Source organism: Thermobia domestica, chromosome 16, assembly GCF_964235325.1.
Source record: "Thermobia domestica chromosome 16, izTheDome1.hap1.1, whole genome shotgun sequence".
Taxonomy (NCBI): Eukaryota; Metazoa; Arthropoda; class Insecta; order Zygentoma; family Lepismatidae; genus Thermobia; species Thermobia domestica.
In genome coordinates this window covers 39268168-40421600 of record NC_137469.1, presented here as the reverse complement: position 1 = coordinate 40421600, position 1153433 = coordinate 39268168, and the positions used below count along the sequence as shown (strand labels likewise).

At 36.3% G+C, this 1153433-nt stretch overlaps 1 protein-coding gene and 1 non-coding gene across 8 annotated transcripts; both read left to right on the top strand.

Annotated features, from left to right (window-relative positions):
• Positions 1–462948: 462948 nt before the first annotated feature.
• TRNAW-CCA (transfer RNA tryptophan (anticodon CCA)) lies at positions 462949–463020 on the top strand. Its single transcript has one exon. It is a non-coding gene; the product is annotated as a tRNA-Trp (tRNA).
• Positions 463021–661434: 198414 nt separating this feature from the next.
• On the top strand, positions 661435–1145642 carry LpR1 (Lipophorin receptor 1). 7 transcript variants are annotated; one of them, XR_014128710.1, is made up of 16 exons: positions 661435–661803; positions 744555–744674; positions 1046764–1046886; positions 1063791–1063913; positions 1098480–1098706; positions 1100290–1100554; positions 1103028–1103279; positions 1104924–1105224; positions 1109935–1110153; positions 1111156–1111510; positions 1113485–1113683; positions 1117134–1117250; positions 1121916–1121996; positions 1130611–1130735; positions 1134868–1135983; positions 1142434–1145642. XR_014128710.1 is itself a non-coding variant. In XM_081742361.1 (16 exons), exons 1-16 carry the CDS (start codon positions 661725–661727, stop codon positions 1142476–1142478), a joined length of 2787 nt encoding a protein of 928 aa, XP_081598487.1. In that variant the 5' UTR covers positions 661441–661724; the 3' UTR covers positions 1142479–1145642. The 7 variants fall into 7 exon arrangements, 6 of the variants coding, with proteins under 6 accessions (XP_081598487.1, XP_081598488.1, XP_081598491.1 ...); XM_081742361.1 differs by having other exon boundaries at positions 661441–661803; positions 1134868–1135023; XM_081742362.1 differs by lacking the exon at positions 1063791–1063913 and adding an exon at positions 1063544–1063660 and having other exon boundaries at positions 661441–661803; positions 1134868–1135023.
• The last annotated feature ends 7791 nt before the right edge of the window (positions 1145643–1153433 follow it).

Sequence of the window (1153433 nt, the reverse complement as noted above, 5' to 3'; positions counted from 1 at the left end):
CAAAGACATCTATTAGGATGGGAAATCATATCGCAGGCAACGGCATCTATTAGGCTGGAAAACCATACTACAGGCAACGACATCTTTTAGACTGGGAAAACATACTGCAGGCAACGACATCTATTATGCGGCAGACCATAAATCAGATAGTGACATCTATCAGTCTAGGAAACCATACTGCAGACAACGACATATATTAGGCTGGGAAACCATACCTCAGGCAATAACATCTATAAAGGTGGGAAACCATACCGCAGGCAAAGACACCTATTAGGCTGGGAAACCATAATGGAGGCAACGACATGTATTAGGCTGGAAAACCATACTGTAGGCAGCGACATCTATTAGGCTACAAACCATACCGCAGGCAGCGACAGCTATTAGGCTGGCAAACCGTACCGCAGGTAGTGACATCTAATAACGTGATCATTAATCAGAGGGAGTCTTTAACCTGAAGCGCAAATCGTTTTAAATTGCTGTTATGCGCGTGACGTCACGATAGGAGGAGGTAAGTATTCTATAACAAAAATAAAAAGGATGTTGTGTATCGCTTTTTTTAGAAGAAAATAATTAAATTGGCTGAAATGAAGTTTTGAACATACGATCATTCGGCTTGACGCGAGTTTATATTATATCATTTTTATTGAAATCTGTATCCTAAAGCAGGAAAAGAGACTTCAAATTCTATTCCAAAAATATCAGGATATCGTTACCACTGCAAGTTAGAGCTTAAACTGGCTTTTAAAAAATCCTAATAAGTGAACATGTGTCTCAGAATTTGCGAAAATATCACTTCATAAGGAGGAGAATCATAATATTTATACAATTTTCCTTTGTAGATTGTAATTGTAAAATGTGAGGGAACACAGATTTGTGTTTGTAATAAAATTTTGAAAATATTGTGGTTAGCCCTTAGATTGACTTTAGGACTTTATTTATCATTTCTCTTTGATTAAAATACATTTCCAAGGCGGTAGAAAGTGGTTTCAAATACTTTCCTTAAACATTGTACTTACTGAGAAAGAACTAAAGCCTTGATAAGACCTTTTTTAAATACGAGCGGAAAAGCTCTTGCTTTACGCAATTTGGACCATTTAAGATTTTCTTATTTTTTAAAGAAATGAGCATAGGCTTATTTCGGAGATTAAGTGCTAGTGCATGGCTGCGTCTTACTCTGAGGGAAGAACGTAGACTGAAACTATTTGAGAACAAGATCCTGAGACGAATATTCGGACCCAAGACGAACGGGAATGGGAAATAGCGGAAATTTCATAACGAGGAACTACATAATTTATACGGTTTACCAAACATTGTTAGGGTCGTGAAGTCTAGGAGGCTTAGGTGGGCGGGTCATGTAGCTAGAATGGAAGAAAGTAGAAACCCTTTCAAAGTCTTGACTGGAAGACTAGTCGGGAAACGACCATTAGGAAGACCTAGGCGCAGATGAAAGGACAATATTAAGATGGATCTCGCAGAGATAGGAATACAAAGTAGAAACTGGATCTAATTAGCTAAGGATAGAAGTCAGTGGAGAGCTTTTGTGAACGTGCCATTGAACCTCCGGATTCCATAGGCCATAGAGTTAGTAAGGTTAGTTAGTTAGTTAGTGCTGGTGTCTTAGTTTTTTTTTTAAGTTTTCTAATTGATGTTCTATTGTATATACGGGGGTATACACATGCGAGTTTTACATACAGTGATGAGGTCGAATTTAAGAAGAAGCTTTGTGTGTGTGAAGCATCGAATTTTTGTAATGTGTGCACTCACAAAATGTCAATATAAAAAGAATGTCTCGCTGCCAGGTTTACTAAGTAAAGCAGAAGAAATCGAAGAGCAAACATAGTTGTCAAAAGAGAGTTTAGTGTCCCTTCCAAAAGCAAAGCCATATGAGAGATGGTTATACTGCTTAACGTGGAATCCGAACCATACACTGAGAAAAATCCGTTCTCCGGACAGCGCGGTATATTGTACAAATATATGGAATCCTCTTGCTCACTACAGAAATCAGTATGGAGCATACGTTATCCATGTTACATATGCACTGCCCTTAGATGTTGCATCATGCCGTTGCAGGATGTCTGACAACTAACAGTCTTCCGTATATTACATACATTACGTATGTTACATTCGTCAGCTATGTGCTATATACGTCCATTTGTATGTGAGATTCTGACCGTCTATATTGTTTCATACGGAATGTACTTATAGATGAAACTTTATACAGAAAGTATTATAAAACATGTGTTTTCAGTTATACTTTTGCTGTACGTTAAGTTCAAAAAATACAGTATTTACAAATATAACATACGCTTTTATGTACATCATATATTATTTTTTCTCAGTATATGAGCTCTCAATGGGAATCAGACCTTGGTCTCCCGCATCTATAGTGTGTACGCTAAACATATATTGACGTGTGAGCACTGGTGCAAACATATACCGTAGTATGACATGGTTTTACGAAAGCGTCATTTTTACAATGAAAAACATTCGAAAATTCGTTGCACCTTGTCAGTTTTTCATTTACTGCACGCAGTACAAAATACACTTGCACAGAAATAAATACACTCACAAAGTTTATGATATAATCTTAGTATGATATAATCTTAGTTGATATGTAATACTGAGTTTACACTTCACAGAAAATATGTTTTCAGATCTAGGAATCTCATTACTTCTCTTTAGTGTTGTACACTCATATCCCAAATGATTGTCGCATATCTATAACTGTCTTCTTGTAAAAAAATATAATTTGATAATGATTTTGTAGAGTACTTTTAATACTGATACTATGTGTATAATCGGAAAATGTATAATTGTGGTAAATTTCATAGGGAAAGAATTATAAATACGAAAATTAGAATGAGTAAAACAAAATATTGCTAAATGGACAAGAAAGGTTTATTTTCGTTTTATTGTTCTTATTTACTGCTCTTTTGACATTAAATTTGCCATATACATGTCTTTGTCGATTATACACATACTAACATTATAAGAAGTACTGGGCGAATTCGTTATCAAATTATATTCCTACAACAACATATTTATAGACATGCGACAATAATTTTGGACATGAGTATACATTTCGAAGCACTTTCCCACGCAAAGTCCAATTTCACATACCAGACAATAAACGCTAATATTTTATTTTAAAAAGCCTTTCACCGTGCGGATGCTACGCAGTTTGCATCACCTTTGTCCTACTCTATTAGGATTTGCGAATATTGGGGGAGCTTTGGATGGGTAATGGCCCATTGCTACCAGCTTTGCTAAACTGGCTGAAGACTGGGAGAGTCCCTGTACTTCAAGGACTCCTGAGTGCAGAAGGTTTTCTGCTACTTTCGCATAAAAAGTTCGAAGTGCGATATGTTTTCCTGCTTTCTTTCTCTACAGTGTGTGAGCATTGACATGTGATAAGTCAAACAGCAGAAAAAACAGCTTCTTCCACCATTTGAAAGACATACTGTTAGTTCTTGCGTAGTTGATTTGTAAAAATCGCGTAAAGCTGGCTTCCGTACAAATCACATGTAAATAATTGGTGTAAAAATTTTCTTGTTTTCAATTGAAGTAACACGTTTTTACTTAGGAAACAAAGATTTTTGTTTTAGTAATTTTTATTTTTTCTCAATCTGCTGTTTTGCATATTGATTCATTTCTTTTTCTACTAGTCCCGGTGGGAGCTTATGTGGTTTGGATTATACGTTAATCAGTAGATCCACGCAGGAGCCGATCCAGGACGGACTTCTAGGAGGTTTGTGGGTCTGATGAAAGCTACTTTTATGAGCTCCAAACTCTGAGATGAGTTTTATTTATATATAAAATAAGAAAGTTTCCTCTTCTGTATCCGTTCCTGGGTCCATGTCTCATGTAGCCTTGCTGCTGAAAGGACATTAAAATCAACTCAACATTTTTTTTACTATAAAACTTCATCGGTAAAAACAGCTGAAACACTTTATGTGGGGAATAATCTGTAGATAGACCAGCATTTTCACTAATTCCCGGGACACTACTAAACAAGGGTTTTTCACTTTTGGAGGGAATTTTATCGCTCCAAGCTACATCAGAATTTGTCTTCAAATAGAACGACACGTTTCTTTCTTTCCCGGCGTAACCTCAGGTTCACTTGAAACAGTTACTATCTCGTTCACTCCCGGACACGCCACTGAGCACATAATAATCAGTCATTACTATTCATTAGTTTCTAGCTCATAACCGTCTGAGTCGGAGACATTAATCAGTTCGGCAATTTCTTATCGCTCAAAATTTTGCCACTTCCTTCTGTGATACCGCCGCTCGTAGGAATATCCATAGTTTTTTTTTTTTTTCAATAAAGAAACATGAAAAATACTTAGGAAAATATAAATGCACTTTCGCCCGTCTCACTCCAATGAACACGTGAGTGCGTGTATAAGTTTTTGACGCCTACGAACCTAAGGGAAATGTTGAAAACGTATTCAGTTCGACGCGATTAGACGCAAAAACAGCCCTCGTCACCTGTACGTTGCATAGTTTTCTTTCGTTGGAAGAAACCAAAGGACCCATATTTTTATATTACATTCGACAGGGGAATTCATCGCAGAACAACTTGGGTGAGTACGTGATTACCAAGGCTACATTTCTTTTTTCCATTTAGCATGTTCGTAAGCTGGAAAGTGTGTATAGTGATAGATCTTGGGGTAGAAATGGAGCCATTGTTAATAAGTGTCCATGAAGATAGCAGGAGCTGTGATGAGCCAACAAGTGACCAAAGTAGATTAAGAGATGAGTTTTTGGATGTATTACTTCAACGTTTTATTTCGATTACATTAAGATAAGTACATGCATTATTATTATTTTTAAGATTTGAAAGGTTATGACATCGCCTTTCACATCCTATTACATTCTTATGAAGTAGGCTTCGCGCTGCAAGCTTCCTGAACGCGACAACACAGGACAACAGCGTTGTCACACTTCTAGTTGCAGTATGCTGTTTCTTCATATAAGGGCAAGGAATTTAAAGGTTGGGCTGCAACACGGCTATCCACTTAAGGCACAGAATATATTGGAATAAACATTTTTTTAAAAAAAAATAAATAAATATTTTATCAACTAAACTCTTTTTGTTAAAAGCTTCAAATATTTGGAATACTAGAGTTCCAAATTTTCGAATTGTGTTTTCTACGTTTCTCTATCTACTGCAGTAAAAAAGACCAGAGCGTCATACATTTATTTTAATTACACAAAAAGCATCAAGTGATGAAAAGTGAACTTTTCACAACTTAAAGTTAATGGTTGCATCCATCGACGCAAATCTGTCTTCAACATTGAGGGGACGGGTAAGACCGTTCCCATATTATATATATAAACGATGTTCAAAATATTTATGAAGTTGAAAAAGAATGCTGTGGAGGATCAGGAGAGCGGATTGTCTTCAGTGGCGTATTTAGAGAGTTATCGGACTGGGCTCAAGCTCCCCCCAACACGCTCACGCACAACAATAATCCTTCTTACCATTTCTAAGAATGTCATTGACTTTCCATTTTCTTATGTTCTTTGTTCAGAAATAATACTGTATTTGTCAAATTTCATTCCATGTAAGAACTTCGTCTTTTTGTTCTTTCTTTCGTACTTTTTACTTTTCTGTTTCTTTTTCTTGATGTTACTTTCTTTCATTTCGCTTATCATACTTTATCGACCGTTGTCAGTTGTGATTGAAGTCGGCCGTCATGAGTAACACCAAAACTAAGAGGAGTTGATAAGCGAAACTGGTGTTCCACAGCAACTTTCGCGGATATCAACATGACAAAATTTTGGTTCTTATAACAAAGGAAAAATTATATCGGTTAGTTATTTTTAAAAGAAGGAAATGTTTGAATTAAAGAAAATCAAAACGGCGGAATAATTAGCCCGGGAAATTAGGAAGGCCAAGAGGATGTCTCCTTTTTCTTGTGTACATAGAATAAAGGGTAAGATTCACTCCTAAATTTTTGTATCATATCATATAGGATTTATCGGTCTATAATTCTTGCCATTATAACTTCAATTTATGCATAAATTAAAATATATTTAATTCTCAAACTCAGGTGGGCAATTGCCCACTTCCTTCCTTGTGTTGGACATGGCCTCTCGAAACAAAATCCTAAATACGCCATTCGTTGTCTTCAACATTGGGCAGGTTTGAGGCTCATTCTTGAGAAGGGAGATGAAACTCATATTACGGTAGATGAATCTGATTTCTGAGGTGAACCTGTTGTAAAGTATATTATATATTAGGCGATGTAGATGAAGTAATAGTACATATCAGCATTACACATCACTACCGTGAACACATTCTGATATCTGAATACATGCATACTTATAATTGGTATGTTTCTAATTAGTCATCCACAAAGATCAACGTTAAAATTGTTTTATAATATTATAATAATATAAGTAATGACTTCTCGAAAACTATGAAGAAAGAATATCAATTATGTATGACGCAACAATACTCGTATTTGATCAAAATGATGATAATCTCAATAACATTACAGGAATCGTTACAGAAAACTGACGCATGTCATATACTCTTTAGTTAACAGATGTAACCTTAAGACTATGGAGAAAAATATTCCAGCAACTGAATTATTTTCTTTGCTTACGAAGAAAAATTGGGACACGTGGAAATTCGTAGGAACAAACCATGGTTCGAACTAGCAGAGAAGACAAAACAGGCAAAATTACGTTGGCTACAAAATTCGAATGAAATAACTACACAAAATTTAGTAGACAGGAGGGAAACTTCCAAAACTTTTAGAACAATGAAACGCGATTTTTTGAAAGCTAAAATTTAGGAACTTGAAGATAATAGTAAAAATAAAAACATCCGGGACATGTATAAAGGGATCAACGAATTTAAGAAAGGCTATCAATCTCGTGCTTATATTAAAGAAAGCTCATTTAACAGTTATCACTGATACAGATAACATTTTAAATAGATGGAAAGATTTCTTTGACGATTTGTTTAACACGCAGCCAAAAACTAATGTGCAGGGAGAAAGGGAGATATGTACCTGAGAACCGAATAGAAGTAGAAATCGCTGTAAAGAAATTAAACAAACACAAATCTTCGGGTGTAAACTAAATTCCGGCTGAGTTAATTTTACCTGGAGGCGAAAGATTGTGGAACAAGATACACAAACTCACCCTCCTTATCTGAAACAAGGAAGAATTGCCACAAGAGTGGAAAGAATCAATCATTGTTCCAATCCACAAGAAAGGCGACACAACTGATTGTAATAATTATTGAGGCATCTCTCTTCTGTCAATATCCTATAAAATTCTTTCAAACATTCTATTAGCAAGATTGACCCCATACGCAGATGAAATTATTGGAGATTATCAATGCTGATTGAGACGAAATCGATCAACTATCGACCAAATATTTACCATTCGACAAATACTCGAAAAGAAGTGGGAATACAGTAGCCCGGTACATCAACTATTTATTGATTTCAGAAAGGCTTACGACTCGGTTAGGAGAGAAATATTGTACAACGTTCTTACAGAATTTGGAATACCGAAAAAGTTAATTAGATTAATTAAGATATGTTTAAATGAATTCCAAAGTAAAATCCGGTTAGGAAAAAGTTTGGCCACGAGCTTTCACATCGAGAATGGCCTGAAACAAGGAGATGCATTGTCGCCATTATTATTCAACTTTGCTCTGGAATAAGCTATAAGGAAAATCAAAGATAGCAACCAGGGCCTAGAGTTGAACGGAGTTCACCAGGTTATGCGTACGCTGATGATGTAAATTTAATAGGGGATGATATGAGAACAATAGAAAGAAATGCAGAGGTCTTAAACGCTTGCAGGAACAAGGGTTTAGAAGAAAATGCAGAGAAAACTAAATACATGTAAGTGCGTCGGGACCGTAACACGGTAAATTATGAATGCGTTAAAATATTAAATAATACTTTTGATAAAGTGGATACTTTTAAAAATCTAGGATCAATATTAACAGACGAAAATCATATTCACGAAGAAATTAAATATCGACTAAAAACAGGGAATTCATATTCTTATTCAGTTCAAAATCTCTTGTCGTCGCTAATTCTGTTGAGGAATTTGAAGCTTAAATTATATAAAACGATAATCATGCCTGTTGTTCTGTATGGTTTCGAAACATGGTAGCTTATTCTAAGGGAAGAACATAGACTGAAAGTATTTGAGAACAAAATCCTCAGACGAATATTCGGATCCAAGAGGAACGGGAATGGGGAATGGCGAAAACTTCATACCGAGGAATTACATAAATTATACGGCTTACCAAACATTGTTAGGGTCGTCAAGTCTAGGAGGCTTAGGTGGGCAGGACATATAGCCAGTATGGAAGAAAGTATGAACGCTTTCAAAGTGTTAGCGGTAAGACCAATCGGAAAACGACCATTAGGAAGACGTAGGCGCAGATGGGAAGACAATATTAAGATGGATCTTGCAAAGATAGGAATGCAAAGTAGAAACTGGATCCAGTTGACTAAGGATAGAAGTCAATGGAGAGCTTTTATGAATGCGGCATTGAACCTTCAGGTTCCATAGACCATAGAGTTGGCTTACGAAGCATGAATACATGCCTAGGCTGATACTACAAATAGAAGAAATGCGCATTTACTGAAAAGATGGGTTCTACTGACACTGGGTTAGTCTATGTACTCTTCGTGTTCTAGGGCCTAGGGGAAAGGAGATAAGATTACACATCAGGTTGCGTCACACACAGTCGCACACCTTCATTTTCATTAAAAATGAAAAAAAACAAGAGAAATCAATTTCATCTTACTTTCCTTTGTGGCAGTCTGACACAAATCATCACACTTATCTGCAAAAAGCACTTTTCAAATCGGATTATTGGAGAGCCTCCAGTTTCTAATGTTGGAGGGGGGACATATCTCCCCATTTTCCCGGAATTTGTGCCCGTACCTACAGCTGAGACAACTTTCCAGCATGAGGAGAGGGGCATATCCTCCTCTGGCATTTATTGTAATTGGTGCCCAAGTAGCGGAAGTGGAATTAATATATATTGATGAGACTACTAAACGCACTACAGCACGAAGTTCAGTTTGAAATACTACAGAATACGATTCTTTTTAAAAGAAATGGAAAAGGCAAGACAATTTCATCTCACATTCCTTTGGGCAGTCGGACACAAATCATCACAAGTTCATGTGAACATAGCAGGAACACTGATAAATTTCTACAAATGTGATGATTTTTCTGTACCAATCGTTTGTACTGCTTTTGTGCCGGTTTGTACCGTAAAAAGTTTCGTTTGTACCGGTCTCAAACTCGAAAAAATCGAAAAATAAAGTGGACCTTCTAACTTTACGTGAACTTAGCAGGACCACTTTATTTTTCGACTTTTTCGAATTTGAGACCGGTACAAACGAAACTTTTTACGGTACAAACCGGTACAAACGCAGTACAAACGTATGGTATGTAAATATTTATAATTTTTAAAAATGGTCCTGTTAAGTTCACACTCGCCAAATTCGAGGTATGGGACTTTGATCAGTCCCGGGACTCATTAACAAACTACTACACCCATTATTGTCACCTTGACTTTCACCTTGAAGATGCGAAAGTTATCTTGCTATATTTTCACCTTGACTTGCTATACTTTCAATTGTGTGCTATTTGACTTCAGACTTGTCATCGCGGGTTTTGTTTTCTTGAAGTATCGGGCTATTGTGCCCCTGCCTTCCATATGTTGTGTATATTTTCTTGGCTTTGTATGCAGACGTTCGTTGTTTTGGTGGAGTCGCCACTGTCGCGCCCTCCTTTGTTTTTCCCAGTGGCTGGTTGCTTTACGTCCTTCTCACGGGGGGCGTGGTATTCTGTAGAGTCTTATTCGTGGGTTTGTCGTTCCTATGGCTCTTACTGTTGGGTTGGTGAAAATTTCTTTCTTCCTCCAGAACTTTGTGGCTTGGTTTCGTCATACTTCCTCTAGTAGCGGGAGGTCCAGATCTTCGTGCAGCTGAGCTATTCGCGTGTCCCTGGAGTGGCTGGTGATTGTCCTGATCGCCTTGTTTTGTAAGACCTGCAGAGGACGTAGGCGTGTTCTGTACGTGTGTTGCCAGGCATTATGTCCGTATAACAGTATTGTCCTTATAGATATCGTATAGATGTGCCTCTTGATGTTCTGAGACAGTGAGGCTGCGAGTAGCATTGGGAGCAGTGCCGTGAAGCGCTGTAGTGCCTTTTTAGTGGTGGTCTGCAGGTGGGTTGCAAATGTGAGTCGTCTATCCAGGTGTATTCCCAGGTACTTCGCCGTGTCTTTGGTTGTGAGTGCCGTTCCTCCCATTGTGAGGTTTATTTCTCTCCGCTTCCTGTTCCTGGTGAAGTCCACCACAGCTGTTTTCCTTGCATTGGTCTTAATGCGCCAGTTCTTGGTCCATGTCTCCAGGTGATCGGTGTGTCTCTGGAGGTACAACGTTGCGTACCTGAGAGTTGAGTGACTGGCGAATACTGCAGTGTCGTCGGCAAACGTGGCGATCGTTGTGTTCGGTGTTGGGGAGATGTCGGCTGTGTATACTGCGTACAGGAGAGGGGAAATGCAGGAGCCTTGAGGTACTCCTGCCCTTGCAGTCCTTGGCTCTGTTGTGCTTCCTTTGAATGATACTCTGAGTGTTCGATCTTCCAGGTAGGATCTGATGGTTCGTATTTGGTATTGCGGAAATTTCTGTTGGATCAGCTTGTGAATGAGGCCTGCGTGCCACACCTAATCGAATGCCTTTTCGATGTCGAGGAATAGTCCCAAGGTATGGCCGCCCTCGTTGAACCGTGCTGTGATTATCTCTGCTATTCTGACCAGCTGATGCTCGGCACTGTGTCCCGGTTGGAATACAAACTGGTGGTCCTGGATTAGTTGATGATCTGAGATGTGCTGTTGCAGCCTTCGCTGGAGTATTCTTTCGAATACTTTGCTAACGCGATAGGAGGCTGATTTTGCAGTAGTTGTTAGGATTGGTCCTTATTGTGCCCGGCTTTGGGACCATCACTATGTTCGCTTCCTTCCAGGTCGTTGGGAAGCGTCCTGTACGCAGTATACTGTTGTAGATGCGACACAGCAATACGATTGCTTTTTTTGGAGCTTCTCTCAGCGCTGACGGAGGTATGCGGTCAATTCCAGGGGCCTTGCCAGGATGGATAGTCCTGAGAACTGCCCTGATCTCCCGTGGCGTTGTGAGCGCATCCGGTGGTAGCGGGTGTTTTAGTTTTGTGTGCTCCATGATGTGGTGGACGGCTCGGAGTATGCGGGCGTCTGGCTGAGTGCCGTTCTGCTGCAATGTTTCTTCTAGTGTGTGTGCGAATAGCTCCGCCTGTTCTTCTAGGTCGTGCAGGAATCCTTGCGGTCCCTGCAGGGGGTATGATCTGGAGCCGCTGGACGATCTTGAGTTTTCACTAGGCGCCAGAACTCCTGGTTGGGTGACTCCATGGCTTGGAGTTTGTTCTCCCATTATTGAATTTTTAGCCTTTGCAGACGTTTCCGCACCCTGGTGGTAAGGCTGTTCCCCAACGTTTTGAATCTCTGATCTCTGGTGCGTTGCCACTGCTTTCTTGCCCATCGTTTGAGTTGAATGAGCGCAGTGGTAGGCAGTTCCTCGGAGTTGTTGTTGGTCTCGGGCTGTGTGGTTTTTGTAGATGCCAGCCTGTATGCTGATCTTATGGAAGCAGTGAAGTTGGCAACTGCGTCTTCGATTTCCTCCGGCGTAGTGACTGGTGTCCTTGTGTCCACAAGTTCTGTCAGGAGCTGGCGGTAGTTGTCCCAGTCCGTGGTGGTGATGGTTGGAAGCCTTCGGGCGGAGAGTTGATGGTTGATTGAGATGGTCTGCAGTACTGGTACGTGGTCCGAAGCCAAGGCGATTATGGAGTGTCCATCCAAGAGTGCCAGGTTTGACGTCAGGATCATGTCAAGGACATCAGGTTCGCCGTCGTTTTGGGGATAGTGCGTAGGGTCAACAGGTGCTGCTGGTGTTAGATCTATCCGATTAAGTGCCTGGAAAACTATGTTTCCGTTGGCGTTGAAAACTTTAGAGTTCCACAGCGGGTGCTTGCAATTAAGGTCGCCCCTATGAGTACCCGATGGCCAAGCCTCCGCAGGTTCCGCACGTCTTGTGGTTTCAGTCTTACTAACGGTGGTCTGCAAGCAGCGATGACGTGGACTGGTCCGTCTGGAGAGTGCAGGATGATTCCCGTTCCCTCGAGGGAGTGAAGTTTGGGAGAGGAATGAGTTAGTGGGGAATCGAGGTCTTAATGAGGATGCCTGTACCGCCTTTTGGTCCTGGACGGTCAGTTCGGTGGAAGGTATAGTTGCGTATTTTGAAGGGTATGTTGGGTTTGAGGTAGGTTTCTGTAAGCAACGAGATATCCACACTCTCGCGCAGTAGGAAGTCCTCGAGGTTGGGCTTTTAGTGGCGAATCCCGTCCGCATTCCAAAGTATGACTCAGGGCGAGTGCTACATTCTTTCTCTTATTGGCTGCCATCGTCGAGGAGTGACGCGACTATCTCAAACATGATAGTGAACTTGGGCGCTGAATCACGGGCATCTTCCGTAGACCTGTCTTGATTGTGTCCAGGAACTTCTTAATATTGAACCCTTGGAGGAGGTCAATGATGTCCTTGACGGTGGCAACTAGGGATGTTGGGCTGTCAGCGGCGGTGTCTTCTGTATCTGCTTCGGGGCGTGTAGAGTGGCTGGTGGACTTCTAGTTGGTGGTGTCCTATTGTCTGTCTTGCTGTGTTTGCTTAGATGGCGGCTCTGCTGGGCTGTTGTTAGTTTTCTTGTAAGGTGGCTTCTTGTCTGCGTTGTCTGAGGAATTGTTAGGCTTGACGTTCTGTGTTTTATGTTCTGTCCTTTTGTTTTTTTGCTGCTTTCAGGATCGGGGATCCTTTATAGTTGGCTGAGTGGTTTCCTCTGCAATTGACGCACTTCGCCGGTTCGTCTCTGTTTTTCTTTGGGCATTCCGATGTGAGGTGAGAATTCTCACACTTCACACAGCGTGGTGGCGCTCTGCATGTTCTCTGCGAATGCCCTACTCACTGGCAGCGGAAGCACTGTAGTATTTCCTGCCCTCTGTAGTTTCCTACTTCTACTCTGCAGTTAAGCTGGTACTTCATCTCCAATATGTCTTTGTTGTCTGGATGTTTGTCCATTGCAACAAGAAATAGCGGAACAATGGGCGAGTTCCATCGGGTCCAGCTCTGCCTCTCATTTGCGTGAAGTGACTGGATATTGCAGAGCTTTTAGGCCATTCATGATGTCCTGGGGGTCAGTATCCATTGGCAACTTTCGTATGACCACCTTCATGGGTCTGGTCGGCTTTGGGAGTTCGGTGACGAGTTCGTACTGCTGTTTGCGCGCTTCGATTTTCCTGAAGTCTGCCATGCTCCGGCAATGAATTTTGACGCACTGGCTGAAGTTGAGGACTTTTGTCGTGATGGAGCAGGTTGTTGAGATGGTCTTGATGACGATTCCGTAAATATACAGAGGTGGAACGTACTTCGCTGGGTATCGCTGGTCTGCATCTTCTTGGGGGGAGGAGGGGTTTGGCTCCATGGGTGAGGGTCCATCTCCATCGCTGGTATCAATGCTTTCTAGCGATGCGAATTTGTCTCGAATCTCGATGAGGGAGTTCCCTCCTTTGGTCTCTCTTGCACGGCGCGCCCTCTTCTTGGTTTCTGGAACTCCCCCTCGGAGCTACGATCCTCTGGTGTGTCTAGGTCGGTGTCGGACGGTAGATCGAACATATCGACTGTGTTGTCTTCGGTTGATGGTGGCTCGTGCACTGCTGCCTCGTCACGGGGGCTTTGTTGGCCTGGTTGGGTACTAGAAGCTTGCTGTGAGTCTTGTGTGCTGGTTGTGGTTCTTTGCTTGCGGGATTGGTGGTTCTGCGCCGCTGTACTGCACCTAAGTTGCTGAAGTGTAGCGCTTTAGCTGGTCCCGTTAAGCTCATCGTGGGTGTGGGGGGTTTCCTTACGGGCACACTGGTTGGGAAGGAGGTACCACTTGAGTTTGATATGCCGGAGGGGTTGGTCTGAACGTGAGTGGTCATCTAGCGTTGTGCAGTTAGTTTGTATATCAAGAAACTCGAGTGGAAGGTCCTTGGTTTAAGAAAGCCAAATCGCCTTTCCTTCATTTTCAGGTTATGTGCTATATAAAGTATTTTTGTTTTCTTAAATCCATTCATGATGACAAGGTCACAATGTGGTATTAATTCAACTTTTGCCTCTCGCGCCAAGATTACATTTCCGTGTCATTTCATTATCCTTATTTCACTAATTATTTTACCATAGTAATACTGTTACTTTACTTTTATTATTTCTGTACTTTAGCCTAAGAGTAATATGTTAAATGATTTAATTTTACTTTACTGCCCTCTCGTTGCCACAAATAGTTTAATATAAAGAATGACCGCTAAACTTGATTCGTCCTTGTAATTTCTATAATTATTGAGAAAAGAAAGACACTAACTTTTGCGAAAACTTTTGCAGATATCAAGAGAGAGGCCATTTGAGATACTCCGCAATCAATATCACCAGATTAATAGTGTTGCTAACCTAACATAAAGTTTTTTTTTAATTTGCGCTTTGCCAAATCTTTACATATCACAAATATACATCTTAAATAAAAAATATATTTATTATTTAAGGATTTCTTCTTAGGTTGGTCGTCCACTTGGTTTCTTGGTTTTCGTTTAAAAAAAAGCGTAATAACAGGTACGGAAATTTTAAAACCTTTAATTTTTGGGACCGCTTTAAAAGGGTATAATAGAATAGGTTAGGGTAGAGTAGAGTAAGGTTGGGTCGCGCTAGCTTAGGGTTTTGGAAGTTTTGACCTATTTTGTTAAAATTATTAGAGTGTAATTTCTCGTCTCTGTGTAAGGATATCAATTGGAATGTCTCTGTGTACCTACAGCCATGTTTAGAATACAAATGCTCATCACTTTCCCACAATTCAACCATGCGGTAACCTTCTGCGAAGCAGTTCGCTCCACTTACCTAATAGTTCCATGATTATATACTCTTATTAAAAAAAATAATAAACAAAAATTCCGCTCTCTTTACAAATTATCAAACACACAAACGAGCAAATTATTCATTCATTGAAGGTAAATTTTCAAAATTTCGGTAGAAACGGACGACCAACTTTGGAACTTAACCTTATTTAATATGGCAAAGTAAGGATAATATTATATGAGGAATATTCAGGTTTTGGAGGCCTCTACAACAGTAATAGTGTAATTGAGACGGATGAGGTACATCCAAAGTAACTTATTTCACGGATGCCAAGACACAATTCAAATAAAAAGGAACAAAGAATCACATCTCACGACTTATATGGAAAGATACAGGGTGTTCCAGAACAACACCGACAACATTTAGGAAGTGATTACTGATACCAAGATAAGATAAAAAAGTACAGACCAACGTGGGTTCACAAATGATTCCTTTCGGAGGTATAGGCTGTCGAAAACATGAAAAAATGAACTTTGAAGATACATAGCTCCAATACTATGGAACCTACCGTAGTCGGGTCAAGCCTTTATTTAGGAACTACTATGTGCCCTATCCAAATATCCATATTTCAGAATCCTGCGGTACTTCCGCAACAACTTTTATAGAGGTAGTTTGTGAGTACTTCAAATTACACGCCTGTAGTCAAACTGCCTCTATAGAAATTGTTGAGTGAGTACCTTAGGATTCTGAAACATGTATTTTCGGATAGCGCACATATTAGTTCCTAAGTAAAATCTAGGCCAGACTACGGTAGGTCTCTAGTTTATTTTTTTTTTTCATGTTTTCGGCAGCTTATAACTCCGAAAGGAAGCATTTGTGCATCCAGGTTGCGCTATATTCTTTGTCTTATCTTAATGTCGTGAATCAGTCCCAAATGTTCTAGGTGTTGTTTTGAAACACCCTGTATAAGAAGTCAAAGATTGCTATGCTATGAATTGACATATTTGTTGAAAATGTTTTGAAATAACTGTTTCCTTTCACTCTTAACATTATATTAACATTTTTGTTGTTGTATTTAAATTCTTGCAATTATACAAGGTTTAAACAGTATTGCAAACTTTCACCAATGTTTATTATATCTCCGAAACTGTTTGAAATATCAAATTGCTGTAACTTGCTTTATAATAATTTCGTCTATTAGAAACCATATAAATCTTTTCATATTATACTTATCTCAGCACCTTTTTGAAACTGACTTACAAAGACGTCCAATTTTTAATCTATTATAATTTATTCGAAATGCATTAGGTCATCGTCATGGTGACTGAAATCACGTTACTTTTGATGCGCATTGCTTTGTTTGATTCAATTACGTTGTTATTGTTTTAAATGCCTTAAAAAAATTGATGTTCTTAATACTGTAATCTCCTTAGTTTACAACATTAGAGAATAAATGTATTATTAACGAACAAAATATCAAATTGCTGTAACTTGCTTTGTAATAATTCTCTACTGAATTTTCTATGCCTGCGTGTGTGTGACTATTACTTGCGAAATTTTAACTTTTGAGCCCTCCATTCGATAGAGCATCAAGAACGATCGCAAAGAAGTGATGACATTTTTCGCATTACTCTTACCTTTTCCGTGATATTGGCCGTAATCAGCCATATCTCGGGAATCGTAAGTCATAGGGAGATGATGTTGTTGATCAATACCCAAAAGGATGGTGAACATTTTGGTAACCAAATAGTAACCGGTGGCCATTAGTCAACTGGCCACCGTTCTCCAGATATTAGCCACAAAAGGTTGGCTTCGGGTGATTTAAGGAGCCATAGGGTCTGTCTCGGAGACCGTAAGTCATAGAGAGAGATGATATTTTGCAAATGTTTCAATTTTGAGCCCTCCATTTCGACCATGTGTCTTTGTAATATATATATATATATATATATATATATATATATATATATATATATATATATATATATATATATAGTAGAACGTTTTGACAGAACTCTTAAACAAAACATGTGGAAAAATTTAGTACTCTAGGAAATTATATAAATGGATAGATATATTACAAGAATTGTTTAATGAGTATAATAATAAAGTAAAAGAACAATCGTATAGACCCTGTAGAAGTTAATAAGAAAAATTAATCCTTTTTAAGTTTGTTCTAGCAATACTCTTGGAGCATTGTCAACTTGTTTTTATTTAATATCGTATTTGTAATATGAAATAATCTAACGTTGTGAAATTAAAAAAAAAATACAACTTTATGTTGGATTGGCAACACTTTTAATCTGGTGGTATTGCAGAGTATATCAAGTAGCTGTTTTCTGTCGATATTTGTTTGACACAGAATGTCAGTATTTTTAAAATCAATCAGTTTAGAAGCTACCAGGCTGACAAGTAAGTGAAGTTAAGCGGTTCACTCTGTATAAATTAAATTTAGTTTTGTAATGGCCAAGTATTGATAAAGTGTTTTCTCACTAGATGGGCATGTATTCAAATTTATGAAAGTTCTTTGCAATTTACTCCCAAGGAAATAAAGTGTAAAGCAGCGTAAAGGGAATTAAGACTTTTAACCTTCATGTAAAATTCTCTGTTTGAATTTCTTAAATTTATGTGTGAATGTCCATAGTTAAAATTAAAGTAATTCTTCTTAAAGGGAGCGTATAAAAATAACTCTTTACAAATCTGTCCTAACAAAGTCAGGAATAAACGAATGAATGCTTCTATGTTATCTATGGCATTTATTCCGAAGTTGGGCGTCCAATACTTTTCGAGCAAAATCTTCATAAAAACTATTAAAATTCATAATTTTTCAATTCCTACGTTGTTAACTGACTTTAGGGTTCCTTTCGTTACATCGTGAAGTAAGGGAGAGGTTAGGTTAGGTTAGGTGAGGTTACATTTGGTTTGCATATACAACAGAGGTTCCCTTGAACGTCCGAACAAAGTTTGCTATTTAATTCACACATTATTGCCGATCGAGCGTTAGCGAGTTAGAGCCCCTCAGGGCACGTTGTTTTCAGTCCTCATTGAACTCTAATTAATATAGTTTTCTTTCACTTACCTTAGTACTTCGGTTTGTACTGAGAACAATCACTTTCTCCACGTTTCTTCGCTGTCACCTCCTTTGCATACTTCCCAAAATTTGTTCTTAGATTCATTAATTTATGCTCTTCACATAGTTTTAGAAGATTTTGCTCGTTATCAACGTATTGCTTCACGAAATTTAACACAGTCACTTCACATCCTGTGCATCGTTTTCGTATATTGGCCGCCATGTTGATAATATAAATGCTCGTTACTTTCCCACAATGCAACTATTCTGTTACCGTGCGCCAAGTAGTTCCCTCCGCTCGCCGAATAGTCCCATGTTTGTAATCGTTTATATATAACAAATAAAGATATTTTTCGAGATCCTGATATATTATCAAGCACACAAACGATCAAATTATTCATATCTTTCCTGTAAATTTTAAAAATTTTGCTGGAAACGGACGCCCAACTTTGGAATTTAACCCTTATCTATCTTCATTGTTTTCACTATCATGTGAATTCGTATAAAATGCTGTTGCAGCAAGAACACATTGGAATTAAATATTTTTTGTAGTGTAACCAGTGTTGCCACCCCATAGGGAAAATCCGATATTGTGGGATAGTTTGACAATGATTTCTTGAAATGGGATAACGAGAATTTTCGTTTAAATTTGCAAATTTATGGGATTTTTCATACATCTATCCTATTGACGTCAACAAAATTGTTCATGGGCGAGTAGACAATTGGGTCTTCAATAAACATGAAAATAATGCTAATATTCAAAATTTTGTTACTATAAAATGCATGCTAGTAACATTAATTGTACTTTCATATCTAAAAAAAAAAAGGAATGAAAGAAAAGAATTAACGGAAGAAGATAAAACGATAAACGTCCAATTTTCAAAATGTTCCATATGAAATGACTAAAGAATGAAGTTTATCTATTTTTATTACGTTCAGTACAAGAAATCCATGATGGAAATACTAAACTCATAAAAGAATGTACTTATTTTCATTAGCATTATCAATTGTATCTTACAACAATATTGTATATCTATTTTGTAATTTCTTCTATTTTTATATCTTGATTTTGGTCAACGGTGCATAAAAGTACACAGTCTGTCGTGTAAAAGAAGAAGAAGAAAAGAATATAGAATATGTGTCGTTGATTCTAAATAGAAAGAAATAAGATTTAATCTCAATAGTTAAAATATATGTTGGTTTTATAGGTGTAATCTGCATTTATAGTTATCATAACAGCAGATAGTTGTTTTATTTAAAACGTTGCTATGAAAACCGAAAAAAGAAAAGTATAACTATTGAGATTAAAGTTTTACAGAATAAATTTAATAGTTATATAAGTTGTCGTGCCTGATTTAATGTATTTTGACCATGTTAACGTAACTAAAATTACACAAACTGTGGGCTGGAATGTAACGTGAAAAATAACAAGTTAATCATCGTTACCTTTTTTTTAATGGCGGTTCCAATATACGTTACAATCTTTCAATTAAGGGAAATATGTGTTTATAAGCTGTTTGATAAACGTTGAGATCGGAATGTTTGGATAATTGACTACTATATTGAAGAAAACGACTGATATACTCTAATTTCATTATTCACTTATTCAAAGTTGTAAAAATGTTTATATTAGTATATCGTGGGAAATTCAAGAGCAAAATGGGAATTTTTACCTCTCGAGGTGGGATTTTATAAAATTTCAGGTTGGCATCACTGAGTGTAGCACTGTTACACATTATGTATTTATCTAAAAGATAATTATTACCTAGAATTTTTATATTTATTTATCGTAATATGCCCGATATTCGCACGGAGAGAATAGGTTTATAAAAAAAAATCACTCCATCCGCTTAAGATACGCATGGGGATGAACATCAACGAGTAGTTACGGTTACTATTCATCTGAACGAGACATTGAAAACTATGGATTCGACACTAATATCGATTGTTATCGATTATATTCACATTTCAACCACTACCCTTTCTCCTTATCCCTTGTCGATTGGGACGAATTCGAAAGTAAACATATTGGGAGTGTCACTATTCCTCTCAACAATCCCGAAAACCATGGATTGAACACAAATATCGATCATTCTCGATTATAGTCACAGTAAAACACTACCTTTTCCCCTCATCCCATACTGACAGGAGACAAACTTGAAATTAACGCATCTAGATTGTCACAATTCATCTCAGCAATCCCGAACACTAATATCGATCGTTTTCGATTATATTCACATGTCAAACACTGCCTCTTCCCCTCATCCCATGCCAACAGGGGACAAACTTTGAATTAAACGCAGCGGCAATGTCACTTTTCATCTCAGCAATCCCGAAAACTATCGATTAGAAACAAATATCGATCATTTTCGATTATATTTACGAGTTAAACCGTCCTAATCTCTTTATCCTCTTACCAATAATGTACTGTAAACCTAAATTAAAAGGTGGTACCGTGGTTCAGTGGTAAAGTGCTTACCTCTAATACGAAAATTTCCTTGATTCGATATTCGGCCAAGTGAGTTTGTGGTGGACAACAGCGTGTTAGTGGGTTTTCTCTGGGTACTCCTCTTTCCTCCCACTTTTTGATTCCACCAATTAGTCCATTATCATTCACTTGCCTTAATCATCGTCTTCCTTAGCCTGAAAGGCATAATCGTGGAACGTTAAACTGAGAGATGTCATTTCATTTCAAACTTAACATTGCAAGTTAAGCCAAGGTCATTAAAATTGGTTCAGCAGTCTAAGAGGAGGAGTTAGCTGGCACATATAATTACATTCAGTTTTACTTATATCGTTTAAATATTTAAACTATGCTATATATACTTATGGGAATACTTATTAACTGAATAGAATGGTTATGCCCGACCGTCTGTCCGTCTGCAGGCATCAGAATAAAAACAGAAAGAACGAGCAAGTAAGAGCTTTCTGAAACGGACTAAGAACGTAAGTTTAATTTTCATCATTACCCTTCTATTCTACCGTTCTAGTTTTAACGCTAGTCACAATAGAGCAAAAGCCGTAAATATGATTTTTCTTTGTATTTTATATTATTCTTTGCTATTTCTAACGCTTCCTCAATGGTTACTCGTTATATCCATTAATATTCTCTATTCTTATTTATACTCCTTTAGTTTTTTTGTACTTCTATCTACGTTTCTGTTTTATCTAACTTTCTCTATGAAATGATTATTGTTTTTGTACAATTTATATTGATATATTTTTTGTAACTTTCAGAATTTTATAATTAGAGAATTGATTTTAGCATATATTTTTAGATCATCCGCATATAGTGATTTTTCATGGTCAGGAATGCAGTCTGGCAAGTCATTAGTAAACAAGAGAAATAACAATGGTCCTAAGTTTGAACCTTGAGGAACTCCTGACGATGCAATATATTCTTTAGATTCGTATGCATTAAAAAGAACGGATTGTCTACGATTAGACAGGAATGACGAGAAGAATTTAATGTAATGTTCATTTCCATTTATCTTCTTCCCAGTTTTTCCTAGTCTGTCCTGTTTATTTTCAATTCAGACTGTGCAATAAGAGCTATTAAGGCATTTCTAAATTTTTTTAAAAAAGGTTTTTAGATCTCCCAATTATGCTATGCAATAATACGAGTGGCCAGAGTGCTGTTCGGCCGCGTTGATCAGTGGTAGAGTGTTCACCTGTGTGGAGTATGGGGTCTTTGTTTCGATTCTAGCACGCGCCAAGTGAACTTTGTGGTGGACAAACATCCTATTGGGTGGTCTCATGGGGTTAACATTCCACCATTCCCTTCATTTCTCGTGCTCACCGTCTCTTTCAGCATAGTCGGCATAACCGTTGGACGTAAACCTTAAAGATTTAGTCTGTCTGTTGGCAAATATCTAAACAGAAACGATAGCAAGAAACGGTATTTCGAAATCGATCAAGTATTTCAAGAATACTTTCCGATTTCTCCATTACCTCTCTATTCAAACGGGAATTGGAAGAAATCAACCACTTTCAGTTTGAATGTTGAAAACTATGTAACAGAAATGGTAACATGTATCGAGAAGCAGTTTTTGTAATCAATTCAGCCATTCCAACAATATATTCCATTTCCTAAACAGTATCTCTTCACTACAACCGGAAGTGGTACAAAACTACTCACATTTTTTTTTATTTCAAAATTGATCTACATAGAACAAAAACGTCAACAAATAGCAAGAAGTATGTTTTTTATATGGATTCAACGCCCCATTAAAAAGTTTATCTCATCATTTTTCACTCTATTCAAACAGGAAATTGTTAAAATCTAGGATTTCCGGTTTCAGCATTGATTGCTGTAGTGTAAAAAAAACAAAAAAAAAAAAGGCCAAATACAGTACAGCAAGAAAAGGTTTACTTCTCGCTTTATTTTTTTTTATTGTAACCGTAAGTAATAGAAATCTACAACTACTTCCGGTTTCAATATTGGTGAGTATTAGTGTTCATAGTTTGAGGGAAATTTCGTAAGTAAATATAACAAAAAGGGGAAAAAAGGGATTTTTTCCATAAAACGTGAAAATCCAAGGAAATTCCCGCAGAGACTGATTGACTAATCGAAATGTTTTAAAAAATTTCTTTCTTCTCCAGCAATGAACCAATACAATAGAAGTAGTTTGTGTGTGTATTCAAAGTAGCATAATTAGTACCTACTTTGGCTGCGTGAATTTGTGTATATTTTATTTTGTAAAAATAAAAAATAAAAACTAAAAAAGGTGAAGGAAAACTAAAAGATTAAAAGCAAAAAATTAATGAACAAAACAAAACAAATCTTATCACATAACTTCTGTCATAGGAATTGGATACTCAACAAATTAGGGAGAGTTTGATAAGAAGAGGGAAAGTTTTGTGTCAATCGAGGGAAATTTTCTTAAGGAAACCTATATAGGAAACACTGGTCTGTATAGTGCAAAAACAGTTGTAGGAGGCTACAAAAAGATTTTCTCCATGTGGATTTAGGACTGCAAGAATAGATTTAATCTATTCTTTTAGCGTTCCTCGGAAAGTGGAAATATTAAAAACTACTACAACTTCCGGTTTCAATTTTGATTCCCATATAGTAAGAGTTACAAGCAGTGTTCGAAGTGGTAAAAAGCAGAGGCAGTGTGTTTTATTGTGATCCTGACTCAAAATACCGGCTATTTAAATAATGTCTTGATCACTGAAAAACCAAAGACGGTATGTCCGCATTACAAAAAAAAAAAAAAAAAAAAACCAGAGGCGGTATGGCATACCACCGCATACCATCTCACTTCGACCACTGGTTATAAGAGATAGTGAGAAAATGTTCTGATACAGATTCAGCGTCCGATAAATAGAATCCATTTCTGATCTTACCCCCACTATTGCAGCCGGAAGTTATAGATTTACCACTTCCGGTTTCGGAACTCAATTTGCATAATTTGGAAGTCTACCGTACTTTTACAATCTGAAACGAAACTTACTTGTTTCTGTTTGTTACTACGAGGGATGATCAAAAAGTAAGGTTACAAACCCTGCAGTGAAACGTGTATACATTACTTCACACAACCAATACAGCATATACATAGTGTAATATTATTTTACGATATAGTTGCCTATCTGTTGAGGCACTTGTCGCATCGCCGCACGAGTTTGAAAATTTCCTCCTGGCAAAAATCCTATCCTTGCGTGTTCAGGCACCTTGTCACTGTTTCGCCTCCTCGTCTGAAGTAAGGCGACGGCCACCTAGGTGCTCCTACAAGTGTGGGATCAGGTGAAAGTATCTTGGAGCGAGGTTCGGACTGTAGGGAGGGTGGTCGACGATGTCCCACCAATAAACTGCTTCAACAAAGTGGTGAGTCGGTCATTGCTTCCTCTCTCGTCACTAACGCTTTCTCTTTCGCACCACCTGCAAACTTTTGACTCCATTCTGCAACTTTGTGACGAGACATTACAGTCTCTCCGTAAACCTCTACCAGCTACTAGTTAATTTCAGCCGCAATTACATGTTTCACCCCACAGAAATGGAGTAATTGAGCGGACTTGTTCGCGAAACCAGTTTTCCAAAACGAATCGTCATTTGTGTTTACCTACAACTAGCGCCACAGGTGGCGAGTGGCTGAAACTTTGCACAGTTACCAATTCCATGTATTAAAATTACCACACTCTCTTCTCATTCTTCTACAACAGACGAAGAAATATTGGCCTTGTAACCTTAGTTTCCGATCCTCCCTCGTACAAAAGAAATAAAAATGTAACGTCACGTTTAGTTCTTTTGTCCTATATATTTTGATCTCTAACCCTTTAGAGAATGCTGATCATGAGTTGAATCTTTCTCTTACAGACACACAAAGCTAATCTTCTCAGGACAGCTTCCTGCAGGGTAGTTATCCACCCCTTCCTGTGTTTAATCACACCCCTGCTGTTCGCTTCTTATGGTTCTTAGACAACGTTGAAAGTGGTTCTCCGTTCTGTTTTGTCGTCCGTCAAAGGATAGTTAGCTATACCAAGACCGTATTATACGGTAAAACCTAATAGGAAATAACGGATATCTTCATGCAATACTCTGAAGTGGGAAGAGAAAACAAACCAATATGAAATTCATTATATACGATAATTGTTATTTATCTTTACGTAATTCTAAACATCAAGAGCTCCATAGTGTCTATGTGATTAGTTGGTTACAGTTAAGCGTCTCTGTTCAGTACCAAGGCTATATAAAACGTGGATATACGTAGATTTAAGGTGCAATCTGAACCACAGTAACGTGTCCAAATTTTAATACCCTCCCTTTTGAATCGAACCAGCATGTTCATGCATCAACAACGTTCATCCTAATCAGCAGACCAGCATAGAGAGCTGTTATGTAGGGTTCGTATACGTCCCATACTTTACAGGATTATCCCTTGTTATGATACTCTATCCTGGGGTCCTAGCGAAATCCTTCGGGGGTATACAATTGTCCCGTAATTTGTGGATTTCGCTTTTGACATTATCATTCTTAGTTTTAAAACAAATGAAAAAACCGATATCGAGAAAACAATACCATTATTATAGCTATCGTCATAAACGTGCTGTACCGGACACGACAATAACGAGTTTTGGGCAAATTTCAATTCAAATCAACAATTAATCTGTAAGCTTAATTATTAGTTGCAATTAATAACGTCACCTTCCTTGCAATTGAAGTAAGGAATGGTCAATCGTTAATTGCAGTTGGTCATTAATCAATGAAAATCAATAGCAATTAAGTTATCGATTGAAAGTAATTTCAATGAAATTCAGTAATTCAATTGCAATTAATTTCCGCATGAATTTCTTTCAATTGATTGATTAATTGCAATTTATTTTAATTGATGTATGTCCAACACTGACAATAACTAAGAGCAACTTAGTGATATGACACTGAGACTGATCGAAGTTACGTTTATTATTGCATGTGCCTACAAATTGCCGAAAATAGTGGGTGTTCTCACAGAAAATATAAAGACTAAATTTTTCCTTTATTATATCATGTAAATTTGATGAAACAGTATCCTGCTATTATTCAATACGACAATGACCCACCCACCCTACTGTTATCGTGGTTAGTGTTCGTGCCTTCAGTGAAGGAGATCCATGTTCGATCTTTAGATCGAGTTCATGTGGTTCGAATCTCATATTAAACTGTAGGTCCACTTCTCATTTATGGCTTCAGTGCAGAGAAGGGATGCTAAAGTTCTGTCTTTAAAGCTTGCTTAGTTCCTTTCTTGCCTATTTTACTAAAGAATAATGGTATTGTATTAAAAATGTTATGTTAATAAGACAATTGTAGGATTATAATTCTGTACGCCTTTTACAAATAAATAAATAAATAAAGTCTACACGACAAAAATAAATCAATCTAATCACCAAATTCGTAGTTAAAACTTATTTTTACGATTATGTTAGTAGAATCCCGTTTCTTTTCACGGGGACAATGAAAATATTTGTGAAAAATATTTGAAAGACCTTTATGAACATTTTCTGATTTTTCAAGATACTTGTTGATGTAAGTTTGATTACACTGTAGTTGCGAAATTATCACACTATCTTCCACATCCCTTGTTACAATCGGAATTTTGTTAATAGAACCCATGCAAAATCTACAGTTAAAATGTATTAATTTCACAAAGAAAGAGATTACGCCGTCTCTTTGGTAGTGAATTTCTTTCTGTATGTTGCTATTTTTATGAATGTTTTATTTTATAACTGGTTATGTCTGAAATTGTACATGCTTCATTGTCAGATTGCTTTCTTTTTAACTGAAAATGTAATCTTAGAATTGAATTTTAGACCTAAGTTACTAATAGACTGAAAGTATTAAGAATTTCAAGGTTTTCTCTGTCTTACAAGGCATTAAAGTTTCTGTATGCTATCTCAGGTTGGATTCAGAGAAGTTTGGTCACCCTTTTATAGAGAAAACGGGGAAGAAAACCATAGTAGTACAGTATTACAAGGAAAGTCAAATGAAAAATTAGGAGATGCAGTGGTTACAAATTCCAGTTAAAGCGTAGTCTTTGAAGACAAACAGACAAGAACTTATGTGAATGTTGGATACGCTTTTGTTGACGTGTTCCGGAGCCATCACGACGACGCCCAAGAAAAATTGTGAAGACTCCTAAAACGTTTGAACAGCGGCCAAAACATGAAAAGAAAAAAATGACGAAAAAATTTCTTCCTCTTGCAGTCAGATTTTTCTTCTGAAGAGCGTGGAAGCGTATAATGCCAAAAGCTTTAGGAAGAAATTCTTAGAATAAAATTTACTAGATTTGCGCTTGTAATATTATTCCTTAGAGACCCTACTTCTGACGTTCTTACTCTTCTTTTAGAATTTGCAAATTTATTTAAATGATGGCCCGATTTTACAATATACAGGGTGCTTCAAAACAACGCCGACAACGTTTGGGAGGAGATTCCTGACACCAAGATAAAACCAGCTTTGGTGCATAAATGCTTTCTTTCGGAGTTATGGGCTGCCGAAAACATGAAAAATTAACATTAAGGCTTAGGCTATTCGAGAATGCGTTTCTGATGCGTTACCTCCTGCAGCGAACGCGACCAATGTGGCTACTCGGTAATTTTACTTTCGCCAGAGTTATAAATCACACTGTGAGTCAGTCAGGGTTCCCACGTCTTTTTTACCAGGTTCAGATCCATAATAGTAGAGTTCCAATACTCTGCACAAAGCATCTTCCAAGCAGCTGTTTCTTGCTAAAATTCCCTTACCTGGCAACATGTCTTTTCTTTTTTTTTTTCCTTCCTTTAAACTAGTGCTGTCGAATTTTTGTGACATTTGCAGTTTTCGATTTTGAGAAAACCGGTTCTCTGAAAACAAAAATCGCAAAAGCGGTTTTCAAAACCTAAACGACAAAAGAGGTTTTCAAAACCGAAACCGCAAAAGCGGTTTTCAATACCTAAACGGCAAAAGAGGTTTTCAAAACCGAAACCGCAAAAGCGGTTTTCAAAACTGAAACCGCAAATGCGGTTTTCGAATTCGAAACCGCAATAGCGGATTTCCAAATGGAAACCGCAAAACCTCTTTTCGATCTCAGAAATCACCTCCCGAAGTTTGTAAGGACCTTTCGGAAACACCCTGTATATATTGGCACTTGGAAAACTGAAGTTAGTTTTGCACTAGTTTGGATTTATCTTTTGTTTCAGTGTTTTGTACTTTTGGTGTCATATTGTTCCGGAGTACTGCATTTCTACTATATCCAAAATTACAGAAATGTAACATATTGTATATGTACTGCCTTGTCTTTGGGTTCGTTTCCTTTAATTAACCATACCCAGTAAAGAGATCATAATTAGAGTTAGTATGTCGATTTTCATTGAATTTGATAACAGTTACGAGAAGTGTCACCTGATAATTTGTTTGCTATTACGCTGGTCTGTCAGTCATTTGAACAGTGGTTCTGAAACTATTTTTTTTATTATTCTTTCGCCGTATACCTAATTAAGTTACCAACATACTGTATAACCCAGGTTCCATTCAACTCCCTTTCCTATAGCCACCAAATTCCATGCCACACCAATTCTATCCAGGCCTAACTCATCTACCAGACAATATATTTCAATAGTACATATATCTTTGTCATCAATTGTCCTCACAGATAATGTATCTTAACTTGTAAACTCCTTACTTTAATCAAGGGGTTCCATGTTCAATTCACGAGTGATAACCTATCATCCTCAGGGGAAGTGGGGAGCTACTTAAACTGAAGAAGCAGAAGAAATTGCTTCTGCTAATATTTGAAACTTAACACACATAAGATCGAAACACTTATACAAATGTCAATACTATTGAAGTGCTGTATAAAGGTGATTGCAAACCGCAATAAGTTTTTGAAAAACCGCATTGCGGTTTTCAAAACAACAAAATTTGGTTTAATTGTTTCCGGTTTTTCTTTCAAAAACCGATTTTGACGGCATTACAACCCACCAGCTGCCAGTCATAATTTGCGGCCGTATTGTCTGCACCATGACCTCCTCCTGAGTAATTGCAAGAATGGAGCTTAGAAATTTTCATGTGTGGACCGAACATGTATAATTATAATTTAGGATGGGCGACCTTAAATGTAATTTCTTCTCATCTTGCTATGTTAATAGCAAAAATATAATATATATATATATATATATATATATATATATATATATATATAGAGAGAGAGAGAGAGAGAGAGAGAGAGAGAGAGAGAGAGAGAGACAGACAGACAGACAGACAGACAGGCAGGCAGAGTGCCTCTGTGCCTCTGAGATATCTTAGATGAGATACGAAACAAAATATATCATGTCATGTCTCGTCAGCATGTCTCAGAATGGTGTCGAAAGTCACAGCGCATACAGTTCAGAAGACCGCACGCTGTTTAAATAGTTTTGCTGGAACATCATCGACCTGTTTCGTACTTGAAGGAGCGCCTAGAAGGTCATCGCTTCGCTTCAGGCCAGTAGGTGGAACACTTCGTGACCACGTGGCTGAACACGCAAGGAGAGGATTTTTACCAGGAAGAAATCTTAAAAATCACCGCACGATGTGACAAGTATCTCAACTACTGTGGAGACTGTCGAAAAATAATCTAATGTATGTAGCCTACTATCTGTTGGCTGTATGAAATAATATGTACGTGTATGCGTTTCCCTGCAGGCTTTGTAACCTTACTTTTTGATTACCCTCGTATATTTATTAGACTAAACAAAATTATATGGATGACTGTAAATCCTTATGCGTAGTTTTCCAGAAAAAATAGGAGAAATCTTTTGTAAACAAAAAGTTAAGCTTTACTATAGCTATGGGTGCTATTAAGATCAATCTCATAGTGAATTATATCATGGGCGCCGATCCTGGGGGGCCGAGGGGGGCCGGGACTCCCAAAGCTCATGTGGGCCCCCCTTATTGTATTTAAGAATATACAATATTTTGCATAATTTGAATGCAATTTGTCATGAAATCCTCATATATGCCTTCTGCATCTGAATGTCCCCCCCACAAAATTTACAGAGAAGTCGCCGCCCTTGAATTATATCCTCACCGAGATCTTTATTATGATAGTAAAAAGAGGACAGTATATGGTATGGTTAGAGGCGAAACTTTTTCGCTAGGGATGCGCACGAGACAAGATTTGGGGCTGTCTCGTCTCGAAAATGTGCTGTAAAAGTGATGTCTCGACTCGGAAAATGTATATTTCTCTATTGGAAAACCCGTCTCGACTCGAATTTTGTCAGGAAAATCCTGTCTCGACTCGTCTCGTGCGCATCCCTATTTTTTGCAACAATTTTGATATTTCGTAGCATTAATTATGACAATTTTCGCATTTATTTTTGTTAATGTAGCATAAGTTTTTCTTATTATGAACTTGTAAACAGTATATTTTTGATAGTAAGATGTTACATCTAATACAAAAATGAGGATATACCTTGATTAAGTGATCATTCTAGCTAATGTATTCACTGAAATATAGAAATTAATGCAAACATTTAAAGACTTCCTCTAACCTCATCCTTGGTTAAAGGGTAACATGCAGCAAGACATTACCATTAATTTACCCAATTAATTTAAAAGGTGTACACTGTAGTAAGTACTATGATAGCCCACATAATTAAAAATAAACAAAGTGAAAATGTGGTAAAGTTATAAAACGTGCAAAGTAAAAATCAAAATGAAGATAGAGAAAACGTTAGAATCAGGAAAGATGGAGTTGTATACTAGTATACTATATTAAGTATAAGTATACTATTAGTATAAGTTGTATACTAATGAAAAACAGGAAAGTCTTATGTCAGTGGTCATTCTTGCATTACTCCCTCCCCCTCTGGCAGAACGTCAAATTTCGCTTCTAATAAATCAAAAGGGAGAACATTTGATTTGTATGGAAAACTGCTTTAAAGTAAATGAAAGATAAAACACTTGATTTGTATGGAATATCACTTTAAAATAAATCAAGGGCAGAACACTCGTTTTGTATGGAAAACAAATCAAAGAGGGAACATTTGATTTGTATAGAAAACCGCTTTAAAATAAATCAAAGATAGAATACTTGATTTAAATGGGAAACCGTTTCAAAATAAATTAAACAAGAAGCACTTGAGTTATGTGGAAAACAAATCAAAGAGAAAACACTTGATTTGTATGTAAAACTGCTTTAAAGCGAATGAAAGATAAAACACTTGATTTGTATGGGATATCGGTTTAAAGTAAATCAAAGAAAGAACACAAACCACTTTAAAATAAATCAAACAAGGAGCACTGGAGTTGTGTGGGGAAACAAATCAAAGAAAGAACACTTGATTTGTATGGCAAAATGCTTTTTAAAATAAATCAAAACACTTGATTTGTGTGGAATATCGCTTTAAAATAAATCAAGGGGAGAACACTTGATTTGAATGGGAAACAAATCAGAGAGAGAACATTTGATTTGCATAGGAAATCGCTTTAAAATAAGTCAAAGAGAGAACACGTTATTTTTATGGGAAATCGCATGAAAAATAAATCAAAAGTCAAATATAATAGAAGTTAATGCAAAAAGTAATACACAAATGTATTGTTTCACAACTTTTGCTTGGTTTAGTTGCTGGTAAACTTTGCAGTAGTTGTTGGGAACATTGACCACTACTACTGCACATACGGGTAGACATTTAAGAAAAACTTTTTCCGAATGCGGAGACGATGTAAATCCGTTGAAAGCTCGAGTTCGATTTTTTTTTTCGTCGCCATCACATGACTTTGTTCACTCCTATGGTCGTTTGAAAGTTAAAAGAAAGAATAATAACGAAGCGTCTTTTAATGTCGCTACTTCTGCCATAACAACTTACTTTTTGAAAAACAAAAAAGTTCGTGGATTATAAAAGTAAGGAGAAAGTTTGCACAGCAGAGGCGTCGCGGAAAAGTTCGTTCGCCAGAGCAGGTGTGGCATAAAGAGGCTTATTTTCCGCACGTGAGCTGCGTTTTCATCATCATTGACTTTGATAGAATTAAATTCTTGTTTTCTTATGCCTTTAACAGTACCTAACGAGGTCTGCACGTGTTGTAATAATAACGAGAAAATCATGGGTTTTCCAATATTTACCCGGGATTTCCATTTGTTTAAGCTTTTAAAAAAAAAAATCTTACCGACCAGAATTCAATTCACACAATAATCCCTTCTAATACCACTTAATTTTATCCAAATTCACTTGTTTCCTACTTTCTACATTTGTACAGGGTGTCCCAGAAATTACTGACAGGTTCAATGAAATCATTAATTTCTTTAACAATGTAATTACGAGGCACGTTCACAAAATAAGCGTACTGGGGCCGCCCTCGCGGGCAGAGAGAATTTGTTATTGTTATGTTGGTCACACTGCCGTGTAACTTAGTTCCTACCCTTTCCAGTGAGCTCAGTCACGCTTCAGTACGTCTAAAAATGTAGCCACAGTAACGTCTCCCGTGAAAGATGTCGATAAAATCTGCTGCCAATGCGAGATTCGCAGCGTTCTTCATTATTTCGTTGTGAAGGGAATATCTTCGTCTGAAGTTTTTAAAGAGGTCAAATCAGTTTATGGCGAAGGAATTATCAATCGTATAAGTGGTGTCGTGAATTTAAATGGTAGTAGTGATATGCGCAATGAGCAAAGAAGTGGAATGAAGAAAGTGGGAGGAAACGGGAGAACCCTGAGAAAACACACGAGCACGGTGTTTGTCCACCAAAAAGTCCACACGGCGCGAGGGTGATGTGATTGTCATTTATGTGCGTCTGTACTAAACACAAAAACTAATACCACTAAAGTACACGTGTTGGGATAAATTTTACATTGTACTTTTTATACTAACTTGAGAACATGGAATCCAAAGAACATATCGGTTAACACATCCGTCCATGAGTTCATGAAAGAATGAATGTGGTCACTACAATAATGTTAAAATTCCATTTAAAGATCTGATACTACGCGGAAAGGTCATATCTACTGCACATGTAACTTTTATGCAAAACAAATATATATGTATACTGTTTATTTTCTTTTGGATCATACAACAGCGGTAAATTTCGTTTTTTCTTACTCTACTATTGGAGACTTCTTCTTCCATTGTTCTTTCCCCTTATGACGAACGGGGAATGTATATAACTCCCTGGCAACCTGGCCTGCCAATATGTCCCTCTTAAATGCCTTAGATCAATAGTTGATACCTCGTCGGGACGGGTTAGAACTGTACTTCAATATTATATATCATATTTGTGTCGGATAAACGAGAAGTGAATAGGAGTAGCGGTAACTTGAATTTTTTTCTTAAACTCAGCTGTCCACCCTGAGGGTAGCCCTAAAAGTCAGAGATCATTGTAGTTAGGCAACACCAATATGACCTCATGCTACCTGTTAATAAACATCAGACGACAACCACGAAAAAGACATCGTCAATTATCGTCAACGATTGTGAAATGACGACGATTACTCAGGTCAGCTATATTTCTGGATAAAAGGAGCCGAAACATCGCAGAAGGCATCAATCTTCACAGAGTGATCATCACCTTTACTCTCTACGTCACCTGGTTTCTCAAAGATTCTTTATCCTTACCACTCTCTAAGGTTCCTGGTCTCTGAGAGTTCTTTTATTCTTACTACTCTCTAGGGTGCCTGGTCTCTGAGAGCTCTTTTATCCTTACGATTCTCTAGGACGCCTGGTCTCTGAGAGCTCTTATATCCTTACGATTCTCTAGGACGCTTGATCTCTGAGAGTTCTTTTATCCTTACCACTCTCTAGGACGCCTGGTTTCTGAGAGCTCTTTTATCCTTACCATTCTCTAGGACGCCTGGTCTCTGAGAGCTCTTTTATCCTTACCATTCTCCAGGACGCCTGGTCTCTGAGAGTTCTTTTATCCTTACTACTCTCTGGGACGCCTGGTCTCTGAGAGCTCTTTTATCCTTACGATTATCTAGGACGCCTGGTCTCTGAGAGTTCTTTTATTCTTACTACTCTCTTAGGCGCCTGGTCTCTGAGAGCTCTTTTATCCTTACCATTCTCCAGGACGCCTGGTCTCTGAGAGTTCTTTTATCCTTACTACTCTCTAGGATGCCTGGTCTCTGAGATCTCTTTTATCCTTACCCTTCTCCAGGACGCCTGGTCTCTAAAAGTTCTTTTAGCCTTACCACTCTCTAGGGCGCCTGGTCTCTGAGAGCTCTTTTATCTTTACCATTCTCCAGGATGCCTGATCTCTGAGAGTTCTTTTATCCTTACCACTCTCTAGGTCGCCTGGTCTCTGAGAGCTCTTTTATCCTTACTATTCTCCAGGACGCCTGGTCTCTGAGAGCTCCTTTATCCTTACAAGTATCTAAGATGTGTGGTCACTGAGAGATCCTTTATCTTTACCAGTCTCTAGAACGTCTGGTCTCTGAGAGGTATCTCACTTGGGCGCAAAAGCATTGGTTTCTGACTCTTGGTCATTGGGTTCCTACGAATTCACCAGCAACCACAAAGATATTTAATTGTAAGAGGAACTTTTTTATCTGTAATATTTACTATTAATGTATATAAGAATAAATTATACAATAAAATGTGATTGGGAAAAGTCCAAATTCTCATCTACCATCCCTTTAGTTCTACCCTAAAGGAAGAATCTTACAATATGCACAACAATCAAGAAAACAATCACATATCTGAAAATTAACAGAATCCGTGAAAGCAAACTATAATGTCATATTAGACAATGGGTGTGTTTTTCATTTACGAAATTCAAAAACGAGATCCGATTTTCCTTTCATTCAACCAGCGTTCATTTCAAAGGTAATAATTGTTACCTTCTTTAACATGTTAGCTGCCATGTGGATCCGATCGGACCTACTGGAGTTGTCTAAAAAAGTGTCTCGTAGGCCCGATCGGACCAACAATTTCTAATTCTTCGGCTTATCGTTAGAGTACTTGTATTTTGAAGTGCTGCCTCTAGTGTTAATGAACTGTAGTGTTTCTATTACACACAATATAGGAGAGATTTATCCTGTAGGTTTTGTTGTTAGATGTTGCTTATTAACCGGCTAAGCCGATCGGATCTACGTGTTGCTTTCTGAATTACTTACTCTAATTGATATTCACAAGATGCCAGACCCCGTCAATTTACTGAATTTTCAGAAAGGTCTAGATCACTATACTCTTATTACAAATAAGATCAAGTTCTGCAAATATTTCTTCGTTTTTCATTGCACAAGGAAACTACTTAGCATTAAAAACAACAGGAACTTATCGACACTTCTCACACAAAGCTAGCTCCTTTATATGATAGTGAACAAATGACTGTCAAATAGAGTTCCCAGTTCAACTGTAATTTATCTCGTTGCCCATAAACGAAAAATATACGAGTAGGTCCGATAGGACCCCGAACTTTCATGCGCGCGGATTCATTTCATCTCCTTCAGCAGATTATGTTACAGCATTAACATTATGTTTAAAAAATACATGAACAAAACAAAAATAATGTAAGTAAGTACGTTTGACACTCTACCAATGAACAACAAAATTCACCTTTGGGAGCTAACGTATTAAAACATCTGAAAGAAAGAAGTCACCACTTTGTTATCTTTCATCACTAGGGTCTAGTCCGCCCAAAAGAAAGAAACACAAATATGAAGAAAAACACTTTGGCGGTCTCAAAACTTTACCATCTGCAACATCGACATAAAGAGTATGACTTTTAAAGTATGGTCCAAAAGTCATATGACAGCCCTGACATAGCAAAAGCTGTTAGGTCATGATCCATATTTGATATTTGTGGGATCTAGCAACCTCAGAAACACACGTGCCTACTACGGCTACCGTATTGAAGAAGACGTATGTTTTACATGAAATATTTTCACAGGAGTGCAGCGCCACTTGGTCGTTTTGTCTCATCATTAATCGTTCACTGTGTTACTTATGTTAATCCCCCATAACATACGCTTCAAATAACCGCCCTCTGCAACAATGGTATATGCCACATGCCCCTCCCATTCCCCATGCACAGTTGTTATTAATGTATTTAAATACATGGTAGTACATGCATCCTCCATTCTCAGCACCAAACGCCGTAAATTTCGGATCCTAATTATGTACATAATAACTTTAAGGTAAGTGGACACACATGTAAAAGTCCAGTTGTATGATATGAGAGAGTGTAGTGGTCAGTTCACTGCTCTCTGACGATCAATGCATCTCCTAGGAAAATGCTGATGCAGGTAGTTCCACATACCACGTTCGCTATGGAGAAGGTATCCATCCTGCTGGAAAAACGTTGGGTATAAGCCATCCTCCGACAAAACTGACGGTAAGATCAGCAGATGTTGATTGGAGTTCAGCATGCCTTAGATGAAGAATGATCTTCGTGCCACCAGTCCAAACTATAACCTTTTCGCCTCAAATTATTCCTGATGTATCCCCCTTGTGAGTTGTTGTCACTCCAGTAGCAGTAATTTTATCTGTTTAATTCTTCGTTCATGTAAAAAACGCATCTTCGTATAACAACATGTTTAAGGGGAGATCCATATTGGTTTCCCTTTGCCCCATTCGGTAAAGTACATTCGATGATCTGGATTTGTCCTTTGTCAGATGCTGGTGCATCTGAATTTTATGTAGGTACCACATGCTAACGGAAAGTGTCCTTCGTATGGACATCAAATTACTCCAAATTCTTCATATAAATGATGAATGATACGTTCGGAGCTTTTGCTGAAGAATGCGAGAATAGCATTTGTAGTTGCATCGAATAGAGTTTGTAGTGAAATCGTCTACAGACGATTTCAAACTACCGCTGCGATGTTTATTGGACACAAATTCTGTCTCTCGGAATCTACTGATGAGTTAGTTAACACCATTGTGGAAAAGGTGTTCCTATCGTGATGAAGCACATTGAAATCTGCACCAATCACGCGCGCGTTAGGGTTTTTACACATAGCGAATATCTCCACACGTTCCTCAGTAGTCACTCCCAGTGTTGTCAGTGACACTAAGTTGTAATTAGTAAACGATTAGTGATGGAACTAAGTGATCAGGGTCATTATTCAGTCAATGACAACTGCATATACAAGACAGATCATAATTTGTGAAGGTTAGTGCTCGGACAAAACTGTCAGCGATAATGTATTCCCGTGAAAAACTCCATATAAAGTATGAGTCATGTGACGAACTTCGTATTTAAAATATGAAAGTAGTATTCAAGGTGGTGGTCTCTAACAACCCAGTCATAGTTCAAGATCCAAGAGCTGAATCCTACCAAATCTTTTGAGGTTCTAAGCTAAAAACATTTTTGAGCTTTAAAATTGTTTCTGAGGCTAACAGCTTGTTTGATTTAGCGCGGTTAAAATCTTGCATTCTTAAGGTATGTGACGGTAGATAATATTAACTGGTCTTGCTCTCAGAACAGATTCATTCATATTTGCGTGAACTTCTATACTATTGTTATCAAAGTACATCTTCCACCTTTAAATAACTGGTAATCACTTTTAGTATGAAAAATTAAACTTAATGAGCTAACAACAAACATATTTAAATATTTCTGATATCAAACTATGTCCACAGGAATCCTGTTGAATGTCCTGTAGGTCCCATATCAATTTCGAGATATTTAATCTCTCAGTAAAAGCTTAAAGCATAAGCAAAATATTCGAGAGATCTTTTTTTAAAAAAAATTTAATGGAATGTAAATAGTAGAAATTAAAGGAAACACAATAAATAGGAAGCATTAAAGGAGTTGTGGATAATAAATCCCACGATGCACATCACAACTACGCGACATCCTTTGGGCTTCTAATGAAAACACCGGAACATTAAGGCTTTCAGTAGTAACTTTTTAGATAATGGAAATATACACGGGATTTCCCTTGAATTTCAATGGAATATACCTGTTAAGGGCGCCGATTTCTCTGTAAATTTGGGGGCGGGTCCATTCAGATGCAGAAGGTATATATGTATGAAGATTTTAAGACAAATTTCACTCAAATTATGCCAAATATTGCATATTCATAAATACAATAAAGGGCGCACATGAGCTTTCGGGGGGGGGGGGGGCACTCTTGGTACCTATTATGGGGCATTCAGGCTCTCAGTAGAAACTTAAAGAATAATGACAATATCCAAAAGATTTCCTTTAGATTTCAATGGAATGTAGTTGTCACGGCCAGTGCCGGATTTAGGTTTTATGGGGCAGTAAGTTATTGACAGGGGTCCTTTATACATCAAGCTTTTTCTTTCCTCGACAAAATGTCGCTGCTATTAGGTTTTAATCCTATATGCTAATTTATGGACCTAATAGATATCTAAACAGGGGCGGATCCAGGACCGACTTCTAGGTGTCCGGGCCTTTTTGTTGTACAGAAGCGCTAAATGGATGCCTTATTTCGAAAACAGAGTGGAAACATTAAAAGAATGAACATGAATGGAAATATTATCAGTAATAACAATCGTATGTCGGAGAGCTTTGTGGGCCACAGAAAATGGTTTGGCGGGCCGCATGCGGCCCGCGGGCCGCCATTTGGACAGCCCTGATCTAAACCCTCGAAATAAATTAATGCGTACGTGCCCGACTTAAACCACTCTAAATAATAAAAAAATTAATCCATATTGTTAGTGCAAACATAGTGCCATCTAAGAGTTTTCGAAACAAATTGCGTTGTCTTTCTTCCATTCTCCCCGCATGAAAACTGGACGAAACTGGTGACATTTCAAAACACCCCCCCCCCCCTTCCTTCCTAAGGACCACGTGTGTCACAAGATTCATGAGAATATATTCATAAATAAGACGGTTATGAGTCCTGATCATGTCGTTAGAAGGTATTGAAAGAAACTTTAGAAAAAGGGCATATCTGCTAACGATAAAAGCAATATATTTATGCCCTTTTTTAAACGATATGTTAATTTTTCTTATGTAATATTGTTAATAGTACTAACAAATTCCAATAATTAATTTCATTGGTGAATCTGTAAGCACTTCTAAGCTATTAAGTTTTCTGCGCCTTCTGAGAAATTTTATTTTTGGTGCTTTTTTTTTTTTTTTTTTTTTCAAAGTGTGGTTCAACTGTAATCTTCATAATAATTTCAAGATATGAAATTCAATGGAATTACTGTTTAAGATTTCAGTTCATGAAATCATGATAATAACTTATCTGAAAATCACAATTTAAATATTTGCCTATATCTCAGATAGTGTTGATCATAAACAACAAATTCCTTGAATATATCTTACTACAAACATTGCTTAGTAATATACAAACACTTTTTCTTAATAAACGTCCGGTTTCTTACTAAGATAATTAATTAAAGAATTAATAAACGTATATGAATACATGTTTAAATCTTAATTACCTATCTGAGATAGCTCTATGATTGCACTGTGTCGTGAACTTTTCCGGGTTATTGCTTTTTAAATCATTTTTCACTAATTATTTCTTAGCTATTGCGTCTGTGTTTAAAACACTAAACTATACAAGAATTGTGATTAATTATTACACAATATTTTGAAAAAAATAATTATCGTTAATGCTATTAATCTGAGAAAAAAAACATTAAATCCCGAATTTCAGATAATTTTACTCATGACCCCTGGACAGATATGTTTAACAACAGTTCCATTTGGTTCTGGGTCTTTAAATTGGTATAAAAAGCGCAATTAGAATTTTAAATATAAGCGCGGCCTCTTTAACCACTGCCATAAGCGATTGTTATTTATGCGTTCCTCATTCAAAAAGATTTACCATTTATCCACTACTATATTTTTAAATAAGTTGTCGAGGAAAATGGAAACGTAGTATTTGGGAAACGATTCACACAAAATTCTCAAATTTCACGTCTCTCCCACTAATGAAGGAAAACAGAAACTACTTTTGCATAGCTAGAGCCTGTTTATCTCATCTGTACCCTCGGAAAATATGCGAAATATATTTCGACCCCACCCCGCGCCCTCTGACGGAAGAAATCCTCCTTTGGTTACGGAAAAGAAGTGAATGACCTCCGCTGTGTTGCCAATTTGTCGTTCAAACGTTTGGTCTTGACAAGTATCTTCATGATTTTTTTTAGATAGCCAGTTGAGCTTTGATCAGAGTGGAGGCCCCTGTCCATCTAGAGCCCCGGGGCTATAGCCTCACTAAGCCCCCACTTAATCCGGCCCTGGGAATCTACAACAAATTTTAGTAATACTGTACATACCTTAGAGGCTATCAAAAAGCATTGTCATTAAAGTTCAAGGTTCAAATACCACTGCGCCATTTTATTGTGTAATCAGCGATGCAGTGCACACTGTTGAAGCGAATGATCCTGCCTCTAATTTCAACCCCAAACTATAGAAGTATGTATCTCCGAGACAATACATACAATGTTCTGTACAAATCTTAGTTTTTTTAATAAATATTCATGAAAATATATTCTATAAAATTGGAAAGAAAAAAAAATCCTCATTATTGGCCCATTTCAACCGCAAGCAATGGAAACGATTGGAAATTCTCGAAAAGAAAGATCATATTTAACGGAAATGTGGCACAATGCATACATTTACAATATTAGATTATTAAATCTTTACTTTTCTCAATTTAGTTTGCATACATGTACACGTCAAACCTTTGCATGTATATAACTTAAAGATGACGCTTATTTACATATAATATATTTACACTTAAACATTTCTCTTTCGGTTTATAGAACACGCTTTTATTGATTACTGTAACGGACGAGGTTCCCTTTTGAAAGCCACGCCTTTTGTTTTTAAAGTTTCATTTTGTTAATTCAAAAATCGGTTTTATTTACATATGCGTGTAAAGTATCCATGGCTGTAGAACTTTATTTCTTTCAATTCATATTGCACAATCTATTGACAACTGTAGTGAACAAGACTTCATTTTGAAGCCGCACCTAATTATTTGCTTGATGTGACTTTCGCAGCATCCCACAATGATTTGAGAAAGGTTCCTTTGGTGAAACTTGGTAAAGAGCAGACCAGTGAAAAGGATAACGTCATAGAATCAGCTTTAGGAAGAACGGGTCTAAAGCCTCATTATATTGCCTGATAGAGTATTTTGAACCGTCCACAGCCTGTCTCGACATAGGGTCTACTGCTTAAGGGAGTAGACTACTAAATATTTTTCAAAAGCGAACAATTTAATCTTTTGCCAGTTTTTCGTAAGTGAAAAGAGATAATGAAATGTAACTTATCTCAGTAATATATAATGTTATTCTACATCCGAAAATACGAATCGGAAAAAATTTCAGTGTTGCCATCCATAGAAATTACAGTATGACCAGAATTTGAATTACCCAAAAATCTAGGTTATAGCAGCGACTAGAAAAATGAACTCAACGGCATTTGATGACTTATCATACTGTCTGTGTTCCTTGTTAACTACTTTTTAAATAATATTTGTATTTATTTTGTAATAAAGAGTACAAAATAAATAATTTTTAATTATCAGTAGAATTAAAATACAAATATTATTTGAAAAGTAATCAACAAAAAACACAGATAGCATGATAAGTCATGAATTGCCGTTGAGTTCATTTTTCTAGTCGCTGCCATAACATAGGTTTTTGGGTAATTCAAATTCTGGTCACACTGTAATTTCTATGGGTGGCAACACTGAAAATTCTTCCGATTCCTATTTATGGGTGTATTACTGAGGTAAGTTACATTTCATTATCTCTTTTCACTTACAAAACATTGGGAAAAGGAAAATTGTTAGCATTTGAAAAATATTTACTAGTCTGCCCCCTTGGCGCCGACTTTCCAAAATTTATGTGGGTGCATATCAATGGCGGGACGTGTTAACCTGTATGTTTTCAGGAAAGTCTCGACATTTTCTTGATTTATTTTTAATTGAAATACTTTTATGAACACTGTCATAAAGGGCTGTGGTGTGATAAAGTAAAATATACCGGTACTATAAGTATAAGTTGAGGCTGCCCTAGCTCAGTCGGTAACACGGTTGACTTAAACATATGAGGAATAGATTCAAACCCGGATCCAAACTAAAAATCTTGTAGGTGCGGCGCCCCACAAAATTATCTATGTGGGTGCCGGAGCACCCACTTAGTCGACGTGCATTCCATGGACATAGGCTTCTTAGCTGTTAATTTAATTTGACACTTTCTATTAATCTGTTTCATATTGTAAAGTTTGGGGAGTTACGTATAGTCTAGCTTTGTAATCACATACAATCTATTTTTGTTTCACAATTTTTGGGCGACGTGGAGCTTGACCGTTGTGTTTTTTGCAAGAAGTTTTTTTTTTTTTTTTTTTTAATTCGTGGTCATTCCCCGAAAATTATGAGTCCGAGTCTAAAGTTGAACTCCTTGGATCTATCTAAATCGCAAACAAAACCAAGAAAAATTAAAGAACTCGAAAAAGTTTTTGAAATTTGCTTTCCTTAATATTCAACTGAATGGGATAACAATTTTAAACGGTATATATATTTGAAATGAGGAAAAACAAGTTACACGTAGTTTATTTCCTGTTCGTAGTTTCGTTTCAAGTGAGTGTTTTTCAAAAGTAATTCTTAATTTGCAATTTGCTCCTAAATATCAGATATTGTCAAGCAATAAACTAGTGGTTCTCAAAGTGGGGTCCGCGACGCTTAAAAATTGAAATGTGTTGTAATAAAATGGAACTCACAGCTGTTATGCAAGTAGTATTTTTAAGATTAAGAAACTGCAACTGTGAGCAGTACGAGTACAAAACAATAACTATTCATTATTTCCAGTTCTCAAGGAGTTCATTAATTCTTCAGGTGAAAAACTCTCTGGTGAAATGCATAAAATACTTGTAGGACACTTGAAAGCATTAGTTGCAAGTTTGGTACATGTATTGGTAACTTCATTTTGTACATGTATTGGTCTTCTGGCATGTGGTGGGTCTTCGAGTGTTCCGTCACAGTCCTTAAACTTGTTAAACCATTGTTGAACTGGTCGCGTATCCACAACACCCTCACCAAAGGAATGGCATATCTTCTGGCCCGCTGCAACGGCGTTTGACCCCAGTTTGAACTCGTACAGCATACACGCCCTTATGACGCTCTGTGGAGGTCCCATGTTCACTCTATCCTTACGCAAGTTCACGGTGTAATTGAACTGCCAGAAATAAGTAGTATGTTGGATATTCTCACACCAACAACTTACATTCACCTTATCTCCATTCGCATTCAACTCACGGTATGAAGGCCAATTTAACACAGGCCTTCATAAAAAGCGACAGAACTTTCTTGGTTACCTTTATACATCGCTGCAAGAGCAATTGCTTCAGTGTGTAATAAACAGTATGTTTGTGAAAAAACGAATTGAAATTTTTGAGTTTTACGTCCCACAATATATGCCGGCTAGACTAAAGGAGACGGTGATAATGAGAAATCAATGAAATGGTGGAATGAAAAAAGTGGGAAGAAACGGGAGAACCCCGAGGAAACCCACGCACTCCACCACAAAGTTATCTTGGCAGGAGCATGGTTTGAACCCGTGACCCCATGCACCAGAGACGCAGATAGTCCGTCGAAACAGTAGTAGTGGTATTATACAGTATATTTATTCTTATGTTTATTTCTGTGTATTTGTTCAGCTAACATGTTATTAAAAGTTTTTGCTAAACTATTGGCCAACATAGTTATAACATAACCATACCTCTCACTCGCTTTGAATCAAGGTTTAATTAAACTTTTTTTAAACAGTGACGCAAATAATACATTACTCTGAATCCTTACTTTGATTATACGATATTTTATTCGTTCAAACGTGAATATTATTAACCTTACAAGTGTTTTGCATAATGACTCTAAATTTCCCTGTCATAATCTGAAAATTCCCTTCTCTAGTGTAAGGCAAAACGGGAAAAGGCCAAACGGGAATTCCTGCTTCGCCTTACAATCAAATTAACTTATACTATCTTAGCATCATAGCCTGCAGTCATGAATAACAGGCATAAGGTGAAACGGGAAAAGGCCAAACGGGAAGACACCGACAAAACATTTCAGATTTCAATGGAAGTATGGAAAAGCAAAGGATTTCATTCCTCACAGTAGTGAACCCCAGTGGCGTATTTAGGGGGGGCTTCCGGGCTTAAGCCCTCCCCGAAATCTTACTTACTATAATAAAGTATATGAAATATATTGCAGAATTTTTACATTTTCAGGCAAAGCCCCCCCCCCGAAAGTTAGCAAAGCCCTCCCCGAAACAAAATCGTAAATACGCTACTGGTGACCCCACATCGGAGAACATTGTTTATCAAGCGGATTTCCTTTTTTTTAAATTGATTTTCAGTCTTGAAATTTACTGTATTTTGAATTGATATTTCGTTCACTAGGAAACAATCATGTACCTTTAGAGTAGATTATTAATCGCATTATTTTTCTTGTTAGTGGTAATTCTAATTAGTATATTTTTTTTAATACCATGTTAAAATTTCAGATAGCATTGCAAGGGGGTTCGCAGATCAATTTCAGTATGAAGAGGGTTCCGCGTTATCGGAAAGTTTGAGAACCACTGCTCTAGTCGGTATGTTAAAGGAAAAATAGTTTGCATGGAGTATAAATGGACATATAATTTTTCTTTTACATTCCCATTAGTGTTTTGTTCTTCCGTGAATGTAGAAGTTATTTTATTGTAGATTTTGCAAAGCTTCCAGAGAATTTAATTCGAGTTTCAATGTTTTATTTATTTATTGACTTTTCTATTACTGTTATGCATTATAAGGGATTTTATTGTTATATATAATTTTAATTCATGTGAATTTTGTGAACATTCCAATCCAGATCTGACAAAAACAAAACTAATTTTCTAATAACAATAAAAAGAACTGTTATTCCACTTGAAGTTGCTCTTTGGATAATTCCAAAATCCTTAACCAAGGGCGCCGATCCTGGGGAGACCAAGAGGGCCCGGGCCCCCCAAAGCTCATGTGGGACCCCTTACCAATATTTCGCATAATTTGAATGCAATTTGATTGAAAATCCTCATATATAGTTTCTGCATCTGAATGCCCCTCCCCCCAAATTTACAGAGAAATCGGCACCCTTGTCCTTAACTACAAATATTTCAATGTGTTACTAGAGAAGAAAAAATAATATTATATTTGAACTCTTAACTAGTAAGTAACCACTGGCAAATATTTATTGGAAAACACTTAAGGAAACAAATTTAAATAAAAGAAAATAAGAATATTCCTAGACGTTCCCTTTAAATATCGTCGACTGGCGTTTGACCAATCAGAGATAAGGATTTGTTTACATTTTTTTCAATTTTGGCCAATCACAAATAAGCGTTTGTTTACATCTGTCAAATGTATCTACTCACATGCACCTATGCATCCCTCTTTACTTTTCTATAAATGATTCTTATATTTTAATTTACATATTAGTTACTATTCTTAGGTGCTGGGCGAAAGATTTCTTATATATTTTATTGTATTGAATTCTTATTAAAATAATATTAAGTTAAAAATTATCAATAATAATCACATTTCTCTGACTACATCACTACAGTGAAGATTAGTATTATGTATTACAAAAACTATCCATTTCAGTCTCCTGTGATTAATGTTATGCCCTTGAGCAAAACCAATTCTTTTAAACAAAAAATACAATATTCTTCTTTCGGGAAAAGTCCAATCACCACTTTGGAGAATAACTTTTTTATTTTTCTTAGCTTAGTTTTCAAATATGTTTTTTTTAAGCTTTAAATCTGGCATATAGGATATCTAGGTAGTGTTTCCTAGATGTCGAACTTTTTTTTTTTTTTTTAGTTTAGAAGACAGTCGACAGTCTTATAACGTATTTTTTATACTTGGAGTTTGATTTTGATTAGTAATTTAAATATCACAAGTTACATTAATTAAGTTCATAAAATAGATTGTTTTCGATTCAAATATCAGTCTTTCGACTATTGTAATGGCAAAGGCTTTCTCTCATAACCCGCAACTGATTTTATTTGCCTAATGTAAATGTTTAAGATCATCCACATTTTTCAAATTATTCTGTGTGAATAATTATCAGATTGAAACGTCAAATTATTTTTATGCATGTTGGCAACGTGTGGAATGATGTAGCGGATTATGCAAAATCTTGAAAGCTCAATTCTCGTGCCCGGCCACACAATCATTCTATCTTATGAAGCAAGTAACAAAATTATATCGAATAAAAAAAGCCATCATTGGTTCCTTCTCTTCTCTTTGGCCGCCTTAAATACAGTTAATGAGCGATAAAAATTAATCAAAAGTTATTACCTTTAATTTAGAAATCTTATCAAAAAGAAAAAAAATATTTTCTGCGCTTAACACTAAGTGGAGTGTTTTGTTCCATAATCAACCTAACCCACCACGAAAATTGGCAACACAGCCCAAATCAAGCTACAGAGAAATTTAAACTTTGCTGGGGAGAATACTTTCTGAGTATAAATTCCCCTTAACTAGTTTTCGGACAAACAGGAACTCCTGATTCACCGAACATGGCCACCTTGAAAGGTATGTGGTAATTTAGTAGCCAAAGGCATTCGGCGGAACAGGAATCGGTGAATCAGGAAGACACGCAGCTGCGAAACCCAAAATCATCGATAAAGTCCATGATTTAATTTTTAGCCGACAGACGAGTGAAAGTGCATGATATAGCAGAAGCCACAAGCATCTGAACTCAACAGCTTCACATCATTTTGCATAATGAATTACATGAAAAAGCTTTGCGCAAGATACGTGCCACATTTACTTACTCCAAAGCAGAGAAATAAACCGTATTGCTGAGCAAAAATGGACCGAACTGTGATTTTAACTGCCTGCGCATTCTACCTGTTCACCAAGTCTGGCTTGTTCTGACAATACGTTCCTGGCAGGATGCATATTTCAGTTAAATGAGGAACTCGTGCAAGAAGTAAACGATATTTTCAAAGCATCGAAGAAAACTCATTTTCGCGAAGGAATGTCGATGCTGCAGAAACGTTAGAAAAAATACGTTGAATATTGAGTGAACTATCAGAAAAATAAAATATGTTAAAAGACTCAAATTGTTGTCATTAATATCGAACCAAGTTAACTATCAAATCACCCTCGTATATATAATGTGATACTTTGTAGCTATTGGAATAATATATATTATATATCTATAGCAATGGATTCTTTTAAATGACATAACAGCCTCCTTCTTCAGCCAACTGTTTCGGTAAGTGGCAAGAAAAGAACATTACACAACATCTTACAACGATAACGTTGTATATAGTACTTGCAATCTGTGCCAGCTTATAAAAAGGGGATCAAAGGCGAATTATTTGAGCAGTATGTATAAAGAAAAGAAAGACACATAGAGATATCGAGAGATTATTTTGTAATCGTTAACTAGAAAAAGGGTTGTTGCTATGGAAACGTAGTAAATAAGTGTGTATGTATGTAGACATCTTTTTAAATATGCATAAAGTTGATTATGTACGCTTCTCATGGTTAAATATTAAAAATCAGCTAAGAAAGTGATAAAACGTTTGAATTATTTCGAAGATTACTAAAACTGAATTTTACGAACCACCTTCTAAATTGGTGCCTCAACACCGGGAAATATAAAAGTGTCGTTTTGAAGAATAGTAAAAACGGCTAATTTTCAACGTGACATTAGTGTTACCATTTTGAGAAGCGGTAAGGTGATACACCGAAATATGGCAATGAGTGCAGCAGATAGTGACATAACTGGTGATCAGAGTGTGTATCCAGAAATGAATCCCAATGAAAATTTGACTGACATTTTAAGAGACTTAGCTCAGCAAATTAGGAACCAATCTGAACAAATTAGGAACCAGTCTGAGCAAATTAATGATCAGGTTCGAAAAAGTGATGAAATAGCACAACAAATTAGGGAACAAGGTCAACACTTTGATGAAAAATTGGATCAGAAGATAAACCAGCTAGCTAAGGATTTTGATGAAAAGATAGCGAGGTTAGAACAATGTAATGAAAGCAGATGGAATCTTATTCAACGTCAACTGAGTCAGACGAATCAACACATAGTAGAAAAATTTGAACAGTACGACGAAAATATGGAAAAAGTAACACAAAGATTGACGGAAGTTCAAGATTCGACGGTAAATGCTCACGCCAATCACATTAAAATATTGCAAGATGAGGTGAACTTTATCAAGGAGAAATGTATTTCCGAAAGTCTATTTCAGGACAATGAATACATGAATGTGGTGCATCCTACATCTACAGGTTGTGAGTGGTAGAGCGTTCACCTCTGGTGCTTGGGGTCCCGGGTTCGATCCCAGCCCCCGCCAAGTGAACTTTGTGGTGGACCAACACCACGTGCGTGGGTTTTCTCAGGGTTCTCCCGTTTCCTCCCACTTTCTTCATTCCACCATTTCATTCATTACTCATCATCACCATCTCCTTTAGCCTAACCGGCGTGACCGTGGGACGTAAAACTTAAAGATTTCTACAGGTTGTGAACCTACTCGTCATCCCAGACCAATTTTGGAACTTAATGAATCTTCGAGCTGTGAAGAGAGTACTGATAGAGAAAGAAGAGTGAGGCAAACATCCCGGCGGAAACACAACTCCAACAGATGTATGAAGACGAATACAGGTAAACCGTTACGATTCAGCGAAGTTAAATCGCTTACTAAATTTAGTGGTGTGCCGGAAGATATCCCCGCTAGAGCATTTCTTGAAAAATTTCAGGATGAATGCGAACTCATGGGTGTAGATGAGTCACAGTTTTTAAAATTATTGTCGCATATATTATTACCACCCTGTTTAACATGGTTCAAAGCTATTAGCGACAGTCTTCGTACGTACTCAGATTTCAAGAATGCTCTCCTATCAAATTATGAAAATGATTTTATGATAGCGAATAGAGATGCCGTCTTGCGAACGAAACATTTTAATCCAAAATTACACAGGAGTATTACATAATTTGTAGTATCTACATATAATGAGTTAAGATCACTAAATCCAAATCATCCGGAATCCCGAATTATAGCTTCCATTAGAATTTTATTGCCATTTCGACTACAACAGTTGTTAATGTCGGCGCAGTACATTAACTTTAATCATCTAATTATGCTTATTCAGAATTATGAAAGTCAGTCGGCAATACAGAATAACAATAAAATGCAGGATAGAGGTCAGGGTAATTATGGACGCAATCAGACACAATATGCCTCTGTTCGTAATGTAAATGTACAACCTGAAAATAATTCTAATGTCCATAGTTTTAATAATAGAATGAATAGTTATAATCGTACCGATAATCAAACGCAACCTAATCATAGAAATGGAGCTACTAATTTTAGAAATAGCAACAGGAATTCCAGTAGGAGTAATAATTATCGCCGATTCTCACAAAATGAATTTGCAGATGGCAGGAATTCTGTAAATAGGAATCAAAATATGGTATCATCCTAAGAAAGACAAGAATGTACACAAGATTGTGCTATACAATGTTGCTTAAATGAACCCTTCGAACGTATAACTTGAACTATCAAAAAGGCGTCCGATGGATTTGTATTAAATTGACCTTTGCTTACGTCTATGGTTAATATGTTCTTCATTCGATTTATTATTAAAATGTATGTTAAAAATATATGCAATTGTGAAATAGTTCGAAAAAGTGATGAAATTAAGTTATGGTAGTCAACTGAAAATATTATTGAATTTGTTCCTTATAGTTTTGTTGCAATTTCCTTGTACAGTATTAACTGAGGAAATGTTAATTTGTGTTTCATGCTAAGAAATTATCTAAAAGCTTTACTGTAAGACGCTACTCTTGTTTTCGTGTTTTTATTCTATTCGAATTTCATGCGAATATTATAAATATTTAAAAATAAAAGACCATAATTTTAATGTAAACGTATGAAGGTAATGACAGATATATATAAAATAGGTGCAACTTATTATATGGAAAGAATATGAATAATGAATATCGAATCTCTTAATTTTTTAAAGTTTATTAATGTATTAAATGATAATTCTCAATGTGTTTATATGTTCTAATTTTGTTGCCTTCTGATCCTACTAATATATAATACTAAGATCTTTATTTGTAATTAATGTTGTTTGAACATGAAGGAAACTATCAGTTAGATCTAATTTTTGAATAGCCTCATCGACGATAATTGTAAATCGACGTTCTTAGTATTGATATATATTGATAAACATAAAAATGTGTAATGTTATAATATGTTATATATAATGGAAGAGTAAAATATTTGTATTAAAGTGACATTGAGTATATATGAGGGCTATTTAAAAGGTAGGTGTTTTATAATCTTCAACCCAGGGTTCTTTCTTTCATAGCAAAACTATTACGGAAGTCCCGTCCGGACGACATTCTACAACGATGACGTTGTATATAGTATTTGCAATCCGTGCCAGCTTATAAAAAGGGGATCAGAAGCGAATTATTTGAGCAGTATTATGTATAATGAAAAGAAAGACACATAGAGATATCGAGAGATTATTTTGTAATCGTTAACTAGAAAAAGAGTTGTTGCTATGGAAACGTCGTAAATAAGTGTGTATGTATGTAGACATCTTGTTAAATATGCATAAAGTTGATTATGTACGCTTCTCATGATTAAATATTAAAAATCAGCTAAGAAAGTGATAAAACGTTTGAATTATTTCGAAGATTACTAAAATTGAATTTTACGAACCACCTTCTAATCTTACTTTCGGAAAACGAAAAACCAAAACAGCTTGCGCAAAATCGTTGCTTATTCAAAAACATTTGTACGGGACATTTCTAGCGTACGATAAGATCTTATATTTCAGAAATACCAAAAAGAAATTAGATTGAATGTTTTTAGTTACGCAAAAATTTCTATCAGAATATATTCCTTTGTTTTTCGAAAATTCTACTTTTTCCATACACCAATTTAATTAATAAGGTGCTCTCCTAATATCAGTACCCCTGGTGTACTCTCTATACGTGTACAACTGCACTTTTTGTGGTGTACTCCCAATATCAGTACCACCGTCTTTTCATGGTGTACTCGCAATATCTGTACCATTGCACTTTTCATGGTGTACTCCCAATATCAGTAAAACCGTCTTTTCATGATGTACTCCCAATATCTGTATCAATGCACTTTTCATGGTGTACTCCGAATATCAATACCACCGTCTTTTCATAGTGTACTCCCAATATCTGTACCACAGCACTTTTCATTGTGTACTCCCAATATCAGTATAACAGCCTTTTCATGATGTACTCCCAATATCAGTATAACAGCCTTTTCATGATGTACTCCCAATATCAGTATAACCGCCTTTTCATGGTGTACTCTCAATATCTGTACCAGTGCACTTTTCATAGTGTACCCCAATATCTGTACCACTGCACTTTTCATGGTGTACTCCCAATATCAATACCATCGTCTTTTCATAGTGTACACTCAATATTTGTACCACTGCACTTTTCATGTTGTACTCCCAATATCAGTACAACCGTCTTTTCATGGTGTACTCCCAATATCTGTATCACTGCACTTTTCATAGTGTACTCCCCATATCTGTACCACTGCATTTTTCATGGTGTACTCCCAATATTAATATCACCCTCTACAACGACTCACCAAAGGTAGTCGTCAACCTGGTTCGGCTAATGATATAAGTAAATCTTGAGTGGTAATAATTGTTTACACATAAAAATATCTTCAATAATTATATACACTATTATTCTCACCTTTTCTATCGAAATTACAAGTCGATGATCGGTATTAAATGGTTTATTAGTTGATACTCTTTTAACGTATTTTCACTCAAACTGTCTTGCAAACATACATGTTGATTCAATATCTATAAACAACTACATAGCAACGAATTATACAATGATGTATATTTCTTTACATATATTAAAAACATTCTTCTTTTGTTATTTTTAAATTAACATTATATCAAGTATAGTGCTTGAGTATGAGCACTTTCTGCCCAAGGTACAGGTAATTATTAAACGATACAAAGTATCTCGTTGTATAAAAATGTCGCCCGACGATGGGACTGAATATAAAAGTTACAAGCGAGCTTAGCTTTTATATTTAAGAACCACTGGTCCGTTTACAATAATGATGTTACATTACTTATGTCCTTTACATTTTGATCGCCCCTCGTATATATATATCTTCATTAAGCTTCATATATATAAATACATTTATAATAATTTTTTTTCCATTATCATTTATCTTTTATTACAAAAACGTCGTCGCTTAATAATATAATTAATGAAGGGTGCGAAGTCAAAATCGTAAGAGGCAAATTACCTTTTAAAAACATAAATCACAATGATTAGCATTTTCAATCATTATTAAAACGGTGATGTTAAGAAAAATAATATTTGATCTTTCCAGGGCGCATTATATGATAACTACGTTAGATGATGTTTTAAAATATACATTGTATCCATAAGGCATCAGAATATAGAAGAATCTTGTTCGGGTAATATATAAAGTAGCGCATAAAGACAGTCGTCGGATAAATGGCTTAATAGAATGAACCTTATTCTTAACATAATCTTTGACAACAAATTCTCAACACAAATACCTATAATATAAATAACCTTTGCCTTTAATCAATTATAAATCGAATTATAATTCTTCACATTAACAAGAGAGAATTAAAATCATTTGAAAATTATCATTGGTTAATGAGAATTAAAGAAAACTAAATTAAGTAAAAATCAAAAATTAAACGTAACCTATGTTCGGACGAACAAAAGGAAGAAAATAAATCTATTTTTACACAAACATATTCATAAGAATCAATAGCTGATATGGGTTTAACTCTTACTTCATCAACTGCAGTCAGTTTACATTCGTACTTGCATATGATTCTAATAAAGTACATTGTACTGCACAATCGTGATTAGTTTCCGCATTATTTTGTACATGAATTGCGTCATGATTTTGATTTTGATACGAAGTGCCATCTCTTGAACCACGATTATGTCTATACATAGGATTTATAACATTTCTAGAATTTCGCCATGTATTTCGACTGTTTTTGTGTCTATTTTGGTTATATGGTCTAACATAAGGATTGCCACGGTTGATTAGGTTAGGTGGATTCCCAACATATCTTTGCCTATTTTGCTCGTTCGGATTGCTTAAATTCACTCGATTTAGATTGTGTTCCGTATCGTTCGCATTACGGATATTTAGATTACGAACAGGTACAAAGTGATCTGAATTGTTTTTAATTTTGCCTACTCCTGCTTGATGATTCTGAGCGTGGTATTGAGTTTCATAACATTGTACAATCATTAATAAGTGATTAAAACTCATACACTGGGTGGAAAACAGGATCTGTTGTAGTTTAAACTGTAGCAAATTTCGAATTGATGCAATTACTCTAGATTTCGATTGCAACGGATTTACGACTTTTAATTCGTTATATGTATTTACAACAAAATCAACAACAGATTTGTGCAAACGATGATTGAAAGGTTGATTTCTAATCGTGGCATCTCTGTTTGCAAGCAAAAAGTCATTTTCGTAATTTGCAATCAGCGCAGCTTTAAATTCATCATATGTATTGACGTGATCTCGTACTGCTTTAAACCATAAAGAACATGGTGGGAGTAATAAATGAGGGATTAGTTTCATATATTGCGATTTATCTATACACATTATATTGCACTCATCCTGAAATTTTTCTAGGAAAGAGGTAACATTTTCGTTACATTTACCACTGAACTTACTCATAGCACGTATTTCACTCATCTTTACACTTAACTTTACCTTTCTTTCACCTTTCCGTGTTCGTGTTGAGTGACAATTCCTACCTACTGCATGATGTGTAGTTCCACCATCTCTTTTACGCCCATCTGTATTCCTTGGATGAATTTCCTCCAAAATAATGTCCTCATCGGATGGGTTACTTGAAGATGAGATAATGTGAGATCCACGTTGATCTGCTACGGGTGAACGCGAGGTCATCTCCTGTGAACAAGGGAACTCCAAATGATCATTAACCATGTTGTTGTGGTATGCGTTGTCCTTAATCTGTAGCATCCTGATTTCCTCTTGTAATGCAGATATCAACTGAGTATTCGCACGTATTTTGGTAGAATTATCCGTGACCTGAATCTTTTGTTGCCGTATAGAAGATTCTATTACTTCCAAATCCTTTTTTACACAGTTGACTTCTTGAATTGTATGGTTGTAATTATCCTGGCAATCTTCAGATACTCTTCTTAGCTTTTCATCGAACTGTGATGTAATGTCACTCACCGCCTGGATAATAGATTGTTTCGTTTCTTCGGATGTCTGCTCCAATCGTTTACTTAATTCCTCGTACTGTTTACTGGAATCTTCGGATTTCCGCTCCATCGTCTGTTTTAATTCCTCATATTGTTTACTGGAAGTCTGCTTTAAATTTTCCGACATCTGGGCTAAACTTTGTTCCAATCGTTGTTCTTGTCTCTGTAAAGCCATTAAGATTTTGTCTTCTAACGATAACATTTCGGGTACAACAGGAGCTGTATTTTGTTCTTCGTTACCACTGTCACCAGTTTCTTTCTCCATTGCCTCACCGATCATCATTTTTCTTGTGATTATTTTACCACTTCGAAGTATAATAACGTTCGTAGTCATGAACCTTATTACAGAAGTAAATTCACCCTTACTTTATACTTCAGGATAAGAATTTACAAAGTTCCCGGGTGAGGTAAACCAAAAATTTTACAACGACTCACCAAAGGTAGTCGTCAACCTGGTTCGGCTAATGATATAAGTAAATCTTGAGTGGTAATAATTGTTTACACATAAAAATATCTTCAATAATTATATACACTATTATTCTCACCTTTTCTATCTAGGGATGTAAAATACCTGGGTATTTATTTCAGCGGGTAAATACCCTGGGTAAATACCCGGGTATTTACCCAAAATGGGTATTTTAGTGGGTATTTTATGTTCCAATTAGCAATAAATGGATTTTATGGTTGTCAATGAAAAATATAATGGTCATTTGTATCACCTGCAACAGGAGCACTAAATAACCACCTAATTAATAACTGTTTCTAGTAATTAAAGAATGAATTTGATATTTATTAAGTAATACAGTCGGATTTCCTACCTACTCACCATAATTTTCTTTCTACTTACACTAAATTTCCTTCTATTACCCTTGGCGGAAAATAATTATCCATTCTACCCTGTGAATTCTTAGCCTGGTGTACCGCTGAGGCGTCCAATCAACTACGCGGTAGAATTTGGTAGTGGATCAAACCAACACGAAAATTTAAAATTTATAACAGAACATAACAATGACTAAAGAAAGTGAAGTCAGTTATCACCAAACCAGTCATACACTATTATTAAGTATTCTGCCTGCCAGCAGCTTCTGATATTAATTACGGAATTTAAGTTCTTCCTTAGGTTCGCCTCTCATGAAACTTTCTCCATTTTTCTCAATCTGGCTCATCTTCTTTTACCTTACATTACATTCTCCAGTTTTTCAAATAAGTTTAAGTTTTACACCTGGTTTACGGAATTAATAAATTAATCTGTTTAAGAAATTACACTGTAACAACGAAGTTGTTGATATAGTTATATCATAGTAAAGAAATTCGACTTTAGTAACTAATAACCTTGAAAATACTTAGAAACTAAAAAAATTACACATTTACCGATTACGAAAGTTGCAGAATAATCAAGGTAATTAAATTTAATAAATTGGTCGATTAAATTATTTACTAAATATACCGTTGAAAGAAAATTATCCATAAAATAAGGAATAACATTTCGTAAGACACTTAAGTAACTAATTTCTGATTTTTAGAAGTGTTCACTAAATGGATTTTAACACTAACAATAATGCTTTGTGAAAGAAGTTGTTGAATAGCATATTTAAAATGTTAATGTGACAAACAACATTAAGCTGTATAGTAACTCAGTAATATTTATACTTTAAATTATTCAATATTGAACAGCAATTAACCTCTACCATATTTGGAGTACTATAAAACGACCACAAATATTACCGTCCTTCTCAGAATCAACCGTAAGATCAGAGTCGGAATCATCACATAATTCTTCAATATCTACATCACTATTACTCGCTTCTTCATTTCCTTCTATGTCACCCATTTCTCTGTATTCTCTTCCAATGTCTCTGGTGTTTTGTTCTGTTCCATGCCAACAGCTGGCGACTTGTTCCTTGATGATCCTGGTCCTGAGTGTTACATCTGTGAAACTTCAGGCAATCTTATTTAAAAGCACCCAGTTATAAGAAGGATATGTTAGTTTTCCTGTCGCCTCCAATGATAAACGATTTATTGTTTTACTAAATGTAGAGAGAATTCTTTCTGTGGCAGCATATGTAACCGGAGCACAAAGGATGGCGACATCAGCTAATTCAGTGATGTCTCGAAACCCTCTCCATCAAAGTAGTGAGCTCATTTGTTCCACTCCGTCCCACAAAAACTTCCTTTCCCAATTTCCTTCCCTCTGCATATAGTCAGTCAAATGTGATCTCAGTAAAAAAGAATTCAATCCCATTTGTTTTCCAACTTCACAAACGAAGTTTTCTCCATCCAGCAATTCTTCAGCGATCAATTTGCAGCCGTGAAATGTGGGATTGAGGAGATCTGCAGTGGCGGCAATTGGACGTTAAAAGTGGGGGGGAAGGCAAGACATGGGGTGATATCAATAAAACGGAGAACTTACTCATTACGCCCAATTTTGAAGTAGTTACTCGCATTGGTATCAATAAAAAGAGAACTGAGCACTAGTCGTCTCGGCTGACCTCGGAGAAGCCCCGCCCTTTTGAAGTAACCACACCTCTATTCTCGAGCCGAGTAACTACTTCGCGTTTGATATCAATAAAAATCAAAGACTCCTCTGTGATGCTAGTAACTTCTCCAAATTTGTGGAGCAAGCTAAATAGGTGACTCCGTGCGAAATATGACAGAGTATATTATTGTTTTGCTATGTAGCAAAACTTATAAATTGCATAGAAATGTTGCAAATGGAGATTACAAAAAACGTAGATTCATGAAAGAAAATGTAGAGTAGTTAGCACAACATTTTTTAGGAGAATCAACGAAAATTTGGGGTGGTGCACTACGTAATGACGTAAAGATGCGGGTTTTCTTTTTTTACGTGAGTGATCCGGGATTCCAGTTCTGAATGTCAGGGGATTCTGTTGTGGCTCAAAGTACTGTGTCTATGACTACTACAAGTGTAATGGATGCGATTATTGCGAAATCTGAAAATTGATTGTTTCCGGAGGTGTGTGTAATATTCAAACAGCAAAGGCAGAGTGGCAAGAACAATATACATTTCCGGGTGCTATCGGAGTACTTGACTATACACACGGGGCAATAAAGAAACCTAGTATTTTGGAGACGAATACGCTAATAGGAAGAGCTCCTTCGTGGCTAAGCGGATAGCGTACATGCCTTTGGCATGAGAGACCCGCGTTCGATTCCCGGCGGGAGCTCATATGGTTCGGATTCCAAGTTAATCAGTGGGTCCCGTCTCATATAGCCTCGCTACTGAAAAGGACAACTCAAATTCAAAATACTCAAAATTCAACTCAACTTAACGCTGATAGGAAGGGTGTATACATGAGAATGTATATTTTTTTATGCCAAGGTGAAAGGGGACACGTATGGTGTGGAAAACGCAATCAGATGGACCCACAATAATCTCTTCAGACAAGTAATATGCGTGGTGTTTATTTTCTTTCGACAACGCGAAATCAACAAAAACAAATTCAGGCTTTAAAATGACGAAATAACTGATAGATTCATTTCTTAAGTTACTCCAACCGTCACACTGTAAATATAGGTTACTCGATTCCTCTAACTTCATTTTAATTTCCCCTTGCATTTTACTGTGTTGGGCATCCCAGTAGCTCGTAGCCAGGCGATACCTTGATGGGAGAGAATACGAAGGACGAATTTTCTTTTTAAAAAATTCAATTCCACAAAGGGTGATCAACAAGTGACAGGGGACATCCACTAACGAAGATCGCTTTGGCAATGCTTTCCTTCAACGCTTCCTGTAAGAGTTCATTAAGGTTCCATACGTCGGCATTTGTTTTAAGAAACATCAATATTAAGATTCTATCAAAAATCCGAAATAGTAACGTTGAACCTAAGAAGCCATAAAAAGTCAAGAAAAGCCAGTATATTTGATGGAAATTTATGTTTTTTTTTTTTTTTTCGTATAATAAATGCGACTATGCCTACTATATCAAACTCACTTTCTCCTTTCATTAAAATTACTCCAAAATGTTCTTTTAAGTTGGAAACTTGTAGACATAAGATACCATCTTTTCATGATTAACTTGAACCTCCATAATGTTCGACTCGGAAAGATTTTGATAATTTTGGTCGTCTTTATTGAATTAGTTGTAGCCTCTGATATGTAATGCTTTAGATACATGATCCAGCTTTCGTTTATCTTTTATTCGTATGACGGTTGTCTGAGTTGTCTGTGAAACATTTCTGAGAATTTTAAAATTTCAAAATTGCACATTTCGGGAAAAATTGTTGGATTGAAGGAGTCTCAAGACATCTGTTCTCAAATGAAAATACACAATAACTTGATAGGGTTCTTGAGAATCGGCGTCGTATCGCAGACTTTACATTTAAAACTGGGGCTGTCTCCCAAAGATTTAACAAAGAGGGTTTATATACGATTTCTATGTTTGGACAACCTAAGGCTTGAAATTATACTACGGTTTCTTAATTGTTTAAGTCTTGGCGAAACTAATCCAAGTTTAAAAGCCGTTCACACTTTGGTGAAGAAAGGGCATAGGTGGATAAGTATAGTAAAATAGCCCGAGATCAATCTTGAGACGACAAGAGGGTGGTAATGTAGGTACCCCCAGGAGACAATAATTTCTCATGTTTCAACTCTGACTCTGATTTGTTCGTGAGCAATGACGTAAACTCAGAAAAGTTAATTATTTCTCAAGATCGGCTTGATCGATGTTGTTCAAACTTAGATGCATGTATAGGTGTACACGAGGGCTTCGTCTGAAAATTGTAACAGCTCATCCCCAGCATTTCCCCTTTTCAAAACACTTGATTCAATATTTTGATCTCCTCTTTACCTATGAAGTTCTTTGAGAAAAATATTAAAAAATAGGTTTTAGATGTCGTTGTAACCTAAAATAATATATAATATCCAAACTTGTATCGTGGGTGGGCCATGGTCAAAATTGCCTGCAAACCCGCACCGCACGTGAACGCGGTCAATTGGTTATTATTTTGCATATTTATAGTGAATGAATGAGAAAACACACTCGACAGACCCCAAAATATTAAAAAAGGTCACCGGTATGGTTAACAATTCTTAAAACTTCAAAATAATTGAACTTTCGGAAAATACCCATTTTTGGGTAGGTAAATAGAAAAGGGGTAAATACCCGGGTAAATACCCATTTTTTATTTACCTACCCACTGGGTATTTACCCGACCCACATCTCTATTTCTATCGAAATTACAAGTCGATGATCGGTATTAAATGGTTTATTAGTTGATACTCTTTTAACGTATTTTCACTCAAACTGTCTTGCAAACATACATGTTGATTCAGTATCTATAAACAACTACATAGCAACGAATTATACAATAATGTATATTTTTTTACATATATTAAAAACATTCTTCTTTTGTTATTTTAAATTAACATTATATCAAGTATAGTACTTGAGTATGAGCACTTTCTGCCCAAGGTACAGGTAATTATTAAACGATACAAAGTATCTCGTTGTACCTCTTTTCATAGTGTACACCCAATATCTCTAATACAGCACTTCTCATGGTGTATTCCCAATATCAGTACTACCGTCTTGTCATGGTGTATTCCCAGTATCGGTACCACTCTCTTTTCAAGGTGTACTCCCAATATCAGTACCACCGCCTTTTCATAGGGTACTCCCAATATCTCTACCACTACACTTTTCATGGTGTACTCCCAATATCAGTACCACTGCACTTTTCATGGTGTACTCCCAATATCTGTACCACTGCTCTTTTCATAGTGTACTTCCGTTATCTGTACCACTGCACTTTTCATGGTGTACTCTCAATACCACTATAGCAGCACAGGATGTGCTAGGCATGTGCCGTTTAGGTATCCCAGCTACTTTTTAGGTACTCGGCACTTTGCACATATGATATTCATGTGCTAAGCATGTACTTCAGCTAAGTATGTGCTTCAGTTTAAGGTACTTGTTACACTTAATTGATATTTGCAACTATATAGCACAAATATAGCATTTATATACCTAGCTCAGTTTCGCAATCTAACAGTCATTTGTTTTTATGTCGTCACTTGGGACATATATCTGTCATGTTCTAGGTACGTTCTTTAGGAACATATTGTTTCAGATCCTCTAACAGCACAAAATATGCTAGGCAAGTTACATTTAGGTAGTCTAAATTCATCTCCCACGTTTGATGCATTTGTTGCTTCTTTTTCTAACTGATTGTGTACTAGAAGCAACAATCACATTTACTTTATTAGATGGCAATTCTCGTCGATCATTTGAAAGTGAATATGGAAGAACCATGAAATAAAGTAAATAGACACTTGTCATTTTGTTATAAAATTTCTTGGCTAGTAGATTTTATCTGATCCCAAACGGTTATCGTTGAATATACGCGGTTAATGGAGTACTCTGATTACCCAAATTCAAAAGACCTCAACAATTTATCCCTCTACAAGCAACATTGTCTTCATCGCCTCCGTGGTCAAGTTTATATACGTCTGTGAGACTTCGTGCTAGTAACATCATCTCTCGCTGGCTGACAGTTTGTGCTGTAACAAACAACAAATCACGAAATTAGTTTGTGTATTGTTAATATCCTAGTGATATTTAAGTTTTTGTTAGTGTATTGGATATGCATATTCTTTTTTCGAAGTAGTTTTTGTGGTCGTTGTACGACGAAAATTCAACATGAGTTGTTTGCGTGAGAATACCTTACGTATCAGTTTTGGTCAAGTAAGTCACAAGACTACTTCACTTTTTATACATAAATGTATACGAAACACATTCAAATTAACAATTGATCAAATCCATAGCATAGAACTGGATTACATAAGGAAACAACTGTATATTAAGATAGTCAGCAAGGTACTGTGTACGAATTCTCGCTTCAACTAATGGTGAAGTCAAATACCCGATAGTGACAAGGAACATTTACTTCCTATTGATCTCCCTGACAACGGTCTTACAGTCGTTAAAGTCTTTGTGCCCCATTGTAACTTAATCTACAGTCAACACGAGTTGTTTTTTTTTTTTTATCAATGTGGTAAAATACAGTGAATCCTAGACGAACAGTATTCTGCGGACCATGTGTATGTCGCCCGTACTGGACGTAAATTAATTAAAATGAAGGATAAATAAAATATTCCTTCATTTATTACAGTGTGTGATTTACTGCTATTTTGTAGTTACTCAGGACAAATCTAAACTTGCGCGTTGTGCAATTCACAGGACCGTTTTGTTCCAAAGTGCTCCCGCAAAAAAAGGCCCGCAGTTCAAAGTTAATCCGCAAGTTCGAAGTTTCCAACCTCCACCGCTTCGTATACCTCATAATCTTCCGCGTGATAAAGATTCTTTGCACACTGATAACTACACGGAATTTCCTCTGCTTACATCTTCTCCCCCTGGTGCTTCAAGTCATGATGTTCCAACAGTTGAAACATCCCACAATCCTGACATTTGCTTCAACCCACCTATGGAAGGAGTTCGTTCTACTGACCTGGAAGTTCTTGCCCCTGTGGAAGCTATTACAGTGCCCCCATCTAATCCTGATCCCAAGGCCCAGGAAATTATCCAAGAAGGACAACTTGCTCAGGTAGGTGACCAACCGTCAGTTCAGGATTTAAAAGTTGATCCGAGTGCTCGCATGGACCATGATAATCAATCTGACGTGCACTTGGTAGCAGACTCAAACATCACCCTTGACAGGAAGGTACTCCCACTTAACAGTGACTCTGCCAGTGAATCCGATCTTAGTGCCCCTGTATACGAAAAACGTAAACTTTCCAAACTAAAGACAAATGTTAGTGGAATTTCAAAAAATTCTAAAGGAGACCGTACTTCAGATGTTACCCAAGTTTCAGGTGCACGAACCCGGGTCACTTTGAAAAAGTTGAAAGCTGGTACCCCCGTTGGGGACGACTTATAATTATAATTATCTTCCTTGTTATATGGTGGTCTCTACTTCAGCCATTTATGCAGTGTTTACCATGTCGCTTCACTTTATTTTTTGTTTCTGTTTATGTATAGTTTTAGTTTTGCTACCATTAACTTAAATGGATTTACATCTATTCTTAAACAAGAAGCATTAAGAGACTTTATTTACAAAGCGGATATTGTTGTGTTGTTCGCTCAAAAAGTGGCCCTTCAAGAGTATGGTTATCTTTCAAATCATACATGCTATTCTTGTTTTACGGAGAATAGGCTAGGTACAGCTATCAGCTATCGTAGTGATCTAGAGTTTAAAGCCGTTAATGATCACCCAAATGAACGAATCTCCGTCGGGATGCTTCAACATATCAAATTATGTAATAATTACGTCCCGTCTGGTTCTCACAAAAAGCGAGAGAGACAGGATTTCTTCAACACTGACCTTGTACAGGCTTTATTTAATGGTACCAACCCTTGTATATTAGGTGGAGATTATAATTCAGTTTTACAGCCTATTGACCAGACTCCAAACTTTAACTTCTCTCCTGAATTCCAGCGAATAACAGACACATATAATCTAGTTGATATGTTTCGTCACTTTGGACCCATTGACCCAGGTCACTCATTTCATACGTCAAAATCATTCAGCCGCTTGGACCGTTTTTACATAAGTCGATCACTAGTCGCACAAGTACGAGATGTTACCCTCGAGCCTGTCTTTTTTAGCGATCACTATGTTCTTATGAGAATAACCCTACCAGTGTCAACATTTTTGAGAAGTAGTCCCTTTAAAATCTTCTAAGTTTACGTCCCACGATTATGCCGGTTAGGCTAAAGGAGGAGAAGTAGTCCCCTTTGGTATTTTAACACTTCTATACTTATGGACCCTGAATATCAGCTTTTAATTAGAGAGGTGGATGATCTTGTTTCCGTTAATATCACGCTATCAGGGCAAATTTATGTATTTTTGGGACAAGCGAGTTAAACCTAGATTATGATCCATCAGTAAACAATATTGTATCCAAAAGAACCTAGCATATAATACTCAATACAACTATTACTCGCGAGTACTCAAAGAATACATGCAAGAAGAGATGCGAGGCCGTCTGGTCAGGTCTCAAATACAAGAAATCAAAGTCCATCTATTGTCATTACATAAACAAACGAATTATAAAATTCCTGTGCAGTGTAAACAAAAGCATTTTGCCATAAACGTGGGAAGTAAAACTCAAAGATTTTCAAAAACATTTTGCAAATTATTTGATTGTCTTACCTTCATAAACTAGTATGCACTTTTCTTAATTGTCAACTGTTATCTATATTTTAACCAACTTGTTTTGTATCGACTGAATAACAGCCCAATGTAATGACTATAAACTCTTTGCAATAATTTGATTGTCTTATCTTCATAACACTTGTGTTTACTATTCATCATTGTCAATTGTTTCTTCCTTATTTCTTTTTTTAAATTTTTCTTTCATTTTTTTTCAGTTTACTTTTATATATATATTTTCAACTACATTGCTTCTGTATTAGTTTTGTAACTGCCCAATGTCACTGTAATTAAATTGTCAATAAAGTCTTTTTAAAAAAAGCCGGTAGAGCACGGTTCTAGTAATCCAAAGGTTGGTGGTTCGCGCCCACCCTGGAGTACATTTTTTTACTTGTTAAAAGTGTTTTTAGACTCACCTTAATATAAACACATTACACATTACGAACATATTTTGGGGGAGTAACTTTGTGGTTCATTGAAGCTTACGGCAGGGCTAACATAACTAGAAAATACTAGGCACGTTCCCCAGGTACAGTTCGCAGCAAAAAACCTGCAACATGAGTATGTAAGTTTATCGTGAAACGACGAAGTATTTTGCTCCAAAATACGAGTGCAGGGGAGGACGCCGAAGTTACTCCTTGCGTGATTCGTGCCACTTAGATGTTATGTTGATTCAATGCGCTGTTAGGCGTCGTTTCACAATAAGCTTAAATGCTCAGCTCATGTTGCAGGTTTTTTGCTGCGGACTGTACATGTCAGGAATGTGCCTAGGGGCGGACATAGACTGTGACCATCACTTGCAATTCAAGTGATTTCTCTCTCAGAGGTACATAAGGCACATACTGGACACATTCCTATGTACCTGAAGGAACATGATAGGCATATGTCTGCTATGTGATTGTGTTGTTAGGAGAGTACCACCATATTTTTTTATAGTGTACTCCCAATAACTGTACCACTGCACTTTTCATAGTGTACTCCCAATATTTGTACCACTGTACTTTTCATGGTGTACTCCCAATATCAGTACCAAAGTCTTTTCATGGTGTACTCCCAATATCTCTACCACTGCACTTTTCATGGTGCACTCCCAATATCAGTACCACCGTCTTTTCATGGTGTACTCCCAATATCAATACCAAAGTCTTTTCATGGTGTACTCCCAATATCAGTACTACCGTCTTTTCATGGTGTATTCCCCATATCTGTATCACTACACTTTTCATGGTGTACTCCAAATATCAGTACCACCGTCTTTTCATAGTGTACTCCCAATATCTCTACCACTGCACTTTTCATGGTGTACTCCCAATATCAGTACTACAGTCTTTTCATAGTGTACTCCCAATATGTCTAACATTGCACTTTTCATGGTGTACTCCCAATATCAGTACCACCGTCTTTTCATAGTGTACTCCCAATATCTGTACCACTGCACTTTTCATGGTATACTTCCAATATGAGTACCACCGTCTTTTCATAGTGTACTCTCAATATCTGTACCACTGCACTTTTCATGGTGTGCTCCCAATATCAGTGCAACCGTCTTTTCATGGTGTACTTCCAATATCTGTACCAGTGCACTTTTCATAGCGTACTCCCAATATCTGCACCACTGCACTTTTCATGACACGTTTCCTAAATATCTGTACCACCATTTTTTCAATAGAAAACCAGCGCACAATTGGATACAAGTAATCTTGGCTTTCAGAGGATTAAAATGCTTTCTTTTGTTTCTACTGAACGCACTACTACCAAATGATCAGTATGCACAGAGAAAAAAAACGTATGTGGCATAAGTGAAAACGTAGATTATATGCGTAAATTCTGTAGTTCTTGGACTTAACGTACGACCCTATGTAAATTCCTGCAGCAAACGCATGTTTTATAATACTTTCCGTATAAGTGTTCCATCTACAAGTATTTTCCGTATGAAACAAAGAAATGTGTATAGGCGGCCAAGATCTCACATACAGGTGGACGTATATAACAGATAACTGGCGTATGTAACATACGTAAACGTATGTAATATACGGAAGACTGTTAGATGTCAGACATTGTGAAGCGTCATAATGTAACATCTAAGAGGTAAAAAGGCAGTAGTATGTAGTATTTGGATAGCACACGCTCCGTAAAGATTTCCGTAGTAAACTATTGATTCCGTATATTTGTACAATATTCCGCTCTCCGGATAACGGATTTTCCTCAGTGTGGTGAATACTTTTTATTACATAACTTCTTCGCTCATTTTTACTTGTGTAATGACATTCACAATATTGTTCTTAATATTAAAACACTTTTTTTTAACGAAAGAAATGTTTTAAGAAGATAACTTTTGAGTTTTTAACTTCTTCGTTTCAGCTAAGAATTTTCTCTTTTTTCCTTTTTTTGTAGTAAAGGGGAAAAAAGTAGAGAAAATTGTTAGTGAGAAAAGAGGTTTTATATCTCTTGTTGGTGCTGTGACAGAAGTGACGTATCGTGCTAATGTCCCATTCTTTTTCCTGATATCATGAGTTGAGAAAGGAAAAGGATAGATGAGAGAAGAAAAAGGAAAAAAGAAAACATTACAACAAGGAACAAAAAAAGAGAAAAAAGAAAGAAGGAAAATTGTTAGTGAGGCGAGCGTCGTCATTGCACTTTTCCCAAAGACGTTGTTTTCTCAGGGGCGGCCAGGCAGTCAGTTGAAGGCGGGGATACACGACATTGATATAAGGATGGGAATTAAAAATGGCAAAAAATACTTTTTTCTCTACATTTAGGAAAAATAGAGAAGTTGTTCCTTATTTCGTTGTTTTCTTTTATTTTTATTTTCTTATTTAAGTCGTTGCTCTCGTGTAAAGATCTGCAAATGCTCTTTTGGTTTTAGAATGACAGCAGAGCAAGTTTTTTTTCCTTCTCCTTGTCTTCCCCAGAGACTCTCCTTCTATATTCTCCGTATATTACTTTATTTTTATTTTCTAAAACATTTTTTCTATCCTTATTTCTTTAATGTAACAACACACACAATACATATGTACATATATATGTTAATTCATATATCTAAAAATGCATCGTATATTCCAAAGAATGATACTTTATAAAAAAAAATATCACGGAAGGTATTTTTAATTTATTTAGTAAAAGTCTAAAGATCTCTTTTCTGAAATGTCTGGTTTGCTTGCTTGCTTAGTTCGTATGCATACCATTTTAGTACACTTTCAATTAATACAAGAAATACTTCCGGACTGTAAAATGAGTTTAGTAAATCTAAAAAGTGCATCTATTACCTTGGTAGATCCTTCAAAACAGTATTTCTCAACCTATTCAAAGCTGAGAGCTACCTAGAAAAATAAAAACAAACATTTTGCTTATACTAACGGAACGCACTACTTAATTTTCTATCTTTTTCTTCTTCTTGATTTTTTTTTATAGTAAGTGTAAAAGAATATGACTCAGTAAGATTAATTTAATTTATATATCTAAAATTGGAACGTAAACTTCTTTTCTGTACTTGATTCTCACTTGAAATTAAGAACACTTTCTTGTTCCACTCAAACATGGAGGTATAGTGAACAGTGACGTAGGTCATTTGCAGAGCCGTAGCTAGTATGGAGGGGAGCTAGCGGGGTGGTTGATCGGGGCTCTGGCAGCAAGAGGGCGTCAAACAAACAAGAAGAAAAAAGTGTTGGAAATGAGTAAACGACACGAGAAAAAAAATATTGGCTCCATATTAAATCAATATTATTGTCGGTTTGCAAAGAAATAGATTTGTTAAAAATTTTCCTGCTTGCTCCGCTCGGAACGCAAATGTTTCAATAAGAGTCACAACAGGTTTTTACTTATTACCTTAAAAAGTTATTATATATGTTTTGTTAATAAGATGTGATATATAAGGTGCAGGGTAATGACTTAAAGTTGACAGAAGCTTTTTCAAAATCAGAAACGGTCACAGTCTGAAATACGTGTTCGGCGATGAGTTTTCTGTTTTCTGATAATCATGTTTTTCTAGCCAATACGATTAATCCTGACGGTGAGAATGAAGGCTTTGAGAAATTCGCAAAGAAGACTCTTTCTGAATTTCCGTTAAATATTTTTACCGTAAAAGAATTGAAATTAAAATGCTATTTGTGGGGTCTCATACAGAATAGAATTACAGAAATTTACAGTTATTACTGGAAATTAAAGTAGTCACCGATTTTGAACATTTTAAAGGTACATAGTTTCTAATGTATTAAGATTTCAGTTCTTATCGATAGTGTAAAACGTTCTAAATTGTTGTAAATTTCCATAACTGCTCGTCAAATTGATTTACATACAACCAAAGGAAGTTTTTTCAAGTTTAACAAAAAGTCCAAAATACGATTCTTGAAAACAGCTCTTATTTGTAAAAGAATACGGGTTAATCCATGCTAAGTGATCGAGAAAATCGAAAAATTGCCGCTCGACCATCTCCAAAATAATCCAATTTCTTCATGAATGTTTATCCAAAACCACAATTAATTATTTTTTTCAACATCGCATTGTGACGCAGCAGCTGCCGCCATTTTGCGTTTTCTCGATTTTAAGCGTTTACATTGTTTTGAATATATCAACATGTATTTGTCCTACCAAATTGAAAATTCCTGGACGTCTCCAAATTGTGCAGAGCTAAAATTTTGATCTCTTAACACTTTTGCCTAAAACCACTTAAAAGGGGTGAAATAAGGGCCTATAGTAACAACATTTTTGGACATTGAAGACATGTTTGGGAAGAGGAAGCAACTGACGTAGAGGTCTAAATTTATGTGTGCATGTAGTCCGGACTCATAAGTTTATACTCAAAAAATTTGCAAACCAGTACCTGCTCCCAAAGGCCTAAAAAAATCTTAAAGTTGGGGAATTATGCCAATTCAACCGCTTCGGAAGTGCATGGAAACCACGATGGAAGAAATCTTTTGGTGGAGATTGTGGCCACTCATGCACCGCACTTTTCACCTCTTCATGGCTATTGAAATGCTTCCTCCCATCGAGAGCTCCTCCGTGGCTAAGCGGTTAGTGTAGGCGCTTTTGGCATAGGAGTCCCGGGTTCGATTCTCGGCGGGAGCTCATGTGGTTCGGATTCCACGTTAATCAGTAGGTCAACGTTTCATATAGCCTCACTGCAGAACGGGACGTTAAACTTAAAATCAACTCAACTCAATTCATCTTACCTTCCATCGCTTCTTTGAGTGTTCCAAACACATGAAAGTCGCTGGAGGCATGGTCTGCTGAATAGGGTGGATGAATGAGACGCTCAAATTTGATGTCATCGATAGTTTCAACGGTAAAACAGGCAGTATGCGGACGGGTGTTGTCATGCAGTAGGAGGACACCAGAGGACAGAAGTCCTAGTCGTTTACGCCTGATTGCAGGGCGAATTTGATTTTTCAGCAAGTTTGAATACGAGGCACAGGTTACTATCACTCGATCCTATTTCCATGTGCTGTTTCAAAATTACTTTCTTTACATCCCAGAAGAGAATGAGAATGACTTTTCCTGTTGTTGGTTGAATGCGGAATTTCTTTTTTGTTTCGGCGAAGAGCTATGCCACCATTCCTTGTTCGCTGTTTTTGGTTTCCGGTTGATGATAGCGAACCTAAATCTTATCGTCTATCACAATTCTGTCTAGAAATGCATCATCGCTGGCGTTGAAACGCGGTAAAAGTTCTTCACAGGCGTCGATGCGACGATCTTTCAATTCAGTAGTCAACTGAAGTGAGACTCATTTTGCAGACACCTTAGTGAAATGCAGAACGTTATGCAAAATGTTTTCAGCTGAATCAAAGCTAATATTCATGATTGGGGAAATTACTTTCAGCATAATATGCCTATATTCCTTTACAAGCTGTTCCGTTAACGCAATGTTTTTGTTGGTCATTACGCGATGAGCTTGTCCCGGTCGAGGAGCATCCTCCACAGCTGTTATGCCACTTTTAAATTTCCTACACCACTCATATACTTGCTGCAGGGACAAACACGAATCACCATACTTTGCTACCATCCTGCGATGAATTTCAATTTGGTTTCACACTTTTACTGTTCAAAAACCGATTCACCGAACGCTGTTCTAACACGGTGCGTGTGGAAAGTGGGGCGGCCATCTTGATACTTAACGCTGCCGCGTTCGTCCTTCCTCCAGCAACACTTTGCCACCTGTCGGTCATTAAGTGTAATTCGAGTCATATTACTGCCACGTATCGAAAAATCGTCCAACTTGACGGCATTTGATTGCATTTTTAAGTTTTTCATTTGGTCCCCTCGTAGATAAAGATTTCTTAGATATACGAGTATTATTATTAAAAGAGAGAAAAATAACAATTTTTACCACTCCTGTTGGTAGTACGTAGCTTATTCCTTGTGGTTTATACGGCATTTTTAGACAAGCACAATTTGCCATTTGTTTCGAAATATCTGCATATTGTCACATAATACCGCTGGTCAATATATTAAAGGAAATATAATTTGTCTATAAAAAATGAAATCTTTCAGTATAACGTCCCTTTTAGACCGTCCCGATTATGCCCTTTTAGACTAGGGTAGACGATGAATAGTGCAAGTAAATGATGATGAAAGAATTCGTGGAATGGGAATGTGGGATTAAACGGCAGTACTCCGAGAAAACACACGGGCACGATGTTATCCGTCACAAACTTACTCGGCCTGGGATCGAACCAGGGAAGTAAGTGTAAGTACTCTACCAATGAGTCAATTTCTAATGAGTCCTGATCCCAAGCATACACCCCGTGCGCATATTCCTAAACACATGAATGAAAACAGATGGTTACACTGGGTAAATATATAAACATTGCTTGGTAAATCGAAGTCCTGTAAAAAAATACATAGATAGATATATAGTTCAAGGAGATTATAATTGTTAGTTCTTATAATCTTTGGAATCATTAATTATTATATTGGAGACATTATGGGTGGGAGACGGAATATGGGACTTTTAATATTTTGATATCAAAATTCATGTTATTCGATTCTACACTTGTTACTTAGTCTACATACCAAGTTCCAACTTGCACAAAAGAAAGGATTCAAAGTTATGTGGGGTCAAAATTTTTCCAAAAATTTTCGAGATTTTAGGACTTATGATTCTTTTTCACTTCAAAATTGATGTTATTCGATTCTACAAGTTTTACTTAGCCTACACATAAAATTTCAACTTGCGCAATTGAAGGAATCCAAAGTTATGGGGGGTCAATTTTTTTTCCAAAACTATAGAGGGTTAAAGAAATTTTTATTTTTCACTTCAAAATAAATGTTATTCGATTCTATACTACTTACTTAGTCTACAAACTAAATTTCAACTTGCGCAAACAAAAGGATCCAAAGTTATGTGGGGTCAAAATTTTTCCAAAAAATAGAGGGTTTTAGGACTTTTGATTTCTTCGCTTGAAATTTTGAATTGTGCAAATTAAATCCGGTCATAAGTTAATATCAAAAGTTCTATAACCCGTCTTCGACCGACATTAAGTAGTATATATAAATAATTCATTTTGTTCAACTCATACAATTGCACGTTTTGAATTCACAAATAACGAAGAACTGCTAACAAATTCTACTTAAATATCATGTTAAGCTCAAAATTAAAATTACTGATAAAGAAAAGGAAAAAAATAAGACTATAATCTGTCATTGTGTGTTTTGTAGCTAAATTCAATCACTGATATGTATGATACTCTGTAACCCGAAACCTTTCTAATATAATTTTACATTTTGAAGTGTCCTTGCAGATTCCACCATTAAATAAAAATACTTCAACGTACTTATTTCTTTTCACGATTTCCATTTAAAATTCAATTAGTCCTCTCTAGTTCCCAATTGCACATTTTTTTATCTATTTCAGTTTTTTAATTAATTCATTTAAAACGTAATCCTTTGTTGGGTACACTTGTATAATATGTACGCCAACGTTTGAAAGTAATTAGATTTAAAAAATATAACTGGTAAACAAATACGAGTATACTGTACGTATATATATATATATATATATATATATATATATATATATATATATATATATATATATATATATATATATATATATATATATATATATCCATAATAAAGCTGCCACATGATTTAGAAAAACATACAACGCTTCATAGCACTATTGTTAAGATAAATAATAACAAATAAAACGTTATTTGTGTGGAGTGGATAATCTTTTATATGGTACGTAATAGGATCTTTATTATTTTATTGTGATGATGACTGAATTGTTTGAAATATATTCAGTTCATTTTGTCGATAAACTCTACATATAAATGAAAGGTAAATTCTATCTTGTCTGTTGCTGACGCTATATGCACAAATGAAAGAAATGTTTTCCAGTGCCTTACTGAGACTCTATACTAGAGGTGTGCACGGGTTCGAGCCGAATCCACGTTCTTAAGCCCGACCAGGCCCACGGAAAGCACATATCACTTCGGGCCCGTGCCAAGCTCTGGCCTTAAATGTTTAAATATACAACCATATTTCTAGGGCCTTTTCGGTCCTAACTTTGTAAATAAATTGTACGTACAACGATATTTACTGGACCGTTCTTTCGGGAGAACTTTTAAAGCACAACTGCAAAATTCAGCCTGCAATTGCTGTAAATAAGAATACAATTTTACGTTAATTATTAAGTTTCCGTAATTCGGCCTTACTTCGGTCTCATTTGATTATCACACAAGCTCAGGCCAAGCTCGGGCCTAAATGCTAAAATGTATTTCGGACTCAAGTCGGGCCTGACATTATAAATTTATGGGCCGGGCCGGGCCGACCCCAACTAAAAATTCCGGTCCGTGCAGACCTCTACTCTATACATAAATGAAAGATAAATTCTATCCGGTGCCTCACTGAGACAAAACCAGTGCCGTGCTGTGTGGGAGTAGGAGAGCGGGTCGACGGCTCCAGGCGCCGAATTAAGAAGGCGAAAAATTCGGGAGGAAAAAGAACAGAAAAAAGGATTAAAAAGAGAGAGGAAATTATTTGGAATATTTAAATCAACAGTAGAATTTTTCAATCTAATATTTAATTTGACCAGGGTCAGATTTATACTTTTTGTGTCTCTAGACACTTGCTAAAAGCGCCCCACCCAAATTACTGGGAGGGGAAAGTTACGTCATTGCTATTCTTGAAGGAGAATTTGATGTACATAATTTAATCAACGAAAGCCAGAAGGATCAGCACATAGCTTTAATTCTCTTTAACTTTTTGGCAAATGCATTAGCAATGGACTTACTTGTGATCTCACATAAAGGTATTAATTCAACAAATTTTGTCAACATATCAGTACAAACTAGTATGTACTTAAATCCTCATACTCCGTCAGGAAGTGGTCCTATAATGTTACTCATGTTAGGAAAATGCATGTGCACATATAAAAAATGGAAGGAAAAAAGTAATAAAAGGTGCTAAAAATAAAGGAAAAGCAGGGTTTATTTTTGAAACTTTTCTTACGCTTCACGCCAATCATGGTGGCTGTAACGTCCACCTCCGCCTAGCCAACTCAGATCGAATCTAAATAGAGAGTCTTATTAAAAGTAATAATAATAATAATAATAATAATAATAATAATAATAATAATAATAACAACTAACTAACTAACTAACTCTATGGCCTATGGAACCCGGAGGTTCAATGCCGCGTTCACGAAAGCTCTCCACTGGCTTCTATCCTTAGCTAACTGCATCCAGTTTCTACTTTGTATTCCAATCTCTGCGAGATCCATCTTAATATTGTCCTCCCATCTGCGCCTAGGTCTTCCTAATGGTCGTTTTCCGATTGGTCTTCCAGTCAAGACTTTGAAAGGGTTTCTACTTTCTTCCATTCTAGCTACATGACCTGCCCACCTAAGCCTCCTAGACTTGACGACCCTAACAATGTTGGGTAAACCATATAAATTATGTAGTTCCTCGTTATGAAGTTTCCGCCATTCCCCATTCCCGTTCCTCTTGGGTCCGAATATTCGTCTCAGGATCCTGTTCTCAAAAACTTTCAGTCTATGTTCTTCCCTCAGAGTAAGTGACCATGTTTCGCAGCCATACAAAACAACAGGCATGATTACCATTTTGTATATTTTAAGCTTCAAATTTCTCGACAGAATTCGCGACGACAAGAGATTTTGAACCGGATAGTAACACGAATTCCCTGCTTTTACTCGACATTTAATTTCTCCGTGGATATGATTTTCCTCTGTTAATATTGATCCTAGGTATTTGAAACTATCCACTTTTTCAAAAGTATTATTTAATATTTTAACGCATCCATAGTTTGCTGTATTCCGGTCCCGACGCACTTCCATGTATTTAGTTTTATCTGCATTTACTTCTAAGCCCATGTCCCTGCAAGCGTTTAATAAGATCTCTGCATTTCTTTCTATTGTTCTCCTATCATCACCTATTAAATTTACGTCATCAGCATATGCCATAACCTGGTGAATACCGTTCAATTCTAGGCCCTGGTTGCTATCTTTGATTTTCCTTATAAAGTATTCCAGAACGAAGTTAAATAATAATGGCGACAACGCATCTCCTTGTTTCAGGCCATTTTCGACGTGAAAGCTCGTGGACAAAAATTTTCCTACCCGGACTTTACTTTGGGATTCATTTAAACATATCTTAATTAATCTAATTAGCTTTCTCGGTATTCCAAGTTCTGTAAGGACGTTGTATAATGTTTCTCTCGTAACCGAGTCGTACGCCTTTCTAAAATCAATAAATAGTTGATGTACCGGGGTATTGTATTCCCACTTTTTTTCGAGTATTTGGCGAATGGTAAATATTTGGTCGATAGTTGATCGATTCCGTCTAAATCCGCATTGATAATCTCCAATAATTTCATCTGCGTATGGGGTCAGTCTTGCTAATAGAATATTTGAAAGAATTTTATAGGATGTTGACAGAAGAGAGATGCCTCGATAATTATTACAGTCAGTTTTGTCGCCTTTCTTGTGAATTGGAACAATGATTGATTCTTTCCACTCTTGTGGCAATTCTTCCTTGTTCCAGATAAGGAGAATGAGTTTGTGTATCTTGTTCCACAATTTTTCGCCTCCAGCTAAAATTAACTCAGCCGGAATTTCATCTACACCCGGAGATTTGTGTTTCTTTAATTTCTTTATAGCAGTTTCTACTTCTATTCGGTTGGGTTCTGGAATATACGGTTCTGCGGTGTGTATCTCCTTTTCTCCACGCACACTAGTTTTCGGTTGCGTGTTAAGCAAATCGTCAAAGAAATCTTTCCATCTATTTAAGATGATATCCGTGTCAGTGAAAACTGTACCGTCAGATTTCTTTAATATATAAGCAGGAGTTGATAGCCTTTCTTAAATTCGTTGATTCCCTTATACATGTCCCGGATGTTTTTATTTTTACTTTATCTTCAAGTTCCTTAATTTTAGCTTTCAGAAAATCGCGTTTCTTTGTTCTAAACGTTTTGGAAGTTTCCCGCCTGATATCTGCGAAATTTTGTGTAGTTATTTCATTCGGATTTTGTAGCCAGCGTAATTTTGCCTGTTTTCTCTTCTCTGCTAGTTTTATGCATTCCTGGTCGAACCATAGTTTGTTTCTACGTATTTCCGCGTGTCCCAATTTTTCTTTTGCTGAAATTTTAATGGTACCTCTAATTTCAATCCAGGTATCCTCAACACTAGTGCACTCCGAATCTTCTAAAGCCGAGAATCTATTCGAAACTTCAATCTGGTATTTTGCTCTTACCTGGCTCTCTTCTAATTTCTTTAAATTGAATCTCTCCGTTTTCGGACAATAAATATTACCTTTATTCAACGATAACCTCTCTCGTATTATCGCTGCTACCAGGTAGTGGTCGGTGTCGCAATCAGCCCCTCTAAACGACCGGACATCAATTATGCTAGATTGCCTTCTTCTATCTACTAAAACGTAATCAATTTGATTATGTGTTTTCCCGTCTGGCGATGTCCAAGTGTATTTATGAATGTCGCGATGTGGGAATTTGGTACTCTTCACGATTAGGTTTTTGGATGTTGCAAAATTTACGAGTCTAACACCGTTGTCATTACTTTCCTTATGCAGACTTTCGTTCCCTATAATCGGTTTGAAAATATCCTCTCGTCCTACCTTCGCATTGAAATCCCCTAATAGAATTTTCATATGGTATCGCGGGAGTTGGTCAAATATCCGTTCCACTTCTTCGTAAAAACTGTCTTTTATATCGTCAATTAATAATAATAATAATAATAATAATAATAATAATAATAATAATAATAATAATAATAATAATAATAATAATAATAATAATAATAATAATAAAACTGTCAATTCAAACTCAGCAAGAATCGGCCTGGTAGATGGGACTTACGGAGCAGATCAATCTCGTCTCGATTCGTGATCAACCGAAAAATTTGATCCAATAAGACAAATATAGATATATATGGAGAAATACCATACATATGCTGAATAAACACCAAAAATATTCAATTATTGTAACAAAATTTATTCAACAATATTACAAGGGTGTATATGTGCTTTTGCGTTAGAGGAACATATATACACCGACTAAATAACATACAGATACTAAATTTATGCGAAATAGCAACAGTCTTTAAGGTGGATCACCACCCGGAAGTCAGTACATATTTTAGCTCATTTCCTTAACTACTACGCAATGAAACGTTACATATTATAAACATTGTGCTATAAGATAGAGTATTGTTTCAGCTACAGTACAAGACACTGATTCATTTGGTTGCGTCTCCTGATATGGAAAAATGTAACAAATAAAAGAAAATATTTGATCCGCTTTACAATGAGCACACAAGATGGCGCTTGCTGTTAGAAGTGCTCCGTATTATGAAATGTTTATTTGTGTGTGCAAAGTATTTTATATTAACAATCTTATCACGAAATAGATATATTGTTTGACCTTTTGTCGTGTTGTTTCATATTTTATTTAAATATTAATTTACATTTAAGGAAATAGATTTTGAGATGAAACTTGCGCAGAACGCCATAATGCTTTGTTGCGAAATTTGTACGTTTACTGTAGTAGTCACAATAAGAAAATCCCTAAATTCTAGCGTTGCAGTTCGAGAACTGGAATCGCGGTAAGGATCGAAAACTAAGTTCTCAAGTAAGTATCTAAGCAGAATTCCATAATTATTCCCTCTATTATCTGGCATCAGTAAACACTCGACACTATCTGGCAATGCCGCATTAAAAACAATTATTTGAGTTCAAATCCGAAAGCAAACAGATGGTAACTCCGAATGAATGATTTTTCAATAAGTCCTCAATTATAATTGTATGGAACCTCAGGTTTCATATGAAATTCATGTATTAACTTTCTCCTAAAAATAGCCTTTAAAGATCCTGCTAATTTGCAGTCAAAATCAGTTATAGCTTGACAATCATGACATAGATGTAGTCGGCCTATCCAGCCGTCTGTCGACCTCATTCATATTCATATGTATGCATACAAAATCAGAGAGAGTATAAAATAACAGTATAATAATACGAAAATATTAATTTGCAAAGTACAAATAAAGGAAGGGAAGAGAAACTGTAATTACTCAATGGAAATTGGCTAAGTGAGAAAAGAGAAATTGAAATTATTTAATTGAAATTGGTTAAGTCTAAAATTTCCTTTATTTACAGTGAGTATTTCATTCTTGTCTAAAAGAAGCCGAATTTTCCATAGTAATGTTTAGAGACCGGATATTAGGCAAAATGTCTATTCTTTAATATTGAAGATATGATCAAAAATAACATTTTAAAGTTTATAAGGGGAGTTATAGTTTCAATTTAAGCTAATTTTATTTTGTCTATTTTGCCTATTTCGCCCATTCCTGCCTAAATAATTGCTTTAGTGCCCAATGTTGCCTATTCTATGCATTTTCTTCAAAATAACACTTTATTGGAGGAAAAATATATAATTTAGTGTTTCAAAAAAGGATTCTGCCTCTTTCGAAAAATATAAGTGTTGTTTGTATTGATAACTTTGAACTGCTATATGTATTAATAACGTGCTGTAAAACTTTGGACTGGTGTATGTACTGATAAAGTTTATAAAATTTGGATTGTTATGTGTAGTGATAAAGTGCTCTAGAGAATATATTTACCAAATATACATGGCATACATGTTAAGCTTTGTTTTTATATATACAATAAAAGAAGATATTAACAAACAGGTATGTTTCCATATTTTTTGAACCTATGGCTTTAATTTATTTCTTTAATTATATTGAGTATTTATCTTCATTGTTTCGAGTTACGTTTTAGTGCCTGTTTTACTGCCTATTTTTTAAAATTTTAAGTATCTATTTCCCTGCCTATTTTCCAGGTTTTTAATGCCTAAATATCCAGTTTCTAGTAGTGTTGTTTAATGTACTCGGTATTCCAAGAATGATAGATATGGCTTAGAATTCCAGAAGTATGATATTTCGTCCTCGGTAGTATAACTCGTCATACATTAATTCCAATAACCGGAAGTCATACTAGTTTTTACTACTTCCGGTTTCAGTAAAAGTATAAGGACTGAAATTAAATCTATTTTTTACGGTACGTCAAAAACTCCTTTTCTCGATACATCTTATTATTTTCCCTCTATGGAGGTGAATATTGGAACCTGCAGTCATAATTGGTTTTCAACACTTACAACTACAACTGAGGAATAAATTCCGAGGTAGATCCTATTCTTCTGGTATGGAATCGATTTCGAACAACACTTCTCGCTATCTATTACAGTTTTTCTTCATTGTGGTGATCAGCGTTGAAACCAGAAGTCTTACAAGAAGAAGGCACACTTTGGTAAGTGAACTTCAGGGCCATTTTTTGCGAGGTGGTAGTGCACATGTAAAAAGTTAATACTACAAACTGGGAGAGCGCAATGGGCAAAAATGACGGAGAAAAACCGTCTTAAAGTTTTCTACTCGACGCATATATCGTACGACGCTCAAACTTATCAAGTGACGGCGTAGCAGAGTGAGAAGAATCAGCGACTCAGTTGCAAAGGGTTACAGGTTCGATTCTCATTCGGGTCGAACTTTTTTTGCTTCAACCAATAAAGTAGGCATTTGTAACTATAAGTAAAATATTAATTCACCATATGTTTATAATAAATAAAACAATATAAATTTTCAATCACTTGTAAATTCTTTTGATGTTCCATTGAAACTAGGATAAATATTATTGTTACTGCAGTCGTTCTGTAACAAATGTTCTTGAAGCTTCGTGTCCACATCTGTTGACAGTGTGAGAGTTACAAGGGGAATGAGGGGGAAATCTGCTTTGGTTATAGCAATATCCAGTAAGGTAGGGGGCCCAAATTTCGTCCACGTGCCTAATTTCGTCCCCTTCAGTTTCACGTTGTTGATGGTAGGAGCGCTGTCGGTGCAGCAACATTTGTACAGGGGAAGGCAAGCGGGGGCAGTTGTGAGAGTGTAGCGGTCAAGGACGCGTGTGCTGTTGTTTGACGAGGAAACGTGTAATTTTTGCGAAGGTGAGTTCTTGCAGTGTTGTTCATATTATTCTATTGTATTTGTTGGAAGTATTGGTTTGGTACTGTCCACATGTCAGTAGTGTAAGTAGATGACAATAGCAATATTTGTATGTGTTTAAGTGTCACAAGGTATTTTTGTTAGGAAGGTAGGAGGAGCCATGTGAGCGTGAAAGTTGTTCCTAATTTCGTCCCCCTGTATGTTCCGAATTTCGTCCCCTTATTTCCAGGGGACGAAATTAGGAACTAACACATGCATTCCATTTGTTTCAGATGGGTCCCCGGAAACAATGGAATAAAGATGCTATGACGATTGCGATTGCTGCAGTGCGGAAGAAAGAGTTGGGATACAAAGCAGCCAGTAAAATGTATAATGTTCCTAGGACGACATTGAAAGACTATGTGAAGAAAGGTGGACATTTAAGTGGAGAAGAGTTGGTAGCGAAGACAATTGGCAGGAAACCAGTGCTGATCCCCGACTTGGAGAGACAACTTGTTGAATACTGCATGGTCATGGAGAAGCACTTTTATGGTGTAACACTGAAAGATTTACGACGCATGGCCTATCAACTTGCTATTCGGAACAATATTCCACACCCGTTTTCAGTAGAAAATAAAACAGCTGGACGTAAGTGGATGCGTCTATTCTTCAAAAGACATCCCGAAATCTCAATTCGAAAACCTCAATCTCTGTCACTTGCTCGGATTCAAGGATTCATCCCTTAAACTGTTGTACAGTTTTTTGCTCTGTTAAAGCCAGAACTGGAAAAAAAGTGCAATTTAACCCGGTCAAAGTGTTCAACGTTGATGAGACGGGCATTTCGATCGTGCAACACAAAGCTGCGCGAATTGTGGCCATGAAAGGAAAACGCGAGGTGCATAAAGTGTCCTCTGCTGAGCGCGGTTCGTTAATCACTGTGGTGATGTGCATGTCTGCTGCTGGGCAATTTGTGCCCCCCATGATGATTTTCCCAAGACAACTAATGAAAAGTGAACTGATGGATGGGGCACCACCAGCAAGTATCGGAGCAGTTCACACGACTGGATGGATAACGGCCGATCTGTTTGAGAAGTGGTTTCAACATTTCTTGTTGATCACAAAACCTTCAAAAGAAGACCCCATTGTGTTAATTGTAGACGGACACTATTCGCACACGCGTAACATCAATGTAATAGATGCTGCTCGCGAACATGGAGTGTCAATAGTTTGCTTGCCTCCTCATTCTACATCGAAACTGCAACCGCTTGATGTTGCTTTCATGTTTCCCTTTAAGACGTATTATGGTCAAGCCATTGAAAGTTGGTTGAGTAACCATCCTGGTCGCACAGTTGGCAATCTTCAGGTAGCTGGTTTGTTCCGTGAAGCATATGAGCGTGCTGCAGTCGTACAAACAGCTGTCAACGGATTTCGCAAAACGGGCATTATTCCATACAATCCAAATATTTTTAGTGAAGCGGATTTTATTGGCCATCCACAGTCTGACACCAAACATCAGGATGGAACTAATAATCCCAATGATATGATCCGTCCTTCTGACCAAGCATCCACCAGCAAGCAGTTTCAAAACCAGCAGCGAGCAGTTACTCCTCAAAACATTAGGAACGTTCCAGTGATCCAACCATCAACATCTACGAGACGAGGTACAGTAACTGTTATCACCAGCTCGCCCCATAAGAGAAAGATTGAAGAAGCTATGGCAAAAAATCGCTCGAGACATTCGAAGACACGTGTTCAACCTACTAGTGCCAAACAAAAGTGCGGAAAACCATCCTTCCGCAAAGCCAAAGAAGACACGACAAGCGACAGTGACTCCAGCTTTGACATTCCATATGCCGACTCGTCTGACAGCTTTAGTGAGGATGATGCTGATGCTCAATGTACAATTTGTGGGGGGAAATATTCTACAGATAGACATGGTGAAACGTGGATCCGCTGCTCGCAATGCCTTACATGGCTTCATGAAGCTTGTTGTGGTGCTGAACGCCGTGCTACATTCATTTGCCGGGATTGTTTAAATGGTTAAATCCTCATTTTATCCTGATAACCAGTTTTTCTATAATTCTATTTGCACTTGTTTTACTTGTATTTTCCTTAGTTCATTTGTTTGTAGTTTGCTTCGTTACACGTAAAAGTTAAAAGTACATCATCATAGTCAGCTACACATGTTCACTTTCCTGCCTATTTTTTGTAACTAGTTAAATAAAACTGCTTATTACGAAAGAAACCTTAACGTTGTACTTTCTTTTGAAATTTTAATGGGGGACGGAATTAGGACCACGTTTTTGTTTTTGGACAGATTGCAATACTTTTGAAATCATATTGTAAAAATAAAACTAAATGCTGATACACGCAACTCATCTTGGCTACCCAATAAAGGAATAGTCACTATAGATAATGTGCAAGTTTGGCTCTCCTAACCTATATCCTGCAGCCTCAAGGTACGAAAACATGACTAGGGGACGAAATTTGGGCCCCCTCCCTTATTAGCAAAGGGAATTTCCCCCTTCAACTCCTTTGTAAATCGCACACTGTCAACAGATGTAGACACGAAGCATCAAGAACATTTATTACACAATGACTGTCGTCAAGGGCGCCGATCATGGGGGGCTCGTCTGCCACAAGCTCATGTGAGCCCCATGTATTTTTATGAATATGTATTTTCATATGTATTTTTATTGTTACATGTATTGTTGTACGTATTTTTATGAATACCCCCCCTCAAATTTACAGAAAAATTGGCGCCGTTGACTGTCGTAACCATAATACAACTCGTAGTATCAGTATATTTACGGAATAGATTAAATTTTCTAGCTAGTTAACATGGAACATTGAAAGATTTTACAAGTGATTTTAAAATTTCTATTGTTTTATTCATTATAAACATATGGTGAATTAATATTTTATTTATAGTTACAAATGGTTACTTTATTAGTTGAAGCAAAAATCAAAACAAGGATTGACTCGAACGGGAATCGAACCTGGGACTCTTTGCATATGAGTTGTACACTTTACTCACTGTGCCCAACCGTCACTTGATAAATTTGTGCGTCGAACAGTATATGTGGCGAATAGAAAACATTTGAAGACGTTTTTTCTCCCTTATTTTTGCCCATTGCGCTCACCCAGTTTGTAATATTAACTCTTTAAATGTGCACTACCTCCTCGCAAAAAAATGGCTCCGAAGTTCACTTACCAAAGTCTGCCTTCTCCTTGTTAGATTTTTCAACACTTTTTATTTGAATTGAGTGATAAAGATCGAGCTTTACCTTGAAATGCATAATCCACATCAAAAAGCCTTTTCTCGCTATTTCTGACCATTTTTGAGTTAAAATACTGAAGCTGAAATTTGTTGTGAATTTCTACCAGTTCCTGTTTGAATAGATTATTATGGGAGAAGATGGAACCCATTAACAGAACGCTAAGAACATACGAACAAACCACTCTTCACTATTTCTTATGGTTCTTGCTCTGATATCTATCGAGTAGTTGATCTATAAAACTCCTCATATTTCTATGTTTGCGCCTAAAAGGTGTTAAGTCCAAAGATCATAAATCGTAGTCATTTGACAAAGATTGGGATTAAAAATTTTCTGTTTGTGTAAAGTCTTAAGAAAACAAACTTTATTAAGCGCTATACACTGCTGGCGAAGTATTGACTGTTTCAAATCTCTGCATAAATTGTTCCCAACAAAGTATTATTTTTTAAAAAAAAGTTTTCAAGTTCAAACATTTAGAACATTTTGGACTTAACACCTTTTACGCAGCAAACACATATATATGCATAGAATAGTTTAAGTTCAGAAACAACTGAGATTATATATATATATATATATATATATATATATATATATATATATATATATATATATATATATGTTCCGTGAATATTAGCTTGAAGATCCAAACACATTAGCAGCAAATACTTCTAGAAATGGCCTGTCATTATTAGAATGAAGGATGAGAAAAAAATACTGGGATATATATACAACTTGATCTCCTCCCAACTGGACTCCTTACTTCAAAACCCCGTAAAGAAAACATGTTTGCTCTGCCTGTGATGATGAAGAAAGATAGAAACGGCAATGGAAGGGAAGTGTGTAAGCGCGTGGATATTGGCTCAACCACTAAACCCACACACATTCACACGTTAAAGACCAAGAAAAAAAATAATAGAGAAAATTGCTGGGTTCGACCACAAACCTGCCAGAAGATGGTGAGCCTCTATGGGTTGAAGTTGGTGCGTAAGAAGATGGATGAGGCGTCAAAACGACCGGAAAGCAAAGAACGAAAAACCGCTAAAAGTGGATGAGAAAGATGTCGAAAAAGAAAAACGATGTGAAAGTAACGTTTAAAAAAGGATGATGAAGAACTGAAACTGATATCGAAATGTTGGTGTTTTTCTTTCGTATAACGTAACATTAATACTCTTTTTGTCGAAACGATAAGATTCATTTCCTTGTAACAAAGAAATAGAACAAAGTGTGATATGATTCAACCTTTCTCTCAAGTTAAGCAAAACGAAAACATTTACAAATGAAGTATAGTCAAAGCTGATTGACTATACTTCAGATTATTAGCTTATTTTTAGAGTTTCAAACTATGGTACGTATAAGTACGAGAAGTCTTAGACAACGATTAAGTCCGTATAAGTACGAGAAGTCTTAGACAACGGTTAAGTCCGTATAAGTATGATAACTTTTAGACAACGATTAAGTCGGTATAAGTACGAGAAGTCTTAGACAACGGTTAAGACCGTATAAGTACGAGAAGTAGTAGACAACGGTTAAGTCATTATAAGTGCGAGAAGTCTTAGACAACGGTTAAGACCGTATAAGTACGAGAAGTCTTAGAGAACAGTTAAGTCCGTATAAGTACGAGAAATAGTAGACAACGGTTAAGTCCTTATAACTACGAGAAGTCTTAGACAACGATTAAGTCCGTATAAGTACGAGAAGTCTTAGACAACGGTTAAGAACGTATAAGTACAAGAAGTCTTACACAACGATTAAGCCCATCTTCTGTTTAGACTTAGACAACGACTAAGTCCGAGAAGCGGATTATTTTTAATCCGTTCAGCGCACAAATTAAATGTTTCATTTCCTCTTTTAACTTTTCATTCAAACTAAAAATGCGATAAAACATCTGTCATTTCTAGTATCAAAGCTGACCGACCATAGAGTAAAAAATGGTAATGGACAACAGGAAATGGTTTTCTCCAATAGATTGAGCATCTTAAGAATATATTATATCCCCACCATTACCTCTTTACTAAAACCGGAAATGGTACAAACCCATTCCAACTTCAATATTTATCTAAATAGAGCACAAACGGTAAGAGGTGACGAGAAATGGCTTTTTCAGCTGAATTCAACATCTCAGGAGTAAGTTTCATCTCAATTTTTAACCCTGTAATCAAACTGGAAGTAGTTGAAATCTTCCGATTTCAACACTAATCGCCGTTGTGAAAGACTATAATAGATAGCGAGGAGAAGTTTCATATATATACTAGCCTTTCGCTAGATGGGGGCTCCGCCCCCAGACCCCCGCGTTTGCTCGGCCTACGGCCTCGCATCTCTTAGGTATCAGCCTTTGCTTCAAGAGTGAATTTTGTGCAATTGCTCTTTAATTACATTTCCAGAATTTGGCATAGCTGGAGGCTTCTCCCTCGAACCCTCACGTTTATTCGGTCTACGGCCTTTCACCTCTTAAATCCACAATTCTATCAAATTTCACGTTTTTTTTTTTTTTTTTTTAATATTTCAACTATCTAAAAGATAAGATTTTGTATCCCATGAAATCGCCCATTTAAATAACATGGGGATTTCTTCTCCTCCCTTCTTTAGCACCCTTAAAAACTAAAAATATTCACTTCTGGCAATTTTCCTGTAGGTTAGTTCAGGAAGGCTACAATCATGCGAAATTTTAACATTCTAATCCTGACGGAAGTGCCTAAACATTTTGGGGTGTAGAAGATGCCCCACATAAATAACATGGGAAAGATTTTCATAAAGAGGTTCTCCATAAAACCACTCTACAGTTGGGAAATTTTATTTTTTAGCGATTTACTTAGATAACGTTAACGAAATCATATAAGTATACCGAATTTCAAGTTTTTATTCCAATTCCAAGTACCTAAACCATGAGATTATAGGTAAAAAAAACACCCATTTAAATAACATGGGAAAATTCTTCATCCCTCCCTATGATTTCGTGTTCGTATCGTATATGGAATAAGAAAATTTTGTCCTAAAATGGTCCCCCCTCAAACTGCAGGAAGCTTCCCTGGGGGCAATTGCCCCCCTACCCCCAAAAGTTACGGCTCTGGCCAAAAGGCAAAATACTTAATAACAACAATAATAATTATATTGTGTGAGTTAACGAAAAATAGTTTGTGTTTATTGCAAGTTCGAAGAACAGGTTTCATCTCTGACCTTATCTTTTTATTCTAAGCTAGTATTAAACATCAAAATTGAATGTAACAAAATTTAAATTTTACTAAGAATGGGATATTTCAAATGATTTGGGGAAGAGACCAAGTCATCAAAATTCCGATTTATTTCAAGGGAGAAGTACTGTACCTCACCCATGTAAATCAATGACCAATAAAATAAATATATTGCAGCTAGGTAACGCTTTCGTCTACAGCAGAGTTGCTAACCTCAGAAAACAAAATTATCGATTTTCGTCTTTAAAATTATCGTATATTACAAAAAATTATCATGTATTCGTTATTCATGTAGGCTAATAATTGTGAAACAAGTATAATACTATTAATAATAGTGTAAGGATCCCCATATCACAACACAAGCACATGCCCATAGACGACACATGCTAATATTTACAAATAAACAGACGATACACTAGAGGAAGACACAAAGGAAACCGAAAGGAGGATGACCACAGGAAGGAAACCGAAAGAAGACGAGCCACCCGAAGAGGACACATAAAAAAGGGACCATGAAGGAACCAAGCATCAGTTGATCGCTGACCGTAAACCTATCCCAATAACCCTGAAGACTGCTTTGAAGTGAAGGGGTTTTCCTAACCACAGCTAAACCCTGGAGACTGCTATGAAGTAAAGGGTTTTTTTTCTTTAATAATACCGTACCTCAAGAAGGCTGCTTTGAGCTAAGGTTTCCTAGAACCATATCCTTGAACGACCCTGCTGGCTGCTATGAAGCGAAAGGGTTCCCAGCACAAGACGATGTAACCTTCAACCTTGGTCATAATAGATAGGTACTCTGTTATAAGAACTTTTGTAGACACAAAAAGTATCATTTTATAATAAAAAAAAGGTGTAGGGCTAAATATCGGTCCATTATTTGACTTTACCTACAAAACATTTCATGGTGATGTTTTAATGTTTAAACGGACGTAAAACTTAAAGATTTCACTTTCGAACTCCAAATCGGTGTCAGTGTCCTCAGCATTTTTTTTAAAGTCTTATTAACACTGCTCTGAACAACAACGACAATTTTTCCACCGTCTCGTAAATGTTATTGAATTTAAAGGATGGATGTAGGGTTGTCATTTGCCAGGAAAGAAACCCACTTTGTGTGTTTTTTACAATTATTAAATTCGCATCTACAATTTATTTGCACATTCAAAAAGTGCAAAACAACCTGCGTTCTAAACTTATCCCATATTCACCTATTATCGATTATCGCAAAAGCATTATCCAGGGGCACACGAAGAACCTTGTCCATGGTTGTTATATTACGTCTTTTATTTCTGGCACGTTGTTTGCTATATTACATATACATTTTTGTGAGGGGACCTGGCCACCCTGCTCCCTTTCGGGCGCCCATGGCATTATCATCAGTGTTGCCAGACCAGCCAGTTGGAAAAGCAGGAGATTCGAAGATAAAAAAACAGGGGAAAGCAGTAGACACATACAGTGGTGGCGTTTGAATGTAAATCCGGGGGGGGGGTGCAATAAAATTTGCCATTATTAAGAGAGCAGTAGTCAAAACAAGCAATCAAGAATTCATTTCCGATTAACTACGTTGAGCAAACGAAAGTGGAAAGTCCCGATTTATATTATTTGATACATACATGTGTGAAGTAAAACGTAGTGAAAGAGCAAAGTGGAGTGGGAAAATGTCTTTTCATGCACGTAGCGATAACGTAGCTATATTGTGCAGTCACACGTGACCGTGGCGTAAGACGATTTCTTGCTGACGATCGCGGAGAAACGATCTAAGCCACTCTTCCAGCCCAAGTCCCAATTTAAACAACACTTACTTGTAAATCTTACAGAAAGTCATAAAAACGCTAACCATAATGCATATAGAAGATGACGTACAGTTGTATTCTTTGGATTCATATTATATACAGTAAAGCTCTATAACTATATGCTCTACAGAGCTTTGTGTATTATAACAGAGAAATTTCGTCTTTTTATGTGAGGAAACATTGAAAATTCAATATTATTAATAATAATATTTCTTCAACTTCTCGAAGTAAGGTAAAAGCAGGACATTGTTCACTTTTCATTTTCTTTCACAGTAGATCAGTAGAACGTAGAAAAACAGGAGATCTACAAAATCAGTAGATCTGGCAGCACTGATTATCATATATAACAATAAATTATCGTTAGGTTGGCAAGGACTTTACACAAACTGGAATTGTATCTTTGTATAATGACATACTTATCATAGATTTCATGAATATCTACCAAAAGCTTATCGCTATTATTTTCCTACTACTAATTTAATAAGAACTAGGTGAGAATCTAAATATTACACAACATTTTGTTCATTTGAAGTGTTTATTGTGAATTCTACAGAAAGAGTTTTAGTAACATCAACCATATATCTTATCCTTAAATGTACTAAGCATATTATTCAAAACTATTTTGTGTTGTTATAATATTTGTTAATATCTCTTCTGTCGCTCCCATCTGTCGTTCATTTTCTTCCTAACAATTAATAACGATCTTAGGAAGCGATTAAGATGTTCTAAAAATACTTGTCTCTTTCTTCTTCCTTGCCTCGCTCTCTTCATTCTCACATCCGCTTTTAATTGATCTTCTTTTCCGGCTTCTCATGATAAATTGAAACTCTCGTAGTTCCATTAATCCCAGCCTCTCCAGATAGGGGTCACGAACATCTTGCAATATGGCTACGTTGATAGATTTTCCTTTTTTTTCTTTTTCTTTCTTTCATATCAACCTCTCCAGAGTTTCAGTCTTAAAGTTGCACCATCTATCCAGCACTAGAATATCATAACGCAATTATACAGTTAAAACTAAAACCAGTAAGTGATCGGCTCTTGGGTCTAGCCTAGAAGTAGTTGCGCGATTAGAACGAAACTTGCAGAATTCATAGCTCTTACGCCTACAATAAAAACGCGAAAAAATAAAATTTTCCATTTGCACATACAAATGGGGGACGGGGTCATGACACTTTAAAAATTGTCCAAATGTGACAAAACTTACAAATTTTAATCCGAGTAAAAATAGAGTTCTGAGAGTAAAAATAATTTTTAAAATTTTTCTACTCCTATTCGGAGTTAGCAGAGGAGGCATATTCCTTGGGTCTAGCCTAGAAGAAGAAAATTCTCAGGGCGTTACTCGGTTTAAAATTTGTAAGTTTTGTTCTGGTGTATTCCCGTTTTGCCTAACGGCCTTCCAACACTTTGTAGAAAATATTTCAAATGATCCTATCTTTAGGCAGAACGGGAATCCCGTTCTGCCTAATCTTTGGAAACCTGAAATTCTGTGCAGAAGGGTTTTCTTCTAGGGAATTTTTTCTTTAGTAATTGTAAGAGATTTTGCAAGAAGAATAACTATTATATACTTCAAGTTTCATCATAAATTTTAGTTCTTGGAAAAATGACTGGATACAATTCTGTTATTAGCAGTGTTATTCCCATCCACTTTAATAAATATGATTTTTTTAATGCGTGCAGAGAAATGTAAAATCGGTTGAATCAGTTACAAGAAAGACGTCTTTTTGGCATTGTAACAGAAACAAACTTAATTCGATCTGATATCAAGTCATTTCATAAAATTTTATTCAGCTTTTCATTAGTTCATCTCCAACATGCTAATGCTCATAGTATATGAAAGACGCAACAGTTCACATTCTCAAGACATGTTTGGCCATACATTATGCATATAATGCAAGAGAATGCATAAGACGGTTCTTATCCCCGATCATTTGACCTTTTGATTTGATTGGAACTCTACAAAAAGCATACAAGTAATCAATATGTAATATTAATATTTTCTATTACTGCTATTTACATTGATAATATAAATATGAAAATAGAAGTATATATGATACTATTGCATATAGTATAGAATTATGTATAGAAGACAAATCAGCTGATAAGGTAATGCCAAAAAAGGAGTTGTGATATAGAAGACAAACATGTAACACTTCGCAAGTGTAACACTCCGATTTTGATAAAATTTGGCAAGTAGATACACACATGAAATAAACGAATACGTATTTTTTTTTTTTTTACTTTCTGCGGAAAAACGGTTTTAGGGGGCAAAAGTCCCCACACAAAATTTTGAGATTTAACGCCAGAAAGGCACGAAGAAGTGGGCCGAAGTGAATGAAATTGTGCATAGATATTGTAAACGTAAGATGAGGAAATGTGTGTTTCGTACTTTCCTGGAAAAAAGGGGGGAAAAGCGGTTGGGTGAAGCGAAGCGTTAGGTGGTCTAAAATGTTATCTGTAAATCTTCAGTTTATTGAAATAACATTATTTTCATACTGAAAAACAAATAAAACTCATAAGACTGTTATTGTAAGTACATATATATTTCACATTTTGATCTTGCCTTAAAAAATCTTGATCAGCAATAAATAAATATTTTTATAAAACTCAACATAAAAGACTGCTATATGCTAGCTCATAAGGATGCACATAAAAAAATCAAATAACATCACAGTTACATTTTCGTAATTAAAAAGAATGATCTTACAGCAATGTGCTGAACATATTTCAAATGTATTAAATGTAGAGCACCCAGAACTTTTCATATGAGTATGTGAAAGTAATTAAAGCCAATCTGCCAATTTATTATAATATTTTAACGTTTTATAGGGTTTTCACAGTTTTAAAAGAAATAAAAGTTATTTCACTACTTCAAAAAAATGTAGATAACATTTTAGAATATATGACAATTTTAAATGAAAAAAATAATCATATAGTGTGCAGTGGTACATCAAATATACTCCTATGCTTCTGTCCCTTGGATTTTGTACTTCTCGTTAGAATTTTCCTTGGATTTGACCGCTTGGGTTTTGTCCCATCCTCGTTATTACAGCTATTATATACCTACATGAGTTCGATCTACGTAAAAACATGCTTGGAGCCAAGCATTTCGGTGCTGCATTTCCCTTTAAAAAAATTTAAAAGAACTCCTCCCCACATAAAATTCTCTGTCTTCAAATATTAGTTTTGTTCCAATCGCTCAACTCGTTCTAGGCTAGATCCAAGAGCCGAACAATATTATTTTATGGAGGTGTACGCCCCCTCTGCTCCGTCCAAATATGAGTAGAAAATTTTAAAAAAAACTATCTCTAGTAGCAAGAAAGCTTTCGACCCGTTGGCGGGTGCTTGGCTTTTGGCTATCTACGCTTGCACTTGAAACGCATGCTTTCATACAATCTGCCTTTTGTTGTGCTTGCAAGTCATGCTTTAGACCCTTTGTAGAGCGTCATAGTATCACTGGCCATTCATTGGCTATTGACTTGACTTGACTTGTAAAACACTTGCGTCAACCTAGAATGGAACACTGAATGCAAGGTTGCGTCCATGTAACTTCGTTACTAGAATCCGACTTGCAGCTTGCAGCATGCGTGCACGTTTTCCAGTCAAGCTGGATGCAAGCTTGACCGACTTGCAATTCAAGTTTACAGTAAACGGTTTGCATGTTGTCTCTGCTATTAGGGATTTCTGTTCTCAGGACTTGGACTAAACTTTTTTTAAGTTTTGTTCCATTTGGACAATTTTTAAGGATTATGCCCCCGTCCCTCCTTTGTATGTGCAAATGGAAAATTTTATTTTTTCGCGTTTTTATTGTAGGTTAGCTATTAATCCTGCAATTTCGTACTAATCGCTCAACTCCTTCTAGGCTATACTCAAGAGCCGAACCCGTACTACGCAACAATATTCAAAAGTCAATTCTAAATGTATACTCATTGAACCCGGGTACATTTTGATACGCTTAGATACTTTTTATCGTGTTAAACAATTATCAAAAGTCCTTTCTGAAAAGTGTCCAAAGTTGCTATTTATCTCTTCGTAACGGCAAGACACAACCTGATGCACACACCATACGTAAATTATTTCTAAAAGATTTAAATACCTTGTGTTATAAAACATTAGAAATAAATGGAAAGATAAGGACAAATACAGTGAAAATGTTGCACAGAAAATCCAATAATTTATCTGTTAATACTAAATTCATGTACGCGTACGCGTATCCCTTTATTTACGTTACTGTTTTGCCTGTGTGGAATTATTTATTTATAGTTTGTTTATTTTGTTGATGTATTTCCCTGTAGCGAGAGAATAAAAACCGATGTACATAGAAAAACAATCGAGGAATTAAATACGTACATTTTAGATGAAAATTACACGTGTTAAACTTATTATAGTTAAGTAAAAATCAATCAATATAGAGATTATCAAGAAAAGGGACTTGGCCAGAGGATTTATCTTGAGGGTCCGGACTCTCCCCAAAGTTAGGGATGATTCTAAAATTTTTAAAATAATTTATCGAATTTAGACTTCCTCAAAAGCTTTGGACCTGTCCCGAAATAATTTCCTGCCCACGTGTCTGATCAAGGGAAACGAAAAGTCATTTGGAATAAATACGACATCAATATTTCCTCATTGTGTGTTTTATACATTCCATTTGTAGACTGCAGAAAGTAAATGTGTTTCAAGACGATTGGGAAGAATCTTTCTTATTTTTTTAAATAGAAAGTTTAATTGTTATTATGTTCTAAAATGTTCTGACGTGTTCTGAATAAAAAAATATCTAGAATGCCCTCTGTGAATGCCGAAGAGTGTTCAAAATGTACCTGAATTTTTTATGTGTCCAATGAGTATACGAGTACAGAAGCGACTTTTAAACAGCGACTTTAACACTATTTTCACATTTACAAGTCGTTTCTGTTCTATACTCAATGGGCACATAAAAGTTCAAGTACATTTTGAACACCTTTAAGCCAGTATTTTTGCATTAATCACTATTAGGAGGCATTCAAGACATTTTTTGTTCACTTATGAAATACTTCAAGACTTTTTTTTGTTCACTGATAGAAATACTCCAAGAACTTTTTGTTCACTCATAAAATACTTCAAGACTTTTAGTTCACTAATAGAATACTTTAAAAATCTTTTGTTCACTGATAGAATACTTCAAAACTTGTTTGTTCACTGATAGAATACTTCAGGATATTTTTCGTTCACTGATATAATATTTCAAGAATTTTTGTTCATTGGTAGGATACTTCAAGACCTTTTTGTTCACTTATACAATACTTCAAGACTTTTTGTTCACTGATAGAATACTTTAAGACTTTTCGTTCACTGATATAATATTTCAAGAGTTTTCAGTCACTGATAGAATACTTCAAGAACTTTTTGTTCACTTATACAATTCTTGAAGACTTTTTGTTCACCGATAAAATACTCTTAAGATATTTTGTTTACTGAGAATAATTCAAGACTTTCTGTTCAATGATACAATACTTCAAGACTTTTTGTTTACTGATAGAATACTTCAAGACATTTTTGATCACTTATAGAATACTTTAAGACATTTTTTGTTCAGTGCTAAAATACTACAAGATCTTTTTGTTCAGTGATAAAATAAGTCAAGATGCTAGACAATGAATAGTATAATCATTTCTATATATATATATATATATATATATATATATATATATATATATATATATATATATATTTATTTTCTGTAGTGTTAGTATTTTACTTTCCTAATTCAGAGAAAAAATTAAGATAATAACAAAATAAATAAATTAGGTTTATGGCTTAAATTAGGTTTTAAGTATCAGGCTAAAAAAATAGATTTCCACATCTCAACCTACTGAGGATCCGAAAGCTGATATCTATATAAATAAAAATGAAAGTAACTGTGTTTGTGACTTAATAACTCTGGAACCACAAAACCGATCTCGATCAAATTTTCAACATAGATTAGGTTAGGACTTAGAATATTTTTTTGTTATTTCACTTAAACGGCGCATCTTAGGCGATGGAGGAGGGAAAGATATAGACTAAAAATGATCGAAAATGACCGATATTAGTGTCGAATCCATAGTTCTCAGGATCGCTGAGATGAACAGTGACACTTCCGATGCCGTTTAAATCCAAATTTGGCCCCGCAACGTGGAAGGAATTTATTACTATTTTTTCTTATTTTCACCCAGTGAAGTGGGTAATTGACTGTATATTCAAACAGAAAACCTAAAAGAGGAAACTTCTGTGAAGCAACTGCCATAAATTGTTAAGCAGAAAGTCAAGACAGTACTGAGTACAGAGCTTTGAAGACAATAATAATAATAATAATAATAATAATAATAATAATAATAATAATAATAATAATAATAATAATAATAATAATGTGCATCGTTTTATATTTTGAAACTACAGTAGATTTCGAAACTGTGCGAATTCAAGAATGAAACCGGAAGTAATAGAGCTCGAAACTTATGGTTGCAATAGAGGGATAATATGAGAAATGAATTTCTTAATCGGACAGTGAATCCATATAAAAAAAAATGGCGCTTTGTCTTACATGTATTACTATGTAAGAATCTCGGGTGAAACCAGAAGTTGTACAGTCACGAACATAAATACGTAAGTAGAAGTAAGAGTCTTTATTTCTTATCGATAAACCCTTTACTTATTTATATGTGTTTGGCGTGGGAGACTCGGGTTCTATTCTCGGCGGAAGCTCATATGGTTCGGATTCCACGTTAATCTGTAGGTCCCGTCTCATATAGCCTCGCTGCTGAACGGAACGTTAAACTCAAAATCAACTCAACTCATTATTTATGTTCGTGGCACTAGTACTTGCAACTTCCAGCTCCACTAGAAAAATGAAGCTGAATTAAATAAATTCTTGGGAATAGGATTCCATATCAAAACACAATTTATCGCCTCTATTACGGTTGTGGACTTTGTGGTGGACAAACACCGTGCTCGTGGGTTTTCTCGGGTTTCTCCCGTTTCCTCCCACTTTCTTCATTCCACCATTTCATTCATTTCTCATCTTCACCGTCTCCTTTAGCCTAACCGGCATAACCGTGGGACGCAAAACTTAAAGATTTCATTTTCCCTATTACGGTTTTCGTTCTACATGAAACAATATTATAACCGAAAGTTTTGGTTTTTAACACTTTTAGTTGCAATTTACGAATTAAGTCAAAAATGGAGCCTATTGTAGCGGTACTAAAGTCGTTTCAAAACCTACTTTTTTTTCTATCTATTAACATTTTTCACAGTGGCAATCAATATTGAAACTGAAACCGTAGATTTCTACCATTTCCGATTTGCATAAAGTGAGAGAAAAGTCGAGATCGAAGTACAGGTTACTTTTCATACTTCCAATCGAGATCAAATATCCATTTCTCGCTGTTTCTGACTGCTTTTGCTCTTAAAACTTGAAGTAATAGCAAATTAGTACCACTTCCGGTTTAGTTAGATAGATACTGCTTGAGATGGTATATTTCCGCGAGACGATACATTGATTCCAAAAGACTACTTCTCGTTATCTGTTACCGTTTATAGTTCTAAAATGTTCTACCGTAAATTGTTAATTTTTACTATTACATTGTGTATGGTAGTGATCGATCATGCGTTATATCCTACATTACGGAAAAAAAAAGGTAGTCTAAGTTTACTATTTAGTATTTATTATATAAAAATACATCTTTTCTCTGCCAAAGTCTTGGCTTAAGTTTAGAGTTGCCCCTCCAGTCTGAAGTTGCCCTTGGACTTTGCAACATACAAAAAACAATGCTTAAAGTATTAAACATTGTTCATTTCACTTAATTTCAGTACTCCGTGTATTTCACAAAAATTTAAAAGGTTTTTTCATTATTGTTGCGCATCCGTTACACCTGTTCGCCATATTTTACAACTGCCATGCTGCTGAAACCTTCCGCGAATGCTTCCGCATCCGGCAAATAGTACTAACTTCCACATATCTTTTCTCGTATTAAACATAACTCTCCTGCCGAACTTACATTTCTAAACATCAAATAAAAACTTCAAATTATCATTTCTTACCTCATTTCTCCTGTAAATTTTTCTGATTTTTATAAAAAGCGGAGGGGTAACTCTAAACTTAACCCAAAGTCTTAGATCCACTGTATAATGTAGGTTAAAATCTTGTATTGTTAAGAAGTCTAATTATGTATATTTAACAAACTTATTTATTCACTTTTGAGTTTAACCATCAGCTTCTCCCAAACTCCATACTTTTTTTCTATGGAATTGTACACAACAATCCCGCACGTAATGACATCTATTAGTGTGATTGTTTACTATTAGAAATTAGCGTGGTGCTCTAAATCGTTTACCGTTTATTATAAGGAATCCTCATTGTGCTCCATGTCTTAGTAGAATCAACGTTATATACCTCTTAAGCAAGGTTGTATAACATTCCATGATATTAGTACGAGGGAGGATCAGAAACTAACGTTACAATGGCAATATTTCTGTGATAATTTTAATAAATGGAGTTGGCAACTGTGCACAGTTTCAGGTGACCGCCATCTACGGCGATAGTTGTAGGTAAACACAAATGGCGACTCGTATGGAAAAGTGGTCTCACGAAGAAGTCCGTTCAGTTATTCGATTTCTGTGGGCGAAACATGTAACCGCGGCTGAAATTCAACTGCAACTTGACACGATCTACCCGAAGCATTCGGAAGAAAACGGCCAGGACTTCTCCCCGAGGTTGTCATCTTCCTTCACGACAACGCGCGCCCGTTTACATCCCAGAAGACCACCACGCTGTTGAAGCAGTTTTGCTGGGGCAACATCGACCACCCTACCTACAACCCAGACCTCGCTTCAAGCAATTTTCACCTGTTCCTGCACTTGAAGGAACACCTAGGAGGCCATCGTTTCGCTTGAGACGAAGAGGTGAAACACTTCGTGACAACGTAGCTGAATACGCAAGGACATGATTTATTTTTTATTTTATTTATTTATTTTTTTTAACCAGAAGTGAATCTTATAATTCATCCCACGATGCAATAAGTACCTCAACCGAGACTATATCGAAAAATAACCTATGTATGTGTTCTCTGTTGGCTGTGTTGGTTGTATTAATATATACCCGTTTCACTGCATGCAGTACCGTGCCGTGGGGGGAGTAGTGCATGGCCCCAGGCACCGAAGTAAGGGAGCGCAAAATTCGGGAGGAAAAAGAAAAGATGTTTATAAAGATAAGATATATATGTATATAAAATGGAAGGAAAAAGTAATAAAAAGTGCTCAAAATCAAGAAAAAGGAGGGTTTAATTTTGAAATTTTTCTTACGCGCCGCGCCAAACATGGTGGCGCTTTGCGTCTAGTCTGTCGACCTCACTCATATGTACGGGAGGGGCGCCGTCGTATACTCTCGCCCCGGGCGCTGATTTAGCACGGCACGGCACTGACTGTAGGCTTTCTAACCTTACTGTATAATTACCCCTCGTATTACTCACAAACTGACAATGTTTTTAGCATTAAAAATAGGATAGAGACATAACGAGACAGACACTTAGATAAGAAGACAGGAATATTTTCTCCGTAAGCTTTCTTCTTATGTAAGTCTTCTTGCGATGATTTAGACGCGGAAAATGCAATTGTGATAGTTATTTTCGCATAATAAAGTTCAACATAAGATACAGTATATCTCAATTCAAATCGAAGTTTTCCTTTCCAAAATGAGAAAAACATTACGAGAATTCCTGACAATGATAGATAGACCCAGATACAAAGAATGACAATATTTTATGATATACTTACATATCTGATAGGAAAGTGGAACTTGGTACTTTTCTTTCATTTCTCAGATGCTGACTTTACAATAGTTTTTAATATATAAAAATGTAAAAGATAAAGGTGGGGACAACAAACATACTGCGAGAAAAGTTTCGGGTCGCCGTCATAAGTAGAAAAAGACAGTGAGAGATGATCTTTACGTGAGAGTATAAAGAAGCTGATGTGACTACGACAATGTTAGTTAGATCAATGGCCGTGTACAACGACGAGTTTGGGAATCTCCCATACAAGGCCACACGCTACCTAGTGGCGGCAGCGTCGTCAAGCAACTTTGGGTGGAAAAATTGCAAAACTTTCTCCCAGAAACTTTTTTTTTTTTAGGAAAACACTATGGAACATCAACATTTTTTGATTGTATCGTCGTTACGAAAGAACTTCCGGAGTTAAAATAAAATACCTTACAAGTTCTTAAAAGAGATTCTCACTTCCTCATTAAAAAAAAAAAAAAAAAAAATCTTATTCAAAATACCTGTGAACTTGAACTATATGACCTTAGCTACTTCTCATGAGAGATTACATCGTAGTTCCTTAACCTTTTGTTTCATTGGACTCTGTAGTCTCCTTGCAATCTCCAGTTCTTTGCCTGAATGTCAATGCCCAAACTATCTAATTTGTTAAAGAATCTTCTTTCTTCACTTTATTTCATGTTTAAGTGCATGGTAATGAGTTCCAGGCGCGCGCTCAGAAATTATTATTGGTAGGGTTCCAAGCTGTGGGGAAGTTCAATACAACAAGCCATTACGTTTATATAGTATTGAACAGGTATTATTCTGCACCCAAAAAGACGATAAGGAATTCTAAAATACTTCCACCTATATATATTTAGAATAAATGACAAGAAGTGGATTGTTTTTATAAGAGAAAGAGTACAGATGAACTGTTTAAGATCAAATTTTCATGTTACGTCAATGATTTCGTTGTTAAACAAGTGAGTTTTGTTGAGAAAATGTACAGTCAGGGACAAAAGTTCTTTCTGTTTCGTAAAATTTCTTGTGAGAATTACAGGAAGTATGGCTGGAATGTACAAAAAAAAAAAATACATTTTTTTTAATTTATTGAAAACTGTACTTAAGTTGTCCTTCCATTCTGAAGTTATTTACGAAACTAATTTCAACAAACGGATAGAATTTTTGTCGCGGACTGTCAGGGCTAGATTAACCCTCTGGTGGTGCGGGACTAGAAAACAATATGTGGCCCCTGCTGACTTCGACTAGTACATTTATGTGAAAGTACTGTAAAAAAATTAAGGGAATATATTTCATATTTTTCATCATATTTTATCTTATGATGATGATTGTATCTTGTATATTTCTTTTTAGATAATGAGGGCTCTCGGTCGAAAAAGTATAAACACCTTTTCCAGGCCATCCATGCTGAATGAGGTTTTGCTGGGTTTCCCTCATTCACAGCAGGCAAATGCCCGAGGTGGTACCTAACATATAGGTCCCAAGCCGCTTCTTTCCTTCCCTTTCCCTGGATAGTGTGCTCGCAGAGGGACGTTATCCCTCAAACCTGAAGGGCTAAATGGTCATAGATTCGAAAGCAGCCCAGAAATCTAAATCCTACTTCTTTTTAGACAGCCAGTTAAGAGTTTGATCAAAGCGGAGGATCCCGTCCATCTAAAGGCCCGGGCGCCTATAGCCCCCACTAAGCCCCCCTTTATTCGACCTTACTGACTGTACAAATGTATGTTGAGTTAGATTTTTTTTAAAATTAAAGTTCAGACACTATGGGCCCCCTTGTGAATGCGCCCCGGACGAGTTCTAACCTATTTATCAATATTAGATTATTATTAGCATTTAACAGAAAAAATGTCCTTGAAATGAAACATATACAAATCGGTATATCTCATTGGTCTGAATGAAATTATAAGGATGAGCGTAAATCTTCATGCGTAGTTTTTGAGAAAAACGATTTTTTCTTGTAAGTTTACAACTTGTACGACAACCACGCCATCTACATATTAAGATTAAACTGAAGCTGAAGAAAATCTTCATCAAGCCTTTTCATTATGACACTAAAAGGGCCACAGTATGGTTAATAAACTGGATTGAAAAGAGATTTACTGCCATCTACCATTCAATATTTGGAATATCTTGATTTCATCTATATAGTTTTGCTAAAATTAATCATTTTGCATGAGATAGAACGTAAAAAGCTACTTTCGAGAGCGTGATATTCCTTTTGGTTATTGAATGCCTGTTCTTAATAAATATAGCACCAACATATGCGCAATATTTCACTTTATATTTGACGTTTTAAAAGAATAGTAACAGCATATAGTTTGTTTTAGTTTCTTTTAACGTCCCACGAATATGCACCGAAGCTAAGGAAAATGGTGGTAATCAGGCCCGAAACCAGCCACAGAAGCTTGGGGGGGGGGGCATGAATGTGTTAGGGGGCCAAGCATTAAAAATTTTCTTACAAATATCTAAATTGTGCATTTTGTATTGAGGTCTGGAGAGGCCACGAAAAATTTAGAGGGAGTTAGTCCCCTCTGGTTGCGGGCCTGGTGCTAATAAGATGGATGATAATGCTGAAATCACAAAACAGCGAGACGAAACGGAAAAAAAATCCGAGAAAATCTACACCCATGGTGTTTGCCCAATACAGAGCTCACGCGGCGGGAGTTGGAATCGAATCAGGAATCCCACGTACAGATATGACCGCAGGTTAGAGCACATGTTATCATGTAATTGTTTAATACACTTTGACAATATTCTGAGCAGAATATTCAGACCACAAGCGATTCAAGTCTATTTACCAAGATTTTGAGAAGAAAAAAGACATAAAGTGTGTACTCTCCGTTTAAATAGATGGAAAAATGAACACTTGTTTTGCATTATCATGAATCTTAAGAGCCTGACTTACTTAAAGTAATACAAAATTTACCATTTTCCTCTGCTTGTTTTTTCATAAGTGAAAGGAGATAATGATATGGAACTTGCTGCTATCATAGATAATGTTATTCTACAATAGAAAATATGAACCTAAAAAATTTCCAGTGTTGCCATAAGTAGAAATTAGAGTATTGCCAGAATAACAATTCCCCCAAAATCTAAGTTAAGGAAGCGACTAGAGGAACGAACTCAACTGCATTTGATTACGTATCATGTTGTTTTGGTATCCTGTGAGCTACTTTCTAAATAATAGTTGTATTTAGTTTGTAATAAACAAATACTTTTAATATACAGTTATTAATATACAGTTTTAATAGTATACGTAATCAGATGCAGTTGAGTTTGTTCCTCTAGTCGCTACTTTAACTGAGATTTTGAGGGAAATTATGTTCTGGGAACACTGTAATTTCTATGGATGGCGACACTCAAAATTCTTCAGGTTCATATTTTCTGTTGTAGATAATATTATCTATGATTGTGATAAGTTACATTTCATTATCTCCTTTCACTTATGAAAAACAAGCAAAAGGGAAATGGTAAATTTCGTATAATTTTTAACTATGACAGGCTCTTAAATACGAAATATGTCCAAAATAGGGATGCGCACGGGACAAGATTTGTGGCTGTCTCGTCTCGAAAATGTGCTGTAAATGTAATGTCTCGACTCGAAAAATGTATATTTTTCTATTGGAAGAGCCATGTCTCGACTCGAATTTTGTCAGGAAAATCCTGTCTCGACTCGTCTCGTGCGCATCCCTAGTCCAAAATGACCAAAAATTGGATTTGAACCCCTTACGCACTAAACTGACCTAAAGTAACTTTCTCCCTCCCCCCGCAAAAATGCCTATTTTTCAATTTGTTTGTACCATTTTGAACGAAAAATTATGTCCCTCTAATATTGTTATGAGTGGAATATGAGTTAGCCTTAAAACTCCTCTGAGAATAGCCATGTAGCTTAAACAATGATATAAAATAAGAACAAAAATTATGAGTTACGCTTCGGATCGTCCTATTGCTAGCTTCAGTAACTTAAGAATTCCTCTTTAATAATAATAATAATAATAATAATAATAATAATATTCTTTTGAGGTATATATATATATATATATATATATATATATATTCTATATTCTATATTCTATATTGTATTCTATTCTATATTCTATTCTATATATATACTATATTCTTGTAAATATGTGATGTCGACACACAAGACACGAAGTGCCACCATTGTTGAAGCGAAGCGTAGAAAATTTTTCGAAAATAAACCCTCCTTTTCCTTGATTTTGAGTACTTTTTATTAATTTTTTCCTTCCATTTTAATATGTGCACATGCATTTTCCTAACATGAGTAACATTATATATGAGCACTTCCTAAGACAAGAAGAGGATTTAGGTACACGACCCTTTTTTTCTTTTCTTTTTTTCTACTGAATTTTGCGCCCCCTTAGTTCGATTCCCGGAACCTTCATCCGGCTGTCACTCGCATAGAAAAGCTACCCAGAGCCAATATCAGATCTGATCAAGTACGAAGTCCTGTTTTCCATTTTTTGGATCGGAAAGAAGAATTGTCGAAGTTTATAGACATTTCTACGGATGTTTCTTACAATATAACCCCCTTGCCAGTATGCAACCAAAAAAAATATATTGAAAATGAAATTCTTCGATTTAACGCCCCAAGATTATGCCTGTTAGGTTAAGGGAGACGGGTGATTAATGGCAAGTGAGTGTTGTTAGAAGAATTTGTGGAATTAGAGTGTTAGAGGAAATAGGAATATCCCGAAAAAAGCCACGAACACGATGTCGACCACTACAAACACATACTTGTCCTGGAATCGAATCAAGGACTCCACGCAGCAGGGATAAGTTCTCTATCACTGAATAACTGTTCTCTTTAGTATGCAACCATCATTACACATTTGTTATACCGTGTTACATAACGACTGAGGATAAATATCGGGGCAATAGAATAGTTGTTCATCTACATTTGTGAAAATGTTAACGAATTGACCGAGATAATAGCTCTGGATATCTACTGGAAAGAAAAAAAGAAAAAAATCTAATACAGTGAAACGTCTACTAACGGACACCTCTATAAAGCGGACACCTCCCTTAACGGACATATTTTGTATTCCCCAAACACTGTAATAGGAAAAAAAAACATCTTAGCAAATCTCTCTAATGCGGACACTCTCAAGTACGGACACGGACAGTCTTTCCTGTCTTTTATAGGTATTATTTACCTCCGTATTACGGACACTTACTCTGGAAAGAAGTTGAAAAGTACAGTAAAAACACATTTTTAGTAATTCATACATGTGTCACCACGGAAGCATTGTGACAACATTTTGACTCCTCAACTGTCTCTTCAGCAGCAACTCAGACAGAGCGTCTGTGTGTAATAATGCTCTCATGTCCTTTGCTTGCATTCCATTCCCACCCAACCTGTTTTAGAGGCAAAAGTGATTGACAGTTGCCCGCCGTTTGGGATGACACGTTATTCTACTGTCCCGCTGGAATTTCTAACCAAGCAGAAGATAAGTTTGGTATTTTTCGCCCGTGAGTACGCATATTGTCTCAAAAAAGACATTACTGAACTGCAATCAATTCAATTAACTAAAGCGGGGGCCGCGGGGGCTCCGTGGTAGAGCGTTCACCTCTGGTGCTAGGGGTCCCGGGTTCGATCCCAGCCCCCGCCAAGTGAACTTTGTGGTGGACAAACACCGTGTGCGTGAGTTTTCTCGGGGTTCTCCCGTTTCCTCCCACTTTCTTCATTCCACCATTTCATTCATTACTCATCATCACCGTCTCCTTTAGCCTAACCGGCATAACCGTGGGACGTAAAACTCAAAGATTTAATTTCATTTTTTTCAATTAACTAAAGCAACATATCGAAAACGTAGTAAGTAGTGATAAGTGTAAAGTGCAGAGAACTTAACATCTTATTTCCTTGTTGTACCTCGAACATAGAATATTTGATGGTGGAGCATAATGCAGGCACTGGAACATTTTCGTAATATTCGTGAATACACGATTCATGCATTTTTTTTTTAAATTGCATATTACATTGTTTACTAGTTTACGTAAGAAAATATTGAAACCTCTCTAAGGCGGACACCTCTCTATAGCGGACAATTTTGAATTCCCCACGGCTGTCCGCTTTAGAGACGTTTCATTGTAATTCGCTTCTATTCGACAGTTTCGTGTGGAGTAACGGACTGATAGATGTACCGTACTTACAATCTTAACATGATCCTAATAAACAACAACAAAAAAAAAATATTTCTCTCCCTTTTTCTCTCTTTCTCTTCTGGTTTTCTATGTTCTATAGCAAGCAGTATGGACCATTTTCTTGTGTTTATTTAACAAATACAAATATACAAATTGAGTAACTAGCTTCACTAGCCAATGCCGTAATGCAAACTCAGAGTCCCTGTGCTTTCAATAGGAATTCTAATTTGAATTCTATAGTTAAGTCAGCGACTGCATGCCGTCCTAACTCAATAAGCCTTCTGTGATGTGAAGATTTAATTTCTATGCCTTTATACATACATACATACATACATACATACATATATACATATATATATATATATATATATATATATATATATATATATATATATATATATAATAGAGGTGTGGGTGTGTAGCACTGAGACCAGTCCTCAGCACTTCCTGCTTCGTGAGAATGGGAGAAAATAAGACGCGGTATGGGAGGTAGGGACTGCTGTTACACAGAACCCACGATAGTTATGCACGAGTGACGTGGAAACAGTTCGTGTATATGAAGGCACGGTAAAGTGAGGGAGATGGTTGCTTAATATGATTACTTCTGTCTCAAACAAGGGACAACAATAGTTGGCTTTCTGTCCTGGCCCCTCTTCTTCCCCCATTTCTCTGCTTCTCTCTGTTGGGCCCTTTGTTCCAAAAGCAGAGTGTCTACAATTGTGCAATGTAAAATGCTGCTAGAGCACTGGTGCTGAGATCCTAGACCCATGTGACAATATTTCTGCCAATGAGGAAGAACCTGCACTGGATCTTAATAGTAAATGTATTTATTCATCGTTTTGTCAATATACTGTTGGCTGCATAGCAAAGCAAAAGCATTTTCCATGTTACAATGACCTTTCAATTATATACTGTATACGAGGCATTATGGAAATATTTGGTAAGGCATAAATTTTAATTGATCATTCTTGTTAGAAATGTAATATAGAGTTTAGAATTACAGTTTAACAAATTTTAGTGCTGCAAAGACGTAAAATCAGTTAGGATCTGTTTTTGTATTATTTTCCGAACATTTAGATGATTTTTCTCGTCTCTGGTGCTAGCGGTCCTAGTTTCGATTTCCGGTGGGGGCACTCGGTTGAAAAAGGGTAAACACTTTATCGGGCGAGCCATCCTGAGGTTTTCTTTGGTTTTCCTCACTCACGCCAGGCAAATGCCGAGATGGTTCCTAACATATAGGTCCCAGGCCGTTTCTTCCTTCCCCAATCCTTTCTTCCCTTCCTTTCCCCGGATAGTATGCTCACCGAGGGACGTCATCCCTCATATGTGCTAACATGCTCATAGATGCCGAAAGCCCAGAAATCTAAATCCTAAATCCTAATTCTTACATTTCGATGATTGTCGCAAAATCAAGATAACCGGTACAAACGGATAATTGCGAAGTCATCTTACATTCACATATAAGATGAAGGCTTAATCACAAACTGTATTCATAAAATTGAACACTTTCCGGAAATAATAAAAAAAAAAGCAGAAAAAAAGTGGGAAAAGATAGAGAAAGAAAGAAAAGGGTAAAAATTATACAATGATATCCTGTTGTTTGTAAAAAAAATACAGAACGAAGAAAGTAGAGTCCCTTCATGGCTATATGGTTAACGTACACATCTTCGACACTGGAGACCCAATTCGATTCTCTGTCGAGAGCTCTTGTGGTTCGGATACCACATTAAGCTGTAGGTTCACGTCTCATATAACCGCGGTTTTGAAAGGAATGCTAAATCCCAATCCAACCAACAGAGAAGAAATTATAAGAATACGTCTTAACTAACATGATTTGTACTGCAAATTATGATATACGAAATATTAGAAGGTGGTTCGTAGAATTCAATTTTAGTAATCTTCGAAATAATTCAAACGTTTTATCACTTTCTTAGTTGATTTTTAATACTCAACCATGAGAAGCGTACATAATCAACTTTCTGCATATTCAACAAGATGTCTACATACATACACACACCTATTTACTACGTTGCCATAGCAACCACTCTCTTTTTTAGTTAACGATTACAAAATAATCTCTCGATATCTCTGTGTGTCTTTCTTTTCTTTATATATAATACTGCTCAAATAACTCGCCTCTGATCCCTTTTTATAAGCTGGCACAGATTGCTAATATTATATACAGTTATTGTTGTAGATGTCTTCCGGACGGGACTTCCATAATAGTTCTACTATGAAGGAAAGAACCCTGGGTTGAAGATTATAAAGCAGCACCTACCTTTTGAATAGCCCTCGTATATACTTAATATCACCTTTAATACAAATATTTTACTCTTCCATTTATATATATATATAATATATTATAACATTACACATTTTTATATTTATCAATATATATCAATACTAAGAACGTCGATTTATAATTATCGTCGATGAGGGTATTCAAAAATTAAAGCTAACTGATAGTTTCCTTCATGTTCAAACAATATCAATTACAAACAAAGATCTTTATAATATTAAATATTGTTAGGATCAGAAGGCAACAAAATTAGAACATATAAACACATTGAGGATTATCATTTAATACATTAATAAACTTTGAAAATTAAGAAATTGATATTCATTACTCTTATTCTTTCTATATAATAAGTTGCATCTATTTTATGTATTTGTCATTATCTTCATACGTTTACATTAAAATTATGATCTTTTATTCTTGAATATTTTTAATTTTCGCATGAAATTCGCATAGAATAAAAACACGAAAACAAGGATAGCTTAAATATATGTTTCTTGGAGAAAACATAAATTATCAAACTCAGTATATTCTTGTGTTACAATAAAGCTTTTAGATAATTTCTTAGCATGAAACACAAATTAACATTTCCTCAATTAATGTTATAAAAGGAAATTGCAACAAAACTATAAGGAACAAATTCAATAATATTTTCAGTTGACTGCCATAAATTAACTTCGTCAATATTCCGTAAATGATTTGCTTTTTACATATTTAACAAGATATGTCATAATTACATATGCTTTCAACGTACATTTTAATAATAAATCGACTGAAGAACATATTAACCATAGACGTAAGCAAAGGTCAATTTAATACAAATCCATCGGACGCCTTTTTGACAGTTCAAGTTATACGTTCGAAGGGTTCATCTAAGCAACATTGTATAGCACAATCTTGTGTACATTTTTGTCTTTCATAGGATGATACCATATTTTGATTCCTATTTACAAAATTCCTGCCATCTGCAAATTGATTTTGTGAAAATCAGCGATAATTTTTACTTCTACTGAAATTCCTGTTGCTATTTCTAAAATTCCTAACTCCATTTCTGTGATTAGGTTGCGTTTGATTAACGGTACCATTATAATTATTCATTCTATTATTAAAACTACGGACATTAGAATTATTTTCAGGTTGTATATTTACATTACGAACAGAGGCATATTGTGTCTGATTGCGTCCAAAATTACCCTGACCTCTATCCTGCATTTTATTGTTATTCTGTATTGCCGACTGACTTTCATAACTCTGAATAAGCATAATTAGATGATTAAATCTAATGCACTGCGCCGACATTAACAACTGTTGTAGTCGAAATGGTAATAAGATTCTAATGGAAGCTATAATTCGGGATTCCGGATGATTTGGATTTAGTGATCTTAACTCATTATATGTAGATACTACAAATTCTGTAATACTCCTGTGTAATTTTGGATTGAAATGTTTCGTTCGCAAGACGGCATCACTATTCGCTATCATAAAATCATTTTCATAATTTGATAGGAGAGCATTCTTGAAGTCAGAATATGTACGAAGATTACCCCTGATAGCTTTGAACCATGTTAAACAGGGTGGTAATAATATATACGGCAATAATTTTAAAAACTGAGACTCATCTACACCCATGAGTTCGCATTCATCCTGAAATTTTTCGAGAAATGCCCTAGCGGGGATATCTTCCGGCACACAACTAAATTTAGTAAGCGACTTAACTTCGCTGAATCGTAACGGTTTACCTGTATTTGTCTTCATACATCTGTTGGAGTTGTGTTTCCACCGGGATGTTTGCCTCACTCTTCTTTCTCTATCAGCACTCTCTTCACAGCCCGAAGATTCATTAAGTTGTAAAATTGGTCTGGGATGACGAGTAGGTTCACAACCTGTAGATGTAGGATGCACCACATTCATGTATCCATTGTTCTGAAATACACTTTCGGGAAATACATTTCTTCTTGATAAAGTTCACCTCATCTTGCAATATTTTAATGTGATTGGCATGAGCATTTACCGTTGACTCTAGGCCATCTACTGAATCTTGAACTTCCGTGAATCTGTGTGTTACTTTTTCCATTTTTTCGTCATATTGTTCAAATTTTTCCACTATGTGTTGGTTCGTCTGACTCAGTTGACGTTGAATAAAATCCCATCTGCTTTTATTACATTGCTCTAATCTCGCTATCTTTTCATGAAAATCCTTAGTTAGCTGGTTTATCTTCTGATCCAATTTTTCATCAAAGTGTTGACCTTGTTCCCTAATTTGTCGTGCTATTTCATCACTTTTTCGAACCTGATCATTAATTTGCTCAGATTGGTTCCTAATTTGCTCAGATTGGTTCCTAATTTGTTGAGCTAAGTCTCTTAAAATGTCAGTCAAATTTTCATTAGGATTCATTTCTGGATACACACTCAGCTGATTCATTTCTGATCACCAGTTATATCACTATCTGTTGCACTCATGGCCATATTTCGGTGTATCACCTTACCGCTTCTCAATATGGTAACACTAATATCACGTTGAAAGCTTGCCGTTTTTACTATTCTTCAAAACGACACTTTTATATTTCCCGGTGTTGAGGCACCAATTTTTAGAAGGTGGTTCGTAGAATTCAATTTTAGTAATCTTCGAAATAATTCAAACGTTTTATCACTTTCTTAGCTGATTTTTAATACTCAACCATGAGAAGATTACATAATCAACTTTCTGCATATTCAACAAGACGTCTACATACATACACACACCTATTTACTACGTTGCCATAGCAACCACTCTCTTTTTTTAGTTACCGATTACAAAATAATCTCTCGATATCTCTGTGTGTCTTTCTTTTCTTTATATATAATACTGCTCAAATAATTCGCCTCTGATCTCTTTTTATAAGCTGGCACAGATTGCTAATATTATATACAAAGTTATCGTTGTAATATTACAATTTTGACAGGATGGCGCATGAAAGCCCTAGGTTCGATGTTTGGAATAGTATTGAAAGGGGGCCGTTGACGATTAGATATTTAACATAGTAAACACTCAGATAGTAAGAACTATTTAATCAAGCAGGGAGTGTGTGATCATGCACCATGCCTCGTTGACGTCAAAGAGGGCAAATGAACAGACTACCGTGTTTCAACGGAGTGAGATGGTCGGTCTATGAAAAGGCGGCTTATTGTACAGGCAGAACATGCCACCACGACAATAAAGCTTACATCTAATTAGTAGACAGAAGAGTACTGTACATAACCGCAAGCATGTAGTGGACTCCCCAACGTGACTACACCACGGAAAGGCAATATATTTTGTCAGGGGGATCGTTTTGTTTTAATGGTTTTAATTTTAGTTTAGCGTTCTTTCAGCAAAGAGGTTATATGTGATGTGGACCTAGAGCTTCATGTTGGGTCCGAATTACATGAGCTCCCGCCGGTCAGCGTGTTCGTGACCTTACAGCTTCGTTCATAGTATTAGCTTTATCCTCTAATATTTGTTCTTCCCGACAGTTCGACACCATCTGTTAAATACTGGACATGCCTTTATGTCACTTCCTATTGACCTAAAACTACAAACGTATGAAGCTACCAAGAACATCGCTAGCACGTTTAATGGCAGACGGTCATCTTTACAGTCAAGTTCCTATTCAACGTGACATATGCAGTGATGGTTGCACACAAATAGACGTTATCATGATGAACGTTATTTGCCAGTGTACATTATGAAATGGCATAGAGGCCGAATGGTAAGTGTGATGGTGTGGCGTATTATTAAACACAACAGGCAATCCTGGCTGCTACACATTGAGAGTAACTTAAGGTTGGTGTAAAGGGACAAGTTTTGCCAATAGATGCCACTACAGTCTTCTTATTTCTCTCATGTATTTTTTTACCTTTCACGAAAATTTACAATTTCTCTTACAGATTTCAACCTAGAGACTTCAAATTTTTAGAGTAGGAACTTCATAACCTATCCAAGACAACAATCTGTGCCAATTTTTTATTTAGAATTTTCTTCATTGTTGAAACAGTTATATTGTTAAAGGTTTAGATATCCATTTCAACAATGAAGAAAATTCTAAATAGAAAATTGGCACAAATTGTTGCCTTTGATACGTTATGAAGTTCCTTCTCTAAAAATTTGAAGTCTCTAGGTTGAAATTTATAAGAGAAATCGTGAATTTTCGTGAGAGGTAAAAAATACATGAGAGAGACACGAAGACTGTAAGGACATCTATTGGCAAAAATTGTCTCCTTAAACAAACCCTAATCAGTTACCGGTACATGAAGGAAATTCTAGAGGTCCAGGTCTCATCTTTTTTCAATCCATACGCAAATACTCAGCTCATATATCCCGCAATGAGCAAACTTTCTTCGAGAAGTGACACCAAACCCTCATATCATGGACTCCTCAAATTTCGCCTATGTGAAGTATGTTTGGCTGGCCTTATTGTCACGATCCTTCAGTGTCAATGTCTTTGGGCTCGCATACAAGAGGCATGGCAGACAATTCCTCAGGAATACACCAACGCCTCTTTGGTTAGATGCTATGACGTTTAGAAACTCTGATTCCACCAAGTAGAGATTTCCTGCCACGCTGATTTATCAAAGTTACATCTATTGCTCACTTCTGAAATTGTAATTATTATGTATAGTAATGTAATGAATCCGTCGTATAAAGTTTATTCCATTCTTCACAAGTGACCTTGTCTTTTAGTGTTACAATTTTCACGAAGAATAGTGTGTGTGAGTGAGTCTATCTGTCCATTTATACTCTAGCAACTTGGAGAACATAATGGTGTACCACATTTTCTAACTTTTGAATAAACTAGGAAAGAAGGTTCAACATTCCCATCAATTCAAGGAAGTGACACACACACCAAATAAGCTCCCCCTGCCATCTAAGAGACATTTTCGAAATTAAACTACCTGCATACTGTTCTGTGGTTCGATATCACCCCATTCTACTAATAACTCAACTTGTACAATATACACTGAGAAAAAAATGTAGGTGGCGTACTTAAAAAGATAGGTTACATGCGTAATTCCTGTAGTTTTTGGACTTAACGTACAGCAGACGTATAACTGAAAACGCATGTTTTATAATATTTTCTGTATAAGTGTTCCATCTATACGTACTTTCCGTATGAAACAATGTAGGCGGTCAGGATCTCACATACAAATGGACGTATATAACACATAGCTGACGAAGGTAACATAAGTATATGCATGTGATATACAGAAAACTGTTAGATGTCAGACATCCTGCATCTAAGGGCAGTGCCTATGTACCATACGGATAACGTATGCTCCGTACTGATTTCAATAGTAAGAAAGAGGATACCGTATATTTGTACAATATACCGCTGTCCGGAGAACGGATTTTTCTCTGTGTAATATAACTATAGTACGTATTAGCCATTTTCTATTCCTGCTATATAAATGAGCATCCATAACTAGTGCATAATATAATTTTGAAAATGTTGCATCAGAATGTGTTGATTACCATATCTAAAATGAAATGAAAATTTAGTACCGGTATTATCGTTTTCATTCTATGACTGGTCCCCGAAATACGGTCCGCGAGCACCACGTGTATACCTCGATTGATGTCTTCGATTAGCCAAGCATAATTTGACGTTTTGTGTAATTTCGCCGCTCCCCACAAGATGGCGCTAGTCGTACAGTATGTTGGTATTATGACTATAAGCTAGCAAGGACTTGGCCCTTAGTATTTATTGCAGAAGTCAGTGTAGCTAATAGGTTTGTGGACGTCTGCTCTATGGGAATAAATAATGAACTGGAAGTGTAGTAAATTTCTATGATTTCTAGTTTTGGTGAAGAGATAAGAACGGAGATAGAACATATTGAACCGGAAGTGTAGTAAATTTCTATGATTTCTATTTTTAGTGAAGAGATAAGAATGGAGATAAAACATATTGAACCGGAAGTGTAGTAAATTTCTATCACTTCTAGTTTTAGAGGAGAGATAAGAGCGGAGATAAAACATATTGAATCGAAATGTAGTAAATTTCTATCACTTCCAGTTTTAGTGAAGAGATGAGAGGGTAGATAAAACATTGGACCAGAAGTGTAGAAAATTTCTATCACTTCTAGTTTTAGTGAAGAGATAAGAACGGAGATAGAACATATTGAACCGGAAGTGTAGTAAATTTCTATCACTTCCAGTTTTAATGGAGCGACAAGAGCGGAGATCTAACATATCCTTTACAAACTTCATCCATACAGTATATACATATATACAGGGTGTTTCAAAGCAAGACCGACAACGTTGGAAAGGTGACTTCTGACACCAAGATAAGACAAAAAGCATAGACCAACTTGGATGCACAAGTCCGTCATTTCGGAGTTATGAGGCTGAAGAAAACATGAAAAAAATGAACTTTAAAGTCCATAACTGCAATGCTATGGGATCTACCGTAGTCAGGTCAAGAATTTATTGAGGAACTAGTATGTGCCCTATATAAATATCCATGCTTCAGAATCCTGCGATACTTCCGCAACAATGTTTATAGATTGAGTTTGGCTATGGGCATATAATTTGAAGTACTTACCAACTACCTCTATAAGAATTGTTCTTATGTATAAAATACCTTCGAAACTTTTCTTTCATGGCATGGTTTGAAACTGTAAACAAAAAAAAAAAAAAAAACTATGTAATGAAAAGTTTTAGGATGAAAGAAATAAGAAAGTAAGCATTTTACAAATTCTTAAGATAGAGATGTATAAAATGTGTCGTATATTTTTTTTTTTTTTTTGTACTCCTTACCTGGGGGTTAATTAAGTAGACAGTGTGAATCGTAGAGTGAGCTTTTTACTTGTATATAGAGCATTTCCTTTTGTTTTCCTAATGTGAAGCACATATAGCAAAGCATAAATCCAATACTCTCTCTTTGATATGCAATTTTCATGATTAAAGCACTACTCCTTGTCTCTCCTCTCCTTCTCTTTCTCATTCTTTCCTTAACGCTCTTTTCTTAAAGTTGTTTACTTTAATCAAGGTTTTTTCCTTTTTCTTTTTCTTATATATATATAGGCGTAGAAGAAGAAGAGGATATTTTACATCAGATAATTACATTGCTGCTTCCTTTTTGAAAGCTGCATTCTGTGTGGTTCTTGGAAGTCTAGACGTACCGTATGCACTAAAGAATTCATTAGCGATTTTCACATTTGAACATCTTGATCATACAAAGGAGGATCACAGTTGCTATTTTCGTACTTTTTTTTGTTTTTTTTTTAAATCTGCCAGTGGTATAAGGGAATTTCTCAGGCATCTCTATTTTACCTTATCTTTTCCCCTTTTAACAAAGTTAAGATCTAAGATGAGCAATATACAGATCGTTATCAAAATAATGTAATTATGTAGTAGACCGAGTGGAAGATAAGGCACAAGCCTTAACTCAGTCTTTAATAAATTGAAATTGAAAATAATGGGTAAAATGAAAAAAATAAAATAAATTAAATTTTCTTCAGTTTTACGTCCCATGGCTATGACGGCCAGGCTAAAGGAAATGGTGATGATGAAAAATGAATGAAATGACAGAATGAAGAAAGTGGGAGGAAACAGGAGAACCCCGAGAAAATCCACGCACACAGTGTTTGTTCACCACAAAGTTCATATGGCGCCAGCTGGGATCGAACCAAGGGTGAACATCCTACCACTGAGCCACCGCGGCCCCTCATAATAATGGGGGGGGAAATGTGTTTTGCAGCATTTAAGATGTATGAGATGGTAATAGGATTAGTGTGAAGTTCCTGCCTGTTACTCCTGGTGTGATAGATGCGTAGTACGTCATATTGGGTAGAACGAAGGCATGCGTTGTAGCGCACACCAGTGGTGATGCAAAATGGGGGATCAATCGAAGTTTCAAATAGGCAAAATTGGTACACTGAGAAAAATCCATTATCCGGACAGCGGTATATTGTACAAATACAAGGATTCGTTACGTTTACTAAGGAAATCTGTACGGAGCGTACTTTATCCATATACTACATAGGTACTGCCTTTTACTCGCTTAGATATTACATCATGTCGCTGCAGGATGTCTGACATCTCACAATCTTCCGTATTTTACATACGAATACGTATGTTAAATACTTCAGCTATATGTTATATACGTCCATCTGTGTGTGAGATCCAGACCGCCTATAGACACTCTTTCTTTCGAAATGGCTGACGTCATTGAACTACCGTCTTTTGCTTGCGAAACGAGGTTGTTTACAAACGGAAAAGAAGAGAGGAAGGAAACAAGTGCTTGGGTAAGTACACTAGTTAACTATTACTTTAGTTAAATATTCCATTAATTATATATTCTTTTAGTGTAACTTGCTTTAATATAGTACTAAGTAAGTAATGTAGTTTATGAATACAATTCTTACTATTGTAAAACTCGTTAATGATTGAGGACAATGGAATGGGTGAATCTGAATTTTGAGAAATCTTTGAATATTAATGTTTTGAAACATTTTACATTTCAAGGTAGCAAAATGAATGTTATGTGTTTATTCATTCCGTTTTATATGTGACGATTTATTACTTGGAGCAGTTTTACTACAGGGCTGCTTAACATAATTGCATAACTAAAGGAAGAAAACGGCCTGGGACCTATATGTTAGGTACCACTCCGGCATTTGCCTGCTGTGAATGAGGAAAAGCCAAGGAAACCTCATTCAGGATGGCTGGACTTAAAATCTTTTGATACTTTTTCGACCGAGTTCCCCCACCGGGATCGAACCCGGGACCGTTCGCACCGAAGGCGAGAGCGTTAGCGAATACGCTACGCGGGGCCACTAGTGTAGTTTAGAAAACTCATTTTTACTAGGATATTTGCAAGATTTTTTTTCTTTTAGTTTAACGCCCCATGATTGTACATCAATGTAAGAGAGAAGGTGACGATGAGATACATGATAATGGTGGAATCAAGAAAATGTAAGGAAACTGGAAAGTCTTAAGAATAACCACAACTACAGTGTTCACCAAAAGCCTATTTGTCGGGAGCAGGAATCGAACCAGGGACCTACCGCGTCAGAGGTAAGCGCTCTCAGAGCTTTCTTTTGTTTAAAGAACTTGTTTACAATGAAATATATATATATATATATATAACGAAGATATTGACATATTTTACAGCCTCACTGAAATTTAAAAAAAAAAAAGTAGTCAGGGAGAGCTTACTTGTCAGGTTTTTATTTTTTAATTTAATTTATTTTTATTTATTTATTTTTGCTTTGTTATGTTCCCTAGTTAATTAATGTTTGGGTTACTGAAAATTAAAACCTTTTTAGTATTATTGTTATGTCATCACTTTGGAACCAAAACGTTAGATTTTTTTCTTGTGTTTTCATATAGGAAGTTGGTGAGTTTGTGCCTTAGCACTGGTTTGGTTTCTAGAACGTAATTGAAGGTCATGCTGAGTTGAGTCTTGATGGGTTTGAGTTCGTGAAGTGTCAGGCACTGCTTGTGCCCCTGTCTTCTGTTTGTGATGTTTCCTGGCTTTGGGCTGTGACGTATTTATGTTGAGGAGTACCAACGCAGGCCGCGTGATATACAGGTAGCTACAACACAGCTTCAACAGTTAACGAGTGCCAGGTCTTTGAATTTCAGCTTTCGTTACGGCGTGACTATTGCAGTATAGTGCTAGATTGAAATTCTATGGGTGGTAAAAACGGTATGGTAAGAAATACAACGTAATTGTTATTAGTTTAATTAGTGTTTCTTCATAGTATTGTTTCACTATTTCTAGAAGGAATTAAGTATTAACGAAGTAATGAATAAGCAAAAGCACACATTGATTGACGTTTACTATTTCTCATACTCCATTGAGAATGTTTTGATCCTCAATTGCGCAAACATCCAGTGTGCGTTTATTTTCTTTCTTTTTTGGGGGGTTTACACTGCCTCACAGATGAGCTCCCTCGTGGCTAAGTGGTTAATGAACACGCCTTTGGCGTGGGACACCCGGGTTCGATTCCCGGCCGGGGGCCGCGGTGGCTCAGTGGTAGAGCGTTCACCTCTGGTGCTTGGGGTCCCGGATTCGATCCTAGCCCCGCCAAGTGAACCTTGTGGTGGACAAACACCGTGTGCGTGGGTTTTCTCGGGGTTCTCCCATTTCCTCCCACTTACTTCATTCCACCATTTAATTCATTGCTCATCATCAGCGTCTCCCTTAGCCTAACCGGCATAACTGTGGGACGTAAAACTCAAAGGTTTCATTTCATTTTTTCTTAATCTCTTGCACCGACCGACCGATCTCGATCAAATTTCCAACGTAGATGCGGTTCTGGCCTGGGAGTGTTTTTAGCTATTTACTTTGACAGAACTTAGGGGAGGGGGAGGAGGGGGACAGAAAAAATAAATGACTTAATTTACTTTGAAGTGTAAAAGTGCGAGCGTTTTCTTCTCTCTCTCTCTCTCTCTCTCTCTCTCTCTGTCTCTCTCTCTCTCTCTTCACTCCTCCAGTCTCCTCTCACTTTTAGGGCCGCGGTGGCTCAGTGGTAGAGCGTTCACCTCTGGTGCTTGGGATCACGGATTCGATCCTAGCCCCGCCAAGTGAACCTTGTGGTGGACAAACACCGTGTGCGTGGATTTTCTCGGGGTTCTCCCATTTCCTCCCACTTACTTCATTCCACCATTTCATTCATTTCTCATAATCACCGTCTCCTTTAGCCTAACCGGCATAACCGTGGGACGTAAAACTCAAAGATTTCATTTCATTTTTTCCTCTCACTTTGATTTCATGATTTCGCACTCTGATGAAAAGTATTAAATACCGCCAGGAAAAGTACTAATATATAACCTCTCTTTTAGGCGCCCCTCCAACCACGCGCCCGGGACACGTGCTTTGCTTGCTCGCCCATAGCTGCGGCTCTGTGAGCTACATAAGTAACATACAATGCTTACGTAATACTTTGGGTCATAAGTACTATTAAGAAAGGAAGAATTGCATTTTTTTAACTTTGGGAAAGGAGCTACTATGGGATTAAAGATAAGGTAGGAAAGGCAACACATTCCAGTCTATGCTTTCACCCAGCAGACATATTGTTTGGAACCAAAAAAATGTGACTTTTGGAATCTTGTACTTAGGTTCACAGCGGAAGCGACGAAATAACTTGAATCATCCATTGTAGCTCTCCCCGCAACCAGTTTCTAAAATGTTGGCAATAAGTTTGCGAAACGAGAGGTGACGACTCCAATTTTGGGTGAAAAGTCGCTATAAGAAATAATCGAGAAATTCATTGTCTATAAGCATTGTAAAAGTTGTAGATGTAAACTAAACAATATGTTCTACTCACTGGCGCAAATCCAGGGGGGGGGATGACGGATACATGTCCCCTCCAATCTTGGAACTGAGGGGGACTTCTCCCAAATAATCCGATTTGAAATGTGTTTTTTGGGAGAAATTTGATGATTTTTGTCCGATTGCTACAAAGGAACGTGAGATGTCCCCCAGAATAAGCCTCAAATCTGCAGCCTCCTAACGCTAAAGACAACTCTGATCCTCCACAACATTGTTTTTCAACTTCATAAGTATTTTGGACATCGCCAAAAAAAGTATGGTAACGGTCTTACCCCCCCCTCCCCCCCCCCCCAATGTTGAAGACAGATTTGCGCCGCTGGTTCTATTCACATCTTTGTAAACAGGGCGCAACCAATCCTTTAATTCAGGGATCATTTCAGGTTGTTTCGGGTACTTTTGTTCATGTTGTGGTCAAAATAGTTCCGAAATAATTAACACTACAGTACTTACGTTAAGCAATTTTTTGTAAAAGAAAAAGTGCAGAATAATTAAAAGACCCGAGAGGACAAATATAACAAACACCTTCTTCGCCTTTTTTCACGCATCTATAGCTAATCTTGTTGCTATCGGTAATGATGTATTACGTGTGTCTCTCAACGGAAACTCTGCGAACTAAAGGACATCAAGTTTGTAGTTATTCTTCGTTAGAGGGCAAGGGTAACATAACAATGCAGGATTGTGGAGTAGTGAGTACGCTGTATTTCCAAACTCTTCATCACTTGCGCTGATTAAAACAAACAAACAAAAAAAAGAACGTAAAAACTGTTTTGAACTAATAATGCTTCTCTACAGATGAACATTTTGTTTGCAGCAAAAAGTCGCTAAATGTGTAAGTAGGTAAATCGTTATTTAAAAATCACCCAAAAAAGTCTCCAATCGGATTTTTTTTTTTTTGTCGTTATCGTAGGGCGACCATACGTCCCGTTTTGACCGGGACAGTCCCGTTTTAGGGGCGTGTCGCGGCCGTCCCGTCAGTAGATGGAAAAAAGTAGTATTCGTCCCGTTTTATGTAAATGAAAGAAGTAAATAACAAACCCAGTACCTTTACTCCTTTTAAAAGTATTAATAATAACAAAGCGGCAAAAATTGAACTGAAAATCCCTATATTAAACATACTCTATAGTTCGCAGTACTGCTCGAAAGGCAGCAGAGGTTTTAGCAGTTGGTTGTGTGTTAAACAAACTTCAACGTGTCTTTCCTTTTTCATAAGTACCCGCTCTGTAACGAAGAGAGAGAGGGGGAACTCTGATATCAAGGCACTGATAAGAACAAAGGTAGATCTAAAAGTCTAGTGTTGCAAGAACCTGTCCCGTTTTTAACTGAAAATTTTATGGTCACCCTGCGCTATCGTTGAGGTCGAATTCCCCTTATTTAGCGACTTTACCCAAAATTGGCAACATTGACCCCCACCGAACAACACCCCGTCATCTTGAGCCTAGCCAGCATAATAGTGGGACGTAAAACTTAAAGATTTCATTTCGAACAACACTCCCAGAAACCTACTGTTATACTATTCTCAAACCACCCTTTCGTACAGTTCTCCCTATTCGAAAAAAAAAAAAATGTAAATAGCAGTGTTCATACATAAATATGGAACTCAATTTCCCTGAATTTTGCAGGTTTTCCAGGTATTAATTTTGCAATTTCCAGGTCTAGTGGAAGAAACTAATAGTACGAGAACACATAAATTTTAAGAATACTATATTTATATATTTGAGAATGGCCACCCTTCTCCCCAATGAACGATTGCAATTAAATATTGAGTCACAAGAAAATAAATAATTAAAATAAATAAAATTTAAGTTGAAAAATATTAAGTTGAGAAGCCTACTAAGGGAATTATATAATACTTTTGTTCCATACTTGAATACATTCAAAATATACAAAAAAATATTGGCTTGGGGAAGAAAAAAGGGCCCGCGAGATTTTAACTGATTCTTGTAGTACTCGACGACAGAAATAGATTACTGAAAGAATTTTCAAAATCGGCACAGGCAAACATGAAGAAAATCGCATTTTCAGGTACCGGTTCAAAATGAGAAGAAAAAAGGACCGCGAGATTTTAACTGATTCTTGTAGTACTCGACGAGAGAAATCGATTAGTGAAGGAATGTTCAAAATCGGCGCAGGCAAGCATGAAAAAAAAATCCCACTTTCATATACCGGTTCAAAATGGGGAAGAAAAAAGGGCCCGCGAGATTTTAACTGATTCTTGTAGTACTCGACGACAGAAATAGATTACTGAAAGAATTTTCAAAATCGGCACAGGCAAACATAAAGAAAATCGCATTTTCAGGTACCGGTTCAAAATGGGAAGAAAAAAGGGCCCGCGAGATTTTAACTGATTCTTGTAGTACTCGTCGAGAGAAATCGACTAGTGAAGGAATTTTCAAAATCGGCGCAGGCAAGCATGAAGAAAATTGCATTTTCATGTACCGGTTCAAAATGGGGAAGAAAAAAGGACCGCGAGATTTTAACTGATTCTTGTAGTACTCGACGAGAGAAATCGATTAGTGAAGGAATGTTCAAAATCGGCGCAGGCAAGCATGAAGAAAATCGCATTTTCATGTACCGGTTCAAAATGGGGAAGAAAAAAGGGCCCGCGAGATTTTAACTGATTCTTGTAGTACTCGAAGACAGAAATAGATTACTGAAAGAATTTTCAAAATCGGCACAGGCAAACATGAAGAAAATCGCATTTTCAGGTACCGGTTCAAAATGGGAAGAAAAAAGGACCGCGAGATTTTAACTGATTCTTGTAGTACTCGTCGAGAGAAATCGACTAGTGAAGGAATTTTCAAAATCGGCGCAGGCAAGCATGAAAAAAAATCGCACTTTCATGTACCGGTTCGAAATGGGGAAGAATAAAGGGCCCGCGAGATTTTAACTGGTTCTTGTAGTACTCAACGGGAGAAATCGATTAGTGAAGGAATTTTCAAAATCGGCGCAGGCAAACATGGAGTAAATGGCATTTTCATGTACCGGTTCAAAATGGGGAAGGAACAAGGTCCCGCGAGTTTGAACCGCTACGATGTATGTTCACGAATGTGCCCGTCTTCTCAAATTTAGTTAATTACTGTGACACTGAAACATGTGACACAGAGTCACATTGTGGATGACTCTGCAATCGGCAACCACTGCACATATACTCCTCCCGCCCCACAGTTTGATTATTTCGATCCATTCCTCACGTGCTAACGGCATGGTTCAACATCTGCAAGAAAGAGGTAAATGTAACGTTCAATTGGCAATAGCTTTTCACCAAATTAAGCCGCATGAAATCTGATTGCATATTTGACATACTGAGAAAATTCTAGCCCGTGGCCATATGTATCACATATCCCACCAGTTCATAAAAATTTTGAACACAAAATTACGGTCGTCCGTGTGACGTACTCCCAAAAGGCCTAATGTGTATCACCCACCTCACATTCAATGAAACCACATCCGTGTAGAATTAAGAAAGGAACCTCTTATGATGTATACAGGATGTCTCAAACGTTCCCTGACATAGGGTAACTCTGTTATTATCAGAGTTACGACAAAATGTAAGAGGAAAAACATCTCGAAATATGACGTTTTCAATCTAAAGTGAACACTTTTTTAAAAAATCGGACAAGATGAATGTGCTGTATACTCTTTATGCACCCAATTTTAAATGAAAATGCAACGTTGTCATTTACCTGGACCCACGACATAAGTGAATGAAGTTACTGTTTGAAACGGGGGCTGGCCATCGACATGTTAGCGTAAAAGACAGTAACTTCACTCACTTCTGTTGTGGGTCCAGGTAAATGGCAACGTTGCATTTTCATTTCACATTGGGCGCATAGAGAGTGTACAGCGCAAACGGGTCATCCGATTTTAAAAATTCCTTCACTTTAGATTGAAAACACCATAATTGGATATGCTTTTCCCTCCTACATTCTGTTGTAACTCTGATAATAACAGAGTTACCCTATGTCAGGGGACTTTTGAGACACCCTGTATACCTTATTTAATGTATGTTGGATGTCACTGTAACTGTAGTATAATTTAGTTTGTTTAAATTTACAATTTAATACAAGTAGATTCGGATTTACATGCGTAGGATTTTGTATGCATCTAACTAATGAATTCTTTTATTTTTATGCTTAACTTAGTGACTTGGCTTTGGACTGCAACTGATTATTGTAACCCATTATTGCTTGAGAAGAAACAAGATATCCGAATCTTCATTTGGAGAAATCAAAGGTCTATTGGAAAGCTGGGGATTACAATCATTAATTTCTACATTTCAAGGTGCGTAGTAAATTATATATTGTGTTTATTGTTAAATTACTATTATTGGGTTTAGAATCAATGAAGCACTTCATGATATTTTATGGGGATCAAGATGGGTGCCGGATAGATAAGTATTTGAGCGTCAGGCTCTTATTTCTTTTCAATTTAATATTTAATCAATGATTATTTTTCTCCCTCATTATTCCACCAAATCGTATTCCAAGATCATATATTCATTTTTGTTCGATATATCCATATTTTTGATCTCTTTCATATTTCTATATTTTCGATTTTTGATATTGTTTATATTTCGATATTGCTGTATTTTTCGATATTTCGAACAAGTTTCGATAGTTTGTCGACATCGATTATCTATATCTAAATTCGGATATCCCAAAGCCCTATCGAGCACCCTCCGAAATGAAGTTTTTGGCTATGGACCTGATTAGGGATGCGCACGAGACAAGACGAGACAATTTTTGTTACGAAATTCGAGACAAGATAGAGCTTTTCCAATAGAAACGGATCCAGTTTTCGAGACGAGACAACTTTCGCGGCACCTTTTCGAGAGGAGACAACCTCAAATCTTTTCTCTTGCGCATCCCTAGACTTGATCATGAGTTATCAAAAAAAAAAAAAATGTTAATGAGAAATAACATGTAAATACAATATAGGTAGCTAAAACATTTTTGTTTTCATTCTTCAGTAATGCATTGTTATTAATCTCAGGGGGGGGCGGTGGCTCAGTGGTAGAGCGTTCACCTCCGGTGCTTGGGGTCCCTGGTTCGATCCCAACTCGCGCCGTGTGGACTTTGTGGTGGACAAACACCTTGCTCGTGGGTTTTCTCGGGGTTCTCCCGTTTCCTCCCACTTTGTTCATTCCACCATTTCACTCATTTCTCATTATCACCGTCTCCTTATCCTAACCGGCATAACCGTGGGACGTTAAACTTAAAGATTTCATTTTTTATTAATCTCAGCATTTTATAGTGTATTCTTAAGCTTAAGGTGATGTATAATTAAATTTTGAATTCAGTTAACTTATTTTGTTTCTCAGATTGTTTTTAAAATGTATGTACAATTGTTTATGTTCATTCTCGAGAGTTTAAAGTGACGTATAGTTATTAAACATAGTATTTAATATTGTACTCTTAACGTGGAAGTGATATACAGTTAACTTTTGTATTCAGTTAACATTTTTCTTTCTGAAATTGCTTTAAAAAGTATGTAAAAACGTTTTTATTTTCTTTCTTGAGTGCTAAAAGTGATGCAAAGTTATTAAGCTTACTACTTTATATTGTATTCTCAACCCTAAACTGATACACAGTGCGTTTTTGAATAAATTGTCAAGTTATTTGAGTGATGAACACTGGTAGAAAATCCTGACTACTACTGGAACATTTTGATTTTAAGGTGACGACTACTGGTGCAAGGATTTTAAAATATTGTTTTTCCTTCAAGGGCTACTCCTTTTTGAATTCTGACTACATGGTCACTATAGGAAGGATCAGTGAGTCTTTCCAACTATGGTACAGCTCCGACAGATTCACGATGCTCAGAGAAGAGACAAAATAGTATGTTTTCAAACTTAAAGTGAGAACCACTGGCGTTTTTACCTTGCTATGCAAAAGTAAGTGAGTACTCCAATGGGGTTCCAATGCGGTACCTAATTTCTGCATTTTAGATATATGGAAATACATGTCTCTAAAATGTAAAGAACTGATTTTTTTTAGGGGGGGTTGGGAATAAAGTATAGGTATGTGGGGCTTGCATACTTGGCGCTACAATTCGGAAATTGAATTAAAATATGACTAACGGCTATCAAGATGATGTCAAATAAAGGGAGGACCAACACAGTTAAGGGGTTTTCGTGTTAGATGCTAAAATTTCCGAAATCGGTCATGGAAAGTTAATAAACACCAGTAGCAATTTCATCTTAAAGTAATTAGATATCTTCATGGGGTGTTAGAACATCATGGAGTCTACCAAAATTAAATTTTAAAAGCTTTTGAAAATATAATCTGACATTTGTAAACAGTATTTGAAATATGTATTTACCCAAAACTTCCAGCTAGTACATCTAACATCTGGAGAAACACTGTGAAATAAAAGCTTGAAATTTCGGAAACAATTATTGGTCGCAACAAAATTAAATAAGATGGTACTTCTATGGGTTAAATCAGTACCTCAGTACAATTTCGATCGAAAGATTAGTTCAGTCCTAGGTTTTCTTCAGGCAATTCCAAGGGTTCATCGAGCTGTGCAAAAGAATGAAAATTCGCTGTCAATATCTAAGATAGTAAATAAGATATAAGGAATTATATATTTTATGACGTGAAAATAGAGATCTTTATGGATTTGTACTTTTGGGTCTTTTCTAAAAGAAAAAAATTCAGAAAACTACTGTATATACCTTAATAGACAATTCAGTGGGCGGGGACACAGTAGCTTAGTGGTAGGGTATTTAACTAATCTTTTTTTTTTTTTTTTTTTGCAGAAACTATTGGAGTATTCACTTAACCCATAGAAATACGATCATACTTAACTCCCTATTTAATTTTAAAATTAAATAAAAGGAAATATTTCAGTGTAGCGACCCACGATTATGCATTTTAGTCTCAGGGAGATTATGATTAAAGCAAGTGAATGTTGTTGACAGAATTGATGGAATGCAAAGGTGGGAGGAGAGTACCCCGAGAAAACCCACGAATACGATGTCCACTACAAACTGACTTGGCCGTGGATCGAACCAAGAACCCAATACACCAGAGGTAAGCACTCTACCACTAAGCCACTGTGCCCCCGCCCATTTAATTGTCTATTAAGGTATATACGGTTGTTTTCTGAAATTTCTTCTTCTTACAGCAAATACTCAAAAGTACAAATCCATGTGGGTCTCTATTTTTACGACGTCATAAAATACATAATTCCTTATATCTCGCTTGCTTATTAGATATTGACAAAAAATGTTCACTTTATTTCAGAGCCCGATGAACGCTTGGAATTGTCCAAAGAAAATTTAGAGCTGAATTAATCTTTCGATCGAAATTGTACTGACGAGTCTGAGGTTCTCACTTAACCCATATAAGTACCATCTTATTTAACTTTTGTTAGGATCAATAATTGTTTTCTGAAATTTCAAGATCTAATACGCTTTTATTGTATGGTGTCTCTCTAGCTGCTAGATGTACTAGCTGGAACTTTTAGGTAAATACATATTTCTAATACTCTTTACAAATGTCAAAATATATTTTACAAAACTTTTAAAATTTAATCTTGGTAGACCCCATGATGTTCTTAAACTCCATGGAAATACCTAATTATTTTAAGATGAAATTGCTACTGATGCTTATTAACTTTACATGACCGGTTTCGGAAATTTTACCACCTAACACGAAAACCCCATAACTATATGGATCCTCCCTTTATTTGACAATATCTTGATAGTCATATTTTAATTAATTTTCTAAATTGTACTGTCTAATATGCAAGCTCCACGTACCTATGGTGTCGCTTTTTATTTCACGATATTTCGGTAACTGTTAGGCGTACCGACTTGCGGTTTCGGTAAACACACACCTCTAACGTTCTTTAAAACGTTATTAAGACATATTTTAGAATATTTAGAAATGAGAGTTCTGGGAATATCATGGTACCCGAAAACCCCCATCAGGGCGTGTGTGTAGTGTATTTAATTGAAAATACTTTTGAGGTTGTTGTAAGCCCTCGTAATTACGTTTCCGAAACTGCACCATCTAGTACGCAAACTCCACAGTTCTGTAGTGTCGCTCTTTATTTTCCCATATCTCGATATCCATAAGGCTTACCGAGTTGAGGTTTTCGGTAAACAGATGTCAGTTCCTTACATTTTAGAGACATATATTTTCATATATCTAAAAAATACAGACATTAGGTACCCCATGGTAGCCCGAACACCATTGAGGTACCCACTTACTTTTGAATGGTAATACATTTTGAGTTGTTGTTCAGCATCAATAAACACTTCATAGTTTTTCTACGTGCAACCCAAAAGTCCATACCTGACCGAACAGATTTTGTCCATTTAATCTCAAAAATGTTAAGATACTTTGTATTGTTAAGTACAACCAAATTAAGCACACTGAATATAACATTTTAAATATTTTCTGATTTTTGTTGCAGGTATTTCGTGCATCAAACCAGGATTCTGCTTGAAAGACAGTCAAAAGAAGCAGTGTAGGTTGTGGCTAAAAGTACGCCCTTTCTGAAGACAGACTCAGTTGTACTTACATTATTTTGTACGAATATATAACCCTAATAAAGATACTGTACTACAAATTATTTCTTTCTTCCATAAATTATAATAAAATATTATCTCTGTTTAAAGAAAATGATTGTTAATGTTAAGTCATTTTAATTCTTTTTCTCTGTAATAAGAACATTATCCCTAGCAATATTTTTTATCTTTGTGCTATTGCGATTGGATGAAGTAAAATTCTATACGAAGCACTATTATTTCAGACATGCATTAATAACTAATGTATTGTTCTGTATGTAAGACAATGTGTATACTGAACATGTCTAGCGAAGGTGTTGTTTTAATACAGAATCTATAACTCAGCTTTTCAGTAGTCAACTTTATTGGGAATCCGAAGAAAGAAGTTAAAAAAAAAAAAAATGTTGGACTTACCAGCGTGTGTGTGTTCGAATTCTGGACTAATCCAAATTATCCAGAGAAATCATTATATATTTCTTTGTTGCTATTTCAGATGTATCCTTTATCCAAGTCGTATGAAACGGAGACTTCATACATCGCTATACTTTGTATGAACTATGTTCCGTATTTACTTAATCACTTTGTAACTTTCTCTAGTGTTGACAAGGCCGCAGGTGTCAATCGAATAGTTTAGTGTTTCACTCATGTCACCTTGTGACTATGGTACGTCCTGTCGGTATATATATGGTACTGGGTTCAATTAGCGATAAAATACATTTTTAGCGTTAAACAAATGCAAAAATCTACACGAAATGAGATACCGTGATCTCTGACTTACGGATAACACCAAGCAACTAATGGTACTGAGTGTGATTGAGTTTACTAATTACTATTTGGCTAAAATCAGTGTTCCTTTATCTATAGTTCTTTTCGTGCTTTGAATTGCAAAGTTTGAAATAACCGTTTTAAATTATTGTGTATATATATCTTCCGAGTAATTCTGAGAATCATTGCTCTTTCTTTAAGCAATGTATGAGACTGTTAAATTGCTCTTTCCTTAAAATGTTGCACTAAGAAGGATGCATCCAGGAAAGTCCAAATTTGCAGAATGTCTATAGCAGGGAAGAATAAATATGTTTAGTCGATGGCTGCACAACGCCTCCGCTGTCACCACGTTGTCACACAGCGAATACAGCGAACGTTTAAGAGTATTCTGCACTTACTATTAGGTATCGGCCTGGGAACTTTGACGCATCTACCCAGTCTCCTTCTTGGTGTTTCATTTTTAATGGCGAGTACTGAGTAGGAATAATATTGTAAGCGAATGCGTTTCCGGCTGACACCACACTTTTAATTATTGCGACATTAAAAAAAAAAAAAAAACTGTTAATTAAAATGTACAGAGAAGTTATTTCTGGAAAATTCTATTCAGGCCTCTTGTGGTAACAACTGCACTTTAGTAGAAGATACTATTAAGGAAAAGAATGAGGTAAAATAATCCTTATATCGTACAAGCAATGGATGATAACAGCTTAATAAATGATTGTACGTAAATCTTGTTTGAGTTTGAATATAGGATTGTATAAGGCTGTGCATTTTGCATTATTATTGAGGTGCTGCAACTAACTAACTGCAAACCATATGATAAATTCTTACAGTAATATATCACATATTGATTTACTCTGTATGGAAACGAAAATAGTTTAATATATGGTTAACCTCCTTTGTGCCAGGGGCGGATCCAGAGGGGGGCGATCGGGGCGATCGCCCCCCCCCACAAGAGGAAACTTTCTTATTTTATATATAAATAAACCCATCCATAACAAGTTTGGAGCTCTTAAAAGTAGCAGTATTACCGCCGACCGCCCCCCCCCCCCCAGAAGTCCGTCCTGGATCCGCCCCTGCTTTGTGCCCATAATTTTAAAATTAACGCTTGTGTCACTTTTCAACACTTGACTTTGCAGTAGCTTTCCAACGAATTAGCAGGAAGCCCAAACTTATAGGACACCCTGCAGGTAAATACATTTCTTTGGACAGTTTCACTGCTCCAAACTAAGATTTGAAAAGTGTAGTATTGTTAATTTTATTATTATTGGCACAAAGGAGATCAACCATATTTTAAGCTATTTTTGTTTTCATACAGAGTAAAACAATATTTGACAACATTACAGTAAGAATGTATCATGCACTTTGCAGTATGTTGCAGCACTTTAATAATGGTGCACTATACGTACACTCTAGATCCTGCATATGTCCGATCCATACATTACAAGAAGGCAATACGTATTCGATACAGGTAAAATCTGTATATTTCATATGGACAACCTATTAGCTATATACATCCAATCTATACATTACATATGGCCAACCTGTACGCGACATACGTATAATCTATATGCTGCATGCAGACAGTCTGTAAGCTACATATATGCACTCTGTATGGTGCATACGGATATTCTGTATGCTGTATCTGGACAAGCTGTGTGCGACATAAGGAAAATCTGTATAATACATACGTACAATACGTATACTGTATCTAGTCGTACGTATGGGGCACAAGTACAATATAGATGCTGTCTCGGGGTTGAACGCAAGAAACATACGTACAGAACGTATATTGCATACTTCTTGAAATCATGCTCCGTCCTGATAGTCAGTGTATGTCGTCATTATTAACCCACATGCTACATACGACCCTGACGTCACAAAGCTAGATATTACCTCCGTATATACTTGTTACTGCAGATAACGTCACACGAATGACGTCATTGCACTTGTGCAGACAGTACGTATAATACATACTTTTTCAGCTATACGTTTGCTGCAGGATGTTATATACGGTTGTACGTTAAGTCCAGAAACTACAGGAATTACAAATGTAACCTACGTTTTTAAGTATGCCACCTACATTTTTTTTTCTCAGTGTATTTGGTACAAAGTATGTCCAAAGTGGCCAACGTTAAAGGTGGTGATGACCTGTGGAATGCATGGCAAAACATCAGTGAAGGCTATTAGTAAACGGAGAAGAAGACGCAGAGGCAGAATAGCCGAGCCGAGCATCGCCAATCGTCACAACAAACAGCGACAATTACAGTCCGAGCAAATTGTATTACCTGAACGCATTCGCAGTCGGGTTGTAATTTCCGAAACGCTAATCCCCGCCAACAATACCTTAGCGCAAAGAAAATAAAGTCGATTATTCTAAAAGCGTAATATTGTCCAATTATGAATTTTAAGATTATTCCACCTGGAATCGAATTAGACCCAAATTCAAAGGTGAGTGCGCCATTCACAAGACCAACAAAGAAGTTGAATATGCAGTGTCTCGAAAAGTATTCGCACAATCCCAAACGAAAAAGTTTCGTAAAATTTCATTGATACTAATCATATGAAGGGTGTAAAGTAAGTGATAATATCACGTCTAATAGTATATACATCCATGAATATATCAACGAAATGACTTTCAAATAAAAGGTACTTTCTGTCTGTAACAAAAAATAGAAACAAAATAATTCTAAACTTTATGTGGAAAAAGTATTCGTACAACTGACGTATTCAAGAAAATAATAGTAATAGTAACATCAGTTTTCAATTGATTAGTACTTCGTAGGTTCCTTTCAGCAGTTATAATTGCCTGAAGTCTTTTGTAAATGGGAACGATTAGTTCGCTGTATTTTTAGGTGAAATATTGTTACATTCTTTCAATAAATCATTTTTGAGAACTGCTTTGTTAGAAATAACCCTATATCTTATTTCTTATTTAAAAAGAAAAAACTTCCCATAAATACGCTATGGGGTTGATGTCTGCTCACTATGTGTGTGTATCAACTTGATCGGGTACATTTTTAGTACCCACATACTAGTATATGTTTTGGATCCTTATCGTGCAAAAATACGAAGATATTATTGGGACCCACTTTTGCAGTTCTTTGCCGAAGATTCTTCTTTAAAATATTGGTATGGTAATATTCCACGTGGTATTGTATACAAACAATACTTTACGCTTGTGTTTACAAACACCACCACATTGTTTTACGTAGGGATATTAAGCACCACTTGCATTTACTACAACGAGCAGACGATGGACCTCTGGCCCCTCCTACGAAGCAAATCATGACATCGCAACAGCAGCGCCACCGCTGCCAGGACACCTATATAATGGGACGCAGCCGGCAGTTCTGCACTAGTTTTCTGGTGTCCCTCCTACTGTTTGCCTTGGAACATTAGGAGTAACCTAGCCACAAGCCTCTAGTCTGCCATGGGACCCTTGGCTATTCTTTCCTTCTGGCAGTTTCCTTCGCCACTCTGCTTAGCTTGCCACGGGGCTCTGTAGAGATACTGTCCATGGCCTCATGGTCAACGACTATCTAATTTTCTAACCTAATAATTTAGAGGAGAATAAATTTGTTGTATTTCTGTAATAATGTTATTTAGTGAGTTTTATAATAAAAGCCGGTAGTGAGAGTCGATTCCGGACGCTTATTTACTTACCTTGCTCTATCTACAACCTATATGGGACAGAGTTTTACAAATAGTTCCTTTGGTTTATCGTTCCTTATATAAAACACAAATTCCTAACACCAGTCGCAATCACTGACCGCCAAACAAGCATAGATCTTCCAGCATGTTTCACTATAGGATTACGATTTTTGGGATCGATCTCTGTTCTCTTCATTCTTCACATACTTTTTCTTTCATTTGACGCAAACAAGTTGTATTTAACTCTCGTCGATGAAAATAACTTTGTTTCAAGAGTCGAAGGGCTTATTTATGCCCTTCAGGGCGAATCCTAGGCGCTTCTTGCGATTACTGTCAATTCCCCACGTTTTGTTATTTGACATACGGCAATTGTAGCATCCAATGATATCTTTACTCGTCATCTCTTCAACTCATTTGCAAACTGAGGGGTACTTATCTTTGGATTCATTTTGATAGTATGTACTATTATGTTCTTACATCTATTTGATAGTTCTTCTGTGCCACCAGTTCATCGCTCGTTTTTAATTGATTTCGTAACGCAGAATCCATCTAATATCAACTGCACACTGAGAAAAATCCGTTCTCCGGGCAGCGCACAGCGGTATATTGTACAAATATACGGAATCCTCTTACTTACTACAGAAATCAGTATGGAACATACGTTATCCATATGCTTCATAGGCACTGCCCTTAGATGTTACATCATGCCGTTGCAGGATGTCTGATATCTAACAGTCTTCCTTATATGGCATACATATATGTATGTTACCTTTGTCAGCTGTATGTTACCTTTGTCAGCTGTATGTTATATACGTCCATTTGTATGTGAGAACCTAACCGCTTATATTGTTTCATACGGAAAGTACGTACAGATGGAACACTTATACAGAAAGTATTATAAAATATGCGTTTTCAGCTACACGTTTGCTGTACATTAAGACCAAAAACTACATGATTTACACATGTAACATACAATTATAAGTACGCCACATACAATTTTTTCTCATTTCACCCTTGAGGGAAGTCGTTCCATGATTTTACATATTTCAGACACCGATTTAGTCTGATTGTAAACTCTGATAATAATTTTTCTTTCGTCCTTCGTTGTTTCTTTTCCTTTGTGATCCATCTTAACATTTTTCGAAGTGTCTGTGCTGAACAGAGAGGAGTAATCACACGAACAGTGCTTGGCAGTTATCTTTACTACGAGCAAAACAACGATATACGAATACTTTTTCTGTGGGATTAAGACGTTAAACTAGCAAACTACACTGAATAGGTGGCACAACTGCTAGGCCAACCTCGGTGCACAAATGCTTCCTTTCGGAGTTATAGGCTGCCGAAAACATGAAAAAATGAAATTTATAGGTTCATAGTCCCACAACTATGTGACCTACAGTAGTCGGATCAAGGCTTCACTTAGGAAGTAATATGTGGGCTATCCAAAAATACATGTTTCAGAATCCTGCGATACTCACGCAGCAATAGAGGGAGTTTTGCTACGGGCATATAATTTGAAGTACTCCCCAACTGCCTCCATAAAAATGGTTGTGGAAGTACCTCAGGATTCTGAAACATGGATATTTGGATAGGGCACATACTAGTTCCTAAGTAAAGTCTTGACCCGACTTCGGTAGATCCCATAGTTTTGGAGCTATTGACCTTTAAAGTTCATTTTTTCATTATTTCGGCAGCCTATAACTCCGAAAGGAGGCATTTGTGCACCCAGGTTGGTCTATACTTTTTGTCTTATCTTGGTGTCAGGAATCACCTCCCAAACGTTGTCGGTGTTGTTTTGAAACACCCTGTGTATGATATATACTGTATCATCTAAACTTAATTTACTCGTTAAGCAATCGTAAACAGGCGTTCATTCTTTTAAAAAATAGCAACAGTACGAATACTTTTTCAAGTCATTGTAAATAATGTGAAAAAAGTTATAAGCAGGTACTGGAAGTAAGTTCTATGACGAACTATGAGATTAATGTTGGCTGAAAACAACGTCGACGAACTGAAAGAGCTTATATTTAGTTAGTACAGTATTAAAACCAACCCTACTACGGAGATTCACATTAATGAAAATATCAATTTTGTATGCAATGTGCTGTTTGCTATGACTTCCATAATTACATACTAATTACATACTTCAAATGCTCATGAATTGTAGCCTTTGATTTGTATGATGGGATAAGAGCGTAACCTGACATCAAAACATCCCAACAAACTTCAGCAGCTATCATTGTGCCCCTTGTGCTATGAAGAAACAATTACCTCAATTCATTTTGCCTCTTGTTCCAATCTACTATAGCGGCTCAGTGGTAGAACACTTACCTCTGGTTCATGGGGTCCTCAGTTCAATCCCCGACCAAGTAAGTTTGTGGTAGACAACATCGTATCCCTGAGTTTTCTCGAGGTAATCCCGTTTCCTTCCACATTCTCATTCCAACGATTTTCCCATCATCATTTACTTGCCTTAATCATCCGCCTCCCGTAGCCTAAAGGACCCTATCGTGGGACTTTGAACTAAACCATTCAATTTGATTCCATACTCTACGAGGTACGTTCAGAAAATAAATGTACTAGATTTTTGCAAGTTTCAAAAAAAATATTTAAAACAACTTCTACATGTTTACATTAGTACATATGTGGACAATTTTTCCATGTAGTCGCCATCCCTCTCGATGTATTTAGTGAGACGAGGAGTTAATTTTTTTATGTCTTGTTCAAAGAAGTCTGCCGCCACCTCTTTTGCACAATTCTTCATCTCCAGCTTCATTTCCTCGTCAGTTGAAATATTTTCCCACCCATGTGCATCTTCAGGGAGGTGAACAGATGATAGTCTGAAGGCACCAGGTCAGGAGAACGCACGTATCAGTCAAAATCGACGGTCCTTCACTCCTTTGCTCATCGTACACATCAGTACGACCGCTTTTAAATTCATGACACCACTTAAACACACACTCGTGCCATTCATAATCCCTTCTCCATAAACTCATTTGATCTTGGTAAAAACTTTAGACTAAAAATTTCCCTTCGCAACGTCATAACGGATAATACTACGAATCTCGCACTTGACGATAAATTTTATCGACATCTTTCATAGGAGACGTTACTGTGGCCACACTTTGAGAAGTACTGACGCATGATTGGGCTCACTAGTAAGGGTAGGAACTAAGCTATACGGCAGTGTGACGAACTTAGCAATAACAAATTTCTCTTTGCCCTCGAGGACCGTGGTGCACATATTTGGTGGATGTGCCTCGTGTTTTAGATAGATATAATTTTTGACAATCAAAAACATTTTTATATTTTTAAAAAATAAGTGAGTTTTGTTTCACAATGTGAAACTACGGCAAACTTCCAACTATGGAAATTCCATACTCAAAGTTGTACACCCATAGCGACTGATTACAATAGAAGAATAAGATCGAAGTACGACCTATTTCTCAGATACTGAATACATATCAAAAAGCCACTACTCACTGTCTCTTACTGTTTTTGATCTATGGAGATTAATATTGGAACCGGAAGTCCTAATTGATGTTTATTACTTCCGGTTGCAGTAGAAGAATACACAAAAATCAGAGATGTATCATTCTTGCGGACCGAATCCAATTTTTTAAAAAGTCTGCTTATCGATATATATTTCTGTTTTATCCATTATGCGATTACTGTTGTAACCAAAAAATCATAGATTTTCACCACTTCCGGTTTGAACAGATAGATAGAAGTTGAGCAAAGCACATTCTGAAACAGTGTCAAAAAAAATTGCTTTTTGATATCTCCTATCGTTTTACTCTATGGAAATAAATGTTGAAACCGGAAGTACTAGTAAGTTTCAACCACTTCAACACTACTCTTTATTACAAAATAAATACAAATATTATTTAAAAAGTAGTTAACAAAAAACACAGACAGCATGATAAGTCATCAATTGCCGTTGAGTTAATTTTCTTTTAGTCGCTGCCATAACCTAGATTTTTGGGTAATTCAAATTTTGGTCACACTGTAATTTATATGGATGGCAACACTGAATATTCTTCCGATTCATATTTTCGGGTGTAGAATAACATTATCTATTACTGAGGTAAGTTACATTTCATTATCTCTTTTCACTTACGAAAAACTGGCAAAAGTAAAATTGTTAGCTTTTGAAAAATATTCAGCAGTCTGCCCCCTTAAGACCGGACAACAATTCTATCTTTCTGGTTCGTGATATATTCGGGATTATATCAATTCTTCACCAAACTTCAAAGTAAATTTTCTCGACAACGCACTAATAAAAAGTTTAGTTGTTTGGCTATGATAATCAGTATGATTAGGGCTATCTAACGAGCTAATTGGCTCTTCGGTACCTTGTTGAAATATCTTGAGGTTCCAGTGTCATTCGATTTTGTTCATGTGTTAGCTAACAAATAACTAACTAACCCTATGACCTATGGAATCTAAAGGTTCAATGCCGCGTTCACAAAAGATCTCCACTGACTTCTATCCTTAGCCAACTGGATCCAGTTTCTACTTTGTATTCCTATTTCTACGAAATCCATCTTAATATTGTACTCCCGTCTGTGTCTAGGTCTTCCTAATGATCGTTTTCCTATTTGGTCTTCCAGTTAAGCAGGTCTTCCAGTTAAGACTTGAAAGCGTCTCTATCTTCTTCCATCCCGGCTACAAGATCTGCTCACCTGAGTCTACTAGACTTGATGACCCTAACAATGTTTGGTAAACTGTGTTAACCTAAGAAATGAGAGCGAGTAATTTTATTGTGGTGGTTCGTATCTTTTATTTATTTATTTATTTATTTATTGACCTCCCTCTCCCTGAGATGCATTTCCCATGTGTACTGTAATTTATTTAAGTTTTATGGGTGTTTTGAGTAAATATCTGACATGGAAGTAAATTCTGTTCCTGGTATCTCTTCTCTTTTCTTTACAGGTGTATCATAATGAGTCCGCATCCGTCAGCATCCATCAGTGATCAGTAAGCTCCTATAGAAATCTGGTGATAGCTATATTCGTCAATGGTTGTTAATTGAGTTCTTGCACATATTTGGCATTATTTCTGACACCGTTGTGCGTAGGAGTCTTCTGCCAATGTCAGGTGGTGTCACAGTGGACCGTACTAATGTGCACAGATGAATTGTCATCATGCAATACGAAACAAGAAACTGAAATTACGCTATACTGATCTTAAGCAGCATCACCACAACAATGCCAGACCACACACAACACACATTGATAACACAGAAAATATCAACACTCCGATGGGCGATAGTTTTCCCCTAATCTCCTTATATCGGTAAACAACCTGTGTGAGTAACTAGAATGTCATTACGTATGTCATGAAGTGGTATGTAGAAAATCTAGCTGACTTTTTTAATAACGTGCTTTCATGATTCTGAAAGAACGCTGAGTAAGGTACATTCAAGCTGATCTTGTCATGGTCCTTCTGAATGCCCCACAGCAATTTGAGGTAGAGGAAGCCTTCTGCACTGGGTGACAAAATTGATATGAAATCAGCACCACTGGGTGTCCCAAAAAAAGTATGTAAATGTCAAAATGAAGAAAGGCATTAATTACACTGTTCAACAAATTTTGATCGAAAGTATGTAAATTCTTTGAAATTGCGATTTTTACATTCATTTAAGCATAATATGAAAGGAAATGATAATAGAAGAATTTTCTTAGCTCAGGTTGTGAAAAAAAAACGCCCTTGTACAACAGTAGCTGTAGACCCCTATATATACAAATGTATTAATATTTATAGAACATTTAATCAAAATCCTTGTAAAAACCTACATTTCACTTTTTTTTCTATTTCACTGTGATGTGATAAGCTGGGGAGTTAAGAAGTACCCTAACCTATAGCTTTCTATACCCTTGTACTTCCTTTTTCAAAATTGCGCAAATACCAGTTTCACAGCGATACAGAAAACAAAGTAACCGTGGTCAAGTTAAACATTAACAATTCCGTAACAAAAATCAGTATTAACATCAAAACATGAAAAATATGTACAAATACCTTTTTGCGCAAGAACTATACTGCAATGTAGACAAAAGTTTCAAGTGATCCCTTGTACAGGATTATGTTTATTTTATTTTGAGCGTCTTCGCTTGGCTTGCCTTTTGTAGATTACATCTGGAGCATCCCTTGCAATAGTCCAACAGTAGTCGGCCAATATGTTAGAACTCCACTTTCCCTCATATCTCTTCTCCATGGCTGCAATATCTTGATGGAAACGCTCACCATGTTCGTCACTTACTGCTCCACAATCTTCGGGAAAGAAGTCTAGATATGAATGAAGAAAGTGGAGTTTCAGAGACATATTGCAACCAAGATTTTCGTAGCACAATAACAACTTTGCTACCAGTTGTTTGTAATTTGTTGCTCGGTGTCTTCCCAAGAACTGTGAACAAACACTCTTCAAGCTTTCCCACGCAGCTTTCTCCTCACCTTGGAGAATTTCGTCGAACTTGTGATCTTTGAATAGTTGCCTAATCTGTGGCCTTATGAAAACACCCTCTTTAACTTTGGCATCACTTAATCGAGGGAATTGTCCTCTTAGGTACTTATAGGCCTCATCCTCTTGGTTCATGCTCTTAACAAAACTTTTCATAAGACCTAATTTAATATGTAGAGGGGGAAGCAAAATTCGGTTACGATCTACCAGTGGTTCATGCTGCACATTTTTCACTCCCGGCTGAAGAGTTTCTCTGGTACTCCAATCACTTTTGCGGTAATGAGATCCACGATCTCTACTGTCCCATTCACATATAAAGCAACAATACTTTGTATACCCTAACTGCATACCTAGCAACAGTGCTATTACTTTAAGGTCACCACAAATGAGCCACTGAAAATCGTAATATTTAATGGCTTGAAGTAAACGTTTCAAGTTTTCATAAGATTCCTTCATATGAACTGCGTAACCTACAGGAATTGAAGGAAGTTCATTTCCAATATGTAAAAGCACTGCCTTTAAACTCACCTTAGACGAATCTATAAAGAGCCTCCACTCCGTAGGTTCGTAATTAATTTTAAGTGTCTTCATAAGACCATTTACATCTGTACATGCCACAAGTGTGTTTTCCATAGTAAAGAATGAAGTGAACATCTTCTCCCTATTCCGATACACTGAAATATTTTTTTTTTCCGCAATAAATTCCATTGCTTTAAGCGTGACGCTAAAATTTCGGCTTTGCTTTTCAAGAGGTCCAAGTCTCTGATTAGATCACTTAGTTCCTCTTGAGTAAGTCTATGTGGTTCACATGGAGGTTCTTCTACAACAAACGTAGGGTTCTTCGAAGTACTTGATTCAGGAGCTTCAACTTCTTGATCATCATCAGAAAAAAGATCGTATTCTTTAGGTGGGTCAGGAACAGGTAGTCCTTCTCCATGTGGAACAGGGCGCATTGCAGAAGGAATGTTAGGATAGATCAAGGCCCGCTTCTTCTTCGTGGTAATTCCCTTCGTGACGGAAGGAACCATACAAAAATAACAGTCTCTGATGTGGTCGCTTGGCTCCCTCCAAATCATGAACACTGCAAAAGGCATTGAGCGCCCCTTCCCATTAATCCAATTTCTTAGATTGCTGGCACAAGTGTTACACACAATGTGGGGTGCCCAAGATTTATCTTGGTCTCCAATTTTATAACCAAAGTAATATTGATAGGCTTTTCTTATTAGTGGTGTTATAGTCTGCTTTTGTGAGGAAAATGTCACTTCCCCACACACGTAGCAGAAGCTATCCGCACTGTTTACACAATTTCGCGGCATTTTTGTTTATTGAAATCCTCAAAATGTCACTTGAAACAGTTCCGACAATTATTTAAAAATATACATTCGAAATACCAGTATTTTTGCGTACTTGTAGTTGTATTTTTATGTCTTGCACTACACAAACGTCACACCCAAAACGCTGATAACTGCACTAAACCTGTCTTTTCTAACAATAGCAGAACACTATTGAGATAAGGAACAAAATGAAACCAAGCATTCATATAGTTTCTCCAGTGTTGCCAGATCAGTGTAACATTTTACCCCAAACGAAGCGAATATATTTATTTTTAAAGCATTATTATTAGACATGCCTGTAAAACGAAAAGTAGAGCTAATATTCGAAAATAACTTTCAAATTCGTGATCAGCACCACAAAATCAATAAGAATTAGCTGATTTTGTTCAATTTACATTTTCGTTGTTGAACAGTGTTATTAATAAGCAAGATTTCTGGAAAAGATATTAATATGTTAAGGGAGTGCAGGAGAAATTATAAAAATTTACAATTTAAAAAATGCCTTCTGAAAGGCTGAATCCGGAGTTGCAGTTAGAAAGCTTCTTTTTATCTACCTTCCTTAATTTGTCTATTGCATAACATAATTACTGAATCGTAAGTCTAGAATTTTTTTTTTTTTTATTCCCTTACCCATAGGAGATGTGTCACAAAACGACGTATTTATGGCAGGTACACATCAAGCACAAAATCATTCGTTGTTCTTGTAAGAAAAGCATACATGTTGTCACTGTGGAACTAATTTCACTGGACAAAGACAGGAACACTGAATATCATGTATTTATTCCTTCCAATGACGAAAGTATAAGATATGAAACACACATTAACAAATAACACGTCTCACAATCGAATAATTTAGTATTTTGCTTTTATCAAGCGTCCACTTGAAAGAGCTTTAATAAATATTTATATACGTATGTCAATAAAATAATTTCAATTTCTGCATTAAGATATTCGATATATTGTTTCAGATCTGGTAATCCCATGATCCGGTATTACTGTTCATTTCTATGTCAGTCTTCGTCATACCCTCTTCCAGTTTTGGGAAGTAACGTAACGCAAGTAACGCGTTACTTTTTAAGTAACGATTCCTAGTAACGCGTTACATTTTTTCCGAAGTAACTGTAACGGTAACGCGTTACAATTTTTTTTTTTTAGAAACGTACCAAGTTTGCGTTACCTTTTTCGCGTTACATTTCGGATGAGTAACTATATTATAATGTATGTATATGTGTTTCGGAGGGAGTTAGGATTTATATTTTTGGGTGTTTGGCATCTATGGCCATTTAGCCCTTCACGTTTTTGAGAGATGACGTTCCTCGGCGAGCACAGAATCCGGGGAAAGAGAAGGAAGAAAGGATTGAGGAAGGAAAGAAGCGGCCTGGGACCTATAAGTTAGGTACCACCCCGGCATTTGCCTGGTGTGAATGAGGAAAACACAGGAAAATCTTACTCAGAATGACTGACCTGTAAAAGCTCCTACACTTTTTCCCGGGAATCGAACCCGAGACCCCTCGTACCAAGGCAAGAGCATTAGTGACTACGCTACGCGGAGCCACTAAAATTAAAGTTTCCCAGTCTATCTCAATAACTATACTATGATATTGCTAGTGTCAAAAAGAATAGCTTATTGAGAGCGTTTTCAAATATCAATTTCACTTTAATATGTGCCGTGGTTATTACACATGATCATTTTTTTTAGAATTAACAAAAAAAGACTTTCTCGAAAACTACGCATGAGGATTCACATTCACGTATATCATTTTGTTCAGCTGAATAAAAGCTATTGATTGGCATCTGTCTCATGTTTGGATTTTCTTTTTTTCTTTTTCTTTCTTTTCTTTTCTTTCTTTTTTCTTTTTTTCTTTTCTTTTTTTTTTTTTTTTTTTACGTTAAACGTTAATAAATATTCTGGAACTGTGGTTTTACATTTTCTTTAGATACTGGTTTCAGCACACGTAACACAGAAAGCTTGATCTACGTCTTTCGTGAGTTTTGTGCTGCCAATAAATTGATTAAGGCTGGGTAATCGTATATTGAAGTGCCTTGGGGGAATGTTTACTTTCCTGCCTTATTAAGAATGTATTACTTGCTTTGGAACTTTGCATGAGATCAGCGTTTGCAAGACATATGTATATATAGAAAGGCTATCCTCAATCTGGGTCAAACACCACCAGTCTAGCTAGGAGTCGAGCTTTAAGTTAATTGGACAAAGTTAGCTGTAAGTTTGGTCATTAAGTCTACCGGGAACGTGTAACAAATACTGCAAAGATTAGTCCCTCAAGTTTCTTATTATGTGCGACTTGCTCGATAGTCATGCACTGCTACAGATTTTAATTATTAATGTTTAATTATTTTTCAAAAAAAAGAAAAAGATAATGTAATATAGCAAGTGGTAAAATATGAATTTATTACGAGGGTCATTCAAAAAATTAATCACATATGCTTATGGAAAGCCAATGAAACTGTATTGAGTAAATGACTATAATGCAAAGTCACACAGGTATGACTCACTTCGTCATAGTTACCAAGTCTCTGTTCGTTACACCAATCGTTAATACCATGTCCACATACAGTGACTCACATTAATATTCGGACACCATAGATATTACACATAATTTGCTTGCTATACATGTAAAAAATAATAAATGGGAAACCAACGGAAAACAAGCAAAAAGGCAATGGTTTAGTCGAACAAATATGTTATCAGTTAATTAAATTATGCAAATTAAGTCCACTTCATGAGCGCGCAATTGTAATAAACTGTATTTTGGACGCCACTTTAATATTCGGACAGTTGTTTTAACGTTTGTTTATCGATAGCGAGCGAGACAGTGGAAGAGTTCCAGTTGCAGTTTAAGCTGTCCCGAGACAGGACATGTGTATCTACTTAGTTTACGAGTGATTAGTGCGACCGAGAGAAAGCATAAAAGGAAAATGGGGCACAAGGGACCAAGTACAACGTTTAAGCAAAGACAGTTAGTAATTTTTCACCGTGCGAAAGGTCTATCGTACAAGGAAATTGCAGATCTACTCAATATTTGTAAAAGCACCATTTTGACATTGTACAAAGATTTAATAGAGATTTTGAATCGAGTCAGTGCCTCAAAAGGGCCGACCTGTGAAACTGAATAATGGAGAGAAAAGCAAATTGATTCAGAAAGTGAAGCAAATTCCGGAATAGGTGCGCTGAAATGAACAGTAGAGCTGTATGAAGACACAGGGAAGACGGTGCATCCTGAAACTGTGCGGCAAGTGTTGTGAAGTGAAGGGTTTAATGGGAAAATAGCTAGAAAAAAGCCTTTTATTAGTAAAATTAACAAAGATAAAAGAGTTAAGTCCGTTAAAGTTCATATTGAGAAGCCCCCAACTTGGTGGAATGGCGTGTTATTCACGGACGAATCACAATTCAATCTCCATGAGTCCGATGCCAAGATAATTGTGTGGCAGAAGCCAAATACAAAGTTAGATCCTGCAAATCTTCAACCTAAGGTAAAGCATGGAGGAGGAAGTGTGATGGTATGGGGGTGTATTTTTGCATCGAGAGTGCGAGAATTGGTGTTTGTTGAAGGAATTATGAGAAAGAAGGTTTATTTGAATATTCTCCGGCAAAATCTCCACCAAAGTGCTGAAAAATTAGGAATTATGGGTATGTTTAAATTTTACCAGGATAATGACCCGAAGTGTAAAGCACATGTGGTGCGCAAATGGTTGCTGTATAATTGTCCGAAAGTGCTTGAAACACCACCGCAGAGTCTCGACCTTATCCCTAGAGTGCATATCTGGGATGAGCTACAGCATAAGGTCAAACGGGTACAAGTAACGTCACGAGACGATTGGAAAAGGGCTCTCCGTGCAGCATGGGATGACATATCGCCCCATTCTACCAACAAACTTGTTGGAAACATGTCCAACCCTTTACAGGAAGTCAGGAAACGTCGTGGGTTTTTCACTAAGTACTAGCGAAGCGTTTGTGAGCAAGCAACAACACACACAAAACATCTATGTATTAGGTGTCCGAATATTAAAGTGGCGTTGCAAATACACAGTGTCATCAGTATCTGTAAGTTCTTTCTGCTTCTTTCGTTCAAGACACCATATTTGTACTTCTTTTCTTTCTATAAGTATATGAATATCTAAATACCTAATTTTTTCACTCACACGGCTCTCATTTATTTCATAATCCTTCCTACTTTTAACAAAATGCAAGTGTCCGAATATTAATGTGAGTCACTGTAAATCCTTTCTTCCTTGGTTGCCAGGCCATTGGGAACCGCTATTTGAACTTGTTCATAGTTGGCTAATCTTTGTCCACCTAGATGTTTTGTAAGCTTACCGAAAACATAAAATTCACATAGTGCCAGATCTGAGTTGTAAGATGGGTGCTGCCATACACTCTATCCAATCCGTTAAGGCAAAGTTTTTGTATGCAGGATTAAACTGTTGTGAAGGAGAGAAATATCTTCATTCTACTTGTCAAGCCTCTTGTTCTTGATGGCAGCGCGCAACGATCGCAATGTTTGACAATTCGAGCCGGTGTTACTAGTTGTATCCTTCGTGTAAACCCTGTATAAACTACCATTTTATAATCGAAGAAAGCGGTGGGCATGGCCTTTCTTGCTGAGAGGGAATGACTTCCATTTCTTCCACATACGTGAAGATGTGTATCTGTATTCATAAGGATCCGTTTTGTTTCCGTTCTGAAATAATGCTCTCATGTGCCATTCCCCGTATTGATAGGGCACAGAGGGGGCGCAGTGGCTCAGTGGTAGAGCGTTCACCTCCAGTGCTTGGGGTCCTTGGTTCGATCCCAGATCGCGCTGTGTGGACTTTGTGGTTGACAAACACCGTGCTCGTGGGTTTTCTCGGGGTTCTCCCGATTCCTCCCACTTTTTTCATTCCACCATTTCACTCATTTCTCATAATCACCGTCTCCTTTAGCCTAACCGGCATAAGGTGGGACGTAAAACTCGAAGATTTCATTTCATTTTTTATAGGGCACAGAAACTCATTGTCTTCCACTGAGTAAAGCTGCAAGAACTCCGGAGAACCCATAAACGTTGTGCTTTTATGTTCGAATGCCAACACTCGGGGAACCCAACTTGCATACAATTTCCGGTACTGCAGATACTCTCGCACAACGGACCTCATTCCTCTGTAACAGAAGAAACTCCAGAAATATCGGCCTTGAAACCTTGGTTTCTGATTCTTCCTCGTATCTAAATCGTTGAGCAAAGCAAACTAATTTTATTGTAAAACTAATAACGATTTTGTTATAAAACTACTAATAGGGGAGTTTGAGAGGAAAACTACCTCTCGCCAAGATTATTTAATATCTATGTACCTAGGTAGAAGATTTCGATATTAGGTAGAAGAATTAGATCTATACAGTTTGCAGTTGTTATGGCGCTTAGTGGCGGAATTTCGAAAGAAAATCAATAAGATGTTACGGAGCTTGATGAAGGGCCGTGAAAAATATGAGATGAAAATAAATGTTAGAAAGACAAGAGCCATGGTGATTGGAACGAAGTGGGAGGTGTCCAATATAGAAGTAGGAGGGGGAGAAAATAGAACAGGTTTCTAGTTTTCGACACCTGGGTAATATTAGTAGTAAATGATATGAAGTACAAATGTGAACTATCTAAAACCAAGGATAGAGAAAATGGCGAAAGAACTCATTAGCAGGAAGAAAAGCCTATTTTGTGAGACTTCCAATAAAGAATTGAGGGAAAAAACTCAGAAAATGCTTCCATAAGAAGTATTGTATTGTATAGGGTAGAAATATGGACATCAAGCGAAAATGATTAAAAACAATTGAAAGCTTTCGAAATGTGGGTTTGGAGAAGAATAGAGAGAATTAGCTGGATCGAAGAGAAAACGAATGAGAGAGTGTTAGAAATGGTGAAGGGAAAATAGAACAATTTTAGGTTTTATTGAGAAGAGAAAGAGAAACTGATTGGGACATTGGCTAAGAAAGAACTATATCATGAAGGACGTGCTAGAGGTTATGGTGAAGGAAAGAGAGGGAGGGGGTGAAGGAAACTACAATTGGTGGACGATCTTCATCCCGGCGAAATTAAAATACCGCTAATTTTACATTAAGTGTGTGATATCTTCAAATAGATAAAAGATAATCGAAATGTGGAACAAGAACGCCCTAGACAATATAATTTTACATGAGAAACCGTTATCACGACTCACTTATCTGCTTTCGATTTCGAGCCATTTTGAAAATCGGCATTTATTTTCGCGTTTCTAAACAGCTGAAAACATAAAGCTACTAGCTGACTTGTGATAACGGTACCTCACGCAAAATAATATTGTCTAGGGCGCTCTTGTTCCACATTTCGATTATCTTTTATACACGACTCACTTATCTGCTTTCGATTTCGAGCCATTTTGAAAATCGGAATTTATTTATTTTCGCGTTTCTAAACAGCTGAAAACATAAAGCCACTAGGTGACTTGTGATAACGATACCTCACGCAAAATAATATTGTCTAGGGCGCTCTTGTTTCATATTTCAATTATCTTTTATCTATTTGAAGATATCACATAATTACTGTAAAATTAGCGGTATTTTAATTTCGCCGGGATGAAGACTTTTAAAACAGAAAAATCGTTCGTGAAGACGAAGAGAATAGCTGAAGATTGGAACATGGAAGCTTCTCTCTTATGGCAAGTGACCTGCCAATAATGACAGGAAACCCATGACGATGACTATGAGTTTTATAATAAAATTGTTTCGCCTTGCTCGGTGATTAGCTTATTACTTAAATGAATTTTAATTATCTTTCAGTTAATGTTATCATAACAATACGTCTTTGCACATTCTAACAGTGACTTTTAAATATTTAACATTGTTGCTTACATTCTGGGAAAGAGTCTCATTTGTTACAAGAAATATACGGGTCAAAAATCACTTTATTTTTGTGTTTCTTGGAATACAAATTATACTGGAGTTTCGAGGTAAATTTATCCCTCCACTTCAGGATCTTTATTACGAGTTTCTAATATACGTGAGAAAAAAAAAAAACGATCACCCTGCATCTGTTCTACTGGCTTAGTGGATTGACGCACATTAGGCCTATTTACCGAAACTTTTACGCTTGAGACTCAATTTACCAACGCTGGACGCGCACATAAGTTATGGTTACAGATGTAATGCAAAGCAGAGGTACTAAAGAAAAATGAAGAAAAGTTGTCGAAAAGAAAGGAACATGACGTAAAATTCCCGAGTAAAGGTATCTGCTTACTCCATACATGACAAATTTTCTGCATGGTATACGCCTGGATTCCAGAAGATCCACCCTACCTTTCTTCCGTGAAACGAGGAAATAGCAAACTTTCAGAAGGGGAAGACAAAACGAAGGATGGGCGGTTATCTGAAGACGACAGATCCTCTACACCGCGTCAGCTGCAAAGCACAGAAGATCTGGACCAGGGTTCCACTGCTTTTCACTAGAAACAATTAAGAAAAAGAAATATACGTACTCTTGACTAAAAGTTTAAGAAAAGTCGAAGGCTTCACAATAATATTATCAAATGACAAAGAAGCATACGTAGATTCATTTTCTACTACATATACTTAGAACATTTTTCATCCACATATGGATAAATAAATAAAACTGTCCGTACTACCAGAAGCGGATCCAAGGGGGGCCTATAGCCCCCCTTGACGCTCAGGTATGCACTGGATAAAATGGGCTTCAATCCTGCTTTATACTGGATAAAGCGGCAAACTATGGTTTAGCCCCTCCCTTGATCATATCCTGGATCCGCCACTGTGTACTACTATTGCTTTGGAAACCACGCAGTTATCAAATCTAATCTGGTTCATTTAAAAAGGTTATAAGGTGAGGGGGTATAATGAATTAATGCACCGAGTAACTCTTCTTTTACTCCAGTAATTATTAATTTAGCGCTTATTCTTGAGAAGGTGAGGTAAATTTTAAAGTTTTGGGAGGAGTCAATACTCGATCGGTGATCTCTGAAAGAAACACCGAAAATATATTGAATATTCTAATACGGTAACAAATATATTGATAGGGGAAACCGGGGTATTCGCGAACACTGAGGTAATGTCGAACACCCAAGTTTACGCCCAGGGAAGCTTGTCAGAAAACATACGAGTTTGCTGCACGATAGCGGTGAGACCTGGTAAAGTAGCATAAATTTGGCGACAGTCAATTGAGGGGATTGGCAGGAAGAAGACGTTTTGTTGTTTTTGTCGATTCATTTATAACGTTCAACAATGTGGGCAAAGTAAGTTGGCTCTTACCTTATCTATATTGTTACAGATGAGGCTATATATATTCCGCTATATTTGAGCATTAGTTCTTTGTAATTTTACTAGCTTGTATGCAGTCAACAATTAGTTTCAACTTTAACAATAAAATGGTGTCTCATGGGGAAATGCCAGACAGAATATTCGCCATTACCCCGGAGTGTTCGGAATTGCATCATGGTCTGAAATAAATTGCCAAATAAATAAATAACAGATTATTTAGAAAAAAATGAGAAGTAAGTAAGAAGTTAACGGAATTGGTTTGGGAAATAGATAATATCTTCGTAATAAGCGTTATTAGAATAGTTCGCTATATTTATTATTTGCTAAATTTATTAGTTATGTCTGTAATTATAATTCTAATTAAAAATTTAAATATTAAATTACGGTATATTTTTAATGTATTTTAATACATTTCGCTTGTTTCGTAAAGAAAAGTTTAAAGTAAACAGTATGTTCGGGATTTCCCCTACCACTGGGGCAATCCCGAACATAGGTACATTTTTAAAACATCTCACTGATTTGTTGAAAAGTGTAATTTTAATTTTCCTCTGCACTTTAGTAAACAGGAAAAACTCCAAGCTTTCTATACACAAAAAATCTTCAAAAACGAAAGAGTTATTTATAATCAAATCTTAAGTGTACGTAAATACCCCGGTCTCCCCTATACCCAAACCAGTCTGTACATAGCCGTTCTCACTGGTGTAGTGGCTAGAGCACGTGCCTTTGGTGCATGAACTCTCGGGTTGGATTCGATCCGGAAGCATTACATTGTTTAAACCAAGGATATTTTGATATAAAGGATCTGCCTATACAGCAAAGCCATACGTCATACTTTCGCTATTCCCACTCTGCCCGTTCTCCCAATAAGATCGCAATGTTTCGAGCCAACATTTATGGCGGAAAAAAGAGTAGCCAATCAGACGTGCCGATGCTCGGTTGTTTTTATGGCTTCATTGAGTTAAAAGGATGAAGATACATATGGGTAGATCCTCTTACTTTTTAACATTCTTGGTTTGAACTATATACCCTACGTCTCGTCCTATAACGCCTCGCTCCTGAATAAGGACGTAATTCAAACCAATAAAGCATCGGCTTATCTGCAGCCAAACCGTTTTAAAAAGTTCTCGATTTATACTATTAGTAGTAGCAGTAGAACGCTCCACGATTGAAGTGACACCAGCACAACATGACATGACAAACTCCCTTCATAGCTTCCGCCGGAGGAAGTGAGGGAATTACTAGAAATCAATGCTAATTAAATGCAGTGGTATTGATGTGGGACGACAAAATGGTTGGATACTAGAGCTACACATTCCACGTGCATCCACTTCCTCCCCTTATGCTACCCTCCACAGCTATACGCACTGATAATTGCCTCATGGGTAAATTAGACAGCGGTTCGTACGCAACGTTTACATCACATCCAGGTGATTATACGTTCTCGCCTCTCTTCCCCTCATCATTCATTACAGTCCTTCTATTTTCAAATTACCTGTTCCCATTGGATTCTTACAGTCCACGTTAATTACAGAATGCAGAATGATGTTCCTCTTTTAAAAATTATTTTTTTAGTATAGGAACTGACGTTGTCGTACTGAGACCTATATTTGTTTTGTCTTTTTTAATTTTATTTTGTTTCATTTACTTATCACATATTTCTGTCACAACGGTCTCAGTCTGTCATTAACAGGAATCATTGGAGTAGATACAGAGTGTGCCAAGTATGATTTTTTTTTTTAATCAAAAGATCCAATATATTTCAGGCAAGAATTTTCCTGTAGGCTTTATATTTGAAGAACTACATATAGTGTAGCCAAACCCAAACTATCACTTAACTCAGTATGATGTCCTTATTCCGTTAAAAAAAAAAAAAAAAAAAAAAAAAAACCGAAAACTTGATTTAGAGGCCGATCAACAACTAATCTAAAGGAACCTCTGATCCAAAAACTAGTTATTGGCCAAGATCACAATCTTTTGATGCATTTTTTTGATCATTCCTAAAATTCTTGACCAACTTCGCAATCTTTTGATTCATTTTTTTCTTTTTGATCAATCCTAAATTTCTTTTGCCTTTCTTGTATTGGCATGCATTTTAAAATTTTAATATCTCTAGTTCTTCAATTAATTGAAATAATATATTATCTCATTTTCAGTACTCTTAAAACCCAATAGACTCTGCTAAATTTCAGTAAGGAGGATTACACGAAATACACGTATTTATTTCATACACATATTTATTTCTATTTCTAGAAGTTTCAATTTTTTCCGGTAGATGTCAACAGGTGTAGGATGTTTCCTGCCATCTAGCGGTGAAATGTGTAACTTCTAGCATTCCACAACTATATACTTTTGTTTCAATAGTAGAAAATGGGATAAGGATCGCCACCGTGAAGATAGAAATAAGAAAAGAGTATTGAAAACTATCATAAATTAAAACTAGCAACACTAATGTGTATGAAAAGTAATCAGAAAGTAAGATTACAAAGCCTGCTGTGAAACGTCACTATATTATTTCATACAGCCAATACAACCAACAACTCTAGTATATACATTACGTTATTTTTCGACATAGTTTCCACATCGATTCAGACACTTGTGGCATCTTGGGATGAGTTTGAATATTCCCTCCTGGTAAAAATTCTTTCCTTGCGTGTTCAGCTATGTTGTCATTAAGTGTTTCGCCTCCTCGGTCTGGGACAGTGCGGGAACAGGTGAAAGTCGCTTGGAGCAAGGTCTGGAGTGTAGGGACAGTGGTCAATGATGTACCAGCGAAACTGTTTCAACAGCGTGATGGTCTTCTGGGTTGTATGCGGGCGGCGTTGTCGTAAACAGTCCCGCAACAAGCCACAGAGGCTTGGGGGCCTAGTCATTAAAAATTCTCTTACAAATAACTAAATTGTATTTTTTGTATTAATAATAACATTTTGTGTTAAGATCTGGAGGGGCCACGAAAAGTTTAGGGGGGACAGTCCCCTTAGCCCCCTCTGGTTGCGGGCTGGTCATGAACCGTGTCTCTCCGTTAACCTCTACTAAATGCCGGTGAATTTAAGCCACATTTACACGTTTCACCCACAGAAATCGAATAACTGAGCGGACGTCTTCGCGAGGCCAGTTTTCCAAACGAGTCTCCATTTATGCTTACATACCATTAGCGCCGTAGGTAGCGGGTTGGGCGCCCATCGTTGCTGGGACAGTAAGACTGTTAAAGAAAGACATGTAACATGATTATTGATGTAGCCGAGCAACGATTAATAGAATTCAAATGGGTTAGTTAAATGTATTGACTAGTTCTCGGGAAGGAAATCCCAGAAGATTGAGGAAATAATATAAAATGGATTTATAGTATAATCCCCCCATACTTCTGGTATTATGTTATCTTTACGATAAAATTCATTGACATCTTATTAGAATAATTGTATTTCCCACCCCCTTTTCCCTTCTCACCTGTTTTTTTTTTTCTTCTATGTCAAATATTGAATCAAAAGCTGAAAGAGATGTCTAAAGTCCATAATATATTATACCAAATTTCATGTCACTAAATTCAGAGATCCAGAGATACGGATTTTTTATTATAATATTTCCCATCTCTCTTTCCCCAACTTCCACGTTGAAATTCAAAAAATCCTTCCTTAGTGGGATCTAAGAGCACAACTCTTATGCCCTGTCTACATTCAAATTTCTAGGTTAACCTTTAAATGCCTATTGACGCAACTGCTGCGTTAACGTTTTAAAACTCAATAGCTAAAACCCTAATTAAGCTAGGAAAGCAATTTTGGTATCAATGTGTTCCTGGAGAGTAAAGTTTTCCACCAGTATGCATTTTATGTATATGGGGTGGGGGGGCGTACCGCGGTAGAGTGTAAAGTTACTTTTTTTTTTTTTTTGCAACAAGTTTCTTTTGGGAGCCATTTACCCCTTGGGAATACACTCATTATGTATGTGAAACAATGAAGTAGTCCTCTATATGTCAATACCCTGCATGTGTACTTGTTGCTTATATAGAAGGAGGGATCAAAGTTGTCCAGAAATATAATTATTGTTGGAATCTCGATTCCATAAGCTTTCCAATGATGACTCTGATCAATCATGATTCAGATAATTAGGGGGTCCCTAGGACCACCCACGCGAAGGTCTGCAACACCTTCTAAAGTGATATACAGGCGTTTTTATAGAAATTTTTTTCTGAATTTTTATCTCGTTTGGTATTGCAGCAGTGGCTCCCATTTATATATATATATATATATATATATATATATATATATATATATATATATATATAGAGAGAGAGAGAGAGAGAGAGTGAAACCTCTCTAAAGCGGACAGCCGTGGGGAAAAAAAAATTGTCCGTCTTAGAGAGGTTTCCATATTTTCTTACGTAAATTAGTAAATAAGGTGATATATAATTACAAACTATTGAAGGTAATTTATCAAACCGTTCTATGACAGTGGGCATGCCGACATCTGCGGATTCTCCACAAATCGCTTTGAAAGAAATTTTGTGTCCAATCCGAAACTTCTCTAACCACTCGTTCGAGACCTTGAAATCCGAAACATTCATTTATGTTGCTACCTCCAAATTCTTAGCTTTTAGCATCGACCCTAACACAGGAATTTTTTCATTCCGCACTCTACAAAAACATTCACTGGCACACCAACTTTGTTCAAAGCAATGAGACACTATTTTCATTGTCATTTTCACACCACAACTTTATTAACTTGTCTTGGTTTTATATTATCTCAGGTGCTTGTGTGTTACCGATACAAAAATTTTCAGCTATCCTTCGCACACCTTAGTATTCTTCGAAAATTCAATCAATTCGATTTTAACATTAGCGCTTCTCGTGGGATTTCGAAAGCTCACAACAACTTACACAATATTGCTTATTAGATGCAGAATGACTTAAAAAGATTTCCGTCTACAAATAGAGGCACTAAGACAATATGCATATATGCAGACAAAAATGCCAAACATGTCTTCTGCTTGATTCCAGCGGAACAGTAGAATGACGTGTCATCCCAAATGGCAGGCAACTGTCAATCATTTTTGATTCTAAAACAGGTTGGGTGGGAGTGGAATGCAAGCAAAGGATATGAGGGTGTTGTTAAACAAAGACGCTTGATCTGAGTTTCTGAACAGCCAGTTGACGAGGAAAAATGTTATTACAATGCTTCCTTGGTGATACATATATGCATTTCTGCAAATGTATTTTGTCTGTACTTTTCAACTTATTTCTAGAGAAAGTCTCCGTAATATGGAAATAAATAATACCTATAAGAGACAGAAAAGACTGTCCGTGTCTGTACTAGAGAGTGTCCGCCTTAGAGAGGTTTGCCAACATGGTTTTTTCCTATTACAGTGTTTGGGGATTACAAAATATGTCCGTTATGAGAGGTGTCCGCTTTACAGAGGTGTCCGTTAGTAGAGTTTTCACTGTATATATATATATATATATATATATATATTACTGTCGCAAGTGTATTGCCTATACATTAGCTTCATTTTGTTAGCCTATGATGAATGCAACAGTTGCAAGGGCCCTGCAAAATTATACTTTTTCATATTTCTAGGACTTTGTGGTCGTTTTCTTTTACAAATAGGGCGGCAATTGCACAAATGTTACCTCATTAGACTCTGTGTTCAACAAGCTTTCCAAAGATGTATAGATCATTACTTTGTCATAATTAGAGGGGTCATCAGAGCCCCAAACGGGAGAGTCTACTATTTCGTTTAAGTCCTTGGCGGGCGTAAAAAGGTTAAGTGATTTGGCTTGGGTATTGATTAATCAGTTCGGACTTTCTTTTATAGATATATATATATAGAGAGAGATTAAAGCCAATATAAGCGACATTCTACCATTAAAATCACCTTGCATTTGTCTGTTTTTCTGTTCCACGATAATTTGCGTAAAATCTATTTGATTTAAATATAACTTGGGGTCTGGTTTCCTCCAGACTTGGAAAATAAGCCCGATTGTCACGTTGAAATTCGCCTAGAATTCCAGGGGTGTGCAACTTGGAACAGTGGGCGGGCCAATCACAGAGCACTAAATGGCGTCGCGGCCCTCACTGTAAGTATATGATTTTTACGACAATTGAATAGTATAGTATTAAATGATGGAACATGTTCATCGTAATTTACATCACAATAACACAAAACAACTGTTATACTGATAATTAAAATTCTGTATTTACTCACTAAAGAGGAGCAGAATAATGTATTTAGAACTTTGTCGGTACATCTAGCAATCTTTATACCGAGGAAAATTTCCCCCAAGTACCTGCGCTTGCCAAGTGATTGTCTTCAGGGCGTTACCACGTTTCGCACTGTGTGATAGATAGAAAATTTCCAGGTCACTCTTAACAGGTTTTGTAAAAAAGAAAAATTATAATAATTATTGTTTTCAATGACTGACCAGTGGGACGGAAGACAGGGTTAGGCGAGCCGCATATGGTCCGCGGGCCGGCTGTTGCACACGGCTTGCCTATAAGGGAGTAACCATCAAACCCATGTTGGAAGCTTGAACATAAGAGTACAAAAGCGTCTTTGGCGTGTGAGACCCAGGTTAAATTTCCGGTGGGAGCAAATGTGGTTCGGATTTCACGCTAAGCTGTAAGTCCACGTCCCATATAGACTCGCTGCTGAAAGGGATGCAAATCTAAAAATCAAATCAAATCAAATAAGGATACAAAATTTGATGTCCAAATATTTTTCTTTTTCCCTAAACCTTATTGGAGTTTGATGCGATATTGTGCATATTTTCTTTGAAATTTGCCGATCACTTAATCGGTTAAAATCGTGGTAGTAATGCACTCACATCTGATGCGAAGGGTCCCAGGTTCGATCACAGAGTGTGAGAGTTCATAGTGGATAATATCCGTAAGTGTCCGTAGGTTTTCCTATTTCCTTCCACGTGCTCATTCCACAAATTGTTTAACAATCTCTCTGCTCTAGCTTACAGAGTAGGGATGGCCAATTCTGAAATTTTCACTTTCCGGAACCCGGAAAGTAAAACCGGAAAAATTCCGGAATTCGGAAAATTCTGGATTTCAAAAAAATCCGGAATTCAGAAAAATCCGGGATTCAGAAAAATCCGGAATTTAGAAAATCCGAATTTTTCCGAAATCCAGATTTTTTCCGAAATCCGGAAAGTGAAATTTCCGATTCTGGAAAATATTGGCCATCCCTACTTCAGAAAAAAATTGTGGGACGTAACACTAGAAATTTCACTTCGTCCTGCCTACCATTCAACTATGGGAAACTCAACATGTATATTTTTAAAGTTATATAAAAGCGGATTTTACTATATGGCAACATTCGTTTTTTTTCTTTTCTTTCTTTTTCTTTCTTTTTTCTTCTTTTTTTTTTTTAAATCACGTCGTTTATACAAGAATCCACTATTGACAACACTAAATTTTCGATTGCTTCTCCGCAACAGTTACTGAATATACCGTGTATGGAAGGAGACAAAGAGAAAAAAAATATGTCTGCTATATATTAAAGTTAAGTAGAGCATAAAACATACAAAAGGAAAGCATGTATATGCATTAAACAACTGTATTCACATGCATAGTGTGGATGATATATATAAAAAAGGGGAAAAGCTGCAATATCAAAACGACCAAATGCTATATGGTTCTTTTTTTTTTTTTTAAGATACCAATATCTATATTTATTTGTATGAAATGCATGGAGTATGTGAATCGTCGCTTAAAGCTGATTTGTTGTTTCTATAAAGGCAGTAATGAATTTCTATCTTTTTAAAGAAAAATAAATTAAGAAAAAAAGAAACATCAATAGCCCTATAGTGTAATTGAGTTTTAGATTTTTTTCTGGATTTTTACAAAATTAACTGTTTCAAAAATAGGTTGAAATCAGTGTTGCCAAGAATAAATAATATCTGTTATTTGTATCAGAAACAAAGAAAGCTAGGTTATTTTGAAAAACACGTAATCCATAATACTTTATAAGTGTAGGATCAATTAAATTTGCAGAACGCATTGAATACAAAGCAAATTTGATTGATACTACCACTATAAGATATTTCGTGCTTGAAAGCATTTTTTTTCTTTTTTTTTTTTTTTTTTTTTTGCATCTCGTGTTTTGATATCTATGCATATTGAATTCTTACCAAACATTGTTAGGGTCGTCAAGTCTAGGAGGCTTAGGTGGGTAGGTCATGTAGCTAGAATGGAAGAAAGTAGAAACGCTTTCAAAGTCTTGACTGGAAGACCAATCGGAAAACGACCATTAGGAAGACCTAGGCGCAGGTGGGAGGTCAATATTAAGATGGATCTCTCAGAAATAGGAATACAAAGTAGAAACTGGACCCAGTTGGCTAAGGATAGAAGTCAGTGGAGAGCTTTTGTGAACGCGGCATTGAACCTCCGGGTTCCATAGGCCATAGAGTTAGTTTGTTAGTTTTGTATATTACCGTTATAAGCGATCTCTTTGTTATCTATTGAAGTTTAGCATCCGTATTCAGCGCCGAGGCTGTGTGAGACGAAGACCTACAGTTTTAAGGTGAAAACCAATTCTTCGTTACGTATTTAATGCTCTCCCACTGGCAACAGAACCTGGAGCTCCGTACATTAAAGACCCACGTACAAGACTGTAGACCCGATGGTTTCGGCGTCTCCAAAGTATGACCATGTTAGCGTGTCATAGATATAAGGGAAGGAGGAAATCACTCATACAACCCGGGAAACTGAAAAGGAAGAAAGGAGTGGGTTAAGAAAGGAAACGGCCAGGGACTATTAAGTATCATCCCGACATTTGCCTGGTATAAATGAGGAAAACCCAGGAAAAACTTCACTCAGAATATGATCTTGAAGCTTTGCTGGCGTCTACTATTAATCCAGTGTTCTCGGGATTGCTGCCAGAGTGAGTGTTGCTGTGCTGAGCTTTCGTTACCATACAGCGGCAACATCTTCGGAGCTATGCGTTGGAGTGTGCGGTAGTGGTGTGCTGGTGTGCTTTCGTGCTGTACAGCACACTCCAACACATAGCTCTGAAGATGTTGCCGCTGTATAGTAACGAAAGCTCAGCACAGCAACACTCACTCTGGCAGCAATCCCGAGAACATTGGATTCACTCAGGATGGCTGGCATGAAAAAATTGTTACACTTTTTCGACTGGGTGGACCCACCGGGAATCAAAGGTTCATCTACGATTTTTAGTATACAAACTGCGGAAAAATACCACCACCAAACTCCGGAAGGTGAGGCCTTACAACAAATAAAAAGAAAAATGTTCTAATAAACATTGGTCGATAAACGCCTTCTTTCAGACTTATTAACCAAACGTAGAATACTTGTAAATGTCTCTTCATGTGACGGTATTCTAGATTGTGTATCATTCTTGATTTGACTGAAATTCACATACTTTCCTCGGTATTCTTGATGATCATTTTTCCAGGTTTGGCTGTCAGTGCAGCTGCGTATAATTCACTCGCTTTCTGAATTCCTTGGCATTCCCCCTGAGATAGATAAAAATAAAATCATCAGTTACGATACAGTATCCAACCATTTGAAAACAATAACCACAAACAGAGTTACATTTACACTTACAAAAAGCATAAAGAGCCTACTATGTGTAGATAATGAATAAAGTACAGGGTGTCTCAAAAGTCCCCTAACATAACACTGTTATCAGAGTTACAACAAAATGTAAGAGAGAAAATCGTCTCGAAATATGTTTTGAATCTAAAGTGAAGGATTTTTTTTTTAATTGGACAAACCGTTTGGGCTATACATTCTTTATACGCCCAATGTTAAATGAAAATGCAACGTTGACATTTACCGGGACCCACAACATAAGTGAATGAAGTTACTGTCTTTTACGCTAACGTGTGGATGGCCAGCCCCCATTTCAAACATGTCCCCATTTATCATATTCTTACAAAATTTATCCACCTCCAGGTAAATGGCAACGTTGCATTTTCATTTAACATTGGGAGCATAAAGAGTGTACAGCACGAATGGCTAATCCGATTTTTTTTTAAAAAAAATCCTTCACTTCAGATTGAAAACATCATACTTGTAGACGGTTTACCCTCTTGCATTTTGTGGTAACTCTGATAATAACAGTTACCTTATATCAGGGGACTTTTGGAACACCCTGTATATTAGAGATATGTTCAAAGCCTCATTCGAAAGGACACATAATGGTGAACGACTTTTATCAGGGATGTTAAGTCTGTAATTTTATTACAAAGTCACATAATTACTCCGTTTGTTATTATGTCTGTCGTAAATGACCACCAACGGCGGCCATATTGGATTTAACGACCTTCCAGACTGAATTTTCTTGAGGACTTTTTCAGGTTTGCTTAGAATGTGCTCAGCATCATTTTCGCGCATGTTTCATTTCTATCGCAATTTGTTCAAGGGCAATCCTTATCTTGACTGGACTATTAAGCAAAATCATGTAATTCAGGTCTGCTGGGAAAACTTCGCGATGCCCTAAAGTAAAAGCGCCGTGGCATCTTCAACAAAGGTGTTCGCCTGTTACTAGACAATACTTTCGTTCACAACGCCCAGGAAAGTATGAATCTTGTCCAGTGTCCAGGAATGGATCCAGGACGGACTTCTGGTGAGGCGTTGGTTTGTAATACTGCTACTTACAAGGAAAGCTATCCAACTCCTCGGCGAGTATCGCATTGAAACTTGCACAAGTGGAACAACACATTGAAAGACGAAAATATGCTTACTCTTACGATTTGCAACGTCGTCGTTACGGAAGTAGAATGATCGTTCCACCATAGCCCCTGAAAGTTATGTACTCTGGTCATACGCGCCAGAATGTGTTACATTGGAACCTGTTTTCTCACGGTGACAAATATTGTAAACTCAAGATGATAACTGTCGTTGACGATTGGCATCTCTACTATGTCATGTCAAATGGAACACGATACACGATCGTAAGTTCCAAACGACGTTTACCCGGTGGAGAAAAGGACACGCTGAAACCACAATTCAAAAATGGTTTTCTATTATTATTATTATTGTTATTAGTTGATTATTATTATTATTATTATTATTATTAGTAGTAGTAGTAGTAGTAGTAGTAGTAGTAGTAGTAGTAATAGTAGTAGTATGATTAGTATTATTAATATGAGCAGTATGAAGAGTAAAAATAATAATGAGAAGAAGACAAGAATAGGGTATATTATTGGGCTCGTTAAGTAACGAAGGACTTCGTCCCGTCTTGAGTGTCCTCTAGCACTGCTATAAAGGTTTTAAAATCCACAAACAACCATACCCCTGCCGGGATTCGAAGTCGGGACCCTTAAGTCGCTGGCTTCACGCCTCAACCAACACGAACATAAGGTTGGCAATAAGACGAAGAAGATGACAAAGAAGAAATAATAATAATAATAATAATAATAATAATAATAATAATAATAATAATAATAATAATAATAATAATCTTACACCAGTGGTTCTCAACCTAATTCCGATCACGAACCCCATATTATCACATCCTCTTGCCAGCGATTCCCTTATAATTTGTGGCTTGTAATAAGCTTCTGTCTGATTTTTAATATACCTATTGCGGAGATCTCACTATTATTTCTATAATAGTATAATCCATTTCTTGTATATAGCGAATACAGTAATTTCCCTAAAAGCAAATGGAATAAAACAAAATTTGATCCGTTCATTCCTATTACAAATATCGAATCCGATCCGTCATACTGTTTCAAAATGGAGGCCGTTTGAAAATTTTAAAACTTTGTAACTCCCTTAATTTTGGGTCATATAATAAAAAAAAAAAGTGCATTTGCATTCTTCTGGTATTTCAATATGCAGTTCTCATTAGTTTCATATCGTACCTCTTTAATTTAAATTGATTTTTAACCAACTGTGCACCTGTTGAAAATGTTTAGTAGACCATTTTTTTCTTGACAGTATGTATTCAAATATGTAAAAAAAATGTCTATCAGAACAAAATTCAAAATAATAATTATTTTTAAATATTTCCGGTATTAGATTCTAATTATATTTCTCTCTTTCACTTATCTTCGCGACCCCCAGGTTGATAAACCCTGTCCTATACTATTTCTCCGTCTTGCAGGCCTCGTGTTTCTGTGAGTTGAAGCGTTAAGCCTGCGACTAAAAGGGTCCGAATTCGAATCCCGACTGGGGTATGGTTGTTTGTGGATTCTAAAACCTTCATAGCAGTGCTATAGGATACTCAAGACGGGCCGAACACCTTGGTTACTTAACGGGCCCAACAATGCATTTGTTGTCTTCTTCTTCTCGTTATTACTATTGTTACTAATCATACTGCTCATATTAATAATACTAATCATACTACTACTACTTAATAATAATAATAATAATAATAATAATAATAATAATAATAATAATAATAATAATAATAATAATAATAATAATAATAATAATAATAATAGTCATACTAATAACAATAATAATAATAATCACAGAAAGCCATTTTTGAGTTGTGGTTTCAGAGTGTCCCTTTTCTCCACTGGGTAAACATCTTCGTTTGGAACTTACTATCGTGTATCGTGTTCCATTTGACATCGATTCGCAACAATGACGTACTATACTAATGCCACATTGACTTGATCCCTAGTCTTCCGTAGCAAGCGCTGCTATCGACTGAAGGAATCCCACTCGCTTTCTCTCGCTTAGCAACAGCTGAACCCTTATTGGCTCAACGCGTGGGTGTGTGAGGGTGTGAGCTTTAGTTCGCATTTTTGCCACGACTCAAGACATTTTGGCAGCACAATAGAGATCCCAATCACCACCGACTGTTATCATTTTGAGTTTGCAATATTAGTCTTCATGAGAAAATAGGTTCCAGTCTATCACATTCTGGTGTGTATGACCAGAGCACATAACTTTCAGGGGCTATGGTGGAACGATCATTCTACTTCCGGTTCGACGACGTTGCGAATCGTAACAATAAGCATATATCCATCTTTCAATATGTTGTTCAAGTTGTGAAAGTTTCAATGCGATACTCGGCGAGGAGTTGGATAACTTTCCTTGTTATAACTACTTCTAAGAGCTCCAAACTCTGGGATGGTTTTTATTTATATATAAAAGAAGAAAGTTTCCTTTTCTGTGGGGTGATCGCCTTGATCGCCCCCTCTGGATCCGCAGCGTACCAATTACTTTTCCTTCCTCCATATTCACCTGACCTCGCACCGTCAGATTTCTTCTTGTTTCGAAGACTGAAACAGTCTCTAAAAGGACGACATTTTTCTTCAGATACGGAGATCATTGCTGTAGTGGAGCACTGGTTTTACAGCCAATGTGACACTTTCTACAAACAAAAGTCCTTGTTAAAGCTGAAAGAGCAGTTGTAGATATGTGTTTGTTACTTTGCTTGGTGACTAGGCCTATGTAAAGAAAGACTAATCATATGTCTGCATTTGGCACTTCTCCCTCAATCCCTTCATGGTGAGGACAAAAACTAATTGACAGCCCCTCGTATTGTCATATTATTGATAAAATATTTATTTTTGAAATATGAACATAATCTCCTGAATTGTGTTTGAGAAAATTATCCGGAAGAAAATTCAACCCCAAAAAGAGACTACCCCATCTCAATTTTCCTAGAGAAATGATTTACCGGTACACCACGTGATGGATTTGTTTCGGAAAATTGATTTATGACATATAAACAAAATAGTTAGAGCCGTTTGTGAGGAAATCGCATTTTTTAACATTTACCTTTACCTAAACCACCTTTTCTTTTAGGGATAGAAATAAATTACGAACCCCCTCCTGGAGGATTACATAAAACCCTTAAGTTTAAAATTTGCTTAAGATTTGTTGAACGGTATGGTCTCTAGGTGAGTGTACATCAGGATGAACGGATGAACGGATGTCAAAAAATCACTTTTTTTGGTATCTGTGAGTCATGAAGACGGCATGGCGCGTCCTCAGGTTGCGGATCGAGGAGAAGGCCTCTAGATATAGAGGTTAGCTGCGAATATACTGAATAAGCAGTCGCGGACAGACGACTAGGAGTGGTCCTCCAGCTTGGGGGTTTGGGTAAGGCTAACACCCTTATCCTGTAAAAAAAAAGGTACTTGTTCAGAAACATTCACAAAAGCCTCGGACAAGGACTGATAACTTGGCACGACATCAGCAAAAGAAAATGGACATGAGATTTGGAACATAGAATATTAGAAGTCTTTATAGGGCAGGCGCGTTAAAATCTGTAACGAGTGAGTTAGAGAAATACAGGATGGACTTAGTAGGAGTTTAGGAAGTTAGGTGGGAAGGAAATGGATCTGAGAATTCCGGAAATTTTACGTTCTTTTACGGGGAAGGAAATAAAAATCACCAGTTAGGAACAGGGTTTTTCGTTCACAAACGAATATTACCAGCAATTAAACGGGTTGAATTTGTTACTGACAGACTTTCTTTTATTACTCTTAAGGGACGGTGGTGTGATATTATTGTTTTAAATGTACATGCTCCAACTGAAGATAAGGGTGACGATATAAAAGATAGTTTTTACGAAGAAGTGGAACGGATATTTGACCAACTCCCGCGATACCATATGAAGATTCTATTAGGGGATTTCAATGCGAAGGTAGGACGAGAGGATATTTTCAAACCGATTATAGGGAACGAAAGTTTGCATAAGGAAAGTAATGACAACGGTGTTAGACTCGTGAACTTTGCAACATCCAAAAACCTAATCGTGAAGAGTACAAAATTCCCACATTGCGACGTTCATAAATACACTTGGACATCACCAGACGGAAAAACACATAATCAAATTGATCACGTTTTAGTAGATAGAAGAAGACAATCTAGCATAATTGACGTCCGGTCGTTTAGAGGGGCTGATTGTGACACCGACCACTACCTGGTAGCAGCCATAATACGGGAGAGATTATCGTTGAATAAATGTAATACTCAATGTCCGAAAACGAAGAGATTTAATTTAAAGAAATTAGAAGAGAGCCAGGTAAGAGAGGAATACCAGATTGAAGTTTCGAATAGATTCTCGGTTTTAGAAGACTCGGAGTGCACTAGTGTTGAGGATACTTGGATTGAAATTAGAGATAGCATTAAAAGTTCAGCAATAGAAAAATTGGGACACGCGGAAATACGTAGGAACAAACCATGGTTCGACCAAGAATGCATTAAACTAGTAGAGAAGAGAAAACAGGCAAAATTACGGGGGCTACAAAATCCGAATGAAGTAACTACACAAAATTTCGCAGATATCAGGCGGGAAACTTCCAAAACTTTTAGAACAAACAAACGGGATTTTTTGAAAGCTAAAATTAAGGAACTTGAAGATAATAGTAAAAATAAAAATATTCGGGACATGTATAAGGGGATCAGCGAATTTAAGAAAGGCTATCAACCTCGTGCTTATATATTAAAGAAATCTGACGGAACAGTTCTCACTGATACGGATAGCCTCTTAAATAGATGGAAAGATTTCTTTGACGATTTGCTGAACACGCAGCCAAAAACTAATGTGCGTGGAGAAAAGGAGATACACACCGCAGAACCGTATATTCCAGAACCCAATCGAATAGAAGTGGAAGCCGCTATAAAGAAATTAAAGAAACACAAATCTCCGGGTGTAGATGAAATTCCGGCTGAGTTAATTTTAGCTGGAGGCGAAAAATTGTGGAACAAGATACATAAACTCATTCTCCTTATCTGGAACAAGGAAGAATTGCCACAAGAGTGGAAAGAGTCAATCATTGTTCCAATTCACAAGAAAGGCGACAAAACTGACTGTAATAATTATCGAGGCATTGCTCTTCTGTCAACGTCCTATAAAATCCTTTCAAATATTCTGTTAGCAAGATTGACCCCATACGCAGATGAAATTATTGGAGATTATCAGTGCGGATTTAGACGAAATCGATCAACTATCGACCAAATATTTACCATTCGCCAAATACTCGAAAAGAAGTGGGAATACAATACCCCGGTACATCAACTATTTATTGATTTTAGAAAGGCTTACGACTCGGTTAGGAGAGAAACATTATACAACGTTGTTACAGAGCTTGGAATACCGAGAAAGCTAATTAGATTAATTAAGATATGTTTAAGTGAATCCCAAAGTAAAGTCCGGGTAGGAAAATTTTTGTCCGCGAGCTTCCACGTCGAAAATGGCCTGAAACAAGGAGATGCGTTGTCGCCATTATTATTTAACTTTGTGCTGGAATACGCCATAAGGAAAATCAAAGATAGCAACCAGGGCCTAGAGTTGAACGGCATTCACCAGGTTATGGCATATGCTGATAATGTAAATTTAATAGGGGATGATAGGAGAACAGTAGAAATAAATGCAGAGATATTATTAAACGCTTGCAGGGACATGGGTTTAGAAGTAAATGCAGAGAAAACTAAATACATGGAAGTGCGTCGGGACCGTAATACGGCAAATTGTGGAGGCGTTAAAATATTAAATAATACTTTTGATAAAGTGGATACTTTCAAATATTTAGGATCAATATTAACAGACGAAAATCATATTCACGGAGAAATTAAATGTCGACTAAAAGCAGGGAATTCGTGTTACTATTCGGTTCAAAATCTCTTGTCGTCGCGAGTTCTGTCGAGGAATTTGAAGCTTAAAATATATAAAACGATAATCATCCCTGTTGTTCTGTATGGTTGCGAAACATGGTCGCTTACTCTGAGGGAAGAACATAGCCTGAAAGTATTTGAGAACAGGATCCTGAGAAGAATATTCGGACCCAAGATGAACGAGAATGGGGAATGGCGGAAGCTTCATAACGAGGAACTACATAGTTTATACGGTTTACCCAACATTGTTAGGGTCGTCAAGTCTAGGAGGCTTAGGTGGGCAGGTCATGTAGCTAGAATGGAAGAAAGTAGAAACGCCTTCAAAGTCTTGACTGGTAGACCCATAGGAAAACGACCATTAGGAAGACCTAGGCGCAGATGGGAGGATAATATTAAGATGGATCTCGCAGAGATAAGAATACAAAGTAGAAACTGGATCCAATTAGCTAAGGATTGAAGTCAGTGGAGAGCTTTTGTGAACGCGGCACTGAACCTCCGGGTTCCATAGACCATAGAGTTAGTTAGTTAGTTAGTGAGTCATGAAGCGTGTACTTTCTCGGATGCTTAGTCTGTAGCGTTGTTATGTTAAATCAGAAGTTATTAAAACGGGAACATTATAGAGTACTGTAAGGGTACTCAAAATTGTAAGATTTTGGAATCTTAAAATTGAAATATTGTATTCAGGTTGCCATTTGTCCCGAAAAATTCGGGACCGTCACGGAGTCGAGATCTGCGTCCCGAAAATATTTCTCGAAACGCTTATATGCCCCGAAGAAGAAAGAAGGGAATATTATAGTTCGCCTTTTTTCACAGGATTAGGTATGTAATTATTAGAGCAACCCACATTTTTGCTTTATTTTTTTCAAATTATGCTTTATTATGCTTTATTTTTAGTTTCAATCATTGTTTTACATTAATCGTGTATAATGTATAATATTTACTATACATAAAATATTCTAAATATCTTGATCCATGATACTTGTACCGATTATGGCCCGGGTCCGTAATATGGCCCACCCACCATATCTCTAAAGATTTACGTTGGTGCTACTAGATGACAATATAAACTATGTCCTCTGAGCCGCGCAAATATGTGTACGCTTTTCATGAGGACATAGTTTATATTATCATCTAGTAGCACCAACATAAATCTGCAGAGATATGGTGGGTGGGCCATATTAGGGACCCGGGCCATAATCTGTATAAGTACTATATTTATTAATATTTTATGCAACCTGTTTCTTTCATGTTTAAAGAACTTTCTGCTTAATGCACTGTAAAGAGATATACTTTACTTGAGTCAGTCTTTTTTATCACTTGTGTGTGCCTTAGAGGTGCATAAGGGAAATTAAATGATGCCACCAAAAAATACAGAAAGTCTTAAGTTCAAGACGTACACATAACAATGTAGTGTGGAGTTCTTGTGCACGTTTTGTACATTTCGAATCATCATATAACTGCTCAGTTTCACTTAGAAAATAAACTATTGTTTATTCATTGTTGGCGGAAAGTTTACTCCTTTTTTTTTCTTTTCTGGACTTCAAAGGGTTACACCTAAAAGTTTACAGAAATAAAAATAAGCTTTTCATTGTTGCATAGTTGTTCTCAATGCTTTTGTATTGTAAATATTGATTTTAAAAAGTATTAATACAGTATGTTAAACTTGTAGTTAAAGAGTTTTTTTTAAAAAAAAGAAATGTGCTATATATTTTAAATTATGCTTTATGCTTTATTTTCTAAAATTATGCTTTATTATGCTTTTAAAATTAGTTTCTTTTGGACCCTTAAACAACCACAACCATATTCAAGGTACCAACCATATGTGTAAATTGCTATTATGCTTTTTATGCTTTTGGGTTGCTCTAGTAATTATTCTCTTAAGATAAATAAAGTAAAAAATCAACGAATGAAGTTCTTTGAAGATAACAACAACAACAACACCAAAACATATTATCAATGAATTAACCTCTCTAAAAAAAAAAAAAAAAAAAAAAATTACAACACGAACAGACAAAACGTGTGAAAAGAAACACCATATCTTGAGTGAGCTAAAAACAGACTCTGAAAGCCACAAAATATAACAGATCCTGAGAAATTAATTTAAAAAATGCTTACCAGGGGGAGGGGGTAAACCATTTGCTTACGTTTGCTTAACTAGAGAGAAGAAGGTTTACTAGAATGACTAAAACTCTGATTACGTAATACTTGAACAATTTTATCTAATGAAAGAGAGTAAATTAGTATATAACACTTCTTTTCATTTTGAACATTTCAAAAATTCATAATTTAGTAGCGTCCCGGATTTTCATTTTTGAAATATGGCGACCCTATATTGTAAACATTTTAACAAGGCTAGATCAAAATTTTAATATATCTTTATTAGGAAGTCGCGACACTAAAAGAAATGTTAGAAATTCTGTCAATCGTTTGCATCTTCAAATAGATTATTGCAGAATGATTCTGTTTATTTGTGTGGACGGTTGTTTCCACTGTTTCATCCGGCTAAAAAAAGAAAAAAATATATTAACGCTTTCAAAAAGGGGTACAAACATTTTAGAGAATTCAAGCTGCAAACTCTGAATGTAACTGAGCATATATATCAGGATCTGAAAACAAGAGCTACCATATAGTCTCAACCCAAATGAGTTTGTTTTGCCCTGTCCGTTTTTATTGCATACTAGGGAGTTCCAGATATGTTTAAGCGGAGAGTTTGAGTTATGTAGCATTTTATCACTAGTCAGTCCTTACCAACGAATACTGCGGAGAACAGGAACAATATATATATGTATGTATGTAGAGAGAGATAGAGAGATAGGAGAGGGTAGGATTTACAGATTGACAAAGGACAATTGAGCCCTTGGGATGAAGAGTAACAAATGCAGACACATCAGGAACAACACCAAGTCATTTGTTTCCTTGGCCCATAAGAGACGCATCACGGGTGCATAATACAGTGCAAGCTTGAGAGTGGACTGAAAAATGAACAACTCACTGCATACAGCTACAAATATATGTTTTGTTTACGTTTTTAGATTTATATAAAGTCTGGTAAGATGAAGGGCAATATAACAAAATAATATGTATACATTCTGAGAATATAGAAAAGGGACAAATCTTTCAAGTATTTAGTTTTAGAAATGAAATCTTCATTTTATACCCGACCTGGGTTCGATCGTCTCACACTTTTTATGGGAGCCAACAAGGGAGATAAAGGCGACCAGAGTATAGTTGATTGATATATTACTATATATAGCACAGTTAACTTGATGCTATTTCAATGCAAATTGGATAAGATAAGTGCGACGTCAAACTTCTAAACCTCCGTTAACTTTAAACGGAGTTCAAAAGTTGACAGTCGTCAAACTCTGTAAATTTGACCTGTCAAAGTTGATTCAAATTTCACATGTCAAGTTTGATTGAAATTTGAGTCGATCTGTAAGGTCAAATTTTCAAGTTTTGAAATTTGGGAGGTATTTTAAGCAAGAAGTAAAGCGGAGGTAATTTATACATAGTAAGTAGTAGGTTTGTGAATATATAGTTTTGTATACCTATATAATAGTGTATCTTTTTTTTTTAGCACGCAAAGACTCACAGCTCATATCACAGACCAAAGAAACTACCAGCTCAAACGCAAATGTGATCAATCTTATTGCGAGACCAAGCTCACATGTGTTAACTCACATATAATTGAAATAAAATTCCGGTCATTAAAATTTTTTATTACAAATTAATTTTAAAAAAAATGTTATTTTGTATCTTAATTCTATTCCAATTTAAATCAAAGGCACCAAATTTCATGTGTCAAAGACGGATGCATCATAAGTCAAACGTCAAACAAAAGTCAATAGGACGCCAATAGGTCGTTAACGTGTATCTGGTTTTCAGCATCTAAGCTACCTAGATCGAAACCTACAGTTTAACGTAGGATCGTAATAACTGCAGTACATTCGACGTTCTTGTATACGAGGTTGCTCTGCCGAGCGCTATTATAAGTTTGCAGAATGTCTTTAATGCAAGACATTCTTGAAAAATGCTATCGGCTACAGTAATACAACTGTGTCGTCGTTGTCTGCTGGGGGGTATAATTACACGTCGGCATTCGCGGAAACGGGTATGTTGACACAATAGTCAAAAACGTCTCATTGGAAGATGTTACCCTGAAGCACTCTTTCCGTGTTTGGATCTCCCAGCTATTACGTCCAAAGGATACGCTCTCACTGGCAAGCAGAATTTAACCAGGCAATAAAAATGAACTCCATTCAGTTAAACCTCTTTGGACAATTGGCAGATAGCGTCGCTTACGTGTTCCTGAGATGAAGTGATCCTGACGCACTTGTATATTGGATATGAGACGTGCACTTACAGCTTTTTGAACATAGTTAGCATTGTCTTCAAGTTTAAGCTTTTGTTATGTCACTTTCATTAATATGAATATCCTAGAAGAGTTAGGAGTGATTTAGAATGCATGCAAAAAGAAAATTGAATACCGGTATCTGATTCTCATGTCGGGATCATGAAACTTGGTATATAGACTCGTTACTGAAAATTAGTAATCACGTGCCGCAGTATTTTCGGAAAATCATCTTTGAGGTTGGGAAAGCTGCAATTTTTACACTACGTTTATTTCCCATCTTATATTCATAAGAATGTCAAAGTGAGTAAACGTTTAAATTGAATTTTTAAACTCAGTATTTCACTTCCATCTACTGAGTTGTTTTTTTTTTTAATTTTTTCAGGTTGATTGTAATAAATATCCAAAGGAAAGAAAGGGCTTTTTTTTTTTTTTTTTTTTTTTTTTGCAAAGAATAACGGCTACACTGTCTGAAATGCACTTTTCAAAATATTATAGCTTGGATTTGAGCTGAACTTAGTTTTCTTTATTTCACTTTCATTGAATTGAAGTGATTTAAGGGGGAAAACGTAACTTAAATATCCCGTTCATTTATATGTTAATAATCCTATTCTTTCCGTGTGAAGAACGTTCGGTTCAGTTAATTTTAGAAAATTTCTTCCTAGATAAAGCTTCTGAATATTTTCTTTTTCTCTAACAAACTATTTCAATTTTCTCCTATATTAACAACGTTTCCTTAGTAAATTTTCGTTCTGCTAAGCATTTTTACTGTGTTTTTCTTTATACTCATGTTTCCATTTCTTCCAATAACTTTTCATTTTTCGCTCCTGCCATACAATACTAAAAACGAAATATTCCATAACTCTTTCTGTAAGGATTCACGAATGTCCTTTTAATTTCTTATCAAAGGCTTCTATTGATATTCCTATCTTTCGTTTCAATTTTCGTCCGCCTTTCACTTTTTCATTAATAATACTTTTTTTCTTTATAAAGGCAACTTTCACTATATCTATCCTTGTTTTATTACCCGTTAATATTTCTCACCTCCACAAATAATTGTGTTTCTCTCCCTACAGGCTTCTTTCGTTGTCCTGTCTTGTTTTCAATTTTGTTCACATTTCATATCTTCATTAATAATGCTTTTGTTTCTTCTAAATGCTTCTTTCGTTATTTCTAACTTTCTTTTACCTCAAGTTCACATTTCACATCTTCACTAATAACGTTTTTCTCTTCCTAAAGGTTTCTTTCATTATTCCTTTCTTCGTGTGCCTGAGTTTTCTAGGGGTATTCCCATTTTCTCACACATTTTCAATTCACCAACTCTTCCATCATCATTCACATGCCTTAAATCATCCATCTCTCTTAGTCTAAAGGGCATAATCGTGAGACGTTACACTGAATGATTTTCTTCTTCCTAAAGAATTCTTTCCTTGTTCCTCTCTTGTTTTAATTACTGTTCACATTTCAAATTTTAACTAATAATGCTTTTAATTTATTCTTTCTAAAATATTATTTCCTTATTACTTACTTGTTTTTAACCCCCTTTTACATTTTATATCGTCACTAATAGTGTTTTCTTCTTTCCAAAGGCTTCTTTCGCTATTTCTGTTCATTTCTCATTCACATTTCACATCTTCACTAATGTTGTTTTTTCTTCTTAAAAGCTTCTTTCGCTGTTCTTGTTCTTTTTATTTCCCATTCACATTTTACATCTTCACTAATAATATTTCTGTTCTTCTTAAAGGCTTTTTTGGAAATTCCTGTTCTTTTCACTTCCTATTTACATCTCACATCTTTACTAATAATGTTTCTCTTCTTAAAGGCTTCTTTCGCTATTCCTATTCTTTTCATTTCCCATTCACATTTCACATCTTCACTAATAATGTTTTTCTTTCTAAAAACTTCTTCCACTATTCCTGTTTACATCTCAGAGCATCACAAATAATACTACCTATTAGTAATCTAGTACTCTGTTCTACTTTCTTCCTTCTTCTATCTTGTAATTAGCAAAGTTCCTCTAGAATAGTTGTGAAATCTGCAAAGCGAATGTCCATTCTACTATTTAATTATTCTTAATTACTTTTACTTTCTAGTGACGATGAGAGAGAAGAAAACGTAGCTCATCAACTATAATTTGGTCGTCCGGTTGAAATTGAAACTAAAGTTTATTATTACATTAAAACTGGAAAAAGGGGGGGCCGTTGCCACAGCAACCACTGTTGCCATAACAACGAATCCTGTCACTGCTTGTCAATCTAAAACTGTTTGAAGAAAAGAATAAGTCGTAAGTGGGAATCCTTCACCCCTGGTGGGGATGTTCATGAAGCTATCAGCTTATGTCTAATTACGTTGGAATATATTAGCCGTTTCTTAATTTTGAACATACTAGATTCGATCGAAACGAAAAAACTTTTTATCGGACTTCTAAAGAAAATAAAATCAAATAAATACATGACCGTGTTTATTACATATAGAATTCCCAGTCACGACCCCCCTTTCAGTTTTATTAAAAATAGAAGAAGAAGATGAAGAAAGGAAGAGGAAGATAGAAGAGGAAAAAGGTAAAGTAAGAAGGTGATAAAGAGGAAACTGTTACTGGATATTTTGAGGAATATGGTAAAGGAAAGTGAATAATTATCTAATTGTGATCATTTCCAATAGCTATTGGGTAAATGTCTGGTATCAGGGTGATCAAAGGTAGACACATGTTAACCCATACATCCCCGATCTAGATCCATTTGACCCCAACTACCGAATTATCCCAATCTAGCTCGGAGATAGATGAGAAAGTTTAGTTTTACCGTTTATTTAATATTTCCAGAAGTTTTAGACTAATATTCAATATTTGAAAAATGAACGACGCAGTTGATGGCATGTTAGAAACGACCACAGAAAGAAAAAAAAAAATCAGAGTATCACATATTCGTAGAAGATTTTGACTTTCACAGTTCTCCCATGCTGATCATTCGTTCAGGCTACTTCAGTCCTTTTTACTTCCTTCATAGAGCCAACTTAAGTTAGTATTAACATTCAATGAGTTCAATTGATAACTACCAATAATTATAATAAATTACACATGTATGACAAGATAATTGGTGCACTTAATACTAAACCTACATTTCACTCACACACACATTCATACAGGACAATGTATACTTCGGGTTGTATTTAGTTGAATTAAACTAACCTAACTACATTGCTATAGACATTTATTACATTTCAATAGAAGAAGATTTAGTTTAACATAACAAAAAATTTAATACATGAAAAGAATGTTTCATAAACATGCACAGAAATTCGCTACTTGCAACAAGATCAAATAACACATTTCCCTTTTTATATATATATTAAAAGTTGAATTACATGAAAAAGAATTAAACCAAAGACGAAACAAGAAAAAAGAAGAAAAAAAGAAACTTCAAGGGTCAAGATATATTTAAAATTCAGTGCAATGAATACATATCGTTGCAGGCAGAAGAGAAAAAATAATTGGTTAATCATTCAAAAAAAAAAACTTTAGTAATATTTTATTGAGTCTTTGTCTCAATAGGAGACATATCGACAGTTTTATGAGTCTTTGTTTTTACGTCGATAATAGCTCCTTTTTTTTTTTTTCTTAACTCTCTTTACGCACTGTGGTTTGTGTCCATGAGAGTATTCAATTGGTTTTGTTTTAACTATAGACAACTAATTGCTTCATATCACATATATGTTTATATTTTTCATTTTGTCACTCGACACACTTGATCTAAAATTTCAAAGTTTGTTAATATTAGAGAAAAAATTATCAAATCCAGTCACAGATATTGGGAACATATTTCCATATTCCGGTATTCATATTAACTTATTAAACAGATTTCAGTTCGTTGAATTTAAGATCACTAATTTTTTTCCTAATATAGATCTTATAGTCAAAAGATTCTAAATATTGAATAGTTTGGTTTCCGATCGTAGGGGAAGGATTTGTTTCATGGTTCACTAATGGAAAGATTCGTTGGAGGGGCGCACTGTTTCGTAGGTTGCTAATTTCACTCGCAAAGTAAATTTGGGTAAGGATTAGGGTTATTCTTATTTATCTTACGACCCGCTACTTGTTTTATTCACATGCAGTAGTTAACATTATATTCCACTTTAATAGTTACAAAAATTAATAACAACTCAACAAAAAGTAATTTATGACAATTTACGCGGGAATACTATATATCACAAATAGTTAGTTAATACCGGGTGTCTAAAATCTATGGCAACCTAACAAGACCAGGGTAAATATCGAGCCCATTACATACATACTCGTATATATATATATGTATTCATATTAATCAATACAATAAATTTCACTTTAATATCTATCTTAATATTTCATCGACGTTTAAATTCTACATCACCGTTCATATTCGACAAGTATTCATATTTTATAAATATTTATATTTATTTGGCTCAAAGACAAAACAAAAACCCTGACTATCAACATTCACCTTTTTCCTTCATAAGGTTGCAACATTGTATTTCATATGAATAAACCCGATAATCAATAATCATTTTCAGTTTACTAAAGATCCGCGTATATATACAAAAAACAAAATAGCTGGTGTTATTTAATGAGTTGACATAAGAGGTGGAAAATGCAACAAATAGAGCAGGCACGTAACTTTTAACACTATGTAAATACATATATAGATGTATATACAGGAAAAAAAATCAATGTTATTCGAAACTAGTGGGCCCAAACTATTAATACATACACACTATATGACCAATCAATAGAAATAAAAACCAGAAATCAGTAATCAATTGATATAAGTTGTATGATCAATGAATAACGAAGGTTTCTAGGAATCCGAAAGCATAGTGTACCTTCTCGTCAATTTCTCCCGTGGTGGATTAAATATCGCGAAAATGGTCCTGAGTTGTGCTGCAATACCTCCACGAATTGCATCCCTCGATGTCTCAGTTAGTACATACGATCGAAATAAGTGAAATGAATATTGTATGTTTTATGAGTTTCAGAAACCGGGGGGGGGGAAGGTTGAAATTTAAAAAAAAAAAATCTCGAAGTAATGAAGACAGAGAGAGATAGAGAAGAAGGAAGACGAAGAATAGTGGCGCCAAAGACTTAAGTGGGAAATAACTAACGCTACAAAGACAAAAGTCGAATTTCTATCTCAACAAATCCATAGCCAAAATATTCTTAACATGCCAAAAGGGTGGTCTACTCAAATACGTAGACTCAAGGAACGCCCTGCTGCCAAGGATGCAAGTTCTGTGTCCATCAGATCCCAATCCCACAAGAATTTGGTTGTAAGATTGAAATCCGATCCCCGTATCCGGCCCAAACCAGCAGGTTCCCGGAAATCGTCCGGAAGGTTAGAGAAGGCGCTAATTTAGAATTTCAAGAAAAGAAAAAAAAAATCATCCGACCTCTTGGAAACTAGAAGATTCCAGAATAGGGATGAAATTAGAGTAATAGCTAAGGTATCCCTAATTAGTAATTCGCCAAAAATAAAAAAAATTAAATAAATAAACTGAATTTTGGATCGGTGATTTCAATTACCGAAACATCACCGATGGCTACCCAGCGCAGACATGCCACCGTCTGGGACGTCGTTAATTTCCCTCATCTAATTAAACTAAGAAAAGACATGAAAAATACTTAAGGGGACTAGGGGTCGACGTCCGGGTACGCTATAACATAAATATTAATTTAGTAGCAGTTAATTTAATCGGATAGTCCGAACTGAGTTATATGAACACTGCACAATAAATAAATAAGGTAAGCAACAAAACAAAAAAAAAAAATCTCGGAGAGGCAATGAATGCTAAAGGTACAAATGACCGAAACCTGTACTTTTCGATGATCACAGGATATAGCAGTTGGTTTTCTTAATTATCATTTCTGTCATCCTTTAGAAGTAATTCCCACATGATGCTACTCTATCTATTGAAAGGCTTAAGATCTGGGGCTGTTGTTAGGAGGTACATAAATGCAAAGTAACACACAATTCCCAACTATAATTTACTATCCAAGTAGCAAACTCGGTTGGATGAATGCACTGGTGTGGAAGTCAAAACGCGAGAGATTTTTTTTTTCTTTCTTTCTTCGTAAACATATTCATATTTTCACTATATAAAATTCACTAGGCCTATCCATTTAAATATAGGGGTCATCATTTCATTCATATTATATATCATATTATTATTAACATATCATTACATTCATTCATTATCTACTAATTTTCGCACGAAGTAATATTTTATAAACACCCTATTTCGTACATTTTACACGCAGGCCATACACATATTTACGTTACGCAGTAATAAATATATATATATATATAACTATCACAATCTATCACGCTCAAACCACCACACGATCACATTCATCGAACCACGTACTCTTTATTTCGAAGCACCCAAATTGTATTTACCTTGCAGGTTTAAAAAAAAATCATACATGTATTTACGGAAAGTTAAATTGTCAACGATTAATCTATTTCTGATTTGTTGATAAAACTGAAGCAACAATGGAATTTTCTACAGCCACGGGAAAAGAGAATTTAATCCTACATTTTTAAACGAACAGTAACAGCATATGGACTTTACTTCTATTAAGAAAATAGGTGTTCTTTATTTCAGCGGATTATTCATTAACTACTGGACCTAGGAAGCTGAAATTTTCAGTACAGTAAGATCTCATGCTATTTTATGCGAAGGTATACTCATCCGAACCGAAAACCATGTCCACGGGAAGTAATTTGAGAATAACTGTCCAAAATCAAACAATCTAAATCACTAAGTCATGCGATGTCGTACTGTCAACAAACAATTGACTACCGAAAACTGACGCTATAGCGCTGTAGTGGAGGCATAATTTACCGTGTACTGAAATGTATACTTGTACTCATTAATCAGAAATTTAATATTTACTCTGGTTTATTTATGTTAGCAAAATGGTACTAAATTAAAGCATATTTATACACTGTCCAAATCGAAAATTCACACACTCACACAAAACTACTAACTACATACACCACTGTTAGTACTATACATAAAGACAACTAACTAAACTAAACATGCACCATTTAGTTACATGCATGTTGACGAAAATAACCTAACACATTAAATTTAAAATACATTACTCCCTCGTCGATATATACAGTCGGCTCTATTTAATTTAAAGGGGGTCAAAAATGAGAAAAGTAACACTAGGTCTAATTGACCTGACCAATTGTTTACATAATGACTACCAAAAATTGATGCCCTGGGGGCACCTTAACGAGGTTTATGGAGGGACCCTTCCCCTGAAAGGGGAAAAGGCCCTAAAACGAACAATAACTAACCCATTCCCCCGCTAGAACTGGTTCAATTTGGAAAAGGGGATAGGAGCCCTTTTAAGCTAACTTAAGCTGCCATTATGATTATTCACTTTACAACCATCAAACCTACGTACATGCGATTACTGAATAAATAATAAAAAGTCACATTTACTTAATACACGAACAACATGCACCAAACAGGTCGTAATTTCCCTAATCCCTACTTGAGTTTGAAATAACAAAAAAAAAAATAAAGTCACTCTTTCACTTCTGCTATTATAGCTGGGCAGCAAACATGGCTTCCTAGAAAAACAGAACTGGATGCTTCACTAACTTATTGTTTCTTTACGGAAAATGTAGCTTTTTTCACTGTTTTGGGGGCTCCTACACAGCCTTCAGTGTTCAATTATGAAATTAAATCATATTTTTACCTGAATTCTATTAAAATCCTAGTTCTTTTAACGCAGATAGGTAGGCGAAAATATAAGCTGCGTCTCATAAGGTGTCTTCTATTATTCTAATAACATTGCGCCGAAAAAGCCAGAGGTAGGAGAATTCCTCCAATCAGAAAGAAAACTTTAGCCGCGGAAATTACAAAGCAAATAGAAATTTGGCAAATCCAGATATAACCGGATCTGAAAGCGACTATGGACTAGTGAGAGGGGGTGAGGGAAAGATTAGGTACCTGGCCAAAATCTACATTGGTCTGAAATTAAGGAAATTTATATCCAATAACGGAACTATGTTTCGGTATGACGTCAGAATGGTAAACCTTGTAACTATTCAAGTTATATATCCGGAAATGGGATTTACACTTAATCAAAATATAAATAAATATATTATACAGTGGGAATATGGTTACTAACGAAACCTTTGGGTTCATTATATTTAATTCGAAGTAGAGAGAGTAAATAAATTGTGTAACTAAACCGAAATTGAATTAAAAAAAAAATTACTAGGTACAGGGTGCGTAAAAAAAAAATTGCCATTACTTTCAACTGTAATGGTATATTACAGTTTTCCCCGGCCCATTAACAAAATTTTGTTAGAATAACAAAATTTTGCTAATTGGGAATACTAACTAATGATGCTTGTTAAATTAACACACTCATTCATCCCATTCAAACGTTACCAGTCACTCTAGGACAGTGTATTATATCTACTTGGGGTATTGCGCAAGTAATTCACTACGTTTATCTTCTGTACAATTGAAAATCTTTAAATTTCGAAAATTGTGAGTTCCGATACTTTCACCTTTGAGATTATACAAAACAGCGCAGTTTTTTAATAATTTTTTCACGATAAACGGGCCAGTGAAAATTTTTATCCATTTGGCGGATTCCTGCTTTATTATTGACGATAAGTTGTGTAATTTCAGCATTACTAGTTGACCTTCCTCCAGAGTAACAGAATGTGTTGACCGTTTACTAGAATTTCGTGAATTTATATCTATCTCCGTAAATTTAAACCTATTTTCAACGGAATCTAATTGTTTTGGCCATGGGAACACCTTCCGGTAGTTGTCAACAGCAGAGTAACTCAGAAAGCGTTCCGCCGGCGTGCAACCAATACTTAAGCAATAAGAATTATTAAGAAGGTCCTGTATTTTTACAAGATATCTATACCAGGTGGTTTGATCTTCATTACACCATAACCGAACTAACCTATTGAGCTCTTTATGGCTGCGCTCTGTTATGCTGTTACCCTGAGGAGAATAGCTAGCTGTTTTCTTGTGTTTAATTTTATACTTAGCACAGAAATCCTGCCACAGTTTGGACTGGAACTGTGGGCCCCTGTCGCTTAAGAATTCTTGAGGATATGGTAAAAGGTGAAAATATCTTCTCTCTAGTACCGTTATTATTTCTTTGGTATGAGCTTTTCTGAGCGGAAGAAAAGTAACAAAACGAGAGTAAATATCTATTAATGATAAAATATAATAGTATCCCTGGCTAGGTGGTAATTTCCCAATAAGGTCCACCCCCAGAGTCTCATGGGGTACATTTGCTCTTATGTGATATTCTTGCTGAGCTATGGTTCGGTTTGCGAACTTTGTTTCCGCACATTGGATACAGTTTCGGATGAAATTTTTTATGGTAGCTTTTTGATTTTTCCAATAAAAGATTGCGCGACAAAAGCGATAACATTTTTGAACTCCAAAATGACCTGTGGAGTGAACAATACTGATAATTTGGTGAATACAAGCCTGAGGTATTACTAAAAGCCATTTTTGAACTCGCAACGGTTTTATGTACATTAACCCACAATGCATTGCGATTCTACTCTGATTACCACTATTTTCATATCGCTTTAAGAACGTTTGACATAATTCATCAGTTTCCTGATTTTTCTTGATATGATGTAAATCAATGTCAGCATATTGTGTTTTCGTTAGGAAATGCACATAATGGGTTTCGGGTTCAAGCAATACCTCGGGCGGATACCTACTAAGTGTATCGGCGATAAAGTTCTCGCGGCCTGGACAGTGCTGAAATGTTAAGTCAAATTTTTGTAATTTAAGTAAGATCCTGGTGGTTCTTGGTTCAAGGTTCTTCTGAGTGAAAGCATGAGTAACTGCTGCATTGTCGGTATGAACATACGTGATACGACCCATAATATATTGTTCAAAGTGCTCACATAGGAACAGAACGGACAGTAGTTCTAACTGAGAGATCGACAGAGACAACTCGTAAGGCTTTACCCGTCGACTAGCATATCCGATGACATTAGGATCTTCTTGACCTGCTGGATATTGTGCAAGATAGCCAGCCAGATTTTCCATACACGCATCACTGTGTATGTGAAATGGCAGGGAGAAATCTGGCTGACTTAGAGCAGGCGGATTGCTAATAAGCTCTTTTAACTTATGGAAAGTTTCCAATGTTTCATCGTTCCATGTGAATTTTTGATCCTTTTTTAGTAGTTGATATAATTTAGCGGTAAGTCCAGAAAAGTTTGGTACGAACTTTCTCCTCCACCCTATGAGGCCTAGGAACTTTTGTAATGCCTTCTTTGATTTCGGAACCGGAAAACAACGAATGGGTTCGTTTAATTTAGGGTCGACTCTTATCGTTTTGCCACTAATGATATGACCTAAAAATTTTATCTCCCGTGCGAAGAACTTACATTTTTGAAAATTTAAGGAAAAATTTGCCCTCTTGAAAATTTCAAAGGTTCTTTCTAAATGAGATAAGTGTTCTTCTTCCGTGACCGATTTTACCATAACATCATCAAGGTATAAAACTACAAAAGAACGAGTTGAGTCGTTGAAAAAATTAGTCATAACGGATTGAAAAACAGCAGGACTGCTCTTCAATCCCTGTGGCAAAACGGTAAGACAATATTGCCTTCCTTTATACACAAAGCTAGTACATTGATATGATTCTTTGTGTAAACTGATCCCATAATAGGCACTAGATGCATCAAAAGATGAGAACCAAGTGGCTTGTGAAACACGATGTAATAAATCGTCTATTGGTTCAACCTGTGCTTGTGGAGAAATAATTTTTGAGTTGGTAGCCCTGAGGTCCAAAACGGGACGTACGCCCCCAGAGGCCTTTCTGACAACATGAATAGGATTTCTGTATGGGGACATCTGTTCTATAGCAATTCCTAACCGTAACCACTTATTTAATTCGGCCTCAAACTCGGGTTGCATTGCTTGTGGGACAGAATAGCAAGGTCCCACAACTGGTTCGTTATCTTTTAGTTGAATTTTGTATGGAGGCGCATTAACACGACGTGGGTACTCGGAGAAGAGAGATCTGTACTGTAATAATAGTTTACGGAGACCTGATCTAATTGGTGGTGGTAAATCATCCCGAGTAGTAATGTAAGTGTCGATGTCTTGTGGAGAGACATTGCATTCGGCATTCAGGAATGGATCCAGCTGATCGTCCCTGTTAACCTCTCCCCCATTGAGAGGCGTCACTGCACAAGCAGCTTGACAGATAAACCTGGGGTCAAGCATGGGCTGATCCATCACTGGCCGCCCTGACTCACCGATTGCAATCTCTCTTTCCGGTATTCCCACTAACATTACATTTGGTTTATCAGTTGAAACAGTAACTGCATTCCCGAGACTATCTTTCATACGAATTTCTTTCTTTTCACGGTCGATGATACAATGGAACTTATCTAAGAATGGGCAACCCAAGATTAAATCCGTTCGCAAGTACTTAATAACAAAAATAGCTATTTCAAAAATATGGTTTTGAATATTAAGATTGAAATTTTGAACCCCTTGAACTGAAAAACTTTCCTTCCCAGCAAATGCACCCAGTGTAAGACCCGTGTACGGCCTTAATTTTGCAGAAGGGAAGCGCTGTTTCAATCTTCTCCACACCTCCCAGTCCATTAGGCAGAGCTCCGAACCACTATCAATGGTAGCAACAAGTTCAACGCCACCGATACTTCCTTTTAGGCTGGGAGATGCCGAGAAATAACGTTCTTCCCCCACCGCAAATGGCTCTTCATCGATTACGAATTTTATTATAAATTCTAAGGAATTTGGTGAGGGGTATTCTTGTATCTGAAACTCGGATTTACTATTATTAGAATATTGCATTTTGTAGTTAATGGGGTGTATGTACCCGCAGTTATCCTCCCCCATTCCATCAGGTAACTGCGGCGTTAGTTTGTCGACTTTACCGCCGTTTCGCGACTATCACTCCCATTTAATATTGTTCTAGGCTCACCGTTACCACGCACCTGCGAAGGGACTGAATTCTGGGGTCGATTTACATTATTGTTACTATTATTGCTATTATTATTGCCCTGACTATTACCGTTCTCCCTTCTTCCGTACGTCCTGTTAAAATTCCTCCTGGTGTTATCGCCCCTATCCGGGTTCGATGCCATGTTGGTACGGTCATAGGGACGATAACTCCGGCGATTGTTGAACATGGGCCGATTCCTAAACAGTCGCCGGCCATTATTGTTGTTTTCTGAGCCATACCCACTAGGATAACGAGATCCAGCTTGGGTATAACTCAGGAAATCTGTCTGGCAACTTGCCGTTACCTTCGTCTTCGTCGGTTTTAGAATCTTTGCCTGTCGGGCGAAGTATCGTTTTGGTGGACCACCAACTTCCTTACCGCACAAGGCAGCTAAACGTGAGGTGACTTCTCGCACCGTTTGGCACAAGTGGGACGCTATGGCCCGGGACTCATCGGGTGGAAGAGCGTTAACTATAATATCTACCAGTTCGGCCTGAGAGGGATGTTCAGCTATCTGATAATATAGTTCGATAATTTTCCAAGCATAGTCCAAGAGGGATCCATACTTGGAGCGATCATACCGGAGTGATTGTAAGTTTCTCTTTTGGAGCCGTTCGATGTGCTCATTACAATATTCTTCTTTAAAAAGAATCAAAAAATCACTAAACGTCCGGATTTGGTATTTAACTGAAGCAAACCATGCGCCCGAAGCGGCGATCAAACATTTTTCAACTATCTGTAGGCGTTCCCCATCTGTAAGTTTGTACATGTCTAAATATTGCTGCAGTCTCCGCAGGAAAACTCGAGGTAACCCGTTAGTAATGTTCCCATCGAAAGTGGGAAAACGTTCAATATCCCGGAGGGAAACTTTAGAGCTCATACTATGCGGGGCAGGAAAAGAATCCAGTGGAATCAACGCGTTATCCTGAGCAGTTGGGGTTGTCACCGGATTTGCCACCGACGGAGTGGTCACTGAACTGAACGCTCCCATATGACCAAGAGAGGTTTTATAATTAGTATTGACCATGTAAGGTTCGAATTTAGGACCCACCACTGCAGCAACTGACGGTCCGGCACATCTCCCTTCCCCTCCTGGCAGCACGCTGTAAGATTGTACCATTCCAAAGGTAGAGTGAGCATTTACGCTAGTGACTGTTGTAGTCACAACACTCGACTGCATCGGTACATCAAAATTACTCAACCATGATTTCGAGGTTGGCTGATGCGGGGAGCAATACATTGCTGTGTCCCGTGCATCAGGCAACACTTGACTCTTACCCGGGAGGATGTTACTTGTTTCTGGGAGAATTTTCCCTGGAGAATCGCCATCAGGAAAAGGATAGGAGATATCAGACTTGGCGATTTGCAATTTAGTAATATTCCCCTTAATACTGTCTACTTCGGTTTGAATTCGACTAATTCTTTGATCAACCGACTCTAGTTTAGTTTCTATTGATAGGTCGGATATTACAACATTCAATTTACTTATTTCAGCCTGCTGCTGTTCAACCTTTCGTTCGATGTCACCAAATCTTTTGTTTGTACCCTCAAACCTTACATCTATTTCGTTTAGTTTCTCATTTGTTTCGTCTCTGAGCTGCTCGGTAGACTGTTGGGCCCGGTATCTAACCTGCTCCAATTCAGTAGACGTTTGCTCTTTCAGATTACTAATCGAAGAGGCAAAGTCTAAACAAATCTGGTCGAATTTATTGTTTAATACCTCGAATCGAGCGTCGGTCTCTCGTTTCGAGGTATCAAACTTCTCATTTATCTCACGCCTTAAGTTTTCACTATTCTGATCTATTTTCTGATTTATCTCATTTATCTCACGCCTCATATCTGCACTATTTTGTTCCATGTTAGAAAATTTTTCATGCATCATTTCCATCATCTGGCGAATTAATGCAGACGTGTCAGACCCTCCAGATGACATTCCTTCCTTCGGGTTTGCCGTCTGATCCCGAGAATCACTGTGATTTTCATTTTTTTCTTCATCGTCGAGGTCAGATATCTCCGCTGGAGATATTTGGCCTCGGTCCTTTTCACAGTCCTCACAATATTTCATTATTTCGCCGGTTTGAACTTTTTCTGCATTTTCAGCAGTATCGTCCAAATTGGAGCAAGCAAAGTGGATCCATTTTAGTCCACAACCGGTACATCTTATAAGTCTCCGCGGGGCACGAGATCTTTTCTCTTTTTCGTCTAACGTGCATTGAGTGCACGTGACTTCACACTCGTCCTGTGACACAACAACCTTTTTTGTTGCCATAGTTTCGAGACACTTTACACTTTACAAAAGACAAGATATATATATAGCAAAAATACACATATACTATAAAATACTTATTTGCTATCCAGACAAGTATTATTCATGACTTAAAGGACTCCCATTCTCTTTCCTTCCTTGAAACCCTTCTAGCGTTTAATTCTAATTTTAGAAAAATTTGGACACTCCTTCTCTTTTTCCCCCTTAGAAAAGGAAACAAAAATGACAAAGTAGCCAACGACTTTACTTATTTCATTTGACTATAAAATTTCTCTTATTAATTTCAATGTTGTAATCAATTCAACATGCCTTCAACCTCACTCTTTGACATTCTTAAAAAAATTTTCAAATCTATCGGTCGCCATTTAAACGGAGATCCGTTGCCATGGGAACAAACGTTGCCATGACAAACATTCTTGTCGCGGTTCACCAATTCAAACTAATTGGCATGATAACTGGTATTATTCAATAAGCATTTTCAGATCCGTTACCACAGTAAACATGGTTACCATGGCAACAATCTTGTCACGTGTCGCCATTCTAAAACTGGAAAAAGGGGGGGCCGTTGCCACAGCAACCACTGTTGCCATAACAACGAATCCTGTCACTGCTTGTCAATCTAAAACTGTTTGAAGAAAAGAATAAGTCGTAAGTGGGAATCCTTCACCCCTGGTGGGGATGTTCATGAAGCTATCAGCTTATGTCTAATTACGTTGGAATATATTAGCCGTTTCTTAATTTTGAACATACTAGATTCGATCGAAACGAAAAAACTTTTTATCGGACTTCTAAAGAAAATAAAATCAAATAAATACATGACCGTGTTTATTACATATAGAATTCCCAGTCACGACCCCCCTTTCAGTTTTATTAAAAATAGAAGAAGAAGATGAAGAAAGGAAGAGGAAGATAGAAGAGGAAAAAGGTAAAGTAAGAAGGTGATAAAGAGGAAACTGTTACTGGATATTTTGAGGAATATGGTAAAGGAAAGTGAATAATTATCTAATTGTGATCATTTCCAATAGCTATTGGGTAAATGTCTGGTATCAGGGTGATCAAAGGTAGACACATGTTAACCCATACATCCCCGATCTAGATCCATTTGACCCCAACTACCGAATTATCCCAATCTAGCTCGGAGATAGATGAGAAAGTTTAGTTTTACCGTTTATTTAATATTTCCAGAAGTTTTAGACTAATATTCAATATTTGAAAAATGAACGACGCAGTTGATGGCATGTTAGAAACGACCACAGAAAGAAAAAAAAAAATCAGAGTATCACATATTCGTAGAAGATTTTGACTTTCACAGTTCTCCCATGCTGATCATTCGTTCAGGCTACTTCAGTCCTTTTTACTTCCTTCATAGAGCCAACTTAAGTTAGTATTAACATTCAATGAGTTCAATTGATAACTACCAATAATTATAATAAATTACACATGTATGACAAGATAATTGGTGCACTTAATACTAAACCTACATTTCACTCACACACACATTCATACAGGACAATGTATACTTCGGGTTGTATTTAGTTGAATTAAACTAACCTAACTACATTGCTATAGACATTTATTACATTTCAATAGAAGAAGATTTAGTTTAACATAACAAAAAATTTAATACATGAAAAGAATGTTTCATAAACATGCACAGAAATTCGCTACTTGCAACAAGATCAAATAACACATTTCCCTTTTTATATATATATTAAAAGTTGAATTACATGAAAAAGAATTAAACCAAAGACGAAACAAGAAAAAAGAAGAAAAAAAGAAACTTCAAGGGTCAAGATATATTTAAAATTCAGTGCAATGAATACATATCGTTGCAGGCAGAAGAGAAAAAATAATTGGTTAATCATTCAAAAAAAAAAACTTTAGTAATATTTTATTGAGTCTTTGTCTCAATAGGAGACATATCGACAGTTTTATGAGTCTTTGTTTTTACGTCGATAATAGCTCCTTTTTTTTTTTTTCTTAACTCTCTTTACGCACTGTGGTTTGTGTCCATGAGAGTATTCAATTGGTTTTGTTTTAACTATAGACAACTAATTGCTTCATATCACATATATGTTTATATTTTTCATTTTGTCACTCGACACACTTGATCTAAAATTTCAAAGTTTGTTAATATTAGAGAAAAAATTATCAAATCCAGTCACAGATATTGGGAACATATTTCCATATTCCGGTATTCATATTAACTTATTAAACAGATTTCAGTTCGTTGAATTTAAGATCACTAATTTTTTTCCTAATATAGATCTTATAGTCAAAAGATTCTAAATATTGAATAGTTTGGTTTCCGATCGTAGGGGAAGGATTTGTTTCATGGTTCACTAATGGAAAGATTCGTTGGAGGGGCGCACTGTTTCGTAGGTTGCTAATTTCACTCGCAAAGTAAATTTGGGTAAGGATTAGGGTTATTCTTATTTATCTTACGACCCGCTACTTGTTTTATTCACATGCAGTAGTTAACATTATATTCCACTTTAATAGTTACAAAAATTAATAACAACTCAACAAAAAGTAATTTATGACAATTTACGCGGGAATACTATATATCACAAATAGTTAGTTAATACCGGGTGTCTAAAATCTATGGCAACCTAACAAGACCAGGGTAAATATCGAGCCCATTACATACATACTCGTATATATATATATGTATTCATATTAATCAATACAATAAATTTCACTTTAATATCTATCTTAATATTTCATCGACGTTTAAATTCTACATCACCGTTCATATTCGACAAGTATTCATATTTTATAAATATTTATATTTATTTGGCTCAAAGACAAAACAAAAACCCTGACTATCAACATTCACCTTTTTCCTTCATAAGGTTGCAACATTGTATTTCATATGAATAAACCCGATAATCAATAATCATTTTCAGTTTACTAAAGATCCGCGTATATATACAAAAAACAAAATAGCTGGTGTTATTTAATGAGTTGACATAAGAGGTGGAAAATGCAACAAATAGAGCAGGCACGTAACTTTTAACACTATGTAAATACATATATAGATGTATATACAGGAAAAAAAATCAATGTTATTCGAAACTAGTGGGCCCAAACTATTAATACATACACACTATATGACCAATCAATAGAAATAAAAACCAGAAATCAGTAATCAATTGATATAAGTTGTATGATCAATGAATAACGAAGGTTTCTAGGAATCCGAAAGCATAGTGTACCTTCTCGTCAATTTCTCCCGTGGTGGATTAAATATCGCGAAAATGGTCCTGAGTTGTGCTGCAATACCTCCACGAATTGCATCCCTCGATGTCTCAGTTAGTACATACGATCGAAATAAGTGAAATGAATATTGTATGTTTTATGAGTTTCAGAAACCGGGGGGGGGGAAGGTTGAAATTTAAAAAAAAAAATCTCGAAGTAATGAAGACAGAGAGAGATAGAGAAGAAGGAAGACGAAGAATAGTGGCGCCAAAGACTTAAGTGGGAAATAACTAACGCTACAAAGACAAAAGTCGAATTTCTATCTCAACAAATCCATAGCCAAAATATTCTTAACATGCCAAAAGGGTGGTCTACTCAAATACGTAGACTCAAGGAACGCCCTGCTGCCAAGGATGCAAGTTCTGTGTCCATCAGATCCCAATCCCACAAGAATTTGGTTGTAAGATTGAAATCCGATCCCCGTATCCGGCCCAAACCAGCAGGTTCCCGGAAATCGTCCGGAAGGTTAGAGAAGGCGCTAATTTAGAATTTCAAGAAAAGAAAAAAAAAATCATCCGACCTCTTGGAAACTAGAAGATTCCAGAATAGGGATGAAATTAGAGTAATAGCTAAGGTATCCCTAATTAGTAATTCGCCAAAAATAAAAAAAATTAAATAAATAAACTGAATTTTGGATCGGTGATTTCAATTACCGAAACATCACCGATGGCTACCCAGCGCAGACATGCCACCGTCTGGGACGTCGTTAATTTCCCTCATCTAATTAAACTAAGAAAAGACATGAAAAATACTTAAGGGGACTAGGGGTCGACGTCCGGGTACGCTATAACATAAATATTAATTTAGTAGCAGTTAATTTAATCGGATAGTCCGAACTGAGTTATATGAACACTGCACAATAAATAAATAAGGTAAGCAACAAAACAAAAAAAAAAAATCTCGGAGAGGCAATGAATGCTAAAGGTACAAATGACCGAAACCTGTACTTTTCGATGATCACAGGATATAGCAGTTGGTTTTCTTAATTATCATTTCTGTCATCCTTTAGAAGTAATTCCCACATGATGCTACTCTATCTATTGAAAGGCTTAAGATCTGGGGCTGTTGTTAGGAGGTACATAAATGCAAAGTAACACACAATTCCCAACTATAATTTACTATCCAAGTAGCAAACTCGGTTGGATGAATGCACTGGTGTGGAAGTCAAAACGCGAGAGATTTTTTTTTTCTTTCTTTCTTCGTAAACATATTCATATTTTCACTATATAAAATTCACTAGGCCTATCCATTTAAATATAGGGGTCATCATTTCATTCATATTATATATCATATTATTATTAACATATCATTACATTCATTCATTATCTACTAATTTTCGCACGAAGTAATATTTTATAAACACCCTATTTCGTACATTTTACACGCAGGCCATACACATATTTACGTTACGCAGTAATAAATATATATATATATATAACTATCACAATCTATCACGCTCAAACCACCACACGATCACATTCATCGAACCACGTACTCTTTATTTCGAAGCACCCAAATTGTATTTACCTTGCAGGTTTAAAAAAAAATCATACATGTATTTACGGAAAGTTAAATTGTCAACGATTAATCTATTTCTGATTTGTTGATAAAACTGAAGCAACAATGGAATTTTCTACAGCCACGGGAAAAGAGAATTTAATCCTACATTTTTAAACGAACAGTAACAGCATATGGACTTTACTTCTATTAAGAAAATAGGTGTTCTTTATTTCAGCGGATTATTCATTAACTACTGGACCTAGGAAGCTGAAATTTTCAGTACAGTAAGATCTCATGCTATTTTATGCGAAGGTATACTCATCCGAACCGAAAACCATGTCCACGGGAAGTAATTTGAGAATAACTGTCCAAAATCAAACAATCTAAATCACTAAGTCATGCGATGTCGTACTGTCAACAAACAATTGACTACCGAAAACTGACGCTATAGCGCTGTAGTGGAGGCATAATTTACCGTGTACTGAAATGTATACTTGTACTCATTAATCAGAAATTTAATATTTACTCTGGTTTATTTATGTTAGCAAAATGGTACTAAATTAAAGCATATTTATACACTGTCCAAATCGAAAATTCACACACTCACACAAAACTACTAACTACATACACCACTGTTAGTACTATACATAAAGACAACTAACTAAACTAAACATGCACCATTTAGTTACATGCATGTTGACGAAAATAACCTAACACATTAAATTTAAAATACATTACTCCCTCGTCGATATATACAGTCGGCTCTATTTAATTTAAAGGGGGTCAAAAATGAGAAAAGTAACACTAGGTCTAATTGACCTGACCAATTGTTTACATAATGACTACCAAAAATTGATGCCCTGGGGGCACCTTAACGAGGTTTATGGAGGGACCCTTCCCCTGAAAGGGGAAAAGGCCCTAAAACGAACAATAACTAACCCATTCCCCCGCTAGAACTGGTTCAATTTGGAAAAGGGGATAGGAGCCCTTTTAAGCTAACTTAAGCTGCCATTATGATTATTCACTTTACAACCATCAAACCTACGTACATGCGATTACTGAATAAATAATAAAAAGTCACATTTACTTAATACACGAACAACATGCACCAAACAGGTCGTAATTTCCCTAATCCCTACTTGAGTTTGAAATAACAAAAAAAAAATAAAGTCACTCTTTCACTTCTGCTATTATAGCTGGGCAGCAAACATGGCTTCCTAGAAAAACAGAACTGGATGCTTCACTAACTTATTGTTTCTTTACGGAAAATGTAGCTTTTTTCACTGTTTTGGGGGCTCCTACACAGCCTTCAGTGTTCAATTATGAAATTAAATCATATTTTTACCTGAATTCTATTAAAATCCTAGTTCTTTTAACGCAGATAGGTAGGCGAAAATATAAGCTGCGTCTCATAAGGTGTCTTCTATTATTCTAATAACATTGCGCCGAAAAAGCCAGAGGTAGGAGAATTCCTCCAATCAGAAAGAAAACTTTAGCCGCGGAAATTACAAAGCAAATAGAAATTTGGCAAATCCAGATATAACCGGATCTGAAAGCGACTATGGACTAGTGAGAGGGGGTGAGGGAAAGATTAGGTACCTGGCCAAAATCTACATTGGTCTGAAATTAAGGAAATTTATATCCAATAACGGAACTATGTTTCGGTATGACGTCAGAATGGTAAACCTTGTAACTATTCAAGTTATATATCCGGAAATGGGATTTACACTTAATCAAAATATAAATAAATATATTATACAGTGGGAATATGGTTACTAACGAAACCTTTGGGTTCATTATATTTAATTCGAAGTAGAGAGAGTAAATAAATTGTGTAACTAAACCGAAATTGAATTAAAAAAAAAATTACTAGGTACAGGGTGCGTAAAAAAAAAATTGCCATTACTTTCAACTGTAATGGTATATTACAACATAGTCATATTTCTAGAAGAAATCAAGAACGGATACCTTATTCCTGGAATCAATTTCTTTTATACATTCTTTTTTAAATCTAGTGAGGAGATTTTGTTCATATTTCTGTTGCCAAGAAGGGTCTAAATGTTGATGCCAGCATTGATATGGTTGGTTATGGATATTGTTCTGTGCAATTACATATTGAATTGTAATATGGATAAATGGCATCTGGTTACGTCGTAGTCATTATGTAGTTATAATTATTTGTGCGTTGGTGTGTGTGTGTGTATTGTGATTAAGCATCACATCCTGTAATACTATTAAGTGCGTAGTTATTAAATTAAATAAATAAAATTGATCGGGGAGAAAATTCTTACATTACAATTTTATTTCATACCGGAAAATCTGTATTATCAGATAAACGTTTACCTTGTATGATGTATAATTTTTCATTGAAAATGATACAGTGAAACATCTGAATAATGAACATCAATGGAAAATAATAAACTTAAGAATATTGAAAATTCATTGCCACAGAAACAAATGGTTGTCATAGACATAATTATGGACAGAAGATACATTACACTAATTCTTTTGTATGAAATGTAAAATCTAGAAACTAGGCTATTCGTAATTGATACTTAGATCGGAACTATATGAAAATTTAACTTGGTCAAGATATTTACTTCATACATTCTGGTTTGTGAATAGAAACAACTAAGCTGAATGTTCTGGGCTGCTGTTCAGTATTCACTGGAATTGGAAGAATAATTAAGACCTTAGAAATAAATATCATTTTCATAAGTAAATAGTAGGGATGGTCAAAGTTTTCCGAAATCGGATTTTTTTAAAATTCCGGATTTTTCCGAATTCGGGATTTTTATCGATTTTTTTCCGAATTCCGAATGTTTTCGATTTTACTTTTCGGATTACGGAAAGAAAAAAATCCTGGACTTAGCCATCCCTAGTAAATAGTTCATTAATTACCCTACAATATGACATGATAAGTTACGAGGGTCACTACGAAAGTTTTGAGATACGCATTGTTGTGGCACAGTATTTGAATTCCAACAATTGCGTTTGGTAGTGGTATCTAGAGCGAAGAAGTGAAGCAAATTTCAACTCGCCTCGCTTATCGGCGTGGCCGTACCGCCTTCGCTTGTTTGTTGATGTGAGCAGTATTCGGCTGTCTAGAATGGAGCTCGAAAGGGAACATTTTCGGCCAATGATCCTTTCCGATTTCAAAAGTGGTTTGAACGAGACACAAAGCCTTGATCGTTTGCAGGGGACATTTGGAGACCTTGCTCCTTGACGTGCTACAATTTTTCGGTGGTTTGGTGAATTCAGAAGAGGCCGGACATCGCTTAAAGATGGAGAGAGAGTTGGACGTCCGGCAACAGCTGTGTCAGATGAAAACTTTGCCGCTGTGGAACAAATGATTCGAGACAATCCTCGAACAACTTTCAAGGACATTGAATCTGCAGTGAACATTGGATCGCCAGCAGTAACAAAAATGTTTCATGATCATCTTCGGCTCAGGAAGGTTTCAACTCGTTGGGTGCCTCACACTTTGACTGAACAACAGAAGCGCATGTGTGGAATGGTGTGAAGAAATGCTTGCAAGATTTGATGGAGGCAATTCTCGACATTCTTACTGGTGATGAGACTTGGATCTATCAATTTGACCGTGAAAATAAAAGCCAGTCTACAGTTTGGATCTTTCCAGACGAAAATCCACCCACGAAAGTGAAGTGACCGCGAAGTGTGGGGAAGAAGATGGTCGCAATTTTCTTCTCCAAATCTGGCCATGTTGCAACTGTTCCACTTGAAGAACTAAGGACTGTTACTGCTCAGTGGTACACCACTGTTTGCCTAACAAAAGTCTTCCAGAATCTTCGGGAACGGCAAGAACTGGATTGCGTGGGATCCTGCTTCATCATGACAACGCACACTTGGCCAACATCACAATTCAGTTTTTAGAATCTACTGAGGTCAAAATTATGACTCATCTGCCGTACAGCCCTGACCTGGACCCGTGTGGTTTTTTTTTCTGTTCTCCAGGGTCAAAGATCGCATGCGCGGGAAGAGATTTTGCAGCCTTGAAGAAGCTGTAGTGCCTTACGAGAATGAACTTTCAACACTTGAAGAAATTGACTGGCAACACTGCTTCCAAAAGTGGTTTTCGAGGATGCAAAAGTGTGTACAATGTAATGGTGAATACTTTGAGAAAATGTAAGTGTTAAATTGATTTAAGTATGTAAGTTATTTCACATCTCAAAACTTTCGTAGTGACCCTCGTATTTCTCATAATAGATGTACAAGGCATAGTATACTCTTCACGATGAGTTGTTTTCAAATTATTTTCTTTTAAAAAATGTTCATGTTTCGTAAATAAAAAATATTTCATAATAATCTCTACTATTGCATAATTAATTTCTCATTTTAAAAAAAAAATCCACAACGAATAATTGCTTATTCTTTAGGTTGAGCTTTCTTTGGACTAATTTTTCATAAAGTAACTTTGTTCTTTCATAAATAAACGTTTTGTTGGCGTAATTAATGACATCATTCAAGTTAAGAAACGAAGACGAGAAAGTTTAATGTAATGCCTCGTATCTTTTTATTTCTTACCAGATATCGAATCATGTTTGGTAAAAAGGTACCTTCCATATTACTCTTTGGTTTGTTAATAGATTTCGCCAATTCTTCCATTTTATCTAAGAATTCCTTAGTACATCAATCAAAACAAGATAAAGAAGTAATATTCTTCCATCTTCTTTGCTAACATCTCTGCACTTAAGTATAATATCATATAAGATTGATGCTTTAGCTGATTAATTGCCGAATTCAAGGAACGTGATGGGGCCTAGGGACTCTAAAAATGTTAGGATTGGGCAGATTGATGGTCCAATTATACATTTACGTTTGTTTATATCTAGGGACTCGACACACGTTTGCCTTTTATCCTTCTCTTTCATACCGTTCTTGCAGGAGCTCTTTCCTACTAGTACTAGTACTACTACTACTACTATTACCATTGTATCCGTCACCTCATCCCACTGTACTCTTGTATTAGAGTGAAATTCCAGCTTGGGTCACGGAACTAGAAACCACGCCAGAGCATTGCGGAAGGAAAATAGATGAATAGCGAGTGAAAGGACAAGAGGCGGTACGCTGGAAACGCAACCAGAAATTTAAGTAGGACCCTCAACTTTATTCTCATTCCTTCCTGCAATTCCACCCACCCACCACCACCACTAGTCTGAGCCCTGTTCCTAACAAGCAAGCAACAGAACTCTGTCCGCTGCCCACTCTGTCTCTTTTCTGTGGCCTCTGTTAGAGTGGGATCAATTCCGCTGGTCCATCAATCAGAAAACAAGTTCTCAAGAACACTGATTCTATTCTCTCTCTATGATGACTACCAGAAAAGCTTTATTTCTTTTATTTTCTCTGAAAAAAAAAAGACAAAAAAAACCTTAGAAAAGACTGCCTGGATCGGTTGAAACGTCCTGCTTTATTGGATGTCCTGATGTTCCAAGTATTTGTACTGCATTCCAAATGGGTTCAAGCTTGATGTCTCTCTCTATATAGTATAGTACATAAATCTCCCAGTGGTAAAAGATCCAGCAATAGTCGTACTTTAGATTCATTCTTATAGCTTTAAAAAGATTACTTCAAATCGATTAGTATCTCTTTTTTGGATCAAAAAATCCAATATATTTCAGGCAAAAATTTTCTTGTAGGCCTTACATCTGGAGAATTACATATAGTGTAGACAAACCCAAATTATCACTTAACTCCGTATGATGTGCTTATTCTGTAAAAAATACAAAAACTAAGGGCCGTTCATAAATTTTGTGGCCCCTGATTCAAAAAACAATTATTGGCCAAGATCGCAATTTTTTAATGCATTTTTGGGAGGATCATTCCTAAAATTTGGCCAAGATCGCAATCTTTTGATCCATTTCTTTTTTAGATCATTCCAAAAATTCTTGTTTTACATATGTTTGGATGCTTACAAGTTGTATTTAATAAAAAAAAAAACTTTCAATACTCATCTCTCAAAACTCTATATATTTATTTCCAAACAGATAGGTAGCAAACAACGGTGTCATGTCGAACTGTATATTACCATGTATGAAGTTTGTCAAAATCTTCATTGAATATCCTCATAAAATTCGATAAGAGTTCTAAAGAAATATGTCGTCATTGATTGCAATTGTAGTTTGAATAAATGCGATATTTACAAGGATTTTCAATAAGTTTCTACCTCTCATATGATAGGTATTGTGCTATATGGGACTGTTCAAAACACAAGGGAGTCACATCCAATTACCGAACTACCAAACCTGGAAAAATGAACAGTGTTTTCTTTTTTGTAACATTATAAGAGTTATTTGTATCTGCTCGTAAGCACTGAAAGGAGCTTCAGGTAGATAGTTTAAATATGAAATATGATCGAAATGGTCAAAATTGGACTGGAAAACCAAGTGTATTCAACCTGCTATATGTATAAAGCTTACGTAGTAAATGGGCCAATGTCTTAAGACGGTAGTGTGTAATTTTTTTTATGTTTCTAGGCACATACAAGTGGTTTGAAGATGTGACGTCTGGGATGAATGCAAGAGTCGAAGTGTGAAAACTGGAAAATCGAACCGTGATAAAATTGCTCCGTGATGTGAATTGAATAAAAGTCATGGAAAATTGTGATGAAATGGCAACTGTGTATGGTGAAAAGTGTCCATATTTAAGCTTCTTTAAGACATGGAAGATTTTTGTGGTTTGATTTGAGTTTAGCCTCCCTTTCGGCTGCAAGATTGTATGAGACGTGGATTTACAGCTTAACGTGAGAAACAAAACTATATGAGCTCCCATCGGGAATCAAACCTGGTCTTCTGTGCCAAATGCAATACACAAACTTATAGAAGGAGTTTGAAGACAAACTTATAGAAGGCAGTTTCAGTTTAGCGAATGATAAGGAAATGATTAGGAAAAGTGAAATGTCTGGTGACGTAAGACAGGTAAATAATCATACATATCCAAACTCTCAACACGGTTTCTTCTCAGGTCGCTTACCTCTTTCCCGGAAGAAGAACGAGTTGCTTTTGGATTCGAAATGTTGCTGCTCAATGTGCCCAATGAGAGTGATTTTTTTCCCGATCGTCTTATGTCCATGGACGAATGTTAGGTATATCACAATTTGACCCAAAAACACTAATTATGAATAAACGGTACAAATATTCTCGCTTCCCACTCCCAAAGAAAGCTCGTGTACAGACTTTTTAAAATAGAGTCATGGCTTCAGTTCTCTGGAATTGCAAGGATGTAATAATTAATTATTACCTAACCTATGGCCATAGCGTGTGGTGGTTTGAAGAAAAAACGCCATGCCGTACTCAGCCTGTTAGTCGACAGTGCTCACGCCTACAAATGTGTATTAAATATTGAATACTGTATTGTGCAAATCCTCGGAAGTCACTACTTCCCCATCTGTTATAATCCCCTAACTTCACATCGTCAGACTTCTTATTGACCCCAGAAATGTTGTAATAGTCGATAGCATAGGCAGAACTAGCGGGAGACCAGGGGCCTAACTTCATAAGGCGTCTTGCTGGTCTCCTCAAGATCTTTCTCAGTGGACGAAAATAATTACGATAAGTGTACTTCAATTTACACAATACCTTTTAGCGGCATTTATCTTCGACTCATTTAATGGGTAGTACGGTGGGCATTTCATATTGCACTACCTACGTTTTTCATTTGAATAACTTTACTAATACGCATTATTTTAATTGTTTAAAGTAATTAACATCCTTGATAAAATACATTTTACCTATTATTTTGCTTATGTATATAAGTAATATTATTTAAAATGGTAGTATATTTATAAATTTCGACTTACCTAAAGTTCTCTGGAACGATCTGTTTACGTCCAGAAAACTTTGTATTACATAAATAGTGATTCTGTTGTGACATCGTGCTCATTAGTTAATGAGGGTAAATAATAAATTACTCGCAAGTAAAATTCACATAGTTTGTTTACTATACACATAAAAATAACGGACAAGATGTTTTGTGTATTGACATAAATTCCAACTTACAAGCAAGGTTTCCAAGTGCCACACTCCGATTTGCTTGAAACTCCTATAGTGAATAAATGAATCAAAAGTATTACATACTTGTTTTTATATGGGCCAACGTGGGGGATGAAGGGGTAAACACTCCCCTAAAGTGTGAACATAGGGCAATATGATACCTTTTAGCAAGGCCATAACTAGCATCGCACAATGCGGATATGCTTGAAATTCCTTTAGTGAATAATGAAATCAAAAGTAGGAGAGACGTGTTTTTATATCGGCCAACGTGGGGAAAGAAGGGGTTAAACACCCGACTGAACTGCGAACATACACAATACTACACCTATTAAGAAGACCATAACTAACTACGCGGTTATAGATATACATTGCTAATGTTGGAAAACAATTATAAGTTTTGTCACTTTACGTGAAACAATATTGTGTGCCCGCTTAAGTGCCCATAGTAACATTTCTGTGGCCGTAAATGAAGCAAGGTATATGCTTCTGACTTGCCTAGAGAGCCCACTGCTGAAGATCTACGTCATGCAGCGGTAAATGTGCATCGACGGAGGTTTGAAAGTTCTAAAGCACGTCGAGCGACACCTCACGTAATTTGTCTTTGCGTGTTGCACCTGAAGAGACTAGCTTTTCCCAATGGAACAACTGTTCTCAGGACGTTACTCTCTTGTAGTGTCGCATAACGGACGGTAATGACAGCCTTATTCGTTTTCCACTCTTCCATAATTCAATTGCTTTCCTCTTGTGTTTCAAGTCCACAGACTCACCACTCATTTCACCGCAGGTCCCCGATATTCTCCTTCATACATATTCCTCGTAAGTTTCATCCACTTCTCCAGAGTCGGTGATGGTATTGGGTTTCATGACATCCTCATCCAAATCGAAGTGTACAATAACATCTTCGTTGTGTATTGGCATCGCTCTATATGTAGCGTCATTGATTAATTCCGGAAAGTAGTTTGTAAGGTGTATTTCTGACCTGTTTGGAGGTGGTTCTGGAATATTTACAACAACAAAATAGGCTGCAAGTAGACACATGACATTTAATGGGTTTACACTCATTTTGGATAGGGCCCTATAGATTTGACTTATTACTCCCAATAAACATGTCTTATTGTGCACACACACACACACACACACACACACACACATATATATATATATATAGATAAAACGAAATATATTATAAAAACACTTCGCTTTAGCCCTGATTCGTTTATATACCTCTAATTTACTACATCAAATTTATATTTATCATCATAGTTATCCTTAAATAAATTACCGTCGTTTTCAAATAAACCATTAAATGAACATTGAGACGAATAATCATGAGAACCTTCAGCTGATATGGGATTAACCCCAACCATATCAGCGGGTTTTAGTTTAAATTATGATTAACAAATGGGTCAATTAAAGTACATTGAACACCACAATCTTGGTTATTTTTTCTTGACCCATTTCCTATTTCATTCATTACTTCGGTCCTATTCCGACAGTTCCTGCCATCTCGAGATCTCCAATTGAATCTGTTTTGGGTCACACTGGTATGCATGACATTGTTACTGTAATTACGTCTTCCACGAAAGTTTCTCCCGTTCGTCCAACTGTTCCTCGGATTATTATAATTCGTTCCATTTCTACCGCTAGAATTGAATCTTCCATTGGCTCCAGTTCCAGTACGTATAACAGATCTCTCACTAATTCCAATGCCAGTATTGTCACGTGATCTCTCATCGCTGCGAAGATTTTCGGTATTTTCATTAGTTATATTCAAGTTTCTGACGGCAATCGGATTCGATGGATTACGATTACTCCCATTAGGATTCGGGAATTGATTCTCAAAGTTTTGAACTAAAATTATGAGATGATTGAAGTTTACGCATTGAGCTGACAACAGAATTTGTTGTAATTTATACGGCAATAAAATGCGTACGGAAGCGATTATTCTGGATTCGGGCTGAAACGGATTGACGAGTTTAAGTTCATTATATGCATTGATTGTAAAATCCGTAAGAGATTTATCGACCCGAGGTGAATAGTGTCGAGTTCGCACCATCGCATCACGGTTAGCTAACAAGAAATCATTTTCGTAATTAGCCAACAAGGCCCGTTTAAATTCTTCGTAGGATTTTATATGGTCGCGAATAGCCTTAAACCACAAGGAACAAGGAGGAAGTAACAGATGTGGTAACAACTTCATAAATTTAGATTGATCTACACCCATAATTTCACACTCTGCTTCAAATTTTTCTAAAAATGAGCTTGCGGTTTCGTCACACTTACCGCTGAATTTAGTCATGGCCTTAATTTCACTGACCTTAACATTTATTTTGCTATAGTTATGTTTTTGTTGGCGTTGATAATGGTCTGGAACCCTTTCGCACTTATTTAACTCCTTTCTCCTTTTGCGATCTGGACTTTGGAATCGCCTTCTGTGGTTTTCCACAACTAAACCATCATCAGTAGAACTCTTAGAAGAAGATATCCCGTCAGTTTCTATTAATGGAGTTCTCGGGCAGTGATGCAATGCTTCCTGTTGAAGATGCAATGTTTCCTGTTGATGATGCAATGTTTCCTGTTGATTGGGAGTACCCAAAGCCTCCTTATACATAGGATTATTGTAGTCACATTCCCTCTCTTGTAACGATCTGATTTCCTCTTGTATGTTGGATATCAGTATGCTATGTGAATTGACCTGGGCAGTAATATTCGCTATCTGACTTTTTTCTTGGGCTGTCGTCGATTCCATGTTTTCAACGACTTTCTTTATCGACTCGGTTTCTAGAGTTAGTTGATCCTGTCTATCTTGCCATTTGTTACTAAATTGTTGAAACCTGGTATCAACTTCTCGTGTCATATCATTTGTAATTTTGATGGTAACTTCATCAGCTAATACTTGCAAATTTTCTTTCAAATTGTGTTGCAAGCGGTCAAAATTCTCTTGCACACCTTGTACTTTATCTGCAAGAGATTTATGCTGCACTAGTATCTGTTCTAGCTTTTCATCGTTCAGTTTTTGTTGTTGATCAAATTTCTGTTCTAACTTTTCATCTAGCTTTTCATCGTACAATTTTTGTTGTTGATCAAATTTCTGTTCTAGCTTTTCATCTAGTAGTTGACTAAACATATCGATAAGATTAGAATAGGAATGTTCAGACACAGTTACGGCATTTCCAGATATGGTTTCATTTGAAATACTGGGTACTTCTTCAATCTCGGAATCCTGCATATTGCTAATTCTTTGGATTCTCTTCCCACTTCTCAAAGTAGTGAAACTCATAAAATACGTATACACATAAACTCAGTTCTTACTATTCTTCGGAACTAAATAGTATAGTATAGTCTCGTGTCTTCGGCACCAGATAAAACGAAATATATTATAAAAACACTTCGCTTTAGCCCTGATTCGTTTATGTACCTCTAATTTACTACATTATTATAATAAATATATCAACTAACCATGACAACATGTCCTGTCAATAACAGCGTTCTTTCTTTTAATTACATCTAAGCTATATGCTTAATTATTGCGCCTCTGATCAGTGTTGGTAAAATGGGTACAGATTAATTATAATAGGAATGCATCGCTGTAAGTGCACGTCATCAATGATATGTAGGACACAAGGCATGCGATTAACACATTGACCATCGTTCACTGTTAACTTATAGACACACTTGTACTTGAACAAATTGCTCTGATAGACGCTTTACTCTGGCGTGATTGTATTTTTATTAATACGAGATAACATTCCACTTGTAACACGCTTATCAAGGATAAAACGAATTAAATTCAGTGACTAATTGTGTTATGAATTGTTCGTAATTATCATTTAATTTCTAATATAGTGTGATGTCACCATTATCTAAAGGCTCATGATATTGCTTTCTAAAACAGGTGCAAACAACAATTCAAATTATAGTAATGAATTCCTATTTTATCTCTCACTTTGGCAAATATTTACAGGAGATCTATCTATTGTTTTTCTTGAATTTCTCCATAACAACAGGAATTCGTAGCACTTCTCACATTGCATGCAAATGATGTCACAATATTCGTAATTGATTCGTTATTTGCCAGACGCATCGACTACTAGTACAATGTTCTTCCGTTATTGTTACTCTTCTACGAATTTCAAAAGCGTCAAGCGACTCGACAGAGTGCATTGCTCTTTATGACCTTTCTACATCGTGTCATACTGCTTAATGTCTGCAGTTTAGGTGAGTGTTTATCCTCTTCATACCCCACTTTGGCCGATATAAAAAAAGCACATATATCCTACTTTTGATTCCTTTATTCACGCCTGGAGTTTTAAGCAAATTGGAGTATGTCATTTGGAAAACGTTGCTTGTTAGTAGTGTGAATGTATTTCAACTTTCGGTAAGTATAATGAAGAAATATGTCAGTAAATATCATTAACTTTCCATTAGTGTGACAGTACACACGTTGTTGTGAGTATCTTGCTAATTTTCATGAATATGATAAAGAAATATGTCGATGACTTTTGCCATTAATTCCATCTGAACGCTGTGTTTGATTGAGTAAGTGATTCAGTAAGTGAAATCTAGCATGCTCTCTCGGTGCCACGAAGACCATATAAGACGGATCTACTGTTAAAATGACAATTCGAGAAACTACTTTTGTTTGTATTTGAGAAAATTGTTCTCTACCACGTATCGAACTCGGACTCAGGCGCGTATAAAAGTACTTAAGAGATGAGTTCAAAAAGTGTCGAACCTTTAGTTGGGAAAAATACATTTATTAAGAGTCTTCATCCCGGCGAAATTAAAATACCGCTAATTTTACAGTAATTATGTGATACCTTCAAATAGATAAAAGATAATCGAAATGTGGAACAAGACCGCCCTAGACAATATCATTTTACATGAGAAACCGTTATCACGACTCACTTATCTGCTTTCGATTTCGAGCCATTTTGAAAATCGGCATTTATTTTCGCGCTTCTAAACAGCTGAAAACGAAAAGCCACTAGGTGACTTGTGATAACGGTACCTCACACAAAATAATATTGTCTAGGGCGCTCTTGTTCCATATTTCAATTATCTTTTATCTATTTGAAGATATCACATAATTACTGTAAAATTAGCGGTATTTTAATTTCGCCGGGATGAAGACTCTTAATTTTAAAAATCCGATACACTAATCTGCTTCAAAGTAGTTTCCTTCGTAATACACACACTCACTTCTCCCAGCGCTCCCGCCATTATTTGAAACACTTCTGGAACGCCGTTGTTTACACTGTAAAAAAATAAAACATCATTGAAACAGTTTTGGTACAGAAGTTGAGGGGAAAATTGAGAAATTGGTTTATATAGTGTTTATAAAGTGTGCTTCGCGTGCCCCGAAGCGTTAGTTCTCTAAAAACAGTATCTAGTGTGACAAATTTAAAACACTTCTTCTCGGCAAATAGTTCGAAAGCAAAGTGATGACATACATTTTTGCACATTTTTTATATATATCTGCGACATACTTGGACAACACAGTATTTAAAAGGAGTGAATATGTGTCATCTGGAGTTGTTCAAAGAGTGTCGGTAATGCGTAATGTCCTACTGTGTCTAAAAGCAGTGTGAAATATTGGACAACCGTGCCGTCTTATTCCACATGATGTCTTTTCTTGACTCAAATCAGGTTCCTTTTAGTGGCATTTTCAGCTTGGAAAAATAAACAAAAGTCACATGGAGCCATATCAGGTGAGTAGTAGAGAGTCTGACGACACACAGGAATGTGTTTTGCAATGAAAACCTGAATCAGATTTCGCAAACACTCTCTTCATGACCAAATTATCTTTCAAAATTGATTGTACCATTAAAATTGAATGGTTTCCGCTTGGGTATCTTCAAGCTTTGTCAAAATGTGATGTAATAGCCTATCGTTGTCCAAGTTTTTCTGCCATTTTTACAAAAAGAACTGAAATCTGACGACCACTCACTACATGTCCTCACTCGATGCCCGACTACCAGCGACTGCCGTTTTCTGTGGGCGGGGAAAAAATCACCACAACTACGCTTGAGTATCCCCTCTACATATACACTATAAAAAGTCTCTCGCACTTCATTGATTTAGCGGGCAAAATTAATGTTTGATATTTTTTGAACTTACCTCGTACGAGTGATCTCGACAACTTCTGTATGAATGATTTCAACATTTGAACAGTAACCCAATTTGTAGAATTCTAGTTATATGATTAACTTGACATATTATTTCGTTCAATTTCAGTAATAAAATCCAGATCTAATTAACATAAATATTTGGAAGTTTTAAATTTATGACAATTTCATTTAAAAAAACAAAAACCAAATATCAAACTGTCATTAATATCCATATATTCATCAATGATATCTCCCTTCTACGTAAACGAATAAATTATATAATTTTTGCAGAGTGGGAGGATTACTGTTAACATGTCTTTATAACATAACTAAACGTATACATATATGTGCAATTTAATTAGAAACACCTGTGGACCAATTATAAATAAATAATGGAATGTTATTATACTTTTTCAAAATAAATTTAACATTCATCTTTACTAATGAGTTATTGATATATTGGTTTCTATAGGTCAGCTATTGGGCAGTAACAATCATTTTAATTATTATTTGCATATTATATCGTGTTTCAACCATAAATCAACATTGTTATCCTCTGATAGATGCGTTTACACAAATGTAAAGTTATGTCACGATAAACAGTTGAATAATTTTATGGGAGACTACACAAATGTTGTTCTATTTTTTTTTAAGTTGATTTCTGACGTATAGAAAACACGTTAAAATTGATATTTTTCTTTCTCTCTCTCTCTCTCTCTCTCTCTCTTTTTTTTTTTTTTTTAATTTAAATAATACTCACCTGTTCACTCTGAATGGTATACTATGAGATGATAGAATATGGAACATATATTGTGTTTACTGTTATAAATTATAGTTTGATCTCGGGTTGCGGAGGCTCAGTGGTAGAGCGTTCACCTCTGGTGCATGGGGTCCTTGGTTCGATCCTAGCTCGCGCCAAGGGAACAGTAGACAGACACCATGAGCGTGGGTTTCCTCGGGATTCTCCCACTTTATTCATTCCTTTATTTATCATCATCATAATCTCCTTTAACCTGTGACGTAAAACTTAAAGATTTCATTTCATTATAGTTTCATCTCGGTGAGAAAACCAGCCAAAAACTTCGAATACTCAATGCAAACTTTCCATTTCCGTTCTGTAAATAGGTGCTGTTCTGAGTTTAGTTTTCCCTGCATTCTCGTTGTTTCTAAGTAAGAGGCCTGATCACTGCAAAATTAAAATAACGCTAATTTTACAGTAATTATGTGATAATTTCAAATAGATAAAAGATAATCAAAATATGGAATAAGAACGCTCTAGACAATATTATTTTGAATGACGTACCGTTATCAAGAGTCACCTTATAGTATTCAGTTTGCAGCCATTTATAATTGCGAAAATAAATGTCGATTTTCTAAATGGCTTGAAATCGAAAGCAGATAAATGAGTCGTGATAACGGTATCTCATGTAAAATAATATTGTCTAGCGAGCTGTTGTTCCACTTTTCAATTATCTTTTATCTATTTGAAGATATTACATAATTATTGTAAAATTAGCGGTATTTTAATTTCACCGAGATGAGGCCTCTTAATAATATAACATTTCTGGTGATTTTATCTACCGTTTTTCTTGCAAAATAAAATGAAATAAAATCTTTGTTTTACGTCTAACGAATATGCTCTGTATGCGAAATATTAATTAAAGTGAATCATTATGGAATGAGTATATCAAAGGAAACGGAAGAAAAAAGCCATGGAAGTAGAAGTGGGTGCGTATAGATGGCCGAGTCAGCAAAAAATTATCTTGTTTTCCTAGAAATCGATGTCATTTCCTGGAATTGGGAGGCAAGTTTCGACAAGCCTTTAGTTGCTATGTTCATAGCCTTTTACGGCTACCAGAGAAGTGCGTGGGAAAATTTTGGTTTATCTGAACCTGTATGAGAACAGTTTGTTGTTATGGTGATAGTCTTGGATGGTCATACTCTTGGAGGGATCATAGTCCTATCAGTTATCATGATCGAAGCTTCATGATTGATTGATTGATTTTTGCTTTTCGTTAGCTAGATGCTCTTGGCCTTCATAGTCTTGGATGTTCATACTGATGGACGGATCAGAGTCCTATTAGTTATCATGATCGAAGCTTCCCAATGGATTGATTGATTGATTTTTGTCTTTTCGTTATGAATTTGAACCCCCAAACCCCTCCACTCCCTCCTGCGAAGAACGTAAGGGAACGTTGTTACTATGCTCATACTCTTGGACGGCGAAGCTTCCCAATTGATTGATTGATTGATTTTTGCTTTTCGTTATGTATTGAATAGCTAAATGCTCTTGGACGGATGAGAGTTCTATTAGTTATCATGATCGAAGCTTCCCAATGGATTGATTGATTGATTTTTGTCTTTTCGTTATGGATTTGAACCCCTCAAACCCCTCCACTCCATTCCCTCCTGCGAAGAACGTAAGCGAACGTTGTTACTATGCTCATACTCTTGGGGCGGCTACCGGATCTTGATGAGAGTCCTTTTAGTTATCACGTTCGAAGCTTCCCAATTGATTGAATATCAAGTTCGAAGCTTCCCAATTGATTGATTGATTTTCGTCTTTTCGTTATGTATTGAATAGCGAAGAGCATACTTAATATCTTAAAATATTCAATGCTTTCTCATCGAGAATCGAACCTGTACACTAAACGCAAGACCAGTGCTTTACGATTTAGAGTTGAATTAATTCTTGCATGAAAAAAAAAAAAAAGAATTTCATGTATTGGTTTTAGCGTAGCATATGATATGTACATTGTTCGAAGCTCTTCATTTCGAAGCACTTAGCTTCGTTAACTTATGAAATAAAGATTGTACATCGGAATCGAACGCGAGACCAGTACTTCACGATTTAGAGTTGAATTAATCCTCGCACGGAGTAATCCAACTTGAGGTGAGCACTCTATCACTGAACGTCAGTGCCTCGCATATAGATTAGATTTTATTAAAAAAAAACTTTTCGTCCTTTTTTTCTAGTCGTCTTGTATTGGGTAGCTAGATTCCCCCACCTCAGCCCCCCAGACCTATCTTGTAATGCTAAGAATAGAAGTTCCCAGATTTTCTGCGAAGAAAAAAAGAATGCTTTATCATCGAGAATCGAACCCGGATCCCAAACGATCGTGGTCTTTCGTAAGTGTATGGTACATGAATAAACAAAAGATAAAACTATTTAATGCTCTTTCACTAAGAATCGAACTAGAGTAAAATAATATATTTGTCTTTATTTTTTAGTCTTTGTCTTTAAAAAAAAAGAATAAAGTTATAAAGTGTATTTATTCATAGTTGTTTCGTGTGTGATAAAGAAACCAGATTCTACAGACACATGGGGTCTTATGAATAAAGTGGAGCAAGTTGAGCATGCTCCAGTATTTGTGGAGTTTACTCCTTTAGGTATGAATAAAGAGGAGCAAAGAGAGCATGCTCAGGGAGAGGTTACTCAGTGCTGGAGCATGGTCTGAAAACTATCGAGCATGCTCACATTTCATATGAATAAAAAACGAGTTCGTGCTCGCACTTCGGAGTACTGTCTCCAAAAATCTGGAGTCACCTCATTAGCTGACTCAAGCCGTGCAGTGAAGGTGTGTTGTGAAAATGGCTGCATTCAATTTACAACGACGTAAAATATACAAGGAGCGCAGAAACACGTGGGAAGTGGACTATAAAAATCTGTATCGCTTTGATCAAGAAAACGTGAAGTGGTTTTCCTAGGTGCAACAAATGAAACTAGAGGCGGGGCACTTACTAACGAACTGAGAATGCGATTTTTTTTTTTTTTTTTAGATATTTGAGTGATCCAGGGTTTCAAAGTGGGGTAGGGGAGGATATAGGTGTGGATCAGAGTACGGTGTCCGTGACATTTGCAAATGTTCTAGACAAAATAATCGAAAAGGCTCCCCTGTGGATAAAGTTCCCAACAACTGTTGCTGAACAGCAGGCAGAAATGAATAAATGGCGCCAAAAATACAATTTTCCCTTTGCCATCGGCGTCATCGATTGCACACATGTGGAAATTAAACGACCTCATGTACACGCGGAGGAGTACATAAATCGTAAAGGACGTTTCACCTTGAATGTTCAAGCCACTTGTAATTGTAACGAGGAATTCACGAGCGTTGATGCTTCCTGGCCAGGTTCGGTGCACGACTCCCGAATATGGATGAATTCAGCTGTTCGTGTGGTCATAACAGAAAACAGGTCAGGAGCCTTGCTTCTGGGCGATTCTGGATACGCCATTGCTCCTTGGCTTATGACTCCTTTCCGAAATCCAGCTACAGAAGGATAAAGAGAATTCAACAACTGCTTCAAAGGAGAACGAGTTATAATAGAAGGATGCTTCGTCAAGTCAAGCAGCGATTCCCTATACTGGAAAATAAAATACGATTGGCGACCAACAAAAGTGCCTTCATTGATTCTAGCCTGTTTTGTCCTTCATAATGTGGCTAAATATCTGAAAGACGGCGAGTTTTACATTGTTGACAGAGCGTTTGAAGACTATTACGACATGGAAGAGGATAACGAGGGCATCCGCGCGTGAGACAATGTGGGCAACAAAGGAGAAATGAAATTGCCAGGATAATAGTTGGTCATTAAAATGTAAGAACTTTCATGAAAAGTACAGTTTATTTACAGTAGTAGTTTGTCAAATACTTGATATAAAATATTCATGTTATACTACAGACCTAGTAATCCTTATAAATCTTATAGCATCTATGAGGTTTTATAGAAAAGTTCAACACAAATTTCTTGAAATAAATGTGTCTCTTTTTTCTTTTTTTCTTGTTTGATTTATGTCTGTTGACACTTCTTAAAATAAATGACAATACATGCTATTCTTTTAAAAATAATATAGCAGAAATGCAGACTGCTTGCTTTGTCGTCCCAGCGCGGAGTGGAGCAACCTCTATGAGCATGCTCGGCTTCTGCAAGAGTAAGCTCTCAAAACTATTGATAGTTTTTATTCATACGAAATTTTTAGAGTTTGCTCACGAATAGAGCATGCTCACCTCAAGTGAGCAGAGTCTAGGCTCCATTTTATTCATACCACCCAGACAGTCATACATATATACAGCGTCAAAGAAATGTGTTTTCCCAGTATCTTTTTTTTTTTCTTTGTCTGTTGCTTCGTATTCAAGAGAAGAGAAGATTAGCTTATCGGAAAGCAAAACACTGACCTACCTACCGCTTTATCAACCAAGCGATGATAAGAAAACGTTGCATTGAAGTGACAAAATGTCAGCGAACACCGGCTGACGTTTGTCTGTCTGTCTGTCTGTAGCATATGCTAGGAAGATGAATAGACCAATGAGTCATTGTGTCCCCCTAAATTTAGGAAAGGGAGCCGTCATAAGACTGGTAATTAGGATATATGTATATCACTAGTAACGGAACTTTTTGGTTTATTTTTAGTAATAATAATAATAATAATAATAATAATAATAATAATAATAATAATAATAATAATAATAATAATAATAATAATAATAATAATAATAATAATAACTTCCAATTTTAAGTTTCATGAATATATTGACTAGACTGAAGAAGACGGTGATGATGAGAAATGAATGAAATGATAGAATAAAGAAAGTGGGAGGAAACGAAAGTACACCGAAAAAAACCTACGCACGTGTTGTTTGTCCAACACAGAAAGTTCACTTGACGGAGGGAGCAGGGGTTTGAAACCAGGGCCCCCCCTCAAACACCGGAGGTGAACGCTGTACCATTCAATCAACGTACACTCAAAAAGTGGGAGGAAACGAAAGTACTCCAAAGAAAATCCACGCATACGGTGTTTGTCTACCTTAAAATTCATTTGTTGAAAGCAAAAGTTGAACACGGGGGAAGGAGGGCTTCATGCTCAACTCAAGGACCTATGCACAAAAGATGAACGCTCTTGTTCACCAGAAATTTCACTTGTTGTTAGCTAGGATCGAATTAGGGATCCCAATGCATCAGAAATATTCGTTCGAGTCAAATCATAGTTTTACGTCCAATTTTTATGTCTGTTAAACTAGTAATTTTGTCTACCAGAAAATTCACTTGTCTAGGCTGGATTACAATCTGGATACACCATACATCAAAGATTATCGCTGTACCATTGATTCACTAGGGTCCCCCACCTGTGATGAGAGAGAGAGAGAGAGAGAGAGAGGTCAAATCATAGTTTGACAAGAGAGCCAAAGAGAAAACTCATAGATACAATGTTGTCTAACACACAAAGTGAGTTTTACGTTCCACGATTATGACTGTTAAACTAATGATTTTGAAAGACGGAACTTTATGATGTGAATGATGTAATAATAATCATAGCTTGTGTGTCTTAAATTTTTGATAATATGTCTACTTGTTTCGCCGTTTGTCTATGTATCTGTAGTACGTGGAGTCCAGACGAATAGGGTACGAACTGGGATCGAACGAGGGACCCCAAGCACTTAAGGTGAACGCTTTATCATTGAGCCACCGTTCCCCATGGAACGAAAAAAAAATGAAATGAAATCTTTGAGTATAACGTCCCACGATTATGCCGGTTAGGCTATGTGTACTATGCTAATGGAAAACGAACGAGGGACCCCCAAGCACTTAAGGTGAACGCTCTACCACTGATCCACCCTGCCCTCTGGAACGAAAAAAATGAAATGAAATCTTTGAGTATAACGTCCCACGATTATGCCGGTTAGGCTGAGTGACGGCGATGGGACAAGTGAAAAGTGAGTTTTACGTCCTACGTTTACGTCTACTAGGCTAATGAAGGAGAGGTGATAATGAAAAAAATGAATGAAATGATGTAATGAAGAAAGTGGAAGGAAACTGGTGAACTCCGAAGGGAAATCCACGCATACGATGTTTGTCCACCACAAAGTTCATAGGGCACGAACTGGGATCGAATCATGGACCCAAGCACTTGAGGTGAACGCTCTACCACTGAGCCCACCATGCCCTCTGGAACGTAAAAATGAAATGATAAGGACGGTTTTCCGGGGACAGTCAATAGCATCTTTTCGTTAAGTTGTAAAGGAAGCAGGGGATTTGTGGTCACTAAAATTAATGACAAGTATATAGAAAAAAAAGACGTGATTTGAACACGGGACCTCATGCACCAGAGGTAAACACTCTACCACTGAGTCACTCAAGTTAATTTCATAATTTTCTAATGTTAATAAGAGTGAAATCTAACGTTAAATACACATACATAAGTCAACGAACTGAGAGAGAGTTTCTGTATCTGCAATGTCTACTTGCAAAGAGCAGAAAAATAAGATAACAGAACATGTTTTGTATTTCAATGTTATTCTCCAGCTGTCGCGTCAACATTATCTTAGGTCATGGTTTCAGACAACACGAAGCGAAGATATGTATGTGTGTGTGTTTTAGGTAATATTAAAACAGTGTTTGAGATCTAATACTTGACAAAACTAGTGTTGCTTATACATCTCGGATGTCGTTACCTATGTACACATGATGTTGATTGATTTTTGAGTTTAACGTTCCGTTCAGCAGCGAGGCTATATGCACCACAAAGTTCACACGACGAGAGTTAGGATCGAACCAGGGACCCCAATCACAGAAGGTGAACGCTTTACCACTGATCCACAGCACCCCACGATTTCAACATGGGGCACAAATCTTCAAGTTAAAACAATTGTCTATTCTCAAATAAGAGAACATTTCTCTATTTCTTTAAGTTGATCTAGGAAGTTGAACTTTGTATAGTTTTCTCTATATTATAGTCTAAGCTGTATGTGATATTACTTTAAAAGGACGAAAGTAGTTAAAATATTCCCTATTATTATCATCAATTTCTTTTAAAATGCTCAGAATTCCGTCATAGAATTCGTATACTAGCTATGTACACAGGCGTACATCAAGAAATTTTTTGTTGGGAGAGGTCCAAGCTTTGGGCGACGGGGCTCAAACACTACAAGCCTCTGTGTAGTATTGAACGCGTATTATTTTGCACTCGAAAAGACAATAAGTACTATCTAAGTGTATATCTTTCTGTCTGTCTATCTGTATGATGAGTATAATCGTGGTACGTTAAACTGAAATATTTTCTTACGTTTCGAACGTAAGAAATATGTGAAAGTTTGTGTGTGGTTCAGTGATAAAGCAATGACTTATTCTTTCAGATGAATACTTAGTATAGTAGAGTATTGTTCCGCAACCCAATGCATGCGGTCCCTAGTTCGATCTCCGATCAAATAAGCTTATAATTTTTTATTACTAATTGTCGTGCACTGTGACAAAGTGCATGCATCCCCTAGTTTCATCTCCAAACATCGTGTCCATGAGTTTTCATGATCTACTCATACATTCTCATTCTACTAAGTATTCATTCATTCATTTGTCTTAATCATCCAACTCCCTCAGCATAATGGACATAGTCGTGGTACGTTAAACTGATTTGAACGTACCTCTAAATTGAGTTTTCCTATTTGCTACGGAATAAGAACATCATATTGTGTTAAGTAATAGTTTTCGCAATCATTGAGACATCATGCCCTTCGTAAGAAAGAGAGAGAGAAAGAGAGAGAGAGAGAGATGAAATATTTTTAGTTTAACGTTCCGCCTAACAGAATTTCTTCGTATTTCCACTCTTCAGTGAAAATCAACGTTGCCATGCCATTTTCTTTTAACATAACATGTTTTTTTTGAAGGTACATTAGTGACAATACTACACGTCTGTTTCTGTTTCATTTCGAATTTGAAAAAATGTACTTGTCGATTTGCGACTTATGTCTTTTCGTACCGAAAAGTTTCTTCATTCTTGGCAAATAAATCTAAAAGTAATAATTTTTTCTTCACGAACTATGAGAATTGTCTGAAACAAAGAGAGAGATGTGTTTATGCCCTTATTATTATTATACTGAACACCTAACATTACCATCATCATCATCATCATCAGCCTTGAAGAAACATGAATCTAATAAATTCCGAATTCGTTATCTTTCTTTTTTTTTAGAGTAATTAACTGAAAGTGTGATGATTGCCAAATCTGAGGCACGGATCGCCATTAAGTTCCAGCACTTGCTTTGTACAGGATGCATACCAAGAAGCTTCAGCATTTGAAAAACGAAGTAGTGATTGTAAATCCTTTACCACTGAGCCACCATACTCCTCAAACCTAAAATGTAATAGGTTTGTACATCATGTAAAGATCCCCGGAGAAATAAAGATACGTCCCACATATATACCCTTTTTCGGTAAAAGGACATATGATTAAGACAAATGAATGACGAAAAAATATTAGTTGATAGAATGACAATATGAATAAACGTTATATCACTGAGTCATCATGCATCCTGAAATCCATTGAATTTATGAGTAGAAGAACAATACACGTACTAGAAAGAAAAGATACATGTTCTTCTAACCTGACATAATTGCTTTAGAAAAATAACAAACATAAAAATAAAAAATACAGGAATGAACAAAGTAGAAGTAAACAGGAGAGCTAATGCTCACAGTTTTTTGTTTACCACAATTCCCTATTAACATGAACTTGCATCAAAAGTAATCACTCTAGCCATGCCCTTATCCACAGGGATGACGAGCGCCCCTAAAATTATCACGGTAGACTTGCAAATGAACTAAAATATGATTGAATTGGGTCTTTCCTAACTTCTACTGCCCATCTCCCTACATTTGGGACTGACTGTTGCCAATCTACCAATGGGACTCAACCATTGATCCATCATGGCCGTTAAAAAATTAAATTGTGATTACTCATCACTCTTTTACAAAAAGTTACGAATACCGTCAGCGAACTTTCCATTGTGATAATACCAAGGAGACAGGAGGCTAATGAGGTAATGCTTAAAATTACTAATATTTGGCGAACATGTGAGCCATGATTAGCAACCAAAAATTGGTATGTCCATGCTCCCTTTTAGAAAATTTTGTTCCAACTGGACCTGATTCAAAACGATAGTGGTTACAATAGATAGTATTTGCAAAGATGTGATGTACACAAGAGTAACATGTAATCGTTTCTTAGAAAATTAATTACTTTTCAAAACGAATGTCTAACAATAAAAATGAATCGAATGACTTCATTAAAAGATTGAAATCTATTGTACATGTTCACCATCATCATCTTTAAACATCGCAAGTTTACTTTAAAAAAATGAACTACATACGTGTGAAGATAAATATTAAACCAAGACATTCATCAACAAAACTGAGAAGTGTTAACGTGATGTTCTGACGTAATGCTGAACAGCAAAAGATAGCATATATCTAAAGAAAGAAACACTGACCTATCCTATATACAGAAGGAGTAGCAATGTAATATTCTGCGACATAATACATGATGCATTTTTATGTAACTCTGCACATGCCGTCATCAGGTCCACAATTTGAATTACTAGCGAAAAAGGTTGCATCACGTAATGACCAATAAGTTTTGATCTATATTTGTTGGAGATACAGTAGCATCATTATTACGTATAGCCATATAATCTTCCTGTATACACGAAAAAGAAAGTATTCTTCAGTTGACAAATTTTCTTTTTCGCACTAATTCGTGAACAAATGAATTAATCTGTTTTCACGTTATCTTTGGAATAGTTATAATTTGATAACTTGTCAAGTCGGTACTGAAGTAGGAAAAGAAATTTTCTCAACTGCCTGTATGGGCACTAAATGTTTATCCGCGAAGATGTATTGCTTTTTAAGACAAATAAGAAAAGGTAATTCAGATGACGAATTACAATAGTCTTGTGTTACGTTTTTTGAACAAATCTGAGAAAGTGATTAGATCTAGCAATGTAGTATTCTGTGATATAATACATGATGCATTTTTCATAACTCTGCACATGTTGACATCAGGTCCACAATTTGAATTACGCTATTAAAGATGTACCTAGACTTATATTCGGTTAATCAATTCTGTAACTGTAACTGATCACTTACACTTCGAAAAATTGCACAAATCTGAAATTTTCAGATGAATCTTTAATGCGAAAAAAAAGTTGCATCACGTAATGGTCAACAAGTTTTGATAAGTGATGACACTACGGATAAAAAAATATCTATATCCTCCTAACTCTAGCAATTCCCGAAAGTCACTGCTAACAGGTGTAATATAAATCAAAAATCATCGCTGATAATGGGCTTGCGTGTACAAATTTCTAATTTCGATATCGTTTTTTCTAAAATATATTGGATCTTGGATCAAGTTATCGCAAACTTTTTTGAACGTACCTATGTTTTTGTATCATCTCGAATTTGAAAATGTACTTATTGAATTGAGACTTGCCTCTTTTTTGTATCGAGAAGTTTCTCTCGTTTTGTTGGCAATACTAGTTACCATAGTAATAGTATTTTGAGGTTTCAGCGTTAGATCTTCATAATAAATCTTTCAATCCCCCTTCATTTGTACATTTTGTTTCTACTTTTATATCTCTGTAGTTATTAGATAAAACATAAAATGTGAACGTGATTTAAAAACAAAGATAGAGTAGGAATATTGAAAGAAGCATTTAAATAAGAAATAACCTATCTTGTGAATCTTTGAATAAGAAGTTAGAAACATAAACTCTACTTACGCACACACGATGTTTGTACACTACAAAGTTCACTTCATGGGAACTGTGATTAAAATCGAACCCGTACACATCATTTGAGGTACAATTCATGTTCATTCCTGTTCTTTGTTTACTGTAATGAAAAGGTATGTTCTAGGTCAGATCACCAACATTCCTTAATATTCCGAATTTTCTGTAAATTTTGTCTAATGTGGGCATCTTCCTCATCAAAAACTTGGGCGAACTAGTATTGCTCATAAGTCTCGGATGTGTGTGAATTAGTAATGCTCATAAATCTCGGATGTTTCTGTATTGTCTTGAGTTTGAAAATACATCGTGTTCGTGCAATTACTATATCAATTTAAAGCTTTTATATATACCACATGTGACATTAAAACAGTGTCTGAGGACTAAAACTTCAGTGAACTAGTATTGTCTATGAGTCTCGGATGTTTCTGTTTCATTTCGAATTTGAAAAAAAATGTACTTGTCGATTTGCGACTTATCTCTTTTTCGTACCGAAAAGTTTCTCGAATCGTGTCATATTTTGTCAGACAGTGAAGATAGGAACAAAGGAACCACTGAATGGATTATTTTACAAAGAGGAATTATAATCTGTGACGTTATCAAAGATCTAGATATTCTATGCTTGGTCGTCCTTCTGCCTTTCTCTCTATCAACATGGATTTAATAAAAAAAAGTCGTGAGAAACACTAAAAGTATTTCACATTATTGCTTATATTTCTCATGGTTTTCCTTTTCCAGTCTAATAAGACCATGATTCCAAAACGACTTAAAATGAACTGAAGGAGCGAGCCATTTATGAAACTCGACTCGACTCGAAACTCGGCCTGAAAACAGTAACTCGACTCGAAACTCAACTCGAGAAAATTACATTTGACTCGACTTACGCCTATCCCTAAGATTTACGCATGTAACCTACGATTTTACGTACGCTACATAGATTTTTTCTTTGTGGCATCAAGTCTGTATATAATTGGTTCATATTGAGCCTCAAAGTCTTTCAAAATCCTCAACTTCCGTCCATATAATGGAAATTTAACCCAATTTGAGAAATGTTGGATAATGTTGAGTGTTGTGTGTCATCTTTTTTTACCCATTGACTTATAGAGGATTTATTTTTCTTTCTTCTTTGAAATGAACTGGAATGTTAATAATTTATTCTACTAATATCTTCTTAAAATATTCCTTACTTAATAAAACTAAATTTTGGTAGATCTATATCAGTTGTCTGAAAAGCATTGTCCTTTGAAGTTCAAAATTGAGAATACACTTGTGATTTGAAAATAACGCAATGAAACTTCAAATACAAATGATCTGCCATTTTTCCGGTAACAGAATTAACCTGTAACTGTAGAACAAGTATTTCAAACTTGTGAGTTGCATGTGGCCCTTGAATCATTTCTTTGTGACCATTGGTTCACCTTCAGAAAACAAGAAAGAAGTAGTCGTATATATATATATAATGGCCCAAAAGTATATATACATCCCCGTACTGATCAGCTCATGGAATTTTCATTTACTTATTGCATTGCAGTATATTGACTTAGCTTCTCCATTATTTGCTCTTAATTCCTTTTCACTTATGCCTAAACTCGGAATAGACCGAATCATATAATGTCATACTTGATCAATGCAGGTATGTATACCTACTTTGGGTCACTTTGTGATACGTTCAAAGATAGTTCACATAGACATTGTTCTTAAATCAACTTCATATGGCTTAAACCAGCGTCAATTTGCTGTTTTCTTGGGACTAAAACTTGAGTGAACTAGTATTGTCTATGAGACTCGGATGTTTCTGTTTCATTTCGAATTTGAAAAAAAAATGTACTTGTCGATTTATATCAAACGAATCTACTCCCCAAATTAATAATAATAATAATAATAATAATAATAATAATAATAATAATAATAATATTCAAACGGTGAATTTAGTACATAACTTTTCACAAAATTAAGATTTCCTGCTCGAAGTGATTCTACCTAAGGAAAGTCTGAGATGATTTTTCGTTTCTTTTACTTTTATTAAAATGTAAAACTTCCAAACAAATGTACAAGATTAAATCTAAACCTATTAGCTCTCTCTCTCTCTCTCTCTCTCTCTCTCTCTCTCTCTTTCTATCTTCAATTAGTTTTTTATTGGTGAATGAATTCAAATACGATTTTTAATACAACGTAAAATATTAGTGAACTAATGAATGACACATAATCGGATATGTATAAAATATATCACTTTCACTAAAATCACTACACTGAAAAAAATATTTTTTTCTTTTCATAATAATGAATTCAAATACGATTTTTACATACAACGTAAAATATTACTCACTAATGAATGATACATTTTTCAGAAATGTATAAAATATATCACTTTAATAAAATCACTAGACTGAAACATATGTTTTCTTTCTTTGCGTGTTTCATTTCACTATTGGTATAGTAAACTTGATAATGTATATAATTTTCAGACAGTTAGATATCCTCTTGTCACTCAATTTACGTCATAAAAATATATATCACTGTGAGTTGCATGTGGCCCTTGAATCATTTCTTTGTGACCATTGGTTCACCTTCAGAAAACAAGAAAGAAGTAGTCGTATATATATATAATGGCCCAAAAGTATATATACATCCCCGTACTGATCAGCTCATGGAATTTTCATTTACTTATTGCATTGCAGTATATTGACTTAGCTTCTCCATTATTTGCTCTTAATTCCTTTTCACTTATGCCTAAACTCGGAATAGACCGAATCATATAATGTCATACTTGATCAATGCAGGTATGTATACCTACTTTGGGTCACTTTGTGATACGTTCAAAGATAGTTCACATAGACAATGTTCTTAAATCAACTTCATATGGCTTAAACCAGCGTCAATTTGCTGTTTTCTTGGGACTAAAACTTGAGTGAACTAGTATTGTCTATGAGACTCGGATGTTTCTGTTTCATTTCGAATTTGAAAAAAAAATGTACTTGTCGATTTATATCAAACGAATCTACTCCCCAAATTAATAATAATAATAATAATAATAATAATAATAATAATAATAATAATAATAATAATAATAATAATAATAATAATAATAATATTCAAACGGTGAATTTAGTACATAACTTTTCACAAAATTAAGATTTCCTGCTCGAAGTGATTCTACCTAAGGAAAGTCTGAGATGATTTTTCGTTTCTTTTACTTTTATTAAAATGTAAAACTTCCAAACAAATGTACAAGATTAAATCTAAACCTATTAGCTCTCTCTCTCTCTCTCTCTCTCTCTCTCTCTCTCTCTTTCTATCTTCAATTAGTTTTTTATTGGTGAATGAATTCAAATACGATTTTTAATACAACGTAAAATATTAGTGAACTAATGAATGACACATAATCGGATATGTATAAAATATATCACTTTCACTAAAATCACTACACTGAAAAAAATATTTTTTTCTTTTCATAATAATGAATTCAAATACGATTTTTACATACAACGTAAAATATTACTCACTAATGAATGATACATTTTTCAGAAATGTATAAAATATATCACTTTAATAAAATCACTAGACTGAAACATATGTTTTCTTTCTTTGCGTGTTTCATTTCACTATTGGTATAGTAAACTTGATAATGTATATAATTTTCAGACAGTTAGATATCCTCTTGTCACTCAATTTACGTCATAAAAATATATATCACTTTTCACTAAAACCACTACGCTGAAAAATATTTTTTTCTTCTTTTTTTATCAACACATATCCATCTCATCGATGTCATCCACAGGTTGAGTATCAGTTTCCCCCCACCATGATTGTGTTTGAATTGTGTCAAATAATTCATCCCTGATTGCTTCTATAATTTTTTGTTTACATAATACTTTCATTTCCAATTTTAATCTTTCATCATCAATGTTTATATCACCGTCCTTCTTCAAAGCCGAAGATACATTCGGAAAACTATTGTTCATTTCACTAGTAATATTTTGTTCATTTACACACGTATGAATTGCCTCAAGTCCAGTACATGCAAGACATTGCGATTCTACATGATTGCGAATAGTCACTGTACACAATTGAAAATATTCACGTACCACCTCAATGCAAAGTTTACTTTTTTTTACAGCATGCTCAATACATGGTAATATTTCCAAAAAATGAAACCACTCGCTTGAATTTAAGTATACACTGTTTCGAGGAGCATGAAGTGTACCTTTTTTCTCTATTATAACTATTTTCTCACCCATCAAGTTTCGCAACAGCAGTTCATTATTTCGTCCAAGAGAATTTATAGATGTACTTTCAACTTGCGAATTTAAATAATCCGAAACAAATGGGATCAAATGTACAAGTTTTCCCCACTCCGACAAATTTAACTCGACTCCAAAAATAATTCCTTTACCAATACGGATCACTGGCTCAAATGTATCACTATCCAATCCAATACAAATTAATTTTGTTTTCATTGAACTAAGTCCATATTGGACACTTAACAGCAAACACTCTCTCTTAGTCACCATTGTCGTTGATGCCACCTTTAACTAATGAATAATATGTTCACTCTCGAAGACGTATTCTATATGTATGACCATTAAATCACCTTGTCCTCATTATCTTAAGAAATCACAGGATACCTTTCTTATCTCTCGATGGAAATAATAATAATAAAGGACTCTCCTGCGTGAGACACAAAACTTAATACATTCACACAGGATTGAAAATTTTCAAGCTCATCGATTTTCCTTAACATTGTGTGAGAACATGATGTCTTAAGAAATCCCACGAACAAAGATCATTTCTTTGATCACATAGGAAGTAAATCGTAAGCGAAATAAGCTGAATTGTATAAATAATGAAATTTGCAACTAAGTAAGTTAACGAATAGTGTAATAAGAGAATTTACTTATCATGGGTACAAAAGATTTATTACACTAATTTTACAACTAAACAAGGGCTAATGCTATATCCGTACATATCAATTATTTATTAACTTGAGAAAGGCCTACGACTCGAATATGAGGGAAACAAAATTTGAAATACCGAAAAAAGTTATTTAAACTAATTAACATATATTTAAATGAATCTAAAAGTAATAAATTTTTCTTCACGAACTTTGAGATTGGTCTGAAACAGAGAGAGAGAAGCGTTGACGCCCTTATTATTATACTGAGCATCTAGTCTAGTAACACATGAAGGCAAAATTTGTATGTGATGTCTTGTACTTCCAAGTCGAGTTGCCATATTACACGATTTAACGGATATCTTCCAATTAAAGCCTTAATTTACAACAGTGAAAACAGAATGAATCCTTTTTCTATGACTTTTATAAGGAGTTCTGTCCGACATTGGATCTCATCATAAATTTTTGTAAAAGTATCGTCGATCTTGTTTCTCGATGTATTCTATCTCGTCTCGAGAATGAACTATATCATGAGGGACGTACCCTTCGCCACAGAATTAAGATTTCTTGTTCAAAGTAATTCTACTTAAGGAACGTCTAAGACGATTTTTCGTTTCTTTTATTTTTTATTAAAATGTAAATCTCCAAACCTAGCCATAAGAACAGAAACACGACTAAATGTAGAATGTTACACATGATGATCGGGAAAACAATTGTGTGCAACGATAAAGATGAAATCTTTCAGTTTAACGCCCCACGAATATCTATTTTAGGCTAAGATGAAAGGATGATTAAGGTATTTTAAATGAAATGATATTATGAGATGAAGCGGAAATACCACATGAGAATCAACGAACACGATGTTGTCCAACACAAATTTATTTATTTAATGTCCTACGATTATGCCCATTATGCTAAGGCATCATGAGCTAATATATTCGGTAGTCGAGCTAGGGACCATCATATACCAAATGTAAGCGCTTTGCCGCTGTGCCTTCTGCTCATCTTTTCAGCACCTCCAGCTGTTCTAATAGCTAACACGGACATGTGGTGAACGTGATCCTGAGTTCGATTTACGGATGGGAGAGCATTGGAAGTCAAAAATAAAGCAAGTTTATTATGATAACTGTTTTCAAGAAACATATGAGCTTTTCCAAACGACTAAAATCTCCTCACCTCTCCCCCTGCTACATTTAATATCCTTATTCAATTTCATTTCCTTATTCACACACATTATTTGATAGATGTATCAAAATATCATCTTTAGTAAATCTTATCTATTAACAGACTTATTTTTCATTACACAAACTCAGCGTTTTCGCATTCAGATTACACTATCTTCAGTCGCACGTGAGTATGTTCGTATGTGAAGACGACAACAAACATACATGTAATCTCAAATGCTGTATACGTTTGAAAATACGATATTCACGATTCATGCAATGCGATATTCCCCCTGAGCAACTAAGGTCTATTCGATCAAAGAACAGTCTGCAAACAAATTCTATTCCCATGAACACTTACAAGTGAATTCGTGAGAATCCCAAGACCAAATTAGATAACGTAAATAGTTCATAACCTACAGACATTTCGTGGGGCGTAATCTTTTGTGCTATGGGAATGTTATAGCGCAATATTTCATCACGGCTTCAACTTAAGTGATTTTAATTACTTGTCATAGCAGACAACATCATGTGAATATTCATATAATACTTTTCACATGCAATACAATCAACCCTGCTGATTTGAGCATACACATTTTTTCATCCTACGTTTTAAAACATTATGATATGCTATGAGAAGTGCTTCCGCTACCAATACCTTTAAAAAACATCCAGGAACTACAACAATCATCTTATCAACTCAATTTCCTGAGAAGGTTCCAGACGAAAATTTTCCAGACGTTTCGTAAGAAACTTCTCAAACTCTTCGCAGAAAATCTGGGAGCTTCTATTCTTAGTATTACAAGATGGGTCTGGTGGGGGCTAAGGTGGAGGGGGAATCTAGCTACCCAATACAAGACGACTAGAAAAAAAGGACGAAAAGTTTTTTTTTAATAAAATCTAATCTATATGCGAGGCACTGACGTTCAGTGATAGAGTGCTCACCTCAAGTTGGATTACTCCGTGCGAGGATTAATTCAACTCTAAATCGTGAAGTACTGGTCTCGCGTTCGATTCCGATGTACAATCTTTATTTCATAAGTTAACGAAGCTAAGTGCTTCGAAATGAAGAGCTTCGAACAATGTACATATCATATGCTACGCTAAAACCAATACATGAAATTCTTTTTTTTTTTTTTTTTCATGCAAGAATTAATTCAACTCTAAATCGTAAAGCACTGGTCTTGCGTTTAGTGTACAGGTTCGATTCTCGATGAGAAAGCATTGAATATTTTAAGATATTAAGTATGCTCTTCGCTATTCAATACATAACGAAAAGACGAAAATCAATCAATCAATTGGGAAGCTTCGAACTTGATATTCAATCAATTGGGAAGCTTCGAACGTGATAACTAAAAGGACTCTCATCAAGATCCGGTAGCCGCCCCAAGAGTATGAGCATAGTAACAACGTTCGCTTACGTTCTTCGCAGGAGGGAATGGAGTGGAGGGGTTTGAGGGGTTCAAATCCATAACGAAAAGACAAAAATCAATCAATCAATCCATTGGGAAGCTTCGATCATGATAACTAATAGAACTCTCATCCGTCCAAGAGCATTTAGCTATTCAATACATAACGAAAAGCAAAAATCAATCAATCAATCAATTGGGAAGCTTCGCCGTCCAAGAGTATGAGCATAGTAACAACGTTCCCTTACGTTCTTCGCAGGAGGGAGTGGAGGGGTTTGGGGGTTCAAATTCATAACGAAAAGACAAAAATCAATCAATCAATCCATTGGGAAGCTTCGATCATGATAACTAATAGGACTCTGATCCGTCCATCAGTATGAACATCCAAGACTATGAAGGCCAAGAGCATCTAGCTAACGAAAAGCAAAAATCAATCAATCAATCATGAAGCTTCGATCATGATAACTGATAGGACTATGATCCCTCCAAGAGTATGACCATCCAAGACTATCACCATAACAACAAACTGTTCTCATACAGGTTCAGATAAACCAAAATTTTCCCACGCACTTCTCTGGTAGCCGTAAAAGGCTATGAACATAGCAACTAAAGGCTTGTCGAAACTTGCCTCCCAATTCCAGGAAATGACATCGATTTCTAGGAAAACAAGATAATTTTTTGCTGACTCGGCCATCTATACGCACCCACTTCTACTATGGACCCGATGTTGTCCACCATAAAATCGCATGGCACGGGCTCGAACTAGGTAGCTCTCGCACCAGAGATTAGCACTCTATGACCGAGGCGCCTTGTGTTCCAGTAGTTCTTGTACAGTCACCCACATAAGTATCTGGACCCCAAGTAATGGAATTATAACAATCAGGGGTTCAGGTACTTATGTGGGTGACGTACACTCAGCTACCACTATAGTTATCGCAGTTTATACAGATCACGCTCTTTTAGCTACCACTGCGAGTCTTCTGGTTCTTGCCTACAGATAAAATACTTGTTAAAAATTGGTACGCCATCCTATAATTAATAATAATAATAATAATAATAATAATAATAATAATAATAATAATAATAATAATAATAATAATAATAATAATAATAATAATAATAAACATCGAAAAGTCGAAAGTCATGAGAATATCCCATGGAAACGCGCCCTTATGTGTCAGAGTAGAACAAAGAGAACTTCGATGACTTCAAGTATCTGGGAAGTATTTTGACGAGAGACGTTTACTGCACCAATGACATCAGGTCAAGAATTACCACAGCCAAAGAAACATTCAACAAAACAAGATCACTCTTAACTAGCAGGCTCAATATTGGACTCAAGAAGTAGTTGGTCAAGTCCATATGGAGCATTGGACTGTAGGTTCAAAGACTTAGACATTACGGAAATTAGAGAAGAAATATTTACAGAGCTTCAAAATGTATTATTGGAGGAAAATGAAGAAGATAAAATGGACAGAGACAGCAACAAACGAAGATGTTTTAAAATAGATAGGAGAGAAGAGGACACTTCTAGCCAGCATCCTTCGTAGGAAGGCCTATTGGATTAGGCACATCTTGTGAAGAAATTGTCTTCTTCATACTGCTATAGGAGGAAAGATGGAAGGAAAGCGAGGAATAGGAAGAAGAAGAACACAACTGATCGATGATTTGAAAAATAGAAAAAATATTGGGAATCAAGACAGGAAGCTGAAGATCGAGAAATGTGAAAGAAACATTACCATGGCCAAACCTAAAATTAAAAAATAAAAACTCGTTACACACCAGTACTGTGTTACTTCTTTTGTCATTGTTCTTAATAGACTGTGGATTCCTCTTGCATAAAATAGTTTGACCAAACCCAGCTACATATGAAGATATATTCCATTCCAAGATGTGACATACGTTGTAACTCACTTCAAATCTAAGGCCACTGTAATTTTTGACGGACATCAGCGTTTTACCACGAAGTCAGAACGGAGAAAGCGAAGAAGCAATCTGAAGCGATCTCCAGACATTCAGTTCACACTCGTGATACATACTACTATCTCCCAGGAAGCTTTTCTTAACAACGAGGCCAACAAATGTCGCATAATAGGTTTTCTTTCTGATTACAGAACACAGGAGTGAAGGCAATTGAAGCTTATGATGATGCAGATGAAATTTATTGTGTCTGCAACATTAAATGCGTATGAAAATGACGTGAACACAACAGTGACAGTTGTAGCAAATGACACAGATGTACTGATCATGCTTATTGCTAGATCATGTCCAGGTACATCCATAACTATGCTAATGCCTAGATATGCATCTAACCAAGATCGTATTATTGTTATAGCAAAATTACGACTGGTTTTGGGAGAGAGGGTTTATGTCTTGCTTTCCTGTCACGCAATCTCCGACTGTGACACCACCCCAGCTATATATATAAAAGGGGAAAAAACAATTTAGTTTGCTAAAAAAAAAAAAATGCTTCGAGACCCAATGAGTGTTTTCAGGCATGCTAGTGCAACGGCGGATGAGATTGCTGCTGCTGCAGAGTCATTTTTCTTGGCACTCTATGCTGGAGGAGAATCACAAACGTTGAATGAATTAAGGCATTCTATTTGTAGGCTACTAAAATTGTAGCACGTCAGACTCTTAGTGACAAGTTTGAAATCGCTTCTCTTCCGCCAACCAGAGACGCAGAATGTATTCCGAACTTATCACAAGGTACAACAATGGCTTGGTAAAAAGTTAAATCCTAGAGACTGGAAATGGTTCAATGTTGGGAATACTTTATTATTGCCAAATGCTAAGACAGCACCTCCTACTCTAGAGGATTAGCTTATCCTGATAAGTTGTGGTTGCAAAAGTGGTTACAGGAGAAGATGTGGATGTGTAAGCAGACAGGTCTCACACGTTTACCAATGTGTCTTCATTGGAAGGGTACAGCATGAAAGAATGTCCTATTAATTCCTAATGATGATGAAGACTAAACTATAAAATAAATAAGTAAATACAGTGTTTATGTTCATAAACCTCATTACCATGATAGTATTGGTATCATCTTTCGTGATCAAAAAGATTGCAATCTAGTCCAATAATTAGTTTTTGGATCAGGGGCCACAAAACATTTGAACGACCCCTAAATCGAGTTTTTGTATTTTTTACCGAGTAAGCACATCATACTGACTTAAGTGATAGTTTGGGTTTGGCTGCGCTATATGTAGTTCTCGAGATATAAGGCCCACAAGAAAATTTTGATTGAAATACATATAGCAGATCTTTTGATCCAAAAAAAAAATCTGCCAAAGATAATGTGGAAAAGGTCATTCTTTTTTATTTTTGCTTCATTTAAGCAAAACTACCAGAGATTACAAAGTTTTTGATTACTTCTGACCAGCTACTAATAGCTGAATACCAGTAGCGTAGCCAGGATGTGTGTTTGGGGGGGGCCCAAGTGCTGTTATAGGTACATATAGAAAAATTACAAACAAAAAAATACATAAACATAAAAATATATAAAAAATTACAAACATTAAAGTACCAAATTACATTGTCGGACCTCTTTGGGGGGGGCCGGCCCCTCCGGCTCCCCCCCCCTTCCCTACGCCACTGCTGAATACTAACGATGAGTTATCCAGTATGTACGAATGAAATTAAGAGAGTAAAAAAAAAAGGAGTACCAAAACAAGCACGCTCACATGTGCGCTATGCAAAAAGTCAGTGTACTTTATATTAAACCTAATCGTTTATGGCGTGGAAGAAGGGGCTATTTAAAAAAAAAAAAAAAAGTTTACTTGTGAAAGAAACAAATGAAAAAGAAATATTATCGTTTATTATGCCCCAACAACGAGCAAAGTTTGTGTTTAATGTTGCGAAATCTTCTGTTGTATAAGAAACGGAAAGAAAATTCTCAGAGAATGTTGAAGAAAGAAAAAAAAAAACGAGCTGCTTACTGGAGCATCCATAATCATAAAAGTAAATACAATGATGCGAAAACTTTTTCTTGGTGTTTTGTTGTCTCTAAAGTGAGGTTGAGATTTAGGAACATGCAAGTGAGAACAGCATATGCTTTGTTTTCTTTCTTTCTTTGGTTCTTATGCTGTTCGTCTTTCCCTACAATTAACTAACCCAGCGTTTCCCAACCGGTGTGCCGCGGCACACTGGTGTGCCGCGAATGGGCCGCTGGTGTGCCGCGAGGAAGATCGAAACAAAATTATTAATTCTATAGCAATCAAATTGGAAGACATTGGAAATAATGTATATTTGTATTTTACATTACTATGAACCTGTACTATAAATCTACAATTTTAAGTTTCATGCTGTGTTACTTTTCTGTACATTTTTAATGTTGGAAAAAGTATTTGTTATTATTGTTATGACCATTATCGCTTTTTTATTGTTGTAGACTATTTCGTAACTTGAAATTTTAAAATATCATTCAATCCTTTCGACAAATTACCTACATTTGTGTTTTAAAAGTAAAAGAGATTTATTTGTTCGTTCCTTATTTAGTGATCTTCGTTCTTAGTGAAAGGTTGGATACAGTTTTCGAAAAAGAAATGTATTTTTAAAATCATGAGTTCTTTTTATTTCATTGCAATTGTTTTCTATTTTTAAATTAGAATAAAAAAAATAAGCATAATTATTCACCACGGGGTCATGAAACCCGTGATCAAGCTTTCTTCTCTGTGAAAAGGATATCAGTAATCACAGAAAAATTTACCACTGTATTTTACATTTACAAATAATAATAATATCTATATGAGTGTGCCGCGAGCATTCAAGTTACACCTGCAGTGTGCCGCAAGTTGAGAAAGGTTGGGAAACGCTGAACTAACCCATCATCTCCTGGCCTTTGATATATGTACCTTCGTCTTGGCTATATTTGATAATTTATTTTAATACTGATTTTTCAACGAACTGAAAAAGGTCGTTACTGAGTTCTCTATGCCTCTCTCTCTGTGTGTGTCTGTTATTTGCGAATTCTAACATTTTGAGCCCTCGATTCGATAGAGTATCAAAAACTATCTGAAAGAAGTGATGAAAATTTTCGCGTCACTCTTACCGTTCTCGAGATATTGGCCAAAAAGTTCGGATTTCGGGAGATTTAAGGAGCCATATCTTGGGTACCGTAAGTAATAGAAAGATCATATTGTTGTTGATCAATACCTAAGAGAATGGTGAACATTTTGGTACCAAATAGTAACCGATGGCCACTGGCCGACTGGCTACTGTTCTGCAGATATTGGCCAAAAAATTCGGATTTCGGGAAATCTCGGGAACCGTATGTCATAAAAAGACGATATTTTGCGAATTTTTCAATTTTGAGCCCTCCATTTTTAGCATGTGTCTTCCTAAAACAACATATCGTAGAACGTTTTAACAGAACTCTTAAACAATATGTGGGGAAAATTTAGTACTCAAGCAAATTATAAATGGGTAGATATACAGGATGGGGCAATTAAAAGTGGGCCGGACGAGTGGGTACGGTTGGACGTGAATGTATGCATGAAACCACACCACGTCACGCGTACACTAGCGGTTCAGATCTTAGTGTGGGTTGTGTCAGTGTGAGTTGAGCAGTGCACAGGTGAAGATGGTTCTCACAGTGCAGCAGAGGGTGTTCGTTGTGGAAAGTTAGGTGAAAACAAATTCGTGGAAAGAGTGTGGTCACTTAGAAACTTCGTCAATTTAACTTCTCCGCAGAGTTAATTGGGCTGTTCGAGTCGTATTTGAGAGACCGAAGGCAGTTCGTTGTATATAAGGGATACAAGTCAACCGAATACTTGCAACTATCTGGTGTTCCACAAGGGTCAAATTTGGGTCCACTACTATTTGTAATATTTATAAATGATCTTCCTAGATGTATAACGTATTCCCACAAATTGTTGTATGCCGATAATCTCAAACATTTTAGATGTATAAATTCCATAAATGACTGTAATCAACTTCAACAAGACATAAATTCAGTGGTGCAATGGTGTCAAAGTAATATATTGAATGTAAATATTAGTAAATATAAAATCATGAGTATTACAAAACGTAAAAAAACAGTGCAATTTAAATATTCAATTAATGAGACTCAACTACCCGATGTAAGTACTGTCAATGATTTAGGAGTAATATATGATACGAAATTTACATTTGAACCTCATATTGATAACATAATAAATGAAGCGAACAGAAATCTTGGGTTTATTCTAAGAATTAGTAGGGAGTTTCGTAAACCTCCACACTTCATAAATTGTATCAAACTTACGTTCGATCCAAACTTGAATACGCGACGCTTGTATGGAACCCAGATACAAAAATTAACTCTCTAAAAATAGAAAAAATCCCGTCCAAATTTCTTAGATATCTTGTATATAAGGAAACAAACATTTTCCCAAGAACTGAAAACACTAATTCATTAAATAGGAATTTTGAAACTCTAACCCTCAAACAAAGAAGAACGTTATCTGACGTGATATTTTTGTACAAGGTACTTAATAATAAGCTATTCTGCAACGAATTGCTTTCGAGCTTTCAAATAAACGTTCCAGGTAGAAAAACACGTCCAGAAAACTATAACTTCTTTTATTGTGCAAAAGCAAGGACTAATATCCTAAATAAGTCGCCAACATGGAGGATTAGTGCAACCTACAACAGACTCTTAAAAATGACAAATATAGATATTTACGCTGATTGCCTCACAAGGTTTAAAAGGGAAATTGTAAGTATATTATTTCATGAAAGATGAACACTGTAATTGGGTATAATACCTGTTGTGTTCTGTTTCAATAAATAAATAAATAAATAAATAAATTTCATGGTGTCAAAATGCCAGCAAAGAGTGGATGGAATGCAACGATTAGTCAGAAAATGGTGTCAGACAGGATCTGCTTTGAACAAGGCAAAAAAACATTCCGAAACGTGTCCGAATACCTGAAATTCATGTAGTCAATCAAGAGATGAGTGCTGGTCATTTTCAACATCTACTATAAGTAGGATAGCGAACTATTTCCTTCCCTTTGTTGTGTTTCTTTGTACCCTGGAACTCTGTTCGCTGGACCACTTTTATTTACCCCACCCTGTATTACAAGAATTGTTTAATGAGTATAATAGTAAAGTATAAAGAACAATTGGTACAAATCCTGTTGAAGTTAATAGGAAAAAAATAGTTCTTTTTAAATTCGTTTTGGCAATGATCTTGGAGCATTCTCAACTGGTTTTATTCATTTTCATTTCGCGAATAAAAGTTTCTCACCGTAACAAACAATTTAAAATAAAGGTAAATCTTCGTGTTTACGGTTGTTAAAAGGTCCACAGAAATAAAGTACGGTGTTAATACTCCTCAATTTTAACACAGACCAGTGATGCCAGCATGACTACCATTTTAACGTGTTATTTCAGTGTCAAAGGTCCGGTGCTACCGGATTAACACAGAACCGGTGTTGTTCAGCAGTGTTAATAAACTAGATGGTGGTGTTAATTTTGAAGTGTGGCAAATTACACTGCAGAAGCGTTAAAGATATTTGTAAGTGAACGAAGAAACTCGGAAATAGGAATACTATCAAGTGTTGTTTCCACGTACACACCAGTAGGCGTGATGAATGAAGCGGGTGCTCTACCACTGAACCATCGCAGCTCCTCATCTTAAGACTGATTTCCAGCAACTGTAAAATTATATCAGGGGGCCCGCGGTAGCTCAGTGGTAGAGCGTTCACCTCTGGTGCATGGGCTTCCCGGTTCAAACCCTGCTCCCCCAAATGAACCTTGCGGTGGGCAAAAACCGTGTGCGTGGGCTTCCTCGGGGTTCTCCCGTTTCCTCCCACTTTCTTCATTCCACCATTTCATTCATTTCTCATCATCACCGTCTCCTTTAGCCTAGCCGGCATAACCGTGGGACGTAAAACTCAAAAAAAATCATTTTCATTTCAAAATTACATCAGCATAAAATAATATTTTCTTGCATAACCGTGCTATACAGAAGTTTTCTACTTAATAACAAAAATTAAAATTATAACTACAGTTATATGAAAAATAGGACAACGATAAAAAGCACATTGCAGTATGTAAAGGATTTCATGGTCCGTACCCAATCAGAGCAACTCAGTATCTTTCCCAGATAGGAGAAACTTTTCTACACTAAATTAGATTTTGAATTATAGATAATAGATTGATTGATATGTATACAGGGGGAAACCAAAGTAGGTGAACAGTAAATGAGAACATTTATTTTGAGATGACATACACAGTTATATTTACATACAAGTTCAAATTACAAGTTGAGTTTACATACAAGTTGAGATTACATACAAATTCAATTCAATTTTAGTAAAAATATGATTTCATTTACAATTTAATTTTATTGCATGCACTATTGCAACACAAAAGCATTGAAAATTATCAACATGGGCGCCCAAACTGCTTTTCGTCAATTTGCATAGCTTTGAGGTACGCCTTTTAAGCTTCGACGAAGATTTTTCTTTCTTTCTTTCTTTTTTTTTTTTTTTTGGCATAAGTTTCATTGTTTACTATTGTTTAGTGCATTTCTGATGTTATTTTTCAAACCCCTGGTCCACTTCATGGTCTCCAAGGATGTTATAAAACAGAGAATCTGCCTATACAACAAAATCGTGAAGCCATACGTCACAATTCCTCCACTCTCACTCTACCCAACAAGATCGCAACGTTTTGAGCCAACATTCATGGCGGAAACGAGAGTAGCCAATCAACGAGAGTAGACGTACCGATGCTCGATTCTATTCTGGCTTCATTGAGTTAACAGGATGAAGATACATATGGACAGATCCTCTATTTTATAACATCTTTGATGGTTTTTGACTATAAAATTTGTCTTTGAATAATCTACAAAACAATAATCCTGGAGGATAGTCAGGTGAACGTGGTGGCCAATTTCGGCCAATCCATTTCTCAAAATGATTTCCTAAAGATATTCATGGACTGCTATTACGAGTAATAACGTTAGGAGGTATCATCTTGTTAGAAATAAAAAAGTATTTGAGTGAGTCTATTGTTTTAGGCCACCCACTTTTCTTATGGTAGCTCAATTTAGTCAGTCTACTGGCACAACAAATACCAGTAATCTGGGTTTAAAAAATTGGCTTATAAGGGAAATATCACATAACTCTTTTTTTTTGGGTCACAAGAGTGATATATATTGATTTATACAACATAAGATACACAAGTACTGCATTGGCCATGACCTGGCAGGATCCAATTTTTTCTTATGGCGTCACTCAAAGTATTAAATAAAGTAAATAAATTAAATACTGTAATAGGTGAGTAAGCTAATCTGTTTTGACCTATATTTCGAAGAACCGACGCCTTTCGAAAATCCAAGGAAGAGTAATTGTACTCCCACCTTGCTACTCGCTCCGGGTGCCCATGTATTTGTCTCATTTTTGGACCTTTTTTCTTCGTTAAACATTGATAATATTGTATAATTATTGTTGCTAAATCTAAAGAAAGAATAACGCTAACATGAAATTAGAACAAAAAATACAATGCATACGGGAAAAAATATAATAACACTTGTGCAAGAAACCGAAGACATTTGATAATTGCGCATACATGTATGTATATACAATGTTATCAATATTCAATGGTATTATAGAACGTTTCAAATTACTGAATACATATAAAAATAATTTTAAATGGCTTATAGAATGGATTTTTATTCTATTTTATTTTATTTTTACTGTATTAGCCATTTTTATAATCATTCTGTTGAGTATTAATTTTCACTTTTGTTATTTTATTTATTTAGTTAGTTAGTTCGGGAATTTATCTCCTTTGTTCCTGTCTAGGAGCCAGGAAATTAATTTTCAAAGCAATGAGAAGAAAAAACAGACAGATAATGAATTATATATATATATATATATATATATATATATATATATATATATATATATATATATATATATATATATAAATCTCTCTGTGTGTGTGTGTGTGTGTGTAAATGTATGTAAAATCTTTTTTCTTTGTTTCGGAAATGGGCTTTAGTTAGGACCCAGTTAGCTATCATCGCCGTCCGTCCGATCAAACCAGTGAATGAATGGATTCGTGCAAGGCTGAACAAAATTAATTGGACTTCAATGGCTTGCCAAATGTTTTGGGCTTGATTAATTACTCTATTGTTCATTAGCGTATGCAACTGGGTCGTTACCTGCGCGTTGATGTGAAACTCGAATAAAATGGTCGCAGCCGCTCGGTTTGACAAACATGTTTTTGTTTTATTTTCATGTTTTTTTTTTTTTAAACCGTCTCGGAAACTAATGACTATCTTTTTTTTTCATTCATTTAATAGGGAGTCACTTGTAGAACAGTCGCTTTTTCTTTCTTGTCTAAAATTGAATTTTTCAAATGTGAAAGCATCTCGTAAAAATAAAAAAGAAAGAAGAAAGGAAAAGATAATTAAATTCTCCTCCAGTTACTTTAATTTAGTTATTTCATATATTGACAAGAATTTTAGAAATGATTCGAAACATGGATCAAAAGATCATGATCTTGTCCAAACATTTTAGGAATAATAAAAAATGCATCAAAAGAATGTGATTTTGGACAATAATTAGTTTTTAAATCAGGGCCCACAAAATTTTTGAAGGGCCCCTAAATCCAATTTTAGTACGGAATGAGCACACCATACTGAGTTAAGTGATAGTTTGGGGTTTGACTACACTATATGTAGTTCTCCAAATGTAAGGCGTGCGAGAAAATTTTTGATTGAAATATTTTGTTAGTTTTTGGATCAGGGACCACAGAATGTTTGAATGACCCCTAAATCGAGTTTTCGTATTTTCGCCTTAGACGTCGTCTTAGACATGAAGGTTACAAAACTGAAGAGTCCATAAAAATTTTAGGGGAAGACTGTTTTAGAAGGGGAAGGCGAAAATAACGAAGTTCCGCTGTTGCCTGAAATAGGCATGTAAGATGTTTATGAATAGGCTTCTTGGTACTCTGACTCGAATAAAAGCATCGTCAGGTCAAATAGGATGAAAAATATAAAAAAATAGTGGCTGTCCGAACTTTCGAAACATTTATAACTTCTACAATTATTAACCGATCGCAACGAAAAGTGGCCCGAAAGTGCATTTTACTATGTAATATTCCAGAGTCAAAATCGGAACGATCCATGAGAAAAAAAAAAAGTTTACAACAATATTTGTTTATGTTCCATATTATTTGATTTCTTTTTCTATAGGGCTTTTGCACAAAATATTTTGTATTTTTGTTCACTTAATAATGTCCCTTTTCCTTTGGCAATTTATAATTAATACATTTTCATATCACTTTTTCTCATTTTCTACGAACTAAAGACATCATATATTTGCAAGTAATATAATACAGTTTTGTTCTTTGTGTCAATGACGTTTGTTATTCCCCATAGCTCCTACTTTTTCCGGCGCCGCGTAAAGGCTACCCCACTCACCTCAATATTCAACACAACTTTTATTCGCTCTGGTGCATCTTTCGTAACGTTTAAATGCAATTTTTGAAACATTTTCACTTACAACATAGCCGAAAATCCACAAAATAGCAGAGCACCAACTTTCCCCTTTACCTCTCTATATCTCCGGAACGGATGAGGTCGAGGGTTTTTCTCTCTAATGGAATTCATTGTTCACAAAAACACTTCGATTGCGCATAAACTCTTCCACAATTTCGTGTCACACTTAAATCAGTTTCCTTGTGAGTTGAGTGATAGTTTGGGTTTGGCTACACTGTATGTAGTTCTCCAGATGTAAGGCGTACAAAGACAAAGACGGACAAAGACTTCCGACACTTATTCATGACTTAGTTTGGGAGTCAAAAAAAAAAGAGAGAAAAATGAAAGAAAAGGAAGAAAAATAATGAAACATAAGTGGTTACTTTAATTCTGTTATTTTGTATATATAGGATATTCTCAGATATTTGTATTAAAGCCGGGTGTTACATATCAGTGCAGATTTCTCAATATATTCAAGGGTAGGGAAATAAACATCTTGAATTTGCATTTAAAAAAAGAAAAAAGAGAGAAAAGGTAAAAATAAAAACAAAATTGATTTAATTTTTTTTATCGGGTGTAAACGAGAGAAAGTCGGGAGATTACGACCTTCCATGGCGCTTCCTAGGCACAACATTGGAATAGGTAATCTTTTAGATCTCCTGAGTTATTGTCCCTTACATTTTATATACACGTATATACAGTGGCGTATTTAGGGGGTGGCTTCCGGGCTTACTCCCCCCCCCCCGAAATCTTACTTAGTATAGTAAAGTAAATGAAATATCTTGCAGAATTTTCAAATTTCCAGGCAAAGTCCCCCTCCGAAAGTTAGCAAAGCCCCTCCCGAAACAAAATCGTAAATACGCCACTGCGTATATACATTATATATGAATAATATATACCGTCTCCTTTAGCCTAACCGGCATAACCGTGGGACGTAAAACTTAAAGAATTCATTTCATTTCATTTTCATGAATAATATATGTATACTGTATATATGTATATTCATATAGGGTACAGCGGGGTAATTTGAATAATTTCAGACATTTTCTCATATATCTCGGAAACTGTAATTGGTATTCAAATATAAAATTGTGAACAAAAACTTTGAACCTTACTATTACTTAACAATTTTTCTTAAGGTAGTATATGAGATACATCATTGTGAAATTTGGGTATTCAATTTCCCCGCCGAAATTTCGAAAAACGTAAATGTGAGGGGCAATTTGAATAACGAGTGGGGTAATATGAATAACCAACTAAATAAACAAGTCTTATTGAAATAATGTATAAACTATTTAATAGTTAAATTGCAATTCCTAAGGTAGTTGAAATATGCTAGTTTTAAATGAAAAGAAGTAGGCCTACATAAATTGTAAATATGCGTCACCTATTGAATGTAGGCCTACACTAAAAAAAATGTTCAGAACACTGTCTAAGACAAAGAGCCGTAATTGGTTAATTCATCTTCCATCGTTCGTATTTAACGACAACAACAACAGATAAACTGTTTTCGACATTCTGCGCCGACACAGACTTCGTAGAACTATGTCTTACAACGCTGGCAACGAATCCAGTCTCCCTTTCTAGCAGAACGTTCTGAATAGTAATTAAGAAGGCAAAAACAGCAATTCCTTGTTTGACTTTCATTGCCTGCAGCCATCTTTAGATTTAGGCCTACATTTTCAGCACTGGAAATTGTAGAGGATATCAGTTTCTTTCGAGCATTCATTTGTTTTTTTTTCTTGGCAGGTTCTGTATTAGCACTCTTCTTTCTTGTAGTGTCTTTGGATTTTGTTGCACCCGATATTTGCGTCTTTCCTCGGAGGTGTTTTATTCTCATTGCCAGAATATTTTCAGAAGTTGAGTGGCATGATTTTCCTGCGACACGACGTCTCTTCTGCACACAAACTTTTTCTGGGCTGGGAAGCACTTCTTGTATGGGTTCATCTATAGGCTTCGTTGGGACAAAGTTTTGAGAGCCATGACCGGAAGAAGAAGGCGCGTTGTTAAGATCTTCTTCCTGAGAAGACTACTCCTCAAAATGTATAATAAGGCAATACGTTTCCGAAGGGGCGAATCGAAATTCTTCAATAGCTTGTGGACTAAACGGGTAGATACCAGTACATGAAAACCCATTAACTGCCAGTCCAACAGAAGCTGTCCACTTCTAGGCTTCAGTGAACAAAATGCAGAACTGAGATTTACTAATCACTGACCTCGGGTTTTAGTGAATCCAGATAGTTGCCTCATGGTGGTAATTGGCTTTAAGGATCTTAAAAACAGAGCGATCGAGTGGTTATAATACGTGTTGTGTGTGGAGGTAGGTAAAGCATTTCGATGTCATGACTTTGGTAGAACTCTAAGGACAAAAGTTGTGAGTGAGATTTTGGGTTCTAAAGTTCGGATTTAGGCGTACGCCTTTGAATATTACTACAGGAGGTATAAAAAGCCTTCTGGCATTGCAGCATGCTATCACCGTTGGAGATCATACTCGTTCATTAATTTTCCCAGTAAGTCAAAATAAGAATTCGCAGTTTCCTTGTTAAAACTAGAAGCTTTCGCTTTTGACAAAGAAATATAAAATAGTAGGCCTATAGTTCTAATTTCATTGCTATTCAAATTGCCCCGTTTTGAATTATCCAAATTGCCCTGCAGTCGACGAATATTCCATTCAGAATGTGGTATGAAAACTGCTGATTAGTTGACGCCAGTGTACAGTATATCAATGCCCCACATGCTACTGATACGATTATAATCCAGAGCGGTTTCATTTTATCCAGTTAATAATAAGGAAAGCTTAAGGAAACAACGTTGAAAATTATAACGACCTAAAAATACATACATTCGTACTTACCTTGCAGCAAACAAAAAATCGTATAAGCCTTCAGAACCGAAGGAATAGTTTGTATTTCTGAGAGCGACTTCTGCAAACCACCACCTACAAATCCACCACAGGTTCACTAACATGGCGAGCCGCGTTTCCACTCCAGCTGGCAAAATGCTTAACATTATTCAAATTCCCCGCCTATTCGAATTACCCCGCTGTACCCTAATATGTATACGAAATATATCTTGTTCTAACAAATAAATTACACTGCTAGTTTTCTTCATAATTTTAGTGTGTTCTTTAAGAAAGCTACTCCTAATATACGTATCGCAATCGTATAGCAAATAAATAGTGAATCAAGAAAACAAAAACATGAAATCATTGAAATTTTAAAATTTAGTCGGTTCATTCTGTTGCTAATCGATACCTCTAACCAGTGGCGTATTTAGGGGGGGGGGGCTTCCGGGCTTAAGCCCCCCCCGAAATCTTACTTACTATAGTAAAGTATGTGAAATATCTTGCAGATTTTCACATTTTCAGGCAAAGCCCCCCCCGAAAGAGGAAAAGCCCCTCCCGAAACAAAATCGTAAATACGCCACTGCCTCCAACCCAAATCACTGTGAAGCGATTTTGTTTTATTTTTACACAATTCATCGATTTTAAAAGTAGTATGGATGATGACAATATGAACAATAGCAAATTAGTTGTTGAATTCACCACGATTTTGAGACGTAGGTCTATATACGCAGAAATTCATCAGGAGGTTCCATTTTGCCCCTATGGTGTGATCAAAGTTACCCCTTCAATTTTAATCTTTTCTACAACATACATGCACATACACTTTGCATTCATGTTTTTTCCTATAGTCCCAGAGCTATCAAACACACGTCAGTTACACACACACGTTATACTCACTGTCAGTTTAATTGGTATATATTTTACACATACCTTTGTAGATGGGAAGCTTTGCAGACGTTATTTACGCTTGCAAATTCATAGCCGAGAAAGCGCTTCCTCGTAGGGACACGTGTGAATTGGTCGACAGCTGTGTCGTCAGTATGTGACGTTATTCTCAGAGCTTCAACATTCGCAGAAATAACTACAATATATGTTGTATTGGTAGCGCTATCCCCAGGATTTAAAGTATTCCCATGTTAAGGTATCAAAAAAAATGATAGTTGTTGAAGTACTTAATACTTAATAAGTAACAATAGTAATTAACCCCCGCACTACCTAGGTATTTTTTGTAGTGCGGATCACCAAATGGGCCATTTTATACTCACCTGTTAAAATTAAATATATCTCGCAAAACAAACAAATTAAAAACTCTTACAAAAATCTACAGTGACTGAAATGAACAGTATACGGGGTAACACTAACATTTATTTATTACATTGCCATCTTGGAGTGACACTTTTAAATATTAGTCACATCTCCTATCAACGGGGGATACCCACAAAATGAAAATATGAAATGTATGAGACGCAGTAACGTGAAACTCTCAAAATTAAGAGTACACTGGAGAAGACTAACCGCCTAATTCAGAAAAGGCAGGATACTGCTACTTATTATATTGCCATCTAGTAGTAACACTACTAAAATATCATTCACCTCTCCTACCCAACAGGGGGGTACTTTTAGGGATGCGCACGAGACGAGTCGAGACACGGCTCTTCCAATAGAAAAATGTACATTTTTCGAGTCGAGACATCACTTTTATAGCACATTTTCGAGACGAGACAGCCACAAATCTTGTCTCGTGCGCATCCCTAGGTACTTTGTGTCCACCAACTTAAAATAGCAAATTTATGAGAGACACTAACGTTCAATTTGCATCATCGTATGCTATACACTTTAGCTAAATGTGTTGAGCATATATATATATATATATATATATATATATATATATATATATATATATATATATATATATATATACGAGGGTCACTACTAAAGTTTTGGAATACGCATTGTTGTGGCACAGTATTTGAATTCCAACAATTGCTTTCGATAGTGGTATCCAGAGCAAAGAAGCGAAGCAAGTTTCGTGTCCGTATCGCCCTCACTTGGTTGTTGATATGAGCAGTATTCGGCTTTCTAGAATGAAGCTCGAAAGGGAACATTTTCGGGCAATGATCCTTTACGATTTCAGAAGTGGTTTGAACGAGACACAAAGCCTTGACCGTTTGCAGGGGGCAATTGGGGACCTTGCTCCTTCCCGTGCTACAATTTTTCGGTGGTTTGGTGAATTCAAAAGAGGCCGGACATCGCTTAAAGATGAAGAGAGAGCTGGACGTCCGGCAACAGTTGTGTCAGATGAAAAAAATGCCGCTGTGGAACAAATGATTCGAGAAAATCCTCGAACAACTTTCGAGGACAGTGAATCTATAGTGAACATTCGATCGCCAGCAGTAACAACAATTCTTCATGATCATCTTCGGCTCAGGAAGGTTTCATCTCGTTGGGTGTCTCACACTTTGACTAAACAGCAGAAGCGCATACGTGTGGAGTGATGTGAAGAAATGCTTGCAAGATTTGATGGAGGCAATTCTTGAAGAGTCTCTGATATTGTTACTGGTGATCAGACTTGGATCTATCAATTTGACCCTGAAAATAAACGAGAGTCAACAGTTTTCATCTTTCCAGACGAACGCAAAGTGTGGGGAAGAAAATGGTCGCAACTTTCTTCTCCAAATCTGGCCATATTGCAACTGTTCCACTTGAAGAACAAAGGACTGTTACTGCTCAGTGATACACCACTGTTTGCCTAACGAAAGTGTTCCAGAAGCTTCGGGAACGGTGTCCAAGAACTGGATTGCGTGGGATCCTGCTTCATCATGACAACGCGTCCGCACACACTGCCAACATCACAATTCAGTTTTTAGAATCTACGGAAGTGAAACTTATGACTCATCCGCCGTATAGCCCTAACCTTGCCCCGTGTGATTTTTTCTGTTCCCCAGGATCAAAGATCGCGTGGCAAGAGATTTTGCAACCCTGAAGAAGCTGTAGTGGCTTACGAGAATGAACATTCAACACTTGAAGAAAAAGACTGGCAACACTGCTTCCAAAAGTGGTTTTCGAGGATGCAAGAGTGTGCACAGTGTAATGGTGAATACTTTGAGAAAATGTAAGTGTTAAATTGATTTTAAGTATGTAAGTTATTTCACATCTCAAAACTTTCGTAGTGATCCTCGTATACATACATACATACATGCATATATATATATATATATATATATATATATATATATATATATATATATATATATATATATATATATATATATATATATATATATATATATATGAAGATTTTAAGACAAATTGCACTCAAATTATGTGAAATATTGTATATTCAAATATGCAATAGGGTGGCTTACATGAGCTTTGTGGGGGCCCGGGACCCCTTGGGCCCCCAGGATCGGCGCCCTTGCATCTAACAGATCATTCGTGTACATTGTTGACAAAGGACATCAGCAATTGACAATCGATAATCCTGAAAATAGAAAGAAGAAAAGTTAATAAATATAAGATTAAATCTCGCATGACAACCATAGGAACATAATTCCATTTTCGTAGGTTTACAGGCGAGAGGACAAAAATATTATTTTCTTAGAAAGATGTTTCTAATAAGATGGTAATTAAGCTATACATTAAACCAGGGTTGCCAACTTTTCTTAAGAAAAAATCGGGACGGGACAATCTGTTTTGGAGCTCCGTTTTCCCGGGATTTCGATGTGGATGGTTCATTATTGATGTTGTCTTCATTATCATCCATCATTGTATCTAAAAAAAAATACTTTATAAGTTAACATCGATGAACAGAATGATATTGCACAGCACAGGTTAATGTAAACAATGCGATTGTACGCCAAACTAATACTGAAGCAGAAGACGCCGACACTGGTAACAGATCTGGCAGACGGCCGGTTACCTAGCGTGGCGGCCACCCGCTGAAGTGAGCGCTAGTGTTACTGCCACTGCGGTAACAGTCGCTTTTATGTAGAGGTTTCAAAAAACAATATTTTTAGCAATGCATGGAATATACTATCATCATAATCGGCTGGTTTATCAACTCAATACAATTAGGGAGTAACTATAAATTGAAAACGAGCTACTAACTATTTTTCATGAGTCAAATTAAAACAAATTTGTTAAATTGATTGTATACGTAAAACTGTGCATGTAAAAGAATAGGTTATTCCTTTGTAAAAAATGTACCAGTAAAATATTAATTAACTTTGAAAATCGATAAATCGGGACAATATGCGTCCCAACGAGTGTCCGGTTCGGACAGGGACAAATAAGTCAAAAATCGGTACAATCTCGATAAAATCGGGACGGTTGGCAACTCTGATTGCAACAGATGATCGACAATAAAAACAGATGGCGTTACGTTCCATTTAAGTTCAAAATTATGTTCAAGTTTTTGAATTTTACGCTTATTTGGTTAGGCTAAAGGAGACGGTGATGATGAGAAATGAATGAAATGGTAGAATGAAGAAAGTGGGAGGAAACGGGAGAACCCCGAGGAAACCCATGCACACGGTGTTTGTCCACTACAAAGTTCACTGGGGATCGAGCTCGGATCGAACCCGGGACCCCAAGCACCAGAGGTGAACTCTCTACTACTGACTCTCTATAAAATTATGTTCAAATATGAAGAGAACGGAAACCCCATTTTTGGAGTTACTAGTGTTGCCACGAGACGAGACAGAATCCTTTTATACGAGACACGAGATGAGACAGACTACTTGTCCCGTCTGGAAAACGAGACGAGACACGAGACGGGACGTATCGTGCAATATCTCGTCTCGTCTCGTGTCTCGAAAATGAAAACGCTGGCGGGAATGGCCAAGATTGAAATTGCCAGTGGTCATATAGATTGCAAAAGGAAAATCCCATTTGTGAGAAAACATGTTGAAAAGCCTTCATAGAAAAGTGTCCTCTGTCTATTGAATGAAACAATCGTGATACATGAGCTTCCAGGAATATCATCCTTAATGTCTTGTCCCCAATTCCCCTTGCTGTAAACTGAGGAATTCTCATTTTTTTTATTTCTGGCTGGAATGATGACAAACAAAACCAAAGACAGGGAAGATTTTTACAAGGTCAAGAAACCGAACTACCACCACCTATTCAATTTGAAAACTGGGTAAGGTCTACACTCATTACAGGCTGTAGTTGAAAGTTCTGGCTGAGATGGCGGAAGAGAACAGAACAGACTACACTTGTCTTTATTCTCTGGTGGCGGTATCCTTTTTGCTATATGAACCGAAAACGGCAATTGAAGTATGTCATCTTGCAACTAAAATTTTCTCTTCTCTCTCTCTCTCTCTCTCTCTCTCTCTCTCACACACACACACACACATACCCATAAAACACACTTTTACCATTTTACCAATCGCTCGCTTATTATACATCAGTCATGTTGTAAAATTTACCTCTTCGTTTGGAAGGCGGGCGAATGACAAAGAAAGCAAAGATATTATCGACGAACCCTTCAAACTGTTTGCTTTCAGCAAATTTATGATACTAATAATAACACTTTGGGTAAAGAGGTTTTACAGGGGACCTTCGTTTTGTTACGCGGAAATGTTTGATCTGACCAGAGTGCGAAATTGCTCTCTGCTTCCATGTTGAGAGGAGGGGAATACTTCCTTTTCCTAGTGAATAATATTCATTAGGACCTGAATTATCTTCAGAAATGGCTTCTTGCAGAGTGTAAAGAACATTTGGTATAATATTCATGAAACTCCGTTGAAAGCAGAAAACACCATGAGAATGATCGAAATTTGAACATTGAAGAACATAATTAACAGAAAAGAAATAGGATACCCAAACCATATTTTTAAACCTGCTATAAAATGTATATCCTATATTTTTACTAATTCCTTACTCCCATGATGAAAGTATCCTGGGGAGGATATTCTCTCCAATTTTTTCATACGAAATCCTTTTATCCCTACGATTACCCCCCTGACACAATACGAAAAAACAAATGCTGTTAAAATCCATACACATGACCCTTTCGGGACTCAACCCGGGGCCTTCAAGCCGATGGTCTATCGCCGCAGACCGCTCGTCTTGATATGAAGATGTATGTTGTATGACTGCGAATAGATCACGACAATATAAGAAACTTTAATCCAAAATGGCCACCCAAAAATTAACTTTTTTTTTTAGACCACTAGCTAATCTGGGTGTACTGTCAAGAGTTTGTTACACAAACGGGGCAACCACCACATGGTAGCACACACCCCGTGGTTATGGGAACAGATTTGAACCTGGAGGTGAAGACTGGTCCCAAGCATTCTTTCATCCGATATGTCGTTCAGCACCCATTACTATGGCACTTTAAGAAGAGCTTACTGTGCAGTAACATATAAAATTTCAATCAAATACTTTAAATTACTCAATAAAATTATTTGGTTATGAGCTTTTTTTTTAAAAAAAAAAATAATAATTGCAACAAATCTAAACATGCTAAAATGGAAAGTAGTTTTTGGATTGTTATGAGTTAACACTGTGAAACCTAAAGGCTGGAATATATGAAATCAAAGTGTACATACATATCTATCTCTCTATCTATATATCTTTCCATATATATATAGACACTATAAAGCAAGTGGGCTAATAGTATACAATAGTGTCGGGGATGGTGACACCTTTAAATCGAACTTTGCTTGTCGTGTAAACATTATTTGACATTAGTGTCTTAATCTTCGACGTACCTATGAGCAATTTACTGTATATTCGTGTATTGAAACTGTGAAACAAATTTCAATGTTTCAGAATGTAAAAAAAAAAAAAAGCCAGGGTCGAGAGCCTCAGACAACTAACATCAGAGATATATTATCTTGTAAACTATTTGTCCTTGCCTTGTGAGCTTATTTGAATTTATTTTTAAAACCTTTAGGCAACTTTGGCCGAATGGATGATGATGGGAAAATTAGTGGAATGAAGAAAGTGGTAGGATACTAGACAACTTCGAGAAAACACACACATTCGAAAAATGAAATGAAATCTTTGAGTTTTACGTCTCATAGTTCTGCCCGTTAGGCTAAAGGAGACAGTGATGATGAGTAATGAATGAAATGGTGGAATGAAAAAAGTGGGACGAAACGGAAGAACCCCAAGAAAACCCACGCACAAGGTGTTTGTCCACCACAAAGTTCACTTGGCGGGGCTGGGATCGAACCCGAGACCCCAAGCACCAGAGGTGAACGCTCTACCACTGAGCCACCGCGGTCCCCACACACATTCAATGTTTGTCCACCACAAAGCTCACATGGCACTAACCGAGATCGAACCGACTACCTCATACACCAGAGGTGAAGGCTTCACGGTGTAGCTACCGTGACATTTCTTGTCTTGTGTGTTCTGGGTAATACTTGTAACTTAGTTGTATCTTGATTAGCATGGTGCAGCCTGCTACATTTTACTTTCGTTCCCATGGTATGCTGCTATATTTTTTTACGAGACAAGACGAGACAAAACGGGACAGATCCTCTCGAGACGAGAAACGAGACGGGACGAGCACATTTTTTGAGACGGGACATGCTTTGCACGAGACGAGACGAGACAGCCTGAAGGACGAGACACTAGGAGTTACGTCCTTTGGTTCTCATGCGACGAAATAAAGTATGATAGAATGAAAATAAATAAATATAAAATAAAGAATGTGTAAGTATAATAGAAAAATGTTATTTAGAAAATATAAAATATAGGGCTAAGGAAAAGTCAAATACTTACCCAGCCTCTGACATCGAAGAACAATGACATCGACTGCAGGATGAACCTAAAATTAAGTGGACGAGAAAAAATAGTGAAACAAAAATAATAATACAAAGATTAAGTAAATGTTTTTATATCAACAATGTTATAAAATAGAGGATCTGCCTATACAACAAAATCGTGAAACCATACGACACAGTTCCCCCCCCCCCACTCAACCCTCTTCGCCCACTAAGATCGCAGTGTTTTGAGACATTATTCATGGCGGAAAAGAGAGTAGCCAATCAGAAGTACCGATGCTCGGTTGTTTTCTTGTCTTTATTGAGTTAATGTAATGAAGATACATATGGGCAGATCCTGTACTTGATTTTATAAAATAATCTAAAATTACAGCATATAATCAGGGTTGAAAAAAACGTTTTTTTAAAAAAAATAAAAACAAAAAGAACGTTTTTTATGTTTAAAACATGTTTTTTGTTTAAAACGTTTTAAACGTTTAAAACAAAGTACTTTGTTTTAAACAAAAAAACGTTTAAAATGTTTATTTTGTTTAAAACAATAATCTAAATACGCATATATATTACATTTTTACACTCTTAGGTATTGCTTGCCATCTAAATTCAACCGCTAGATCAAATTTCGCGAACTTCCCTAATCTCGATCCGCCCAAATATTCAATTCCGGAGAAAGAAATCGGGATTTTCCCGATCTCCGTTCACGGATTATGTAGTTTAGTTTCTTTGTGTTACGTTCTACTGGTCGTCTGTATCCTTAATCTTTAAACGCCCATTGACGCAACTACTGTGTCAGGGCTTTAAACCTCAATGGCTCACAGTCAGTAAACCTCAAATTAAGGCTGGAAGATGGTTTTGGTACCAATTTATTCCTGAAAGATGCAGCTTTGCTGGTGTGCATTTTATGTATATGGAAGGTGGGTAAATATCGTGTTTTTTTTTTTCAACTGTTTTTGGGGGGCCATTCCCCCTCTTTGGGGATAGATTCATAAAAATTGTTACGTGAAGCAATGAAGTAGGCCACTACATGGTAATATCGTGTATCTGCACTTCTTGCTTATATGGGGGTGAAGGGAGGGGGCAAAGTTAGCCATTTTTTGGAGTTTAAGTTTTTTGACGTAAATTACATTTATTTCTACAACAAACATCAATAGCTCAGCTTCCAGTTAAGCTAGAAAGATGATTTGGTAACAAAATATTTTTGAGGGATGAAGCTTTCCGTCAGTTGCATTTTATGTATGTACGGCCGAGAAAGGGAGGATGAAGTTCGTTTTTTTTAATTTTTCATCATTTTTTGGTTGGTATTCCTTCCCCCTTTCTGGTATATTCTTAAAAATTGGTATGTGAAGCAATGAGATAGTCCCCTACATGATAGTAACCTGTATGTGTACTTGTTTATAGAGGAAGAGGGGGTCAAATTTGGTTAATTTACATTTATTTTCGGGACGGTCCCATATAACACAAGATATATTTCACTGAAGTGGTTTAGAAGCATAATTCTTGTTCGTATACATGATGTGTGCAGCAAAAATGATTTGCATATGGACGTGGTACTAGTGGGGGAGGGGAGAGAATGTCTAATTCAATGAATGTTTTCTGCGCAATTTTTTTTAAATATTTCCTACATAAAACGAATTCATTACGCAACGGCAGCAATGGCTACCATTTCTTACATTATTGTCACAAGTATGTGGCCTACACATTCATCATTTTGTCAGCTTAGGGTGGATGCAAGGGTTGCCAGGGTCCCGCAAAGTCAATATTTTCATATTTTTAATGATTTTTTATGTCTGTTCTTTTTCTACGAATATGGCGGGAATTTCACGAATGTTACCTTATTGGAATTTGTGGTCTATAAGCTTTCCAATGGTGTATAACTCATGACTCTGTGATAATTAGGGAGGTCACCAGAGCCCCGAACGTGAGAGTCTACCATTTTGTTAAATCCCTGGCGGGCGTCTAGAGTTAATTGTGTTGTTATGCCCTACCCATGTTGCAGGGAGAGATGTATCTTGAAAACTGCTTAGTTAAAATATATCATTTGCTCCTTGTAGGCTAGTCACTGCTCTTTTCTATGAATTGTATTGTATTTGTCAGAGCATTTCTTCTAGCTTATGATGTAAGAACTCTTCATTATCATGGAAATGATAGTGATCAAAAAATACCCAAGTTTTGAATTTATGAATTTGGATCTTAGAATAGTGTATAATGTGTTTAACCTCCGTTATTCTTGAAAATTAAGAAATGTTGAAATACTTCATTTGAATTTCTTTTGGTTTAGTTATACGCACATTGATGTGCAGAATTTCGTTCAGTGATTGCTGTTATAATCAGGGTTGAAAAAAAACATGTTTTTTTTTAAAAAAATCATAAAAAACGTTTTTTATGTTTAAAACATGTTTTTTTTGTTTATAACGTTTTTAACGTTTAAAACAAAGTACTTTGTTTTAAACAAGAAAAAAACATGTTTAAAACGTTTATTTTGTTTAAAACAATAATCTACATAAGCATATATATTACATTTTTACACTCTTAGGTACTGCTTGCCATCTATATTCAACCGCTATATCAAATTTCGGGAACTTCCCTAATCTTGATCCGCCCAAATGTTCAATTCCGGAGAAAAAATCGGGATTTTCCCGATCTCCGTTCACAGAATATGTAGTTTAGTTTCTTTGTGTTACGTTCTACTGGTAGTCTGCATTCTTAATCTTTAAACGCCCATTGACGCAACTGCTGTGTCAGGGCTTTAAACCTCAATGGCTCAGTCTTAAACTTCAAATTAAGGCTGGAAGATGGTTTTGATACTAATTTATTCCTCAAAGATGCAACTTTCCTGGTGTGCATTTTATGTATGTGGGAGGAGGGTAAATATCGTGTTTTTTTTTGTTTTGTTTTCAACAGTTTTTTGGGGGCCGTTCCCCCTCTTGGGGGATAGATTCATAAAAATTGTTACATGAAGCAATGAAGTAGGTTACTACATGGTAATATCGTGTTTTTGTACCAGGGTTGGCTGGTTTAAACCAAAAAACGAAAAATGTTCCTAAAAGTGTAAGTGTTTGTAAAATCTTGATGAACACACGTTTGTGGGTTATCACGTTTTAGTTGTTATTATTGTTTTTATTTAATTGCAATCAAAGAAAAATTCTAAATATTGTTTCGTTTTAATGTTTACTATTGATAAAATACATCGAAATGCCGTACTTTTTGTGTGTGGGGGAGGGGGGTCAGACCCCACGAGAGACATTTAGTGAAATGAGAAGTCTCTTTGGTATTTATTTATGTATAAATGAGTCTGAGCCAAAGTGGACTCAAATAATTCGTATCTTTATTCACTTTTCTTACTAATATGCAAATTAAGTCGTATTTCTTTAATTTGGACCAATAAAAGTTGCTGTTAACTAACTCGAACTAAATTAGTTCTTCTGTACTCCGTAGTACTTTGAAATTGTCCATATGTAATTCTGTATAATGCTTTCACTTGTGCAACTGTTTATCTTTTTGTCCTTCTGAAATGACTGTTGCCAGTTATATTAAGAAGCATGTAAAGATCAGTACAACGTATTTTTATCAGGATTCCTTCGTGAGTGAGTCGGCAGACGTATCGCATTTGTGGCCAATTAGTCCTGGTTCCGAGTTCAAATGGAGGACAATTTCTCTCGGATGTAACTCGAGAAACGATTTTTATTCCGCTTTAAGCTTATGTGATCCCTTCCAGCATAACCCGGTAGTTGCATAATAACATCAAGGCGAAACAAACTTATTTCTGTCCATATATGATCTGAATATATAGAGCAAATTATTTAAACCAAAAGAACCTGGTTTAAACCAAAAAAACGTTTTTTTTTTTGTTTTTTCAATAAAAACCATGGTTTTTGCCAACCCTGATTTGTACTTCTTGCTTATTATGGGGAGCAGGGAGGGGACAAAGTTAGCCAATTTTTGGAGTTTCAGTTTTTTGACGTAAATTACATTTATTTTTACAACAAACATCAATAGCTCAGTCCTTAATTAAGCTAGAAAGGTGATTTGGTACCAAAGTATTTTTGAGAGATAAAGCTTTCCGTCACTTGCATTTTATGTATATACGGGGTACGTATGTAAGGCCGAGAGAGGGAGGATGAATTTTTTTTTCATCAATTTTTTTTCATCAGGTTTTGGCGGGTATTCTTCCCCTCTGTGTGGTACATCCATAAAAATTGGTATGTGAAGCAATGAAGTAGTCCCCTATATGATAGTAACCTGTATGTGTACTTGTTGTTTATAGAGGAAGAGGTGGTCAAATTTGGTTAATTTATATTTATTTTCGGGACGGTCCCGTATAACACAAGATATATTTCACTGAAGTGGTCTAGAAGCATAATTCTTGTTCGTATACATGATGTGTGCAGCAAAAATGATTTGCATATGGACGTGGTACTATAGTGGGGGAGGGGAGAGAATGTCTAATTTAATGAATGTTTTTCTGCGCATATTTTTTTAAAAAATATTTCCTACATAAAACGAATTCATTACGCAATGGCAGCAATGGCTACCATTTCTTATATTATTGTCACAAGTATGTGGCCTACACATTAGCATCATTTTGTCAGCGCAGGTAACTGCAAGGGTTGCCAGGGCCCCGCAAAGTCAATATTTTCATATTTTTAATGATTTTTTATGTCTGTTCTTTTTCTACGAATACGGCGGGAATTTGACGCATATTATCTCGTTGGAAGTTGTGGTCTATAAGCTTTTCAATGGTGTATATCTCATGAAATGTTCAAATACTTCACTTGAACTTCTGTTGGTTTAGTTATAAGCACACTGATGTGCAGAACTTCGTTCAGTAATTGCTGTTATAATAAGAATATAACTCTGCTTGTAATTTACTCCATGCACAAACCCTGCGGAGGATGGGTTGTTTGTTAGAAAGTTAAATTAGCTTCTTCAATCTGATATTTTAGTTGTTTTAAACATGTCCAACCAGCATCGAAAAAAAACACGTTTAAAACAATTTGTTTAAAACGTTTAAAACAAACTGAATAAAACAACAGCCCTCGTTTTAAACATGTTTTAAACACTTGTTTTAAACATTTTGTTTTAAACATATCAACCCTGGTTATAATAAGAATATAACTCTGCTTATAATTTACTCCATGCACAAATCCTGCGGAGGATGGGTTGTTTGTTAGAAAATTAAATTAACTTACTCAATCTGATATTTTAGTTGTTTTAAACATGTTCAACCACCATCGAAAAAAAACACGTTTAAAACATTTTGTTTAAAACGTTTAAAACAAACAATAAAACAACAGCCCTTGTTTTAAACATGTTTTAAACACTTGTTTTAAACATTTTGTTTTAAACATATCAACCCTGCATATAATGCAATCGTATTTTAAAAATCTATTATAATTGCTATATAATAACATCTAAGAATATATATACGTAATAAAACAAGTATTTAGTATAGAGTTATGAGCAATATACTATTTAAATAAAATAAACAATGTGTCTGCATGTTAAGTAACAAATCTTACGGTAAAATTTTACATCTTGAAAGCGGAATTTCTTGTGGCCATTCATGACATGACAAATGAATGTTTTTAATTTGGAAGAAACTTATAAACGAGGCTTGGTCCGTAAGTAAATAACTAACCTTTCTTCGATCCTTCATGATTTTGTTATTATGTTCTTGTTGTATATAAATGATCCGAGCCCGATAACAATACAGTGTTTTCAAATAAAATGTTCTAAAGTCTCATTTAGAATCAGTAGCGTGGTTTTGAATTGTCTTGAGTTACGTTAAGATTTTATTACGTGACCTATACCTTAGGTTGTATATATTTCCTCATATGCTACCTCCTTTTCATAGTCGAACTTTTGGTTTTCTCGCCATTACACGCATGGGAAATGACGATCCGTTGTGATCGAGTCAATCAATTTAGTGCTCCGCGGATATCTTTATCTTCTAACTCCAATAATTATCCATCTCTTTACAACTACAGGGTGGCCCAAAAGTAGGTATACATCCCTGCAGGGTGTAGTGTGAAGAAGGAAGGACTCGTGCAGTTGACCAAAGGAAACATCAACCAACAACAGATTATGGTAAGAAAGCTTTCCTTTGATTTCGGAATTGTTGGTGTAATATAACCAATATATTATAATAGTACGTTCTGAAAAATAATTCATTTGAGAGAAGATAACTTCAACATATTGTTCACATGGAGTGGTTTTATTAAAAGTTTTGATGAAAAAATGGTTTCATTGTGTCATGTCTATTCTTTATATATAATTAATGCATATCTTATCGGGGACAGGAGTAAATTTAATGGAATTTCCCCATGTGTACACCGCTGCTACAGATTGCTCCTTTTGACACTAGACCCCAAAAAGTTGTATGCAAAAAAATGAAGTGAAATCTTTCAGTTTTACGTCCCACGATTATGCTGGTTTGGCTAAAGGAGACAGTGATGCTGAGAGACGAATAAAATGGTGGAATTAAGAAAGTAGGAGGGAACGGGAGAACCTCGAGAAAACCCACAAGCACGGTGTTTGTTCACCACAAAGTCCACACGGCGGGAGCTGGGATCGAACCAGGAACTCCAAGCATCGGAGGTGAACGCTCTTCCACTGAGCCATCGCGCCCCTCAAGTTGTATGCAAGTAATTCAGCAGGCTAAAAACATACATTACACAATATGTGTCAACGAAATGAGAGATATTGAGGAAAGAAAAAGAAGGGGGAATCCTATTATCGTCAGAGGAATGACTGGTGTTCAACACATGCCACGTACTACACTAGAGAAGGGTGTACACAACTAATGAGCGTGTATTTTTAACGTTCGTACGATTACCGTATCGAGTGACAAGTATCTTTATTTAGGAGTATTATACTTTTCCAGCATATAAAAATTTGGTACGTAAACTTACGCCAGATCCCATACACTAACGTATTGATAGCTGCTAACAAGACTAGCGTATGAAATTTTATGGCTACGTCGGAAAAATACGTCAATGTATGATCCACTTAAACAGTGTCAGGCGGTATTTCTGAGGAAATATGGAGGTAGGAAGTTACCAGCAATTTGTGAGGACGTTTTGCAGGCCATTTTTGCAAACACACGTCGCGTTCATCTCTGGCTAGACGTTGGTGGCGAACATTTCCAGCATTTCTTTTAGTTTTGACATGGACCAAGGTATGTAGTTATACAGTATATGTATGTTCAAAATCTAATGAATAGTGTTCGAGGTATTCAAATTATCTTGTGTCCAATATTGAAAGAATCACCTTGTTAAATTTAATGTCTAAACTAACTATCTCCAAAAGATGGGTCCAGTGATTTCGCTTCAAAAGGCGAGAGCAAAAATCAACTAGTGATGGGAGTGATTACTTCAGATCTTACCCCTAAAGGACTTAGGATACATGGGGTGGAAAATAGTACTGGATTATATTCGTAACCCAAATTCAGTATGTGCCGTGGTGGCTCAATGGTTGAGCGTTCACCTCTGGTGCTTGGGGTCCCGGGTTCGATCTCAGCCCCTGCCAAGTGAACTTTGTGGTGGACAAACACCGTGTGCGTGGGTTTTCTCGGGGTTCTCCCGTTTCCTCCCACTTTCTTCATTCCACCATTTCATTCATTTCTCATCATCACCGTCTCCTCTAGCCTAGCCGGGATAAACGTGGGACGTAAAACTCAAAGATTTCATTTCATTTTTTGCATTGTTCTCAACCGCATTAAACAAGGGTTTCCTTGTATACGTTTCTTGGTACTGGTACGTTTCCCTTTCTGTGAAGTAATGTAGCTTCAGAAAGCCACCTGGTTTGTAATGAACTAAACGCTTTAGCACGTACGCACGATCTTCAGGGCTGTCTTTGTTTAAAATGGGTTCATTTCACCTTCTCAGCAGTTCAGGTGTAAGCTCACGATTAGCCTGCAGAAGCAAAATTTGTCTCAAGAGTCCCATATGGTGGCTAGAAACAGGAAGGAGAAAGTTGGATTTTTTTTTTCGTTCCGTGTTAGTCCTTACATGAGAAGCGCTATCTCTGCTATGAATACCATAGTATTCTTACGTTAGTAGCAATGTGAGAGACGGGGCCTTGCTGGAAGTGGTAGAGGTGGTTCTTAAAGGCGAGGCATGAGGTGAGGAACTGCCAACATTAGGATAATTGATTTTTACATGATTATCTGAGCACTTGCCAAGTGCAACGAGTTTCTTCGTGACACTATGGTTAGTGCACAGCCCTGCGACGCGGGAGATCTTGGTTCGATTCCTTATGGGACCTCATATGGTTCCACGGATTCCAAGTTAAGCTGTAGGTCCACATGGGGTGCTGACTCTGGAACCTACCAAACAAGTCAAATGCCCCAGACTCAATCCCAGCTCATGAAATGAACAGAGGGAACGTCCCAGTGGCGTATTTAGGGTAGGGCTTCCGGGCTTAAGCCCCCCTTCCGAAATCTTACTTACTATAGTAAAGTATATGAAATATCTTGCAGAATTTTCACATTTTCAGGCAAAGACCCTCCCCGAAAGTTAGCAAAGCCCCTCCCGAAACAAAATCGTAAATACGCCACTGGAACGTCCTTGCGATCATCTTCAGCTCCTCCTGAAACTTTTAGTTCTTCTAATCTATGTACATAAAAGTGAAAGTCAGTATGTGACTTCACTCTGCTTGAACCGCTCGAACCACCGACCGATCTTGATCAAATTTTCAACATAAATGAAGTTCGGGCTTGGGATGGATTTTATCATTTCGTTTTGACGGTGTAACTTAGGGGAGGGGGAGATATTTAAAAATGATCGAAAATGACCAATATTAGTGTCGAACGGTCGAATCCATAAATTTTCGGGGTAGCTGAGATGAACAGTGACCCTTCTGATGCCGTTTAAATCCAAATTCAGCCCAGCAACTTGGAAGAGGGAGGAGATACATAAAAATGATTGAAAATGACCGATATTAGTGTCGAATCCATAGTTTTGGGGTTCGCTGAGATGAACAGTGATATTCTGTTGTCGTTCAAATCCAAATTCACTCCTTTATGTCCAAAATGAAACGTCTTTCCCCGTGCGAAGAATGGATATTCTGCTAGTTATATATAGATCTAAATGTAAGATGAACTAAACTTAGCGCCCCCCCCCAATGGTCTCAACCCCCATTACTAGCTACGGACTTGAAGCCCACGTTAGTAGGAGGTTCTATCCTTCATAACCTCGATATTGGATAAGAAAGTAAACCTCAAATACTGAAACTAACTGAACAGTGGAGCTAACAAAAAAAAAAAAAAAATCAGATAAGGTTTTGAAAAATTGTGGACAAGATTATATTGACTCCTGTTGATCTTATTTATCACGTGTTTATGACTATAAAGATTTACGTAATCTAATAATAATAATAATAATAATAATAATAATAATAATAATAATAATAATAATAATAATAATAATAATAATAATAATAATAATAATAATAATAATATTGTAACATAAATTCTGTTTTTCTTAATAGGGATAATATAATCACATAAGGAAAAAAAAAAACATTCCGTTAATTTGAGACAAGAAAATCTCAGTGGATGTTATCCATATACACGATTGTTCATAGATGGTGAAAAGAATTTTCTAGTTCCAAATGCTAATTTATTTTAATTTACTATGGCGCAAATATTTATGATTCAAGATATTTGAACCAAAAAATTATCCCATCTGAAATGCCTAAAATGTAAATTCAAAATGATTATTCAGATTGGAACATATATGTATTTGTTTTACCTTCTAAAGGGAAAGTTGTATGTAAGCTTGAAGTATCGGTACCTTACCGGCGAGCTGTAATAATATCATCAATAATAAATCTGAAGCTGAGAGGCGAACTATGCCAAGTCACTTTTTGGCCGAAATAGAGTTATCATATTTTTCTTTACTTACATTGGTACTGGAGACACTAGGAACGTTTTGAGATGTGGACAACTGGAAACGATGAAGTGAACAATTTTTCCGTCTATAAACAATGGACGCAACTCAACAAAATATTGTTTTGAAAACACTTTTTCGCTTCTCCTGTGAAATTAATATTTTATGACTTATACTACTTTACTTCTCAGCCCCAGATAGGCTATGTAGAGCAAGTTTTTGGTATCGTAATGACTAGAGCAACCCACATTATGCTTTATTTTTTGTTGAATTATGCTTTATTTTTTTTTTCAAATTATGCTTTATTGTTAATTTCAATCATTGTTTTATATTAATCCTGTATAACGTATAATATTTACTATACATTAAATATTCTAAATATGTTGATCTGTTTATTAATATTTTATGCAACCAGTTTCTTTGCACTTATTTAATGAACTTTGCACTTAATGCACTATAAAGAGATATGCTTTACTCAAGGCGGTTTTTGTTTCACTTGTGTGCAGCTTAGAGGTGCATATAGACAGAAAGGGAAAGTAAAAGATACTACCATAAAAATACAGAAAGTGCTCAAATTCAAGAGTACTGTACACACAACAATATAGTGTGGAGTTCTTGTGTACTATTCATTGTTGGCGGAAAGTTTTCTTCTTCTTTCTTTTCTCCACATCAAAGGATTACACCGAAAAGTTTACACAAATAAAAACTAGCTTTTTATTGTTGTATTCTTATGTTCTCAATGATTTTGCTTTGTAGATATTGCTTTTTAAAAAATGTTAATACAGTATCTTAAACTTGCAGTTAAACAGAATTTTCCAAGAATTGTGCTATATATTTTAAATTATGCTTTATGTTTTATTTTCTAACATTATGATTTATCATGCTTTTAAAATTAGCTTCTTCTGGACCCTTAGACAACCACAACCATGTTTCAAGGTACCAATCATATGTCTAAATTGCTATTATGCTTTTTATGCTTTTGGGTTGCTCTAGTAATGACACTTAGAATACACGAGGTATTTCCAAATTTTCCAGGCTGACACTGAAATATCAAGCTTCTGGTAGTGCCATCTTTGGGAGACAATATATTAATTTTAATTATCTACCTGCGACAGTTCGTTAAAGAGAGTCATTTGAATCAGTCCCTGTTTCTTGAATTTGCGTGACAATTCTCCAGTCCACACAACTGTTATTACCAAGGCTGCAGTGCTAAGTCTGGGCTGTAGAGTGGATACTGAATTTTCTCCACACAGTCGTCGATTAGTCAAGTGAAAATCTCATTTTTGCAAAAAATGATGCCCTGTGAAACTCCAGACATCCATTTGTGTTCCGGAAACGGTACTTCCTGGCGGGATTCCTGTGTAGTGTAGCACTCAAGATGAGAATCGGGGTGAATTTCAAGAGTCTCGTGAGAAACAATAGTTCATCCAAATCAAATATCTCAATCATTGATCCAGTATTACATGATTCATAGTATAAAAACTATACAATATTAAAGAGATTGTACGAACATAATGAAGAATATTTATCAACGTTGAAAGATACGTAAGTCATTACAATTGTTTGTATGTTCTTATATTACATTGTTCTTGCATCCCTCATGGCGCTGAAGCATTCTGAAAACTTCCAGACGAAATTAAGACAAAACTCAGGGAATAAATTTTGCATACGAATTTGCAAAATTAGACTCGAAAAACTGCAGAAATGGCGAAAGCTTTTCAACAATCGAGACGAGACGAGAAAATTTTATTTTTCGTCTCGTCTCGTGAGTAACACTAGGGACTGATAAGAGGCCGCGATGGCTTGTGTTCATCTCTGATGTGTGAGGTCCCTGGTTCGATTCCAGCTTTGCGCCAAGTGGAATTTGTGGTGGACAAACACTGTGCGCGTGCGTTTCCTCGGGGTTATCCCGTTTCCTCCCACTTTATTCATTCCACCATTTCATTCATTTCTCATCATCACCGTCTCCTTTAGCCTAGCCTTCATAAGCGTGGAACGTAAAACTGAAAAGTTTTGTTTCATTTCACTAGGGACTAACAAACCTCTCTTCTTAAGTAAGTTAATCTCTTTAATGACTGATAATAATTATTGTGTTGAAGCCACTATATATATATAGCACTTGTACCGATTATGGCCCGGGTCCCTAATATGGCCTACCCATCATATCTCTGCAGATTTACGTTGGTGCTACTAGATGACAATATAAGCTATGTCCTCTGAGCCGCGCAAATATGTGTACGCTTGTCATGAGGATATAGTTAATATTGTCATCTAGTAGCACCAACGTAAATCTGCAGAGATATTGTCTGTGAGCCATATTAGGAACCCGGGCCGTAATCGGTACAAGTACCATATATATATAAGAAAGAGAGTAGATGGAATGTCTGTTAGGGAAAAAAAAACATAGAAGGTAGAGAAAAACAATTTTTTACTGGATACCACCACAAGTGACAAGTAGAGATCTACACAGCATCCAAATACAAAGTGGTGTGACGAAATTAGGTAGCAATGCTAATATCTTAGGAACGAATTATCCAAGATAGATGGTTGTCAAAACGTATTGGAAAGACTTTAATCCAGCAATGGGTCAACAATTGTTGATAATGGTATGTATGAGTTTCAAATATAAATAACCCTCACCACTACAGTCATGTGATCTGAGCATTTGAGATCGAGAAATAAACACTTATACCTTGTTCAGAGAGATCAATCAATGTTTAACCTTATAGCTGTAAGGATTTCTACAAACAAATATACTTAAACTAAAATTTACTGATCTTGGATATAACAGAGTAAAATTTGCTGTCATGTCTGGGTATAACAAACTGTTCTATGAACTGGAAATAATTTAACAACCGATTCTAGCGAACCGGTGCGAACAGGCTGAATAGCACCACTGGTTGCAGCAAGTTTGAAAAGAAAAAAAGTTCAATACTATGTTGAAAATATGTAGACAGACATATGGAGCTCCTTTGACACTAAAATAATGTGCTGTTTATCATCCCCCATTAATGCCAGACAGTGAATCACAAAAATGTTGCCATTAAGTCGCAGTTTAATATTACAATGATCTTTAACAAATTATAATTTATCGATTATTTCAATAAAAATCAATATTATTTTAGTGACATTATTCTTCAAATTAAGTTTCATTGTAATTTTATAAGGGCTGAATGGCAATACATCTGTCAGTGTTTGGAAGTAATTTTACTGGAATCTTCCATTTTAGTTTTGTACTGTGTTCTTAAAGAATGTGTACCCTTAAAAGAAAGGAAAAAAAAAAAAACACTAATGAGCAGAACTTGAAAACGAAAATTCTTCTGTTACATGGATGAAACTGAAACAATGGAGTCGTTTTGAATATATTCTCATTGTTTAAACTTTTACGGAAGTAAAATGAATTCCGTTATATATATGTATATATATATCTTCCTCTATCTGACGATGCCATCCAACCAACTAATCTCGACTTCCGTTTCTTCTGTACGAACGTCGAACTTTGATCCCTCCAGGAACTCTGGGAATTCTCCACTTAAGATATCACGTGGGACCCACCTTAGGGAAACGTGTTCATCATTTATAATAAAATAAGACTGCCTGACTAAGGTCGCTTGCCTGGCTGCGAATGACACACACGTGCTATTGTAGTGCTAATGAACTTTTACAGGGAAAAAAAATGAGATTCATTTTGGTGCATGTAAGTCACACAATCTTAGTAGAAGTACGGATGTTGCAATGAGAAAACTGCAGGAATTTTCAGAAGAATCTTTTCGTGACTTATTAATACCTACCCACGGATGCATCGCTACAAGTTATATCTTCTACATGCATGTTTCAAAGTAATGTTTTTGTTTTCCTATGAGATATATTCCTTTTGTCTGAGAGGAAACATAACGATCAAATTAATTCTCGGAAGCATCAACTTCCGCTTTCTTGAATAGCACGCATGTAAAAAATATATATATTAGCATTTAAACCTAACTTACTAATTAGTTGGTTCATTGATATGCAGTTTAGAGTTCATTTCAGTACCAAGACTGTATGAGACTTGGATTTACAGCTTAACGTAGAATTCGAAAATGAAATGAAATCTTTGAGTTTTACGTCCCACGCTTATGCCGGCTATTTAATGGTGGAATGAAGAAAGTGGGAGAAAACGGGAGAATCCTGAAGGAAACCCACGTCCACGGTGTTTGTCCACCGCAAAGTTCACTTGGCGAGAGCTGGGAACGAACCAGGGACTTCGTGCACCAGAGGTGAACGCTCTACCACTGAACGTGGAATCCGAACCATATGAGCTACTATCGGTAATCGAATCCCGGTCTCTCATTTCAAAGGCAAGTACGCTAACCGTATAGTCACGGAGGAGCTCTTATAACTCACTAATGCATATATATTTAGAATCCTCTAGTACCCACGCTGCAAGAACTGAATTAATATTTACAAGTATGCTATGTCCCCGTATCCAACTTATTTTATACAGGGTTTAGGATTTAGATTTCTGGGTTTTCGGCATCTATGGCCATTTTAGCCTGTCACGTTTTGGAAGGAAGAAAGGATTGCGGAAGGAAGGAATCGGCCTGGGACCTATATGTAAGGTACCACCCCGGCACTTGCCTAGTGTGAATGAGGAAAACTCAGGGAAACCTCATTCAGGATGGCTACCTGAAAAAGTTTTTTACACTTTTTCGATCGAGAGCCGCCACCGGGAATCGAACCCTGGGCTGCTCGCACCGAAGGCGAGAGCGTTAGCAACTACGCTACGCGGGGCTACTGGTTTTGATTTAATTTCATTCTCTTACACTGAGCACGTAAGTGTGAAATTGATCCACTCTACCATGCAATTTACACCAACTCGAAATGAGTCTGTACAAGTTATGACATAATGAAGAAATATGCATAAACTATGACATAAGTATTGGTAGTATAGAACGCGCCCTTTGAGCGCAAAGGTTCTATGTCCAGTTTTAGAAATTTTGCAGTAGACCAAAAATAATGGACATAGGATATAGGAGGATATATGGCATTGGACAATATTTCGTTCATTATTTCTTGTAAGTGATAACGATTTTATATGCTTTCTTATCGCCATGTGAAAGAGCACATCATGCGCCATCTATAAGTATAAAAAACTCAATTTCGAAAAAAAAAATTGGACTTAGAACCTTTGCGCTTTAAGGACGCGAAATTTTAAAAACTATGATAGATAGCAGGCACGTAGCCAAGGGGTGGGTCCGGGGGGTCCGGACCCCCCCTTCGTGACCATATATGAAAAAAAAATTAAGAAAGGATGAAACAAAAAGAAACGAGAAAAAGAAGAATCAGCGTTAAAAGCATAAAACTACAGCAAACGTTTGGTTACTCTTTCTTATGTGGAACTTTGTGTGTAGGAAACGGAATGGGTTCAATCTAAAAATTGATATTATTTGAACGGACAGTTCAGAATTCCATTTAGCTCCATGCTAATTCTATGGACTACAAATGACAATCAATAAACCTGTTCTATCAGGTAGATTCTCAGGTAGAACTCAAGAAATGCCAACAATCACCAGAGCCTGGCAACATAAATTCCAGTTACACTTTAAAGTAATTTTCAATTTCGTGGTAACACTAATCCATTCTATAGGATGTGTTTACCGCCGAAAGAGATCTCGTTGCTATCTTTGACGGCATTAATCGAAGATAAGAAAAAGAAGAAGGAAGAAGACAACAAGAACCCAGTTCGAATTACCTAGGAAGACTGTATATTTTTCAATATTTTTTAAATATTATTTTACTTCAGATTTCTTTATAGTTTGTTATTAAAAGATCAATATATCCTCATTTTATTGTCCTAACAAACTAATATGGGTGTGTTGCCAGTAAAATACTTTAGATTGATTGAGCCCCTGGTGTGTATCCACAGTATTTCAAGTCACGACCTCATTACGAAATCATGGCTAAACGAACTAATATATGTTGCCAGTAAAATAGTTTAGATTATCGAACACCTGGTGTGATAACCACAGTATTTCGGTGTCCCGACAAAACGTACCAGCGACAAAACGTACCACTTGAATTTTCGCGACAAAACGTACCACTTTTGACGACCTGTCATAAATGACAACCTGTCATGGATTAATTAAAGCATTTCGGATATTTATTCCACGACAAAACGTACCACTTATATAAATTACAACCTGTCTTGGACTAATTAAAACATTTCGGATATTTAATTCGCGACAAAACGTACCACTTCCAGAATTTTTTTTTCCAGCGTGTTCACAGATTATTCTCCAGATCGAACAAACTTCTCTTAAAGGTTCTGTACGTGACAAACGTAACATTAAACACGTTTATCAGCGAGTAAGAGAACACGAGTCTTCCAAGATACATTAGACCAATGTGGGTGCTTACATATTTAACAAAAGAGAACATAATGTTAAGAAACTACTTCCTCATGAACAGGTAAAACAACGGCAGTATAAAGTTAAGAACAGACAGGTAATGTATCGAGTTGTCAAAGTGCAGAAACTCATTGGTAAAAGAGGGCTCATTTATAGAGGAAATGTAGCAGCCTATAAACTGAAAGACACAGCTATAGATCATGGAAACTTTTTGGTTATTATTCCTTTCTTAAGCAAATTTGATCTTCCGCTTAAAAGTAATTTAGATAAGGTCACCGAGAAGAGTCATATACGAGGAAGTAAGCAGGATAGTGGTCGCATAACTTTTACTAAACACGGTGAATTTTGTTTTGAATGCTATCAACACACTTATCAGAGAAGATATTTCGAAAGAAGTCTCTCAAGCTTCAATATTTTCTGTTCTATTACACACTACTCAAGATATAGTAGTTTCAGGCCAGTGTTCTGTTGTTTTACGGTATGTTGTTAAAATGGTTGTTAAACAAAGTATTGTTGTCATTGTAAAATGCATATCTACCACAGGCCAGTGTCCTTGCGGTTTACTGCTGGAAATTCTGCAGAAGTTGAACCTTGATATTAAGAAGTGTATTGGAAATTCAACCGATGGCTCAAGTAACATGCAAGGACAATATTCGGATTTTTTCAATTCACCTATGATCAGTTACACTGTGATTCAGTTGATTTTAAGTTTTCCGGCCCTTTTAGCAGCGAGGCTATATGAGACGGGACATACTGATTTACGGGAAATCCAAAGCACATGAGCTCCCGCCAGGAATCGAACTCAGGTCTCCCACGACAAAGGTGCATACGCTAACCGCTTAACCACTAAGAAACTCAATCATGTCATATGTGATCTGATAAAAAATTGCATTGATTCTGTGTCATTGTTCTGCTGAATGACTGTGCGATATTTATGCGTGAGTCTTATCAGCGAATGGACATTTGGAAGATCAAATGTTAACAAAGGCGTCTTACAGTTATTGCGGAAACAAGATGGTAGAAAACACACTGTTTTTCAGAAAAAGTTTGGTCATTTTTCGAACCCAGAAAGTGCTTTGTATATAGAGTTGACCATAATAATTAAGAAAATTGCTTCTACAGAAAATATCAAACCAGAAGCTAGGTGTAAAGCGAAAGGATATATAAGAGATCTTCTCAAGTTCAAAACAACTCGGACAGCACAAATGTTCCTTAAGATATTTCAAGTGACGACCTCTATGTCAAACTATATCTAAATAGAGGGCGCTGCTAGTGTAGTCCTATCGGATGGTGCAGACTACTCTGTTCCAAGTGAAAGAGTAGAGAGATGATTTTGAATCCGTTAAGAATGCAGCATTAAGCTTTGCAGAATGGGCCAATAACAAATTTGAAGACTTAGAACGTGATTTCTTTCTGTCTTTTTTTTTTTTTTTTTTCTATTGACCTGTTGACAATTCGCCTTCAGAGGTGGACAAAGATTTTCCTGTGAATAAGAATATGAAGCTGCTTCTATCCAATAACCAGGTACTGCATCGAAGCATTCAACACAATATTGGACATGGTAGTTTCGAGTATTTCTTCAAGATTCAAGAAGCAATGTACTTTATGGATTATTTGGACCCTAGCCACTTCAACCAAGTAACAGAACTTCCAGACGTGCCTTTCGATAAACTTACATATTTTCTGAAAAACTTCAGTAAAGAAGTTTTCAAGGATACTATAAATGTACTCTCTTGGACTTTTGAAGGACGTGGATATCCTTGAAAATCAGTCTTGATGGCGAGCACAACCGAGAAAAAATGACTGTCCTGATGGTGCAAGAGATTCAGAATTAGGAGAAAATACATTTGTTTACAAGGAAAGCGAATGCAAAACGTGTTGCAAAATTGTCCAATGTGCTGCTTTTTAATTTGGCAGAATTGTAAATTTTGCAATAATACTTATCCAGGTTTCCAGCATACAAATTTTTATTGACTTTGCCCGTAACTCAGGTAACATGTAAAAGAAATTTTTCAAAACTTCAATAAACTGAAATACATTAAAAATAGGCTAACGAGTACCATGTCTCAGGAACATTTGAAAACATTTATGTTGATGTCTATTGAAAAAGATTTATTAAAAACTATTTCGAATGCAAAAGTGATAGATACAGTAGCATCAAAAACTAGTACACTAAAACATCTGCTAATTTTGTAATATAGTATACGTTCTCCTTGAATTTCATATAATATTTTGAACAATTCAGAATAATATACTGATTAAAGAATATCATGTTTTAATTGTCAATTGTTAATACTATTGACTTACTGTAGAAAGAAAACTGTGCAACTTGATTTGTGACATTGAGATACTGGTGGTGGTGGGAGAAAGCGCTCGCGCCCCTCTAATAATACCTATCCGTCCCTGTCCAAAGCCTGGATAAAGTGTGATGGAAATCAGCAAATATTAAAATATTGCATATGCAAGATTCTTGCTGGTATTGGTCTGGCGAGAATCTTGCAGGTATGGTCTTGGTGTTGCGAGAATCTTGAAGGCATGGTCTTAGTCTTAGCCTTAGTCTTAGTCTTGGTCTTGCATCGGTACTTTTCTCACCACCAATCTGTTCAACTTTTAACCTTATTTTGGCCGACATATATATACTTATATGCTGTCCTATCAAGTGGTACGTTTTGTCGCCTGTCATTATTTGATGGCTGATTGGAAGACTCTTTGCAAGTAGCCCTCCAGGCAAGTGGTACGTTTTGTCGCTTGTCATTATTTAAAGTGTCTTTAGAAAACCCTTCACAAGCATCCCTCAGGATAAGTGGTACGTTTTGTCGGTGGTACGTTTTGTCGCTAGTACGTTTTGTCGCGTATTCCAGTATTTCATGTCACGGACCCCCCCCCCCCTATTACGAAATCCTGGCTACGTGCCTGTAGATAGTTCCATGTGCAAGAAATATTTAGTAAATATGTGAATATCTCTTACAGAATATGAGTGTTTAAAATATTTGTAGATGATTTTTTAAAATTTTTATTTATTTATTTATTATTTTTTCGCAAAACAATACTATATATAGAAATTATTTTTATCCTTATCTAAATTGTATTAACACAGAGTTACATTGATAAATAGGCCTATAATATATTAAAGCGTTAGGAAATATTTTTCTTTTTCAAAAAATAAATACAATCTTTTAAGGTACTATTTTCATTCTGATCTAAGCTAAACCTGTATGCTGGGGGACACCATGGCTCAGTGATAAAGTAATTACCTTTGGTTCATGAAGTCCCTGGTTCGATCCCTGCTCAAGTTAATTTTATGGTGGACAACATCGTGTCTTTGGGCCTTCTAGAGGGGGTGTCGTCCTACTTGCGACAGTCCTGTGTGCGACAGGAACTGTTAACTGTCTTATAAGCGACTGATTCGATCTGATAACTGGCCTATGAGTCACCGATTCGTTCATACTAAGATAATGGAAGAAGATAATGTTCCCTCTTCTTTAATTTGTTTCATGATAGTGTGATATAGAACCTAACAAAATATACTATGGAACGTTTACGTTCCTGGAGGTCTAATTTCTTCCAGCCGTTTCACAGTTACAAGTAACATACACCATTAACAATTAACAATTTAAAAAATTAAACCTTAATGAGATACTTATAGGGAAAGCTTCAGTCCCCCTTCCTTACTTTACATACCTTTACAAATAAACAACTGGACATAAACAATTGGTTAATAAACACCCTTAACGAAGAGTTTAGAGTGCATTGCATTGAAATTGGTGGGATTGGTTGGGAATAGCTAATCAGATGTAATGTATCTCAAAAGCTGTCTTTTCTTATTGAAATGCTTTTCTCATTTTATTCATAAAGTCTTAGGAAGTCTAAAAAGTAGATACTTGGCAAATCTCTTACACGTTCAAGTTTTCCAAAATAAAATATATTGCTTTGCTTACTAAGGAATTAGATTTGAATTAAATTAAGTACAGAAAGCAGAGCTCTTGAAGAAAGTGGATACTACAATTGGATTTTCAATAATTAATTACATAGGAATATATATGGCACTTATCATGGAAATTTCCCTGGTGTCTCGTTAAGTTATTTGATATATTTTATGTCAAATCTAACTCAAAATTAACATAAGCTTTATTTGCACTCACAGTAAAGGGAAAATATATTTGACGTACGCCGTTTCTCATAACAAGGTTGTTCGGACGCTAATAACACCAGAGGCACACATATTTTACGAGGGGGAATCATATAATCTTTCATCATCTCAATGTAAATGAATCGGTCGCTCATAGGACAGAAAACAGTTCCTGTCGCAAATATGACGGTCGCTTCTAGAACTAATTCTCTAAAGGATACTCCCATTTTCTTCCACATTCTCATTCTACCGACTTTTCCATCATCATTCACTTGCCTTAATCACCCGCCTCCCTTCACCTGAAGATCATAATCGTGGGATGTTAAATTCATTTTATAAACCTGCATGATCAACCTTCCCTTCAAGCCAAGGCCGCCGATCCTGGGGGGGCCAAGGGGGCCCGGGACCCCCAAAGCTCATATGAGCCCCGCATTGTATTTATGAATATACAATATTCGGCATAATTTGAATACAATTTGTCTTTAAAATCCTCATATATATATATATATATATATATATGCCTTCTGCATCTGAATGCCCCCCCCCTCCCCAAATTTACAGAGAAATCGGCGCCCTTGCTTCAAGCACTACGAAATGTACACTAACAATTTGGACTGTAGTCACGATTGGAGAACAAAACGGGCCGGAAAAATACAAACAGTATTATAGCTTCTTAACCAACACCAATAGCAAGATTTTATGATTATGTACTGTTTAGTTAAGTTGGCTCGTACCGCATTCGAGACATTCTTTTCAAGTTACAAAAGTTTGAAGGGGGGTTAATTGTAATTGTGGTAATAAACTTCAGAAATAAGAAAAATCTTTTAAATATCAATCGACGGGAATTGCAGAACTCAAGAACGTATTCTTCCACTTCTTATCTTCCATGTTCAAAAAAATTACCAATGTCAATATCAAGTACTCATATAACTGTGTACGTGAGTGACGTGTGTTTGTCGATGCAGCAGCCGGTCCACCCAAATTGTCTCACCGTGTCAACAATAACAAACCAAGTTGTCGGAACGGTATTTTGCTGTTCGTGTGTCGTCCCGTCAAGTCTTTTCATACTTTTGCATAACATAATTTGCAAGTCTTAATACTTGACTTTTGGCCTTACAAGACCACTCTTGATTTGTTCAAGAAGTTAGGATTTAATTATCTTAGTGTTTGATATTATGTAAAAATTCACTTTCCGCACAATGTTCTTTCATGAAGTTTATTTTTCCTTTGAAACTGTCGAAATGTGGATGTGGAGAAGAATGAGAGAACTAGCTAGATCGAGCGGAAAAACGAATGAGAGGGTATTAGAAATGGTCGGGGGTGAAAAGAACGGTTTTAGATATTATTAAGTAGAGAAACAGAAACTAGTTGGGACATTAGCTAAGAAGGAACTGTATCATGAGGAACGTGCTAGATGGTATGGTGGCAGGAAAAAGAGGGAGAAGGCGAATAAGACTACAATTAATGGACTATATGAAAACTGAAAAATCGGTAGGATGACAGTGAAAAAAGTCACTGCTGTTCAGTTCCAGATGAACCTGTCAAATGCATGGCTATGGCAACTAAACATATTTACTTAAATGTTTGTTGTGAAATGTGCAGTAAGCAGTGTACCAGATGTTATATTACCTGTGTTACTAAACGCATATGGCCCAACAGTATGCCAGAAAGGTGCTTACCAATCAATCTGGCTCATACCCTGATTAAGTTTCGTTAAATACATTTAACGAAATATGTTCAGTTGCCATCTCCATACGTTTGGCAGGTTTATCTGCAACTGAACAGCAGTTCCATTTTTCTCTGGGTATAATAAGACCATGGAGCATGGAGGCTTCTCAGTTGCGTCAAATGACCTGTAAAAATGGCAGAATACCTATGATGATGACACCACACACACACACACACACACACACACACACATATATATATATATATATATATATATATATATATATATATATATATTAAAGCCAATAATAGTATTGTTTATGTTTCCCCTAGAGGATAAGGGGGGAACCACTATAATATCTAAAAATCAAACAAAAGCGATTTGGATTACATGTTTTCATCCATCAATGTAACTTAATAAATACGAGAATATAACAAATAAAACAATCTGCTAATACGCTGTATCTACCTATCTATATACGTATATATATAAATAAATGAAGAATTCTCCTAAACCATTTTCTATGTGTGTTTTTTTTTCTTCTTCTGTGGGAGGAAAAATCCATTTTCATTTATCTCATCCCACGACATCCAATCGATGAGCTGTAAGCTTCTTGTATTAATTCTCATTTCGGCAGCCTATTTTTCTGTCTGTCTCTCTCTCTCTCTCTCTCTCTTTGTCTCTTTTTTTTTCCTCCCCCGGCCAATCTATACAGTATATTAGTCGGCTGGCGAAGCAAAACGACAAATAGAGACAAATGGATAGATGGGTATGGATATGGATTTTCTACTGTGATTGGCGGACAGACTTCTCAAACACACAAAAGAGAAGAAATAATGGCGGGAAGACTGGCGGGGGGGGGGGGAGAAAATAAAAGAAGAGGAACTTTCCGTTTTATGTGACAGTACAGTTGCGTTCGCATCTCCATTCTGACGAATGTAGTGATCAGGCTTCATCCAAAATCTACGTATTTCTTCTTTATTCCTCTTCACTTCATTGAAGTCACGTTGACGTCTTCTTCTTCTTCTTTGGTCAACGACTCTAATGGTTCGGAAGAAAATCTGTTGGATTGCTTCCATTAAGGATATTGTTGGAAGCTACGTTACAGAGCTACAAATACGAAAAAAATAGACCCTCGTCTTTGCACCAATCCAGTTCGAAGAACCTGTAGAAAGCGGCACAGATATACTTTTCACTACCACTACTACGATTACTGTAGAGGGTGTGTGAGTGCTCCAACTACCATCCACTGTAAAAGTTGTTCTTACATACTGTAGAGACACGATTTGGAACCCAACAGTTCTCTGAGTGTTACTTACCATTACCGTCCACTTTTCGAAGGTGATAAACATGTCTCCCGACACATTCTACGAATAGCATAGTCCAATCTTGAACAAATCCTACTTAAAAAAAAAAAAAAAAAAAAAAAAAAAAATAGGCACTTTTGTTTCAGAGAACACAGAGTATATAGTATAATAGAGACAGTAAAGTAAAACTTTGGTGCTCGGTAAGCAGTTTTCTTGCTCAAACTTTTTTTTTTAAGAAGTAGCATTGGAAAAACAATGCAATTGTCAACTTTCTGTAAGTGTCATACAAAACGTGGGAAGATTTGAACGTAACAATAGTAATTCTTGAATTTTATGGAAAAGCTCAAGTTGAAGCCTTTTATATGGTCGTTTTAGATTGTTTTAAAATTCTATTGCTTTTCTGTTAGGAGAAAAAAGATACTTTACTAAAACGTACCTCCTAAGAGTGGATAAATGGAAAGTGTCCAAGGAAGATCATTTGCCCGAGGTTTGAACTCCAAATCTTTCTATAGAGATTAAAGAATACTTACAGCAGAACTAATTTGCGTTACAACTTACACTACTTAATTCACAACAATAATGAATTAGCAATTTAACCTCCTATGATTCAGGCTAAGAAAAACGGTTGGTTAATGAGAGTGAGCAATCATGAAATAATTCGTGCAAAGAAAATGTAGGAGGAAACAGGAGAATCTCGAGAAAACCCACATGCACGATGTTGTCCACCAGAAACTCACATCGTCTGACAAGGGACCATCGTATATTGATACTAGCATTGCCTAACCAAACAATGCGCAATCGATAGAGAAGTGAAGAAAAGTGAGAAATCCAAAGTTTTACGGGCCGACACCCAGAAACACAGGAGATACAAAGAAAAGAAGGATTTAGAATCGTGTGAAGATAGCAATGCAAAAGATACACTGACACAGAAAGAACTTCAAAATGACATTTACATAACAGTATACCCTAACAGCACAAGATGTGCTAGGCATGTGCCATTTAGGTGTCCCAGCTACTTTTTAGGTACCCGACACTTGGTACATATGATATTCATGTGCTAAATATGTACTTCAGCTACCTATAGTTTTAGGTACTTGTTACACCTAATTGATATTTGCAACTATGTACCACAAATATAGCTTTTATATACTTGGCTCAGTTCCGCACTCTAACAGTCATTTGATTTTATGTCGTCACTTGGGAAATTTATCTGTCATGTTCTAGGTATGTCCTTTAGGAAAATACTGTTCCAGATACCCTAACAGCACCATTTAGGTGTTATAAATTCATCTTCCACATTTGATGCATTTGTTGCTTCTTTTTCTAAGCGATTATGTACCAAATTTCTCAAAAATAAATCCCCACGTTAAGTGGGTTTGCATATCCAGGCTCCTAACTATGAAAACATTTACGATCACTCTAACCCCAATCATCTCACAGATTCAACCTGTTGTATACAAGTTATTAGGACGTAAAATTGAACATAATTTATATGAAAAAGACTTTTATGCATTGCAAGACCTGCAACTGCCAAATATTCACCACAAACTTATAGTCGTATCTACATAAACAAAAAGAAGTGTGAAGCAGGAAACTACTTTACTCAAAAGTCAAAAGAAATGCACTGAAGACATAGGAACTGGTCCAGCGGTTTGGGTCATTAGTCTATCAATTAGAAGTTTGTGTGTTCAAACCCTGAAGGAAGTATTAGTGTTTTTTTTTTAAGTGTGTTCCTATTTTCATCAGAGGACTGAGAACATTTCTATAAATAAATCTTTGGCAACTACTTTTCTCTCAAATTTCATTAGAAGAGAACATTATATGAATTGCAAATCTAAAATCCACAGCTGAGAACAAAATATTATGTTCAATATTTCATTATTATCCTTTGATTTGTAATGAGAAACTAATTATAAGCATTGACGATTTCAGAAGATTCTCCCCCGGTAATGGTCAATGTATGAATGAGAGAAAACTGATAAAACATTATTAGTCCACTTTGAGCATGATCGAAGATAACTTATGGCCACGAAGGGGGAAATTTATGTCGACAGAGTCTCAAATTTTCCCACAGGTCATGCTCTGAAATCATCACTGTTTGAAAGGTTTCCTTAGCAAATAGAATATTACATTTATTTCTCGTTCTACGTTTTGAAATGGAAAAATCATAATTTTAAAGTGAATTATAATACGATAAGCATAAAGATTTATAGAACTAATGAAGAAAATATTCTTGTGTAAGTTATCGATTTCTAATCTGATTAAAACTCGAATATTCGTTTCCATCGCACTTTAAAATAAATCCTCTCTCTATATAATTCTTACTGGTAAGTATGTTTAACTCCAATTACTTAATCAATATTTTTAATAATATATTTTTATTGTAATACTTTTACTATTCAATGTTGTATACACTTCATTTCCCAAAGCAAAACCTCGCAAATGTATAGTGGACTAGTGAATATTATCAAATAAATTATCATTTTGTTTACGTAAATACTGCATCGCCTAATTGGAAACTTCGTACTTTAAATAATAATAATAATAATAATAATAATAATAATAATAATAATAATAATAATAATAATAATTATTATTATTATTATTATTATTATTATTATTATTATTATTATTATTATTATTATTATTATTATAAAATCATAGCCATACCTTTATCAGAATTTCAGGACAATAAATGAATTCAACGTGGTCTCTATTCGAAGTTCTATTTAATCGAATCCGATAGAAATACAAAGAGAAACTTCGAGAACAGATAAAAGAAAAATGTTACTTTGGTGGGATTGGAAGTAACTTTTAGCAGTTCTTTACAATTTACAAACAAATGCCTTAGACAGTTTTTTTTCTTTTCTTTAAGTTAACTGATTCACCGAACGTATCTGAGTAACTTGTCTCTATTTTCTACTCAGTTATATACGTTTTACAATCATTTCCGTTAATCTTGAACGACAGGACACGAATACAAAAACATCTAAGAGAATTAAAATTCCAAACTCCCCACCGGGAATCGAATCCGGGACCCTATACACCTTAGGCACACGTGCTAGCCAGTAGACCAGCGGGAAAAGGAACTGAAATGCATTTTATAGTATCTGAAGTTTACACCTATTTCATCCTGCTGTAATAATGTTTACCATATTCGTTACTTTGAGGAATGATATATGTTATTCATATAGGTTCTATTACATATTCGTTCATAAAAATTATATAAATTATCAGAATTATTCATGATTTTCCATGGAAATTCACTGGTGCATGCGCAGTAGAAACAGAAGAATGCAGTTTACTGATATTAGTCAGAATGCAAATTTCTAACTGGCTATCAGAATTCCTTATTTGAAAGTTGTGGTTCCCAACCTGGGGACGCGCAGCTTCCTCCTGAGTAAGCATGAAATGGGAGTAAGGGCGCGAAAGCTACTGGCAGAAATGAATTGTGAAATATATTATTATTATTATTATTATTATTATTATTATTATTATTATTATTATTATTATTATTATTATTATTATTATTATTATTTGTCATACCGCTAAATCAATTTCTTCACTGCTTTCTCGTCGCAGCCCAAAACCCAAGCGATCTTAATGAGAGTTTGTTCCACTTTTACTCGACTATAATTTCTCCTCGCAGACTAGAGTATACTAGAGTATACTCGACTATAATTTCTCCTTTAGAGCTAGGCATTTTGACAACTTGTAGAAATTTGCATTGTGATTCGTATTAGCAATGACAGTAAAGTGGATCTTTCTGTTTCTACTGTGCATCATCAGCATCATTATATCAGAAGTATTCCGCCATTACCAGCGGGTCACTTACCGCAGCTGAGAAGCTGCCATGCTCCACAATCTTCTGTTAACCTCTCCATCTTCACATACGATTTTTCTGTTTTGATATCGCCAATAGCCTAATTATGTTTCTATATAGTCTAATTCGTCCCCTCCCTCTCTTTCCTTCCACCATACCATCTAGCACATCCCTCATGATACAGTTCCTTCTTAACCAATATTCTAACCAGTTTCTCTTCCTCTTCTTAATAATATTTTTCTCCTTCCATTCCCAACCCTCTCATTCGTTTTCCTCTCGACCCAGCTATTTCTCTCCATTCTTCTCCACGCACATATTTCGAAAGCCTCCAATTGTTTCTCATCATTTCTGCGTAATCTCCATGTTTCTGTCCTATAAATACAGTAAAATGCAGTACACGAAGCATTTTATAAGTCTTTTTTTTTTCAACTCTAAGGCCCCACAAAATAGTATTTTCTTCATCCTAAAGGCTTCTTTCGCCATTTCTATCCTTGCTTTTATTTCACGTTCGCATGTCATATCACTAATAATACTACTCAGACATCAAAAACTAGTCACCTGTTTTTTTTTTTTTTTTTTTCGTTCCTACTTCTATATTTGACACCGATCGCTTCGTTTCAATCACCATGGATTTTGTCTTTCTAACATTTATTTTCATCCCATATTCTTCAGAAGTCTTTCTCAAGTTTTCTACATCTTATTATTTTTCTTTTTAGATTCTGCAACAACTATCATATCAACCCCAAAGCGTATACACATTCATCATTCTATCTCCTACCGAAATTCCATCTTCATTATGAAAACTCATTTTTGCCATCTCTTCTACATAGCTATTAAATAATGTCGGCGAAATATATAATATCTGTTGAACTCACCTTTCAATTACACTGTCTGTCTACTGTGCATGCGCTAGTGAATTTCCATGAAAGATCATGAATAATTCTGATAATTTATATAATTTTTACGGACGAATACGTAATAGAATCTATATGAATAACATATATCATTCCTTAAACTAACGAATATGGTAAACATTACTACAGCAGGATGAAATAGGTGTAAACTTCAGGTACTACAAAATGCATTTCACTTGCTTTACTCGCTGGTCTAGTGGCTAGCATGTGTGCCTAAGGTGTATGGGGTTCCGGATTCGATTCCCGGTTGGGAGTTTGGAATTTTAATTCTCTTAGATGTTTTTGTATTCGAGTTCCTGTCGTTCAAGATTAACGGAAATGATTATAAAGCATATATCCCGAGTAAAAAATAGAGACAAGTTACTCAGATACGTTCGGTGAATCAGTTAACTTAAAGAAAAGAAAGAAAGTGCCTAAGGCATTTGTATGTAAATTGAAAGGAACTCTTAAAGGTTAGTTCCAATCCCACCAAGGTAACATTTTTCTTTTATCTGTTCTCGAAGTTTCTCTTTGTATTTCTATCGGAATCGATTAAATAGAACTTCGAATAGAGACCACCTTGAGTTCATTTATTAACTAAGCCTGAAATTCTGATAAAGGTATGGCTATGATTTTATTATTATTATTATTATTATTATTATTATTATTATTATTATTATTATTATTATTATTGTTATTATTATTATTATTTAAAGTAGGAAGTTTCAAATGAGGCGATGCAGTATTTACGTAAACAAAATGATAATTTATTTGATAATAGTCACTAGTCCACTATACTTTTGCGAGGTTTTGCTTTGGGAAATGAAGTGTATACAACATTGAATAGTAAAAGTATTACAATAAAAATATATTATTAAAAATATTGATTAAGTAATTGGAGTTAAACATACTTACCAGTAAGAATTATATAGAGAGAGGATTTACTTTAAAGTGAGATGGAAACGAATATTCGAGTTTTAATCAGATTAGAAATCGATAACTTACACAAGAATATTTACTTCATTAGTTCTATAAATCTTTATGCTTATCGTATTATAATTCACTTTAAAATTATGATTTTTCCATTTCAAAACGTAGAACGAGAAATAAATGTAATATTCTACTTGTTAAGGAAACCTTTCAAACAGTGATGATTTCAGGGCATGACCTGTGGGAAAATTTGAGACTCTGTCGACATAAATTTCCCCCTTCGTGGCCATAAATTACCTCGGTATCGCGGTGGCTCAGTGGTAGAGCGTTCACCTCTGGTGCTTGGGGTCCCAGGTTCGATCCCAGCCCCCGCCAAGTGAACCTTGTGGTGGACAAACACCGTGTGCGTGGGTTTCCTCGGGTTCTCCCGTTTCCTCCCACTTTCTTCATTCCACCATTTCATTCATTACTCATCATCACCGTCTCCTTTAGCCTAACCGGCATATGCGTGGGACGTAAAACTCAGAGATTTCATTTCATTTTTTTCTTTCCTAAGAGTCGCCTTATGCATCTTCTTGCATTGTTTACTTAATATACGGACAAATATGTCTGAGGATGTGAACTGTGGCACCTTTTACGTATTGCGACTCTTAGCATGTTAGATTTGAACTACTGAAGAAGTGAATAAAATCTTGATGTGAAATAATTTGATATTATATCGAATTAAGTTTATTTTATGTTCGTTTCTGCTACAATGTCAAACGGCTTTCTTGCAACTGGGTCAATCAATTTTACATTTGCCCGCAGGTATTTAAAAAAAAATCACATTCGTCTTTACCAAAGTAGATGTGAATAACACTGCTGATAAAGAAGTGTGTTCTCGACATTTTTCCGAGAACAAGAAGAATAGCATCTAAAATTTATGATGAAACTTGAAGAAATAGTTATTCTTCTTACAGCCTGTGTTAGAATTACCCAACAGATTATTACGAATGCAGGACAAAATTCAAGAGGACAAACCCCAAGGAAAATTCAGACAAAATGGACTAAATTCAAACGACAGAATCAAAGGCACAGAATAATAAAGGAATGATTATTTTTTTCTTCATCTGTTATGCATCTAAAACAGTGTTACCACATTCGTAGCTCTGAAGTGGGCTGAAAAATAGTACCAAATTGGAACAAAAAGGCTGAATTTTATACCAGTGTAATACACGGCTTTATAAAACGAAACTGAAAGAGGTAATGTTTATAGAACAACCTCCCTCTTCCAAGAGTCCAAATCAACGTGTCAATATAGATCTACAAAATGCGAAAATGTTCGGATATCTTTACATTCGTCAATATAGCGTCACTAGAAAACAACTTAGCCCGCTACGCCAGCAATTATGTCAATGTATTTTTCGTGCTATCATCTTTTGGTGTAGAATCTTTACAAAGACATAAATTATATACTTACTTGAGCACACGCTGGTCTTCAGAATATTCAACACTTGTTTGGGTGGTTCTATTTTTTTCTTTTTTTTTTTAAGATTTGAAGATAATATTTCCACCACACTGCTTCCTTCTCGTCTCCTTCATGCGCGGTGCGGAAGCGCCCATCTAGCGTCATTTGTATCCCAGTATAGTTCGAATTACGAATTTTAGACACAAAGTTCCTAGTGTTAAGCGGTGCAACGTCACAGAATGAAAGTTCAACAGCATTTTTCAAGAGTCCAACACACAGTATACAGTAAGTAACGTGAGATGTAGGAAAAATCTAACTGACACTTTAGAAAATGTGACAAGTATTTGTTAAATGGTGCTGAATTGGGTAGAATTGTACTAACTTTTTCACAAAAGGGGCTGAAAATGCCAGCGTGGTACCAACGGGCCAACGAAAGACAAAAAGGGCTGAATTTGGTACGATTGTACCAAGTGTGGCAACACTGAAAAATGTTGCATCTAAATATGAAATTCTTACGGAAATAATATATTTTTGTTAAATGTTGGAAACCCAATAAAAGACGTAAGACAGTTGCACGTCCTTGGAGCACAAAGGTGCTATGTCCAATTTTAGAAATTTTACAGGAGAGCAAAAATAATGGACATAGGACGTAGGACATATTGTATAGGACAAAATTTGTTCATTATTTCTTGTATATAATAACGATTTCGTACGTTTTTTTTTTTTTTTTTTTTTTTTTGTCTATGTGAAAGAGTACACCACACGCCATCTAAAAGTATAGAAACTCAATTTCGAGAAAAAAAAATTGGACAGAATCTTTGCGCTCTAAATATTTCACATTTTGATCTTTGCTAAAAAGAATCCTGATCAGTATTTAAGAATTAAGACAAATATTCAAAGAGTATTTAATATACTCAAAATAAAAAACTACTATGTGCTACCACAAAAAAACGACCTTTTTAAAATAAAAATAGCATTACAGTTACTTTTCATAATTAAAACGAATGGTCTTACTGTACGAAAGGTATAATAAATAGGAATACCCAGAACTTGTCATATGGATATATGTCAGGGGCGCCCAAAGAAAATTTTCTAGAGGGGGCCATCTCCATAGTTGCTATATTACGTCTGGTATTTATAGTGTTTAATATACTTGGTTTACTATATTACGTATACATTTTCGAGAGCCAGAGGGGCGCCCATGGTATGTATGCAAGTAATTCAAGTTAATCTGTCCTTTTATTATAACATTTTTACGAATTTTACAAGTTTTCAGCACTTTAAAAGAAAGAAAAAGTTATTTCAGTTGAAAAAATACGGACAACATTTTAGAATATATGACAATTGAAGGGAAAAATAATCGTATAAGGTGTGCACTTTTACATCCAGTATATACTCCTGTGATTTTGTCCTTGTCAGAATTTTCCTTGCTTGGATTTAGTTCCCGCGCTCGTTACTACAGCCATTTTATACTTGAGTTCGGATTTGCATACAAACACTCTAGGAGAAAGTTGTTTAGAGAAAAATTAAGTTCAAAAATTGATTCAGATATTTTGAACGGAATGATCTTCAGGTGTGCGTACACTGAGCAAAATCCATTATAGGGACAGCAGTATATTGTACAAATATAAGGTTTCCATATGTTTACTACGAAAATCTGCATATATCGTTACCATATTCTACATACTGTATATACTGCCTTTTTCCCACTTAGATGTGACATCATGCCACTGCAGGATGTCTGATATCTAACAGTCTTCCGTATTTTGCATACGTCAGCTATATGTTATATACGTCAATCTGTATGTTTGACCTTTAGCGCCTATATACAATTCTTTCTTTCATACGGAAAGTACTATAGATGGAACACTTATATGGAAAGTTTATAAAAACACGTTCTCAGTTATACGTTTGCTACATGATGTTACATATAGTCGTACGTTAAGAGTATTCATCCCGGCGAAATTAAAATACCGCTAATTTTACAGTAATTAAGTGATATCTTCAAATAGATAAAAGATAATCGAAATGTGGAACAAGAGCGCCCTAGACAATATCATTTTACATGAGATACCGTTATCATGACTCACTTATCTGCTTTCGATTTCGAGCCATTTTGAAAATCGGCATTTATTTTCGCGTTTCTAAACGGCTGAAAACGGAAAGCCACTAGGTGACTTGTGGTAACGGTACCTCATGCAAAATAATATTGTCTAGGGCGCTCTTGTTCCATATTTCAATTATCTTTTATTTATTTGAAGATATCACATAATTACTGTAAAATTAGCGGTATTTTAATTTCGCCGGGATGAAGACTCTTAAGTCCAAAAACTGTAGAATTTACCGAATGTAATCTCTCGTTTTTACGTATGGCACATACGTTTTTTCTCTCTATCTCTCTCTGTTTATATATACCAGAAAAGCAGACATCCAAATATCCCTTTTCGATTTGCAAACCACGTAAATACATTGAAATTTTTATTTATTTATTTATTTATTTATTATTTTAGTTATTTATTTTATTTTCATTTATTTATTTATTTATTATTTTGTTATTTATTTTATTTATTTATTTATTTATTTATTTATTTATTTATTTATTTATTTATTTATTTATTTATTTATTTATTTTCACGTTCAGTATGCTTTCTTCTCTTCTGCTATCGCTTGGAGATATTATCGATCTTCAAACAGGAAATTGTATTCTAAGGTTTTGGCAACACTGTGCTAACTTTTTGAATCGAAGGCATGAAAGAAAAAAAGAGTTGCGCAAAATGAAATGCAGAAATGACAAATGACAATCTAATATTAAGAGTAAACAACGCTAATCCACTAATGTTGAGCAAAACACCTGGAAAACATCAATTTTCCCATGTTGCAATGTGTAAACAGCAAAAGGACAATGATTATACAAACTCTTGTGATGCTCAAAACTGATTATTATCCGAAACAATCACAAACAACTGTAAATGTAAGTATAACAAGCACGCTATCAAAATACTACAGGCAATTAATTAGTATGATTGTACGTACAAAGTCATATTAAATTTACGGTTGTGTTGAATATTCAATTCCTGTGTAGAGTATACAGACCGAGCTCTAAAATCAAATGTTTCTTGCTCCGTATGTTTTTCTATTATACGTTTATTGATCCCAACGTAAGCAAAGTGAAATGAATATATAGCTTGCATGTAAATTTATAGCTTGCATGTAAACTAGAAAAATACAAAAAAAAAAAAAAATTGTGTCTAAAATTTAACAAGAGTTCCATCAAATATCAGAATGAAAAAAGTATAGAAATTTAGAATTTGAAAATTCATTAGTGAGGTCAGAGTGCTCATTGAGAAAGTCCCATTTAAACACATAGCCTTGTTTCAAAAGAAACATAATAGGCTTGTGTATAGCCCGCTCTCCCCAGTTCTTTGTCACCGGAACTGGAGGAGTCACTACTGCTACTAGTACTACTACTACTACTACTACTTTACTACTACTACTACTACTACTACTACTACTACTGCTACTACTACTTATATCGAGAACAGAACCCAACCAACCCCTGTGGGGCTTCTAACCCGTTCCTACTACTAGTGCTACTACTACTACTATTGCTACTAACTACTACTACTACTACTACTACTACTACTTATACTAAAGCTTCCTTACCACAAGATTTACATCTTAAATCTTTATAACATGCGATTCCGATTCATTATGAACTAATATGAATCGTTAGAATCACTATGATTCGTTAAAAATCACTGGGGGGAGCGGGCTATACTCAATCCACGTAATATTTTAATCTATTAATGAATTAAACTGTCACAGTTTCTTTGCTCTCGGAATTGGACTAGTGGAACAGTGGTGGATCTAGCCCTGAGCCGGGAGGCCTAGGCCCCCAGTTTTTTGAGTAAAAAAAATAATTGAAGCTATTATTTCTATATGTTTTAAAAATTTATAGTAAACTCATGATATATCTATTATAGTCTGGGTTCTGGCTGCGATCCAATTTCTACCTTCTAGTTCCAACCACTGTAGCGAAAGTGCTTAAATAGTTGGTTTGGAATTTAACGTTCCTTCTCAGCACCAAGACTATAAAAGACGTGAACCTCAGATTAACATGGAACCCGAACAACATGAGCTTCCGCCAGGAATCAAATCCGGGTTCCCTATTCCGAAGCCATATATACTAATCATATAGGGGTTAAGTTCCAAAGTTGGTCCTCCGTTTCGAACAAATTTTGAAAATTTACCGGGAAGAAATGGATAATTTTCTCGTTTGGGTGGTTGATAATACGTAAGGAGAGCGGAAGTTGTGTTTATTTTTTTTCTATATACTAGAGGTTATATAAGCATGGGACTTTTTGCCAAACGGAAAGAACTACTTCGCTCAAGATTACAACATACAATGATCATGGGAAAGTAACGAGCATTTGTATTCTGCACATAGTTGCAGGTGTGCAGAGATGCTCTATTTAGCGTCCTTACGCAGAGATGAGAAATTACACTCTATTAATTTTAACAAAATGGGTCCAAACTCCTCTAACCTTAAGCTAACTCGATCCTACCCTACCTTACTCTATTATACCCTTTTAAAGCTATCCAAAAAATTGATGATTTTCGTAGCTGTTAATACGCTCTTTGTTGAAAAGCAGACGGTCGACCAACTTCGGAATAAATGCGTCATATAGTCACGAGGGAGCTGTAACCATAGAGAACCCTTTGTTCTGTACTCCAATTGTTTATGTAGGAGTTGAAATGCTTTAAGTATTCCATGTACGAATTAGATGTTCAATACCTTCTACGATGTCATGCAAGGGATGGTGTAGTTGGTTTCAAAATTGACAAGATTGTTCTTCGATTATCTCATGTGCATAAGAGATGCTAAGGTCTTCGTTTAGCTCTATGCCCCTGCTATAGCCAGTGAAGCAACAGCATTATCTCGAGCATAATCTGCACAAATAAATTGTGATCTCATTATTGTTTGTAGACATGAACCATAGCACTAAAAGGGGACTGACGGTGTCTAAGCAGTTCGTTGAGGCTCTTGAAAGTTGAAATTTCTGTTCTGATAAACACCAAATTATGTTTACTCCAGATTAAAGCAAAAGTTGTACGTTATGATACCTGAAATTTGATGTACCATCTTGAAAAATGAATTAATTGCTTCTTAAAGTCACCTTAGATCCTTGATTTAGTTGCCATTGGACCATTTGGACAAATGGAATGTTCGTATACCATTTCAAAGGGAGCAGAGTTATATGCAAAATTTATTGATAATATATTTTCTGTTGTTGCAATATCAACCATACACATGGAGTAAATGGTGGTCACAAATGCACAAATGGGATTGAGAATAAAAAGGTAATTTTTACGATGAAGTTCCGTGCTCAGAGAAATGAAGTAATCAATTTGATACAAGGTACTGGAAAACGTTGAAGTGTATTTTGTAAATTATATACTTTATCAAATGCCTTCTATATATCAACGAAGATTCCCAGAGTGTGAACCCTGCTATTATAGTTAAATTCAATGTACTTGTTAGTTAAGCAACAGCATTGAAGTGAGGACGGAAAGCGAATTGATGACTTCGGAGTACGTTATTATCTATTAAATGCCAAAGGAGTCTTTAACTGTAGGAATCATTTGAAAACTTTGCTTAAATTACTCAGTATTTTTGTTTTTAATTTTGAGCGTTTTTTTGAAAACATTACTAGCAATAAAAATATTATATATGTATGATGAGGTTTATAATTATTTGGAAATTGATCTTCAAACTAGTTATGTAAAGTAAGATTATTGCGAATGGGAAACGACACAATCATCAAGTAGCTTGAAAGGACTCGTTGAAACGGTACAGTATTGCGTAAGCCGAATTCTGGTTGAATGCAACTGCACTATGTTGCCACTATGTCGCCCACGTAATACATACTTTGTATTACAATATACAGTGTGCTTTGGGGAAGCTCTTACAAGTGACTGTATAAGTGATTCCAAGCACAGAAAAAAGAGTGTGAACAGTTTCGGCCGTTTACCGAGATATGGTTGAAAGAGCATTTGGTCCTGTCCAGAAGCGCAACAGCAAATGCTTAACACAACATTGCCTCATACAGAAGAACACATGCTTCATGATAGAGGGATAAATCAGAATATAATGTTGGTTTGCAGTTTTGGGGTTAGATATACGTAGTTTACAACTGCAGCACCTTACAGCAGCACCACGCTGGTGCCACGTAGGGGAAGGGCAAAACTGCTAGGTTATGGTCAGAGTATGACACTAATAGTCGTTCAGTAAAGCGCATAGGATTATTTTTGTTGTGTGAATAACAATTAAATTTACGCGGACAAAGTTTTAAACCTGGGGTAGAAAACAGAAGATTTCCGTTGCAAGAAACATAAAATGTGTGTTTGTTACACTACGGGAGGGTGGGAAACTTTCTAATGTATGTTCTTCTTTGTGATGCAATGTGATGTTATCTATTGTGTAATTGATGTTCTTGGTCCTGGGCAGCTCCGTATGTTCTTTCCACCCTAGCGAAGAAATCATGTAAAATCGGATCCAGATTCATATATCTTTTGTTTAGGGCCATCCATATAGTACCGGGTGTTCAGAAATTAACTATGAAGTGCCATCTTGTGGTGTGCTAAGTGATGACTGATATGATTGTCAATTAGTAATACATTTTCCATTATTTAACATATTTGAACCATATTTGACCAGGTATTTGTATTTGTTCACAGGTCCGATTTGATTGAAGACCAACGTTTTGCGTGACATCATTGTGATCCAGGTCATCATGTTGACGATTGAACAAAGAGTGTTTCTTGTGGAGCATGTGTTCCGCAGTGGAGACAAGTTTACCTCAGCAGTAGAAGCTACATTTGCACTTCTTACCTCCACCGGATTACTTTCTATGGGGTAGGTTGAAGAGAAAGGCCTATGAAGGCAATCCGCACACCGCAAGCTACACTGACACGTCACATTCGGAACATCACTCCCGATGTTCTGCACAACGTCTTCAAGAACATACAGAATCGTGTGCAACTGTGTCTTCAAGTGCAAGGGGATCACTTCCAGCATCTCTTATAACTTCCATGACATTAAAGTTTTGCTTCGAGTTAATTTCAGTTGTTTAAAGTGGTTTATGGAAAATAAAATACGGCAAGTTATGAACTGCATAGTTACTTTCTGAACACCCGGTATAATAGTCCAGAGTGTTGGAGGTTTCAAACACCCTGTAGTTTCAAAAAATTATGCTGAAACAACAACGTAATACATCGTTTAAAAAATCCTGTTTAACCGCATCTTTTTAGATGTCCTGTTCTCTTACCCATAAGCAAAACCAAAGAAATGTGCATTCTGTTGACCTTTTAAGGTCCTTATTTTAAGCCAAAGTGTATGGTTCTCTTTGCGGCAAGGTTGAGTGGTTTTGAATGGCCTATAGCCTACTGTGAATTTTAGCGTTGCATAGTGGTCCGTACACATGCCGATTGTAGCGGATTCAAGTCACGGTTGTAATTCAGAGTCAACGCTAATAATGAAATGAAACGAAATTTCTACTATAAAATTTTTAGTTTACCGTCTCATGTTTATCACCTTTAGTAATACTACCCACGAAACGATAAGTAACAATATTTCAAACATATTTATAATCATTGGAGTATATTTTGTAATGATTTGTATATCTTACGGGACAACGTAGTCTAGTGGTTGGACTCACGTGCGCATGGTCCTGGGTTCGATTCCAGGGTAGTACTTGGAAATTGGGGAGTCACGTGAATAAAAGACGTGACAGCCATTATGTCTAGAAAGCTCCCGATACGTCTGTTAAGCAGGGCGTGCTCACCCCGTGTTAGTCGCTAGACTGGACTTAGTTCATCTGGTCGCTAGCAGATGTCGTTAGAGTAGTTTAAGCCCAGGAAGGGCTGTCACGCCAAGTGGTAGTTTGGTTTGGAATTGCGTACGTATCTTAAAATGCTGATAAATGCTTTTGATTATGTTCTTACAATCAATTTAAATTTTTATACCAGGAATCAATGGCGCCCATCAGGGGGGGCAAGGTGGGGCGCTTGCCCCCCCCCCTTTAGAGGAAATTGTGCTGCGGAAGATCGAAAACCCAATAGATTTTTTTTAGAATAGTTACCGCAAAATTTGAGACTACATTTGAAATGTCGCTTATACTTGCCCCCCTCTTGGAAACCACAACATGGGCGCCCTTGCCAGGAATCATGTAACATAAATAGAATCTGAGACCTAAGACTTGGGTAAACTATCGTGTTGCTCACAAGATTAGTAAAATTTCGTACTGTGGAGATACGCCGTTTTAAAGGGAGATGGGTAGTCAGAATTCTTAAAGGAAGAAGATACTTTAAGAGGCCTCATCACTGCGAAATTAAAATACCGCTAATTTTACAGTAATTATGTAATATCTTCAAATAGATAAAAGATAATCGAAAAGTGAATCAAGACCTCCCTAGACAATATTATTTTGCGTGAGATACCGTTATCATGACTCATTTATCTGCTTTCGATTTCCAGCCATTTAGAAAATCGGCATTTATTTTCGCGTTTCTAAATAACTACAAACGAAAAGCTACTAGATGACTCGTGATAACGGTACTTCATGCAAAATAACATCGTCTAGGGAGGTCTTGATCCACTTTCCGATTATATTTTATCTATTTGAAGATATCATATAATTACTGTAAAATTAGCGGTATTTTAATTTCACAGTGCTAGGGACTCTTAACTCTTTACTTGTTCAATATTATTATGATAAAATCTTCAAAGGTTGGACGCACACGAAATATGTTAACGACATCGTACATATATGATTATTTGAATTGATGATGGAATCATGTATATTGCGCGAGCAACTACAGCATCCACCAAATTCCGTAATACGATACTTACGTCAATTAGTAATAGGTAGATATGAAATATCAGGTTAATATAATTACATAATTATTCTATACGTACTTTTATAGCTTATAAATCCGATTAAATACAGTACTTCTGCATAACTATAACATTTATAAAATATGAATATCATAAATATTGCAGTTTGATACGAAGTTATATTTAAGCAATTTACAATTCAACTTAAGTAAAATTGAATATGAATGATTTTCAGTTTAGTGTTCTTTTTTTTTTTTTTTTTTTTTGCAGCGAGGCAATATGAGACGTGGACCTATATCTTAACGGAAGATCATAATCACATAAGCTCTCGCTGGGTAAGGAACCCGGGGCTCTATTGTCAAATTCCTGAACGGTAACCATATAGCCACGAGCGATTTCTTGTGTAAAATTCAACTTTACGTAAAGATTTACAGAATGCATTACCTGCGTAAGTGAGAAGTTACTGTGTACGAAAGTTAATGAAGATACTGGGACGTTCCTCATAACAAGAGAAAACTTGCTTGTGTAATTCTGGTAACAGACAAGATAATAATAATAATAATATATATATATATATATATATATATATATATATATATATATATATATATATAGGGTGAACCTGAAAGATGTGCATAAACTCCGGCAGGTGATTCGTAATAACAAAAGAAGACAAACAGTTCTCTTGCATGCTGTGGAATTCCGCATCGTGTACGAATGACAGGGGTGCCAACTTGGAATCGAAACGTGAATCCTGACAATTGGAACGGAATAAAAAGATGTGCGCAGCGTACACGACGCCGTATTCGACAACATGCAAGAGAACTTTTTTGTCTTCTTTTGATGTTAAGAATCACCTTCCGAAGTATGCGCACATCTTTCTGTTCCATTTCAATTGTCATGATTGGAGTTCCGATTCCAAGTTGGCACCCTTGTCACTCGTACACGACGCGGAATTCGACAATATGCAAGAGGACTTTTGTCTACTTTTGATGTCATGAATCACCTCCCAAAGTTTGTGCATATCTTTCAGATTCACCCTGTATATATATCGCCAATATATATCGCTAATGGTTCTAACATTCAAACAAGATCTTAGAGAACCTATTTATTGTGACAATTTTACCCGTTTCCAGAATATGGTCAAGTTAGTCACATAGTACAAAAATAATATTTCCTTCTTTTATATGGGAGACCTGGTTCTATCCCTTGGGTGCAGGGATGTCTGCAGGGATATTTCCCAGGAGGGAAAGACCAACACAAAACGCAGTCGTGGAAACACTCCTTGATGCAAGCATGCATATTATAAATGTATTTTATGAATAGCAACAATTGTTTACGCACATCGCATAGCTTTACTAATTATAGTAACTATAGCATAAATACAGTGAATATTATCGTATAATAGTATTTAACTGTTTTTAGTACCTATGCTTTCTTTGTTTATAGTTGATTTATATCAGGAATTACTTTCTACTTTCTTTGAAATGATTCGGAATTTTAGTTAATTCTTGTTTAAATCAAGTAAATATCATTTATAAAATAAATTTGCATTAGATATATAGGCCTTGGATGTTTCCGTGTTCGTAGCGTAATATTACAAAAACACCATATTCATAAGTAACGGCTTTTTTATTTATTGCTCTTATGTTAAATAGTACTTATAAGTACGACATTTGTTAATTTGTAAATCAATGTTTGATTGGGTTAATTAACATTTGAATATTAATGTCACAATACGTTCAGCTAAACGGCGTTGTAAGCTATTTATAACTCTTTGTAATCAATGCCGTGCCGTGCGGGGGCGAAAGGGCCCGGGAGCCAATGTCAGGAGTGCAAAATTCATTAGCAAAAAAATGAAAAGAAGGAAATAAAAAAGGGAGAGGAAAAATTATCTGGAATATTACTAGTATGTACTTAAATCCTGTTCCTGCTTTAGGAAGTGGTCCTATAATGTTACTCATCTTAGGAAAATGCATGTGCATATATATAAAATGGAAGGAAAAAGTAATAAAAGGTGCTAAAAATCGAGGAAAAGCATGGATTATTTTTGAAAATATTTTTAAGCTTCGCGGCTGTTCTATCGGCCTCACTCATATGTATGGGGGCGCCGTCATATACTCTCGTCCCGGGCACTGATATTCCACGGCACGGCTCGGCCTGAAATATTGCCGATGACAGTGCTGGTGCGATCCTTCAACTCAGGAATATTAAAACAGCATGTTCGGAATTGGGAGTACTGGGGTACCACCAAAGGAAGAAATCAGTACATGTGAGGTCAGGTGACCGTGGCGGCCACGAGATCTCACCATAACGAGAAATTACGCTACCCGGAATGCACTGAGAAAAAAATCGTATTTGGCGTACTTAAAATTGTATGTTACATGTGTAAATCCTGTAGTTTTTGGACTTACACATGTAGTTAGTAGTAGTTATATGTACAGCAAATGTATAACTGAAAATGCATGTTTTATAATACCTTCCGTATAAGTGTTCCATCTATACGTACTTTCCGTATGAAACAATATAGTGGGTCAGGATCTCACATACAAATGGGCGTATATAACATATAGCTGACGAATATAACATATGTATATGTATGTAATATACGGAAGACTGTTAGATGTCGGACATCCTGCAACGACATGGTGTAACATCTAAGGGCAGTGCGTATGTAGCAAATAGACGTACGCTCCGTACTGATTGTTGTAGTAAAGAAGAGGATTCCGTATATGTGTACAATATACCGCTGTTCGAATAACGGATTTTTCTCAGTGTGGTCTATCGTAAGAAAGCCGTGCAAAATCCGGCTGTATGCAAGATCACTGAATCTTGTTGAAACCACAATTGGTACATATCCACATTCAACATCCGTGATTGAGGAACGACGAAGCTTTGCATCCGTGATTGAAGAACGGAGCAGAAGAACATCATCCATTTCCGAAGAGACAATCATGAAGGTTGAGCAAACCAATGCCTACCAGATGTTTTGTAAGTTGAAAGAACGTTTGGTTGGAACGCACTTCAACAGCAATGATGAGGTGAAAGATAAGGTTCAACATTTCCTAAAGCACATGGCTGTGAGTTATTCCTTGTTCACCGTAAGCTCTAAACTCCGATAAACAAAATATTTGTATCCTTCCGCTAGTCACAAATACGATTGGCTAGTGATGTATCACTCCCACTCCCCACGGGAAGGAGTAAATTATACATTGCACTTTGACAATACTGTCTCGTATTGTCCAAATACTTAGAAATACAGCAGCAGCAGAAAAGAAAGAAAGAAACTCGAATATATATATATATATATATATATATATATATATATATATATATTAATTTCACTGGTAAACAATTATTGCTTAGTGAGTAAAGGTTTAACTTGTTGATGTTTCACCACAACACTCGCTGAACCGGGATTCATGTCAGCCATCTTTCAGACTTAAAAGCAGAACACGCCTTCACAGTTGAATTGGCGCACGCTTAGAATTTATTTCTATTGTTTGACTAACTACACTCTATTGCAGTTTTATTAGATAATCCATATTATATTTCTGTTATTTATAATAATGTAGCAGTTTTATATGGAGCTTCATAGCAAAAATAATAATCAAATCATATGCACTATTTTGCGGAGGAGTAGAAGCGTCGGTAGGCCAATAGCAAATCAGCGAGATTTAGTTTCAAGTGGCTTTGTTTAGAGCAGTTTATTGCTTACGCCAAACAAGTTTTAGTATGATGTTGGCATAGAAAAACCTGCCATAGCGCCTACAAAAATCCAACGACCGAAATGGCAATTATGAAATAAAATATAATACACGGACAAGCTTTAAAATGATGCAAACATTATTGAAAATACACATTTTTAGTATTTCTGGATGAAGTATATTTTTGGAATTACCCTCGTATATATAATTAGGCTAACAAAGATGGCACAAGTGTTCAACTTCGTATAATATATCATTATTTAGTATATTTGCATTTAATATACAGTATTATATTTGTATATAAATATATTTAATATTATAAATGTACTAGGCCTAAATACTATATTTGTGTACACTGAGAAAAATTATTGCTTGTTGAGTGGGGGTTAAATGAAAACTCGATTGTTAGTAGCTGATTTTCTCTTTAAACTACCCTCTTAAAAAAATCCTCTGAGTTACTACAGAAGTAAGCCATTCTTTGCATTTTCAATCTATTTCTGGGCTACTGCTCATCGAGAAAACTGACAAAAGTATTTTTAATCAGTTTACTTGGTTAATTAAACCTCTTAAAAACGATTGGTTTTGAATAAAATGTGTAAAACAAATAAACAAACAAAAAAAGTCAACACGAAAGGACCTTACATACCAAATGTCAACCAAATTGTTACCATTTGAGAAAGCTCTAGCTGTGTTGGAATAATCGAAGTGTTCCCATTATTACTTTCTTACTAAAGCGAGAAATTACACGATTTTCCGAAAAGTATAACTAAAACTGCCTCTATATTTCAGTATACATAAAGTTATTTTTACAAAAGATAGCCGAGCGTTATCCTACTGTCTCGTAAGTCGCTGGTTCGAATGTTATACGGTTCTTTATTCCCTTATTTTTATTAATGGTCTGTAAGTACTCGGTTAACTCATCTCCTCGGTTAAATTAGCCAACTATTCGGTAAAATGAGTGAATATTAACTAACAGAATAGTACTCGGTTGCAGTAACCAATAGCTTGATGTGGTATATATTGACAAATATTGAGAGAGTAACTCGGTTACTAGCAATCGAATTTCGGCTAATTTAACGTCTGAAATTTCCTCAGTGCAACCATCGAAGTTCAGGGAGGGGGCACTGTAGCTCAGTGATAGAGTGCTTATTTCTGGTGCGTGGGGTCCCTGATTCGATCCCCGTCGAAGTAAGTTTGTGGTGGACAACATCATGCTCGGGGGTTTTCTCGTGGTGCTCCCGTTTCCTCCCACTTTTCCATTTCATCAATTCTTCCAAAATCATTCACTTGCTTGGATCATCGTCTTACTTAGCCTAACAAGCATAATCATGGGACGTTAAACGCAAAGATTTCACTTCATTTCATTTGTTTTCGAAATCCAGTAAGGGGGCATTGCTTCCTTGTCTCACCGTACGGCCAAATACACCTGTAGGAATACATCGTGCAGTCACGTCTCGTACAGTCGTGGTACGAAACGGTACTTCTCAAAATCCCAAAATACATATTCTCTTAAAGAAAGTGTAGACTTTTGAAACAAATGTTATTAGGTGGCGCTGTGGTAAGTGCGTGTGATTCCCTTTAAATGATTCTCGTTTGCAATGGTTGCTATCTTGCTTTCTTTCTTTCTCTTTTTCCTTCTCTACAACAGTAAAGCTTTTCTTTTCTTCTACTCAATTTCCTTCCCCCCCCTTCTCCTACATCTCTTCCATATTGGCTTCGGTGGGAGATTCAGGACACAATTAATGCTCTGAATATTTCATGTGTCTTTGCTACCCCTTTTTGCTTCCATGCGCGTAATAATGCTTAGGAATCTCTGATATAAAGGCGGGAGGATTATAGAAAAAAGCTTTCTGGCAACAGCAGGAGGATATTTGCCTCCCCATCCTCCCCCAGTTTTCTATAACTTTCGACTCAACTCTCTTCTTTTCCGCTTAAGGGAAGGGAGAAAAGATTATATACTATATATATATATATATATTGGAGAATGCTTTTATATATATTGTACATTATCTTTGCAAATTCTCTAGAGGAAGAGTATACTGATCAAAGGCTAGTATTTTTATTTTTACTTCCTTTCTGTTTTTTTTTATTTTTTTAAATTTAAATCCCTAGAGGATTTGGAGCACAAAATTCTCATAATTGCTTTTTGGTGTCAAATGCTTGAACGTTACAAAGCCTATATATATATATATATATATATATATATATATATATATATATATACGGAAGTTATCAGAACGTACTTTGTAGGCTACTCTTTGCGTGTTTTTTTATCAGGAGAAATTCTAATTGTTTTCTATGTTGTTTTTTTGTGTACTGAAGACATTTTTTTTTACTATTAAAAATATGGTATGAGTGTGTTCGACTTCAAACTACCAGGAAAATACCTATTTATGAAGTGCAAAATACACTACTGCACCATAATAAGAATAACTTTACATTTATTTATTTATTTATTTTAGAAATTTCACTGGTTTTTGTTGTTGAACTGTTATTTGTTGTTGTATTGCAGAGGATTGATGGGTACCTGATAACATCTTCATGCGTCGACGCACAACAAACCTGCTACGACAATACAATGCTATTTATAGAGTTCTAATCAATTAAATACTAGCATTTTCGATTTGCAATTTATTTTCCTTTTACGGTAAGACGGTTAACCACAGCCACGATATAAATTGAGCACTACAAGTGTAAAAATGGCGACCCAGCCAGGATTTGATGGTGATTATCACATGAAAAGGAAAAGGAAATGTGAGGGTAACATGAAGAAAACTCTGTGAATATTGTGGAAATATATACATATAAGATATGGCAGATTTGAAAAGGGAAGAAGATGAGGCTCTTCCGAACTATTGTTGGAAGAAGATGTCAATTGTTAGCTCTAGTAGTGATAGTATAGTGTGCGTCTGCTGTAATGAAAGGGACAATAAGGAAGTCGCAGACAAAAACAAAATAATTCAATGTGACCACTGTGAAGAGTGGTATCATTTTATATGTGTTGGAATCAATGAACAAAAGTATGAAGAAATGAGTAATCCATCAGTTGTGTGGATTTGCGATGCATGCAGTCAAAAGGAGAAAGAAGTCGACAAAGTGAATTCATTAAGTGTAACTGAGAGAGAAGAAGTGTCAAAAGAAGATTCAGGTCCGTCTAGTAAGAATGCCGAAACTGGGAAGGAAGAGATGAGTACAAAACCCAGAAATAAGAATAAACATAACCATGATGAAGGAAAAAGAAAGTCTAATAAATCCAATAAGAGTGATAGTGAAAAGGAGAGAAAGAACGTGGAAGAGAATGGAGCTATTCCTAGGGAAGAAGCTACAAGAACAAGAAAGAAAAGACATAGAAGTCACATGAGAGAAGAAGTACATAAAAGAAGAAATAGTTCACGACATAGTCGTCATTCAGATAAAGATAGAAAACAAGCTACTAAAAGTGATGAAGAAATGAACTCAGTTAGAAAGAAGAAGAAAGGAGAAAGCCATGAAAGAAATAGATTAGAGAGAGAGGAACGAGAAATACGTGACGGAAGTTCTAAGAAGAAGACAGACGAAACTGCAAGTCTACCTTCAAAAGAATCAATGGGAAACGTGTGCAACCACTGTTCGAGTTTGCGAGAAGAATTTAGAGCTACGGTGGAAGCTAGTATTGACATCACTTTTACTAAATTTTCTTACTATTTAGATGCGAAGTTGCAGGAAGTTAGAAAAGACATGATTGATCTTAGAAAAGATCTACAGGAAAGTTTAGATAATAAATTCACACAAATGGAGAACGAAATGCAAGATATGAAGAAAAGAGAACAGGAAAGAGAATCAAAATTTTAAGAGGTTGAAACTAAAGTAGAAATGACAGTCCAAAACCAGAAAGACTTCGATCACAGACTTTCCATAATGGAATCCGAACAAAAACAACAACGTGACCAATTGGATCGTACCAGTTTAAAACTATTGAAATGGGAAGGAGAAGTTGATCGACGAGTGAAGACCCTAGAGAAAGGCTTTCAAGAATTGAATTTGTGTGGAAATGGAGAAGGAAAACGAGATAGAGAATCTGTGGTGAACGCCACATTTGGGATGTCGACTGGAAATAACACGAACATTCAACCTGCATTGCAGCCAGCTCTTACGTCTTCTACGACAGAAACACGGATACCTTGGCCTAGCGAGTCAATGTTAAAAGAGAATGTCAACAATGAAGGAATTTTAAAGAACTGTGATGTATCGGGAGAAGTAATAACTAATAGTAGAGAAGGAGAATCTGCAAAAGGAAATTTAGATGTCACAAAAGTAACGAATGTAGTGACGGAGTCTGGAAATCTACTTAGATATACTGATTTACGGGATTTTCCAAAGTTTGATGGACAATATAATGGAGCTGCCAAAGCCTTCCTACATGAGTTTACGCAAACGTTGACCTTATTCAAACTTAGTGATGCCGAAAAACTGGTGTTAGTCTCAAGGTGTTTAATTAAAACAGCTGGAGCCTGGTTCCGAAGCATCCAGCATAAGGTGAAAACTTTTGAAGATTTCGTTAGATATTTTCAGAAGCAATATCTGTCAGAACGTTTAGAAAGAGCTCAAAAGCGACAATTGCAATTAATGCGGTACGATCGAAGTAAATATTCAACATTATCGGATTTTGCATGGAATCTTGTCGAAACTTATCAAAGAATTTGTAGCAACCCAGATGAAAAAGAATTGATAGACTTGTTGCTGAATAGCCTCCCCAGTCACGAAGCAAAAATATTAAGAAGCACTCCGAATAAAAATTTGGATGATCTGATGTTGAGAATAATGGAAATTCAAGAATATAATGATACAAATATTACTAATACTATGGATTCTAGGAACTTTTCCCGTAGGCATTTCCAGAGACCACAGGTAAACTTTGCTAGAAGGGTGAAAATTGACTCTGGGGTCCAAACCGAAACAACGAGTGTGCAGTCGTTACCAAATTTGGGAAATAATACTGCGTCACCAATAACAAATGCAAATAGTAGAACAGGATGGAATTTTAAAAATGCATTCAGGAGACGACCATGGAATTTTCCCAGGTATGGTCCACCACCGCCATGGTACCAAAATCCCTATTACTGGAGTAATTATAATTTCCAGCCACCTGGAGGATCTGAACAGTCAGAGAATGTAAATTCAAATAATGTTGCAACTACCACAAGTGGCGTAATGGCAGAGACTTCAGTGATGTCAACCCCGGGAAACTAACGTCGCGGTCTATTGATATGGGGGTCAAAGACTGCGGGAGAGAAAATTCCCCAACTAATCAAAAAGACTTTAATAGTAGTTTATCAAAAGACATTTTTCAAGTATATGGATACTTCATTTTCAAGGAAGATCCCAAGTTGTTTGATTATAAGGAATTGAAGAAGGGTCAAGATAATGATTTGTACTGTCAAAATTTAAAAAGAAAATTAGAACAGAATCCAGATTATCCATATCTAAAATTTCATAATTCAGTCATATTTGTTAAAAATGTTAAAAGAGGTAGTTGGCTGTTAGTTATACCGAAAGAAATGGCAAAAACATTGGTACACCGAATACATGAAAAAGGACATTTCGGTCAGAAGAAATGTTTAGCATTCTGCAGATCATTATTCTATTGGCAGACTCTAAAAACTGACATGATTTCCTGCATTAGAAACTGTTTACAATGTGCGGCGACTAAATATTCAAACCGGAAAACAGCTTTAGAGAATTATCATATAACTGCTAATAATATACACGATAAATTGTGTCTGGATCTAGAAGGAAAATTACCAAATAGTTACGGATATTATTTTATTCTCTCTGTAATTGATGTATATTCTAAATTCGTATGTTTTTATCCTCTGCGAAATGCAAGTACTTCCGAAATAATACGAACTCTTGAAAAACAATACTTTCATGTGGTTCCATATCCGAATGTCATTGTTACGGATCAAGGAGCACAATTCCTTTCCTTTAAATGGAAGAAATTTTGCACGGAACATAGGATAAAGCACACTAAAACGTCGCCATACAATCCAAGAGGAAATGGACTTATTGAAAGAAAACATAGAGATTTAAATAGATTGGTTCGATTGTATTGTGCGGGACATCAATGTAAATGGAGTAAGAAGTTGAAAGAAATCCAAGATCTATTAAATTATTCAATAGACACAACCACTAAGCAAATACCTGCAGAATTATTCCAATCCTACTCAGCAATAGATTCATTTAAATCTTCGTATAATTGGCCAACAGAATTATATCCATTAGATTTGGTTGATAGAATATTAGAAGTCCATAACCCAGTATTACCAAAAACTGAAGTAACATTAAAGTCTAAGAATCATAGAGCTATTGTTCTTAAAGAAGGAGACTTGGTTATGAAAAGGACCCATCCTTTATCATCAGCGGTTAAAAATGAAGCTGCTAAGTATTTAAAATGTTATGTAGGACCTTACCAAGTTATAAAATTATTACGGAACTGTGCGGTATTAAAGACTTTAGATCATCGTAATGCAGGAACGCAAAACTTAAGAAATTTAAAACTGTTCGATTGCACAGAGGAAGAAAAACAAAAACTGTTAACGAAGTATAACCCTGAAACAGAAGATTAATTGTTCCTGAAAATAATATTTAAGGAAAATTTTGTATATATTAAATTTTGAAGAAAAATTTTATCAAGTGATAAAATTTTTTTCTAGAGAGGGGGGAGTCTGTAATGCGCCGCCTTTATTGATCTGTACCTAGCGCATTACATTTTAAGAAAAATAGTGACATGTATTCTGTTCTGCACCATAAATATACATATAAAAAAAGAATATTTTCGAATCGAAAATACATAAACAAAGTGTGAAAGTAGAGATTTAAAGTTTTGAAGATTACTGAGTGAATATATATAATAAAGGAAATCCCTCATCGTTAAATGTGATTTTGAACAAAAAAAAACGATATCAGGTAATAATATATTTAGAAGTGAATTTTGTTAAATAAAGGAAATAAAACAAACATGAAGTGCTAAAAAGGAAATTGTTTGGGGGAGACTTTTCTCTTCCCACATCTGTCTGCCAAATTCAAAATCATGGAATAATAAAATGTAACATACAGCTCTCAAAATCTTTCGTTTTAATCAAATTTATTCAACATGTTATATTTTGGTATTCTAAACAACCTCAACAAAATTCAGACATATAATACCGTACTGCTAAATGACCTAAATTTATAAACTTCAATTTGGATTTTAATGATGCTGTTTTATTTATGGTGCTTAGAATGTATTAAAATTTTATTGAGAATAATCCACAAATACATTATAGTACATACGCCGTCCTTGTCAGGAATATAAAGCAATGTGGCAGAAGTTTATTTAAACTAAGGAAGAAAGAATTAGTAACATAAAAAATGAGAAGAATAAGTATTTAAAGTTGATGTTATATATATATGATTAAAGAAGAGAGTTAATTATAAAGAATTATTTTAAAATAATGGAGAATATGTTAAATATATGTATTAGTGATGGTATTCGCCACTTAACTGCATATGATATTTACTTCGGCAGGACGCGATGTAAATGTATTTAAGTCAAAACTAGATACAATGCTAGATGTGGATTTGTAATATGATATGCTGCTACTATATTATTATGGTTAAAACTTAAAACCTTCAGTACATAATTTATACATATAATTATAACGAAATAAAGTCTCTAAATGAAATTATTTAAATTTTGAGGTTATTAAGATAATTCTTACAAACTAATGTCCAGATATACGGTATAATGTTATGTCAATGTTCTATTTGGTTACGTAGAAATTCTGATCACATAAAACTTGTTCTGATGTTGCCCCTCACATTACCTCTTGAACCTTGGTTTTCATTCTGGTTGATTTTCCCGAACCATTACATGTTTGGGTGGCGATTCCGATGTGCCGGGCCAAAGTCTTGGCTTAGTTCCTGGAAATACGTGGTAAGTGCGTTTTCATGGTATAGCTGAGCCTACGACAAAATTTTACTTAGTTATAATTACTTTGAACTGTTATTTGTTGTTGTATTGCAGAGGATTGATGGGTACCTGATAACATCTTCATGCGTCGACGCACAACAAACCTGCTACGACAATACAATGCTATTTATAGAGTTCTAATCAATTAAATACTAGCATTTTCGATTTGCAATTTATTTTCCTTTTACGGTAAGACGGTTAACCACAGCCACGATATAAATTGAGCACTACATTTCTACCCCTTTCACCCCTAAAAAGAGAGAAAAGAACTTTTTTTTTTAATTTCGCAAAGCATTCATAATATGATATATAGTGTGTGAGATAGGTTAATTTGATAAATTTTTCTTAAATTGTGAAATAATTTATATAAAGGGTGTTCCATAAACAACGCAACTGTTGAGTGAATAATAACATAAATTTATTGACGAAATTAAGTAATCTACATATTACATATTTATATACTTTTGCAATGTATACTACCTGTGATTACGTATTAAATATGATATTACTCAAATGTCTCCCAATGACTCTGCAGGTACACTCTCGTTCTTTCGATGAAAATTTCCATAACTTTTCGATATACTTGCACCTCTAGTTCTGAAATTACGCTCTTAATTTCAGCCTTTGAGCTCTGGAAATGATCATGGTTTGTAGGCGTCCACATCAGATTTTACATTACCTTACCAAAAGTAACCATATGGTATCAATTCACAAGATCTTGGTGGCCAATTCAAGTCACCGTTGCAACAAATCGCCCGACCAGGAATCCTCCTCTCTTGTAACAAGCCCATTGTTGTAGTCGAGGTGTGAGAGGTTGCGTCGTCTTGTTGAAACCATATTTTCTCAGCATTTCATACATACAGTTTAGACCACAAAAACTCTCTTAAAAACATTGCGGTAGCGTTCGTCGTTCACTGTTAATGCATTTTCAACACCATCTTTAAAGAAGTACGTCCCCGTTTACGCCCTCAGCGAAACTGCGATGCTATACAGTCATTCGTTGTGGATGTAATGACTTCTATATAATTACTCGACAGTTTTCTGAGTTCCAAATCCTGCGATTCTATTTGTTCATGACGCCGCTGAAAAGAAAGTGCACCTCATTACTGAACATTACTTTCTTGATGAAATTGTTGTCCACTCTTTGTTTCCTAAGCACTCAATCGGCAAACGCTCGGCGCTACTCGTGATCTTTTGGGCTTCAGTTCTTGTGTCAGTTGGATTTTATAGATCCAAACGTGCTGATCTTTCAGAATTCATTGCATGCTGGTTCTGGAAATATTCATTTGTAGTCAACATCGGCGAATAGCAACATATCATTCATGATGGCGAGAACGACTAACGTGAGGATGACCGGATGGTTTAATGTCCACAAGCAAACCGTATTTTTTTTTTTTTTAAATTTAGCAATTAGTCTTATCACAGTCGAGTTAGTCGGTGCATTACGTTGTGCAAACGTTCCAAGGAGTTTGCGAACAGTTCCTGCGCTACATTCACCACATCTCTAATAAGTTTTCACTATGACAACACGCTGTTTCGTCGTGAAATACTCCATTTCTACCCGTACAGAAAACAGACGACGATCGCGCTCCGTGACTAACCGACCACAGACAACAGATGAAAATCTGGTAACGTTCAGTGCTGCCAACTCAATAGAACACAATTGGCGGACATTTCAAAAGTTGCATTCTTCATGAAATACCCTTTTTACAAAGTGCAACATTTTATACACGGTGTTTCAAAACGTTTGGGAGGTGATTCCTGACACCAAAATAAGACAAAAAGTATAGACCGACTTGGGTGCACAAATGCTTCCTTTCGGAGTTATAGGCTGCCGAAAACATGAAAAAATGAACTTTAAAAGTCCGTAGCTCCAATACTATGAGACCTAGCGGAGTCGGGTCAAGACTTTATTTAGGAATTAGTATGTGCCCTATCTAAATATCCATGTGTCAGAATAATGCGGTACCGGTACTTCCCTCAACAATTTATATACAGGTAGTTAGTGAGTACTTCATATTATATGTCCGTAGGCAAACTTCCTGCATAAAAATTGTTTCGTGAGTATGGATTCTGAAACATGTATTTTTCGATAGAGCAGATATTAGTTCCTAAGTGAAGTCTTGCTCCGATTGTGTTGGGTCCCATAGTTTTGGAGTTATGGACCTTTGCACTTCATTTCTTTAATGTTTTCGGCAGCCTATAACTCCGAATGAAAGCATTTGTGCACCCAGGTTGGTCTATACTTTTCGTCTTATCTTGGTGTCAGAAATCACCTCCCAAACGTTGTCGGTGTTGTTTTGAAACACCCTGTATAAGCTTTGCAAGTATGATCATATCTAAATTATTTGAATACCACTTATTTTAGCTTTGGAACTTCTTGTATGCAGGAAAATACTAATTCAGATCAAAGCATATATTAACTAATAAATAATAGCGTTACAGTTTCGGCAAATTATTTTTGCCTTCATCAGACGCATTATGAAAGTTTTTAAGTCTTACTAAACTAGCTGAGTTTATAAGGTGTAAATAAGGTGTAGTCTTAGAAGTTGCATTTCATAATGTGTCTGATGATGGCAAAGATAATTTGGTGACACTATAATGCTATTATTTATTAGTTAATATATGCTTTGGTCAAATTTTGTGTTTTATTGTATACTAAATTATTTCTCCAGAAATCCTCTGGTTACATGAAAAACAAAAAAACACAGTCGTGCTGTAGTTGATATAAGTCAGATAACTGTGTGGTAGTAACCGTAATCCAATTAATTCATAATTCTTTGTAAATTTACAGTATTTTAGTGTTGCTGCAGTGTGAAACATCTGAATAGAATCACATATTTCTGTTGAAAGAGTTAAATTTGTATTCTTGTTCAAAAGAAAGGAAAACTCATGAGAATTAACAAAATGAGAAAAAAATAAACATTACTACGTAACAAATCATATAATTTCTAAAAAAAATTCCATTTCATAAGCAAATAATCAATTAGAACAATATACACAATCTCCAAAATCATCGACATTTCTTCTGCTTTTGTGTTACAGGAAAACGATGGTGTGATCTTACCTGTTAAGCCGATCTGGTCTTCACATATAGGCTATTTACGAAATATAAAACTTTATTTGAGTTGATATTAATGCAACACTACGAGCTTAGACGGAAAAACGTAAAAATCAAATACTACAGCATCTTTCGTGTCTTGTTCAAGATTATAATAATAATAATAATAATAATAATAATAATAATAATAATAATAATAATAATAATAATAATAATAATAATAATAATAATAATAATAATAATAATAATAATAAAGTACTCTGCTTATCGGGAGGTCCTGTAAATAATAGAAGAGCACATTTTTCAAATTTTTCAACCCTTAGGGTCTGGAAACATTTCTCCTACTTTTCTTAATCTTTTCCAAACATCGATCAGTTGTATTATTCTTTTCCTTACTCGTTGCTTTTCCTTCATCTTTCCCTTTATGGTGTTATAAAGAAGATAATTTCTTTGCAAGATGTGTTCAATTCAATTGGCCTTATTGAAAATTGGCTTTTCAATGGCTTTTCCTGATCCTTTCTGTGTTACCTCTTTTAAAAACCTCTTCGTTTGTTACTCTCTCCGCCAGGGCCAGATTTAGAGGGGTGCACCGGAGCACGTGCATGCCCGTTCTGAATATACACTATCTAAAGTGAAAAAGTGGCAATGGAAATAGCAATACTTTCCTAAAATTTCATGTCATATTTCCGTTTCGGGTTTAAAAGAAAGCGGTTTTGCTAAACACAATAGTTTAAGTCAGTTCCTCATACACATTACAGATGCCAAAAGGCATTTTTTTTTAAATTTAAATTTGATTTAAATGTACTGATAGTTATTGGTGCACCCTCACTCAGAAAATCCTGGATCCGGTCCTGCTCTCCGCCCATTTTATCTTCTCCATCTTCCTCCAACATCACATGTCTCTTTTATTCCTTCTCGATTTTGAGCTTTAGCTTATCGCATAGTTTCGTGAATTTAGATCATACACTTTTTTTTTAAAGTATAGAATGCATCATATAGCCCTACTGTGAAGCTCGAATACACGATCTTTATTCTTGCCTATATTAGGGGTATACTCCATTGATATGGCCCATCACAATTTTTTTTTCACTGTATATTATCGTGTCTGCAAGTTGAAGAAAAGAAAAACACTTCATTTTGTTCATATTACCCGACTGTCCACATTCCCCCAGTTCACTCTACTGAATACAAAACCGTGAAAAAGAAGAAAGAAATCAGATATTTCTTCCTGCACCTCGCTCTATTCATGACTTCATACTGGTTTGGCTGTTATTTTCATTTGAGACTTAATGTTATAGTGAGTAAATACAAGATAAATAAACAGATCGGCGAAACCAAAAGTATCCTTTGATATCAACATTCATTTTATATTGTTAGGTTGAACAGCTGTACAAGATTGAGTAAGATAGTGTTTGATAAGGTACAGAAACTACTGCAGCTGAGTGTTTGATGAGGTACGAAAACTACTGCAGCTGATTCAAGGGAAAGAAAGCAATTTCACGGTGTTGGATTGGCCGTGCAACAGCCACGCCCTCCCTCCATGCAAGCCTCAAAGAATCCCCCAATTTCAATTCTCGACTTCTTTTTATGAGAATTTGTGAAAGAGAAGGTTTCTTCCCTTTTACTTACTGATGATTTAGAACATGCTTCCCCAGAATTCTGCTCGTACGATATAAACTTGTAAGCCGATTTATTTAGACAACGTGTCAGAGATTTCTATGAGTGAAATCAGCAAAGTAACGTCAGTGTTTCCACTTCGATATTTGTGACACTATATTTAGTAGATTGAGTAAACCAGACTGCTTAAACATGTAAACACTACTTATTTTGTCCTTGGTGTCTAATGCGGAGTGAAGCATATTAAACAAGCAGTAACATGCAAGTCACTAATCCCAAGTTTATTCAATCTCTTTTTGGAGAATTTGTATTTTTTTTTTTTTTCGTAAGAGACAGAAATAGTATTAGGTGTTTGATATGTCGAAAAACATTCAAGGGGTTGCCCAACGAAGTTTAACGTCAGGCCAATATGGGTGCAAAGGTTTGAAAGAGAGAAGAGGTTGCTGCAAATATGAGAAGAAAGATGTTAACAAATGTAAGTTACTTATGTTCATATATGGTAGATAATAACAGTAATAGATGAGTATCTGTTAGAAAAAAAAAAGAGTTCACAAAGTGAAGATGAACACTGATTTCAAACCCGATCAATCATTTGAGCATTAGGTTGGGTTTGCAACTATTTTTCCAGCCTCGAGTTTGGAAAAAGCGCGAAAGAAATCGATTAATGGCAACAATGGTATATCTTGAGAAGTAGAGTATTGACAAAGTTCGAAGTTTTACAGGCCTTCGACGTAATCACCAGCATTGTGAATCACGCGTTCCCAGGAATGTGGAAGCCACTGGATGCCGTTGGCAGTGCCTAATCTCTGGATAGTGTGGATGGAGCGAACGATCGCCCGGAGGAGATCATCAACTGTATGGAATCGTGTCCCACAGTGGTTCCTTCATCCTCTGGAAGTGGTCGTAGTTGCAGGAACTTAAATCTGGAGAATACGGGAGGTGATACAGCACTTTCCAGCCCCAACGATGAAACAAATCAGTGACCGCACCTGCTGAATGTGCCCTTGCATTGTCATGCAGAATGATGGCTGGGTTCGTCACTAAGTGGCTCCGTTTTCGTCTTACAGCTGCTCGCAGATTATTTTGCAAAAAATTGCAGTAGCACTCTGCACTAACGGCGTGTCCTTGGGGGACGGTATGGTTTATAATTACACCATCCCAGTCGTATGCAATGATGAGTATAGCTTTCATATTGGTTTGGGTATTCCGGACTGTTGTTTTTCTCGGTGACCTAGGATGACGCCACTCGTTTGATTGCCGTTTCAGCTGTGGTTCATACGCTCTGGCCCAGGTCTCATCAATTGTAATGATCCTCACCTTCATGTTGATGCCCCTCCAAGTGTGTTCGAGCGGCATCATATCACAGTCACTTGTGTTGTTCAGTCAGATCATGTGGAACCCACCTTGAGGCAATTTTACGCAATCCCAGGTTCTTCTTCCAAATTTTCAGCACAGTCGAATGCGCTAGTTCTGTATCGTTGACGAATCGTGGCGTTCCGATTTGCTAGTACTAACACGTTAACGTTCGGCACATCTTCTTCACTTACAGGAGGCATGTCTGTGACAATTTGTCGTCCGCCATTAAAAGCTTTGACCCACCTTGCTATTGTGCGGTATGGTAATGCATTTGCACCGCAAACATCTTGCAATACTTCCTAGCACTGTTTTGCATTCCTAACTCTAACGCATTCAATTTTCAACAAGCTCCGCTGATCTTCCTTCGTAAACGTGACAGTATCCCGTGAGCACTCACACAGCGTGACTGTAGTCCACGAGCACTGGCGCTGCGCGCGCATGGACGGTAGGGCAGGCGAGTTCATGTGCTCTTAGGGAGGATCGGCATCTAACCTACTGCTGGTATCAATTATAATGGATTGTTTTGTTTCCGAGTATATGTATAGCAGTGTTGCCAATACTAAAAATCTTGCCCATATATATAATAATCATTTTTAATTGTATCATCTCAATATTTTGGCAATTTCAGTCGATCGTAATTGCCATTCGAGTCTTCAAACTTAGTTAGAATACTTCATTCTTAACGGGAGATATGTATAATGGATGTAGGACAGGAGTGAAGAGCGCAGGTGGAACAACAGAAGAGTTCGAAGTTAAAGTGGGACTAGTCTTAGTCCATATCTTTTAGCAATTATGATGGACGAATTGACAAAGATATCCAAGAGTTGACCTTGGAATATGCTATTTGCTGATGATATGCTGGTGAATGAAACAAAGGCAGCACTGCAAGGGAACTTATAGTAAATGCCTGGAGAGAAAAGGGATTAGAATTAATAAAACTAAGACAGAATATTTATATTGGCCTGTCAGGAAAAATATAAAAATACAATAATACAAATAGACGAATAAGATATGGTAATGACGAGGAAAATTCAAGGGATCAATACCACAGGAAAATGTAAGAAAAGAAGATGTAAACACCAGAATTAGCAGCGGTTGGAAACAGGCCCCTGTCCAGGGGGGTCTAGGCCCCCCTAAATTTTTGCTGGCTAGGGATGCGCACGAGTCGAGTCGAGTCGAGATTTAAGCCTGTCTCGACTCGACTCGAGAAAATGTCTCGACTCGTGTCCCGACTCGAAAATATGTTTCTGACTCGTGTCTCGACTCGACAGTCTCTGTCTCGACTCGACTCGAATTCGAGTCGAGACGTCTCGAAATTCGAGTCGAGACAAAATGTACGTGTTAAAATATACGCACATATCAGCCAGACCATTATGACTACCTACCTAATTGTCAGTATGTCGACTTTTGGCATGGATAAAAACGGCGACACGTGTTGGCATACACGCAATGATCCCTGATAAGTCGCTGGAGAGAGCTGACACCACATGTGCACACTCAGGTCACCTAATTCCCGTAAATTCCGGGAAGGGGGGCGATGCGTTCTGACGTCACGTTCAATCATATCCCACAACGGACATCACTCAAATGTCCGGCTCCAATTTCAATGAAACTTTTTTTGCTGATAGAAGGCATGTATGCATTACTTGTGATGACAAATTTTTGCCATGGTGCATTTTTTCTTTTTTTATATATATATATAACTTTTAAGAGTTGTGATGTGGTTATTAGAAATTACTACAGAAGTCCCTTACTACCGTTTGTAAACGGAGCGTTAATGAAGAAAAGTGAAGAACAACCATGTGGATACATATAAGTCCTGGGGGGAAGTCGTATGGTAGGTATGACCTTAACGGCAGCCATCTTGAAATCTGCCATTTTGAATTAAGGTCAAGTTTTCAAAATGGGAATAGGGTAATATGATACATAATTTCGGGCTAGAATTTAATTAGGAAAACAATGGTGAGGTTAGTTTTAAGATACACCCATTTGGGGGAAAGTTACAGGCATATTAATTGTTTTTACTTACTATGTGCGTAAGTCCCTTCTTACTTTCGTCTCAAGACCTGCAAATCGATCGCAACGGCAGAGCCCGGTTTCGCACTAATGTTTAGAAATCTTTAAACTCACTTGAGGCAATATTTGTGGATTATTGTATTGTATTTTGCCTTTAATTAAATTGGAATCCACTTTGTGATCTTGTGTAAAGTATCACTAAAAGAGAATTTCTGTTTTTATGGAGAACTTAAGCATAGCAATTATAAAAGGTGAGTAAGGTGCGTATGTATTTATAAGAAAGTTTATTTTACGAGTCTTTTGTGGTCCCGCCAACCTATTCTTTACTTTTTTTTCAAAATACCCATATCTCATAACTAGAAGAGCTATTATAAAATCTCTTACCACTATTCTTTAATACTTATAAAATGTTATTTATTGTAAAAGCACTGGCGAGATATTTCTTATTGCTCACTAAAATTATGGTGGAGCTCCTTCGTGGCTAACGGTTAACATACTTGCCTTTGGCGTGAGAAACCTGGGGTTGATTCCCGGTGGGAGTTCATGTGGTTCGGATTCCACGTTAATCAGTAGGTCCACGTCTCACATAGCCTCGCTGCTGAACGGGACGTTAAACTCAGAATCAATTCAACTCAAAATTATGGTTTTGACTTTATTATGATGTCATTAGTTTAAACACCCAACTGCCCAGTAATTATAAACAATTGACTACATTATAAAATTGTAATTTGTGACGACTAAAATATCAGAAATTAAAGATTATTCTTTGGGTTTTGGAAAATTTTGAAAAACGTCAAAAACTGGTACTGCCCGATACAACACACCTTTTTTATTTGTCATTGTGTAAAGTGATACAAACTAAAGAAGAATTACAACTTTATGAAATTGTATTAGGACTTATTATTTAGAAATAAACACCAAATAAGTGTAATTGAATTGTTTACAAAACTAATCATGATGAGAAAACTCTTGAATACTATTATACAAACAATTATTCTCTTTGTTTAACACTGTTGTGTAAAGATCCAATAGTCAGAGAAATAAATATAACAATAATTGTGTTTGAACATAATTCACGGTCGTTTTCTACAATCCTAAAACACGATTGTCTAGTTTGTTCAGCATTGTTTATTAAAAGAATACTTAAGAGCCTGACCCTAAATGATGTCTGTCCGACCAAATCTTCAAGCCTAATTACGGCCATGGGTAATATGTTTCCCATACTAAAAGAATAAGCCTTCAATTTAATTATGATTTAATTGGTTTTTAAAAAAATCAAATGAAATCTTTGAGTTTAACGTCCCAGGATTATGTCTGTTAGGCTAAGGGAGATAATGATTAAAGTAAGTGAATGATGATGGAAGAATTGTTGGAATGAAATTGTGGGAGGTAACGGGAGTACCCCGAGAAAACCCACGAGCACGATGTTGTCCACTACAAAACTACTTTGCCGGGAATCGAACCACAGCCCCACGCACCAGAGGTAAGCGCTCTACCACTGAGCCATAGTGCTCCATCTAATTTGTTTACATAATAATATAAGTAGTAACAAAGACTATTTCAAAACCACTGGTTATTTACTAAGTAGTATTTTTTGTTCGCAAATATGATGTACGCAAATGTTACCACCAGATCTCAAAGGGTTAAACATGCATTTCGCGGTCTACAACCCGATTTCCAATAGTGATTCTGGACATACATTCATCTACCAAGAGATAGAAACACGCAATGAACCCAGGAACATTGTCGAACATGATCGTTTTGGTGTACAGGTGTTCTTGTGTGTGGATTAAAAAAAGAAAGAAAGAAAAGAAAAGAGAATGAGTTCGTGGCTTCTATTGCTACTAGTGTCGCATTTAAAATAACATATAGTAAATAACTATTAGTCTTGTAATCTTTTCTTTAACTGTAAAAATTTGAACTGCCCGGTAAGTTTGTCTAGTGTAATCAACAAGCACAGAGTAGTACATACCACATGTTTAGGGAAACTTTGATAAATAAAGCATTTCCACAGTCCATACAGATTGAGAAGAATTTCCTTTAAGTTAACTGTCATGATATAAAAGACCAACTTTTCAGTCCGGAGAAGAAGTCGCCTACTTAAGCCTTCATAAAACTATAACTTCAAATCGATTTTCTTTAAAGCAGCTAAGCTGTGCTTTAATCATGAGAGAGCAGAACATGTGTTTTCTTACATCATACTCCCTCACATCTAAAAGACAATTTCAATAATCAGAAAGCTGTCTGGCCTAAAGTCCTAAACATGGAATGGTCTATAAACAGACTCTCCATCAAAAAGGCTAAATCTGTTACTTATAGGATTGAGTTGGTTGAATATAAGAAAATTCCTCTCACCAGAGAAGTGAAGCGCCTTCAGCAGAATCTTCGTTTGAGGTTAGGTTCGCATCGAGAACTAGTCCAGTATCCTTTAAGTTCACACTCAGTTGAATACAGTCAGACTGTGGTTTAAAAACAGTCTTTGAACCTCGTAAACAAGCATCCTTCTTGCTCACAATTCAAATAAGGCTTTCACTCTAAAATCCCTACGACTTCCTCCGTTACTATGGATACCAGGTATTGCTAGCAATCTTAAATATACGTGGAAATGTCAATACCCATAAAAAGACACTGTCTCCCGTGAAAATGTTAGATGTTCCCTACTAAGAAATAACATAAGAGTAATCTATTTCTCTATCCGGGGATTGATTTACCTTGCCTTAACTAGAAACAAGTCGAACTGACTCAAAATAGTTCTGAATTCCACTCATATACTCAGAAATAACTTATTTCAACAGATATGCTGCCTGCTTCAAAGCTTGTTATAGAGAATACTGCTCCAACTCGAGTTGTATATTTGATATATCCCAGAGAATCCATTATTCTCGAAGCGAAACCTTTAAGTCAGGTTTGCCACTCTTGAGACAATCGATGATGCCAAACACGGGCCTGAATTACCATATATTTTTCTAAATTATGCCAGATTCTTTACTAATCTTTCCACACTAGTTTTAAAGACCAACCACCACTTATTTTCATTAAGGGGAGCTAACTGTATTCATGTACTTGTATTAAAGAAATAACATGACTCTTTCACGAACGATATATATATATGTATTCATATTCAATTTTTGTTTAAAGGTATTTGAATGACTTAAATTTATATTTGTACGTTTTTAGTTCATATCCGTATGAAATACCAAGTTTATGATGAATCAACTACACAAAGTAGGATCCAAAAACGCTCATTGCAATTTGTTCCATCCTTCAGTTGAACCAGGAACTGAAACTTGAAGAGTGACATTTTCTTTTTAAAGATACATTGTCTAGCTGAGTATTTTGAAGGTTTATGTCAGTAGAAGGAATTGCATTCCATTATACAAGCGCAATTTCACAACCTTATGTATACATTACTAAATATTGAACACCCTTGTCCATATGATTAGCGTACGCGTCTTTGGTGCGGGAGACCTAGGTTCAATTTCCGATGGGAACTCGTGTGCTTCTGAACCCACGTTAATTTGTAAGTTCACGTCTCATATAGCCTTGATGCTGAAATGGACACTGAACTCTAATCTAATACTAAATACAAATATTTAAAGAAAAATGATGATGCACCAAGATGACGTGAATTTGGCTATCAAATCAATTTTGTGTTTTCAGTTATTTTCTAGTAGTATTTTTTCTAGGCATCCTTTCAAAAGACAGTGATGTAAATTTCGTAACTGCGAATTCCTGTTAGAAGCCATGAAATTATCCGATTAGATGCAAAATTTCCCGTCCACTAAAATAGATACCGTAAATTTGCAATATCTAACAATAAATAATTTTGAAAAATATCGCTTTCGAGGGAAAAACGAAGTGAAATCTTTGAGTTTTACGTCCCACGATTATGCCGGTTAGGCTAAAGGAGAGGAGTGATGATGAGAAATTAGTGAAATCGTGGAATGAAGAAAGTGGGAGGAACGGAACAACTCCGAGGAAACCCACGCACACGGTGTTTGTCCACCACAAAGTTCACTTGGTGCGAGCTGGGATCGAACCAGGGTCCCGAAGCACCAGAGGTGAACGATCTACCACTGAGCCACCGCGGCCCCGCTTTAGAGGGGCCATGTCGTATAGTTGAACTCATTCTCGTAGTATGAAAGACATTATTTATAATTATGCATGATAGGATCACAAACAAAATTTAAAAATATTATGTGCACTTTCTTTTAACAAACATTATATTGTCTTTTATGGTGTGGGAGGGAATGTTATGTTCGAAAAAAAGTCCTTAACACGATTCTTGTTGCTGCGCACTGCATGTTCCTTGCCACAGAAAAGATGCAGCGTTAGGTAGGCTATTTTACAATTGCTTTACATTAGCTTGATGTTTCAAGTCTTTTGTGTGTTTCTGAAGTTCACTTTTACCACAAAAGAGCTCAATATTGACATGTCTTACATAGCTTTTGTTCGATTCTCAACACGGACTGCAACTACCCGTTAAATTGTGCAACCGAAAGGCACTCTTTGTTAAACCTCGCTTATCACCGCTCATCTTAATAATATATATAACTTCACCGCGAAGCAAATGTTGCATTTCTCTCTTTCATCCTAACACAAAACAAAACTAAGCACAGCTGTGACACGAAGGAGCTATTTCGAAAAGAAACAAGCTATGCTTCATAGAGATGTGTACCAAATGATAGAAGTATAAAGTATTGTTTTCTTTCCTGTTTGTTGATATCAGTTGCTGTTCTTAATGTACCATGATGGAATAGGTTTAAGCGCATCTACGTGACTTTATCAAATATTTATTCTCCATAATGGTACCACGCGGAAAACTTGGTATACTATAATCTTTGCCTCCCTCTGTTAGCTGTTTCGTATCATATATATCGGATGGTTTTGATATTTCTTCTGATCATTAAAACATAGCAATAGTACCTGTGTGCGTGCAGAAATGCAAAAGCACAAGATAACTTCCTATTTGTTTTGGAAACAACAACACCCATTTCACGTGTGCGAGAGAAATTGAGCACAGCGAGATCGGGTGTTTACTCACTGTCAGTTCGCAGCAGGAGTCCATGGTAAAAGATTTGGCTAACTATCTCTTCATATTGATGTGAAAACACTCGCAAAACCCTACAAATACAAAAGAATGCGCTTCAAAGAAAGTTTAGACACAGATGTTTCAATTTTCTCTTAGCATCTTTCTTCAGCAAAAGAGTCGGTTCATTGTATTCGAAAAAGGGAAGGGAGAAAGGGTGAATTTATATTTTAGGGGGGGTAACATTGTAAGTAGTATAAACAATACATACCGCTTCCGACTCTGTACTGAAGCACTTCCTTTAGCGGTATATCACTAGATCTATCCTGACCCTCATCCTACCTCAAGTTGTAAAGTAGAAAGGGACAGAAGTATTGAACATGACTGCGCACTTGAGTTTCAGTTCACAATACTAAAACCAGTGAGCAAGTAAACAGTCTTTTGTAGGATCGTGTTTTACTTCTTGAATTTATTTTTGAACATTTCTGTGAATTCAACAACAGAACGCAGTAGAAATACGGACTAGTTTTTACTCCAACCATTACTTTCGCTCCAACCCAGGGTTGCCACATTCATGATTTCGTATAATACTAGATTCAGTGATTTTACTATTGAACTAGTGATCTAGTACGTACTTTGGGTAAATAGGCACATTCTAGTGATTTTTTTGCATTTTTTTCTGATGCAGACAAATGACAAGGAAATGGTTCTTAAAACAAAATGAAGAAGTATATTGCAGTTCAAAACAAATGTAGAAACTTTAAATTATTTTTTCTTTTCTCTCTGACTGAATGAAACCCCTGCTGTGTAACGACCTTAGGTAAACAACGGCTATCTTTGGTCCGCTACCTCCTTTTGTTAGCCGACATGAGATGGGTTACTTTTTTTTAAAGAAAGTGAAGAAATGATTATCCAGTACATTTACGTTTTGTCAGGCACACAGGCGCAGTCTGTACTTGTTTCCTAACGAATTTTAGCAACATAACATAAATGAAACATGTGTACCAGAAAATAGAGGCAGTACAAACGGACATTTTCATCTGTGACACATTTGATGAGAAATATAGTTAGATGTCACGTGCAAGCACTCTAAACATCTTCTATCCTTTAATTGTATTCGTATGTTTATGTAGGTGAGACTGAGAAGAAACAATAATAACTGGTTTCCTTCCAGGGCAAAAATCTAAATGTGAAGGGGTGTTACACTGGGACTTTAATTGCGTCCTTTGTACAAGATTAACAAGTAATCGCAATTTTACAAGATTAACAAGTAATCGCAATTTTTTAATTTATCATAGTTCTTGGGGAGAGGAAGATGGAAGCGAACCCTTATAAGGGCCTCTGCAAGAAAACATGAATACTATCCGCCACTGTTTGTTATATATAATATTGAGTTTTAGTCAGGGTTTTCATTTTGCAGGAGAGGGGGGGGGATAGTAATACCTGGCGAACATGTTCTATTCTCAGAGTGTTGAAATTATAGCATTTCCTCCATTATAACTTGTCCAAGCTAGTTGCATTATATATAAGGATTAAGTTAGCCTAAAAAGCTTAAATTTTTATGGCAGTTTTACTCTGTAGCCATGTTTCTCATTTTCGGTCTACGGGACTCTGTGTCCGGAAATTTTCGATGGCTTCCAAGTCGGAAAATAAGTGTATCAAAGGCATATATATTATATGTATGGTTATATGAGGCACGGATCTACAGTTTAAAGTGGGATACCGGTAACAACTTCATGAGCTTCCACCGTAAATCGAACCAGAGTCTCCCGCAATCAAGGTGTATGTGTTAACCATACAGCCACGAGGAAATTCATATAAGCACACACACATATATATTGTGTGTTGATTTTGACTTTACCGTCTCTTTCAGCAGCGAGGATATATGAAATGTAGACCTACTGATTAACGTGGAATCCGAACTACATGAACTCGCGCCGGGAATTGAACCCGAGTCTTCCATGCAAAGACGCGTACACTAGTCACGGAGTTCACACACACACACACAGAATCAGAGTCCTCACACTCCAAGGGTGAAAGCTGTGCCACTGAGTCACAGCAGCCACGAGGTTAGGACGAGTCCACTTTACGTTCATAGTTTCTTAGCACATAAATGTTACGATTATGAAATAGATTTTCCTTAATGAGCTGCATAAAAACAAAAGCTTTCGAAATGCATTAAACAATTAGCTCGATTTGAGTGTGAACTTAAAGTTATATCAGAGTGTAAATACGGATACGCACCAAAGCTCGAAAACTTAATACACTATTTCTCCTATATAGTCAGCATGTATCAAGCAATCGTTCAGCTTTCATTTGAGAGGATGGAAATCGAAGGCTCCTGAATAACTATGTTACTAATTTGCGGAATGTATTTATCTTACAGTGAACTGCTTTGATGCCAAGTAAAATTGAAATTTTCTAGGAGTGAAAGTTAAAGTTCAATATCTCATGAACAATCCATATTTCTTTTATGTTGGGAACCAAAACCATAACTACTGTATGTAGTTCATTGTTTTATAATTTAGTGTTTTCAAAAATCCGCCTGACACCCGGCCCGCATACTGTGGTAGCTGAATTTGCAAGTCTCGCTGATGGAAATGTCACCATTGATCTTAGCGACCGTGAAAACTATGGATTTGACACTAATGTCGATCAATTTGGATTACTTTTACTACATGTCTCGGTAAACGCCCCCCTGAGACCCCTCTGGTTCCAATTTGGACAAAAACGCTTCACCTTAGACTGGGACCTAGACCAAGGTATCCGTGACCAAAATTTGGTAACTCTCGGTCAACTTGTCTGGTCCCCAGGTCGGTCCCAGTAAACGTCCCCCCCGAGACCCCCCTGGTTCGAAATTAAAAAAAAAAGCTTCGTCTTGATCTGGGGCCTGGACCAGGGTACCCGTGACCAAATTTCGGGAACTCTCGGTCCACTCATCTGGTCCCCAGATCGCACACCAACAGACAGACAAACACACAAACAAAATCTTTATTTTATTTATATTAGATAAGATATACTATGTAAAATAGTTTCGTGTGATGTACAACAAATGTTACATTATATATTATCCGTAGCTCTTGATATGCTGCAACATATTAAAGCCTCAAAATAGTTGGGCAAGCGAATAATCCAGAAGTTACGTAACCCTATTGCGTTCATGGGAACAAGAACAATAATTATAACTATGCTAAATTACTATAGACTACCAACTGCTCATTCACAGAATTTATGAAGTTCACTTTATCGTAATAGTTTTATACAAACTAGATTTAGACTACGGATAATAGTTTTATACAAACTAGATAATCAATTATTATTATTATCATTATATTTGCAGTACAACCAAATACAACGACATTAACTATTAGTTCTAATCAGTGGCGGCGGTTGGACGTTAAAAGTGGGGGGGCAAGACATGATCTGAATATTTGATATCAATGTTAGTTTTCCTGGTTGCTTATAACACTTTGTTTGACGAAAGGTTGTATAACTATTAGGATACTGTATTTTTCAGTTAAAATACCGTATATCTTGTTTCATAGTTTATTAAGTAAATTGACAAGAGCAACGCAAGTAGGTACTAGCCCTTTGTACTCTTAAACAACGAAGGTGTAAGAAGAGATCTGATTCCTTGCTCATGAATATCTTAAAATTCTGTCTGGAAAATTTTGTGATCAGGTTAAGGGCCTATCTAATAACAAATTTGCAAAACAAATAAACAGTAAGGATAATATTAATCAAATAATCACAGTAATGAATAATGAGGCTTGTTTTGCAAAAGTTATATTGAAACTGGAAATTAATGAACAACTTATATTTTTAATTCCACGCATGCTATTATATGTGTTATTACTCTTAGAATGACAGTGAATACTACAAGTATATGCTACGACATTTAAAGAAATACTTTTGCAACTTCCCGAAACATGCTCGCTGCCATTAAGTACAGTTTTCAGTTTCTTGGAATATATCAAAACTCAGCAATACTTAGTCACTCCACATTTCAGTTATACAAAATAATCATAAAACCTAGAATTATGCTGAATTTACTAAATTTAACTGTATATAAAAAACTGTATATGTACACCCCTAAACTTTTATATTACACTGCAAAATTAATATTCCTTACTGAGCTCCTTCGTGGCTAAGCGGTTAGCGTACATGCCTTTGATGTGGGAGACCCGGGCTCGATTCCCGGGGAGGAGCTCACGTGGTTCGGACTTTACGTTGATAATGAAGTCCACGTCTCATATAACTTCGCTGCTGAACAGGATATTAAACTGAAAAAATTAAATCAAAGTATTCCTTATTATTAGAAAGGAAAAAAATACATTTTAGGAACTGTCGATTTTGTGCAATTAAAGAATAACTTGTGAAGGACTTCTTTTCTAGTGAAATGATATCTCAATTAGTTCCAAAGCGGCTGACTAACATATCGAGCCCTTGTAAGAAGAAATGAAAGTACGCTCGAATTGTGGCGCTCTAATAGGTTAATTTTGGGGCATTTTTAGTGGCAGTTCAAACGCAATTCCTCTAGCTTTCTTAATTCAACGGGGGACAACCAATACGTACTCATGGAACAACAAATATTTTATGGTACCATTTTTATTCTATGAACCAATAATACATAAAACTTTATATTTCCAAATGAAACAATATACATTAATGGGTAATTTCAAAAAAGTGGGGGGCAGCTGCCCCCCTTTGCCCCCCCTAATCGCCGCCCATGGTTCTAATTAACTGAATTGAGCTGAAAATTAAATCTTGATCTTTAAAGATTAACTATTAATTTTATGCGTTCTGTACCTTTCTGAAGGAATAAAAGCTGGAATTGGTTTCAAGGCTGTTTCTGAGTGAATACTTTCTTCAAAATAATATTAAAATTATAGAAAAATTTTCGAGACATTCGAGTCGAGTCGAGATTTTTAAGAGCCGTCTCGACTCGACTCGTGTCTCGACTCGAAAATTCGAGTCGAGAAATACGTTTGTCTCGACTCGTCTCGAATTTTACAAAGTGTGTCTCGACTCGAATTCGAGTCGAGTCGAGTCGAGATTCGAGACATGTCTCGACTCGAGCGCATCCCTATTGCTGGCCCCCTAAAATTTTCACGGTAGACTTGCAAATTAACTATAATATGGTGATAAACTATCATATGGTTGGATCGGGCCCCCCTACATTTTGGGGCTGGCTTCGAGCCTGGTTGGAAATATGAAGAAAAGCGACAGAAGTATTATGAGATTATGGGGTACCAATACGCCCTAAAGAAAAAGTTTACAAAAAAGAAATGAGACCTGCCACATTATTCGGAGCGGATGTTTGACGTCGCAGAGGAGAGATAAACAGAAGTTGGATGTTGCGAAGGTGCATATGCTCCCCTGGATGTGTGGAGTGACGTGGAAGGACAAAATAATTAAGAACGAAGTGATCCGGGAAACGGTAAAGGTGAGACCAGTAGAAAATCTGCAAGAAGTTAGACTGAGTCGGTTTGGGCATAAAATAAGATCTTTGGAATACGTACCTCACCGAGTAGATGCTATAGAGTTGAATGAGAAACAAGCCCGAGATCAGCCAAAGAAGAAGTGGAGTGATTGTATTCAGAACGATATGGTGCTGTGTGGTGTCACAGCGGAAGATAGAAGCGATCCGAAAAACTCACCCTAAGTAACAAAAAAAAAAAAAAAAAAAAAAAGGCTGAGAAGAAGAAGAAGATTTCATTGTTGGCGGCAATTGTTTCGAGTCGCAATTGTCACGACACGAGATGGCAACTCCGTTTCAGATGTCTGGAGGGCATGCTCTCAATCAATTTTCAGTTCGCTACGAGTCGACTATGTGTGTGCCGTGTGACAAATGGATACATTTTTAAGGTCTCAAAACTAAATTTGAAGATTTGCTTTATAAAAGAGTATAGTGTTTCCTGATGTCTTTGAATTTGTGATATAAAATTTTCAATGTGTTTATTTCTTTTGTCGCAACACTGTTTTCAAATTTCATTTTTCTCATTGAAGGAAATTCTTTTTTTTAAAAAAAAAAAAAGAACTAAAATTATGTTTCTATTAAATTATGTATATGTAAATTCAAATCACGGCCTTAAGCACATAGATAAAAAAAAAAAAGAAAAGAGAAAAAGCAAGAGAAAGATTAAATATTTCCATAAATTTTCTTTGCCCAAAGAACCAACGAAACACAGCCGTAGGCAGCTAATTAAAAGAGAATTAAACGTTGCCATTGGTTTTCTTTTGTTATGAGGCTATACAAAAAACATATATAAATATATAATGTTATATTTAATAAGGTATCTTACTTTTTTTAATTGCTATCAATTATCTTTGATTTATTTTGTTTAATTTTCTTAGAAAAAGGACAGTTTTATTATAATTGGATACATTTGAAGTTTTGATTGTGTGTGTAAAGGAGCGAAGTAGGTCAGTGGTAACGCTCTTTTCTGGTGCAAACGATCCAATCATTTATCCACACAGCCTTAGTATGCCTAAATTCATGTCTTGACTAGCTCCAGGGGCGTACTCACTGGGAAGGTCCACCCAGTCCGGATCTCCCCAGAACATCCTAATTCAACATATATCTATACGCTTTCTTAATAAAATTATACTCGTTTAACATTAAAATAATTGATGTAGCATCAAAATTCAATCTTGCACTTTATCTGTACTCTTCCTCTTATACAGGGCCGCGGTGGCTCAGTGGTAGAGCGTTCATCTCTAGTGCATGGGGTTAGGGATGCGCACGATTCGAGACACACTTTGTTAAATTCGAGACGAGTCGAGACAGCTTGTAAAAACCTCGACTCGACTCGAATGTCTCGAAATTTTTTTCTTTAATTTTTAATATTATTTTGAAGAAAGTATTCACTCAGAAACACTCGGCACGAGAATTTAGGAAATTGCAGGACTTGTCGGATGTTCGAGGAGTGCTGTGGTGAGTGTCTTTCACAAGTGGCGAAACCAAGGGAAAATTACTTCCAAACCTCGAGGGGTTGGGCGCCCCCACCTCATTACAGATGTCGGACGTCGTAGGCTGGGCAGACTGGTAAAACAGGACAGGCAGCGAACTGTGTCGGAACTAACATCAGACTTTAATGCTGAGCAAAGTACAAGTGTGTCTGAACTAGTGTTGTACGATTTCTGGAAATTTTGAACCTGTTGGTAAAAAGCCGTTTTTTTTTATTTCTTTCTGGAAAAATTGAAAAAAGTTTGTATTAGAGTAATTTTACTAGTAATGAAATCTTTTTTATCAAACGTGTGAAAAATATAAGTTCAGAAATTTCAATATTGCGAATATTAAAAAAAAAAAAGCACTCAAAAATAAAACTACTCCAATTATTATCTATGTATTAAAATGCTAGATTTATATGTTTGTCCTCACAGAAAAGTTTATATGTTTGTCTCCAGTCCTTTCGACAATGAGATCTAGAAACTCGCAAGTGCTAGAAACATGCCGTTTTCACTGGTTGATTCCAAATTTTGTGTAAATTGTACAGTTCTAATTGAATATTTAAAAAAAACATGGCCACTAGTTCATTACTACATTTTTTAGGGGTACACTGGAAGTACTGAATTTTTTTTAAAAAAAGTATGCATCATACCCTACGAGTTATATATTCCAACATCACATGGTTGTATATAGAGGTTGTATATCTCTTAGATGTTTGTTTCATGGCCAAATGATAATGAAAAACTAAGGAAAACCATTTCTCCAGTCTAAGATGAATCTTCATTGTTTGGAGTGTTTTGGCTAATGGACACCGTATATCACTGACATAACTAATTGTGTGTGTAATTTATTTACTTATTACATACTGCATGCAAAAAGAAAGAAAACTGGTCATATATGAATTAGAAATTAAAAACCAGAAGTGGGCTCAAATTTTGGGAACGGTGCGATATATTGAAAAAAATAATCGAAAAAAATCCCCATTATGATAACCCTTGCCGATTTTTATGAAAACGTCCTTCACTTGTGTCTGTAAAGGGATATGTACAGATATGAGGAATGGCACGGAGATTCATGTGCTGTGTAGAGAGCGCAGGTTCAGCTAGATGAAAATTAATAGTCTGCACTCATTTCTGTTATGTCGGTTAAACATTAATTACAGAATTTTGACAGTTAAGTAGAAGCCTATCATCATGAAGTGTTTCTGTTGCAACAGATAGGTCTCTCGAACGATGCTGAGTTCTTAATATGCTCTTTGATCTGGTGAGGTTTTGTTGATTTGAACAAAATTACTTCTTAAGAGAAAGAGCAGTAGGCAAATTTCACTAACTCATGCACTAAAACATATAATTGCTATTATTTAATATTCTAATATAGACACTTACATAAACTTTATGTACAAAATCCTGTATGTAAATAAATACATGTTTTCTAGTGCGACTTATCTATTACATATTAAAATGAAAGTAACTATGTTTGTAGCTTAATAACTCTTGAATCATCAGACCGACCTTGATAAAATTTTCAACATAAGTGAGGTTCGGGATGGTTTTTATCATTTCACTTTGAAAGTGCAACTTGAGGGAAGGGGACAGGGGAAAATGACAGATATTAGTGTCGAATCCATAATTTTCGGGGTCGCTGAAATCAACAATGACACTTCCAAAGCCATTTAAATCAAAATTCAGCTCCCAACTTGGAGGAAGGGGAGAATATCTGGCGATACGCAGCGTACCGGCATCTTTTTGATGAGACGAGATCTTTTGTCTTAAAAATGGGTTGACAAGAAACTTTAAAAATACCAAATAGTAAATGTATAGGTTTATAGAAAGTCAGAGTTTTCTTGTTTTCGTTTTCCTTTTTTTTTTTTTTTTTCTTTCTAGAGAAAGAGTTCTGAATCTCTGTTCCTTCTTGAAGCGAATTAATAGTATTTAGGGACTAGAAATATATGAGCACTTCTGTCTTTCACTAGCTGGTATGTCCTCGCGCTTCCCTTTGTTCATTCCTTTTTTGCACAGTAATATAAGCCATAAAGGCTCTGAACCGACCATAATTTTTTTCTGAAAAGACTGACGTCTCACAATAACATAATTCCAACCAATTTGTCTGTTGCTAAAGTTCAATGGCCATTGGGGATGGAAAGTTACAACGATAGTGTCTATTTTTGTATATATTTTCTAAGTATTGTTTATATTTACGGGCAAAAGTGCTATTTTAAAGGCACATACAATTAAGAAGAAGAAGAAGAAGAAGAAAATAGAAAGAAATAATTCAAATATTTGTATCATATCGAAATATTTCTTAATTTCGTTGCTCTGACAACTTGTTTATCTGTTTGATGTCGTTGTTATTGTAATGTAGAGAGAAAAAGAACAAAGAGACATCTTGTATAGACTAAATGTATAATATTGTAATGTGACAAACACCACTTATGTTGAAAGGTAATATATATCTTCAAAAGTGCATAATTGTGTTGTGTGATGTTGATAATCTCGTGAACTGTATAAATATTCAATATATACATTTGGAAAAAATGAAAATGAAATGAAATCTTTAAGTTTTACGTCCCACGGTTATGCCGGTTAGGCTAAAGGAGACGATGATGATGAGAGATGAGTGAAATGGTGGAATGAAGAAAGTGGGAGGAAACGGGAGAACCCCGAGAAAACCCACGAGCACGGTGTTTGTCCACCACAAAGTTCACTTGGCCGAGGCTGGGATCGAACCCGGGACCCCAAGCACCAGAGGTGAACGCTCTACCACTGAGCCACCGCGCCCCCAATATATACATTTGGAATCAGAGAATGTAACGTAACAGAAGAAATAACGTTACAAAGTTGAGGATTGAATTCCTGAGATAAAGAAAGCAATAAGCAAAAGTGGACGATGAGCAAAAGTCTCTCTCTCTCTCTCTCTCTCTCTCTCTCTCTCTCTCTCTCTCTCCCTCTTTCACACACACACACATATATATATGCATACATGTCATGGGTAACAATAAATGGAAATATGTATTCAAGATGCAGAAATACTTGAAAATTTCCATTGAATTATCTATACTAGCCGGCTACCAGTCTTTTGTTTTGGCCATGGGTGCAGTCCAGACTATCCTTTCCTCCTACCAATTCTACAATTTAGAATTGAACTTCTTACGGAGAGTATAACCTACCGAAGGAGCATACAGATGTTATCAAAACTATTGTTTCTTTGTATGCTTTGACAGAAACTTCTTTAGATATCGACGCCCGCTTACTTTTGTTACTTGCGGACACTTTGAGAAAAGCAATTTAGTAAACTAAGCTTTCTGTCTAAATCTTAGTTCTTTTTCGCACTGAAAAGCAACTTAACCCGGCGCGCTCTCGAGCTTGTGCTGAATTACAGGTGGAAAAGATTGAATTTCCGACCACTGCGGCTCAAGAGATCCTGTGAATCTGAACATTTTGCAAGCAGCTTCGGTTTCGGGGACACTGAAATGTCTTGGGATGGATTTTCAGCAATTAAGTATTCTTTCATTTCGTTGGTCGTGTGATTTGTTATCTGGTATGGCAGACAAGAAATCTGTAAATATTTCAAAATTATGAACATTTTAATTGAATCTTAAACGTACGAATTGTATAGTACGTAGAGGAACATCGAGTAGTTATCTCCAGATATGCCAAAAAATATAGTCGCTTTTTTAAAATTACCAAGGACCATGTGAGTAAGTGAATTTGTTATCCTATGAACCATGTTTTAAAATATTATACTGTCTTTCCGTAATTTACGTTGCTGGCTATAAAACGTAGATATTTCAACAGGGTCGTACGCAGGGGGTGAGATTTGGTAGCCCGGAACCCTCGAAATCCCGATTTTTGTGCAAATTAAGTCTAATTCTAGGGGCAAATTTACAAAATTTAATATAATTTATCCTCACATTGAAAATAAACCCCCCACAATACCTTCCGAAATAAATTCCTGCGTACGTGCTTATATTTCAATTATCTTTTATGAAAATGCTGTGCTACTCAAAAGTGTAGGGTTTCAAGTCTGAACAAGGGGAGATAATTATGCTTATTATTATTATTATTATTATCGTGAAAGATATGCAACCAACTTTCCATTTTTTTAACCATTGTGAACTCGAGGTCCAGCGTACCGGCATTTTTATTAATAGAAAAAACACTATATATATATATATATATATATATATATATATATATATATATATGTGTGTGTGTGTGTGTGTGTGTGTGTGTGTGTGTAGATAGATAGATAGATATAGATATATAAATGATCGAAAATGGCCGTCAAATCCATACTTTTCGGGGTTGCTGAGATGAACAGAAGACGCCGTTTAAATCCACAAATGAGACCCATTTGTACTCCTAAGGGGGGACGGGAACATAATTGAAAATTACCAATATTATTGTCGAATTCATAGTTTGGGGCTCCATAAGTTCATTGGTGACAGTTTTGGTGTCCCTTATGTCCAAAATTAAACGTATTCTCCGAATGCAAGGTATTCGGCTACTCTGTAATAATAACGAACGGAAGTTTCACATATTCAACCCTTTAATATATTTCTCGCTGCTCAAGTTTTATCACTTGTGCGGTATATGTATGATTGTGTAAATAAGATCATATCTCTTTTTGAGTTATTCAAAAATATACAAAGAATAAAGAGGGATTTTACCAGAAATCAGAAAACTGAAAAGTAGAATTAAAACCTGTTGCTTTAAGTATTTTTTTTTTCGTTAGCGACATGTACATATATATGCTGCAGACATGTTACAGCAAGTAAAATTACTAGCATCACACAAGGATGCCGATTTCTCTTTAAATTTGGGAGGGGGGCATTCAAATACAGAAGGTATATATATGAAGATTTTAAGACAAATTGCGCTCAAATTACGCCAAATATTGTATATTCATAAATACAATAGGGGATCACACATCAGCTTTGGAGGGGCCGGACCTCCTGGGCCCCCTAAGGTCGGCGCCCTTGATATCAGGCCAAGAAATAGTTTTAAATTATATTTTCAGGTTTTTGCCAATATTTCCGAACAAACTATTTTTTTCTAATGGATTCAAAATTTCCGGAAATTTTACATGGCACAATGAAGATACTTCTATAAAAATATGTTTTAACATATTAGCTAAAATGATTCTGACCCCGTTATTTTAACACTTCCCTGTCATCAATGCGGAACTTTATAAGATTGCTCAAGATAATTTTAATGCGTCTATACTAATTAAGCTAGCTAGGATTATATTTTAGTTTCTTTTGTAGCCATAACTCCATTCTACCACGGTGCTAACTTTAAAGTGTTTGGATGAGTTGTGCACAAAATATCCTTGTTCTAATACAAGAAACATAAGTACTCAATTATCTTAACTCTAAACTAGTAAATATAAAATAGTTTACATTTTGAAAGCATAATATAACGAAATATTCGAAAATTTCAATTTTCCCCATATTTTCCCTTTTTTTTCAAGCTCGGGGAAAAACTGTAAAAAACTTTTTTTTACCCAAAATTTCCGGTATTTTTCCACGCCTTCACAACACTAGTCTGAACATTGTGCATCGAACACTCCTAAAGATGGGCCTCCGCAGCCGACGACCCATCCATGTGCGAATGTTAACACCACGACATCGGCACCATGTGACAATCGCCACTGGACCTTGGCGCATTGACAAAGCGTTGCATTAGTTGATGAATCCCGATACTTTCTTCATCATAACGATGGGAAGGTGCCAATCCGTCGTGTTCCAAGGGAATAGTTTCTTGACACCTGTACTGCGGGACGGAGACAAGCTGGCAGCGGCTTAATTATTATCTGGGGAACATTCACGTGAGCATGCATGTGTCGAGTGGAGTTCGAGCAAGGCACCATAACGGCCGAGGTGCATCAGCACACTGCTTGCAGACTAAATACACCTCTTCATGACGACCATGTTTCCCAACGGTAGTGGCATTTTTCGACAAGATAATGCACCATGTCACAATGCCAGGAGTGTGACGGAGTGGTTCGAGGAACACATGGACGAGTTCCAAGTGATGTGCTGGCCATCAAAGTCGCCGGATTTGAACCCAATCGAACACATCTGGGATGTGATTGACAGTGACGTCAGGGCGCATTGCCCTCCTCCCCGGAATTTACGAGAATTAGGAGACCTGTGTGTGCACATGTGGTGCCAACTCTCTTCAGCGACCTACCAAGGATCATTGGGTCCATGCCAAGACGTGTCACCGTTGTTATCTGTGCCAAAGGTGGACATACTGATAATTAGGTAGGTAGTCATAATGGTCTGGCTGATGTGTGAGTATATTTTAACTCGTATATTTTGTCTCAACTCAAATTTCGAGACGTCTCGTCTCGAATTCGAGTCGAGTCGAGAGACGAGTCGAAACAAAAATATTTTCGATTCGAGACATTAGTCGAATCAACAGTTTCTCGAGACAAGTCGAGACATTCTTAAATCTCGACTCGACTCGACTCGTGCGCATCCCTACATGGGGTCCTTGATTCGATTCCAGCTCGCATCAAGTGAACCTTGTGGTGGACAAACACTGCGTGCGTGGGTTTTCTCGGGGTTCGTCCGTTTCCTTCCATTTTCTTTATTCCACTATTTCGATCATTTCTTGTCATCACCGTCTCGTTTAACCTAGCTGGAATAATCGTTGGAAGTAAAACTTAGGCCTAATTTTTTATTTTAGTTTTTCTTTCTCATAAAAACAACCGATTTACTTTTATGAAAATATAAGTGGTGGTATTTTATAATTACTTATTGTGTTTTCGGGTTTCGGTTGCAGAATAATACCCGTTCAATATTACATAGACGAAGTGACTTGTAGTATTGGACCCCCCTAAAAGCTTAGGCCCCTCAAAACAAAAATTTGTGAATGAGCGCCCGACTAGCTCCTCAAGATAAACTAATGGTTCTGTGCACTGTAGAAGTACGCCAACTTTTCATTTATTATGTTTGTCAACTTTAAAGAAAAATCACCTTACCTGTCAGAGATGTTAATCTTACCGAAAAGTATTGATTTTTTGTCCTCCAAGAAAACACTATCTTGTAATATTTTTACAATGTCTTTTTCTTTATATACACAGGATGTATCAAAAGTCCAGGACCATGTACCAACCCCGTTATAACCAAAGATACGAAAAATTGAAAGAGAATAAAGTTGTTCAACCTAAAATGGTGGAATACTTTTTTTTCAATCCCATCAGCTGTTTTGATTCCACACTGGTAAGGCATCCTAAATTTATTGAAAATGCAACTTTACCAATTCAGCAGATTGTTGCCGTGGGCCCTCATCATACCAATACAGCATTGTTGGGAAACAGATTCCAGATGTTCTAGGTTCTCTCACATAGAAATGTGTCTGAGGCCGCGGTGGCTCAGTGGTAAAGCGTTCACCTCTGGTGCATGGTGTCCCTGGTTCGATCCCAGCTCGCGCTAAGTGAACTTTGTGGTGGACAAACACGATGTGCGTGGGTCTTCTCGGCGTTCTCCCGTTTTCTACCACTTTTTCATATCACCATTCCATTAATTTCTCATCATCACCGTCTCTTTTAGCATATTTAATAATAATAGAGTAGGTCTATGTCCCCAGACTTTAATGCCCAGTGTAATGTATGTAAATAGGATACTAATAGTGTGTGATAGGTAACTTTAGTCCCTCGTTATTTTCCGATTTAAAAAAGAAGCCTGAGAAAAATTTACGCCAATTTGCACAAAAATCGTTGAGTCTGTATAAAGGAGGATAATGTAAAGGAGACTGATGACCATATGTATTGCACCCCATTCTTCTTTATAAGCTTTCCAAAAGCCCTATGCGGTGCTGACTCGGAGATGGTGCAGACGCCGCTTGAGAAGTCGTAAAGTAAACTCTGTACTCTCGACAGGAATGTCAGAGAAAGAGATTGAAGAAATTTCAGTCCATTATTCCATACGACGATATAATTCTTCGCCGTGTGGCTGAATGCTCTGTCTTGGTTTAGTTCAACTTGGTTAACGTCTTGTCCTTACAATGCTGGGATTTCATGCTCGTGAATTTAGGTTAGGACATGATTTGATAGTATGCAGCATCGATTTTGACATTTCGCTCCTTTCGAAGATGCAGTTTGTCCCTGTATAGAAGCTGACCACAATTATGAACCCTTTAGGGAAACTCTGCGCACTGGCGGAAGAACATGCTCCGGCCCTTCAAATCTGTATGTAACGGCATGAACTTTAGCACAGTCTGTGAGTTAAATCCACGCCACGTCAAAGGTAACAACAAAGTTCCACCGATAATCCTCGAGATGACATTCATGCAGCCTCCTGAAGTCAATTTTTTGCTGAGGCATATGATACGGTTTAAACACGTATACACTGCTCTTGCAAACAACCGTGAGGTATAAATCCCTGTGAATCGCGCGGTTGATTTTCGCCTGCGATATGTAGCGTTTGCTGGCCACCGCACGATGTATGGAGGATTTTCGGAGGTCATCATACGCGGAACCATTCACGATAACAGCGGGGTTCTCTTCACGGGAAACCGGCTTCTAGTTGCTCGTGTCGGTGTGCAGAGTCCAGGATACTGGGCCGCATATTTGTATATAACTCACAGTGGAACGACTTACACCAAAAGTACGCATTTGACATATTTCTACAATGCGCGACAGTGCGTACTTAGCGTCAGAAAGGGCCACAATGAATCCCTCGCAAAATCTGTTCAGTTTCGATGCAATCAGACTACGCTCGAGCACACTGTTCTACTACGTGACTAATGGGATATTGATGCTTGGGTCGTGTTACGCTCATGGCGATGGGTTGCGGATGCGCGGTAATATTTCACATTGACTACGGCTCAATATAAATGAATCAACCTCTGCATTCGAGTTTCATATCTCCATCTTATTCATCATCTGCTTCTTTTGCTTTTCTTTATCATCTGTTTTCTAAGGGAGTAAGGTGGAATGTTACACTGGATATTTCATATAGCAGGCACAATAAACACAGAGAGCTGGTCATAGGCTCATATTACATATACGCCACATTACAAAATCAACTCTAGAAGCAACATGCAACATTTATCTCTTGTCATATAGCTGCTGGTCATAGACGCCAAAGACTACTGCAAACATATCTTTCAAAGTAATGGTCATACAAGCTCCATTTACGTTTGGTCCTAGCAGCCATATCACGCAGAAAATTCAGTTTGTCAGAGAAATCACTGGTCTCTGACGCCTCTAGTGAAAGACGGCAACGGTTGCTGGAGTCCCCATATATGTAGTTATGCTGCTTTTTATGCATACCATAGTTAGCAGTTTCTCAGTCTTCTCAATCATTTTGAAGTATTCTGAGATCGAAGTTCTATTATTAGTCTAGTAAAGAAAGGCAGGGGATGATTAAATTACATTAGCATTGCAAGTTGGTGTAATTCCGCCACAGGGAGCAACCAACTTGTGTTAGATGGTCAGTATTAACTGTAGATTTGAATCTATTCCAGTTCAAGGCAGGTGGAAGCTGGAGGGTCCACGCAATAGCACAAAGGTAAGAGAGTCCATAATAGAATAAGCCTCTTAAGATGTTGGTAGATTGTTTCAGCAAAAAAACAGTAAATTTACACTCTGGCAATATTGCACTGATGTAGCTCCTGTATCGGCGTTTGTGACTGGTAACGTAAGTGACCAGTGTCTTTTATATCTAACTTTGAACTTTCTGTGTGTAATATAACTGATATTAGATATGACACTATAGACGAACGTGAATGTGACTTGTATTATCTATTATATATATATATATATATATATATATATATATATATATATATATATATATATATATATATATATATATATGGCTGTAATGACAATTGGAATCCGTGACCAGTGTTCTTGAATGACTAGTGCAGCCTCTTTCAAAGCTTACCAAAGTACGTTTCAAATGGATATTCCTGCATGTGACTGAAAGAAATTTATGATTCTTAAGCAGAAACATGAGAAAGAAATATTACAGTACCATCAGAAATATAAGTCGATTGGAAATAAATTTTTATTTTCTTTAAAGATTTTTTTAGGAAGATCTTAGAAGACGTTAAAAATCTGTGTCGCGATACAGTGGTTGAGAAACGCTGGACTAGTGGTGCGTGTGTGTGTTTGTGTGTGTTCAGTGGCTTCTTTGACCGATTTTGTGATGCAAAGTGTAAGTTCTGAAGTTCTGTGGTACTAAATCCTAAAGAGGAAGTAAAAAGTTTTTTCATTGTAACCTTCCATTGTACGGCAATCTCTATTGTGTTCGAAACTTCTCACGATAGAATTATGAAATTAATTTGTAAATCTTGATTTGGGACTTCGATCTCTGCAGAACTTTGATACACATTCCTTCTTCCAGGAGGATATTGAAACATATCATGGTAAAAATATGTTTCGATTTTGTCTCTGTTTCTATCGTTCGTTATTTGAGAAAAATGTTCCGGAAGGTCACTCAATATTCTGGGGGGCACTGCTGGTACTATTCTATTTATTATTATATAATAGACATATTATTTTGGTGTCCTCCGGGGAACACTCTCAGAGCACCGGGATTGGAGCAGTGTTCCCCAAAAACATGTCTGGAAGAAACACTGGTTTCTATCCCTCTACTGAATCCCAAAGTAGTAGATTTAGTTTCCTGTTTTAGCATTACTTCCCATAGATAAAAAAAATCAATAACAAGAATTTTGGGAATGGTCCAAAAAAATGCATCAAAAGATTGCGGACTTGGCCAATAATTAGTTTCTGGATCAGGGACCACAAAATTTTTGAATGGCCCCTAAATCGAGTTTTCACACTTTTTTTAAGGAATAAGCACGTCATACTAAGTTAAGCAATAGTTTGGGTTTGACTACACTATAACTGTAGTTCTCGAGATATGAGGCGTACAAGAAAATTTTTGATTAAATGAAATATATTGAATTTTTTGGATCAAGGTCCAAAAATTTTTTGAAACCCCCCTAAATCGAGTTTTCATTTTTTTTAACGGAATAAGCACATCATACTGAGTAAAAAATTGCTAGTTTTGGCTTGACTACACTATATGCAGTTCTCAAAATATGGAGCGCACAAGAAAATGTTTGATTGAATGAAATATATTGCATTTTTTGAATCAGGGGCCACAAAATTTTTGAACGGCGCCTAAATCGAGTTTTTATATTTTTTTTACGGAATAAGCACATCATACTGAGTAAATTGTTTGTTTTGGTTTGATTACAGTATATGTAGATTTTAAAATATGGAGCGCACAAGAAAATGATTGATTGAATGAAATATATTGCATTTTTTGAATCAGGGCCCACAAAATTTTTTAACAGCCCATAAATCGAGTTTTTATATTTTTTTACGGAATAAGCACATCATACTGAGTAAATTGTTTGTTTTGGCTTGACTACACTATATGTAGTTCTCAAAATATGGAGCTTACAAGAAAATATTTGATTGAATGAAATATATTGCTTTTTTTGAATCAGTGGCTGCAAAATTTTTGAACTGGCCTTAAATCGAGTTTTTATATTTTTTTACGAAATAAGCACATCATACTGAGTAAACTGTTAGTTTTGGTTTGACTACAGTATATATAGTTCTCAAAATATAGAGGTACAAGACAATATTTGATTAAATGAAATATATTTAATTTTTTGAATCAGGGGCCACAAAATTTTTGAACGGACCCTAAATCGAGTTTTTTTTTTTTAACGGAATAAGCTCATTATACTGACTAAATTGGTAGTTTTGGTTTTGTACACTATATGTAGTTCTCGAGATATAAGGCCTAGAAGAAAATTTTTGCCTGAAATATATTGGATCTTTCGATCCAAAAATAGATACAACTTTCAAGAATAAGATTCAACTTCTCTCATTTTTTATTAAAGCCTGAAGTGATAGGCTTATTTACTTGCATTTTCAATATTTGAATTGTCATGGTTTGGAAACTGATCGTAGTTTCGAGACTTGAAGGGATTCTTATTTCTATAAGTTATAAATACTTCCTTACTTAATTTCAGCCATGCAAGATACTGAAGCATCAATTTTTGTTTGGATCATTATTGACAAAAACCGGAAGCAAATTGGTATAAATAGGGATTATTTTAGAAAAAATACCAATACGGAACACTTCGGAATTCATGGTGTGTTGTATTCCTATGACCAAAGGGTGTTTTGTACTATAGAACCTGTAAGAAATGACACGAAGAGGTGAAGAAGAGTATACTATGATCTCTTTCCTTGTTATTTTCCTTGTGTATGGTATCTATGGCAACGAAAGATGGTGAAAGAAATGACGAGAAAAATAAAATTGAAGTTTTTTTTCCCTTAATGTTTTCATTCAAGGCGGGGAGCATGTCTGAAGCTGGGATAAAGATGGATCTCATTATAGAAACATGGGAAGTGGAAGGCGAAAGAAGCGGGAAATATTTTCCGTAGAATTCTATCTCATCCTTTCCTCTCTGTCTTTCTCTGTGAGTTTTTTTTTCTTTCTTTTCGTCATGTGCACTTACACAGCCAAACAAAATAATGTGAAGGAAAATCTGAGAAGAAGAAGAAAGTAATACTCGTACTTACCTTTTCTTCATCTGCCTTTCGGATTGGTTGGATTTTAGCGTTCGCTTCAGCACCAAAGCTATGCGAGACATGTACCTACAGTTTAACTATGGACCCTGAACACTGTAGTCTGTACAAATTTCAAATTACTCTGACCGGGAATGAAATATGGGATCCCGTGCACCAAAATAAGGTACACTAGCCTCTAGATAGAAGGTAAGGGGCCATACCTATATACTTTCAGCTTTATATATATATATTTTTAAAAAATGTGATACAAGGTTTAGTTTGATGGATTGAATATTAGCACCCTTCTCAGCAATAAAGCTATTAGTGTCTGTGACGTGAGCCTACACTTAAGTTGGAACCTGAATCACGGTAAAGCGTTCAAATTTCGAGGCACTCCCAGCAGAAATCAAACCTGAAGCCAGTGGCCGATCTAGAAGGTAAAAACTGGGGGCAGCTAGAACCGAAATTATGATAGATATATAATGAGTTTACGATTGTTCATGGGTCCTGCAGATAGGGATGCGCACGAGACAAGATTTGAGGCTGTCTCGTCTCGAAAATGTGCTGTAAAAGTGATGTCTCGACTCGAAAATTGTATTCTTTTCTATTGGAAGAGCTGTGTCTCGACTCGAAATTTGTCAGGAAAATTCTGTCTCGACTCGTCTCGTGCGCATTCCTACCTGCAGAAGTTTCGAATTTAACTCTTTCCCAACGGATATTATGGCTAGTATAGACCGTTGACATTCTGGACCTCAAATATTGTTGTACATATCGCTTAATAGAAAACGTGCATTTGAAAGTATATCTAATGTTTCAAAAATTTTCCAATAAAGAATAAAAGACAACGCTTACTGTTTACTATAAACTTTCAAAAATATTAGTTTCAATTATTTTTTTCTCTCAAAAAAACTAGGGAGTCTAAGACTCCCCGACCCACTGCCTTGAAACCCGAGCACGCTAGCCAGTACACCTTAGGGAAGGGCTATGTGGAAGAAGAGTAGCTCATAACGAGAAATTTCCCAATGTTATTCACCTGAAACTTATTTCGAATGGAACATGAAGGCATGCAAAATATAATGCAGAGAATGTGGGCATTGTTCTATAAGGCTAAATGCTGCATTATTGGTGTGATAACAACCTGCTAAAGTGTCAAAGTTGATTTTCCATTTTACATAGGGTGCCTTACTAGTGTGGAGCCCAAACCGCTGGTACGATTGGAAAAATTCCACCATTTTAAGTTAAAAGTCACTTATTGAAACCAACTTTCCTCTCATTTGTTTTCCCCATATCTTTATCCATAACGAGATCGCCTATCTCCCCAAATTTTAGGTACACCCGGTATATTGACACCACAAATTTTGTTAATCGTATACTTTTATTATTAAAATAAGGGTGTAAAAAAAACACCGGATATTTTTCAAGACACGTTAATGAATACGTGACATAAATGAAAGTGATATAAACATATCTAGTTTATTTTTAAGAAATCTGATTTACCAAAAGTCCTTTCCATATACCATATTTACTCTGACTTTGTGTCCGTCCGTCTGTTCTGAAGACAAAAGAATCTCGAAAATTACTTGATGGGTCTCCCCCAAATTTTGTCAGGACGTAGAGAGACAAAAGTTGAAAATCGAGTTTGTTTGTTTTTGGATTCGATATTCAAAACGGAAGTGGTAGAAATCAAGTATTTCCGGTATTTATGTTGATCAAAAGCATAACCGGTAATAGATAGCGAAAATCAGTTTCCTGCAACGAATTAAGCATTTCAAGACTATATTCCATCTCTGCTCTAATCTCTCTACTAAAACAGGAAGTTAAGCTATTACCTCTTCCGGTTTTAATTCGGTGGTGTAGGGCCTACCCGTGATAAGCTACTTGTTTATAACGAATATAATTATAATTTCATATTTAGGATTTCTGATTTGTCTCTTCATACTTTGCCTTTATCCAGTCATGATCATGTTACGACGTCTTAAAGTTACAATACTATATTCCTGAACTGAATATGTCTGAGAGCTGAGGTGTGGTTTAAAATGTCAGTATTGGATTGGTGTGAAACTTATGGGAATATTTGCTCCTTGACAACATCACTGCGCACGCGTCAAATATGCTTTGTGCTGAACAAACACCATGGTGTATAGGGTTTATCGAAGTTAACACGTTTCGTTCGACTTTCTTCATTGCATGATTTCCTTCATCACCGTCTCTTTTAGCCTTGGACATAAATTCAAAATAATATTAATAATAATAAGTGGAATAAAATCGTTAGGCGAAATGGGAAAAGGACAAAGACAGCAGTTAAAGCGTTATGGGCGAAATTGGGATTAGGCAAGATGAGAGACCTCCAGGAAGGAGAAAGAAGGAGGTGAAGAGAAAAGGAAAGAGCAAGACCATAGAAAAGAAAGAGAGAAAGATTTCTCGCTTTTCTTTCTATCTCTTATTCTCAAAAAAGTAAGGAAATAGAAAACCTGAAAATTGGGCTGTCCAGGATAGGCCAAGGAAGAAGAGTAAGAAAGAAAATGAAACCGAAAATAAGAACAAGAAAGGAAACATTACCTTTCTTCTTTTTCTTTCCCTTTTCTTTCCCATTTTGTCATTTTTTCCTAGGGAACAGAATGAGGGGAAAGGAGAACAAAAGAGAGGCCGGTAAGAACAAGAAGCCTACCTCCATTTTCTTCTAAAACAAAAAGAAATAAAGGAATGGAAGGAAAAAGAAAGGCGAAAGAAAAATACTTTCCTTCTCTTCTATTCCCTTTAGTTTTGTTCTTCATCTTCTTTTCCTACCTCTGCAGTCTGGCAACCGGACAGGTCATCAGAGGGGATTCTAATTTCCTATCTTTCTAGTTTAGACCGAAAAAGGACACAATAATCTGTTTTTCTTCTTGGTATCAGTTGCATATTTAAAATTTTGCTTCGAGTGGCGTTGAGGAACAAGACTCTTTACTGATGTAAGGCCTAAGCAAAGCTCCATGTTTTTAATTACCATGTAGCTAAGTTGTTGATTAAAATTTATACATAAATCAAACTCAGGAGACAATTGTCCCCTTCTATTCCTCTAAATGACACCTCCGCAAGTATTTGAGAACAAAGTCATGTCGGTAGGGAACAAGGTAATCGTATCCACAATGGACGACATCATTCAATGAAACTGTTATCAGCCGTAGTATAATAATTGCCTCAACATGCTTCAAAACCATCTTCAGACAGTAACAAGATGAATCTTGAGAATGTTTTCTATTGTATTACCCTAGATCTGCAAAAATAGTGTGTGGATACTTAACTGGAGTTCGTCTCAACCATGCTCCATATGTAATAGTTCATTGGGTTAAGATCTGGAAAGCTGGAGGGTCACGAAAGTGACATGGTTATGAAAATTGTCAGACAACCATTCTTGAGTGGTGTGTACTGTATGGAATGGAGTGGAGTCCTCCTGAAAACATATGGATTCCTACGCGCTACAGCAATAATCCAGGTTTTCATATTCGTGTTCAACACTTCAGTGTAAGAAACGGCGATGATTCTGGAAACTTGTTTCGAAAGAAATGTGCAAGAATCACATAGCCTTCACTGCTCACAATCCCCAGTCCAACCATCAATGATGTGCATGGTGGTTGGAACATACTCGTGGCTTTTATATAGCTACGATCCTTTTTGCGATTCACCTTCTGGTCCTGGATAAAGGTTTTTTTTTTTTTGTTTTTTTGTTTGTTCTTTTTACCGGAGGAAAACCAGAACATTCCGGATTACACCGGAAGTTCAGCTTGTACAGATGGCGTTTGGGTCTGGTCAGTCAGTTCATCCTGGTTCTCTTGGTCAAGAACTCTTCTTTCTATATCACATACGACTTGTATCGAAAATTCTCATGAAAAATATGTAAGATGCAACCGTGTGGCGTGTGTCTGTATGGGTTTTCCAGGATCTTTATTGATGGTAGCATTAACAGAACGGACGAATTCCTATGCCCTGATAATGTCCGAGAGTCGACAGTGTATTTTTCTTCAGGAGATTATGGACACATCATTCCTGCACTGAGAAAAATCTGTTATCTGGACAGCGGTATGTTGTACAAATATACGAAATCCATATGTTTTCTACGAAAATATGTACGGAGCATATGTTATCCATATGCTACGACCCACGTATTGCCTTTTTCCCGCTTAGATGTTACATCATGCAGCTGCAGCATTTCTGACATCTAACAGTCTTCTGTATATTGCATACGTATACGTATGTTACATTCGTCAATTATATGTTATACGTGCATCTGTATAGAAGACCCTTACGGCCTATATATATAGTTCTTTCTTCCATAAGGAAAGTACGTATAGATAGAACACTTATACGAAAGTATTATAAAACATACGTTTTCAATCATACGTTTGCTATAGGATGAGATTATATCATGTTGTGCAAAAATGAGCTAAGCGCCAAACTTTGAAAATCCACGTAATGCGACGATTGGTTCCTGATACGCATTAGAACGTTTTGCACAATCGAAAAGAGAGGTAAACCTACACCTTTCAAAAAAAAAAAAAAAAAAAGAAAAAAGAAAAAAGAAAAAAAGAAAAGAAAGAAAGAAAGAAACATAATTTCACTTTTGATTACGGCTACATTGATACTGGACTCAACCTTTATACGTAATTTTTTTAAAAGTATGAAAGTGGCGCTTAGTTCGTTTTCGCAGGACACGGTACGTAATCGTACGTTAAGTTCAAAAACTTCAGAATTTACGCATGTAACCTCCGTTTTTACAAACGTGACATATGGCTTTTTTCTTTGTGTGGGAGCCCCAAATTCTCTAAAACTTTGGGAAGCTGAAAGACCGGGCGACTTTCATGAAAACCGAGATCTCTGAATCAGAGTGACTTGTAGGCAAGAAGACGATGATAGTGTATCTATTCATTTCCTGAATTAGGCTAGATTCTTCCATATTTACCTCAAAAGAAAGAGTTTATAACTATGACGTACAGGATACTGTACCACCTATAACGTGTGTTCTCACATACCTTTCGCGCATTTTATATACAGGGTGACCCATAATTACGTATATGATGTCTGGCTAACTGTAATCTGGGCAAAAAGTTTCGATATGGCAACACTGTGTAGCCTGACAGTGGGATAACGGTCACTGTGCTTAAACATATACTATACTATACCAGTGCGAGAGTGGCCAGCTCGATCTCCTGATTTAACACCACCTAACTTTTCCTTATGGGGTGTTTTAAAAGACAAAGTGTATCAACATCACATACGTGATTTGGGCAAACTAGGGGAAGCTATCACAGAAGAGTTCTACAGAATACTAGTACAGGTCTGTTAAGTTGCATTTGACAACGTACCTCTTTGTCTCCAAGCATGTATCTATTTCGATGGTGTATTGGTGGACCATGACATGGAGAAGAGAGAATAAAATTCTTTTGAGGAAAGGTATTGAGGAGAAGAGAGAATAAAATTCTTTTGAGGAAAGGTATTGAGGAGAAGAGAGAATAAAATGCTTTTGAGGAAAGGTATTGAGGAGAAGAGAGAATAAAATTCTTTTGAGGAAAGGTATTGAGGAGAAGAGAGAATAAAATTCTTTTGAGGAAAGGTATTGAGGAGAAGAGAGAATAAAATTCTTTTGAGGAAAGGTATTGAGGAGAAGAGAGAATAAAATGCTTTTGAGGAAAGGTATTGAGGAGAAGAGAGAATAAAATTCTTTTGAGGAAAGGTATTGAGGAGAAGAGAGAATAAAATTCTTTTGAGGAAAGGTATTGAGGAGAAGAGAGAATAAAATTCTTTTGAGGAAAGGTATTGAGGAGAAGAGAGAATAAAATTCTTTTGAGGAAAGGTATTGAGAAGAAGAGAGAATAAAATTCTTTTGAGAAAAGGTATTGAGGAGAAGAGAGAATAAAATTCTTTTGAGGAAAGGTATTGAGGAGAAGAGAGATTAAAATTCTTTTGAGGAAAGTGTTTATGTTCAATTATGGACTACACTGTATACACAGAATTATTGAAACTCTCTCTCTCTCATATATATATATTGTAAGGATCCCCACATCATCACAAAAGCACATGTTAATACAACACGTGTTATTAATGTGTTATTAATTACAAACAATGAAGCAGACGAGAAGTCAACACGGAAAACACCGGAGGAAGCCGAAAGGACCCGAAGAGGACACCTAAAAGCGCAACCACGGTAGGTCCTGGCATCAGTCAACATACTGATCAACTAGCCAACACCTGCTCCGAGGTCCCATTGGACTAGAGGTACACCTTTCCTTAACCCAAGGTCGCATTAAACTAAAAATCCTCACTACAACCAAGCCTCACAAAGCTGCTTTCGGGTGAAGAGCTTTCCTTCAAAACTCACCAAAACCTTGTAGGTGCCTTAAAAACTGCTTTAAAAAAGGGGGCACCGCGCAAAATAAGAGTCTTCCTTCATCTAATCAATAAAAAAAATAAACACTAGTTACTCTTTATAATCAAAAACATGTATAATTAAAACTTTATAATAAAATTGGTAAAAAAAAAATCGCCCGGACCGTCATTTAGTCTCTACCTATAAAATCCTTGCGATATATATATACTGTATACGGAATTGAAACGATTTATTTATTAGGCAGTAATGATACGGCAAAAGTAACAACGTATTTCATTCACTCTTATGTCGTCACTCATTACCTTTATTCTCACAATATTCTGAGGTTAAGATACGGTTTTATAACTTTAAGATATCCCCTGGCCTGTAAGTACTTATCCTTAAAGAGACTACTGAAACAAGCAACTTTCCGCCCTCCTAAAGCAAAATATCTTCCAAACTGCGAACTAAAGCATATCACATTTTAAAATGTTGGAGAGACCAGGAGAAAGATACGTGGAATCGAAAAGGTTCTTCAGCGTATTTTATCAAGAAGAATCGAAGCACACAGCCTGATGGTGCTGAGGCAGCAGAAATTCAAAGGAAGAAGGGATCTTTTCCTTAGGAGAGAGTTCTTCGTTTCAATTCGCTGCGTGAGGGGTCAGCGACAAAGAGAACCAATTCATGAACTAGTAGTGTAAGTCCTACTTCATATCGTATCAGAGCTCTTATGAAAGAAGATTTACTGAAATGCAAGTTATTATCCTGCAAGGAAAAACATGTTTTAAGCGTCTTTTTCACCCGAATTATCGTATCACGGTCGTTGAAGTATTTTGCTTTTTTTGGGGGTGGGGGGGACAGGGTGTGCTGTATAGATTATTTCATAACTTAAAGGTCCTTGTTTCACACAGTGATGCTAGTATAGTTCAATTAAACAAAAAAAATCAATGAATGTCAGATATCCCTACAATCAGTGAAAAAATAGTCACATCTCATCATGATACCAACACTATACAGTATATACAGAGTGTTTCAAAACAACACTGACAGCATTTGGGAGGAGTGATTCCTGACACCAAGATATGACAAAAGGTATAGACTAACTTAGGTGCACAAATGCTTTCTTCCGGACTTATAGCATGCCGAAAACATGAAAAATTAAATTTGAAGGTTCATAGCTCCAAAACTATGGGACCCACAATAGTCGAGTCAAGACTACACTTAGGAACTAATATGTGCCCTATCCAAATCTCCAAGTTTCACAACAGTACGGTACTTCCGCAACAATTTTTATAGAGGTAGTTGGTGAGATTGAAAGTATTGTATAGCCAAACTCCTTCTATAAAAATTGAATTTGAATTTCAGTTTAGCGTCCCTTTCAGCAGCGAGGCTATGTGAGACGTGGACCTACTGATTAACGTGGAATCCGAACCACATGAGCTCCCGCCGGGAATCGAACCCGGGTCTCCCGCGCCAAATTCTATAAAAATTGTTGCATAACTATTCTATCAGGCCTTGTTTCCATTTTGTACTAATACACAATAACACACACTGAGAATAATTGAATTAGTAAGAAGAACCAAGAGAAAAGCAGTAGCGGACAAAGATCAAAGGGGAGTAATATATAAAGTAGGATGCGCGGAGTGTAACAAAATTTACATAGGAGAAACAAAAAAGAAAATGCATGAAAGGATTAAACAACACCAGGATGATGTAAGATTGAAAAGGGACAACAATGCGATATACAAGCATCACAAAGAGACAAACCACAGATAAGGTGGGAAGGAGCAGAGGTCATAGAAGTAGAGAACGGAACTCTGGTGAGAAAATGGAAGGAAGCCAGGGAGATTATGAAGGCAGTAGACAAGGTGATGAACTGGAATGCAGGATTCTCGATAAATAAGAAGTGGGAGAAGATTCTGCATAAAGAAGAAGAAATGAAAAGGAAGAAGAAAGGAAAAGGAAAAAATTAACAAGGAAAATAACGATAATTAGAGGACAGAATGCATCCAGAGAAAAAAGTAAACTTTTAATTGGACACGTGTGCAGCTAAAAATTGAAATTGAAAGCCACACAAGTGTTACTTTTTAATGAAGGGGCGGAGCCTAATTAAAAGTTGATCTCCGGAGACTATATAAGTGATGACCAACTCCCAAGCAGCCAGAAGGAGCGGAAGTCTGATGAAGACACAGTTATTGTGTTGAAACCGTTACGTGATACTGTTTTTTACATATTATCACATACACTGAGAAAAAAAAGACTAGGATTTCCGTGTGGATGAATCGTATTTACGCGGGTGCACTCCTTAAGTAATGTAATTTCATGTATAAAAGTACAGCAGGTGGGAACACCATGCTAAGTCTAGAGTTCGGCGTCGAACTAGACTCGCTGTAATTGGATAATTTTATTCACATGATTATTTCGTGTTAAAAACTATTACTCTCGTAAGGTAGGGAGTCACAGATTTAGAAAGAACCAAGAGGGGACACTCGTAGGAAGGTAGTAACTACATTATATACCTAAGTTACCACCGTCGGAATGGGTATGGCGTTAATTCTAGATTTGAAATGGTGGTCCCACAATACAAAATTTTCGCTGGACGGTGGTGTAGATCGTACTACTGATGAAACAACATTACTTAATGTGGTGACCCGCATAACCTGGTAAAAACACCATTTACATGCCGACTGGATTGTGCATTTTTCTCCGCGTAGCCTTGCTCAGTGTGTTATTGTGTATTAGTACAAAAATTGTTGCGTGAGAACCTTAGGGTGCTGAAACATGTATTTATGGATAGCGCACATATTAGTTCTTAAGTAAAATCTTGACCCGTCTACGATAAATCCCATAGTTTTGGAGCCCTTTAAACTTCATTTTTTCCATGTTTCGGCAGCCTATAACTCCAAAAGAAAGTATTGGTGCACCCAGGTTGGTCTATACTTTTTGTCTTATCTTGGTGTCAGGAATCACCTCCCAAATGTTGTTGGTCTTGTTTTGAAATAATATGTATATAAAGAGGGGGAAATCAATTGTTCCTTTTTGAGAACGTTTAAGTTGAGCAAAACTCCTTTATACATTTTCCTTTTGTGTTCATGTGCCTTTCCGTCCATATGGGAAACAAAAAGAAACTTAACCCTTGCACTACCGACGGGAGAGGTACTTTGTGCCCACAAGTAAGTTTTTTTTGTAATTACTCTTCCATCGTTTCTTTAAAATTGTAGAAAAGATATTATTGCTCAACATCTTTAGCTGAAGTGTATACCTTACGGTGGTGCAAATTGAATGTTAAGGTGTCTCATAAATTTGCTGTTTTAAGTTGGAGGGCACGAAGTACCCCTCCTCTTGGTAGGAGACGTGACTGACCATTAGAAGTGTCACTTAGGGATGCGCACGAGACGAGTCGAGACAGGATTTTCCTGACAATATTCGAGTCGAGACACGACTCTTGTAATAGAGAAATGTACATTTTTCGAGTCGAGACATCACTTTTACAGCACATTTTCGAGACGAGACAGCCACAAATCTTGTCTCGTGCGCATGGCAGTATAATAAATACTTGTTAGTCTTATCCCATGTACTGTTCACTCCAGACACTGTAAATTTTTTTGTGAGAGTTTCTAAGTTGTTCCTGTGGCGAGATATATTTAATCTTAACAGGTGGGTACAATATGATCCCCCTTGGTAATCCGCTTTACAAAAAATACCTAGGTAGTACGAGGGTTGAGAAACAATTGATGGATCACCTTTCGGTCAAATGTATCCTAGACGGTCGAAAGTTAGAGTTCGTTAATGGAGGTAATTTATATACCGGAAGTATAAGAAGCGAACCATTTCCGGTTTTAACGTTGGTCACTACAGAACAAAAACGGTAATATATATATATAGCGAGGGACTGTTTCTTGCAATCGATTAAGCGTCCTAAGTATATATATATTATCTCCATTTGTAACTCTCATCTAAAACCGGAAGTATAGGAATCCACTACAATTTTCGGTTTCAATATTGATCTAACTAACTACTCTATGGCTGATGGAACTCGAAGATCGAATGCCGCGCTCACAAAAGCTCTCCAATGTCTTCTGTCCTTAACCAACTGGATCCAGTTTCTACTTTATATTCGTATTTCTGCGAGATTCATCTTAATATTGCCTTCCCATCTGTGCCTAGACCTTCCTAATGGTCGTTTTCCGTTTGGATTTTCAGTTAAAGCTTTGAAAGTGTTCCTACTTCCTTCCATTCTGGCTATATGTCATGCCCACCTGAGCCTCCTAGACTTAATAACACCTAACAATGTTAAGTAAACGGTATAAATTATGTAATTCCTCGCTTTGAAGTTTCCGCCATTCCCCATTCCCATTCCTCTTGAGTCTGAATATTCGTCTCAGGATCTTGGTTTCAAATACTTTCAGTGTACGTTCTTCCCTCAGAGTAAGGACCATCCCAGACAACACGTACGTGTACGACACATGTGTCCTATCCATGTATAAGCCGTACATGTGCTCATGTGCATTTGTGTGCAAGATGAACACATACATAATCCGTGCATAAGCCGTACACGTGAATTTACGTGTATGAAGCACACATACATAACTCGTGTATGTGCACATGTGCATTTGCGTGGGTTATACACACGTATATAACCAGTGACTAAGTTGTGCATGTGCACATGTGCATTTGCACGGATAAAGCACACATTTATATAACCCGTGCCTAAGCCGTTACGTGCACATGTGCATTAGTGTGGATGAAGCACACGTACAGAACTCGTGCTTAAGCCGTTATGTGCACATGTGCATTTACATGGATGAAGCACACATTTATATAACCCGTGCTTAAGCCGTTATGTACACATGTGTATTTGCATGGATGCAGCGCACGTACGTAACACGCGCTTAAGCCTTTATGTGCACATGTGCATTTGCATGAATGAAGCACACATTTATATAACCCGTGCTTAAGTCGTTATGTACACATGTGCATTTGTATGGATGCAGCGCACGTACATAACTCATGCTTGAACCGTGCATGTGCACATGTGCATTTGCGAAGATGAAGCACATTTAAATTAACGGTGCTTAAGCTGTTATGTGCACATGTGCATTTGCACGGCTACTGCACGTGTGTATGAGACGCCCATAATACCGTGAAAGTGTATACTTTTACTTTCATTCTTTTACTCTCATTCTCATCAACAATATAAAGTAACCTCCAATTTTGATAGGAGTTGTTTTTCCTCCAGGCGGTGTTATACAAACGTTTCGACGAATGACAGCTGAATAATTGTAGAAACTCCATAACGTCCGCTGAGCTAGGATACAAGATCAACAGGTGACAGCACTGTACTGTTGTAACTACTGTCAGACAGTTCATAGGTTTACAAAATTATTTCCCTGACCGATTACAGCGGAATATGTTGCGTTATTTGTTACTGGGGAAACATGTCGAAGATACTATTTAAAACTTTGCTCGTTGCAAATAATAAACTCCAAAAGTAAAATTTTCACTGACAATTATGAGTTACTTGTGATAGACTTTGAAGGTGATGTCTTCGGTGTTATAGATGGTGTTACTGTGTAAGCCACCAAATATATATACTCTTTTTTCTTTGCATTTCGAATATGCTTTTACATCACCTCTGCACTACGAGGAAATCACCTGTGTCCTACATGTAAGCCATCTAGGTACTACGTGTAAATCATCTCTGTTCTACACATAAATCACCTGGGTACGGTGTGTAAATCATCTCTGTCCTACATGTAAACCACTTGGGTACTGCGTGTCAATCACCTGTGTGCTACGTGTAAATCACCTCTGTCGTACATGTAAGTCATCTAGGTACTGCGTGTAAATCATCTCTGTCCTACATGTAAATCACCTGGTTACTGCGTGTAAATCACCTGTGTGCTACATGTAAATCACCTATGTGCTACGTGTAAATCACCCCTGTCCTAAATGTAAATCACCTGTGCACTACATGTAAATCGAATGCGTGCTACTTGTAAATCACCTGCGCAGTAGGTGTAAATCACTTGTGCAGGACGTGTAAGTGTGCATTGCACATGTCCTGTACACGTAAAGATGTTGAATAGGACTTGTGACGTATATGTGCATCACATGTACAGGCGTGCATTTATACAGATGATGCACATGTTGCATCCGTGCAATTGTACATGTACTATACGGGTACTGTACGTGCATTGTGCTGTCTAGGATGTTTCGGAAAATTGATCTTCATACACCAAAAGCGATCAGAAAGGTGAGAGATACGTTTTTTTCTTACTTATCTTCTTATTTTTTTCTGAAATTGGTTTAGCTTTCTATGAATAGGTACTATTTATCTTTCTTAACCTTATAATTTAAACCGGAAATGGTAAAAAAATCAATCACTTCTGGTCTTAAGGTGATCTTGCATCGTTTGGCCTAATCCTCGTTTCGCCTAACCAATTACCTGACACTTTTATGAAAGATAAAAGATAAGCTTTATGTTCGCCATTTTAGGCGAAATAAGGATACTCGTTTGGCCTAATCCTCGTTTTGCCTAAAATGGTGGACTATAAAAAAAATCGTGAAGATAAAACTGGAGGGAAATTTTTCGAAAAAAAAATTCTCTACTATGTGAAGAACTGAGAAATATAGAGACAAAAGCAGTTAAATCCTCTTCCATATTCAGTTTCATAAACTGTTAAATCCCAAATCTGCAAATAACCTAATGAGAAAAGCAGAATCAAACACGGTTAATTCCATATTTCAAACAATTTGAGGTTTCGTACTGTATAGGATTAGTTTAGTAATCTGAATATTTATTGCAACTCTTCGTAAATCATTCGAAATTTTATTTGGCAGAATTTGAAGTGTATGCTTTCATTATTTTTTTTTTAATTTTTGGACTGTAAATTGAAAAAAAAAAGAAAATGAAATCGTTAGTTTTACGTCCCACGGTTATGCCGGTTAGGCTAAAGGAGACGGTGATGATGAGAAATGAATGAACTGGTGGAATGAAGAAAGTGGGGGGAAACGGGAGAACCCCGAGAAAACCCACGTGCACGGTGTTTGTCCACCACAAGTCCACACGGCGCGAGCTGGGATCGAACCAGGGACCTCAAGCACCGGAGGTGAACGCTCTACTACTGAGCCACCGCGCACCCTGGACTGAAAATGGAGACACTATACGTTTTAACCTAACTGTTCGTGAAACTTTTCTGTGCTTATTTGCTTTTCTTCAATAATTACTAGACAAATGCACGCAAAATCGAAAGTAAACGATACTCTAAGCAGCAATGATCATAATTTTGTTATCAGACAACACCAAAATTGTCTAGAAAACGTACAAGACACGTGAAAAACTGGAAACGAAATGTAGCCAAAAAGACAAGGTGAGTGGACTATCTATGGTTAAAAGTCTTTTTTTATTATTATTATTTATTTCTGGGTAACTCTTTACTTTGAACAGAACATTGTCGGATTAGGTTCTTCTCTAAACGGTCTCTTCAGCTTCAGCAGAACCTCTTTCTTAAAATGTCTCGTGTCAATTATTATTCAAAATTATAACATGCTTCTGATACAACATGTTAAAAAATTTTGCCACTTATTTACCATTTCTGATTCCCTTTCTGCCACTGTTTTGCTCAAACTCAACATTTGCACATTTTGTTTTGTTATATTTCAAATTCATATATTGGGATAGTTGGCAAATTAATATTCACCCTATGTTAGTCCATAAAAGGTTACAAACTCTTCCAAAATATAGTCATTCGGTTTAGAAATGTATACGGATAGGTATAATTAACTCGGCTTGTAGTTACGAAGGGTTTGACGATTGAAAGAAGCTCAGAGCTCACGTTTTACAAAGAGGTTTTTGAGGAATAAAAAACCGAGAAAATGGTGATGCACCAGAGGACGACGACGATATCGATTTCCATTTAGTAGATGATGATGGAGAGGAGGTTACATAATTCAATTTTTTGCACATTTGGATCCATTGTTTTCAATTTAGAACAAAATTAATATAGCATTTATGTATCCATATTCATTTGTGCCAATCTTGTGCAATGTATAGTTGATAATACATTCCGCCCCCAATATTTTAGTAAGTATAATACTGATTTCTGACTCTGACTCCCTTTCTTTTTGATAGGTTTTGTATCTTGAGCCTCAACAAAAATGGCCGCTCGTCCAGATGCAAAAGTTGTTATTTCCATTTACATACGCAAAACCTGTTAAATCCAAACTATTTTCTTCAGTAACGCAATTCACAGACTAGTGTGATTATACAGCTTTCGACAGACCAACACTCATATTATTCTTAATTTTTTAATGTTCTCTAGTTTCTAATGTTATTTTACCATTATGACGTGTTTAAACAGTTTTTCCCGATTTGTCACAAATTTTAAAATGTGAATTTAACGGGTTTTCTATTCACCTACTCATATATATTCGTATATATCCATGGTCCTAGTAAATACATAAAGGAGTTTTGGTAATCCTAACTCCTCGAAAATAGTTAATATAATATCAACCTATATATTTTGCATTTCTTAATTCTCTATATACTAGGGAATTTTCTCTTATATAATTTCCCTCTAGTTGAATTTCCACGATTTTTTCTTATTGTCTGCCATTTTAGGCGTAACGAGGATTAGGCCAAACGAGGATCCTTTTTTCGCCTAAAATGGTGGACACAAATCTTATCATTTATCTGTCATAAAAGTGTCAGATAATTGGTTAGGCAAAACGAGGATTAGGCCAAACGTGGCGACACGTCTTAAGGTTGATTGTAATAGAGCAGAAATATTAATAGATTACGAGAACCTGTTTTCTGCAATCAATTAAGCGTCTCAAAAATATTGCATATTCCATATACATCCTAATCCCTCTACTAAGTCCGGAAGTGGTAGAAATCTAATCAACATTAGTTTGATAACATATTACGTCACATAAACCAAACTACTTCACGTGGCGTTCACGTGACACTGCTACTTTAAAAAAATTGTGTTGTTAACGGGACAAAAAATTTTATATTTCGGTCTCTAAATCTAAACGGATCTTTTAATTCGGTGTACTTTGTAAAGAAAACTATAATACCCTTCAATATGATGTCGATTCTGTTTACGGAACTAAAGATTGTAATTCGATGTCTTTGGAGGAGAGAACCGAAATACATCATCCTTTGCAAATATCGTGAGCTATTATAAATTGCAAACGGTGTTAAGTAACTGTGAAATGATAACTCGAGTGAACCACCTGCAGCGGTTTCTTTATAAAATCTAATATCCATTTTCTCCGTAATTTCGCTTCCACTTGAATGTCAGTTTTGGTTCCAACATTATTTTTTTATTACTAGAAAGTTTCTTTAGGTTCCGCACTCCGAAAATAAAAACGATTCTGGTACCGTAACCGTAACCTGAACTGAAATCAAGTAGAACCTATTTACGCGTCTTTAGGTTTCGTTACCGATTAACAACCCTGGTTTAAATTCTGTCTGCAGGGTGACGATAACTATAAAAATGCATTATTATGAAATGAATTGCGAAATAATTTTCTAAACACAATTAAATCCCATAACTAGCTGAACGTTGCTCAATAAGGTAATGAGTCATATTGTTGGACAAATAGACAAAATAGAATGAAAACTAAATTATTTCAATATTCGATTTATTTATATACTTTTAGCTTCAACTTCCTTATTTCACATTCCGATCATCCTAACAATCATGAATTATGGTGTAAAGGGCAAACCCATCCTAACTCAACGGTCTTCGGGAATAATGGTTCATTTTTACATGCCTCATAGACGACCAATCAAATCTCTCTACTCGATAATCAGAAGTTACAATAAAGGAATTTTCCTATCTCCAACGTTTCTAATTTAATTCCATACTTCATGTGTAGGACAGCCAAAAAGTTATTTCGTGTCACATGTTTCCTTAATCCTTTTCTACGTTAAAAAAATCATACTTAGGTACGCTGTGGGATTCATCCCTTAATCTAGCAGCCCTGGTCTCACAGTACTGCCAGAAAAGTAGCCAAATCATTGGTAGTGGCTAGGGTGGTTATTGGATGTTGGCACATGCCCAGTTACATTAGATGTACATGAAGAAAAATAGTACAAACAGGGTGGATTTAGGGGAGCTGCACTGTGCACGTGCATCCTCCTTCGTTGTAAATATACACTATCTAAAATGAGAAGTTAGCAGTGAAAATAGTAACACTTTCCGAAACTTTGTGCCGTCATGTTTCCGTTTGGGGCTTAAAAGAAAGAGGAGTTTTGGAAAAGCAATAGTTTAAGGTTGAAGAAAAAGGATTCACCAAACAAAGCAATATAATATATGTCAAGTAGGGAAGAAAACAGAAGCCAGGAAGAGAAAAGAACAATTTTTCCTTCATAACACTTGCGACTCTCTTTAAAATATACTCCCTCCCCGTTCTATGTATCAGCTTCGTTAGGTGTAAAGAACATTGTCACATGTCACTTTGGAAAGTTTCAATGAGACTGGTTATTTTGGTAGATATGGTACACCCCCTCTAAGAAAATCCTGGATACGACCTTGAGTACAAATGAGAATATCAATGATTTCTGCAGAGTAGAGGACATTGGACAATTTTCTTCTGTTTCCACTGATCGTTTTCTTAAATTTACATGATATTTGAAAGGATACAGAACAGTATGGATGTTTCTAACGTTTCCTGTATTATGATACCAGAGTGTAGTATATCTAGCACAAGAGACGAAGGAGAGTTGATAGACCTGATATTACCTCATGAGGAAAAAAATATTGAAGTACGCCAAGCAAGAGACTGGATAATCTATTACTACATATTACTGAAATCTAGGCTTACAACCAGAATGATTATAGGAGATTTGTATTTGTACACAGTATAAAAATAAAACATCATTTAAACACATTTAGAACAGTTTTTGAAGAGAAGTGTGCTTCTCTCAGTGTTTAAATAGTGTTTAAAAGGTGTGCTTCTCGTGTCCAAAAAGCGTTAATTCTAGTGTTACTGAAACAGTGTCTAGTGTGACACATTTGAAACACTTCTTCTTGACGAACACTTTGAAAACGAAGTTATGTCACATTCTGCATCGCACTTGGGACATACTAAAAAAAAAAAAAAAATCTAAAAGGGGTGAATATGTGTCATCCCGCGGTGTTCAAAGAGAGTCGGCAATGTGTAAAGTGTCCTAACTGTGTCTAAAAATCGTTTCCAAATATTTTGTAGTGTAGGGAAAGCAACGGAGAAAGTTGCAGAAGTCTCAAGTGAACTTTGTAAAGAGCTTTAAGATTGATTCTTCCTTCCAGACGGAAAATAACGAGTCATCCAACTCATCATCGGTAGCTAAACCAAACAATACAAGTCTATCAGCGAATAAAAAATGAGAAGTATGGACGAAACAATATGGCTATGCGAAGAAAAAGAAAGGGTTTCTTTAACTGTGAACCCCCATATGGACCACTACCTCCGTAGTTTTTAAAATTTGTCGTATTTTTGGAGAAATACAAGCTGCAAGCTGTCGTCAATGCAGTATATTTGTTCGTACATTTCTCAATGATACATTTTAGGCAATGTTTCCGGAAAAGATAGAGCAATGAATTGACCGCCACAATTCCCAGATATAACACCCCTTTACGTTAAGGACAAAATTTGTACAACGCCCATGTCGGATACTCGTACACTAAGAGAAAGAATAAACAGTCAAATAGCTACAGTGACAGGGAACATGTTGAAAAAGTTATAGAAATTGAATACGGACTTGATGTTCTGCAGACAAGGAATGGAACAGGTCTGAAAGTCCTCTTAAAAAGGTAAAGAAAGAAAGAATGAAAGTAGTAAGTTCTTCTACACCTGGTAGTAAACAGTATGTTTCCATCTTTCCTAGCTTGTACATATTACATTAACTTAAATATGTCAGTTTAACGTTCCATAATTATGCTCTTTAGATTAAGGTAGACGATGATTAAGGTAAGTAAATGATGATGGAAGAATTTGTGGAATGATAATGTAGGAGGAAACAGGAGTACCATGAGAAACCACACGGACCTGATGTTATCCACCACAAACTTAAATGGTTGGGGATTGAACCAGGAAACCCACGCACCAGAGGTAAGCGCGCTACCCACTGAGCTACCGTGGCCCTTTTCAAATACTATCACTCCTGTACAGCAACCCCACGAAACCTCACCATTCTTCTCGTATAGCCATTGTTCCCCTCTGCCCTTGCCAAATGACGCCAAAGTTTCTCGAAGGCCCTGTATTACATTAACTAATATACAATATCTATCGTTGCTTTGAACTTGCCTAGTTGAATTAGTCAATATTGTGTGGAAAGTTACGTGATATATCTTAGTCTGTATTTCGTCCCTTACAAAAGTATTATTTGGTGACTGCTTGACACGTTGACGAGAATACATGGTCTCGGTGTTACCGCTGTGTGCAGAAGTGGGATAAAGTCTTCAAATCTCTTGACAAGGCTGTCCAGAATTTCTCTGAAACGAACCTTACCCCACCCACCCCTTCCGCATGGTCCTTAACAGACGTCTGCGGGACAAATCCATCGTCTAAATCTCTTTCAAGTATTAACTTTCACACCGTTCTGGGCCGTTCTGGGTGACAAGATAGAGGGCAGAATATGTAACCGTGACGGAAAACAAATGAAAAACGAAACTGCGAGAGAATTTTCTTTCTCTTTCTTTTCGGAATGAATAAAACTTGAAATCAGTTCGAAAAGGAACGGGGAAATCCTACATTATACATTGCACACACATTTATCAAACTTTTTTATATGCATAAAACGATGATAAGAGAAATGGATATTTTTTAACACAAAAATTGTACTAAAAAACTGAACATATAATTTAGCGAAAAAGAAAAAAATATTTTATTTTATTTTATTTTATGAGGAAGGACTGCTGAAAGCACGAACGGATTTTTTTCCGCCAATCTTTTAGCTTATTCTTCGAATTCCTGTGGGGGTGTTGATACTGGAACTAGGCTGAGAAAAGAGAAAAAAGATCTTCTTCTAGGAAAACAGAGCAAAAAGAAATCAAAGAAATGTCTTGCGAGATTTGTGGTGAAGTGAGAAATAAAATGGATATAAATTTACGGGAAGAGACAGTGAAACCAAAATTAATTACTTTTCTTGGAAAAATAACCTTCTGTTCGCTGCAATATATCATGTTGAAGTCTTATTTTAATTTAGCTACTGTTTGTGTTTCTTTTATATTCTAATTAAGTTCATTATCTTCATTTGCTACGTACTAAATGAGTTTTAAGGAATTCTCTTTCCTGTTAAATTTCCGATTATATAGCGGATAGTAAAATCAATGTTTAGCGAATGTTTTTTTTTTTTTTTTTTTTTTAACTCTCAGCGAATTCACTGTCTTTAGGGAATAAATTTAGCCGGTTTCTTTTCCGCTTCAATATACAGACATCTTATAATTTAATGAAAAACATTTACAAAAAAAAAAAAAAAAACAGTGCAACTAACTAGATTAATATGGTGTTGGATCACTTTCGCCCTCAGAACAACTCTGATGCAGGGGTGAAAGTGGATCTGAAAAGGTTAGGAGACGCGTGACGTCACGCCGTCCCCGGGTAGAGGATAATAGATATTTTTGGGTGGTGGATAATGTACCCCCGCGTTTCCCCTCGCTTGTACCCCCTGCTCTGGTGCAACGCGGAATGGACTTATAGATATTGCAAATTATATGTAGTACGTATATTACATCATTGCGTCTGCTATGCATAACTCAGTACCGTAAGAGAAGGTGGAGGCGAAAATCTGCACCGGATTCGTGTCTCCAAAACGGACCACCACAGAGTCCAAAAATGTTCAGATCTGGAGCTTGGGTAGGCCAGGAGAAATGTTCAAATATATTCGGCTGTTCCTTCAAATCACACCGCAACAGCTCCAGTTGTATGAATGAGCGCATTATCACCTTGGAATAAGCGTCATTGCCCGGAAACAACACTTGAACCATAGGATGCACATGATGTCCTAGAATTGTTCCATGGGCAGTGATGCGACCAGTAAGCGTCAGCACAGAAACCTCTTTAAACCAGGATTTGCAGCCCACAGCATCACAGAGCCGCCGCCAAGATTCACGATTGCAGATCATACACTTCTTTGGACGTCCGGCACGCTCAAACACGGATAGTAGTTGCAAATAAGATGATTAATAACTAATTTGATCATATGACACCTTTCCAATTGCATGTTCGCGGCATCATTGACGCAACGTGATGATCCCTTATCAGCAGTTTCCCCGTACAACTCGACCACGTATGTTCACATCGTGTAACTCGCGGCACAAGCTATAGGAGGTGTTGATTGAGTTTCTTTGTCAATTGCACCACAGTCTCACGACGATTCTGACTTTGGAGTGATAATTGCTTTCATCATTGACGGGAAAATGTCATTGAGGTTTCTCTTCCGGACACTGTTCCTCTTCAACGATGTGGTTTTGCCATGAGATTTGTAGGACATTATCACTTTGAACACGGTTTCTCGTGTCTCACCGAACATACTTGCTACTTTCGTCGTGCTGGCACCACATAACCGAGTGATATCAATTTGCCTTCTTTGAAAATCAGATAGATCAATCATTTTATCACTATCACCATCTTCTTAGTTTACTGTAGATTGCTCGTCACCTAATACGTTGTTTGCTCTAACATACGATCTTTAGCAACCCAGCACTGCGGTTACCACCTTAACCGTTGTCAACCTAGACATCTGATATGTTTCCAGGTCCATATGTACTAACATGAACACAGTCCATTAAATACTACAGTATTATTATTAGCTTAAAATAAAAAAAAAACTCAAAATACGACACATATATCACCAATCTTACTGAAATTCACTATTTGATATTGATTATGTAAATCTTGTATATAGTTTATATTATAAACGGATTTTTTTTTAAATCGAAATATTGATGCTATGGGATATCCGCTCCACCCGCCATCTATTACAATAAATCTGATGCTGAAATATTCATTGTTCATCAAGACTAAAATGCTGTATATCTTCATCAAGTTTTTCATTACGACAATAACAAGATGACGGTATACATATTAGTTGATGAGATAAACTTCAAAATTATGATTAAGCTCTCAATTATTAATATTTGTTTAACTATAATATCGTGCAAAAGTGAAACATATACAAGAGATATTCATAAACTTTTAATTATCATTTCGAAAAATACAACTACTTAACTAATTTTTCCGTTTCTTTGTAGATAAATGTCTGTAGTCCTGGTACACACTGAAATCTCCACTCCACAATATCGTCGGACGACGCTAGAGCAACCAAAACAAAAATAGCGCAGACCGTTGATAAAGTGGAGTATTGTATAGTAATTCATTTTCTGCACTTGAAGTGATAGAACGTTGTAACAATACACGCTGAATTAGCAAAACTGTGGCAAGAATGCACCATCGTATGACACAGTGGTTAAGTGGCGTAGAGGCTTCCACTGTGGTCAGATCAGTGTTCATAAGTTTCCTGAAAGGAGTAGTTCGACTTAGAAATGCATTTTTTACAAATTATTTCCATTTGTAAAGTTGAGAATTATAAAAGGAATGGTGTTTGTTTTATCGCGATACGTTCAGTCGTTAGCGAGTAACAGGAAAATTTATTGTGATAATGTCATGCCTGGTCAAGCAGCGATAGCAGGCTTCCATACATAGTGCCATGCATTTCGTTTGTGAGAAGTGCAGTGGCCCGTTCTAGAGTGCGATTTCCTTTCCCAGAACTGATTGCAAAGACTTAGAAACGTCATCTGCATGTAGAAAATGATACTGTGTGATGGTGGGCTGCACAGAAGTTTTTATAATATTATAAAACGTAGTTTTTCTTACAAAGCATAAGTTCAGCGTTTCACAAAAGAAAATAAAATTTCGAAATCAATACAATGTAAATGGATGGCGGACGAGATTGCTACAACATCTAACGACCTTTCCTTTAATCATGCTTCCGATTCGCAAACATAAGTATATTCATTCTCACGTTTTGTTGCAATTTTTTAACGCTGACCCTATAATTTTGTGCTTCAAGGTATGTAGAGGAGCGCGATATATGTGGCAAAAATGAAATAACATCCGTAAAGTATGTCAGAATACGAAAAATACTTTACCGGTTAAATTTGTTTCATTCGCATCACTCTCCGCGGAACAACTCTCGTCACCTGTTTCATCATTGTCACTTGATACAGAAAAAATAAACAAAATTACTGTTCTGAGGAACATTGTCACCGTCACTGATTCCTTCTACAAGCCGGTATATTTCACTATCCAATTCACATTGTATAGCAGTTGTATTTACATTTATTTCTAAAGCAGTACTGTCAGAATCATGGGTGACACCGTTGCTATTATCCTCTAATACCTCGTCTCGACTACAACCGTCAATTGCGTCTTGTACGATACTTTTACGTTGGTAACTGGACATAGATCGATGCTTATTCAATGGCTCGGATTCTAAATCTTTTAATAATATACTTGGAACAGTATTCTTTCTCAGTTTGCGTGTAAATAATTCTCCTGGCATTAGCTTCTCTTTCAGTAAACATGACTGTTCGAAGTCGGACTCTTCAAGATGTTTGGAACAAACACAAGTGTTTTCATTTGGCACAAAATTTTTCCTATCGCTTTTCTTGAGCCATACTTTATATCGATCTGGTGATTTCTCACGACTTCGAAAGATAAAAAAGATACTTTATGTTCTCAACTTTAATTGCACGAGAATTACAACTGAAAACAACACAAGTTAGGCATTTCCACCTCAATTCACAGATTAGCGCGCGCTGTTCTAACACGTGTTTTCTACTTCGCACCAGTGTTTCTTTCAGAGAAAATGTTTCAGGGGGCACACTTAATATCCGGAGGGGCACATTATTTTCACATAGTACTATTATATTTATTATATTATAGACGTATTATTTTAGTCTCCTCCGGGACGCACTCTCAGAGCTCCGGGAGACAGTGCCATCACCAAAAACATGTCTGGAAGAAACACTGCTTCGCGCCACACTACGTAATTACTGCTCTCTCTCTCTCTCTCTCTGTCTCTCTCCCTCTCTCTACTCTTTTTATACCCTCAAGAATTCATCACAAAGCAAGACTGCTAACGAACCCAAAACACAATCTATTAACTGCACTATTAAAGATTTATCAGCTGCGTACAAGGGAATGGTTGTTGACACACTTTAAGTTCCTCGCGTAGCCCACGAGTAACGTCAGCATTTGCGATTCATCAGAAACAAATGCTTTGAACGAGACGGTCTATCAAGATTTAAAAAAATACGGGTCTCTTATTTTTTGTTACTCTTTCTATTGCACCAAACTTGTTTTTAACTCGAACTGATCCTTTAAGAAAATTTCCTGAGATTGACTCAAAATTTTCCCTTTCCTTATCAAATTTTCCCTGTTTTGTCCAATTCTTATGATAGAAGTTATGTGTTAAGATTTTATTTAGCTATATTAAAGGAAGTGCCAACTGCATTTGTTTTATTGCTTTCATTTTGCTTCTATTTTTTTACTTTTCCTTCACTTTTTTCCAAAAAATACAAAAAAATACATCCTACCAACAATAGGTGCAATATGGTACTTTAAAAGACGCACACACACAAACTTATTGCTATTATATTGGCTTATTGAAGGCCAAAGAAAATTGTAAGCATTTATATCAATCAATCAGTCAGCGGAAGAATTTCCCTGGATTTTCACGTTTTATCGAAAAATTATCTTCTTACCTTTTTGCTAAGTTACCTACGAAATTTCCCTAGATAAGGGAAATTTCCCTCAAACTGGATCAGACAAGTCTGAATGTTAAAGAAAAGTTGAAGGAAATGAAAATGATTCGGAGTATATTCCACCCAAGAGTAAATTTGGGTTACAATATGCTCAACATATCCTTCTTCCATTACAATAAAGTGTCACAGGAGAACAACGAAATTACGAAGAAATCTGCATAGCTTATCTTCCGGGATGGAAAATATTTTAGTCTTGATGTCCTGGCTAAGATCAGGAACAGTTTGTTCATTGTTCACAAGCACGTTGCCGTTTAGATAACCTCAAAAGAATAAAGTCGCAGAATTTATGTTAGGCAATAGTGGTGGCCACGCTATAACGTAACTATCAGACAATGCAGGAACGTCAAACAGTTGTTGCAGGTATCACAGGATTATTTCTACCGTATAAGGATTGGTGTCATGCTGCTCGAACCAATACAGAATTATATCGTTGTCAACATGAAACAAGAAAGCAGAAACTGATTCTTCATAACACCTCAATACTCGTCACTTGTTATGTCCCAATAGAAAAGAAACTGTTCGAAAAACAACCTACATGGAGAAATCGCATACTTTTTTCTGGATGTATGTAAAGGACTACCAATAGCCTTGAAGCTTACAAGTAATCTTGACGCAAGCGTCACGAATAAAGTTAAATGCTCTCATCGTTCTTTTATGTTTAAAGCGAGGTTAATCATTAAGCACAAATCAAACGTTACTATCAAATCTTTTTTATGCAAACGACATGAAGTGTAGCAAAAATTCTTAATGAGAAAATTATATTCATTCACATGAAAATTTTATCTTTATATAAAAACCTGGTTGTTATTCTTAATAAATCAAATTATACACTTGTGACATTAGTTATTACTGATAAACTTGACATAAAACGCACGAATAAAATTAAATGTTTATATTGCCCTTTTTGTATGACGAAATTAAACATTAAACAAAATCAAACGTTACCAGTCACTCCTTTTTCATGCAAATGACATGAAGTGTTGCAAAGATTCTTAATGAGGAAATTATCTTCATTGTAAGGAAATTTATATGCTTATATAAAGATTTATGTAATTGTTATTCTTAATAAATTACATTATACACCGGTTATATTCTTATTATTGATAATCTTGACGTGAACCTTACGAATAAAATAAAATGTTTTATGGTGTTCTTTATGTTTATAACGAAATTAAACATTAAACAAAATCAAACATTACCAGCTAATCCTTTTTATAAAAACGACATGAAGTGTAGCAAAGATTCTTAATGAGAAAATTATCTTTATTGTTAGGAAATTTAGATGTTTATGTAAAGATTTATGTATTGTTATTCTTAATAAATCAAATTATACACCGGTTACAATACTTATTATTGATAACCTTGACATGAACCTTACGAATAAAATAAAATGTTTTATGGTGTTCTTTATGTTTATACGAAATTAAACATTAATCAAAATCAAACGTTACTATCAAATCTTTTTTATGCAAACGACATTAAGTGTAGCAAAGATTCTTAATGAGAAAATTATATTCATTCACATGAAAATTTAATCTTTATATAAAACCTGATTGTTATTCTTAATAAATCAAATTATACACAGGTGACATTAGGAATACGCGACAAAACGTACTAGCGACAAAACGTACCACCGACAAAACGTACCACTTACCCTGAGGGCTGCTTGTGAAGGGTTTTCTAAAAACAATTTAAATAATGACAAGCGACAAAACGTACCACTTGCCTGGAGGACTACTTGCGAAGAGTCTTCCAATCAGCCATCAAATAATGTCAGGCAACAAAACGTACCACTTGATAGGACGGTATATAAGTATATATATATATATATCGGCCAAAATAAGGTTAAAAGTTGAACAGATTTGGTGCTGAGAAAAGTACCGATGTAAGACCAAGACTAAGACTAAGACCATGCCTGCAAGATTCTCGCAACACCAAAACCATACCTGTAAGATTCTCGCCAGACCAAAACCAGCAAGAATCTTACATATGCAATATTTTAATATTTACTGATTTCCATCACACCTTATCCAGGCTTTGGACCAGAGACGGATAGGCATTATTAGAGGGGCGCGGGCGCTTTCTCCCACAAGGGCCACCAGACCTCAATGTCACAAATCAATTGCACAGTTTTCTTTCTACAGTAAGTCAATAGTATTAACAATTGACAATTATAACCTGATATTCTTTCATCAGTATATTATTCTGAATTGTTCAAAATATTATATGAAGTTCAAGGAGAACGTATACTATATTACAAAAATAGCAGATGTTTTAGTGTACTAGTTTTTGATGCTACTGTATCTATCACTTTTGCATTCGAAATATTTTTAAATAATTTTCAATAGACATCAACAAAATGTTTTCAAATGTTCCTGAGACATGGTACTCATTAGCCTATTTTTAATGTATTTCAGTTTATTTCAATTTTGAAAAATTTATTTCACGTGTTACCTGAGTTACGGGCAAAGTCAATAAAAATTTGTATGCTGGAAACCTGGATAAGTATTACTGCACAAATTACAATTCTGCAAAATTAAAAAGCAGCACATTGGACAATTTTGCAACACGTTTTGCATTCGCTTTCCTTGTAAACAAATGTATTTTCTCCTCATTCTGAATCACTTGCATCATCAGCACAGTCATTTTTCCTCGGTTGTGATCGTCATCAAGACTGACTTTCAAGGATATCCACGTCCTTCAAAAGTCCAAGAGAATACATTTATAGTATCCTTGGAAACTTCTTAACTGAAGTTTTTCAGAAAATATGTAAATTTATCGAAAGACACGTCTGGAAGTTCTGTTACTTGGTTGAAGTGGCTAGGGTCCAAATAATCCATAAAGTACATTGCTTCTTGAATCTTGAAGAAATACTCAAAACTGCCATGTCCAATATTGTGTTGAATGCTTCGATGCAGTACCTGGTCATTGGATAGAAGCAGCTTCATCTTCATATTCACAGGAAAAATCTTTGTCCATCTCTGAAGGCGAATTGTCGACAGGTCAATAGAAAAAAAGAAATCACGTTCTAAGTCTTCAAATTTGTTATTGTCCCATTCTGCAAAGCTTAATGCTGCATTCTTAACGGATTCAAAATCATCTCTCTACTCTTTCAGTTGGAACATAGTAGTCTGCACCATCCGATAGGACTACACTAGCAGCACCCTCTATTTGGAGATAGTTTGACAGAGAGGTCGTCACTTGAAATATCTTAAGGAACATTTCTGCTGTCAGAATTGTTTTGAACTTGAGAAGATCTTTCATATATCCTTTCGCTTTACACCTAGCTTTTGGTTTGATATTTTCTGTAGAAGTAATTTTCTTAATTGTTATGGTCAACTCTATATACAAAGCACATTTTTTGGTTCGAAAAATGACCAAACTTTTTTTGAAAAGCAGTGTGTTTTCTACCATCTTGTTTCCGCAATAACTGTAAGACGCCTTTGTTAATATTTGATCTTCCAAATGTACATTCGCTGATAAGACTCACGCATAAATATCGCACAGTCATTCAGCAGAACAATGACATAGAATCAATGCAATTTTTTGTCAGATCACATATGACATGATTGAGTATATGAGCGTAACACCACACGTGTAACTGAGTTTCTTAGTAGTTAAGCGGTTAGCGTATGCGCCTTTGTCGTGGGAGACCTGGGTTCGATTCCCGGCGGAAGCTCATGTGCTTCGGATCTCCCGTAAATCAGTATGTCGCGTCTCATATAGCCTTGCTGATAAAAGGGCCGTTAAACTCAAAATCAACTGAATCACACGTGTAACTGATCATGGGTGAATTGAAAAAATCCGAATATTGTCCTTGCATGTTGCTTGAGCCATCGGTTGAGCCATGATCGATAGCTGTGTCTTTCAGTTTATAGGCTGCTACATTTCCTCTGTAAATGAGCCCTCTTTTACCAATGAGTTTCTGCACTTTGACAACTCTGTTCTTCTCAACCTTATACTGCCGTTGTTTCACCTGTTCATGAGGAAGTAGTTTCTTAACATGAAGTAGTACGTTTTGTCGGGGATTAAATATCCGAAATGTTTTAATTAGTCCATGACAGGTTGTAATTTATATAAGTGGTACGTTTTGTCATGGAATAAATATCAGAAATGCTTTAATTAATCCATGATAGGTTGTCATTTATGACAGGTCGTCAAAAGTGGTACGTTTTGTCGCGAAAATTCAAGTGGTACGTTTTGTCGCTGGTACGTTTTGTCGGGATACGGGTTATTACTGATAACCTTGAAATAAAACGCACGAATAAAATTAAATGTTTATATTGCCCTTTTTGTATGACGAAATTAAACATTAAACAAAATCAAACGTTACCAGTCACTCCTTTTTCATGCAAATGACATGAAGTGTAGCAAAGATTCTTAATGAGGAAGTTATCTTCATTGACAGGAAAATTTCATGTTTATATAATAACCTAATTGTTATTCTTAATAAATCAAATTATACACTGGTGACATTAGTTATTACTAGTAATCTTGACACAAACCCTTACAAATAAAATTAAATGCTTCCATTGTGCTTTTATGTTTATAAACGAAATTAAAGCATTAAGCAAAATCGAGCGTAACCAGCCAATCTCCTTTTTATGCAAACGACATGAAGCTAACTCAAATAGCAGAAAACGTAATGAAGAGAAGCTCTGTTTCCTTAATCTCAATTACTGGCTTAGTCTATAGGACAAATCCCCGTCCCCACGCCCCTCCCCCAACCCCCATTCCAACTCCTTTGCCTTCCACAAATCGGAATTTTGAACGTGGCTCTCTGTATTAGAATTTGTGTGGTTTGTATGTATTCAATTTCACTCGTCTCATTCTGTGTATGTGAGTATATTGGACGTTCTTTGTGTGTATGTGTGTGTGTGCTGAGAGGACAAGGGACAGAGAAAATGAACCGCTCCAATTAGCACTTGAAGTAATTAGGACCGTTTTGTTAATTGGTTGCAAATATCTAACGGAAGAAATTAGCTTTTGCTTGTAAGTTACAAACAAAGCTCATTGAGAGCCCATGCTTCCACTTGACCGCCATAGACAACTCTTTCTCCAGTTTCTTGTGTGATCTGCATCTATTATGGATTAAAAGTAATAGTAGTAGTAGTACTACCTTTTTTTGTAAGTACTGTTCCGTGTGTGTTTTATATAGGCAAACAGTTAAATTGGTCCATTTCGAATTGGTGCTGTCTTTGTTAGCCCTTTCATTATGTGCTGAACACAAGGCTCGCAATAAGACGAGAGAGAGAGAGAGTTTGTGATATTGTAGACGTCTCTAAGTCTTTGGAATTTCTCTTGGAGTACCAGCGAGCTCTCAGCTCATTTTCATTTTCCGACTAAAAGACGGGAAACCTATGGCTGACGTAGCAATTAAGACACTTCTCTGTTTTGTGTCTTGTTTTCAAACAAATCCTACACTAATTTGTTCTGTAGCTGCTAATGGTTTCAGTGCTGAGAAATCGATTGGTCTTTTATTATTTATTCATTTGGTAATTAAAGAGAAATAATCTAAAACATTCCCTGTATTCTACATTAGCTGATTGATGCCAAAAAAGTTCAACTGCAAACGGGATAGACATCTAAATTTTTAATATTTACATCACGTTAACCTCTAGGCTATGTTCATTGAATCCGATACATTTCTGGTTACGTCCTTTCTCTGTATTGAATACCAGCTAAAAGACACGTTCCATTAAACATAATGGATTCCAGCTATATATTCCTTGAAAAGAGAAGTCATTTTGATCATCCTGCATTAGGTTTCTTTCAGGAATGAGCATTGAAATGACTACTATAAGACCCTTCGGGATGAAAAGGGTATATTTCTAATCCTCTAGCTCTTAGCTATTAGGTATCTCAACGATCTGGCCCAGAATGTTGTTACATTTGGATTCCTAGCTGTTGATTGTGAGTCAAATCTTGATCTGTCGTGGATCCTAATAGGTGAAGTCCTTTGATAAAATGATGTGTGAGTGTGATTTGTTTTAACTGAAAGAAGTGATTACATACCATAGTACCAAAAAAGCCAACTTTACAGGACAAATGGATTTGGTTTGATTTTGAGTCTCGTGTCCTTTTCAGCAGTGAGACTATATGATACGTGGACCTACAGTTTAACGTGAGATCCAAACCACGTGAAATCCCACCGGGAATCGAACTCGGGTCTTCCGAGCCAAAGACGCGTTTGCTAACTGCTTAGCCACGAGGAAGCTCTACAGAATAAATTAAATTGAACACTTCCATGAATAAATACTAAAAATTAAACTTGGAAATGTTTGATATAAGGTGGGTGTGCGCAATTTCGCCATGTTTGCAATTCTGCCAGGTGCCTGTATTTCCGAACATGTTGGCATAAGTCGGTAGATGGGGCAAGTGTATAGATAGATAGCGCATGATGAACATGTTTTGTCCGATTTCGATGGATAGGAGCTAGGCGCGAAAGACAGGCAGTCAGTGAATGTGATAGAAGTAGTGCTGTTATAAAATCGAGAACAACAAAATGCGGTCCATTGTTCCAGAAAGAAGGTTTGAAGCTGTGTGGTAAGTATTGCATTGTGAAGACGAATACTTTATGCCTACAATGATATGAGTAACGTTGTATATTATACATTGAAAGTCATATTGTCACCCAATTTGTGTAGTCTTTGGAAGTGCTTGCAATTTCGCCATGCAGAACAAAGGATGGTGAAATTGGAACCTGGGCCAAGCAGTATACAAATATACACCAGCAGCCTACAAGTACGGCCACACAGCATGTTGTTACCAATAAGACGTCCGATTCTGATAGCAATTCAGGTATACAGAGCAATCGTAACTAGAGGACAGACGCGTTTGCCAACATTATGTCTATCCCAAGGAGAAAAGGCCCTGCAAAGAACAGGCGCAAAGCCATCAACAGTCGGGCGACCGTTATTAACAGATCATTATTTCCAGAAACAGATTCCAGGTCAAAAACATCAACGGGAACATACAGAAGGACAAGGTCAACACAGCGTGATATTGGGATTACAAGAAACATTCTAATAGTTGTACAAGTTGGTTTTGTTTTCTTTGTGCACAGAATTTTGTAAAAGACATCAGATTTTGTGAGTTTTGCACGTTATGTTCATGAAGAGTGTGTTGGGTTGGCGAAAGCAGATAAGGAATTTTCTTTTGTCTTGAATGCTCTCTGTAACATTAACGAAAGTTCACTGTTGTGTAACATGTTTTACTTACTTCACTGTTACAATACTAGTCATAATAATAATAAATATTCACTAATGATTATGTATTATGTTTATCATGATATTCATGGGGTGAAAATATGTACTTCAGTATTTGTTTTCTCGAGCGGTTTGACTTGTTACCTTTGTTTACAGTAGGGATGGCAAAATTGTGGACAGGGTGTATGCAATTTCGCCAGTTGCACACTTTTTTCTTTTGTAAACTGGAAGTACCATACAATTAGCGTACAGATCTTATTTTTGTCCCACAGATAACTTAAACCGTATACTATCCATTTCCAGTACGGACGTACTCGCCATACCTATCAGAAATTTGCAACAGTCGTTCAGAGCTTAACTTGGCGAAATTGCTCACACCTGCCTTATATATATATATAATTTCACCACAAATACCAAAAGGAGTCGAGCTTCTTCGTGGCTATGTGAATAACGTACGCGCCTTTGACGTGGGAGAGCTGGATTCGATTTTTGGCTCTATCTGTAGCTTATGTGGATTTGGATCCCATTGCTAAGTCCATGTCTCATATAGTTTTGCTGCTGAACGGGACGTGAAAATAGAAGGCATTTTACTTTATATCTTATGTTATAGTTGAAATCATATGTGGTTATAAACATAATATGAGAGGTCTATATATAACAACAGACATCCACGTGTAAATTACATAATACCTTTCCTTTCCGACCAATGATCAGGGCTCTCCATAGGCATTTTGCCGTCCCGTGCAATGGTATCATTGCCACCTCCCCTTTCTGTCATTTTCTTTCTTTAAATAATAATCTATTATGTTAGTGAAAGATAAAACAAGCACACCTGCAAATGGAAAGACGGTAATCTTTTTTATAGAATTCAGTTCATTATCGAACTTCAATCTCAATATATCAGTTTGCAATTCCAGACCAACTAGCTCTTTTATTTCTTGATTTTCCTTCTACACCTGTTAATTTTTTTTTTAACTTGTTTCTACCTTGAATGATAAGAAACTTGTTATGATAAAGACAAAACTAGTTTTCATATCAAAACTGTGATAACTAACTAAATGGAGCAGGTGTTCGTTACTGTTCGAGAATTTAGTTCTTGTATTTGATAACAATCAAGCAATTCATGCTGGAATTTGTTAGACCATTTGCTTTAGCACTGTCCATGTGACCGTAAACTAATATGACCTAACCATGATTCATGAATGTATTATTCAAATAGAAGGTCAGCTTTGAAAATTTAACAACCATCATCATGAAGTATGTTTCCAACAAGAAATATGTATTTTAAACAATATAGTTATGACACATTTTGCGGTCCCTCAAAACTTGCCGCAACGTACAAATGCACGTGTTGCACATATGGTAGAGCCGGCCTTAGATATGGCACCCTTCCAATATCTGTACCAATATTTGCTTCTCGTGGAGACTGTCTACCTCTGATAGTATGTACAGGGTGTTTCAAAACAACGCTACCCCAACGTTTGGGAGGTGATTCTTGACACCAAGATAAGACAAAAAGGTATAGAACAACCTGGGTGCAGAAATCCAGGGCACCTCGGAGTTACAGGCTACCAAATACGAAAACAAACTGAATTTAAAGGTCCATAGCTCCAAAACAATAGGACCTACCGTAGTCGGGTCAAGACCTCACTTAGGAACCAACACGTGTGCTGTCCAAAAATACGTGTTTCAGAATTCTAAGGCACTCACGCAACAAATTTTATAGTGGAAGTTTGGCTACGGGCATATAATTTGAAGTACTCACCAACTACCTCTATAAAAATTGTTATGGAAGTATCGCAGGATTCTCAAACGTGGATATTTGGAAAGGGCACATACTGGTTCCTAAATGAGGTCTTGACTCGACGACGGTAGGTTCCATAGTATTGGAACTATGGATCTTTAAAGTTCATTTTTTCATGTTTTCGGCAACCTATAACTCCGAAAGTAAGCATTTGTGCACCCAGGCTGATCTATAGTTTTTGTCTTATCTTGGTGTCAGAAATCACCTCCCAAACGTTGTCGGTATTGTTTTAAAACACCCTGTATATATAGCCTAAATAAATTATGAACTATCGCTCTTTTCATTAAATGGTTGTGTTGGGTGTTTTGAAGTTCACTAGATACAAGATACGTATACATTTCACTGAGGATCAAACTTAAAACCACTCATAGAGTGAACACGCGAGCTACCTGGACGATCTTAAGAGCCCTCATCCCGGCGAAATTAAAATACCGCTAATTTTACAGTAATTATGTGATATCTTCAAATAGATAAAAGATAATCGAAATGTGGAACAAGAGCGCCCTAGACAATATCATTTTACATGAGATACCGTTATCACGACTCACTTATCTGCTTTCGATTTCGAGCCATTTTAAAAATCGGTATTTATTTTCGCGTTTCTAAACAGCTGAAACGGAAAGCCACTAGGTGACTTGTGATAACGGTATCTCACGCAAAATAATATTGTCTAGGGCGCTCTTGTTCCACATTTCAATTATCTCTTACCTATTTGAAGATATCACATAATTACTGTAAAATTAGCGGTATTTTAATTTCGCCGGGGTGAAGCCTCTTAAAGAAATGGGAAGAAAGAGTAAAAGATAAACAAACTTAAGATTTTTCTGAAGTAAAAATACTAAAAAAATATAGAGACAGAACTTTCGTTTCCTTCTTGCTGATCAATCTCAACATCGCCTTTTGACATTTCATTTATTTTTCCTGTTGCGTCTACGCTTCTTAACTTTTCTTATTTCCCTTTGGTAATAGTATCTGTCTATCTTGAGAAATAGGACAGGTAACTTTTCCTTCAAAGTCCTGAAAAAAAAATGGCAGGTGTGGGTGGGTAAGATACTTTAATCGTTTACAGAGAACTCCATTACAGGGTAGGCTCCTTAGAGTCCTCTTCTTTGAAATCGGTTTTTACACAGATCAAGTTCCAATCTTTTAAGATAAATAGAGTTACTGTTGGGAGTTAGGGAGAAGGTTGCGGGGATAGAAGGTTTATATTTCCCCTTGCTTTACTAATCTAAGTTAAAAATAGAGATGCACTTAGGATCAGTGTGACCAAAGTTGCTTTGCCTCAGTTAATATTTCAGTTACGTCATAAGTCTATGTTCTGTTGACAGTATTTAATTGCAAATGTGTGGGTAGAGTAGTGAAGATTAAGACCTCCAAATGACAGAAGATACAGTATCAGAAACCTACTCACAAGAATCAAAGCGACCTCACAAGACTTTCCTTTAGTTTTACTTGTTCTCAACTTCAATCCATTACATTGAGATTCACTAAGTTTAAGTTAAAGAGCGCGAACCCTTGAAACTATATATTAAAAAAAAAAAAAAAGTTGTTCCCTAATACTTTATGTAGTACTATTGCGATAAACACAATCCGCATGTGATTTTGTTCTCAAGAATATGCACTATTTGTACTATTCAAGAAAGCCAAAATATTGCAGTTTCCCAAATGTCTATATTATTATTTTTCCTTTTCCTTATTACCACGGAACTGTTACTTTCATTGCTTTAATTGTCCGGGAGCTGTCAGCATTAAAAAAAAAAAAAAAAAAAAGTTTCTTCCTCAATATAGGATTTATCACTCTGATACGCTTCATTGCTTTGATTGTCACAATAATGTCAGTACGAGAAATGTTTCTTCCTTAATATAGGATTTATCACTCTGATACGCTTCATTGCTTTGATTGTCACAGAAATGTCAGGACGAAAAAAGTTTCCTCCCCAATATAGGATTTATTACTCTGATACGCTTCATTGCTTTGATTTTCATAGAAATGTCAGTAGGAAGAAAGTTTCTTCCCCAATATGGATTTATCACTCTGATACGCTTCATTGATTTGATTGTCACAAAAATGTCAGTACGAGAAAAGTTTCATCCTCAATATAGGATTTATCACTCTGATACCCTTCATTGCTTTGATTTTCATAGGAATGTCAGTACGAAAAAAGTGTCTTTTGCAATATAGGATTTATCACTCTGATACGCTTCATTGCTTTGTCACCAAAATGTCTCTACAAAAAGGATTTTTCCTCAATATAGGATTAATCACTCTGATACACTTCATTGCTTTGATTATCACAAAAATGTCAGAACGAGAAAAGTGTCCTCCTCAATATATTAATAGGATTTATCACTATGATACGCTTCATTGTTTTGATTTTCATAGAAATGTCAGTAGGAAGAAAGTTTCTTCCCCAATATGGATTTATCACTCTGATACGCTTCATTGATTTGATTGTCACAAAAATGTCAGTACGAGAAAAGTTTCATCCTCAATATAGGATTTATCACTCTGATACCCTTCACTGCTTTGATTTTCATAGGAATGTCAGTACGAAAAAAGTGTCTTTCGCAATATAGGATTTATCATTCTGATACGCTTCATTGCTTTGTCACACAAATGTCAGTACGAAAAAAAAAAGTTTCTTCCCCAATATAGGATTTATCACTCTAATACGCTTCATTGCTTTGATTGTCACAAAAATGTCAGTACGAAAAGAGTTTCTTTCCCAATATACGATTTATCACTCTGATACGCTTCATTGCTTTGATTGTCACAAAAATGTCAGAACGAGAAAAGTGTCCTCCTCAATATAGGATTTATCACTCTGATACGCTTCATTGCTTTGATTGTTACAAAAATGTCAGTACGAAAAAAGTTTCTTCCCCAGTATAGGATTTATCACTCTGATACGCTTCATTGCTTTGATTGTCACAGAAATGTCAGTACGTTAACCTTTCTTCTGCTAATAGGATGTGTCATATTGATACACTTCAATGCTCTCATTACCACGGAATAGTTAAACGCAAAGAAATTTCTCCCGTAGCATATGATTTTCTCACTTTGATACGCCTCATAGTTTTGATTATCATGGAACTGTCAGTACGAAAGACATTTCTTCTATAATATAGGACCTCTCATTCTGATACGTTTCATTGTTGTGATTATCACGGATCTGTCAGTACAAAAATGCATTTCTTCCACAATAGTGATGAGTACAAGAGTCTTGCATGCAAAACTAAGATAAGACCAGGAATCCCGATGCAAGAGCAAGACCAGGACCAAGGAGTACAAGACAAAGACCAAGACCAAGACCATACCTGCAAGACCAAGACCAGAACCAAAACTCTTACGCAAGAGTCTTGCACAAGTACCGATACTACTTGATTTCTTCTATCGAATTTTAAAAGGCACGGGAAAAATCATTACATCTTTCACTTAAATTTCGTTTCAGTTAAAATGACACTGGATCTAATTTGTTCCCAGTATTTCATGTAAACCATGTGAGTCGATCTGCCTCTGTAGCATACAGTTCCAGTATGTCGTTTTCTAAATCGGTTGTTTGAGATACGACCGAGAACATAATTCTCTGAATTGTTACAATGTGTAAGAACTTCAGTGTCTGATTTACTTTGATCATCGTTTGATTCATTTACGACAGCCCATGACTAAATTTTGGGAAATCATACGAAGAATACTTGTGTCCATACAAGCAGATAAGCGAAAAGCAAACTAAAACATGTTATGGCCATGGTGGCTCAGGGGTCAAACGTTCATCTCTGGTGCATGGTTCGATCTCAGCTTGCGCCATGTGATAAATCATTTTCGGTGGATAAACATCTAACCTAACCTAACCGTGTGCGTGGGTTTTCTCGGAGTTTTCTCCTTTCCCCCCTACTTTCTTCATTCCACGATTCCATTCATTTCTCATCATCACCGTCTTCCTTTACCTTGGTGCATAATCGTGAGACTTAAAACTAGATATTTTGTTTCATTCCAAAACGTTTTAGTGGTTTTGTTCTTATATTAGTGGTGCTCATAAAAAATATCGAAATAACAATTTCATGACATTGATAGAAGCTTGGTGCATGTGAAGGCAAGTTTGATGTCATGGGCGGATGCTTATACACCGTGTACGTTGAATAATTGTTTAATGTAACTTTTAGCCTCCTTAGGTATACGACACATCGAGGATTGACCAATATAACATTATACAAAAATAAATAATCGATATTCACAAGTGAGAGTGGTATTGTACAATTATTTCAAATAACTTGGGAGTTTGATACGTTATTTTGTACTTCTATTATAGGTCAATAGTATTTATATAAATTCAGTTTACACAAAAGACATAGACAGTTGAGAGTTATTTTCAGTTTTCACTCAAATTATTCTAAAACATTAAGAGGTTTGATTATAATCATTATTATTGTATTTTTTTTATCTGTTTTGGTCAATATTGCTAAACTTATCATCATCATCATATCTATTCTGCCATTTTTGGCAGGTCACTTTCTGCAACTGAGAAGCTTCAATGTACGATGGTCCTCAGATAGTCTCTTCGTCTTGACGTATTAATTTTCTGTTTTATTACCTTCCCTCAACTACAGTCTCCTTTGCCCTCTCCCTCTCTTTCTTTTCACCATATCCTCTAGCACGTCCCATATAATACAGTTCCTCCTCAGCCAATGTCCCAACCAGTTCTTCTTCCTCCTCTTAATTACATCTAAAATTCTTCTTTTTCTCCCCTACAGCTACTATTTCTAACACCTTCTCATTCGTTTTCCGTTCAATCCAGCTAATTCTCTACGTTTTTTCATCACTTTTGCGTAATATCCATGTTTCTGCCCCATAAAGTATATATTGGAATCAGTAAAATAAAATCTAAATATTTAAGTGGAAACTTGTTCAATAGAAAGATTTGCTAATCATGGTTGGAAAGGAAAAAATCTGATGCCTTTAGAGTGTAAAATAATTTCGTAATTCATGATATTTCAGCAATCTGTGCCGTCTTGATTTTTTTTTTTTTTTTTTTTTCATGCGTCTCAGGATTAGCCTCCCAGTTTGGGACTCGGTGGAGTATAGGATCGGTTAAAAAATATAAAAAAGATTACGAAACGTTATGATTTATCTTATAAGTAGTGAAGCATGGGCACCCATTGAAAAAAATAAAGGTCATCGCTTATGTTGTACACTATCATCATACTTACACGAAGGCAAGCTATCTTATGATAGCCTACATTTAGAAACATATATTGTATTTCTGTTACTATTGGCGCATTGTAGAATTTATTATCCCTTATATCCAGAATAAAATTTATCTATGAAAAGAATACGATTTCTTAAAAGCAAGACTTGCAAGACTCTTGCAAGCAAGACCTTGACCAAGACCAAGACAAAGACCAAAGATTCCAGTGCAATACCAAGACCACCCAGGTCTTGGTCTTGGTCTTGCATTTGCTCGTCACTATTTCACAATATAGAACTCATTCTGATACACTTCACTGTTTGTTAGAACATGTCATTCTGATACAGTTCTTTCTTGTGATTATCACGAAACTGTCAGTACGAAAGAAATTTCTTCTACAACATAGGATTTGACATTCTTATACGCTTCATTTCTTGTGATTATCACGGAACTGTCATTATGACAGATATTTCTCCCGCAATAAATGACTTGGTATTCTGTCACACTAATACGTTTCATTGCTTTGAGTGTTATGGAACTGTCAGTACCAAAGACAGGCGAGAACCAAGAAATATTTGTTGCATTTAGTCCAAAGTATGAGAATTCCAATACTACAAAACACTACGTCTTTGTAGCATTGAACTGATGTTATTCTACAACCGAGAAAACAATAAATAATTTTCAATAACTTCCACCAGCGGCACTCCTCCCTTGAAAAAAAAAATCAAACTTTGTTGTATGATAATCAAGATAACTTGCCTTTTAGACTATGTATATTCATAGTGAAGTGTTATTCAGTGTTATGTGCTGAAGTTCAGTGTGTTAAAATAAAAGTGTTGTATCCAATATCAAAGGAAGTATCATTCTCGCTAGGCAGTCTTCCTTCAGTGATGAGAAGCAGGGCCGCCCACAGGGGGGATGTATGGCGCAAGCTGCGCCATTGAGAAAAATTTTGGGGGGGATTTTACTCTACGTTCGAACTAGCAATTTTACTGTCCGAATAGCATTAAAACACGATTTTGAGAAGCTAATTTTCAAAAATTTTCCGGGGTAAACCCCCGTACCCCCTGCTTCGATACTCGATGAATGAAGTACCGCGCAAGTAGCCGTATGAAAGGAAAGGTTGGTTCGTTTTAAGAGAGAAGGGCCGCCCACAGGAGGGATGAATGGCGCAAGTTGTGCCATCGAGAAAAAAATTGGGGGGAATAAAAAAATTGGGGAAGAATTTTACTCTAATGTCGAATAAGTAATTTTGCTGTCGTCAGAATAACATTGGAACACGATGCGATTTTCTTTTTAAATCTCGAGAATGAATCCCCTACCCTCTGCTTAGAAACTCTATGAATGAAGTACCGCGCAAGTTGCTATATGAAAGGATGGCGCCAAGTTCTGGTGAACAACAGTTACAAACACTCAAGGAATCACTTTCAAATTTAGATTTGAAACTTGCCTATGTTGTCTGTTGAAAATTATAAAGTAGTTTGACATAATTGTGAGCTAGTGGTAACCATACAGACAACAGCCAAGTTTCAAATCTAAATTTGAAGTGAGCCAGTGAGTGTTTGTAACTGTTGTCCACCAGAATTTGGCGCCTATTTTTGTGATTTCAATCCTTTTTAAGGCCACTCGTACTTGGCTCTTTTACAGGAATGTTTTTTGTTGGATATCACTTCTTTTTGTAGGCTAATTTCGAGGATAACATTTTCTTTTGGTATCAAACTCAATAACTTGTAACTTGCGTCTTACTTTTCATGTACAAGGGAATTATATCAACATTTTGTAAAGAAAAAAAATAATACTACTAAATTGTAAAAAAAGAATACCTGTGCCATACACAGTGTGTAGAAGTTTTTATACCCTTCAATATCCTTATAGAACATATTTAGTATTGTACACTACCAAGACTACTAATAAAAGTAATGCCATTTTTATAATTACTACTGCCCCTACTACTACTACAAGCATTCTATAATACTTCTACAGGAAATAAAAACAACAAAAGTAACAATTACTAGTACTATAAAAACTACTGCTACACTGGGCAATTGTTTTTAGAGGACTTGAGTTTTGAGGAGGGAAGAGATTATTAGTTTTGGGGGAGAGTGCGCCATCAGCTTTGGGGGGGATGGGCACCCCTGATGAGAAGTACCAGCATGATTTATCTATTTTCTCTCAGGTTTGCTGTTATCTTTACACATTAATTAGTGAAATCTGATGCCTAATCGTAATCACACAAGCCCTTTGATATTGAGGAGCCAAATCTCTATATCCATAAGTCCACGTATCAAAGAAAGTCAGAGAGGGATAAGCAAACTAAAAAAAAATGAGCTCACACATACAGGAATATAAAGAAAGTGATTGTTTTAAATATTTTGGCTCTACTGACTTAAAATTGCCAATTCTTCAACTTTATATTTGACAATAGAAAATGTTATTATTCTAATTTATGGAATCAGTCATTCCTGTAAGCAAAGGTTGTAGAAGTTTACGTATGTTCTGCATAATAAAATCTCTCCTTCACCCCTGTCAAGGACGCACGGTGGAATCAGTAGTAGAGCGTTTTTCTCTGGTGTGTTTGGTCCCTGGGTCGATCCTAGCTCACACCAAGTGGACTTTGTGTCGGAAAAATACCATGTTTGTGGATTTTCTTGGGGGTTTTCCGTTTCCTCCCACTTTATTCATTCTATCATTGCATTCATTTCTGATTATCATCGTCCCCTTTAGCCTAGCCGGCATAACCATGCGATGTGAAACTGAAAGATTTCGCTTCCTCCACCCCTGTTATTCATAAATTGTGTTGGTCACCCTAGTAGGGCCCTTCACAAAAATGTTGGTCCCTTAGCGTGGGAACTTCACAACTCGCCACTGTAGAAAATATCTATTTTCTTCGAACGTCATAATAAAAAAGCATACACCTGTTCATATTCCCAAACCCATTATAATGATTTTTTTTTTGTTTTATCTATAATTATACAAGAACAGGGATATTTTTTTTCCTTCCTGTATGTTGAAATGAAAAATTCGTAAAATGTCTCTTATCAATGAAAACACTTAATTTTATTGTTCAGTATTTTGGACACGAATACAATATCCTAAATAAGCCGACTTTCTGTTAAAGATGATAAGCTAAATATTGCATTAATTTGGGAAGCTTAATCCTATTAATAGACATTTGGGTTTGTTCAAAAGCCAGAAATGTTTTAAATATTTCATCCATATGGTTTCAAATTTGAGAGTACATTTGTTACGAATTTGGTTTCAGAATAGCCAGTTTTGTCACACACACAAAAAAGATATACTCCAACATGAGGGATTTTACTGTTTATGGAAGCAAATAAACATTTCATGGTACGAGTTTTAACATTTTTTTTTTTCAAAATTTTACATATGATCTAGCTTTATTATGCATAAATTGCTTTCCTGTCTCTCTCTCAGTATCCGCATAGGGAAAAAGAAATGTTTACATGGATCAAAACATTCATATACAATAAAGAAAAAAAACATATACTGTAGGAAGAGAAATATACCGAGGGAAATAGGAGAGGAATAATACATTCATGCATGCATATGTATTGACACACGTAAAGATGTTAGCGGATGGTGAATTCAAGTAAAGCAAACAGACCATACGACCCAATATGCTTGTCAACACATACACAATACCAGAATAGCAGGATAGGCGCATTTGAAACGCTTGGGTGATTTAAGCGTACTCAGTGTTAGGACAGGAGATTCACGACTCTGGAGTTCAATATATTTATACATTCATACATATATATGCATACACACATACGTATATACACATAGATATAGTGGGTTTGTGTGTGTAGTTCTTCTTGTACCTGTTTCACTCAGATTCACATTCATGCGTACTTATGAATATCATCGAGTACTATCTCACCTAATCATCATACAGTGAGGCAAAAATAAAAATAAACACTCTAGTTAATATTGATTTCTCCCATGTTTATTTTTGTCACAATGCATTTGTGGTTATCTTCTTTAACTTTGTTGTCAACAAGATGGCGCCCCATTAAAGTATGTGTTTTGTAATTTGAAAGTACCTCGCTTGATCAGAGATGACGTGAGTCAATGAAAATTTGGCCCATAACCCATCGTGACCCACTACCCACTGACTCACCGCCCACTGTGACCCACTTTGACCCACGACTCTTCATGACCCACCAACCACCGTGACCCACTCGTGAGATAATTTTTTCACAAAAATTCTAACCGCCACTCTCCCCCTTAGGATATGTGTTATAATGAAAGCAATATGATAACATTCGTTGGAATTGGGGCCTAACTATATACCAAAAGTCGTTTAATTCGGCTTTGACATTTAATCGTGATGATCATGCACACATAGCTACATTCATATTTTTAAAACTAGGTATAATAATTTATATATAAGTGTTCAACATATAAGCGGTTCAAGAATATTTTTTTCCAGTAGTCAGCTACTCAAAAAACGCACAACCTGTGTCTCGAAAGTCAAGTAGTAAGGTATATTGCTATTATTACTAGTGGTGGGCACAAAACCGGTTTTTCGGTTTTTAGATAAACACAAACCGGTTTTTGAAAATTTTAAAAAAAACCGGTTCGGCTTTCTCCGAAACCGGTTATCGGTTTTCTCCAAAACCGGTTCGGTTTTTCACCGGATCCAGTTTTGGTTTTCTTCAATACAGATTCCGGTGTTTTTCAAAATTTGTTCTATTTCTGACCAGAATGGTTTTTCGTTGTTCTCCGGAAACCGAATCCATTTCCTCAGAAATAGTTTTATGTGTTTTCGAAAAGTTTTCACCGAAACCATTTTCGGTGAGAAACCGAACCGGTTTTGGAGAAAACCGAAATGTCGGTTTTTCGGGTTTCGGTTTTTATAAAAACCGGTTTTGCCCATCCCTAATTATTACATACAATTACAAATATCAATATCCAAAAGTGTTTGAAATTTTTTATTCACTTATATGTATTCATCTCAGGTAAGTAAATAGAAACAAATGGAAAAAGAAAAAAATCGGGGTCTAGAAAGCAGAACACTGACAAATTCACCAGTGTTCAGAAGATGCATCTTCAATGGAGTGAGCAGAGTGGGTCGGTAGGTCTTAGTGGTTCAGAGTGGGACACGTCACGGTGCAATGACTGTGCAATTTTTTCTAAGAATTAGATCGTTGATAATCTTTGTAATCTATGACTTATTAACGAGGAGAAGAAAGTGCTGAAATTGTGCAAATTTCTACCGCGACGTTACCAACAACAGGATTCAGGTAATTGTGTGAAATTTTGAACCGTAATAAAATGTATAAAGGTCATTCCTTTGTGAGATATGCTTGTATTGCATACTAATATTTACAAAGCATTCTAATGTTTCGATCCTGATTGGCTCGTTGTGATTCTTGTTTCTCATTGGTTTGTTATATTATTGTCTTATTATATCCGCAAGCAGAACACTAAGCACTCATTCTTGCAACAATTTATATATATGATAAAAAAATATATAACAAATCTTTTTCACAGCACCTAAAACAGTAACTAAGATGCGAAAGTAAATATAAGAATCATTTGTACAAAGGTGAAAGGACAGTTACTAATATACGTGATAGACACACCTGAATCATAGGGGCCGCAGTGGCTCAGTGGTAGAGCGTTTACCTCTGGTGCATGGGGTTCTTGGTTCCATCCAGCTCGCGCCAAGTGAGCTTTGTGGTGTACAAACACCGTGTGCGTGGTTTTTCTCGGGGTTCTCCCATTTCCTCTCAATTTCTTCTTTCCTCAATTTTCATACATTTCTCCAGCCGGCATAATCGTGGGACGTAAAACCTAAAGATTTCATTTACACCTGACATATGTAAATAAATGCTTGTTTGTGATTGGCCAAAACTAGAAAATGTAAACAAATCATTATCTCTGATTGGTCGAAAGCCTGGCCACGTTATTTAAAGGGAACTTCTAGAAATATTTATTTTTTGTTTATTTTATATGAGTTTGTCTTCATTACAGTTTTCCAATGACTTTTTGCTTCTAATAACTATTTTCTTATTGTTCCAATCTTACAGATAGACATGATACAGAAATGCTTACGGTAATGATGACAACGCTGCACATCATTTCTTGCGCAATTTCCAATTTTGTTGCCTGCTCATTAAGGCTTTATCTTGGGTCAACAGATAAGGGAGTGAAAGTTTGCGCAATTTCAGTGCACCCTCTCTCCTGTTGACCCACGACCCACTGATCCACTCACAAATCTTGACTCAGTTGACCCTCTCCATCATGCATTTATAACGATAAATGACATTTCTATTTTATATTTCGTTATATATACCCATAGTCCGAATTGCAATATAAGTCAACACGGCTAAACACCTTAATTTTATTTACCTGTACTTGTAAAAACTACTGATTGCATGCATTGAGAATTAGACACATCAAATGCAGAACACTATTAACTTTTTATTCGCAAAACCTTCGTGAAAATTATTATTATGTTGTCATAGCAACCAAGCACAATAGCTATGTTCTTTTTAACAACTCACATTACCTTCTTATCAATATAAAATCAACATATTTTCTACATTTCTTATACTTCTTCTTATCAAAACATTGGCTCCTGACGAGGACTTCTTAAATTGATTACAATTTAAGAAAGAATCCTGGACTGTTACATATCCTTACATACATGGTTACCTTACTTTCCGAATAGCCCTCCTATATATAAATTATAATAGGATATTAATTTCATTTTATCTTCACAGTAATCTTATATTTATTTAATAATCAGTTATATTTTAATTTTATAAATTATCGTCGAAGAGGACTTATTCAAAAATACGACCAACTTGTTAATTATTCTGGTCGTAAAATAGATTTTTTAATTCAATATTTTCGGAGCTCATTAAAATCATTAAACAAAAGTACATTGACATATTACACAACTTATTCCTTCCATTTGAACATGATCAAGATGATTATCAAAGACTTGAAAAGCACAATATTGATAAGTGAAGCGAATTATAAAGGAATCAGAGTAGTACTCAAAGTAAAACAAAACAAGACTTGATCAATATAACGGAATAATACAAAGAAAGAAATTATCATATTAAGAATCAGCAAAGTTTATGTAGGTTAGAATACAATATAACATGTTTTATTTATTAAGGCATAGTTAGCATAACTTTGATAGGCAATATTCGTATTTATTTACATTAAGAACATTATTTATATTATCTGTATAGAATTCAAACAAAGTACGAATGACAAATGAAATCATAATTGTATTCAAAGTGAAAATAAACAAGAATTAATTAAATATGCCTTGACGGACGCAACAACTTTAGCTTAAGTTATTGTTCGTTGCCAAAGGGTTTGATTAAGTTGCATTGAATAGCACAATCTTGATTACCTTCTGTATATTAGGTATTCCTCCAGATCTTTGATTTTTATTTTGATAACTTCTGCCACCTATAAAATTGTTACGAAACCTATTTCGAGAAAAATTAAGTGTACGGTTTGCCTGATTTCTAAACGCTGTATAGTTACTATTCCTGTTTCCTCTGTAATTAGGTTCATCTCTACTACCGGTATAATTGGATCTACCATTACTTCTTACATTAGGACTACATTCTTCACGCACATTGATATTCCGGACAGGAATATAATTTCCTTGACTTCGTAGTTTAATTTCGATTATTATTACTTTGCACCATGGATTGATTTTCAAAATTCTGCACTATCATAATCAAATGATTGAAATTAATGCATTGTGCAGAAATCAGTATTTGCTGCAGCCTAAAAGGTAGTAGTATCCGGATCGATGCTATAATTCGTGATTCTTGTTGGTACGGATTAATTAATTTGAACTCATTATATACGGAAATCACGAAGTCAGTAAGACTTTTATCCAATTTTGGGTTAAAATGCCTGTTTCGAACTAAGGAGTCTTGGTTCGCTAACATAAAACCATTCTCCAAATTTGAAAGTAGTGCGTTCTTAAAATCTAAATAATTGCGTAAAGTTCCCCTAATCGCTTTGAACCAAACAGAGCAGGGCGGTAATAAAACATGCGGTAATATTTTAAGGAATTTAATTTTTTCTATGCCGATTAGATCACATTCCTCTTTGAATTTCTCCAAAAATACACTGGCAGCTATGTCTTCTGACCTTCCGCTAAATTTCGTTAATGATGGTATTTCACTAAATCTGAGAGGATGATGATTATTATGAGGTCGTTTCGAAGGATTAGATCTTGCGTGTCTGAGTTTTCGGTGATGCACTGAACGTGATCTTCTTTCCTCTTTTCCCATACTTCTCTTCTTTCCCCATAGGCACTTTCATCCTTCTCCGAAGAGCTTTCTGTTACATCTCTTTCTTCTAGTGGTAATCTGGGTCTATTGGATATATGGTCCCTGTTGAAGTTTGAATCAGGATTAACATTTATGGTGACGATCTTTTCCTTTATAGCGTCTATTTCCTCATGTAATGCTTGAATTTGATTACTATGCTCACTAACCTTCGTTTCAACCACATCCACTGAACTTTCTACAATAGAAAGACTGTGCACCATTTGTTCCATCATACAATCTGTTCGTTCTAGTTTAGTGTTGATTTGCTGTGTTATTTGCTCTAATTTATTATCCATTTGCTGAGTCATAGCATGTGTAATTTGTTCAAATTTATTATGTATTTGCTGAAAACTAGTATCCATTTGCTGAAACTTTTGTTCAAATTCATTATCTATTTGTTGAAAACTAGTATCCATTTGCTGAAACTTTTGTTCAAATTTATTATCTATTTGTTGAAAACTAGTATCCATTTGCTGAAACTTTTGTTCAAATTTATTATCTACTTAGGTCTACTAAAAACTAGTATCCATTTGCTGAAACTTTTGTTCAAATTTAGTATCTATTTACTGAAATTTGTATTCAAATTTAGTGTCCACTTGCTTGATTTGCTGAGACAAAGATTGACCTAACTGCTTTATAATGTCAGCTACATTTGTTGATGAGTTCGTACCTGGTAGCTCTACATCACCACCTTCCTCATTTATATTTTCACTCCCAGAAACATTGATCTTAATGTTTCTATAAATTCTTTTCTTACTCCTGAGTAAAGTATACTCCGTGTTGAACGTTATGATGAGACTGCTTTACTTAACTTCAAACCAGTCTCAAGGTATTCCTGGTCGGTAAACCATCATCTATATATATATATATATATATATATATATATATATATATATATATATATATATATATATATATATATATATATAACGATAAAAGACGTTAATATTTTATATTTCGTTATATATGCCCACAGTCCGAATTGCAATATAAGTCAACACGGATAAACGCCTTAATTTTATTTACCTGTACTTGTAAAAACCACTGATTCCATGCATTGAGAATTAGACACATCAAATGCAGAACACCATTAACTTTTTATTCTCAAATTCTTCATGAAAATTATTACTATGTTGTCATAGCAACCAAGCAAAATAGCTATCTTCCTTTTAACAACTCACATTACCTGATTATCAATATAAAATCAACATATATTCTACATTTCTTCTTCTTCTTTTTATCAAAACAATTGTGCACTTTTAAGCACCGTTGTCCAAAATAACTACAAGAAAATGGAAGTAAGTTATCGCACTGATATACAATATCGTTTTAAATTTGATATCGCGAAGATAAATTTTCCTTAATTTTGAATAATCTCAATAATACTAAATACAAAATCGTTTTTTTCGGCTCACTGAATTTTTGTTTGTTTAGTAGCAAAGTATGAGATACTGTTGCGTTAGGAGTCCTATTATTACTGAAATCAGACACAAAGAAACCCATCTCATGGAACCCGCTCTGGTCGCCCAATGGTCAGCAAAACCTAACTTTCGGAACGATCCAAAATTGTTTATAAAAACTGTCAAAAGATGTCGAACTGCGAAAACGATCAGGTTCAAGGTTCAAGGTATTTTCCTTCCTTCTCTTCGGAAATTTGGTTCGGAAGTTTTCAGAATGTCCACAAAAATGATCAGAGCGTCCAAAAGGTAAGAAAGACAGATCGCCCACAAAACGGACAGAACACACAATAATAGATTAAGTCAAGTAGTGGGCATTCTTGCGGGCATTCTGACCTTTTTCTCTTTTTTCTTTTTTTCTTTTTTCTTTTCTTTTTTTTTTACAAGCGATCTATCCGTTTCAGCGTTTGGGTGTTTTGGCCATTTTTGGCAATTTGGCACTTTGACCATTTTTGTGAGCTACCATTCTACCGGTTGGACGTTCTGACCGTTAGGTTATATGCTGTAAACCACTAATTGTTGATCTAGTGGCTTAGCTTGTATGCATTTCGCACATGAGGTCCTGGGTCTGATATCCGTTAAGACTGATCGAACGTAATTGAAATGTGTTACACTGGCCTAGACCTACTTTCGACTGTAGAGTTAGTTCTAGTGTTGTTGCTGACAGACGGTGTAAATGTAAATCAATCAGAAAACAAGAACACCACTTCAATAGATCTTGTCAATCAACACAGACTGAGACAGTGCATTTCGTACATGAGATCCTGGGTCTGATATCCGGTAAGAGTGATCGAACGTAATTGAAATGTGTCACAGTGGTCTAGACCTACTTTCGACTGTAGATTTTGTTCTAGTGTTGTTGCTAAATTTTAATTAATTTTGCTATACTGCCAGAAGTGATCGGAAAGAAGGTTCAAAACCGGTTTATTATACAGGATCAATTTTTAGATTTACAAAAATAAAACATTCTTGCTCCATTTTCTCAAAAAACTACTCATGAGGATTCAGACTCAGCCACATAATTTTGTTCATGTGAGTGAGATTTATGAATTGTTTCATTCTTGGAATATTTTTTTTCGTTACACGGTAATATTATTGTAGAATTAGGTACTTTCCAAGTAAGATTGATAACTTTTCATGGAACTTTTCAAATAGGATTAGTAAAATTTAGCTTAAGTGTAATCTACATATATATATAAACGAAAGTAACTATGTTTGTGACTTAATAACTCTTGAACCACACGACCGATCTCGATCAAATTTTTAACATATATGAGGTTCCGAACCACCACCCATTTCACTTTAACGGTAGAACTTAGGGAAGGAGTGGGGCAAATATTTAAAAATGATCCGAAATGTCCGATATTAGTGTCGAATTCGTGGTTTTCTGGGATCCCTAAGACGAACAGTGACATTTCCGATGCCGTTTAAACCCAAATATAGCCCCCACTAGTACTCCTAATAGGGGATAGTGATATGTGAAAAAAATTAAAGATGACTGATATTATTGTCGCATTCATAGCTTATTTGGTTCTAAGTTGATTGGTGACAGTTTTGGCGTCATTTATGTCCAAAATGTAACGTATTCCTCCCGTGCGAAGAACGTAGATTCTGCTAGTATTCGTATTAAAGTATTAGGCTGTCAAAATCGGATGAATTTCTTTAGTGTCTAATCTTATGTACAATTAGTCTTTAGAATTATTTGTCTATCCATAGGATTTGTTTGTACTTTACAGTCTTATATTTAAAGTAGAAAAACTCAATTAGAAACTGAATATATATATATATATATATATATATATATATATATATATATATATATATATGTCGTCAAGAAGAAGAGGCTTAAACAAACCAATTTGTAATGAACAGATCAACTTCCCTTTACCAACACTGTTTTTTCATGTGACAAGCCAATGAGGAAAAAAAAGCGATGACTTGATTGGCTAAATTTACGTAATGCTGACTAGGCAAATTTAGCGAATAGAAACGAACGAAAGAGTTAGAGAGAATGTGGTGAAAGGGTAGAGCGGGAGGACTAAACCCCCCCATAAAATTCCCTTAACTAGTTCTTCCTTCACCTGGTTGCGGATTAATGGCTGAAATGGGATTATCATAAGACCTAGCCCCGCTCAACGCAGTACTAACTGGAGGGAGACAGTGAGAGAAAGAGAAGAAGAAGTAGTATTTCTCCCATCCAACATATATCCCATACCTAGAACCAACTCTGAAATGGAGGATTAGGGATAGAATTGAATATTTTCTTTTTTTACCTCGTTCCACTTGCTCTTGCAGGTACTGATTCTCAGCAGTGAAGAAAAAGAATTATTTTTATGCATTCCAATCAAATGTTCCTGCAGGAGTAATGGGAACACGAGTTTTAGTGCGAAATGGAAACTCGCTGAGTTGTCTCTCGTAATTGATTTCAAGCTTAAATTCCCTTTTTCAAAAAAAAAAATCCTTTTACTTTATTTATACTCAACCACCTTTAATCCTCCTTTAAATATACATGTTTACAATACTCTTATATACCGTATCTTGAGTTCTGTTTTAAAAATGTAAATATAATCTTAATAAATATAAGGATAATCTTTATATATACAAACCCAAAACATCTGCATGTAACAAATTTTATTTCAAAGAGACGAAAAAAGATTCTTCTTTTTTTTTAACCATAGAGGATTACCAAGATTACTGCAACTTCTATCGATGAAAGTTGTAATTCAAGAGAAATATGTTATGTTACTCTCATTTTTTTCAATCTTTGCAAAATAATTTATTTACTTAACTAGACTAAGTACCCGTTTATGGGAAATCTTTGAAAGTACAGAAATGCGGGAAGTGTACGGTATAGTGACGTACAATGTTTTCGCTTTCGTGCCTGAAAGGTATGTAACCTGAATATCACTAAAACAGTTGGGTTGTCTAATTTACAGGTGCAGAGGAGTTTTTCTGTGCTTGATTTTTGCATAAGTCTTTTTCCATGTCGGTCTCGGCGTCCGCCACAGGGAACATAAAATATGACGATATTATTATCTTTTTACAAGTTTAAAATCAGACTGGCAACATTGAAAACTGTTTACAGGGATGATCATAAATGGATCAAGCCCTGTAAAAAGTTTTCAATGTTGCCACTCTGATTTAAAGTTGTAAGGAAAGAATAATATCGCGATATTTTATGTCCCCTATTGGGGACGCCGGGACCGACATGGTTATAGCACCCCCAATCCCCTCTCAAGTCTATGAAACACAAACTCAATCTGTTTGTGTGTACTATCTGGAAAGCGTTCGTTCAACTTAAATTAGAGTATACTTGAACAAGATATGTAACCTAAATACCATTAAGAACAATCAAGCTATCTAATTTACTGGCGCTATGGGTTTCCTCTGTAAGTACTTCATTTTTACATGAATTTTTATACCATCCATAGTCCCCTTTCGAAACACAAATCTAGACCGTCTGTGTGTACTGTCGAGAAAGCGTCAGTTCGCATTCGGTAATTCCTTGAAAGTTATGCAACCTGAATGTCATTAAGAACAGTTGGGTTATCTAATTTACAGGCGCTATTAGTTTCTTTGAATTTCATTTTTGTATGAATTTTTATACCACCACCCCAATCCCCTCTCGAGTCTATGAAACACAAACCTAGATTGATTATATGTGTGTACGGTCAGGAAAGCGTCAATTCAACTTAAACAAAAATATTGTTGAACTCATCGATTTTTGAAAATTCAAATGACAGCTGCATGTACACTGTATTGTAGTATTTCTTTCTATACTTTTGTACTAATACTACTTATGTAAATATTATGTAAATGTTAAGGGTGTGAGTGGGGCTTTAATCCTTTACCCATATGAGTACACGCCCACACATGTTGCAGGCTTTCCCAATATTCAAATGAGAGACACAGAGAAAAATGTAGATAATCATTTATCTTGTTTTAAACAATGTAAAAACAATTATTTGACAGATGTTCAAAGGCTGGAAATTACTGAGAGAAAAAAAACTGTCTCACAGCACAATAATGAAAAGAGGTCCTCATCGATTACCTGTCATTTGAATAGATTATTATTAACACAGTCCATACACACAGACACACCTATTTGCGCTCACATTTTCCAAGCTTTCAAAATATTCCAGGGAGCAGAGAGAGGTCCATTAGCTAGTAATTATGTCGCTATTATTGGACCGGGAGTTTTAACCTCCCATTATTCGACATCTTATTAGGAAACTGAAGGCTGAACAATGAAAATTTAATTTACGTCAGATCCCTCTCTCTCAATGAGGATATGAACGCCACAGTAATTGCTAAGAGTTTATAATGTACTTCATATCTTAAAAAAAAAAAAACGAAATAATGATAGGAAAACAAAATCATCATCTTATGAGATTATTGATTCCATATCGGAAAAAGGGTAGGTGCTTCATATGTTGTTTTATAAAAATGATTAAATAAATATATAATAGAATTGTTTTAAAACATGGCATTCTTTAAATATTTGCTTCACTAATTAAAATCAACTTAATTGATTTGATTTTCTTAAGTTCTTATTTTTAGAGGCTATATGAGACGTGAACCTACAGCTTAACGTGGGATCCAAGCCACAAGGAGTCCCGCTGGGAACCGAACCCAGGTCTCCCACGTCAAAGGCGCGTACGCTAACGACTTAATCAAGAGGGAGCTCTAACTGAAAGATCTAATGTTGACTTGCATACAATAATAAAGGTTTGCCATAAGCTTCTGTCATGAGTGAAAACGAATTCAGTTAAATACAGTAGAACTTAACTAATGCGACAGAAATTAAATCAGATTGTGAGGGATTATATGAAAGTGGTTCTAGAAAAAACGAAAAATTAACTATTGTGTGTGTATGAGCCGGACAGTATGTATTTTTAATACAAAACAAAATTTTCACCATCAAACTTCAAAAGTCCTACTAGAAAACGCAGGATTACTGGAAAACAGAATTGTAGAAGATTTACTGTACTTCTTACGAACAGGCTCGTGGGCCTTAAATTGCAACATCCACTCATATAGTACACAAATAATACCACGTGCTTCTGCACAAGAACCGCCAAGCAGTTGACGGATGCTGTGTCCGAAGAAATACAAGAAGGACACAAAGAGTCACGAAGACAAACCCATCCAGTCTGACATTCATTAACAGTTATAATCCAGAGACTGACAAGGAACCGTAGGTATCTATCAGAGCCCGATTTTCACGAAACTTTGTATATAGAGAGAGTACCTCGGGAAACTAGCACAGCCAAAATTGTAGCTGCAGAGTCCAAGACGTTTGGACACTAGGGCCCGAGAAAGATCAAAAGTGGAACGTCAGTACATTAAGGACATGGTGAGAAAATTCACGTTTTTCTTTAAAACTAATCATTGTAGCGACACGAAATGAGCATACATGAACACGAGAGGTTGATATGGTCAGTTGAAAGTTACGAAAAGAATATCCGCCATCTTGAAAGAGGCCATGTTGAAACTGGTGCGATTGGTGTAAATGAGAAGAGGTTCATGCGATGCATTAATTTAAACTAAATAGCCACAAAAAGCTGTTGGTGAAGTCTGTTGTGGGATTACATTATACCTGTGCTTCTGGTAGTGTGTTTTATTTATTTATTTATTTATTTAACGGCAGAGTTAAGGCTATGTTTGCCTTTTCTTACACTCAACCAACTCAAATGTATACAAGATATACCTACTACCATTGACGTCAAATCCATAAAAATTACAATTGCTACATTAATGCATTTGTACATACACATATAAATATCACTACACACGAATATGCTCCCTTACATACCCCCCTCCCCTGACTTACCCTCACACTATTTGTCATAAAAACACACACATAAAAACAAGAAAACTATACAAGATGAGCAAAGTGTATCTCATGACACTCAAGCAGATGCAGATTATGGAGCGCTATGAGTGGGATCAGTGGAACTAGAAAACCGAGCGAAATATAATTTTAGCCCTACAACATTTGTGTCACAGTCAACATGTAATTGTTGTGGGTATGCTGATATAATGGGTTCAATCTTCATAATAATGTCATGGTTGACATTAACTTTTAACTTTTTATTAGACTTAAATTAATTCGAACAGAAATCAGAACGTCATATTGGTCCACCTATAGCGATCCATACTCTGCATCTGCTCGAGTGTCATGAGATACACTTTACTCATCTTGTACCTAAACCATCTAACACAAGCACATGAATAATGTAATCCCACAACAGGCTTCACCAACAGTTTTTGTTGCTATTTACGTTCAAGTTAGTGCATCGAATGACCCTCTTCTCATTTACACCAATCGCACCAGTTTCAACATGGCCTCTTTCAAGATGGCGGATATTCTTTTCATAACTTTTAACTGACCATATCGACCATCTCGTATCCATGTATGCTCATTTCGTGTCGCTACAATGATTAGTTTTAAAGAAAAACGTGCATTTTCTCACCATGTCCTTAATGTACTGACGTTCCACTTTTGATCTTTCTCGGGCCCTAGTGTCCAAACGTCTTGGACTCTGCAGCTACAATTTTGGCTGTGCTAGTTTCCCGAGGTACTCTCTCTATATACAAAGTTTCATGAAAATCGGGCTCTGATAGATACCTAGGGTTCCTTGTGAGATTCCCACTCTCAGGCTACACAGTGTTGTCATATCGAAACTTTTTGTATAGGAATTAGAAATACTACACTCACTCAAACATCATGTACATAATTATTGGCTACCCTGTATATTCCATCTCCACTCTAATCTCTCTGTAAACCGGAAGTGGTAGAAATCAACTACAACTTCTAGTTTTAATATTAATAGAGAAAATATCACGTTACCCAACTCCATGCCGCTTCATAGGTGTACAGTAGGCCACATAAATTCTTAAAGTACAAAATCCGTGAGTTAAGCAACCCAACTAACGCCTGCTCCAAGATTAATTACGAATGGTAGAGCAGCGAATGGTAGTAGAACAGCAGCATGAAGTTGCCCCCACCTGTTAAAAGACGAAATCATAAAGAGTGTTTTAGTTCAGGAGTGAAGCCAAACGCTGGCTGACGAAATGACAAAAAAGGAGTCTTTCCATACTTGTTCTCACAGTACATAGCACAGTACCAAAAAAAAAAAAAATATATACGGACACCAGAAGCGCAGATGAGACTTATATAATCTTATAATTAACTCAAATGAGGGATTATATAAACAACTTAACTTACTTCAAATAACTATACATATATGCGTATCAAATAATATACGGATAGATTATGCGGTATATGAATTAGGTTATTTTTTAAGTAAACATAAAGCCTTGCGCTAAGTTTTGAAACTATTAACAGTAGTCTTACCTGCAAATTAATTAAATATGGATGGATCATTCAGCTGAAGAACCAGACCCTAATGAAAATATTGGGGGTCTAACAGGGCCTCCTAGATTCCGGCGCCACTGATTGATACGTAACGTTACTTCGAAAGAAGAACTTGCCTGATTTCATTATTTGTTAAATGACTTTTGAAAATGTTAAATATTGGTATGCAGTAATTTATTTTTAAATATTAAAAATGCCAAATTCGATAACACTCAAACTACCGTACTAATCGTATTTTCCCTTAGGTTGCAAATATAACTGAGGGTTCCAGATTTGTTTCATATTTATGCAAATGTACACATTGAGACACAAGTAGAAAAGGGGAGATTATAGTTTCAATAAACAATTGAAAAATGCACGAAATTAACGGTTAATATCAAATATAGAACCATTAACAGAATTAACTCTGTAACTCGTTTTCTCCATTCATTTTTCTTCCTTTATTTTCAGGATTACATCATCACTGAATTTCTACACTGGAAATTATCTTTAATCTAGCAGCATCCCAATGGAGCTCAGCCTTGTAAACGAAATATTTTAAAAAGTGTAAATGGCGAAGGGGAGAATCGAACACGGATTGCAAGATTACGAAACCACAACGCTAACCACTCTTCTAAAGCGTTACTTTTCCGGATCGCCTAAATAAAGAGCCTTTTCTGTTCGCACAAAACAGTAGCTTGTTATTAGCTAAATCGCTTGGCAACACACAAGAATATGTAATTGAGGACTCAGAGGGCATTCTATCACTGTAATCACTAAATTATCAAGATTACAGAGTTTTTAAAAACAAAATACAAAGCTCCTTTATTTTGAACCAAATATGGCGCGTATATTATCTCCTGAACAAACTAAATACGAATAAATTACTGCGTAATAATCGTGGTTCAGTGGTCAAGGCGCTCGACCAGTAATATAAAGGTAATCGCATCGAATCAGATCCACAAACGACCAGTACTTTCTTTTTTTATTTCAGAATTTTTGGTGGCTGTTGATCGGTAATGACACACGTTTTATTATCTTCAGATATTTAAATACTCGGATGTTTCAATACTTGAACTATCAAATCTTAAAGTATAATAAGTAATAATAATAATAATAATAATAATAATAATAATAATAATAATAATAATAATAATAATAATAATAATGACCTAATAATAATGACCTAATAATAATAATTATTATCATCTCATAGAAGATTAAAAGTTAGGAGTTTATTATCACTCAGAGCATAATATTACAACCAGAAATGTAATATTTGGCAAGAATATTTCGGTTTTGTTTAGTGTTGTTCACGAGAAGAGGAATTTCTCGTCTCGTTCCCGAAACAAAATATACAAAATTAAGAGGAGAATTAACATTTTACATTCAAGACGGGACAAGGCTAACTAGAGTTATCGTCTCGCTTTGGAGATGGGAATCGAGACGAGACGAAAAGTATCGTAAGCATTTCTAGTTTTATCTCGATTCTCGAAATAATGCATATCCATTATTTAAGTAACAATTGCTTTGTAGATTGAATCTTATAAGCTATTTTGTTACTTTGTATTTCGGAACTCGTTGAATTGATTATGGTCTGTGTAGGTATTTTTGTAGCAAAGCTTTTCTAATTACTTCTCCATATCCTAAAACTTAGATTAGTATATGCATTACTGTACAGTAGAATCTCTCTACATGAAACTTTAGTGGAACGCTTTCTCTTAAAATTTTGGTAGTTGCAGGGGTGTGTCCTGGGGGTCCACACACCCTTCCGAAATCTCGACTTATCTGTAAGTTTTGCGTAATTTTAGGGAAACTTTAAAAATTTTAATACCATTATTATTATTATTATTATTATTATTATTATTATTATTATTATTTATTATTATTATTATTATTATTATTGAGTATTTTTCTTTTCATTACACATCAGAAGTATGAATATTGTACTAAATACAAAAATTACCGCTGCGGGAATCGAACCCGGAAATCCTGAATTACGAAACGAATGCTCACGCCACTACGCTAAGACTGCTTTGTTAAGTAAGAGTCAAAAACACTCATGTATGTAGCAAATTGCACACGTTTACAATAACGACGAAACATACTGACTTCGATCATGATAAAATACTATAGTCGAGTGACTTAAAATCTAAATTAGAAAATAAAAATAGACATAGACACAAGAAATTGAAGGAGTAACTGGTTTTAAGAGCAATTCGAACCCTTAACTGGAACCTGATGTCTCAGACCATTTTCTTTTCTGATTCACCGAAAGTATCTCCGTAACTTGTCTCTATTATACTTAATAATATACGCTTTACAGTTGTTTCTAGTAACCTTGAACGACAAAGACACGAACACAAACACATCGAGGACATGAACAATTTCAAAGGATCTCCCACCGGGAATTGAACACGGGACCGTGAGCACTGAACTATTTGAGGCAGTAATGGCGTGAGTTAATGAAAACTTGACCAACCACCCATCGTGACTCACGACCCACCATGACCTACCATCACCCACCATGACTCACCACCAACCATGACCCACTCTGACATACCACCCATCATGACCCACTGGGACCCACCACCACCATGACCCACTTGAACCCACCACCCACCATGGCCCACTCTGACCCATCACTCGCCGACCCGCTCCGACCCCCTACCTACCAAAACACATCGTTATCAACTCTGACACATGATCCATAGCTCTTGTCTACTGACTAAAGAGTTTATACTTGTAATAAAACCAGGTTGTGAAATTCTAACTAATCGGATTTTGAATTTTTCGGTCACTCGCTCAAGCACCGATTTGTTACAATGACGGTGGATCTGACCTTTATGATATAAAATGGTAAAGTGTTTGTCATGGGACAAATTTCGATGAATTTCAATTAAATTATCATGGTATAATTATTTTCTTGTTGAATTATCGATATTTTTCAGTAGAAAAACGCATGAAATTTGAAAGTCCCAAATCAAGGTAAGTGAACAATCGTACAGTCCAAACTTAAAATTTCCGTGTAATTAAGCGTACATTACAAATTTTATGTCTATTTTTCTCACAATTTTATTCCTTGATTGCCCTTGTGCCCTAAGCGCTCAATATAATAAACATAAGCTTCAGCAACTATTATAGAAGAAAGCGCATGGTTTCTGTTTCTCAATTTGTTTGCGAATTTGTTTTTCAACTAATATCGATCGTTTTCGATTACTTTCACGAACCAAGCCACTACCAATTTTGCATATATAGAACGTGTCGCCCCTCCCTCATAAAGAAGAATTTTTTAAAAAAATGCTATGAGGCGTTGTGTTCATTTTCAATAAAGAGGTAATATATTGAATTTCAACTCCGTAAGTTTAACGGCTTGTGAGATATTCAGGTTTTTTCGCAAAAATTCGGATCTCCACTACCCGCTTAAGATATTTTTATTATGAAAGTGATATGATAACATCTCAGTTTGGATTAAGGCCTAACTATATACCAAAGTAATTTCGTTTGACTTTGCAATTTGGCCATGATGATCAGGCACACATAGTTACATCTATTTTTATGTAATAATTTATATATTACAGTGATTCAAAAATGTATTTTTTTTTCAAGTAGTTAGCTCCTCTAAAAACTCACAGGCTGTCTTTGTTGAAAGCCAAGTAGTAGTATAAGTCCTATTGCTATTATTGCAATTACAAATATCAATATCCAAAAATGCCTGAAGTTCTTTTCTCACTCAGGTAAGTAAACAGAAACAAATGAAAAAGGAAGGGCAATGCAGGCCTTGAAAGTAAAACGTAGACAAATTCACCAGTGTTCAGAAGCATATTTTTAATGACGCTCGACCCTAGAACGCGTTACGTTTTAAGGGAAAGTAAAGTGACTTGTAACGCGTTACACGTTTACAAGCAACTTACCCAAGATATCTGAAAACTGTACTCAAATTGTTCTTCCATTCTAAAGTTATTTACAAAACTAATTTCATCAAACAGAAGGAACTTTTGTTCCTGACTGTATAAGCAAAACGAAAAAAAAAATCAGATGCCAAAATACCTAGATAGTCATTATAAAACAATCATAGATAGGTATTACATATACAGGGACGGCGATTAGGGAAGCAAGAGGAGACAGTTTTTTCCCACTTTCTGAAAATGACCCGTTCATGTATATACGAGGGCTAGTCAAGAAAGACTTGGACTGATTTTTTTTTCTATGCAATTTATTATTACTCAGCAACAGGCACATGATCCTTTTCAAAGTAGTCCCCGCCCATTTGAATGCACTTTTTCATTCGAGTCTTCCAGTCCTCAAACACGTGTCGCAGGCCATTCTTTGAGAGGTCCTTCAAAACCGCCTCTGATGCCTTCAGAACCTCGGAATTATCGGAGAAGCGGCGTCCACGCAGTGTTTATTTTAGGGCAGGGAATAGAAAAAAGTCGCACGGTGCGGTAGGCGTCTCCACCATCCTCAAACCTTTGCAACAGCTCCCTGCAAGTCTCCACTCGAACGACCTTCTGCTCTGGTGTCAGGAGTCGCGGAATCCATCGCGCACACACTCGGCTCATGTGGAGGTGGTCATGCAAAATTTTGAAGGCACTGCCATGAGATATGCGTAGTGCGGCTGCCAGATCGTCGATACTGATGCGGCGATCTTCTCTAACAATGACTGCTGCCGTGTTAATGTTCACCTCAGTAACAGCTGACGCTGATACACCTGGTCCACCAGATTTCGTGATTGTCATTCGGCCCTCTTTAAACTCTTTGAACCACCAGAACACGGTACTTCGTGGCAGAGCGTCATCTTTGTAGGCTGCTCTCAACATTCCTAGAGTTTATGTTGCACTTTTCCCCAGGCGATAGCAGAACCGTATAGCTGCAAATTGTTCATCTCGTAATGACTCCATTTCTTCTACAGGCGACTTCTAGAGGCGGCGCAGAACATCACCTGCAATAAAAAGTCGTGGTTACCAAACATGCAATGATTCCTTAACAACATTTTATATATATGCACAGCAAGACCCACCCTACTTGTATGCCAAACTATGAAGCTCCAGCGTTAACAGAACTGCCGGGGAAAAAATCAGTCCAAGTCTTTCTTGACTTGCCCTCGTAGTTTCATTCGGAAATGTAAAGTTTTTGTATGTATTACTGGTTCATAGAAAAAAAATTGTGCCATATAATATTTGTCGTTGCGTGAGTATGTATTGGTTATTTGTCTTCCCGTGGAGGTAAGAAAGCTACAAGAATTGCGTTTTAATTGCAATTCAAAGCAATTAATATTGCAATTGCGTATTTCTTTAAATGTCGTAGCATAAATGGTTGTAGTATTTACTGTCTTTCATTTTCTAAGAGTAATAACATACATTTAGTGGCACGTGAGGAATTAAAAATATAAGTTGTTCATTCAACCCCAGTTTCAATATAACTACCACAAAACATTATTATTATTGTTATTATTATTATTATTATTATTATTATTATTATTATTATTATTATTATATTATTATATTATTATATTATTATTATCCTTTCTATTTGTTGTTTTGCAGATTTGTTAGTAAATAATCTGATCATACATTTACAACGAGATACTTTGTATCGGTCGATAATTACCTGTATCTTGGGCAGAAAGTGCTTCTACACAAGCACTATACCTGATATAATGTTACTTAAAAATAACAAAAGAAGAATGTTTTTAAGATATATGTAAGAAATATACATTATTGTATAGTTGGTTGCTATGTAGTTGTTTATAGATATAATTAACATGTATGATTGCAAGACAGTTTGTGTGAATATACGTTAAAAGAGAATCAACGAATAAATTATCTAACACTTATCATGGACTTGTAATTTCAGTATAAAAGGTGATAATACTAGTGAATATAAGTACGGAAGATATTTTAAGGTGTAAACGATTACTGCCACTAAAGATATACTTATATTATTAGCCGAACCAGGGTTGACGACTACCTTTGGTGAGCCGTTGTAAAATTTTTGGTTTACCTCGCCCGGGATTCTTGTAAATTCACATCCCGAAGTCTAAAGTAAGGGTGAATTTACCTCTGTAAGAAGGTTCATGAATACGAACTCAACTATTCTCAGAAGTGGCAGAGTGATCACAAGAAAAATTATGATCGGTGAGATAGTAGAAAATGAAACTGTTGACAGTGTTAACAACGAGCAAAATATAGCTCCCATTACACCCGAAATATTGACATTAGAAGACAAAATTTTAATGGCATTACAGCGACAGGAACAAAGCCGAAAAGACGATTTAGAAGCCATGAAGCAAAATTTGGCTCAGATGTCCAACGAATTGAGTAGAGGATTGGAACAAATAGATCAAAAATCAGAAGAGACGAAACAATCTGTTATCCAGGCGGTGAGAGACATCACGTTACAGTTTGATGAAAAGCTAAAAAGATTATCTGAAGATTGCCAGGATAATTACAACCATGTAATCCAAGAAGTCAATTGTGTAAAAAAGGATTTGGAAGTAATAGAATCTTCTGTTCGTCAGCAAAAGATTCAGGTCACAGATAATTCTAACCAAATACGTGCAAATACTCAATTGATATCTACCTTACAAGAGGAAATTAGGACGTTACAGATTAAGGACAACGCATACCACAACAACATGGTTAATGATCGTTTGGAGTTCCCTTGTTCACAAGAGATGACCTCGCATTCACCCGCAGCAGATCAACGTGGACCTTACGTTATCTCTTATTTAAGTAATCCATCCGAAGAGGACATTATTTTGGAAAGAATTCATCCAAGGAATACAGATGGGCGGAAAAGAGATGGTGGAACCACGCATAACGCAGTAGGTAGAAATTGTCACTCAACGCGAACACGAAATGGTGAAAGGAATGTAAAGTTAAGTGTAAAGATGAGCGAAATACGTGCTATGAGTAAGTTTAGTGGTAAATGTAATGAAAATGCTACTTCTTTCCTAGAAAAATTTCAGGATGAGTGTAGTATTGTGCAGTCGCCCCTTGTCGGTCTGAAAGCTCAGATAATGCACTCATAAACAACGTAATTGGGAATGCCAGAACCGACAAGTTGCGCCCAGGATTTTGTAAATATAGAACTTAACAAAACATGAGGTACGGGATCTAACCTGGGTTGCATTTAAATGAAATCCAACACGTACAAAAGAAACAGACTGTGATGTTAAAGGGGGTGAAAAGGGGTAAGAAGGGAGTAACTTATGGGATAGGTTAATCTACTCGCACTTACTTGCAGGTTTGATTGTTGTCCTCTCGAGAATCCCTCCAACAGGCCGACGTCCGTCCATCCTTCTGTTCGGCTGGCTGGTCGTTCAAGTAACCAAAGTTAAGAGTCGGGGAAACCCGGACTGAGTAACCAACTTCGCGAAGACCGCAACTTTAGACAAACTTATAACTTCTTCTTAAAAAGCAATACATCGTCGTTAAATCAAAGGTGCTCTCTAAGATAGAGCAAGGCTATCAATCGTCAATTTCAAATGTAGCTAGCGGTCTACCTTCTATCTCGTCCCTCGCTCCATGTCGACTGTCCCTTCCGATAGTGTCTCAATCCATTTTGTCTGGCGTTCCTTCCGGGTTCATATCCTCGGTTATTCACTCTGCTTTGCGTTTCGATGGAAAAAGTGCATGCTCGTAGATTAACCAAGGTAAGGTGATGATAGGAATGCGGACGGGGAAGCAATCTGTTATTTTATTAACTGAAAAATTTACAACGTAAGAAATGAATGACAGACAGCAAAGGCAAATGAACTTAGAAAAACAAGTCGATAGGTGATTTAATTTGAAACGAATGATGATGCTTTTGACTGAGATGTTCTTTTAAAATAAAATGTCCCATTGTTCAAAATAAGAAACTTTTCCATATGTCCAAATACACATATCTTCACATCCCCCCCCTGAAATCAAAGTCCCGAATGAAAACATTTCGGAGACAAACAAAAAAAATCACTTTTTAGAATTTCTGTTTAAAAAAAAGCTTAAGCATCTTTGTAGTTTCATTCAGTCTTCATGATAAAAACACAGCAGCAAATATAGTCTGAAAAGAATCATATGATAAGAATGATGAGTACAGCAGAAATGTTCACACACTAACACAGTTGACAGCAGAACAGTCAATGCCAAATGACGTAAGCACAGCAACGTCGATGTTGTAAACACAGCATCACTAAGCATAAAATGTAGAACTGGAAATCACAGGTACAATGTCCTTACACATCACTTAACTGGAAAGTTCATTCAGTACAAGTAGATTATAGGAGTAGGGTAGACAGGTATGTAATAGTAACATCACAAGATTTAGGGGATACAGTCAATGACTGTCCAAAACACGTAATATATGAGAATAGGGACAATAATTGGATAAAATAATGGAATGAATAAAATTGACGAAAAATCAGGGGGAAAAAAGCAAAATTAATAACTAAACCATAATTCATACGTATATATCTATATATAGTAAATAAAAACTCCAATTCCAATAAAATTGTAACTCTATAATCAAAATAATCATTACGCGGTAGAAGAAAAATTAATCTAGCTACCCATAGAAAGAACAGATAAAACAACACAAAAGAATGTTGATTTCAGGTTTTAGAAAAACGAATTGTGGAGAATTTAGTTCCACAATGTCCGACGTATTGGCAGAGTTATAGCCCTCTGCACTGGCTATTAAAACCTTAAAAGAAATCAACATGACAGACTATCACCAAACATATTCCTAAATCCCTAACTAATTATGCGCTAAAAGAAAAGAAACTTCTTTCTTCTTATATGAAAGTAAAAGTACGTATACCCACAGGAAAATGTGGAATTAAGTCAAATCTACAAATATACAAAAATATACATCAAATAAGCACAAATCTTCATCATACATAAATCCCAAGTCATCTTCATGATGAAATACACAAATTTATTATATACACTGCAGGCGATGAATAATTGATCATTCCAAAAGATCACTAAAATCACACAAGAGGTTATAACAGTGTATATTCCTTTGAAAAGAATACATTGTCTGAGTATATTCCCAATAACTAATAACAAATCGTAGGATCAAATCAAAAATCCAGGGAAAGAAAAACTTCATTCTTCTTTACATCCACATTAATATCATAAAATGCATCTTGAAAAATGCAAAAAACGTAAGAATTCCTTCTTCATCACTATCATAACATAGATAGCAAACAAATATAAATTCATAGTTGCGTCTATCTCCCTAGTTTTCTTCTGCTAAACATAATGTATCAATAAGATGTTGATTTGGCGCCTAGATACTAATTTATTCAGTTCATAAGTTGTTGATAAGATGACCAAGAAAAAGAACGTGTTCTACAAAGTTAACCAACAGTTCTAAGTAACTGAAAAAAAATGATGTCTATATGAGTACTCCTTTTTCTCCTTATCTTCGTTGTAATTGTTATTGCCGGCAAGACTTAGAAATACAAACAAACCAAAACAAATTCCATAATGACATGGCCAGTGTCAAAACAAAATTCGTCACCAACTGCACAGATGTTCCTAATCCATCAAATCTTCCTTTGAGAACCGTCTTCTTTTTTCCTCTTTTTTTTTTAAAAAAAAAAACTTCATTGCAGAGAAACAGCTTCCATTTCTTTTCCTTCTTCCAAGGGAAAATACACAGGTAAAAGACGCTGATAGAGATCCCAATTCTCCTTGTCGAAAATACACAATACAATACGGTCTACGTTGTCCACATGATCCTCTAAAAATTTTCGTGTACTCAACAATGCAATTCTCGCAGCAGGTTCCTTAGGGAAATGAAATGCACCAGCAGCGATGCAAGGAAAAGCCACAGTTGAAAACTGATTTTTCAACACAAAATCAAAACAATTGTTATAACAATTTTCCAAAGTCTTCTTGTTCGCATCTCTGGGACCACACGTCAATAATACATGATCAGCGGGGAGATTATAGCCTGGAGCAATCTTCACTTGTCCTGGTTTTAAAGAACGTATTTTCTCACAATCTTTACGAAATTCTTCTCCTGCAGCTTCTTGGATACTTCTATCTGCTCCTCCTAATGGAATAAGTAATTCATTCGTGGGATTGACAACGGCGTCAGCTTTAATCATAGCGATATCTCCTCGAAAAACACTGATTTTCTTGTTGATTGCAGAATTGGCACCAAACTTCGGTTTCAAACCAGAACAATTCTTCCCTGTTTCAGCCCAAGTGGGTAAATGGTTGGCAATCACAACCTCACGAAGATTCACAGATGGAATATCTTCTTCTTTTTCTATCATGTTCACCGCAGGATTAAAAATAATCTCATAGTGTTCTTCTTTTTCTTTCTCTCTCTTCTGTATCTCTTCCTGTTCTTCGGCACAGCAGGCATTCGCAGTAGCATCCTCAACATCTTGTATATCCAAATCAACGTTATCTTCTTCCTCTCCCTCGTTTTCCTTCTCCTGTCTCTCGTAGTACTTCTTCAATCTTTGTACTGCAATCGAATCAACCTTAAATCTTCCTCGTGCAGTCTTGAACTTAACAAAATAGGAATTTGGGTGGTCAATATCTTGAATTATTCCTGGACCAAAATAACGTCCACTGAAAGCTCTGGTGGATCCTTTCTTCATGGTGCTGTCCAAAATCCATACCTTGTCTCCGACTTTGAAATTGGGTTTCGAATGACGTTTGTCATAAAATTTCGTTGCCGTCTTATGTCTCTGGAACCATTTATCATGGGCTTTGTCTCGTATTTCTCCAAGTTGCTGTAAACGTTCAGCATTGTCCTGAAATTGACAAGGGGTGTCCAAAATTGCTTCGTGTAGCATTCTACATCTAAATCCATGCAAAAGTTCAAAAGGGCTGTATCCAGAGGATAAATTAACAGTTAAATTGTGGGCTAACACAATAGATGGCAGCAGTTCGACCCATTTTCCTTGATCTTTATTACACAACGCAGATTTCAGTCTCTGTTCAATGTTTCGGATAGCTATCTCAGCAGTCCCGTTAGCGTAATGAGCTTGAACATTTACAAATCGAATCTTAGCTCCAATCATTGCACACAACTCCTTGAATAGGTTACTTGTAAAACATGGACCTTTGTCTGTGACTAATTCTTTGAAAATACCGTATTTCAAAATTACATTTTCATAAAGAAAACTACTTACAGAGGACGCTGTTATATCTGCTAATGAACCACAGATAGTATACCGAGTAGCTGCATCGACTACGACAATCAAATACTTGTGTCTCAAAATATTACTCGAGGAGTACACCCCTCCAATGTCTACGAAAATGCGATAGAAGGGCGGCACTTGAGGATACGTTTGCAATGTACCATAAGCAGAACCAGGTTTGTTTTTGCTGGACTGGCAAATTAAACATTCTTGGCATTTCTGATAAATATATTGTTTCATATTAGGGAAATACACAGATTTCACTAAAAGATCATATGTCTTGGAAAAACCTCCGTGACTTGAACCAATGGCAGAAGTATGAGCCGCATCAAAAACTTTATAGCGTAATGAAACAGGTACAGCAACTAAAAATTTCATACCACTAGATGTTTTTTGTTTTCTATACAAGATTCCTTCTTTAACCGTGAAATAAAATGCCTGTCTTTCAATTTTGGGATTTTTCTTTTCCTTGTTTTCTAACCAATCAAAAATATCCTTATAAAACGGGTCCTTCATTTGTTCATCTCTGAGAGAAGGCTCGTCACTTAGCATATTGTTACACTCTGTAACAGTGGAAGAAAATACTCGAGGGTCTTCCTCATTTTGTTGCTCATCAGAAATGTCCCTGGGGGCACGAGAAAAACGTGAAAGTGCATCGGCTTCTATGTTAGATACCCCAGATATGTGTGTCACAGTAAAGTTATACTGTTCAATAAAACTAAGCCACCTAGCAAATTTGCCTACATTTTTCGTCTGCTTTAAGAACAAAAGACTCTTACAATCGGTTTTCAAAAAAAAGTGACGTCCTAGTAAAAAATAACGAAAGGATCTAAAGGCATATATGATACTCAAAAGTTCAAGTTCATATGGGTGTCTAGACTTCTCACTTTTACTTAAGCTACGGCTACAATAAGCAATGGGTGCTAACTCTGGGTCATCTGGAGAGGATATAGGTTGTTTGAGCACGGCAGCCAGACCGCGAGTTGATGCATCACAGAACAAGTATACAGGGTGTTTCGGATTATAATGCATCAAATATGGCGATTTTATGATAAGATCTTTAATTTTCTCAAAAGCATCTTGTTGTTTTTGTGTCCACTTAAACGGTACATCCTTTCTGAGAAGTGAATTCAAAGGTTCCGCAATTTCAGAAAAATTAGGTAAGAATCGTCTTACAAAGCTAGCTAATCCTAGAAAACTTTTCACATGTTTTTTCGTCTTCGGACGTTCATAATTACTAATGGAGTCAGTTATTTTCTTGGAAATTCGCAAGCCATCGTACGAAATATCGTGTCCCAAAACTGTTAATGAAAAATAAGCCAATTTCGTTTTTTCTGGTGCAAGTTTAAGACCACGTTCTCTAATTCGTTGAAATAACTTCTTGGTGAGGTTGATAACATCCTCAAAAGTATTCCCACCCCAGAAAAAATCATCAAGGTACCCGAAAATTTGTTCAGATTCTAATCCTTCCAATGTCATTTTCACTAATCTGTTTAAACCAGCGGAACTAGTGATAAGGCCCTGAGGAAGTGCTGTAAAACAAAAAGAACCCGCTCCTGGGATTGAAAAGGCAGTGACGTGTTGGTATTCTTCCGCGATTTTCACTTGAAAAAAACCACTGAGCAAGTCCGAGCAGCACAGGTAGCGACACTTACTAAGACGCGAAAGAATGTCTTCTATCGACGGTACAGGAAAACTGTCTGGTGCAATGTGTAAATTGATCGCTCTACAATCCAAACAAAATCTATAAGATCCAGACTTCTTTTTCACGAGAAGAATAGGCGAGTTATAACTCGAGATGCACCTCCTAATAACCTTTTGTTTAAGCAAAGTATCAATCTGTTTTTTAACTTCTTCTCTTAAATGGAAGGGGATAGGAAACTGATTGGTGTGAACTGGGACGTTATCTAGCATTTTAATTTCATGTACGTAGCCCTTGGCCACTCCAAAATCATCCTCTGACCAAGAAAAACAATCCTTATACTCCTCTATAACAGAATAAAACATTTGCTTCTGATCGTCCGAAAGTTGAGGGTTAATGTCCACACGCTTGACATCAAAACCAGCAGGAAAGTTATCGTTGTCTTGTTTACTGGCTAAACCATGATTTTGAACACTATCTGTATCATTTGGGTAATGAGCACCCGGCCTAATGTCAATGGCTTCACCTAAATGAAGATTTTTCTCTAAACACAACTTTTTGTTGGTTGGGTTGACTACTCTAATGACAGGATTAACAGGATCCACTCTAGATTCATTAACAAAAATTTCGGCTTTAGAACAGATTTTTTCATTGGGTTGCAAAACATTTTTAACTCCCACTAAATCATTAATTTTACGAACAGGTACTGAAACACTGGAATTTGGTGGCAAAGTAACAGATTTCGCCGTTATGAAATACGCTTGCATAAGGTTCGCTGTTTGTTCAGAAACTGTGCCTATAGCATGACTTTCAGGTAAAGCGTGATCAGTAGGCTTCCCAAACCTAACTATGTGAACTACGTGAATATCCTGGTTAATAGTGACATGTTGAGGAAGTAACCAATCATTTCCCAACAAAACAGAAGATGCAAATTTGTCAACAACTCTAAAAGTATGTGTAAATGAATAGCCGTCAATTTTGAACTTCAGTACAGCTAACGTGTTAGTTTCAAGTCCTTTACCCGAGATGCCACGGATAATAGTACGTCTTTTAACGAGTCTAGTGTTCGGAGGAAGGAGCTCTCTAGTACAAATTGAAATTTGACTCCCAGAGTCCAACAACGCTTTATACTCTTTGTTGCCAATACTAATTTTGATACAAGGCAGAATCCTATCCCTAACAATAGGCGTAGTAATCGTGTGGGTCTTAAAAACAGGTCTTTCACTATTCCCTGAACTATTTCCACTATGTAAAACATTACAATTATTACTTCTCCTGACTTGCGCCATGTTGCACTCTAATGCTTTGGCCGGACAGTGTATTTTGTTATTCACGTGAGACGTACTATGATTCTGTTTGCGCTTGTTCTGTTCGTTCTTAACCATAACAGAAGTATTCGTCACAGAGCCCATTCTATCATGCATATTATTATTATTCTCGGCACTTTTACATTCAGAGGAACAAAAAGAAAAAAAAGAGTTACATTTCTGTTGATGAGGCGGAATAGAATCTACTGACTGTTGATCACCGCATTCTTTCCCAGCGGATGAGATATGATAATGCAAACGTGCAAGCATTTCTTTTTTTTCCCGTTGTTCTTCGAGAGGAAATGAAACATGAGAATTATCGCGCAATGAAACATCAGCTATCTTAGCGATAAATTCCGGTGTACTAAACTGCAAGACTTGTTCTTTCGAATTAGATTTAATGAGCGTCTTGTAATTTACTATTAACTCAGCTGACTGTTCTTGTAATAAAAACTCACATAACGCATCAACAGATGGAAACAATTTGTTGCATGTAAGCTTAAAATACTGAGGCAATAACCCTTCAATAAGGAAATTAATTTGTTGTTGAATAGGCATGGCTTTATCAAAACTAAGTATGAGATCTAGCTTCTCATAAATATATGTCATAATAGGTTCCCCTTCTTTTTGATCTCTGGAACGAATAGTATGTTCCGTCACCTTCTTAACTACAAAACCACCAAATAATGTGATCATTCGTCTCTTTATGTCTACATACGACAAGTTCACAAATTCGTCTGTCCTAGTTAAAGCTAGAAACCACGCTAAGGCTCCGTCCCTTAACAGATATGGAAGCAAATGACGCTTCTTTACTGCATTGAACTCATAAATGACGCAGTAAGATTCGAAATACTCAAAAAAACGAATGACGTCTTCCCCATACTTGCCGTGAAAAAATGTGGGGCGCACAATAGAATCTAGAGACGTAAGTCGAGCTTGTGCCATAATGCTAGTATTCACCATTTTCTCTAAATATCTCTAAATAATATAACTAAAAGCACACAAAACAAAATAACACAACAAATTGAGAGGGTGGAGGGAGGGTGGCAAAACAAATAGAATTTCATCAAATTCTAACGGTGGGCGGCAAACAAACTAATGCAAAATAAATCGAGGGTCGCAGATATGTGTGCATCCACACAAGTTAAAACCACATCTCCGCCATGTGCAGTCGCCCCTTGTCGGTCTGAAAGCTCAGATAATGCACTCATAAACAACGTAATTGGGAATGCCAGAACCGACAAGTTGCGCCCAGGATTTTGTAAATATAGAACTTAACAAAACATGAGGTACGGGATCTAACCTGGGTTGCATTTAAATGAAATCCAACACGTACAAAAGAAACAGACTGTGATGTTAAAGGGGGTGAAAAGGGGTAAGAAGGGAGTAACTTATGGGATAGGTTAATCTACTCGCACTTACTTGCAGGTTTGATTGTTGTCCTCTCGAGAATCCCTCCAACAGGCCGACGTCCGTCCATCCTTCTGTTCGGCTGGCTGGTCGTTCAAGTAACCAAAGTTAAGAGTCGGGGAAACCCGGACTGAGTAACCAACTTCGCGAAGACCGCAACTTTAGACAAACTTATAACTTCTTCTTAAAAAGCAATACATCGTCGTTAAATCAAAGGTGCTCTCTAAGATAGAGCAAGGCTATCAATCGTCAATTTCAAATGTAGCTAGCGGTCTACCTTCTATCTCGTCCCTCGCTCCATGTCGACTGTCCCTTCCGATAGTGTCTCAATCCATTTTGTCTGGCGTTCCTTCCGGGTTCATATCCTCGGTTATTCACTCTGCTTTGCGTTTCGATGGAAAAAGTGCATGCTCGTAGATTAACCAAGGTAAGGTGATGATAGGAATGCGGACGGGGAAGCAATCTGTTATTTTATTAACTGAAAAATTTACAACGTAAGAAATGAATGACAGACAGCAAAGGCAAATGAACTTAGAAAAACAAGTCGATAGGTGATTTAATTTGAAACGAATGATGATGCTTTTGACTGAGATGTTCTTTTAAAATAAAATGTCCCATTGTTCAAAATAAGAAACTTTTCCATATGTCCAAATACACATATCTTCACAGTATAATGTGTATAGATAAATCGCAATATATGAAACTAATCCCTCATTTATTACTCCCACCATGTTCTTTATGGTTTAAAGCAGTACGGGATCACGTCAATACATATGAGGAATTCAAAGCCGCGCTGATTGCAAACTACGAAAACGACTTTTTACTTGCAAACAGAGATGCCACGATTAGAAACCAACCTTTTAATCCTCGCTTGCACAAATCTGTTGTTGATTTTGTTGTAAATACGTATAACGAATTAAAAGTCGTAAATCCACTGCAATCGGAATCTAGAGTGATTGCATCTATTCGAAATCTACTACCGTTTAAATTACAACAGATCCTGTTTTCTACCCAATGCATGAGTTTTAATCACTTATTAATGCTTGTCCAATCTTATGAAACTCAATACCAGACACTGAATCATCAAGCGGGAGTAGGTAAAATTAAAAACAATTCAGATCACCTTGTACCTGTTCGGAATCTAAATATCCGTAATGTGAACAATACGGAACATAACCTAAATCGAGCAAATTTAAACAATCAGAACGATCAAAATAGCCAAAGATATGTTGGGAATCCACCTAACCTAACCAATCGTGACAATAATTATGTCAGATCACTTAATCGAAGTAGACTCAAAAACAGTCGAAATACATGGCGAAATTCCAGAAATACAGTAAACTACATGGATAGACGTAATCGTAATTCAAGAGATGGCACTTCATATCAAAATCAAAACAATAACGCAATTCATGTACAAAATAATGCGGAACATAATCACGATTGTGCAGTACAATGTACTTTATTAGAATCATATGCAAGTACGAATTTAAACTGACTGCAGTTGATGTAGTAAGGATTAAGCCCATATCAGTTATAGATTCTTATGAACATTTATCTTCAAATTTATGTGTTAATGTCAATAATGAAAACAACCCTTATGACTTTGAAGTACAACACATTAAAGGAGTAGGTAATGGACCCGTAGATACTTTATTACGTCTGTTTCAATAAATGATAATTTTCAAATGATTTTAATTCTTTCTTGTTAATGGGAAGAATTATAGTTCGATTCATAATTGATTAAAAGCAAAGGTTATTTATATTATATTGATTTGTGTTGAAACTTAATTGTCAAAGATTATGTTAAGTATAAGGTTCATTCTATTAAGCTAATTATCCGACGACTGTCTACATGCGCCACCTTATATGTTACTCGAATAAGATTCTTCTGTATTATGACGCCTTATTGATACGATGTATACATTAAAAATATCATCTAACGTAGTTGTTATATAATGCGCCCTGGAAAGATCAAACAATTTTTTTTAACATCACCGTTTTTAATAATGATCGAAACTGTTGATCATTGTAATGTGTTTTAAAACGTAATTATCTCTTACATTTTTTGATTTCGCACCCTTCGTTGATTATATTAGTAAGCGACGACGTTTTTATAATAAAAGATAAATATTAAGGAAATAAAAGACTTATTATAAATGTATTTATATGAAGGAAACTTAATGAATGTTTTAATATAAATGTATCTATATAAAATAATTGAACAAAATGATATATGAGGTGTGATCAAAATGTAAAGAATAGCACTATTCTTATGCCATCATTATAAACGGACCAGTAGTTCTTAAATATAAAAGCCAAGCTCGCTTGTAACTTTTATATTCAGTCCCATCATCGGGCGACATTTTATACAACGAGATACTTTGTATCGGTCGATAATTACCTGTATCTTGGGCAGAAAGTGCTTCTACACAAGCACTATACCTGATATAATGTTACTTAAAAATAACAAAAGAAGAATGTTTTTAAGATATATGTAAGAAATATACATTATTGTATAGTTGGTTGCTATGTAGTTGTTTATAGATATAATTAACATGTATGATTGCAAGACAGTTTGTGTGAATATACGTTAAAAGAGAATCAACGAATAAATTATCTAACACTTATCATGGACTTGTAATTTCAGTATAAAAGGTGATAATACTAGTGAATATAATTACGGAAGATATTTTAAGGTGTAAACGATTACTGCCACTAAAGATATACTTATATTATTAGCCGAACCAGGGTTGACGACTACCTTTGGTGAGTCGTTGTACATTTTTTAGACAGAATTTTAAGATGTTCATGAGCAAGGAATCAAATCTTTTCTTACACTTTCGTTGTTTAAGAGTACAAACTTTTAGTACTACTTGGGTTATTCGTGTCAATTTGCTTAATAAAATATGAAATACGATATACGGTATTTTAACTGAAAAAGTTAGTATCCTATTAGTTATATAACCTTTCGTCTAACAAAACGTTAGAAACAACGTTAGTTACAAATATTCAGATCGTGTCTTGTCCTCCCACTTCTAACGTGTAACGCCGCCACTGTATCATTGGTTATGTGTGTGCTAACTATACTTTACAAGAAATTAATCCAAAATTTATTTTAGTCTTATTTCGCCACAGAAAGCTAATTCATCATTCCTTTCTTGGCTCTCTCTGTATATATATATGTGTGTGTGGGAGGGTGAGTGTGTGGTGAAACAGAGAGAGAGAGAAAGAGAAATTCACTTAGTATTCTACGAATCATATTAGGAGACAAATCATCCTGACTTGCAAAAGCATAAGAGGGTAGGGACGAGTGGGTGAAACACTACGAATCGAAAACGGGAAAGGAATTCATTCATGAAGTGCTTTTGTTCAAATCTCTGACGCTACTATACCAGAGCGAACTCCGTTCGTTCCTGTAGAGGAGGTTAGGAAAGGATGAAACTATTTTTTTCTTTTTTTTCTTTTTTTTTTTTGGTAAAGGAGGAGGTAACAAAATCAAAATTCTTCTCTTTTCTTTCATAAAACTTTTCTTCATTCCTTCCATCTCTTATTCTTTTTCTTGAAAAGAAATATGAAAAGTACAAAAGTGGAAAAAAAAGGTCGAACGAAACGAAGGGAATGGGAGACATTAGAAATGCGTACTTTCGTCTGTATAAGATATATATACCTAATTTTGATTCGGAATATACTATGAATACGAAATACAATTTTACTGAATTAATTTTTAGTATATTTTCCCTCTTCTACATAAAGGCAAAAGAAGATGTATGGTATATCAGTTACTTTTCCTCCATTCCTATATATTTACGAAATCTATATCCGTACAAGTTACCTCGTTTCTAAGAATTACTCTCTAATAATCATAACATAGATGGAATAAATGAAATATCACATTTCATTTTCCTAAGAATTAAAAGTGTGGGATACAATCAATGATATGTAAGCTAGACGAATGAAACGAAGGTTCTTGACGCGACGTTGCCAAATAGGAAAGGGTATGGCTAAGCACCTTGGTGAATCGCTTCTTTCGTGCATAATCTGACGTGAGTGTGTGCACTGGCGCAAATCACGGGAGGTTGAGGGGGACATGTACCCTCCAATCATGGAACTGGGGGACAGTCCTCCCCAATAATCCGATTTGCAATGTGTTTTTTTTGGGGAGAAATGTGATTATTTGTATTGGATTGCTACAAACGAAAGTGAGATGAAATTGATGTCGCCTACAATAAGCCTCAAATCTGCCCGCCTCCTAATGTTGAAGACAGATTTGCGCCACTGAATGTGTATGAACACATGCAACACAGAAGTCCTCACGTTTGCTAACAGCTTTTAAAGGTAACTCGGAGCACCACTTTCAAACGCTGTAAACGTTATTTCTTAGTATAATTTCCTTTTTATATACTGGTAGTATTTTCTTATATGATAATATGTATACTGCGTTGAAACAAGTTGGCACGGCAGTTTAGTGCTAGCATGTCTATATTGACCTGACAATAGTACCGTTTTGAACAGGATAGTGTCGTTCTCAACTTATTTCACCACCGTTCCGTCGTTTTAACGCAAATTTCAGCTTTGTCCCTTTCTAAAAGTGCTTGGTTTACTAAAACTCATAGACTGTATATACCCTGTCTCCCCGTGTATGTGTATGTCCATGTGTCCGTGTGTCTGTGTCCGTCCGTCCGGAAGAAACAAAAAATCTCAAAAACTACTTAATAAATCGCCAAAAAGTTTGGGTGGGATATACAGGGTGGCCCAAAAGTAGGTATACACCCCGTATTGATTAAGTATAACCTTCCAGTTTATGAGTTTATTTGCTTCGGCTGTTCCGAGCTTAAGATATAAGTAAAAAGACATTAAGAACAAATAATAAAGAAATTAAGTCTACCTGATGGATAACAATATGAAATTATATGAAAAGTAATGGGCTGATCAGTACGGTACTGTATACCTACTGTACCTGGGTCACCCTGTACAGTAGAGAGTCAAAAGTTGAAAATCGAGTTCGTTGGTGAAGGTGGTATTCAAGCCGGAAATGGTGAAAATTAACCATTTCCGGTCTTAACGCTGATCACTACAAAGCAAAAACGGTAATAGATAGTAAAAGACAGTTTTTTTCTGCAGTTGACTAAGCGCCTCAAAAATACAGTATATTTCATATCCATTCTTAATTCTCTACTAAAATCGGAAGTGATAGAAATTCTCTACAACTTCCGGTTTCAATATTGATCTACATAGACCAAAAATTATAAGAGCGAGAAACTTTTTCTGGAATCGTTTTTAACATTCTAAGAATAAAATAACCTTCTGCAGAAATCAACCTCCCAGTTTTGAAGTAGATCGTTATTGAGTGTAAATAAACAATAGATACCGATAATAAATTTTGTGTAATCAATTAATCGACCCAAGAGGATATTCCATCTCCATTCTAATCTCTCTCTCTCTACTAAAACCGGAAGTGATAAAAAAATCTACTACCACTTCCGGTTTCAATATTTATTGAGAAAATATCATGCCATACAAACCAAACTCCTTCACGAGATGTACACGTGACACTACTATTTTATTATTCTACTAGAAAAAATATTTATTTATTTATTTATTTGTATAAAAATTATGACCTGTTACCTAGCACATTGGGTCTATTGTTGTTTGATTTTTTCCGATAGTTCTTAACAGTGACACACACACATACACACACACACACACACTCACACATATATATATATATATATATATATATATATATATATATATATATATATATATATATATATAGGGTGGTCCAAAAGTAGGTATGCAGTCCCGTACTAATCACCTCATTGTATTTCATATCATTTCTTATTGTTATCCATCAGGTAGACTTTAGTTTCTTAATTATTTGTTCTTAATGTCTTTTTACTTATACTTTAACACGTTCGCTGCTGAGAACGCCCATCGGCGTCCAGTACTGAATTTGGCATATGCGCCGGACGCCGCTCGGCGCTTGTCCCTGCAGCTGATTCACTTTCCCGCCAGCGCTAGTGCATGTATTCGCGGGAAAATGAATCAGCTGCAGGGACAAGCGCCGAGCGGCGTCCGGCGCATATGCCAAATTCAGTACTGGACGCCAATGGGCGTCCTCAGCAGCGAACGTGTTAAGCTTGGAACAACAGAAGCAAATAAACGCATAAACTAGAACGTTATACTTGATCAATGCAGGGGTGTATACCTACTTTCGGGCCACCCTGTATATATATACAAGTTGTTACAAAAATATGTCGTAATATTTTAAGAATAAATTTCTCACATCAAAATATGAAAAAGTTCATAGTGTCGGAGTTATAAGCTGCCAAAAACGTAAAATAAGTGAACTTTAAAAGTTCATAGCTTCACTACTATGAGACCAACCGTAGTCGAGTCAAGACATCACTAAGGAACTGCTATGTGAACTATCCAAATATCCATTTTTTTAAGAATGTCCAGTACTTGCACACCAATTTCTAGACAGGTAGGTAGAGAGAGATCAAGTACTCCCAAATAACCCCTCTAAAAATGATGGTGCAAGTACTGGAGGTTCTGAAAGATGGATATATTTGGATAGTTCACATATTAGTTCCTCTGTGATGTCCTCTTGACCCGGCTATGATAGGTCTCATAGTAGTGAAGCTATAAACTTTTAAAGTTCACTCACTTCATATTTTCGGCACCCTATAACTCCGAAACTATGCACTTTTGAGCAGAGGTCCATATGAACTTTTTTCTTATTTTTATGTGGGGAAACTATTCCCAAATTTTTGTAACACCCTGTATATGTGATCCTGGCAGTGACGAACAGTGTTACCCAGTACTAGTGTTCTCAACGGGTCGGGTCGGGTCGGGTTGAAGACCGACCCGACCCGAGCTGACCCGACTGACCCGACCCGACAACCTGACCCGAGTAGCCTGACCCGACAACCCGACCCGAGCTGACCCGACCCGACAACCCGACCCGAGTTGACCTGACCCGTAACCCGACCCGTTTGAGAGCACTACCCAGTACTTGTAATCCCAGTGTAAATTACCTTAGGCTAGGCTGTATCAGACAGCTTATTAAATGAACAAATAAATAAAAGTCTATTTTTTTATTTTTTTTAGTGAATGAATTTGGAAATAAAACCACATGCAAATAACAAAGAAATTAAGCCAACACATAAAATGATCTTTTATCGTTACTAAGCAACCTTCCTTAATTCTTTCACTGCTGATATTTAAAATTTTTTTTAAAAAAAAGCAAATGTATTGTTAATAGTAGGATTATTTCCAGCCTGCATCATTCCATAGAGACAGGTTAATGGAGGAAAATACAGAAAACGAACTAAAATTACCCGAAAGAATCTCATTAGTTTTGGGAGAGTCTCTCTCTCTCTCTCTCTCTCTCATACCACGTGCAGCTGATGTTGGAATTTTTTTTTTTTTTTTATCCCTTGCTAACGAATGAGCACACAGAATGCTGTGTTCAGAGGTGGTGCTGGTGTAGGAGTGTTGCAAAAGTGGGAGTTTTTGATGATGGTGGGTTGAGTTGAGGGGGGTTTCAGTTGTTGTGGAGTTCATATATACATGAATCCGTTGAACCGGAGGAATGCAGGAAACTGAACTTTTACTGCTTTTTTTCTTTCTTTAACGTACGAATAATGTGTAAAATAAAACCAGAATAAAAGCAGTGGAGGGAGGGGATGAGGAAAAAATTCCGCTGTCATCAACATGAATGCAATTTTGGTGCCGTCGTGCCTAAAGTATATAATGCTGTATGTTTGTAAAAGTATGTGTATGTATATGTAAAACCACCCTCTCTCTATATATATGTATGTATGCTTGTTCGGTTTCATGGAACCGAATTAAACAGAAACATATTTTAAAACATCACATGTAAATATTGGTCTTTATTTCGTAACAGTACTGGATTATATCCATATAAGAGTCCAATAGAATTGTTCCATTAGGTGAATATTTGGGACTTTGATCATCAGTGTTCATTACTTGGATTCGTTGAACAGACTGTCATCCGAATTGTGACCATTTGCAATATAAAACTACGAACATTTTATAACTGTTCGTTGCTAACATAATACAAATTGAAAATTAACTAAACATATATTTGATTATTGATTATGGATGTCTTAGTAGACTTTGTATGACATCCTATATTTCTCTAGTGAAAAATATCATGTACAGCCCATAAAATACACTATACTCTCGCTAATCCGGCCCTCATTAGTCTGGTCTCTCAGTAATCCGGCGCACATCCACCCAAAAAACACGTGCAAAATAAATTATCGTGCGCATGCTCAACAATGCTTTATATAGTGTACGTATTCGAAATTGTAGCATTCTTTACAGTTCGGTTGCGTGATAAAGCATGCCACTGTACCGTATCATCATTGCGACAGTTAAAAATTAGGAACATGTTTCATAGTGAGTGATACTACTCAAGGACTAAGTTTCCTTTAAAAATTAATGTATATTTAGATTTAATAAAGTATATCCTCTATGTTTTAAAATTATATCCTATTTAATAAAGTACAGTACACTATATTCCCTATGTTTTCAAAATAAATAAAAAAAAGATAAATAAATAAATCAAATAAATGTCAGACACTCAATAATCCGGCACACATATGTGCCAGGAATGGCCGGATTAGCGAGAGTCTAGGGTATTCCGTCCTGACTAAATGACTAAAGTGTTTGCATTCGGTACACGTAATACATGGTTCGATTCTCAACGAGGATAATTGCTTCTAAAGACGCGCTTAAGACAAATTAGAGTAGTGGTGCTCATAAGAGAGGAAAAAAATCTCGCCCCGTCTCGATTCTCGTCTTGAAAACGAAACGAGAAGCATCATTTCAAATTCGTGTCCAGACATGCCAATTTTCGTGCAGTGTTGCCAACCTGGAACCTTATAAAATCCCATCTTGAAAGGCAAGAAGATGTTCTTAAACTTCCCACGCGCTTTACTAATTACAAAAGAGTGCTGCCAAGTTTAGCCCCAATTTCGTTTCCCCATGAATTTGCCCAAACGTGATTGCAATCGATAGCTTCCGATGCGTAGAACATGTCTATGAAGAACCAGAGTGGTCAGATACACTGTTCCCGAGATATCGCTTTCCCAAAGTGTGGGATGCCACGAGATGGCGCCAGGATCAACGCTAACTAAAATCGGCGTGGCACTTTAGTTTATGAATCTCAATCAGAAACATTTTCGTCACCGGAAGCATTTTCAATCCGAATAGAAACGTTGGACGATCGACAACCGAATACAATAAACTCATGGTTGTGGCCGTAAGAGAAGTACAAAATAATGGTGGCCATCTGTGAACAACGTCCTATTATACGTGCTCCAGACTCGCAAAACGAGCTTGACCAACGAGTTTAATACGATATGGAGTTATATCTGTGACCACTATAATGTGTTAGCTTCACACTTTATGCAAATAACATCAGGACGTGAAGAGGCGATCTCGCAGCTGAGCCTCGATACAGGCGCCATCTTGTGCCATCCTACACCTTTGGAACCAGGGGTGCCCATCCCCCCCAAAGCTGATGGCGCACTCCCCCCAAAATTAATAATCTCTTCCCTCCTCAAAACTCAAGTCCTCTAAAAACAATTGCCCAGTGTAGCAGTAGTTTTTATAGTACTAGTAATTGTTATTTTTGTTATTGTTTTTATTTCCTGCAGTAGTATTATAGAATGCTTAGGGGCAGTAGTAATTATAAAAATGGCATTACTTTTATTAGTAATCTTGGTAGTGTACAATACTAAATATGTTCTATAAGGATATTGAAGGGTATAAAAACTTCCACACACTGTGTATGGCACAGGTATTCTTTTTTTACAATTAGTAGTATTATTTTTTTCTTTACAAAATATTGATATAATTCCCTTGTACATGAAAAGTAAGATGCAAGTTACAAGTTATTGAGTTTGATACCAAAAGAAAATGTTATCCTCGAAATTAGCTTACAAAAAGAAGTGATATCCAACAAAAAACATTCCTGTAAAAGAACCAAGTACGAGTGGCCTTAAAAAGAATTGAAATCACAAAAATAGGCGCCAAGTTCTGGTGGATAACAGTTACAAACACTCACTGGCTCACTTCAAATTTAGATTTGGAACTTGGCTGTTGTCTGTATGGTTACCACTAGCTCACAATTATGTCAAACTACTTTATAATTTTCAACAGACAACATAGGCAAGTTTCAAATCTAAATTTAAAAGTTATTCCTTGAGTGTTTGTAACTGTTGTTCATCAGAACTTGCGCCATCCTTTCATATAGCAACTTGCGCCGTACTTCATTCATAGAGTTTCTAAGCAGGGGGTAGGGGGATTCATTTTCGAGATTTAAAAAAAATCGCATCGTGTTCCAATGTTATTCTGACGACAGAAAAATTACTTATTCGACATTAGAGTAAAATTCTTCCCTAATTTTTTTATTCCCCCTAATTTTTTTCTCGATGGCACAACTTGCGCCATTCATCCCTCCTGTGGGCGGCCCTTCTCTCTTAAAACGAACCAACTTCTCCTTTCATACGGCTACTTGCGCGGTACTTCATTCATCGAGTATCGAAGCAGGGGGTACGTGGGTTCACCCCGGAAAATTTTTGAAAATTAGCTTCTCAAAATAGTGTTTTAATGCTGTTCCGACAATAAAATTGCTAGTTCGAAAGTAGAGTAAAATCCCCCCCAAAATTTTTCTCAATGGCGCAGCTTGCGCCATTCATCCCCCCTGTGGGCGGCCCTGTTTGGAACGCGATATCACAGGAACGGTGCATTCGACCACTCTGGTTCCTTCACAGGCGTCTTCTACGCATCGGAAGCTATCGCTTGCACTCAAGTTCGGGCAAATTTATGGGGAGATGAAATTGGGGCTCCAGGGTAATGCTTTGTTGGCCACACTCTTACCAAAATTTATAAAATATGAAAATTAAAACCACTATACATTACTTACTTTTTCCGAATTTGAGTCAATTATTCGTAAATTCTGATCTTCTAAATTCCTAATAAATATTTTCCTTAATTGAAAGGGATTATTGAAATCGTTGATGGAAGCAAGCACATTTTGTTCTCAGAATTTAGTATCTTCATTACACTTTTGTGCAATAATGTTTTACTTTACGTACTGAGATTAGACAAACTTCATTTATTCAGATATATTACTTTGGAAACGTTTTAGAATTTGGCTGTTTCTCGCATGGTAATTTATTTTCTTCCGTTCATGATTTTTTTTTTTAACTCCGAAGTACACTTTACATTTCTTGTTGCTTGATTGCTGAGATTCATAAGTGTTCCTGCATAAATCACTTTCAAATAACAAAAGTTGACAATTAACACTGATTCCAAGTTTATTGAAGCTTTATTAAGCCTACTTTCTGCTCATGTAGAAATTTGTTGGCGTTGATGAAGTAAACATATGATAAATCCCATATATGCCCTTATATCCCATACCGTATACCTCAAATTTTGACGAATATTCCCTTTATCTCTATTCGAAAAATTAATGTCAAAAAAATTACCCAAAATGGGATTTTCCCCACGGGTTGATATCACTGTTTTCGTGTCACTTTTGAGGTGAGATATGAAATTTCACGAGTCCCCTGGACAACACTAGTTCTCACAGTGATTCGTCTCAATCACCAAAAACATGATCGAAACCCAGTGATGAAAATTTTCCGGAAAATTTTCCAGAAAATTTTCCGGAAAATTTTCCGATTTATATAAACATACTTCACTTATTCCTACATCCTTGTATAGCCGTGATGTGAGGTGGAAAATTTTCTTCTATACTTTTCCGGAAAATTTTCCGTTCTTAACAAATATAAGTGATCAAGTAACAGTTCCTCAGTATTCATAAAATTGATTGAAACTATGTATAGAAATGTTAAAAATTGAAAGATCGTTTAAAGAATCTGAAAATTTTTATGGCTCACACAATTTTCAGTACTATGTAGGAACAAGTGAAACAATGTTTCACAAATCAAAATATTTTGTGTCTTGTATGCAAAAATTGAAGAACTTTTTATGAATTGGAAAATTTTCATCATTTTGAAGCAAAAAGTAAAACAACTTTTTGTGAATCGGAAAGTTTTATTGCTCTGTAGAAACAAATGTAAGGAATTTTCATGAATCGGAAAATTTTCATCACGATGTAGAAACAAGTGAAAACACTTTTCATAATCCGGACAGTTTTGGATATTATGTATAGTGATGTTAGGTGGAAAATTTTCCACTATATTTAACTGCACATTGAGATATACAATTCCTGTAGAGGAAAATTAGACAGCAACAAATTATAAATTTCTAATTAGATTTCGGGAACCAGAAAATTTTCTAATATTTCAAGTTGGAAAGTAAAAATTTACATAGTGTTGCTCTCTCTCTCTCTCTCTCTTTTTTTTTCTCTATTATATCTACTTATTTATAAATGTTGCAGTATGTAAATCTATAAAAGTAGTAAAGCTAAGAGAAAACCGCCTTATGCGTATTAAACTGACGAAATATAATATTGTAAGATCAAAGGTGGATTCTGAGGGAAGAACGCATTGAAGTTTTTGAAACATTCTTGAAATGAGGAATCATTATATTTTCACTTCATGAAACTTTCTAAGACAATATGTGTTACCAATAAATTTTACGGCTAAACAACGATAAAGGAATAAGTGGAGTTTGTTTTTATGAATCGGAAAACATTCATGACTTTTAATAAATTGAAACTTTAAATAATAGAATGGGATATTTGTACTCTACGAACTCATGACCTCTGCACTTTGCACACACACACACACACAGAGAGAGAGAGAGAGAGACAGAGAGAGAGACAGAGAGGAGTTGAATTGAGTTGATTTTGAGTTTAACGTCCCTTTCAGCAGCGAGACGATATAATACGGGACCAACTGATTAACGTGAAATCCGATGAAAAGAGAGAAAAACTGTGTAAAAGTTTACTTCCCAACTTGAAATATTAGAAAATTTTCCGGTTCCCGAAAGCTAATTGGAAAATTATAATTTGTTGTTGACTAACTTTCCTCTACAGAAATTCAATTTTGTAGCTGAATGTGCAGTTAAATATAATGGAAAATTTTCCACCTAACATCACTATACATAATATCCAAAATTGTCCGGCTTATGAAAAGTTTTTTCCACTTGCTTCTACATCGTGATCAAAATTTTCCGATCTATGAAAATTCCTTTCACTTGTTTCTACAGAGCAATAAAACTTTCCGATGCACAAAAAGTTGTTTTAGTTTTTGCTTCAAAATGATAAAAATTTTCCGACTCATAAAAAGTTCTTCAATTTTTCCATATAAGGACAGACAATTCTTCGATTCATGAAAAACTGTTTCACTTGTTCCTACATAGTACCGGAAATCTAAACCATGAAAAATTTCAGATTCTTTAAACGATCTTTCACTTTTTTACATTTCTGTACATGAATTCAACCAATTTTATGATTGCTGAGGAATTGTTATTTGATTACTGATATTTTTTTAGAACGGAAAATTTTCCGGAAAAATATAGTGGAAAATTTTCCACCTCACATCACTATCGAAACCCCTTAAATCGAAATTTCAATTTGAAATCGGGCTGCTATCCTCCCAAATCAAAATGTAGGGTCACTTCATGGGGCTTAGGCTAAAGGAGGGGGGTAGAAGAAACGTACTAGAGGGTTTCGTTTTCCGCAATAATGTAATATAAGTATTTCTAGTATTGAGCAAATAATATTTACCTAATTCATAGTGAGACTCAACCGCATTTGCTCTCTGCGTGCGTCCCAGCTTCCATTTTCGGTAGGACTGCATTCAATAGGACCAGGACCAAGTGAGTAGGCTCAGGTTGTTATTATTGATCTCTTGCTCACATGAGCTTACGCCAATTTATTGCATACGTCTGGACATCTCTGATCAAGATTAAGGTGTTCTACTCTTTCTGACATGGGCACCTGAGTGGGGCCCGGGTCTCTCCCTGGCTCACAAAAATATATACGTAATATAGCAAACCATGTATATTAAATACCAGAAATACAATACGTAATATTCCCCAGAAATTCAATTCCCGTGGGAAGTCATGCGGTTTGGATCCCACATAGGCACACGTCCAGCAATGTTTGTTCAGGAGGATGCTCCAAACTCTACTCGACGCCCTGTGAGTATGTTCCTGATGCAGACACAACATAAATATATTATTTTAAAATAATTATAAGGTTTTCCAGAGAACAGGACAACTCCCCTCCCCCCGACGTGTGTATGCTTCTTCAATGGTGCACCCAGAAGTTCATCAAGGCAGGTTAAACACTCAAACTCATATCCTTAAAGGATGAGAGTATTTTTTGAATATATGTTTTAATATTCTTATTGTCTACTTTTATCTAATGTTTTGCTCAAAGGAGGGCTTAAAATTCGAGCTTCCCTCTCGCGTACGCTGGAGCTGAAAGGAACATTAACTTGAAAACCAAACAACTGGGCAGTTATTGTTTCATTGCACAGACATATATTTCCATTCCTATCCCCTCTGCTGTCAATTCATATTCCCTCCGCCCTCCGATATTAGCGTAGGTACGCAGACTCCTTAATAATATCGAAACTGGATCATTCACAGAAGTACAGGGTGCATTCAAGTTATAATACCTCCTATTTTTTTTCTCATTAACTAATCTCACGAAACCTATGAAACTTGTGTCATTTCTCGACGTAATCACTCTGCAGCCATACACATTATTCACAACGTCAATGCCACGATTCCATGGCCGCAGCGAACGCTTTTTCAAGACTCTGTCTTGACCACTGAAAAATCGCTCATGCAATAGCGGCACGACTAGTGAATGTGTGACTATGGAGAGTATCTTTCATCGTTAGAAACTGCCAAAAAGTCGTGTCAACATTGTCTGACAACATGCCACGCGCAGCCTTGTGGTCGTCCGTCAGATTTGTGGCACGAACCTGGAAGACACTTGCATTTTCAGGTCTTTATGTAGGATTGTATGCACAGATCCCACGGAAATATCATCTTTGAAGGCAATGTGTTCCACACTCATTCAGCGATCCTTCAAATCAACTTTCTCCACTCGTTCGATCATTTCCATAGACTGGCATCTGGAGGGCCGAAATTGTCGTAGTTTGTTATCACACGACGTTCGCCTTGTTTGAATTGTCGCACCCTCGAACGCACATCAGACACTCTGGGCCTTATGCAGAGTCGTTTTGACAAGTGATTAGTGCAATACTAAAGAGCTCGACTAACATATGTTTCCTGCACTAGTCAAGCCTTTAGTATGACGCTAATCATAAGTCAAAATGACTCTGCATAAGGCGGTCTATGACAGGCGATAAATTTCAAGCGGTGGCACACTATGCAAATAGAAAAAAGACAAATGATTACATGCTGTTCTTGTTTATTATATTATAAAAATAACTTCATATTATATCACTTCGTAATATACTTTGTATTATATTATATTATAAAGAAATTTGTGCCAACCATTCGGATACAAGATATCTGAATTAAATTAAATTAAAGGAGAACCTTCCACAAATCATAATAAACTCTCAGGAAGAAGCTTTTTTTCGTCAATGGATTGTCGTGTCTGAAAGAAAAGAGCATTAACCTCGCTTCCACACTCACAGACAGAAAAAGAAGAAAGCAAAAAGGCAACATTATTGTAGAACTAACCACATTATCCAAAGTTTAAATCCTCTTATAACTTTTGTGTTTAACTTCAATGTTGTTTTATGGTTTTTCACTTCACAGTTACTCTCACTTCAATCAACACTTTTACAGCGCTGCACTGAGGAAACTGAGCTATGCAACTATATATTTCCTTCTCTCCTTTTTGCTTTTTTTTTTTTCGTTTTTTCAAAAACATTACTTTAGTACTGTAGATCGATTATATGTCTAGTTGGCAAATAGGCAGATAATAATAGAGTGTTCAGTTTCAACCATTGACTTTATCGTAGTTAAGCAAATTCGATTCTTCTTTCCTCTGGACGTTGAATACTGTCTGACCTTTTTGATATAATTTACGATTATTTCTATATGATAGATTCTCCATATATATATATATATATATATATATATAAACTGTTCGCCATTAAAATTGCAATACCAGAAGGAGATGTGGTAGAAAAGCGAAACTTTGCAAACAGAGATACTAATAACAGAAGAAAATGATTACACTTACAGGTCGGTACTATGACATGTGACGTGCGTAGCAAGGTAGCAGAATCTTCTGGAGCTAGTAGGTAGTAGAGCCACCACGGACGGCCAGAACTGCTTGCAATACGTCGAAGCATGGAGAGAATAAACCCATCGATGTCTGCTTGAGGTATGGCGTCCCAAGCGGCTTCCATTCGGCGCCAATGCTCCTCAACATTAGGTGGAGGAAACCTGTGTTGAGCCAACCGATGACCACCACGAATCAGACATGTTCAATCGGCGAGAGATTTGGCGAACGTGCGGGGTACGTGCTTTGCTTGCAGGACAAAGAGGACATTCCTTCCAACATGGGGTCACGCGTTATTCTGTTGGAAAATGACGTTATGCAGTCCATGGATTAATGGATGGGACAGCAATAGCGGTGAGCACTTCTGTGATATACCGTTGGCTGTTCAATGTTCCTGGAATGCGTACAAGAATCTTGAAATCGGTGTATATCTGCAAACTCTATTGACAACATATCTGAGAATTATATCCTGTAAGGAATACCCTGGACACCTATTGACTATATATATATATATATATATATATATATATATATATACGAGGAGCAGCCAAAAAAATTCCCGGAGTGTAGTTTTGGCATTTGTGATGCAAACACAATGAATCTTGTACAGTGTTTGTAGGTTTTCTTAAGAAAATTTCCCTCGACTGACACAAAATTTTCCCTTTTCTTATCAAAATTTGCCTAGTTTGTTGAGAGTCCAATTCCTATGACAGAAGTTATGTAATAAGATTAATTTCCTCTTCTTTCTTAGCTCAACCGCAGGATAGTTGGTCACATGGACATTTTAGAACTTTACTTTCCCTTGGGAGAAGCTTTTTGTATTTTGATAAGGTCTCTTTTTCGTAACTGCATTTAAATATTCTATCCTTGGTCTTCCTTTTCCCGGTTTTCCTTCTGCCTCTCCCTCTATCAACAAGGTGATCCAAACAAAGTGCCGAATAAGATAGCTAAGCATGCTGTCTTATTTTTCCTATTATCTTCATGATCTATTGATTTAGCTATATTAAAAGAAATGCTAGCAGCATTTGTTTTATTTATTTGCTTTTTGCTTCTACATTTTTATTTTTTCCTACCTTTTTAAACACAAAATTACACACAAATACACCAGACAACAATTGGTTTTAATCATGATATCATACTTTGAAGAGATGTACACATTCATATTCTATACCCACACGGAATATACACAAACTATTGCTATTATTTTGGTTTATTTCTGAAGAACAACGGGAAATATAGACATTTATATTGGTCAATCAGCCAGCGCGAGAATTTCCCTGGAGTTTTTACTTTTTATCGAAAAATTCCCTTTTTTCCCCTTTTTGCTTAATTTACCTATGAAATTTCCCTAGATTAGGGAAATTTCCCTCAAACTACGAACACTGATTTTGTACTGTACAGCACAGTCCTTAGGTTGCTTAGAGTCTAACAAGTGTCAACACGTCTTAATAGGCAGTGTACGAATACGGTGTAACTGAACGGAGGACTGTGTAGTTATAAATTAGGTGTGTTATATCAGTTGACGCAATTGTACAGATCGAGCAACGCTCAAGCATCCAGTTCATGTGCAATGGGATAAAATCGGTTTCAGAGACTCTGATAGCCTTAAAAAATAATTTAGTACAAAGGGATATTTGGCTCTTCTCAAAGTTAAACATGGGCCTCAAAGGTACCCGTCAAAGAAGAGATTAGAACGAACGCAACGATTGAACTTCGAAAGATACCAGAAAAGAACTTTCGCCCGTATTTTCAGCAATCGCAGGGTCGCTGAAACAAGTGTGTGTGTGTGTGTGTGTGTTGCGAAGGTACCTGCTTTGAAGCTAATTAAGTAAATGTGTACTTATATTGTGATAATAAAGAGCTACAACAAATATGTAGAGTTGCCGCTCCCCTTCTGAAATCTGCAAACTAACCACATCTTAAGAGTCGCGCTGGCTTAGTGGTAGAGCGCTCACCTCTAGTGATTGAGTCCTTGATTCGATCCCAGCTAGCGCCAACCATGTTGTGCGTGAATTTTTCTCGGGGCTCCCACTTCCCATTCCATTATTTCATTCATTATTATTAGTGCTGCTCATATGTTTTTGAGACGAGAGATGTACATTTTTATATTCGAGTCGAGATGAGGAACTTGTTGAGTCCCGTGTAGAACACTAGTTCACGCAAGTCTTAATCTGTTCTAGTGCTACGTGATTTTATAGTAGGATCTATTGATAAAGTGATTTATGTACACGATGAAGAACATTTATCAACTATTAAAGATACGCAAGTCGTTACACAATATACGTATGCATATTGCAATAATAAATATGGTTTAAATGTTATTTGATCACATTCTTCGTCAACCTTCTATGACGTGAAAGGATTCTGTTTATTTTCAGATAAAATTAAGGGGAAAAATCAGGATCTAGATTTTGTAGATAAATTTACAAAACGACCGAATATTAGTATTCTGGAGTTATAACCATAAGGAAAGACTCATAAGATTTAATATAAGTACAAGTAGTCATATTAAACCTGGCGACAGACGAGAGAGTGAAAAGTTTTTTAATGTATAATAGTCATCATTAATGTCTTTTAAATATATCTAAATTGTTTAATCTTTTGTAAAGTTGCGCATCATGGCCATGAACAAACATTCATTACTGGTATTGGTATGACCGCCATTGAGTCAAGCTATTCAGCCGTTATCAACACACTTCTGGATAAAGGTATTATCCATTTTCTTAGTGTGCTTAATATATATATGTTTTTTGTTAGCAGCAAGGCTCAATGGGAGCTCCTCCGTGGCTAAGCGGTTAGCGTACTCGCCTTTGGCGTGGGATACCCGGTTTCGATTCCTGGCGGGAGATCATGTGGTTCGGATTCCACGTTAATCAGTAGGTCCCGTATCATATAGCCTCGCTGTTGAAAAGGACGTTAAACTCAAAATCAATTCAATTCTAGGCTCAATGGGACGTAACCTATAGTTTAAAATGGAACCTGACTCACTGTAGTGGATTCAACGGTTTCCTACTGGAAATCGAATCCCAGACTTTGTGCAACAAACACATGCGTTACAGCCACTCTGTCAGCTGCCTTTTTTGTTTTAATTTAGTTCCTGCAAAAAGCCTGATTTTGTCTAACAATTCTGCATTTGTTTGTATTCTCAGTCGTGTCTTTATTTCTGGGAATAGAAATAACTCTGAGACCAGTCCTGTATTCTAAGTCGTCTGTTTATCTATGAGTACTGAAGTAGCTCTGTGAACCGCCCTGAAAATCGTCTCATTATCTATGGGAATTGAACTAGCTTCATGACTTTCCCTGTATTTTAAGGCATCTCTTTATCTCTAAGAATTGAACTAGCTCTATGACTCTCCCTGTATTTTAAGACAGTTCTTTATCTCCGGAAATAAATGAGCTCCGTCACCAACACTGTATTCTAAGTAATTTGTTTATATGTGGGAATTGAACTAGCTCTATGACTCTCCTTGTATTCTAAGTCATCTTTTTGTCTATGGGAATGGAACTAGCTCTCTGACCAGCCTTACATGTGCTATCCTTTGACTTTTTTTTTTCACTTCCTATCTTCACTTGCAGATCCTAGCATACATCTCTCTACGTTATTCGTAAGTTAGGTACAGTTACAAATAAAAGATTAAAACATTGTGTTACTTGTAGAGCGTAGAGATCTAATATATATCCAGAACTGTTCTAATAGATGTAAATTAATATAACTTATACATTACTTTAACAAAATGATATTTGTTGCGTTGTGGGGAATAAGAACGTATAAAATTCCAAAAATCACCACAACCAAGATCAGTTTCGGCTGGTCACTACCAGTGTTTCTTTCAGAAACAATGTTCCGGGGGGGCACACTTAGTATTCCGGGGGGCTCTGCTGATACTATTCTATTTATTATTATATTATAGACGTATAATTTTGGTCTGCTCCGGGGGGGCACTCTCAGATCTCGGGGAACAATGCCCCCCCCCAAAAAAAAACAGGTCTGGAAGAAACACTGGTCACTACTACTGTCTTAACTTGCAGTGGAGTTCTACCAAAAAGAAAAAAACTAACCTCACCCAAGCCTCTTAGCTCGCAGTTTATCTCTAAAGTGCAGTGGAGTTCTCTTGCTCACTTAGGTTGTAGAAAAGCTCTGTTAAAAGTTAACCCATTTCTTAACTTGACGTAAAGCTCTGATAAGTTCCTCACCTCAAACCTCCCAGGTTACAAAGAAGCTTAGTGATTTTCTTTTCTTTTCTTTTCTTTTTTTTTTTTCGCTTAGCTTTCCTTGCAACTTCGCGTGACCTCAACCTCTCTTTGCTTGCCGTGGAGCACTAAAAATCCTTGCCCACCTCACTCAACTTTCAGTGGAGTTTTGTGAGGATTCTTCCTTTAGCTGCCTGAGCCTTAAAACACCTATTTTAATCTAATTATTTAATAGACTTTATATATGTTATACTATTTTATATCAAAAAGTTTTATAATAAAACTGGTTATTAAAAATATTCAATTCCCATATTATTTTGTCACTACTAACCTGCTTTTAGCAAAATTTTGCAATATAGTTACTTTGTTGTCCTTTGCTAATAGAAAACATATAGCATACACGATGATAATTGTTATTCAAGTGCAGTAACATTTTTCTAAAATTACACTGGTATATACCTGTACTTTCTATTAGCCATGAAAGACAATTCTACATATTCCTTACCAAAAAAAAAAAAAAAAAATGAAAAGTTTGAAAACTCATCGTTTGGATGAAATAATGAAATAAAGTTGTACGAACTTAATTGTATCACATGAATATGAAACAGGAAATGCATAGTAGTTGGAAGAGAAATATGTAGGTCCTGTTAGCCTTAAGAAGGCAACCCTAGATTCCTCACCAAAAAAGAAAGAAAATAAGGGCTATCATCAGCAGTGGCGTAACTAAAGGCTTGGGGACCTCCTGGCAGACAACGTGGAGTGAGACTCCTTCTCTAAGTCCCACTTCACGATTTGGGACCCTTTTATGGCTTGAGGCTCCCCCGCAATGCGGGGTCTTCGGGGCCCTTATTACGCCCCTGATCATTAGGACAAGGTAATGAAATAAAATTATTCCAGCTTAATTTTATCACGTGAATATACACATGGAAAATGTATAGTATTTGTGAAATAAATGGGTTCGTTGTCCATAATTCATACGAGATAGAAACTCAACAGTGATTCAGCATTATTTGAATGTCCTGTTTTCTTGATATTTCAAACTTTTTTGTGGAGAATGTTTATCTACTTTTTTGTTTACTTTACTGTAACTGCTGCTCTTGAGAGCTTAAAAATACTTGAATGGAGTTATAACAAAATATTCAGATGCTACGGATATCCCATATCCTACATACATAAGCACAGTTGTACGTCTCGCATAAATGTGGCTTTTATACAATAACACATATTCTAATATAGACATCCCTTAACGTGATGTGTTAGCTGGTGTTGACTGGTAAAGCTTTATTCCATTGTATACAGTATATATATATGATTTTTTTTCTCTCTTCTTTATGTTTTCGGGTATTTTATCCGGGTTTTGCGCTTTTCATTTTTGTTTCCTCCCGTAGCTGGCGCCTATAAAATGTCTATGTCGAACGACCATATTTCATAACCGGGACAGGTTTATAACCGTTGTAAAATGTGGTCGGACACAGTAACACAAAAGACATGAACTAACTTTTCCCCCTGTATATGAAGAATATAATTAATGCTCGTTGACTTGTCATTCGTTTTTCCAACTTTAAAACACCTCCCCACCCCCTCCGCATTTTGCTGGTATCTGCCGCGTTTCCCGAGTGGCCATTCTGTTCAACTGTCTCTCTCCCTTTTTTAATCATTCCCTCTTCCCGCCCTTAAAAAAAAAAATCGGAAGAAATCCACTTGATTGATGCTTACATATTGTCTATTGTATTCTTTTTCTGTATATATATATATTTGTGTGTGTTTGTGAATAACGGAAGATTCTTTTGTTTCGAATACAATTTAGATATAAATAAATGATTTCTGGTAGTAGCAACATCTGAATTTTGTTCTTTGGTGGAAAGGAAAAATAAAACATGTTTTGTTTAGTTAATCTTTTGGCTTCTTATCAAAACCTTTTCAGCTACAAAATCTAGTTCTTTTTGGTGGGAAAAAAACAGATTTAGAAGTTTTTTTTTTACTTCAAATCTCAGTGTGTATGTTTATAAAATCCGTGTGAATTTACCAGTCCTTCTGAATTCCATTTTTTTTTTTTTTTTTTCAATTCTCAAACTCTTCATTTCTTTCTGGTCATTCTTCACATTGCTGGTAAATTTGCGTATGAATAATAATACTTTACGAAATACGAAAAAAAAAAATTGGTAATTCCAATTTCAGTTGTGTACCATGGGATTTTGCCCCGGGTGTTCTACTATAGCAGTGGTTCTCAATAGGTATGTCGCTACACACTGGTGTGTTACACAGCCTCATAAGGTATGTTGCCGGATTTTAAAATTTTAAAATGATTACACATTAATTAAGTAATTAAAATCAGTTTTGGGATAGACCAGTGATGTATTTAGGGGGGTGGCTTCCGGTCTTAAGCCCTCCCCCGAAATCTTACTTAGTATAGTAAAGTAAATGAAATATCTTGCAGAATTTTCACATTTCCAGGCAAAGCCCCCTCCCCCGAAAGTTAGCAAAGCCCCTCCCGAAACAAAATCGTAAATACGCCACTGGGATAGACTGTACCAGTCAGCGCCTCCAGCAACAGCAATAATTCTTTAGTAATACATAGAGTCACTACTTCATAGAAATTTATATAGTCTTGCACTTCTATAATTTATGTTACCGGTATTATTAATAAGAAATCAAGTAAGTGTGTCGTGGTCTTATGGGTGCTCAGTGAAGTGTGTCACCAGTCAAAAAAATGTTGTGAACTACTGTACTATGAAATAAATGGAAATTACTTCCTCAAACGTAGGATATTGTGGCTCAATGGTAGAGAGCTCACCTCTGGTGCGTCGGGTCCGTGGTTTGATCCCCGGCCATCTAAGTTTGTGGTGGACAACATTGTGTTCGTGGGTTTTCTTGGCGTAATCCCGTTTCCTTCCACATTATCATTACACCAATTTTCCCATCATCATTCATTTGCCTTAATCTCTTACCGTAAAAGGTATAATCGTGGGGCGTTGAGCTACTTTTGAGATAGAAAATGAATTTTTAGTTTAAAGGTTTTGCAAAAGCGGATACAGTTTGTGCTATTCATGTACAGTATTCTGTTTAGATCGTGGAAAGTAAGCAAAATATAGCGATGATATTCAAAGAAGCCGGTAGCCAGTCCAAAAATGTAGCGGGGCCGGTAGAAGTTAGGGGGCCAGGGGACCGATCCAACCACATTATAGTTCATCACCATATTATAGTTCATCACCATATTATAGTTCATTTGCAAGCCTACCTTGAAAATTTTAGGGGGGCCCGGCGCCCCTAGACCCCCGTGGATACGGGCCTGTTATTTATTTAAAAGTTGAATTTATTGCAGAATCGGGTATTTCAGATCAATCCCTACAAAACACGAAAAGTCCACATCGACCCCACGACGCGACGATCCGACATCCCTCCACTTTCAAAATGGCGTATCAAGATGGCGACGCGGGAATTTCATATGCTCACACTTTTGCCCACATAACTTTGATAAATCTTAATGGATTTTCATCCTATAAACGTCAAATTACACAGAAGGAAATGGATTTTTCATTAATAATGATATATTGTATTTACAAAATGACTTTTTGATCCTTAAAATCCCTCTTGATTTCCTATACTTTTGCGAATCTCATTTTGGATTTTACTTTGAAATATCTAGAAAACTAAGAAGGTTTCCAGTAATATTTCTCCTATGAAAGTTCTAGATAATACCTGCTTTCAAACTATTTTTCAAAGATGAAAATCAAGCAATTAGTTCGTGATATACGGATGCATTTCGCATGCAGTTTTTATCAATAGATTTCATGTGCAAAAATGAGACGTATGTGAATCAAGAGTGAGCTGAACGAAGTGATGCGTGTAGATAAATTTTCATGCGTAATTTCCAAGAAAATCCACCAAATCGAATTTTTATGGAATGTTCATGACTAACAATATTAGACTTAACAATGCATCACAGTGAAACTGATACCTAATAAATACCCCATCAAATACGGATGTCTAAAGGATTTTTTCGAAGGGAGGCTAATAATAATAATAATAATAAAAATAATAATAATAATAATAATAATAATAATAATAATAATAATAATAATAATAATAATAATAATAATAATAATAATAATAATAATAATAATTCCAAGAGGAAGGGAACAAAAGACCGAGACACAAGCACAGTATCGAAAACAAATAGATTTTGATACATACGTGCGCATACATCATAGTACATCATAAAAAAAATATTTACGTATATATCCTTATTCACTACATCTAAACTATACTATTAATATAAATATATTCCCCATGTCGTAAACGTCGCCAACACCTAGTGGCCCAGTTGCTGGTAAATGTCGATCGTCGATATAAAGCGACGCGGCGAAGGTTTGCCGCTAGTGTGCCAGGGACGGCAGGGTTTCGTCGAGTCGAAACAGATATCTAGAATCGGGGCGTTGAAGTTATCACCGCGTAGCAGCGAGAACTTCATTTTGGTCCGCGCTCCTTCGATTCGTCGCTGAGAATCGCGAAGGGACCAACACGAACTATCGCCACTCATGTGCATGAGGTTATAATTATATATTGTGTTTTCCTGACGAATTGTTCCTAAAGAAAGCTAGGGGGTCAAGAGTAACCCCTGCCTCAACATCATCTTGAGATGAGTGTGTATAATTGTATGAATTTAGATGGGAACTATCGCCAATCATTAGAAAGTGAATATGGGAAAACTATGAAATAAAGTAAATAGACGTGCGTCATTTTGTTATAAAATTACATGTAAAACGCATTTTATCTGACCCCAAACGGTTATCGTCGAATATATACAGATAAAGGAACACTCTGATTGGCTAAATTAAAAAGACGTCAACGACTTACCTGTCTACAAGCGACGTTTTTTTTTTATCCCCTCCGTGGTGAAGTCAGAAGAACACGGGTCTTGTAATCATAAGGTTGGTGGTTCGCACCCACCCTGGGTACTTTTTCTTAGTGTTTTAGGCTCACCTTAATGTGAAGAAATCACGAATATAAGCAATTTAACATACGTATCTTGGAAGAGTAATTTTGTGGTTCAGTGGCGTTTCGTCGCGTCTCTGCCACTGGTGGTATAATTTTCAAAACGAAAGTGGTGCACCGCGGGTCGTCGCTGGTAATTCTTTGCGAGATGTCGCTAGTTGACCATTGGTGGTCGACCAACGCTTACGGCTTAGGGTTGAGTACTACAGTATGGGACAAATTAGTTTTAATGTCATCAGGTGCTTACCTTAATGTCACTATTAGCCTTTCTTCAGATAGTATTGTACAGCTAATCTGAAGTTTTGTGTTTACCTTTGTTATTAATAGTGCTACTAGAGACAACAGTTCATCAAAGGAACTCACATTCATTCTACAGTAGCTAAAGAATTTCAAGCAAATATTGTGTAAATCACTATATAGCGTGTAAAATTTTCCCTTCAGCAATGTCTCACTCTATATAGGATGCATCCAGTATTTCTTTTTTCTTCTTTTTTATTCCTTCTTAAATTTAGTATTAGCACATTCTTCGAAGTTCAACGTACTGTGTCCAATCCTGCCAAATTGTGATATCAAATATCCAGCAAATTTCATGTTGCTGTCGCCAGTGAGCGAGGGTATGACAACAAAACTGTTTTATCTCCGTCAAGTTGCTGACTGTAGGTAACAGCGACGAGATACTTACGCAACTGTTTTGTTGCCAGTGAGCGTAGGCCTTAGGAATCAGTATCATTCACAGATCAATATTTTTTTGTAATGTAAATAGGATTATTTTCTGCAATATCTGAACAAAATGTAAAAAAGTGTGGACGAAATTAACCTTAATTTTTCACTTTGTTTTTCTTATAGAACGAAAGAAAATTTATGTCTACGAGCCTTTCTGGGAGTTATTTTATTGTCTTGTTTGGGAAAACATTTGTATATTTCTATGCATGTTTGAGGAAGTAGGAGGAGTCGAGACGTTCCTCTTACAACTAAGAAATATTTCGTTTTTGATTAATTTATTTTGAACTTAATCGTTACACGTTTCTTCAGGCAAATTTCTACTTTCATAAAATGTGTAATTTATGCATAACACACTACATAGAGATGTAAACCCTTCCACGTTAAATATATGTGGAAATATGGATAGGTTTATTTGTGGATAGAGTAATAATTATAGGTATTTCTGTGACTAAATAACAAAGGCGATTAGGAATCGAAAGTAGTAGTTTTGAGCCTGTTAAAACCTTCATGTTTTAATTACAAATCTTTTTAGCTTTTCATTAGAAGGATGCTTGAAACTAAAATTTTATAAAGTACCCCTATTGTGTTTGTCTTTGCTTCTTAATAAACATAAAAATAGCTTCAGAAAGAAGGAAAGAATTTGTGTGTGATTAAGTTTTTTTTTTTCTTTTTTTTAACTTAATGAAAATTAAGGGCAAAGGGCAACAGAAAAGGTTTGTTTTCCTTCTGTCTCTCTCTCTACCCGTATGAATATGTTTTTGTTTTTCTTAACGGTAGAAGCAGGAACTCCCCTCCCTTGTAACCCTTCAGTTCTTCTTGAGGAAATGGTAAAGTGTAATTAGCCATTGCAGTGATGAATTACACGCTCAAGCATAAATTAAATCAAAACATGATTTCTCAGTTAGAGCCAGCCTCTTGAGCTTGTGGTGTTCTCGTAGGAAAAAGGAAGCATCGACCAATGGTACCAGTGTTACCAACTGTGCAAGACTCTTCCATGGTTGTAATACGTAACTTAAAGGTTTCTGCAACCGCAGAGAATTACCGTATTTACTCGAATATAAGCGCCCCTCTTATTTAAAAAATCTAAGATTAAAATTCTTGTTGAGAAGAGTTTATAATCACATTTGCATTGTGCAGAACAAAGTTTATTGGGTACATCATTTATACCTAAGTGATTCCTTGATATATATATATATAATAATAATAATAATTTCAGAACACACTCCTTTTTCTTCCCTTCAAGTTCAAATATAAACCAATTGAGAATGCTCTAAGATCATTGCCAGAACAAACTTAAAAAGAATTAATTTTCCTTATTAGCTTCTACAGGTTTTATACCAATTGTTCTATATCAGCGTTTCCCAACCGGTGTACCGTGAATGGGCCGTTGGTGTGCCGCGGGGAAATCGAAACAAAATTATTAATTCTATAAACATCAAATTGCAAGACATAAGGGAAAATATATATTTCACATTACTATGAACCTCTACTATGAATCTACAATTTTAAGTTTCATACCGTGTTACTCTTGTGTATAATTTTAATGTTGAAAAAAGTATTTGTTATCATTGTTGTGACTATTGTTGCTCCTTTATTGTTGCAGACTATTTCGTAACTTGAAATTTTAAAATATCATTCAACCCTTTCGACAAAGTAAACATGCATACAGATTACCTACATGTGTGTCTTAAAGCTCAAGAGATTTGTTTGTCCGTTCGTTATTTTGTTATCTATCTTCTTAGTGAAAGGTTGGATACAGTTTTCGAAAAAGAAAGCATAGTTTTGCAAAGCTGAGTCCAACATTTCATTGAATTGTTTTCTATTTTTAAATTAGAGTGAAGAGTAAGCATAATGATTAACCCCGTAGGAAAACCAGTGATCGAGCTTTCTTCCCTGTGAGAAGGAGATCAGTAATCACACGCACACACACACACACACACACACACACACACACACACACAATACCATGGTATTTTATATTTACAAATAATATCTATGAGTGTGCCGCGAGAATTCAAGTTACATCCGTAGTGTGCCGCAAGTTGAAAAAGGTTGGGAAACGCTGTTCTATATATATATTTTATTATTATACTCATTAAACAATTCTTGTAATATATCTATCCATTTATAATTTCCTTGAGTACTTAAATTTTTTTCCTCATGTTTTGTTTAAGAGTTCTGTTAAAACGTTCTACGATATGTTGTTTTACAAAGACACATGCTCAAATTGGAGGGCTCAAAATTGAAAAATACCGAAAATATAATCTCTCTATGACTTACGGTTCCTGAGATATGGCTCCTCAAATCTCCCGAAAACGGAACCTTTTGGGGGCAATATCTCGGTAATGGTAAGAGTGACGTGAAAAAAAACCCATTACTTCTTTCACATAGTTTTTGATGCTCTATCTAATGTAGGGCTCAAAATTGAAAAATTCACAAATAACAGACACACAGACAGAGAATTCAGTAATGAACATTTTCAGTTCGTTGAAAACGTTGAAATACATATTTAATTATTCTAAATGACAAGTTTGTTAATACCAAAGTTAGTGTCCCTAAGCTTAAGAGATTACGAAATATTATATTTTATTATAATAATTGAAACACTTCACCCCCTTTATCTTCTCACAGCTTTTTCTCCATTTAGATAAAATATAGAACAACGCTGTTAACATAGCCTATTTATTTTAAAGGAACAGTCCAAATACTGACTATAAGTTTCATGTCTCTAAACTTAAGGGATTCCGAGATATGGACTTCTTATTATAATAGCTCGCGCCAAGTGAGCTTTGTGGTGGACAAACACCGCGTGCGTGAGTTTTCTCGTGGTTCTCCCGTTTCCTCCCACTTTCTTCATTCTACTATTTCATTCATTCCTAGTTTCCTTTAACCTAGACGGCATAACTATGGGATGTAAAAGTTAAAGATTTCAATTTTTTCTTATTATAATAATTGCAACTCCCTATCTCTTGTGATCCCCTATCTCTTTTCTTCCCTTCTAGGTCAAATAAAAATACTTTGAAATACATATTTAATTATTTTAAATATAAAGTCCAAATATGAAATTTCATATCTCTACCCTTATAGGGTTCCGTGATATGAACATCTTATTTAGAATCCCAATTCCCTCTTCTTCCACGTTGAATTTCTAAAAATCCTTCTTTAGTGTTACTTTACGTCACAAGTCTGGGGTTGCAAACAACAGTGCTTTTGTCACAGGCACACTGATACCTGTTTCTTATAGAATTTGATGTGCTGAATCCAAATCCCTCATCAGATTTTTCCCGTCAGTTTCTAATTCTTTGTAATTTACACTTTTCGTTTGTCTCTTTTTCAAAAAAAAAAAAAAAAAAAAAACTGTAATATTAGACAACGCTACAAGCTCCCAGCAGATGACAGGCCAAACAAGGGATATATGAAAATTGTTTCACCCATATTTCATCACAGTAACATACCTTTACTACACCTTGATAAACACAGTATTTGATGTGCTAAAACCACGGTATAAAATATCGTTTATAATAAGTGAATCTAATTCATTTTTACACCGCTTTTGAGAATTTCTCCTATTGTTTGTGTGTTATTTCTTTTTAAAGTGAATGAGTCAATTTTCATTATTGTAATGTGCGTGGTTCTATATAAATGTATGTTTCTTGCATTCAAAACTGTTTTCTTTAATACTTGTTCACTTGAGTTGATTTTAATTTCAATACTTGTGTTTTTCTTTGAACTCTTGCAGTTATGCCTCGAAAGTGTGTGAATGATTCATGTAACTTTTAATATATTGCAATGAGCACTGGCGCAAATCCCGAGGGGGACATGTCCCCTCCAATGTTGGACCTGGGGGGGGGACTGTCCCTCCCAATAATCTGACTTAAAAAGTTCTTTTTGGGATAGGTGTGATGATTTGTGTCCGACTTCGACAAAGGAATGTGAGATGATATTGATTTCTCTTGGCTTTTCCATTTCTTTTAAAAAGAATCGTATTCTGTAGTATTTCAACTTCCTGCTGTAGTGCGTTAAGTAGTCTCATCAATATATATTAATTCCACTTCCGCTACTTGGGCACAAATTGCAATAAATGCCAGAGGAGGATAGTTGTCTCAGCTGTAGATACGGGCACAAATTCCGGGGAAATGAGGAGACATGTCCCCCCCAACATTGGAACTGGAGGCTCTCCCAATAATCCGATTTGAAAAGTGCTTTTTGCAGATAAGTGTGATGATTTGTGTCCGACTGCCACAAAGAAAGTGAGATGAAATTGGTTTCTCTTGGTTTTTCTATTTTTAATAAAAATGAAGCTGTGCGACTGTGTGTGACATAACCTGATGTGAAATTTTATCTCCTCCTTCTCTCCCCTAGGCTCGAGAACACGAAGAGTATATAGACTACCCAATGTCAGTAGAACCCATCTTTTCAGTAAATGCGCATTTCATCTATTTGTAGTATCAGCCTAGGCAGCTACTTGTGCTTCGCAAGCCAACTCCGTGGCCTATGGAACCCGGAGGTTCAATGCCGCGTTCACAAAAGTTCTCCATTGACTTCTATCCTTAGCCAACTAGATCCAGTTTCTACTTTGCATTCCTATTTTTGGGAGATCCATCTTAATATTGTCTTCCCATCTGCGCCTACGTCTTCCTAATGGTCGTTTTCCGATTGCTCTTACCGCTAATACTTTAAAAGCATTCCTACTTTCTTCCATTCTGACTATATGTCCTGCCCACCTAAGCCTCCTAGACTTGATGACCCTAACAATGTTTGGTAAGCCGTATAATTTATGTAGTTCCTCGTTATGAATTTTTCGCCATTCCTCATTCCCGTTTCTCTTGGATCCGAATATTCGTCTGAGGATTTTGTTCTCAAATACTTTCAGTCTATGTTCTTCCCTCAGAGTAAGTGACCATGTTTCGAAACCATACAGAACAACAGGCGTGATTATCGTTTTATATATTTTAAGCTTCAAATTCCTCGACAGAATTCACGACGACAAGAGATTTTGAACTGAATAATAACACGAATTCCCTGTTTTTAGTCAATATTTAATTTCTTCGTGAATATGATTTTCGTCTGTTAATATTGATCCTAGATTTTTGAAAGTATCCACTTTATCAAAAGTATTATTTAATATTTTAACGCATTCATAATTTGCCGTGTTACGGTCCCGACGCACTTCTATGTATTTAGTTTTCCCTTCATTTCTTTCTATTGTTCTCATATCATCCCCTATTAAATTTACATCACCAGCGTACGCATAACCTGGTGAACACCATTCAACTCTAGGCCCAGGTTGATATCTTTGATTTTCCTTATAGCGTATTCCAGAACAAAGTTGAATAATAATGGCGCCATCGCATCTCCTTAGGCCATTCTCGACGTGAAAGCTCGTGGCCAAAAATTTTCCTACCCGGACTTTATTTTGGAATTCATTTAAACATGCCTTAATTAATCTAATTAGCTCTTTCGGTATTCCAAACTCTGTAAGAACGTTGTACAATATTTCTCTCCTAACCTAGTCGTAAGCCTTTCTAAAATCAATAAATAGTTGATGTACCCGGCTACTGTATTCCCACTTCTTTTCGAGTATTTGGCGAATGGTAAATATTTGGTCGATAGTTGATCAATTTTGTCTAAATCCGCACTGATAATCTCCAACAATTTCATCTTCGTATGGGGTCAATCTTGCTAATAGAATGTTTGAAAGGATTTTATAGGATGTTGACAGAAGAGAAATGCCTCCATAATTATTACAGTCAGTTTTGTCGCCTTTCTTGTGGATTGGAACAATGATTGATTCTTTCCACTCTTGTGGCAATTCTTGCTTGTTGTAGATAAGGAGGATGAGTTTGCTTACCCTGTTCCACAATTTTTGGCGTCCAGGTAAAATTTACTCAGCCGGAATTTCGTTTACACCCGGAGATTTGTGTTTCTTTAATTTCTTTATAGCGATTTCTATTTCTATTTGGTTGGGTTCTGGAATATAGGGTTCTGCGGTGTGTATCCCCCTTTCTCCACGCACATTAGTTTTTGGCTGCGTGTTAAGCAAATCGTCAAAGAAATCTTTCCATCTATTTAAAATGCTATCTATATCAGTGAGAACTGTTCCATCAGCTTTCCTTAGTACAAACACGAGGTTGATAACCTTTCTTAAATTCGTTGATCCCTTTATACATGTCCTGAATGTTTTTATTTTTACTATTATCTTCAAGTTCCTTAATTTTAGCTTTCAAAAAATCGCGTTTCTTTGTTCTAAAAGTTTTGGAAGTTTCCCTCTTGATGTCTATGAAATTTTGTGTAGTTATTTCATTCGGAGTTTGTAGCCAACGTAATTTTGCCTGTTTTCTCTTCTCTGCTAGTTCGAACCATGGTTTGTTCCTGCGTATTTCCGCGTGTCCCAATTTTTCTTTTGAGAGAGGATGCTTCGTAAGCAAAGAAAATAATTCAATTGCTGAAATATTTTTCTCCATAATCTTAAGGTTACATCTGTTAACTAAAGAGTATATGACATGCATCAGTTTTCTGTAACGATTCCTGTAATGTTAATGAGATTATCATTTTGCTCAAATACGAGTATTGTTGCGTCATACATAATTGATATTATTTCTTCATAAATTTGGGGAAATCATTATTTATATTATTATATTATTATAAAACAATTTTAACGTTGATCTTTGTGGATGCCTAATTAGAAACATATCAATTATAAATATGCATGTATTCAGATTTCAGAATGTGTTCACGGCGGTGATTTGTAATACTGATATGTACTACTATATCTACATCGCCTAATATATCATATATTCCACAACAGGTTCACCTCAGAAATCAAATTCATCTACCGTAATATGAGTTTCATCTCCCTTTTCTAGAATAAGTCTCAAATCTGCCAACTACCCAATGTTGAAGACAACCAATGGCGTATTTAGGATTTTGTTTCGAGGAGCTATGTCCAACACAAGGAGGGAAGTGGGCAATTGCCCACCTCAGTTTGAGAATTAAATATATTTTAATTTATGCATAAATTGAAATTATAATGGCAAGAGTTGCAGACTGATAAATCCTATATGTGATATGATACAAAAATTTAGGAGTGAATCTAAACTTTTATTCTATTCATACAAGAAAAAGGAAGCATTCTCTTGGCCTTCCTAATTTCCCGAGCTAATTATTCCCCCGTTTTGATTTTCTTTAATTCAAACATTTCCTTCTTTTAAAAATAAGTGAACGACATAATTTTTCCTTTGTTATAATAACCAAAGTCCTGTCATGTTGATATCCGCGCAAGTTGGCATGGAACACTAGTTTCGCTTATCAACTCCTCTTAGTTTTGGTGTTACTGCTGACGGCCGACTTGAATCACAACTGACAACGGTCGATAAAGTATGATAAGGGAAATGAAAGAAAGTAACATCAAGAAAAAGAAACAGAAAAGTAGAAAGGACGAAAGAAAGAACAAAAGAACGTAGTTCTTACATGGAATAAAATTTGACAAATACAGTATTATTTCTGAACAAAGAGCATAAGAAAATGGAGAGTCAATGACATTCTTAGAAATGGTAAAAAGGATTATTGTTGTGCGTGGAATGCGAAAAACTAACAAATTTATTTCGGGGGGAGCTTGAGACCAGCCCGATAGCCCGCTAAATACGCCACTGAAGACAATTTTGCTCCCCTCATCATTCACAGCATTATTTTTCAAGTTCATAAATATTTTGAACATCGCTTAAATATATATATATGGGAACGGTCTTACCCGTCCCCCCCAATGTTGAAGACAAATTTGCGCCGATGGCAATGAGGTAACATTTTCGTCTTAAAGACGCAAAATAATTCAGCTTATAAAGAAAGTTTATAAGGTATATTTTGGTTGCAAGATAGGCGACCAGGACAAATCGTGGTCGCCACATGCCTGCTGTACTTCATGTAGACCCTATGTCCTTGTTGACTGGCTGGTGGAAAGATAAGCATCATATAAATTAACTTGCAGTGCCCATGGTATGGAAAGAACCACGTGAACATTTCATGGACTGTCACTTTTGTAAAATTTCAAGAATAACTGTTAAGACTAGAGATACTGTGGTGTGTCCCAACATTCCATCGGCAATACGTCCAATGCTCCAGAATGAAATTCTTCCCATTCCAGTAGTACCTGAGAGATGGAACTTAGAGGAAGAAAATGATGTAGGTGTATGTAACATGTCAGTTGATGAAGAAAGAAAAGTTTTTAACCGAATTTTAGATTCTTTGGAGCTGGCACCACTGTTGCCACATGGGTCCAAATCACCTCAAAAAAATCTTTGTTGTGTCGACAACGCACAGTGAAAATGTGAAGTCGCTGGCTGCCATACAAAGACAGAAAAAGAAAAATTTTCTCGCATCGTACATACGAAATTTTGACATTTTTTTCCGCCTCAGAAGCAAAAATCAACACCTAAAATCGGGAATTAAAATTTTCTGTGGCTGGAAACACTGCTTCCAGACAGACGCAAACTATCTTAAAGTAAAATAAAGTTTGGTACCGCACTAATATATCCTAGCAGTATCGTAACGATGTCCAATAAACTAAGCATGTCATTAGAAAAAAATATCTCATTCTACCTAAAAAGTTAAAATTATCTTTCCACTTAGAGAACAAGGTTTACTGTAAACCTCAACTGTACTTCCCATAATTATTCAAATGAAGCTTTCTATAGTGTGTTGTATAGATCAAAGACGAGGCTTTCAGGTGCTAGTAGGTTTGTTCCAATGTAGCCAACAAGAAGGGAATTATAGAGTAGAGAAAAAATGGGATATTTTCGGAATTTTTCTCCCTAAAATAGGGAATTTAAAATTTCTATGGCTGGAAACATTGCCAGACAGACACTATCTTAAAATAAACTTTAGTACACCACTAATATATCCTACAAGTATCATGTTGATATTCATGAAACGAAGCTTGTAATTAAAAAAATAGATTACGATAAACCGAAAAGTAATAATAATAATAATAATAATAATAATAATAATAATAATAATAATAATAATAATAATAATAATAATAATAATAATAATAATAATAATAATAATAATAATAATAATGTTTAAAACCTAAATTCTAATTTCTCGTGCGATTACGAGAACGCATCTAACGATCTACGCGTATACTTGCTTTTGCTCAGTAGAACTGATGTTCGACTGGCGTAAGTTGACTTGCGTTCGTACGATTTATAAACATAAATTTGTCCACCAAAGGCATGCACGCTAGCCACTAGATCAGCGAGGAAGGTTATTTTTGGAATTATATTAAATAAATATATAAAATATATTATCTTTTATTAATAATCTTTATAGTGGAAACAACTGCCTCTTTCAAGAAAAATTATGTATTTATTTATTTATTTATTTATTTATTTATTTATTTATTTATTTATTTATTTATTTACCTTCAACAGAGAAAATATCTCCATTTACAGAAGGCTCTTACAATCTATTGTATACATTAAAGGAACGATTACTAGATCAGTAAGTGATAAAAATTAAAAGGAAAAAACGATAGTATTAAAAAGAAAAAAATGAAAATAAAAAATACAAAAAAACACACACAAAAAAAACACAAAAAATGGCAACAAACATTCTTCTCAGATACACAAAGTTAGATCATAGATATCGCTATAAACAACACTTATGGTTTATGCTTCGGAATATTTCCAGATACACATATTGAAGTACATACCCTGTAGGTATATAGGTTTTATACGAATACATACACATATAAGTACACGCACATATACTTGCAAGCAAGAATACATCAAGTATTTATTATGTATTTATTATTATGTATTTATTATTATGTATTTATTATTATTATTTTAAACTATAGCAAACCACAGGTCGCAAAGCACCCCCTTCACTGCAAAGCATAAAAAAAAAGCTACATAGAACTTTTGCTAAACTTTTGCTAGTGACTGTACATACCCTCCACCTGCACGTGCCCTGCGTTTCGGTTTTGGTTTAAAATGAAAATAGTTTTTTTTATAATAAGGATTTCTAATAGATTTATAAAATTGGACTTGTCAGTTGAGAGATAGCGATTGTGAAAAATATTCAGAAAATTGACACTGGTATTTCTTCACAGTCCCTTATACCTCGCTTACTCACGGTAAAAAAAAAAAAAAAAAAAAAAAAAAAAAAAAATAGAAATAACGAAAACTGACAGATGACATTTGGATTGTTAAATTCATCTTCTCAAGAGAGAAAACATTATTAAATGGTTTCATCGTCATATACTGGGATGCGGTATTCATTTCAGGTGGATATTGAATTACTGCATCCGATAATTGAAATTTGCAGCAGATGAAGAGAGGTAAATTAAATTTTGATTGTCGTAAACACATTTGTAAAAAAAATAATAATAAAAATAATAACTATTTGTTTGAAAAGGGCCCGCTATACGGTATCCTCTTCAAAAAAAAAATTAGATAATTAGTTACACACACCAAATTGAATTGATGCAGTCGCCCTAAGGAAATAGCCACCTGCGTATCTGCACCTGTCAGTACCAACCCTGCTAATTCAAGGGTATTAAAGTATGGTTTAATATATATATGCTTCAGCATATATATGCTTCAGCAATTGCGAGAACTTGAGTGGCTGGAACGGATGTTCAGGATACGTCAATTGTCAAGTGCTTATTTCTGATACAAAGTATTGTTGCTTCGATCCAAGTTCATTTATGTTTATGATAAATAAGTCTGTGTACTTTGTTTACTTAGTGTAGGTTCTCAAGGTTTCGGCTTAATTTCATCCCCAAAATTCATAGTATTAAAATGTGACTGAGTGGGGAGATGAAATCTGAGCTTTCTGCTTACCGTCTGCACTCCACACGTATTACTCATGGGGGTGAATTGTCCCGCCCACCACTATAGGCGTTTAAATCTCATTACCTGTATAATATTTAGTGGTCTCTCTAATAATTAGATGGAGTTAGGTGTTATGTGTGTAAGTTTCTAAATTCTTCTCTATTAGTCTCTACTTCCACTGCAAAAATATTGATGATTACCAGTGGCGTATTTAGAGGGGTGGCTTCCGGGCTTAAGACCCCTCCGAAATCTTACTTAGTGTAGTAAAGTAAATGAAATATCTTGCAGAACTTTCACGTTTCCAGGCAAAGCCCCCCCGAAAGTTAGCAAAGCCCCTCCCGAAATAAAATCGTAAATACGAAACTGATGATTACTATTACAAATTGTGCTATTTCCACTTCCTTCGTGATGTTAATTCCTTAAATAATGGACAATTTTTTCAAATAATTAATCGGAAAAGAAATGAAATGAAATATTTCGGTTTTATGCCGGCTAGGCTAAAAGGAGACGGTGATGATGAGAAATGAATGAAATGGTGGATGAAGAAAGTAGGAGGAAACTGGAGAACCCCATAGAAACCTACACACACGGTGTTTGTCCACCACAAAGTTCACTTGGCGCGAGCTGGGATAGAACCAGGGACCCTACGCACCGAAAGTGTATGATCTACCACTGAGTCACCGCGGCCCGTACAACTCCTTTGTTTCAGGAACTAACTTATATATTTTACTCTTTCATGTCGTAATATTTGCTTGGAATTACATTAATACTCTATTATTGCAGTATAGTAGCTTACAAAATTATCGTATAAAACGTTTGCCATACAGATCATTATACTGTATTACATCATAAGATCGTAGCTAGTGAGGTGAGCCCCCTCTGCGACCACCTTCAGCTTCCCCTGAAATTTTCAGTTATTTGTTGGTATGAATGTAAAGTGAACTCAAGTTATCCGCCCCCTTCAAAAAAAAGAAAAAGAAAGAAAGAAAAAAGTATCTCGGCCACCCTACCTTAGAGTTCATGCTACGGACTTGCTACATCATACAAAATTATCAATTTTTCTCTTGTATTTTTCCACTTTACACACCACACCACTCGAAGGATTTGCATCAGTAATGTATTAAACTATTTTAATTTTCTGATGATAATGTTTGTGTTATATTAATATTATCGCAATACAAGTATTCACATTATGTTTGTCGTTTTACATAACTACAACCCTAAATATAGATTTGTGTAAGGGATGTGTTGAAATATTTGTACACAATTATACTACGTAATATGTTAACAGTATAGTTGTTTAAACGTATAGTTTTCCATTTTACATGGATAACACGTCATAAAGACTTGTACAGGGGTGTGATTGAACATTCTAGCAGTATATATCATAACATCATATTAGTAATAATTACAATTATTCAACTATTTTTTTTTTTTTGCTTAAATATTTTTGTCAAATACGTTACTTTTAATTTTTTTATAACAACAGAATTGGATTATATTTATACGTTAACAATACTGTTATATATTAAGTTATATTTCCGTTTGACATAGTCCAACATATGGAGCGTTCAGTACACAAGGGAATCAAGTTCACTTTCGGTCATTCTGGATATATTTCATCTGCAAAAACCCTATCTAAAGATCTTTTCAGAGCTTATCTCTATCTGAAAATCCTTTAAGAGGTTATCAATATCTGAAATTTCTTTCAGAGCTTATCTCTATCTGAAAATCCTTTAAGAGGTTATCAATATCTGAAACTTCTTTCAGAGCTTATCTCTATCTAAAAATCCTTTAAGAGGTTATCAATATCTGAAACTTCTTTCAGAGCTTATCTCTATCTGAAAATCCTTTAAGAGGTTATCAATATCTGAAAATCCTTTAAGAGGTTATCTCTATCTAAAAATCCTTTAAGAGGTTATCAATATCTGAAAATCCTTTAAGAGGTTATCAAGATCTGAAACTTCTTTCAGAGCTTATCTCTATCTGAAAATCCGTTAAGAGGTTATCAATATCTCAAAATTCTTTCAGAGCTTATCTCTATCTGAAAATCCTTTAAGAGGTTATCAATATCTGAAACTTCTTTCAGAGCTTATCTCTATCTGAAAATCCTTTAAGAGGTTATCAATATCTGAAACTTCTTTCAGAGCTTATCTCTATCTGAAAATCCGTTAAGAGGTTATCAATATCTGAAACTTCTTTCAGAGCTTATCTCTATCTGAAAGTATTTTCAGAGCTTAAAATATTCATGTCTCGGTATTGTAAATAACTCATAATATTATTTTTTTTTAAAAAAAACGTTATCTTTTCCATGTACTTAAATATTCCGAACAAACTTTATTTCTCTTTTTCCCACAACTTAGGTAACTAGACATAACTTCTTTATGCTCTGTACACCCCATGTAAAGATTTGTGTCAAGTATGAGTTGAGCTTTTCCTTAAATATTATATTGGTAGGATTATACATATAATGTTAGCAATAGAGTTATTCACAAAATTATTTTTCCACCTTTCAGAGTTCAACATAAAAATGTGTCAAGTATTTCTTAAAATAATAATAATAATAATGTTGCTATGGGATTATATTTATGTGCTAGCAATACAGTTTTTTTTATATAAAATTACTCATTTATTTTTGTTCTATATAGTCCAACTTCATAAAGATTTATGTTTATTCTGATTCGAATTTTTAAAAATATATATTGGTATAATATTATATTCATATGCTTTCAATACAGTTATTGACAAAAAATATTATTGGATCAAAAAATTCAATATATTTCAATCAAAAAGTTTCTTGTAGGCCTTATATCTGGAGAACTACATATAATGTAGCTAAACCCAAACTATCACTTAACTCAGTATAATGTGCTTATCCCGTAAAAAAAAGAAAGAAAAGAAAAAAAGAAAAGGAAAGAAAAGAAAACTCGATTTAGGGGCCGTTCAAAAATTTTGTGGCTCCTGATCCAAAAATACGCCAAAACATCCAATATCTTGCAACAAAATTTTTCTTGTATGTCCTATATCTAGTAAACTATGTATAGTGTAGCCAAACCCAAACTGTCGATTAACTCAGTATGATGTACTTATTCCGTAAAAAAAAAAAAAAAAAAAAAAAAAAAAAAAAAAAAACACTCGATTTAGGGTCCGTTTAAAAATTTTGTGGTCACTGATCCAAAAACTAATCATTGGTCAAGATCGCAATCTTTTGATCCATTTTTAGTTTTCTTAAAATTCTTGTTGCGCTTTACATAGTTCCAATTTATAAAAATATGTGTAGTGTGCCCTGTTTTTAAATTATTGGTTTAGGATTATATTCATATGTTAGAAATATTCACAACATTACTTTTCCGTTTCATATAGCCTAACACATAAAATTTATGTCAAATATACATTGATTTTTTTAAAAAAAAATAAAATCATTATATTGGTTTTGGGTTATACACATATGCTAGCAATACAGTTACTCAGAGAGAACACCGTTCTTCCATTTTACTAGAATAAATCACATATTAAGATTTGTCTGTTAAAATCTGCTTGAATATCTTTTTTAAGTCATAAGGTAGGTGCATTATATTAGTATGTTCTAGGAAAAGAATTATTCACCAAAAAAAAAAAAAAAAAAAAAAAAGGATTTCAGGATCAAAACATAAATCACTTCTTTTAATGAATCCATACAATATAATAATGTAGACTTAACACATCTTAATCTAGCAGTGTTATGTGCGTATTTAAACCCTTTCTCCCTTTTGTATTTCAACGCACATTTTCGCGCATAATAGTCACAAAGAAGAGGGAAGGAAACTGTAAAAGGGGGGGGGGGATGGCGACCACAGGAAATGGTTACCTCCGGAATAATATCCGGTTTATGTTTCAATACTTAATGCGAAACTCATGATAGGTTTATTTTTTTGTCTCTTGTGTAGGCGAACGGAGAATGTAAAATGTTTAACCAACGATAATATCCTCGTTAACTAGGTCGTTAATTTACCCTTATACTTCAATAGTTTTTTTTTTTTTTTAACAATCTTTAGTTGCGAATATTTTCCGATTAATATAAATATTGAACAGGAACATTGAACCACAAACACACACACACACAAATAGCTGCTAACAACTAGTTCCGAGTTACAAAATGATTACCATTAAGTGTACTTTCCATGAGGTCTGGCGAGTTTTGATTTTCAGATTGTGGTTTGGATGTTACATTAAATCGAGGTTTATATCTCCTACAGCCTCATTGCAGGAAAGTTCTCTATTCATCATTCTCCACTCTATTTTTAGAAAAAAAATAGTGTGAAGTACAACTATACTTAGCACTTTAGAGATGACACACTTATAGACAGACAACAGATAGATCCTTTGAAAATGTGATATATAAACAAAATCGGGTGTGCTTTATAAACATTGTTTGTATATACTTTATCAAATAAGTAATTCCATGCCCAATAATAGGTTTAGATTACTTTTAGGGTGTTAATTTTTGTGTCTCTAAAGAAAGACTGATAGCCATGGCTAGACCATTTATAGACTAGTGTGGCATACAAACTCATATCTGCTCGTTCAGTTGGAAATAGGTCGTATATATACATAAATCTGAACGAAAAGAACGAATGTAGTTTGTAAGCCTCATTTCCACTTAATTTGCCAAATAAATCATTGTATGTATTGGAATATGGTTGGGAAACATGGTCGATTACTCTGAGTGAAGAACGTAGACTGAAAGTATTTGAGAACAAGACCCTGAGACGAATATTTAGACCCAAGAGGAACGGGAATGGGGAATGGTGGAAACTTCTTAACGAGCAACTACATAATTTATACGGTTTATCAAACACTGTTAGGGTCATCAAGTCTTGGAGGCTTAGAAGGGGAGGCCATGTTTCAGAATTAATCACAAAATTATTTTTTTTCTTTACATAGTTCAACATATAAAGATTTGTATCAAATATAGATTGACTTTTTAACCAGAATGGAAGAAAGTAGGAAAGCTTTCAAAGTTTTAACTGAAAATCCAATCGGGAAACGACCATTAGGAAGACCTAGGCACAGATGGGAGGACAACATTAAGATGGATCTCTCAGAAATAGGAGTACAAAATAGAAACTAGATCCAGTTTGCTAAGGATAGAAGTCAGTGGAGAGCTTTTGTGAACGCGGCATTGAACCTTCTGGTTCCATAGGCCATAGAGTTAGTTAGTTATGTATGTATTATAATACATTTAAAAAAATAAGTTTGAAAATTGTTAATTTTATTTATTTTTCATTTCGTCTCTGAAGAAACGTTGATTTAAAGTAGCCATCCGTAAAGGGATAATATAAAACAAAAGGAACCTAAATAATCATCAAAGTAGAAAGGAGCAAAGAAATAAATACTCCGTTCTCCAGACAGCGGTATATTGTACAAATATACGGAATCCTCTTGCTTCCTACAAAAATCAGTATGGAGCATACGTAATACATATGCTACATACGCACTGCCCGTAGATGTTAAGTTATGTCATGCCGTTGCAGGATGTCTGACATTTAACAGTTTTCCGTATATCACATGCATATACTTACGTTACCTTCGTCAGTTGTATGTTATATACGTCCATTTGTATGTGAGATCCTGACCGCCTATATTGTTTCAAACTGAAAGGACGTATAGACGGAACACTTGTACGGAAAGTCCAAAAACTACAGGAATTACGCATGTAACCTATCTTTTTAAGTACGCCACCTACATTTTTTTTTTCAGTGTACATTAGTCACTTCCTACTAGCCGACGTATGACATAGAATCAGTCTTTGACAATCCGAAACACAACGAGGAAATGAAATAGAGGAGAAAAAGGAAGAACAATATGTAATAAGCAAGCGAAATCATGGACTCAGAAGTACTATGCCTACAAAAGTACCGATTACGCTATCGAAACACCGAAAACTTGTTACAGATTTAAATATAGTTTGTATTGTCTGAACTTTAAGCCTATTTTATCTTATGTAAATGCCAAAAACACTGTCTCTTAGTATATTTGTAATTGAAACAAATTTTCGTAGTTACATTATTTTTTAGCTATGTTGCAATTTTTACCCATCTTTATCATAAAACAGTAACGGTTTGAATTATCAAGTTGATGTAAATGGTACCATTATCTTTACGTATGTTGACAATTATTTACCTGATGTATGTGATACTAATCTAATCACTTTTTTGAAGTAAAACTTTTTTTAAAAAAAAAATCAAATTTTCAATGTCTTGTAACTTTGTTTATATTTACTCTATCTATATCAATTAGCAAATTTCCATCATTCTCACTTAGATTCTAGATACATTGAATTTAGAATTCATCTAGCCTTAAATGAGGGGTAGGGTGCCTATTTTAAATATCAAGACTGCTTTCTTCATATAATTATGAGGTGTGGGCACAATTACAACCAAAATGGAATTATTTCAATACATGAAAAATTTCGAATGTATGGGTTACCAGGGCAAGAGTGAACGCTGGGGCAAGAGTGAAAATTTTATTGACGAAGAAGTGGCAACGTCGGTAAACAAACGAATGTTGAAAATTAGTTCGGCGTGACACATGTAGGAACGGAAGAGGGAAACCGTGTGCGTGCAGTGTGAAAAGCAGCAGAGTAGCAAGTTTGTTGCAAAAGGAAAGAAGTAAAAGATTCGTAGGTAAGTATCACAATTTATAACGTAGTTTCAGCTGAGGATGAAGGATTGGAAATATTTCCTGGAAAAGCTGTATAAGTTCGTATTTCTTATCAGTGGTATGCAAAAGAAAAAAAATGCTTTGGCGAGAGATGGCAGGCAATTATTGAAAGATACCTGAAGCGGGGCAAGAGTGTACGGGGCAAGAGTGTACGGGGCAAGTGTGAACGTTCACACTTGCCGCTTGTTTTAAAGTTGGGTAAAGAAAATGTAGGAGCCAACGCGTAACATTGAGTAAAAAAACATTTGCAGAGGTAAGACAGAAGTTGGCGGCTATAGAATACTAACAAAACGTTTGCATTATCGTTTAGAATTTCGCAGCCCGAGTTGTTGAGCATATGTCATGTCGCACGGGAACACAAAAGAAGGCAGAAATTCGCATGAAAGTCATCCACACTCATGGGTGGGAAATTGTGTGGGAAATTGTTTCCAGATACACCAAACGGTGAAATGAGGATTTCCTGTATCATATGCGAGTGGTTTCACGAATAATGTTCCAATCTCAATTAAAGGAAATCTGTGTACGTGTGTGACCACTGTGTGCACCGCAAGTAACATTTTTGTGCTTCGTGTTGAATGTTGAACAGATTTCTCCTATTTTCATATTTTGTAATTATAGCATGTATGATATACAGTACTGTAACATTTGTTGGCAGTTCCATTTGACACTAATCTGTTTGATTTTTTATAACTTCCTTAGTTCCATGTAATCAGTACATACTGTATATATATCTGTGATTCAATGTAGTTTTTGGTGTTTATGCCTACGTTTCTATGTTTTGATTCGACTGTACATTGTTGCCCCAACCATTGTTTACTGTTACCCCATTTGGGGCAAGAGTACAAAATTTTTCCTTCGTCAAAACTATGTTATTCCTCTGTAACCTCTGCTTGATTTGCCGCAATTAAACTGTATATGTTATTAGAGATAACAGGCTTTCACATAGAGAATATATTGCGTTTTTCTTTGTCACCATTCCACCGCAATTCTTTGATTTACGAAAAGTGTTCACTCTTACCCTGGTTACCCATAATTTTGTAACACTTCTGGAATATGAAAATATCAACAAATATTCCTGTATTTGCCTATGCGAAACCTTACTAACATATGTAACACCCCGTATAACAATGTCTGGAAGATATCTCGCAATAGCAGTACCTGAATACCATTTCTGAATTCTTTCAGTATATTAGCATACCTATGTCTTTATGGTGATTTACCGTTGTAGATCACCAAATTGGTGTGTAAATCTATTAATCAGACAGAGGGCAGCAGTGAGCTTGTAATGACGTTTAGGATTTGTCACTGTAGATTCTCCCATTAATCGTACCCTTAACGTTTAGCGAATGTCCTTCACTTCGATTCCCAATTTGTCCACCTGTCAAAAGCAAAAAAGGCAATTCATTAATTTCATTTCTCTCATTGATCAATGTGTGTAGAACTTTGGTTCGCTCATATAAAGGGAGATAAAAAAAAAAAGGTCAAACCACCAGAACGTTTGTTAGAAGAAGTGGACTGATTTCCGAACAGTGTGATATAATATTTTAGGAAAGAAAAGGATTGTGTTCTCTTTAGCACGCTTAAATAAGGACCCGAACGAGCAAGGACTAGTAGTTCGTGTCCTTATTTTGCAATCAGGTTTCTGGTTCGTCGTCGCATATCATGGCTATTTTCCTCAGTTCGACCAGCCGAATACCTGAACTGTGTCTTTAAACGCCCGCACTACATTGTAAAAAAAATGTTATTTCAATTTAACACAATGGCTCTTATATTTTCACACAAGCTTGGTGCTACTTCAACTCCAAAGCAATTTGGAATAAAAATGTTAAAGTGGTAGTCGATAAATCAACCCCCTGACATGATGAGTCCTTTTAGTAACACATCATTGATGTTGTTTTATGTACAATTGATAAACAACAACTTTTTACAAGAAAAAAATTATTTGATATTAAACGGACATGACTCTTAATGGGGGATAATACAGTATGACATAAATTACTCATAAATAGTCACAAGGAACGAAATATAGTCGGCGACAAAAAAAAAATAACATAATGAACATAAGAACAACATATAATAGAGCTTCTATTTATGTAAATGTTGTCAGAAAATGTATATGCTCGCGAAACTATTTTCGTGAAAGATTACAGGAAACGTAATATGTTGTTCATTACTTGGAATAACTGTCAAATATACAGTGTAATGCTTTGCTTATAGCAAAAAAAAAAAAATAAATAAATAAATAAAATAAATAAATAAATAAAACGTAGTACAAATTCTGAATCTTACTTATTTAGATATTTCTTATGTCCTTCAGATTACTGACATCACATTTGCATCTATCTGATAGGTATACAGAATGTTGTAATATATTTTGCTGAGCCATGCTGTTGGGAAATGAATGGTTTCACTGACTACTAAGGAGTAATAAAGCTAATACTTAATGTGTTACTAATAACACATGGTGTGTGTGTATATATATATAGGAAAATCAAAGTGGTGTCGTTCCTATTTCCGTTTTTAGCGTTGATCATTATAGAGCAAAAGCAGGAATAGGAAGCGGGAAGTGGTTTTCTACAATCGATTAAGCGTAAATTAAAACCCGTAAATGATAAATATTTTCTACAACTTTCGGTTTCAATACATAAAACCAAATAATGAGCAAGCGAGAAGTGGTATTTTTTTTAAAAACAAATTAGCGTTCTAAGAATAGGTACCATACAATTTTCTCTTTGTAGTGTAGTCGCTAACACTCTCGTCTTTGGTGCAAGCGGTCCCGGGTTCGATTTCCGGTGGGGGCACTAGGTCGAAAAAGTGTAACTGTTTTCTCAGGCCAACCATTTTGAGTGGGGTTTCTCCTGAATTTCCCTCATTTACACTAGGCAAATGCCTGGATAGTACCTAACATACAGGTCCCAGGCCGCTTCCTTCCTTCCCTTTCCTCGGATAGTGTGATCGCCGAGGGATGTTACTCTCATACGTGACGGGTTTAATGGCCATATGCGGAAAGCCCAGAAATCTAATTCCTAATACCTAAATATCTTCTCCCTTAACACTATTTAAACTGAAAGTGGCAGAAGTGAACCACTTCCCCTTTTAACATTGATTGCCAAAGAGTAAAAGGGATTATACATGGCGAAAAGCAATATTCTGCAATCAATTTAACGTCCCATTCCATCTCCACTTTAATCTCTCTGCTAAAATCGAAAGTGGTAAAAATATAGGCTCTAGCCCTTTGGGGATCCAATGGTACAATTTGTACCATACGGGTGTTTCATGGTACATTGCGTTATAACTCTCCTATTTGAGCTTTTTCGTCCGTTTTTTTTTTTTTTTTTTTTTTTCAATTCCAGAGGCATTGTAGAAGACCTTACGTATGGTTTCACACCTTCCTGCGTCGAGACATAGGAGGTGATGACGTCATAATTCTAAAAAAAATATATTTTCTTTTATATGTTTTCTTTTTCGCGTATGTTCATTATTTTCTGGCGGGCTTATTTTTGCACGTAGAAGATTGAAATTTTGCACAAACATTCAATCCACCGAGTAGTATTTACCAGATTTTTTTTTCAGATTTCTGCGTTAAAAAGGGGGGATCCGGAGGGGCAAAAAGTTGAAAAAGGGATATTTTCACCAAAAAATCCTTTTCTTCGGGATTTTCCCGCCTTAGATACATGATGGAAACATGTGAATGGTATCGCCTGAAAGGGTGTTCTATTCTGAAGAGAATGATGGGCGAAACATGACCCTAGAGCAACTAGGGAACTGTCAGGGAATTTTTTATCAAAATATACTTCCGTATAGGGGAATTTTGGACATTTTCGGGATTTTCTTTGCGGGCTTATTTTTGCACCTAGAAGATTGAAATTGTGCACAAACATTCAGTCCACCGAGTAGTATTTAAACAGATTTTTTTCATATTTCTGTGTTAAAACAGGGGGTACAGAGGGGCTAAAAGTTGAGAAAAGGGATATTTTTCTAAAAAATCCCTTTCACGGGATTTTCCCGCCTTAGATACATGATGGAGACATGTGAATGGTACCACCTGAAAGGCAGTTCTATTCTGAAGAGAATGATGTGCAAACCATGATCCTAGGGTAATAGGGATATCTCAGGGAATGTTTACAAAATATCCCTCTGTATACGGGAATATGGGACATTGTCGGTTTATATTTTTTTGGCGGGCTTACTTTTGCACCTGGAAAATTGGAATTGTGCATAAACATTCAGCCCATCTAGCAGTATTTATCAGATTTTTTCAGATCTCTGCATGAAAACGGGGGTCCAGAGGGGCTAAAAGTTGAAAAAAGGGATTTTTAGAGCCAAAAAATCATTTTTTTCGGGATTTTCCCGCCTTAAATACACGATGGAGATACCTGAATGGTACCGCCTGAAAGCAGTTCTATTCTGAAGAGAATGATTGGCAGATTATAGTCCTAGGGTAAATAGAGATGTCTCAGGAAATTTTTTACCTGAGATCATAGTAATTTGGGTAATTGTGAGGATTCTTGATAAAATTTCTCCCGCCCTTAGTATTCAAGATAGAAACTTGAAATTTGGCGCACACATTCAGTATACCAAGTACTATTTATCGGATTTTTTTTAGATCTCTACGTTCACACAGGGCCGTTCCAGAGTGGCCCAAAGTGTGAAAAAAAATCCCTAGCTATTTTCCCTTTGACGTCACTTTTCCCTCTTCTGGTATATGGTATGAGCATGCAAGTTGTACCATTTGAATGAGGTATGAACCATGATCCTAGGATAAATAGTGACGATGCAGTAGCTGCTTGACTGAAAGTCTAAAAAATACCCCCAAAACCCCGGATCCCTTAAGGGCTAGTACTACTTCCGGTTTCTGTATTAGTAACAAAAAAACATTCTAAACAGTATTAATTTCAGAAGATTTTCCCCGGGAGATTTTCAATGTGTGGAGGAGGGAGTATTGCAAAAACACTGATACTCCACATTGAGCACAATCAAAGATATTGCCTCGAAGTGGGAAATTTCTTAGCTCGACGGGAGGTGTCAGACTCCCCCAGGTCATCCTTAAAATCACCACTGTTTATAAGGTTTTCTTAACAAACAGAATACTAACATTTGCTTCTTGTTCTACATTTTGAAACTGCAAAGTCATATCTGTGTTTGCTACTTAAAGGCAGTGTGGTAATTGAAGGGAGCGAAAGGGGGGAAATCCCCAGGTATCTCTAAACACTCCCTCGGAACGTCGTTCTCTTTGTGCTTTCTAGGGGAGTGGACTTGGTAATGACATCAAACCTTCATGTGTAATTACAAAAAAAAAAAAAAATAAATACAGTATAACCTCGTTAACACGAACTCGCTTAAGCCGAACACTCGGTTAGGACGAACAAAATTTCGGTCCCGGCATCGCTGTACGTTATCTTATAGGAAGTTTTATCGGTTAACACGAATTTCGGTTAGCACGAATTACGAACTAATTTTTAGTCCCTTGAGTCAGTAAAGGTTTTGATTTAACACGAACTTTCAATCCTTTTTTTTTTTTTTTTTTTAGATCATTTTTCTTATTTCAGATTTCACTCCAGATCAGTTTTGCCATACAGTATTTATACAGACGAAAATTCCCTTGTAAATAAGAGAAAAACCAGAAACAGGTATCTTTCCTCTCTTATGAGGTGTTGATTCTGTCCTCCGTCAAGCGCTGAACATGCAGGTGCTTGGCAAACGAGCTGGCAACAGCTCGAGACAAAACATCTCTCCCCTGTAACTCTAAATTGGTGACAGCAGTCATAAATACCTTTCCGTTACTAGCGGTACTCACCCTGCTAGCGGAGTTATCAATTTTATAACTTGACCTGGATTTTCTGCGTGGAAACTTTTTTCTTAATCTTCGAAGATAGGATTATAAACTTACTGTAGTGTTTTCACTTTTCAGAGGATGGTATCGAGACTGAAACTAGTCTCGATCTCGATATTAACTCGAATTTGAGACCGAGGAGTGCTTTTCGAAATCGAGACTAGACCGAAACTCTCAGTCTCGTCTCGATACAATTCTGTGGATGGTATCAAGAAAGAGAATAGTCTTGGTCTCGTCTCGAATTTGGAACCGAGACGAGACCGAGACTACTCAGTCTCGTCTCGATACCATCTCTAGTGTTTTCTATGACATACATAATATACTGTAGTGGTATGTATAGTCTGTATACTGTAGTGCGTATGTATGGAGAAAATGTATACGAATAATAAAATTTGGGTCTCCGGTTAACACGAATTCTTTTAACACGAACTCCTGATTTTTCAGTCCCTTGGAATTCGTGTTAACGAGGGTTTACTGTAAATAAAAAAAAATAAATTTATAAACAAATAAGAAATCATCAGTTTTCCAACTTACTATTAAGGAATCTGTATCGAAATGGAATCTATTCCGAGAAGACAAAGTACGAAGTTTTAGTACAGTGAGTTACCCGAAACGCTGAAAACTAACATCTCCATCTCCTGAACAGTTAACAGGTTGAGGTGTGTTGCAGGCTCTCAGGTTTAGTTCCGTGTTTCGTTGAAAACTATTTTACTGCAAACAATGGATATAACACAATTTTTCAAGCGCAAAATAGATTATGATTAAAAACCAAAAAAAAACTAGCAAACATAAAGAAAATCATGACTCGAAATTCTCTAAAAATACGCCAGAAGTTCCATGTAATTTGAGGGTACCTTAGCACTTTTATACGCTACGTACATTAGAGAAACTTTTTTTTTTTTTTTTGAAGTCCTTTGTGAGAAAAATACTGTGAACTGAGAAGTACAGGGGTATTTTCCTGCGAATAAAGTTTCTTTTGGAATGGGTTGAGAAGTTAACACTTAGTCTGTAAGAGTACTTTTCTTGTACATTTTTGGCACACACTAACCCCTCCCCACACCAACCACCTCGAAGTGCTTCAATTTCCATACTGGTAAAAGGTGTTGTTCTTCGTTCTAAATGTTTGAACTTTAAAAAAAAAAAAAAAAAAAAAAAAAACAACTTTTTATAATACTTTGTGGGGAACAATTTATGCGGAGATTTAAAACATGCAACACTTCGCCAGCAGTGTATAGCGCTTAATAAACTTAGTTTTTTTTTTAAGACTTTACACAAACACAAAATTTTCAACTCCAATCTTTGTCAAATTACTACAATTTATGATTTTTTGGACTTAACACCTTTCACGCAGCAAAGACGGATATATTTATAATTTTACTAAAACCATAAAGAATTATAATACTAATTGCGCAAATATTATCATGTGAGTTATCGATTTTTGGTCCCATTAAAACTCGAATTTTTGTTTCTCGGATTGCATTTTTAAGTAAGCCCCCTCTATAAACCTGGCTGTAAAGGCATGTTTAACTCTAATTAATTGATCAATATTTTCACTAATATATTTTATAGTAATATTTTTTTACTATTTAACATTGTGTACACCTTATTCCAAAATCAAAATCTCGTAAATGTATATTGGACAAGTGTGTATTTGCAAATAAATTATCATTTAATTTAAGTAAATAATGGCTTGGATCGCCATTGGCCTCATACTTTACCAATAACATTAATAATAATAATAATAATAATAATAATAATAATAATAATAATAATAATAATAATAATAATAATAATAATAATAATAATAATAATAATAATAATAGTCATATCTTTGTCACAAATTGCCGGGCGTAGTCAATAACTAAGTTAAACAAAATCAAATGCTACTTATGCTTCCTATATATATTCCTTTTCTATCTGGAAACCCGGGTTCGATTCCGGGAGTTCATTGGTTCAGATTCTGCGTTGTTGTAGGTCCACGTCTCATATAGCCTCACTGCTGAAAGGGACGCTAAACTAAAAATCAAATCAAATCAATCCTTTTTTGTCTCTATTCCAAATTCTACTTACGTATATATAAACACTGTACTCTAGTGGAACTCATATAGCCTTTAATAGCGCCTCCTGACCTACAGCCGAACACATTAGACCACTCAGCTACGGCGACACTTTGCAATTGCATCAAGTATCTCGAGTAGCACCACTTTTTACAGGATGAAATGTATTGTGTATTATCTGAAGTTTAAAGCTATTTCGACCTAATTGAATATGTCCATTGATTTTTTTGTTTATGGCATGTTACTTTGACGAACTATATTATGTTATTAATATAGGCTCCATTACATATTCGTTCATAAATATTTTATAAAGTATCAAAATTATTTATGATCTTTCATGGAAATTCACTGGTGCATGAGTAGTAGAAACATAAAGTTCCACTTTACTAACGTTTCCTATACGAGTTACAATGCAAATATTTAGCAGGCTGTCAAAATACTTTGCTCTAAAGTTTGTGGAGAACTGTCTGTTGCTCTCCGAGGAGAAATTCTAGGCCGAGCAACAATGTGACAAACTGTAACTTGGGTCACTAGGGATCTGGGTTGCGATAAGAAAACAGTCAAGAAATGGATTCTGCGAAATGAAGAAGGTTGGAATTATTCACGTCTCGGCCAAGAAGAGATAACTGCCGCTCAAGATAAAACGTTAATTACAGAAGTAAGAGACATATCTACTCCACACGTCTATCATCTTGGACAAAGCCAGGGAATATAGTTATTCTCACGATACAATAAGGAAAAGATTATTGGATGCTGGTCTACACTATACAAGATTCACTACGAAGACTCACCTCACTGAAACTCACAAGGCCAAGCGAATGGAATGGGCATAGAAGAGCATAACCCAATCTTAATCATAGTGGGACTTAATCATCTGGACCGACGAGGAGGTTTTCAAGTCTAACCAGCAAGGCAGAGTTATATTGTATAACCCACGTGGAACCAAATATGCCGAACAAAATATTATCAGAACTTCTTGTTCAGGATGAATACTACCACATTTCTAGGGGCATATGGCGGCTTCTGATTCTGGAGATTTGGTTGTAGTGCCTGGAAGAATGAATAGCAGTGTTTACATTAAAATTCTGGAAAATAGATTATTGTCTTCCTTAGAAAGAAACTTCCTCAGACAGGAAGAGTATGTATTATTTATGTATAACAACAGTGCTGACTAAGTGGATATTCGGAACTAATTTGTATAGAGTGGCCCTCTCTATCTCCAGATTTGAACCCAGTTTAACATCTGTGGGCCTATATGGTGCAAGAATGGAAAGGGAGACGTTAAGAAAGAGACCAAATGTTTCTTCAAAACCATCTAATGAAACTGTGAAACACTTTCGTGGCACACCGTCTTATTGCTCGGAGGTGACTGCACCAAGTACTTGTGTATTACTTCTGTGTAAACATTTGTTTGAGTCCCATTCATTTATTACATTTTCTCAGAAGTAAGACATTTGTTCTTTCTTTGTTTGCTTACTTATTAGTTATGTTAAAACGTAAGGGAAGAGTAATATATGTTGTTAAAGTAATCGTAAATTTACTTTGAACTTCTTCGAGAATATATTTCTTTATTTTTCATTCTCTTATATCACTTCCAATGTTACTTTCATCTTAGTTAATTAATGATTTTATTTCACATCTCGGATATAAGTATTCCTATCTTATTTAACGATTTTTCCCTTTAGTTGCTTAATTTCTGGTTTCAAGTATTATCTCATTTCGAATGAATAAAAATTACATTCTTGTTTATCGTCACTTCTTTAGCTGAGTTCGAATTCGAGAAAAATGCGGTATAACTTAATTTCTTCATGCTTCATATAGTGTAGTAATAACATAATTTTTATTAAGCTTTACTTGTCATGAGTCTAGTCGATTAGTGAGAACTTAGATTCTACCGAGCATTATCATTCTCCTTTATTGATCATCTGTCTCCTTTAGCCTAATGGATATAACCGTTGGACGTTAAGAGCCTGACACACTAAAATAATACAAAATTTACTATTTTTCATTTGCTTGTTTTTCGTAAGTGAAAGGAGATAATGAAATGCAACTTACCAAAATCATAGATAATGTTATTCTACAACAGAAAATATGAACCTGAAAAAATTCACTGTTGCCATCCATAGAAATTACAGTGTTGCCAGAATAACATTTCCTCCAAAATCTAAGTTAAGACAGCAGGAACGAACTCAACTGCATTTGTTTATGTATTATGTTGTCTTGGATTCTTGTGAACTACTTTTTAAATAATAGTTTTATTTAGTGTGTAATAAGCAAAATAGTTTTAACATACGGTTATTAAAAGTTAAATAATAATGTTATTTAAAAAGTAGTTCATAGGATACCAAAAGGACATGATACATAATCAAATGCAGTTGCGTTCGTTCCTCTAGTCGCTGCCTTAACTTTGATTTTGGGGGAAATGCTATTCTCGCAACACTTAATAATTTCTATGTATAGCAACACTGAAACTTCTTCAGGTTCATATTTTCTATTGTAGAATAACATTATCGATGATTGCAGTAAGTTGCATCAGGGCCGAATATACGAAATATTGCACCCGGGGCAAAGACGTATTGCGGCCCCCTTTCCTCTCACTTTTGCATCGAAATGGCGCCCCCTACATACTCTCAACTAGCTGCGCCTTGGGCAAATGCCCCTAATTGAACCCCCTTGATCCGGCCCTGAGTTGCATTTCATTATCTCCTTTCACTTATGAATAAAAAAGCAAAAGCAAAATGGTAAATTTTGTATTATGTTCGGTAAGTCAGGCTCTTAAAACTAGAAATTTAATTTAATTTCATTTCAACATTACTATACCGGACGAGAAATATATTTTGTATTAAACACTGTATCTCCCCATTACAGTCTGACTTTGATGGAAAATAATATAAAAGTAAAAATAAATCCTTTGTGTTGTATAATAGGCTATTATCTCTTCTTTTCGCAGCATCCTAGCTGTCATTTATTCTTTCCATAACTCTACTTCCGTGTCCAAGGCCAATTTCACTTTCCTAATTATGTATTGTAAAAAAAAAAAAAAAAATCATTAGTGCATACTGTTAAGTTTTCCAGTAGAGAGAATTTTTGGATGATGATTCTTCCCTATTTTTTTCAACTAAGGCAAAAACTTTTAATTTTTTTCCTTCTAAAATTTCCCTCTCATTTGGACAATTATTACTTTCTTTGTCCTTGTTCATGCTTAAGGGGGAAAATCAGTTGAGGGATATTTTTTTATTCCAAAGGGGAGAAAAAAATTATATAGGAATCTTTCAGTTAGTTTTTCAGTCTCTTCTTCTCTGTTAATTTTGTTTAGTCTAGTCAGCAAGGGAAGAAGATGTAGTTTTAAAAAGTTTTCTTTCCTTTAGAAAATAAATTGGAGAAAATGTTCTGCAAAAGTTCCTGTTTTCTTTCACTTAGAAGAAATAAGCCTGAAGATTAAACTATTTAATGGTGTGGTATTTTTTTTTTTAAATCTTATTATTAAGACAGTAGTATTATTCCAAATACGCATTTTTGTATCAAAATACACAATTGTTTAAAATTATTTATCCTGTTTATACTGTACAAAACAAACATGTCAAAGCGTTACGCTTGTTTGTAATAGGTCAATTCCGCGGTAAGAGACCCTACGAAGGGAAAATTTGAAGTTTCACGTTGGCCTACATAAGTATTAAAATTCATTTTTAAGAATGCTGAATTTTTCATACATGAACAAGATGATACCAACGCTGATTCGTAGATGGCTCTGCAGGAGGTAAAATATGGCCACTTTCATGTCGCAGAATATCGTACTTACATTTGGATATTAACACAAAGTTTTTCTCTGCTAATTTCTGTAGGTAATTTAAGATCGCGTATGGTATTTATTAAGATAATGTTTGTGTTTACATCAGTGACATTTTTTTGCATATAATTTAATAATAGCAAGAAAATTACAATAATTGATTTATTCAAGTAGGCTGTCGTGTAAGTCACAAGAAAACATAAATAAGTTTATGTATTTATATACATAATAAAACAAAAAATCTGTTATTCTAAATTTTCTTCATTTGGACAGACGGTAATCAAACGCCGTGCAGAAAGTCCCGAAATAATACGTGTAACTCTTTTAAATACAAAATATAATATGTCGTGTAAGTCACATTTTTTTCCCTGTCGTGTAAGTCACATTATGCGTGTCGTGTAAGTCACATTTTGTTGCAATGTTACTACATTGAAAATAGTTGCTAACTGCAGTAAAACGTATAAATAGTGAATTGATAACTCAATTAATGTATTGGGTGCCATGTTTAGTGTAAGAGAATGAAAGATAAGGATGATAAAAGCAATATTATGAAGTATGGATGTAAAATGTACTTGACTGAACTATAAATGTAACAAATGAATGGAAGTTAAACAATATGAATCGATGTGATCTAGAAAGAAGTTTTAAAAAACGTGACAGGAAGTATCTACTGTCTTTGGAACAATGTTGGCACATGTGGTTCCGAAGTTTCTAGCTTCAGCTACTTAGTACGTTTATTGGTTTTCTCGTACTCTTTCGTTGTTTTGGAAATATGCTTGTAAATTGGTATTTATTGCATTTAGGCATCTAAAGCTCAGGCCGGTATAGGATGGAGGTGGGTATGTGGGAAAGGATTCGTTGAATGGGTATCATCTCGGTATTTGCCTGGCGTGAATGAAGAACACCTCAGTCAGGATTGCCAGCTATATGTTTTAAACCCGCAACCTGTCGAGCCAAATCTAGCACGCTACTACTCTATCACGCTTTCTTGGTAGAAAACATGCTTATTCAAACGGAACTATGTAAGTCACAACAACGTTTACTTTAAGATTATGAAATTAGGACATATCAGATATGTAACATTAGTCTTTTCTGTTGCATTTTCAGATATGCCTAGTTCAGAAGCTGAATGGAAGCGGAAATAGATAGAGAAGTTGAAAAGAATGATATTGCATCAAATGGATTTTAGTGGAAATTACTGTTTTGCGTACCAAGAAAAGATACAAACCGCTTACTGGGTATCACACAGTTGTACTATGTAAACTGCCATAATATATTTTCCTGAAGAAAATGAAACCACAGAACATGATTCGTGCGTAATTATATCTGATTGTATGCATCGAGATATGTTTGCAGTTGCTTGTTTCTATTCTACATTTATGGAAGATTTTGAAGGGCGTCATCCGGGTTTTCCGATCAACAATGCGAATTATCAGTCGGATGATGGTGCACATTATTCACTTTGTTCAATAACACTGCAGAAAGTTGAAATGTCTTGGCATTTTTCGGCTACAAACTATGGCAAAGGCTATCAAACGCAAATTGATCCTCAATCTGCTTCAGAATTTATTGAGAGCGCACGCAAGCTATGTCCGAACCTAATGTAATATACTGTAGTAAAGAGTATTACTTCAAAAATTTTTGAGTTGCGCCAATGGAAACATCATAAGAAACAAATATGTAATATTCCAAAAACACGAAACTAGCACTACTTTCATTGTGTTTCAGCGTATACTATTGAATGTTCTCTCATCTAAAATATTTCTTCACCACGAAGGAAGTTTGATTTCATTCCAGAACAGTTCACTGGCGCATGTGAAGGGAATAAACGCAGTGAAGAAGTGATGAAAATACTCTACTGGAGGCAGGGTATTGGTACCCTTCGCCGGAAAATGAACTATTAAATATTTGTTAGATATGGAGAAAAGAATCAGAAGAACTGTATGTAACATTTCTTCGCCATTACCATCAAGATAAATAATTTTATTGGCCGCAACAGAAAGATTAGGCATATGTTGCATTAACAGACGTCGATCACAGACATAAATTAGAATTTGACAAATTTTGTTCGAATAAAAGAACTATTTAACTTTTTGTTTTGTCTGTTAACTTCCTTTTATCTCTCTAAATCATTAGTGCCACTCTATCCTCCAATAGATTTTGAAAGTGTAATTAAACGAAGACATGATGTTAGACTTGTCGTGTAAGTCACAAATTTATGTCGTGTACGTCACGTTATATTTGTGGCATATATTTTAAAATAAATACAGAAAATATAATAATTTTTTTTTCGGTCTTGTAGCTTGGTATCTACTTAATATATGTAAAAAGTTATAGTTTCCTTGTAGCAATAGAAGAACAGAATTTTCATATAGTTAACCGTTATTGAAAACATGATGTCTCCTGCTGTCGTGTAAGTCACGTATATATTTAGAGTCTTGTTTCAGCCATTTTGTTCACATATTTAAATGCTGCAAATAAAGATGAATGAAGGACTTATTGCCCCTTATTTATAACCTAAAACTTGCCCATGAAAATATCTTATAACTTTTCTAATACATAATATTTACTACCGTCTGGCGTCTGATGTCGTGTAAGTCACACATGGAATTAGCCAATAGTAAACCTTCAACCTAATAGATGTCACTAGCTGCGTTACTTGCTTGCCTGATACCGATAGATGTCGCTAGTATCCAGGCAATTTGCAGATTTTCAAGTAAACTTACTATTAACACAGGCTCCGGATAACGGTCGGGATTTGAATCTGGAAAGTGCCCAGTTGGAAAGTGCCCAGTTGGAAAGTGCCCAGACCATTATGGAAGATATACCATCACAATATAAGCCGTTTCTTACTACAGTGCCTCGCCTCCAAAATAAATGGATTTCAGAACTACATCATCGGCCTTATTATTATTATTATTATTATTATTATTATTATTATTATTATTATTATTATTATTATTATTTAAAATTACTTTAAATTAGTTTCAGTATGTTTCTTAAGGGCAAATTAATTGTAACCAATTCACTCCATTTTATACACTTTACCGACTACGCACTGAAGAATAAATTGAGAGTCGACGTATTATACATACAGAGTGGCTCATAATTGTGTATATGAAGTTCGACTGATTGTAGTATTTGTAATTCTGAACAACAAGTTTCGATATAGCAACACCGTGTACCCTGAGAGTGGGGAAAACGACCACTGGATTTAGAAGATGGAGCACCGCCACACAGTGCGAGAGTGGCTGGACGAAACATTCCCGAACCACTGGATCGGTCGACATGGATTTACGGAGTGGTCAGCTTGATCTCCCGATTTGAACCACATGAGTTTTTTTCTTATGGAGTGTTTTAAAGGACAAAGTGTATCAACATCACATACACAATTTAGCCGAACTACGAGAAGCTACCACAGAAGAGTTCCACAAGATACCAGTACGGATTTGTCAAGGTACTTGTAACAACGTTGTTCTTCGTCTCCAGCCATGCATTGATTTAGATGGTGCATTGGTGTACCACGCAATTGAGAACAGAGTTTAAAATTCTTGTAAGGAAAGGTATGAGAATAGTGTTTTTATGTTCAAGTTATGTTACTAGTTTCTTTACAACAATATACATGATTATGGGCCATCTGTAGCTATTCAAAAGCTTCTGGCTCTATTAGCCACAAATATCTTAGTAGGAAGGTATTGAATATTGCTTTGTCTCCCTCGTGCATTCGCTGGTTTGAAAGCTACATGTGAAATAAAACCTACAATGTTAAAATTGTACCTATACATTCTCGTGATGGCAATATAAGAAACGGGATACCACAAGGGTCGCCCTTGGAACCTTTTTCTCATTTTCTTAATTCTTAAATATCTCAACTACTATTTCTTTCACGATAGATAGCGGGCTAGAGTCAGAGTTCGAGTTCGAGCACGAGTGAGTGCAAGCCCTACTTATAATAATATGTCCGAACCGTTAGCGAGCGTGAGCCTCAATGAGGATACCGAATCTATGATAGCACAGCTTCATTGAATAGAACGAGCCTCATTGCAAACTAGCCACCTCCACCCTAAGAACACCATGCGAGAATGTGCAAATAAAAAAATGAATATCAATACGCATTTCTTATCAGCTCAACGTAAATATTTAATTTTAAATATATGAATGCATTAACGTCATATTTCTTGTTAATAACCTAACTCAGAGGGCTTAAGTACAATGTTATCTTCATGTTTACTCTGATGATTTGTTAATATTTACAAACAAGATGCGTTTTCTTTATTCCAGCTTTGGATTAAATGAATATTTTATGAGAGTCATTTTTTTCTACCTTTCTTTCTTTCCTTTCTTTTACATGGGGTTGTCTAGGAGACCTACATTTAAAGTACTAACTAAGGCTTATCTTCCAGACAACACCCGTTGACCAAGTTTGCACACGGATCCGTAATGGCATGTCGTTATGGCTTCAGCGTTAAATTAACTTCCACCTCATACATCGGAGTTAACTCCATCCAGGGATAACAGCCTCCCAGAAGACAAACAAACCATCTCTCAAAGCGGATTCTTTTTCCTTTTTTTCAAGAGAAAGAGAGAGAGAGAGAGAGAGAGAATCGATTACGTAAACTATATACACAAAACATGTTATTGATTCTCTTCTTTTGAAAAGGATACATTTTTATTAACTTGTTTCATATTACAATACACGCTTCGGTTTTTAGTGTATACTTCTCCTTTAAGGCATTTTTCAGAGATATAAGATAAGTTTTCTAATTTATTCGCCAAGAGACCAAGGTTTCAATTCTGTAGAACATTGGATTCGGTTTCCAAGAGGATTCTATACTACGATATCCGGCTCTTGGACTTTATGAACTTTCGGAGTTCAATGAGTAAGTGGAATGCAGTATGAATACGAGCCCAACAAGTGGATAGCGAGCAGGAGCGCCGAAAGAAAATTTTCTAGGGGAGCCATCTCCATGGTTGCTATGTTACATCTGGTATTTAATATACGTGGTTTGCTATATTACGTATACATTTTCGTGCCCTCCCTTCAGGCGCCCTTGTTAGCGCACCAAAGAACGAGTTTGAGCAACTGCGAGCTCCAATATGAGGTTAATGAGTGCGAATAAGAGAGAGTTCGAGCTCTGTTGAGAAGAGTTTGAAGGTTGAACTTCATAGAGAGCAGAGATGGAATGGGTCGTGGGTAAAAGATTTGTGAATGGGTCAGTGCGTCGTGGGTCAACAGGACGTAACCAACTCTGAACCACCATTATCGTGACCCACTCTGACCCACCGGCCCCACTGTGCTCAGTGCATGGTACACAGTATCTTCTGAACACTAGTAACTTTGTCTATGTGTTACTTTCAATGCCTACATTTTTCTACCTTTTTTATTTGTTTCTATTTACTTACCTGGTATGAGTATATTGATATTTGTAATTGCAATAATAGCAATAAAATTTTATTACTTAGCTTTCGAGACAGTTGAATTTTTCATTGTATTTTTCCTTTACGTTGGCCTATTTTACCTTGATTTGAGTCTTTCGAATTTCATCCTATTTTCCACTGAAAAGTATCTGTAATTATATACATAATCATATAATTATATATAAGGAAATAATTATATATGATAATTAAATTGAAATTCATCGTAATGTGGTCCATGACAAACACTTTGCCACTTTATATCGTAAAAGTCAAATCAACTGGAACTGTAATAGAGCAGTGTAATATATATATATATATATATATATATATATATATATATATATATATATATATATATATATATATATATATATATAGGAACCACCATTTAAAATGTAATGATTAATTTATATTATACATATATTTTACGTTACATTCCAGCCCACAGTCCGTGTAATTCTTAAAATATATAAAAACGATCAAATCACATTAAATGAGGCACGACAAATTATATCACTATTACCTTTATTCTCCAAAACCTCATTAATTAGACTTTTCTTTTTCGGATGTCATAGCAACGTTTTAAACAAGCGACTATCTGCTGTTATGATAACTATAAATGCAGATTACACCTATAAAACCAATATATACCTTAACTATTGAGATTAAATATCTGCTTATATTTAGAATCAACAACAAATATATTCTTTTTTCTTCTTCTTCTACACGACAGATTGTGTACTTTTATGCACCGTTGCCCAAAATCAAGATACAAAAATAATAGAAATTACAAAATAGGTATACAATATCGTTGTATAAATGGCTCCTGAAGAGGACTTCTTAAATTGGTTACAATTTAAAAAAGAATCCTGGACCGTTGCATAATTTTACATATAAGGTTACATTACTTTTCGAATAGCCCTCGTATATACTGTATATATAAATTACAATGCATATATATTAATTTTATTTTATCTCATTCTTATATTCATTTAACAATATATTCCATTTTAATTGTATAAAATTATCGACGAAGAGGACTAATTCAAAAAAGTATGATCAATTTAATAATTATTTAGGTCCTAAAATAGATTCTTCAAATCAATATTATGGGAGCTCATTAACGAATCAACTCAGTATATGTTGACATATTATATAACTTATTTCTTCCATTTGGGCATGATTAACAAAGCTTTGCTAAACAATATTTGTATCGGTGCATAGATGTAAATAGCATAGAATTCAGAAGAATTAGGAATTACAAAGAAATTATAACAATACACCAAATGAAATAAATAACCAATATCATAACAAGAAATAATACAAATAAAGAAAATATTATATTAAAAATCAATCTGAAAATTCAATGTTATCTATGTTAATCTTACAAAAAACTTCTGAAGGAACTAATGTCTTAACTAACTGTATCCATCATTTTTATTATTTGTATAAAATTCAAACAAAGTATGAATGACAAATGAAATTACAATTGTATTCAAAGTGAAAATAAACGAAAACCAATTGAATACGTTTTGTCGGACGCCACAACATTAGCTTGTTATATTACCAAAGGGTTCGATTAAGTTACATTGTACGCCAAAATCTTGTATACAATTATGTCTATTATTTGCTTCAACAGTATTCCGATTTCTATTTTGATAATTTCTGTCAAGTATGAATCTATTGTGAAATCCATATCGTGGAAAATTACATTTTATTGTTCGCTTTATTCCTGAATATATTACGATTATTGTTCCTGTTTCTCCTAAAATTAGATTCAGTTCTATTACCGGCACAATTAGGTTCAGTTCTATTCTCATTACAATAGAATGTATTATTATTTATCTCATTAGAATCACCTTCCCTGACACTGATATTGCGAACAGGTACATAACTAGCACATGCTTGATTTCGATTATTATTAGCTTGCAACCTAGATTGGCTTTCAAAATTTTGCACTATCATAATCAGGTGATTGAAATTAACGCATTGTGCAGAAATCAACATTTGTTGCAACTTAAAAGGTAACAAGATTCGGATTGATGCTATTATTCTTGATTCCTGTTAGTATGGATTAATTAAAATCAATTCATTATATACGGATATCACAAAATCAGTTAGATTCTTATCAATTTTGGGATAAACCGTCTGTTTCGAACCAAGGCGTCTCGATTTGCCGACATGAAATCGTTCTCGAAATTAGAAAGTAAAGCATTTTTAAAATCTAGATAACTACGTAAATTGCTTCGGATTGCTTTGAACCATACGGAAGAAGGTGGTAATAAAATATGAGGCAGATATAGATCAACAATATAGATCTGTCTATTCCCATTAAATTACACTCTTCCTCGACTTTTTCTAGGAAAGTGCTGGCCGGGATGTCATCTGATCTTCCACTAAATTTTGTTAAAGATCTGATTTCACTAAATCGAAAATGATTATTTTTACTAATGTGCTTCAAATGTCTAGAATTTGTGTGAATGTTTTTCATGCGGTGAGATAAATTATTTCTTCTCTTATCTCATTCGATACTAACTTCACTATTGTTCATTTCTGAGGATCCTTTGGATGAATCATTATCATCCACTGCTACTCTGGATTCATGTGGTGCAAGACCAATGTTGAGAGCCGGAACTCGATTATCATTTGCCGTACTAAATTTCTCCTTAATTGCATTTACTTTTTTCTGCAATTCCGTGATCTGACTAGTATGCTCATTCACCTGTGTTTCAACCATATTTACTGCACTTTGTACAATTGTAAATTTGGTGTTGATTTACTGTGTTGTCTGATCTAATTTATTATCCATTCGCTGAGTCATAATCTGTGTAATTTGTTCAAATCTAGTATCTATTTGTTGAAATCGAGTATCCATTTGCTGAAATTTTTGTTCTAACTGAGTATCCATTCTTTGCTATTGCTGTGATATTTGGTGGGACATTTGCTCTAGCTGAGTATCCATTCTTTGCTGTTGCTGCGATATTTGGTGGAACATTTGCTCTAGTTGAGTATCCATTCTTTGTTGTTGCTGCGATATTTGGTGGAACATTTGCTCTAGTTGAGTATCCATTCTTTGCTGTTGCTGCGATATTTGGTGGGACATTTGCTCTAGCTGAGTACCCATTCATTGCTGTTGCTGCTATATTTGGTGGAACATTTCCTCTAGTTGAGTATCCATTCTTTGCTGTTGCTGCGATATTTGCTGACCAAGTTGTTGCGATATTTGCTGACCAAGCTGTCTTATAAGATCAGCCACGTTCGTTAATGAATTCGTACCTGGTAGCTCTACATCACCACCTTCTTCATGCATATTTTCATTTCCAGAAACACTCATTTTTATGTTTCTATAAATTCTTTTTCCACTTCTGAGTAAAGTGTACTCCGTGTTGATCACTATGCTGAGACTGCTTTACTATACTTCAAACTAATCTCAATGTCCTGGTCGGTAAACCACAATCTAAAATGTAACGTCCTGGGAGAGATAACACCATCTAAAATGTAACGTAGCCCTATATATAGGAACCACTATTTAAAATGTAATGATTAATTTATATTATACATATATTTTACGTTACATTCCAGCCCACAGTCCGTGTAATTCTTAAAATATATAAAAACGATCAAATCACACTAAATGAGGCACGAGAAATTATATCACTATTACCTTTATTCTCCAAAACCTCATTAATTAGATTTTTCTTTTTCGGATGTCATAGCAACGTTTTAAACAAGCAACTATTTGCTGTTATGATAACTATAAATGCAGATTACACCTATAAAACCAACATATACTTTAACTATTGAGATTAAATCATTTCTTTCTATTTAGAATCAACAACAAATATATTCTTTTTGTTCTTCTTCTACACGACAGATTGTGTACTTTTATGCACCGTTGACCAAAATCAAGATATAAAAATAGAAGAAATTACAAAATAGATATACAATATCGTTGTAGCAGTGCTTCAGCGATTCATTGAAGAAATTCAAACTTAGATTAGTGATAATTTCACGGCCTTGTTTTATTAAAGTGTAAACTCTTTAGTCAGTTTAGAGGAGGGTATGGATCAAGGGGTCAGAGTTCATGACGATGGCTTTTGGTAGGTCAGAGTGGATCGTAGTGCGTGGTGGGTCATGGTGGGTCGTACATCACGGTGGGCATTGGGCCAGTAGTTCATGGGTTATGTTTTCATTGACCAATGCCATCTCTAATAGAGAGCACATCGAACGAAGTACAGTTGTTCAGATCCCACGATCCCACTTTAAACTTAAGCTCTCGGCTATATAGCTTAGAGTCTTACAAATACTAGGGTTGACACAAAAGTACTAAGCCAAACTATGAAAGAACAGATGAGAATTCAAGTATTGAGTTACTTTTTGACCATCGACATTTAATTGCCTTTTGCCGCCGGTAAAAAAAAAATAAAATAAAATAAAATAAAAATAAAAATAATCTTCCGAGAAGACATGCAGAATCTATCTACAGCGCACATCACGTTATCATCATCGTAAAAATGGTCATCTTCAGACTTCTTCTTCGAGGTTTGGGAACAGAAGAAAGAAAGTGTCGAACTGGCGATTAAGGTTGATAAGGGACTATAGTGCTGCCAAAATGTCTTGAGCCGTGGCAAAAATGTGAACTAAAACTCACACCTTCGACACACCCACGCGTTGAGCCAATAAGAGAGCCTTAGCGAAAGGGAGTAGAATTCCTCCAGCCGACAGCAGTGCCTGGAACGGAAGACTAAACATTGTTCAGCGTAAGCTCTAAACTCCGATAAACAAAATATTTGTATCCTTCCGCTTGTCACAAATACGATTGGCTAGTGATGTATCACTCCCACTTCCCACGGGGAGGAGCAAATTGTGCACGTGCATTTTGACAATACTGTCTCGTGTTGTCCAGATACAGCAGCAGCAGAAAAGAAACTCGAAAGATTAAAAAAAAAAAAAGTATTTGAATTTCGCTCGTAAACAATTGTTGCTTACAGTAGTGAGTAAAGGTTTGCCTTGTTGGTGTTTCACCACAACACTCGTGTTTCATGCCAGTCATCTTTCAGACTTTAAAAGCAGAATACCCGTCCACAGTTGAGTTGGCGCCATAATTAGTGCGCATGCTTAGTGTTTATTTCTGTTGTTTCATTAGCCACACTCAATTGCATTATTATTAGATAATCCGTATTATATTTTTTTGTAATTTATAATAATATAGCAGTTTTATATGAAGCTTCATAGTAAAAGTAATAATGCAATCACATGAACTATTTTGCGGAGGAGTACAAGCGTCAGTAGGACAACAGCAAATCAGCGAGATTTAGTTTCACGTGGCTTTGTTTATCGCAGTTTAGAGCTTACGCCGAATAATGTTATAGCTGTCGAGTCAATGTGGTATATCTATAATTCGAAACTGCAATCATGAATTGTTGTCATGGTGACTATTGATTTATTGGGAATGATATTATCCTGATATAAAAGAACGCCTTTTGTCAGTTCGCTACGAAGCCTCTTTCGTATATGATCATGAAGCTTTCGTAGAAAACCTACATAATCTCCAATTAGGATTTACTGCTTTGAGAGATAATCTACCATAACCACTCCGTTTCAAATAATAATAATAATAATAATAATAATAATAATAATAATAATAATAATAATAATAATAATAATAATAATAATAATAATAATAATAATAAAGAGTAGTCATCGTCTTGGTCTTCTATGAAGACGAGGATGAAAAGTGTTTCCATAGTTTTGAACTTAGTTTTGTCTTGGATTGGTAATGATGGGCCTAATTTTAACTTTGTTTTCTTAACTTAGAATGGTAAATTTGAGCAAATATATATTCAGATTCTGAGAGATAGAGGCGGATCTAGAAAGTAAAAGCTGGGAGGAGCATCCAGAACCGAGACTATGATAAGTATATCATGATTTTACTATAAACTTTCAAAAATATATAACCAGGGCCCGGATCTTGTTGACAAGTCAACTTTTTTCTGTTACGCATAGCACAAGGCAAGTTCAAATAAAAACGTTATCCATCAACTCTAGGTTCTAGAAATATAGTTTTTTAGGGTCAACTTTTGGTCACTTTTTGCCATTTTGAAATTTCAGGTCATTTTTTTAATATTTTAAGGTAACTTTTACGTCACTTAATCTTTAAATGAACACGGTTTACGAATGTGGAAAAGACGAAGTTGAATAATCTCTTTTCTTACTTCCTGACTATTGGGGTGGAAAAACTGCATTCTTAACAAGCTAATGAAAACTAAGCTGTAGCCGGTTAACGAAAGGTGGGTGATGGTAGGTGGCCAAACACATAGTTTTGGGTTGTTGACCACAAAGGATGTGATCACATGAATAACTAAAAATGGATTAGAAGGCGTACAAGGATTTTAAACAGGTTTCTATCTATTATTTTCATGTAGTCTACACTTGCGAACTTTTATTGTTTAAGAGTGCTTCCTAGCTTTAACTCGGGAGTGAATTGACGCTTTCAATACTTACAATGCCGTACAATGGACTGGTCAATAGAAATCAATGATCAATGGACTGCAACTAAGTGAAACAATACTTTTTGAATATGAGTGAGTAATGTTAACTAAAAATCCAATGGATATTTAAAAAATGTCAATGTTTAACGAAATAAACGTTTAAGAAAACGCAAGTTTTAAGGTCAATTTTTGTGATTTTTAGGGTCATTTTACAGGAATTTTAGTGTCATTTTATAGGTCACTTTTTAGAAAATTTTAGGTCAACAACATCCGGGCTCTGTATATAACTATTAGCTTAAATTGTTTTTTTGTCATTCAAAAAAGAACTGGAGGCCTAGACCTCCAGCTCCGAGCTACATCCGCCATTGCGTGAGAGACCAAGAAAATTTTTGTTGGCTCTGGTTCCCTGGCTTCCTCAGGATCGATGTTTATGCTAGTGTAAGGCTCTATATACAGTACATAAATATAGAGGTTTGTGTGGATATGGTTGTTCTATCTCAGTTGCGTGAAAGATCTATCATCATCTGATTTCTACTATTTCTTTTTTTTTATTTTTTTAAGTATCTTGTATACACTTAAATAGATACATTGGGAGACTATTATCAGAAAACAATAGCATTGATAACGCTTCACATGAAAATACAGAAATGTAAGCAAGGTGACGATACTTAGAAAATAATTGTGAAGGCCTGAAGGCAGGTGACCTCGTGGCGCAACGGTAGCGCGTCTGACTCCAGATCAGAAGGTTGCGTGTTCAAATCACGTCGGGGTCAATGGTTACTTTTTTTTATTTAAGTCTGTGGCAAATTATTAGCCTATTTGTTAAAATAAAATTAAAAATGAAATGAAATGAAAATAACTTTCAGGCACGATTATGCTCTTTAGGCTAAGGGAGACGAATGTTTACGGTAAGTGAATGGTGATGGAAGGATCGATGGAATGAGAATCTGGGAGGAAACGAGTAACCCGAGAAAACTGGGGTGGTGGATATGGTTTTTTCTACTAGAAACTTATTTAGCCGGGAATCGAACCAGGGATTCCACACGCCAGAGGTAAGAGCTCTACCACTGAGCCACCTTACTTATTAAAAATAAAATTAAGCAAAAAAAAAAAAAAAGGTAAATTCTTATTCATTATTTTGGTACACATGTAAAATCCTATTGAGTTCTCATAAATACATTGCATTATCTTTCTACTTCGTTTCATTTCATGTCACCAGTCTGATTTCAGTGATTCTCAAATTACATAGCAAAAGCAATGCTCAAAATATTTGTGAACTTGAAAAACAATCCTATGGAGGATCAGGGAGCAGAGTTGTCCTCAACATTGGAAGGCGGGCCGATTTGAGGCTTATTCTGAGGAATATCAATTTCATTTCACTTTTCTTTGTGGCAATCGGACACAAATCATCACATTTTTTTTCCCAAAAAAACACATTTCAAATCGGATTATTGGTGGGACAGTCCCCCCAGTTCCTCTTTTGAAACTCTCAATTAGGTGTTTTCTATGGGTGTCTCTTTTGAAACTCTCATAACAGGTGCGCAAAAAGAAAAAAGTGACTACAGTAATTAAAAATAATTATTTTTTGAGCCAATTAAAACTTTACGTTTACAGTAATTAAAAATTTACATTTTAGAGCCAATTAAAATTTTAAGTTTTGTAAAGAGAAAATGGGCGTGTCTTGCATCCAGATTGTATATAAGCTGTTAAAATTGGATATTTCTTTCTTAATGTGTCTGAGGAAGGCTATGTCACATAGCCGAAACTGAAACACAAATATATAATTTTAAAATATATATACTGCTTTGGAGTTTTATTAGTAATCTTGAATTTTCCAAAGCTACAATGAATAATTTACAAGGGATATTTCAAGGAGAGATCTAGTTCTACGGTAGGAAATCTTCCCCTCATCCTCCCTAATAATTCGTACACTGAGGCCAATGTTTTTTTTTTTTTTTTAATCAAAAACTAAAAGTAGTTTTAGAACTAACCTGTTAATGAAATGACTGAGCCCGTTTCCAGGACGCCAACTCTTCGATTCGTGGCCGAATCTTTGAGAGTGCGAGAATTAGAGCTGATTCTGGATTCAAGCAATTTCTGTGCTTCGTTTTTATTGATGTTAATGCAGAGAAACCCTGTTCACACAAATATGTTGATGGAAATGGAAGAAATTGTTAAATAGCACTGTCCCCTAATATCATTGTACTCTTTTTCAAGGATAAATACAAGAGTCATAATGTGACAAGTTATCGAATTTCATTTGAAGTGAACTGTTAACAGACATTTAACCCCCAGACCCCCAGAAGGAGTATTACGTACCCCTAGAAACATCTTCGCGTACCCCCAGGGGCACTAATCCATATGATTCATAGTATAAAAACTACAAATTGATGAAGGGACACCATAGCTCAGTGTTAGAGCGTTCACCTCTGATTCATGGTGTCCTTGGTTCGATCCCAGCTAGCGCCAAGTGAGCTTTGTCGTGAACAAGCACCGTGCACGTGGGTTTTCTCGGGGTTCTCTCGTTTCCTCCCAATTTCTTTATTCCATCCTTGGGATATGACCCACGACTTTTGGTACACCCTGTATAATTTTAATATTAAATAATCAAAATTAATTGAAGGAATGTTGAATTTATTTGTACATAACGCCAGCTGAACCTGCGTTGTCTTCTCAATGCATCGTTCTGTTATGACCATGGAGCTCCTTTCCACTGTGCATGTCTCCTTACTCACACAAGCAAAAGATAGGAAACTCACAAAGGAAATGAATTGCAATGTATAGGTGTTGGAGTGAGTTTGTAGCAAATTTGTAGAAGCAACACGATGTCAATTTGAAATATTTTTTTCAGATATATCCATATCCGTCCGAGTACGCCTCATTGCGTCTCTTGAAGCCTTTGAAGTTGCCAGCATGCAATAGGTTTTGCGCCTGCAATGTCCGTCAATCTGCCATACACAACTTCTCTACTGAGTGCGTAACACCGTAGTTTCGGCCTGCAACAATGTTGATCTCATTGTTAAACAATGTTACTCAGTGTTAATCTTATGGGCTCAAAACGGCCCCTAAAATGTTGAACAGGACAATAACGACACGGATTTTGAAAATTTGAATGAGAACTGGACAATCTACCCAAAATTTGGAATCGATCAGCGAAAATAGCACGTTTCTAGGACTTATGGTTTTCGAGATCTCATTGTCGAAAGGATTCCTGACAAAAACACTTTAATATATACAGGGTGTCCCAGGAGGAAGGAGCAATATTTTGAGAAATGGTAGTATGGGTGATTCTAAGTAAAAAAAAAAAAAACTTCATATAAACATTGGTCCTAATATCAACGGTTTGAGAGCTATGGGTCTTGACCCATTTTTTACTTTATGTTACGTATTGCTCAACCTGTTGTTATTCTGTAGAGATGGAATATAGTGGATTTGAAAGACGATAGAATGGCCTTTCCAACGGTATGCAACTTGTGACAGTGGTATCTTTGAAAGGGAAGCTATTGAGAGAAATTTGGGAAAGTTAAAGTTATTGACAGAAATTGGATGGCAACACTGATTCCCAAATATCCATCAATAACTTCTCTTCCAAAGACATCACTGCCGCATGTTGCATACCGTTGGAAAGGCCATTCCATCACCTTTCAAATCCAGTATGTCCTATCTCTGTAGAATAACTACAGTGCGAACAATATGCAATATAAAGTTTAAAATGGTTCACAACCTGTAGGTCTCAAACCGTTGAGATTAGGACCTATGTTCATATGAACTTTTTTGCTTAGAATCACACATACTACCATTTTCCGAAGTATTGCCCCTTCCTCCTGGGACACCCTGTAGATATTTAACTAGACTTGAAGTTAGAAATCAAATATCATTATTCATTAAAATTGCAATTAATTTGAAAAGAAATCAGAAAAATATATTTCCCATATAAACCAATGGATTGAAAAAGAAAGAAAAGGAAAGATGTTGTAGATGCACAAAACTATTAAACTCAGGGAATAGTCTTAGCTTACATTCAAAATTGACTCCATTATAAGAAGATAAAGCAATTACTCACGTAAACAGCAATTTCGTAATTAGTACAGGGATGTCTTTGACGTACAGCGTTCTATCAGATGAGTAAATAAATCAGTGAAATAAATATATTAATGTTTGCTGAACAATAGCAAAAACACAATAATAATAATAATAATAATATATATATATAGGTCTGTATGGATGATGCATACAATAATATACATCTTCCGTTACGCAAGAGTTTATTCTACACAGTTTTTCCTGTATTGAAATTTTTTTATTCTTGTGGAAAGATTAATCTAATATTATTTTTTAATCAGTTAAATGGCATTTGGTTCATTTTCCTTTTGTTATTGAATGCAAAGCTCTCTTATCTGCTTAATTAGCGAATATTATTTTACGTTTCGAACATGAAATTTTTTCCGTATTTTCCTTTCCAATTTCCTATTTATAAAATATTTTTTTCTGTATTTACGAATATTTCTTTTGTTCTTCTTTATGAGCAAATGATTAATACACATGGTTCTAAACTTTAATTTCCAATGTTGGTAATTTTACCTTCAATACAACCCCAAAAGTACTGTTTCGTACTCCAGTTTAAACGGTACGTCCTATCTTATATGGACACCGAGTTGGAAAAAGATGTTAAACTTTCAAATTGTCGCATTCTGTTTGTTAGAATCACGCAAGTGAGCTGAATAAGATTTAATATGTATTGTCGTGTTCTAGTTATTAGAAACGCACTAGTGAACTGAATAAGATTGTAGTATGTATTGTTGTATTCAAGTTATTAGAATCACGCTAGTGAGCTGAATAAAATTGTTACATGTACTGTCGTATTCTTGTTATTAGAATTACGCTAACGAACTGAATAGGATTGTAATATGTATTGTCGATTCTAGATATTAGAAACACGCCAGTGAGCTGAATAAGATTGTAACATGTATTGTTGTATTCTAGTTATTAGAATCACGCTAATGAACTGAATAAGATTGAAATATGTATATTGTCGATTCTAATTGTTAGATGTATATTGTCGATTCTAGTTGTTAGAATCACACTAGTGCGCTAAATAAGTTTGTAATATATATTGTCGTATTCTAGTTATTAGAATCATGCTAGTGAGCTTAATAAAATTTTAATACGTATTGTTATATTCAAGTTATTTGAATCACGCTAGTAAACAGAATAAAATTGTAATATGTATTGTTGTATTCTAGTTATTAGAATCATACTAGTGAGCTGAATAAGATTGTATAATATGTATTGTCGTACTCTAGTTATTAGAATTACACTAGTGAGTTAAATAAGATTGTATAATATGCATTGTCGTATTCTAGTTATTAGAAAGGCACTAGTGAATTGAATAATATTGTAATATTTATTGTTGTATTCAAGTTATTAGAATCACGCTATTGAGCTTAATAAAATTTTAATACGTATTGTTATATTCAAGTTATTTGAATCACGCTAGTAAACAGAATAAAATTGTAATATGTATTGTCGTATTCTAGTTATTAGAATCACGCTAGTAAGCTGAATAAAATTGTAACATGTACTGTCGTATTCTTGTTTTTAGAATTACGCTAGCAAACTGAATAGGATTGTAATATGTATTGTCGATTCTAGATATTAGAAACACGCCAGTGAGTTGAATAAGATTGTAACATGTATTGTCGTATTCTATTTATTAGAATCACGCTAATGAACTAAATAAGACTGTAATATGAATTGTCGTATTCTAGTTATTAGAATCATGCTAGTGAGCTGAATAAGATTGTAATATGAATTGTCGTATTCTAGTTATTAGAATCATGCTAGTGAGCTGAATAAGATTTATAATATGTATTGCCGTATTCTAGTTATTAGAAATACGCTAGTGAGTTGAATAAAACTGTAATATGTACTGTCGTAGTACTGTAGTGTTCTAGTTATTAGAATCCGGCTAGTGATCTGAATAAGATTGTGATATGTACTGTCGTAGTCGAATAAAATTATATTGTCGTATTCTAGTTATTAGAATCATGCTAGTGAGCTGAATAAGACTGTAATATATATTGTCGTATTCTAGTTATTAGGATCACGTTAGTGAGCTGAATAGATTGTAATATACAGTGTTTTTCAAAACAACACCGACAACGTTTGGGAGGTGATTCCTAACACCACGATAAGACAAAAGGTATAGACCAAACTGGGTGCAAAATCTGTCATTTCGGAATTATGGGCTGTCGAAAACAAAAAATGAACTTTAAGGGTCCATAGTTGCGATACTGTGAGACCCATCGTAGTCGGGTCAAGACTTCACTTAGGAACTAATATGTGTGCTATCCAAAAATACATGTTTCGGACTCCTGCGGTACTCAAGCAACAATTTTTATAGAGGGGGTTTCGCTATGGGCATATAATTTGAAGTACTCACCAATTATCTAATTATCTCTATAAAAATTGTTGCGGAAGTATCACAGGATTCTTAACCAAACTCACGCTAAACAGAAATGTGCCTTCCCGAGGTTAAATGATATTTTTTGTTAAACCTCATAACATATTGATCAGGTTAAAACTTCATATATTTGATGTAATAGAGGGTATATACTCAGGCCCGTAGCCAGCCCAAAAATTTAGGAGGGGCCCGGTAGAAGTTAGAGGGGCCCGACCCAATCATATTATACTTCATCTTATCACCATATTATAGTTCATTTGCAAGCCTACCGTGAAGTTTTATGGGGGCCAGCCAAATTTTAGGGGGGAGCGGCCCCCCTTGCCCCCCGTGGATGTGGGCCTGTATATACTTCAAATACTTTGGCTATGAGACAGTATATGAAGTCTACAGAATTGTTGTCATGTGAATCTATGCTGGTAGTTGAAGGGATAGAGCATAAAATAACCGCTTCAACTACCAGCATAGATTCAGTAATAAATGTAAGTTTTGTGAATTTCTCTTTATTGACTTTACCAAAGTGTATTTGTTTTATACACAACACCTATCATCATATTTGTAAACAAACAGATGAAACCGTTTATTTTTCCCTATAGAACGATATAATAAAAGGATCAGTTAGTTCGATGAACAACAACAATACATACCATTTACCAGTGGCGTAGACTGAATTTTTCAATAGGAGAACTCGAACCAAATAGAGTGGGTGGGGGGGAAGATACCATAGTTTTTAATTATAAGACAATAGCAAACAGAAAAATAAGAGTTGAAGAATGAAACTTACAGGATAAGTAGTTTAGTCCTTCCGCTAGACTCTGTGTGACGGTCGTGAAAGAACTAGATACGGTAAGTGATAGAGGGGCGGATAGTAAACACATCCAATTAGGCATCTTTCCCGCACTATCAGTGTAAGATGCCTATTTCTTGTGGGTAAGATGCCACACCTTTTTGTCATGGTTATTAGCGAAAGATTGGGAAATAGAATGATTTTTGTTTATTGTGATGTCTAATAAATTATGTACCATACAATACTGACTGCAGCTTTGTATCATGTACACAAATAAACTATACGGAATGCGTGTAAATAACACAACAGGCAACACACTGTAGGAAAATCCGTCAAACATAAAGATAATCGTACCTTTACGACGAAAACAAAGTAATTTTGATACAATTATAATAGGTTAAGTAAACATTAAGGCAATACTAGAAAGTATAATAAACATTTGGACAATGAATATAATATCAGGAGTGTTAAACTGTTAGGCACTAGAAATATTTACAAAACTATAATATAAAAACAGGCACTTGTAAATGTAATGTGGTGTATTATTTTGGAACAGTGTGACATGAGCACGACCTTATCTGCTCGTTAACCTGTAAGCAAAAACAAATAGAGTCTAAGATTTCCTTAGCCTGTATGATTACAAACAACTAAAGCACTTAGCAGGATCTTCAGAACATGTAGCATGAAACCTTTCTGACAGGAATTCACCTTATCCAATCCTCTTTAGGACTGTCTGGATCAAAATAATACAACCCACAAACACTGCAATAGTTATCCGATTGTGCAGCACAAGTACTTTTCTTTCTTCCCCTGGTGTTGGTGGTTTTGCTGGAAAATTGTACCGCAGACGTGTTTGGAACATCCAAATTTAATATAGACGCCTGTCATTTACTTCGAACGTTTCTTGGTAAGAGAACTGGTACAGGACAAATATCATTGAAAGATACTTACGGAGACGTTAGAATTGCAGCGGTCAACTATACATTGGTCGAAGACCGGTCAGAAGAAGCAGAGCTTGTTGACGTATCTTGACGTGAAAGCTGGTCAGGCTATGTCTTCATAGACCTAAGTGTGTTTGTAGTTCTTTTTCCGTGCTGAGGAAGGCGAGAAGGTCCCAACTGCGGCTCCAATTCAGCATCAGTAGAGGAGAGTTTCTTTCAGCATATCTGGGTGTGTACAGTGGGAAGCGTGGCCGTCAAGAATGAGTAATACCTGTGCAGGTCTGCGTGGAATGAAGTGCTGTTGTAACCAGGTCATGAAAATGTCAGAATTGCGTGCGCAGACTTCTGATTCGTTATTATAGTTGTACCATTGGGCATAGACTCCACCCACTCTTGCTCCTTGTTCTTACCTTTAAAATGCATGTAGGAAGCAAAAGATACCTCTGCACTGCAACATGTGATGACAGAAATGGTTTCACCTTTTTTGCCACACGTAGCTTGGTTTGTTGGAGACCCTTTAACATCAATAACGTGTTCTACACATGCGTTCATCTGGAGACGGTTTCATCGATATCGACGGAATTTAGTAGAATTGTAATGTCTGGAATGCATTCATCCCTTCTGTTCGTATTTGTTTTACTGTGAATTGCAAGCTTTCTTCCGACCACTCCTCTCGTTGAGACATTCGTTGATATATCCGTGAAATTATCTGCAAAGACAAAAAGGGGTATATTTAGTCATTATGACAACAAAGCAATCGTGTATATTGAATGAGAAAAGCAACGGTCATCTTAGCTTTTACATTTGTATCAATCTGCAAGTATTCACATATTTCTCTTGAATTTTCTGCTGTCCTGGGCATCTTGTACTACAGCATGCAACTCAAACATTATAGGCATCTTGCATCACATTTTTCTAGTCATCTATCCCATTCAGCGGTTCAAGATGCCTAATCCTCTATCTACGCGCCATGTGCCTCCAACCGCATTCGACTCACGTCAGTTCATGGCATAACCTATCTTCATGTTTCCTGCCCGGTTTCAAAATAATAACTTTAATAGCTATTTATTAACCACGACTTATGTGCACTTCATTAACTATTTTTAGCTATAGCAAAGGGTACTTACCGCACTTTTTTTTCTCTTCGTTAGCACACTACTTCAATTACCTTATGGTTTTGGCAAAGTAACAGACATACTATCCTCTCTCTACTGCGCGCATTCCCCTGCCATCTCGTTGCGTAAATTCCAAGCAGTGCATTTGTAGGCATCTTCGATGCATAGGCATCTCACCCTCACCCACTCTAATGCTTTACTTTAATTATGAAAGAATAGCAGCTATACAGCAGTAAAATTAGTCTGTACTTTAAGAAGCTTCATAATGAAATGTACAAGAATTGAAGCATAGTCATTGGGAATAAATAATGAATTTTTTAAAAAAGTGTTCGAGTACTGTATTTGTACTTTCTAGTGATTTACTACACTTTCTGGTGAATTACTGCAGTTTCTAGTGGCTTATTGAGCTTTCTACTGAATTACTGCACTTTCTAGTGCATAATTGAACTTACTGCTGAATTACTGCATGTTTTAGAGGATTACTGGACTTTTTAGTTGATTACTGCACTTTCTAGTACATTAATCGATTTTCTACTAGATTGCTGAACTTGCTAGTGAGTTAGTGCACTTTTATAGTAAATTGCACTTTCTAGTTGATTACTGCACTTTCCAATAGATTACTACACTATTTAGTAGATTACTTCACTTTCTAGTGGATTACTAAACTTTCTAGTGGATTACAGCACTTTCTAAGGAATTACTGTGCTTGTAGCTTAATGCACTTTCAGTGGATTGCTGGACAGTTCAGTGAATTGCTGCACATCCTAGTGGATTACTACTTTATTTAGTAGATTACTTTACTTTCTAGTGGATTACTGCACTTTGTAGTGTATTACTGCATTTTTAGTGGTTTACTGCACTTTCTAGAGGATTACTGGACCCTTTAGTGGATTACTGGACCTTCTAGTACATTAAGGGGCTTTCTAGTAGATTGCCGCACTTTTCAATGTACTACTAGTGGATTAATGTACTTTTAGTGGATTATTGTACTACTAGTGGATTACTACACTTGTTAGTGTATTACTGTACTTCTTAGTGAATTATTTCATTTTCTATTGGATTATTGCACTTTCTACTGAATTACTGGACTTTTGAGTGGATTACTGCACTTTCTGATGGATTCCTGCACTTTCTAATGGTTTACTGGACTTTCTAGTGGATTAATGCACTTTCTAGTGGATTACTGCACTTGCTAATGGGTTACTGGGCTTTCTAGCGGATTAATGCACTTTCTAGTGGATTACTGCACTTGCTAATGGGTTACTGGACTTTCTAGCTGATTAATACACTTTCTAGTGAATTAATGCACTTGCTAATGGGTTACTGGACTTTCTAGTGGATTAATGCACTTTCTAGCGGATTAATGCACTTTCCAGTGGACTAATGCGCTTTCTAGCAGATTAATATATAACTCATACCTCTTCCTTTGGACTTCTTTCTCTTTTGATAAACGCTTATAATGTTTCTTTTTTATTAGAAATAAAGAGGAAATTAAATTTTATGTGTTTCTACTAATTTCTTCTTGAAGTATAATTAAGTGTTCCTTTACTTTGTCAAAGGGAATTTGTGTTATATATTAAATTAAATGTATTTATTTTTGATTTAATTATTGAATATTATAAAAATTATATAAAATAAAATTTAATTTGCACGAAGTAAGAAACATTTAAATAGATTTAAAGAACAAATAAGCAAAATCAAGCCATTAAAAATTACAGTTTAATTCAAAGAAGAAAAAAAAGTAATTCGACATAGAAATCAATGGGGTGTAAAAGAAAGATGGCGCAAGGATTCTCGCTATTAAGAGATATTAATTAATACATTGGATTCCCCTAAGAAATGATTTTCCCCTACGCCACTCTTGTTCAACGTATACAGGCTGTTACAAAAAAAAAATTTACAATATTTTGAGAATCGATTCCTCACATCAAAATAGGAAAAAAAAAAGTTCATATGGATCTGTGGTCAGAAGTGCATAGTTTCTTAGTTACAGAGTGTCGAAAACGTGAAAAAATTAACTGTAAAGATCCATAGTTTCACCACTCTAGAACCGATCGTAGTCGGGTAAAGACACCATTAAAGGAACTAGTCTGTTAGTTTTCCAAAATATCCATCTTTCAGAACCTTCACTGCTTACACAATCATTTTGTGAGAGGCTGTTTGGGAGTTCTTGATCACTCTCCACCCACCTCTCTAAAAAATTCGTATGCACGTATTAGAACATTCTTGAACATGGATATATTTGGATAGTTCACATATCAGTTCCTCAGTGATGTCTTGACTCGGCTACGATTGGTCCCATAGTAATGAAGCTATGAACTTTTAAAGTTCACTTGTTTCACCTTTTTAACACCCTATAACTCCGAAACTGTTCACTTTTGAGCAAAGGTCCATATGGACTTTCTTTCTTATTCTGATGTAAAGAGTCTGTTCCCAAAAAGTTGTGACACATATTTGTAACATCCAATATAAACCAGTAAGCAAACGCAATGTTTTTTAAAAAAAATAAAAATTACAAAAGAAATGAATAAATTATGTGATTACTTAGTCCTGTGTTTCTAATTAAATAATTTACCTTATATTATTTTCATGTAATCGCACTATCTTTTTGAATACATTAATAAATTGTAATAATTTCATCTAATTTCCATTTTTTTTTTCTAAATGAAATCTAAACATATTTTAATATGTTTGTATTTATGAGGAAATGAAACCAAAAAATATATTTTTCATCTCTTAAAAGCTGCTATTATATTAGAAGAAAAATGTATATATTATTTTGCTTCTCTTCTTTGTTGAAAGAAATTAATTAAATTATTTACAATTCATTCAAACAAGAGGGAAGAAGATACATTTATAAAATATAATGTTAAAATGTTTCTATGTGCTAGATATTATTGTAAAACAAAGACAGAAAAAACAAAGAAGTAATGGAAATCTTGAATATTAAAAGAATTAATAACTTTTATGCAATGTTTTTTTTCTCTCTCTTGCGAGCGAACTTTTCTTCCGTTGTTGTCATTTCGTAGAAGTCAAAAAAAATATTTTTTTGTTTCTTTCTTTCTTTCCTTTTCTCTTTTTTCTTTTTTTTAAACATTCTTTATATAAAATGCTATAAAAGAAGGAATAAAGAACAGAACAATACTATGCAAGGAAAAGAGATGAAACTGTCATCAAGAGGAAGATACAATTTCCTAGAAATGAATAACTATCAAATATATAGTAATAAACGAATATACGAAGAAATGCATACACAGTACGACAATTAGGAAACGAGATTGATTTGTTTGCTGTGACGTTCACAGTTTTGAGATGGAAGTTTTTCGTAGTACTGAATCTTGTGTGTTAACTTGGGACTTCGTACATAGATTTCCCGTTTCGCCGTTCGCCAGTGAGGAGCGTACACTTCTAACTATATACTGATATTGTGATGCTTTATCGCCGTTTGAACAATGGAGGAAAAGAGTGAATATGAAGTTCTATACGCATTTAGAAAAAAACTCCAACGAAAAACACTTGAGTTGTTGCACTGTGGGCAATTACCTTTCTTGTTAACGTGTTTTTTTCGAATGGTATAAGAGGTTCAGTGCTGGCAGAGAGTCTACGGAAGACGATCCAAGCAAATCTGTCAAAACAGCTGAAATTATCGATTCAAAGTTCGAAATATCATTTTGACTTTCCGAAATGTAAGTCTTGTTAGGGTAATATCAAAACTCGTAGGGTTGAATAAGGAAAGTGTTAGCCAAATAATTGCGGAGAATTGAAAAAACACTATGTCCACGTTTCATGATCCATTCTTTATTGGAAGAGCACAAACTGGAAAGATTCCATCATTGCTCCAATACACAACGTTATGATCGCCCCAGCACAAAGCCCCAAAAAAGTATTTGGTTTACAGTACTCCGCATGCTCGCCAGACTTGATCTGTGATTTCTTTCTTTTTCCTAACTTAAAAACACCACTGAAGGGTTGCATTTTTTCAACGATTTTACATCATCCAGAAGGCAATGACGAGAAACAATTAGACAACATGACAGTTCAAGACTTAGAAATCATTCATGGATCATGGAAAGTTCTGTGTGGACAAAGGAGGATCCTACTGTGAATAAATTAAAATAAATTGAATTTATTTGTCATTCATTTATTTTTTTAGACCTAGTTTCGTTTTCTAGTTGCCGCATTGTGTGTTATACGAACGAATAATTCTCAATTTATCATATCTAAGTCATGAATAGTGGTTTCACCATAAATAAGAAAATATTCATGGTTATATCACATTGAAAATAATGTGTTTCGTTCTTAACCATTAAAACAAGTAAAGTTGTTTAGATCAGTGATTTTCAACCTTCCCGTACTAGCTTACTGGTAAAATACAGCGAAAAATATTGTGGATAACTTGTCACACTCTGTTTAGATATTTAATTCTAGAGTGTATTCAGTGGCGTATTTAAGGGGGGACTTCCGGGCTTAAGCGTCCCTGAAATTTTATTTACTAAGTTAAAGCAAATTAAATATCTTGCAGAATTTTCACATTTTCAGGAATAAAGTTAGCAAAGCCCCCCTCGAAACAAAATCATAAATACGCCACTGGCAGTCGTGCATTTACGGGGTTTCCGGGCTTAAGCTCGCCTGAAATTTTATCTACGATTTTAAAGCAAAGCTTCCAGAATGTTCACATTTTCAGGAATAAAATTAGCAAATCCCCCCCCCCCCGAAACAAAATGGTAAATACGCCGCTGAATGTATTATTAGCTTTATTACTTATTGTTGCAATAATGAACTTGAAAATTACATAAATTTTGTGGCTACTACTGCATTTTACTTTTGAAATTGAAATTTTCCACTCACATAACTCATATTTAATTTATTTTTCCCAAAACGTTATTTTTATAGATTCAACAGGATATATTCAGCTGTTTATTTGTTAACGTTTCTGTTGAATATCGGATTTAATGCTAAAAATTGTAAAACGTAATACGGTATCTATGTAAGTCGGTTTTTCGTTCATTGTCTTAATAGCATAGACAGTACACATAAATACATTTGTAATAATAAGTTGTTTGACATAATTGCCTATGAGTTGAAAAAAAAAAAAAAAGATAACTAACAATTTCAGAGCTTCTCAGTTCGTATCGAGATTTTTTTTATTTAAATATAACCAAAACAAATTTAGTGAATAGTTTTGCAAATCTTAAGTTGAGAGTTACATCGGAAGACATTCTTGTGCAAATACCGAACGAATTTAAACGGCTGATGAGGGTAGCATTAGTGATTTTATGAGAACGCTGTACAACAAGTGTCCTCGCGGACCGTGGACATGATTGTACTGTACAGAGATGATCGAATTTATCTAAGGTTACATGATTGGACATTGATTTGTGGTAAAAATCAACGCACTATCAGTCCTATGCTACGTATATGGTAATAGCTATGTGCAGGGCCGGATTTAGAGGCGGATGCAAAGGTGCACGTGCACCACCACCATATACGTAGCACGGGACTGATAGTGCGTTGATTTTTACCGTATTTGTCCATATATGTCGTATAATTTTGTCCATATTTGTCCACCCAAGAAAGAAATTTGTACCATTCAAATAAACAAAGGAGGGCCAAAATTCTGAGCTATTTAAAATTCGAATTTGAAGATGTTGTGCTACAGGTGATTGAAATGGCCGAAATTTTGACATGGTCCCCCCTTTATTAATTTGAATGGTACAAATTTTTTTCTTGGGTGGACAAAAATGGGCAAAAATAGGAAAAGATTCTGAGCTAGTTAAGATTCGAATTTGAAGATGTCACACTACAAGTGATCGAAGTGGCAAAATTTTGAAATGACCTCTCTCGTTTATTCGAATGGTAAAAAAAAATTTCTTGGGTGGACAAAAATGGACAAAAATTGGACAAAATTCTAAGTTAGTTAAAATTCGAATTTGAAGATGTCGCACTGCACCTAAATGGACCCCGTTTACTGGCTTTAATTACCATTCTAGAAAGAATCGATGTAACTATTTGGTAGATTCGAAGATCAATGATATGGGCCAACATTAATGTATTTCCAACGTTGCCATGCCGTCTTTTTTCTTTGGTTTGTCTGTAAATGAGGTACCGAAGGGTATAACATTATATAGCATTTTCGCTTTATTTTGACCTATAGAATAACTTTCTGTGCACTGAGAAAAAAAAAACGCATCAGGCGATAGGTTACATTAGTAAATACTGTAGTTTTTGGACTTAACTCAGAGCAAACGTATAACTGAAGAGATATATTTTATACATACTTTTCGTGTAAGTGTTCCGAATAAACGTACCTTCCATACGAAGGAAACGAACTGTATATAGGCGGTCAGAATCTCACATACAGATGGACGTATGTAACATACGTATACGTATGCAATATGCGGAAGACTGTTAGATGTCATACATCCTGTAACGGCATGATGTAACATCTAAGTGGTAAGAGTATGTAGAATATGGATAACGTATGCTCCGTACTGATTTCCGTAGTAGAAATAAGGATTCCGTATATTTGCACAATATACCGCTGTCAGGATAACGGATTTTTCTCAGTGTGTCCATGGATTCTATTTTTAGAACAATCGATCAAGTAGGGTGGTACACTCATGTCCAAAATTATTGTCGCATGTCCATAAATATGTTGTTGTAGGAATATAATTTGGTAATGAATTCGCCCGGTATTTCTTACAATGTTAGAATGTGTATAATTGGCAAAGACATGTATGCGGTAATTTCATGTCAAAAGAGCAGTAAATAAGAACAATAAAACGAATACAACTTTCTTATCCGTTTAGGAACATTTTGTTTTACTCATTCTAATTTTCGTATTTATAATTCTTTTCCTATGAAATTTACCACAAATATACATTTCCTAATTATACACATAGTATTCGTATTAAAAGTACCCTGCAAAACAATTATCAAATTACGAAACAATTACAAAAAGACAGCTATAGATATGCGACAATCATTTTGGACATGAGTGTACATCGAAACAAAAAGAAAGAAAAAAAGAAAGAACAAGACAGGGAGAGGAGCGAGATTTAGAGTATTGGGGGAAGACAATAGAAGAAGAAACAGATAAGAGGTGATTAAAGAAAAATAATGTTGAGAGAAAAGAAGAAAATGGAGATTATCCAAACAAAAGAAAGTGTTAAAGGAGGATATATAAAAAAGAGAAACAAGAAGGAAATTTTAAACAAAAGAATAAAAAACAAAGAACAAGATAGATAGGGAAAGAAGGTGTTTTTTTTTTCAATCTTCTCTCCCTCTCACCACAATTTCCTGAGTTTGAACAGCTAACAAGAAGAATGAGATTTGGTTAGAAAATGGGGAAAAACGAGCAATAACAATTAGATGTGTGCGTAATTACCCTTGACCAAATGTAATTAATCTCTTTAATTATTTCCACATTTTCTATTTCCTCTTTCTCATTCTCTTCCTCTTTAATCTTCTTCTTTCTCTGTGCATTGCTGGATAGTTTTTTTTTTTTTTAAAAAAAAGCTTTTAAAAATGGAGAAAATTTGATGAAGGCAGTTCGCAAGATTAGCTAACAAAGATATTATGATAGCAGAAAAGTACACTCTTGTTCAAAAATATCTGACCATCCACAAGTCAGACACAAAACAAAACCGACTTTGCGGCATTCACTCCCTTCAAGCTTTCGCACCTCCAGTGATTTTTCACTTTCAAAGAATTCTTTAAATTGTAGTTGGTCTCAAATTTTATATGCGAGGGGTGATCAATAAAGAATGATTAAAATGAATAAAATATAATTACCTGTACTAATCCTCTAAATGTTGATGGTCTTTTTTTAAAATAGTCCCCATTACATGCAATGCACTTGTCCCAACGTTTTTATCAATCATCAAAGACATGCTGGAAGCAATTTTCGAACAGATCCTTCAAAATCGCCTCCGCAGCTTTCACCACTGCCCCTGAAGACGCTAAACGCCGCCCCTGGTAGTGTTTCTTCAAAGTTGGGGAAAAGAAAGAAATCATAAGGGGCTAAATCAGGGCTATATCGAGGATAGGGTACACATGGAACGTTGATTTTTTGCAAGATAGTCAACAGAATTTCTGTACTGTTCTTCGTGTGTCACTTCCATGTTGCCTTATACGAAGCTGAAACTATGTGTGCTTGAACGGTTGACAAGATCACATTCCTGACGTCATGGCCTTCAAACTTGCTCGATCTATTCATCACTTCTCCCAGTACACAGACGTGTTTCGTTTTCTGTGCCTTGCTGTTGTATTCATCTCATAAACACTGATGATCAATCTATATTTACCAGCCTACGTATATTCCATTTTCCAGATTCAAGGTGGTGTAAATTCCTTCAATTTGTTCCTTTTCTTTCTTCAATAGCACACATATAGCAAAATTTCACTTTTTAAAATACACACTTGTAAAATACTTTCATTTCCCGTAGAAAGAGCAAAATAGATTTGCAAATGATGATGATGTAGTCAATAAAATTCATAAACAATGTCTTGAAGTCACTCCTTGTTACTAGAACAATGTATAAATTGTTAAGAGGCCTCATCCCGGCGAAATTAAAATACCGCTAATTTTACAGTAATTATGTAATATCTTCAAATAGATAAAAGATAATTGAAATGGGGAACAAGAGCTCCCTAGACAATATTATTTTGCGTGAGGTACCTTTATCACAAGTCGCCCATGGCTTTCCGTTTCCAGCCGTTTAGAAACGCGAAAATAAATGCCGATTTTCAAAGTGGCTCGAAATCGAAAGCAGATTAATGAGTCGTGATAACGGTATCTCATGTAAAATGATATTGTCTAGGGCGCTCTTGTTCCACATTTCGATTAGCTTTTATGTATTTGAAGATACCATAATTACTGTAAAATTAGCGGTATTTTAATTTCGCCGGGATGAAGCCTCTTAACATTTTTTTCTATTTTACTTTAACCCTAGAAGTACCAAGAGAGAGTCAATTTGACCTGAAGTTCAAATTTTCAATTATTATTATTATTATTATTATTATTATTATTATTATTATTATTATTATTATTATTATTATTATTATTATTATTATTATTATTATTATTATTATTATTGCTGAGTAAAGTGTTTCCTAACAGCTCTTGATTTTCTATATTGTATTTTTTATTTAAAAAGTAATTAGTTTGTTGCAGGCAGATTTGACCTCCGTTTTTACTAGGTGTAACACATTTTTATTCGTCAAAACTTCGTTTTAGTCCGAAACCTACATTTTTTAAAACAGTTTCATCAGTCTCTTATTTAAACACTAAAGTACACAAGAGCACACCAAGGTATAACAGAAGTTCAGATTGTAGTATAATATATGCGTGTGTTATAATAGTCTAAAGAGTGTTATATATATTTGAAATGTAAACGATATCTTTCAGTTTAACGTCCCACGTTTATACCTTTTAGGCTAATGGAGACGACGACTAAGCATGCAAATGATGATGGAAAAAATGGTAGAATGAGAAAGTGGGAGGAAACGTATATACCCCGAGAAAATCCACGGACACGATGTTATCGATCACAAATTATTTCGTCTGGAATCGAACCAGGGTCCCCATCATACACCACTGAGCCACCGTGTCCCCCCCCCCCCCCGCTATGTAACAATTGTCGAGATATGCATAGTAGAAGTATTTCAAAGGTTTCTGTTATTAGTTTAATTTAAAATGTTAATATAAATTTAACAGATATAATGCAACAATCAATTGAAAAAGACACGAGCTAATTTGACCCCCCCCCTTGGTACTACATGTAGCAGTAGCAGAATCGGACTTTTATTTCTTAATTCATATATATATATATATATATATATATATATATATATATATATATATATATAATTGAGGTTTTTGTGTGGTTAGAATTTTTTAGTTGTGCTATGATGAAACTTGATTTGTTTAATACTTACATTTTATCGCATTCGGAGCTGGAGAGCGGCGGATAAAATGTAAGTACCGTAAAAACGTAAAATGATTGAATATTTAAATATATATGTGTGTGCTTAAATTAAACGTGTGTGCTTAAATTACTAGTACTAGTACGTGGAACATAGCCGTGAAATGCATGTTAGTCACATGAATGTGTGATGTGCGTTATATGAAAATGCTTTGTATGTACCCATACTAACTGCAAAGGGTAAAAGGATTGACAGAAGATGATTTCCAACCACGTGAAGCATTCTGTTAGTGGTTCATTCAACAGACCACCCATCAGGCGTTCAGGCAATCATTCTGTTTCAATACTGTTATCTGACCGGACTACATTTATAAGGAACGGTATCGTCAACATACATAACATACACGTGGACAGATGCACATTTCCATGGTACGGTTATCACTCATCATCAACACCAATTTGATCTGATTGTATGGTGTGGTATTGTCCATCATCAACTGATCGGCCCATACATGCTACTCCAAAGACTGAATGGAGGACAGTATTTGACCTTCCTGCAAGATACACTGCCCGACTTGCTGGCAAATGTTTCTCTAATGATTCGCTTTAACATGTAGTATATTTATGATATGGTTCCCGCGCACTTGTGTGAATTTTAGATGGTGATTGAACAATAACTCCCCAAGATGTTGGATAGTGTGTGGCAGACCAGTGCGTTGACCTACTCGGTCTCCGAACCTGAATCCACTGCATTTTTATCTGTGTGGGGATACCTTAAAAATGTGGTCTATGCTCTACCAACGATGTCAACGACTTGAAACAGCGTATCCATAACGCCTGTGCAACTGTTCGCCGTTGACCCAGGTATCTTCGAACGGGTTCACCAATCCATGATTCGGTGTTATCATGCATGCATTGCTGTCCACGATAGACATCTTCAAAATCTACTGTGATTTACCCAACGAACACACGTGTGTGTCTTTCTGCACGTCGATGTCTACTTACTGTTCCTATGCTTTCGGCCCTCGCTAACTTTGCCAATATGTTCAATATACTATATATTCATAGCGTCTTTTTTGCTTATCTTGGTGTCAGGAATCACTTCCCGACGTTTCTTACATTAATTAAGTTACGCTCTGAATATATATTCTTTTTAGTAAAAAGAATCTAATCTATTTTAGCATATGATATCTATTTTAGTAAGAATATAATCTACTTTAATAAAAAGAATCATTCAAGCATTTGACATCTGCTGTCTAGCTTCCCATTTCTTTCAAACAAATACTTTTTGTTTGTCGTCAAAAGTGGCCTTGTGAGCGGTTAAGTACGTTGTTATCTTATCCCAGACAGTCTGTCTTTTGCTGTGAAATAGGGGTCAATTTATATGGCCAGTTCAACAACCGTGCTGGTAAATCTCTTATGCAGACAGCCTTGGAGAAATCAGAGATGAGAATTCAGTTTTATTAGGACAATAAAGTGGTCTGTAGCGGACACTCAATTAACAGAGATTTTTTATTTCTTAATCCTCTAAGAAGTTACAAATTCCCAGTAGAATACTACGAAGACAATTCTTCATACTTTCAAAAAAGAAGAAAATATATTTTGTCCCTGATGCTCATATAGAGTTAAACATGGGTGTCTATGTGGAGAGCAAGAGATGGCAATTTCTTCCCCGTCCTTCACACGTCAACACTTAGAAAATTCCCTTGTGGCTATATGGTTAGCTTTCCCGTCTTTGGTGGGGAGACACTAGTTCGATTCCCAATGGGATCTTATGAATTTCGGATCCCACGTTAAGATGTAGGTTAACATCTCATATTGCCTTGGTGCTGAGCAGAACGCTAAAATTGAAATCATTTAACCAATTTTTCATTTAGTGTATATATATATATATATATATATATATATATATATATATATATATATATATATATATATATATATGTGTGTGTGTGTGTGTGTGTGTGTGTGTGTGTGTGTGTGTGGTGTTAATGAACTATACAGACAAACTTTAACAGGTGATTCCTCACATCAAAATAAGAGTAAAAGTTCATTTGGACCTATGGTGAAAAGTGCAGTTTCAGAGCTAGGGAAATGAAATGAAATGAAATCTTTGAGTTACGGTTGAGAGTTGACGGTTATGCCGGTTAGGCTAAAGGAGACGGTGATGATGAGAGATGAGTGAAATGGTGGAATGAAGATAGTGGGAGGAAACGGGAGAACCCCGAGAAAACCCACAAGCACGGTGTTTGTCCACCACAAAGTCCACACGGCGCGAGCTGGGATCGAACCAGGGACCCCAAGCACCGGAGGTGAACGCTCTACCACTGAGCCACCGCGCCCCCTTCAGAGCTAGGGCTGTCCAAAATCGCGAAAAAGCCAATTTTCAAGAGACCCTATTTCCAATTCGAGAGACTGTAGATGGTGGTGCTTCTCAGCGTAAAGGAAGTCACGCATACGCAATCCAAAAAATCATATTTCATTAATGTTCAATGGGTACCTGCAGGGTGAAATTGCCAGACATGCCATAAACCTAATTGTGAGATTTGCTCTGATCTTATGATTGGTCCAAAGTAGGCAAACGATAAGCCTTGATAGCAATGAAGACGGAATCTTTCAGCGCGATGCCGGAAAGTGTTAAGGATTGTCAGCAGCATGGTCTCTCGTACTCGGGAAAACGCATGGAGCGATGTTTTCGTGCATGCTTATAAGTGAAGAGAACGTGAAATATACCGTGACGAAATACACATCATCACACGTTATTGCGAACACAAAGAAGCATGGATCTGCCGGTTCCTAACACTTCCGTCTTCCCTCCGAAGCATTGGATGTTCATTGTTGTCAGGGTTTACGTCCTGTCTCCTTTGAACCCTTCTACTTTGAACCCTTCTTGAAATCAGGGTATATCTGAAAACTCTATTGAAAACATATCTGAGAATTACACCCTGTAGGGAATAACTTTTACACCTATTGAAAATTGACGAAATATGCACTTTTGGATTGTGTATGCCTGGCTTCCCTTACGCTGATAAGGACCACCATCCACAGACTCTCGAATTCGAAATAGGGCCTCTTAAAATTTGGCTTTTTCGCGATTTTGGACAGCCCTAGCTCTGAAAATATGCACTTTTCGCCATAGGTCCATATGAAATGTTCTCTTATTTTGATGTGAGGAATCACCTGTTAAAGTTTGTCTTTATATTTCATTAACACCCTGTATATATATATATATATATATATATATATATATATATATATATATATATATATATATATATATATATATATATAGAGAGAGAGAGAGAGAGAGAGAGAGAGAGAGAGAGAGAGATACAACATAACTAAATATTTATCTTATTAATTCAAACTTGTATCATGTAACAAAGAATTTGATTTCCATGAAAGATAACAATTTCTTGATGTTATAACTTCAAGTATTTACGAGAGCAATTCGGACAAAAAATCCTTTTGGTTATCAATGACATACACTTGCAGATACAGAAGTTTTATTATCTATACACATTAGAAAGGTACAACATTACATTACTTTCCAACATATTCACTATTCAAACTGAGGCACTTCTCATAACGTTTCACAAGGTTTGAAATTAATTGTACAAACCAATCTCCTGCCTGGGAATGAAGCCATCCGCTAACAACATTATGAAGCGTATTATCATTATCGAAGCGGTACGAAGCCACTGTTTCATGTGCCTGAGGAGATGGTAGTCACTCGGTGTCAAATCTGGGCTATCAGTAGGATGATCAAAAACACCCCACTAGAACTGCTTCAAATGTTTTTGAGTACATCCAGCAGTGTGCGGGGAAGCATTATCGTGAATCAACATCCACCCCGGAAGTCACTATGCCCCAGCTGATGAAATTTCTTTCGCACTCAGAAATCCTATGACCGCACACACATCACATTTGGCGGGTTTTTCTGTCGGAGCGTTCATTTTTTATTTTTATAGAGGACGAGTAAATTGCAACACAACCTTCTCCTTCCACTCACTGTTTACGGAACTTCTGCACACACTGCCACACGACTGACGTCGCTCTTTGTAGCCGTTCCTCGCGCATGCGCAAACGGAGTATTTTTTTTTTCGAATTGCCCTCGTATCTATGTATTGAGTTGCAGTTTGTAAAATAGGTTCTTCTGCACCGAAGTGTAACAAGTGTTGGCGAAACTTGTTTGTATAAATAGCGTTATGAATTCGCATATTGATGTGTAATTAATAAACATATTGAGTTGACGAATATATTTAAAACAAATGTCTAGCAAGACCTTATGTTAACTTTTTAACGTTCAAATATATAGGAAAATAGCCATATTATGATTATTCCTCGAAAAGTCCCATTAAATGATTATTCCGTGAATAGAACTGATCCCAGGAAATCTGTTTTCCAGCAGGATTCAATCAACATTCATTGAACGTTGAATATTTTTCAAAATGTGAGTAATATTTTACGCTCGGCATTATTTTTTTTTCATTAAATTCAATTTTGATACTTAGGGCCTTATGCAGAATCGTTTTGAAATATGATTACTAAAGGAGTAACACATGTTAGTTGAAGGTTTTAAAGGGCCGCGGTGGCTCAGTGGTAGAGCGTTCACCTCTGGTGCTTGGGGTCCCGGGTTCGATCCCAGCCCCCGCCACGTGAACTTTGTGGTGGACAAACACCGTGTGCGTGGGTTTTCTCGGGGTTCTCCCGTTTCCTCCCACTTTCTTCATTCCACCATTTCATTCATTACTCATCATCACCGTCTCCTTTAGCCTAACCGGCATAAAACTCAAAGATTTCATTTCATTTGAAGTTTTTAATGTTACGCTAATCACGCGTCAGAAGGACTCTGCATAAGACCCTTGAAATCTTATTATATGATATTTGAACTAATGTGGTACGTTCATTTTAACCAGTATTCTAAACGAAACTTCTTATCCGAGAGGGGAAAAAAAAACTTTTTTTTTTTTTGTTAAATGTTTCTCTGGCACTTTCTTCAGTAACTTCTTGAACTGCTATGCTAGACTCAAGATGATTTCACGAAGTGGCCCTAGCGACAAAATTCCCTCCGCGGGACTATATATCCGATCGTTCTTAATGTAGATTCACAGTATTTTGTAAAAAGTACTCATCACCAGTGTATTGAAATCTCAAATCATCACTAGATAAACTTATTGTGTATCTAGCGCAGCGTTTCCAAACCTTTTTCAACTTGCGGCACAGTACAGGCGTAACTTGAATTCTCGCGGCACACTCATATATATATATATATATATATATATATATATATATATATATATATATATATATATAAAATTATTATTATTATTATTTGCAAATATAAATTACCATGGTATCTTTTTCTATGATTACTGATCTCCTTCTCACAGAGATGAAAGCTCGATCACTGGTTTTCCCCCTATGCTAATTCATTATGCTTATTTTTTTTATTCTAATTTTAAAATAGAAAACAATTGCAATGAAATATAGGACTTAGATTTTTAAAAATACACTTCTTTTTCGTAAACTGTATGCAATCTTTCACTAAGAACGAAGATCCCTAAATTACGAACGAACAAACAAATGTCTTGTACTTTTAACTTTGCTGTTTTAACCAAACCCGGTGCGTATTATTGCAATCACACAGCTTGCGATGCATCGAAGTCAAAACATAGCTGTTGAATAAAGTGTTGTTCTGTCATTCACGTGCGAATGAGTGTTCTACCAACGTTCACTTGACGCGTACCGTACAAGTGCTTCCATTTCTCGGTGTTAGTATGACTCTCAATTGAAACGCAACATAGCAGCTAACCGTGGAAATATGTACGAGCCGAAATACTGTCTCCTACACAGTAATAGATGTAGAATAATATGTATATTACAATTACAGTAACTTTTTCCATGGTAGAAATTCATAGTAATGTGAAGTACAAAAATATACATATTTTTCCTATGTCTTGCAATTTGGTTGCTATAGAATTAATAATTTTGTTTCGATTTCCTCGCGGCACACCAGCGGTCCATTCGCGGCACACCGATTGGGAAACGCTGATCTAGCGTAACAATTCAGGAAGTTACTGAAGAAAGTAGTAGAGACCTCCGAAATCATCTAACAAAGAAGTTTTTCTTTCTTTTTTTCTTATGGGTACAAAGTTAGTAATTTCAATATACAAATACGTATTCCATAGCGTCCATTAGTAAACGTAATAAACATATTTTTTTTTCTAATCTGCAATGATGTTGTTCTCTTTACTACTATTTGTAAACTTTCTGATTGATTTAAAGATCTATCCAGTTACTTCTGTCCATTCTTCACCATATCCACATTTCGAAAGCTTTTAGTCGTTAAATAACGCAATTTAATTATTAATTAATTTAGATAATTTAACTATATGAGACGAAGCTACATGCTAATCTGGAAAAATGCACGCTAGGTGACACTAGGAGAGAGCACTTTTGAAATACGAGAATTTGTTAATTATGTGGGAAAATTCCTCGACCAAAGAATATTTCTGTTAACACAATACCCCGTACACTTTCACGGATCCTTGTGTATCTCAATAACCACGTTTTAATGACCTACAACCTCTATATGTGAAGCTTCTTAGGGTATAAACTGTGTATTTTTGTTAGAATAATTACCGTCAAGATAAAAAAAAGTATAATTTTGTATTTTCCTTGATTTTGTTCCGCTTAATTTTAGTGATGCCTTTCTATATTTACTAAAAAGTGGGGAGTTTATAGAAGGAAGGAGGTAAGAAACGATAATTTGGGGTTCTTATGTGATCTTTAGGTGTGTGGGAATGGGAGCACATTTATGTTCAAGCGTAGCCAGGATGTGTGTTTGGGGGGGCCCAAGTGCTGTTATAGGTACATATAGAAACATTACAAACAAAGAAATATATAAACATAAAAATATATAAAAAATTACAAATGTCAAAGTACCAAAGTACATTGTCGGACCTCTTTGGGGGGGGCGGCCCCTCTGGGGCCCCTTTCCCTATGTCTTGCACGAAGCGGAAGCTTTCGCCCGGGGGGGTCACCTCTAAATAAAATTAAGTAAAGGGCAACGTAACCTAACCAAACAATTTTTAAAGTTTTTTTTGTCTGTTTGAAACTGGAAGGGGACCTCTAAAGTTAAACCTTAAATTTTGTTGTTTGACAGTTTCTAATAGTAGAATATTTTAATTTTCAATTAGACTATCTAAAATTGTAACTATCAGACCAAGAAGCCCGAAAACTTACGGCAATATATTTACATCTTTCTGCTACCTAAAGCTGTAAAATATGTTTGTAAACTCAGCTTAGTGGTGAAAACATTGGTGATAAAAGTGACCCTTCCAAAACGGGCATATTGCCCAATATCGGGGTAAAAAGCACATATAGGGAAAATTTCCGCACATCTGCATTGAAATAAATATTTGAAACTATCAATTTCATGTACATATGAGTAGAAATAAATGTTAACAATACTAATGTACTATTGCTATACAATATCTACGCCTTGAGCACGTACTAGCCTAGGCAGTATTATGGAACATTGTTCTTAATACCTACTTCAAATCATTAACACATCGTAGGACCTACACATTAAAAAAGTAGCATGCATTGAAAATATTGCGAGTACTGCAATAATTATGTACACACATGTACTACATGCATTGTGTGTAGAATAAACCTACCTTATATAGTCTAAATATATGCTTACCTAGCCTAATAAAGTTTTTAACATACTGCACTTCAGAAACAAATCACATTAGTTTTCCCCTTTGGACATCAAAAATGATTTATGGAAGTGGTTTTAACAGTTGTCACAAATTAACAATATATTGTTTCTTACGTTTTTTTTTTCTTCTGACGGACTTTTCATGATACCACTTGAAACAACTCATACACTTAACTCAATCACCCATGTTGGTTGCTTCACTTGCATAGTAATACCCATTACAGGAAGCACAATAATTGTTGGGATCTGCTATCATCTGACGTATGTGAGGTTCGAGTAACTCATTTCGGCTGCAAACAATTCTTACAGTTTCTTTTGCTCGGATATTGCGGTTAAGTTTCTTTTTGGGCGCATGATGGACCTGTAATCTTCCGTTTCTTCTTGTTGAGAATTTCAATATGTTGCGGGGTTGTAAGACATGTTGCACTTCTGGTAGAGGGAGTACGTGTAGCCTCTTGAAGGGTAGGAACAGGCATGATATCTTGAAATGACGTCGTTTGACCCCTATTTTTACCGCCACCATGCACTTCTGCTGCAGCAATTCGTTCACTTCGTGGAGCAGTTCCTTCAGATTGTCTGCAAGTACTGGTTGAAGGTTCTGGCGAAGTGTCGCCTGGGATTGTATCCACCTGGAACGCACTAGGTTCCGTGCATGTAGCGCCCGTAGACTTAGCGCCCAGTGTTTCTGGCTCACAGAAGGAATTTTATATTGATTTTATCTCACAATCAGGGATGTCCAGTTCATTTTACCATTCTTTCCACAGGTCGTTAATTCCTGTTATTTTCTTACATCCATGTTCCGTGTACTTAGCGTCCACTAAGTAAAACTGTTATAAAGAGGGAGAGCGAGAGAGCGAGAGAGAGACAGAGAGACCAGCCAATAGCACTGATTATGACGCTTCAATGAATCATAACCTCCGGGGGAAAGGGTGAAACGCAGAAACGTAGTTATATATATATATATATATATATATATATATATATATATATATATATATATATATATGTGTGTGTGTGTGTGTGTGTGTGTATGTATGCATGTATGCATGTATGTAACTGTACTCCGTGGTATGCAATGCTCTACAATATTTAAATGTACTATAAACTAAGGTTACATATTTAGCTTTTAATGTGAAAACTATGTAAAACAGACGTAATCTAGAATACCGCAATGAGGATAAGGCATACAAAAAACGGTGAACATATTCTCACGACTGAGAACCGGGACAAAATGTAAACTGTCGAAACACCGGGATAAGAGTCTTCATGGAGGTCACGGTGGTTCAGTGGTAGAAACACTCACATTTGGTTCATAGGATCCCTGGTTTTATCCCATCTTGCGTCAAATGGGCTTTGTGGTAGTCAGACGCTGCGTGCATCGATAAACTCGGAGTTCTCTCGTTTTCTCTCACTTTCTTCATTACACCATTTCATTCATTCTCACAATCACCGTCTCCTCTATCCTACTCCTATCTCCTTAATCGTGGGATGTAAAATCCAAAGATTTCATTTCATTTCAAGAGCTTCCAAACCGGGACTGTCCCGGTAAAAATCTGTCAAATGGTAACTCTGACTATATAACAACATCGGGTTTGATACTAAAAAAGAAAAAAAGTCATATTATCATATGGTATTACACAGTTTCAGAAAAAAAAATCTAACAAGCTATCCGCATTAAGTTTGATACATATTTCACAGCTTTATGCGTAATATAAATCTATATAGTTAAGCAATTGATATCATACACTACAAGCACTGAAAAACAACGTAACGTTCTATAATAAAAAGAACGTTGCTTTACGAACCAATAAGTTAATCGCTCTACGAACCTTATTGTACACATTATACCCTAAAGTTACAGCCTTATGCAGTAATCAATTCCAATCAGATATTGAACGAGTATGGTGTTTCTTTGAGAATAATCCATCACTAAGTTGAACAAGCGCCTTTGAAGGCTAGTCGTCTTCCATTTTACTCTCTTCTTCGGTAATTCATATCGCTGCTCTTGTTCGATGCAGTTGAAACCATGGCCTCATCCTTTTGTGATGTCCATCCACAAGGAAGGATGGACAGGTTCAACCTTTTGGAATTTCAAATTCGAAGCTTCTATCAATTTACTCGTTCGTGTCTCTTTCTGTAATTTTGCTATATGAACGGGTATGTTGCAAGGAAACAAAAGAGGCTAGCAAAGAAATTGAATCGTAAGATCACCGTAAGATGAAAGTCGCATACTCCAGATACTACCTGATGCGTAATGTTTATCAAAATAAATTAGGAATTCTTCAGTTTCTTCTGGTACGATTTGCTGTAAGTAATCCATCACTTCTGACCCTTGTCAGAGAGAAGGAAAACAAATCCGTCCACCATTCCATAGAAATCGAACTTTCTCATTCTCCCTGTAAAAATTCGCTAATCCCAAGTGCTGCAGTATGTACTTCGTGTTCGTGTGACTTGTCTGGAACGCTTTGGCTTACGACTTCCCTCACTAGCCACGTCTGGTTGTGAGTTTAATTTACATATTCCTATATATGTTTGTTTTATCCCTCCTCGCTGGCCTATTGGCAAGAACGCAAGCCTTTGGTGTATGAGGTTCAAGATTCGATTCCTGGTGAGAGAGCATTGAATGACCAAAGTGGTTCGGATTCCACTATAATCAGTAAATTCAAGTCTTCTTTAGCCTACCTGGCAAAACCATGGGACATAAAACTAAATACAAACCTGTTTATTTATTTATTATTTTTATTTATTATTATTATTATTATTATTATTATTATTATTATTATTATTATTATTATTATTTATTTTTTTATTTTTTTTAATTTTTGCAAAAGGGAGTTTTTATTATGAAGTAAAACACTATTCAGAAGTATAATATTGAAATTTGCAAGAAGAAAACTTATTTCTGCGTAACAAAATTTAAAAATTAATTAGTCACAGGTAATTGTTTTAGAATTCTCCATGTCTTTTTAGGTACTTTTCACTACACTAATTAGCACTTTGATAAGTCGTGATGAAATGTACACATAGTTTCGTTGCAATTCTCCATGTCCAGTAGGCATTTTTGACGTACTGTTATTAGCGCTTTTGATATTTCGAGATCAAAGGTTTGAAGGGGTCTGTGTCCCACTCAACCATTTTTCCCAGGAAAATACGAAACACATATTCCATCTTTTAACGTTTATAATATCTGTGCACAATTTCATTCACTCCGGCTAACTTCTTCTTGTCTTTCGGACCTCAAATTTCTCCAAATTTTGGGTGGAGGCTTTTACCCTTAAAACAGTTTTCCCCAGAAAAGAAAAAAACACGTATTCGTTTATTTCATGTGTAATATCTACCTGCCAAATTTTATCAAAGTCGGAGTGTTACACTTCGAAAATGTTACATGTCAGTACATTCATGTAGCTTGCATTTGCGGCAGAAAGTTCTTGTTTTGTGCCCTCTTTGCTGGAGAGAATTTCTTAGACTGTTCCTCTTCAGTATGCAGGGAAGCTTCCATTCTCCGTGTTTTTTTCTCAACGTTGGCGAACTGCTAACCAGACGAAATGAAGAATTTACGGCATTTCAAACTTTTTTAATGTCTGTTTCTCGTTTGAAATTACGCTTTGATGACACAGTACCATAAGTGTTGAGTACACTTGCATCAGTTATGTAAAATACTGTCATAGGCCATTTTGTTCATTGTTTTGTAATCTAACAGCGAGCCATATGATTGTTAGTGGGATCGTGTGATTTTGTTGTGTTGTAATATATGATAACTTTGAGTTTTTCCTCCGCTCTAGAAGTGACCACTTCAGGATAGTTGTGCATTGTGTTTTGCAATGGGTGATCTTACTGGGTATATATTGTCAAAAGAGACAGCGCACCCAAAAAATGAGAAATTGTTCGTCTACAGTCATATTATATGTAAAAATAAAATTATATTGCAGAGTGTGTGAAGAATCTGCAACTTCACAAATTAGGAACAGTTCATCATCAGGTATTCTAATAGCGCCGATGTTGTCATCAAAACATAAGGCAGCCCATGTAGGATCGCTTTTCTCCGGAGTTTTGCTTTTTGCATTAGCACGTGCTTTTGCAATAGCTATAGATGCTACGCTTCAAACTTCTAACCAATCCTCTGGATAAGAAAACTACTCAACGTCTCATTTCAATATCGGTACCTGAACAAGAAACTTCAGTTGCATTTGTATATAAGTCTGCTAATATCTTATCGTCTGTCGGGAATCAATTTCTTCATTGTTTATTGATTTACCAAAAATATTCCTCCTCTACCATCAATAGTGACGTGTATTGTTAGTGATCTGTTTGTCTACCACGTGCAATGATCAAAACACACTAATTATAAACAAAACTTTACATACAATCAGTGGCAAAGCCAGGATTTCTATTCGGGGGGGGGGGGTCAGTGTCCTACTCCGGAAAACTTTTTTGTTAATGTGGAGACTGAAAGCACAAATTTAGATTTTATTCTAGCAACTTTTTAAAATTTTGGTTCTTGAGAGTTCATATCCCGGGAAACTCCCCCTGGATACGCAACTGCATACAATGGAAAAATTAATACAGTTTGATAGACAAAAGCAACTATTATGCTTCTGACAATGGGCTTATATAAGTGAATAAATAAAGAAAAGCTGCTACTAAAATAAGCAAAATTGCAAATAATTAAATCAATCAAACTAAATAATAACACATAAAGTTGCAATATGTTATATCTGACTTCATTGGGACAGTTAGAAGATTATCAGAACGTTCACTCCGCTACGAGCCACAATCTCAATCTATTCTGAATCTATCCTCATATTTCTTCATTAAGGCTCGAGTTTAATGGACCCACTCGGCACCCAATGCTATAAATTTTAAAAACTATCACTTAACTCACGGAAATGAAAAAAAAAAAAATACTTAAATAACATAATACAAGAACACAATCAGGGAAATGTCATAGAATTTCAATACTTACTAAGCCTTAGTAATTATTACAGAAAGTATGCGTACGAGTGCAATGGACCCACCTGGTAGTCCTAGGCAGTGGCGGCGGTTGGACGTTAAAAGTGGGTAGGCAAGACATGATCTGAATACAGTATTTGTATGTCAATGTTACTTTTCCTGGTTGCTTGTAACACTTTGTTAGACTAAAGGCTGTATAACTATTAGGAGGCTGTTATATAGACTAAAGGCTGTATAACTGTATAACTATCTTTTTCAGTTAAAATACCGTATATCTTGTTTCATATTTTGTTACGTAAATTGACAAGAGCAACACAAGATACTAACTCTTTGTACTCTTATACAACGAAGGTGTAAGAAGAGATCTGATTCCTTGCTCATGAAATCAAAAAATCATAAAATTCTGTCTGGAAAATTGTGTGATCAGATTAGGAACCTATTTAATAACAAATTTGCAAAACAAATAAATAGAAAGGATAATATTAATCAAATAATCATAGTAATGGATAATAAGGCTTGTTCTGCAAAAGTTATATTGAAACTGGAAATTAATGAACAACTTATATTTTTAATTCCACGCATGTTATTATATGTGTTATTACTCTTAGAAAGACAGTGAATACTACAAGCATATGCTACGACATTCAAAGAAATACTTTTGCAGCTTCCCGAAACATGTTCGTTGCCATTAGATACAGTTTTCATTTTCTTGGAATACATGAAAACTCAACAATACTTAGTCACTCCACATTCCAGTTATACAAAATAATCCTAAAACCTAGAATTATGTTGAATTTACTAAATTTAATTGTATAACAAAACTGTATATGTACACCCCTAAACTCGTATATTACACTGCAAAATTATATATTCCTTACTGAGCTCCTTCGTGGCTAAGCGGTTAACGTACGCACCTTTGACGTGGGAGACCTGGGTTCAATTCCCGGAGGGAGCTCACGTGGTTCGAACTCTACGTTAATCATTAAGTTCACTTCTCATATAGCTTCGCTGCTGAACAGGATGTTAAACTGAAAAAAATCAAATCAAAATATTCCTTACTATAAGAAAGAAGAAAAGAACTGTCAATTTTTCAAGAAAAGAGCTGTTTTAGGAACTGTCAATTTTTGTGCAATTAAAGAATAACTTGTGAAGGACTTCTTTTCTTGCGAAATGATATCTCAATTAGATCCATAGCGGCTTACTAACATATCGAGCCCTTGTAAGATGAAATGAAAGTACGCTCGAATTGTCTCGCTCCAAGAGCTTAATTTTTGGGCCATTTTTAGTGGCAGTTTTAAAACGCAATTTCTGTAGCTTTCTTAACTTCACGGAAAGATAACCAATACGTACTCATGGAACGACAAATATTTTATGGCACCATTTGTATTCTATGAACTAATAATACATACAAAACTTTATATTTCCAAATGAAACTATATACATTAATGGGTCATTTCAAAAAGTGGAGGGGCAACCTTTGCCCCCCCCCCTAATCGCCGCCCGTGGTTCTAGGGTTAAAAGTGTATCCTTGTATGGATATTTAGATAGAGGAAATACTAGTTCTTGCCGAATTTCTTTAACTACTTACGATATGTTCCATAATTTTTAAACTAGGGTTTAAAATGTGATTGATTGCGTTTAGGGCGGCTTATAACACTTGACACATGTTCATTAGAACGTTTTATTTTCATTTGATATAAAGAATTACCCAGCAAATTTTGACATTTGAATTTTTTGACACCCTGTATTTACGATAGGAAATGAAGTTATGCAATGTGCATAAATAATTGCTGTTTTCCATGCAGTAGTATTTGCATTAAGGTGTGTGTAATTATTATTATTTAAAACTATATAAATTTTAAAATAACGCTGGCACATGAATTCACATCCATATATGAAAATCTCATAGGTGATATGGTAATGCTCTTAAGTCGTAATTAAATTTTACGTAATTACAGATGTACATGAAAAGTCAGAGTGTTAGACCTGACGGTAATAAACAGAAGAGGAAGAAAAGAACACATTTCTTTCAATTTGCCTAAGGGGTTTTAAAAGTGACATGACAATTGTGCAGGAAGTTTTTGTCCTTTTGTCGTCAAAAGAGAGGGGATGGGATAGATGATTTGAGTACGAAACTACATTTATACATATAAACTAGTTCTCTCTTTGGTCAACCCTAGCACACTGATAAGCATCAAATATTTTCTGGGCGCTAAGTATACGATATTATATGTGGGCGCTAAATCTACGGGCGCTAAGTGCACTCCACGACGCACTAATTGGTATGGCATCAGGGTTTAACGGATAAATTCCACATGGGCGGAAACCGTTCACTGCTGAACCCACAGTAGCAGCTTTGCCCCAGCAGCAAAAAGAGATCCAAAAACAAATTTACTTATCTTCCTTCCTCTATTCTAGCGAATGAAAGCTGAACACTGTTCATTCCAATAGTGCTTTAATGGCCGATATATTACTATGTCAAGGGGTTATAGCCAGTGTGTAGTATGGCTTGGAAGGCACAATAGAGCTATTTGATTTTCTTCACAGAATTGAATTGCCTTAATGTTATTGTAGTGTGTTGTGTGGTCATCTAATAACAGCAGAAGTCTTACTTGAGGCTTGTGGTGCTGAAAATGTTGTAACCTAAGCATAAATGTTTCCTCTGTCATGTATCCTGAATCAGTCACAGCAACTGCGGAACCTGTTCTGAAATTCTTCTCTCATGCGAACATCTTTTAAAATGATAAAGGGCGGAACGTAAACTCCTGAAGCACCCATACATCCCATTACAGTAACTGTTTCCCCTTTCTACCTCATAGTTAATGCATGCACCGATTTTTTGCCTTTAGCCGCCAACACTTTTTCCGGTTTAAATATCATTTGCAAACCTGTCTCCTCAGAGTTGAAAATATGTGATGGAGGCAAACGATTACCTCCTGGTTCTTCCATTTGTTCATGGAGAAGTTTCAAAAAATTGTCACATTCAGCTTTATATATTCAAGGAATCTGAACGTGCGTAAGAGAGGGCTTGAGCCTTTCGAACAGTAACAACATTGTTCCGTTGCAGCAACCCATACAACCAATCATATCGTACAATTTCAGTGCACGAAGTAAATGGGTGTTTCAGTCCATTCTTCTCTGCATATTGATATGCGATTTTTCGAGTCTCAGCCATAGTTAATGGAAAACCCTTTGATTCCAACTGCAATAAATGTCTTACTAAGTCCTTCTTTGCTGAACCAAGTACTACGGATCGTCCTAATTTTGGTCTATACATAACGTCTTTTTTAAGACGGTGCTGCAAAGTTCTTCGCGCATTCCATATCTTTTACTGGCTCCATAAATGATCATGCATTCTCTAATAGCTGTCAGTGTTTCTTGCATTGCTTCCTCTCCGTAGGAACATCTCTGACTTTGTCGTTTGTATTCACGAACCATGGTTGCTTATCTGAAAGTAGAACAAAACAAATCCTCAGAAACCAAATGCGAAAACTATTACTGTAACATATTTGTTAACTATAAGTTCTTTCAGTGGAGGAAATATTGTGTGTAATATGATGAGCATTGTAGTGGAAAGAAAAAGGATGATTGTTTTACTATAAAACATTATGCTAAAAGTGGTCTAAAACACTGTAATTTCATGGATTATTACTAACTGACGTAAAATTAAAAGTTGTTGTCATGATTGCTTGTTGATTGTGTTATTAAGATGCACGGAAAATAGTAGACGAATCTATTATGTTATAGATATGAAGAAGTTAACGGAGTAATTGTTGCTCATATGGATGTTAAGAAAGCAACTCTTACAGGAAACATTATCTACGATGGATGTGTATGAATTCCTTGTAAGTTGTACAATTAGTTTACAACTATTATTATTGAAGTTATATTGGACAATATGCTTGTTAGGGATATAAAATATAAAGAGGTTTAGAGTATGGAATGAGGCCAGGCTTTAGTAATACTTTAGGGCGGAAAGTATTTTTGGGTTTGAGCTGTACCGAAAAGAGAGAGTGGTAGAAAAAAGGAAAGGAGAATGGTTGCTCTGTAGTTAAGCAGATATTATGTTGTTGTATATGGGGTTTCAGTGATAACAAGTTAGTTGTTGTTAATTCAGAGTTTGTGCCAGAAACATGTGTGAGTTTTTAAACAGAGTAAAGTTAGAGAAGTGGATGTAATTAAGTCATGAGATATGGAGATGTTTAAATAATAAGATATGTTTATTGTGAGGAGTGAAATAAAGGGCATCAAGAAAAGTGCAATGTTTTTGTCAGAAGTTGTAAAGGAGTTCATAGAGCATTAAATAAAGGCATTGATATTGTTAGATTGATTAAGGCAAGAGTTTACCTTAACTGATTTTAAAGACCAACAATGCTTGAAGACGAATTACTTGGCCAGCGCTATCAATTTGTACATCCATTCGGAATAAGGGGGATGTACACATTATCAATCTAGAATTCAGGATCTGTTTTGTGAAGTTGAGGAAGCACTGATTACATGATGGAATGAAAGTGTTGTTGTAATGTAATCTTTTGTGTGTTCCTACTTACGTAGTTTTGGTCAATTATTCTACTTACAACTAACGGCTTTGACCAGTAATGATTTCAGAAAGTTTTCTCTGGATGGAATTTCAACATAGGCCTACAGGAAGTGAAAAAAAAAAACGTTGAAACAATTAATATTCTTCAACAATTTCTGCGGATATCTCAAGCATCCCAGAGGAAATTGCGTATCTCATGGGAAACATCCTTTCGGAAAACCCTCTGAAATCATCACTGGTCACGACGTGCACTTAGATACAATCGTGCAGCTATACTAGTGAAGCTTTCTCCCACGCAAAATAGTTACGCTTTTATTACATTATTCAAAATGAAACATTTAACGTTTGGGGTAATTTGCACATATGTGCATTTTATATATATATATATATATATATATATATATATATATATATATATATATATATATATATATATATATATATATATATATATATATATATGCGCATTTACCCCCAAATTGTAAATTTTACTACCACTAGCAACCCTTAACTATACATAAACTTGGCAGCCATTATGCTGAATACGGACAAGCGAGAATACCAGTTCTACTACTTCTACTGCATACTTTTTTGTGTTGTTTGAGCAGAGATATAAATCTCTTGCACCTTCGTGTAGACCACTGATTTTCACAAGGATGTTATAAAATAGAGGATCTACCCATAAAACAAAATCGTGAAGCCATACGTCACAGCTTCGCCACACCTACTCTGCCCGCTCCGCGCCACTAAGATCGCAATGTTTCAAGCCAACAAACATGGCGGAAACGAGAGTAGCCAATCAGACGTGCCGGCTCAAACAAAGCTCAGTTGTTTTCTGGCTTCACTGAGTTCATAGGATGAAGATACGTATGGGCAGATCCTCTATTTTATAACATCCTTGGAGTTTCATTTGTTTCAAAACGGAACAATGGTTCATGGGGAACAATGAACCAAATCGCTCTGGGGAAGAGTGAGCCAGTAGTTCACTGTTCCCCAGTGCCTATTTTATCAATGATACTATTGAATATATTAAACTAATTTGAAATAAATTAAAATGAATTTGAGAAAAGAATACAGAAAGCAACATATAAATTAATATTAATATCTTTTTACATATTTTATTATACGTATTCTAGGAAACTAATGGTTGAAATTAATTCAAATATTGACTATTAATGCCTTTAATTTTTACTTTCTTATTACATCTTTTGGATTCGTTTATACTAGGGCACATGGTATAATATTTGTTTCCTTTTTTTCTTTCCGACGGATACACCGATTAAAAAAAGAACTTGAAGACAGAAAAAAGCCAAACAGTTAGAAAAGAAAAGAAAACATAAGAAAAAATTCTTTCCAAGAAAAGAAAAAGAACGTATTTTCAGTAAGGATTCAGATGACAGTGATGTAGATGCTTTGCCGCTTATGAAAATGACTCGTCAATGAATGAAATAAGCCCCTTACCAGAGGAAGAGGATGTAAACATCGACAAAATTCTCATGGAAGCAGATTTAGCATCAATAAAAATAAATGAGTACGTCTTAGTAGAGCTAACAAATGAGAAGTATCCCAAGAAACATGTCTATTATTACGTTATAGAAATAACCAAGAATCAGGACTTGGAAGGAGATTTTGAAGTACAGTTCTTAAGGAAGAATGCTAAAATAAGTGGGCATTTCTTTTCATACCTGAAGTTGATGAACTGACATTTATTAGTCAATCAAATACTATAGTTCCTTTCAATAATCAGAAGTTCTATGGAACAATAAAACGCTAGCAATCATTGTGAGTTTTGGTGTTAAATTTGATAATTTGGACGTTCGTTGAGGCTCTCATTGTTTTGATCTAGTTTGCTTGTGACCTTGGTACACTACAAAGATAATTTTGATTATATTTTAGTATTGTAACAATTTGTACAACTTTTTAGTACTTCTCGGGCATGTGTCCAGAGCTTCTTTGTCAATAAAATGCGTGGTTCACTGTACCCAAGTCTAATGATTCATTCTTCCCTTATATTGGGGAATTGTGAACCAAACAAGATGAAAATAAAAACATCATCACATATCTAAATCTGAATAGATTTGTGGCATTTTGTTAAGCCATTTTCAAGTTAATATAGTAAAGTATTTGATCATTTTATATTGAAGTAAATTTGCCCAAATAGGGTCACGTGGGAGACGAAAATAAGAAAAGGGGTTCACTGTTCCCCATCTTCCCCTACAAGAACTAAAGAAAACTAATTACGACAATAATGTATGAGAAAAATATTGGGAAAGAAAAAAGAGAAGGAGTTACACAAAGGTAATGTTGAGTTTAACGTCCCTTTCAGCAGCTATGCTATATGAGATGGGACCTACTGATCAACGTGGAATCCGAAATACATGAGCTCTCGCCGATAATCGAACACGGGTATCCCACGTCAAAGGCGCGTGCGCTAACCGCTTAGCCACGAATGAGCTCCTGGGAGGAGTCACATGATTGTGTTTAATGTAAGGTATGAAATAGATGGATCCTACACAAGACGAAGTGGATAAATGAGCCTCTTATTGGTTCCTTCAGAATTCCATTATATATACTTTTAAGAACCACAAATAATATATCTAGTAAACATTTTCAACACGGACAGAGTTGTTTAAAAATCAGTTTAAATGAAGGAGGCACGATATGAAACTACTGAGAACTGCGTTTTGAAATACCAGAAAAATACAAATGCAACCAAACCTGCATATTGAAATATAATTAAAATTGAAAGCTAATGAGATACCTACCTGAGCATGGTCTAATTTCACTAGTGCGATAATATCTGGTTCAATCTTCGTATATAAGTAATATATATACGTAGAATATATATAAGAAATGGATTCTACTACTTTCAGGGGCGTCATTTAGGGGGCAGGAGGGGCAATTGCCCCCCCCCCAAGAGTTTGAAGAATACATATACTTTAATCGATTGCCTACTAATATACTAGTACAAAACGTAAAGATCTTATGTCGGTGGTGCTCTTACCCCCCTCAAGCGAAGTCTAAACTGACGCCCCTGACTATTACACAGGCCGACGTTTTTAAACTTTTGAAAAATTACAGAAATAAAACTCACTGATTCTGACTAATTTTAGGTCCCTGAATACCAGCCTGAACGCCAAAATACGAGCTAATGTAGTGAAACGGTTATCGATTTCGAATTCAGCAACTTGAAATTAGTCAGAATCAGAGGTTTTCCTTTCTGTAACTAAACTGACGTCGGCCAGTGTTATAGAAATAGATGGATATTGTGAGATCTCCACAATAGGTATATATAAAAACCGACACATGCTTATTTCAGATCAGAAATTATAAGGGGTCGCTGGCAAGAGGAAGTAATAAAATGTGGGTCGTGATAGAAATTAGGTTGAGAACCACTGCTCTATGCATGACGATAGTAAATACAAATAACTCCCAATGATATGGTTCTTGTTATTTGTGTTTTCATTTGTAGAGTAATAAGTTATAGGACTGATGCGATTCGGTAGCATACTGTTACGCTAGTGAAAACCAAGCTTGAAGACGTATGGTTGATAGTGAAACAATTATTTTTTTGATGTTAGGCAGAAAGAATAAATGGATTTGTGATCTATGTTAAAAGGTAACAAACATGCATGCTGGTCCGAAACCAGAGAGGGGTTAGGGAGGTCTGCCCCCCCCCCTAACTTTTTGTGTCCCCTCCAGATCTCAGTACAAAAAAACAATTAAGATATTTGTAAGCATTTTTTTAATGACTTGCCCACCTTACATATTCGTGCCCCCCCCTCCCAAACTTTTGTGGGTGGTTTCGGTCCTGCATGCACGCTTTGTATTTTTTCATATGCTTCCTGACGCTCTCTGTCAGACTTTTACAAGATGGAAGTAGTGTGGTAGAAAACGTTGTGCATTTTGATGCGAGATGACGTCAGTTTGCACCATTCACTAATGTATAACATTTTATGAATATTGATATTGTTCTTACTGTTATTAATTCACTATGATACTAGTTGGCATCAAAATGCAATTTGGTATTAACTAACTGAAACGCATGTTCTTCGCATGGGATGATTAGGTTAATAGAAAATATTAGAATCTCTTTCCCGCTTATGATATACATTTCAATTAAAATATGTTGAAAATCCAGGACATGCTCTTCGTTCGACATAAATTCTGAAATATTTAACTCTTAGAATGTCTTTAATCAAAATGAGATTATAAAAATCCAGCTTGAGCTATACAGTATGTTCCAAAAGTCATTTTTTTAAAAAATTAGACGCAGAGTTGCCAACCTCAGAAAATAAAATTATCGATTTTCGTATAAAATTATCGTATATTTCAAAATATAATCGTATGTTCGTTACACGCGTGATAATTTTAGAAACAAATATAATACTACTAACAATAGCAATAATATATAATAATTTTCAGTTTCGAATGGCGTCACTGTCTTCATTAAAAAAAAAAAAATATATTATTAACCCTACTATGAACAACAACAATGTTTCCATCTCTTCGTAAACGTAATTGAATTTTTTACAAGAAATGGATACAGAATTTCCATTTGCCAATTCTCAAATTGTTATTGATTTGTTTTAGCAGCAATGACTGTTAAAAACCTTAGGGTGTGTGTTTTACAATTACTTAATGTACATCTAAATTTATTTGCACATTGAAAAACTTTAAAAAAAAAGAAGTGTGCGTTCTAAAAATCATCGTATTCTTACCTATTATCGCAAGGGCACTATCGTATATGGTATTAAGGCTTAAAATATCGTATATCACGATAAATTATAGTATGGTTGGCAATCCTGGTTAGTCGTTTCTCCATGACCCTGAAAACCATTAATTCGATACTAATCTCAGTTCTTTAATTCATTTTAGCATATTTTCCAACCCCTTTTTACTCCGGATACCGAGGAGAGCCAAACTTGGATTTGAACGTAATCGGCGGTGTCACTATTCTCAGAGAGACTGAAAACCAGTGGCGTTTTTACGATTTTGTTTCGGGGGGGGGGGCTTTGCTGACTTCAGTCCTGAAAATGTGAAAATTCTGCAAAAATATTTCATTTACTTTATTATAGAAAATAAAATTTCGTGGGGAGCTTAAGCCCGGAAGCACCCTCTTTAAATACGCCACTGCTGAAAATTATGAATTCGACTTTAGTATCAGTAGTTTTCGATTATTATTACATGTCACCCCTTCTCATCCTCACGCCTAGCAGTGCTAGGAGAATCTTACCAGGAGCTGTACTTGGACTTTCGAAGTCATTCAGAATGACATTATTCATCTCAGCAACCTTGGTTACGACACTAACATTCGTCATTTTCGATTATTTTTACATGTGATCGTTTCCCATCCCTACCACCAGGGGGCTACTAAGGGTTAATCTTGGACTTAAATGGCATTGAAGTGTCACTATTCATCTCAGCGACAATCGAAACTATAATTCGATGCTAATATCGGTCGTTTTCTATTATTGTTATATCAAATCTCCTTCCCACCCCAGTGGCGGGTCTACAAAGTAAAAACTAGGAGAGCCAGCCAGAACCAACACTATAATAGGTATGAATTTATAAAAATCATTTTAGTTTAAAATCCATTTACGCAGTTCGTTTACAGGAACTAGTAATATCTGTTTTAAAAATCTTCCAATAAAGAATAAAAAGCAACGCTTACTATAAACTTTTAAAGATGTATGAATAATACTTCAGTTACATTTGTCACTCAAAAAAACTGGAGGGGCTAGGCACCCCTGGCCCCGGGACTAGATTCGCCACTGTACCAGCCCCTAAGTGTGCTAGGAGTGTCTTACCCTTACGTCATTTTTTCATATTGTGGATAATATGTGTACCAAGTTTCGTTAAAATTCCTCCAAATGTTCCAGAGCTATACATGCAACATACAATCATACGTTTATAAATGTGTGTATGGATGTTGCATATATAATATATAGAGAGATTATATAAAATCACTCTCCCACTTAAAACAAAAAATTCAAACGAGCTGGAACATGTATGCCTATAGTTTAAATGAGGAGTTTATATATACTGAATTGTATCTTTCTAGCTAGACGGGCTTGTGCGATACTTAAGGTGGGTCACCATCCGGAAGTCAATACATGTTTTACCTCATTCCCTTAATTACTGAGCAATGAAACATTACATATTATATAAAAATTGTACTATAAGATAAAGTTATGTTTCAGCTACAACACAAGACACTGATTCATTTGATTGTCTTCTGATATCGAAAAAAGTTAAAAATAAAAGAAAATATTTCATTCGTTTTACAATGAGCACACAAGATGGCACTTGCAGTTACATCTTACTAGAAGTGCTCAGTTTTATGAATGTTTCTTTGTACAGTATGTGTAAAGTATTTTAAAATAATATTCTCATTATGAAATAGATATATTGTTTAACCATTTTTCGTGTTATGTTTCACATTTTATTTGAATATTAATCTATATTTAAGGAAATAGATTTTGAAAAAAAAAAACTTGCGCAGAACGCCATAATGCGTTGTTGCCACATTTGTACGTTTACTGTGATAGTCACAATAAGAAAATTCCTGGATTCTAGCGTTGCAGTTCGAGAAGCGGAACTTAGCTGTGAATTGCGGTAAGAGTCGAAAATTAATTTCTCCAGTAGGTATCCAAGCAGAATTCCATGATTACTTCCTACATTATCTGGCATCAGTAAACAACCGACACTATCTGGCAACGCCGGACTATTCAAGCAGCGTTCAGCATAGCACCGAGAACACCTAGACCTGCTTCCACATTAAAGTATACGCCCATAATTGGTGTAACACGATAAAACCTAAGTTAGGTCATGCTCCACTAATATACTACCAAAAATAATCAAAATCAGTCCAGCGGTCGAGGAGATGTTAGCCATCAAACATTTTTACATTTCGTATACATAGAAAGATAGCATAGTAGTAGTAGTAGTAGTAAAAATAATCACGACCTTCTAGTAGAGTTGTTGTGTTTTAATGTTATCTAATTCCTTTATTATCTTATCAAAAAGACTCTTAAAATGCAAGTTTTGAACTCTGCTCATAGACCAATTATCACTTATGCATAAAAAGAAACGATGAGGAAACAAATTTATCAATATCAGAATAGTATATAGTTTGTTAATTATGTTGATTTCACACTTAATTTTAGTAAACTAAAGCAAAAACATTATCAACAAAATGTCTTCACTACATTTGCGTAATTGTAAGACTATTTTGTTTTTGATCATTAAATATTATCTAATGCTGAATGCTGTTAATTAGAGAAGGGTTTCTAGTGCTACGTCAAATGTTCAAAGGTACACTCATGTCCAAAATTATTGTCGCATGTCTATAAACATGTTGTAGGAATATAATTTGATGAAGAATTCGTCCGGTATTTCTTATAACGTTTGTCTAATCGGCAAAGACATGTATGTGGCAAATTTCATGTCAAAAGAGCAGTAAATAAGAAAACTAAAACGAAAATAAAACTTTATTGTCCATTTATCAACATTTTGTTTTACTCATTCTAATTTTCGTATTTATAATTCTCTTCCTACGAAATTTACAACAAAGATACATTTTCCGATTATACACATAGTATCAGTATTAAAAGTACTTTGCAAAATCATTATCAAATTATATTCTTACAAAAAGACAGTTGTAGATACGCGACAATCATTTTGGACATGAGTGTACATTATTAAGCCACGTACGGTCTAAAGATGAAAGTGTAATCTAATTTTAGTTTAGTATAGCTAATTTGGTGTTTGGATTAGCAATAGCAAATGTTATATTAATTCCTTTGTAATAAATAAATGATTTCAACAGGAATAAAATCAAGATATGAAAAATTTACCACGAAAGAATCTAGTGTAGATCTGTATTATTTTGTAACGCAGTGGTAACACTGATTTGGGATCTATATCAAGCCCTGGAATTTACGAAGTTAGTTTCATTGAAATAAGCAACTAAGTATCTAATTTCACAACGGACTTGTTCGTAGGTAAATAATTATATTTATGCGTGCTCCAAATGCGAGTATATTAGATTCCACGTTAAACTGTTTAGGTTAATGTCTCGTACAATTTTGGCCCTGAAAAGGGGCACCAAACTCCACAGCAAATAAACACATAATGTTTATGTATTACCTGGTTGATGTGTGAATGCATTTGCTGTCGCTTGTGTTTACGTGGAGCTAAGGAAAAAGCGAGAGCGACATTTAGAAGTGAGACATTTGTGTAATAACTAAACGTGACTCACTTAATATGACACTGTTCTGCTATGAATCGAAATTAATTTTGCTATTTCATATACTGTTAATATAATATTTCTAAACAGTGTTTCTTCCATATAGACTTCCGTTTTGCCTCCAGCCCAGAGTTGCACAGTCCTGGTCATAAAAACCTAGTATAACCGTTAAAAAAAAAAAACTAAGTCCAAAAGATGACCCTAGATCCTTGCAAATTCCCTTTATGACTGATCCATTTTTCCCTGAATTTCTGTCGCAGACAGGGGTGGAAATTGAACGATAATATTACTAAACAAATAATTTAATTTTGTTTCCTGTACGTGTAGATCAAAAATATCTACCATACAGGAAAATATTGTAATTTTAGGTCTCAAATTTAATATATGATTTAATCTTTAAACTAGAACTATTATAAAGATTGGGTAGAGGCAACATCAGAACTACAAATAGGATCCAATGATTAACCATCTGTTTCACCTGATTTGAATCTTGTTCCATTGCCACTGTTTATTTTTTTTTTTCACCGTCTACATTTCTATGATCAGAAGTGTACAACTGACCCCCTTTCCCTTGAACTAAGATAAATTAAATTGCTATTTACACGCCATTCTCTTGAAAGTTACGTCCTTTAGCAAATAATTTCCCCAGTGCAGCCCCTCACATTTTAATTTTGTCTTCATCGAGGGCAAAAGTATCTGGAAGAATGTCTGCTTCGAATATAGTGGGTGTATCAAAAGTCCGCGGCCTTATATCAACTCGGAAATAGGTAGTATCCAATCAAAAACGGTGGAATTCTCCCAATCGCACCAGCTGTTCGGGCTACACACTGATAAGATATTTCATGTTAAACGAAAAAGCAACGCTGCCAGCTCATTCAGCAGGTTGGTCCCTTGGGTTCTTGCCATATCAACAATACAGCATTGTTCAGAGAAACAAGATTCGAAGTTTTCTATGTTCCCCGTGCAATGTGCAAATTCTGCATGTCATTTTTGCATGCCTTTAAGTTCCGTTTGAATAGCCTACTGAACCGCGAACGTCAGTTTTTTTTTTTTTTTAATTAGATCTTAACATAGGAAGTTTTACCGCTGTGCAACCCAAATGTCTGGTGAGAATGGAAATAATTTTAACTTTTTAGATTATAAAAAACACCTATTTCCAAAAGCTTTCATTTCTTTCCATTTTATCGATCTTACTCACAGTGGAATTGGCTTATGTCCCCGGACTTTTAACACACCCTGTATGATACCTTGACCACACAAAACAGAAGTTTTTTTTCGTACTAAGAGGACACTTGTACACCGTAAATGCTAACAATGTTTGTAGAAAGTAGACAAAATTATATCAAATCTATTCATATCTCGTTGTGATAGCTTTTAAAATAATGAAGACACATACACCATCTTCAGGTATGTGTTATTTACTGGGAAATGTATACAGAAAATTAGTTCTAGGAAAAAGAAATGAAATATTTTTAATTTAGAGCATCTGAAAAAGAGAAAAAATGTCACCATTTTGTACTACAAGGCTCTGATATTTTTCATTCTTTAATCAAAGCGGGTGCGTTAAATTGGATTGTACTGTATGTCGTGGATTCTTTTTTTGTATTAGAGAGATAAAACAGAATAGCGTATTGTATACTAAATTAAAAACAGGACAATTGGATCTCACCTGCATTTGACAGCAAATTGATAGTCCTGTGTCTGTGCTCATTGCTTTGTGAGGAGTCAACGTAACACTCAATCACATCCGAGAGAGGCAAAAATTAAACCCACAGAATACGTCAGTCAACATTGTTTTTGTGTTTCTGTAAATCAAACAAAAACAAACAAACAAACAAAGCTCTTGGTTTTGTCATCCGTCTCAAACAGAATTAAAAATCTGTTCGTAAACAATATGGAGCAGAGTTGCGATAATTTCCTTTCTACACAGGGCTGGATTAACACATCTGGAGGCCCGGGGCTAGAAAAAAATATGTGGCCCCTGCTGACTTCACCTAATACGTTTCTGTGAAAGTACAATAGGAAGGTTAAGGGAATATGCTTCATATTTTTGGTCATATTTTATTTTATGGTGATGATTTTATCTTCATGATTCTTTTTAGAAATCCAGTTGAGATTTTGATCAGAGTGGAGGCCACCCGTCCACCTGGAGGCCCGGAGTTATAGCAACCCTAAATCCCTTCAATCCGGCCATGCTTCTGTAACGTATATAGGAACCAGCATTTAAAATATAACGATTAATTTCTATTATACATATATTTTTACGTTACCTTCCAGCCCACAGTCCGTGTAATTCTTAAAATATATAAAAACGACCAAATCACATTAAACCAGGCACGACAACTTATATCACTATTACCTTTATTCTACAAAACTTCGTTAATTATACTTTTCTTTTTTGGTTGTCATAGCAACGATTTAAACAAGTAACTATCTGCCGTTAAGATAACTATAAATGCAACGATTATACACCTAAAATCAAGGATGTTATAAATAGAGGATCTGCCCATATGTATTTTCATCCTATTAAATCGGTGAAGTCAAAACGCAACCGAACATCGGCACGCCTCATTGGTTACTCACGTTTCTACCATCGTCTGATTGGCTACTTTCGTTTCCGCTATGATTGTTGGCTCAAAACATTACGATCCTTTTGGGCGGAGTGGGCAGAGTAGAGATGGCGAAACTGTGACGTATGGCTTCAAGATTTTGTTGCAAGGGCAGATCCTCTATTTTATAAGATCCTTGCCTAAAATCAACATACATCTTCAGCTACTAAGATTAAATCTTATTTCTTTCTGTTTAGAATCAACAACATATATATTTTCTTCTTCTTCTTCTACATGACAGATTGTGTATTTTTATGCACCGTTGCCTAAAACCAAGATATAAAAATAGAAGAAATTACAAAATAGATATACAATATCGTTGTACTTCTACGTACATAAACCACGTTTTCTTAACCTGTCTAGTAGCTACTGTGTGGTGGTGGTCCTTAATGGAACAGGTCCTGTGCTCGATTCCCAGTGTAATCATGAAACACATTACATTGGTTCAGAAATGAAATGAAATCTTTAATTTATTGCCTAGGGTCCAAGGAAACGAATTATTAACGACAGTGAATGGTTACGAAAGAAATTGAACCAGGGATTGAATCATGGACTCTTCACACCAGAGTTGAATGGTTTGCTTCATTAAAAAGAAAAAGAAAAAAACTTCCTGAAACTTACTTTCTCTTTTTCCATTCTTCAAAGCTACCAGACGCGACAGTGTTGCAGAGTTTACAATGTTCATTATATCTTCGGGACGGTTTGAGATATCACATTGATCTTTATGGCAGTACGAGGGGCAGTCAATAAGTTCCCAGAATTCTGTTGTAGCGCTTTATTATTACAATATAAGTATACATTTATTTAATCGCCTTCAAAGTTTGTAACACTGAATAATAAGTTTGTAACACTGAATAATACCAGGGGCAATCAAAAAGTTCCCAGAATTCATTTCTAGCGCTTTATTATTACAATATAAGTACATTTATTTAATCGCCTTCGAAGTTTGTAACACTGAATAATACGAGGAGCAGCCAAAAACTTCCCGGAATTCTGCTACCAAAATATAAGTACACATTTATTTAATCACCTTCAAAGTTTGTAACACTGAATAATAAGTTTGTAACACTGAATAATACGAGAAGAAGTCAAAAAGTACCCGGAATTCTGTTGTAGCTCTTTGCTACCAAAATATAAGTACACATTTACTTAATTGCCTTCAAAGTAGGCACCTTCGAAACACACACACACACACACACTGGTTCCACCTCTCCTGCGATTGGTGGAAACACCGACGAAAGGCCTCTTTTCGTATCTTCCAAAGTTCAGCTGTCGCAGTGCTTTTAATCTCTCCTACGTTGGCGAAACGGAAAAGGCCCATTTTTAACTTTGGAAAAAGCCAAACACCGGATGGCGCTAAATTGTTTTTAAGGCTATCAAACTCTGTGAATCTGATATTCCCCAATTTGCACCCAAGGGCGTCGATTTCTGTGTAAATTTGGGGGGTCCATTCAGATCCAGAAGGTATATATATATATATATATATAAGGATTTTAAGACAAATTGCATTCAATTCATGCCAAATATTGTATATTCATAAATACAATAGGGGGTCCCACATGAACTTTGGGGGGGGGGCAGCATCGGCGCCCTTGTTTGATCCTGAACTTGACGTTTGCACGTTGCTCGATCTGTGAATTTGCGCCGTGTAATCACTTTACACTCCTCCGTTCAGCTACGCTACTCATACACTGTCTGTTAGGACGTGTTAATACTGGTCAAATTCATATTTAGGCAACCTAAGGACTGAACTGTACAAGATTCATTGTAATTGCATCAGAAATACCAAAACTACAACAGCATTCCATGAACTTTTTTTGATTGGTCCTCATATATAATATTTACGTTTCTTGAAAACTATCTACGTAATTCTATGTGATACTTATCTTAGCCGTTTTTTCTTTTTCGAAATAAAACATTAATTCAATCCTTTGTAATTTTATTTATTCGAAATGTGTCATACCATAACATAGTATTCTACATTAAGATATTTTCGTTGTGTTTTGCCACGTCCGTTTCACTCCATTACTGTTTGTATAGGTCTTCAAAATTGGCCGTTTGTGAATGATCATGATACTCAGGCGATCTTAATTTGTAACATTAAGAGGCCCAATCACCGCGAAATTAAAATACCCGCTAATTTAGTAATAATTGTGTGTGATATTTTCAAATTGATAAAAAAAATAATCGAGAAGTGGAACAAGAGCTCGCTAGACAATATTCTTTTACATGAGATACCGTTATCATGACTCACTTTATCTGCTTTCGATTTTCAGAAATTTAGAAAATCGGCATTTATTTTCGCGTTTATAAATGGTTGCTAACGGAAAGCTACTAGCTGACTCTTGATAACGGTACCTCATAATAAATGTGGTATTATAAGTTTTCGTTTAACATTTACAGTTGGAATGTGTTATAATCTTACGTAGTGCCATTTGAAAACTTACAACTTCATGTTGAGTTGCTAACAGTGTTTATTTAGTGGTATTGCAGAGTATATCTAGAGATGTTCCCTTGTCAATTAACCCATCCGGAAGTACAGACATCATTAGCTTGACCCAGACTGAGCGTTAAGTCCTTAGAATAAGTTCTAGGACTTATCAGAATCATTTTATATCGAATAAATTGGGCTGGAGTGCGGAAGACGAGACTCCGATACTAGTACCGAGGCCCTGAGGGGAAAAAAGTTTGTTTCATTGCAATAGATTTATTAGCTAGTCCAGTAGCGTACGCAGGAATTTATTTCGGAGGGGGTCCAAACTCAATATGAGGGTATTTTTTTATTAAAATTCCTAAAATTGCCCCTAAAATTAGGCTAAATTTACACAAAAGTAGAAATTTCGGGAGGGGTCCGGACCCCCAGGACCTACCCCCTGCGTACGTCCCTGAGCTAGTCGACGGAATATCAACGATGCATAGCGACGTTGAGAAGCCAGCAAATAAATCCAATGTAACTTCCTGTAGAACCTGAATTTCTATATTTCTTTAACCTTAAAGCTGTCTCTCATTCTCAAGAAATATCGTCTACCATTTTCATTTCATGTCTCTAAATAAATGAGTTCGCAGCTCGAAAATCCCAAGAGAATATGCCGTCGTATTACACGCTCTTCTAAGGCAAATCTACATACTTCAAATTGACTGCATTTGGTTTGAGCTGGAGTTACTGAATTCAGTTGTCCGACACAGCTCTGTATTCTCTCCAACTCTTTAATAGAAAGACTAGTGAATGTAACTTAACAAATACGAAAATAGACAAGAAGATACTTCCATGTCGGTATTTTCTTAATATGGAAGTAAAACTCGAGAGTAAGAAAGGTGTCCTAGTCAACGCATGTGCCTATCATATTGCAATCGCTACTTTTACGTGACACCATTTGCTGCTGATAAACACAGGAAACAGGATAAGGTGTGTGGAAGTATCACATTTAAATACCTATTCGAATACAATTTGTGATTATGTTTCTAGTACAAATAGTGAGAATGAGATGCTTGAGGAAGAGCAAAACGGAAATGCATTTCTATAACAAGCAACGATAACATAGAGTGTCCCACATGAAAAGTTTCATTTGTCATAGCATACTAAACGCGAAAACTGATCGTTTACCCGTCAACAACTCTTCGATTTTCTTTTTCCCTCCCTACCACTCCACAAAAATCTATCTATATATTAAAATGCTAGGTTTATATGTTTGTCTCCAAAGAAAAGTTTATATGTTTGTCTCCAATCCTTCCGACAATGAGATCTTGAAAACAACAAGTGCTAGAAACGTGTCGTTTTCGTTGGTCGATTCCAAATTTTGTGTACATTGTTCAGTTCTAATTGAATATTTAAAAAAAAAACATGGTCATTATTTCTTTATTACATTTTTAGGCGTACACTGGAAGTGTTGAAATTTAAAAAAAGCATCATATCCTATAAGTTATACATTCCAACACAACAAACATATATAGGGGTTGCATATCTCTCAGGCGTTTGTTTCATAGCCAAATGATAATAAAAAACGAAGGATAACCATTTATCCAGTCTAAGATGAATCTTTATTGTTTTGTGTGTTTTGCCCAATGAACACCATATATCACTGACATTGTAATTAATTGTATATGTAATGTATTTGCTTATTACATACTGCATGCAAGAAGAAAGAAAACACTGATCATACATGAAATAGAAACTCCAACCGGAAGTAGGCTCAATCGTGCAAACGGTGCGAGGTATTGAAAAAATAATCGAAAAAATCTCCCCTTTATGGTACCCCTTGCCAATTTTTATCAAGATGTCTTTCACTTATGCCTGTAAAGGGACATGCAGGCCTACAGATGTTGTGAGGAATGACAAGGAGATTCATGCTCATATGTGAATGATACGAGGTGTAGAGAGCGCAGGTTCAGCTAGTAAATAAATAAAAAAAAAGTTTAAAAAATAAATATAAAAAAATAAATAAATAAATTTAAAATATCCACACATCCGTATAACAAAAAAGTTCTTCATATAACCCTAGTCCAACACAACTTATACACGAGTTTCTTCTCCACCACCAAACTTTACCTAACTCGTCAGATCCCTCCAATTCCATACACTAGCCACACACTTCACCACAATAACTCACGTGCACCCAACTTCGGACTTCTTCTACTGACATAAAGGTAGGCGTAAAAATTACGCACACTGACATGTGACATTGAATTCAATCAACACCATCTCGAATGAGAACTAGTGTCAGACACCACTATGGGACGGTTACTGGAATAATTCAAAAGCAACAAGGACATGTACGACACTATGACCAAGATATATGTTCCCTGTTTGCTCAACAATTTGCAATTCCACCCAAAACATGTGTGGAACTCAACGGAGAGCACATGTAAAAATAAATAAATAAATAAATAAATAAATAAATAAATAAATAAATAAATAAAAAATTTAAAAAATCCTAGGGTGCGGGACTTAACGTACATTCTGCATACTTTTAAGTATCAGATTGTATACATAGCTGTTTGTCTTTCCTAGCGATCATGCTCCTACCAGTGACGTAAATACTCACAACAGTAACAGAAGTGCTCGAAACCGTGACGCTCATAGAAAATACGGCTATTCAGGTACTGAAGGACCTGTGTGTAAGCTGTTTAGCATGTTAAATTTTCAGTTTCTACCAATGAATTAAAATCTAGTAGAGCAGGCACGTAGCCAGGATTTCGTGAAGGGGGGCGGGGTCCGTGACATGAAATACTGTGGTCATCACACCAGGGGCTCGATCACTCTAAACTATTTTACTGAAACATATATTGGTTCGTTTAGCCAGGATTTCGTAACGGCGGGGGGTGAAAAATTGTGAAGGCCCAGGAGCTTGATCAATCTAAACTACTTTACTATCAACATATATTGGTTTGTTAGGACAATAAAATGAGGATATGTTGGCAAGTATTTTAACCAAAAAAAACTATGAAGAAATCTCGAGTAAAATAATAATAATAATAATAAACGTATTGAAGATTTTACAATATTTACGTTCTTCCTCAGTTTATTCAAATATAACAATTTTCCATTCATTATGACCCTAAATATTATAAAAAGTACACATTCACTATTATAAAAACTACATACTCAATAATGTCTTGTAAACTATTTTACAATATCTGTGTTCCTTTCTCTGTTGAATCAAATGCTAGCAGAACATTCCACACAAAAAATTTTGTTTTTATTATTCCGCCAACTACTGTCGGTTCCAAATGACAGGTTAAAGGAGCAGTAGAAAATTTTTCTTGAAATAACATGTTTGATACTGCAATGATAGGATGACGAAATTGTAATAACAAATGTCCACGCTGTTACACAACAGCACTATGCTTTTGGAAGCTTGAAATCTCCCTGACTAGTAGCAGAAATTCTGAGAATTCCGTAACTTTTCTAGAAATTTCAAATTCCCTGACTCTTCCAGGATATCTCGCTTAGCTCGCCAGCATGTATTGCAAATAATACAAATCTCCTCATAAGAAAGAGTAGCCAAAGGCTTCCTTTAGTTTTTTTTTTTTTATTATTATTTTTAACGTTGATCATTCTTTTTCTCATTTTATTTTGTTTAATCCTTCCTTAATTTTTTTTTATTTCTGGTCTCGAAGGGGGGGTCCGGACCCCTGGACCCCCCCTTGGCTACGTGCCTGAGTAGAGGCATGTTAGGGTAGCGTAGGATAGTTTAGGTTATTTTCTTCCTGGGTCCCTTACATACCACTTAACCCGAAAATACTACTTCTAATCTGTTAGAGGACTAAGAAATGTGAATAGAATTACAGAAGTACCTGTAATAATCCTTTGATGGAAGGATAAAACAAGCATTGGCGTAATCCCATATAATGATGGAAAGTTTTAGATTTTGAAAAATGTGAGACCAATCAGTTGAGTTGAGTTGATTTTGAGTTTAACGTCCCATTCAGCAGCGAGAGACCAATCAGGAACAAATTAACTACGTATGTCCATCTTCGAAGTCGTACTACAAATAGATCTAACGCATAAATAATCACAGAAACTATAGGATAAATGGACTATGAAGAATGGACTGTAATTGAGTTCAGGAGATGTCGCGTGGGTTCTAAATATATTCAAACAAGATAAGCGATCATAATTGAATCATGTTACCTGTAAATATACAGTTTAATACATACTATTTCAATTTAGGCAAATATGGATATAATTTAATAATTCTGAACATGATTTAGTACCAATAGTACTAATTCACAACATCACTCGGTATAGTTATTTTACAAATCGATTATTTATTTATTATGTTCACTTACTTTCTAAAGGTGGTATTGTGGCACATAAAACGATCTGATCATGAAGAGATGATCTGGAGTTTGAACTGAAGCTTGATACATTTGACTCAATAATAATTTCACTTTTGCTGGAAGTTTTCTCATGGCTATACAGATAGTGTACGCATTCTTAACGAGGGAGATCGATTCCTGAAGGTAGCACATGTGGCTTGAATCTCACGTCAAGCTGTATGTCCAATTCTCATATAACCTTTCTGCTGAAAGGGGCACTAAACTCCCATCCAACCAACTTATCAATTTTACTGTGTTCTTTATTATCTCAATGAATTACCTTAATCTTTGTTATATAAATGTTATCTTCTTAGCTCACTGTGCGCGTTGACTTTCTCAGATTTCTTCCGTTTCTTCAATCCACCATTTCGTTTATTTATCATCATCGCCTTTTCCCTTAACCTTAAACATAATCGTGAGAAGTCGAAACGAAAAAAAAAAAATCATCTTATTTAGTATTACTGCTCAGATAAGTATTTTCGTTTCTTTAAAAAAAATGTCTATGGCCTTTATAACTAATTATTAATTTTCAGATTAGATATACTAGCTGAAATACCCATTCTTCGCATGGGTCAGATAAAATATCTATGTAAACTGAACGACGAGCCCCAGTTCTCCCCAATCATTCATTCATTCAAAGGAAAAAAAATATCGGTCATTTTCTACTACTTTTACATGTCGCGGTAAACGCCCCCTGAGACCCCTTGGTTCGAATTTTTAAAAAAAAACGCCTCTTGCTCCCAGCCGATGGGGGCTGTATTTAGAAGTCAGCGCCTGTGGGTGTATCACCATTCATCTGAGTGACTGCGAAAACTATGGATTTGACACTAATATCGATCGTTTTGGATTATTTTAACATGTCTCGGTATCCTCCCCCCATGACCCCCGGCCCTCAGCCGAATGGGATGAATTTGGAAGTTAATGCGATCGGTGTTTCACCATTGATCTAAGTGACCGCGAAATCTATGAATTTGAAACTAATATCGGTCATTTTCTACTACTTTTACATGTCCCGGTAAACGGCCTCTGAGACACCCCTGGTTCGAATTTTGAAGAAAAAACGCTTTGCCTTGGTCTGGGAGTTGAACCAAGGTATCCGTGACCAAAATTCGGTAATTCTCGGTCAACTTGTCTGGTCCCCAGGCTGGTCCCGGTAAACGCCCCCCTCAGACCACCTCTGGTTCGAAATTTGAAAAAAAAAACGCTTCGTTTTGATCTGGGGCCTGGACCAATGTACCCGTGACCGAATTTTGGTAACTCTCGGTCCACTTGTCTGGTCCCCAGGCCGCACACGGACAGACAGACAAACAAATTTTTTATTTTATTTATATTAGATTAGAAAACACGAAACCAAAGATAACGATAAAGTAAAAGTTAATTAAAGTCAAAATAAAAAAAAAAGAACATTTTAAGTAACAACGTTAATAATCACAATATTTAATCGATAGCAACCAGTCATTAAAAACCTCGTATTCATAAAAATTCAAATAAACTGTTAATAAATACACCAAATATTGCTGCTCAATAAAACTTTTTAAATTTAATTATCATAATCATCTGCGTTCCAGTTCACCTTTCCTCTTTTTCTTTCATTAAAAATTGTCATGCACTTTAACTTACATATCTAACATTTTACTACACAAACATGCACTCATATACATTAAATATAATACAAAATACATGTTAACTACTACTTTAACAGTGTCTCTCATTGACACACACGGTTTTGCTTTGCCAACTCGAAACAGTGATAAAAAAAAAAATCCCTAAAAGTACCTCAAAGCACATCATAAGTGAGTTTATCAAACATTAGCAATATAAATAATTTAAAATATGCCTTAAGCTAATTAAAAACAATCTATGTTTACTCAAAGTCCTCTATTTGTAATAATGCTACATTCCAAACTCAATTTAAACCAGGGGGCGCGGTGGCTCAGTAGCAGAGCGTTCACCTCTGGTGCTTGGGGTTCCTGGTTCGATCCCAGCTCGGGTCGTGTGGACTTTGTGGTGGACAAACACCGTGCTCGTGGGTTTTCTCGGGATCTCCCGTTTCCTCCCACTTTCTTCACTCCACTATTTCATTCATTTCTCATAATCACCGTCTCCTTTAACGTAACCGGTATAACCGTGGAACGTAAAACTGAAACATTTCATTTTTTTTACAATTTAAACCAGTTGAGAATGCTCCAAGAGCATTGCCAGTAGGGATGGCCAGAACCGGTTCCTAGTGGAACCGGTTTTCGGGTCTAAACGGATCCGGTTCTAGAAGATCCGGTTCCAGAACCGGTTTTTTCGGATCCAAGTCTGGAACCGGTTCTTCGGATCCAGATCTAGAACCGGTTCTTCGGATCCAGGTCTGGAACCGGTTCTTCGGATCCAGGTCTGGAACCGGTTCTGAAAACAGACCGAACTTTGTGGCCATCCCTACGCTAAACCCGAGCTGCTGGCAAGCTGTGAACAGTATGCTAGATGAAATGGTGGAAGCGACAGGCAGGCGCCCAGGCGGCGGCAGCTTGTCTCATTTGGCTAAATAAACTGGGTAACTGGCAAACTCATTGATTAAACAGGCAAACTGGCCAACTCATTTGGCTAAACACCCACTGGTGGACCAAAATTTTTTTTTCTGGGGGCACAAACGGGTCTGGGCGGGGAAGGCACAAGCGCATGGTCCTCTTTGCATTATTTTTGAAGGTGAACTTTATGCCTCCTTTACGGGTCTTTGGGGGCTTTCGGATCCAGGTCTGGAACCGGTTCCTAAGATCCGGTTCTGGAACCGGGTTTTCAGAACCAGATGTGGAACCGGTTCCTAAGATCCGGTTCTGGAACCGGGTTTTCAGATCCAGATCTGGAACCGGTTCTTAAGATCCGGTTCTGGAACCGGGTTTTCGGATCCAGGTCTGGAACCGGTTCCTAAGATCCGGTTCTGGAACCGGGTTTTCGGATCCAGGTCCGGAACCGGTTCCAGAACCGGTTCTGAAAACCGGATCTCCGAGAACCGGTTCCTCGCGGAACCGGTTCCGCCGGAACCGGAACTTTGTGGCCATCCCTAATTGCCAGAACGTACTTAAAAAGTATGCAGAGATGGAACGGGAAGGATAACGGTGATTGGTCCTACATGTAAAAGCAAATTATTTTTATTCGCACCTTCTTCTGTTTCTCGCCAAAAAAAAAAAAATCGCAAAATATCATCTCTGTATACTTACGGTTCCCGAGACATACCGTACCTCCTTAAATCTCACGAAATTTGAACTTTTTTTGGCTAATATCTGGGGAACGGTGGCCAGTTGTCCAGTGGCTACCGGTTACTATTTGGTACCAAAATTTTCACCATCCTCTTAGGTATTAATCAACACCAATATAATCTCTCTATGACTTTGGTTCCAGAGATATGTTCCGGAAATCAGCCATTTTTTTGGCCAATATCTCGGGAACGGTAAGAGTGACGCGAAAAGATCTATCATTTTTTAGATAATTTTTGATGCTCTATCGAATGGAGGGCTCAAGATTGAAAAAATCGCAAATAACAGACAGACGGTTAGACAACAAGACACACAGACATAGATAATTCAGTAATGAACTTTTTAAGTTCGTTAAAAAAAAACAGGTTAACAATATACGTATATATATATATATATATATATATATATATATATATATATATATATATATATATATATATATCCAGGGTGTTAATGTGCACGGTTGTCAACATTTGGGAGGCGAATTTAATTATAGAAACAAGAACAAAACATCGCTTTTCTAACCATTTTCTCGGAATCGCTTAGCTTATGAGCTACAGGCTGCCAAAAGCATGGGAAAATAAATATTTGAGGTGATTATCTCCAATATTCATATGAGATAGGATGTTATCGTCTTAGATTTGTAATCTGGTCTGTCGAAAAATGCATGATTAACATTCTTTTAATGGCGGAGCAAGGGTTTCCCGGACTGTTACGATAGAGGAGTCGTATTCATGACATATGGAACGACGTCCTACCAAGTAACAAAAATCCGTTGACAGAACATCGACATCTTGAACTGAATCATGTTGTGCGTGGTTGTATAATTACAGAAGGGAATGATTGTAGTTGATAAAAAGAAATTAAATAAAATCTTTAGTTTAATGATTCACGATCCCATGGGCTGCTAAAGAAGAGATATTTATTATATTTACTGATTTTGAATATTAGCACAGCGACGATGTGTGAAAAAATGAGAATATTCTCCGAAAAAAATCACGAACACGATATTCTCCCGTCATAAAATCCTACAATCGAAATTGGAATCTCTTACAGTTGAGATGTATGCTCTACCACTGATTGATTGTAAGGGCCTGGTTCGTATCTTAAGTTAATCTTCAAAATAATTCAACGCGTTTAACACTTTCTTAACTGGTTTTTAATATTTGACCATGAGAAGTGTACATAATTAACTTTTCTGCATATACAATAAAATATCTAGACCTTCATACACACACTTATTTACTCGTCAAGATGTCTACGTACGTGTACATTTATTTACGACGTTGCTATAGTAACAACTCTCTTATTTTAGTTACCGATTACACAAATAATATCTCGAAATCTCTATATGTCTTTTTCTTTATACATTATACTGCTCACATAATTCGCCTCTGATCCCTTTCTGTAAATAGGCGCAGATTGCTAATGATACATACAACGTTATCGTTGTAGATGTCGCCTCGAACGGGACTTCCATAATAGTTTTACTATGAAGGAAAGAACCCTGGGTTAGATATCATGAAACATTTACCTTTTGAATAGCCCTCATATATATAATATCCTTTTTAACACAAATATTCTACTTTTCCATTTATATATAATATATTATAACATTACACATTCTTATATTTGTCAATATATCTCAGTATTAATAACGACGAATTACAATTATCGTAAGTAAGGCCATTCAAGAATTAAACCTAACTAATAGTATCCTTCTAGGGTACAAATTAATTATTCCTTCATATACAAACAACACTATTTACAAATAAAGATCTTCATAATATTAAATATTGATAGGATCAGAAGTCAACAAAGTTGGAAAATATTGATGGTCATCATTTAATACATTAATAAACATTGAAAAATTAAAAGATTCGATATTCATTATTCTTTTTCTTTCCATATAATAAGATGCATCTATTTTATATATCTGTCATTACTTTCATAAGTTTACATTAAAATTATAATCTTTTATTTTTAAATATTCATAATATTCAAATAAGTAATTATGAGATAACTTTGCAAAAGACATGAATCACAAACATAATTACATTACTTAATATACATTATAATAATAAATCGAACAAAGAACATAATAACCATGGACGTAAGCAAAAGTCAAATCAATACAAATCCATCGGACGCCTTTTTGTCAGTTCAAGTTATACGTTCGAAGGGTTCATTTAAGGAACATTGTATAGCACAACCTTGTGTACGTGCTTGTCTTTCATAGGATGATACCATATTTTGATTCCTATTTACGAAGTTCCTGCCATCTGCAAATTGATTTTGTGAGAATCGGCGATAATTATTATTCCTGCTGAAATTCCTAGCTCCAATTCTAAAATTAGGTTGCATTTGATTTCCGGTACCATTATAACTATTCATTCTATTATTGAAACTACGAACATTAGAATCATTTTCAGGTTGCATATCTACATTACGAACAGATGCATATTGTGTCTGATTACGTGCATAATTACCCTGACCTCTATCCTGCATCTTATTGTTATTCTGTATTGCAGACTGGCTCTCATAACTCTGAATGAGCATAATTAAATGGTTGAAGTTTATGCACTGCGCCGACATTAACAACTGTTGTAGTCTAAATGGCAATAAGATATTAATTGAAGCTATAATTCGGGATTCCGGATGATTCGGATTTAATGATCTTAACTCATGATAAGTCGATACTACAAATTCAGTAATACTACGGTGTAACTTTGGATTGTAGTGGTTCGTTCGCAAAACAGCATCTCTATTTGCTACCATAAAATCGTTTTCATAATTCGACAAAAGAGCATTCTTAAAATCTGAATACGAATGAAGACTACCTATAATAGCCTTAAACCATGTTAAGCAAGGTGGCAACAGGATATGCGGTAATAATTTTATGAATTGAGACTCATTTACACCCATGAGCTCACATTCATCCTGGAATTTTTCGAGAAATGTCCTAGCGGGTATATCTCCTGGCACGCCACTAAACTTTGTGAGCGACTTAACTTCGCTAAACCGCAACTGTTTACCTGTGGATGTCTTCATACCTCTACTGGAGTTGTGTTTACGCTTCCTCACTCGTTCTTCTCAGTCACTACTCTCTGCACCACTCGAAGATCCATCGAATTCCAAAGTTGTTCTGTGAGGATGATCAGGTACCCAACCTGTGGCTATGGGATGATTCGTGCCTTCGGCATCCTGGAATGGAGTTCCGGGAATACATCTTTCTTTGATGAAATTAACTTCATCTCGCAGTACTTTAATATGGTTTTCATGGGCGTTAATTGTTGATTTTAAAACATCCATGGATTCCTGCATTTCTGTGCTCCTTTGTACAACCTTTTCTATTTTCTCTTCGTACTTCTCGAATTTTTCCACCACATGTAGGTTTATCTGATTTAACTGGTGTTGCACATGCTCCCATCTGTCTTCATTATATTGGTTCAATTTCACTATTTTTTCGTCAAAGTCATTGGCTAACTGAGTTAATTTCTGGTCCAATTTTTCTTGAATTTGCTCGGACTGGTTCTTCATTTGTTGCGCCAACTCATCACCTTTTCGTACTTGGTCCTTGATTTGTTCGGACTGGTTTCTGATCTGTTGGGACAATTCTTTTAGAATGTCAGCCAAATTGTTACTTGGATTCAATTCAGGATATACACTCTGTTCACTAATCATATTATTACTTTCCGTACTCATGGCCATATTTCGCCTAATTACTTTTCCACTTCGCAATATAGTAATATTAAGGTCGCATTGAAAGTTTGCCGTTTTTACTAACCTTCGAAACGACACTTATATAACTCCCGGGTTTCGGCACCAATTTTTGTAAGGGCCTGGTTCGTATCTTAAGTTAATCTTCAAAATAATTCAACGCGTTTAACACTTTCTTAACTGGTTTTTAATATTTGACCATGAGAAGTGTACATAATTAACTTTTCTGCATATACAATAAAATATCTAGACCTTCATACGCACACTTATTTACTCGTCAAGATGTCTACGTACGTGTACATTTATTTACGACGTTGCTATAGTAACAACTCTCTTATTTTAGTTACCGATTACACAAATAATAATTCGAAATCTCTATATGTCTTTCTTTTTCTTTATACATTATACTGCTCACATAATTCGCCTCTGATCCCTTTCTGTAAATAGGCGCTGATTGCTAATGATACATACAACGTTATCGTTGTATGATCATGCAACCCTTCTTCCTCTTCTTCGTAACGGGCAGGGGGCGCGGTGGCTCAGTGGTAGAGAGTTCACCTCCAGTGCTTGGGGTCCCTGGTCCGATCCCAACTCGCGCCGTGTGGACTTTGTGGTGGACAAACACTGTGCTCATGGGTTTTCTCGGGGTTATCCCGTTTCCTCCCACTTTCTTCACTCCACCATTTCACTCATCTCTCATCATCACCGTCTCCTTTAGCCTAACCGGCGTAATCGTGGGACGTAAAACTTAAAGATTTTCAGTTCATTTTTTCCGTAACCGGCAACAGATTGTTGATAACGTATGGGAAGTTGATGATAAACATGAAAGTAACAAAATCCCAAAATGAAGAAGGTAGGAGCGCTTTGAAAGTTTTTACTGGAAATCCAATCGGAAAACGGCCATTAGGAAGACCTAGGCGCAGATGGGAGGAAAATATCAAGATGGATCTCGCAGAGATAGGAGTACAAAATAGAAACTGGATCCAGTTGGCTAAGGACAGAAGTCAGTGGAGAGCTTTTGTGAACGCTGTATTGAGCTTCTGGGTTCTATAGGCCATAGAGTAAGTTAGTTATTTGGATCTGAAAAACTATTATATATATTATTATGGCGAATAGGGATGCGCACGAGTCGAGTCGAGACAGAATTTTCCTTAGAAAATTCGAGTCGAGACACAGCTCTTCCAATAGAAAAATATACGTTTTTCGAGTCGAGACATCACTTTTACAGCACATTTTCGAGACGAGACAGCCTCAAATCTTGTCTCGTTCGCATCCCTAATGGCGAAATTTTGGCCTGCAAAGTTTCGGGGGACAAGGTTTCCACCACGCGAACTTTTGAACTTTTGGATTTCGAATGGCCACGTTTTGCCTGCGAGATTTTGTCCGTATATACAGTCGAACCTCGGACTCTGTGCACCAAACACTCGCGCTCTAGCCATTTAACCAGCGGGGAGGGCTATTAAAATAGCAAACCATGGCTATCAGGTATAATGACTTTAGTTCATCTGTGTTAATAAATAAAATGTTTTGTAATCCATGGGATACTGATACTATTGTTTCATGTCAAGATAAGTACCTAATTACCTTATGGCAGTAGCCTAACTAGTTTTACTGCGTCCTGGATCGATCGATCATCAATTTACTCATACTCGTCCGTGTACCATGCATTCCAGCTGCTACGTTATATACCAACAGTGTTATTATTGTTAACAAACCTAAAATTTTTACTTATCAGGGGGCGCGGCGCGCTGATTGCAATGACTCATTATGCAAAACTTTCACTAGGCAGCTAGCTAGACAAATATTGCAGTGACGATTGTCCTGGTATCGCCCAGTAGGAATCCAGAAAGGGGGCGCGGGGAGGAGTAAAATATATAAATTAGTCCCTAATGAAGCGCTTGTTCAAAGGCTATGGGAGAAAAAAAAAGTGTTAAAATTTCTCTCAAAAGGAAGATTCTGAGTGCGTTCTCTACTCATTGCAGATAATGTATGTGCTTCCAGTTCATGATAATCCTGGATTGTCTCGTGTTGCCGCCTCCAGAAGGGCGGAGATTAATAAGTATTATGAAGCACTGCAGTCCACATTTTTAGTTAGGGAACCAAATATCGAAAAATGTCTCAAGTTTATTTTTCAGACCTGCGCCCCCCTCAAAAATTCCTGGATCCGCCCTCAGTATCGACTGTTGCCAATTAACTGCTAATAGTCGTAGCGTGCCTTTTGAAATATTCTCAAACTTTCTTTGCATAAAGAACAGTTTTCCGTATTCTTTTTGTTTTCTTTCGCCCTTGAGCCCTTTTACTGTAAGGCCTGGAGCAACTGCTCCATTCGCTCCATTGTAGTTACGCCACTGCCTTCTGGTAAGTAGGCTATGTAAGAACAAGTGGTTAACAAGAATTCAGAAAAAAAAGTACGAAATATCTGGAACATTTTGGAAAATGATAAGGGCTAGTTTAGTAGGGTGGAGAAGGAAGAGCCATAGAGAAAGTGACGGAAACCTCTAGAGGGTGTACTTCGATATCAAGAAGTCAAGACATTCATGCGAAGGTTATCAACGAAGAAAACTTCCGGAACTCGTCTCGTTCAGGGTGAACGAAGTTAACTCAATAAAAGAAAACTTGAGCCGTCAGTGAGTTAGAGAACTAAGATCGGAAGACGGCTTTACGAGTTGGTGGTGGGAGGTGAGGAGATAAGGAATGGGTTACCTCACACGGACGAGCTGGACGGGCATGGAGTAGAAAGAGAGAGATAGAGAGGGTGCCAACGAGCCTCGAGGTCGCTGGTAGAGGTTCATCGCCCCCATGAGGTAACAAGAGGCTCAAGTGGATTCTTTGCTACTAACGATTGAATGGTTCAACAGAGTCAAAAGGAACAATTGAAAATCGAATTCTTTCCTCTTTCTCTTTTAACTGTTTCTTTTTCCTTATTTCTTTCCTTTCTTAACTCTGTTCTTCGGCCTCTGGGAGGTCACTTGAGAGTTCGAAGTTCGAATCTTGTTTTAGATCTTCTTCGATTGGAAGTTTTTGGCAGAGAATGACTTACGCCGTTGACCCCTTTAAACCCTTTGACATCTACAAGTTCTTATCTATACAAGGCAAACAATTAACGAAGTTCTTATTGTTTTAGACATAATCTGTAGTTAGTTTAACGAAAACATATAATTAATAACACAGTCATTAATTAAATTGGCTTAATGTCCAGAATATAACGTGACATGAGGATTTTTGCTATAGTATAGTATAGTAGCAGTAGTTCTAATTAGCTACAATACTTTCTTTCTTTAAGGGGGCCACCATGGCTCAGTGGTAGATGGCTTACTTCTGGTGCGTGATCAGTCGTTTTTTCTGAAAAAAATGTTCCGAGGGGGCACATTTAGTATTCCGGAGGTGGCACTGCTGTTACTATTCTATTTATTATTATATCATAGACGTATTATTTTGGTCGCCTCCGTGGGGGCACTCTCAGAGCTCCAGGAAAGCAGTGCCCCCCAGAAAAAACATGTCTGGAAGAAACACTGTGCGTGATATGTCTGTTTCGATCCCCGGCCAAGTAAGTTTGTGGTCACAACAGTGGGTTTTCTCGGGGTACTCCAATTTCCTCCCACTTTCTCATTCCAAAAATTCTTCCATCATCATTCACTTGCTTTAATCACAGTCTCCCTCAGCCTAAAGGGTATAATCGTGGGACGTTAAACTCAAAGATTTCATTTCATTTTTTCTTTAATGTTTCAAATTATTTGGTTGATTTGGAGCTTTAGCGTCCCGTTCACCACCAAGGTTACATAAGTTATGGACCAACAGTGTACAACTTAACGTGGGATCCGAACCACATAAACCCCACCAGGAATATTTTAAATTCAAAAATATGATTATCATTTAAAGGGAGGAGGGAAATCATTCAAAGAAGCAGTACCAATCGTTAGCTTTTATTAAGTTCAACAAAATGACAACATGATATGAATGAGTGCGTAGTGTCTCACGTTAAGCGAAACCCACGTTAAGCTGTAAGTCCATATCTCATATAGCCTCGCTGCTGAAAGAAAACCTAACTGAAATCAAAGTACAAAGTGCTGGAGGGTCATTAGGTAGGGCAGGAAGATACCACGTTTAAAGGAAACTTACCAAAATATGGAATTGCTTTTGAAAAAAATTTAAATGCGAGGATCGCCAGTGGTTATTGTGTGGCGATCTAAAGTGATATGCAAGCTTCTTGGATAATAGCAAAGATACATCAAATATCCGTACTATATTTCCAAATGATATAAGTAGAGAACGCGATAAATACGGTAGTAGACTCAAACAGATTGGCATATCAAGAGAAGCTGTAATGTAGCAAGTAAAAGTATGAAATACATGAGTCTCGTAGGTCCATAAAAAAAAAAAAAAAAAATCATATTACTTCCTCTGGTCCTGATGAAACAATTTGTGAAATCTTTGGATAAAGATGGATAGTGTTTCCAGTATCTAATGGCAATATTCCCATAACTTTCGAGCGCTAAATTAAAAGAAGGAATATTCATTGGTCCTCAGATCAGAAAGTTGTTTAAGGACTCAGATTTGAAGCATTGTATGGCAAGTGTTCAAAGGAAAGCATATGGAGTTCATTCAGAGAGGTGTTTCATAATTTTCTCGGGAAAATCTAAACATGAAAATTACAATTATATTGTGCCTTACATACTGCAGAAGGTTAAAACAGGGTATCAAACGAGTCTCGAAACTCATTTCCTGTATTTACATTTACACAATTTTCCTCCTAATTTAGGTGATTTAAACACAGAACATTATGAAATATTTCACCAGGATATAAAAGAGATTGGATGCCGATATCAGAGGTGTTGGAATACAACAATGATGGCAGAGTTTTGCTGGACGCTGGTACACGAAGATGCACACAATCTACTCACAAAGGAAAGTCCAGTTTCAGGTGTTTGCAAATGAAAAGGCATAAACAGAAATGAGGTGATGTGTTTATCAATAACGTTAATAATTTAGAATTTCGTTGTTAAGATTACTTATGAAGCAAAATAATGTTATTTTGTAAGCAAAATATAGTCACAATCTTACTATATGTTAGCAGTGTTGCCAAATAAATAGCAAAACTTACACTGTTATGTTTCTCAGTTTATCAAAAATCTGACATGATGGGGAAAAAATATTACTTTCATTTTCGTACTAGATAATATCCTAACTACGAGGGTTGGAACTTAAATAGTGGCAACACTGCTGTGGAGACATTATGCAATGAAATGTACTAATGGCGCTGATAGCGCACGTTGTTGACATACCTACCTAACGTCCGAGCAAATAGACTCGCTTGTCCCACGTCAACGGCAGGCGCACAAGCGAGGGAAGCACGGTCACTTGTGAGCGAGCGGTCTAACGTAAAGGTGTCACTATGTTTTCAAAACAGGAACAACGGAGTTGGATCAAGATTGAATGTGCCAGAGGTACAGAATGGCCGAAAAGTAGGTATACTGTCCCGTACCGATTGAATCATGGCATTTTATATCATTTAATTATTGTTATCCATCAGGGCCGTACTGCAACCTAGGGGACCACCGGAAGGTATTTTCTAGTGGGCCCGTGCACATGTATGAACTGCCCCCTTCCTCAACATGTAGTACCGCGTACTGGCAGTACGCACAACTCAAAGCAAATATATAGTATATTGTACTTATTTTCCACCAGACCAGGCCATGGATCCACAAACAACTTACTTCACACAGAACCACACAGTACTTAGGAAAACCCTACGTAGGTAAATCCTTTTAAAGTAAGGTACGAATGAATGGATTTTGTTTATTTCCTTTAAGCATTTTTGGCGGAACAGGAAGAAAACTGACTTAAATTTGCATTTGCACAAGACTCCTTATGATGCCTTTAACACGCGTTTTAAAATACATCATTTAAAAAGCTACTTACGTGCAACATAGTGGTTGCTTCTGTGATTTTCCTCCAAGATAAAAATATTTTGCTTTTTTTTTTTAAAAAAAAAGGAAAAATTGAGTTGGGCTTTTATTTTTTGCTCCAGGACTCCGCGACCAAGAGGGGCCCCAAAAATTTTAAAAATTAGTGAAAACATTTTCACCATAAAAGTTTAGAAAACATGATATAAGTCTCCTATATAATTCATGGGCCCTTTAGAATATATTGAGAGGGGGCCCATCATAACATTTTTTGATGAGCCCCCTTGTATTTTTCCGTTTCAGGACCCAAAATGGACTTAATCCTGCCCCCTATATTTTCTTTACTCAAGACAACGGTACTATAAAATGTAAATTATTATTTAGTTTCAAGGATTTAGAATTTAGATTTCTGGGATTTCGGCATCTATGGTCATAGCCCGTCACGTTTGAGGGATGACGTCCCTCGGCGATCACACTATCCGGGCAAAGGGAAGGAAGAATGGATTGGAAAGGAAGGAAGCGGCCTGGGACCTATTAGTTAGGTACCACCCCGGCATTTGGCTGGTGTGAATGAGGAGAACACAGGAAAACCTCATTCAGAGTGGCTGGCCTGAAAAAGCGTTTTACATTTTTTTCGACCGAGTGCCCCCACCGGGAATGGAACCCGGAACCGATCGCACCGAAGGCAAGTGCGCACAAAGAGTGTACAGCCTAAATGGCTTGTCCGACTCAAAAACTTCCTTCACTTTAGATTGAAAACATCATATTTGGAGACGGTTTTTCCCCTTACATTTTGTTGTAGGTCTACCTCTGAATACCTGTTGTAGGCCTAACTTTAATAACAGAAGTACCCTATGTCAGGGGACTTTCGAGACACCCTGTATATATATAGGGCATATATAAATGAATGAAAATAGCCGACATTAGCGTCGAATCCATAGTTTTCGGGTTCGTTGAGACGAACGGTGATAGGCCCTACTTCCGATGTCTTTTAATTCCATGCCGCTAAAAACAAAAACAGCATATTTACCCGCTCCTGTGAAAAAAATCTGCGGCCACCCAGCATCATAATAATATACTTCCGGTTTAAATGCTAAAAACATGCTGTGGGCCGCGGTGGCTCAGTGGTAGAGCGTTACATCCCGTCTGGTGCATGGGGTCCCGGATTTGATCCCGCCAAGTGAACTTTGTGGTGGACAAACACCGTGTGTGTGGCTTTCCTCGGGGCTCTCCCGTTTCCTCCCACTTACTTCATTCCACCAACTCATTAATTTCTCATAATAACCTCTCCTTTAGCCTAGCCGTATGACGTAAAACTCAGATTTCATTTTATTTTTAAATGCTAAAAACATACTTTACTTCCACATTTACTTCCTAAATATAAAAAAAGTATGTTTAACGTGTCTTGTTACGTCATGTTTCGGCTCATCATTTTCGTGAATTTACTGTGAAGTGTAGTGTTCCTGGTACTGTGTGACGCATTCCTTTATGGATCGTACAACAGCCACAAGATGACATCACGACTTGTTAACACCGTCTTAAGTACAAGACAAGCAAAATCTGAGGTACAGCAAAAGTGTCAGAAGTAGATGCTGTAACTTAATCTTTCACGTCCAACAGCATCTGCTGCTTGATATGACTCAGTAATGTCTTATTACAAGGGAGAGCTTTACAGAACTTCTTACGTGCGATTTTGCTAATTATTTGCTAAAATAGTAGCTAAGAAACAGACTGTTCAATAAAATTAAATGACAATGAGTTCATAACTCTTTTAATAGATGTTCAACTTCGACAGTTAATAAAGAATATCTTTTAGCCCAACACCTACCTTTCCTGCGCCTATTTTGTGTATAAGAATCGCATGCCAAAGAGAGGGCGTAACCCTCTGAGAGGCAGGAGGATGAAAATCCTTTTATCAGAAAATCCTTTTATCATAGAGTTCAACAGATTGTTCAATTAAAAAAAGATAGAAGAAGTTGTAAATGTTGTGAAATATTAATTGTGTTCAATAGGTTAACAGTCAATGTTATCAGTTCGTGGTTGAATTAAGGAATTCGTATGCAGTGTTGAGCCAGTAAAAATGTACTTGAGCCATTAGGTGTAATTTTGACCAATTCTGCATTCGAGCTTCCAATTTCTAGCCATTGTATTTTGCTTAAATGAAAACCCTCTCCAGTAAAAAGTTCTGAATTATGAATAAAAACAAAATAAAAGTAATAAGCAGGGCCGGATTTAGGGGGGTGCAGCGGAGCACGTGCACCCCCCTCCCCTCCGTTCTGAATATACACTATCTAAAGTGAGAAAGTGGCAGTGGAAATAGCAATACTTTCCAAAAATTTCATGTCATGTTTCCGCTTCGGGCTTAAAAGAAAGCGGTTTTGCTAAACACAATAGTTTAAGTCAGTTCCTCATACACATCACAGATGTCTAAAGGCATTTAAAAATTTTTAATTTGATTCAGATGTACTGACAGTTATTGGTGCAACCCCCCCTTCGAAAATTCTGGATCCGCTCCTGGTAATAAGTATTTGCTATTTTGGTACTCTTTTTCCCCAATGCATTACTTACATTGCCACTTCACAATTTACCACATGGGGTGAAAACAAAGTCTGCGGCCTCACATACAGTGGGCGTGACGATCTCAAAATCGTTGTTTATTCAGTAGTACCAGACTTTGGTCTTCAATCAAACTTTTATAACACTTCATTCATTAGTTTATGAGCTACAGATATTAGTGTGACGCTACTCGTGCTGAGTGAAAAAGAAAATGGATTCCAAAGAATTTCTTGTTATGATTAAATATTGCTTTTTAATGGGAAAATATATTGCTTAGACTAAGCCAAGGAACGGATTGATAAATGAAATGTAATATTTTAGTTTTACGTCCCACGATTATGCCAGCTAGGCTAAAGCAGGCTCGTAGCCAGCCCAAAAATGTGGAGGGGGGCGGCTGAAGTTAGAGGGGGCCAGATCCAATTATATTATAGTTCATTTGCAAGTCTACCGTGAAAATTTAAGGGGGCTGCCCCCCGTAGACCCCCTGGATACGGACCTGGGCTAAAGGAGATGGTAATAATGAAAAATGAATGAAATGGTGGAATGAAGAAACTGGCTGGAAACGGGAGAACCCTGAGAAAACCCACGCACACGGTGTTTGTCCACCTCAAAGCTCACTTGGCGCGAGCTGGGATTGAACCAAGGACCCCATGCACCAGAGGTGAACGCTCCATCACTGAGCCACCCCGGCGCCCAATCTACCACATAGGGTGGAAAGTACACGGCCTCACTTACAGATGGCGTGACGACCTCAAAATCGTTGTTTGTTCAGTAACACCAAATTTTAATCTTCAATCACATTTTCGTAACACTTATTGACTAACTTACGAGTTTCAGACATTAATGTGACTCTACTTGTGCTGTGCAGGCGCGCACCCAGAAATTTTTGTTGGGGAGGGTGCAAGCTTTGGAGAGGGGTCCAATACTACAGTTCATTACGTCTATGAAGTATAGAACATATATTATTCTGCATCCGTAAAGACTATAAGTAATTGTGAAATCCTTCCACGTATATTTTTTAGGAAAAGAATGATAGAACTAGATTATTTTTATTAGTGCTGTCGAAATCAGTTTTTGAAAAAACCGAAAACCGGTTTTTAAAAAAAGTGAAATTTCATAAAACCGAAATGTCGGTTTTGAAAACCGCATTTGCGGTTTCGGTTTTGAAAACCGCTTTTGCGGTCTCGGTTTTAAAAACCGCATTTGCGGTTTCGGTTTTGAAAACCGCTTTTGCGGTTTCGGTTTTGAAAACCGCAGCTGCGGTTTCGGTATTGAAAACCGGTTTTCTCAAAAACCGAAAACTGCAGAAGTCTCAAAAAATCGACAGCACTAATATCAAGTACCGACGAGAAAACAGCAAGGAATCTTTCCCATCTTCGGCTCACAGTTGCCAGATGGAGGGAAATTTCCCCCGGCGCAGGGAAAAAATGCTCAAAATTTGCAGAGGTGAAAGAAGATATTTTTTCTTAAAATGTCTTAATGTGTAGGGAAATTCGTGTTTAGTATTCTTTTACAATTGGCAGAATAAAAAAAATAAGTTGCAGTTTCTCACAAAGAGGCACGGCTATCGTTATTGCGAAGTAAAAGGATATAGAATAAAATATGATCGGTGTTCCCTTCACGTATGAACTATTGCAGGTGTCTGGGACTTGCGATAAGAAACCAGTCAACACATGCAAAACCACAACATTCACATTTATCGGAGTGGCAACAAATCAACAAAATTGTGTATTGCGATCTAATTTTTTTCTTTTCTTTTTTTTAAGAAAGGGAGGTTGTGTTTTTTGTTAAAAAAAGAAAGAGTGTCAGTACTATTTAGAAACAAGGTGAAAGAGTAATGATAATATAAAAGATATCAGTCTAAGTGGATGAGATTTCAAATTGGATTTCATGAGTTGCAGCTGTAGTGATCTTAAATAGGGATATATCTTATTTTCTATTTAGCTTAGTGTTGTCATATTACCTGATTTTTGCGGGTACCACCCGATTGTCAGGTTCTATATTCGTCCCTCGCTATCTTAATCACGAAAAACCACCCCCTTTTTAGGATTGGAGAAAAATCTAAGACGACTTAGGGGATAAAGTGTTGGTATATTCAACGCAAACCGCTACACCTCTGACAATCTTAATCGCAATTGATTTAAATTTGGACTCGCGCTCAGGCTCAGCCTGTGAGCTATCTGAGCAGTGCGCGGGTGTAGGGCCATTTGCTAATAAGAGATCTGCTCTAATGCACAATAGTTTTCTTTGTGTAGTTCATGTGTTTTTAATGTAATGTATTGGATGTTCTATACGAATGAATATTCGTTTGTAGATGTTGTGACAAACATACTTGAATTATTCATGCCTTCATAAGCTACAAGAATGCCGAACGACAATTTCAAGTGTAGCTTTAACGACTCTTATAGAAGCGAATTTACGTATGTTAGCCAGGGCAGAACTCAGTTTGAAGCAAAATGTACACTCTGGAAAACTCAGTTTCGTTTGAAAAGTAGGCTGCAGGAAAGCAAAGTGGACCTCACCTGACTTTTATATATTTTGTAAACTAGATCACGAGGAACACGAATCTGAAGGAGTTTTGACATTCCGACTTCCGGAACTCGATATATTAAAACTAAGTTTAATATAGATATATTCTCTATACGAAACATATTATGTCCTGTGAGATATATAAAGGTAACCAAGAAAGTTCTGTCGCTTTTTGTGGAGGTCTGTGTTCAATTGATCCTCACACCGTGAGTTGAATGCAAATGGAGAAAAGGCGAAGGTCAGATGTTGGTGTGGGTATATCCAACATTCTACCTGCTTGTGGGAGTTCAGTTACGACGTGAACTTGTAAGGACATAGTGAATATGGAACCTCCACAAAGCGTCATAAGGGCGTGTATGCTGTACGAGTTCAAACTTGGATCAAACGCCACTGCAGTGGGGCGGAAGATATCTCAGGCCTTTCGTGAGGGTGTTGTGATTACGCAGACAGTGCAAGGGTGGTTTAGAAAGTTTAAGGACGGTGAAAAAACATTCACGAAAGACGCACCACGTGCCGGAAGACCAACACATGTACAAAATGAAGATCTTCAGGTAGCGATTGAGGCGAACAGTGGAGAGACCTGTGAGGAACTAGGGCTAACATTCAATGTGAGTGGAGAAACCATCCGGCAGCACCTCCATCAACTTGGGAAGCACTACAATTTGAGTCTATTGGTCCCACATGAATTAACTCCGGGCCAGAAAGCTACGCGAGCAGACACCTGTGTTTCTTTGCTGTCTCGTCTGAGGAAGGAGCCATTTCTGGACAGGATGTTGACATGTGATGAGAAGCTCTATGGCGTCGTCATCATTGGTTAAAATCCCATGAACTGGTTCCAAAACAGCTGAAACAGTAATGCCGCAGAAAGTCCTGCTTTGTGTTTGGTGGACTGCTCGCGACATCGTGCATCGGGAACTGCTACCGGCTGGTCAGAGCATAACATCAATGCAACTGTCTACTGTCAGCATTTGAGCCGTGTTCAAGAAAAACTCAAAACCCTGGAGCCAGCACTTCTCAATCGCTAAGGGGTTCTTGCGTTACGGGACAACGCTAAGTCCCACATGACTAGAGTGACCCGGGACACCATCCTAAGCCTTGGAAGGGAAACACTATTGCAACCGCCATACTCCCTGGACATTGCACCGTCCGATTATCACCTGAACCATTCCTTGGACACTCACCTTAGAGAACTCCAGTTCAACTCCGTAGTAAAGGTGCAAAATGCACTTGATACCTTCTTCGCTTCACGGCAAACCAAGTTCTACCGCGAAGGAATCCATGCCCATCCCGAACGTTTTCAGAAGGTCGTTGATACTGATGGGTACTATTTTTGATGTTCCAGGTACGTCTTAGGCAGGGGTGTTGCCACGGGGGGTCCCATTGGGGCCTGGCCCCCCAAATGATTTCCTGCCCCCCCTAATGACCAGATGTTAAAACATCATCGTGAGATTACTTCGCTTTAGTCATTTAAAAATAACAAAGTTTACATATAATTAATAATTTACGGTAAAATAGTATGGAAAAATAGTATTTTACCATACCGATCACAAGATAGTATGGTATTTCTTCCTTATAGCAATCCGAAAATAGTATGGTATACTTTTTGTGACAGCAGATTACACAATTTACGGCGATTTGTATTTGACAGTTTGAAGACAAACATTTTGACAAAATACTATAAATTCTATCATAAAACAATGGTACTAAACTAAATTGTAAGTACATTATATTATTTATATGCTGTAATTAGTGTTTCAAGAAAACTTTTTATCAGATGGAAAATTTGGTGAAAAGCAACGTTTTTATTCAGTTTTTCAGTTTGGATTTCATTCGCTTTTTAAAATGCTATTTCGTGTAAAACAGGAAGTGAGATATAGCTGTTAATAAAATAATTATGTCTTTTTAGTCACGAATAATAAATACACATTTTTGTCAGAAAATCTTAAATAAATTAAGTGCAATTTCAAAGAAAATCAGTCTTATGTATAAAAGTAACCAAGAAAGTTCTGTCGCTTTTTGCGAAGGTCCGCGATAATTGGCTCTCACTGGCGGCCGGGTTTCGTCGAGTCGAAACATATATCTCGCGTCGGGGTGTTAAAGTTACCACCGCGTAGCAGCGACCAGCGAGAACATCGTTTTGGTCCGCACTTCTTAGATTCTTCGCGGAGAATCAAGAAGGGACCAACACGAACTATCGCCAGTCATGTGCATGTGGTTATTATTATATATTATTTTTTCCTGACGAATCGTTCCTAAAGTGAGCTCCGAGGGTCAAGAATAACCTCTCCTCAACATCATGAAGTGAAAAATCTTGAGATAAGTGCGATAATTGTATGAATTTAGATAACAACTATAGTCGATCATTAGAAAGTGAGTATGCGAGAACTATGAAATAAAGTAAATAGACACGCGTCATTTTGTTACAAAATTACATGGTGAACACATTTTATCTAATTCCAAACAGTTATCGTCAAATATACACGGTTGAAGGAGCACTCTGATTGACCAAATTAAAAAGATCTTAACGATTTATCCCTTTACAAGCGACGTTTCCTTCATTGCCTTCGTAGCGAAGTAGGAAGAACACTTGCCTAGTAATCATAAGGTTGGTGGTTTGAGTCCCCTTCGGGGTAAATTTTTGGTATTTTTTTAAAGCGTTTTTTAGACTCACCTTAATGTAACTAAATCACACATATAGCCGATTTAACATTTTGTAGGAGTAATTTTGTGGTTCATTGGCGTTTTGTCGCATCTCTGCCGCTGGTGGCATAATTTTCCAAATGGTAGAGGGGCCACCGGGGATCGTCGCTGCGGCGCCGCCAATGTTTGGCGACATGTCGCTAATTGCCCATTTGTGGTCCACCGACGCTTACGGCATGGGGACAATTCAGTGTGAGTGGCGAAACTATTCAGCAGCACCTTCATCAACTGAGGAAACACTAGAAGTTGGGTCGATGGGTCCTACATAACTTGACTCCGGGTCAAAAGGCAACGCAAGCAGACACCTGTGTTTCTTTGCTGTCTCGTCTGAGGAAGAAACCATTTCTGGACAAGGTGTTGCCATGTGATGAGAAATGGGTCCTGTACGAAGTTCCACGGCACCGTCATAATTGATTAGCATCCTATGAACGGTTCCAAGACAGCCGAAACCAGCTCTACACCAGAAGAAAGTCCCCCTGTGTGTTGATGAACTGCTCGCGGTATCGTGCATCGGGAACTGCTACCAGCTGGTCATCGCATCAATCCAACTGTGTACTGTCAGCAGTTGAGCCGTGTTCAAGAGAAACTCAAAACACTGGAGCCAGCACTTGTGAATCCCAAAGGGGTCCTTATGTTACATGACAACGCTAAGCCCCTCGTGGCTAGGATGACCCGGGACACCATTTTACGCCTTGGATAGGAAACACTATTGCATCCGCCATACTCCCTGGACATTGCACCAGCCGATTATCATCTGTTCCCTTCCTTGGATAATCACCTTAAAGGATGCCAGCTCAAATTCCAAGTAGAGGTGCAAAATGCACTTGATACCTTCTTCGCTTCACGGAACACCAACCTCTACCGCGATGGAATAAATGGCCTTCCAGAACGTTTGCAGAAGATTGTCTATCTATTCTTGATCTTCCAGGTACGTGTTAGGTGACATATGAATGTCCGGAGGTGGTGGGTGAGAAAGCGATAGAACTTTCTTGTTTACCTTTATAGATCGGTTCTGTGTATTGAAATAGTTATGCACAAAGGTATAATGTTTGGTCGGGGGCAGTAGATCTTGGTTAAACATAATGCAAACTATCTGTAATATAATTTATGAAATTATTATTATTATTATTATTATTATTATTATTATTATTATTATTAAGAAGCTAAAAACTGTGTTTTTAGTTTTCCGAAAGGAAACCAAAATTTTCCAGTTTTTTTCAGGCTTCAAAAACACTAGCTGCAACACATTTTTTTAAATATTGTAGCTGGCCCCCCTTTCAAAAACGACGGGCCCCTCCTACAGAAACCTGCTGGCTACACCCCTGGTTTTAGGTGACATATCGATGCTTTAAGGTGATAGGTCAAAAAGCGACAGAACTTTCTTCGTTAATTTTATACATACTAAGTAAAACTACTGTATAAGTTCTAGTATCTCGAGTTCGGGAAGTCGGAATGTCAAAATTCCTTCAGATTAGTGTTCCTCGTGCTCTACTTTACGAAATATATAAAAAATCAGGTGGGGTCCAGTTTTCTTCCCTGCCGCCGAAAAGTACATTGGAAGTGTCATCAAAGAAGTAACTAAAAAAAAAAAAAGTGCGAAGGATCCCAGGTTAGTATTTGTAACACACAAGTTCACATCAGTGCTTACGGTTTAGAACTCACCACTTTTCTGATTTTAAAATATTGCAACCCTAATTTAGCTGTGACTTGTACAACCATCGAACTATCCCTTTCGCACAGTGCTGCATATATTACCATAATAGTCTTGGAGCAAATAAAAAAAAGTTGAAACCCAGACATAAATCAATACAATTGTCTCGATCGATAGATGCTTTCACAATTGTTAAAAGGTATAATTAAAAACATCAAACATTGTTTCTGCTTTGAAAAGGACAAAAAGGGTTTCGTTTTAAAACCGCAAACACGGTTTCGGGCGGCTTTCGCTTCCGAAAAGAGCTTTTGCGGTTTCGGTTTTGAAAACCGCTATTGCGGTTTCGATTTTAAAAACCGCATTTGCGGTTTCGGTTTCCAGAAAACCGGTTTTCTCAAAAACCGAAAACCGCAAATGTCACAAAAATTCAACAGCACTAATTTTTATAAGAGAAAGAGTACAGATCAGAGATGGTCATTTTTCCTAACCATCCCTCACCCTCACCCTCAATTGACGCCCCTCATCCTCACCCTCCATTGACGCCCTCCCCTCACCCTCCCTCACACTCACCCTCCATTGATGCCCTCACACTCACCCTCCGTCACACTTACCCTCCATTGACGCCCTCACACTCACCCTTCATTGACGCCCTCCCCTCACCCTCCCTCACACTAACCCTACATTGACGCCCTCACACTCACCCTCCATTGACGCCCTCCATTGACGCCCTTACACTCACCCTCCCTCACACTCACCCTCTATTACTTTATCGCCCTCACCCTCAACTACTAAATTGAGGGTGAGGTGAGGGTGAGGGCGGCCCTCATGAGGGCAAAATGAGGGAGGATGACCATCTCTGGTACAGATGAAGCAGGGCCGTGCCGGGGAAAATCAGCGCCCAGGGCGAGAGTATACGACGGCGCCCCCATACATATATTCCAAGTAATTTTTCCTTTCTTTTGCCCCTTTTTCTCCCGATTTTTCGCCCCCTTACTTTGGCGCCCAGGGCCGTCGCCCCGTTCGCCACCCTTTATGACACGGCCCTGCAGATGAAATGTAAAATCAAATTTTCATGCTACATCAACCATTTCCCTGTTAAACAAGTATAATTTTATTGAGAAAGTATACCAATGTATGTTGAGTTAGGAAGTTTTTTTGTGGTGGTGCAGACCCGGTGGACCTCCGTGGGTGCGACCCTGGTGCTGTGCAAGAAAAATGGATTTCAGAGAATTTCATGTTTTGATTAAACATTGATGAATGTTATGGCACGTCTTCTTCATCATATACAACAGTAAAGAAATGGTATGCCCAATTTAAATGTGGTCGTACATGCCACGGTGATCCTCAACTCTCAGGCCGTCCAAATGAGGCAATTACTGTAGAAAATCTATCTATTAAAATGCTACAATAGCAATTAAAAGTTTTTTTTTAAGATTACAGGGTTAGGGATTGGTAATGTAAGCTTTATTCATCTATTTTCATTTCAAAATTGTATGCTTGTAGAGTGTCTCCTAGCCCTAGCCATTAGAGGGTTACGTCCTCTCTTTGGCACAGAATTGACGACACTGGTGGGTTTATAGCATATAAGATGGTCTAAGTGCAGTTTTATAAACGAATAGTGCTGAAAGTAACAATAAACAAAACATTAAGTGAGTGAGTAAATTTAAATGTGCATATAAGTAAACAAAAAACATATATAAATGATGCAGGTAGAAACAGAATGAAACTATGGCATGGAAGCAGTGCGTTGTGTTTTTATGAAATAAACATGATAGTATAGAATGAAATGCACTGCGTACACGCCACAGTCACAAACATAGTGTTAGATACACGAATGCATGTTAGTTCTTCTGTCTCGGGGCGACTCGAGACTGATGGAAACACGGGGAAAGCCCAAGGTTAGTATTGAATTTGGACATAGTGCTAAAATGAAAACAAATGATGAAGATGATCTGGTATATGATATATATGAAAGATGTCGTGTTCTTCAGCTGTAGGATATGCAGATTTTAGGTATAGCGTGAGGAGAACGTTTAACGGTGTATGCAGATATTTATGCGGTGCATCAGTATCAGCATCAGCTTGTAAAGTATCTAGGAGTAATGGGTGAGAAACTGGTAGGCGAGAGAGTATGTATTTCAAACGGAGATCTGCAAGATGTTGAATCAGGTGAGGAAAATTGATGTGTTCGTATGTCATGAAGTTCGGGTATGGTAATTTTATGCGATATGCAAGTCTAATGGCATGGCGTTCTAGTATCGATAATCGGTCGTAAAATTTTGTTGGAGCATTGCACCAAGCAATGTGGCCGAATGTTAAAATGGGTCTGAGAAACATTTTGTATGTGTTGATTAAGAGAGGTGCGTGTAAACCCCAAGTACTTCCTGTTAGACGCCGTAGAAGATTGAGCCGCAAAGTGGCCTTTTGTGTTATTTTCTCTAAATGAGCTTTCCAACTTAATTTAGAGTCAAAAACAACCCCGAGATATGTAGCTGTAGGTGTTGGTCGAAGTAGATGGCCTTCTAGAGATTATTAAGGTTGCGAGGGTTACGTTGAACCTTGGAGCGGAGTTTAGGAGGTAGAAATACCAATGCTTGTGTTTTGGAGGCATTTAAAGTTAGTCGCCAAATGTTGCACCATTGCATAAAATTACTTAGAGTTGATTGTAAGGTTGTGTTGATCTGCTGCATGGTCTTGCCCAGAGCTAGAAACGCCGTATCATCCGCGAATTGAAATAAGTACACATTCTGTGTAGGTTCTGGTATATCGGAGGCGTACAGTATCTAGAGAAGTGGGCTGAGTGCAGAACCCTGAGGAACTCCGGAGTATGGAAAAATAGGACGGGAGATGGCAGATCCTATATAAACATATCCGATTCTATTAGTTAAGAAGGTATATATAAAACGTAAATAACTGATCGGAAGGTTAAGTTTCTCAGATGAGCCCATATTCCCAAACTTTGGCGAATGCTTTTTCCAGATTCATTAAGACGAGACATGATGGGAGACCTTTGTTATATTGATTGGTGATAATCGTCGAAAGACGAAGTAACTGGTCATTAATCGAAAATGTGGGTCGAAAGCCTGCTTGATGTGTAGGTAATAAATTATGTTCATGGATATATGGATGAAGCCTTTGTACCAGGACTTTTTCGAACAGTTTACTAAAGACTGATGTGAGCTGGATAGGACGATAAGACATTACATCATGTGCCGGTTTATGAGGTTTGAGAAACATGCAGATTTTGGATACTTTCCAATCCAGAGGATAAAAGCCGGTACGGAGAATAAAATTGTATACTGCAACAAGTAACGTAAGCAAAGAAAGCGGAGCCTCTTTTAGTAACCGGTAGGAAATACGATCAATGCCTGGTGCAGTATTGCGTTTCTTATGGAGTGCACGTTGAAGTTCCTGAGTAGTGATTGGTGATGTAAGAGGGGCTTCCTCATCGAGTATGTGTAAAAGTGGCGGCTGTAGAGCAGGAATAGTAGCCAAGTCTGTACAGTTACGTGAATGAGGAGATACTGCAGGTGTGAAAACTGTTTGCAATTGCGTCGCAAAAGCGTTGGCCTTATCTAGGTCAGTCAAGAGAGGAGTACCATTGTCCAAAAGTGGATACGAAATTTGAGTAGTTCTGCCTGTGAGTCTGTGGAAAGATTTCCAATACCGGCTTGCAGATGCTTCGTCATTTAATTTATTACAGGCACTGATCCAGCTTCGACGTTTATATGCTATGATATAATTAGTTACTGTGCGATGCCATTGCCGATGTTGACGAAGACATTCCTCGTTTCCGGTTTGTTTGTATTCACGGAAATGTTGACGTGATTTTTGTATTAAAGACAGATATTGAGGAGGCAATTTAGGTTTAGAAGGATAAAGTTTCTCCTCAGGGATGGATTGGTGAGCGCTGGTACGTAAGATATCTGTGATCTGGTTGACTGTGTAATACATTTCGTTTTCAGAAGTTGGTGGTTGAAGGGTTGAGACCTGGTTGTGTATGAACTGCCGAAATTGAGGCCAGTCGGCTTTATCATAACGGGGAATAATATGAGGTTTTAACTGCTTCACAGAGGAACGACCCTTGTTAATGGATAGTTTGATCGGACAATGATCACTCCCTATCGTGTCGAGAACCTGCAATTCACAGTCATTTACAAGCGATAAAGAAGTGATTACTACATCTGGAGTTGTTTGACTGGCTGGTCGAGTGGGACCAAGAAGATTATGAATATAAAGTTGTAGGGTGGTTGAAATAAATTCCGTAAAACGTTCTCTTTCCCTTGCACTTCTGCTATGAATGTTTACGTCGGCCATGATAATTATGTTTTTAAATTTACGGCCTATATAATCGAAAAAAGAAAATGGTATTGGATTCCCAGGCGGATATATATAGTGGCTACATTTACTGTGAGAGAAGGATAGTATATAGAGAAGAAGAGATGTTCAGGTAGCTGTGCAAATGCAGGAGGATTGTATTGCCGATAAGGAAGTTTTGGAGAAAAGCCAATCAGTACTCCTCCTTGAGCGCGTGCATGTGCATCATGGTAATCGTATCGTTGAATTTGATACCCTGAAAACCGTTCAGAAATTGTTGGTTTTAAAGCTGTTTCATTGAGAGCTACAATATCAACTCTCTCTTCTAGCAGGAGTGGCTCTAGAAGTACTTTGTGTTGATGAAAAGATCGAATGTTTACAAAGAGTAAAGTCAAAGCCATTATGTATACTGCCAAGTTGGTTTCAGACTGCTGTTTCTAGAGGTGCGATGTGGAAGTGGACAAAATTGCCTGAATATGTAGCTGTAAAGTTTAAGTTGAACAAAGATTTAACTGTTGAAATGGCAACCTGAAGAATGTGCTCGCGTTGGAATGGAAAAACATTTTGGAGTACTATGGTGATGTAACGAAGGAGATCTTCGACAGTGAGAGGCTGAGCGAGAGACTGAGTAGGTGGCGTGGATTTGTCGAAGCTTTGTACTGGTACTGTGAGTTCTGGACGTTCTGGTTGTGCTTGTGGTTTACCCTTACAGCGATAACTGTAGGTTGGATGATGTTCGTTACACGCAGAGCAAGTTGGTGGTTGCTGCTGATTTTTACAAGATTTTGTTTCATGAGGTCCACTACAATACCCACATTTAGATGTGTTTGGACATTGGTGTGTAAAGTGAGAATTATAGATTTGACACTTTCTCATATCGGATTGGTAGAGGCCCTGTTGTCTTGGAAGGTTCAACACGATGGAGTTTCTTATGGATAGGAGCTCCATGAGTTAGGAGATAGTCTAAGGAGGTTTGATTTTGCGATAGAACGCGAACCATGTAAGTGGGGCCATTGCTATTTTTAATACGAATGCACCTGTTAACGTCGATTCCCTCTTGTTTGAGTTCTTCGAGAATCTCTTCGTCGCTTATTTCAGGTATCACTCCTCTGATAACTACAGAAAACATGGGTGGTTTTCGAGGAGGTGGTGGTGGTTTGATTTTCCTATCGGTTTATTTTACTAGTTTTGCAGTTTTGCCAAAGATCTCATAAGATGCTTTGTTTCGGAGTGTAGTACCGAAATTCGGGTCCTTAGAACGAATAATAAATCCATTCCGAGTTTTAACAATATTTTCCATGCTAGCTCGTGGTAGGTACTTGATGATTTGTAGAAACACCATCTTAGGATGGGTGTATTTTGTATCGAAATCTCTCAGTAGAAACGTGTAGATGGGTTCTTTGGTGTTGTAGATATTTGAAGATGAAGCGCTAGCAGTGTCCATTGCAGAGTCTAGGTTGGTCGTTAGAACAGGAGACCGAGATCTATCACGAGGCCGTTTACTGGAGTGAGCAGAGTCACCAGAATCAGTACGATCTCTGGGTCTAGTTACTCGAGAGCTGGTTTGACTACCCCATGAAAGGTGCCTGGTACGATCGGAGCGAGATATATTCTCACGGTCTCCTACAAAAGAACCAGGAGCCGCTGGCCCCACGTAGGGGGGTAGGTTTTTGTGCATTGGTCCCAAGACCAACACAACCTATCCGTGTGATTTTACTAGTATGAGAAATGAAGTGAAAGAAGATAATGAGGAAGACGATGATATTTCAAAAATATAAGCGACCCTCCGAAAGTGTTAACTTTCGTCAATCCTCTAAACAACGTATGTCTGTGATGCTCACAAGTGCGTATGCTACACCTGATCCTCGCTAACAGATTAACGGTTGTAAGAGAGGCTGGGTTCAGCTCAAAGGTAAAGATAATTGAATTAAAAGCTCTTGAGATCCAACCTATAACTTTAGCTTTCAAATCTTTCATTTACGGTTATGTGTGATTTCACGTGTAACAGAGGCAAACATTTTAAGTATTTGTACTTTAAATAGTATAAATTAGTAAACTATATCTTTTTCATAAAGTTTATAATATAAAATTATTGTTCAAAGCCTTTGTATTTTAATAAGCCTTCTCTAAAATCAATGCATGTGAATTGTGCTTCAATCTTCCGAGTTCTTTTAAACTATATGTTAAGGACGTTTATATGTTTGTGGTCAATCCTTTCAACAACAAGATCTCGGAAACTACAGGCCCTAGAAAGATGACGTTTTCACTGATCAATTGGAAATTTTGCGTAGATTGTCCAGTTCTAATTGAATATTTAAAAACATGGCCATTATTTCTTTATTACATGTTTCTAGGGTACACTGGAAGCGTTGAAATTTAAAAAAAAATCTAAAGCATCACCCTATGCGTTATATATTCCAGCAGCACATTGTTGTATATTGGGGTTGTATATGTCTCAGGCGTTTGTTTCATGGCCAAATAATAATGAAAAAGGAAGGATAACCATTTCTCGAGTCTAATATAAATCTTTATTTTTTGTGTTTTGCCCAATGAACACCATATATAACCAGTGATGCATTGCTAGAATTTTTGGTAAGTATACGCTGGATCGGTTTCAAAAGTATAGCGTATACGCTCATTCTTTTGTAAATTTAAGGTTAGTATACACTGGACTACAAAACTTTTAGGTGGGTATACGCCGTATACTCCCGTATACGCCCCATACCATCCCTGTATATAACTGACATTATAATTAATTGTATATGTAATGTATTTTCTTATTACATACTGCATGCAAGTAGAAAGAAAACACTGGTCATACATCAATTAGAAATTCCAACCGGAAGTAGGCTCAAATCTTGCAAACGGTGCGAGATATTGAGAAAAAATAATCGAAAAAATTTCCCCATTAAGATACCCCTTCCTATGTTTTATCAAGGCGTCTTTCACTTGTGTCTGTAAAGGGACATGTACATATGTGGTGAGGAATGAGAAGGAGATTTATGCTCATATGCGAATGATGCGCTGTGTAGAGAGCGCAGGTTCAGCTAGTATGTTAAAAAAAAATGCATCGTACTGTTTTGAATGATCTATATATTAAAATCCTAGGTTAATATGTTTGTCTCCAATCCTTTCGACAATGAGACCTCGAATACCACAAGTGCTAGAAACGTGCCGTTTTCAATGGCCCATTCCAAACTCGTATCTCTCAGGCGTTTGTTTCATGGTCAAATTATAAGTAAAAACAAATGATAACCATTTCTCCAGTCTAACATCTTTACTGTTTGGAGTGTTTTGCCCAATGAACACCGTATATCGCTGACATTATAATTAATTGTGTATGTAATGTATTTGTTTATTACATACTGCATGCAAGAACATTGGTCATACATGAATTAGAAACTCCAACCGGAATCAGGCTCAAATCTTGCCAACGGTGCGAGATATTGATGAAAAATAATCTTAAAAATCTCCCCTACCCTTTGCCGATTTTTTTTATGAAGACGTCTTTCACTTGTGTCTGTAAAGAGACATATACAGATGTTGTGAGGAATGACAATGAGTCTCATAGTCACATGTGCATGATGCGCTGTCTAGAGAGCGCAGGTTCAGCTATTTTATATGTACCACATTGACTTGACACCTAGTCTTCCGTTCGAAGCGCTGCTATCGGGTGAAGAAATTCCACTCCCTTTCGCTAAGGCTCTCTCGCTTAGCAACAGCTGAACCCTTATTGGCTCAGCGCGTGGGTGTGTCGAGGGTGTGAGCTTTAGTTCGCATTTTTGCCACGGCTCAAGACATTTTGGCAGCTCTATAGTAGAAAAATTAAAATAAGTGAGATAGTTTACGTCGTAAAGATATCAACAGAACGCATGCGTTTTATTTTTCGTAAATATTTAGGTATGAAAAAGCAGTGTGCGCAATGGGTGTCGTGTTCTCTAACAATCGACCAGAAGCAGCAACTTTCTTGATGATCCGGAGCGTACAATTACAACTGAAAATCATTAATTTGAACCACTTCCGGATTGAATAGGTGCTTAAAGGAGGAGATAGAACCTATACTTTGCAAGCTGAATCGATTGCAAGAAACCGAATCTCAATATCTCTTACCGTTTTCGCTCTATAAAAATCAGTATTCAACTTGAACATAGTGGTAAATTTCAACCACTTTCGGTTATGGTAGAGTATTTCGGGTTGTGATGATATGTTCTCTTAAGGCCCTGAGTCGTTTGCAGAAAACTGTTAGTATCATCTAGTACCAATTGCTTCTATGGCGATAAACTGGAAATAGTTAATTTGAACCACTTTCTGGCTTAATAGAGGGTTAAGAGATGATATAGAACCTACTCAGGAAACTGAATCAACTGCGAAAAACCGCATCTCCTTCGTTCCATAACATATATTGTTTATTAGCCCTAACAATATGCTTAAGTCATTTCATAGGATCTCGCCTTTGTTGCAAGAGATTCCCGGTGGGGACACTCAATAGAAAAGGTGTAACAGCTTTTTCAGGGCAGCCATCTTGAGTAAGGTATTTCCTAGGTTTCCCTCATTCATACCAGAAAAATGCCGGGATGGTACCTCCGTGGCAAGCAATGAGGAGGTTAGTAGTCACAGAGAACTATAGCAGGCTATGCAACTGAGGTATAGGATCTCTACAGAGCCTCGTGACACTCTAAGCAGAATGGCGAAGGAATCCCAAATGCTCCGTGGCAAGCAATGAGGAGGTTAGTAGTCACAGAGAACTATAGCATGCTATGCAACTGAGGTATAGGATCTCTACAGAGCCTTGTAGCACGCTAAGCAGAGTGGCGAAGGAATCCCAAATGCTCCGTGGCAAGCAATGAGGAGGTTAGTAGTCACAGAGAACTATAGCAGGCTATGCAACTGAGGTATAGGATCTCTACAGAGCCTTGTGGCACGCTAAGCAGAGTGGCGAAGGAATCCCCAATGCTCCGTGGCAAGCAGTGAGGAGGTTAGTAGTCACAGAGAACTATAGCAGGCTATGCAACTGAGGTATAGGATCTCTACAGAGCCTCGTGACACTCTAAGCAGAGCAGCGAAGGAATCCCAAATGCTCCGTGGCAAGCAATGAGGAGGTTAGTAGTCACAGAGAACTATAGCAGGCTATGCAACTGTGGTATAGGATCTCTACAGAGCCTCGTGACACTCTAAGCAGAGCAGCGAAGGAATCCCAAATGCTCCGTGGCAAGCAATGAGGAGGTTAGTAGTCACAGAGAACTATAGCAGGCTATGCAACTGTGGTATAGGATCTCTACAGAGCCTTGTGGCACGCTAAGCAGAGTGGCGAAGGAATCCCCAATGCTCCGTGGCAAGCAATGAGGAGGTTAGTAGTCACAGAGAACTATAGCAGGCTATGCAACTGAGGTATAGGATCTCTACAGAGCCTTGTGGCACGCTAAGCAGAGTGGCGAAGGAATCCCAAATGCTCCGTGGCAAGCAATGAGGAGGTTAGTAGTCACAGAGAACTATAGCAGGCTATGCAACTGTGGTATAGGATCTCTACAGAGCCTTGTGGCACGCTAAGCAGAGTGGCGAAGGAATCCCCAATGCTCCGTGGCAAGCAATGAGGAGGTTAGTAGTCACAGAGAACTATAGCAGGCTATGCAACTGAGGTATAGGATCTCTACAGAGCCTTGTGGCACGCTAAGCAGAGTGGCGAAGGAATCCCCAATGCTCCGTGGCAAGCAGTGAGGAGGTTAGTAGTCACAGAGAACTATAGCAGGCTATGCAACTGAGGTATAGGATCTCTACAGAGCCTCGTGACACTCTAAGCAGAGCAGCGAAGGAATCCCAAATGCTCCGTGGCAAGCAATGAGGAGATTAGTAGTCACAGAGAACTATAGCAGGCTATGCAACTGTGGTATAGGATCTCTACAGAGCCTTGTGGCACGCTAAGCAGAGTGGCGAAGGAATCCCAAATGCTCCGTGGCAAGCAATGAGGAGATTAGTAGTCACAGAGAACTATAGCAGGCTATGCAACTGAGGTATAGGATCTCTACAGAGCCTCGTGACACTCTAAGCAGAGCAGCGAAGGAATCCCAAATGCTCCGTGGCAAGCAATGAGGAGGTTAGTAGTCACAGAGAACTATAGCAGGCTATGCAACTGTGGTATAGGATCTCTACAGAGCCTTGTGGCACGCTAAGCAGAGTGGCGAAGGAATCCCCAATGCTCCGTGGCAAGCAATGAGGAGGTTAGTAGTCACAGAGAACTATAGCAGGCTATGCAACTGAGGTATAGGATCTCTACAGAGCCTCGTGACACGCTAAGCAGAGTGGCGAAGGAATCCCAAATGCTCCGTGGCAAGCAATGAGGAGGTTAGTAGTCACAGAGAACTATAGCAGGCTATGCAACTGTGGTATAGGATCTCTACAGAGCCTTGTGGCACGCTAAGCAGAGTGGCGAAGGAATCCCCAATGCTCCGTGGCAAGCAATGAGGAGGTTAGTAGTCACAGAGAACTATAGCAGGCTATGCAACTGAGGTATAGGATCTCTACAGAGCCTCGTGACACTCTAAGCAGAGCAGCGAAGGAATCCCAAATGCTCCGTGGCAAGCAATGAGGAGGTTAGTAGTCACAGAGCCCTTTAGCAGGCTAAGCAACTGAGGTAGGATTATCAAAACAGCCCCGTAGCAGGCTAAGTAAAGAGGAAAGGAATAGCCAAGAGTCCCGTGGCAGACTAGAGGCTTGGGGTTACGATTTTCCTAATGTCCCAAGTAGTGATGTGAGGTAGAAAATTTTCCGCTATATTTTTCCGGAAAATTTTCCGTTCTAAAAAAAATCAGTAATCAAGTAATCATTCCTCAGTAATCATAAAATTGATTGGATTAATATATAGAAATGTTAAAAAGTGAAAAATCGTTTAGAGAATCTGAAAATTTTCATGGCAAAAAACAATTTCCAGTACTATGTAAGAATAAGTTCAACAATTTTTCATGAATCGAAATATTTTCTGTCTTCTATGGAAAAATTGAAGAACTTTTTATGAGTCGGAAACATCATTTTAAGGACCAACTACCACTGTGAGGGCGAGGGTGAGTGAGATCGTAGTAGATTAGGGTTGTGTGTATCATCGTTGGAAAAACATACAGCAATAGTTCAATATTCTACTTAACAGCGTATTTCTGTCATATAAGGCCTATATAGTACACAAATTATGTTCATTTTACTCCGATCTCACTCACCGTCACCCTCACAGTGGCAGTTGGCCATCGCTCTCGTTCACCCTCGCCCTCGCGAAGGGGATTTCGCCCTCACTCGCCCTCGCCCTCATGCTGGAATCTTTTCCTCACCCTCGCGCACCCTCGCCCTCGTATCATTGTGGGCGAGGGAATTTGAGGGTTAAGATGCCCTCGAGAGGACCACACTCGCGAGGGTGAACATCTATGTCCCTAACCGTGACACAGATATTCCTAACAGTTACACACTTATTATTTGTAATCATCAAAGAATCAGGCAGGAAGAGATTTAATTTTTAGTTTAGCGTTCCTTTCATCAGCGAGGCTATATGACACGTGGATCTACAGCTTAACGTGGGATCCGAGTCATATGAGCTCCTGCCAGGAATCGAACCCGGGACTCCTACCCCAAATATGCATACATTAACAGACAGGAAGAGAGAGTGATGTGAAAATATTAAAACGAACTTTTTTTTTTTTACCAGATCATGGCGTGGTCTGGTGGTTAGCGTATCGAATTCTTACGAGGCAGACTAGAGTTCGAATCTACCCACACCAACTATCGTCTTTTTTTTAAATTGATTTTGTTATTCGGGGAAAATGTTGGAAAACAGTAAAAAAGAAAGAAAAAAAACAGCGAGATGTGAAATCCTAATACCAAACACATAATGGTAAATTAAAGTAATAACCTTGCTATGTTATGTTAAAAAGGAGGCATGGTGACTCAATGGTAGAGCGCTTACCTCTGGTGGAAGGGGATTTCTGTTTCGATTCCCGCCCAAGTAAGTTTATGGTGGACAACATCAGTCCATGTTTTTTCTCGGAGTACTCCCTTTTCTCCTACATTCTCATTCTACCAATTCATCCACCATCGTTCACTTGCCTTAATCATCGTCTCCCTTAGTCTAAAGGACATAACGTGAGACGTTAAACTTAAAGATTTGTTATGTAATATGGAATATAATGTATACGTTTTGAACGAGATACACAACAAAATATATTCTCAAGGTAAGAGCTTGTTCTGCTGCACACAGAATACTCATTAGCTCTTACTTATTTCATATTATGTACCTGTTGACGTCATTCAGATGTTATCGATCATCCTAATAACGCAACATAATACAAATAAGTTTCTGATATAGCAGAGCGAAGATGAATAAAACGGGGATGAATTAGGCATAATACCCCAGAAATTGGAATTTCCTTCTACGGAGACTAGGATTGGCTTGGCTCAGGGGCGGATCCAGGACGGAGTTCCGGGGGGGATACTAGCTACTTGGAGAAACTTTTAAGAGCTCCAAACTCTGGGATGGGTTTTATTTATATATAAAATAAGAAAGTTTACTCTTCTGGGGGGGCAATCGCCCCCCTCCTGAATCCACCTCTAGCTTAGCTCCTGACAATGTAAAGCTGTCAACGTTTTAAAAGATTCTTTCGATCCTAACAGAAAGGGTTTCTTGAATTGCGTTTGTAAATTACATTACCATGTTCAAACTTCAATTACGACGGAACTCCTAGATGGAGAACGTTCACGCTATAAACGCAGTAATGACTAATTCAGATTTTAAATAAGTACTCCTGAACAAATTTAAGTAAGAGAAAATAAAAGCATTTCTATTTTTTAAAAACTGAAATACATTCACAAATATATAACAGATTAGAATTTCATTCTTCAAATTTGTATTCAGAGTCGAATATTATAAAGTTAAAGTTCAACTAATTCTGGTCACAATGTGTGAAATTAATATACAGAAGCTCAGTGATAAGCACAAAACTCAGAAGTAAACAAGTTCCTGTAATAATGTTCGACGAGATGACAAAGAAGAGGTTGAGGAAGAAGGTAAGTATAAAGCAAGGTAAGACTGAAAAATTTGTTTGTTGATATACAGGGTTTTTCAAAACAACACTGACAACAGGTTTGGGAGGTGATTCCTGATATTAAGATAAGACAAAAAGTATACACCAAACTGGGTGACCAAACTGGCTTCCTTTCCCAGGTATAGGCTGCCAAAAACAAGAAAAAATAAAATGTAAAAGTCCAAAACCATGGAACCTACCGTAGTCGGGTCAAGACTAAACTTAGGAACTAATATGTGTCCTATCCAAATATCCATGTTTCAAAGTCCTGTGGTACTTCCGCAACACTTTTTATAGATATAGTTGGTGAGTGCTTCAAATTATATGCCGGTAGCAAAACTCCCTCTATAAAAATTGTTGTGTGAGTACCTTAGGATTCTCAAACATGGATATTTGGATAGGGCACATACTAGTTCCTAAGTGAAGTTTGACTCAACTACGGTAGGTCCCATAGTATTGAAGCTATAGACCTTTAAAGTTCATTTTTTCGTGTTTTCGGCAGCCTATAATTCCAAAAGGAAGCATTTGTGCACCCAGGTTGGTCTATACTTTTCGTCTTATCTTGATGTCAGAAAAATGTTGTCGGTGTTGTTCTGAAACACCCTATTTACGCGAATGCAGTTGAATGACCTCAACGAGGCAACGTAGGTAAGTATTAGTAGTCTTCGATATTCCCTGCTCATTATTTTTATTATTTTATTTTACTACTTACTTTAATTAATGGTTCTTTTTATGTAAACTATAGACGTACATATATCCATTACTTAATTCATTATTACGATACGTAGATTTAAGTTATTTACTTAATCCTTTGAATTTTTAATCCTTATTATTTCTCTTTTGCAGGTACAAACAGAGCACTGAATACTACGCCTATATTACGTTACATCCTTTGCCAACCATTTCGTAATAAACCATTATGATGCACTTACTACCTTCCATTACGCTTAATGCATATATTTATAAATCCATAAGTAACTATTTTCTCGTTTGCTACGGTATGTATTATAAAGTTATTGTAACAAATGTATTGAAAGCTGAAAATATTGCAAACCATTAGTGTGTTAAATCTCTCCTTCCTTGTTAGCTGATCTATACATATTTCCGACTTAAAATTTATGTTTTACTTTCCAAACGTTGTTGTAGATAAACAAGATATGTATTATTCCATGTTGAAATTTAGATTATTTGTGGTTTCATGGCTTAAAATATATTAATAAACGATAATCATACCTGTTGTGCTGCATGGATGTGAAATATGGTCACTTACTCTGAGGGAAGAACGCAGACTAAATCCTGAGACGAATATTCGAAGCCAAGAGGAACGGGAATGGGGAATGGCGGAAACTTGATAACGAGAAACTGCATAATTTATACCGTTTACCAAACATTGTTAGGGTCAGCTGGGCAGGTCATGTAGCTAGAATTAAAGAAAGTGGGAACGCTTTCAAAGTTTTGACTGGAAATCCAATAGGAAAACGTCCATTAGGAAGACCTAGGCGCAGATGGGAGGACAATATTAAGATGAATCTCGCAGAAATAGGAATACAAAGTAGAAACTGGATCCAGTTGGCTAAGGATAGAAGTCAATGGAGAGCTTTTGTGAACGCAGCATTGAACATACGGATTCCATAGGCCATAGAGTTAGTTAGTTCATGGTGTAGAGAAAACACCTTAGCCCAAGCTTGTTATGGATTATGCATTTTGTTATTAGTAACCATGATTAAACTCTAGATCACAATGTAAAATAGGCAAAACAGAGCTAAATCAGTAGCCCAAATCAGTCAGCTCTTATTTCCGTTATTTACGATTGTTACCATGTGAAACTAACCTTTAAATTTCATAGAAAATGTTACGTGATAACAACAATTTATGGATTAATTTGCAATTTTCGTTGACTTTTACTAACTGTTTACTTATCTTCTATCGATAAAATTGGTTATAGAACATTTTAGGATGATTTTTAATATCCTTTCCTATTATTTTAGGCATTTGCAGCTTTTGTAACTCTTTCATAAGATTTGGAATTTTAGTTTGTCTCGTGGGGACTCAATAAGCTAACCACCAGCCTATGGCAAGAACCGAAAGAAGTTCATTATAATAATTTTCCCCAGACTTTCTCTTCCTGCCTGATTCTTTGACGATTAAAAGTAGTATGCTTGTAACTGTTAGGAGCATCGATATAGTCTTCTACTTAATAGCGTATTTCTTTCATATTCGGCCTATACAGTACACAAATGAATTATATCTATTTCACCAGAATGAAAATTCCGATCATTATTATCAACGAGTGATATACTTTTTGACGCCATAAAAATTAGTTTTTAACGATTTTCTCGAAAACTATGCATTGGAATTTACCTTCAAGAATGTATTGTTGTTCAGATTGATCTCCTCTATCGATTAATATAAGTCTCAACTTTTCAGATATTCATAAAATACCTATAACAGACAGCGCCGTAATTTAGATTTTTTCTGGGGGGACAAGCATTAATATTTAGGCCCCTAGAAAAATTTCTTTGGGCCCTCCCACCAAATTCGAAAGTAAGTTCCTTCTTTTCATCTTTGTCTTACTCTTTGTTGGCCCCCCGGTGCTTGTGGGCCCCTCCCGCATGCCCCTGGGCCCGTTCCATACATGACAAATTAATAAGGGGACAATATTGACAAATCTCAAAGCCATACCAATAAATATTATTTCTAGACCCCTCAATAATAGACATTTTTTACTGAAATGGGCCCACGACTCTTTTTTTGGTTTTATATACCTTTTGTGTGCCGTTTTGTTTATGTAATATAGTGAACCTGTTTGATGCTTCATTTATAATTTAATCTTCGTATCGTACATGGAGTAAGAAAACTTTGTCTTAAAGTGCCCCCTCTCTTGAGAGGCAGGAAGCTTCCATGGAGGGGCAGTTGCCCCCTGCCCCCACAAGTTACGGCCCTGATAACAGATTAGATTCCAAATGATTAACAGGAAAAGCAACCCTGTTCTTTGAAGAAATCGAGGACAAACTCCTGAAGCTTCATCTTCATATCCCTGTAACATGGGTGTATTGACCATTGAACTGCTTTAAATTCCGAAGGTTTATATTGATACATTTGTTCCACAGTAAAGTATTGCTTCACAATCTCGAAAGTAATTTTACTTTCCATCTCTCGCTTCTGCTTACAAGAACTCTCGAGAGTCATGTTTTAGACTCGTTAACGGTAGTTGTCTGGGTTTGTGGACATGAGTCCTCCTTATTAAAACCAAGCAACAAGAGAAAATAGTAGTCGAAAACAATCTCCATGTATCTTTGGACTTCTTTTGGAACTTACCAGGAGCACGAAGAATGACAATAACTTGGAAAGGTATGTGGAAGACACTAGAGATCACAATTCGATGATTTGTCACAAGGTAAGAACTTCAGTGTCTTGTTTACTTTGTCCATTTGTTGATTCATTTACAATATCCCATGGTTTGGATTCTGTGAATTCCTACGAAAAATACCTAAGACAGTAGGTTAACTAAAGTTAAAACTAACGAAACATGTTAACCAATTCTTCTAAAACTAAAGCGAGCGCAATGTACTATTAAACTTCAGCAATTCTGTACATTACCATATCATACTCATATGAAGTTGAACAATATTACATTTAAAATACCTATACCCGTTACTATTGACATATTAAGACAGGCAATGATGAGGGTAGCTTTTTTATCTCTTATTTTCAGTGTAAAATTTACCTATGAAAGGCATAAGATTTATTGAAAGCAAGACTCCTGCAAGCAAGACCAAGGTCAGTGGGTCCAGTGCAAAATCAAGGCCTCCAGTGCAAAACCAAGAGCTCCGAAAGACCACAACTAATGGTCCCATTGCAAAATCAAGGGCTTCAGTGCAAGACCAGGGTAAAAATTTGATATGCAAGACCAAGACCAAAAGTACCGAGGGCTTGGTTTGGTCTTACATTTGCATTTGGTTTTGCATTTGGTCATCACTAGTTTCGACTTTTCGTCTAAAATAACTAATCACGTGTTTCTGCGCTTTTAGATGTGCAATATAGAATGGACGAAAAAGGGAGTGAGGTGGTATCCATATAAGACATTCGAATTTTGTGCAAAATTTCGATTTCGGACGAATTTCGACATGAAAGGTGCAGAAGAAAGAACGCAAAACATAACCTACAGTAAGTATTTCTAGTAATTAATAACTTGTATTTGCTACAACTATTGTTTATGTATCGATATGCACTATATATGTAAAAGATAACACACTGTTAAGTAATAGATTGTATTTATGGCTGTATAATTTCCCGTAACAATGATATACATATTTTTTAACAATGACGCATATGAGGCTAACAATCGCGAATAAATTACTTGTAAACGATGCTATATTTTAAATAACATGGTAGTTCATTGAATCATTTGCACTCCAATAGAAACCGCCACTGGTACGCTAACCATTAGATATGAAGATGATAAGGAAAGTAATACCTCCAAGCTGATACATTTATTTGTGTTTGACAGATAGCAACGATACAGGTATCAGTGGAAAGCTTGCAATGTCAGCTAAAAATGGTGGCATCATTTTGCAACATGGTCCCCATTACGGGCAACATACTTGAGCCAACGCGAAACAAGGTTTCTCATGCCGTCGACCTCATTGCCGCACTGCTACTTCCACCTCCGCACCACAACTGTAGCGTTGGCCCTTAATGTGATTCTTAAGTTTGGGGAAAAGCTAAAAGTTGCAGGGCGCAAGATCCGGACTATAGGCAGGATGAGGCAGAATGTCAACAATATTTTGTCAGCAGATGGGACAACCTTGAAATTTTGGGGCGGAGGAGGGAACATGTCATGAACATCGACTGACACTTCATTTCCGAGTCTAATATGAATGTTCCTGGGCACACAATCTTCCGCAGTCAGAATGACAGTTCAATGACAGTCCGCTGTTTCAACAAGAGGTCACCATTAGATGCCATGGATTCCTCCATTACTCTGGAACGAGAAGAGATAGGAAGGTGAAACAAGTGGCATTCTATAGCTTAAACATCAGTGCATTAATGATAAACAGTTCAGAATGTTTGCAGTACTATTGGCCAAGTAGTGGGTTTGGAGACATTACTTTCTGAATCACCCTCGCAGTATCGTACACTATATTGAGTTAAAGAAATGACGTAGCTGATGAGTGTTGTATGTTTTTTCTACAAAATGCATGCAAATTGAATCAAATAAAGGAATTTACGTTTATTTAAAAAAAAATGTAACGCTGGAATATGCAGAATAATATGCAAGTTGTTTTTATGACTTGTTTTGCGTCTTTATTCTCTCTTTCTCTGCCTCATTTTCTGTATCCTCCTCTTCTTCTTCTTCATTGCTGCTTGTGTCTGTGAATAAATCTTTTGCTTCTCCTTTATTTATTATTCCTCCACGGAAGCATCTGTCAGCATTGCAAAATGTAAACATTTCCTTATATTTTCGCAACATTAAATTTGCAGATTATTCACACTCTTTCATACAACACAACGCAGAGGTTAATAATCATGCCTGTCACTTGTTGTTTAACAAATTACTATATATATATATATATATATATATATATATATATATATACGGCTTTTTGTTTTGCAATATGAAAATTCAAAATAGGAGCAACAGCCATTCTCATTGGAGGTTAAAGAAAAGAGGAATGTGTAATTGATTTTCTTGCTTCAATTTTCTAGCTCTTTGTTCTCATGTTTCTTTAACCTAACTCACTTATCCTTTTTCTTATGCAATTTTCAGCTCATGCACGTGAGGAATAAATGTCTACATGAAAGGGGTATTTATTTAAGTTCAGGCTATAGCATTATGAGGCAAATTTGTACTGAAACTTGATGCTGTCGAGAACTTTCTTCTTTTATTAATGACATTATTTATTAGCAAGATTATTCAAACAGTTTGTTCTATTTGCAGTGGCAGATCTAGCATGCGGCCAGGTGGATCAACCCTAGATCAGGGTTGCCAACCGTCCCGATTCTGTCGGGACTGTACCGATTTTTGACTTATTTGTCCCGCGTCCCGACCGAACACTCGTCGGGACGCATATTGTCCCGATTTATCGATTTTCAAAGTTAATTAATATTTTTACTGGGAAATTTTTACAAACGAATAACTTATTATTTTAGACGCACAGTTTTATGAATGGAATCAATTCTATGTAATTTTCTCACCAAACTTTGTTTATATTAAATAATTGCACCTATTTTGGTTTGAATTTGTTGCATACATTGCTTATATCTGATGATGAGTAGTGGGTGGGAAAATAAAAGAAAAATACGGTGCAGCTCAGCTGATTATTTACATTGTTTTCAACGACTCGCCGTACGTGTAGTTGTCACCGGAATTGGGAGGGGATCAGAAGGGATCCAACACTGATTGTCCCGTCCCGATTTTTTCTTTAAAAAAGTTGCCAACCCTGCCCTAAACCTCCCAAGTTATTTCAGTGACAAAAGTAATTTAAGCTAATTTTAAATATATTTTTTGAAAGTTTATAATAAACTCATGGTGTACCTATCATAGTCTCGGTCTTGGCTGCCCCCCAATTTTTACCTTCTAAATCCGCCATTGTCGGTTTGGCAATAATGCGAAATATGTTTGAAGATAAAAGCTTCTTCACGATTTCAGAAATGCGGGGCTGAGGATTCACTGTGATAGCTATATATTTTTCTGTTATTTTCTTGATTATGGGTTGAATATAATGACAGCGTTACAGTCAGCAAGTTTTTCAAAGGGGGGGAAGGCATGACTTTTATGTAGGGATGCACGCGAGACGAGACGAAACGAGAAATTTAAAAGTCTCGTCTCGTCTCGCAGCCTCATTGGTTGGTCTCGTCTCGCAGCCCCATTGAATGGTCTCGTCTGGCGTCTCGTCTCGGCTCGCAAATGTGAAGTCTCGTCTTGCGTCTCGCATAAAATTTTGAGTCTCATCTGGCGTCTCGCGCGAGACTTTCTCGCATGGTCTCGCAGTCTCGCATATATTCTTGGTCAAATTTTTGCAATGTGTTACTCTATGGCTGTTAATGAATGATGATTTGATATTCTGTGATATTTGACTTAAAAGTCCCTTGGCAAGGTGAATCCATGGTGGTTTCCCATTGCTTTCCATGGGATGAATGTTCATAACATATTAAGGAGACGGAACCTAGAGTTCAACATGTATCCGAACTTGTGTCCCCTCCGCTCCAAATTAAAAGAAAAGTTGTGCTGGAAATTGATTGCTGGACCGTTTGATTTCGTCAAATCTATAGCATAATTTACAGCAAAACCAGCATAAATTGTTGCTGGATCCAACATTGTTTTCCAGCTTAGAGGTCTCCAGCAATATTTTCCAGTATGTTATGCGCGCATATATTTGCCCCGAAAAAAAGTCGCCAATGTAATTAGGATATAAAGAATATAACGTTTCCGTATATGTTTTTCTGAACTCATTGAACCAAACCCGTATCCTTTAACTATATCTATATTTCTTCGTCTTTATTTAACCGGATTTCAACCTTGTCTTTGCCTGCTTCTAGTCCGAGTAATGCTCTAACGTCACAAAATCCAAAATTGACACGGATTGTTCCCTTAGAATAGGTTTGAACTTTCTTTTCAGAATGTTTAAACTCTCTAGTATTAAATTTGTGGAAGCAGCAGAGAAAATATAAAAATACGTTACTTGTGTCCAGTGGCGTAGGGAAGGGGGCCGGGCCGGGCCCTCCCCAAAGAGGTCCGACAATGTACTTTGGTACTTTGATGTTTGTATTTATATATATATATATATATATATATATATATATATATATATATATATATATATATATATATATATATATATATATATATATATTATGTTTATATATATATATTTGTGTGTGTGTGTTTTGTTTGTAATTTCTCTATATGTACCTATATAGCACTTGGGCCCCCACAAACACATCCTGGCTACGCTACTGAGGAGAACAGTGCTGCCATCTGTTGTTGCCTATTTCCCTTTACATCAACCACCAAGGAATAACATTATTTGTGTCAACGGACTTGTGGATAACGCAATATGTTAACAATTGCGAGAATCAAAATATCCAGCAAACTATACTTGATACGAAAAAAGCTTTCTGGATCAATTTCCAGATCATACAGTTGACCTAACTGCATTGTTGTCAGAATATCAAAACCTAAAAAGTTTTGGTTAACCCGACAGCACTGGTGTCAAGCCACACAGATACAGACCACATGTCTTTGATCCTGAGCTAAGTGAAATGCTGACCTTACAAGAACGCGGTTTCGTGTAACTTCCTACTTCAACACCTCAGTTGTAGACCGCATTTTATCGCTTGCTGAGAGGCATTCTATCCGGAGGCATCTAACTAAAAATACCATGTCGGGGATAAACTTTGACGAGAGGGGGTTTCCCCGCCATCCCCCAACATTAATCGCTAGTAGTAATGTGAAAAAGACAGAAACTACAGAAATATCGCATTTCGCAGCAATAGGGAGTCTTGTTCGCTTTTCAGACCAAAAACTGAAGTTCATGTATTCGTGCGCGCCCGCGTGTATGTGTTTGTGTCACAAAATAAAGTCCTAAATCGATGCTGTAATAAATTTCCAATTTACAAAGCTTTTCTTTTTTAGAAACTAAAGAAGGCTTTAATTCTGAAAATCAACCTTGAAAAATAATAAATCTCATAAAATGTATATTGCCCCAAGCACTTTTTTTTCCTGGAGGCATTAACGCTCAACTTAGAAAACTCAATAAATGTAAAATCACATTTTCTTTAGTTGCAGATTTTATTTTTTTTTTAAGAACTTCAGTTTTTTGGGCGTATATTTCCAAGCTGCTGAATATACGCAAGGAGGCATCTACTATTATTGAGTTTGTGATATTTAGATTACATATATAGTGTACTATCCAAAATGGCGATTTTTCTAATATGGAATACTTACAGAATATGGAATATTCCTAAATAGGTTCATACGTATGTGAACTAGAAGTGAAGAAGAATAACAGAATTGTAAGTTATATTAGACCCAACATATTATTTTAGGCCGAGTGTTTGCGAACGTCTCCTATCGAGACGTTTGGCATTTGTGTTGTTTTTCTGTGTGGGTATCTGTCTGTGTGTCTCGTGATAACTTCTGAACGCGTGAACCGATTCGAAAGAAACTTTTACAGATTATTTGTTGGTTCAAATGTCCCAAGTTCCGTATCTTCTACAGTGCAAAGTGAAGAAAACAGCGCGACAGTGACGATTGAAGTAGTGAGTCCGCTACCACAATTACAGCCACAGCATCGCAACACATGTAGTCGAAAGTCAGGTGAGGCGAAAGTAGTTACGAGCACTCCACACAAAAACGATTTAGAACCTACCTCTACTTCATTACAACAGGCCTTTGCCTCATCATTGCAAGTAGTTGAAAAACGTTTAGCCTTCCAAGCCACGTCCAAGAAAATCCATTCGAAACAGCCAAAGAAAAGGACATCACGAGATACAAATTAGAAAGTTAATCCAATGTCAGTGAATGACTTGAACGAAGATAGTGACACTTCAAGTGACCCTACTGATGATTATGATGAGGAATGTGGGCATTGTGTAAAATTATGGTCGCTCAGTGCAGAGGAAGGGAATTGTTTAAAATGCCTAGTTTGTAAAAGATGGTACCACGAAATGTGTATCATAAAAGGTGCAGAAAAATACTTTTGTGGACATTGTTTCGCAAAGTAAAACTGGAATCAAAATTTCCACGTCTTAAGACACGCTAATCCAGTATGTTTGAACTTTCTTCTTTTATATAGAGTATTTTTTTTTTCACTTTATTTGTCACACATAGTTTGCTTTCCCGAATATTACGTTTAACTATCTTTATTATTGGTTGTATCTAGTAAACATGCTTATTCCAAGTTAAAAGATATTATAGCTATTCCAAAAGTTAAAATAAGTAGATATTACAGTCTATTACAAGTAGAGATGCAAAAAAGCCGGCTTTTTTGAATCAATGTTTTTTTTTTTTTTACATAAAAAGCCGGCTTTTTGGGATAAAAACGAGAATTTAGGAAATTTTGGCTTTTTTCATTTTCATGATTTTTCTATCTAAATAGCTTTCTTATAGTATATTCTATAGTTAGATAAGAATTCCATGACCTAAATGCAATATTTCGCTCTGAAATTCACCATCGAGATGGATGGAGCACATGTTTTACGAATTAAAGCTAACATGAAGAATGTAGTATTTGAGAGCAATTTTAGAGGCTATTTAACTTTGTTTTAACTTTTGAGTTATCGACATCTTTTTTCTTCTCTAGATCATTTTAGTTTCATCCGTGTTTCATTTCTAAGAGCTTAGTACTCTAGCTTCTAGCGCAAAAGTTAAACTTGCCCGTTTTTCTATATATCCGTCAAACCGTACTTCCACATTTCTGTTATACTGTAGCTGTGCAGTGATTTAGCAATAATTTTCCGGACACAACCTTGAACACCAATTTATACAAATAATCAGTAGTGGATTTAGAAAAGTACTTTAGGAGGAGTTTCTCTGATTGTTTCGTTTTCTAAAAAGTCCTAATTTTTGGGGGGGAGGTGCTTGAAGTTTATGAGTACAGGCATAACTAATACTGTATTTCGTTTCGTTTATATGTTTAGCAATAATCTTCCGGATACAACCTTAAAGATCATTTTATACTGAGAATCAGTGGCGGATTTAGAAAAGTATTTTGGGAAGGGTTTTTCTTACTAATGTTTAGTTTTTCTAAACATTCGCAATTTTTATTTGACGGGAGCTTAAAGCTTATGAGTAAAGGCATAACTAATAGATATTTCGTTTGTTGCAGACATTCCGTAACTTTGGGGAACAGGCTTCAGTCCGAAAGACCGCCTCCCTAACCTTCGCAAAACCGTCACTGCTGGTAATTAGTAATAATAACGATTTAAAAACAATAAGAAAGGAAGTCGGCCAACTCACAGTACACGCACTATTTCTACATTTACAGATGGAATGAAGAAAAGCTTTGTTAGAATGGTCGAATGCTGGGTTGAATCCCGGACTTTCCGATAAAAGCACAAAAGCTAATCACTCAGTCATGTTTGTTGTGCAGTTGTATTTAAGTTAACTTAAATATATTCCGTAGTCCTTTTTTTTGGAGGGGGGGGAGTTCCGTAATGATATGTTGAATCCCTCTTGTTAAAAATTCAGAAAACTTGAGGATTGGGTAAACCATGATCGTGGTTATATAAAACTTAACTGAAGAATTTCAAGAATATACAGAACCAAAAGCTCTAGATGTGCAGCCTTTAAGTGTATCATATAAATCTAAGTATTTCTCTTATGTTTTATTTTAATTTTATTTTGTTTCAAAAAGAGAGTATGGAATATTTTGAAGTAAAAATACTACATACAATTTTGCTAGTTATTTGTGTATTTTTTTTTAAAAAAGAAGTGTTTACTTTTAGGGTTGGCTGGTTTACACCAACTTCTTTTTAATAACTGGTTTAAACCAAAAAATAAATAAATAAATAAAATAAATAAAAAGAACGAAAAATGCGAATCGTGTGAACTTCATGGTGACGTTTCCACATATCAAATCACCTGCAATAGTTTTATTTCCCTTTCACCTTTTAATCAAGGTGTCCCATGTTCAATTTTCGGTCGAACCACAACCCTTCTTTCATGCGTAAACCAAGTAGCATTTCGGATGTCAGTTTAAGCTAAAGTCTTCTCCTTGATAACGTCGGTATTTCGTAAGGATGTTAAGCCTAAACATACGAAACGAAACCAAATTGTATATTTCTGCATGCTTAAATGCCTGTTGTTTTATAAAGAAGCCAAGATTGCTTAAATATATTGACAGAAATTGGCAAAATTTATCGATTGCCTACGTAGCTTCCAACATTAGCTTGGATTGGACTTTCAATGATATCTACGTACTAAATTTGTAATTTAATACTTCAGTTTTAGCGAACTGATTATAATACGTTGACCTTTAAATTTTAAATGCAAAGCAATAACAGGATTTTCCCATTATTGTCTTACATTTCAAGTAATGACGGGATTTTCCCGATGGCTAGGGCGGGAGTTTCTCAATTTAAGAAATTTACTGATCGGACTTCTTTAAGCTTAAGGAAGTTTTTCCAACATAACCCCGCTGTTGCATAATAACACCAAGGCGAAACAAACTTATTTCTGTGAATATGTAATATAAATACATAAAGCAAAAAATCTAAATCAAAAAACCTGGTTTAAACCAAAAAAGCCTGGTTTAAACATCCCCCCAAAAAGCTGGTTTTTGGCATTTTCAAAAACAACCATCGTTCTTGCCAACTCTGCTTACTTTTGTATATAGGAGGTTAAAAAATTCTTATCATACACATTGGTTAGTCCTTTGGAATTCATAATGTAAATATGTTGAAGAAAAATTGTTTGAAATATCTTTTCGAAAGTCATAGTTTATTTTAGAGTTTTTATATTATTATCAGCATCAACCACTAATTAAATGACTTTTTGTGTTATAGAGAAACGAAACAAAGTCTGTTTTATCAATTTAAAGCAGAATTTTGAAAAAAGCCCAAAATTTCCCAAGCAAAAAAGAGAAGCAGAAAAAACCGTTTTTTTTTTTCAAAAAAAAGCCGGTTTTTTTCGAGCCCTTGCATCTCTAATTACAAGAATTTACAAACATAAGCCGAATAATGAATATGTCCAATCAAGTCCGATCTTTGTGCTACGTAAAATTCTGGTATTTTTGCTGTTTTATCGTAAGAATGTTATGTAATTTTTGTTTACTTGTCTTATAGACTTACCAAATATGATATACAGGCCACAATGCCTACAACGCGACATTTGGATAATTCGAGGACGGGCATGATCCATGCTCTGAGTGAAGTTTTCCTAGTTTTCCTCTGTCCCATCAGGCGTATGTCGGGATGATACTTTTCCTGGGGCCAGGGCCGAGTCCTTTCCTATTCGTAGACTTATCTTAAGAGCTGATGTGATCTCGGAGTTGGACGCTCGAACACTTCTTTTGCTCCTTTCCTTGAACTAATAAATAAATTTATTTCTTGAATAAGCAAATAAATTGCTCTAATGGATTATCTTTGTCCATGCTCGAATTATCCAAATGTCACATTGTAGGCAGATGCATATATTTTGTTCTAGTATTACATTTTAAGAATATGTAATGTTTCATATTAGGACCTGGCTGTGGCTAATATGGGAAATTGCGTTTCTTTCAATTTTGTAGTATAGTAAAAAAAATCAATAGGATCTAATGTGGAACAAACTTTCTTACTTGTATTTGGTTTTGCAAAGATACGCAAGTATTACGATGCATAATATTTTTATTCTGGAATTTCCATTTCTGAGAAATAAATAAGAAAAAAAAAAGTATTCCATGTTCGGTGCCTTAACCCTATATGTATTACGTATATTGGTTTTATTATTCATATACGAATACGATGGAATTTAAAACTATGGAACACTAATAAGTGATTCCACTCGGGTTCTCATCCGCAATATTCCGATGTTTATTTACACTAATTTCATTCGAATTTCATCAAAATTCTACGTCAGTTACATAATCTGTTACGTGCTCACGCATTAACAAATGACTTTCCATGTGCTATCAGACGGCTTTCCACTGAAAAACGTAAAAGAATATCCGAACTCCTAAGATCAATGAAAGCAATAGAGGTTTGTTAACATTTTACCAGTATATGCTGCACGTTTAATTTTGCCTAAACTTCACATCTTATTAATGGGAAAATTTCCGTAGGATGACGCTGAAATTGTTGATAGATAATTGCTTGACGTAATGGTCTTAAAGTATGTTTGATTGTACATACATAAATCAAAGAAGCAACTGCAACAAGAATCAAGGAAGTAAAATATACTTTAGGTGTGTTATCAGTGGTTATACTACAAAGTTAAAATAAATATAGTGCTTGCCACTAATAAATAATAATTATATGAATATAAATGCAATTAATGATGATGAAACTACCAGATCTGAAAGTACCGTAGGATTCTGAAATATGGATTTCTGGATAGGGCACTTATTAGTTCCCCGAAGTTATACTTTCTATCGTCCCCAATACAGATTTCCAGTATTTTGCTAGTACTGCTTTTCACCCAAAGTGTATTAAAATCTCTCCCGCGAGAAATTTTCTGAAACCTTGATATTGTAAATACCGGTATATGCTTTTCCATATCTTGCTCAAGAGGGTTTAGGATTAAACTTGAAATTTCCCTCTGCGTACGCTACTGCTTGCTATGACATTAAGAGAGTTGTCGAGTTATTGGAGTAATGTAAATCTTTAGTTAAAACTAATAATGTCCTTTGTTTTCAAGTCTGTCATATGGTAACCCTATACGTAACTTATATTCTTCCAAGAGTGTTTGTTAATCTTAAAAGTTTTGATCTTTAATAAATGAAACTTGAAATTGCTTTTTTTTTAAAAAAAAAAATGAAATTTACTTCGTAGTTTTTGGCCACGGCAATACGTCCTCAGCCGCCTGTTGTTCTGTATAGCCAACATCCCACGTGACCTAGAAAATGAGCAGAAAGTGCTTAAAAGATTAGGAAACAAACCCACTTCTTCACATATGTTTTCGTGTGGGGTGTTCTTAGTATAACAGTTTGTATCCCGATCACGACTTTGTGTAACATTTCGTCCCTTCCCCCCTTCTTTCTTTCTTTCTTTCTTTCTTTGGTTCGTTCGTTCTTTGCCGCCTGCTGTTACGTCATAGTTTGCCATTAACTGCAAATTGAAAGCGCGTGACTTGCCATAAGAGATTCGCGTCATATTTCGTCTAATTTAAACCTGTAAATCCAATCTGCTTCTTTTTTCTTTCACCCCCGCCTTCTCAACTGGTCTCAAAACATAAGAATCACAATGCACAGTTATGGCCCTCTTTTGTTGATTCCTTCTATCGGGTTTTCTTGTTAAAAAAGTAGATAAACATTATTATGGCCTATTACTTTAGTCAAATCAAATTGAGTTTAATATAAGCCCTCGTAACTTTAACCAACAATACTAAACATAAGCGTGTTTTCATGGTTCTAAAACATCATTGTAGTGCATTTTAATAGCACTATTGTTCAAGAAACTTATGATCGCAGAAGCAAATTATTGCTAATCGAATTACATCATATCCTACTTCAAACTAGCCTACTCAATGATTGTTATTATCATTAATTTCCTTAAGATACATCTTTATATGATCTCCCTCATTCTTCTTCGTCTTCCTAAAGGTCTCTTTCCTTCCTACAGGCTCTCCAACTAAAACACTATACCAATGTTGTTAAAATTATTTATATATAGTATATTCGTAATTATTTCGTAAAAATTATTTGAAGAATTGTCCATTATTGGAATAATTATTTGAAGAATTGTTCATTATTCGAATAATTATTTGAAGAATTGTCCATTATTCGAATAATTATTTGAAGCATGGTCCATTATTCGAATAATCACTTGAAGAGCTGTCTATTACTCGAATAATTATTTGAGGAATTTAAAGAATTGTACATTATTCGAATAATTATTTTAAGAGTTGTTCATTATCCGGATTACTTATTTGAAGAATTTTTCATTATTCGAATTAATTATTTGAAGAATTTTCTATTCGAATTACTTATTTGAAGAATCATCTACTATTCGAATAATCACTTCAAGAATCACTATTACTCGAATAATATTTTTTTAAAAAATGAAGAATTATCCATTATTCGGATAATCACTTAAGGGATTGTCCATTATTTGAATAATCATTTGAAGAATATTCCAAAATTATTTGAATAATTATTTGGAGAGGTGTTCATTAATCGAATAATTATTCAAATAATTGTCCATTATTCGATTAATTGTTTGAAGAATTGCCCATTATTTGAATAATTACTTGAAGAATTGTCCATTATTCAATAATTATTTGAATAATTGTCCATTATTCGATAATTATTTGAATAATTGTCTGTTATTTGTATAATTATTTGAAAAATTAGGATCTTTTCATTATTCGAATAATTATTTGAAAACATTTCCATTATTCAGTAATTATTTGAAACATTGTCCATTATTCGAATAATCGTTCGAAGAATTGTCCGTTATGTGAATGACTACTCGAATGTTTTTGATTATTCTAGTAATTAGTTGAGCAATTACCGTACTCGTTTTTTTTCAATAATTAGTCTATTTCAAAAATTATCTGGTATTGAAATAATTACTTGACAAATTTCGTTCTTGAAATAATGATTTGAACATTTAATAATTCTAAATAATTGTCTATTATTCAAATATTTACCTGAGCAATAGTCTGTCATTTAGTGATGAGCGCAAGAGTCTTGGTCTTGCAGTTTTTGCAAGAGTTTTGCATGCAAGACCAAGACCAGGAATCCCGATGCAAGACCAAGACCAAGGGTTGCAAGACCAAGACCAAGACCAAGACCTTACCTGCAAGGCCAAAACCAAGACTCTTACACAAGTACCGGTACTACTTGAATTTTTTTATAGAATGTAATAAAGAAGCGGATGGATTTCTTTTTTTCAGTAAAAATGCTGTTGGAGTGAATGTGTTCCCAGTAGTTTATGCAATCCGTGTGAGTCGACCTGCCCCTCTGAATCGGTTCGCGTTTTCTGTAGTTATTACTAGTTTTCAAGCCATACAGGTGTCATCTTGCGCCATGTGAACTTTTTTTTCGGACAAACACAATGTGTGGGGGAGGGTTTCTCGGAGTTTTCTAGTTTCCTCCCACTTTCTTCATACCACCATTTCATTCACTTCTCATCATCACCGTCTCCCTTAGCCTTGGTGCCTAATCGTGGGACGTTAATCTAGATATTTCATTTCATTCTCAAACCTATTGGTGGTGTTCTTCTTCCAAAACTAAAGAGAAATGTAGTATTAAACATTGGTAATTCCGTACACCATAGGTGTCAACTACATGGGTATGGCCGAGACTCAAGCATCTGTTGGAAATTTTTAATGTGTGCTCATAAAATTAATACCTAAATTACATTTTCACGACATTGACGAAAACTTAGTGCATGTGACCGCAAGTTTGATTTCATAGGCAGATGCTTATACGTTGAATAATTATTTATCAATATAACTTTTAGCCTTCTTAGGTATACGGCACATCGAGGATTGAGCGATATAACATTATACCACGACAATAAATCTATATTATAAAATTGAAAGTAACTATGTTTGTGACTTCTAATCTCTTGAACTCGATCCAATTTTCAACATAGATGAGGTTCAAGCCTGGAATGTTATTTGTCAGTTCACTTTGACTGAGCAACGTAGGGGTAGAGGAGGAAAGGAGGAGATGTACAAATTCAATATAAATAAAAATAAAAGCGACTAAGTTTGTGACTTACAAACTCTTGAACCACCCAACCGATCTCAATCAAATTTTTAACATGTATGAGGTTCGGGACTCTAGAGTTTCACTTTGATGGTAGAACCTGGGGGAAGAGGAGGGGAGGGGAGGTTTGGACCTGAGATGGTTTCTGTCATATCACTTTGACGGTGCAGTTTGGGGAAGGGGGAGGGGAGAGATATTTAAAGATTATCGAAAATGACCGATATTAAAGTAGAATCTATATAGAATCTATAGTTTTGGGGGTCGCTGAGATAAACAGTGACACTTCAGATACTGTTTAAATCCAAATTCATCCCTGTAGCTTAGCGCAGGGGAGGGAAGACATATAAAAATGATCAAAAATGACGAATATTAATGTCGAAACCATAGTTTTCGAGGTTGCTGAGCTGAATATAATACTTTCGGTACTATTTACGACCAAATTCAGCACCGTAAGTTGGGGAGGGGGAAATACATAATAATGATAAAATATAACCAAATATTAGTGTGGAATCCATAGTTTTCGGCGTCGCTAAGGTGAACAGTGATACTTCCGATCCCGATTAAATACAAATTCAGCAGCGCAACTTGAGGAAGGGGGAGGAAGGATATAGGCCTATATATATAACAATTCTCGAAAATGACCATTACTAATGTCGAACTCATGTTTTTCGAGGTCATTGAGATGAATAATGGCACTTCTGATGCCGTGCCTCGCAACTTCAGGCAGGAAGGAATATGTAAGTTTATTGAAAATGACCGATATTAGTACCGAGTCCATAGTTTTCGGTGATCTCTGAGACGAACAGTGACACTTCTGATGCCATTTAAATCCAAATTCAGCCCCGCAACTTAGGGAGGAGGAGGGGAGAGAAATGTAAAAATCATCAAAAATTACCGACACCAGAGAGCGCTTTAGTAATAGTAAAAAGTGACTGACTAACGAAATATATTATTATTATTATTTAGTTTAACCCAACGAAGTGGGTAATTGATACTAGTAATCCATATTCACAAGTGAGACTTCAAATAACTTAGAATTTGATGCCGTTATAAATACAGGTCAAAAGCATTTATTTAAATTGAGTTTACACAAAAGACATAGAGACAGTTGAGTCGTTTTCAGTTTTCACTCAAATTATTCTAAAATTAAGAGGTTTGATTATAATAATAATAATAATAATAATAATAATAATAATAATAATAATAATAATAATAATAATAATAATTATTATTATTATTATTATTATTATTATTATTATTATTATTATTATTATTATTATTATTTTGTCAATATTGCTGAACATAGACCTATCATCATCATAGCTATTCTGCCATTATTGGCAGATCACTTACTGCAACTAAGAAGCTTCGATGTACGGTGGTCCTCAGCTAGTCTATTCGTCTTGACGTAGCAATTTTCTGTTTTAATACTTGTTTCAACCACAGTCTCATTTGCTCCCTCTCTCTCTTTCATTCCATCATACCCTCTATCACGTCTCTCATAATACAGTTCCTCCTCAGCCAATATCCCAACCAGTTCCTCTTCCTCCTATTAACAATATCTAAAATTCTTATTTTTTCCCCTACTCTTAATATTTCTAACACCTTCTCATTCGTTTTCTGTTCAACACAGCTAATTCTCTCCTTTTTTCCTCCATGCCCATGCTTCGAAAGCCTGCAACTTTTTCATCGCTTTTGCGAAATGTCAATGTTTCTGCCCAATAGAGTACATATTGGAATCAATAAAACCAAATCTCAATATTTAATTGGAAATTTGCTTAATACAAGGATTAGCTAATCGTGGTTGAAAAGAAAAATCTGACCTCCTTTAGAGTGTAAAAATAATTTTGCAATTCATGGTATAATCTGTGCCGTCTTGATTTTCTTTCATGTGTCTCAGGGATAGCCTTCCCAGTTTGGGAACCAGTGGAGTGTTTACAACGACTCACCAAAGGTAGTCGTCAACCTGGTTCGGCTAATAATATATGTAAATCTTGAGTGGTAGTAATTGTTTACCCATTAAAAGATCTTCAATAATTATATTTTACTAGTATTCTCACCTTTTCTATCGAAATTACAAGTCGATGATGAGTATAAAATGATTTATTAGTTGATACTCTTTTAACGTATTTTCACTCCACACTGTCTTGTAAGCATACATGTTGATTAGGTATCCATAAACAACTACATAGCAACGAATTATACAATAATGTATATTTCTTACATATATTAAAAACATTCTTCTTTTGTTATTTTAAATTAACATTATATCAAGTATAGTACTTGAGTATGAGCACTTTCTGCCCAAGGTACAGGTAATTATTAAACGATACAAAGTATCTCGTTGTATAAAAATGTCGCCCGACGATGGGACTGAATATAAAAGTTACAAGCGAGCTTGGCTTTTATATTTAAGAACCACTGGTCCGTTTACAATAATGATGTTACATTACTTATGTCCTTTACATTTTGATCGCCCCTCGTATATATATCTTCATTAAGTTTCATATATATAAATACATTTATAATAAATCTTTCATTCCATTATCATTTATCTTTTATTACAAAAACGTCATCGCTTAATAATCTAATTAATGAAGGGTGCGAAGTTAAAATCGTAAGAGACAAATTACTTTTTAAAAACATAAGTCACAATGATTAGCAGTTTCAATCATTATTAAAAACGGTGATGTTAAGAAAATAATATTTGATCTTTCCAGGGCGCATTATATGATAACTACGTTAGATGATGTTTCAAAATATACATTGTATCCATAAGGCATCAGAATATAGAAGAATCTTATTCGGGTAATATATAAAGTAGCGCATAAAGACAGTCGTCGGATAAATAGCTTAATAGAATGAACCTTATTCTTAACATAATCTTTGACAACAAATTCTCAACACAAATCCCTATAATATAAATAACCTTTGCCTTTAATCAATTATAAATCGAATTATAATTCTTCACATTAACAAGAGAGAATTAAAATCATTTGAAAATTATCATTGGTTAATGAGAATTAAAGAAAATTAAATTAAGTAAAAATCAAAATTAAACGTAACCTACTTTCGGACGAACAAAAGGAAGAAAATAAATCTATTTTTACACAAACAGAAAACACCCTTTTATTTTTTTTTTTCTTAGTCTCCTTCATTCTTATTAATTTGAGCAAGAATGTCAGGTGCAACTAGTCTTTTCACTAAACGCATCCATTTTTCTCTTGTATACTGGGTAGGCCTCCAAACCTTCAACTCGTCTATATTACGAAGTCCAATTGACGTACCCGTTTTAGCGTTCAACAATTCAAAAACTTTAGGGTTTATTTCCTTAAGACATAAATAAGGACCTGAGAAAATGTCACAAAATTTATAAATCTTCTTTAACAACGCATTACTTTCTGGATGTTGTTTAACAAAAACTAAGTCATTGATCTTGATTCGATATTTTCCTTCTTGCAAAGACTCTAATTGAGAATTACGTTTCACAAATTTGTTATGTCTTCGGATTTTTACCATATTCACTAAATTGGAAGAATCTACGATTGTTGAATCTTCTAACTTGACATTAAAATGTCGTTCCACAGGGAAAATCAAATCAGAACCGTATGTACATTAGCAGGAGACACGCCTAAAGTGTCTGATATCGAATGATTCAAAAGATACGTGATTTGATTGACATGCTTAATCCATTCGGCATGTTTATCTTTACAAAAGTGTCGAAACAACATACCAAAATTACGATGCACATTTTCTACAACAGAGCTGCTAGGGTGGTACGGAGTTACGAAATGAATTTTAGTGTTAGCCTTGTTCATAGCTTTGATAAACACATCACTTTTGAACTGTGAACCATTGTCACATAATATGTGTTCGATAGAACCACAATGTGGAATGTATACGTTCAAGATTTTATTTACGATAGCAGCGGAAGTTGCTCTACGCAGAGGATAAGCTACCACATAACGCGAAAAGATATTCATGGTAGTAAGTAGATAAGTTTCTCCGGTAGCTGCTCTTGGTAACGGTCCATATAGGTCGATAGATAGAAACGAATGTGGTCTCTCTGGCGTTATTGAGAGCATAGGTTTATGTACAGCCTGGTAGTTATGTTTGATTCGCATACATTCAACACAGTCCTTGATGTGATTTTTGATTTGAGCTCTCATTCCTCTCCAATAAAAGGATTTATTAATCAATGCACATACCTTTACATAACCAAAATGACCAAAATCGTCATGATAGGCTTTTAATATACGGGTTGTCAGCGTAGGTGGAATGCAAATTTTGTTTCTAGACTTGAATTTGAAATCTTTAATAAGTAGAATTCCGTTAGATAATTTAAATCTAGAATTCCATTGTTTGGGGCAATTACATCCCTCACTGCATGAAGACAAATGTTCCATGATTTGGTTGTATTCCGGATAATTCATTTGATGTTCTCTTAGATCTTCCATTGAAATGGTAGCTATTTCATCCTGCAAGACCTTAAATTCGTTGATGGACAAAATATGTTGTTCTTCTCCAGGAAACAGACGTGATAAGGTATCTACGGGTCCATTATCTACCCCTTTAATGTGCTGTACTTCAAAATCATAAGATTGAAGTTCTAACGACCAACGAAGTAGTCTGTTATTATATCCCTGTATGCTGTTAAGGTATCGTAATGAATTATGGTCGGTAAGTACTATGAAATGACATCAGCTGAGATATGGAGCAAATTTTTGTATCGCAAAACGTACGGCCAAAAGTTCGATTTCTGTTGTGGTGTATCCTTTCTCAGCTTTCTTCAAAGTACGGCTAGCGCAATGGATAACGGCCGGTTCCTTAATGGTTGGATTTGGTTGCCAGAGTACTGCAGAGATTCCAAGTTGAGAACCGTCGCACTGGACATAGAAAGGAACGTCATATCGAGGGTGATTCAAATGGATGTTTCGCTTCACGCTCGCCTTCAACTTATTAAAACTGTGTTCTTGAATCGGACCCCATTGCCATGTACTCCTTTCTTTATAATCATAAATAAAGGTTGGGCTATCTCAGCAAATCGCGGGATGGCTTTGCGAAACCAATTGAAGAGCCCTAATACTTGCCGTGTCTGTTTCACATTTAACGGCGCAGGCAGATCCTCTATGGCTTGTACTTTAGATTGACTGAAATGTAAACCCGAGGCATCAATTTGGTATCCAAGAAATTCTATAGAATTTTGTAGAAATTTTGATTTCTGTAGGTTGATAGTAAGACCCGAACTTTCCAATCTATCCAAAACTATATCTAAGTACTTCAAGTATTCCTGCGGATTCTTTCCCATTATCAAGATGTCATCAGCGTAGGTTATCACGTTGCTGCGTAAGTCTTGTCCTAAGACTTTATTTAAGCAGGAAGCTAACGCCGCACTACCATTGATAAGCCCAAAGACTACACGGTTGTACTCATATAAGTGACCTTCAAAACTAAATGCCGTGTACGGTTTCGAATCTAGGGATGCGTTCGAGTCGAGTCGAGTCGAGATTTAAGCCTGTCTCGACTCGTCTCGAGAAAATGTTGTCTCGACTCGTGTCTCGACTCGAAAATATGTTTCTGTCTCGACTCGTGTCTCGACTCGACAGTCTCTGTCTCGACTCGACTCGAATTCGAGTCGAGACGTCTCGAAATTCGAGTCGAGACAAAATATACGAGTTAAAATATACGCACACATCAGCCAGAATATTATGACTACCTACCTTATTGTCAGTGTGTCCAACTTTGGCACGGATAACAATGGCGACACGTCTTGGCATGGACGCAATGATCCTTGAAAGGTCACTGGAGAGAGTTGATTGGTACACATAGGCAAGGGGGCCGATTTTTCTGTAAATGTGGGGGGGCATTCAGATGCAGAAGGCATATATATGAGTATTTTAAGACAAATTGTATTCAAATTATGCCAAATATTGTATATTCATAAATACAATGCGGGGGCTCACATGAGCTTTGGGGGTGCCCGGGCCCCCTCGGCCCCCCAGGATCGGCGCCCTTGCACACAGGTCATCTAATTCCCGTAAATTCCGGGAAGAGGGGCGATGCGCTCTGAAGTCATGTTCAATCACATCCCATTTGTGTTCGATTAGGTTCAGATCAGGCGAGTTGGGCGGCCAGCACATCACTTGGAACTTGTCCCTGTGTTCCTCGAACCACTCCATCACAATCCTGGCCTTGTGATATGGTGCATTATCTTTTCGAAAAATGCCACTACCGTTGGGAAACATGGTCGTCGTCTGCAAGCAGTGTGTAATACGCCTTGGCCGTCATGGTGCCTTGCTCGAGCTTCACTAGACACATAGATGCTCACGTGAATGTTTTCCGAAGCATAATTAAGCCACCGCCAGCTTGTCTCCGTCCCGCAGTACAGGTGTCAAAGAACTGTTTTCTTGAAACACCACGAATTCGCACCCTCCCATCGTCATGATGAAGAAGGTATCGGGATTCATCAGACAATGCAACGCTCTGCCACTGTGCCAAGGTTTAATGACGATGGTCATGTGTTCATTTCAGTCGTAGTTGCAGATGTCGTGGTGTTAACATTCGCACATAGATGGGACATGGGCTTCGGAGGCCCATCGTTAGGGGTGTTCGGTGCACTGTGTGTTCAAACGCACTTGTACTTTGCCCAGTAATAAAGTATGATGTTAGTTCTGCCACAGTTCGCTGCCTGTCTTGTTTTACCAGTCTGCCCAGCCTATGACGACCGACATCTGTAATGAGGTGGGGGCGCCCAACCCCTCGATGTTTGGACGTCGTTTTCCCTTGGTTTCGCGACTTGTTGAAGACACTCACCACAGCACTCCTCGAACATCCGACAAGTCCTGCAGTTTCCGAAATTCTCCTGCCGAGTATGCGGGTCATTACAACCTGCCCTCGGTCAAACTCAGATCGCGCGCCTTCCCCATTCTACACACGGCCAGCACTCTCACTGATACTACATGCACCTTACGTGTGACTGACTAGCAGGCATTCGTCGGCAGGTGACACAGATATCGCCTGGACGGAAATTATATCGATAGTAGGTTGGTAGTCATAATGTTCTGACTGATCAGTACATATTAAATAAATTTAAAATGTAGGAAATTTTCAACATTCTGATTAACTTGCAGGAAATTTCACAATGAAAAGAAGCAACTGACTTGGACAAGACAACGGTTAGTTGATGGGGCAATCTTTTTTTCTGGTCTTTGAGGTGTGAGCTTTGACCATGCCTTGTGAAATTTTGATGTTTGGTGCTCATCAGTCGCGCTTCCATTTTTTTTTCTAATTGTTCCAGTTCATGATAATTAACAATACATTGCGCAGTTCGAATACATGTTCACGTTTTCATTCAATCCAACTCAAGTCGCTTCAGATACTATAGAGTTGTATTTGTTTACGAATAATTAATTGCGTATTAGAAATACACCCCAACAAAACATTCTGCGTGCTCATCTGCTCAGTATTCAAGGTTTTAATTACAACCTGAATTGTTAAAATGCGAACGTAAGTTGCATTAGATATCTAAGCAGTTCCTAGTCTATGGATAATTCAAGCAATGCTAATTAAGGTCTTTCTAGCAAGCACTTCTGCTGTTCATAAACCTTACGCATTGGAGTAGGAAAAGAAAAGAAAGAAAGAAGTAAAATTGGTAATTTTGCAACCGTGACTCACTCGGGCTCATGCTCTCTATCCTCAATGGAGCTCGCATTCGCTAATCTCAATGAGGATCACACTAGTCAAGTTTCTCACTAATTCGAGCTTGAGCTTGATATTTACTGTGAAATTCTCTTCAGCTCGATCTCGTAATGCCACACGTCCTTTCTTGTTTTTACATTTGTCTCACCATTTTCGATTTATACGGGTGGTCGTGGACTTTTCAATTAAGTTTTTGTTTTCATTTTGACCCGCCGCCATTTTGCATAGGGTTGTCGTAGAGAGTCGAGACTTGCTCCATTTTCCTTCATTTTACAACAGATTTCAAACGATGTGCTACTTAACCCCTCTTGCCATTTGAAACTTTTTAGTTGGATCCCGTCTGGGGCCCTGCGGGGAACCCTGAGGCAAACTTTTTACCCCAAAAAAAGTGTGGCCTTGAAAATGATGGGATACATGTTCACCGAGTTTTCCATTTACCCAATCGTTTCCGAACAAATGACTCGGTTCAAACTATTCTAGCAGGTAATTTCCTAGCTATGGCTTTTTAAATATCTAGAAATTGGCCATGTTTTTGGCCAATATCACGGGAACGGTAAGCCATAGAGATATGGTATTGGTGGTAATCAATCCCTAATAGAATGCTAAACATTTTTGTCCTGATATTAATTGGTGGCCACTGGTCAACTGGTCATTGGCCAAACCACTGGCCAGTTGGACAGTGACTACCGGTTACTATTTGGTACCAAAATGTTTACCATCCTTTTAGATATTGATCAACACCAATATGATCTCTCTATGATTTACGGTTCCCGAGATATGGCTGCTTAAATTTCTGTAAATCGGTCATTTTTTGGCCACTATCTTGCGAACGGTTAGATTGACGCGAAAAATTTAATCATTTTGTCTAATAGTTTTTGATGCTCTATCTAATGCAGTGTACAAAATTGAAAAAAATGCAAATAACAGACAGACGGACAGATAGACACACAGAGATAGAGAATTCAGTAACTAACTTTTTAAGTTCGTTGAATATGTTGTAACTCACGATATCCCGCCCGGTGACACGTATAACTTCGGGATTCGTCTAGTTATAACATATCCAATGCGAACACAATTGTCTCGTTGGGATCTCACAAGGGAACCTTCCGAAAATGATAGCTGCAGTGAAAGGTGTGGCCTATGCCAATTGAAAGAGCTGTAACAGAGATTAGCATTCCCAAAAAATTAGCTGCCCATAGCAATAGGCTCAGGAAATATAAGGGGTGGAAGTTCGGGAAACAGCAAGGCTGGACAAGGGGGAAAAGTGCAAATTCCACAAAAAAAGGGGGGCCACGGCAAAATACAATGCTGACAAGTGATGTATAGAAAGAGACTTGCCACAATAGGGAAAAAATGAAGGCCACCAGTGGGGTTAACAGTGTTGCCAACTGCAATGAAAAGTACATGTTTTGCAAAGAGCACTATATGAAGTGAGTGCAATATTCAGTGTCAACCTGTCATGTAGAACATAAGATATGGCGTGTCTAATCAGTGGTACAATCTAACAAAAGAAAATAGAAAAAAACAGAAGTACGAAACATACGGAAAAAACGAAGTTGGCCATAATGCGTCACATTTGATCAGGGGCTGTACATATTAGAATGAACAAAACAAGAAGCACCGAATATGCAGGAAACCGACGTACCTAGAGTCGAAAAGAAAAACGAGTTCCAAAGTTAGCAAGACTGGCCATGGACATCCAGACAAGTCTAATATAGTTAGGCCACTCGCTTCAGAAAAAGAAAATTCCGGCAACAGGCATCATTCGGAATGCATCAATGTTAGAGTGATTGAGGCAATGTCAAGTCGGGGAACATGAAATGGTTGGGTTGAGCCAACAACCGATAATAGAAGTAAACATTGTGTCATGGTTGGGTCGTATGTGGGAATATGCAGGGTGTCCCATCAAACTTTGTGACCTGAAAGATTTGCGAAACGAACAAAAATGTGACGGATCCAGTTGTCCAGGAATGTACCAATGTCAGGGGGTGATAAAAGTCTGTGAGAAGCAAGTGCCCCCAGGATCCCCAACATAGGGCCCCAGGAGCCAACTTCAAATTTTCAAATGGAAACAGGGACCGAGTGTTACCTCTCTCGATTGATCATGGAATGTGCAACAACATATATAGGAAACATTTGCTATATGAAGCATGTTTTTCAAAATGGCCGTCACAAATATGTGCTGTCTTAACATGGCATCGAACAATGTGATCTCAAATTGCTGCGAAGCGAAAAGAGATGTTGCAAATCCAATTGCAGAGGAATGTACTCATGTCGAGGGCCAAGAGAACTTTGTAAGAAGCAAGTCCCCCAGAGCCCCCATCATAAGGCTCAAGGGGGTCAACCGCAACATTTAAAATGGGAACAGGGGCGGATGATATTTCTCTGGATAGATACAACACCGTCTATAAAAAAAATCATTTGCTATATGAATATGAAACAGATGTCAGGCAAGGACAACTAGCGGTGTTTCCCATATGATCAGACGATGACTTATTTATGGCACGAGCCATAGTAGAAGGCGGCTTAGTTGAAGAAACTACACCCTCTCAGTAACCTAAATTGCACGATAATTTCCAAAGCAGGTTCATTGACCTGACTACCGCATGTTGCCCACTTTGTCCAAGAGCGGGATGGTTTGTTTCTAACTTTTCTACCGAAAAGCATTTGTCTGGAATGGTGTTTCGGAGACAATAAAATAAAGAAAATATACTAGGCAGAGAGAGAGCAGGGAGGAGGGAGTGTACCAATTATTCTTTCCTCTAAACCAGCGTTTCCCAACCTTTTTCAACTTGCAGCACACTATGGGTGTAACATGGTTTCTCGCGGCACACTTATAGATATTATTATTTGTAAATATAAAACACACTGGTATTTTTTTCTTTGATTATTGATCTCCTTCGCACAGAGAAGAAAGCTCGATCACTGGGTTTTCGTCGTGGTAAATCACTATGCTTATTTTTCATTCTAATTTAAAAGGAGAAATCAACTGCAATGAAATGTTGGACTCAGGTTATTAAAAATACGCTTACTCTTTCCAAAACTGTATCCAACCTTTTACTAAGAATGAAGATCATTAAATAACGAACGAACAAATAAATCTATTTTACTTTTAAAACACAAATGTAAATAATTTGTCGAAAGGATTGAATGATATTTTAAATTTTCAAGTTACGAAATAGTCTGTAACGATAAAGAAGCAATAATGGTCATAACAATAACAAATACTTTTTTCAACATTAGAAATGTACAGAAAAGTAACACGGCATGAAACTTAAAATTGTAGATTCATAGTAGAGGTTCATAGTAATGTGCAATACAAATATACATTTTCCCCTACGTTTTGCAATTTGATTGCTATAGAATTAATAATTTTGTTTTGATATCCTCGCGGTACATCAGTGGCCCATTCACGACACACCAATGTCGCGGTATTTTCACTGCTAGCTTCTCATTTTAGACAGGTATATTTACAACAAAGGAGGGTAGCGTGCAGCTTTGCACCCCCTTAAATCTGGCCCTGTCCAGAAGTTATGTAGCCCTATATCGTTCATGGAAATAAAAACACAATAGTTATAACTATGCTAAATTACTACAGACTGCCAATTGCTCATTCAGAGAATTTATGATGTTCACTTTATTGCAGTGTTCTTATACAGACTAGATATAGGCTACGAATAATAGTTTTATACAAACTAGATAATCAATTATTATTATTATTATTATTATTATTATTATTATTATTATTATTATTATTATTATTATTATTATATTTGAAGTACAATCAAATATCACGACATTAATTACTAGTTTTAATTAACTGAATTGAGCTGAAAATTAGATCATGATCTCGGAAGATTAATTATTAAATTTATACGTTCTGTACCTTTCTAAAGTAATAAATGCTGGAATTGGTTTCAAGGCTGTTCCTGAGTGAATAATTTCTTCATAATAATATTAAAAGTTTTAGAAAAATTTTCGAGACATTCGAGTCGAGTCGAGATTTTTATGAGCTGTCTCGACTCGACTCGTGTCTCGACTCGAAAATTCGAGTCGAGAAACACGTTTGTCTCGACTCGTCTCGAATTTTACAAAGTGTGTCTCGACTCGAATCTCGAGGCATGTCTCGACTCGTGCGCATCCCTATTCGAATCCTCATGCAATTCGACCTGATTATAAGCCATTACGAGATCTAAATTTCCGAAGACTGCATTCCCTTGTAAAGAGGCTAGTATTTCTTCCACTGGAGGATACCTCACTTGTTCCAGATCAATATGGCAATTCGTGCGTCTCAAATCCAAAACCACACGTAGAGAACCATTTTTCTTAGGAACTACATGTAATGGATTAAGGTGAATGCTTCGTGAAGGCCTAATGATCCCATCTCTTAACATATCGGTAATTTGCTGACGTACATTTTCCCTGTATCGGTAGGGAATTATATAGGGCTTAGTCACAATGGGTTTATCTGTCTTAACCTTAAAAGAATAAACAAAATCCTTACAACACCCAGGACGTTCTGAGAAAACATTTTTATGTTTATATAGAATATCTTTAAAGTGGGTTTTTACTGTATTATCTATAAAATCAAGACTACTTTCAAGTGACTTAACACACTCAGAAAACAATACATCATCCTTAGAATCCATCAAATTTTGTGTGACTTGCGTTAGTTGATCATTTAATTTATCGCTTTCTGAACTTACAGAAACATTATTCAATACATTAGGAACATTATTATACTGACAAGCAATATCATCTAATTTTGGGAGCAGTTTCTGAACGATTTCCTGAGGTATGCCGGGTATAGTTAATGTTTGATTTCTAAAATCAAGCATGACACGCAATTGAGATAATAAATCTAAACCAATAATTAATTTTTCATTCAATTCCTTTATCACTAGAATAGGGATTGATATTTCAAAATCTTGAATAGATATTGTCACACGAGTAATTCCAGCTACTCTCTTTTTATGTTTGCCAGTAAAATCGACTATAATAAGGTTCTCAGCCTTTTGTAATTTAGAATTCGAGTAATTACTAGTAATTGCTTTCCATGACGAATATGATAATAGAGAGGCGTTTGCGCCTGTGTCAAGTAGAGCTTCGGTGCTTAACCCATTGATTTTGACAGGTATTTTAGCTGTACTGTATGATTTTAAAAATACAAAATTTTCTTCAACATCAAAACCATCATTGACATTATCATCTTCGGACCAACAACGATTTACTACAGGCATAAATTGATACTGACATCTATTGATTGCTATTTCTGAATAATTATTTACAGATATGTCATGTAAAAGGTCGTTTTCATCATTAACATGAACACAAAAATTTGAAGATAAATGTTCATAAGAATCGATAGCTGATATGGGTTTGACATTATCACATAAATTTGAAGGTAAATGTTCATGAGAATCTATAGCTGATATGGGTTTAACCCCTACCACATCAGCTGCAGTTAGTTTAAATTCATACTCGTGTATGGTTCCAATAAAGTACATTGTACTGCACAATCGTGATTATGTCCCGTATTGTTATTCTGTACAAGAATTGTGTCATTCTCTTGATTTTGATGCGAAGTGCCATCTCTTGAATTACGACTACGTCTATCCATGTAGTTTACTGTATTCCTTGAATTTCGCCATGTATTTCGTCTATTTTTGAATCTATTTTGGTTATATGGTCTAACATAAGGATTGCCACGATTAATTAGGTTAGGTGGATTCCCAACATATCTTTGCCTATTTTGCTCGTTCGGATTGCTTAAATTCACTCGATTTAGGTTGTGTTCCGTATCGTTCGCATTACGGATATTTAGATTACGAACAGGTACAAAGTGATCTGAATTGTTTTTAATTTTGCCTAATCCTGCTTGATGATTCTGAGCGTGGTATTGAGTTTCATAACATTGTACAAGCATTAATAAATGATTAAAACTCATACACTGGGTAGAAAACAGGATCTGTTGTAGTTTAAACGGTAGCAAATTTCGAATTGATGCAATTACTCTAGATTCCGATTGCAACGGATTTACGACTTTTAACTCGTTATATGTATTTACAACAAAATCAACAACAGATTTGTGCAAACGAGGATTGAAAGGTTGATTTCTAATCGTGGCATCTCTGTTTGCAAGCAAAAAGTCATTTTCGTAATTTGCAATCAGCGCTGCTTTGAATTCCTCATATGTATTGACGTGATCTCGTACTGCTTTAAACCATAAAGAACATGGTGGGAGTAATAAATGAGGGATTAGTTTCATATATTGCGATTTATCTATACACATTATATTGCACTCATCCTGAAATTTTTCTAGGAAAGAGGTAGCATTTTCGTTACATTTACCACTGAACTTACTCATAGCACGTATTTCACTCATCTTTACACTTAACTTTACCTTTCTTTCACCTTTCCGTGTTCGTGTTGAGTGACAATTCCTACCTACTGCGTGATGTGTAGTTCCACCGTCTCTTTTCCGCCCATCTGTATTCCTTGGATGAATTCCTTCCAAAATAATGTCCTCATCGGATGGATTACTTGAAGATGATATAATGTGAGGTCCACGTTGATCTGCTACGGGTGAATGCGAGGTCATCTCCTGTGAACAAGGGAACTCCAAATGATCATTAACCATGTTGTTGTGGTATGCGTTGTCCTTAATCTGTAGCATCTTGATTTCCTCTTGTAATGCAGATATCAACTGGGTATTCGCACGTATTTTGTTAGAATTATCCGTGACCTGAATCTTTTGTTGCCGTACAGAAGATTCTATTACTTCCAAATCCTTTTTTACACAGCTGACTTCTTGAGTTATATGGTTGTAATTATCCTGGCAATCTTCAGATATTCTTCTTAGCTTTTCATCGAATTGTGATGTGATGTCACTCACCGCCTGGATAATAGATTGTTTCGTCTCTTCGGATGTCTGCTCCAATCGTTTACTTAATTCATTGGACATCTGAGCCAGATTTTGTTCTAATCGCTGTTCTTGTCGCTGTAAAGCCATTAAGATTTTGTCTTCTAACGTCAACATTTCGGGTACAACAGGAGCTGTATTTTGTTCTTCGTTACCACTGTCACCAGTTTCTTTCTCCATTGCCTCACCGATCATCATTTTTCTTGTGATTATTCTACCACTTCTAAGTATCGTAAAGTTCGTAGTCATGAACCTTATTACTGAAGTAAATTCACCCTTACTTTATACTTCAGGATATGAATTTACAAAGTTCCCGGGTGAGGTAAACCAAAAATTTTACAACGACTCACCAAAGGTAGTCGTCAACCTGGTTCGGCTAATAATATATGTAAATCTTGAGTGGTAGTAATTGTTTACCCATTAAAATATCTTCAATAATTATATTTTACTAGTATTCTCACCTTTTCTATCGAAATTACAAGTCGATGATGAGTATAAAATGATTTATTAGTTGATACTCTTTTAACGTATTTTCACTCCACACTGTCTTGTAAGCATACATGTTGATTAGGTATCCATAAACAACTACATAGCAACGAATTATACAATAATGTATATTTCTTACATATATTAAAAACATTCTTCTTTTGTTATTTTAAATTAACATTATATCAAGTATAGTACTTGAGTATGGGCACTTTCTGCCCAAGGTACAGGTAATTATTAAACGATACAAAGTATCTCGTTGTATGTTGGCTCTGTTAAAAAATATAAACAGATTACGAAACGTTGTGATTTAAGCATATCTTATAAGTAGTAGAGCGTGGGCATCCGTTAAAAAAATAAAGGTCAACACGTATGTTGTACACTATCATCATACCTACACAAAGGTAAAACTATATTACATTTAAAAACTTACATTGTATGTCCGTTACTATTGGCGCATTGTAGAGTTTATTATCCCAGATATCCAGAGTAAAATTTACATATGAAAAGCATAAAATTTCTTAAATGCAAGACTTGCAAGACTCTTGCAAGCAAGACCAAGGCCAAGACCAAGACTGGGTGTGCAAGACCAAGACCAAGACCAAGACCAAGGGTTCCAGTGCAAGACCAAGACCAAGATTGAATGTGCAAGACCAAGACCAAGACCACTCCGGTCTTGGTCTTGGTCTTGCATTTGCTCATCACTACTGTCATTGGAATAATTATTTGAACAGTTGTCCGTTACTCAAAATAATCATTTGAACAATTATCCGTATTGATCCCATCGCTTTGTGCTGTGTATTGTAGTGTATCTAAGTGTTACTTAAAAAGCTCATAAGGGGCGAATTTTAGAGCCAACAAAAGCGGATGCTTTCCTGTGTCTAGCCAAAGCAGTCTGAATTATTGTTATTAATTTTTATAAGATCTTTCTTCATATATACTGTCTCACTCATTTTTTTTTTTTTTTTTTTTGGATTTCTTAAAAATCTCTTTCCTTCAAGTGTCGAACTCGAACTCATCTTAGTGTTTTTAAAATTATTTTAATATTTGTAATTCGAATACTTATTTTGAATAATTGTCCAGTATTCGAATAATCTCTTGAAGAATTGTCACGGTGATCAAATGGAATTCGAGCAAACTGGTTTCCAGTTACTAGAAAGTAGAATAACTGGTTCATAAGGAAGCGACACCAATAAGTAAGCGGCTAATTCAACTTCTCTGGCGTATTTTACGTGGATTTCTTCACTTATTGTTGAAACACAATAACTTACTTCCGTTGACTAAACATCTACAGATAACTCAGGAAACTGAGTGTCCAATGTACTGAATGCTATTCTCTACTTAAAACCATTGTACAGCTCACAGATGACGAGAAGAACCCTAGCAGAAGTAGTGGGACGTAGGTATGGGCTCGTCCACTTTTCACAAAGGGGTTTCAAATGACACCACGGAATAGCACCCGGAGTAGCAGACGACATCTAAGTATAGACTATAACCGGCAAAGACCACACCTCAAAAACCGAAAATGGACTTGACCGTGTCGTTGACCTTTCTCCGCTTCCCCTGTTTTAGGGTTCTTCTCGTCATCTGTAAGCTGTACCTATATAGTTACTGCACTGTCCGCTATAATACGTGCGAAGTACGAAGACATATTACCCTTGCTGGTCCTCTGCAAAAATTTATCATATGACAGTTACAAGTAGGATTGCCAGTTCGTACGTTTTCCCTGTAAAATATACTTTTTTTGGCTTGTTATACACTTTTAGTTTTGCTGTAAAACGATTTCTTCTCGTTCTTTAATAAATAAAATCAAGTTCTGAGCTGAATGTTTTTATAAACTGGTGCGAGAAAAGTAATTAGTTAAAATGATTTTTCACCAGGTGCACAGCGATAGGGGGTTCACCATGTCCAGTACCACAAAACTTCCTAATTCAACATATATTTGTACACTTTCTCAATAGAATTCTATTTATTTAACAGGGAAATGATTGATGTAGCATGAAAAGTTGATCTTACACTTCATCTGTATTATTTCTCATCTAAAAAAAAAATCTAGTTCTATAATTTTTTCCTGAAAATATACGTGGAAGTATTTTACAATTACTTATCTTTCCGGGTGCAGAATAACACCCGCTCAATACTACATAGACGTACTGGCTTGTAGTATCGAACACCCTGCCGTTAAGCTTGTACCCCCCCGCCAACAAAAATTTCTGGGTGTGCGTCAGCTTCTCACACAATGTTAACGCAACTCAGCGATATACGTTAGGGTAGTTGTTTAGAAATGGGAGGCCAAAAATAAGTGAAAAACAAGATGATTTACATGAGAAATGAGTTTGATAGTGTTGAGAAAATATCGTACTTGTACACAATTTTTTTAAAGGCAGTAGTTAAAGAAAGGTAAGTGGAAGTGGTTGCCCATTTTATGTCGAGAACAGAACCTAACGAATCCCTGTGGGGCTTCTAACACGTTTTTACTACTACGACTACTACTATTGTTACTACTACTACTACTACTACTACTACTACTACTACTTATATAGGGTGCGGCAGAAATAGTTAGACGATGTTTTTTCTTTTTTGCAAATTAAATATTTTAATGACCTTTTATGAACAAAAGTTTTACATGTCCAGAATGTACATACAAAAGCATTACATATGGTAACTACGTCTTGAAAATTATGTCAGTGAGGTGTGCACCATGGTTATTCAAACAGATCTCTGCACGTCGCCTCACAGCACTCACAGCTCGTTGAACCATGTCCAGCGGGGCTTGGTGGATTGCATGTTGAATGGATTCAGGCAAATTCTGTAATGTTGCAGGTTTTGTTGCATACACTTGTTGCTACAAGTAGCCCCATAGGAAGAAGTCACATGTCGATAGGTCGGGTGAGCGTGCAGGCCAAGAAACATTGCCGCGACGAGAGACAACCCGTCCTGGAAACATCCTTCCAAGAATGTTGATCGATGCATTGTTGTGTGTGACGTGGCCCCGTCTTGTTGGAACCACATCTGTCTAAGGCAACGCCGTCGCAGTTCTGGGAGTAAAACGTTTTCGAGCATGTCCATATATCGAGCACACGTGACAGTTACAGTGTTACCATCCTCGTCGTTAAAAAAGTATGGTCCAATAATCCCACCAAAATAAACACACCATACTGTTACTTTAGGGCTATGAAGGGGCACTTCATGCAACAACCTTGGATTTCTGGGTGCTCTGGGTTCTCATTAATCATTTGCAACAGCGTATTGCAGAATTGTACGCAAGCATTAAAATCCTCAGGGAGCAACTTGTAAATCATCTGAATTTTGAATGGGTGGAAGTGTAGGTCCTGGTATAATATTCACCGCACACTCCTATCTGGCATGCCAAATGACACAGCATGCCGACGAGCTGAACGCCTTGGACTTCTAATTAATGCTTCTCGAACCCTCTCTATGTTGCCTGGTGTTCTCACTGAACGTCGACGACCTGGGGATTTCTTTGATCTTGCAAAAGCCGAAGTTCGTAACTTTTTCACCCAATAAAGAATAGTTTGTCGTGAGGGTACTTGTCCATTTCTGCCAATGTTAAAATGACTCCGAAACTTACGCTGCGTAATTGATGCAGAGTCTTTGTTCTTGAAGAAACACTCCACTGCGAAAACGCGATGTTCGTCCGACCAACGCTCCATGGCTACTGACGGAAGGCTTACGAAATTCTTCCAATACTGCGTATGCGCAAAGAACAGACGAACAAACCTACATGCATATACAATGCTTTGAACCACTTTACAAAACAAAACAACAATGAGCGCGTTATCTATCGGATTACGTTTTCTATATTCATTTTAAATCGTCTAACTATTTCTGCCACACCCTTTACTATGGATCCTAATTTAACGTATGAAACCATAAAACGACCGAATCGGAATAGAATATCGCAGAAAAATATGTGAAAAAACTGGCCCCCAAAGCTAAACAATAGCCTAAGTTAGTAAACTATTCAAACAGAAAATCCAACAGATTGAGCTATCTAATCCATTGTCTATCTAATCTTTTATCTAATCTTCACTACTACTTTATGTTTAAATCTTTATATAATAATTTGGGTTTGGCATCATAGCTTTCGTCTAGCAACACTGTATCGATCATATCACAATATAAATCTATCGTGATATACTGACGTCAGAAGGAGAAGCCATTATGAACTAATGAAAGCAGAACATCAAGTGGATATGAATTTCGATATGTGAATGTATAAAAAAAGAATGTAAGATTGTTACGAGATGCAGACTTCATTAAAATACAAATAAAAGACAACAAAGATTAATGCAGGGGCGGATTCAGGAGGGGCAATCGGGGCGATCCCCCCCCCAAAAAAGAGGAAACTTTCTTATTTTATATATAAATAAAATCCATCCCGGAGTTTGGAGCTCTTAAAAGTAAGCTCTAAGTAGATGTATTACAACCCACCTACCTCCCAGAAGTCCGTCCTGGATTCGTCCGTGAATTAGTGTAATATATTTGCTTGGTTGAATTAGAGTTCAACAGTTCTTTTCATCACTGTGACTATATGAGACAAAGACCCACAGCTTAAAATGCAACCCAAACCACTTGAACTCCCACCTAGATTTGTAATGTACTTTTTTTTTTTTTTTGCTTTATGTATTGCAATTATTTATAATGAAACAGTCTCAGTGTCCAATTAAAATTATTGGTACTATGTGAAACAATGTACGCATTTGATCTGGAAATTCAAAATATCACACATCTTCCTTTTCTTCTCTCTAAAAATCATAAAATCTTTCTTTTTTTCTCTAAAATTCGTAAAAGTTTTGTTTTTTACCTTTCAAAAATCGTAAAATCTTCCTTTTATTCTCTCTAAAAATCGTAAAACTCCTTTTTTTCCCTCTCTAAAAATCGTTAAAATCTTCCTTTTTTCCTCTAAAATTAGTATTTTTTATTAACTCCTTTAAAAACCGTGAAATCTTCCTTTTATCTCCTCTAAAAATCCTTTTCCCTCTAAAAATCTTCCTTTTTTCTTCTCTAAATATCGTAAAATCTTTCTTTGCATTTCTAGTTATCTGGCACTAATCAGATTAATTGCAACAAAAATATCATATGAAAAGATACAGTTATATTGGATTGAGTCTTTGCCATTACACAAGTATTCATACACTCGTATGAGGAGTTTTCGATAACTCTGTGACTGAAATCAAAGAGTTGTGTTTCTACAGTCTCCTTTTAGCTCCACAAAGTTAGTCCAACGTATTTCTAATATCTTATATGCCTTTCAAATAATAATAATAATAATAATAATAATAATAATAATAATAATAATAATAATAATAATAATAATAATAAGAAGAAGAAGAAGAAGAAGAAGAAGAAGAAGAACAAGAAGAAGAAGAAGAAGAAGAAGAAGAAGAAGAAGAAATGTTAAATGCTGTAAAGTATGAGTTTCTGTTAAGTATAATATCCTTATCAGATGCAAGTTTATTTCTACCGAGTCAGGTCTTCAAGTCTCTGAAGACGAAAAAGATGGAGGAGAATCAATCCGGACAATATGATGGATGAGGATGCAGTTCTCAATATGTATAATTCGACAGTTTTGACCATGGTAACTGCAGATATGTCTAATTGGACATTGACCTGATGAATGGGGCTTTTTTCTTTGCTAAATCATTAAATCTTTGTAAAAAAAAAATGTATTAAGGAAGCATAATACTGACTTCCAAATAGTTTTACACTTTTCAGCTAGTAGATGTAAACGATGCCATGGGAATTCAAAAAAAAAAAAAAAAAAAAAAACATTGGCTATGACTTTGCCAGTCGATGTAATAATTCTTGTCTTTTTTTGGAGCACGTGATCTTGCTTAAATCCACTGTTTTCACTGTTCTTTTGTCTTCTGGTTACTATAATGTATTCAAATTTCATAGCACATAACATCTCAAAAATTCACTGGGGTTGCGTTTCCAAATGCCCAAACACTGTCTCGAAATGTTCATGCGATTTCACTTTTGCTCTACAGGAAGCGGCATCAACCTTGCCCACAGATTCCTCATATCTGAATATTTATCAAGAATACTAATAAACAAACAAACAAACAAACAAAACAGTTCGACTGAGATGGTTACGATCTTTAGCTATGTATCTTCTGTCGACAATCTTTCAGAACAATGTCATGAATTTTATTCACCATTCCTTCATATGAGCGGCTCGGGCGAACACAATGGTAAGCGCCACTTCCGTTACAATTGAGTTATTAGGTCGAATGCGTTGTGATAGAACCACAGTAGAGCAGGTCATATCCACGGAGTGTCTAGGGGGGCCTGCCCCCTAAAATTTTCACGGTAGATTTGCAAATGAACTATAATATGGTGATGAACTAGTCAGGCCCGTATCCACGGGGGGCAAGAGGGGGCCGGTCCCCCCTTAAATTTTGGCTGGCCCCCATAAAATTTCACGGTAGGCTTACAAATGAACTATAATATGGTGATAAAGTATAATATGTTTGGGTCGGCCCCCCCTAACTTTTACCGCCCCCCCCTTAAATTTTTGGGCTGGCTACGGGCCTGGAACTAATCTATAGTATGATTGGATCGGCCCCCCTAACTTCTACCACCACCCCCTACATTTTTGGGCTGGCTATCTTTCTGCAGCCGGCTGACTACGCCCAAAAATGTAGGGGGCACGATCCAACCATTTCATTACCATATTATAGTTCATTTGCAAGCCTACCGTGAAAAATTTTTAGGGGAGGTCAGTAAAAATTTAGGAGTATTCCGACCTCCTAGATCCCCCTTGGATACGGGCCTGGGTAGTTTCATTTCGAAAATATATTTGTAGATGGCAGGGAAAGCTTGTTTGATATGTATCATTACATTGAATTGCATGGGAATGATTCACCTTCTTTTTCGGTTTACTAGAAAGTTATAAAATGTAATATACCATTATGTTCACCCGAGCCGCTCATATCTTACCTGCTTTGAATGCCATGAGCACTCAGGATCCATTCGTGCTCGTACACCGACCACAATAAAATTCTTCGGCAATGAAATTCTTTTGCATCAGTGTTTAAGGTGGAACACAATTGCCATTATTACTTTCAAGGATTTGTTTTATTTTATATTGTTAATAGATTTTTTTCTCGCAAAAAGTAGTGCTTTAATCAGTACATGAAATGCATTTCTTTTCATTTCAAAATATGTCAGTTAAATGTCCCACGATTATCTCTTTTAGGCTAAGGGAGATGATACCCCATGCCGTAAGCCTCGGTAACAACTGATAGGCAACTAGCGACCTCTTGCCAAAAATTGTCGGTCCTGCAACGACGATCAGCGATGGTCCCATGTCCGTAGGTCTACCACCAGCGGCAGAGACGCGACGAAACGCCAATGAACCACAAAATTACTTCTCCAATATATGTTAAATCGCCATGACTAGATTAACAGATCTGGAGGCCCGGGGCTAGAGAAAATATGTGGCCCCTGCTGACTTCACCTAATATATTTCTGTGACAGTACAGTAGGAAGGTTAAGGGAATATATATTTCATATTTTTGGTTATACAGGATGTTTCAAAATAGCACCGACAACGTTTGAGAGGTTATTCCTGACACCAAGACAAGACAAAAAGTATAGACCAACCTGAGTGCACGAGTGCTTCCTTTCGGAGTTATAGGCTGCAGAAAACATGAAAAAATGAACTTTAAGGGTCAATATCGCCAATAGTATGGGACCTACTGCAGTCGGGTCAGGACTTCACTTAGCAATTAATATATAGACTATACAAAAATACATATCTCAGAATCCTAATATAACTCACGAAGCAATTTTTATAGAAAGAGTTTGGATACGGGCATATAATTTCAAGTTCTCACCAACTACCTATAAAAATTGTTGCCGAAGTACTAGAGGATTCTGAAACTTGGATATTTGGATAGTGCACATACTAGTTCCTAAGTGAAGTTTGACCCGACTACGGTAGGTCCCATAGTTTTGGAGCTATGGACCTTTAAAATTATTTTTTTTTTGTGTGTGTGTGTGTGTTTTCGGCAGCCTATAACTCCGAAAGGAAGCATTTGTGCACCTAAGTTGGTCTATACTTTTTGCCTTATCTTGGTTTCAGGAATCACCTCCCAAACGTTGTCGATGTTGTTTTGAAACACTCTGTATTTTATTTTATGATGATTACTGTATCTTCATGATTCTTTTTAGATAATCAGTTTAAGATTTTGATCAGAGTGGAGTACCTTGCCCACTTGGAGACCCGGGGCTATAGCCTCCGTAAGCCCCCTTTAATTCGGTCCTGTAAAAAGACTATATCCGTAATTTGTTTACGTAAAAGTGAATCTAAAATACACTGTAAAAGAAAGAAAGTACCCCGGGATGGGCGCGAACCACTAACCTTGACACTACTACGCGCTGCTCTTCCGACTCTGGCACGGGGGATTTAAGGAAACATCTCTCGTAAGGAGGATAAATCGCTGAAGACTTTCTAATTTGGCTAATCAGAATGCTCCTTTGAGCGTGTATATTCGACCATAACCGTTTGAGATCGGATAAAATGCGTTCGCCATGTAATTTTATAACAAAATGACGCGCGTCTATTTACTTTATTTCATAATTCTCTCATATTTACTTTCTAATGATCGGCGACAATTGTCATCAAAATTCAATCAATTATGCGCACGCATCTCAAGATTTTTCACTTCACGATGTAGAAGCAGAGATTACTCTTGACCCTCGGGGCTAACTTTAGGAACAATTCGTCAGAAAAAATATATTATAATAACCACATGCACACGACTGGCGGAGATCGTGTTGGTTCCTTCGCGATTCTCCGCGACGAATCGAAGGAGCGCGGACCAAAATGAAGTTCTTGCTGCTACGCGGTGCTAACTTCAACGTCCCGGCTCTAGATATCTGTTTCAACTCGACGAAACCTTGATGCCAGCGGCACACTAGCAGTAATCCTTCGACGTGTCGTTATATCGACTATCGACATCTACCGGCAAATTGGCCAGTAGGTGTTGGTGACGTTTACGGCATCGGGTAATTAAGGCAAGTGAATGATGCTGGAAGAATTGGTGGAATGAGAAGTGGGAGGAAACGGGAGTACCCCGACAAAACTCATGGACACGATGTTGTCCACCTCAAACTTACTTGGCCGGATATCGAACCAGGGACCCCACGCACCAGAGGTAAGCGCTCTACCACTGAGCCATCGTGTCCCTTTTTCAATTTCAAGTACTAAACCCGAACTCACCAGGTTTAGAACGTTGTGAACAACAGTATAATAAACGAAAACAATCGGAATTATCTGCAATTTTTTTTTATTAAAGATGGTCAACTTTACGAAATAAAACTTGTGATATTGTGAAATGTCACAGTCTTTTCGAATGATCCTCATATATATTTGATAAATTAAAAGATATTAGAAACCTACTAGAAACGTTGGATAATAAACTTGTATTCTTTGTGAAGCATATGATACTAGACACGACCAATATTACCTGATGCAGGAATATCTGAAACACAAGGATCTTGGTGTGTCCACCTCGCTCTTCGGGCCACAATCCTACTGAACATGTATGGGAGGTACTACGCGTGGGCCGTAAAATTACACAGTAACCAAAGAGTCATTACTGACTTCCGAAAAGTGCTTGTCTAGCGATGGAGTACGTTACTGCATGAACGCTAGAGGGTCAGGGGGAACTGTTATGTAGTCTATATAGCCAGTAGGAGTAGGCATACTCCGTATCCAACGGTTGTGGCACCACCAATTACAGTATTTGTGACTAGTGGACAGAGCCAACTCAAATTAAGTGTATCCCAATGTTTGTCTTTATTATTACTGTAATGCCGCAACTTCATCACAGTAGTTAGCTGGTGAACATTGTTTATGTGCCAATCCCAATTCCAGCGATAGAAATAGCTCGATTACACAAAAAAGGCACATAAGGTGACTAGCGTAATATCAATTCATATAGCATTTGTTTAAAAAATTGCCCTTGCCGATGTAATGTCGGACCATGAAATCGCAAAAACTCGTTAATGAAAGTTACCGTTACATCTTTGTAAAACTTGAGGGTGTACAGGACCAGTTCTAGACAAAAAAGTACAATCACAAAATTTTACTGTTTATCATATTCTTGTTTCTTGAACATAATTCTTGATTTCTTAAACCTTTCAATGAAAGCCATATACCCAGCTCATAATCATCATTACATAAACAAGTAACAACGTCACGTGTACACCACGTGAAGAAGATTGGTGTGTATCGGTTATTTTCTCAATGTTTAAACCGGAAGTGATAGTAGATTTCTAGCACTTCCGGTGTTAGCTGAAAGTTAAAGATGGAGGTGGAATGTATTTTTTGGCTTAAGAGTCTTCATCCCGGCGAAATTAACATACCGCTGATTTTACAGTAATTATGTGATATCTTCAAATAGATAAAAGATAATCGAAATGTGGAACAAGAGCGCCCTAGACAATATCATTTTACATGAGATACCGTTATCACGACTCACTTATCTGCCTTTGATTTCGAGCCATTTTGAAAATCGGCATTTATTTTCGCGTTTCTAAACAGCTGAAAACGGAAAGCCGCTAGGTGACTTGTGATAACGGTACCTCACGCAAAATAATATTGTCTAGGGCGATCTTGTTCCATATTTCAATTATCTTTTATCTATTTGAAGATATCACATATTTACTGTAAAATTAGCGGTATTTTAATTTCGCCGGGATGAAGACTCTTAATTGATTACAGAAATCGTTTCTCATTGTCCATTACTATTTTTACTATGTAGTTATCAATGATAAAACCGGAAGTGGTTGACTTCTGTCACTTCCGGCTTTAATAGAGTGTTAAGAGAGAAGATGGTACCTATTCGTAGAACGCTAAATCGTCTGAAAAATATCTTCTCTCTATCTCTTAGGGTACTGTTTTTGCTTTATGGAGATCAATGTTGAAACCGGAAGTTGTAGTGGATTTTTATCACTTCCGGTTTTAGTTCAAGGTTAAGGATTGAGATGAAATGTATTCTTGGGACTATTAATAGATTTCAGAAAACTGATTCTCGCTATACCATTTTTCTTTACAGTGATCAACGTTAACACCGGAAATTGTTATATTTCCACAACTTCCGGTTTGAATATCACCTCCACCAATGAACTCGGTTGCTAAGTTATGACCCTATATATCCTGGTCAAAATCAGTGGCAGATCTAGCCTAAGTTCCACATTTCTTGAGTGACAAAAATAAATGAAACTATTATTTATAGCTATATTTTTTAAAGTTTATAGTAAACTCAAAATATACCTATCACAGTCTGGGGTATGGCTCACCCCCCCAGTTTTTACCTTCTAGATCCGACCCTGGCCAAAAGTGATGATGATTCATCAAGTACTCTAATCTAACTTAGTTGTTGAGATTTTTTTGTCTCCGGTCGGACGGACAGATACAGGGTAAATATATAAAGTAATCTGATAACTTAAACTCCTTAATAAGTAGAACGAACTCTAGTATTTGGAGGTTTAAAACTATGTTTACGTTTGCACTTCACTGTCCATACCGCTGCTATGGCGGAATCCTTTGAGAAACGATGAAAAGTAATGCTTTTTCATTGGAATTTCTACTATTGTTTTCACAAGTTACAACCACACATAGGGATGCGCACGAGACAAGATTTGAGGCTGTGTCATCTCGAAAATGTGCTGTAAATGTGACGTCTCGACTAGAAAAATGTATTTTTTTTCTATTGGAATAACTGTGTCTCGACTCGAATTTTGTCAGAAAAATTCTGTCTCGACTCGTCTCGTGCGCATCCCTAACCACACACCCAAAGGACATTACATTTAATAGACGACCACTCAAACACTCAATATTAGTAAATAAATAAATAGTAAAAAAAAATATACATATAGCGAGGGGTGTGGTGGCTCAGTGATAGAGTATCTTATTTCTGGATCGATTCCCGGCAAAGTAAGTTTGCGGTGGACACATCGTGTCCGGGGCTTTCTTCGGGGTATTCCCGTTTCCTCCCACTTTCTCATTCCACCAATTCTTCTGTTATCATTTAACTTCATTTTCAATTACACATAGAAAAACACAGCTCACAAGACACAAAACAAAATAACTAATACTGTTCTTTTCAACCAACATACACATGTTTCTCGTTTTCTTGTGTTTGTATACTAATGTGTCCCTGAAGTTGTCGCCATGTGATGTAGTTCAACCACTGTTTCTGAGAAGAAAGAGACGTGTCTGACCCTAGCCTTGTATAGAGTACAGACAAGCAAAACCGGTTTTATAACCGTTTCCTAGAAAACCGAAAACCGAAAAACCGACATTTCGGTTTTCTCTAAAACCGGTTCGGTTTTTCACCGGTAAACCGGTTCGATTTGAAGAAAACGTTTTTTTCTGCAAAACTTCTTTGCTTTTTTCCGAAACCAGTTTCGGTTTTCTTCAAATCCGGTTCTGTCGGGGCCGGTGGCAGGAGGCGATCAGAACTTTTGCGGCCACTGGTGAGGGAGTCCCACCACAGGTCACGAACATAAAAAGAGATTATTAGCGACAATATCTCTACCAAAGGTAGCCGAAATCAAACTAACAGAATAATTAATAAAGGACCACGAAAGGTCTCAAGAATATCACTGACTTAGAGAGTAGCCTGACATTAAAAATGTAATGGAGCTGAGCAGTCTATGGGGCTCGGCAATTTATTAGTACGGTAAGGAGGAGGTCCGTCCTGTTCAAACAATGTCCGACTAACCAGGCTGTCGGCAAGGTGAGTTGATAGAGAGAGAGAGAGAACAGGATGAGTGCCTATGTATGACAATAATTAATTACAAAGTTCAAGCACGAGTTTACGAGATTATAAGGGAGCCTTGATCCATGAATGTCCCGCAGGTAATTGCCAGCACTTTAGGGCAGTGGCGGCTCCAAAGGGGGGTCACTAGTTAACGTGAAGCCCACACAACCACGAGATTAATTAGCACACCAAAATAATAGACAACTAGGACTCGTGCAAAGAAATAAATATTTGTAGCGGGACGACAACTTAATAATTAGGCACGTATTATACAACAATGAATTGAAAAATAAAGCTAATGCAATGGAGACAGGATTATTAACACACTTAATGGACCTCAAATACATAAAACTTCACAAGACAAGGTCAGGCTTGGCTATACTTAAATAATTCAGCCTAATAACAATTTAATCGATAAAACAATAAAATGGAAGAGATAGTTATCGCTAACAACCTTAGTTGTAGAATCACTTTACACAAACACTGAAATCGGATATTGGGTGCAAAGAAGTAGACGTGATTCTGAGTCGATGCGAGGAATCAAGATGCACAATTAAAATCACTAAAACAATTTAAATCACTCACCTCGCAATTCAACACCTACACAGATGAAAGAGTTCCAAGTGGCCTCTGGAGATATCGTCGAGTCCTGTATAAGTCCAGTTGAGCTTAGCGTGGTAACAAGATGTTCGTTGCAACCAAGAATTCCCAGAAGATGTCTGTATTGGTTCGAGCGGTAAAACCAACAAGATGCTTCCACTTCCTACGGAGAGTGAAGTTCTTTCTCCAATCGGAATTCTCACGGCGAATGCAGGAATAGTACTGGAGTCGCAGAACACACACAGAAGGGTGATGGTTCACTCAACTACAGAAGATAAAGAGTTCGGTCCTCAACAGGCGTGACTGGTGTAGTGGTTCACGTAGGAACCAGAGAACGAAAGAGATGTGATAATAATGACTTCGACGAACGGCTTCTTCGGAGGTACTTTCTGAGAGAATATGAGTAGGTGAGGTCGTACTTTGAAAACTTTAGATAGGCGTTTTAAATAACTGGAACGCCGAGTTAGAATAGTATGAGTTTTATTGTAAGTTGCTTTTGTACAGCGCAGAAGAGTTGTTAAGCAATAAGTTGTTATACATCAGAGATAATTTTAGATGACGCACAAGTCTAGTGGCGTATGCGTGAAACTTGAGAGGGGTCAGAATATGACCAATGATAAAAGAGAAACAAGGGCAGTTCAATGAAGAGATTGAATTACGACTGCCTGCAAGTAGTAGTAGTAAACTTACTAGAAACAACGTTCAGCACAGTAACAAAGTTCTTGCTGTATTGCACACACGAAATGAAAACAGAGATGGTCCTTGGTAGGAGAACGGAGATGACGGAGTTCTCCACTAACACAGTGTAATAACACACTCTGGTAATGCACTAAGTTCTTCTCTCTATGACTCTAACAAAGTCAGAGAAGAAACGCAAGTCCGGCGGGCGAAGGACAGAAGCCTGAGCCCGAAGAGTGGGCCGGAGCCCCCGGCGGCGAGCACGAAGCTCGTGCCTCGTAGACACACAATGATTTCCCCCTGAGAACAGCTTGTACAGCTATTTGTATTCAGGGAGTTTATTCACACGTTACGTACGTGGGAGTATAGTAGGGTGGTATCTTCCCAAAAAGGGCGGATACTCGTGTGCAATGAAATTAGTCTTTACGTTTAGATTGGGTATTGATAATCTAAACGACTATTTAGGGTGTTAACTAGAATAGTCACGCATGCGCGTTATTACAAACAGTATAAGGCTTTAGCGTCATCTGGTACATAATATCCAAATTAAAAGTCAAAGGTTAATTTGATATTACAAAGAAAATCAAGCTTTATCCAGATTTTACAGGTTTCTTAATCGTTTCACAATGATACCAAAAATACAAGTGTTCCCAAGACACTTATTTTATACGGTGTCAAAATAGACATATTTAGTATTTTCGAAGTGTCAACTTCGGCGCCAAAATGTTAATTATACGTCTACCATGTTTTTGAGAACATCTGGGCTTAAACAGAGGACAATGAGAGTATTCAGAAAATAACATCAGACTCTCAGATAAGACACAAGGGTTAGATATTCCCTTGCACGTGCAGCGAATCGAAGGTTATAGGTTACCAATTCAGATCTGTTTCTCAAGATGCAAAGAGGGGAGAAAAAGATATGAGTTTCCTCTTACGAGACAATAGCTAACTTTAAGTATTCGTCTGGCTTAGTTATTCCACAGAAAGAACAAAATATAAAGAGAGAAATTTAACATTGACTAATACCTGCAATAATTACATGGCAATAAAGCAATTAAAAGGTTTTTAAATAGTAATTATGAATTTAATAACAGTAAGAAAAGCAAAAAATTAGGTCGGCCCGAAGGCGCCTCAGGTCGGCCGCTACAGTCCTCCCGCGTAAAATAAAAAAAAATAGACGAGGGAACTGAGGAATATTTTTTTTGACTACTTGGGCTTAATTTTTTTTTAAAAAAAATTAAGTGGCAATATTGTTTTTTTAAACTTTAGAGTTGGCAACACTTTTTTAATCTTTAGGATTGGCAACACTGCTTAATACTCATACATAGATATATTCAATTAAAATTTCTTAGTCCTAGTTGGCAACACTTACTAATTCTTTAAGTAAAGTTCATAAAGGTAAAACTTTTTTTTTTTGCTTATACCAGCGAATATTATTTTATACACAATTATAGCTAAATAATCGAAGTACTTAAATCCATAAAGTAAAAACCCATTGAAATAATTATATAGTATTAGGTAACACCATAATTAAATAATGACACAAAAGTAGTTATATCAGTAGTACAGAAGTACTCGTTAAAATCCCAAAATAGCTTAAATATATATTTTTGTGTATATAAGAAGATATACGATTATCTAAAGGTCTAATACCTAGGTCATACCCAAACAATTAAAAAGTTAAAGAAATGTTTATATATATACACCTATAACTAGAATTAAATATGAAAACCCAAAATTATTATTAAACTACGTTAATAAACAAAGTTATCATTAGACTACCAATTATTTAGGTATAAAATCTCGATTGTGAGTGAATCACAAATTTAAGAAATTACTACATGGCTCTACCAATGGTTATATACGTATAATACAGAGTTCCTAGTTGATACGATTTGTTCCTACATATTTACAAAACTAAGCTTTGTCTATAAAAATATACAAAGACTAACAAGGCCAATACAACCTGATTTCGTATAAATACACTATACCTATTAAAACACTATAGCGAGGGATAACACAAATGACTTCAATTATGTACAGTACACATTTAAAATAATTTTTTTTTTACTCAGTTTTTATAGTTATTATTATTATAATACGAGTTCCTATATATACAAAGGATATACCTATATGTAAAGGAGATGGATGACCCATACTAAAATAATATAGTTAGATATTAAACTCAAGTAACATGCAATTATGCTTTACAAATCAATTATAACTACAAAGGAAGTATATATAGATAGCAAATATTTACACGCATTTTTTTTTTTTACTAATTTGCAATCATTTACGGTAGTTGGAGTCTTAATCTCTCTACACATTCAAGGACTGCACATGTCCTAAACGAAAGTTCCACTAGGTATATATACAGAATTACTAAATTTAACCAAAGATTTGAATGACTTCTATATTATTAAAAGTACAAGAATCAACTACCTAAAAATTCTAGAGATTATAAACATTACATAGAATCGCAAGACTACCGTATACAGAGTATAACTACATTAGTTAATGAAGTATTTAATTCATTTTTATTATTATTATTATTATTATTATTATTATTACTATATGCAAATTTTCTTTTTTTCTACGTTTTGTTTTCTGATACATTAATTAAAAATTTACACTTTATCACTTACTCCAAAATTGTCAAAACAAACCATTAGTTACACGATAAGAAAGGGAGCCAGTTTGTTTTTATGCTCTTCTAGTCTTTACCAAAATTGGGTTACTGGGACTCCCTGAGGTCGAAGGTTATCCACTACCGGAGGGTAGTTGGGAATTGACGCTCAGATGTTTTCTATTCTTTTTTTTTTTGCTACTACACTCCACGCTGAGGTCAGGGTGGTGTGAAGAAAAAGAAATTATACTACAGCCCTGTCTGGTAAGGGTCTGGTTTTTCTTTTAAACAGAGAACGGCCAAAAGAAGAATTTCTATGTTTTCATACAAGCTTTCGAATGAAATGAAGGCTGACTTCTTTTAGCGCGAAAGGGATAACTAGAACATATATATATATATATATATTTTTAAACACTTTATAACATTCATCCCTTAAACAATTAGAATTCAGTACGGGACAGCGTATGAATGTTTCAAAATGAACCCTTTTTAAATAGCATTTATATGGAACACGACTCAATACCGGGTGTTCATCAACTAAATGGCAATTTTATAGTTACGTCTAAAAAATACCTAAATTACAATATGGCGCAAACGACCAATATACAAGATCAATTATTGTCTAGACTTTCAACATTTTCATTTAACAATATGCCAATTAACGCGTGGTTCAATATTATTGTTTAGTGACTATTGTCACGCAGTTGAACAGACGCTTAACAAAAATCAATCAAATAAATCATCTCAATTTATAGAATGAACTACCACAAATAATTAATCAACGCAGTTGAACAGACGCTTAATAAACTTAATCAAATAAATCGTCTCAATTTATAAAATGAACTGCTACAAATAGTTAATCGATAAGAGAGGTAGAGTTACAATATAGAATTTTAAATCAACATATATTTAATTGTACTCTTTGCACAGAGGTACTTCGCTTTTACGTCATTTTATTAACAAAGGAACCAATATAACTGAAGTACTGACGTTTAGAAATTAACAATGAATTTAAATTATAACCTCAGGCAATTATCTTGTTGCCTTACTATGATAACAACTACCTTTTACAGTAAAATATTAATATCATTCAATTGGTAGATCTTAATTTTTGAACCTGGATATTCACCAAAATTCATATTAATTGTAACATATAGAAGATATCAGAATACAATTATCATATGCATTATAACGCATAATATATCAAATACCATTATCATATTTATTATAATGTATATTCACGTTAGAATATTATTAGAATTACAGCTTAAAATGTCTATTCCTGGTAAATACAATAATCAATATATCCAAATGATAAAAATAGAATGTGCCGCAACCTTATAGAAATACAATCAAACGGGAATAGACTATAATTACTTAAATACATTTAAGAACAATTAATACAATTCAACGAGAATTCCTTACAGGAGACATGATGTCGACTCTTAGGTACAAATTAAGTTGGCACTCGGACGGCAGGAGGCAAGAGAGGTATAATAAGGATTACTTTTAGCCTATCATCTAATATTAACTCATATGACCCTGGGACTTACATTTACTGCGCATTTATTCATAATTTTAACTTTGAGGAATTTAACCGCGTATTTACATTTTAGAGACCTTTTGGAATATCTATACGCACAAAAGAACGATTTATCATTTCAAATAGGAGACAAGAAAGAGTTTATATGCAATTACAAAGTGATCAATAATGCACTTATTTACTAAACAGGGCGGCTGTATTTGACATTTAGGCCCGATAAGAATTTTATTCTAGAAAATAACTCGATTCCTGGACTTGCAAAAGCATTTCTTTTACTCATGATATTATAACATCACTAATTTACGCGGAAGCTAGAAAACATAACAATACTTGATACATTGGACAAGCGAATTTAATTATCTCTTCGGACAACCTTAGATTTTCTTAAGGACTCGTGCTTGGACTCATTAGGGAGCAAGAGTGCTCAAAAGGATTAGGTCTACACAAACGCACCTTTGATTAGATTAGGCACTCGCGAGCAAGAATATTTATGACCATTTAAATACAACATTAGCTTCCATACATATCATTACCATCTCGAAAAGCACATAGTTAAAACTTTAACACCATAGGGTGTCTTTCGAACGAAACACTGGGCTTCCTTCCGAAAGAACCAAACATTCTCTGGTCGTTCGTTAGTAAACAGAACGATAATAAACAGCTGCGGGACCTAGGGGTCCATAGCGACCTGGGATGTAATAGGAGGGTCCCGTACATTTAAGGGGGTAAGCCTTCTCAAAGAGTCGGCTTAACATCCTTACAATTACGCGGACGCACCATTATACAATAAGGTCGATATAACAGAGGATCAACATTAGAGATTGCGCGATTCTCAGCTAATACAAGCGATAGAAACAAGCGGCAATTCTCTGAAACGACCAATTTACGCTTTGGGGCTGATAATTATAGTTAATTATCACGTTTGATGGAATTGGTACAATAAGATCGATTCAACGGAGTATAAACATCAGAGATTGCACGATTCTCAGCTAATACAAGCGATAGAAACGGGTGGCAATTCTCTGAACGACCAATGTACGCTTTGGGGCTGATAATTATAGTTAATTATCACGTTTGATGGAATTGGTACTCTTTTTAGGAAAGGGAATTGACACATCCTAACCTAATCTAGACTCCATGAATTACTGCTGGAACAAGGGAGAGGTATGTTCACTGTCTCAATATTTTCCGACAGGGTGTCTCCCAACGATACGTTCCAAAATTAGATAGCTCGCTAAAATTTACAAGATAATTACACAACTCGAGGCATTAGCGCTCGGCAAGGAATAGCAAAATTAATAACAATACTACAGAGCACGGTTTTACGTCCTGAACAAATGAAATTATTTACACAATGACTACGGTCGAATTTATCGTGACCGGAAAGTGATAAATTTATCGATAATTCAACTTCTAACATAATGAATAAGAAAAGATTCATTGATTAATAATGTCTACTAATAAATTATTTAAACGTCTCCTTAATTAATAACAATAGCTAAACACAAACGGAATTGTTAGGATTAATCTTTCTACTACATTAAGTTCACGTATTTCTTCCTTAATAAAACAGCCTTACACTGGCAATTAAAATTTACAAGAGCTTTATTCAAATTACAAAACTTTGATGCCATGGACTTCAAAAAGCAATAACGCATATCCTAATACTTTACGCTCTTATCATTCAATCAAAATACAAGGGACTTCGCGGTCTTAAAATACAGGGTACTATACTTCAGGGGTGTCCCACATTAGTGTTGTCTTTATTCAAACACGACTTAAAATAATAAAATAACGAGTTAGGCTTAATATTACAACAGCTTATTAAGAATGGTCTCTACTTAAAACAAATTACTAACTGAATTTATTGCCCTTTTAAACTTTCAATCTTGGTGTACTTAATTCTCTCATAATTAACAAAAAGCACGTCCATTCATAAATAATAAAATTAAATTGGCCTCCAAGAAGATTTTTAAAATAATTTGAAACTTCAAAATCACAATAATGAATCTCATTATGAACTTTTACTGAGAAACGAAACATATTAAGGCTTTAGTTCGCATAGTTCGTGTAAGGAATCTCTTTAGCACCTAACATAATATTTAATTTACCACTAACGCTGAGAAGCCAGTCGGGGAAAGATCAAGAATTTACCCACAATCAAAGAACTAACAACGCGTGAGTATAAGGACTCACAGAATGAAAATTTCAAAATAAATTTCAAAATTTCAATGATGTTTGTTTTGACTGACTTGTTCATTAATTACACAAGCAGAATTTGAATACTTGGAGTTCCTACACCAGCCTTGCGACTGATGATTCTTGAAATGAATCTCGCGAAAATCCATTGCAAGAATCGAACTCAGAATACGTTGAGAAGCTTTGAATACAGAACGGAATAGCTTTCATCTCGATAGGTGAAGAAGAAAGTATCCGTCCCGCATTTGGCGCCATAAACCTTCTCAAGGTATTGTGTTGATATTTTTCCCTACAGTTTTTTTTTTTTTTTTTTTTAATACTAACGCATTACACAACCGAGGAACGCTAACCAACACACTTCCTTTTTCTCGCTCTTTCTTTTTCTTTTTCTTTTTGTTTTGTTTTGCCCAGCTGGGGAAACTAACAGAGAACAGATGTTTTCTCTCTGTGTTGAAGAAAAAGGAACGAACTATTCTTTTGATATATGGACTGTTTCTTTTTCCTTCCCTCATTGACTTCTCTAGAACAAGCAAAATGATAGTTAAGCTTTCAGGGTAGAAGGGGGCATTTGCCCAACGCAACATATCAACACAAAATGTTTACTTTCAAGCAAATTAATAGGAAACCTGTCCTTTCAATTAACACAATTTAAACATTAAATTATACGAAACTCATTTAGAATATAAATGTGACCCTAAGAAAACTACTTAACACAAATGAAAGTAATAATATAAATAACTCCTGCTTTGTCATTTACAAAAGCAACATAGGATTCTATAATCAATATCAATTAACACATTATTAGATGACGAGCTAATGATCGAATTCCACTGCTGAACACCAAATTTATGTCGGGGCCGGTGGCAGGAGGCGATCAGAACTTTTGCGGCCACTGGTGAGGGAGTCCCACCACAGGTCACGAACATAAAAAGAGATTATTAGCGACAATATCTCTACCAAAGGTAGCCGAAATCAAACTAACAGAATAATTAATAAAGGACCACGAAAGGTCTCAAGAATATCACTGACTTAGAGAGTAGCCTGACATTAAAAATGTAATGGAGCTGAGCAGTCTATGGGGCTCGGCAATTTATTAGTACGGTAAGGAGGAGGTCCGTCCTGTTCAAACAATGTCCGACTAACCAGGCTGTCGGCAAGGTGAGTTGATAGAGAGAGAGAGAGAACAGGATGAGTGCCTATGTATGACAATAATTAATTACAAAGTTCAAGCACGAGTTTACGAGATTATAAGGGAGCCTTGATCCATGAATGTCCCGCAGGTAATTGCCAGCACTTTAGGGCAGTGGCGGCTCCAAAGGGGGGTCACTAGTTAACGTGAAGCCCACACAACCACGAGATTAATTAGCACACCAAAATAATAGACAACTAGGACTCGTGCAAAGAAATAAATATTTGTAGCGGGACGACAACTTAATAATTAGGCACGTATTATACAACAATGAATTGAAAAATAAAGCTAATGCAATGGAGACAGGATTATTAACACACTTAATGGACCTCAAATACATAAAACTTCACAAGACAAGGTCAGGCTTGGCTATACTTAAATAATTCAGCCTAATAACAATTTAATCGATAAAACAATAAAATGGAAGAGATAGTTATCGCTAACAACCTTAGTTGTAGAATCACTTTACACAAACACTGAAATCGGATATTGGGTGCAAAGAAGTAGACGTGATTCTGAGTCGATGCGAGGAATCAAGATGCACAATTAAAATCACTAAAACAATTTAAATCACTCACCTCGCAATTCAACACCTACACAGATGAAGAGTTCCAAGTGGCCTCTGGAGATATCGTCGAGTCCTGTATAAGTCCAGTTGAGCTTAGCGTGGTAACAAGATGTTCGTTGCAACCAAGAATTCCCAGAAGATGTCTGTATTGGTTCGAGCGGTAAAACCAACAAGATGCTTCCACTTCCTACGGAGAGTGAAGTTCTTTCTCCAATCGGAATTCTCACGGCGAATGCAGGAATAGTACTGGAGTCGCAGAACACACACAGAAGGGTGATGGTTCACTCAACTACAGAAGATAAAGAGTTCGGTCCTCAACAGGCGTGACTGGTGTAGTGGTTCACGTAGGAACCAGAGAACGAAAGAGATGTGATAATAATGACTTCGACGAACGGCTTCTTCGGAGGTACTTTCTGAGAGAATATGAGTAGGTGAGGTCGTACTTTGAAAACTTTAGATAGGCGTTTTAAATAACTGGAACGCCGAGTTAGAATAGTATGAGTTTTATTGTAAGTTGCTTTTGTACAGCGCAGAAGAGTTGTTAAGCAATAAGTTGTTATACATCAGAGATAATTTTAGATGACGCACAAGTCTAGTGGCGTATGCGTGAAACTTGAGAGGGGTCAGAATATGACCAATGATAAAAGAGAAACAAGGGCAGTTCAATGAAGAGATTGAATTACGACTGCCTGCAAGTAGTAGTAGTAAACTTACTAGAAACAACGTTCAGCACAGTAACAAAGTTCTTGCTGTATTGCACACACGAAATGAAAACAGAGATGGTCCTTGGTAGGAGAACGGAGATGACGGAGTTCTCCACTAACACAGTGTAATAACACACTCTGGTAATGCACTAAGTTCTTCTCTCTATGACTCTAACAAAGTCAGAGAAGAAACGCAAGTCCGGCGGGCGAAGGACAGAAGCCTGAGCCCGAAGAGTGGGCCGGAGCCCCCGGCGGCGAGCACGAAGCTCGTGCCTCGTAGACACACAATGATTTCCCCCTGAGAACAGCTTGTACAGCTATTTGTATTCAGGGAGTTTATTCACACGTTACGTACGTGGGAGTATAGTAGGGTGGTATCTTCCCAAAAAGGGCGGATACTCGTGTGCAATGAAATTAGTCTTTACGTTTAGATTGGGTATTGATAATCTAAACGACTATTTAGGGTGTTAACTAGAATAGTCACGCATGCGCGTTATTACAAACAGTATAAGGCTTTAGCGTCATCTGGTACATAATATCCAAATTAAAAGTCAAAGGTTAATTTGATATTACAAAGAAAATCAAGCTTTATCCAGATTTTACAGGTTTCTTAATCGTTTCACAATGATACCAAAAATACAAGTGTTCCCAAGACACTTATTTTATACGGTGTCAAAATAGACATATTTAGTATTTTCGAAGTGTCAACTTCGGCGCCAAAATGTTAATTATACGTCTACCATGTTTTTGAGAACATCTGGGCTTAAACAGAGGACAATGAGAGTATTCAGAAAATAACATCAGACTCTCAGATAAGACACAAGGGTTAGATATTCCCTTGCACGTGCAGCGAATCGAAGGTTATAGGTTACCAATTCAGATCTGTTTCTCAAGATGCAAAGAGGGGAGAAAAAGATATGAGTTTCCTCTTACGAGACAATAGCTAACTTTAAGTATTCGTCTGGCTTAGTTATTCCACAGAAAGAACAAAATATAAAGAGAGAAATTTAACATTGACTAATACCTGCAATAATTACATGGCAATAAAGCAATTAAAAGGTTTTTAAATAGTAATTATGAATTTAATAACAGTAAGAAAAGCAAAAAATTAGGTCGGCCCGAAGGCGCCTCAGGTCGGCCGCTACAGTTCGGTTTTCACCGAAACTGGTTTCGGTGAAAATCTTTGGAGGAAAACACATAAAACTATTTCTGTGGAAACGGATTCGGTTTCCGGAGAACAACGAAACACTTTTCTGGTCAGAAATAGAACAAATTTTGGAAAAAACGGAATCGGTTTTGAAGAAAACTGAAAATTGATCCGGTGAAAATCCGAACCGGTTTTGGAGAAAACCGATAACCGGTTTCGGTAAAAACCGAACCGGTGTGGAAGAAAATCGAAACCGGTCTCGGTGAAAAACCGAACCGGTTTTTGGAGAAAACCGAAAAACCAGTTTTTGTGCCCACCACTAGTATAGAGTAAAATCTTGATGTTTACCAGTGTTCTTAATGGATCGAAATATCAAATTGCTGTAAAAGAAATTATGATTGTTTCGAATACTGAAAACCATCTATGTGTTTGGACGTGAATTATATAAAAGCACGTTTTAGAAATAAAATCTTTTAAACAATATCTAATTGCCAAGTCCTTCCTATCCATTCGATATTTTCCATGTCAACACCATAGTATTCGACATAAAAATTAAATTTTTGAATGAATTTTTTCCCAGTCGTTTCAGTTCTATTATTGCTGTTGTAGAGGCCTCCAAATGTTGATGTTTGTGATACTTTAGCGTTCTTTGTTTGCAACTCTGAATAATACATATGTATTGCAAGTTTTCATTTAACTTTCAAGTGTGAAAAATACAATAACCATATGTAGTGCCTTTTAAACAAAATGGGCCTTATGCAGAGTCATTCTTAAGCGTGATTAGTGCTGTACTAAAGAGTTTGACTAACATATGTTTCCTGCAGTAGTCAGGCCTTTAGTATGACGTTAGTCATACATCAAAACGACTCTGCGTAAGGCCCAATTAGTCAAAATGATATTCCCGACTTTGTTGATTTATTATTCGAACAGTAACACGAGCTCTTCCTGGCAATATAACTTTTCTTCTGGAATATGATCTCAAAAAGTGTTTTTCCTCTTTCTATTGGAGAGTCGTAGTTACGTAGGCGTATCCCAGGAGGCCGTTCAGTCGAGGTCAGCAATATTAATTCTACAGGCCACAGAGCGTTCTTGTGCTTGATTTTCATGCGACTAAGTCCGTTGTGCAAGTTCTGTGAAAAATTTAGGGTATTTGTGCCGCCACTTGCCACAACAGTGACTGAGTTGTATGAGCGCATCACTGCAGCTATGGCCGATATCGACCCTGTCATGCTGGGAAGAGTTCGGCAGAAACGAGGGCCGGATTAAGGGGGGGCTATAGCCCCGGGTCTACGGATGCGCACGAGACGAGTTGAGACAAGATTTTCCTGACAAAATTCGAAGTGGAGACACGGCTCTTCCAATAGAGAAATATACAGTTTTCGAGTCGAGACATCACTTTTACAGCACATTTTCGAGACGAGACAGCCACAAATCTTGTCTCGTGCGCATCCCTACCCGGGTCTCTAGGTGAACAGGGACTTATCGCGTAGTCGGCCATTTTCGGCAAAACAGGAATTCCTGTTTCGGTGAATCATGTTTGACCGAAAACTAGTTAAAAGGGAATTTGCATACAGAAAGGGATTTTTCCCATCCATGTCTTAATTTTGTTATGGTTAATTTGTGCAATGTTGCCAATTTTTATGGAAAGCCGTTCGTATCGTCTTTAAACGTTACATTCCACTTAGATGTTGTTAGGTACATGTTTTCTCTTTTTTTCACCTTTCCAAGAAACTTCTAAATTAAATGTGCAAATAATAACTTGGAAGGATGGCATTCGAAGATGAGGAGAAAGTAAATTACTGATTATCCAAATATATCCAGGTTTATTACCTTGATGCAAAGGAAACAAGCAGAAAACAAAACACTAATGTCCAAGTTGGAAGTTGGATATTATTCTAAGCCACAAAAGATGAAACAATCGTATAAACGAGTGCTTTAAAGTACTGAAGACTAGAATTCGTAGAGGTCACTCTGACTGAAACCACTATGTTGTTGCTGTGGTACACTGCCTACATTTAGAGGATTAGATTATTAGTAACTGTGATTACAAATAATTTTACTTTTCTCAATTTACTCTGCATGTATATACATTTATTTTAATGTCTTGACTTTGATTGCATTTGTTAATTTAAAAATCACTTATTTACATACAACTTGTTCATAGTGGTAGAACTTTCTTTCTTTTGGTTTATATGATACGATTGTAACTACTGTAACTAGTACGATTGTAACTTGACTACTGTAACGGACATGGTTCCTTTTTGGAAGCTACACCTTTTATTTTAAAGTTTCACTTTGCTAAATTAAAAATCAGTTTTATTTACATATACGTGTAGTGTGCTCATGGCTGTAGAACTTTTCTTCTTTCAATTTATATGGCATGCCTATTGACTAATGTAGCGAACAAGGCTTCATTTCGAAACCACTGATTATTTGCTTGAAGTGACTGTTTACACATCCGCAGCACATTTTTTAACTGGTTTGATGTGTTATTATGACAACTGTTCGATAATAAGTTCCCTTTATGGAACTTGGCAAAGAACAGACCAGTGAAACGGTTAACGTGACATCATCATCTTTCGGGAGAACAGGTCTAAAGTTGCATGATCAGCAGTCTTGACAGAGTATTTTGTACCATCTGCAGCCAGTCTCGACATACCGCTCAACGGTTTGCATGGCATTCCACGAAAATCGGCTTTTTAGCTGTGAACTTAATTTGACACTTTCTGTTAACGTTTCATATTTTTGGAGAGTTACATAAAGTCTAGTTTTGTAGTCACATCGAGTCTATTTCCGTTGCATGGTTTCCGCGCGACGTGGAGCTTCCCCGTCGTGCCTTTCTGCCCGAAATGATGTTTTACTCGTGGTCATTCCCAGAAAATCATGAGGCAAGTCTATTATATAAATATTGTAGACAAGAGGTCGACCAATCAGAGATAAGGATTTCTTTACATTTGCCAGTTTTGGCTAATCACAAACAATCATTGGTTTATACCTCGCATGTGTGTCCAGCATTCATCCTCGTAACTGCCCTTCCCCGTTTATATACACTGCTCCACAAAACTTAAGCAACTCGAGAGAACGCGGTATAAGTGACGTGTGGGGCCCATTCAACACTGGTTAGTGACATTCACATACACAGAGACATACAAGCAAGGCGAGCACCCACTCTATATCATAATCAACACCGTTGCAAGCGCGGTGAACAAATTATGCCATGAGGCGTACATCACAGCCCAGTAGTGTCCGAGGCTCCAAGCATTGAGTTAGTGGTACTTGTGTGGGGTACACACCTTGCAATGGCTGGTAGACGACATTTGAGTGTCTTTGACCGCGGGCGAATAATTGGTCGGTTGGAATTGGGCCGATCGCAAGTGGAAATGTCGCAGGAATTCAACGTGAACAAAAAAATTGTGTCGAGGCTGTGGAGTCGCTTCCAAAATGGAGGTGAAGTCAATAGACGTCATGGAAGAGGCCGTCCGAAGAAGACGTCGGCCGTCGATGACCGATTTCTCACAATTGCTGCCAAACGTAACCGTCAAGCTTCGTGCTCTCCACTGGCCAATGAGTTGTTTCAGGCTACAGGACAACGCGTGAGTCGCGAAAGTGTTCGTTGGCGGCTCAATAGAGCAGGACTGTATGCAAGAAGGCCTGTGCTGTGTGTGCCATTGAAATTGGAGCATAAACGTGCGCGTTACACATGGTGTCAGGAACATGTTGCGTGGGGGAAACACCAGTGGGGGCGTATCATGTTCTCCGATGAGTCGAGGTTCAGCCTGTCGTCTTATTCTGGTCGGACTTTAGTGTGGAGAGAGCCAGGAACACGCTATCATCCAAACTTCATTGCTGAACGACCGTCCTATGGCGGTGGTTCCATTATGGTGTGGAGTGGAATTATGCTGGATGGGAAAACGGACCTCCATATTGTGTAACATGGCACTTTGACAGCACAACGGTACCGGGATGAAATTCTCAATACACATGTGCGCAATTTCCGCGGAGCATTTGGCCCAGACTTCCTATTCATGGATGACAATGCCCGCCCACACCGTGCACATCTTGTGTCCGAGTATCTGGAGTGCGAAAACATTACGCGTATTGCATGGCCTACATATTCGCCGGACTTGAAACCCATCGAGCATGTGTGGGATGCTCTTAGGCGGCGAATAGCGCAGCGCAGTCCACCAGCACGCACTCTCCCTGATCTGCAAAACAGCTCTCCTCGAGGAGTGGCGCCATCTGCCGCAACACTTGATCAACACTCTGATTTGCAGCATGGAGGCCAGATGTCGTGCCTGTACAGCTGTTCGTGGTGATCACACGCCATATTGACTGCCTATGCCCTCGCACAATCCAACTTGAGGTATCGTTGTGCTGAACTTTTTGGTCACTCTGTACATCCTAACTGTATTGTTCATCTTCACTTGTGTTGCATTGTGCATGTGGACCCTCTGGTTGTTCATTATACTTGGTTCAGTGTTCGTGTCGTTTTATTTTCTGCCACTTTCTTCGAGTTGCTTAAGTTTTGTGGAGCAGTGTATATGATACTTACATTTGAGTTTACATCTTAGTTACTGGGGAGAAAGATTTGTTATATATTTTTATTGTATTAAATTGTTATTGACAGCAATATTAAGTTTAAAATCAATAATAATTATATTATTGACAGCAAGATTAAGTATCAATAATAATTGAATTTTTCTGGCTTCGCCACTACAATGAGGATTAGTAGACCCTATTATGGATTAGAAAAAGTATCCATTTTATTGTCCTATGATTAATTTTGTGCCCCTGAGCAAAAACCAGTCTTTTAAGGGAAAAGCCACGACAATATTCTTCTTTCGGAAAAAGTTCACGAAATTTACGTTCGCGCAATCACCACTTTGGAGAATAACCACTCAGTAAGCCTATATTTTATTTTTCTTAGCTTAGTGTGCAATATGATTTTTTAAAATTTGATTTTATTTAATATTTTTTTATTTACATATTGGCTAATTAGAACATTTTTTGTTTTTGGTTTAGAAGACAGTCGACAATCTTATGATATATTCTTATACTTGGAGTTTGATTTTGTTTAGGAAATTAAATATCACAAGTTACATACAATAAACTCAATTATATACAATAATTACAGATGTTTTTCGATTCGGATATCAGTCTTTCGACTGTTGTAATGATGAAGGCCTTTTCTTATAACACACACCTAATTTTATTTCTCTGATGTAATTATTTAAGATTATCCACAGACCGTTTTTCAAATTATTTTGTGTGAATAATTTATTATTAGATTGAATTGTCAAATTATTTTTATGCATATTCGCAACGTATGGAATGATGTAGTGGATTATGCAGAACTTTGAAAGATCAATTCTCATGTTCAGCAATCACAAGATTTTTTTTAAAACCACACGATCCTTTTATATTATCAAAGAAGTACTGAAATTATATCGAATAATAAAGCTATTATTGATTTCTCTCTTCTCTCGCAGTCTTAAATACAGTTAATGTGGGATAATAATGAATCAAAAGTTATTAAGCCTTAAGCAGAGTCTTTTTGACGTATGATTAGCGTCATACTAAAGGCCTGACTACTGCAGGAAGCTTATGTTAGTGAAACTCTCTTTAGTATGACACTAATCACGAATCAGAACGACTCTGCATAAGGCCTTATATCTTTAATTTACAAATGTTCTAGAAAAGAAAAAAAAAATATTTTCTGTACTTAATACTAAGTGAAGTGTTTTGTTCCATAATCAGCCTAACCCTCAATGAGAATTGGCAACACCGCACAAATCAAGCTACAAAAAAAAGTTTAAACTTTTCTTTTAAAAATCCTTTTCAGAATATAAATTCCCATTAACTATAGTTTTCGGAATTCCTGATTTGCCGAATATGGCCGACTGCCTAGGTGTGCGATAATTTAGTAGCCAAAGGCATTCGGTGAAACAAAAATTCACGAAACAGGAAGAGACGCTCTAACAGAAATGTATTAGGTGAAATCAGCAGGGGTCAACTATTTTTTCTAGCCCTGGGCCTTCAGATGGGTTAATCCAGCCCTGGCAAGAATTTGATTATAGACTACATGTGTGTCGTGTAACTCGTGGATCGAATATTGAACATTTATGATATGTTAGAAAAAACTTTTTGAGTTGATCAATCAGTGTGTGTAATCTCTGTTTACATACGGGTTATTAAAAGCATATATATATATATATATATATATATATATATATATATATATATATATATATATATCATTGAAATCGGGAACATAATTTTGACTCATCCTGTATATCATTAAATTGGATTGGTTACAATGATAATCAGATGGTCCATTTATAATAAATGCGTATTATATGCAATGTTCTGTTCTAGTAAATGAAACAATACAAGGGAAATTAACCTACACTAACGGAAATTTAACAAAGGGTTAAACTCTTTAAAAACTTTATTCTGTTAAACTTCTTAAAAACTTAATACACGCAACAATTTTTATAGAGGAAGTTTGGCTACGGGCATGTAATTTGAAGTACTCTCAATTACTACCTCTATTAAAACTGTTGCGGAAGTATCGCACGATTCTGAAACATGGGTATTTGGGTAGGACACATACCAGTTCCTAAGTGAAATTTGACTCGACTACGGTAGGTTCCATAGTGTTGAAGCTATGAACCTTTAAAGTTCATTTTTTCATATTTTCGGCAGTCTATAACTCCGAAGTGACGGATTTCTGCAACCAGATTGGTCTTTTTTTTTTTTTTTTTTGTCTTATCTTGGTGTCAGGAATCACCTCCCAAACGTTGTAGGTGTTGTTTTGTAACACCCTGTATGTTTGTATGTATGTTTTGTGTATTGTTATAATTCCTTTGAGTTTTGTAACCTTGTTATTTACTAAATGTCATTATAATTTTATATACTATCTTTTTACATTATTATGCGTACTTTTACATGCTTTGAATTAAGTTTTTTTTTTTGTTTGTTTTCACAGATTCAAATAAATAATGTTCTTCTATGTTCAAATAATATTTGAAAGTTCTTTCATATTTAATGTAGCCGCAGGAATTATTTAGCTGTTTGCTTTCACTTTTGTTTGCCATTTAATTAGTGTTTCATTTACCTTTGTAATTTTGTTTATGCACTTAAGGCCCTTCTGTATAGCACTACAGAAGACAAACACAGTAATTAATTAATAATTAAATGTGCTTTCAAAATATGGAAAAGTAAAATAACCAAGTTAACATATTAGAAAATTGTTGAAACCAAACTCACAATCATAAGCATTTACTTTAAGGAGAGCACTTACTAATTCTCAGACTGTAACGTTCATCGCCGCAGAAAACAACAGCAGACTCTGATCTTATTCTAATCCGATCTAATCAGGATTGTTTTAAACAATCACTTTATGATCTTTTTTAGCTTCCGGTGTAAGCGTTATGGGAACTTACGCTTTCATTCCAACTGTATGTGTATGTACAGTTCGCGGCATGGAAAATGTCACAAAAAGTTTAAATACAAATTACTAACAAACTTTTGTGCCTTGTGCTTATACATTCAGAAACAGACGTCTCAATCGACTAGACGCTCTTGGTATTCAATCCAACTCACCCCTCCTCCACGTCTCCTTGTCTAAAAGCAGTGTGTGACACAATATACTCTTTTCATTCAGACGAAATAATAAAACAGGAACCGTGTTTACAAGTTTTATACCTCTAAAACCGTCTCTTTCATTTGTTTGTTGATTGACAATTTCCATAAGTTTCACAAGGAGCATCTTCCTAGCTTGATGTGATATGTAGTCTTTGAAGAAGGAAAACAATGCAAATAAAGGTGTTTATGAAGCTATGGGAACATTTTGTGACCTTTTTTTAATTCATGCTCTACAAAGGCATTTCAGAACAAACGAATATACCCCCACCGTCTGTTACTAATTCCACGTATCCTTTCCTTGTTTGAGTATATTTCTTCAAATTTTTCATCTAAAAGATATTATACTTCCTTCTTTTTCAACTTTTCAGTATTCAACATCTTGTTGCCTACTTTTCTTCTGCCTATGTTTTTCAGTTGAATATCACACTTCTGCCAGCACAAGGTCACGATCGGAGAAAACGTCGGCCCTCGGAAGGGTCTTCGCATTCTACAAGATTCCTGCCCTCAATCATAACATAGCCTACCTGATATCTTTGGCCGCCTGTTGAGAATTTCCATGTACATCATCTTCTTTTGTGCTGATTGAACCAAATGTTCCCAGTAACTAGTGAATTCTGTCTACAGAAGTTGACCACTCCCCTTCCATTTCTTTCGCCTAAACCGTATTTGTCTACGACACTACCTTCCTGCTTTTCTCCTACAACTGCATTAAAATCTCCCATTACAATTATACATGAACCCTTCTTCTCCAGGGCCGTAACTTGTGGAAAAGCAGGGGCAACTTGCCCCCAGAGAAGCTTCCCGTCGTTCGAGAGCGGCCCACCTTAAGACAAAATTTTCTTCCTCCATATACGATATGAACATAAAACTATAAATAAAGCATCAAACAGGTTCACTACATGACAAACAACACAGCACACAAAAGGTAAATAAAACAAAAATGAGTCATGAGCCCATTTCAGTAAAAAAAAAAAAAAATGTACTATTAGGGGCCCTAGAAATAATATTTATTCATATGGCTTTGAGAGTTGTCAATATTGTCCCCTTAATTAATTTGTCATGTATTGAACGGGCCTAGGGGCGTGCGAGAAGGCTCATAGGCTCCGGGGACCCACAGAGTAAGATGGAAAGAGGGGACCTATTTTCGAATATTGCGGGAGGGCCCAAAACAACTTTTTCTACGGGTCGAAATATTAATACCTGTCCTTCCTCCAGAAAAAAAACTAAGTTACGGCGCTGCTCTTCTCCCTGTCTATAATTTCTCCTATTTCCTCAAAATTTTCCTTTACTTCTTCAGCTGTATGTGAAGCTGTTCATTTTACTCCAACCTCACTCACCCTCGCCCTCGTAGTGACAGTTAGTCCTCGCTCTCATTCACCCTCATCCTCGCACTGGAAACTTGTCCTCGCCCTCACGCACCCTTGCCCTTGCGAAGTGAGTTGTCCATCGCCCTCGCAGTGAAAGTTGGCCCATCGCCCTTGTTCACCCTCGCCCTCGCGATAGGAGTTGTCTATCGCCCTAGCCTTCGTGCTGGAAACTTATCCTCGCCCTTGCACACCCTCGCCCTCGCAAAGGGAGTTGTCCATCACCCTCGTGCACCCTCGCCTTCACAGTGAAAGTTGGCTCTCGTCCTCGCGAGGAAGGTTGTCCATCGCTCTCGCTCCCGTACTGGAAACTTCTCCTCACCCTCGCGCACCCTCGCCCTGACAGTGGCAGTTGGTCCTCACCCTCGTTTAGCCTCGCCCTCGCGAAGAGAGTTGTCCATTACCCTCGCCCTCATATCATTGAGAGCGAGGTTATTTGAGGGTGAGGAAGCCCTCGCGAGGAACAGATCCTCAATTTTCCAGCCTATTTGCTGAATTATTTCCTAAACATATGTCCTAAACAAGGAAAACTAAACATACCATCGTACAACTTACTGCGGATCATCTAAAATGGAACAATTCATTGACTACTCCGATAAAATTTGAATAGAGTTTCCTTTACATCTTTCGGTGCAAACTGCTGTTGCCCATGAGACGAGGCGAGACCAGAAATAAGGTTTATCACCTCGTTTCATAAATTTTATAGGTCTCGTCTCGTGTCAATTTTTGGAAAAGTCTTTATTGTCTCAATTGTCGACGACTCACTTGTCTCGTTCTGTAAATTTACATACAAAATGTATTCCCTTATCTAGAAGTTCTCAGAATACTTCTTCGTCACGGGAGTTATAAGAAGGGTGTATCTAACAACATTTATACCATATATATTATTGGAGTATATTGTGATTTGAGTATCTTTAAAGGTTCATAAATGCTCTTCATTCTGATCGTACAATTACTTTTATCAATTTATGGATTTTACGTACGGATCATTTAGCACTAAAATAGTGTTTTAGACCTAAGATTTGAGTGAACTAGTGTTGCTCACGAGATTCGAAAAAATTCCAAGAAATGCATATTGGTTGGTGAGTAAGTAATATTGTCTATTGTCTAATAATAATAATAATAATAATAATAATAATAATAATAATAATAATAATAATAATAATAATAATAATAATAAAGAACGTGTCCGACCGAATTTTATTACTATTGCAAAAAAACTAATTAAGAAATTATCATATTTAATGTATTTTAGCAAGACAATATGTCTTCAAACACATAATTAAAAGTAGGGGCTGCACCTGCGGGAAATCATATAGTTAAAAATTTAAAGCTTTCTTGCTTCAAAGTAAGGGGGAAAAGGTAATCTAATGGACTTAGAAGGTGCTGTTCTCGATTGGAAACACTATTGCGAGACCACAGGTTCCCAACTAACTTGCATATATATTGCACATACTATATTGCCCCAAGACGTGTCTTTGAGCATATAAAACTTGGTTTGGGGTGGGAAAAGATAGAAAAACACAAAGAAATCGCACAGAGGCTATACCATCCCGGTGTTCATGGACGTATCATATCACTTAATATCTATTTTTACAACAGAAGTTGGAAACGTAAAGAAATAAACTAGTACTCAATCAACTTAGGATAATATTGCTTGGTTCCAGAAACTTAATACAAACTATCCATTTAATAATTAAGCGCGAGCCTCAATGAAATAAATGAGCGCGAGGCAAACTGAGGGAACTGAACCCGAGCGCGAGCCCAGTTGAAAGAAATGAGCCCGAGCCCAGTGCAAAATGGCCATCTATGAACAAAAGTCATTGCGTCAAATCTTTTTCCATCTGACTTTTAAACATGACAGTGTAGACACTTTTTATCTAAAAAAAAAAAAAAAAAAAAAAAAAAAAAAAAAAAAGAGTCGTCTGTACCACAGGCAGCAACAATGAGGCACACTCGCTTCTAAACGTAGCGCTATTTCTATTCGGAAACATTCATGAGGAACATGCAAATATTATATTCATTTGCATTATTATTTTTAATAATTATGTGGAAGTACACAAGAGAAATTGTCTACTGCAATTAAATGAAAGGAAAAATATGACCAATCTATAATATTGCTTTGACATCAACTTTTCATCTAGGGGACATGGCAGATCTTATTTTAAATATTATATTCCTCTAAAAATAGTCAAACACGAAATTCAAAATAGTTGTTGTTAAGGAAGCTTGTCCCCCTCCCTCGCGTGCCCTCGTTCTCGCTAAGGAAATTGTCCTCGCCCTCGCGCATCCCCTCCATCGCAGTGGAAGTTGACTCTCGCCTCCGTACATTCTCGCCTTCTCAGTGACAGTTGGTCTTTGCCCTCGTTCACCCTCGCCATCGCGAAGGGAATTGTCCATCGCCCTCGCCTTCGTGTTCAAGACTTGTCCTCGCCCTCGTTCACCCTCGCTCTCGCGAAAAGTGTTGTACATCGCCCTCGCGCACCCTCACCCTCGCGTTGGGAATTTCTCCTCGCCCTCGTGCACACTCGCCATCTCTGTCGAAACTTGTCCTCGCCTTCTCGCCCTCGCAGTGACAGTTGGCCCTCGCGCTCGTTCACCCTCGCCCTCGCAGTGACATTTTGTCTTCGCTCTCGTTGATCCTCGCCCTCGCAAAAGTAGTTGTTAATCGCCCTGGCAAAGGTAGTTGTTCATCGCCCTTGCTCGCCCTCGCCCTCATGTTGGTTATTTTCTCCTCCCCCTCGCGCACCCTCGTCCTCGCGTCATTGTTGGCAAGGGAATTTGAGGGAGGATACCCTCGAGAAGGCCACTTCTCGAGGGTGAACATCTCTGATGTGAAGTCGTCGGTACGTATGTTTTATCACTACTAGATCCTTCCATTTTTCTTTAGGTCTTAACATCATAACTCTATCATCAACAAAACTACTTTCACTACCTTTCTCTTTTAAGCGCTTACCCAGAATTACTCCCACACCATTATGACCGTTCTTTTCATTACGTGAGCAAAACATTCTATATCCTTCGCTGTTCAACACCCCATTACCTTCCCATCTAACTTCACAAACTCATATCATATCTAGATTATTTTATTTCAAGATTTTCTTCTTTAAGATTTTCTAATTTCCCTCCCTGTAATATGGTACGTACGTTCCATGTCCCTATTCTTAACATTTTTATCTTGCGTGTCTTTCTTTCCCGATTATCTTCCCCATATTATTAATTTCTCGTCCAATAGTCCTTCCCAAGATATCTCTCTCCCGGAGATCCCAATGGGGGATATTTTACCTCTGAAATTATAGGTTGATCTGGGAACAGAAAGACCATTGCATTGCACATATTTTCTCTTTTTGCTGTCAGCAAACTAGAGCAAAATAAGAGTGGTTGTTTCCCGTTGATTCCAACTTCACATTATCAAAGCCGTTAAAGTGACTCTGATCATGCCTCGGACTAATGTCCAAATTGCCGTAACAATACTACGATTTCCGTCAATTTGGATACTGTAGAATTGCAGCCTTCTTCCAGAACACTTTATCTGGCTACTCTATTTAGACTGATTCAGTAGGGGTGGCCCTAATAATAGTGAACTACCGTCAACATAGCTCTAAATTTCGCTGTAGCACGCAATCCTCCCCACCCGACTCATAAGTGTCTTCGTAAAGGTGGTGTTTGTTGGAGAGAAACAAATTCAGTTGAGTTGATTCTGAGTTCAACGTCCTTTTCAGAGACGGGACCTACTGATTAACGTGGAATTCGAACCACATGAGCCCTGCCGGGAATCGAATCCGGGTCTCCCGTGCCAAAGGCGCGTACCTAACCACTTAGTCATGAAGGACCTCACGGAGAGAAACAAATATATGCACTAAAAGATTGTTCTATTTAACTACGTAATTTCATTTTCTTTTTTCCTTTTAAAATAAGTTAATTCAAGTGGTAGCATCCGGAATGGCGTGACAAGTTCTAAGATGGGGCGTTAGAAGAACACTAAAAGTTTCTTGGCTGAACCATCATGCTCTCATTCAAAACTATTTCCGGTTGTAGAAGAAGAAACACCATTTTGGTTCGAACATACTGAAAACTGTATTTTTAGGAGAGTCAATTTTCAATACTTCTCAGGAAAGAACCCCTGTCCCCCCGCTAATTCTGGGAGTATCCCCAGAATCTGTGGTTGTGTACTGTAAATTAGAAACCTCCACTGATTTTCTAAACTCAGCCTTCGTTTACACATATCTTAATACATAAATGTTCATAATGTATTGTTCAAGTGGGGTTAGAAAATGGAAATCCTTCTTTGCATACGCCACTGGATATACGAGATCTCTACCCCATCCGTACATAAACAAACTCTGAATCTGGGCCTATGTATACATAAGGGAATGTGTTACTCTGTTTAGTATGTGTCTTGTTGGGTCCATTTTGATCACTGTTCTGTTGGATTTTATCTCTGTTGTTTTAAATGTTGTTTTAATTTTCATTCAGCAATGTTTCATTGTCCTCCCCGCCTTCTCTGTATTTATTCAGTACATACAGTGAAAAATTCATGCAGGCGATATACCTACGTGTACTACGAAATTGCCGTAAGGTAGTGGTGTGGGCGTGTTTTTGTTGTAGACGCAAGAACATGGAGAAAGGGATACTTGTGAATTCAAAACATTTCGGAGAGATACAAGACAACAACTACGCTGAAAGAATTGTTAAGCCCTTGCTAAGTTACGTTACATTGCCTTCGTTTGCACGCTTTTAGATTTCCATATTATGTTATGTGTAAGTGTAGTTCGTTTTCTTATAAAACGGCTATGTCAATCCTTCGTCCGTCTATCTGACCGCCTACCTCTCGACATTATCAAAGAAAGAATGCTAAAAGACATCGAGAAGCTTTTTATTTATTGAATCGATTCAGTGTCTGGTGAATAGGTTCAGTGTCTTTCTCTGTTAACCTTTTATTCAAACCTTAGGTGGTGGAAATCAGCCGTTTCCGGTTTCAACGTTGATCATTTTCAGGGATGGCCAAAATCTACCTGAAACTGGATTCCAGAAATTGGAAATTTCACTTTCCGGATTTCGGAAAAAATCCAGAATTCGGAAAATTTCCGGATTTGAGAAAACTTCCGCCAGAATTTTTCTGAATTCCGATTTTTTCTGAATTCAACGGTTTTTTTTTTTTTTTTTTTTTTTTTTTTTTTTTTTTTGAGGAAGACACGTTTAGTTGAAATCTTTATTGTTGTATAATATTTGGAAATATGAAAAACTGCCACTAGAGGGTCTCGCCCTCTCTCTTGGCCTAGGTTGTGGAAGCTTCAATTAACTTTTAGTACATTTGTTGTTGGGCAATGAGCTGTTAAAGAAAATGTTGGTAAGTAACAATTAGTAAAAAGCAAGAAGTTGCAAACACATACGTATATGTATATTAATATATACAAAAAAAACTTGAAACAAAACAAAACATAAACATTAGCAATAACTAATACATAAATAGGATAATAGAATAATAAGTGCATTTAGATAAATAAGAGTAAAGAAGTGCAGTGAAAGCATCAAAATAAATGAATATTCAAAATATGATTATCAAAACGTGCTAGTGAAATATAGGCATATTGTAATGGACGACATTCATGCTGATGATAATGAATGCAATGCACATCACATCACAACACAATGAAATAAGTTAATGAGACAGATGCTGGTTAGTATTCTGTCTTGGGGCGGCTCAAGACTGATGTAAAATGTTGGAAAGCCCTTATTAGTGTTGTGGGAGACAGTGCTATGATGGTAAAAGATGAGGAATATCATGATGAATGAGCTGTCGTCGGAAAAATCTTGCATGATGATGATCGTCTGGATGTTGTCGAGCATAAATGGAAAAGAAGGACGCTGAGTGGTGTATAGCAGTATCGAAACTGGGAGTTTTGTTCCAAGTCTACGAATATGGTCTCGAGAAATATATCTTTATATGAATGGGGACAGTTAGCTATATATTTTTGCCGTAAGAGAGCAATGGTTGGACAAGCGGAGGAAAATCGATATTATTATAGAGACCATCATTGGGGTATGGTAGTCTTATGCGAAATGCAAGTCTGATAGCATGGCGTTAGAGAATTTCTAATCTATTGTAAAACTTCTGCGGAGCAGAGCATCAGGCTATATGATCGAAAGTGAGGATACTACGCATAAAGACTTTATAAGTATTCAGTAATAATTCAGAGTTTAAACCCCAGTTTTGACCCACAAGTCGGCGTAAAAGGTGTAATCTATTTTTTGCTATCCCAACAAGTTTCTGGAGTTCGGCTGTCCACCGCAATTTATCACCTAAATAGGTAACAGTTTTAGACGGCTGTAACCTTACTGCGGCAGTTGGGCGATAAAATTATTAGCGTCCGTGTTTTATCTTCGTTAACAGCGAGTCTCCATTTATCACACCATTGAAGAAATGCTGTAATTGTAGCCTGTAAGTGGACATTTATTTGCTGGATTGTTTTACCAAGCGTGAGAAAAGCGGTATCATCTGCATATTGGAACAAATATGTATTAGATGCTGAAGATGGTAAATCCGATGCATAGAAAATGTAAAGAAGTGGTGATAAGCTTGAACCCTGTGGTATGCATGGGTAGGTTATATATATGGCCATGTAAACCTAAATCAAAGAACTGAGTTTTATCTCTGTCGGAGCGACTGTGGATATTGATATCCGCCAAGATTAGAAGATTGTCATACTGGGAAAACAAATAACGAAAGAATTCTAGCAGAATTATATGCCTAGGACGGACATAGATCGTAGCAACAGTTAGCGCCAAGTTTAAAAGATAGATCGTGGTCACTAAGTGCTCGGGCAATGGAACATTTATTGGTACAGAGTGACATCCATAAGAAAGTTTATTGCGGATTCCAATTGCTACACCGCCTTGTGCTCTGGCGTTCGTATCTGGGTAATTATGCCGTACAAACTGATACCTAGGAAAACGTACGGTATGTGCTTGTTTAAGCGCTGTCTCGTTTAAAGCGAATATTGAGATAACGACGAATATTCATAAAAAGAATGGTAATACCCACACTGGGACAGAAAAGGTTCGGTTTAAACTGCAGTATCACGGGTGAAATATGAAAGTGAACAAATGGACCAGAATAGGTGGCATACAGATTGACTTGAAATAACAGAGGCCACCGCAATAACGTGGTCAAGAATGAGCTGACGTTGAAACGGAAAAATATTTTGCAAAATAAAAGTGATATATCTCAGGAAGTTTTCCACAGTGATAGGTGAAGCAATAGATTGCGAGAATGCTACTGAAGCATCCGTTGTACGGAACGGAACTATCATTTCTGGTTGATTTGGATCAGGTGCCGGCAGTGGAGTACTTAGGAAGGGGCTTCCGGGTTTAAGCCCCTCCCGAAATCTTACTTACTATAATAAAGTATATGAAATATCTTGCAGAATTTTCATATTTTCAGGCAAAGCCCTCCCCCCGAAAGTTAGCAAAGCCCCCCGAAACAAAATCGTAAATACGCCACTGGGTGCCGGCTTGGACTTGCATTTGTAACGTTAAATAGGGTTCATTACCTTCCCGTATTAGGGCACTCCTGGGTTTCATATTGTTCTGCACAATACCCACATTTGATAATATTTGGACATTTTGACGTGACGTCCGCATTAAGTTTGACACTTCTCGCATCTAACAGGGAGAGGTGTGTAACGTGGGTTCCTGCCACTACGACATGACGCGTCCTCAGGTTGCGGATCGAGGAGAAGACCTCTAGATATAGAGGTTAGCTGCGAATATACTGAATAAGCAGTCGCGGGCAGCCGACTAGGAGTGGTCCTCCAGCTTGGAGGTTTGGGTAAGGCTAACAACCTCATCCTGTAAAAAAAGCACTTGTCCAGAAATATTCACAAAAGCCTCGAGCAAGGACTGATAACTTGGCTCGACCTCAGCAAAAGAAAATGGACATGAGATTTGGAACATGGAATATTAGAAGTCTTTATATAGCAGGCACGTTAAAATCCGTAACGAGTGAGTTAGAGGAATACATGATGGACCTAGTAGCAGTTCAGGAAGTTAGATGGGAAGGAAATGGATCTGTGAATTACGGAAATTTTACGTTCTTTTACGGAGAAGGAAATAAAAATCACCAGTTAGGAACAAGGTTTTTCGTTGACAAACAAATATTACCAGCAATTAAACGAATTTAATTTGTTACTGACAGACTTTCTTTTATTACTCTTAAGGGACGGTGGTGTGATATTATTCGTTCAAATGTACATGCCCCAATTGAAGATAAGGATGACGATCTAAAATACAGTTTTTACGAAGAAGTGGAACGGATATTCGACCAACTCCCACGATACCATATGAAAATTCTATTAGGGGATTTCAATGCGAAGATAGGACGAAAGGATATTTTCAAACCGATTATATGGAAAGAAAGTCTGCATAAGGGAAGTAATGACAACGGTGTTAGACTCGTGAACTTTGCAACATCCAAAAACCTAATCGTGAAGAGTACAAAATTCCCACATCGTGACGTTCATAAATATACTTGGACATCATCAGACCGAAAAACACAATCAAATTGATCACGTTTTAGTACACAGAAGAAGGTAATCTAGCATAATTGATGTCCGGTGGCTGATTATGACACTGATCACTACCTGGTAGCAGTGGTAATACGAGAGAGATTATCGTAGAATAAAGGTAATATTCATTGTCCGAAAACGGAAATATTCAATTTAAAGAAATTAGAAGAGATCCAGGTAATTGAGGAATACCAGATTGAAGTTTCGAATAGATTCTCGGCTTTAGAAAATTCGGAGTGCACTAGTGTTGAGGATACCTGGATTGAAATTAGAGATAGCATTAAAATTTCATCAAAAGAAAAATTGGGACACGCGGAAATACGTAGGAACAAACCATGGTTCGACCAGGAATGCATTAAACTAGCAGAAAAGAGAAAACAGGCAAAATTACACTGGCTACAAAATCCGAATTAAATGACTACACAAAATTTCGCAGATATCATGCGGGAAACTTCCAAAACTTTTAGACAAAGAAACGCGATTTTCTGAAAGCTAAAATTAAGGAACTTGAAGATAATAGTAAAAATAAAAACATCCGAGACATGTTTAAGAAGATCAGCGATACGGTTCTCCCTGATACGGATAGAATCTTAAATAGATGGAGATTTCTTTGACGATTTCCTTTACACGCAACCAAAAACTAAAGTGTGTGGAGAAAAGGAGATACACACCGCAGAATCGTATATTCCAGAACCCAACCGAATAGAAGTAGAAACCGCTATAAAGAAATTAAAGAGACACAAATCTCCGGGTGTAGATGAAATTCCGGCTGAGTTAATTTTAGCTGGAGGCGAAAATTGTGGAACAAGATACACAAACTTATTCTCCTTATCTGGAACAAGGAAGAATTGCCACAAGAGTGGGAAGAATCAATCATTGTTCCGATTCCCAAGAAAGTCGACAAAACTGACTGTAATAATTATCGAGGCATTTCTCTTCTGTCAACATCCTATAAAATCCTTTCAAATATTCTATTAGCAAGATTTACCCCATACGCAGATGAAGTTATTGGAGATTATCAGTGCGGATTTAGACGAAATCGATCAACTATCGACCAAATATTTACCATTCGCCAAATACTCGAAAAAAAAAGGGGGAATACAATACCCCGGTACATCAACTATTTATAGATTTTAGAAAGGCGTACGACTCGGTTAGGAGAGAAACATTATACAACGTTCTTGCAGAACTTGGAATACCGAGAAAGCTAATTAGATTAATTAAGATATGTTTAAATGAATCCCAAAGTAAAGTCCGGGTAGGAAAATTTTAGTCCACGAGTTTTCACGTCGAAAATGGCCTGAAACAAGGAGATGCGTTGTCGCCATTATTATAAATATTTAACTTTGTTCTGGAATACGCTGTAAGGAAAATCAAAGATAGCAACCAGGTTATGGCATATGCTGATGATGTAAATTTAATAGGGGATGATAGGAGAACAATAGAAAGAAATGCAGAGATCTTATTAAACGCTTCCAGGAACATGGGTTTAGAAGTAAGTGCAGAGAAAACTAAATACAGGTACATGGAAGTGCGTCGGGACCGTAATACAGCAAATTATAGATGCGTTAAAATATTAAATAATACTTTTGATAAAGTGGATAGTTTCAAATATCTAGGATCAATATTAACGGAGGAAAATCATATTCACGAAGAAATTAAATGTCGACTAAAAGCAGGGAATTCGTATTACTATTCGGTTCAAAATCTCTTGCCGTCGCGAATTCTGTGGAGGACTTTGAAGCTTAAAATATACAAAACGATAATCATGCCTGATGTTCTGTATGGTTGCGAAACATGGTCGCTTACTCTGAGGGAAGAACATAGACTGAAAATATTTGACAACAAGATTCTGAGACGAATATTCGGCCCCAAGAGGAACGGGAATGGGGAATGGCGGAAACTTCATAACGAGGAACTACATAATTTATACGGTTTACCCAACATTGTTAGGGTCATCAAGTCTAGGAGGCTTAGGTGGGCCGGTGATGTAGCTAGAATGGAAGAAAGTAGAAACGCTTTCAAAGTCTTGGCTGGAAGACCAATCGGAAAACGACCATTAGAAGGACCTAGGCGCAGACGGGAGGACAATATTAAGATGGATATCACAGAGATTGGAATACAAAGTAGAAACTGGATGCAGTTAGCTAAGAATAGAAGTCAGTGGAGAGCTTTTGTGAACGCGGCATTGAATCTCCGAGTTCCATAGGCCATAGAGTTAGTTAGTTAGTTAGTTAGTTAGTTAGTTAACAGGGGGAGGTGCAGTAGTGTGGGATGGCTCTACCCGGTGTCGTCGTTTGAAAATGTAAGCTCCGACTCTTCTGACTAACTCTTTAGGATGAGTGAGTGAGTCATTGTTCACTAGAAATGAGCAACGATTCTTCGAGAGTCGTTACTCTTCGAGAGTCGTTGTCCTTCGGGAGTCGTGGTTCTTCGAGAATCATTATTTTTCGGGAGTCGTGGTCCGTCATTGCTCTTTGTGAGTCGTGGTTCTTCAGGAGTCATGGTTCTTTTTGAACCACTGTTCTCTGGAAGGGACGATTCTTTAGGAGTAACAATGTTTGGACAACGTGTCTTCTTAATTTTTACTGTCTCCCCTAAAATTTTCACGGTAGGCTTGCAAATGACCTATAATATGGTTGGATCGCCCTCCCTAGCATCCACCGGGCCCCCCTAATTTTTTGGGCTGGCTACGGGCCTGATTTGATTTGATTTTGGGTTTAGCGTCCTATTCAGTACCGAGGCACTGTAGCTCAGTGGTAAAGCGCTTACCTCTGGTGCGTGGGGTCCCTGGTTCGATTCCCTGTTCAGTAAGTTCGTGGTGGACACCATGTCCGTGGGTTTTCTCAAGTACTCCGTTTCCTCCCGCTTTCTCATTCCACCAATTCTTCCATCATCATTCAGTTGCTTTAATCATCGTCTTCCTTAGCCTACAGGGCTTAATCGTTTGCCATGAAACTAAAATATTTCATTTTATTTCAGCAGCGAGGCTATATGAGACGTGGATCTACTGATTAACGTGGAACCCGAACCACATGAGCTCCCGGGAATCGAACAACTGGTTTCCCACGTCAAAGGCGCGTACGCTAACCGCTTAGCCACGGGGAACTCGTTACTTTGATTAAAACGTGTATTCTAAGAGGGATGTGGTGGCCAACATTTTTAGAAAATATTTATTTAGTTTCTCACGATGTAATAAAATTATAATATTTTATGGCATTGAATTTAAAGTTGTAACTCTTTTGCAGTAATTCTAAAATTGTATTGCTATAGCATTGAGTCTAAAGTTGTAATAGCTTACATTCCGTATTTTGATTCATTTAGGCTGTAATTTGCATATAGCTTTTTTGCATTTGTGACGTATTTTCACACTTATTAATAGTAATTTTATTTAGTCTAATTTGCATGTGTATTTTGTATCTGAATTGCATTTTTGTGTGTTACATCTGTTAATTGTAATTTGCATTAGTCTAAAAGTGTAACTTCCTGTGATTGTTTAAAGTTAAATTTGTTAATAGCAGTATGCTTGTAATCTAAAATTGGAGTTATACCTTTTAAATTCATTTTGTTATGCATTTAGTCTGATAGTGCAATTTTAGTTTTTAACTTCTCCCCCTCCCCGTTATAAAAATATAAGTGAGTCACTGAGTCGTTCAAATGAATCGATTCATTTTAGTGAGCGAACTATTGAGCGACGATCTTAGAGGTGAATCGGTATGCCCATCACTACTCAGATGTGAATCGGTTTGCCCACCACTAAACTCCATTCTTGGTGAAAACAATTTGTTTCAAACTAGCACGTAGAAAGCATTTTGATTTGATTGACTGAGTTCACCGTCTTTTTCTTTTTGTTTTCTTTTTGTTTGTTAGAAGGTTGCGCCTTCTGTGCGGTAATAAATTTAAACGTATTATTAGAGGTCTATAATTTTCGATGGGCTAAGGGATGTTCGTAGAGCTGGAGTAGAGTTCTTTTTATTTTAATTTCATTAAAAGAGATTTAGGCTGTATATTATTGGTTTTACTGTTTCATTTGTATCCTTTATCTGAAACAGGAGAGATGAGAATGAAGAATGAAAATGAGAAACATGAAGTGCACTGTAGCAACACAACACATAGGTAATGGTTAGTGTGACAAGTGAGAGCTATCTTCTGTCCAGAGGCGACTCTGGACGTAATGAAGACAAAATGAGTGCCCTGTTAAGACATGAGGTTCTTACTGTGCAGTGAACGATGGTGCTATGTATGGAGGAACTATGAATGTTGAAAATGCTGCAACTTCGTCCAAATCCGGATGATCAGGAGGGAGTGTATATCGGTAAAGTGCAAACAGGAGTGATAAAGGCGTTTCCAATAGCTTCCGAGGTGGATTGTATGGAAAGTCTGCTTGCATGGTAGCGAGGAGTAATGGATGTCGGGACTCAAATCTGCTAGTAATATACTTCGATCGTAAAGCTTCAACGTGAAATAGAAGGTGTGGAAAAGGCAGTACTTCATGAAGCTCTTGAGTAGGACTCGGGAGCTGTATTTTATAGGCTAGTCGTATGGCATGGAGTTCAAGTATTTTCAGTTTTTCATAATGAGGCTGGAGGGCGGATATTCATGCTGTGAAACCATATGTCAGGACTGGTCGTAGGAATACTTTGTAGGTGTTAAGAACAGAATTACTTCGTGGTCCCCATGTAGTACCTGTGAGACGTTTGAGAAGATTAAGCATATTAAATGCTTTCTGTATTACATCTGAAGGTGAGGGCGCCAAGTGAGGTGTTGATCGAAAATAATTCCCAGATATGAGATATGTTTAGTTGGATGAACCTGCGTATTATGTACTTGGATGTTAAGTAGCAAAGGATTTCGATGTACACGAGATCTGCGTTTTGGCGGGAGAAAGGCTATGGCTTGGGTTTTATCTGGATTGAGTTTCAAACGCCATTTCGTACACCAAGTGAGAAAGCTTTGGATTGCTGCATTAATTTCAGTACTGATGCGATGGATTGTTCGGCCCAATGTAAGAAATGCAGTATCATCTGCATATTGAAAAATGTGTGTTAGGTGGCAACGGTGGCATATCTGCTACATATAGAAGATAAAGCAAAGGTGATAAGGCAGATCCTTGTGGTACTCCAGAGAAAATAAATATTGGGTGTGAGAGAGTGTCATTAAGAGCGACATAAGCAATACGGTTGCGAAGAAAATTATAGATAAACCTGATGTATGATATGGGGAGTGTCAGATGGATAAGTTTATATATGAGAGCTGCATGCCATACCTTATCGAATGCCTTTTCCAGGTCGAAGAGCACTAGATAAGATGGAAATTGTGTATTAAACTGATTGGTAATAATATTAGACAGGCGGAGTAACTGACAATTGATACTAAAACCGGGGCGGAAGCCAGCCTGATGTAAAGGGATGATGTTACGTTCTGATAGATAAGAATGGAGGCGTCGGACAATAATTCTTTCAAGAATTTTGCAATACACGGAAATAGTTGAATAGGTCTATAAGAGGAAGCAGTATTTGGTGGTTTGTGCGGTTTGAGGAACATGAGAGTTTTTGAAGTCTTCCACTCACAAGGAATAAAGCCTGTACGAAGGATGAACGTATAAAGGATAGCAAGAAGGTAAAACAACTGATAGGGCTCTTCTTTAATATGGCGATAAGTAATCTCATCAAAATCAGGTGCTGTATTTTTCTTGTTCTGGACAGTGCGACTGATATCAGTTACTATAATTGGTTTAGTAAGTTCAGTATTGTGAGAGATAGTATGATGGATGCCAGGTTGGAGACGGAAGGTGTCGAAATTAAGTCTCTCAACCGGATGATGACGCTGAGGAAAAGCAGGCGGAAGCGGAGTGAAGATTCCCTGTAGGTATGCTGCAAATGCATCGGCTTTATCCTTGTCATTGTGTAGTGGAGTGTCGTTATCTATTAACGAGTATGAAGTACAAGTGGTTTTCCCTGTAAGCTGATGGAACCGCTTCCAGTATTGTGTAGGATGAGCCGTTTCAGCAAGTGAATTACAGGCTTTTACCCAGTTTCGGAGTTTATATGCTTTAAGGTAATTAAAGACTGTGCGATGCATCTGCCGATGATGCCGAAGAGCTTCTGCGTTTCTGGTATGTATATATTCTTTATAAAGATCTCTCGAACGTCGTATGAGAGGTAAGTATTGCGGAGGTAACGGAGGACGACATAGAAAATTAGCCTTGTTAGTAGGGATGTGTTTCTCCCCGGCGTTTTTAATAATGTAGAAACTTTTTAAATAATGTTTCTATGTATTTTGTAATAACTTATTTATTTTGTAATAACTTATTTATTTTGTAATAATTTATGTAAGTTTTATAAAATAAATAGAAATATTATTTTAAAAGTAGTAAACAAGGAACATAGACAGCATGATAAGTCATCAATTACCGTTGAGTTCATTTTTCTAGTCGCTGCCTTTATCTATATTTTTGAGTAATTCAAATTCTGGTCACACTGTAATTTCTATGGATGGCAACACTGAAAATTCTTCCGATTCATATTTTCGGGTGTAGAATAACATTATCTATTACTGTGATAAGTTACATTTTATTACCTCTTTCCACTTACGAAAAACGGGCAAAAGAAAAATTATTAGTTTTTCAAAAATATTTAGTAGTCTGCCCCCTTAATATGAAAAATATTTCGAGCAGCATGTTGGATTTGTTGAAGAACATGTGGGCTATCGAACAGATGTATGTTTTGAAGAATGATGAAAATGAAAAAGAGTAGCTGAGCGAGTTCACCGTCTTCTAACTTATATATATAACCCATCGTTCACGTAGTTAACGTAAGCACAAAAGTAAACAATTCACATTGCTTATAAATCTTACATTGACATAAATGAATCTCTCACCAGTCAAAAACATAAATATTTTCTTTGAAGTTCTATAGAACGATCATTATTCCAGATACAATACTTGAAAATGTACATCTCAAATTGAAATGTTAACGATTCTGGCATCTAGTGAGCTGAAAGTAACTAAGTAAAATGTGTGTGTTGAGAAGCATGATGTGTCATTTTCTAGTATTATTCGTCAACTTAATGCAGAATTTGCTTTCCAGTTGCTAGATCCAATCCTGGTAAAGTGAGGGGACTCGTGTCGTCTAATGTTTAGTTAGCAACCTTTGAATCTGGAAATCCACCGTTGAATCCAAGCATGTTCAAGAGGGGGTGAGCCCCCCTGTAATATATATGCGGCCCCCTAGAATATCAATACGCATACATTGAAATATATATATATATATATATATATATATATATATATATATATATATATATATATATATATATATATATATATATATATATATATATATTAATTTTTCGGAAATAAAAGTCTTAAAAGCAAAGATTTTTCAAAAGAAAATGAGTTTCTTCTTTTGCCCAATCTAATTGTTCTAATTAACAAATTGCGTTCTCGTATAAAGTCCAAGTTAAATAAAATCTTGGAAATTAGATACAGACACACACAAACGCTTTACAACGTTAGTTAGGGAAAATGGCAAAATGTTGGTTACTGCAACCGACCAGACAAAAACAAGTTGTGAGTTTTGTTGCCATAGATTCCTGCTGCCGTATTGCAATCTAGAACACAGCCCCCTTAAATTTTTATTGCTCTCCCTCAAGGGCGCCGATTTCTCGGTAAATTTCAGGGGGCCCGTTCAGATGCAGAAGGTATATATATATATATATATATATATATATATATATATATATATATATATATATATATATATATATATATGAGAATTTTAAGACAAATTGCATTCAAATTATGCCAAATATTGTATATTCATAAATACAATAGGGGGCCCATATCAGCTTTGGGGGCCCCGGGCCCCCTTGGCTCCCCAGGATCGGCGCCCTTGCTCCCCCTTGTACAAAAGTCTAAAATCAACACTAATATTACCATTTTTGTTTTACACAGGTACATGTTGAAGCCTGAAATTATTAATTTAAGCCACCTCCGGTATGAATAGAATGTTAATAGAGAATTCAAAACCTTTTCCTGCCAAACTGAATGAATTGCAATAAATAAATAAACGCATCTAGATAGGTATCTCTAGATATCTCTTATCGTTTCTGCTTTAGGAAAATCAGTATTGAAACTGGAAATAGTAATAAATTTGAACCACTTCCGGTTTTGTTAAGAGTGTTCAGAGTAGTAACTATATACTCTATTGAGATACTAAATCGATTGCAGAAGACCACTCGGCGCTATCTATTACCACTTTTGTTCTATGTCGATAAGTGGTGAAACGAAAATCGTTTATTTCAACCACTTCCGGTTTGAATAGAGAGCTACGGGAGGAGATAGAACGTATTCTTGGGTCACTGAATCGATAACAAAAAGCTGCTTCTTGGTATCTTTTACCGTTTATTTCCGTAAATCGGTATTGATAACGAAAGTAATAATAACTTTGAAGCACTTTTGTTTTAGGTAGACTGCTGTGGATAGTCACGACATGTTTTCGTCGTTTGACTCTAGGCTTCTTCACAAAAGTGCTCACATTTTCGAGTTTAGGGGAAATCATGTAAGAATTTGGCATCTGATATTTATTGAATATATACCCATCACTGACCACAAAAATGCCGGATGCCACAAAAAAAAAACACCTCACGGGAGGGGAGGGGGAGGGGGACAAAACCGAAATTTTAGCCGTTTCTATTATTCACTATAACTCCGTAACCATTGGAGCTAGAGCATCCAAACTTTTTTCATTTTGTTTGTCTAATTGTCTTCTACAATTTAATTCTAGTGCATTTTTGAGCTAAAAGTAATGGTTTTCTTGTTATTTTCATTTTTACTCAGTTTTGGTTGTGCGTGACATCAGGTTTTTAGCCACAGATTCTTTACAAGATGGAATTCGGATGGATTATTTTATGCTCTTTTAAAAATGTATACTTATATTAGTATAGGACTAGTAGTCCCTGAGTTATAAGCGACTTTATTCTGTATTGTGCGAAACTGATTATGACGCGGCCTAAAAGTTATCTTCCCACAAACCGTAGATATTAGCAGCAAATGATGATTAATATACGTATATATATAATCTTGTCTGCCTGTAAGTATAAAATACTGATGATTAAGTCGGTCTATAATCTAATTAAAAATATCAATTTTTAATATCAATTCAGGGGCTTTTCGGAAATAACCCTTGTCAAAACACTTTTTTTTTTTCCTGAAGAATGAAAAGAGAGCTTACTCTAGTACACAGTATGAATAACTCGACAAATCTGTCTCTTTATACGTCTCTACGTAATACCTTCTAAAACATGCACAAACATGCAGTTTTCTATTCATTTTTCTGAAAAATCTTGTTTCGACAAGGGTTGTTTTTGATACAAGTCCTTCGATTTATATACGTACTACTTTGGTACTGAGCGGAATAGAGCAGGAACCAGATTTAAAAATTGCCTCTCAGAGAGAATCATGAACAATTTTCCATCCACGTTTTTTAATGTTTAAACTGTTAAATCTTATTTACAGAAGAAGTACTTACCTATTATTAAGATTGTGTACAGTTGCTATAATACAATAAATCTATAATAAGAAACGTAATAGAAGGCAATTATATGCTTAAGAAATCTCTACACAAGAGAACAAATTATTTGATTTCTACAATTAGTTCTGAATAATGTTATGCCACTCTTATAGCCTAAAACGATAAATCAATTTGTGATATCTTTAATGCATCATTCAGTCTTCTTCATCACTCTGTTCATTAACTGATATTAAATTTTTATACTTGCTCGGATAACTGCACATTGGAGTGCACAAGAAACTGCGATTCTTACATTTCCATTTCAAACTTACACATTCAAGTTTCTGACAGCTACACATGGTAATCTCTAAAGAAACCTTGGGAATATCTTCGAGTGTTTTCAAAACTGGTGTCAGAATTGGGTCCTCATAGTACCATCCGGAGTCTTCTGGCCTTGGTAGATTAACCTCACACTTATCAGCATTTCCCAAATTGCTGTTTGTTAATGGGATCTCTTTATATGTTGTTTCAGAGCATTACTAGTTGGAGATAATTTCTCTAGGCTACATTTTTCTAAAAGTGGGAGCCTAGCTTCATCACAGCACAGATCTTCGCATTAACCTTGAGGAGCTTTGTGAAAAACAGTGAAGTCAAATTTCGAAAACGATGTTCAAAATCTTGAAGTGAAGCATGAAAAAGCAGATTCTAGCCTGATACTTCATGCTCTTAGTCACAATTCAGAAAGAACTGTTGTGATGGGGAGAGACACCGATGTATTCCTGCTGTTGATACACCGTTATGACAGAATTTTTTTGTAAAGAATTGTACATGATGGCGGGATTTCAAAGACAAGAAAGTTTATTCCGCTTTACCATCTTTGCCACCAGTTATCTGAGAACGAGAAGAGAGGTAATAGCTTATCACGCTCCACTTGGATGCGACATAACGTCATATCCAGTTGTAACATCAAAGATCAAGAACTGTCTACTTACTCATGTCAGAAAACTGTGACCTTTTATTTGCCTTAGGATAGATTCCTTTATCAGCAAGCGCTATTGAATCTGCAGAACTGTTTTTCACAAAGCTCCTCAAGGTTAATGCGAAGATCTGTGCTGTGATGAAGCTAGGCGCCCACTTTTAGAAAAATGCAGCCTGGAGAGATTACCTCCAACTAGTGATGCTCTAAAACAACATATAAAGAGATCCCATTAACAAACAGCAATTTGGGAAATGCTGATAAGTGCGACATTGATCTACCAAGGCCAGAAGACTCCGGATGGTACTTGGAGGACCAAATTCTGAAGCCAGTTTTGAAAACACTACAAAGCTATTCCCAAGGCTTCTTTAGAGATTACCATGTTTAGCTGTCAGAAACTTAAGTGTGTAAGTTTGAAATGCAAATGTAAGAATCGCGGTTTCTTGTGCACTCCAATGTGCAGTTGTCCAAGCGAGTATAAAAATTTAATATCAATTAATGAACAGAGTGATGAAGAAGACTGAATGATGCATTAAAGACATCACAATTTTTTTTTTTTTAATATTAAGGTAACCAAGAAAGTTCTCTCGTTTTTTGTGGAGATCTGTGTTGAATTGGCCCTCACACCACGAGTTGAATGCGAATGGAAATTAGGTGAAGATCAGTTATTGGTGTGGATATATCCAACATACTACCTGTTGTGGTAGTGTAGTTACACCATGAACTTGCATAAGGACAGAGTGAACATGGGACCTCAACACAGCGTTTTGGGTGTGTATGCTGTACTAGTTCAAACTGGGATCAAACGCTGCTGCAGCGGAGCGGAAGATATGCCAGGCCTTTAGTGATGGTATCGTGATTACGCGGACAGCGCAGTGGTTGTTTAACAAATTTAAGGACGGTGACGAAACATTCGAAGACGCACTACTTGCCGGAAGATCAACACATGTACAAGATAAAGATCTTCAGGCAGCAATTGGGGCGAAGAGTGGCCAAACATGTGAGAACCTGAGACTACAATTCAGTGTGAGCGAAAAAACCATTCGGTAGCATCTCCATCAACTTGGGAAGCATTACAAGTTGGGTCGATGGGTCCAACATAATTTGACTCCGGGCCAGAAGGCAACGCTTGCAGACACCAGTTTTTCTTTGCTGTCTCATCTGAGGAATGAGTTATTTCTTGACAGGTTGTTGACATATGATGAAGTGGGACCTGTATGAAGCTCCACGGCGCCGTCATCATTGGTTAGCATCCCATGAACCGGATCCAAAACAGCCGAAAACAGCAGTGCATCAGAAGAAGGTCCTCCTATGTGTTTGGAGAACTGTTCGCGGCATCGTACATCGGGAACTGCTACCAGCTTTTCAGAGAATCAATGCGACTGTGTACTGCCAACAGTTGAGCCGTATTCAAGAAAAACCCAAAACGCTGGAGCCAGCATTTCTGAATCCCAAAGTGGTCCTCCTATTACAGGACAACGTTAAGACCTACATGGATAGGATGACCCGGGATACCATTCTACGCCTTGGATGGGAAACACTATTGCATCCGCCATACTCCCCGGGCATTGCACCGTCAGATTAGCAGCTGTTTCCCTTCCTTGGGCAATCACGTTAGAGGACGCCAGTTCAAATGCCTGGTAGAGGTGCAAAATGCACTTGATACTTTTTTCGCTTCCAGGTCCACCAAGTTCTACCGCGATGGAATCCCTGGCCTTCCAGAATGTTGGCAGGATGTTGTAGATGTTGACGGGGACTATTTTAGATCTTCCAGGTACGTCTTAGGAGACATATCGATGTTCAAAAGGGGTGGGTAAAAAAGCGATGGAACTTTCTTGGTTACCCTTATATAAGAGTGGCATAACATTATTGAGAACTAATTGTAGAAATCAAATAATTTGTTCTCTTGTGTAGAGATTACTTAAGTATAAAGTTTCCTTCTATTACGTTTCTTATTATAGATTTATTGTATTATAGCAACTGCACACAATCTTAATAATAGATAAGTGCTTCTTCAGTAAATAAGATTTAACAGTTTAAAAACTAATCATTTTTAAAATGTGTAGATATATCTTTTTTTTTTTTTTGCTTTTTTTCTTACCGTTACAGTAAATATTAAGAGGGAGAGGTGGTAATATATTTTTTTTTTTAAAAAACGTGGATAGCAAATTGTTCCCTGCTCTATTCCGCTTAGTACCATTGTAGTATATAAATCGAAGGACTTGTATCAAAAACAAACCTTGTCGAAACAAAAAAAAAAAAAATTCAGAAAAATGAATAGAAAACTGCATGTTTGTGGATCTTTTAGAAGATATCAGAGACGTATAAAGAAACAGATTTGTAGAGTTTCTTATACTGTGTACTAGAGAAAGCTCTCTTTTCATTCTTCAGAAACAAACAGTGTTTTACAAGGGTTATTTTCCGAAAAACCCTTGAACTGATATTAAAAATGGATATTTTTAATTAGATTATAGACCGACTTAATCATCAACATTATATACTTATAGGCAGACAAGATTATATATATATATATATATTAATCATCAGTAGCTGCTAATATCTACGGTTTGTGGGAAGATAACTTTTAGGCCGCGCCATGATCAGTTTCGCAGAATACAGAATAAAGTCGTTTATAACTCGGGAACTACTAGTCCTACACTAATATAAGTATACATTTTTAAAAGAGCATAAAATATTGAAAAACTTTTAGAGGAAACATTTTTCCGAACTCCGTCTTGTAAAGAATCTGTGGCTAAAAAACTGATGTCACGCACAACCAAAACTGAGTAAAAATGAAAATAACAAGAAAACCATTACTTTTAGCTCAAAAATGCACTAGAATTAAATTGTAGAAGACAATTAGATAAACAAAATAAAAAAACTTTGGATGCTCTAGCTCCAATGGTTACGGAGTTATAATGAATAATAGAAACGGCTAAAATTTTGGTTTTGTCCCCCTCCCCCTCCCCTCCGGTATTTTTTTTTTTACATCCGGCATTTTTGTGGTCAGTGATGGGTATATATTCAAAAAATACCGGATGCCAAATTGTTACATGATTTGCCCTTAGAACTCAATTTTTAAGCCACGATGCCTAGGCTATTTGCAAAAAGTCATTTCTCGTCAGCTATTACAGTGTTTGTTATGTGGTGATAAACGTTCAACTCGGAAGTAGGTTTGAATATTGCTTCAACGAAGGAGTTGGAACTTATTCTTGCGACATTGAGTTGATTGAAAGAAACGATAGAATATACCGTTAATTTATCTACGGAAATCAACATTAAAACTGGAATTAATAATAAATTTAAACCACTTTTGTTTGAGGTAGAATGTTGTGTGTCATGATGTGTCGTCTTAAGATGCTGAATCGTCTATTGAAAAAAAAAAAGAAAGAAAGTCTAATCTGTTAGCGTTTTCGTTCTATGATTATAAATGTTGAAACTGGTATTAAACCAAAAGTAATAATATATTTGATTCACTTCCGGTTCCGGTATAGTGTTGTAGATAGTCATGGTATGTTGTCTTGAGACCCCGAATTGTTTGCAAAAAAAGCGCTTCTTGTTATCTGTTACTTTTTTCATTCTACGGCGATAAGTGTTGAAACAAGAAATGGTTATAATTTTAATCTCTTAAGTTTTCAAAAGAGGGAAAACTTCATCTTCAATTTAATACACTTAAATTAAAAGAGCAATAAAAGGAATTTTCATTTCGGAGCAGATGGAACCTATTCATGGGACAATGATAGAACCTATTTAGTGGTCTACTCCGAAAGGCTTAGTCCCCTGAAGTACGAACTTGAAGGAACAATGGTGATCGTCACCTGACTTTTGCCAACTCAGACATTTAGGATTTAGATTTCTGGACTTTCAGCATCTATGACTATTTAGCCCGTCACGTATAAGAGATGATGTTTCCATTTTATTAACAAGTATTTGTATTTGCATTTGATTTAAGGTGGATCACCACCTTACCGTAAGTCAGTACATATTTTAGCTCATTTCCTTAACTACTGCACAATGAAACGTTACATATTATAAATATTGTACTATAAGATAAAATTATGTTTCAGCTACAACACAAGACACTGATTCATTTGGTTGTGTCTTCTGATATCGAAAAAGAGAACAAATAAAAGAGAATATTTGACTCGTTTTACAATAAGCACACAAGATGGCACTTGCTGTTAGATCTTACTAGAAGTGCTCGGTTTTATGAAATGTTTATTTGAATGTGTAAAGTACTTTAATGTAACGATCTTATTACAAAATAGATATATTATTTGACCATTTTTCGTATTATGTTTCACATTTTATTTAAAAATTAATTTAAATTTAAGGAAATAGATTTGAGAAGAAACTTGCGCAGAACGCCATAATGCGTTGTTGCCAAAATTGTACGTTTAATTCCTGGATTCTAGCGTTGCAGTTCGAGAAGCGGAACTTAGCTGTGAATTAAGATAAGGGTCGAAAACTAATTTCTCCCGTAAGTATCCAAGCAGAATTCCATGGTTACTTCTTTTATTACCTGGCACCAGTAAACACACGCCACTACCTGGCAACGCGGCATTATTCAAGCAGCGTTTAGCATAGCACCGAGAACACCTAGTGATCCACCTTAACTGGCATTGTTTCTTTCAACACTGCTTCTATAACTATATTTCCGGCGCTGAAAACGGCAACACTTCCGACTGCAAATGACGCTCACTATTTCCATGAACAAATTCCAGCACATTGGGACAATTCGCGTTTGCAGCTATTCATTTACACGTGCTGAGAAATTCGCATTGGCAACCACATCCAATGGGTACTACGTCCCGTTACAAAGAATCCTGAGAATCTTTGAGATAAGTGAGATGGAATTAGTTAATTCCACTGAAATGAAATGAAATCTATCAGTTTATCGTCCGTCGATTATTCCCGTTAGGCTAAGGGTAGCGATGATTAAAGCAAGTGAATGATAATGGAAGGATTTATGGAATGAGAATGTGGGAGTACCTGAGCACTCCGAGAAAATCCACGGACACAATGTTGCTCACCTCAAACTTACTTTGGTCGGGGATCGAACCAGGGATAGCACGCACCAGATGTTAAGCGCTTCTCCACTTACACTGAGAAAAATCCATTATCCGGACAGCGGTATATTGTACAAATACAAGGATTCGTTATGTTTACTAAGGAAATCTGTACGGAGCGTACTTTATCCATATACTACATAGGTACTGCCTTTTACCCGCTTAGATATTACATCATGTCGCTGCAGGATGTCTGATATCTAACAATCTTCCGTATTTTACATACGTATACGTATGTTAAATACTTCAGCTATATGTTAAATACGTCCATCTGTGTGTGAGATCCAGGCCGCCTATAGACACCTCTTTCTTTCGCCATGGCTGACGTCATTGAACTACCGTCTTTTGCTTGCGAAACGAGGTTGTTTACAAACTGAAAAGAAGATAGGAAGGAAACAAATGCTTGGGTAAGTACACTAGTTAACTATTACTTTAGTTAAATATTCCATTAATTATATATTCTTTTAGTGTAACTTGCTTTAATATAGTACTAAGTAAGTAATGTAGTTTATGACTACAATTCTTACTATTGTAACTCGTAAATGATTGAGGAGAATGGAATGGGTGAATCTGAATTTTGAAAAAAACTTTGAATATTAATGTTTTGAAACATATTATGTTTCAAGGTAGCAAAATGAATGTTATGTGTTTATTCATTCCGTTTTATATGTGACGATTTATTACTTGGTGCAGATTTACTACAGGACTGCTTAACATAATTGCTAATAAACCGTTTTCAGCGCGGAAATTTCCTTGTGTAGTGAAGATTTAGGATTTAGATTTCTGGGCTTTCGGCATCAATGGCCTTGTTACCCCATATGAGGGATGACTTTCCTCGGCGAGTACACTATCCGGGGAAAGGAAGGGAAGAAAGGATTGGGGAAGGAAGAAAACGGCCTGGGACCTATATGTTAGGTACCACTCCGGCATTTGCCTGCTCTGAATGAGGAAAACCCAAGGAAACCTCATTCAGGATGGCTGGACTTAAAATCTTTTGATACTTTTTCGACCGAGTTCTCCCCCGGGATCGAACCCGGAACCGTTCGCACCGAAGGCGAGAGCGCTAGCGACTACCCTACGCGGGGCCACTTGTGTAGTCTAGAAAACTCATTTTTACTTGGATATTTGCAAAATTTTTTTTTTTTTTTTTTTTGCTTTTAATTTAACGCCCCATGATTGTACATCAATGTAAGAGAGAAGGTGACAATGAGATACATGATAATGGTGGAATCAAGAAAATGTAAGGAAACTGGAAAGTCTTAAGAATAACCACACCTACAGTGTTCACCAAAAGGCTATTTGTCGGGAGCAGGAATCGAACCAGGGACCTAACGCGTCAGAGGTAAGCGCTCTACTACAAAGCTTTCTTTTGTTTAAAGAACTTGTTTACATTGAAATATATATATTTTACGAAGATACTGACATATTTTACAGCCTCACTGAAAAAAAAAAGTAGTCAGGGAGAGTTTACTTGTCAGATTTTTATTTTTTAATTTAATTTATTTTTATTTTTATTTATTTTTGCTTTGTTATGTTCCCTAGTTAATTAATGTTTGGGTTACTGAAAATTAAAACCTTTTTAGTATTATTGTTATGTCATCACTTTGGAACCAAAAAAGTTAGATTTTTTTTCTTGTGTTTTCATATAGGAAGTTGGTAAGTTTGTGCCTTAGCATTGGTTTGGTTTCTAGAACGTAATTGAAGGTCATGTTGAGTTGAGTCTTGGCGGGTTTAGAGTTCGTGAAGTGTCAGGCACTGCTTGTGCCCCTGTCTTCTGTCTGTGATGTTTCCTGGCTTTGGGCTGTGAGGTATTTATGTTGAGGAGTACCAACGCAGGCCGCGTGATATACAGGTAGCTTCAACAGCTACGAGTGCCAGGTGTTCATCTTTCGTTACGGCGTGACTAATGCAGTATAGTACTAGGTTCAAATTCTATGGGTGGTAAAAATGGTCGTGGTGTGGTAAGAAATACAACGTAATTGTTATTAGTTTATTAGTGTTTCTTCATAGTATAGTTTCACTATTTCTAGAAGGAATTAAGTATTAACGAAGTAATAAATAAGCAAAAGCACACTTTGATTGGCGTTAACTATTTCTCATACTCCATTGAGAATGTTTTGATCCTCAGTTGCGCAAACATCCAGTGTGCGTTTTTTTGTTTGTTTACACTGCCTTATAGATGAGCTCCCTCGTGGCTAAGTGGTTAGTGAACACGCCTTTGGCGTGGGACACCCGGGTTCGATTCCCGGCCGGGGGCCGCGGTGGCTCAGTGGTAGAAGGTTCACCTCTGGTGCTTGGGGTCCCGGGTTCGATCCCAGCCCCGCCAAGTGAACCTTGTGGTGGACAAACACCGTGTGCGTGGGTTTTCTCGGGGTTCTCCCGTTTCCTCCCACTTTCTTCATTCCACTATTTAATTCATTACTCATCGCCGTCTCCATTAGCCTAACCGGCATAACCGTAGGACATAAAACTCAAAGATTTCATTTCATTTTTTCGATTCCCGGCCGGAGCTTATGTGGTTCGGATTCCACGTTAATCTGTAGGTCCACGTCTCATACAGCCTTGCTGCTGAAAGGAACGTTAAAATCAAATCAGCACTGTTTTACAGATGCAATTGTTCGATTCCGAGTTCGAATGAAGCTTTTTACGGGCAGGGGGCGACTTTTATATATACAATCCAAGGATTTTAGTTATTAGTCAGTGATGCAATATATAGACCTATATATATTACAAAATTGAAAGTGACTATGTTTGTGACTCTTAATCTCTTAAGAGCTGCGGTGGCTCAGTGGTAGAGCGTTCACCTCCGGTACTTGGGTTCCCGGGTTCGATCCCAGCCCCCGTCAAATGAACTTTGTGATGGACAAACACCTTGTGCGTGGGTTTCCTCGGGGTTCTCCCGTTTCCTTCCACTTTCTTCATTCCACCATTTCATTCATTGCTTATCATCAGCGTCTCCTTTAGCCTAACCGGCATAACTGTGGGACGTAAAACTCAAAGGTTTCATTTCATTTTTTCTTAATCTCTTTGGAATCTTGTACTTAGGTTCACAGCGGAAGCGACGAAATAACTCGACTCATCCATTGTAGCTCTCTTCGCAACCAGTTTCCAAAATGTTGGCAATAAGTTTGCGAAACGGGATATGACGACTCCAATTTTGGGTGAAAAGTCGCTATAAAAAATAATAGAGAAATTCATTGTCTATAAGCATTGTTTTAAAGTTGTAGATGTAAACTAAACAATATGTTCTACTCACTGGCGCAAATTCGTGGGGGGGGGGGGATGACGGATACATGTCCCTCCAATCTTGGAACTGAGGGGGACTTCTCCCCAATAATCCGATTTGAAATGTGTTTTTTGGGAGAAATTTGATTATTTTTGTCCGATTGCTACAAAGGAACGTGAGATAAAATAGATGTCCCCCAGAATAAGCCTCAAATCTGCAGCCTCCCAACGCTGAAGACAACTCTGATCCTCCACAACATTGTTTTTCAACTTCATAAGTATTTTGGACATCGCCAAAAAAAGTATGGTAACGGTCTTACCCCCCCCCCTCCCCCAATGTTGAAGACAGATTTGCGCCGCTGGTTCTACTCACATCTTTGTAAATAGGGCGCAACCAATCCTTTAATTCAGGGATCATTTCAGGTTGTTTCGGGTACTTTTGTTCATATTGTGGTCAAAATAGTTCCGAAATAATTAACACTACAGTACTTACGTTAAGCAATTTTTTTGTAAAAGAAAAAGTGCAGAATAATTAAAAGACCCCAAAGGACAAATATAACAAACATCTTCTTCGCCTTTATTCACGCAATCTATAGCTAATCTTGTTGCTATCGGTAATGATGTATTACGTGTGTTTCTCAACGGAAACTCTGCGAACTAAAGGACATCAAGTTTGTAGTTGTTCTTCGTTAGAGGGCAAGGGTAACATAACAATGCAGGATTGTGGGGCAGTGAGTATGCTGTATTTCCAAACTCTTCATCAGTTGCGCTGATTAAAACAAACAAACAGAAAAAAAGAACGTAAAAACTGTTTTGAACTAATAATGCTTCTCTACAGATGAACATTTTGTTTGGAGCAAAAAGTCGCTAAATGTGTAAGTAGGTAAATCGTCATTTAAAAATCACCCAAAAAAGTCTCCAATCGGAAAAAAATATTTTTTGTCGCTATCGTAGGGCGACCATACGTCCCGTTTTGACCGGGACAGTCCCGTTTTAGTGGCGTGTCCCGGCCGTCCCGTCAGTAGATGGAAAAAGTAGTATTCGTCCCGTTCTATGTAAATGAAAGAAGTAAATAACAAACCCAGTATCTTTACTCCTTTTAAAAGTATTAATAATTAATAATAACAAAGAGGCAAAAATTGAACTGAAATTCCCTATATTAAACATACTCTATAGTTCGCAGTACTGCTCGAAAGGCAGCAGAGGTTTTAGCAGTTGGTTGTGTGTTGAACAAATTTCAACGTGTCTTTCCTTTTTCATAAGTAGCCGCTCTGTAACAAAGAGAGAGAGGAGGAAATCTTATATCAAGGCACAGATAAGAACAAAGGTAGATCTAAAAGTCTAGGGTTGCAAGAACCTGTCCCGTTTTTAACTGAAAATTTTATGGTCAACCTACGCTATCGTTGAGGTCGAATTCCCCTTATTTAGCGACTTTACCCAAAATTGGCAACATTGACCCCCACCGAACAACCAGGGTTGAATTCAGGGGGTAGCCCGAGGGGAATCTCCCCCCCGAAGAAAATTCATTCCCCCCCGGAGAAACTCCCAAAATTTCAGTCACAAAATGTAGAAATTACTTCACCCAATTATTTGCTTTTCTTTCCGTGTACGTGCAGACGAAATCCGATCTCTCAATATACATATAAATGACGCAGACCCATTCTATATAAATGTTAACATGTAACATCTAAGATAGAATACCAAATAGTGAATAAAACTTGTATTTCTTAACGCTATGACTGAGTTTGGCAGAACATGAAATTGTTAACTGTTGAAGAAAGGTTTGTATTTTAGTAGGTACTATACTCTCGCCCTATATTATATATTAGTAGGTAGCACTAGCACAGGTTGAGATACGAAAGGAAAGATAGGGAAGATCTTTCGATCATTCCATATAATCTCTCATGTCAGCAGACTTCAGTTCTTGAAAATATACAGTTCCTACATTATTTGAAATAGGGCGCCTAAATCCCATTTCTCGCATCGGAAGTAACAGACGTAAATGTGTTTTACGATTGTTAAAGTAAACACATCTTTCTTTAATTAAAAATAATTCAGTTAAAGGGTGAGATTCAGTGGGCGTCATTTAGAGGGATCAGGGAGGAACAGTTATCCCTCCTTGATTAGAGACTTATATAGAATTTATCAATATGATAATAGTATATAAGTGAAAGATTGCTATTGAAGGTGGCCAAGATCCTGCTCAGTGCCGTTCCATGGGGGAGGGGCAAGCGGGGCGACGGCCCCGGGCGCCGAAGTAAGGGGTGAAAAATTCGGGAGGGAAAAAGAAAAGAAAAGAAGGAAAGAAAAACAGAGGAATGAAATACATGTGGACATATATAAAATGAAAGGAAAAAAGTAATGAAAAGTGCTCAAAATCAAGGAAAAGCAGGGTTTACTTTTTAAAATTTTCCCACCTTTGGCGGCTGGTCTGTCGACCTCACTCATATATACGGGGATGCCGTCGTATACTCTCGCGCCAAGCGCTGATTTTCCACGACACGGCACTAATCCTACTGAAGATTTCGTCAACTAAACTATTGATGTATATGCAGTGAAGAAACCAAGGCTAATATGTTTGATTTAGAATCAGAAGTGTGAGAAAGAATGATAACTTTTTATTAAGATATTCCTAAGTATGTTTGTTTTAGGAGAAAAAATATTTCAGTTAATTTAAATCTTTTTAAAAATTTTTATATTAGTAACAAACAGTAATTACTGAATATAGGAAATAATAAAAATAGTTACTGTAAATAGCAGTTAAAGTTTAGTGTAAACTATTTTTGCCAGTCTTTATTTAATGTTTTAGATGAAATCAAACGATTGTTTTCTTAAAATTATAATCTCATTGAATATTTATCAGCAATTAGTCTCAATATTAGGTAAGATGTGTATGTGAATGGAATTGTTAAATATGCTGCTTTCTTGAAAAAAATACAGAAAAATAACCCTCCCCCGAGCAGTTGACATTCCCCCCCCCGGGTGTAAATGTCTGAATTCAACACTGCGAACAACACCCCGTTATCTTTAGCCTAGCCAGCATAATAGTGGGACGTAAAACTTAAAGATTTCATTTCGAACAACACTCCCAGAAACCTATTGTTATACCATTCCCAAAACACCCTTTTGTACAGTTCTCCCTATTCGAAAAAAAAAAAAATTGTAAATAGCAGTGTTCATACATAAATATGGAACTCAATTTCCCTGAATTTTCCAGGTTTTCCAGGTATTAATTTTTCAATTTCCAGGTCTAGTGGAAGAAACTAATAGTACGAGAACACATAAATTTTAAGAATACTATATTTATATATTTGAGAATGGCCACCCTTCTCCCCAATGAACGATTGCAATTAAATATTGAGTCACAAGAAAATAAATAATTAAAATAACTAAAATTTAAGTTGAAAAATATGAAGTTGAGAAACCTACTAAGGGAATTATATAATACTTTTGTTCCATACTTGAATACATTCAAAATATACAAAAATATTGGCTTGGGGAAGAAAAAAGGGCCCGCGAGATTTTAACTGATTCTTATAGTGCTCGACAACAGAAATAAATTACTGAAAGAATTTTCAAAATCGGCGCAGGTAAACATGCAGAAAATCGCATTTTCATGTACCGGTTCAAAATGGGGAAGAAAAGACGACCGCGAGATTTTAATTGATTCTTGTACACGACGAGAGAAATCGATTAGTGAAGGAATTTTCAAAATCGGCGCAGGCAAACATGGAGAAAATGGCATTTTCATGTACCGGTTAAAATGGGGAAGGAAAAAGGTTCCGCGAGATTTTAACTGATTCTTGTAGTACTCGTCGAGAGAAATCGATTAGTGAAGGAATTTTCAAAATCGGCGCAGGCAAACATAGAGAAAATCTCATTTTCATGTTCCGGTTCAAAGTGGGGAAGAAAAAAGGGCCGCAAGATTTTAACTGATTCTTGTAATACTCGACGAGAGAAATCGACTAGTGAAGGAATTGTCAAAATCGGCGCAGGCAAGCATGAAGAAAATCGCATTTTCATGTATCAGTTCAAAATGGGGAAGAAAAAAGGGCCCGCGAGATTTTAACTGTTTCTTGTAGTACTCGACGAGAGAAATCGATTAGTGAAGGAATTTTCAAAATCGGCGCAGGCAAACATGGAGAAAATGGCATTTTCATGTACCGGTTCAAAATGGGGAAGGAAAAAGGTTCCGCGAGATTTTAACTGATTCTTGTAGTACTCGTCGAGAGAAATCGATTAGTGAAGGAATTTTCAAAATCGGCGCAGGCAAACATGGAGAAAATGGCAGTTTCATGTACCGGTTCAAAATGGAGAAGGAAAAAGGTTCCGCGAGATTTTAACTGATTCTTGTAGTACTCGTCGAGAGAAATCGATTAGTGAAGGAATTTTCAAAATCGGCGCAGGCAAACATAGAGAAAATCGCATTTTCATGTACCAGTTCAAAATGGGGAATGAAAAAGAACCGCGAGATTTTAACTGATTCTTGTAGTACTCGACGAGAGAAATCGACTAGTGAAGAATTGTCAAAGTCGGCGCAGGCAAGCATGAAGAAAATCGCATTTTCATGTATCAGTTCAAAATGGGGAAGAAAAAAGGGCCCGCGAGATTTTAACTGTTTCTTGTAGTACTCGACGAGAGAAATCGATTAGTGAAGGAATTTTCAAAATCGGCGCAGGCAAACATGGAGAAAATGGCATTTTCATGTACCGGTTCAAAATGGGGAAGGAAAAAGGTTCCGCGAGTTTGAACCGCTACGATGTATGTTCACGAATGTCCCCGTCTTCTCAAATTTAGTTAATTACTGTGACACTGAAACATGTGACACAGAGTCACATTGTGGATGACTGCAATCGGCAACCACTGCACATATACTCCTCCCGCCCCACAGTTTGATTATTTCGATCCATTCCTCACGTGCTAACGGCATGGTTCAACATCTGCAAGAAAGAGGTAAATGTAACGTTCAATTGGCAATAGCTTTTCACCAAATTAAGCTGCATGAAATCTGATTGCATATTTGACATACTGAGAAAATTCTAGTCCGTGGCCATATGTATCACATATCCCATCAATTCATAAAAATTTTGAACACAAAATTACGGTCGTCCGTGTGACGTACTCCCAAAAGGCCTAATGTGTATCACCCACCTCACATTCAATGAAACCACATCCGTGTAGAATTTAGAAAGGAACTTCTTATGATGTATACAGGATGTCTCAAACGTTCCCTGACATAGGATAACTCTGTTATTATCAGAGTTACAACAAAATGTAAGAGGAAAAACATCTCGAAATATGACGTTTTCAATCTAAAGTGAACACTTTTTAAAAAAAATCGGACGAGATGTTTGTGCTGTATACTCTTTATGCACCCAATTTTAAATGAAAATGCAACGTTGTCATTTACCTGGACCCACAACATAAGTGAATGAAGTTACTGTTTGAAACGGGGGCTGGCCATCGACATGTTAGCGTAAAAGACAGTAACTTCACTCACTTACGTTGTGGGTCCAGGTAAATGGCAATGTTGCATTTTCATTTCACATTGGACGCATAGCGAGTGTACAGCGCAAACGGGTCATCCGATTTTAAAAATTCCTTCACTTTAGAATGAAAACATTATATTTGGAGACGCTTTCCAAAGTAGTATAATTTAGTTTGTTTAAATTTACAATTTAATACAAGTAGATTCGGATTTATATGCGTAGGATTTTGTATGCATCTAACTAATGAATTCTTTATTTTCATGCTTAACTTAGTGACTTGGCTTTGGACTGCAACTGATTATTGTAACCCATTATTGCTTGAGAAGAAACAAGATATCCGAATCTTCATTTGGAGAAATCAAACGTCTATTGGAAAGCTGGGGATTACAATCATTAATTTCTACATTTCAAGGTGCGTAAATTATATATTCTGTGTTTGTTGTTAAATTACTATTACTATTATTGGGTTTAGAATCAATCAAGCACTTCATGATATTTTATGGGGATCAAGATGGGTGCCGGATAGATAAGTATTTGAGCGTCAGGCTCTTATTTCTTTTCAATTTAATATTTAATCAATGATTATTTTTCTCCCTCATTATTCCACCAAATCGTATTCTAAGATCATATATCCATTTTTGATCGATATATCCATATTTTTGATCTCTTTCATATTTCTATATTTTCGATTTTTGATATTGTTTATATTTCGATATTGCTGTATTTTTCGATATTTCGAACAAGTTTCGATAGTTTGTCAATATCGATTATCTATATCTAAATTCGGATATCCCAAAGCCCTATCGAACCCCCTCCGAAATGAAGTTTTTGGCTATGGACCTGATTAGGGATGCGCACGAGACAAGACGAGACAGAATTTTTGTTACGAAATTCGAGACGAGATAGAGCTCTTCCAATAGAAACGGATCCAGTTTTCGAGACGAGACATAACTTTCGCGGCACCTTTTCGAGAGGAGACAATCTCAAATCTTTTCTCTTGCGCATCCCTACACTTGATCATGAGGTATCAAAAAAAAAAAAGTTAATGAGAAATACCGGTAACATGTAAATACAATATAGGTAGCTAAAACATTTTTGTTTTCATTCTTCAATAATGCATTATTATTAATCTCAGGGGGGCGCGGTGGCTCAGTGGTAGAGTGTTAACCTCCGGTGTTTGGGGTCCCTGGTTCGATCCCAACTCGCGCCGTGTGGACTTTGTAGTGGACAAACACCGTGCTCGTGGGTTTTCTCGGGGTTCTCCCGTTTCCTCCCACTTTCTTCATTCCACCATTTCACTCATTTCTCATTATCTCCGTCTCCTGTAGCCTAACCGGCATAATCGTGGGACGTTAAACTTAAAGATTTCATTTTTTATTAATCTCTGTATTTTATAGTGTATTCTCAAGCTTAAGGTGATGTATAATTAAATTTTGAATTCAGTTAACTTATTTTGTTTCTCAGATTGTTTTTAAAATGTATGTACAAACGTTTATTTTCATTCTTGAGAGTTTAAAGTGACGTATAGTTATTAAACATAGTATTTAATATTGTACTCTTAACGTGGAAGTGATATACAGTTAACTTTTGAATTCAGTTAACATTTTTCTCTCTGAAATTGCTTTAAAAAGTATGTAAAAACGTTTTTATTTTATTTCTTGAGTGCTAAAAGTGATGCAAAGTTATTAAGCTTACTACTTTATATTGTATTCTTAACCCTAAACTGATACACAGTGCGTTTTTGAATAAATTATGTCAAGTTATTTGAGTGACGAACACTGGTAGAAAATCCTGACTACTACTGAAACATTTTGATTTTAAGGTGACGACTACTGGTGCAAGGATTTTAAAATATTGTTTTTCCTCCAACGGCTACTCCTTTTTTAATTCTAACTACATGGTCATTATAGGAAGGATCAGTGAGTCTTTCCAACTATGGTACAGCTCCGACATATTCACGATGCTCAGAGAAGAGACAAAATAGTATGTTTTCAACCTTAAAGTGAGAACCACTGGCGTTTTTACCCTGCTATGCAAAAGTAAGTGAGTACTCCAATGGAGTTCTAATGCGGTACTTAATTTCTGCGTTTTAGATATATGGAAATACATGTCTCTAAAATGTAAAGAACTGATTTTTTTTTTTTTTTACTGAAAACTGCAACTCGGTAAGCCTTATGGATACCGAGGTATGGGAAAATAAACTATAGGTATGTGGGGCTTGCATACTTGACGCTACAATTCGGAAATTGAATTAAAATATGACTAACGGCTATCAAGATGTTGTCAAATAAAGGGAGGACCAACACAGTTAAGGGGTTTTCGTGTTAGATGCTAAAATTTCCGAAATCGGTCATGGAAAGTTAATAAACACCAGTAGTAATTTCATCTTAAAGTAATTAGATATCCTCATGGAGTGTTAGAACATCATGGGGTCTACCAAAATTAAATTTTAAAAGCTTTTGAAAATATAATCTGACATTTGTAAACAGTATTTGAAATATGTGTTTACCCAAAACTTCCAGCTAGTACATCTAACATCTGGAGAAACACTGTGAAATAAAAGCGTACGAGATCTTGAAATTTCGGAAACAATTATTGGTGGCAACAAAATTAAATAAGATGGTACTTCTATGGGTTAAATGAGTACCTCAGTACAATTTCGATCGAAAGATTAGTTCAGTCCTAGGTTTTCTTCAGGCAATTCCAAGGGTTCATCGAGCTGTGCAAAAGAATGAAAATTCGCTGTCAATATCTAAGATAGTAACCAAGATATAAGGAATTATATATTTTATGACGTAAAAATAGAGATCTTTACGGATTTGTACTTTTGGCTCTTTCCTATAAGAAAAAAAATTCAGAAAACTACTGTATATACCTTAATAGACAATTCAGTGGGCGGGGACACAGTAGCTTAGTGGTAGGGTATTTAACTAATCTTTTTTTTTGCAGAAACTATTGGAGTATTCACTTAACCTGTAGAGATACGATCATACTTAACTCCCTATTTAATTTTAAAATTAAATAAAAGGAAATATTTCAGTGTAGCGACCCACGATTATGCATTTTAGTCTCAGGGAGATTATGATTAAAGCAAGTGAATGTTGTTGACAGAATTGATGGAATGCAAAGGTGGGAGGAAAGAGAGTACCCCGAGAAAACCCACGAATACGATGTGCACTACAAACTGACTTGACCGTGGATCGAACCAAGAACCCAATACACTAGAGGTAAGCACTCTACCCCTAAGCCATCGTGCCCTCGCCCATTTAATTGTCTATTAAGGTATATACGGTTGTTTTCTGAAATTTCTTTTTCTTACAGCAAATACTCAAAAGTACAAATCCATGTGGGTCTCTATTTTTACGACGTCATAAAATGCATAATTCCTTATATCTCGCTTGCTATATTAGATATTGACAAAAAATGTTCACTTTATTTCAGAGCCCGATGAACGCTTGGAATTGTCCAAAGAAAATTTAGAGCTGAATTAATCTTTCGATCGAAATTGTACTGACGAGTCTGAGGTACTCACTCATTCCATATAAGTACCATCTTATTTAACTTTTGTTAGGATCAATAATTGTTTTCTGAAATTTCAAGATCTAATACGCTTTTATTGTATGGTGTCTCTCTAGCTGCTAGATGTACTAGCTGGAACTTTTAGGTAAATACATATTTCTAATACTCTTTACAAATGTCAAAATATATTTTACAAAACTTTTAAAATTTAATCTTGGTAGACCCCATGATGTTCTTAAACTCCATGGAAATACCTAATTATTTTAAGATGAAATTGCTACTGATGCTTATTAACTTTACATGACCGGTTTCGGAAATTTTACCACCTAACACGAAAACCCCATAACTATATGGATCCTCCCTTTATTTGACAATATCTTGATAGTCATATTTTAATTAATTTTCTAAATTGTACTGTCTAATATGCAAGCTCCACGTACCTATGGTGTCGCTTTTTATTTCACCATATTTCGGTAACTGTTAGGCGTACCGACTTGCGGTTTCGGTAAACACACACCTCTAACGTTCTTTAAAACGTTATTAAGACATATTTTAGAATATTTAGAAATGAGAGTTCTGGGAATATCATGGTACCCGAAAACCCCCATCAGGGCGTGTGTGTAGTGTATTTAATTGAAACTACTTTTGAGGTTGTTGTAAGCCCTCGTAATTACGTTTCCGAAACTGCACCATCTAGTACGCAAACTCCACAGTTCTGTAGTGTCGCTCTTTATTTTCCCATATCTCGATATCCATAAGGCTTACCGAGTTGAGGTTTTCGGTAAACAGATGTCAGTTCCTTACATTTTAGAGACATATATTTTCATATATCTAAACAATACAGACATTAGGTACCCCATGGTAGCCCGAACACCATTGAGGTACCCACTTACTTTTGAATGGTAATACATTTTGAGTTGTTGTTCAGCATCAATAAACACTTCATAGTTTTTCTACGTGCAACCCAAAAGTCCATACCTGACCGAACAGATTTTGTCCATTTAATCTCAAAAATGTTAAGATACTTTGTATTGTTAAGTACAACCAAATTAAGCACACTGAATATAACATTTTAAATATTTTCTGATTTTTGTTGCAGGTATTTCGTGCATCAAACCAGGATTCTGCTTGAAAGACAGTCAAAAGAAGCAGTGTAGGTTGTGGCTAAAAGTACGCCCTTTCTGAAGACAGACTCAGTTGTACTTACATTATTTTGTACGAATATATAACCCTAATAAAGATACTGTACTACAAATTATTTCTTTCTTCCATAAATTATAATAAAATATTATCTCTGTTTAAAGAAAATGATTGTTAATGTTAAGTCATTTTAATTCTTTTTCTCTGTAATAAGAACATTATCCCTAGCAATATTTTTTATCTTTGTGCTATTGCGATTGGATGAAGTAAAATTCTATACGAAGCACTATTATTTCAGACATGCATTAATAACTAATGTATTGTTCTGTATGTAAGACAATGTGTATACTGAACATGTCTAGCGAAGGTGTTGTTTTAATACAGAATCTATAACTCAGCTTTTCAGTAGTCAACTTTATTGGGAATCCGAAGAAAGAAGTTAAAAAAAAAAAAAAAAATGTTGGACTTACCAGCGTGTGTGTGTTCGAATTCTGGACTAATCCAAATTATCCAGAGAAATCATTATATATTTCTTTGTTGCTATTTCAGATGTATCCTTTATCCAAGTCGTATGAAACGGAGACTTCATACATCGCTATACTTTGTATGAACTATGTTCCGTATTTACTTAATCACTTTGTAACTTTCTCTAGTGTTGACAAGGCCGCAGGTGTCAATCGAATAGTTTAGTGTTTCACTCATGTCACCTTGTGACTAAGGTACGTCCTGTCGGTATATATATGGTACTGGGTTCAATTAGCGATAAAATACATTTTTAGCGTTAAACAAATGCAAAAATCTACACGAAATGAGATACCGTGATCTCTGACTTACGGATAACACCAAGCAACTAATGGTACTGAGTGTGATTGAGTTTACTAATTACTATTTGGCTAAAATCAGTGTTCCTTTATCTATAGTTCTTTTCGTGCTTTGAATTGCAAAGTTTGAAATAACCGTTTTAAATTATTGTGTATATATATCTTCCGAGTAATTCTGAGAATCATTGCCCTTTCTTTAAGCAATGTATGAGACTGTTAAATTGCTCTTTCCTTAAAATGTTGCACTAAGAAGGATGCATCCAGGAAAGTCCAAATTTGCAGAATGTCTATAGCAGGGAAGAATAAATATGTTTAGTCGATGGCTGCACAACGCCTCCGCTGTCACACAGCGAATACAGCGGACGTTTAAGAGTATTCTGCACTTACTATTAGGTATCGGCCTGGGAACTTTGGCGCATCTACCCAGTCTCCTTCTTGGTGTTGCATTTTTAATGGTGAGTACTGAGTAGGAATAATATTGTAAGCGAATACGTTTCCGGCTGACACCACACTTTTAATTATTGCGACATTTAAAAAAAAAAAAAAAAAAAAAAGACATACCTGTTAATTAAAATGTACAGAGAAGTTATTTCTGGAAAATTCTATTCAGGCCTCTTGTGGTAACAACTGCACTTTAGTAGAAGATACTATTAAGGAAAAGAATGAGGTAAAATAATCTTTATATCGTACAAGCAATGGATGATAACAGCTTAATAAATGATTGTATGTAAATCTTGTTTGAGTTTGAATATAGGATTGTATAAGGCTGTGCATTTTGCATTATTATTGAGGTGCTGCAACTAACTAACTGCAAACCATATGATAAATTCTTACAGTAATATATCACATATTGATTTACTCTGTATGGAAACGAAAATAGTTTAATATATGGTTAACCTCCTTTGTGCCAGGGGCGGATCCAGAGGGGGGCGATCGGGGCGATCGCCCCCCCCCCCACAAGAGGAAACTTTCTTATTTTATATATAAATAAACCCATCCATAACAAGTTTGGAGCTCTTAAAAGTAGCAGTATTACCGCCGACCGCCCCCCCCCCAGAAGTCCGTCCTGGATCCGCCCCTGCTTTGTGCCCATAATTTTAAAATTAACGCTTGTGTCACTTTTCAACACTTGACTTTGCAGTAGCTTTCCAACGAATTAGCAGGAAGCCCAAACTTATAGGACATCCTGCAGGTAAATACATTTCTTTGGACAGTTTCACTGCTCCAAACTAAGATTTGAAAAGTGTAGTATTGTTAATTTTATTATTATTGGCACAAAGGAGATCAACCATATTTTAAGCTATTTTTGTTTTCATACAGAGTAAAACAATATTTGACAACATTACAGTAAGAATGTATCATGCACTTTGCAGTATGTTGCAGCACTTTAATAATGGTGCACTATACGTACACTCTAGATCCTGCATATGTCCGATCCATACATTACAAGAAGGCAATACGTATTCGATACAGGTAAAATCTGTATATTTCATATGGACAACCTATTAGCTATATACATCCAATCTATACATTACATATGGCCAACCTGTACGCGACATACGTATAATCTATATGCTGCATGCAGACAGTCTGTAAGCTACATATATGCACTCTGTATGATGCATACGGATATTCTGTATGATGTATCTGGACAAGCTGTGTGCGACATAAGGAAAATCTGTATAATACATACGTACAATACGTATACTGTATCTAGTCGTACGTATGGGGCACAAGTACAATATAGATGCTGTCTCGGGCTTGAACGCAAGAAACATACGTACAGAACGTATATTGCATACTTCTTGAAATCATGCTCCGTCCTGATAGTCAGTGTATGTCGTCATTATTAACCCACATGCTACATACGACCCTGACGTCACAAAGCTAGATATTACCTCCGTATATACTTGTTACTGCAGATAACGTCACACGAATGACGTCATTGCACTTGTGCAGACAGTACGTACAATACATACTTTTTCAGCTATACGTTTGCTGCAGGATGTTATATACGGTTGTACGTTAAGTCCAGAAACTACAGGAATTACGAATGTAACCTACGTTTTTAAGTATGCCACCTACATTTTTTTTTCTCAGTGTAGCCACCGTGCCTCTTAATTACATTGAAGTAATTGTAAATATTAAAGAAAAAAATCTTTCCCGTTTTAAAATTTGTCATCTAAATCTCTCTAGATATGGGCGTCCATATGTTTGATTCCAAGAGGGAAGGAGGAGGTGATTTTTGTTGGCACCCTATATCAATGGTTCCCAACCGGTGTGTCACGTAGTCCCATAGGGTTGATCACGAAATTTTAAAATGTAAAAATCATGGTGCATTTAATAAGTAGTTAGGGGGCGCGGTGGCTCAGTGGTAGAGCGTTCACCTCCGGTGCTTGGGGTCCCTGGTTCGATCCCAGCTTGCGCCGTGTGGACTACGTGGTGGACAAATACCGTGCTCGTGGGTTTTCTCGGGGTTCTCCCACTTTCTTCATTCCACCATTTCATTCATTTCTCATAATCACCATCTCCTTTAGTCTAATCGGGATTACCGTGGGATGTAAAACTCAAAAATTTCATTTCATTTTTTTTTTTAAATAAGTAGTTAAAATCAATTTTGAGGCTGACTATACTATTTAACGCCTAATACAGTGGCGGTTTTTGCCTGGGGCCGGGGGCCTAGGCCCACGTATTTATGAAGGTGTATAGTGAACTCATGATATACCTATCATAGTCTGGGTTCTGGCTGCCCCTCAGCCAAGGGCGCCAATGTTGTGGTTTCCAAGGGGGAGAGGCAAGTATAAGCGATATTTCAAATATAGTTTGAAATTTTGCTGTAACTATTCTAAAAATTCAATTGAGTTTTCGATATTCCGAAGAACAATTTCTTCAAGGGGGACAAGCGCCCCACTTTGCCCCCCCTAACGGGCGCCTTTGCCCTCAGCTACTGGCAGGGGCGGATCCAGGGGGGCGATCGTCCCCCAGAAGAGGATACTTTCTTGTTTTATATATATAAATAAAATCCATCCTAGAGTTTGGAGCCCTTAAAAGTAGCATTATGACAACCCACAGCCCCCCCAGAAGTCGGTCCTGGATCCGCCCCTGGCTACTGGCCTCCAATGGAAGAAATAATGCTCCATTCTTTATAGAAGCTTACACTTCCAGAGTATTATTATTTATACCACTATTTATACAATTATTCATTTTTTTAAATCCAACAAGTGAGACACGATGTCCGAGTTCAGAAAAGTGTGTAATCAGTCAAAAGAAAGGTTGGGAACCATTGTCCTATGTTATAGAACTTATACAAGTTCTAGAAAATAGGATAACAAAAACGTCCCGTAAAGTATGGTCTAGTGGTTAACACGTTTTACTTTAATGCACAAGGTCCTGGGTTCAGTTCTCAATAGGACAGCATTGAACGCTTTACGATGGTTCGGATCCCATCTTAAACTGTAGATTCAATGTCTCATATAGTTTCAGTGCTGAAAAGTGACACTACTAAACTTAAGAAATATTCAGTGGTGGATCCAGCCCGGGGCCGGGGAAAGTCTACACCCACTTTTTTGAGAGACAAAAATAATGTGTGCTATTGTTTATATTTTTTGAAAGCTTTTAGTAAACTTATATCTATCATAGCCTAGGCTCTGGTTGCTCCAGTTTTTATCTACTAGATCCGCCACTGACTACGGTCCAGAAATAGCTATTTTGCAGATATTAACAGATTACATATATAACTAATTGAGAATTGAATCATCATACACAAGAAACAACGCACCATTATGAAATAAGTACAATAAAACTAGTTTGTTATAACACACAAATATAGATTGATACATTAAATACAAATAAGAAAAGAAATATAAATTAGAAAATCTTTAAGAAATGAAATCTTTAAGTTTTACGTCCCACGATTATGCCGGTTAGGCTAAAGGAGACGGTGATGATGAGAGATGAGTGAAATGGCGGAATGAAGAAAGTGGGACGAAACGGGAGAACCCCGAGAAAACCCACGAGCACGGTGTTTGTCCACCACAAAGTCCACACGTCGCGAGCTGGGATCGAACCAAGGACCCCAACCACCGTAGGCGAACGCTCTACCACTGAGCCACCGCCCCCCAATATAAAATTAGAGTTGGTTTCAGTTTTTTTTTTTTTTTTTTTTGCTTTCCATACTCGGATACAGACAATTCAAATTAGACACATATGCAGAAATTTCTTTCGGGAGGGTTCCAAAGCTTTTTGGGGGGCTACAAATTCAATATGAAGATAAATTACATCTAAATTTATAAGATTACCCTCAAAATGAGACTGTGGCCCCGAGTAGCGTATTTGCTAATGCTCTCGCCTTCGGTGCGAGCGGTCCCGGGTTCGATTCCCGGTGGAGGCACTAGGTCGAAAAAGTGTAAATGAGGTTTTCCTGGGTTCTCCTTATTCACACCAGGCAAATGCTGGGGTGGTACCTAACATATAGGTCCCAGGCCGCTTCCTTCCTTCCCTTTCACCGGAGTGTGATCACCGAGGGACGTCATCCCTCATAGAAGACGGGCTAACATGGCCATAGATGCCGAAAGCCCAGAAATCTAAATCCTAAAATCAAAATGAGACTACATTTGCAGAAAAGACTTCTTGGGGGAGTCAAGACCCCAGGACTCAACCCCTTGCGTACGTTTCTGGTACAGACTAATGTGGATTACACATATAAATAGGAGTAATCAGGGTAATATCCATAATTTTATTTTTGTATTTTTATTTCATCCGTTTGCTAAGTTCTAAAATGCCCACAGGGCTATCACCCCTTCCTCCCCCTCACATATGATGTTCATACCCTCCACGTAGTGGCTTTAAATGAAAAATTTGCCCATTCTCAGAAGACACATTTGACGAATTTGTTTTATTCATTTTCTTGACCGCATTTTTATTGACGTTGATTACTAATCTCGTGATTTGAATTTTTCGCATTGTACGTACACACACAAGACGTTACTAAGAATTTTTACAAGCGATAAGGTATTGTTATCAATGGCATGAAAAGAGATTATTCCATTCAAGTCTTATCTGGAGTGTTTTTCTTTCCTTTTTCCTGCATCACCTGATCAGCTAAGTTGACTCCACGTTTGCAGAGACGTATGTGGGGAATGTAATATAGAAATTTTTGCATTTATTTTTGTAATGTCAATTATATTTTTTTTTTCTCATACAAATTTACCCACCTACTTTTAGTCCCTCCCTCCCCGCCTTTTATAATGTATGACACACCAATTGTCACTCAAGCGAGGTGAGACAGCTACATTGTGAATGCTCCGCAAGTATTCGTCTGCCAATACAGCGACGCAAGGCGATCGTACGATTCAAGTGCTATTCCATGTAGACTCCGCTCCCCCCGCCAGTCGTCGCTCTTGTCCACCAGCGATCTAATACTTCGGACCCGTAATCATTCCAGCAATGTATCTACACTTATAACCACTAATGTATAGTGTCCGATGGTAGCAATATGTATTAGTTATAGTATTATTATCAAGCGAGACGGCTGCTACGAGCAGCACTGTTGTGTTGGGGGGCGCAACGAAGTGCTTGTAACTGCTCGCCTACCGGGTCAATTATACATTTTGCCGCTTCCCTACTCCGGCGCAGTCGTATTGTATTTTGAGGTGCTGTAGAACTGCAGTGTATCGCGAGCAGTGAGGGTTGTTCAATCGTGTATTGACGGTATATCGTAACACGTGGAACTATTCATTTTTTCTTTTTTTTTTCTAAAATATATTTAAAGTGTTCTTTTTTTTCTGTTTGTGCACGGGAAGGAAAATTTAATAATAAATTAGTGAACATGTTATTGTGCTATAAGCCAGTTTTGTGGCTGTGTGTGTTAACATGTGCCCTGCAAGCTGGAGCATATGCCGGCGAAAGTAAGTCCCAAATTCCATCCTGTGTAAAAGCGTATATAAAATACAGTGTGATTTTGATATTGTTGTCATTCTGCTGTGTACATACGGAGCATTTGTTTTTTTGCGTGTGTACATAGCACAAATGAAGTTAAGTGTTTGTTTCCGTAGTGATAATAAAAAATAACTAATTTTTCAGTTCATTGTTTACAAATTGAAAGGCCCAATCATTTCATTATGTTGAAGTCCAAAAAAGCCAAAAATTGTCCAAATTAAAAGTAGAATTTAAGGAAATTAATATTTTTGGATCAAAAGATTTATTGTATGTTCTATATCTAGAGAACTACACATAGTGAGCTAAACACAAACTATCACTTAACTCAGTAAGGTGTGCTTTAAACAGTAAGAAAACTCGATTTAGGGGCCGTTCAAAAATTTTGTGGCACCTGATCCAAAAAATCTAATATATTTTATTTAATCAAAAATTTTCTTATTGTATTATATACCTCTGATTATATAAATTTAATTGATAAACCATGTTAGTAATTGGGACATTTTTTTCTGATCGGAGATAGTAACTAAGAAACAAAATTATTATTTTTTTAAAAAAATAAACAAACATATAAAAAAGCTTAGTTTCTTCTCATGTTTGTTTAGGAAATGCCTGTTGAATAGTCGTGTTACAAATGCCGGAAACTTTAAATTACTGTTTTTATTTTCGTTTTGGATATCCGAGTGCAGTTTTATTTATTATTTAAATTTTTAAAGGCATTTTATTTTCGTCTGTGTCTTTATTATTTCACGTTTTGTCCTAGTATGTATGAATAACAGTTTTATACTATAAGTTTATATTCAAGTAAATTTGTTAGGAACCCTCAATAAAACATTATTCGGTGTTTTTTTTAAAGGGACCGCGGTGACTCAGTGATAGAGCGTTCACCTCTGGTTCATGCAGTCCCTGGTTCGATCACAGCTCGCGCCACGTGAACTTCGTGGTGGATAAACATCGTGTGGGGGTTCTCGTTTCCTCCCACTTTTCTCATTCCACCATTTCATTCATTTCTCATCATCTCCTTTAATCTAGCCGGCATAACTGTGGGACATAGAACTCATAATTTTCGGTATTTTTTTTTAAAAGTTCAACACCCGTGTTTAAAGTGTGGCAGTTCGAGGCGTGTTGTCTACGTTGTTTATATCAGGAGTCAAACTCAGCATCTTCCGAACATACGGCATGCCTATGTCAATTGTCCTATTATTATTATTATTATTATTATTATTATTATTATTATTATTATTATTATTATTATTATTATTCGACATTCAGCATTTAAATTTCGATTTGAGAAATTATAATTATAGTACAGGTAGCTTCAATTTTATGGTGAACAAAATATTTTATTTCTACGTCAACTAGGAGTTAAGTTCGGTTTTATTTGTTTCTCTCTCTCTCTCTCTCTCTCTCTCTCTCTCTCTATATATATATATATATATATATATATATATATATATATATATATATATATATATATATATTCCCTTGTAAATAGCGAGGAAAGTTTGGTATTATTATTATTATTATTATTATTATTATTATTATTATTATTATTATTATTATTAGTGGGACTTTATAGTGAATTACGGGTACGCCCCTCAGACTTTAAAGTGAGAGTATTTATCTTTTTATTTTGTTTAATTCTGAAATAAATGTTATGTGCGTACTCAGAATTTATTATTATTATTATTATTAATCTATCGTGTGTAAGTTCCCTTTCTGCTTCTTAATCTCGAAGATGCGGCGTCGCACAGTTTATTGCATGACCCAAGCACATTGGCACCCAGATGACTTACCGGTACGCTGGAGCGCGGTGCTAGTTGCCTGCAGAAATCTAATAGCAAGTGGTCATTAAACTAAATACTCGTATGACGAATGGACTTATTCCAATAATGAGGTTGATTATTCGAGAAGTTTTTCAATAGTGAGCGGCTCTTCGGGATGCTAGTAGACAAAAACAGTATTTTTTATCTCACTGGCGTATACAACATTCGTCAGGGGCAGTAGATACCGGTAAATGTTTATATTTTCCATAATATCCTGTTCAAATGGGGTTGAAACCTGAAACTCACTTGCGTAAGCCGCTGTTTTATCCAATACATTAAAAAGAAATCTTACGTGTATCCAATTCCTGAAAGTTAAGAGTTCCTAAGTTTGAATTTTGTGTGTACGTATGTGTGCGAGACGAATTTCTGGCGAATGCATCATTTTAAATGACTTTTAATTAAATGTCATTTTTTTCCCCCTCACAATGCTTTACTAACACGACCATATGTATACTGAGACAGTTTTAACTTTTTCACTTAAACTTATGCTATTGAACAAACTTTCAACATGCCTCTTTAGCCGGTGTTAATGTGTGAACAAAAAGGTTGCGTGGCTTGTCTAATGTGTTGACAGTAAGATCACATACTATTTTAGGGTATGTGTATGTTGTTCCTTTTTAGGAACATGTCCTGTCCTTAATCCGAAATTCTATGTGCGCATTACCATACTCGGGCGCAGGTTTAGTAAGTAACGCAAACAGATAATGACGATTTCGTTTATTTTAGCCGAAATGTATTGTTTTTATTATTCAGGAAAAGTTATTAAAATGTGTGACACTCGGTTGAATAGGTATCCTTCAATAATCTGATAATGTCATCCGGATTTATCAAAATATAATTCCACACCGTGATAACAATTGCTAATCTAAACTAACCAATAAGTTCACTGTGGTGTGCGGAACTTAACTTTAATATAGTCACAGAAACAATTTTGTTGGTTTGTCATCTCCCTAAAGCTCCCGACTAGGATTTCGTGCACACCAGTGGCGGCTCTTGTAGGAAATCACATCAGTAAAGATTACAAGTTTAATAGCTACGAGTTGTGACTTCTCTTAAGCCGCCATTGCATACACTTAGCAGGTAATACCCATAACAGCGGTATGATCCGCCCATGTTAAGACATTTCGGATTTATTATTCATATGAAATATGGTGACGTTGTACAGGTTATATAAAGTAGCTTTTAAAATTCACCCATTTGCTCATCTCCTTTCGTGTGAATTTCTTTTCTCAAAGGCAATATAGATCCGAAGCATTGAAGAAAAAACTGTATTCTGGACATGTTATTCAAGAGGTTTACTGAACTGTTATTATCTATAATCTTTTGAACAAATGTATAAAAATAGATGCTGCGAGAATTACCAGAATATTGCAAGGTGCAGTGGAGGTGTCCTGTTTGACTTCAAACACACTCGTGGTGAAAAGAAACTCCAACGGTAGTCCGAGCTGACTTATCTTGGTCATCTATCAGTAGCCATAAATATTGACAATAAATAGGCCTACTACCAAGTGTTCGCCTATTTTATTTATTTATTTCTGCTAAGTAGGCTTTTTTTCATTTGAGTGATTTAAATTTTTCACGTTGTTGTCAGTTTCTGCTATTTATTATTTTATCAGAATTTTGTGTCTAATTTAGGTAGTAGTTGGGACCAGTGGCATGGTCCTGTATTCCTGTTCGTTTGGAGGCAAAGTTAGTGTGGTGAGAACGACCGATACTGGGAGGGTCAATCGTGGATGGTCATTGCACCCGTCAAATGCACTGGTCGCAGATTGGAGTCCACGTTAATAGCAGATCCCATTTTCATAACCTTGGTGTTGTACGAGGATAAAACATAAACACACACACATATATAGGAGTAAGTAGTGTCTCAATTGCCTGGTCGTATAATCGTCCGGGAATCTAGAATAGAACAGGATAACAAGTTCCAATAACTTACTCAAGGAGTTCAATAACTTACTAAGGATAAGCGTTCCATAAATTGGTTGTCTTTATTTTGTTCTTCCGTAAAAAAATCCTAACTACGCTGCTCCTCCGCTTTCCTCAAGAATTTTCGCAACTGTACATAGGCCTATCTGTCGACATGCAAGGGATTCAAAAATGTGCTAATCACAGTTTGTACATTTTCTCAGCCCAGACCACTAGGCGCGAGCTACAGAAGAGTTAAAGTACACTTGTGAGCGAAGATCTGTCAATCCTACCGTTCCTTGCGTCAACGGATCTTGCTTCTGATCTTTTGTAAATTTCTTACGACAGTTACTTTCTAGTCAGACCTAGTAAAATATACGGTGTTTCTATTATAGGCACATTTTGTAGTTTTGTTTGTTTATTTTAACACGTAGTTTCGAACTTGAGGTTAACTAATGTACTGGATAACTGATCAAATAAGTCTGTCTTTGTTTCAGATGTAGTAACTTTAAATCTGTCTTATGTTGTAGTCTCCCAGATCGAACTACAATATGTAGATGTATAAATTAACGAAACTTCTTGACCAGCGTTTCTTTCAGATATGCTTTTTGCGGGGGATTGCCCCCCTGAAGCTCTGAGGAGGCCAAAATAATATAATAATAAATAGAATAGTACCGTGTGAAAATATCTGTCCCTCCGAATACTAAGTGTGCAGCCCAGAACATTTTTTTTAAGATACTGTTCTTGGCCACCTTCGTGGCTAAGCAGTTAGCGTACGCGCCTTTGGCGTGGGAGACCCGGGTTCGATTCTCGGCGGGAGCTCATGTGGTTCGGATTCCACGTTAATCAATAGGTCCGGTCTCATATAGCCTCGCTGCTGAAAAGGACGTTAAACTCAAATTCAACTCAACTCACCTGTTCTTGACCCACACACCTAGGTCTATACAAGTCAAACCGTTTCGTACTCATTTTTTCTTCCTTCAGCGTAGGACCTGTCAAATTATTGTTTGTTTTTGAGTCCGATGTGTGTTACACTTGTTTATCAGTGCTGATTTATCTCTTTGATCGGTACGTACAATTCGTAATATTGTCTTATTTCTCATGGGCTCGTGTATAAAAGCTCTGAGCAGCGCGTTCTGAACAGTACTTAGGGAAAAAAAGCTATGTTTTACGTTCATAAGAAATACAGTAAGAAATTATCTAATTTCGTCATGTGCATCATTTCTGGGGGGGGGGGGCACAATTCAACATAGTACACCTGAGGATATTGGGGTAACAATACATGGAAATTACTTTGTATCTAATTTATTTCATCTGGGACTTTTTTGGATTTGATTTGAGTGTGTCTCTTTCAGCAGCGAGGCTATATGAGACTTGGACCCTATAGCTTAACGTGGGGTCCGAACCATGTGAGGAGTCGCCGGGAATCAAACCCAGATCTCACGCGTATGTTATCCACATCGCCATGAGGGAGCTCTCTTGAGCTGGGTTAAGCTTAATTCCATCTCACTTTACAATGTTATATCACAATTGCGAGATATTAGCTTTAATTGAGCTCTGCTAATTTCAATTTAAAGTAAACATATTACCTTGATAGAGCCTATGCTAACTCATTTTCCTTATTCATTCGTTCCTGGAACCGTGAGATGACAAGAAGTTTATAGAAGCAAGTGAAGTGTCTTTTTTTTTTTTTTTTTTTTTAAAAAAAAACATTTTGTGTCATATTTGTGTGTTCAGAGAAAATTTGGGCGTGTCACCCCCGTAGCTCCATACGTAAAGGAAGTGTAAACATCATTGCAAAAGTCGCGTGATTTTCAGGAAGAGTATTAGAAATCTGTTCTGATGGCGTAACTCCGACCACGCACATTTGACATTTTGCCAAGATTTTCTTATGTTTGGTGTGAAGGTCAGGTACTGCGCGGAAGCAGTGTAACAAAAATATTCGCTTGATTGTTTAGGAAGGAACCTGTTTAGATAATCGTTGGCGAGAATTGTTTTGACACAATGCGACTAAGATGCTTGTATTAGGAACGAAAGAAAGAGCCGCCTTTACTAATGGTGCGATGAGTCGCGTGTTCGATCTCAGGTCGCGTAGTTTGGGTTTTGTGGTAAGCCAATGTAAACCAATGTTGGCTGCACAATATGTACCAATACAGTCACGTTCTGTTCGTGGATTCCTAATTTTCCTTTAATGTCAATATTGGACTTTTATTGTTATTATTTTTGTTTGGTTATTTGTATAAGCGTGCATTATATCCGAAGCCAATTGTAAAGTCAATAAGAGTGAAGAATATCGTAAGTCTGGCTAAACTTAGTAAGTTTCATGCAACCATCTTTCGCATTTGTTAATTTTAACCAGTCTACTGTAGACTTGTTACCTTAGTCCTATGCATCCATTTCAAAGTCGGTAGAGAAATTGTCGCTGTCACACAACAAGCAATACTGCAAGTGATGAGAATGAGGATGATTATATTCAGGTGTGGCTGAGCCGTTCCGTGGGTTGACAAGTGGGTCAGTTACCCCAGACTCGCGTCCGGAGTTGGTGGCCAACATCCCCTCCCCCAGGGAGATCAAAAGAACGATCGTCTATGTTCCCTACCTTCGATCAACCGTGTTGAGGTTCGTTTTCGCGAATTTTCCAATATTCTATTATTATTATTATTATTATTATTATTATTATTATTATTATTATTATTATTATTATTATTATTATTATTATTATATACTAAATAGTATCCTAGGGTAGCTTCCGAACAAAATTTTGCAGAAATTATGGTTTATACCTTTGGTATGTGCGGGTAAGCTTTCATTTCCGGTAAGAGCTTATATAGTTTTAGTGTACCATAAATTGTAAATGAAATGAAATGCATTCTTTCAGTTTAACATCCCAGGGGGCGCGATGGTCCAGTGGTAGAGCGTTCACCTCCGGTGCTTGGGGCCCCTGGTTCGATCCCAGCTCGCACCGTGTAGACTTTGTGGTGGACAAACACCGTGCTCGTGGGTTTTCTCGAAGTTCTCCCGTTTCCTCCCACTTTCTTCATTCCACCATTTCACTCATCTGTCATCATCACAGTCTCCTTTAGCCTAACCGGCATAATCGTGGGACGTAAAACTTAATTTCATTTCATTTTTTAACATCCCACGATTATGTCCGCTAGACTAAGGGAGACGGATGATCAAAGCGAGTGAGTGATAATGGAAGTGGAATGAAAATGTGGGAGTGCCCCGAGGAAACCCGCGGACACGATGTTGTCCACCACAAGTTTACTTGGCCGGAGATCGAACAAGGGACCCCACGTACCAAGGGTAAGCGCTCTACCACTGAGCCACAGTGCCCTCCTCACCACCATAAATAAATCTGTCTCATACGTGGCCTTGGTGCTGGAAGGACCGGGACTATATTTAACGTTATTGGTTTTCAAGATTTCATTGACGTTCACTTAAGTCTATCTATTTATGAACATATGTTACCAAATGTGACTAATATAACAGAATGAAGATGGGCAGGTTTTTAGTTATCTGCAAACCGTGATGATTTCAGGGATGGTTCTAAATGCCTTTAGCACCATATATTTGTTCATTCTAAATGCATGTTATATACCAATATTTTTGCCGTATTGCTTTTTATCCATCCATTGTATCCCAGGGGGGGTAATGCAGCTGTAAATAAGGGGGTAGTAAAATAATTATTGCTTATTAATTGTATAAGTAATTTCTTGTGTTGGTTGTGATATTCTGACAGTGAAATCTTGTGATGTTGAGGTCTGAAAAGATAATAGTAAATTCTTCTAAAATCAGAGGTTCCATTCCATTGAGGGGTGGAGTTCTATTCGCTCATGCTCGCGCTCTGTAAGATCATAGGAACTCGCACTCAGACTAAGACTCTTGGTCGCTGTCCTGCAGCTCTCGGGTGCACGCGCTCTACTATTGAACCCAAGAGCTGGGCTTGCGAGTTTGGACCTGGTGATGACAGTCTTCTCCACTATTTACTATCAACGACCTTGGCCTTGACGTAAAACATATATTTTGTTTTACCTTGTCCTCAATTTTCGCCATTATTTCCTCTTTTATATTATTATTTCTTGCCGGTTTCTGTTCGTAATTGTCTGCAGTATTTTTCCTTATCTTCATCTTTTGTCGCTGCTTCCTCAATTTTACGTTTCTTTATTCCATCCGGCTAGTTCTATTCAATCTTCTTCATAATGTCTGCACAGCCTATCAGAGTCTAAATGAGAAGGCCTATACAGTAGGTAAATTTTGTACAAGCAGGTATGTTGCGATTTTAACTTCCAATATTAGTTGCCTGTTGACCTTCAATATTGCAATAAAGCTTAAGCATACTAGATATAATTGATAGCGCTACCATCTCTCTCTCTCTCTCTCTCTCTCTTTTCGAATTGCCAATTCAGTTTCGTTCCGTTCCGCTTCCTATCTCTCCTCCCTTTTCCTACTTTACTAGTCATTAATAACATTGTGAGTTTGTTGTAAACATAGGAAGTCTGAATGGACTAAATGTTGTGACATAGAAAACTAAAGTGTAAATATACATCGTCCCACGCCTGCACTCATAACGTGTGGATAAAGATCTCTGAACGCTGTCCAAGGTTGGGTTTTGCTTGCTTTAAAACGTGCGTTCGTTCCACTGAGCTGCTGGTGGCTGGGACAATCGCGACGATACTGCATAAAAATGCGAGCGGGCGGGCGGAGAGGTTTTTTGCTGCATCTCACGTATCTATGTCAGATAGTAAGTGCGTACATCTCGCGTTTATTTATTTTTTTTCCCACTTTGATAAGGGGGCTCATTTATGTTTTTATCGATTGACACAACGTTTGTAAGTGTTCTTGCTTTATCTGTTCGTATTCCGATATTGTCTACAAAAATTGCGTATTTACTTTCAAGAAGCTGGTTTTTACCACTTGGAGTGCTTGCGTTCCTAAGATTGTCCTACTGTCGTAGTAAAGTATACTATCATGTTTAAAAAAAGATAATACGTCTTCTATTGTGGTTATGTAATGATTTTTAATCTGTAGGTCAATGCCCTTGTATAGTTAAAGGGTTCCATGCCACTACACAGAATATCTATATCGGACTAATGGCAGATTTTCCAATGTCAGTGCACTAATGAGTGTTGGAATTGCAGTTAGTGTGGTCGACCTGTTGAAGGTAGGATTCTGGCGATCACAGGATCTACCTGTCGCTGATTTGAATCCCGCACAAGATGTGAGTAGGGTTGGGTGATACCTAAATTAGAATATCGAAATTTGATCGATATATCGAAATTTGTTCAATCCATCGAACATTAAAACTACGAAAATTCTCTCTCTCTCTCTCTCTCTATATATATATATATATATATATATATATATATATATATATATATATATATATATATATATATATATATATCGACATTTGAGAACTTCGATTTATATGTAGAAATATTGCGAAACCAATGTGAATTTGATGTATTTTACTGCTACTGTTAAAATAATTTGATTTTTTTCTGTTACTCGACTATCCAATTGGTTGGATTATGGTTTAGCATCCCTTTCAACATAGAGGCTAAATGAGACATGGCATTGGAACCATATGGGCTACCATCGGCAATGGAATCGGGATCTTCTGCCCCAAACACGTTAATCATATAGCTACAAGAGACCTCTAGAATAGCATAATACAAGTTGACGTCCAAAAATCTGGCAACCTCCGGCCCTGTGGAGTCTTGGATTTTGGATAGTTATGCATGCTGTATATATTTAACAGAAAATGATTACCTGAACAGTACTTAAATGAACATTTAAATGAACAGCTAGTGAAAAAGTTCAGCAACAAAATGTAAGTTATAAAGAATTTTAGTTCAACTAAACCGAAAATAGATACCTTAAAATTTGAACTTTTTGCAAAAATCTATTTTCAGTTTTCCGAAAAATCAGTTTGAACAGCACTACTATAGACTTACGTAGATAAACTTTAGTTTGTTTTTGTGTGTGTGTGTGTGTGTGTGTGTGTGTGTGTGTGTGTGTGTGTGTGTGTGTGTGTGTGTGTGTGTGTGTGTAAAACGGGAGAAAGTTAAGACAAAAACTGGTGGGCACTGCATTTCAACCGAAGAGTAAGCTCAACTATCTTGGTCGATGACTTCCCCCTTCTTTCCGCCAAAGAAAAAGGACATTTGATTTCTCTTTTCCTTCCTGAGTTACAGTAGTAGTAGTAGTAGTAGTAGTATAGTAGTAGAAGTATGTAAATGCCATACTAAAATCGTCTGTGAGCGATGGCATTGTTATTGATTTTATATATTCGTATGTCTGGTACACGCTACATCTGGGGAAAACTACAGACAGAATCGGGCAACGAACGATTCACCGGAGTAGGTGTCTAGGATTTGCTCAGCTATTTTGCTACCAAACGCTCGTTGCCTAAAAGAGTATTAGTGTTACTCACGAGACGAGACGAGAAATAAGGTTTTCTCTTCTCAGGTTTTGTAGGTCTCGTCTCGATTTTCTCTCGTCTCCTTTTATAAATATATACACACAATTTATTGCTTTTTTTTACCCAGAAGTTAACATAGTTCATCACGAGCAGCGTACGTTGTACTATTCGAGCTCGTATTAGGTCGGGCGTACATTGACTAGAGGACGAGACAGTCGAGCCGAGGTTCAGTACTGTTAACAAGCCAACAAAGCTTTGTACATTCGAGCTTGTGCCTCGATAAAGGCCTTTCCAGCACTTGTGATAGATGCATAGGTCAATGCACGCAGACATTTCTTTTTCTTTCTCCCTCTCTTTCTTTCTTTTTCTTTTTCTTTCTCCTCTTTCTTTCTCCCTCTCTCCTCTTTCTTTCTGTCTCCCTCTTTCCTCTTTCTTTCTTTTTTCTCTTCCCCTCTTTCTCTCTCTTCCCCCTTTCTTTCTCTCCCTCACCTTTCTTTCTCTCTCTCTTTCCCCCTTTCTTTCTTTCTATCTCTCCCCTTTTCTTTCTCTCTTCATAACCTTTGCCGCGGCCTGGTTAGTCTTTCTCTGGTCAAAATGCCCTCTGTTTTATTCTTTATATTTCCCATCAAGGCTTGAACCTGCAAACGCGGCACAGTAGTGAGCGTTCTAGCCATGAAATTTATATAATGGAAAATTTATTTGAAACCTAACATAGGCAAATCTTCAGGTAGACCCTATATATATATATGTATAATACTAAAATAAATGTGTGAGTACCACCGTTAGAAAGACAAACCAACTCTGGAGAACTCTGACATCATGATATTAGTCTTTCTCTACTTAGTCACCGTGCCTAGCGACACATTTTTGTTAGCGGTTCTTCATTTTCCAAAAGTCCGTTTTGTAAAAGTCTGCGGCATGGTTTTGAAACCACAGTTCAACGTCAGAAATGACGTCATCCCTACTGTGAAAATGGCATCCTCTGAGGGATTTTTTTTTTTTTTTTTTTTGGAGAAGAGAAAGTCACTTGGTGCTACTTCCGGTGAGTATAGGGGCTGGGGCAACATATCATATCCTAATTCGATTACCTTCATCATAAATACATGGAGGGAAGGGGGATGAGCTGCGCAATATCTGCCAACAGCAACATTCCCTTTGTGACAAATTCATGACGTGTCTTCTTCAGTTCCCCTCTCAGGTAGATGGGATTAATAGGTACTAGTAATAGTTTGCTACTGTGGTAGATAATCTGTCGTGATGACCCCATCACAGTCCCAGAAAACTGAACGTATTATCTTGGCGCAGATTTTTGCACTCATACCTTTTAGGGGTGGGGGAGGAGGGGTGTTTCCATTGTTGGCTCATTTCATTTGTTTCTGGGTCATGAACATAAACACAACATTGTCACTATTCTGCCGAAAAAGTCTTCTTCATCCACCTCACGACAATGCCACATTTCTCTCGCAGCGTCCTCGCGATTTCTCTTCTGGAAAGGTGTGAGCGGTTGTGGAACCCACCGTGCTGACACTTTATAAAGATGCAGCTACTTGTGAATGATATTCCAGGCAGACCCATAACTCATACCTATTCCACATATAACACTTTCAATGGTTACCCTCCTGTCTTCCATTATGATCTTAACTTTCTCCGTCAAGGCGGCATTCATCAGTAGAAACATGGTCCTTCAGATCTAGAGGCATCCGTGGTGGTCTTATTTCCACTTGGATGTCATCTCCGATCTTCTCCTCCATAGACTTCTTTCATCTCTTCGTTAATCTGCTTTGCTGATTTCCGAAGAAGACTGAGGAACTTAAGAGTCTTCATACCGGCGAAATTAAAATACCGCTAATTTTACAGTAATTATGTGATATCTTCAAATAGATTAAAAAAAAATCGAAATGTGGAACAAGAGCACCCTAGACAATATTATTTTACATAAACTTTATCACGACTCACTTATCTGCTTTCGATTTCGAGCCATTTTGAAAATCGGCATTTATTTTCGCGTTTCTAAACAGCTGAAAACGGAAAGCCACTAGGTGACTTGTGATAACGGTACCTGACGCAAAATAATATTGTCTAGGGCGCTCTTGTTCCATATTTCAATTATCTTTTATCTATTTGAAGATATCACATAATTACTGTAAAATTAGCGGTATTTTAATTTCGCCGGGATGAAGACTCTTAAGGGTCTTCACTACAGCGAAATTAAACTACCGCTAATTTTAGAGTTTTTCTGTTATATCTTCAGAACAAATAGAATGAACTAGACAATACGATCTTGCATGTGATGCCTTTACCAGAATTCACCTATCTGCTTTTGGTATGCCGCTATTTACAAAACCCGCAAAAAATACTAAATCTGTCTACAGTTGCAAATCGAAAGAAGATAGATGAGTTGTGATCACGGTATCACATGCAAGATCGTATTGTCTAGTTCACTACGTTTCTGCTTTTCGAATATTTTTTATTTGTTTTGAAGATATGACAGAAAAACTCTAAAATTAGCGGTAGTTTAATTTCACGGTAGTGAAGACTCTTAATGATCCTCCGTGTCTCAAGCTTGTCAGTTATATAACAACACCTTTAGTGATTTGCCTACGAAAAAAAAAAAAGAAAAAGAAAGAATTGTTCTAATGTTCGTGAGGTTCATAGATTGTCACCTTCTAGGTGATTGCACGAACTTTTGATACCACCTCGTATAAATCTAATCTTTGAACATGTTTTATTCGCTAAACGATGAGAATATAGTAGATTTTTCAGATAATATTAGGAATTATTTAGTATTTATGGAAACCATCTGTGTTCTTCACATGTCATTAGGTTGTATCACGTGAACCACGTAATTTATGATCTTCCGGATGTGTGTGAAGTAATGATTTCTATTATTTAGTTTTTTTTTTTTTTTTTTTTTTTTTTTTTTACTTGGTGATAGAAAAAGAAGCAAAGATTGCGGCGGAAGGTTTCTTGTTCGAGAGTTCCGTGTACAGGACGGAAATGCTGTTGCGAGAGTGTGTTTCCTGACATTTGATTCTAAGTTGCTCCTTTCGCAATAATGCAGGAATAATGAAAGCTGTATTTCAAGTTGCACGTGACACACATCAAAGTGACTTCATTAGCCGAGGCTCTGTGTATCTACTGACGGCATCAGCTTTTGATCATCTGTGTTCGCAGGCATAGTAGAACATTCTTCTGACATAGTATAGTTGGTCAAAAGGCTTTTAGTGTTAGGCTTGGTACGAGATTCTTAGTAGACCTATATAGAATTGACACTGTTCATTTTTGTGCTTAACAGACTGATTTACATTACACTATACAGTATCTTTTGCCAAATTTGTGTATCACTTGACAATAAAAAACTCCCGAAATCCCAGTGAGCCTTCAAATTTTCTTAATAAAACAAAAATGGAACCTTTGAGTTTTACGTCCCACGTTTATTCCGGCTAGGCTAAAGGAGACTGTAATGATGAGAAATGAAGAAAGTGGGAGGAAACGGGAAAACCCCGAGGAAACCCACGCACATGGTGTTTGTCCAGTATAAAGTTCCTCAAAGTCTCTAGTATTGCTCACTAGACGAGTGGAAAAGTTAAGATTTTTCGTCTCATGTCGTAAATTTTGTAGAAATCGCCTCGATTCTCGAAAAAAACTAAGAGTTTACAGGCGTCTTTTGAACTTAACACCATTCAGAGAATTCTGCAGAGAACCGAAAAAGAATTATAGTCGGATGGTGCCAGGTACAGATCATACGGTGGGTGCACTATCTTCCAACCAAGTAGGCTTACTCTAAGATTTTAACGGATCGTTAAAGATGTATGCGGTCTGACGTATACGATATCATTTATGTTGAACAGCTTCGGTCGTTTCTTTCGAATTGCTAGGTACACTCATGTCCAAAATTATTGTCGCATGTGTATAAATATGTTGTTGGTGGAATATAATTTGATAATGAACCCGCCCGGTATTTCGTATAATGTTAGTATGTGTATAATCGGAAAAGACATGTATATGGAAAATTTCATGTCAAAAGAGCAGTAAATGAGAAAAATAAAGCGAAAATAAAACTTTCTTTTCCATTTAGCAACATTTTATTTTACTCACTCTAATTTTCGTATTTATAATTATTTTCCAATGAAATTTACCACAGCTATACATTTCCCGATTATACACATAGTATCAATATTAAAAGTACCCTGCAAAATCATTATCAAATTATATTCTTACAAGAAAACAGTTGTAGACATGCGACAATCATATTGGACATGAATGTACTTCCGCGTTAATTGTCGGCAGGACAGGTTGACTCTATCATAGAGATGCAAAAAAGCCGGCTTTTTTGAATCGATGTTTTTTTTCACATAAAAAGCCGGCTTTTTTGGGAAAAAAACGAGAATTTTGGAAATTTTGGCTTTTTTCAACTTCATGATTTTTCTATCTAAATAGCTTTCTTATAGTATATTCTATAGTTGGATAAGAATTCCATGACCTGAAAGTGATATTTCGCTCTGAAATTCACCATCAAGATGGATGGAGCACATGTTTTACGAATTAAAGCTAACATGAAGAATGTAGTATTTGAGGGTAATTTTAGAGGCTATTTAACTTTATTTTAACTTTTGAGTTATCGACATCTATTTTCTTCTCTAGTTTGTCATCCGTGTTTCATTTCTAAGAGCTTTTAGTACTCTAGCTTCTAGCGCAAAAGTTATACTTGCCCGTTTTTCTATTTATCCGTCAAAGCGTACGTTTTTCAATATATGTCAAACCGTACTTCCACATTTCTGTTATACTGTAGCTGTGAAGTGATTTAGCAATAATTTTCCGGACACAACCTTGAATACCAATTTATACAAATAATCAGTAGCGGATTTAGAAAAGTACTTTAGGAGAGTTTTTTCTGATTGTTTCGTTTCCTAAAAAGTCGTAATTTTATTTGGGAAGTGCTTGAAGTTTATGAGTACAGGCATAACTAATATTTCGTTTCGTTTATATGTTTAGCAATAATCTTCCGGATACAACTTTAAAAATCATTTTATACTGAGAATCAGTGGCGGATTTAGAAAAGTATTTTGGGAAGGGTTTCTTACTAATGTTTAGTTTTTTTAAACATTCGTAATTTTTATTTGACGAAAGCTTAAAGTTTATGAGTAAAGGCATAAATAATAGATATTTCGTTTGTTGCAGACATTCCGTAACTTTGGGGAACGGGCTTCAGTCCGAAAGACCGCCCCCCTAACCTTCGCAAAACCGTCACTGCTGGTAATTAGTAATAATAACGATTTAAAAACAATAAAAAAGGAAGTCGCCCAACTCACAGTACACGCACTATTTCTACATTCACAGATGGAATGAAGAAAAGCTTTGACAGAATGGTCGAATGCTGGTTGAATCCCGGACTTCCCGATAGAAGCGCAAAAGCTAATCACTCAGTCATGTTTGTTGTGCAGTTGTATTTAGCTTAACTTAAATATATTCCGTAGTCTTTTTTTTTGGGGGGGGGGGAGTTCCGTAATGATATGTTGAATCCCTCTTGTTAAAAATTCAGAAAACTTGAGGATTGGGTAAACTGTGATGTTGGTTCTATAAAACTTAACTGTAGAATTTCAAGAATATACAGAACCAAAAGCTCTAGATGTGCAGTCTTTAAGTGTATCATATAAATCTAAGTATTTCTCTTATGTTTTATTTTAATTTTATTTTGTTTCAAAAAGAGGGTATGGAATATTTTGAAGTAAAAATACTACATACTATTTTGCTAGTTATTTGTGTATTCTTTAAAAAGAAGTGTTTACTTTTAGGGTTGGCTGATTTACACCAACTTTTTTTTTTTAATAACTGGTTTAAACCACAAAAATAAAAAGAATGAAAAATGCGAATCGTGTGAACTTCATGGTAACGTTTCCAGATATCAAACCACCTGCAATAGTTTTATTTCCCTTTCACCTTTTAATCAAGGTGTCCCATGTTCAATTCTCGTTCGAACCACAATCCTTCTTTCATGCGTAACCCAAGTAGCGGTTCGGATGTCAGTTTAAGCGAAAGTCTTCTCCTTGATAATCTCGGTATTTCGTAAGGATGTTAAGCCTAAATATACGAAACAAACCAAATTGTATATTTCTACATGCCTAAATGCGTGTTGTTTTATAAAGAAGCTAATATTGCTTAAATATATTGATAGAAATTGGCAAAATTTATCGATTGCCTACGTAGCTTCCAGCATTAGCTTGGATTGGACTTTCAATGATATCTACGTACCGGTACTAAATTTGTAATTTAATACCTCAGTTTTAGCGTACTGATTATGGTACGTTGACCTTTAAATTTTACATGCAAAGCAATAACAGGATTTTCCCGTTATTGTCTTACATTTCAAGTAATGACGGGATTTTCCCAGTGGCTAGGGCGGGAGATTCTCAACTTAAGAAATTTACTGACCGCACTTCTTTAAGCTTATGGGAGTTCTTCCGGCATAACCCCGCTGTTACATAATAACATCAAGGCGAAACAAACTTAGGCTATTTCTGTGAATATGTAATATAAATACATAAAGCAAAAAATCTAAGTCAAAAAACCTGGTTTAAACCAAAAAAGCCTGGTTTAAACATCCCCCAAAAAGTGGGTTTTTGGCATTTTCAAAAACAACCACGGTTCTTGCCAATTCTGCTTACTTTTGTATTTAGGAGGTTAAAAAATTCTTATTATATACATTGGTTAATCCTGTGGAATTCATAATGTAAATATGTTGAAGAAAAATTGTTTGAAATATTTTTTCGAAATTCATAGTTTATTTTCGATTACGGTTTTATATTATTATCAGCATCAACCACTAATTAAATGATATTTTGAGTTATAGAGAAGCGATACAAAGTCTGTTTTATCAATTTAAAGCATTATTTTGAAAAAAGCCCAAAAATTCCGAAGCAAAAAAGCAAAGCAGAAAAAACAGAGTTTTTTTTTTCAAAAAAGCCGGTTTTTTTCCGAGCCCTTGCATCTCTACTCTATCATTCTGTCCGATGGCAGCAGATTGAGATACACGATGTCTTTCCTGCGCGTTAATGTGCGTTTTTTTATAGATAGAGCTGCTTCTTGCTTCAACCAAATCTTTTTCACACATTGTTGTCGCGAGTTATCCACTTTTCGCCACTCATCAGGATCAACCTCTTCAAGAACAGCCCGAATTCGTTTTATTTCAGTCAGTGCTGTATTTAACAGATTTGCCGCCCCGGGCTATTATAAAAATGATACCCTCCCACCTAAATCAATGAATATTAGTGTAGAACATGACACTAGCTTTTAAGTTGGACATCATCTACCTTCAACTATCAGCTGCCAAATGACGTTAAGCCTCACGCACTGCGAATCATATACTCTGAAATTTGGGACACGAACGCCATCTTGTGCACAGAAGGTTCAATACATTTTAAAACTACCGTATATAGCGAGATTTTGCAATGATTCGAGAGAGAGTGAGAGAACTGTCTATACAAGTCTGTGCGTAATTTAATTTCCCGATTTCGTTGTAAGGTTCCCCCTCCATCTTTCCCGTTTTAATATTGGGTAGAGACTAATTACACCCTGTAATACAATACAATGGAGATGAAACTGAGACGTGGTGTTATATTTAAAAAAAAAAAAAAAAAAAAAACTAACTAGAAAGCCACAACACTTGGAATAGTGCGCTGTATTATACCCGGTTGGCGTTGCGTAAGTTAACTAATGCTAGGGGGTGTAACCGTTATTAATTCTGTCTAGTAATTACTAAAGGAAAAAAAAAAAAGGATAGAGCTGTCCCAGCCCAGTGAAATCCAGCCATATCTCCCCAGCCCCTCTCTTTTGATAGCGGTATATTGACTAAAACCTCAACTTGCGTAATTAAAATTTTGTTTCTTTAGCTACATGCACGGATATTCTTCATTAACTGTTCTCTCTGCTTTGCGTTGAAGAGAACATGGTTTCTCGTTAGCATATTTATATATATTACTTTATAATCTAGTGTCGATCACATTAAAAACAAGAACCGGGAATAGTTTATCTAAAAAGGTCTTTAAAATCTGATACCAGCTGTAGAGAAAGCATAATTTTGAAGAGCCTTTCTATTTAGGGGAGGGTGGGGGCGCAAAAGGAACAAAATCCTTATTTTAAAAACAAATTTAAAATATCTTTCCCATCTCATGGTTCTGCTAAATCCGGTACCGACATGTCTCTAACGTAAAACAGAAGAGGTAATTCTTAAAAAAAAAATCATCCTTTTTTTCTTTTTTTCTTTCTTTTTTTCTTTTTTTTTTTTTTTTGGAAAAGTCAATTAAGAAGTTCATTAAAGAAAAGAGAAAGTACACGATAGAAGATTGCAAAATAGACAAGTAGCGAGATCGGGGACAAACATTTATGAATCGATACTCACTCGAGACGAGACTGAAACAGGTACAGCTCACAGATGACTAGAAAAACCCTAGCAGAAAGTGGTGTGACGTAGATATGGGCTCTCCCACTTTTCGCGCGGGGGTTTCAAATGACACTATGGAATAGCACACATATAACTTTACCCAAAGTGGCAGACGACATCTAAGTATAGACCACACCTCAGAAATCGAAAATGGACTTGACCGTGTCGTTGACCTTTCCCCGCTACTCCTATTTTAGGGTTCTTCTCGTCATCTGTGAGCTGTACTTGCAATTGGAGATGATGCCGAGTGAGATGCGTGGGTCAATGAAAATTATCCATGACTCTCAACCTACCGTGACTCACTCTGATCCACCATCCATCAAAAACTCGAGTTGAGAAAAAGATTCATAAAGTGCTTCGTGTAGAGTATTGTACGTATGCCTACTGTATGGGTCGGAAACATGGTTTTGACGTAAAAATAATGAAAAATGACTGGAAGTTTTCGAGATGTTTGGGGAAGAATGAAGACAATGAACTGGATCTAGCGGGAAACGAATAAGAGGGTTTTAGAAATGGTAGGGGAGAGAATAACAATTTTAGATGATACTATTAAGAAGAGGAAGATAAACTGCTTGGGACATTGGCTAAGAAGGAACTCTAGCGGAAAACGAATAAGAGGGTTTTAGAAATGGTAGGGGAGAGAATAACAATTTTAGATACTATTAAGAAGAGGAAGATAAACTGCTTGGGACATTGGCTAAGAAGGAACTCTAGCGGAAAACGAATAAGAGGGTTTTAGAAATGGTAGGGGAGAGAATAACAATTTTAGATACTATTAAGAAGAGGAAGATAAACTGCTTGGGACATTGGCTAAGAAGGAACTCTAGCGGAAAACTAATAAGAGGGTTTTAGAAATGGTAGGGGAGAGAATAACAATTTTAGATACTATTAAGAAGAGGAAGATAAACTGCTTGGGACATTGGCTAAGAAGGAACTCTAGCGGAAAACGAATAAGAGGGTTTTAGAAATGGTAGGGGAGAGAATAACAATTTTAGATACTATTAAGAAGAGGAAGATAAACTGCTTGGGACATTGGCTAAGAAGGAACTCTAGCGGGAAACGAATAAGAGGGTTTTAGAAATGGTAGGGGAGAGAATAACAATTTTAGATACTATTAAGAAGAGGAAGATAAACTGCTTGGGACATTGGCTAAGAAGGAACTCTAGCGGAAAACGAATAAGAGGGTTTTAGAAATGGTAGGGGAGAGAATAACAATTTTAGATACTATTAAGAAGAGGAAGATAAACTGCTTGGGACATTGGCTAAGAAGGAACTCTAGCGGAAAACGAATAAGAGGGTTTTAGAAATGGTAGGGGAGAGAATAACAATTTTAGATACTATTAAGAAGAGGAAGATAAACTGCTTGGGACATTGGCTAAGAAGGAACTCTAGCGGAAAACTAATAAGAGGGTTTTAGAAATGGTAGGGGAGAGAATAACAATTTTAGATACTATTAAGAAGAGGAAGATAAACTGCTTGGGACATTGGCTAAGAAGGAACTCTAGCGGAAAACGAATAAGAGGGTTTTAGAAATGGTAGGGGAGAGAATAACAATTTTAGATACTATTAAGAAGAGGAAGATAAACTGCTTGGGACATTGGCTAAGAAGGAACTCTAGCGGAAAACGAATAAGAGGGTTTTAGAAATGGTAGGGGAGAGAATAACAATTTTAGATACTATTAAGAAGAGGAAGATAAACTGCTTGGGACATTGGCTAAGAAGGAACTGTATCATGAGGGACGTGCTAGAGGGTATGGTGGCAGGAAAGAGAGGAACAGGACGAAGGAGACTACAACTAATGGACGATATCAAATCAGAAAAATAGTACGTGAAGATGGAAAGGTTAGCGGAAGATCGTGGAGCATGAACGATTCTCAGTTTCAGCAAGTGACTTACCAATAATGGCAGAGTACTGAAGGGTAATAATGATAGAGTGGATAGATTAAGCAATGTCCTACCATTTCTTGACAATCGATATCCTACATTTACTTCTTCCTTAATTTACGAAAAGCTACCTCTGCCCAGAATTTGAAGCAATCAGGATCCCTAAAGAGTTTGTGTGATTCCTGTGTTCGCAGCGTACCATGTTTGAAGCACTTGGCTACATTCAGTTTTCTTGTAAACTGAGATATGAAGAGAGAAACTCAGTAACAAAAGGATGAAAGTTGGGGAGGAGAGGAAGGGGATATGGCATGACTTGTATAAATAGAAGCGATCGACAATTGCGTTGGCTGGCTTCATTCATTTATAAGGATTCTCCATGCAGTACACGTGGTAGTTTTTTTTTTCTCTTTGTCTCTTGTGTGCTTGATGGTCGTTACTTTTTTTTCTTTTTAGAAAACAAATATTCATTTGTGATTTAACGGATACTGGCATTCCCGTTATGTACATAAAAATACATATATGCAAACACACATGTCTCTACAAACGGTCAGTTTTTACATGTCACTTCCAGAAGGTCAGGCTCTGCAGTAACCGTATAGCATTGTCTAAAGCATCCTTTCCCAACCTTTTCCACACTGCGGCCCCCTTTTAGAGTGTACAATACTTGTGAAGGACCCGTTGCAATATATACGGTTAGTATTTTTTTTCCCCATGTTAGTACATATATAGGGTATGGTGTGTTTTTTTCTTTGCAGTGATAATCATGTTAGAGTGGCATGATTCCTACTCTGTAATCGGGTGGTACTGGGTTTCAAGTCTGGGTCCGGACACATTGATTAATTATGTTTATGACCCAGAATCAAATGAAATGAGCCAACAATGAAAATACCCCTCTTCCCCCACTCATTCCCTCTTTCCTTTACGAGTCACCTATTGTGTCAAAGATGACTTTCGTTTGAAGATATTTTACGAATACTGAGGGGGCGCGGTGGCTCAGTGGCAGAGCGTTCACCTCTGGTGCTTGGGGTCCCGGGTTCTACCCCAGCCCCCGCCAAGTGAACTTTGTGGTGGACAAATACCGTGCTCGTGGGTTTTCTCGGGGTTCTCCCGTTTCATCCCACTTTCTTCATTCCACCATTTCATTCATTTCTCATCATCACCGTCTCCTTTAGTCTAACCAGCATAACCGTGGGACGTAAAACTCACAGATTTCATTTCATTTCATTTTACGAATACGTACATCAGTCTCTACACGCTTTTTGACTGTCAGAAAAAAAATGCCATTGGAGTATAGACAGCTTCTTGTAGGTTGAATATTACTTCTCACGCAAATTGACTTGTTATTATTAATTCGATCATTGGTGTATTTCTCACCATTGTGTGTGCCTTTCTCAGATTGGACCACAGGTTGGAAAAGGCTGGTCTAAAGTATATATGTTTAGGTTCTTTTCCAGTTTTTGTGCATATTATAACTTTCAGGATTTATCGTGATTGAAAAAAGAAAAGTTGTGGCAACTTTTATCATTGCATGTAATATTGTGATTATATGTGAACGAAGTGTAAATTTACTACTTGGATATACTGTAAGATTTCTGAAATGAAATTACAGGGTTTCCCTGTCAAATGGATTGTCGTTGCAACTTCGTTAAATTACGATTCTGCGTTACGCCTGGAATAGAATATGGTTGTTGAAATGAAATGAAATCTTTCAGTTTAACGTCCCATCATTATGCTGTTTAGGCTAAAGGAGATGGGATGATTAAGACAAGTGAATGATGATGGAAGAATCGTTGGAATGAAGTGGAGGGAGAAACAGGAGTGCCCCGAGAAAACTCATGTACTACAAACTTACTTGGCCACGAATTGATCCAGGGACCCTACTTACCAAAGGTAAGCGCTCTATCATTAAACTACTGTGTCCTCCTATATACGTAGTGTGTAACGCAGGGGTGTAATTTAACGAAGTTGGAATGGCAGCTTATTTGAGAGGGATACTCTGTAATTTTAATAATAATGGTGTTGAAATTATTCGAGTTTCAAATTTCACTCTAATATTCGAGGAACAAATTTTCGAAGAGTCCATTATTCCGACAATCAATTATTCGATTTTTATCAATATTACAACACTAGCTGTTAAAGTAATGAATTATTCACATTATGTGCTTATGGTGACTTTTGAATGATTAGTATCCGGTATTGAAAATGGTAGACTTAACCACTTCTAGTTTCAGTGGAGGATAAAGACGAGGTTAAGAAATCACTTCTTGCTTTCTTTTTTAATTGCCGTTTTTGTTCTATGCTAATCTGATATTGAAAGTGGAAGTTGCTTATCTACCAATACTTCCCGTTAGTTAATTAACGGCTTTGATACAATCCACTCTTGGGATCCTAAATCAATATCAAAGAACTCTCTCTCTCTCTCTCTCTCTCTCTCTCTCTCTCATAAGATTTAGCTTTGATTTGTCGATAACATGCAGACTGGTAAGAGTCGTGCTATGAAACACATTTAAAAGCATATACACAACAGAATGATAGGTATAAAGCAGAATTCCCTCGGTAAATTCGTTATTTCTCTATTAACTTTTTTTTTATTACTGAAATTGAATATTGCTTTTCAATGCAGGGCCGGCCCTAGGCAATTTGTCGCCCCGTCTAATGGCAAAATTTGTCCCCTCTCCCTTCTAGAATGAATAAATCTTAAAACCCACTATTTTAAGTATGCTATTCCGTCTTGGACAACGAAAGGGAGGGAAATAGCACTCACACTCAGAAAGGTCTAAACACTACAAATACAATCACGTTGTGTTTGTTTTTTTCTTAAGATAATCTATTATATTACTGAAAGATAAAGCGAACACACCTGCAGCGGGAAGATAGTAATCCTTCTTATAAAATTCAATATCGACCTTCAATCTCAATATATCAGTTTGCAATTCCAGTGCAACGAGTTCATTTGTCTTTATTTTTACTAAAAAACAAACAAAAAAAAAAAACTTGTTTCCATCTTCAATGATAAGGAGCTTGTTTATGACAAAGACAAGTATCGTATCAAAACTGTGATAACTAACTAAATGGAACAAGTGTTCGCTATTGTTCGAGAATTGAGTTCCTGTGTTTGACAACAATCAAGCAATTCATGCTGGGATTTGTTTGACCATTTGCTTTAGTACTGTCCATGTGACCTTAAGCTAATGCGACCTGAACATGATTTATGAATATAATATTCAGATAGAAGGTCAGTTTAGTAAATTTGACTACCATCATCATGAAGTCTGTTTCCAACAAGAAATATTTATTTTAAATAATTTTGCTGAGACAGACTTAGACGCCCCGTGCAAATTCACATGTTGCACCTATGATAGAGCCGTCCCTGCTCGTATGTTTATAATGGTCGAAGCTGTTATTAATGTGCTTATTACAAAATAATAAGAGCCTTGATGTTAGGAGTATGAATGTTTACAGTTTGAAGCAGGGTTAAAAGTGGATCTGAAAAGGTAGGGGAACGGTAGATAGCGGCATGACGTTACGCCATCTCCCTGCTTATCTTTGCCCATTGTAATTTGTAGGAACTTGGGGGACGTCGTACATATATTTTCGAAGTGGGGGGACGCCGTGCATATATTTTCGAGGTGGGGGACGGGGTCCCCTCGTGTTCCCCCCTCACTTTTACCCCCTGGTTTAAAGTGGAAAAGCAGATACAATCTGCTAGTTAGCAGTTTATTTTTACATACACAATACATAAGTAATTCAATCGTATTTCTGATTCACTAGCACTTAAATAAAATACTCTCTTGCAGCAGAATAGAAACTATCCATTATTATTGCAGCAATCGAGATACTTTAGCAGCATAATATTTTTATTTTTTTGTCGAAAACTACGCATCGGACTTTATTGTCAAGGATATCATTTCTTTCAGTTCGATGTGACCTATCGATTGACATATTTGTCACCTTTGGACAATATTGTATTTAAAATAAATATTTTTAAGGCTTGATCATAATTTTTTCGAAGATCTTTATTGTCAACCGATGTGTCGCGACACGTTGGTGTGTCACGCAGTCCCCTTGATGTGTCGCGAAATTTTAGAATTTAAAAGTCATAAAGAATTTAATAATAATAATAATAATAATTAGTTAAAAATCTAGACACACTGTACCAGTCAATATCTCCAGCGGTAGGAATAATGCTCAGTACTTCATAGAGTCATTATAAGAAACTAATTGGTTTCAATAGTATAAATAGATGTTATTGTTATTTATAATAGAAGTATCAAGCAGGTGTGTTCCAATCTACTTTCAGTAAGGTGCGTCAACGGTCAAAAAAGGTTAAGAACCACTGCATTAAACCATATTCTCTGAAGTGTCGTCTTGCTAGGGTCATAGGGTCATACATGTTAGACTTGTTGAGAGTATATTTTAGTATTTTTTTTTTTCGTAATAGGTGGGGATGGAATATTACGGTGGCTTAGTTGTAGGGTACTTGCCTGTTATTTGTTGGATCCCTGGTTCAATCCTCCGCCAAGTTAGTTTTTGGTAGGCAGCATCGTGTCCCTGGGTTTTCTCAAGGTACTCCAGTTTCCTCCCACATTCTCATTCTCAAAAACCGTTCCATCATCCTTCACTTACCTTAATCATCCCGTCTCTCTTTTACCCTAAAGGGCATAATCGTGGGGCGTTAAACTGAAATATTTGCTTCTTAATAGATTATAGTACCGAAGCAATTTCTAGATTTACAAAAATTAGTTCTTGTCGATTTTCTCTAAAAACTACGCATGATAATTTACTCAACCATATTGTCTTTAGCTGGATTATATATATGGATTGGTTTAGGTACAGGGTGTTTAAAAACAACACCGACGACGTTTGGGAAGTGATTCCTGACACCAATATAAGTCAAAATGTATAAACCAACCTGCGTGCACAGATGCTTCCTTTCGGAGTTATAGGCTGCTGAAAACATGAAAAAAAAATAATAAATTTAAAATTATATAGCTCCAATGTTATTGGACCTACCATAGTCGGGTCAAGACTTCATTTAGGAACTAGTATGTGCCCTATCCAAATATCCATGTTTCAGAATCCTGCGGTATTCCTGCAACCATTTTTGTAAAGGTACTTTGTGAGTACCTTAGGATTCTTAAACGTATGTATTCTTGGATAGCACACATTCACATATTGGTTCCTAAGTGAAGTCTTGACCTGACTACGGTAGGTTCCATAGTTTTGGAGCTATGGGACCTTTAAAGTTCATTTTTTCATGTTTTCCGGCACCCTATAACTCCGAGAGGAAGCATTTGTGCACCCAGGTTGGTCTATCCTTTTCGTCTTATCTTAGTGTCAGCAATCACTTCCCAAACGTTGTCCGTGTTTTGAAACACACACACACACACACACACACACACACACATATATATATATATATATATATATATATATATATATATATATATATATATATATATATATATATATATATATATATATATATATATATCTGCTAAAGCTTTCACCGAAACTTGAATATTCATTTTATTTACTAAGTTTTCTTATTTACAATCTCAAACACAAGGTCAGGTATTTTTCTTTTTCTTTCTTTTTTTTTTTTTTTTTTTTTTTTTTTTACATCGGAATTATTAAAAGCCATCAAGAGGGGTACATTTTGGAAAGAAGTCAGCAAGACCAAATGTATTGGAGATGTAATTTCTGTTAGGTGAATCAGGGGCGGATCCAGGGGGGGCGATCTCCCTCCCCCCCAGAAGAGGAAACTTTCTTATTTTATATATATAAATAAAACCCATCCCAAAGTTTGGAGCCCTTAAAAGTAGCAGTATGACACATCCCCCCCCCAGAAGTCGGTCCTGGATCCGCCCCTGAGGTGAATTGAGTAAGTGACAGTGGTTGATTGGCCTGTAATAACCTATTGTGTAGTGCCAGTAATATGATAGACAGAAGAAGAGGAAAGTTGTTAATTTACTGTTGTGATACTGTAACAATAAATAAGTGTGGTAGCATTTATGTTAAATGAAATCTTTAAGTTTTACGTCCCACGGTTATGCCGGTTAGGCTAAAGGAGACGGTGATTATGAGAGATGAGTAAAATGGTGGAATGAAGAAAGTGGGAGGAAACGGGAGAACCCCGAGAAAACCCACGAGCACGAGCATTTATGTTAAGAAGTTACAGTTTTTAAGATAAGGCATTCCGATAAAGAGAATAGTGTTTGAGATTTTGTAATGTAACGATGTGTATGTGATTGTACGTAAGAAGTTGGTAGTTCCAATAAATTAACAAAACTTAATAATTACCACTATCGCTATTCAAAGTTAGTGGTCTTCGTTTTCTTAAGAGTATTACCATTTCATCATTGCTTCATTTGAACTCAGCGACGTAAATACGCTAGTTGTCGCCTGGGGGAAAGAACTGCCCTTAGTGCCCCCCTCCCCTACCAACCAAACTAAAATGCTCCCCCCAAATATTTGCCCAATTTTGCGCCCTTCCAATCCGGCGCTCGGGGCACAAGCCCCGTTTGTCCAACTTGTTACGTCACTGTTTGAACTAAGGAAAACTCGTCTAAAATGAAAGAAAAATCAATGGGCGATGGAATTCGGTTGTTCCGTTTCTGAAATAAGGCCATTCACCTATTACGGCCACTTTTGAAAACTCGATAATAAAACATACGCCTATATTTACTGTTATGTTGCATAAAATTTGGTATTTATTTTGTTAATTGTTTAATATATGCTGCAGATACAGTAATTTTCTTTCGTTGCAACACTACCGAAAACAAAACACACAGGAGAGTCAAGGTTGTCTTGTGAGAAAGTGTGTTTTGGGACAGACTTTTTGTGATACAAACGACCTCGAAGGTAAAGAAAGATCTTTTGGTTTTCTCTGCTATAGTGATGTAAATGTTACGTCACATTAAGGTGAAAAGGTTGTGTGGAGTTTTTTTGTTTAGCAGGTAACGTAGTGCTGTTTGCGGAAAATTCCGTAGCGTAATGTGCGAGTGCTTGGTATTGGACTGCTAAGACCCTTGAGATATAATATGAAGTTTGATCACTTAGTTAATTGTTTAGTATCAGCCTACTTCAGGGGCGTATCGACTGTGGGCCATCGGATCCGGACCCCCTCCCAAACTTCTTAACTCAACATACAATTGGAAACTTTCTTAATAAAACAATACTTGTTTAACAGGTAAATAATTGAAACATGAAAATTTGATCGTACACTTCATCTGTACTCTTATTAAAACAGTCTAGTTCTATCATCCCCCCCCCCTGAAAGTATAGGTGGAAGTATTTTACAATTACTTATCGGGTACAGAAAACTACGGGTAGATGTAGTGGATTGTAGTATTAGATTCCCCAACAAAAATTTCTGGTTGCGTGCCTGACCTACATTACTGTATTTCCTTTATTTGCAGTGGGTGCGGTGGCTCAGTGGTAGAGCGTTCACCTCCGGTGCTTGGGGTCCCTGGTTCGATCCCAGCTCGCGCCGTGTAGACTTTGTGGTGGACAAACACCGTGCTCGTAGGTTTTTTCGGGGTTCTCCTGTTTCCTTCCACTTTCTTCATTCCACCATTTCATTCATTTCTCATCATCACAATTTCCATTAGCCTAACTGGCATATCCGTGGGACGTAAAACTCAGATTTCATTTCATTTCATTTTTTCCTTTATTTGCACAGCAAATGAACTCGTGTAAGTTATAAAATAATTTATTTATAAGGCAGTGACGTATGCAAAGGGGGGGTTCACTTTTTAATCTCCCATTGAACAACATACTTTATCATATTAACGTTATATAGGGTCTTTATACAAGAATCAAGAAATGATATGATCTTTGAAGATTAAGCTTTCCCTCATCGCGTGATATAATTTTGAGTATATTGCTACGTATACGCAGTGATGTAACTAGGGAAACCAAACGAAGCATGTGCCCCGGGCGCCGGATTGGGAGGGCGCAAAATTGAGCAAATATTTGAGGAGAACGTTTTGGTTTGGTTGGTCGTCAGGGTTACTCCAGGCGAGAACTAGCGTAGTTGTGTCGCTGTATATGAGATAAATCACCAACACACTTGCACGGGAACTATATAAGTGGGGAAGGAAGGCGTTTCTTCATCTAACAAGTACGTTGTAAGTACGTTTTTATATATTTTTGGGAGAATAGGCTTTGCATCCCAGAATTGGCTAACCTCATCTTCCTCTCCCGAAGCTGATATACAGTATAAATTTAACCGCGGTTGGATGTTATTTGTACTAAAAACGTCCTTTAGCACGCAACACGTATAAAAAGCATGAGCATGTTATCACTGACGACCCTAGAGAGGAACAAGGGGGTGGCTCAGCCTGTCCCCTAGACATGTTGTAATGTAGGTCAAGTAACAGACGCACACCCAGAAATTTTTGTTGGGAGAGGCCCAAGGTTTGCGGGGGGGGGGGGTTACAATACTGCAAGCCACTACGTGTATGTAGTATTGAGCGGATGTTATTCTGCATCCTAAAAGATAAGTAATTATAAAATACTTGTTCCTATATTAAAAGAAAAAAAATGATAGAACTTAAGCCTGTGACAAACATTTTGGCATTTCAGCTAAACGAATAAAACGCAAGCTCTAGCGCGACGTTGCCAAGTGGTAAAAGGGGTGTGGCTATGGCTAAACGGACAAACTACAGCGCGATCAGGTGACAGGGGATAGACATGGATGTGTACAAAATAAAGGTGGCAATACCGCTGGTCTCTCATTTGCTGGCAACATTTAAAGGGATTTTGGAGCGCCGCCTTCAAATGCCAAGATGTTTGCCACGCTGTTTAGTTCGTTTTTTATAAGAGGAAGTGTCAGATCGAATTTTCATGCTACATCAATCATTTTCCTGTTAAACAAATACAGTTTTATTAAAAAGTCTACAAATGTTTGTTGAATTAGGAAGTTTTTTTTTTGGGGGGGGAGGAGTCCGGACCCAGTGCACTGCCCCGTTGTTGCGACCATTTAAACATCTCTACTCCGCTGCCTTACCTCCTCCCTTTCCCCAAGAACTTGTTTGTCGTCGTTACTGGTATATATATCCTTCCTGTGGCCATCCGTTCTCCCCTTGCGAGTTCCCATTCGCAAACTTTCAATATACTTTTCGAGACTTTACTATAATAGCATCCCCTTCACCCCCCCCCCCCCGGTTAAACGAAAGTTTGAACTTGAACTTTGTTTCGTGTAGATGGCTCAACTCTATTATGGAAAGCACAAGATGGGTACCATATCTCACAAGAGAATTGATACATTACAGTTATTAAAATAAAATTGTTAGTACAACTAGGGATGCGGACGAGACGAGTCGAGACAGGATTTTCCTGACAAAATTTGAGTCGGGACACGGCTCTTCCAATAGAAAAATATACATTTTTCGAGTCGAGACATCACTTTTACAAGCACATTTTCGAGACGAGACAGTCACAAATCTTGTTTCGTGCGCATCCCCAAGTTCAACTTATTAATTGCATGGGTGTTCATTGGCTTACTTGGCTGTGTACGAGAAGCAGCTACTAAATGACTATGAGAGATTTTCTTTCTTTAAGTTTTATTCTGATGAGTTGGGAATAGTGACAACAGTCGCTTTAATTTCTTAAAAAGCTTCATACGGCGAAATTAAAATACCGCAAATTTTACAGTAATTATGTGCTATCTTCAAATAGATAAAAGATAATCGAAAAGTGGAACAAGAGCTCGCTAGACATTATTATTTTACATACAATACCGTTATCACGATTCACTTATCTGCTTTCGATTTCCAGCCATTTAGAACATTGACATTTATTTTTGCGTTTCTAAATGGCTGCAAACGGAAAGCTACTAGGTGATTTATGATGATAACGGTTCCTCATGCAAAATAATATTGTCTAGCCTGCTCTTGTTCCACATTTCGATTACTTCTTATCTATTTGAAGATATCACATAATTACTGTAAAATTGGGGGTATTTTAATTTCGCTGTGATTAGGCCTCTTAAGGGGGGTGAAACAAGCGGGAAGGTAGACATGTTTTAGGGGGAGCTGTTTTTGTACATCGAAAATGATAGTTTTGGGGCTGCACGCCCCGTTGCTCTTTGTTTAACGTTGTGGACTAATTGCGATCATCTCTTGCGAGTTGACAAGATTTCAGCGAGTCGTCCAAAAAAAAAAGTATTGAGCAATCCTTGTCAAAGGAAAGAAATTTCTTTTTCCGGTAACACACTCGTAAAAAAGAAGGAAGAGAAAAAAGACTTCTTGAGATAAATTTATGATAGATAGGTCAACTCAGAAGTTTTCTATTGCTTTACTTTCAATGCGACGTCTAGTGCATCTTCACAGAAAGATAGGAACAGCGCCAACAGAATACTTAAAGAACCGATGGAAAAGCTTGTTGTCATGTGAATCATTAATCAACCTGTAAAAAAAAAAAAAAAAAAAAAAAAGTCAGAAAATGGTTGAAGGAAGACAAGCTTCCAACCGCCATGTACGTAAACAACTCGTATATCTGTCCCTGGAAGCATCGTTGCAGACATAACACATCATTAAAAAACTAAGACATACCTTTTCTTTTAAGGGCTGGATGCATTTTGATGACACACGAACGCAATATGTCTCTAGTCTTGTGGTCTTTCAGCACGTATTTATCATTGACTTAAAATAAAGAATGCTTTAATCGCGTCTTAATCGGAATCGTAGAGTAGAGATGGCATTGGAGATGGGAAATATGACCCGTCACTCGCTGTGACTCACCAATGGCCGTTGTCATTACACAGAACTACAGATATTATTTATCATTTATAAGCGATAAGGTCTTAATATGATAGTGACATCATGTGTTGAAATAACAGGAAGTATTGTTCTGAGGTTATGGCGTTCGTGGTACCTTTATTTTCCATTTGTTAGAATTATGTATCTCTCCTAATGTGTACAATATTGCTAGCTCGTCATTTCAAATGAAATGAAAGGTCCTATGCATACTTCGGGATAGGTTCCAAATTTAATATGAAGATAAATTGCATTAAACATTTGTAAGATTACCCCTTAATATTAGAGCAGTGTTGCCAGACCTCGTACAATTGTACCAAATTCAGCCCTTTTTGTCATTCATCGTTCCATTGGTACCATGCTGGCATTTTCGGCCCCTTTTGTGAAAAAGTTGGTACAATTCTACCCAATTCAGCACCATTTAACAAATACTTGTCACATTTTCAAAAGTGTCAGTAAGACTTTTACCACATCTCACGTTACTCATACTGTGAACTTGAACATCCATTCTCTGACGTTGCACTGCATAACGCTACGAACTTTGTGTGGAAAGCGAAAATAAGGTGCAATAATTTATATTTTAATATTTTATTATAACGTACTGCTTACACTCGATGATGATTTATTTGTTCTTCGTTTTATATATTTTTTTCTTATATAGCCATAATAACTTTTTGTTTTATTGGTCACTTTAAAATAGAGGCGCGTTTGGTTTCCTTACAAAACATACCGAAGATGATAAAACTGTTTCCCCCTTTTAATTTGCAGCCTCTGTTATACTTCATACGTGCGAGTAAGTTTAATCTACTTCCACGGTTCTTCGGGATCCTCCTATTTGGATGCTTTAAAAAGTTAAAAAAAAAAAAAAAACTTTCTTGGACTCTTGAAAGAGGGGGAAGTGTTCTAGAACTTTACCTATTTATAAAATAATGAATTCAGCCCTTTTTGTTTCAATTTGCTACTATTTTTCAGCCCACTTCAGAGCTAGGACAGTGCCAACACTGTATTAGAGTAAATTGCGCAAAACAATCTATTTCTTGGGGGGTCTGGACCCCCAGGAATCACCTCGCTGCGTTAAGTCTCTGGCCTGTGTTGTGTAAGGTGGCCAGAAAGTTCCATTACCTCTGAAAATAACTAATATAAACCACTAAACGTACTTTAGTAACTATATGGAAAGAACTGTATGACATGAACAACAATGCTTTCGAGAAGTTTCATTGAAATGGAAAACATTAAATGTCCAAAAGATCAGTCTTTTGACAGTCATTAATATGACAAAGGATAATTACGCTGCCAGGTTCTGTGCGACATTTTGCAGAGCATTGCAGCTATACTTGTTTCATAGCTTCTGTCTGTTCCATAGTAGTATTGTAACGGTTTTGTGCAACGATGCCCTTTATGAACCCCCCATAGCGCATTATCAAGGCGGTGAAGGTCTGGGCTTCGTGGTGGCCAGGCAAATGGTGCGGGCAGATCCAGACTACCGCGACCAGTCCAACGCCTAGGAAAGACTTCCATTAGATATTCGCGTACGGCGAGGCCATAATGGGCAGGTGTCCCATCATGCTGAAAGCAACATGTCCCTGATTCCGTGCTCCTCCGAGAGAGGAACAAACCAGTTCTGCAACATGCCCAGGTATCAAGGGGTAACAGGACTGTCATGTATAACAAGGAACTAAATAAAAAGTACAAAAATGATGTGTACCAATCGATATATGTCACTGAGTTGAGCAGTGTGTGGATCAGTGTAGATCCGCATGTCTAGTTTTTGAGAAACTCGAGACACAAATATTGATGACGTGATTGATAACTACGCCATCTATTTAGATAAAACTGGTACTAAAGTATGCCCTCAAGCTTTTCGTCATGACACTAGCAAGACAAATGAAATTTTTGAGTTTTACGTTCCACGACTTGCAAGAAAACAGTACACAGTATGGGTAATTGGACATAGCGTAAAATTATAATTTACTATAATATGATCCCAAAGATGAGACTTATATTATTTGATGAATCACATCCAAGTAAATAAGGCGACATTCTTAAAGATAAATACTTTAAGTTTTTGATAAGGTGTAGTTTTTGAGGAAAACTAGAGAGAAAAGGGGTCATTTCTATGGTGCTAAAAAGTATCAATCTTGACCAATTGGTTGTATTCTGCTGAAATATATTACTTATAAAATGAAATGAAACTTCTCAGTTTTTGGTTCCACGGTTATGTCGTGCAAGTTGAAGGAGACGACGATAATGAGAATGATGAAGGAAGGGGAGAATCCTGTGAAAAACCCATGCAGACTGTGTTTGTCGATTAACAAAGATCTCTGAGCCACCGTGGCTCCCGTACGTATTGTTAGTTTTCGCCTAATTCTGACATATACATTCCTAACAGTGACATAATAATTGCTTGTAAATTAAAATAATTTTACTTCTTTCGCTGTTCGATAGCCTAGTGTTTGTCTCTTGGATACTATATATCCTCCCAAAGACTTGGGTACAGCTTTCCAAGATTACCATTCTTGCCCCCAAAATTACCATTCTACCCCCCAAAATTACCATTCTGCTCCCAAAGATTACCATTCTCCTTCCCCAAGATTACCATTTTCCTTCCCTAAAATTACCATTCTTCCTCCCAAAATTACCATTCTGTTCCCCAAGATTACCGTTCTTCCCTGCAAGATTACCGCTCTTCGCCCCAAGATTACAATTCTTCACTTCAAGATTACCATTCTCCCTTCCAAGATTACCATTCTTTCCCTTCAAGATTACCATTCTTCACCCCAAATTTTACCATTCTTCGCCCCAAGATTTCAATCTCCTTCCCCCCAAATTACCATTCTTCTTCCCCAAGATCACCATTCTTCTTCCTCAAGATCACCATTCTCCTTCCCCAAGATTACCATTCTCCTTCCCCAAGATTACCATTCTCCTTCCCCAAGATTACTATCCTTCCCCCCAAAATTACTCTTCTTCACCCCAAGAATGGTATGCTCTCGAGGATAGTCCGAGTATACCAGGACAGACGGACAATCATCCAAGAAAATGTTATAATAGCCATGAAATGTGTAAATCCGTTCTCTCCTATCGTTGTTCATAAGTATTACTTTTCAGAAGAAAGCTGATGCTATGGTAGGGGACAGCGTTTATGGGGTTTCAAGCAAATGCTTCGAGTTCCCCCTAAATTCATTTAGCAAATGAAAGGGCTGCGGTGTTATTACACGTCTTTGTACACATTCATGTCAGTTTATATGCACGAGAAAGAAAAAAAAAGACATCGTTCACTGCTCGCGCTGTAGTGCGTCTCGTTAGGCACACGTCATTGATTGTATCCTACGCTTTTGATTGTACTTCTGTATTAGCTACAAAGCCTGAACAAAAAATAATTTGTTGAAATTTTCAAGTTGTTCTGTGACCTTTTTATTCTATAAAAATGAGGAAATGGTTTAGGATATTTCTTTGAGTTCATGTGTTTTTCAAATGAAGCAGATCTGTTTATTTTTTTTAGTGTTTTTTTCCTTTTAAAGCATTTTTCTATATAACTTCTCGTAAATCCTACTTACTACCTACACATGTATACTTTTTTTTTAAATTCTATTGAGTAGATGCTATTCTTTTCTCTCTCCCTCCCTCCCTCTTTTTTTTTTTTACAGCAATTACAAATGGAGGGAGAGAATTTTCGATTAACAATAATGAAAAGAGGGAGGAAAAGAAGAAAAATTGATTTCATTATTTATTTATACTTCATCAAAAAATCTCTTTCTGGAAAGTTTCGAAAGGTGGGAGGGAGAGAGAGAGAGAGAGAGAGACAGAGTGATAAAGAAAAACTGTTTTGTAATTTTCCTGGCATCTCTACTTTTTTCCTCTCGTTTCTCGATCCTGTCGTCCTTTCATTAATGTTTTTTTTAAGAGCAAAAGAAGGAGAAAAAAGTCTGGTATTATGCGGAGCAGCAGCAGTTTATGTAAAGTGAAAATTTCAGAATAAATTGTGTAGTAAGAATGTTTTAATCCCATATAGAAACGACGAAAAAAAATCCCAAAATACAAAGCAAGAAAATTGTGATGTGGAATAGGTTGGTGACGTGAGTGAGACTCCGAAATGATGTAAACCTGAGGTCAAGAGAGAGAGAGTATAATGTCGAGATGTGTGTAAGGTCGAGCGAATATGTTGTCGAAATTATGATAACATGATGTAGAGTGAGCGTGGTGTCGAAATGATTCAATAGGCTAATATTGTCGAGTGAGTATGGCATCGAAATGATGTAATCATAATGTCGAGTGAGTATGGTGTCGAAATGATGTAATCATAATGTCGAGTGAGAATGGTGTCGAAATGATGTAATTACATAAGGTCGAGTAAGTATCAGTCGAAATGATATAAACGTGAGGTGTAGTTAGTGTGGGTTGAAATGATGCAAGCGTGAATTCTAGGGTTGTAATCTCTTAAGGATGTAAGTCTAGAGTGGGGTGTGTGTGTGTGTGTGATGTCTAAATGATGTAAGCGTAAAGTCAAGTAAACCTGTCGAAGTGATGTTCTGAGTATGTGCCACAACCTTACATTATAATTACGTTTTTTTTAAGTAGTCGAGAATTAATATAATTTCCAGTCTATAGCTGCAATTAATACCATGCGCAAAGGGGATATTTCCGGCTTTTAAACAGAACTTCAACATATGAAGAAATTACAAATTTACTATATCAAAATATGTAGTCACAAATGCTGAAACAAAATGAACATAGGAGGTTCAGTTCCCTTGATGAAATTCTGTGCGCGTCATTGGGTTCCAATTAGTAAAACTTTTACAGTAGTGCCATCTGAGCGACAATTCCATTAACTATTTGAAGCTAGTGCTTAGCTGTTCAAAAAATCCGATATTCGTCTGAGCTATTTGTAGTGCAGCTAAATCAGTAATTAAGATGAAAGCAGTAGTAATCAGGTTGAGTAATTCACTTTTCCGATTTTTATTTGTTTAAGCAAATTTCGTTACCAAACAAATTTTCGTAGTATTTAGAAGGTTACGCCCTCTCGTAGTTAGCAATTAGTTTATAGAGTCATTGATTGGATGGTTATTTCCAGCATGATATGCAGAGACTCTTCGTGAAGGTTTAAGTGGTGGAAGAGGTTACGCACTTCTTGATGCGCAGACAGCGGAACGTAGGTAGTCTTACACATGAAAAATGTATGATGCTGGCAATGTGATTCTAACGAAAAATGTCTTTTATCTCTCCCTCCACACTAAATATGGGATTTTATTTTTCTCTTGATGTGTATTTGTGTATGTGTGTGTCAAAGGCTTGCACTGAAAGGTAACTACGAGATCAACAATGACGGATCTAGCACGGGGCAGGACGGCCTAAGCTCCTCCAGTTTTTGAGTGACAAAAATAATTTAAGCTATTATTTATATATATTCCAAAGTTTATAGTAAACTCATGACATACCTATCATAGTCTGGGTTTTGGTTGCCCCCTCCTCCCGGTTTACCTTCTAAATCCGTCACTGGAGATCAGTCAGAATATAAGGCCTAAGAATCACAGGAAAAAAGAGGCTACATTTTTTTTTTTTTTCGTGTGAGGAATCATCGAGCTGTAGTTTAATCGAAGAAACCTATACAGCTTATCGTGTAGAATAATAGAGACGTTCGTGAGCCCAAATAGCGAAAAAGAGAGAGAGAGAGAGAGAATGTGTGTGGTGTGGTATGTAGTCTGTTCAAACTATTGTATGGGGAAGCACGGTAGCTTAGTGGCTTATTTACGGTGGCGTAGAGTCCTTGGTTCGGTCGCCAGCCTAGTAATTTTGTGGCGAACATCGTGTCGGTGGGTTTTCTTCTCAATTTTCATTCACTAATTCTTTTATCTGTCTCTCTTAGTCTACAGGTCATAATCGTGGGACGTTAATCTGAAATATTTCATTTGGTCATTTTTCTTTCCTTTCCTTGTCAAAATAAACTCTTCAGATAATATAAATTTATACCTACTTTAAATAATCTTCCAAGTGAACAAACCAGTTAGTGAGAATTACAACGTTGTGTATTTATATATATAATTAATTATTTATTTATTTCAATTATTATGAAGCGAGATAATATTAAAAGCAGTTGTATTATACTTGCAGTTGAAAAAGATTTCGTGTCGTGATTGTCTCTTCAACCCATGCAGATGCACGATTCGTTCGTCAACCTATCTTTTTGTACTTTTTGTCGTGTCGCGCGGATAGTGATCTCTATGGTAATAAATGGTCAACACGCAACCCGTGTCGCGTTGTATACCGTGTAGTAAAGTGGTCTGTATGCATATGCACGAATATTTAAAAAGTACTGTTCAGTGCAGTATTGCTATCTCACGTATTGAGAAAGTTGCGAGTGTAAATATACTACATTATTGCACCATTTTGATATAGCTTCTGGATCTGTTTTTCATCCACGTTTAAGGACTGGATTTTCTTGAAGTTTCTATTTCTCCATTATGAATGACCGCCCCTCCCCAGAAAGAATCATGAACATAATGGTTATGACTTCAAAGACTCTCTGGCGTATGGCCATGGTTAAGTGCTTTCTTCAGTAAATTATGTAAATTTCTATTAAACGTTAGTTACTGGCAGTGGCGAGTCTAGGCAGGGAGCCTAGGTCCCCCAATATTTTGAATAACAAAAATAATTTACTATAAACTTTCAAAAATACCTAAATAAACTCATGATATACTTACAATAGTCTGGATTCTGGCTGGCACACCCCAATTTTCACCTTCTAAATCCGCCACTGTTACTATTTTAAAAATGTAATTTTTTTTCTCGAATCTCCCTGTGTCCTTGCTGTAATTATCGGTCTCGAGTAAGGACACACCGACGGAAAGGGTGTCCACCAGGTTCTACTCCCCCTAAAACTCCGTAATTCTTTTTAAAATAATTTGAGTTGTGTTTTGTGTGCACCAGGGTCGTACTTACGGTAGTTTCATTTCGTATTTATAGGCCTATGCTTCTTTATATTTGCTTTTGTAGAGAAATGATACATGTGGCCCGAAGATTTCATCTTACACTGCACTTGTACTGTACTCTGTTTTCTTTGCTTATAAAAACAATTTAGTTTATAATTTTTTCCCTTTTGAGAATGCAATTAAAAATTACACTACTAGAGAATAGACGTAGTCTTAAATCACCTCTGCTCCAAAATGGCTACAGAAGCCACTTTAATTCCGGGTTTTGTAGCCGAGTTCAGAGTAATTTTTGGTTCGCATGTGTCCACGATCTCTGTTGAGTTATCTTGTGTTAAAATTTGGAAACGTTAAAAAAAAATATGAATAACAGAGTACAAGTACCCTTTGTTCAGTGCTCTCGGTGGGGACATTTGGTCGAATAAGTGTAAAAAGTTTTTTTTTTCAGGTCAGCCATCTTGAAGTAGGTTTTCCAGTTTTTTTTTCATTCACACTAGGCAAATTCCCGGGTGGTACCTAGCTTACCCAGGCCCTTCCCTTTCTCCGGATAGTATGCTCGCCGAGGGACGTCATTCTCAAACGTGACGGGCTAACATGGCCATAGATGCCGATAGCCCAGAAATCTAAATCCTAATCCTAATGACGGGTTAACGTGGTCATAGATGCCGAAAGCCCAGAAATCTAAATCCTAATCCTAGTGACAGGCTAACATGGCCATAGATGCCGAAAGCCCAGAAATCTAAATCATAAATCCCTTGTTTAGTGCTTTGGTTTCCCACAATTTAATGTAAAAAAAAAAAAAAAAAAAAAAAAAAAAGCAGAAGTGTCTATTCTTCGCATAGGTTAAACAGTATGCAACCTGCATCATTGGTCAGTAGTTTGGGTTGTCTAACTTTGAGAGAGTTTTGATAATGTATACTTTTTTTTTTTTTTTTTTGGCTTCCTAAACATGTGATCTTTCCCCAATCCTCCCTCAAGTCTTATATCGAAAACTGGATTTTAAATGTAATTAGATCTGGTTAAAGTTATTTATGTACAAAATTTGGTTTCTCTAGGTGACACCCTTCTATGCGAAAGTTTGATGACACACGCACACATTCTTTTGTATATTGATAAACTTTGTGGTGGACAAACACCGTTTGCGTGGGTTTCCTCGGTGGTTCTTCCGTTTCCTCCCACTTTCTTCATTCCACCATTTCATTCATTTCTCATCACCGTATCCTTTAACCTAACCGGCATAACCGTGGGACGTAAAACTCAAAAATTTCATTTCATTTCATTTTCTTTTGTATATTGATATACATGAAGCATTTTGTTTTTTTGCAAAGATTTTAATTTGGTGGCTGTATGTGACTCCTTTCTACGCGAAAATTTGATGACACACACATATTATTTTGTATATTGTTATACATAAAGCATTTTATTGCAAAGATTTAAACTTGGTGGCTCTAGATGACCTCTTTCTATGCGAAAACCTGATGATACGCACACGTTATGACATATTAAGGATTAGACAAGGATGTTATCCTTCTATGGGTTTCTTCTTATAAGTATAACCATTACCTGTAGTCACTAATCAGTATCACAATTACCAACACAAAATGCTAATGTTCAACTTTGTGGACACACTTATATAACTCACTCACTTAGTTTATTGCGTATGGAACACGAAGGTTCTCAATGCCGTGTTCACAAAAGCTTACCACTAACTTCTATCCTTAACTAGCTGGATCCAGTTTCTACTTTGTATTTCTATTTCTGGGAGATCCATTTTAATACTGTCCTCCCATCTGCGCCTAGGTCTTCCTAATGGTCATTTTCCGATTGGATTTCCAGTTAAAACTTTGAAAGTATTCCTACTTTTTTCCATTGTGGCTATATGACCTGCCCGCCTGAGCCCCTTAGACTTGATGACCCTAACAATGTTTGGTAAGAATTCTCTTATAAAGGGATAGAAAGGCAGTTAGTTCTTGGAAATCCAATTTAAAAGTTTATTTCGACTGGATTTCCGGTAGAGAACGTTGGACACTTTAGGATGGTTACGATTACACTTTGAACTACAGGCCACTTGTGGGCTTGAGCCGCTCCACGCCATCTGTTAGGAACTGACGGAACTACCTCCAACCTAGCGACGCACGTGTTTGTCAGCGCGTCGCGTCTCTCTATTGCTAACCATCGTACCAGGAGCTTTTTGTATACCTAGAGGCCGTCACGTCTTTTATTCACGTAACTCCTCAGTTTGTCTCACGACGTTAAGTGGACGCCGAAACTTGGAGAAGCACGGGCCGGAAATCAAACCCGGGTCCACGCGGACATGAATCCAATGCTCTAACCAGTACACTATTGTGTCCCTTGAATTACTGGTCCACATTTTATAAATCCTCAGTACTGAAAAGGGACGTTAATCTATAATAATAATAATAATAATAATAATAATAATAATATAAAGTTTAAGCCTGTAGCGAAGTTAGGGAAACTTCGTTTCTCTTTTTTTTTTTTTTTTTTCATTTAGCAATTCACGTGGTAGTTACCTAAATTATGCTCATTGTGTAGGGTGCATATGAGCTTACGTAATGGTTCAACGAAATATCAAGTTCAGAATAATGTTCATGATCCAGAGGGGGAGATTGTAACCGCATACAATTACAATTGGATGCTTCTCGTGATGGTTTTATTTTGTTCCGAACCAGTCATGTATGATTTTTTTTTTTTTTTTTTTGCCAAATAAAAGAGTTAGGGGGTGCATTATCTACCAGACATGTATTATTTGTCATGGTGTGGAGTGACATGTTAAATTAAAATTAGGCCTAATTGTGATTACTATGTCCCACCCGCCGCTTGAATTCGTAGATATGCGTTTTTATGGAAAAAAACTAGTTATTATTGCTACCAGTTCAATAGCCATGCATTTTACCATTGTAGCACAAGAGAGGCGTGAGGGAACGGGTTAGGAGGGAAATTTCGGTTGTTTTCAGATGGAAAATGTCCGTGAAATCAAAATGATGTTTTCCGTTCGTATTAGGACCCTAAATTCACATTCTCTGTTCTGTTTTTTTTTTTTTTTTTTTTAATTCTCTTACCCTTCGCTTGAATTCTATGAATATGTGTGATTCTCTAATTCCATGAAACCGCTTAATTAACATTCATATATATATATAATATGGATGACTCAGGCGGTGCTACAGTGGATATGTATCTATTATATGTCTATCGTCACGTATACCGAATTTTCTGCTTCTGTATTGGCTCCCATAACAAATGATGCATTATTTGTCCAATTGATTGCAAATTAAGGTTCGTTGAACGAGAAAATAAGTAGGACTTCCATGATGAGAGCATTAATGAATGAATGTTTGAGTTCCGTGGGCTGTGGCAGGTTTGTGTGTGGAGGGGGGGATAAAAAAAACTTAAACCAGGTTTCTCTGTGTGTAACGTGGCAATGCATGTGTCTATGTATGTGTACCGAAATTCGAACCAAATGGCAGACTAAAAGGCTTTTTTTTTTCTTGGTACGTATTTTCCCCTTCATTAGCATATGACGTCATTATTCTCGGAAGGTAATATGTACACGTATTAATTCTAATTTGCGGTATGGAGGTATTTTTTTGTTGTTGTTTGTTTTAAAGTAATAATATTCATAATGTAAATGAAAGACATTATGAATGTGATATGTGATATATATGTTTGAATGTGTTCTAATATTGTTCGACGTAAATGTTATAAACTAATATTTCTAAACAGTGGTTTTCATATAATTAATATAGAAAGAAAAATCAGAAATGACAGTTCTGATTTTATCAGTATAATAGACATAATGAGAATTACAGTTAAAATCTTATGGGAAAAATCCTTAAATAAGTGTGGCCAAATTACCAGGTTTTACTGTGTTTTTTCAACATTTATTGTGAATCCACTGCAGGATAAAGGTTCGTCACCTTTTATTTAGACCTACAACCATGTACTCAGTTTGCATTACCAGACTATAGTACGAAAACGAAAAATGGGTGAACTATTAAAATTTTTTCAATGGGCGACCCTTGCGTGCCTTAATTATCGCCACTGATAGTACCATATTACCTTTGTTTAATTTTGCCACAACTAATGTCTGCATATGTTTCAATATATTAATTAATCTATCTATTAAAATGCTACAGTACCAATTAAGAGCGACCGAGCTCAACCTTAGCATTCATACCTTTGATTTACGGTTATTTGTGATTTCACGTTTATAACAAAGACAAATATTTTTAAAAGAGTGTACTTTAAATAAATCACTTAAAGAAATATTTTTCACAAAGTTTATCCTTTTAAATTATTGTTCAAAGGCCTTTGCCTTTAGTAAGCCTTCTCCGAAATAAATGCAAATGAATTGTCCTGCCATCTTTGGAGCTCTTTTAAAATACGCATATATGTTTGCGGCCCAACCTTTCGACAATGAAATCTCAGAAACTACAGTCTCTAGAAAGATGACGTTTTCACTGATCGATTGCAAATTTCATGTAGATTGTCCAGTTCTAATTGAATATTTAAAAAACATGGCCACTATTTCTTTATTACATTTTTATGGGTACATTGGAAGTGTTGAAATTAAAAACAAACTAAAGCATCATATCCTAAGCATTGTACATTCCAACACCACACTGTTGTATATAGGGTTTTTTATGTCTCAGGCGTTTGTTTCATGGCGAAATAATAATGGAAAAGGAAGGATAACCATTTCTCCAGTCTAAGATGAACCTTTTTTTTTTTTTTTTTTTTTTGGGAGTGTTTTGCCCAATGAACACCATATATAACTGACATTATAATTAATTGTGTGTGTGTGTGCTTATTACATACTGCATGTAAGAAGAAAAAAAAAACACTTATCATACCTGAATTAGAAACTCCAACCGGAAGTAGGCTGAAGTCTTGGAAACGGTGCGGGATATTGAAAAAAAAAATAATCGAAAACATCTCCCCTTTGTGTCCTCTTTGCCGATTTTTATCAATACGTCTTTCACTTGTGTCTGTAAAGGGACATGTACAGATGTTGTGGAGAATGACAAGAAGATTGATGTTCATATGTGAATGATGCGCTTTGTAGAGAGCGCAGGTTCAGCTAGTAGTATTTATATAAATATTCCGCGGTGAAAAAGGACTTGCATAATGAAGACTGTATTTCGGTATGAAAAAGAATAATTAGATATATATGGCAGGGACGTACGCAGGGGGGTGGGTCCTGGGGTACGGGCTCCCCTCCTCCCGAAATTTCGACTTTTGTGTAAATTTAGCCTAATTTTAGGGGCAGTTTTAAGAATTTTACTGTAAAATACCCTCATATTGAGTCTGAACCCCCCCCCGAAATAAATGCCTGCGTACGCCACTGGATAGGTTTATATATTAGATGATGCGGCGCTTGTTGAAGGCTGAAAAGAAAATGAATAAAAACTTGAACAGCTGCGAAGAATATGAAGAACATATTCTTGTATGATGATTGAAATGAAGCAGTGGTAATTGAAATGAAGTGGTTTGTATCAGATATAGAAATAGGACAGAAAGAAGAATAATTGACTAGTTTTCGATACTATATTTTGATATTTGTTAGGACATGAAGTGTGAACGTGAAATAAAAATAAGGATAGGAATGGTGGAAGATGCATTGATGAAGAAGAGTCAAGAGTCGGTGAATAAAGAGTTAAAATACTCAAAATGTTTCGTGTGAAATATCGGTGCTGTATGGGGGCAGAAATATGGACGTTATGAAAAAGCTATTAAAAATAAAGACTGGAGGTTGTCGAAATGTGCGTGTGAAAAAGAATGGAAAGAATTAGCTGGTCGAACGGAAAACAGATGAAGTGTAGGGAGAAAAGATAACGATTTTAGATGTAGTTGAAATGAGGAAGAGAAACTGGCTGAGTAAGATATTGGCTGAGAAGAAAATGTGCAATAGATAGAAGGTACAGTTTAGGGATGCGCACGAGACGAGTCGAGACAGGATTTTCCTGACAAAATTCGAGTCGAGACAAATAGAGAAAGATAAATTTTTCGAGTCGAGACATCACTTTTACAGCACACTTTCGAGACGAGACTGCCACAAATCTCGTCTCGTGCGCATTCCTAGTACAGTTGCAGGAAGATGAAGAAGTCTTCGAAAAAAAGCTTACAGTAGATGGGCAGTAATAAAAGAGAAAATTCCTACGTGAAAACCAATGGCGTATTTAAGGAAGCTCCCGGAAATAAGCCCCCCCGCCGAAATTGTATTTACTATTTTAAAGTAAATGAAATATCTTAAAGGATTTTCACATTTCCAGGAATAGTTAGGAAACTCCCCCCCCAAGGAAAATCGTAAATACGCCACTGGTGAAGACTAAGGGAAGAACTGAAGTCTGTGGTTCAAGGAGGCTCCTCAATTGTGGGAATAACGGCAGAATATCTTATTCAGTGTTAAAAATTGTCTATTGCTTCTGTTTACTGCTGTATGCAACAGCGAAAAGTCACACCAATGAAAACCAATACGAATCTTCTATGAGAATTTTGATAATTTGTGTGTTATACAATAACAATATTCCAATATTCCTCTCGTCGCATATTAACATCATTGTTTTGGCGAATTTCCAAAGGGCTTTTCCAATTCGTGTTACACTATCGACAGCGGTCAGCCATTTTGCGATAATATTATGTAATTAAACGAGGACGTAACAGTTTTCCCCAAGGTCAGTTCAACAAACCAAACAAAAAGCCGCAAATAAATACATGAATATAATCATCATAATAAAACGAGGTGGGGCGGGCGTGATTAAACGTTTGTCGTGTCTAGACAACATATAGTGTAATTGTTTATTTGTCCTCTTTCTCATTTGATAAAATTGTTTATATGAAAAGTTCTCGGAATCTTATTTAATTTTTGTGTTTAGAATTATTTTTAACAAAATAATTTATTATTGGTCCCTAACTATTACAGTTAGTATATGTAGTTATTTTTATGCAATGATCTTAATACAGACATGAGTATAAAAATTAAATATCCGGTAATTTGACGAATAAGGCTTCGTTAATAGTACAGTATTTTAATATTTCTACATTGCTGAGAATAGAGGAAGAAATCACAGAGGAGAGTATAATTGGAAGGGAAACCAAGAGCGATGCTGTCTCTCATCAACAATATTTAATATCTATTAATGAATAAGAACCTACATGATGATGACGATATTCCACTAACAGGTAGAATGATAATATGGCGGTTGTTGCGGAATCTGAAGGGAAAATCAATAAGAGGCTTGAAAACTTGAAGGGCTGTGAAGAATATGGGATGAAAATAAATGTGAGAAAGAGAAAAGTCATGATGATTGGAACGAAGCGGCCAGTGTCAAATATAGAAGTAGGAGGGGAGAAAATCAGAACAAATGTCTAGTGTTCGATACCTAGGTAGTATTATTAATGATGATATAAAGTGTGAAAGTGATACAAAAGCAAGGATAGGAATGGCGAAAGAAGCCTTTAGGAGGAAGAAAATATTATTGCGACGCTCTTTAAAATACCTCCCCCCCCCCGTTCAATGTATCAGGTGTAAAGAATATTGTCACATGTCACTTTGAAGAGTTTCAATGAGACTGGTTATTTTGGTAGTTGATGGTGCATCCCTCATCAGAAAATTCTGGATCCGACCACGTATACAGACAGGTATTAGAGATTCACATCGTTCAGCGCAGTTGGAAGTATTAACACTACATACAAAGTCACTATCCACAGTAAGTAGCTCACTCTTTACAATGTAAGTCTATAGAAATGAAATACATAACTTAGAATATTGTATATTTATGACATACTTATTTTATTTATTTAGACAAGCATTGTCAATTTACGACATACAGCTTTATCAAATGTGATTCATAGAAGTACAATCAGTTGCACGCTTAGTTAATTCAAATACATTAATCATGATACCATAAGAACAAATTCTTAATTGGAAGCATAACTATTGCTGTTTCCACATTCCTTCAAAACAAACGTTATCAGCTACTAAAGTTAAAGAAAAGCGTTTATGTAACATTATGTAATGTAATTTGCTTTCTAGAAGGAAATTTAACCTAAATTTTGATAAAGAAACTTCTTCATCGGAAAGAAACGGTCAAAATTTGGTATATAAATTAGGCCCGTATCCACGGGGGGTCTAGGGGGCCGGCCCCTCTAAAATTTTCACGGTAGGCTTGCAAATGAACTATAATATGGTGATGAACTATAATATTGTTGGATCGGTCCCCCCCAAACTTTTGCCCTCCCCCCTAAATTTTTGGGCTGGCTACCGGCCTGAAAATTATCTATTGGTCATACTGGACGTACAATTTTAAATTTAATGGAACGCTTCATTAAGCTAAAAGGGACGCTTCTATGCTTTCACTATAGGACACGAAATTTCAGGTCCAAATCCAGTAGTCAGCTGAGAGAGTGTGATCCTAATTTGCTCTTCAAAATTCAAAGGCAAACAAACTAAAAGCCCAAATACCTATCGCCAAACTAAAATATTTGATAGACAATGGAAACTTTTCACATAGCAATGTGAAATCATTAATTTCAATTATTTTAACACGTTGACGTGGTTTGATATACAAGTTTCTAAAAGAAAAAAAAATCGTTAAATAAACATTTTAACAGGCGAACATCATTTCGGGGCTGGGACAAGAGTTCGTTTGGGGAATCTGGGTCTCCATTTGACCCCAGTTGCTCCAGCTTTCTTGAAATAATGGAGGTTTGTAGCACAAAACTTTGAAATGAAATAATAATAATAATAATAATAATAATAAAAGTTTGAATTTCTGTTCCTATACCAGTGGGTGACACTGGATTAAGGGTCTTCACTACCGCGAAATTAAACTACCGCTAATTTTCGAGTTTTTTTGTGTAATATCTTCAAAAGAAATAAAAATATTGGAAAAGCAGAAACGTAGTGAACTAGACAATGCGATTTTGGTTGTGATAACCTTTATCACAATTTACCTATCTGCTTTTGGCATGCCGCTATTTAAAGAACCCGCAAAAAATGTTAAATCTATCTACAGTTGCAAATCGAAAGGAGATACATGAGTTGTGATGACGGTATCACATGCAAAATAATATTGTCTAGTGCACTATGTTTTTGCTTCTCGGATATTTTAGTTTGTTTTGGAGATATTACAGAAAAACTCTAAAGTTAGCGGTAGTTTAATTTCGCTGTACTAAAGACCCTTAATGCTCACAATAAGCTCACTGAGGAATCTTAAAAATGTATTTTAATATACTGAATTGCATACATTCATTGATATCGTGGTATCCTTATAAAGCCTATGTTATTTGTACTTTTTAAAAACATTCACGTTTTTAGTATTCTGTCCGTGTCTGTTTGCTTTTTTTTTTCTTTCTTTCTTTGTTTCTTTTGAAACTACAGGGCGTTGTATTTGTCCACCATCACATTATTGACAAAAAAAAAAAATTGACGCCGTGCCCTCTGTTTAGCATTACTCAAAACCTCTTAACCTCATACGTAATGCGAGATAGTAGCAATTACCATGCGTACTTGGTTCTACGACAGTATCTAAACTGTTCCGTTCTTGCTTTTAATGTCCCACTAAAAACCTTATTCACCGCCACAGGTTTGACACACTATAAATATCTGATTTGCTGTTACACTGTTAGTACTGAGACCAGTATTGGTGATCGCTAAAGCAAGGGTTGACAATATTGTCGCTCGAAATCCGTGAATGACAGAGCACAGTGTAAATGTTTAGTTGTTAGTAATGCGTATTTTGTAGCGTGTGTTGTGTAAAGGTGCACATGCATAAATGCATAACACAATGGACTGTGTAAACTTACTAGTCAATTAAAGGAATTTATTATACAAGGATAATATATTCATGCATGCATACATGTATACAGCTGTTTGATTGACTGACGTTAAAATTGCTCTGCTGCTGCTTCTAAACTGTATTTCCATACCAGTACGATACTGCATCGTGCACACTTTAATATGAAAAGTGATGGAGAATCCTGTTTATACAGAATGTAATAAGTGGATTGGATAGTTAGTTTTGTTTCAACCCACGTGCACACAACCGTAATTCGTGCTGTTGGATGTTACTAGATTTTACTGGTAAACGTGAGCCAATAATTGAGTAGGTGGTTTGAATTGTAGAGCGTGGGATCACGGGCGGCTCATGAGTTTAGTTTTTTAGTTCACTTGATCACTGAAAAAATTAGAGAGTTCAGAAGCTTACATACACTGCGTTCCTTAGGGAACATCCTCGTTTTCAGGGAATTTGGGTGCGGACATTTAATTTGAAGTACTCACCAACTACCTCTATAAAAATTGTTGCGGAAGTACTGCGGGATTCATAAACATTTATATTTGGATAAGGCACATTATTATTATTATTATTATTATTAAGTATTCTGCCTTTCGGCAGGTCCTGGGACTAATGAGGATTTTTTTTCAATTTTAGATTTGGACTTAGAAATATTTCTTCCACGCTTCTCGATTTTCAGCTTCCTCTTTCAACTCCCAATCTTTCTCCTATTTTTCAAATCATCGATCATGTGTTCTTCTTCCTATTCCTCGCTTTCCTTCCATCTTTCCTTCAATGGCAGTGTAAAGGAGACAATTTCTTCGCAAGATGTGTCCAGTCCAATTGGCCTTCCTACGAAGGATGCTTGATAGAAGTGTCCTCTTCTCTCCTATCAGTTTTAAAACATCTTCGTTTGTTGCTCTCTGTCCATTTTATCTTCTTCGTATTTCTCCAACACCACATTTCGAAGCTTTCTAAATACTTCTCTAACTTCCGTAATGTCCAAGTCTCTGAACCATAGAGTCCAATGCTCCACATATGGCACTTTACCAACTTCTTCCTAAGTCCAATATTAAGCCTGCTAGTTAAAAGTGATCTTTTCTTGTTAATTGATTCTTTAGTTATGGCAATTTCTTGGCCTGATTTCTTTGGTGCAGTAACCGTCTCTCGTCAAAATACTTCCCAAATACTTAAAATTATCGACCTCTTCAAGTTCTCTTTGTTCTACTCTGATCCGTAAGAGTGTATTTCCACGGGATATTATCATAGCTTTCGATTTTTCGATGTTGATTTCCATTCCATATAGTTTTCCAATGTCAATTATATAGTCAATCATCTCGTGTGGTCCTCCTTCGGTTTGAGCTATTATAACCATATCATCTGCATACCTGATCTTGGTAATGATCTGCCCTCCAATCTTGAAATCTCCCATTCCCATTAATGCTTCCTTCATTAAACATTCACAGTAAATGTTGAATAATTGGGGCGACATGCTACATCCTTGTCTGATTCCTCTTCCAATCTCCACACTATTGGTTTCTCCTTCATTCAAGCGTAACTTCACTCGTTGTCCTATGTACAGGTTCTGAACGAGTCGTCGATCTCTCCAGTTGACTCCGATTTCTTCAAGTATTTTCAGAAGTTTCGTCCAGTTGACTCGGTCGAAAGTTTTTCGCCAGTCGATGAAGCACATACATAACTCTGCCTTTACTTCAAGAATTCTTTTTGATATAACTCTCATCAATCCAATAGCATTTCTGGTGCCTTTTCCTTTCCGGAATCCAAATTGATCTTCTTCTAACCTCTCATCTAGCTTACTTTCCAGTCGCCTGTTCAGTATGAGTGCAATAATCTTTCCAGTGTGGGAAATCAGGCTAATGGTTCTGTGATCGCTACACTTCTTTGCTTGCTTTTTCTTGGGCAATGCAATCATTGTAACATCAAGAAAATCCTTTGGCCATGCTCCACTCGTGTAGATCTTATTAATAAGTAAAGTCAGCATTTTCTTTGTATTGTCTCCTAATCCCTTGAGCAAATCTACTGGTATGTCGTTGCCTCTAGTGGCCATTCTCCTTAGCATGTCTTTGATTGCTTGCACTACTTCACTTTTCAATATACTGGGTCCTTTATCATCATCATTCACCTCTTCCTCTTCTTCGATCGCAATATCTTTGGGGTGGTTCTTTTGATCATACAGATCTTTTATGTATTCCTCCCGGATTCTAAGGATTCTTTGATGGTCAGTGATAACATTATCTTGTTGATCTTTGGTGTCAAACGTTCGTATACTTTTCGTAGCTTTCCCCTCCTAATTCTTGTGATTTCTGGTACCTAAATAGTCTTGACTCGACTACGGTAGATCCCATAGTTTTGGAAGTATAGACCTTTAAAGTTGATTTTTTTCATGTTTTCGGCAGCTTATAACTCTGAAAGGAAGCATTTGTGCACCCAGGTTGGTCTATACTTTTCGTCTTACCTTGGTGTCAGGAATCACCTTCCAAACATTGCCAATGTCGTTTTGAAACACCTTGTATAACCTTCATACTCTTCCAAATATATACTTTAAAACAAGCACGTGGCATCGCAATTTTGTTTATAGTTTCAGCTGTTTCTGAGTGTTCCAGACAGAAATACGTAGTAGTTTGAACGAAAATCACCTATAATTATGATCTACCTACTTTCGAACTGTGCTGCCATCAGTAGATTACTCTTAGAACTTATCAAATTACTCTTGTACACTCATGTAAAAAAAAATGTCACTTGTCTATAAATATGTTGTAGGAATATAATTTGATAACGAATTCGCCCGGTATTTCTTATAATGTTGTATGTGTATAGTCTACAAAGACATGTATGTGGCAAATTTCATGTCAAAAGAGTAGTAAATAAGAACAATAAAACGAAAATAAAACTTTCTTGTCTATTTAGCAACATTTTGTTTTACTCATTCTAATTTTCGTATTTATAATTCTTTTCCTATGAAATTTACCACAAATATACATTTCCCGATTATACACATAGTATCAGTATTAAAAGTACACTGCAAAATCTTTGTCAAATTATATTCTTACAAGAAGACAGTTATAGATATGCGACAATCATGTTGGTCATGAGTGTACCTATATGTTCTAGAGAATTATTTGAATCTGAGTAGTAATGAGTTGCGTACACCTAAAAAGCTAAAAGCAAGTAAAAGTCATTGCGAGTGAAGAATGAAATCTGTACTCTTTTAAGCAAAAGGACGTTTTATGGGCAAAAACCACTGCAGCTAAGGAACTGCAGACAGTAATGGCAAGTTAATGCGTTCCTTGCCAGGAACAAAACGGTATTTAATCCCATAATTCACCGTTAGTTTTCGCTCTTCTCTGTCCTGCATCTTTTGGCCCTTGCTTCAAGCGCAGGCACCATTATGTATTAGTCTTCCGTATAAACGAGGAGAAAAAAAAAGGAACTTAAATTTTTGGATGGGGGGGGGGGCGCAGGACTTTACTGCAGGAGTAGTTACGACGTTACAAAACAAAAGCTTAAAAGTAAATCAAGTTCTCTTGGGATTTTCCTTACATAAAAGGGCACTGACGTTGCTGTTGGATACAAAATGGAGAAATAATAGATTAGTGTTGATGTGGGGGATCTGGCTTTTGAGGGTAACTGAACTTGCAGACACTAGTTCTTCAGACCATGAGTTGATGCAACTCCGGAGAAGTAATAGCAAGTCTTGTCTTACTTTCCATGGAAATAATTTATTTTAGCTGACCCTACTCGTCTGAAACCATCTCACATACTGCATCTTTTTTTTTTTTTTTACTTTCTTTCTTTTCTCTCTTTTTTCTTTATTTCTTTTCTCTCTTTTTTCTTTATTTCTCTCTTTCTCTTTCTTCCTTGCTTTCTATCTCTTTTTTCCTTTCTCTTTCTTTTTATATCACTTTCTCTTTTTCTTTGTCTCTTTCTTTATATTTCTTTCTTTCTATCTATCTCTTTCTTTGTTTCTTTCTTCTTTCTCTCTCTCCACATCATGGGCACGCAAACTGACATGATAGGCAATATCAGTACGAATCAGTTTTTTTAAAGCTATCTCTACTTATGCTCATTGGTGGCTTTTGAGGGAAGTCACATAGGTTAAAATAAGTAAAGCTTCTTGCAACAAGCTTAAGGAAAGAAAGCGTATCTAATGAGCTTTCTAGAGGTATATTCCAGTACGTAGTAGCGATAAAATTTATAATTTTTTATCCATGACTTACTTCAAGAGCCGCAACTACTTGTTATACAGCTGATTATTATTATTATTATTATTATTATTATTAAGTTTAGGTCCCACACATCTGCCCTTAGCACGCGTTAAGGGGAATGAACATAAATTTTGAAGGATTACCGTGAGCGGGACTCGAACCTGTGAACACAGGTCGTACGATTGTTAGCTTAACTCCATAGACTACTTGCCCTTGTACGTCCGTTACTCCACAAATAACTCTTGAACGGAAACGCTTTAAAAATTGTTTTTCTACACGGGTAACGGTGACATTAATGATGGATTCCATATCAGCGAATCATGGTTTGGGAACCAGTGAACGAAGTTTGTTACATGAACGTTATTTTGTGAATAATTTAAGAAATGCAAAGCGTACATTATAGTTAATTATGTTGATTTAAAAGTAATTTGTGACATTCTGTGCATTTCTAAGATACCGTTTATTTTATTTTTTTACGTCTAAAAAGTTACGGTAAACAGATTTAATAATTACTGTTTTCGCTTCATGAAACTAGTATTTGGTGTCGAGGAAATAATTACGTAAAATGAGTTTTTCTTTGAAAGATTTACGTAATAATACAAAATATAGTAATTACAAAATGGAACTTTGGAGATTAAATTTATGCAACATAAACATGCACTCTTCGGAATGACGTTTCGAGTATATATGTGTGTATAGAAAGAGAGAGAATTGTAAAGGGAAAGATTCCTTGCATTCTTTTTGGAACTACTTCATTACGAATGAAGCCTTATTTTATAAGTATCCTCGTTATCAACAAGTGGCGTGTCTAGCCCGGGGCCGGAACTGCCTGGCCCCCTCCGCAGTTGTTTTTTAGGTACAAGAATAATTAAAGCAATTATTTATATATTTTTGAAAATTTATAGTAAGTGTTGCCTTTTATTCATTGGATTTTTTTTTGGGGGGGGGGAATTAGATATTGCTTGTTAACAAAGTGTGTAAACGGATTTCAGACTAAAATGATTTGTGTAAAAACTCATGATATAAGTATAATAATCTTGGTTCCCGTGCCCCCCCCCCCCCCCCGAGTTTTTACCTTCTACATTCGCTAATGGTATCATCATTAAACGCTTTCAGTCTACTGCAGCTTATTAAAGGTCACAGCACTTTGGAGGGTTATTGCATTTGATTTCATGTGTTCGGTAATCAAAATTAGTGTCAAAATCGAAGCTATACTTTGCTTCCCTCACATAAGATAGCAGCAACAGAAAGGCTGTCGTAATGTTTTAGTATATCGATCAATTCATTGATATTTTCAAATATCAAGTTATCGATATTAAAATGTAATTATGATGGATCGATATATAACAGTATTTTGTAATCTTTTGCACTTTCGATATTCGATATTTGATTATTTATCGATTTTTAATGGTTAGTATTTCAATATTTTCATTTTCATATTTCGATAACGTCGATCTTTATATTTCGATAGGTTGTTCAAGTTTTGACATTTTATCGATATCAATTTTCAGTGTGCAAATCCCGATATCGCGCAGCTCTAATCTGCAGTCAATTCTGTTCTCAGCTACTTGGTGAGATATTCCACGATAGCCTAATGGAAGAGCTCTAATCTCTAGTATAGATCTTTGGTTCGATTCTTGAGAAATTGGTAGGCTTCCGTTTCCCTCGTTTCCGTGAAATTCAGTTAGTTTAATCAATGTTTTCCTCATTCTTTTGAATTTATCCATTTCTTTAAATCTAACAGGTGTATTATGAAACGTACTGAAAAAAATGTCTTGGCATACAAAGTTTGATACGGTAACCCTAGGCTACCGAAAAATTATACTTGCCTATTATTATTCAATATACATCTTGCAGTGATAAACATATCGTTCGGCACTTCCAGTTGCAGGCCGTTAATGGTTTGTTTTAACATCTCACGATTATGCCTGAGCGGCTAAGGGAGACCTGGACCTACTGATTATAGTGGAATCCGAACCATTTTTTCGATTAACTGTACTCTCACCGGGAATCGGGACCTCGTACACCAAAGGCAAACGTGCTAGCCACTGGGCCAAGCGGGGGTCCTACGTGTAACCGTTGTCATTGGTAAGGAACAAAGTGGTTTCTCTAATTTTTCGTTAATTTTCCGTCGAATATTGACACTTCGCTGGACCCGAAGCGCACACACACAGACATTCAAAGATCCTTGGAACGTTCCTGAAAGTAAGACTCCCTCACAGCTGAGAATCATACGTGGTGTTAAGCATTTTTTTTTCTCCTTCAGGGAAATGCATCAGGAAACCAAAAAGCATTCCACATGCGTAATTGGTTCTTACATGTGTGTGTGAATCAATGAAAACTTGATCCACGACCCGACTGAAGAACTCAAGAAGACCCACATGCACGATATTCTCCACTAGAAATTGCGTGAAGGAGATCGAACCTGTGCTATACTACTGAGTCACTATTCCTCCATACCATTATGCAGAATTAACCCTTCATAGTATCCTCTGATCATCACCACACACGTTGGTGCACATGTGCGTGTTCGATTTCCAGTGGAAGAGCACAAAATAATAGTGATAATAATAATTCCACAATCCTCCACATTCATTTATTATCTGTCTCCTTTAGTCTAAAGGGCATAAGCGTGGCACGTTAAACTAAAAGAACATTTCAATTTTGATTATTCTACTGTACGACGACGCCGATCCACATGAACCGTAAATTGGATATTGTTTGGACAGTTACAAAACCCACCGACTCTCAGCTGAGTGATACGTAATAATGTTTTGTCAGAGCGCGCATTTTTTTTTTTTTTTTTTGCGAGGGGTCTAAATTATTTTCTAGGGGCTCCAATACGTCAATACGTCTGTGTAGTATTAAACCTGTGTTATTCTGCACCCGAGAAGAATATAAATAATTGTTAATTACTGCCAACCTATATTCTCAGAAAATCTAATACACCTAGACAGGGCCATATCCAGGATTCTCTGAGGGGAGGTGCACCAATAACTACCAGTACATTTGAATTAAATTTGAGCTTTTTAAAAGCCTTTAGGCATCTGTGATGTGAATGAGGAATTCCTTTGGAAGTCTGCTCTCGATGAATCCTTTTCCTTCAACCTTCAGAAAATTGACTTAAACTATTGATTTTGCAAAACTCACTGCTAGCTTCTCACTTTAGGTAGTGTATATTTACAACGAAGGGGGCACGTGAACTTTTTCACCCCCCTCCCTAAATCCGGCCCTGCACCTAGATTATTTTTATAAGGAAAGGAAGGTGTAAAATCAAATCTCCAGGCTAAATCAATAATTTCTCTGTTAAACAAGTACAAAGAAAATGTACGAATGTTAGTCGAGGAGGTACTAAGTTTTTGGGGTATCCAGACCCTGTGGACCACCCTTTGGATGCGCTTCTATTTAAATCACGCCATCCCACTCTTTTTTTTTTTTTTTTTTTTTCCTTTTTGTTCTTGTCTTCGATCTGCCATTAGTTCTTACACAACCAACTTCTAAATATGTTCTTCATAACCTTTAAGGAAAATACATCTGTAACTACAGTTACTTTTCGTCACGTCCTTTATATGTACTTACGTTCCTAAAGTAATTATCTAATTCAAGCGTGAGTTACGTACTTAAATGATGATGATGCGCTCTTTAGTGTTTGCTTAATGATTTCAGAACTTGTGTGTTAAAAAAAAAAACACTTAACAAAAAAAAGAACAATAATTTGCAAGTAAGCCTACTCATTAACGCAATAACAAAAATATTTGTTGACAGTAAACAGTTTTTAAAGTGGTTGTAAATGGGAAGGAAAAGTATAGTCAATAATGTTTACAATAACAATTATATCTTGTCTTAGCTTTTGTAAGCTTCGTATTGGAGTGTCATTTTTCTTTGTACTACCATGAGCAAAATAAATGACGCGTCTCTTTATTTTGAAGTTTTTTGAAAATATCTCCGTTTTCTTTATATGTTCGAAATTTCGGAATTTTTCCCCAGCAGGACAGGTTAATAACAAACCCGTTTTTAATATTTGTGTTAGATATTAGCTTAAAATAAAGAAATTAGAAGCAAAAAACATTAAATCGACAGAAATCTCGAGAATTACCAACTCTGCTAAAGTGGGAAATTTTCAAGAACACGAGGGAATTCTGCATTTCAACACGAAGCAGCGACATCTATGTCATTGAGAGAAATATGGATTAAATCTACAAACTAAACTTTTAACGAATATTTCTAGTATGTCTTATTATATGCATTATCTGCAAACTCCAAATATATGAATATATGCTAAGTATTAACATAAAGATAGAGCAAATAGTGGAAATTATCTATGGAAAAGGACGAATTGGTATGACGATCGTAATGAAATATCGTCTTTACCGGAACAGGCTCAGTTCACGTAAAAAAACAAATAGCTCAGTTAGTTAAAGCAATGAGTCTGTATGCTGAAGGTAGCGGGTTCGATCCCACGGAAGTGCCGTCGTCATTTTTATCTCTACACTACGGTTATTTTATTTATTTTTTTATGTGGGGAAAGAATTAAATTGTAACGTATGTGTAAAACTCATGACGATACCAAAAAAAGAAAAAAATGCCGTTGTCGCACTTGCATTAGCGTCCCTAATTTTGTTTGCAAACAGTTTCGTAATTATTTCCCCTGTGCTCGCTGGCGCATAACGAATGTTTCCCAGTAAATGTTAATTCTAATTTGGAGAATTTTATAAAGTTTCACAATATTTCTCACTAGATACTCTTCTATCTACATGTTTGGATATTTTGATAACAGATGTCCCTATTAAATGTTTAATTTTCCCTAGATGTTTAATTACGGAAAAGTTTTACAATGTATTTGTATTGAATTGAAATTGTTTTGAATTTACTACATAAGGTAAGTAGACCGAAGGAGGAGAACTCAAGTAATTGATATTCTACGTAAAAGCAACCTATTGTAGAATGATGATGCTTCTTACCTTCAACACATAATCTTTACGTTAGAGAGTCAGACAGAGAAAAATCCTGGTTTTTCCTCTTCTATGACCACCCATCTTAAACCTCTACATATCACTGTTCGTCTCACAAAATTTCGGTGCTCCAAAAACATTCAAATAATAATAATAATAATAATAATAATAATAATAATAATCCTGAATATGCCATCCTTACATAATGTAAGGATATCTTAGTTTCCTAGTTTAAATCTTAAATATCTTAGTTTAAAATGCTGTCTTTAGTACTTATTTGAGCAACCATGTAGGAGGGGGTACGACTTTTTATTTTGCCCCTCTCATTTCAGTACCCTTCCAACAGAAAGTAATTTTTGATAAGCAGGACAGACAAAATGAATAAGAAATATATTTACAGCATCCTCTCCCCTTTCATGATTGGAATATCACGTAATATTTTTTATTCTACGAAAGATGGCCCTGTGCGGTTAGGGGTAGGTAACTAAAAAAATACCTAATATATAGCGCCCCTTGATTGTAATATTACCGCTTCTTTATTTGTACGAGGGAGCCCCTACACACAAGGGTGACAAAAAGAATAGGAAGAGTGTCTATTGATTCCAGTGGTGGATCCAGCACGAACTCCTGGGGGAGGGGAGTTGAAGTGAAACATTCTTTTGATGATGTGAAGCTGTCACAAATTACCACTTAACTAAACTAAACAATAGTGGGGGGAACCGGAACCCAGTCAGTTTAAATTGATGTAAAAGTTTAATTTTTGGCTTCATATAAGTTATGGTTTCAAATGAGAATTTCAGTCCAAGTGGTCAATCATCAAATCTCGTGGGGCTCTTCAGTGTAGGCTAATACGGCCCCCTTATGAGAAAAGGCAAAATTATTAACATGTTTATAACTTTCGAATTTTTCGTCTATTTTAAAGAAATATTTTGCTTCGTATTAAAGTGTTGGTTTGAAATGACAAATTCAGTCCGAGTGGACAATGATCAAATCTCCGGGGGGGGCTCTTCAGTATAGGGGGCTACGGCTCCCTTATAAGAAAAGGCAAAAATATGAAAATGCTTATAACTTCCGAATTTTCCGTCTATTTTAAAGAAATTATTGGCTTCATATTAAAGCCTTGGCTTCAAATGACAATTTCAGTCCGTGTGGACAATGATCAAATCTAGGAGGGCTCTTCGGTGTAGGGGTTTCGGCTTCTTTATGGGACAAGATTCACGTAGTTGATATTGCAAAATTGTTTTGTATATATAAGTGGAAACTTGCACCATTTGGTTAATTTTACCTCGTATGTTTTGCAGATTCATATTCCAAGCAATAGTTACTTCGCAGAGCTAAAAGAAGGCACTTACTAGTTTCATTAAAATGAAATGTCTTTTATGAGAAGTTCTCATGGAGCCGACGAACGAATAGGCACCCAAACGTTGGTTAAGTCGAACGGTTGAAACCCGTTGAGCTCGCTACAATTATTATTATTATTATTATTATTATTAATAATAATAATAATAATAATAATAATAATAATAATAATAATAATAATAGAGCATTCACCTTTGGTGCATGGGGTCCGTGGCTCGATTCCACTTCGCGCCAAGTGAAATTTGAGGTGGACAAATACCGTGTGCATGGGTATGTGTTTTCTTGAGATTTTCCATTTTCCTCCCACTTTCTTCATTTCACCATTTCATTCATCATCATTCTCCCTTAGCGTAGGTGCATAATCGACCAACGTTAAACTAGATATTGCAATTTCAATAATAATAATAATAAAAATTAATTCAACTGAAAGGACTGTAATTTATGTGGACAGCAATTATCATAAATATGCAACCATTATAAAAACAATGCTTTGAGTAGAAAGATAATCCTTTCCAAGTGTTAACGAATGCGCACGAGATAAGACATGTCTCGAGAAAGAGACAAGACGCGCTTTGTGACATCCAAGATAATACGAGGCAAATGTTTTGGATACGAGATAGCTTGTAAAATGTCTCGTCTTGTCTGGAATGTCTCGAAAACAAAAGTCTAAGTTTTAATATTATCTTTCAAGATCTATTCTCTCAGAAGTAGTTCTCTGCCTTAAAATTAATAACAACATTTGTGATTTAAAAAAAGATAAACAATGCCTAAAGTTAATAGTTAACTTTTCGAAAAGAAGCTTCATTAAGGGTGAACCTGAAATATGTCCACAAACTTCGGGAAGTGATTCGTGACATCAAAAGGAGACAAATGGTCCTCTTGCAGTTTTCGAATTCAGCTTCGTTGTCGAGATACAGGGTTGCCAACTGGTCGTGTTTGAGAAACTCACTGAGAATAAATTCAAGTCCAAGAATAAACTACTACTCATATATTTTTCAGGTCAATTGACTTATACCATGTTGTAAGGTCAAATATTTATTTATGAAGTGTGTACAAAATTCGCCAGGGTCTTTTCTGAGAAAATCGTCGAGAAAAAGTCACCTCCAAGAATAAACTACCCATTGTAAATTTTTCTAAGAGAAATATCTGATACTGCAATATAGGGTTGTTAATTAAATATTGATTAATGAAAAATAAACAAAATTGTTAAAACCATTTTGAGAAAATAGCGTTTTTCGATTTTCGGCTGTTTGTAAACCACACTTATTTTAGGTGGTAGGAAAAAATGGAAAAGCTCCTGTAAGAATACTAAGTAAACCCTACGTTTAAAATTTGGTGTAGATAAGTTGAACGGTATGGCCTCTAGGCGAGTGCATATAAAAGTGTGCCGAACGGACGGACCGGAAGGACGGGTGTCAAAAAGTCACATTTTCGGTATGTAGACACCATGAAACATGTTAATCCGTTGAAATCTGAATTTGATATTATTTTCATAATCACTATATTTTCTTCTCTCTTTTGTCGCTCGAAAAAGAAAAGCCTAAGTTTACCACAAAAAGCTAGGGAGTTTCTCAAAAAATATTCAATTACAGGGCCACCGCACTAAACTTTTTCAATTCAATTTCTTAACTGTGTTAGGCCGCAGTTGTTACTGAAGTGTGTATTTGGATAATACGAATAAAATTATCGTATTATTCAAATACATCGAATGTCAGATTATCGAATAAAAAACTTCGATTGAAGAAAATCCACACTACAAAACTAACTCACACTTTGAGCACATTTTCATTAGACATATAATAGACCAAGTAATGCTATCATTGTTTATGAAATATGAAAAAAATCAAATGAGTCACTTTGGGAAAGTCGTTCAAAAAGAACACGTGAAGAGTAACCTACCTCTTGTGAATTGTTTCGAACAATGAGTTAAGATATACTTTTGGTTATTAATGAAATATTTATTTGCGAAATTTGAACAAAATCGCCTGTCGTTCGAGAAAATTGTCGGGGAAATAACCTTGACCCCAAAAATAAACTATCCGTTGTAATTGTTTTTCATAGAAATGACTTATACTAAAATATAGGGTTATTAATGAAATACTTATTTATGAATCATCAATAAAATTGTCCGAGTAATTTTTGAGAAAATCGTGAGGGAAAAATAACTCCCCGAATAAACTATCTCTTGAGGATTCTTTCAGGGTAAGCGAGTTATTCCATATTACTAGGTTTTTAATGAAATATTTATTTCTGAGTACGAACAAAATTGCTTGACTCATTTTTGAGAAAACCGTGGAGGAAAAACACCCCCAAGAGTAAACTACCCCTCGCATATTTTTTCAGGACAAACGAGTTTTGCCATATTGTTCGGTTATTAACGAAATATTTATTTTTGAAATATGAATAAATTCTTTTGAGTCGTTTTTGAGAAAATCGCCCAGACAACACTCCACCAAGAATAAACTACCCCTCGCATTTTTTTAGGACAAACGAGTTATGCCATATTGATAAGTTAATAATGAAATCTTTATTTATGAAATATGAACGAAAACATTTGAGTCCATTTTGAGAAAATCACTGAGAAAAAACTCACCCCCTTAGTATAAACTACCCCTTGTAGATTTTTCTCAGATAAATGCCTTATACCACAAAATAGGGTTGCTAATTAAATATTGATTTATAAAAAAAGAAAGAAAACAAGATCGTTAGAGCCAGTTATGAGAAAATATCTTTTTTCTATTTTCATCGTACAGGAAACTACCCTTGTTTCGGGAGTAGGAGGGAAATAAAAAAAAAACTATAGGAAATACTATGAAAATCTTAAACTAAAATTTGGTGCAGATAAGTTGAACGGTATGGCCTCTAGGCGAGTGCACAGAAAAGTGTAGCGAACGGACGGACGAACAGATAGACATGTATCGAAAAATAACTTTTTCGGTGTTACGTATAAATTCGTAATACGTATAAATTCGTTGAAATCTCAAATTTGATTTTTTTTTTCGAACACCATACTTTCTTCTCTCATTTGTCACTTCAAAGTAAAAGGAACTCAGAACTACAGATAAAAGACACCTACTTTTACACATAGACATTATTTATTGATTTAAAACTGTTTTAGTTTGTGTCATTTCACTTCCAATTGAAAGGTTTTACAATGATTAACGGCATACCAATGACGAGACGGAAGTTTTCAGGAAGTAAATGCATTCAGAAGTCTAGATTGCATTACAGCTATCAGCCTGTTTTTATTTCTGCAATTGTTAACAGCTGTAATTTCGTCCAAACGCTGCATGAAATAATTTTGGTTGACGTCATTGTGTTACTATTTTAGTATTGTTCTCTTCAGACTTGGTTGATGTTTTGTCTTAACGGTTATACATTTTTTTCTTATTTCATCGTTACACATAAGAATAAAATGTTGTGGTGACTGGATAGATTCGAACCTACGAACATTGAGTTTTTATTCTTCAAACAATTTACCAATGGACCAAGCTTTGTCCTCACGTTAACGTACGGTTACAGGGTTTATTACGATTTAAATAAAATGGCTGGCTGTTAGAGTTTCCTGCCCAAATATTTCGATAAAAAATTTTCATTGCTTCGTACATTGTTTAGATACACATTTTAGGAGAGTGAATTTTGGTGTATATAATAATTTCATGCCAGATAAAAGCTGGATAAGTTTTAATAACATGTTTCATATGTAGTTCTCAATAATAGACTTGTTGTTCGGGATGACGTTCCAAGGTTTAGCATTGACTAGCAGTTTTTGCTATTAATATCCCTTCTAGCAATATTGGCAGTAGACAAAAGTTAGCCCGTGTTAAAGCTTTTTGCTCCTAACTTAGTTATTTTACTTTATTATTTAACGAATATATTGAAAATTGTCAGAGACACGTATGCAGTAATTTATTTCGGGAGGGGTCCGACTTCAATATTAGGATAAATTATAATAAAATTTTAAAAGATAATCCCCAAAATTAGGCTAAATTTACAGAAAAGTTGGGGTTTCAGAGGGGGTCCGGACCCCCTAGACCCACCCATAAATGCGTTCTTGTTTGTCAGTAACATTTCCTCATTTTGAAACCCTCAAAAACTTCGGATAGACTATATAAAGGAAAAAGAGTTATTTTCGATGAAATATCACTTCAAGGAGACGCGTCAGTTTTATTGCACAGTGTGGTATCCCATGTTCACAATGGCAAGAGTTTCTTTCCTCTGATTCTCTGTCATTGTGCTCTATCGAAAGGTTAGGTTTGTAACATATTACTCCTACGAACAAGCATGACTGGCAGATAGGAATACTGAACACAACTCCAGAGAAATGCATGCTGGAACTTACGTTTATAGCTACGCTTTGGTGATTTGCCCTCAAGGTCAATCGAGTGGTAATTCAGTTCCGTCTCTGTTCTTAAGCCATGTTCGTATTACTTCGAACAGTTTTGATAATGAAAAGCATGCCTCTTAATATAACAGACTTCTCTCACGTAAGAAATCGAAACTCAGTTGGTCAGAGCAACTAGTCTGTACGAATTAGGTTGTTAGTTAGTTAGGGGCCCAGTACGAGTAAGGGTTTTTATTACTATTGTTTTTATCTTTTTTATGTGAGGAAAAATCAAATTGTGACATCGCGATATCAAATGTATTTGGTTAGGTAGCTTTGTCTTAGCTAAACTTTAAACATCAGTAACCGTCGAAATTATTTCACTAACCGATCACTTACTGAACATTTCAAACACGTCAAACCAGTGGCATAACATGAAGGTTAACCTCTCCTCCGCAGTCCTTAGTTATGCGTCCGTACTTTCAAGGGCGGACTAAGGGCCGGGCGACTGCCCGGGGTGCCAGAGAAAGAGGGGCACCAAAACGAGCCTCAAAAAGTAAATTTTACAATGTGCTTTCTACTGACGTTTTTGGTTTATATTGTTGTAAAGTAGTGGCAATTATATGATCTTTTTACATTTCACTATGGAAGAAGAGAGTTTCATAGTACTAAGGGGGCTGTATCGAAAAATTGAGAGATGGCATGTAGAATAAAGAGTGCCTGGAATTAAGTATTGTTTGTTTGTTTGCTTGAGTTTAGCGTTCCACGGTTATGCCTTAATGGGCAAGGGAGATGTGGATACTAATTATAGTGGAATCCGAACCACTTTTATCGTTCAACAGTAATCCACCGGGAATTGGACCCGGTACCACAGAGGGCAGGCGTGCTAGCCACTAGACCAGAGGGGGTGGAGTTGGTATTGTTTATAGCGGACCATATTCTTTGTGAAGTTTTCCTAGGTAATGGATTTCTTTTTGAAAATGGGTTTAAAACAGGGGCGTCATTTAGGGAGGGGCATTTGCCCCCCCCTGAGTTTGAGATGTATATAGATTTTATCATTAGAATAGTAGTAAATCAGTGAAAAACGCGAAATTTTACTTATATCAAGAGGTCTTGCCCCCCCCAAAGCAAAATCTGAAATGACGCTCCTGGTTTAAACTATTAAAAACACTATGATAAAATGTAAAATATAGGCTACTACTAGGGGAAGGGCGCCAAAAAGTCACTTTGCCCGTGTGAAAATTTGGCCTGCTCCGCCCCGGCGTACTTTCTGTATATTTTTTGGCCTTGCAGCTTGTGCGGTCCCCACGCCACATTGTTGCGGGGGCGCTATTTACGCCTACTTTTCGAACGTAATTCAATAACTGTTTAAGAAATTCTACCATCAGCGTGGAAACGGGAATATATTTTTCTTATAATCCCATAGAACTTTCACTCAGAACGCCAGATGCAATTTTTCAGAGTGGGCTCTGGCTCATATTCAGGAATAATAATAATAATAATAATAATAATAATAATAATAATAATAATAATAATAATAATAAATATGAATGTCTTTGGAGAGCCGAAATTATGTGACACGAATCATTATAGATAGAGCTTTAAGATGAGTGGTCATAGGGGAGGAAAAACAGGATTTTTCTCTCTCTGACTCTCTAACGTTAAGATTATGTGCTGAAGGTAAGAAGCATCATCATTCTACAATAGGTTGCTTTTACATAGAATATCAATTACTTGAGTTCTTCTCCTTCGGGCAAATTTCCTTATGTAGTAAATTCAAAACAATTTCAATTTAAGACAAATATTTATAGAGAAAATTAAACATTTAATAGGGAAATCTGTTATCAAAATATCCAAACTTTTTTTTTTTGGTATCGTCATGAGTTTTACACATATGTTACATTTGGTTCTTTCCCAAATAAAAAATAAATAAAATAACCTTAGTGATAAAAATGACAACAGTACTTCCACGGGATTCGAACCGTCTACCTTCGGTATACAAACTCGTTGCTTTATCTAACTGCGCTATTTGCTTTGTTACGTAAGCTGAACCTGTTCTACAGTAAAGACGATTTTTCATTACGATTGGGCTAACAGTTCGTCTTTTTCCATAGGTAATTTCCACTATTTGCACTATCTATACGTTAATACTTAGCATAGATTCATATATTTGGAGTTCGCTGATAATGCATATAATAAGACATACTAGAAATATTTCGTTAAAATTTTCGTTTGTAGATCTAATTCACGCTTCTCTCAATGACATAGATGTCGCTGCTTCGTGTTGAACTGCAGAATTCCCTCGCGTTCTTGAAAATTTCCCACTTTAGCAGAGTTGGTAATTCTCGAGATTTCTGTCGATTTAATGTTTTTTGCTTCTAATTTCTTTATTTTAAGCTAATATCTAACACAAATATTAAAAACGAGTTTGTTATTAACCTGTCCTGCTGGGGAAACCTTCCGAAATTTCGAACATATAAAGAAAACGGAGATATTTTCAAAAAACTTCAAAATAAAGAGACGCGTCATTTATTTTGCTCATAGTAGTACATTTTATGTAAGGAAATGAAAAATTTAGTTCGTTGAAAAATTAGGAACAATGTTAAGATTTGATCGCACGGATAGTAGTTAGGTGTCCGTACCGAAGTGATGAGTTGCCACACGCGATTTTCTCTCGAGATACTTAATTGATTTTGAGTTTAGCGTCTCTTTCAGCAACGAGACAATATGTGATGTGGACCCGAAGCTTAACCTGTGGGATCCGAACTACATGAGCTCCTGCCGGGAATCGAACACAGGTCTCCCACGAGAAAGCTGCGTACTGTAAGCACTTAGCCACCCGGGAGCTCTCGGAATACTTAAACGGGAAGATATTTACCCCTTCCTCAAACCAATGATCGATTGCAATGACATCAGAGGATGGGGGAGGGATTAATAGGATCGACCCTCCCCCAGATGTGTCGTAATGTACACTCATGTCCAAAATGATGGTCGCATATCTATAACTGTCTTCTTGTAAAAAAAAATATAATTTGATAATGATTTTGCAGGGCACTTTTAATACTGATACTGTGTGTATAATCGGGAAATGTATATTTGTGGTAAATTTCATAGGAAAAAAATTGTAAATACGAAAATTATAATGAGTAAAATAAAATGTTGGTAAATGGACAAGAAAATTTTATTTTCGTTTCATTGTTCTTATTTACTGAATTTTTGACATAAAATTTGTCATATACACGTCTTTGCCGATTATACACATATTAACATTATAAGAAATACTTGGCGAATTCGTTATCAAATTATATTCCTACAACAACATATTTATAGATACGCGACAATAATTTTGGACATGAGTGTACATCAAGTAATCTAAACCTATCCTTTTTGGTATACAAAAAAAAAAAAAAACTGCCCTCCCTGAAATGACCCTGCCCCTTCGTCTGCCCCCACCAAGAAAGTAAAAGCTGATGTTGCCACTCAATGATTGATATGTATTGCTGTCCTTTGTCAGCAGCGAAGTTATCTAGACGAGATCTGTAATTTAAAGGTTGATCTGAAACCATTTGTGAGGAATCACTTAAGGTTTATGCTGAGTCAATTGTCCTAATGAGGTAAAAGTACAGGGTCACACCAAAAAGTGGAACTTTTGAAAAGCGTGTGTGGCAACACTGTGTAACAATATGATATAGAATAGAGCAACAAAAAATGTTGCTATTTAGTAATCATGAGTCAGTAGAATGATTAATATCATGCTTTTGTCGTAAAAATATGTTAATAGAGCTGATTAATGCAATGATAGTTTCCAAGTTGCCCAATGGACTTAAAACTTATGGTTTTCAGAGTAACACATTTGAATGTGGTTTCTTCTTGTGGAGTTACCTTAAAAGTAGTGTGAACACTACTCTGCCAAAGACAGTGGATGAACTGAAGCAAAGAATTTATAACAGACACTTAGTGAGATTTTTACAGAGAGCAATGGATGTTCTCAGCGGCGAATTACAAGAATGCAGAGTTAGAGAAGGGCGCCATCTAAAAGACATAATTCTAAAAAATTGACACCTGTGTCTTGAGTGGCAATATAAAAATTATAATGGTATAATTTTTGTCAATATGTTTTCTATCTGATTTTGGATTTTTAAAAGTTCCAGTTTTCCTTTGTCACCGTATACGGAATATTTTGAACCAGAGAAATCGAATCAACACTTTCACACAGCTTTGGCATCTACAGTGCCGGATTCACGTATAAGATAAACAAGCTATAGCTTAGAGCCCCACTCTCTTGGGGGCTCCCAAAAAATTAAAGAAACTGGCGGTAATGTAATTTCGAAATAATTTTTAAAAAAAGGCAAAAGGAAATACGACAAAACGGACATACAACAACGGTGTGTTTTATATTGTGTACTAGTTTGTTGTGAATAGGGCCCCTGTTTTCCAGCTTGCCTTGCAATTTAAGCCTGTTTCTCAACCCCGCTTCTGATGGGATGGGACCCCTTTAACCCAGCCCCGCATATAATCGAGCAGTTTCCCAGCCTCGCTTGTCATGGGACCCGTTAAACCAGCTTCACCTGTAATAGGGACCCCATCTTCAATAGCTTACGGCTCCATCAAATCTAAATCCGACACGGGTCATGGTCATGTACTGTATGCACTTACCGTGTATAAAGCAATCAGTGAAACTAAATTAGTATCTGTTGTTAATGTGAACTGTTTTCAAATAATTTCAGGTATAAAATACCGTGCAGATTGGGAATAGGTCGTCATTAAGAAAAAAAATATATACTCTTTTCTGACTTCAAGTGATTCTCTGACATTCAAGGGCGCCCATGTTGTGGTTTCCAAGGGGGGAGGCAAGTATATGCGACATTTCAAATGTAGTCTCAAATTTTGCGGTAACTATTCTAAAAAATCTGGGTTTTCCATCTTCCGAAGCACAGTTTCCTCTAAAGGGGGGGGGCGGACCCCTTGCCCCACCTGATGGGCGCCCTTGCCAACATTCTGTACTGTTATTTTTCTGGCGCTTGTGTAACTATACAGATTAATAATATGCGTGCCAACTTGTGTCATAAGAATTATTTTTGTAATGGAGAAAGCGTACAACGTGCGTAGTAATAAAGGTTAATGGCGTAGGCTAGGTTCGTAGGGTCGCGTAGATTAGGTTAGTAGAAAAATGAAATGAAATCTTTCATTTGAACGTCTTGATTGTCTGTTCGGCTAATGGAGACGGTGATTAAGGTATGTGAATGATGATGGAAGAATTGGTGGAATGAGAAAGTAGAAGGAAACGGAAGTACCCCCGAGAAAACCCACGGACACAATGTTGTCCGCCAGAAACATACTTGCCAGCGGATTGAGCCAGAGGGACCCCACGTACCAGAGGTAAGCACTCGACCACTGAGTCACCGTCCTCCCCTTTAGGAGAGAAGGGTAGGTTAGATTAACAGAATGGGTTAAGTTAGGCGTGTATGTTTTACTTACAAGTACGTTAATGTGATTTTCACAATCATAAGAGTTTCTATAACACTTGTAATTTGTTTAACATGAGTAATGTTACACTTGTATACATAAAGTACAGCTTTTCTACACTATGCAGAAATACTCTGTGGACAGAAAATAGCACATAATACAGCCCATTTTCATATGCACTCTCTCTCTGTAATAATTCTGTAACACCTGTCACAGTTTCAGACTAGTAACTTTACACTTGTAAACAAAAAATACAGGTTAAATATACTGTATCAGAATTAGTCCGCTGGCAAAAGCTAACACCTAATACAGTCCTTTTCCATATGCAGCCACTTATCTTAATCACAAAATTGCCCTTTTTATGACTATCTATTCTCAATCTGCACCTAAAATGCATTTAAAAGAGAACTTTTCACCACCACATTTATTATCTCCAGCCAAGAAAAGCATGTAATTCTCTTGGCCTATCGGGATTGTAGAAGGGATTCCCTGCTTTTCAAGGTTGCGTTTTACGTAACTTTAACCTCTCCTGAGAGCAAACGGTAAACATTTCCCTTTTACTTAAAGGAAGTGAGGTTCGCAAAAACAGCTTTCGTGTTTGGTTATGCATTAACCTCTTTAAAACAGCGACTTGATCGGATTATGTTCTCAAGTGCGTTAGTGCCTTCAGTAATAACAAAAGTATTTATATATAAAAAAAAATCTTTTGAAGCGTCAGATGTCATGAATTGATCAGGGATTTAATGGAAATCATCGCTTAATCCTGTTAAATTATTATGTAAAGGGTTCAGGAAACTTGATAGCTTCTTTTTATTTAACGATAAAACTTAGAACAATACTATAAAATGTGTATAACGTAGTGTTCACTTACACTTGATTGGTTAGCAATTGTAGAGCTAAAGTAAAATTTATGAAGAAAACCAGTAACCAATGAAAATTTTGTTTCCAATATTCGAATAACAAATATTTTAGGAATATTTTCTTTCTAGTGTTTTTTGAATAACAAGTTTCAGTTTCGCCATATATATACACACACACACACATCCTCTGTCCATTCCACCCAATAAGATCTCAATAATTTGAGCCAACATTTATGGTAGAAACGAAAGTAGCCAATCAGACGATGGTAGAAGCTAGGGTAACCAATCAGATGTCCCGATGCTCGGTTGTTTCTTTGGCTTCATTGATTTAATAGGATGAAGATACATATGGGTAGATCCTCTAGTTTAGAACATCCTTGGTTTGAGCAACAAGTGTTTGAGAAGTGTTTTGTTTCCAATATTAAAATAAATATTTGAGGGATATTTTGTTCTTAAAATATTTGTTATTTTATTGTTGAAAAGTATTTCTTTTCAGACATTAGAATAACGAACGGGGTATATTTTGTTCGTGTTTTAGAAGCAGTTTATAATATACAGTACATAGCAGTTTATTTTATATAAACTGCTTTACATATAAGCAGTTTATATAAAATAAAGTTTGGAGCGCATCTAATTTTAATGTGTGCTTCAAAAAGGTAGGTAATTATTCACAAGGAAATATGCAGGGTGTTTCAAAACAATACCGATAACTTTTGGGATGTGATTTCTTACACCATGGTAGCATAAAAAGTATATATAGATTAACCTGGGTGCACAAATGGTTCCTTTCAGAGTTATTAGCTGCCGAAAACATGAAAAAAAAAGAACTTTAAAGGTCCACAGCTCCAAAACTATGGTACCTACCGTGGTCAGGTCAAGACTTCACTTAGGAACTAATATATGCCCTATTCAAATATCCAAGTTTCAGAATCATGTGGTACTTCCACAACAATTTTTATAAAGGTAGTTGGTGAGTACTTCCAATTATATGCTCGTAGCCAAACTGCCACTATAAAAATTGTTGTGTGAGTGCCTTAGGATTCTGAAACGTGTATATTTTAACAGCGCACATATTAGTTCCTAAGTGAAATCTTGACCCGGCTACGGTAGGTCCTATACTTTCGAAGATATGGACCTTTTGAATTTAGTTTTTTTCATGTTTTGTGCAGCCTACAACTCCGAAAGGAAGCATTTGTGCATCCAGGTTGGTCTGTACTTTCCGTCTTATTTGGAGTCAGGAATCACGTTCCAAACGTTGTCGGTGTTGTTTTGATACACCCTGTATATAGACCCCTATCGATAAATTTGGATGCTGCCCTGGGCGCCACTCTTGGGGAACTGGGGGCTCTCCCACCTGAAATTTGCTTTGGCTGACACGTTTGTATTAAAAATGTTCATGGCTCTGTTCATAGATGATTATCTGACAAACCTGAATGTCCCCCCCCCCCCTCCCTCAAAATCATACAGAAAACTGCGCCACTGGGAGCTTACCCAACAATAGCAGTTGGAGGGGTATCACTCGAATTACTATAAGATATAGTTGGAGTATTACAGTTAGTGAGGTACGCAAGAGAGGAATTGAACCCTTTCAACAAGATTTTTTTTTTTTTTAATGTTTATTATACTGAGATTTATATCCACGAAAAATTTCGTGTTCAGAAAATTCATTAACTTGGACGCTCACTTCGTTTTGATTAAATTCTGTGTATGCCACGAGTAAGAAAATTGTTTCTTTTCTTTCTTTCTTTTTTTTTTTTCCTCAGTTATTAATATAAAGTAGTAAATTGTAAAGTGATTGATATTTTTGTAATCCTTTTGATAGGAAAATCTTGCTTCAGAGAAACCCATCTGCCACCTGCAATCTTCGGAAAGTTGATGACTTCATAAAAGATTGATAGGGGTCTCATAAAACTCCTATTGACGTCATCATCCTTTTCCCCTCGGGCACGGGATATTGCGAGTTTCCTTTTTCTGCCTTCTTAGATACGTGTATGTTACGTAATCAATTTGTAACTCTCTTGCTCCATTAGTTTTTAATTAGCACGTCAGATGTTCTGCTGGGACTGGCTCTCAGTGGTAGTAAGTCGTGATTACGGAGTCAGGTGATTTCTTTCTTTCTTTCTTTTTTTAGTATTCTTTTTTGATTCCAATTTGAACTTAACCTTTGGATGCGTGACCCAGTGTGTAACATAAATCTTTCTCTTCACTTCATAGTAGCATCTGTAAATAACAGTAGTAATATTCTAAATATGAGATTGGCATAGGAAATTAAATATTTGTTCCAATAAAGAGCACAGTTGAGCGACTTAAAGTGCCAGATAATGACAAATATATACTTCATATTTTTAGGGATCAGTCTTTTGTATTTCAAATCTACTGGTATAGGTAAAAAGTACGATGCCACCATATCATGACTGTACTGTTTCTTCACACAAGACTCCTAATATCTTAAAAGTTCTTGTTCCATTAGCAACTTTTCATCCTTACTAGGTTTACTTGGGCGAGACGATTTGCTTCGTAGTACATTAAAACGCAGTGTTTGATAAAAATTCATTTAACCCTTTCGTGGGCGAATTTTTCTACAAAGGATGAGACGATATCTCCTCTATGCTCCCAAGCACACCCTCAAAAACAAGCAAACAAAATCATTTCTCGAGTGTAATTGTCACTTCCATAGTGAAAAGACTTACGACTGATGGGGATATCGCTTCCCATTGCAGAAAATAAAAGCATACGTAGGCAGGCCCGTATCCACGGGGGGCAAGGGCCCCCCTTAACTTTGGGTGGCCCCCATAAAATTTCACGGTAGGCTTGAAAATGAACTATAATATGGTGATGAAGTATAATATGATTGGGTCGGCCCCCCCTAACTTCTACCGCCCCCCCTAAATTTTTGGGCTGGCTACGGGCCTGTACCTAGGCTTCCTTGGTGGGGAGTGTGATTCCCATTGCCCACAAAAGGGTTAAAGTGTTGAAATGCGAATTTACTTGAAGCACATCGAGATATAAGAGCTTTGATGGTGCGTGTTGTCCTTGGTTCGATTCCTTCTCGCTCCAGATGGACTTTGTGGTGGACAGACACCGTGTAGACGGGGTTTTCGTGGGCTTCTCCCGTTTCCTCACACATCTTCATTTCACCATTTCATTCATTATCGTAGTTCACCATGTTCCAGAGCAATAATCGTGAGTCGTTAAACTAAAAATATAGAACTTGGATAGCTGGTCCATATTTACAGAATATAAATGTGCTGAGTGCTTTGCACGAAGATAGATTTAAAACCAACTAACGTAATTAGGATCACTAAACATGTAGAACAGTTAGGGTGACCAGTTCCTTTTCCTGACATTCAAAGTAAGAATTGGTTAGAAGGTTGGGAATGAATGGGATAGGCTGAGAATTTTAACATTAATAACCTACACATAGAAAAACTTTAGATGGCTTCATGGCTTTGTTACACAGATATTCTCTTCCGCCTGCTAAATTTACATTCCTTTTTGCCGCCAGTCACAAATACAGAATATCTGCCTCTCATATGGGAATTCGAAAGAGTTAAGAAAAATAACAAAACGATATTTTGCGTGGCCAAAATACGCAGGTAAATTTATCATCACATGGTAAACATTGCTGCAATGTGGTAAACTTCCAAGATAGATAGGTGGCCAACTTACAGAGTAATAAGTAACGAATGTCTTATGGGAAAATGCATGTTCAAGACGAACCAGGCCAAGACGAGCAGGTGGCGAAGTTGACAGGTTTTACTGTAGTAGGAGAGAAAGAAAAGACCGAACTTTTGCTGTTCTTGCTTTATTGCTCGTTCTACAAACTTTTAAGTAGCGATGGGCAAAACCGGAAACCGGTTTCTAAAAAAACCGAAACCTGAAAAACCGACATTTGTTTTCACTAAAACCAGTTCGGTTTTTCCTCGAAACCGGTTTCGGTTTTGTCCAAAAATCGGTTCGGTTTTTCACCGAAACTGGTTTCCGTGAAATTTTTTGGAAAACACACAAAACTATTTCTGTGGAAACGGATTCGGTTTCCGGAAAACGAAACTATTCTGGTCAGAAATAGAACAAATTTTGGAAAAAAACCGGAACCGGTTTTGAAGAAAACCGAAACGGATCCGGTGAAAAACCGAACCGGTTTTGGATAAAACCAATAACCGGTTTCGATAAAAACCGAAACCGGTTTTGGAGAAAACCGAACCGATTTTTTAAATGTTCAAAAACCGGTTTCGGTTTTCCTAAAAACGGAAAACTAAAAAAACCGTTTTTGTGCCCACCACTACTTTTAACCACTATATTCAAAGTTCTCTCCTCTATTGTTAATACACTGTTGCCATCGTTTCTTCCAGTTTTGGAACGCCTGCTGGAAATTACTTTTTTTCGATGGCATTCAGTACTGACGTTTCATTTTCCTGGATTTCCTCTGTCCTATTAAAGTCGTTTTAAGTTTGGGAAGTAGAAAAAGGCTGCCGGGGCCAAGTTCGATGAGTAGGGTGCTTGGCCACAATAGAAGTGCGATGTTTTGCCAGGTAATTTGCAAGTTGTTTTTCACTCAGGATTTGATGACAAGGTTCTACACTTACATCGCGCACGATTTGAGCACGTTGGTTTGTCTGTTGACATAGAAGATTATTCACTCCTTGGACATTCGGCAATCAAACTTCTGCTCCGTAAAACGCTTAAACCAATCAAAGCACTGTGCTGGGCTCGTGTAGTCATCCTTCTATGCTTGGTTAAGCATTTGGAATGTTTGTGAAAATGTTCTCCAGTTTTACGCAGAATTTCACACACTCAGTGGTCCTACAACTCCTTCATTATTACTTTTTCACTAATCCGACAAGCAGTTTATGTACGATGTCACTTGTCTTCATCCCGGCGAAATTAAAATACCGCTAGTTTTACAGTAATTATGTGATATCTTCAAATAGATAAAAGATAATCGAAATGTGGAACAAGAGCGCCCTAGACAATATAATTTTACATAAGATACCGTTATCACGACTCACTTATCTCCTTTCGATTTCGAGCCATTTTGAAAATCGGCATATATTTTCGCGTTTCTAAACAGCTGAAAACGGAAAGCCGCTAGGTGACTTGTGATAACGGTACCTCATGCAAAATAATATTGTCTAGGGCGCTCTTGTTCCATATTTCAATTATCTTTTATCTATTTGAAGATATGGCATAATTACTGTAAAATTAGCGGTATTTTAATTTCGCCGGAATGAAGACTCTTAATATGTTGTTACTCGACAGCTAACGAATAGATCAGGAATCCAATAAAAAGCTATCTTTTACAAAGCTACGCGGCAAGGCACCGGTGCATGCCATTTGCCAGTGTATGTCATTTTCAGCCGTTGGCCCACTATTTAAAAAGTTCGGTATTGTTTTTGAACATATCTCATATATGCGTACAATATAGGAGTGTGTGTGTCACTGTTAGGAGTGTGTGTCACCGTTAGACGAAGATAAACAATACTAAATACATTTTACAACTTAAATAAGCATTTTTCATGACCAATGATTTCCAGATTTAAAACCAAAAAAAAAAAAAAAAAAAATCAGCAACGAACAATTTTGAGCACGATAAAAATTTGTATTTCTCGAAAACCTACGCATGAAAATTTACTTCCAAACACATCATTTTGTTTTAACTTGATGTGGGTTATGGTTTAACATTCCGTTCTGTTACGAAAATCAAATTTTTAATAATAATTTGGGTTATATTTTATTAACCGTACTGTCATGACATAACGAACAACCTTGATGAATGTATATTTCAGTATTATGGCCTATGTTTAGCAGAAGGTGTCCAGCTCTTTTCTCTTAAAAGATGTTACAATTTTGGTAATATCCAAGGGCGGATCTAAGGGGAGCTAAGGGGCCATAGTCCCCCCCCCCCTTGATGCTCAGGTTTACACTGGTTAAAATGGGCTTCAATTCTGCTTTACACTGGTTAATTTAAGTTAGGTTAGGCTAGTTTAGGTTAGTTTAGTTTATGTTATATTAGTGTAGGAGTCCCGCATAATTTTCCAAAAAAATGATAGAATTTCGCTTATTTCTACTAATATTACGTTAGTTTATGTTAGGTTAGGTTAGATTTGGTTACGTTATGTTACGTCTAAGTACTTGCATCACTCATTTCTCCTGTAAATTTTGAGCTTTTTACGTGCTTCTGGACCCCTTGTACTAAACATACCCCAGTATTCATCATCATAGGTATTCTGCCTTTATTGGCAGGTCACTTGCTGCAGCTGAGAAGCTTCCATGCTCCACGGTCCTCCGCTAACCTTTTCGTCTTCGCGTATGATCTTTCTGTTTTAATATCATTCCATTAATTGTAGTCTCTTTCGCCCCCTCCCTCTCTTTCCCGCCACCATATCCTCTAGGACGTCCCTCGGGGGGCGCGGTGGCTCAGTGGTAGAGCGTTCACCTCTGGTGCTTGGGGTCCCGGGTTCGATCCCAGCCCCCGCCAAGTGAACTTTGTGGTGGACAAACACCGTGCTCGTGGGTTTTCTCGGGGTTCTCCCGTTTCCTCCCACTTTCTTCATTCTACCATTTCACTCATCTCTCATTATCACCGTCTCCTTTAGCCTAACCGGCATAACCGTGGGACGTAAAACTTAAAGATTTCATTTCATTTCTAGGACGTCCCTCATGATACAATCTCTTCTTAGGCAATGTCCCAACCAGTTTCTGTTCCTCTTCCTAATAATATCTAAAAGTGTTCTTTTCTCACCCACCATTTCTAACACTCTCTCATTCGTTTTCCGCTCGACCCAACTAATTCTTTCCATTCTTCTCCACACCCACATTTCGAAGGCTTCCAGTCGATTTTCGTCACTTTACGTAATGTCCACGTTTCCTCCCCATACAGTACAAACCCCAGTATTAATTCTGCCTTAATCGATTTGCTTACTTATTTACATTAATTTTTAGGTTCACAAAAACTTTTTTTTTCTCGAAAACTATGCATGAGGATTTGCACCCACCCGAATTTTGTTCAACTCCATTAGATGTAATCAATTTGATTACTTAGTGCCAAGAAAAAAATTTCGAATTACGGCTTAAAGTACTCTATATTTAAAACGGATGTAATTTTTCAAATATCTGAACAAGTTTTACAAGGGCAAGCACATGTGTTGTCTAATGGCATCAAAAATATTTGTAAAGGTTTGTGGAAGAAATGAGGATAATTTGGATCTTTCATGATTTTCTTGTGAATATGAAAATGTAAGAAATATTTGAAACCACACTTTAGGAACAACTTCTATATTTAATTAAGTTTTTCGGAAGAGATATTATTTTGGTAATAAACACCATAAAAAAGTTTTTATTTTGGCTTCTTCCTTCCACATGATACGAATTTTGGTGACTTAAATCACCCCTGTGACATCTTCTGTCATACGAAAACTTTTCCCGTTCTTTCTTTTTCATCTGTGTTCTCAAAGACCGACGTTTTTGTGCGTCCTTGGCATAGTTGGAGCACTGACAATTAAATAAATAACATAGTCTGGTGATTGTCTTTGCGCTTTAAGCTTTCGTTTTCCTAAAACCTCTTTGTCTACGCCTTTTTTTTCTTTTTTTTTCTTTGAGAACATGGCTTAGTGCGCATTAAAAGTTGCAAAGCTAAGCGAAAACTCGTCACTAATAAGATTAGTGACATATCGTGTTGCTGAAGCACTAAAAAAAACTGCTGTAACAATTGCTACTCGTACATCGTCTGGCCCCTTTCATGTAAGGAGGTGAGATGCAATCCAGTCTGATCTCATTTTCTTTTTACTTGAACATTTTACATCTATAGTAAAAATCAGAAGTACAGGTGAAATTGCCAACTGTTGTAAATTATCAAGTGACTGAATGAAGATTACCTAATGTAAACTTACTTTTTTAACGTGGCTTTTGATGTATTTTAATTATTGATGCTTTCAGTCATTCTTATTATTTACTGATATTTACAACCCTTAATGTAGATTAACGCATTTAATGTAATATTTGGGGCAGGGGTAAAAGTGGATCTGGAAAGGCAGGGAGACGCATGATGTCACGCCGTTGCCCGTGCCTATCTTTGCCCATTGTATTTTTTTTTTTTTTTTTCAGAAAGTGGGGGACGCCAGATATTTTCTGGAAGAGGGAAGACGAGGTCTCCCTGCATTCTCCCTCACATTTACCCCTGAGTAAATTAATGACATAACGAACAGGTTCTTCTTTGTAACATAAACTACTGTTTTTTATGAAAATAAGAGTTTGTCACTTTGCCTCACATCTTCTGATCTTTTACCACAACTGCTGGTCTTAAGTAATAATATATGCGAACTTTTGCTGCCAACTGTACTTTGAAGTCTTAGCTACTGGATTAGTTTAAATGCAGAGTACGTGGATCATTTGTTAATAGATCATATGACCCCTTTCCCCACCAACGATGTCATATAGCCTATGCGCTCTAGAGTACGAGAAAGTAACAGTAATAGAATAAAACTGGAAATATTCTTTATAGATAAGGCATGTTCACGGCTTGCAAAAAAAAAAAAAAAAAAAGGAAAAAAAGAAAGAAAAGAAAAAAGAAAGAAAAGAAAATGTCGGAAATAAAATGAATGTGGTCTAACCGGATGTTACAAATTAAAAAATAAACCTTTTTAAAAAGAGAGGACCCCATGTTTCTATTATTAAATTTTTAACGTGCATTGCATGTTATGTAACTCGTCAAAAAGTCCAACGCAATTTCTTCCTGGAAATGACTAGATTCTGGCACGTGCGTAGTTCTTTCCGAAGTTGTTCATAGATGCCAGTGGTGGACAAATTGGGTGTGAACATTACGAGACTTTTTGTTAAATTCAAAATACAAAAGAAAAATAATTTGTTAAAGCTGTTTATTTGCATTGTCGTAAAAATGCGGAAGTTTGTATTACTTTCCTTACAGTAAATGCCCACGAAAGAATATCTTCGCAATTGAATAACCTTTAGTAAGTGCATAGAGATCGGCTGTTGCCGGAGGTTGTTTTTTCTGACTTCCCTGAGTTGAATTTCTTGTCTTTCAATTCAAGTATTTCCTACTTCCTCACAATTCGTGATCAACATCAGTGGCGGATCTCATGGGAAATCACACTGCTGAAATTAAAATTCTATTGCTACACGGTAAGGAAAGAAAACTTACTTACTATCCCTGATTTCTCTCTCATCCTTATTTACAGAGGTAAGTTTTTTTTTTTTTTTTTTTTGTTTGTTGGAAGAAAATTAATTTTTACCTATACGACTTACCTCAAAAGACGCCACTGGCTCAACAACCGAAAAATTGGTACTTTACGTAGGAATCGAACTCGGGATCGTTCGGACACACTTAACCATACACTACAATACCAGAACAACAAAGTAGCAATGGCACGTGTATACCACGTAAAGGAGTTTGGTTTGTGTTTGGCGTGATATTCCCTCAATATCGAAACCGGAAGTGGTAGAATATTTCTACCACATCAGATTTTAGAAGAGAGCTGAAATGAAGTATATTCTTTGGACGCTTAATTGATGATAGAAAACGGCTTCTCGCTGTCTTTTACCGTTTTCACTCTGTATCGATAAGTTAAAACCGGAAGTGGTTGATTTCTGCCATTTCCGGTTTTAATAAATGGATAAAGAGATAAGATTATACCTATTTTTAGAACGGTAAATTAATTTAAAAAACATCTTCCCACTCTCTCTTTATCGTTTTTCGCTCTGTATATATCAATATTGAGATTGGAATTAGTAGATTTTTATCACGCCCCGTTTTAGTAAAGAGTTATGTATGGAGACGAAATGCTAAGTGTCTGCTCTCGATGAATTGTTTTCCTTCAACCTTCAGAAAATTGACTTGAACTATTGATTTTACAAAACTCACTGCTAGCTTCTCATTTTAGGTTGTGAATATTTACAGCGAAGGAGGAAGGGGTGCACGTGCACCTGATTGGTAAATCCAGCTGCTTAATAAATTAGTATTAAAAGGCCGAAGTCTAAAAGGAAAAAAATATCCTGATGTTTCGACGGAGGCACGGTGGCTCCAGGTAGAATGCTTACGTCTGGTGCGTACGGTCCCTTGTTCGATCCCCGGCCAAATGAGTTTGTGGTGGACAACATCGTGCTTTTGGATTTTCTCCAACATTATCATTCCACCAAACTCTTCCACCATTCACTTACTTCGTCCGTCTTTTTTAAGCCTAAAGGGCATAATCGTGGGACGTAAAACTTTCAAGAGTCCATTTCATTTCACTTTGACTGTTGTACGATTTTGCACTTTGAATCAACAATGTGCATAGCGTCGTATTATTGAACTGGTGTTTTGAGAAATGTCTCAAATGGCATGAAATTCAAGTGCATATTTTGTTTCTTTCTAAAGGACTACTTCTAGTCAATAGTCCAAATAATAAGACTAAGAAATCCTTGTTTGTGTACAGTAGCTTAGACTTTATGTAAAACGATATGAATTCCCTTTATGCCCTCCCTCTTCTCTCTCTCTTTGTGACTCGAGTCGTCATAATATAATCTTTTAATTAATAATTCAGTAGCAGAGACGTGAGGTGGAGTCTTGTCATTCAGGAAGAGATGAAGAACTTTGAGGCGGGGAGAGCTGACTAGATGGAAGGGGGGGGGGGAAGGAAGGGAATCTGATGAATTTATCATTGCCATGCCCTTGAGTAATATGTTAATGTGACATTTAACAGGGCGTTACGAAATTTTCTCAAAGCTTTCCGAGCTTAAGAAATGATTTTACTGGATCGTGCACAAAATTGAGTTTTTAACGAACTGTTTAGCGTGTTGGAAGTGGGGGAGGGGCGGAGGGGGCAAAGGGGGAAGTGACCAGCAACGAACCGTGATTTCTGGTTCACGGCCACTTTATTATTGAATTGACATGGTTTTATTTTCTCAAACCACGCAAGCAGACAATAGTGAAAATTGTATTTACATACAGATTTTAAAGCATAACTTATGTTTCTCAATTGATTTAATGCATTAATATTTCCAGATGAAATTATTAACAATGGCTAATATCATTTTGTATATAAAAGTTCATGGGGGCACGGTGGCTCAGTGGTAGAGCGTTCACCTCTGGTGCGTTGGGTCCCTGGTTCGATCCCAGTTTGCGCCATGTGGGCTCTGTAGTGGACAAACACCGTGTTCGTGGGTTTTCTCGGGGCTCTCCCGTTTTCTGTCACTTGATTCATTCATTCCTCATAATCACCGTCTCCTTTAGCCTAGCTGGCATAATCGTGGGACGTAAAACTATGAAGTAAATGAAATCTTTCAGAAGTTCTTACAATAGAACTGAAACTACGAAAAGTAATAATCATGCGATTATGATTTGAATTTTCTAAAAACAAAAATGTGAAAGTGAATTGAGACACTAATAGACGAGTCGATCGAAAAGTTTTGCACTTCAATTTTGTAGTATGTACAGGGTGGCACGGAGCCGAGGCCCGTATCCAAGGAGGTCTAGGGGGCCGCCCCCCTAAATTTTTACCGGCCTCCGTAAAATTTTCACGGTAGGCTTGCAAATGAACTATAATATAGTGACGAACTATAATATCGTTGAAACGGGCCTCCTCTACATTTTTGGGCTGGCTACCGACCTGGAGCCGACTGACACATTTCTCAGTTGAATATTGCGCAGGTGCGATAGGTTGGAGGAGTGGGTTGCGGCTGGGAGATGGAAAGTGGATAGGATGCCATTTTATAAGAACACTACAACAGTTACAGTAGACCTTTGGCGTAATGTCAGGTAATGTCTGAACAATCACTGCACTTTAATGACTGAGTTTCGTAATAAGTACGAACACAGAAAACACAATGTTCAATGCTCCAACGATGTCCATGATAGCTATTATGGTATTCCTATAAAATGGCATCCTACTTTCTTCAAGTCTTCCACCCGTAAACCACTACAAGCTGTCGCACCTGCGCAATATTGAACTTTGAAATGTGTCAGTCGGCTCCGCGCCATCCTGTAGAAACCGTGGCACATATCTGAAAGAATTCAATGATGCATCATCTGCTGTTATTTGTATATCGTTCTATCGTTGTCATTAAACAGGTTGGTAATTTAATTTTGCATTCATTGCACCGTACTATCACATTAACTTTCAAAGAAATTAGAATAAACATTGTAAGAGAGTAGTGTATGTGAATACTGCTTATTTTAGCTTTGGAATTACATATAAGTACAACAAGAATAAAATTGGTCCAAAGCAAACACTCATATTATTAGTATTTTTTTTCCAATTTGGGCAATATATCATTGCGTTTATCAGATATATTATGTATTGTGTGTGATGAAGACAGTGTTATAATATTGCCGAAAATGTAACACACATTAGTAATAGTACTTGCTATGGTCAGATATTTATTTTTATTTATGTAAAAGGGGCGTGGTGGTTCATGGTTAATGCTCGTCTCTGGTGCGGTCCCCAATTTGATCTCAGGCCGAGTGCGTTTCTTTTAGACAACATTGTATCCCTGAGGTAGTTCATGAATTCGTTTCACAGTCATTTACTTTTCATTAAATCATCCGGTTTTTTATTAGCCTATAACCATGGGCCATACGACTGAAATATTTAGTTTTTCATTTACAATTGAGGAAATGTTTTAGTTTTGGGTTTTCAGTTTTTTAACAACTTTGATATAACCAGGACGATCCCATTGGTACAGCTGCATTAATGTTTGTACCACCTGTCGTGTACATTCAACTTTTGTGCCATTCCTCTCCCGAAAAAAACTTTATAAACCCTATAATATAATTAAAAAAAATATAAAATGAAAAACATTTAGAATCTATGTTAAGGTCAGCCGCATATTCACTAGAGGATAGGTACTATGAGCAGTTCGACAAAGCCTCGTAGCAATTCACTCAAGCCTCTCCAACGTTGTACTTCAGACATACGGTCAGTGAACTCAGGTCTCTCTCTCTCTCTTTCTTTCTGTCTGTCTTTCTGCCTCTTTCTTTTCCCCCTCTTTTCTTTCCCTTTCTCTCAGTTTCTCCTTTCTTTTTCTTTCTTTGTCTTTCTTTCTTTTTTTCTTTTTCCCTCTTTTCTTTCTTTTTCTTCCTCCCTCTTTTCTTTCCCTTTCTCTCGGTTTCTCCTTTCTTTCTTTTTCTCTTTCTTTCTTTCTTTCTTTCTTTCTTTCTTTCTTTCTTTCTTTCTCTTTTTCTTTCTTTCTTTCTCTTTTTCTTTCTTTCTTTCTTTCTCTTTTTCTTTCTTTCTTTCTCTGTTTTTCTTTCTTTCTTTTTCTCTTTTTCTTTCTGACTTTCTTTCTTTTTTCTTTTTTCCCTCTTTTCTTTCTTTTTCTTCCTCCCTCTTTTCTTTCCCTTTCTCTCGGTTTCTCCTTTCTTTTTTTCTCTCTTTCTCTCTCTCTCATTGTCCACACCCTTTAATGCCTCCCTCTGCGTCGACTTGGCTGACCCTACTTTTGGTCAATGTGCAGCCGACCTAACTCGAACCTCTTAATCCAAACTAGTTGCAGCCACTTCTTGCTCCCTTTCAAGCAGTAAAAATTGTTAATGATAGCATGTGTTCTAATGAGTACTTTTTCTCTTTGTTCTTTTGTAGGTGTGTGTTCTTTGAGACAGTTTCAGTGTGAAAATGGACGATGCATTCCCCGTACGTGGATGTGTGAAGGGGAGGACGATTGTGGTGACGGATCAGACGAAAACGCTGCACAATGCACTGGTAAGTACTACAAAGTCATTTATTTATTTATTTATTAACTTTCAATCGAGCGGAAATTTACTTTGTGTTGATGCAAGTAGCTGTTTTTTTTTTTTTTTTTTTTTTTTTTTTTTTTTTTTAACTAGTGATAGTTTTAATTATACATCAAAGGCATACTTCAGCATGAATATTTCATTATCGACTACCACTGTAATTTTCTTTCTTTCTTTTTTTTTTATTTTTAATGCTGCCACGAGCACTAATTTACATTATGAGTACTTAATGCGTTTGCTTCTGTTACTGTAAAACTTAAAAGGTGTTGTATTACAAGGTCTAGTGCCCCCTTTTTATTCTTTCTCTCTATAAATAGAGTGGAGTCGGGTATTAGTACTTCTCTACATACATACGGTATATTCGTACGGAAATATTTTCTACATTAGATTTATTCTTTTTCATACAGTAAGCAACCAACGAGAAAATTAGGCCTGTTTTTGCGATGATTTAATATTTTATCAGTCAAGGGCGCCGATTTCTCTGTAACTTTGTTGGAGGGTGAGATTCAAATATGTGTTTGGTTGCAGACAAGAGTTTAAGAAGGCATATATTATGAGGATTTTAAGACCAGTTGAATTCAAATTATGCCAAATATTGTATGTTCATTAAAAAATACATATAACAATAAAATACATATTCATAAAAATACATGGAGCCTATATGAGCATGGGGAGCTTGGCCCCTTTGGCATCCCAGGATCGGCGCCCTTGTTTTCGGTCCGCTGTAATTTTGATTAACTATAAGGATAGGAGGATAAAAAATACATAGTACTTAATATGTTTGCTTGATTCTTTAAGGGAATTTAGCTTCGGTTTCTGCTATTAGGTGTACCATACTTTTGGAACTTTATCCTTTTTAAATACTTGGGCTACATCGTACAAATCCTGTTGAGTAATACAACGGCTTTCTTTTTCAAACTACTACTTAAGCAAGGATCCAATGGAAGTCATATCTTAAATTTTAGACGATAGATGGAACAATTCTATTCCTACGTGTAACATTAACATTAAATGTTCATGAGAGTAAAGTAATAATAATCGTTCAGTGGCGTACACAGATTTTTATTATGGAGAAGAGGCCGAATTCAAGCACTAAAACCGATATCATTTCAGGACTTTTAGTGCAAAAATCGCACCGAAACTAATATAATTTCAGAACTTCCGGTGCTATTTTTCTATAACATATCGTAATATGGATCGTAACTAGCTTAATCTGACAGCTCAATATCCTAGTATGAGCATGAATCCCTCACTGTATATGTGTGTACAAGTCCCTTTATAAGACGTAAGTGAAGGAGGGAAGACCCATAAAGGGAGTGAATGCTATAGGCAAGCATATAAATGTAACATTCTAACATATAGATGTTGGATGAGTTTGTGGCTAACTTAAAGAAATGATAGATATCAAACGAAAATACAAGTGTTTTCTTGTTATAAATTGAAGTAAGCCTTATTGTTTCTCTACATAAAGGCCATGAAGGTTGCAGCGTACAAGAGATTTTGACATTCAGATTAAAGCATACAGCCTGTAATGTCTGCAAACCTGCTATACGTAGCTGCTCTTCTGGTTGCGTAACACAAGGTTATAAACTTCAGCAACGAGCTAGCAACATATGGGCTCAAAACGACCTAAAACGTTGAATAAAAAAAAAATAATGAAAACTGGCAAATCTGCACAAAATTTGGAATAGACCAACGAAAACGGCACGTTTCTAAATCGTGTGGTCTCAGAGATTTCATTGTCAAAAGGAATTTGCCACAAACATATTATAAACGTAGCATCTTGTTGAAGATGGAGTAGGAGTTAAAACACAGAAATTCCTTTTGGACGCCACTATGTTCACTTAATATTCCCGGAAACCCTAGGTTGAATTCGTGATGTGATGTTCGCTGTACTTAACTAGTGATCAATGTCAATATAGTGTAGTATTGTTATGTCGAAAAAAAATATCACGTGTTATTATTGCATTTTCACGTAGTCATAAGTCTTTACTAGTTTCTCCCTCCTTATTTTTGAATGTTTGTGGATAATGTACGTACATAACAATTAAGGCCATCGAAAATTTAGAAAGTTAACTTACATATTATCGACAAAAATTGCAATTACCTCTTAAATTGTTTTCGAACGTTTCGCTCTACAATTGTGGCGTCATAATGAGGACGCATACCGCGCACCCGTATTTCCGGGCTGTAAGAAAGAGTCTGAAAACTGTGCTTTTATTTACTTCAGCAGCATTTAGCACTTCTTATCTAATTACTTCAGTTTTCTAAATTTTTGATAGTCTTTGTTACCATTGTTAAGAGTATGCGTAACGAAGGAGCTTCCTTGTGGTCTTCGGAGTGGGGAAAATCCAAGTTCGATTATTATCAGTTGGGAATCATAGGAATCATAGAGTTTGTACGAGGGTATTTCCAGAAGTTTCCAGCTTGACCTTGAAATATCGCGTCACTGGCAATAAGCCGCTCGTGGCACATAGTGCCATTTTATGGAAGAAGTAGTGTACCAGTTGCAACTGTTTAGCTGCGTCAGTTAATTGCAGACAGTAATTTGAATCAGTCGCTGTGCGTTGAACTCGCCTATTGCATGATAATGCTCCAGTCCATACGGCTGTTGTTGCCTAGATTGCAGTGGAAGACTTTGGCTTCGAGGAGATTCAGCACAAACCCTAAGCACAGTGAAATACTGCGGCTTCGAGGAGATTCAACATCTACCCTAAGCCCAGTGAAAGACTGTGGCTTCGAGGAGATTCAGCACAAACCCTAAGCACAGTGAAAGACTGTGGCTTCGAGGAGATTCAGCACCTACCCTAAGCCAAATAAAAGACAGTGGCTTCGAGGAGATTCAGCACCTACCCTAAGCCAAATGAAAGACAGTGGCTTCGAGGAGATTCAGCACTCACTATACAGCTCAGATTTAGCATTGCAGCCTTCGCGATAACAGCCGTATAGACTGAAGCATTGTGATGCAGTATGCATGCTTCAACGCACGGCGACTGCCTTCAATGAACTGCCGGAGCTAGACAGTTGAAACTGATATACTATTTCTTCCATAGATGGCACTATGTGTCTAGGACTTCTTACTACTAGTGACACAATATTTCAGTGTTTGGCTGAACACTTTTGAAAGTACCCTCGTGTTTCACGTTAAGCTCATATAGCCTCGCTGCAGAAAAATAACGTTAAACTAATAAATGAACCATGTTTGGTTTGTGTAATTTTGATGAAAACATTTCATACAGTACTTTCACAATTTCATTTAAAAAGAACAAATAAAGAAAATATATTTGCCATGAAAATTATGTTAGGCTAAGACTACGGTAAAAATCTACGTAGCTATAGAATACAAATTAAATAAAACGACATAAATCATGAACCAGCGTATAACGTGAAGACAGGCCTTTTTTTTCTTTCCTTTCTCGTTGGATGCTTCTAGGATTTATAGCCAAAAGCTCTGAATATGTAGAATACTTGGAAACCTACTTCGTCTCCTTTAATTTTTTTCTGACATCGTATGTATATGAAGATATACGGAGCGATTACTTTTCTACCTTTCTTAAAAAAGAAAAAAAATTGGATCCACGTCTTCTATATGAAATTTTATCTCTACACAGTTGACCCAACTAATAGAGAGTGAGACATTCTTGCTTAGTCTCTTGTGTACAAACGGTAACGTACTTTTTTTTCCATTTCTTTTTTTTTTTTAATGTATCTTTTTAAAGATTCTATAGTCAAAACTCCGAAATGAGACTTTTTTTTTTTTTTTTTTTTATACTTTAGTTTCAGATAAAATTCTCAAACATCTGAAAGATGATTTATCATTTGTTCGCTTTCATTCTGCGTATGAGTAAAAAGCAGTGGTTCTCAACCTTTTTTGACTCACGATACATTTTACTGGACGTTTAGGACATCGCGATACGCTTGTTTGATATTATTATTAATAATAATAATAATAATAATAATATATTATACTAGTGAAACCAATTAATTTTTATAATGACTCTATATAGCACTGAGCATTATTGCTGGAGATGTTGACTAGTACAGTCTGCCTCGATTTTAACTAATTATTATTAAATTCTTCATGATTCTTTAAATTCTAAAATTTCGCGACACATCTTAGGGGACTGTGTGACATACCAGTGTGTCGCGACACATCGGTTGAAAACCACCGAATAAAAGTACAAAGATTTTAAGGACTAGATGATCAGTTTTGTTTGAATACATGCACAGACCTGGCAATAAAAAAATAACTGAACGCAGGCACTCTTGTATGGAACATTTCGGCAGATAAGGCTATAGCGTGCGAAGGACTCTAATACTTTCCGAAATTTCACGTTTACGTGTGTACTGATGATTTCAGGAGATGGCTTGAGGGAAGGGGCTGAGTTTCTCTGGAGCTACGAAATTTTCTCCGCGGCATATCTCCGATCGAGCTCAACATGAAATATCAGTATTTTCGCGTAGTATTGCTTTAAACCCCTTCATATTGAAAGCGGCCCTCCCTCAAGGAAATCTCGTGAAATTATCACAGCGTAGTGTACGTGAACATTTCAAAGGTTCTCTCAAGTGAATCGTTGGTGTTCACTGGCTAATTGAAATTATGGTTAAACTTGATGTGAACTAAGGATGGCCAATTCTGGAATTTTTCTTTCCGGAATCCGGAAAATAAAATAGGAAAAATTCCGTAATTTCGAAAATTCCAAAATTCGGAAAAAAATCTTGAATTTTTCCGAGTCCGGAATGTGAAATTTCCGATTCTGGAAAAATTTTGGCCATCCCTAATATGACCGCTCTGTATACATGCGCTGTATATTGAGAATATCCAGAAATTATTTGGATTTTGTCTCTAAATATCTATCTTTCTGCTTATCTCCTTTTTAAAGTTCAGTTATTTCATATTTTCAGCAGTGTCTCTGCATTAATATTAAAGCAGAAAAGAGAGATAGAAGAGAAAATATGGCTGGCGGCCGCCTCTGGTTGTTGCAGAATTAGTTCTTGTGTAGAGTAATGCTGCGGGTGAGAGAGTGAGGGGCATGGTTTGCCATTTCCATGCCATTTAATTTGATAATCTGCCAATATCACAATATGGAATAGAATTAAGTTACTGCACCAGTGCATTTTGAGTTTGCACCACATTTTTTAAATATTTTTTTTAATACCACATGTCGCGTGATTTTATCACTAGAACAGTGAATATGGTTGGGGACTAATATTACAGTTTTGAATGCAAGAAACAAAAGAATGAAAACCTAGATTGTGTATGAAAAGATATTAATGTTAAAAAAAAAATTAAAAAATCTGCAATCCAGCCTGCTAATATTGGTATCAAGTTGTACCCCTGAAGTTCAATAATGAACAACTGCAGAACATTGGAATAAATTGTGGCAACAATTATTTCGATTATATATATATATATATATATATATATATATATATATAATACAAGGGCGGATCCAAGGGAAGGGCCAAGGGGCTATAGCCCCCCCCCCTTGACGCTCAGGTTTACACTGGATAAAACGGCAAATTATGGTTTAGCCCCTCCCTTGATCATCTCCTGGATCCGCCACTGTATATATAATATAATATAGGGTGTTTCAAAACAACACCGACAACGTTTGGGAGGTGATTCTTGACACCAAGATAAGACAAAAAGTACAGAGCAGCCTGGATGCACAAATAGTTCCTTTCGGAGTTACAGGCTGCCGAAAATATGAAAAAAAAATTAACTTGAAAGGTCCATAGCTCCAAAACTATGGGACCCACCGTCAGATCAAGACTTCACTTAAGAACTAATATGTGCCCTATCCAAAAATCCAGGTTTCAGAATCCTAAGGTACTCTCGCAACAATTTTTATGGAAGAAATTTCGCTACGGGCATTTAATTTGAAGTACTCACCAACTACCTCTCTAAAAGTACCACAGAATTCTGAAACATGGCTATTTGGATAGGGCATATACTAGTTCCTAAGTGAAGTCTAAACCAGACTACGGTAGGTCCCATAGTCTTGGAGCTATGCAGCTTTAAAGTTCATGTTTTTATGTTTTCGGCAGCCTATAACTCCGAAAGGAAGCATTTGTGCATCCAGGTTGGTCTATACATTCTTATTTTGGTGTCAGGAATCACCTCCCAAATGTTGTCGGTGTTGTTTTGAAACACACACACACACACACATACATACATACATGTATATATATATATATATATATATATATATATATATATATATATATGAAGGGTAAGGGGAAAAAAGAAGAAATGTCACAAAACTGTATTTTCTAGAAAACGGTGCTTTAATATTGAAAGCCGCGTAAAAAGGAATAGGGATAGTCAAAACTTTTGCCCCTTTATACATGGATATTTTTATATCTATGCATGCTTACATATACAGTCAAATAGTACCAAGAGTCACCAACAGATAGGACGAAGTAACCGATAAAGCACACACATGGACATTCCTTGTTTTTTCCCCTTACCCTTCATATATATTATTATTATTGGAGCGAAGCTCCTCTTTACTTGATTCAAGCGTTTATCTGGAACTCCTCCAAAATACCTAAAACAGTTTTTAATCAAATTTAACATGATTCGAGAGCTCGCGACTGAGTGTCGTTAGGGATCGCACATAGACATACCATTGAGGAATAATCACCGAAAATGGGATACCCGTAAACTTAACATTGAAAAAGTAATTTGGCGCTCGAATTCTCATTGTAAACAATGGAAAATAGAATATTTCTAGTATTAGAAATAGGGCGACAAAGCCCTTTTCGTTTTGTTTTCTGAACGCAGCCTTTCAAAACCCTTATACTTTTCGTTAATATGCCAAATTCAACTATTTGTATGTCGTGTTCATTCACGAAAATAGTTGGTGCGCTAAAAAAAAAAAAAAAAAAAAAAAAAAAAAATCTGTAAATAATCAATAAAGGAAGATCGCTTCGCTCAAAATTTGCATATTTAGTTATTATTTTACGACAAGCATTTCGAGTAACGCAGATCTTATCACTTATCGGATTAAACACTAGTTGCTCAAATAACGGAAGGAAATAATACATATAATTGATACTAGCTGGCATACCCATTCTTCGCATGGGTCAGATAAAATATCTATGTAAACAAACTGAACAACTAAAGGAAAAAAACGTATCGGGCCATTTTCTATTAGTTTTAAATGTCCCGGTAAATGCACCCCTGAGATCCCCTCCTGGTTCGAATTTTGAAAAAAAAAAGTTTCGGTCTGGGGCCTGGACCAAGGTACCCGTGACCAAAATTTGGTAACTCTCGGTCCAGTTGCCTGGTCCCCATGCTGCACAAAGACAGACAGACAAACATTTTTATTTATATTATTAGATTTGTATAACTTTAAGAGTTACAGAATAAATTTACTTTCAAGTAACTTGAACACTGTAGAATGTATGCTTGGGTTTTTGACCGACTTTCGACCATGGATATATAGTTTTTAGAAAGTATGTTTCTCTTCATACGATTGTTTCTCTCTCTTCTTTTAATGATTTCCTACTCTTCTTGTTTGTTTCAGTCGGTAAAGAGTGAGATTCTTTTGCAAGATGAGTTCATTGGAGTAGAGAGAATTAAACGTGATTTCTCTAACGAATATCGGAGATAACGTAATCAAAGCGTGTGTGCTGTATATGTGTGGCTCTAATCAAGTTTAGCCGGCAGTATGAAACGCTGTTATGAACTCAATACAGAACGAGAGAGAGAGAGCGAGAGCTTGTCCCTGAGAGCCAAAGGGGTTGATTAATCCGGTGATTGATTCAATGCCCTTGGTGCCTGTGCGAGGGGATGGAAGGCTTTAGTATGTCAATTTATTTGTAATATCCTGAATTATATATATGTATATATAAATTATTATCGCCTAAGTACTTTATTGCATATAGAAAATATATCAATCTCGTTGAAGAGAGATTTGTTTGACGTAGATAAAAATCTGAAATGTTATTTTTTTTTAATGTATCGCTAATAATTTTGATTATATCTTGTAATTAATGGTTGTTTTGTTGATGTCGCTGGGAAAACAGACATGTTAAAAGAACTTTTTTTTTTTAAATGAAACTTGATATTTAAATTACGTTATTTCCACACTTTGTCAATGTATGTCTGGGATAAATTCATTCACTTACCTGGTACGAAGCCATGAAGGGTTTTTAAGACGATCGACCAACGCTTTGAAAATGGGTATATGGTAGGCATGTACGCAGGGATTTACTTGGGGAGAAATAGTTCAAAGTTTTTCGGGAGTTCACATTCAAAATGAGGATAAATTAAGATTTTAAAAATCACCCCTAAAATTAGACTAAATTTACAGAAAAGTTGATTTCGGGAAGGCGGACCCCAAGGTTCCACCCCTATGTACATCCTTGGTATATAAGGTATATGTGGTCTGCACATCCCATATTTTGCCGGCGTTTTTACTAGATTTCTTCACTAGATGTTGCCCACTTCGACCTAACTTCATGCCCACGTCATCTGACTTGATTCCATACTCTTTATCACCAACCCCAACCTCAGGCTAGTATCATTTCGACTTTAGGCTCACTTAACTTTATATTCATAAATCATTTCGACATCATGCACTTAATGCTCACACTATAATTTTGAGATCAGCCTCACCTAACTTGGTATTCACACCATCATTTCGAAATCTGGGTCACTCGACCCAGGGCCGGTCGTAGGCAATTTACCGCCCTGTGCAATGGCATAATTTGCCACCCCTCCTTTCTCCAGAAAGAACAAATCTTGAAAGGCACGATTTTAAGTATGTTACCCTATCATAAACAACGAAGGAGGGGGGGGGGAGATACTCATACTCAGAAAGACCTAAACACTACAAATACAATCTTGTTGTGTCTGTTGTTTCTTTAAATAATAATCTATTATGTTAGTAAAAAATAAAGCACACACACTTGCAGACGAAAGATGGTAACCTTTTTTATAGAATACAATATCGAGCTTCAATATCAATATATCAGTTTGCAATTCCATTTCAACTAGCTCTTTTATCTTTATTTTGGGATTTTCTTTCTACCCTGTTAAAAGTGGAAAAAATTTCCACCTTCAATGATGAAGAACTTGTTTGTGACAATAACAGGACTAGTGTTCATGCCAAGACTGTGATTACTAATTGGAACAGGAGTTCACTACTATTCGAGAATTGAGTTCTTGTATTTGACAACAATCAAGCAATTTATGCTGGAATTTGTTTGACCATTTGCTTTAGCACTGTCCATGTGATCTTAAACTAATGCCACTTAAACATGATTTATGGAGTATTCAAATAGAAGGCCAGCTTAGTAAATTTAATTTCCATCATCATGAAATCTGTTTCCAACAATAAATATTTATTTTAAATAATATAGTTATGACATATTTGGCTGCTCTCTCGACACTTGCCGCTCCGTGCAAATGCACATATGGGAGAGCCGGCCCTGACTCAGCCTCACATTCGCATGATATTTCGACATGAGGTTCACTCAACCTCACATTAATGCACATGACCACTTCGACATTAGCTTCACTCAACTTTACGCTCGCATTATTGCTTCGGCATCATATTCACTCAACCTCATTCTCAGACCATTTCGACATCAGGCTCATTCATGCTTATTCTCAGATTATTTTGGCATCACAGTTGCTCAGTCCAAGCTCACATTTTAACATATAGTCACTTAAGTCACTCATTCAACCTTACGCTCATTTCATGAGATTGAGATCGAGTGAGCGTGTATTCCATGCTCATCAGCATCTGCCGCATGAGTACGGACATCTGTGTCACTGGTGTATGAGTCTTTTAATTCAAATAGCTACTAAGTTGTGCTCACGATGCTGGGATGAATGCCACACTGACGAAAGTATTTTCACAAATGGTGACATAACCAGTTGCTGGTCGCACTCCGCTTTACTTGACTCCCGTCATCTTACGAAAACCAGTGTGACAAGGACATTGGTTGTAAGTGCACATCAATAATGTTTAGAAAGAAGACTCACCCAAGTTGAGAATAGACTTCGTCGTCTTCTTTCTGCTTATACGTTCGAATACGGAGTTACTAACAATATGATCAATTCGTTGCTTATCTTGTTCATTTATCTTGCCGTTATCGAACTCAGCTCACCGACACAACTTGTTTCTGTGATAACTTTAGCTTTAGCACCATATGTCTCAACAAGTTTGCGATGAGAATTTGTTGATGAGGTGCGCTTTAGACCAAAAAAAAAAAATAACAGTACGAACTTCCATGTTTAACCTTGTTTCCTCAGGTGTAGCCATATTCCAATTCGTATGGTGAGGATCTGATGTAACATATGTATCATTTGGTGACACGAGAACAAAACTGTGCATCTGCTGAGACTTAGTAGGGAATACGAACAAGAGAAATAGAATACCTATGAGAGGGCTTCTTGCCTTATTTTTTCAATGATCCTCGTGTTTATTCATTGTAAAAATCGTTTGAAATTTTTACTTGGACTTGTGGAAGTTAACCTCTTGTGCGTTAGATAATCCCGCTTTACTGGAGAGTAAAAACTGGCTTCATACGACCAAGGCATATTGACTCCTGTATATTAGATAACCCCGCTTTACTCAAGAGTAGAACTGGTTTCATACCACAAAGGCAAGTCAATCCCTATATATTTTGTATAACCCAGCTTCACTGAAGAGCAAAAGTTGGTGTAGTATGTTCTTTTCTTCATACACGTGTTTGTTAGTTCATTATTGTTATTATTATTATTTGAAAATATTACAGAAACCAAAGATGATTTTCTGTGGAATTTTCAATAACATAGGAACACTGACTGAAGCAGTGTCAATCTTCAACTCGTATTCCTGAAAAATTGATTTTGAGTTACCAGTTTTCTATTATTAACTCTTGTGAATTATATAAAAAGATGTTTGTGCATGTTGACGTCATCAAATGTAAAACCATTGTGTGTTCACACAGAGTATAGAATATGAAAGCGAGAACAAAGTGTAGAATACGAAACATACAGCATTGTGCTCTTAACTAAAATTGCATCTGCTACGACGTACTACTTCGTTCTAAAGCTAAATTTAAAACATGCAAACTCAAACGAATGAGTTCTGTGTTTTACAACTGCTTGCAACATTTGTCATGATACCTGAAAGAAGGATCGGAACGCACATGTCCCGAATGAGATAGAAAAAAAATAAACTAACGTAAGAAGGGAAACTAATTTGAACGTTCCTTACATTAGAACCAGTTTCGCTCGATACTTAATTTCTAACGGTATATTAAAACGTATTTGAGATCAGACAAAAATGTCGGAAATTACAGATGTTTGATAAAAACGATTGTTTAAATAATATCTATTTTCGATTTAATATAATGAAAAATTAGTTTATTTAATGGCATTCTAAGTAATGTTCTTACATGAAACAACCATCTAAACTAATTTAGTCCTTTCTTAACAGTGTACTTAAGAAAATTATATTTAATTACTACCATACGTTGGTATTAAGAAACAGGAATTTTATTAAACGCTTTAGCCTAGGCTCGCTGATCAGCCAGTGTCAGGACGAATTCTTTTATATATAATAAGCGAGAGAGAGAGATCAGTGCCTCACATTGGTGGAATATTGACAGGCGCTACTGAATAATTGGTTAATGTAGCCAGTACTTCTTAACAGTGACGACGCCAGCTTTAAATGGGAGACTGAGAGCAGACACTTTTTTTTTTTTTTTTTTTTTTTTTTAAGGGAGATATAGCTGTAATATACACCGAAAAAGATAGGTTTACATTACTTGAATTATATTACATGTCGGAGGGGCACTCACCGCTTGTCACCTCGTCTGGATTCGTCACTGCATCTCAAATACGTGATACATGATATTTTATCTAATTTATATATTTTATGCTTTCACTCCAATCACTTTTCCATGAAATAGATGTTAGAAGTAGCTCAAGTGGTAGAGCGTTGGTTTCGCATTCGGGAGATCGTGGGTTCGATTCCCGCTGCCGACCATCCTGACTGGGGTTTTCTAGGGTTTCCCTCGGTCCTATCAGGCAAATGCCGGGATAGTACCTACTAAATAGGCCCTGGCCGATACCTTCCCAAATCTTTTCCAAGTAATAATGATTAAAACAAAGCAGTCTATATCAAATACAGAAAGAGAAGCATTTACGTAGCTAAATAGAATATTTTACTTTTCAACAACACCCTTTGGTTCAAGGGAGTAACCCTTTCTAGTTACGCATGTGAGTAGGAGGGAAGAAAGTATAACAGGTAACTAGCTTCCGGCACCTAGGTAGTATTATTATGATAGAAAAGACATGAAGTGTAAACCTGAAATTAAAGCTGTTATGGGAGTGGGGAATGAAACCATTTTACAAAAAAGAAGAAAAGTATACTTTATGGATCTTTTTTTGAATTAAAAAAAGTTACGAACAGACTCATAAAATGCTTTTTGTGGGGATATTGTACTGTATGGGACAAAAACATGGGTATAGTACTACGGAAGCAATGTAATAAGATTGGAGGCTTTCGAAATGTGAGCGTGGAAAAGAATGGAGTTAATTAGCTGGATCAAATGGATTGTTAATAAGGAAGAGTTGAGAATATTAGGAGAGGAGAAAAATAATTTTAGACGTGTTTAGAAATAAGAAGAAAAGCTAGCTAGGAAATAGACTGAAACAGAACTGTATTCTGAGGGACATGATAAAGATTTAGGATTTAGATTTCTGGGTTTTCGGCATCTAAGGCCATTAAGCCCTTCACGATTTGAGGGATGACGTCCCTCGGCGAGCACACAATCCGGAGAAAGGGAAGGAAGGAAGCGGCCTGGGACCTATAAGTTAGGTACCACCCCGGCATTTGCCTGGTGTGAATGAGGAAAACCCAGGTAAACCTCATTCAGGGTGGCTGGCCTGAAAAGCGTGTTACACTTTTCCGACCGAGTGAACCCACCGGACATGATAAAGATGCAGTGAAGAGAAGGGAGCTGAAGAAGCCGCATAGTGCTATAATGATATCCTTTTGAGCCACAGAGAAATGAAATTCGTCTTATTGTTCAAATAGGATAGAACTTGCCCTTGCGCCTAAGACTTACGATACATTCGACTGTGTGTAGGGAAAAACATTGAGAAGGCTTAGTTATAGTGGAGGTCATTAGGACAAAAGGTATCTCTGAATTTAACAATAAAGCGATTTCGTCAGTCCGAGTATTCAGAATTTACTGAAATAAACAATTCTCGGTATTCATTTGTGCTGTATCTGAAGGTCTGTGATGGTTCTTGTAGCGTAATAATTAACCATTCAGCGTAATTCAATACTGTGGAAACGGCAAAATAGAACCATGCAGTTGAACTCACCAACACACTGAGATTAGCCAAACTGACTTATCAGCATGTTTTTTTTTTCTTTCTTTCTTGTTGTTTAATTGACCATAACAACAAAATTCCTCGTATTTGTTTGCTCTTGCGGGTTTTTTTTTAAAAAAAATAGAAAAGTATACATCTCAAATTTGGTTTCGTCAGCAGAAGAGAATAAACTAAAACTATCTATTACGTTCGCTATAGCTATCTTCTGTTACGCCGAGTAACTTGAAAGTTTCTGCTAACTGGTTACTGGAATTGTGGTTTAATGGCGTGGGCGAATGTAGGGGGAGGGGGGGCCTAGATTTATTTTTTTGTCTACCAAAGTCTCTGTCGGAGACCAGGAATGACAAATATTTGCTTTTTTAAGTTACTCACTACTTTTTAAGAGATATAGAGATAGGATATGGATGAATTTGCTTGAGGCAGTGAGAATAAATGGAAGATGAATGTGCCTCCTAAATAACTTTCTTTATCCTGTTAGATATACAGTAAAACCTGTGAATAACGGTCACCGATGGGATATGATTATTTGCCCTTTAAGTGAGAGGTATCCGTTACAGAGAGGTTACACAAATTTAGATTTAGGTGTACTGTACTCACAGTTCGTGCGGTAATTGCATACATACAATACACTAAATACGTTAATCATAAATGTAAATATAGACGAATATTGAAATACTCAATTCAGTGGTAGCATTGAGAGGGTCATGAGGGATTAATCCCCTCTAGGGCAGCAGTTGCTCAGTGGTAGACCGTTCTGGTTGGTTCGATCCCAACTCGCGCGAAGTGAGCTTTGTGGTAGACAAACACCGTATGAGTTGGTTTTCTCGAGGTTCTCCCGTTTCCTCCCACTTGATTCCACAGTTTAATTCATTTCTTATCACCGTCTACTTTAGCCTAGCCGGCATAACTCCGGGACGTAAAACGTACAAGATTGCATTTCATTTCATTTCAAACTCCCTCTATCTGGAAACAAAAGAATAGCTTGGGGACTACATATATGGCCGTGTACTCTATGTACGGTAATTTTCTTCTTTAGCAAATACATGCCCCCTATTATTCAGCCTGCCACTTTTTGTGTATGGTGGTTCACTAAATGATTTATTTACGATAGACATATTTTGTGAGGAAGGCAATGTCGTCTGTCTCAAAATACTGAAAGTATTTTTAGTGAAGGGAGGTGGGTGGATATATAAATGAACTGAGAATAATCCTCTCTGTTTTAAAGGGCTTATTAAAACGTTGTGAGGGAAAGAAAATTGTTCGTGTCCGTAACTGAAAGTATCCGTAAAATGTAGCGTTCTGTTACGTAACAACTAACAATATGTATATTTTAGCCGGAACAAAAGTCCATATTATGGAAATGTCCGTTAAGGAAAGTTTTACTGGATTATATTTATTTATTTATTTATTTATTGAACAAACTCCCAGATATATCATAACTTTGCCATTTTACACAGGGAAAAACTAACAAAAAAAAAAAAAAAAAAAAAACAAGACAACAATAACAACAACAACATAGAAGTGTCAAAAAAAAAAGTGTAAAAGTAATATTATTCCGTCAAAACTCGTTTAATTGCTTTCAAACACCGAATAGCTTGATAAAATGTCCACATCAGTTGTTATTTGATTATAATAGTTTGGTATTCTGTAAAAAACAGAGACCTCTGTATAATTGCCAACCTAGGACGGGCAAGATGGAACAGGTGAGTATTCCGGGTGATGCGGGAAGGGGCACGTAAGGATAGTTCCTGAAGTAATATTTCCGATCTTAAATCTCCATTCACTATTTTATGAAGATATTTCAGGTCAGAGATAATTCTACCTACTTCCGGAGTCTGGATATTCAGATGTTGCAAGAGTTCCTTCTTAGATAATATTCGAAGTGCAGGAACACGGAAACGGACTATAGCGATAAAGAAATTAAGAATAGAATCAAGTACGGAAAGATGATATATTAAACTACTAAAATAAATAGGGGGTTACTGTAATCGGACTTATCCTCAACAGCAACAGAAGGAATAGCGACTGTTTGCCTTTCAAATGGGAAGACACTGTGGTTCAATCCCATTTTACCTAATCTCATTCTTGTGTAACTGCTTATCTGCCTCTGATATCTGGAAGATAAGAATTTTCGCAATTTTAGACGAGACGGGAATTTCCATATCGCCTAATCCCATTTCAACTAAAATTATCCCTTCCTTCAATTAGCGACTGTTTTCCTTTCAAATTGTAAGACACTGTGGTTCAATCCCATCTTGTCTAATCTCATTCTCGTCTAACTGCTTATCTGCCACTGATATATGGAAGACAAGAATTTCGCAATTTTAGACGAGACGGGAATTCCCATATCGTCTAATCACATTTCACCTAAAATTCTCCCTTCCTTCAGTTAGCGGCTGTTTGCCTTTCAAATGGGAAGACAATCCCATTCAATAAGAATTTCCGCAATTTTAGACGAGACGGGAATTTCCATATCGTCTAATACAATTTCACCTAAAATTTTCCCTTCAGTAGAGTGATAAAATTTTTGATGGATCAGAGAACAGTTACTTGCTACCTGTTACCGTTATTATTCTTTGGAGATCATCAAATTGAACTGTGCATGGTAAATTTCTACCATTTCCGGTTGCAAAAGAACAGTAAGAACGGATAAATGAAACCTATTCTTAGGATGTTGAATTCATAGTTTGGATCGGTTTTTCGCTCTTAACGATTTTGTTGATATTTTAGTTTTAAAAAGAAAAAAAACTACAAAAAATCGAGGTTTAGAGGTTATATTACTTTCCCTATAGTCAGGAAATTTGCGCTCACTATAGTATATTAGAAATGAAGGCTTATATTTTGTTCTGTGAGATGATATGTTTAACCCTATAGCTATAAGGATTTCTAAAAGCAAAGATAAAATAAAATTTACTGTTCCACCACCCCGTCAGTAATCTTCTGATATGTTCAGAGCAAAGCAAGGTTCTTTAAATAGGTCATTTGTTTTTGGTTGTGAAAAATTTGTATTCAACAAGCTCTCTTCCAGCTGCCTCTGCCTCTCTCTCTCTCTCTCTCTGTATATATATATATATATATATATATATATATATATATATATATATATATATATATATATATATATGTGTGTGTGTGTGTGTGAGAGAGAGTTTGACTCTGTATAGCAACCGGTATGAACCGGCTGAATAGCAACAGTGGTGTTTTCTGTACTATACTGCGCAGTTTTTAGTGTTTACTGTTGGTTTGTTTTTACTGTAGGGAACAATACAGTCAGTTTTGAGTTCAGAGATAGTTGATTTTACTGTAAAATCTGTATTTTTCTATATTTTCTGATAATCGGACCTTTTTCTACGTTTTGACTATACCGCCAGTCCCAAAGGTGACGGATTAGAGATATTCTACTGTATTTAGTTAGTAAACTGTTAGTTCCTTTTTTATACGTTTCTTTAAATACATTTGTAGGCTTCCAGAATTTCTTTTTTACTTTTTTTTTTTTTTTGCCTAGGGAAAAAGAGCTAAGATTCAATGTTTATTTTAATTATATTGTGGGAATGATGAAGTAATGAGAGCCAACTAGTGTACTATTCATTGTCATTATACGTATTGTTACATAAGTCTGAGTGTGGAAAATCCCAGTCGAATCATAAACACGATAAGTATGTAAGCAATTAGCTTAAATATGTGAAAACTCAGCCGCTATGTATGAGAACAGGTTACAACGCCACATGGAGAACAACAAAAACGTGTGTGTAATCGGACGGTACTTAAAATAAAATTATCTTAATGAACAATGAAATTCTAGATTGTAACAAGTCGTTTTTTTATTTATATAACTTTACGATTGATTACGTAGAATAGTAATACGAAACGTTTCTTTACAAAGTCATCGTTAGGTAAATTCTGCTGAAGAACTCCGTATGGTAGGTAATAGGGCATAAATACGACCTTTTTATGGCCTATAACCATAAATTTTACAGTAATACCGTAAATTTTAGAGTAATTGGTTGGCAACTAGAATTGACTGTAATCGGTTGGTAAATGTGACCGTATATTTTTTTTAGTGTACAGGGGCGAACCCACGGTGGGTCTACCGGATCCAGACTGCTCTAAACTTTGTAGCTCAACATACATTTGTACACTTTCTCTATAAAACAATACTTCTTTAACAAGGAAAAGATTGGTGTACCATGAAAATTTGATCTTTCACTTCATCTGTACTCTTTCTCACAAAAACAATCTAGCTCTTTTTTTTTTTTTTTTTTTTTTTTAATATAGATGTGGGTCCGTGGTGGCTCAGTGGTAGAGCGTTCACCTCTGGTGCATAAGATCTTTGATTCCATTCCTGCTCGCGTCAAGTGAGCTTTGTGCTGGGCAAACACAATGTGCATGGTTTTTTTCGGGGTTCTCCCGTTTCCTTCCACTTTCTTCATTCCACCATTTCAGTCATTTATCATCACCGTCACTTTAAGCCTAACCGGCATAAACGTGGGACGTAAAACTTAAAGATTTTATTTCATTTTCGAATTCAGGATTAGGAGGGAGCAATTACCCACACCTGAAGGTCCAAATGAAGCGACTTTGTTGCATGGAATACACTAGAACTAAAATTTGACCCTTTTCCTTTTTTCTTACTATAAATCATAATTACAAAAGTAAAACTTCTCAGTTTGTCAGTCTATGCAAGTAGTAAACAAGTCACTCTCGTCGTTGTCTGCCTGACGCCAATACGCGTCGCTAGTGTGCATGCAGGCAATTTGCAGATTGAGAAACAACTATTGCAAGGATTCGATTGCATTGTACTGTATTAATTGCAACTTAAAAGGATTCTATCTTTTAGCTCTTCCACGACGTAATAATCCCTCCTCTTACACAACCAGATAATATCAAGTAAAAGATCAGGTAGATCCTTGGAAAAAAATCTTAATTTTTATTACGCATTTTATTTTTTTCTATTTTGAAGTAAGCTGGGTAGTCCGGGATTAACTGTGTAAATATAGATTAAAACGGGAAGTAATAAAAAAAAAAAAAAACTAGTAAAACTTCTGGTTCAAGCAGTGTTGCCACACTTGGTACAATTGTACCAAATTCAGCCCTTTTTGTCATTCATCGGCCCGTTGGTACCACGCTGGCATTTTCAGCCCCTTTTGTGAAAAAGTTGGTACAATTCTACCCAATTCAGCACTATTTAACAAATACTTGTCACGTTTTCAAAAGTGTCAGTAAGACATTTCCTAATGCTGTGTGTTGGGCCCTTAGAAAATGCTGTTGAACATTCATTCTGTGGCGTTGCACCGCATAACGCTACGAACTTTGTGTGGAAAATTCGTAACTCGAACTATACCGGGAAACAAATGACGCTAGATAAACGCATCCGCGCCGCGAATGAAGGAGACGAGAAAGAATCAGTGTGGTGGAAATTGTATCTTGAAATCTTAACAAACACACACACGTTGAATCAAGTGTTCTGAAGAAGAATATTTAGAATTCTGAATATTCTGAAGAAGACCAGTGTGTGCTCAAATAAGTCTCAAATTTATGTGCCGTTGCAAAGATTCTACATCAAAACGATACTTCCTATCAAAGTTTCATCTATTTCCACTGTTGTTCAGGGTCCTCCTATTTGGATGTTTTTAAGAAGAGTACTTTCTTGATTTGGACTCTTGGAAGAATAGGAAGGGGGTATCTAGAACTTTACCTCTTTTAGTTTCGTGTTATAGAGCCATGTATTACACTGGTATAAAATAATGAATTCAGCCCTTTTTCTTTCAATTTGGTACTATTTTTCAGCCCACTCCAGAGCTAGGACTGTGGCAACACTGGGTTCAAGTATTGACTTCTATATAGTAATAATGGAAAGTATTGCGATAAACGATTTTTGATGTAGATTCAGCACCCGAAGAACAGTTTCTCTTCCATCCTTGACTTTGGTCCTCTTATTGCAACTGGAAATGATGATAAATCTGCTATTTACACTTTATAAACTCCTATATTTTGGAATTCCTGCTGTAGTTTAACAACAATGGGGAACGAAACTAACTTCTTCATTCAGGGCTCATAGCGAGTAACTTTTTAAACTAAAAGTTACTTTTTTTCAAGTTGGTCACTAAAAGTTACTTTTTTCCAAATTTGTCAATAAAAGTTACTTTTTTGGGAAGGTAAAATGACTTTTTCGTGTGATTTATGTTTTGCATTGGGAGTTTATATATATAATATAAAATAAATGGGAAAAGGTAGAACATTGTTACTCATTACTCTTCTGAAAGCTTTAGTATTTGCTGTCACGTGTAGTCAGCTTTATTCTCACTTCAGCTTTTATTGTTTCTAAAGCACAGTGGATGGTTGGTGGATGCTTATACTCTCAAGGTGGGGTTGAAAACCCTTCTGTGTCTATTCTTCCTACTATCATAATAGTCTTTTAGTTTTCTCTCGTAATAGTTAACGCTCCGCTCAACGTTGTGTGTGTGTATGTGGGTGCGTGGGTGGGTGTTTGTGTGGTTCATCATGGTCGTCTTGTGTTATGCTTCTTGTATGTTCTTAAGAGTAGGTGATGAATTTGAATATTTCATGGCTTTGGGAACTCTCAATGCAAAGTTAAATCTGATGTGTGTAATGAAGAAATTTGGTAATAGGCCAGAACTGCTTCCGCTTACTCGGAAGCTTCTTACATGTGCTAAGTCTGCTTACCGTAACTACAAAGCATTACTTAGAAAACCTAAGAAAGGACGAAGCTCAAAAACAAGTAAAGAAGAAAAGATACAACAAAACAACAAACAAAGAGAGGCGATGGAGAAATTGACAAAGGAAAAAAGAGGCGAGATGAGATTTTGGTCACTTTGGGTCACTTTTTCGTCTGCTTTTGGTCACTTTTCAACTATTTACAAGAGACCAGACAACTATGAGCCCTGTTCATTGTATATTATATAGTATAATACTAACGTCATTTACCGCTTCACTGGGTTAAAATGGGAAAAATTAATAATACGTTCCATTAGTCACTGCTTACTATTACTGAAGCGAAGCGCTCGTAAATCAATAAAAACAAAGAAAATATAATGAAAAATCAAAAAATTATAAATAATCCATATAAATAAAAATTAAACATTACTATTGTGGGCGGATTTGGATTTAAAATGTCATAGCAAGTGTCATTGCTCATCTCAGCGACCCCGAAACAATGAATTGGACACTAGTATCGGTCATTTTCGATCATATATGTATCCCCCTTCCCCAAGTTGCGGAGCTGAATTAGGATTTAAACAACATTGGAAGTGTCACTGTTCGTTTCAGCGACCGTGAAAAACTATGGATTCGGCACTAATATCGCGTCTTTTCGGTCATATTTTTTTAAAAATATTTCTCCCCTCCCCCTTCTTTCCTAAGTTGCACGGTCAAAGTGAAATTATAAAAACCACCCCAGGCCCGAACCTCATCTATGTTGAAAATTTGATCGAGATCAGTAGACTGGTTCAAGAGTTATTAAGTCATAAACATAGTTACTTTCATTTTTGTATATGCGTAGGTAGATAGATTGGTTAAAATACAATCTATCTCAAACTCAGTGGGACAATTTCTGGCCCCTTTCTCCCTGAACGCCCCTGCTGATAACTGATATGATTTCAATCCTTTCATATTAGTCAGTTTTTCCATAATTAAGAATTTCACAAAAATAAAACTCTTATCTCTCTTACATAAAACACAGTACAAAAGTTCTTCTTCTTTTCAGAAAACTCAAAGAAATTATGTACCGCTAACATATTTTCAATGAATGAAGTGTTTTCTAAGAACAGTTTATTTTTTCACAACAAAAAATAGATTTATCATTTAGTTATTTAAAGGGCGGCACATATTCATAGATATTGTCAATACATAATAGCCCTGATTGTAACTGATAATTTAGTATCAGTGTGTGTGTGGTTTGTTTTGATAAGATATATATATATATATATAATTACGTAAGAATACAGTAAAGAATGGGTTAGTGGACCGGTATGTGAAATACTCGATCTTTTTCCTTATGATGCAAGTACTTTTTTTAGATTTCCTTTTTCTTTTTCAATAAAGGACTACATTAACTACACGTTACTTCCTAATGTGTTCATACGTGGTTTGGTGGTTAACTTCCTGTTTGTTTTTTCCCGTTTCTGGTTAGGAAGTGATTAATATTACAAAAGTAAGTTCAGCAGATGTGGTTAAATTGGGAAAGAAAATTTGGTCCATAGACGTGGATACAAGCAATTGTGAACTTTGAAATAGTGAATTTAGTTCAATATGTTTTTTTTTTTTTTTTTTTTTTTATGTAAGATGACCACGTCTGAGATGTGCCATTACACAAGTAAATTATTTTATCAGGTTTTCCAGTTTTCCTAATGGAATCGCTATTTTAAATAGTTTCTTGTGTGTCCAAACTCGTGAACCCGATAAGAGATCGCGGAGTCGGCTCTCTTGTTCAATAAATGATCACAACCCAGCTTTAGAGCTCACTAAATGATCGCAATCCTAACTTTCGAGCTCACTAAATGATCGCAGTCTCATCCTTCGAGCTCACTAAATGATCGCAGTCTCATCCTTCAAGCTCACTAAATGATCGCAGTCTCATCCTTCGAGCTCACTAAATGATCGCAGTCTTATCCTTCGAGCTCACTAAATGATCGCAGTCTTATCCTTCGAGCTCACTAAATGATCGCAGTCTTATCCTTCGAGCTCACTAAATGATCGCAGTCTCATCCTTCGAGCTCACTAAATGATCGCAGTCTCATCCTTCGAGCTCACTAAATGATCGCAGTCTCATCCTTCGAGCTCACTAAATGATCGCAGTCTCATCCTTCGAGCTCACTAAATGATCGCAGTCTCATCCTTCGAGCTCACTAAATGATCGCAGTCTCATCCTTCGAGCTCACTAAATGATCGCAATCCCAGCTTTTGAGCTCAATAAATGATCGCAATTCCAGCTTTTGAGCTCAATAAATGATCGCAATTCCAGCTTTTGAGTGCAATAGATGATCACGAATCCAGCTCTCGCGCTTAATAAATGATAGCAGTCCCGGCTCTCGAGCTCAATAAATGACCATGAGCCTGTGAACACGAGTCCTATTAGTGGAGAACGAGCCAATGAGGCTAGTGAGCGCTGCCACGAGTGAGTGCGAGTTTCATTGAGTATAGCGAATCCGATCCTTTGGATGAGCGCGAGCCTTGCTAGTGTGAGCATCATTGAGAATTGTGAGCCTGAGCACGTGGTAGTGCGAGTCAGACCCGATTGTAAAATGGCTAACGCCCTTCTACCTTTCATTTATTTCACATCCAAATTCTTCCTAAAGTAATAGTAGAGATGTAAGGGATTGATATACTGACACAAAATTACGAAAAATATAAGATGTCCTGTAATGTGAACTTGTGCTGATTGGGGATCCTAATTCTCATTCTTCACTTTGCATATCATCAATATATGTTAATATGTTATATATAAACTTTGGATTAACAAATTCCTTTTATAAAATAAATAAATGGAAATCTGGAAGCTACAGATTTCTCCTTAAATAATTTATTAACCAAATGTGAAATGTAGGAAAATTTGAATGGGAAAAAAAATTTTCGTTGGGAATTTTTGTTTCGTTTTTTCCTTTATCTTTTTGTTTATTATTGTAACCTACTAACGCATTTAAATTTTGTTATATTACAACATTTGTAGTATTTCTAGTGGTTGTTCAGTGAATTTATGCAATTGTAAATCCAGTGTAATAAGTTATTATATATTTATTTCTTTAATAAATTTAATAAAATCTCCTTTATAAAAGTAAACAGCTTTTTTTTTTTTTTTTAAAAAAAAAAACGCTTTAGTGATAAAATAACAGTAAATTCCAACCTTTCTTTTCCCATTATAACACAAAGATATTTTAATGACTGTATTCTGAAGAAAAAGTATATCAAAGTATTTAGCCTTGGTGCATAATTATGGGATGTTAACTTATATTTTAAGAAAACTGTTAGCAATAAACTGTTAGCTGTTCTGAAAATGTAATAAATTTCGTGAAACAAAATTATCATTTACAATTTATTAATAAACTAAAACTTCAGTATTATTTATGAATAAACTGAAACTTCAGTATTATTTATGAATAAACTGAAACTTCAGTATTATTTATGAACAAACTAAAACTTCAGTATTATTTATGAACAAACTAAAACTTCAGTATTATTTATGAATAAACTAAAACTTCAGTATTATTTATGAATAAACTGAAACTTCAGTATTATTTATGAATAAACTAAAACTTCAGTATTATTTATGAATAAACTAAAACTTCAGTATTATTTATGAACAAACTAAAACTTCAGTATTATTTATGAACAAACTAAAACTTCAGTATTATTTATGAATAAACTAAAACTTCAGTATTATTTATGAACAAACTAAAGCTTCAGTATTATTTATGAATAAACTGAAACTTCGGTATTATTTATGAATAAACTAAAACTTCAGTATTATTTATGAATAAATTAAAACTTCAGTATTATTTATGAATAAACTGAAACTTCAGTATTATTTATGAATAAACTGAAACTTCAGTATTATTTATGAATAAATTGAAACTTCAGTATTATTTATGAATAAATTGAAACTTCAGTATTATTTATGAATAAACTGAAACTTCAGTATTATTTATGAATAAACTGAAACTTCAGTATTATTTATGAATAAACTGAAACTTCAGTATTATTTATGAATAAACTGAAACTTCAGTATTATTTATGAATAAACTGAAACTTCAGTATTATTTATGAATAAACTGAAACTTCAGTATTATTTATGAATAAACTGAAACTTCAGTATTATTTATGAATAAACTGAAACTTCGGTATTATTTATGAATAAACTGAAACTTCGGTATTATTTATGAATAAACTGAAACTTCGGTATTATTTATGAATAAATTAAAACTTCAGTATTATTTATGAATAAACCCCATCAACATTTGTAGACCGAATAGAAAATTTGTGCTATATCTAAATGTCAAAAATGGAAAAGTTGGGTTTAATGTAAGTTGGGATGTGCCTAACACTACTCAATGAAAAACTGCCTATCTACAGGGTGTCCAATATACAATGCAACCCGGAGTTTTGGATAGTAGAACTTTTGAACCTGAAGCAATACACAAGCAATGGTTATATTAAAATAAAGCTTTATTCATATATATATATATATATATATATATATATATATATATATATATATATATATATATATATAACTAGAAACCAACGATAGAAGTACACTAGGAATCACAGTGTTGCCAGATGTAACCGAAGGTGTAAATCTTTTTTGCAAAGCATGTAAATTGACTCATAACTCATATGTATGGATGTTCTGTCGTTAATTTTCAATTTTAGTTGGAGTAGCTTGGAAACTATGGAGCTGAAAAGAGAATTTTTTATTTCCACCGATAAGTAATCGGATGAGGCCTCTGTAAGGGGGAACTAGGGAAGTCGTAGTTTTCATAAATTAACACTCTGAATTGGCAACACTGTTAATGTTTCAGAGCATCAAAACGTGCGTTAAGGATCTGTCTATATGCAATTCCTGAAATTAATGAAAAAGAAACTTTGAAATTACCATGATAAAACTTACATGCACCTGGTAACACGTCTACTATCACGAAATGAGTTATCAGCTCTGCAGCAGATGCTGGAAGTGCCCACTGTTTTGATTCAAACACTGATTCACACGTTTCACCATGCTGATAGCAACTTTACTAGGAGCAGAAGTGTTAATATTCTCAATGGCACTGCGAATGTTCGTTTCTAGGTCTTGTATAGTTCGAGAATTGTTTCTGTATACCTCTTGCTTAAGTAGCCCCATAGAAATGAATAGCAGTGTTGCCGGGTGCATATAAGCAAAAGTTTTATCATGATGATTTTAAAGTTTCTTTTTCATTCATTTCATGAATTGCATAATGTAGACAGTTCCTTAGTACACCTTTTGATGCACTGAAACATCAACAGTGTTGCAAATTTATAGTGTTAATTTATGAAAACTACGATTTCCTTAGTTCCCCCTTACAGAGGCCTCATCCGATTACTTATCGGTGAAAATGAATTATTTTTTTTCTGTTCCATAGTTTCCAAGCTACTCCAACTAAATAAATTGAACATTAACGACAGAACATCCATACGTATGAGTTTTTGATTCAATTTACATGTTTTGCAAAAGAAAAAAAATTACACCTTCGGTTACATCTGGCAACGCTGTGTGGTTCCTAGTGTACTTTAATCGTTTCTTCCTAGTTTAAAAATATATGCATGAACAAAGCTTCATTTTGGTATAACTATTATTTGTGTATCGCTTCGGGTTCAGAAGTCCTACTATCTCAAACTCCGAGTTGCGTTGTATATTGGACACCCTCTAATATTCACTGTGGAAGTAGTTCAAATAATTCCCAGAAGAATGCGGTGCCTATATATTCCATCATAACATCTGGGCTGTTTACTCTATATTTTCGTTTTGACACTTATCACGGATTTTATATTCAGTCTACATTTATTTAGATCGTTAAAACTCTGTGACAAACCTACACACACTATCCAAAAGTTTGGTAGGCCTACTTCAAACATTTTGACGCTGTTTAACAGTAAAGAAAGTAGAAATTCTGTGTATAACGAAATTTTACTGTCATGTTAAATTAATATCATACACAAAATAATCGTTTATGGCTTCAATTATGCAAACTGACCTCATATTAGTTTCTATAATAGAAAATCTGAAGCTCGGAATAAAATGTTTTACTGAACTAAAAACAAGATGTCAGGAAAATTTTATAACAAGATAAAAATGGTTTTGAATGGTACTTTTTTCTTCCCTGCGCGAGTTTGAATTTACGCAACCAAGAAAGATGTTTTAACTTGCAGGCACTATGTAAAAGTGGGTAGGTAACCAGCATATCACCTGTGGTATGGTGGGTTGCATAACTTACTCTTGCTGGCAACAACGTAGTGCCAGTTTGAAAACCATTCAAGAGATGAGATTCACAAGTATTTAATATTGGAAACTCAATTTTAAAACTGCAGAATCTATTGCAAGGAAACAGAAGTGGCAGTTGAGTAAAAAAAAAAAAAAAAAAAAAAAAAAAGTCTTTATGGGGACAAAACCTCCGCTTTCAAAAGAAAAAGTCGTCTTATGATACGAAACGTGAACGTGAAATAAAATAAAGGATAGGAATGGCAAAATAAGCTTTTAGGAGGAAGAAATACTATTTTGTGGTTGAGAAAAAGACTTATTAAATGCTTCATATTGCACTGTATGGGGCAGAAATATGGACATTGCGCAAAAATGATGAAAAACGACTGAAAGCTTTTGAAATGGGGTGTGGAGAAGAATGAGTTGTTGAATTCGAGTTCAACGTCCCTTTCAGCAGCGAGGCTATATGAGAACGGGACCTACTGATTAACGTGGAATCCGAACAACATGAGCTCCCGCCGGGAATGGAACCCGGGTCTCCCACGCCAAAGGCGCGCACGCTATTCACTTAGCCACGGAGGAGCTCGTGGCGAAGAATGGAACTATTTAGCTGGGTCAAACAGAAAACGCAGGAAGAGGGTGCTTGAAATGGTGGCGGGAAAAGGACAATTTTTGATATTATTAAGAATAGAAAGAGGAACTGGTTGGAATATTGGCTAAGAAGGAACTGTATCATGAAGAACGTTTCAGAGGGTATGGTAGCACGAAAGAGAGAGCGGGGAGCGAATTACGTGAAAACGAAGAGGTTATCGGAAGACCGTAGAGCATGGAAGCTTCTTAATTGCAGTAAGTGACCTGCTAATTATTTTCTTTTTTCTTTCCTTTCTTTCTTTTTCTTTTCTTTTTTTTCATCTCTATTTAATAGCTTGCGGTTTCCATAAGTAATACTCCTTTATGCCAAATAGCCATGGTTTCTCTGTATATGGTTCCGGCTTCAATCCTCGATGGGGTATTTAGTCTCGAGTAAAAATCTAATATGATTCGGTTAGTTTGTCTCCAGTCTTGAAGCTGAACAAACACTAGGTCCGCTAACATTAGAGCCTATTACTTAAATTTTCTTTAAACTTTAGGTCTTGTTCTACATAATTTCGCTGCTGACAAATCACGTAAAACAATTCAGTCAAATGGCGAAGCGAATGTTTTATTTCTGCATTCGATAAACCTTCAGGTTAATTATAGCACAATGTTAGTAAGTAAAATAATACTTGCTGTATAAAAGACTGTAAGACATAGTATTTTACAAGATACTCTTCTGTCTATACGCAGGAACGACGCACAGCATCTACGCACGGACATGGTTTGTCTGCATCGCCTGCTGGTTCTTCAATAACAAAGAATCAATTACGTCAACAAAAGCCATTTTGGACGTTTTCTAAAGGAGCCTGTCCCGTAGCTTTTGACGCCGAGTTTTCTCTTTTCACAACGTACGTTGTAGTTTGATTTTGTTTGACAAAAGTCAAGACACAGAACGACCCTGTGAAGTGCCACTTCCTACAAATTGATGTAGAAAAAGTAGGAACCATCTCCGCGAGATGGCAGTCCCTTTCCACTTCCATTAAACAGGTTACTTGAACACACTAATCAATACATTTTGCTTACATAGGATTATCATTAAACGGAATCAACATAATTACTTCAGAATATCAGTTTTATTTCTTTATATAGAAGCGTTTCTAAAGAAATCTATGTTGAAGTTAGCCCAAAACTCACATATTTAAACGTAGTTAGGGGTTTCAATAAATCTCGAATAAAGCCGGTGTTGAAGCTCAAGTGTGGGAAGTGATTAATTAGTTCCTTTTATTTGTTTGGGAGTAGTCTATCATATTCATATCCTTTCTTTCGAGTCGATTTAGTGATCAAAGGAATAAGGAATACTATGAAATACAAGGGTAAGACTTCCGTGCAAATTACATTCAGCTAAGAGATACACGATAATGTAATATAGTTATACAATTCTCGATTCAAAATACCTATCTCGTACAACTATCCAACTATTAATACAATTGATCCAAGTACTTCTCCATGACAGTACTCATAGTATCAAGCGAAAACTCTATACTCCTTCCAGAGCATATTGCAAAGAGATAATACTGAGGTGGACTTCTAGTGGACTTTGGCCTCTAGTTTAAACTATAAAGTATAATCACAAAGAAACTGCATATTCATGGGATTGACATCGAGGCTACCAAACAATATATTTATCCGATGTGGAAAGCTGGTCACGTTTTCCGAAACTACGTTTTGGGATTCAGTTATTGTGCTGCCAAAATGTCTTGAGCCGTGGCAAAAATGCGAACTAAAGCTCACTCCCACGCGTTGAGCCAATAAGGGTTCAGCTGTTGCTAAGCGAGAGAAAGCGAGTGGAATTCCTTGAACCGATAGCAGTGCTTGCAACGGAAGACTAGGGATCAAGTCAATGTGGTATATCTATAGCTTTATATACAAGGAAGGTTAGCACATGTAATATTAATACATGAATCCTCCGCTGATCTACCGGCTAGTGTTTGGTTTTGGTACACGAAGTTCCAGGTTCGATTCCAGATTTCGTTAGTGAAATGGGACACTAAGCGTGAAGAAATCTAACTGTGAACGTCCAGGGTAAAGAAGCAATACTAAAATTCAGAGGCGTAACTACTGTGTATTCAGAGGTATAGCCTCCCAAGTTGTGGAAAGAAATATCGAGTTTGCGTGTAGTAAACTTTTTAAAAGGAAAATAAATATTCTTCAACGTATCTGCCTTTTAGGCTAAAGGAGGTTTGTAATTAAAGATTATGAAAACATATGTGGAATAAGAATGTGGGAGAACCCCGAGAAAATCTGCGGTTACGATGTTATCCACCACGAAATCACATACCGTATCCCAGAATTGAACCAAGGGCAAGGGAGCCGATTTCTCTGTATTTTTTTGGGGGGGGGGGCATTCAGATTCAAAAGGTATATGCATGAGGATTTTAAGACAAATTGCATTCAAATTATGGCAAATATTTTATATTCATAAATACAATAGGGGGCCCACATGAGTTTTTGGGGGCCCGGGCACCCCAGGATCGGCGCCCTTGGGTGAACGTTCCACTGTTGAGCAACCATACCCCCTGTTAATATTCTAAAATTGATAATGGGAATGATAATGGAATATTGATATTGTCAATGGAAATTGCTTATGATCTTTCTTGTTAAGGATAATGACTGGATTTCCTTATTATTCTTCTGCTGAAGGTGTAGCCATACCTCAAGCATTTTGTGTGCATGGACTCGGGCACGTAGTCTAACAGTATATTTTGGCTGATACTTTTACGTAATACTTTTTCCACATACGCACACACACACACACACACACACTTCTATTAAACAGTAGATTGTATAATGACGTCAAGAGAGGGAGATGCTTTCCAAATACCGTTAAGGAGAAAACAAAATCAGATTGGCGTCTATAACAAGCAAATCGACATCGAAGTCCCAGCACCATATAAACTGTTCAGTATTTACATCGACCTTGGATTCGCGTAACCAATTTTTCTTTCTTTTCTGTTTCTTTTATAATCTACAATAATAGTAACTACTTGTTCTGTAACATACCTAGGCAGTGGCGTATTTACGATTTTGTTTAGGGAGGGGCTTTGCTAACTTTCGGGGGGGGCTTTGCCTGAAAATGTGAAAATTCTGCAAGATATTTCATATACTTTACTATAGTAAGTAAGATTTCGGGGGGGCTTAATCCCGGAAGCTCCCCCCTAAATACGCCACTGTACCTAGGTAATATTTCTTAGTATACTAATATAATATTGCGAAACGAGAAATAAAAAGGTCATGCATTTGTGAAATAAACTTTCAACAGCAAGAAAAGCGTATACTTATGGGCTTTTCTATGAATGGTTAAGAAAAAGTTCTTCAGATGAGCATAAGTGTGTTGAACAATACACGGATGAACCATAACACTATGTTAGAGCAATGAAAGATATTAGACACATCCAAAATGTTAATACGGATGAAGAATAGATAAAATTAGCTCGGTTGAACGTAATTAGCTCGGTCGTCAGAGAGAAATTTTATTAGAAACTAGCAGAATACCCGTTCTTCGCACGGGGAGAATAAGTTTCATTTTGGACATAAAGGGTTGAATTTGGATTTAAACTGCATCAGAAGTGTCACTGTTCGTCTCAGCGACCCCGAAAATTATGGATTCGGCACTAATATCGTTCGTTCATTTTTTTAAATTATTTGTATCTCTCCCTCCTCTAAGTTGCGGGGCTGAATTTGTTTTTAAACAGCATCGGAAGTGGCACTGTTAATCTCAATGGCCCTGAAAACTATGCATTCGATACTAATGTCGGTCAATTTCGATCATTTGTAAATATCTTCTCCTCCCCTGCGTTGTACCTTCAAAGTGAAATGATGAAAACGATCTTAGGCCCGAACCTCATCTATGTTGAAAATTTGATCGAGATCAGTCTAATGCTTCAATAAGTATGAAGTCACATGGTCACTTTTATCTCTATATTTCCTATAAATTGTAGCTGTAAAAGGAACTGTATTTTGTTTATAAATACACGTTACAGTAAGGCTGTGCGCAAAGCTTACCCCGCACCTATTTGAATTGTAGCGGTTAACTTAAAGGATAATTAGTGCTGCCTACGAGATGAGACGAGACGAGACGAGACGAGGATTAAGGTTTTCTCGTCCCGCTTAATTCTGTCCCGTCTCGATGTTTGGAAAGAGTTTCTCGTATAATGTTGTAAATTAATATACAAAATTTATGCCCTTTTTTTTTTTTTTTTTTTTTTTTGTTAATTTCATCGAGAAGTCATTAGAATACTTCCGCGTTACAGAGGTCCATGAAGGGTGTAGTACAGGCCCGTAGCTTGCCCAAAAATGTAGGGGGGCACGATCCAACCATGTGATAGTTCATCACTATATAATAGTTCTTTTGCAAGCCTACTATAAAATTTTTAGGGGACCAGTAAAAATTTAGGGGGACCGGCCCCCTAGACCCCCGTGGATACGGGCCTAGTGTAGTATAACAACATTTAAACTATTCTATTACTGAATTATATTGTGTAATAACTTGCATATCTTTAAACCATTGTTAAATAATTATTATGTTCATACAATCACGTTACCAATTTATAATTCTTTCTACTATGAATCATGCAACAGTAGAACAAAGTTTGAGATCTAAGGTTTGGGTGAACTAGTGTTGCCCGATGAGACTCAAAAAATGTTTTGTCTTGTCTCGGAAACGAGATGAAAATGTACTTCCGGGTACGTGCTCAACACGAAAGACTATGAAAATCATCAAAAATTTAGAAACGGAGCAGATAGTAGCGTATCTGCGAAATGATATTACATGATTCATTATTACATGAAGTAATAATGATTTTCAAGACTTCTGTTAATTGTGTATAGAGTGACCGTCACCGTGAGTTCGGAAACAAATCTATAATCTATAACAAAAAGTTCGGAAACTTTTTTTTTTTAACAGCATTTTCTTATACTAACTTGCTAACTTTCTACATTTTTGATAGTATTTTTAATGGAATGAATTATCGAGGTGCCAGAACAACTCTTACAGTACGAGAATAGTAAAATTTATTTCTCATATAAAGGTCCAAAGAGGTCAGTTTTCTCCTAGGATTTGATCATTTTCACAGTAAGTTTTCTCAAACACAAATAAAGCTATTTTTCTACGTACCTGCTGTAAGTGAATAAATATTTCATTGAAAATCGTGCTGTATAAATCAAGGTAATTTAAAGAAGTAGGGGCAAGAAAGTTGAATACAGCAGTGTCCATATTACCTTTTAGTGTCTCCCTTATTTTAATATGGAAACCCATACGTATAGTGTAATACGAAGTGGTAGAAGTTCAATCTACGAAGTTCATATAACTTTAGGTGTTTGTTTACTTTTGTATATCTTATTCAAGGGGAAGTGCAAACCCCACACCATGCTTTGCGTACACCACTGTATTTATATACTAATGAATTCGACTAGTACCTTTGTGATTTCCGACTGTGTATTCTATATGTTCGCGAAAAGTCACGCTATGTTCGTGAAAATAATGTACATGAAACATTTAAGCGTTATGCACGTTGAAATGTGTCCGGTGCATTGCCCTTGCAACTAAGGGAGCCGCAAGCTTTTTTTTTTTTTTTTTTTTTTTTTTAATGAACATGACGTGTGTTACGAAAAAAAAGGGACTGAATAAAAGGCGTGAGGAAGCTAAACATTAAGCTTAAACAAAAAGAAAAATACCAAAACACGCTTTTTTAACGTTTTGAATAGAAAAGCAAAATTGAAGTCCATGTTTGCGTATGCGAATTCCCTTACGGTATACAGAATGTGTAATATGCGTACTTGCGTTAGGTACAAGTTTTTCTTTCTTTGCTGAAATAATTAGAACCATGGCTTATGGTAATTAGACGTTGTTTTTTGTAACCGAACTATTTTTCGTTTTCACTTTTGTGTGATGTCTAAACGTACAATTCTTATGGATTCTGTTTACTTTCTTTTTTTGCGTGATTTTTTTTTTTTTTTTTTTTTTTTTTTTTTTTTTGAAAAGCCAAAGTAATATAATTGAAAATGACTCTACCGTATGTTAGTTCTTTTCTGGAGGTACAGTAGAATACAAATATTTTACTGACGACTACAGCTGCTTGCTTATTGGTTTGATTTATTCCTATTTCACCCGCAGCTCTGCTGGAAATTAATAGGGCCTATCATTATATTTATCTTATCTCAGAAGTAGGCGAAACAGGAATTCTGTTTACTCCTGATTTTCTGGGAGAGGGATAATTAATGTTCTAGAGATTTTTCTTGTATCAAAAGAATTCAGTTTTAGTGAAGTAAAAACTGAAAAATGTTCATATGTCACCATAAATTCCTTAAAATTTGGATGTGGAAAATTGTAATGTTTATCCTTGACGTTTATGCAACCAACCAGCCGAGTTGTTTGTTGGGTTGCGTCTGTTTCAGGCAAACATTCATTTATCCATATCCTCATTTCATCAACGTAAGATAAAATTTAAGTTGAAATCGATTTCTACTATAGTAAACCATTTACAGTGTTATAACCACAATTTTTTTCCTTGCAATTGCAACATCACTGTGAAAAGCTAGTTTGTATAGACCATAATACGATCATGGGAGTTTAAATCGTGAGAAGACAATGCAAATTTAAATTAAAAACTAATATATATATATATATATATATATATATATATATATATATATATATATATATATATATATATATATATATATATAATATGGTTTGTCGCGATTTTGTTTTTATCTCAAATTACGTATGGGCTAGCACGACAAATGTTGGGAAAATTGACGAATGATAGTTGTGCAAGTGTAGCGAGTATATTCAGGTCAAGAACATATGCTGTATTCCTTAGAATTCTCAGTTAACGTTAGTCAAAATGCTCCGTTTAAATTTTACTCATTTCTTTTAAATCCAGAATTTTCAAGTTTCTAAATAGATGTATGTAACAAATAAAGTGCAATAAGTATGTCTATAATTATTGTATAGGCGTTTGAAATGAAGCATGTATATTATTTTTGCTTCCTAGCGAAGTGTCCGTTCTTCGCACGGGAATACTAAGGTTTATAAACAATATTTGAAGGAACCTTAATGTAAGTTTGATTGCCCTGGAGTTACGGAAATGCTCTATCCCGTTAATCCCTCTCCGTTGTGGTGAATATTTGTATAAAATTTCAAAGTTTACGCTTAGTTTCAGTGATCTGGAGTACGGAAAAAATCACTCCAAGTCGCTGTTCCATCCCTCCCGCGTCAGCGTGGGCGCCCGAAGAAAATTTTCTAGGAGGGGGCCATCTCTTTGGCTGCTTGCGTTTGGTATTTTTCTTTTATTTGTATTAAGAAAATCTTAAGAAATTTAATACATTTTCGTGAGCCAGGGAGCCTGGGCCCTCTTCTTTTCTTCGAGCGCCCGTGCGCCTCAGGGTCACATTTTGCTATGTTGCGTGAAGTACATGGAGGTTATTTATTCAGAATTTTCTATGTTGTACACCTTGTAGTCTCAGAAATCTGAAGGACAAACAAGTAAAATTTCAAGTTCTTCTTTTTCCCCTAGAGGTCGAATTTTGCGAAATGCCGTTTCTGTGGTCTGTGGAAGAACAATATTTATACCAACTTTTAAGAGGTGCAGATATATTCTTCTTTTAAAGAAAATTGGAATTTTAGGGAAAATAACGGTGAGTATAGAAACATCTATTGAAAAGATATAGAAAAATTTAGGTCCCTAGTTATCCACTGCCCGCTGGACTCACCCAATGCAGAATACGGTGTTAGTAGGGCCTGATTTAAGAGCGAACTAAGGAGGGCTGTAGCCCCGGGCCTCCAAGAGAATCGGGGACTCTACTCTGATCAAAATCTCCTAAAAAGAATCATAAAGGTACAATCATCATCATAAAATAAAATGTGATCAAAAATATGGAAAGTATTCTTTTCACAGAAAAGTAATTAAGCAAAATCTCTGGGGGCCACATATTTTTTCTAGCCCCGGGGCTCTAGATGGATTAATCCGGTTCTGGGTGTTAGTTATACCTACAGAATAGAAGCTTCTATGAAGTATTTTTTTACAATTTCATTAGTTTTCCTCCCTCCAACTGCACTGAGCTGTTTTACACTGTTTTTGACAGAAATGGACTAAAATAGGATAAAAATCTTATAAAGCTATTTCAAAGGTAGGTAATACTCCAAAGGAATGTTAGATCTATTGTCAATGTTAGTTGGTGAATCCATTTATACTATTGATACCTTAGCTATAACAGTAAAAATAAAAATTTTCTGGTCGTTTTGTGGGGGGGGGGGGAGAGTGTCAAAAAAGACCTGGAGAAAATTCAATCTATTGAATAATGACTTGTCAAATACGAATATTTTTGCGGTCCATTGACACGTGAAAGAAACCAGTTTGTAGCAAAGGATCGTGAATAAAAACGAGACGACAGCACAGCAGGGCCAACAAGAACTTTTGCTTGTACAAGTTTCCCGCCATTTAACCCCCTCCCCCGCCCATACTTCCTGCTTTTTGGCTTCCGTCCGCACTAACCTCATTGTGAACGCATAGTCAACACACCTGGGAGATTCCTATAAAAGAAAGAAAGAAAGAAAAAAAAAGCAGGTAATGACCGGTAGAGAAGATAGCGGACATGCTGAGAGCTAAACTTGACTACTCAGTGAAGGAGTTGTCCTTCCCCTGCTCCCGCTCTGATCTCTACGTCCCGAGCGAAGTATACCTTTAGTTGACAGTGTTTCCATCCATGGAAGGTATTTAGTTGCAAGTCTGAAATCACGTACACCATTGATTCTCAAATTTTATTCTTTCGGAATTTACCATCTAGAACACTCAACTTTGTTGGTACACTAGTTAATTTATTACATCCATTTTGATTCTACAAAGAAGTAACTAGGTTGTTTACCCAAAAACTGAGTACAGTAACTAATTATACCGAATTTTCAGTGGAATTTTGTACTTAGGTATGTATTTTATACTCGAACTTTCGATAAATATCGCTGACCTCAGTGAATAATCAGAGATAAGTATAATTTAATTTAAGAGCATTTTATATATATATATATATATATATATATATATATATATATATATATATATATATAAAGTTCTCAACGTTCTCCTCAAATTAGAAATTTTAGTTATAAATTTACTGCAGTTTTACTTCCACACTCTTTCCCAAGCCATATAGACTTATTCTGTTCTCAATTCAATAAGAATGAGGTTTCAAATAATGCTGATAGCGAAGCTACTTAATTTTTGTTTTTAGTGATAAATGAAAAGTCCACCGGATGAACATTGGCGTAACTAGAATATTTTGCTAGGGAGCCCTTACTTCTGAGAATTGAAAGAACCTTTCTTGTAGTATAACGGTATTCTAGGAGGTATAACAGTGCTCTAGGGGGGGGGGCTGTCCCTCTAGTTACGCCTGTGCGGATATGCATCTGGCTACGCCTACGGAAAGAACTGTATTAAACTTATTGACACAGTATAAACTGGGGCATTTCTGCAGGTCATTGGAAGCTCTGAGCGGTCTTTGTAACGCATGATGCGTGATTATTGCGACTTCCAACACAATCATATCTAGCATTCTTAATGCACAATCCTGATACTTTTTGTTGAAGTAGCCCTGGAGTTGTTCTCATGGCTCTAGATCGTTGCCAGAAAGTTGAAACTTGCTGCAGAGTCGAGCCCAGAGTTACACATGTCGAAGGGGGAGCGTATTAAGTTCAATTGGTTGTATTGTTTGTGTATTTCCGAGAGGAGTTCTACCAGTGATTTGAGAAGACGTCCTTCAAGAGGACTTCGAATGCACAGGGGGTTAAACTAATACTGCTGAAATACTGATATGCCTCGGGGAGGAATTTCCCTCCTGAATTTTATCAAAGAGGTGTTACAGCTCGCAAATTCATATAGTTTCAGAATTTACGTATACATTAATATGAAAATAGTCTATTTCACATATCTTGAAGGGGGTTTAATACCCTTTACATACGCCACTGATTCTGACCGCTTCTAGTGTCAAAAAATCTGAAAGACATAAGTTAATTAACTTGGTGTAACTCGAAGCTGCCCTCCAGTTTCTATATCATAAATACACCGTATAAGAATCATTTAAAAGTGCTGTGATCATTCTACTGTTTTGATGCAGCTGGAACTTCAACAGATGCAGTTTCATGCCAACAATACTTGCAAGGAGAGGAAGAATTCCAAACATTTCTTTTGGTTGGGGGTTTCCAAGTGCAGTTGGCAACTAACACGTACGTCTACACACTTCTCGTTTTCACTTTCGATTCTATGATTGGTGGAAGCAGCGTCACACCACCGTTCATGTGATGGTAAGGAGCCAATGACAAGAATTTTTCTCTACGTGCAGCGTTTTTACACGTCACTATGTAACAGATGCGATACGAGCGTCTCCTTATTCCTTGTGTGTGTGTGACACGCAATTGTTCCTAGTCTTACGTCATCACGTGACGAGTTTACAAGGTACAATAGAGTAGAGATGGGAAGGAAAAAAGAAAGCAGTGTACGTAGTGTAAATGAGAAAAGTGACTTAGCATTTGTTCCTCTGAATTTACACTGAATGAGAAGTTCGAATTAATACTTTCCGGTTATTGTTTGATTCTAAAGTAGGTAGCTTCTCGAAATGACTGAGATCACATTACTGTGTGACTGCTGAGTAGCTATCACCTGATGATTCGCGTCACCTCATCACTTAACACAAATCACATCGTATGACCGCTTAAGATACTGTAAATACATCTGACGTTTCGTGATAACGTGACTTTTATAAATATCACCTGTTCCTTTCCGTTCTAATTACATAGCAACGAATGTGGGGTCTGGTTAATATTTATTTCTTCCGTGCACATACATGATCGCTTGTTGAGATTTTGCGAAGGAAACTAGGTCTAATATTAGTCGTCATTCCGATTGGTACTGTTAAAATTTGAATATTCATACCGCATGTTCGCAAAACAAAATGGTCAGCTGTTTATAGTTACTCGAATGATAATATTTAACTAATTAGTGGAATAATAACATAAAATCAACTGTAATATTTATCTGAGTAATGATTTTTAAAATGTTCTTTTAGATTTACGTTTTTTATTGCATCTTAAGGGAGCAGATAAAAACTAACCATTTTTCTTTTGCCCGTTTTTCGTAAGTGAAAACAAATAATGAAATGTGACTTACCACATTAATACATAATGTTATTCTACACCTGAAAACAGGAATAGGATGAATTTTCAGTGTTACCATCCATAGAAATTACAGTGAGACCAGAATATGAATTACCCAAATATCTAGGTTAAGGCAGCGATATAGAAAAATGAACTCAACGGTAATTGATGACTTAACGGAGAATAGTAAATTCGGGCGAGTAATGATAAATTTGAGGGAGAGAATAGTAAATTCGGGGGAAGAATAGTAAATTTGTGGGAGAAAATAATACATTTGAGGGCAGAATGATAAATTTGTGGGAGAAAATAGTAAATTTGAGGGCAGAATGGTAAATTTGTGGGAGAAAATAGTAAATTTGAGGGCAGAATGGTAAATTTGTGGGAGAAAATAGTAAATTTGAGGGCAGAATGGTAAATTTGTGGGAGAAAATAGTAAATTTGAGGGCAGAATGGTAAATTTGTGGGAGAAAATAATACATTTGAGGGCAGAATGATAAATTTGTGGGAGAAAATAGTAAATTTGAGGGCAGAATGGTAAATTTGTGGGAGAAAATAGTAAATTTGAGGGCAGAATGGTAAATTTGTGGGAGAGAATAGTAAATTCGAGCAGAAGAATGATTAATTTGTAGGGAGAGTAGTAAATTCTGGGATAATGGTAAACTTGGGAGGATATACTAAATTCGGGGGAATCATGGAAAATTTGGGGGGGAAATAGTAAATTCAGGAGAAAGAATGGTCTATTTGTGGGAGAGAATAGTAAATTCGGGAGGGCAAATTGTAAAATCGGGGTCAAGAATGTTAAATTTGTGGGAGAGAATAGTAAATTTAGAGAAATATGTAAATTTGGGGGTTTGCCAAGACCTTGGGGAATGGGCACTCCTGCATTTATTTACATAGGCCTATTTGCACGTTTCCTTCAGCCATATTCGGATAATCTACAAAATCTTAAAAGATGGGGGAAAATATGAAGATTGCTTTTTTTAAAAATAATCCTTGTCCAGTGTGTTTGTGGAAGTCTTCTATACGGAACATAATTCCTTGCAAAGAAGGGTGAGAAGAGAATTGGCGCCACATCACACCACCTTTCTTCTTCTTTTTTTTTAAAAAAAAGCTTGGCCAGCTGTTTTATTCTAAAAACAACAGGTTCCGTTCCGTTGCGTGGTGTAAAAATAAAAAAAGTGTTAAGAACAGCGTTCAAGAGCAGTTCACGTGATACTGCTTGGTTCTTTATTGCGTGTACGAATTCCCCAGTGCCACGTTAACAGAATTGCCCTGAAGAAGGGGGAAATTATCTACTGTTTGCAAGAAACAAGGCCAGTTCGTATATATATAATATAAGCCATTGTACACAAGTGCGGTGTAGCCCGTTGTCTTAATTCATAATATGTGAATAGGCCGTTCATTGTGAACAAGACTTAATTAAACGATAAAAATGAAGTTTGCAATGTAAACATATTGGGAATAATTATCTTTCTCCAGGAACAATTCAATCGATTGAATATTGTTACCATCCTCTTGGAGGCGAAATAATACACTGTAAAATTTTAGGAAAAATTGAAAAGTAATACTGTTTTTTTTTTTTTTTTTCCTGAGAGACTTTAGTCTTACATTTGAAAGTCTATTTAAAAATAAATAAATCATTATTATGATAGATATTCTGTCATTATTGATAAGTCAGTTGCCTCAAAACTGAGACGCTTCCGTGCGCTACAGCCGTCAGCTCATCTCTTGGTCTTGATGTAACATTTTTTTTTTTTTTTTTTTTTGTGTATGTGTGTTAATACCGTCTATCAGCTCTTTCGTCTCTTTCCTCTTTTTCCTGCCACTGTACCTTCTACCATTTTCCTCATGATTCAGTTCCTTCTAGGCCAATGTCCAACAAATTTTTCTTCTACATCTGATATTTATTTATTGAACAAATTCCCAGATACAGCATAACTTTGCCATTTTACACAGGAAAAAAAAAAACAACAACAACAAACAAACAAACAAACAAATAACAAAATAACAGTGTCAACAAAGAATGTAAAAGTAATATTTCGCCAAAACTCGCTTAATCGCTCTTTCAAAAACCGGGTAGCTCGAGAAAAATGTCCAAATCAGTTGTTAGATGATTATAACATTTTGGTATCCGAGACCTCGTATAATTCCTAACCTAGGGCGGGCAAGATGGAATAGGTGGGTATCCCGGATTATGCGGGAAGGGATACGTAAGGACAGTTCTTGAAGTAAGGTTTCCAATCTTAAGTTCCCATTAACTATTTTATGAAGAAATTTTAGGTCAGAGTTATTTCTGCGTACTCCTGGAATCTGGATATTAAGATGTCGCAAGAATTCCTTCTCAGATAATATTCGAAGTGCGGGAACACGAAAGCGTACTATTGCAATAAAGAAATTTAGAATAGAATCGAGTCTAGAGAGATGTGTAGGTGTGGCCATGGCCTATATGGGAGAGCAGTTATTAATAGTCTTCAAGGACAATCTATATTCGTACAAAACTCCCCTGATTTTTGACTGATGTAGTCTACGAGACGAGAACTTCTCGAATTCGAGACGAGACGACGAGAAGTTTCATCAGTCTCATGGCAACCCTAATTCACCCCAGCCTTAGATCTCAAACTTTGTTCAAATGTTACATAGTTCATAGTATATAAACTCTAAATCAGCGTTTCCCAACCTTTTTCAACTTGCGGCACACTACAGGTGTAACTTGAATTCTCGCGGCACACTCATATAAATATTATTATTATTATTATCATTATTATTATTATTATTATTTGTAAATATAAATTATAGTGGTAATTTTTTCTTTGATTACTGATCTCCTTCTCACAGAGAAGAAACCTCGATCACTGTTTTTCCCCCGTGGTAAATCATTATGCTTATTTTTTTTCGTTGGTAAACGCTGTCCTAGAGCGAAAGCGACCAAGGTGGCTATTTGGTAACTTCACTTTCGCCAGAGTTATAAATCATACTATGAGCCAGTCAGTGTTTCCAGGTCTTTTTTTCCCAAGTCCAGGTCTATAATAGCAGAGTTCCAGTACTCTGTACAAAGCATCTTCCAAGCAGGTGTTTCTTGCTAAAATCTCCTTGCCTGGCAACACGTCTTTCCTTTTTTTCCCTTCCAATTGACATCTTTTAAACAGCAGGCGGTCTATTGTTCCGAAACGCATCAAATACGCTTGAGCTGACGTCTTATCCGCATTTTTATTGCTTTCGCGTTTGCAATGCATTGTGATTAGTCATCTACATTTAAATACATGGTCAGCGTATTCCAAGCGTACGCATGAGCAATAAAAACGCTTTGCAAACGCTACAAATAGCCATGACATTAAAGTTTGTTAGCAGTCCACACAAGGAAATTATACAGAAATAGTTAAGAAATAAGCATGAATAGATGTACAGTCAGAAACAATATTAAGTATAGGTTGGAGCTATTATTTCTTATAGGCCTACCTCCACCTATACTTATTATTGTTTCTGACTGTACAAGAAAGATAACAATACGGTACTTACTGTAAATTGATGCATGAAGATGCTTTAGCTGCTATTTGATGTTGCTGATTCAGCAGTTTCTTCAGCTACTCCATGGTCCAAGAGAGTAAAGGGAAAAAATAATCTCTTTTCATGTTAGTTTTACGTACCTATCTTGACTTCCTTTGTCTCATTATTGTGAAACAACGCATTATTTAAAACACTTGAAACGAAAAGAAGAGAATTGGTACTCTCCAAATTTCTGCACTCATTTTCCTTGAAGGAAGATATTTTTATTTGTTCATCCTCAGCATACAGAATTTCGATTTATATTTTCTACATAGGTAGATAACCGAATTTTCCCCTGGTAGGTGGCAATTTTCATTGTTTTTCTCTCAACCTTATCTCACTTTTATAGCTCTGTTAGTAAAGTTGATCAAACGTTGAAAATTGTCGATCAAACTTGGTCAAACAATGATCAGACGATTGACATCGAAAAATTTCGAATCTGACGTGAAGGGGTGGGCTAGCGTGTAGTTAGCCCCCCCTACTAAAAATAGCTTATAGTTATGTTAGTATCGCTGATCAAACGTTAAAAATTGTTGATGATACCTGATTAAACGATTGACATAAAAATAATTTTAAATTTAGGTGGAGTTGGGCTAACTGCACGCCGGTCATATCTCCGAATCCTTACAGCTTAGAAACTTGAAGTTTTCTTTTTGGACATCTCATTTAAAACAATTTTACACATGTTTCAGTGTTTTTCTACTCTTTCTTTTTTTTTTCTTTTTTCTTTCTTTTTAGATATTTTAGTAAAAATGGAAGAAAAGAGGAGAAAATAGAAAATAGGGGTAGGTTTGGAGGTCAGTAACACGGAATTTGGTATTTGGACTTCTCATTTAAAACAATTAGGTACGTAATTAAGTGTTTTAAAAAATATGTCCTCGAAGGAAAGGAAAGGAGCGGGAAGAGAAAATGGAAAAAGATTACAAATATTATAATAGGATTATTGTAAATCATACCTCATAGAGTTTTTCATTGTCATTGTACTTTCTTGTTTAGCATTTGTTTGAAAATTTCATTTGTTACGATGAAAGGGGCTCAATTGTTGCTCTGACGCAGCGAAGCGGGTGCGTCCAGCTAGTATAATAATAAAACAGTATATTTTCACTTCTCTTCTATTTATTCCAAAACCTGAGTGATTTTCTGGATAGCCCATGTAAATAAAATGAAATAAAATAAAAATCATAAGGAACATACTTACCTATAGATTATTATGGCCAGTCTTCAAAATTAAAAAGTTTCTTCTATACTAATGTATTTTAATTCTTCAGATTTCAGATTCAAGGGAAAGACCTTTCTTTACCCTGTACAGACAAATAAGTTCCCCAGCATACAAACTAAATACTACAGTAAGTTTCTAGAATCACAAAATGAAATTTACAATTTTCAACGTTTGAATAATCTAACAAATGAATACATCGAAACGTAACAATAATTTGGTTTCAGGCAACAACTGAAAATATAAACACTTGGCTGGCCACTTTGCTTTTTCATCTACGCCGATATGTGATATTTGAGACAAAACACGAACAAAAAGTTACAGAAAAAAAGTTTAAAGCGTATCAAAAACCAAGCAATGTATTTTATGCGTAAATGAAACACCAAATTCATATTTGAATTTTGGTGTACATATTGAATTTAATTATAATATCAATAAATTTGTGGAACTAAGGTAACTTTTGTAAGAACTAACGGCAACTAAAAAAAAGAACCACGATTCATGTAAACTGATTCGCTATGCCAAGTTCACAGGTAAAATTAGCGTACCCATTAACCCTTTGAGTTCCAGTGACAACCATGTTCATGTAATAAAACACTATAGCACGCACATAGGAAAATGACATCTGGAACGAGAAGGGTTAATTTTTATTTACATACAATTTGTATAAAATCGCGGAACTAACGTAAATACAATAAGAACTAACGAAGAACTAGCGACTCATATTGAGAAACCTGAGTAAGTTTCTCTGGTACGCGAACATGCGAAGTTAGCGTACCCACCAATGTTTATTTATACTCTAATATGAATACAATCGCGGAACAAACGGAACTTTTGTAAGAACTAACGAGAACTAACGAGGAACTAATGAATCGTGTCAAAAATGTTCGAAATCTTGTTGCGTATGCCAACTTCACATGTGAAGTTAGCCTACCCACACATTTTTGTTTATGCTCTAGATTGTATAAAATCGTGGAACTAACGGAACTTTTGTAAGAACTAACGGGAACTAACGAGGAACTAACGATTCATGTCGAAAAATGTGGGGAAGATTGTTGGGTACGCCAACTTCACATGTGAAGTTAGTTTACCCACACATTTTTTATGCTCTAATTTGTACAAAATCGCGGAACTAACGGCACTTTTGTAAGAACTAACGGAAACTAACGAGGAACTAACGATTTATGTCGAAAACTGTGGGAAAGCTTGTTGGGTACGCCAACTTCACATGTGAAGTTAGCCTACCCACACATTTTTGTTTATACTCTAGATCAGCGTTTCCCAACCTTTTTCAACCTGCGGCACACTATAGGTGTAACTTGAATTCTCGCGGCACACACATATTATTATTATTATTATTATTATTATTATTATTATTATTATTATTATTATTATTATTATTATTATTATTTGTAAATATAAATTATAGTGGTAATTTTTTCTTTGATTACTGATCTCCTTCTCACAGAGAAGAAACCTCGATCACTGTTTTCTCCACGTGGTAAATCATTATGCTCATTTTTTTCATTCTAATTTAAAAATAGAAAACAACTGTAATTAGATATGGGACCAAGGCTTTTAAAAATACACTTTTTCTTGAAAACTGTATCCAACCTCTCACTAAAAGGAAGATCACTACATAACGAATGAAGAAACAAATCTCTTTTACTTTTAAAACACAAATGTAGGTAATTTGTATGCATGTTTGCTTTGTCGAAAGGACTGAATGTATTTTAAAATTTCAAGTTACGAAATAGTCTGCAACAATTAAGAAGCAATAATGGTCATAACAATGATAACAAATACTATTTTCAACATTAAAAATGTACAGAAAAGTAACAGTGTGAAACTCAAATTTGTAGATTCATAGTAGAGGTTCATGTTAATGTGAAATACAAATATACATTTTCCCCTATGTCTTGCAATTTGATTGCTATAGAATTAATAATTTTGTTTCGATTTTCTCGCGGCACACTAGCGGCCCATTCGCGGCACACCAGTGTGCCGCGGCACACCGGTTGGGAAACGCTGCTCTAAATGGACAAAGTTACCGTACAAACACAATGACGGCCTCCTAGGTGCTTCTTCAAAGGTGGTTGATGACCAAGCGAAACTGCTTCGGGTTACATGCGTAGGATCGAAACTGCGTAGCGTCGAAACTGCGTACGATCGAAACTGCGTACGATCGAAACTGCGTACGACCGAAACTGCGTACGATCGAAACTGCGTACGATCGAAACTAAAACCGGCGTAGGATCGAAAACAGATAGGGTCATATGATCAAGCAATAAAAAAACAATTATTTTATAATCACAGAATATTAAGTAATAGTAATTTTTTGAAGTTATATAGGGAAAAACCGGAGTAGGATCAAAACTGTATACGACCGAAACTGCGTAGCGTCGAAACTGCGTAGGATCGAAACTGCGTACGGTCGAAACTGCGTAGCGTCGAAACTGCGTAGGAACGAAACTGCGTACGATCGAAACTGCGTAGCGTCGAAACTGCGTAGGATCGAAACTGCGTACGATCGAAACTGCGTACGATCGAAACTGCATAGAAACGAAACTGACAAATAAAATAGTGACAAATATAATTAAATAATCATACAGGGGTGTACCCAGGAAGTTTTTCTTGGGGGACTATGACTTATTCAGGAGGACCAAAAAAGCTAAGTCTTGTCTCAGCAGGGAGAAAGGAGAAGCCTCCCCCCAAAAGCCACTACTTCTGATCAAGTTGGCAAATTCCTTGTTCAGAAGATTGCCGTTAAGTTCAATTGACTTAGCTTAACATTTTCTTAGTTACCTAGTTGCTGTGAATTGTCACTTCTTTTATAGACTTTGCAGGTGGCACAATCGAAGGTTCATGTAATTAGTTCAAGTTTTTGCTAGTTTGGGCTTCGTCCCAAATTTACTAACTTCCAGGGTTGTTTTGTTTAAAACAAAATATTTAAAACAAATGATTAAAACTTTTTTTAAAACAATTGATTTTGTTTAAAACAAATTTTGTTTATGTTTTAAACATTTTGTTTTAAACACGTGTATTTTGAAGACTTGTCTTAAACATATGTTTATTTGCATTTTATTTTATGTTCGTAAAAAAAAAAAAAAAAAATCTTCCAGAGCAAGAGAACTGTCCAAAAGTGCTCCCCAATCAGAAGACTATTTTCTTCCCATGTGAATGGTTTGATTTCTCGTGGCTACAGCAGGTCAATGTGGTGATCTACAATTTATTTTGTCTCTTTTCCTCCTTATTTTTAACGTATATTGTATTCAGTGGCGTATTTAGGGGGGTGGCTTCCGGGCTTAAGCCCCCCCCGAAATCTTATTTAGTACAGTAAAGTAAATGAAATATCCTGCAGAATTTTCACATTTCCAGGCATAGCCCCCCCGAAAGTTAGCAAAGCCCCTCCCGAAACAAAATCGTAAATACGCCACTGATTGTATTGTTTAAATGCTTCTCAGTTAACTTGCAAGAAAGTGTAGTAGTCGAAGGTTGGACTACTTATAGAACTGATATTAAAAAATAAATAAAATAGTTATCACGGAAACAAACTGTTGTGTTATATTCATTGCGACGTTGAGGTTCTGAAATTAAAATATCGCAAGCATTCGTTTGTACAGTACATGTTAGTTCTGTCTCCGTACAACATGGAATCGTTTAACATGGGTTATACGTGAAGAAAAGGACATGATTTGGTACAAATTTATTAGAGTAACTCAAACTCAATCAGGTAAGTAAACGATCAAACGAGTTTGTTGCAAAACGTGTAAGAAAAAAATGGGTGGTTTAGCTCCAAGAACGAAAATCATTATGAAAAATACAATGCTTGGTAAAAATGGAAACCCAAACAAATGGTAAAAATGTTGATCCGAAAATTGCTTCTGATGAATCTAACGTCAGTGGTGTGGCTGAGATGCAACTGGAAACTTCAGGTAACAATTAATTTTGTATCAACAATATCTTTTACATTATATTATGAAAATTTTATTTCGTACCTCTTCCCCACCACAGTTCTAAATTTTCTTTGAAACTTTACAACTTGGCATAGCTTGTATGAAGAGACCAGGTGAGAAACGCAAGGTATGGCAGTCGATCGTGTAACTAACCAAGTGTGATACTTATTATAACGTTAGTGCTGAACGTCAAGGTCTGGGACAATTTGATCTCAATTTGTTTGTTTGTATGTATGTACCACGCTACAGGGTGCAATATTCAGTCTTTTAACATTAATTTTTCAGGATAGAGACACGAGGCGTCGGAATTTGCTGTATAGATTTTGACTGCGATCCCACGTAAAATTTCAAAATTAGTGGGTCAGATCCCACTTTAAACAAAAAGCCCTGTCTCATATAGCCTTGCTACTGATGCAAGTTGTAATCAATCAAACTAAACAAACTAATTTTATGTTTCGAACAAACTTGGGTTGCAGGATAAATTTGGCTTCAACTCAACATTTAGAGCACAAGGGATCCAAGTTCATTTTCAGAAAGGTTCACTTTTGCTCAGCAAACGTAATATCTTCGTAGCATAGGGTATGAAATAAATGAAACAAAAACCACGGGAAAGCGTATGGACTAGAGTTTCATAGGACAACCGCTAGACAAGGGCGTTGACGGAATGGGGAGGAGGGCTAATTTTCCCTTACCCCTCCTTGCTCATACATTTAAGATATTAACATTATACTTGTATTGTGTATGTTGCAGCGTTGGAATGATTAACAAGTCAAGCTCCGAATGTCATAGTCAATGATGCATAATTACGTTACATAAATGCAGAATGTGTTCAAAAGAATACATCGACGCAGTGTTGCCAGATCTACTGATTTTGCAGGAGATCTCCTGCTTTTTCTACGTTCTACTGATCTACTGCGAAAGAAAATGAAAAGTGAACAATCTCCTGCTTTTTCTATACTTCAAGAAGTTGAAGACATATATTATTATTAATATTGGATTTTCAATGTTTCCGCACATAAAAAGATGAAATTTCTCTGTCACAATACACAAAGCACTGTAGAGCATATAACTTAGTTATAGAGCTTTACTGTATATAATATGAATCCAAAGAATACAACTGTACGTCATCTTCTATATGCATTATGGTTAGCGTTTTTATGACTTTCTGTAAGATTTACAAGTAAGTGTTGTTTAGATTGGGACTTGGGTTGGAAAAGTGGCTTAGATCACTTCTCCACGATCGTCAGCAAGAAATCGTCTTCGCCACGATCACGTGTGAGTGTACCATATAGCTACGTTATCGCTAAGTGCATGAAAAACATTTTCCCACTGCACTTTGCTCTTTCTTTATGTTTTACTTCACACACGTGTGTATCAAATAATATTACTATAAACCGGGACTCTTTCCTTTCATTTGCTCAACGTAGCTCATCGGAAATGAATTCTGGACTGCTTGTTTTGACTACTGCCTCCTTAATAATGGCAAATTTTATTGCCCCCTCCCCCCCGGATTTACATTCAAATGCCACCACTGTATGTGTCTACTACTTTCTCCTGTTTTTTTAACTTCGAATCTCCTGCTTTTCCAACTGACTGGTCTGGCAACACTGCATCGACGTAAAATGTCATATTTTCACAACCACGAATCCGAGATGAAAGAAAGAAAAACTACCTGAAAAAAAGGAATCTAGAATTTTGTATGATTGCCGCTAGATAGGGGCGTTCGTTTAGAAATCATCCGTCTTCTACCCTGAATTTCAGATTTTTGGGGGCAGTAATGCAGATTTAGAAACATTTTGCTTAGCAAAGTCCAACATTTAAAAATTGAAGTCCTTGCACCGAATAAATACGGATTTTGATCATTGGCCGTAAGGAGCTATAGGCCTATATTGCTTTCTTGTATATTTTTTTTACCCAAGGATTTCAAAGGTAGCTCTACTTTCGAGTTTCGGGCCTGCTTAAAATTCAGGAAATTGGACCTAAGCAACTTCCCAGTTTTAATCATCTGTATGTTCTTCGTATTTATTCGGTGTAATTACCTCAGGCTTATTCTGTTGGACTTTGCTTATCAAAAGATTTCTAAAACTGTCTTACCGTCCCCAAAATCTGAAATGCAGGGTGCGGATGAGGGTGGTTGCCCTCCTGTTCCACTGACGCCCTTACTAGCGGCTGTCATATGAAACTATCCCACGCCTTTTCGCATGGTTTTAGTTACATTTGTTTCGGATTCTTGACTGCGAAGTATTATTTTTTGAAATAGAATTCATTTGCTGAGGAAAACTGAAGTTTATTGAAAATGGATTTGGATCTATTGTGCTCTGAACGTCCCAAATATTACCTTTCGTCAATAAATTTTTGACTCAAAAAACAACCAATTACATAGACTTGCAGAAAATATAAAGTTAGCACAATATGAAGTGTGCTTCAAACATTACTTTTCGAAAACGTAGCCCTAGTATTATAAAATAATTTTATTAGCACCAGTGTTATGAAATAGTAATCAAATTTTGCAACAAAAATCTCACCCGCCTCCACGAAACGCTAGCTTAGCCCCTAAAGGCATAACTACAAAACTTTTAGAAGCGGTAACTCGAAATGATTTTCTTTATGGTTAAAATAACCGCACAACAGCATTTCTGGTAAAATTCTAGCCACCATTTGCATTTGAAATTTCGAATACTAAGCACAGATGTTCGCCATGATGCTTGATAGCACCATCTGATGTGTCAGACCACTTCCAAGATTCATCATTCTCCCTCAACCCGTTGTCAACGCACAAGGATGGTGAGGACTTTTGTTTTGCCATGTATATTGATAGATTGTGTGAAACCTCTATAGTTGGTAAATTTTAAAATCTACCTTAAAAGTTTACTATATCCAAGAAAATACTTACTGTATGAGAGTTGCTGGCAAGAGGGTGTAATAAAAGGGGTCGTTATATGAAATAAGTTCAAAATTACTAATCTATACGGAAATGTTCTGTACCCAACACTGTGTAGTCTTAAAGAGAATAAAATAAATGAAAAGATCGGTTGAAAGAGCAAAAAGTCTTAATAAATACGTGATTACACGATTTTGAAATATGTTTAAAATAATATTTTAAACTGTTCAAAATGTTTAAAACATGTACTTTTTTGTGTGTTTTTTAAAACATCTTTAAAACATTTTAAACACTTTTTTCATGTTTTAAACACGCGTTTTGTTCTTTTTTTTTTAAAAAAAACTGTATTTTTTCCAACCCTGCTAACTTTTGACCAAGTTGGAAAATTAGAATGCGTTGTTGCCAATATTTACTTAAAAGACTTCCGTTTCTTTCAATTGACATTTGGATTAGCATTTTCTTACTTACCCAGTTGCTGTGATTTTCAATTTCTTTATGAACTTGGCAATTGGCAAAATTGAATGTTTATATAATCAGTTTAGTTTTAAGTAGGTGGGAATTTGTCGCCAGATACAAAATTTCTCATCCTACGGCCTCGCGCCTCATAAACCTATTAACATACCAAAATTCCTAGTTTTTATTCCGATTTCAATTACGGTACCTAAAATATGAGATTTTGTACATCCAAAAAGTCTATTTAAATTACACAGTTTTTTGTCTCTTTAAAGCTGCTAAAAATGGAAAATATTCACTTTTGGAAATTTTCTATATAGTCCCAGGAGGCTAAAAACTTTGCCAAATTTAATCCTTGTAGTTCTACTGGAAGTGCCTATCTGTAAAAAATCGTTGTATTATTTCAACGACATGCCTATGTGTTAGCACGATTGTGTTAAAATATAACACAAACAAGTGGTTAGAACAACTCACTCTCCGTTTGGAGTTGTGTGTCAAATGCCGCTAGTTGAAATGACACACAGCCTGTGTGTTAATACAAGTGTAGAATCTTCGGTGTTGTTTTCTGCGTGATTGCCAAATATGTTGGGTATCTAATTATAAAGGCTTATGAACTGAAGCTACAGGCAAACACAGTAGAAAGAAATACTTAAACAAATCCAAGTATACGCAAAATTTCAAAATACAAACCGCGCGATGTGTTTTCAATTGTTTTACAAAATGTTTCTGAAGAAACCCTACCAGCACAAGATGTGCTAGGCATGTACCATTTTGGTGTTCTAAATTCATCTCCCACATTTGATGCATTTATTGCTTCTTTTTTCAAAGTGGTTGTGTACTAGAAGCAACAAACGCATCAACTTTATTAGATGGCAACTGGCGCCGATCATTTGAAAGTGAATATGGAAGAACTATAAAATAAAGTAAATAGACAGTCGTCATTTTGTAATAAAATTAGGTCTACATGGCGAGCAGATTTTATCCCGAACGGTTATCGTCGCATATACGCGGGTTAAAGGAGCACTCTGATTAGCCAAATTCAAAAGACCTTAAGAATTTATCCCTCTACAAGCGACGGTTTACGTGTTATAGGCTGCCAAAAACATGAAAAAAGGAATTTTAAAGGTCCATAGCTCCAAAACTATGGGACCTACCGCAGTCGGGTCAAGACTTAACTTAGAAACTAGTATGTGCCCTATCTAAAAATGCGTGTGTGAGAATCCTGAGGTGCTTCCACAACAATTTTTATAGAGCGAGTTTAACTACGGGCCTATGATATAAAGTATTCTCCAACTACCTCCATAAAAATTGTTGCGTGAGTACCTTAGGAATATAAAACATGTATTTTGGATAGAGCACATACTAGTTCCTTAGTGAAGTCTTGACTCGACAACAGTAGATCCCATAGTTTTGGAGCTATGGACCTTTAGAATTCATTTTTTCATGTTTTCGGCAGCCTTTAACACGTAAAGAAGGAACTGCCATTTCGCCCCGCTGCTACAACCGTCAGCGTCTTGTATCGTGTTTACTGTAGTTTTTCTTTCAGTGGTCGATGGGATTGCATGAACATACTAATACATACATAAAATAAACTATAAAATTGTATTAGTTTAGCGATGCCACGTTTTTCATACTCGATACATGTGGGGTGAAACCCGATTAGCATGTACACCTGGTCTTACCCCACCATTAGGGTACTTCCGGGTGATTTGCTTTTTTGTGAAAAACATATATGCAAAACAATAGACAGAACCTATCACATTTTTGTAGTATTCACGAATTATAAGTCAAGAGTAATTGTTCTGATCATCATTCCATTATGTTGCCAATCTTGACTTTGACAACACATCAAACCTTAGTTACCCATTTCTATCCCACTTTCCCCTATATAAAAATTACTTTAATATCCTTTTTCATTCATACATTACAATATACGACTCAATTTCATTCATATAGTACTTTATAAAATATATATATATATAAAGCCTGTCATATTTTTTCCATGATAATAGAAGACACCTTCGATCTCTTCCCCCACTTAAAGAACTTTACAACGCAATACATTTTTTTGAAACATTTTCACTGCAATATTTGAAATGGATACAAAGAAATAGCGAACAATCTAAAGCGTTCTCAGGAAACTTTATGCTTCTGTAGAGTGTTTTTCATTTACATGAGATTTTTATTTGAAAATGCTACCCAAATAATGTTATTTAAGAATCTAGCAGACGAAAAAATCATCAATCTACAATGTCCTACATAGACATAATAGTACCCATTCTAGGATGACTCAAGAAAATTGTCTTTACCAAAAAAAAAAAAAAAGTTGTTAATGGATTTTCACAAAGAATATTAGTACAAGAAATGCTATTCATTTATTATACGAAACATAATTTTCTTTTCTTAAACAATGAACGTTGCATCTTGCTCATATTGATATAGATAAGCTTATATTGAGAGCTGAAATGGGACGGAACTAAAATACGGGACACTTGCCTGTCCCGTCTAAATTGATGGGGACGCAGGACACTTGAGTCCAAAATCGGGACTCCCGTTTTTTACGGGACGTATGGCAGGCATTATATATATATATATATATATATATATATATATATATATATATATATATATATATATGTGTGTGTGTGTGTATATATATGTATATATATATATATATGTGTGTGTGTATGGAAATCACTGTAAATATGGATAATTGTAGTAGTGTAATGTTGTTTTAATTTTTAATGGCATCAGTACATCTGTTTGAATTTAAATCTCTTCTACTTATTGTTTGGAACTTCCAGTTGTTTTGTCTTATATGCAGTTTTATAGAAATACATTACATTGGTGTTCTTCATGAACAACCCCCCCCCCCCCCCCCGACTGACTGATCCTCGTACAGGCCAAATCGCTTAAGGTAGGAACTTGAAATGTGCACAGTATGTATAATTTATGACGTAGGGTACCACTAAGGAAGGATTTTTGGAAATTCGATGTGGAAGAGGGGGAGGAAGTGGGGTTCTAAGAATTTCAAAAAATTGAGCGTATCTCCAAATCACTTATCATCAGAAATCACTATGCCAACAGACGTATAGTCAGGCATAACCAGATTGTTCAAATTATTGAAAGACATTGCGCGTTAAGAGGCTATCAGAGGGGTAAAGAGCTAGAGTTTGATATTGAGAATGTACAATTGAAACAAGACCTAATTGTTGAGAATAACTGTGTTAGTATGTAATTGACATTATCATTACGTTTGAAGGAAATGACATGGATGTAAGGGCAAAAGAAGAGAAAATAACTAAGTATGAAAGACTTAAACATTAGGTCCATGACAACAAGCGATTTGAGGTTCTCCCCTTGGTCATAGGATCCAGGGGAGCTAAAACACGGTATACGGACAAAATCTCGCGGCCGAAACATCGCCGCCCAAAATCTCGCCGGCCAAAACCTCGCAGGACAAAAGCTCGCCGGGCCAAAACCTCGCGTGGCCAAAACCTCGCCGCCCAAAACCTCGCGTGGCCAAAACCTCGCCGCCCAAAACCTCGCGTGACAAAATCTCGCTGGGCCAAAACCTCGCGTGGCCAAAACCTCGCCGCCCAAAACCTCGCGTGGCCAAAACTTCGCCGCCCAAAACCTCGCCGGGCCAAAACCTCGCCGCTCAAAATCTCGCCGGGACAAAACCTCGCCGCGAATGAAACTTTTCTTTAAAATTTACCCAATGTGTTTCCTAATATGCAATTCCACATTACAAATAATAATAATAATAATAATAATAATAATAATAATAATAATAATAATAATAATAATAATAATAATACTAGTAATAGTAATATACAAAACATCGTGTGCGTGGGCTTTCTCGGGTTATTCCCGTTTCCTCCCACTTTCTTTATTCGATTATTTCCTTCATCCTGGTCATCTACGTCTCCTTTAACCTATAGGACATAATGAAGGGACGTCGTAAAAACTCATATATTATTTCATACTTTCATAAATATTATTAGATTTTTGTTAAAATTTTAAGTTTTTGGATGTTCCAAAGTTCACGAAACTAACCTCGTTAGTTGTCATTACTTTCCTTATGCAGACTTTCTTTCTCTATAACCAGTTTAAAAACATCTTGTCGCCCTACCTTCACATTGAAATCCTCTAATACAGAAATAGAATTTTCATATGGTATCGCGGGACTTGGTCAAATACCCGTGATACTTCTTCTGAAACAGCGTCTTTTATACCGTCATCCTTATCATCTGTTCGAACATTTACATTTTGGTCAGGCGAGATTTTGGGTATGGCGATATTTTGGGGCACGAGGTTTTGGCCCGGCGAGATTTTGGCCCGCGAGGTTTTGGCCCCGCGAGGTTTTGGGCGGCGAGGTTTTGGCCAGGCGGGGTTTTGGCCTGGCGAGATTTTGTCCCGCGAGGTTTTGGGCGGCGAGGTTTTGGCCAGGCGAGGTTTCGGCCTGGCGAGATTTTGGGCCGCGAGGTTTTGGGAGGCGAGGTTTTGGCCAGGCGAGGTTTTGGTCCGCGAGGTTGTCGCCGCGAGGTTTTGTACCCAAACCCTAAAACACATGTTGCAAGAAACGTGTTTACAAAACTTGGGGTGCCTAAATTCACCCAAAAGAAAATTGCTTTTGCTGCTTTGAAGTCTACGATTGAAATGTTAAATTGCCATTTTCATTATGTTAGTGAATGTATATTTTATGTGGATGTTTAAAAAAATTAAGGGACATTTCAATTTATTTTACTTTAATACGTATTTGAATTATGAGTAGGGATGCGCACGAGACAAGATTTGTGGCTGTCTCGTCTCGAAAATGTGCTGTAAAAGTGATGTCTCGACTCGAAAAATGTATATTTCTCTATTAGAAGAGCCGTGTCTCGACTCGAATATTGTAAGGAAAATCCTGTCTCGACTCGTCTCGTGCGCATCCCTAATTATGAGCAATGATGCCGAATGTAATTGGCTATGGTAAATATTGTAAATATGTTTTTTTACACTGCAAATATGGTTAATTATATTGTAAATTTTATTATTTTTTTAATTGACTGGTTTCGTGAACAATATTTTATTAATGTGGTGAATGTAATGCTTTTTTAAATTGAGAAAAGAAAATATGAATTGCACAACTTTTATGTGGAATTTGTGTGTGAGAGGAATATTTTGTACATTTTGAAAATTATTGACAGGCTTTTCAACATTACATTTTGATCGGGAAGAAAAATGTCATTTTCAAAATTTATCGCAACTAGGACTACGTTATTTTAGGAAATATTGGTAACTTTAACAATAATTATTATACCTCCAGAACGGTTTGAATTATCAAATTGCCGTAAACAGTATTATGATCCTCACAACCTTTAAAAAGAATCTACGTAATTAGACATGGTACGTATCTAAGCACTATTTTTTTTTCGAAATAGTCCTTGGAAATGCAATTTTCAATTCCTTACAACTGTTCCGTCCGTCTTACTTCAGTTATTAGCATTGTAGAGGCCTCCAAAATTTTCGCGTTCCTGAATATTGGTGATGCTGTAGCGTCCTCGGTTTGCAACAATGAACAACAAGTTTGGTTTGGTTTGTTTTTGCTTTGAATGTAGATTTGAAATTTATAATAACCTGACGTAGTGCCATTAAAAAAAATAACTTTGTGATGGGTTGGCAACACTGTTAATTTGGTGGTATTGAAGAGTATGCCAGAAAATGTCACCCTGCTGATATTTGTATGTGCAAAATCCCAGCATTATATATCTATTCGCTTAAAAGTTATAAAGGCGTATCAAGATGAATAGTTCACCCCATATCCGAACACAAAGATGCCGCCTGTCGACAAACACAGACTTTTACATGGGAATGGCTGACCCCACGGTTTTTGTGTCCAATAATTTATATAACCTACATGGTTTCATTTAGATTCTTCCGTCCGAGTCCAGATACATCCCTTGTTAGTAAAATTAATTTTCAAGCTTATAAGAGTAAATGGTACTTAAGATGCATCAAAGTGCTTTTTTCGTGATTTTCGGTGATGCAGCGATGTGGATAAATATTTTTTGTACGATGCCCCTGTCGTTCCATTTTGTTATGTCTCATGATGGAGACATATTTCCGAGCCTACATTTAGTTACCTAATAATGACCTAACCACAATTTGTAAATAGAAAATGCACTAGAGAGAGTTTGCGAAAAGATCTTTTCTATTACTCAACACATCCCGTTTAAATATGTCATATACCTAGGCAGTGGCGTACCGAAGAGGGGGGATTGTAACCCCTCCCATTGAGTCCTTCATATACTACAGATCAGTTCACCCAAGGTGGTTTACAGTGCTGATAACGAGCACAGCGTAGAAGAAGGAACCAGAAGTCAGTAGCCCGTAAATCCAGTAGTGAGTAACGTACACCGCTGTGGAAGTTGTTGTGGTGAGCAGCTAGTATTTCTGTTAAAGTGACACCTTATTGCGAAGGTCACATATGTGCACTTCCCGATGCAAAATGCAATAAGTCAGTGATTGTGAAAATGTGTGCGGCAAGCAGCAACAACATCATCAAGCGTGCAGTAGGAAGGGTAATAGCGCTGTAAAAGCACCAGCCCTAAATGTCAAGATCAAGTCGTGAGAGTGAAGAAAGGAGTCCAGCCAGGAAACCACGCGTTGTGAGAAACATCAGGGCAGCAGTTGTGAAGAAGAACCCACCCACCCAAAGCAAACGTGCCATCTCATGCACTTATTTGTATGGCAGCCAGCGACTTCAGGTTTTTACTGTACCTTGTCAACATACCAGAAAATTCTTTTTAGGTGACTTGAACTCCTGTGGCTTCGGTGTTCCCAGCTAGAAAAAATCATGAAATTCGGCTAGGGATTTTTTTTTTAAATTTCACTCCTACATTTTTTCAATAATCCCTCCTGTTAGCAACACTGCAATCTAACTTACACCAAAAAATAGCCATGTCCCTCTTCTAAAATACAAGACGTAAACGATATCAATCGGGATAACAGTGTTTGGGCAATAAATCATTAACTGAAAGTCTACCAAAAACCCCAAAATCGATTTTGTCCCGAAAGGGTTAATGAGATATGCGCGCCAAAGATTTCGGGCTCTAATTTAACGTGACCCCCCCCCCCCCAAGTTTCTGGGCTGGTCCAGAGAATGAATGGCCTACATAGTACTGTCTACGGGCTGGATAGGCTACCAAATTTCAGCTTTCGTTCTCCCATAGTTAATGTGATATAGGCGCCGAAAATTTGGGGGCTAACTTCACCAGAGCCTCCCAACTTTCTGGGCTAGTCGAGATAAAGATCGATGGGCTAACAAATTTCATCTTTTGGGCCAATATAGTTAATAAGGTGTGAAAATCAAAGTTTTGGAGCGTTAACTTAACGTGAGCCCTTAACTTTTTGGGCAAGTTGAGATAATGAGTGTATCAGGTACTAAACTTCATGGGCCTTCCAACCCATTATTATTTAGCATTTGGGGCACTCAAGGAACACAGATACAGGGTCTCCAAATGTGAAAATGAAAATGCAATCTTTAAGTTTTATGTCCGACTGTCATCCTGGGTAGACTAAATGAGACGCAGATGATGAGAATAAATGGAATGGTGAAATGAAAGAGTTGTGGGATAGGGAAACTCCGAGAAAACCCTCACACACGGTGTTTGTTCACCACAAACCCCACTTTGCGCAAGTTGGTATAGAACCAGGGCCCCGCAGCATGTGTGAACCCTCTGCCACTAAGCCACTGCGGCCCAGAAGTCCTCGAGACGAGACACATAGGCGTATACCTAACGTGTAATTTGTTCGTAGCGGGAATTTCTGTTATGGTATAGTTAATTACATACAATGAAAAACCGAAAATGTGATGTGGACAATCGCGACCGAAAATGTAATGTGGACAATCTCGAACAAGCAATAAACAATCTGCGTGATTTGTTTTAGATTTCGGAAAATAGGTTCTGCCAGATTTACGCTTATCGACTGTAATCGTTTATTTATTTATTTATTTATTTGGGAGGGAAGCAAAGTATAATACATTTCAGTCATTACACATGCAAAGAGATGTTTTATGGTAATTGTTTTTTGCTGAAATATAACTTCGGTATCTTTTATACGTGTTTAGGAGCTGAGATTATTATCTAATAATTATAAGTAAGATACAAGTTTTTTTTTTTTTTTTTTTTTTTTTTTTTTTTTTTACGAAGATACAAGTTTTTCACCTTCGTACAACAATTCGTGTTTAATAGGCGTATAGAAGGGGCTCATGCCCAAAACATTGGGACACCATTTCTGGGGCCCCATGTTGGGGGCCCGGTTCCTGACCACCACTGTGCTGAGGGGTATCGGATCTTTCCAACGTCACCATCTGTATGAAACAACTCCATGCTGAAACGAGAAATAGAGTGGACTCAAGCCCAACATTTCGGAACCACATTTTCTGGAGCTTCGAGGCCAGGGCCCAATTTCTGACATTACCGCTTTCGTTAATCGACCCCGACCTTTCAAACGCTAACACTATAGTACAACACCATGTTAAATAGGCAAATAAAAGAGACCTGAACCCAAACTTTTGGGATCTCATTTCTGGAGTCTCAGGTCCCGGAGCTTTCCAACACCACAATATGTATCCAATAACTCCATGCTTAAAAGAAAAATATTGAAGCCAAGCTCAAAATTTCGGGACACCATTTTTGGACCTTTGAGACAAGGGCCCAATTTCTGACGTTAACACTGTGCTCAGACGACCCGAACATTTCCAACTTCAACACCCCATACATACAATTCCATGTTTAATAGGCGTATAGAAAGAACCCGCGCCCAAAACTTCGGGACCCCATTTTTCTGGAGCCTCATGGCTGGGGCCCGGTTTCTGATATCACCACTGTGCTCGGGAGACCCGGACTTTTCCAATGCCACCATCTGCATCCACTAACTCCATGTCTAACACGGCTTCCCCATTGTAGGAGGATTTTGACGAATTTTCTGCAGGTTCTTTACAACTATTTACAACGTTTCAAACTATTCATAAGAAATGAAATTTCAATACATTAGAAACTATGTTCTTTTAAAATGTTCAAAATGGATGACAGCATTGATTTCCAGTAATAGTTGTAAACTTTCGTAATTTTATTCTCTATTTGAATAGTAGTTTAATTTCGAATCTTTTACGGTTAAAAATATTTTTGTGAAATGTAACGGAATACATTGAAATGCTCCTACTCCCACGGGTACGTGTTTCAATTATAAATCGATTTGAGGTTCAGCGTACAAATGAGAAACTCCCAAAGCGAAGTACAATGTTGTAACGTTGTTGACATACATATGAATAACTGGTGATTAGGTCGTTAAGCTGTACATAAAATCATATAAATTTTCATTCATATTACGCAGACAAGTACACACAGAACAGCATATGAATCTTTATCTGACTTTTGTTTCTCTAACTTTCTGATAGCCTTTAGAAATAATATCTTTACAATCGAAATATTCGTTAAACATTATTATTATTCTTATCCTTCAATATTCATCATACATCATATTCTTCATTACTTTAAATTCTTCATATTACATAACTATTTTACATTATATTCCGTCGAAGCTGTTTCAAAGTTAGTATTACACTTCTGACATAGTCATCATTACAAATCATAATTGATTCTCAATCCATACGCCTGTAACTTGTCCATCCTACCTGCAGTGTGGATCCTACGCAGTTTCGATCCTACGCAGTTTCGACGCTACGCAGTTTCGACCGTACGCAGTTTCGATCGTACGCAGTTTCGATCGTACGCAGTTTCGACGCTACGCAGTTTCGACCGTACGCAGTTTCGATCCTACGCAGTTTAGGTCGTGTGGAGTCCATGGATATAACCCTAATTTATAGCTGCACAGGTTAAACAAATTAAAGAGAGAGAAAAAAAAATATATATTTTTTGAGCGCATGATTAAAACTTAAATTATTTCAGGGCAACTGCGTAGGATCGAAACTGCGTACGGTCGAAACTGCGTAGCGTCGAAACTGCGTACGATCGAAACTGCGTAGGATCGAAACAGGTTTTGAGCTGAATTTTTCGATCGTACGCAGTTTCGATGCTACGCAGTTTCGATCCTACGCCGCATTCCCACTGCTTCAACAGCGTGGTGATCTTCTGGGCTGTACGCGGGTGCATGTTGTCGTTAAGAGTCGTCATCCCGGCGAAATTAAAATACCGCTAATTTTACAGTAATTGTGTGATATCTTCAAATTGATAAAAGATAATCGAAATGTGGAACAAGAGCGCCCTAGACAATATTATTTTACATGAGAAACCGTTATCACGACTCACTTATCTGCTTTTGATTTCGAGCCATTTTGAAAATCGGCATTTATTTTCGCGTTTTTAAACAGCTGAAAACGGAAAGCCACTAGGTGACTTGAGATAACGGTACCTCACGCAAAATCATATTGTCTAGGGCGCTCTTGTTCCATATTTCAATTATCTTTTATCTATTTGAAGATATCACATAATTACTGTAAAATTAGCGGTATTTTAATTTCGTCGGGATGAAGACTCTTAAGGAAAATGACTCTCTCGGTGAGAAGTCATGGCTGTTTCACTCTGATTGCTTTGTGCAATTGTGTCAAGGTCTCACAGTATTGGTCAACGGTCATGAGTATGAGTAGACTTCTTCACGAGACCAGTTTTCCAAACTAGTCGCCATTTTTATTTACACACAACTAGTGCCATAGGTGGCGGGTGGCTGAAACTGTTAAGTTGCCAACTCCATATATTAAAATTACCGCCAACGCCTCATTCTTCTATACAGAAACAAAACTCCAGAAATATCTGCCTTAGTTTCCGATACTCCCTGGAGAAATCTGAAGTATGCTGAGTAAAAATCTAACTTGTGCTTAGGAACGTAAATTTTACACGTACATCCGTCGTATTGATTTAAAAAAAAAACTAATAGAACAAGTGCCGTGGCTCTTTTGTACCACAGTGTTTCAAACACTTTTCAGCTACGTATGGAAAAAAAAAATACGTATGGAATTTTCATTTTAAACGTAATTAACTTTTTATGCATATCTGTAAAGTAGCATTGCTCTTTTGTATCGTGCTATATTTGAAGTTTTCTCCCTCCCCTCCCCCAAAGAAACAAAAAATGTACCTTTTATTGGTCGTTATATATATCTACATATGTTCTTGTTTTCCTTCCCATTTTTAAGGTTGTTGATTTCTGAAACCCTTTCCCCGACTCCATTAATTACACGAAAGTTGTGAGAGAGGAGAAAAAAAAAAAAAAAGCTCCATGTGGTATCGAGCAAACGTTACTGTTAAGTGTAAAAGCTGAATGATACAAAGGATATTGGAACCTGAACGCGAATGTGTGTAATTTAATCTCGTCTCCAGCTCTGCTATTAGAGTACCGATGAGTGGAGTGTTGACTTAATTGATTAACATAGATGAAATGCATATATGAGCCTCTGGGGGAAGTGATTTTATCTATAAATCAATAAATTTACGTAGTACAACCCAAGTTGTCTTTTCGTTGGGCATCTAAATATACATGTATTCACATAATATTTACTCTAGCTCTAACAAAATAAAGCTTTTAATTAAAATACATAATTATCCTAGAAAGATGGGAGTATTTGATGTGAGTAGAGTTTCTCAGACCCGTATCCAGAACACTACGATAAAGCGGGGATATTTTTTCGGGAGTTGAGACTAATTTGAGTTTACCTTATACAGGGTGTTACGAAAATGTATCACAATAGTTTGGGAACAGATTTCGCACATCAAAATAAGAAAAAAAGTTCATACGGACCTGTACTCAAAAGTGGATAGTTTCGGAGTTATAGGATGCTGAAAACGTGAAACAAGTGAACTTTTAAAAAAGTTCATAGCTTCACTACTGTGGGACCTATCGTAGTCGGGTCAAGACTACTGAGTGAGGAACTGGTATGTGAACTATCCAAATATTCATATTTAAGAATGCTTCTGTACTTGCACACTAATTTTTAGAGAGGTAGGTGGAGAGTGATCAAGTACTCCCAAACAGCCTCTCTAAAAATAATTGTGCAAGTACCACAGGTTCTGAAAGATGAATATTTGGATAATTTGCATTGGTTCCTCAGTGATGTCTTGACGGGACTAGGATAAGTCCTATAGTAGTGAACTATGGACCGTTATTTTTCATTTGGTGTTCATGATGCAAATTAACTGTCTGTTTTGAACATCTCGTGAATGCCAAAGATGTCCATTTTGTGAAGTGTAATAACAACATCCAATAGAAGGTTGATTTCTGCACCTCCCGGATACGTATTTTCTGTCGCCCTCCTGATACACATGGTGAGTCATTAGCAGCTAATATTTTTCATCATTGTTCACACTACACTTTTCAGATGAGTCTTACTAGAGATTGTACTTGTGGCCTCGCACTCAAGGGATTCCTTGTAAGACTGCAGTGCTAAATCTAATCTATGCTAAGACTGCAGTGCTTAATCTGATCTATGCTAAGACTGCAGTGCTAAATGTGGTCTGTGCTAAGACTGCAGTGCTAAATGTGGTCTGTGCTAAGACTGCAGTGCTAAATGTGGTCTGTGCTAAGACTGCAGTGCTAAATGTGGTCTGTGCTAAGACTGCAGTGCTAAATGTGGTCTGTGCTAAGACTGCAGTGCTAAATGTGGTCTGTGCTAAGACTGCAGTGCTAAATGTGGTCTGTGCTAAGACTGCAGTGCTAAATGTGGTCTGTGCTAAGACTGCAGTACTACATGTGGTCTGTGCTAAGACTGCAGTGCTAAATGTGGTCTGTGCTAAATTTGCCTGTGCTAAGACTGGAGTGCTAAATCTAGTCTGTTCTAAGACTGCAGTGGTGAATCTCCTCGAAGCCACAGTCTGTCCCTACTGTAACCAGCAATGTTAATTCAAATTTTGGTCGGAAGTGTAAAGTTCTCCACCGAAATAATGATTTCAGCTTCTTTTTATTAGCAGGCAATTGATTAAAATATAAGTAATTACTCAAACTCAAGTGAGGGGTAGTTGCCCTCCCGCCCTCCTCAAATTATGCCCCGACCAATTAACTTAGTGTTTGAACATGTAGAAAACGGTAGAATCTCACCAGCTGGAATAATTTGATTCATTAGAATGAATTTGTCGTGAACGAATCATAACGAAGATTCGAATCGATCAAAGAGAGGGAATCAATCTCGTTCAATTTTATCTGTTTTTATTTGGTATTTTTCTCTCTGTGTACCAGCATGTTAACGAGGGTTAACTGGCCTCTGCTTGTTGACATATTAGATCCACTTCGAAGAGATCACGTGAGTTATTTGAAGAAATAGTTCAATAATAATAATAAAACATGATGCTTTATGTCACAACTTCCACAAACATCTGATTTAATCGGTGAAAGTCGGGCGTTGTACCCTTCTTAATATCACAGACTCCACCTCTGTCACTTCCTAATTAGTGGCTGTAACATGTACTAAATTGTAAATAGTGACATTGGAAAGAAAGGGGGAAGAAAACGAGATGGCAGGGTAGATTGAATAGTTAATGAAGTTGGTTTGTGGGTGAAAAAACAATTTAGAGAATCTCACAAGGGCGTGCAAAGCAAAGTTTAAGAGAATAAGTCTTACCTATGTCGTGTTTTTCAAGCCGTGTAGTGTTTTTTTAGAGTTTTCAAGAAAGTAAAAGCCAGGGGACACCGCAAGAAGTTGTTCGTTCGAATTTCTTAAATTTTGCTATGTTGCAGTTATTATTGAAACATTTGTTCTTGGAATTGTAATAGCATGTGAATAAAATTATTATAGACAAGAATTTTAGAAATGATAAAAAAAAAAAAAAAAAAAAAAACGGATCAAAAGATTGCGAATATGTAGTTGTCCAGATCTAAGGTCTATAAGAAAATTCTTGACTGAAATATATTGGATTTTTTAATTTAAAAAATGGTTTTCTTTTTATATACCTGGCAGGGTTACTGATTGTCAGAGGTATTAGCATCACATGCAATAATGAGTATTCACTGATATTTCCTTTAAAAAATGAAATGAAATCTTTAAGTTTTACGTTTAACGATTACGCCAGCTAGGCTAAAGGAGACTGTGATGATGAGAACTGAATGTAATGGTGGGTGCAAACGGCAGAACCCCGAGGAAACGCACGAACACAGTGTTTGTGCACCACAAAGCCCACCTGGGATCAAACCAGGGACCCCATGCACCAGGAGTAAACACACAATCACAGAGCTACCGTATCTCCATTTCTTTTAAATTATTATCAAAGATTGTCAATTGGTAATATTAAGGAACGCGGTTATTGTACCTCATTTATGCCTAGCATACACTGTATAATGTACACTATGTTCGCCTTTGTGGGCCTTAAAAAATATCAGCTCTTAAAATCATTCTGCGTGATTCAATAATTGAATTCATTTATTGCAGAAAGGACCTGAATCTTCTTATATATATATATATATATATATATATATATATATATATATATATATATATATATATATATATATATATAATGAAATTGGTTTGTGAACATTTTCCGATTTTCTCGGCGTATTTGCAGCTTCCTGTATAGAAAGCAACGGAGTTGTAAACGCAACATTGAATATAAGTTGAGTGTCAATAGATGGCCATTTAAAGAAATTTTAAATAATTTTTTTCTTCTAATACCACAAAGTTATACAAAATCGATTCTGGTCCTTTCTGCAATCATCGATTCAATTAGATTCAATCTGTCCTAATGCTATGCTATTTTGTGCTGTTCTGATTTGTCTGATGTTGTAAGCTGTTTTGATTCATTATTATCCATGGATAGACAAATTGCATGCTACTCTATATATTATGGAAAATCATACTCCTTAATTAGTTTAGTTTTCACTCACTTTGTAGTTATTAATAATAATAGCTTAAAAGTAAAAAAAAAAAAAAAAAAATAGTTCATTACTGTTATCTACAGCATAAAAGGAATTTAAATCTTTGCTAATAGGCAGTAATTTGTTTGGCTTGGTACAGTGTCTCAGTAATAGAGCACTTTCGTCTGGTGTGTAAGGTCCTTGGTTCGATCTCCGGCCACGAAAGTGTGGTGGGCATGTGTCCGTGGGTTTTGTCAGGGTATACTCCCTTTTCCTAGCAGTTTTGCATTTCACCAATTCTTCCATCATCATTCACTTGCCTTAGTTATGCCTCTCTCTCAGCCTAAAGGGCATAATTGTGTGGGACGTTAAGTTGAAATATTTCCTTTTTTTAAGTGCTTTTCTTGCCTTTCTTAACCTTTTCCCATAGTGTAAGATTTAGCATATACAAAAAATCATGAATATTGTTTTCCAGAAGCCGAGACAGGAAACTGAATTTGTACTGTTTCATCCATCAATTTGATGAACTTAATTCACAGTACAATTTTTAAAGTGTAATCGGAGTCCTACATACCCCATATATACTTGCATTTTTTGTTTTTATAAACCAGATCCGGATTCCACTCTCTTTGGGAGCTCTTGTGAACTTGGAGCTCAACACGAGATCCGAACCACGACTCCTATAGCCTTGTTGCTAAACGGGACGCTTGACTCAAAATTAACCAACGGCAATGGCTCACTGGTAGAGCGTTCACCTCATGGTGCACGGAGTCCTCTGTTCGATCCTAGCTTGCGCCAAGTGCGTTTTGTGGTGGACAAACCACTATGTGCGTAGGTTTTTTTCGTGGTTCTCCCGTTCCCTCTCACTTTCTTCGTTCCACCACTTTCATTCATTTCTCATCATCACAGTCTCCTTTAACCTAGCTGGCATAATCGTGGGACGTAAAACTCGGATTTTATTTCATTTCGAAATCAACCAACCTAATATATAAAGACCTAACGTCTTTATCACTGAACAAGAACATCAAAGTTCAAACGAAAAACCTTCTGTATTTAAAAAAAATTATTATGGTATTTATTATTATTATTATTATTATTATTATTATTATTATTATTATTATTATTATTATTATTATTATTATTATTATTATTATTATTTTAAATATCTACTTTTCACACTTTAGAAAATATCAAAATAGTGAATTAATAATTTAAATTGTTTTCAGACATGTTTCACTCTTTTTTTCTTTTTTAAATTACACATACACTCACAAACTCTAATTAATCTGATCAAACATTTCTCAGAAAGTAATGTATACCAACATACTATAAATAAAATGCTGATTTGCGTGGGAAATCAAAATGTATTGCATCTCACTGTTGCTATAACATATTAAATGTTTACCTTACATTCTATTTGTATAGCGTTTTTTTATACGTAAATAATTAAAAATGTACTTTAACATATGGTATCTATTCTATATGTATAGTATTTACCCTAATACAAGAACTTTTCTGAATTTAAGCTCTGAAATACAAAGTAATTAAAATTGTATCTTTTTTTTTTTTTTTTTTCGCTCTGGACTGCACCGTACTTGTTTGTGGTGTATACTACTATGTCATTCCAGAGTTAACACAAACTGACCACTATATATATATTGCACAAACAGAAAATTTGGACAGGTTTCAAGTTCTTTTAACAACAACAATAATAATAATAATACATTCATAGGTGTATGTAAATGTGTGAATTCTAATGTAAATATTTAGGGGGGAATTTTCAAAACATATCAACCAGCCACGGTACACAAAATAACGCCAATACAAATAAATAAACTATCAGGCACATATCATTTTCTCTCCTTTCGTTCTGATTTCATTCTCTGTATGTTTTCGCTAGTATTCAGTTATATCACAAAACAAATTGAATATTTGATTTTATGTTTTGTTCAATAAAATAAAGGATTTTCGGTACTAATTCAATCATTCTTTAGAGCTCCTCCGTGGCTAAGCGGTTAGCGTACGCGCCTTTGGCGTGGGAGATCCGGGTTCTATTCCCGGCGGGAGCTCATGTGGTTCGGATTCCACGTTAATCAGTAGGTCCACGTCTCATATAGCCTCGCTGCTGAACGGGACGTTAAACTCAAAATCAACTCAACTCAATCATTCTTTATTTTCCTTTCGTCGTATTAGATTAGACCAAAGTCTAGCATGAAGCAAATATCAATCGACGTCTAATTTAAATGAAATAGAGTTTGTTTGTCTGTCTGTCTATCTGTGTGCGGCCTGGGGACCAGACGAATGGACCGAGAGTTCCCAAATTTTGGTCACGGGTTCCTTGGTCCAGGCCCCAGACCAAGACGAAGCGTCTTTTTTTTTTTTTTTTTTAATTGGAACCAGGGGTGTCTCGGAAGGGGGGTGGGGTTTACCGGGGCATGTAAAAGTAGTAGAAAACGACCTATATTAGTTGTCAAATTCATAGTTTTCGCGGTCACAGAGATCAATGGTGAAACTGCGATCATATTTACTTCCAAATTAACCCGATTCGGCTGTGGGTCACCGGGGAAGGGGGGATACCGAGACATGTAAAAATAATCCAAAATGACCGATATTAGTGTCAAATCCATATTTTTCGCGGTCGTTGAGATAGTGATACTCCCAGAGGCATTGACTTCCAAATACAGCTCCCATGCGAAGAATGGGTATTTCAGCTAGTATCAAGTAAAGGTAAATAAAATTAGATGATTGAAAGTAAATGCACATGCGTAGTTCTCGAGAGAAACTAATTTTTATGGCGCTAGAAAGATATGTCATTCGTTACCAATAATAATGTGCTGGAACAGCTTTAATATGTACAGTGTATGTAAAAATACAGACTATTGTGTTGCAGGTTGTGTTTATTGGAGTTTGCCTTTTGTTCAGATAAATATTGTAAACAGTCACACACACAAAGCCCTAACAGGGCAGCGGTGGTTCAGTGGTAGAGCGTTCACCTCTGGTGCGTGGAGGGTCCCTGGTTCGAACCCGCCTCGCGCCACGTCGTGGTGGACAAACGCCGTGTGCGTGAGTTTTCTTGGGGTTCTCCCATTTCCTTCCACTTTACTCATTCCATCATTGTATTTATTTCTCATAATCACAGTCTTCTTTAGTCTAGCCGGCATAATCGTGGGACGTAAAACTGAGAAATTTCATTTCATTTCATTTACAAAGTCCTAACAACGATGCATATACCACTTGTAAACAAATTAACTTTTACAATTTCGGCAATTTTTTTTCAAGTGGATGAGACAAGACACTGCCGTGTGGAACACCACTCGTTTCTTGTACGTAGTTCAGTTTGTTTCTTTTTGGATTTTTTTTTTCAATGTGACTAAGCACCATTTTAGAAGTAAGTTAGCTATATATTACTTGTGATGGTCACGTGACATAGACGAGAACTCGGAAATGGATCACGACACGAAGTCTGGGCCAGTTCCAGTCAGGGTCGCTCACAACTGTTGCAATTTGCCGGTTTTGTTCTCTACGGAACATCGTGTGCGCAACGTGCTTATAACCTTGATTTCTCTTCAAGTGCTTCATTAATTTCTTCTTCCTATCTCCGTCCTAAAATTAACCTTTCTCTTCTTCACCAACACTTTTTTCTTTCTTTCCTTGTGTTCTTCCCTCACAAACTCGTGGGCATGTGTAATTGGAAATAATAAACAGATCTTATTTCTGGTAGTTCGTAATTTTGCTGATAGATGGCAGTAATATTTGAAAGTGTAAAAGGAAGAAAGAATTGAGGATATTGTTATGTAAAGGTTATCATAAGAGAAAGGAAGAAAAAATAAGAACGGTAATGTAATGTTTGATATTAAATCTCAGTACATTTAAAAAGAAAATTATGAAAATTAGTGACTTTTTTATTTTTAGATTCGCCATTGACAATATCAATAAACTGAAATCAAATGCTGTTTATCAACGTTATTAATTGAATTTTCTTGTGACGGTAAGTTTTGTAAGATAACATAAAGTATTGGTTCCCGGCCTTGTTTATATATTTATTTCCCTCCCTGTAAGCCCTGCATACTCTACGCCAATGACATAAACAGAAGTTTATCGGAGATTCAATCTCCCAAGTTCATCCAGGATATGATCAACGGAGGTGCTAAACCATAGCGAGCGTGCCGCTTTATCCAGTGGAAAGAAAGTAGGATTGAAGCCTATTTTATCGAGTGTATGCCTGAGCGTCAAGTGGGGTTATAGCTCCTACAGCTTTCACCTTGGATCCGCGCCTCATATATATATATATATATATATATATATATATATATATATATATATATATATATATATATATATAATCAGTGGCGTATTTAGGGGGTTTCCGGGCTTAAGTTCCCGAAATTTTATTGACTATTTTAAAGTAAATGAAATATATGGCAGAATTTCCAGGGATAAAGTTACCAAAAACCTCCCCCCTCCCCCGAAACAAAATCGTAAATACGCCACTGATATAATTAATATGGTATATGTTCGTTTCGCATAATAACTTGCACAAAGGATAAGGTTAAACTACGACCTGCGTCATGGCCCCTCTTTCCACCTACTCGTAGCCCCGCGTAGCGTAGTCGCTAGCGCTTTCGCCTTTGGTGCAAGCTATCCCGGCTCCCGGGCTCGATTCCCGGTGGGAACACTCGGTCGAAAAAGTGTAAAAGCTTTTTTCAAGTCAGCCACGCTGAGTGAGAGTTTCCTCATTCACACCAGGCAAATGCCAGGGTGGTACCTAACTTATAGGTCCCAGGTTGCTTTCTTCCTTCTTTACTTTCCCCAACCCTTACTTCCTTCCCTTTTCTCGAATAGTATGAGCCGCCGAGGGACGTTATTCCTTATATATGACGGGCTAACATGACCATAGATGCCAAAAGCCCAGAAATCTAATTCGTAATCCCCCCCCCCCTTTCCCGTGATTTCAATATCAAACATGTAGCGTGAATGGATTTGGAGTTCACCAAAACTAAATTATGAATGATTTACAGCAAGCATTACAAATGATGATCTTTTCATAATATTACAGTTTAACTCAAAAGTTAGGAATTGTTAAACTTTTTTTTTTTTTTTTTTTTTTTTTTTTTTTTAATCCTGAAAAGAATATTATATATATTTAACGTTCTGTTACCGACCAACACAACTTCCTATAAAACTAAGTAACTTTTCTGGTCATCAAACTATATATGTATATCAACTGACCACAAATTTCTCCAGATACTCTTTATTCCAACCACAATTGATGTTCTCTCTTTTCTACAATCTAATTACATATACTTCTCAAACTTCCATAAATTTCTTACTTTAAATTTTAAAACATATAACTCTAACTCTTCTTGTTGACACTCTTAGCAACCATTCTCTCTCTTCTTCTTCTTCTCTCTCTCTCTCTCTTTCTGATACAGTTCTGACACTAAAATACTTTCCGCCCTAAAGTATTACTCAAGCCTCATTCCATACACTAAGCCTCATTATCTCATAACCCAACAGGAATCAATTTCGATGATGGATACCATATACAGACCGGAAGTAGTAGAAACCAACAATTTCTGGTTTTTTACGTTTATCATTATAGGGCAAAAATTGTCGTAGCGAGAAGTGATTTTCTGCAATCGATTAAGCGTCCTAAGAAGAATTTTGCTATTATCCACCAAGGGCGCCCATGTTGTGGTTTCCAAGGGGGGGGGCAAGTATAAGCGACTTTTTAAATTTTGCTGTAACCAATGTAAAAATTCTATTGAGTTTTCGATATTCCCAAGTACAATTTCCTCTTGGAAGGAGGCGAACGCCCCACCTTGCCCCCCCTTTGATGGGCGCCCTTGTTATCCACTGAATTCGTTTATTCACAATTGCCGCGCCACCTAATTTTTCCATGGATAATCGGGAGTTTATTGTACTAAGAGTTTAAGATACTACAGACTTGGTTCTCTTGTTATATCTGAAATGACCGGTTTACTCTTATTTTCCTTCCGCTATACACTTTTAATGCTGAAGTATTGGAGAAACCATTAGGATCTATTTATCCAGCACCGGCATCAATTTATCAACAATCTAAACAATTGATGTACGCTCTAATAATTTAGTCTGTTTAACTACCGTTGGCAATCTGCCAGCGTTGTTCGCCGTTTATAAACAACAGCTTCCTCTATTATTTTTATTGTTACTATTATTATTATTCTACGTACTGAAGAGATGTTATCACAGGAAATTTATTCTGCTGATATTTTTTTTTTTTTTTCAAGTGTTACCGTTTTGATATTTGCTTATCGAATGTTGTACAAAGATTTGTTTGTTTGTGTTTGTGCGAAATTTTACTCGCCTACAAAAAATAGTTCTGGAAAACTCGTAAATATTTTACATTCAATGATGATTATTATTATCATAGGTATTCTGTCATTATTGGCAGGTGACTTGCCGCAACTAAGAAACTTCTGTGCTCCAAGGTTTTCCGCCAAACTCTCCACATAAGATTTTTCTGTTCTAATATCGTTCATTAACTGTAGTCGTCTTTGCCCCCTCCCTCTCTTTCCTGCCACCATACCCTCTACGTCCTTCATGATGCACTTTTAGCCAATCCCCCGACCAGTTTCTTCTCCATTTCTTAATAATATCTAACAATTTTTCTTCCCCACCATTTCTAACATCTCATTCGTTTTCCCCTCGACCCACATAATTCTCTCCATTCTTCTTCACACCCACATTTCGGAAATTTCCAGTCGTTTTTAATCATTTTTGCATAATGTCCATGTTTCTGCCCTATACAGTGCTCCACAGGAAGTATTTTATGAGGTCTTTTTCTCAACTCTTTACTCAATGTCCCACAAAATTAAATAATAATACTTAAACTACTAATAACATTAAATGTATTATTTTAGTCAAGTTCTTGGCCTCTATTGCGTCGGTGACACAATTACTTGGGCTTCTTGTATACGTGACCAAATAATTCTTTCGAAGGATGTTTGGATAATTAATAACGTTCAAATAACTACTATAATACAAATAACCCAGTTGAAGATCGTTACAGCATTTTCTCCAAAGCCTCATTCAAAATTACCCAATCACCATTTTTTTTTTCTATTTGGGGTACATTTTTGCAATTTTTGTCCAGAGTTAGGATTTTTAGGTGCGCACTTTTTTCTTTAAGGCAAAAAAGGGAAGAAGAAAACGAAAGAAGTCGCTCCGAAAGTATCTGATGTGTCAATGGTGCCTCCAGTCGGGAATAGGTTTAATTTTACAGCACTTTTTTTCTCTTTAGTGTTTCCGATCATTATCCATCTCGTTAATCTACTAGTAATATTTTATTCTTTGTTCTAGTTTTTATTGCTACTTTTTTAATTTTTTTTTCTCCCATAATTTTAATCGATATTTTATTTTATAGAACAGCTCATTTTTCTTCGATCTTTTCAATGATGTATCAGATTGTTTACTTTGCGATTTAAAATTTTCGGTTTTTCCCATAGCTACATAATAACAAGCAGGGGTAAAAACGGATCTGAAGAGGTAGGGGGACATTTGACGTCAGGACATCCCCTGTGCTTATCTTTACCTGTTGTAATTTTTAGGAAGTGAAGGGACGTCATAGATAATTTTTGGAACTGAGGGTATGGCTTACCCACGTTCCCCTCACTTTTACTTCTGATAACAAGACGATCCTCTGTGAAGCAACCACAACAGTCAATTCTTTTTCCTGTTTCATTTCACCCTTTTACCTTAAGCAGTCTATCTAACTACCTAATATATATATAATATGAACACTGGATATCTTTCATCTTAAACACGCTATACTCTGCTCATATAGAACAGTGATGACCTGTTTATAATGGCTTTCAGGCCAGGACATAATAAGTATCATACTTGGAGACCAATTTCCTTGCTCTTCCCCTCCTCTTCTGAACGGACGGTTCGCTGAATATTACGTAAGTTCTATACTTTTCTGTCCTATAGTTCCTTTATCTTTTTTCATGTATTTAGATGACTTAGACCCTGAACAACGAATATTTTGAATATAACTCCAGAAAATTGTTTACTCTAAAAATCTCCTCGGTATACTAACTAGGGCTACTAACATGTATCGTTGTTATGTTCAATTATATATTTCTAGAGCTCTCCACGAGACTAGACCTTTTCTTCTCATGTTGTCTTGGAAATGAGACGAGATGCAAAGTTATAAATTCGAGAGTGATAGTACGAACACATTGAGGAGAGGTGCATTTCGCCAGCCCCCCCCACACACACACACCTTCGAATTTCGAAACAAAATCTATGCCAATCGTTTGTGCTACGTTTGTGTCGGAATGGACCGCAAAAAATTCCGACACAAACGTAGCACAAACGATTGGCATAGGTTTTGTTTCGAAATTCCAAGGGGGGGGGCGCTGCCGTTTCCCAGGCCCCCAGTTTAAAACTCTTACAACGTTGCACCGGAAATGGTAAAAACGAAACTTTTTGAGGTACATTTTGTCACAAACGTAGCACAAACGATTGGCATAGTTTTTTTTTTTTTTTTTTTGAAATTCCAAGGTTGGAGGCTGCCGTTTCCCCCTCCCCCAAATTAAAACTCATATAACTTCGTGCCGGAAGTGGTACAAACGAAAATTTTTGCGATACATTCCGCCACAAACGTAGCACAAACGATTGGCATAGGTTTTGTCTCGAAACTCCAAGGTGGGGGGGCTGGCGAAATGCACCTATTGAGGAGCATTTATCAACGCTCAAAGATAGGCAAGCCATTATACAATATACAGTGTCCGCCAGAAAAATGTATACACTGTTGAAGAAAAAACCCTATATATATGATATTTCTTAATTATTGTTCAAACATGTGTTACAAAACTTCAAGTAAGCATATGTTTACATTAGATGTTCAAAATGTTAGCCGTTGGTGGCCAAACACCTAACAGAACGACGAGCGGTCGCTACAGCTATAGCGGTCAATGTATCAATGGAGACCACTTGCACATTACTGTATGTAATCTTCAGACGAAGGTTCTCGACCGTGCGTTTGATTGATAGACGGGTTAGTGCTTCCGTGCCGAACTCCTCTTCACTGACGCTGCATTTCAATGGCATTCCCAAACCTGATAAAAAGAAAAAAACTCTTCAAAACGTACTTACGCTGCTCGAACGTCAAGCGTGCTCCTGTCAGTTTCTTATCTCACTAGCTGTGCTGACAGAGTGAAAAGTCGTACTACAACATAATTTTAACTGAAAACAATTGACAATGCTGGCATCTGTTGGACGAAAAACCGTACTATAACATAAGAGTCTTCATCCCGGCGAAATTAAAATAGCGCTAATTTTACAGTAATTATGTGATATCTTCAAATAGATAAAAGATAATCGAAATGTGGAACAAGATCGCCCTAGACAATATTATTCTACATGAGAAACCGTTATCACGACTCACTTATCTGCTTTCGATTTCGAGCCATTTTGAAAATCGGCATTTATTTTCGCGTTTCTAAACAGCTGAAAACGGAAAGCCGCTAGGTGACTTGTGATAACGGTACCTCACGCAAAATAATATTGTCTAGGGCGCTCTTGTTCCATATTTCAATTATCTTTTATTTATTTAAAGATATCACATAATTACTGTAAAATTAGCGGAATTTTAATTTCGCCGGGATGAAGACTTAAATTTCACAACAATTGTCAATGCCAGTATCCTGATACAAGATGACAGAGTGCAACGGCGCCGATTTATCTGTAAATTGGGGGGTGCATTGAGATGCAGAAAGCATATATGAGGATTTTAAGACAAAATTGCATTCAAATTATGCCAAATATATGTAAATCTACAAATACAATGCGGGGGCTCACATGAGCTTTAGGGAGGCCCGGGGCCCCTCGCCTCACCAGGATCGGCGCCCTTGACAGTGTGTGTACATTTTTTCTGGCGGACTCTGTATTTCAATAATAAAACTGGTTCAGATGTTGTGTTACATTCTTCGTATACTTATCCTGATGCAGATAGATTCTGATAACTTGAGGTGCTAACTTCTGAACATGAATTTACGAGACGAAAACGAGTTCTTCGAGAGACGAGACGAGACCAGAATTCTACAAAAAAAAAAAAAAAAAAAAAACGAAATGAGACGAGAAAACCTTATTTCTAGGTTTAAAATTCAATTATTCTTAATCTGTTCTGAGGATCACGAGCAGCTATACCGGCAATTTTATTTTTCAGAGTTGGCAACCCTAGTACTAACTACCTTACCTTGCAGAATAACCTTGGTAATCAAAACAGTTAAAGAGAATATTTTCGCAACTAAAAGTACGGTCCAGATATATTCTTCTTTTATATATGGAGTTTAAATAAGTTTCCATTCCTATTAGGGAGATGGATGGGACACACTCGCAGGTCATAAGTGTAAAGAGCACTGTGTTGATTGGCTCTGTCAGTTAGCAAATATCTATTTTCCTTTTTTGCAGTATTCTTCATTCTAATACGCGCAAAGAAGTGGTTGTAACTTACAGCGAAGTAATTACGTGATCTACAACTGATGAGAATAGTTTTTTTTTTCTTTTTTTCTTTTTGGACACAAGATAATGTGTTTAAATTTGTCTTCGACATTGCATCTTTAAACGACCGTATGTCGTAATATATACAGGAAGGTCATTTTTCATAGCAAACAAAACAGATTCAAGTTACGGAAAATCTAGTTTTGAACCACGTTCATAGGCTCGAAAAAATAAAGGTACTTAGTTCAAGGGATCCGAAATTTATTCTAAACTTGATATGAAAAACAACAAACAATATGTAGAATTATCGGTGACAGCTCTTGAGGAAGGTCACTTCGGTATTTAAAAAAAAAAAATCTATCCAGTGGCGGATTAACGCACATACAGTAGAGACGTGCGTAGAGGCGCCGAAGGAAAAGAATATTTAACAAAAAAAAAAAAAAAAAAAATCCAAAAAGCGAAAATGAATATATAAAAAGTTTTCTCGTTTTTGATAGTCGATCACCGTTTTCGCTCTACGGTGATTAATGTTGATTCCGGAAATGGTAGCTTACTTTCGGCTTGAATAGGTTGGTAACAAGGGATATCGAATCCATGTAAAAAAAAAAAAAAAAGTTCCTGTAGCTATATCTTAGTTTCTGCTGTGATATCTATGTAGACAGATAAATGGATGGACGGACATAACCGTTTTGTGTACGACTTATGATACTTACACATAACATAGTTTCGAAGTTATAACAATTGAGTTATAAGAGGTTTAATGAGGGCGACGAGGTTGCATGCCTCTCGTTAGGAGAGTATTTCCAAAAGTTCCCGTCTCTCAGTGAATTACCGCGGCACTGGTAATAGGTCGTTCGAAACCTATAGCGCCATCTATGGAAAAAAACAGTGGATCAATTTCAACTTTGTAGCTACATCAGTTCGTTGTAGTCAGTCATTTGAACCAGTCGGCGTGCATTGAAGTCTCATACTGCATGACAAGGATCCAGTCCAGACGTCTGTCTGTTTGCTAAGGGTGCTAATAAATATGGTCTGGAAAGGGGATGCTGAATCTTCTGGGAACAGTAACAAGTGTACAACACTGCAAGAACAACCGTGTGGACTGGAGCGTTGTCATGCAGTATACTTACCGATTCAAAAGACTGCCTTCAACGAACTGACCCAGGTAGACAGTTAAAATGAGCATATTTCTTCAGTAGATGGCACTCACTATATACCATGGTGCGATATTCAGTGTCTCGATGGAAACTTTTAGAGACAATCTCGTACCACGTAGTTCATTGGAGAGAGCAATTACACAATCAAGAAGTGTCAAAAAAAAAAAAAAAAAAAAAACTGAATATTCAAGACAGGGGTGTCATTTAGGGAGGGCAGGAGGGGGCAATTCCCCCCCCCCCGAGAGTTTGAGGAATACATATACTTTAATCGATTGCCTACTAATATAGTAGTACAAAACGTTAGTCTTATGTCGGTGGTACTCTCCCCCCCCCCCAAATGTGAAGTCTGAAATGATGCCCCTGATTCAAAATAAAACCAAGCAATATAAGGAAACACGCAATGAAGTGAAATAACCCCTACATATTCTTTTAATGGTTGTGGGGAATAACATTAATTTTGTTCCCAAAATATTGTACTTTTTTGTAGGTATAATTACATTACGTACCTACCAGAGAACAAAGAATAATGTGGGAAAACAGATCAGGTTTCTTTGTACCGACCAAACAGATTTAATTGTATGCGGTGTAGTACAGTACCACAAACTGGTTTCGCTTTTTTAGTCTCGTTTATGCTTTAAATTTATACGTGACTTTTACTAAACATATTATAAAGTACACAGTGAAATTCTCTCTTCTTGTAAACAAGACTATACATTCGTAACGAAGTTTATAATTCTTCTTTTCTTGAATGAAACTTTTATTAATGTGTTTATAAGTTTGTTGTAAACTCGTAAAAAGTTTACAACTATTCTACTTGCCTTCCCTCTTCTGTTCTACTAGAAGATAATTGCCAACTAGTGAAGACAAAGTTTCCTTGTTTTACCAGTGTTTTCTCGACTCTTGGAACTGGTGAGTAGTAAACAGCTTTAGATCATTATATCTTCCTGTGCCTATACTACATGGTGATTCTGCAATCTGTACTGTACAGTTCTTGCATGTTTTTATTATTAGTATTATTTATACGATAAATGATTGAAAGATAGATAGCCTACCTACATAGTTTATAGTTTTTTTTTTCTTATGCTTTCTTTGCGATGCAGTGTAGTGCATAAGTTCTTTAGTGCATAGTGTTTACTGCATATTTTTTTTTCTTGGATAAATTCTCTTTTAAGTTAAAAAAAAAAAGTGACGAGAAAGAAAGAATTCGGAAATATACAGGAATTGGACAATACAACAGAAACTTCGACAAGTAGGCTGTGTCGCCCTCTCTATTCAGAAGACTACATTATCTTACCTTAGTCATTGATCCCCATTAAAATATCTTCAGTTCCTTGCAGCATTTCTCTCCTAAAAGATGTGCGACATCACATACCTAGCAAAGTGACAAAGTTGACGACTTACCTGATAAAATGTTGGGTCTCTATTTGTTTGGATGACAGCATGCACCCTCTAGGGAAGGCATTCCACCAGTTGCTGATACGCATCAGGCGTTATGGTCGCCCATTCATGCCTCCCATAAAATGGAGCCAGTTCTCCCGGGGACCTAACACGGGATTCTCATTGATCTCATAGTTGTTCGATGGGGTTGAGATCAGGGCTTTGAGCAGGACAATCCAGTCATGGTACGGAATGCTGAATCGGTGGAAGAATCATTGTCATCTTGGTAGGAATGCCGCATAGCCCCGCACTGTGTGAAGCACAGAGTTGTCCAAAATGTTCAGGTATTATGCTACTGATTATGATACCGAGGACGGCAAGCAACGGACCCATCCCGTTCCAGCAAGAAAGCACCCCACACAATAACACCACCATCACCACCTTCACTCCATAGCACAGTCTTCGAGAAGGAAAAGAGCTGCTGCACATTTACTTGTCGCCGCAACGCAAGCGGGAGAAATCTTTAATATCAAATAATAGTATGCTACCTACTTGTTGTATTGATTAGCTAAATTTTTTGTTTTGTTTGTCCATTTAATAGGACATAGCACTAATTACTGCTTGAAGGTTGAAGGTAAGTTTATTTTCAGTGTAGTTTTGACATTGAAAATAAATAAATAAATAACAATATGAGAAGCGAGTCTAGGAGCGGCTATCAGACCGGAATTGTGGATTGGCCAACAATGAAGCCGCGGCAAAGTACTGTAAAACCAGATGTTTCAGTTTCGTTGTCCAAATCCTGTATAGACATTATTTGCAGTATTTTCTGGATATTGCAACTAGAATGCGACTTGTCTTATTGGAAAACGTTGTATCAATGTCTCTATTAAAGGATTAATTGTAATCTTGTTTTATCCTCATTTTCTTAATATTTCTTTTCTACAACTTCACCAACTGATACCGCAAGGGTGTGGAGAAAATAATGTTTAGAATTAGAGATTAGAAATTCTTCAAACTTCTCATTTCGTGTTTAAACATGTTTACTATAGAAAATCAAATGAACTATGGTATAGACGAATTTTATAAGAAAAAAAATCTTGTAAATTAAGGTGTTAGTCTAGATATAGTATTTCACTTGAATACATGCTAATATTATATTTTACTTTATGTATGCGACTGACTATTCATCTAAGCAATATATAGTTAGTGTAAATCTAAATAATAAACTAAACCGATCTATATTTGAATTGTTTTAATGTACAGACTGGTCCGTTTCCATGCGAGCAAATTGAAGTTGTTGATTACTTAAGATATTCCATCCCGAAACGATCAATCATTCTCGATGTAATGACCAGCAATATAAACCATTGCGCGACATCACACTTTCCTCTGGAGTAAACTTCATTGCAGCTGTGCCAGGGTTATATCGTTCCACTCCTGCTTGTATGTTATCTAGAAACATTTACTGTGCGAATCCCACGTGATTAAGGATTGTTTTTGTAGTAATTAGTGATATTTGTCTTCTGGACTGCAGGAATATCTTCGAACGGATTAGCATGGATACCATTGCACCTGCTATGCGTTGGTAAAAGCACAGCAGTGTTTTGGCTTATGACTCGAAGGCTTTGTGTGCTACAGCACCACACGATTAGTGTCATCGGCTGGTGTTTCATCTATGTAAAGTGGAAATAGAACATGTTCTTTGTAAAAAGCAGAATTAGTTTTGTAATTTATTTATTTTTTGACCTTAGGAATCTTGATCCACCTTCTAACAAAAGGCCAGTAGCAACCGTGAAACCTTTGAAAGAAACTTTCTTTACATTGTCACACGAAAGTTACACCGGTGTTTTTCATGAACTTCTGTATAGGTAGTGGCTCAAACTTCTCCAGTCACTTAAATAGATCCATACTTCGTCCATTGTTACAACAAATTTCCAGATGGCGTTCGTATAGCTTTCTGCCCTCGCGCTTTCGCTCCGCGATATACCGTGATGTAAACCTGTTCACGTTTGCAATCTTAATATGTGATGGGTTGCACGGTTCACTATTTATTGCTCCACATATGATAGTTTGCTCATAACATGCTGGGTGTAGTAGTGAATTCTCACAAGCAGCCCAATCTCGGATCTTGTTTTCAGTAAGACTCTTGCGAGTTTCACTGACGCCTTCTTTGGATGCTATTTCGTTAGTGAAATGTGGACTAGGAGGCTGCTGTGCATAACATACTGTCCTGTCCTATTCCACAAAACCATTTTCCCATGCTGTTGTACTATGCGGGAAATGCTAAAATTTATGTGGAAAAGAGCCATAACATACCCTTCCCAAAATGTATTTTTTTTTTTTTTTCGAAGGCATTTTGCTCTAGAACATCTTTCACTCTGCTACACAACAGTTGAAAGACTGATGCATACACATGTGCGTACAATTTTATTGCTCTGTGAAACCCGGTTTGACAGATGTCGCTATCTGTAAGTTGTTCGAATGGAAACCGATCAGGCTGTGTAGCCTACACTTCATGAAACAGAAAATAATTACTTAGTGAACTAAATATGAACATTGTTTTCTGGTAATGAATCTGCTGTAATTACTAGTATAGCACACTATGGTGTACGGTTACAGAAGGATGATCTATAAACAAGGGCGCCCATATTGTGGTTTCCAGGGGGGGCAAGTATAAGCGACATTTCAAATATAGTTTCAAATTTTGATGTAACTATTCTAAAAATTCTATTGTGTTTTCGATATTCCGAAGCCCCCCTGATGGGCGCCCTTGTCTATAAATGAGTATATTAAGGATATTGTTATTACGGTTTATTTAAATTAGTACTAAAATTTCTGTATGGGGTACCAGATACCTGAAATAACAAACATTTCATGAATCAAAGTACATCATATTCCATAGTAATATTCAAGCAGAAAAGAGAGAGAGAGAAGTTTCTGAAAATACTTTTATTTTATAGGAATTTGACCGTTGAAGTAGAAAGTGTGAACAGAGGTATTGCTATGTTAAGATTATGTAAGATAGTGGCACCATCTTCAATTGTTATAGTTCAATAATTATGTAACGACACTTTCTTGTGTTAACTCGCTAACATCTATTTTATACATGTGCGTAAAAAAAAAAGTAAAAAAATAGAAAGAAAGAAACCTCTGTTCTTGTTTTATTGATGAAGTATTGATATAATAGACGACACTTCCCACGGGATCCAAGGCTATAGAAAAATTTCGAAGTAACAGTTTTAAATTAAATAGAATTGCATTTCTTCTTGTGACTATGACCATTGATGAAAATTGTTTGTATCAGATGAGCAAACGTAGATGTAAATTCGGGATTCAAACAAAATTTACACAATAGTTCAGAATGTCCGTAACGTTACAGCACTCTTTTCGAATTGGCCCGATGTACTATGACGACGTATGGGCTTCGTTTTACAATCAGACAAAAGCAGAGAGAAACACAATAAGGGAAGGAGAGGAGGGGATAATGTAGGAAAACAAATGTTGGCAGTGTACGTGCAGAGTCCAAAGCCGCAAAAGCATACAATTGCGCATGGCTGCAAAAGCATACAGTAGCCCATGAAAGCATACAATAGTCTATGATTGCAAAAGCATATAATAGTCCAGACTGCAAAAGCATACAATAGTCCATGGGGGAACAGGTCAAAACTCTCACAGCCAAAACCCCACACACTCAAGAAATGTCGAAACGCCCACACAATCGGTCATAACTCCCACACAAACGGACAAATCTCCCAAATGCACGAAAGGTCATACTCCCACAGCCAAAACCCCCACACTGGTAATCGGTCACAACCTCCAACGGTCATAACTCCCACACAAATGGACAAAAACCCCACACATAGCAACGGTCACAATCCCCACATAAATGGACAAAAAACCCACACAAATGGACAAAATTCCCACATGCAAAAATTGTCACAACTGGCACACAAATGGACAAAAACCCCACACAATCGGACAAATCCCCCACACTCTGAAATGATCTTGGCTGCATGTCTTGCCCTTGTACTTTTTAATAACATTTTTTATTCCACTTAAACTGATGTTGCAACTATTCTTCTTGCACTGTTTTCTAATGACAGAAACACTAAAGTGGGCGTCATAAAGATCCGCAACAAAGACGTGCGATCACGATCATTTCAGAGTGTGGGGGATTTGTCCGATTGTGTGGGGTTTTTGTCCATTTGTGTGGCAGTTATGACAATTTCTGTATGTGGGAGTTTTGTCCATTTGTGTGGGGGTTTTGTCCATTTATGTGGGGATTATGACCGTTGCTATGTGTGGCTGTTTTGTCCATTTGTGTGGGAGTTATGATCGATTGTGTGGGCGTTTTGACATTTCTTGAATGTGGGGGTTTTGACCTAGACCCGTCCATGGCTGCAAAAGCATACAATAAACCATGGCTGCAAAAGCATACAATAAACCATGGCTGCAAAAGCATACAATAAACCATGGCTGCAAAAGCATACAATAAACCATGGCTGCAAAAGCATACAATAAACCATGGCTGCAAAAGCATACAATAAACCATGGCTGCAAAAGCATACAATAAACCATGGCTGCAAAAGGATTCAATAGGCCATGGCTGCAAAAGCATATGATAGTCCATAATCGCAAAAGCATACAATATCGGTGCTCTTGTTCGCTAGCCTTCCATCACTTTCTTCCTATGAGCGTCAGGTTTCCGTGCCAGCTCTTTCCCCTCAAACTGAGAAGGTAAGAAGCAAACTTGATGTCGTAGCATATTTAGTATGAAATGATCGAGTTAGTGCTCTTTTTGTGGCGATTTTCAGTGGGAGCTCGCGTGGTTTGAATCCACGTTAACGCTGATTGGTCCACATCTCATATTGCTGAAAGGAACATCCAATCAGCCGACATGTCCAATAACGTTAACTACGTATGGTGTACCCCATTAAATAAGGCTATACTAAATTATGTCTCAAGTTCAGAGTAACAGTAAACCATACTGGCCCAATAGGCTCCGAGGGTGCTGCCCCTCAAGTTTCCTTTGGCAGCCTAGAATCTGGATATATTTATTAGGATATCTAACAACGAAACACACATACTTAAACACTTCCCCCATTAAAGATATGTAGAAATCGGCGCCACTGCTGGACCGTTAAATTTCCGTGGTGTTTTATAGCTACTAAATACAGTATTACTATTACAATGGTCTACAATACACGTCTAATGGGTGGTTATTTGGGCTTACATTAGATGTTCGTTTAGTTTCTCAAAGATTCATGAATACAGTAGCGTACGCAGAATTTTACCAAGGGGCTGGGATTCAACAACTCAATCTTATGTATATACATAATTACTCTTGACCTGAAAGAATATATCTTAATACAGTAAAAGAATATCTTGCTCAAGGGATATTTAAATCTCTACTCCTTTCCTTGGTTGTCACAGCGTGGATCTAAAGTTGATTCAGATAGTGTGCCTCGTGAAGGCGTTGTTTTAATGCCGAAACTGTAAGACAAATGTAATAATGCTATAATTGTAGACCTTTGTTCAGTATGTTATATACAGGGTGTTAATGAACTATACCGACAAACTTTAAGAAGTGATTCCTTACATAAAAATAAGAGAAAAAGTTCATATGGACCTATGGCAAAAAGTGCATAGTTTCACAGCTAGGGCTGTCCAAAATCGCGAAAGAGTCAAATTTCAAGAGGCTCTATTTCGAATTCGAAACACTGTAGATGGTGGTCCTTATCAGTGTAAAGGAAGTCACGCATATGCAATCCAAAAACGCATGATACGATGTTTTCTTTCGCACTTATAAGTGAAAGAAACTTGAAATACACCGTGACGAAATACATATAATCACACGTTATTCCGGACACACAGAAACATGGAGCTGCCTGTTCCTAGCACTTCCGCCTTCCCTTCGAAGCATTGGATTTTCATTGTTGTCAAAGTTTGCCTCCTGCATACTTTGGACCCTTCTTGAAATCAGGGTACCGGTATATATCTGAAAACTCTATTGAGAATATATCTGAGAATTACCCTGTAGGGAATAACCTCTACACCTATTGACAATAGGTAAAATATGCACTTTTGGCTTGTGTATGCGTGGCTTTCTTTACGCTAATAAGAACAATCATTCACAGTTTCTGGAATTCGAAAGAGGACCTATTGAAATTTAGCCTTCTCGCGATTTTGGATAGTCCTAGCTCTGAAACCATGCACTTTTCGCCATAAGTCTATATGAACTTTTTCTCTTATTTTGATTTGAGGAATCACCTCTTACAGTTTGTCGGTATCGTTCACTAACACCCTGTATATCTGAACAAGAATTCACGCAAAGCTAGAGATACGAAATTTCAAAGGTAAAATTGATGCTTTTGATATATACGACCGGCTTTGTTACGGATAAAAGATTAATCTGTGCAGTACTTCAAATTACTCTTTCACAAGGAAACAAATACTTAACTATCCCATATACTATATGCCTTGTTACAGGTGGTGAATTATAAAAACTTTTCACCCCTTTCTTTCCCGAGATAGTAGTGCTCTCACCTCTGATACTATGGTCTCTGGTTCGTTTCCAGACCATGGAGTTTCTACTAGTTATTTCATTATAAATTCACTGTAATTGATCATCCGTCACCTTAGCGTACAGGACATAGACTAATCGTGAGACGTAAAACCAGAATTTCGTCCCATTGCATTTCTACCCCCTTCCCCCGCTCCACACACCCACATACTTGTTTCTGTAATATCATAATCACGATTATGCGTATGATCTTGAATTTTATTTCAAAATGGCCACGACGCGTGTAATAGTTCTAATACCTTGTACTTATCTTTCAGTAACTTGTCTCTCACTCTTGCTGGACTCTCACGAACACTGGATTGTGAACCACTAACGTATACTGATAAAATTATTTCCTTATATTAACATGCTAATTTTACAGTAATTACGTGATATCTCCCAATAGATAAAAGATAATTGAAATGTGAAACAAGAGCGCCCTAGGCAATACTATTTTGCATGAGGTACCGTTATCACAAGTCACCTAGTGGCTTTCCGTTTTCAGCTGTTTAGAAACGCGAAAATAAATGCCGATTTTCAAAATGGCTCGAAATCGAAAGCAGATAAGTGAGTCGTGATAACGGTTTCTCATGTAAAATAATATTGTCTAGGGCGCTCTTATTCCACATTTCGATTATCTTTTATCTATTTGAAGATATTACATAATTACTGTAAAATTAGCGGTATTTTAATTTCGGCGGGGTGAAGACCCTTAACTCAAATGTTTCATAAAGATTGCGTCGTAGCTTTGTATATTCAGTAAACGTGTCTGTGTTAGCATTAGGTATAAGTTTAGTTTATTATAAGAAACTGTACATATAGATTGCAGTATGATTTTTTACGTAGTCACAGGAAGAATATGTTTACTTATTACTTTTTGTTTTCTCTTTTTACACAGGAAGTATCAGACTCTTTACTACGAGTACGCATGTGAGTTCTGGTGAAGACACGCCATCATCATTGCGGACTCATCCGCCAGCTTCTACGAGAACAACTCAAGCTCCCACGAAACCAGCAGTGCATGTAAAAGTTCCATCCAGTCAAGTCAAAATAGAGGCAGTGTCGCTAAAACAAGATGGCGCCGAAAAGACACCTATGATTCAGATCGTGTCGGCAAAGTTTCCAACAGATCAAACAAAGATTCAGTTAGCTTCGAATCGATTACGTTTCGATAATTCACCTGACACTCCTGATCAATCAATAATAATTTCTACCAGGCATGGCCAAGCGACAACGAATCATACAAATCATACAGCCAAAATTAACGACACACCTGTGAATCAGTCATCAGGAAGTGCACAATCAAGCATCAAGCGAACAACCACAAGTGTGATTTCCGGTTCTTTGATATCTGTTGAAACTCCCAGGAATCAGTCAGTAGTTTATGATTCGTTTTCTCTCCCGTTAACGATCAGTAAACCGTCTGAAAATAGTTCCTCAGATGGCAGGTGGCAGTTACATTCTTCTAATGGACTGATAAAACTTAACGTAAAACCATCTCCAACTAGCGTTGAAGCTCGAGGCCATGTCAACAGTAATATTACTAAACGCAATGCAACGTCATCTAGCACGGAAACAGTAAATGCAATTCGTTTAAGTACAACTCGTCCGGCCTTCTGGCGTTTAACAAAAGGGACTCCTCCTACGCGTGCTCCAGCGTCCGTGCGTAGCACCACAACAGCTGTAACAACAAAAACATTAACGACGACGACAGTGTCGCCTACGTCGCGTCCAACACAAGCTACTACTACGCCGTCCAAAAAGCGGCGTCCTAGTGTTCGCCCTATTCTAGGCACCGCAGCGCCTACGATGGAATCTGAAACATCTATGAGACTCCAAATGGCTAGGTTAAATATAAATGTATTACGAAGACTGCAAGACATGTTAGGTGCTGAAAGAGACAAGCTAGAAACCGAACAAGAATCGTATCAAACGCAGAGGCGAATGATGCAAGTCGAAATGAGACGTCTAAATGCGGAACGAGACAAGTTTCGATCAGAAATTGATAAAATCGCGATGGAAAGGCAAAAACTTGACATTGAAACTGATGCGCTTCGTTCTCAAGTAATAGGTCGCCAACTTATGTACCAATACCCTTACGTACCTTTATATAACAATCAGTTTCTTGGGGGACAGTTACCTTACCCATATCTTCCAATGCCAGTTCCTTCAGTGTCTCAGTATCCAGCCGTTGAAAAACCTGAAAAAAGCACGACTACAGAATAATTTTTATAAGTAGAGACAGTAGTGATCTCAAAATTATCAATAATTTTTGGTCATATGCATTATATACCTAAAACATACGAGTTTCACAAGAAACCAAAGACACGTGTGAAGACTGATTTTATTAAAACAATATATTCAGTATATTCGTCAGTATGGGGTATAATAATTTAATTCTGGATTTGGCTCTTGCAGTCGGGATATGGTCTGGTATTAAATAAAGCACTTAAATATATGAAAATATGGGTTTAAGTTACAAGAATATAATTATGAAATCTTAACACATGAAAACTAACTGTAACATAGTGCAAAATGTGTATAATTAATACACAGTAGTACAAGCTTCATGTAGAATTTTGTACGAATTGTTTATAGGTGTCAGAAATATGTTACGTGTTACCATATCTCATAGCCAAAGATCTTGTTTTACTTTTGCTTATTTATGTAAGTACGTATGCAAAGGTCAGTTTATGAATTAAACGATATTATGCTGTGATTCTAAGTTTGTTTCACCAAGATTTAGCTATGTATTTACCTGGTGATTTGTATTTGATTGAAAGTCATTTTCTTGTAAAATTTTTATACGTTTTTTATAATAAATATATATTAAAAACCCGTTGTATATTCTTAATGTTGATATGTTTATAATAAGTTTAATTCAACAGAACTATCCGATAGGCTCAATATCTTTATAGCTTGATTTAGCTATGCTAAAGACACTACCCCGAGAACCCGACTAGATCTACAACTACTATTGGGAAAATAGTAAACAGACTTGAAGTATTTGGTGGAGCTCTCGTACAGATGGCACTAGCGTGAAACTAACTTCTCAAATAATATTGTTCAGAGGAACTCGAAACTTGTAATTTTTCGATTTAGTAAGTGTGCCATTTAATAAAAGAACATTGGAACAATTAAATGTTGAAAGATAATTGATATTTTCATTTCATAGCTGCAATTGGTAACTTTTTATTACTTCGCTTCCGCACCAATGCCATCTAGAGGACAGTTTTATAAAAATGGCGTGTTTCAAGCCTTCATTTCGTTCTTCCTCAATACAATGGGAACCACGTACTTCGACCCACAACTATTTAAAGTGACATCTTAATGGTAAACTTCGTGATCAGTTTTATCTAAATACCTGGCGTAGTTATCGAACAGCGTCAATTTTCAAGTTATATATATATATATATATATATATATATATATATATATATATATATATATATATATATAATATCTATCACATATATTAATATTTTGTTTAGTTCAAGATGATTTATGGATAGGTACGACTCATCTTTCGATTTGCGATGTCAATACAATATTTGATCTATTCCAAACCAAGGTTTCAACAGTTATTTAATTATTTTTAGTTTTTGGCACACTCATTGCGTAATTTAAAATAAACATTTTTTTTTGTTTTATTTCTTAGCTACTGCAAAATTACTTTTGTATTTTTCAACAAAGAAACTATATATATGGAACTGCAACTGCTTGACTATCAAATAACCAAAAACAGTTACCGTGTTTACTCGCGTAATAGTCGCACCTTAAGTTTGAAGTAAAAAAAAAAAAAAAAACATTCGCTAAAAAAATTCTCTCCATTTAAGTCGCAGTCTACTGAATTTTTGTCTTTGTGAACGAGACTTTCTTCAAAATTACTTATCTTGCGCGAGTCCGAGCAACAGTAACAAAGAGAAAACACCCAATGGCAAAAAAAAAAAAAAAAAGCGTCCATCTCTCGAACATTATACATTTCGATAACATCTGACATCGTGTCAAAAAGCTTCAAAAAGACCGACATAGGCATATGCACCGCTTTGGACGGAAGTGATGTTCTGGTGGAACAGTTACCCATATTCGGTCAGATGCAGATATGACAAAGTGAAACTTCGGATGAGAGTGAATAGTGCCTTTCGATGTATGGACAACTGTGATATTAGTACGTATGTGTTTCTTATTTTTGGTGTTATGTAGTTGTTATTCATGTTTCGCGATTTTGTAAAATATATCGTTCTCTTGTGCCAATGCCAAGGTGATTTTTTTTGTCTCCCTCTAATCAAATTAAGAGTTTAATTTTTAGAAGTTTTAATATTTCTTGCAGGCTATATTTTATTTTTCATGTTGATATAACGCTGTATCTATCAACATTTCGAAATTGTTTTGTTCGTAGCGATAATTGAATCGCATTTTTTCTCGCGTAATAATCGCCGTTGGCTTTTCGTATTTAAAAAGGGTACAAAAAGTGCGACTATTACGCGAGTAAACATGGTATTTATTACTGTCTCGAAAGATGTAAACTTTTTTTGTCTATAAATCGTGCATTCTATTCCTAATAGTCTATCGGCACACAGTTTGAAAATGTCTGATCTAATCGCAATAAAAGTCACGTGTGAAACATGCAGAACTGGCAACACTGAATAGCTTGGGGGAGACATAATAGTCTGAGTGAATAGAAAAAAAGTCTCTTATGTATATTGTACAAAAACTAACGAGAGTAAACAAAATCGTCTTCCTTCCGTTCAGAGTCTTACTTTTTTAAATTTATTCTCGTTTCGGGGCTCGTTCCTTTTAACTGTCTTAAGAGTCTGGATCCAATAACTTTTCGGAGTTTCCTCATCAATAACATCACCACCACCACTGAGAGGTCTGAACACGCTACACAAATGTTTGAAACGGTCGCTTCTCCCCAAAACTCAATTGCATGGTTGACACCGAATGAGGAACTGAAATTTAAAAAACAAACTCAGCATAGTTGCAAGCTAAAAGCAAGAAAGAAAGAAAAAAATAAGACAGCTAGAGACCATATGACGAAAAGAAGACACATTGGCTTTAAAGTTATGCACACATGTTAGAAACCCGTCAATTTATCATCTCCATTTTTTTTCTTTCTTGCCATTTAAAAATATAAAATGGCTGGTTTCCGTACATAAACATAGTACACGCGGAAATTCTAAACGCTCTGCACACTAGAATTATATATGCACTGATGTGGAGCCAAGGAAATCGGCTACGGGTTCCACATACTCGTTGTCGTAAGCAGGCACGTACGCGAAAATTTATTTCAAGAAGCGTTCACAGCTTTTCGGTAGGGTCCAAATTCAATATGAGGATAGATAGATAGATATAAAATTTATCTATTTATAATATAAAATTTGTAAAAATCGCCTTTCAAATTAGACTAAATTTACAGAGAAGTCGAGATTTCGGGGGGGTGGGAGGTCCGGACCCCGGACCCGTCCCTGTGTACGTCCCTCAATGATCCCAACTTGGTGGGGCCTTATAAAATCCCATCTCGAAAAGGCAGAAATTCCCATTTTGCTCTTAAATTTCCCACGTGTAAAACTAATTTACAAAATTCTCAAAATTTATAAAATATAAAAATTGAAAAAACTACCGTATATCACTTGCTTTCTTCAATATTTCAGTGAATTATTCGTAATTCCTATCATCTAAATCACTAATAAGTATTTTCCTTAATTAAAAGAGACCAGTGAAACAGGAGCGTCATTTCAGACTTTGCTTGAGGGGGGGCAAGAGCATTGTCGACATAAGATTTTCATGTTTTGTAATAGTATATTAATAGACAATCGATTACAGTAAATGTATTCCTCAAACTCTTGGGGGGCAATTGCCCCCTCCCCCCTTAAATAACGCCCCTGCAGTGAAATTGTTGATGGGGGGGAAAGTACATTTTGTTATCAAAATTTAGTATTTCTATCATGCTTTTGTGTCATAATCATAATTTTCTACTGGATGTAGTGAAACTAGACGAACTTCATTCTCCAGTTATTTCGTGTGGGATATTTTGTCGTTTGGTAATTTACGTTCCTCTGTTCAGTATGTTTTCTTCTTTTTCTTTTTTTTTTAAATCCAGAATGCAATTTACGTCCCTTCGTATTTTTTTTTTTTCTTTGAGATCCATTCGCATGTTCCTGCATAGTGCACACTAATGTGCAGTGTTTCTTTAAAACAGAATGTTCCGGGAGGGCACAGTATTCTGGGGGGCATTGGTGGTACTATTCTATTTATTATTATATTATACACGTATTATTTTGTTCTCCTCCGGGGGCACTCTCAAAGCTCCGGGGGGCAGTGCCCCCAAAAAAATCATGTCAGGAAGAAACACTGCTAATATACACTTTTCAATAACAAAATTTCACAATTAGCACTGATACCACGTTTCTTCAAGCATTATTAGCTACTTAGTGCTTATAGAGAATTTTGATGGTGTCGAAATAAATATATGAAAAATCCCATATGTGCTGCCAATTTTGATCAAAATTTCCTTTGTCTATTCGAAAAATTATTTTAAAAAAATGATTTTCCCTCACAGAATAGCATTACTAACATCCCTGGTCCTAAGAGTGCAACATATAATAGTGACATGTATGCTTCTAACGTTACGCATATGCTACTCGCCAAGAATAAATTTAAAGTTTAAGTAAAATGTGATCACAGGATGTGAGTAAAGCAGGGTGGGTGGGGAATACAAAATTTTCTCAGACTAGAGAAAAGCGACTAAAATTATGTCCTTCATAAGAATTATCAAATTTTTATTGGTACAAAATTAAACAAAAATCAGTTTGGCAACACTGATTTCATATGAGACAATCCTTGAGTCCAACAATAAATGTTGACAATATATATTGTTATAATGAAATTACCTAGGTATAATTTCCTCAGACCATCATAATATGTAACGGCTTACATTTATTGTTCATGGAAGTCTTAATGGCAATATTTATCGTTAATGTATTTGCAAATTAAGACAAAAAACATAAAATAATAATTTAATTATCATCTCTAGAATTGCCGCAGTAAAACTCAGAATGGTGATTTTATAACTTTTTCAGCACGTGCTGTTGTGGTTTGGTCTTTATTGTACGCTTATTATGTCAGCTACTAATGGCCAAAGAAAAACCTAATTACTTAGTGAGCTGAGCTTGTTTTTCTTTTTTCTTTTGTCAAGAGCGACGAAGATGATAAATGAATGTTTTCTGGTTCCGTTTCTGCTTACAACGATACAATGGAAGGGGGTGTGCACAGTGTACGGCCAATTTTAAAGGTATTGAAACAGAATTAATGACTTATTGCAGTAATAATAGAGAACATTCAAGTGCGGTCGTACGTAGGGTAGTGGTTAACATGGTGAAGTTTCTTTCGTCTTCTCCCACTTTGGTACAGAGAGGTTCCCATTTTCAAAAAGTATGGTGTATCTAACCAAAACTCCATTACATGTTCCCTGTCCGTCTATTCAGGAAACAAACAAAAAACTACTTGATGGATCGCGATCAATTTTGGCCAAAGGGATCGAATTTGTTGATGGAGATGATCGATCTACCGGAAGTGATAGAAATGAACCATTTCCGGTTTTAACATCGAACACTGTAGAACGAAAACGGTCATAGATATCGAAAAACTGTTTCCTCTAATCAGTTAAACCGTTGCAAGAATACATCACATCTCCATCTTCAACTCTCTACTAAAACCGGAAGTTGTAGAAATCTACTAAAACCGGAAGTTGTAGAAATCTACTAAAACCGGAAGTTGTAGAAATCTTCTACAACTTCTGATTTCAATATTGATCTATCTTCAGTGGCGGATCTAATCCGAGACCTAGCCTCCCTCCCTGGTTTTTGAGCGACTGAACTGAACGAAGCTATTTATTAGTATATAATTTTATAAGCGTTGCCTTTTTAATTTCTATTAATTTTTTTTTTGAACCAATATAGCTTGAGTTTTCAGTTTTGCTATAATGAAATATGTAAAACAATCCTTGATATCTACAATGTCAAAGTTCGACCTAGTCGTAATATCCATCAAAAGAGAGTTAAGTTGGAAACTTCTGTAGGAGCCATGAAAAATTGTAAACTCATGATATATCTGACATGCTCTGGGTTCTGGCGGTCCCCCAGATTTTATCTGCTAAATCCACCACTGCCTACCTTAGAGCAAAAACAATAACAGATAGTTTTTTTTTTTTATTTGGAATCGATCTAACATTCTGGTGATCGCTTTTAATCCTCTGTTCAAGCTGGAAGTGATAGAAATCAATCATTTCTTGTGTTAGTGTTGGCCACTATCGAGTAAAAATGGTAATAGCGGAAAAATTTTCTTGCAATCGATTAAGCGTCTCAAGAATGTATTTCATCTCCACTCTGATCTTTCTATTAAAACCCGAAGTGGTGGAAATCTAGAACCACTTCTGGTTTAAATATTGAGGAAATATCACGCCATACAAATCAAAACTCCTTTACGTAATGTGTATACGTGGCACTACATACCTGTTTATCGTCATTAGTTTATCATCATCCATTAGGTATATCCACGAAACGTTAAAATAGATGTAATCTACTTTAAGTTTCTCCTGATGTAGAAAATTCGTGTTTTTACGGATATAACTGGCATGTACCTATTAACTTTGCTTTATAGTACGAATCACGAGAGAGAACAAATGTTGTGACTGGATTATAGATAAAAAGAAAAGAAACAACAGAAACAAATGTACTTTCCGAGACGAGACATCACTTTGTAATAAGTTTATATTATCGATTCTTTGAATCTAATCAATAGGTTGTGGATTATTCATTAAAATATACAAATTTTTCAAAAATTTCAATCCAGAAATGAATGAAACGCTTGAACTCCAACCTTTAACTTTTGATTTCAAAACTTTGTTCTACGGTTATTTGTGATTTCACGTTTAACAAAGACAAACACTTTAAAGTATGTGTACTTTAAATAAACTGTTTAAATAAATCTATTTTATAAAGATAATTTTTTAAAAAAAAATATTGTTGAAAGCCTTTATATTTTAATAAGGCTTCTCCAAATCAATAAAAATAATTGTGCTGCCATCTTTGGAGTTCTTTTAAAACTATGTTTGTGGCCAATCCTTTCGACAATGAGATTTCGGAAACTCAAGGCTCTAGAAAGATGACGTCTTCACTGATCGATTGCAAATTTTGCGTAGATTGTCTTGTTCTAATTGAATATTAAAAAAAAAAACATGGCCATTATTTCTTTATTACATTTTGACGGATACACTGGAAGTGTTGAAATTTAAAAAAAAAAAACTAAAGCATCCTATCATCCTACGCATTACACATTCCAACACCACAGAGTTGCGTAGAGAGGTTGTATATGTCTCAGGCGTTTGTTTCATGGCCAAATGATGAAAAATGAAGGATAACCATTTCTCCAGGTTAAGATGAATTTTTATTGTTTGGAGTGTTTTGCCCAATGATAACCATACATCAGTGACATTATAATTAATTGTGTAATATATTTGCTTATTACATACTGTATGCAAGAGGAAAGAAAACACTGATCATACATGAATTAGAAACTCCAACCGAAAGTAGGCTCAATCTTGCAAACGGTGCGTGATATTGAAAAACTAATCGAAAAAATCTCCCCTTTATGGTATTCTTGCCGATTATTATCAAGACGTCTTCACTTGTGCCGGTAAAGGGACATGCATAGAAGTTGTAAGGAATGACAAGGAGATTCATGCTCATATGTGAATGATGCGCTGTGTAGAGAGCGCAGGTTCAGCTAGTCTATATATTAAACTGCTAGGTTTATATGTTTCTCCCCAGTCCTTTCAACAATGAGATCTCGATACCACAAGTCTTAGAAACGTGCTGTTTTCGCTGTCGATTCCAAATTTTGTGTAGATTGTCCAGTTCTCATTAAAATTTTCAAAATCCTCGTGGTTATTGTTCTATTGAAAATTTTAGGGGCCCTTTTGAGCCCATAAGATTAACATTTTTGTTAGAGGCCGAAACTACGCTTAGACAACCAGCGTACGGCGGGTTGACAGACATTGCAGACGCTTTGCTTAAATCTGAATGGCAAAACCTATTACATGCTTACAACTTCAAAGACCTGAAGAGACGCAGTGAGGCGTACTCGGACAGATATGGATTTATTAATATTTTTCCACTTGATATCGTGTTACTTCTACAGTTTTGCTAGCAATTCACTTCCTTTGTCAGTCTCCTATCCTTTACTTGTGTAAGTAAGGAGACATGCACAGTGGAAAGGAGATTCATGGTCATAACAGACAGAGCGCAGGTTTAGCTAGTATTTTTTTTTAAAAGAGAAATATTGTGTTTTTACCAGGTGAACGTCAAGGAAGTTTCCATGCTGGGCCTTAGACTCTTCATACTTAAGTTTTTTCTCAAGTAAAAGAATATTTATACACAACTTTACAGAAGTCGTGGGTACCACCCAGCAATGACTCACGTACCTCTAGTAGTACGCGTACCACATGTTGGTTTGGAAACACCATGGTCTAAGGCAGTAAGAATTGTGACAGCAAAAAAATAAATAAATAAATAAAAAGGAGAGAGAGAGAAAAGAATTATATAATTTATTGAAAACAACAATGGTCCATTTTACAGATATTGTAATGCTAAATCCTAGTAATGATTCGAAGATTGTGAAAGGAAATGTAATGAATGAAACTGTGAATAAATTCCTAAAAGTTTCTGATAATCTTCTTCAAAGTGGGATGCACTGATTATCAGAAGTGAAGTTAAATTCATGTCGCGGGCCGGATAGAATCTTTCACGGGACACACATCTGCTCTGCGGGCCATAGTTTATCCATCAATCATCTGTCGATCGGAAGATTTGTCTGTTGCGGGTTCAAACTCTGCTCAGGTCATTGGTATTATATATTGTCCTTTACATCTCCTGGTTTCCAGAGGGTTCCTAGTAATATTTTTTACTCTGTCGGGTGGTTGTCATACCGTGGGATTCGGTAATTTGTGGTGTTTTGGCATCAAAAGTGGGTGGCAAACGTGCCTTAACGATCCGGTGCCGATAGTGGAGATACTGGTACATTCTCACTCGTTAGGGGAGTTCCCTTCACAACTAGATGTGACTAGGAAATGGGCTTTGATTCATCGCGCAGAAGGTCGTATTCCATTGCCCTTCTTCGGAAGGATTTCTTAATTCGTGCTAGCTTGTGCAAACACAGGTCGCTCTGTGTAGCCTTAGAGGCCGTTTAGACGTTATGATAAATCATCAAGGGTAGAGATAAATTTCAGAAATCATCACATCTAAATTAGTTTATCTCATGATATCTCTCCTGCATATGATACGATGCGATAAGTTCGACATGTTCAACTTATCGCATGCAAGCCAGGTATAGCCCCCCGTAGAGAAACAAAGGAATGAATAGGTCGCCGCTTCCAACCCTTCTTCGCTGCCAGCTTCTTGGAAGGAAAGCGGAAAAAACAGGTTTTGCTAAGAATTTGCTTATACCTGTCGTCCTGTGATCTGTTCTGTTGACAAAAAGGAAAGAAATATCTTTTCCCCATTTTCTGTTCATGAAATGCGAATAGTTTTCCAAACTACGAAAGCTACAACAAATTAGCCGTTCGATTTGGTTTGCTTTGATTTATGAAATTTAACCTCGGCTAAAGCAAAGGTAGATCCATAGTTTAAAATGAGATAAAACCGACTAGCACCGAGAATTGAAACCTAGACCACATACATCAGAAGCGGCACGTCCTTGATTGAAACCTTTGTCCATATCTTCGAAACAAGTCATTATAAACCTAAAATTAAATACAGTATTTGCAATAATTCTTCCACATAAATTTATTGGGGACCAGAGATGGACACATCAACCATGGTCTACTAGTCTACAAGTAATTGTGAGAGGTAGCCCACGGTGGTCTGTCTTACTGTTTGTATCAATCAAGCATACCAATCTCGATGGACTGATTGCTAGTTTCTGATAACAAATGAACATTTCTGAGAAAATCAAAATGAATTAATTAGTTTTTTAAATATTTAAATAATCTTAATTTTATGAATTGTATTTACTTTTTTTTTTTTTTTTTTTACTGTCCATTACGTCCTCATTATTAGTCTATATTTTAATCAGTAGATCGCTAGTGATTTCAGAAATGAAAAGTAGCACTCAAACTTAAGAAAGGTTAGCCACCCTTGTTGTAGACCTATTCAATATTGTTTTATTTTTCAGTTCTTACTCTGGTTTGTCAATCAAGCGTTTTAGTGCTTACCTCCTGTTATTGCTGAACGGGACGTAAAACCCAAAATCAACTCAACTCAACTCAATTCTGAATTCAGAAATCGTATATAGATACTTCATAACTAGAATTTCGAATTTTGAATATATATATATATATATATATATATATATATATATATAGAAAACACACACACACACATATATATATATATATATGCTTCATACTTATTTCACTTCTATATAAATTGTATTTTAATTTACAATGTCAGATTAAATATTTTAACCAAAGGCGAGCTCTTTAACCAATAGTAATCATTAGGCTAGACAGGTTTATCTTCTTCCAAGAACACTTAAGATTATTATAATATAAACTATGGGTGTTCTAAAAATGGTGCCTACGGACCACAGAGCACTCTTCTGCAGGTCACAATAAAGCGAAAATGTTGTATGATGAAATGCCCTCCGGGGCCTCCTTCAGGCTCTATGAGGAATCAAAATTTTACTATGTGGCAACGTCGCAGAGTAACTTGAAGCCATTAGCATTACTGTACGAATACAACAAAGCGTTAAATCGATTGCTTCACTAATAAGTGATGCCAGTATCAATCAATATCGACTTTAGTTGCCATCTGGAAAAGAATCGATATAACTATTTGATAGATTGATACATCTAAATCTATGGTTCTTTATTTGCGACGTTGCTACATAGTGCAATTTATTTCTCCAGACGACGACTCGAAAGGTATATATATATATATATATATATATATATATATATATATATATATATATATATATATATATAAGGTATGGGTCGCGGACATAAGCTCACCAGTAATAATATAATTGTATTATGAAATAATTAATGAAAGAAAAAATACAATAATGATAACTAATTACACTTATACGTTAACTAATTTATACTAATTGCAAAGGAAAATAAACATGAATAAAATAAATACAAGTAAGCAATGGAAAAAAGGTAAACGGAAAATATGACTAAAATCCAAACTAGACTTTGAATATTAATAATCTGGCAAGATAGCCCCGACTTTAGAAAATTGAAACAATTACTAGGTCATTCGTTTGTACTGTTTGTTTTTGTCGATTTCAGCGCCATCTATCACGTAACGAAAAAATGTTCAATACAGAAGTTACGTATTTTTTCACGGAGAATCAGAATATGCGATAAAAATGGGGGTTCCTATTTAAGATTTCAAAGTTGCCCCTTCCTCCCCCGGGTGGTGGGGGCAGGGAGTCGCGTGTGGTATTTTTGGATGTTCCCCTTCGAGGCGAACAACTTTTGTTGCAACTTTTTTAAAATCCGATTTGCAGTTTTCAAGATATTCCCAAAAACAATTTTAAATGCTTCGCCTTATTTATATATATAGGGATTAGACAAAAATCTAAAACGTTTACAAAAGTGTGAAAATCATACCTAGTATGGTGCGGGGCCTCTTTTTCCGTCCAAAACAGATTGGATCTGACGTGGAATGGACGTATACAGCTCCTGAATCGTGGTGTGTGGAATTTTGTACCATCAGGGAACAATCTTTGAGCAATGGGTAGAACCTGGTTCCCCAAAATGGCCTCATACTCCTTAGTATTCATCATTCCATGCAGGGCTATGATGGGACCTGCAGAAAACCACGATATCACTGTCCATACTGTAACAGAATCACCCCCATGCTTTACAGTTGGGAGCAGACAGTCTGTATCATAGGCCTGCGACGGTGTTCTCCATACGTAAACACGACTGGTTGTTGGAAACAAGGTGAAGGTCGATTCATCGGACCACATTACGTGTTTCCACTGCTCATGAGTCCACGCCTTGTGGTCCTTGCACCACTGGATACGCCTCTTCGCATTTACTGCTGTGACTAGGGGATTGGCGATAGCGGCCCTGCCATGAATTTTCATTTTATGAAGTTCCCGTCGGACTCTGTTTTCGATTAAACCAGGTTCTATAGGCCGGAATTGAGTTCAGACGTAATTTTCATTGCAGTGGTATTCTTTTTTAGCTGCTACAATCCTTTTTAATGCTCTCCGGTCCCTATCTGACAGGATTGTCTTTCGACCCCACAATGTTCGCCACTGTTGCCACTGAAGCTCCAACCAGACGGGCACCAACGATCATGCCTCTTTGGAAGTCTGTCAGGTCGCCCATTTTACTGCACCACTTTCACACCACGACAGTCACAGGTGAACTTGTTACTGCTAACGGAAGAGGAAGGTCCACATGACACATTGAAAACAAAACAACGATCGGCAACCGGAACACGTGTTGTACAGTGGAGGGCCAAACTTACGTGTCCTGTATGAAGTGTTTTTAGATTTTTTGTCCACCTCTGGCCCGGATATATATAGGGCCCGATCCAGGAATCTCTGAGGGGGGTACACCAATAACTACCAGTACATTTGAATTAAATTTGAGTTTTTTAAATGCCTTTAGGCATCTGTGATGTGAATGAGGAATTGCTTTGGAAATGCTAAGTGTCTGGTCTCGAATTCTTTTCCTTCAACCTTCAGAAAATTGACTTAAACTATTGATTTTGCAAAACTCTCTGCTAGCTTCTCACTTTAGGTAGTGTATATTTACAACGGAAGGGGGTGCACGTTTACCCTTGCACCCCCTAAATCCGGCCCTGTATATATATAGTAGGTGACTTGTGTATCTTATTCCGTAGCTCATTGGGTCCCACTACTTTTTTATTTTTATTTTTTCATTGATCAGACAGGACTCCAGTAAACAGGAAAATATAGTTACAGTTTAAGATGTGATTCGATATTCTGCAAGTATTTATATATTTATTGTCAAGCGAACAAAATGAAGTAGAATTTTACAAGCGTAAAACTGTTCTAGATTTTAGTATTAATAAAAACTACGAATATGTTTACAGCTCAAAAATAAATTGAATGCTCTTCAATTGTAGTCCTTAATTAACTATGGTCAAGAAGATGGATTTAAGTTGTTTTGTGTGTGGTCAGCTCATTGGTTTCCATCATCTTTAATTCTGGAACTAAATATAACTAATTTTATTTTTCGTTTAGAAATAAAATAGTCACCTTTAGCTTGTAACGAAAGAGAGAGCATAGTGCAAAATGTCACTATGGCATTACATTTCGTTATATAAAGAAATAAAAAAAATACTTTATAGTTGAAAATGTCGGAGGTAATTTGACAAATATTATGAACAATTCTATAATATGTAGAATTAAGTAACGGTTTATAATAAAATAAACTGCAATGAAATGCAGGGTATATGAAGTTAGCAAAAATATTTGCCTCTATGAGCTGAAATACAAATTTATTGAATAGATGGGCAAACTTCACCTTGAAATATACACCATGAATTTGATATTCGATAGAATTTGAAATATGTTAAGATCATGGGATCATTTATCATAGTATCATGTTTTATACCTCATTTTGTTCAGAATAGAACATCCTTTCCAACTGTACTACTCCTTTGTCCGTATTATACACCAGAAACTGGAAAATCGAGGAAAACTGGGAGATTTTTCGATTTTTCGAAATTTTTGCATCCCTCTTGTTCGAGCCTGGGTTCACGTAGGGATATAATTTTTTTTTTTTATGAAAATACGTAATTATGTACACAATACGTGTGCTAAATTTAAATCCTGCAAAATTTACATTATATATATAATTTACTGCATCGTTACTATTTGGCCTAGAGTCATGGTTCAAACGCCATTTTCTTCAGTATAACAAACCCTTTCCAACGATACCACTCACATGTCCGTATCATACACCTGAACCGGAAAATTCGGGAAAACCCGTTTTTTTTAAAGGATCCCCCCGAAACACTTCACCACTTTGGCCAGTGGCGGCTCTAGCCCGGGGAACCTAGATCTAGGATTCTCTGAGGGGGTGCACCAATACATTTGAATTAAATTTGGGTTTTTTTAAATGCTTTATCTGTGATGTAAATGAGAAATTCCTTTGGAAATGCTAAGTGTCTGATTTCGATGAATTCTTTTCCTTCAACCTTCAGAAAATTGACTTAAACCATTTATTTTGCAAAGCTCTCTGCTAGCTTCTTACTTTAGGTAGTGTACATTTACAACGAAATGAAATGAATTTTTTTACTTTTCAGCCCCACGGTTATAACGGTTAGGCTAAAGGAGACGGTGAGAATGAGAAATGAATGAAATGGTGGAATGAAGAAAGTGGAAGGAAACCCACGTACACGGTATTTGTCCACCACAAAGTTCACTTGGCGGGAGCAGGGTTTGAACCAGGAACCCATGCACCAGAGGTGAACGCTCTACCACTGAGCCACCGCGGCCGATATATTTACAACAACGCGGGGGTGCGTGCACTTTTGCACCTCCCTAAATCATGCCCTGCCTAGGACCCCAGTTTTTTTGAGTCAAAAAATAATTTATTATTTATATATTTTTGAAAGTTTATAGTAAAGTCATGATATATCTATCATAGTCTGGGGTCTGGCTGGCTCCCCCATTTTTTACCTTCTACATCCGACACTGACTCTGGCCCGGCCCTGGGTTCACGTAGGGATCTGAAAATTTCCTGAAAATACGTACTTACGTACACAATGTGTGTGCTAAATTTCAATCTTGTATCTTGAAAACAAAGGGATGAAAATTTTTTGAAAGTCTGAATTTAGGCCGCACACACACGTATACCTAACCGGTTAGCGTACGCGCCTTTGGCGTGGGAGACCGGGTTCTATTTCCAGTGGGAGCTCATGTGGTTTGGATTCCACGTTAATTAGTAGGTCCACGTCTCACATAGCATCACTGCTGAACAGGACATTAAACTCAAAATCAACTCAATCATATTATAAAAATTTACTGCGTCGTTACTATTTGGCCTAGAGTCATGGTTCAAACACTATTTTCTTCAATATAACAAGCCCTTTCCAACGGTATGACTCACATGTGCGTATCGTACACCTAAAGCGGAAAAATTGGTAAAAATTAGAATTTTTTCTGAAAAAATCGCCCCCTCGGAATAGTTGCGACCCTCAGCCTCGGGCCCGAGTACACATGGATCTAAAGAATTGAGAAATAGGCCTACTCAAAGGTGCAGATAATCCGTGTGCAAAGTTTCAATCTGGTATGTTAGAAACTAAAGGCTTGAAAAAGTTTTGAAATTTCCTCAAGGATAAGTCACTTCCATCTGTCCCCACTTGGCGCCACCAAGATGACCATCTGATTCCAAAATGCATCCTTTTTTGACCAATAAAAAAGCCGGCCTAAATACCTCTTATAGAACCTAAATAAGCACAATAATATATATGTGGGGGGGTTGTATGTTTAAATACTTGGGACAAGAATGTATATTTTATCTTTTAATTTAGATATATTCTGTGGACACAAATACAAAAAATGAATTAAAAACCCCAGCAATAAAATGACACTCGTCTTTCAGCTTACCAGTTATTAACGATTCTTAAGTGTCTAAATAGGCAACGCCGTTCTATATTTCTTTTCTTTTTTAAACATAAACACAATTATATCATTGCTACGGATATGATAATTGCAAAAGCCGCCTAATAGTTCTTTTCCATTTCAAGCTCTTTATTTTACTACGGCGGGAACACAAATTACCAAGAAACAGGAAATGTCCTTTCACAAGTGGCAGGTAGAAACGCACACACACACACAACAAGCAAACATCGTGGCCCTGTATTTTTCTGAAATAGTTCACATAACCTCCGAAAGATGTCAGACTCTATTGACCTCTGTGAGGGATATCTCCGAGCGATATCGCCGTGTGTGAATAGAAAATATCTCTCTTGCATATGATAAAAAAATCTCCACCCTTGATGATTTATCATAACGTCTAAAAAGGGCCTTAGAGAGGGCGCTTACCTATCCCATTTTGGGAGAAGGTATGCAGTAGACATCTCCTCATACTTGTTCTTTTCACAGCAACGCAACTAGGCTAGTTATCGCCCGGGGCAAGAACTTGCCTTAGCGCCCCCCCCCCCCGACCAACCAAACCAAAACGCTTTCCGACTACACCTGATATTAGCATCATATAGTAGACCTAATTCTCCTATTTCATTTTCTTCAAGTTTTAAAGCTTGATTTCCAAATTGCAGTACATAATTTTTTTTTTCAAATGGTAAAGCTTGATTTCCAAATTGCAGTACAGAATTTAATTTTCTTCAAGTAGTAAAGCTTGATTTCCAAACTGCAGTACATAATTTATTTTTTTTTCAAATGGTAAAGCTTGATTTCCAAATTGCAGTACATAATTTAATTTTCTTCAAGTGGTAAAGCTTGATTTCCAAATTGCAGTACATAATTTAATTTTTTTCAAATGGTAAAGCTTGATTTCCAAATTGCAGTACATAATTTAATTTTCTTCAAGTGGTAAAGCTTGATTTCCAAATTGCAGTACATAATTTAATTTTCTTCAAGTGGTAAAGCTTGATTTCCAAATTGCAGTACATAATTTAATTTTCTTCAAGTGGTAAAGCTTGATTTCCAAATTGCAGTACAAGATAAAACACCAAACTATTTAGTATTTGATTGCCAGATAATATTCTTAGTCATATAATAATTGCAAACCAAAATGTTTTTTTGAATTACATCGAGATGTGTATGTAGAATGAATCAACAGTCTCTTGCTTTAGAATAAAATATTTAATTATGACAGTCAAGCTGTTGTCTCAAATATTACACTTGGATATTTTACAAATCTCTTAAGTCGATAAGTTAAATGAAAACACAAAAAGCTTGAACTAAAATTTAAATTTATGGGCTCTTTTGGCAGCAAAGGTTGTTACAATGTCCTCAAAAGATGGCTTTAAAACTTACTTACTCTATGGACAAGGGCGCCCATCAGGGGGGTAAGGTGGGGCGCTCGCCCCCCTAGAGGAATTATACTTCGAAAGCTCGAAAACCCAATAGAATTTTTAGAATAATTACCGCAAAATTTGAAACTATATTTTAAATGTCGCTCATACTTCTCCCCCTCTGGAAACCACAACATGGGCGCCCTTGTCTATGGATATGATTCTAAGGTTGGTGAAGCGTCGTCGTTCTGTCAAGTTTGAGATTTTTTTGATTTCTAGTTCGCTAAAACTCCTTTCCTTGCCTTAGATTGAAAATAAATATTTGCCCAGCTTTGCGCCCCCAAATCTGGCGCCCAGAGCACAAGCCCAGTTTTCCCCTGCCTTAGTTACGTCACTACCTTCTCACCACTATTTTCATAGTTATTTATTTTGCATTCTCTGTTAGACTAAAGGACTGAACTATCGGAGAATTACTTGAGTTATAAAGTACCAAAGTGCTGTGTAGAAAGCGAAGTAACAGGAATCTCAGCCAATATGTGCTAACCGCACTATGGTCTGCTTGGCTGGGCATAGCCCTTCTAGCGCTGGGGGGGGGGGGCAGAGAGAGAATAAAAATATTTGTATCAAAATTTGCATTTTATATGATCTAGTGGAACAGAAGAAAATCTGAAATTCCCCTCCCTTCTTTTTATAAGACAAAAAATACAACTGTTGTATAATAAATGCAAATGTAACTAAATTTGGAAACGAAATACGAGAAAATTCGTTGTAGAACAACGAGACTTTTTTTTTTTTTTTTTTGTAATTTCTGGTAGAAAATTTACGGTGAGGGTCAGAATTGTATCGTATATCAAGCAACCGCTTGGAGTGCAACTTCTGTAGTATATCCTCTGTCGTGTCCCCTACTCTGTAGGAGGGACTCATTCGGATAAAAAAAATAATGACCTTCCATTGGTTGATACTCCACACACATTCACACACAGATAGTAATACATATAACAGCAGTAGGAGGAATAGTATATATCGTGGAGGGGAAGAGATTCAGTATATTTCAGCGGAGATTTTTTTTTTTTTTTTTCTGAAATCTGGACAAGAAGAATAATGCGGCCGACCCTTCGCTTGGCTGAGCTGCTGCTGCTCGAGCGTAGGATTTCGTTGAGATAATATTTTATATCAAGTTCATGGACCTTGTTTCTTAAATTCAGAATCATCTCACAACAGTTTACATTTAATCTTGATTTTGATATCTTTTTTATTTGCTCTTCAGTTGTCCTATTAGATTAAAGGGTAACGTCCTCTCTGCAGTATTTAAGATTTTCATGAAAAGTCCAGATTTTCCATTTCAATCTGAAGCAGATGGTTATACAGATTTTCATATGTGATCTTGAATGTTTTTACACTTCCGTATTTATTGTAATTTACAGGAAGTGCTGCTGAAATTTTTTCGAACAAGTACTCAATATTTGAAACAAATTGAAAATGAAACCTTTCAGTTTTACGTCCCACGGTTATGCCGGCTAGGCTAAAGGAGACTGTGATGATGAGAAATGAATGAAATGTTGGAATGAATAAAGCGAGAGGAAACGGGAAAACCCCGAGAAAACCCATGCACTACGATATTTATCCACCATGAAGTTCACTTGGCGTGAGCTGGGATCGAACCAGGGACCCCACGCACCAGAGGTGAATGCTCTACCACTGAGCCACCCACGGCTGTCAAATAACTTGAAACAAATTACTTGAGGAAATGTTCAAACTTCAAAATAAATTATTCGAACACGGGTTATGGTCAGTATCCCAAAACAATTATTAGATCGGTATTCAGTATCCCAAAACAATTATTAGATCATTGTTCAGTATCCCAAATCGAATTATTCGAACAAGTGATCAGTTCTAAATTTAATTATTGAAACAGTGTTCAATATCTCAATACTCTATACAGTGTTCAATATCTCAATACTCTATACAGTGTTCAATATTTGAATAAATTATTCGAATAGGTGTCCAATTCGAAAAAAAATCTTCGAAAAACTGTTCAGTATTTAGAATTATCAATATTTAGAATTATCAGTGAATTATTCAAACAAGATATGCAAGTCAAATTGTACAAAATCCTAAATAAACTATTCTAATGAATGTTCATTGTATGAAATAAATTAGTTGAACAGGTATTCAATAGCAGAACTGAACAAGTATTCAATATTGGGATAAGTTGATCGAACAATATTGTTTTGAATATTTTTTTGTTCGATTGTTGGAATGAGGAATATCTAAATTAAAAAAAAAAAAAAAGAAATTAACGTTCAACATTTATGCACCAAGACAGAAAGACTGACTATGAAATGGATAATAATTGTGGAATAACGAAAGTGAGGAAATGAGAAAACTCCGAGAAACTCACGCACACGGTGTTTGTCCACAGCAAAACCCTCTTAGCGGAAGCTGGGATTGACCAACAGGGTTCCTACTGGTCAGGAAAATTAGGGAAGTCAGCAAAAACTCAGGGAAAATGGTGCAAGTCAGCGAAACTCAGGGAAAAAGACTGGAAATCAGGGAAAGTTAGGGAAATTTTATATATTTTGTCTATTATTAATTGCACACCAATTTCAGCTTAGCCAACCATTATAATAGCTATTGGTTTTATTTTTTGCTATTTTTTTTATTGCTGTATGTATGAGCAATTGATTAATATTTGTCTCTATAGAATAAATGTTCTCATATATAAATATTCACCGTTATTTATTCCTTATTGATATGTCAACTTCATCCGACACCTGTCATGAAAGTCAGGGAATTTCCTGCCAAAGGTCAAGAAAAGTCAGGGAGAAATCAGGGAAATAGATTTCTCCAGATCAGTAGAAACCCTGACTCAAGACCCCATTCGCCAGAGCCACTAACTCGAAAATATTCACCATGGAACTGTTCGAATTTAATAGCACTATGTAACTTAAATTTAGTGTCCTAACACTCATGGAAAGCTGTCACGAGAAGTTGCCATTTGATTTTTATATATGTATATGATATTCTAATGTCATACGTGCTTGTGCTTACAAATACCCCACATGTACTCCTGGGGGGCCGCGGTTGCTCAGTGGTAGAACGTTCACCTCTGGCACATGGGGTCCCTGCTTCGATCCCAACTCGCGCCAGGTGAACTTTGTGGTGTACAAACACTGTGTGCGTGAGTTTCTTCTAGGTTCTCTCGTTTCCTCCCACTTTCTTCATTCCAGTATTTCATTCATTTCTCATCATCACCGTCTCTTTTAGCCTAACCAGTATAACCGTGGGATGTAAAAAAAAAAAAAAACTCAGATTTCGTTTCCAACATGTGCTCCAATTTATAAACAGCTATCTATATACTCGTTACTATGGAGTACTATAGCTGCAGACAACGGAGACAACAGCCACTTCACCGATGACATGACGACGAGAGAACAGCAGCGCCACCGCTATACCTTAAGCGCCTATATAACAGAGGATTCCATGGACAGCTATCAGTTTCGATTAGTCACCCCTCCTTTAGCGTGCTCAGGACCTTCAGGTGGTAACTAACCCGAGGCCCATAGTTTGCTTCGGAACTCTAGGCTTTACTTCTTCCCGCTTTGCTTGCTTCGTAGCTCTGTGTACTCTTAACCCCTCTCTGCTTGCTTCGGAGCATTGGCGATTCTTGATCCACTCCATCTAGCTTGCTTCAGAGCTCTGTGGAGACCCTGCTCTAGGCTGCTCGGACCATAGGTCACCTTACTCTACCTTATATTAGAGAAGTTACATTATTGTAGTAGATCTAAAATACTGTTTATAGAGAATTTTTATAATGAAAACCAATAGTGAGAAACGATTCCGGACTGTAATTTGCTCTATCTACTCCTACACAAGCAGAACTTTACAATATAAAATCATGAATATCTAATAGTATTTATTGTTTGGATTAAAACAAGGCTAAAGAGTCTAGTTAAGAGTCATCCCGGCGAAATTAAAATACCGCTAATTTTACAGTAATTATGTGATATCTTCAAATAGGTAAAAGATAATCGAAATGTGGAACAGGAGCGCCCTAGACAATAATATTTTACATAAGAAACCGTTATCACGACTCACTTATGTGCTTTCGATTTCGAGCCATTTTGAAAATCGGCATTTATTTTCGCGTTTCTAAACAACTGAAAACGGAAAGCCACTAGGTGACTTGTGATAACGGTACCTCATGCAAAATAATATTGTCTAGGGCGCTCTTGTTCCATATTTCAATTATCTTTTATCTATTTGAAGATATCACATAATTACTGTAAAATTAGCGGTATTTTAATTTCGCCGGGATGAAGACTCTTAAGATTACATAAGAATATGGTAAACTGCAAACACAGATGTTGAAAATGCTATTTTCACTATTATCTTCCTATTGGGCTAGACTTTTAGAACTTCCCTATTCCTCTATTTAATATAAGGTAATTATTTTCGTAAGCTATATGCTACGATTTTGTTAACACGTTACAAGAACAGTCAAAAAAAATAATGTAGATTTTCTTCCCAGACTACAAGATCTTATGACTGGAATTTTCCTGTTTTTATTACAGAAAATAAAAGAGAGAAGACCGGGCTGAAAAAATATGTTTCTCACAAATTATGATTCTCAAATCTCAGTCTAAACAAAAATAGGGTAAACTCAGAGTAAAGTTGGAGGGAAGGAGCATGATTGAAGACTCTCAAGAGCCCTGACGATAACACCCTTCGGAAGACATATGACTGTGCCATCCTTTCGTCTCACCCTCTCCTGTAGGGTACGTGTTCAGGGAATATAGCGTGTAAATGTGAGGGGGGAGGACTAAGTGGAAAATGGAGAATGAGTCTCCAGACTCCCTTATATGCATATTTTAAACATCTTTTTTATTCTTCTTCTTGCCTGGCTTCGGATGAGAAAGGATGGTTCACCAAGTTCTTAATATTAACCTCCCTTCGTTTATGACAGCAATATTTGGTAGAAACCACTTAAGATTGACATGTCACAAAACTAAGGTATCTTCCTTAACGAATTGGTATTGCTTAGGGAAATGTTTAGTATTACAAATATGCATGTTTATATACAATATTTAATGTTGAGTCTTAGAATAACCTAGTTTTCTGTAATTAAGTTAAGATTGCTTGTTCGTTTACATAAACCAATTAATAGTAAACACTCAACTGCACAGGGTAAAAGAGAGAAAGGTTTTAAAATGTTTAGTCTGTCGTATGTCTCTCATCGTAAAGGTATTATGCCTCGGCGTTAAACTGAATTGTTACTTTGATTAGGTTTTCTTCTGTTTCCATCTTCGTATTGTAGTGGAGAAAAAACCCTTACTGAATATTCATAAAATATTCAGTAAAATATTAAAATCTATCTAAATTTAACATACTTTGAATCTACTCGTATCTCGGTCGTAGAACCAAATTTTCAAGGTTTTTATTCAGTGAAAAGTTCCTTCTGTTGGAGTAATATTAATTTACTCGTGCAACACGAATCCATACCGGTAGTTAATCAGTTCTTGTATACGGCCCTCAGCCAATGCAGAGATGGAGTGGGTCATTGGGTTGAAGAGGTCAGTAGGTCGTGGGTTAACAGGATGTGTAACCCGCTGCGATCCACCATATACCATGATCCACTCTGACCCACCGACCCGTTCTGTTTAGTGCATTGTAGACAGCATCTTCTGAATGCTGGTGAATTATTATTCTTTCATTTGTTTCTATTTACTTACCTGAGATGAGTATACATAAAGTAAAAGAAGAACTTGAGAGAACTTTGGATATTGAATTTTGTAATTGTAATAATAGCAATAGGACTTACTACTTGGCTTTCGAGACACAGGCGAATTTTACACTGTTTTTATCTTCTCCCTTTACGTTAGCCTATTTTATCTTGATGGGAGACTTTCAAATTTCATCCTGTTTTCCACTGAAAAATACCTGTAATTCAACATGGAAATAATTATATATGAAAATTAAATTGAAATTCATCGTAATATGGACCATGACAAACACTTCGTCATTTTATATCGTAAAAGTCAAATCAACTGGAATTGTAATTGAGAAGTGCTTGAGCAATTGACCGTAGAAATTCCAACTCCGATTAATGATAAATTCATAGCCTTGTTTTATTAATAGTGCGAACTCTTTAAAAGTCAGTAGAGAGGAGGGCGTGTGTTAATGTTGATGACTCTTGGTTTTGGTGGGTGGTGGGTAATAATGGGTCGTGGTGGGTCAGCGGGTCACGGTGGATAATGGGTCAGTGGGCTATGAGTAAAGTTTTCATTGACCCAGGCCATCTCTGAGCTTAACGTATTCGAGTAAACGTAGCAATTTTCTGTTATAACACCCTGTCCATCAGTTATTACTTAGTTGCCTAAAACAGAAGATTTCAGACTCTCTTCTCAAAAAGAATCGTGCAAATGTCTCGTCTCGTCTCGTCTCGTCTCGTTGGTAGCTTATTTTGCCCCTATCTCTTAGCCCTCCTCGCTGGTTTAGTGGCTTGTTTCCGCCTTGGGTACGCGTGGTCCCCGATTCGATCCCAAGTGGGAGAGCACAAGAAATTATCACAATTATTCACATTAATTAATCAGACGTCTCTTTTACGCTAAAGGACATAACCGTGGAACGTTAAACTAAAAATTAATTTCATTTCATCCCTCCCTCTTTTTCCTTCCGTAGTGTTTTCTATTATGTTCCTTAATGATATAGTTCTTCCTCAACCAATGTCCCCCTCAATCACTTTCTCCTAATCTCTTTTTCATTACATTAAAAATGTAGACACACATCATCTACTCATGTTTTCCTTCGACGAGTACATTTTATCCAGTTTTCTCTACACCCACATTTCGAAAGTTTCCAGTCTGTTTTTCAGTTGATTGTGCGTAGTAGTGTCAATGTTTTTTTTTTCTCAATTCAGTACAATATATTTCTTCATCCCCCCTCTCAAAAAATGTGCGGTCTTTAGAAGGCTATGCCTTCTGAATAGCTAGCAATTTGTAGGTATTAGCAGGTTCAACAGGATCATTTGATGGGAAAAGATAGCTCTACCTCCGCAGAGGTCGAGTACAATACTTCACACAGAACAGTTTATATCTTCTCTTTAATACTTCATTCAAAAACATATAAAGTATATACAGTATTTCTTGCTTCCAGATTATTCTTTCGCTGTATCTCCTTGCGTTTGTTTGACGGTCACATTTTATCTTCGCTAACATTACCTGAAGTAGGCATATGTTGTATGCACTATAAAATTTATTAATCAAGTGAAAAATCTACATATCACTGCCACTACTGTTCTGAAAATTTTGAACTGTTTCAACAATTCCGTTATATGGTTTAGCAGTTCATTAAAAGTGTTCCGAATGAGAGAAAATCGCTCTGAATTTAGTGATTTAATTTTATAGTGTTCACTATTTTGTCAAATTAAATGACAAGCAGTGACATAACTAGGGAGGCAAACGGGTTTGTGCTCCGGGCGCCGGATTGTGAGGGCGCAAAATTGGGCAAATATTTGGGGGAGTGTTTTGGTTTGGTTGGTCAGGGGGAAGCGCTAATTCGAGCTCTTGGCCCGGGCAACTAGCGTAGTTGCGTCACTGATGACAAGGATACTTCTCGAAACATAACAGTGGCGAATCTTGCCAGGGACCAGGACGTAGACCCCCCCCGTTTCTTGACGAACAAAAATAATTTAAATTATATTCTTGAAAGTTTGTACTAAACTCATGATATACAGTACATCTATCATAGTCTGTACTTTGGCTTCCCCGCAGTTTTCGCGTTCCAGATCTGCCACTGCACGATAAAAGGGAGAAAGAAAATAAGTATATGAATGGATATAGCATTTCGATAAATAATGATTTTTAAAAAAATCCATTTCTGGTTCTTATTTTCAAACCGAATGTGGAATGAAACTCAGTTATTAGTTATTATTAAGATTTAGCATAATTTTAAAGGTATATTCATAATCCGTATACTGAGATTTTATTATATTCTCACTAGTATCCATCCTGAAATTAAAAATTGATTCAAGCATTACGAAAGATTAAGGTACTATTAAAAGAATATTCTAATATAAGAATATATATATATATATATATATATATATATATATATATATATATATATATATATATATATATATATATATATATATATATATATATTATAATAGAAGCTACAATAAATTAAGCTTTTACCATTCTTTAAAATAAAATTAAAGCTGCAACATTTGGACTGCGCAAAAATCTTGTTACTGAAAAATTAAATAAAAAAACGCATATACAAATAAAACACTTCTATTTTTCTGTTGTACAAAGAGCGTGTATATATATATATATATATATATAGCACATGTTTGCCTTGTTCGCGAAAAATAAATAACCGCTACTACGCTGCACAGCCCAAGCGATTAAAATCCACACCGTGGTGGGTTTTTTTTTTTTTTTTTTTTAGTCTTATTTTTTTCCATACGGTGAATATAATCCAAAAGCAAGTCGTGGGAAATTTTACTGATGTTGAAACTGTATGAGAATTCATTGTCAATGTAAATCTGTAGAATCTTAAGTTCTCTCCTCTTTCCGCTCCCGATTTTGCTTCTCTTTATCCTACTCCCCCCCCCCCCCTCCGTGTAATTTCCCGACCAGAAAACTTTTCACTCCGGTTTTCAGTTCGAGAGTATATGCGACAGAAAAGAGATCTTTGGTATATACTACACAATGAGCAGAAGAGGTAGAGAGGGTTTTAACGAATTTTGCAGCATTTGGAATCTTTCCCAGAATTCCCTCGGGTCGTGTTATGGTTGGACTAGCTGTTGCATAAAGTCCTTCTGCCCCTTCCTCCCTCCGAAAATAAAAAAAAAAACTTCATCCCAATTCCACAATTCACCACGGGTGACGTATGAACGGCCCTCACAAAAGCGATTTTCAAGAGACCTTATTTCGAGCAGAGAAAAGTAAAGTACGGAGAGAGATTTGCAGTGAAATTTTGGGGTTTTGTCCCAACTAGTTACTCTTGCAAACCTTACTATTTTGACCCCCAAACCCTCCTCCAAACCTTTTCATCTTCAACGTCTCCTGACGACAATCCTTTCCCTTTAAGACAACTAATTGTAAGGAGATACTAGTAGAAAAGAGAGTCTAGAATGTTCCTAGATGCAAATGGATTGATCTTGTACGAGTAAATGGAGAATAATGGTTCACATTTTTTTCGGGGGGGGGGATAATTTTCTATAATTTTATTTGCAACTATTCTCAGCAATTTCGAGGACCATGCTTGTCATTTAACTTCACAAAATAGTGGAAGAACTATAAAGTTAAGATACTAAATGCAGAGAAATTTTCTTCCGCTGGGAACACATTTTTTAAAATAAATTAAACCACACAAGAAAATTGTTGAAACAGTTTAAAACTTTCAGAACAGAAGATGGCAGCAAATCTAGTTTTCGTTTGGTTAATAACAGCAATTTTATCTTGGATACAATATAGACTTATTGTAGTATTGTTTAACAAAATATTACAAAAAATACGAATGTGAAATGAAAGGTTAGGAATTATGAAAAGAAATATTTGGGAAGAAGAAATAATATAAGCTTCTTTGTGTGACTTTGAATAAAGCGTTTAGCAAATAATTAACAAAATGTTTCACGTAAGTATTCTACTTGATAGGGGGAAGTCCAGTAATTAGGGTATTCGATTCACTTCTACGTGGTCTCGGGTTCGATTTCCGGCCGATGCACTACTAATTTCTTGGCGTCCACCCAGCGTCGGAAATTCACGTAAATAATAGACGCTCATTAAGCCCAGAAAGCTCTTGACGCGTCTATTAAGAGACCTGGCAATGCAACGTGTTGACCACGCATTCGTCACTGAATTCCGCCTATCGCTAACAGTTCCCGTTGCAGCGGCTTAGGCCTGCGAAGGAGTTGATTGAATTGCACTCGATGATTATAGAGCTTATCTTTCCACATCAAAAGATATTGTTAACCATTCTAATACCTATAAATCATGAGCTAGTCTTAGAAGACATAACCTTCTGAAGCTTACACAACGCTGTTATGCTCCAGCATCACAGGTATGCTGCTGTTAATGGTTTTCATTGTTTCTTATTTATTTATTTCAAGTGTTTCTTATTTATTTATTTCAAGTTTCAATTTATTTGTTCTTTTGTCCATGAATCATCAACCAACATAAATTTGATATTAAGAAACAGATGATGTAACCAACATATTATCTATCTGCACCAATAAATAACTCTAATGGAAAGTACTACAGGAACGTGATCGTTGGTCTGTATCATATTGTAGAAGAAAAGAAGAAGATCGATTTGCAGATATAATACTTCTGATTTCAGATGAAATGAATGCTGTAAATTAAATACAGAATAATTTAATGTTGGAATACGTTTGAGTTGTGCTAATTACTCAGTAAATTTATCTCTGAAGAAAATAATAATTAGTGACCTTTTCAAGGTAATATTAAATTTAATTTATATATTGTCTAAAGATATTTATTTTGTGAGTTACGAAGATGGATAAAATGTTTAACTAAGCAAATCTTCGGGAAGCTTTGCTTCCCCTTTTCCTATGCTACTGCATAGCCATGCCATTAACAAATTCTAGAATGCGTAACTACTAACTCGAAATATTTTCAATAATTCAAAATTATCAGTTTGATTTCATGATGGAATTTTACATAAATTGATATGTTTATTCGTATTCTGCTTGTAATACATGACGATGAAGCACGAATCGAAAGGATATAATAAAATTACTTTCAAGACACACTAATTACCTACTGTGGCATAGCAATATTCACGATAATATTGTGTTAATGAAGATCCTGTTCTAAATAGTTCTTTTGTAAGCCTGTATTTTAAGCCTTTTCATTACAGTTACCGTAGAATCTGTGTGTAATAACAGGAATAGAATGTTGCCAATTGTTAAATGAAGTTAAATACTGTATTAATAGTTATACAGTTAATGGAATATGTATGGTGTATACATATTTTGAATTAATGCATATGGCAAATAATTTAAATAATTATTTAATATAAAGATAAGAATTTTATTTAGAATGCACATTCGCCCGTTATGAAGACGCCAGACCTAACTGTATGAAGAAGGATTGGGTTATACTAGGCTTCTGAAGCAAATGATACATGATGACGTATTACTATCTGAAAGTAGTTGTATTTTATGCCACATCTTCGGTAATCTAACGAACTAACAGCTTTATCTTTGTCTCAACATTATCATGTCTATTTGCACAGGATACGAGTAACTATTCAAAATTTAATCTAAATTAGAAAATGCATGCAAAACCTGAATAACATTATGTCAGCTTAACCTAATTTAAACTCTTGAAAGCTTACTACAAAACTTCTGAACTTAACCTAATCCTGCTACATTTCGGAAATGCACCACAATGATTAAATTTAAATTGTACCATGAAGGCTGCCAATATATGGAATTGTAAAAGAAGACAGTCTGATGCCTACCTTTTAGATCTGTATTTCTTCTGTGAAGTTCAATATTGTAATGTCACTTTTCTGAAAAGGTTGATTTCCTATTATGTTTCAATATTTAATGATGCATTGCTATTTTTTATCAATTATGTAATATCCATTGTACTTTAGCGCTAGCTTTGAAGATGAACTTCCATAAAGATATTATCCGTTATAATTACTTTCATGTATTTATTATCTGAAATAATTTAAGTGTCATAATTGTTTCTCTGCATTTGGAGTATAAATAATTCATCCAATCGTTCATTCACGTATTTGAAGACACGGTGTTAAATCTGTCCCGTGCAGTGTGATTTTGGAACTTAATCGGTACCACACTTACTTTCCACCGAACCGGAATCAGCTTTATTTTCCGCGGTTTTCTACACGCGGTGGCGACCTAGAAATAATACAATGATTTAACAATTTTCCGTTGCGATGCTGCCGTCAAAGATCTGAAGGAAAACTGGTGTACGGTTTACTTGGAGAATAAGGTATCACATTCACGATACTTTTCCGAGGCAAGACAACCCCAACTCTTGTGTTATAGCTGTAACTGATGGTCCGTGTTGAAACCGAAATTTTCTACATCAAGTCGAAGGACTGTCGTGCGTAAAAGCTTCACAGTTTGTACAAAGTGACGTATCAGTAACAGCAGAATAGCTATAATGATGGTTATGATTATTTGTGACAAATATCTATCTCGTTTCACCGGTAACTTGAAATCTGCCACCAGTAACATCATTTTATTGAATAGAAGTTCCTAATTTAAGAATAGCTTGTTTCCAGAGACTGCATTGGGAAATGGTCTGAAGGATGGACACCAGGGTTCCCCGATCTCAACCACCACATATTTTTACCATATGAAGAGCTTCGAAATATAAGGAACTATGCTGTAGAAATCCCCGGTATACATTATTTCCAAGCGAGAACTCCTGCAATGACAACTTTAAACTTTCATAGAGAATTCATAGAAACGTGACGGCTATTCCTGTATATGATACATTCGAAGAGTGTGAAATTCGTTGGTGTATTCTTTTAAAATTAGCTTTTTTTTGCAATTGGTTGCTGTTCAGGGTAACATATGCCAAAGAAAGTCACATTTCAATTCAGGGAAAAGAGAAACTTATCTAAGATAACATTTGACTGTACTGAGACAGATAAAAATGTTTCTTTAAAGTTTGAGAACATTTTGGAGATAACATTGCATAAACTGACTTGCAGTATTTGAGGCCATTTGGACGACGAGGATGATTATGTAAAAGGAAAAAGAAAATAAATAAATAAATACCTTGTAAGCTTGATTGTTTCCAAAGTGGCTGGGCATAACCCAACCTTCAAAAAATTGAAGTGTTTTCGCAGAAAAATCACCGTAAAGTTTACAGTTTTTTGTTTTAATCAGAACTGATATTTCAGATGAAATTTCAGTACTTTAGAGCAGCGTGTTCAGTATTTGGCAAATGCTATTTTGAGCTGTGTAAAATGTTAACATTTTTAGTAATTGACTGGATGTTAAGTTTACTAAAGAAAATAATTGTAAAATATTACTAATTATTTCACTTCTGATTTTATATTTGGTGATTGTAAGCCATCTTCTAAGGTACTTTTCTTAGATATGATAAATAAAGCCTATTTTCGCAACCGCAGCTACTGCGCCTCTTACTGTATTGCAAATAAAAAAAAAATAAAAATTCGCGCCAGTTATTCAGTTGGAGAGTGGTTGTTTCTACACAAGGAAGTTACTGCAAATATCCTAGTGAAAATGTGGTATCCCCGATTGCCAGACATTTCACAGGAAAAAATCGATATATATATATATATATATATATATATATATATATATATATATATATATATATATATATATATATATAATAAAAATATTGTAAGTGTTCTAAAATTAATTATACCTAAATGATGGCTATATGTATAACCACATTTTCTATGGTGTAATTCAACCTAAGCTTGCTTTCTAGGAGTCTCGTGTGCATAACTCAACTTCGTAAACTTGATTGCCTGGATGGGGACTGTGTATAACCCAACTTTTATAGCTTGATTGCCTGGGGGAAGGCTGTGCATAATTGAACCTCGCAACCTTGCTTATCGGGATGCTGGCTGTCATAACTATATTTTTTGCATCATAGCCTAAACTTATGAGCTCGGGTGCCTAGAAGGCGGATGTGCATAACCTAAAACTTGTAAGCTTGATTGCCTGGATGGCGGCTGTGTTTAACTCAGCCTTTAGGCTTGATTGTCTGGGTGAGTAACCTAATATTGATTAATAAATAAGTTAAGTGTGATTGCTTGTAATACATCTGTACATAACACAACCATGTAAGGTTGAAAGCTGGCTATACTTAACCCAACCTTGGTTGCTTTAAAGCCGGCTGCACATATCCCAACCTTGATTGCTTGAAAGTCGGTTGTGCATAACCCAACCATGTACGTTTGATCATCTTGTAGACTGTCATTCACCAACATCTCAGAAGTTTGATCACCTGACAGACAGTTCTACATGCGAATGAATTTTGAAAACAAGACAGTGAAGACGAATAGGGATGCAAAATACGAGGATGGTTCAATAATTATTGTCCCTGACCTATAAGCAGTATTATTTTTCCAAAAAGTCTCCTTTCATAGTAATTCACTTCTTCCACTTATGCTGTAAAGCTACTATGCCAGCTTCAAAGAAAGTATCCGGCTGAGCCGTGAGCCATTCCTCCACAGCTTCAATAACAGCTGCATTTAAGTGAAACTTCTTCCCCTTGAGGTGCTCCTTCAACTTTGAGAACAAATGAAAGTCACTAGGGGCGAGGTCGGGTGAGTAGGGAGGATGTTCCAACACATCAAAACCAGCAGCATGGATTACGGCACCAGTAAGATGGCTTTTGGAGGCTGGCGCATTATGTTGGTGGAACAGCACTGTTCGCTGCAACATCCTGCGCCGTTTTTCCTGGATTGCTTCGCGTAACTTAGGGATTAGGGCTTCATAATTGGCCCCCGTGATAGTATGTCCAACCTCCAGGTAGTCAATAAGGAGCATACCCTTCACATCCCAAAAAATTGTGGCGATAGCCTTGCGTGCTGATGCTTGCACCTTGAACTTGCGTGGGGAAGGCAAACATCTGTGCCGCCACTCCATGCTCTGTCGTTTGGACTCGGGATCATAGTGGTAGAGCCACGTCTCATTCACTGTCACAAATCTACCACAGAACTGTTTCAGGTCTGCCCCCATAACCTCCAAACCAGCCTTTGAACATCGAACTTTGTCTTTCTGATGTTCACGAGATAACATTTTGGGTACCCATCGCGCTGACACCTTTCTGAATCTCAAGTGTTCATGCACAATGGTTTCCACTGAGCCAACAGAGATGTGCATGATGTCTGCTAACTGTTGCACCGCGATTCGTCTGTCTGCTATAATCGTATCATGCACAGCATCAATGTTTTCTGAGGTGCATGCTGTTACAGGACCAGCACCAGGGGCCTGTTGACAGCTCTTCCTGCCGCAACGGAAGTCGCGACAAAAGTTCTTTACCATCTGGTAGGAAGGAAACCCATCACCCAACACACTGATCATGTCTTCATAAATCTCCTTTGGGCTTAACCCCTTTTTCTGGAGGTACTTGATGACAGCTCGTTGTTTGGTTTTCTCCATTTTTCAAGCTAGGGGCCGCCTTTCACAGCTGAAACTACAAAAAAGAATATTAATATAGCAGCTATGGTTCTGAAATTTAGCATATAGGCATCTAGGACATTAGGCTACAATATCCCCTATCATCTATCCCAGCTCAAGTATTTTAAATATGCCGGGGACAATAATTATTGAACGCCCCTCGTATATTGTACTCGGCGCTCAGAGACCTACAGTGACATGCTCCTCTAATTAATGCTCCAGAAAACGCCGAATTATTGGACAGATTGTTTGTAAATTATAGGTCTACTGTATAATTCAGTGGAAGAAACAATATACACCATGCCTCCATTTCAGAAACAATGCTTTTGAAAATCGTGATCCAGGTACTTAAAAACTTGTATAGGTATTTTACATTTTTTCTTTAAATTTTTAACATTTAAGAAATGTATAAAAGAGAGAAAAAAATAGGTCGAGAGTTGGACCAATAAGGATCCCTAACCTAATGACCACGAGTTCATAACTAATGAATAAACCTTTTGTGATTCTTTCAGCTTCACCACATTTGGTTTTGTTCGTGGCCATCATGTCATGATCATGACTAGAAACGGGAATAGAAAGAAAGGATAAATGTATTGTTAATTTGAATGGTTGTTCGTTTTAATAAACAAAGATCCTTTTGTTGGGACAAAAGCCGGGAGCTGTAAGGAAGGGAGAGGGATGGGGAGATTTCTGTACTGTAGATGGATATGTGTGGGTGAGTGTGAGAGCAGTTTAAACAATGAGCAACGTCAAGTAGATATGCTTTCATGTAGGGTGAAAAGTAAACATTAACTTGTGATAGCTGCTGAGAGGGAGAGCAAGAGAAACCAAACTCATGTGTTGAATAATTGAATACACACGGTCATAAATCATCCGGAGCGCTCAATGCTCGTCAGCTATTGACTTTTTTTTTTTTTTTTTTTTTTTAAGGTATCTAAATCCCAAAACAGATGTCTTTCTTCTGTTTTTAGTTAGTTTATACTAGATATTACGGCAGAACTTTTACACTATTGTATACTATTGTAAAGTTAGTTCTCACTTAAAAGTCTTAGGCGCCATTTTTTAAAAGAAGCTTGGTTTAACATGCTAAAGTCCATTATATGTTTACAATGTCTGTCCGTGTGTCTGACCGTTCGGGAAACAAGAAATCTGAAGTAGCACTTGATGGACCACCATCAGTTTTGGCCAAGATGTAGTCATAAATGGGGGTTGGAAGTTCATGATCTATAAAATATAAATACATGGTGTTTCAAAACAACACCGACAACGTTTGGGAAATGATTCCTGACACCAAAATAAGACAAAAAGTATAGACCAACCTGGGTGCACAAATGCTTCCTTTCGGAGTTATAGTCTGCCAGAAGCATGTAAAACTGAACTTGAAAGGTCCGTAGCTCCAATACTATGGGACCTACTGTAGTCGGATCAAAACTTCACGTAGAAACTAGTATGTGCTCTATCCAAAAATGTGTGTTTCACAGTCTTTTACAGACGTAGTTGATGAGTAGTTCAAATTATATGCTCGTAGCCAAACTCTCTCTATAAAAATTGTTGTGTGAATACCTTAGTATTCTGAAACATGTATTTTTGGATAGCACACATATTGGTTTCTAAGTGAAGTTTTGACCCGACTACGGTAGGTCCCATAGTTTTTTGGAGCTATGGACCTTTAAAGTTCAGCTTTTCACGTTTTCGGCAGTCTATAACTCCGAAGGGAAGCATTTGTGCATCCAGGTTGGTCTATACTTTTTCTTATCTTGGTGTCAGGAATTACCTCCCAAACGTTGTCGGTGTTGTTTTGAAACACCCTGTATATGACTTATCATCATCGTAGGTAGTCATTATTGGCAGGTCACTTTCTGCAGCTGAGAAGCTTCCATGTTTTACAGTCTTCCGCTAATCTCTTTGTCTTCATGTACGATTTCCCTGTTTGATATCGTCAACTCGTTCTCTCCTTTTTCTGCCACCATACCCTCTAGTATGTCCCTCATGATACAGTTCCTTCTTACCCAATGTTCCAACCAGTTTCTCGTCCTCTTCTTAATAATATCTTTATGAATATAAACCATAAACATCATTTCTAACCCGTCTCATTCGTTTTCCACTCGACCCAACTAATTCTCCCCTTCTTCTTCATACCCATATTTCAAAAACTTTCAGTCGTTTTCCATCGTTTTTGCTTAATGTCAGTTTCTGACCCATATAGCACAATATTACACACGAAGCATTTTGTGAGTCTTTTTCTCAACTCCTTATCCAAGATCTTACAAAATAGTACCGTATTTTCTTCCTCCTAAAGACTTCTTTCGCCATTCTTTTATTTCATCTTCACACTTCATTCATCACTAATAATGCTACCCAGATATCGAAAACTAGTTGTATATTCTCTCCCTTATGCTTCATTTGGCACCGACCCCTTTGTTCGAATCACCATGGCTTTTGTCTTTCTAACATTTATTTTTATCCCATGTTCTTCACAACCCTTTCTCAAATTTTCTAACATCTTATTGGTTTTCTCTTTAGATTCTGCAACAAGTGCCACATCATCTGCAAACCGTATACACCTAATTATTCTACCACCGTCTTCATTTTGTAGGCTCTTTTTCGTGCTCTTCTAGATAGATAGAAAAATAAATAAATAATATTGTCGAGAGATAGCATCGCTGTCGAACTCTCCTTCCAATTGCATTACCCTTTCTCATATAACGTATAAAATGCCCTTAAAAACGTGGAAAAATTATCTAAAAATTGTGAAAATTACTATTAATTTATAATTGTAACTTTAAATGAATACAATAAATATACCAAATGATGGACATCGTGTCCGCAATACTAGAAAAACTAAGGTGACTTCTTCAGTTGAAATGGATAAGTTTGAATTTAAATAGAAATAACTAATAACATAGCTATATATTAAAACAATTTAATGATTAATCCAAATACAGTGAATTATTCAGCGTAAAATACACTTGGTTCCCTCAAATTGCCATATACGAGTAGCATGCTGCGTTCCCATATCCTGCATGTTATTGTAAAGATAAATAATGCCGCCACGTGAAAATCAAGTAATTGCTTAGAATTAACAAATTATATATGAAAAATCGGAAAGTAAAAATCAGGGACACATTCTCGGGAGGAAGGACTTCCTATACACACATTGTATCTTTCCACCAAGTTACAAGCAGTCGTAAAAGTAACAAATTTAAACGTTAGAAATTATTTTAAAAATATAGGATGGTCCAAAAGTAGGTATACACCCTTGCATTGATCAAGTATAACATTCTAGTTTACCAGGTTTACTTGCTTCGGCTCTTCTGAGCTTTAGATGTACGTAAAATCACATTTAAAACAAATAATAAAGAAACTAAGTCTACCTGATGGATAACAATAAGAAATGATATAAAATGCAATGAGCTTACCAGTACGGTACTGTATACCTACTTTTGGGCCACCCTGTACTACAAACAAACTAATTTTCGGAAATATTTAATGAAAATGAAAAATCCAAGTTTTTCTACTTACATATGGTTGGAGTACATCACCATTGTCTTGTCAACGTTGAAACAAAGACTTTCTGAATTTCAGATCCTCTTTCTTTTGCTTGTAAATTGTTATCTTATGAGAAAACGTGTTTACCTGGGCGCAAAGTTCTGAACATATTGGCAAAAGTCAAAAGAATGACAAAAAATAATTCTAAATTTCCGAAATATACCACAAATGACGAAAAAGTTACCAAAACTTAGGAAAAATTACCAAAAAGGACCTAAAATCTGAAAGAAGTAGGGTACCTAAAAGCTAAAAATTGGCAAAATAGGCACTTTAAAATTATCATTTTTGTTTCAGAGTGAACTGTAATATTATGTGTATTTGATGGGCATTGTGTCCACGATACCAGAAAAAAAGTGACATTTCATCAACTTCCATAAGTAATGGAGGTGATTATTCAAACCGGTAGTGGTAGAAATCAACCACTTACTGTTTCAACGATCACTATAAAGCAACATTGGTAATAGTCGAAGTGATTTCCTGCAATCTATGAAGCGTCCCAAGAATAAATACATTTCATGTCTATTCTTAAGAGACCTCATCCCGGCGAAATTAAAATACCGCTAATTTTACAGTAATTACGTAATATCTCCCAATAGATAAAAGATAATTGAAATGTGAAACAAGAGCGCCCTAGGCAATATTATTTGGCGTGATTTACCGTTATCACAAGTCACCTAGTGACTTTCTGTTTTCAGCCGTTTAGAAATGCGATTATAAATGCCGATTATCATAATGGCTCGAAATCGAAAAACAGATAAGTGAATCGTGATAACAGTATCTCATGTAAAATGATATTGTCTAGGGCGCTCTTGTTCCACATTTCGATTATCTTTTATCTATTGGAAGATATCACTTAATTACTGTAAAATTAGCGGTATATTAATTTCGCCGGGATGAAGCCTCTTAAGGACTAAGAACTTTGCAGTTAGTGTTTTTAGCCATTCAGATGTCACTAGTGAAAGTCATGTTGACTGCTCTCTGGTAGGCATGCGTGGAATTTCAATTAGTGTATTACGGTAATAGTTTCATCTCCAGCAATGAATATTGAACATTTTAAAAAATCGCATTATATATACCGGAAGGGATAGAAATTCACGAAAACTTATGGTTTCAATGTTGATGTGCATAAAAGAAAAACAATGAGAAAACATTTTGAAGTTTCGAACAATTTCTGGAGGGACAGATGATGTAAATTCGGGACTCTCCCGGCGAAACGGGGACGTCTGGGAGCTTTAGATGTGGTATTCAAAGCCATTTACATTCATTAAATAAGGTGAGAAATAATATTTCTGGGCTTTCGGCAGCTATGTCCATGTTTGTCCGTTACGTATTAGCAATGTTGTTCCTCGCCAATCACACTGGCCGGGGAGTATTTGTCCACCAGAAAGCTCACTTGGCGCGAGCTGGGATCAAACCAAGGACACCATGAACGAGAGGTGAACGCTCTACCACAGTCATCGAGGCTCCACTTTTTCGATCGAGTGTCCCCACCGGAACACATTCATCGGTATGGGTAAGTTTAGACCTTTTTATTTTCCATTTTCCTTAATATTGTGTGTGTTCAACCCTTTTAGAGTTGAGAACTGACCTTCACTCGATACTTACTTTGAGGTGCTCGCTCAATACTTATCTGACAAGTAGGCAACTTTTATTTATTTATTTATTGCAATATTTTCTTCGTTTGGATGTGTAAATATATTTGTAGTATCCCCTCCCGCCACGTATTACGCCGCTGCCTTTTTGTTAAAAAAAAAAAAAAAAAAATCTGATACTCTCTGGATGCTAAACTTGATTAGTGTAACCCATGGGTGCCCGAAAGGAGGGGCGGTATACGTAATATAGCTATCCATGCATATTAAATACCAGAAATATCAGACGTAATATAGCAACCATAGAGATAGCCCCTCCTAGAAAATTTTCTTCGGGCACCCCTGGTGCAGGCCCGTATCCAAGGGGGTCTATGGGGGCCGCCCCCCTAAAATTTTTACAGTAGGCTTGCAAAAGAACTATAATATGGTGATGAACTATCATATGGTTGGATCGGGCCCCCCCAACATTTTGGGGCTGGCTACGGGCCTGCCCTGGTGTAACCCTATCATTTATAGTTTGTTACTGTAAAATTGGCATTTCAAATTAAGGAATATGTTCCCCACAGTGCACTTCCCCCTACACTTTACTCTCCCATAGGTGCATCATTCAATGCAAATAACAAATTATAACCAGAGGATTCAATCTTTTTACGATCAAACTAAGTATATTCGGCTTTTTATGCCAGTTCACGAACTTAATATTCTCATTCTTGCTTGGTATAATCGCGTCAGGTGTGTAAACCCTGTGACCGACGTACTATGAGAATAACTATGTAACAAAACTCTGAAGTATACAATTATTGTTTTAGAGAATGTTCATGTACAAAGAACGTTTCATGTGTAAAGACAGTTTTTTTTTTTTTTAATGGCTTTGAGAGCCATCTTTCTGTGATTTATATCTTCCTTTTCCTCTTGGAGCATAATAGTGATAATCAGAAATTTATTATCCATTTGAATTGCGTGATTTTTGAATTCTTTTTTAATGTTCTGACATGCGATTGTACGTTATGCTAAAAAGCTTTTTTAATATAAAATATAAATAATCTTAACGTTGTATGGTTATGTGAAATCGAAACTAAAGCGAACAGTTATTACAATCGGTTTTCAGTTCCTATAACTAACTTCGTATCTACAAGGTAATTCAGACTCGGTTGCAATAATTCTTGTAATTATTGCTAAGAACGCTGTCAAACTGTGAAGATTTCGGAACATAAAAGAACACAGTTTCGAGAACATTCCAAATCAAATCTGTGTGGGGACCATTAACTTCAGAAGTACGCTATTAGGAACTTTTTTCTTTTTTTTTTTAATTCTATTGCTTTTAAAGACGGTTTTTCCACGATATATATATGGGCAGAAATACGTAACTTGAGGAATACCGCGATATGAAGTTAAGTTCTCTCCCCAATGTAATGAATGTCGAATTGTGAAAAATGCCGCTCCTTTTCAACTCACGAAATATCTTCTAAGGTTTTAAAGATTTTTCCCCCCCTGTCTAGAAGATCGATTCCTGTCGAAAAAATGGTCACAAGGGATACCAGCTGTTGAGAGCTATATAAAATATAGGGAGGGGGGAATTATAGTACAGGCGAAGCCATCTTTCGTTTTTAGTAGTAATAATGTTACGAAAGAAGATTCCCGATATGTTCTTTCTTTCTTTGGCATTGTTATTAACGTCATCAACTTTACCGTGATTGTTTTCAAATGTTGTAAATTGTGGTCTTGTTACCTACCCTAGTGTATTTGTTTTGTGACTTCCACGTACATTGTTGCAAAATAACTTAAAATGAAAGTGTAGTTAATTTGTTGATTTCTTTTTTCTTTCTTTCTTTCAACGGTTGTCTATTTTGTCGATTAATCCAAAAGGTACAGCATTTTGTGATCCATTATTCGCTTTAAAGTGCTCGTAACGTAAACAGTAGTTTATTTACCGACACAGATGTAACATTATTTTTATTATTATGTAAATCGTTTGTTTCTTCTTTACGCATCTCTTTTCATGTTGTAGCAATGACTCGCTCAAGCTGCTTTCAGGATATTTAAGCAGTAAAATTTGTAATGTTTTAAGATCCACTCTCTTTCCGTACAGATGTTCATTTTATGAACTTTTTTTTTTTTTTTCATTTTGTCGTTAACTATTCCGTTGATGGTTTAATACTTCTTTTATCAGTTATCATCAATGCAAATTAGCAGGCTTAGTTTTATGTCAAATCTGCATTTTCCAAAGCTGTGTAAATTATATATTTTCTAACCAACTCACTCTATGGCCTATAAAACCCGGAGATTCAATGCCGCATTCACTAAAGCTCTCCACTGACTTCTATCCTTAGCCAACTCGATCCAGTTTCTACTTTGTATTCTTATTTCTGCGAGATATATATCTTAATATTGTCCTCCCATACACGCCTAGGTCTTCCTAATGGTCGTTTTCCGATTGGTTTTCCAGTCAAGACTTTGAAAGCGTTCCTACTTTCTTCCATCCTAGCTACATGACCTGTCCACCTAAGTCTCCTAGGCTTGATGACTCTAACAATGTTTGGTTAACCGTATAAATTACATAGCTACTCGTTAAGTTTCCGCCTTCGCCGTTCCTCATGGGTCCGAACATTCGTCTCAGGATCTTGTTCTCAAATACTTTGTCTAGAGTATGTTCCTCCCTCAGAGTAAGCGAGCATGTTTCGCAACTATACAGAACAGGAAATTTTGTTTTTACTAGAATTTAACTCCAATTCTTTTAGCTTTTTCCGATGTTCTATTTCAAGACATTAGATTTGTAACCGATTTTCTCCATAGATAAGATATTCGATAAAATCTACCATAGAGCTTTCATACACAAACTTGATAATTTCCAAATTCCTTCGATGATTCATCTGCAATTTCATTACAGACAGAATTACAAAGTTTAGAATCATTCATACTGTCATTACATTGTGGTGTTCCTCAAGGATCTACTCTGTCACCATTGCTTCCAAATTAGCAGGTTAATACCGGTATCTATTTCTATATTACTGTTGACATATCGACGTATGGCAGATCAATCGAAAATGTTAATACTGTCCTTCAGAACGCTATCTTGATGCATTTGTGCTATAGTGCTACCGTTAATAGTTCATTATTAACCCTGAGAAAATATGAGTATTTTTTTCCTTCCGTGATGTAGAAATAGTTAATCGCAATCCTGTTTTACTTACTACTGATATTTAAACCGGATATGCTATAATTAATCAATGAAATATCGTAGTATTACTTTGGACAGACACCTAACCTAAAATTTACACATGGACACAATGAATCAAATAAAATGTTAATGTAAGCATTAAAACTGGACTAAATCGCTTCAGAGAAAATATATATAACAGATATAACTAGGATTCTAGTGCTCGTACCGTTGTTAATATATTTGTGTCCAGTTCTCTTATATGAACATAAAATCTTGGATGTCAGCTTCTGATAAGTGATGTAGGCAATTAATGTTACTTCAATATGGTTTCCGAACAGCTAATCGCATTAGACTGCGCATTCCTATGGATTGGTTTTCCTCATATTCTATAAAATCTGAAAAAAAAAGTATGAAAAAGAGAAAAGAGTTCACTCAACGTCTCACATTGCTCAATACAATTAATCTTTGATGCATTTCATAGCAATTTATCAGTCTGTTATACTATACTATTAGGCGATTTCTCCTCATATTTGGCGATTACATTAACTTCCATGTTTACCATCCTTAGAAACTCATCATCTCAGTGGTAGATCGTTCACTTCTGGTGCTTGAGGTCCTTGGTTCGATCTCAGCTCGCTCCAAGTGAGCTTTGTGGTGGACAAACACCGTGTGCGTATGTTTCCTCGGGTTCTCCCGTTTCCTCCCACTTTTTCATTCCACCAATTCATTCATTTCTCATAATCACGGTCTCCATTAGCCTAGTCGGCATAACCGTGGGACCTAAAACTTCAAGATTTCATTTCTCAGAGTCTATCAGTAATATACAACTAATATCAAGCGGATTAACAATGCATACCCACTGTCATTCACCAGTTTCGAGTACAGTCCGCTTATCATTTATCTTACATAAATTGTTCAGTAATAAATGTTATGAATTAATTCAAGAAGTGGGAAGCGAGAAAGTTTCGTAGTGTGGGCTATAATTTCTTATCGTAGGAGGTCGAACAATGAAGTGTATTATTCGTTTTGTAGATTGTACGGTTTCTGTTATTGAATAAAGATCGAAAATTTTAAAAAATGAACCAAAGCTGTGAAAAGTGGGATGGAAATGATTGTATGGAAGTAGTGGTGATTGAAAAAATTGATTGCACATAGATAACAGACGACCCCTGCTCTGGGTCTCTCTTCTCAGACCTGAAGAGACAGGCGATCCCAAAGGAATCGTACTATCAGAACTTACAAAATTATTTGCAGAAAGGTGGATCACTAGGTGCTCTCGGTGCTATGCTAAACACTGCTTGAATAGTGAGCTATTGCCTGATAGTGTCGAGTGTTTACTGATGCCAGATAATAAAGGAAGTAATAATGGAATTCTGCTTGGATACTTACTGGAGAAATCAGTTTTCGACCCTTACCGCAATTCACAGCTAAGTTCCGCTTCTCGAACTGCAACGCTAGAATCCAGGAATTAAACGTACAAATTTGGCAACAACGCATTATGGCGTCCCGCGCAAGTTTCTTCTCAAAATCTATTTCCTTAAATGTAAATTAATATTTAAATAAAATGTGAAACATAACACGAAAAACGGTCAAACAATATATCTATTTCGTAATAAGATTGTTACTTTAAAATACTTTACACATACAAATAAACATTTCATAAAACTGAGCACTTCTAGTCAGATCTAACAGCAAGTGACATCTTGTGTGCTCATTGTGAAACGAATCAAGTATTTTCTTTTATTTGTTACTTTTTTCGATATCAGAAGCCGCAACCAAATGAATCAGTGTCTTGTAGCTGAAACATAACTCTATCTTATAGTACAATAATTATAATATGTAACATTTCATTGCGCAATAATTAAGGGAATGGGCTAAAATATGTACTGACTTCCGGATAGTGATCCACGTTAATGATTATCAGTACTTGAGCTTGCTGTATTCACGCTTTTTAATTTGCCGTGTGACATTTCTCAAAGTACTGTATCTCTGGACTATATTTCAAGTGTAATGTGATGTTTCAAATATAATTCGTATTTATCATAACTACATGAACAGAAAATAAAAGAAATCGTACAGAGCAAACAATGGTGTGTTGAAACAATACAAGCTGGTTCCTTCTGTGTTAATTCAACACCAAGGACACCGCCTTCCGAGCATATCAGCAAACAACTAGTTACTGGCTGTGAGAATTTGCATTATTTTATATTTGGTACAAGCAAAGCTTTACACAGTATATTTCGCATTTATACCAAACAGCAAATAACGTTCTATGTTTTCTGTAATCGGTCACAATAACAGTTTTGTAAACTTGTGAATTGTCTGACAACAGTAACGTGTGTGGCAGTTCTGCCATCCTCTGTTCTTACGTGCTAAGACTTAAGAACAACAGATAAGGAAAACAGATGGCAGCACGATATCTAGAAACAAACACCTAAACTATAACGATTAAGTAATTTAAAAATATGGCTACCGGAGTGATGCACCAGCAGAATGGCTACCAGAATGATGCAAAATTTGCACCATCATATAGAATCATCCTATAAAATTGTGATGCAAAAAATGCATCACTACACTCCAAAGAGTTAAATATATTCATTATTTTTTTTAACCTTTAGTTATCTTTTCATATTCAGTTAGTTCGTGTAATCTATCATACATTTCCATCTGAAATGCAATTTAAGAATTATCCTGGTACATGTTGTCCGAATTATCCTGTACATTCCAGCTCAAGAGCATTTTTGGTTGTATAACGAAATAGGATATATAAGTAGGGAGCAATATTAATAAAACATACAGAAATATATAAAAGTAACAATGGAATATTGTATTGTCGCCTAACTTAAGTCACTGTCCAAGATGTCATTATTCGATTATTTGTTTGTTTATTTATTTAACAATCACCAGATACAGTTCAAAGGCCATTTTACACTAGATATCTAACAACAACAATAACAATGGAAAGGATGTGGGAAGGTATTGGCCAGGGTCTATTTAGTAGGTACCATCCCGGCATTTGCCTGGGAAGACTGAGGAAAAACCCTGTAGAACCCCAGTCAGGATGGTCGGCAGCGGGAATCGAACCCACGACCTCCCGAATGCAAAATCAACACTCTACCACTTGAGCTACTTCGCTCGGTTACGTCTAGAAACGAGTTAAATTAAGGTTGAAGAATTTCAGGGCATGGGTGAACTATTGCAAGTTAAAAAAAAAAAAAAGCATGCGATAATAGGTGAATACTCACCTGGAGTGAGTGACAAAAATTATTCGTTTTTTTTTTTTTAATATAGCACGAATGATACGTTTTGATGAAAAATCGCGATATTTCAAGTTTTGAATAACATTTGGAGGAACAGGTGATGTGAATCCGGTTAAACTAGGACATCTGGGAGCCTTATATCTCTGTACTCGTAATTGCTTTTGATCCAAATAATATCCAGGCCCATTTCTGCTTGACTACGATGATATAGGAAGATCAGAGTACCTAGGGCGCAGATAGTTTTCCGTTCCTAAGAGAAAAATGGGCAACCGTCTTTTGAGCTGGGACCAAAAATTATATGAAGGGCCATGCCGGTAGCCAGCCCAAAAATTTAGGAGGGGTGGCGGTAGAAGTTAGGGGGCTGGATCCAACCATACTATAGTTCATCACTATATCATAGTTCATTTGTAAGCCTACCGTGAAAATTTTAGGAGGAGTCGGTAAATATTTAGGGGAGCCCGGCCCCCTAGACCCCCCTTGGATACGGGCCTCTAAAGGGCCACCTTAGGAACTTTCTACATTGACGACTTTTAGTGACTTAAAAGTAATAGTTACTAAGTAGTAACTATAAAGTACTACTTAGTATGGCAGAATATTAAAATTATTAGCGTAGATCTGTATGGCACGGAAGCTACTAAATTTGTGACTAGTGAACATCGAGATGGCTGTTATTACTGCACTTTAGAGCTACATAATAAAACTTTTGAATATATATATATATATATATATATATATATATATATATTTTATTTTAACGTTAAGTCTATTTAAAAGGATATGAAGAAATGTGATATCTGCTCCCAGAATTCATACTTACATCTCTCGTCATGATTCCGCGTAGGGGGAGAAAAGTGTGTGTCTGTCTCCATCCAGGAACCCCCGGATTCGCGCTGTGTGACGCAAGTGTTTAATTATTAGTTAGGTCAGGTAAGCACTACCATCTCTTAATGCCCTCTCCCCAATTCTCACAGACACCCATACACTATTCAAAAGCATTAAATTAATGGCATGTAGAATAGGGTAATGCTAGGTAAAATGGGACGAGAACACGAACGAGAGAATCAAGTCAGAAAATCAAATGGGAATTGAAATGATTATGTGACGTGTGCAATAACACTTTAAAAAAAATATATATATATATATATGATGTTTTTGTTCACTTGTTAAATACATTATTTTTGTTACTTTGACGGCCTTGACGGTAGAGTGGGGCAAGAGGGGGTTAAAGCGTAACGGAGGCAATGTCGCCAGATCGATCCCTTTTTGTGTGTGTACAGCGTTGCCACATTGTACGGACGGGCAAAGTTGAAAGTATTGATCGCGCAAAAGTGGGGAGGGAAATACAAGCAAAAGGGAAGTTCGGCATGAAGAAGAAAAGAAAAAAAAACACGTTGTGGGTACATAAGTGGTGGAGAAAGGTAAATGTGCACAGATAAAGATGATTCGAACAGGGGCGGTGGGTTGGTTTAGAATTGGGAGGAGTATATTTTCTCGTTTTCCCTATTTCCTCCGTGTTCCGTTTTGCTCCATGTTCAGCGGTGTACAAAAGAAGCATTTTGTTCACAAAGAAAGCGGCGAAAGAATAAGAAAATACTAAGATGAACATGTAATCAATTAAAAAGAAAAGAAAGAGGACGTTCTAAGCTCTTACTCTGAACAGTTGTTTACTACTTTGATGTGTAGCCGAGTAGAAAGTATCGCTTTAAATAAGACAATAATAATAATAGCCTAATAAAAGATTTGGTAATATCTAAAGAAATACATAAAGTAGTAGATATACGGTTTTGTTTTTTCACTGTATACAGTGGCGTATTTAAGGGGGGGCTTAAGCCACCGGAATTTTTATTTACCATATTAAAGTAAATTAAATATCTTGCAGAATTTTCACATTTCTAGGAATATAGTTAGCAAAGCCCCCCTGAAACAAAATCGTAAATACGCCACTGACTATATATTATTTTCTTAAGTTGATTATTAGTTTGTCCCGTTCAGCAGTGAAGCTATATAAGACGTGTACCTACTGATTAACGTAGAATCCGAACTACGAGCTTTTACCAGGAATCGAACCAGAGTTCCGTCCGCCACAGGCGCGTATGCTAACCGCTTAGCCACGAAGGAGCTCTATTATTTTCTTGTATTAAGTTTCTTATGTACTACTTGAAACAAAATTGAGCGCACATCCATCTTTACGTGTTTTTCTGTATAATATTCATTCTTCTCATATTGTCACAAATAGTGTTTATCGTTCTTAAAAAAAAAAAAAAAAAAAAGAATGATATAGATGCTGTATCGCTGTGTAGGCTGATAAATTTTTAGTTTCTCTCTTTAATATCATAACTAATAAAAATAATTTCTGTATTTGGCGAAACTAAACATTCCCATTCGCACTTCAGACTTCCAAAGTATGCTGATGTCCGTTCATCTATCTGCTGACAGGTCTCAGATCAAAAATTGTAAAGACTTGCTGAGATTTTTTAAACAAATGAATCTAATGCCCCAAGAATAAAGTTTCATCTCCTCCCTTTTTAACCGTCTATTTAAACAGGAAGTGGTAAAATCTACAATTTGCATGTTGAACATTAATCAGCATAGAATAGAAAAGGTAAGATGTAGTGAGAATTTTTTTTTCTTAAAATCAGTAGCGTACTCACAGCAGATCCAGACCCCCGCCCCAAGGAAGTGTACATTTCTCCACTTTCTTAATAAAACAATACTTATTTAGCAGAAAAAATGATTGATGTAGCGTGAACATTTGATTTTACACTTTATCTGTACTCTTCTGAAAACGATCTAGTTTTTATCATTTCTTCTGAAAATATGGGTGGAAGTATTTTACAATTACTTATCGGCAGTGGCGTATTTACGATTTTGTTTCAGGAGGGGCTTTGCTAACTTCCGGGGGAAACTGTGCCTGGAAGTGTGAAAATTCTGCAAGATATTTCATTTACTTTACTAAGTAAGATTTCGGGGGGGAGGGCTTAAGCCCGGAAGCCACCCCCTAAATACGCCACTGCTTATCGGGTACAAAATAATACCTGGTCAATACTACATAGACGTAGTGGCCTGTAGTATTGGACTCTTTCTCCCTCCCCCCCAAACAAAAATTTCTGGATGCGCTCCTGCTTGAAATGGATTCAGCATCTCAAGAATTTGTTCCATCTTCTACGGACCGAAAGTGGTACAAATCTTATGTCAACGTTGATTACCAGAGAGTACAAATGGTAGTGGACAGCAAGTTATTTAATCTCACGCAAGTAGGACTTTATTTTTGAGTTTAACGTTTATGCACCGAGGCTGAGGGAGACGATATTAGTGACTGAAATGATTGAATGAAGGAAACGGGAGAGAGCGTCGAGAAAACTAATATACATTGTTTTGTCCACCATTAATCCTACTTGACGCGAGCTAGGATCAGTTTTTCTTTCAGAAGTAATGTTCCGCGGGGGGGGGGGAAGCAATGCCCCCCAAAAACAGGTCTGGAAGAAACACTGGCTGGGATCGAACCACGCACCTCTGGCCACTGAACCATCGTGACCCTTTTTTCAGGTTTGATATTGGTATCCTACATCACAGATCCCAAGGTAATCGAAATAAAGTCCTGTAGATGACCGCTATGTCGTAATAAGTGCGAGAAACTGTGTAGGGCTTGATTTTTGAGCTCTGCTCGAAAGAACAGACCCGGTATTCCCGCCACTGTTACTAATTCTAATCAGAATTATTAGTTTATCCAAGAAATTACAAGTATATTCTTACATTATATTTATTTTTGTAAACTCACAAGTACTTATAATGCAATTTTCATCATTTCTCATAACATTTAGTTACATAATTTAGAAATTTTTCACTATTTGTGTGAAGTTATGTACAAATTTGATAGGTTAAGTTCGACAAGGCTTACCGCATGAGGTCAGTGAGGACTAGATTTTATATATTTTAAATAGAACTTATATATTAGTTTTTTGGGGGAAGGTATTTTATGTATAGAGAAAATAATAGTCTATTACTTGACCTACATTACAATACACCAGTCTAAGGGACGGACAATGGCACTGGGTTACGCTCGCCTTCTTTCCTTCCCTCTAGCATTGTCACTGAGACAAACCAATGTAGACCTACTATGGTAATTGAAAGAAACTTAACCTAATCTATTTTGTTAGTGGCATGTTGAAAAGTTAGCGCAGGTTAACGGATTAAATGCTTACCGAACGAAGTAGCTTAAAAAGCTTGACATTCGGGAGGTCGTGGGTTCTATTCCCGCTGCCAGCCATCCTGACTAGGATTTTCCAGGGTCTTCCACAGTCGAGTTGAATTTGAGTTTAATGTCCCTTTCAGCAGCAAGGCTATATGAGACGGAACCTACTGATAAACGTGAAATCCGAACCACATGAGCCCCCGCCAGGAATTCATGTGGTTCGGATTCTACGTTCTACCAGGCAAATGCCGAATGGTAAAGATAGGCACGGAAACGGCGTGCCGTCATGCGTCCCCTTACCTCTCCAGATACACTTTTACTCCTGGCGTAAACAGTACATAATTAAAATCAAAATTGTCACTTATTATAGCAGAATATACTGTTACTAGCAGATGGTTGTGTCTTTCTTCCTAACTGTGACTTAGTAGTACTACTTGTAGCAAACGCAAGATGATTATCGCGTAGGTGTCTTGTAAGATCATTCATATATTATGCACTTGGGAGTTTTCCTAGTATTTCTGTCAGTACTGTCCTGTGGTATAACAACGAGTAAACGGTATAATTTTATGATTTGAAAAGAGAAAAAAATAAAATCGGAAACAGCTAAGCAAACCCCTCTACTAAGTAATATAAAGCTATTTTGGTGCCAAGTGACGACTTGTTGGCAGAGAACCAGATGGATTTAATTATTCGCTCTATTTGTTAAGATATAATTGGATGTTCGGACAGTAATATGGATTAAATGTAATATATATATATATATATATATATATATATATATATATATATATATATATATATATATATATATATATATATATATATATATAAAGCGCTCTGAACTTGAGTCCTTGGGAGAGATTAGAAGATTCGGGATTTACCAAACAATGATAATACTGTCAAGAATTAGATATTATCATCATCAGACACTGTATGTACTTTTGTTTTCATCAGACAAACAAATTCATAATGCATAATGCGATAGTTTAATGTTACTTTTAGCACCAAGATTATATAAGACATGTAGTGCACAGTTTAACGTGTGATCTGAATCACAAGAACTTCCACCGGAAATTGAACCCGGGTGTCTTGCGTTGAAAACACGTATACTAACGCTTAGCCCAAAGGGCATAACCGTGGGACGTTAAACTTTAAAAAAAATAATTTCAGTTTTATTTGTTTGCTAAACAATTCTAAATACAGCTGTGAGGCCATCTATCTCACTTTGTAAATTTAAAAGCATTATCACAACATTCGCCTTTTGGAACTCAGAACTGAAAACTGGATGTATCTAGCTGCGAAGCAAGAACTCACGTTCTTCACTTATGGTCGCTGGGAAATAGTGTTGACCACGAGTTAAACTTATTGTCTTATCTTGTCTCATTTTGGTGACGAGACGAGACTAATACTAATTTCAAGACGAGACTCGTAGTACTTTTCTAAATTCAAGACTAAACAAATAAATCATTCTAGACGAGGCGAGAGAGCTGGATTCATCTTTAGTCGTCGGCAACACCATTTGGAACAGAATACAGATTTTTTTTTTTTTTTTTTTTTGGTAAGCTGAGCGTATTAGATGTGGTGTATTCAATAACACTGATATCATATTTCATCTTCAGCGGTAGTGACTCAGGATGATTTGGGATCGCACCCTGTGCCTGAAAGATGAGTTCTGTACAACTCAACCATCATGGTTTCAATGAATTCTTTGTTGTCATCAATGTCATACCAAAACCATAGGTTCCGAAATAACACACTTGCAGTCTTCTCAGTTGGTCCTCCTATAGCCATTTTTAACAAGCACAAGGTTTATGGCCAATTTCCAAAAAAAAAAAAAAAAAAAAAAAAAAAAAATGGTAAAGCTATAAAGGTGTCTTGTAGTATCTCAGGCATGTCTATGACCCTATAAAATAGTAATAACAATAATGAAAAGGCATAGTTGATGATGAGAAACCGTTTAGAAGACCATCTTTCTTCTGTGCTTAAAAAAGAAAAGTAAGGTCATATGGCATTACCCTGCTCTCGTATGGGATTACACGGGTAAGTGGGTAACACAACATAAATATTTATTCATGCATAGCAAAGCATGCGTTTTTTTTTTTCGACCTGCATTTTTTTCTCTATTATATCTAAAGACCATATGTACGATAAAAGTCGTCTACAACTGTAATTTTACGGATCATAAATTTGGGTGTGTTGTTGAATGAATGGCTTGAAGAAAGAGAGAAAAAATCTTCCGAAAATCTTTTTTTTCCCTAGTTTTTTCTATCATATTGTGAACGTATCAGGACATGAGATCGAAACCGTATTTTGAGATAAGCATTGCCTCGCTGCTTTCATGCATTGAAGTTAAGCTGATCGTGCTGGCGCCATGTTTTGTATTTATGGTTCTATAGTTGCTAATAAGAGTAAAAATTTGCTTCTTAGTATACAACATACAGTGGTGGAAACGCATTTAAGAATATCTCTTATATCGTTCGATTTGAGTAACAATTTACAGGGGGCCGCGGTAGACCGTTCACCTATGGTGCTTGGGACTTCGGGTTCGATCCCAGCTCCCGCCAAGTGAACTTTGTGGTGGACAAACACCGTGTGCGTGGGTTTTTGTTGGGGTTCTCCTGTTTCCTCCCACTTTCTTCATTCCACCATTTCATTCAGTACTCATCATCACCGTCTCCTTTAGACATAAATAGTTCACAACTGTGGAACTATTTATGATACAGAAAACATGTCTGCGAGTAATGATATTATCGTAAAATATTATACAAACTTGCTTAACAGACGTCTAATACCGGTTGTAGAAAGACAGGGGCACAATGAGAACTTCTAGTAATAAACAGTAATGTGCATCACGTTACTTCGTAATAATAAACAATCACGGTCATAGATGTCGGTGTGTGTTTTATCACTTGCTGCGTTATGCTAACAGATGTCGCCACCTGCGGAATTATGCATAGCGAAATTCTTGAATAATTGCATATGATATGGAGTTGTGAGCAATGTAAAATAAGCAAATGGTGATTGTAAATAATTATTATAATTGTATTATTCCGTATTCCGTATGTGCATTAGTTCATGCTGAGCTTGTAATCTAATTCTTTGAGACACATTCTACAATTGGGAAATTAAGGATATTTATTTGTATAATTGGTTATTATAACTGAATTTGAATATTAGTTCGTATTGTATTATTTTTATATAACTGTCAAGCTTATATATGTTAATTTATTGTAATTTTCAGTTATATTTGCATAAAAATTGTAAAATTATAATTGTTAACTAAGCATGATTATAACCTATAGTGAAAACTTCGGAGCAACATTTATTTATTTTTTTTTTAACTAATTACAGTAAAAATAAATACTTTTAAAAAATGAACATATCACAATTAATTTCGTTGTAAAATCTTTCGCATTGTATTGATCCTGCACTTTGGGATTAGCGTTATAAAACAAGATGAAAAAATATGGTTTGAAGCGGCGCCAAGAGTTGTTCCGCCTTACTTGTGTTGTGTTTTTTTTTTTTTTTTTTTTAGGCCTGTGCAGTTATGTATGTTCAGTGTGATAAACATTACGTAGAATGTTCTGAGGGCGAAGATAAGTTGAGAGGTACAGGGGGAGGGCAGAGAGAAACTTGTGCTGGTTAATTTTGCCATGAATGTCAAAGTTCGTTATCTATAATTATGTTCATTGTTTACTGTGGATGGGAAAACTAGGGAGTAGGTGGGATTAGATTTTGAACGCTTGTTGTTGTATTACCGTCCTGAGGAGAATGTGTACTCGAGAGGAGATAATACACAACAAGGATTTTGGAATGCATTGTTGAGGAAAGCGGTTGTTTGTGGGGGGCGGAGGGGGAAGAAGAGAGAGGGGAATTTTGAGTTGATGAGACTTCCGGTATGTGTTGAGAAGGTTGAGCTAATAGAAGAAAACTGTTAGGATTCGTATACATAGTTGCTCACTGGATGGATTAGTTACCGGGTCTAATTAGTTTTCTTGTTAAAATGGAATTTCTAATTATGCAAGAACAATATGTTAATCCTTTATCCAGGCTTCTCGATTTCGGAAGGAGGATGATTTAAATGTGTAGAGCGAGATCATATTCATCACTAACATGTTGTATTATATATTGAAATACTTTTTTCGGTGGAGGGGGAGAATTTCGAGAACTTTGGTGGGATTTCCACACTAATAAGTAGACCAACCCACATTATGCTGTATTTTTTGTTTATGCTTTATTTTTTTTTCCAAATTATGCTTTATTGTTAATTTTAATCACTGTTTTACATTAATCGTGTATAACGTATAATATTTACTATAGAGCCCCTTCGTGGCTAAGCGGTTAGCGTACGCGCCTTTGGCGTGGGAGACCCGGGTTCGATTCCCGGCGGGAGCTCATGTGGTTCGGATTCCACGTTAATCAGTAGGTCCACGTCTCATATAGCCTCGCTGCTGAACGGGACGCTAAACTAAAATCAACTCAACTTAATATTTACTATACATTACATTAAATATTCTAAATATCTCGATCTATTTATTAATATTTTATGCAAGCAATTTCTCTTATATTTAATGAACTTTCTACTTAATGCACTGTAAAAAGATATGATTTACTCGAGTCAGTTATTTTATCGCTTGTGTGCGCCTTAGAGGTGCATACATACAGAGAGGGGAAAGTAAAAGATGCCACCAAAAGGTACAGAAGTACTAAAGTTCGAGAGGTACACATAACAATATAGTGTGGAGTTTTTGTGTACTATTCATTGTTGGCGGAAAGTTTTCTTCTTTTCCTTTTTTTCTTTCTTTTCTCCACATCAAAGGATTACACCGAAAATTTTACTGAAATAAAAATAAGCTTTTCATTGTTGCATTGTTATGTTCTCAATTTTGCATTCTAAATATTGGTTTTAAAATATATTAGTATAGTATGTTAAATTTTCAGTTAAACAGAATTTTCCTAGAATTATGCTATATATTTAGATTATGCTTGATTTTCTAAAATTATGCTTTATTATGCGTTTAAAATTAGTTTCTTCTGGACGCTTAGACAACCACAACCATGTTCAAGGTACCAATCATATGTCTAAATTGTTATTATGCTTTTGGGTTGCCCTACTAATAAGTCTGGATAAAACATTAGTTAATGGTATTCAGTGTTCTCCGATACTTGTTTTTTATTATTATTTTAATGATTGTAGGATGAAACGAGTGTGTTCCCGAGAAAACTCTCACGGACATATATTGTCCGTCGTATATATATACTCACACAGCCTGAAATCGAAACAAAGCCCCCTTGCGTCAGAGCTTGAGCGCTCAACTCTTGAGCCATCATGCCGCCTTTAGTGAGGAAGACAATAAGGATTACAAAATCAAGATATTATTCGCAAAATGCTATAATGTCACGGAAATATTGTCTCGTCTGTTGGATAATGTTGCCATCGAGACGAAAAGTATTTTTAGAGACGATAGAGATTGCATAAAATTATAGAATATATACCTATATCCATCATATGGCGATTATAGCAACATAGAATAATACCGAAAAAGTACTCTAGGTAAAAGTTGTGTATTTTTGGTCGCAGAATCCAAATCTGCAATAAAAATAGAGGATTTCCACTTGAAATTTTAAAGTTGCTCCTCCTCCTCCCCTTAGTGAGAGGGAGGCCAACTTCATTTCGTTACGTGATTTTTTTTTTTTTTTTTTTTTTTTTTTTTTAATATTAGACATGTGTTTCCGTGGTTCTGAATCTAAAGTGTATTTCTCGAGATATTAACAACCGTAGGTGGCGTACGATGATATTAATATTGTTTTTCAAATATAGCACCCTCTAGAAATATAACGAAAAAGTACTTCAAGTAAAAGTTGTGTATTTTTCGGCGCAGAATCTGAATCTGCAATAAAAATAGAGGGATTCTACTAAAAATTTTAAAGGTATCCCCACCTTATCCCCGTTAGGAGCGGGAAGGGCAACTTTATTTTATGTTAATTTAATAGATCTTTCTAAAATATTGGACATATATTTCATGATTCTGAATCGCAAGTGTTTCTCGAGATATTCCACTGTCCCGATCTGTTTGTTACTGTATATATGTAACGAAGATTGTAGGTTTCTATCGTGTCTAGTTGATATTGAAAGGTAACAACGGAGATGGAGCCTGTTTTTGGGACGCTAAATCTATTTTGTGACTGGGTATACTCTGAGATCTGTCGACTGACAGGCAGTGTCGGTCTACATATAAGATTTCTCCTCTTATGCAGTTAAAAGAAAAGAATTGTTAACTTAACAGTGAAACACCCTCAAGCTCAAAAGCAGCGTTCGAGTCCAAGAAAATACAGGAATGTTCTGTTGTTTTTAACTATTACAATGATATATATAATATTCGAAGATTCTTAATCGATTACTAAGAACAGTTTTTATGATCAAACTAGTTCTTACCAATCGCAAAAGAAAACACGCCAGAATCAATCTGCAAGCCGTCGCGTAGCGACAAGGATGCTATTGAACCCATTTTATCAGGTGACAGTAAATCCGGTCACCTTCACATTTAATGGACATACATTTCGATGCTCTTTTGTTCCTGGTGACAACCGTATATTGAACTTTATCAAAAGGTATCCCATTCCCATGGCATTCAATGGGCTGTCGTGTTCCAACACAAGCCTCTCTCTGTGCGTCCATACATTCAACATGAAAAAGGGCCTGCTGCCCCGTTGTTTGAAACAGAAAAGGCGCGGCATAACAGCAGCATCAAACTTCACCAACGCACAATAGAGAACAGTTTTTATGCAACTTTTTTTACACCCATGCTGATCGTGGTTGCATAACGGCAAGGCGTGAAAATTAGTTGCTGGCTTTTCATAGTGTTTAACCATATACTGCATCAGCATTGATCATACAAAATTGAGGCCGAACTTATAAATACTTAACTATGGTTCTGGTGCTACTGTTAAATCAATAATAACAAAAAGAGAAATAGCTTTTTTTTGTGTATGGGTGTATGTGAATCACACTGTCACATTTTATCTTTATCAGTGTTTCCAATGTTGGTGTTTTATCATTTCTTGAATCAGCAGTGTTGCTTAAATATATTTTTAATTCAGTTGGAATGTGATCAGCTTAAAATTCCATTTCGATGTTGCCAGTCGTTTTTTTTTTAAACAATTTTTAGGGATGGGCACGAGTCGAGCTAAAACTCGACTCGAGTTTCGAGTCGAATCAAAGGTAATTTTCTCGAATCGAGTTCCGAGTCGAGTCACCGTTTTGAGGTCTAGTTTCGAGTCTAGTTTGATAAATGGCTTGCTCGTTCAGCTCGTATTAACTCGTTTTGAAATCATGGTCTGATTAGACTGGAAAGCAAAACCCATGAGAAATGTAAGCAGTAATATGGAATACTTTTAGTGGTGCTCACGACAGGGGTGCAACTCGTCTCGTACTTTTAGTGCATCTTCTGGGATACTTTTCTGAAGACTGAGCTCCTCCGTGGCTAAGCGGTTAACGTACGCGCCTTTGGCGTGGGAGACCCGGGTTTGATTCCCGGCGGGAGCTCATGTGGTTGGGATTCCACGTTAATCAGTAGGTCCACGTCTCATATAGCCTCGCTGCTGAACGGGACGTTAAACTCAAAATCAACTCAACTTTTGTGAAGACTCCTGCGCCAATGCGTGCAACGGATCTTTCTATAGGCACACAGAAACAACTAAATACATGGTAATGTCGAAATCATTAGAGGACATTTTACGCTCCTAGAGGCTCGTAGAGGTTTTGCGTCTCCAGTTTAACCTGACGATGATCGTGATTGGTCTTATTTTTAGATTTCTTAGGAAGTGTTTTTGTCATAGAGCAGTCTAGCAAGTTTTTTTTTTCTTCTCCTTTTTAACACGAAGCATTAACACGTAAAATATTCTAAACGCGAGCTTACAATTTGAATAGTGCATTGTTAAAACAGAACTGCATTGTTCGTGTGACGTCGATGTTAAAGAAAAGACCTCTCTCTCTCGCTCGTGCGCTTGCTCTTCTGTCAGGATAAATTGGGAAATAGGATTGGAGCCAAGTTTCAATTAATGATATCTTTTGTGCTCTGTAAGTTACTGCTTCTTATTATTTTCTTTTTGAAAGAATGTTGTGTATATTAAGAATGCATTCCTTCGTATTTATTTCAACTTACGAATATGTTCAGCACTGGCACTCCTTACAGAAGAAAACCGTAGAGTAAATTGGTTTCGTTTTCTCTTTCTTCTGCTATCTTACGAAACTGCAATACGTCATGTGCAATGGTGATCTTCATTATATGAAGATTGGGACCACCTTGCCTATATAAATCATCCCATAAATCTGCTTTCGCATGAGGAGTCTTCTCATGGCTATATGCTTAATGTACGCGTCTTCGATACAGTATACTGGGTTCGATTGCCGGTGGGAGATCATGTTTGGTTCGTAAGTTAACCCTTTTGGGATTTTTGGCACGAATCTGTACCATGAAGTAGTGTTGTGTTTAAGCTCATATAACACACATTGGACCCGTTTTTTTTTTCCTATTGGTTTTCCAAGCATGGACGAAAAAACACCCCAAATGCGTTCTGAACAAGATGATCTACTTGGCGACGCCAGGTGGGGACGGAGGGGCGTGACTTTCTCTTTTTTCTTAAGGCAAAAGAATCCCGCCCTTAGTTTTCAAGATATCAGACTGAAATTTTGCATACAGTAGTGTGCACCTTTGAGTATTTCTTTTAGAGATCCCTATGTGAACCCGGATCCGGGTTCGATTGGCTCAAATGTTCCAATGGGGTGATTTTTTTTAAGAAAAAATCTGGTTTTCCCGAATTTCCGGGTTCAGGTGTATGATACGAACATGTGAGTGGTACCATTGGAAAGGATGCGTAATACTGAAGAAAATAATGTTTGAACCATTACGCTAGGCTAAATAATAAATAATAATGTTGTAGGAAATGTTTAGAATATATGTATAAATGGACTACTAAGATTTCAAAAAAAAAAAAAAAAAATGTTTGTTTTCAAGATATCAGAAGAGATCCCTACGTGAACCCGGGCCAGAGAGGCACAAAATTTTGGAAAAAAAAAATACGAAAAATCTTACGATTTTTTAGTTTCTAGTGTATAATACGGACAATCGAGTGGTACCGTTGCAAAAGATGCTCTATTCTGAAGCAAGTGATGTATGAACATGATCCTACGATAAATAGTAAGGAAGGAGTAGCTGTTTCAGACAAAGGCTAAAATTTACCTCAAAAAGTGGAAATTCCAAAAATGCCTTTTCTTCTAGCACCAAGACTATATGAGACGTGGATCTAAAGCTAAACTCCAAACGGACCCACCAGTCCTAGAGAACGCTCAATCTTCGAAACTCTTAAGTTATATTGAAATGAAAGCCCCGTGAAAGAAGGTCAAGTTGACTTCTTTGACTTCTCCGGAACTTAACTCGTAAATGTTTTTTCGTCTCTAGCTTAACCTCAGTGATTGTGATGGATCGTATTTTATATTTCTTAGGAAGTGTTCTTGTCATCATATATGCAAAGATTTTTTTCTCTCCTTTTTAACACGAAGCATTACATCTAATTCTAAACAACAATTTAAATAGTGCAATCTACAGTGCAACAGTATCCCACAATTGGAATAGTGCATTGTTAACAAAGAACTGCATTTGTTCGTGTGACGTCGATATGATCTTGCCTATCCAGTAATCCTTTCAAATCTCTTGGCCGCAGATTTCTTTTTTTTTCTTTTTTTCTTTCTTTCTTTCTTTTTCTTTTTCTTTTTTTGAAGAAATTCTTAAAGAAAAAATCCGCTTTACCTTAGCTTATTTGAGTCTTTCGGGTTTCGGTCGCAACTAAACCATGTGCCATGTCATACAATGATCTAATGGATATGTGGCGAACCATACGAATGATTTTTCTGCCAAAAGTTCACTGACATTAACTGGCGTGTGACATGGGACATTCGTGGTGTAGCATCCTCTTCCGGAGCCTTTCACGGGATTCCCGGTTAAAAGTTTGACAGTTTGTCCTGGAGATATGTATTCTTTGTGTCCTTTAAAAATTCGCTCATTCCCGGTTTCTTGGGACGAGGAGAGTTTGGAATGTAAGACTCTTGACATTTGCGACTCCTACAAGTAGAATTACTCTGTTTAATTGCAAGGAAGTACATTAAAGATTGTGCATAACGAAAACTTAACTTAAAGACGACTCTTTACTGTTGCTCCCAAAGAACGCAGCTGGCATTTCAATCATTAATCTAGTGGATCATTTTCTCAATAAGAGTACGAAATTCGAAGTACAAGTAAATTCGTCACTAGTAGAGTGCTTCTTTCTTATAAGGTATGATGTGAAGGGCCAAATGAAGAGAAATCCTTCCAAGACAGGAGAGGTTTTTCTCACTCCCAAATGAACGGATTGCATGGGATTCGTTGGTACCAAAGTAGTGCGTGTGATACCTCAGCTGTAATCTGAGGTAGGCAGGATTGGAATTGTATTCCCTCCCTGGTTCCAGGGGATTCCTAGATCATCGGTAGTGGTCGTCATACCGTGGGATTGGGTAGTTTGTTTGGGATTAGTGATGTCAACCGGCTCGGCTCGGTTCAACTGAGCCAACAGCTGGATTGGAATGAGCCATTGGCTCGGCTAAGGTGAGCCATCGGCTCGGCTCAGGTAAGCCATCGGCTCGAGCAGGCTCGGTTGAAGTGAGCCATCGGCTCGGCTCGGTTCTGCCCAACTTAGTCGATCACTCGAACCGGCTCGGTTGGGTGAGCTGTTGGCTCGGCTCACTTCTCGGTTCGACTCGGTGGTGACTGAGCCAAGCCGCTCGAGCTGTTGACAACACTATTTGGGATCTGGACGCCTTCTGGTTCCAAAAGAGAGATGTGAGCGTACTGTAATGTTCCGGTACTGACACTGATGTTGGTAGATTTGTTCGAGAGTTTTCTTCGCTAATGAGTATAACTGGTTGATGGGTCTCAGCCTGTCGCGCGAATGGGCATAACTCAAATCATCCTTAGGAAGGGTTTAGTTGTAATGTTTTTTTGAGACATGAACGAGGCAATTTCTATCCAGGTTACAATTGCGGGTCAGATTAAAGTGGTAAGAACCTGCCCTCGAAAGTTCTTACTCCCCCTCCCCTTCTTCCAAGGATAAACAGATGCAATGTTATGCCTTTACCGTACACATACATCACTAACTTTTTAGTATAATTTCTTTTAGAGGGAACCTGTACGTAGCGCAAGCAAAATATGGCACCACTTGATTCCGTTAAAGACATGATTCATATTATACGGAAGCAATAGATACTTCTAACGGATAAACGTGTTAAATGTTTGTTTGTCCAGTAAAGTGCCAAGGTGAAGGAAATTTTGCTTCGTGACTCACTTCGTTGTTTTTTGTTCAGTGTCCAGTTGAATTCCCTTCCTCTGACCCTACTGGGTAACCATGGTAACGCAACTCCATCGGCAGAGAGGGTGGAGAGAAGGAAACGAGACACGGGTCCACAGACATACACACACCCCTTCTTCCCTCCTCGTTCATCCTACGAAGATCACCAAGAGTTGATTTTCCCCTTTTTGCTGAACTTTACTTCATCCTGACGGGAGGCTTTCGTAATGAGCGGGGAGCATCAGCGCTGGTGAACCAAGCTCAACCCGTTTTCTTCTACCTCAAAAACTCTCGGCTGCCAAATCGCCTTCCGGATAGTTTAAGCTGTTACTTTTGAGACAAGGAGCCGGAGAGAGAGAGAGAGAGAGAGAGAGAGAGAGAGAGAGACAGGGACAAAAGCTAATGACAAGGACAGCTTCTGACATCTCTTGGAGAGGCAGCTTTACTAAACTTTCTTTCCTTCTTCCTTGGGCTACGAAGGGTGTTAGTTACTTCTTGAGGACTGCAAAAGCTCTCTCTCTCTCTGTCTCCCTTGACACATTCATTCCTTTGGTAGAAATCGAGAATTTACTTAAGTAGACTTCAGGTAGTCATTAGTCGCTGATTTTGATCTCTTTATTTCGCGACGAGGACTAAGTTAGGACGATCTGTTACTACTGTTGTGCATGTCCAATGGAAGTTAGCTCCAAACAAGACCAATGTCGGGGGCTTAGAATACTTGTTGATTTTCTTGAATACTCACTATGAGTTAAATCATTGAAGAAATATATATATATAACACTTGGCCTAACAGCCCATTTGAGGGGCTCCAACGCCATCTGTCAGCGACCGACTGAACTAAATCGAGCCTAGCGATGAGCACTTGGTCACCGCGCTGCGTCTCATTCACATGGCTCCCCAGTTTGCCTCACGACGCTGGGTGGACGTCGAAAATTGGGAAGCACCGGCTGGAAATAGAACCCGGGACCACGTGGACACTCTAACCACTAGGCAACGGTGCCCCCATATACTAGATATACTAATATATATTTTTAGTTGTTTAAGCATCCTTTTTTGATCACTGATGCTAGATGAGACGTGAGCCTTCAGTTTAAAGTAAAGTCCGAACCACCGTAATTCGTTCAAGTTTCACCCACCGGAAATCGAACTGAGTTTTTGCACCAAAGGCACGCGCACTAACCACTAAACCAGCCGGAAGAGGGGCTAATAATGCATTTGAATATGTGAGCTCCCTGTGCCTATATAGTTGCCATACATGGGTTTGATTCTCGGCATGAGCTCGTGTTGTTCGAACTCATTGCTATATAGTCAAATATAACGTTCGTAGAAACAACCAAACTTTGATTCAATTTGGCGAATATTTTTATTTCAGGCTTCCTGTATTTGATTTGATCTTGGAGTTTAGTGCCCCTTTTCAGTACCGAGGCTATGTGAGACATGACTTATAGTTTGATTGAATCCAAATTACGGTAATGCATTCCATGTTCTCCCATCCAGGAATTGAACCCAAGACCAAACATATTCGCTTTAACCTTTAGACGAGTAGGGAGGACATCGATGTTCGAACACATTTTTACTAAAAATCATTTTCGTAGCTCTAAATCATGGGCCTCCCAACTTTTTAGCCTAATGGCCACACTGACTTATCCACAAAGTCCACGACTGAATAATCCACAACGTCACTTATGCGTGGTTAGTCAGAATATACAGCACCATCTTATAGTGAGTAGCAGAACTAGAGCATAATCTGGAAATATTCTGCTATGTGATTACTTGTTTGTAAGGTTCGAGTACTTTAGAATATGTTTGGATATGTTCTTTCCGAGATATAAATACAAGAGACAACCGAGAATTAACTAGTTCCAAATTTTGATGTTCAAGTGGCAAGTGCGATCTGAAAAGTGAAATATAGTGCGAGTAGTGTGTTTTGTGCCTATAGTTTCTTAGTAAAAATACAGTGTGTTTAATTGTGAGTAGATAAAACCAGTTTATTCTTTTTATTCAGAATCCCGGCTTGTATTGGTAATTATTAGCATTATTTATGATTTACAGTTACGTGCCTTTCGTGTGCATTTGTATAAATATGGGAAAGAAAAGAAAGAGAGTGAGTGCAGAACATTTAAAGAGCAACGGGAATATCAATATTTTGTGATTGAGTCAAGGAATAAGGCAATGTGTGTAATTTGCAATGAAATAATCAGTCCTCAAAGGATATGAAGCAAAATTTCATTATGAGACTAAACATTTTCAGAATTACTCCAAGTTTACAGCAAACCTATGGTTAGAAAAATATGAATCTTTGAAAAACAGGTTGAAATCTCAGCAATCGTTGTTTAAGGTGGAACATCACCCGGAAGTCATATTTTAGCTCATTACCTTAACTACTGCGCAATGAAACGTTACATGGTATAAATATTATACTATAAGATAGTTATGTTTCAGCTACAACACAAGACACTGATTCATTTGATTGTCTCCTGATACCGAAAAATGTAACAAATAGAAAATAATATTTGATTCGTTTTACAATGAGCACACAAGATGGCACTTGCTGTGTTAGCTCTTACTAGAAGTGCTCCGTTCCATGAAATGTTTATTTGTATGTGTAAAGTGTTTTAAAGTAACAGTCTTATTACGAAATATTGTTTGCCCGTTTTTCGTGTTATGTTTCATATTTTATTTACATATTAATTTACATTTAAGGAAATGAATTTTGGGAAGAAACTTGCGCAGAACGCCATAATGCGTTGTTGTCAAATTTGTATATTTACTATGGTAGTGACAAATAATAAAATTCCTGGATTCTACCCGTTACAGTTTGAGAAGCGGAACGTAGACCTAACTGTTTATTGTGGTTAAGGGTCGAAAACTAATTTCTCCAGTAAGTATCCAAGCAGAATTCCATGATTACTTCATTTATTATCTGGTATCAGTAAACACTCGACACTATCTGGCAACGTCGAACTATTTAAGCAGCGTTTAGCATAGCACCGAAAACACCTAGTGAGCCACCTTAAGAAAGCAAATGCTAAACAAGAAGCAGCAATTCGTGCTAGTTTCCGCATGGCTCATTCAGTAACGAAACATGGGAAACTCTTTAGACCCTACTGATGGCGAAATAATGAAGGTTGGCATGATTGCAGCAGTAGAAAAACGTTTCCAGAAAAAAGTTAATTTATTTACAAACATCAGCCTATCATCAAACACTGTGGCTCAAAGAGTAGATGATACTGTAGAAAATATATTAAATCAATTGTCTGACGAAAGTCAACACTTAGAGTGGTTCTCTTTGGCTCTGGATGAGTCAAGAGGTGTTTCAGATACTGCTCAGGTGTTACTTTTTATTCGAGGGATAGATAAAAATTATGAAGTGTATGAAGAGCTTCTCGATATTTATAGCTTTCACGGTACGACCACTGGAGAAGATATTTTTAATGGAGTTGAAAATGTCAAAAAAAAAAAAAAAAAGAAAAGGCACAACTGATAATGTGGAAAAAACATGTATGGAAAAAATAAAGTAGTTGTATTTCGTATCCAATATCGTAAAAAATGATGGTGGCTGAAAACCATTAATCATATACTGGATCATTTATATTAACAATCTTTGTGTGGAAAATACCTCCTTACAATCATTTGTGTTAGAAGTTTTAAAGCCAGTCATGTCAGCTGTTAATTATATCAGATTACATGTGTTTAATCATCGTCAATTCCCCGAGTTTGTTTGAAGGCATTGAAGAAAATATGACAGCATATTATACTGCAGTGCGCTAGCTTAGCTGCGGAAAAGTTCTGACACGATTCTTTTGAGCTCGAACAATAATCAGAATTTTCTTCAATGACAAGAATTGTCCTCTGGCTGAGTTAAAATATGAATCACTTTTAATTTAAAATTACAAGGAGAAAACCAGCATCTACATGATTTGTATACTCACATTAAGTCATATCGGCCAAAGTCAGTGTTCTTTCAACCACAATTAAAAAAAAAAAAAAAAAATGTTTCACGCATTTTAATACATGTCAAACATTCAGTCTGCAAACTGAGTCTTACATTTCCAGTAGATTTTGTAATTAAAGCTTTTGGATGCTTTAAAAATAAATTTTGAGTCTCGTTTTTTCAGATTTTGATGCAGCTGCTTACAGCATCAAAATTCTTCAGAATACTTTTAACGGTGGTATAAAACCTCTTGCCTCTTACACTGCAATTGATACTACTTTATCCTTTCTGACAGCTCGCTACGCGCACGTGGTGCTCAATGCTGTGTTGCCAGCTTTTGCGTCGCATATTGAAACACGAAATTATTCCCTGCAAGTAACTCTCAGTTTTATAAAATTAAATGATACAAAAAGAGAACTAAAAACAATGTTCTCAATAACCAGCAGGTCCGCTACTTAAGTTGACATTCGACTAAAACAATGTACATTTCTTTATATTCAAATTGGCAACGAGCGGATAGGGTGGAATGTTTACCATTGCAGAGCGAGAGAAATGAGCCACTATAATTGGGTGAACGTCCTGTTGCCATAGAAACAGTTCTTCTTGCCTGATTGTTACGATCACGTGTAGGAAGGAAATAAACGGAGAAGATCAACTGTCAGAAAGGACAGGTTGTATCAAATAAAGTGTAACTTCAAAAGTAAATGATTAATTTGCAGTGTGGCGATATTTTCGAAGAAAAAATACTTAAATTCATCATTGCTGGACTTTCATAAGTCTTCCGCTCACACAGTCTGATCAGTTGCATAAATTTGCTCGTGGCATGTTTTCCACTTTCCGACCTACTTATATGTGTAGGAAGAAAACAAAAATGAAATATATACAAATATATATATTATAATTAAGTTATTTATTCCATCTTTTTTTTTTTAATTTAGTTTGATCTCTTTCGTTTCAGGTATAGAACTTACGAGTTCAAATTAAATTTTAACCGAACACAATACAATAAATTATAAGATCTTTAAACTTGTCTCTTGAAAAAGTTATTTAAGAAAATAGATATTGCCCTTTGTCTCGAGAGGGATGAATTGTCTATGGAAAGTTATAGCTATATAATTGTCATTGACGTAATTATAATTTTTAATTTCATTATGTAAATTACCATTATTGTAAAAATGTTTAGGATAAATCTCATCTTTTAATTACAGTGAAAATGTACAATTTCATTATGTATGTCAGTTATTGAGATATTTAATTGGTCGTACAAAAGCATCTGATAATTATTTTGTATGATTAACTTGGTAAATTCTATAATTTAATCAAAATAAGCTGTTGCGGGTCGGATTGGTGGTGCTCGCTGGCCGTAGTTTGGAAATCCCTGCTCTAAATTTTTGTACTATTAATTAGTGTCCACGATATCTTGGATATATATATATAATGTGTGTGTGTATATGGAGGGAATAGGGAGTAGGAGCACAATAATATCTACGTATTGTCTATATACTTTCAAGATATTAAATTTCTCGTGAAACATTTATTACTATCACATCAGCTAACGTTGCACGTATAGGGTGATATATGATAAAAAGTTTTGATCTCGAATTGTATTTCACGTATTCGTCGTTCATACATATTTTCGGGTTGCCTGTCTGTTTTCACCCTCTTGGCCTTTCTACTGGTTACATGTAAGTGTAATTAGATGGTTGGTATTTTGGACATAACATTTCGGCCTTTTGTCTCACAGACATACAAAGAGAGAGAGAGAGAGAGAGAGAGAGAGAGAGAGAGAGAAAGGGAGGGACTTTGTGTTTGCTGACAGCAGCGTATAATCATAGCATCACTCAAGTTTGCGCTGAAACCACCAAAAGTGGAAAATTTTCCGCATGTAGAAATGCAGGCACATTCCGTTAGTTGACGTCTACGTTTTGTGTCTCTGTATGTATGTATGTGGATACATATATATGTCCGAGTGTGGGCGTCTGGTCCTGGACCCATAAGTTCTTGCTTTGGTAATAGTGCTTTTTGAAGTATTTCACACAATATTTACATTTGGCTATTTTACAGGATTTTACAGTGTAATATTTCATCTATGTAGCCGAAGTGGTGCTGGTTATTAGTGGGGTATGCAGAATTTCATTAAAGGGGCGTTCAAGCACTCAATCATATCCTTTCAAGATAAGCGTGATTTTTGTATCTTATACAGGATGTTTCAAAACAACACCGACAACGTTTGGGAGGTGATTCCTGATACCAAGATAAGACAAGAGTATAGACTAATCTGGGTGCACAAATGCTTCCTTTCGGAGTTATAGGCTGCCGAAAACATGAAAAAATGAACTTTAAAGGACCATAGCTCCAAAACTATGGGACCTACTGTATTGGGTCCAAGACTTTATTTAGGAAGTACTATGTGCCCTACCCAAATATCCATGTTTCAGAATCCTTCTGTACTTCCGCAAAGATTTTTATAAAGGCAGTTGGTGAGTACTTCAAATTAAATTGTTGCCTCTTTAAAAATTGTTGCGTGAGTACTTTAGGATTCTGAAGCATGCATTTTTTGGATTGTGCACATATTAGTTTCTAAGTGAAGTCTTGACCCGACTAGGGTAGGTCCCATAGTTTTGGAGCTATGAACATTTAAAGTTCATTTTTTCATATTTTCAGCAGGCTATAACTCCGAAAGGAAGTACCGGTATTTGTGCACCCAGGTTGATCTATACTTTTTGTCTTATCTTGGTGTGAGGAATCACCTCCCAAACGTTGTCAGTGTTGTTTTGAAACACCCTATGTGTATATAATCTTAATACAGTAAATGCTTATATTTCCATAATGACTTGCTCAAGGGATATTTAAACTAGGGATGGACAAAAGTTTATAAACAAACCTGGTACCGAAAAATTTATTTCGGCTTTCTTCTAAACCGATTTGGTTTTTCTACTGAAACCGGTGTATGTTTTTTCAAGAACCGATTTGATTTGAATTGAAACTGGTTTTGATAGAAAACCGAAACTCACTTTTGGTAGGAAACTGAACCGATTGTGAAAAAAACTGTTTTCGTGCCATAATTATTTTAATCTGCGACCCACCCACCCTTGCGTACGCCACTGGCGATTTTTATTTTAATAACGGTATATTGGATTTATAGTTGTGAATAAGAATGGAATCTTGATAGTACGTAGATGATTGTAGAAGTGCTTATTGTAGATTTTCTAAAGTAGGAGGGAACGAAACAAGCATGCTGGCAGGGATGATTCAGTCTGTTTTGGTGGGGGTGGGGGATAAAAATGTGATTGAGGAGAAGAATCCTCCTGGCTATTCACTTTCTCTCAACACCGGAGAAATAAATGTTAAAAAAAAAAAAAAAACTACAGTAATTGTCTCCTAAACAGTGATTCAATTTGTTTTCGGGCAAACTTTGATTGCTCTATTGATTGAATGACGTTGAATATTATTGCTCTATGCAAAATACATTAGGAAGTTGGGGAAAATATGCAACCATCTAATGGCATCACGGCGATAGTCGAAATTTTGCATTCACCGTAAGTTGAAGCACGTACATGAGTATCGTACTATAAAAAAAATTTAAAAAAATAAAAAAAATAGAATGTTTCTTTGAGATTCTGGTTTTAAAGATCGTAGGCGAAAAAAATGTCTTAAAAAAAATAAAAGAAAAAGAAAAGCTGAAGCCGCAGAATTAATACCGATACCATTACTGAGAGGAAATGGCATTAGCATTTGGGTGTCGTCTTCGTTTCCTGTGCTTGGTATTCATATGGTAATGCGCTGATCCTCCTGTCATCTATATATACGGCTCTTGAGAAACGGGAGAAGCTGATAACGAAACTGAGATAAGCTGACAGAATGAAATTACTGTTTAACATGTACTCGAGCTGGTTACATTAATATCTCTGGACTTCTAAAATAGAACTTTAGTTTCATAGAAAATTCGACAAGGAAATTGGTTTTCTGTAGTAATTTCAGTCTTCTTTTGTTCGCCATTGTGCGGTAGCTTTTTTTATTATTACTATTTCTGTTCAGTCGACTGAAAATGTGATAATAATACTGTATTCTCTTTGAAAATTCTTGAAGATATTTAGCTTCTTTCTATTAATGAAATGAGCTTTAATTTATTATTGTCTCCTTTGTGATTGTTTTTACCATACGCGTGTTCGGTGCTAGAGACGGGTTCGATTCCCGGTGGGAGCTCAAATCCTTCGAATCCCATGTTAAGGTTGTAGGTCTGCGTCTTATACATAGTGTCGAAGCTGAACAGGGCGTTAATATTAAATCAATCAGGTGTTATTATCCAAGGATTTATAGATCGACTGTTGAGTTGATTTTGAGTTGAACGTCCCGTTCAGCAGCGAGACTATATGTGATGTGGACCTACTGATTAACGTGGAATCCGAACCACGCTGGGAATCGAACGAGGGTCTCCGACGCCAAAAGCGCGTACGTTAACCGTTTAGCCACGAAGAAGCTCTATAAAACGACTGTGTCCGTCCGTCTATTCTGGGGGACATTGTGGTTTATTAGTAAAGTGCTTACCTTTCGTGCGTGGGATTCTTGGTTCGATCCCCGGCCATGGATGTTTGTGGTGGACAACATTGTGCTCGTGGGTTTTCTCGGGGTACTTCTGTTTCCTCCCACTTTCTTATTCCACCAAATTCTTCCATCATTCATATTCAATCATAGTCTCCCTTAGCCTTAAAGGACACAATCGGGGGACGTTAAACTGAAATATTTCATTTTTGTCCGTCTGATGACAGGAATCATTAAAAAAATGTAAGAGATAGTGGGTTTGTGGAATCGATTCAGTGTGCCAAGAATAGATTTCATCTCCACGTTTATACCAATACCGGAAGTAATAGAAATCGACTACCACTTCCGGTTTCAATAGTGATCTCAAAAGAACAGAAACGGTAAGGATAGCAAGAAATCAGAGATGGCGTTGGTCAATGAAAACTTGACCCATGATCCACCACTATCTACTATGACCCACCACTCACCAAAACCCATCGTCATCAACTCTGACCCATGATCTACACTCTCCTCTCCACTAACTAAACGAGTTTACACTTGTAATGAAACAAGGGTATGAAATTATCACTATTCGGAGTTTGAATTTCTATTATGTTATAATACCGGTGGATCTGACCTTTACGATATAAAAATGGTAAAGTGTGTGTCATGGATAATATTACGATGAATTTGAACTTAATTATAATATGTAATTATTTTCTTGTTGAATTAGATACTTCTCTAGTAGAAAATATGATGAAATTTGAAAGTCTTAAATCAAAGTAAAGTGGGCCAACGTAAAAGAAGGGGGGAAACTGTAAAATTCAACTGTCTCTCTCAAAAACTAAGTAGTGAGTCCTATTGCTATTATTACAATTACAAAAATCAATATCCAAAAGTGCCTCAAGTTATTTTTTCACTTATATATTACTCATTTCAGGCATGTAAATCGAAACAAATGAAAAGAAAGAAAAATTGAGTGAATTTTGGTGAAGGTGAAAAGTAGACAAATTCACCAATGATCAGAAAATGCTGTCTACAGTGTACTTAACAGCTTAGAGAGGCAATGGCTTAGAGTGGGTCGGTGGGTCATTGTGACTCAGTGGGTCACGGTAGATGGTGGGTCGCAGTAGGTCATGGCCTATTAACCAACTTGACCCAAGACACATTGACCCACTCCATCTCTGCAAGAAATGGCTTTTAATAGAAATTCATCGTTCCAGAAATAAGTGTGATCACTAAATGTTTATCTGTCCATTCAAAGGCGGAAGGGGAGACACGATGGTCTATTGGAAAGAGCGTTGGAGTCACGTCAGCGAGATTCCAGCCGGTGCTTCCCAATTTTCGGCGTCCACCCAGCCGGCGTCGTGAGGCAAACTGGAATTGTGAGTCACGTGAATAACATACTCGCGGCAATTAAAGATATGCCACATTGACTTGATCCCTAGTCTTTCGTTGCAAGCGCTGCTATCGGCTGAAGGAATTCCACTCGCTTTCTCTCGCTTAGCAACAGCTGAACACTTATTGGCTCAACGCGTGGGTGTGTGAGGGTGTGAGCTTTAGTTCGCATTTTTGCCACGGCTCAAGACATTTTGGCAGCACAATAGATCTAGAAAGTTCTTGATTCGCCTATTTAGAGAGGACGAGACAGCTCGCTGATCACATGTTCGTCGCTGGGCTTGACAGTTCAGCGGCTGCTATTGTGCTGCCAAAATGTCTTGAGCCGTGGCAAAAATGCGAACTAAAGCTCATACCCACGCGTTGAGCCAATAAGGGTTCAGTTGTTGCTAAGCGAGAGAAAGCGAGTGGAATTCTTTCAGCCGATAGCAGCGCTTACAACGGAAGATTAGAGATCAAGTCAATGTGATATATCTTTAACATATTACGTTGGAGCGTCTCAGGCCCACAGAAAGGGCTCTTACGCCAAGTGCTTTAGTGAAAACTCTTCGATTTCCAGTTTCAACACTGATTGTCTTTGTGGAAAGAAACAGATTTTTCCTATGAATTCGGAGTCCGAAGAACAGGTTCCAGTTTTGACCAATCCCTCAATTGCAACCGGAAGTTACAGGAGCTGTTATTTGTGGTTCCAGGATCAATTTCGTGTATATTAGAGGTCTACTTTAGTTTCACACAATCTGAATCGAAACCTACTTGTTTTAATATTAAAATTTAACGCAGTAAAGCGTTCGTGACACTCAAGAATATGACTCAGGAAGCCCCAAAACGTTAACGAGTAACTAATTAGAAGTATTGTTCCCGTTTCGCAGTTTCTTTACCTTCGTATAGTATTTCAGTTGTTTAAAAAAAAAAATATTATTAAGTTAGAGAAATCATTGGGGAGCTCATACGAATATTTTCTCGTTTGACCAATCTCATTTCGGTTGCACAACATCGTTACGCGTTTCGCGCGAAATACGGGTTACCATGGAAATTACGTGACTGGAATCTTTTACTTGCCTTTTAGCCCCACTCACTCACACACGGTCTGACAGATATCCTTCTTTCCAGATTAGAACCCCGGCCTCTCTCTCTCTCTCTCTCTCATGCTTTTACCATTACAGAAACTGGCCGTTTCGGTTCCTCCTTTTCCCCTTCCTCTTACCAAGTTATACCCGTTTCTCTACGCCCCCCCTTCCCAATTCTTTATCCAGAAAAGCCAAAATCACCCTGCCCTCCATCCTACTCCCATTTCAAGCAGCCGGATTCCAGTCGACCAACCCAATTTGTTCCCAGCGTCCGTGGATCAAATCGTCTTTCTCGTTCGTTCGTTTCTCTCTGGTCAGTTCGATTCCCCCCCTCCCACCGTCTATTCGTCTTTTTCTTGTACCAGAAAGAGATTACAGTGGAGTAGCAAAAAAAAAAAAAAAAAAAAAATCTAGAAAGGAGGAGTGGGAGAAGCGAAGAGATGCACAATTTCACATGTTTCCCCATTTTCATCTCTCTCTTTTTATATCCTATTCCATCAAACCAACTATTTCTCGTCTTCACCTCCTTCCCTCCCCCTCCCGTTTGACAAATACCGCCGCCCTTAAAAACCATTTTTTCTCTTTCTTAAATTTACCCCCTCTGTCAGCACCACTTGCGCTCACTTCATGGTCGACCGCAAATCCGCAAGACGCTAGTTCCAATAACTCGTTCTACAGAAAATATTATATATATATATATATATATATATATATATATATATATATATATATATATATATATATATATATATATATATATATATAATAAAAGAAATTACATCTTTTTTATATATAGAAATACATTTTTCATCTTTTTAATAAGACGTTGAGAGATTGGACTTTATATATTTCCACATCGATGCATTTTCATTATGATTTTGAGCACTTTTTTTTTTGTTTCTTTTTATTTATTTACTAGCTGAAATACCCATTCTTCGCAGATAAAATATCTATGCAAACAAACTGAACAACGAAAGGAAAAAAAAACTATCGTCATTTTCTACTACTTTTACATATCTCGGTAAACGTCCCCCTGAGACCCACCTGGTTCGAATTTAAAAAAAAAAAAAAGAAAAAACGTTAGTCTTGGTCTGGAGGATAACTCTCGGTCCACTCGTCTGGTTCCCGGGCCGCACACAGGCAGACAAACTTTATTTTATTTCTATTAGGTTATTTTGTGAAAGTAGAAATTAAATGATGTGAAAACAAACGTGGGAATTTCGGTAAATAAAACCTTTTTGTTTTCTGGGATGATGAATATATATATATATATATATATATATATATATATATATATATATATATATATATATATATATATATATATATCATGGGCGGCGATTAGGGGGGGCAAAGGGGGGCAGTTGCCCCCCCACTTTTTTGAAGTAACCCATTAATGTATATAGTTTTATTTAGAAATGTAAAGTTTTTGTATGTATTACTGGTTCATAGAAAAAATGGTGCCATTTATTTGCCGTTGCGCGAGTAGGTATTGGTTGTCTTCCCGTGGAGTAAAGAAAACTACAAGAATTTCGTTTTAATTGCCACAGAAAATAACCCAAGAAAATAACCTATTGGAGCACAATTCCAGCATACTTTCACTTCTTTTTACAAGGGCTCGATATATTAGTCAGCTGCTTTGAAACTAACTAAGAGAATATTATGCAAAAAAAAAAAGTCTTTCACAAGTTATTTTTTAATTGCACAAAAATTGACAGTTCCTAAAATGTCTTTTATTTCTAAAGTAAGGGGGGAAAAGCGTAATAAGAAACAACTTCTACCTTTTCCATTGTTTTGTAGTGTAATGTATGAATGAAGTGGTGTGTTAGAGGTGTACGAGTGTATATACAATTAAATTTAGTGAATTCAACACAATTCTAGGTTTTAGTGTTATTTTGTATAACTGGAGTATGGAGTGATGTTTTGATGTGCTCCAAGAAAATTAAAACTGCACCTAATGGGAACGAACATGTTTCGGGAAGTTGCAAAAGCAAATATTTCTTTAAATGTCGTAGCATATGTTTGTAGTATTTACTGTCTTTCATTTTCTAAGAGTAATAATATACATTTAATAGCATGTGTGGAATTAAAAATTAAATTGTTCTTTAATCACTGTTTCAATATGACTTTTGCAAAACAAACATCATTATTAGAGGGACGAGATTTTCGCATTGCGCGACGAAATGAAATGCATCAGAATTAAGTAATTTTCAGTTTCTTGACGTTTTGTGATATTCTATGTGTATTTTCATTGTTTTCTGTTGAGCGATAAAACGCGAAATTGACAGTTTTGCGCGAAATTTCTAACAATTCGCGATATAATGCGAAATTTTAAACGTACGTTTTCATTAATTTGGAAACGCCAGTTTTCCGCTGTCGGAACGGTAGAACGTGGCATGAACAGTGCATTTTGGGTAATTCGGATAGAGAACATATTGCAGGGCCTTTTTGGTGGAAAAACTAAAGCACACTTACGTTTGTTACGAAGTGAAAAGGGACTAGTGTTGAATGTGATTTTTTAAAAATGTGCATAAAGATCATCCTTGAAGCTTTCTTCGCAAAGAGAAGACTCCTAAACTATAGAAGTATATGATGCTTTGGGAAAGCTATTTGATCCTTCTGTAATTGCATGTGGCGGTGAACCAGACATTGTTACGTTAAGGAAGTATTTTTAAAGCTTGGTCTTCATTTAAAAAAATGAAAGCATCTGATTATGAAGTACCGCATTTGGAGTTTTACAAAGTACCCTATGAACTCTTGACAAGTGATTCGTCTGAAAAGTACAGTGTAATGAATATTTTGAATGGACGAAAGTTCTGAAGTGATGATTGTTTGAAGTTTGTTGTAAACGCACTTACATATGTGTGGCTTCCAACAAGCAATGCCAATTGTGCGAGTTTTCTTTCCCCAAGTGTGGACTGGTGATAAGTGACAAACGTACAACAATGAAGAAGGAAAATGTGGAAACATGTACCATGCTTATGTTTAATGCTTAAATGTAATTTGTGCTGTTTTCAGAAGACAGCAAAACTTTCCTACTCATAGTAAGTTTAGTTATTGATTTTCCTTCAATTTGATTGAAAAAATTTCATACAAGTAAAATATTCAGTGTATTTTGTTTTTAGGTAATTAATGGTTTATTTCTGTAGTGATCTATGAATAAAAGAAACAATTGTAAAAATGTCAGGAAATATATTTTCCACAAGAGCTACAAAATGAGAAACTTTATTTGGGAAATGCGACAAAACGCGAAATATGAAAAGTGAAACGCGAAATTTTCAAATTCTTAGTGCGAAAAACTCGTGCCGTAATAATTATTTATTACTGTGATTAATATTATCCTTTCTATTTATTTGTTTTGCAAATTTGTTATTCAATAATCTGATCACACAGTTTTCCAGACAGAATTTTAAGATGTTCATGAGCAAGGAATCAAATCTCTTCTTACACTTTCGTTGTTTAAGAGTACAAAGGGCTACTACCTACTGGCGTTGCTCTTGTCAATTTACTTAATAAAATATGAAATACTATATATGGTATTTTAACTGAAAAATATAGTATCCTATTAGTTATACAACCTTTCGTCAAACAAAATATTAGAAACAAGCAGGAAAACTAACATTTATATGCAAATATTCAGATCATGTCTTGCCCCCCCACTTTTAACGTCCAACCGCCGCCACTGATATATATATATATATATATATATATATATATATATATATATATATATAATTATTATTATTATTATTATTATTATTATTAGAGACCTGCACAGGCTTGGGCGGGCCAACACTGATTTCTCTTCAGGTCGGGCCTGGCCAGGGCCAATTAATTGCAATTCTTTAATAACACTGGCTTACAGTGGTTTTGGTGCCGGGTGTTTCTTAGCTGATTTGAAGTAGAATTGGGACGCTGAATCCAAATATGGCGTTAGTTTTCCCCTAACGGCTTTAGTTTTTGAGATATAGGAATTGCAAGACTGACCTGCTACAACGTTGAAAATTGCATAGGTGCTGTTTTACTGTAAGTGAAAAGAAAACTATGACATTTAAATCTGTTATTTGGAACACTTTGAAAATAATGAAAACCATATAAACACAAACATCAAGTACATAATAACTCTGTAACTACATTTTATAATAGTTTTTATGAATAAAAAATCAAATAATTTGTTCAAAACGATCTATTCAACACTTCGGAAGCTTCGTTTTCGTGACATCCTTGAATGTTTCTTTGCACAGTCTCTTTTTAGGTTCCAGCAGTAATCTGCCATCATATGGGCATCCCATCTTCCTTGGTAGCGGTCCTCCATTGTTTTAATATCTTGGTGAAATCTTTCACCTTGTTCTTCACTCAGACTGCCTACGTTGTCTGGGAAACGGTCCAAATGGCTGTGCAGGTAATGAATTTTGATACTCATATTACATCCAAGTTTTTGGAATGCATTAAGCATCTGGTTCACTAGCTCAACATAGTTATCAGCTTTATTATTGCCAAGGAAATTCTTGATAACTTCTACAAATGAGGTCCAAGCTCTACGTTCAGTCTCATTCATGGACTCCACGAAAGCCGAATCTTTCATGAGTTGTCTTATTTGGGGACCATCAAATATTCCAGCTTTTAATTTTTCTGTGCTGATCTGAGGTAGCTTGTTTCCCATGTAAGCAAAGCACGGCCCGTCCTTATTTAGCGCCTTTACAAACTGCTTCATCAAACCGAGCTTGAGATGTAGAGGTGGCAAAATGATTTTGTCACACTCAACAATAGGCATGTTAATAATATTTTTCTTACCAACAACCATGTCGTCTCTCTGCGGCCACTCTTTTTTTGACCAATGGTTTGCTTTGTCTCTGCTATCCCACAGACATAGAAAACAAGGATATTTTGTGTAGCCACTTTGCTGTCCAAGAAGAAAGTTCACCATCTTTAAATCCACACAAATCACCCACTGATGTCCTGATATTTAATTTTTTCCATAACCAAAGCAATTGCTTCATATTCTTCTTTCAGTCGTGTTGAATGAGCGATTGGAATTGAGCCATATTTATTGCCATTGTGTAGAAGGACGCATTTTAAACTTCGCTTGGAGCTATCAATAAACAGGCGCCAATCATCTGGATTGTATTCTGGAAGACCCATGTGTTCTAGGAGACCTCTAACATCGTGACAGAATACGAGATTTGTGTCTTCAGTGAAAAATGGTAAAAACTCCTTTTCCCTTGTTCGGTAGAATGTGATTTTAGTTCCTTGTTCTAGTACGTTTTTCTCCTTCAATCTGGAAGCAAGTAATTCAGACGATTCTTTTGAAAGATTAAGGTCCCTAACTAGATCATTTAGCTCATCTTGATTAAACTGTTGAGGAATTGTTGACATTCCCTCATAATCACTGTCACTTCCATCATCCATGTCACAAGAATGTTCACTACGTTCGTTTTCAGTCTCACAAAGCTCTGGCAAGTGGTGAAACGTTGGGATTGGTATTTCATCGGAATGAACAACTGGACGTCTTGCTGAAGGCAGATCAGGATATGTCCACTTGTTCCGGTTATTTCTATTCATACCCGTAACATTTACCAGGCAGAAATAACAGTCATCAACATGGTTTGTGGGTTCCCTCCAAACCATTGGAACACCACACTTAAGACTTTTTCTTTTTCCAGTTGTCCACTGTCGCAAGTGTTCAGTACACATTTTACACACAATATGTGGAGCCCACGTTTTATCTTGGTCCCCTAGGCGTACACCAAAATATGCATGATATGCTTTTTTTTACAAAGTCACTGATATGTTTTCTATTGTCTTTAAATGTGTACTCACCACATATGTAGCAAAGCACATCAGGATGGTTAACACAACTTCTTCGACTTGAACTCATTTTATGTTCAGGCCACTAACACGGATGTTAAATATAAAGCCTTAGTATACGCGATACAAATTATGATTTCAGAACAAAACTCACATGTTCCAACATGTCACTCCACCTGCAAGACAACAACTACGATCCACTAGCCAAGTAGAATACCAATGCAATCTAGTGGACGTTCCTGGAACTACTATATGACTAGTTTCCGTTTAGTACCGACAGATAGCAGCACTAATGAGAAAAGAGCGCCGTTCTTCCAAATAGAAATCTCTATAGAGCACAGTAGGATTTATTTGAGTTGCAGAGTTTATAAGATCATATTCAAACTTGTTATTACGAGAATATTTGTATTTCTTTTGCTTATTTTGTATACTATTGCAAGAAGCATGCAGAAATAGTGGTTACATAATTTATAATTTACATATTTATTTTGGATTGTAATATTTCTTCCACATACATTGTAACGTAAATAACACTACTGGTACAGTAGCCTGTATCTACCAAAGTAGAGCTGATAGAAAAAAACTGCTTACATTATTGGATTCAGCGCCCCACACATAGTTAAAATCAGCTCTAAACTTTTAGGCACCAAGAAAAATTTTTTTTTCTGTAGGCCTGTGTAATTATTGACTTTCGTTGGACGATAATTAGAATAAAGGCAAACGTTGAAGAAGTGTGCCCGTGAAAAATGTTACAAAATTAAACTTTTAAAATTTATCGGGCCCCGAGCCGGGCTTGGGACAAGAATTTTAAAAAAACTTATCGGGCTCGGGCCGAAAATCTCTAAAACTTTTCGGGCCCGGACTAGGCCGGGCCTAATTACATTCGGGCTGGATTGGGCTCTGGCCGAAAAATTAGGCTCGTGCAGGTCTAATATATATATATATCTCTTGTAATTTTCAGAAATTGTACCTATAATAGTTATTGGGGTTCTCAATTTTTGAAAATGGAAATACAGGGCATCCTTATAGAGTCATACTCTTAAGATTGTGGTATCATTGCTCGTCAAAAATGCGAACAAACTGAAGGTGAAAGTGGTTACTTCACATAAAATTGAGCGATTCGGGTTTGGAATTTAATAACTGTAGTTACCTTTGAAGCATTTAGAAATATTAAAACTTAGTTATTCCAGTTTTACTTGCGTCGGCACACGCAATTTTTGTAGTCTACCATCAATAATAAACCGTATTTAACGTGGATTACTAGGTGTTCCCAGTGCTATACTAAACGCTGCTTAAATAGTGTGGCGTTGCCAGATAGTGTCGAGTGTTTACTGATGCCAGGTAATAAAGGAAGTAATCATGCTATTCTGCTTGGATACTTACTGGAGAAATTAGTTTTCGACTCTTACCGCAATTCCTTTTCTCAAACTGCAACGCTAGAATCCAGGAATTTTCTTATTGTGACTACTACAGTAAACGTACAAATTTGGCAACAACGCATTATGGCGTTCTGCGCAAGTTTCGTCTCAAAATCTATTTCCTTACATGTAAATTAACATTTAAATAAAATATGAAACATGACGAAAAACAGTCAAACAATATATCTATTTTGTAACAAGATCGTTACTTTAAAGTACTTTACACATTCAAATAAAATTTTTCGTAAAACTGAGCACTTCTTGTAGATCTTACAGAAAGTGCCATTTTGCGTGCTTATTGTAAAACGAATCAAATATTTTCTTTTATTTGATAACTAACTAACTAACTAACTAACTCTATGGCCTATGGAACCCGGAGGTTCAGTGCCGCGTTCACAAAAGCTCTCCACTGACTTCTATCCTTAGCTAATTGGATCCAGTTTCTACTTTGTATTCCTATCTCTGCGAGATCCATCTTACTATTATCCTCCCATCTGCGCCTAGGTCTTCCTAATGGTCGTTTTCCTATGGGTCTACCAGTCAAGACTTTGAAAGCGTTTCTACTTTCTTCCATCCTAGCTACAAAAGTCTCATCCACATTCACAAAAGCCTCTTTTATTTGATACATTTTTCAATATCAGGAGAGACAACCAAATTAATCAGTGTCTTGTGTTGTAGCTGAAACATAACTCTATCTTATAGTACAATATTTATAATATGTAACGTTTAATTGCGCAGTAGTTAAGGGAATGAGCTAAAAATATGTACTGACTTCCGGACGGTGATCCACCTTAAAACAGAAAAGCAAATATAACTGGCAATACAGGCTAATTATGGCATGCCCAAAATATACTTGAAAAATAAGTCTTAGGAGCTTGGCTGGGGCTGGTAATGTCTCATAATACCTACATACTTTTACTGGATCTACCGCATGCATTATTTAATTGGAAGATGTAGCTGATGATGAAGCAAGGCTAGGTGCACTCTTGAAAATATGCTTTTGTTGATCTTTAGCAGTTTGGTAAGTTCAGTAAATTTTCCTGCCTTCAACTCTTCTAGAAATTCCGCGCACGACAGGTCGTTATCAAAGCGAATTATAGGGGGCCGCTCTAGCTCAGTGGTAGAGCGTTCACCTCTGGTGCATGGGGTCCTTGGTTCAAACCCTGCTCCAGCCAAGTGCAGTTTGTGGTGGACAAACAACGTATGCGTGGGTTTTCTCGGGGTTCTCCCGTTTCCTCCCACTTTCTTCATTCCATCATTTCATTTATCTCTCATCATCACCGTCTCCTTTAGCATAACCGGCATAATCGTGGGACGTAAAACTTAAAGATTTCATTTCATTTCAAAGCGAATTATAAACTCTGCTTTAGTCATGTTCTTCAACAAAAGATTTCTTTCGTCACTCCAAAATAATCTGAATAGAACAGAGAAGAGGACTAGTAAAAGGAAAAATTAGCCTACCGAACATTTAACGTCCGGTTTTGAGATCGTACCGGACACCGGACAAGATCAAAAACCGAACCGTGCCGGTAAAATACCGGACGGTTGGCAACTTTAGTAGTTTACTCATAGTATTTTGTTTTCGAGAACAGGCAACGTAAGTAATCTTTTAAAAACTTACCAACAATGAAGATATTGAATATCAAAGGCGTAGGAAGTTTTGGTTTCTTTTTTCAGAATCTGTCTGCCAGCATTTTTTTTTAATATCGTAAACTTTTAAAGAAGTTGCTAAGAGTTACCACGTGCATCTGACGTCTTATATATTCCCCCTTTTTTATATTCTTTGTTTTAATTTTTTTTTAAATTCTTCATAATACGAGATGTACTGTATTGTACTCTGAAGATAAACTGTTGTGCTTTTGAAACTTATTGAATAATATTAATAATAACTTAATTAAATATTTTTAAAAAATCTCCTTTCTTGCAAACATGATCTCTGAAGTTGTTACTACTTGATATTTCATGGATCTTTGTTCTCAGTTTTCTTATTTTAGAACTTTTATTCGTTAAAAAAAAACTTAATTTTCCTTGTTTTATTTTATTTTTTTTAAGCAATTTTATAGTTAGAAGAGCAGCTAATTAGCTTGGAAGTTTCTTCTCGAATGAACGAATTTGAAATAGAAAGTGATGGAGGGGGACAAAACCGAGAAAGTAATTAGAGGTCGGCCACCGTGATCTAAATTCAATAATGGACTCTCATTTCCCTTTTCAGTCACGTGGCTTTGATCTAATTTAATTTCTTTGCCTAAATAAATATCCTGCCTCGCTTTGTTTTAAAAATAATCTTTCTAAATGACTTCAAGTGGTGTAGATTCTTCTTGTAAATAAATCACAGCCTGTGAAGCAGTACTTCTTTTTAATAGGAGGGACTTACAAGGGCAGACCCGTAGCCAGTCCCCCGAAAAAAAGTGGGGGGGCGGTAAAAATAGGGGAGCTCGATCAACCATATAATAGTTCATTTGCAAGTCTACCGTGAAAATTTTAGACCAGTAAAAATTTAGGGGGTCCCGGTCCTTTAGCCCTTCCGTGGATACAGGCCTGCAGAAGGGTACGCCTCCTCAAGAGTGATATATTAGTATGGGAACCCACTAATGAGCATAACATTTATACAAATAGGATTAGAATTAGGAATTAGATCTTTGGGCTTTCGGTAGCTATGGCCATGTTAGCGCATCATATATGAGGGATGATGCTCCCCGACGACCTCATTACCCGGGCAATTGGGCAGAAGGAAGAGATCGGGAAGGAAGCGGTCTGGGACCATTATGATACGTACCATCCCGGCAGTTGCCTGGTGTGAATTAAGAGAGCCCAAGAAAACCTCATTAAGGATGGCTGGCTTCAAAGAAAACTTTTACACTTTTTTTGACCGATCGAATTGGATCCGGGACCGCTCGCACCAAAGGTGAGAGCATTAGCGACTACCATACATGGAGACACGATTTATAGGTATATTGCAATTAAAATTAGAATATTCGGATAATGAATTAAATTACTCGTTATTCGAATCATTCATTCCTCGAATTTCCGTTATGCGAATGATTGATTTTTTTTAAAATTTTCGTTATTCGAATCCTTGATTCTTTGAATTTTCGTTATTCGAATTATTCATTCTTCGAATTTTCGTTATTAGAATCACTGATTCTTTGAATTTTCGTTTAGCTCCTCCGTGGCTAAGCGGTTAGCGTACGTGCGTTTGGCGTGGGAGACCCGGCTTCGATTCCCGGCGGGAGCTCAGTTGGTTCGGATTCCATGTTAATCAGTAAGTCCACGTGTCATATAGCCTCGCTGCTGAACGGAACGTTACACTCAAAATCAACTCGATTCGAACTTTCGTTATTCGAATCATAAATTCTTTCAATTTCGTTATTCAAATAATTGATTCTTCAAACTTTTTTTTTTTTTATTGGAATGATTGATTCTTCAAACTTTTGTAATTCGAATGATTGATTCTTTGAATTTTCGTTATCCGAATAATTGGTGTTCTGAATTTTCGTTACTCGAATCATGGATTCTTTGAATTTACGTTATTCGAATAATTGATGTTTTGAATTTTCATTATTCGAATGATTGATCCTTGGAATACTTCGAATGATTGATCCTTGGAATACTTCGAATGATGGATTATCCGTATCTGGAATCAATATTCGAATAACAGTAGAAAGATTCTTCAAACAGTGAGAAGACTAATAATTATTCGGATCATAAATATTGGAATAATTTGAACAGTACTACTTTGAATAGGGAAGTACAGGTTTTAAGTATTTCTCAGAATGCCATTATAGATGGAAATAGTGTTAAAGTAACTACTCTTTTCAAAATGTTTCTGTTCTAAGAAACATAATGTAAGATAACTGTATTCTTTCTGAAAATTGACTCTTCTCAAATTACTCGGATTTCATTCTCTTGTGTCTTTCTTCTTCCATGTTTGTCTCCCACACACCTTGCTCCCCCCCCAAATTTACTTTCATCCGAGATTAGAGCGGGGTAATGCCCCTGTCCCCCCCCTGTGGTCGCACCCCTGCCTCTACGTATTAATTTTTCATCTAAACTTGCAATCTCTCTTAAATAATTTAGAATTTAAAATAGAAATCAAGAGATGGCGCTGAGAGTTCGTTATCTCGTTCTCTTTTGTTCCCTATTTATTTTGTAATTATAGGCTGGATTGAAAAGCGCTGCCGAAAGCGGATTTCCCGCGAAGTTTTGTGAGTTCTTAACAAAAGAATGGCGGAGAGGCTCTCTTCTAAAGACTGATTGGAATTAGATGACAAAAGAATCGACTAGAGATTGGAGACGGGAAAAAGATTAAGAATAGAATAAAAAAAAGCAGTGAATTCATTAGAAGTTACTTCTAAAATGATGAAATAATGCCAGTGACTTTTTAAAATTTTTTATTTCCTTCTCACCAAAAAAAGTGCATGACAGTGAAGTAATTTTTAAATTCACAGAATTAATGAACATTCTTTTCATTTTTTTTCTTTCTTGTTATAAAAAAAATGAAGACGAAAATTTAGTGGTGCAAAACAAATTTTCTCTTCAAGAGGATGGAACCAAAAATAACTCTCCTCTTTGGCTGATTTTCTGTCAATACGTGTGAAAGATGTTCACAAATTGACACTTTCAACAGCCAGTCTAGACATTCTTAAAATGTCCTTTACAATTACATGAAGTTATGGCGTCCGTTGTCCACGATAAGTATTACCATCAGGTTTCCCAAACCACCTTTCTTAAATTTCTGGAAAATAGTGCCTGACGTACTAAAATTAATAAAAAAAAAAAAAATGCCATTTTTCTTTCGCTTGTTTTTCATAAGTGAAAAGAGATAATAAAATGCAAGTTACCACAATCATAAATAATATTATTCTACAACAGAAAATATGAATCTGAAGAATTTTGTGTCGCCATGCTTAGAAATTACATTGTTGTTGGAATAAGACTTCTCCATAAATCTAAGCTAAGGCAGCGAACTCAACTAGAGGAACGAACTCAACTGCTTTTGATTACGTATCATGTAGTCTTGGTATCCTGTGAACTACTTTTTAAATAACATTATTTTTGTAATAACCGTATGTTCAAACTATTTTCATTACAAACTAAATACAACTATTATTTAAAAAGTAGTTCATAGGATTCCAAGACAGCATGATACGTAACCAACTGCAGTTGAGTTCGTTTCTTTACTCGCTGCCTTAGCTTATATATTGAGGGAAATGTTATTCTGGCAACATTGTAATTTCTATGGATGGCAACACTGAAAATTCTTCATATTTTCTGTTGTAGAATAACATTATTTATGATTGTGGTAAGTTGCATTTCATTATCTCTTTTCACTTACGAAAAACAAGCATAAGAAAAATGGTAAAATTTTGAATTATATTTTAGTAAAGTCAAGCTCTTAACAGAAAATAACATATGCTATACGACTATAAGCATGCGATGATCGCTTCATCTATTAGTATAAAATTGAAACTGAAATATACCGCCAACAAGCTTTTCATTACGACTGTAGCAAGATGATACCAAAATTTTATTTTTGTTTTTGAGTATAATATTATTCAGAGCTGAGATGTATCAGTCAATACGATATGAGATTGAGCTGAAGAAAACTGCATGCTTGAAGTTAAAATCCTCATGCGTAGTTTCTAGAAAACCAGAAAGAATTAAGTTTTATGTCCCCACAATGTATGCTATTCGTTGTCAGTAACAATTTGCACTTTTTTTTTTTTATTCTGGAACAGCTCGTTCATTTATTTATGCAATTAAAAAAAAAACTGTAATACGCACACACTATTTGTTAAGAAAAAAGTAAAATGTGGAAGTGTATGTGATTTCATCCATATGTAAAACACAAGGGGAGGGAAGGGAGAACGACCCTTCCAAGACCCAATAAGTTATGAGATCTCAACATATTGAAGTTTAATCTATGAACTGTTATTACCTACAAATTACTATAATTTGTTCCCTATAACGTTCTGGGTTATACAATAGGGTGACCAGATTCTGACAAGCGAAAAGTAGGACACACAGTAGTATATGATAGTTTACTGCGTTGACAATATGCATGTTCTTATTTCATTTAACTTGTTAATCATTCATTTTTTTAAAAGTACTGAACAAAAGTATTGAAGGAATTCAACGCAACTCAGAATACTTTGATTAATAACAAAGCGGTTTACTTTTATGAACGTGAACTTCGTGAACTAGGACATTTTTAAATCGATTTTTGGAGTGTGGGATAACCCTAAGAAAAGAGGGAAAAATTTAGACTGGCAAGAGGGAACTACTTAACTTGGTTAGCATCACTATCGTAAATCTAAGAACAAATCCTTTCTGCTTTACTGACATCTAACAAGGCCTTCTCAGTGAAAATAATGCATCGTGAAACAGTGTTGATTGTTCTCCTTCCTAATCTTTTGAGAAGTGTTAACAAACAGAGCGGTTTATCATTCAGGGAAAATATGCTTGTGATTCAAAATGTTGTAGAGCTCCTTCGTGGCTAAGCGGTTAGCGTACGCGCCTTTGGCGTGGGAGACCCGGGTTCGATCCTCGGCGGGAGCTCATGTGGTTCGGATTCCACGTTAATCAGTAGGTCCACGTCTCATATAGCCTCGCTGCTGAAAAGGACGCTAAACTAAAAATCAACTCAACTCAAAATGTTGTAAATAAAGAATGAAACATTAAAAAAAATGCAAATAAGTTAACTCAGGACATTTCGCAGGACATTTTAAAAAAACAAGAACAAGAAGTCTTCGCAACACGCAGGACAGCTCTTTGAAAAACGGTACTGTACTGCGAAAATCAGTACAGCTCACAGATGACGAGAAGAACCCTAAAGCAGGGAAGCGGGGAAAGGTCAACGACACGGTCAAGTCCATTTTCGGTTTTTGAGGTGTGGTCTATACTTAGATGTCGTCTGCTACTCCGGGTAGTTATCTGTGTGTTATTCCGTGGTGACATTTGAAAAACGCGTGCGAAAAGTGGGCGAGCCCATACCTACGTCACACTACTTCTGCTAGGGTTCTTCTCGTCATCTATGAGCTGTATGTCTGGTCACCCTATTATAGGTTTCCAATAGTAGATTGGAAACACTTCAAGACCCTTCCGTCTGAGCCTCACCAACTCGCTAGATAAACTTACGGGCTATGCTGCTCAGGGAGCGAAGCTATTATCGCTGGAAATTGCACGCATTGTTGGGAAGGTGCGAAGGCTCGCCTCTGGGAGTTTAGTTTTAGCGTTGAAGGCATCTTGCAATGCTAACACGTTATTAAATGATTTCTTTAACATAGAGTAAGAAGTTTCTATGTAGAATTATGTATTTCTATTAGTGATAACTTGATTAATTTAGATATGCTCTCAGGAGTTATTCATAGTAGCTGTTTTTTTTTTTCCCCTACATGAGGCCTGATCCATAATAGCTTGTAGAATATGTCTGATTCATTAAACGTATTTACAGTATAAATTTTCCGAATGCTACCATACAGGATAAAATAATATTTGCGTGTGATTTTAGTTGAGTTTTCCATTTCATAGAATCAGTAGTGTATTTAAAATTTTGTTTCGGGAGGGACTTTGCTAATTTTATTCCTGGAAATGTGAAAATTTTGCAATATATATAAAACAATAAAATATACGATAAAATTTCGTCGAGTGCTTAAGCCCTGAAATCACCCCATTAAGTACGTTACTGCATAGAATATTGCGTCTTGCGTTGATTCAAATGAAGTTCCCTCTAAGCATTAACACTTCTAGTGAAGTCATTATCACGTGATGCATTAATTAAATACAATGGGAGGTGCAAACAACAAACGCTTATCCAAGAGATTTGACAGCCGACAGTAAGAATGTACTTCCTTTTTCTCTCCCTCCATTTTCAAATGTACAGGAAATGAAAACAGCAAGAGAGGAGGAAATTCCCTCAACCCACCCCCCGCAAATACCACACGCAAGAAAATATCAACTGCACTTTAAAATATTTGTAGTGGAGCTAAATGAGAATATTAGTTTATCAGGCCTACCATACTTGTGGAATCACGCTTCGCCACTGTTTATAACACTAGTTAACAAATTTAAACTTTTTGTTTGTTACATGAGAAAAATCACCTGATCTTAAAGGAACTTTTTGCGCTGAATTCGAATATGCACTCGGTTTCTCTCCATCACGTACAGTTTTCCCGTAACAGGGATTTTCGGGAAATTCCCTCAAAAATTTCCCTTTTTCAGATATTTTATTCCCCTAGCTCCTGTCCCCTTACATGTAGTAACATAGAAATTATACCTAAGTATACCTTGATTTATATTTTATAAACCCTAAAAGTTTCGTAAAAATCGCTTTGTTCTTTCTAGAGAAATAAATACATTTGTATGTATACTGTGTGCACTGTTTATTGCACCTGATAGTAATGCTTTCAGATCTCCTGAGTTGGGGTAAAAACGATTTGCTTTATTACTACAAACACAGACATAAAAATGAATATTTACAATAGCTCTTTGTTGCTCTTTGTCACTTGTGTTGCTCTTTGTAAATTAGAAACGTGTATAAAAACAGAATGTACATCCAAGGATCCAACGTTCATCCCTGACTGTGTTCGCGAGCCCCATTTCATCCGGCAATGTGAACTTAATGACCTAATCCGTGATTTGCACCTGACAAAACAAGAGGCGGAATTCTGGGATCAAGGCTCCAGCAGTGGAACTTATTGGATGCAGAAACGAACATATCAGTGTACAGGAAAAGGCATGTTCAATTTTCAAGCTATTTCTCAATGCAAGATAATGTGTGCGTATGTACGGATATAAATGGGTTGATGGCGGAGCTAGGAATTCCTTACGTTCCAGAAGAATGGAGGTTATTTATCGACGCGTCAAAGGTCAGCCTTAAAGCTGTCCTTTTACATAATGGAAATAAGAAAACCTTCTATACCACTTGCGCACTCAGTGAAGATTAAGGAATCCTATGACACCATGTCAACTTTGCTAAATCTTATAAATTACAAGGACCATTGTTGGCAAATATGTTGTGATCTCAAGGTAGTTGGTATTTTATTAGGACTGCAGTGCGGTTACACGAAGTACCAATGTTTTTTGTTTATGGGATAGCCGAGCTGATGACAAACATTATGAAGTGAAGGAATGGGAACCTAGAGTGAATTACGTACCTGGAGAATGCAACGTCAAATACGCTCCTTTGGTAGATCCTAATAAGATATTACTACCGCCATTTCATATCAAGTTAGGACTTATGAAAAACTTTGTCAAAGCCATAGACACATCTGGTGAAGGTTTCAAGTATTTGCGAGATAAGTTCCCTAACCTGAGTGATGCTAAGATTTCAGCGGGAGTGTTTATTGGTCCCCAAATTAGGAAATTATGCTTGATGATAGCTTTGACAGCAAGTTAAACAGTGCTGAGCTAGCTGCCTGGACAGCATTTAAGTGTATTGTGCGCAACTTTCTGGGCAATAACAAAGCTGAGAGTTACACAGAAATCGTACAGGACATGATACAGAAATACAAAGAGTTGGGTTGTAGGATGTCTTTAAAAATCCACTTTTTGCACTCCCACGTCAGCTTCTTTCCTGCTAACCTAGGTGCTCTCAGCGACGAACAGGGGGAAAGATTCCACCAAGATATAATGGCAATGGAGAAAAGGTACCAGGGACGATGGGATCCTTCAATGATGGGGGACTATTGTTGGGGTCTTGTTAGAGAATGCAACATTTCGTACAAAAGAAGGAAGTAGTGTACGTTTTTGTAACCCAATGGAAGTTTCATATATTGTGATAGTTTTGATTGTCTTTTCATGACCTTTTGGTACATTTGTATTATTGTTTATTGTAAATTGTCACACTTGTAAATTATATTGTATTATATTTTATATATGTGTTTGTGGTAATAAAGCAAAACGTTTTACCTCAACTTAAGAGATCTGAAAGCATTACTATAAGGTGCAATAAACAGTACACACAGTATACATATTTATTTCTCTAGAAAGAATAAAGCGATTATTACGAAACTTGGAGGGTTTGTTAAATATGAATCAAAGTATACTTAGGTATAATTTCTATGTTAGTATATGCAAGGGGACAAGATCTTGGGGTGTAAAATAAACGAAAAGGGAAATTTTTGAGGGATTTTCCCGAAAATCCCTCTGTTACGGGAAAATCGTACGTGATGGAGAAAAACCGAGTGCATATTCGATTTCAGCGCAAAAAGTTCCTTTAAGAACAGGTATTTCCTTTTATGTAACAAAACCTTTGTTAACTAGTGTAATTAATCTTCTTTATAAAGAACTTACCTACATCCTCTATGGCTTCCTCATGTGTGTGTGTATATATAGAACTATCCAGAAGGAACAAGTTTGTACATGTTTGGTCACAAAAAAATGATACCATATAATACAAACCATAGGAAATGAGACCATGAGATACAGACCATTATCCGTAATAACACATACATATTTCTACAAGTTACTGTTACATCCTTCCGTACAAAACGTCTGTGATGCTGGTGCGCACAAAAAAAAAAAAAAAAAAAAAATCATTGTATGAACCTCTGTAAAAGACAACCAAACTACCTAAAAATAATAGTTTTCCTAAAACTTTTGTCGATATTAAGTAGAACGAAAAATGTTTCTATTTATTGCCGAGAGGTGGCAGCACGTACGGGCAAAACTTAAAAAGCTTTCAGATTGCGTTTGTATTCAGTACTTTTATGAAATAACTGACCGTCACTACAAGTAAAAATTACAACTCACATACTGATGTTTGGAGAATCCTTGAGAACAATGGAAGTTTTGGGAAGTAGGTTTATATCTCTACCAAAATTACTTCTATCCAGAACGCAAGTTACTCCCATAGGAAATGTCTATAATAGTTCTAAACAGGAAGTCTGTATGCTTTCTGTCGTAAAATTTAAATCTTAGGTAATTTTGCTGTCTTAAATTTAGGTTGCAATTTTTCTTTGGTAAAATGCTTGCCTTGTCTGAAATGTTACATTCACCCTTCCTGCAGTGATGCCAACCTGAAACAATATGAAATCCCACGTCGAGAGGCAAAAAAATTCCATTTTACGTGTGAATTTCCCATGTTATACTAATTAAAAGTATGCTATAATATTAAAAATAAAATTTCTCTACAATATCTAAATGAATAAGCCGTAAATTTCGATCTTCTCGAAAAATCCCCCCTTTCCGAGAAAATAAGGCCAAAAAACTCCCATGATATGGGATTTTCCCCACAGGTTGGTATCACTGCCTTCCTGTGCGAAATAGAGGAATCGAGGAGACCAAAAATAGCTGCCGTGACATCTGTGATTATTAATAGGTACACCCTCACTATTTATAATACACACTCTTTCCGTAAATATTAAAAAAATATAATTAATATTATAAAATATAATAATATATTAAAAATATAAAAAGATAATAATTAAAAAATATATATTTATATTTTTAATATATTATTGTATATAAAATATATACAATTATTAAACCACTTAAAATCTATATTGTATTTTGAAAATATAAATTCTTATGTTTTTAAACTTGTGTTAAATATTTGATTATAATTATTCTGTCCTTTTCTTTCTAGGTGAGTATGGGTGTATTTAGAATGAATGTACTTGGTGCTGTAAGACAGTTTATTATATTCGATCCAGTCGTCGATAGAATTACTTTACTGGATATATTATTGGTGAGTACTTATTATTTAGTTAATAACAAATTTCTAAGCCTGGATTTCTCAACCTGTGGGTCGCGAGAGGAATGCATGGAGGCCTCGAAAGGAGGTGAAAAATATAAATGTAATTGTATTCTAGTAGCGGAAAAGCGGCAATAATCGAAAAAACTTATTACAAATCGGAAATTTCGTAACTGGATTCGCTTGCAAAACTATGTAATAAAAGGGGGATCAGGGGCGGATCCAGGACTGACTTCTGGGGGGGGGTTGTAATACTGATGCTTAGAGCTACTTTTTTTTTTTAGCTCCGAACTCTGAGATGGGTTTTATTTATATATAAAATAAGAAAGTTTCCCCTTCTAGGGGTGGTCGTTTTACTTTTTTCTGTAGTAAATACATGAAGATAAATATTATGAGTGCATGAACAAATAGCAAAGTTTTGCACCTTTCTTCACATTTTCTGTAGTAAAAAAGAAAAAATAATAATATATATCATGTAAGTGAAAAAGAGCACTTGTTTTCAATAATATTGCAACACTTTCCCCAATAATGCCAATACATGTTGTATCAATCATAGAATACTTAGACATTTCTGCTGTATATTTTGTATGCCTACTTTCTATTGTTTTATTTTAGTGCCTAATCTACATGTAAAAATGCACTAAATTGACAGGAAGCTGGAATTTGCATGTTTACGAGCAGTGGCGTATTTAGGGGGGCTTCCGGGCTTAAGCTCTTGAAATCTTACTTACTATAGTAAAATATATGAAATTCTTGCAGAATTTTCACATTTTCAGGCAAAGTCCCCCCTCCCCCGAAAGTTAGCAAAGCCCCTCCCGAAACAAAATCGTTAATACGCCACTGTGTTACGAGTATATTAGCCCAGAAGCAAAAGTGTTGAATTGGATGTAACTTTCTCTTAAAGTCTTGATCAGTGCCATACACAAAGGGAGTGTCGCCCCCTAAGTTTTAACATCACACACACCTACCTCAAGCAGGATATTAGGGCAAAAATAAACATTTAGCATACTAAGCAATTTATACATGTAGATATGAACTTTGAACCCTGAACTCCCCCCCTTTTTTTAAAAAAAAAAATAATGAAATTCTGTATACGCTTGTGATCTTGATGCTGAAGAAGGAAAATCCAATAACAAGGATTATGGCCTGCCAGAAAGCTCGCTTTTAACTGGGTGAACGCATTCCCTGTCCAAAAATATTTCGTACTATAAAGCCATCTGTCATCTCTTAATTCAGTTAGCTCCCTTTCCCAGATCTCCACTTGCCTCGCGATGCTGGGCAACGCCGAAAAATAAGTCTGTGCTTCCACCGGTAGTCAAACTTGGGACGACGTGTACCGAAAACCTGCTTAAAAACTAGTCAAGTTACACAAAAGTACATCATACGATGCTGGTAAACACATTTATTTGACTTCATAGGATGTAGCAGTGAATAAAAATATTTTGTAATACTTGTCAATGTCAGTAAGTACATAATAATTAACTTTAGTATTACTGTTACTATTATTATTATTTAACTATCCAGAAAGTAATTTCCCAACGTAACCTTGTGTCGTGCAGAATTTTCACAGAAGAAAGAAAATGTAATTGTAAGTAGCTTATTCGAAGTCGACGCCTTTAAATAACATTGCGACTTTGTGTATTATCCTCACTCTTTCCGGTGGTATGATCAACTACTTTTTCTCATGAAGCTTTAAAATTACGTAGGTGAATGTTCTCACGCTATAATAAACGTTAAACCTTTTGCTTACTTATCACAAATGCATGTGCAGTATTTCTAGAAAGCGGAGCAGTGGCAACTCGTGATAGACAAAACTTCAGGAGCTCAAATCTTTTCTTCTGAAAATACATGTAACAATCCTGCTTTAAGTCTATAATTTCTACACATTAAAAATACCATTTTATATTGTTGTATCCTCGTCCAAACACGTGTTAGAGCTTTCTTTAGGCCCTGTCAAATTAGAACCTGGGAAAATACTACGGGTAAAGAAGGGTGATTCTGTCCACATCATCTCAGCTATGTATAGAAATGTAAATCTTTCCTTCCTTGTCCTTCATGGGCAGTCGCGCACCCGAAAATTTTTGCTACAGGATTCACAGTTTGGAAGTCTGGACCCAAAGTCTAAACTCTTCCGAATGTGTTTCTGGTGCAAACCAAACATAAATACATTAGAACCCCTCTAATCCGTCATCTTTGGGACTGGGTGTATGGTCAGAACGCAAAGAAGGTCAGATTATCAGAAAATACAGAAAAATACGGATTTACAGTAATATAAACAATCTCTGAACTCAAAAATGACTGTATTGTTCTCTACAGTAAAAAAAAAAAAAAACATTGCAAACAAAAAACGCACAAAAGTTGTTTCTAAAGAGCAATACATACTGTATGTACAGAATTTAGTGAGTAAGCCTATAGTAAAAAATTAATTGCGTTGGGCCTCGTGAGTTACCGACAAATTGGGAGAAGTTCGGCTCGAGCACGGTCGGATCAACCGGAGTTGCGAACAAGAGGGGTTCTACTGTAGCTATATTATTTAATAAGAAATATGAAGTTTTTTTTTGGGGGGGGGAGTTCGGACTCGGTGTACCTTCCTAGTGGGTGCGCCCCCGCCCATGAGACAACATTAGCCTATCATGAATCGGGAAGGACGTATCTTTCTTTATATTCTTGTAGACCAGTGATTCCCAACCTCCGGATCGTGAAGAGCGAATAAGGGATAGAAATAAACTACATCCGTAATGTCATAAATTACAAATATCATAAATTACAATATAAAGGGCCGCTGTGGCCCAGTGGTAAAGCGTTCACCTCTGGTGCATGAATCCTTGGTTCGATCCCAGCTTGCGCCAAGTGAACTATGTGGTGGGCAAACAGCGTGTGCGTGGGTTTTCTCTGGGTTCTCCCGTTTCCTCCCATTTTCTTCATTCCACCATTTCCTTCATCATCACAGTCTCATTTAGCCTAGCCGGTGTACGCATGGGATGTAAAACGTAAAGATTTCGTTTCCCATTCAGAACAAAGGTGGTAAAAAAAAAAAAAAAAAAATAGATTTTAATGGTATGCAGAAGCTTCCCTGAAAATAAATTGATTACTAATACTATTACAGTTATTGAAGATTTGAGAATTTAATGCTGAATCTGAAATCGCAAGAGCTCCTTTGTGGCTAAGCGATTAGCGTACGTGCCTGTGGCATGGGAGACGCGGGTTCGATTCCCGGCGGGAGCTTATATGGTTCGGATTCCACGTTCATCGGTAGGTCCATGTCTCAGTATAGCCTCGCAGCTGAACGGGACGTTAAACTCAAAATTACCTTACCTCACCTGAAATCGCAAAAAAAAAAAAAAAAAAAAATCAGACCAATGAGCGGCAAGAAGGGGAGGGGAACGTGACGTTTGCTGAATTCCCGAAAAATAGCGCCACGTAAACACCTTCGGGAATCACTGCTGTTGACCTATCAAGCTTATTTTTTTGCCTATCAACCCCGCACTCAGAGGAGAAAAAAAAAAAGCGCCACAAGGATGAAAATTAGTAATTTACTTTTCTCAAACGAACAAGCCAAAAAGGCGTAGTAATAATTTGTCGTTCCTTGGATATATTGTATTTCTGTGTAATGCTGAAACTAGTAGTAGGTCTAAAGGAATGTGTTGTAAATCAGACACTATGTAGCTTGAAAGTATAACATTTGAAATCAACCATAAGAACACCCGCATTATAAATCGAAACTTAATGTGGAAGATGAAATAAAGATCTGGAAATAATAATCCGCTGTACAATAAGAAAACATCCCTCTCGGCTCTATGGCTAACAGAAACAGAACATTCGCGTTTAATTGCCAGTATGATTTGCATCCCACTTGAATGTATAGTTCATGTCCAATATGTAACATAGGTATGAATTGAATGCTAAACCTCAGCATGAGCTTCCGTTAAAAATGAACTATACTTAATTCTTACGAAGTTTGGCTAATTTTTATCTGCATGGTTAGCCGAAATCTTCGCGGTTTATTATTTTCAGTCAGGTTCTTTTAACGAACAGAATATATCGTCCCTGAACCTACGTTGTTTTCTAAACGCGGGTTAAATTCCAAAGTTAGGCGTCCGTTTCTAGCGAAATTCTTAAAATTTACAGGAAATATATGGATAATTTGATCGTTTGTGTGCTTGATAATATATAAGAGTCTCGAAAAATCTGTTTATTTGTTATATATAAGCGGTTATAAACATGGAACTATATGGCGAGCGGAGGGAACTACTTGGCGCAAGGTAACCGAACAGTTGCATTGTGGGAAAGAAACGAGCATTTATGTTACCAACATGGCGAATGTACAAGGCCAATGAACTAGCAGTTTTAACATTTGTGAAGGAATACATTAATAACGAGCAAAATCTTTTAAAAGTTTGTGAAGAGCACAGATTAATGAACCTAATAACAAATTGCATAAAGTGTGGAAAGGAGATAACAGTGAAAAAACTTAACGAAAGCGGACGCCCAACTTCGGAATATATGCCCTAAACGCAATTAACAAAATGCAATTAACGCGTTTATTTTTCTAGCACCTGAAATCCACGATAAAATGACAATTGTAACTTTTGTAGCCAGAATTGTTGATAGCCATCTTTTGAGTTTCAGTTTAAATTTCTATTCCTTATTTGCTTTACGTCTTTTCTTTAATACTTGTTACGACCTCTCTCAGAAAATCGTATTTTTCCCACTTTGAAAATTATTTAAACTATAGTAGTTCTCAAACTTCTCGGTAAAGGATACTTTTGCTATTGGAAAGTTGTTGGGCAGATTCTTATATAGTTTGCTGTTAGGATAACAAATACGTGTAAATTAACTTCTAACTACTCTGATGAAAATAACACCCCGATGGGGTTTGGCACAGGACTGGATCAAGGGGGGCTAAGGGGCAGTGGCGGATCCAAGGGGCGATCTTCCCCCAGAAGAGTAAACTTTCTTATAAAAAAATGAAATCTTTAAGTTTTACGTCCCACGGTTATGCCGGTTAGGCTAAAGGAGATGGTGATGATGAGAAATGAGTGAAATGGTGGAATGAAGAAAGTGGGAGGAAACGGGAGAACCCTGAGAAAACCCACGAACACGGTGTTTGTCCACCACAAAGTCCACGACTCTTAGAAGTAGCTCTTAGTAGCAGTAATACAACCCACCGTCCCCAGAAGTCCGCCCTGGATCCGCCACTGCTTAGGGGGGCTATGGCTCCGGGCCTCCATGTGAACAGGGGGGCCTCCACTCTGATCAAAATCTCAACTGGCTATCTAAAGACAATCATGAAGGTACAATCATAATTATAAAATATGACCAAAAATATGAAACATATTCTCTTAACTTTCTTAACTTTCCTATTGTATTTTCATAGAAATGCATTAGGTGAAGTCAGCAGGTATCACATATTTTTTTTCTAGACCCGGGCCGCCAGATGGGTTAATCCAGCCCTGATCTGCCAGATCCCATTTGTTTCTTTCACAAATATTGGATTTTCTTTTCTATTCCCGTCTTGAACTATTTCACTGATCTTAATTTTTTTTTTTTTTTTTATATATAAATATTTTCAAGTAAGTTCTAATCTCACATATACGTACAGTCCGCAGCAAAGAATCGGCAACATGAGCACGTAAGTTTATTGTGAAACGACGAAGTCTTTTGCTCCAAAAATAAGTGTGCAGGAGAGTACGCCGAGGTTCCTCCTGGGGTGATTCGTACCACTTAGACGTTATGTTGATCCCCTGCGCTGTTAGGCGTAGTTTCATAATAAACTCACATGTTCATGTTGCAGGTTTTTTTTGCTGCGGACTGTAGGTAGAATTCGTAAAGCTGCATGTGTGTACTTTAAAACTAGAATTTCATTCATTTGAAGATGGGCTAACTGCAGAAGATAAATGCTTTACTCTAGAGCCAGTCGTACCTATTGTGTGATTTTGCGAGTTCTATGTATAAAATACCAAATTTATAGTTACAAAAGCTATATATATATTAATCGAGTTTGCCATTCACGACGTTCAATAAAAATAACTGGTGGGGGTGTCTCATTGTCAGACCCCAAGTGATTCGTACTGCAAAATGTCAAACTACTTGTTTTTAGGATTTCGGCATTTAAAGCCATTTAGCCTGTCACGTATGAGATATGACGTGCATTCACACTATCCGGGGAAAGGGAAAGAACTGGGGAAGCGGCCTGAAACCTATAAGTTAGGTACCATCCCGGTATTTGCCAGATCTGAATGAGGAAAACTCGGGAAAACTTCATTCAGGATGGCTAGCGTGAAAAAGCTTTTTACACTTTCGACCGTTTGCCCCCACCAGCAATCGAACCCAGGAGCACTCGCACCGAAGGCAAGAGCGTTTGCGACTATACTACGCCAAGCCACAGTACTTGTTTTTGTTGCAGTGCAACCAAACTATGAAGATCGACAAGAAGCCAGGACCATCTTTTGTCTCCCTTTTAAATTCAGAGAGGAATAAATTATGACAGGGTTGTGTGAGACCCCATCATATTAAGGATTAAGACGTCCAAAATTTTAACTTGCAAAAACGGGACGCACATGAATCGGAGAGGGAGGAAGATAAAGCTATGATTCTGAAACTACACTTTGAGCACTAGCAGTGTTTTTAAGTTACAAAAAACACAATAAACTCTTGATAACACATTCAATAGCATTTGAAGGTTCCAAACATTCCAAAGACCATTCGAAAGGTTAGGCACTGTCTAAAAATTATCAATGAGTGTTTATATCAAAAATAACATTATACATAGTCATTTTAACGGAAGAGTATAGACTTCTTTGATAGTTTAGGTTTTGAATAATGATTACGGGACATTTTGTTCATTCTTGCTTCAAAACGGGATATTTAGGCGTTCCGTTTTAAAATTAAAAAAACGGGACAATAGTTGAAAAAAAGGAACTGTCTCGGCTAAAACTGGACGTCCACTTACCTTACTAGCCAAAATGATCCTATACATGTTTATATCTTCTGTAGGCAAAAATCGTGTTTAGAGTAATGCTTAATATTAGGTACATGTGTTTTTCCTCTTTCTCCCAAGCAGAACCTGAAATGACACAACTGGTCTGATCTCAGTCAAGTTTTGGATTAGCTTCCTTTCAGGACAGGGCGCCGATTTCTGTGTAACTTCGACGGGAGGCAGCATTCATAAAAAATACATGTTCATAAAATACATGGGGGCCACATGAACGTTGGGAAACAGCCCCCAGGATCGGTGCCCTTGCAGAGCGATAGCAGAATCTCATGCTTCGGCTTTTGAAACTACCTTCCACACTGTAATACTTGAATATGAGGGGAAATTATTTCTGGACAAATATGTAACATTAGAATAGTTTTCATACTTGAATGATTTTTCCTTCAATGTTCCTCTTACGGTTGCACCATCTCTTCGGTAGTGATATACCCGTTGTAATTGTTGAAATTTTACGTGTAATATATAGTAAAGTGCAGAAAAAGTGCTTCGTGTAGGATGGCAAAATTAATCAAGATCTAGGATTACGGAAAACGCTTCGTAAATAAGTACCGGTATTGAAAGAGATAGTGAGTTATAACTAGTTCGCACAATGGCGAGCAGATGGCACTTACGTAGAGCAATATCAATGTATATATCTAACCAAGCGGGTAATAGCATCACCTAGTGGGCATACTCAGTACTACGTTAGTTCTTGATGATTAAGCCTCTGTGAACTCGCACGATGCTTTTCATTTGTTCTCTGGAATCATAAAAAAGTTCGAGTTACAATTGGAATTGAATGTCAATACTAAATAGATACAGTACTATGCCAAAACCATGAATTAACAAAAATAAATTATTTGGTGTAATTGTTGTATTTAAAAAAAATATTAAAAACTGTCTTTTGCAAATTATTTTAAATGAATTATAACATTCAAAGATTGGATCAGTTCTCCGGATTTTGTATCCAATCTGCACGCAGGGCGTACGAGTTGAACGTCCGCTTTCGTGTGCGCACGGGCGTATGGTGAGTGTGTTGCACTTAGTGACGGTTCTTGAGGGAAGTTACGTCGGTAGAAATCACCACTTTGTCCTTACTAGTTAAAGGAAGAAAATCTAAATTACATAATGATTTTTCTATAGAGATTGTAGTGATGATAAAATGTATATTAATTCCCTTAGCTGTTAGCTCGTAGTAATAAAATGTTCACTGATGTGACTTGTTACTTCAAGAGCCGCTAATGTTTGCGCTTTAGTGTAACATTCTCTCTTAAAAATCCCACTAAGTTGTAAGCAAAGTATACAACAGCAGCAGCGTCGACGAATACTGGTACTATTACTATTATCAATAATAAAATAAGAGTTTGGAATTTAACCTTACTTTCAGCACCGAGGTTATTTGTGACGTGGATCTACAGCTTAACGTGGGATCCAAACCACATAACCTTCCATTGGAAAGCGAACTCGGGACTTCCACTCCAAACATGTATCCACAAGCGAATAACAATGATATATAATATACTAGCAGAATACCCGTTCTTCGCACGGGGAGAATACGTTTCATTTTGTACATAAAGGGCTGAATTTGGATTTAAACGGGATCGAGGGTATCACTGTTCATCACAGCAACCCTGAAAACTGTAGATTCGGCACTAATATTGGTCATATTCTATCGTTTTTAAATACCTCCTCCCCTAAGTTGCACCCTGGAAGTGAAATAAAGGCCATCTCAGGTCCGCACCTCATCTATGTTGAAAATTTGATCGAGATTTGTGGGGTGGTTGAAGCGTTACGAAGTCATAAACATAGTCTCTTTACACACACACACACACACACACACACACATATATATATATATATATATATATATATATATATATATATATATATATATATATATATATATATATATATATAATATTGATTGATTGATTGATTTATTGATGCTTGCCTCTTTTATGGCAATTTCTTCCTTGCTCCATAAATGAGAAGTATGAGTTTGTGTATCTCGTTCCACATTTTTTTTTCTCTTCCAGCGAAAATTAACTCAGCAAGAATTTCCAGAGATTTGTGTTTCTTTAATTTATTTATACCAGTGTCTATTTCTGTCTAGTCAGGCTCTGGAATATACAGTTCTGCTGTATACATTTTACTTTTTCCACCATAGGCGGAACTAGGAATTGTTTGCTGGGAGGGGCATTTGGGGGCAGACCTTTTGGTCGGTCTCGGAGGTCGTGGTAGGTGGCCGTCATATAGGTGTTATTTTTATTTTTTGTCAAAGTTCGGGGGGCAATGCCCCCCATGCCCCCAATAAGTCCACCCACGTTTTCTACGATTATTATTATTTTAGCTGCATGTTGATCAATTGTCAAAATAAAAAAGTCTTTCCACCTAATCCAAATACTATCTGGATCCCTGAGAATTGTTTCGTTCACTTTTTTTTTTCTTTTAATATATATATAACGATGTTGGTAGCCTTCCTGAAATTCGTTTATACATGTCCCGAATATTTTTGTTTTTACTATTATCTTAAAGTTCAATAAGTTTTGGAAGCTTCGCGCCCAATAAAGACATTGAAGTTTCTGTTACGAATTTCTCTTTAAAATGCAATTTCATTCCAATCTGAAGATGGGCGGACCGCAGAAGGTAACGCTTTCTCTTGGGCTATGAATACTCATTTATTTGTAGTTTCATTTGGAAATCGATAACAGGATTTGGTGCTGGTTTACTTTTGTCGCACCATATTTTGGAAGATAGCCAGATAAAGTCAATAGTTTGCATGAAAAGACATTATCTATAAAGAACAGATTTCTGCAAGCGATGAAATTAAATACGAAGTAATACACCTATGATAAGTGTTATTGAAACTCGTATCATTGCCAATTCACTCATTTTCACTACCTTCGCTTATGCATATACCCACTTTCGCTGACGCGCCTGCTCCCTTTGGACGCTCCTCCTCGCTAACGCTCGGGTCCTCAAACTTTGCCCTGTCCTGATTCAGTTAGATAGCATTCGTGCTTTTTAGTGGCCATCTAGCACTGGTTGTTTTGTGTTTTTGCACTAGGTTTTATGCATGCATCCGGATGTATTTATACGCAAATCGTATAAGAATTCTAATGTTTCAAGAATTGTTTATGATGGCCCTCATGAATTTTATCTATACAATGGGAGAATTTCATGTCGCCCAGCTCAAATCACTTAGAATACAATAAGAAGGAAATTGGTGAAAAACATCTAATTTTTCTAACAATTGTTTCGAGTATTGCGCCAAAAGTAAACCTGAACGCAGAATTTATGTATTGATGTGTCGCTATGTATATTGATCTGTATGAATTAATTTCTTACTAGGGGGGGCGGTGGCTCAGTGGTAGAGCGTTTACCTCTGGTGCTTGGGGTCCCGGGTTCGATCCCAACCCCCCGCCAAGTGAACTTTGTGGTGGACAACCACCGTGTGCGTGGGTTTCCTCGGGGTTCTCCCGTTTCCTTCCACTTTTTCCTTCCACCAGTTCATTCAGTACTCATCATCACAGTCTTCCTTAGCCTAACCGGCATAATCGTGGGACGTAAAGCTCAAAGATTTCATTGCATGATTTCGTACTAACAAGAAATACATAATTTCATTCTATTTTCTCAAACTACTCATGAGTAACTGTTCAGCTCAATAAGATCCCTATCAATTGGTGTGTGTCTCATTTTCAGACGTTCTTTGCCCGTTACCGGGTAATAACATTATTGAATTTTACATCCTGGGAAGAAGAATAATTTTTCGTAATAATAGTATGAGAGTAAGCGCTCTATCTTCTGTTCCTTCCGAAAAAGAATACTTCAACGCAAGAATTCTTTTAAAAAAAAAAACTGTCGTTGCTATGGAAACAGTTCTAAAGTTTTTTTTTTTTTTCTTTACATCACTTAATGCTGTTGGTATTCACGTTACCTCCTTGAAGGCACAAGACTATATTGTGCGTTTTGCCTCTATAACCTTGTGCATTGGGGTGTTGTTACCCTCCACCCATCTAGTGGCCTTTTATTTTTCTTATCCCCATTTTTTTAATAGCAATTTTTCTTACACATGCTTCAGGGTTCAGAGAAAGGTTAGAAAGTAATTTTTTTCTTTATTTTTCATTTTTTTTTTCTTAATGTGGAAGCGAAGGAGAAAAATATTTTCGTTCGCACGACAAAACATTGTAAAATTACTTTTAACAAGAAGTCGAGGTATGTTTCTCTTCTGGTTTGCTTTTCTTTGAAAATTCGACTAAGTAACAAAAATTGGCTTAAGGTTATCTTAGCTTTTTTTTTTTCTTTCCCTTCCGCCACATTAACTTTTTTGGAGGTCGCTGTTCTAAAAAGAATTGTTCGCTGCTCTGAAAATCTTTCCTGTGTATATGATTCGTCCTGTTGGATTTTAAACTGAAGTCCTCCGTTTTAGCGTTTTATTTTAGCCAATACTACTGTTTTTTCAGGTATAAAAGATCATGGCCTCTTTTTTTCTGACAATCCCTAGTTAAAGGATGCGCTAGAATTATAGATTTGATTCTATAGCCACACGAGCAATATATATATATATATATAGTTTCAAATTTCTTTAGAACTGCGAAAAAATCGCAAGTTTACGCTTAATTTTTTTTACTCAACAATACTTTTCAAACTTATGTTCGTATAATTTTACTCCAATCATGCGTACATAAAGTTAAGATTCTCGGTAAAATCGAGTGCTGTTTCTAGGGGGTGCGGTGACTCATTGTTAGAGGGAGGGCTCAGTGGTAGTGTGTTCACCTCCGGTGCTTGGGGTCCCTGGTTCGATCCCAGCTCGCGCCGTGTGGACTTTGTGGTGAACAAACACCGTGCTCATGGGTTTTCTCTGGGTTCTCCCGTTTCCTCCCACTTTCTTCATTCCACCATTTCACTCATTTCTCACTATCACCGTCTCCTTTAGCCTAACCAGCATAACCGTGGGACGTTAAACTTAAAGATTTCGTTTTTTTCATTGTTAGAGCGCTTACCTCTAGTGGCTGGGTTCCCTGGTTCGATCCCATGCTAAGTAAGTTTGTGTAGTCAACATAATCTTTGTGAATTTTCTCGGGTTACTCTCGTTTCCTCCAATATTCTCATCCCAGCTTTCATTACATTTTTCAGTTCTGTTTCCAGGCATGTATGCAAGAATTTTCGGGAGGAATCCAAAGTTTTGGGGAATCCAGATTCAATATGAAGACAATTGTATTAAAATTTGTAACTTAACCCCTAAAATTGGACAAAATTTACAGAAAAGTCGGAATTTCATGGGGGGTGGATCCCCAGGACCCACCCCTGCGCACGTCCGTGGGTATTACTGCAGAGCCTCAGACTTAATGGTTCATGTTAAATTTAACTTTACACTTCCAATATTATTTTAGTCTAGATGACATTAAAAAAAGTTTGAAAAGACTTTAAGCCAAGCTTGCATTTTGGCTTACATTTTAATCATTCTAAGATAAGCTTATCAAGCCGAGCCTGGCTAAATTATGCCTTATCATTCGACACCTAAAATAAGCTGATCAAAATTACGATTCACACTGACTTTGGAAGTCAAGGTAAAACTGGGAAATTAAAATAAGTCAAGCAATCTTAAAAACCTTCAATATCTCCAAGAAGTTAGGCTTGCTGTTCGTAAATAATCAGACATAGGCCAAATTATAATACATGTTTTGTTTATTTATACTTGAAGTAGGCTATATTTAAAATGTAATAATGATATTCAAGTTATCGTTATCATTATTGTTTGACACTACTGTTTTATTGTGTTGAAACAGGAGTCAGGAAAGTTGAAGTATTTACAGTCAGAAAGTAAGCTTATACTTTTCTTTCTTTCTTTCTTTCCTTTTTTTTTTTTTTTTTTTTTTTAAGGTGTGTGTTCGACAACTATGGAAATAGTGGAGGTAGATTGTTTTTCTAAACCAAACCTACATTATAAATTTTGCCTGACTCGCGAAACCGCAAACACTAATTACTTAGGCATGGAAATTTAGGGAAATCAGTACCAGAATTTCAGTGTGAACCCTATAAACAAAGGTCTGGTCTAACAAAAAAAAAAAAAACGTTAACTGTTGGTGAGACATTCATCCAGTAATGGATTGATCATGCTTGATGATAATATAAATGTAGACAGCAAATTACCTACAGTGCCTTACTAAAACTTAAACTAAATTTGTAACTGTGACCTTTATCTTCAATTTGAACGAGTCCTATCCGATACGACGTGTCATCTATTTCTTTGCAGTTGTTTTTGATGGATGTGATACAGAGATTCTGTAGCGTAACAATATTGATTGCAAACTGAACACTATAGAATCCTGAAAACAACCCAGAGGGAGGAAAAGCGAGAAAGAAAACAGGGGACGTCTCTGTAGATTGTGCCACGCGCTTCTCGGTGATAGCATGATATATATGTTTTTACAAATGACGCGTATGGGTTTCTATAGCAACATACGTATCTCTTTCTTCGTTGTTTCAGCGTCCTAGGACTCCGGCCAAGGAACCTTCTTCCTCAGATACTTCCAAGAATTTTTGATTGGTACAAGCTTTTTGTTGTTGTTTGTTGCGCGGTTACTTAACTTGGCTTATGGATATCTTATTAGGAAGCTAAGATCTTGTATAGTTATTTGTAGGCCTTGCGATATTGGGATTAACTTTTAAGATCACGAAACTCTAGTAATGCGATATGAATCCCAGCTGGGGTTAGCGCTCTTCGAAGAATCATAATTAACTGTTCAGAGACGGAAAAAAATGGACACCTTAAAAGCCATCCAAACCTATATTTGGGTATTGAATGGTTTATTTAACAGTAGATGTGGCTTATAAACCACATTCCTTTTCCCATAAATTGTGTTTATTAACCACACTTATTATCAACTAAACGATCAACTGTATGTTTATATGATACCTCACCAGTGGCTGATCTAGAAGGTAGAAACTGAAGAGACGGGGGTTGGTAGTCAGAACCAAGACTATAATAGGTATATTATGAGTTATAGTAAACTTCCAAAAATATATAAATAACAGCTTCAGTTATTTTTGTCACTCAAACTGGGGTGTCTAGGTGTCTTGGTGCCGGACTAGAGCCCCCAGTACCTCACGCCTGTTTCGAAAGGGTTAATATAATAATATGTAAAGAATATGGAGGATTAATTGCTTCAGAACATATCTTTTTCTAAGCTAATGCAAAATCATTGTTAGGGGGCCGCAGTGGCTCAGTGCTAGTATTCACCTATGGCGATGCGTGGTATTCCTAGTTCGACCCCAGCTCGTGCCAAGTGACTTTGAAGTGGACAAACACCGTGTGTGTGTGGATTCTCCCGCTTCCTTCCTCTCATTTCCTCCTTTCCACCATTTTGTTCGTTCTTGTCACCATCACGTTAAACCATAAAAGAAAAGAAATGAAAGTTTTACTGACTTCAAAACAACCAATTCTACATTATATTAGCATTTCTAACTTGGCAGAATCATGAGATACTCTATTTTTCGCTTAGATTTTAACCCTCTGCTCTTGCTCTTAGAACACGCATTTTGATCAAAATAACATGTTAAAACGTGATAACTACATCCAAAAAGTTTAACCATTTCCCCGTGATGCAATCACAAACAAAATCCTTTTCATTTTTATATAATAAATTTTAGTTGAACACTTTTCAGCGAATTCGATGGATCTCAAATAAAGTTCGTTATGCATGATTCCCAAACTTTTTTTTTTTTTTTTCAATGGCATTCTGTTCTGATGATATCTTGAGAAATACATTTTTTCGGAGTGAGAAACAAGATTGAAGGAAGTAATTATATAAATAAACAAAGGAGGTCATTATTTCAATCCAAGGGTTATTATTCAATCCAATCCAGTTCTGAAGTATATTTCAATATTCTTTTATACTGTATTAGTTATAAATAAGACCACATGCTTTGGCAGAAGCACCAACAGGCAGACGACAGATGTTATTACCAGTAATGGAACATGAAGAGGATATGAAGAAGACCCCTTCTACCTTTTTACAGGTTCCGCCTCCAAAGACTGGCTATATAAACGGACACCTCGAAGAAGAAGGCATCAGTTGTTAACTGGTCATCTCTTACCTATCTCCAAGCTGCAACGGGCAAGAGATCCTTCCCTTCTCTCCAAGCTGCAACGGGCAAGAGATCCTTCCCTTCTCTTCAAGCTCCAACGGGCAAGAGATCCTTCCCTTCTCTTCAAGCTCCAACGGGCAAGAGACCCTTCCCTTCTCTCCAAGCTCCAACGGGCAAGAGATCCTTTCTTCTCTCCAGGCTGCAACGGGCAAGAGATATTCCCTTCTCTCGAAGTTGCAACAGGAGAGGAAACTCCTCCTTATCCTACCTCTGAGCTGTAACGAGCAAGACGTTCCTTTAGATTCAGCTGCAACGGGCAGGAGGTTCAATTGTATTTAAAAGAAATGTTTTAGAAAATTACTTATTTGCTATCTTGTGTACAAACTGTATAGACATCTTTTTATAATAAAAGGTCACGGGGGAAGACTATAGTGTAACTATCAAATATTACAGTATATATATATATATATATATATATATATATATATATATATATATATATATATATATATATATAATATAATTTTGGGGGGGAGATTATTGTGGATTTTGGGGCTGAGGAAAATCCAACAAGCATGATATTAATAGACGATCTAATGTTACAAATATGAAAGTTGACTACAATAATGTGTTTAATGAAATTTTACATTATTTATTTGAGTATAATTAAAAACTTCTTAAGATCCATTTTTCAAAAGTATAAAGTACGAAAAAAGCAATAACATTCTTTGAAACACGTCAGAGGTTTAGATCAGGTCTGTAATAGAGCAGAAACAACTTCTGGTGAAAGGGAAAGTGTCTTGCCCAAATAGTGTATATAAAGCCTCACTTACAATAACAAGTTATGAATTGAATTTTGGAATCCAGATTTAGCTTTTGCCTTAAGATTCTATGTCGAAGGCTACTACAATGGCAGCACACTCTCCTGGCCAGTAAGTTATCCTTCCTCTTTCCTTTGATTTTGTTATGATGACTCGTCGCTACTAAAGATGGTTGGTTAGGTTTCCCATAGACAGATATTCATAATTTGATACACCACTGTCATTACCGAGTAGTTAGTTTAGTTAGATTAATTTGATTTGTTTCAGATCATTTTTAGATTAGCTTAGATTTATTAAATTGTAAATGCTCCCATCAAAGTGTAAAGACAAATCTTTCATTATTGTTTGTTGTTGAATGTGTTGTTTTTAATATTTCAACTAATTTAGATTGTAATAACCATGACACAAGCTAATGACACATATTTAAATGACAGGAATGAATATTCCCTTAAATTATGCTTTATGATAACTGTACATGGAATTTGTTAAGTTATCGTGTTACTATCAAGCAATAAATTGTTAGCTAACAGACCATTAACCCTTTTCATTATATATATATATATATATATATATATATATATATATATATATATATATATATATATATATATATATATATATATATATATATATATATATATATATTTCTCATAGTAATATTCATATTAATATTCTTTAATATTCAAATTATATCAAAGAGAAGTTCAACTTTTATTTTTTAATAGACGAAACAATAAAGGATATGAGATTTAAAGTAAACTGGTTGGTTCCTCCGAATCTTTGATTCGCTATAATCTAGAGATTTAAAACCGTGCTTAATTAAAAACTGCTTGTTTATATTCAACGGTTTTGTTTGTTTGCCCGCCACCCACTGCAAACTCCATGCCGTATTAATTTAGCTGATCAAAGACTTCGTTATACATCGATAGCGCAGGTATTAGCATCTATTAGCGCTAGGCAAGCAAGTAATAGCGCATTTACTGACACCTATCAATGAGATTATTTATTAGAATTAACGTTTCGGATGATGCTGATGTCCAGATAGACTTTTGTCATTCATTTTTAGGATTAACAAACAAAAATTTACAGTATTAACAATTAAATTTAGATGTAGGTGCAAGAAATGCCATAAAATTCTGGAATGGAATTTTCTATACATCCAGGGGTGTCCACCGGTTTCGGATCGCCCCTCCCCCAAATTTCGTAACTCGACATATATAATTGTACACTTTCTTTGTAAAATCGTGCTTGTTTGGCAGAGGTCAGTACAGCATAAAAGTTTGATTTCATAGCCCGTCCGTATAAAAGCATAGTTATATGGGCTTCTTTTCTTACAAAACAATCTAGTTAGGCTATACTATTTTTTTTGAGAGTATAGGTGACAGTACTTAACAACTACTTATCGTCTTTTCGGATGCAAAATGACACCGGTCCAATACCACATAGACACAGTCAGGCCCGTATCCAGGGTGGTCTAGGGGGGCCGCCCCCTAAATTTTTACTGGCCCCCACTAAAATGTTCACAGTAGGCTTGCAAATGAACTATATTATGGTGATGAACTAGAATATTTTTGGATCGGGCTCCCCCTAACTTTCACCGCCCCCCTACATTTTCGGGCTGGCTACGGGCCTGGACACAGTGTCTTGTAGTTTTGGACCCCTCCCCCAAAATTTTGGCCCCCCTTCCAACAAAAAGATTTTGATTTCGCACATGTATAATCACTACATGTAAGAATTTGTTTTTGGTCAAGAGGTTATGCATTCTGAAAGAAAATTATGAATAGCTGATTTCAGAAAGAATCAGACGTATATTCAAAATATCCATATCCCTGTACTATGTATAATTCCCAATTTTGTTTTGTTTTGTGATCAAGAGATTATGCAATCCGAAAGAATAACAAGAAGTTGTATACAGTATTAGACAAATTCAGTTATCTATATCCATATACAATTGTTAATTAAAACGTTGAGCATTGGGAATAACAGATTGAACATTGGGAATAACAGATTGAACATTGGGAATAACAGGTTGAACATTGGGAATAACAGGTTGAACATTGGGAATAACAGGTTGAACCTTAGCAAATAAATTGACAATTACGTGTCCAACCGAAGTGTCAACCGAAGCAAATACGTTAGGTGCGTCATTTGAAGCTTCAGAGTAAAGATGCAATTGTCTCCTGTGACGTTGAAGTATATTAGCATATTATCCGGTGAGTTTGCTTCACTCCAAATCAAAACCTGAATTAACTGTTGACCTGTAACCTGGGACTTCTAGAGAACACAGTGCGTAAAATACATGATAGAGAGGGGAAACCAAATTGAATAAACTTTTATATGCCATAGAGACAAAAAGTATCGACGCGACGGCAGCTCTCGACTTTTGCCTATGTGTATATTCGCTCTTCAAAGCAAATCATATTCTGTCGAAAATTTGCAAAATTACGTAAGCATACTTGCATAAGCACGTTAGGAAAAAAAAAAAGTCAACTGCGAAATGATTCAACGGGGTCATATTCTCCTTTTTCTGACGTTTTCTTACCTTGAGCATACTAACCAAAGAAAGAAAGAAACAAAACATTAAAATGATGTCTTAATTTTTCCACTTCCGCCATGTTAGTTCCATTCTTTAAGCTTTTCCCATTGGGTAAATACAGAATCTTCCTATCTTACTTCCCGAGTTGTTGACTTTGCCATTTCGTCGCTTTCCACCTCCCACCCCCCAAGCCCCCCTCCCTCTTTCCTGTGGAGCCAATCCCTACATATAATCCTTTTGCTTTATTTTGTGTGTCTGACTGAAATTTATCCTTTCGTTGGTGTTATTCTCGAGCTCTAAAGTTTCGGGGGTTGCGTATATATTCCGAAGGATTCTTCCGCCCACCACATTTACTTCTGTCCCCCCCCTCTTTCCATCTCCATTGTATCCATGGTAACAAGTCAGTGTTGCCAGCTCATCGTCATCAAAAATAATTCTTGCGATTATTGATAAGGACATTTGCTGTAAATTTTTAGAAATCTTCGATTGGCTTTTTTTGTTCGTTAATTATTGACTGATTTATCATTTTTTTTATTATCTGCAAACTTCATCTTCTAACCCTTGTTTTATCTTCTATCACGGCCGTAATTCTGTATATTATTAGCGTGTAACAGGAAAATATGTCCCAAGAAAAATTAGTAATATGTTTCGTTAGTCAGTCACTTTTTACTATTACTAAAGCGCTCTCTTTTATCGGTCCTTTCCGATCATACATATATATCCCCCTTCTTAAAGTTGAGGGCGTGAATTTGGATTTAAATGGCATCAGAAGTGTTACTGCTCATCTCAGTGATTACGAAAACTATAGATTCGGCACTAATCTGTCACTTTCGCTCATTTATATATATAATTTCCCCTTTCCCTCTCCTAAGATGCTGCATCAAAATCACATGATAAAAAAGATCTTAGGCCCGAACCTTGCATATGTTGAAAATTTTATCGAGATCAGTCAGATGGTTCAAGAGTTAAGTCACAAACGTATAGTCACTTTCATTTATATATATATATATATATATATCCTAGCTGAAATACCCATTCTTCGCATGGGGGCTGTATTTCGAAGTCATCGCCTGTGAGAGTATTACTATTCATCTCAGCGACCGTCAAAACTATGGATTTTCGGTCATTTTGGATGTTTTTTTACGTCTCGGTAACCCGTCCCCCTAGGGATGCGCACGAGACGAGACGAGACAGGATTTTCCTGACAAAATTCGAGTCGAGACATCACTTTTACAATATGTTTTCGAGACGAGACAGCCACAAATCTTGTCTCGTGCGCATCCCTACTTCTCCCAGATAACCCCCGGTCCGCATACAATGGCAGCTGAATTGGAAAGTCATCGCTAATTGAAGTGTCACCATTGATCTTAGCGACTGCGAGAACTATGAATTCGACACTAATATCGGTCATTTTCTACATATCCCGGTAAATGACCCCCCTGGTTCGAATTTTCAAAAGAAAAAAAAAACGCTTAGTCTTGGTTTGGGGTCTGGACCAAGGTACTTGTGACCAAAATTTGATAAATATTGGTCTATTCGTCTGGTCCCCAGGCCGTACACACACACACACACACACACACACACACACACACAAACACTTTATTTTATTTATATTAGAAGATAATAATATCACTCGAAAATACTCATTGAGCCGAACACAGTGATTTGAGTAAGTATAAATCCTTATGCGTAATTTTTGATGAACTTAAAATTTAACCATGCAATATGATAACCCTGCAGCTATTAAGGTGAAATTGATACTTCAATATACACTAATGAAGCATTTCTTTACGACACTACACAGTACGGTTAATGAGAGAGAGAGCCCACAATGATGATGATTAATTCTTAAACTTCATTTTCTATTTGATACTTCGCACTTTCACTTACGAAGGTAGTGCACTTCCATTTGCGAAGTTACGTCAATCATCCAGATAGGTAGGTGGGGTGGGTGCTTCGATTCCCGTCCAAATAAGTTTGTGGTGGACAACACCGTGTCCGTGAGTTTTTTTTTTCGGGCTACTTCCGTTTCCTCCTAAATTTCCCATTCCACCTGTAGTGCCGCAAATTCGCAAACTATTTTTTTGCGAATAATTATTTCTTTTCTTTTTATTTTTTTTAAACTGCAACAGAATTCGTATTTCATTTACTTCTTTTAAAATACAAATTCGTGTTGAGTGTTCTTTTTTTCCTAGCTGGAAACCAGACATCCTGTCTGCCTTCACCGAGTTCCCCCTTTCTGACCTGTAGGTCAACCGCAGTTAAGATAAACATTCTCCCCTTCTGGTTCGATACAGAAGCTTAGTTTTTTTTTTATATATTGATGTAGTCTTTTAACAAGTTAGATTATTATTATTAGTGGTAGAATACTGTTAAGAAAACCCATATAGTTTGTGTATCTTTAAAATGTCATTTTTGCTTCTGAAAGAAGATTCTTTTCGTTCTTCAGAACATTAAATATATATGTGTGTCTTTGGTCGAAAACAAGTAAGATAAACTGTTGAAGGGTCTTGAGTTCATTATGTATAAAACCTTTCAAGTTTATTACTTGAAATCTTTTATGTTTAGTATATGTTTATACTTTAAGATACTATTTGTACCATTCTCTGTAATATCTCGATGTAATCTCATTCTTCCAGAGAAAGGGGCTCACACACCTAAACTCAAGGACTACACATCACACGCACACGCATGCGCACACACAAAATCTTATCTTTTGCCTGGCTCCGCCCAAGGCACCTTGTACTAGCCAATCTAGATGTTAATGGCATGGCTCGTTCCAATAGTTAGTCGCTCCACCCCTCAGAGTGGAACTCTTCCGAGGTCATCTGCACCCGAAATCGTGTGCAAAGCCAATAATCTTTCTTTTCAGGATACTGGTCCCCCTCGGGCTCCGCCCTAGGTACTTTTTAGATCTCCACGCATGCTCAACCTCTGACCTTACGGTCCTCGTGCAACGTTTGCTCACGTTACTATTTTGCACACAGACCGTAAATTGGTGCCGCTTGCACCTCCGACCGAGGCCCTTAAAAACGCATGTTTTGGCCTCTCTCGTCGGACAACGTCCCTCTCCTGAACCCCTCAGAGACGTGCAGACTACGAGGAGTACGCAATTCGTTAGGTACGTCTCAGTTCAGGAACTTATCACGAAGAAGTCTCTAGTTGTCCATCCCTCTGCCTTCAAACCTCTCTGCCTCTACGGAGGCCCGCCTACTCAATCTCTTGGTTACCTACCTCACTACCTTGGTTTACCCAGTACTTGGCAATCTGTTTCTGAAAGCTCGATGGCTCAGCCAGGGTTCTCCCATAATTGCTGGTCGGCTTAGGAAACTGACGGTCAAAGTACTACCCTACCTAATCCTCACAGTAACTTGGCAATCTGTTTCTGAAAGCAAGACGGTTCAGCCAGGGTTCTCCCATAATTGCTGGTCTGCTTAGGAAACTGACGGCTAAAGTTACCTCCTTCCGAACTTGGCAATCTACTTCCGCAAGTTTCGCTTCAGCCCGGACTCGCTCCAGAAACTGCTGGCAAGCTTAGGAAGTTGACGGCTAAAGTTCTGTCGCACCCCTATTTGATGTGTGTTTTGACAGACTCTAAGTTTATTGCTTAGCTGGCCTAAAACGCACCGGTAATCAAATAGTGACTCCCTGTTTGATGTCTGTTCGCAGACCGGTAGATCAAACGGTAAACCCTTACACCTTCCTTGTTTGATGTCTGTTCGCAGACCGGTAGATCAAACGGTAACCTTAATTCCTTCTGGTAACCAACTTTGTTTGATGTCTGCCTAGCAGACCGGTAGATCAAACGGTAACCTTTACACCTACCCTGTTTGATGTCTGTTCGCAGACCGGTAGATCAAACGGTAACCTGTTCCTAACCTCTGGTAGCCTACCCTATTTGATGTCTGTTCGCAGACCGGTAGATCAAATAGTATACCTCTTACCTACCTACCCACTAGGACTGATTCGTGCCCTCCCAGTCTAGTGCAGTTCTGTTTTATTTGTGAAAAGTGCTACAGTTAGTTTGTTTTATTCAGTGACATTCAGTGAGTTATTTTTACTACCTATTGGAACGTCGCCACGTAAGTTAAACTTTCTTATATATAGACACAGTACTTACACTATCGCCCCGGCTCTGGTTCTTGTAATTTGCTTAGAGCCAATAAACTGCAGGCTTACTGCAAGGAACATATTTGTCGAGTTTTGTTTCAAGAGATATCCCAAAGGATTGTTTGGTTATAAAACCTTAATCAGGATAACGATTCCATTGTTTCCATTAGAAGATAAGTCTTGGCCACGGCCAACGCTACCGTGTAATACTAAGATTCTTCAGACTGTTTTGTTAGCTGAGTTCCTGTTTCCAGTATAACTTTACCGCTCGAGTTATAGTTGGTGTTTTGCAGAAACTGGTTGACTAAATAGAAGTATTTTGGGAAATTACAAAACTCTCTTGTGTGGGTGCCGGTCTACGCAAACGCATACCGCCGGCCCGCCACATAATTTGGTGTCAGCCTTGTGGGATATCTTGAACAATCTAGGATATCTTGAACAACCTAGGATATCGTGAACTTTTTGCACAGCCTTAGGATATCAGGAATAATCGTGACGTCGTAAACTTTGATACCAGTTTAAGTTATTTAAGTGAACTGTGTTTTGCGCATGTGCATTTTGCATGTGTGGTATTTATTGTGTGCTGAAAGTTTTTCCATTTGTTTAACTTTCATTCCATCCTCCTTGGCGGAAGCGAAAAGGGGAAAAGGACGCTTTTGTTGTTTGACTGGCCATCAATCAGCAAAACATCCTGCTCACTGTATCGTGACGCCAAACGCACATTAGTGATTTCAGTTCATTAGTGTTTAAATAAGTGCAGTGCATTTTAGTGTTGAAATTAGGCATTTTAAAGCCCGAATAGGTGAAATAAATCCCTCGTGATCAAACATACAGGTGATAAACTCATCGTGAATTTAGATTTAGTTAGGTTAAGTGAGAAATTCCTCTCAGAAACCATTATTGCTCAAACCTTCGAGTTTTCGCAAATCTAAGAGGTTCATTCATTTATTTAATTTGTTGTTTCTACGTTGAAACGTAATTTGAATTTTTAATCATGGCAGAAGCTGACGGAAGTAACGTACAGCCAGAATATGTTAAAGTTTCTCAAGCAATTCAGGTTATTGCAGAACCATTTACAGGAGATCGTTCTAAGTTGAGGCAATTTATTGATAGTTGTGAAATTGCTCAAGGGTTAGTTAACCCCCGTGACAAACCTGTATTATTGAAGTTTATTAAGTCAAAAATTTTAGGAGAACCTAGAAATCGTATTTTAGTTAGATTGAACGTAGATACTTGGGAAGCAGTTAAGACAATTTTAGAAGAGAATTATGCTACACATAGATCTATTGATTATTATGCTTGTTTATTGTTTTCTGCCAGGCAAGGCAAAAATGAGGGTATTAGCTCATGGGCTAGCAAGTTAGATACAATTCGAGCTGATCTGAAAGCTGCTGCTTCGAAAATATGTCGTGAAACTGAAAGAGCTGGTGCTCATTCACTTATTGATCATTTGACAAAAGCATCTTTTGTCCAGGGAATTAGCGATCCCCGCATTCAAACAGTAATTCGTGGTAAAAGTACAGAAGATGATAGTTTCGCTCAATTAGTAGATTTCGCTCTAGTTGAAGAATCACACATATTGTCTCAGAGACGAAAGCCATTAGATTCTAAGAATGAAGATAGGGCAAATTCTTCAAATCATAACCATAAGTCAGAGAAGAAAGGAAATAGGAAATTTTCCGAGAAAAAGCATTCTGAAAGTAAATCTAGAGATTCTCATAACTCTTCTCATTCCCGTAAGGATAGAAGAAATTTTAGGAAAAAGGTTCATTGTTTAGAAGATTGTGATCATTCAGTAGACTCGCATGAAGAACCGCATGATAAACATTGTAGTGAAAATAGTGACAAATTAGAGGATTCCAATTCTTGTTGTGCTTTACGTTGTACACACTCATATCATTGTCGTGAAAAGCGTACCCATACTTGTGCTAAGAAACGTATCCATGTTTGTACCCGAAAGAACACAAGTTTTCCGCGTTGTTCTCATCACCGGCAAACGCGCAGTCCTTCTCCGCGTAGTTCTCGTTGCCGCAAAACGCGAAGCCGTTCCCCGCGTCGCATTCAGTGTCGCCCAGCGCGAGATCCTTCTCCGCGCCGTCCTCAATGTCATCGCCCAGCGTGTACTCATTCTCCGCGTCGCACTCAGCGTCGCCGATCGCATAGTCATTCTCCGCATCGCACTCAGCAACGTCCAGCGCGTAGTCCTTCGCCGCGTCGCCCAGTGTATGTGTGTCCTCAGCGCCGTACACCGCGCAAACCTTCTCCGCGACCAAACCCGAATAATGTCTCACCGCGTCGTCATCCTGCCTTTGACACGCATGATTGTGAATTGAAAGAGAAATGCCGTGCTGACCACAGCACCAAGCCAAAATCTTGTAGCAAGAATAAGTCTTTATGTTGTTTATCGAAACACAACTCCTCCAGAGTTAAATTAGAGAAACGTGTTGATAGTAATAGAAATCAGAATGATAATGTTAAGAAGATTTTCCTTTGTTCCACTGAACAAACGAGTAATAATTGTACGAAGGTGTCCCCACCTCAGAAACCTGATCGAAATTCTGTTAAGTCTGATACAATTGGACGTTACGCCCAATTATGCGAATGTTCCACTAAGAGTATAATCGATGAAAAGGGTAAAATTAAAGTACGAATGATGGATTTAAATAAGAATTACGACATGTTATTAGATTCAGGCTCAGATCTATCGCTTATTAAGTATAGCCATTTACGTGAGTCAATGTTGAGAAAGATACATAGATGTGACTCCACTCCAGTGCATGGATTCAATAATTTTCATGCCCATACTTTAGGTACATTAGATCTTAGATTAGAAATAGGCAAGAATAGAGTGACTCATACTTTTCATGTAATGCGTAGTGATTTATTACCTCCTAATGTAGCCGGTATAATAGGCAGAGATTTTCTTCTTGAACATCATTGTGTAATTTCGTATGACGGACAAGCTGAATTGAAAATTGATGTAGGAACTAAAGTAAAGATCCCAGCACGTACTGAAAAGCTAATTGAAGTTAAGACTGAAAATAATGGGATAGGATTTTTGTCCAAACGTACTTTGGCAGACGGTGTATTCCTGCCAGACGCTATAGTTAAAGCATCCGATAACAAATGTATAACTAGCATTTTGAATTTAACTGAAAATGAGGTAGACGTACAAATTCCTCCAATCTCTTTAGATTTTGAACCACTTCTTGATATGACAAAATCTCATAGTGTTTATGCATTGAGCAAATCTGACAATGCAAGTCAAACTAAAGGATTAAAATCGCGTTTAGAAGTACTTAGGCAGAACTTGCGATTAGACCATTTGAATCCAGAAGAGAAAGCGTTAATACTGTCGCATTGTGAAGAATATCATGATTTATTTTATTTAGAGGGAGACAAACTCTCCTATACTGATGTGATTGAACATAGCATCCCCATTCATCCCGACAAACGAGGTACAGTCGTGACTCAGAAACCGTACCGTATTCCCGAGGTACATAAGGCAGAAGTACAAAATCAAATCGACAAGATGTTAGATGAAGGTATAATTTCCCCAAGCAAGAGTCCTTGGAATTTTCCAATATTAATAGTGCCGAAAAAGATGGACGCATCAGGCAAACCTAAGATTCGTATATGTTTAGATTTTCGTAGGCTTAATCAGATTACTATTGGAGATAGCTTTCCTTTACCGAATATTACAGAAATACTAGATCAGTTAGGGCAATCGAAATACTTTACGACCTTGGATTTAGCCAGTTCGTACCAGCAGATTAGAATTAAACCTGAAGACCGTAGTAAGACCGCCTTCAGTACACCATATGGTCATTACGAGTATAATCGCATGAGCTTTGGATTATGCGGTGCCCCCGCAACATTTCAGAGAATGATGAATATTGTTCTATCCGGATTACAAGGATTAAAGTGTTTTTCGTATTTAGACGATTGTTGTATCTATAGTAGAGACTTAAAGGACCATATGTCAAGATTGAAACTTGTATTTGATAGGTTTCGAACCTACAACCTCAAACTTCAGCCTGATAAGTGCGAATTTCTTAGAAAAGAAGTAACATATTTAGGACATCAAATAACAGATCAAGGTCTGAAGCCAGACCCTCGCTTAATTGAGAAAGTGTTACATTTTCCGCATCCGAAAAATGTCAAGCAATTGCGTGGATTTTTAGGATTAAGTTCTTATTACCGTAGATTTATTGAAGGCTATAGCAATATAGCCAAACCCCTCACTCTTTTGTTAAAGAAAGATGTTCCATTCAAGTGGGAAACCAAACAAGAACTAGCGTTCCAAACTTTGAAGGAAAAATTGACATCACCACCTCTCCTTCAATATCCTGACATGAGCCGTCCCTTTATTATTACCTGTGACGCCTCAGAAGTCGCAATTGGAGCTATCTTGTCTCAGGGCCAAATTGGTCAAGAGAAACCAATCGCTAGTCGTACACTAAATAATGCTGAAAGAAATTACTCCACAACCGAACGTGAATTACTTGCGATAGTTTGGGCTGCCAAGCTATTCCGCCCATACATCTTTGGAAAGGAAACAACCTTTGTGACTGATCATAAACCTTTGCTTTGGGTGTTTAGTGTAAAAGATCCTAGTAGTAGACTTTTAAGATGGAGAATTAAGTTAGAAGAATATAATTATAAGATTGTTTATAAAGCAGGTGTCCGTAATACCAATGCTGATGCATTGAGTCCTATTGCATATTTAGACCCCGATCCAGAAGGTCAACCTTCTACCCTTGACGAAGAAACAAAGAATAGGATTTTGAAAGAGTTTCACAACCTTCCTACCGGTGGACACCAAGGTATTCATCGAACTATAGCTAAAATCAAATCGTACTTAGAATTGAACAATATCGATCCGAAATCTTGGAACAGACTAAACACCGATGTCGAAGAATACATAAAGAAATGTGAGTCGTGTCAAAAGAACAAACTCACCCAACCTAATGTCAAACTTCCAATGGTTTTGACCACCACTCCCGAAGTAGTATTTGAGAAATGTGCTTTAGATCTTGTAGGGCCGTTTCCTGAGAGTTCTCTCGGAAACAAATACATTTTAACATGCCAAGATGAATTATCGAAATATTTAGTGACCATTCCCCTACAGCAACAAGATGCAGAAACCGTAGCTGAAGCCTTTGTGACGAAATTTGTTTGTGTTTTCGGTATACCTCAAACCATTTTAACCGATCAAGGCACTAATTTTATGAGCGATACCTTTAAGAAAATGTGTCGCATGTTCCAGATTAGGAAACTACATACTAGTGCATTCCACCCTCAAGCTAACTTCGTTGAAAGAGTTCATAGATCTCTTGCTGAGTATCTGAGGCATTATGTGTCTGAAAACCAACTGGACTGGGACGTCTGGTTGCCATACGCTGCTTTTGCTTACAATACAACTCCACATTCAGTAACTAACTATACTCCACACGAGTTGATGTTTGGCCGGATGGCTAACATCCCTGATATATTACAGAAACAAACTACCGACATTAATTACGCGTATGATGATTACATCAAAACCCTAAAGCAGAAGCTTCAGAACAGTTACGAGTTAGCTAGAACAAAACTGAAACAAGCTAAGGTTAAAAACAAAGAACAATATGATAAGACCGCCTCTCATAAAGAACAATTGTTTAAAGTAGGCGATCAAGTGTTACTTAAAGATGAATCTGTTAGAAGAGGACGATCCAAGAAATTGGGTTCACAGTGGATCGGTCCATACAAAGTAGTTAAAGTTAAAGGTGTTAATTGTACTATTGCTAATCGAAGAAAAACATTTGTAGTTCATGCTAATAGGTTAAAGTTATATTATTAGTAGATACTATTAGTAGGTAATGTAGTTTCCATTTTTGTTCGCAGCCATCATGAGACATCCTCTCTCGTTGTTTGCTTGCTTGGCGGTAATTCTTCCGATTATCCAGACAGCAAATGTCACTAGCTCTCAAATTCAGACAATAACAAATACTGTTGGTATATATTATGACTTCTTAGGAGAAGCAGTTTTATATAACAGACAATGGAAGCTTGTGACCTTTGTTAATCTGTCCGATTATGAACAAACTTTGCACCGTGTCTCCACCTACTTGGGAACAGCAAACGAACTATACAAATCAAGAGTTATCTATTCCGATCGTTCTCGTCGAGAACCTCGATTAGACGTACTTATCCGAAAACTACACAAGGTTGAGCAAACTAATTCAGTCATAAATCAAATTGTCAAAACCAAGGTGAAAACCAAAAGAGGAATATTTAATTTTGTTGGTGAAATATCGAAAATTTTGTTTGGTACTTTAGATTCTCAAGATGCTACTTACTATACAGAACAAATTAGTAAATTAGAAAATGAACAGTCAAACTTTTTGAAATTAACTAAAGAATCAATGACTATTGTAAAAGCCACTTTGAAAACTATTAATAATACTGTGTTGTCTATTGAACATAATGAACGAGTTTTACAAAAAGGTTTAGAAGATGTTAAAAGAGAAATTAATGCTCGTAGTCAAACATTTATGCATTCGATAAACGAACTTGAAGTGAAGGTCGAATGGGATAATTATCTGCATTCTATTTCACTTATGTTAGAAGAATTAGATGTCGCATTTGAAATTTTGTTACAATCCATTCTAAATGCTCAATCTGGTATTTTATCCCCCCATGTAATTACTCCTAAAGAGATATTAGAACATTTTAAATTAAGCGCCTCTGTGATTCCACAAGGCATGTCATTACCCATTCCACCTGGCTCTTCAATAGGTTATGCATTATTAAAAATTGTAGATTTAGATGTTTTCATCAATCAGAAAATTCTTGGTTACGTTATTAGTTTACCTTTGACTGATGGTTTAAGATTTAATATGTATAAATTAATTCCATTTCCAACTGAGCTTAAAGACAATAAGTATTTCTTTATACAGCCTCAAAATCCGTATTTGATTATTGAAGTATCAAAACAATATTATGGTAAAATTGATGAACATATGTTTAATACTTGTAAGGAATTAACTTCATTTTCAAGGGTTTGCAAACAAACATTTCCGTTAAAACCTACACATAGTAATGAAGACTGTGAAGTAAAACTTATTGATTTTGTTAAATCAATTCCAGCAGATTGTAACAAACGTATAGTAGAATTAAGAAATATTTTATGGATTTCATTAGATAATAATGAATGGCTATTTGCTTCGCCATTCCCAGAAAAATTAACAATAGTTTGTGGAAATGATGTGTCGAAAACCGTTTTGATTCATAAAACTGGAAAATTAACTTTAGATAAAAACTGTAAAGCTTATGGTCCAAATTCCTTAATCAGTTCTCAGGAAATATATGTAAGTAACAGTACAAGTAAAGATTTGCTTCCACTACTAAATGATAGCATTGATTGTTGTATATTCTCAAACTCAAAGATCAATATTAAGAATATGGAATTTACTTTGCCGTTAAATCATATCATACACAAAGTTACAGATTTACAATATGCCAGCCATCGTGTTGAGGATGTTGAAAAATTAATTAATGAACAAGAATGGCAGATAAGACAAAGTAATCATGTATTTTCTTATTCTATTTTGACTTATATAATCATGTTTACTATTCTGATATTTCTTTGTGTGTATTGTAGTTTTAAGTTTAATTGTTGTAGACATAGAAATAAATGGTGTAATTCAGACTGTATCAGAACCATATGTTTTAAGCCAACAATCATTGCAGGTGTACAATCAAATAGTCCAGCTCTTAATGCCACTTATCGAGCTGCTTCTGGTGAAATAACTTTTAACGAGGAATCACAAGATGATTCACCTCATCTCAATCAAAGAGTTACTAGGTCTAGGAACTATCGTTAAAATTTAATTTTGGAATTTTTTTTTACTTTGATTGTAGTTAGTACGAAAAATTTTTGCCTTACAGTTAAAATTTTTCTTTCCCTAGGAGGAAGGACTGTAGTGCCGCAAATTCGCAAACTATTTTTTTGCGAATAATTATTTCTTTTCTTTTTATTTTTTTTTAAACTGCAACAGAATTCGTATTTCATTTACTTCTTTTAAAATACAAATTCGTGTTGAGTGTTCTTTTTTTCCTAGCTGGAAACCAGACATCCTGTCTGCCTTCACCGAGTTCCCCCTTTCTGACCTGTAGGTCAACCGCAGTTAAGATAAACATTCTCCCCTTCTGGTTCGATACAGAAGCTTAGTTTTTTTTTATATATTGATGTAGTCTTTTAACAAGTTAGATTATTATTATTAGTGGTAGAATACTGTTAAGAAAACCCATATAGTTTGTGTATCTTTAAAATGTCATTTTTGCTTCTGAAAGAAGATTCTTTTCGTTCTTCAGAACATTAAATATATATGTGTGTCTTTGGTCGAAAACAAGTAAGATAAACTGTTGAAGGGTCTTGAGTTCATTATGTATAAAACCTTTCAAGTTTATTACTTGAAATCTTTTATGTTTAGTATATGTTTATACTTTAAGATACTATTTGTACCATTCTCTGTAATATCTCGATGTAATCTCATTCTTCCAGAGAAAGGGGCTCACACACCTAAACTCAAGGACTACACATCACACGCACACGCATGCGCACACACAAAATCTTATCTTTTGCCTGGCTCCGCCCAAGGCACCTTGTACTAGCCAATCTAGATGTTAATGGCATGGCTCGTTCCAATAGTTAGTCGCTCCACCCCTCAGAGTGGAACTCTTCCGAGGTCATCTGCACCCGAAATCGTGTGCAAAGCCAATAATCTTTCTTTTCAGGATACTGGTCCCCCTCGGGCTCCGCCCTAGGTACTTTTTAGATCTCCACGCATGCTCAACCTCTGACCTTACGGTCCTCGTGCAACGTTTGCTCACGTTACTATTTTGCACACAGACCGTAAATTGGTGCCGCTTGCACCTCCGACCGAGGCCCTTAAAAACGCATGTTTTGGCCTCTCTCGTCGGACAACGTCCCTCTCCTGAACCCCTCAGAGACGTGCAGACTACGAGGAGTACGCAATTCGTTAGGTACGTCTCAGTTCAGGAACTTATCACGAAGAAGTCTCTAGTTGTCCATCCCTCTGCCTTCAAACCTCTCTGCCTCTACGGAGGCCCGCCTACTCAATCTCTTGGTTACCTACCTCACTACCTTGGTTTACCCAGTACTTGGCAATCTGTTTCTGAAAGCTCGATGGCTCAGCCAGGGTTCTCCCATAATTGCTGGTCGGCTTAGGAAACTGACGGTCAAAGTACTACCCTACCTAATCCTCACAGTAACTTGGCAATCTGTTTCTGAAAGCAAGACGGTTCAGCCAGGGTTCTCCCATAATTGCTGGTCTGCTTAGGAAACTGACGGCTAAAGTTACCTCCTTCCGAACTTGGCAATCTACTTCCGCAAGTTTCGCTTCAGCCCGGACTCGCTCCAGAAACTGCTGGCAAGCTTAGGAAGTTGACGGCTAAAGTTCTGTCGCACCCCTATTTGATGTGTGTTTTGACAGACTCTAAGTTTATTGCTTAGCTGGCCTAAAACGCACCGGTAATCAAATAGTGACTCCCTGTTTGATGTCTGTTCGCAGACCGGTAGATCAAACGGTAAACCCTTACACCTTCCTTGTTTGATGTCTGTTCGCAGACCGGTAGATCAAACGGTAACCTTAATTCCTTCTGGTAACCAACTTTGTTTGATGTCTGCCTAGCAGACCGGTAGATCAAACGGTAACCTTTACACCTACCCTGTTTGATGTCTGTTCGCAGACCGGTAGATCAAACGGTAACCTGTTCCTAACCTCTGGTAGCCTACCCTATTTGATGTCTGTTCGCAGACCGGTAGATCAAATAGTATACCTCTTACCTACCTACCCACTAGGACTGATTCGTGCCCTCCCAGTCTAGTGCAGTTCTGTTTTATTTGTGAAAAGTGCTACAGTTAGTTTGTTTTATTCAGTGACATTCAGTGAGTTATTTTTACTACCTATTGGAACGTCGCCACGTAAGTTAAACTTTCTTATATATAGACACAGTACTTACACTATCGCCCCGGCTCTGGTTCTTGTAATTTGCTTAGAGCCAATAAACTGCAGGCTTACTGCAAGGAACATATTTGTCGAGTTTTGTTTCAAGAGATATCCCAAAGGATTGTTTGGTTATAAAACCTTAATCAGGATAACGATTCCATTGTTTCCATTAGAAGATAAGTCTTGGCCACGGCCAACGCTACCGTGTAATACTAAGATTCTTCAGACTGTTTTGTTAGCTGAGTTCCTGTTTCCAGTATAACTTTACCGCTCGAGTTATAGTTGGTGTTTTGCAGAAACTGGTTGACTAAATAGAAGTATTTTGGGAAATTACAAAACTCTCTTGTGTGGGTGCCGGTCTACGCAAACGCATACCGCCGGCCCGCCACACACCGATTTTTCTATCATAATTACTTGTCTTAATGATCCGTCTCCCTTCGCCTATGTTAAACCGAAAGATTGGGTTTCATTAACCTGATCAAAGTGATACGGGTGATTGTAAAAAAAAAAAAATCCTTATGCGTAATTTTTCAAGAAGATATTTTTAGTAAACCTAAAGTGTCATTGTTTTAAAAATCCTAAAAATGTTTTTTGTACGGTACTCATGCCACCTGTTAAAATGTAGCTGATCCTGAAGTGTATGCTAATGAAGGTTTCATCACGACACTACACAGTATGGTTAAAGAAATATAGAGCAAAATTTTCGATCAACTCTTAAGAGTCTTCATCCCGGCGAAATTAAAATACCGCTAATTTTACAGTAATTATGTAATATCTTCAAATACATAAAAGGTAATCGAAATGTGGAACAAGAGCGCCCTAGACAATATTATTTTACATAAGAAACCGTTATCACGAGTCACTCATCTGCTTTCGATTTCGAGCCATTTTGAAAATCGGCATTTATTTCCGCGTTTCTAGACAGCTGAAAACGTAAAGCCACTAGGTGACTTTGTGATAACGGTACCTCATGCAAAATAATATTGTCTAGGGCGCTCTTGTTCCATATTTCAATTATCTTTAATCTATTTGAAGATATCACATGATTACTGTAAAATTAGCGGTATTTTAATTTCGCCGGGATGAAGACTCTTATTCGTTAATTTTGTTTCAGTGTAATGTTGTCGAAATATGAGACCACTTAAACGTTAATTTTGTTTCAGTGTAACGTTGTCCTAAAACATAATACCTCCTATCCGTTCATTTAGTTCGAATGTAACGTTAACGTTGTCGAAGCATAAGATCTCTTAAACATTAATTTTGTTTGAATGTAACGTTTTCGAAACATAATACCTGTTAAACCTTAATTTTGTTTTAATGTAACGTTGTCCAAACACAAGACCTCTTATCAATCGATAGATTACATCAAGGTAAATAAAATGGCACGTTCGAAGGTGAAATCTCATCGTAGTATTCGAGAAAATCGAATTTTTATGGCGTTAAAAGGTAGACTGTTCTTTGCCATATTCTGATGCAGTTAAGATTTGCTTCTGCTGAAATAGTTTTATCGATAATTTACACACACTGTTATTAAAAAAAGAAAAATAAATGATATCCAGTATTCTGTGATTTCTTCTAACAATAACGCACATACTACTTGTAATAATACTGCTTCTTAGAGAGATTTATCAACTTTTTTTTTAAGCTCCAGTTACACCATATCTTCACTAATGAACTTTTGGGAAATGTGATTTCATTTTTATTTTGAACATATCAACTAGTGCCGTTGAAATCTTAATCGGTAATGAATAAATTATTCGTTTATCAAATAACTAGGGTACACCTCCCCCCGCCGACATGTTACCGCTGACGATATGTTTTTTTTTTTATCTCTTCTTCCTCCTGTGTTTCATATCTCCTCGTCTTTGATATTGAATACAAACTGAATAACACACACGCAAAACTACTTATCCCCCATCCCACCTTGGGATATGCAATTCCCAAAACATCGCCTTACATGCAGCGTAGGGTGCAAGAAGAACACTTACGGAAAATTTCAAGGCTCGATGTGTACTAGTTGTCAGAAATCTGGCGAACGGAGAAAAATAGTCTCTCTCCCATCCCCACCCCCTTTTTTAGGATACATGTTTCGAAAAATCACGTCTTATCTACAGCGTAGGGTAGTTTGAGATCTGTTGAAGAGTAAATCAGTGAGTGGGAAGATTTACTGATACACTAGTATAATATAGATTAAACGAGTAATTAATCGAACGAGTAGTTAATCGAACGAGTAATTTTTCGAACAGTTATTCGAATAACGAGTAATTTGTCGAACAGTGGTTCGAATAACGAGTAAATTTTCGAACAGTTATTCGAATAACGAGTAAATTTTCGAACAGTTATTCGAATAACGAGTAATTATTCAAACAGTTATTCGAATAACGAGTAATTATTCAAACAGTTATTCGAGTAACGAGTAATTATTCAAACAGTTATTCGAGTAACGAGTAATTATTCACAGTTATTCCAATAACGAGTAATTATTCGAATACTTTTTCGGATAATAATTATTCAGGTATCAAGGAGGAATATTTAGGTATTCGAACAACAAAAACTAGCAATATTAGATTATCATTTGGAGAGGGGTTACACAAAGACACTTGCCATAAGTAAAAGAAACTATCAGTTCTCGTTCAGTTTATTCGTGGTATTTTTTTGTGAAGTTTTGCTCTTCCTGTTAAGATACAGCTGTCAGCAAAGCACAATCTGCCCTACTACAATTTACATTTGATCCATACATCAAAGCTGCCATCTATTGAGCGGCAATGTAACTACTAAATCTTCTTTAAAGTGAAAACGTTACGTAGCACTTTTTTTACTTCTTCTTTCAGCTTCTACCTAGCAGCGAAGCTTTTCTCTCAAGCACAAGCTAGATCAGGCAGTTGTAACACCTGGCAGCATCCGTGAGATGGCGCAAGAAAGATTTGTAGTCGTATTATAGAACTTTGTAAAAGCTCACCTGAGCCCACCGTCATCTGGAGAGAAACTTCAATGCTGGCTGGAGCTTTTTCCGTGGAGCGATCCCAGCTTTCGAATCACTTTTCTGCTGAATTTGCAATAGACAAAGGGGTTTTTAGTCACCTTAAAATGTAATTAGAATTAAAATTAAATTTCTCTCCTAACAAATCTCCTTTTTACCTTGTTGGCAGCGTGGAGTATAAAGAATGTGCAATCTCTCAGAATAATTTTCCATGGCTTGTTCAAAAAATGACATTAAGTTTTTATTTAATATGGCAGTGAATCAGCTTAAATCAGTGGCATATTAGAGTGCAAATTTTCAGGGACAACGTTAGAAAAAGAAATTGTATTCAATAGTAAAATGTATTCTTTATAAATAAAGATGATAATGATTAGGTTTTTAACCACCCGACCAATCTCGATCAAAATTTCAATATAGATGAGGTTCGGGCTCAGGGCGTTTTATTTATTTATTTATTTTTTAATTTCACTTTCTCGGTGAAATTTAGGGGATTGGGATATATATATATATATATATATATATATATATATATATATATATATATAAATGATCAAATATGACCGATTAGTGTCAAATCCATAATTTTCGCGGTCGCTGAGATGAACAGTGATAATAGTAGGCCCACCCGTATTTCTCGCTGAGCCAGCAAAAATTTTTAGTGACGTCATAGGTCAAAGGTCAATGCCCTTGGCTTGGGGTCAATGACCTAGGGGTACTTAGGACCAACCCCCTCTAGATTTTGGCAAAAACCTCCAAAATTTAAATTTTTGGCATTTTTTTTTTTACCCATGAAAGGGAACAAGATGGACCCCCAATAGTGATAGAGGTACATACCATGGTTCTAGGCTACCATACCCAATTTTTAGATTTGGCAATTTCCAAAATTTAAGGGGTGCTGGTCCTATGTACCCCTGCCAAAATTTAGGGATGGGCCAAGGTACCCCAGCCAAAATCTAAAAGGGTGGTCCTAAGTACCCCTAGGTCATTGACCCCGGGCCAAGGTCATTGACCTTTGCTGACTCAGCGAGATATACGGGCGGGCCTACTACTGTGATACTCCCGAGGCCGTTTAAATCCAAATTCAGCCCCGCAACTTGGGGGAGGGGGAGATATATATAAAAATGATCGAAAATGATCGGTGTCAGAAAGCACTTAAGTAACAGCAGAAAGTGACTAACCAACGGATCCTATTTCTATTTTCTTCCTTATTTTAACCCAGCGAAGCGGGTAATTGACGCTAGTAACTAGTAAATATTAAAGAAGATACTCCTTTTAGAAAACAATAAACGAATCAGACTGTACTAAAAGAATAATATATAATTCAGCTTCCAAGAAACTTACTTTTAAGAACTTAGGAATGCCGTTCATTCTAGCTTTGGAACTGCTTTTCCGTAATTAAAAATATTAGCCAAAGCAAATGATGAAGGCGAAGGGATACATTGCGAAATCTATAATGCTATTATTTATTAAAAGTGATTTGCTTCGGCCAGATTTTATTTTATTTTATTTGTAATTAAGGTTATAAAAATTATTTATGCATGACTAGAAACAAAAATATGGGCTAGCTGTATACAATCACTTGAATTTACGTGAGAATGGTAGAATTTATAAATTGATTGTATTCGAGAGCGCTCTTCCATGCCTTTCTTTTTAGTCATACATAAGTATATTTTTATAAAATTCTACTCATGCTTTTTTTCTTTTTAGTCATGAATAAATATACTTTTATAAAAATTCTACTAAAGCTTTACTTTTTTAGTCATGAGTAAATATACTTTTATAAAATTCTAGTTATGCTTTTTCTTATTAGTCATGAATAAATATACTTTTATAAAATTCTACTTATGCTTTTTTTCTTTTTAGTCATGAATAAATATGCTTTTTTTATATAGAATTCTACTTATGCTTTACTTTTTTTAGTCATGAGTAAATATACTTTTATAACATTCTACTTATGCTTTTTCTTTTTAGTCATGAGTAAATATACTTTTGTAAAATTCTACGTACGCTTTTTCTTTTTGTCATGAATAAATATACTTTTGTAGAATTCTACTTATGCTTTTTCTTTTTAGTCAGGAATAAATATACTTTTTTAAAATAGAATTTTACTTATGCTTTTTCTTTTTAGTCATGCATAAATATACTTTTTATAAAATTCTACTTATGCATGACTAGAAAGAAAAGCATGGTAGTGGTCTCGTATGCCATCAATGTATATAAATTTTTCAGTTCTCATGTAAATCAAGTGATTGTATATAAGATTGTTACTGTTTTTTTTCTTTTTAGCCATGCATAAATAGATTTTTAAAGGTAATTTTGTAGAAAACAATGTTCTCTTTATTTTTTTTATAAGTAACTACTATATTTATTTTAAATTTATTATCAGTACAATTTGTTCTCTCTCTCTTCTTTTTTTTTTTTTTTTTTTTTTTTTTTTTGTAAAGAAAGAGTTTTTTAAAGAAATATTTACAAATGTATTATGAAAAATCGTCAAAAACCTGAAATTTTGTTTGAGCTAGTAAATGTTAACCCTTTTGCACAAGGTTATCCTATTTTACTCACGGTGGTTGTATGCGAAAAGCCTGGTATTGGTCTTTTAAATGAAACAAAACATTTAACTTTTAAATAATGTGTACCGTACACTATATACAGGATGGTAAGAAACTATTTGAAGAACAAACTTCAGGAGCTGAATCCCGACACCGAAACCAGCAAAAAAGTCCTCTGGAACTTTGGTCAGTGAAGGATAATTTCGGCAATATAAGGTGCCAAAAGCGTGGGAGAATGAACTTCAAAGGACTGTAATTCAAAAACAACGCAACGTAGAGAGTGCAGTTTAGAACATGACACTCGAAGTTATACCTGCTCGATTGAAAAATGTATGTGTCAAACCTCTGCAAGATGTCTGCGAGGGATCCCTGAAGGGAATATAGGGATTACTTACGTAGGGGTTATAGGGATTCCCTACGTTCCTTTGGGAAATTCCTCGCAGACATCTTACAGAAGTTTGAAACATGGATTTTTCAAGCGAGCAGGTGTGACTTCGAGTATCATGTTCTAAACCGCTCTCTACATTGCGTTGTTTTTGAATTACAGCCCTCTGAAATTAATTTTCTCACGCTTTCGGCAGCTTATATCGCCGAAACTCTTTCTCACTGATCAAAGTTCCAGAGGATTTTTTGCTGGTTTCGGTGTCGGGAATCAGCTCCCGAAGTTTCTTTCGAGTAGTTTCTTATCATCCTGTATACATAGCAATATATAAAGGAAGATTAGGATTGATATATAAAGGATATAATGGAATATTGTATTGTCACTCGAAGTAACGTCACTGTATAAATTTTAACCACTGTATAATGTCCGGAAATCGGAAATTAAGGCTTCAAAATTTGGGGACACAATTGAACTGTTTTTAGTTAAAACATGTAATAAATAAATGGAGCAAGTTTCCACGTAAAATTTGTATGTGCACTGTTGCATAATATTTTACTACTATAGCAAATATAAGGATATTTTCTAACTTGCATCACATTCTGCATGCGCCTATAACGACAATCCTGCGGCGAGGACCACCAAATTATATATAACAACGAAATCACCAGTTCATATATTTATATATAACTAAGGCTACTGATTTAATAAAATCTATTTACATACGGCATCATGATATTACCTTTTATTATAGTATGGGACACATTCAACTTTTACACTCTTTAAATATTCTACATGCAGTGTACACAAGATGGATCCTTTATTATATATTATTTATTCTTCGTTGCTATGACAACAACTACATCTATATCTTTTCTTTTCTTCATAATCTTCTTCTTCGTTTCTAGAGAAGCTTGTGCATAATTTAAAAGTACTTCTGCCCACAAGTACAAATAAAGATATAATAAAGAGTGATGAAATACAAGTATTGTTATATGTCTAAATATTACATTGCTTTGGGTAACTTCTGTCACTACCATGTTTGACCGTAATTCAAAACAACATGCTGTTCCATAGCCTAGAACGATATATTCAGTTACATCTCAATGCTGGGAACATATATAGGGCTACTTCGTCAAATTATATAGAATGTTTTAGGCTTAACCATATCCAGAATTATGGGTAATGTGATGAGTGAAGCATCGTTTTATATACAAATCATTATTTTCTATTTCCTCGTAAAATAATTTGTATTTAAGTTGGCTTTCTTTATCTAAATTTGAAACTGGATTAATTTATGATTAACTTTCAACTTTCTACCGATAGCAATAGAGCAGAAAATGTTCAAAATGATATAATACACGCATTAAATACTGTAGCATATACAAACACCCAGGAAAGGAGAGAAGTTACAAGCATCCAAGTTTTTATTGCGTTTATATATATATATATATAATATACGATACTTTATATAAATGTATTCGCGTGTAACTATTTTAAGGTAATAATTAATTAACAATCCAATACCAGCCAGGATGGAAACACTTTGTGTAATGACTCTCGTGTTTGTATATTTTGTTTTAAACAGTGGTATTGTCCACGAGACGAAAGTCTTTTTTGAGCAACAGTGCTATTCCAGTTTTCGAGACGGGATGATGAATTTCACGAGTCACGTGCACAACACGTGTCAAGTCTTAGATCTCGAATACTAGTGTTACATTGTTCATAGTATAAATTATCAATTATGGTAATTGGCAACGGAAGGCGTTCTTTCTAACGTCACAAGAATTTTAATTTTCTCAAACTACACACGAGAATTTTTTTCTTAGCATGTCATTTTGTTTTTCAATGTAACCTGTCGATTGATATTTGCCTCGTCGATAGACAATATTATAGTGAATCAAAAAATAATTAAGTTAATCATACTATTGTATATTAATGATGCTATATATCATGAACCGTACTGTGTATTTTTACACAACAAAAAAATAAGGTTCTGAAACAACATAAACAACCACTTTAGCGTATTATTTGTGTGTTCATTAAACACAAGGACATCGCCTTCCGACCATATCCGATACCTGGTTACTGTCTATTTGTATAGGTTTTTACTGTTTGATATGAGCAAAAGCTTTACGCAGTATATTTGCCATTTATATCAAGTAACGAATAACGTTCTATGTTTTCTGTCATCGGTCACAATAATAGTTTTATAAACGTACGAATTGTCTGGCAATAGTTACATGGATACAGGTGCTGCCATCTGTTTTCCTTATGTTATTCTTATGTCGTAGCACGTAAGAACAGAAGAATGGCAGAACTGTTATTCATGTCTGTTGTCAGGCAATTCACTTCGTATTTCATATTCTTTAAAAACAGCCGTTTTACATGTTGGTTATAAAATTCGCCCCTAAATCTGTATGTTAAACACGGGCAATTTGTTTATTTTCTTTTTTAATATTTATTGTTTTTACAATTTCAGGACCTTTCTTTGTTTTTAACGGAACTTAATGTGCATATCGTCAAAAAGATATCAATACAACATAATTTATATTTGTAATTATTATTATACTTGGCAATATTTTGGATATCTGCTAAACCCATTTGTGATGTTTGGTGTCTTCGTAAAACAACATATCGTAAATCGCAAAACATGTGGAAAAAATTTAGTACTCAAGGAAATTATAAAAGGATAGATATATTACAAGAATTGTTTAATGAGTATAATATTAAAGTAAATAGAACAGTTGGTATAAAGTCTTTAGAAGTTAGTAAGAAATTAATTCTTTGGCAATGCTCTTGGAACATTCTCAAATGGTTATTGTTTCAAATTTTGTCAGAAAAATATCTGAAATCCCATAAGAATTTTCTAAGATTTTCAAAATATAACGTAAACACTGTATGTCTTCATTGTGATTACATGATAAACGTGCTGAAGACGTATCTCTCAGTCCTAACATTTTTTTTTTTAAACAAAAACTAAACGCTACTATCAATTAAAAAAATGAGATTCTCACCATGGTATTTTTGTCTCAATTTGTATTTTATCAACTTTGTGAGATAAAATTATTTTAAGTGAATTTTATTATTTTTTTTTTTTTCTGTGCAACCGTTATCAGGAAGTGCTGGAGCCATTTTTCTCCCTTTTGCGCGAAGATCCTTGTGAGGGAGGAAGCCACACCGCATATTCTGAGTGTGGATACTGTTCGTTCGTATTTTTTTGCACCAACTGTGGGTGGATTGCGCCATCTGTGGCTACGGCCCTTTCGGATTGCACTTTAATACGTTTCCCCCAGGAGGTGATGTATGGTTCATAATGTAGTTCGCTTAGGAAGTTAGCGTCGAAACTATGCGATTAATCTACCATCTCGGTACTCGCTATCCAGTAACCTCAGCCAGGTGTAATATATTTTCCCCGATTCTCCTCCCCTCTGTTGTTGAGGTTTGGTACTAAAAGAGATTTATTGTATAAGGCAGCATCTAATGTAGCAAATTTAGTGGCGCCTGCTTCTGAACATAAACACTGTTGATGGTTCGTTCCTTTATGCTGATTCAAGGGGGAGGGGGCGAATTGTATGACCGCTTTATTAGTGTTTTCCTTTATTAATTTGTTTTACGTGTTTCGGGGGATTAGCCAAAGAGGTAGAAAAACATAAACTCACAGTCAGCTTGGTTAATTTAGTTACATATTCTGTCCCCTGTGCTAAGCGACACATACCGTGTTGTTTCGTTATGTCAATCACCGCGTGTGGATGTTTGTTCTGATTTTCAGCACGTGTATTTCTCGTCGACCAGAGTTCTTAAAAACATATTACTACGCTTCGCGAACCAATCATATGGACTTTTATATTAAGATACAGTAAACTCCCCGTTAACCGACCACCACGGGACCGGATTCGGATCGGATAATGGAAGAAGTTGGAAAGGGTAAAAGTGGATCTAAAAAGGTTGGGGACCGATGATGTCACTCCGGCTCCCATGCCTATCTTTCCCCATTGTAATTCTTATGAAGTTAAGGGATGCTATATATGTATATCTTGTGGAAGTAGGGTAACGAGAAAATAATTTATTTCTTGGAAGATGGACGAGCGGGCCGCGGTGGCTCAATGGTAGAGCGTTCATGTCTGGTGCATCGAGTCCCTGGTTCGATCTCAGCTCGCACCTAGTGGACTTTGTGATGGACAAACACCGTGTGTGTGTGGGGGGGGGGTTCTCGAGGTTCTCCCGTTTCCTTCCACTTTCTTCATTCCACCATTTCACTTATCATCACATCTTCTTTAGTCCTCACAGCATAATCGTGGAACGTAAAATTTAAAGATTTGATTTTCTTTTATTTCAAGAGACAGTCCACTGTACTGAACTGTGTTGTTTATTTATATATTCATATTTACTACTGAACATAATAATTGCAATCGAAACTCGCTTTTGGCGTACTCAAGACTTGTTCAGTTGAGGCTGTGGAAAATTATGCTTTCTTTATAACCATTAATGTAAAAACTAGATTTATTAGGAATATTAGATTAAGAAAATGGATGGCAATTTTTGCATAAATCAAAGAAAGACTACCATTAAAATATTACTCTCAAAGAAAGCGGTAGCGCTTGGAAGGTTACGCTATTTCAATAGCTAGAGATGTTACTTTTACAGTAATTATTAGGGAATTGAGCTCAGTGAAAGTGTTCACCTCTAGTGCATGGGGTCACTGGTTTGATCCCAGCTCGCGCCAAGTGAATTTTGTGGTGGCCAAGCACCGTGAGCGTGGCTTTTCTCGTGGTTCTTCCGTTTCCTCCCACTTTCTTCATTCCACCATTTATCATCATTACCGTTTCTTTGAACCTAGCCAGCATAATCGTGAGATGTAAAACTAAATTTCATTTTCACTTCTTCCCCCCGTAAAGTTTATTGGGTGACAATGTGTTTATTGCTGTTTACACATAAAGTAATTTTGTGTTACGTTTGCATTTTGTACATTTAATAGTAACTCTACTTTGAAACCTAGATATTGTCATCCAGATCACTATTATACATTGCAGTAATTGATGTGGATTCTCAAGTTCGCCTTTGAAATCCAGAGATCATACTTAAAATAGGTGAAGCGACCACTATCAAAGCTGCCAAATATAGTGCAGGAGGAATGGGAACGGGAGGTTCTGAATTAGTTTTAACCACTAAATGACATAGACTTTTCATGACAGAAACACGAAACGTGACGAGACAGGCGCCTTTGAAATGAAATATGAGTTTTTGCGTCCCACGATTATGTCGGCTAGGCTAAAGAAGACCGTGATGATGAGAAATGAGTGACATGGTGGAGTGAAGAAAGTAGGAGAAAACTTGAGAATCCTGGGGAAATTACACATACGGTGTTAATCCATTACAAAGTCCACTTGGCGCGAGCTGGGATCGAACTAGAGACCTGACACACCAGAGGTGAACGCTCTACCACTGAGCCACCGAGGCCCCACAGGCGCCTGTCAATAGGTAACTTTTTTGTTTATCTTTAACTCTTGTTTCGTTGGCAATACTATTCACAATATCAGCGGCGCAGATGTCTTTAACATTGGGGGGACAAGTAAGACCGTTTTTTTTGGGGGGGGGGTTAAGCGATGCTCAAAATAACTGTGAAGTTGTAAAACAATCCTGTGGAGGATCAGGGAGCAGAGTTGTTTTCAACATTGGGAGACGGGAAAATTTGAGGCTTATTCTGGGGGGACATCAATTTCATTTCGCTTCACATTTTTCTTAAAAAAAAAAAACATTTCTAATCGAATTATTGGGGGGACAGTCCCCCCAGTTCGAAGATTAGGGAGGGCATGTCCCCCTCATCCGCCCGGGATTCGCACCAGTGCAGAATATTCCTATAACGAGAATGAATATTATATCTTCTGCCAGGTTCAGAAAGAACTATGTCCCCCTAGTAAAATCTTCTAGTTACGCCAATGGATTCTAATAAACTATTGAAATCATCTCAACAATTTACAAAGTGTTTCCTCCTCAGTATTATAGAAGCACGATTATATGGATAACAATTCTCTGCTCGGCTTTCGTTACAAAGGAATTTAATGTCAAAATAACACTTACAAGGGCATTTATCGTTCACTTCTACAATGCAAGGATTTGCGAAAACGAATTGTGTTACAATTTTGCTACGGTTCACAAGCACCCTTCAGTGACATAAAAATGGTATCCTTTGGTTCTTGATAATTAACAGCAACGGATCGTGTAAAAGCAGATAGAATGTTGAAATATGTAATCCCCCCCCAAAAAAAACAGACTTAAAAAATAATTTAAAAACGAAAAAGTAAAAAAACGCTCGCCAGGAACGTAGAGGGGAAATATCTCCAGTGCTGTGATCAGCAGAACGTGAAATTAAACCTCCTGTAAAAGCATATCACGCGCATGCGCAATAGAGTTTGTACAAAAAAATATATTAAATCTCGGTACAACGACGGAATAGCAAGAAGACAAGAGCGTCTCTCATCATCTTTAATTGGAATGTAATGCGGAAATAAAGAGCTGCACTAGAATCTAGACACTAACATTAACTATAATAAAAAGGGGTTTATGAACTCTAGGATCTGATTTTACTTTTATTTTTTCCTTTCTTCCTGTAGTGCATACTTGCTTGTGCTTCCCCCTATTGAGCTCCAAAGCAAAAACAACTGCAGACATTTTGAAATTATTCCAGTGAATAAGAAGAGGTTATGTAATGAATATTCAAAAGAGCATTGTGCCAAAACAATGGAACTCAGAAGTACTTCGTATATGTATTTAAAGACCAAATACTAAGTAATTTAATTCAAAAAGCTTGACTATAACTTTTTTTTTTAAAGTTCTATAACTAAGTGCAGTGACTTTACCAGATTGAATAGCTGCGGAAAAGCAGGGCGGAGGTATCATGAAGCAAAGAAATTATATTTCGATAGGTTAGATTTTCCTCCTTTATTTTTGAACAGCGAACAGGTATATTACGTTTCGTGTGCAATGTACAAATTAAGTGGAGTCGATGGCGTCATTTCGTATGGAGGGGCAGGAGAAAAATGGATTCTCTTGTGTTTCAGAAATTTACGTGTATTCTAATCAATTGTGTAGTAATATTACTAATGAAAAATATGAAACTCATGTGGGTGGAACCTCGTGTTCCTTTGATTCCAAGCAAAATCTGAAACGATCTGGATCAGTGTTTCTTTCAGAAAAAATGTTCCAGGGTGAACACTTAGTATTCAGAGGGGCACATCTCCCACTACTGGTATTTATTATTGTATTATAAACGTATTATTTTGTCTCCTCCGTGGGGCACTCTTAGAACTGGGGCGAAGTCCTCCCCAAGAACATGTCTGGAAGAAACACTGATCCGGATGACCTTAGAGAGGCAGGCATAACAAAAACGTAGTGGCAGGTCGGTATCCAGCTCAAAAATGGAGGGCGAGCCCGACCGAATCATATAATATTTCATCATATTATAGTTCATTTGCAAGGCTACTGTGAAATTTTTAGGGGGCTCGTAAAAATTTAGGGGGGCAGGTCCCCCTAGACCCCCTTGGATATGGGCCTGCGTAGTGGGAACTTTTACCTAAACTATTTCCGTTCTGAGATCTGAGAATTCCGGAAATTTTACGTTCTTTTACGGGGAAGGAAATAAAAATCACCAGTTAGGAACAGGGTTTTTCGTTCACAAACGAATATTACCAGCAATTAAACGGGTTGAATTTGTTACTGACAGACTTTCTTTTATTACTCTTAAGGGACGGTGGTGTGATATTATTGTTTTAAATGTACATGCTCCAACTGAAGATAAGGGTGACGATATAAAAGATAGTTTTTACGAAGAAGTGGAACGGATATTTGACCAACTCCCGCGATACTATATGAAGATTCTATTAGGGGATTTCAATGCGAAGGTAGGACGAGAGGATATTTTCAAACCGATTATACAGAACGAAAGTTTGCATAAGGAAAGTAATGACAACGGTGTTAGACTCGTGAACTTTGCAACATCCAAAAACCTAATCGTGAAGAGTACAAAATTCCCACATCGCGACGTTCATAAATACATTTGGACATCACCAGACGGAAAAACACATAATCAAATTGATCACGTTTTAGTAGGTAGAAGAAGACAATCTAGCATAATTGACGTCCGGTCGTTTAGAGGGGCTGATTGTGATACTGATCACTACCTGGTAGCAGCGATAATACGGGAGAGATTATCGTTGAATAAAGGTAATATTCAATGTCCGAAAACGGAGAGATTTAATTTAAAGAAATTAGAAGAGAGCCAGGTAAGAGAGGAATACCAGCTTGAAGTTTCGAATAGATTCTCGGTTTTAGAAGACTCGGAGTGCACTAGTGTTGAGGATACTTGGATTGAAATTAGAGATAGCATTAAAAGTTCAGCAATAGAAAAATTGGGACACGCGGAAATATGTAGGAACAAACCATGGTTCGACCAAGAATGCATTAAACTAGCAGAGAAGAGAAAACAGGCAAAATTACGGTGGCTACAAAATCCGAATGAAATAACTACACAAAATTTCGCAGATATCAGGCGGAAAACTTCCAAAACTTTTAGAACAAAGAAACGGGATTTTTTGAAAGCTAAAATTAAGGAACTTGAAGATAATAGTAAAAATAAAAATATTCGGGACATGTATAAGGGGATCAGCGAATTTAAGAAAGACTATCAACCTCGTGCTTATATATTAAAGAAATCTGACGGAACAGTTCTCACTGATACGGATAGCCTCTTAAATAGATGGAAATATTTCTTTGACGATTTGCTGAACACGCAGCCAAAAACTAATGTGCGTGGAGAAAAGGAGATACACACCGCAGAACCGTATATTCCAGAACCCAATCGAATAGAAGTGGAAGCCGCTATAAAGAAATTAAAGAAACACAAATCTCCGGGATTTAGATGAAATTCCGGCTGAGTTAATTTTAGCTGGAGGCGAAAAATTGTGGAACAAGATACACAAACTCATTCTCCTTATCTGGAACAAGGAAGAATTGCCACAAGAGTGGAAAGAGTCAATTATTGTTCCAATTCACAAGAAAGGCGACAAAACTGACTGTAATAATTATCGAGGCATTTCTCTTCTGTCAACATCCTATAAAATCCTTTCAAATATTCTGTTAGCAAGATTGACCCCATACGCAGATGAAATTATTGGAGATTATCAGAGCGGATTTAGACGAAATCGATCAACTATCGACCAAATATTTACCATTCGCCAAATACTCGAAAAGAAGTGGGAATACAATATCCCGGTACATCAACTATTTATTGATTTTAGAAAGGCTTACGACTCGGTTAGAAGAGAAACATTATACAACCTTCTTACAGAGCTTGGAATACCGAGAAAGCTAATTAGATTAATTAAGATATGTTTAAGTGAATCCCAAAGTAAAGTCCGGGTAGGAAAATTTTTGTCCACGAGCTTCCACGTCGAAAATGGCCTGAAACAAGGAGATGCGTTGTCGCCATTATTATTTAACTTTGTGCTGGAATACGCCATAAGGAAAATCAAAGATAGCAACCAGGGCCTAGAGTTGAACGGCATTCACCAGGTTTATGGCATATGTGATGATGTAAATTTAATAGGGGATGATAGGAGAACAGTAGAAATAAATGCAGAGATATTATTAAACGCTTGCAGTGACATGGATTTAGAAGTAAATGCAGAGAAAACTAAATACATGGAAGTGCGTCGGGACCGTAATACGGCAAATTGTGGAGGCGTTAAAATATTAAATAATACTTTTGATAAAGTGGATACTTTCAAATATTTAGGATCAATATTAACAGACGAAAATCATATTCACGAAGAAATTAAATGTCGACTAAAAGCAGGGAATTCGTGTTACTATTCGATTCAAAATCTCTTGTTGTCGCGAATTCTGTCGAGGAATTTGAAGCTTAAAATATATAAAACGATAATCATGCCTGTTGTTCTGTATGGTTGCGAAACATGGTCGCTTACTCTGAGGGAAGAACATAGACTGAAAGTATTTGAGAACAGGATCCTGGGAAGAATATTCGGACTCAAGAGGAACGGGAATGGCGGAAGCTTCATAACGAGGAACTACATAGTTTATACGGTTTACCCAACATTGTTAGGGTCGTCAAGTCTAGGAGGCTTAGGTGGGCAGGTCATGTAGCTAGAATGGAAGAAAGTATAAACGCTTTCAAAGTCTTGACTGGTAGACCCATAGGAAAACGACCATTAGGAAGACCTAGGCGCAGATGGGAGGATAATATTAAGATGGATCTCGCAGAGATAGGAATACAAAGTAGAAACTGGATCCAATTAGCTAAGGATAGAAGTCAGTGGAGAGCTTTTGTGAACGCGGCACTGAACCTCCGGGTTCCATAGGCCATAGAGTGAGTGAGTTAGTTATTTCCGTTCTGACATATTTAAACTGAATCAAATTCTTCGATACATTGGATTTGTTGATTGGGTAACAGTTGAGCGACCTTTTCAGCATCGAGGCTATATGAGACGTGGGCTTACAATTTAAGGTGGATCTTGGACAGTGTAATGCATTCAGATTTCAAAGCGCTCTCAACCGGGAATTGAATCCGGAACACTTTGTCCACCAAAGATGCGTACGCAAGCCGCTAGAACTTGCGAGAGAACACGTTGATGTATTTGTAACTTTTCCACCCGTTTTAAAACTCTTTAGCTTGCTCTTGGCAAAAGAATGTCTTTTGAACATGAATCGGTAAATATATCAATAATAATAATAATAATAATAATAATTTTCCGTACTACTATTACTACCGCTATTATTATTATTATTATTATTATTATTATTATTATTATTATTATAATGTGTGATTGTAACGACCACAAAAAGTTTGAGAAGTGAGGTATTCCATAAACTCAAAATAAAGCTTTTCTTTTTTAGTTTGACTACCAAAAATAAACATCGTTCCGTGTTTCTATCTTCATGACCTTCAAAAAAATTCAAAAGGGTATGAAGGGGTGAAAGAATCTTCTCCAGACAGGGCGGGGTAAATTTTTGACAGGAGGGGGAATTCATGACATTGTCGCCCTTGCCAATTCGCATACTCGTTAGTGCTTACAACCCCCTTAATATTTGACAGAGAGAAATAGGTATTTGCCCTGGCTTTCTTAACCTTAGCCATGGCAAACAGTTACACAAGTGCCTGTAAGTCAGAGAATTAAAAAACAGTACACCAAATTTCTAGATATAACTTTCTTTCCCAGGCCCGTAGCAAACCCAAAAATGTATGGGGGGGGGCGATAGAAGTTAGAGAGGACCGATCCAACCAACATTATAATTTATTTGCAAGCCTACTGTGAAAATTTTAGTGGGCAGTAAAAATTTAGGGGAGTCCGGCTCCCTAGCCCTCCGTGGATAAGTGTCTGTTCCTTCTCCTCTTGATATGCAAATTTACCCTGGATAAAATCACATTTATAGCATATGATCATAGTTTATAACGAAAAATGGCATAGATAGCTTTGTGTGTATATATTACTAAATCATATTCAGGTGGATTTTAAGTATTCTACCGTAGCTACTCGTTAAAGAAAACAAAATTCTGCGAGTATTTTCCCTCCGTTTGTTAGTGCACCAAATACAGAGATAAAAAGCACAGGCGACGTCCTGATGAATAATAGATACGTATTTTAAAAATAAGTAAGGAATACCACCTTTCTTTCCCCTTTTTATTCCGAAGGGAACGAATTCGTGTAGGAAAAATAGATAAGATGTAACCACCGCCGTCATCCTGACTTTTTTTTTCGTAGTGTTTGTTTTTCTTATTTTCGTTCGCTCGACGAGATGAAGAAAGGTTAAAAAGATAAAATGGCATCGTGGAAGAGTGAAGACCCAACCTGATTAATGCAAATAGACTAGACAAACAAGGCTGAAATCCCTTCGTTCTTGGGTCTAAAACAGCTTTCTCATTCACGTATGGCTAGGTGGCAGCACTTGGTGGAAGCCCTAGGTGGCAGCACTGACACAGCAGATGCTACTAACAAATATTAATATTTTTTTAGTGGCAGAATTAGTCTTGTAAGTTTAAATTTACGAGTAACAAATAGTTGTCCTCTGAGCCTTCGGTCAGCTATAAGATAAAAATCATGCTTAATCAGAAGTCTGATTGATTGGTTACATTTATCATAAGTATCTTCTTCTTTTGTTTGTTTGTTCAGCAACCGACCCAAATTCCGTTATACATAATATTGTGTTGATATAAGTCTAAGAGCGGGTCTAGACGGTGAAAACTGACGGAGGGGCAGCCAGAACCCAGACTATAAGTACAGGGTGATTCAAAAGTAAGTGCACACCCCTGCATTGATCAAGTATAACATTTTAGCTTTTAGGCGAGTTTGCTTCGGCTGTTTCGAGCTTTAGTTATAAGTAAAAAGACATTAAGTACAAATAATAAAGGAACTAAGTCTACCTGATGGATAACAATAAGAAATCATAGGCTATATAAAGCAATGAGTTGATCACTACGGGACTGTATACCTACTTTTGGGCCACCCTGTATATCATGAATTTACTATAAACTTTCAAAAATATGTAAATAATAGCTTAAATTATTTTTGTCATTCAAATAGTTGAGGAAGCCTAGCCCCCGGCCCCGGGCTTGATCCGCCACTTTTCATTAAGCACATTAGAGCACGGCTAGGACATCTGTTTCCTCAGGAAGGGAAACAGTAGTACAGGTAGCGACAAATGTTAGCATGACTTCGTTATTAGGATTAGCGTGACAGGCGAAGTGAGATATTTCCCATTAGTCAAAACACTTGTATAAGACTATTTTAGTCAATATTTTTTTTTAATTAAAAAAATGTTTGAAGTTTGTCCAGTGGCGGCTCGTGAATGTAGTCAGATCCAGAGCAAGCAAAAAGTTGTACGAGTAATTCTGACATATTCTCTAGTCGAGGAAGGAGTAGCCAATTATTGAACGCTGAAACAGACGATTAACCAATTAACATTTCTGAAACAATTCACTGATACTACTCCCAAAATGGCTGCTCTGTCATTATTCGTACAATTTCCATATACTCTGGTCACATTGGTGAAAGTCATAATTTTATCCCTACAAGCTAAGGTGAAGGAAACTAACCTAATGCTTTTATAAAAGATTTAGAACAGGTAAGTTTTCTTCCCTTAATTTGTAGTGACTGCTGTTACTTCCCTCAAAAGCCGCCACTTCACTTGCCTAAAGAGGTACTTCTAGACATCTTGAAAATAAAGTTGGTACGTCATGAGCGTAAATAAGCCAAAGAAACCCTTTTCGTCTTTGTACATACTTCACAAATTTTGATTCGCTTCTTAGAGTATACACCCAACGGCTAGGTGGCAGCACATAGTAGTCATCCTAGATAGCAGCAGCAACACTACGTTATTGCATGTTAGTACTTTTTTTTCTCTCCTTCTATGTTCTGCATTCTGTTGGTTTTTCTTCTGTGACATAAGGAGAAGCGGCAGAAGCAGTAACGAAAATCTAGAGCGCAAGCTAGTTCAATCTTCAACGCTGGTCCCTCGAGGCCCATTTGCTTTTCTTACTAAAAGACGGTATATGACGAGATCCAAGCGTGCAAGAGTAACGAGGATCAACCCATAGTCTTGGTAAACCATTTTCTTTTCTTTCTTTCTTTTTTTGTTCCTTGCCCTGACGTCAATGTAATCAAGTCTTGTAAACTTAACATTGACAAAACTTGACGTCGAAAGCTATTAGAAGCTTCAAGAAGGAAAGGACGTAAGTAAAAAACATAATCTCAAGAGGTTTCTGCGTCAGTTTTTTCTTAAGATCTTCTCTATTTTCCACATTTCCAATAGACTTAAAGGCGAATGTATATTGTCGAGAGCATGTCTCCCCACGGGGCATTGTATAAGCATTATATATATATATATATATATATATATATATAATATTAAAAGAAAGATGAACCAGACAGAAATAATTGAACGCTCAGAATTTTGATTAGCTGCTCTCTCTCTCTCTTCTTTTTCCTTTGCTTTTTTTTATGTGAATGACACAGTCGCCCTGTATCTGAATCTTAAGTCATTCTCCAAAATTCGCACCATTTTCCTGTTTTTTAGGCTTTCCAGTGGAGAAGCCTTGACAGTTGAATGTAGAGTGGTTCGGATTCTATCTACCTTAAAGTGCAGGACCATGTCTCATGTTGCCTTGATAGTGAAATGAAATCTTTTGAGTTTTACATCCCACGGTTATGCCGGTTAGGCTAAAGGAGGCTGTGATGATGAGAAATGAATGAAATGGTGGAATGAAGAAAGTGGGGGGAAACAGGAGAACCCCGAGAAAACCCACGCACATGGTGTTTGTCCACCACAAAGTTCACTTGGCGCGAGCTCGGATCGAACCGGGGACCCTATTCTCCAGAGGTGAACGCTCTACCACTGAGCCACCGCGGCCCAAGTGACGCTAAATTCCAGCTAACTTTGCGTATTTTTATTTTGGAAATGACTCGTAACAATATATAATATTTACTATTGTTCAACATAACATTCTACAGCATAAAAAGTAGTAAATATATTGGTAAATAGGACCGTGAAATCTGAGAATCATGAAAAGATGATGGAAAAATGGGGCTGAGAATGTTAAGAGGGTGTGTGCTATGACGAGGAAAGATAGCATAAGGAATGGTTTCGAAATGTGGGTGTGGAGAGGAATGTAGAGAATTAGCTGAGTCGAGCGGAAAACTATTGAGTGGGTCTTAAAAGTGGGCAGAAAAAGAGGAAAGAACAATTTTAGATGTAACTGAAAAGAGTCCCTTGGTAAGTCCGTTCCTTTTTATTCCTTGATGTTTCTATTGCTTTTCTTCCTGTTTTTAACCTCCGTGACCAAAACTTCAGCTGAGGGTTGAAAGCGTATAACTTTAAAGCAGCTTCAAGAATTACAGGAATCTGTATGTATCATGATTCATGAAGGACATGCAAGAGGGCATGGTAGCAAGAAAGAGAGGGAGGGGGCGAAGGAGATTACAATTAATGGACGATATCAAAACAGAAAAAGGTAAATGTTTAGCAGACTGGGTCCAGAAGTACGTAAAAAAAAAAATACAAAATTTACGGGAGAAATAGAAGATGCAAGTACATAGACCTAACATAACCTAACGAAATTTAACCTAACCTAACCTAAACTAAACTAACTTAAACTAACCTGAACTAACCTAATATTAATAGAAATAAGCGAAATTCTATCATTTTTTCGAAAATTATGTCGGACACTTACGCTAACATAAACTAGCCTAAACTAACCTAATGTGAACAGAAACTACCGAAATTGTATCAATTTTTTTTTTTTTTTTAGAAAAAAAATAGTTGGACCCCTTCTGCTAAAGATTGTCCCAGGAAAATCGTGACGTGAAGACGAAGAGGGTAGCGGAAGACCCTGGAACGTGAAAGTTTCTCAGTTGCACCAAGTGACCTGCCAGTAATGGCAGAATACTTGTGGTGGTGATGATAAGAATCCTTGAGTAAAAAGTGTCAAGAATCGAGGCTTGAGATAGCTGAGACATGTCGAACAAGGAAACTACGACAATATGGGAAAGAGAAATGGAAAGTTGGAGATAACAGGTAAAAGGAAGAGGGGAAGACCCAAGATTAGATAAAAGAACAAAATACAAGATGATCTTGAGGAAGAGGAGACGGGAATAGAGGACATCCAAGATAAAGGGTGAGGGGGAATGGAGGAAAAGACTTAAAAACGGGAACATGACCCCGTATAAATACGGGAAAAGACGGAAACAAAGAAGAATGGCAACCACTGTTACAAAGCTTGTACTGTACTTTGAGAGTAAGGAAAAGTAGTGCTATTTGTGTGATCGTGTTCTATTACAATAATGCTGCAGATAATATATATATATATTTGGATGATCTGTACATATGCCTAACTGAAAATCGATCTTGAACAGAATTTTGATGTTATATCTGTATTCATAAGATGTAAGTCCGAATACTCTGTATTCGTCTGATATTAATACATTTGAAGGTTACAAGGGGCAGGTTCGTTAACTTAAAGCTACTAATTTTTCTCATGGAAGCATATAATTCATAGATCAAGGTCAAAAAAAGAAAGTATTTCCAATTGAAACCTTGTTGATTTCAAGTGACCCGTTAAATTAAGGAGCAGAAAGATGAAAATGATGTGTTTCACAACCTTTAACCTGTATGGTGTCTTATTAATATGTTCAAGTTTAAGCAAATTCAAGGTTGCGTGTTTTTTTTTTTTTTTTTTTTTTTTTTTTTTTTTTTTTTTTTTTGGGAAAGTGTTCAATGACATTAAAATATATTGCATACTTGAGGCACCTAACTGTTTACGGTGAGGCTTCCTGGATGCTACTGTGTATCATCAGTGATAAGTATCCTGGTATGAATGGTGTTATGAAATTAAGATATTCCATATAGATACTATAATAGGGCATTTTCCGCGTCAAATCGCAGGGATTATCAGAGGACTGCAGTACATGGAAAACTGAATTTGCAGAATGTGACCTGTCAATATTAGCATTTTACTTGATATGATAAACTTTGATGTGATAGGCTACTTGATAATGATTGCAATTATGAACAATGATGAAAGTCACATTGGTAAACTTTAAAGTTTAGCTAAGGAAAGGAAACTTCATACAGCTTCAGGTCATATACAAGAATTAGTTCTTCATTCTCCCCTTAAGTTGTAGCGATAAAATTCAAAGTTTAACTAAGGAAAGAAAGACAGCTTCAGAAAGTCATATACAAGAATTAGTTCATTAGTTCTTCATTCTCTCCTTAAGTTGTAGCGATAAAATTCAAAGTTTAACTAAGGAAAGAAAGCTTTATACAGCTTCAGGTCATATACAAGAATTAGTTCATTAGTTCTTCATTCTCCCCTTAAGTTGTAGCGATAGAATTCAAAGTTTAACTAAGGAAAGAAAGACAGCTTCAGAAAGTCATATACAAGAATTAGTTCATTAGTTCTTCATTCTCCCCTTAAGTTGTAGCGATAAAATTCAAAGTTTAACTAAGGAAAGGAAACTTCATACAGCTTCAAAAAGTCAGATACAATAATTAGTTCATTAGTTCTTCATTCTTTACTTCAAGTTGTAGCGATAAAATTGGCATCTTCCTCCATGCGACTTTCCTCAAAAGCCGCCATTATGAATAAGATCTTTCATGATATCTAGGCCAAATTAAACAGCCAAGTCTGTATATGAAACAAGTGTGGTTGTTCGTATGGTATACACGTCCGGCTAAAGATTCTTGTATTGCTAAGGAACTTGTAACATACAAATGTTGAAAGCATACACTTTCCGGAAAATTATATAAAAACTGAACATGTCACATACACTGTATTGTGCACGGTAATTTTGAGGTTGAGCGGTTAAAAAAAAGGGGGGGGACTTCTCGCTTTTTGTCGTCTTCCACTTTGAATTGCGTTCAGAGCCGTTTTGCGTATGGCCTGTTCCTTACCCAAGGCAGAGTATCAAAATGAAGACATAAGATGCGCATAAACATAAAACAAAATCTTTTTTTGTTGTTTTTCTTGGATATAAACAACGGATTTGTAATTCTTACCAGTTTCTTCTTCTAACAACTTTTTCTTGAATGGTCCTATTGCTTTCTGAACTATTGTGTCGATTGATTGTTTTATTCTTAGAAATATTCTAAGAATTGTTTTATTCTAAGAATTATTTCAAGTTCTAATTCTTAGAAAACATTAATTTCATGTAAATAGATTTGCTTCTGTACACATTTGTATCCGTGTGTTTTAAAACAGTTTCTTTCATGTTTATAGAAGGTTTTAGTAGGCAGTCCTCATTATTGCGAATGAGAACATATGCCAGAATTAAGTTTTTGAATAGTTTGGCAAAACAGAAAATTGTTAAGTTTTCTGTAAAAAGAGAAGGAAGCTCTCGGGACAAACGGGAGAAAAAGCTCAGGAAACTTGTCCAGTGAGGTAAGGTTTCTAACAATAGAATATTATCGAGCGAAGTAGCTCAAGTGGTAGAGCGTTGGCTTCGTATTCGGGAGGTCGTGGGTTCGAATCCCGCTGCCGACCATCCTGACTGAGGTTTTCCAGGGTTTCCCTCAGTCCTACCAGAGCTCCTTCGTGGCTAAGCGTGGGAGACCCGGGTTCGATTCTCGGCGGGAGCTCATGTAGTTCGGATTCCACGTTAATCAGTAGGTCCACGTCTCATATAGCCTCGCTGCTGAAAGGGACGCTAAACTAAAATCAACTCAACCCTCAGTCCTACCAGGCAAATGCCGGGATGGTAACTACTAAACAGGCCCGATACCTTCCCAAATCCTTTCCATTGTTATTGTTGTTGTTGAATATCCAGTGTAAAATGGCCTCTGAGGTGTATCTGGTGATTGTTAAATAAATAAAAATAAATAAATAAATAAATCGTAAAACACAATTATTGTTGTTATTATTATTAAATTCTGTTCTCGATCATTACAGATCATTACAGATACAGTAAATTGCAGATACTTAAGTTTGATTCTGCATGTAAGCAAAAAAAGGATTTTACTATGTAACGTTAATTCAGCGTAGGACTTCTCACGCGAAGACCCTAAGCCAGCGTTTCCCAACCGGTGTGCCGCGGCACAGTGGTGTGCCGCGAGTGGGTCGCTGGTGTGCCGCGAGGAAATTGAAACAAAATTATTAATTCTATAGCAATCAAATTGCAAGACACAGGGGAAAATGTATATTTGTATTTCACATTACTATGAACCTCTACTATGAATCTACAATTTTAAGTTTCATACTGAGTTACTTTTCTGTACATTTTTAATGTTGAGAAAAAGTATTTATCATTGTTATTACCATTATCGCTTCTTTATTGTTGCAGATAATTTCGTATATTAAACATTTCGACAAAGCAAACATGCATACAAATTACCTACATTTGTGTTTTAAAAGTAAAAGAGATTTGTTTGTTCGTTCATTATTTAGTGATCTTTTCTTTTTTGTGAAAGGTTGGATACAGTTTTCGAAAAAGGAATTGTATTTTTAGAAATCTGAGTCGTATATTTCATTGCAATTATTGTCAAGTTTTAAATTAGAATGGAAAATAAGCATAATAATTTACCACTGGGGAAAACCAGTGATCGAGCTTTCTCTGTGAGATCAGTAATCACAGAGAAAAAATAACACTGTATTTTATATTTACAAATAATAATAATAATAATAATAATAATAATAATAATAATAATAATAATAATAATAATAGCTATATGAGTGTGCCGCAAGAATTCAAGTTACACCTGTAGTGTGCCGCAAGTTGAAAAAGGTTGGGAAACGCTGCCCTAAGCAGACGACAATTTTTTTGCGCGCTTCACGGGTCTATAAGTGATGTCATTCCGGGACAGCCCATGACCGTGCAGCATGGTTAAGAAGCAACCTGTTCTCTAGTAACCTTGGTGTATACGTATTACTGATGCTACTTTTCCTATGATCGTCAGTTTTGAAACCGGAAATCGTATATTTCTGCCCCTTGCGATTTCAATATAGTAATAACGGAGGCGTTAGGGCTCTATTCTCTGGAAGCTGAATCCTTACTCCAATATAGTTTCTTAGTTGTAACAGAATACGTACTACTTTGGTCAAAGTTAGTAACCAGGGTAAAAATAGACAAATTTCTAGAATAGTACTATTGAGTAACTAGAGATGCAAAAAAGCCGGCTTTTTTGAATCGATAGTTTTTTTCACATAAAAAGCCGGCTTTTTTGGGAAAAAAACGAGAATTTTGGAAATTTTGGCTTTTTTCATTTTCATGATTTTTTTATCCAAATAGCTTTCTTATAGTATATTCTATAGTTAGATAAGATTTCCACCACCTGAATGCTATATTTAGCTCTATAATTCACCATCAAGATGGATGGAGCACATATTTTACGAATTAAAGCTAACATGAAGAATGTAGTATTTGAGGGCAATTTTACAGGTTATTTAACTTTATTTTAACTTTTGAGTTATCGACATTTTTTCCTTCTCTAGATCATTTTAGTTTGTCATCCGTGTTTCATTTCTAAGAGCTTAGTACTCCAGCTTCTAGCACGAAAGTTAAACTTACGTTTTTCTATATATCCGTCAAAGCATACATTTTTCAATATGTCCGTCAAACCGTATTTCCACATTTCTGTTATACTGTAGTTGTGCAATGAGTTAGCAATAATTTTCCAGATACAACCTTGAATACCAATTTATACAAATAATCAATAGCGGATTTAGAAAAGTACTTTGGGAGGGGTTTCTCTGATTGTTTCGTTTTCTAAAAAGTCCTAATTTTATTTGGGAGCAGCTTGAAGTTTATGAGTACAGGCATAACTAATATTTCGTTTCGTTTATATGTTTAGCAATAATCTTCCGGATACAACCTTGAAGATCATTTTATGCTGAGAATCAGTGGCGAATTTAAAAAAGTGTTTTGGGAGGGGTTTTCTTACTACTAATGTTTAGTTTTTCTAAACATTCGTAATTTTTATTTGACGGGAGCTTAAAGTTTATGAGTAAAGGCATAACTAATAGATATTTCGTTCGTTTTAGACATTCCACAACTTTGGAGAACAGGCTTCAGTCCGAAAGACCGATCCTCTAACCTTCGCAAAACCGTCACTGCTGGTAATTAGTAATAATAACGATTTAAAAACAATAAGAAAGGAAGTCAGCCAACTCCTACACTCCTAGTCGGCCAGTACACGCACTATTTCTACATTCTCAGATGGAATGAAGGAAGGCTTTGTCAGAATGGTCGAATGCTGGGTTGAATCCCGGACTTCCCGATAGAAGCGCAAAAGCCAACCACTCAGTCACGTTTGTTGAGCAGTTGTATTTAGCTTAACTTAAATATATTCCGTAGTCTTTTTTTTTTTTTTTTTTTTGTTCCGTAATGATACGTTGAATCCCTCTTGTTAAAAATTCAGAAAACTTGAGGACTGGGTAAACCGTGATGGTGGTCAAGGGCGCCCATGTTGTGGTTTCCAAGGAGGGGCAAGTATAAGCGACGTTTCAAAAATAGTTTCAAATTTTGCTGTAACTAATGTAAAAATCCTATTGGATTTTCAATATTCTGAAGTACATTTTCCTCTATGGGGGGAAGCGCCCCCTTAACCCCCTTGATGGGCGCCCTTGATGGTGCTTATAAAAAACTTGACTGTAGAATTTCAAGAATATACAGAACCATGTGCAGCCTTTAATTGTATCATACAAATCTAAGTATTTCTCTTATGTTTTATTTTAATTTTATTTTGTTTCAAAAAGAGGGTATGGAATATTTTGAAGTAAAAATACTACATACAATTTTGCTAGTTATTTGTGTATTTTTTGAAAGAAGTTTTTACTCTTAGGGTTGGCTCGTTTACACCAGCTGTTTTTTTTTTAAATAACTGGTTTAAACTAAAAAAAATTAAAAGAACAAAAATGTGAATCGTGTGAACTTCATGGTGACGTTTCACATGTCAAACCATCTGCATTAGTCTTATTTCCTTTTCACCTTTTAATCAAGGTGTCCCATGTTCAATTCTCGGTCGAACCACAACCCTTCTTTCATGTGTAAACCAAGTACTCTTTCGGATGTCACTTTAAGCGAAAGTCTTCTCCTTGATAACCTCGGTATTACGTAAGGACGTTAAGCCTAAACATACAAAACGAAACCAAATTATATATTTCTGCATGCCTGTTGTTTTATAAAGAAGCGAAGGTTGCTTAAATATATTGATTAAAATTGGTAAAATTTATCGATTGCCTACTTACCTTCCAACATTAGCTTGGATTGGACTTTCAATGATACCTACATACTAAATTTGTAATTTAATACCTCAGTTTTAGAAAAATAAACACACTGCTGAACAAGACTGCACTTATTTAATATAAAAACACATTTACACGTGACGTTTCGATCTTCTATCCAAGATCTTCATCAGACGTACACTCACGTCTGATGAGGATCTTGGATAGAAGATCGAAACGTCACGTGTAAATGTGTTTTTATATTAAATAAGTGCAGTCTTGTTCAGCAGTGTGTTTATTTTTCTGATTTTATTCGTAAGACGTTGACTATGATTGTGTGTCACTCAGTTTTAGCGTACTGATTATAATACGTTGACCTTTAAATTTTACATGCAAATTAAATTTTACAGGATTTTCCCGTTATTGTTTTACATTTGAAAGAATGACGGGATTTTCCCGATGGCTAGGGCGGGAGTTTCTCAATTTAAGAAATTTACTGACCGGACTTCTTTAAGCTTATGGGACCTCTTCCAGCATAACCCCGTTGTTGAATAATAACACCAAGGCGAAACAAACTTATTTCTGTGAATATGTAATATAGATGCATAAAGCAAAATATCTAAATCAAAAAACCTGGTTTAAACCTCAAAAAAGCTTGGTTTAAACTGCCCCCCCAAAACGGGTTTTTGGCATTTTCAGAAACAACCATGGTTCTTGCCAACTCTGCTTACTTTTGTATATAGGAGGTTAAAATGTGTTTATTATATACATTGGTTAATCCTTTGGAATTCATAATGTAAAAATGTTGAAGTAAAATTGTTTAAAATATCTTTTCGAAATTCATGGTCTACTTTCGAGGTTTTATATTATTATCGGCATCAACCACTAATTAAATGACTTTCTGTGTTATAGAGAAGCGAAACAAAGTCTGCTTTATCGATTTAAAGCAGAATTTTCAAAAAAGCCCAAAATTTCCCAAGCAAAAAAGCAAAGCAGAAAAAACCGAGTTTTTTTCCAAAAAAGCCGGTTTTTTTCCGAGCCCTTGCATCTCTATGAGTAACACTTGATTGCAAGTACAATAACTGGCATATTGTCAACTGAAGAGTCAACGAACAATTGCGCGAACGAACAGAGTAGAAAAATCATTATAGTATAGTGAAAGGTAACAGCCTATAATAAACTTAACATGATGCGAAATTGGCCTTCTTTCAGTAGACTAAAGAAATAATTTCCATCCTTCTTGTCAAGGTTACCTTCTACTTTTCAATTACATAAAGTATACAGCTGCACCATCTCAATAGAACTACAATAATCAGTCAACTTCTCTACATAGTAGTTATTTCTGTTTGAAAACAACTTTCAATTTAATTTTCTTGTTATAAGAACTCCTAAAGGAAGACAAGTTTCTCTTGTTTGGCCAAACAGGAAAAGAAATTGGTATAATCTTTACACTTGTCTCGTTAGGGAGAAGTTCTCAGAAACTTTTAAAACCGAACCTCGCAAATCTGTTCAACACAGTTCAGTGGCGTGAATTAAAGGTGTCCGAAAAGACAGGTCACTCTTCCAGTAGTTAATTCTTACTCGCTTTTTTCACAAAATGCAGTGTGTTTCAACATAAGTTCTGGATTTTTTTTTCCCCATTAAATTCTAAGTATTTTATTTCAAATATGTCGAGCTCCCTCGTGACTAAGTGGCAGCTCCGTAACTTAGATTTTATTCTGGGGGGAGGGGGAAAGCATTAATACGCGTATTTGGGACCCCTAGATTTTTTTTTTTTTTTAATTTTTGGAACCCCTCTTTCCATCTTTCTCTTACTCTTTATGGCCCTTCGGGAGCCTGTGGACCCTCCCGCAGGACAAGGTGTGCGGGGCCGTTAGTTACACCCCTGAGCCCCTTCCATGCATGACTAATTAAAGGAACAATATTGACAAATTTTCAAAGCCATATGAATAAATGTTTCTTGAAACCCTAATAGTAGATGCTTCTTACTGAAATGGGCCCATGACTCATTTTCGTTTTATTTATCTTTCGTGTGGTGTTTTGTTTATGTAGTGTAGTGAACCTGTTTGATGCTTCATTTGTAATTTCATGTTCGTATCGTATATGGAGTAAGAAAATTTTGTCTTAAAGTGGACCCCCCTCAAACGGCGGTGAGCTTCCCTGGAAAGGCAGTTTCCCCCTGCTCCCCCACAAGTTACGGCCCTGTAAGCGGTAAGCGTACACCTCTTTGACGTAGAAGACCGGGGTTGGATTCCCGGCAGGAGTCTTAAATGTTGACTAAAAAGCAAAAATTCGTGTTAATAATGAGTTCAAAATCTTTTTGTTGTTGCGAATTCTGTCGAGGAATGTAAAGCTTAAAACATATAAAACGATAATCATGTCTGTTGTGCTCAGTGGCGTATTTACGATTTTGTTTCGGGAGCGGCTTTGCCTGGAAATGTGAAAATTCTGCAAGATATTTCATTTACTTTACTATACTAACAAGTAAGATTTCGGGGGGCTTAAGCCCGGAAGCCAGCCCCCCTAAATACGCCACTGGTTGTGCTATATGGTTGTGAAACATGGTCGCTTACTCTTGATAGAAGAACGCACACTGACAGTATTTGAGAACAAGATCCTGAAACAAATATTCGGATCAAAGAGGAACGGGAATGGTGAATGGCGGAAACTTCATAACGATTAACAACATAATTTATGTGGTTTGCCAAACATTGTTAGGGTCATCAACTTTAGGTGGCTCTGGTGGGCAGGTCATGTAGCCAGAATGGGAAAAAGTAGCAATGCTTTCAAAGTTTTAATTGGAAATCTAATCGGAAAATGACCATTAGGAAGACCTAGGCGCATATGAAAGGACAGTATTGTAACATAACACTCCTGATCCTTAAGATATCATTGAGCCAATATGAATAAACCAAAATAATTAACTCACTATCGCACATATATCGTTTATTAGAAAGTTCAGATCTTTAACGTGGGACAACTTAAAACATTATAACTTACGTTTCTATAATAAACAAGCTATTCGTCGTCAAGGCTACCAAAACATTCCATTACCTACATTAAAAGGTATCTATGACAACATTCAAAAACACAAAATGATAATTTTATGTCGTCTTCTTCTTATATGCAAGATAGCTGGCTAGTGCATATAAAAATCAAATATCGCCCAATCGTTGTAGTATTAAGATGGATCTCGCAGAAATAGGAATACAAAGTAGAAAGTAAATACAGTTGGCTAAGGATAGAAGTCAATGGAGAGCTTTCGGGAACACGAAACCTCTGGTTTTCATTGGCCATAGTGGTAGGTAGGTAGATAGCAACAATCTTTATTAAATGTTTGTGCAAGTTGTTCCGAACAAGACCGGCTTCTTTACAACTATCCACTTTCCAAAGAAGTCTCGATTGGAAGGCTTCCATACAAATGAATTGCAGTAGCGGTGGCTTTTATTTAAAGCAAGTTGAATGACATAAGAATAATGTTTTTAACATCTTATATTACCAATATAAATCAGTTTAAATTGCTATCAACACACAATCGGTGAACATTTCTACATGCAAAAACATTTATTTAATTAGCTTACACGTAGTAATGATACTTATTTATGGTTAGACCTGTCAGGAAATTTAAAATCTATCAGGGAAAGATATCTTAAGATGCAGTTGAGGTTGCATCAGCAAGGATTTTTTTTATGCATTTGCATTCTGCAACGAGCATAACTTAAGATGTTCGAAGAGGAAGGAAAGATTCCGTAATTCTAAACAATTCAAGAAGATACTTGATACTTGTTTCTACTGTTGTTTCTTTAATTATTATTTATAGTGCCTTTTTTTTTTATGTCAACAAACAACTTGCATCGTGCAGTCATTTTAAAGAGAGAGAGAGAGCGAAGAGGAAGAATTGTCCAGCTCCAGTGTATACATTTCGCAACCAGTAGCGCGAGTCTTGCTTATAATCTTAACTCCAAAAAAGTACAATTAATTGACTCAACTTGTTTTCTAGTAAATAAAAGCAATTACGAGAAAGATTACTTAGGACAATTTTCATAGCGGGAAAATTATAAAAAAGTTACATCAGAAAAGTTTTTTTTCTCCTTCAGGAGTGGAGATATATTGTCAACACCTGCCATGAGTTGCATCAGCCTTCTTCATAAAACTATCTTCCGTTCTTGTGTTTCTTTCTTTTTTTTTCTATTTTTATTTCAATGGAAACAGGCCATTAACACCAGCGGAATATACATGCAAACAGCCAACCAGACGAATATCGCTTTAGGGCTAGACAGTTCTCCGTGACCAACCCAGTAATACTTGCCTTCACGTCACTACTCAAACGTTATGTTTACCATTGTCATAATTGCATACTGTTTCTTTTTCTCTTCTTTTCTTTCTAAATAAAAGCCGGAAAGCAAAGATCATGTACCCTTTGATTGAAGACTGAGAAGAAAGCGGAGGGGGACGGGAGAAGAATTGCGCAGTACTTGAATACTTAACTCTTTTGTCAGTCAGTATCAGAACTTACTGGTAGATGTAGTGTTCTCAATATATTTTTGTAAAAGCATCATTTTTTATTTTTTGCTTCAAAAATCATTATATAAATTCTATTAATTTTTGGATCAAAAGATCCGATGTATTTCAATCAAAAAATTTCTTGTAGGTCTTATATCTGGATAACTACATATGGTGTAGCCAAACTCAAACATCACTTAACTCATTATGTTGGGCTTATTCCGTAGAAAATACGAAAACTCGATTTAGGGTCCGTTCAAAAATTTTATGGCCCCTGATCGAAACACTAATTATTTGCCAAGATTGCAATCTTTTGATTCATTTTTTTTTAATCATTCCTAAAATTCTTAGCCAAGATCGCAATCTTTTAATCCATTCTGATCCATTTTTTTAATCATTCCTAAAATTCTTGTTGGTAAACGTACATCGGAACACTTGTTGAACGCGTGAAATCGACGGTTCCTCATATCCAAATTTGTATATAGAACAATTTATTTAAAGTAGATAGATATTCCTATTACATATGTTCATGAATGGAAAATTTAAACGAAAAGCACACGAAACCGAAACTCGTTTGTGGTTAGTTGAACAGAAGTTATGAATCATTGAACTGCTAAAAGCTAAAGAATTAACATACTTGGTGATGATTTCACTACTACCAAATACGAAAAATTCTAGGGATAGAACCATATATCGATATCTTGATAGTCAAAAGATACGCATCGTGGATCGAAGTTTACAAGTCACTTGCATATTTTGTACTTTCGATAATTTGGCGTCCCTCTTAGGTATAATTCAGGACGCTGAAATTTTTTTCGTAAAATTCGGGGTGTCACTGCCTAATTTGAAACACGTGGATCTCTAGGTGGAATTGGAACCAGCGTACTATGTTTCGTCCCTTAAATGGAACCGGGACCATGCGAAACAAAGGTGTGCGCGCTAGTCACTAGCTCGGCGGGGATATGTTGGTGTTGCAAGCGGGAAATAGTAGTTACCTACAGTGTATTGTAAAATTACCTTTATAAGCAATCCTTTTATTTTAAATTCCAATTACATACAATGTAAGTGCGGTCCTAACATTTAAGACCAATACAAAGTTCTCTATCTAGTTTGGGTATCCTTAGACCCAGGCAGTTAAGGGAAGGATTCCCATAGAGCTCCAGGCAAGCAAAGACAGGTTGGTGTCCCTCACAGCTCTAGGCAAGCTAAGCGGACATCTCAGAGCTCCAGTCAAGCTGAGTGGGCAGGAGACCTCAGAGCTCAAGACAAGCTAAGAGAGGTTATTTAACCAGCCAAAAATTATGTCAGTGGAGACCTTACACGGTGTTTTATACCCTCTTCTGAACAGCGGAGGTGCTAATGTTCCTCTTATGTCACAGGATATGACAGATATGATGAGGATTCTTGTTGTTTGCTTCTTGCAGCAGTTGTGGTAAGAGAGCACGTGGTTTAGTTTTAAATAAAAAGCATGTGTTGGTATTTACAAATATAGACCACGTGCAGGATATTACAGTGCACTTAGGTCGAACCAGGATTATGATTTCGCTAGAGGTGAGGAGGTATTCGAACTTTACGAAAGAAAATTGTGTGTAGTGTCATACAGTCGTTTCAAATTATATTCATATTCACATTTTGATAGTGTACAGTAAAAGTACAAGGGATTACAAAGAGACAAGATAAAAATTTGGGCTATTTTCTGCTTATAGGACGACTCGAGCAATACAGACCGTTGGCACAACATTGGGAAATGGTAGGAAGGCGAACTGCTAATATTGGCCCTACGTTGTATTTAGCCTTTTCTTTGACGACGGTTTGCCAACCAGTTCAGTTTGCAGTATAACTATGGAAGAACGTGTCTATATTGTGATTGGGAGTGGGAGGTCGAAACTATTTTATAAATAACAGCAAATTGTTAGTTGTACAACTTATAATTACTTCAAACTGCGTTGCACTTTTTTTTTTTTTTCAATTTAATTTTGAAGTTACCAACCATATGCCGATCACTAGCCTACGTACCATGTGTACTGCAAGGGGGCATACGTTTTTCTTTTTTCTAACTGAGAAAACTAACTTTCTTTCATTTATATTTGTTGAAAATCCACGAAAATGAACTAATTATAGTTTTCTGCACCAGTGGCGGATCTAACCCGTGGTCGGGGGGCCTAGCCTCCCAGTTTTTCGACTGACAAAAATAATTTAAGCTATTATTTTATATATTTTGAAAGTTTATAGTAAATTCATGATATACCTATCATAGTCTGATTTCTGGCTGGTTCCCCCAGTTTTTACCTTCTAGATCCGCCACTGTTCTGCACGCATATTTATCTCTGAAAGTTAAGGTTGGTTGAGTAGTAGTGGATCGGATTAAATTAGATTAAGTAGTAATTAGGCCTTGAAGTACAAGAGCAGGAGTTCCTCTGGTAACACGAACAGTTAGGTACTAACAAGGAAATAACAGCTAAATCTCGGCTTTAGTGAAAATAAATTATGTGAGCGTGGGGGAGGAGGATAAAATTATATGTATATGTAAGTTAGATTTAAAATTTTCATTAATCGTATCTGACAGGCTAGAAACGCCTATTTTAACTAATTCACTAGTATAATTGACAAGCGGCAATTACTTGCTTCACGGGGTTAAAATAAGAAAAAATAGTAATGTGCTCCGTTACTCAGTTACTTTTTACTATTACTAAAGCCCTCTCCGATATCGGTCAGTTTCGATCATTTTTATATATCCCTTCCCGAAGTTGCGGGGTGAATTTGAATTTAAATGGTATTAGAAGTGTCACTGTTTATCTCAGCGACCCCGAAAACAATGGATTCGACACTAATATCCGTTATTTTCGATCTCATTTATATATATATATCTTCTTCCCCTCAAAGTTGCACCGTCGAAGTGAAATGGTAAAAATCATCCGAGGCCCGAACCTCATCTGTGTTGAAATTTTGATCGAGATCGATTGGGTCAGAGCCGTAACTTGTGGGGGGAGGCTATCCGCAGTTTGAGGGGGGGGAGCACTTTGACAAAATTTTCTTTTACTCCATATAAGATACGAACATCAAATTACATATAAATGAAGCATCAAACAGATTCACTAAATTACATAAACTACACAGTACACACAAGGTAAATAAAACAAAAATGAGTCGTGGGGCCATTTCAGTAAAGAAAATGTCTACTATTAGGGGCCCTAGAAGTAATATTTATTCGTATGTCTTTGAGATTTGTCAATATTGCCTCCTTAATTATTTTTTCATGTATGGAATGGGCCCAGGGGCGTGCAGGAGGGCCTACAGGCTTTGGGGGCCCACAAAGAGTAAGAGAAAGATGGAAACAAGGGGCCTATTTTCTAATTTGCGGAAGGGCCCACAACAACTTTTTCTAGGGGCCCAGATATTTATGCCTACCCCCCCCCCCGAGAAAAATCTAAGTTAAAGCGCTAGGTTGGGTAGTATTTTAGTCACAAATAGCCACTTTAATTGTTATTATATAGATTTCTGATTAAATATTTTCGTTCATTAAGGTAATCCATTGTTTTTGGTACGCAATATTCGTCAAGTTCGAAATTCACTGGAAGTATTAGGCTACGACACCTAGACTTAAAAGCAATGTTTCTAGCTCCACTTTAATAGTAATGGGTCTTACTCTATATACATACGTATGTAAGTCATTTTAAACTAGATACCCTATGACGCCATAGTTTGCTGCTCCTCTTCCAGTAAACCACATTGAGAGAAAGAGCGAGCATAAAATCTACTTTCAAAAAAGTGCAGTAGTGACAGGCAAACTCGAACTTTGATATCGCAGTGCAGATATACTAGTCGCAGATCCATAACTTCTTGTACACTGTCAACACTTGTTTTTTTAGTTCTTAGTATTCAGATTGCAAAGTGTGATTCTACGTCATAGAACGGCCACTTCAAAATTGATTCTCTGTACGGCCAATGTTGTGTAAGAATTAACATAAATATTATTTAATTAGAAGCTAGATGTATCCCTGTCAAAACTCTTTTCTTACATAAACAATGATCGATAATTTATTTTTTAAAAACATTAGGAAGTTATTTTCCAACATTTATATCCAATTAAAGACCCGGAAACTATGCTTACTTCCTGAATAATACTCTAAATCCTGTCACTTGGTATAAATACTTTACCTCAGTGCAAGTTTGTAAATGATTTTAGTTTGTTTCGCATAGTTCATCTATAAGCACAGTTCTCGTTGTGCTCCGCTTTCTGTTTGTGAGATTCTATGTTTGTTTCCTAGTAGAGTAATTGTCTCCAATGCAGACCCGAGAAGGGTTCGAATCCTACTGCAGTCAATTGATCCTGTTCTAAAAAGGACGCTCAATTCCAGTCAACCAACCTTTTCATAAAAATTAGTTTTTCTATAGAATTTCTGATCATTAGTTGGCAACATTGAAATGCTACACTACTACAAGTCTCCCCCCCCCCTCATGTATCCTTATTTACTTCGCAAGGCCACCTTCATGTTTTTTTTTTTCTTTCTTTCTTTCTTTTTACGTGTTTCAATTAGGAAATAAAACACTTATTTTAGATCCATGCAATCCATACAAAAACCTAAACCTGCTAGATTCCAACTACACAAACCATGCTATTTATAATTATCAAAATGTTCTTGATATTGCCAAAAAGCTAGCACGTTTATTGATCGAAAATTGTAGTATCGTATTGTTTGAGGCCTGTAATTTAGGAACATAACTCCCGACCAAAACTTGTTTCATCGTAGTGTTCCAAGAATATCTTCCGTCCCCTCTTTTATTTTATTTATTTTTCTTTTTTTATTTTAAAGGTATTTCTTAAAGATAGTCATCGTGTTATATACATAAAGCTTGAATACTTAATTTGTATCGTCCTTGTACAGTATTTTTAGCATCCGAAATTAGAAGATGAATTTTAGATTAGGAAAGGTGTGTGTGTATATAAATATTAGTAACTTTATATGGCTTATATTCTCAGAACTTGCGCGCACAAACTGTCAAAGAAATCAAATTCTTGTAAAATTGGTTTAGTATCTATAACAATATAAGTACTAGCGTATTACTTAACAATATATTCTCATATATTAAAAACACACAAGATTCTATCATGGTCGTCGAAGTCTGGGGGAAGGCAAGAGACAGAACATACAATCCCCGCTTTTTGTATTTTCAAAACTTCTTCGCGAAACAAGTAGCAGTGTCATAGTGTACATCACGGGAAAGAGTTTGGTCACGTGAAGAGAGAAATTTTGAATTTGTAACGGTTCAACAATACATTTCCCCTCACTCTTCATTCTTTAGTCTCTTCTCAACAGTGCATTTCCCTTCAACCTCCATTCCCCAGTCCCTTCTTTTGGTACATATGTAAGTGGATCCTGTCCTAACTTAGGTTTGTAGTATATATTAATGTTCAATCCATACCTTGCGGGATCGCTGAGATGAATAGTGACACTCCCAAAACCAAATTTATCCCCCATCGACGTGAGGAGAAGTGGAAAGGGTGTGACGTAAAAATAATCATAAACGATTATTATGTTCAATCCATAATTTTGTCCATTGGACGATTTTAGTGTCCAATACATAATTTTCAGGGTCACTGAAATGAATAGTGACACTTCTATTCCCGTTCAAAACCAAGTTCATCCCCCATGTGGCCTAACTAGGATGGCCACAAAGTTCCGGTGGAACCGGTTCTTGGATATCCGGTTTTTCTGAACTGGTTCCGGAACCGGTTCCAGACCTGGATCCGAAAAGCCGGTTCTTCCAGAACCGGATCCATTGAAAGCCGGAAACCAGTTCCACCAGGAACCGCTTCTGACCATCCCTAATCCTAACTGGGTAGAGCTCATCACTTTGTCCCTGTGCGACGAACGGGCATTGCAAGTAGCCTAATAAAATAACGCTTGTGTTAACATTGAGTCCTGATGCAGCCGCTGCTGTCTAAAACATCCAATTTTGGGAGAAATGTCTTCGGAAAAAGTCAGTGACAACTCTCTTACAGAAAATACCGGTGTAGTAGTACTCTGTGCTACAGAACTCTCTGGGGCATGGCAATTCTTTTACGGAAAGGTAATCGACTTAGTAATTCATGCTATGTAACTCTCGGATGAACGATAGCTTACTCGTAGAACAAATACCGGCTTTTAGTGTAACTTACTTGGACTATGAAGCAGAGGTGGAGCTAGGCCGGGTCCGGCGGACCCATCCCACACAGTTTTTTGAGTTAAAAATAATTTAAGGTATCATTTATATATTCGTGATAGGTATATCGTGAGTTTACTTTCAAGTCTGAGTTCTGGCTGCCCCCCCCCCCCCAGTTTTTACCTTCTAGATCCGCTCCTGCTATGAAGTTAGCTGAACAACGCAATAATTCTTTCTCATTAACACGTGAGTAGTAGCCAAATAGAAATCTTACTATTGTAGTGTTGACCCTGTTTCGTAGTAGAGACAAAAAATAAGTAATTTAATCGTAAGGAAGTGTACTATTCCTGGCTGGCAAAGAATACATTCAAATTAGAGAACACTATTATGATTTTAGTGGAAAATTGTGATAAATGAGGCAATAATTTCTTCCTCTTTAACATTTTCGTACACTTTGCTCATGAACTTCTTCTTTCTTTCTTTCTTTTGCTGCTTTCCAAGGCGTTGTTAGTCACTGATTTTCATCCATTTTGACGAGGAAGTCTTTCAGTCCTTTCCTTCTTATTATAAAAAAAAAAAAAAAAAAAAAAAAAAAAGCTCGTAACGAGTCAATTGAAGAAAGTTTTGATGGAGAAACGGAGCGCAAAATTTGTTACCTAAAAAGATGCAAATGAACTTCCCTTCTTCACCTCTCCTGTCTCCGGCTACCTTCTTACAAATCACTAACAGCCAACACTTGGAGGATTAATTATTGAGTTTCTGTTCAGGTGGTTGTTCTCCGTCTTTGCTTCCTCCTCTCGTGTCTCCTCTCTTCCAGTAGAGAACTCCTCTAACATTCAAGGAGATAAGTTCTTTCCCAAAGTGACAGGCAAAATACGGTACAAGAAAATGTTTTTACTACAGTGTTTGAATAAGGGAAAATTCATGTCTGTAGTAGAGGCTGTGAAATCCGATGAAATCAAAAGTAGTAATCGACTTTTACTATTTTCGATTTCAATACAGATATTAGATAAAGATGTTAAACCTATTCTTGAGTATGTATCAACATTTGCTTCGCCTATCATAAGCTGGGTCTGTTACCCTATTCTTATGGCCGGTCCGACACTTCAATTATCCGATACTTGTAACAATGACAGAATGCTTATATTGCTCCTTCACCCTAAGAACCTTACACTATCCCCCTCCCAAAAGGAGGTAATGGATTAAGTCCGTCAAACTCGGCAGCCCTAGTGTTCGAATTACCAGGCTCTAGACTGGTCTCGTGCTAGAGAGGCTCCCAGTTCTACCTACTGGTAGAGGGAACCTCCCTAGCAAGTAGTTTAGTGATTGCTCCCAAGCGTTATAAAGCAAGCTCTACTCCCCCTACCCTCCGTTGGCGAATAGGATCTCGGAGTTATCGAATCCCACGATATGGCTACAGCCCGGCAGTCCAACCCAAAATCTGGAGTTCCTGGCTGACTCGGCAGGGGGGAGGCTTGAATTCCGGCCCTGTTTACCTTCTTATCGTTCAACAGCGCCAAGAACAACTAACTGAAATAGTTCTCTGTCTAAATAAGGATGTCAATTAACCTAAGAATATCGATACTTGTTTGATTTATAATAAAAATCGCAAATAACATAAGAATATCGACATTTTGATTTAATTCTCAGTAAAGATCTCAATTAACCTAAAAACGGGGCCGGTGTGGCTTAGTGACAGAGCGTTCACCTCTGGTGCATGGGGCCCTTGGTTCGATCCCAGCTCGCGCGAAGTGAGATTTGTGGTGGACAAATATCGCATGAGTGGGTTTCTCGTGATTCTTCTGTTTCCTCCCACTTTCTTCATTCCACTTAATTGCAAATGTCTGTTAGACGATAGGGCTTTTCAAAGAGAAGTGGATGACTAGAATTTTGTTTAACAACATTGTACATTAATTTTATAATATTTATGGATACTTCATACCGAAATCCAGCTTCTTTACAGTATATTGCGTATACTAACTGCAATACCGTGTGTCAGGCCTATAAATCCTGCGTACGCACCTTTGGCGCTGGAGACCCGGGTTTGATTCCTGGCGGGAGCTCATGTGATTCGGATTCCACGTTAATCAGTAGGTCCACGGTCTCATATAGCCTCGCTGTTAAACGGGACGTTAAACTTAAAATCAACTCAACTCACTTAAGAAAGTTGAATCTTATTGCAGTTTACAAACTTGCAGCTACGTATATAATATTTGTAAGATGAACTTTGTGTGTGTTTATGAATATTTTACTTCTTTTTAAAAATAAAATCAGGCCATCTTGCAAGGTAAGCCTATCTTCTTCATGTCCGTTGACCTAAGTTTTCTTGTTTTTACTCATCACAGCAATAAATGCAGGTAATAAAAATGAAATTTGTTCTTATGCGTAAAAACCAGTTGCTTGACATCGTACATACGTACGTGCAGTGAAAAAGCAAGAAAAGCTACTTTCAGCGTAAACAGTTTCTTTCGCCTCCTCTTCCTTCAAAGCTGAATTCATATAAGCTTTTCAGTTTTAAGCCAAGTATTCTCCCGAAGTCTTGTACTTAGTTTTTCTTTCTTTCTTTCTTTTTTTTTTTTTTTATTAGTGCTGTATAGCCGAACCACACGATTTTTTTTAAAGTACCAAAATGTAATACATTTGGTTACATTACATTACCTTAGGTTATGTTACATCGGGCTAGGTTAGAGTCAGTTATCTTTAAAACAGAGGCGTCTAAACCTCTTCAAATTTTTAATAAAAATTACTATTTACGTACAAATACGGCGTCCGGATATATGACAAAGACAAAGAACACAAACCAACCAAACTTGTGCTAGATGACCACTAAAAAAAAAAGCACGAATGCTACCTAACCGAGTCAAGTGAGGGCCAAGCTGGTGAGTCCTCGCAAGGGTGCGTCCAGAGATCGGGCGCGTCAGCGACGGTGAGTATATGCGTGAGCAAGGGCAGTGAAAAAGGTGGAGTTTACCAATGATACGAGTTTCAATAGCACTTGTCATGCTTTCATACTAGTAACACTCCACTTGTAAACAGTGCACCGTGTCTCTCACTCAATTTAACAACTGACGCTCGTTGTTTTTATTTTTTTTTATGTATAATTTTATAAAACTCAAGCACCACGTCCATTTCCATACTTCTTTCTCGCCGCTAAATCATAACAAGGTATCTCTCCGCCAAATAGTCCCTTCCACCTCCACATACAGTGCCACTTATAACATCAGAAACAACCTACAACCACCACATTTTTAGTTTTTACTATTCCCCTCACACGGTCTTCCTAACAAATTAAAATAAGTTCTCCACTTCACACGGTAAATTTCCAAAAAAGAGACTGGCGATACAGCACTTACCTCGCCTTTTTAAAATAATTTCAATTTCTTTATTGAATAAATATGAAAACCAGAGATCGGGGTTCGATGTGTCACTGATTCATAAACTAGTTCTCTATTATTGTTATTACATTAAAAAGTAGGTTCATAGAGTTACAATGTACCAACAACTGTTATACACATGTATTGTATTACGACACCAACAATAAGTTGTGAACCCTGTTTCGCAAAATGCCATCTCGTGTTCACCTTCTCCACGAAGTAGCTATCTCCACTTTTGGTTACTTAGTTACTAACAGATACTTCCACCTTTCGTTCAATAATTATGATAAGAATGCAGCCAAGAAATTATTATTTATTCGGAAAATTTCAGAATGTCGAAACGCAATCCTGGAGTTATCTTCGAATCTAATATGTTCTTTATTTAAAAATCAATTAAGCTAAAAGATATTAGTTATTTGTCGCTGCTCGCATTTGTGTTTTAATTATTTTATTTTAAAATAGTATTCACGCCGCCCATCTTCGAATAGGAATAAAATTATACAAGAGAAATATCGTCGCAAGAGGACCAGTGCGGTTTTCTTTTCTTTTCTTTTTTCTTTTTTTTTTTCATGGTTGGACCTAACTTTGAATGCTCCACTTGGTGCAAATGGAACTTAACTCCATCTGTTTTCCTTGTCGATCATCTGTTGTAATGTAGCTCAATTACCATCTTATTAAAAACACATCTTTCTAAGAAAATAACATATTTGTCCACTAGCCTGTAAACCTACGAAAATGGAGTTACGTTTCTCTGGTTCTCATGCGACGATATGAGAAGTGGTATTTAAGTATGGAGAAAGGGTAATAACTTCTTTGATGGGTTTGTTTTGTCTTTGTGTCCTTCATGTGGGAGATAGAAAATAGCAAGAACTGCCTAGTGGATCACTGTCAATTAAAGTTCGTTGATAAAGATGATTATCGAGTTGATCCCAAGATATAGACAGTAAAAAAAAATTGGTTTTCTCATGTGGTCAGTCCTGAGAAATGGATATCATCCCTACTTCATAGACTACCCTGCAGTGCTGTTAAGATAAGCGGGTTAGTATAATATTCAGGATGCAAAATACTAATTGTCAATGGAATACAACATACAACGTTAAAATTAAAAGTTCTAGTTCACAAATCTGAAAGGCTTAAATATTTTTTTTTTTCTTTTTTAATATTCATGTAAAAATATTCATTTTCAAATATTCATGTAAAAATTCTTAACGTTATTCACACTAAGATAATCCAAATACCTTTTCCACATTGCTACTTTTTTTAAGGATAGTAACTATTAATAGATGATTGTTGTATTAAGGGATTTGATTATAAGAAACGGTCAAATTATTGGGCTCCCTGGAGGTATGTTCTCTCAGTGATAAAGCGCTTCCACTTGAAACAACGGGGCTGGTTTCGGTCCATGGTTATGATAATTTGTGATCAACCTCGTAGTCAGTTTCTTTTCTGATATCGTGATTTTCTAGCTTTGTGCTTGCATAATGCCGATTACGAAAGTGATATAAACCACAGCATTATATATAAATTGACATTGTAATAGCTATGTGTATACAATGCTTTTAATATTTATATCAGTAGCGGATCGTAGTCTGTACAAGCACCGGTTGCAATGTTGCAATATCAAAGGTATGTAGGTACGCGCAAGTGTTCCCCTCCCCCAGCATTCTTGAGTCCTATCCAAGAAATATTCAGGAAATATGAAGAGGAAAGTCTTTTAAGCTCTAATTGTATATTATTGATTAAATTATTTCTCGAATATTAATTTAATATATAAGCTATTTCCTTTTTTTCAAACAACCACTATCAATGTACGTTTATACACTATTTATATACAAAACCTCTACACTCATGTTATTGGACACGAGATAAATCGAATATATAGTATGTGCTGTAAGCCATGAATGATGGCGTTAATCCGAAAAGAAGAAAAAAAGCAAGAAAATTGCATGCACGCAGTTAAACAAAATTATTTAATTATATAAACTATGCATTATTTTAGAATGGAAGGTCTTTCTTCGATCTTTCGGGCTTCAAATTTTTCTATGACTTTATTGAAATCTGAAATGCTGCTCGCCAAGTTTCTCTGAATAGAAAGCATCGCTACCGCAAATATTTTCCGCTTTATTTTCTTTGGGGTCCAGAAACACCTCTCTCCTCCGACAATACGCATTTTGTTAGCATTTCTTTGTATAAATATACGGAACAAAAAGTCCATTTTCAGGAACCACGTATTTTTTTTGTCTGTAAAGAAGCATGAAATCTAAGATGTTTTCCTTTGAAAATTAAAAAAAAAAATAGTTTAACATTCCAGCAAATTAGGCTAAAGAAGACAGATGAGTATTGGAAGTGAATGATTTTATATTCATTTATGCTCTCCGCCGGAAATCGAACACGGAATCATGTGCACGAAGGACACAGAGCTAGGAATTAGACCCGTAGTAAGACATTTTCTTCTTGGAGACTCGATTGACCCCCCTTCCCCCCAGAATAGGATTTTTTTAAAAAATAAATCTTATCCCAAGAATTTTCACCTTTGTATTATAAATGTTAAATAAAATGTATTGACTTCGAACGACCGCCCCCCAAACTTTCAGCCTGGATCCGTCCCTGCTACCACCAGACTTATATTTGTTCTTTGCGAGTTTATGTTTTGTGAATAACTTCTTTCTTCCACGCGTCTGTATCTTCCTCACCCTATCAACTGAGTCAAGCGCTGCTAAGCGGAGGAATTCGTAACTATTACAGAAGCTGACCAGTTGCGGAAAAAATGCAACCGTAAGGGACCAATACGGGAAGATAGGAGCGTTGCAAGAATAAATCCACTTCCCCATGTTAAGAGATAGGAGCTCGCTGCCATATGCTCAATGTTACTGCTTCCAGTGGCAACGTTCGCTGCCACTGGAAAGGTAAATCTCTCTCTTTCTTTCCTTTTTTTAATTGACTTTTTTCAGAAATGCATCAATACTGTTTTGCGCTCAAGAGCAAAGGTTTATTTTTTACTGATACACTACTTTAACACTTAAAAATATTTTTAGTATTTAAAAAAATATCCGGTTGCACAACCATGCAACTTATAGTACCAGCCGCCACTGATTTATATACGCAGTAAACATGTAATTCAAATTTGACTCGCGTTGTTTACTAATCGAAATAATTGATTTCAAATAAACTAATGAGGATATGGTTAAGAAATTTGAATAAGTTATTTTCTGTTGTTGTTTGGGTGGAAGTAAAAGGCAGACCCATCTTGTGTTTACTAAAAGCAGCGAAAAGAAGGCTCTTGAGTTATTTACAGTATAAAGTACTGAAACGAGAAGAAGAGGGTGCGAATTTACAGGTTCGCAAAGTGCTCTTCATTAACAAGATGGCCTAAAACGAAGCTGTTAACAGCCTCAAGAACATAGGCAGCCAGGAAGAGCGCCACACAAAGGAGGGAAGAGTATCTCGTTTTTTTGCTATTTCCGTTCATAATTTTACGAAAAGAAATCCACATTAACGAAAAATCCAGCTTTTGCTGCTAAGAACATTCAAAGCGACGAGATCTCAAGGAGGTAACCAATACCGAATCTCTCTGCAGGGGTGGCAGCTTATGTTACTTTGTTTATAAAATTAACAGTGTTATAACAATGTTTCACAATAAATGGTGCTTTTTTCTTTACTTCTTGAATTCGAGGAACAATTTAATAATATAACAGTCGGGATTCATCGCCGCAGAAATAAGAAAATATATGCCAACCCTACCCAGTGGGGATCAATTTCTAATTATATAATTCAGTATTCCTAAAGAACAATGTCAACAACAATAACCCAACTTTTTAAATTAATGCTTTAACAATGAATTTCCTTCTTTCGAATGAAGTTCGGAGTGGCCAATATTCATAATTGTATTATTATTATTATTAATCTTTTTTCCGTCTTACAACAGTAGTCTAATAAAACATTGCTCTACCACTTCTATTTTGTTTGCCTAATGTATTAAACAGACGGACTGTTCCAATTGAATAAAATAAGTTCTAATTTATATTTGACAAATGTCTTAGATAACTACATTATATACATCTTACGCACTGTAAGCTAGACCGATGGTGATGTCCTATAAAACCCATCTCTCTTGTAGTTATAAAATCAGTTTCTCTTGTGTGGTAATTCCCCACCACATAAGAGAGATGGATTTTGTACCTACAAGAGAGATGGATTTTATAGGACAGTACCAGCGGGGAATTACCTATGTCCTGTGAAGGTTAATCTTACGTAATGGGCTGCGTATCCTCCAACTTCACTGGGTTTAAGTCCCATCCAGTCGTGAATTTGAGCCCACTTTAACACTAGATCCTGTCCTCCTTAACCACATTTTCATAAGGACGTAAAACGCATACCTGGATACTACGTGCTGTTTGGCATAAGAAATACATTTTTTTACAGTCAAGTGATTTGAATATAAAAACGTGGTCTCCCTTTATATATATAAATATAATATTGATTTTATATTTGCTGACGTAATATTGACTTTTTTTTGGTAGAAAGTCACATAGGCCCTTTCTATATATTAAAATGTTAGGTTTATGTTTATTTCCAAAGAAAAGTTTATATGTTTGTCTCCAATCCTTTCGACAATAAAATCTCGAAAAGCACAAGTGCTAGAAACGTGCCGTTTCCGCTGGTCGATTCCCAATTTTTTTTGTAGATTGTCCAGTTCTAATTGAATATTTAAAAACATGGCCATTATTTCTTTATTACATTTTTAGGAGTACACTGAAAGTGTTGAATTTTTTTTTTTTTTTTTTAATCGTCATAACCTATGAGTTACACATTCCAACACTACATAGTTGTATTCAGTTGTATATCTCTCAGGCGTTTGTTTCATGGCCAAATGATAATGAAAAACTAAGGATAACCATTTCTCCAGGCTAAGATGAATCTTTATTATTTGGAGTGTTTTGCCCAATGAACGCCATATATAAATGACATCATAATTAATTGTGTGTGTGTGTAATGTATTTGCTTATTCCATACTGCATGCAAGAAGAAAAAACACTGATCATGCATGAATTAGAAACTCCAACCGGAAGTAGGCTCAATCTTGCAAACGGTGCGAGATATTTAAAAAAAATACTCGAAAAAAATCTTCCCTTTACGGTACTCCTTGCAGATTTTTATCAAGACTTCTTTCACTTGTGTCTTGTAAAGGGACATGTACAGATGTTGTGAGGAATGACAAGGCGATTCATGCTCATGTGTGAATGATGCGCTATGTACAGAGCACAGGTTCAACTAGTGTTATTTAATAATATATATTATTACCAGAGCTAGCATCTATACGTACTAACAAGTGGCTTTATATGAGCTTACATATGGACTAAAATTTGGCAAAATATGGATTAAGTATATATAAACTTAACACATATAGCTATTGGATCCCTCCACCCGGAAACCAGAACGAAATTATACTACTGTACAGAGACCTCTTGCGATAGAAACACACAAATGTTTCGAGACGAGTCATCATATTCACGATGCTTTTTCTAGACTAAGCACCATCATTGTCTCCAACACTTATCAATTTGCTTTAGTTCACAGCCAGACAATGTTCCTTCAGAACTTCTATTTATGCCAGATTAAACCTAGTTTGGCCTCTTCTGGGTTAAAGTTATTAATACGCGCCTGATATAAAACAAAAGACTTAACCTTAGTACTTAAAATATGTACCTTTTTTACGTAAACAATACAAAAAGAACAAGCCTTTTATGGTATACATATAAAGATCAAGCGTTTTTTTTTCTTTCTTTCTTTAATACTTGTTCCCATGTCTTTCACTCACGTATCAAGTGTTGCGAAACAAGCGATTATCAGCCATTATGTTCAACCGCAATTTAGGTTCCAGACGCATATTAATTTTTTCGATCGTATTCTCTGGTATAGCTTGTGGCAATACTTAGGGTACGCGCGTGTATTTACTTAACGCTATTATCTGGACTTCAGTGCTACTTTCTTGTAACTTTTTTAAAACAGTGCGAGTAAATTTATATTTTTAATCCGTAATGTGATCAATATTTTGATAATTCCTAAGTTTCTCTCAACGAAACTGATTACTTTAGAAGTACTTCGGTTTTTCTTCTTATATTAAGTTTATAAAACAAATGTATTAACAGAAATGTTATGTTTACTGCAGTGAATAAAAATTAGATAATTCAGCTCTGTTTATTCTTCATTAAGAATAAGAATTCAATACCTACAACGGAAAGTAACTTGAAGATTCTTGTTCAAATTATATTGTAATATCAATGTATCGGATACACCATTCATTTTAAAATATTATTTCAATTGAATTTGAGAATTAATTGTGCTTTTTAATAAATTATACCTAGGTATTCTAATAAAAAAAACGTAACTCTTATGTTGGTAGAGAATCGTGCTGCCGTTACTGAAACCTGAAATGATGCTACTGGGTTATATTGATACACTTAAGATAGGACCAGGTGCTCGCCCAAAAATTTGTTATAGGGAGGGGTCCATACTTTGGGGGGGTTCCAATACTACAAGTCACTACGTCTATGTAGTACTGAACGGGTATTATTCTGCACCCGAAACGACGATAAGTAATCGTAAAATACTTCCACCTACGAATATTTTTAGAAAAAAAAAAAACACTGATAAGAACTAGATTGCTTTTATAAGAGAAAGAGTACAGATGAAGTGTAAGATCAAATGTTCATGCTCATCAATCATTTTACTGTTAAACAATTATAGTTTTATTGAGAAAGTATACAAATGTATGTAAGGATTTTTTTGGGGGGTCCGAACCCAGTGGATCCCTCTGTGGATACGCCCCTGGTTATGACATTAAGTCGGGGTCGACATCATATTTGGGGGGGAAGAATTGACTTAAGTTCACCTTGCATTCAGACATACATAACAAATAACTGAACGTTTCAGGGGGTCCTAATCCCCCTGGCCACACTGCCAGATGAATGCTAGAGTAGATACAAGAGAAGAAAGATGGCAATTTGTCCCCAAAACACTTTCCTTTCGAAAGGTGGTTTTTGGTTCTTCAAAGTAAATGCTTAGTCACACACCATAGTATTCAATATATATAATGTTCTTAATGAAGCTATGCAATGTGCGTCGACTTCGCTTCTAGGTTAGTCTGCCCCTAGCCGTCTTCCTCTCTTCCCGTTTTTACTGGAATGGTATATTACATTGTAACTGTTGTGGCCCAATTTTTAAAAAATCTTTTTTTGACTTGTTGGTTTAAAAGTTTTTTTTTTTTTTTTTTTTTTTTTTTTAATGTGGCAATATTCAGGGGAGAATTTTGAGGATCAGGTCTACCCTTTCGCCTTTCTCGCTGGCCTTTGTGGCTAGTTGCGTACGGGCGCACCTTTGGTGAACACAGCCCTAGGTTCGATCCTTGGTGGGGGGAACAATAAAATTTGACTCAATACGGTGGTTTGGATTCTACTTTTAAACTATAGGGTTATATTTTGTAGTTTTGGTGCTATAAAGGATGCAAAAACTTTAGTCCAACCATTCACCGTCCTCATTCCAATATTCTCAAGACTACACTAAACAACGCGTTCGGTTCGTTTCCCGCTGGGGGTACTCGGTGATCGAAAAAGTGTAAAAAGGTTTTTCAGGCGAGCCATCCTGAATGAGGTTTTCATGGATTTTCTTCATTCACAACAGGGAAATGCCGGGATGGTACCCAAATTATGCGTCCCAAGCCGCTTCCTTCCTTCTCTTTTCCCGGGTAGTATTCTCGCCAATGGACGCCATCCTTCATACGTGACGGGCCAATTGGCCACAAATGCCGAAAGACCAGAAATCTAAATCCTAAATTATACTAAACAAAACAACAAAGTAATTTTCAAGTCTCCTGTAGGTGTTCGTTTCTTTTTTCTTTTAATGCGTTTCCGAATTCGTTTCTTCTGCATGTACCAGTACGTACTGAATTATATAAAATATGACATGTACCGAAAATAACTTTAATTCCATTGAATTACCCTCCTCACATGTTCTCGAAAGATTACGAGGAAAGATTAAGGGTTCTTGTATGAAAAGACGTGACACGCTTAGAATAAGAATAATAAAAAGAACTGGTTAAAAAAAAAAAAAAAAACTTACCAAACTAATACTACAGTCTGTATAATACTGCAGTCAACACGCTGTCTGAAACTAGAGCTCTTCCAAGAAATCTACACGGCAAATGAATTCTGTCTAGCGTAGCCGTCATCGACAATGCATCGACCTTTTTAGCATTAGAGGAAGATTTTTTTTTTTTTTTTTTTTTTTTTTTTCAAGCAATAATTGTTTGATGGAATGTGGAACACTGCATGGTCGCCTTGTGAGAATATTCTTTCTCTTAATAAGAAAGTAACTTGAAACAAAAATTGTTTGAATCTGTCGCCAGTCACATGGCTTTGTTTATCTGTAGTTTAAGTTGCGTCATCCAACAGCATCCTTCTTTTTTTCTGTCTCCACCCGCCTTTGTTGTGGCGGGTAAAGATAGTTCGTGCAAAAATTATAGTATAGTCAGTGCAGGAAAAGAGCAAAAAGAAAAGTATCCAATCACGTTCTTTCCCCTCGAAACTCCGTAGCCAATCACTGACCTTCGTGCTGGTTTTCCTCCCATCGGCGATACAAAAATATGATGCAAGAGATCTCCTTTTCGCAGCTGATATTTTTTTCTTTCTTTTTTTAAAAAATTATGAAAACTGGGATGAATGTCGAACAACTTTAATAGTTTTCAAGTGACCAAGATGGGTGTCGGACGTTGTTGTTCTCTGGTGATGATGTGTGCATACGTCTCCTGTGTCATCTTTGCCCTCTTCGTGGCTGGGATACAGGCTGTTAGCCCGGAAGCTACATCTTCTGGTACGATTTTTTCCCCCTTCGGAAGTTGCCATCGAAGATGACCCCGCCATCGAAATATTTTTGTTTCTGGATGACCTGGATTTTTGGATGAAATGGGCGAGCGATTTTTTTTTTTTTTTTTTTTTTAATATTTCCATTTTGCTCTAGTAATTTTTTCCATATTGGGAGGAAATGTTTGTAAATTGTGCCTCTTATAATAGAAGGTAAGGCGTGTTAATTCCTTTTACCTATTTAGTAATTATGGTGAAGTTGATGTCAAGTGTGAAGCTCCAGTTTTACGATTCAAGTGTTGTAACCGGAAGAAATTAGCAATTTCGCGAGTTTTGTCCTCATGAACTGAATGGTATGTGCATTTTTTTTAAACCGAATTTAGAAACAGACAATGATTTTCAATTTTACTCGTGTATATTGGTTGATTATTTTATTTGCAAGAGTAGACTTATGCCTCCGAGATGGTCCCTTTATAAATTCCATAAAGATTTAACAATAGTCTTCGGATCTAGACCATGATATTCGTCAACAACTGAAAGTGTTAATACCGTTTTTATATGTTCACATAATTCCGTAACGTGTGAAACGATTCGAAAAAGTAAAGTGTATAAGTCGACCTATTTTATAGGAAGTTAGTGTCCTGTCTTTAGGTACCTACCTAAGGTATTGCGGGTAAGGAAATCAGAAAAGTGTAACAAACATTTTTAAAACAGAAATATTGCTGTACGTCATAAAAATCGCTAAGAGAAAAGTAAACTAATAAAATGCCCTAAGAAGTTGCTACTATCAATAAATAAATATTTTTTCTGTCTATGCCAGGTCGAACAAATTAATTGGAGGGCCAAGGTGGCTCAATGGTAGAACGTTTACCTCTAGTGCATGGGGGGGTCCCCGGCCAAGTTAGTTTGTGGTGGACAACACCGTGTTCGTGGGATTTTTCGCGGTACTCCCGTTTCTTCCCACTTTCTCGTTCTACCAATGTTTCCATTTATCATTCGCTTGCTATAATTATCGTTTTTCTTAACATAGAGGGCATAATTGTGGGTCGTTAAACTGAGATATTTCATTTCATTTCAAATTAACTGCGTATTAATTTGTTTGGTTTGGCACAGATTTATATAATTTTTAGCATTTCTTACAAAGAAAAGAAAATCAAAATATATATGACAGTGATTCTTTCCACGAAGTTTGTAAATACAGCATATCTGAAATTATAACTTATTTCATTTTTCAATCAGATAACAGATTATCCACGGTACCGTTGTGACTTGGTGTCAGTGGCGTATTTACGATTTTATTTCGGGGAGGGCTTTGCTAACTTTCGGGGGTGGGGCTTTGCCTGAAAAATATGAAAATTCTGCCAGATATTTCGTATACTTTACTATAGTAAGTGAGATTTGGGGGGTCTTAAGCCCGGAATCCCCCCTAAAAACGCCACTGCTTGGTGGTATAGAGCTCACTTGTAATCACTGGTAAATTGCACCAGATTGGCAAAGAACGACATAAGTTTTTTATCGCGCATTTTTTAAAAAAAGATTTTATCGAAAACTACGCATGAAAATTTACGCCCTAAGCATATCATTTTGTTTAGGGCGTTGATCTTGATTTGTCATGTCTTCTCTTGGGACAATAGCAGGCTAGTTGAAGAAAAACAAAATTAAAGTTTGTATTAATCATTATTTAGCGTTGTATTTTATTAAATGTCGTTATGCTCGTGTCATAATGAAATGCTTTGAGTAATGTATACTTCGGTATCAATTTTAATATGTGGCGTGATCGTCATACTGCACCGATCTTGAGGTTCCAAAAACAAGTTTTTCTCGACGACTACGCATGAGGATTTATTCATCCACACTATTTTGTTCAGGTCAGTCAGATCTATCGAAGTAGTACGTGTCTTAACTTTGGACTTTTTTTTTTTCATTAATCAATTATACTGCGCAATTAATTTTATCCTCACTAAATTTCAATAGTAGTAGTTTGTAGGCTTTGTATACATGTACTGTCAGCGTCAGAAGTTATTTTCCTTTTGATTAAATTAGTTTTCGTAAATAACTTCAGAATGGAAGAACAATTTTTTAGTACAATTTTCAGTAAATTAAATAAATTGTAACTTTCTGTACGTTCCAGTCATAACCACCGTTATTCCCAAAATAAATTTTACCCGACGAAAAGAACTTTTGTCGTTGACTGTACAGCAGATTATTCATTACCAAGAATGATCAAAATTCACAGATCAAAATGAAATATCAAGCAAACGGATCTCAAGGTGGCAGGATTGTAGGTGGTTCGCTTTTGTCCAAATAAAATGTATTACAGAACAGCAAGAATAGTAGGTTGCTTTATAGTGTCAAAAGATTTATTAAAGAACCTAAATTTTTGTCCAAAACTCTTTGTCCTTCGCTTCCAAACTACAATTTATTATTATATGTAATTCAGGGGCGTACCCACTGGAGGTTCACCGGGTTCGGACCTCCCCCAAAAATCTTCCTAACTCAACATATCTTTGTACACTTTCTCAATAAAATTATATTTGTTTAACTGGGAAATGATTGATGCAGCATGAAAATTTGATCTTACACTTCATCTGTATACTTTCTCCTATAAAAACATAATTGTATCATTTTTTTTTCTATAAATACACGTGAAAGTATTTTACAATATTCTATTGCTTATCGGTTTTTCGGGTGCAGAATAGTACCCGTTCAGTGCTACATAGACGTAGTGCATTGTAGTACTGTATCCCCTCCCAATAAAAATTTCTTAGTGCGCTCATTAATCTACCAAGCCTCGTCGGCATTTGTACATTAATTGCAAAATAGAAAAAACTTACTTCTAAACTTCACTAAATTTTAATATTACTTCTAAAGTTATAGTGTCATAAACAATAGATTATATTTTAAAGACAAGTTAACAGGTTTTAGAAGGTAGTAAATGATGTGTGAGATTCAGGCATATCTCCCTCCTGTTTAGATCATTAGATGGTATCGTCTACTTTCGCCAAATGGGAAACATTTTTATTAGCTAGAATGTTCTACGGACGACTCTACTCTTGTGATATTTGGGGATGACAGGAAAGTGCAGTTGCCTCCCCTCCCACTGAATTTGAGAAGCACATGTTTAATAAATTTTATACTAATATACCAATAATAATAATAATAATAATAAAAAAAAACATGAAACACGTAAGTCGATGGACAATCTTTTCTCTCGCAATATCTGAAATTACGGTACTGCTCGTAAAGAAATCAATCATTTAAAAGAAATTACTACATTGGTATGTTTCTATTTTTAAATTGTTAATTAAAATTCCCGTTGTTTTGTATTTATATAATTAACAAAAGAAAATAGATTTTTATAAAATAATTGAAGGTGATCAACATTATTGTATAATATATCTGTATAAGATATTAGGATTTGGATTATCTTTATCATTTTAAATTTTATTATGGTATACCTGTTTGAGATTCTCACCTATAGTATGACAGGAAATTCACTTGATTTTCAGCGAACTTAAAAATTTCGTTACTGAATTCTCTGTCTGTGTGTGTGTGTATTATTTCCGAATTTTTCAATTTTGAGACTCCATTCGATAGAGCATCAAAAACTATCTGAGAAGGTGATGGAATTTTTCGCGTCACTCTTACCGTTCCCGAGATATTTCCTACCCCTCCCCCCCAAAAAAAAACGTTCCGATTCCGGGAGATTTTAAGAGCCATCGAGAAGTCCTAGAGATATCATATTGGTGTTGATCAGTACCTAAGAGGTTGGTGAACATTTTGGTATCAAATAGTAAGCGGTGGACATTGGCCAACTGGCCACCGTTCCCCAGATACCGCCCCCCCCAAAAAAAAGTTCGGATTTCGGGAAATTTAAGGAGCCATATCTCGGGAACCATAAGTCATAGAGAGATTATATTTTGCGTTTTTTTTTTTTTTTTTAATTTTAAGCCCTCCATTTGAACATGAATCTTCGTAATACAACATATCGTAGAACGTTTTAACAGAACTTTTAAACAAAACATGCGAAAAAAATTAGTACTCAGGGAAATTATAAATGGATAGATATATTACAAGAAATGTTTAATCAATATAATAATAAAGTACATAGAACAATTAGTATAAAACCTGTAGAAGTTAATAAGAAAAAATAATTCTTTTTAAGTTCGTTCTGACAAAGCTGTTGAAGCATTCTCAACCTTTTTTTTTTTTTTTTTCAATTTTGGATTAATGTTCAATCCAAGGGGCTACAAGAACCATTTGTAGTCCGCGAACCACAGATTAATGAACACTGTTCTAATTCTAATACATTAAAACGTATGATTATTTCTCCTTTAATTCATCTCTGTAACAGCTCTGACTGTAACACATTAATAGTTTGGTTACTCGAGAGTTCGGTGTGCTGAAATACGTATTTAGGCTTCCTCGTTTTAGTATTCACAACCAAGATAAAGAAAACATAATTTTCGACCAGTAACAGTTTTTTTTCCTAGTTATGCAAACGAAGTTTTGATATTTTCCTATCCGGATGATAACAAGACGTGACCAGCGTTAGAGCGTCATAGTTCGCGAGTCCACGCCATAGATTGTAGCTAATTGGCACCATCTCTTATCTTTAGGACACACTGTTTATGCTTGGCTATACATATAAGTGTACTTTGTACCCTTCTGCGACCAAAAAGAACTTATCATCTACAACGCATGTTTTTGCCATTTTTTTCCTCCTCTTTCTGTTTTCCATAGACGGTATTACTCCTGTTTATGCAAATACAGCAACTAGATATGCGAGAAAGCATAACAACAATAATGAAATAAAATATTTTTAAAAAATGACACTGAGACCAGTGTTCATCAAACAGTGGTCCTCAATGTATGCCCTTATTGTTTAACCCTTTTAAATTATATCACCTATTTTTTAGGTGATAGGGTGGAAGCTTCATTATTCGATTAAAAAAGTACCAATAAAACGTTTTCCTCGTTTTTTTTTGTGTGTGTGTGTGTTTGTTTGTTTGTTTGTTTGTTTGTTTGTTTGTTTTTTAAAGCCTGGAGGCATTGTACGACACGTTACATACACTTTCGGCCTTTCTGCGTCGAGACATAGGGTGTGATGACGTTACAACTTATAAGAAAGCCTATTTTTATCATTTTTTTGACGGTTTACTTTTGTATCTAGAAGATCGAAATTTTTGCACACATTCAGTGCCTCTCTTAGTATTTTTTTCATATTTTTGTTTTCAGATCTCTGTATTAAAACATGGGTGGTCCAGAGGGGCAGAAACGTAAAATAAAGGGATATTTTTTTAAAACAAAAACTATTTTTTTTTGTGATTTTTTTTCCGCCTCAGATACATAATAGGGAAATATAAATGGTACCGTTTGAAAGGCTGTTCTATTCTGAAGAGAATGAGGTACAAACCATGATTCTAGGATAATTAAGGATGATACTGTAGCCAATGGTACCTACCCCCCCTGATGTCCATGACGCACCCCCCCCCTCAATTGCCTATCTGTAGGTGTTCTGCCTGAAAAAAATCTTTGCGATTAATTTTTACACCCTCTCAAACATATTTATATAGATTTTAACCCCCAAAATATTTCAATGACGCAGTTTGCGTCATATCCCCCCCCTTGTGGGCACCCCTGCGTGTAGCTGCACAAGTGAAAGTCTATTTACCTTTTAAAAAAGCCATAATTTGAAAGGGTTAAACATTCCAAAAGGAAAAAAAAAACTTCAAGTGAGCTACGTATTACAAAATATAGTTGAGAATCTCATACAGGTATAAATTAAACGAATAATACATAATACAATGTATTATAAATTCTAATATTTTGAGTGAGTTATAAAACATTCTAATATCTTTCAATTTTTCAAAATTATGTATTATTTTCTATTAATTACTAGAGAAGTCACGGTGGGTCAGTGATAGAGCGCTTACTTCTGATGCGCAGGATCTCTGTTTGATCCCCGTCCAAGTAAGTTTGTGGTGGTTAATGTCGTGTCCGTGAGTTTTCTCGGGTACTTCCGTTTCCTCCCACATTATCATTCCACCTTGCTGTCGACGCGTTCCGCCATACGCTTTCAATCAATTTGTACAGTGATCAGTAGGGGCAGGAGTTTTTCGCAATTTGAAATTAAATATTTCGCATTTGAAATTTAAAATTTTCGTATTTTGTCGCATTTTGAGATATAAAATTTCTCATTTTGTCGCTAAGTAAATTATTTTACAAACTCTAATAATATAAATTACACAAATTCTAATGTAAGTCCAATATAAGTAATAATCAATAAATCAATACTGCTACTTAGGACAATGAAGTTATTCTTTATGCAGTTACTAACAAACAAATTACTTCTTTCTTCTTTTACAAGTCCAAAAACTTAAAATACACTAGCACAATATCATCACAATTGCCATCACAAAACACCATACATTGTATTAGTTATACACCGGAAACATATATGCATGTAAAAACACATACATACAATACATTAGTGCAGTATCTTCTAGTATATCTCATCTGCAAATTATTATTCTGATGAAAAGTGCAGCATGTTGCATGTTTCAACATTTTCTTCTTTCATTTGTAGCTTTCTACCATTGATTACCAAGCTGTATTAAAAAAAAAATCCATTCACAGTCAGTATTCGTTATTGGAAGCCATATTACCGACAGGTACAAGTTATTTAAGTTTAAAATGTTTCTCTCCTTTGAACAATTGTACTTTTTATTTCTGTATTTTAACAATTAAAATTGACGCTTTTAAAAATTCGCAATTTGTTGCGTTTTGCGGCACATTTCGCTCAAAATGTCAGTTATCGTATTTTGTCGCGACTTCAAAATACCTATTTCCTTACTCAATCTGACGTAGTTCGTTGGAAAACCAACTCTCGGCTTTGTAGGAAAACTTTCGCGATTTCGCAACTTGCGGCAAACTCCTGCCCCTAGTGATCAGTAGTGAAACCGGAAATCACTGATTTCAACCCACTTCCGGTTTGAATATAGAGTTAAGGCAGGTGCTGGAACCTGTCTTGGTACCTTGAATATATTTCTTGATATCAGCCAGCCATTTATTGTTATCTTTGGCCGTTTTTCCTCTGATAGGCCTACCTGTCAACGTAGATAAGACATAAGGCCGTTGTCGCTCAGTGGCAGAGCGTTTACTCTATTGCATGGGGTTCCTGGCTTGATCCCAGCTCTCGTCAAAGTGGGCTTTGTAATGGACAAACACTATGTGTGCGTGTCTTTTCTTTAATTTCCTTCCACTTTCTTCATTTCTCCATTTCGTCTGTTACGATAATCACTGTCTCCCTTGGACGCACATAGTCGCTCTACAAGTTTGGTAGTCTAAAAATGCGTCTTCTCAAAATAAAAACAGTTATCGCCTACTGTATTAATTTAAGGTTTTAGTAACTAAGAAAAAGCACTAGATGACTTAACGTGAAACCTAGTAGAATTAAAAGAGAAATATAACGTCAAACTCCATAAAACTGTTAACGCTGTTATCGAAAAGAAAATTTTACGATGCATTGTAAATGGGAAGAAAAGAAAACGCTCTTTTGATACTAGTCGTCGTCGCGGATAAAATGTCATAGTTCAGACGTAAGCTCTTCACTCACATCAGAGACAGTATAGAGAAGTGACAACAGCTTTCCAGTGTATGATTTTCTTTCTCAGTGAAGGAATTGTAGTATTTTAGATCTGACCACGAAAAATAATTTTAAAATATTTGGCCTGTAAATAATGTACCGGTATCGTCCTTTTTTTAGTATTAATTTCCTAGCTTCAATTTATGTCGCTTCATAACCCGATACGTTCAATAAAAGAACTCTCTAGTTAAAAGACCCAGCATAACAATTAAATAAAAGATAGGACTCGTCCTTGGCTCTACGATCGGTTTCGAAGCCAGGGTTCCGCTGAAGCCACGACGATGTTCTGTATACCCACTGAACCATGATCACTTGATCATCCTAGTATAAAATATGATATAGTGTGTTTGCATCGAGTTTTTTTTTTTCTTTCTTCAGAACGTGTCAAACTTAAATGACCTCCTCAATACTCGCTTAGAAAAACGAGCTCATCCGTGGCTAAGTGGTTAGCGTACACGCCTTTGGCGTGGGGGACCCGGGTTCGATTCCCGGCGGGAGCTCATGTGGTTCGGATTCCACGTTAATCAGTAGGTCCACGTCTCATATAGCCTCGCTGCTGAACGGGACGTAAAACTCGAAAACCAACCAACCAATCCCTTAGAAAAGCGTATCTACGCTAGTTCCTTTGCATCAGACATAAGCGATTTTCCAGCACTGATAAAAGTTAGTGTTTGCTGTCTTTATACATTATATGGAGGCATAATAAATAAGGTATTTGATATTACTTTATAATGTATGTTCCCTTATCATACGTTTGTTCCCTTCTTTCCATTTATTATTATCTGGAAGAAGGCACTTAACGTATAGATATTTAACAGATTTTTGAAAATTGAATAAGCGCGGTAGCAGGTATGAAATCATTTATTATCCATATTGCTCAGTCTTTGAAGAGCGCATATAACAACGCTTTATCGAGAAAATCTTCAAGTAGCTTATTACAAAACCATTAAAGAAGCACTTTACTGTTAATTAATGTTGTTTTACTTTATATGCAGTCATGTTTTCAACGAGAAAATCTCAAAAGATGGGTGTGCGCATTTACCCTGGAACATTTAACACAGTGAAGTTTTTAGATTAGTCATTCATTTTGTGTTAACACGTGCTGGTGTTTCGTAAACAATTTCACAGATAAATTGTTTTTACAGTACATTTTTGATCTTGTCTTGTGGAATTTCTTTGTCAAAACTTATATCGTATTGCTTTCTGATTTATTACTTCACTTAAGTTTATTAGTGTGCAAGTTTCGTTTTAGAATCAGGCGTGCAACCAGAGGAGGGCTTGGGGGACCTGCCACCTCTAAACTTTCCGTGGCCCCTCCAGACCTCAGTACAAAAAATACAATATATTTGTAAAAGAATTTTTAATGACTTGCACTCCCTAACAGATTCGTGACCCCCAAACCTCTGTGGCTGGTTGCAGGCCTGTTGAGAATGAATAGATTTATTCGCAACATTAGTCAAATATTGTTTCCATATGACTGTGATTAGACTTTTTTTTTTAACTAAAAGTACAGGGAAACCTAATGTGGTGGATACTGCATAGTTAATATATTAAAATTTGGAAAATATAGCGATAAAAGTATAGGAAGTGCTTACAAGGAAATATTCTGTATTGAACGTGGTAATACTTTTAGACACTCTAGGCGCAGCTGATCATGCGATATATAAAACGATAATCATGCCTATTGTACTGTATGGTTGTGAAACATGGTCGCTTAGTCTGAGGGAAGAACGTAGACTGAAAGTATTTGAAAACAATGTTCTGAGACGAATATTCGGACCCAAGAGGAACGAGAATAGCTTAAACTTAATAACCAGGAACTGCATAATTTATACCGTTTTCCATATATTATTGTTAGGGTCATCAAGTCTAAGAAGCTCAGGTGCACAGATTATGTAACCAGAATGCAAATAAGTAGGAACGCTTTCAAAGTTTTAACTAGAAGTGTAATCGAAAAACGACCATTAGGAAGGCCTAGGTCAGATGGAAGGACAATATTAAAATGGATCTCGCAGAAATAGGAATACAAAGTAGAAACTGGATTCAGTTGGCTAAGGATTGAAGTCAGTGGAGAGCTTTTGTGAATATGACCTATGGAACCCGGAGGTTCAATGCCGCCGAGTTAGTCGCAGCTCAGAAATTCATGATGACGTCATACAGTTACGTATGTTATATAATTCTCAGCTCAAATCAACGTGTTCAAATATTTCACCATACTAGTAGTTTCTGTGCTGTGGACCGCTGTTTTCTCGAAATTTTAATATTTAGTTTTGTTTTACAGTCACTTCGGCAAAGAAGCAATGGTGCGAATTTTATGGAGAATTTTAAAGGTAATACTAAATGCATGCATGTTGGTTAACATCAGAGACGGCTTTAGGATTTTAATTTAGGGTAGGCCTGCTCCCTCGCTTAGGACTATGGATATATATACACATTTGATTGATTAATAACAGTAGAAAATTACTTCTACAGTAGTGGTTGATGCTATTTGTTAATTAATTATCTACTATTAATATAAATAGTGGAAAATATATTTACTCTTTATTGTATCTTTTAGCGTTTATATATTTTCCAAAATTTTTGGGTAGACCCCAGCCGTGGATGGCTATATGCCCCTTTGTAGGCATATCGTGCACGTTTTCTGTCGGGAGATTCCGGGTTCAGTTCGGAGTGGAGGTACACCATTCAAACTCGAATAGAGATTTGGATACCACTTTATAAGAAGGAGGCCCTGTCTTAAATAGCCGGTGCTGAAAAGGAATGGCACGGCCCAATTAACCAGTCAGTCACTGATGTGTAACAGAATGGTTATTTTGCATGATTCCGGGATCGATTTTCGTGAAAGCACATAATTGATGGTGAGTCGACGAAATCTCGAGAAATTGATGTACTGCGATTAAGAGGTAGCGAATACAGTTCTAGAAAGCAGAAAATATGATAAAACTAGAAGCTGGATTCGCTTAGCATGCCTCAGTTAGTAGAACATCTACGTCTATCTTTATCGCGGGTTCAAATTCCTCACCTTTCTACCGTATTTGACGAAATATGTAAGTTTTACGTAATGTTATAGTAGTGCCTTCATAGCATTTTCAGTTTCCATAAACGGTATGTACTACAGGCAGTCTTCGACTTCTTAAATTCGATGTGTATGTGAATCCTTACAGTCCTTACAATACTTACGAATGGTATTTACGTATGAAGTAAAAACTAAATCTCCAATGTTGCATTTGCGGTCGTTCAGTGGTAGGGTCCTTGGTTCGATCCGCGGTCAAGTTAGTTTGTCGGAAAAATCAAGGTGTCCGTGGGTTTCCTCGGGGTTCTCCCGTTTACTCCCACTTTCTTATTCCACCAATTTTTCCATCATTCACTTGTCCGTCTCTGTTAGCGTAAAGGGTACAATGTGCGATGTTAAACTGAAAAATTTCGTATCATTTTTCAATGCTGCATTGAAGATTTGGACGTTGATGATCCTTGCAAATTAAGTAGTTAGCTATTGTTGAACTGTTGCTAATTAACTTCTTTTTTTTTAAGAAAAAAAAACTATCTGCAGTTCTGCGTCCTGTTCATAAAGTATATTATTGCATTCTCAGTTTTTTGCATTCTAGTAGTATTTAAAAAATAGTTCTTTTTCTGTATTTGCGTTAAATCTTAGATTATGGTAAAATTTCGGCTTACGCAAAGAGCCGTGGATTCATTTATTTACTTAAATCAAGAACTATATGTATTTTCAAAATGTTGCTTTCATATGGTGGTTTCATGTGAAAAATAGAACACTGCAACAGATGATTTTGGACATTTCGAATCGAAGTGCACACGAAATACAGCTTCTTCTAAGTTGCGATTTTTGTAAACAAACCCCTAGGTCTCATGCAAGTAAAGCAACAAGAAAACTTATTCATTTACAAAAGTTTGATTATTCCTTTATGAACACCCTGTACTTCATTTTTTTTTTCTAGATATATTGAGGAAACTAGTTGCAAACAGAGCCTCTTGTCTAAAATATGTCATGTAAGTTCACGACACACTTTTTACTCAGTTACAACAACAACAACGCATTATGTCTCAGTTGATAGTGTATGTTGCTTGCCAAATGTCTCGACGTTGTTGTTTTTTTAAATCTCATCTATATAATTAGTATAGAACGCCGAAACTATATATTGAAAGCATAATTAGGTCGCAGAAGTGCGTATATAACTAACTATTGACGGAAAATTTATACGAGTTTGCTACATTATTCAACGTAAATTGCGACGTTTAAATGGGTTTTTATCTTCCATGTGTAAAGGAAGGATTAAATAAGATCTTTATTACCTTTAGCCATTTAATAAAAGTAATAAGAGAAAAAAAGATATTCATAAACTAGTTTTTGATCGATTGCAACGTGCATATAAAATTGAAGTGAAAGTTTTGTGTAATGAAATTATAATTAATCCCTTTCACTAAAATTATTGTCTACGAAAACTGTTCTCTTCTTTCGTTTAGCGGGAAAGTTCTTTCGATTACATATTGGCAATTGGTGGGTATCGTGTAACGTTCAGAGAAGAAACTCAAGAACTTTTAAAATACTGTACTTATTTCGTGGATTTTTTTTTTTTTTTTTTTTTTTTTACAACACGTAGTATGCACGGCACTGTTAAACAAACAACAATGCATGTAATCCACTAGTTAATAGTATTATATACTAGGGGAAGTCAAAAAGTTCCCGGAAATGTTGTTTTTGGCATTTGTGGTGCAGTCTATGGGCGCCCGAAAGGGGTCGGACCCCCCTGGCTCACGAAGATGTATACGTAATATACGGTAACAAACCACGTATATTAAATACCAGAAAGAAAGTGGCCCCGCGTAGCGTAGTCGCTAACGCTCTCACCTTCGGTGCGAGGGGTCGATTCTCGGTGGGAGCACTCGGTCGAAAAAGTGTAACAGCTTTTTCAGGCTAGGCACCTTGAATGAGGTTTTCCTAGGTTTTCCTCATTCCCACCAGGCAAATGCCGGGGTGGTACCTAACTTATAGGTCCCAGGCCGATTCCTTCCTTCTCCAATCTTTTCGTCCTTCCCTTTGCCCGGATAGTGTGCTCGCCGAGGGACGTTATCCCTCAAACGTGACGGGCTAAATGGCCATAAGATGCCGAGAGCCTAGAAATACCAGACGTAATATAGCAACCATGGAAATGCCCCACTAGAAAATTTTCTTCGGGCACAGGTTGCCTAATTATGAGCAGTGTGAACAGGTCTTAACAGTCAGTTTACGAGTGGTGTACTTAAATAGAGGAGTATGTGGTGCATTGTTGCGGTTCGAGCAACGCGCAAAACTTTTTTTTTTTTTTTTTTTTTTGTTCAAATTGGGGAAATCTGCTTTCGATACCTACTTTGATAGCCTTAAAGTCATTTTATGGTTCCAGTGCTTTAACGAAAACAGCGTTAGTACCCGTTTCGTTACCGTAGAAGGGATCAAAACCAACGCGACAGCTGAACTTCGGAAGATGTCGAAAGAGGAATTTCGTCCTTCTTTCCAGCAATCACAAGAGCGGTGAAACCGGTGCGTGTGTGTGTGTGTGTGTTCCGAAGGTGCGTATTTTGAAGCCGATTAACTAAATGTGTGATTATATTGTGGTAATAAAGAGCTACAACAGAATTCTCGGAACTTCTTGACTGCTTCTCGTATATAGTAAATAAATTAAATAATTAAATAATCAGTTTCAGCATAATAAAAGCTTATCAATTATTATTGAGAACGAACGACATACTTTTTAACGACAAAATTCTTTTTTTCTCAAAAAGTACACATAAGAATTTACCCTAGTATGTGATTTTGTTTAGCTTCATGTCGCCTATCGATTCATATGTTTTCATTATTATTATTATTATTATTCGGTTTAACGCGTGTACAATTATTGTCCAAGGTTAAAAGAGACTGTGATTATGGTAGTGAACGCAATGGTACAATGATGAAAGTAAGAGAAAACGAAAGAACATTCGAGAAAACACATACATGCGGTTTTGTCCACCACAAAGCTTACTTAGCGAGAGCTGGAATTGAACTAGGGAGAGACGCTGCGGTGGCTTAGTGGTAGAGCATTCACCTCTGGTGCATGGGATCCTTGGTTCGATCCCAGTTCGCGCCAAGTGAGTTTTGTTGTGGTGGACAAACAGTGAGTGCGTGGGGTTTTTCGGGGTTCTTCCACTTTCTTTATTCCACCATTTCATTCATTTCTCATCATCACCAACTCCTTTAGCCTAGCCGGCATAAGCATGGGACGTAAAATTTAATGATTTCATTTTACTAAGTAGCCCACACACACTAGAAGTGAGAACTCTGACACAGCCACCACAACCCTTCTTTTTACAAATAATAATATATTTTTTTTCGAGTTGATCATAATTTTGGACGACATCTCATTAATCATACTTTGTAATTTCGTCTTGCCTACACAATATTATCAGCAGCACTTTCGTCTTACCTCTTTTAAGTACATTATGGTAATGATGATGAACTCCCTTTTTTCACCCCGGAGGGGATATAATTCCCCATTTGGATTTGGGGAAGTTTTTCTCCATTTTAAGAGGCCCTATCAGTGCGAAATTAAAATACAGCTAATTTTACAGTAATTATGCGATACCATCAAATAGATAAAAGATAATCAAAATGTGGAACAAGATCGCCCTAGACAATATTATTTTGCATTAGGTACCGTTATCACGAGTCACCTAGTAGCTTTCCGTTTGCAGCCATTTAGAAACGCGAAAATAAATGCCGATTTTCTAAATGGCTGGAGATCGAAAGCAGATAAGTGAGTCATGATAACGGTATCTCATGTAAAATAGTATTGTCTAGGGAGCTCTTGTTCCATATTTCGATTATATTTTATCTATTTGAAGATATCACATAATTACTGTAAAATTAGCGGTATTTTAATTTTGCCGTGATGAAGTCTCTTAAGTGGACTTAATGTCATCCCCCCTGATAAGTTGGGAGTCCTGTATGGAAGATAAGGCGTTCTCTTTAGTCAACGAATTTATAAGCGTCAGCAGATTTTAAAAGGATAGTTTGGTTTCGGACATGATCTAATAATGGCCTCCGTAAGGAGTTCAGGGTTTTATTTATTCTTTTTTTTTTTTTAGGTTTAATAGATTACAGTTTTACTGCAAATAAAAAATCCTATTCTTTGATGATAGAAATCTACTTGTCCCCCCCCCCCTGAATTGATCCTGCAATTATTACACAATGATTATTTCTTAAAGCTATATTTGGAAATTTATATGAAATTTAGTTACTTTCTTATAGACTAGGTGTCTCTGAAGTCAGACACCATTGTCATCCCTCGATATTTTGAAGATTTTGAAGCAATAAACGAACCTGTACTCGACCGAAATATAATAATTAATAACAATACAGCAGAAACAATTAATTTCAGTTCTTATTGTTACTCGCTCTTGTAACAAATGAAATTTAAACTATACTCTAGGGAACTGTCATCATATTACTGATTAAATACAATATGTGATTACTTAAATCAAGTAATACTCTTGTTTCGTCTTAGCTTGTTTCCGTCTCAGTTATACCATAGAACGAACACTGCTTTTACAGAATACCAACAAATTGCAAGATGTCATTCTCTCCCTAAAGGGGGAGTTATTAATTAAATGATTTATTTAATGGTGATTGATTCGAATAATTTTAAACACTTCCAGAAACTCATTCAAGACTTGTGTTTAGAAAATTAAACACAGACAATTTTTGCAACTGCAAGTTCACCCAGTTATTTGCTGTTTATATATATATATATATATATATATATATATATATATAAGATACATGTTAGTTTGCAACTTTAATGTAAATACCAAACTTCAGTAAGTTCCAAGTTATTTCAAGAAATATACGCATCACTGTCACGTCTAAGCGTATCATTATTGGGGGCCATATGCACCATTGTTACTATTTGTCACTGTTAGAGCTGTGTGTGTCACTATTAGGACTGTGTGTGTCACTGTTACCTATATGTGCCACGAGTACCTGTGTCACTGTTACGAGTATATGTATCACTGTTAGAGTAGAACAATAGACATAATGTGCTACTTAACAGTGTATACATTTACATATACAGTGCATAAATAATCAGCTATTATCATTATTGGCAAGGAACTACAGTCTGTTTTCGCGGCATAATTTTTCTCTCATTTTTTTTTCGGAAACTAGATCTGATATTTTACTATCAAATATATATATATTTCTTTTTGTTCTATGATTTATCGATTGGTTATGTCTGATCATTGGACACTATTCTAGTTAATAAAATTTTTGGGCTGTATCTCGTTAACCATACATTGTACTGTCATTTTGTTAGTGTTGTAATGAAAACCTTGATTAGGTACTGAGTGGCGGCGATTGGACGTTAAAAGTGGGGGGACAAGACATGATCTGAATATTTGTATATCAATGTTAATATACAAATTTCCCTGGTTGAAACTATATACATTAATAGGCACTTTCAGAAAAGTGGGGGGGGCAACTGCCCCCCTAATCGCCGCCCATGTTTACCGTCATCAGTTTAATCTTAATACATGCCATCCGTATCGTACAACATGAAGTTTTAGGTTTACAAGGTAAATCCGCTTCTCAATTTTCTCGGAAACTACGCATGAGGATGTACTCGGCACAGTGGGATAAATTGGTCATGTCCCATCTATGGACTTCTTTTTCTTCGTTAAATGCTAACAGTAGTTAAGGATTTTTACATTACTAGCGTCAATTACCAGCTTCCCTGGGTTAAAATGAGAAAAATTAGTAACATATTCCGTTAGTCAGTCACTTTTCACTATTACTGAAGCGCTCTCTGATATCGGTCATTTTCGATCATTTTTATATATCTCCCCCTTCCCCAAGTTGCGGGACTGAATTTGGATTTAAACGACATCGGAAGTGTCAGTGCTCATCTTAGCGACCCCGGAAACTATAGATTCGACACTAATATCGGTCATTTTCAATCATTTTTATACATCTCCCTCAAGTTACGGGGCTAAATTTGGATTTAAATGGCATCGGAAGTGTCACTGTTTATCTCAGTGACCCCGAAAACGATTAATTAGACACTAATATCGATCATTTTCGATCATTTTTTTTTTTTATAAATCTTCCCTTTCCCCAAGTTGCGGGACTGAATTTGGATTTAAATGACAACGGAAGTGTCACTGTTCATCTCAGCGATCCCGAAAATTATGGATTCGAGACTAATATCGGTCATTTTCGATCATTTTTAGATATCTCCCCCTCCACTAAGTTGCGCCGTCAACATGACACGATAAAAAAACATCCCAGACCCGAACCTCATCCATGTTGAAATTTGATCGAGATTGGTCGGGTAGTCGTTCGTTGTTATTTATAGGCTATAGATTTTTCTTTTTTTTTTTTCTAAGCATTCTATACACACAGAATACCATGTAGATTGGTAAATTTGAAATTTTGATTGTATTTTACTTAATAAATTCACTGCTGTTGTCACCAAAAAGGGAGATTTAGTTTTTTAACAAAAGCAAACGACCAAGAGTGTGTCTTGTCTATGTCAGACATTAATTTACAGGACACGAGACATCTCGCCTGAAGTGCATCAAGCTCATTCTGGGTCACATAAAAAAAAAAAAAAAAAAAGTTCTGCTAACTTGACACAATTTAACGCTTTTTCTTTGAGAAGTGTCGTCGTGGATATATTAATATATTAAAAATTTTGCTTTGTTTGCGAATTGCAAATCAGAATTCTGTTTTCAGTAAGATAATTCTTTCTTCATCCACTTAAACTAAGACATTGGACGTCACATAAGTAGGCTGTATTAGATCCGAAGCAGCAGCGAATTTTTCTTCTTCTATTACTACTACCACTTGTTGTGCTATGTATTCTTCTTTTCTACTACTACTACTACTAGTAGTAGTAGTAGTAGTAGTGGGATCCAAACCTTCACTCGGGTTTTCATCTGAAAGATACCTCATGGGGAGTTGAATCCTGGATCTCACACACGGAAAGCACACACTTTACTTACTTGTACACAAGGTAGCACTACTCCTCTTCAGCAAATAAGCTTACCTCCTCGATCAGCCAACAGAACGATCAAGCATTATTCATTTAATGAACTATTCAGATATATAATATGCAGGAAGGGAGAGGTTCCAGACAAGTAAAAATAGTATGACACATAGACCTAGTGGGATTTATTTCTTAGCGGTATGCAACAGTATGCTATAGCGGTACGCAACAGTACGCTGTACCGTCATTGTCTAGGATGATATATAGTGGCGGATCCAAGGGGAGGACTATAGCACCCCTCTTGACGCTCAGGTATACACTGGATAAAATGGGCTTCAATCCTGCTTTACACTGGATAAAACGCCAAAATATTCTTTAGCCCCTCCCTTTGATCATATCCTGGATCCGCCACTATACATTATATATATATATATATATATATATATATATATATATATATATATATATATATATATATTCTGTACAGTTGTCTTTCGACACTAGAAATTCCATATAAAGTAACAAATTGCTACATTCAAACCTAAATTATAAAAAATCAACTTCACTCAAGTGCTAAAACTGTTCAAATATTCATTTGCAAACAATGCAGCCACTATTTTTTTGTAAAATAAAAAATAAATAAATCCTTTAGGATATATATTTTAATCTAAGTATAATTTTGATAACCATGTTGACCGAAGTGCTGTTTCAAAAGTCCCATTTTAAACAAACCGTTCCTTTTACTTGTGTCATTTCGTGAATACAAAATGGAGAAATTAAAATTATTACAATATAGAAATTGCTCCCTTTCCCCCTTAACTGAATATTTGAAACCACTGGGGCAACACGTGTCTAATTATTTTTAATGAAGAGTTGGATATGCCCGGCCCTGTTTCATCCTCCTAACTTGAGGGTATTCCTGAGATGTTTTCCCTTTTTTGCCATAAATTTTGACCTCCCTTTGGATACGCACATACAAAGTACATTTCATTCAATTTTATATATATGATAAATGTATCTAGAGAAGTATAACATGTATATTTCAAGAAGTGATCATTCAGAGCCCTAATCACTGCGAAAAAAAAATCGCTAATTTTACAGTAACTATGTGATATCTTCAAATAGATAAAAGGTAATCGAAATGTGAAGCAAGAGCGTGTTAAACAATATTATTTTGTATGAGGTACAGTCAGTGGCGTATTTACAATTTTGTTTCAGGAGGCTTTGCTAACTTTATTCCTGGAAGTGTGAAAATTCTACAAGATATTTCATTTACTTTAATATAGTAAATAAAATTTCGGGGGGCTTAAGCCCGGAGAACCCCCTTGAATACGCCACTGGGTACGGTTATCACGAATCACGTAGCATTCTAGGCTGCATTTAAAAATGCGAAAATTAATGTTGATTTTCTACATGGCTGAAAATCGAAGCAGATAAGTGAGTCGTGATAATGGTATCGCATGTAAAATAATATTGACTAGGGAGCTCTTGTTCCACTTTTCGATTATCTTTTATCTATTTGAAGATATCACATAATTACTGTAAAATTAGCGGTATTTTAATTTCGCCGTGATGAGTCCTTTTAAATTGTGTCCTTTATCTTAGTTATCAGCATGCATACTAAAATGCTGGCATCTTTTACTCTATAGACAAAAAATACCTATATGTACAGAACGCATCTCGTACGATCTTTGATTCAACTTTGTTGCCGCCTCATCAGAAATGTGTTCCAACGCTTGGTGAGATAGCAACAGCTTTACAATTATAGAGTTGTCACAAGATATTGTATATCTGCCAATATCGAAGAATGTCCAATTATGTCACGATACTTCAAGATAAGTGATGTACTTGTCCCTAAGTGTTAAAATATAGAAATACCAATTTATATATTTCTTTCATTCTTCACTTGAATGTCAAATGTCTCCTATCTTATAACAGAGTTACAAGATATCTGTAAGAGAGTGTTTGTTTCTTTCTTTCTTTCTTTCTTATTTTTATGTAAAAGGGTACACCAAGAGGGTTGGTCGGGTAATTTATCACATCGGTGACGTGTGACGTACATTGGAATATATTTTTTGTTTCTTTAAAATTTTTCAATATATTTTTAATGAGGCTTATATACGATCGTATATCATTGTGTCCGGGGTCATACACAAAACCAACTATCTTTTTATATATACACGCTTGTTACTATGGCTACAACAATCCAGTTAGACGATGTTATGTCGTTGACGTTATCGAGATTTGATTAGCTGGTGAAAGATGACCTGGAAGCCCTCTTTCTATTGATTCTTTGCATGGGAACAGCGTGTTTAAAAAAAATGTTGAAGACATAATATAATAAGAGGTCTGTAGATAAAGTCTTTTCTTTATTTATCTGGAAGCTTCATGTCTGGAGTTTTCTAGAAAGTCCCAGCTCTAATAACATACCATCGACTTACCACTCTTTAATATACAGGGTGGTCCATAAGTCAGGTGGCATAGATCCATTTGAATTGAATTATTTATGATTATGACATTAAATAGGCAAATGCCTACACATGTTACTGCAAGCAACATTTGGGGTTGTTTTTTCTCTGCTTTTTTATATAAAATTTATCTTAACTGCAAGTTTTCGCATGAAATTCGAACGCCTTCTTGGAGTGTCTTAGCGACCCCCCCCCCCGACCGCTTTTTCTTCCATTCTAGATAAAAACGTCTCAAAATACATGTTTGATGCTTTTAAAAGAACAGTCCAAAACTAAATTTTTTATAGCCTTAACCTTAAGGAATTTCATGATGTAGACATACCCACGCCTTTCTCTTCCCTTGTAGGGCAAATATTTTTTTTTTTTTTTTTAAATCTCTGACGTGTGTATGTAATTATTTTAAATGAAAGGCTAAATACCAAATTAATTTTCTCTAACCTTGAGAGAAAACGAGATATGGACATGTCATTATAATAATTGTAACCCCCGCATTTTCCCCTCAGTCTTCCACCTCCAATAATAATAATAATAATAATAACTTCTTGAGTGGTACCTTATGCCACAAGATGTAAGTAGTTCCCAAATTTCATGTTTCTAGAAGCATTTTGGCACAAGCATTGATCCACAATCAAGGGTTTCTTTTATTTATATACAGGGCTAGCATAAATGATCCATTCGTTTTGAAAAGGCTACATCTTCAAAAGTATCACGCATACATACGTGAAAGAGATATATGAAAAGAACCACAAACCCACCAAGTTTATACACCCTCTACAAATGTTCACCAATATGTGCCCCTTTTGGTGACACGAAGTATTCTGAAACATGGATATTCAGATAGGACACACACTAGTTCCTAAATGAAGTCTTGACCCGACTACGGTAGGTCCCATAATTTTTGGAGCTATGGGCCTTTAAAGTTCAATTTTTCATGATTTCGCCAGCCTATAATTCCGAAAGGAAGCCTTTGTGCCCCAAGTTGGTCTATACTTTTTGCCTTATCTTGGTGTCAGGAATCACCTCCCGAACGTTGTCGTTGTTGTTTTGAAACACCCTGTATATTATCAAATAAACTAGCATTAAGTTTTTGATTAGCAAAACATTTATTGTATATACCTCTGAGGTAATTCTTTTTTGTTTATATTTATTAATTCGTTTTAATAATTTATTTCTCACTTGGGAATAAAAATAATAAAATCTTCCAGTTTTTACGTCTCACAATTATGTCCTATAGGCTAAAGGAGTACGTGAAGTAAAAGTGAACAATTATGGAAGAATTCGTGAAATGAGAGTGTGAGAGGAAATGGGGGAAATCCCAATAAAATTCTACGTACACTATGTTCGCTAGAAACTCATGTGGTTTGGGATCGAACCAGGGTCCCCATGTATAATAATGTGTGTGTTCTAAAGAGACCCCATCACTGCGAAATTAAAGGCCATACCCTAGTGTGATACCATTATCACGACTCAGTTATCTGCTTTCGATTTCCAGCAATTTAGAAAATCGGCATTTATTTTCGCCTTTCGAAAAAACTGCAAACGGAAAACTACTAGGTGACTCGTGATAACGGTACCTCATGCAAAATAACATTCTCTAGGGAGGTCTTGTTCCACTTTTCGATTATCTTTTATCGATCTGAAGACATCACATAATTACTGTAAAATTGGCGGTATTTTAATTTCGTTTCTCAGTCCTTTTGGAACGCATGGACAGACTTTCGATTCCCGTGGAGACAATATTTTTCAGTTAAGTATTTCCACGTTGATGAGACCATTGTGGGAAGAGGGGAGTGCATACTCTTAGTAAAATAGAAGAAAAACCTTGCCATTAAGACTTGACACCGTGAGCAGTTATCAGTCAACATATGAGGGCTATCCAGAAAGTTACTTACATTTTAAAATAAAAAGAATACAAGTGAAACTATAATTTTTAAAATTATATACAGTATTACTCTACTTTTCGACATAGTCGCCGTACAGGTTAAACACTTATCATTGCAATGAACAAGCTTACAAAGTCCATTATGATAAAAAGTTGCCGCCTGTACCTTCAACCATTCCTCCACTCCTGCCTGAAGGTCCACGTGGTCATCCAAGAGTTGCTGCGTTGCTAGCCAAGTCTTCATGTGGGGAAATAAGTGGTAATCACGGTAAGAGATTTAGGCTGTACAGCGGATAGTCGGAAACCTCCCAATAAAAGGTCTGTAAGTGTTTGAGTCCACTTGGCCGAGTGCGGGCGGGCGTTGTCATGAAACAGTAGGACATTTGCACACACCTTCCGTAATGTTCCACTGGTAATTGTTGTTGTACGTTCCAAAAAGTCTTATTAACAATCCACTTTCCCTGTCCCAAAACACAGTAGCCATAAATATTCTTGCAGACGTGGTTTAGAAGCATTTTCTTGTACTTTTGGTGAACTGGCATGTCCTCACTCCATGGCCACTTTATTTATTTATTACAATTAACGTGCATAACCTAAGTCTCGTCCCCAGTAACGATATGTTCAACACAGGAATCATAGTCTTTGTTATAGATTTCAAGGGATTTCAGGAGGGTGGTGCCATCTGCTGCGTTTTATGTTCCTCGGTCAAAATTTTCGAAACCCATCTTACACAGAACTTATGGTATCCTAACTTTTGGATCATAAATTCATACAATAAGCTCCGTAAAATTTGCAGAAGCTCAAACGAGAGCTCTGTTATCGTGAAACGACGATATTAACAAATCTTGTAATTGATTTATGCGACCATATCACATGGTCGCCCATTTCGGTATTAATCTTGAACCTTTCTGGGGCCATCTTTAAACATCAGGCCAACGCCTCACTCAACTTTAACTCATCATATCTTTACCGTAAACTTCACACAGTTGTCGATGAATGCCAGTCGGTTTAGTTTTTTTCGCCAACAAAAATCGTGTGACATGACCTCGCATCCCAACCAAGCAGAAGCAACACGAACTTAACATGCTCACAACTGGATGCGCACTGAATGGGCGGAAGTCCCTGTACAAAATGGCGGCGCACGCCCCTCCGCGAGCGGCAGCCTGCCGAAACGTGAGTGATTTTCTGGATAGTCCTCACATAAGGAAAGGCAGAAAGATTTCTCATAGCTTTTGTTCTTTGTGAGTGCTCTTTGCTGCAAGAAGCACTAACCCATTTACCTCCCGAAGCTAGTGAGACTACCAAACTAGCAGAGTAGCACTACAGTAGCTAGGTCCTCTTTTCTCTGTCAGGAAAGTATCAATAGATAGTATATTCATTGTAATCTATATCAGCTGGTCTATATAATATGTGTGTATGTATGTGTTACACTTTCCGTAGAAACCTTGAGATTAATGTTTCGTATAATAAGTATCAATATAATCTTGGCCGGATAGATGCCTCTGTACTCTATCATTATGTATCTCCGACTCTCTTTAACTGCAGCGGCACGTAAAAGTTGCATCTCATGTAGGGTGCATCGACCGACCGATTTAAACATTCTGTTCCTTTTGTTCATTTTATTGTTTTTTTTTTTAATTTTTAATTTTTTTTACAGTCAACGTTTCTTCCTAGAAGTGAAATGCATTTCTCCCTCTCTTTTCCTTCTTTCGATCTCCTCTTTCTTTCTTTCTTTTCTTTTATCGAGAGCATAGTGCTTCAGTCTTCCATCTCTAAAATCGCACGCAATTCCGTTATTATTTTATAGAACAGTTACTCGTTATTAGTTAATCGAACTGTTATCGTCGTTAGTTTATTCGAACAATTTGTTATCCCTTTAACTCTGTTTGAACAATCGATCTGTTAGTTATTTGTTTTTTCGAAGATTCGATTATGGCAGGGGCGGATCCAGGACCGACTTCTGGGGGAGCGGTGGGTTGTCATACTGCTACTTAGAGCTACTTTTAAGAGCTTCAAACTCTGGGATGGGTTTTATTTATATATATCAAATAAGAAAGTTCCCTCTTCTGGAGGGGGGGGCAATCGCCCCGATCGCCCTCCTGGATCCGCCACTGCATTATGGAGTTATTTGAATTATAAGTACAGTGTTAATACAAACCAAATGTGTTCGAATGATTTCCTCTGATTCACCAATAATTATGTGGGGTTCGCTTTTACTCACCAAGTATGTTTACGAGGGAATTACCCAGAATTATTATGTTTCTGGAGTTTGTTTTACACAATGTTACGTTCGTAGGATTTCCTTTTACCCGTCAATTACTATGTTCATGGAGTTTCCTTTCACCCATCAATTATGCATATTTGTGGGGTTTCCTAATGCACACCAGTTATGTTCGTAGGGGGTCCCACTTATCCATCAAATTTTATTTTATTTTATTTTTTATTTTTTTTTTTTTTTACCTACCAATGATGTTTGTAGGTATTTCCTTTTTCTTACCAAATACAATTGTGGGGTTTCTTGTTACCCACCAGGAATATCCTTTTATCCATTACTTATATCTATGGAATTTTTCCTTATCCACCTGGGGTTTTGTCTTACCTGACAGTTATTTATTACCACTAGTTTTATTTATAACTAGTGTCGATTACGTTTCGCTGTGTTAAAATAAAAAGTTGAATTGTAAAGCGCCTTATCTCATGTGTTTGGTGCCTGTAAGAAGTGCTGTTTTTGCTTTTACTGGCAAATAGGCTTACGGGGTATTTGTGTGTTTTAGGGAACATACTTGGATGTAATGACAATCTTCTTTCGTTGTTACAAATTCAGGCATACATGTCCACCAAGAATTGCTGCAGGGGCTTTTTCCGTATCGCACGCAACAGATGATTGTGAATTTAAATGGCATCGGAAGTGTCACTATTCATCTCACCGACCCCAAAAACTATGGTTTCGATACTAATATCGGTCATTTTCCATCATTTTTATATATATCTTTTCCCTCCCCTCTCTTCTACGTTGCACTATCGAAGTGAATAGATAAAAGCTATCCCAGGCCCGAACCTCATCGATGTTGAAAATTTGATCGAGATCGGTCGGGTGGTTCAAGAGACTGAGTACTAAACATAGTCACTTTCAACTTTATAATATAGATTATACGTTACCATACTTCATCCTAGCTAAAGGGTATAGCAGTGACATGTTAAACTAAATATTTTGGTTTACCTTACATTGTTCTTTCTTGTCGTTTCCAACTTCGTAAATTTAATTATTTCAATACTTTTTTTTTTTTTTTTTTGCTTTCTTTATTCGTTCATTTATTCTTCCATTCTTTCTCCCATTCTGTATATCGTTCTGCCTACGCGTCTAAAACTCATTACTTATGAAGCATATTAGAATTTTATTTTGCCTCGGTTCCCTGTAGTAACTCTGTTCTCTCTTGAATGATTTTCGTTCCTTAATTTTGAGTTCTATTTCATCTTTTTCTTATTGAAGCTATTGTTTTTTTTTTTTTTTTTACGATTTTAATATCTTACATATCTTGTGTGTTCTCTCTCTCTCTCTCTCTCTCTCTCTTTGTTTCTCTTTCTCTCTCTTTCTTTGTGTTTTTTTTTTTAATTTAATGTGTAAATGGCCAACGTTCTTGCTTTTTAAACCGAGTGGTCAGAATTCGAATCCTGATGGGTGAAAGCTTATATATTGTTGGGATTTTTGTTCAGGTGTAAGTATGTAAAACCTGATATTGTGTCGGTTGTGAAACGGAAGATTAGACTTCAGAAACTAAAATCTTAATTAATTTATTTATTTATGGTTTCTTTTATTCTTTATCTTTTCTTTTTTAACCAAAATGTTATGAGTAATTTGGAGATTTATTTATTTATTTATTTTTTATTTTTGTGCGTGGGTCGCCCGAATCTAGATCTCGATTTTCAGACTCGTAACCAAACAGACCTAGTGACTCGGAAGCAAACGAAATTATATGAACTCCAACATTACTGTAGAATCTTACAGTTGACTAAAGAAGACCACTACTCGAGTTCGCATATTCAGGTGTTTGATTTCCCGTATAACATTATTTCATAATCAAGATACCAGGTCGAGAATATTTCAAATAAAATTTCATGTGTTTATTAGGATCACGCAAGTAGGCCTTCATAAGATTGTAATGTCATTAGGATTACGGTAGTAAGGATTGTAAGATTGTAATGTTATTAGGATCACGCTAGTAAGGAATGTAAGATTGTAATGTTATTAGGATCACGCTAGTGGGCTTTTTATAAGATTGTAATGTTACGACGTACGCATGTTACTCCACACAATAACTCTTGAAAAAATATATTTTATTTTACTTACTTTTGTAATAGCTAGAGCGATTATTTTGGCCGATTTCGTTAATAAAATCAACATGTCAATCTGTTTTCACGGGTAGGGGTTGCTTTAACGTACTGCATCGCTTTAACCATGCCGTTGACCTAGCTTCTATGCATTCTGTACAACAATAAAGCACTGTTGGTTGCCTACGATAAAAAAATATGTAGGTTTTCTTCCTGCAAAATGTTCAATAAGCTTTTACTTTTCGCGTGATACTATGTACTGTCTTTCCCGGACTGTGTTTTATTTTAATTCTAAGAAAACAATACAGCGGCTTTTTGAACACAGACTACAACATAATTTAACAAAATACTGTTTGGACTCTGCGGTATTGTTCTTATACTATGCGACAAGCTTTAATGATTCACTCTTCGTGGACTTATAGATACATTATAATATAAGCCGTATGTCGCGTCTCATATAGCCTCCGTGCTGAAATGGGACATTCAGTTTTTTGTTTGTTTGTTCGTCATTGTTTGCTATCTATTTGTGTCTCATTTCATTGGTTACTCAATGCTTCTGTCATTGTTTGTTATCTATCTGTGTCTCATTTCGTTGGTTAGTCAATGCTTCTGTCATTGTTTATCTGTTTGTCTCATTTCATTGGTTATTTAATGTTTCTGATATTGTTTCTTGTGTTTTTTGTTTAATTTTTGTCATTTCATTAGTTATTCATATAATGTTGTCTTGAAATTTTTATTCGCCTTTTATTAAATCAAATATATTTCTTTTCTCTATCCTATGCTTTGTTTTCCCAAATTGTATGCCAACCAAGTTCCATTTCTTACTTTTCCCACTCTTGAGTTGTGTTGGCTGCGTGCTAATATGCATATGACGTATTTATATGCAGATAAAACAGGGCCTGGCCAAGTGATTATTGAGGCATGTAATTAGAAGTTAGCAATAGTGAAGGAGAGAGAAATTCGTTCCAAAATCTGAATGTAAGGGGAGTGAGTCATGTTGGTTGTCTCGGTCGCTTTAATATACTGGGTTCAAGACCTCATTTCCATCTCTTGCATTTAAAATGATCAAACCAAGTAAGAAATTTGAAGATAACTTATTCATAAAAGACTAGAATTAATCTAGCCATTCCCCACACCTCACGTTCTCTCTTATACATATACATACATACGTACGTACGTACATACATACATACATACATACATACATAAGGCCAGTCATTTGCAGATAAAATTCTTTTAAATCTTATCTCTAATAAGGGGCAAAACCTTCTCAATGGAGCTGATATGTGGCTGATAAACCTACATATTATTAATTATGTATTAATATTTAATTTATATAATTATGCTTGCTTTGGAACTGGAGATAATAGGGTGATCGCTCACCACGTCACTTAGGTTCAGAACTACTTCCGTATAATTAACTAACTCTATGGCCTATCGAACCCGGAGGTTCAATGCCACGTTCATAGAAGCTCTCCATTGACTTCTATCCTTAGCCAACTGGAACCAGTTTCTACTTTGTATTCTTATTTCTGCGAGATATGTCTTAATGTTCTCCTTCCATCCGATCCTAGGTCTTCCTAATGGTCGTTTTCCGATTGGATTTCCAGTTAAAACTTTGAAAGCGTTCCTACTACTTTCCATTCTGGCTACATGACCTAAGTGTTTGTTTCAGACATAATGTTCCGGGGGGTACACTTAGTATTTCGGGGGAGGGGGCACTTTTGGTACTATTCTCCTTATTATATTATAAACGTATTATTTTGGTCTCCTCCGGGGGGAGGCACTCTCAGAGCTCCGGAGGGGGCAGTGCCCCCGAAAAACATGTCTGGAAGAAACACTGCATGACATAACCACCTGAGCTTCCTAGACTTGATGGGCCTTATGCAGAGTTCTTCTGACGCGTGATTAATGTCAGACTAAAGTATCCTACTAACATGTTTCCTGCAGTAGTCATGTTCTTAATATAATATGTCAAAACGACTTTGCATAAGCCCGATAGCTCTAACAAGGCTTGGTGAACGGTATAAATTGTGCAATTCCTCGTTATGAAGTTTCAGCCTTTCCCCATTCCCGTCCCTCTTGGGTCCGAATATTCTTCTCAGGATCTTGTTTTCAAATACTTTGTCTACGTTCTTCCCTCAGAGTAAGCGATCATGTTTCGCAACCATATAACACAACGGACAAGATTATCGTTTTATATATTTTAAGCTTCAAATTCCGTGACAGAATTCGTGACAAAAGATTTTGAACTGAATAATAACACGAATTACCTGCTTTTAGACTACATTTAATTTCTTCCTGAATATGATTTTGGTCTGTTAATATTGATCCTAGATATTTGAAAGTACTACTTCCGTATATCAATTTAATTCGCATGATCCCGGGGTTCGATTCAGGAGAGTGGTCGAAATTTTAATGATCTCTAATATAGGCTTAATCGCATGGTTGAATACTTGATCATTTCCAACCTTCAATGCCTGACACGAATATTACAACCTCGGTTATAAGGATTAAAAAACCGTCAAGAAAGGACTCTATTTTGTTTCAGATCCCCTTGTTCAACTGTATGTGGATTAAGAAATAGTGTTAAGTATGATCATGAACAGAGCTCTGAAATCGTTTGTCTGCTATATTTAACATTTTCATGAATTTACTGTAGACAGTGCGATGCATAACCAAAATATTAGCGTAATTTATTCCAATAAATAAATTTGAAATTGTAAAATAGTGCAATGTCGACCGGCATAACGCGACGCTTTGGAAGAAAACGGAGTGTTGATATCGGCTTAAGTAAGATATATATATAATACCGAGCGGACTACTGAGTGGCTAGAGTGCTTGTTTCTCAAATCTGAATCCGGATTCAAATTCCGCGGTGACTAGTTTGAGGAACTTGACTCAATACCATCAAGTGAATACCAGAATGACAGATTTAATCGACTGACTTTCAAGTTTTCTTCCCGTTCGTTATTACGAATTGTTCTTAATGTAAAAAGTCTTCACAACTCTATTGGAACGTAATTAATAATATTAAAACAAGAAAAAAAGTTGTGAAAATTCTAGGCAACCATGTTTTTGATTATTCTACTCGAAGATAGGTTCTAGCCTATTCACCCTAACGTTGCCAGAGGGGACAGATGGTTCAGTGGTAGAGCGCTTACCTCTGGTGCCTGTGGTCTGTGATTCGATCCTCAGCCAAATAAGTTTGTGATGGACAACATCGTGTCCGTGGGTTTTCTCGGGGTTTCTCCCGTTTTCTCACACTTTCTCATTCCACCAATTCTTCCATCGTCATTCACTTGCTTTAATCATCGTCTCCTTTAGCCTAAAAGGCATAACTGTGGGACGTTAAATCTTTCATTTCCTACCGTTACTAGGTGGAGCCAGTAAATCAGACCAGGGGTAGGGTGGACAGTTTCTGTCCTCTGTGGTTCAAAAAGGGATATAACGGAACTGTAATTGTGAGCTGCAGCAGGGGAACTGGGTAAGATTCAGTATTAGGGAAACGACGTATGCAAGAACTGTCTTATTATGGATTTATTACATACATAGTCGCTTGTGCACGTTAATTAGGCCTAGTATTCCTCCAATAAATCATTGTCTTGCTACCTGTGATGATTTCAGGAGGTGGTCCGGAGAAAATCTACCCTATCCGGAGCAAACCTCCGATCATGTTCAAGAAGAGTTTCAAGTGTTTTTGTAATATTACTTCAACACTTTGTGAATTGGAAATTCCATTCCAGAGGAAATCAACTTAAAATTGCCAGTGCTTTTTACACCATCAATAAGCCAGAGTCCTCACAGAGGTCAGAAACTGTGCTTCAAAAGCCTAATTTTCAAGTCTGCCGAAGAAAAAAAATAGAGAATCGACGCTAAACCTTATACTGACTTTATTGATTTTTTTAAAGATGCAACTTACTTAAAGGGTGTTGTACTGAACTGTTCACGAACATACACATTAAAAAAAAAAAAATTCTTCACAGTTCATTTACTTCCTGAATAATCGTGACAAAACCTGCAGTTCTGTTCGTGACTTCATTCATGTCCAAGTAATTATTTAAAACAAGTTCTCTTCATACTACTTCTGGCCTTCTATTATTCATATAAAATGGTTCAGTCAAGTACCAAGAAAAGTATTCTTGTGTATATGTGTGTGTGTGTGTGTTCTTTCTTTATTTACAATAGAAGAAAAAGGGTTACTGGTGAAGGTTGGTTGAAGAGAGCTTTAAAATGGGTTACGTGCTTTTTTTAAATCTTTTTTTTTTTTTTTTTTTTTTTTTTTTTTTTTTTTGCCAGTTTTCCGCATTACAACAGCAATTGGCAACCTGTAGTATTCATGTAATGCGAGGATCTAATTAAAAAGTGTTTGTTTTACCTTAAAAACTAAGTAATATTTATTCTTCTCTGCTAAAAAAGAAATAAAAACTGTTAAGTTTTGGTGCAGATTTGATACAAATAGGTTCTCCCCATTGGTCTAGTAGCTACTATGTGATTGAGGAAAGCTAGCGTCTGACAGTTGGACAGAGCACATGGTGCGTTGGAGATGTTAACTGGACGATTTTCAATTAACGAAAATAAATAGCTCTTGAAATATTTGCAAGAAGATTCAATATTCAACTATCGGCAACTGCGAGATCGGTGGCCCTGGTTGCCTAGAAACAGCGTGAAAGAATACTGCAGTGATTAGCAAACAACCGTTCTCTTTGTTTACACCATTGATAGTCATATATCAGACGTCAATTTTCCTTAACCGTACTATAGCGTGTGGGCCTTTGGTGCATGGTGTTCTGGGTTTGATTCACGATGTAAGAGCGCATCGCGGTAAACTCAGATTCCACCTTTCAAACTGTAGGTCCACGTCTCATATAGCCTCAGTTAGGGACGTACGCAAAGGGGTGGGTCCTCGTGGTCTGGACCAAGGGCGCCGATCCTGGGGGACAGGGGCCCGGGCCCCCCAAAAGCTCGTGTGGCCCCTATGCATTTTTATAAATATGTATATTTTGTTATATGTATTGTTGTATGTATTTTTTACGAATGCCCCCCCCCCCCAAAGTTCCAGAGAAATCGGCGCCGTTGGTCTGGACTCCCCGAAATTTCGACTTTTCTGTAAATATAGAGGGGTGATTTTACAAATTTTATTATAGTTTATCCCCATATTGAGTTTGGAACCCCCCATCCCCACACAGAGCTTTGAGTCCCATCGAAATAAATTCTTGCGTACGTCCCTGGCATAGGTGTTAAAATGTCACTAAACTTAAATAAATAACTTGTTCAAATAACACTAACTTAATATTGATGTGGCTTTACAAAAGTTTCTGTTTACACGAGATAATAACTATTTATTTGCGTAGGAGGCTAGATCTACAGCTCTTAATGCAGTATCTGAACGTGTGTTGTTAAAATTTGGATGTTTGAATTATGGATTCTTTGAATATATGAATAATTCTTCTGGAAACGAATAATTATTTCGATAACAAATTATTGCTCGAATAGTTATTTCCATAACGAATTATTGTTCGAATAACTATTTCAATAATGAACTATTTTTCGAATAAATATTCCGATAACGAATTATTGTTCGAATAATTATTCGGATAACGAATTATTGTTCGAAAAATTGTTCAAATAACGAATTGTTCGGATAACAAGTTATTGTTCGAATAATGGATAATCATTCCAATAATTTTAACAGCAGTAAACTGAACATGTGCATCTACGAGAGATTGAACAGAAATTTGTACGCACAAAGTACAGAAACTAAGTACTCGGTATTTACTAAAGATAACATCCTCTACAACGATAAATCAACCGTGTCATCTCTGTTAATTGAGAATAAGAATGTACTGGTTTATTCGCTTTGTAAATTAGAGAGGGGAGGGGAGTTGTAATTATTATTTTTTTTTTAAATTTTGTCTGCAATTTGTGCACGTAATCAGTTTTATTTTTTCGTATCAAGCTCAGAGGTCATGAGATTTTTGTTTTTTCTTTTGCACTTAATAACTTCTGTACTTTACACCACGGACTATCTAATATATGTTCACTATGTCTATCTTTATGCCGCAAGGAGAAACAAGTGTGTATCTTAACATTGCTATACAAGTAATTACATTAACAAGAATTAACTTTTTTGATATATATACATAATATAAAATTTATATTATCTGACAATGTCGGGCTGGTTCGAGGTCACACTGATACAATTAAAAGGAAGTGTTTTCTGACTATCGAGTTTTTATTATTAATATTATTATTGATACTTAGTTAAGCCAAGGTCTTGGATTTTTCTGTACATTCTGGGACAATTTGGACTGTTTCTCATGTACAATATCACAATATCATAAATGTAATTATATAGGGATGCACGCGAGACGAGACGAGAAATGGAAAAGTCTCGTCTCGTCTCGCAGCCTCAAATGTTGGTCTCGTCTCGCGTCTCGTCTCGTCTCGCAAATGTGAAGTCTCGTCTCGCATAAAATTTTGAGTCTCGTCTCGCGTCTCGCGCGAGACTTTCTCGCATGGTCTCGCAGTCTCGCATATATTCTGATCAAAATTTTGCAATGTGTTATTCTATGGCTGTTAATGAATGATGATGTAATATTCTGTCCGAAGGCAGGTATTTGACCTAAAAGTCCCTTGGCAAGCTGAATCCTTTGTGGTTTGCCATTGCTTTCCATGGGATGAATGTTCATAACATCCTAAGGTGACGGAACCTAGAGTTCAACTTGGTATCCGAACTTGTGTCCTCTCCGCTCCAAATTAAAAGAAAAGTTGTGCTGGAATTTGATTCCTGGACCATTAATTTTTGTCAAATTAACCCTTTCCGGTACCCGGCTTTTTGGGCTATTCTTTAGACTTTCAGTCAAGCAGCTACTGCATCGTCATTATTTATCCTAGGATCATGTTCATACCTCATTCTCTTCAGAATGAAGCTGGCTCTCAAGTGGTATCACTTGCATGCTCATACCATATACCAGGAGCGGGAAAAATGATGTCAAAGGGAAAATTACGGAGGGAATATTTTTCTCGCATTTGGGCCCCTCTGGAGCGGCCCTGTGTAAACGTAGCCATCTAAAAAAAATCCGATAAATAGTACTTGGTATACTGAATGTGTGTGCCAAATTTCAAGTTTCTATCTTGAACAATAAGGGCGGGAGAAATTTTATCAGGAATTCCCACCATGCCCCAAATTACCGTAAAACACAATGATCTCAAGTAAAAAATTTCCTGAGACATCCCTAATTACCCTAGGGTCATGTTTCGCCCATCACTCTCTTCAGCTTAGAACTGCCTTTCAGGCGGTATGACTCACGTGTCTCCATCCTGTATCTAAGACGGGAAAATCCCGAAAAAGGGATTTTTTGGGTCTAAATATCCTTTTTTTCAACTTTTAGCCCCTCTGGACCCCCCTGTTTTAACGCAGAGATCTGAAAAATCTGATAAATACTACTAGGTGGGCTGAATGTTTATGCAGAATTCCAATTTTCCAGGTGCAAAAGTAAGCCCGCCAAAAAAATATATACCGACAATGTCCCATATTCTCGTATACAGAGGAAAATTTTTAAACATTCCCTGAGACATTCCTAATTACCCTAGGATCATTCAGAATAGAACTGCCTTTCAGGCGGTACCATTCACTTGTCTCCATCATGTATCTAAGGCGAGAAAATCCCGTGAAAGGGAATTTTTGGTAAAAATTTCCCTTTTTCAATGTTTAGCCTCTTTGTATCCGCATGTTTTAACACCCAAGTACGAAAAAAATCTCGTAAATACTCATCGGTGGACTGAATGTTTGTGCACAATTTCAGTCTTCTAGGTGCAAAAATAAGCCCGCAAAAAATAATACCGAAAATGTCCCAAATTCCCCTATACAGAAGTATATTTTCATAAGAATTCCCTGACACTTCCGTAATTACCCTAGGGTCATATGTCGCACATCATTCTCTTCAGAATAGAACTGCCTTTCAGGCGGTACCATTCACTTGTCTCCATCATGTATTTAAGGCGGGAAAATCGCGAAGAAAGGGATTTTTTGGTAAAATATCCCTTTTTTCAACTTTTTGCCCCTCTGGATCCCCCCTGTTTTAACGCAGAAATCTGAAAAAAAAAATCTGATAAATACTACTCGGTGGACTGAATGTTTGTGCAAAATTTCAATCTTCTTCGTGTAAAAATAAGCCCGCCAAAAAGTAATGAACATAGACCGGCCCCGCAATATTAAAAGAAAATATATATTTTAGAATTATGACGTCATCACCTCCTATGTCTCGACGCAGGAAGGTGTGAAACCATACGTAAGGTCTTCTACAATGCCTCTGGACTTGAAAAACAAACAAACAAAAAAAAAAAAACGGACGAAAAAGCTCAAATAGGAGAGTTATAACGCAGTGTACCATAAAACACCCCGTATGGTACAGATTGTACCATAGGATCCCCAAAGGGTTAATAGCATAATTTACAGCGAAACCAGCATAAATTGTTGCTGGATCCAACATTGTTTTCCATCTTAGAGGTCTCCAGCAATATTTGGCTCTTCTAAAATATCGTCGCCACTATCAACATTTACACGTTTTGGTCGTTTCCTTGAAGGGTGATTTTCCATTATAAAGATGTTTTTATACCACCAAAAACGCTTGTAAACAACAAAAGAACTCCTCACAACACAATACGACCCAATTCTTTTGGTTCGTTTGTGCTTGTAGCAATGTTGCATTATCGCATTTTATCAACTTTCGCTTTCAACTTAAATAGTGTTGCCAGATCTAGAAAATAAAATTACTGACAGATATAGGGCCATTCCTACCGTCTCGCATCAAACCTATAGGGCCATCCTACCAAACCAGTGCTTGAATTAAACTTCCGAACTAGGGGGAGGGGGATGTTTTTGATAAATATATAGAAAGAAAATACTTATTCCATGTAAAAATATCATGTTATTTCTGCGAGCCGGACCCGGGATAAACTTTGACGAGAGGGGATTTCCCCGCCATCCCCCAACATAAATCGCTACTAGTAATGTGAAAAAGACAGAAACAACAGAAATATCACATTTCGCAGCAATAGGGAGTCTTATTCGCTTTTCAGACCAAAAAACAGAAGTTCATGTATTCGTGCGCGCCCGCGTGTATGTGTTTGTGTCGCAAAATAAAGTCCTAAATCGATGTTGTAATAAATTTCCAATTTACAAAGCTTTTCTTTTTTAATGATGTTTAGAAACTAAAGAAGGCTTTAATTCTGAAAATCAACCTTGAATAATAATAAATCTCATAAAATGTCTATTCCCCAATCACTTTTTTGTTCCTGGAGGCATTAACTCTCAACTTAGAAAATTCAATAAATGTAAAATCACTAAATATATAATTACATGTAATTCATAAATGTTGCGAGACTGCGAGAAGTCTCGCGAGACTTCTCGCGCGAGACTTAACTGCGTCTCGTCTCGCGTCTCGTCTCGCATGGTTTAGTCTCGTCTCGCGTCTCGCATAAAATTTTCAGTCTCGTCTCGTGTCTCGTCTCGCAAATGCGAGACGAGACGCGAGACGTGACGAGACTTCTCGCGTCTCGCGTGCATCCCTATAATTATATCTCCATAGCATTTTAAGAAAATGTTCTACCACGTTGCCAATATGATTTCAGAGGTACTAATAAAGCTTTATCCTTTATTGAAAAGTGATAGTTGGGTAGGTTCGTCACCATCTGAAATCAAACCCTGTATAGACTAGCTAACTAACTCTATGGCTTATGGAACCCGGAGGTTCAATGTCGCGTTCACAAAGCTCTCCACTGACTTCTATCCTTAGCTAACTGCATCCAGTTTCTACTTTGTAGTCCAATCTCTGCGAGATCCATCTTAATATTGTCCTCCCATCTGCGCCTAGGTCTTCCTAATGGTCGTTTTCCGATTGGTCTTCCAGTCAATACTTTGAAAGCGTTTCTACTTTCTTTCATTCTAGCTACATGACCCGCCCACCAAAGCCTCCTAGACTTGACGACCCTAACAAAGTTGGGTAAACCGTATAAATTATGTAGTTCCTCGTTATGAAGTTTCCGCCATTCCCCATTCCCGTTCCTCTTGGGTCCGAATATTCGTCTCAGGATCTTGTTCTCAAATACTTTCAGTCTATGTTCTTCCCTCAGAGTAAGCGACCATGTTTCGCAACCCTACAGAACAACAGGCATGATTATCGTTTTGTATATTTTAAGTTTCAAATTCCTCGATAGAATTCGCGACTAAGATCATTATTTTGTGCTCTGGCTCAGACTCACGCTCAGTAACTTCGAAGGGGTTCGCCCTTACACTCACGCTAGGACAAACTCACTCAGAACTCACGAGAGCTCGCACTTGCTGGTAGCATTGCCCACGAGGCAAGACGAGAAATAAAGTTCTCTCGTATCGTAAATTTTGTAGCAGCCTCGTTTCGTTTTGGAAATTAATGTACAAAATTTATGCACTAATTTTCTTCTTATTTTTATGCAGAAGTTCCTTCCGCTTCAGGAGAGATCTACGAGGGTTGTTGATATAACTACATTTAAATCATATTTATTATTGGAGTATATTGCGTAACAATTTCTTTAAACGTTGATAAATGTCCCTTGTTGTGTACGTACAATCAGTTCATCATTTTATAGTTTTCATGCTATGAATCATGTACCACAATATTTGAGATCTAAGACTAGTGTGAACTAGTGTGCCCTCGAGACAAGACGGAAAATTTGTCTCGTTGGCAACACTGCACAAAAGGTATTATGGAATTAAGACAAACCAGACAACACATAAATATGATGGAAGCATGTATAATACCTCCTTGTCTGCGACGCTGGGTAAGTTTGTCATTTTATCTAACAGTGCCCTTAGATGTCAAAATTTTCACTCAGAAGTCGTATTAAAATGTTAGGTTGGTGCACCGGTAACGTCTGACCGGTGTGAACCTGCTACATTCTTTGGTACATTGCGTGTTTACACCGGACTTCACTGATGACGCAGACTTGAAATACGTAGAGACGAGATTCCACTACTTAGACTAGACCAAATGTTATGGCTTTGATTCTACTTTTTTTAAAAAAAAAAAAAAATACCAATCCAGATTCGAAACTACAAACTTAGAGCTCTTTCGTGTCTAAGCGGTTAGTGTACGCGCCTTTTGGCGTGGGAGATCCGGATTTGATTCCCGGCGGGAACTCATATGGTTTGGATTCCACGTTAATGTTAGATCCACGTCTCATATAGCCTCGCTGCTGAACGGGACGTTAAACTTAAAATCAACTCGAAACTCCAAATTTCATTGAACATATCGCCTGTTTATTTCAACAGTGACATAACTCAAAAATCGCCCTTATTGCCTTATGAGCAGAAAATGAAAGCTAATCTTGATGTCTATATCTCTGGTAAAAATTTCACAGGTGTGCTTCCAAAACTAGGCGCTAGAGAGCACTTTGTGTCATTTTCTCGCGCCCGTTTGTTTTCTTTCCGTTTCGAAACTTTCAAAGGCTTTCTCCTGAAAAGTTAGAAATTTTGAGTTATGTCATTTTTCTTGAAATAAATAGGTATATCTACAATCATTAACAGTAGATTAACATAAAAATAACGTAACAATAATATAACAGAAATAAAGGAATGACTAATATCAAATACAAGGATCTTATAAAATAGAGGATCTGCCCTTACAACAAAATCTTGAAGCCATACGTCACAGTTTCGCCACCTCTACTCTGCCCACTCCGCCCAATAGGATCGCAATGTTTTGAGCCAACAATCGTGGCGGAAACGAAAGTGGCCAATCAAATGATGGTGGAAACGAGAGTAGCCAATCAGACGTGCCGATGTTCGGTTGTTTTTTTGGCTTCATCGATTTAATAGGATGACGATCCATATGGGCAGATCCTCTATTTATAACATCCTTGATCAGATATTAACAGAATTAGAAAATCAATAAATTAAATCAAGATAAACTAATTGACTGCTTGTAACGATTATCAAACTGGTTCGTTACACGTGTATCGTATATATATATATATATATATATAATATACAGATGGTGATAAGAAAAATGGAAACACCTGTAATTGGCAACACGCCAGATGTATGGGTTGGCAGTGCTGTCGTGGCGCCCGCAGCGCCGGACCGCTGGTGGTGGTGTGTTAGGTCGGTCTCCATACTACGTCAGGCGCAGTGGAACAACAGTGTCCAGTGGCTGCAGCAGACGGAGGTAGTGTCAAATGGGAGACCTCTCAGATTTTCAAAGAGGGCAAATTGTTGGTGCGCGGTTATGTGGAGTGAGTGTGACGGCAGTGGGTACTCTTAGGTGTGTCGCGTGGGACAGTGTCGAAGGTGATGACGGCCTACAGAACACACGGGAAAACCGCATCAGTGAAGCGGAACAGTGGGCGGAAGAAAATCATGAGTGACAGGTCACGCCGGGTATTAAACCGCATTGTCACGCTGAACCGTCGTGCCACTGCGGAACAAGTGACGGAGGAACTCAATCAGCACCTCCCCAACCTGTTTCGACAATCACAGTCCGCCGCGAATTACATGACATGAACTTACGGGGTCGTGTTGCACGGGCAAAACCGCTCATCAGGGACCATAACGCTTTCGCACGCCGCAAATGGTGCCGCGACCATGCAACTTGGACCGTTGAGGACTGGAAACGTGTGATATGGTCGGATGAGTCATCCTTCACCCTATTCCCAACCACGGGCCGTGTTTATGTGTGGAGAACGCCCAAAGAATCTTATGATCTGCAGTGTCTCCGCCCAACTGCGAAACATGGCGGCGGCTCGGTGATGCTGTGGGCCACCATATGATGGTTTTCATTGGGTCCTGTGGTCACACTTAGCGGACGAATCACTGCCAACGATTATGTCGCAATTTTACGAGACCACTTGCATCCTATGGTCCGATGTTGTTCCCGGACAATGACGCCATCTTCCAGGATGATAATGCACCCATTCACACAGCTGGCGTTGTTGCAGCATGGTTTGAGGAACATCGGGATGAAGTTCAACACCTCCCCTGGCCCGCCCAATCCCCAGATCTCAACTTAATTGAACATCTGTGGTACGTCTTGGAAACACGACTCCGGCGACGATTTCCACCTCCATCCTCTCTCACAGAACTGGCTGATGCCCTGCACGAGGAATGGTGTAAAATTCCACTTGCTACCATTCACGACCTCTATGCCTCCATCCCACATCGCATCAAGGCTGTTCTGAAGGCGAAAGGTGGCCCGACACCATATTAATCTGGTAAGTTGCAATTTAGTTCAGGTGTTTCCATTTTTCTGATCACCATCTGTATATATATATACTGTGTATTTCGTAATAAGTGGCCGATGCATACTTTTTACGCTCAACCCTAGCCATAGGAACTAAATAAACGTTTCCGATTGGCGAGGTTTGAATTTGGACCACCTGAGTGTGACGTAAGGTTTCGTGGTATTATTATGGGGGGTCAAGGCGGAACAAAACTAGCTCTGCGGGGCTTCTTATTCCCTTCGCTCAGCTATGAAATGAAATGAAATCTTAAGTTTTACGTCCCACGGTTATGCCTGCTAGGCTAAAGGAGACGGTGATTATGAGAAATGAATGAAATGGTGGAATGAAAGAAGTGGGAGGAAACAGGAGAACCCCGAGAAAATCCACGCACACGGTGTTTGTTCGTTCAGCTATGTTTCGTAACGTAAGTAAATCACTTTTTATGCATTATATATTACGTACAAGGGCAAATGAATATTAATTTTCTTATTTTAATGATAAAAGTGTTATGAAAATTAAAAAAATCTTTCCTTGGGCCGGGTTTGAACCCATGCAAAAAGCAATTTTGATTACTAGCCCGTTCGATTGCACGCTCGACCATGAAGACCGACAGCAGCACTTTGATTTGTGCTATATGTATGCTACGTGGTGAGAAACGGATAACGTCAACCAATCAGAACCGTGTATTTAGCTCCTATGGCTAGGGTCGAGTATGATTTTTAAATATATGCGTGACCGATAGTGGACCATCGAGTCCGGACCTCCCTCCTCCTTGTATGCTTTCTTAATAAAACTATACTTGTTTAGCAACAAAATGATTGATGTAATCCAAAGATTTGACCTTACTCATCATGTGTATTATTTCAATGCTGATAAAAACAATCTACTTTTTATCATTTTTTTTTCAAGACAATACAGGTAACAGTACTTTTTCTGCTGTGGAATAACACTCGTTCGATTTTATATAAACGTTGTGCCTGGTAGTATTGGACACCCCCCAAACTTTGAACTCCCCCCCCCCTAAAGAAAATCTGGGTGAGCACCTGGTGACCGATAACGTCATGTGTAGTACACATATACAAACAGGAATTTATTCACCAGAAAGGTAATAACCTAGAATCGAGCTTATGCCTTCCTACAACCTACCCACAACTGTTTCCACCTTTTTAATTCAAATGTCACACACACACATTGGAACACTACATCCTTGAGCTAACACTGTAATCATATTTTAGAGTAATATATCAAAAGAAAGCTGTCCCTACTCTCTCTCTCTTTTTTTTTTTTTTTTTTTTTTTTTAATAATATTTTCATTTTTGGCCTCTCATCCCCAAGATCTATAGACACTTCTGAGAAAAGAAAATTTTTAAAATGTCTCTTTTCATATTGGGCGTGGTTTCAGAAGTGATACTACCAACTTTTTTTTTCTGTTTAAAAAATAAAAAAGTGCTTGCTTGCTTCGAAGAATAAAATCGATTCAGCGTACAGATAAGTTTTTGGCGTTTGATTTACGAGCTAGCAGGTACAGGCCAATATTTTAACTTCCTAGAACTTTTAATCTTTGTCTTGCTTGGCCAATATTTCTTCTTTCCCTCTCCCCTCTATTTTTTTCCTCTTCATTTGCTCCTAGAAAAGAGAGAGAGAGAGAGAGAGAGAGAGAGAGAGAGAGAAATGAGTGATCGACTTTTCATGTTATTAATGGTCATCTCTCTCTCTCTATCGATAGATAAACTTATTTTTGGGAGGGTTTGAGAACAGAGGTTTTAGGTAATAACGTTCAGTATTTGTTTTACGTTGATATTTATTGTTATAATTTTATTATAAATTTTTCCCCCTTCCGGTTGTGTTTTATTTGTAGAAAAAGAAAAACTTCAGTTTATTGTAATATTTCTCCTATTTGTCCATTAATTAGTGTAGGAAGGTTTAGATGTGTCAGGCTCATGTCATTATTTCGACTCATATGACAAAAGGACGACTCATATGGCAAAACGTCAAATTTGACATATATTACAAATACTGTGTATGTGTCGTTGCTAGGAGTGTGCGTGTGTTAGATAAAGCCACAAGAGACACAACCTGCTACGTAATAATGTATATTATTCATATACCGTTCGTAAATAATAATTAAAAAAATGTATTCTGGAAGAATAACAGCTATCAATTACATCAGATTTGTAACAGAGCTCCCTCGTGGCTAAGCGGTTAGCGTACGCGTCTTTGTCGTTGAGAGACCAGGGTTCGATTCTCGGTGAGAGCTCATGTGGTTCGGTTTCCACGTTAATCAGTAAACCCCAGCGACGCAACTACACTAGTTGTTGCCTGGGGCAAGAACTCGCCTTAGCGCCCTCCGCCCTGCCCAACCAAAACCAAAACACTCCTTCAAATATTTGCCCAATTTTTCGCCCTTCCAATCCGGAGCCCAGGTCACAAGCACAGTTTCCCCCCTATTTACGGCACTGGTCCTTCACGTCGTTACTGAAAGGGAAGCTAAACTAAAAAAAAAAAAAAAAAAAAATCAAAATCAGATTTGTAACGTACGGAAATAGTTTTTAACGCCATAAAAAGAAATAATTTGCTTTCCTCGTTTTCTCGAAATGTACACATCAGAATTTAGTCATTTTATTCCGCTGGATGTAATGTATTGATTGATAATCTGTCTTCTTATATTTTTAAAAAAGAAGCTTCCTCGTGTCTAATCGATTAGCGTCTGCGCCTTGGTGTGGGAGACCCAGGTTCGATTCCTGGCGGGAGCTCATATTATTAGGATTCTACGTGAATCAATAGGTCCACGTCTCATATAGCCTCGCTGCTAAAAAAGGACGCTAGACTCAAATCAAAATTATAGTTTAAAAAAGTTGCTGATAATTTTGGGCTATATCTCCATTAACCATGCTGTGTGTACTGTCGATTTAATGATAATTTTGGGCTATATCTCCATTAACCATACTGTGTGTACTGTCGAATTAGTGATAATTTTGGGCTATATCTCCATTAACCATGCTGTGTGTACTGTCGAGTTGATGATAATTTTGGGCTGTATCTCTATTAGCCATACTGTGTGTACTATCGAGGTAATGATAATTTTGGGCTATATCTCTATTAACCATGATGTGTGTACTATCGTGTCGTAATGAAAAAGCGTGTTGAGGGTGTACTTCAGTATGAGTTTCATTTTAATAAATCGCGTGGTTATCGTACAGCATCAAGTTTTAGGTTTACAAATTTTTTATCTATTTTCTCGAAAACTGCGCATGAGGATTTGCAACATCTTTATTATTATTTTGTTCGATTAATTATTATTCATTATTCGAATAATTAATCGAATAACTAATTTTATTCGAACATTCGAAGTCCGTTATTCGAATTGTTCGAACACCACTAAATGATGCAACAGATGTCTTCTGTAATATTAGTCCGTATTTTTTTAAAGGTAAAAAGTGGGTATTAAGAGGCAAAATCACTTTTATTAACATTTCCTTCCAAATGAGTAATATTATTTTAAAGTCATGTGTAATATTATATCTTAACAATATAATCGCAATCGCCCATTTCATATGTATTAACATGTAAGTAATCTTGTTTTCTTACTGTTTTTTTTTTTTATTATTATTATTATTCGACTGTAACTTAGTTCGTTACTTTTTCTTTGTTTCTATAGAAACACGTACCTGTTCAGATTCCGAATTTACGTGTAAAAATGGTAGATGCATCCCGCTTCATTGGCATTGTGACAGCGAAAAAGATTGCAGCGATGGAAGCGACGAAGATGCAGATACGTGCAGTAAGTATCTTTTTTTTATCTTTCATGCTTTTTTTTTTTTTTTTTTTTTTTTTTAGCTAGTACTGTAAATGTATATGTTTCATAATATTTGTATATTTGATCATGAGTATAATAACGATATTGAGTACACTTGGCATTCAATTTTCTTTTCAAAAAGCTTGAATTTTGTCCTTCATAAACGAAATTGCATTTGAATTTTTATTATAAACGTAAAATTACCCTGTATTAATTTACGTGTGAAAAATGTCTTACCTAAAGTCGTTCGCAGATTACTTTTCATTAAAGGATGATTTGTTAACTATTAGGTACTTGGTAGTAGTGGAAAGTAGCGAAAATGGTACATAATGGGAAAGTAGTGGTCCTAACGCTGATCCTTGTGGTACTCCATTTCAGGTTAGCTTAATGGTTTAAGATAATCGTACAACAGACCATGAGGAATAGCATAAAAAATGTTTTTTTCAAAAAGTGGCATTTCCGTATAGGTTACATAAGTATAAAAGAAGCAAATTTTGGAATTCTTCCAGGAGATATAAGTAAAGAGATGAAGAATAGAATAATAAAAGAAAGTCGAGATATCTCAACACTTAAGACTTTGCCCTACTTCTATGTTCTCTCTCTCTCTCTCTCTCTCTCTCTCTCTCTCTCTCTCTCTCTCTTTCTCTCTCTCCAGGAGTCCTTAAACGCAGATGGGGTCGGATTCACAAAAGTCTCTTGATGCCACGTCTCCCGGGATTGATTTGATGCTACTCAGAAGTGAAACCCATCTCCCGTTTTTCTCCCATGCCGCACACACTCACATACATTGTATATATATATATATATATGTGTATAGTGCTTACTTGTGTATATACGTACGCGAGCGACATCTGCTCCCATGAGAGTACTCTCTTCTGCTATTCTCGACCCGAATCCATGAGCTCGGAAGTGACGTCACGGAGAGCTCGTTTCCGGAAGCAGTAAAGCAGAACAAGAGGTTGGAGACTGAAAAGAGAGAAAGAGAAAGGTGGTTTTTATGGTGGGCGTCCGGAACTCCAGACGAAAATACTCTCGTTGAGGTCATCCTGCTTTGCGACCTGACATGGCCTCTTCTCTGACCATGCTTTTTGACCTTTTATCCGGGTGGACGACTAGCTGTGTGCAGCTTTATTTTTGTTTTCCGCCCAACCACCACCGTTCATTTAAAATCGAAACAAACAGACAAATAAAATAAACAACAAACTGGAAGACACAAGAAGTCACGTAGGCACTTGTGTAACATAAAAAGATATTACACGCATTCTTTGTTTATTTTTATCCGCGTAAAATATAGACTGCCTTCTTGCATTAGTGTAATAAAAGAAAAATACTCGCCTTACAGAAACATTTCACGTTATTATTCATAAAAGTTTACAACACTTCGAAGAGAATTCAGACATTAAAGTTTTTTTTTCTTAATATGGAATGAAAATTCATAAGAGCAGAACATTAAACATTTTGTATAACATATTGTTATTAATAAAGTAACACTGGGGTAATAACAGGACTATGAAAGTATCAGTAGATCCAACAGTGATCCTTGTGGTACTCCATTAGAATACAGTGCGCGTTGATTGTTGACAAATTAGGCAAGTCATGTGGGTACGTAGAGGTTATCAACTGAAAAATTTACACGAAGTAAATTTTGTATCATTATTTAAAACAAACAATATTAAAAGTTACGGTACATACGAGGGTTGTACTTTTTTTTACAAATGTAAATTATTCTGTGTTCCATAGTAATACTCAGTAGCGAGTGGTTGGTAGCCGTTAAAAGTAGAGGTTGGAATATCAACACACTCCCTGTACCCGAGTATTACTTTAGAAAATACGGATAGGACAATATTTTTATTTTCATATTTATTGATTTTAAATTTCTATTGGAGTGTTGAAGTGGTAATTAATTGGACAGTGTGTTCGTTGTTATTTAGAACATTTAGGATTAGGAATTAGATTTGGGGCTTTCGGCATCTATGACCAGGTTATCCTGTCACGTATGAAGGATGATGTCTTTCGGCGATCATATTATCCAAGGAAAGGGAAGAAAGGAATCGGCCTGAGATCTATATGTTAGGTAACATCCAGGGATTTGCCTGATATGAATAAAGAAAATCCAAGAGCTTTTACATTTTTTTTTCGAGTAAGCGCCCCCACTGGGAATCTTACAACATTTAAATAACGTTGTCATACTGTATAGTTGTTAGGTCAAAATGTCAATGTTTGTGTAACCTATGCTATTTAGGGGCTAATAAATGTAATTGCGATAAACAGCAAGAAACTACTTGGGAATAGTGATCGAAGGCTTTCATTAAGTTGAGTGTTAGTAGGTTTAATGTTAGCTAGCAGTCAGCCTACCGGATTAAGTATTGTTCAATTAAAGTGGTCTACTTGGAATCTAACGTTATTAATTAGTAATAACCAGAACCGTATAATGTTTCAGTATTAATTTTCATAGAGTAAAAAGCTAATAGATAGCGAGAATCGTTTCTTGTTTGGAATGATTCTTTTCGAGAGGCCCTGTCACATCTTCCACCCATCTATTCAAACCGGAAGTGGTATATATGAATCATATCCGGTTTTAACGTTAATCTCCATAGAACAAAAATGGTAATAGATAAGGAAAAACAGTTTCTTGATAAGGCTTCAGTATCGCAAGAATATATTCCATCTCGGACGTTCTTTCTCTAGTAGTGCGACCGGAAGTTGTAGAAATCTACCAGCACTTCTGGTTTGAATATTAATCTTATAGCAAAAACAAGGGAAAACAAGATTTTTATGTGGCTTTAGCGTCCCAAGTATATCTAATCTCTGATCTTATTCTCTTACTACAATTGGAAGTTATAGACTTACTACATCTAGTTTTAGTGAGTAATAATTTGGACGTCGACTGTGTAAGGAAAGAATACATATGGAGGTAGCTAAAAAGGCAATAATGTTTTGCTCACTGGGCTAAGTATAAGTTACAATAATTCTTTGTTTTAAAAAATAAGTGTAATGTGCCTTGTATATACTATGATGTATCATCAGAAGACCACGGAGGCTTAGTGGTACAGCACTTATCTCTGCGAGAGATCCCTATAGTTCGATCCATGCCCATGTGAGTTTCTATAGGACAACGTCATATTCGAGGGTTTTTCTCGTTTCAAAAACATTCTCAATCCGCTAATTCCGCCATAATTATTCGTCTTCATTAACCATCCATCTTCCTTAGTTCCGAAGTAGAGAACCAAGGACAGAACCGTTGTTGTATAAAATCTGTGGAATTATATACAGGGTGTTTCAAAACACCGACAACGTTTGTGAGGCGATTCCTGACATCAAGATAAGACGAAAAGTACAGACCAACCTGGGTGCACAAATGCTTCTTTTCGGAGTTTTAGGCTGCCGTAAATATGAAAAACTAAACTTTAAAGGTCCATAGATCCTAAACTATGGAACTTTACCGTAGTCGAGGCAAGACTTCACGTAGGAACTAATGCGTGCCCTATCCAAATATCCATGTTTCAGAATCCTGCGGTACTCAAGTAACAATTTTTATACTGTAGAGGCAGTTTGGCTACGGGCATATAATTGGAAGTACTCACCAAGAATCAATATAAAAACTGTTGGGGAAGTACCGCAGGATTCTAAAACATGGCTATTTGGATAGGGCACATTTGGTTCCTAAATAAAGTCTTGACCAGACTACGGTAGGTCCCATAGTATTGGTGCTATGGACCTTTAAAGTCCACTTTTCCATGTTTTCGGCAGCCTATAACTCCGAAAGGAAGCATTTGTACATCCAGGTTGGTCTATACTTTTCGTCTTATCTTAGTGCCAGGAATAATCTCCCAAACGTTGTCGTTGTTGTTTTGAAACACCCTGTATTTTTATTTAAAAAAATCTTCCTCTCTCTTCGCACAGTCCGACTTTTCTATAGTTCGAGATATCCTCGTTCCCTTCGAATGATTCGCGTAAATTCCTTTATAGGTATAGTTACCAGGAAGTTTGTCTATACACATTGTAACAAGGTTGAAAATTCTTTTTAAGTCAGCATTCTTTACATGCATCAATACCTATAACCTTCCAATACAAACTTCCCGTGAAAAGGCTTCTTTCCTGTCTGTCTTTCTTTCCTTTACGTACCGTCCCAACCCTTCATCACTCTTCTTTCGCCGTCCTTTACCTCCCGTCTTTCTTCTCAGTTAACCAAACGAAGCCACATAAGAAAGGCACGTCGTCGTCTTCACTTATCATTGAGTTTTCTCAGACGCCTGTGATTGATCGTAGTTCAGGCAACTTTTCTTCACAGTCCGCGTTCGTTATACAAGAGGAGGAGGGCTTTTCTCCTGAACGGCTATGCAACCAACATCACTCGCACTAACCCGTTTTTTCCTTAACTCTGTATTAAGTAACTTGACTAAAAAGGAAAAAAAAAAACAACTATATCAATGAAAGTTTTTTTTTAGCCCAATTTTCTCTAGTATGAAAAAGATTTTTTTTTTTTTGTCTTTTCCGTGCAGCACCAGTGACTTGATGGGAAAAGTTTTTTACTTTACCGTTTATTTTGAGTTATTGTCAACATAAGTCGAAGGATAGAGTTTTTCTTTCTGCCGGCGTTTTCGTAATAAGATCTTTATTATTCTTTTCTTCTTTTTTTAAAAAAATAGAACTATGCTAATGAATTTAAAACAGATGAAAGTAATACAAGAAAAAGAACACCCAAGCAACCTGGAAAGTCACTTAAGAACATAACGAGAAGTTTAGTTTTGAAAAGAGATTGTAGAAGAGTTTCTAACTGAAAGGAAGAAAAAAAGAATCGCTGTGATTTTTCGTTCAGGGGGACTTTTCGAAGAACAACAACATGAGTATTATCTTTCTAGAGGAGTTTAAAAAAAGTATTACATTTTTCTTTCTTCATATAGATTTTAAGAGTGTATGTTATAATACATCGTACCAGCAGAGTAATTCATTATAATTTCTTGAATTTTTAGTACAATGTATTTGTTCAAATATTTTAGGAACAAAATAAAGATTAGGCTTTTGAACAATGTTTTAAAAAAATTACATAATTACAGTATGACATTTGAAACAGTTTTGATGAATGAATTATGTTTTTTGTAAGTACTATGAGCGTTGCTGTTAGAAATGTGTGTCTTCGTGTGACACCGTTAGATATACACAAAGTAGTACATCGTCATCAAATAAAATAATGTATATGTGTATGTATGTATGTATATATGTGTGCGTGCGTGTGTGTGTCTGGACGGATTTTCAGATATAAAGGGTAAGATGTCACCTATATATATACCAAATTCTGCACACGGATGCATCATCACCAGATCTACAGTAATAATTATATATGATTTTTTTCCTTTTATTTTCGACTCGAGAGGCCGGATTTGGGGGGTGTGAAAATTATATGCGAAAAACACGCGTTTCTAAGAACGCCTTGTTTATATGCAACCCAACGCACATCAAGGTTGTGCAGGCTTACATAACACCATAGGATAAATACCGCGGAATGTTATAAGAACATTTTTTCCCCCGCTTTCTTCTAATCGCGTTCTCAACAGCTAGTAAAGGAATAATCTCTTCCAATAGAAAAAAAAACTATCAATTATTATTGGTAAGGAAAGACGTATTTTAGAGCCATAACATTAGTTTTTCCAATATTTTCTCTAAGAATAAGCAGGGGCTGCGGTGGCTCAGTGGTTCACCTCTGATGCATGGGGTTCGACCCCAGCTCCCGTCAAGTGAACTTTGTGGTGGACAAACACCGTGTGTGTGGGTTTCCTCGCGGTTCTCCTATTTCCTTCCACTTTCCTCATTCCACCATTTCATTCATTTCTGATAATCACCGTCTCCTTTAGCCTAGCCGGCATAACTGTGGGACGTAAAACTCAAATACTATTTCTAAGAATAAAAAGATGAATTTTCCTTTAAAAGCAACTCATTTTGTAAAAGTTCGATGAACACTCTTGAGTAAAACATGTCTATTTTTTTTCTTTCTTTATACGCTCATCATATTTTAGAGTTCCAGTTCCAAGAATACGGTAATTCATATTGTTAAAATGTGTTTTAAACCTTATTCACTAGATATTATCGTTAGAAATCTGTGCAGTTATCGTGGATTTAACAGTAATTCTTGTGGCTTAAAAAAAATAATAAAATTGATTTAATACGAGGCCATGTCTAGTACAGTATTGCTTCCGGAATCTGAACGCCCAACATGTTTGTGTGCATTTATGCGTGCGTTTCTCTCTGCGCTTGTGCCACCCATACACTTTGTTACTCATTTCGTTGTCAGAAGCTGTAGTGAAAGCATCTCGTATGGTTTCCACCGTTAATTTTGTGCATTTCTAAAGGGTTAATTTCTACTCTGTATATACGAATATTATTATTTGTTAATTATATTCAAAATCCAAGGTAATTACTAAGGTTTTGATTTCTACATCATCATATTTTCATCCTGGCATCTTTTTAGATGTCTAATTAAATATAAGCACATTTCTGACTCTTGTCAATACGAAAATACAGTTTCTATTGGTCGTAAAAGTGCGGGTTTGAACCGTATTTTGTGTTTAGGTGGAGCCCAGAATGGTATAAAAAAAATATTTTATACGTGTATTACTTAACATATAGACCCTACTTGCAGGCATTAGCAACGAGATTATTTTAAACTTCCCTTCTTAGAAATATTTTACATGATCCAGTGGAGACTTTTAATGCACGCGGGGGGGGGGGGGGGGAATACTCTCAAAATACTGGTAATGCACACTGAGAACGATCAAAGATAGTAAGCTTCTTTTCCCCCAGAGATTTTCCTCTTGGACTATCCCTGAAATCATTACTTGTGCTTATAATGACTTTTTTTTTTCACTGAGTGTATGGATATTTTTCAAATATGAGGGGTATTTGACATTCGTTGGATTTCTTTCTCCTCCGAGAACTTGGTATCACCCACTGGTACCAGGTACCACTTGGTATCACAAGGGACCAGTCCAATTTAGTGAATTCAGTTGCTGAAAATGATTGCTAGCACTGGATTCAGTCCAAAAGAAACAGAGAAAAAGGTGTTTAGTGGCAGACCGTATACAGGGTGGGAGATAAACGAGGGCAAAGTGCACAGATGGAACGTAGAAAATGTCTAGAAATGCCATATTAATTTTGAAACAAGTAGAGGGATTGAGGTCAAATGTTGGATATGAGGAATGTAAGTACAGCTCCAATGAATAAATGTAATGTGAACCGTGTTTTAACTTCTAATTGTATGTAACTGGTTGTGAGAAGAGTTACGAGAGTTGTATAACCGGCACGTTTTGTTGAAATCAGAATCCTAAGTGGGACAGGTGTCTTGTGCAAGGTACCATGCCAGCATTCATCCAGTGGATCTACTTTTCACTGCGTTACAGATTACAAATATTCTTCTTGATGTTCTAGGATTCGAGTACATCTCTTTCTACCCCTCGTACATACAATGTGCTCATGGACCGTACTACAGGGTCTATAGTTCCTCATTCACGTCACCTTTACAACAGTATTGATACATTGCCATAGCGTGGAACGCCTTATGTTACAGAGAACTCAAACTGTATTGGCCATATTGGTTTCACTAGGCGGTGTGCATCAACAGCCATATATCACATGACCTCTTTCCCGTATATTCTTCTTGCGCTAAGTCCAACATGTCGGCTTTTTAGATCTCCCATGATTTACATTACGCCTATTCAGTGGAGATCTATATGTTCCTCATATCCAGCATTTGACCTCAATTCCTGCGCACTTTGCCCTCGTTTATCTCCCACCCTATAAACGGTCTTCCACTAAACACCCTCTTTTTCTCTGCCTCTTTTGGTGCTGAATCCAGTGCTAGCAACCATTTTCAGCAATTGAATTCACCAAATCGAAATGATCCTTTGTCAGTACAGCTTCAAGATGCCCAAAGTCAAGTTTTCTAGTAGTGCAAGTTGCTTAGTTTTAGGTTAGCCTATACTTAAAATAATATTTTGTCATTTTTAGGGAATAATATATATATTCGAAAAATTTTAGATAATAGAAATCGGAGCCGTAATAATTATTGTTTAAAACCATTTTGAAAATTTGAGTTCGTAATAATCTATTTTCTATTATTTTAAAGCAGGGGCGTCATTGGGGAGGGCAGGGGGCAGTTGCTGCTCCCTCCTGAATTTTTTGAAGTCCATACTTTTTAATCGATTGTATACTATAGATATATACCACATTGACTTGACACCTAGTTTTCCGTTCCGAGCGCTGCTATCGGCTAAAGGAATTCCACTCCCTTTCGCTAAGGCTCTGTCGCCTAGCAACAACTGAACCCTCATTGGCTCAATGTGTAAGTGTGGGGAGGATGAGAGCTTTAGTTCGCATTTTTGCCACGACTTAAGACATTTTGGCAGCACTATAATATAGTCGTAAGAAACGTGAAATTCTTATGTCGGTGGAGCATTTTTGTCCCCCTCCCTGACAAAATCTGAAATGACGCTACTCTAGAAACAAACCTATATAGCTCTCTACAGTTTCAACTTTCGTACTATCTAAAAGTAACAATGAAGTGACATTGCCTCGTCCGTCTTCTTTAGCCTAAAATTCTTAGCGTGGGATGTAGTAAACTTCAATGAATCGTTTTTTTTTTAATTAATGTTATTTTTTCTTTCCTTCAACTCACCCTGCTATGAGAAGAATATGAGATTGCAACATGGATCGTGGTAACTTACTTGTAGATCGCTCACCTCTGGTGTGTGTGTGGGGGGGGGGGGTCCCTGCTTCGGTCTCAGCTAGCACCAAGTAGGCTTTGTAGTAGACAAACACCGTGTGCGTGAGGCTTTTTTAAAGGTACACCATTTCCTTCCATTTTATTCATTTCACCAATTAGTTCATTATCATCATCATTACCGCGTTCCATATCCTCGGAGCATAAACATACAATACGTCATTAACAGTGCCGTGAGGTGCCGTGAAAAATCAGCGCCCAGGGCGAAAGTATACGAGGGCACCCCCGTAATATAAGTGAGGTCAAAAGACCAACCACGAAGCGCCACCATGGTTGGCGCGAAATGTAAGAAAATTACTGCTGTTGGTTTAAAATATTGCAAGTAATTTTTCCTCTTTTTTTTTCCTTCCGAATTTTGCGCCCCCTTACTTCGGTGCCCGGTGCCGCTGCTCCTACCCCACGGCACGACACAGGTCATTAAACTAAAAGTAAACCTTTCGTTTGTTGTCGATTGACAGTGTGGCACACTGAACGATTTTGCAGCTGTTTTGGAAGTAGTTAGACGGCAGGAATGTGCTACCGCTTATGGCGCTAAGATAAGAACTGTACGATTGTTTACCTTACTCGATTTTATAATAGATGATTTCAGCGTAAACTGGCTTCGTAGGCTGTATTTGAGGGTTTGTTAAAAAATAATTTATCGTTAAAAAAAAATCCATCATCTGTGAAAATCCTACATTCAAACCTTCCTGAATATTCTGTGAGAACCCCTTCATATCTGGATTAACTCTAATATGTGATTTATATTTCTGATAGTCGCTCGTTCACATCCAGCGTAATGCATCATGGATGAAAGATAACCGGTATATATTCCGTAACAAAAGAGGCATATTCCTTTTTTTCCCGTAGAATAACCATGAGCATTAATCTTGTAAAAAAAAAAAAAAAACAAAAAAAAAAGTTTTCGGTACGTTATTGTTCTTGATGTGGTGAACGGTTGCACAATGAAATATTACTCCCTCAAAAATCTTCACATTGCATTTGTATTCCCGCTTGGCAATACGGGTTGGAGAAAGAGAGACACCTCGTTCTTTTCTCGTAGAATAAGATGCTATAATTCTGTATCTTGAACAAATGGTTCGGTGTTTCTTGAAAAACCGAAAAGCATCCATCCGTTTCGAACCTGGGTTTTCCATTTTTTTTCTTTCTTTCTTTCTTTTTCGCTGAAGCAGAAATAAGCAGCAATTTTCAACTGACAGTTACAAATAACAACACAGCAAAGGTGGAAGCGAGAGATCGGTGTTGCATCCGGAAACTGTTGTGCTACAATTTATTGTTGAAGGAAGAGTATTATAGAGGCTCTTGGGTTTTGGTGCTAAAGTACTCTCTTGAAAACGTAGATAAAATATATTACAATATTATACACCCTGATTAATACCAAGAAATTTAAGTGACTTCTGAGTTGAAAAGTTTCTTTTTCAGTAAAGTTACAAAGAATCGTCTTAGTGTCTATTATGATCATAGTATATTTTCTGTAATATATTTTGGATAAATTAAAAACAAAATACAAGAGATTAAAGTTTTGGCCTTTTTTCAAAAGGTCTTTATTTCGAGAAACTGCTTTGAGCCTAGTCCAGCCATGTGCAACAGCCGGCCTCTGGGCCAGTCCCGGCCCATTGAACCCTTTCATCCAGCCCGTCTGACCCCTTATTGAAAATATAATTTTTACATAATCTTAAACTGAATTGAAAATATTTCTGGATAACTGATGTCCACTTTTGGAAAATATCACCCACGTTGGAATATCCATTGTTCCACGGAACATTGAGAGACTAGTTCAAAACATGATTAATTAAATTGCCTACTAAAATGAAAAAGTAAATAGATTTTTTCTGCGTTTCTTTAGTAAATAAATATGGTGGTTTCCATTATAACAGTTTTTGTGTTTATGTAATGTTAGTGTGCATTACATGAATTTCTCCATTAAATATGACCACTCGATTGTTATGAACATGTCAAACATTGTCTCATAATGGCTCTCGATGCCAGTAAATTCTCTCTGATTGGCTTGTCCCAGTTTCAACTTGCACATATCTGTCCCAGTCCTTCGTATGAAGTATTTCGATTATTTTATTTACTAAAACAGTTTACTTGCTGGAAGGCAACCAAATGCAAGTCCGTAGTGTTATGCAATGCTTCCCAATCTTCTTTTGACTGAGGCACACTTTTGCCTCCCGATGATAGGTCAGGATAACATTGCGCTTTGTTGCTACCACTGTGTACAGCATTTTACTGGTACAGTGTTTCAAAACTGTACACTTTAACAACAAAAATGTGTGGCGTATGAAGTGTGGACTTACATGTGTTTTAGAGTCTAAAATTTTGCGATGCTCCACATGAGGATGGCGCTTTGCATTGGTTGGGAAAGCCTGCATTACGTCTATGTGATGCTTAATTATCACATCGGTTTCCATCGCCATATTTCAGACTTCCCCTCCCCTTCAACTGGAGTTGGCTACCTGCTAAATCCTCAATCAATGGTGCATATAGAATTTCATTAAGGGAGAGGTTTCAAGCCATCCAATTCATGTCATCCTTCAGAAAACGCGCGATGTATCTACTTACATCTTAATGTAGTATTTTATTCTTCATGTTTTATATATTTAAAAATGGTGTTTAAAACGCAATAACCCATCTTTGTGTACATTTCTATCGTCTTCCAATTGCCTCACAGTGCTAGTTCAACGTTAAATGTGCTGTACCTACACCTGGAATTGAACCTTGTACCATGCGCACTAATCTAACGGAAAGAAACATAATATTTGCAGGGATATAGTAAATTGACTAAGGTGTCATTTATTGATTGAATAATATCACGTTAAAACCCATTAAATCAAGTTAAATATGAGGAAGGATCAGAAACCAAGGTTACCAGGCCGATGTTTCTGGAGTTTCGTCTATTATAGAGAAATGTGAAGTGTGTGGTACTTCTAATACATGGAATTGGCAACTCTGCAGAGTTTCAGTCACCTGCCACCTACGGCGCTAGTTGTAATGTAAACACAAATGGCGACTTGTTTGGGAAACTGGTCTCGCGAAGAAGTCCGCTCATTTATTCGATTTCTGTGAGCGAAACATGTAACTGCGGCTGAAATTCACCGGCAGCTGGTAGAGGTTTATGGAGAGACTGTAAAGTCTTGTCAGCATGTTGCAGAATGGTGTCGAAAGTTTGCGGTTGGAGAGAAAACAACAACGACGAGGAATACATTGGCCGACCCAGCACAGCATCAACAGATGTGAACACAGCTCGCGTGGAGTAGCTGGTGCAGGACAACAGGAGGATCACGTTACGGCATCTGATGGCAGAATTGGAAATATCGTTCGGAAGCGTTTGTCACATTGTGCACAATACTCTGCAGTACCGGAAAGTACTAGGGATGGCCACAAAGTTCCGGTTTCGCGAGGAACCGGTTTTCGATCAGATTTTCAGAACCGGTTCTGGAACCGGTTCCAGACCTGGATCCGAAAACCCGGTTCCAGAACCGGATCTTAGGAACCGGTTCCAGACCTGGATCCGAAGAACCGGTTCCAGACCTGGATCCGAAGAACCGGTTCCAGACCTGGATCCGAAGAACCGGTTCCAGACCTGGATCCGAAGAACCGGTTCCACCAGGAACCGTTTCTGGCCATCCCTAGAAAGTACCCCGATGGTTCCACGCAATCTGTCCAACCAAACACAAGGGGAAGCATACGGGGTCACCGTTGACCGCCCTTTCTACAGCCCGGACCTAGCTCCAAGCGACTTTCACCTGTTCCCGCACTTGAAGGAGCACCTAGGATGCCGTCGCCTCGCTTCAGATGAGGGAACATTTTGTGACAACGTAGCTGAACACACAAAGACAGGATTTTTACTAGGAGTGACTCTTCAAGCTCATTTTCCAATGCGACAAGTGCCTCAACTGATATGAAGACTATCTAAAAATAACCTAATATATGTACTATCTGTTGGCGGTATTAGCTGTATGAAATAATATATACATGTTTCACTGCAGGGTTTGTAACCTTACTTTCTGATCACTCCTCGTCAGGCCCGTATCTAAGGGGGATCTAAGGGGCCGTCCCCCTAAATTTTTGCTGTCCCTCTAAAATTTTAACGGCAGTATTGTAAATGAACTATAACATGGTGATGAACTATAATATTGTTGGATCGGGCCCCCTCTAACTTCAGCCGACCCCCCCCCTCCCTACATTTTTGGTCTGGCTACCGACGTGCTCCTCGTAATATCACCCAATACAGAAAATAATGTGCTCGTTCTACTAACGCAAGTCTTTTTTTATATATAGTTAAACGCCCCCGCGATTATGAACTGAGGCCAAAGGAAACGGTGATGATGAGGAGGTGGGTGTGATAATGGTGGAATGACGAAAATGGAAGGAAATGGGAGAATTCCAAGAAAACCCATGTCCCACACAAAATCCACTTGGAGGAGCTAGGATCGAACTAGAGATTCCACTACCAGAGGTGAACGATCTACTTCTAAGCCACTGCTCCCACACCAAATCTTTATTTTTTTTAAAAAATGTTTATTTTAACGAGTAAGAGCTCTTTGCTATTGTATTGTTCTTTTTTAATCGGGAAATACATTATCAAAGTGCTTTATGCTGTAAGTTAATAAAGCTTTTAAGTACTTTCCTTGTTAAAATAAATACTACATTTACGAACGAACAAAAAACAGGCAAAAAGGGGGAGAAAGGTTATAAAAACACATTTATTTTGATGTTACATATTTGACCTTTTTTAGTAGGAGAGAGAGAGAGAGAGAGTGGTGTTGAATGAACGAAATTGAGAGAAATCATGTCAGACGATACATTTTCTCTCCCCTTACATCTCACACCATTGAAAACGCTGTAGCATCACTTGCAATTTCATCTCTCGATCATTTATGGCGTCTAGTGTATATATATATATATATATATATATATATATATATATATATATATATATATATATATAATATGTGTGTGTGTGTGTGTTGTGTGACATACAAATTGCGTGTTGTCACTTTTTTTTTCTTTTAATAAGTGCACGGTGCTGCACCATACGTATGACATTGATGTACGGGATACCTCTTTAGGCTACTGTAGAAAACACACACAAATAATAGAAAAAAATGCCCTTAACTGTTGAATTGTGGAATATGAGAAGAGAGAGTGTGCATTGGGGCCTAACAAGCACTCGACGTGAATCGCGCGGGGACCCCCGGTTACTATGGAAACGTTCGCTCAATACGAACCCATTTCGTAAGGCTTTTAAAGGGCGGAGTTCTGATGAGATGACCCTATCGCTATGTGCGAGATGTGCCCTTGTAACCCGATGATGACCTCTTGTCCTGATTGGTTCCACGCCTGCTTACGTAGGTGCATACGTGTGCTTTCCTACTTTCCCCCCTCTACTCTTCATTGACACACACACATTTGTTTCTTTAGTAGATAATTGTAAAAATAAGCACGTAAAAGATTACGTTTTTCTCTCATTTGGTGCAGAAAAATTGTCATTTAGAAAAATGTATATTTTGTGGTTAAATTGGGAAAACTTTTTATTTTAAGACAGAAATGTTGTGTAGCATTTTAAATACGTTTTTAATTAATTTGTGAATATAGATAGTATATCAATAAGAACTACGGTACATATGCTGAATTTTTAAACTTTTTAAAAAATTCAGTAATATCATATTTGCCAATGCCAATAGACGCACTTTTTTTTCTTCTGAATAAGCAAAAAAAAAAAAAAATCGACATTTCTTATAATGCCGATTCAGAGATTTTGGTTATTTCATTTTAAGAAAGTTTTCCCGGTTCTGAGTTGTTCGATGCCTTCCCTGTTTCCTTACAGTGATTTCAGTTACGTGTACTTAATTGACTCGGTAAATGCAGTATCGATAGAGTCACTCTATTTGACGTTTCATAGTAGACCTATGCGTGTGTTATCGACATTTCCAGACATGCGTACAATTCTACATTTAGTTACCCAATACCTGAAATGCCTCTTTTTGGCACGAAGAAAATATCTTGAAAATACGTTTGAGGAAGGTATTTGAACATCTCCGCTCCCCTTCTGACGTGTATGTATTTCAATTGTCACGCCTGTTGTATAGGCAACCAACATTGTTTTAAATTACGAAGTTTTGCCTAATCTGTTGGGGGAAGTTGTTAAACGTAACCGCTTTTTACCTCCGCCTTTAGGTGTGTGTCACCCGTACAGAAATTATTTTTCTTTTTTTAGTTTAACGTTCCATGATTATGCCCTTTAGGTCGGTGGTTCTCAACCAATGTGTCGCGACACACTGGTTTGTCATGCAGTTCTCTAAGATGTGTCCCGAAATTTTAGAATTTAAAAATCATGAAGAATTTAATAATAGGTACTTAGCTAAAAATCTAGACAGACTGTACCAGTCAATATCTCCAGCGGCAGCAACAATTCTCAGTGCTACATAAAATCATAAAAACTAATAGGTTTCCCTGTATTATTATTATTATTATTATTATTATTATTATTATTATTATTATTATTATTACTTATAATAAAAATATCGGTGTGTGTCGCGATGTCCTGTAAAGCGTGTCGTCAGTCAAGAAAGGTTGAAAACCAGTGCTTTAGGCTAAAGGAGACGGATAGTTAGTGAAACTAAATGTTTGTGAAATTATTTTTTGTGTTCTCGCACCGGAAATCTAAGCCGGGACCACTTGCAACAAAGGAGCACGTGCTATCCACTAGATCAACAAGAACGTGTTATTTCTACAGGTTATGTTATGTCATATGACCAAATTTGGTTAAAATTGTTCCAAGCATTCGAGAGCTATGCTAGAACATACATACAGAAATTTTTATATATATGTTTCATTATAACTTTGAAAACATTCAACGTGTATTAATAAAACAACACTGAACAAAACACTATACGTATATATTAATAATTCGTAATACTTTCGCCACTACAACATTATTTTCATCAAACATGTTTTCTTAGCTATATGTGGGGGCGTATATATACAGGGTGTTTCAAATCAACACCGACAACGTTTGCGAGGTGATTCCTGACACTAAGATAAGACAAAAAGTATAGACCATCCTGGGTGCACAAATGCTTCTTTTCGGAGTTATAGGCCGCCGAAAACATGAAAAATTGAACTTTAAAGGTCCATAGCTCCAAAACTACGGACCTACCGTAGTCGGGTCAGGACTCCACTTAGGAACTAATATGTGCCCTATCAAAAAAAAAAAATACATATTTCAGAATCCTAAGGTACTAAGGCAACTTTTATAGGGGGAGTTTTGCTACGGGCATATAATTTGAAGTACTCACCAACTACCTCTATAAAAATTGTTGCGGAAGTACCGTAGGATTGTGAAACTTGGATATTTGGGTCGGGCACATACTAGTTCCTAAGTGAAATCTTGATCCGACTACGTTAGGTCCCATAGTTTTGGAGCTATGGACTTTTTAAAGTTAATTTTTTTTTCGGTGTCCTATAACTCTAAAAGGAAGCACTTGTGCACCCGGGTTGGTCAACCTTTTTTTTTTTTTTTTTTGGGTCTTATCTTGGTGTCAGGAATCATCTCCCAAACGTTGTCGGTGTTGTTTTGAAACGCCCTGTATAATGTTGTTAATGAAGCTATGCAGTGTGAGTAAATAATTATTTTACATAAAGTACTGTGCGCATCATGATGTTCGTATATTGCGACTTCGCTTCTAGGTTAGTCTGCCCCAGCCCTCAAATATACTCAAGCTAAGATCAATATCTAGTAATTTCTAAGGTTTAGAGACTCCCCGTGCACAGAACGGAGACTTCTATATTATTTATTTATTTATTTATTTGTTTACAAAAGTCAATTATAACTTCTATGTTACATGTTATTAATCTCTTCAGGCACTAAAAATTGTGGCGAAGAACAATACCAGTGTTCTCCCGGCATCTGCATATCACTAGCGTGGATCTGTGATGGCCAGGCGGATTGTGAAGATGGTTCAGATGAAAGATCATGTAGTAAGTTTTTTACATTTCCAATGTTGTTGGGTTTTTTTATCTTATTGAAATCCTGTTCAGTCGTCGATTTTGTTTTTATAATTTTTTTCCTCATTAAGTAAACAAAAGTTGTTCTCTTGATCTCTTCCAGGCGAGAAAGTCTGTAACCCAGATGAGTTCACATGCAAAGGGCACCCAGGAGAATGTGTGCCCCTCACGTGGATGTGTGATGATAATGCTGATTGTACAGATGGGTCTGATGAGAAAGCGTGCAGTAAGCTATTCATTTCTTTTTAATTATACTAACATTTTCTTGTTGTGGAAATGTTGTCTATAGTAGTAAGCATGTTGATGCATGTTACTTAAAAATATTAAAAAAAAAAAAAAAAAAAAAAAAAACTAACACTACTTTGTTAGCAGAAAAACACAGCCCTCTTTCCCAGCTCTTTAAGCTTAAGGTTGGCGTAAACAGACAAGTTTAGATCTCAATACAGTCTTCGTATCTCTCATGTATTTTTTTCTTACCTTTCACGAAAATTTATTTTATTTATTTATTTATTTATTTATTTATTTATTTTTGTAAATTTCAGCCTAGAGACTTCAAATTTTTAGAGAAGGAACTTCATAGCCTATCGAAGGCAACAGCCCGTGTCTATTTTTTATTTAGAATTTTCTTCATTGTTGAAACAGTTGTATTGTTAAAGGTTTGAATAGTCATGTCAACAATCAAGCCATTTCAACAATGAAGGAAATTTTAAATAAAAACTCGGCATATGTTATAAAGTTCCTTTTCTAAAAATTTGAGGTCTCTAGGTTGAAATTTTGTAAGAGAAATCGTGAATTTTCGTGAAAGAAAAAAACTGAGTGATAGAGAGAGTGAGACGAAGACTGTAGTGACATCTATTGGTAAATCTTGTCCCTTTAAATCAACCTTAAGCTAATTTCATTTGTGTAGCACAAATTGTGAAACAATTAGAAAAATGTTTACGAAATATCCTTGAATGGTATACAACACGTGCGTCTAAACTACAATGTGTGTTGCATACTCTTACAATTCGGATAAGCATAGTGTATGATTTTGGATATCGATATAATATATCGACGTTTGATCGACATGGATGGGTCAAATATTATAATTTCGTCACTCCGGTTGTTAACCTAAATGCCAGGTTCCAAAACTAAGATTTTCGGTTTGAAACAGTACGTCTGGTAAGTAAAGAAAGTAGACCGGTGTGTATTTCTTTTTTAGTTCCCGGCTTAAGCATACGGGAACTTAGTTTCAGTCCAGGTACTTGGTATGTGTTATATCTCGGTAAATACTAGACGGATCTGAATTAAATTTGGTGGAAAAATAGCCCAGCATCTGAAGGATAAAAACCGCTATAATTCGTAGCCAAGCTTGGCCAAAGGCAGACGCGGCTTGGCAACAGAGGCTGTGTTCCACAGCTTTACACACCGGGAATTTCTGATTTCGATTCACCTTGGCTTGTCTTGTAAATACGTTTCTTAACTTTATTATCTACGATTCATTTGCTCTTTATAGGATTTCTTATTAGAAAATTTGAACAAAATAGTACATTTCTCTCTCTTCATTGTGATATTTCCTATAAATCAATGTGAAACAATTATAATGTTGAGTTCCGTATGCAGCTCATTGCCAATTTCTTTCAAACCCACTGGAAACAAATGATGGCGCAAATATGTCATGTTCGACTTATCCGGTCAGTAATATTTTCGATATCGATATTTCAAAATGTCGAACACACAACACTGAGCATCAATATAAAATCTGTTGCGGGCTTCAAGCCTCAGAGTGCTTGAGTAAATGAGATAGGTTATCTTCCCATTCTGTTGGTTGATTTTTAAAGTTTAATCTTTCGATTTCTCGAATAAAAAGCGCCATCTTCGTATGAGTAAAAGGACATTTGCAAAACATTGTTTTTCTACGTATATAGGAAGGAAAAGGAAGGAAACAATGGAGCTCTTGAATGTTTTTTCACATTCTTTGTGCGTGATTTTTTTTTTTTTTTTTTTTTTTTTTGGTCCTAGCGGTACTATACAGAAAAATTGTCTGTACTACATCTTCCCCAATGTTTATTTAAAACTATGGTACATAAATTATTGTAGTATATGCCGAAGGAATTTAAAGAAATTCTTCCCAAATTACGTTGAAAATAGGAAAGTACTTTCATTTTGAGTTCCAATAGCTTGTAAGGAAATTCTTACTCATCCACAAATTGGCATCACCAGTCTAATTTTTTTTCTATATGCATTTAGAATTTTGTTTAGTCACATCGTGCTCACGAAAAAGTCAATTAAATATATTTTCAACTGTGTTTTACTGCTAGTAGTCTACTTATTTAGTATTGACAAAATTATTTGATTGCCAAATGTCGTTCACGTGATTACAAGGTGAGTAATCTTGTTCTTTTTTTAAATGCATGCTAGTTTTTTTTTTTTTTTTTTTTTTTTTTTTTTTTTTTTTTTTTGGTATTCTTCTGACGCATATTATATAATAGTTTCTTGCTTTACTGTTAGGACTCGTCAATACTGTGTTATCGAATTTTGGGCTGTTTATTAAGTTGCTGAGTGATGGGACATTACGATAAGTACAAAAGTAAACATATCTTTCAATAGTTGTTCGAATATTGAAAGAATATAGCCTGTTGTTCGAGTTTTCAAATACTAGATTTTTAATAGAACTAGCGTATACTATGAGAGGCGACTCACGACAGTTAAAAAAAAAAAAAAAAAAAAAACTACTTGTATCTCTATCGAAGTTTTGCTTTCCTTGCACGATTTTTTTTTAATCTTTTGCTTAACCTGCATACATTAAAAATATAGTCCCTTTGTGTCAGTATCCCAATAGAGTACTTTGTAAAGAAATTTCACATTGTTCTGAAGCATTACCCATACACTGATAAAAGTATTTAGTATAAAATAATTATAATTAGCAGTTTACAAATATTTCACTGTGAGGATTTTTTCATAACGAAGCTATACAAGGTGACCAATAAATACGGCGCTGTCCTTATTTTTTGACAAATTATGTATATGTATATATACAGTATAATAGAATTATGTCGTCTAAAGGTATTTCCGTTAGTCGCACCAGACGTCCTAAAAAAATAATTTAGGTAGGTCCACACAAATTCTAAACTGCAGGAGACCTAAAATTAGGGCTTGTGTTCATTCTTTTTAGGACTTATGAACTTCACCCATTCCCGCAGAGGTGGATCTGGAAGGGAAAAACGGGAAGGGGGGGGGGCAGCCAGATATCAGACTATCAAAGGTATATAATGAATTTATTGTAAACTCCAAAAAAATATATAAATAATAGCTTAAATTATTTTGTCGTTCAAAAAACTGGGGAGCTTAACTAGATTCGCCACTCCATCCCTGTTTCCTATTTGCCTAAAAATAACAGAATATTTTAAAGAATGTGAAGCGAAGTTTGCTGAAGTTCAGCACATGTATATTGAAAACGGGGGGGGGGGGAGAATAATAATAATGTGGTAATCTGAAAACTGGTGCAGATCAGGTGACACCTCTACGCCGCCACAATCACCAAATCTTAATACTACTACTTTTTTTTTTATGCGAGGTTTGAAGGATCTGATAGTAAAAATTAAAACTGATGAGACTACTGAGTAAAAGGTTGGAATTTTTTACAAACTCGTAGCCAGGGAAGGGCTCTAAAAAGGACGTTGTCCAGAAGTTTCAAATTGTTTTGGTAAATCCCAAATAGAAAAATCTTGTGATTTTATTTACTAAATAAAATTGAACTTAGCGCGCATTTACTACTACTACTAACAAATGAAATTTAACGTGGCGTATATTTCTACGGAAAACAAGTTATTCTTATTGCTAGATATACTCAAGTTCTCGATATCTCCGTCGAAGAAATTCGGAGCAGATTCAGTGAGATAGGGACAGCTGTGATTGGTGCCTTTCGCCACTTACTGTGCGAGAAAAGAAGTGAAGAAAATTTGAAACCTCTGTGAGATGTTGTAAAGTACAAATACCTCCATTGCAAAGTGCTTCAGAATTTGAAGCAGGAAATCGATTTAGCAAATCGACTGATCAACAAGACATCATCTCTGGAAAAGCTCACAAAACTCGCAAAGCTCAAAAATTGGAAAATATGGTGAGGCTTTCCCGGGCCTAAAGATGCTTACAGAAGCTGCTCTAATTATTCCGTCTTCTACATCCACGGTCGAAAACTGCTTCTCACATCTGACAGATCTCTTTCCACCTCAACGTCTGTCTATGGGACATGAAAGAAAATCGGACCTCGTTCTCCTGGCTTACAACAAAAATATTCTGCGTGCACTAGATCTAGGCCAGCTTGTAATTGAAGTCTACACTTTTTGATGTAATTACTTACATAAGGACTGTAAAAAATATTTATTTTACTTATGTCAGGGTTTTCTTAATTTTTATACATAAAAATATTTCACAATCAACTTGTAATAAAAATATTGTAGTTCCAAAATACTATAGTTTAGATAACAGTTAATAAATGTTCCTAAAATAAATTATTATTTTTTACTTTTAGTACTACTTAGTGTATTAAAATATATATTGAATTGTATACCATTATTTTAGCAAAAAATGTTAGTTATTGATTAGACTAGATATTTGATAGTCGTGGATTTGGTACTGTAATATTCATCAACATAGTGTGAACATAGACATTGACAACGACAAGCGCCTCAAGGAACAAAAACTATATATATATATAATATTAGAGAGAGAAAGAGTTTTTGTGTTCCTTGAGGTCCCTGCCATTGCCCCCTCAGCATTTATCATTGCCCACCCTAAGCAATCAGGCTGGCTACGGGCCTGCCTGTTTACCGGTTAATGAAAGACAGTGGGACCACTTTATTGAGAATTCACGCACATGCGTGACCAGAACTGTGTTAATCTGTATGTGCTTTAAAAAGGTTAATTTCGTAGTGGGTTCTTATTATAGCTGCCACGCTGTATGTTAAAGCTTCACTATGTACGCAAAAAGTAACCAATCAGCATTGAACATCGCACAGTTTTGTGATGCTATTATAATTGTTATTGAGAAACAGTATAGTAAAGACGAATGGATTTCGTTATTTCACTTTGTGAAACTACTATCAATTTCCAAACTATTGGGGTTTAAAATTGAAACTGACTGAATCCAAATATATCCGGATTTTTTTTTAGTGTTCTTGCTCTGATCAATATTGAAACCCGAAATTGTAATTTCTTCCATTTCAGATTACAAAAGAAAAATAGAGCCCAGATTAAACCTATTTTCGGGAAACTTAAAACTCACAAGATATTACTGTTTCTTGCCATAACTTCTTTTATGACAATAAATATTGAAACCGGAAAATCGCTTCAATAAGAATTTCTATTACAAACTTCTATTTCAATAGAGGGATTTAAAGTTGAAGTGAAATCTTTTCTTGTATCACTAAATGTATTTCAAAAAACCAATTTTCTCGATGTATGTAACCCAATTTTGCTCTAGAGATGGCAATATTGAAACCGGAAATTGAAGTAAATTTCTATCACGTGTAATTATAGTAGAGTTCATGCAAAAAGGCGGAAACAGTCTCTGTTCTTGTTACACTGAATCCATATCAAAGAACAGTTTATCGCTATCTCGTATACTTTTCTCTCTGTAACGATTCAGTATTTAAACTGCAAAATGCTATATTTGTCACAAAAAAAAAAAAAAAAAATATGTATATCAGAATCGAGATCGAAACTGTCCTTGGAAACAGTAAATTAACATGGAAGAACCATTTCTCAATATCTTTTACATTTTTTTGCTCATTGGAGTCATTATTTTGAAATTGGAAATTGCCATTGATTTTCAGCCACTTCTGGTTTCAGTAGAATGATGAGGGCGGAGACAAGGGGGGGGGGTCTATTCTTGAGATACTGAATCAGCATTTAAGAAGATTTATGTATTTCTCGCTGGCTGTTAGTTTTAGCTCTAACAGGTTCATATTTACACCGGAAATAATAGATTTCTCTCATTTCCGGTTGTAAAACGGGAAAGTAAGATCAGAGAAACGACCTTGAATGATGAAACTTTATCGGAAAACAGTTTATGGCTATCTTCTTCACCGTTTCTGCTGTGATACTTATAGACACAGATAGACGGACGGACATAGCATATTTCCGAAGTCTAAATTTTTTAATAAGTAGCAGTGTCACGTGCACAATACGTTAAGAAATTTGGTTTTGTATGCCGTGATAGATTCTCTATTTAAACCGAAAGTGGTGATAAATTTGTACCACTCCCGATTTTAGTACTAAGTGGAGATAAAATATACTGCGTTCTTAGGTTTCTCGCTATCTAATTACCATTTTTACTCTATAGCGATCAACTTTAAAAAAAACAAAAGTGATTGCTTTCTCCCACTTCCGGTTTCGATAGAGGGTTTAAATAAAAGATTATAACTATTTTTAGAACGCTAAATTGATTTCTGCTCAATGAAGGTCAATACTGAAACCGGAAGTTGTTGGTTTTTATAACTTCCGGTTTTAGTAAAGAGTTAAGAATAGAAGTAAAACGTATTCTTGGGACACTTAATTGACTGCAGAAAAACATTTCTTCCTATCTACTACCGGTTTGGTTCTATAGTCATCAACAGAAAAACCGGAAATGGATTTGTTTCTACAACCTCCGGTTTGGATACCACCTTCATATCAACAAATCAGAATCCTAGCTTTTGGTTCTCTAAATCTCAAACAAAATTGATGCTGATTCATCAAATAATTGTTTACATTATTTTTGTCACCAAGATGGACAGGCCCACGGAGTAAAATACGTATACAAAGTATAATGGAATTTTGGCAAACCAAGTTCCTTAAAAATGTATCATTTAATCATAAAGGCTAATTGCAGTGTGCTGTGCTGTATGGATCAGAAACATGGGCATTACTCTAAAAGGATGAAAAACGACTGAAAGCTTTCGAAATGTGGGTGTGGAGAAGAATGGAGCGAATTAGCTTGGTCGAGCGGAAAACGAATAACAGGGTGTTAGGAATGGTGGAGGAGAAAAGAACATTTTTTTTAAAGGTATTATTAAGAAGAGGAAGAGAAATTGGTTCGGACATTCAGTAAGAAGGAACTGTATCATGAGTGACGTGGTAGAGGGTATGGTGGCAAGAAAGAGCGGGAGAGGGCGAAGGAGATTACAGTTAATGGACGATATCAAGACAGAGAAATCGTAGGTTAGCGGAAGAACGTGGAGTATAGAAACTACTCTGTTGTAGGAAGTGACGTGCTAATAGTGGCAAAATATCTAATGATGATGATGATTCATAAAGATAAGTTGAGATGTGTAAGAGAAAAGAAAAAGGTATTTAAAAAAAAAAAAAGATTCTTTTTCTTTTGTGAAACTAGCGTAGAACAAGGTTATTTGCATTATGATTATGATTTATCTATAGAGTGTATCGTGAAAAGCAAGTTTGAAAAAATCTTAATTCTGTAACATAAAGACTATTTTACGGTCCAATTGAAATTGAACGGATATCGAAATCGAAAATGAAAACTATATTGTGACCTTTCTGATAAGCAGTGATTTGTATTTAAGATGATCATAGCGGTGGGATAAAAACAAAATCACACAGCTGCAAATAAATTGTTTATCATAATCTCGGCGCCAGTTTTCCTGATAACTCTTTTTTTTTTCTTTCGTAAATTTCCAGTTTCGTAGTTGATTTGCAATTTGTCCTTGATTGTTTACAAAACAAAAAGAGATCATCTCTCTCTTTTTTTTGTTTATTTATTTATTCTGATCACTTAGGGACTTTCGTTGAACTGTTGTGACGCAGTTTGTTTCTTGTGTATATATAGTGAATCCTTCCTTGAACCTTTTTTTTAATTACAAGGTTTCTCCATTGAATACTCATGTCTTTCAATCAAGTACTGTGGACATTTCGTGAATTACGCATTTTATGCATTTATACACGACAACTATTAACCAGATAAAACCATATAGTCAGTCAGTCATATACAGTGAAACCTCTACTAACGGACACCTCCCATAACGGACATATTTTGTAATCCCCAAACACTGTAATAGGAAAAAACATATTGGCAAACCTCTCTAAAGCGGACACTCTCTAGTACGGACACGGACAGTCTTTCTTGTCTGTTATAAGTATTATTTACCTCCTTTTACGGACACTTTATCTAGAAACAAGTTGAAAATTACAGTAAAAATACACAGAACATGAGGATCTGACAACATTTTGCCTCCTCAACTGTCTGTCCAGCAACCGTGAGGAAGGGTCCACAACACCTTTATGTCCTTTTATTTAATTCTACTTCCAGCTAACCTGTTTTAGAAACAAAAGTGATTGACAGTTGCCCACTGTTTGGGATGACACATCATTCTACTGTCCCGGTGGGTGGAATCTCTAACCAAGCAGAAGACAAGTTTGGTATTTTTGACCACAGGTACACATATTGTATTTTTAAAAAGTCATTACTGTACTGCAATTAACTCACGAATTAAAGCAATACACCGGAAACGTAGTAAGTAGCGACAACTGTAAAGTGCAGAGAACTATAACATCTTATTCCCATGTTGTGTCTCGAACATAGGGAATTGGATGACGCAAGATAATGCAGGTACAGTAACATTTTGGTAATATTCATAAATACGTGATTCAGGCAAAAATATTTTTTTCTAATTGCATATTACCTTGTTTACTAATTTACGTAAGAAAATATTGAAACCTCTCTAAGGCGGACACCTCTCTATAGCGGACAATTTTTGATTCCCAACGGCTGTCCGCTTTAGAGAGGTTTCACTGTAATATGGATAAACCAGTGTTACTTGAAATGAATTAAAAGATGAAAGTAGTGGTGTCCACAAGATTTCGTCAAGGGGAGGTTCAAACACCCATATTCATATTTCTCGAATATACTTGTAATAATGACAAAAGTGGAATCTTGAGGTTTCAACAAGTATAACAGTTTCATGACTTTTTTACTTGACCAAATATATATAATGTGTGTGTGTGTGTATGTGTGGAATATGAAATGAAATCTTCCAGTTTAACGTTCTATAATTATGCCGTTTTAGGCTAAGGGAGACTATGATTAAGGCAAGTGAATGATGATGGAAGAATTTGTGGAATGACAAAATGTATTTTTGGATGTTCCCATTCATCTTGAGAATATGTCGTGACAAAAGTTTATAAAATTTTCATGAAGTTCTCGGAAATAGGTTCTTAAACGTACTTTATTAAAACTAAGGGTTGTTTATTGGGGGGTAGGGGGTGAAAAATCGATAATTGCTGTTTCCTCGAAAATGACTAACGATTTTGTTTGTACTTCACTGTATTCGTCCGTCGGCCAGTCCTATTTTTTTTTAATACTAAAATACTATGTATACCAATATTTCACATACTAACAAGGCAGGGTACCTCGGTGTAACACACCGATTGTGATAAGATTGCACAGACATAGAGAACATCGAAAAAGGAGGATATATATACACATCAGCCAACAAGTGCATTGAAAGGGTTAAATAGGAGCATAAACATGGAGTCAAAATGAGATTATGTGGAATATAGTGAGAACGAGAAGAGATATCGGAAAAGGTTAAACGTACAAAATACTACCCATAGTCATCGCAAGGCAATGTGAACAACACACACACACACACACATGCGAAGAAAGCAGAAAATCCTGGACCAATCACGTGTATAACATTGTCGCAATGTGTTACGGAAATGAGCGAAAAGGGTGTTATGGAACGCAGAGACGTAAATGAGACGCAGATTCATCTCAATGCATGAAGATGGGAGAACACACAGGAAGGATGCAAACGCCGTTCATATAGGCAGCCAGCGAGACTACTGTGCAGTGGGTTGCATACTACATCGTGCAATGGAAACAAAAAATGCACAGTAGAATGTATTAGCAGGTGGTCCACATACGTAAGATAAACAGCAACAGTAATATCAGTATTACGCATGAATACCAACATTACATCACGACGAAAATACGCGTACAACATAACAGTAATAGTATCATTTTTGTTTTTGTATTACTACTGCCTACACACATTTTCGTTTCCAACATTTATCTCATCGTTGTTCCCATTGCGCGATATATGCAACCCACTGCGCAGTGCTGTCTCGCTGGCTGTCTACACGAGTAGCCGGCGTTTTGCATCCTTCCTGCGTGTTCTCCCACCTTCGTGCATTGAGATGAATCTGCGTCTCTTTCGCATACGGGCGATATAAAAACTCAAAGCAAAATCACGTATTTTCTGTTTTCGTTTCTTATGTTTTTCTTGTTCCTTGCCACCCTTTTCGCTCATTTCCGTAACACATTGCGACAATGTTACACACATGATTGGTCCATTTCCGGATATTCTGCTTTCTTCGCATGGGTGTGTTCTATCTAATTGCCTTGCGTGGACTATGGGTAGTATTTCGTACATTTAATTTAACCTTTTCCGATATCTCTTCTCGTTCTCACTATATTCTACATAATCTCATTTTGACTCCATTTTTATATCCCTATTTGACCCTTTCAATGCACTTGTTCTATATAAAGTACTTCGATATAAAAAGTACGTGTGGCTTCTTTTTCGATGTTCTATATGTGCAATTTTATCAACAATCGGGGTACCCTGCCTTGTATCCTACACCTAGATATATTTTATATACAAACTATCCTGTATATTTTAAATAAGCTTATACTATTCTGCGGAAAACTTAATGTTAGCTGACCTATTGACGTTTTTTGGACATACTGTTATTAGTATAGTGTTGTAGTCACTTCATCAGTCGGCAGTTTCAAAACGCATTATCAATTGTGACGTAAATAAATCATGAAACAAGGTCAAAACAATTTGAGCTCCTAAATAAAAATACTGTTTGTTAATTTTAGTTATATCTTCTGCGTAATAGAAATTATATACATATATGGAGTGGAGATAAAAAAAAAAAGACAGTCTGAGGACATATCTGATACTTCTTATGACCTAATGGCTAACGTGCGTATTCCTGGTTTCGATTCGTAGTAGCAGGGGATGAGTAACTTTCGCTATTGACTCAACATTAACTCAATTGTAGAATCTCTTAAAATAAAAAGTATGGAAATCCGATCTAGGGAAGAATATATGAAATTGGTTGATTGGTTCAGCAACCCTTTTCAGCACCGAGGAGGCTATATGAGACGTAAACCAACTTGACATGTGATCCGAATCATGTGAGCTCCTACTGAGAATCGAACCAGGGTTGGGGACATGGCTCAGTGGTAGAGCGCTTAACTCTGGTGTGTGGGGTCCCCGGTTCGATTTCCGACCAAGTAAGTTTGTGGTGGACAACATCGTGTCCTTGCGTTTTCTCCCACTTTCTCATTCCACCAATTCTTCCATCATTCACTTGCTTTAATCATCCGTCTCCCTTAGCCTAAAAGGCAAAAACCGTGGGACGTTAAACTAAAAGATTTCGTTTTCGAACCCGGGTCTCCAGTACGGTACCGAAGGCACGTATGCCAATCACATAGTCCAGGAGAGAACTCCAGGTCTCTTGGTTTCAGGAGTTAAATTGATGCACTAAACACACCACCACCACAATGATTACGCAAGGAAGATATTTGAAGACAAACCTCGGAAACGATTTAAGTTTTTCCCGAGAACATCACTAAGTAATTTTTAGGCCATTAATACATTTACTGTTTCTAGACAGTTTTGTCTCCGATTCCGCTCTCCTCCTCTTCAGAACGCGTTTGCGTCACCCAGTTAAACATGCACCAACTCAGCAATCGTAGTCTTTCATTGAGTATTAGCGCAAGAGAGGTTTTCGTTTTGGGTAATTTAACAAAATTTATAAACGTAATTTAAATTTTAAGGAGATTTGGCCAGCTATGACTACAATCATGGCTATGTCTAGAGTTACCACATTACGCTAGTACCACGTGTCCGAGTGCCAAAATTCGCCCTCCTTTGTAACTCAGAGTTCGCCCATTTTACACTATCACCGTCTATGCAGTTCACTACACAAGTCGTTCTACTGCTCTTCACGTGGTACGGAATTTCCTCTAACAGACCACCACCATCCTAGCCCAGACATTTTAGTCCCAGTACCCCGCTGGTTTATATTTCGTCCCGGTTTCAGTCTTGATAATATTTTCAACCCCATTTTAGTGTCTCATTACAGTATCCTAAAATATATATTACTTTTAGTACTGCATTCTTAACTTCATATGTAATCTTAGTTTATAGTACGCTTGAATATTGGTAGAGCGCACTGCTTTACGGCTACTCCCTCCTCTGGCTCACGAAAATGTATGCGTAATATAACAAACCACGTATAAAAGAAATACCAGACGTAATATACCAACCTTAGAGATGGGCCCCTCCCTAGAATTTTTTTTTCGGGTGCCCTTGTCGTGAGACTATGGTACAAGTAAGGGAGGAACTGAAGTAACAGTCATAGTTCTCCGCAAATGATATGCCATGGATATGTGGAGTCAGGTTGCATGGCCGAAACCGCTGGTAAGGAAGGGATCATAACGCTTTAGCAGGACACTAATGTACTGCTGATAAGTGGGAACGTCTGATATGGTCGGTGAGTTATTGTTCACCTTATTTCAAACGATGGGCTCTGTTTGTATGTAGTGGATCCCCAAAGAAGTATGTGATACTTAATGTCTCCACCCAACTCTGAGACATAGTGATGACTGTGATACTGTGAGACGCAAAATCCTGGTTTTCAGTGAGTCCTGTGCTGATGCTTACTGGTCGCGCGTCCGTGAATATGTCCCCGTTTTATGGGACCATGTGCATCCTATGGTCCAGGTGTTCTTTCCATGCAATGACGCGCCCATTCATATAGCTGAAGCTGTTCCGGTATATTTTGAGAAATATCGGGATAAAGTTGAACATGAGCTCCTTCGTGGCTAAGCGGTTAACGTACACACCTTTGGCGTGGGAATCCTGGGTTCAATGCCTAGCGGGAGCTCATGTGGTTCGAATTCCACATTAATCACTTGATCCATGGTCCCATGTAGTCTCTCCTAAAAGGGACGCTTAACTCAAAGTTGAACATTTCTCCTGGCCTATCTGATCTCCGGATCTGAATATAATTGAACTCCATGGTTCGTTTTGGAGACACGAATCCAGTGCGGATTTCCGCCTCTAATTTCGCACGCAATTAAGTGATGCACGCGAAATGGTATAATGTTCCACTTTCTAACATTCGCGACCTCTATCACTACTTCCACGTCGCATTAGAGCTGTTTCAAGGGCGAAAGGTTGTCCAACACCATATTAAACTTGGTATGTTGCACTGTTTTAAAGATGTTTCCATTAATTTGGAAAGTCTTGAAGAGAAACTCTCTATACATAATATATGAGAGTATATGTGTTGATGTGTTGTACAGGTCCTAGGACCGAAGTGGTTCAGTGGTAGTGTTCACCTTTGATACATGGGGTCCCTGGTTCGATCCCTGCTCACGCCAAGTGAAATTTGTGGTGGACAAACACTGTGAGCGAGGGTTTTCTCGGTTTCACCTGTTTCCTCCCACCTTCATTCCACTGTTTTTCTCATCATCACAGTTTCCTTTAGCCTACACGTCATATATGTGGGACGTAAAATTGAAAGATTTAATTTTTTGTAGAAGTCCTTTTAAAAGTGAATTTATTTTCTTAAATATATGCGTTCATTAACTATGTTACGCGTAAAATGTTTAGTTCAGTAAAAAATCGAAACATTTCATATAGAAGTCAAGGTCACGGTTTGCAAATGTGTCTATATTCCAATGAACTCGTAAAATAGTTTTTTCTTCCCATTTCACTTCGCCAGCCAATTGATTAAACGGAAATGCGTCGTGACTTTTGATCATTTCTAATCAGCAGGAAGCGTTCATTTCATTCCAGAGGTCATGTTTAAGTATATTAATGTCAAAATGAGAGGGAGAGAAAAAAAAGTGAATTTTAAAAAAATAATAATAGCGACAACTGTGTTAGTAGTAAGCGGTTATATCTGTATCTATCCTGTCACAAATTATCTGTTTCTCTCTCTCTTTTTTTTTTTTTTTTTTTTTTTTTTTTTTTTTTTTTTTTTTAATTAACTATGCAGACACGCGAAAAGTAATGTTCCCAAGTTCAAAACTCGACAATTGACTTCTCATTTATTGTATAACCAACAGACATAACCACATATAACCTGGTAGGCAGTATTGTTAAAAAGTTGTTAGGAAAGTCGCTCAAGAAATGAAATGGTTCAAACTTTGGGTGCGAAGTCGCTTTAAAAAAAATGGAGCCTGGGGCTGCGGTTGCTCAGTAGTAATTAGAGCGTTCACCTCTGGTTCTTGGCGTTCCTGGTTCGATCCCCGCTCATGGACAAACACCGTGTGCGTTGGTTTTCTCGAAGTTCTCCCGCTTCCTACCGCTTTCTTTCCACCATTTCATTCCTCGTCATCAATGTCTCCTTTAGCCTAGGCGACGTAACTGTTGGACGTAAAACTGAAAAATTTGAGCCATAATACTTCAGAGACCAGTAACTCTACTTACATTATACGATTTAGAAAAGAAAAGTGTACAAAGTTAAAAGTCTACAAACGAAGAAAGAAATCTAGCACTCACTTCCCTTTAACTTATGCTTCTACAGATAAAATCTGCTTGCTACAAACAGCGATGACGTCAGAAGATTTTCCCACAGGGGAAGGGGGGACTTTCGTTACCAAACAGTGAGGTGAAAATGTGTACTACAGCTGAAGCCCAGAAATCTAAAATCCTAATAAAATCCCTACGTACAGTTAAACTCTTCCAGTATTACGAATATTCTAAATCGGACACTTCTTGTTTTTCAAAGTAAATGGTTTCCACCTGAAATTTCTGCACAGTATTGTCTAAAAGTAGTGTTCCTCAAAGGTTATTTTTCTCATATATTGACAAGTGATATTTGAGATAACTAGAAGTAACAGAATATTCATCTCTACGTTGTTTACTGATGAATTTTATTTTGAGAGATGGTGATAGTATTTTTTCAATAAAAAATTAAGAAGAGATACGGTAACTTATAATTAGTGTGAAGACTGATAGCTGCAACTAGATTTGGGTTAGCAAGATTGAATTCGAGATTTTAACTAAGTTCCGAACTTCCAGGCGCGGCCCTAGGCAATTTTCACCCCTTGCAATGACATCATTTGCCCCTTCGCCAGAAAGGACAAATCTTAAAAGCCACGATTTTAAGTATGTTACCCAGGACCGGATTAAGGGAAAGCCTAGTGGAGCTATAGCCTCGGACTTCCAGGTGGATAGTGGCCTCAACTCTGATCACAATCTCAACTGATTGTCTAGAAAGAATCCTGAAGATACAATCATCATCATCAACAAGATCATCATCATCATCATCATCATCATCATCAAAATCATCAAATATGACGAAAAATATTAAACATATTCCCTTAATTTTCTTACTGTACTTTCACTGAAATGTATTAGGTAAAGTCAGCAGGGGCCACATATTTTTTTTTTTTTTTTTTTTTTTTTTTTTTTTTTTTTTTTTTTTTTTTTAGTCCCTGGTCTCCAGATCGGTTATTCCTGCCCTGATGTTACCTCATCATGAACAACGAAGTGGAGGGAAAAGACACTCGCCCTCAGAAAGGCCTAAACACTACTAATACGATCTCGTTGTCTGTTTATTTTTGTTCTTTAAATAATCCATTATGTTAGTGAAAGATAAAGCAAAGACACCTACAGAGGAAAGATGGTAATCTTTTATATTTATATAAAATTCAATATCGAGCTTCAATCTCAATATATCAGTTTGCAATTCCACTGCAACCAGTTCCTTTATCTTTATTTCTTGGTTTTCCTTTTCCATCTATTAAAAATATTAAAAAAAAAAACTTGTTTCCACCTTCAATGATATGGTATTTGTTTGTGACAAAGACAAGACTAGTTTTTGTATCAAAACTGTCATAACAAACTAAATGGAACATGTTTGCTACTATTCGAGAATTGAGTTGTTTTATTTGACAACAGTCTTGTTTTGGGATTTGTTTGACCATTTGCTTTAGCACTGTCCATGTGACCTTAAACCAATGCGACCTAAACGTAATTTATAAATGTATGAATGTAGTATTCAAATAGGTCAGCTTAGTAAATTTAACTACCATCATCATGAAAGTCCGTTTCCAACAAGAAATATTTTAAATAATATAGTTATGACAAATTTTGCCGCCCCATGCAAATGCACATGTTGCGTATGCTAGAGCCAGCCCTAGTTACCCCTATTTATTTCGAAAAGTATCGAAACAAATTTTAAACTTAATGGTTTTATGGGATTCTTCAGTTATTTTTTGTATTTTCTTACTTGTTTTCAAAATTTGAGGAGTTTGTTGGTTGGTGATCAAAAGTCAATTTTCTTTTCTAATGTCTCTTATTTGAATCTACTTTTTTGTAAAAAAATAAAATAAAAAATAAATAAATAAATAAAATTAAAAAAAAAGGAAAAAATAATAATTGGACATTCTTATCCCTAGGAAAACTTTCAGTATGGTATTCACTGATTATTTGTCATTTTGTTCAATTCCTTCGAAGAAAATTGTACCAATTTTCTTGATATTTCATAAATAACTATTTCATTAGAAACCTTACAACATGACATGCCTTACTTTTCTCCGAAAAAATCCTGTAATTAAAGAGATTATGATACTACACAATCCAATAATCCTTTCAAGTGAATGCTAAGAATCCGTACTTCTAATCAAAAATATCATGCGTCAGTTTGTCCATAGATCAGAGTAGCCAGGTCAATCAGGAAAAGTTACTTAAGAAGAAACAGAAAATACACTGAAGTATACCGATAACTCTGAAAAAGGTATAGGGAATAAGGAAAAGTAAAACTGTCTCCGAAAGCTTTATTATAAGAGCAATTTCTTACTTTGTTAGCCTACAATAAATATTAACTGGATATTATCATCGTTGGTTAGCCAGTGTCACCAGTTGTTGATAAATAATCCGAGAACATATGTTTCCTTTTATGCAATCTCTTTTGTTATCATGTCAGTGATCACGTTTCGCGTGAGTAAGCTAAAAATGTATTGACTTGAAAAAAAGAAGGAAAAAAATAAGGAACAGTTGATAAAATGCCCATTCGCATTTTTATGCAGCTGTTCATTGAAGCGACACATGCAATCTTTATTTGTGATTGCATTTAGACATTGATCAAAAATTACGAAACTTTACTCGCTACTGTAAAGGAAAATATTTATTTCATTTGTTTTAAAAGGCCAATTGTATAAGTAATGGAGTTCCTGTATTTTATTACAGAGCCAGAACTCTTAAGTCGGGGGGGGGGGGTGAGAGTTGAGGTAACCCTTTGCAGCTAATCATACTTTCATTCATACATGTCAAAAAAAAAAAAAATGAAACTTTCAGGAGGGCTGAAGGTGTTTTACCTACAGGCCTGAGTGCCAGAAGGTGGGAGCAGGGTGGGGCCCGGCTTCTCTGGCTCACGAAAATGTGTACGTAATATAGCAAACACAACGTATGTTAAATACCAGAAATATCAGACATATTATAGCAACCTTGGAGATGCCCCCCTAGAAAATTTTCTTCGAGCGCCCCTGCCCACAGGCCTGTAATAGCCTAGCAAAATTAATCTTCAAAACAATTCCTAATAAACTGGATTTTTGTGGAAATCTTTATTCCGATGTCCCCTATATCCTGAAAATACTCTTAATTTGAACCGTTTTTTTTTTTCTTTTTTGGGGGTGGGGTAGGGTGAAAGTAGGTAATTTTAGTTTTTCGCAATTATCTCGAAAATTATCGTTTAAAAAAAGAAAATAATTATGAGAATGGTTTACAAATTTCTACACAAAAAAGTCCTTACTGTTTTTTTTCTTCTTCTTCTTTCGTAGAATCAGTAGTTTCAAAGATACAGACTGAATTATGTCTGAGCAGAGTAGCGCATTTGTTTGCTTCTTTGTCCAGCATAAAATCGAAGCAATTTGCTTGACATATTTTTAAGAACTTGAACGTAGAGACCATGATCTAGAAGCAACCGAAGACTATTTGGAATTTTGTTTATGCATACCTTAAAGGAATATGATTTTCAAAGAGGAACAGATAGTTTCTCTTTGTTAAGATTTATGCCAAATATAGAGTATCTGACAAGCTTCTCATGGCAGAAAGATGAAACTCTGTTTGTAAACTAATTTTTATAAAGTGGGCATATACATGTTACAATCTTTAAAAAAAAAAAAAAAAAAAATGTAAATAAGACACCCCTACTGCGAAGGGAATTGGGAGCTCTTTCGTATCTAAGCGGTTGCACTAAGTACGCGCCTGTGGCGTGGGAGACCCGGGTTCAATCCCCGACAGAAGCTCATGTGGTTCGGATTTCACGTTAATCAGTAGGTGCATGGCTCATAGCTTCGCTGCTGAACGGGACGTTAAAATCAACTCAACTGAGTGAATTGGGAAGGATATGACCTAAAAATTATCGAGAACATATGATATTAGTGTCGAGTCCATAGTTTTTCGGAGGTGTATAGTGACATTTCTGATGCCGTACTTGTAGCGAATCCATAGTTTTTGGGGTTTGTTAACTGATTTGGTACACTCTCGATGACATTTAAGCCTAAGTTTAGTGAAGAATGTGCATGTCAGTTGGTCTAGAAGTTAACAAGGATAATGCTCCGTTATTTATACTATCAGTTCTTTGTGTTTTGACAAGAGATTTTTTCAGTTTCTCCTTTTTTTAAATTTTTTTTTCTGGGTTAGGGAGCTCCCAATTGAAGACACCTTAGTGAAACTATAATTACAACACCATCTATCACGAATCCAAAAACACATTTCGAATAAAAAATTATTTATTTTAATCTTAGAATTCAAATTGCAATAGAACATGAAGGTTTTCGCACTTGAGTTTTGATAGTTGTCCTCGTCCAACTCCCAGGGGGGGGGGGGAGTGTAAAAACGGGCTAATTTTATCACAGGTTAATTTTCTTCCTCTAAAATATTAACTTGTTTTATTTCGGACATATTTCCTTTTTCTCCAGATGTTTTGCAGTCTCAAGTAAAAAACCTCAGCGAGGTCACCGTACTTCTGTCCAGACACAATTCAGCCTGTACCTTTTGAGACTTTTGATTCTTGATTCTACGAAGAGTGTAAGCGCATATTTTGTATGGAATTTTATAAACTACAATTTTCCTTATGACTATTTTCTTCAAAAAATAATAATAATAATAATTTTTGAGATTATTGCTAAAAACTAAAACTGCTCCCCCTTTTTTCTCCTAAAAAAAATCCACGTCTGAAATCAAGGGTACTGTTCAGGAGGTGCAGAGGACTTCAAAATAAAAGTCTCCAGAAAAATCCCGTTTGTTCAGAATTCCTTGGTTTGGGTTTTGCCCTTTTCTGTGTAATTTTTCCTGGGCTATTATTGGAGGAAACTTTTGCCTTAGCCACTACGACCGAGGTTATGAAGAACAAGGCCTATAATTAACATGGGCTCGGAACCACAAATGGGACTTAATTCCACTGGAGTTAGCGAGTGCACAGACTATCATGGAAGATCGCCCCCTCACCTCTGGTGCGTGTTGTCCCTGGTTCGATCTCAGCTTGTGCCGAGTTGGGTTTGTGATTTAACAAACACGGTGTACATGGGTTTTCTAGTTTCCTCCCATTCTTCATTCCACCATTCTATTTATTATCATCTTCACAATCTTCCTAAGCCTTGGTCCATAATCGTGCAATGTTCCTTTAAAGATCAGTCCTCGCAGAATGAACTCTGCCCCACAACACTATCTTGGCCCAAAGAGAGAGCTGAATTGCACTTCCAGCATAAAACCATTCGCACAGAAAGGATGTTTGCTTACTAACCGATAACTTCAGGGTTATGAACATGTAATTGTTACATGAAGCTTTTATTCATAATTTAATGGTATTTCACATTGTATGACTGTCTAAAGAAGTCTTTACGAGGAAGAAAATACTATATTGTAGGGCCTTGAATAAGGAGTTGTCATAAGATGCCTCATGTGGAGTATTGTACTGTATGGATCAGAAACATGGACATTACGCAAAAATGATGAAACGACTGGAAGCTTTCGAAATGTGGGTGTGGAGAAGAATGGAGAGAATTAGTTGGGTAGATCGGAAAGCGAATGAGAGGGTGTTAGAAATGATGCGGGAAGAAAGAACAATTTTAGATATTATGAAGAACAGGAAGAGAAACTGGTTGGGACATTGGCTACGAAGGAACTGTATCATGAGGGACGTGTTAGAGGGTATGGTGGCAGGAAAGAGAGGGAGAGGGCGAAGGGGACTAGAATTAATGGACGATATCAAAATAGAAAAATCGTGCTTGAAGACGAAGAGGTTACCGGAAGACGGTGGAATATGGAAGCTTCTCAGTTGCAGCAAGTGACGTGCCAATAATAATAATAATGATGATGATTACATTGTATTTCAGAACCTTGGAGTGTTGACATACAATAGATGTAACTTTTGTTACAAAATTTAAGTGTTTGTAATTATTTTATAGTTTTTAGATAACAATAACTGTCTCTGATTGTATTAAGTTGCGACTGAGCTGACATCTATTAATCAAAATATTAATCTTTTTTAATTTGTCCAAAAGAAAGGTACACTCATGTCCAAAATGATTGTCGCATTTCTATAACTGTGTTCTTGTAAGAATATAATTTGATAATTATTATGCATGGTACTTTTAATACTGTCACTATATGTATAATCGGGAAATATATATTTGTGGTAAATTACATAGGAAAAGAATTATAAATACGAAAATTAGGATAAGTAAAACAAAATGTTGCTAAATGGACAAGAAAGTTTTATTTTCGTTTTATTATTCTTATTTACTGCTCTTTTGACATGAAGTTTGCCACATACATGTCTTTGCCGATTATATACATTCTAACATTATAAGAAATACCTGGCTAATTCGTTATCAAATTATATTCCTACCATAGCATATTTATAGACATGCGACAATAATTTTGGACATGAGTGTACATTATCTGTTTCCTATCGGCGTGTTCCGAATAAAAGATATTTTGAAAGCTACCTTTTAATGGCTGAACACGTAAGATCTGTTCGTTTGAAACCCTCTTGACATCAAATATTACCACTCCCTTAAATGGTTCTTGTACCTCGTAAAGTTAACTGGCTATTCGAATTGAAATACAGTGCAATTTGGTATGAGTATACTTGAAGCAATTATTAATGTGGTCAAGTTAACTGTTAACTTCTGCAATCTAAAGACGGGATCTTTTGTGAATAATGTAGTAGCATAGTTTTGGGTTAATTTTCATGCTTTCCTATACTTCGTTGTATGGAAATTATTACATATCTTCCTCTTCTTCCCCTATTCCCTGTAATCTTCAGGGAATCCTTTACAAAATTAATATAAAAAAGTCCCCTTCCCTACCCAAATTTCTCCCTGCTTCAGTCGTTTGCAACAACCGAACAAAACTTACCACCAATTATGGGTAGTTCATGGAAAAGGGAGGAAGGGGTTCGTAAATATAGTATGCTCGCCGGATTGAGATACGGGGGCTTAATCCGTAATGCTCTTTGGTGTGGTGTATGTACGTAGAGGAATGGAGTTGGGGTTTACTTTCACTTCCTCTTGGCATCACTCTTACACAAATGGAAGAGGGTAAATGAATTATTCATTTTGTCTGTGGTAGTTAGATGCAGAAGCAAAGTTAGTGCTAAACGAGGAAGCCAAGAGAAGATCCCTTCTCTCCCGCCATTTTCCCCCTCTCTTTTCCTTCTCAGCACACATACTTTAGCTGCCATTTTGTACAGGGTTACCAGCATATATGACTATTTTTCTCAAACTTTATTTCACATGTGGTTATGTGTAGTGATGATTCCAAGGGGTTACCCGGGTAGGATTTTCCCTCCCGGATTCGCGAAATTTCCTCTTGTGACTATAATACCCTATCGTGCTCAATGTGGATTCTCAGTATGTTCGTAATACTACTATTCACACCTCCAGTGTATTGAAATTCCGCTCCCCCCCCCCCGGAGAAAATATTTGAAATCTTCACTAGGTTCATGCATCATTGTTAAAATATGAACAATAGGTAAACATTGCTAATTAACTAAAAGGTGAATTAGACATTTAAATAGGCATAATTAAAATGTATATGAAATTATATTTAAAGAGAACCCGGAAATAATACTATTAACTCTTTCGCCGCCACCTTGATTTCAGTACTCCAACCCAATGTGCCACCTACATTTTTTGCAACAAACTAGCTACATCTAGCGGAGTCCAAGCACACTACAGAAAATGACCAGGCCAACATTGTGTGCCACCAGAGTATAAAAGCTCTATACCTGCTAGAAGTCTGAACGGGCCAGAATTTTTAGCACTGCCCCGGCCCGGCCCGTGAATTTATAATGTGAGGCCCGACCCAAGTCCGAAATATGTTTTAGCATTTAAGCCCGAGCCCGGCCCGAGCTCATGTGATAATCAAATGAGCCCAAATTACAGAAACGTAATCATTTACTCAAAATTGTATTTTTATTTACAGCAATTAAAAGTTTAATTTTGCAGTTGTGCTTTAAAAGTTCTCCAGAAAGAACTGTCCAATAAATATCGTTGTACAGTGTATTTACAAAGTTAGACCCGAGAAATACGGTTATATATTTAAAAATTTACTGTCCAAGCCCAGCCCGGGCCCGAAATGATATAAGCTTTGTAGGCTCGAGGGCTCGGACCGAGCCCGTGCAGACCTCTCATACCTGCGTGCCATTTTACAGGGAATGTCTACAATGAAAACTACCTCTTGACGCCAAATGGCGTCAATGGCATACAGCAATAGGTATGAATGACTCCATATAGCAAGAGGCAGCGAAGGGGGGGAGGGGGGCATACTTGAAATTCTATCCGCTCAAAACCGAGAAATTCGTGCTAGAATGTTTCATACAAAATATTTGACAACGATTTTAATGAAATTCATTAATCCTCGATTTTGGTTGCGAGAAAATTATGTAATCTAGGTCTCAACTTCGGAAGAAAGGGAAAAAAAAAAAGTCCTGTTGTAGAGATGTGTGTAGAAATTCAATTTCAAGGGTGTCCAAATCTTATCATGAAAACTGGTTCGGTTTAATAATTTTCACGAAATTTGGAGAAGGGAGGAAGAGAATTTTCGGGTAGGAAGAAGACTGTTTAGCTGAGCTGGCCCCATTACATTGAGGAATAATTTCAGCTGTAAATTTCATTTAACAAAATTAGTTTTGATGAATAGCGTACAGCCCTATTGTATATTCACGATATAAACAGGGCTTCTATAACGGGAACCCATGACAAACATCAAGGGATCCGGGAATTTATTTCGGGAGGGGTCTAAAGCGTTTCGAGGGGTCCAAATACAATTTGAGGCTAAATTATATGAACATTTCTAAAATTGTCCCTAAAAGTAGACTAAATTTACAAAAAAAGTCGGGATTTCGGGGGGCGGGCGTCCGGACTCCCAAGATCCATCCCCTGACCCAGGCCTGTTAGGAACCCATGAAAAACTATTTTTTTCAAAAGTATTTTTTTCTTTCATTTGATTTCAAATATGAAGTTCTCGACATTATGAAATTCTCGAAATCTCGAATCATAGCTTTCTAGATTTAAATAAATTTAGAAAATGTGGATTTAGTCTCTCTAGATATCCTTTGGTGACAAGAATGAAGTTTAGTCTATTGATAATACAGAAATTTAGCGACTTACGAATTTTCACTTTATTATATTCGTTGAAACGGGGTTGGGAGCAGTGAGGCCATGAAATTTGTGGGACGGGGGACTAGGGGGATGCATGAAATCTATGGGCATCTCTGGATGAATTCTGTTAAGCTTACCAAACCTTCATTACAATAATAGTGATGGTGACAATCAGTGGCGTATTTACGATTTTGTTTCGGGGAGGGCTTTGCTAACTTTCGGGGGGGGGCTTTGCCTGAAAATGTGGAAATTCTGCAAGGTATTTCATATACTTTACTATAGTAAGATTTCGGGGGGGCTTAAGCCCGGAAGCACCCCCCCTAAATACGCCACTGGTGACAATGTTTATCATCAAAACATGGCATCGGGAAATACTGCTAACCATATACATCTTTTAATTGTTTATAACCAGAAAAATGGCGACAAAGTAATGAAATGAGAAGTCAGCGCGTGTACTTTGTGACTTAGGATTTTTTTTTTTTTTTTTCAACAGAAAAGAAAAGGAGGGAAAAAGTCCAGGAAACGTTTGTATGAATGTTAGCTAGTTGTAGTCTATCTCCACTGGAGACAAAATGCATATATTAAATTGTGAAGACACGAGATCCATGCGTGATAGCGAAATGTTGTGTATACATTTGTCACGTGGTACGTTTTAAAGAGCTGTTGTGATTAGGTCAAGGCAATGATACTGTAATTAAAATATTTATAAACTGTAACTGAAATGTATTCCAATTGTACGTTACATAATACCTGCAAAGTTTTTTTTTTTTTCGTATTGAAATTCAAAACTGAATTGAAACTGATAACGAAAGAGGGAAGGGAGGGATGAGTGAAAAGAAATGCTGGGAACTTTAATCATACGAATTAAAATAAGGACTTGTTCACATATTCTAGTTAAACTAACAAGTAAATTAAGTTCTTGATTATCAATGGGTTCGATCCCTGGTGGAAGTTGTGTCTCGGATAGAAACCTGAAATATAAAAATAAAATTCTTGTATTTAACGTCCACATTTTTACTATTTAGGCTATAGAAGACGGATGAATAATGAAATGTATAGGTAGAATGACAGTGTGGGAGGAAACGAGAGAACCGAGAAAATTCACGAACACGATGTCTACCACACTTACATAGCCAGGGACTTTTTTTTACCAAAAGTAAACTCTCTACTATTGAGTCACAGCGCCACCGCCCCAGCATCTAAATCGGTACAATGATTCAGTGTTGCGGGTGCACTCAGTCCTTCACGTACTCTTAAGGAAAACCAGGCTCGCAACCAGAGGGTTGGGCTAGGGGGGACATGGCCCCCTAAACTTTTCGTGGCCCCTCCATACCTCAATACAAAAAGCTATTATTAATTAAAAAAAAAAAACAGAATTTAGATACTTGTAAGAGAATTTTTAATGACTTGGACCCCTAACATATTCATGGCATCTCCAAACCTCTGTAGCTGGTTTCAAGCCTGTAGTCACAAATAGTTATGGTACTTACGGAACACTGTTCATTTTGCCCACCGCGCCCAATGCATCTGTTGATAGGTGTTCGTGACAAAAGCGAGATAGATGCCTGTGCGTTGTCTTGCAGAAAATGGTATTCACGATTCTCAGTGACTATGTAGTTGTGCAATAAACCGGCTCGTTAGGATTTCCGGGTAACTTTGTTTGTCTCCTTGGATAGAGGAGGGCATATACAACCGGTAGCACGGAACACATTAGTGTTTGGAAAATAACGTTCACCTTCCAGCATAGTTGGCAAATGATCACTCCCACGCATCCTAATTTATGTATTTGTTGACCTTTCCACTGAACATGAACTTGTTGGTATAATAGGTGGATCCACATTAAATTTGTACATTCATAACACTGTTATTTTAGCAAATTCATACATGCAACAGCTGCATTGCTGTGGGCAGAGCAGATACTGAATTTCACTGCCTTCTGGCGAAGAAAGTTCATACTCTACGGGGAGAGAACGATTTCGTTTTTCGAATCACTGCACCTGGTGGTCGCCATCAATGACAGTTTTTGAAATAAATCTCAACGGTAAAAATTACAATTTTAGCAATCTATATATATAAAAGAGAACGTACAAAATCCTTTGTCCGCTCATCACGCTATAGTACTCGCGCTCAGTCGTGAAGCTTGGGCTCTAAACCAATCACAGAAATATTTTGCTTGAGCTCTAACACATCGGAAAACTTCGGTACAATTCGTGGAGCCGCTTCCCGAGCGCACACTTGGGGAAACGTCAAACAGCTGAAATACACCAACAATGTTGCCAAACTTTGAAGACATAGTAAATTAATATTTAAAAAAGCATTTAAAAATTACAAATAATAACACCCCACAACACTAACCAGTGTAACAATTATTCTAAAATGGTAACAATAACAGGAATAGTAACAACGAAATATAACGCAATAAAAAAGCAATTAACAAAACGGATCTTGGCGCCAATCCGACAACACTGTACTCTCGGGAGATGTTTTCCGTGTAGCGCGAGAGAAGACACTGACAAAATCTGATGGGTGGGGGTTGACGAATGGAACACACCCTCGCGTTCTATTGGGTGGTGAAATCGGTAGATCTAGGTCAAGCTTCACGAGTCGGCGCGAATACTATAATACGGCTGAACCAATTTCTTTCATTTTTGGGGGGTTATTAGGATTTGGACCCTAGATGGTTTTTATCATATCACTTTAATTTTTAATTACCAGTGTCTTGAGATAATTGACCATTCAAGTGTCCATAACGTACAAATCCTTTGTTATTAGTTCATCATAGGTAAAAATAAACGTATTTATATGCAACCCGCATGACCGTGTCACTCGGCGGGTTAACATAAATGACAGGCGATATACAGCGGAAAATAGCTTGAATCTTCTGTTTAAAATTTTTTAATTGATTTGCTTATTTTTACAGACACTTTTACAATATGCCAGCACCGGGATGACCGCAGCGAAGCGGGGCGGGTTAACATAAATGACAGGCGATATAATGTTAAGATTTACTGCAATCTTCTATGGTTTTTATCATATCACTTGAAAGCGAAAAAGTAAAAATTATCTAAGTAACAAAGTTTATTGCGTTCCGGGGTGACCGCAGCGAAGCGGGGTGAACGCTGCTAGTAAAGGAATAAAAAGTTAATTAATCATCTAATTCTTGTGTAAAAGAATTAGTGTTAGGAAAGTTTTCTTCCCTTAAATTGTAGCAATAAATTAGTAATTTTACCGATGTGATTTCCCTACACTGGTCAATAAGTTTTGGTTCTATGTAACTACTTGAAACCAAAAGAGACCCCATCACGGCGAAATTAAAATACCGCTAATTTTACAGTAATTATGTGATAGCTTCAAATAGATACAAGATAATAGAAAAGTGGAACAAGAGCTCGCTAGACAATATTATTTTACATGAGATACCGTTATCACGACTCACTTATCTTCTTTTGATTTCCATTAATTTAGAAAATCGGCATTTATTTTCGCGTTTCTAAATGTCTGCAAACGGAAAGCTACTACCGGTACTAGGTGACTCGTGATAACGGTACTTCATGCAAAATGATATTGTGTAGCGCTATCTTGTTCCACATTTCGATTATCTTTTATCTATTTGAAGATATCACATAATTATTGTAAAATTAGCGGTATTTTAATTTCGCAGTGATTATGCCTCTTACGAGTGTATTTAGAGTTGATTCCCGCGGTTTTCAAAACTTTTCAGCAGCCAGCAAGGCAGCTTCGACCTGACGAGGGCATTGCCACTCTTCTTCTCCCCTCCGTAAATATTTTTTTAAAAAAAAATCCAAAATTGAACTGTTGGGAGGTTTGAAAAATTGAAAACGAGAGGGCTAAATAAGAAATTCACATCTGGTAGTGTCGTGAAATTTTTTTCTCTTTATTTTTTTTTATATAACCAGAGGAAGAAAAAAAAAGGCTTTAAGAACCACGTAATGAACTTTCGAGCTGTCAAACTCCGAAGTTGGTCCCTTAGATTAGAGTTGATTTTCTGCAAGGGAAGTTGGTACAGGAGTGGGTGGGTGGATTGAGGTAAGAGGAGAGAAAGTTAATCCTAAGTCTAAATGAGACCAAACGGAAGGAACTTCATCCTACTTGAACAGGCCCTCTTTATCCATCCCATCCCTCACGTATTCTAACCCATCAAACTTTCCCCATCTCCTGTGTGACTCTGGTTTTCGTTTTTTTTTTTTTTTAAGTTCTTTCTTTAAAGGGAATGAAAAAACGAGGGAAAAGCATTCGAAGTGGTTTGGATGGCGGATGGCACACGAGTTCAATAGCTACCACAAAATGGTTTTCGTACGGATTATATCGTCTCATGGTGCTTAACCCTTCTCATCTCATTTCAGAGGAATACGTCTCGTTTTAGAAAGTTTATCCATCAGGATAAGATCGCGAGCTTTTTCTGTCTCTTCTCCCCTCCTCCCCACCGATCAAGTTCTGTTTCTTACAGAAAAGGGTCGCGGGAACCGTCAATTAAATACTAAGTTTATGAAGAGCTCTTATAAAACAATGCTGCATAATTAAATGTTCAACATCTACGGTGTACTAAAGCTGCTGGGTGGTTGGTTGATCGCTCATCTCTAGTACGTGCAGTCGCAGGTTCAATTTCAGACCGGAACAATAGATCACATTTTACAAAGTTTCAATTAAATAGTGATTTCCTTTTCTTGGACACGGATAACATACGTCTCTTGGTGCGTGTTATACCTGGTTCGATTCCCTGTGTGTGGTGTTGTCCACGAGAGGAAAAATTTCTCGAGTCTGGTGGGGAAAACTGGAGGATTTAATTTGATTTTTCTTACAGCGACAGACACACACACACACTTCTAACGGTGACGCGTATACTACTTCCAGGGGCATGGTGACTCAGTGGTAGAGCGCGTACTTCTGGTGCGTGGGATAGCTGGTTCGATTTCTTGGTTGTCCTTGGGTTTTCTTTGGGGTTCTCCCCTTTCCTCCTACATTCTCACTCTACCCATTAGTCCATCGCTAACTTGCCTTAAATCATCCATCTCTCATACCCCAAAGGGCATAATCGTGGGACGTTAAACGGAAAGAAAGGTATACTACTTGTAACCTGTACGTGTCTTGCTCGATGAGAGCTTTGAGAGCAACAACCTTTGAATAGTTTCTCTCTTTCAGAAAAAAGAAAACTGTCTGGCTTTTTTTTTTTTTTTTTTTTTTTTTTTTAAGAATAAAATTCTTTTTCACTATAAGCGCATTTTGTTTATGTGATTGTGATTCTTGTTTCGCCGTGATATCTCAGCAAAATTTCTGACAGGTTTTGTGGAGGGGAGGGGGAGGGGGTGACAAAGTATTTTTTTTGTTTCTCTATATAGGTCAGCAAGAAGTTTACCTTAAACAAAAACCTGTCAATGTATGCGCCTTATCCAAAATGCAAGAGACAAATAAAAAATAAAAAATAAATAATATTAGACAAGTTTTGGCAGTTTGTGCTCAATCCATAAGAATTATTATTAAGAAGGAGCTACTGGACTGGTCTGTACTATATAATTAGATTGAAAAACCTGATAGTAAATAGATATAACTGGAAGAAAGAAAATTTAAAAAATAAAAAAAAGCGCTGAAGAAAATTGCTAAGAAATTAGTATTTCGCTTTTGTCGTTAATGGCTAAAAACCAGTTGGTTCAATAACTTCCTGGATTGGTAAATTGCTTATGCTCGTGTTATGTAGAATATTGTATACAAGTCGATATGAAAGAATGAATATGTAATACATTCTCTGCGAAATTGACCAATAAATTTATTTGGGAAAATGTTCTTAAATTCAGTATGCATTGGCAACGTTTATCTTGCCTGAGGCTATCGCTTTTTATTATTTAGGGTATTTAAAATACCGTGGAACTAAAATGAAAAAAAAAAAAAAGAACTTGTTAAAATAATAAAATGTTTAAATTGTTTTGGTTACACACACCAATAATATTTAATAGATACAGTATAATCATCTGGCAGGCCCTAGGTCTGTTAAAATTATACGAAGAAGTTCCGTGTCATTAATCGAATATTTGAATAAGTTTTCTGTCATGTTTCGAATATTCGAATACATTTTTCTGTCATGTTTCGAATATTCGAATACATTTTTTCTGTCATGTTTCGAATATTCGAATACATTTTTTCTGTCATGTTTCGAATATTCGAATACATTTTTTCTGTCATGTTTCGAATATTCGAATACATTTTTTCTGTCATGTTTCGAATATTCGAATACATTTTTTCTGTCATGTTTCGAATATTCGAATACATTTTTTCTGTCATGTTTCGAATATTCGAATACATTTTTTCTGTCATGTTTCGAATATTCGAATACATTTTTTCTGTCATGTTTCGAATATTCGAATACATTTTTTGTCATGTTTCAAATATTCAAATATATTTTTGCGAATGACCCCCTCCCTTGCGAACTGCGAATGCGAATGACCCCCTCCCTTGGCTACGTGCCTGCCTCCAACAAACTGATGCAGCTACACAGGTTGAAACTGCTTATTTCTTTACCAATGGCAGGATATTTCCATATGAGGCTGGAAACTTCTGAAAATATCATCGTATACACTTAAAAAAAAGTTATATGCATTCGAAAGGGGGAAGAGTGCAGTAGTCCGTAGAACATTCTGAGTAATAAAACTGGTCCTAACTTGAAAAATGTTTAATAAATGCTACTTTAGAATTTGCAGTAGTTAGATGATGATAATGGACAGTAGCAAATCGATAAACCTAAAGCTCAAAACAATGTAATTTCAACACGCAATGCAACAGGGGCGGATCCAGGACGGACATCTGGGGGGGGGGGTTGTAGTAATATTGCCACTTAGAGCTACTTTCAAGAGCTCCAAACTCTGGGATGGGTTTTATTTATATGTAAAATAAGGTTTCCTCTTCTTGGGGATCGATCGCCCCCTCTGAATCCGCCCCTGCAATGCATTACTAATAAATTTTATCTCAAATCAGGGAATCCATCTCATCCAAATACATACCAAGTCTAGTAACTATTCTGCATGTAATTTCAATGCACGATTTTTTTTTTTTTTTTTTTAATGTTAATGCATGTGATAATGGCAAAGGAAAAACTAGTGCCTGCTGTCTTGGTTTATGGGTTTTGGTATATGTGACAGTATAACGACCGTTCAGCTATTTCAAAGGTAAGTTTTATTATATTGTAATGTATCGCATAGTTTATCAATTATTCCAAGGCCACAACCTCAATAGATCATATATATATATATATATATATATATATATATATATATATATATATATATATATATAATATTGATATACTATACAGTTACGATTAGATTTTTCTATGTATATTATGCACTTTTCAATCTTAGAGCTCCTTCGTGGCTAAGCAGTTAGCGTACGCACCTTTGGCGTGAGAGACCGGGATTCGATTCCCGGCGGGAGCTCATGTGGTTTGGATTTCACGTTAATCATTAGGTCCCGTTTCGTATAGCCTTGCTGCTGAAACGGACGTTAAACTCAAAATCAACCAATTCACAATCAGCACTTTTCAATTTTGATTGAAAGGGCTGAATCGTGGTCAGTTTGGTTAATAGACTAAGCATTGCTGTATGTTCATGTGTATCAGTGGTGTCATTTCAGATTTTGCTTGGGTGGGGGGAGGAAGCAAGGCTCTCCGATATAGGAACATTTTCATGTTTTTCGTTAATATATGGTTCTGTTATTGCTTAAAATGCATACATGTCTCAAACTCAATAGGGTCAATTGCTCCCTATGAAAGCTCAATGGGGTCAATTGCTCCCTATGAAAGCTCAATGGGGTCAATTGCTCCCTATGAAAGCTCAATGGGGTCAAATGTCGCCGCTGATTATATGACATTTTAGTGCATTATTTAACTATTGTTTTTGAAGCTTAGCGTAAAATTCGTGAGAAACTATTGAAGGTACTCATGTATCAGCGTTTTCAGTGCATTATAAGTAGGTCTAATATGCCTTACGTATGTGAGAGCGTAAGCAGTTTTTTTTTTTTTTTTTTGGCAATAACTTCACAGTTTGTGGTCGGTATCACGATTATTTTGCGCTAAGTTATTCGAACATTATTAATTGTTATTTTTATTTTCAGTGTTCTTAGTTTTTTTCTATTACTTTTTTTGTTTTTATTTTCAGTTAAAGAAAGTCACCCATGCTTCATGCTTGGAACTATTGTTTTAAAATTATTTTATTTTTATTTGTTTATGAGGATGATTAAAAATTGGTTCTTCTCAGTATTTACAGTTGAGGTACACTCATGTCCAAAATTACCGTCGCATGTCTATAAATATGTTGTTGTAGGAATATAATTTGATAACGAATTCGCCCGGTATTTCTTATAATATTAGTATGTGTATAATCGACAAAGACATGTATGTGGCAAATATCATGTCAAAATAGCAGTAAATAAGAACAATAAAACGAAAATAAAACTTTCTTGTCCGTTGAGCAACATTTTGTTTTACTCATTCTCATTTTCGTATTTATAATTTTTTTTCTATGAAATTTATCACAAATATACATTTCCCGATTGTACACATAGTAGTATCTGTATTAAAAGTACCCTGCAAAATCATTATCAAATTATATTCGTACAAGAAGACAGTTATAGATATGCGACAATAATTTTGGACATGAGTGTACATTACGCAAAAAACTTGATTTATGACAGTTTCTGACGATTGATCTTAGGTTAATTAGAAAAACTTTGTATAATTGATTGGAATAATGTTATTGTTTCTTGCTCGTTGCCGTGGTGATACTATATCATAGGCGGCGTTAAGTTTTGTGTTGCCTAGAGCGAGGGATTCTAAGTTTTGACGGGTACCTTCCGCTACTTGCATAGCACAATATAATAAGTAAAAATGTCGACGACAGAATATCACCCGTCAAAATATCGTTAAGAAAATTATAGAATTATTCTTGTTTTCAGCGTTGTCTTTGCTTACAAGTCGTAATACTTCAGAGCAGTGGCGGATCCAGGGGGGGGGGTGATCGTCCCTCCAGAAGAGGAAAGTTTTTTTTTTTATTTTGTATATAAATTAAACCCATCCCAGAGTTTGGAGCTCTTAAAAAGTAGCTCTGTAAGTAGCAGTATTACAACCCACCGCCCCCCCTCAGAAGTCCGTCCTGGATCCGCCCCTGCTTCAGAGCTGCTTAACATAAGCAATATCTTACGTACTATCAAGAATAGAGTTTGCTTGCCGTGCGTTTTGTAAATTCACTTTAAATATTTCTTCTGATATTACTCCTGAACGCTAAATTGTATGAAACTAGAAACTGATCACTGGATAATAAATAGCCTCACTAAAATATGTTTCCAGTCCTGTTGTTTTGCTTGAATTTGAATCTAGGGTATGTAGTCGATAGTTGTTCCACGTTTCAGATCTTTTCCAGCACTCTTTGTGACACTTTTGGCTAGCGTGGGCGCGTTTGGTTCTGGATTCAATTCCCGGTGGAAGAACATTACAATTTAAACGTATTACAGTGGTTCGGGTTAAACTGTAGGCTCACTTCTCATATAGCCTTGGTGCTGAAAAGGGACGCTAAATTTAATAATAATAATAATAATAATAATAATAATAATAGTAGTAGTAGTCCAACAAATTAAGACATCCACGATCTGGAGACTTAGAATCCCATATGCAAGACGTAGTCGGATCGATAGCAAACCGCGGCGGCCTGCCGGCGAAAATTTGGCACGCCGAAGGCGGCTAACGTGGTGGTACCGTTGCGAAATTATACGAATGCCGCAATTTTACCACCATGGCGGTAATAAAGCGGCATCCACCATTTCACCTCGTCTGAACCGCTAGTGCTGCCCTTAAATAGGCATGTGTCTCTATCTAACCGCCAATGTCGCCTTTAATTCTCTACTCTCAATTTTGTCAAGAACGGATTGCACTGGTATTTATACTCTGAAAGTTCTATACCAGTACATGGTTAAAACAGAAAATAACTACCACGTCAGCATGTTACGTCAGTATGTTAATTTAACACCAAAGACATGGCCTTTCGAGTATATAAGAAGTAACTAAGTAATTGTCCGTGAGAATTTTAATAGGATTTTAGTGTTTGCAGTAAGCAAAGCTTTGCGCAGTATATTTGGCATTTTTGCCAAGTAATGAATAACGTAACATGCTCTGCTGTAATCGGTCACGAAAATACGTAGTTTTTAAGCCTATGAACTGTCTGACAACAGTTACATGAGTAGCAGTTCTGCCACCTGTTATTCTTATATCCTAGCAGCGGACGTTACTGAATTATCACCATTCAGCGGTCATTCGACGAAAAGTCTCTATAACACCGCCTGGCGGAAAAACCACTGTCATCGAACTTTACGACGACGGCAGCCACTTCACTCCCGCTTCGGTGGCTTTCCTCTTGGAACCGAAAGCGGAACGATGCCACAGTCATTTTTCCTTCACTTCGGCGGCTATCCGTCAAAAAGGCGACAGCGGACCTATTATAGTTGGCGACACTTTGCACACAGGGAATGAAGCATGGAGAGATGTACGATGAGCCCTTCGCAAATGTAGGAAAAGTCTTATGAATCAAATGATGATGAGAGTGGATATCTATTCTGAAAATAAAAAGGCATCGCAAGGGCACTGGATTAATCATATTGCAAGAAGAAATTGTGATAGTGTAGAAAAGCAAGCCTTAATTTAGATAAAAGGACAAGGATGGACCGAAGAAACTCCTTTTTACAAGGTGATGTAGTGAAATCAAGAAGCACTGACTGGAGTAACGTAGAAAATAATAATAGCATTTTTTTTTTCGGCGTTTCCAGGTTCCTCTTCAAATCACGACAATCGTATATAATAACAAAACAAACTTAGAGATTAATTATGTTTACTGATTTTTATTTTTCTTAGATTTCGGCAACCCTGTAAAATAATGCAAAAGACCATTCATGTCTCCCTTTCCAACCTTCCTTTCTACCAATAACACCATCACCTTCTATCAAACACAACAGCAAGGACTCTTACCAAACAAATGCAGTAATTCATCAGATTAATACTACTTCAGTTTGTTAATTGAAGTTTTCTGTTTTATTAAAGCAATCTCCTTTTTTTCTTTCCAGATGAAACTTGCAGAGCGGATGAATTCACGTGTGGCAATGGCAAATGTATTCAACAGAGATGGGTCTGTGACAAGGATGACGATTGTGGTGATAATACCGATGAACAGAATTGCCCGGTGACAACGTGTGCACCAGACACTGAATTTGCATGCTCAGATGGATATTGTATAAATGCTAGATGGCGCTGTGATCGAGACTTTGATTGTGCTGATGGGTCAGATGAGCAGGCATGTATATTTTTTTATTTTTATTTTATACAAACTTTTTTGAAGTTTCATTTGAGTTTCAGTGAAAATTTCACGATATCTCCGTTTTTTTAAGTCTGTGCTCATAAGAAATGTTAGTTGAAGTAAAACTGAACAATTTTAAACTCAGACGGACGTGGAAACAATTTTGATATGTAGTTAATTCCTTGGTTAATTGCCAATAACGCTCTAAGGGCATGCGGTTAACACAGCCATAAAAATACACTTTAACTTCCTAAGCGCACCGATCAACCAATTTCTTCAACCATTACACGAAATTTCCATTATATTTGTGATCACTTTGTGTCTATTTCTTGTTTCTGTATTAAAAAAAAAATGTAGCTTGATAAAACCAAATTAAGTATAGTTGAAACTGATCCATAAATGCATTTTAAAAATGAACTATTATTTCATGTTCGTTGGCAGAATATACTATATACGAGGAGCTGTCAAAAAAATAAATAAATAAAAAAAAAGAGCCCGAAATGCTGTTTTAGTTTAGTTTTGGTATTTATGATTCAATCACAATCCATCTTGTAGAATGCAGTCCTTAGGTTGGCTAATTATGGAATTGACAATTGTGAACAAGTAATAACAGGCAGTGTACAAGTAATGTAACTGAACGGAGGAGAGAGTAGTGATTACTCGACGCAATTTCTCAGATCGTGCAACGTGCAAACATCAAGTTCATGTGCAAATTTGGGAAAGTCTGATTCAGAGAGTTCGATAGCCTTAAAAACAGTTTAGCGCCATCGGGTCTTTGGCTCTTTCCAAAGCTAAAAAATGGACGTTTTCCGTTTCACCAACGTAGAAGAGATCAAAACCAATGTGACGACTGAACTTCGAAAGATACCACCTCCAGTTTGAGTAAAGGGTTAATAGAGAATATGAAACATCTTGTTGCGAATTACTCCTCTCTCTTTCTTTCTCTCTTTCTTTCTTTCTCTTTCTTTCTTTCTCTCTTTCTTTCATTCTCTCTTTCTTTCTTTTTCTTTCTTTCTCTTTCTTTCTTTCTCTCTTTCTTTCTTTCTTTCTTTCTCTCTCTCTTTCTTTCTTTCTTTCTCTCTCTCTCTCTCTCTCTCTCTCTCTCTGACCGTTTCTGCTGATACTTGTGAACGGATAGACAGACAGACATGCCCGTACTATAAGACTTCCCATTTTTATGCATAGCGTAGTTTGAAAGTAAAATAAAAATACTGGTTGAGTATTTTTAATAAGTACTAAAAGTGCACTGTTTAATTTGAATCTACGTAAAAATAAAACTCGTATAATATTTGTGTGTATTGAAGTGTCTATATTTTAAAGCTTAGAAATTTTTCTTAGCATTGTAAGATAATATACATGGTATTTAGTTTGAGTTTATCAGCACTGTCGTGTTAAATCTGATGAAAGTTTCACTTCAGCGTAATGTAAACTTTTAACGCATTACCATAGTTAAAAAAAAAAAAAGTTTGATTCATATCAAAATTCTCCGATTGGATCATTTCTGTGTTGTAGTGATAAGTCTCTGGTGATTGGATTGTATTCGTGAAATTAATTAACTATTCTGTTGATTATTTCCACAGGGCTGTTCAACAATCGATACCCCGTCATTTGCTTGTAAAACAAGGGAATTTCTGTGTGCAGATAGACTGACTTGTATTCATCAGACCTGGGTTTGTGACGGAGACCGCGACTGCCCTGATGGATCGGATGAGGATTCCAAACACTGTCAGAATGCAACGTGTCGACCGGATCAGTTCCAGTGCAAGAACCGTGTCTGTATACCTGGCCATCTTCATTGTAGTGGAGAAGCTGAGTGCCCTGACGAGAGCGATGAAGAAAATTGCAGTAAGTATACTATAAATATACCACATTGACTTGACACTTAGTCTTCCGTTTCAGGCGCTGCTGTCGGCTGAAGGAATTCCACTCTCTTTTGCTAAGGCTCTCTCGCTTAGCAGCTGCTGAACCCTTATTGGCTCAACGCGTGGGTGTGAGCTTTAGTTCGCATCTTTGCCACGACTCAAGACATTTTGGCAGCACAATACTTAATTTGTTCCTGATCAGTCACTTAGCCAGGATTTCGTGAAGAGGGGGGGGGGAACGTGACATGAAATACTGTGATCATCACACCAGGGGGCTCGATCATTCTAAACTATTTTACTGGAACATATATTGGTTTGTTTAGCCAGGATTTCGTAAGAGAGGGGGGGGGGGTGATATGAAATTATGAAGGCTCAGGAGCTTTATCAATGTAAACTACTTTACTATCAACATATATTGGTTTGTTAGGACAATAAAATTAGGATATGTTGGCAAGTATTTTAATAACAAACTATGAAGAAATCTCGAGAAATAAAAGAATAAAAAAAAGTATTGAAAAACATTTCACAATATTTACGCTCCTTTCTTCGTTCATTCAAATAGAACAATTTTCCTTTCATTATGATCTCAACTATTATGAAAAGTACATACCCAATAATGTCTTGTAAAATATTTTACAATATCTGCGTTCCTTTTTCTGTTGAGTCAAATGCTAATAGAACTCCTTTTCTATATATTTTTTTTGTTTTTTATTATTCCGTCAACTACTGTCAGTTCCGAATGACAGGTTAAAGGAGCAGTAGAAAATTGTTTTTGAAATAACATGTTTGATTCTGCAAGGATGCGATGACGAAATTTTATGATAAAACATGTCCACGCTGTTACTCAACGGCACTATGCTTTCGGAAGCTTGAAATCTCCCTGACTAGTAGCACACATTCTGAGAATTCTATAACGTTTCTAGAAATTTCAAATTCCTGACTCTTCCAGGATATCTTGCTCACCTCGCCACCATGTATTGCAAGTAATACAAATCCCATAAGAAAGAGTAACCAAAAGCTTCCTATAGTTTTTATTTTTATTTTTAACGCTGATCCTTCTTTTTCTCATTTCATTTTCTTTCATCCTTTCTTAATTTTTTCCATTTCTGGTCTCGAGAGGGGTGGGTCCCTTGGCTACTTGCCTGTCCTGAAGCATAAATGCAGTGTTCTCAGTGAAGAAAGTTCTCTTTTTTTCTGAGATTTTGGCGTCACTGTGTATGATAAAGATCTAAATTAAGGTGGAACACACATTTAGCATTTTCAGTAATTTCCTTCAATTGTCCTTTGTTAAATGTGCGGATTGAGTTAGAGTATCAAAAAATATAGTCAGAAAAGAGCAGGACGCACTTTATTCAATATTACCAATACGAAGTGGCTTTCAGAAAGTGGCTAGAGACTCACAGACTCTAGCTAAAATGACTAAATTGGCTAAAATTCTGACAAAATTATACTGTAGCTACAGAATTTAACAATACAGCAAACAGAACATTTCATAATTTTACTCTACTTGCCCAAAGTTTAGCTAATATTATTTTTTCACATTCTCAAAAATCAGATACATTCACCCTTAATTTAAGTACTTACAATACGTTTTGTTCGTGTCACTGACTAGAAATACTAAATATCTTTTGTATTCATTCCTCTGTAACAAATTCTTGAAATGCTGGGCCATATTTTAGTGCACTACTAATCCAGCACAACAGGAAAAGTACAAATATATGGTTAGATATACTCTTAAGATATTCATATGCAAATTCACTTCGCATTGAAATTAGCTATTGGTAGGTCGAATATCCAATGTCTTTTTTTTTTTTTTTTTTTCGCGATTAGACTGTGACATGGGTAGATAGCAGAAGTAACTCCTGTTAGAGGCAGGGTGACGCGTTTCCCACTGACCGTATCTTTCGTCGCTAGGCTAGACGTAGTTCCACCAGTCGCTAACAGATGGCGTTGGAGCGGCTCAGGTCCGCGAAGGGCTGTCACACCAGTGGTTAGTTAGTTTTAAAATAAATAGTGAAGTGACAATGTAAGCAAGCACTATTGCACAAGGATTGATAGCAAGTATTTTAAGTTTTTATTATTATTATTATTTATTTATTTATTCATATTTCAAATACAGAATTGGGCAAAAGTACAGTTAATAGCTAGAGTAGTTTTACTAGCTAATCGGTGTATGGAAATTGCTAGGTTTAGTCGTAAATTGGCAACACTGACTACTAGTAAAAATAATAGAGAACAGTGTGTTAGCGTAGGCTGAATTTCCCCTCCAAACTTAATCTGTCTCTAGTGTTGTTGAAATGCGATTACTTTTTTTCAAATTAAGACTTTATATTAGTTACTATACGTATATTATGCGAAACCATAATAACTACCAACTTATCAAAGTTTAACTGTTTTGTTTTATGTATATGTGTGTGTGATGTGGATTTAATTACTGATTTTCGTCTCTGTTATAGCGTCACCAGTGCCAGAGTGCGACCCCAAAACGGAATTCCATTGTGGCGGCGGTATGTGTATCCCACTGAAGAGCGTCTGCGACAAGAAACCGGATTGTCCCAACTGGGAAGACGAGCCTCGAGAAAAATGTGGACAAAATGAATGCGAGAAGAACAATGGTGGATGCTCTCAGAAATGTGTGGACACTCCTGCGGGATTCTATTGTGATTGCTTCCCAGGATTCAAGCTTGTTGACAACAGAACGTGTGACGGTTAGTAGATATATTCAGTCAGATAAATTAATGGTGGATGGGTTATACTTAATATATGACATTAAATATAACATCATATCAAATATAATATTGCATTTCGTATTTTAATATCGATCCTATTTCTTTTAAAGGTGGTCAGACCACATTGTTTTACTTTTTTCTTATTTTTTTAAAGGAAAAAAAAAACGTTATAGATCTCAAACAGAAACAATATTGTTAAAATTTGTCTGCCTAAATTTATAATAAGTATAAAATATTGTTTAGTAAATTATCAATAATTTTGAGATTGTCTTCTACATAGTTAAGCCAACGACGTGATAATTAATGTAAAGAGGTTTTTAATAATGGATAACAGGGGCGCCCTCAGGATTTTCCCGGTAGGGGGAGCCAAAATTTAAAGATTTTAAACAGATAGTTTCTTCAGATAGCTCAAAGATTATAAACAAATAAAGACAACTAACTAAAATTATTTAAATAGTTGATATTTCTCTACATTATTCAAAACATGTTACACACATGTTGCAAAGAATTCAACAGGAACTTAGCAGGCATTTAGAAGTTTTAATTATCACCATGAAAGAAAAAATATACAATACTTACTGTAATTGGTCAAAGTTAGTTCTCCTCCACGTAGTCTCCCTGCAGAGTCACAAATTTTTGCTAGCGGTTCTTCAACTTTTTCAAACTGCCTCTGTAGAAGTCCTCCGACTTGCTCGGAAACCACTGTTCCACTTCGAAATTGACATCCTCTCTGTCGTCAGATCGCCGACCACGAAGTCGTTTCTTCATCTCGGGATAGAGGAAGAAATCACTTGGCGCAAGATCAGGCGAATAAAGTAGATGCGGCAAGAGTTCAGAGCATAACCAGTGGATTGTGGGAAGTTGTGGTGAGTTTGCTTCTGAAGAGGTGTCAACAAGCGAAGAACCCATCGTGCAGACATCTTATTCATGTGCAGTTTCTCTTGAATAATCCTCCACGCACTTCCGTAACTTAGTCCAGTCTCCGCCATCAGTATTTCCATGATCGATCTTCTGTCTTCGAGGATATCGGCCTCCACTTTCTTCACCATGGCAAGATCATCTTTGATTGAGGGTCTCCTTGCTCGTGACTCGTCTGTGAAGGATATGTGACCACTTTGTAAGTTCCGCTTTCACCTCACAACCGTATCATATGATGGGCTTTCATCTCCATAGACAGCTTTCATTTCATCGTGGATTTTGAGTACGCTATTGCCCTTCAAATGGAGGAACTTTATAACACTTCAGGTTTCAATTTTGTTCACCATGCAGGTTGAAGTCTTCTACAGGCTGTGGAAAGAAAAGTACTTTAGATACATATTTGATATTGGCACAACTATGCTTAGAAATGACACTGATTATGCACAAAAAGTTTCATCTGTAAATATCTGTATAACTTCTTTATGGTGACTAAAACTTTTGGATACTTCCTTGTACTTTAGTCTTTCTAATAATATACCTAAAAAAAAGAAAAGAGTATGTATCTTAAGGAAAATAATTATTTTTGTGAAACGTTTCAAGAAATATTTAAACATTCAGAAAGATGTTAAACAATATACCATAGATCAAACAATACAAGGTACTGTCTGTTATCGCTAGTATTATTTTATCTCTTATTCATTTCAGATATAAATGAATGTGAGACTCCTGGCACCTGTTCACAGACGTGTATCAATGAGAAAGGCCGATTCAAGTGTGAGTGTTTAGGTGATTATTTGAAGGATCCTCATGACCACACCAAATGCAAAGCGAAAGAAGGACATGCTTCGTTACTGTTCGCTCGGCGGCATGATATACGAAAGATTTCTTTAGATCATCATGAAATGACAGCAATAGTAAATGATACCAAAAGTGCTACAGCGTTGGACTTTGTTTTTAGAACTGGAATGATTTTCTGGAGCGACGTAAGCGACCAGAAGATCTATAAGTAAGTATTCATATGTTTATGGTGTAGATAGAAGTGAGCAATTTCTCTAAATCAACCTTACGACGCGTGTGTCTTTTTACCTCTTTTGTACAGGGTGTCTCAAAATTCCGAGGAGTTGTATAGAATAGTTCGAGATGATTTCCATTATTTGTAACACAGATCTAATTTGTAGTGTCACTTCGTTAATACTCAGTTGATAGAATTATCTCCTGGTAAGGTGTGCCTGGTTCTTCACGCTAGGTGCTGCAAATTGACTATTTTGACGGATTTTTTTTGTTTGTTTTTTTTAAGGTATTCAATTCAAAAATAAAATCAAGTGGTAATAGAACTGGGCTTTGTATAGGCAATTCTACCATCTTGACGACTTGGGGCTTGTCCAGAGCCCTGAAAGCTGGTGATTTAAGATGCTGTCGTGGTGCTCCCAGATTATATACCCTGTAGATTAAAAGGGATAAATAATAATTGTAAGTAATTATGAAAAAAAAAATGTTCAATAATAATGTGGTGGGAATATTCTGGAGAACTCTGAAGAATCCAAGGACAAATTTCACCATGATCTGAGCTCGAACTAGAAACTTCTTGCACTAAAGATACTTTATCATAACGAGAGATTAAAATGAAGGAGTTTACTCTGATTCTAGACTTCAGAGCTACACTATAATGTTTAAAATAAGAAGAGATCAATATGGATTTGCAGTTTAAAATGAATAAATAAATAATTTTAAAAAGGACATTGGTAAAATTTGGGCTTGATACTATGAAAATGATTGTTTATATTTCGTAACATTATAAATCACCCTAACCACTAATGTTTGCGCTACTTAACTTGGCGAATAGACAAAAGATGTGCGAGGGCAATTAGTCATGTGCTTTCTCTTAATCAATCAGGTTATTCTTCCAAAAGATTTTGTTCAGAGCCAGGATTGTCGTGTGCGTTATAACCGAATTCCTTATTAGAATCATATTAATGGGCCTTATAAGGTGGTAAGGATTACAGAGTTTATTTCACGCAAGTGAGCCCTATATAAAAGATTGTAAGGATTACAGAGTTTATTAGTATCACGCAAGTGAGCCCTATATAAAAGATTGTAAGGATTACAGAGTTTATTAATATCACGCTATGGGTCTAATAAGATTGTAAGGGTTACAGAATTTATTAGTATCACGCTTCTAGGACTTACAAGATTGTAATGTTAGTAGATACGTCCGTTCGTTACTCCATACAATAAGTCGAACAGCGCGATTTTTTTGGAAAATAGGTAGAGCGATTATCTCGGCCGAGTTCGTTAATGAAGTCAATTAGGTAACATCTGCACGGATAACTGTGCCTATCCATATAGTACACCCTCCATTCCAAAAGAAACCGAACTTTTGAAAACAAATAGTACCACTAGTGCCATCTGTTGTAATATTTTACCGGTAGATGGCGTAGTCCCTCATTGACAACTGGTATAAATGTCTTGACATTTGGATGCACGGCAACAAAGTTATTGCGTTTCAACTGTCAGTGTGTTGTGTACATCGGTCGGAAAATGAGTTTCAAACAACGAGCTGCAATTGAGTTTTGTGTTAAACTGGGTAAAACTTTTAGTGAAACGCACCAAATGCTACAAAATGCATATGGTGATGAGTGTCTATCCCGTACGCAAGTTTACGAGTGGTTCAGGCGATTCAAATCGGGTAGAGAGACGCTGGATGATGACGAAAGATCAGGCCGTCCCAGAACCGGATTATCGGAAGAAAACATCGAAAAAGTGCGTGAATTCATCAAACATAACAAAAAATCGTCGGTGAAAGTTGTTGAAATGGAATTAGGCATTCCTCAAACAACCGCATACCGCATTTTGACCGAAGTTTTGGGCCTTAAGAAGGTTAATTTGCGGTTTGTACCACACAAACTCACCGAAGACCAAAAAGTTGATCGAGTTGAGTTGATTTTAGTTTAGCGTCCCTTTCAGCAGCGAGGCTATATGAGACGTGGACCTACTGATTAACGTGGAATCCGAACCACATGAGCTCCCGCCGGGAATCGAACCCGGGTCTCCCACGCCAAAGGCGCGTACGCTAACCGCTTAGCCACGGAGGAGCTCAAAAAGTTGATCGAATTGCGCATTGCAAAGACATCGTTAAAAGTGCTCAGCAGGATCGAAACTTCTTGAAATCGATTGTAACTGGTGACGAGACGTGGTGTTTTGAATATGAGCCCGAAACAAAGCGGCAAAGTGCTGAATGGAGAGCGCCGGATGAAGGAACACCCAAAAAAAGTCGCTTGGTGAAGTCAAAAGTTAAGGTGATGCTGATTTGTTTTTACGATTCAAAAGGAATTATCCACAAAGAATTTGTTCAGCCCGGCCAGACAGTCACTGGAGAGTTTTACTTGGGCGTCATGAAGCGTTTGCTGGCAAGAATTCGTCGTATTCGGCCCGAATATCGCGAAATCGGCAGTTGGACTCTTTTGGACGATAATGCACCATCACATCGTTCGCGACTTGTAACTGAATTTTTGGTCAAAAATCACATTATTCGGTTGCATCATCCGCCCTATTCACCAGATCTCGCTCCGTGCGATTTCTATCTGTTCCCGAAACTGCATTTGGCGATGAAAGGAAAGTGGCACGCATCGATTGATGCCATTGAGAAGGCGACGACCGCCGTCCTAAAGACCATTCCAATAAAAGACATGGAGAAGTCGTTTGACAACTTGTTGGAGCGTGCAAATATGTGTATCGATGCAGAAGGGGAATACATTGATTAATAAAAATGATTTGTTCCAAAATGTACATTGCTTTTTTGTTTTTTTAAAACGTTCGGTTTCTTTTGGAATGGAGGGTGTATTTCCTACTGTTGAAAGAAGGGCGTGTAATTGTAGAATGCTAGAAGTTACGTATCGCGATGTCAGATGGCAGCACACCTTCTACAGCGATTGATATCTACCGATCAAAATTCCAATTTCTAGAAATATACTCAAACTTACTATTCGCTTTGTTTTCTTCATTGACTTTTAGCAGTTTTAATTTGTTATTGTGCTTCTTACATACTTATCTCAATTATTATGTTTTGAAGTATTAATTAGAAATAGCTAGTATTAAGTAGTAGGTAAAGACTTATTTGTTTATTTCTTCCGTTTTATAAGATTTCATCTAAATCAGGATGTTTGGTGGATAGCGTTGCCAATCCGAACCACCTGAGATCCCAGCGGCAATTGACCCCGGGTTTGGTAATATTGTTGCAAATTAAATGAATTATTTGTTAACTTGTGGCAACCTTGCTTTCGTGGCAGAAATAGCTTGGTCTCTGTGTGACGATCTACTAAGTACATGGTGTCAGAAGTAACCAATATGTTGTATAGTTATTAATAACAACACAATAATAATAGTAATCTTCTTCCCCTCCGAGCCATCTCATCACTATGTTTAGCATGCATAATGCAAGATATGATTAGTGGTATATGCCTAAACAATTTCTTCATTGACTTTTTCCAATAAAGAAAATGGTTCTTTGGTTAATACTGTTTTTATTTATGAATTAGAGTTACTGACTTTGGAGCGAGAAGATAGTTGAAGTCGTCTTCGAAGAATATAAAAAATCTGCTATTGGTTTACTTTCTTTTTAATCAGGTTTCTTTTCAAATAAGCAAGCTTTCTGTTGCTTTAACGAGGCTTTCTATCTTTCTTCACTATCCTGAGCCAGACTTTACGTTCTCTTATACTTCTTCTTCCGTACATCTTGTATTATTGTTTCACACAGCTTTCCACTCTTGACTATTCTGAGCCAGACTTTACATTCTCTTATACTTCTTCACTCTATTTTGTATTATTGTTTGAAACAGCTTTCCATTCTTCACTATCCTGAGCCACACTTTACGTTCCCTTATACTTTTTCTTCCCTACATCTTGTGTTATTCTTTCACATAGCTTTCCACTCATCCCAATGCTGAGCCATACTTTTCATTTCGATGCACTTTTTCTTACCTACATTTTCTTACCTATTATTGTTTCACACAGCACAGACACTAAGACCTCATGTGTCTTCGTCTTCATTATCCTTACCCAGACTTTACAATACATCTTCTATTGCTTACATCTTCTTCCCTACATCTTGTATTACTTTTAGTTTATGTATACAAATTTACTTGGGCCACGGTGGCTCAGAGGTAGAGCGTTTACCTCTGGTGCAATGGGGTCCCGGGTTCAAACCCTGCTCCTGCCAAGTGAACTTTATGGTGGACAAACACCGTGTGCGTGGGTTTCCTCGGGGTTCTCCCGTTTCCTCCCACTTTCTTCATTCCACCATTTCATTCATGTCTCATCACAGTCTCCTTTAGCCTAGCCAGCATAATCGTGGGACGTAAAACTCAAAAATTCCATTTCATTTTCACAAATTTATTTGTTGGGATTCGTCAATAATACCTGCAAGATTCGGACTAAGTTCAGTGAGTCGGGGCCAAATGATAACACTAAATCAGCTTTTCGAAACTTGCCATCTAGTTAATCCGCTTTATCGCACCCAAAAACGTTAGATCTCATGAAAATCATTAACTTGAAAGAAAAAAAAAATCAAGAATTGCTCTTTGCAATATTTGATCACCAGTAAAGCGCGAAAATTTGTGAATTATACACAATATATAGACAAAATTGGACATCTTAAGTTATGTTAGATACGTTCAATTATTATAGCTATTAAAATCACCTTTTTTTTTCTTTCTTTAAGAGCTCCTATTGACGAAGGGAGAGAAAGAACTATAGTTGTAAGCGATGACCTAACTACCTCTGATGGTTTGGCTGTCGACTGGATATACAACCACATCTATTGGACGGACACAGGAAAGAATAGCATTGAACTGGCGAACTTCGAAGGAAATATGAGGAAAACACTAATTCAGGATGACCTAGAAGAACCAAGAGCTATTGCTTTAAATCCTTTGGATGGGTAAGTAAATGTTTTAACTAAATTAATCAGTTATTTATGTATTAAAATTTACCTCTAAATATTCCTAAAGTTGGTCAGCCTTGCGAACAATACAGCTCTCAGATTGTCTATCGGTCACGAAAGTCACGAAATCAGAAAACGGTCATGAAAGTCAAGAAAAAATCACGAAATTTAACTTTTGGATCACGATCTTTTTTTATTTGTGCAAATAAAAGTAATCTGGAAAATTTTGTTCTATAAAACGTCAAAATACACCACCAAAAATGTCTGTGGTCGGCTTCAGACGCTACCATATCGCAAGCAAAGCAATCGTCTATCGTAATTATCTATTTCATTTTGTTTATTTTGCCGTGTTAGAACTATTCAGTAGAGAGTAGTGACACACTTATCTTTGGTATGCCTAGCTCAGTATTCAGTCCCTCATGTAGCACAGAAATTTCAATACTAAGGTAAAATCATGAGGCAGTGTGTGATATACTTCAGTTAAGAAATAGCAATAGCAAACTCCGACCAGAAATACCGGAAAATTACGGCGAAAAGAACCTACATCTGTTGAAAAGAACACATTCTCAAACTATGCAGAAAGCTTATATACCTTATAAAAGATTCTAAAGCATTTAAAGCAACTCAAAGACCTGAGTTGACTCATAGTCAAATATTAATACTGAACTTAACCTCAAGTGTCTTAATCTTAAATTATCGTACATTTTCCCGAGTTCAATATCAGTCTTTAACTATGCGTCAAAGGAGAATCTTGTGAAATTTTTCGGTAATTTTAAGATAAGACCAGTCAAAGGTAAATTCAATATTAAAATTTCAGATTTGTTTGATTCACTTCCTTACCGCTTATAAATAAGAATATAAGATTATGTAAAAGAATATGGGTAGCCAGAATTCTTGATTTAAAACGTGAATATCGTGTAAGAAATCTCACGTTCATTTTTGTTTATTGCAAATGTGTTGTTTGAAAGATGAGATTCAGTTCCTTTTTGTATTTTTCAGCTGGATGTACTGGACGGACTGGGGTAGCGACCCAAAGATTGAACGTGCAGGTATGGATGGATCTCACCGACAAGTCATTGTAAGCTATGAAGTGAAATGGCCTAACGGATTGACACTGGATTTGGTGAAGAAACAAATTTATTGGGTAGATGCAAAATTGAACACAATTTCATCTTGTAATTATGATGGGACAGGGCGAAGAGTTGTCCTATACTCTCCCGATACTTTACAACATCCGTTTTCCATTACTACATTTGAAGACTGGGTTTATTGGACGGATTGGGATAAACATGCCATTTATAAGGCCAACAAATTTACTGGCAAAGATATCACACCAGTAACTGCTACTCATATGGTAAGTAACATATTTCTTACAATATCGCAATTAAAGTCAATTTTTGAAACTTGTAATTCACACTCACGTTAAATTACTGTACAAAGATAAAGAATTTGTAAATCATTCTAGCCCTTGCATACATTATTACAAAATAAAATTACATTTGGGTAATGATTCAAAGTACATGACTTAACAGATTACTTTTCAATACTGCATTCATCCTAATTTTAGTCTTACAATTGATAAATCTCAATATGTGCACCATTTATATAGCTCTAACGATAATCTCTTTCTCTCTTAGCACACATTTAAAATCATTTCAAACATTATAAGCTTAATTGCATGATGGATATGTTCTCTCAAATCTACCACACTTCAAAGATTTCTTTTATACACAATGTTCCATAACCAAATTAATAGGAAGAGGGGTAAAGAGATCGGGACATCTTTCAATCCACTGTCCTGGTAATGTCAAATTGAGTAATTTCCCGGCGCACAACCTGGTGGTTGTAGTAGCGCCAACTGGTCATAAAAACTTGAAGATATTTCTTTTTGAATGAATATTTGCCTGATTTTTTTTTTTTTTTTTTTTTTTTTTTTAATTCTAGTATGTTGTTTTTGTATACTTGTAGCCCAGACACCAATATATAATACATACGCAGGAATTTATTTCGGAGGGAGTCCAAATTCAATACGAGGATTAATCATTTTAACATTTGTAAAATTACTCATAAAATCATACTAAATTTTTTTTAGAAAATCAAGATTTGGGGGTCCCCAGTAACCACCTCCAGCGTACATCCTTGTATGTATGTATAACTCAGTGCTTTAAAACATTTTTAAAAGTAGTTAGTAGAAGCCGCTATAGATAGTTTAGATTTCAGGAAAAATATTTTGTCTTGCATCTATGTTAAAATAGTTACTACTCCGTACGAAAGTTTAGTGGAGGTAGAAAGATAAATTGTAGTAATCAAGATATTCCTCCCCATATATCCAGTTCTTTCTACTTTTGAGTTTGTCCCAGTTTCATAGATGAAACCCTATATAACTCAAGTCCAAAGTGTGCAAATCTATTGGTAGTAATACGCCAAACTTGAATTCTGTCTTTGAGGTAAAGATGATTTATATATATAAAAATAGCACCGACTCTCACACACACATTATAACAAAGAAAGTTACAGTAATTCAGGACGACTGATGTCATTGATGAAACCCTAAACTACATTGCTTTACTTTACGCTAAATAATATTACTTGTCCTTTCTGACAGCTCGCTGCGTGCACGTGGTACTCAATGCTGTGTTGCCAGCTTTTGCGTCGGGTATTGAAACTCGAAATTATTCACTGCAAATAACTCTCAGTTTTATAAAATTGAATGACACAAAAAGAGAACTAAAAAGAATGCTCTCAATAACCAGCAGGTCCGCTACTCAAGTGGACATTCGACTAAAACAATGTGCATTTGTTTATATTCAAATTGGCAACGTGTGTAAAGGGTGGAATGTTTACCATTGCTGAGCGAGAGAAATGAGCCACTATAATTGGCTGAACGCCCTGTTGCCATAGAAACAGTTCTTCTTGCCTGATTGTTGTGGCCACGTGCAGGAAGAAAAAAAAACCAGAGAAAAGCAACTGTCAGAAAGGACAAGTTGTATCAAATGAAGTGTAGTACAGACTTAAAAATTCATTCAATAAATGTTCTTTCAAAACAGTTTCAACCTTACGTGATTTTGTATTGTATTTTGACAGCGTGCCGAGTATATAAGAAATCAAGCTTTCTTTTCCACACTTTCTTATCTGCAAATATATTGACAAAAGGTTTAGTTATATTTTGGAAATTTCCAGATAAAATTTTATCTCATTTGATACAATATTGTTTGGTATTTGTCATTTATTATTATTATTAGTTTATCGCCGAATTGTCTCAATTTTCTGCTGTTTAAAAATATTTTAGGGGAAACAAAGTAATTCATGAACTATTCATTTTTTTCAGTTACAAAGTCCAATGGTAATCCATGTCTACCATCCATACAGACAACCTGATGGTGAAAATTATTGTCAGGCTGTGAATGGACATTGTTCACATTTGTGTCTACCAGCACCGCAGATTAACACAAAATCTCCGAAATTCTCTTGTGCCTGTCCGGACGGGCTTAGGCTGCTGCCAGATAGACTATTATGTGTTGAACAAGGTGAGGTTTTTGTTGTTTTTTACTTTCAGTAAATGTTCAGATTTTACATAATGATTATTAAAAAAAGACGCAATATTATGTTCTTTCTCTATAAATATGGTCAAGTCTTGCTGCTTCTTGTTTTCTCATAGCAACGGCTACATATTTTGTCTAACTCATAGGTATATGGAGTTTTTTAAGAGTAAATCATACCAAATTTCCAGGGCAGTATTTGAAATACCAAAACTATTTTATTGGCACTTGAAAGTTCATTAAAAGCGAGTGTGTGTGTATAATTTTCTAAATAGAAGTACGCATCTTAATCCCAATGATGATATATAAAAAAAAGGATTTATTTGATTTTATTTCAATTTTTCTCCCCAAAGATGCATTACAAAGAGTTGTGCTCTTATCGTTGTAAACTGTAGTAAAGGAGAAAAATGAATTATGTTTAAAAATGAATTATTTTCAGGCATATAGGAAGGAAGGGGGCTATACTTGTCTAAAGTTTCCCTACATCATTCATTTTGATACATAGATCTACATCATTCATTTTGATACATAGATCTAAAAGAAATACAGGATTATCGGGAAAAGATGTACGGGATTTCGTTAAAAGTCGGTGATTTAATTATTATATCAGAGATTATTATATACCAAAAGAAGTAGAAATTTTCATTTTCCTCAATGTTTTTATTTATACACTATTTGTTGTTCTATAAACATTGTAATAAGATAATACGGACCAGAAGATTTCTTAGTGCCCACGCTTGTAGTATCTTTATAAAGTTAGTAATCCACCAAGTTGTTTTTGACTATAGATGTATCTTGAGCTTAAGAAATTGATCTTGATGCTTTACTGTTATCATTAACTTAAATATTGCATACCACCACACAGTGCATACTAGTTTCTGTTGCACATTTGCCATTTAGTGATTACGACAGCGAGTAATAAAATAGCGTGTGTACTGATTGAGAGCATAGCCTATTATTACAATGTAGGGAAAAGAAAGAAATGATTATTTCTTTCTATATAAAGCAATATATTTGCACTTTCTGTTTTCATAAAATCCCAAGCACTTTTTCAGTGATCCTTCATATGTACAGTACATGAAGATAGAATGAGTTGTTTCGCGGGTATATGGTTAGCGTACTCGCCTTCAGTGCGTAAGACCTAGTTCGATCCCCGGAAGCTCATGTGGTTCGGATCCCACGTTAAGCTTTAGGTAGAAGTCTCATGTAACGTAAGTGCTGATAAAGCGATGCTACACTCCTAACCAATAAACTAATAGAATTAGAACGGAAGAAAATTCTATGTTTAGGTTTTATTTCCATTCTAGTCTCTTTATCCACAGTTCCGGAGAACAATTTTGACAGGAAAATGAATAAATAGACAAATAATGTTTATATAGTGGTAGAACACAGTCTTTAGTTAAATATAGTTCTTGAGCTCATAAATAACTGTGATTGGGTATTCATGAAATAGTACATGTAAGATTTTAGTGAAATTCCATCTTATCCAGCATGACATTCGTGTGGAATTCTTACTGTGTTTCAAATTTCAAGTAATAAAATTCATCATACGAAGGATCTGCTTTCTTTTGTGCACAGAAACCAGCAGAATCTGTGTATTCACTCCCTTTCCCCTCCCCTTCTATATTATTTTGCTTCTTACTTTAATACGTACTGATTTGTGGAAGTTTACGTTGGCGTAGCGCAAAAACAATTTTTTGTATATATTACCGAAAATTCGAAAATTGATCCCTGTGTTCGAAAGTTATTGACAAAGAATGTGTGGGGTGGATATACAATTTTACATTGTTTACTAATGCCCCTTTTGAAATATCTCCTGACTTTGTTTTAAACCTTTTTTGTCTTTTCAGGTTTCGCTAATTCTACTTTTAAGTGCAGCAAATAAACAGAATAAACTTATTTAATATTTGTTAAATCTTCATTAACAATAATTATACTAAAATAATAAATAATCCCGGATTGATATTAACGACTGCTAATAGGGAAATATACATATATATTAAAAGTTCTGTCAATTTATCAGAATATTGAAATTCTCTTAACCATTATAATACATAAGGTGTCCCAATTGAATGTATAACCAGTTTGAATGATTCGAAATAACTGAACATTTCAAGTTTTATGCGAGGGGAAATCAAAAAATAAAGGGACTTAACACAATTTCTCGCACTAGGGTTTGGTAGTAAGACTGCTAGTATCCAGTGCTGAATTAATGTCGTCTGCAACACTTCTATGCAACGTGTCACTCTTATTTCTGCTTTTGTTGTTGGAGTGTAACAGACCGTTAAACATGGCAGCTCCAGTGTCGATCTGCACCAAGGAGGAAATTAGTGCAGTGATTCACTTTTTGTTTGTGAAAGGTGTTAAGTCTCTGGAAATTATTCGTTGAATGCAAGCGCAGTATGGTGACAGCTGTTTATCACGAAGCAAGATCTACGAAACTCCTATTATCACCAGAAGTTAAGAAATTTTAAACGTCAACCATCAGCTGGTAAGACTATGCTAACACTAATTTGGGACATGGAAGGTATGGTAGCCATTCATTTCACCCCAAGAGGCGAAACTGTGAACAATGAGAACTATTGTGATAAGTTGCGAACTAAACTGAAACCTGCAATGAGATGCAGAAATCATTGATGTGCAAAATTGGTTAAAGATGCAACTGAAAAACTTTTTTTTCGACGGAATCAAAAAACTTGTGAAATATTGGGAAAAGTGCGTTGACGTGCAGGAAGATTATGTAGAAAAATAATGTATGTTTCAGTTTTCTATCATTAGAATAAATGTATTTTTTCTCAGAAGTCCCTTTACTTTTCGACTTCTTCTCGTAATTCGGATTAAAGAAGACTTACGCTAAACTTACTTCAACCTCGCTCCCAGGTTCTTCCATACACTGTGATAAATTGAACTTCAAACAACACTAGTGATTTTTATTTCGTATTCGGATGCATTCTTTTTCAGGTCTGCCGTAGATGTTATTTTGATATATTCTTATACACACACAGTGCCAAGGGCCTGGTGAAATCTTGCTACCTCTTCACACGATCTATCTGTTTCATTAAAATCGATTATCATATCACAATGATAGTGAGAAAGTGCGATCGTACGATCTTCCCAATGTTATATGGAATTTGTTAGATAGCTGCGGCACATTCACTGGAATAGCACTTGGGTATACTTTTCTTGGAACACCTTTTATATTTGCACATAACTTTGTATATTTTATTACATTTGGTACCTGCAAAGAATGAATAGCGTCTTGGGCATGCTTTCAGAATATTTACGGCAATTAATTGTAATTTAAAATAATAATGTTTTTTTTTCTAGCCAATTTATGGAAGTCAAGGATGCTGTAACATAACTGCACAATAATGGTGGAGACCAATTTAAATCTAAGGGAAAAGCACTAACATTTTTGGTTATTTCTATATTTTACAGCTACTACCACTACCAGCACTACCACTAGCACTTCCAGAAGTGTATCTACTAAAACATATCATCCATCGAGTGCCGAAAATGCAACACCGTCAAATACTATTTCCCCACTTAATCCAAGTGAGTAAAAATAAAACATATGAAAGAAACACTCTATCCTTATAATACACCCTTGAGACCAACTGACACACCCTATCTTCTTCTTCTGTTTTCTGTTCTTCTTTTGTTGTTTTGTTAACTTCATGCTGCTCAGTACATTAATTGTGCTTTCTGTAGTGTGTGACACAGTGTTCTGTCGTGGCATTTTTTAAAAATAATTGTTTCTTTGCATGCTTTGATTTACTAAAAATATCTAAATAAAATTGCGATTATTTTAAGTACTAATGCGGCGAAATTTTATTAAATTTATTCCTTCAAACGTAGGGATAATGCTATTTTTTTTTTCTTTCGTAAAATATGCTTCGCATATTTTAATTATGTTTTTAAATAATATCATACTTAAAATTTTGGATAGTACCAAGAAAACATAATTACTTCTAGTTCTTTAATTAAGCTTAAACGTGAACATCCTTGATACTAAGTGGTTAGCATTTTTGTATTTGATACAGAAGGACCCCATACGATACTTTTTGTTCAGAGCCTACGTTATATTGTAGTATCACATTTTATGCTGTCTTAGTACTGGAAAGGGACGTTAATCTTGAAACACAAATAAAATTATACCTGACTTTTCTTTTCAAAGTAGATATTATATCTTAGTAAATTTCACATACCACTTACGATAACACAAGTTTTTGGTTGGAAATTATTGACTTCGTTACTAATTGGCCCCTTCTTTCAAAATTGTTCTCTCTTTTGTAGGACATTTTGACATAATTGTTCAAAAAAATAAGTACCCTATTAAATATATACCGTATTTTACAGACTATAAGACACACCTTTATTTTCAAGCATTTTTTTTAAATACCGTAACATTTTCACTATTTTTATTATTAGATTGCCATTATCGCATGTTGGAGGCGCTACAGTTCGCCTTATTTCCAGTTTTTCGCAGAGTTTACGGTCTGTATATTCCAGGGGCGTAATTTCAGACTTCGCTTGAGAGGAGACAAGACCACCACCAACATAACATTTTCACGTTTTATACTAGTATATAAATAGACAATCGATTAAAGTATAGGTATTCTTCAAACTTTTTTTTTCGGGGGGGGGGGGGGGATTGCTCCATCCTGCGCCCTCTAAAAGACGCCTCTGATATATTCTAGTCTGTGGTTCTGGGTTTGTGATGGCGGGGCAGGAGGGAGACAGTGTTAGCAAGCTTGTGAATTCCCGCAACTCGTGTTCGTCGCATCGGTACACTGCTGCTGCCAGTTGAATCCAATGTTGCCAGAAAGAGATAGGTTTCTTGCGGCATTGAATACATGGCCTTTTTTAAGACTGGCGAGAATTTTAAATCAAACACTGGATATTTTTATATTAATTTCGAATATAAAACGCACCTGAATTTTGGAGGCAATTTTTTGAAGAAAAAAAATTCATCTTATAGTCTGTAAAATACGGTATAGACACTTACGTGGTGCATTCTCTCTGATAGAATGAATTGCCCCGTTTTACTGTTAATTTTATTAAGTAGATATCAGAGCAACATGTATAAAAGTGACACCCAACTATTTATTATTATTATTGATAAATACATTCATTTCATTATTCAATATAACTACATAAATATTATTAAATTACAGCACCTTTTTAAAACCAATATCAATTGGAAATGTTAATTTTATAGTAGTCTGCTAACAAAAAACAGTAACTTAGTTTTCAAACATAGTAAATTTATGTCGCTGTAGAACACAAAACCAAACTAACTTGGATATGTATTTTGAATGCATGAGGAGCTTAACAAATTAAAATTAACTTGATAAAATAAAATGTTACATTTTTAATTATTTTTATTGCAATAAATTAACTATTTGTGTTATAAATTCTAAATGCTTCAAAGTAATGTGACTTCAATGACATTTCTGATAATTTGAGCTTCAGAGCATAAATACGGTTTGTAATAATAATAATAATAATAAAAAAAAAAAAATCTTTTGCTGGGACAGAAATTTTATTTTTGATGCATTTAGAATTATGAAAAAAAAATCTTCGCTATGATTTAGTATACGGAGTTGCGTTGTATTTTTTGTAATGCAAAGAATTTTTTTAAATACTAATATTGTGCATGATGGGAGTTTATTTTCAACCTAATACAAATGCAAGTACTAGTAGCATGTCTCGTGTAGATAATTAACAAAATAAAACTTTTACAATAATGAATCGAATAGTTACATCGAATTAAAAAAAGAAAATCTTACATAGTACAGTTACCAAAAATGTCCAATATTAGGAGGAAATTTATTTAAAAAAAGAAAAAATGACTTAAAGAAATGAAAATATACAATAAGATACTGTTTTGTTACGGAGCCATCGTAAACCAAGAGAGACAAAAAACTTCGACGCAGGATTTCAAAGTGTTCCTTCGATTTACAGCTGTTGCAGTAAAAGCTGTAATTTATATCTGATTAAAAATGCATAATACAAATGACATAAAGTAGCAAAAATTTTTTGCTTGCTGGCCGCTGTATTAGGTACTCAAAGATCTACGATTTGTCTTTGTGAATTTTGACTATATGTATATTATGAAGGTTCTACTGCGGTTATGTCTTAGAACTGCGCTTGGATATCTTTTTAACTTGCCAATATTCAAGTGATTTTTAAAAAGTTGTGGAAAAGTTTATTTTCGCAATTTTACTTTAAGATGCACGTAACACAACTTTGTATTATAAATCAATCTTGTTATATAGCCATTAGAAATTGAATCCGAACTGTGTTCATCAATCTGTCCTTCTAGTATGTGTGCGTCCATACAATTATATTTTTTATCCTATATATGTAAGAATATATATACTTTCAAAGTGTATATTGTAAGAATTGTATATAATTATATACATATTATTATTGTTGTCCTTACTTCTTGCATGGTTCCCAAGATGTTGCTTGCCGTTGATCTGTGTTGACATATTGCATGACTGTTTAAAAAATTAGCTAAATATTTCCTATTTTTAAACTCGTAAATACAACTTGTACAGTCACGTTCTGAATCTTTTAAAAAACTAAATACTTGCAACTGGATAAGGAGACTTTGTATACACTGGTGACATTTTTTAAGGGAAATATTTTTTGCGTGACTGTACAGCAGCATGTATTATTAACCATTTTTATGTCTACTGAGATATACTAAATTAAAATAAGGCGAAAATCAACAGCAATGTATTAACTCCTTAAAATTCCTTAAAAAAAAAAAAAATAACAAAACAAACTAAGTAGAGGGGGAGTCAGAAAATAAGTTTCTCTTTTCGTTTTCCCGGAAAGTGAACAGTAATAGGGAAACAAGACCGCGGTTGCACGCGCAATACAACCCAGACACAAGTGGGTATCGTTCGCCCGCGATCCTGCAGAGGTTGCCATCGCAACGCCTGCGCAAAGCGGAGACAAGTCTCTCAGTCTGAGCCTGGTAGCTATGGAGAAAAGGAACGTTTTGATATCGTGCTCAAAGGAGAAAGTGCGAGCGGTTGTCCGCTATGAATGGGCACGTGGCGTACCTGAAGCAGAAATCCATAACCACCTCGTGAAAGTCACATCTGGTGCTCTGTTGTTGGATGACAATGCAAGACCACACTCAGTGACGGCAAAGCAAAACCATATTGCAACTCTTGGGTGGGAGCGCCTTGCCCATCCGTCATACAGCCCTGATCTCACACCCAGTGACTTCCATCTGTTTCCAGCTTTGAAAAAAGACTCTCGGCAGCAGGCGCTTTGGAAATATAATGCTGAAGTCACTGAAGCTGTTCGACGCTTCTTCCGTATGCAGAGCCATGAATTTTTCCTGGGAAGGGGTTTTTGAAGCTTATAGACCGGTACGACAAATGTCTCAATGTATGTGGTACTTATGTGGAAAAATAAAGGCACGTCTGATCTTTAATGTCACATGCTATTTTGGGTCTTACATCGCCATCTCTGTCCATAGTCGCCTGGGGAAACTTGTTTTTGGACTTCTCGTAATAAGGTGTGGTGTATTTTATTTTTTTAAAGGCTGTGGACTATTCTGTACAGTCCTTATTTTGTCTTAATGTAGGCAAATTTAAGGACTTCTTTACCTGATAAAAAATACTTCAAACAAGTCTAGATTTATTCATAAAATATTCACAAGAAAATTTTCGCAGCCTCCGATCACGATTTGCCTTATTTTGATAGAGTACCGATGGCAATAACTACACTAATGATGAGGCAAAACTCTAAAAGTCACATTAGTTGGTTTTAACTGTTAAAGAAATTAGAATATGTTAAATACGCTGTTTGATTTGTTATTTGCTGTTGGTTTTCAGCTTTTCATACGTTGTCCAGTGTGAACAACACGATTTCTTACAGAATGTTCACAAACTCTTGTTGTTAACTGGAATTCCTTAGAATTAGTAACTTTTCATTATTTATTTTGTATTTGAGAATGTGAGCAATTAAAATCATGAATATTGATGGTTAAAAATGGAAAAGCACCCCATACTTTTATTTTGTTCCCTAGATTTTTTTTAACTTTAAGCATATTTAATTATTATCAATGCCGAATATTGCATGAGTTGTTGCATGTTGTATATTTATGATTGTTTAACAGACGGGTAAAATTCCTAAGCTCTGATATAAACTTAATTGATTTTACATTTAATTAGAATGTTTCTATTGCTATAGCACGTTCTGATGTACACAAAAATTTGACGGAGACTGACACAACCACTAATGCATCATTTTATCCTACAAATGAATATGGAGGTAAATTTCACTTTATGTTGCATGCCTCACATTTGGTTTCACCATTTCTTCCCGTAGTGTAAAGGTTGTGCAGTTCTAGCGCCATGGATTTATATATTTACAGTATATACGCAGTATATCGGTTGTTGATAGAAATTGGTAGTTGAGTGTTTTGGTTTCATTCATTACAAATCAGGAAAGTTTTGCTTATAAATTAAACTATTCCACATTAGCTTTCAGCTGCTTAGCTAAAAACACTAATTGTTTATATTTATTAACACATTCATTTATTATTAATTTCCTTTTGAATTTTTCCACGAACCACCCTAAAGTTTATATCATAGTTATGCAATTATTCAAGGCCTACGTTGTATAGACAAACAATTGTGCAGATAGTGACATCTGTTAGCGGCAGGCAGGTGCGCAATAGCGCAAATAGCGAAATCTGTTAGCGTCAAGTAGGCAAGCGATAGCGCAAATAGCGAAATCTGTTAGCGTCAGGCAAACAAGCGATAGCGCAAATTGCGAAATCAGGCAGGCACGTGATAGTGCAAATAGGGAAATCTGTTAGTGTCAGGCAGACAAACGATAGCGCAAATAGCGAAATCTATTAGTATCAGGCAAGTAATCGATAGCGCAACTAGCGAAATCTGTTAGTATCATACAGGTAATCGAAAGCGCAAATACGAAATCTGTTATTATCAGACAGGCAAGCAATAGCGTAAATAGCAAAAGTCTTTTAGCGTCAGGCAGGCAAGTGATAGCGCTAATGGCGACATCTGTTAGCGTGAATGTTTACTATTAGGATTAGCATGCCCCACAAACAGATGTTTGCCGTTTACTACTGGGAGACTTATGAATATTACATTTATATGCAAACTTCAGTACAAAAGCAAGATTTATATACAAAACAAGAGATGTTTTAAGTAATCGTAAAATTAAATTAAATTAAAATTTCTAGTCTTATGTCGCATAGTTGTTGTTCTGTAGGGTAAATGAGATGGATGATTAATTAAAGCAAATTATTATGAAAAAAATATAGAATGAGAATATGGGAGGAAAACTCACTGACACAATGTTATCTACTACAAACTCACATGACCTGGAATTGAACCAGGGACCCCTCGCACCAGAGATAATCATTCTACCACTGAGCTACTCTTTGTAAGTAACATGTAGAAAGAGCAAGCTATATCAAAGCATTCAACTATCCATTGAAAATATAAGAATATTTATATTAATCAATGGACCGAACATGGCGCTGGTATTGTAAAAACTGTAATTTCACCTTTTCTTATATCTAATTACAAATTTCGCACTTTGCACGTATACCGGGAAAAGAATCTTTCTGACTTAATTTCCTGCATGATTTTCTATGTTTATTTATTTATTTATTTTCACAAAAATTGTCCCATTTTAGCCTTACTTTCTCCATTTTCCCTTGTACCGCTATTTTTTGATATACAGTTTTCTCAATACTGTATTTAATACTCCTTATCCTTTACCTATCTATCCTTTACTCACATTCATAACCAAATCTAAAAATATTCCACAGAACATATTCAAAACTTCACATATTCACTCACAAGTAGCAAGCACAAGTCACATTGTCATGCGTAGATAATGTATGGAGCAACGACATCGAAGTGTATATATATATATATATATATATATATATATATATATATATATATATATATATATATATATATATATTCACTACAAATTACTGTAATTGAAGCATCCGTATTTCTTTTTCTGCAGTTCTGTAGACTAGATAACGTCTGTGGTACATTTGAAGAGTGAGAGTTTTGTATTTTATCTGTGTAAAGATATAAATTATGTATAATAGTTTTCCTGCAATATTTATATAGTACTTTCTTCACAGATAACAGGTATTTTTTTACCTACTTTTTTTCTGTTCTGGTGGCGGCAAATTCTTTCTACCGTAGTAGCAGTAGAGAAGACACAACATATCTACTAACTTTGTATTTTTTTAAAAAACAAACTAAATTTTACTGCTAGCTTTAGCTTCAGCCATTCATTTCTTGTGGTGGGCCAGGAGTTTGGTAATGTAGATGCTGAAAATCTGTGAATATTGTAGCATAGTTTTAACATTATACTAATCTAGATGCACTTAATGTTCTGTAGAGTTTTTGGTACCGATATTTTTTTTTCTCTGTGTTGATGCTATTTTGATAAATGGTTATAGTAATGTTGAAGGTTTGATTAACAGTATTTTCTTCCCTGCTAGCTACTGATAAAATGAAAATGATAACTGAACAAGTGCATGGTGTGGTTAGGAAATTGTTGAAACTATTACCACTATTTGAAGAACAAAGGAAGGAATTTTAGAAAAAATGGGTATTCTTGAGCCGTAAGAAGAAACAAACACTTTTTTAACCATACTACAAATAGTGTTATATTATAGAGTACAAGTTTAACGTAATGTGAATTCGCCCAGGTAGGAGTAATGATATACGTCGCATCTGATCGCAGAGTTACTGCTCAACTTTGCCAATTGCTAAGCGGTTAGCGTACGCGCCTTTGGCGTGGGTGACCGTACAACAAAATACTTTGGCTTGAGTAATATTTACCTGTACCTAGGGCAGAAAGTACTCATACATGTGCACTATACTTAGTAGAATGCTAATTTCGTATTAACAAAAGAAGAATGTTTTTAATATATGTAAGTGATTATTATGGGATAGTTGTTGATATGGACATGTTTTATGGTTACCTAGTCAGTGACTTTGTGTATTTAACCGTTTAAAGAAAAGGATATTTAAGTTATATCAAAATAATAAAATCAGTTTAACATCATTTATAGACGTTGTCATATTTATTAAAAAAGGTGAGATTAACGATAGTTAAATATCGAAGCTAATTTTTACATGAGGATGAAATACTACCACTTCGGATTTTTATTTTAGCAAACGAACCAGGTTTACGACTATCATTTTGGTAAGTCGTTGTAAAAATTTGGTGCCGAAACCCGGGACTTTGTAAATTCAGTTCCCGAAGAAGAAGAGTAAGGTTGAATTTACTTTTATGAATAAGAACTTAACCATATTGCGAAGTGGTAAGGTAATCATAAGAAAAATGGACAACGAAGCCATGCAGCAGGAATCAAATACTAGTGACCAAGGTGAAACTAGTGTAACACCAGGTTTGTCATCAGAAGATCGACTCTTGTTAGCTGTACAGCGACAAATAATACAGATGACTACCGAGATAAAGCAGACCATGGAACAGAAGTTCAACGAATCTAACACGACCATGGAACAGAAGTTCAACGAATCTAACACGACCATGGAACAGAAGTTTAACGAAATGGAACAGAAGTTTGACCAAGCTAACAAGCAGAATGAAGAATTAAGTAGACGAATGGACCAGAAGTTCGACGAATCTAATAAGCAATATGAAGAATTAAGTAGACGGATAGAACAGAAATCAGATGAAACGAAACAAACAATTGTTCACGTGGTGAACGACATATCCTCACAGTTCGAGGAAAAGTTAAAAAAGATATCCGATGATTGTCAAGAAAGGCACAATCACCAAAACCATGAACTTAGTGCAGTAAAAAAAGATTTAGAAGTAATAGAATCTTCCATTAAACAGCAAAAGATCCAGGTTAGCAACAATTCTAATAACATACGTGTAAATACACAGTTGTTAGCCACTATTCAGGAAGAGATTAGAACGTTACAGGCCAAAGACAACATTTTCCGTAATAACTTGGATAGTGATCGCTTTGAGTTGCCCCACTCACCAGAGATGATCTCGCCTTCGCCCGGATCTGATGAGGATATTATCCTAGAAGAAAGTTATCCGAAGAGTACTGATGAGCGAAACTTAGATGGTGTCACGACTCAGCACGTCACGGATAGGAACTATCACTCAACAAGAACAAGGAATGAGAAAGGGAAGGTAAAATTAAGTGTTAAGATGAGTGAAATTCGAGCTATGAGCCAATTCAGTGGTAAGTGTAATGAGAATGCTACTTCTTTCTTAGAGAAATTCCAAGATGAATGTAACATAATGTCTATCGATCGATCACAGTATATGAAATTAATACCCCATGTATTACTCCCACCTTGTTCCTTATGGTTTAAAGCAATACGTGATCACATTAATACCTATGAGGAATTCAAAGCGGCATTGATCGCAAATTATGAAAATGACTTTTTGCTGGCAAATAGAGATGCCACCCTTAGAAATCAACACTTCAATCCTCGATTGCACAAATCTCTTGTAGAGTTTGTTGTAAATGTCTACAACGACTTAAAGGTCGTTAATCCATTACAATCGGAATCGAGAATAATAGCATCGATTCGAAATTTGCTTCCATTTAAATTGCAACAGATCTTATTTTCCACACAGTGTATGAGTTTCAGCCATTTATTGATGCTTGTCCAATGTTACGAAACTCAATACCATGCCATGAACCCACAATCAGGAATGGGTAAAAATAAGAATAATTCAGATCATTTGGTGCCTGTTCGGAATTTAAATATTCGGAGTGTGAATAATACCGGACCTAACCTAAGCCGAGTATACTCTAGCAATCAAAGTGAGCAAAATAGACAAAGTTATGTAGGGAATCCGCCTAATCTAACTAATCATGGTAATTATTATGTCAGATCCCCTAATCGAAATAGGTTGCAAAATAGACGAAACATTTGGCGAAATTCCAGGAATACAGCGAACTATGTGGATAGACGTAATTGGAGATCAAGAGATGGCACTTCATATCAAAATCAAAATCACGATGAAAGACATGTACAACATAATGTAGAACCTAATCATGATTGTGCAGTACAATGTACTTTATTAGAATCGTATGCAAGTACGAATGTAACATGATTACCGTCAATGAAATTAGGTTAAATTCATATCAGTTATAGATTCTTGTGAATTTTCATTTTTAAGTTTATGTGTAAATATCAATAATGAAAACAATCTTCATAACTTCGCTATACAAGCAAAATGAGGAATTATAATTCGATTTATAATTGATTAAGACCAAAGATTATTTATATTAGATTGATTTGTGTTGAAAACTTAATTGTCAAAGATTATGTTAAGAATAAGATCCATTCTATAAAATCAATTATTCAACGACTACCTTGAATGAGATTCTTCTTTATTATAACATCTTAGTGCTACGATGTATACCTTTAAATGCAACATCTAACTTATTTATTATATAATGCGCTCGAACTATTTGTAACCCACGTTTGTCCTTTACGATTTTTGAAATCGCACCCGTCGACGACTAATTAAATGAGCGACGATATTTTTAATAAGAAGATATATTGATAATATAGTGAATAATAATGCAATAAATATAATTAATGTAATTAAAGATAAATATTGATGAAATGTAAGATTTGTTTAATGTATATGTAAAGTGTAATGAATAAGATATACAAGGTGCGATCAAAATATGATGGACATATGTAATATAAGAACACTAATGTTAACGGACCAGTGGTTCTTGAAGATAAAAGCCAAGCCTACTCATGACTTTTATATTCAGTCCCTTTGTCGAGCGACATTTTATACAACAAAATACTTTGGCTTGAGTAATATTTACCTGTACCTAGGGCAGAAAGTACTCATACATGTGCACTATACTTAGTAGAATGCTAATTTCGTATTAACAAAAGAAGAATGTTTTTAATATATGTAAGTGATTATTATGGGATAGTTGTTGATATGGACATGTTTTATGGTTACCTAGTCAGTGACTTTGTGTATTTAACCGTTTAAAGAAAAGGATATTTAAGTTATATCAAAATAATAAAATCAGTTTAACATCATTTATAGACGTTGTCATATTTATTAAAAAAGGTGAGATTAACGATAGTTAAATATCGAAGCTAATTTTTACATGAGGATGAAATACTACCACTTCGGATTTTTATTTTAGCAAACGAACCAGGTTTACGACTATCATTTTGGTAAGTCGTTGTAACCGTGGGGGTGGGGGGAGACAGTTATTTTCTATACACCAACAATAATACATTTGTATTACTTGATCTACATTACAATACATGGCTGGGTGCCAGTCTAAGCCAACTAAGGTGGGGCGCCCCTCCCTTGTCCGTTCTTTACGATCGTCACTAGTTACTAGCCTTAAATACAGATAGGAAAATAGATTATTTTTCCTTCACAGCATATAAGTTTACTTCCGCTGTGTACTTTTTATTTTTTATTTAAATTAAATTGAAGTAGTATGAAGTATCCCAAATAGCACGAAAAATTTCTGTAACTTTCTTGTGATCGTTTGTACATGCCGAGTTACAATATTTATAAATAATATAACTTTCCGTGAGTGTATTTTGTTTGCTAAGCTACATTTCGGCACTGCTGAGAGTTCAGTGGATACGAATTTGTTTTTGTGGCATAGAACAACCATTCAGAAAACTTGTAGACTAATAAGTGGAAAGCGTAGGTGCTTCACAAGTTAAAATATGGTTAAGTGGGCGAAGTTGGAATCAGGGCCGTGCCGTGGGGGGGGGGCGAGCGGGGCGCCGAAGTAAGGGGGCGAAAAATTCGGGAGAAAAAGGAAAAATATAGGAAAAATTGCTTGGAATATATGTATGGGGGCGCCGTCGTATAATCTCGCTCCGGATGCTGATTTTCCACGCCACGGTCCTGGTTGGAATCATAATCAGTGCATCAGTATATGCAGGAATCCCCACAAACGGATTTTTTATGGCGGTTGCGCCCATGAGAATATTTGTGATGACATAATTTTTTCATTGAAAATGATCCAATCAACCTGGAGAATAAATTCGAAGGGGAAGAGGTACAATCAGCGACAAAAGTTTCTTTCCGTTTGATAAAATTTATTTTGGGTATAACGGTGGTATAGCTGAAACGCACAACAGTGATATGACTGGCTCGTACAGAAAATTACATTCTTTTTAATTTACTGAAAACTGTACTCAGATTATCCTTCCATTCTGAAGTTATTTACGAAACTTGTTTCATCAAATGGAAAGAATTTTTTGTCGCTGACAGTACATTTGGAGGCTAGAATGACAAATTTGGAGAGAGGAATGGTGAATTTAAGGGGAGAATACTAAAATTTGGAGAGATTGCGTCCAAGCACCTCTGACTAAATAGTAGGCAAATTGCCAGTAACAAAGTTTTCTGCAGTGTAAGTAGAATCCTTATTCTGACAACTCATTGACAGTCCAAAACGTATCATTGAGTGAGAAATCCTTAGTTTGTTCGGAAAATATCTTGCACTTTAGTTACGCCTTCAAAATTTTATTATACCATTCATAAAACTTCCCGCGAGAAGTGTCTTTGTCCAACTTCATCACATTTTTGGATAGTAATTATCTTTTTCATAATTTCCGGTCGATTACTAATATAATACTGCATTACATGAAATAAGTAATAATTTCACAAAACCTTGTGAATAAATTAAACCTAGACAATAATGTCTTATTTTCTTTGAATTGTTCATTAAACTGAGACCAAAAAGTAATAATTTTTCCCATTTCGTATTTTTGAAAAGTGATAGATTTCTTTGGTGTTACAATATCGAAAATTTTATGGACGATCTGTCAGTTAAATTTACAAAAAGAGTCAAATTTGATACTATTAACCAGTTGTTTGTCCAGGTCACCATTCATAAGGTTAATATTTGATATTGCGTTTAATTGAGCATCAAATAAGATCAATTGGCCGCCTCATCGGGGTCATTGTCAGGCCACTATCGAGCCGCACAAATAAATTCGGCCCACTATCAGGGCGAAGGGAACACTTTCATGGGATTCTTAATATTTCATTTACTTTACGATGTAATAGTGGTGTTCTTTTAACACTGTGAAAGTGTCGTTATTGTATATAGAAATATCATGCAGTTTCACTTGTATGTTGAAATAATATGTATCTGAAAAGAATGTGATACTTTAACCTCTGTAGTGTTGTCTTTTCTTCGGTTGCTTCTGAAAGCCGTTGTCTTTTGCTGGTGACAGATTTTCTTTTTAAACAATTCTTATCACCTTGTTATTCGTACATGAGTTTTCATTGTTTATATTTTGATGTACATAGTTCATTTCAGTAAGCATAGGTACAGTGTTTGTTTGACCGTGACATACGTGTGCGTGTCAAAGGATTTGAGTACGATGCGAGCTTGCGAAGCTATCATGTTATCAGGTGTAACATACGGAGTTTTATGGGAAAGAAAAAAAAAAGAAAGAAAGAAAAAAGCAGAATAGAACATGAAACGAAACAGGATATATATGAACTTGGTGATAAGAGAACTGGTATTATCAGTTGTTTGCCGGCAGTCAGGCAGTATAGAACGTGGTCTTACGTCACAACAAAAACAGTTCTTTCTGTGTAATATAGCAAGATTCGTTGAAGCAGCAAAATAATAGTAATAAACAATGAATTATACAAGTTTCATTATCGGTAAGAACTTTATTATTATTATTATTATTATTATTATTATTATTATTATTATTATTATTATTATTATTATTATTATTATTATTATTATTATTATTATTATTATCATCTGAGCTGAGTATGTTGTTAATTGATCTTCGTGTATCATTTTCTCTTAAGAAATATTTACCTATTTTATACCTTGTTTTATGTTTAGGTGAAATCAAGCCAAACGGAACGATAGTTCCTGCAGTGGAGGAGAAAACGGAAGATCCAGACAGCGGTATGATTGCTGGCATTGTAATTGCAGTAGTTACTATAGTTTTGCTGCTTGCAGCAGTGGTAAGTGTTCATATCCTTTATTTTAATTAATTATTAAAATGGTATTATATATAATATAAACATTAGACTCCCTTGGAAGCACCTCTGAGTGACCTAAACCAATCAACGAGCATCAGCAGCAGAGCAGGATTTTTGTGTGTGTGTGTGTCTTATCCCATGTTTTTCATTCAACAACTCTTATCGTCAACACTTCGATGTTTAGACTTTTTTAAAAAAAAAAAAAAAAAAAAATCCGAGTGACGATAGTGAGAGAAGAAAGAACATGGGGAAAATAGAATTTTAAATTTCAACGGATTTCCATATTTCCTGGCCTAGCCGTAACGATCAACTTATCCAGCCCAAATTTTTAAACTTACAGTTTTTGTAAGAATCTCCAGGAAAGTGGAGGGAGGTTCGATTTTTTTCCTCCTATCCCCAAACTTAAAAGTAGTTTGCGGTTTTTTTCGATTTAAAGTCTCTTAACGATTTTATTTATCTATATAAATAAATATGAAAGTGACTATGTTTGTGACTTAATATCTCTTGAACCACCCGACCGATGTCTATCAAATTTTCAGCATAGATGAGATTTGGGTCTGGGGATTTTTTTTTTTTTTTAAATCATTTCACTGAAGTTAAGGGAAGGGAGATATGTAAAAATGATCGAAAAGTACCGATATTAGTGTTGAATTCATATTTTTTGGAGTTGCTGAAATGAACAGTCACACTTCCGATGCCGTTTAAATCCAAATTCAAGCCCCGCAACTTGGGAGATATATAGTAAAAAGTGACTGACTAACGAAACATATTATTTTATTTTGTTATTTTAACCCAGCGCAGCTGGTAATTGACGCTAGTAATTGATAAAAATCAGTATGCGCTATAATATAGTATAAGTTTGTTTTTCTAGGAAAAATCCATAAGGGGTATTTTAGTTTTGGTGATGAGTGTCAAGCGATTTTATTCATACTTCATAAATAAATATCTCAATAACAACCCTTACAATATGACTCATTAAAAAAAATCAACAAAGGGATAGTTTACTCTTGAGGGGTAAATTTTCTTCGATGTTTTCCGAAATCGCCTATTTTAATTTTGTTGATATTTCATAAATAATTCTTTCAGCGCCATGTCTTGATTTAATGTAGGAATGAGAGCTAGAAAGTTTAGTGCAGTGGTCCGTATCTTTTGTTTTGTTTATTATTTTCAAAATATCCACTGGCCAGACTCACATTGCTTGACCTATTCTGACGTGACCAGGGCGATAGCTGTTACGCTATATAAATATAATATTTAGATGAATAAACAAATAAAAAGGAAAGGATACAGAGTACATTGTAATCGGGAAGTGTTTCACAGCCAGGCCATCTGGGGGCTTGCAAGTATATCTTCCAACTTAATGTTCTTTCCTTTGCCCCATAGTACGCCATTAAAAGTGAAAAATAATCATCGTATCAGGAAGGAAAGTGAACAAACTGAGCATTTGAAGAAAGTAATAAAATAAACAACAGGATTATAATTCACTGGGGAAAAGCGAAAGTAAGTTAAAAACATGGTTTCTAACTAGGAATATAAATAATGTACAAAGAATGAAAAAAAAAAAAAAATCACGACTGGATAGCGAATTGAATACGAGTCTCTGGCTTACAATAACCACTACGCTATTCCGTTCCCTAAACAGCAGTACATTCTATCATTTCTGAACTATTTAGGGAGCAGATTGAGTAGCGTTGTAGTTAGCATATTGACACTGTAAACCGGAGACCTAGATTCGATTTCCGGTCCAGTCGTGTATGTGTTTACTCCTCGTGTCGTATGTTATTGAATTTGCACCTATAGAGGAATTGATATGATTTAAAAAAAGAAAATAAAAAAAAACTGTTATTTCATATACTTATCACGTAGATTTGTAAATTGTTTACGAATTTGTGTGGTATTTACATAGCTTCCATGGTATACAGCTTTTGATACAATACGAAAAATAAATAAATAAATGCAATTTTTAAAGTATGGCTCTCTACATTCATATAGATTTACTGTATATTTTCTGCATTTTAAAAGTTAGGTAGAACGGAAGCGTCTTATAAACAGGGTGGACATAAACCAAATGTTTAAGTAGATATTAAACTTTTTTTTTTTTTTTTTTTTTTCCTTTTTTGGTACATTTATACGATAGTTGATTATTTTCACATAAGTTTCGTCTTCTTCAGTGTCTTCTTTCACTTTCGGCGTCTTCTTTCGTGCTTTTTATAAGTCTGCTTCCAGCTTTGTTGCCCTCGACCCGGTTGACCCAGTTTTACTCCACTTTACTTTCCCAAATGTTTGCCATTTGCTGATGTCATTAAAATTCTTTCTCTTGTAAGAAATAAAAAATATGCGGGCGTCTATTCTTGTCATTCACTATAATGATAAGTCGCATTAATGATAACGCTGACTTTTTCTGCTTCTAGTGAATTGTCAAAATGGACTAAATATTTATATTTTGTTGTTCGAATATATTACATTTTGACGCCAAACACTTAAACGAATAGACGTTTTGCTACGTGACCACGGATCATAATTTCATAAAAAATGGTTTCTTGATTTAAAAGTTGGGGATATTCTGAGGAAAAGGAACCTTCACTGCAACATCTAAATACGGCCTTGATTATGTTATGACAGTCCCAAAAAGGAGAATGCTAGACCTATTTTTCAACGTAGTCTCCTTTTAGGCTATACAGTTTTACTAGCGTCTTTGTAATGCTTTGACTCTTACTTTGTAGACTTTCTTAAGGTACTCAAAATAACTATCTGTACAGAGAAGCTTGCAGGATATTTTCGTGTTTTCTGCACTGCATGCATTTGACACCTTAAGGTTCACGAGAAAAGTGTAGAATAGCAAGAGCTCTTCATTATGGTTTCAAGATCGAATTATGTATTTATAGGATCCAGGGGTGGGGGATCGAGCCGATCCCCCCCCCCAGAAGAGTAAAACTTTCTTATTTTATATATATATATATATATATATATATATATATATATATATATATATATATATATATATATATAACCCATTCCAAAGTTTGGAGCCCTTAAAAGTAATAGTATGACAACCCACTCCCCCCCCCCCCCGTCCGAGAAGTCGGTTCTGGATCCGCCCCTGATAGGATAAGACTTATAATATGAAAGGATAATACAAGAAAGCTATTTGAATATATATTCCTCTAAGTTTTATTGCGCACAATTGAAATACTGTAGCAACATTTTTATAAAGGTCCGTGTTTAACATCAATGGCGCCGTGGACACAATGTAAGCAAGTGCCCTCTCCAGCAATGTCCTTCCTTTCAGCCCTTATAACAACAAGAAACAATAATTTCATGCTTGATTTGATCTCAGTTCCTGCCGAATGGTATTTATGGTGGGCAAACACTGTATGTGGGAGTTTTCGCTGATTCTTCCGTTTGACTTTCGTTATTTCACCATTATCATCCATTTTATCATCACCGTCTCCCTTAGCTTCAGATGCATAATCGTGGGACATTAAACTTAAAAAAAAAAAAAAAAAAAAAAAAAAAAAAAAAAAAAAAAAAAAAAAAAAAGCCTCACGCGTATCCTATTACGATGAATTATATATTCATGACTCGTCTTAAGTCAGGCTACTCTCGTTGGCTATATACGGATCTATTACCCGTCGCTCTCGCTGCTGACAAGAGTACTTTATGAATAGTACAGTCAGCGACAAGAATGATTTCCGTTTGATTAAATTAGTTTCGTAAATAACTTCAAAATGGAAGGACAATTTGAGTATAGCTTTCAGTAAATTTAAAAGAAAACAATGTAATCTTCTGTATGTTACAGCCATACAACCGTTATTTCCAAAATAAATTTTACCAAACGGAAAGAACTTTTGTCCCTGACTGTACAGATACAGATCAAATTCACAATAAATGGAGCGTCTCGCACTTTTCGTATTTTACGAGATTTTGTTGTAACTTTAGTTAGTTTTTAAACTGTTTCTCATTATTATAATTATAATTACATTCTAATTATGTCCTAATTTTCTCCTGATTACGGACATTCCGCTCTGGGCTCGTGCCTAGTACGCCTGTTCATAAAAGCGGGCCTGTTCTTTCATATGCAATTAATTTTGTTTCTTTCCTTTTTTTTTCACAGATTGCATTTATCGTCTATAGGCATTACTTGCATCGAAATGTTACCAGTATGAACTTCGATAACCCAGTGTATAGGAAAACGACGGAAGATCAGTTCTCGCTGGAAAAGAACCAGTACCAACCAACAAGGATATACCCAGCGACAGTTGGTGAAGAGGTAAGGGCTTTGACCCTGGAAAATTCGTCTTTGAGATAGATTCAGCTGAATATAAGTTAAAGATTTGACACCAAAGAAGTATTAAAATCATTGTAATGTTGTTCTCAACTCTTAAAACTAAAAGAAGACAACTTGGAGTAATTACATATATAAATATATTTTAAAACGTAGAATTTATTACATCTGAAGTAAATGCTAGGGAAAAAAATGTGCCATCAGCAAAATATTCCATCAAACAAAATCCTTCTTTTTAGTGAAGTTCGTTACAAATTTGCATGATTTTTTTTTTTTTTAAAAAGAAAAGAAATATATTTTGTGATTATTTTTAGCTCAATTTTTTTAGGATTATTAGCTTTATGTAGTAGCTTGTCTGTGCCAAATACAAGTTTAGATTATTTCTTTTATGAGAATGTGCTCTACCCTAGTTACTCATTATCTAGCATGTTAGTGCCAAATTGTCTCTTTTGTAGTATAAACTTATCTCAACACAAACCTGATCGTTTTTCATTGATATGTATGTTAATAAGATAAATCAAGTCTTCAACTGAAATCTTACCATTTCTGTTTGCATGTTATTTTTGAGGAAGCCTCTTCCTTGGAGCTGTTTTTTTCTTTTCTTTTCTTTTTGTTCAATAGTTCATTTGTTAATGCATGGAATGGTATTGCTGTCCCAACTTCGTGTTTTGTTGTTGTTCATGCTCCTATTATGTTGTCCGATCCGTGTTCCTTGTTTATTTATTACTCTTTCCAATTTATTCTTCCCGTGGCTTGCTGATGGACTTCAGTCAAATCAAAAACGAAACGTATTAACCAAAGACTGTCCTTGAGAAAGTTTAGTTTTGTCTTATGAGAAGCTGTTTATCATACAGCACTTGCTTTAATTTTTTTTTCTACAAACAAATTCTTGTGTATTTTTCTTCCATGGCTCTCACACATGCAATGGAATTTTGCGACTCATTGGTAAGTAAATTCGTTGGTGTTCAGTCATAAGTGTGTGTCTGTCTTACAGTATATCGTGTTACTATTTGCTATTCAAGATTTCGCTTATGTTTGAGATCACTCGTGAAATATCGATGAAAGAAGGAACGAAAACATGGAAGATAGTATGCGTCTCGAATTATTTATTTATCGTTTTCACTTTTGGTCCATAAACTAAAAATATAAATTGCTGAGCAAAGCAACGTTTATTTGAAAATAATAAATGTGTGACAGTTTTGCCAAATATTGATATCATCAGACACTGTAAAAACGAAAGAGAGAGAGAGAGAGAGAGAGAGAGAGAAATCTGAACGCTGATTGGCTGATCAAAACGGATTCAGCCAATCATAATAAAAGTAGACGAAAGTGAAACAAAAAACCATAAATCCCTTTTCCTCCTTGATCCTGCAGAAAAATAAGATACAAATTAAGTTTTTCCAATAACACCCCACTTTTCGTCAATTTTAAGTTCTGCATTCCAATTCACAACAAAGCTTTGTTCTTTTTAAATAAATCTGGCCTCTTTCCACCTTCTTATTAATGCCCTTTGTTCCAGTCCTAACACTTCAATCTTGCACCAATTAATATCATATCCCGTTTCCCCCGCGTGCTTAAAAATAACGTTTCTTTCTTTTTCCAATCTTACATTGAGTTCTTCCCCCGTTTCAGTGTTAGGGGGGCACGGTAACTCAGTGGTAGAGCGTTCACCTCAGGTGCTTGGGATCCCTGGTTCGATCCCAGATCGCGCCGTGTGGACTTTGTGGTGGACAAACACCGTGCTCGTGGGTTTTCTTGGGGTTCTCCCGTTTCCTCCCACTTTCTTCATTCCACCATTTCACTACTCATCTCTCATCATCACAGTCTCCTTTAGCCTAACCGGCATAACCGTGGGACGTAAAACTTAAAGATTTCATTTCATTTTCCCGTTTCAGTGTCTGATGAAACCAATATGTTCAGTTAGTTAGCGAAACTATTACACATTTACTATTTTTAAATAAGAATTGCTTTTCTCAGCGATTTGTATTTTTAGTTTAAGGTAGCAAAACTAGTATGAACCAGTTAGTTTATGGTTCTTGTTCAACTCCCGTTCTTTGCTTAAAAAGTTTGGTATTAAGGGAAAGGGGGAGGAGGAAGATGTCAAATTCTTATTAATTTAAAATTTGTGGTGGACAAACACTTTTGTACGGTTCTCGCGTTTCCTTTCACTTTCGTCGTTCCAGTATATCATTCATCTTATTACCACCGTCTGCCTTACCTTCGGTGCATAATCGTAGAACATTAAACAAAATAATACTAATTTATATAAATAATAATAATAATAATAATAATATATAATAACGCGCGCAACCAGCTCCTTGATTTCAGTCCTAATGCTAGCCATCTTGACTTATTATAGTGAGTTAATGAAGATTTAAAAAAAAAAAAAAAAAAATCTTCACCTGTACATCTGGCACATTTAATGTCAAGTCGATACAAGCCCTATGTAGAGCAGATATTCTTGAAAGCTCACTCGCAGCAAGGAAAATGGCTCAGTGTTCTATGTTTTTTGCTGGGTAATGACTACGTTAAATTAAGAATTATATAGATACTGAAAATAAATATTATCATGTTGTTTTAAAATGTATTGAGACCTGGGCAGTCAAAACCAAGAATACCTTTATTGTGATTTGAAAATAGCAGTATGAAACACACACGCACCATTTTGTTCTATGACTTTGTCATTTTTTCGGGTAAATACTGTCGCTATAGATTTCTGTAGTTTCTGGTCAAAAAATTGAGACACGTGGTTTTCACGGGCCACTTTTGAAAGTAACTTAACGCTATTCAGAGAGTCCTGCAGAGATCGAAACAAATATAGTCTGACAGTGCCCGGTCCGGGTTATACGATGAATGCATTAAAAACTTCCTCATAAACTTCCCAGTTTAATTTCAGATGGGTTGTTAAAGATATCTGCTTTTGTCAGCGTGATATACGACACTCACTCTGTTTGACCAGTTTCGGCCTTTCTTTTGAATTGCTAGCGACACTTGCACTAATAATTGATAGTACAGGACCGAGTCGATCGTTCTGTCCGGCGGCAGCAGCTCGTAATGCATAATGCCTTTCCAATCTCACCAAATGCACCAGTATAACCATACTGGGCGTCAGTGTGAAACTTTTTCTCCCTGACCATGATATATATATATATATATATATATATATATATATATATATATATATATATATATATATATATATATATATATATATATATATATATTTTTTTTTTTTTTTTCGCATATTGTAAATTTTCATTACTCATGATCAACCCTTTCAGAAATGGCTCGAGTTCTTCAGTATAGATTTGCGTATAGAAAATGTGTAAATGTGTTTGGGTTAGATCGTGTGGCACTAAAACATTTTTTTTTTTTAAATGGTTTTACACTGGTCATGGATGTCAAGGTCCTTTGCGATGTCGTGACTGCTTACATTGATTGTCTTTCTCGAATATTGCCAGAATATCTATCATCCACTTTGTTGTAAGTGGTTGCTCACTGCAAGGAGCATCTTATTACTTTCCTCATATTCTAAAGTACGGATAATCCGCATTAATTAATTTTATTTTTATTTTAAACTAGCAGCGTTCACCCCGCTTCGCTGCGGTCACCCCGGAACGCAATAAACTTTGTTACTTAGATAATTTTTACTTTTTCGCTTTCAAGTGATATGATAAAAACCATAGAAGATTGCAGTAAATCTTAACATTATATCGCCTGTCATTTATGTTAACCCGCCCCGCTTCGCTGCGGTCATCCCGGTGCTGGCATATTGTAAAAGTGTCTGTAAAAATAAGCAATTTTAAACAGAAGATTCAAGCTATTTTCCGCTGTATATCGCCTGTCATTTATGTTAACCCGCCGAGTGACACGGTCATGCGGGTTGCATATAAATACGTTTATTTTTACCTATGATGAACTAATAACAAAGGATTTGTACGTTATGGACACTTGAATGGTCAATTATCTCAAGACACTGGTAATTAAAAATTAAAGTGATATGATAAAAACCATCTAGGGTCCAAATCCTAATAACCCCCCAAAAATGAAAGAAATTGGTTCAGCCGTATTAGCGTGATGAGCGGACAAAGGATTTTGTACGTTCTCTTTTATATATATAGATCACTTGAAAGATCGGGATCTTTATGAAATGAACTAGAGAGATTTCTAAATCTGTGAAAATTCTGATGTGCTCCAACTCTAAATATATTTTTCATGCTAATAGTAACACTTGTGTATTCTTCTTTTGTAGTAGATCGTTTCTTTGTAGGTTATTCTCTTCGTATTTCACATATATCACGTAACATTTATTTATATTGCTAGCATAATAAATTGAAACATCTCAATAACGGACACCAATGGGACATTTATGATTATTTGTCTCTAAATGAGATTTGTCCATTAAAGAGAGGTGCACAAATTTAGATTACTCATAGCTTATGTTGTAATTGTATACAGTGTTACAGTACATGCATTGAATTATACATGTAAATATAGGCTAATATCAAAGTATTGTACTCCATGTTTGAATTACTGGAACAATGAGGGGAAAATTTCCCCTTTGTAAAGAAACACTAATATCGCTGTGGAGTTGTTATATATACCACGTACTGCAAAAAAATATTGCTTATACAACACCGACAACGTTTGGGAGGTGATTCATGATACTAAGATAAGACGAAAAGTATAGACCAACCTGGGTGCACAAATGCTTCCTTTCGGAGTTACAGACTGCCAAAAACATGAAAAAAATGAACTTTAAAGGTTCATAGCTCCAAAACTGTGGGACCTACCGTAGTCGAGTCAAGACTTCACTTAGGAACTAATATGTACGCTATCCAAAAATACATGTTCCAGAATCCTAAGATACTCACGCAACAATTTTTTATAAAGGGAGTTTGGCTATGAGCATATAATTTGAAGTACTCACGAACTACCTCAAAAAAAATTGTTGCCGAAGTACGACAGGATTCTGAAACATGGATATTTGGATAGGGCACATACTAGTTCCTAAGTGAAGTCTTGACTCGACTACGGTAGATCCCATAGTTTGGAGCTATAGATCTTTAAGTTATATATATATATATATATATATATATATATATATATATATATATATATATATATATATATATATATATATATATATATATATATATATATATATATATATATATATATATATATATATATATATATATATATATATATATATATATATATATAAAATTTTATACTCTTTGTCTTATCTTGGTGTCAGGAATCACCTTCCAAACGTTGTCGGTCTTGTTTTGAAACACACTGTATATTTTCATCCCAAGTACATGTGGTACCTCTATAAAAAATTGTTCCTTAAATTGTTACTAATTGTATTAAAAGTAAAGAGCCAAATAAGAACATGCAACATTATTATTAAATATTGAACATGTAGAGAGAGCTAACTAACCATGGAAATTTTGAAAATTTCTTGCGGAAGAAAAAGGTATGTTATAATTGTCCTCAGTGTAACCTTGCATACACTACAGGCACAGACACTAGTTTCTTATAGGAATTCGCTTGTAACAGTTGAAGGTATCAATCGAAGATTTATTTCCAAAATACAGAAAGTATTTTTTGTGCCAAATACCTATGAACTGGAAATAATTCCTGTCCGTTATGAAGGAGTTACTAAAATGTTAGAGTAAAAGATTTTTTGTGTCTGTATCTGTGTTGTCCGCTAAAGGAAGGGTTCTCTCCCATAATAATAATAATAATAATAATAATAATAATAATAATAATAATAATAATAATAATAATAATAATAATAATAATAATAATAATAATAAAAATAATAATAATAATACAAAATTTTTACCGGGACAAAAGTCTGTCCGTATTTGAATGTGTCTGCTATTGAGAGGTGTCCGTTAAGGGGAAGTTTCATTGTGTATATAAAATATTACCAAGCTAATACTTGTATGATTAAGAAAACATATTAACTTCATTTTAAGCATTGAAGGTAATTTGGATTTTAAAGACTACCTAAAACGCAATACCATTCCACGTAACCATTGAACTTTGTCTAAAATTATTTACTATAGTAGTAATTTCCTTATTATTTTAAATCTTAAGTCACTTAATAGAGAATTTAAATGGTTCGTCCAGAAGGTAAAACAGGGAATGAGTAAAAAAAGATTTATTGCTCACGTGATACTACAAGCTTAATCTGTTTCTTCAAATGGTTCAGTTATTTATCATATCATTTACCTGTTTCTCTGTACTATCCATGATATGTTAGAACCGAAGTATTTAATAATTTGCCATTAGGAAGACGTTACCTTATCTGCCAATTGTTATTAAAGAGATCATTAAGGATAGAAACGTTAAAATTAGATGAATATAATTAATAGGATTCGTTTAATTATTTCTCTTGCACCTTATACTATCAAATTCTAAATGGAATTAAGTTAGTATACCGTGTCCCTACCCTAAAGTCCGATAACATTTTTCTTAATTTATTACACAAAAAATTTACAAGTGATATAGCTGTCGCGTGTATGTCACATGAAAGAGTATCTTTTTTTTTTATGTATGAGTTCACAATGCCTCGATATGGGAACCATGTGTAACACGTCATATGTCTAGACGGTAATCACATTCTGGCCATATTCATTGGAGCATATCCTGAAAGTGGTAGCAACTTCGTCACTCCTGCGCTCGAGTTCTACATTTTCTGGCAACGGTGGCATATACATACTATCTTTTGTGTATCCCCATAAGAAGAAGTCACAGGGAGTTAGATCCGGGGATCTTGGAGGCTACGTGTTGAAATACTGATCATTTTTCCCTGCTTGCCCTGTCCAGCGGTGAGGTAACTCATTGTTCAAGTATTCACGAACGATGTGATAAAAATGGGGTGGGCAGGCATAAATAGGCTTCCTGCTTGGTGCTTCTTTCTTGTATCTTGTCCTAAACTTCCGTTGCACATCTGTAGCATTCTTCTTTTCACTGAACTCCAACACACAGAAAGCACGCTCTACACCAGAAGTCGCCATGTTTACAACACGTCAACACCAACTGCGGTGAATGTAGGAACTACGAACATTGCCATAATAATAATAATAATAATAATAATAATAATAATAATAATAATAACATTTGAGATACTCTTTCATATGACGTATACACGAAAGCTATATCACTTGTAGTTTTTGTGTAATAAATTAAGAAAAGTGTTACTGGACTTTTGGGACATGGTGTATTTCATTCCACTTGTTTGAATATTATAGCATATAGCGGATATTCACATAATTAAGTCGTAGTTTTCGTAATTAAATTTTACTTTATTACTTCAGAATTTGTGTTTGTATCTATATACCACAACATATACTTAAATTTTCTTTTTTTGTATTTTAGGCGCAAGAACCCTTGACAAGTCCTGGAACAAACGACTATGTATAACGCGTTCTGTGCCAATTTAGTGATAATGTTAGATTTTTTTTCTGTGTAGAGATATCCAGATACATTTTTGGAGAAAAATTAAAATTTAAAAAAAAAAAAAATAGTGGTGTGTTCTGTTTGTTAAAATTCAAATCAACGCAAAAATTAGAAGTTTCTCACAAATTTTGGCTGCTAAGTGTTTCGTCAGCAGAAGCAACAGTTAAATTTGAGATCGTGATGATGATGATGATGTGCTCATTTAGCAAGAGTCAAGTTACAAAATCGACAAAACAAAAAAGGAAAAGCGCTATTTTTTACTTGTGTCTTGTGAAAGTGCGTTAATTAATTAATTAATTAATTTACCCGTGCCATTACTGTGATCTGTTTGTGTGTGAGTGTGTGTATGATTATATATATAAAAATATATGTATGTATAAATATGAAGATATTTATATATATATATATATAATACATGCAAGATAGATCTGCTGTGGTTTTCTTTACTGCGAAGAAATTGCATGGGCTTGGAACTATGCAGTGATACAAAAAAAGAAGAGGAAAAACTTTGACACAAGTGTTTTTTTTTTTGTGACGAGTTGATTTTTTTTTCCCTTGGAATAAAGTTCCATCTAAGAAAAATTAAGACGTAACTACATAAAAAAGACACTATACTGTAAGAGCAAATCCAACAAGTCTGGAAGTTGGAAGCAACAAATGTCCATTTTTTTCCCTTTAAAAAAATCCCATTTCCCTCCGATCACGTTTCTGATATATATATATATATATTGTACAGTTGTCATATTTTATAGTGAAAAAAAGCTTGGTTGTGTTAGTGGACAATTCGTATGTACATGAAGAGTGTATATGGTGATTTACAAACAAACAAAAAATATGTAAAAAAAAATTACAAATAAACCAACCATATGTAGATACATAATACATATATACATATATCTATAGATATATATAAATGGGTTGTGTATAGATTATTAATAATACGTCTTGAATTGGTTGGTTGATATACGAGTGTTCGTTAACACTTGATTAAAAAGGACTCCTTGTTTTTTGCCAGGAGTACAAAATGATTATATTTAAAAAGATGATTTAAAAAATGGTGATTTGGAGATACAAATGTGGTATTCTGTGAATGTCACTTTTTTTCTCGAGATATATATATTTGGAAAAAAAAGTACTAAGAGCGGCTTTAGGAGAAAAAAAAAACTATTTAAGTCTATAAATGTTCATTTTTTTGTGTATATGTGGTTTAACAAAACAAAGGTGTTGCTAAGTGTACTTGGGTACCTTTATATATATATATATATATATATATATATTCATAACAGTGCTGTTTTTACATTCACTTGATGCTGTACTAGCATAGTGCGAAAGTAAAAAATAAGTAAGTTAGCAACACAAATTCGTAAGAGTAGTCATAAATTTTTCTTACTTTCTTTACAAAAACCTTATGAACATGGCTAATTCATTTTTAATGTAATAATAATAATAATAATAATAATAAAAACAAAAACCGAAAATATAATGTGCCAATTAAAAAAATGAAATGTACAATATTTTTGCTGCTACACCCAATTTTAACAGCCATGTTTAGATGAGTTTTTTTTTTTTTTTTTTTTTTTTGTAAAACTTGTACATAAAAAAAAGCAAAATGATTAATGTTTCAATCATGAATTGGAGATTTTGAATTCGATATATTTTGTGTATATTATTAATATGTAAATGTCCGCTTTGTTAGGTACTTGTTAATCCTCCTTCTTCTCCTAGAAGTTGGTCTATTTTCAGCGAACCTGTACCAAATTTGCTCAAAATAACTGTTTTTGTCTCCTCGTTTTAATCATAATTTTGCACATTTTGTTGCGTTAGGTGTTCTGATTTCATAAATACACAACTAAGTTATCTTTAGTGATAGGTTATTAGTACGCAAAGCATATTTTAGTAAATATATTTTTCTTTACTTTTTTGGAAAAAAAAAGTTTTGATTCATCAATTGAAATTTTGATATATTTTGTGTTATTGTTTGCAATTTTTTTTTCCTAATTTTTCTTCTTTAACGTTTAATTTGTTAAGTAAAAATGGGTCTCAAATTCAGAGCGCACACAATCTTCTTCCTAGGAGAAAGTCGAAAAAAAAAAAACGAATATTTATAAGCTGTATAGTAAGTTCTGTCCAATTTCGAGTCATTGGTTGTTGATGTCTGTCGAAAAATCATTGATGACGTAAATTAAGTTCCTAATTAGAAACATTGTATTGTATAATCATGCACGTTTTTTCCTTTTTTTTTTTAGAAATTAACTATGAGGAGATAAAAACAAACCTTGTTCGATTTCTTTATAAAGAAAAAAAAACATTTATATCTGTTACCAATTAGTATGGTGCTGCTGCTATGATTTTTTTTTCACATTCCAGATATTTAGTCGCAATTAAAAATTTAACTAGACTGGAATGAAAAAATTTAGGAGCTGTACATAGACTGTGTATGTGTTATATATATAAATATGTGTAATTGCCTTTTTTTGTTGTTGTTATAATTTAGTCACACGATTTTTTTTCTTTGTTGTATGACTTTGTAAATTTCTTCTCTTAAATATTAAATAAATAAATAAATAAGAAAATAAAGTAGTATGCCTTTAAAAATATATAATTAAATTTCAATAGAAGCTGCTTGTTCAAAATAAAGTTTAAAAAAATCTCTGACCCTACCAACATTTATAAAAAAAAATATTGTAATGAATTTTGTATATACTCCATTTGTAAATTTCACATACTCATAAAACTGTTTTTTTATTTGAGAAAGAGGAAAAAAAGAAAGATATTCATCTGCACTATTCAAATAGTTAGAAAACAAAAAGATACAGAATGGAAATATTTCACATATTACGATTGCTCACAAAGTGCATTATCTTGAATTCTTCTAGCTGTACAAATATATATATCTTAATAAAAATAATTTTCTTGTACATTATTTAAAACCGCTTTTTGTTCCGAAGTAATTTAAGAATATGAAAGGATCTCCCTTGTGAGAGTTTCTCGCTGATGTTTATGTATTTTTTTTTTTCCTATTCCTCGCTTTCTCTGTGTCAAATATTAGTTTTCTGAATGAGAGATTTTGCATTTGTGAGTTTTTTGTTACTGTGATGTGCTTCTTAATAAAGATGATCTGCTAATTATGCCTTGTTTATTTCAATTTACTTCCAAATAGTACTTATTGGTGTTCAAACGAAATAATAAGTCGGAAGAATTAAAGCAGTACTATAAAACTCAATGTCTTACAAAAGGAACGGACAGTGTATGAGACGTGTTAAAAAAAATACAATCAACAGGCAAGATTAAACAGTTTTTCGGGAACGATACCATGAGCATCTCATGGCTCAAGGAGTGGTACAACAGATTCTCAAACTATCTTGGCAAATTTCCGCATTCTTGTGGTTCGTCAGGATCCTTAGTCTCCCAACATGACGCTGTATGACTTGTGACTTTTCCAAAGCTTGAAAATCCCACTGACAGGAACCTGATTAAATTCTAGACAAGACATGCGGCATACGACGGCTCAGCTCAACATCATTCTAACAAAAGACAAGACATTATGTGGCATACGACGGCTCAGCTCAACATCATTCTAACAAAAGACAAGACATTATGCGGCATACGACGGCTCAGCTCAATATCATTCTAGCAAAAGACGAGACATTATGTGGCATACGACGGCTCAGCTCAACATCATTCTAACAAAAGACAAGACATTATGCGGCATACGACGGCTCAGCTCAACATCATTCTAACAAATATGTTCCAGAAGTATTTCCAATAATCCATTGCAATGGTACGATCGCTTGGATAAGTGTGTGCATTCCCAATGAAACTAAATTGAATAAGAGTGAAGTCACTGTAAGTTAACTGAATAATTGAATTTGCCGACCAAAGGTTAGGTATTTTTTGAACACACACCTTTTATGTATCGAATAAATAAAGAAATGAAAAAGGAGATTAGTAATGAGTTCCCCGATTGCGGAAGAACTCATTAAATTTAGCAAAATTATTTTTTATCGTACTTCATTAGATTTATTTATTCACAAAGTTTCATGCAGCACTAGGCCAATTAGCTGAAACTGTACAACATAAAGACAAAACAAAACACATAAAATACAGAAAAAAAGTTCATTTCTTAATATACAAGGTTCTCATCAATTGAGTTCTAAAGCTCCTCTCAGAGGTAAAAATGTTATATTCTGTTGACAGTGTATTGTAATCGTACGCTAGTCTGTAAAACAAGGAACGCTTTACAATCGATAATCTAGATGTTTCACAAGTTAGCAAGTTGAGAGGGCGAGTTCGCCAGTGAGGAACACGGAAGTTAATCTGCGGTAGTAAAAATTCAGTCAATTTTGCCATTGGTAATCTTATACAGGTAAAGTAAATCAGCTCCGCGGCATCGTTTATGAGGAGAACATAAGCTCATTAAAGATATTAGTTCTTGTTTTGAGTAATTACTTAACTCAGGAATTCTAAATCTAACTATGGCAAGAAAGAAGTTTAAAACCGAGTCAATGCGAGATAGATTAGTAGGCACTGCCATGTTCCATACAGGTGAACAATATTCAATGATCGCAAAAATAAAAGCCTTATAAAATATCGTACGGGCAGGGAGACTTTGTATTTCTGGAAATCTAAAGAGTAAAGTAAGTAGTTTCATAGCTCTGGATAAGATCGAACCGATATGATCTGCAAAGGAGAGTTTTCATCAAACACAACAATTAGATCTTTTTTTGAGATGAGACGCGTTTGATAGGTACATAGTTAACATATATCTGTCGAAGAACATTCTTTGTTAAGGAAATTGAGATTGTAGTACATTTATTGGGATTTAGAGACAGATTCCAGGTAGAGCACCAATTACATAACATATCAATATCAGCTTGCAGTGAAGAAGCATCATCTAGAGTGTTAACTACTGTGAAGAGTTTACAGTAATCAGTGAAAAACAATATATTTGATGAAGAGGTCGAAAAGATGCTAGGTAAGTCATCCATATATAATAAAAACAAAAAGTGGACCCAGCACGCTCCCTTGAGGCACTCCGGATAAAATGGGACTAAACGGAGATACGAATCCAGGAAGAATGACGCGTTATCATCTACCTGAGAAGAGATAATCTAGGAAAGAGAGGATCTTGCCATGAATGTTTTATCTATTAGAGAGTTTGTAAAGTAACAACTTGGTGTTTATGGTGTCAAAGGCCTTTGATATGTCAAAATAAACTATATCAAACTGGGAGTTAGCCATGGATGTTCGGGCCGCATGAGTGACTAACATGACAAATTAGTACACTCTATCTTTTACTATTTTCTTTCAAAGAATAGACACAGAAGAGAAAGAGAAAGAGAGGTATGTAGAATGAAACTTGTTTTCTATCTCCAGATTTGAAGATTAATATCATACTGGCAGCCTTCTACAGATTGGGAAAGGTACCTTCCGAGGAACACCTATTAAATAACAATGATAAAAGTTGGGCAAGTGAGTGTGCTGTGTTACAGAGAAAATTGAACTGATATTGTTTGGACCAGAAGAACGGCGATGTTGATTTCACTTTATCAGGGAAGGTAGTAATTGTAGTCAGCGAATGCAAACACACAGATTGGATCTTAGGTAAAGAATGGGGAGTCCCAAGTTTAGAAAAGCTATTGCAAAAGTACTCATTGAAAGCAGCAGATCTGTGCTTTCCATCGAAACTATTTGAGTTGTTGTTTATTTCTTGCAGGATACGGGGTTGCCGCCTCCGGGAATTTATAAACGTCAAGAAACTATTCGGTTCAGAAGTGAATTGACATGATAGATTTTCCACATATTTCTTATATTTCGACGGAGTAGATATTTCGAAGTTGCCTAATGTTCGAAAAAGACCTATACGTTTGTTCACTTGGAAACTGCTTTTATAGTACCCAAGCATGGTGTTTATTTCGAAGAACAAAACTAGCTTCTGTATCAAACCGCGGAGGGAACTGACGCGACCGTTTCATTTTTCGCGGAACAGTCTTTAAGAACCGCAGAAATAATATCCGTAAAAAGTGAAACAGCATCGTTAATATTACCATTATTCAGTATACACCAGGGAATTAAATCAAGGACACGATTTATACGTTCCATGGTGTCTTCTTCCATGGGCAATAAACTCTTTTGGCTCGAAACTGTTGTTATTCGATGATGGTTTAGTCAGGAATATCGACGTCCAAAGATTCATGATCCGATGAAAACAAATTTCTATATGGAGTAATGGCCAGATCACTTAGAGAGGAGACCACATAATCAAGTAGGGCGGCGACCACGACGAGTTGGAAATAAGTTAAACTGACCGACGCCTAATCCTTGACTAAAAACATATCTTAAAACCAGTCGTCACTGGGACATTTACTTAACACCTGTTCTAGGATCAGTCCCATCTATTGATAAATTAAAGTCACCTGAAAGAACTATATCGCTATCATTGAGGGCTGCAAGCACAGAATCCCTACAATTTTCGAGCACGAAAATAGAGTTCCTGTGCGGTCTATAATAATACCCAATCAAAAGATTTTTTTTTTTTTTTTTTTTTTACTTTTACTTTTTGCCAACCTATATTATTTCACAGTATTATGCAGTGAGGTCATTGCATAATTTACACTCCCATTTATTATTCACACAAATCATAACATCACCACCACGACTTCCTCGATCATTTCTATAGATGTTAAAATTTGAGACTATGGGAAGTTCACTGTTATCAACACTTTCATTTAACCAGGTTTCCGTGCAAATCAGTCATAATTAGTTAATTCACCTATATGTATTGTACAATCAGTCATTTTGTTTTTAACATTTTGTAAGTTCTGATAATACTCCGAGAAAAAAGGAACAGAATTTAATTGGATATCACCACTGAGAAGAACTAAGACTAGAAGATGGGCAATAAGATGTATCAATTTCTCCTGATGCAAGCACGAAAAGTCGGTTATCATGCCGTAAGCTGAAGTTGGTAGTTTTCTATGTCCAAACTCTCAGCGTTCAACAGAAACTGTAACATGGTCAGCCGTATATGCAGTTTGTTTAAATAGTAGCACCATGAAGAAATAAATCTATATATATAAAATTGAAAACTACTATGTTTGTGACTCTAAATCTCCTGAGCCGCCCGACCGATCTCGATCAAATTTGTAACCTGGATGAGGTTTGAGGCTGGGCTGGTTTTAGGCTATTCACTTTGATGGTAGAACTAAGGAAAGGGGGTATAAAAATAAATAAAACTTAATATCTCCTGAACCACTCGCTTAAATCTTGATCTTGATTAAATTTTCAACATAGATGAGGTTCAGACCTGGGATCGTTTTTACGATTTAAATTTGACGGAGCAACGTAGGGGAGGAGAAGGAGGGGGAGATATATAAAAATCAATTTATATAAGATTGAAAGTGACTACAGGATGTCTCAAAAGTCCCTTACCACCCCTATTAAAATCCAAATGGATGTACTTTCAGCGAATTTGATATGGTAGGTGAACTTGAAGGTTAGGGGGACACTTTCTGGCGTAGGGTATGCGGACGGCCGCCATCTTGAATTTAACTTTTATTACAAACGCTACGTGGGTCATGTGATACATGATCATAGGCTAGAATTTCACCAGAAAACCGAATCTTGGTCTGAATCGATACCTGACACCAAGGTAAGACGAAAAGTATAGACCAACCTGGGTGCATAAATGCTTCCTTTCGAAGTTATAGACTGCCGAAATCGTGGCAAAATGAACTTTAAGGGTCCATAGCTCCAATACATGGAACATAACGTAGTCGAGTCAAGACTTCCCTTAGGAATTACTGTGTGTCCTATCCCAATATCCATGTTTCAGAATCCTAAGGTACTCACGCAACAATTTTTATAAAGGGAGTTTGGCATTTGGCATATAATTTGAAGTACTCACAAACTATTATAAAAATTGTTGCGGAAGTACCGTAGGATTTTGAAATATGGATATTTGGATAGGGCATATACTAGCTCCCAAGTAAAGTCTTAACCCAACTACGGTAGATCACATAATACTGGAGTTATGAACCTTTAAATTACACTTTTTCATGTTTTCGCAGCCTATCACTCCAAAGGGAAGCATTTGTACACCAAGGTTGGTCTATACTTTTCGTCTTATCTTGGTGTCAGGAATCATTTCCCAAACGTTCAGTATTGTTTTGAAACATCCTGTATATTAAAAGTATAGTGTAAACAAACCAACGTATCTCTTTCTCACTGTTCGTCACATTCATCTAAAATGTTCTGAATACTCAGATTCCAGATAGCGTTTAGGACTGCCCAGTGCCCTTCGCCGTACATTGAGGAATGGCCTGTTCTCTTGCACGAGTTCCTACCTTTATTCATGCTGCTAGCCTCAAAAGTATACACTGCGCCGTTTTAGCCTTATATCCTTCTCGCTGCTAGTATTTTTATCTTGCCCTATCTCATTTTATTGTATTCTGCGCATTTATTGGTAGGTTTTATCTATAGTATTCAATGTTTTAAGTTTTGTTTTATTGTTAATTTTCATTTTATTTCCACATTTATCTTTTTTTTAATACCTTGTTACTAATTAATCGTTTCTACGGCTGATCAGTCGTTTTTAACATGGCAGTGACAAATGACCAAGTTGCTGGCATCCAATTTCCTCCCCACAATCAATCAAAAACAAACGTTTAATTTAACCTTGAAAGTAAAACTCTAATGGGAACATTCATGCGAAGAACAGGTCAGTGTTCCGTGTGCCTACTGGTGAGACTGGGAGGCTTGTCATGGGCAAAAATGTCCAGGCTCATGATGTCGGTACTCACGAGTTCGAAACTCTCACTCACCATCACGAAATAAGTTTGAGGTTGAGTAATCGCGAGTTCCAAATAATGGTATAAGTACGAGGGGATGTTGACTTAATTATCTGAGCATCATGTCGAAATGATAATGCGAGCATGTCGAATGAATGAAAGTTGAAATAATGATTTGGATGTGAGGTCGAGCGACAGTGTAATGTCAAAATGTTGTTTAGCGTGAGATCAAATTGATATGTATGAGGTCGAGGTTGGATTGCCAGCGTGAGTGTGAGGTTGTGAGAGGTTAGTCCAGTGGTAAAAGTGAATCTGAAAAGGTAGGGAGACGAATGACATCATGCCGTCTCTCGTCCGCACCTTTGCCCATTGTAATTTTTAGGACATTGATGAGGCCATATATATTTTTGGAAATGGCTGAACGCAGTCCTGCCGCGTTCCCCCCTCACTTTTACCCCTTGGGTTAGTCGAAAATGGGTATCTGTCATAGAGAAACGAGACTGTCAATCTAAACGAAGACACGGACAGTCAATGTTGGAAATAATGTCGTTTTTTTTTTTTTTTTTTTTTTTTTTTTTTTTTTTTTTAAAGACACAATAGTTTCATGTAAACGACAGATACATTAGTACAATTGTTCCAACGAAAGCTGCATGAGTATATTAAAGTAGTAAGTTATTTGAAACTTAATTTACCAGAACGCTTTCATATACGAGCCTTGTATCAAACCGTTTCGAAACAAGTACTGTAACACGCCAACGGGTAGAAGCGCAAGGCTAAAGGCACAAGCAGCAAGCAACAACCTCCATTTTACGTGCTTCATAAGTCAATGTGCCAAAAGACATCGTCCTATGTACATCGGGAGCTTTACAGCTGGTGCTATACTGACCACGTGCGTTACCATGTCTGTGATTTTATTATGGACATCAAGCTAGAACAACGAGTGAACGTAAAATTCTACGTGATACTGGGAAATCCGCCACAGAGATGCTTAACATGATTCGGTAAGTGTACGGCAAGGCTGCAATGAGTCGTTCGAGGTGTTTCGAGTGACATGCTCGCTTCAAGAGCGGAAGAACATCTCTGGAAGACGACGAGAGATCAGGATGACCTCCAAGGAGCACAACACCCGAAAATGTCGAAACCATTCGGCTACTTGTGCAGGAGGATCATCCGAGAACAATTCACAACATTGTTGCCATTGTCGATGTGTCATACGGAACAGTGCAGGCAATCCTCACATCTGATTTGGGTATGCACCATGTTGCTGCGAAGTTCGTCCCCAGGCTGCTGACCCAGGAGCAGAAGGGACACCGCGTCGAAGTGCGCCAAGAACTCCGTCATCGTGCCGTGGATGACCCGTCCTTCAGGCCAAGAATCATTACCGGTGACGAATCTTGAGTGTACGGGTACTAACCTGAGACAAAGCAACAGTCTTCTCAGTGGAAGAGTCGATCATTTCCACGGGCGAAAAAGGCGAGGCAGGTCAGAAGCTCGACCAAGTGCATGCTCGTCTTTTTCGATATTTGTGGCATTGTGCCTCATCCCCATAAAGTTTCCATAAAATGTTTGCACATCGAAATGCTAGAGCACTGAAAAGTAGCAAATATCTCAAAATTCAAGCCACTTCGTTGATGAAATATAAGTTCTTTCCGGGAGATAATGGTTATCCAGTCTCTATGTTTATTGACATTTCTCGTGGTGTATCCAATGAATTGTCAATACTAAAACACTTTATAGCAATCAACAAAGTATTTCAAGCATCTGATGCGAATTTCTCATTGTTGTTGGTGTGAGATGTGCAGTATTCCTCACTTAACAATTTTATTTCCACATCCTGCTGCACTTGTGTAGAAGAAGCTTCGTCCACTACTTCAATACGTACTAGTTCACTTGTAATAATATTTAAAAAGTTTTCTTCCGAGTCTTGATCTAGCACAGAAACATTGTTATCGTAGAAGCAGCAGCATCTTTGCTCACTGAAGTTCTCATAATAATGGTGGATCACTGGAATTTCCTGTTAAAAGTCTGAGCCTATTACAGAATTCAAAAGCTGTAGGATTAATATAAAAGATCCCAAGTTCTCAAATTCGTGAAAAAAAATCCAAACAATCTCGTTGTTAAAATATATAT

What these genes read in the sequence shown, in the direction of transcription:
- LpR1 (XM_081742361.1), top strand. Translation starts at nt 661,725, where the DNA reads ATGTTATTGTGCTATAAGCCAGTTTTGTGGCTGTGTGTGTTAACATGT. An exon ending in GTCTGATGAGAAAGCGTGCA is followed by an intron (nt 1,063,914 to 1,098,479) that starts GTAAGCTATTCA and finishes TTTTCTTTCCAG; the next exon opens with ATGAAACTTGCAGAGCGGAT. An exon ending in CTGATGGGTCAGATGAGCAG is followed by an intron (nt 1,098,707 to 1,100,289) that starts GCATGTATATTT and finishes TTATTTCCACAG; the next exon opens with GGCTGTTCAACAATCGATAC.